General features: G+C 43.5%; 2 protein-coding genes across 2 annotated transcripts; both read right to left on the reverse strand.

The window, feature by feature from the left end:
• Positions 1–75,977: 75,977 nt before the first annotated feature.
• Positions 75,978–587,980, reverse strand: LOC146798423 (mucin-17-like). Its single transcript, XM_085627967.1, has 15 exons — positions 587,914–587,980; positions 583,812–583,943; positions 562,917–563,048; positions 536,642–536,773; positions 414,785–415,057; positions 390,451–390,566; positions 315,791–315,849; positions 302,953–303,101; positions 288,545–288,610; positions 263,190–263,255; positions 192,171–192,333; positions 90,619–90,798; positions 82,955–83,037; positions 78,935–79,011; positions 75,978–77,421 (listed from the first exon to the last, which is right to left on the reverse strand). The coding sequence occupies exons 1-15, from the start codon at positions 587,957–587,959 to the stop codon at positions 77,377–77,379; spliced, it is 1,719 nt and encodes a 572-aa protein (XP_085484093.1). The 5' UTR covers positions 587,960–587,980; the 3' UTR covers positions 75,978–77,376.
• Positions 587,981–589,705: 1,725 nt separating this feature from the next.
• Positions 589,706–974,640, reverse strand: LOC146798424 (uncharacterized). Its single transcript, XM_085627745.1, has 17 exons — positions 974,525–974,640; positions 840,489–843,320; positions 679,602–679,733; positions 642,285–642,416; positions 640,475–640,606; positions 638,661–638,792; positions 636,847–636,978; positions 618,996–619,127; positions 617,172–617,303; positions 615,358–615,489; positions 613,399–613,530; positions 611,586–611,717; positions 600,383–600,514; positions 595,176–595,307; positions 593,361–593,492; positions 591,544–591,675; positions 589,706–589,860 (listed from the first exon to the last, which is right to left on the reverse strand). The coding sequence occupies exons 1-17, from the start codon at positions 974,589–974,591 to the stop codon at positions 589,706–589,708; spliced, it is 4,902 nt and encodes a 1,633-aa protein (XP_085483871.1). The 5' UTR covers positions 974,592–974,640.
• Between the last annotated feature and the right edge of the window lie 115,727 nt (positions 974,641–1,090,367).

Genomic DNA, 1,090,367 nt, shown 5'->3' on the forward strand with positions numbered 1-1,090,367 from the left:
GCTGTTGTGGAAGATGGAGCAGAAACTGACTGAGGAGGTGAAGTGGATATAATTCCAGTAGGGCCCAAAGACCTTGTGCCCTGCGGCTCGGCCTGAGCTGGTAATAGTCAGTCATTGCCACCTAACCCCTGTGGGCTTAACAAGGGTTCAAATCTGTTAGCTAGGGGAAGTACAAATCTGCCATTACTTCCCTGGGCAGGCTTAACCCCTTCGATGCGTGTGACGGAGCGGTTCTGTCATGCGCGTCGGTCGCGCTGTGCGCATGATGGAACTGCTCCGTCACGGCCCCGCCCGCGCACGGAACCTTCAGCATGGCGCGGTAGTCCGCGCCGCGCTGAAGGGGTTAACCGGCCTAAGAGAAAGCTGCCCAGGTTGGTTTTGGAAAAAGTGATTGGGAGGGTAGAAATACTGAAGGGGGACAATCCTGATAGATGTTTTGGAACTTCTCCTATACTGACTCTCAATGAGCGCTTTGGCTTGGGCAGGGTGTCTCACGGTGACTATGACACAATCCCCCTCAATATTTTTCCCTACCCTATGTCCTACCCATCCCACTCTTCTGGCCATGATTGGCCTTGATAATATGAGGAGACAGGTATTGACCATTAACAACATTGGTATAACACCAGTGAGTGACCTTATGCATAAGATCCAGTGTGGATTATTTCAAGCCTTGTGTATTTTGTGGAACTCCCAATAAGATTGTAGCTAAAGGTGCTGATTCTAGGGACAACTCTAGGGTACTATAGTTTCCGACTTCTGCCATGGCGGGTCTACTTGAGGTAGATGTGTGAGGTGAACTCCCCTTTGGTAATCGAGCCCCTTGTATGTGTACTACCTACGTTGGAGAGACCAGGTTAATCATAGCACAGGTAGTCACAGACCTTGGGTTATTCCCTGGCTCAATGGCATAGTATTTTGTGTCTCCTGTATCCCCTGCTTTGGTCAACTAATCACAATGGGTAGTGCCCCTGTACTAATCAATCCTGTAGTAGTGGGCCTAGCAATACAGTTAATCTCCTCCACCGCAGGCTCCATGCCAATAAATTGATAGGTTGCTGACAGGGAAAGAGAGTTAAGCTTCGCCTCTATAACCTCCAGCTGTTGCCGTATGGGTGCTATTAGTGTATTAAGCAGAGATTCCAACCTAGATAATAGAATGTCTAAAAATTGTTCAGAGTCAGTGTTCGATGGTGGTAGCATCTTTTTCTATGGTATAGTCCAAGGGGCTCTTTTACAACCAGTCCTCTTCCTTTTATCTGTGGGACCGTCCGGGACTAAATCATCTTCCACCATTGTCAGGTGCCTTGGCGTTAGGGACCACAATAGATGAGACGTTAGTAGTTGATAAAACTAGGTCAGGAGTAGCCCCTTCAGCTTCATGATTCTCCATTAGAGTTAAGTCATGTACAGCTTTCTGAGTGTTCAAAGAGAGCCTCCTTTCAGTCAGGGCTATCTCCTTTGAAATAACGCTGGCTGCCCTAGTTAGAAAGTCTCTATGGTAACTGCAGTATTACCCCCTGATACCCCAGCTGTCATTTTCTTTTTCACCATGGTAATGGGATTTAGGTCACACGTCCCAGCCACAGATTATGCAAGCACTCACTCAACTATATGGAGTCTACCAGCAGGGTGTATCAAGAGACGTCAGAGTGCGAGGCAGGTCAAAGGGCGAATTAAATAAGGAAGAAACAGTACCTTGAACCTTGTATCGAGCCAGGAGGCCAAGGGATCTGGCCCAGCCCAGCCTCTGCTGGTCACTGCCGGGCGCAGATGGGCCCGCTCTTGGCCTGGTCCTCGCCCGGGCACATGCACAGGTGCGTCCTGTGCAGCGGGAGGCCCAAGCAGCAATTAAGACGTCTACGGGTGCAGGAATGATGGGAGCGAGGCGCGGCAGCGGCCGTGAGCGTTTCTGGGGCCTGTGGTCTCCTGTCCCCTCCTCCAAACACAGTCCAGGCTTCTCGCGCAGCAGGAGGCCCAAGCAGCAATTAAAGCGTCTCAGGGCGCAGGAACTGCGGGAACGAGGCACGGCAGTTGACGCGAGCATTGCTGGGGCCTGGGGTCTCCTGCCCCCTCCTCCGTACACAGTCCGGGCTTCCCACGCAGCAGGAGGCACAAGCAGCAATTAAGGTGCCTCCAGGTGCAGGAACGATGGAAGCAAGGTGCGGCGGATGGCCCTGAGCATTGCTGGGGCCTGTGGTCTCCTGCCCCCTCCTCCGTACACAGTCCGAGCTTCCCACTTCAGAGTGCAACAGTAGGGAAAGTGTTGGATAGCGGAGGGCCAAAATGTACTATTCCCCTTCCAGTCAGTGCATCAATAGGGAAAGTGTTGGAGTGCAGAGGTGTAACATTTACTATTCTCACTCCAGTCTGTACAGAATTAAAAACAAACAAAATATCATCAACAAAATAAAAATATTTAAAATAAGTAAATAACAAAATATACTTATGTTAAAAATAAAAATAAAAATATATTTAGTATCAAGAATAAAAAAAGTAAAAACATACTATCATGTTAAATACATATAACAAATAACTACAAATATTGTATTAAATAAAATAAAACAATTTTCAAACAAATCAATATTTTTATTTAGAAATTATTTATTATCAAAAACATTAATTATTACATGAATTTAGACTATTTACATCCTACCCTATAACACCGCACTACTCACAACCCACATAAAAATTCATTTTAATTAAACAAATATTATTCATTAAAAGATAAATGAAAACACATAGAATGTAATGAACTTCCCAGCCTTTACACCTATAATCCCCACACCTAAAATGAAACTGTAAAAAAATTGATTACACAACTAAAAAAATTAAATTAAATAACTAATACTGTTTAACCTCTTCAGTGCCCATGACGAGATAGTCTCGTCATGGAGCACGGTCGCGCTGTGCCCATGACGAGACTATCTCGTCATGAACCCCACCCACTAATACAACGCCCGGCACAGGAGGGGGAAAGGGCGTGGCACTGAAGGGGTTAACAACTAATTATAAAGTGAGTAAAAGTAATTTACTCCCCACCTTTCACCCCTATAAACCCAAAACCCACACAAAAAACAATTACCCTAATTAATGATCAATTAATTAATTAATATGTATTATCAACTAATTATTAATTATTTAAAAATAGATTACTTCCCACCCTTTACCCCTAAAAAACCCACAACCCGCATCTAAAATTAATTACACAATTACCATAATTATCAGTTAATTAATATTAATTCCCAACTAATTATAAAGTGAGTAAAAGTAATTTACTCCCCACCTTTCACCCCTATAAACCCAAAACCCACACAAAAAACAATTACCCTAATTAATTATCAATTAATTAATATGTATTATCAACTAATTATTAATTATTTTAAAAAAATTACTTCCCACCCTTTACCCCTATAAACACCACAACCAGCACCTAAAATGTACCCAAAAAAATTTAAACCACAATTAGCATCGTACAATCTCAATTAAATAAATATTAATAAATAAAAAATATTAATTAATTTACTATAATTAAAATACTTCCCACCTTATTCCTCTATAAGCCCACAACCCGCTACGGAACTAAAAAAAGCATAATTTAATTAAAATAAAATTAACAACTACTTAAAATGTAACACATATATTAAAAAACATAAACAACACTTATACAAAAAATACATTAAATGCATTTAAAATATATACTAAAATACTTAACAATAAATAAAAAATCGATATTTTAAACAACTATATTTTTGCAAACGATAATAATGACTTCTTTATTTTTAAAACCAATATTTCTTACCTTAAAGTCGATATTATATACCACAATATTCTTGCTGTCGATATTTCTGTGTCACAATATTTTAAACTCGATATTAGTGTAAGTCAACATTTCCAACTCAATATTTTGACTGAATAACCTGAAAAGATTTCTCAATATGTGGTGGGCCGTCTCTGGAAACCGCTGCATAAAGAGGTTCTTTGCCAGCTTAGAGCAGAATGCCTACGCTCTGCCCTGGAAAGCAAGGTAGCAATCATGCCCATGGTTGACTGAAGAATGGCCAATTTCCTAGCAAAATTTGCCAAGGACCCAAACAAGGAAATTGATTTGTCCTGGAATGCTTGCCAACACAAGCTACTGGATGTTTCAGCCCATAGATGACGATATTGCCAAAAACACAGATTACTCATCATCAAGGTTGATTCCAATGGGGGCGTGGCCACGCGGGCAATGGAGTCGGATGTGCTTTGCTAGAGCTCCGTCACAGGCTCCCCCTCGCCCGCTTCATAGATCCGTCTGCAACCAATCCTGTGGCCGAAAGCCATGCTGGCTGACCCCTACTGTGTCCAAGGTGGCGTGGAACCATCCGGAGCTGTGGCGGAGGGTTAACACGGAGGTCGGGCTGCGTGACGGTGGGAGCGCCCGTCCAGGACTGAGTTGCTCTCAGCTGCTGCCTCTAGGAAACATCGGTGTCGGGCCCCGCCCATTGGGCCACGACACAAGGAGTGAGCACCGGAGCTGTTTTCCCTGGCTTTCAGCGTGCGCTGGAGGCACCAGACTGCCCGCGTTTGAATTGTGATCCTGCTGGCCCCCTCGATATGAACACTGGCATACTGCGACCTGTACAGCATGTGATGTCTGAAAGTGCACAACATGGCAACATGGCTGCCGCCCAACGGGGAAATCTGCGGTAAGCCTGCCATAACAGCTGCTGAGGCCAAGCGACACTAAAATCCCACAGCATAGCACCAACTGTAAGAAGTGTGTGCTGCCCACAGTCCGGGGGGACTGCGGCACTATCTGACGGCTGGAGGGAGGCCCTGCTTGGAAGCACTGCATGCATGGCAGCCCCCCCATGAGGCCAGACGACTTGGGTATTGCCATCATGGACCACTGCACAGGGAACAGAAACGCTGCGGACAGTTGCTATTAGGGCCTGTTCCAATGGGGCACAACCGAGCTGCGATGCCTGCCAATGACCCTCATTTCCAGTAAGGCATTCGCCGGTGGTGGACTTACACGTTGGGGTGCACTGCGCAACAAGTGTAAATACACTGCCTGCCGTGAAGACCCATAAATACAGGAGCCATACGAGACAGTTGGGGAACTCACTGAAGGTCCTCCACTAGGTGCTGGAGTTGGTAAGGTGGCGAGCTGGGGGCTGCGCACCCGTTGGGCTGTAGCCATAATAACTTTGAGGACTTCGGCATTTCCTCCACATCCTTAGCAGTGCTGCTAAGTGGGGCCTGGGACATCTGTCGGCTGGCTTGTTGTGGAGCTGCTAAGCTTGGACACTCCCTCCTAAATCCCCCCTCTTTCAGAGTACAGACTGCATGGGAGACATGCTCCCTTTTTTCCCTCTCTATCTTTGCACGCTGAGGTGCCCGACACAGTCTGCTTTGTAACACTCCTATGTCACACAGAGGCCGACCGTGGGCCGGCACTTGGGGCCCACCAACACAACCTCCCTTGACATGTGCACAGTCCACTAGGATGTCCGGGGAGGCATCACCCAATCAAATGTCCAGTAAGCTGGACGCTGTTTTGGCGGCTGTGGAGCAGTTGGGAAAGACCATGGAGCTGACCTGCGGTTCCCTCGAAAACAAAATAGACAAGGTAGCCATTGATTTGAACCTCCTACATGCGGATCACCGCAAGCTTGCGGGCAGAACATCGGCGGTGGAAGACACCTTGCAGACAATTTACCCTCAGGTGGTGGAAGCAGAAAAACAATTCAACGACCTTGTTGACCGTGTGGATTTCCTGGAACACCGTGCTGAGGATGCTGAAGGTCGGTCGAGGTGCACTAATGTACGCGTAGTAGGACTTCTGGAAGGAGTGGAGGGAAGAGATGCACTGGCGTTCGCCAAAACTTGGCTGAGAGACCTGCTGCCAGGAGGGTCGCTCTCCCCCCACTTCGTCATTGAGCATGCACACAGGATACCGGACAAGCGTCCTCCCCCGGGAGCAAATCCTAGACCATTCCTGTTGTGGGTGAACTACAGAGACAGGGATGTGATGCTTCAGGAAACCAGGAAAATGCCTGCCGTCCAAGTGGAGAACCAAAACATAATGTTTTCCCTGACTATACAGTACAAGGCCTTAAGTATTCCCTGCTTTTTCCGGCACGTCTGTGGGTGATAGCTGATGGCAAGACCCATTTTTTTGATAATCCTGAGGCAGCTGGCGAATGGCTGGACACAAGAAATTCCACAGATGGCGCTCTCTTGGCAGCGGACTCGGCTGATGCTAGCCAAAGAAGTCTCCCCAACCAGCACAGAGCGAACAGACGGCGCAGAACGACCTGCCCATTGCCGGGATTAGGCCCTAACCCCGATCAGATGCTTTAAGACCAACGTGATGCCCTTCAAGCGGTGGTTGAGATCAGCGGGACACCAGGGTACATATCTCCCACTCCCACAACACAAGACTGCGATAGTGCTGATGATCTTTCGGATGACACATTGAACTCACATGAATCGCGTGGCGTTCCGGTGGTCACTCCTCAGACGGCGGATGATATAATGGAGCCCATTCGAACATATTCTACGCTTGTGGCCTCCAGTACGAACCATGGGTCATGCAAGTATTCCTGGACTTTGGTCCTGCACTCTCCTGATGTTCTTATTTAATTAATGTAACTATGGGTCTTTCTGGTCGGTCGGAAGGAATGAACGGGAAGCTGTGGATCTGAATGTCAAAACTCTAGGCACTGGACTCTGGGAGTATTATGTGCACAGCCTATTCTTGTTTTTCATAAAGCCATAATGGCCCGGATATCTGTATAATTGGCGGGAAGTGGGAGCCTTTTTCATATGGTGCCTAATATCGTGTGATAGTACCCTACCTGCGCGGGGACCCCCCTTCTCTTTGACGTAGTGTTGTTTTTTTGTACTGTTTGGACAACTGCATGTTGCATTCTCGCCCTTTTGGCTTTGTATGTTTTTGGCTCAATGTGGGGTTTTCGTCAGTCACACCCTGGACTGATATACACCATGTATCATATATATTCACCTACCCTGAGATCACTTACTATTGTTGATATAAACTCCACCCGTCTGCATGGCCTTTGGCTCATGTGTGATATACGCAATCATCTCCCTATAATGCCATGGCCCCTGTCAAGATATGTATATGGAATGTGAGGGGAATACACAGCCCTTCCCGTAGGTACCTTATCTATTCATATCTGAAACGTCATCATATAAAGATTGCGCTCCTCCAGGAGACCCATGTGTCGGGGTCCGAGGTACACCCCTTACATTGGAGGTGGAGAGGGCAACTCCATGCCACGGGGTACTCTGCATACGCTAGGGGGATATTAATTTGGATTAGACCGTGCACCCCTTTTCATATTGAAGATTCTCTTGTTGACCCGGAGGGCCGCTATGTCCTTGTTAGGGGCAGACTGGATGGACAAACAAGTAATCATTGCCTCAATTTATGCACCTAAAGTAGAACAGCTTTCCTTTTTTAATACCTTATCAAATAAGTTAGCTGCTTGGCACGGGATCCCAATGATTCTGGGGGGCGACTATAACTGTGTTTTGGATGCATCATTAGACCGCTCCTTCCTCCCTTTGCCTGGGGCTCCCACGACTATTGCCATGAAGGCCTTAGTGGCTTGGGCGGCCCAGTGGAATTTAGTGGACAGGTGGAGACATAGGAACCCACAGGACAAAGTGTACTCCTTCTATTCTGGTGCACACGGGCTTCATGTCCGTCTCGACTGGATACTGGTGACTACTGATCTCCTACCAGTGTTCTTGGAGCCCCAGTACCTTGGGAAAACTCATTCTGACCACAATCCCCACACTTTACAAATCGACTGGAACAGTAGCACACCCCCAATACCACGATGGCGCCTACAACCGGTTACACTTTTGGATGGGACTTTTCGGGATGCACTAGGTATCGTCATTGCGCAATATTTTGAGCACAATGAAGGCACTGCCTCATCACTGTTGGTGGAGTGGGACACCTTTAAGCTAGTGCCCCAGGGACACTGTTTGGGTAAGCAGCTCGAAAAAGATCTTCCAGCTCTGGAGGGTAGGCTGGCGTCTCAGGAGAAAGGGGCCGTTGAGGGTTCATGTGAGTGACTTGCACACAGTCGAAAAGAGCACACTGCATTGTTGGAAAGACTCCAGTGCCTGAATTATGCGGCACATTCAGCACGCACACATCACTCGGGTGATTCGGCAAGAAGACACTACTGCCTGTCACCTCACTCCGCTCCGCACCGCACAGATCACTATGATATCTTCCCAACAGGACATACACAGTGTATTTATATCCCACTATAATATTTTATATAAGTCACATAGTACAGCCACACCTGATGACATATGCAGATATTTAGGAGAAACTGCCCTACCACAAATTATGCTAGGGCAAAGAACTGAATTAAATGAACCCCTTGTGTTAGAGAAAATTTGGGCAGGTATACGCTCGCTAGCGTCGGGGAAAACTCTTGTCCTGGATGGCCTACATGCAGAATTTTGTAAAGCCTATGCTGACACACTGGCCCCCCAACTACTAAAGATATAGAACACCCCAATAACAGATTTCACTCTCTCTGATTCACAAAATGAAACATTGTTGGTCTCCTTCCCTAAACCTGGCAGGAACCCGGAAATGCTGACCACTGGCATTACTTAATACAGACTATAAGGTCCTGGCATCCATTATAGTAGCACGACTGGCTCCATTGGTTCGGACTCTGGTGCATGTTGACCAAAATGGTTTTTTCCCCACTAGAAGCACAGCCTTAAATATCTGTAGACTTTTCAGAGTACAACGCTACGCAACTGATATATGGCCCCGACTCAGCTGTTTAGTATTAGATCTCGAAAAGGCCTTCGACTCCCTCGAATGGCCATACTTATTTGAGGTGGTGCAGGATTATGGCCTGGGCGATTCGTTTCTACGCATGGTTTGACTACTCTACATGCAACAGTCTGTCAGAGTGCGGACTGGTCGATTGATCTCAGAGAGTATCCGGATACACAGAGGTACCAGACAAGGCTGTCCTTTGTCACCTCTCATTTTCTCACTTGCTATGGAGCCGCTGGCAGTGCGATTACGCAAGGAAGGTGCAGGTTGGGCCATCCAATTAGGGGATAACTTGCAGGTAGTTTCTTTGTACTCAGACGACCTGCTATTATACCTGAGGGACTTACATGATATTCCTGCTACTATCGCGGACACCCTTTGTTCCTTTGCGGACGTCTCAGGTCTCTGGGTGAATTGGGCCAAGTCGGGACTGTACCCCTTCCGAGACGGAATCTCTAATCCGAACATTCATATGAATGATTCCGCTCTCCATTGGCACCCATCCACATTTCGTTACCTTTGAATTTTTATCTATAGAGACCCTAATGACACTCTGGAAGGTAACCTGATAAGAGCAATATCCGCCATCAGGGCACAGATCCAATTTTGGAAGACTCTCCCACTGAACGTGATGGGTAGAGTAGCACTTTCCAAGATGGTGGTGTTACCGAAGCTATTGTATTATTTAGCCAACCTCTGGGTCTAAGTTCCGGCTGTAACTTTTTGCGAGCTAGAACAGTTGCTCCGCGATCCCATCTGGAACAGGAGTCGGCCCCGGATGGCGCTCTGGAAACTCTATGCCCCTACGGACGGAGGCGGCTAGGCGGTCCCTAACCTGGATCTGTATTATCTGGTGGCACAGTTACAGTGGTTAACAAAGTGGCTGGTGGGTCTTAATCTAGGTGACATGGCTACCACGCAACCCCCATGGTCCCAATTCCAGGTATATCGCTTATTTCATCCTATTGCCCGACCCCTAAGCCCATCACAGACATGCCTTGCTCAGGCATATCGTTGCTATAAAAGGAGTCTGTATCTCACTAGGAATGCGGTCCCCTACACCCCATCATTACCAATTTTAGGGATGCCAAGGGGCAGAACGAGCATCACCAACAGGGCATTGGTTTCCTGGCATGAGGCAGATTTGCATACCCTAGGTGACCTTTATGTCGAGGGTGCCCTGATATCATTTGAGAGTCTAGCGGAAGACTATAATTTGCCCGCAGGACAATTCTTATTATATACCTCTATTCTGCGGTCACTTACTGCAGCATGGGGTGACGTTAAAGCCAAACTGGAGACACACCTCCTAGTGCAATACCTGCACGTAATGGGTCCCATATCATTCACTGACTGGCAAAAGCATTGCTTACACACACTATACAACCACTGACGTTGCTCCATGTCAAATGGGAAGCAGACAGAGGCACCCCTTGGACAGACAGCGCATGGGCCCGGAGCTTAGTCACCCCCACGAACATACCACGCAACTCCAGATTCAGGCTCATACAAACATATATTGTGCATAGAGCATACCTTTCCCCTGATAAAATAAATACATACTTTCACACGACTACATCAGCATGTATTAACTGTTTGCAGGTGAATGCGGACTTTTTACATATGCTGTGGTTTTGCACTTCTTTGAGCGCATACTGGCAGGAGGTTACTAATGCCCTTGCGGCGTGCACTGAAAGGGCGATACCGCAGACATGGAAGGTGTACATACTGGGTTGTATCCCAGACACAAGAAACACAGAGTCACATCCAGGTTCACTGACCTGGGCCTCATTGTAGCTAAGAGGCTAATCACTAAGCGCTGGAAGCATGCCAATTCTCCTGTAATGACCGGTTGGAGGAACTCTCTCTTAGTGTGGGTGCAGGCGGAAAGCACGTCACTGCACAGGGAGGAAATAGCGGGACTGCGTAAATACCCTAATCACCAGGTATGGGATGCTATACTGATAGATTTGACGCATACAGACGGGGAGGGGGGGTGTGGTTCCTCCCAGGAGGCTAGGAGATCTGATGGTGATGACCTGGGTGAAGAGGGTACGCTGAATTTTCCATGAGCCAAGGAAGCGATAATAAAATCATGGATTCTTGGGATCATCCGGCAGATGGGGGAACCATCTAATTCAACATGGCTACATAGAAGGTTCATTTACTCTTCACACTCTGATCAGGGCGTGACGATGTAATGACGATTTTCTTTGTTTGTTGTTTCCTTTTTATGTTTAACTATAAGATTTCGAGAACAACAAATTGTACCTGATTCTGTTATCATTCAGCACTGGGCCGAATAGCCGAGTGCAGTCTGGAAGTGTGAAGTTGAGATAAGATGGATCATTTTCTCTGCTTTTTATAGACACTGACAGGTGGTCCTTTAGATAGCTGGTACCCTCAACATGCAATCTGTTGACAGCTCTTGGCCGCACGAATTTACTACACACTACAGTTCATGAATGCATCAGAATTGACTGTTAGCCATTTATGGTACCTGTACTAATTACCTATCTACTATGCCATCCATACAAAAGCAAGTATTCGACCCCCCTTTCCCTTCCTAGCTCTTTTTTTTCATTTACGTTCATTGTAATTTGTTTGTTTAATAAAATGCAAATAAAGATATTAAAAAAAAAAATCAAGCTTGATTCCAATCTTGGGGACCTTGCTACACTGGATGCCATACCGGTGGCACATGGAGACTGCTTTGGCAGACCATTCCTAAACAAAGTGGGCAAGTTTGTTTCACATTTTGCATCAGATGACAAGGTACAAGTGGCAATCAAAAAGATCTTTGGCTCAAAGATTTTTGAAGGGCCCTGGTAAGGATGAGGTGCTCTGCTTGCTGCTTCTTAAACTGATGCTCTCTGAGAGAACAATAGTCACGCAGTAAACAGGACCACAGCTGCTTCAATGGGTTCTTTCCTTCGCATGGAGCATGAAGAGGCCACAGATCTATAGATGCTTTCAGAGGGTTCAATCGTGTATCAAATAGATACACTGGAAAATATTCTCTGTTCTTTCCATTTAAGTTCATTCGAGAGATTAGTGAAATGAGTCCACAAGTGGCAGGAGCTGAAGAATGATGCCAGAAGTCTCCAGCCGGTCATAGGATTCCACATATAGTTGTATGGCTCACCAAAGCAATGTTGAAAGTCATGGATGAATGCCTTCTGAGACTCAAATATGCCCCTTATAGATCAGGAAAGTGTAGCTTTGGATACCACAGGAGTGAAAGTTTGCTCAACTGTGCATACCAGGGGCTTCATAAGCAACCTCTTCCATGTGGAGATAAAACACAATTGCTCAATGACCAGTGATTGAACAGTGAGGATTGCAATGTGTGGATGGCTTTTTGCCACTTCACGGAATAAACCTGTTGAAGGATAGTTTTTGGACAGGGAACTTGAGGGTGCATCTAGATTGGACAAATGTGTATTAAATTATTCTTATTTTTCCCTCACAGTGCATGGTCCTTCAATTTATCTGGAATACTAGGTTTACAAATTCATGGCCCTTCTTTGTCCCCTTGGGGTTTCATAAAGGTACTCAGCCCATCAATGGAACTCCTTCTGGCTTGGAAGTATGACTAATAGTCTGTTTGGATAATATCCGACTGGGGGACCAACATCTGACATAGGGCACCCTGCAAATGGTGATTGCACTTGAAGGAAGTGAGCCGATTTGGGCCACCGTGTCACTCACGACCACCTCTCTGCCTTCTACGAAATGAATAGTTTGTCAGACAATAGAGAATACAAACCAATAACAGTTTATTCGAAGTTTCGCTCAGAGCGGAGACCTGTCTGCTCAGTCGCTAAGAGTGCTGCAGAGAGAGTCTGACATTAGCAAACATAACGATAAATTATATCCATTTTGATAGCAATGAAAGCACACCCACCATTGAATTTCCCAGGGAGGCGCAGCTGGACAGTAAATTACAAAGGAGTAAGTTTCGGTTCCGAAGCCGGGCACACGTTATCTACAGGTCAAGGCCATTCTGCCTGTGCCCGCCACTAGACAAGTGGGAGAAGGCTTACAACGAAGGAAAGTTATGCGCTAATAAGAACAGTGCATTCATTAGTTTAACAGAACTCAGCTCTGAAGAAACATAACCTTAGCGAAGGCCATTTCGAAGAAATGGCAGAGAATTAGTTTTGATCATAATACAAAATGGCGCCGGTACACAAAATGGCGCAGCGAATGCTAACTTACGTAAAACAGTTCAAAGCATAATTTTTATTTTAACAGACCCTCCTTTTAGCATGAGCTAAGCTATGATATATGATAATAAAAGCTCAAGAAAAACATAGTAAATTGATTTAGAAGCATTCCATGTCCTCAACTTTGGGGGGAGAAACAGTAAGGAGGGAAGAAGTCTAAAAAATATCCTTGTGGATCTTCGTAAGATCGTTTACCTCCTTTTGGATCATAATCATTGCATTGGTATCATGGATCGATACTCTCTTGGGGGCAAGAAAGGTGGTGCAATAAGAGCAATATAAGCAAAGACATTGTACCAGAACACAGCAAGCAATCAGAATTATGATCATATGGACAAAGTGTGTATTTTACCACTAGGGTACTTTTATAAATCTGGGCCATATTTTCCCAATGTGTTTAATTCCCATGGGAAGGATAAGCAATCCCGGGTACCCCTTGGCACAGCTTATAGACCATCAGAGGTTCTACTGACCAATAGGTTTGGTCCACTATCTGATCTAGCCCTATGTGATTGAGTACATCCATCAACCCCGATTTGGGCAGAGTACAAGGATAGCCCTCGTATTCCTCCATCAACTTCTTTAAAGGGAATCCATAAAGTAGAGACTAAAAGCCAGGTGTGTGTGGAATCGGCATCATGCATGGGAAAGCCTGCTGTTACAATTCCATACCCAATTTCCCTGCTATCTTGGAATATTGCCGGTTTACCATCTAAAACACTATCCGCAGATTGGTCATGTTTTATTGAGGGATATGATATTATTGCCTTTCAAGAGACCTGGTCAGTAGACTTGATCTACCGCCCGGGTTATCTAGCTTTCGGTAAAGCGGCTGTCCCAAATAGTAAGGGGAGATCTAGTGGGGGACTGATTATATGGGTAAAGCAACAGACATTGTTTCAAATAGTGGAAGTACCAGTAGATAGCCCAGACATTCTTGCTATTAAGATCTGTGTTGAGGGCGAGCTAGATTTTATTTTATTCAATCTACATGCGAGATTGTTTGCGGGTGGGAAAGCGTCACCAACTATTGCCCTCCTGGACGAAACCATTAATGAATTAGCTGGTCCCAATGCCCTGGTGATTGCTGGTGATTTTAATTGTACATTTGAGCCCCTGGGCCTAGACGACTATAGCCTCAGTATAGAGGAAGACCAGAACTGAGGGATACCGTCCTTATCATTGCCACCAATCACCAAGTGGATGGAGGCGGTGTTACAATTAAAAAGTTTATCCCTCGGGAGGGGGCTAAGGGCTGCCAATGGGAGATCCCCTTCAGATGTAGATGGTACCTATATGTTTTCTACTGGGTCTAGAAGAAGTGGAATAGATTACATTCTCAATAGCCTAGAGCTTTGGCCTAGACTTGTGGATATGTCGGTTCACCACAGACCAGAGAGTGACCATGATCCATTAGTACTAACTTTAGCTAGGATGGGGTTGGACCCCACATTGGCAGGCATGGAAACTGCAACAGGAGAAGTAATCATGTCACTAGACTGCCGACGGCTGAAATGGGCCATGGTTGTAGAAGATGAAGGCATCCTGACGCAGATTAAGGCAGCGGTGGAAGGAACCCTATTAAGGCTCCGCTCACCAGATTCTCCTGGAAAATCCTTCCTAGATTTTAAGGAGGCTCATGAGGATCTATTTGCAAAACTGAAGACCCTGTTTATAATAAAAAAGAAACCCATTAGGCATTATACCAAAAAATCGGCCAATTGGTATAACGAGGCTTGCGGAGTTGCATTCAAGCACCTTTCAAAAGCCGTTAAGAAAGGGGTTCCTCGAGAGGTTAAACGAGTAAAATACAAAAAGGCACAATTAAAGGTGAAGAAGGATTATGATGAGGACAGATGGGTGCGCCTAACTAATGCTAGTAATAGGAAGAATTGGTCAAAATTCTGGCAATTAGTCAAAGGGGCAGTGGTGCGATAGGGCCCACACCGACGAACAATGTACCTCCCGAGTTGTGGGTGGAATACTATCAAGCCCAATTTGCCTCTTCGTAGAGTATTGATACTGACTACCCTGTGGTGAATTCTGATGCTGTCTTAACCTTTGATAAAGGGGAGATAGAAAGGGTCCTGGATGGGGTCCCAGCAGGGAGGGCACCTGGCCCGGACTGTATCCCGGCCGATATCTATAAAAAAGATAGGAAAAACTGGATTGAATATATTTTTATCATCGCAAATGCCATTGCTAGAGGTGCGCCGATTCCAGAAACTTGGCGTGGGGCCGAAATCATTCCCATATAAAAAAGGGTGACCATGCTAGACCAGGGAACTATAGGCCGATAAGCCTGATTGATACCCTACAGAAAATAGTTGCCGGACTTGTGTTAGGTAGAGTAAATGAATGGATATTAGATCAGAATGTATTATCTACCTACCAAGCGGGTTTTCGACCCCATGTCAGTACCATCGACCAAGTTTTTAGGTTTATGATGACATATTGGAGTACAGTGATTCTAGCAGGGGGAAGCCTATATGCAGCATTTGTTGATTTAAAATCAGCGTTTGACTTAGTCCCCCGCCGCAAGCTATGGGATACACTAAAGAAAGCCGGGATGCCCTCAGAAATTTTAAGTTTTATTATTAAATTGCATGAAGTCAATTATGCACAGGTTAGGTGGGGACAACAGGGTAAATTAACAGACCATTTCCCAGTTAACAAGGGAGTGCGGCAAGGGTGTGTCCTTGCTCCTACCCTATTCTCCTTGTTTATAAACAAGGTTATTTCGTATTATACTAACTTTCCAACCGATGCTCCAACTCTTGCCAGCTCAAGGGTTCCGCTTCTAATGTTCGCAGACGACACTTTAATTTTATCTAAAACTCAAAGAGGTCTGCAACGCGCCCTTGACAGATTTATAGAGTTTTGCAACGACCATGAACTTGTACTAAATGTTGACAAAATCAAGTTCATGGTGCTGCATAAATATAAACTCATTAAAGGGAGAGTTGAAATGAATCAAGCACCTCTGGAACAAACTAATACTTTCACCTATCTAGGAGTGACAATGGGTAGGAAGATGAATTGGACTCCCCAGCTAGATGTTTTAGTCCTTAGGCACAATCAGTTAGTAGGTGCCCTACTCAAAGAACATCGACTCTCAAACACTAAACCGGTGGGGCCCGCTTTATCGATTTTCAACGGGAAAATCAGAGCTTCTATAATATATGGTGCAGAACTTTGGGGATTTGAAAATTTATCACCCCTACTTCTTGCACAAAATAAGTTTCTGAGAACATTGACTGCCCTTCCTCAATCAACTCCCATCAAGCCCCTGTTGTCTGATTTGGCATGTACCTCCTTTGATGAGGTTGCAGGATTTAGACCCCTAGCATACTGGAGGAGGCTTTGGACTACACCTGAATTGTCGTCTCATGCCAACGCGCTAATGCATATCAGGAACGCCGATCTGTCCTCTAAAATCAAATGGCTCCAGAAACTTAAGGGTAATTTGTCCGATATGGGGCTTCGCCACCTATGGGAAGATCCTATGGGGAATTTATTTCCCAATAAAAATGAGTACAAAGAACTTTACTGGGCTATGATTACTAAAAAGACACTATCAGGGGTGAGCAGTAGTTCGCTCAAAGGTATTTTTCTGGACCATAAGCCAGTAATGGAAGCAGAAGCTTACTGGAATTTGATTACAAAACCTGGTGATAGGAAACTATATAACCAATTCAGAGTGGGCAATCTTCCTATAAGATCATTCACTGCAAAGTGGAATAAGGTTCATGATACCAATTGCCCTTCGTGCCTATCCCAGGTTGAGTCGATAACCCATGTACTGTTTGTGTGCCCGGCCTAAGATGGCCCCCGTCGAAGGTGGCTTAAGCCACTGTGTTCTAATCTAGGTACCAGATCCTGTATGACAGCTCTGCGTATTCTGGTAACAAATACAAGTCCAGATATTGTTATCGCGATGGCGAAATTTCTATGTTGGCTTTGGGCACTGAGAAAGAAAAATCTGGAGGCTGGTCTGGTATCTGTATCAGCTATCTGATTACCATACTGGTATGAAGGCATCTTTTGGTCAAAAAGTGTAGGAATTAGTTTTATAGATGTACTTGTATTTTTAACCTAGTCAATAATGTCTGGAATTCGATATAGTTGTTATTAAAAAATTAGGGTGCCATCGTTTTTTGTATGACATTTTATGACACTTTTATGTTTGTACTGTGTCTTTTATGTTTCGAATAAAGACTATTGATTGATCAAATAGATCACCTTCTCAAGTATCCAACCCCCTCCACCAAAGAGGGACCAATTCCAATTTCCCCTCTCCATTTCTTTTACATTTTCCAAGATGTCTAAAATGTGCTGGGTAATGTTCTTTTCCATATTAGGGATCCCGACTACACACTGCTCTCCTACTACTGCGCACACACCACTGCTCTTAGCTAGGATGAAATCAACAGCATATCTGGTTTGCTCGGAATAGATCTGCATACTTTCCAATTGGGTGATGATGTTACGCAAAGCTGCTACCATGGAATTAGACAGTATCTGGAGCTTACATCCAAAATATTCCCTGGCCCTTTCACCCCTGGTCATTGCAGTACCACCAAAAGTAATAATGTAAGAAAGAATATACCCAAAGGTGATACCATTACTATAGTTATTAACTTCAAGGTCCGTCATCCCTTCGTAGAATTCCTTGGTTAGCGTTCTTTTGACCCATCTAACCTGAGGCTTCGCATGCTTACAAGGCACCCGTAGGGGCAACACAATTCCAAGAGCCACATCATCTGTACCGTTGTGCATATTGGAATAAGTCCCATTGGACAAAAATAAAAATCCCGGCTGTGCATAAAGTGGACCTTGATAATCTATAGCAGCGTACCTGCTATTCCATCCAATAGTACTAGGATGTTTTGGGTTTTCTCTAGAATATGTGACCTGGTGCAAAATTATCCCAGAAAAATTGACATACAGAATGAGGTCGGTGAAATTAACAATTGGGCAACATGCAGGGTAATAACCAGCCTCTCGGGGAACCGTCAATTCTTTGTAATGCCAACCCACCAGCGTTACATTCTGGTTTTCCATATAGAAATCATCACAATAAGTATTGTTGTTGCATCCAAGGTAACCTATAGCTGGTGGTTTTCGATAATACAAACATGGGCCTGAGTAACCAAACCCAAATACTCCTTTTACCTCCACGAAACCAGGGGGCCAAGTATAAGTATAATTGACAAGTGATAGGGGATATGCAATCCATAGCTAGTAACAGATTCAGTAGGGTAACAAGCTGTACCTTCTCCAAAGAACTTTTTATGGGTGTCTCGAAATACATTGCTCGGGATTGTCCTTTTTACACAAACTTGAGAAACAGTCTTGTGTGGAATACATGATGGTGCATTGTGATCACACTCCAAAACCCAAGACACCCCACCCAGAATCAACAATAAAAGTAACACAAGAATAATACACTTTTCGCTTGGTAGACCAAACGTTCCTTACATGAGCAAGGGGAATTACTGGCTGCTCTTCGTCGGCAAGAAAACTACGGTTGTCTGTGCATAACCAGGAAATAATTGAAGAGAAGGTGGATGACTTTTTGGTCAAATTGAAACAGGAGTCCAGTGACCAATTGACTGCCTTGTCGTGGGAAATGGCAGTGGTGGACCTCAGAGAAAACATAGCCACAAAGATAATTAAAAGGACAAACAACCCCACTCCAATCACACCCTACCTCTCTGAGCATAAGCAATTTACAACGAACATTAAGCACTAATTAAATAACTTACTGCGCAGGCACGCCTACAACAACATAGATTACAAATCCTTGCGAGATAAGATATCGATCACTCGCAAGGAATACAGGAAGGCAAGGTTCACCTCTCAGAGAATGAAAGAATATAATTGGGCAACCGCCCACGAAATTATAAAATCAAAGGATCAAAGAAGATTCTGGAGTTGGGTAAATAAGGGTGTTAGATCTGCCCAACTTCCCACTGTAACAAACATCTCTCCTGCTGAATGGGAGGCCTACATTGAAGCACTCTATGTAGAGCCAGCCAGAACCAACTGGCCCAGCCTCTTCAGTCCTAACCACACTAACTCTCATCTCGGATGGGCGTCCACTATTAAGATAACTCCAAACCAAGTTGCACTTATAATAAAGAAAATGCACCCAGGTGGGGCACCAGGCCCAAATGGCATACCAACACAGATATACAAAGCATCCACTCATAAGTGGGCCATACTGCTGACCACCTTATTTAAGGCAAGCAGAATGGGTGGGCCCATTCCGGACTCCTGGCAAGGCTCTCTTCTCGTCCCCATCCACAAAAAAGGCCCGCGGTCCAATCCTGACAATTACCGGATGATTGCCCTCCTTGATGTGGAAGGGAAGGCATATGCCAGTGTTCTACTACAAGAACTAACTACCTGGGTGGAAGACCGCAAATTAATACCCTTCACTCAAACCGGCTTGCAAAAGGGCTGCCACATCGAAGATAATTTGATCTGCTTAGCTCACATGATTGAGAGTACACTCGCTACCAAAGGAAAATCGCTATATTTGGGATTCATTGATTTCTGAAAAGCCCTTGATAGCGTTGTTCGCCCCAAACTTTGGGAAAAATTAACAAAATGGGGCATCCGCAGCCCCTACTGAACGCTCTCATAGCCGTATACACTGACACCTGGGTAAAAATAAGAGTTTCCTCGAGATGGTCAACCACCAATAAAATCACGACAAATAGAGGCTTAAAGCAGGGATGCATATTGGCTCCTCTACTCTTCAATTTGTATCTAGCAGACCTGCCCGAGTGGCTGGCCCTCTCCTGAGCATTTCCACCTCGAATCGAATCTACTGAAATTCAATCGATGCAATACGCTGATGACACGATCCTTCTCGATCAAACCCAGGTGGGCCTTCAAAGACCCTTCGATTCTCTGGCTCTGTACTGTAAAACAAACGCTTTGGAGATTAACATCTCCAAAACCAAGGTTATAATAGTCTCGCGCTCACTAGCAAGAAAGCGCTCACTAGCAAGAAAGCGCTCTTGGTACATTGAAGGGAAGTCAATAGAGATAGTGACTGCATATAAGTATCTGGGTGTCTGGATGGATCACAGAGGGAGACCGGCGCAGCATATTGCCGCAAAGCAGGGTGTGGCCCGCAGTTTGGAGTGGGCTTTCGTCAGAACCAAGAAAGCCCTTCATTCTCCCGATTTGTTGCCGCTAATCAGAGTGATAGGCGCCAAACTTTTACCGACAATAGCCTTTGGCGCCACAACCTTTGAGAGACAAAATGTTCACCTGGCTAGAACGAGCGCAGTCAGTGTGTTTTCGCAGAGTGTTTAATCTACCTAACTCGACCTCTCACACCCAAATTCGTATGGAGTTCTCCTTGTCATCTCAACACTGGGTATGAAAGCAAGATTTATCACCTATTGTTTAAAAAACAAAACGGCTTGTGACTTTACACTAAAGAGTTGCATATGGTCTCTGTTAAACAATCCTAGTACTTCCTGGAGTCAATTTTTAACATTCTGCCGGGACGCACTAGAGGCTCAAGATATATGGGCAAGCTTGCTGCCCATAGGGTCGGTTGCAAAAGTCCTGTCACCGGAACATAATGCACTAGCTGTGAAAAATCTTCCCATGGCAGTTGGGCGTCAAAACTCTACGCCCCTAAAACCCTGCCATACTACTTGTCATCAACTATGAAACGACATGTGAAACATCACCTAATGAGAATATGTTTTGGCCTAATCCAGCTGATGGCGTACAAGTATAGCCGGAGGTACAAGGAAGATGTGCCCACATGCTGCAGATCGGCGCATATAAATTCACCCTACTTCCACGGACAGAGTAAACCTACAGTCACACACACATGCACTCATCATACGCTAGGGCCCATCACACTAAATTCACACTATTACTCTATCCTCACTGTGTATAAGAGAGAAAACCTAAACCAATCTGCATCTAAAATGAGGTCAATGCGACCATAATGACATTGTCCTGAGTCATGATTTTAAACATAGGAAATACATCTGTAACTCAATAAATGACAAAGAAATGACCACCCGACACCAGAATTCAAACAAATAGTTGTTTATCTAAATTAGTTCAAATGAAAGTCAATCAATAGCAAGATCATTATTCTCATAGTTACCTATTCTAGCTAAATGGGTCAGGACAGGTCTCTCAGTAAAGTCTCTCAGATCACCGTCCTCACGAACAGCATCGGTCCTCACGAACATAGGTTCAGGAAGAAATGGCCAAAATCGGAAAATGCTAAGCACAAGACCCTCTCTAGTCTAGAAATATTTATACTGAAAATTAGCATACTAAAGTTACAAATAATCTTTTTAACGTCCGTTGTCCGTTGAGCAGAGCGAGCAGGAATGGATGTTGCAACATTTAGAAAAACCTCCGCTCAGGAAAAATCACAAAAATAAAAAACACGGAAGAAGGAAACTCGAGTTTGCAAATGTTACTTTCATAAATGCTCTTCCTTGGTACCATAGCAGAGCCACCGCAGACTAATCATTGTTCAGTGTGGCTTTATCCTTCTCCAAGGACAATTGGAATCACGCCCAGAGCTGCTGTCCTCACGGAAACGTTTTATTCAGGCAGAGGCTGTGGTCAGGTGACTTTCAACCATGTTCAGCAAGGCCTCTCGTCAAAAATTCAATCACTCGAGTGCAGGCTGTAAATAGCAGCCATCTTGTTTTAGGCCAAAACGGACCATCTTAATTAAAAGAAACACAAAACAACGTTACCACATCATAATGATTATACAGTGTTATTCCCCACTAATACCCTTATGTGTCTGTAATTACCTAGCCGTTTGCAACACAAAGAAGCATTAGCACACTTTATTTTAAAAGCATAAACACAAAACAAATAGTACCTTTGCGACACTCATTTAGTAAAACCGCACATTATTATTAAGCAACATATATGCATCCCACGTGTAGTTTCTCTCATTAGTAATGTTGATTAATTTGGACTTTTAACAAAGCAAACTATTAATTAATGCTTTTAAATTAGTAATTTTAATCATAACATATAGACAAAACTGGAGCTTAAAACTCGATAAATTTTCAACAGAAAACTCTGCTCCAGCAATCCCCCCTTTGGTGATATCTTATCACCACAAAAACCAACCCCAAAAAAAATGTAGTCCCAACTTTGAGGAGAAATTGAAAATGTCTTTTATAACACAACATTAAACACCAGACTCTCTCACATCATCCCTCTTTGACTCCAAGTAAACACTCTCCCTCAATTCTTCTAATTCTATTTCTTGTGGGTCTCTTTTTGACCTCTTTTGTTTCTTTGCAGTATTTTGCCCAATTTTCCTCTTTTTCCCTCCCCTGTTTTTACAACACAAACACCCCAATCTTAGCAACATTAAAGCAACAATTACACATGTCAAAGGAAATAATATTTTACCAATAAAGGTACTACCTATCTTAGCAATAAAATTCTTAACAGCAACTATCTTATTAGCTACTTTAGTCCAGATACTTTCAGCTTCCAATGGTACTAATTCTTCATGCAAATCAGTAATATTTTTGATATAGACCTTTAGATCTTTACTTTCATCAGGAATGTAAGTGCAACAATGTTGAACTTTCAGCATTCCACAAACTCCACCCTCTTTAGCCAATAGAATATCAAGGGCAAGTCGATTTTGCATAGACATGGCACGTACGGCAATCATCTCCGTATTTACCAAAAGAAACCCTCCAGCGGTACTTGTCGATAAGCGATCCACCACTGTTGACAGTTTCCGAATCCCATATGCATTTAAAGAAATTCCCACTGCTGGAATTAAAGCTCCAAAGATATCACCTACTATTTCTGACCAAGTTTCTCTCTTAAAGCGTGTTAGTAGATTAATGTGTTCTACATCTTCGATCCTATCTATATGGAACATTTTTGGAAAAACCAGGCCCACATAACACGTGCCATACCAATGGTCAGGCAACTTGTAATAAGCCTTGTTCCCACAAATGTAATATACTCCCGGGAAAACTGGATCTTCTCCACCTTTAAAACCCCATCCTGTTGCAATGAAGTATGTATCATGACACTCACTAGTCCCAACAAAATAAGTATCATATTGGGATTTCCTTCTGGTAATGCATAGTTTACCCTTCTGTGGTGCATCTAAAGCCAAAGTTGGACTTGCCCCATTCCTCAATTCCTTTCCCATCTCAATGTCCCAAATTGTCTCACTCATTTTATATTTCCCTGCCTTCTCATGCATGCTCACTCTTCTTTCCTCTACCATGTTTAGGAAAGCCTTCTCCTCTTCTTTCAAACTGCAAGTTAAATTGTTTCTGAAAATGTAATCTAATGTTAATTCTTCCTTCTCAATAAAAATCTCACCAAAAATGTTAGCTTCTTTAGCTGGATTCAGCTTTTTATTCATAGGAAATTGCCCAAAAATGTTATCTCTGTTAGACATCTCATAATCTATTTTCCCTAACAAATAAAAAACACTACTTAACACACTACATGAAATCCCATATGTAGCTGGTAAATGGTGATAAGTAACACCTTCTAAAACGGATGCAGGTAACTGCAGACATACGTAGCAGTCCCTAACTTCCATTGTCTTTACGTATTCGTACAACAACTTTGAAAAAACATTGCTAGAAAAATCATTAATTGACCTATCTTTATGTACGTAAATGTTACTACTTCTAGTTGGAACTATTTTCTGCGAACTCTTCCCTATATTAGTCATATTCTCAGTGTGTATTCCAAAAGTGTCTATTGTAACCCTAAAGGTAACTAATAAAGCTAATACACCCCATAATAGCATTAGTACTCCAGTACAGCAGCAGCACATTCTACACCATCTTTTCAAAAAGGCACATCTACTTTGATTATTCTCTGTGTTAGCCATTTTACTTAGCCTCTTCTACTCCACTACTGAGTTTTGGAACTCTAGATTATCTCACACAGTTAATTTCAGATTTTTCTCTTTCACTTTTCTCCAAGTGACTGCTTCAATTCACGCAGTTTGGATTTTCATCACTTTTCACTTCTTCTTCAGCAACATCAAATTGTATCAAATCTTCAACAACATCCTGTGCATCCGACTCTTCTCCAATGTCAGTCAGGATAACTTTTAGGATTTCAACAGATTTTCCCTCTCCCTCAACCACTTTTCTCAAGACCCCCTCCGGATTGACTTGACTCTCTGCCTCTTCTTCTTCTCCTTCAGGCAATGCCACATAAGTCCATTCCGGTGACCTGTACTTTTGGTTGGGTTTTCTAATTATTTTGATCTCCTCTGGTTCTTTTGATTTCCTTTGCTCCTCTTCCTTCGCTTGATTTTGACTCGACACCTCGTTCACTTGTTCAGCTTTTGATGAATTCACCCGTGTCAGTCGATACCTCAGCCTCTTTATCCTGTTAGGCCAAAGATCTCCTCTTACACTTCTTTTCAGTCTCACTTCTTTATTATTTCTTTCTCCGATCCAAGTTCTCTTTCTCAGAACTCGACCCTCTGATTTTTCACTCTCACTCTCATCCGATTCTGTCTCATTTGCCTCTTGCTCTTCAACAGTTTTCTTTCGCTCTACAGTCTTTTCCACCACTGATTGAGACTTCCCTATTTCTGTCCCTCCTCGGGTCTCCGACACGCAATCTTCTTGCTGTCTACTTGTCCCTTCACCTAGCTTATCAGAAGTGTTCCCTACACCTCCTCGGGGGTCTTCCGCAATCTGTCCCTCTCTATCTTCTACTGACCCTGCTTCTTCATGCGTAATCTCAAGTGGATTTCCAACCTCCTCATCTGATTCAGGAGTAGTCTCTGTGGAATTGCTCTTTTCTCTTCTTTCTTCACCACTGCTCGTTGGAACTTCAGGCACTCTTACAGAATCCGATCTCTCCTCTGAGACTCTCAATGTTTCTCTTGAAACCTCTCTTGGAAAGAAAAAAGAATCTCCTGGCTCTCTTTCTCCTTCACCCCTTTCAGGATTCTTTCCTCTTCTCACTGGTTCAGTGTCTGGATCATCACTCGAATCTGACTCTTCAAAATACTCCTTACCAGTCCCATCCTTTGGATTTGGAACTCTCAGAGTATGACTCGCATGAACCCAGTTTTTCACACCAGCACACTTTACTGCAGTTGTCGTAGTCAGAATAACTTGTCTTGGCCTTCCCCACCTTGGAACCAAGCAATTTCTTCTTCTGTGTACTTTAATCCTCACCCAGTCCCCTGGACTTAGATCATGGGCTTGCTTCTTCTCAAGCGTGGTAGCGTCTTCTCCAACCTGGTGAAACACAGAATGAACTGCGTCAGCCAGGCCTTTACAGTAATCCAAAATCATGTTATCAGTTATTGTCATCAACTTGTTGACAGGCACGAAAGCATGTCTCATTGCACGTCCCATTAATATTTCGTGCGGACTCAAACCAGTGGGTCTATCTGGAGTAGACCTAATAGTCATAAGCACTAGAGGCAAGACATCAGGCCATTTCATTCCAGTGGCTAAACACATCTTACCAATTCGGTTTTTATTGTGCCGTTCATCTGTTCAACGACTCCAGAAGCCTCTGGTCTGTATGCACAATGTAGCTTCTGCTGTATGCTCAATGCTTCACAAATTAAACCCATGAGCTCATTATAGAAGTGTCCACCTCTATCAGACTCAATTGTCACTGGGAACCCGTACCTAGGAATCAACTCCCTTAACAGTAACTTTGCAACTGTTATTCCATCATTCCTCCTAGTCGGATAGGCCTCCACCCATATTGAGAACAAACAGACTACCACTAGAACATACCTCAATCTGTTCACTTGGGGCATTTCAATGAAATCTATTTGCATTCTGGTAAAAGGACCTCCTTCTCTGCCTATTGTTCCTAGACTCACCACTGTCTTTTTCCCAGTATTGAACTGCTGACAAATCAAACATCTCTGACAGATGCTCTCTGCAATTAACCTGAACTTTGCATTGTACCAGGTTTGTTTAAAAGACCTAATCAATGCATCCCTTCCCAGATGTCCCTGGCCATGATACATTCTTGCCATTGTCGACAGCATGGAGTTTGGCATGACTGGTCTACCGTCTCTATAGATCCAAACATGATCTGTCTCTCTTGGGGCACAACCTGCCTTGATCCAATCTCTCATTTCCTCATCTCCTGCCTCATCCTGCAACTGTTTCACTTCATCCCACGTTTCTAGGACATTAGTAAACATCACAGAACAAAAAGACATTTCCCTTTCTCGTGCCCTATTAATCGAATGATTGTTCTTTGCACAATACTGTGCTATGTCATTGGCAAAACGATTACCAAGAGTAACAAAATCATCTCCTTGTCCATGAGCAGCACACTTCACAACTGCTAATTCTTTTGGCAGCTGTATCGCCTCAAGCAACTTTCCAATCACTTCAGCATTCTTTATTGGAGTCCCACTCGACGTCAAGAAACCTCTCTGTAGCCAAAGCTGGCCAAAGTCATGAACGACTCCAAATCCGTACTGGCTATCAGTTATCACAGTCACTCTCAGATTCTTCCTAATTTTGCAAGCTTTTGTCAATGCCACCAATTCAGCCACCTGAGCAGATCTCACTCCTTTCAAAGGCGAAGCTTCCATAACTTCTGAAACCTTGCACACTGCATATGCTGCATTTAGCACACCATCATCAGTTCTCAGACATGATCCATCCACAAACAGCACATGATCACTCTCAGGTAACGGTAAATCTCTTATGTCTGGTCTTGGTTTTGTACAGTAATCAAGCACATCCAAACAATCATGATCAACATCATCTTCCACATTCACATTCTCAGCATCTGGTAACAACGTTGCTGGATTCACATTTACACATCTCTCAAGAGTCACATTTGATGCTCCCAAAATGATTTTCTCATATTTAGTCAGCCGACTATGGGGCATATTAACAACGAGGCGATAAAAAATTATCGCCGCTTTTGCGGCCGTTTTCGGCCGAAAAGCGGCGATAATTTTATCGCATTATTTACAAGGACACGCAATCGCGTGTTTCCTTGAATCAGCTCCTGTTTAGTTCACGCCTCACTTTGCATCTCTAATGAGATGCAAAGTAGGCGTTCCCTGCAAAAACTAAGGGAAAATTATCTCTAACTGCCCTACTCCGTATTTACAATACGGCCCAGGACACCCTTAGCGACGTAAAATACAGCGTTAACCACTGTTATCGCCGGTATTTTACGTCTGCTAATTTACATGACTACCCTATCTATGACATGGGAGGTGGATTCAGTGGCTGAATCCACATCTCCCTATCATCAAGGTTTCTGCTATCGCTGCGGGAATATCGCTGGTTTACCTGCGATATTCCCGCATAACGCCACTTTTGATGTAAAATTTATCGCCCTGGAGTAACGCGTTGTTAATAACGCGTTATCCAGGCAATAAATTACAGCGATAGGCAGCGATAAATATAAAAGCGCTAAGCGCGCTTTGCGATATTTATCGCCGTCTGTTGCTGATATGCCCCTATGTGACATGTACTGAGTCCTGCTTCTTGTCAAAAGAATTGCCACATCATGAGGTACGAATACCCGTACAGGATATCCCATTATTATACCCTCACTCTGTTCCAAACTTCTGCATGTAGCAGCTACCGCTTTCAGACAACCTGGCAAACCCACAGCTACGGGGTCAAGTGTCGATGAGAAGTACGCAATCGGCCTTCTCAGTTGTCCATGTTTCTGAATTAACACTGAAAGTGCACAACCTTTTCTCTCACTGCAGTACAACTCAAACTCTTTCTCATAGTCTGGCATCCCAAAGCAGGGGCTTCACACATTCTGCTCTTCAACTCCTCAAATGCTGCCATTTGTTCTCCGTCCAGTTCCAATGGGTCTCTCACCTCACTTTTGGTCAACTTAATCAGTGGTTTCGCTATCAGGGAAAAATTACTTATCCACTGACGACAATAACCCACCATCCCCAGAAACATCCTCACTTCTTTCTGGGTCATTGGGGCTCTCATTCCTCTGATAATTTTGATCCTGTCATCGGTCACCTTTCTCAGACCTTTTTCAATATTGTGTCCAAGATAATGCACCTCTTTCTTGCAAAATTGCAATTTGGCTGGAGATACTTTTAATCCTCCATCCGCCAGATGATTCAGTAAAGCTATGGTATCTACTTCACAAGCTTCACGTGTCTTCGATGCCACAAGCAAGTCATCGATGTACTGCACTAGTACTGAGCTTTCAGGCATGATCAAACTCTCCAATGATTTCTTCAATAACTGATTGAATATCGAAGGACTCTCTGTATACCCCTGTGGGATACGACACCATGCTAAAATACGCTGGCCAAACCGAAATGCAAAAATCGGCTGGCTGTCATGATGCAATGGAATTGAAAAGAAAGCATGACACAAATCAATCACTGTGTACCACTCAGCATCATGAGGAATCTGATACAAAATCACTGAAGGATTTGGCACAATGGGACAACATGCCATCACAATTTTGTTAACCTTTCTCAAATCTTGCACAATCCTGAATTTCCCATTAGGTTTCTTTAGCCCCATTATCGGTGAATTACACAGGCTACTCAGTATCTCTCTCAAAACACCCTGTTGAATCATTTTGTCGATTATAGGAGTTATTCCCTCAATTATCTCTGGTGTCAATCTATACTGAGGAATATTAGGATAAACAATCCCCTCTTTTACTGAAATCTTCACTGGATCAACATTATTCATCAACCCCACATCTTCTCCAGTAAAATCCCAAACCGCTGTTTTTACTGTGTGTCTCAACTCCTGAGGCAAATCATCTGGATTAAACACTGCATATGTACCAACAATCTCACTCTCTCTATTATCTAGAGTCATCCGGTACAACACATCCTCATCTGGTGTCTCAAAAGCTATTCCATCTGGAGTACAGAAAATTGTACAGTTCATCTTGCACAATAGGTCCCTACCTAACAAGTTCACTGGACTAGTGTCACAGACCACAAATCTGTGCATATCTGAAAATGTCCCTATTCTTACCCTTACTGGTTCGGTAAGACGAGTTTTAATCTGTGTATTGGCTACACCAACCACTTGGATTGCTTCCTCCGAGAGAGGAAGATTTCTAATATCTGCTGACCTGACAGTTGATCTCGTCGCTCCTGTGTCTACCAAAAAAGTAACACTCTCCCCATTTATTTTCCCATCTACAAATGGTCCTGCCTGGTCAATTTCTAGAGTTGCACCAAGTATGCACTCTTCCTCCTCTCTTCGGCACCATCAATAGTCCCCTTCAGACTCACTCCCCTCATTCTTTAACCAGTACTGCTGTACCGGGTTTGAACGTCTCGGTTTGTTTACCTGCTCATCATTGTAGAATCCTGAGTCCTGGTTATACTTTTGGGACCCTCTATTCTGCGGCAAGGGCGGTTTTGGCTCTTGGCTCTGCTGTCTGACAACCTTCTGCTGTTGCTGCTGATGATTACACCCCTCGTTCTGCACCTGTTGATTTAAGGGTTTATTTTCATTACTCACTAATGGTGGATTGGTACACTCGGATCTCCAATGCCCCAATTGTCCACAGTTGTGACAAGGGAACTTTTTCTTTGCCTCCTCTAAATTCCCCTTTCCTTTTCCTGCATATCTGGGTCTATTTCCTGAATTATTCGCCTGTTCCATCAACTGTGCTTCTTGTCTCTCAGCAACTTTCACCTGTGCCCACATTGCCTTTTCTTTCAGTTTTCTCTGTTTTGCTTCAATCTCATCACTGAAGTACTTTGCATGTCTCAAGATTTCATCAATCTTTTTACTCTGCCAATCAACCGTGTGCTCTCGTATTCTCTCACTGATTTCAGGTCTCAGGCCATATACAAATCTGTATACAAAATGACTCAGATCCTTGTCCCCCAGGTGTTCATCTCCACTGAACTGTTTAAACGCTAGTATCAGCCTTTCTTAAAAAGCATGAACTGATTCTTTTGCTTCCTGATGTGTTCGATCTATTTTAACCCAGTCTGTCTCTTTCGGGGGTACTTTATTTTTCAGGAACACAATAACCTGATCATATTTCTTCATTACCTCTGGGTCTGGAGCTCCTGTCTTCGGATCTCTTGGATACTCCTTAGCAGGCCAATCTACAACTATTTTACACTCTGCCCACAAGTCTGCTGGAACAATTATATCAAACAAACTATTCAGGTCAATCCACAACACCTTTGACAATTTCACAAACCTGTCTACCTGCCTATACCACTCGACGGGCTTTTCTCTCAATCGAGGGAAATCATTCGTAAATGATAAAATATCCTGTCTAGTCCATGGGACATGTACATATCCTCCTCCAGGAATTTCTCTCATAGGATAAGCATTCACTGTTTTCTCCTTTTCCCTCATAGGAAAAGCTGAGTAAGTCCTGTCCACTGAATCTTCCCTTTTCTTGTACCACCTATCCTTCCATTTTTCTACATCACCCCATTTTCGCAATAAGGCAATCATTTCCTTAATCTGTCCTGTTCTGCCAGCACCATTTAGATTTTCAATGTCTTTGTCGGAGAAATCCACCCTGTAAGGCTTCTGCAAAGCTTTCACCTTATCCATGTCAACTCCTTGTTCACTCGCTATTGCCCTTAACCTGTCATGTGTACTTTTAGCCCTCCAGGTGATACTTTTACACATAAATAACAACTCTCCATCATGATGGTTTTTTAGTATATCTGTAGGAATTGTTCCTGCAATTAGCTCCTCCAATTCTATGCGCAACCTGGCCACATCAATTGCCTGTGAATCTTTATCCTTCTTTTGAAGAACTTTCAACCAATCATTCAAATCCTCAGCTGTTATTTCTGTAGACTTTTTCACTGCACCCACTTGTTCTGTCATCCTCTGTGGTTCCAAAATCGTTCCTCCCAAACAACCAGTATTTAATCCTGAATTAGGCTGCACATCTAATCCTCCACAACATATGTCATGTCTCGACTGTCTCAAATTATTTCCACCAATCCTCATTCCTGATTCCTCCAAAGTGCAAGAACCAACCAAACCATTTCCAACATAAGGAACCGTCAAACCATTTTCACCCATTCTTTGTTTATCAAAAATAGGCACAACCGGACCTATAGTTACAGGCACCGTAACTGCTTCAAGATTTTTCGTCAGCTCCCTAATTTTCTCAGTCAGCTCAGATGACGTTCTGGCTAATTCTTTTGTTTTCTCGTCTCTAACTCGATTCTCTCTCTCTCGCTCTCTCTCTCTCTCCCTTTCCGTGAAAGAGCTACCACTTTTCAGATCAGGTGTCACAACCTCAGTTTTAACAATCCGCAAAGTATCTCTTATCGGAGTAGCAACTGGCGTGCTCTCTTCTGGTTCTGGTCTATACGGAGGTGGTCTCTTGTAAATCATGTCATCCAAGACCTCATCCTCATAATCATTAGCCCCATACCTTCTCACTTCTGCATCAGGCACCTTTTCTGTACCCTTCCTCCCTTCCGTTTCTTCAACTGTCCTCATAGGATATAATCCCTCTGACATACTAGCATCTCGCCATCTCCTCATTCGATCATGATGAGTCTCACGATCATATTTCCTCCCAAAAAGGTACCTATAATTGCTTCCACTCCTCTGCTTTTCTCGCTCATGCACCTCATCTTCCCATTCCACCAATGCCTCGAACTCTGTCGGCCTTGGTCTAGGCTCTAGACACATCATTTTTTCCCGTAAATTTCTCAACACGGCCAAATTAAATTAACCATGTTCCGGGAACGCTAAAACACCATCTTCCCTAGTATACTTAGCCCAGTTATCTAACCATATACAGGTATGATACCCATACTTCGCAACCATGAAGGATGCAGGAGTTCTCGTTGGAGGTAACAATTCACCTTCTCTAGTTATTATGTTTTTATCCTTGTCAAACCATCTTTTAATTTTACCGAACAAGGATTTTTTCTTCTTTTCCTCCGGTTGGTAATACATTTTAACGTTTACCAATTTTCTCTAGTCCCTTCCGCAACTGTACGATCTTTTGTCCAATAACAGCGCGACTCACACCAACGCACCAATCCTGGAGCGTCTACGTCACAGGAGTATAGGGTGACACCTTCCAATCCCTGCGCGGCTCACACTAACGCACCAATCCTAGCGCGAGCACTGTTCTGATCCACTGCCCAATCACAGCGCGGTCTGTATGACGTCAGCAGTCGCTGCAGTTGTTTCTGCTCTGTCTCCTGTCACTCGTCTACCCCTCCTTTACAAAGCCTTCTCAGTAGACTTCGTTTCAGATTCTACAAAATCTATTAGTTACAACATTTAAACATCTCCATTGTCTGCTTCGCTAACCATAGAATAGTAAAGAAAATTCTTTCTCACAAGAATCCCGCTTTTCTCTAGAACAGCGCATACCTCTGCTCTACCACGGAACTATTACTTTCGTTGACACAGTAGCACATCCCTCTACTCTGCCCTTCTAACATGTATCTATTAACTGTTTCCTCTAGGACTGCTCCAAAGAGTCTCACAATCAATTAAATGCTCATACATTCACGCACTTTCACACCAGAAAAATGTAGCACAACCACACAAAATCCTGCCTTTCCCGAGAACAGCGAACAGTCTGTCCCACTACAGAATTATAACACACATTAACCAAGCAGCGCTTACCTCTGCCCAGTCCTTCAGACAAGCTCAGAGAATACCTATTACTTCTCCAGCGATAAGCTTTAACGGCAAACCTTACGGATCCCTGGGACTTAAGACCAGAGTTTCACAGATAACCTTCGCTACCATACGCACTCCTTTTATACCGAAAATATGTCCCTAATAGTAACACACGACGATGTCACTTATTCCGAACCCAGACAATGTGACGCGCAACTTCAATTGTCACACGTTTTTAATGCATACGTACAGGTAATTCCAACAATTCCGTCTTTCCCGAGAGCAGCACACACTTCCCTCTGCCCTACTACGGAACCGTCATCAGCTCCCAAGTTCCAGAAGCACTACATAAAACTCAACACAACGACTTCAACATTTTGTATTAGTACATATACCAACATAAATCAATAAATCAATGAATCAAAAGCTTATGTACAAGCAATCTAATCAGATCAAGACAATAATCAAACCATCATACTGCTACCAGGAAACTGCTGCAGATCGGCGCATATAAATTCACCCTACTTCCACGGACAGAGTAAACCTACAGTCACACGCACATGCACTCATCATACGCTAGGGCCCATCACACTAAATTCACACTATTACTCTATCCTCACTGTGTATAAGAGAGAAAACCTAAACCAATCTGCATCTAAAATGAGGTCAATGCCACCATAATGACATTGTCCTGAGTCATGATTTTAAACATAGGAAATACATCTGTAACTCAATAAATGACAAAGAAATGACCACCCGACACCAGAATTCAAACAAATAGTTGTTTATCTAAATTAGTTCAAATGAAAGTCAATCAATAGCAAGATCATTATTCTCATAGTTACCTATTCTAGCTAAATGGGTCAGGACAGGTCTCTCAGTAAAGTCTCTCAGATCACCGTCCTCACGAACAGCATCGGTCCTCACGAACATTGGTTCAGGAAGAAATGGCCAAAATCGGAAAATGCTACGCACAAGACCCTCTCTAGTCTAGAAATATTTATACTGAAAATTAGCATACTAAAGTTACAAATAATCTTTTTAACGTCCAGTGTCCGTTGAGCAGAGCGAGCAGGAAAGGATGTTGCAACATTTAGAAAAACCTCCGCTCAGGAAAAATCACAAAAATAAAAAACACGGAAAAGGAAACTCGAGTTTGCAAATGTTACTTTCATAAATGCTCTTCCTTGGTACCATAGCAGAGCCACCGCAGACTAATCATTGTTCATTGTGGCTTTATCCTTCTCCAAGGACAATTGGAATCACGCCCAGAGCTGCTGTCCTCACGGAAACGTTTTATTCAGGCAGAGGCTGTGGTCAGGTGACTTTCAACCATGTTCAGCAAGGCCTCTCGTCAAAAATTCAATCACTCGAGTGCAGGCTGTAAATAGCAGCCATATTGTTTTAGGCCAAAACGGACCATCTTAATTAAAAGAAACACAAAACAACGTTACCACATCATAATGATTATACAGTGTTATTCCCCACTAATACCCTTATGTGTATGTAATTACCTAGCCGCTTGCAACACAAAGAAGCATTAGCACATGTTATTTTAAAAGCATAAACACAAAACAAATAGTACCTTTGCGACACTCATTTAGTAAAACCGCACATTATTATTAAGCAACATATATGCATCCCACGTGTAGTTTCTCTCATTAGTAATGTTGATTAATTTGGACTTTTAACAAAACAAACTATTAATTAATGCTTTTAAATTAGTAATTTTAATCATAACATATAGACAAAACTGGAGCTTAAAACTTGATAAATTTTCAACAGAAAACTCTGCTCCAGCACACACAGTGCCGTTTTTGTAACAACGGGGAACACAATTTAATCCACGTCTTTTGCATCTGCAGAACCTTACTACCCTTGCAAACATTTTGGCTGCGCTCAATTTGGCGGATCCTGAATGAATAGCCAAGAAGCCCTAGAGGAGTGTATGAAGGGCGACTCAGCTCAGATGGCCGCCCGTTTTGTAAAATACATGTCTGAGATCAATTCTGTGTTACCAGTAGACGACCGCCAAGAATCTTTGCCTTGCCAGCTATGAACCCCTTTGCTACCATGAATTCCTCTTTTTAATAGAACTTGGAAAGTGCTTTTAACTCGTTTTTGTACGAATTGCAATGATTTTAATTAATTGTGCAAATAAAAATATTCTATTCTATTCGTCGGCAACCAGTCTACCAAAGGGGTGCATAGCAAATGATAAAGCAAAGGGCCAAATCAGCAGCAAGATAAATGTACAAGTTCCCAGTGTCCATCTGAGCCTCACTGGTACAGGCTCCTATTCTTCATCAAACGTTGGCGCTCTTGAGCACCGGTGGTGGAGCTTGCTTTGTCCTAAGCTCAAGATGAATCCCACAAGATCAGGATAATGTACCCCCGAAGGAATATGTTCGATCTATCCTGTCCAATGTCAAACAGTGCACAAATCTCCCGTTTCCCCGTTTCCCTAAAACTAATCCAGTTGGTACTATAGAAAAGTACACCCTAACTTGCACAGTCCATCCCTATCTAACTTGATTTCTCCTTTTGTGCACTATTTCTCAGCCGAGGACGTAAATTGTACCTGGTAACTCCAGGCACAGAAGGATTAATAAAAAGGGGCTCCTAGATAGCTCGTACCTCTATTGAAACTGCTCCATTCAGCACGTCATTATTCTCCTCATCTGTTTTGGTCCAAGTTAGTCTGGCATCACTGAAGGGGAAAAACTGAGGCACCGTCTCACACTCAGTATCCCCTACTACATCTTTGATCCATTGGTCATAAGGCAAAGGCAGGGGCACCCTTTTGCAATGAGTGCTATGCACCCAATTCTTTCGGCAATCGATCTTGATAGCGGTACATGTAGGCATAAGGACCTGCGGTGGCCCCTTCCACCGTGGCTCCAAACTCTTCTTCCTCTGAAAATTGTGAACCAGGACAAAATCTCCAGGCTGAATGTCATGTCCATGCCCCTCTGATGTAACTGACAGGCCTCCCCGGACCTGTTGGTGAATAGAACGCAAATTTTCAGTTAACTGGCAAAGGTAGTCGATCAACAACAGGTATTCAATATCAGAGAACCTACGGGGACGCGGGACACCCCATTCATTTGCCAGGCATCCAAACATGACCTCGTACAGTGACAATCCTGTCCTAGAATGGGCTGTTGTTCTTGTTGACAAAAGAGCTACTGGTAAAGCATCTGGCCACAGTAACTCTCTTGTCTCCTGAATCTTTGCCATTTTCAGTTTGAGAGTACCATTGTACTTCTCAACCAAACCTGCTGGCTGCGGGTGGTTTGCAGCCTGAAACTTCTGCTTTATGTGCAAACCATCACAAATTAACTGAATGACCTCGGCATTAAAATGACTTCCGTTATCACTCCAAATCAAACGGGGCAAGCCGAAACGAGGAAAGAACTAATTTAGGAGTACCTTTGCAGTCTTAACGGCTGTATTGTCTTTAGTGGGATAAGCTTCAACCCTTTTACAGAAAGCACAAACAACCGCTAAAACATATTTCAGATAATTGCACCTATCTAGCTCGATGTAGTCCATCAGAAGGACCTCAAAAGGGAAAGTGGGTGGTGCAAAATTGCCGGGTGGGGAAGGAGTACCTTTTCCTGGATTGTGCATCATGCACACCTTCACTGAATTGTAGTAGTCTTCAAAATGTTATCATTCTGCCATACAGGATCTAACAAATTGCAAATACCCTTAGCACTAATGTGACCTGGACCATGGGCCATCGTAACTACGGGGAGAACATATGCATCTGGCAACATCCATCTCAGCTTCCCTGACTTGTCAATCCAACATCCCTCATCATTCAATTGTGCTGAACTTTCTTGCGACACTGCTAACTCTTCTGTTGTGGCCTCGCTTTGAATTTCCTTCACATTCTTAAGTGTGTCTTCAAACATAGTAGCCTCAGGCACCCACCTAGCAGGACATGCTACAAACATTCTTTTCATTTTGGTCCAAGCTGTTTCCTTAGCTGTCTGATCTGCAAAAGCATTTCCCCTACCTACATCATCAGTGACTTTCCGGTGAGCACTACACTTCACTATAGCCAACTTCTTAGGAAACCTCAAAGCAGACAGAAGCTACAATATGTAGTGCCCGTGCTGTATTCTAGAGCCATGTGAAGTAAGAAAACCTCTCTCAGCCCAGAGTCACCCAAAATTATGCACGAATCCGAAGGCATATTGGCTGTCAGTATAAATATTGACAACCAATCCCTCACTTAATTCGCAAGCTCGGATTAGGGCAACAAGCTAGGCAGCTTGAGCCGACTGATAAGGAACTCGTGATGTCTCAACTACTGTACGCACCGTAGTGACAGCATTCATAGCAGTTGTAGTACCATCTGGTAATTTAAAACAAGAGCCATACACATATAGTTCCCATTGGGGGACAGATAAGGGAACAGCAGTCAAGTCTACCCATCCTTTTGTTTCTTCTTCCATCCGGAAGATACAGTCATGTTTATCAATCTCATCATTGTCAGAAGAGAGGGGTAGTAACGTGGCTGGGTTCAGAGTGGCACATCTTTTAATCGTAATGTGCTGCACGAACAATGTTAATTTGTAACCTGTCAGACATGCACTGGTGAGGTGCTGTGTCTTTATTTTATTCAAAAGTGTATCCACAGCATGGGGTACTATGTCTGTGTGATCATTAACAAGTACAGGTCCAGCCGATTGTCATATCGAGACAGCCACAGCCGCAACCGCTCTTAAACAGCTCAGGAGGGCTCTTGCGACAGGATCAAGACCAGCAGAGAAATAAGCTTATCTCCAAATTTTTGTGTTAAAACAGAAAGCGCACAACAGGCCATCTCATGGACATACACTACAAACGGTTTAATATAGTCTAGGGTGCCGAGTACTGGAACCAAACAAAGTGCAGTTTTCAATTGCTCAAAAGACTGCTGACATTCAGGCGTCCAAGGCAGGGGTTCATGCACATTTTTTAATGTTAGAGCAAGCAGGTGTTTGATTAGTAGCGAATAGCTAGATATCCACTGCCGACAGTAGGAAGTGATACCTATAAAAGCACGCACATCTTTCTGAGTTTGTGGAAAGGGCATTTTAACGATGGTACTGATTCGCTCAGGGGTTAGTCTCCTACCCTCCTTCGAAAGTAGGTGACCTAAATAGGTGACATCCTGTCGACAATACTTAAATTCAGAAAAGGAAACTTTATGTCTGTTGTGTGCCAAATGCAACAACAATTTAACTGTACTATCCCTACAACCTTTTTCTGTGTCAGAAGTGATGAGCAGGTCATCAACGTACTGGACCAATACATTACCTGGGGGAAGGGAAAGGGAGTCCAATAGACTTTTTAATGCTTGACTATATATACTTGGAGTCTCTGTATAGCCCTGAGGAGCTCCACAGAATCTAAAGCTTCTGCCAGCCAGGGTAAAACCAAACAAATACTTCCTATCTGGATGAATGGGAATACTGAAGAATGCATTTTTCATGTTGATGACAGAAAAGTATTTAGCAGTAGAAGGAATCATTGTCAAAAGAGTAGTGATGTCAGGGACCACCGGGAACTGAGGAACCACTATTTTATTAACTTCACGTAAATCAATCACAAAGCGATAAACATCTCCATGGTCATCATAAGCACCTGAGGGTGCCCGTTTCAGAATTGGAAGGAAGGGGCTATTGCAAACATTAGCAGATATCTCCTCAACCACTCCCTTCCAAATCAAATCCTGTATAATCTGCAACAAAGCCCGCTCTCCAGCCTGCGGTATTTTATACTGAGAGATGCGAGGCAAAATAGCACCGTTCTTAACCTTTATCGAGACCGGAGGTATCTGCAGTAGTCCCACATCTGTATTACCTGTTGCACACAAAGTGGGTGGCACATCAGCAAATTCAACAGGAAGGGGTGCATCTTTAGACAAGCACTGTTTAACACGGACCACATTTGGTCCCATCATTATATAGACACCTGCCGGGGAACAATAAATGGTAGCATGCAATTTCTTCAACAAATCCAGACCTATCAAATTCCCACCACAATTGGAAGTCAACAGGAATTGTGAATCTACGGTGAAAGTGCCTAGTCAATGCAAGGGGTTTTGAAATGGGGCTTATAACAGGTACACCATAAAAACCTACTGAAACATTATTATGGCCAGACAGAGCCACCACAGGAACCATATTATGAGCAACAGAATGTTTTGTTGCACCTGTATCCACCAAAAATTCTTTAGTCCAACCTTGCAATACCTCTGTTACGTAAGGACCAAGCTGGTCTACAGGTATTGGAACTGGTCCCCCACTCTGTCCCTGTCTTTCATAGCTATAAGACATTCCTGTCACTTCATCCATATCATATTCATGGCGGTAGTACTGGCCTTCACGAATGTCATCAGAATAATTATTATCATACCGACCCGGTGAGGCCATCGTGCTCTGATCCCTATCTGTCCCTCCAGTCCCACGACCCCATCCACGAGAACCTCGTCCTCTTGGGCCACGACCTTCTGCAAAAGCACATGACACTCGCTGCGCCAATGTCCCTCTTCCTTACAATATGCAGAGTGATTCGGGCCCACAGGCGCAGCTGGTGACTAGCACCACCACATCCTCTCCCATGTCCTCTAAAATCCTGCTGTAACAACACCTTTGTCTTTAAATCCTTATGACTTTTCTCTGTCCTTTCCTTTTTCTTATTATCCCTATGATCATAATACTGTGCAATATTCAAAATGACAGAGGGAGATGAAGTGGACCAAGTACTTTCAGATGCCTGCAGTCAACACCGCTATTTCGGGAAGCAGATTGGAGACAAATATATTGACAAACAACCCAACACCTCCCTCAATAGACAGATCCTGCCCACTCTAGTCCAGAAATGTACATTCGAATCGGGTGAAAAAATCAGACACACTTTCATCTTTCTTTTGTCGACAATCTGACAATTAATCCGAGTCCACCTTTCTCAGTGGAATAAGAGAATGCATGTATGCAATGATGTGGCCTGGCAATGCTAAAATTTCCACACAGGACTTATCACCTGGTTTTCTTTCCTGATCCCATGCCTTGATTTAATCCCATGTACCACTCAACTCCGGAACATGATCTTGAGTATGGACCTGTCTCCAAATATCAACTGGAACAAGAAGACCAAAGAACATTTCAATGCCAGCTAGAGTCATTACCGTCGAAGAAGCAGCTTCAGTCAACTCTTTATAATAATCTGAAGGATTCTTCCTAGGATCAGGCAATTGAGTTCTAAGAGATAAAATCTCACTTCTTTTCCATGGAGTATAAACCCATTGTTCTTGCAACCGGTCTGCCTGTGCCGCTCGAGTCACATTACCTCTCCCATCTGTTAACTCGGGTATTTCTGGGTGATATATAGGATGAACCTCTCTCATCGGAAACTGGGATATCGATTTGGAGCTTTTCTCATGCAGTCTTCCCCTGTAAGCAATTATTGTCGTAACATTAGCAAAGACTTGTTCTGGCCGCAAATCACTGATATACACTCAGTCTTTAATATCATATAAAATTTGAGATGCCTCCGCTTCAAAATACTGCTGCCAAAGACCAATCAGAAGTAGCTGACGTGTTTATGGGCATGCTGCTCTATAATTGGCTTAAAATCTCTCATGGTCATCCAGATATCCTCTACACTATAAATGGGATTTTGGGCCACTGTGCGGCCTGATTGGCTATTGCCTGCTTCTCATCTTCTCCCACATCAGACCTCACCAACGGTCCCATGTGTTCCTTAAACTTTGTCCAATTCCTATCCTCAAATCCACGCACCGATGTTGCACTACTCATCAATGTCGAAAGATGAAGAACCACAGTAGGAGAAGCAACGGTGGCAACTGGCACTATCGTCGCTGGGGGGTTGTAACGCGGGGGGAAGAGCTAGTGGAAGGGACGCTGAGACAATAGGTGCAGCAGAAGTACCAACAGTCACAGTTGCCACAGACGGCAAAGCAACAGAAGAAAGAGGAGGAGGAGGAGCCGAAGCCACAGCTGTTGACATAACAGCGGTGGACACAGGGACAGACACAGTGGCCGCAACTGTGACGGGTGGCTGTGAGGGGACTGTAGTAGGATATATTCTCTGCGGAGCATATGGGAGCGGGGGTTGTACATCCAATAATTATTCCACAAAAGCATCATCTTCCACCTGAGCCACATATGATTTATCAATATGCAATTGAAACCTTCTATCATCACATTCAACACCCTTCTGCTGTTTTTCCTTATCATATGCTACAGCCTTCTGAGTCAACATCTACATTCTCCCTTTCCGGGCCTCTTTCTCTGCTTTCATTCATTTCTGCTTGGCTGCCTTTTGCCACGGTCTGAGGAAATCAAACATAGACTGTCTAATTCTTTTCCTTAACAGCTTTTCTTGCATATATTCAATCTTTTGCTCATCAAAAGTGCCCATCAAGGGCCACTGCAACTTGGCATTGTCCCTCGTATATTTGTGCAATAGTGTACTAAACACAATAGGGCCAAGACCATGTTTCACGTACATATCAAAATTCGGAGTGCCTTCTGGAGGTGCTATCTGACTTTCTCCCAATTGAGCATCAGTAGAGCAACAACGACAGCACAAGGCAAATACTTTGCTAAGGCTAGGCATTTTCAAAAGAGAACAAACTCACTATTCTATGCCTAGAAAAACAATTGCAATTATTTTTGTTCCAAAGATGGTCCTTAGACCATACCAAATACAAACCAAAATGGTACCATATCCACAACGAACCAAAACAAACTCACCTGATATATGCAGGTCAAAACAAATCTGTGCTCAGGTCAGATCCAAGAGTTTCGCAGTTCAGGACTCCAGTTGGTATGACCACTGGGCGAGGCACTGACTGACCAGACAGAAGGGGCAGCTGCAAGTGTCAGAAACTCTTTGTGCAGGGTTCCCTGATCCGTCCGTCCGACCCAACGATAGCCTCGACCTTCCCCCGTCTGCAGAAGGGGATGGGTCGACTCACCCACAGGAGTCCCTCTTCGGGTGCCAACTGAAGAAAGTGACACGATTTGGGACACCCGGGTCACTCACGAACACCTTTCTGCCTTCTATGAAATGAAGAGTCGGTCAGACAGTAGAGAATACAAACCAATAACAGTTTATTCAAAGTTTCGCTCAGAGCGGAGCCCTGTCTGCCCAGTCGCTAAGAGTGCTGCAGAGAGAGTCTGACATCAGCAAGCATAACGATACATTATATACATTTTGACACCAATGAAAGCACACCCACCATGGAATTTTCCAGGGAGACGTAGCTGGACAGTAAATTACAAAGGAGTATGTTTCGGTTCTGAAGCGGGCACACATTATCTATAGGTCAAGGCAATTCTGCCTGTGCCCGTCACTAGACAAGTAGGAGAAGGCTTACAATGAAGGAAAGTTATGCGCCAATAAGAACAGTGCATTCATTAGTGTAACAGAACTCAGCCCTTAAGAAACATAACCTTAGCAAAGGCGATTACAGAGAAATTGCTGAGAATTAGTTTCGATCATAATACAACATGGCGCCGATACACAAAATGGCGCCACAAATGCTAACTTCAGTATAAAACAGTTCAAAGCATAATTTTTATTCTAACACACTGCTGCAGAAACTGGGGTTTTCCTCAACAAGGAAAAATTATCAATGCCCAATTGAAATATGATCTACTTGGGGTTTGTGATAGATTCAGAGCATGAGCATCCTCAACCCCTGCAAAAATAGGCGGCAATCATCAGATGGGAGCTCCGATCGCTGGCGAAGAACAAGATATAATTATGCCAGCTAGTACACCTTGTTGGGCTTGATTCGTTCTCTATCAAACCATCTTCCTGTGGCAGCTCCATTACATTGCCCGTTCTGAGGCTGCAAGTACCCCGTCCCTGCAAAGTATTGACTTACTTAGAGCAGGTAAGTCTTTCTGAGGATGCGAAGTGGTAGCTGGACAAAAAGGAGATTTGGAATGGGAGAGGGGTCTTCAGATCAACCCAGAACCTGATGATTGAGTCGAACACCAACAGAGTGGGATGGGAAGCCAGGTGCATAGACTTGTTTACAGAGACAAATGGTCAAAAGAAGAACTACAACTGAATCTCAACTGCATGAAGCTTCTGGTGGGTTCCTTTGCTATCAACTATTGGACCAGCAAGAAGGTGAACCGCTGTGTCCTGCTGAAGATTGACAACATATTCATTGTGTACTACTTAAACCGCCAGGGCAGTGAAAATCCTGGGGGAGCTGGCCAAAGAATTCTGATTTTTCTGTCTAGAAAACCATGTGGCTATGGCAGTATCTTCCCAGATGATATAACTAGTTGCCAGACTGGCATTTCAGAGACCTCTAAGAATCTAGCATGTAGAGGCTGGATCAGCAGATTATTGTGGCTAACAAGCATTGATGGAGCCTGTGTTTGATAGACCACTTTGCCTCTCAATTGCACCATCTGCTCCTAGGTACTTCATTTGGAGACTGCAGATGCATTCCTGCAAGAATGGGGCTCAGAGCACAGCTATGCGTTTCCATTGTGCGCCATGATAACATTGGTGACAGAACAAGTCAGGAGACAAGAAGCAGTCCTGGTTCTCACAAAGCGAATATGGAGATCTCAACTATTGTGTCTAGTTCTGATGGAACTTTTCAAGGATTCTCAAATCCATCTCCCCTAGACTCAGAATCTTCTGTTGGATTCAAAAGCGTCCTACCACCAATTAGAGGAGATCAAGTTTTCCATCTCCTCGCATGGAGGATTACATAGCATGTGCCAAGAGAAGTCAAGAGATAGAAATTGGCTTGGACATTCTGTACTTGTTGGTGTGTGGAACCAAGTCTGGTTTCAATAAGGTTCAGACTTGTCTATGTCCTGAACATTTTGTCGGACCTATCGATAGAGGTCGAGGTTTAAACAATTGTAAATACTTTTTGATCAGCTATATATGTGGGACACGCTGTGGTGAATAACATCATGGTAGGGAAACACCCCATGATGTGCATATTGCTTTGAGGAGTTTGACTGCCAGCTTCACCAGAGCCTAGTTTTACTAGACTCTGGGGTATTAATTAAAAATATATTGAATTGGGTTGGGCGGTAAACTCCACTCTGCTGACATAGTTCTAGGAGTTTTGCCCACTCTGCCTGGAGAGCGGAGTTAATAAAAATTTCTCCAACCGCCATGTGGCAGAGTTTTTCTCACGCAAAGCTCATCAACTTTAGGTTGACAAGCACAAGCAAGAAAATTGAGCGGTTGGACAGGTTTTGGAGTAATTTCTTAATGTGGGAGGTCGCGGCAAGGTACCACCACATGTGTTGAGAAAGCTGCTGCTAGAGTAGAAAATATGCTCGGGTGGCAGGAAGAAATAGCAGCCTCTGACGCACTGTGTGGTGCCATTTGCACTGACTTTACAGCACAGGAGAAGCTCCTAGCGCTAAAAATCAACGCGAGCAGCACGACATACCGAAATCCACCCACTTGCTGAATTCAGTGGAATCTCGTGGAGTTATAGATATAGATAGTTGTAGGTCACATGACTTCTTTTAAAAGGTTTTATACCAAGTCTGTATTGGATGTGGCTTTGTTCTTAGCGAGTGAGCTTTGACTAGCATTATGCCTGCCTCCGATACTGACATTGAATAAAAAAAATCCTAGCTATAGTATAGTAAAGCTTCAGTTCTATTAAGGATATGGAGGTAAGGTTTATTCTACACCCACAAAGATACTGATATTTTTCTCTTTGTACCCCACTCAAAGAAGTTTGTTCGCCAGTAAGTCAAACACTTTCAGTAGTAATACATTTGTCGATTGATTCTTTGGTATGGAATACCAACCGTGAAATATGTTTGACATAGCTTAATAAGGTGGAAACCATGAAGGTTAATGAGATTCTGTTATCTTGAGGACAAGGATAGAGGAGAAACAGGAGTGACAATGAAGAATTCCTTAGGAGCGGGTGATCACTCATGGAGCAAAGAATGTCTCTGTGGATTACATACACCATAAGACACTGTAGCTGGTTGTTGTTTCTGAACTACGAAGGTAGTTAGTGTTGTTGCTTTTAATTTCTGGATGGCCGCTGTAAAATAAAGTGAAGGGGAAAAAGGATATTTCTGTCTACCGTGCCCCTAATAGAATTGAGACTTGCCTTTCCCATTAATAAGATTTGTTTTATTCTAAATGTGACTGGGCAGTTGATGTACAAAAGAGACGCCTTTACGTACACTTGGCAATGAAATTTAAAGGCTTGGCCAATTTTACTCAATTGTCCCCAGATTTCTGAGACATAAAGAGAAACTGGCCATATCTAGTGAGTTAATTATGCAGTTCAGCCTCCTTACGTGGTACTAAACTCCTATGTAGTTGTTTTTTCCATTTTGTTTTGGAGACTAATGTTTTTTGACCTGTAAAAAGCAGGCCCACAATCCAACCACCAATGAGCACCACATGCATCAGTTATCAAAACATGGTAGATCTGCAGCAGCACCATTAATGAATGAACAGAATAAGAATGGTGCCACGTGGAAATCCAGGCAAACTCCATTCGCATAGGAAACTCACCCCTTACATACCAATCTCACATTCGAAAAGTTGCCCTTGTGCTGTTTCCTAATGGCTGTCAGAAAACGCAGAGATTTCCACATTCCATTTAGGATCATCCAGAGAACTAATCTGGGTACACTGTCAAACTTATTTCCGAAATAATTTATTGAATTTTAAATAAAACCTGTCCATTACATAAACAGAAACAACAAGCATAACAGTTTAGCTTTCACAGCAATATACTAATAGATATAAACAAACAAAGACGTAAAAGAAGCCATTCGTATCATACAACTTCAAATAAAAATACCTACACTAGTGTGACATTGCCAAATAAATATATATGCAGTCAACTACAAACGAAGCAAATACCATATTCATATGTATGAAAAGAAGTTGTAGTGCATCACATGCAGACAATACCATACCAGGCCAGTAACAAAATAGGACAAACGTCCTTTCCATCACAATTAAGCATGAAGAACATACAAATAGCCCCAAGTTTCTTCATACAGGATGTTGAAATATGTATAATGGAATATAATCTGCCAAATATTGTGTTCTAAATATCGTTTATAAAATATAATTAGGAGTAGATTTTCCCATTATTAACTTCAATTGGGCGATATGTTTATAAATTATATTTAGGACGCAGTATTATTAACAGGTGTTATTTGAGCCAAGACTTTTTGGTACCAAGGCATCCCCATGTCTGACTTCAACGTCTGAAAAATTCGCAAATCAGCCACCACCAAGCCCATAATAATCCATACAATTTGACCATGTGTAACCGTATCTTAATCTCCAGAGATGTGCAGTGCAATTAGTAAAAGAAATGTATCTAACGTCATACCCAGAACCAGCTCCATACATTCAAAATCTTCAACCAGGTACTGTAGCTCATTTTTAAAGCAAACATATTTTATTAGCAATCATTGACGTCTATCTACCTAATCAGTTGTACTTACTTTCTTCTGAAAGCCCTCAAGACCAAAGGAGTATTTAGGCCTATTATGACTCAAATCTTCTAATGTTACAAGGCGAATAGTGCATCTAAGTGTCTGGGTAGCATCTACAAGGCTTATGGTATGGTACTTCATAGAATCCCTTTGACGACCTTTTTAGGTCTGACGTTAGCCACGATCTTTTGCTTTATATAAAAACAAGTGTAATAAACGTTTTTTAAAAGGGCCTTTCAGCCAGCTTCCCGAAACCCATTAGTATGTTGGTGTGTCATAAACATTTTACTTCCACCCACTAAAGCATACAGCATGGGGAAGGGAGTCAGCCCACTTCAGCCACTGGATAGCTTCACTTTGAATGACTGTATTTTTCTCTTTCACAAGAAGCACATCTGTACAAAAGCTAGTTACCTTCCATATCAATTGTTTTGTTATTAATTTATGTCTTTGATCTTCCTTTTGTGGTGAGAGTCTGACATGACAGCAGGAAGCTTTATACCAGATGTGAGCATAGGCCACATTCCATTCTTTAGCAGTTCTTATCCCCCGCCAATGCTGTCTTGAATTCCTTTTGGAGTGTGCTTTATCTAACTGTTGGTATTGCACAGCATAACAGATTGAGTCCATTTGAAACCGTTCTGTATAAAGTTATTGATCCTGCATCGCTGTTCCTTGCCTTCCTGTGTTCTAGCTGCCGTTGCCCCAGGAGGGGCTGTGTGTACATTGGTTGGGCCAGAATTGCTGCTGCTGTCGGGTGAAGGGCCTCCGCACGGGACTCCAAATCCCAGGAGTCCGTGCACAACATCAGCTGGCTTCCCACCCGCCCACCTGTCACTAATTGCACTTGCTGCTTAAATACCTCGCGGAACCCGCTAGCGCGGGTCCCGCATCGCTGTTCCTTGCCTTCCTGTGTTCTAGCTGCCGTTGCCCCAGGAGGGGCTGTGTGTACATTGGTTGGGCCAGAATTGCTGCTGCTGTCGGGTGAAGGGCCTCCGCACGGGACTCCAAATCCCAGGAGTCCGTGCGCAACATCAGCTGGCTTCCCACCCGCCCTCCAGCCCATTGGTCGACGTCCTAATATAAATTTGACTCCATCCGCTGCGCGGAACGCACGCGGAACGCGCCGGACGAAGCTCGGACAAAGGGCGGGCCGTCTGTGGCCGTCCAGAGCCAGACGAGGCCGGGCTGGGCCACACCTCTTGGTCATCATCCCCGAGACTAGAAGTAAGACTCTTGCTCTGGAACCCGGTCTAAATAACTGTTTTGACATTTCTTATTGTTACACCATTCCATTGATTCCCTGCTAGTTGTGTGTCCAAAATGTCAGAAATAATGTCCACACGTTCAAGTAAAGGCAAGAAACCATTGGTGGAAGGACATCGTAGAGGGACATTAGATCACTCTTTGTCCAAAGCTGTCTTGCAATTAGACCATGAGATAGCTGACACCGAACGCCGCTTGTCTTTAGACCTATACTCTAACAAACGCTCATCTTTGGGCCCTTTTCAAACAGCGCCTTCTCCACCCATACAACGCACTGAAAATAACTCTATTAGTGACCCGGGCTTCCCTTTACTTTTACAAGATCAGTCGCCAACTATGGAATCTCCTAGGGGGTCTGCTATTATCATTCCTAATTCGGATCCTTCTCTAGAATCTATTCTGGAGGAGGCCTTACCAAATCCGCCACCCAAACCCAAACCCAGGAACAAGAAAAATTGTAACTCACACAAAATAACAAGGCCAGGGGTCACATCAAAGAGAAAGCGGGGTGGAGAGGGTATTAAAGATAGCCGCACTAAAACACCTAGATTACACTTAACCCCTTTACAAGGATAAAACATCCAAACATCCCCTGTGCCTGACCTGAACCATGGACTAGTAGACAAAATAGAACCTCCTTGTAAAATCCCTACTATTGCCTCTCTACGAGAGAACTAAGAAATTGAGTGAACAACTGGACTCTCTAGCAGAAGTATCCTCATCGAATTGTAAACTATTGAAGGAACTGGCTACTATTCAACCTCATATTAATTGTGGTCAGAAACCCTCCAATTCTACAATCACCGGGGATATCTTACCGCCACTCACAGAAAGCATATTGCTCCCGGTTAATACTGTAAGCGCGCCTGCTACAACAGGCGCGCTGAGACCATCAGCACATTTGAATACACTAGGAAGTAAAAGCGCAACCACCACCAGTGCACCTCTCCCGGACAGGGCTACAAAATGAACGGGTCAGCATATCGACCTGCCTCCCGAGGCGGCCCCATACATCATAGTACTTACAGGAGTCCCAGAGCTGACACCTGGGAAGACGGAGGGGTTCGTAGAACTCAAAAACAAAGCAATCTATTGGTTAAGGAAGAACAGACCTCTGCCCCCTAACATAAATGGCGAAATCCTATTTGTGAGAAGACTGGCCTGGATAGGGCATAGACCCAAAGCCATAGAGGGGGATATTTTAATCATTAATTTCAAGGATCGAAGGGTAGTTACGCATATAGTAGACTGGTACCTGGAGAGAGGAGGAGTAGGAATAGCAACCCGTGATCTGAGCTATTTTTACCCTCAATCTCTCCTTATGCCCCGTAACAACAGATCCATCTGTGAGACATTTAAGATTTTTAGACATACCCCCCCAACCCAATACTCTAGGACATCTAGCCGCCGGGCAGATCCCTATCCATTTCCACCACATCTAGATAGGCCTTCCCCCTACCAATTCCATAGTAGACAAACTGCAATTCAGTATCCACAATGGTCCAGCCCTCTAACCAATCACTTCGAGGCATTAACAGATCTAGACGATCTGGATTGACAGATGAAAAATAATTGGGAGGCCCTCTCTTACCCAATTACTACTGTGGTAACCAACGATCATTCTTCTAGAACTGAATGTTTAGGCAGGGATGCCTATAAACACTGGGACAAGGGAATCAAAATACAAGAGGCAGTAAATGACCAGGGCCAGATCGATCCAGACAAAATATACACGGACTCTACCTCCCAACCTGATCGTCAAATTAACTTAATTTTTTCTACCACTACAGCTGTCACACTTAGAGACAGCATTGACGACTCCTCCCTTAGAAAGGTAAAGGCAACCCAAAATATCCTATCATGGAACGTCGCAGGTCTCTCAAACAAAGTGTCCCATCAACCGTGGCTAGACATAGTCACCAATTATAGTATTATCTGCCTCCAGGAAACGTGGGCTGTAGATGAATTGCATATTCCTGGATACCAGACTTTTCACGCACCCGCACTAAAAAGCCCACAGGGGAGAAATAAAGGAGGCCTGTGTATTTATGTTTCTATTACAGAGGGCATAAAAATACTCAAATTCATGTCTACTGAGTATTATCAGATTTTATTAATCAGCTGGGGTCACGTAAAGTTTCTGACCCTAATAAATGTTTACAATAATGTTCTAATAAACAGTTTAGAAAGTGTGATCAATAAACTTATGTACAGTGTCAATACTATTAAGGCCCAGAAAGAAGGCGAGATGGCTCTGATCTGGTTGGGTGATTTTAATTGTACTGTCTGCCCACATGGTTCCAAGGGCATTTGCGGCCTCGGTGAACACAAGGACGAAAATCCAACCCACTTAATCCACTCGAACCTGGGAAATATCCTTAATAACATGATTTTTCATTTTAATCTGTCCTACATTAACGAGGTATGCACCCCAAATATTCCGTTTCAGCCAACTTTTCACGGGCGGGGATGCAACTCAACAATTGATTTTACCTTTATATCCACAACTCACGCAGGGTTAGTATCAACATGGGAAACACATGATGTCATTTTTAGCGACCATTATCCAATCTCTTTTAACCTAAAAATCAAAGGACGCCAACAGACCTCAGTGGATAATTTCACATACCAACCCACTATTAACCTAGCTACTAAAAATGGTTATTCTATAAAATGGGATATGGTAGACCCTGTAGGATTCCTACATAATTTAACAGTAATTACTCAAGAATACATGCTTATCTGTCTGTCAGAAACTGAGGAGTCATCACAAATTATAAATTCGTTCTTTAAAATACAACTGGAACTCAAAAAGCTGCTAACAAGGGAGTACCGACCTAATCCCAATAACACTCATGGCTGGTTCGATAAAAGCTGTACTAAAGCACTTACAGCTCTTAAAAGGGCACTGCATGCAACAACAAAATGCCCTGTAGAGACTCGCCAAGCTAGAAAGCTGCATCAGCTGGCTGTAAAATTGAGGAAACTATCCTTGAGGAAAGAGGCTTGGTCGGCCCTGCATGAAGCCTCTAAATCTAAGGATAATACAGCTTTTTGGAAAGCGGTAAATGCTCCTTATCTACAGAACAAACAGACAGACATCATAGACACAGCCATCAACGGGGAAATTTGGGTTAACCATTTCAAACACCTGTATGACAAAGTCAATCACTTTGACCATGTTAATCCCACCATTGATGAGACATGTACCCAACATATTATAAACTCATTGAATATATTCCCGCTAGGTATTATTTTTACTTGTAATGAGGTCACTAAGGCAATTAAAGAAAGCCCTTCAGGTAAAGCACCGGGCCCGGACGGAGTCCCGATAGACGTCTATAAAGCTGAGATTGATCTTTGGGCTCCCTTGTTAACAAATGTTTTAAACCATTCGAACCAACATGGGTTTTTATTGTCCTGGTCTGAATCTATAGTTGTTCCAATTTTTAAAAAAGGAGACAGAAATGACCCCACCTGCTACCGGCCAGTATCACTACTAGATGCATTAATGAAGGTAGCTGGTCGGGTGATTTTAAACAGGATACACCTTTGGGCAGAAGAGAATAACGTAGTCTCAAACTTTCAGTATGGATTTAGATCGGGTAAAGGTACCACAGAGCAGGGATTAAATTTGGCTTTAGTTTTAGCTAAGTATACTCAGGCAAAAAAGGGAAACCTTTTTGTTACTTTTGTTGATCTGAGTTCCGCTTTTGACTGTGTGGACCACGAGAAATTTTGGTCCACATTATCTGAAATGGGCATAGATTTTAACACCCTCCAGTTCATAAAAGCACTGTACAGGGATGCAGGTGCCAGGGTACGTTATGGCAATAAGGGCGAGTGCTCTGATAAGTTTCCCATTAAGAGAGGGGTGCGACAGGGGTGCATTTTAGCACCCCTTCTCTTCACTCTATACCTAAATTCCATTGGTCAACACTTAAAGGAGTCACAGTATGACTATCCAACTATCCTGGGAACATCGGCGCCACTATTCCTTTATGCTGATGATGCCGCTATTATGTCTCGAACCAGGATTGGCCTACAGAGGGCCGTCCTGAAATTTGCTAACTACATGAGAGACAGAGGGCTAAAAATCAATACTACAAAAACATACACCATGGCCTGTGGTCCCGGGACAAAGAAAGCACCCTGTCCAATTTTCCTTGATGGCAAGAGGATCGAGACCACGGATCGATTTTCTTACCTTGGAATAAACTTTGATAGGAAGGGTAACTGGCACGCAGCAATAAATGCCAGATATCTAGCTTTCACCCGAGCAATAGGCGCCCTGAAAAATTTTGCGGCCAAACTAGGTGGTAGACCCGTGAAAGAACTGATTTCAATTTACAAAGCAAAATGTATCTCCACTGCTACTTATGGGTCTGGCCTCTGGGGCATAGAAAACCCACAACTGATACAAAAAAATGAAAATCAGTTCCTCCGCTATTTATTAGGGGTCCCCGACTCATCAGCTACCTACATTGTACACATTGAGCTGGGTTTATCATATATTTCTGATGTTATAAAAATCGCCCCTATATTACTGTGGCATAAAATTTGGGTTACCCCTGAGACTTCATTAAATAGAGACTTAATCACCGACTGTTTCAAACTTGATGGAATAAGTAATATCAAATGGCTTACTTATGTAAAGAACATGCTAACGGACCTCGGTCACCCAGAGTTTTTTATGAGGCCATCAAGTATGGACATGGTGTCCAGAAAGTCGCTAAGAGAGCTGGCCCTCAACCATCTAATAAATATTAGGTGGAATCAGGAAAAAACTAAAAATACAGTTATTGAATACCAGCAAATTACTGTTCATGAAGGGCTCCAAGGGTACCTTTCGATCCAGTCAAGCTGCTATGCCCGAATGTTATTGACCCGTCTCATACTAGGAACTTTCTATCCCATGATCACCTTTCCTGTTTGTAATAACTGGTCAAATGAAATTTTAGCATGCCCTTGTGATGACATTTCTGTTCAATCAAACATCCACTGTGTTTTATTTTGTAAATTTTATCAGATGCCTAGGGGGGCTTTTCTGAAACCAATTTTAAAGGCTTGGGGTATCCGTACGTGCAGACCAGCTATAACCAGGTTACTACAGCTAGAAAATACGGCAAAGCTTTGGAACTCGCTTCCGCTTAAACTACGTGCTGAGCCCTGTACACTGCGCTTTCGCAAAGGTCTTAAAACCTTTTTGTTTCCCGGATAATGTGTCAACGCTGTCCTTCACCTCTCATCGGATGTTTGTCTTGAAGCGCCGGGATGCCCAAGGGTAGCTGCGCGCTATATAAGATTTTAAATAAATAAATAAATAAATAAATGAATTCGTCATCTCTGCCGTAACTAGCTTCTTAAAACTGGTTATCAGGTTTCGGAACTCAATGCAATCATTCTGAGTATTAACCCCATATTTTAGATCTTGTTGTTTCTCGAGGAATACTAGCTTCTTCTTAAATGAATTTCTATGACTTACATATGACAGTGACATTAATAATATTTCCAATCCAAGCGGCTGTCCTCAACTGTATTTAATGTTTATTGTACTTTTTAATGTATGCTTTTATGATTTTGCTCCGAAAATCGAATAAAGTTTTCTTTGATTTGATTTGAAGTTATTGAAACATTCAATATTATACATGTGTATTCATAAGCAGACAATTTTGCAGAATACATTTATTCTGGGCTAAATTTCCCCAGTGGTTCATTAATAAACTTTGCCCAGGAAGAAAAACGGTTCTTTCCTTTGATCTAGTCTTCCTTCGTTCTTTCCTTTTTTTCTCCCTTCTTCCATTCTTTAATTCATACTTGACTTCTTTTTTTACCTTCTTATCATATGTCTTTCTTTAGTTCTTGTCTTCCCAATTTCTTGTCTTCTTTCTTTCTTGCCTTCTTTCCTTCATTCTTTTTTTTAAATATATTTTTTATTTGGAGATAGTTCATAAATCTTGAATACAAAAGACATTAAGAAAATGAAACAATTCATTTAGACATTAAGCAGCATACCCATATGGTGGGAATTCAGTATTTAAAAAAAAAATACACCATACAACCACAATGGTTATAAAGTGCCATAGTTTGATTCCTTGAGTGGACAATGGCCCACATGCATCAAAGCAAAAATCGGTCGCAAACGGGCATATTCTCAGAATCTGCCCCTTTGCGACCGGTATTTTTGCATTTGGGATGCATCATCCCAAATGCAAAAATCTCAATTTAGTGTACTCTCTAAATTGCGATTCCTTAAATTGCAATTGCATTTAAGGAATCTCAAATTGAGATTCCTTAAATGCAATGCATTAAAGTAAAAAAAATTGCGATTTCGCTATTAGGGAGAGCAAATTACCATGAAGTTGAACTTCATGGTAATTTGCAAAAACTTTGAAAAATGCACTAAAGTGCATTTTTCAAAGTTCCATTTTACACACACATATGCCCTTGGGGCATGTGTGTGCAAGATGTACTCATTTGTAGATTTCAGGGGTGCAACAGGGTGTCCTTTTGACACCCTGGCACCCTTGAAATTGCATTCTCAGTTTGCGATTCTCTAATTGAGAATCGCAAATTGAGAATGTCTTCCCATTCATTCCTATGGGCCTCTAGGCCCCTAGGAATAATGGGGAGGTATTCCTTAATTGCAACTCGCAATTTGCGAGTCGCAATTAAGGAATGTTTAGAAATCGCTATTTTTTAAGAGATTTCTACATGCATAGCCTTTTGCTATTCCTTATTAGCGAATCCTTATTTTTCGCTAATAAGGAATCGCAAATGGCATTGTTGATGCATGTGCCAGAATCTGATTTAATCATAATTTTAACTTATAGCTGTTTCCAACAGCATAGATTTTTCATCTGCAAACTGTTTAAAATCCTCGTTCTCCCACAGAGCCTTGAATTTTTTATAGGAGCCTGCTCTCAGAGCGTACTTTCTTTTGTGTTTTTTATTTCTACCGAATTTACTTAATAGCTGTGTAAAAGTTGAAATATCCACCGATCTCCATCTCTGCAGAATCAATGACCGTGCAGCCAAGACCAAAATGAATATTTTTTTTTTGTTGTTGAATGGTTGCTGTAGGTTCTGCAGTATAACCTAGCATCATAGTCTGAATATCCAGGAACTGTGGGACTTTCAGTGTGTTTTGACAATATTTGTTAATATTTTCCCTAAATCCCTCTAATTTACCACATACACTGATAATATTCGTCCAATTCCCTCCTCCCTCTAAGTTACATCTGAAGCAATTTGAAGAAATCTGGGGGTTAAGTTTCTGTAACAAATCTGGTGTACGTAACAGCAGCCATTTGGTATAAAATTGCACCCGCTTAAAATTGGCTGCTTTCAGCAGGGAACTATTGAATTTATTTATCGGGTGCCAATCTGCATTGGAGATGGACAACCCCTCTTGATTTTTCCATTTTCTCTGCGCCTTAAGGCAAAGTTTGTCTTCTCTTTGAGTCCAAAATAGTGAGACCCAACCACTTATTGAGATGCGATGTATATGATTTACCAAACGCCCTATGACGGTACTAACATCACTGATCCGTGTAGGGTCAAGTCCTGACAAAAAGTCTTTGAGCATAACATAAGACCATTGCATAATAATTTTGCTATGCTTAAGTAGTGGTTCAATTTCAGACCAGGTTTTCCACTCTTCCGGCAGAAAGTCTCCTATGTTTCTAAATCCCTGACTTTTCCAGTTCACCAATATTACTGGATCTAATAGTGAGTCTTTACCTACATAGATGTCGGAAAGGTAAGTTTCTGCATTCAATAATCAAGTGCTTCAATGAGGTAGGTAGTGTTAAAAGACAATTGCTGCCCTTCAACAAAGCCGCATTGATCCTTATGGATTACAGACCCTGTACAGTAGCTGATTCTGTTAGCCAGCAATTTGGCGATGATGTTGTAATCAGAATTCAACAAACTAATGGGTCTGTAGGAATTTATATCTTCCTTGCCTTTTTTTAAAAAACTAACTACCACTGCTGTTCTGAAAGAAGATGGTATTTCCCCACCTCGCAAAATATGATTGGCCAGTAGCACGAGTTCCTTATTCAGGTTTATGCTAAACTTTTTTTTGAACTCAATTAGAATCCCATCTTTCCCACAAGCTTTGCCATTGGCCATAGTTTGAAACACTCCTTCTATTCCTTGTATCGTCACATCTGCCGTTAGACTTGAGGATTGATCCATGGTTAGATTTGGAACTTGTAGTCTACTAAAAAGGAAACTAGCTTTGTGCGATCCACTTCTTGCCTCACGGAATAAATAGACTCATAATGCCTGACAAACTCACTTTGTATTATGTTTTCGTCTGTAACACAAGTCTTAGTGAGTTTATCACTTACTGCAAGAACTCTGTTCTGAGCTTGTTTATCTTTTGTTTGCCAGGCTAAAAACTTGCCTGTAAACTCAGTCTCTTTATAGACCTTCTGTAGGTAGGCCGAATTAGCAGTGTAAACTTTAGAATAGTAGTAATCTCGCATCTCCTGACGCGCCTGTCCCAATGCTGTTTATTCCTATTGCTTTTATCCATCAGGTATCGCTTGTTTGCTGCTTAACCTTTGCCTCAAGATGATTTCTCTCTATCATCTGTGCCTTTCTCGTGGCAATCTGCTTGGATGATATAACCCCGCAAATAGTTGCCTTAAAGGCCTCCCATACATTCTCCAGTGAGGCTGTATCTCTATTAATCTGGAAATAGTCCTCTATCTCCGCATGGATTTTCTCACACCAGTCCTTGTCTCCAGCAGAATTCTATTAAATATCCATTTTGAGGTATTTGAGTTTCTACCAATACCTCGTAATTCTGGTTTTAACAGTGTATGATCTGAAAAGCTGTTTTGTATATATATTCAATTAGCCTGTGATAGGTCCCTGGAAAGCAAAAAAAAATCCAATCTAGCAGCCGAGTTGTATTTTGCTGAATAACATGAGTATTCTTTTCATTTCTGGATATCTAAACCGCCAGGAATCTATCAGATTTAAATTTGTCTTACAATCCTTTAATGCTTCTCCTACCCAAGGTTTTTTTGTTTCCTAGACTCTGACAAAGATTCCAAACCTGGATTCTGTAAATAATTAAAATCCCGCCCAGAATAACCAAGCTAGGTATTAGTAGCAATGCTTGGTGGAGATCCGTCAAAGGGGCGGGATTATCCTCTATTGGGGCATGAATCGTCGCTATAGTGATCTTAATGTTATTTAATGTCCTATTAACTATTACCCACCTACCATCTTTATCCGTCTGTGAATATATAACCTGAAAAGGGAAGAATTTACTAAAGAAAATAGCTACCCTTCTCTGCGCGCTGCCTGTTGAAGACAGATAGCAACTCCCCGCCTACTGCTGAAACATATTAAATGAAAGTTTTCTCTTAACTACACAGTGGGTCTCCTGTAGAGGATGATATCTGGGGAGTAGACTTTTAGCCATTTTTCAACAGCTCGTGCTTTAGTTTTATTATTCAGGCAGTTACCATTAAAGGAGAGAATTCTTACCCACTCTCGGGTTGCTTGCCGGCTAGGTGTCATTACTGATAAAAAAGAGACGTCGGACTGAAGTGTACCTGTGGATTTTCTGATCTAATTGCTGAGTCAATCCTCTTTAGTACTAAAATATAAACTGACAATCTGCACAAAAATCTTAATACTATTTGACAATACATAAGGCTGAATAAAGAACTGAATTGGAAAGCCCTCGAACAATGAGATTGTAAAACATTTTAAATGAGTATTCGATGTAGACATCCCTGTGTTTTTCTGAAGATACAATTTCTTGGGACCTAGAAATCCTAAACTGGTGCCTAAGTAAGCAATAACTTCTAAGGTACTTAGGGCCTCATGTAGGTAGCCAAATACCGGTCGGTAACGGCCGATTTTCGGTAATTATACCGTTACGGACCGGTATTTTGGCTTTTGAGATGTAGGGGGAGAATTTCTGTATTCGGAATTTACCGAATCGGTAAAATTACCGATTCGGTAATTTTACCGATTCGGTAAATTCCGAATACAGAAATGAGATGTAGGGGGACTGTGTGGTGTGTGTGGGGATTCGTTATTTACCACCAACTAATAGTTGGTGGTAAATGACGAATATGTGTGTAAATGCAATATTTTGCCCGTAGATGTGTGCAATGTGGCAGACACACATGCCCTCAGGGCATGTATGTGTGCCACATGTGCACACATGGCCGAATCAGGGGTGCAACAGGGTGTCAATGTGACACCCTGCCACCCTTGCATGTGCTCCCCCATTACCGAATCGGTATTTACCGATTCGGTAATGAGGCATACCTTCCCATCAATGGGAAGGTATGCCTCATTACCGAATCGGTAAATACCGATTCGGTAATTACCGAATTTTTCCGAATCGGTAATATTTACCGACCAATTACCTACATAGCATTTACCACTTCATAAATACCGAATCGGTATGATTCGGTATTTATGAAGTGGTAAATGCCAGCCCACCTACATAAGGCCCTTAATCTCATGATCCTATAAATATAAAGTGACAGTGCAGCTGAAATACTTGACACAGATAAACAATTTAACCTTCTCCAAAAGAAAATTACATACCACCAGACATTACACATGATTTGCAAACAATTGGAAATCCAATAAATAGTTTGGTTAAAGTGCATATTGATGTACTGGCCTGTGATTTTCTCAATCCCTAACAGCCCTTGAACTTCCAAGCATTCTTTCTTAAACGGATCTTGACAGTGACTATCCCCTTGATTTCTTACTTGCTTGGCAGAAATTTCTTCCGTCTTAATGATGCCTAATTTCCTGAGAATGTGCAAGTTCTTCACGACTAAATTCCCTTGCTTAATACCTGTATATAAAGTGCCAGTGCAATGTGCTAAATCTATAAGCCATATAAATATAAAGTGGTAGTGCAATTAAAGTGCTTAACAGGATATATCCCAATATCTTTTTCCAAACGGAAGTCATATCGATGAGCTAAAAACCTGATTTGTAAAAGTGCCTGTGCATAGTAAGTACATTAATCCTTCTTGACAATGACCACCTCCAGCATGATACCTAGCATATGATATATGATTCCCTGTGAATGCACAAGCTCTTGGTACCTAAGCATCTTTGCTTTATACCAAGATAAAAAATGCCAGATCAAAGGGCTTAAGTCAAATAGATATAAAGTAACAGTACAAATAAAACAATGAACAAAATAAAGCAGCATATCCTTCTCAAAAAATATGGCCAAAAAAATACCTATGCAAAATAAGATCCGTAGAGCCGGGCCAAAATGTGCAAACAACATCAAGAGTGCATACACTGATTATCATGCTGGCTAGAGCACTTACTTGATCATAATGTATTGCTTTCCTAGACATTTTTACTAATGATTGAAAAAGGTCAAACCATAACTCAGCACAGTAGCTATAAAGTGACAGTGCAACTAAAGTGTTTAACCCAGGTAAACATTCTGACCTAGACGATAATTGCTTTTCAACATCAGCCTCCTCCCCAAGAAGGTTACAAGACATCCATCAGAACATACTATTTGCAAACAGCTGAAAATCGAAATCGCAGCTTGGTTACAGTGCTTTTTATCGAACAGACCTATAATTTTCTTGATCCCTGTCACAGTGCTTAGACTATAAGCTTTATGATTATAAAGTGACAGTGCAAATAAAGTGCTTAAACCTGAGTTGTGAAAGTGCCTGTGCAAAATGAGTGCAATTATCATTTTTGCCAATAACCTTCCCCGGCAAAGTATCCAGCATTAAAAAAGCCAGCCCAAAGAGTTGTATTAAAAAAAAATGCCTATGCATATAAACAAATCCATGAAGCTAGACCATAATGTGCAAAAAACCTCTAAAGTGCATACACCAATTTCCATACTGTCTTGAACTCTTACTTGGTTTTAATGTATTTCCTTCCTAGTAGTTTTGTAATTGTCTCCAAATTTATAAGAACTGTCTCCTTTTTTCCCCTATGCTTCCCCTTCTCACCTTGTACTCCCCCTTGCCCCGCAACCATGCCCCTCCCTGTGTGTGGAGAAGTAACCCACAGCTCCTCCCTTCCCCCTTGTGATTGCTGGGTGCCATGTATCTGCACCCCTTCCCTTGTGTGCTTCTGCTACAGGAGGCTGGATAGCTTCCACAGCCCTGGTGACCCCGACCCCATTTCTTCCCTATTTTGAATGCATTATTATTACCAAAGTCCCTACTCTACCTAATATTTCCAGCTTCCCATACTTATATCTTGCTCCTTTCTAACAGCCCTATCCTAAATTAGAAATCTGCTGAAGTAATTCTTGCCCTTTCATTACATTATCTAATAGGTGGAATTTTCCTTTTGCCAGAACCTTCAATTTTGATTGCTGAAAAATGGTTGCCTGCGCACCCTTTGATTTAAACATGTCAATCATTCTTATGAATTCCCGACGCCTCTTTGCTGACATAGCTGACATGTCCGAGAAGATTCTAAAATTTGGTACTTCTTACATAGACAATGTCCTTTTCGCGCAAGCTTTAGTAAGAATCTTCTCCTTTATTCGAAAATCCGCAAAGCTCAAAAGGGTAGTGCGAGGAAATTTCGCATTAGGAGACCTCTGGAAGGGAATTCTGTGGGCTCTAGCAATAGTCAAGTCTCCCTCGAGGTCAGGAATTGCCTTCTTCAGAAGGACCTCGACCCACTCACATACCTGGGAACCTTCGATAGCTTCTAGAACACCTACCACGCGTAGATTAGATCTTCTATTGAAGTTTTCCATGTCCTGTCGCTTGGAGTCAAGGATTTCTGAATTATGTTTGAATTGGGCTAATTCCTGATCGTAGGTTGAAACTTTATCTTCAAGATTGGAAACCCGCTCTTCTACCTCATCCAGACGTTCTGGGATTTTACCTGATGATTCTTCTATCTGGGATAGCCTGGCATGTAATGATGGAATTTCCACTGCCTGCGAGATTTCGAACATACTTTGAATAGCAGGATCCGTTTCTTTCGAGTTCCGAGAGGCTTTGTTACTGCTATTGCTCAGAGAGATCGAATTTGCGGGTTGGTGTTGAGCTGTAGGTCCCTGTGCATCATCCAATTGTAGAGTGCGGGGGAGTGTAGGGGCAGAAGCCTGTGGTGTACAGATTTGCAGTAGCGGTGTGGCTGAAGGCTGACTGACGGGGTTGCAGCTGTTGTCATAAAGTGGGACTTATAAAAAAGTGGAAACTGCTTACAGCAAGCAGGGGTAGAAAAGGACTCTGGCACGGGCATTTTCTGAGGGGGGGCAGTGTCAGTATTTACTTCTTCTGTCCTCAGCTCGCGTGAGCCCTGACCCTGAAATTGTAAATTTTCTGGTATTGCCTGATGAATGCCATTAGGCTCCTTTCCAAACATGGTGCCTGACCCACAGAGGACTGTGCTTTCTCCTGGGAAATCAGCTGTTGGACTTTCAAGTCCATTCTTTGTTGGGCGTTCCACAAAACACACGAGCTGCCTGCTGTCTTCTCTGAGCCCAGTTTGCCACGTAACTTCCTCCATGTTTCTGGCAGCGGATTCCTGTTCTAAGTGCCTGCTATAGGGCTTATGGTTGCATTCTTTTGTTTTACCCAGGGAATACTCCTGAGTCCCCCCCTTGCAGTTTCCTTTACCCACTGATCGTCTTTTTCTTCTTCCTTCTCCTGGGCCCGTGTTTCTGACTTCACCTTCAATTAGCTTCTGGCCACTTAAGAATATGCCGCTTAGTAGTAAGTAGGTTAGTAGTGCGTTGGAGGTAGGGGGACAGGTGAGCAGCCTTCTGTTTCCTCAGCTCCTTCCCTTCAATTTTATTTGAATATTACTTTTATTATATTGTCCCTGTGTGCAAGGGGCTGTGATCCATGCCTGCTTTTTTTTTTCCACGAGGGAGAGCCCTTGTAGTACTGAGCCCTGGACCCCTAACGCGTGGCTCACCTCCTCCTTTCCGCCTTGTTTCTCAGCCGCTCCATGCAGATGTTATGGCCTGCCTCAGCCCAAAATCGTGTGTAGTGCATCTATTATCCTCGACGCTGCCGAGGATCCAAGCTGGAATGCATGCCGGCCTCGCACGGCATACCTCTTCCTAAAGCCGCCGAACGCAGCAGAGCTCCTCGCCACCATCCTCTGTCCTTCGCTCATGGCTCACTGCGCCAGTACTTCTGGGAGCGGGGCATCACCAGGGGAAGCGCATTAGTCACAACGTATGTGGGTAGCACTCTCTTCCTTCATTCTTGCCTTCTTTCTTTCCTTCTTACTTTTTGTTTTGATTTCCTACGTACATTACTATTTTCCTTCCTTCCTTTTTCTTTCTTTCTGTCTAAAAGGCAGGAGGCTGACAACCAATGGCACAGCAATGGCTTTTTTCAGGTCTGTGTTAGCCAAGACCTTTTGATTGTACTATTAATTATGTGTAGGTCAGAGTTACTTATATGGATTTTCAGCCACACTTCATCCATTTGTTTGTGGTTGTGTCATTTACTTTTTTTCTAACCCATTTGAGCACGTATAAAGGGGCAATGCATCACCCCTATTAAGTCAATGGCTGACTTCACTATGAGTTACAGCATTCTGCAATGTCACAAAGAGCACAACCGCACACAAAGTTGTTCCCCTTTATGCCAGGTAGTACTATGGTAATGTGTTCTTTTTCAAGACCAAAAAACATTTTTGCCTTTAGTCAATGTTTTATTTTAGATTGGCAAATGCTCAGCAGCTTCCCAAACAATACATTTTTGCAAAAGCCATGACAAAACAAAACAAGAATTGCCAAAAGGTTGGCAGACGATGCCAGACCTATTGGCTTTGCCAATGTATGTTTATAAATGGAGATAATCACAGCTCCAATCCAATTCTTAGGATAGGCACCTAGAGCAATTATATTAGACAACAATAAGATATATGTGATCGCAAGTACTGGGTTGGGCCTACAGTAGCTGATAGTGGCCTTTTCTAAATTTATGTCCAGTCTGGATCTTCGTGTGAACACAGATACATTTTTCATGCTGGTGGCAGGTACTCGCCCTAAAAAACTTCCAATGTTTCATAGAGAGCAGCTCAGAATGACAGTGGTTGACACTTTTACCTACTTGGGAGTTGTATTTGATAGACAAAATGCTTGTTTCAACATGGTGGGCAATAGAGCCCTAGTCATGGAGAAAAGTGTGAGGGCCATTTTTCCCTTTACTAAGAAATTGGGTGCTAAGAGGATGGATGTGATAAAAAGGTGTATACCACAAAAAACTTTACTGCAGCATTTTATGGGGCTGGTGTCTGGGGAATAGTGGCAATTGATCAACTCCAAAGAATAGAGGACAGTTTCAATAAAAGACTGTGAGCACTTCCGAGCAAGGTTGCGAATTACATCTGACACACTGAGTTAAAGGCCCCATATAGTTTAGACATAGTGAGACTCGCCCCGATTATGTTATGGCATTTGATGTGGAACAGAGACACGGTCAGTGTGACCCAAAATATCATCAAGGACTGTTTGGCCCTAGACAATGCATACAAGGTCGCCTGGCTGCAATATGTGAAAGTCTGGGGCTGGGGGAATTCTTTGTTAACCCGTCCAGCTGCAGAACTATGTCCAAAGATAGAATTAAGCAAACATTTTTAGACAAATTGGCAAGTGATTGAGCGAAAGTTAGTCACACTAAAAACTTAGTAAAGCTATATTTCACATGCCCCCTATGTACCCGGGTGGATGAGTTATATTTGATTTTTGTGACAAACCCTCAACACCACTTTATCTTAGTGAGATTTCGTATGAATTTTATCCCGTTATTGATGGGTTTCCCAAAGAATACTTTTTCGTTAAAAGATCGTCCAGCATGTCCCTGTTATAAAAGGCCTGTATAGTCTGATCTTCATGTACTGTTCTTTTGTGGATTTTAAACCTCTTATAGAAAGAGGTTTATTCTCCCCCTTTTGCAAAAAGTCCATTTTAAACAATGCCATCCTGCACTCTATTGTTTTAAACAACTATCTAATCCTTTTATCTATTATAGTATGGCATCGTTTTTTTATTGTCCTCGTGGATTAACAGGAAGGCCTTGACATAGTGGGAAGGGGATGAGAAAAGGGAGATGTTGGACTTTTAGATTGATGGTATAATGTATTTTATATATATACGGGGTTGCTCTTTTAAGCACTTGTATGTATTTTTAAATATATTTTAAGACGTTTGTTACATGACATATATGTATATTTGGTGACAATACTCAGCTACCAGATAGGTGTGATAGATTGGATTAGCGAAGCAAAAAATTGAATGAGTGAAACCAACTTTGAAGGCACAATGCACTTTCTACTAATGTGATGATTAAGATCAAAGGAACAATGCACTTTAAACTGGTGGGGTTCCCACATCTGAAGGTACAACATACTTTATATATATATTTATGTGGTATTTGTTCAAATTGTTGATTTTCCTTGATGAATTTCTATGATTACTCATGGTATTGTATCAGAGATGTTTTTAATTATGTAATATAAATGCTCTGGAAACATTGAGAATAAAGATTATTGATTGATTGATATATGTGCCCCTGATCTATCAGCCCAACTTATGTAAATCACTGATTATTTTGTGAAGGCTGGGTACTGCGACAGGTCTTTGGCTTTTGATAGCATGCTGGACTGCTGTAATGCTGTACTGCTTTTATGGTAAACATTTGAAACTCCTTTTCTCCTTTTTTGTTCTCAATTCCAAAACAATGATCCCTTTTTGAAGTAATGTAATCTTGATTTTATGCCTTAAAGCTGAGAATTTGAAAATCATTGATTCTCTGCAATATGTCTTTCCGGTACAGTGACCCCATTCTTATTACCATGGCAGATGATATGCCACAGCATCCACTGGTCTTTTGTTTCAATAGCTTTCATCAACATTTTCCATTGTGATTCTTCCAAACCTTCCTTTTTTAATAACTTTTCTTGGCAGCGATTACATTTGTCTCAGTTTCATCATTAGCGCATTGTCGTTGGAACAGGAAATCTTGTTGATTTACTTTACACTCTACCAAACAAATTCAAGAATCTGCTGGAAAGAGAATTATGGAACTTCTATATCTGAATGAGGATTTATGGGGGCACAACACACACATTTTAAAGACTCCTACTTGACTCACAATTTGTCACTCAGTGCATTAAAATTAATAGCAACATGATCCAAATTTAAGACCTTGGAGTTCTGATCACTGTCAACTTTTTCAAATGTTATTGTGTTTTTAACTAAGTGCTCATTCTCTTAATTAACAATAATGTAGTTGAAAAAAGCTATATTACGCTTAGCCATACTGTGCAGTAATATTATTTGAATGAGTTCTGCCATTAATATGTTGGAGAGTGGTCAACTGAATAAGGCAAATCAAGAAATGTACTTGGAGTCCTAAATGGTTGATGGACACCTTACTCCTCATCTTCTTCTATCATATTCTCAGGGTAATCGCTGCTCATTGGCTCATATTGGAGGTTAAAGCCATCAGCTACAATTACTGTAATCCTCATTTTCTCAAGTCCCATGGATTCAGGCTCAACTATCAAAAACTGTATTATTTTTAAGGTGATAGACTCTTGCCTTGGCTTTGATATTCTTTTTTTCATTAAAGATATCAACTTTTCTTTTTGCCAGAAGAGATCATCATACCAACTAAACACCGGGAGAGTAAATTGTTCCTGCCATACCCTTAAAGTTAAGGGCTACCTTCACCCATATTATCAGACCTCCCAATGGCTGTTTTCTGCCTCTGCATTTTCTCAATGCTATAAAGGTACAGCCCTAGAAACAGAGTGTGGTTTTCTACCAATGCATTGATTTAAAGTTTGCTGCAATCCAAGTGTTTTTCATTGCACCAGACGAATAATAATACTCTAGTGTACGTTATTTATGGGTTACAACAAACAGCAGCTATTGCTAGTTTCTGGGTAATAACATATGGATTTTGGTGTTTGTTACACCAAAATCTGCCTCGTACAGTAAATACCCCATACAATTTCCCCAATTAAACTCCAGCAGGTTTAACCTGCTGAAATGTATTGAAGGGTGAGATATTTAATGCAACAAGTAATTAATGGATGTGATAACTAACACCCAACTCATTATTCCAACCAGTGTGTAAATAGTGGTTTATGCAGGGGTTGAAAAACACTGACAAACTAATTATCAGGGCCTCAGGTTCCTGGGTGAAGCAGATCTCTGCTAATCAGTCTCAATTGCTTTCTGAGCAAAGCCTGCAATATTCTAAAACATCACAATCACTATCATATTTCTTGGGTCATCACTGATTTTTGTTTTAGGTTTTTCTATGTTATGTATGGAACAGAAAATGCACCTCCTATTTACATTTTTTAATTCTCACAAAATGTGTATACATATTTTGATTGTATATCTGGACAAGTGAAAAGCAAAATGATTTGCTATTTGTTGTACTGATGTGTAGTCAGCAGACACCCTACAATGAGCACATAGTTGGGTTGAATGATGAGGACGTCAGGATATTATATTTGTGCCCTGCTGTAGGATAGCCACTTAGCTCAAAGGTTAATATCTCTGTGAAATGAAATCTTCTATTTGTAACTTGAGAGCTACAGGTTTGATAACCGGTCAGCTATAACTGAGATCGTTATTGAGGCTCCTAACATATTGCTCTCTTCAACAGTATTACTTTCTCACAGTAGTGTTTTGGGGGAGTGGAATAAAGAACTGATAGGATATCACCATGGTATAACCCCACAAAACAATCTGTGTCTTTATATATTCTTTTAAGTTTTAGAAAGACTTTATTGATCATAGTTCTACAAAATATAAGATATTAAACATTCTGTAATGAACAACAGAATTATGCTTTAACAAGGAAGATAGTGCAAAATAGCACATCATATCTGGAATAATACATTTAGACCAACGAATGATTAAAAAAAGTAAGGAAAAGAATCTAGACAAGTGTCCGTGTATGATCAATAAGGAATTTATAAAGAGAAAAGAAAAAGAAAAGAAAAAAAGGCTAAGAAAGGATAGGAAAAAATGACTGAATTGTGGGGAATTAATTAAGAGTTAGAACTTTTAAGAGTAAATGAGAAATGAAGCATATGTAACAATAAACATCGAACACTATAGAAAACAATCAAGGAGAATCAGACTTAAAGATTGTCACGCGGGTTTAGGCAAATCTTCAATTAAAGGTTGATGTAAAGCATACAAAATAGCTGTAGTATTTAGATTAATTGTAACAGGAGACCATAGAGTTTCCCTTTTCATAGCAAGTGAGAGATGCAATAAAAGCTCTATCAAGTCTATGGTTATAACATATTCCATACCACAAGCTTGAAACAAAATGTTTTTTGAGTTCTTCCAGTTTTTGGTAATTTGCTGTAATGCAACTGCTAACGTAAGATCAATTATTTTAACATTTAACAAACAATCCCTTTAGTCTTCTGATAAGCTGCCTAGGAACAGATTGGCATAGATAAAAGGAACATTAGATTGAAATACGGAATGTATCCCTACTCCAACCTTAATCCAAAACTGGTGATTATAATGACAACTATATATTAAGTGTTTGCAGTCTGCATTACATTCATCACATGACCATGGTATTTTGGGAATTATTTTAGAAACAATTTGAGTAGATATAAGAAAACTATTATATATAAAAAAACATGGATTGGGTGGTGTTTGCTGGTCTTGAGATTTTGTATTCTTGAGCAACATTTTATTTCAAAAAGTAGCAGACTAGTTAACATTGAGATCCTCTTCCCATTCCAGTTCCACCTGTGATTTTTGCCTCTCAGTATCAGAAGTTCTAATATTTTTATGTAGAGTGGATGCTGATGTTCTTGAAAGAAGAGTATCAAAAAGAAGATTATCCAATATCGCGACTAGATTTGTGATCGGACGTTTAGCATATATATAGCAGATTCAATTTTTGCTAAAGTGTAACATTTGCATGTATATGAATTTGGTAACGTAATTATATGTTGTGCATCAGAGAAAGATAGCACTGTGTTCTTAAATAATTGATGAACCTATATTAACCCTTTCTCTCTTCACGGTTGCTGGAAAATTGTTCTATTTTTAATTTTAATACATTTATTATGCCAGATAGATAAATTAAAAAAATATATCTTTATCCTTGGGACATGGAAATAGTAAGAGGTACATTAATCTTCAAATATTTAATTGATAAAGGAGAAATAAAACGTTTTTCTACCTGAGCCTATATACAACAATCATAATCAGTATTATTTAATAGACAATAAGTAGATTGTTTAAATAAAAACCATTGTGATAAGTTTGAAAACCCAGAAAGTTAACTCCACCATACTGTTTAGGGTTTTTTAACTTCAGTAAGGACATACAGGGTTTCCCTTTATTCCACAATACAGATGTGAGTATTTCATTAATTTTCTTGAAAAAGTAAGATAGTATATTTGTAGGAATTGTAACTAGAGCAAATAAAACAACAGGAACCAACATAATTTCAATAGAATCAAAACATCCCCACCAAGGAAAGAAATCATGTGTCCATCCCATTAATGATAAGCTTAGCAATATTTTCTTGTAAGTTCATTTTGACTGTACGTTAAACAGAATTAGAGAACCAGAGCCCCAAATACTATTTTTTGTGGCAGTCAATGAAAACCCTAAGATATAAAATCATGCTTTAAACAAAATTTATTGAGAGGATGTATCTCACATTTTTCAATATTGAGTTGGTATCATGAGACTAGGAATAAAGTGTTCACTTCATCAAGAAAAGCTGATAGTGACCAAGTTGAATTAGAAATTAATAGGAGCATACACAGATAATTGGATTTGATTTTCATCATAAATGAAACCTTTTTCATAATCATTTTAGATAAAAAAAGGTTCAAGAGCCAATATGAATAATATAGGAGATAAAGGACACCCTTGCCTAACTCCTCTCTTTATCTTGAAAGGTAGGTAAATTAAACCATTGACAAATATAGAAGCTTATGTTGAGGAATACAAAAGTGATATTAAACTGACAATTTCGGAACCAAAGCCAAACCAATTCAAGACCAGAAAAATAAAAGGCCATTTCATATAATCAAAGGCTTTTCAGCATCAAGTGCAACTGCTGGCAAAAAATACCTATAACTATTGGATTTGCTTGAAATATTATAAAAATAACCTTGTATTATCAGAGATAACTCTGCCTTTAGAAAAAAAACAGGTTGATCGTGTTTCAACAGATCTGGCAAGGCAATCATCTTTTACAAATAACTTATAATCATTATTACCAGGGGTATTCATCTATAATTCTTACAGAATCTATGGTTTTTGTCTCTTTTAGCGATAAAACAAATCAATGTATCTTGAACGGTAGCTTGAGCTATCCCTGTTTTAGAATGGTGATTAAGCAAATCATGTAATTTTGAGATTAAAATGTGAGAAAAAAAACCGACTACAATTCAATTGAAAACCCATCTGAACCTGGTGCTTTGCCTTTTTTAATTAAATGAAGTACTTTAGTAATCTACTCAGAAGAGATATTCATTTCCAAAGAATAAAAATTGATATTCTTCCCAGTGTTTGGTTGTATGGAGGCAAGATATTCTCCAATTCTTTCAAGTTGAAGTATAAGTTCATGAGTGATTAAAGTATTATAAAATTGGGCAAATCCATTTAGAATATCACCAATCCTTAAATATATGGTCTTTAACATTCTTTAAAATACATCCAACCTTAGTTCTTTATTTTTATTTTTGAGACAATTTGCCAAACGTTTTCCAGCTTTTTTCTGGCCACCATTACATTTTGCACTGGGTCTAAGAACATCAGAAGTGTTTTCAGAGGAAGTTTTATTTAACTGGAATTTAACTGGAATTTGGCTTTCATAATTTCATCCATGCATGGTTTGAATTTAGATGAATATTACTGATGTTCTAATTTTGTATATTATGCATAATATTATATGATTCTCTATTTTGCATTCTTCTTCTATTTGATACATAGATGATTATGAAATCCCTAGCTGCCGCCTCGAAGGAATCCCAAACCACTTGTATAGACATATCACTAGTTAAGAATAAAGAACTCAATAGCAAATTTCTGAAAGGTGTGTGTGAAGGATTCATCCTTTAAAAGAGCACTGTTGAATCTCTATTGCCTGTTTGCATTCGGAGCACAGGAGAAATCGAGAACAATACTGATAGGAGCATTATCGGATATTAGAATTGTGCAAATCTCAGCATTGATTAAGGTTTCTAATATATGTCTTGATACATATATATGTTCAATTCTAGACTGGGAGTGATTGACTGGAAAGAAAAAATATGTACTCCCTTAAAGCAGGATTACATAGACTCTGTGCATCAAGAAGTGACCTCTGAGTAATTGCACTGACAAATTGTTTATGCATTTTATTTGGGATAAAAGTAAATGAAGAATTCCTGTCAAGAAAAGGATCAGATATCTGGCTACGGTCTTCACCAAGTATTAAGTTGTCATCAGAATATTCCATTAACTTTTGAGCAATCGTACACCAAAAGGTATTGTCCATTTGGGATGCACAAACACACTAAAAATAGTTAAAGCAACATTCTTGATATGTAACTTAAAAGCCACTCATCTTCCCTCATCATCATTCTCTTGAGATAAAGGCTGGATGTCAAGATGTTTAGCACATAGAATAATCACTCAGTTTCTTTTCCACAAACCTGGCGAGGAAAAAAACATTGCCCAACCAGCATGTTTTAAGTTTCAATTTTTTTTTCCAACAAGGTAGGTCTCCTGCCTTATTGCAATGTTTGCTTTAAGATAGGAAGGATGAGCTAAAACTCTTTGATAAAACCTCCTCAGGGTCTGTTAGATGCAGAAGCAAAATTCAGTTTATGCCTTAATCTATGTGCTTGTTAAATATTTAAAGAAACTGATGATGGCAAGTCTAACACCTTAGGTATAATGGTTTGAAAAAACTGAATAGGTTTACTACCTTCTGATCCATCTGGCAGGCCATAAATTCTGAGATTATCCCTCTGGTTGCATTTTTTAAATCGTCCACTTGTTTTTGAAGAATAGATATTTGTGACTGCATTTTGTTGATATTTGCATTTGAGTCCTCTAGGTTGCTTATCGGTTGTTCAACATCAGTCACTCTTTTTTCGGGCGAGACTATCTGTCATTCAGGATTTGGAATCTCTCATTAGTTTCTTCAATACATGGTCACAAAGCACTGAGCTCTTCTATGAGTATTCCATATAGAAGAAGGTGTCTTGACTGGTGAAGGAGAATGAATTTTAGACCAGTTATGTATAAAGCCACTAGAGTATAGCCACGCTTTAGGTATAACATACCTGGAAGTGTTTACTGCTAGAACCAATTTTGGTAACAATGAAGGGGCATTTGCACTTTGCTTGACATTATGAGGTTCTTCCATATTTTCAGGAGAAGATCCTTCTGAGTTCAAAGAATGTCCAGAAGATTGAGAAGAACAAGTAGTGTTAGTTAATTTAAATTTTCTCATTTTGCCCATGTAGAAAACTGGCTGACAGAATGTTGGTAAAAAATTCAGAATTTGAGGGACCACTGGCTGCTACTCTCAAAATACATCTCAGCTGGAACTAAAGTAATCTGAAAGTAATGCCCAGAAACTTGTTGATATTAACAGCTCTCACTGAGCCAGCGTCACCCACGTGAATCAAGTTGATTGTCAGTTAATAAAAGTGAAAAAGTAGAATCAACAAAGGATGACTGAAGGGATAGCAGAAAATGAAAAGAGCATTTGGCATTTGTAATTCTCTAAACTGGCTGTAACAACAGAAAAATAAGAGGAAAAATAAATAATGCTTACAAAATATATATTTTATTTTAGGCCCTTTTCATTGCATACACACAAATAAAATGCAATGTTGCCAGCCAAAAGGCAAAAAATCAATTGCCACATTGCCATCCAAAAAGCAAAGGACTATAACAAATATGTGAAGTGCAATTCCTTTCAAAAGGCTACAGGACACTCCAAGAGCTGACTCTTACATTGCATCCCTTTCTTTCCTGGTTGGTTTCCAGTATAAACTCATTCCAATTTGTATTTCATTTGAAGCTAGAAAAGTGGCTTCTGCTGCTGGAGATTTAAGGCCTGCCCTTGTCGATTAACCCACATCTTGTCAAGATTACAACATTTTATCTCTGGCTGCATTTGCCTTTTAATTATACAGTAGATCAATTTAAGCAGTAGTGAGCTTTTAATGTGGATGTCTAATGCAAACAAAGTAGGTGAAAAACAGAAATGCTTCAAAGTCAAAAATATATTTGGCAAGCTCTCCATGCAGACCGGACCTGAAGAGGAAGCTGGTTGCTTCGTGCAAAAGGCCTTTCACATAGCAGCAGCACTGAAAAACTATTTCAGTTTCAGAATTAAAGAAAGGAATATATCACACCTTGTTATCTTCTAATTTTGGTATGTAGAAAATAAATTCACTGCAGTCATTCTCTCATTCATTCCCCAGTGTCACAGAGCGCAATCAGCAGACAGTCATCTTCTATCAGTGCCAAGCCACGCCCCAGTCTTTAAATATTCTATTTGCAAAAATGTGAATGTTGCGCAAGCTGTATCTCTATGGAAAAAATCTCTATTTGCCACATCATTCCTCTGACCTGACTAATTATAAACAATTGAAGAATGGTAGGATTTATTATTTTATATCTAGAATTACTATACCTTATTATCGAACACATTACAGAATTAGATCCTACTGAGATTAAATTCCACTGTGTCAGAAGTGTTTACTTAAGCATAATCTTTATCACGTTTATTGCTTTTTTTGAAAACAGATTTTATTCATCAAATAACAAATGTAGAGCAGGGCACTGTACCCCAGCGACCTCTGCACAATCAATACAAAGCATCATGACTTTGACTTTTTAAAAGGAAAAGGAGGATACAGAAAAAGCAATACATGTGAAAAGAAACCTTTTAGAAACCCCCTCCCCAACTGCCCCCTCCCCCCTGTAGTCGCACTAACACCCTTGTAGATCTAGCTAGAACATGGCTGCACCCCACACCTTCCGTATCCACCCCCTCATGTATACAGTCTATCGGCATTGGCGTTAACGGGGTACCATCAGTCTGGATTAAGGGGTCACCCCGCAGCGACCGGCTCAAGCAGCAACCCCCGGTAGTCAGCCCACTGCTTCCATATTTTAAAATGCTTCTGCGGGCACCCTCTAGCTGTGAAAATAGGGAGCTCTAAACCCATACAAAAGTCCAGACCCCTCTTCCATATCGACACCAATGGTGGCGTAGGCGCCTTCCACGCCTGAGCTATGTCCCTCTTTGCCAATGTGAACCCCAGCAGCATTAGGTGGCGTTTGTAAATATTGCCTCCGATCCCTTCCATAACATGAAGCAATACTAATTTCGGTAACTGGGACAGACCCCAGCCCAGCACCTCTGAGAGGCAAGACATCACCCCTCTCCACAATCGTGCCAGAGAAGGACAATGCCAAACAATGTGCATCAGGGGCCCTTCCTCACGTTCACACCACAGGCATACAGGGGAAGCTACCATCCCCGCCCTCCACAACCGGAACCTAGTGAAGTATACCCGATGGGGATATTTGAATTGGATAAGGCGTAGGCGTACCACTATGGCCGACCCCTGCGGGGAGGCCAGAGCCTCCGTTCAGCCCTCCTCATCAAGCGAGCCAATATCTCCCTCCCAGGCCTCTCTAAGTTTTTGCAATGTGGGGGAGCTGTGTGTTACTAGGGATTCATAAATCTTAGAAATCTTGCGATCTTGAAGATCCCCCATGAATACCTTGGCTTCCACTGGACTGAATTCCACCAATGACTCCAATCCCGCCAAACTGGGGGGGAGGGCATGACGGAACTGGAGGTATTTATAGAATTGGGATTTAGGCATGTGGAATTTGGCTTATAGGTCTTGGAAAGACTTTAGGATCAATCCCCTCATAACATCTCCGATGGTAGCGATACCGATCCTGTCCCAGCCCCGAAACACTGACAGAGCTGCTAGATGTGGCAAGCGACCATTGTTCCACAAGGGTGTCTCCCAGGTCAGTGTGTTCCACCACCCCATCCATCGCAATGATTGTCGCCAGATCTGGAAGACCACTTGAGTCGCCGACGGCAGGGCCCTTCGCACCGGTGCTGAATACAGAATTGTGTGGAGAGAGAGATCCCCCATTAGGAGTCTCTCAACCGTGTAGGCTGGGTCATCCCGATCCCCATACCACCACTCATTTTAAATGAGTAGATGTGACACCATATAGTAGGATAGGATATGAGAAGTAGCCAAACCACCACAATACGTAGAGAGGAAACATGTTCGCAGGGCGACTCGCACCGCACCAGCTGCCCATAAGAATTGCCCCAAGACGGAATTAACCTGTCTAAACCATCTAGGGGGAATCAGGTAGGGATGGTTCTGCAACTGGTACAGTAGGCGAGGAAGTGCAACCATCCTTAAAATGGCCATAAATAGATAGCAGCATACGCGACCACACCTTCAAATCTTCCCACAAGCGTTCGCATAACCGGAGCTAGATTCCATTCCCAGCCCGCCATGGGGGAGTCCGAAAGGAGCACACCAAGGTACCTCATCCCGTCCGTAACCACCCGAACCGATGCAGCCCAATCAACCGCGCCCAACGTATTCCCCAAGAGCCATAACGTAGATTTGCTGGGATTGGGACGTTTTTTGCTTTTAGTCAAATTTTGCACTGTAATATTTTTTCATGACCACGTCACACATTCTAAACGCTTCCCAAAAGTTAGGTTCAATTTTACTGACTTATTGTTTAGAACCGGGGAAACAGCGGCCCTCATCCTCCTGGACCTCTCCGCGGCGTTCGACACGGTCTGCCATCGCACCCTAGTGCAGCGCCTCAACAACATCGGAATCCAGGAGAAGGCACTGGAATGGATCATCTCCTTCCTCGCCGGAAGGACACAGAGGGTCCGCCTCCCCCCGTACAGATCAGAAGCCACCGAAGTCATCTGCGGCGTACCACAAGGATCATCACTCAGCCCCACGCTGTTCAACATCTACATGAGCCCCCTCGCGGCCATCGCACGCCAACACAACCTCAACATCATCTCCTACGCCGACGACACCCAGCTGATCCTCTCCCTCACCAACGACCCCGCCACCGCCAGAACCAACCTACACAAAGGGATGAAAGACGTAGCCGAGTGGATGAAGAACAGCCGCCTGAAACTGAACTCAGATAAGACGGAAGTCCTCATCCTGGGATCGTCGCCCTCCGCCTGGGACGACTCCTGGTGGCCCCCTGCCCTGGGCAGCGCACCCAAACCAACAGACCACGCACGCAACCTGGGCTTCATCCTGGACTCCTCCCTCTCCATGACCAGACAAGTCAACGCCGTCTCCTCGTCATGCTTCAACACCCTACGCATGCTACGTAAGATCTTCTGGTGGATCCCCACCAAAACCAGGAAGACGGTCACCCAGGCCCTCGTCACCAGCCGTCTGGACTACGGCAACTCCCTCTACGCCGGAACCACTGCAAAACTCCAAAAAAGACTCCAGCGCATCCAGAACGCCTCAGCACAACTCATCCTGGACATCCCCCGACACAGCCACATCTCCGCACACCTGAGAAACCTGCACTGGCTCCCCGTCAGCAAGAGAATCACGTTCCGACTCCTCACCCACGCACACAAAGCTCTCCACAACCAAGGCCCTAGATACCTCAACGATCGCCTGAACTGCTACACTCCCACCCACCAGCTTCGATCGACCAGCCACGCCCTCGCCGCCGTCCCCCGCATCCGAAGAGCCACAACGGGAGGAAGATCCTTCTCCTACCTTGCCGCCAAGACGTGGAACTCCCTCCCCACCCACCTCCGCCTGACCCAAGACCACCTCGCCTTCAGGAAGCAACTCAAGACCTGGCTGTTCGAGCAGTAGCGGACCCCCCTTCCCCAAGCGCCTTGAGACCCTCCGGGTGAGTAGCGCGCTATACAAATGCTTTGATTGATTGATTGATTGATTGATAGAACCAGTTAGCAAAATCTGGCAACAAAATATTCTATAACAAACAGGGAAACACAAAAATACATAAACCATGTTTACACTAAACAGTTCCATTGTACATTAAATAGTGCAAAATAAAGTAATACCGGTTTATCCTGGCGCAGTCCAATTTATCTCTGATTTCATACACATGCACACACAGCAAAGGCAAGTGCTTCATGAGTTCACAGAGGGAAGGAGTGGGGCCTCTTTTGAAGCTCCAGCTGCCCAAAGAATCCTTTGTAGCTAGGTTAAACTTAGCAAAAGATATTGCAGATGTGGAAAGAGAAAATACTTATGTTATGTTATGTTATGTTATGTTATGTTATGTTACATCCACTTAGAACGTGCACAGCTACTTATTAATTGCAGTATTCATTCACCAAATATTTTTAGTTTCGATAAATTGGCTTAATTGTTGAATAACATGAAACATAATTTGTGTCTGGGTTGGTTGTGGATATTTGCTGAGACTTCTGTAAGAATAACATTATAACTTCAGCATGTTCTATCAATTTCTATTTAATTATAGTTGAGCATAAATAATTAAATCAATGATTATCATTCATTATTATGGAATGTGAACTTGTGATAAATGTTGAAAGCAATATATGATTTAACAGTGATGCAATGCTCTATACAAAGTTTCAACAAAACAAATGAAAGCTAGAGATCAGTGTAATTAGTAAGATGACGAAGGGTCCTTGTATATGCATTGTTGACCTGGAAGTAAGAGAAAATTGTCAAGGTTTAACGAAGCATCTGGCATGTTCAAAATACTATACATTAGATCAACCTGTCACATGTCAGAAATACCCCTCTGTTTACTGATACCAAAAGTTGCTAATAGAAACAGATATGAGTACAAAAGACAAGATGCCCTTGTCTGTTGCTGGGCCAGGATTCCGCTCTTAGTTGCCAGTGCAAGCTTGGTTTAATGTGGCCTGTTAACCATGGCTGGGGACATTTATGAAGCCAATGGCTTCCCGAGTGTAGATATAATGTGACAACCTTTTCGAACATTAAGAACATGAAATGGCATTCCGATTAAGAATTTGGCTATTTTGAATTCAGACAATACCTGTAACCCAAGGGGATAGAGTAATATCTTGGCATGGTAAAGAGCATGTGCTCAACGATTGTCATAGGAGCAGAACTGTACGTATGGCAGTATTTACTAGCACATCACTGCTATACACAATATTATACTAGCACGTTCACACTGTCATGATAACATTTCATTTGATTTTCACAAAAACATTGCAGAGTGATGTCATTTTCACGACAGGGATAGCTCAGTGTCACTGTAATGAAGCCTGTTTGCTTCCTTCTTGCTGAAAAGGCTAAGTGTAGCTGCGGATTGCGGCAGGTGAACCAATTGAATTTCATTTAACATGCGCCTCTTCTCGATGCCAGGGTCAATCTTGATTGGCCTGATGGGAACTGCCTTCTAGTGATATAGATCCATGGTGGTATCCATTAGTGTGGTTATTCTTGACTGTATGTTTTAATCCTTCACAGGTAGGTGGCGCTAGCTTCAATGTGGGTGTTCACTCATGAGGAAACATGATAGAAAGTGATCTTACAAAACCTTTAAACCTGTAGTGTGAGTTTTAATCTCAGTACCTTTTTGAATTCCTTGTATGATCTGTTGGCAGCAATTCGAATTACAGTAGATTATGGCACATCGTCCCATGCAAAGATTTAAGTGCAAGAGGGTTGGTACATATACCATGCTCATTAGATATGAAGCACTGAACTATAGGTGCTTAATTGGTCGACATCATCATTCAGCATTCAGCGCTGGGAGGCCTCAGGGTAGCCATGCGCTATATAAATTTAGCTTCATTCATTCATTCATCATCTTCTGCAAAGAAGTGTTGCCACGAAGTCAAGTGGTCTCCAGCTTAGGCATAGTTGCTTTTTACTAACTGTGGCCTCTTAATCACCATCTGTCAGAGAGGTAACATAAATATATTAGGATACTATATTCGGCAGTATTGCTTTATAATACAGTAGGCAGGATGGAAACTGTTGCCCCAAATCCTTTTGAGACTTAAGGTTACTCTTCACATCATAGCCTCATAGACTGATGAGGTCTTTGATTACAATAGATGCAAGGCCTCTTCTTTCAGCTATTGGCAACAAAGCTTAGTTCAAAATTAGAGATAGAGTAAGTGTGAATACCAAGGTAACTTAATCTCACTAGATAGAATTAATCATTATTGCCTTCGAGAGGCAGTCCTTTGTGGAAGGCAAGCTTAAATAGCTTTAGGGACACTTTTTGTGTAGGATTATCTGAGAATGAGGGAGACAATAAACCAGACAACTATTCAAAGGAGTAACAGATTTAAGTATATCCAGATAAAAGGCAGGGTTCCTTTTGGTAGGGTTTAACTTTTGGATTCCAAATTAGGAGCCCTCCTATGGGAAATTGGCTAGTCAAAACACGAACACAGTACAACCATCACATAGATATCTTTAGAGAAACAGTATCACTACTGTTGACTTACTGAGTGAATACAAAAGCTGGAAGGTTTGACCATGTATTTACACTCATAGGAAGTATTTTTATATACAACCACATAATCTGTATAACATTTGGAGACGTATTCTGGAAGACCACTGAGGTGAGCAAATTCCACCTTATGTTTTAGGTAACTTGGAATTAGCACCCACCTCTAATTCCCTCCCTGTTTAATCTTATTTTTCTGTGTGTGCAGTCTTGTTGTACAAGATAGTATATGCTATACTTAGAACTTGTGATTGGAAGAAGGAAGGACAGATACAGAAAAAAATAGGTACTGTTCTTTGAAACTGAATGTAACATATCAAATTTGCTTTTAACAATGTAATAAAATACAATGAAGAGGCTCTCATCAAGGTCCAATAACATTACCCTACAATTAGGCTGTTGAGATTTCACTTCGACTGATATAGGCAGAGAAGCAAACACATTTTTTTTAAGTTTTAGAACCTGGAACTGTGCGGTTAGCCTGCAGATGAGCCCTTTAACAAGTTTGCTGGATTTAAGTCTGAGGATTTCTGGCAGATACACCTGTCATCCAAATCCAGATGTTACAAGTTATTCTGCCGAGAGTGAGAAATAAAAAACAGAACATGGTTTTGCCAGGAGAAAAACGATAAGTGAATCCCTATTCTGGCGTGAATAATGGGCTACATTTTGTACCGGTTTATCACAAGCACTTTTTGCCATTGGTATATGGGAGTGGGGGATCACTGTGGGTTGGGGCAAGGATTGTTAAGGACATCTAGGAGCAGAGAAGGCTCTGGGCTGGCAGGGGGAGGTGGTGCTTTGAGCAAGTAGCAAACAGAAGTGTGGGGATCGTTGGAGGTGGGGTCCGGGTTGTGAAGAGCATCTGGGGGCGTGGCAGGCTCTGAGCTTGAGAGTAACAGAACAGGGATAGGATCAATTCAGTGAAATAGTAACTATAAAGAGTCTACCTTCATTGACGTTTCCAACTTATCCAAATAAAGTTTGAAGCCGGGGAATATTGTAGAACGGATATTGCTGTGTGAAGCTGAGGAATGAAGCAGAAAAGCAGAATGAACTTCATCTCATTGAAGTGTGATACACAAAAAAGAACAGCCTTTTATTACTGGTTAAACATTATGGGGCTCATTTATGAGCCCCTGCGTCACTTTTGCGCCGCCGGTGCGTCACTTTTTGTGACGCACCAGTGGCGTAAAACATGTGCCATGTTGCGCCATATTTACAAAGTGACGCATCTAGGTAGATGCGTCACTTTGTAAACCCCTGCGCCACATTATACCTGCGCCAGGTATAATGTATGCAAGGGGGGCGTTTTGACGCAACAAAGGGTCGTAGAAGTGACGCAGTGAAATCTACGAGATTTCACTGCGCCACTTCTAGGGTGCAAATGCGTCAATTTCTTGCGCCTGCCTCAAGGCAGGCGTAAGACTGACGCAGGCCCTTTCACATGGGGCTTGCCCCATGTGAAAGGACACATTGCTGGAGTTGCGTCACTTTTGTGACACACTCCAGCGATGCGTCACTTTTGCGCCTACAGATACGTCAGAAATACTGACGTATCTGTGACTCCTTGCGACATGATGCGTCATACTGTAAATATGACGCATCACTGGAGTCGCAGGGAGGGCGCAGTGAAAAGTGACGCATCACTGTTTTCACGCAGTGATGCGTCACTTTTCATAAATGAGGCCCTCTGACCCTTACTACAAGTTGCCTGGCTAACACACCTGATAAAAGCTCACACAGATGCTTTCCGAAATCATCCGGTGCCATTATTATCATATGTTACAAGTTTTACCCTTGAAATGGGGCATGGCATGTAGATTTTGATGCTTACTGCACCAAAATCCACTTTTCCCAATATTTAACAAGCATTTCTCCCTCTTTAAATTCCAGCTGGTATGACCAGCTGAAATGTAATGAGGGGAACAACCTTTTGCACACCCGCTAATTACCAGGTTGATAAATATTGCAACAACTGCAGCAATAGATATATACACTCAGATGCCCTTAATGGAGACCTAAGAGAAGTTCACATTTATGTAAAAACTTTATTTTACCACAAAATGATCAATTCATTATGGAGGCAAATCGAACCACATGGAAAAAGGCAAGAGTAAAGGCACGGCCTTGGTAGAGCTTAAATGACCACACTGTGGCAGAAAGGTTAAATAGAACACCATGCACTGTTGTCAACCCAGAATTGATATAGCCCCTAAACCATACTGCTAAAATACTACCGCCCACCTGATTCAACGAACCCACAAGAGTTCACCTTGGTGCATAGATGGACTATGCAAGAGTGTGATATGCAACCACTGTCTCCCTTTCACAGCTTGACCATCTTCTCAGATATCCCCACAGCCACACTGTGATCTTGCTACCTGGTCTAGATATATATAAAGAAGATAATGTCCTATAGGACCAAGGGGCATATGTGTCAAGCCCTTTTCCCATTCGCAAACGGGCCGATTCTCAGAATCGGCCCGTTTGTCAACGGGAAAAGGCCTTTTGGGATGTATCATCCCAAAAGGGCATCGCAAATTAGAGAATCGCAAATTTGCGATTCTCTATTTTGCGATTGCATTTAAGGAATTGCAAATTGCGATTCCTTAAATGCAATGTAACAAGCACCCAAGTTGTGCGATTTCTCCTTAAGAAATCGCAAATTACCACCAACTTCAAGTTGGTGGTAATTTGCGATTTCTTTGGAAGATACACTTTTTCGTATCTTTCAAAGTGCCTTGTGGCGCACATACATGCCCTTAGGGCATGTATGTGCGCCACATGCGCACACATGCTCATTTCAGGGGTGCATCAGGGTGTCCTTATGACACCCTTACACCCTTGAAATTATTCTCAATTAGCGATTCTCTAATTGCGAATCGCTAATTGAGAATGTCTTCTTATTCATTCCTATGGGCCTCCTGGCCCATAGGAATTGCAAAAACGGAATTGCAAAAACGGAACTTGATGCATATGCCCCCAAGTCTCCTACTACAAGGTCCAAATCAGATCAAGCCACGATTCAATAGTGAAAGCACTGTGGGGGTATCCCTCACTGCAGCAGGGCAGCTTCAGTCACGGCTGACCTTAATTTAACAGTTTACCAATCAGAACATTGTTGACCCTCAAGGACCTGATTGCAAGTTATGCAGAAAAAAATTGATCCAGACATTTATGTATTCATTTCGTACCGCATAATTAAAAGTTGATTGGTTTTTCTTCACCCGGTTTTCCTGGGGTTGTGAGAGCCAAACACAGTTTTTCCACTAAGCCTCATCCACATTTTTTTCCAACAGGGGGCATAGAATGCTTCTCCTTCAAGAAAAAACCTTCCCATTGCCTATCCTACTCCTCGACCACCCTCCTTTACCCTCCCACTCACAGACCTGGGCATACATTTATTGCCTGTTGAGAGCAGTGGTCTAATATATGCTCTAAAACCACATGAACGGCCCGATTGTGGGTTCCCCATATACTCTGACCCATGAATAAACTTTTGTTTAAGCATGGGCCGGAATTAGGAGTTTGAAGGTATTTAACACATCATTGGATGCATTAAATAACTCAACTTCCGTTAAATTTCGGTAGGTCAAACCTGCCGAAATGTAACCGAAGAAAACATGTGATATGTACCGTATCATGCGGATTTTGGTGCGTTATAAACCTAAATCTGCATCTTATTCCCCATGAACTCATAATAAGTGTTATTTATTGCACCTGATAAATAACATACCCTGTGGTATTGTTACTTATCAGGGGCAATAATCTATCCCTTAGCTTGTAATTAGGGTCTACAAAGGGTGATTCTGAATGGTTTACAACCGGAAAAATGAGTACCCCAAAGTAATTCCCCATTCCACAAGGTCAAACTCGCCACTGAACAATACTGGGGCACTTTTACTAAGCAGTAACAGTAAAATCGCATGTGATTTTCAGCAGAGGCCCCTCATTAGGGCAAAGGAGCATCGCCCCGCTGCTGCCGGTGCTGCAAAGGTGAAAGATAAAATGATAATAAATTGAATTTATTGCCATTTTATTTTTCTCTTTCTCCAGCCCGACCCATGTGCTCTCTCCACCAGTTTACACTGCGCAAGTCACTTTGGCCAGCCGTCATGCGACGGCCAGCCTGACATGCGCAGTGTAAGCCTCTCCACCCATCTGTCGTAGACAGCCAAGTGGAGAGCAAGCATAAGCCCCCAGTGCCTCAGTGAGTGTGGAGCCAGTCTGCTCCAGCCAGTTCTGGTGCTTCTGTCATGCATCCTGTGCAGCATGATAGTAGCGTCTTGATTGGAAGAGGGGAATTGGCTGAGGCTCTTGGAGCCTGTTGTGGTGGAGCCACTGATGACGACACGGAGGAGCACTGAGGGCAGAGACAGAAGGTAAGTGAATCTTTTAGATATTTTTTTACATTTATTTTAACTTACTGACAGACACTGTGGAAAACTCGCTGTACAATCTCAATTTCAGAGCTCTTAATCGTTGCGTGTTAGAAACATTGCTTAAAACGGACAACGATTGAGAGCTTTGGCGTTAGCCTAAGGCCACTGCTGGGTTTTTTCAGTGCCCGTTAGGGTCTCAAAAATTTGCCCTACCAGTTGAATTGGTCGCCAGCCGCCACTGGTGATTTAACATGTCACCAGTACGTGCAAGTCTGAATCAGGGTTCATGTTATTGATCCCTGTGGAGATAAATTTTATTTCGGAAGTTCTTACAAGTACTTTATGCAATTCTGGCTCCCGAATGGTTAACTGCTCCTTGTGCAAAGACCTGTGTGTAACTGAAGGGCACCACATACAATTCTATCCCCAGCCTTTCATCCTATAATTTTTGGTGCCAATGGTTATATACAGCTCTACGGAATTTCAATATGGCGGTAGCAAACGCCACAGAAACACATTAATATCGTAATTTACATTTCAATAGATGTTTTTGAAAAACTGATGTAATGGGGGACTCGACCTTACCTTCCTGACGGGATGGTCTTGGTTTTGCTGAAAGAAATATTCCAGAATTTTCCCTGAATAACCGATTCTTGTCATTAATTTCCCTGCGTAGACAAGAAAATAAGCATTACAGTCTTCTGGCTGCAATAAAGTAATGTTAATTTCTTTTGGCCAATTAAGCAAGCTTGCAGCCAGCAAAACGGAACATAGGCAAAACGCTGAGATGGCTAGATAAGGGCCCAACAAGTCTTTGACATTGCAAACCCAGGCTCTGAGAAATATTTGACTTGATTCACAACCCCTTGTCAAAAAAACCACTCATACCTATTCCCAGAATTTCCACCCACATTTGGAACAGAGGCTGGAAACCTACTCAATTGATATCCATCCGCGACCGGATCGCGTCCAGCGCCAGCCATGCTGCCTGTGTCCATTCACACAATCAAAGGATTGTCTGGTCCAGTGCGGAGCTACGGTCACTGAACGCTGCCACTCCCTGTCAGTCGCCTGAGCTCAATCTGACGACTCAGGATCTCCCGCCCCACTGCCCACGCTGCCAAAAGTCTCTTGGCATCGTCTCTCCCCAAATAGTATCACCTCTCAAAAAAGCAGGTAAACCATCTCGCAACACCTCCTCTACCCAACTTAGGATCGGTCTACTGAACTGCAGATCCCTTCCCAAGCATGCTGATGATTTATGCTTACTAATAGCGGACTCTAATTGGGACGCCTTGTGCCTTACGGAGACATGGCTCAATGAGGACAACATGGCATCCATTTCGCTAGCAATCCCGCCAGGCTTTAAACTGAGCTTCTCTAATAGAAAGGAAGGCTGAAGAGGTGGTGGAGTGGCTTTCATCTACAACGAGAAATACACATTGTTGTCCTCCACTCCTACTACATTCCCAGGCACAGAGGGGTTACACTTTTGCCTCCAAACTACCCCCCAACTGTCTCTTACAGGCCTAATTATCTACAGACCCCCGGACTGCCCGGCATCATCTTTGAGTGAGCTTATGGACTTTATAGTCCTAAACTCTCTAGCCCACCCGCATTATATCGTAGCCGGTGATTTTAATCTTCACGCCGACAATCCTGATTGTCCACAGGCTACTCACCTCATCTCAACCCTGCAATCGGCCAATCTAACTCAAGCTATTGCAGGCCCCACGCATCGGGTGGGGCATATGCTGGACCTTTTCTTTTCCAACATATCGAACACAAAAGCTTATTCTCCGATACCACTGCTCTGGACGGATCACTACTTAATCACTATGTCCATCTCAATCTCCTCCCAGTCTCAGATCACAGGGAAACGCTCCTATGTGCGGAGAAAATTGGATAATTTAACAGCGGACACTCTATGCCCGGCACTTCGAGCAAACCCCCTACCCCTTACCTCGGATGTAAACTCCGATGCTGCATCACTGAACTCGTGGATTGGCAATGTAGTGGACTCTATCGCTCCGGCCAGAATCGCTACGTCGTGCAGAGAATCTCCCTCTGCTCCGTGGTTCTCCCCTGAGCTAATGGCCGAAAAAAGTAAATGCAAAAAGCTGGAGCGCCTTTGGCGAGCAAATTATTGCGAATCAGCCAAAACCAGCTATAAAAAAGCCCTCCATGCCTTACATTTATCCATAAAAAAAGCCAAAAAAATCTTCTTTGCGACCTCCATCCAGCAGGCGGAACAATCAAGTAAAGAAGTTTTTAAGATTGTTAAATCTTTCTTCAAGCCCAGAGCCATCGAGACGGATATTATCCCATCTGCAAGACTCTGTGAAACCATCTCAGATTTCTTTGACACCAAAATATTAAAAGTGTATGATACTTTTACGAACCCCGAGCCGACATCTATGGATGAGCTGGGAGTTTCTGAGCCACCCGCTTCCTCCTTAAATCAATTTCAGCCCATCACCCTCTCTGAGGCATTGAAAGAAATAAAAAAATGCAAATCTGGGGCACCTGATGACCCATGCCCACCTAAACTGTGGAAATTAATGTCTGACGCAATCGCAGTTCCCCTCTTACACATATGGAACACGTCCATTACAACAGGCATGTTCCCGGATTGCTGGAAACAGGCCACTCTTCTCCCGCTGAAAAAAAAACCCCAAGGCGCGCCGGATGATCTGAGCAATCTCCGACCCATCTCCCTTTTAGCAGCCCCTGGCAAAATGCTCGAAAAACTGATCCAACGGCAGCTTAACAGCTTTATTGAAGTAAGCGGTGCCCTACATGAAACTCAGTCTGGCTTTAGGGCCGGCTTTAGCACCGAGACGGCCCTCATTGAGGTTGCCGAGTCAATCAGGTGGTCCTTAGATTCAGGGGCATCAGCTATGCTGGTGCTCCTGGATCTATCCGCTGCTTTTGATACGGTAGATCATAGCAGACTGCTGATTCGACATAAGGACATCGGCCTTGGAGACAAAGCTCTTAACTGGCTACACTCCTACCTCACAGATCGGTCCCAGAAAGTGGCTCTGGGCCCCTTCTCTTCTGAACCTAAAGGCCTCTGGTGTGGTGTCCCACAGGGGTCGGCACTCAGCCCTCTGCTGTTCAATGTCTATCTGGCCCCGCTTTTCACCTTGATTTCTAAATGGGGGGTCAAGGCAATATCATACGCGGATGACACTCAATTGGTCTTCCCCTATACAGACACGTCAGAGGCAGCTTTTAGTAAAATCAGGGGCTGTCTTCGAGACGTGGCCAAATGGATGAACACTAATAAACTCAAAATGAATGCGAGCAAAACAGAGGTGTTATTCTTTGGAAATCTCAAACACCCCCCTCCGGACCTGTGGTGGCCAACGGAAATGGGCCCTGCCCCATCTCCCGGAACCCATTCAAAAAATCTAGGAGTAAGATGGGATGAGAATTTGTCTTTCTTGCCGCATATACAACAGCTTACCGCTGGCTGCCTGCACAAACTCAGAAATTTGCGAAAATTTCTGCCCCTGCTACCAGTCGAGTGTCGAAAAACGGTTGTTCACACAACAATCACATCTTGACTTGACTATTCTAATGGCCTTTTTCTTGGTCTGCCCAAATATGCGGTGCAACGCTTACAGATCGTGCAGAATGCGGCTGCGAGATTGATAAAACGTGTCCCTTTCAGGCAGCATATCTCTCCGCATCTGCACGAGCTGCACTGGTTGCCAGTGGCAAGCAGAATTAAGTTCAAGGTGCTTACCTTGGCTTTCAGAGCACTAAAAGGCACGTGTCCCAACTATCTAAAACTTCGACTTCCCCGTTACCACCAAAAATGAGAGCTGCGCTCAAACTCCTTGCTCAAGCTAACTACTCCGCGTGTAAGGAAAGCTAGACTTGGAGGCAGGTCCTTCTCTGCCGGCACGGCTAAACTATGGAATACCTTGCCCCCTGCCATCCAATCTGCCACTACAGAAGCTAGCTTTAGGAAGCTCCTAAAAACTTGGCTCTTTATGCAATAATCTTGATCTTCCCCCTGACTACTCGCTCTTGGCTGTAGGACTCGCTAGCGCCGGGACACCTCACCTGAGGTAGCTGTTCGCGCTCTACAAGCATCTGTATTATTATGACTATTATTATTATTATTATTAATTGGGATATTTTTAAATTCACAAACATCCGCAGGAGTAGTACCGGAAATCAAGGTGCATTTCGCTCTGCTTTATTCACTAATGTAGATTTTCCACTATGTGAAAAAATCTGCAAAGGGAAAGAAATGCACAAATATGATTACAATGTAGTGCGCCCTTGACATAGTAGCCCAATGTAGTGCAGGGTATGCCATAACGGCCTGAGATGAGGTACTTGGTAGAAGCCATCCCAGTATTCAATACCCTTTACAAACTGTGCCCACTGGGTACTGCGGCATGGTTACAGGGCACAGGGCATGGACCGTGGCATTGCCACGTGCCCAATGTGTATTGTTCAGAAAGAGCGGCTGACACAAATGCTTGTCCAATTCTGTGACCATATGGTTCGGGTTCAGGAAGTGCCTAGTGAGAACTGCGGCTGCATGCCAACTCCAGAGAGAGCAATGGTCCCAGTGTCCAGTGCCACATGGTGCAGATGCATTTGCACTTAGCACAGGACATACTTAATGTACAAACTGGAAGTCTGTACTAGGAACAGAGATACTAGTAAAGTGTCCACCATCAGGCCCTACATAGTGGGTACTACTGCTGGCAGAATATACACATGCTGAGGCTGAAGACTGTTGTTTAGTGCCTGCTGCACTGCTTATGTGTACATGTCAATCAGGGGCACTGGTAACTGACCCAAAGGGAAGTCAAAGGCCATTTGCAGCTCCCATTCCACCGGCTTCCTCCGTGTTTGAGGGTATATGTACTGCGGGCTCTAGGAAAGCATACAAAACCAAAGGCATTCACTGAAAAAAACGTTTTTTTAAATTATGTATGTATGTATGTATGTATGTATGTATGTATTTATCCATTTATTTCAGTTCTAAAGAACGACTATTGCCCGAGTTCAGGATGCCCTTGCACTGAAGGAGCAGTAGCAAGGAGGCAGGCTTGACTACTCTCTCAGAGGTAGTAGTGAACTGGTAGAGTTTCACATTTAATCAGAACTGAATTTGATTCTCAAGAACTCTTAATACTAGGGTAAGATTATTCAGTGCGTGGGGCCAGAAGGCACGTGAACAGCCAGCTATGCAACCACTACAGACAGAGAAATGGTTAAAAGTATCAGAGGAAAATCCGAGTCTGCGAACAGGTAGGTGCCATTTGTCTCTGCAAAAAACAGGGCCTTCATTATACTAGGCCTGATGGGCCAAGCACAGTGAAAAAATGTGTAGGGAACACTCAGAGCAGGATGCTTACCAACACTCTAGGTGACATCATGGAATACTCATAAAGCTCTGCCAGCAACACATCACCACACGCAGAGAAGTAAATAAGACACGCTCCTTGACTGCAAGCGAGTGACGCTGTGGGAAATCAGAGGCACTATTCGTTGTGTGATTTATGCTAAGAATTATTCTCTCTTTAGTTTTCTTTATAAGAAGTAGGGCAGACACCACTGCAGGATCTCTGGCGCATCTGCCAACTACTTGCCCATGTGTTCGATGCATCTCGGCCAGCAGTACCTGGCACACCTTATCACTTTTGTGCTATGAGGCTTGGCATGGTGCTCATCAGTATCACCTTTGCAGCGAAGATCCTGGGAATCCGGCTTCAAAGTCACTTATTTCCGTTCCATCTTCAGAGACATCTTAAGGATTTAGGGGGCCTTGGGCCTTGGGCCCCTGTTCTGAACAGCTTTGAATTTATGATTCAGTTTCAGCTCTTTCCTGCTTTCTTTGGCCAGGTCACTGACAGTACATAGGCGCACTCATCCAAGGGCCAGATGTAGGTAAATGCATTTTTGTGATTCCTTAATAGCGATTTTTAGGGAATCGCTATTAAGGACTCGCAAAATGACATGTAGGTAGGAATCGCAATATTTTTTGCGATTCCTTAATATTCCTTAATTGTGAATCGCAAATTGCGTTTCGCAATCAAGGAATACCTTCCCTTTCATTCCTATGGGCGTAGAGGCCCATAGGAAAAAATGGGAATTGCGCACGCAATTTGCGAGTACCCAATAGGTACTCACAAATTACGTGCACAATTTCAAGGGTGCAAGGTTTCCAGAGGGACACCCTGTTGCACCCCTGAAATGTGCATGTGTGCACATGTAGAGCTCATACATGCCCTAGGGGCATGAATGTGTTAAAAAAGCAAAAAAGTGCTTTTTTAAAGAAAATCGCTAATTACCACCAACTTGAAGTTGGTGGTAATTAGTGATTCCTTAAGGCTAAATTGCACTTTCATTTGTGCTACTTACATAACATTTAAGGAATCGCAATTTGCGATTCCTTAAATGCAATCGCAAAATAGGGAATCGCAAATTATGCAATTCCTTATTTTGCAAGGTGCTCATTGTGTGCTACATTGCACACTGCTAATTTGTGATCACAAACTCTGAAATTCCGCAAATTTCAGCGTTTGCGGGCGCAAATTGGCTTCCTACATCTGACCCCAAATTCTTAATATTGTAATATAGCAGCAGCTCAGTAATATTACTGCAAATATTCTATGTGACACACTCCTATTTATTGCATATGAGGTCCTGTTATGATCTAAAATAAACTTTTTTATGAGTGTTGCATGAAACATAAACAGAGCGTTTATCTGCAAAATGCCTGTAATAGACTCTCACACATCAACCACATTAAAAATAAATTAAAGGAAAACGGTATTTAAACAATCCGTTTAAGAATTAATCAAGGTCATCAGGGTAAGACTTTGCAGAACAGAGCTAGCTCTATCAGGGGGCCCTATGAATGGCTGTGCCCAGGGCCAGAGCCCACTTTGCCCATGCCTTTAAACGTTCTGACCATCTCACACGTCACTGTACCTTGGCCACAGGTTCAAGAAGCTGGGTAGTGCCTCAATAGCCAAAATGAACAGTGCCAACAACTGAGAGCAATCCTGCCACGTTCTCTTATACACTTTCCACAGCTTTGATACTACACACCCTATGCACACTCTGGCTGTCAGACTGGACTACAGTAAGCTGAGGCAACCTAATACCTCTGCATCTCGTCGCATTTTCTGAAGAACAGCAAATAGGTATATCTTCGTACAAGGTACTGAATGCTTTTTCAATGTTCAAAAATGCAGCCACAGTCGGCGTTTCAGTTTCAGTGTTGCGTCCATGATGTGGAATAGCTTTCTTAAGTTATAAAATGTATTACGGGCTGGAGCAAATCCACTCTAGTCATGATTTACATGTATGGGGAGCATTGTCATTAACCTACATGCCAACATCTTCCCCGTATTTTATAATCAAAGTTGGGCATCGAATGGGGACAAACAAATCTGACCTCCAATTGGCCATGGTCCTTTCTGGGCAGAGCCTCTTTGATCACTTCATTGGTGGACTGGGGAAACACGCCTCTCTGGTTGGAAAACTCATACATTGTCATATGGGATATGTGTGTGGCACATAATCAGTGGCGGCTCGCAGAGGGATTACTGCGGGGTGGTGAGGCGGGGAGGGGCAGGGTTGGGCGGTAGTGGAGTCGGACATGCGACGACCAGGAGTAAAGTAAGTAAATAAATAAATGAAACTATTTATCATGCGCTCGCTGCATCGCCAACTCAGCGATGCACTCCTGGCCTTACTTTACTCCACCCCCCGATGGCAGCCCTCTGGAGGGCGAAAGGGGGTCCTAAAGGCCCCCCAGACATCCCCTTGTAGGCAGGTGCAGTCACTCATTGCACCCACTTGCAAGTGCAGGCAGGTGGCCAAGTGCACAGTGTAACACGGAGCGACTTTAAAGCACTTGAATGAACTGTGCAAAACAATTTAACAAATACATACTACTCTGAACACTATGAGAATCTCTAATCCTTTAGTACAGTGTCAGAGGTGAGACACTTTCTCTGACTAGACTAGAAATACACAGACATACTAACCTGGTCACTCACTTTCCTGACCCTGTACAATGACTTACTTTAACCATTTAGTGTTCACTCCTCGAATACTTTTATATTTAAACATTCGTTTCCATTGTAAAATAGTCAGGCCATACTCATTGACGTTTGATTCGCTTGCAACATTTAGAGCATTTGAATGGTCTTTTAAGTAGGGATTAGAGATTATCGTACTGATGAAAGATAATGATATTTTACCTTAGATAGTAGCTGCCATGTCTCAGTCTATATCTGCGTCTGCAGAAGAATGTTAGCAAAGCCACAATGATGAGTATGATCACAAACGCGGCGACTGTGAGCCCCCCAATAAGGCTGGGTCTGTGGAGCCTGGTCTCACAATTTTTTCCATAGAATAAATAGGTATCTGTGTTGGGACATCTGGAAAGAAAACAGAAGGGCGAGAATTTAGAAGAATAAAGATGGAATAACAAAATTGACAAACTGTTAGATTACATTGCCTTAATGCACCATAATTCAGAGATTTCATTTGGTTTCCTGAGGTAGCAAAATGCATTATAAAGGGCAAATGGAAGCACTTGGAAAAGGTCAACCCTTTTTGATGGTAAAGGAAACATGAAATAACCTTAATAGAGTCAGCCTTAGGAATGATGAACAGGGGACCTAATGGAATCCTCCAAACGACTAAACTATTTGTAAGAGCCTCAACAACAGTTTCTTTGTGGGTTGAGTCTGATGCCTAAGCGTGGATATGCATATGTACATGGATGTGTCACGCTGCCAGAAAATGGAGATCATAAAAGTATAGGATCCTTCCTCAAGCACAAAACAAGTTGCAAGTACAGTGCAGAAAAAAAGGAATGCTTAGTTACACTCATTTACACCTAGAAGCAACTGAAAGCATCCACAGTGTCTATTAACTTCTGTAAAACACAGATACTCAATTGTCAACCATTTACACACCACCCAACAGTGCTTAATTTGTAAGAGAATAAGCGCCTCGCCCAATCATTTGCTCAGACACCTAAGGTCAGTGCTATGGAAGGGCAGGGTGCCAAATACCAAGGCTGCTTCGTCTTGATTCTCCCTCATGCCTCTTTAATCCACCACCAGACATACCATGTTTCTTTATCTTACTCTTGCAGTTTCTTTTTTATTTCTGTTTCCTCCATTTGTCACTATTTTTCCAGTCTTTCCTTTCTCCATCTTTCCAGATTTGGTGTTTTCCTCTCTTGCTCTGAATTGAAGTCTGTTGAGGAAAAATAAGTACTGGTGCCCAAGAATAAGTGCCGGTCAGTGCTTAATTTGAATTGGTGGTTTCCTTTACTCGGCACCTACTTGTAAACACTTGCACTTATGACAGTCTGCCACATGGTGACACTGTTCGTCTAATTAAAGATGAGCACAAAAACAGTTGTTTATTAATTCAATATGTAATAACAAAGGTGTAGCTTGGTCAGTAAGATTGGGACAGGTGAGTTTCAGATTTTCCCAACAATCACGCTGGCATATAATGTTATAATACAATATAGGCCAAACAGGGTGCATAAGAGGGGCCTAAGGGGCAGTGGAAAGGGAGAGAAATGAGGATTGGTGAGAGAAACACAGTATTCTGTAAAATAAGAAACATTTTCAAGGACTTTCAAAACATGGAAAGAGAGAGAGTGTATTGTGTGTTTTTGTCTGTGCGAATGTAAAATTTTCTGGTGAAATCCAACAGACAGCTCTCCATACCTGACTGAAAGCACCTGTACCCAACTATTTATCAGAACATACATTTATTGGGGGGTGTAACATCCCAGTCACCACCCCTGAAGCTACGCAAGAGTATTAAAAATTACTAAGAACTGCCACTCAAGCCATTCTTATAGCTTTGGGGGCCTGGAATCGTCTGAATCGTCAGAATTATAGGAGTGTGGTGGTTAGTTGTTGAATTAGTGTGGTCAGTGGCAGCGCTGGTAGGGTAGTGCAAGCTCCAATGGCTTACTAACGAGGGCCCGACACATATTTTTACAAATTAAGCACTGATGCTTGTGGGCACCACCAGCGAAACTTAAACACTGCCACCCAAATAATTGCAACCTGCAGCTCAGTAGTAACTAGCCAATTCCATCTTTTCTAAAGAATGAACTCATCTGAGAACACCTGAAATAAAATAATTGGATAACAAGGAAGCTTTTTCAAGAATGAAGACATTGAAATCCTCTTGCCACTGGCGCCACATCTACCTGAGTGTAAGGTCTGATAGGGTGACCAATCACTCCATGTCATCATGGACATTGTTGGCTGTCTTGTGCTTTAAGCCCAAAAAATAAATCTTTGATATCAGATTTGTTAGTCAAATGAACTCAATCAAAACATTGCTACAATCAATGAGGCATATTGTCTGATAGACCGCGTGACCCAAAGAGGAGTTTCCAAAAGAGCTTAACAGTGTCAGCAAGTTGAATGCAGACACAAATAGTTAAAATACAAGAGTTAAAGCCACCATAAAAGAGTTAGCTATGCCCAGGGGAGGTTTAGAAAATGTTTTTTAGTATAGCCTTAATTGGTGGTGTGAAACCTTATAATCATCATGTTCTTTTGTTCGCCCCCCCCAAATAAGACAATTTAACTTTTCAATATCCTTCCCCAAACAATTTAAGGTAAGATTCAATTGTGTATTTAGTCTGTTAGAGGACACAACAGCAAAAGTATCAATTGGCTACAGATTTTGTGCAAATTATAACCGCGCCAGGGCTTCGACAAATTATTGAGTAACCCATTCATATTCAAAGTTATTATACATATGAACATAGATTGAAGGTTTGAAAGGTAGAGAAACGTTTAGTTATAAAACGCATGCCACGCATGAGCGAAGCACTTAGTTGAAGAAACATTTATTTGAAAATGTTGCATATTTTAAACCAAATGAAAACTTTACATTAACCATGAAAATGTTTGAAACCAATTTCAAAAAGTGTTTTGCAAACTCACCACAGTCATAGCTTTGTTTCTTCCCATTATGATGTCTTACCATTACACCAAAATTCCAGATTACCTAATTAGTGTTCAAACTTTTACTTTTGAAGTTCACATATCTTATTCAGCACAATAAAAATACTCTAACTAAGACCCATTACAGGCCCCTGTATTCAAAACGTTTTGTCGAGAGCATTTTCCAAACGGGACAAAACATTTGTTTTTTTGATAAACAAAGTTTTTGTTGATTTTAGCCCTAAGGACATGGCAAGAATATAATCTTTGACTAGGCGTGGGCAGTGAACTCTGCTACTCCGTTCATAGAGTTTTCTGCACTCTGTGCTGCGTGGAGCACATGGAGGTCCGAAAAACTTTGCGGACTGGAGTTCATTAAGTTGGTGAGCGCGATTGAGGAAAATCCAACACTAGACTACCTCCCAGCAAGATTTATCAACGTGGACGGTTGCGGATGGTCGGGACCACTTGCACAGAGAAACCATCCGTTGCGTTGAGGAAGCGGCTGCTTGAGTAGAAAATCTACGTGATCCGCAGAAAGAACAGCACCCTCTTGTGCATGATGCCGTTCACGCTGATTTTCCAGCGCAGGACAAACACTCGGCACTAAAAGTCAGCATGAACGGCAAAGAGTGAGCTCTTAAGGCGCCATCATGGCAGCTCGCCAATCCTCATCCTCCATGGAACCCAGCCATGGGAACCACAGGGTTCTGAGATGGTGGCGTGTACCAGGTGAGTTGACAATCAAGGTGCTGTAAATCTGGAAATTCTGCCAAGATTGCCCATAAGGAGTTTGGCTTCAAGGGGATTAAGTTCTGTAAAAGTGTTGGGGACTGAGACATGAATGCGGAGAGCATGCCGGAGCTGGAGATATCTATAGAGTTACATGTTTGCAAGAGCGTAGGTGGTTTGAAGAGCTTGGAAGGAGCGTATGTGTGTCCCGGACCAGATGTTCCCCAGTTGGGCGGCACCGATGAGGTCCCAAGCTCTAAAGCCTTGAAGTATTGCAACCTCCCTCAACCAAGTGCCATGCCAGGGTGGTGTCTTTTGGGTAAGTTTGGCATTGCACATATCAAAGCGCCGCTCTCCAGGCCAAGAACACCAGCCTGGTCCCTGAAAATATGGAGGTGGGAATTGGAGAGCCATAGAGCAGAGCCTGAAGGTGAGAAAAACATAACAGGAACAACTCCAGACGATAGGCAGAGTCAGAATATCCCCCATTAAACCAGTTGTGAATTTCAAGGTGAGAAGCCAGGTAGTAAACATAGAGATTGGCCATTTCCATGCCACTATCATAAGGGCCTCATTGACAGTGCATAAAGACAAGACGGTGTCAGGATCCATGCCACAGAAACATCATGGCCATTCTGTCTAGGGCACAGAACCACTTCCAAGGCAGGTGGAACAGCCAATTTTCACACATGTACAGGAACCGTGGAAGAGTCGTCATTTTGTTTAGGGCTATACATTCCAGAACATTTAGCAGGAGGGAAAGCCACCTAATAAGGTCAGTGTTGGCCCTTTGGACTAAGGATTGTAAGTTAAGGGCCCATGTAAATTCTGGATGTAAAGAGACCCAGATACCTAGTATTGAAATCTAAGCCGATGTAGAGGGATGCTCGCCTGCCAATCAAAGCTGTCTCTAGAGGAGGCTAAGGGGACCAATACAGACTTAGATGGATTTATCTTCAGACCAAAGTCCTCCTCAAAACATTACAATATATGAAGACAGCAAGGGCCACTCATTGCAGGGTCTGCATGAAATAAAAGGACTTTATCCACGTACAAAGCTATTCGGTCCACCTGGTCGGCACCCCACACCCAATGGGAAAAAGTGGAGAAAGTAACTCTTTGATCTGGACTCAGGCATTGGGTTTGGAGTAAAGGGCACAAACCATACGACAAATTTGAGGTCCGATGCTGGCCCGAGTCAACACCAGTTGGAGGTAACCCTAGTCCACCATGTTGAAACCTTTTCTAAATCGATAAAAAGTAAAGCAAGATCATGTGACACACAATGGAGGTGTGCCAGGGTCACATGGAGCCATCAGAGACAGTGCCTCATGCTGCGAGTCGGCATAAAGCTGCATTGGCTTAGATGAATCAACATAGCAAGGACATGCCTGAGCTGGGTGGCCAGCATAGTGGCAAAAAAGTTGACCTCATCGTTAAGGAGTGATATCAGACAATATTACAAACAGGAGGTGGAGGGAGGTTGCGTCTTGGGGATTTCCACTAATGTGGCTGTGTCCAGATCTGGAGGCAAGGCGCCTGTGTGACACACTTTCTTATAAAAGGACAAAAAGTGGGGGAGTAGCGTCTCACTGAACACGGTATAGTATTCGGTAGGAAAACATTCTGTCCAGGGGTTTTTCCTGGTGCCAGACCAGACAACACGTCTCCAACCTCCTCAGCTGTAAAAGGTTTATCAAGCACATGAGTTTCAGCAGGGTACAGGCGAGGGAGATGGATTGCGTCAAAGAACTGGATGGAGATCTCCGAGTCTCTCCTGGCGGGGTCTGTGTATAAAGTTTCGTAGTAGAGCAAATGCCTGCGCATGTCATGATTGAGTAATACAATCGACAATTTCAGGTATAATTCTATTCACCTACTGCTGGAAGGCCAGCCAGTATAGCAACTTCCAGTCTTGTTCTCCCACCAATAAATATTGGGTGTCGTGGCCCACCAAAGATGTTTGATGGCTTCAAGAAAGTGATGGTGGATTTCTTCAAGAAGGAGAGCCAGCTGTCGGGGGATATCCTCCTTAGGGTCAGATGCAAGGCATCTTTGCAGGTGGGAGGCACGTGCCTCTAGTTCAATAATGCGAGAGGCGCAAGCAGATTCCAGGGCCCTATTGTATCCCCTAGCAATGCCCCGTATTGCACCACAGAAGTCGCGACTAGAAAATCGCTGTTGAATATTGTCAGAAAAGTGTGTGTCAAAACCTAGAAAGGAAAACAAAAAATAAACGTACATGTAATAAAAACTAGAGATTTGAAACCACAGCAACAAGGAAGCAAATCCCCATCCGCAACTCCCTCCTTCCCCACACTTCTACCCCAGAAGCATCTTTTGCCCTGAAAAAAGAGGCACTACGAAAAACAATATGCACAACAACAGAGAAACATCAAATGGAAGAACCGCATCTTAGTAAAGGATAAGTCGTTAGCTGCCATTGAGGCTGGTGGAAGCATCTGCAGGGATGAAGAATGAGTAGCTGGGCAAATGGTCACAGAGTACATCTGGAGAACAAATAGAACAGTTCAAAGGAGTAGAAACAATGCATTTGTCGAAGACTCAGTTCCACTTAAATCGTGGGACTACGGGAGAGATCAAAGTTGTGGAGAGCCACTCGGCCTCTACCATACAATGTAACACACGGTACATGCATCCCCCACCCCTCGAGGCGGGCTCGCCTCGGGGATATAAATAAAGTTACGGAAGACCGCTCGGGGTCTTTCCGGTTAAGTAATATACCGTGTGCCTGTGGTCTTTGCGACGAGTGCTCCCTGCACGTGTGGCCTTCACCATGTCACCACACTGGCGATGAGGCCGGAAGTCCTGCTGCGTGCCCTCGGCAGTCTGCGGAGCCAACCCGCGACGCTCCACATTGACGGCGATCCTCCGGCACCCGGCTGCGCTTCCCAACGGAGGCGTCCCTGCTGACCTGTTTCCCCGCGCCTGCCCGCGTGTCTCCCCCCCGCCGGAGACACGCTCCAGAGGCGGGGCGCGACCTCACCGGCATCCCTCAGAGAGAGCGCGTGCGCGCTGTAATGACTCCGCCTGCCGCCGCTGCGTGAGCCCAGCGCCCTCACCTGCAGAAGCCTACCTCGCCCCACGTGGCTGCCGGAGCGCCCGCTGGTGTCAGAGAGAGCGGGGGCATCGCGTCCCAGCGCACGGAGGGGAGTACCGGACCGGCAGCCAAGACGCCTCAGCACGCATGTGCTGCTCCTAAATCCAACACGCATTGGCTACAGCAAGATCCTCTCCAACAAGCATTGGCTACAGCAAGATCCCCGTTGGCTACGGCGGGATCTATTCGCTTGCTGGTTGTCACCGGCGGTGGTGTGAGTGTGCCACCTTCTCCCTGCCTGCCACCAGGAGCCGACTGCTTCGGGGATTCGGGACAGCCTGCCTCGGAGTGAGTACGCTGAGTGCGCGCACCAGGCCGTCTGTCGCTGCTCACATGCACGTGCGCCACGTGCTCTCCCAGCCCCGCCGATCCTCACGGGTGTGGCACTCGGCACACCAGAGTGTCCCGCCACCAAGCATGAGCACCCCGCCACAACCTGGCGCCAATGCCCCGCTGGGCCCGCCTGCGGCCCAAGGAGGAGGGGGAAGGGCAAACGAGCCGCGACCAAATCATACGATGGTCAACCCACTTCCGTCTTTCAGCGAGATGGCGGATCCAGCCACCGTGGCCCCCGATGGTGAGCGTGGGTAGGCCAGCTCAACAACTATTTCACGGGGACCCGTGAAACGGACGGCACGGTGAAGTGCTCCCTGCTAATCTTCTATGGGGGACCAGAGATTTATGATCTATTTGAAACTCTCCCACACACAGGAAACACGGATGATTACAACGCGGCAGTTGTGGCTCTCAATCAACATTTTGACCCGCAACTCAACCCGGGCTTTGAGAAATTCAAATTTCGACGCTCCTTACAATTAGAGGATGAATCAGTCGACATGTTTCATGCGCGTCTGAGGAGGCTCGCGGCCACATGCGGATTCGCCGACCAGAGAGAGGAGACCAGAAGCCAGATCATACTGGGCTGCAAATCAACACTGCTCAGGAAGCTCATATTGCGTCAGCCCGGCATCAAGCTGGACCAGATTCTAGTGCTAGCTAGGTCACATGAACTCTCTGACGTCCGGGCGGAGGAGATGGCCGCTGCTCTCCACAAACCACCTCCGGCGCATAGCAGCACACAGCCCCCTCAGGTCAAGGAGGAACGCGTCGACGTGATCCGAAGGCGACCAACGTCCGCACCAGTCAGGGTAAAACCGCCACCTGGAGGACCATGCGGGAATTGCAGAGAAGATCATCCTCCCACGGTCACGTGCAGAGCGAAGGGGTGAGAGTGTTCCCGGTGTGGAAAATTGAATCACTACACCAAGGTGTGCCGCAGTGGTCAATCACGGTTTGCCCCAAGAAGACCGAGAGGGTTCGCACAAAGAGTCCGGCAACTATTGATAGCTGACCCGGACGACTCGAAAGGGGCTGCAACGCACCACCAGAATCTCGACCTGGAAGACGAAGATGACGAGGTATACTATGTCTCCTTCGTTGGACAATCGGGAAGCCGGCGCAGGCCGCCGCCCATGTGCTCAGTCAGGATATTGGGTACCGATCTCCAGGCCCTCATAGACACCGGGGCGACGGTGAACGTCATGGACTCCCAACAATTCGAAGCACTGGCGCACCGAACCTCGCTGCTACCGACCAAAGCAAGAATACACGCATATGGAGGCGTCGACCCCCTTCCCTTAAGAGGTACCTTTGAGACGACGGTCACCAGAGGTCCTCTCATCACCACGGCCAGGTTCCACGTAACGTAAGGAAGGAAGGGCACCCTCCTGAGCTGCCACACAGCGGAGGACTTGGGGCTTGTGTTTTTCACGAATGAAGTGCATGAAGCGCACGTCGAGGACATCATGCAGGAGTTTCCCGAACTCTTCACAGGTCTAGGGAAGTTGAAGGGAAAACAGTTTCAGCTCCACATAAACCCCACGGTCAAACCAATAGCCCTACGTCACCGAAGGGTACCGTACAACTTCAGGCCCCAGGTTGAAGCGGAGTTGGCAAAGCTTGAAGCGCTGGACGTCATTGAGAAGGTCACTGGTCCCACGCCCTGGGTGTCTCCGCTAGTGGTCGCTCCTAAGCCAAAGCAACCGGGAGCTATTCGGCTGTGCGTCGATATGAGGCTACCCAACGCTGCTGTCAAGAGAGAACGCCATGTAACACCAACCATGGATGACATCGTAGCGGACCTTAATGGCGCTAAATAGTTTTCAAAACTGGACCTTAACGCGGGGTACCACCAGCTGGAGCTAGAACCAAACAGCAGGTACATTACGACCTTCGCTACACATGTGGGCCTCAGAAGATACAAGCGGCTCAGCTTTGAAGTGTCTTCGGCGGCGGAGGTATTTCAGAACGCCATTAAGGCTGACAGGAGTAATCAATCTGAGCGATGATATCCTGGTATTCTCGTGTACACTCGAAGATCATCATGCCCAGCTGAGAGCAACACTCCAACGGCTCAGAGACCATGGCCTAACACTACACAAGGAGAAGTGCGTGTTCTATCAAGAATCCATCGACTTCTTCGGTTACACGTTCACGCGAGAAGGCCTCAAAGTAGATTCGAAGAAGGCGCTTGCCCTGCGGTCGGTCAGCATCCCCAAGTCACCCACCGAAGTGAGGAGCTTCCTCGGGATGGCAACGTACTGCGGCAGGTTCATCCCGAACCTAGCTGCCCTGTCTGAACCCCTTTGCATCCTAACACGCAGTGACCGGCCTTGGCTATGGACGGTGGAAGCCAACGCAGCATTCGCGAAGATCAAGGCGGCGTTGCAAGACAACACTGTCATGGCATACTTCCGCCCCGGAAGGCCGACGGAACTTGTTGTAGACGCAAGCCCGGTGGGTCTTGGAGCAGTACTGTTACAAGAACACGAAGGAGGGATGTGGAAACCAGTTGCCTATGCCAGTCGTGCGCTCTCTGACACGGAGACGAGGTACGCGCATATAGAACGAGAAGCCTTGGCAATAAAGTGGGCATGCCAACATTTTCATTTATACTTGTTTGGGCAAGATTTCAACGTGATCACAGACCACAAACCCCTAGTCCCACTGTTTGGGGGCACCACACGGCTAGCACCGCCTGCATTGAACGATGGGCAGTACAGCTGCAGCAATACAGATTCAAGGTGCTTTTCCGTCCAGGGGCCCACAACCCTGTGGACTACTTGTCCCGTCACCCGGAGGACCTTCCCCGGCATGCGTCCCCACGGATGTCAGATACTCCAACGCGTATGTGCAGATGATAGTCCGAGATGCTTGCCCGGATGCGGTGACCCTGGAAGAAGTTGGCCAAGCCACGGACAATGACGAGACCTTGACCAAAGTCAAGAAAGCCCTGGCATCTCACGACTGGAAGAGGTTCCTGGAAGGAAACAAAGCGCTCACGGAAGAAGAAAAGCACGCGCAGCAACAGCTGTGGCAAGTTCGTCATGAGCTAAGCATAGGGGAGTGTGGCGCAGTCCTGATAGGCCACCTCCTAGTCGTCCCTAGAACATTGCAAGCCCGTTTCCTGCAACTGGCACATGAAGGCCATCAGGGCATGGCGAAAACCAAGGCACGACTCAGGAACAAAGTCTGGTTTCCAACCATGGATACAAAAGTAGAACAGCTAGTACGGAGATGCCGAGCGTGCACGATCACAGGGGGTGACCCGTCACCGGCGCCTGTCCTCACCGAAGAACCGTGTCATCACCCGTGGTCCAATGTGAGTGTGGATTTCGGCAGTTTTCCGGATGGGAGACAAATGCTAGTACTTGTGGATGCCTACACGAAGTTCCCTGTGGTGGAAATAGTGGAGTCCACGTCGTTCCAACACATACGGATGGCTCTGGATAAGACGTTCGCCATGCTAGGGAACCCCAAAGAAGTCCGATCTGACAATGGGCTGCCTTTCCAAGGTCAGGAATTCAGAGAATACTTGGCGAAGCGAGCGATCAAACACAGGCGGATAACTCCTCTGTGGCCACAGGCGAATGGGGACGTCGAGAGACTGATGCGCACTCTGAATAGAGACCTGCGTATCGCCGTAGAACAAGGACAAGATGTGGAGATAGCCTTGACCAGGTTTCTCGACGCCTATCGACACACGCCTCACTGCACGACGAAATGCGCCCCAGCCTATCTCCTCTTCAAAGAAGCCCCGCGAGACGGGATACTGACCGACCCATCCTGGAGCCCACCAGCACACGATGATGAGGCAGTGCAAGGCCGAAGGGAGAAGACGAACAACAAGGCCAGCGAGTATCGGAGAGCTCGAGAAAATCACCTAGTAGCGGGAGACAGGGTGGTAGTGAAAGATCCACACCCTGGATGGAAATTCCGTACACCCTTCGAACCGGAGGTGTGGACAGTGCTCGCAACAAAAGGAACTATGATCACGGCAGGAAGAGGAGACGTGAGAGTGACGAGGAATGCCTCGTATTTCAAGAAGGTTCAGGGGACACTAGCAGGAGAACAGGACAGCGAATAAATAGGAATGGAGTGCGATGAGTCCCCTGAGTGGTCGCCTGCACTGGAGAGGGGATCTCCAAGGAGAAGTGAAGGCAGACAACAGGGCGAACCAGAGCAAAATGCAGGCAGTCACCAGGAAAACCAAGCCTTTAGAGAAGAACCCGTCTCCCGGAGCCTGGAAGACAGAGGTGGCTCCAGCAGAGGAGCAGGCTCCCGTTTGCGAGGTAACCCGGCTCTGAGCCAAAGACTCAGAGACTTTATGTGCCCCTCGCCTTAAGCGGAGAGCGCTGATGTTTGGCAGTATCTAAAATGTTGGAGGGATGTAGAGAGCCACTCGGCCTCTACCATACAATGTAACACACGGTACATGCATCCCCCACCCCTCGAGGCGAGCTCGCCTCGGGGATATAAATAAAGTTACGGAAGACCGCTCGGGGTCTTCCCGGTTAAGTAATGTACCGTGTGCCTGTGGTCTTTGCGACGAGTTCTCCCTGCACGTGTGGCCTTCACCAGGTCACCACAAAAGTCAGTATTAGGAGCTGCCGGCGTTAACGTTGTAGGGGCTGTAGATTTATCAAATGGGACAAAAAATCACACACTGTGCAAAATTATTCAAAGTCTTTAGCTAACTTTGGTTAGTTTAAAATGAACATTGTTGAAGCAAGAGTGAAGACAGTTTCTGGCTTAAGGTGGAAAAAGGAGGTGGGAGAGGAGGGCAGAGTTTTTGTCCATTTAATTGACATAAAAAAAATGCTAACGTGGTATGGGCCTGTCGAGGGCAGAGCCACCCTTGCTATGTAATGACTGGGGCAAGGAGGACCATATGACGGGGTAATGGAAGGAGAGATGTGACAGCAATGGGGCTGCAAGAGAGTACTGGGCAAGAAGAAAAACAACAAAAACAGAGCTGATAATAGCAAAATGAGAGTGTGCTTAACGTTCCAGTGTGGCTAAGAAGGAGACCTGAGCAGATGTTGTGACACATTTTTATCTCATCAGTCAAAAAGAGCTGTTCTAGAGCTCTCAGTTTTTCCAGGTTAATGAGGGAATAGGTCATCCAGGCTCGATTTTTTCTTAGCGTACTATGACTAGGGCTTGTGTGTTCTTTTTAAATTCAAGATTACATGAATTTTATATAACAAGAATTATCTAGACTTTATGAGCTACTCAAACAGTCAATTCTAAAACCACGGAGTATTCATTGCTCTATCGTTTTTTTACTGTGGACCAGGCTGCCAAGGAAGTGAGAATGCATTGAAGAGATTAAGGAATGTGGTCTGTATCTGGCACTTTGAAATTGGATACGTTAACAATCCACTAATATTAAGATTAAAATTTGTTACAGATATATTTAAAGAGGGAATTGTGAGACCTTTACTGAATACCAAATGCACCAAACCACTTTGAATACTTTGGCGAATTTCAAACCTTGCATTGATTTCTAATCCAATATAATAAACAATTGTTTCTCAGTTTCAAACTCATCAGAAGCCACATTACACTCATAAACTAAGGCAATCAAATTTGAAAATGTTTTGTGGCAATGAGTGAATACTGTTAGCATAGTCCAACATTTAGGACCTTTGGTAGCATTCGATAAAATGAGATATTTCAATTTCTGATACAATAGCAGAGTGTCCATATTTCTATTTCAAATACCATAGCAGAGTGTCCCCGCTCGTCCTGTTAGATTATTTTATGGGTACCACCATGCAGCACAGCCCTAACATTGATCCAATACAACAAAGGTAACGTGGAACTCTAAAGAAATCCATGTGCCACTCTGGGCCCAATTTCACTTTATTACATTCGCCTGGCTGTCTTGTCAGTCTTAGGTTGACAATTCTTAGATATGGATCTTGAACATTCCTAGGTTTATTGCTCAGTAGATAGTAACTAAAGTCAATAAGGTGCCCCGGTGAACTGCATTGCTCAAGTGTAGAATTAATAGCAGAATAGCTGGTTACAATTGAATAACTAAAAAAACTCACCTGACGGCGGTTCCCTGCCCGCAACCTGCATTTCACTAAGCCCTGTAGCTAGGGTGGGACTACGTCCCCCAGCATCCACAGAGTTATGGAGCCGCCAATGGAGAACAGATAGTGCTGAGCTTCTCCAGCAGCGCAGGTCTCACCTGACAGTGGTTCCTTGCATGCAAGTCACATTTCACCAGGCCCTTTTGATGGGGTGGGACTATATCCCCCAGCATTCACAGGGTCAAGGAGGGGCCAACGGAGTGCACATAAGCGCCGAATTCTCCGGCAGTGCGAGTCTCACCTGATGGGGGCTCCCTGACTGCAAGGTGCATTTTTACGCAGCCCTGTACCACAAGTCTCTCTTTCCTATTTTATACAAACCCCACTTTCCCCCAGGGGAGCTAAGGTTTCGGTTACTTGACATATGCTGCCCTTGGGATGGATAGGAGGTCCAGCATCGGCTCCAGTATTGTGCTTGCCATTGGGACCAGTTACGTGCATGACAGAAGGCTAAGCCTTGCATGCTTCCGCGGCTCGGACAATATGGATGACCAGAAACACGTTCAGGATCTGGACCAGGCCCTGCAGGAAGACACCCTAGTGTTTTAGATCTAGCATGGGATTTAGGGGATATACAGCATGAAGTTCAGTCCCTGCAACTGAAAAATCAGTCGCGTAAGGACGAACTGGTCTGATGTCACTCTCGCCACTCCCCCTGAATATCTGGAGAGGGGACTGGGGCGGATCCCAATGGTACAAGCCCTGTTCTGCAACCTTTATCTTTGGTGATTTGGGAAATCAAACAAGTGCAACAGCTACAAGAAATGCTAATCCTGTTCATGCCACAGTTACCACTCCATCCCCACTGCCCAAATTATCTTTTGGGGATAGTCACAAATTTGATGCATTTTGGAGTCAGTGCCAGTTGCAATTTCTTTTTAAATCCAGAGCCTTTCCCTCTGATACAACTAGGTTTGCCTTTATCATATCCTATCTCGGGGGGACAGTTGCTAATTGGGATATTCCACTCATTGAAAATAATGACGCGGTTTAACATGATTTTGGAATGTTTAAAGAGACAATGCGCATTCTCTTTGTTAAGCACATTTTTGTCCAGGTCAGCGATAATGAGCTGTTAAACCTACGTCAGGGCAAGAAGAATCTTCTTACCTACATTATTGGCTTTGTGTAAACTAGTTACGGAAACCCAGTGGCCAGAGGAAATATGAACCTCCCTTTTTTATAGGTGGTTAAGGGATGACTTAAAGGATTCCATGGCACACATTGTAGATTTACCATCAGATTGTTCCGAGTTCATTGACTTAGTTGTCAGGCTTGACCATAGGTTAAATGAATGAAAGGGGAACCCAGACTGCTAGGTGTGCAGTCTGAGCAGAAAGAGACAGAGTATAAGTATCAGGATACTACAGAACCCATGCAGATTAGGAGCTAGCGAGGTCCTCTGATTGCCAAGGAAAAGAACGTAGAAAGAAATTAAACCTGTGTTTGTTTTGCAGTATAGCAGGGCATTTTGCACGAGAATGCTCTGCCAAACCAAAGGGAATTCGAAAGGCTAGCTCCTGGACATCTGACATGGTGCAAGAAAAATTTAGAGCCTGGCTGGCAAAGGGGTCAATCAGTCGGGTGTGTTTCTTGAAGCGACCCCCTATTATATGACTTATTCTTCACATGAGGTTCCACAACATTTCAAGATACCAGTCAACCATATAATTTCACCCCAACATAGGCAGGTTCAACCAATGCTTGTAGATTCTATCCAGGGCTACTGGAAACTTCTTACATCCAGCCTTGGTCAGTTCTTTACATATCCCAGGGGATAGGAAAGATGTGCCAGAGCACGTTAGGTCCGTGGTTCCGAGCTCTCGTCTAGGATGATTGTATATCAAATGATTCCATTATCTTTAGTATGTGAGAATGGGCATACTGAGACCTTGACCTTTGATCTAATAGACACACCTACCTTTGGCACTATTTTAGGGATCCCTTGGCTTCAACTGCATAACCCTGTCATTGACTGGTCCCTCCAACTTGTCACCTTGGGATCCCCTTACTGTTGAAAGCATTGCTATAATATCTCACAGAGAGCTCTGTCTCCCTTGACTTGTGCAGTCTTAAAACCAGGCCCTTCAATCAGCTTCCAGTAATATACCAGGACTTTTCAAGACTACCAACCCATAGGGAATTTGATTGATGTGTAAAATTAATTTCGGGGCACTGCAGTACCCTGCAGTCATATTTACTCTCTCTCAGAGCCAGAGACGGAACATTTAAAAAAAATACCTAAAGGAAATGCCAGCCTTAGGGTTTATATGACATTCCAGCTCTCCTTCATCATCGGCGCTCTTCTTTATTTTGAAGAGGGACAGCAATCTGCAAGTGTGCATAGACTACAGAGCATTGAGCAAAGTGACTGTAAAAAACAGACATCCATTGTCATAAATCCCAAACTTGTTAGATCAGGTTCAGAAATCCACTATGTACACCAAACTGGACTTGCATGGTGCATATCACCTTGTTTGTGTTAAAGAGGGTGATGAATTGAAGACAGCCTTTCAGACTTTTTGAATATACAGTTATGCCATTTGGGTTGTGTAATGCCCCAGCGGCCTTCCAGTAATTTATAAATGAGGTTCTGCAAGTTTTGCTGGGCAATTGCATTGTCGTATACATAAATGACATCCTGATCAATTTAAAAAACTGAACAGAACACAAAGACCATGTTAAGCCAATGACTCAGAGAAAATGCCCAAATTGCCTAGTTGGATAAATGCACATTCCATTCCCAGTCTGTTGAGGTCCTGGAATATATCTTAGGGCTCTGCAACCAGAATTCTTCCTTGAATAAAGTCAGGAGGAGTATGAGTCAGGAGAAATAAATGCGTGGATGACTGAATCCTGTATACAATGGGTTTCCTTACCATGGTACCACCTTATAAGTCCCTACAAAAGAATTAAGACAGTATAACCTGGTGTCATAACACTCTATTAGCAGGTCATCCAGGATTCCAAACGACCGTAGCAAACTGTCAGCAATGGTTTTGGTGGTCCAAATTGTCCAACTATATGCATGACTATTTTCAGACCTGCCCAATATGTTCTCAAAACAAGGCATCCCTCACCATCAGGCTATTTATGAACCTTGCCAGTGCCCCCACATCCTTGGCATACTATAAGCATGGACTTTATTACTGACCTCCCCAACTCCAATGGTTATACAACCATTTGGGTGGTGGTAGATTATTTTTCAAAGATGACACATTGTATCGACCTAAAAGAAATACCCACTGTAAGATGTTCACCATGCTGTTTATTCAACAAATCATGCGGTTGCACGGACTCCCTTAGGTCATCAGTTCCGAGAGGGTCCCACAATTCATTTCACGATTTTGGTGCAGTCTTTGCACATCATTGAACATTGATGCTTGACTCTCATCTGCCTATCATCCACAAACATATGGGCAGACAGAGAGGTTTTTGATCAGACACTGCTATGTCTACTAACCTCTACTTCTAAGGGTTGGGAATCCATGTTAGTTTTTGCTGAATTTGCCTACAATAACTCACAGCATTCAGCCAATGGGGTGCCCAATTTTATTGTTTAACGGGTACTTATCCTTGTATGTTGCCCAAAAATGTTGTAATGCACTCTGAAAATCTCTCCACCATACAAGACATTGTAAAACATCTGGCAGATTCACAACAGAAGATGTTATCACATTTGCATCAGGCAAAGTTGAGTATTGAAAAATATGCTAACAAACATTGGCAACAACAGCCAGAATACAAAGTTGGAGATCAAGTTTGGCTGTTCACTTAACACCTGCGATTACAGGGGCTACGTAAGCTACAACCCAAACTTGTGGGTCTCTTTTCTATTGAGCGGATCATTAACCCAATATCTGTGACGTTACAGTTGCCAGAAGATTTACCCATTCATCCAGTGTTTCATGTGTCCCTATTGAAGCCCTATTGTGCACAAACCCGTCCTGCTCCCCCTCCCTTACCCATAATACTTGATGGTCATTTAGAAATTGAGGTACAGAGAATACTTGAGTCTAAGCTTAAGAATGAATGCTTGTTTTACTTGATTGCTTGGAATGGGTATGGTCCTGTAAAGCTATCTTGGGAACCAGCCAGCAATGCGCATGCCCCTTGCCTGGTTCATTCCTTCGATGCCTGTCACACAGACAAACCATGCCCTGTAGGCTGTTCCTTGCGGAGGGAACTGTCACGGCCCCCTCATGCACTCTCTCTGTGTTGGGCCTAGTGTGCAGAGCTCATGTTGATTTACCCCATGGAGCTTTATGGCGAAAGGCTTGGTGTTGTTTTCCACTATGTACGTTCGAGCGAAAATAAAACATTTGTTTCCTGTTATTAGGTTCCGATCGTCAAGTTGCACCTGCCCTTCCAGTAAGGTCAAAGCAATTGTACTAACACATGTTTTCTCCAAGGGTTCAAGACCCTTTCAGATGGCCATGTGCCCCACATGCCACATGTGATCTAGCAACATAGGTTGAGCCTTTGAGAGGGTATATAAACCCTGCCCAACCCTGAGTTGCTTGGCCTCGCTTCCTGTGGAACAAGCTTCTCCCTTCCCACTCACCTGAAGAATCCAGCCAGAACCGAGAAGCGCTCCAATCTCCTTCAAGTCCAAGAGAACCGGTGGTTCCTGTGACTCCAGCTCCCTTGAAGTGTTCCTCATCTCTCTCTCTCCTATACAGCTACTTCAGATCCACTGTGACTCCCAGAGTCAAAGCCTTGAGATCTTCTTTGAGCTTCAGTCAAGTGAAAGAACTAGGCTAAGTACTTGATATTAGGTTAGTGTGCACTAAACCTCTTATAGTAGTAAGCAGGATCGAGTATCACAGTCTTCAAAGACTATAGACTTTTCCTCCATACCCTCTCTGTGATTGCCTGCAGCACTTCTTGTGTTTATAGTGTGGACCCTCTTGCAACCTTGACACTGCAGTTGTGATTGTGCAAGGACCAGTGCTTTGTTGGAGCCAGTGGTTTGCAGTGCACCGCATCAGAACTTATTTGTCAGCATGGGGGCTTGGTACAGCTTGCCAGAAAGTGGTGCTGTCTAGGTAATTTAGAGATTACCACAACGACAGGTAATTATTAATGCTATATTTATTAAAAATTACTATTACCTGCCACTCAAGCCATCCTTATAGCTTTAAGGGCTTGAAATAGTCAGAATTGTCACAGTTGTAGCAGTATGATGGTTAGTAGTTGTGTTGTAACTATCATTGGCAGCATAGCAGGGCAATGTGTGGTGGAAGCTGCAGTGGCCTTCCCACAAGACCTCCAGCACTTATGTTTTTTTTTTTTTTACAAATTAAGCACTGGCAAGGACTAAAGACTTTAAGTCTGTATTTCTCTGATGAACTGTAGTGCCTAGAGAAAGCACTTCAGTGCTTTTGACATCTGTATAAACCCTGTACTGAAATCTCAGTATCATCTCCCCAGTTGGGAACAGGTGAGTGCAAGACATGCAGCAGGAGTTGTCTTAATTGGGTGGGCTTGACAGGACGAGGGATTGTCACCCCGGAATTTGAGACACGATGTGAGGGAGGTTGTTTCCAGCTCCTCTTTACCAGTTAGTGTTGAGCCTCAAATTAATTGTAGTGAGATAAGAAATGGGGTGAGGCAATCCCATGCAACACAAGTATCTAATGAGATAGAGATTCCTGAGAAATTGAAGTTACTTTCCTGGAATGTGGAAGGGCTTAGGCCCAAACTAAACAGTGTAGAGTGGGGGAACTTTATTGACACCTTCCATATTTTTCACCTACAGGAGACATGGGCCACAAAGCCAGACCATAGAGTGGGCATTATCAGATATAGTATAGAGGCCTCCCCATCCCCAGTTGGGCGCCCATCACGAGGTATTATTATATGTATCAAAACCTCCATGAAATTCACTATAAGAAAGTCAATATCAAAACCACCAACATCCTAGGTCTAAGACCTACATCAACCAAAGAAGAGCACTCAATCTTATTGGTTGATATATATAACACATTTTCTTCACCGAATCAAGACTCACCTACTTTATCCATCTTAAACGAATACCTAGAACATGATAATAGTGTATCCCATCTAATTATACCAGGAGGTCTAAACATAACATTTGAACCTCTTGATATAATGGCAAACTTAACAGAAGAAGATGAGGAAGGGGGCATTCCTAAATTGAGCTTTACATGAATAGTACAACATACAAAGGTAGCAATGCGGGTTGCATCGATTACATTATAATATAGTTTACTATTCACCAGGTCAAGGACGAAAATGTCCACATTCAATCGTACAAATAGATTCATCATTTTAGTACCCTTTATTCTAAACAACGTGAAATGATGGAGGTTGCTGAGGGATGTGACCCGGTGATTAGCTGTATTAATAGCCATAACCGATCACCTTTACCTTCGATATAACACTGGAGACCCTGACCAGTGTAAAAAAGGGAAAAAGACCACCAGCCCTTGACAAAATCCCAGAGACCTCTTTGTATCAGGTCCTCTGCTTTGCGCTTCACCGACCGGAGGGACAACGCACTCAGGGGATATGGATATTCATAGCAGCCCTCATGTAATGCGGCACCCACAGCGTTCGTCAGTGGGATGGGCCTAGACATTGGATAGGGCAGGGACCCTGACACTCTAAGAATGTGAGATCCGCTGCACACGGTGCTCCAAGGGCACATGCATACTGTAAATCTGTATGTGCAAATATCCGCACTCTGTTTACTATAAACGCCAATAAAAAGAATTTTCAAAAAAATCAGGTCCTCTGCTTTGGGGTTTTATTTCATTTATTTAAAAAAATATATTGTGATTTTTCACAATGGTTCAACAAGAGACATATATAAAATATATTGCGTCTAAAAAATCTTGCATTACACTAACTTAACATGATTTTAAGATAAATATATGATTTTAATGGAATGAGATACAATTCATTCGTTCAAACAGGTAGGGTTTGAGCATGGGCTACAGTGCTCAAAAATGATTGAAACGCAGATTAATATATCGCTGGACAGTAAAAATTCATATATGAAGGTTTACCTCATAAGAGCTTCATTCAGCAGCTATTGAGTGAGCATATCATGAGACCATATATTTCTTTGAGACCTTGCAGGTACAGAAAACAGACTGGGAATAGGGAAAAAAAGGAAAGAGGGCTTAGCCCAGATAGGTCGGAGTCATCTAATTTGCCCTGGCACACATGCGCCTGCCCAGCTTTGTAAAGGGGCCCATACCTGTTTACCCCTTTTCCTAACTTTCCTGCCTTCTGGGTATATAAATTGTGCTCTAGATTAAATTTCAACAGTAAACGGGCTAACCATTGATGGAATGTTGGGGGATGAGGATCCAGCCATGCTGAGTCAATACAAATATGGACAAAGGCCAAAGCTAAAAATACAAAAAGCTGTCCAGATCTAGTAACCATGTCATTATGTAAGCCAAGCAACATTAATTGGGGGGTCATAGTGCTATCCAGAGATAAGGCTGAGTTCATGAACCTAATTATCTCCTGTCTTAGTGAATACAGAGCAGGGCAAGTGTTAAACATATGCACCAGGTCAGTTTCTTGATTTTGGCAACGGGGACAAGAAATACCCACATTCCCACCAGATTTAGCAATTTTTACTGGTGTATGATATAAATCAGTGTTTTAAAATGTTGCACCTGCAAGTCTGCTGATAACAATATGGTGTGACCCAATTCCAACGATTCATAAAAGATGCCATCAGTCATGTCTAGCTTCCTCTGCCATTTTGCGACATATTTTTCCAGGTTGTCGGGCCACAGTTAGATGTTCATAGATTTGACTAATTGTAAAGCTGGTTTTACTGCCCACAATCTCCATCAAGGCCAGCTTAACAAACCCACTGTGACCCCTCCCCCATTTTAAAAGGAAATCACAAATCTGTAAATACTTCAAAAAGTCTCTCATATCCGGCCCATAATCCTGCTGTACTTCTTTGAATGATACAATGGCATCACCTGCATAAAGGTCCCCTAGTATCCTAAGCCCTCTGTCTTCTCATCTAATACACCACGAGTCAAGGAATACCAAGGGCAGATATTGATTTTCCCATATTGGGGTAAAATAATAAAATTTCTCAAGTCTAATTCTTTTCCTCATAGCATACCAGATTTTAAACAACGCCCACAAGGTCTTAAATCTAACTTTCTTAAAATAGTTATGCTCAATCATCTTCAAAAAACCTTTTTTGGCATGCTGGCCTAGAAGTAACTTGTATATGGGAGGAATACCTTCTCTGACGTCACAGCTATCACCTCTCCCACCAATAAGCAATCTCATATTTCGTAACGCTGCAGCCCACAGATAAAATTTGAAATTGAGGACCGCCTCTTTTTCTAGCTAACATCATGTACTTCAGGACCCTTCTAGGCTTAGTATAGGACCAGATATAACTGCTAACCGTGTCTTCCATTTTTTTAAACCACTTAATTCCAAACTCAAGTGGGATTGCCCTGAAAAAACTACAGTACCTTGGGTAAAAATAGCATCTTAACAATGTTACAGCGGGCTATAATTGACAGATGTAAGCTGTCCATCCTCCGGAAGTCTTTTTTTAGACAGTACCAGGGCCAGATTTGATTCAACACTCTACATCTGCCGATGTACTGACACCCAGGTAAACTGCTTCTTTCACAGTGCAGCCATCAACTATTGGAACATGTTTATTGACTACTAACTTGGTTTTATTTTTATTCAGAGAATAGCCGGATAGTTTCCCACATTCTGAAGCTTCCTTTTCCACCTTCCACAGTGCTTCAACTGAATCAGATCTCTTTGCTGCTCTTCACCGTACTGGACGCTACGCTGTTTGTTGGGGGCTGGATGCAGATCGACTCACCCACGGGACTGCGAGGACCACGGAGCATTGCGCTCCACTAACTGTGCTCACCTGGTTCCTCTTCCCGTCTGGTTCCTCCCTCTAACGCCACGCCTCGCGGCCCCCGCTGCGTGGGAGCCGCTCGCTGGCCTCAAGCGTATAAAATCTTGGCTGGGGCATTTCAAGTGTGGGTCTCTTTGCTGCTCTTCACCATACTGGACGCTACGCTGTTTGTTGGGGGCTGGATGCAGATCGACTCACCCACGGGACTGCGAGGACCACGGAGCATTGCGCTCCACTAACTGTGCTCACCTGGTTCCTCTTCCCGTCTGGTTCCTCCCTCTAACGCCACGCCTCGCGGCCCCCGCTGCGCGGGAGCCGCTCGCTGGCCTCAAGCGTATAAAATCTTGGCTGGGGCATTTCAAGTGTGGGTCTCTTTGCTGCTCTTCACCGTACTGGAAGCTACGCTGTTTGTTGGGGGCTGGATGCAGATCGACTCACCCACGGGACTGCGAGGACCACGGAGCATTGAGCTCCACTAACTGTGCTCACCTGGTTCCTCTTCCCGTTCACGCCCACTACTCTTCCCCCGGGCTTAACTCTGCCTACGTCCTAGCGCGCCAGCGGTACGCGCGCGGGACGACGCTCGGGGCGAAGACCGGGCAAAGAGCGGGCCGTTTGTGGCCGTTCGTGGACGGAAGTAGACGGGCCGGGCCTGTACTCTTCTTTGTGGCTGAGCTCAATCCTAGCTTACCTGTTTCAGAACCAACTCCCACTTTCTAACTGTTGTATACAGTGATGTCGTCCCTGAGGTCAGGTAGGAAGTTAGCACAGAGTAGTACTGGGGGCTGTGTTTCGGGGACGTTAGATAATTTTATCACTAGAGCTGCCCGGATTCTTGAACGCGAAATAGATCTAACAGAAAAAAGACTGTCCCTTGATTTGTCTTCTAAAAGATCATCTTTGGGCAGCCTTATGACAGTTTCCTCTCCTGTCCCTAGGCCCCCACAACCCATCTCTGACTTTTCCGATCATACCGAGCTTGGTTTAGATACTTGCCCAGTAACAGGCCTACTGGCTAATACCCTAGTTACAACATCTGGCTCTTCTCCCCTTGGTTTGCCCTCTACCGTTTTAGATATTCATTTACAGCCCCCCACTGATTTGTCTGGTCCCACAATCTCGTCACTGGGTGTCCTGCCACAGTTAACCCAGGGGACGAACACATGCAGGGAAGTGCATCCCAAGGGCAATCCCATTAACAATATTAAAGTGCCCACAATTCCTGATCCCTGTCCCGCCCCCAATCCCCCGGCGCCACATGTTACTTTTGCCGCTGATGTGAGTCCCGTGCCTATTTCTCGTCCTGTATCCTCGTCCACTACATCCCCTTCGTCAGGCGACCATGCTGAGGTCTTGGAGCAGTTGTTCAAGTCTTTCTTTGTTCCACTATATGAGAAAGTTAATCGACTCTCTCATTTGGTCGATAAACTAGAGGCTATGATGTATGCCAACCTGGTAATAACTGAGAAGCTCTCAGCATCTCTACCGTCATCTGGGCCCGTAATATCTCCTGATTTAACTGCTGTGGTCGAGGTCGCCCCCAATGACACCACCCCAATGATTAGAGCTCCCTCAGATCCCCCAGCCCCCAATGTCCTTCCCACAAACACTCCTCACCAGTCATCTTGTACCACTTCCCGCCACGTTTCAGATAGTAACATAAACACCAATAAAAATCATCCTACCATTAAGCACTCCCTCGTCGAGGGTGCTTGTCTATTTCCTGAACTTCCTCGTATTAACCTCCCGCCTGAGTCTCATCCTTATACTGCCATTCTGGTGGGTGTTCCTAGTCTTTCGCAGGATAAGGCTGAGTCCCACAGTGAGTTAAAAAATAAGGTTACCCACTGGTTAAATCGTAACAGGCCACTGCCCGCTTCTTCTTGCGCAGAAATTTTGATTGTTCGCAGGGTGTGTTGGCTGGGCAGTGGGGTCAAGAGAGTAGAGGGGGATTGTGTGCTTGTAAAGTTCCGCGACCCCAGGGTGGTGAGTTATCTATGTTCCCATCCTAACATCTCGGGTGCCTCCGGAATCTTTGTTACAGATTTGTCATATTTTTATCCCCCCGCACTTTTTCATCAGTCCAATGCCGGGTCACTGGGTTGGGAGAGGGTCACCAGGGGTCCTCGTAGAGTACAGGGCTTGGATTTCCACCTCCCTCTATTTAACCCATACGCCCCACTGAGTGATTTGGAGGGGGTTGATTGACCACTTTGTAACCATAGCCCCGTGCCTTATAGGCCCAGTGGCCGGGGCATGCCTGGACGATTTTGCACGGACCAGAGGTTCTCACCCCCTGGTTTTTCCCGTGACCCCCAACATACTCACCCCTATAAGCCCCACGTTCCATCTGTAGATCTGGAGAGTTCTCATCTACCCCTGTCATGTGCTCCCAATACCACCAGCCTTATATGCACCGATGTGGTATTTGATGTTGGTGGGTTGCTCCTAGTTCCTCCTCTTCCTGCACATACTGTTTCTTGTATCCCTGTGACCAAGACTATGGGTTTTGATAGTGTTGAATTCTCTTTTGTGTCTCCAATTCCACCATGCACTCCAATTCTCCTGGCTTCCCCCAGCTCTCCAACCCTACCATGCACTCCAATTCCCCTGGCTTCCCCTAGTTCCCCTGTCCTCACCCTGGCTTTGTGGAACATTGCGGGTCTTCGTAGCAAATTAATTAACGAAGATTGGTCTGCCTGGGTCTCTACCCATGACATCCTGGCTTTCCAGGAAACATGGGCTGTTGACCCTATTTGTTACTCTGGGTACGTGAACTTTTTTAAGGGGGCAATTAGTAACCCTAGGGGTCGTTCTTCTGGTGGTCTCTGTTTCTGGGTTAGGCAAACCTTGAAGTATAGCCTAACCGAACTGCCTATTGAGAATCCCGACCTTTTGATCATCTCTCTGCAGAGCACCGATGAACCCCTAACACTGTTAATTAATGTTTACAACCGGGGCCTCCCAGGAGGTCGTGGAACCAACACATTCCTACAATTGGATGAGTTCCTGGAGACAGTTGACCCTAGCACCAACGTAATTATCATAGGTGATCTCAACTGCTGTTTCGAGCCACTGTACCCCGAATGCGACTCTTTGACCACGGAAATTGATATCATCTGGAATATACCTCTTCTCGTGCTCACTCCTATTAAACGATGGAGTGAATCCGCTGTTCAGTGGACGAGTTTATGCCTAGAACGTGGTTTCAGGGCAGCCAATGGACGAACCCCCTCGGATCCGTCTGGCAAAGTGACCTTTTCACATGGTCGAGGACGTAGTAGTCGAATTGATTATGCTCTAATAAAAGTGGAGTACTGGCACACTCTGGGTGACATGATGATCTGTGAGCGAATTGAGAGTGACCATAACCCTCTGGTTCTGACACTCCTGCTCAGCCCCCAGTTTAGAAACATTCAATCTGAGATATCGACTGCTAATGCCCTTTTAACTAACAATCATCGCAGAGTGCGATGGGAAAAGGTTGCTCTTGATAGTGCTATACTCTCTGAGATTGGCGATAAAGTCTCCTCAGCGACGGCAGCCTTACAGTCCCTCAGGCTCGACAACGGTGACATTGTCGATGCTACAAACATACATACTAATCTGTTTTTGGACTTAAAATCCATCTTCTCAAATCCCTGCAAGGCCATGTCTTCCAAGATCCCCAAGCAAAGCTCTTGGTATAATAAGAACTGCCGAGATTCATATAATGCTTTGAAAGCAGCTATCGCTACTAAGGACCAGGCCACTATTAGATCTGCGAGAAAACTCTACACTAGGGCCAAAGTCCAGGCGAAGCATGACTGGGATAACGATCACTGGAGTGCCTTACTGGCAGCCAGTAAACTAAGGAACCTAACCCTGTTCTGGCATACCTTGAAGTGGGGTAATACACCAAACTCACAGGTTCCCTCCAACAATGTTTCTCCGGACAACTGGGTATCCCATTATGAATCCCAGTTTTCTGATGTTGATATGGCTGTTATATCCTTTGAACCACAAAGCCGGGACCCGTTTACTCCTTCTAACCTTGAGTTTGATGTCGAAGAGGTCAAGATGGCATTATCGAGGGTTCCTAATGGTAAGGCTCCAGGTATTGATTGTGTCCCTGCGGACCTTTTTAAATCCGACCCTGGTAACTGGGCCCCCTACATCGCCCTTCTGGCCAACGCACTAGTTAGAGGGGCCCCCATCCCCGACTCATGGAAGGGCGCAGAGATCTTGCCCATCTTTAAAAAAGGTGATCGTTCGTGCCCGGGCAATTATCGCCCCATTAGTCTCATTGACTCTGTCCAAAAAATTGTAGCAAGAATGATTTTGGTAAGGATCCAGCTCTGGGCTGAGCAGTTCGACATCATCTCGCCCTTACAGGCAGGATTCAGATCGTGCATTAGTACCATTGACCAGGCTTTTAAATTCCAACTAATTGTCTGGAAAACGGTTTATCTTTGCAGTGGTACAATTTATGCAGCTTTTGTAGACCTTCGGTCTGCTTTTGATTTGGTCAATAGGACTAAACTCTGGGGCGAACTAGCGGAGCTTGGGCTATCTTCGGACCTTTTAAACATCATAATTAGGTTACATGATAACAACTTTGCCCAAGTTCGCTGCGGTAATCAAGGGCAGGTCACTGAAAAATTCAATGTCAACAGAGGCGTCCGACAAGGGTGTGTTCTCGCACCCACATTATTTTTATTATTCATCAATAGAGTTGTTCAATATTTCTCCAATAAATCAACGGATGCCCCCATGTTAGGAGGGTCCAAGGTTCCGCTGCTTATGTTTGGGACGACACCCTACTCCTCTCACAAACTCTGTCCGGGCTGCAGTCGGCTTTGAATTTATTTTCTTCTTTCTGCTCCGACTGCGACCTGTCAGTTAACATTTCAAAAACCAAATATATGGTTTTTAACAAAGGGAAACCTGTGAGGGGTCAGGTGTCCATGGATAGCGGTGTTCTGGAACGTACAAATGTTATGACCTACCTGGGCGTATTGTTTGAAAACAAGTTGAACTGGGGACCTCAAATTGACGCTCTTTCTCTTAAATTTGCCCAACTATCGGGCTGTCTGATCAAGGAACAAAAACAATCCCAGGCAAAAATGATAGGTCCTCCTATCAAAATATTCGAAGCCAGGATCAACTCAGCAATTTTATATGGTGCTGAATTATGGGGTTATACAGACCTTTCTTCCCTGGTTAAAGCCCAAAACAAATTTTTTAGAAAGTTAACGGGACTCCCCAGCTCAACTCCAGTGAAACCACTTTTTTTGGACCTTGGTTGTTACTCGTTTGATGATATTGCCAGGTTTAAACCTCTGGCTTATTGGAGGAGGCTATGGACAGTCCCTGAATTGGCCCCCTTTGCCAAAGCTTTTATGGATGTTTGTTGTATTTTGGGGGCGGGCGACCTCCCCTGGTGTAAACATGTTAGTCTTTTATTGAACTCTATGGGTTTAGGTACTCTGTGGTCTGACCCAGCTAACAGCTCTTTTCCCCCGAAACAAAGCTTTAAGACCCTTTACTGGTCTATGATTTCCCAAAAGCACATTTTATCTGCTTCCCCTGAGTCCCTGACTGGCAAGTTCTTTGGATTTAAACAAACCCCCGTTCTTGAAGAGTATTGGGATACCATCACCAGGCCTAGTGACAGGAAACTATACCACCAATTCAGGGTAGGTTCCTTACCCACCAATTCATTCACTAAAAAATGGAAGGGTGGCTTTTGTGATACCTGTAGGTGGTGCTCGGATTGTGTCGATTCTGTCGGTCACATATTCTTTGCCTGCCCGGCTTACGTTGCACCTCGGGCTAAATGGCTTAAACCTCTTTGCCAGAATATGGGCACCCGGCAGGGTTTTGTAGCCCTTAACATTCTGCGTTTCGATACGAGTGAATGTGTTGTAATCGCTGTGGCTAAATTCCTTGGCTGGGTTTGGATTATCCGTAACAAGACTTAATAGTTGCCTGGTGTGATGCTGTGACTTCCCTCTCCCTCTCCAGTGTTTTAAGGTTTATGTCTTTTCCTGTTTTTTATGATATTGTATTTTAAATTTTATGACTGTAAAATGTCTTTCTTGATGAAATTTTATCGAAATAAAGACTATATGAAATGAAATGAATCAGATGCCACAATGCTGATATAATCGGCATACACCAACATTTTAGTACTCCTACCGTGAATTCGCTGAACTCGAGCCTCCAAATCAAAGGATCGATATAAGGTGAACATTAAAGGGGAGGAGGGACACCTCTGCCTTGTCCCTCTGGAAATCCTGATGAGCATGGACTGCCCACCCATTATTTGAATCTGGGTGGTGGGTTTGTAATGGACCGATTAAGTCACCATTATGAAGCCTCGCTCTATTCTCTACCACTTCATGACTGCCCTGAGATAAACCCACACAACTTTATCAAACACCTTTTCTGCCTCTAATAGAGTAAGTGCAAAAGGTTCCTCTAAAGTTGCAGCTGCATCAAACAGCGTTATGATGCGGCAAACTTGATCTGTAGTTCCCTTACCTGGTATGAAACCATTATGCCAAGGAGAGTCCAGCTTAGCGATAACGTGACCCAATCTTTTTGCTAGAACTTCAGAATAAAGCTTGATATAACTATTATTAGCATAACAGGTCTCTATGACTCAGGATCTTGTGTAGGCTTCCCTTTTTTAAGAAACACTACTATATTGATCAATGCCCATGACTCGGGAATTTGTTGTCTCATCTGTGCCTTGAAAAATAGTTCAACCAGGTCAGAGCCAAGGGTTGAAAAAAAAACCTGTAGAACTCTAACGGGATTCTATCCAAATCAACAGCTTTACCAGAGGGGAGATCCATCAGAGCCATATAAATGTCATCTTTTATGAAAGGGGCAACAAGAAAACCTCTGTTCTCTGGGCTAACTTTACTACCGGATATTGCTTCCAAATATTTCTCAATCGCATTATAATATATCGCTCCTACCGCCCGATAAAGAGCATCATAAATATCTCGGAACACTGCTCTGATTCCACAGGTTTCTGAAACTAGCTGACCCCCACTATCCTTAATCTCAACAATCTCCCCATATGTAGATTTCTGTCTAGTGCACACTACTAAGCCTGGGCAAAGCACTACGCTACGCTCGCGTAGTTTGCGAAGTTTGCGCTACTTCGCACTACGCGCATTGCATGTAGCACAGTGCAAACACGCGTAGCTTAGCGTAGCGTAGTGCAGCGGTCATTTTTTGCTTGCTCACGGTCCTCAACGTCAAGTTGGCGGCCGCGAGCAAGCAAAATGACATTCCGGCGAGACTTTTTCCTCGTTCGGGATCAGCAACATCAAGTTGCCGATCGGGAGCATGGAAAATAAACCTCCCGGCGAGATTCTCAACGTGAGGAGGTCAGGTTTCTCATTGCGAGTGGTCGCGTATGCTCGCGACTGCTCGCGATGAGAAACTACCAGTTCGCATTGAGAAAGCTGCCACTCGAGTAAAAATCTACTTGAGCGGCAGAAAACTACAGCTCGCACTGTGCAAGATGCCATTTTCAATGATTGCACAGTGCCGGATGCTTGTCCGCATTGTGTAATCATTGAAAACAGCATCTTGCACAGTGCGAACAGGGTACTACGCAGTTCGCGAAGTGTTACGCGTAGCTCGCGTAGTGCTAAGTGCACTTTGCGTAGCTACGCGTAGCGCTACTTCGCGAACTACGCCCAGGGTTACACACTACAAGCTGATGGCCTATCCACTCACTACATTCATAACACTCCATTTTGCGGGACAGATACTTCTCTGCAGTTTTGCTTGCCGAAAAGCTGTTGACTGCCTATTTAACAAGGGCAAGAGTTTGTTGAACTGCTACTCGATAGTCCCCCCTTGATACAACGACAATACGTTGAGCCTCAAGCTTCATGAGTGCCTTATATAATTTTTTCCACTTCTGTGACTGGGCTTTCTGATGGGTCAAGCTTAAACTAACAGTCACCTCTCTTACAAGTCTTACGAGACTTAGAAGTGTCTCAAACTATCTCAGAGGGGCACCACCCTTGTTATGATCTAAAAAACTCAGAAATCCATTAATTCATTTGAGCGAGATAATTCTCGTCATGGAGCTGGCCCCTTTCAAATGATCAGACCTGCTGTGATCCCAGAGCTCTAATGTTCGGTATTTCGATGACCAGGGGATTATGATCTGATAACCCTTGGGTATTTCCAAATTGATATCTCTTGGATCAAGCTAAGGGATACAAATAGGTAATCCAAATATACATGCTTCCTGTGGGGGGCTGAAAAAGGTGTAACCAGAATCCAATGCATTAGCTCTATGCCATACAATCGCCAATCCATGGTTCTTCTGTAAATGCTGAAGTGCCCAAAATACTCTGGCATTTGACCAACAAACTTTAAATAAGCCGAGGCAAGCAGCCCAGCAGATAGGTTGATATTTAAATCCCCACACAGAATAATAGCAAATAGCTAGCTCATTGTCCAAAAAATTAAAAAATGTGGGATCATCTGAATTTGTCTTAAGAACAGAGCATAATTTAATTGTACTCCCTGCAAAGTGGTATTCTACGATCACCCATCAACCGAACTTATAGGATTAGACATTTTTAAACCTGCATATGTCCCAACAAACTAGTATGGATATCCCCTGAGTGTTCGTACTTTGTGTAGTACAAGCTCCAAGCATAAAGCCCAGAGATTCCAGCAATTTTTTCTTGTGCCCTCTATATGAGTTTCTTGCAGACATAAGTTGTCAGCACTAAGAATTTTAAGATCTTTGGTAATATTCCGCCTTTTCACATTGGGATTTAAACCACATATATTAATATAGGTAATATGTAACATCATTGCACAATCCATAATTATCTTCTGATTCATCAAATGAATTCTGTCGAAATACTTTACCCTCCATTAGAGCAACCTTTATCTGTGAGTCAACTGAGCTCTCTTTAAGATCACGCAAATATCCTTCGTCCTCTTGTAAAGTGCTCCCTATCACAGACCCCACCCACACCGTGACCCCACTAAACACCCCAAGCCAAGACTGGCTTCCAACCACAGCCTCCAACACTTCGCCACCCTCCCGACCCCCTCCCCTCATCCTATAGCAAGAGGCAATCAGACCAACGATGGTCTGAATGATGACATCCGCAAGTGTGCCCCTCCCAGCTTTTAAATTCTATACCAAAGAAAAAAAAGTGGGTGTCATACTAAGAGAAAACTCCAATTCATGAACCCTCCTACAAACTAATACGTGGTCATCCTAGTGAAAATACATCTTTAGGTTAACACACTGATCCTTTAGAAAAAAAGTTCCAGTGGACAGAGAACATCCAGATAAGCAAAAAGAAAGAAGCAAAAACTCCTCTATTATGGGAGAAGATGAAAACAAACAGAACAGACAATTAAGCATTTGTCTGTGTCCTTTCTAGCTAATTTAGATATTCTTTAGCCTTTACTTCAGATGTAAAAACACAAGTCTTAGTTCCAAAGACAATTTTGAGGTATGCTGGGTTCAACAAATATCCTTCCGATAGGGCTGGATAGCTCCCTTAGCCTCCAACTTTGCTCAACAATGATATGGCAAAAGTCAGCCCTTGAGAAAAACATGTGCCCATTGAAGCTTCTTCTCGCATCAGGGCATGTCTTTTCAAATACAGCCTGAAGGAGCAGATACTTTCCAAAGAAGACAATCAAGGCCCTTGGCATGGCAACCTTTCCATTCTGAGCCTGACTTTGATTCCTCCTCTGCATAAGGGGAAAACAATGAGCTCGTAGGACCCCTTGATCCCAGTTCCAGGATGACAATTCCGGGAATGACCTTTGAAAAGTTTAACCAAGAGCTGCCTAGCATCATGCCCTCGATACCTTCTACCAGGCTCAGGTTTCGGAGGTTGTTTCTCCTTTGCCTATTTTTAAAATCTTCTAATTTGTATTCAATATCATTGATTTGAGAAGCCTGTGACTCGGTTTGTTCCTTTATTTAGTCAAGGTTTGTTTCCAGTGTAGCAGTCAATCAATCAATCAGGGGAGTTGTAAGCACGCTACTCACCCGAGAGGGTCTCAAGGTGCTGGGGGGGGGGGGGGTAGCAGCTCCATTCAGTCGAAGAGCCAGGTCTTGAGTGTCTGATGTCAATCAGGAGCTCATTCCAGGTCTTGGCTGTGATGTATGAGAAGGCTCTTCCACCTGTTCTGGCTCTGTGGATGCGCTGGGTTTTGGCTGGGGGTGGGGTCGGTGGATCGGAGGTTTCTCTTGGGTGTGTGGAAGGAGGTTCTCTCATTGAGGCATTGGGGTCTGGTGTTGAGAAGACATTTGTAGGCGTGGGTAAGTATCTTGAAATTAACTCTCTTCTCAAGGGGCAGCCAGTGGATGTTCCGCCGGTGTTGGATGATGTGTTCGTGTCGAGGGATGCTGAGGACAAGTCTGGCTGCAGCGTTCTGTATGGTCTGGAGCTTGCAGAGCAGAGATTTGTTGATCCTGGGGAAGAGGGCGTGTCCGTAGTCCAGTCTGCGGGTGATGAGTGCGTGGGTGACATCCTTCCTTGATTGGGGGGATCCATTAGAAGGTCTGTCGGAGGATACGGAGGGTGTTGAAGCAGCTGGAGGTGACGGAGTTGAGCTGTCGGGTCATGGAGAGGGAGGAGTCAAGTATGATGCCGAGGTTTCTGGCGTGGTTTGTGGTGGTGGGAGGGCTGCCGAAGGCGTTGCAGGTTTCAACCATTGTGATTCTCTCTCTGATCTTTACATAAGCCTTTGAAACTTTCCTAACAGAGGCCTGAAGTTTCTTTGTGGTTAATCTGGCCTTGAGGAAATCAGTGTGTGTCTCCTCTTGGTGCTGTTTGATGGAAATATATATTAGCTTTAATGAGGGATCTTCATCCTTATCCAGCACATAGGTGTGCTGTTAAGGTAAGTCTAGTTGGGTTGCCGAGTAGTCCCATTACAGAGCAGTGGACACAGAGTCCTTAAATATTGTACCACTTGATTTCCCGATTACCTTGGAGTTTTTAGAGTACCTATGGCATTTTACCCTCTTAACAATCTCAGCAAAATCATCAGAGATACTGCTTGCCTTACTGTCAGCAGAAGAGGAGTTAATGTCTCCATCCAGCTCTTTCGGACTAGCTATGTCAGAGCCATCAGTAAGAGAGTAAAACTTGTCGCCACATTCACAGGAATCATCTGGAGGTCAGTGGTGTACAGACAACAGTACTAGGCTTAATCTCCTTAAAGACTGGGGCGGGGGTGGTCAGATCCGCTAGACTTCCAGCCAGTAAGCCTTCTGTAGCGGCTGTTACAAATAAAATAGGAGTAAGAACAGCAGTTATGGTGGACACCAAACTACTAGCCACCAACGTATTACTTTGTTGCCCGGCCTGATCCCTCTCCTCAAGGAACAGCAAAAAATTACTGACCTAATGATTAAACACTGTCCCCCTGTTGTCAGAACATAGAGCATTCCGCTCCATTAATTGCCCTCCATTGTTTACGGTCTCTAGTGCTTGTTTTAGAGAGTTATCACCTGCTGCAGCCTCTGCTTCCATAGGCCTACTGCCACTGACCACGCTTGGCAGCGGGCCTCATGCTGTTCAAACAACTCCTCAATGGAGCGCTGAGGGCCCAAACCAGGGCCTGGGCAAAAAAGTCAGTGTCCTTCTTTCCGTCAATCACTTTCTGACTGGCCTTCAAGCGGTTGGGGCTGCTGGTGCTGCCCCTATCATCCCATTTACTTTTAGCCTTAAACTTTTCAGCACTTACCCCCAGTCACAGATCTGGGTTGAATCCATCATCGTTCTTTAGCTCACTTCGCAACCTCAGTTCAGACCCAGCCATATGCAAATCAGTCTTGACCCTGTTCCTCATGGGAACAGTCCAGCCCAAACTGCCAAGCCAGGTCTTCCCCGGACCAGAAATAGGCATCCTGGGACTGGTATGAGGGGTAACACCCCTCATCAGCCAGGCTGGCTTGAATCCAGTGGCAAAGTGAGCAAGAGACCCATGTCTTGGCATACCCTGCCAACTTAGGGTCCCTCCAGATTCAAGATATCCTGGCTGATGAGGGATGGAACCCCAAAACTGGTCCAGGGAAGACCTGGCCTGGCAGTTCGGGCTGGACTGTTCCCATGGGGAACTGGGTCAATACTGATTTGCATATGGCTGGGTCTAAACTGGAATGGCTTGACGGGCAAAAAGAAAATTGATTTAACCTAGATCTGTGGCTGGGAGTGACTGCTCAATTGATTCAGCATTCCATCCATCATCTGTTATTTTTGCATTTGTTGCCCTAAGTGGGAATGGTATGTCCACACGTGGGTACCGTGCTTGCAATGCCACCAGATTCAAGCTATTCTGGCTGATGAGGGGTGAAACCCTGAAACCAGTCCTAGGATGCTTGTTTCTGGTCCAGGAAGGACCTGGCCTGGCAGTTTGGGCTCGACTATCCCCTTGGGGAACAGGATTGAGACTGATTTGCTAAATTCCTGTGTGTCTAATTTATGACAGGGACGTTTTCAGATAGGATTGAATGATTGGGTGGGGGCCTGACGTGGTATACAAATACACATGCAAATTAAAAAGTGGTGAGTCCAGAGCATGGGCAGAGTGGCAAGGACCTGCAGGTAGCACAGATTGGAAAAAACGGGGTCAAGAGTGTGGGCAACAGCATGAGTGGCGCCTATTACTTGTAGGGCGTGGCTGCCATATTGTCCAGGAGATTACTAATTTCGCCATCATGGATGGCGGCAAAGTAAAGAATAAGATCACCAGTTATATTGAAATTGGCATGTTTTATAATTAGCGGGGATATGAAGTTGATAAGCGTGACTCAGAAGGTTTTGGAGAGGCATGGGTGGTGGTAAATTAACCGGCAAAGGAGGGTAAACCTGTTGTTAAGTGACATTCTAAATAGGACGCTTTTGTAGTCTGGCATGGTGCACCAAGTCAGACTGCAGCTTGAAACATCTTTATAAATAATGGCTATACTGCCTTCTCTGACACAGGCTCGACTGATGTGCTTAAAGTTGCAACCAGGAGAGAGCACTAGGGCTGTCTCTGCTATCGGTGCCTGTCCTAACCATGTTTCTGTTTGAAACAAAATGTCAGGGGAGTGGCCCTGAATGAGATCATAAATGTCAGCATGGTGATGAACCAGAGAGCGGCAGTTAATGCCAAGAATCTTGTGCGCGGGGTGGGGCTAGGACTAGTATTATAAGTAGGACTTTTGATGGTCTAAGGCAAGATAGGTTTGAATCCGCAAAACTTGCAGCTAAAGAACCTTTCCCCTGGGGTCCAAGTGGGCAGGCAGTTTTACTGTATGAAGTCCTTAAATGCATGAAGGACCGCAGAAGCATTGACCAACCTATTTGGTGGGAAAGAAGCAGAGTGCCTGGTCCCTGGCACCATCAAGGCGCAGACGGGCAGAGACGGGCTTGCCTTTGACACTCCGGCGGCAGGTCCGCATATCAGGGCCCAATATATGGACAGAGGCTCGATTTGGAGGGAACAGGTGGCGGCAACTAGACCGCTACCAGATTAGTTACAATGTTGGCCCCTTTCAAAATGGCCTACTGTGCTCTACCAGCCAAAACAAGCATGGCAATAAAATTCATGGCGATCAGACAAAGCAAGTTAAACTTTGTAATATAGGATATTTTCCCAAAATTATAACCCAATGCTTTAAACAACCATAAAAATAATCCCAGCCAAACCCTTTGCAATTAAAGTGTACAGTTCTAGCGGCAATTCTTTATCAACAGTAAATTTGGTGCGTTAAAAAGAGCTCAAAATACCAGCAAAGCAAATTATATTTAAAAATGCTCAAAAATTACAACAGTTTGTGAGCAGAATGCACAGATAGACATCAGGAATATGCACTACCTGACAAGGGGCAGGTGAGGGAAACCAACAGTAAGGAGTCGCTTACCCAAAGTCACGGGTGCCGCATCCGTGCAGCAGGGCCTATTATATGTCCAGAGCCTCAAGTAGTGGGTAAGACGACATGACATGATCTTCTTGTTATCTGGGCAACACACACATTTATTCTGGGGCCACATTCTCACCTCCGTATGCTTTTTTGGCCTTTTAACCCTCAAACATACAGCATATGAGGTAATATATCACTGCCATGTTAATTATTTGTCTAGACAAAGGCATATTCTTACTTTCAAATAGGGACCCAAGACAACTCTGTTTACCTTTCCCTGGGGTGCAAGGTAGTTTGTAGTGAGACAAACTCTTGTGAGCCAGTGAAAGGCCCCCTACCAGTGTCCCTAATAGGCTCAGTGAGTTAGGTGTCTAACCCTGACTCTCTATGTGCAAGAATGCATGTTCTGAAAACCTAGCTGTCTGCTTGGTATGGACCTGGGTTTTTGACTATCTGCAGTAATGAAACCCTTTCCTTGATGTTAGTTCTAGTGGTGACATGACCTGTGCCACCCAACTACTGCTCTGTGGAATACCAGTCGGTCTGAGTGTTAGTCAGCCAGTCATCACTTCAGGGAAAGAATAGGGCCCCTAAGAACCTGCTCAGTGGTGGTTCAGAAAAAACCTAGAGTGGAGCTGTACAGCACTCGGGTCACAGAAGGTCCTATCCCATTTATCGTCTTGTAGCCATCACATGATTGAGACCCTTTGCAGTGACTTGCTACCCCCTTGGGAGTGAGGCACCACAGTCCAAGGCCCAGGGTTGTATGGGAGAGCACTGTCTCTAACTACAGGTCCCACACTCAGCCACTCACCAGAATCAGCCCATGAACCCTTGTTTCATCACCTTCTGCCTTCTTTTCTGGGTACCTAAAGGCCAGCAATTGATGCAAAGCCCAAGATATGGATAGTGATGGTGGCCCGAAAGGTAGATATTTCCACAACGTTCAAATCAGATCAGTGTAATATGCTTTATTCAGGGATGCATATCAAACTCTAAAATTGCTTATGACTAGCCCACATGAGGCAGGGAGGCTAATCAGGAGGGGTGAGGAAGTTAAGGAAATCACTATGTGCTTAGCCATCACTATAAAAATATCTTATCAATTTGCATGTTTAATGCTCAAAACCATGCATGGCTCGGCTCTGGCACACTTTAGGGATTATATAAAATGGAACATATGAGGGAAAGCCCTGTGAATTCATGAGTCATGCCATTCGAGAGATTATATCTTTGATGTTTATATCTATAAGAGATTCTCCAGCTGCACTTTTTCCATCATAGGCCTACGGTGGTGGGTGTAGCATTCAATGATCAAATGGATTATAGAAATTCACTTTCCACACGTCTCTTAACACGTGGCTACATCTACTCTAGATCACATAGAATCCAGCAATAAATAAAAAAGAATGTGTGCCTGAAGTGAGAAAATCTCTACAATGGCAGGCAGTAAGAGATACAATGTGTTAAAGATAGCATATCTGGCTGTTGAGTACCTCCATTGTTTAGTCTTGTTATCTGGCCTCATGAACCAAGTAGAGATCTATGCATTTCTTCAGGGTATTTTATTGGCATTCCTTTCAAATTCAGCTCCAGGTGGAAGAAGTGGAGGGAAGCTCAGGCTAGTCTCACCAGTGATATTTGATGGAATGTGTTTAGGGCCAGGAAGACTACTTAATGGTGGTTGATATTCTGGAAAGCCTAAATAGTGATTGGTGGTAAAGTCAAATTAAGAATCAATGGTTGCTCTATTTACTGGAGGAAATGGTGTGTCAGAAAAGAAAGAGGAAGTGAATGCTTACTGTCCAGAGAACTGATGTGGGGATCCAGAATCATACTGACATCAAATCGACCTCAAGATATTTTCCATCATGCTGGGACAATTGACTGTCCTACTAAAAGTGGTTAACGTGGGTGCAAACTGGAGTTGATAGGTAGATTTAGCGAGTTTCAGTAAAGTTAGTGTACTTTGATGATGCACTTTATATTAGGCAAATTTCTAAGGATTATTAGTTCTATTTTCTGACAAGGCTTTCCCAGATCTAGGACCTGAAGAGAAAGGGCCTATCTATTTCTGCAGTTGGAAGGAAAAAAAGTAGCGGAATCAAGAGCCCACTGTAGCATCTTCCCAGCTGAGGTACACATAAATGACTATGCCACACATGAAGCTTAGTTTTACACATCTTTATTCATCTGTGAGTAACTGCAAGCTCAAAATTCTAAAGCAACATTCACTGCAATACACTATCCATTACATCATAGCTCTATGGAGTTCATTATGAGCTAAAAGGGTTCCTTCATTGTTAACTTGAAAGACACTACATCTCCGTCTCTGTTAAACAAAAACGTACCCATTTTACAAAATATATACCCATTTATACATTTACATTTCTTCAATTAATGTCTTTGGCACTGTAATTGTTTGACCTGAACATGTTGTGCTCAGTTGAGACCTGCCACCATCATGATCCCAGATATACTGAGATGATGAAAAGGCAGCAGTAGTCTCTGGTGCTTCAGAATCAGTCTCTCCTTCACCATGGAGATCTCGTGAACTATGAATCAAACACCCAAAGTGAGAAGAGTCTCTGGTAATAGACTTCCCAGGATGCTGGCCAGTAACCATGTATCCTTTGGTTGATACCACTTGGAAAGGTTTTGCATCAAAGGGAGGATGATATTTTCATTTCCGCATCTGACGTGCGAGCACTCAGTCTCTTCTGAGGAAGACAATGTTTTCTGCATGTCATCTTCGGTCAGCATATGTCTTAATCTTTTGTTTCTGAACCAAGTCCCTTGTACGAGGTTCATTCTCATCTTTTTCTCTCAGATTGGTCCACTGAGGGATATTTGTTGTCATTGCTCTCCCGAACATCAATGTTGCTGGACTTTCACCACTGGTTGAGTGAGGTGGTGAGCGGTAAGCTCTCAATTAAGAGTTTAACACAGTTTGTAAATTGAGCTTCTCAGGGTACGGTTGTAGAAAGACAAAAGGGTTGCGGAAAATAACAAAATGTATTACCATGCTGAGGAAAAGAAAAATAAATCCTTGTTTAGTAAGGTTAAGAACTGGTTTGACAAGGATAAGGATATTGTGACTAGGGAAGGACAGTTACTTCCTCCGATAAGAACCCCCGCATCCTTCATGGTTGCAAAGTATGAGTATCATACCTGTATTTGGTTAGATAACTGGGTAAAGTATACTAAAGAGGATGGAGTTTTAGCTTTCCCAGAGCATGGCTCATTTAATCTGGCCATAATGAGGAACTTACGGGAGAGGATGATGGGCCTAGAGCCTCGGCCTAGGCCAACGCAGTTTGAGGCATTGACTGAATGGGAAGATGAAGTGCATGAGCGAGAAAAGCAGAGGAGTGGAGGGAATTATAGGTATATGTTTGGGCGAAAGTGTGATCGCGAAACTCATCATGATCGGATGAGAAGATGGCGAGATGCCAGCATGACTGAGGGATTATATCCTGTAAGAACTGCAGAGGAGACAGAAGGGAGAAAGTGTACAGAAAAAGAACATCATGTAGAAACAAGGAGGTATGGGGCGAATGAGTCTGATGATGATGTCTTAGATGACATGTTCTACAAAAGACCACCCCCGTATAGACGAGAACCAGAGGTAGGAACAGCAGTTACCCCAATGAGAGACACCCTGCGGATTATAAAGACAGAGGTTATGACCCCTGAGTTGAAAAGCAGTAATTCCCTTGCAGAGAGGGAGAGAGAGAGAGAGAGAGAGAGAGAAAGAGAGAGAAAGAGAAAGGGAGAATGAAATTGAGGATGAAAAGACCAGAGAACTAGCAAGGACCACATTTGAATTGACAGAGAAAATCAGAGAACTGACGAAAAATCTTGAAGCAGTTACGGTGCCTGTAACAATAGGTCCGGTTATGCCTGTGTTCGAAAAGCAAAGGGTTGGTGAAAGTGGTTTGACAGTTCCATATGTAGCCAACAGATTGATTGTTCCTCCAGAGCAGACAGAAATGAGAACGGGAGAAAATCAGTGGAGACCAGGAGAAAATCAGTGGAGACATACCATATGTGGAGGAGAGTTGAATGTGCAGACTAACTCAGGTTTGAATTCTGGTTGTGTGGAAGGTAACAGAATGATTGGAGGATCGATCTTAGAACCACAAAGAGTGACAGAATCAGGGGGTGCAGAAAAATCTGCAGGGATAACTGCAGAAGATCTGAATGATTGGCTGAAAGCTTTGCAGAGGAAAGAAAAGGAATCCCAGGGAATTGATGTAGCTAGAATACGTATGGAAATGGAGGAGCTGATTGTAGGAACAATCCCTACAGAAACGCTGAAAAATTATCAGGAAGGGGAGATTCTATTCCTGTGTAAGAGTATCACATGGAGAGCAAAGAACATACATGACAGGTTGAAAGGAATAGCCAGTGAAATGGGAATTGACATGGAAAAGGTAAAAGCTTTACAAAAGCCTTACCGAGTGGATTTTACAGATAAGGACATTGAGAATCTGAATAATGCAGGCCGAACAGGGCAGATTAAGGAGATGATTGCTTTGCTGAGAAAATGGGGAGATGTGGAAAGATGGAAAGATAGATGGTATAGAAAACGAGAGGATGCAGCAGACAGAACTTACTCAACATTCCCCCTGAAAGAAAAGGAGAAAGCAGTGACAGCTTATCCCATGAGGGAGATTCCAGGAGGAGGGTACGTACATGTCCCATGGACCAGACAAGATATTTTGTCATTTACAAATGATTTCCCTCGACTAAGAGAGAAGCCCGTCGAGTGGTATAGACAGGTAGACAGATTTGTGAAATTGTCAAAGGTGCTGTGGATCGACTTGAATAGTCTGTTTGATATAATTGTACCAGCAGACCTGTGGGCTGAATGTAAAATAGTCATAGACTGGCCCACTAAAGATATCCGAGAGATCCAAAGACAGGAGCTCCAGACCCGGAGGTTATGAAAAAGTATGAGCAGGTTATGGCTTTCCTGAAAAATAAGACACCCCCCAAGGAAACAGACTGGGTTAAAATAGATCGAACACATCAGGAAGTGAAAGAATCAGTCCATGCTTACTATGAAAGACTAATACTGGCTTTTAAACAGTTCAGTGGAGAGGAACATCTGGGTGACAAGGATCTGAGCCATTATGTATATAGATTTGTGTATGGTTTGCGACCTGAAATCAGTGAAATGATAAGGCAGCATACCGTAGACTGGCAGAGCAAAAAGATTGATGAGATCCTGAGACATGCAAAATACTTCAGTGATGAAATCGAGGCACAGCAAAGGAAACTGAAGGAAAAGGCAATGTGGGCACAGGTGAAAGTTGCAGAAAGATAGGAAGCTCAGTTGGTTGAACAAGCAAATAACCCAGGAAATAAACCCAGGTTTGGCTCAGGAAAAGGGAACGGCAATATTGAAGAAGCAAAGAAAAGGTTTCCCTGCCACAACTGTGGAAAATTAGAGCACTGGAAATCCGAGTGTAAGAATCCACCGTCTACTAATGATGACAATCCATCATTGAATTCATAGGTGCAGAGTGAGGGGTGTGGTCAGCATCAGCAACAGCAGAAGGCTGTTAAACAGCAGAATCAGGTGCCAAAACCACCCTTGCCACAAAGAAGAGGATCCCAGAAGTACAGTCAAGATTCGGGGTTCTACGATGAAGAGCAGGTAAACAAGCCAAAACGCGCATGCGCTGTGTCACAATATTGGCTAAGGAATGAGGGAAGTGATTCTGAGGGAGAATTCTGACGGTGCCGAAGAGAGGAGGAAGAGTGCGTACTTGGCGCAACTCTAGAAATAGACCAGGCAGGACCATTTGTAGATGGGAAAATCAATGGTGAAAGTGTTACTTTTGTAGTTGACACAGGAGCTACGAGATCAACTGTCAGGTCAGCTGATATAAAGAATCTTCCTCTCTCAGATGAAGCAATCCTAGAAGTTGGTGTGTCCAACACACAGATCAAAACCCATCTTACTGAACCAGTAAGAGTTAGAATAGGGAAATTTTCAGAAATGCACCGATTTGTGGTGTGTGACACTAGTCCTGTGAACTTGCTAGGCAGGGATCTGCTGTGCAAGATGAATTGCACTATTTTCTGTACTCCAGATGGAATAACCTTTGAAACGCCAGATGAGGATGTCCTATACAGAATGACCATGGATAACAGGGAATGTGAGGCTATGGGAACATATGCTGTGTTTAATCCAGATGCATTACCCCCAGAATTAAAACAGACAGTAAAAGCAGCAGTCTGGGATTTTACTGGGGAAGATGTGGGCCTGATGAGAAATGTAGATCCATTAAAAATTACTGTAAAAGAGGGAGTGGTTTACCCAAACATTCCACAATACAGACTGACACCTGAAATAATTGAAGGAATAACACCCATAATTGAGAAAATGATCCAGCAGGGGGTGTTAAGAGAAATATTGAGCAGTCCATGCAATTCACCAATAATGGGACTGAAGAAACCCAATGGAAAGTTCAGAATAGTACAGGATTTGAGAAAAATTAACAAGATTGTTGTGTCATGCTGTCCCATTGTGCCAAATCCATCAGTGATTTTGTATCAGATTCCCCATGATGCAGAATGGTATACAGTAATTGATTTGTGTCGTGCTTTCTTTTCAATCCCGTTGCATCATGACAGCCAGCCGATTTTTTCATTTAGATTTGGAGAGCGAATTTTGGCATAGTGCCGAATTCCACAAGGGTATACAGAGAGCCCTTCAATATTTAATCAATTGTTGAAGAAATCTCTGGAGAGTCTAACAATGCCTGAAAATTCAGTTTTGGTCCAATACATTGATGACCTGCTTGTGGCATCAAAAACACGTGAAGCCTGTGAAGTAGACACCATTGCTTTACTGAATCACTTGGCAGATGGAGGATTAAAGGTATCTCCAGCCAAATTGCAATTCTGTAAAAAAGAAGTCCAGTATTTGGGACATAATATTGAGAAAGGCCTGAGGAAAGTGACCATTGACAGGATTAAAATCATCAGAGGGATGAGAGCCCCAATGACACAAAGAGAAGTAAGAATGTTCCTGGGAATGGTTGGTTACTGTCGTCAGTGGATAAGTAACGTTTCCCTGATTGCCAAGCCATTGATTAAATTGACAAAAAGTGAGGTGAAAGACCCATTGGAATTAAACCCAGAAGAAATGGCAGCATTTAAAGAGTTAAAGAACAGGTTATGTGAAGCTCCTGCCCTAGGAATGCCAGATTATGAAAAATAATTTGAGCTGTACTGTAGTGAGAGAAATGGATGTGCACTTTCAGTGTTAATCCAGAAACATGGACGTCTGAGAAGGCCAATTGCATACTTCTCATCAACACTTGACCCAGTAGCTGTGGGTTTACCAGGTTGCCTGAAAGCAGTAGCTGCTACATGCAGAAGTCTGGAACAAAGTGAGGGAATCATAATGGGATATCCTGTACGGGTATTCGTACCTCATGATGTGGCAATCCTTTTAACAAGGAGCCGGACACAGTTCATGTCTCATAGTCGGCTGACTAAATATGAGAAAGTCATTCTTGGTGCAACAAATGTGAGCCTAGAGAGATGTGTGAATGTGAATCCAGCAACACTATTGCCTGATGCTGAATGTGTGGGAGTGAGGAATGAAGTTGATCATGACTGCCTGGATGTGCTTGATTACTGTACAAAACCAAGACCAGACATAAGAGATCTGCCACTGCCCGAGAGTGATCATGTGTTGTTTGTGGATGGATCTTGCTTGAGAATGGATGAAGGAACACTGAGTGCTGCATATGCTGTGTGTACAGTTTCAGGAGTTGTGGAAGCATCACCTTTGAAAGGAGTTAAATCCGCTCAGGTGGCAGAATTGGTGGCCCTAACGAAAGCTTGCAAGATTGGAAGAAATGTGAGAGTGACTGTGATGACTGACAGCCAGTATGGCTTTGGAGTTGTCCATGATTTTGGCCAGTTATGGCTACAAAGAGGTTTCCTGACCTCAAGTGGAACTCCCATAAAGAATGCTGAAGTGGTTGGAAAATTGCTAGAGGCGATACAGCTGCCTAAAGAACTAGCAGTTGTAAAATGTGCTGCTCATGGTCAAGGAGATGATTTCGTCACCGTTGGGAACAAATTTGCCAATGACATAGCACAATACTGTGCAAGGAATAATCATTCCATTAATCGGAGTAAAGAAAGAGAAATGTCTTCTTGTTCCTTAATGTTTACTAATGCGGTGGGAACATGGGAGGAAGTGAAGCAGTTGCAGGATGAGGCAGGAGATGAGGAAATGAAAGATTGGGTGAAAGCAGGTTGTGCACCAAGGGAAAAAGACCATGTGTGGGTCTATAGGGATGGAAGACCAGTCATGCCCAATAGCATGTTGTCAACAATGGCAAGGATGTATCATGGCCAAGGACACTTGGGAAGGGATGCTATGATAAGGGCCTTTAAGCAGACCTGGTATAGTCCAAAATTCAGGCTCATCGAAATGCCCCAAGTCAATAGATTAAGGTATGTCCTGGTGGTGGTCTGTTTGTTCTCCAGGTGGGTGGAGGCATATCCAACAAGAAGAAATGATGGGATAACAGTGGCCAAGCTACTGTTAAGAGAATTCATCCCAAGGTATGGGTTCCCAGTGACCACTGAATCAGACAGAGGAGGACATTTTTATAATGAAATCATGGGTTTGATCTGTGAAGCATTGAGTGTACAGCAGAAGCTACATTGTGCTTACCGACCAGAGGCTTCTGGTGTGGTTGAACAAATGAATGGTACTATCAAAAACAGAATTGGCAAAATGTGCCTGGCCACAGGAATGAAATGGCCTGATGTCTTGCCTCTAGTCCTGATGACAATTAGGTCTACTCCAGACAGAACAACAGGTTTGAGTCCACATGAAATTATCATGGGACGTGCTATGAGACATGCCTTTGTACCAGTCAACAAGCTGATGACTATAATTGATGACATGATTTTGGATTACTGTAAGGGCCTGGCTGACGCAGTTCATTCTGTGTTTCACCAGGTTGGAGAAGACGCCACCACACTTGAAAAGAAACCAGCCCATAATCTAAGCCCAGGGGACTGGGTAAGAATAAAAGTCCACAGAAGGAGGAATTGCCTAGTTCCAAGGTGGGGAAGGCCAAGACAAGTCATTCTGACCACAACGACTGCTGTGAAGTGTGCTGGAGTGAAAAATTGGATACATGCAAGTCACACACTGAGAGTTCCAAATCCAAGAGACGGCACTGGAAAAGAATACTTTGAAGAATCAGATTCCAGTGATGATGCAGACAGTGAGACAGTAAAAAGAAAAAAGAATCCTGAAAGTGGGGAAAGTGAGTCAAGAGAAATTTTCATCCCACCAGAGGAAGTTCTAAAAAGAACATTGCAAACTCCTGAGACAAGTCCAGATTCTGGAGAAGTGCCTGAAGTTCCAACTGACAGTGACAAACACAAAAAGAAAGAAAGAAAGAAAATAAAAGAACATTCCAACAGAGGTAACACCTGAAGCAAATGAGATAATTGGACAAGTTCCACCTGAGATAATTCTTGAAGAAGAAGGGACAGAAAAAGAAAGAGAAGGACAGATTGCGGAAAAACCCCGAGGAGGTGTAGGGAACATCAACAACAAGCTAGGTGAAGGGACAAGTAGACAGCAAGAAGATTGCGTGTCGAAGACCCGAGGAGGGACAGAAGTAGGGAAATCTCAATTGGTGGAAAAAGAGACTGTTGGAGAAAAAGAAGCTGTTGGAGAAGAGAAAACTGTTGATGAACAAGAGGCAACTGAGACAGAATCTGATGAAAGTGAAAATGAGATACATGGAGGACGAGTTCTGAGAAAGAGAACTTGGATTGGACAAAGAAACAATAAAGAAGGAAGACAAAAGAGAAATGCTAAAGGAGATCTTTGGCCCAACAAAATAAAGAGACTGAGGTATCGACTGACACGAGTTAACTCTTCGAAAGCTGAACAAGTGAACGAAGTGTCAAGTCAAAATCCAACGAAAGAAGAGGAAACAAAGATATCTGAAGGAACTAAAAGAATTAGAAAACCAAACCAGAAGTATAAGTCACCAGAATGGACGTATGTGGCACTTCCTGAACAAGGAGAAGAGGCAGACAGTCAAGGAAGTCCAGAGGAGGCTTTACTGAAAGTGGTTGATGAAGAAGAAGCAGTGGGAATCCTGAGAGTTATCTTGTCCGACATTGGAGAAAAGACGGATGGTCAGGACCTAATACAGTTTGATGATGATGAAGAAACAGTGAAAAGTGATGAAAATCCAAATTGAATAAATCCAAAGAAGTCATTTGGAGAAGAAAGGAAAAGAAGTAAAATTAAAACTAGTAGATTGTAATAATCTGTTGGGTACTTGCTGCCCTAAAGTTCGGTAGTGGAGTAGAAGAGGCTAAGTCAAAAGACACGGTCAAATTAACAAGATGGCTAACACTGAAAATAATCAAAGTAGATGTACCTTCTTGAAAAGATGGTGCAAGATGTGCTGCTGCTGTACAGGATTATTAATGCTGCTTTGGAGCGTGCTTGCTCTACTGATCTCTTTTAGAGTAACAATAGACACTTTAGAAGGACATACTGAAAACAGGACTAACATAGGGAAGAGTTCACAGAAGATAGTTCCAACTGGAACTAGCAATGTGTGTATACATAAGGATAGGTCAATTAATGATTTTTCTAGCAATGTGTTTTCAAAATTGCTGTATGAATATGTAAAGACAATGGATGTAAGGGATTGCTACGTCTGTATACAATTACCTGTTTCTGTTTCGGAAGGAGTGACTTATCATCATCTTCCGGCTACGTATGGAATTTCATGCAGTGTGTTGATTAGTATATTTTATCAATTAGGAAAATTAGATTATAATATGTCTAACATAGATAATATTCTTGGGCAACTGCCTATGAATAAGGAACTGAATCCTTTAGGTGAGATTTTTATAGAAACTAGAGAATTAACATTAGAATATGTTTTTAGAAACAATTTAACTTGCAGTTTGAAAGAAGAAGAGAAAACTTTCCTAGATATGGTTGAGAGAAGAAGGTTGAATATGCACAAGAAAGCAGAAGGGCATAAAATGAGTGAAACAATGTGGGATATTGAGAAAGAAAAAGAATTGAAAAATGGAGCCAGTCCAACTATGGCTATAGATGCACCACAGAAAGGCAAACTATGCATTACCAGGAAGAGATCCCAGTATGATTATTATTTCATAGGGACTAGTGAGTGCCATGACACATACTTTATTGCAACCGGATGGGGATTTAGAGGAGGAGAAGATCCAATTTTTCCGGGAGTGTATTATATTTGTGGGAACAAGGCTTATTACCGTTTGCCTGACCATTGGTTTGGCACATGTTATGTTGGCCTGGTCTTTCCAAAGATTTTTCACATGGATAGAGTAAACAATGCTGAACATACTAATCCCTTAACACGCTATAGAAGAGAAACATGGACAGAAATTGTAGGAGATATTTTTGGAGCTTTAATTCCAGCAGTGGGAATTTCATTGAATGCATTTGGCATTCGGAAGCTGTCAACAGTGGTAGATCGCTTGTCAACAAGCACCGCTGGAGGCTTTCTTTTGGTAAATACTGAAATGGTTGCTTTACGCTCTATGGCGATGCAAAATCGACTTGCCCTTGACATTCTTTTGGCAAAAGAGGGTGGAGTCTGTGGAATGCTGAAAGTTCAACATTGTTGCACTTACATTCCTGACGAAAGCAAAGATCTAAAAGTCTATATCAAAAATATTACTGATTTGCATGAAGAATTAGGACCACTGGAAGCTGAAAGTATCTGGACTAAAATGGCTAATAAGATGATTGCTATTAAGAATTTTGTAGCTAAAATAGGTAGTACCATTTTTGGTAAAATATTATTTCCATTAACGTGTGTAATTGTTGCATTATTGATTCTTAGATTAGGGTGTATGTGTTGTAGATATAGAAGAAATAAAAAGAAAATAACAAGAGAAAACGTTAAAAAGAGACAAAAGAAACCAGAAAGAGATCCACAAGAAATAGAATTAGAAGAATTGAGGGAAAGCATGTATATAGAAACTAAGAGAGAAGATGATATGGAAACAAGGGTTTAAAAATAAACAAGAAGACATTTTGAATTTCTTCAAAAGGGGAAATTAAATAGATTTTTGGGATTTTGATTTTGTGGTGATAAGATATCACCAAAGGGGGGATTGATGGAGCAGGGTTTTTACTTTAAAACCAAATACCTGTTTCATTTTCGTATGTTATAATTAAACGTACTACTGATTAATTATTAATTATTAAAGATTTGTCGAGTCTTGTCTAAACAACCTAATTAACAGAAGAATTACACGTGGGAATGCTATTGCATGGCTAAAATAATAAGTGAACTAAGTTGGTGAGCAAACTGACAGAATAGATGTTGCTTATGTGATGTTATTTTGTTTTGCGCTTATAATTAATACGCATTAATGGCTTTTGATGTCGCAAATGGCTAGGTAAATGCATACACATAAGGGTATTAGCAGGGGAAAAACACTGTATAATCATTTCCATGCAGTAATTATGTTTTGTGTTTCATTTTACTTAAGTTGACCATTATGGCCTGCTAGAAAATGGCTACCACCCGCAGCCTGCATTTGAGTAGATGGAAAATTTGACAGGAGGCTTCGCGCTGACTGCGACCTTGCCCTCCCATCGAACTGAAAAGCCATGATCATGACGACAAATCCGGGAGAGATGCCAAATGCCCCTGAACGTGAAGATTTGTTGCCAATCCGAATACCGACCTGATGAACTTATAATGGTCCCACGAATGAGATACATTTTATCCTAAAGAGACATCCGTAGAAGTAACGAATTAGTTATGGACTCCTAATTTCTATTCATTATTTGAGACTATCAATGCGTGTGAAAAACTATCGTTGTATCCCAATATACCAAGACGACATCATTTCCGCCATTCGACTGTTTTGTAAGATATGATTGCAACATTTGGAATGTAAATTTTGGTATAAATATTAGTAGACTAGAGAGGTCTAGCGCCACTTCTTCCCGAACTGATGATCAGAGGTCCCGATGCTGACGGAGAGGACGGTGACTCTACATGACGGCTAGAAACTCTAACTATTTTGCTGAGGACCGGTTCTGACTTAGAAAACGACTTTTAGACAGAATAGGTAAATATGAGAGAAATGAACTTGCATTTAATTGGCTTTTCTTACAATTCTAGATAAACAATATTCTGTTTGAATTACTGTGTCGGGTGGTTATTTTATTGTCATGTTTATTGAATATAAAGAATATTATGATGTTTTTCACCAGATCTATAGCAACTAGTTGATGCCATTGACCTCAAGGTATATGCAGATTGGTTAAGTACGGAAAGTGTTTCCCCTTATACATGGCACGGATAGAGTGGTAGGATGAATGTTGGTGTTATGGGCCCCACCAGCGTGTGATGTGTGTATGCGCGTGTGACTGCGAAATCACTCCGTCCGTGGAAGTAGAGGGGATTCGGAAGCTCCGATCTGCACCAGTAGCACACTACACAGCTTTCTTTAGCGTGCACCGAAATCTTTCAACCAGTCCATTGATCTGCGGCCACAGAGGATTGCTTATTTGATGCTTTATACTTAGATGCTCCAAGAAGTCTTTGAACTCCAGACTATTAACCATTGTCAGATTTTAGGATGGCTGGAACACCCCCATGTCGCACAGATGCCATCAAGTCTGTTCTGCCACAACTCTCCAATACACCCAACACTGCTGGAGTAAAGAAAGTCCCAGTCCACTACCCACACCTTAACCACTATCGCCTATATATGTCATGGCAACAGCAGGGAAAAGGCACCGAGAGAAGGTGGGGAAAACAAGAAAAAGAAAACAAACAAGGCAGAACATCCGTCAAGGCTCCCCCTCTCTGTCTGAAGATGGAACGCAGGGAAGGAACTGGTAGCCTTTAGGGAAGGAAGAAGAAAAATGTATTGAGCAGTATGCTAAATAAACCACCATACATACATATTCAGGTGCACAGTCATATTCAAGAAGATAGGCTCTTCTTACCCCTTTTTCATAGTCTTTTTGCCAAGAAGCTAGAATAAGTCACCTAGGTTCTACTCCATCCTGTTGAGGTATAATTGCGGTGCTATCACAGGAAATGCAAATAAAGAAATGATCCAAAATCCAATGATGCCAGTTGCCACCTTCTCAAAATGGGAAAAAATACCTGAACTAGGCAAAACAACTACTTTATAATAGTGGAAAGGAATCCCCTTTTCTTTCTGGTCTCTGACACGCTTCATAAAAGCGTCCAAAAAACCCACAACGACAGTGACAAGTTACAAAAAATGAGGAAGCAAAATCCAAGATGAGACGGGGATACAAAAAACGTTCCACCCGTTCTCACCATCTAGTGTCCAAAACAAGAATATCCAAAATCCAGGGTATTTGAGGGAATATCCACAAGAACGACGTTACAGGAGGCAGGATTCAGAGTCCCATGAAGGAAATCTACTGCGGGGCAAAGTTCCAAGATTCCAAGAGATCGCCGGGGACGTTGAAGGCAAAGACCTTCCGGTAGCAAGAACCGGAAGCAAAACCAAGGAAGACGTGAAGGCGAGCGGTGTTTAAATACCCGCCGTCTTCACACTGCAGTCCCCGTAAGTGCACCCAATCACGTACTCAGCACACACAGAATAGAAATAAAAGGAAGAAAGAAGAAAGAACAAGAGCCCCGCTGGCCTCTCGCCAACCACGAGACCCAACAAAGTCTCACAATTACACATTATTGAGTAGTGAATGAGAGATCCTCAATTAATGGGAATCACAAGTATTGACCCCCAAACACCATCAGGTAACTTTCATTGTCATATGGACCGAAAATGTCAATGACTATTCTCTCCCAGGCATGCTTCGGGAGTTCTACCATGTTTAGGGTGTGTTGAGTAACTTTTGTAGATAGGCAGTTGCATAGATGACAAGCCTTTAATTCCTTCTCAACTTGCGTGTTGAGATATGGAAACCAGACTCAGTCACAGAGAGCTTGTTTTGTGGCATCAATTTTCCTACGTCCTTCGTGGGCCACTGCAATCATTTCTGCCACAGACTCTCCGGAATCAAAATTCTTGACCGTCGCAATATAACTCCATCTTGAATTATGGACATTTCATCCTTGACATTTCTGTATGTTTGATATTCACCCTCAGTGGTGAAATGGTGAGTGTTCTGGTTACATGCCTGATTTGTACTTATATCTTTCAAATTTAACATGTCACTATCATGGTTCGTGGCAGTGATAATTTGGTCTAATTAAAGGAAATTGGTCAATTTTGTTTTACAAAAAAATGGATGTAAGTTTGAGCTGACTTGGATGGAGTGCCATGACCCTGAATGGGCCCTACAGAAAAGTAGTCAGAAGGGTTCTAATCCTTTCCTGGACAATACACAATGTTATAATTGTACTCTTGCATCCGTAGTCCCCAACTTTCAATGCGAGAAGGCATCTTGGACTTTGGATTGCCAAATATTGTTAGTAAAGCTTGATGATCAGTCACCAGAGTTGAAGGCTTTCCATACACTAATACATGGATGTATTCACACGCCCATACCATGACTAAACTTTCTTTTCAGGTTGCCAGAAAGCACGTTCTGGTTTGGACAAACACCTACTTGCATATGCCACAGAATGCCTTTGAACATTCAGGTGTCCGATGTGCAAGGACAGCACCTAACCCAACTGGGCTAGCATCAACAACAACCTCTATATGAAGTTTCAGATTGAAACTGGCCATTTTAGTAGCATTCTCAATGGCTTGTTTGATTTTCTTAAAACTGTTCTCACATTCATATGATCACTGAAATGAAAATTTATTTTTCGTCAACTCTCTTAATGGAACACTTACAGTTACTTACAGTTACAAAGTCTCGTATATATCTAGAACAGTAGCTGAGTAGAAGTGAACGCACCATTGAAGCATCTTGTGAGGGATACGCATTTGACAGTGCTTGTAGTTTAGCAGGATCAGGTGTCATACCCCATCAGAAAAGATAGGGACAACATTTTTTTTACTTTGCCCTTTGGAACTCACATTTAGCTGCATTCAAACTCAAACCTCCATCAGCCAGTAAACAACATACTTGTGTGAGAGCCTCATTGTGTTCTTTTTTAGTAGCTCCAAAAACCAATATGTCATCCCTATAATTGAATACATTCATGACAGGCTGTATGAGACGTCCAATGATGTCTTGAAAATGTTCTGCATTCTTTGCTATTGTGGTGTTGCTTTATCTGATATGTCAACGAAAAAAAAAGAAAATGTTCTGCAGCTGATAACACCCCAAAGCTTAGCCTTTTGTATTGAAACAGACAACCATGTGTAGAAAAGGTTGTCATGTACCTGCAGTTTTCTTCGAGTTCCAACTGATGATAACTTTTATTCAAATCAAGGCAAGAGGAAACCTTTGCACCATTTAATTGTGTTATCATATCAGCAATGTGTGGACCTGGATGTCGTTCTCGTTCAATAACCTTGTTTGCCTGACGATTGTAAACACATATGTGTACCTCTCCTTCACTGTACAATTTGGGCACTACCACGATGGGAGAAACCTATGGTGGTGGACCTGTGGAAACTCAATAATATCACGCTTAAGCAACAATTTAAGTTCTTTTTCAATAGCAGCTTGTAAATGAAAAGCAATTTGCCTTTGTCTTTAAGCAACAGGACGGATGTCCTCATTAAAATGCAACTTTACTTTCATAGTCTTAACACCATGAAACAATGAAGGGAAATGACTTACTATTTCGTGGTGAGCATTCATGTTGTAGTTCACGGAAATCAGTCCCATATCAGCTGTTGTGCTTGATGTGTAGATCCAAATCAGGATCCACAGTCAACAATTGAGGCCCTCCAAGCCATCTTGCTTGAGGTAAAAAAATAATCTCTCAAATAGTGGTGGGTCACATAAACCCAAGGGTCCAAAATGGTTAGATCATAGCTGCACTAAAGCACTTTCCCACCTACACCGAACTCTCAAAGCTGTTCCAAAAAATCCCCTACTTGTTAAACAGGCCCGTCTAAATTGCTTTGTGGCCAGGAAGAATAGTCTACAGATATTGAAAGAAGAAGCATGGGAAAAATTACTTATAGCATTGATTACAAATAATACAAGGGATTTCTGGTCAACGATTAACGCCCCATTTTAAAAATTGGACTCTGATACCAATTTGCATACACACGTGGATGAGGAGTCATGGGTGGAGCATTTTAGTAAAAAATGTTACGTTTCACGTGGGGTTGCCAGGGCAACGGATGAAGAATTGGCTCTAGTCTCCAGCACCACCCTTACTTTTAATTATGCAGAGATAGGTGAAGCTTTGGCACAATGTACCAGTAATAAGACACCTGGTATAGATGGTGCCCCAATATATTTTTTCACAGATTCCCCGGATCTCTGGGGACCCTTACTTAAAAAACACATTTAATGCCATAGCAAAAGAGGGTCCTCCTGCTTCTTGGCAGAAAGCAGTTTTAGTACCTATTTACAAAAAAAGGAGATAAACAAGACCCCAGAAATTATGGACCAATTTTCCTCCTTGACAGCATGGCAAAACTTATGGGCAGAGTACTATTAAATAGATTGGAGGAATGGGCAAGGATAAATAACATGCTAGTCCCTCACAATATGGCTTCAGAGAAGGTAGAGGTACTCAAGATCAATGCTTGAACCGGAGTCTCCTTATAGCTAAGTACACCCATGCTAAGAAGGGTAATTTATTTCTGGCCTTCATGGATCTTAGTGCAGCCTTTGACTGCGTCTCCCATTCCCATTTATGGAGGATCGTGAGGGAAATGGGGGTAGACCAGGAAATAATTACCTTTATAAGACAGTTGTACTTGAAAGCTGAAGCATGTGTAAGGTATGGTCTACAGCGTGAGAGAACCAGATGGTTTTCAGTTACTAGAGGAGTTCACCAAGGGTGTATCCTTGCACCCTTTCTGTTTTCGTTATATACAAATGGAGTGGAGTCCCAACTGCTAGAATCAGCCATAGACGTTCCAGGAATAAACAAGATGTCTATCCCGATTTTATTCTGTGCAGAGGATGCAGTTTTAATTGCGCGAACGGGAAGGCCGCTCCAGAAATTGCTAAATACCTATGTAGATTTTATGAAAAGCCTGGATCTTCATACAAATGAATCTAAAGCATTTGTTTTAATTACAGGTCAAAAGTTGAAAAATCCCTCGTCCTTTTTTATTTCTAATCACAAAGTGGTGCAGGCAAAGTGGTTCTCGTACCTAGGGGTAACCTTTGATTATAAGGCATCCTGGGTGAGTATGGTAGAGAATCGTGGGACCGTGCTTGAAAAGAGTATAAGTGCCATTCGTTCATTTTCAAAAAAGTTGGGAACAAGAAATCCAGATATTTTAAAGAAGGTTTATTGGGCCAAATCCAGTGCAGTAGCTGCATATGGTGCGGGAGTGTGGGGCCAAGTGAATGTAAAGGGGATACAAACAATAGAGGATTGTTTTTGGAAATCAATGATGAGCCTTCCTATTAGTTCTTCAAATTCCATCAAGAGTTAAATATCCCCTACATAACTGATTCGGTAAAAAGGCACCCATTTTCCTATGGCACTCAATATGGCATAGAGATACTATGTCCCTTACCCAACAGATAATATTGGATTGTTTATCTTTAGAACATAAAGATGATATTCAATGGCTAAAGTATGTGAAAAACACTCCACATACCTTAGATCTAGCTAGCTTTTTTGAATTCCCAGGAAAATGTGCAACTGTGGCGAAAAAAGTTTTAAAGACCCATTTTTTAACCATTGCTAATGATGTGAGAATAAATGTCAACTGTAGTAAACCGAATTAAACCGAGTTAAGGAATATATTGAAGTCCCACTGCAGGTTGAGGGGATACCATCCTATTTGGAGTTTGTAACAATCACTCGGCATAGATTTATTCTCCTAAGGTTTCGCCTTAATTACATCTCCTGCATGTTGGGTACTCCTGCTGGTATTTACTCTACTAATGACCTCGCTTGCTGTCCAGGTAATGACCTCTCACGCCAAACGGATTTGCACATCTTCTTCTGTAAATTTTATTGTAATCATCGGAAAAGGTTTTTAACTCCCCTTTTGTGTAAGCATAATTTTAGACAATGTCGCCTTGCCCTATTTTTTCTTCTCTTTGACCTGTTACAGTGTTGCTTCCTTTTTATGTATGTCTATGAAAACCAGGAAATTACTTACTCATTGATATGAATGAACTGTTCTCTTTTAAAGTTTTCATCTGTAATGAATACTTGAACTTTTATGATTAATTTTGTATTAATCGAATAAAGTAATTCTGACTGACTGAGAAGACAGGCACTTGACGCTGTCCCATGAAGCACAAGGATGGGTGCTTGCACCTTCATTTTCTTGTGTTTTATTGTTGCTACAAATGAACCTTGACTTTTTTGGATGGCATAAATTGTGGTAACAGATGCAATTCATTATATTTCTCCTCAGGCATAATGTTTATTGATGCACCACTGTCAATGATGAAAGGTATTGAACACCCATTTACTTTCAGTGCAATTTTTGGACAATGTTTGAATGACTTTAGTGCTTTGGCATGCCTACTTTTCTTTGATTGACATTTTCCTTCACATGCAGCCAGTCTAACTTATTTTATAACATTTAATACACATACTATTCCCATTATAATTTAAACAAAACTATGCAAACTATTAAAGTAAATGTATAAAAAATGTACCACTCCAACTTAGAGCAACACATAAATATTAAGACTGGATAAAAATAAAATTTGCAAATCTCCCTCCAATAAATCCAACAATAGTAAAAGTGATAGATTATACATAGGTAATATTACTGCACCCATTCCAGTCGATATAACACCAAGGAAACTGTTGAAGAGCAGAGGGGTAACGTTTACTATTCCTACTCCACTAAGTGGAACAGTAGAGAAAGTGTTGAAATGCGGAGGGATAAAATGAATTGTTCCCACTCCAGTCAGTACAACAGTAGAGAAAGTGTTGGATTGCGGTGGGCTAAAATGAAATATTCCCACTCCAGTCAGTCGAACAGTAGGGAAAGTGTTGGATTGTGGAGGGGTAAAAATTGCTATTCCCACTCCAGTGAGTGCAATAGCAGGGAAAGTATTGGATAGCGGAGAAATAAAATTTACTATTCCCACTCCAGTCAGTACAACAGTAGGGAAACTGTTGGATTGCGGAGAGATAAAAATTAGTATTCTCACTCCAGTGAGTGCAACTTTAGGGAAAGTATTGGATAGTTGAGGGATACAATATACTATTTCCACAAGTCAGTACAACAGTAGGGAAAGTGTTGGATTGCAGAGGGGTAAAAAATATTATTCCCACTCCAGTGAGTGCAACCGTAGGGAAAGTGTTGGATAGGGAACAGGTAAACATGACTATTCCCACTCCAGTGAGTGCAACAGTAGGAAAAGTGTTGGATAGTGGAGGGATAAAATCTACTATTCCCACTCCAGTCAGTACAACAACAGGAAAAGTGCTGGATTGCAGAAGGGTAAAAATCACTAGTCCCACTCCAGTGAGTGCAACATTAGGGAAAGTGTTGGACGGCAGATGGGAATACATTTATCATTCCCACGGCAGTCAGTATAACAGTAGGGAAAGTGTTGGATTTCACAGGGGTAAAAATTACTATTCCCACTCCAATGAGTGCAACAGTAGGGAAAGTGTTGGATAGCAGAAGGATAAAATTTACTATTCAAACTCCAGTCAGTGCAACAGTAGGGAAAGTGTTGGATTGGGAAGTGGTAAAATTTACTAATCCCACTCCAGTCAGTACCAAAATTAAAAACAAACAAAATTTCATCAACAAAATAAAAATGTTTTCAAAACAATGTAAATACAAAATATATAAATATGTTTAAAATTAAAATAAAAACATATTTGTTATTACATTAAAAAAAATAAAAACATAATATAATGCTAAATACATATCACAAATACCTACAAATATTTTATTAAATACATTAAAATTTGTATTTAGAAATTATTTATTAACAAAAACATTAATTATTACATACATTTAATTTATTTACTTCTTACCCTGTAACACCGCAAAACTCACAACCCACATCTATATCTAAAAAATAAAATGTATTTGCACTATTAACTTAATTAATTATCAATTAAACAACTATTATTCATTAAAAAACAAACTAAATCTCATAAAATGTTATTAACTTCCCTCCCTTTACTCCTATAATCCCCACAACCCACACCTAAACTTAAAAAAAAAAATTACACAATCAAAATTAATTTTCACTTAAATAACTAATTATAAAGTAAAATTAATGTACTCCCCACCCTTTACCCAATCAACCAAAAACCCACAAACAAAAAAGTAATTAAACAATTACCATAATTAATTATCAATTAATTAATATTGATTATCAAGTAATCACTAATTAATTAAAAATAAATTACTTCCCACCCTATACCCCCTTAAACTCCACAACCGGCACCTAAAATAATCACACAATTTACATATTTAATTATCAATTGATAAATCGATATTACTTAACAACTAATTATTAATTAAATAAAAAAAAATTATTTCCCACATTTTACCCCTATAAACCCAAAACCAACACCCAAAAAATGTAATTAACCAACTAACACAATTAATTATCAATTAATTATTATCAATTATCAACTAATTATTAATTAATTAAAAATACATTAGTTCCCACCCTTCACCCCTATAAACCCCACATCCTGCACCTAAAAAGAATTACACATTTACCATAATTAATTATCAATTAATTAATTAATTATTAACAATTAACAAATTAATAATTGATTAAAAATAAGTTACTTCCTACCTTTTATCCTATAAACCCCAAATCCAACACATAAAATTTACCCGCAAAAAATTAAAAACACAATAAACACTATAAAATTTCAAATAAATATATATTAATAAATGAAAAATAATCATTACTTTATTATAATTTCATTTCTTCCCACCCTATTCCCCCATAAACCCACTACTCACTACTGAATTGAAAAACGCAAAATTTAGTTAAAATAAAATTAATAACTACTAAAAATTTAACACATATATTAAAAAACATAAACCATGCTTACACAAAAAATACATCACATACATTTAAAATATATACTAAAATACATAACACTAATTGAAAAATCAATATTTTAAACAACAAAATTTTCGCAAACAATATTAATGACTTCTATATTTTAAAAATCGTTATTACTTACCTTAAAATCGATAGTCTTGTCTACGATATTCTTGCCGTTGATATTTCTGTGTCACGATATTTACAACTCAATTATTGTGTCAGTAGATATTACTGACTCAATATTTTGTCAAAATACCCAAATTAATTGATGGATTTGCCAACTTCTGTTGTTCTTGACTAAAAATATCTCTTTCATAGTCAACATTTGGCATTGGATTGAACTTGAGATTCAAGGTTTCTTCAATCTGACAGTATGTGATTTCTTCCTCTTTTGTTGGCATTGTTTTTAATGACTTCCTTTAAGCTATCACCAGTCAGAATTTTGAGGTATTTGATAATCTTTTTGTTATCAGTTTCTTCATGTGCATTAATGAAATCTTCAGCTGTCAAAATAGTTGTGTATTGTGTTGCAAGAAGCACTTTCTTAACGTATGAAAATATTGAGACAAAAATATAGTCTAACAGAAATATTGTGTCTTATATTCTGTTTCCAAAGTACTGCCCTAGTACTAATTGAAAATATACATCAACTAGGACGGTAATTTTGTAAATGATATTTAGGGCACAATATTTCTCTCACACAATATTTTTGCTTACCATTCTGACATCTCTATTTAAACCATTTGGGGGGCCATTTGCAGTGGCGGCCCGTCATTAAGGGTGGAGTGGCCCTGCTCCCCCACCTTTTGAAAAGCATGATGATTGTCTGTCAGGCTGAGCAAGTGTCAGACTGAAAGACACTCACCAGAGCAAGGTCAGACAGCCGGTGCTTTACATGTGCTAAATGTGCAGGCTTCTGGCAGTCTGAGTTAAGCTTTGCCAGGCTACAAATTTTACATCCCTGAGGGTATGACTTCATCAGCCCAGCAACGTATTTTGAGAGCCTCCCCCTCTTGATAGGAGGGAGTGCCACTGATAGCCTCACACCTCGGAGCTTCAGTTTTAAGCTGTGAAGGGCCCAGGGCTAAGTGTCTATCATAACGCCTCACTAACACCAACCCGCTCTATGAGGAGCAACAGCAGGTTCTCCCCTCCTTGGTAACTCATGACAAGGTCAGCCAATGAGAGGATTGTGGAGTCATCCAGTTTTTCTTTCTCTCCCCAAAGCTTCTAGCTCCTTCCGGTGCCTTCTGATTCCCCTACTGCTACCCACTGGCCCTGCCGTCACCCATGCGGTACTGTAAGTCCTTTTTTTGTGTGTGTGCATGCAAGTATGAATGTATAGGAATGTGCACGTGCCTGCTGTGAATGGGTGTATGTGTTTGTATGTGCTTGTGAATGGTGAGGTTATGTGTGCACCCTTGTGAATTGATGGGTGTAAGTGAGTGTGCTTGTCGATGGGTCTGAGTATGTGCGTGCCCGTTCCACCACTACAGCACATTACAGGCTGCCACTGGCCCTTTGACACTCTATGTGTGTTTTTAATTTATTTTTTCTGTAGCTCCTTCTGAGTATGAATCTATGGTGGTCAATAACCAGGACAAAGAGGTATGTGAACAAATATATTATATTATATTTCTCCTCAGGCATAATGTTTATTGATGCACCACTGTCAATGATGAAAGGTATTGAACACCCATTTACTTTCAGTGCAATTTTTGGACAATGTTTGAATGACTTTAGTGCTTTGGCATGCCTACTTTTCTTTGATTGACATTTTCCTTCACATGCAGCCAGTCTAACCTATTTTATAACATTTAATACACATACTATTCCCATTATAATTTAAACAAAACTATGCAAACTATTAAAGTAAATGTATAAAAAATGTACCACTCCAACTTAGAGCAACACATAAATATTAAGACTGGATAAAAATAAAATTTGCAAATCTCCCTCCAATAAATCCAACAATAGTAAAAGTGATAGATTACACATAGGTAATATTACTGCACCCATTCCAGTCGATATAACACCAAGGAAACTGTTGAAGAGCAGAGGGGTAACGTTTACTATTCCTACTCCACTAAGTGGAACAGTAGAGAAAGTGTTGAACTGCGGAGGGATAAAATGAATTGTTCCCACTCCAGTCAGTACAACAGTAGAGAAAGTGTTGGATTGCGGTGGGCTAAAATGAAATATTCCCACTCCAGTCAGTCGAACAGTAGGGAAAGTGTTGGATTGTGGAGGGGTAAAAATTGCTATTCCCACTCCAGTGAGTGCAATAGCAGGGAAAGTATTGGATAGCGGAGAAATAAAATTTACTATTCCCACTCCAGTCAGTACAACAGTAGGGAAACTGTTGGATTGCGGAGAGATAAAAATTAGTATTCTCACTCCAGTGAGTGCAACTTTAGGGAAAGTATTGGATAGTTGAGGGATACAATATACTATTTCCACAAGTCAGTACAACAGTAGGGAAAGTGTTGGATTGCAGAGGGGTAAAAAATATTATTCCCACTCCAGTGAGTGCAACCGTAGGGAAAGTGTTGGATAGGGAACAGGTAAACATGACTATTCCCACTCCAGTGAGTGCAACAGTAGGAAAAGTGTTGGATAGTGGAGGGATAAAATCTACTATTCCCACTCCAGTCAGTACAACAACAGGAAAAGTGCTGGATTGCAGAAGGGTAAAAATCACTAGTCCCACTCCAGTGAGTGCAACATTAGGGAAAGTGTTGGACGGCAGATGGGAATACATTTATCATTCCCACGGCAGTCAGTATAACAGTAGGGAAAGTGTTGGATTTCACAGGGGTAAAAATTACTATTCCCACTCCAATGAGTGCAACAGTAGGGAAAGTGTTGGATAGCAGAAGGATAAAATTTACTATTCAAACTCCAGTCAGTGCAACAGTAGGGAAAGTGTTGGATTGGGAAGTGGTAAAATTTACTAATCCCACTCCAGTCAGTACCAAAATTAAAAACAAACAAAATTTCATCAACAAAATAAAAATGTTTTCAAAACAATGTAAATACAAAATATATAAATATGTTTAAAATTAAAATAAAAACATATTTGTTATTACATTAAAAAAATAAAAACATAATATAATGCTAAATACATATCACAAATACCTACAAATATTTTATTAAATACATTAAAATTTGTATTTAGAAATTATTTATTAACAAAAACATTAATTATTACATACATTTAATTTATTTACTTCTTACCCTGTAACACCGCAAAACTCACAACCCACATCTATATCTAAAAAATAAAATGTATTTGCACTATTAACTTAATTAATTATCAATTAAACAACTATTATTCATTAAAAAACAAACTAAATCTCATAAAATGTTATTAACTTCCCTCCCTTTACTCCTATAATCCCCACAACCCACACCTAAACTTAAAAAAAAAAAATTACACAATCAAAATTAATTTTCACTTAAATAACTAATTATAAAGTAAAATTAATGTACTCCCCACCCTTTACCCAATCAACCAAAAACCCACAAACAAAAAAGTAATTAAACAATTACCATAATTAATTATCAATTAATTAATATTGATTATCAAGTAATCACTAATTAATTAAAAATAAATTACTTCCCACCCTATACCCCCTTAAACTCCACAACCGGCACCTAAAATAATCACACAATTTACATATTTAATTATCAATTGATAAATCGATATTACTTAACAACTAATTATTAATTAAATAAAAATAAATTATTTCCCACATTTTACCCCTATAAACCCAAAACCAACACCCAAAAAATGTAATTAACCAACTAACACAATTAATTATCAATTAATTATTATCAATTATCAACTAATTATTAATTAATTAAAAATAAATTAGTTCCCACCCTTCACCCCTATAAACCCCACATCCTGCACCTAAAAAAGAATTACACATTTACCATAATTAATTATCAATTAATTAATTAATTATTAACAATTAACAAATTAATAATTGATTAAAAATAAGTTACTTCCTACCTTTTATCCTATAAACCCCAAATCCAACACATAAAATTTACCCGCAAAAAATTAAAAACACAATAAACACTATAAAATTTCAAATAAATATATATTAATAAATGAAAAATAATCATTACTTTATTATAATTTCATTTCTTCCCACCCTATTCCCCCATAAACCCACTACTCACTACTGAATTGAAAAACGCAAAATTTAGTTAAAATAAAATTAATAACTACTAAAAATTTAACACATATATTAAAAAACATAAACCATGCTTACACAAAAAATACATCACATACATTTAAAATATATACTAAAATACATAACACTAATTGAAAAATCAATATTTTAAACAACAAAATTTTCGCAAACAATATTAATGACTTCTATATTTTAAAAATCGTTATTACTTACCTTAAAATCGATAGTCTTGTCTACGATATTCTTGCCGTTGATATTTCTGTGTCACGATATTTACAACTCAATTATTGTGTCAGTAGATATTACTGACTCAATATTTTGTCAAAATACCCAAATTAATTGATGGATTTGCCAACTTCTGTTGTTCTTGACTAAAAATATCTCTTTCATAGTCAACATTTGGCATTGGATTGAACTTGAGATTCAAGGTTTCTTCAATCTGACAGTATGTGATTTCTTCCTCTTTTGTTGGCATTGTTTTTAATGACTTCCTTTAAGCTATCACCAGTCAGAATTTTGAGGTATTTGATAATCTTTTTGTTATCAGTTTCTTCATGTGCATTAATGAAATCTTCAGCTGTCAAAATAGTTGTGTATTGTGTTGCAAGAAGCACTTTCTTAACGTATGAAAATATTGAGACAAAAATATAGTCTAACAGAAATATTGTGTCTTATATTCTGTTTCCAAAGTACTGCCCTAGTACTAATTGAAAATATACATCAACTAGGACGGTAATTTTGTAAATGATATTTAGGGCACAATATTTCTCTCGCACAATATTTTTGCTTACCATTCTGACATCTCTATTTAAACCATTTGGGGGGCCATTTGCAGTGGCGGCCCGTCATTAAGGGTGGAGTGGCCCTGCTCCCCCACCTTTTGAAAAGCATGATGATTGTCTGTCAGGCTGAGCAAGTGTCAGACTGAAAGACACTCACCAGAGCAAGGTCAGACAGCCGGTGCTTTACATGTGCTAAATGTGCAGGCTCCTGGCAGTCTGAGTTAAGCTTTGCCAGGCTACAAATTTTACATCCCTGAGGGTATGACTTCATCAGCCCAGCAACGTATTTTGAGAGCCTCCCCCTCTTGATAGGAGGGAGTGCCACTGATAGCCTCACACCTCGGAGCTTCAGTTTTAAGCTGTGAAGGGCCCAGGGCTAAGTGTCTATCATAACGCCTCACTAACACCAACCCGCTCTATGAGGAGCAACAGCAGGTTCTCCCCTCCTTGGTAACTCATGACAAGGTCAGCCAATGAGAGGATTGTGGAGTCATCCAGTTTTTCTTTCTCTCCCCAAAGCTTCTAGCTCCTTCCGGTGCCTTCTGATTCCCCTACTGCTACCCACTGGCCCTGCCGTCACCCATGCGGTACTGTAAGTCCTTTTTTTGTGTGTGTGCATGCAAGTATGAATGTATAGGAATGTGCACGTGCCTGCTGTGAATGGGTGTATGTGTTTGTATGTGCTTGTGAATGGTGAGGTTATGTGTGCACCCTTGTGAATTGATGGGTGTAAGTGAGTGTGCTTGTCGATGGGTCTGAGTATGTGCGTGCCCGTTCCACCACTACAGCACATTACAGGCTGCCACTGGCCCTTTGACACTCTATGTGTGTTTTTAATTTATTTTTTCTGTAGCTCCTTCTGAGTATGAATCTATGGTGGTCAATAACCAGGACAAAGAGGTATGTGAACAAATATATTATATTATATTTCTCCTCAGGCATAATGTTTATTGATGCACCACTGTCAATGATGAAAGGTATTGAACACCCATTTACTTTCAGTGCAATTTTTGGACAATGTTTGAATGACTTTAGTGCTTTGGCATGCCTACTTTTCTTTGAATGACATTTTCCTTCACATGCAGCCAGTCTAACTTATTTTATAACATTTAATACACATACTATTCCCATTATAATTTAAACAAAACTATGCAAACTATTAAAGTAAATGTATAAAAAATGTACCACTCCAACTTAGAGCAACACATAAATATTAAGACTGGATAAAAATAAAATTTGCAAATCTCCCTCCAATAAATCCAACAATAGTAAAAGTGATAGATTACACATAGGTAATATTACTGCACCCATTCCAGTCGATATAACACCAAGGAAACTGTTGAAGAGCAGAGGGGTAACGTTTACTATTCCTACTCCACTAAGTGGAACAGTAGAGAAAGTGTTGAACTGCGGAGGGATAAAATGAATTGTTCCCACTCCAGTCAGTACAACAGTAGAGAAAGTGTTGGATTGCGGTGGGCTAAAATGAAATATTCCCACTCCAGTCAGTCGAACAGTAGGGAAAGTGTTGGATTGTGGAGGGGTAAAAATTGCTATTCCCACTCCAGTGAGTGCAATAGCAGGGAAAGTATTGGATAGCGGAGAAATAAAATTTACTATTCCCACTCCAGTCAGTACAACAGTAGGGAAACTGTTGGATTGCGGAGAGATAAAAATTAGTATTCTCACTCCAGTGAGTGCAACTTTAGGGAAAGTATTGGATAGTTGAGGGATACAATATACGATTTCCACAAGTCAGTACAACAGTAGGGAAAGTGTTGGATTGCAGAGGGGTAAAAAATATTATTCCCACTCCAGTGAGTGCAACCGTAGGGAAAGTGTTGGATAGGGAACAGGTAAACATGACTATTCCCACTCCAGTGAGTGCAACAGTAGGAAAAGTGTTGGATAGTGGAGGGATAAAATCTACTATTCCCACTCCAGTCAGTACAACAACAGGAAAAGTGCTGGATTGCAGAAGGGTAAAAATCACTAGTCCCACTCCAGTGAGTGCAACATTAGGGAAAGTGTTGGACGGCAGATGGGAATACATTTATCATTCCCACGGCAGTCAGTATAACAGTAGGGAAAGTGTTGGATTTCACAGGGGTAAAAATTACTATTCCCACTCCAATGAGTGCAACAGTAGGGAAAGTGTTGGATAGCAGAAGGATAAAATTTACTATTCAAACTCCAGTCAGTGCAACAGTAGGGAAAGTGTTGGATTGGGAAGTGGTAAAATTTACTAATCCCACTCCAGTCAGTACCAAAATTAAAAACAAACAAAATTTCATCAACAAAATAAAAATGTTTTCAAAACAATGTAAATACAAAATATATAAATATGTTTAAAATTAAAATAAAAACATATTTGTTATTACATTAAAAAAATAAAAACATAATATAATGCTAAATACATATCACAAATACCTACAAATATTTTATTAAATACATTAAAATTTGTATTTAGAAATTATTTATTAACAAAAACATTAATTATTACATACATTTAATTTATTTACTTCTTACCCTGTAACACCGCAAAACTCACAACCCACATCTATATCTAAAAAATAAAATGTATTTGCACTATTAACTTAATTAATTATCAATTAAACAACTATTATTCATTAAAAAACAAACTAAATCTCATAAAATGTTATTAACTTCCCTCCCTTTACTCCTATAATCCCCACAACCCACACCTAAACTTAAAAAAAAAAATTACACAATCAAAATTAATTTTCACTTAAATAACTAATTATAAAGTAAAATTAATGTACTCCCCACCCTTTACCCAATCAACCAAAAACCCACAAACAAAAAAGTAATTAAACAATTACCATAATTAATTATCAATTAATTAATATTGATTATCAAGTAATCACTAATTAATTAAAAATAAATTACTTCCCACCCTATACCCCCTTAAACTCCACAACCGGCACCTAAAATAATCACACAATTTACATATTTAATTATCAATTGATAAATCGATATTACTTAACAACTAATTATTAATTAAATAAAAATAAATTATTTCCCACATTTTACCCCTATAAACCCAAAACCAACACCCAAAAAATTTAATTAACCAACTAACACAATTAATTATCAATTAATTATTATCAATTATCAACTAATTATTAATTAATTAAAAATAAATTAGTTCCCACCCTTCACCCCTATAAACCCCACATCCTGCACCTAAAAAAGAATTACACATTTACCATAATTAATTATCAATTAATTAATTAATTATTAACAATTAACAAATTAATAATTGATTAAAAATAAGTTACTTCCTACCTTTTATCCTATAAACCCCAAATCCAACACATAAAATTTACCCGCAAAAAATTAAAAACACAATAAACACTATAAAATTTCAAATAAATATATATTAATAAATGAAAAATAATCATTACTTTATTATAATTTCATTTCTTCCCACCCTATTCCCCCATAAACCCACTACTCACTACTGAATTGAAAAACGCAAAATTTAGTTAAAATAAAATTAATAACTACTAAAAATTTAACACATATATTAAAAAACATAAACCATGCTTACACAAAAAATACATCACATACATTTAAAATATATACTAAAATACATAACACTAATTGAAAAATCAATATTTTAAACAACAAAATTTTCGCAAACAATATTAATGACTTCTATATTTTAAAAATCGTTATTACTTACCTTAAAATCGATAGTCTTGTCTACGATATTCTTGCCGTTGATATTTCTGTGTCACGATATTTACAACTCAATTATTGTGTCAGTAGATATTACTGACTCAATATTTTGTCAAAATACCCAAATTAATTGATGGATTTGCCAACTTCTGTTGTTCTTGACTAAAAATATCTCTTTCATAGTCAACATTTGGCATTGGATTGAACTTGAGATTCAAGGTTTCTTCAATCTGACAGTATGTGATTTCTTCCTCTTTTGTTGGCATTGTTTTTAATGACTTCCTTTAAGCTATCACCAGTCAGAATTTTGAGGTATTTGATAATCTTTTTGTTATCAGTTTCTTCATGTGCATTAATGAAATCTTCAGCTGTCAAAATAGTTGTGTATTGTGTTGCAAGAAGCACTTTCTTAACGTATGAAAATATTGAGACAAAAATATAGTCTAACAGAAATATTGTGTCTTATATTCTGTTTCCAAAGTACTGCCCTAGTACTAATTGAAAATATACATCAACTAGGACGGTAATTTTGTAAATGATATTTAGGGCACAATATTTCTCTCACACAATATTTTTGCTTACCATTCTGACATCTCTATTTAAACCATTTGGGGGGCCATTTGCAGTGGCGGCCCGTCATTAAGGGTGGAGTGGCCCTGCTCCCCCACCTTTTGAAAAGCATGATGATTGTCTGTCAGGCTGAGCAAGTGTCAGACTGAAAGACACTCACCAGAGCAAGGTCAGACAGCCGGTGCTTTACATGTGCTAAATGTGCAGGCTCCTGGCAGTCTGAGTTAAGCTTTGCCAGGCTACAAATTTTACATCCCTGAGGGTATGACTTCATCAGCCCAGCAACGTATTTTGAGAGCCTCCCCCTCTTGATAGGAGGGAGTGCCACTGATAGCCTCACACCTCGGAGCTTCAGTTTTAAGCTGTGAAGGGCCCAGGGCTAAGTGTCTATCATAACGCCTCACTAACACCAACCCGCTCTATGAGGAGCAACAGCAGGTTCTCCCCTCCTTGGTAACTCATGACAAGGTCAGCCAATGAGAGGATTGTGGAGTCATCCAGTTTTTCTTTCTCTCCCCAAAGCTTCTAGCTCCTTCCGGTGCCTTCTGATTCCCCTACTGCTACCCACTGGCCCTGCCGTCACCCATGCGGTACTGTAAGTCCTTTTTTTGTGTGTGTGCATGCAAGTATGAATGTATAGGAATGTGCACGTGCCTGCTGTGAATGGGTGTATGTGTTTGTATGTGCTTGTGAATGGTGAGGTTATGTGTGCACCCTTGTGAATTGATGGGTGTAAGTGAGTGTGCTTGTCGATGGGTCTGAGTATGTGCGTACCCGTTCCACCACTACAGCACATTACAGGCTGCCACTGGCCCTTTGACACTCTATGTGTGTTTTTAATTTATTTTTTCTGTAGCTCCTTCTGAGTATGAATCTATGGTGGTCAATAACCAGGACAAAGAGGTATGTGAACAAATATATCATAGAAGCCACCAAACAAAATCTGTCCAGCAGGGGTACCACTCCCCAACTGTCCACACCAAACCATGCAGAGTAGAATGTTGTCTAAAAGATGGCACACTGGAATGCCACTGAATGAATGTAGAAGACTAATGCATAATCTTGGCTAAAACAAAAATGCCACAGAAGACAAGTATCCCATACAACACACCCATGTTCAAAGCACACTTTCTCATTCCAAGAGGTTTCTTCTAGACTAGGGAAAAATTCAAATTACATAGGAGTAATCAAAGTAATTTTGGTAATTTGGAGTTACTCTTTGATCCAAAATTTCCCTTGATTACGTAATTGTGCCAGTTCCTACAATTATGAGTAATTTAGCACAAACATGCTACCACAGGAGCACGGTGAACTTAGCAAGCGCGAACAGCTGCTGGCCTCTGCTGTTCCTGTCTGTTGCATTTAGAGCTATTTTCCTAGGACAAAAAATGTCTGTGGGTCCCATGCGAGGGTTCGTTTTGCACTATAAAAATAGCACTTAGGGGCTGATTAGGATGGCGAGCAGACTTATGTTCGCCCCCCACCCTATTGGGAATTAGGACCGCCCGATAGGCTGTTGGCGTTCCCGACATATCCATTACAATGAGACTGTCACCACGGCAGACGCAATGACTATATTTTCTATTGTGGCGGGTGATGCTGGCTGCAGCACCTGCCGAAAGACAAAAAGGCGTCACTGCACATATTCCTGCACTACTTGGCAGGCACTATGCATTGCCTGCCACATGGTGTAGGAACAAGTAGTGCACCCCAGTGCCCACATTGGAGGGCAAGGGGAAGGGGGGCCCACTATGGGCCCCCAAAGTCCCTTTCTGCCAGCCTTTTCAAGGCGGGTTAACCGCCAATGAAAAGGCAGGCAGAAAGGGACATTGTACATTGCCCCCATGGTAGGCACTACAACCCTCTCTGCCGTACCGGCGGGCTCAAGGAGCCCGTCAGATGAGTGGCAGTCTGTCTTGCCGACCTCCAACAAACCGCCCTCTATCCTAATGTGGTGGGCAGGAAACTTGCCATCCTAATCAGCCCTTTAAGGCTGGATTACGCTCCTCACTGCATCCAATTTCAATGTACTCTTCCTTTGCTCGCCTACTCTGCACTTTGCCTTTCATAAATAGAGAGAAAGGTTACCAGCCTGTGCCTTTTGAAAGACAAAATCAGTAGATAACTTAGTAACCAAGTTCCGCCTTCTAAACCATGAAAATAGTGTAACACCAGTAGTCGAAGATGTCCACAAACCCTCAAACAGAGCATTCTGTACATCTACACCTGAAATTTAAGCCAACTGTGTAGTTTCTTTTAACGTGCTATTAACTCCACACCGTTCCCCTGAGGACTGTATAATGCCATTGTCAAATTGACCTCATAGATGACTCAACTTGATGAGATTTAAATTGCATACCAATATTAGTGACCAAAACTGTAGTTCAGCCTTCACTTTGAAAAAGGAACTGTATCACTCCCCTGACCTCAGTTCTCTAATGAACGCACAACACACCCATTTGAAATGGTAGACTACTACCACTAGAATGTGTTTCAAATCTCCAATTAAGTGATTCAGGGACCTAATGAAATCTACACCAGCTTCTCCCAAGTACAATTAAGAAACTCCACTAGTCATAAAGGTGTGTTGCATTTAGTCTGAGATTTGTCAACCTCCCTACACTCCAGAAATGAGGTCACAAAAATGTCCACTTGATTATCCATCCCAAGATACCAGTAATACATCCTTAATCTTTTTTTGTCCCGGTCAACCCTAAATTGCCTTGATATGCAAAACTGACTCAACATTCTCTTGAATTGATTGGAGCAACCAACTTATTCAACCTGATGACTAAGCCTCACTCACCACTTGTAGGAAGGTAGGAGCCTTCTGCATGTGTACCCCTACTTTTTGCCTGGTGCTAAGCTGTTTTTTTACTAGTCTGACTGTGATCCTGCTAATCAGGACCCCAGTCTACCTGCTTTCTCCCTAAACTGTTATGTTATGTACTTAGGTACACTCCAGATAGGATACTGATGTACCCTTTTCAGTCCCTACTATATGGCACACATATACCCAGGGCATAGATACACCAGAGGCCTCCCATGGGCTGGAGCATGTATTAGGCACCCATGAGAGGCCATGCAAAATGGAACTACAGGCCTGCCATTGCAGCCTGTGTAAGTTGGTGCATGCACCACTTACTAAAGATATAGGTTTACTATATCTAAGGGTCACTGCACTTGAAACCTATAAGTCACCCCTATGCAGGCCTTTACAATCCTGAAGGCAGGGTGGTTGGTTCTAAGTTAGAGGGTGCCCCTGCATGAGCAGGACACACCTGCAGCCTACGGAGTCAATTCTACCGGGTTGTCAGTGAAGCAGCCATATACTATCTATAAAGTGGCATTACGCGACCGCGTGATGACCAACTCTAAAACGGCTGAAATAAACCCTATCATGTTTGATGTCAAACATGTTGGAATCACACCCCCACACTGGTAACCGATATGGGAGGTATGATTCCTCCTCCCAGAAGCATGCTTCGCGGGGTCCCTGGTGTTCTGAGTACCAGCCTTCTAACTCCGGACAGCACAAAATGGTTGCTGCCGACCAAAGATACATTTCCCCCTCCTGCTGCTGAGCCAAGCTCGAACAGGGGAAGGCAGAACAATAGGCCTCCTGTCATAGGAAGGTGTGACCATCTCCCAGACAGGATTTAGTGTATTAGGGCTGGGTGGGTGTGCTTTACAGTGACTGAAAGTCTGCATGAGGGGCAGATTCTGTGTCCCTGTGCATAGTCCAGTTCAAACCAGTCCTTGGAGCTGTTGGCTCCGGGGAACAACCTTTACAACGCAACTTTTACAATGCACTACCTTTACAACGCATTTTTTACAACGCATAATCCATTACAACGCATGACATTAGAACGCATGACACTACAACGCATTTTTAAAAACTACCTTTACAACGCATTCCATTACAACGCATACTACCATTACAACGCATACCATTACAACACATAATATTACACTACACTATCCAACACTTACCCTACTGTTGCACCCCCTGGAGTTAGAATAGTAATTTTTACCCCTATACTATCCAACACTTACCCTACTGTTGCACCCCCTGGAGTTAGAATAGTAATTTTTACCCCTATACTATCCAACACTTACCCTACTGTTGCACCCCCTGGAGTTAGAATATTAATTTTTACCCCTATACTATCCAACACTTACCCTACTGTTGCACCCCCTGGAGTTAGAATAGTAATTTTTACCCCTATACTATCCAACACTTACCCTTCTGTTGCACCCCCTGGAGTTAGAATAGTAATTTTTACCCCTATACTATCCAACACTTACCCTACTGTTGCACCCCCTGGAGTTAGAATAGTAATTTGTACCCCTATACTATCCAACACTTACCCTACTGATGCACCCCCTGGAGTTAGAATAGTAATTTTTACCCCTATACTATCCAACACTTACCCCACTGTTGCACCCCCTGGAGTTAGAATAGTAATTTTTACCCCTATACTATCCAACACTTACCCTACTGTTGCACCCCCTGGAGTTATAAAAGTAACTTTTACCCCTATACTATCTAATACTTACCTTAAATGCAATTTAATATTATGCGTTGTAATGGTATGCGTTGTAAAGGTATTCTGCGTTGTAATGGAAATGCGTTGTAAAGGTAGTTTTTAAAAATGCGTTGTAGTGTCATGCGTTGTAATGGATTATGCGTTGTAAAAAATGCGTTGTAAGTGCATGCGTTGTAAAAGTGTGCGTTGTAACGTCATACATCCGTTGGCTCCTGCTCTGGCACAAAACTGGACAAAGGACATGGGAGTAACCTCCCCCCAGTCCAGACCCTTCCCTGGGAGGGTCCCCTGAATCTTTCCAACCCTCTCCCGTGGGTACTTAAGGGCTTACCTGACTGTAGGACGCTAGATTCATCGTGTACAAGATTCTGACCTGAAGCCACTGCACTTCAACCGTCTGGGCACTCTGGACTCCGCTGGACTTTGTTTGGGCCTGACTCCGTCTCCCTCTCAGACTGCTGCATCGTCTGTGCACCATAAAGGATCCGTGAAGGACCTGTGGAGCATCAAAGACAAATGATGATAATCTCCCTTGGAGTGAAGGAGTCACTCCCCTGCATTTGCAAGCACCTCAACACTGCTGACTGGTCTGCTGATCCCAAGCTCCTCCAGACTCCAAAGGGTCCAGTAACACAAGATGTGAGTTTCTACGTCCCTCGAGGCCCTAGCTGCTCTCGCACCATGTTTGAGGCCAGTATCCCTCTTGGGGGCTGCAATACCAAAACTGAATAGCCCCAACCTCTGGCAACTTTCTGCACAAATATCTTCATCCACCTCACACCGAGTGCTCCATGGCTTGCTGTTTTGTGAAGCTGCCCGAGGTCCTCTCACGACTCCTGTGCCTCCGGGCTGTGGGTCATTTTGAGGGTGTACTTTGCTTTTCTTGGGCTCCTCTAGTTGCTCCAGGCCTGCCCTGACTCCCCTTGCTGTGGTGAGTCTCCTGGACTTTTCTGGTCCACACCGTACACTTTCTTGACTTCCTGCGTGGGTTGCTGTTGCCAAGGCTTGTTGGTGCTCCTACTGGACACTGACCCCTCAGCACTCAACATTAGGCCTGGGCCAAAATTCCGTTCCGTTCGCGGAAGTTGCAATATTTTGGCATTCTCGCGTTCCGCGGAAAGCGCGAAAATGTCAAAATTTCCGCATTCCGCAGCTTAGCGATAATTTTTTTCTTGCTCGCGCTGTAAAACAATACATTCTCGCGCGCGCGCGATCGCCTTACCTGAATCCCTGCGTTCTCCGACAAGTTTTCTTGACCCGGTCGCGTTCTCCACGAGATGTTGGATTTTGGTAGCCATTTTGCGCTGTCTCGCGAGAGTTCGCGGCCGCATTCAAGTCATTTTTCACGCGATCACGTCATTTGTCGCGCGATCAGGTATTTCTTCTCGCGATCATGCACCGCGCGAGTATGAGAAGATTGAGATCTCGAACATGTCATTCTACATCGCGAGCCAGAGAATGAGGACGCGGGCACATGAAATCGAACGCGAACAGGAGAAAGAGACCGCGAACACGTCATATCCAACGCGACAGGGACAAAGAAGAGAACGCGATCATATCGTTTTCGACACGCCGGCGGAAGTAATGTGAAGCTGGAGAACTCAACAATGTAAAATTTACAATTTGGAGAGGAATATCGGCTCTAGCAGCATGAAACCATCTGCAAATACTGATTTTGGATGAAAAGAACTCCTTACATTCACATTTGGCTTTCCTTTTTTGTGCAAGGACTCCAGGAGTCATTTTTTTTTTACAAAGTGGAGAGAGGGAGGAAGTGACACAGATTCTCCAACTTCCTGTTCCTGTCCAGCAGGCTCCTCCCAGTGCTTTGTCCATCTCCTGCTCATTCTGCCTTTGGATTTGGAGCTGGAAAGATCTCTCTTTTTGTCTGCTGCATCATTGCAATTGGATTTCAGGATTTTTGGAATAGGATATTTTACAAGTAAGTGGTTGTTGTGTTTGATTGTGGGCATTGCAGTTGTTGTGTAACTACAATTTATTTTTGATAATTAATTATCATCATTCCTTTTTTTTTTTTTTAATTTATTTTAATTTTGTGGGTTGTAGTAGTAGGCCCGAGCTAGCCATGGGCATGGCCTCATGGGTGTGTGTGTGCATGATGAAGCAACTGTTCCTTTTGTTTTTTTAATATATTTCATTTTCAATCACATTTAGGGCATGGATGGCATTGGATTGAGTTGGGGAAGTGTGTATTTTGGGGTGGCCTTGCTGATGTTGTTGGGGCTCTCCATGTGGCTGGTGGCCATTTTGAGGCCTAGGCCTGCAAGCTTGCCTGGCCTTGTCTGCCAGCAGGCCTGCTTTCATCCACTGCTACCAGAGCAGGTAGCCACAGCTTTAGTAATCTACTGTTTTCTGTGTGTTCTGTTGATTTTAGACATCATTTTGGGCATGGATGGCATTGGATTGAGTTGGGGAAGTGTGTATTTTGGGGTGGCCTTGCTGATGTTGTTGGGGCTCGCCATGTGGCTGGTGGCCATTTTGAGGCCTAGGCCTGCAAGCTTGCCTGGCCTTGTCTGCCAGCAGGCCTGCTTTCATCCACTGCTACCAGAGCAGGTAGCCACAGCTTTAGTAATCTACTGTTTTCTGTGTGTTCTGTTGATTTTAGACATCATTTTGGGCATGGATGGCATTGGATTGAGTTGGGGAAGTGTGTATTTTGGGGTGGCCTTGCTGATGTTGTTGGGGCTCTCCATGTGGCTGGTGGCCATTTTGAGGCCTAGGCCTGCAAGCTTGCCTGGCCTTGTCTGCCAGCAGGCCTGCTTTCATCCACTGCTACCAGAGCAGGTAGCCACAGCTTTAGTAATCTACTGTTTTCTGTGTGTTCTGTTGATTTTAGACATCATTTTGGGCATGGATGGCATTGGATTGAGTTGGGGAAGTGTGTATTTTGGGGTGGCCTTGCTGATGTTGTTGGGGCTCGCCATGTGGCTGGTGGCCATTTTGAGGCCTAGGCCTGCAAGCTTGCCTGGCCTTGTCTGCCAGCAGGCCTGCTTTCATCCACTGCTACCAGAGCAGGTAGCCACAGCTTTAGTAATCTACTGTTTTCTGTGTGTTCTGTTGATTTTAGACATCATTTTGGGCATGGATGCCATTGGATTGAGTTGGGGAAGTGTGTATTTTGGGGTGGCCTTGCTGATGTTGTTGGGGCTCTCCATGTGGCTGGTGGCCATTTTGAGGCCTAGGCCTGCAAGCTTGCCTGGCCTTGTCTGCCAGCAGGCCTGCTTTCATCCACTGCTACCAGAGCAGGTAGCCACAGCTTTAGTAATCTACTGTTTTCTGTGTGTTCTGTTGATTTTAGACATCATTTTGGGCATGGATGGCATTGGATTGAGTTGGGGAAGTGTGTATTTTGGGGTGGCCTTGCTGATGTTGTTGGGGCTCGCCATGTGGCTGGTGGCCATTTTGAGGCCTAGGCCTGCAAGCTTGCCTGGCCTTGTCTGCCAGCAGGCCTGCTTTCATCCACTGCTACCAGAGCAGGTAGCCACAGCTTTAGTAATCTACTGTTTTCTGTGTGTTCTGTTGATTTTAGACATCATTTTGGGCATGGATGCCATTGGATTGAGTTGGGGAAGTGTGTATTTTGGGGTGGCCTTGCTGATGTTGTTGGGGCTCTCCATGTGGCTGGTGGCCATTTTGAGGCCTAGGCCTGCAAGCTTGCCTGCCCTTGTCTGCCAGCAGGCCTGCTTTCATCCACTGCTACCAGAGCAGGTAGCCACAGCTTTAGTAATCTACTGTTTTCTGTGTGTTCTGTTGATTTTAGACATCATTTTGGGCATGGATGGCATTGGATTGAGTTGGGGAAGTGTGTATTTTGGGGTGGCCTTGCTGATGTTGTTGGGGCTCGCCATGTGGCTGGTGGCCATTTTGAGGCCTAGGCCTGCAAGCTTGCCTGGCCTTGTCTGCCAGCAGGCCTGCTTTCATCCACTGCTACCAGAGCAGGTAGCCACAGCTTTAGTAATCTACTGTTTTCTGTGTGTTCTGTTGATTTTAGACATCATTTTGGGCATGGATGGCATTGGATTGAGTTGGGGAAGTGTGTATTTTGGGGTGGCCTTGCTGATGTTGTTGGGGCGCGCCATGTGGCTGGTGGCCATTTTGAGGCCTAGGCCTGCAAGCTTGCCTGGCCTTGTCTGCCAGCAGGCCTGCTTTCATCCACTGCTACCAGAGCAGGTAGGCACAGCTTTAGTAATCTACTGTTTTCTGTGTGTTCTGTTGATTTTAGACATCATTTTGGGCATGGATGGCATTGGATTGAGTTGGGGAAGTGTGTATTTTGGGGTGGCCTTGCTGTTGTTGTTGGGGCTCTCCATGTGGCTGGTGGCCATTTTGAGGCCTAGGCCTGCAAGCTTGCCTGGCCTTGTCTGCCAGCAGGCCTGCTTTCATCCACTGCTACCAGAGCAGGTAGCCACAGCTTTATTGATCAAGTGTTTTCTATGTGATCTGTTGAATTTTTAGACATCACCTTCCTGAGAGTGTAGTGTGGCTGTACACAGTACTAGTAGTATAACATAGCTCTAGTTAAAAAAAATTCATAAATGGCTAGACTATCTTTTGTTTGCACTAGTACAGTACTAAGTAACTGAACCACAAAAACAAATGCAACATTTCACTGATGTTCTTCTCCTGTCTTCTTTGCTTTTAGGTGCACAAAAGACAGAGTAGTAGGTGTCATCGGCATCACCTGGCTACCCGTTGTACTGCCAGCCAGACAGAAGTCCTGCTGCGCATCACGCCCACGTGTGACCAGAACTTGTTGTGCATCTGCCTCCTGCCTGACGTCGGAATAAGATGGCCCCAAAGAAAGGTACCAGGTCCAGTACCAAGAAAGTTGCTGGTGAGAAGAAGGAACAGAAAAAGGAAGTGCCATTAACCACGACTGGTGGTGTGCCGGCCAAGGTTTTTTTTGGCACCAAAGCGTTGTCCGGGAACCAAGCTGGGAGCAGCACAGCGGTCCAGCAACCCCACCAACCTAGGCCCAAGGGCTTTACTGTCGCAGAGGTAGCCAGTCTACTAACGGGCAGCGATGTTGAAGAAATGTCATTACCGCAAAGTAGTACACAATCAAGTTCAACGCAGGCGCAAACTCAGCAGATCAGTGTGCAGCCGCCGCAACAAGAACAGCAGCAGCAGCCGGCGCAACCAGAACAGCAGCAGCAGCCGGCGCAACCAGAACAGCAGCAGCAGCCGGCGCAACCAGAACAGCAGCAGCAGCCGGCGCAACCAGAACAGCAGCAGCAGCCGGCGCAACCAGAACAGCAGCATCAGCCGGCGCAACCAGAACAGCAGCAGCAGCCGGCGCAACCAGAACAGCAGCAGCCGCCGCAACCAGACCAGCAGCAGCAGCCGCCGCAACCAGAACAGCAGCAGCAGCCACCGCAACCAGAACAGCAGCAGCCGCCACAACAGCCCACCATAGTAGTTGTTGCTCCTGACGTAGGGGCATTTCAGGAAATCGAGCTTCCTGCAGACAAAGCGGAGCGAAGTCAAACCACTGTTTCAGAACATCTATTGTCTTCCAGACCACCAGCAAGGAAAAGGAGGCTTAGTCCATCATCTTCTTCTTCAAGCCCCGCTTCTGATGATCGTGATGACACTTGGGTCCCACCAGCTCGGTCTGAGAGTGAAGTACGCCACAAGACATTGCTTCTGAAAAGGAAGGTCCCAGAAAAACTTAGAGTTATGGAGGTAGATGTAGAAGAGGGGGGTGATGATGTTGATGAAGACGAGCCAGTCATCACGCACATTACTCCCGCCCCAAAGGGATTGGAGACCGACATTCTAACCCTATCCAGAAAGGCTGCTACTGAGTGGGATGCAGCACGGATCTCACCAACACAGGTTACACCACCACTACCTCCAGCTGCCATATTTTCCAAGGCCCGGCAGGGACCTACATCCAGCTCAACCACCTCAGTAGGAAGTGGTAGTAAAAGTCACAGTGTAGGTGGACAGGGTCACATATTTTCAAGGACCCCCTCAAGTTCATCTGGTGTTGAAAGTGGCACATCCAGCAGTGCCAGAAAGTTCTCCTCCCCAGTTTGGGACTTCTTTTCTGTTAGCGCCAAGGAGGAGAACATTGCTATATGCGCAATTTGTCGGCAAGGTGTTCGGCGTGGTAAGCTTGGTACAAACTATGGTACCGGAGGACAAGCAAGTCATCTCAGAATACACCACACTATTGTGTGGGAGGATCACCTACTTAAGTTAAAAGAAAGTAGGAAAACTAAACCCTTTGAAGTTGGTCAGGAATCAGGGAGCGATATTATTGTGGTGGCAGGTGAAGAACAGGGAGGCATTTCTAGCCCTGTCTCCAGTAGTGCAGTCACTGCAGTGGTAACGCCCACATCCTCCTCAGTAACATCAGAGTGGCACCGCAGTAAGAGCCATACTCAGAGTGTGGGTGAGACACCAAGGCGACCGGCGGCGAGTACCTCAATGAGACAATCTGTGTCGTTGAGCCTTAGTGGGTTAATGGCACCACTAAGGAAAGTAAGCCAGCCTACCATTGACAGCATGTTTAGGTTGGAGGGGCAGTTCCAACGCAACCACCCAACGGCACGATTGTACAATGCGAAGCTGGCTAAAATGTTAGCGCTGGACCTTCTTCCTTTTTCATTTGTGGAAGGGGTGGGTTTCCTTGAATTTGTGTCTGCCATCTGCCCGAAATGGAAAGTTCCAAGCCGGTCCTATTTCGCAAGAATTGCTGTTCCGGCACTACATCATGATGTGCTGGAATTGGTTGGACAAGCTTTGCAGAAGAGTGCTGTGCACAATATCCACCTGACAACAGACATGTGGACCAGTTGCCAAGCCACAGATTACATGTGTATCACTGCACACTGGATCTCTTTTGTGGGGGTTAAAGATCAACTATCTGCACGAGGTGTTGTTGACACAGCTGCGATTTTTGAAGGTACTCGGAAACATGCAACTGTAGCCATGTTCGCCATGGAGAAATCTCATACGGCTGAAAACATTTTAGAAGAGTTTCGCACCAAGGTTTTGGAATGGCTGCAGCCCAGAGGGCTTGGTATTGGTTTTGTTGCCACAGACAATGGCAGTAATGTACTTAAGGCCATGGAACTTGGTTCCTATTTCAGGGTTCCGTGTTTGGCACACTGCATAAACATTATAGTGCAAGACTTTCTGAAAAAAGAACCCATAGTAAGCAATTTACTGTCCATCTGCCGAAGAATATGCACTCATTTCAGCCATTCTTTTAAAGCTCGGAAGCAGCTGAGGATCCTCCAACGTGAGCGTAGGGTGCCAGTCAAGGCACTCATCCAGGAGGTGGCAACACGTTGGAACTCAACGTATTACATGCTTGATCGTCTGTACGAACAGCACAGGTCACTCAATGATTATGTCTGGTACAGAAGCAGTGATGCTAGTGTTAAAGGCATGACCCTTCAGAGGGAGCAATGGACCCTAATTCAATGCCTGACTGAGATGCTGTCTCCTTTTGAGGTCTTCACACGTGAAGTCAGCAAGGAGGACTGTACAATGGGCCAAGCGATCCCATTGTTGCAAATGCTAGAGCATGAGCTGAATAATGTGTCTGAATCCTACAAAGGTGTAGAGGACAGAAGGCAAGCCCATGACTTGGTGGAGAGCTTATCCAGGCGCTTATCAGAAAATGTAAGGATACAAAATAAAATTTTGTCACAAGACCATTACATTTGTGCCACAATTCTGGATCCACGTGCAAAATTAGGACTATTCCTTTCTTTTTCCGACACTGATGTTGCCCGCTACAAAAGTTGTATAGCTGAAGCAGCCATCAAGTTTGAAAACGAAGGGCTGCTAATTAAAAGCCCGCCACATCAACCCACAACAAGTACTGATACTGAAGCAGGCCATGCAGAATCAAGTGCAACTTCGTCGGCTGAGGGCAGTGCGGTTGGCTCACAATCGCAACACTCACCATCACCATCGACTACAAAAACAATAACTGGATCATTCAGCCGAGTACAATCATTATCAGATTGGTATGTAAAGATGGGCCGTAAGCACAGTGCTGATGCACAGAAAAAACAGCACAAAAGCTTACCAGCAGCAACCCTGAACATTGAGCGGATGGTCCAGGCCTATCTGGACGACCCAACAGAGGTGTACGTTGATCAAAACCCAGTGCAGTATTGGTATAGGAAAAGGTCTGAATGGCCACAGCTCAGCAGGCTGGCAATAAGCTATCTGGCTTGCCCTGTCGCAAGTGTCTCTTCCGAACGTGTTTTCAGTGCTGCTGGTTCCATTGTAACCTTGAGAAGGACCAGTCTATCTCCCAAAAACGTGGAGAGGTTAACAATGATCAAAATGAATCAGCACTTCATACCACCGAATTACACAATGCATGAATCAACAGAGGAAGATGAGGACAGCGGCTCAGGTGACGGAAGTATTGTGTCAGATGATTACCTACTACTGGACGATCCCCCAGAGTTTGAGGACGAGCTATACTTCCCTGACAATTAGGCTCGCACTTACTGTCTTCCTCCCTTTTTTCCCCCTTTGTTTGTGTCTGTTGTTCCGGTTATAAACTTGTGAATCGCAACCAATGCATTATCACCGTCTTCTAATCTTCTAATTTAAGATACAAGTTTCAGGTGTCTGCCATTTGACACTACAGTCTTCAGAATCCAGCTCCTCCGCTCGATCATACTGCATCTCCTGGTCAATTCCATTTCCCTCATGAATGATGATTGGATGATGGTAACAACAAATTCAAACTTTCCTCGTCCTTCCAAAACAAGTGGACCATGAATCTGATGACTTCTATAGCTATCCTCCTTCAGAGCCGAGAGAGACTGGCCATTAACTGAAAATAAGATGCAACAGGTAATGATTGATGCCATGCATTGTCCGCAGAAAAGCAGACTGAGTGATGTAGATTTTGTTGTGTGTGTTGCGCATGAATGAATTGATGTAATTGTGCACTGCCAATAATCAACTTTCTACAGAACACACTAGTAATTACTAATTTTCCTCTTCTGGCAAACAAGAAATGTGTACTTCTCTCCTGCATCTTGGTGATACATTGCTTTTAATTCAATACAGGAAGGGCACTCACTCAATCTGCGCAATGCAAATGACTGTGACTTAACAGCACCGTCCATCATGATGATGGCGAAAGAGACGGCCTGCAGCGTTAACGAGATGAGATGCAACAGGTAATGATTGATGCCATGCATTGGCCGCAGAATAGCAGACTGAATGATGTAGATTTTGTGGTGTGTTTCGCATGAATTGATGTAATTGTGCACTGCCACTAATCAACTTTCTACAGAACACACTAGTAATTACTAATTTTCCTCTTCTGGCAAACAAGAAATGTGTACTTCTCCTGCATCTTGGTGATACATTGCTTTTAATTCAATACAGGAAGGGGACTCACTCAATCTGCTGCGCAATGCAAATGACTGTGACTTAAACAGCACCGTCCGTCATGATGATGGCGAAAGAGACGGCCCGTTAACTTAAGATGAGAAGTAACAGGTAATAAATGATGATAATTAATGGCATGCATTGGACACCTGACTCTGAGCTATTGATCTTTGTGTTTGCGTTGTTTGTTGTGCACAAAGTGAATGATGTCAAAGTGTACTAGTGTTAATCTATCTTTCTGTACACAATAAAGAATGACTCAAGTCAGTAATATTTATATTTCTACTCTTGTTGTGTTCTAAAAATTACACTTGTACTGCAGGCCGATCTTCAGTCAGTAGAAGTATCAGAGCTGATGATGAAGTCAGGAGGATGTTTCATGAGTGGCATAAAACGGAAAAGCCTAAAGGTAAACACGTGAACCACAACCACAGCACACCCAAATGTCTGTGTAGAAGTTGAATAGAGTGTAGCGGTGGGATGACTGCAGTGCATTGATTTTACTAACTTTAACTGTAAAATGCTATGTCTGGAATGGATAATGTGCTTTGCGTTTGTCCAACTCTTTGAGAGAAAAAAAAAAAGGACTCTAAAGTGTTAACGTAGGATGTGCTAATGGTAAGCACTGTGGGCCTGATCTCTCCTGTTACTGTTGAAGGTCTATGCTGGAAACAGACTACAGTAGAGATGATGCATATGCATACATGCCACCTCGGAAAGTGTTCTTGTTGCACTACACCATCACTTGTGCATTTGTTTTCACTTTCTTTCTGAATATCCCCTTTGGTTTTCAATCTAAAATTACAGGCCGGGCCTTGTCCAAAACTTTGTAAAACATTACAATGCATATTAATTACCTTACCAATCAATCACCTTTTTATTCCAGCCGGGCAGTGGCGAGTGGTGAGGCGACACACCCAAGATTGATGGACGAGAGGAGCAAGAGGAATGCCGAGATGCAAAAAACCAGTCCACATTTTTGACCAGGATAACACAGTAACAGTATCCACTTTTCACTTCTTTTAAATAATTTGATTAATATCTTGTATACATTCTTTACAACAGTGTGTTCTTGGAGTTGTTATTATCAATCATCATTACGTTTGCTCTGTGTTTACGATTCTTCACTACCAATATTTAAAATTTCTATTTGCTATCTGTTAAAGTTTTAAGGCCGGAACAGAACAAGAAATAGAAGTGTATGTAATCCGGGTCTCATCATGCATGCATTTCCTTTTTTATACCTTAACATATGGAATGGATATGGTATGGTAGTCTTCAATGATTGTCGTTTGTTTGTCTATGTATGCATACTGTTTTTCTATGTCAAACCTTTCCCAAAATCCCCCTTCCCATCCAATCAACGGACCCTAACCCTCTTCCCCCGGGCTGTGTGACTTATTGTCGAGGTGTAACTAAATTAAATGTACACCAATACTTAATCACACACTTGCTGGGGCGGATGTGGTGAAAGCAACACTACTTCAATTTCAATGCAGAGCGATGATCTTCTTCTGCTTGCCCACCCATGAGTAGGATATTTCACAGGTGATTTTATTTAACAAAGGAACATATACCTCAGCATGAATTGCCGGCATTGATTTGATTTGTTTGTTGTCATTCCTCATATACAGCACTAACTGTTAGACTGTAGGCATAGCCAAGTCGACAAAACTATAGTTTGTAACTCTGTCTAGTAGGCTATCCTCATAATATCCAGCATTCATTTTTTTTGTCAAATATTTGAGCATATAATTGTTGCTCGGTAAATTCTGTGATGTACTTCATTCAACTACTCCTCTAACAGTCTCTCAAAGGCGATTGACTATCTCCTTTTCTTTTTTTGGAAATGCTGCTACCCTGCCAGTGTATACTACTACTATACTACCACCACCACCCCAATCATGGCATGTATGAAAAAGGAAACCATCTTCACCATGCAGCCAGTGCTGTGCCACAGTTGGACATAAACATCAAGCACCGGTAAGAGAGAAGTTTGGGGGAGGCAGAATCAATAATGGACATGTTGTCAATGATGTCAGTTTCAAACACCACTCCAAAGAATGCATAGTAGGACCAGTCAATGAGTGAGGTGTGTCGCATCTATCTGTTTGTGTCTTATACAGTCAGCAAATTATTGAAATCAAACACACGCTATGGGCGGCCATGCACCAGCAAAGAAACAGTGTGATGTAAAACAGTTACCCCACCTACAAAACATTAACAACATTGCATGTAACATAGAAAAATATATTTAATTGACCCTAACAAATAAACTAAACCCACAAAAGCTGACCCACCCCCCTCCCTAACCCCAACGACTGTCCATAGAAATAGAGAACGCCCAAACGAGTGAGGAAACAAACAGGAATTAAAAAAGGGGCAGTGACAGGGACTAACTGGTGGGGCGGGACTGGAGGAGGACACGAATCTGGTCCTCTAAATGGGCGACGCGGCGTCTAAGGCCGCGGCAGTTGCAACCACAGTGGGGGGGGGCACCGGAGATGGCACGGTGGCGGCGGGCAGCCGCCAGACGGTGGCGCCGTACCGCTGGAGGGCGGTGGCTGGGGCCCGGGGCACTGGAGGAGGCTTCAATTGCTGCTGCACTCTCCTCCTCCTCCTCGGCTAGGACCACCAGCCGCCGGTATTCCTGCTGGATTGCCTCCAGCTTCCGGCGCCGTGCCTTGGCGGCCAACTCCTTCCGGTTGATTTTCGGAGTAGCTGTGTATCAAAAAGAAAAAAACAAGACAATTGTAAAATATAGTCTTAATAAAACAGTAGGACAAGGTAATTATTTATACACATAGTGGCATGGTAGAGTAGCACTATAAAATAAAGCACAGTAGTACATAACATTTTAAATGTCGCCCGTCCTTCTTCCTTCCACCTGTCTTACACTTTTTAGTTGAACAGTGCACCAGGTGCTCTTCTCCATAAAACTTTCAAAGCGGAGTTGAAATCAGATAGATGAGGCCATTGGTTACTCAATACTCTGGCTCCTAGTCCTATACCAATTAAAGGGAATTCTAGTCTTCTAGTTCACTCTTCAAACGTCCCCAAGAACTCATACTTACTTACGACATCGGATAGCGGGCGGACTTTGTCCGCCCGCCATCCGACTGCTAAAAAGGGTGGGGGTCCCGTGGGGACAATTAATTAGGATGATGCGCCCGGCACAGTGACGCTGAAAGCAATGCTAAAATGTTGTGCTGCTTTTCCAAGCACAACATGACGGGCCTCGCACGGAGCCTGTCACGTTTTGCTTTGAAAGTCGGGGGGTACCATAGCATCGGTAGGTACCCTCCATGGGGGCCCCCAAGCATACTCTGCAATGTGTGCATGCCTTTCCGTGGCGGACGGTAATGCCGCCACGCAAAGGCATTCCAAAATGCAGATTATATGGCTGCCGGTGTGGTGAGAGAGACACCACCGCCATATTGAACCCTTTTCCGCCTAGACATGTCTGAATATTTTCTACAGGGATGGCGGGAGGTTTGCCCCTGCTGTGACGGCAGTGAATTCCAGAGAACCCGGCGGGGGCAATACGCCCACTATCCTAATGGGGCCCTAATTCACAACTTTACAGTATACATATACATACAGTACACCTTTGCAGTGAGTGTGCTGTCAAGTTCAACAATAGTTAAAGATTATGAATCTAACTTACCACCGCCTGCCACTGGTGCTGCCACTCCCCCTCCATTGCTATCTGCAACTGCCGCATCCTCGCCCTCTGCGTCGCCTTCGCTGGCCCCAGCAATGGTGGTCGGTAGTGCGCCTAGAAAACATTACACATTTATTAGGCAACATATACACCTCCCCCCTATTGATCAGTAGCAAGGTTGAAAAATGAGTTAATACTAACATAAATCACTAGTACAAATCAGGTAGTAGTAGAGTAGACACTAAGTTATATGATCATTGTAGCATTTGCTTGATTAGCCCTAGCCATGCACATGTGACGTTACCTTTACCTTGCAGCTTCTTAAGACACGTTTGAGCCCACATGACCTGCCTCACACTGCTACTGTCTAGTCTACGCGCTGCGTACAGGCGGTCAACAAACATTAACAAGCCACTTTTTTAGGAAGAACTGGTGTACTACTGTTACTGTTAGTCCATATTGCTTATCCATAGATGCTACACTTTTTGGCACGGCTGAGAAATGCTTGCAAGTTGCAATATACTAACGCACACCATTCCCTTTTTTCGCATTACAGACGCAAGATTCGCTTCTACGAACCAGAGCTTCTGAACGATGCACCAACTACCAGTACTAGGTTCTTCTGAGGTGAGGGGTCCCTTCACTCACATCTTCATTTATAAATGTATATAAACTAAATTGCTATGGGATGGTGGTGCTGCCTTCCACCACTTCAGTTATCATGATTTAATTCCCAACTGTATTAGTGTAACAATGTATTTTGTTTTAATGTTATTGATTTGCCGGTTGGTGCTGCTAAGATAACAGTGTACAGACCTTCTCAAATTGAAATACAAATTTTAAACTTACATAGACTTTGTGGTATTTGGTGTGGAGTGGACTAACTTACACGATTGAGCAAATTAAAGTAAGGGTGTGCATGTGAATTGCTTCCACGACAGAGGTTGGGTGTGTTAATGTTCTGGGTTGTCTACTTGTTGGTTGTCTTGGGGGGAGGGTTCCGAGACCTAATAGGTATGACAAGACAGTACTATAGTCAAGCAGTGGAATTGTGGTGGGTGCGGAATTTCTGATTGAGGTGTGCAAGGAAGGTCCAACCTACCATCACCAACATCCTATTTTCTGGTGCAAATGTATGTGCAAGATCCCTACAACAGTTGTATGTCCTATAGGGTATCATATCAAAATATTAAGAAATCTGGTAGGGCTGTTGCTGTGAATTTTCAAAGCCTAAACATCAACAAGAGTAAAAAGTAGTACAAGACAACGACCCAACGGATTGTACGAGCTACTGGTGAATATGAGTTTTATATTACAACCTTTCACAAAGAGTGGCACTGGGCAAGACTAGCTACTACAGTACAGACAGACAGACTGATAGTATGTAGTAGTACTCAGTCATCATAGCGGAGGCAGGGATAAGCTTTTTGAAACCGTACAGATCGAAGGATAATTGGTGGTAAAAAATAGCATTTGGAAACACACTATAGTTCGGGAGAAATGGGGCAGTAAAAGTTATGGAATAAGAAATATTATTAAAAACAAGAAGACTTACTGGGGCCAGCAGAGGAGCCCTCAGCGGTGTCCTCCTCGTGGTGTTCCTGTCCCGCCGACTGCCCAGTCCCTGCCCGTCTGCCCCTGGGTGCTGATGAACAGGAAAGATATAAGAAAGACAAACATTGATGGATGGTGTCAACTTAAGCAAATACAATTTTTTTCAACAACGGTCAAAAAACACTAATGTAAACAATTGCAATAACTACATTGACCGATCTCATCTGGTCAACATGTAATATCGGGGGATTCGCAGTTCGACTACTTAAGTTACTATTTATCAACAGTAATCCATTCTTCCATTCTGATTCCAGAAAACTAAGTTACAAGTAAGCCTAAGTATTAGTACAACCTACCACCCAACCTAGCCCACCTATTCCAGGCATGCCAATTGTACATTAAGTATGCATTTCGACTGTATTCCTCAACAATGTGTATGATCCAATCATGGAGGACACATTAACATGACTACATTTTTTGTATATACACAATTTTGGTTTGATTGATGCTCATCTGCTACTGCTAAGTAACTGCAAAGCCTACCTCCACTCATTGAACAAACTAGAAAGGTTCTAAAGACTGGCGTACTAGCAGCACGTCACGTAACTGAGTGAGGGGGCATCACGCATACCACTAACCAATTAGAAGCTCATACAAAGTACCTAAACCTATGTATCAATCCGCCCCTATCTATTAGTGACAGGACAAAGTAAGGAGTGGACATGAGTCACTGTAGCATTACGTAACTTAATTTCTCTAAAATAAACTCGTAAAGAATCACGCTAAGCAAGCGCAAACGCAAAGCTGCAAACAAGTAAGATTAGTAGTAGCGCAGAAGAGCACCTGTGTCATAATCACAGAAGACTTTTAAACATTATTAACCTGGAATGTATTGCAAGCAGCAACATTCTATCTGGTTGGAAGGAAAAAAAGATATTCGCAATATATAACATAGAGCAGAAGAACAGACACAAAGTTGTAATAATTAAATAGGTACTCACCAAGCCCCGGGACCTCCACTCCTAGCAGGTCCAGCAGGTCCTGCTCACGGTCCAGGATGTCGGACCACCGGTGCGTCAGCTGTGCCTGGGTGCGCCGGACCCCAGAGATGCGAGACACTGCCCGGCGCACCTTCCCCCACCGCTGCCGACGCTCCCGGAGGCCGTACCCGGACCCAGGCCTGCCACCTGCTGCCAGGGTTGAGGGGAGGTGGCGCTGCACAAAGAAAATTAGTGCAGCCAACTCCGCCTCCCCAAATAAGGCCCGTGCATGCACCCCTTGTGGGCGCCGCCTTCCGCAAGGAAGGCGGTCGCGGCTCTGGCTGCGCCGGCGAACAGCCCTGCCCTTGGACATGGTTCTGGGGACGGGGCGGGAAAGAAAAGGTAAAATAAATAAAGGAGTAAAGGAAATAAATAGCAGGCAATACAAAGAGAAAAAGTAGCTAAAAAACAAAAAAAAAGGTACACAAAAACCAAAAATATAGAGGCAGGAAAATAGTTAGAGAAATAATAAGTAATAAAGATCCGAAAAAAGTGGCTATAAACAAAGGATTGAAAAGATTTAGGGAGGATTGAAAATCAGGCCCCAGAACCATGCAATAGAGTGGAAAACAAGATGGCCGCGCCCGTTGCGACCACGTGCGCAAGTTCGCGCGATATTTTCTCCCTGAGCAAGCAAATAGCAACGCGATCAAGTAAAAGCGATCGCGAACAGGAAATATCGACCGCGAACATGCATTGCGCGACCCGGAACAGGAAGTAAACAACGCCAGAGGGCGGGACAAGTGAAAACAAGATGGCCGCGCCCATGAGCGACCGCATGGGTAAGTTGGCGACCCGCGAACACGCAAAAAATACCGCGAACAGGCGGCAAAAAACTTCCGCATCTTCGCGATATTTCCGGCGTGTTTGCGGAGATTTTCTGCAATCTCGCGATAATTTGCGGAGGTTAATTCCGCAAATTCCGCCCACCCCTACTCAACATCCTTCATGGAACAGCTCGCATCCAGCTCCTGTTCATCCTCAACATCACCTGGTCCCTGCAGCTGCAGCGTCAGGAGCACCGTCAACTATCCTGAAGCACCCGACATCGGTGGGCATTCGTCTACTGAGCCCCTGGTGACTCCTAAGTGACCCAGACTCTTTCCCCTCTGATTTCAGGTACTCTTCATTAAGGATCCACATTTGGATTCCACCAGACATTCTTCTCCCTTCCAGCAGCGGCACGTTCTCGAAGTCCTCCACTGAGCTCGACTGCAATTCCGGCCCCCACTTCATCCCTATGCACCCGGCTTTCCTGGGATAGGTAACTTAGGTACTTTGGTATCCATGTGTGGGGTGGCTCTCCAACCTTCTGTCTTCCACAGGGTTTCTTCGAAGTCCACTGGGGAGGGACCATCATCTTTAAAATTCCAACCGCGACTTGCACATAGACTTGTACGGAGCACGTGGTCGTGTTCCCACACTGCACACGCACTCCGTGGGGTCCCTATCTACTCACCTTGGGTGGTTCCTTGGGGTCCCAGCAATTCTACCTCCTCTTGACATCGTCCTGACTTGAGTCGTGGTTCTTATACCACTTTCTTAGTATATGGTTTGGTCCTCTCCCTGGGGCCACTGTGTATTAGTGCTATTTACCATGATTCTTTGCTATGATATTGTGTGCCTTGTGTATATCTCTGTGTAGGAGATACTGAAACGTACTAGAGAGTATTATATAATAAATACATATTTTTATAAATACTTTCTGTGGTTCTCTTTCATTTAATCTATACCAAAAGATTGCATTCTGGTAAAACAAGCTGCTTTACACTCCTTGAAGACTTAGCCTGAAGGCTGCTCTCCACAGCTACCACTTGGATAGCTTTCTAAAGTTGTCTGATACCTCTTAAATCACCATAAGGGTTGTCCGGACTGGTGCAAGGTGCCCACTTTAATTAGTGAACGTCATATACCAGGCCAGCTCTCACACCACTCAATTCCTCGCAAACCTTTGAATAACCGATCAACTCTTTCTGAACACCTATGGACAATAAAATCTTTGAATCTCATCAGTGAATTATCTTGTGAAAACTCCCAGTAAAATGACTATTCCTTGTTTGGAATTACCCATACCATTATCTCACTCAACACATAGATTAATGACTTGAGATCAGTGACCTCTAAGATATATGTACAAATGATATGGAGGGATAGACCATATTTAATTTTTGCACAAGAGTTTAGTAATTACCTTGGCAAAAAGCCTATTTCTTCTGGCAAATTTTGATAATTATTTAATACAGGCACAAATATCCATCGGTGTGCATCCAAACGAATGGTGCACAACAATACACACATTCATTACACAAATACAAAACAATTTTTTCTTTTACAATACAAAACATATATACATACTCATGTGTGAAATAACTCAATCCAAAATCCTTTCCCCTAAAGGCATATTTCATAAAAAATGTGCACTTCTCATTGCCTAGTGCTACATCAGAAGGTAGTCCTATAGGCAAAACGAAGATATTAGTACTCCATCTTAATTTGTAATGCCAACACAACTCATGTATTTATTCCACAACAAGGTGGACTCCTCCTTTGTCAATGTGTCGACGCGTTCGCGTTTCAGCCTCCACTTTCTTTATGGCTTCCTCAGGACGGGGATATAATCTACAACAATAATACAACTACAATAAACTCCTAAAACCTATATTTTTATTTTTATGCGCTGTGTTCTGTCCCTTATTTGCCCAGACAGTGTTGCGAAAGGAGGAGAATCCGCACGGGTGTGTAAATGTGCTGGAGGCTATAGTTATAGCCTCCAAGCTATTTATGCAAACGTAACTAAACAGAAAATAAAAAATAAACATCACTACTACTGGTCATGGCGCACTCTCACTAATGACATGGTTCAAGTCGCTAAAACACCCAGCTAGTGAATGTAGAAAGAACGCAGGGTACTGAACAACTCATGCACACCAACACCACTGCAGTGACATAAAGGCCAAAGATACCCAAGATTATCAAGTCCAAGCCCAGGTCAAGGCTGGAATACCTGTGGGTTCATCTGAATCAACCTGGTCTCACATTTAACATAGCCAGGCGGTCCCACTCATCGATATCGGGCTCCTACGGGGGGAGGGAGGGAAAGAGCTTAAAGACACCCGTGTCAATCGTGTAGAAAACTACAACAGATCTACTAGAACTAGGAACCGAACCTCAACACTTGCGTCTTTTCGGGGGCCCTGGGGTTCTTCGATTCCATCGAGTAATCTCCGGTAGCTATAACAACAAGAAGAAACAGAAAACCTGTCATCTAAGTCTCCAATAATTCTATAAATGTGTGAACCCTACTCAGTATCTCCTACTAAGGGAATCAAGTGATCGGGACTTACGCTTCTTCCTGGTCCTCTTCACCGACACCGTGCTCCGTCACCGTACGTCATTACAATGAACTGGCGTTACTGATTCCTAATGGGCCTTCACTAAATACGTATGTGCGCGATTACGTAGAGCGTCTCTAAATCACCAAACACAAAGATAGGACTGCATTTCGGATAGTGTTGGGACTCACGCACTTAAACGTTATCGCAACTATTCCATCACCCCGAAAGGTAAATAAAACTCTATCAATGGACACGACTATCGTAGCGAAGTCTCCCTACAATATCCACTAACAGGCAAGGAAGAAAAATCAAAATACTCAAAATAAACAATGTCAAAAGAAAACACGAAGCATAATGATATACAAACAGAAACAAATCAGAACCATTGCAACACAAACGGACGGGCTCTCAACTCCTATCCCTACGTCTAAAACGACACCACTGAGTGTAGTGTTAACAAACCCCCATGTAAAATGATAATTATTCTCGAAAAGACTGCACCCTAAATCAAAAAGATGCTGGTGCAGGATGGAACTCATTTCTCCCATAATTAACGTCTCTCATCAGCCAGTGGGCCAGTGGACCCAATTTTTGGTCATAACTGCAATCACATGTCTCACTCGAAGTTAAAGGACCACAGGTCATACAATTAAACAGCTCAACCGGGACTCCAAAATAAATCAAAAGACCGGTCTAAAATCCATGGAAGATGTATCCAAAAATATACATCCAGGATGTCATCCATTCTACAACACTGTATGTTCAAAGGTCAGGGCTTACATTCTAACGATGGACAGCCTCGATTCATCGTGCTGCTTCTGTAACATGTCTGATTATCAAAGCGTTAGAGAAGAGCTCATGGTCGTCACGATATTCTACATGTTATGATCAAGGATAATATTAGAACCTGCGGGCGTCTCTAATTAATTTAAATCAGCGCCCATAGTTCATCTCTCTCATTTAGACCTTCTGTTGCTGTGTGATATCTTTCGATGAGTCGTGCTTCTGTACGGTTAAGCCTCATCTCCAAATCTCCCTTATTACTTGCCTTAATTACAGTCAAGATTGTCCACTCCAAGTCATTCTCATTGTGGCCAAACTCAGTGTAATGTTGTACAAGAGGGGCTCCCTGGGTTTTACATTTAATGCGGGATTTATGCTGTATGATCCGCATCTTCACCTTTTGTATTGTCTGCCCTATGTACATCTTCCCACAGGAGCAGATCACAGCATACACCACATTTTTGGTGTTGCAGTTGGAAAATGATTGCATCACGTGCATCTTGTTCGTGATCATCAATGTTTTACATTCATTTGTACTTGCACACGCCACACAATTATTGCAACGGTAGTGCCCTAACAATGCAGGTAGACCCAATAAGGTTCTTGTGTCTTTTTTCGGAACATCTCTCATTGCTTTGACCAAATGTTGTTTCAAATTTTTACCCTTTTTGAAGGCAAATAATGGTTTTGGTATATTAAATTGGTCAATCAACCTCCAGTTTTTTAAGATAATGTTTTTCACCTTATTTGCTTTCGGATTAAACGTCAATATACATGTCAAAAGATCTGTCTTCTCTTTTATTTTGGGAGTGAGTAAACTCTCCCTCGGCGTGAACCAAGCTCTTTTCAATGCTGTTCTCACAAGTTTTTTAGGATATCCTCTTGCACCTAATTTGACCTGTAATTTTTCAGCGTTATGGAAATAGTCATCTTTATTCGAGCAATTGCGTCGTCTTCTAATAAACTGCCCGTATCAGATCAGTGACCAACATAAACTCTCTTCCCCATAAGTAAGTCATAAGCTGATGTACTGCCAACACGCAAGCTAGTACTTCTCCATTGAACTATATTTATGCTTTGCCCCTGACAAACATCTGGAAGCAAATGCCACAATACTCAATTTATCACTTATGATCTGTCTCAAAACCACTCCTATGGCTGACATGCTAATGTCTATATGACTGTATATGGTACATACTCTCTGAAAGGCTGTAACTCAGGAGCATAAAGATTCAGCCCTTTCATTTTGTCAGAGGCTTCCTGTTCTACATCTGCATATCCTAGTGTGCACCCCGTACCCTTCCTCAATTATTTTTGAGTGGTTCAGTGTGAAGGCCAAAATTATCAATAAAGCATAAATAATGTTCACTAAACACCAGTAAACATCTTACTTGATCTTTATCAGAGGGGCAAGGTGCCCCATTATTGCTTCATATAAATCATTCCTGGGACTAATGCCAGCCTTAGAAAGTTGCTAACCAACATATTGAATACTGTTTAATATGAAGTATTATTTCTCCTTTTTCACTATCATCCCATGACTCTCCATAACAGCAACACCTTGTGCAAAGTCACATAGGCACCTACCTTATTTTTTGTAATACCTTCCAGTCAGGGCACAGAGAAGCTAATATTCAGGAGACGTCCGAACTTGACAAAAGTGTGACTATAGGGCAACATTCCCATTCTTACCCCGGTTTTGGAATATTAGCAAAGAAACACTGGCAATTCCAGGTGTGTTTCTACAAGAGGCAAGTAAGGCCTTACACTAACTTTCCTCTATACAGTCATAGATAAGAAGGGACTTTGAGAAGGGGTCTGTATCCTGAGGAAGGCCAATGACCCATAGTGGCAACTTTACAGCTGAAACATGTCGATATTAGCAGAGAGGGTGACAGGGATCAAATTTCCAGAGTACCCCCCATTTCCACGATTTTAACTCTGCCAAGAGGAACCCATAATAAAATTGAGAGGGTACCCTCTTAGACAGTTTTATTATGATTCTTTCTGCACATTAGATCCCTCTTAAGCTAAAAAAAATACTGCGCTCCACCCTGAGAGCTGGTATGTGCCAGGTGGTGTCAGCGTCCCTATGATGAAGCTTGTCACTGTTTAGTGGCTGAGGGCAGTTTTAAGAACCTAAAGGGTTTTCCAGATAGGGTATTTTCCTCTTTGTTCTGTATATAATTGTATCACTTTTCCTTTTTTGTGTTGAGAGATTTGAATGGGAGGACAAGGCAAGGTTTGTGCCTCTCGCCGCTTCTTTATTGTGTGTGCATACCTTCCTGATAAGCCAAGCTGCTTCGAATTCCTGTAAAACGTTGGTATGGCTCTAACTGACGCTAGACCATATGGCATCCTGAGTCAATTAATCCTCCCAAATGGAGTGTTAAAGTTGTCATAGCGCTAGAATCTTCGCTGAGTTCCACCTGATGATCGACTGCTCCTAAATCGATAGTAGATAAAAATGTGGCTTCCCCTAACTGACAATAATTTTAGAGGGAAAACAACCCATCAAGATCTTTTTATTTAGGGACCAGAGGTCCACACACACTTTTAGGTCACACATTTACTTTTTTGCCATGACAATCAGGGATACCTACCCAAGGAATTCAATAGCTTTACTACCCCTTAACTGCAAAGAGTCTTAAAATACTCTTGTAATTAACTTCTAAAGCTGAGCGGGACATTCCACACTTTATGCACAATAGGGATAACATTGTTTTTTTAGCACAGCTTTATGTCCACCCCTTTAACTAGCCCGCTTATGTCTTCATATATTTCCTTATGTGCCTCTAAAAGCACTTTCACCAAATGAAACATTGATTCAACCATTTTTCCTAAGGAACTGGAAAACTCCATGCTTCTCCCTAGGACAATCCTGAAAGATCCCTGGTCATGCCACCGCCAGATATAGTATTCTTTCTTGGGCACACACACTTTAGTGGCAATTTCCCTGTCCTTGCATGAGATTCTCTCATGAAAATGAAGCACCATATTTATCTCATTTTCTCCAAAAGCCACTGTGCAAAAGTTATATATACAAACACAATGATAGGCAAGCCAGAGTCAACACTCAACTTGGTTTGGTCTTTCCTTATGGTATACACCAGGCACCTTTCTTTTTGCTCCCATTCCACAATCTAGATGGTAAATACCACCTCATGGCTCCTTCCATCACCATTACTATTGACATTAATGATACTTTTTTTTGTTTTTCGGTGATTAATTCACTTTTTTGTGCGTTGTGACATATTTTGGTAAAGTGCCCCATTTTTCTGCACTTCATGTATTCTTTCCCTACTGCTGGATGGAAAAATTGAACTAGCCTTGTGGTTGAGTTACCTTCACTGTTATATGCTCCTTTTTTCTTGTGTACATTTTTTCTTGCCCCCTGTTATCACTTGGTGTGCAGAATGCAATTATTTGCCTTGATCGAGACTGCACCTATAGCCTCAGTTTCACCAATGAAGTTGGTCTTGGTAGCACCTTTAATGCAGATGTAGACCTCTTGTACCCGTGGTTATTTCTAGCATTTTCTCAAGTGTTTGGATCCTACAACATAAAAATCTTTCTGGACTTATATTATCCTAGCAATTAGCTACTAAATGGTCCCTCAAATATATGTCCAGCGTGCCATCAAGCTCACAAGGGAACACTAAATTCCTCAAGTCCGCCCAAAAACCGGTCAATTGAATTGTGCTGCTGATGTCTATGAGTGAGGAATCCCTTCATCTCCACTATTATACTTGGATCATATTTTAAATTAATCTCCAGTCTTTTTACTGTTCATACAAACACATCTACTCCATTGCCTCTGGAATTGGTAGTATTATCTGGTGGAGGGGATCAAATATCCTCTGCCCTTCTGTACTTAAATAATTATAAATCGGTGCCCTTCTCTTAATAGAATCAATCCTGGTGAAATCTACGGCTATTAGATAGGCATCAGCTGTTCTAGATCACTGTGTCTACTTAATTCCAGGAACCCTGGGTAGTGGCAAAAATAAAGTTGGTGTTCTGCATCACATGACAACAGTAGCCTCATGCGAAGAAAGTCCTTTATAAATCCTTTTTGTTTTAACTAGTCATAGTCTGGTTTCATTTTGAAAACAATCTCACCTCTAATCACCTTCACCCCCAGAGTCCAGCAAAGTTGTATCACAGTTGGTATTGTAACAGGAGATACAATTGTGGCTCTGGAGTCTGAGTCCTAATTTGCTGCCGAAAAAGGATGTGCAGGTCTTGTGGTTGATTTTGGGGTTCATTCATGATCAGTGGATTTCCTTTATCTGTTGGTTGGTAATAAGAAATGGTTGTTGCTTCTGATACTTATAGGCCATTGACATCTGAAGGAATGTTAAATGTTGCTGGTGGTAAGTGTGTAAAGATGGTATTGCCAATTGTCCCAGAGTAACTTAGCTGTACTGACTGTAAGTACAGATTTTGTTTTTTTACAGGTGCAGCAATTATAAATTTATAAAGTGAGGATTGATGGTGATGGCATCTTAATGATCAAGGATTTCACCTTTGCTCACTTAGGAACATTTAATGATTCATGAGTACTGTGGGTACTATGAGGAAAGATTCCTAAGTACATTGAGTCCTAGTCAAAAAGGCTTCTGAATAATCTGCAAAGGTACAAGCAGTAATACATATTATTTTTTTGTAATTTTTAGAAATTCAAAAAAAATATTATTTGAACACAATCATACAATACATTTTGGTAATTGACAACTAGATTTACTATTTTCATAGGTGGAAAGTGTCATAGAATAAGACCCATGGCTGCACCTTACTAAGTAATGGGATAAGCACAGTAAAGGGACTGTTTTCTACAAGGCAGCAACACCACTCAGCACCTTTGAGGCTTTGACAGAGATAGGAGATAGCCAGAGAGCAAGAATAGCAACACTGGCAGACCCCTGTAGTAGGCCCTCTCTAAGCTGTTTCTTGTTTGTTTGCTAATTTAAAATGAGGTTTGCAGAATTATAGGAAGTCTGGTTGGCTGGATAAGTGCAGCAAATCCCCCTTGGGTGCTTCCGTGATTTATTTGCTCATTTTCTGCATACTTTTTCATATTTGGTTGACAATTGGAAGCCTGTGCGTACCCTCTCTCATTTTTAACTAATTTTGGTAGGAATGCACCCTCTTTTCTACAAGAATAGGATCTTTTTGCCACATAGATCCTCAGACTAGATGTTTACTAGAAGGAGAGGTTGCTAATGTTAACCATCTTTTAGGTATTACAGGAATACCCTCATGGGTGAAAATTCACTTTACAAATATACATAACATAATGTTACTCCCTGTGAAGGGTTATTTTGTTGTATGTTCACCTTAACTAGAGCACCACATAACCCAGGGAATGACTCATATAAAAAACACAAATAAATAAACATGTACACTTCTAAAATCAATAAGTACATTGTTGATGGGTTAGGAGAGGGAGCACGGCCATGGACTCTAAGGCTGTCCTTTTTTAATTCAGGCTTTCAACCTCTTGTATACTTTAATATACTTGTGAGCTTAAAGCCAACCCCCTGCTTTTCATTTATTTATTTCTATGTCCTTTAAAAATCTTTGCTTACTAGTGGTCAGTGCTGGCTCTTTGTTCCTCCTTTTAACTTTCATTTTCTCCCACGTAGCAGGGACCAAGTACTGTATCATTACACTTTGGTTGCATAGCTGTTCTTTGGGTACTATTTTTTTCATGGTTCCCTGCAAGTGTTACTCTTTGCCTGTGTTCAGCTTCAGCACCACAGCTGCTTGCATTTTATGATCTTTTCAGTGCTCTGAGCTCTCAGGGAAGTCTCTCTGGTCACACAACTGCTCCCCCTGCCTTTCGTTTTCAAACGCAATTGAAAAGATTGCACACCATTTATTTTATCACCATGGGTATGTGAAGCATTTTAAATGCATAATTTGACATATCATTAACATGCATTCCAGCATTTCTTCTCTTACAAGGACATGCTCACTAACAGCCAATCGCCGATCAGAGCCAGGGAATGTGCTGCTGTTACTTGACTGTACGAAACCTATATGTGGGGGTAAATAATACGCTTGTTTTCATTCACATTCAGCAGCAAAGCATCCCTCTTGGTAAATGTTAATCATATTGCAATTATAAAGAAAATAAATTGTGCCCTTGGTCAAAGAGAAGCAAAATGTTTAGCGGAACTTTGGAGCATCAGGATTTCCCTTGCGCCTTAGCCTCCCTGCAATGATAGATCCTGCCGCCTTCCCTCTTCTTCCCCTCCTTCAGCGCCCCTTCCCTCCACCATCTGGAATTACTTGTCTGAGCGCCCAAGCAGGAATGTTTCTGTTGTCTCCTCCCTTGTGTGCTCGGTATGTACACAATAACATGCTCTGGCTGCAGCATGCATTTGATAAGAGTATTTTTATGTTGTACAGAACACATGAAGCAGAAGTAATGCACTCTGGGTTGTTTGACCCCCATAACATTTTCGATCACATCAAGCTTCACTTTTAAGAGTCTGTGTGTCTTGTGTGCCTTTTGCAGGCTGCTGGGGCAGTTGGAGACCCTTTAAAGTTTCCTTAGTAAAGCACACTTTTTAGTTACATGTGTGATGGAAAATATTTGACATGTTATTGTCTTCTTTCACCCACTCCTGCACTCCAGAGTGTCGCTAGTTTCAAGTTGAAAAAAATACACACAGGAAAAAATAATTAATATTTGTTTGTGGACATAGTTAGCAGCAGTTTGCCTAAAGAAGTTAACTTATGTTTGTCTGTGAAAGCACAGCTAATGCTGCTGGAAGAAAACATCTCAAAGGCCTTTTTACTGCTCTCTCTCGATCTGAATGTTATATCATCTGGGTAGCTGCAGCACCTCTCGTGCCCCTAGTCCCAACGCCTCTATTGACAAATGTGTGAAGAGAGTTTGTGTGTCCTGCAGCTGCCTTCAGGTCTTGCCCTTGGGCAGTATAAGGAGAGGCAGAATTGAGGCTTTCCTCACATATTTAGTTTAGTCAGTCTACAGCGTGGAAGGTAGATGTGTGGTCATCGGGGGGCATGGAGCAGCCCCTTCCTTCATGTCACCCTAAAGTATGAACAAGCATGACTGACCGGCCAGCACCTGCCCATTAGTGGGTGCCCCAGGGGCTGAGCTCCTTCCAGTAAAGCTGTGTGTTAACAGCCTTCAATGCAAGTACAACAACAAGCATTGGCATAGCCAATAGGTCTCGCCTTTGGGACCTTATAAGTGTTTAGCCATGCACCTTATAAGGTCCCAAAAGTGAGAACTATTGGCTATGCCAATGCTTGTTTTAACTGCTGCAATCTATTGAAGCCTCACGGAGAACATCAAAGAGGCCGCGAAAGTGATCGCGATCAAACATCAAAGCGGCCATGCGGCCGCAAAAGTGAAAGTAATAGAGGTAAAGCGCGACGCGCGCACCCGCGTACTTGCACTGTAGGTCTAGGCTGGCCTGGTAGCACATTTTGGAGCCCTCACAAAATGTCTCACCAGACCAGCGCATGCGCTGGGTCAGGCGAGACCTAAAAACTACTGCTTCCAAACATTAAAGATGTAAGGCAGGAAGGGGGACGTGTGCCATAAACCTGTTACCCAAATGCCATCTTTGCCGTATATGTTGAGCATTCAGAGCAGCTGTGCAGTAAGACCACAGCTTGCACTTGTGTTTCATGCTTTAATTTTCTGCTGCACATCATAACTAATCTGGAGGATTTTGGAAGTCTTCCATCGCCCCCTTGCACGTACCTTCCCCCACTATCCAGCGACATGCCAGTGTTTAATGTGTATGCAAGAGAATTGTGGACCAAAGCAGGTCATCTCCCCCATGTGTTAGACTGTCCAGGTGCATCCAGGATGCATGTTTTCACAAGAGAACCCTTCTTTATAATGTTGTGATGTTGTGCTCTGGTTGATGATGCAGCCTAGTCTGCTGTCCTCTGCATTATATATATGTAGAGATAACGGCATCCCCGCTGCCTCTAATATTTGAAATGATGCACTTGCCGCTATAAACATTCAGCCCTGCAGAATGGATTAATTGTGATGATGGTGTGTTGTAGAAAATGGTTTAAATATCGCCATAATCGGTCATACCGTACGCTTGTCTGCCACTTATGCCAACCATGTGCCCAGTATAGATCTATTTAACTGCTGTATGACTGGACTGCATGTCGCAAAAAGGTTGAAGAATACACGGGACTTGAATTGTTCTTAAAATCAAAGTATGCACATTTAGCACTGAGCAGAGCTGTGAGCAGATTCGAAGTATAGGCCCCGTCGATGGATATCAATATATATTCTGAAGAAGGCAGTTCTGTACTTCCGGATTCATCTGATAGTTTGTGGCTCTGCCAGAGCACTATAAAATATGAAAGTAACCTCTATGAAACAAATCTGATTTTCAGGCAGGTGTCATGCCAACGGATGACAACAATGTAATAAGGCTGCATCTTCTGGCTCTTCACCAAACCTAGCTGAAGCAGGCAGCACTGCTCTGAGGAACGGCAAGACAACATTTAGGAATGACCTTGGACTACAGAAACCCCCAAGTGTGTTGTCCAGACTCTCTTTTTTTAGAGTGGTGCCCTTCCATGACTCTACTGCAGTTGCCCTTCCCTTACCCTCCTGCAGTATCAGTTTTCCCTTGCTCTCATACAATGGTGCCCTTCCATTTTTCTCTTGCAGTGGCACCCTTCCCTTACTCTGCTGCAATGGTGGCACACAGGTCTACTCAACACAATTCCACTTCACACATTTCCATTCCACACCACATAATTCAGCAACACACCACATAATTCAACTCAACACATTTACACAAAACAGAACATACATCCAATTCACACCACAGAATAACACATCATGCCACAAAATCCAACAACACAACACATAAACTCCACAACATACCACTACACAACACAAAATACCATTCAACATAATAACACTCCATGACACACAATCCCACTCCCATAATTACAGTAAACTCAAAAGCACATCATTAATATCCACATAATTCCACTGCACACTATGCCACATAATTCCACTCCACACCACACAATTCCATGCAACACAATTCCACACATAACAATTCCAATCCAAAGCACATCATTTCACTCCACACCCAACAGCGGTTTCTTTGTGAAGGTGGGGGAGCATAGCCCCGCCAACTGCAGCTGCGATAAATGTGAAACATAAAATGGCAATGAAATGATCCTATTGCTATTTTTCACATATAGTGCACAGCAGCTGCCTGCCTCCGTCCAGCCGAGAGAAATGATGGCATGTCTTCCCCTGCTGATTGGCAACAGAGAAGAATTGTAGCAGGGCTTACTGAAAGCTCCAAAGTGTGCATGTTACTTTGTCTGGGTGTCTTACGCCACCCGCAGTGACATGCAAAGTTTGAAGCTCTCCATCCAGCTGTTTTAGACAGCTGGGTATAAACCAATCATAGGTCTAAATGGCCTGAAGAAGCATCCAGCCAGGACGCTCCATCCAATCCTGGCGCTGCTCTCATGCTGGTGGATTGGTTAGTGGAATTTCCTGGAGGCTGGATCCCAAATAGCAGACAGAAGAGGTACAGAGGAGAATGTCAAACATGCAGCAGGCAAGGTGAGTGATTTTATTTTTTATGATTTGCCACTCGCCATGCCTGTGTGCAACCACCCAAAGTTGTCCAACCCACTGATGCATAAACTTGCCAGCCATACATTCACTCCACTCCATAACACAAGGGTAAAAGACAGTGTCATTTACGGTGCCAATAGCTCTAACTATGCCAATTGGAAGACCTATTGGCATTGCAGATGCTTGTTCATTTATCAGCCAGTGGGAACCATGCATCTTCTGAGATTCCCAGACAGTTCACATTACGCCCTTGAGCCCAAATATAATATATTGATTAGTGAATAAAACAACTGTTGCATTAACCAACACAAGTCAATAAATACTGACATATTAGCAGGTTGTCTCACACTTACCGGCACTCTGGCCCTGAATTAAGAACCAGACAAGTCCCATAGTGACAGTTGACGCCATTCACTAGACCTGGGTAGCAGCTGCTGACACAGAACAAGCTCCAGTTATTGGAAATGTTGTGGATGTAATTCTTGAAACTCCCGGGAACAAATCCACGACATATTTCTGAAAAGTAAAACAAATAGTCAGAAATGGAACTATGCCACTGCATTATTAGAGACCCATTCAGCGATAACCTAATTTGTTTGTAGATGAGGAAATTCAGCCTTTCAAGCTTGTCTATTTTTCTCTCTAATGTATCAGTGTAGATCTTACGGCACCTCCATCTCTGTTTTGGCTCTCAGGCTAATATTAGTCAACAGGGTTAGCTCACTGGCTTCATGATTTGCCTTAAGAGTTTTCCCTCCCCCTCTTTAACTTAAGACTGCTGAACACATTTGTACTCCTTTTCTTTATGAAAAGACATTGCACCTAAGATTAATCTTCACAATAAGTATCTTAATACCCTTCTTCTAGAACAGGGGTCTCCAACCTCTTCTGTAGTAAGAGCTACTCATATTTAATAGAAATCATCCTGATCTACTAATTTTATTAGTGGTGTAATAGTGACCAAGTCAGATAAGATTACATTAATGCCCACACCATGCAAAATTACCAGCAGTAACACCTCACTGCAGCAGGCATGGTTGCCAGTAATCAGTAATGTAAAAAAAAAAGATTTTCAGGCTGGAATGCCCCCTAATGGCTGATACATGACAGCCATATGTATAATGCCACTAGCACCAAAGTAATGTTTATTGATCCTAGAGTTACTAAAGTGGTATAATCCAGTTTTCCACAGTCACCATAAGGTATGCTTGCATGAAGTTACTTTTCCAGTAAACATATCAAAAATCTGCTTTCAATATTAAATAGATTTGTTTAAACAGAATAGAAAACATTTTTGAGTCATTTAGCTAGCATTTGTTGAAGTAGAGATATTATATGAATCATTTATTTATACCTAGGTCTGACTAAAGCTACATAGTCAAAATAACTTTTGGGGATTTATTCACTGTAAATGTACACTAATCATAATGAATATAGCATGTTACATCGCATGCTATTACATTGCGTTCCTTTACAATGCGGTCGTTATAACGACTGCGTTGTAAGAACGCGATACCTTTACAACGCAAGTTATTAGATCGACTTGCTGTAGAGGGCACGCTAGACTTAGGAATAGTATAATTTACTATTCCAACTCCAGCCTGCGCAACAGTACGGAAGGTGTTGGCATAGTAAATTATACTTTTCCTTAGGTCAGAGCGCACCCTACAGCAAGTCGATCTAATGACTTGCGTTGTAAAGGCATTGCGTTCAAACAACACGGTCGTTCTAATGACCGCTTTGTAAAGGAACACGATGTAATGGCTGCGTTGTGAATGCTATTTCCCATCATAATATGTAGTGTGGCTCTATATATATCTTTCCAAGCATATATCACTGCTGTTCATTCAAACTGCATCCCGCTTAAGTACAGTGGGGTTCCTGGCAGCTTTATATTTTTTTCATATATGTGGATGGGGATAATACCCACTGCACAGACATATAGCATTTAACTAAGCAACTGGTGCATTTTCAGCTTCATCGACGACTGTTGCAAGAAAGTCAACTATACCATATGGGTGAACCCAATTTTACCAGTACGATTTTTAAGGTCAGGTCACGTTCACTGTGTCACAGTGCACAGAGTCCTAACACCACCAAAATTGGTGAAAAAAATAAGTGAAAAATCCAGGGGATGGCCTTACAGAAAAGGAAACTTAGCTATGACACGTATATATGAATAACATCTTTATATGCTTTCATTGCAGAAGGCACAGTGGTGCAAAATGTTTGTGTCATGGATCCTTATGCATTATACATGGGTTTCATCATCATAATGATACTTCCAAACCTCCCTGCATAGTTTTACTGTTGTCTATTGTTTACTCAACAATTATTTCAAGAAAGGTAACTGTGAAATGCATTTGGGGGCCACATGACAGACAAGGGCTATGGGGCAACAAGTATTGTGGTTGGGGTTGTTTGCCACTGGTGTTCTGGAGTACATACTACTATCACTTTGTAAACTGGGCTAAATACAACACTTCTCACATTTTATTGTTAGGTTAGCGAGGGCAAGAAGTCACAAGCTTCTCAGGAAGGTAGTGTGGGAGACATAAGAACATTAAAACAACAAACACACTAACATACTGTCCAGCCCATGCTTGTCTATATTAAAAAAGAAAGTACATTTAATCTCACAGCAAAGTTTAATACAGAATTTGTTCAATCCATCATAAAGGGTTATAGTAGGTTATACTACTTATGAGGTTCTACACTACTCTCCATTCCCAAGTATATTTCCTCCCACTATCAGCATTTGGGAATCCTGCTATTCCCGCCCTTCATCTAGATAGGTATTAGGCTCAGGTGCAAATTACTCATAAGTTCTCTTGGAATTTCTCGGCAACTCAGTTCAAAGTCTTAAAGTTGGCTTTCAAGTTCACACAGCCTTAGTGAGCGTGTCAGTGTTCTTCACTAATTTCAGGTTGGTTACCTGTTTTTTCTTTTACCCCAATCTGATCTGAACAGCGGATGTAGAGGTTACTCTAGAAAGTGGGCAATTTAAGGGCTTGTTCACCACAGTGGTGGATGCATACAGGACAAAGTTTGTGGGTTTGTTTGTCGCAATAATTGCTGTGCACATGGTGAGTTCCATGGCCTCAGATTCAGGCCAGCTCTGGTAGGGCTACCAATTCTCAGAAGCCTCCTCCAGGTCCAGGCACACACTTTCCCTCTCTCAGAAGGCATGGAGACATTTTTCTCACCTCTTCAGGTAGTCAAGGCCAAATTTGTTTTTATGCTTGTGCAATCTTGTGTATATACACTTGTCATATGAACTGCCCAATTTATGCCATTATGGCATGTTGCATAACTGAGATGTCATTCAGGTAAATATCATATCACAGAAACATGGGAACAACACAAAAGAACACAACCTCAGCGGCTGTTCTTCATGGCACATGCAGTTTTGCTCTTTTTTAGCGCAAAATGTCTCCTCGCCTCCGTAATGGAAGTAATGATACATTTTGTCCTAAAAAACTGTGCAAATTGCAGACAGGCATGTTGTCCAATTGTTTGGGTATTTTGTGCTGTGTCCTCAATGGAATTATAAGACCTTCCTCTCAGGCTAGTTGATGTACCTCTAATAGTCACCAGTACTCATTACAGAACAGGTCTTTGAGTACTCTGAGGAACACTTCCTTTTATTGTCAAAAGGAGCTCGGAACAGGAACAAAGTAGGATGGCTTGGATCCCACTTTTAAACATACTTTCCAGACACAGAATGTGGATCCTCCGTCTCACCTTTGAAAACTGGTTTGGGTGGTCCTACTTTGAAGTGTCTTTCTCAGGTTCCTCTCCACTCACACCCTTTCTGTATTGTGATGCTTCTCACAGGAGGTAGAACTGGAGCTGTCTCCAAGCAGGATCATCAAAATGTGGGCACCATAAATGTGAACGTCTGTGCCTGGCTGTCATAAACTTCACTGTAGCAAAAGGACAGGCCTGACCTTGAAATGTATTCACCTTGAACAACAGAATCTGCAGTCTCGCCCTTTCCCTTACAACATAACAAACAGCAATGCTCAGGAAGAACTAATTGGCAGTCCATTCTAACAAAATCTTCATGGAATTTCTAAAGCAAGCCCTTTCTCCATTCTCCTCTTTAGTTCAGTGTTTGGATCTCCACCCTCCAACCAATGAAATGCAGGGGTACACAAAGGAGTACATGTTCATGAACCATGCGGGGGACATTCCCATCCCAACAGTAAACAAATCCTGAACATGCTAACTCCATACAGATAAAACTGACATCGATCAGATTGATCATGCATGAGATATCCTAACTGACACCACACTTACTTGAAAAGATCAACATCATTTTAGAGGGAACAATTTCCCAATTACAGGCATCCCGATGAATCACCATAATTGTCTTTTTACTGCTTCCACTTTTTAAATTGACTAAATGTGAGCTTTCCTAATCCTACTAAGCACCACCTTAATCTGTAGGGAGTCAATATTTACAAGATAGTCCTTTGTTGGTGTGTGAGTAGTGCATTATTTACTGCTTAACAAAATCATTTGCCTAAATCCATTTTTAGAGCAACATAGCAAAAGAAAAGGTTGACTGTCTTCAACTCATCCTGCTGGATTATAATAATCAACTGTCTACTAAATATACATTTGACAAAGAGATCTTTTGGGAGTAAGGGAAGTTGGAGGTTTGTTGATGGTGTAGTTTACTACTGAGTAATACCACAGCAAGGGTTGGTAATAAGGCTTGATTATTACTCGATATCATGTCACAATATTATTAAATGAGGTCTACACTGAAGCCAGCATGGCTGAAATTCAAGGACTCCTACTAAATTCTGAACTAACCCCAAATATCAATAATGCTGCCATTCTCACCAACGTTGCATCTGCACTGTATGGGATAATTCAAGGAGCAATAGACCATTGATATCCTGCCACAACCACAACGGGTAATAGACCTAGACAGCGATATTTCTATATATACTTGCATTATCATTAAGGACATGACCAAGAACATTTAGAGAGCAGGATTACTGTATGAGAGGACTTTAGCAGAACGCTGAAATTGTGTATAACACAACATGTCTGAAAGCAGAAGTAGCATTCATTCTCAGTCTTCACATAGTATTGACTACACATTCCTGTCAGAAACAACATGATGCTGGTTTGGGTATCCAGCATGCCCAAAGTTTGTATTCCTAGGTGGAAGGGAGCGTTCAGTCAAACTGTAAGTACCAATTCCTGTTTCAAGGCTTCAGGGCATTTTCAGCCCATGTAAAAGGAGCTAAATTGTTCAAACACTAGATTAGCTGCAGTGCAAATAAACAGACCTGGAAAAGGTAATTGTCGACATGGTGAAAGCTGTTTGTCTATGTCTGTGGGGAAAGGAGAATCTCCAATTTAATTTGGTTACTCAACTGCAAATTACTTCTAAGACCGGGTTCATACTTTGTTCCCAAGGTATGTTCAGATTTTCTTGTCAATTAAATCAAGATTATGTCTGCATTCTGTCAACCCCCTGTATATCCAAAGGAAGAGGGGCTGCACATTCTATTTTTCATTCTTTATATTGATTGTTATAGTACTTTCCAAGGAAGAAAGAAATCCATACATAACATAAAATTGCTGGTTAATCGGAGAAAGTACCCTAAAACCACTGCCTATCCCCCACTCAATGAATACATACTCATTAAAATCCTAGTACAGTGCAACTCCTATTTACCCTGATTACCATTCTAGAATGATATTCCTGTGAGAACTCCCCATCTAAAGTGACATAGCAACAAACTTTCAAACATTCATGAATACCAAGAACCCTATTTTTTAAAGATCCTTAGGCGAAAAAGGGACAGTGCTCAACCTTCTTTAAAGTGCTTTCGTACCACAGAGAATAGCAAAGTCGATCCCAGCATCATCAACCCTATAAATTCCAAGCCCAAGATTTCCATTTCTTACGCTATTGAGCCAAGCGATTTACTCTTGCATGGTACAAGGCTTCCTTCTGGCTACTTTCAATATTTATTCTTCCCTCTTCTCAACCCATGTGTGGCTGAAACTTTCCAATAAGAAGTAACTAGAGAATGTGCTATCAACATTCCTATGAATATAAAGTTCTCAGTGCCCTGCTAGTCTGGTCCATCCTCCCCCAATAAAACTGTAAGCGCACTCTTTGGAGAAAGAGAGATATAAGCCAATCATTTTACCTACTCCTCAAAGACCCTTCTCCAAAATGAGTCCAACTGATAACAGGACCAGAATGTATGGTACAATTCCTCTTCCTGTTTGCACTTTGGACAATTCCCCAAAACTTCTGGATATACTTTGTTTAAACATCAGGGTGTAAGATGCAACATCCAACCATTAAAAAACTGTTTGATGAAAAGTGGCCTCTCTGAGACTTGAATAGCTAAAAAAAAAGAAAAAAGAATCCATTGTTTGATGTTTAGCTTAATCCCTGTATCCCTTTCCCACTTTGCGCTTATCTTTCTAACAATCAATGTGTTGTAGAAGAAATGACGCTTCGTAGTCCATGTAAGTATTATGTAAGTTTATTCAAGATAGATAATATGATGTAGAGCCCCACCAGGAGCAGCCTTCCTGCAGCTCAGCCCATCTTCCAACTGACTCTCTCACTCACCAACATTCCACAGCCACCTCCCACACCAACATTCCACACCATAGTCAAACTGGCTGATCAGCAGGTATAACACATCTCCTTTCATTATACAAATCACAATGGAACTTTGGAAAGAATGACAATGAAACTAACGCACACAAAAGAATGTCAGAACTTATGCATGCAAAAGAATAGCATTAGAACAATTGCAAGCACATAAGCAATGTAGCAAAGGACTAATGCGAATGCATGAAACTCCAGATGGAAATATTTCACGCACAAGAAAAATAAAATTAAACAAGCAAATGAAACACAGTGAAAGGTAAAGAGATCACACATACGCCATCTCCCTTTCTGACCAGACGAAATATGCACGCTACCTCCCCATAGAACCACAAACCACACCCAGATACCAAAAACAAGCTGGCTGGCCAGACCAACAAGAAAGTAGTACATAGGGTGCCGACTTCAAGAAAATTTGAAAAATCACTCCACACCAGTTGAAAAAGCATCAACACTGCCCCCCACCCTTACCTGTAGTAGGGGTTGTAAGTGTGGATACCACTCCACACCGAGCATATGGCTTCAACGTTGCCCTACGCCCAAATCCGTAGTTAGGGAGGTTAGTGTGGAAAAACGCTTCACAACAAACATGTAAAACTACACAAATATACACCCATTCACCTAGAAAGGTAGAACAGCAAACACTATTAGTAAAAACACTCACTCTTCAAAAATATGACATGCTCTCTGCCCTTCACGCAAACCTGTAGTAAGGGTGTAAACTAGAATCACAAGTGAAAGCATTCACACTTAAAAAATCTGGCTTACTCTCTGCCCTTCACCCTAACCCCATAGGCAGGGTGGAAAAACAAAACCACACTCCAAACACCAGTAAATCAGCATATACTCTGCCCTACACCCTAACCCAGTAGGTAGGGTGGAACAACCAAAATAAACCTGCCGTTAACAAATGCAGCAAACATACATAAGCAAGAAACGTTTATACTGCACCATCCCACGACTGCAACTCAACACACAGTACAAAACAAACATACCGGGATGCGACAGACATAAAGTGCATAACACTAAGACATAATAAAGAAGAGATTACCTCTCTGAAATATGCAACATGGCACTCTTCCAACACAAACTCAGACGTGCCAGTAAAGAAAGTGTAATTCAAACAAACATAACAACCTCTGGAAACAGAAAAATGAAGTAAGTACCACACCATAGGAAACAATACGAGCACACTGTCCGTAAATACAAAGACTGTGAAAGAGAAAGTCTTGGATGAACATTTCCTCGTCATAGGGAAAGTTTGCATGTATCATTAACACCAGGAAACATACCATTTAAAATTTCTTAAAGCAAGACTGTTAAATCACACTAGAACAGGGGAAAAACAAGACATTGAAAATAAGCAGATATGGTAGAGCTGAGGAAGGACATGTGAAACACACCGGTGAGCGATTTCTCACCTAAGACCCCTGTAAAGTTTTGAACCTGTACAGCTGTTTAAATTAGAGATAATCCTTTAACATCAACAAAGTAATCCCAGTCTTATATGGCCCGATTATGTTGTGGCAATGAGAAATCGCTAACCGTACACAAAGTCAGAGCAGGCTGTACCCAAAACAAAGTTATTAATAATGGTAATATGCATTATACAGATTGCTCACACGGAAAGACTTCAAGGTAATGTTGAGGAAGAAAAGAGACACTGATATCTATACAGGCCAGCCCTTTCTCGCCGAGGAGGAGTGTCTCTGGGATGAAAGTGCGAAGCGCAAAATATTTGCGATTAAAAGCGGCAGGTGGCTCCTGTCACGTATGTGCAGCTTCATCACTTTTTAGCCACACTGTAAGAGCACAGGCCCAGGTTAGTGCTTGTCCGCCAACAACTCACTGCTACCGGAACAACAGGAAACAAGGAGCTTTGTTGGCCTTGACTGCTAAAAGAAAGATGGGGGCAGGCAGACGCAAGAGGTGCCGGGTGGCTCCGGGCACGTATGTGTGGCTAAACCTCCTCAAGCTGTGAACATAACAAGCACTGCAGACACCTCAGACCTCTTCACAGCAATGGTGCACTACACAACATGAAAGGTAAGGTGTGCACGAGTCAAGAAAAGGAATGTCGCAGCCTTTCAAATACGAGGCAGCGCAATGGCTATGGTCTCCTCAAGGTGAAATGTGACCACAGTTCCAAATGTTGGATATCACATTAGCAACAATTTCCTCACCATGTAGTCTGGATGTCAGCATGCCCTAGGTTTAAGCTCTCCTACACAGTGACTCCAATGTTGTAATTGACACAGACCAATACTGACGGTACCACGGCACATAGACGTTCTTCTTGTGTGCTATCGACTTTTCCAGCACACGTAACATGACACAGCAGTCAAATTCTCTTAACCTGGCTGGCAGGAAGGCACATAGATGAATACTGGAAATGACACTGCTCCAAAGCGCCTGTGAGGATGTAAAAGGTTTCCTGCATGCCCTGGCTATTAGGCTGTCCGGTGGGTTAGGACACTGGTTGGGCTAGAGGGCATACTGTCTTCTTCAGCACTACAAGTTTCCAAGGATCTTTAAGTTTCTTTCTTCTTTCAGTAGATTCCTCAGCTTTGTTTCATGTAGGTTCAGTATAGATAGTTTCCTCTCTCAGTCCAGTTGCACAAGTAGGTCTTTTCAAAATCGTCGACAAAATATGTTGTAATAAAAAGTCGCCTGGTCCATGTAGATATTAAGATGGTTGATTTATTCAAGATAGATGTTACAATGTAGACCCACACCAAGAGCAGCCTTCCTGCTGCTCAGCCTATCTTCCAACTGACTCTCTCACTCACCAACATTTCACAGCCACCTCTCACATCAACATTCCACACCACAGTCACACTGGCTGAGCAGCAGGTATAACACTCTGCAGATGCCCTATATAGCTCTCTGTACCCATAACTTATTGCTCTGTTTACTTTCTCTTTCCTGAACATCTGTCTTACTAGAAACTGAGAGGAATCAGTATCCACCACCTGCAGTTTGTGAAACAAGGACTAATTTGGGTATACAGAAAAGTGTGTGCGCTCATGCATTTTGTTCCCCTAAAAATGGCTTTGGGGGATGTCAATACAGCCCTATACAAAAATAAAAAACATCCTGTGCCTTATAGACTGATAAATCCGCCCATTTACCTATTGTGACATCAGTCAGAGAAAGGTAGAGTATCTCAAAGGTGTCTCAGAATTTACTCTGCTCAGAATTCCTATTTCATAAATACTTTATCCTTCAAAAGCCAGATAGGATTTAGAGACGTATACCTAATTATTTTTTAGGAAACTTGAGGATTAAGATGGGCCATCTTAAACCAACAACATCTAGTGCCCTCCACTTCAGTTGGAGGATCGAGTTGTTGAATGTGGAGATTTGAATTGATAACCAAGGGAGCTGTGAGATGAAAGAGGCCGTGTAACATTTTAGAACATCTGGGAGTCCCAGACCTTCCTTAGCCTTAAGCGTTTGCAATATTCTAAGTCTGATGCATGGGCATTTCTGATGCCATAAGAAAGATTAAATTACTTGTTCCAGTCTTTTAAAAAAAGAGGCATCTTGTTTACAAGGGATTAGTAAAATAAGAAACAAAAATAAGTGTAAAAGTGACATTTTGATTAATGCAATATGGCCTATAATTGATAGAGGTAATTCTTTTCATACTTCCAATAACTTAAAAACCTTCTTCATCATTGGCATTAAAATTACTAATGAATACTTCTGTTGATTCCTTGGAATGGAAAGCTCCTAGATACCTTTTCAGGCCTGCTCTATAATTCTCCTTCAAGGTAGGAGGAAGGACTCCTTCGAAAGTGTTAAACAGAAGGAACTCTGGGTTTTCCTTGTTGATTTTGGAGTGCCCGAGGCTTGCAAGAGCTTTAATTGCTTGCAAAGCATCCTATTTATTGCCCAAAATTGGGGTTTAAAAGAGAGCCATGTCATCTGTGTAAATCTTAATTTTAGATACGTAAGGCAGAGGAGATACAATGTCCTTGTTAAGACGAATATAGTGTGCCAGTGGTTTGATCAAAAGGGCAAATAATAAAGGAGGGAGGGCCCCCGTGACAAGTGCCCTGAGTCAAATAAATTTGGCCTGCCAGGGAATAATTAATTACTAACTGTGCCAATGCTCCTTGGTATAATAGCTGACTAAAACTCACAAACATGGTATGCAACTGCACTGTAGCCAAAATGTTGAATACATTCCTCCAGTTAATGAGCATTGCAGCTGGGATAGCATCCATCATTACCAAATCAATAGGTTAATTCATAAAATGTGTGTTAGCATCAAGATTACGCCTACTGATAAAACCATTCTGGTCCCTGGCTATTTGTAAGGGGGTACCTTGCATATTTGATTTTCTAAACTTTTTGTACATATCTTAGAAGCATAATTTAATAAGGTTCTTGGTCTATATGACCTTAGATCTGTTGCCATTTTCCAGGCTTTGAAAAATTCACCAAGACCCCTCTCTGGAAAGAATCTGGGAACTGCCTTCCCCATGCATGATTAAAAAGTTTATCCAAAAAGGGACTATGATTAGAGACAAAAGCCTTCTAAAATTCTGGGCTGAGCCTGTCTTCCTCTGGGGCTTTACCATTAGGGAGCAGCCTTATGGTGCCTTCCACCCCCCTCTCCATTATTGGCACTAATTAAATAGAGGTGGCTTTATCTGTCAGAGCAGGCAACTATAAGTCCTTAGGAACATTGGAAATTTGCCGCTTCAGCGCAAAATTCCAAGCTTGTTCATCCTTATACAGGTTTGAATATTAATAATTTAAAAACTTGTTTAAAATCCTCTTACTTTTCTGTATATTGGATTGTCTGGGGGAGTTCCAGATTTTAAAAAGCAAATTTTGATTAGCCCTTTCTTTTACCCGCCAGGCTAGAAACCATCCTATAAATTCCCCTTCCTCATATTTCTGTTGTAGAAAAGTCCTATAATTAATTATTTCTTTTGGAGATAGAAATATCTTATCTTTTCTTTGGCATTAGACTACCTCTTTCCTATGGCTACTGTATTATTCAATACTAGTGTTTGACGAGCACTATCTGCTTCTTCTGGTACGGAGCCGATTGTTTACCTCATTTCACATTTAAATACCTATCACACCATTGCAATGTCCGCAGAGGACTCATTGACAATAAAAAGCTGATTATTTCCAAAACAATTACATCAGTAATGTCTGTTCCATTATAACCGTTATGTCAAACCCCCACATCTGGGTATTAGTTGGTAAGGCATGTCTTGACTCAAAAGGACCACCTGATAATCTGTCTGCCCATTGGCATGATGTGAGATTTCCAAATAGAGTGGGAGGGGGACCCCAAAAACAAATCAACCCTAGAAGCGACTTTAAGCTGTTTCAAATTAAACGAATATGATCTCCATATTTTTATTCTTTCTGCTCCAAATATCACCCACTCCTAGTTGAAGGCAAATGTCCTCAAAGGCTTTTTCTGACTTTCTCTTTCCTTGCTGCCTCCAGGGATTAGAGGAGTTCAAGCAAACATCTGGAGCAATATTAAAATCCCCACCCATTTCAAACTCTCCCTGTAAATTACATAGTTCCCATACAAGCTTTTGCAAGTTGCTCAGATCGTCACTTACCAGGCCATATTTAGAGGCAATATTAATTTTTGTGTTATTAATATCAGTTGGAAGAATTGCCTAATATCCTTCACTGTCTACAATTTCTGGCGAGCACCTCCTAAACGTCACCCTTTTAAAAATCAAAATAGCCACCCCTACTTCTAGTTTCCAACACTTCAAATCTTGCTTCCAGTTTGCTAACAAAATTTGTTTGAAGTATTTTGATCTCTTTGACTTCTTTCAGTACAAGCTGAAGCATCGCAAAAATCCCCCTGCTTCTCCAAGTTCTTTAGAATCTAACATCTTGAGGAAACAGAGGAGGGTAGTGTTAGCTGTACCTGATGCTCTGACCCATTGACCAGTATATCCAAAATAGCTCCTAGCTGGGGGGCATCGGAATCCTGAACACTGCTCCTGCTCTCCTCTTCCACAACAACTGTTTGATAGTTGACCAGATAAGATTGGGGGAGCATTACCTCTTTCTTCGGATCAGGCTGTTTCTCTTTATGCATTGACCTGTCTAATATTGCCCTCCCTGCATGGATCTCCTGGGGTGGCTGTGAATCCCTCCTCCCCCTGCAGAGTGGCGGCTCCACTGCGGGGATCTCCATTTTTCCCTTTTCCAATTGACTGGGCCACTGTCGCTGACCTCCATGGTCTAAACATCCTTGGGAAGGTTTAACTTGAGATTTCCATACTACCTGATTTAGCCTCCATAATGTCATAGACAGAAATCACATGAGAATGGAAAGACAGGAGAAGGAGTTCATGATAGGCTGTGCGCCTGAGAAGGCTGCCATCATGGCAGCTTCAGCCTCCAACTGCTCTCTCGTGGTGTGACTATAGCAGGCTACTGCTGGATTTGTGTCTGACATTTTGCTGAAAAGTGGTGCATTGGATTGAGATGAAGGAAGTAGGGAAGTGAAATATAGGATACGTTGATCATGAGTGAGCAGGCTGCAGCTGCTAGCATTCCTGGAAGTAGATGGGGAAGATGCAGTGGGTGAGGGAGAAGCGAGCATGGATGCTGTCAGCTGGAATGGACGTAATTAACGCATTGTGAAAGAAGAGCGGCATGACGGGGGACCACAAGGGAGGGAAATCCACTGAAGGAGAATTGCCTCCTGCCTCTCACCAGGGACTCCAGAACGTTGTGCTCCCTTATTCAATGGCCCAAAGTAAGAGGCTCATTTGTTTTTTCTTACACAACTGCTTCACACTGTTTGCATTTCCCAATATTCTCATGAGCACGGGCATATATGCGCCTGCTGCCCCCCCCACTCCCCAAAATGACTTGGTTAAGAACTCCTCCTCCTGTCCTAATGGCTCCCTGGTGGCTCTTGATTCCCTGGCCCTCATCTCAAAGCACATGCTATATATGCCTAATAGAGGCTAATACAGGTGATTATTCTTCCTCAAAAAGAAGCCTATAGATGATGAGTGCTGGGGAGGCAACCTAGGGTCAGTAGGAGGCTGCTCCTTGGGATATTGGGATTAGGCGCTAGATAAATCAAGGGGATTGGTCTAATTTACTTATTATTGGAGCGGGGCAGAGACATGTTAGGAGCGACTAATTAAAATGCTAATTATTTAGAGTAGCAGTTAAAAATGTGCAATGATTAATGCATAATGCAAAGTAGAAAGGACATGCATTTAAAATGTGCAAACTGCAATAGGCAGTCATAGCTAAGTCTATAGGCCATAGAAGTATTAAATAACAACCTTCCTTTAACTACAAGTGAACTTAATTTTGCTGAAGTTTGAACAAAGAATTTGGATGTCTGACTTTAATGTAATGTGACATGCTTAGAAATGTTCGTCATAACTGCAGAGTGCTCCAGTTTTAATCAAATGTATAATTTTACCAAGCAACATATTGTTTTTGTGATCAAATGTTTGGTTCTCACTCTACTTCACATAATGCTTAAAGAGAATAGATTCACATTAAAAAAAGATATTTCTTGTTCGTATAAATGAAAAGCATTACTAAACAGCATTATCGCACAGATTTTAACATAGTTTATTGTGTACGCAGTGAAACAAATGAATTTAGAAGGCCAAACTACAATCAATGCCTTTGGGAACTAAGACTTATGTTTCTAGAACTTAACTACGTAAGAACATCTGTAGTTAACTTGTGATAAGGCTTTCAATCTGCATGTATTTTCCTGGAAAATGAATAACAGAACCTGCTTGCAAAGGACAGCGATCGTTTGATTGGCTCAGAGGAGAAAAAACCAGATACAATGTCTGCAACAAATATTCATATTTTTTTTTATTAGTGAGTGTTCCTAGTTAGTTTCAATGCCTTTTTCAATTCTTTTTTGATGCCCTTTTCCATGCTTCTTTGGATGGTACCCCAACCCATTCTTTTCTCCTAGGCTCACGGTTGTGGCTACTGCTGCTTCTGTTCATCCTTCCTACTTTATCTTGAGGCTTTAATCTTTGCAGATTGTTACTGTGACTGTAAGATTATCTACTTGATTGACTGAGACATCTAAGTTTCGTGAACTGCCCTTTATGGGGTGTTCTGCTGCTTAAAATTGACATGGAGCTTCATGCTCCTTTATTCTCACTCTTTCCCTTTGAACTTTAAATCTTCATGGGTTATTCTAACTCTGAAAACCTTATTCGAGCTTTGGGATAGGGTATATTCTTCATGGAATGCGCTTAATGCAAAATTTGTCTGATTGATTCTTACCAAACCTTTTTATGACATTTCTGTACCTTTAAAAACGTATTGACAAATATGAATAAAGAAAAAAAAGAAAAGAAAATTACTCATCTCTTAATCAGAATACAGCTTTGAAAACCTATCCAAAACTCTCATAATTGACTGATCTGGGAATTGTTTTTGAAATTGCTTGTGATGCCAAAATAGCTCTTTGAATTGCAACATGGTGACCAAGATCCATTGCCTCAAGAAGGAGAGACCAACATGGGGATGGAGCTCAACCCTGTAAGTGATGGTATTAGAAATTGTGAACCATATTATTTAATTCTTGGCCCAGTTTACACTATCACCCTCAATTAAGAGAATAAAGCCTTATCAAACCAGCTCTATCTCTACAGTGAAAAGTCAGCTTTTGCTGAAGATACATCATGTAGGCAAATTAGGCTTGCTTCTCCCAGTAATCTTAAAGACTGCACATTCTTAGTGTTTGCTGTAATTGCTTCATTTCTAAATTGCACATGCTTAATTTTTCACATTAGGAGCTGGTCATAAAGTTGTAAAGGAAGGAAACCAATGGCTCAGACCCTGGATTAACATAGCACACTGGCAATTTCGAAAGGATGTGAGGTAGCAGAAAAACCTGCTTCCACATATGTGTTGTCATTTTCAACTACTTGTATGGTGGCTTCATGGGTAGAAGTGAAAGGAGTGGTACTGACAGTGGGTCTGCATCCATGCCGTCATCTCAGACTGTTGGTGCTGTTGCTGATGAATTTGTCTTCTGGGTACTGTAATATACTTCTCACTGACCTCATTAAATATATCCACAGGAGCAGCAGCATCTTGACTCTGTGTTGTGCCATTTTGGGCAGTGAGTGAAGCATTGTGCATCAATTGGGAATACGCCGGAAGTACTGCGATGAGGAAGATGGACAAAGTGACACTGGCTCGGTTAGTTGTCAGTAATGTTCGTTTTATCGGTGCCTTAATCTTCAGGGCCACTATCATAAACGCCTCTCACATTACGTCCTTAGTATATCTAGATCTTTGACTATGGTGGTGACCTTGATGCCGAAGAATTAAGAATGAGGGATATTTATTCCCTTTGTGAAGGATGTTAAATTGCTGACGAAGAAGTATATTACCTAAAATAAAAGCATGGCCGCTGTACCATGGACAGGGACTCGCTGATAAAATATAGAATGTGATGAGGAATGCTGTGATTCATCCTGATAGAAACAGGGCAAGAATTATCTGCTCCACAGGCAAAGAGGCATTTTCGCCTGTGGTGCTTGTACTGCCCCTGAGCAAAAGAGCGGTGTTTGCAGCTCTGATCTGCACCACAGCACCACATGCTGCACACACATGTGCAGTCATCTATCAGTTGGCTGTTCTCTTTTTTCCTTATGGACAATCCGGATATGTAATGTAATGTAATGTAAGTGTCAATTTGTATCGCGCGGCAATCGCTCCAAGGAGCATCTAGGCGCCCAGAAAGGACCACCAGATGTTAGGTAGTCCCTATGCTTACTTGACCGAGAACCCGAATTACACTAGGCTTCTGGCAGTTATATCTTGGAGATTAAAGATCCAGGTTTTTAGATGTTTACGGAAGTCTATTTCTTTATCCAGTAATCTCAACTGGGGGGGAAGAGTATTCCATGCTTTTGCTCCCAGTACCGCCAGGGATTTGCCCCCTCGAGTTTTGAGACTGAAACTCGGGATGGTAAGCAGGTTGGCCGTTGAAGAACGCAGTGCTCTGGTTGGACAGTATCTGCTGAATCTTTTCCTCAGATAGGACGGGCCTAGGTTGTGAACAGCTCTAAAAGTAATTAACAGTACTTTAAACAAAACCCTTTTTGTAATGGGCAGCCAATGTAATGCCTTGAGGGCTTTGGTTGCAGATGATCTTTTCGGCCATTTTAGAACCAGCCTCGCTGCTGCATGTTGCACCATCTGAAGTTTGTGTGTGACAACTTTATTTGTACCAGCATAGAGGCTGTTGCAGTAATCGATGCGCGATGTTACAAGTGCAACCGTAACTGTTTTCCTTGCTTCAAGGGGCAAAAGATCAAAGAACTTTCTCAGTCCCTTTATTACCCCAAAGCACATGCCTGCCACTCTAGCTGCTTGTTGTCTAAAAGACAGGTCAGAGTCAAAATGCACCCCCAGATTACGGGCCGAGTTGGTTGCATGAGGTGGTATTTCAGCTTTTTCTGGCCACCATAATCGTGGGGTGAACTCATTTTTTGGGCCTATAGGCATGATCTCTGTTTTACCTGTGTTGCATTTCAGGTGATTTAGGCGCATCCATTCAAAAGTGGCCGTTAGGCAACCTTTGAGCTTATCCTCCCAGGCTTGGTTATCCTTATCCATTACCAGGATAAGTTGTGTGTCATCGGCATAGGCTATAGCGTCTATGCCAAATGACGATATCAGTTTTATCAGGGGTGCAGTATAAACATTAAACAGGGTCGGGCTCAGGCTCGAACCCTGCGGAACTCCCGTCAACAGCGCTTTTTCACTGGAGCAGAATTCCCCCAGGGTCACCACTTGCCTCCTGTCACTTAAAAAGTTTCTTATCCACTCAAGCACTGTCCCTGTGACACCAGATGTTATTAACCGGTCTAATAGGATGGCATGTGAGACCGTGTCGAAGGCCGCCGATAGGTCTAATAAAATCAGGACGGCCTTCTTGCCTTGGTCTAGGGCTGAGCGGATAGTTTCTGTAGTGAACAGGAGGGCCGATTCGGTGGAATGTTGGGCCCTGAAACCTGCCTGGTTGGGGTGCCATACATCACTATCTTCCAAGAAACGAGTAAGTTGTTTATTTACAATTGACTGTGACTTTGCACAGAGCCGGAAGTAGTGAGATGGGTCGTAGGTTCGACAATGTGGTGGGGTCAGGGAGTTGTTTTTTTTGCAGTGGTTTCACCGCTGCCAGTTTCCACTCTGGGGGGACTTTGGCTGTGGACAGTGAGGTGTTGACAATGGCATTTATTATTGGATTGGCAATGTCCACAATGAGGTGTAAAAGGCTAACTGGGCATGGATCGAAGGGGGATCCGGATTTTGTTGCCAGAATTCCTCTTTTGGTATCCTCCAGGCTAACTGGAAGGAAAGTTGTCAACTGCGTGGCTCCTTGCCTCACTATATCATCCTCTGTTCTTGGCTCTAATATAGGGACATCGAAGTCCTTCGTCAGCCCCTGTACTTTTCCCTCAAAGAAATCTGCGATCTTGTCACAGAGTGCCTGCGAGGGCGGGATATCCTGCGCTAAACATTTAGGCTTATTAAAGCCGTTTACAATTTTAAATATTTCCTTTTGTTTGCTGCTGGCTGTTTCTATTGCCAACGAGAAGTACCTTTTTTTAGCCTGTTTAATTAGCGCATGATAGGCATTTTTTATCCTTTTGTATTTGCTACGTTCTAGGCTAGAGTAGTATTTCCGCCAGCTTCGTTCAGCTCTTCTAAGCTCCCCTTGTTTATCTTTGAGATCTCGATCGAACCAGGGTGCAGATGTTTTCTTTCTACCCTGCCTCGTTCTGTTTTTTCCCTGCCCAACTGTACCTTTCAGATCATTCATCCATGTTCTGAAACTGATGGGATTTACAGGTACTACCAGCTGGGGTCTACAGTTCCTGGCTATAGTTATAAGTTCTGGGTGGGACAGTATCATTTTCCATTCATCCCTTGTGACCTTGCTGTGTTCCTTTTTATGATCGTTTTCTCGGTAGGACATAAGGGGAAGCATAAAAGGAATCAGCATATGGTCAGTCCAAATTTGGGGTCTAAGGGGGTTAGTTGTCAAAGTGTCTAGGTTAGTGGCAATGCAGTCTATTGTATGCCCTGCCTCATGGGTGGCTAGGGTGTCTCGAATAGTGAGGCCCAAAACCTCCATGGTTTCCCGATAGGAGGCAGCAGGTGCATCGGTTGTGGACTCTAGGTGGATGTTTATGTCACCCATCAGAGTGAAATTAGAATATCTAAGTATCAATGGGCTGAGCACCTCTCCGATGTTACCCAGGAAGCCAGCACAGGGTCCTGGTGGGCGATAGATCAAAGCCCCCGAGAAGGAGAAGTTATCATTAATTTTAATTATGAAACCCATCCCTTCTGCATCTGTTAGCTCTTGCAGTGGTATCGTCGAGCAGCTGAGGGAGTCCCTATATATAATGGCCACTCCTCCCCCGCATTGTTCATTCTCTCTATCTACTCTTTGTATTTCATATCGAGGAGGCAGGGTGTGAACCACATCAGGGGTGCACCAGGGTTTAAGCCATGTCTCCGTAATGAAGAGACAATCTAAATTGTCATCTATCAATAAGTCCTGGATATGCTGGGCATGCTTCGGTACAGATCTGGCATTTATTAGGGCTGCTTTGAAGTGTCTTTCTCAGGTTCCTCTCCACTCACGCCCTTTCTGTATTGTGATGCTTCTCACAGGAGGTAGAACTGGAGCTGTCTCCAAGCAGGATCATCAAAATCTGGGCACCATAAATGTGAACGTCTGTGCCTGGCTGTCATAAACTGCACTGTAGCAAAAGGACAGGTGTGACCTTGAAATGTATTCATCTTGAACAACAGAATCTGCAGTCTCGCCCTTTCCCTTACCACATAACAAATGGCAATGCTCAGGAAGAACTAATTGGCAGTCCATTCTAACAAAATCTTCATGGAATTTCTAAAGCAAGCCCTTTCTCCGTTCTCCTCTTTAGTTCAGTGTTTGGATCTCCTCCCTCCAACCACTGAAATACAGGGGTACACAAAGGAGTACACGTTCATGAACCATGCGGGGGACATTCCCATTCCAACAGTAAACAAATCCTGAACATGCTAACTCCATACAGATAAAACAGACATCGATCAGATTTATCATGCATGAGAGCTCCTAACTGACACCACACTTACTTGAAAAGATCAACATCATTTTAGAGGGTTCAACAATTTCCCAATGACAGGCATCCTGATAAATCACCATAATTGGCATTTTACTGCTTCCACTTTTTAAATTGACTAAATGTGAGCTTTCCCAATCCTACTAAGCACCACCTTAATCTGTGGGGAGTCAATATTTACAAGATGGTCCCTTGTTGGTGTGTTGTGATGTGACTGCAGTTTGTCAATGCATTTAGGGCCACATGCATCAACAAGAAAACTGCTCGCAAACGGGCAGATTAGCAGAATCTGCCCCTTTGCGACCGGTATTTTTGCATTTGGGATGCATCATCCCAAATGCAAAAATCGCTATTTAAGGAATCTCTAAATAGCGATTCCTTAAATTGCGATTGCATTTAAGGAATCCCAAATTGAGATTCCTTAAATGCAATGCATGACAGTTTAAAAATTAGCGATTTCGCTAATAGGGGGAGCAAATTACCATGAAGTTGAACTTCATGGTAATTTGCAAAAACTTTGAAAAATGCACTAAAGTGCATTTTTCAAAGTTCCATTTTACACACACACATGCCCTTGGGGCATGTTTGTGCGCAAGATGTATTCATATGCAGATTTCAGGGGTGCAACAGGGTGTCTTTTTGACGCCCTGGCACCCTTGAAATAGCATGAGCAATTTGCGATTCTCTAATTGAGATTAGCAAATTGAGAAAGTCCTCCCATTCATTCCTATGGGCCTCTAGGCCCATAGGAATCAATGGGGAGGTATTCCTTAATTGCGACTCGCAATTTGCGAGTAGCAATTAAGGAATGTTTAGGAATCGCTATTTTGTAAGCGATTTCTACATGCATAGCCTTTTGCTATTCCTTATTAGCGAATCCTTATTTTTCGCTATTAAGGAATCGCAAATGGCATTGTTGATGCATGTGCCAGTTTGCAAAGTAAGTGTATGAGTAGTGCATTCTTTACTGCTTAACAAAATCATTTGCCTAAATCCATTTTTAGGGCAACATAGCAAAAGAAAAGGTTGACTGTCTTCAACTCATCCTGCTGGATTTTAATAATCAACTGTCTACTAAATATACATTTGACAAAGAGATCTTTTGGGAGTAAGGGAAGTTGGAGGTTTGTTGATGGTGTAGTTTACTACTGAGTAATACCACAGCAAGGGTTGGTAATAAGGCTTGATTATTACTCAATATCATGTCACAATATTATTAAATGAGGTCTACACTGAAGCCAGCATGGCTGAAATCCAAGGACTCCTACTAAATTCTGAACTAACCCCAAATATCAATGATGCTGCAATCTCACCAACGTTGCATCTGCACTGTATGGGATAATTCAATGAGCAATAGACCATTGATATCCTGCCACAACCACAACAGGTCATAGACCTAGACAGCGATATTTCTATATATACCTGCATTATCATTAAGGACATGACCAAGAACATTCAGAGAGCAGGATTACTGTATGAGAGGACTTTAGCAGAACGCTGAAATTGTGTATAACACAACATGTCTGAAAGCAGAAGTAGCATTCATTCTCAGTCTTCACATAGTATTGACTACACATTCCTGTCAGAAACAACATGATGCTGGTTTGGGTATCCAGCATGCCCAAAGTTTGTATTCCTATGTGGAAGGGAGCGTCCAGTCAAACTGTCAGTACCAATTCCTGTTTCAAGGCTTCAGGGCATTTGCAGCCCAAGTAAAAGGAGCTAAATTGTTCAAACACTAGTTTATCTGCAGTGCAAATAAACAGGCCTGGAAAAGGTCATTGTCGACATGGTGAAAGCTGTTTGTCTATGTCTGTGGGGAAAGGAGAATCTCCAATTTAATTTGGTCACTCAACTGCAAATTACTTCTAAGACCGGGTTCTTACTATGTGCCCAAGGTATGTTCAGATTTTCTTGTCAATTAAATCAAGATTATGTCTGCATTCTGTCAACCCCCTGAATATCCAAAGGAAGAGGGGCTGCACATTCTATTTTTCATTCTTTATATTGATTGTTATAGTACATTCCAAGGAAGAAAGAAATCCATACATAACATAAAATTGCTGGTTAATCTGAGAAATTACCCTAAAACCACTGTTTATCCCCCACTCAATGAATACATTCTCATTAAAATCCTAGTACAGTGCAACTCCTATTTACCCTGATTCCAATTTTAGAATGATATTCCTGTGAGAACTCCCCATCTAAAGTGACATAGCAACAAACTTTCAAACATTCATGAATACCAAGAACCCTATTTTTTAAAGAGCCTTAGCGGAAAAAGGGACAGTGCTCAACCTTCTTTAAAGTGCTTTCGTACCACAAAGAATAGCAAAGTCGATCCCAGCATCATTAACCCTATAAATTCCAAGCCCAAGATTTCCATTTCTTACGCTATTGAGCCAATCGATTTACTCTTGCATGGTACAAGGCTTTCTTCTGGCTACTTTCAATATTTATTCTTCCCTCTTCTCAACCCATGTGTGGCTGAAACTTTCCAATATGAAGTAACTAGAGAATGTGCTATCAACATTGCTATGAATATAAAGTTCTCAATGCCCTGATAGTCTGGTCTACCCTCCCCCAATAAAACTGTAAGGGCACTCTTTGGAGAAAGAGAGATATAAGCCAATCATCTTACCTACTCCTCAAAGACCCTTCTCCAAAATGAGTCCAACTGATAACAGGACCAGAATGTATGGTACAATTCCTCTTCCTGTTTGCACTTTGGACAATTCCCCAAAACTGCTGGATATACTTTGTTTAAACATCAGGGTGTAAGATGCAACATCCAACCATTAAAAAAACTGTTTGATGAAAATTGGTCTCTCTGCGACTTGAATAGCTAAAAAAAAAAAAAAATCCATTGTTTGATGTTTAGCCTAATCCCTGTATCCCTTTCCCACTTTGCGCTTATCTTTCTAACAATCAATGTGTTGTAGAAGAAATTATGCTTCGTAGTCGATGTAAGTATTATGTAAGTTTATTCAAGATAGATAATATGATGTAGAGCCCCACCAGGAGCAGCCTTCCTGCAGCTCAGCCCATCTTCCAACTGACTCTCTCACTCACCAACATTCCACAGCCACCTCCCACACTAACATTCCACACCATAGTCACACCGGCTGATCAGCAGGTATAACACATCTCCTTTCATTATACAAATCACAATGGAACTCTGGAATGAATGACAATGAAACTAATGCACACAAAAGAATGACAGAACTTATGCATGCAAAAGAATAGCATTAGAACAATTGCAAGCACATAAGCAATGTAGCAAAGGACTAATGCGAATGCATGAAACTCCAGATGGAAACATTTCACGCACAAGAAAAATAAAATTAAACAAGCAAATGAAACACAGTGAAAGGTAAAGAGATCACACATACGCCATCTCCCTTTCTGACCAGACGAAATACGCACGCTACCTCACCATAGAACCACAAACCACACCCAGATACCAAAAACACGCTGGCTGGCCAGACCAACAAGAAAGTAGTACATAGGGTGCCGACTTCAAGAAAATTTGAAAAATCACTCCACATCAATCGAAAAAGCATCAACACTGCCCCCCACCCTTACCTGTAGTAGGGGTTTTAAGTGTGGATACCACTCCACACCGAACATATGGCTTCAACGCTGCCCTACACCCAAACCCGTAGTTAGGGAGGTTAGTGTGGAAAAACGCTTCACAACAAACATGTAAAACTACACAAATATACACCCAATCACCTAGAAAGGTAGAACAGCAAACACTATTAGTAAAAACACTCACTCTTCAAAAATATGACATGCTCTCTGCCCTTCAGGCAAACCTGTAGTAAGGGTGTAAACTAGAATTACAAGTGAAATCATTCACACTTAAAAAATCTGGCTTACTCTCTGCCCTTCACCCTAACCCCATAGGCAGGGTGGAAAAACAAAATCACACTCCAAACACCAGTAAATCGGCACATACTCTGCCCTACACCCTAACCCAGTAAGTAGGGTGGAACAACCAAAATAAACCTGCCCTTAACAACTGCAGCAAACACACATAAGCAAGAAACGTTTACACTGCACCATCACACGATTGCAACTCAACACACAGTACAAAACAAACATACCGGGATGCGACAGACATAAAGTGCATAACACTAAGACATAATAAAGAAGAGATTACCTCACTGAAATATGCAACATGGCACTCTTCCAACACAAACTCAGACGTGCCAGTAAAGAAAGTGTAATTCAAACAAACATAACAACCTCTGGAAACAGAAAAATGAAGTAAGTACCACACCATAGGACACAATACGAGCACACTGTCCGTAAATACAAAGACTGTGAAAGAGAAAGTCTTGGATGAACATTTCCTCGTCATAGGGAAAGTTTGCATGTATCATTAACACCAGGAAACATACCATTTAAAATTTCTTAAAACAAGACTGTTAAATCACACTAGAACAGGGGGAAAACAAGACATTGAAAATAAGCAGATATGGTAGAACTGAGGAAGGACATGTGAAACACACCGGTGAGCGATGTCTCACCTAAGACCCCTGTAAGGTTTTGAACCTGTAACGCTGTTTAAATTAGAGATAATCCTTTAACATCAACAAAGTAATCCCAGTCTCATACAGCCCGATTATGTTGTGGCAATGAGAAATCGCTAACCATACACAAAGTCAGAGCAGGCTGTACCCAAAACAAAGTTATTAATAATGGTAATATGCATTATACAGATTGCTCACACGGAAAGACTTCAAGATAACGTTGAGGAAGAAAAGAGACACTGATATCTATACAGGCCAGCCCTTTCTCGCCGAGGAGGAGTGTCTCTGGGATGAAAGTGCGAAGCGCAAAATATCTGCGATTAAAAGCGGCAGGTGGCTCCAGTCACGCATGTGCAGCTTCATCGCTTTTTAGCCACACTGTAAGAGCACAGGCCCAGGTTAGTGCTTGTCCGCCAACAACTCACTGCTACCGGAACAACAGGAAACAAGGAGCTTTGTTGGCCTTGACTGCTAAAAGAAAGATGGGGGCAGGCAGACGCGAGAGGTGCCGGGTGGCTCCGGGCACGTATGTGTGGCTAAACCTCCTCAAGCTGTGAACATCACAAGCACCACAGACACCTCAGACCTCTTCACAGCAATGGTGCACTACACAACATGAAAGGTAAGGTGTGCACGAGTCAAGAAAAGGAATGTCGCAGCCTTTCAAATGCCAGGCAGCGCAATGGCTATGGTCTCCTCAAGGTGAAATGTGACCACAGTTCCAAATGTTGGATATCACATTAGGAACAATTTCCTCACCATGTAGTCTGTAGGTCAGCATGCCCTAGGTTTAAGCTCTCCTACACAGTGACTCCAATGTTGTAATTGACACAGACCAATACTGACGGTACCACGGCACATAGACGTTCATCTTGTGTGCTATCGACTTTTCCAGCACACGTAACATGACACAGCAGTCAAATTCTCTTAACCTGGCTGGCAGGAAGGCACATAGATGAATACTGGAAATGACACTGCTCCAAAGCGCCTGTGAGGATGTAAAAGGTTTCAGCATGCCCTGGCTATTAGGCTGTCCGGTGGGTTAGGACACTGGTGGGGCTAGAGGGCATACTGTCTTCTTCAGCACCACAAGTTTCCAAGGATCTTTAAGTTTCTTTCTTCCTTCAGTAGATTCCTCAGCTTTGTTTCATGTAGGTTCAGTTTTGATAGTTTCCTCTCTCAGTCCAGTTGCACAAGTAGGTCTTTTCAAAATTGTCGACAAAATATGTTGTAATAAAAAGTCGCCTGGTCCATGTAGATATTAAGATGGTTGATTTATTCAAGATAGATGTTACAATGTAGACCCACACCAAGAGCAGACTTCCTGCTGCTCAGCCTATCTTCCAACTGACTCTCTCACTCACCAACATTTCACAGCCACCTCTCACATCAACATTCCACACCACAGTCACACTGGCTGAGCAGCAGGTATAACACTCTACAGATCCCCTATATAGCTCTCTGTACCCATAACTTATTGTTCTGTTTACTTTCTCTTCCCTGAACATCTGTCTTACTAGAAACTGAGAGGAATCAGTATCCACCACCTGCAGTTTGTGAAACAAGGACTAATTTGGGTATACAGAAAAGTGTGTGCGCTCATGCATTTTGTTCCCCTAAAAATGGCTTTGGGGGGATGTCAATGCAGCACTATACAAAAATAAAAAACATCCTGTGCCTTATAGACTGATAAATCCGCCCATTTACCTATTGTGACATCAGCCAGAGAAAGGTAGAGTATCTCAAAGGAGTCTCAGAATTTACTCTGCTCAGAATTCCTATTTCATAAATACTTTATCCTTCAAAAGCCAAATAGGATTTAGAGACTTATACCTAATTCTTTTTTAGGAAACTTGAGGATTAAGATGGGCCATCTTAAATCAGCAACATCTAGTGCCCTCCACTTGAGTTGGAGGATCGAGTTGTTGAATGTGGATATGAATTGATAACCAAGGGAGCTGTGAGATGAAAGAGGCCGTGTAATATTTTAGAAAATCTGGGAGTCCCAGACCTTCCTTAGCCTTAAGCGTTTGCAATATTCTAAGTCTGATGCATGGGCATTTCTGATGCCATAAGAAAGATTAAATTACTTGTTCCAGTCTTTTAAAAAAGAGGCATCTAGTTTACAAGGGATTAGTAAAGTAAGAAACAAAAATAAGTGTAAAATTGACATTTTGATTAATGCAATATGGCCTATAATTGATAGAGGAAATTCTTTTCATACTTTCAATAACTTAAAAACCTTATTCATCATTAGCTTAAAATTACTAATGAATACTTCTGTTGATTCCTTGGAATGGAAAGCTCCTAGATACCTTTTCAGGCCTGCTCTATAATTCTCCTTCAAGGTAGGAGGAAGGACTCCTGCGAAAGTGTTAAACAGAAGGTACTCTGGGTTTTCCTTGTTGATTTTGAGTGCCTGAGGCTTGCAAGAGCTTTAATTGCTTGCAAAGCATCCTATTTATTGCCGAAAATTAAATAGAGGTGGCTTTATCTGTCAGAGCAGGCAACTATAAGTCCTTAGGAACATTGGAAATTTGCTGCTTCAGCGCAAAATTCCAAGCTTGTTCATCCTTATACAGGTTTGAATAATAATAATTTAAAACTTGTTTAAAATCCTCTAACTTTTCTGTATATTGGCTTGTCTGGGGGGGTTCCAGATTTTAAAAATCAAATTTTGATTAGCCCTTTCTTTTACCCGCCAGGCTAGAAACCATCCTATAAATTCCCCTTCCGCATATATCTGTTGTAGAAAAGTCCTATAATGAATTATTTCTTTTGGAGATAGAAATATCTTATCTTTTCTTTGGCATTAGACTACCTCTTTCCTATGGCTTCTGTATTATTCAATACTAGTGTTTGACGAGCACTATCTGCTTCTTCTGGTACGGAGCCGATTTCTTACCTCATTTCACATTTAAATACCTATCACACCATTGCAATGTCCGCAGAGGACTCATTGACAATAAAAAGCTGATTATTTCCAAAACAATTACATCAGTAATGTCTGTTCCATTATAACCGTTGTTAGAAGGCGACCTCAGAGGGGCCCGGAGGGGGGCCCTGACTGTCCTGAGACCAACCCTCGAGGTATCGTAGCCGGGCACTGGCGGGAGACTCCTCAGGGGAGGAATCTCGTATCTAGGATCGTACACTCGGCACCACACGACAAAGAGACACCACACCGAGAGTTCTTAAGAACAAATCTTTATCAGGTCGGAGTGGTGAGATCTTTATGATCAGCAAGGCAATATAGATACAAGTAGAGCGCGGACTCACAAAGTCTTGGAGGGGGGTTAGGAGGTAGCGGGACAGTCTTTGGGGGAATGGATCAAATGCAGGAGCGAATCCGGCGCACAGCTCACAATCCTCGAGCTGGGGGATGTGCTTGTCGTCGTGGGGTTCGGCGGGACCAAGGGAGTCTGGGGGCGCTGCGAGATACTCAGCAGGCTCGAGTACAAGTTCGGAGGTCTTAGGATCATCAGGGAGCCGCGAGTCACTCAGCAGGGCTCAAGCACAAGTTCGGAGGTCTTACGATCTTCAGGGAGCCGCGAGTCACTCAGCAGGGCTCAAGCACAGGTTCGGAGGTCTTACGATCTCCTGGGAGCCGCGAGTCACTCAGCAGGGCTCAAGCACAGGTTCAGAGGTCTTACGATCTTCAGGGAGCTGCGAGTCACTCAGCAGGGCTCAGGTGTTTCCAAGGCGAATCTGCCGGACAGTCCCAGGGCACCCCTTGTTATAGGGCGACTCCCCTTTGATGTCCGGAGTCTATGCAGGCAGGGGTCTTGTCACCTGGGGGTCGCTTGTTGGGGGTTTCCTGCCATTGTCCTTTGATCCTTTCAGGGCCGGGTCGGGAGGAGCCCCAGACACCCAGCAGGCGTGGAGCCAGCCCTCGGGGAGGCCGGCGGGTCGATCGAAACCCACCTTCCCAGGGAAGCGCAGAGGTGTGATGGAAACTGCTCCTCCCTTTCTCATCCCAAGGGGAGCGCGATGTCCTCCAGCCGGAGTGGCGCCTGTAGGCTAGGGTCGCGCTGGGGCCGGGCGGCCATCTTGGTGCATGAAGTGGGCACGCGGGCCCGGGGTGGCCGAAGGGGGGAAGGCCTATGGACGGGGGAAGTCCGGGTCGGGTGTGTGTGTTCTGGTGGGAAGGATCGGCCAGGCCAGGGGCTCGGGGCTGGTGTGAGGTGCAGGGGTCAGGTCTGACTAGGTTACGAGGGCCGGGTCTAACAACCGTTATGTCAAACCCCCACCTCTGGGTATTAGTTGGTAAGGCATGTCTTGACTCAAAAGGACCAGAAAAGTAAGCAAGGGCCCCCTGTACAATAGTTATGTAATTCCTAGGGCAGGGTACTATCAAGTAAGGTATAAATCCCTAGGCAAATATAATTAGACTGTCTGTAGTCTGTTGGTAAATATATGCCCAATTAGTGCATTTAATTTCTTTGAGATAATGGAGTGCAATTCGTATAAAGTCAACTAACACTTACTATATTTAAAAACATTCATTTAATGACATATTAAAAAGCAATTCACCATACAAAATAAAATACAATTGTTAAAATTTCTGAAATATTACACTTTTTATCTCATCACATAATAATTACAATTACAAAAATACATATTATTTAGTGGCTGACGAGTAGATTCTTTCTCGACGCGCGTTTCGACGCAAGCTGCGTCTTCATCAGGAGGAGCCACACGTTAGCCTATAACACAATGTGATAATTACACTCCAATATTTGATAGTTTACGAGTCAATTTGTTTTTAGACCTTCACCAACACCTCTGTGACATAATTGGTATACTTCTAGCTTTTCGATTTGTGTTTTTATTCTTCTATCAAGCAGGAGAAAATAAGCGGGAGAAATTGAAATGATAATCGTGTTGTTAAACTACTTTATTACTGTTTTATCTAGGCATTTTATTAGCCATTCTCTTTTTAGGTAATTTTTTCAATAATAATGCATGCTTACGTTGTTTGTGTTCTAGATACGTTTCTCACACTCTAGCAGCTATGCTTCCTTTACTTCATTAGTGGTTGATTCTAGGTACTAGAAAGCAATGATATTTGTTTAAGTCAAGTGCGAATCTCCACCTTTGGTTTGGAGAAATTGACTCTTCTTTTTACTACTTACAGTGGTTTGTTCTCTAGGGATGATAATCTCTTCTTTTTTTATGTTGTATGGTAACAGATAAAATTCAAGATATACTGAAACGAAGAGACAAATAATGTATACATATCAATTTTTTTTTTTTTTTTTTTTTTTTTCCCTTTTGGGTCGAATCTAATTAATATCCTTTTAAAAGATCTCATAAATTTACCTAATCAAGCGTATTTCGTCATGGAATGATGACAACGACGGTCTTTTTTGTAAAGAAGCAAATGTCGTCATACAGGTAGAGCTAAAAAATGAAATTTGTTATACTTTCAGACAGATGTTGTTATATTATTACATTTGTCTATATTAGTTTGCAAGACATCGTGATTTTATTTGCGTGAAAGTCATTCATCGTAATGAGTGTGTCTTGACTATCTTAGAAATCTACGTCATTTATTCTGGACTAGTTTTACTGTTATTTGTAAGATATCGTAATTCATTCACATGAACGGCGTTCTTTTATTCTAAGTCTGTCTTTACTATCTTACCAATACATGTCACTTATTCTGGACTAGTTTAACTCCTGTTTGTTAATAAAAACCTCTAGTGTCTAGTTGTTGCGTAGTATTTGTGAGACGCCTATTCAGTTGAAGTAAATAGGGGCTCGCAGCCGTGGGTTTCTTACCTTAAAATGGTTTTATCGATCTAAGAACCGGCGGCGTCTCTGCGTCCTACTCGGTCTGTTGTGATGTGTTCTATACTATCCCTTTCCTCCGTGTTATTTAAACGCATTTTCGCGCGTGGGATCTGACATCTCATTGGTTAATAATTATATCTATGGCCTTATTCTGTATCTGGAGTTCCAATTGGGTAACAGCGGACTATAAGACTTGACGCTGTTTTCCTATTGGTTGCTAGGATCCAATTACATTCTCTTTAACAGATTTATATCAGTTAGCAGGATGGATAGGTGGGAATTGTCGCTGCAATCTCTGTCAGGCGATTTCATTGGGTATCAAGGGAGATAGGCCGAATTAAGGCTGGGGAATTAATTTCTAATTGGTTACCTAGGTGTGGATTCGTTACGTTCTCTTTCTACGATAGCCAAGAAGAGCTATGATAGGGCAAGAGTACTACCTTGTTTTTTCTTTTTCAAATGACCAAACTTTATTAACAATTTGTATATAGTAAAGGAAAATAATCATTGTAGGAAGGTAACTAATTACCTTTACAGTTATATTTGCATTTTTATTGAATAAGTATTAGTAATTCAGGAAGTTCTGTTACTTTGAAATTATTTTCTCTATACTATCTATTTAGTCAGATTGCATTTTCCCAGGGTAGCTCATTATTAAGCCCATTTGTAGCTGTATTGAGAGAAAAAATCCAATAGACTTCTCTCAACTTTCTGATTCTGTTATTTTCGTTTTCTGCTGCACATTTAATTTTTTCTAGTATTCTCCATTGCATTTGTTCAGGTTTATGCTGTAAGTCAATGTAGTGTTTTACTAGAGGGGCAGAAAGTTTAGCAGTTCTAATGGCTGAACGGTGTTCAGTGAGTCTTGTCTGGATTGCTCTAGAAGTCTCTCCTACATAACCTAGTCTACAAGGACATATGATTAGGTAAACCACATTTTGTGTCTTACAATTCCACATTCCTGATGCACGAATCGCATAATTGTTGAAAATCAGAACTTCTCCCTCAAGGACAGAGTCACAAGATTTACAAGATAGACATTTATAGGTTCCCTTTACAGGTTGATCTCCATCAATTGTTTTCTGTGTGAAAGTATTAACTTTCGAAAATCTTGAGTGTACTACCATATCTTTAATATTCTTATTGCGTTTATAAGCAAATAAGGGTTTCGGTATGGTGTACTCTTGTGCAGGGTCGCTATTTAAGATATGCCAGTTGGAATTTATGATTTGTTTTACCTTAGCATTGAGTGTCGAATGTTTAGTGACACATACAAGTTGTGTAGTTCTTTTTTTAGAGGTTCTTTTTAAAAGGTGATCTCTGTCGTAGTATCTGGCTCTTTTATATGATTCCCTCACCAATCGGTGTGGGTATCCTCTAGCTATAAATTTTTGTTTCATTGAAACAGCCTGATTGTCAAAGTCTATTAGTCTCGTGCAGTTCCGTCTAACTCTTAAAAACTGGGAGAATGGTATACTTTGTTTTTGTGTTCTTGGATGGTAGCTGTCGAAGTGGAGAAGTGTATTTCTCGAGGTAGGCTTTACAAATAGGTCTACTTCTAAGGTACCATTGTTATGTTTTATGAAAATGTCTAGAAATTCTACTTTTTCTGTACTTGAATGTGCTGTGAATTTGAGATTTGGATCAGTGAGGTTTAACCATGTTAAAAATTCGTCTAGTTCATGGTCCTCATCGGTCCATATAAAAAAGATGTCGTCTATATATCTAGACCAATGAGTGATCGACTCAAAGTAGGGGGCAATTTCATTAAATATATTCTTGGTTTCAAACAAAGCCATGTATATGTTGGCTACAGAAGGCGCTACCGAGGCTCCCATACTTACGCCTTTAGTTTGTTTATAAAGGCTATTTCCAAATTCAAAATTGTTTTCATTTAGAACGATATCAAGACAGTCAAGTATAAATTTTGTAGGGCCTGGGACTTCATATTGATTTATGAACCACTTGACGGCATCTAAAGCTTCCTTTTGTGGAATATTAGAGTATAATGATTCTATGTCAAGGGTTACTAATGTACTCCTATTTGGATTAAATTCAAGACCTTCTACTTTGTTGATTATGTCTCCAGTATCTTTAATGTAAGACTGTATCTTAGGAATATAGGGTCTCAGTTTACAGTCAACATATTTCGACAAGGGTTCCGTTACCGAACCGATAGTAGAAACTATAGGACGGTAAGGAGGGTCTAATTCGTTTTTATGTACTTTAGGGATTCCATATATACATGGCATTTTCTCAAGGGAACTGTTGAGATATTCATGTTCCTTATTGCTAATTTCTCCTTTATCATAGGCATTATCTGTCAAATTTTTAATTTTGTTAATGATTTTTTTAGTAGGATTAGATTTAATTTTGGAGTAAAATCTCTGATCATTAAGCATGGTGGTCATTTTCTGTTCATATATTACAGTGTCAATCACTGCAATGCCCCCACCTTTATCACAATTTTTTATGGTCAATGTGGAGTTATCTCGTAACTCTTTCAGAGTAAGATATTCTTCTCTATTTAAGTTGTATATTGGTTTGGGGATGAACTTACATATTTGATTCAGACGTTTTAACACTGTATGTTCAAACACGCCTACTTCTGGACCAATTTGTTCAAGTGAAGGTGTGAAATTGGATTTCACATGTAATTCATTGTGATCAGATGTTTCTATGCAATTATCATTATCTCCAAAGAATTTTTTAAGTCTAATCTTTCGAAAAAATGAGATGATATCTCTGTGTAATTCAAATTTGTTAGTCACTGTGTGGGGGACATAAGATAAACCTTTAGATAGTAAAGATAGGCTGCTTGTATTAAGTGGTTCTGTGGAAAGATTAAAGATTGGTATTTCCTTCCTTATCTCCAATACTGTCTCTTGCGTGTCTCTAAGACATGGGATGTTTCTGGTTGGTATTGGTGATTCTGATATTCTTCCCTTGCTGGTAATTGAAAGCTCACTCTCTGTCTCCCTCGTCGTCCCCCGCACTGGGCTAAAAAAGGACGACGTCCTTGTTGGTTGGGTTGGTATGATCTTTGTAGATTTTGGGGTTCATAATAATTAGAGTTATCTTCACCTTCTGAGTCTGTAGTATCTGAGAAAGTTTTAACTTTCTGTTGTCTAGGGATATTATCATTAACATATTGATTTTGTTTGTAGAAATTCTCTCCTAGATAGGGGTACGTTCTTTCTAGAGAATGATAACGTTTGTCTTTACTCAGTTTCTCTGTTTTCCGTTTTGTTAGATAATCGGAGAAGGATGAAAGTTCTCTCTCAGAGTTCTCTAGTTTCTTTTTTGCTTCTTCAAACTCGTTGGATTTCTTAATTTTTTCTTCTAATTCTGTTATTTCTAATTTCAATTTGTTAACTAATTCTTTTGCAGTTTCTATGATTAAGATCATGAAATCTCTGGAGCACCTGTTGGCAATCATGCTCCATTTCTCTAGGAATTGTCTATATTCGACAAAGAGCCCCGGAATATTACGAATACGTAGTCCTTGTGGTATTATTCCAACTTTAAGATATTCGAGCATAAAGGCTCCATGGGCTTCCATGCGCTTCACTTTTTTCTTAAGATCTATTAATTGGTTAATATCTTCATTATTACGAATATTGGTGTTGGAAATGTTACTAAAAGAATTGCTAGTTCCTACTAAAGTAGCAAAATCTTCATCCGTGAAGCCAAATGTTTTCAATTGTTCCATATTGGAAGGACGATATAATGAACTATAGAGGCGGGCTCTACGTCAGAGTATAGACAAAACCTAATAAATTCCCCTGATAATCTGATACGGTACAATATACTTATAGGATCAACAGTAGAAAATGTTAAAAATAGATAGCATTGATAGAAATCACAAATTATTGTTAAAAAAACTGATAGTCACACAATATTCTTAACACACACGAGGTATATGTCACTAGGCTTTGGTGTACATTTATCAAGGTCAACAACTGATATTTGGACAGCTAATAAGAAAAAAATGAAGCCCCAAACAGACAGGCTGTGGGTAATATTCAGAAAAGTAAGCAAGGGCCCCCTGTACAATAGTTATGTAATTCCTAGGGCAGGGTACTATCAAGTAAGGTATAAATCCCTAGGCAAATATAATTAGACTGTCTGTAGTCTGTTGGTAAATATATGCCCAATTAGTGCATTTAATTTCTTTGAGATAATGGAGTGCAATTCGTATAAAGTCAACTAACACTTACTATATTTAAAAACATTCATTTAATGACATATTAAAAAGCAATTCACCATACAAAATAAAATACAATTGTTAAAATTTCTGAAATATTACACTTTTTATCTCATCACATAATAATTACAATTACAAAAATACATATTATTTAGTGGCTGACGAGTAGATTCTTTCTCGACGCGCGTTTCGACGCAAGCTGCGTCTTCATCAGGAGGAGCCACACGTTAGCCTATAACACAATGTGATAATTACACTCCAATATTTGATAGTTTACGAGTCAATTTGTTTTAAGACCTTCACCAACACCTCTGTGACATAATTGGTATACTTCTAGCTTTTCGATTTGTGTTTTTATTCTTCTATCAAGCAGGAGAAAATAAGCGGGAGAAATTGAAATGATAATCGTGTTGTTAAACTACTTTATTACTGTTTTATCTAGGCATTTTATTAGCCATTCTCTTTTTAGGTAATTTTTTCAATAATAATGCATGCTTACGTTGTTTGTGTTCTAGATACGTTTCTCACACTGTAGCAGCTATGCTTCCTTTACTTCATTAGTGGTTGATTCTAGGTACTAGAAAGCAATGATATTTGTTTAAGTCAAGTGCGAATCTCCACCTTTGGTTTGGAGAAATTGACTCTTCTTTTTACTACTTACAGTGGTTTGTTCTCTAGGGATGATAATCTCTTCTTTTTTTATGTTGTATGGTAACAGATAAAATTCAAGATATACTGAAACGAAGAGACAAATAATGTATACATATCAATTTTTTTTTTTTTTTTTTTTTCCCTTTTGGGTCGAATCTAATTAATATCCTGTTAAAAGATCTCATAAATTTACCTAATCAAGCGTATTTCGTCGTGGAATGATGACAACGACGGTCTTTTTTGTAAAGAAGCAAATGTCGTCATACAGGTAGAGCTAAAAAATGAAATTTGTTATACTTTCAGACAGATGTTGTTATATTATTACATTTGTCTATATTAGTTTGCAAGACATCGTGATTTTATTTGCGTGAAAGTCATTCATCGTAATGAGTGTGTCTTGACTATCTTAGAAATCTACGTCATTTATTCTGGACTAGTTTTACTGTTATTTGTAAGATATCGTAATTCATTCACATGAACGGCGTTCTTTTATTCTAAGTCTGTCTTTACTATCTTACCAATACATGTCACTTATTCTGGACTAGTTTAACTCCTGTTTGTTAATAAAAACCTCTAGTGTCTAGTTGTTGCGTAGTATTTGTGAGACGCCTATTCAGTTGAAGTAAATAGGGGCTCGCAGCCGTGGGTTTCTTACCTTAAAATGGTTTTATCGATCTAAGAACCGGCGGCGTCTCTGCGTCCTACTCGGTCTGTTGTGATGTGTTCTATACTATCCCTTTCCTCCGTGTTATTTAAACGCATTTTCGCGCGTGGGATCTGACATCTCATTGGTTAATAATTATATCTATGGCCTTATTCTCTATCTGGAGTTCCAATTGGGTAACAGCGGACTATAAGACTTGACGCTGTTTTCCTATTGGTTGCTAGGATCCAATTACATTCTCTTTAACAGATTTATATCAGTTAGCAGGATGGATAGGTGGGAATTGTCGCTGCAATCTCTGTCAGGCGATTTCATTGGGTATCAAGGGAGATAGGCCGAATTAAGGCTGGGGAATTAATTTCTAATTGGTTACCTAGGTGTGGATTCGTTACGTTCTCTTTCTACGATAGCCAAGAAGAGCTATGATAGGGCAAGAGTACTACCTTGTTTTTTCTTTTTCAAATGACCAAACTTTATTAACAATTTGTATATAGTAAAGGAAAATAATCATTGTAGGAAGGTAACTAATTACCTTTACAGTTATATTTGCATTTTTATTGAATAAGTATTAGTAATTCAGGAAGTTCTGTTACTTTGAAATTATTTTCTCTATACTATCTATTTAGTCAGATTGCATTTTCCCAGGGTAGCTCATTATTAAGCCCATTTGTAGCTGTATTGAGAGAAAAAATCCAATAGACTTCTCTCAACTTTCTGATTCTGTTATTTTCGTTTTCTGCTGCACATTTAATTTTTTCTAGTATTCTCCATTGCATTTGTTCAGGTTTATGCTGTAAGTCAATGTAGTGTTTTACTAGAGGGGCAGAAAGTTTAGCAGTTCTAATGGCTGAACGGTGTTCAGTGAGTCTTGTCTGGATTGCTCTAGAAGTCTCTCCTACATAACCTAGTCTACAAGGACATATGATTAGGTAAACCACATTTTGTGTCTTACAATTCCACATTCCTGATGCACGAATCGCATAATTGTTGAAAATCAGAACTTCTCCCTCAAGGACAGAGTCACAAGATTTACAAGATAGACATTTATAGGTTCCCTTTACAGGTTGATCTCCATCAATTGTTTTCTGTGTGAAAGTATTAACTTTCGAAAATCTTGAGTGTACTACCATATCTTTAATATTCTTATTGCGTTTATAAGCAAATAAGGGTTTCGGTATGGTGTACTCTTGTGCAGGGTCGCTATTTAAGATATGCCAGTTGGAATTTATGATTTGTTTTACCTTAGCATTGAGTGTCGAATGTTTAGTGACACATACAAGTTGTGTAGTTCTTTTTTTAGAGGTTCTTTTTAAAAGGTGATCTCTGTCGTAGTATCTGGCTCTTTTATATGATTCCCTCACCAATCGGTGTGGGTATCCTCTAGCTATAAATTTTTGTTTCATTGAAACAGCCTGATTGTCAAAGTCTATTAGTCTCGTGCAGTTCCGTCTAACTCTTAAAAACTGGGAGAATGGTATACTTTGTTTTTGTGTTCTTGGATGGTAGCTGTCGAAGTGGAGAAGTGTATTTCTCGAGGTAGGCTTTACAAATAGGTCTACTTCTAAGGTACCATTGTTATGTTTTATGAAAATGTCTAGAAATTCTACTTTTTCTGTACTTGAATGTGCTGTGAATTTGAGATTTGGATCAGTGAGGTTTAACCATGTTAAAAATTCGTCTAGTTCATGGTCCTCATCGGTCCATATAAAAAAGATGTCGTCTATATATCTAGACCAATGAGTGATCGACTCAAAGTAGGGGGCAATTTCATTAAATATATTCTTGGTTTCAAACAAAGCCATGTATATGTTGGCTACAGAAGGCGCTACCGAGGCTCCCATACTTACGCCTTTAGTTTGTTTATAAAGGCTATTTCCAAATTCAAAATTGTTTTCATTTAGAACGATATCAAGACAGTCAAGTATAAATTTTGTAGGGCCTGGGACTTCATATTGATTTATGAACCACTTGACGGCATCTAAAGCTTCCTTTTGTGGAATATTAGAGTATAATGATTCTATGTCAAGGGTTACTTAATGTACTCCTATTTGGATTAAATTCAAGACCTTCTACTTTGTTGATTATGTCTCCAGTATCTTTAATGTAAGACTGTATCTTAGGAATATAGGGTCTCAGTTTACAGTCAACATATTTCGACAAGGGTTCCGTTACCGAACCGATAGTAGAAACTATAGGACGGTAAGGAGGGTCTAATTCGTTTTTATGTACTTTAGGGATTCCATATATACATGGCATTTTCTCAAGGGAACTGTTGAGATATTCATGTTCCTTATTGCTAATTTCTCCTTTATCATAGGCATTATCTGTCAAATTTTTAATTTTGTTAATGATTTTTTTAGTAGGATTAGATTTAATTTTGGAGTAAAATCTCTGATCATTAAGCATGGTGGTCATTTTCTGTTCATATATTACAGTGTCAATCACTGCAATGCCCCCACCTTTATCACAATTTTTTATGGTCAATGTGGAGTTATCTCGTAACTCTTTCAGAGTAAGATATTCTTCTCTATTTAAGTTGTATATTGGTTTGGGGATGAACTTACATATTTGATTCAGACGTTTTAACACTGTATGTTCAAACACGCCTACTTCTGGACCAATTTGTTCAAGTGAAGGTGTGAAATTGGATTTCACATGTAATTAATTGTGATCAGATGTTTCTATGCAATTATCATTATCTCCAAAGAATTTTTTAAGTCTAATCTTATGAAAAAATGAGATGATATCTCTGTGTAATTCAAATTTGTTAGTCACTGTGTGGGGGACATAAGATAAACCTTTAGATAGTAAAGATAGGCTGCTTGTATTAAGTGGTTCTGTGGAAAGATTAAAGATTGGTATTTCCTTCCTTATCTCCAATACTGTCTCTTGCGTGTCTCTAAGACATGGGATGTTTCTGGTTGGTATTGGTGATTCTGATATTCTTCCCTTGCTGGTAATTGAAAGCTCACTCTCTGTCTCCCTCGTCGTCCCCCGCGCTGGGCTAAAAAAGGACGACGTCCTTGTTGGTTGGGTTGGTATGATCTTTGTAGATTTTGGGGTTCATAATAATTAGAGTTATCTTCACCTTCTGAGTCTGTAGTATCTGAGAAAGTTTTAACTTTCTGTTGTCTAGGGATATTATCATTAACATATTGATTTTGTTTGTAGAAATTCTCTCCTAGATAGGGGTACGTTCTTTCTAGAGAATGATAACATTTGTCTTTACTCAGTTTCTCTGTTTTCCGTTTTGTTAGATAATCGGAGAAGGATGAAAGTTCTCTCTCAGAGTTCTCTAGTTTCTTTTTTGCTTCTTCAAACTCGTTGGATTTCTTAATTTTTTCTTCTAATTCTGTTATTTCTAATTTCAATTTGTTAACTAATTCTTTTGCAGTTTCTATGATTAAGATCATGAAATCTCTGGAGCACCTGTTGGCAATCATGCTCCATTTCTCTAGGAATTGTCTATATTCGACAAAGAGCCCCGGAATATTACGAATACGTAGTCCTTGTGGTATTATTCCAACTTTAAGATATTCGAGCATAAAGGCTCCATGGGCTTCCATTCTCCCAGTTTTTAAGAGTTAGACGGAACTGCACGAGACTAATAGACTTTGACAATCAGGCTGTTTCAATGAAACAAAAATTTATAGCTAGAGGATACCCACACCGATTGGTGAGGGAATCATATAAAAGAGCCAGATACTACGACAGAGATCACCTTTTAAAAAGAACCTCTAAAAAAAGAACTACACAACTTGTATGTGTCACTAAACATTCGACACTCAATGCTAAGGTAAAACAAATCATAAATTCCAACTGGCATATCTTAAATAGCGACCCTGCACAAGAGTACACCATACCGAAACCCTTATTTGCTTATAAACGCAATAAGAATATTAAAGATATGGTAGTACACTCAAGATTTTCGAAAGTTAATACTTTCACACAGAAAACAATTGATGGAGATCAACCTGTAAAGGGAACCTATAAATGTCTATCTTGTAAATCTTGTGACTCTGTCCTTGAGGGAGAAGTTCTGATTTTCAACAATTATGCGATTCGTGCATCAGGAATGTGGAATTGTAAGACACAAAATGTGGTTTACCTAATCATATGTCCTTGTAGACTAGGTTATGTAGGAGAGACTTCTAGAGCAATCCAGACAAGACTCACTGAACACCGTTCAGCCATTAGAACTGCTAAACTTTCTGCCCCTCTAGTAAAACACTACATTGACTTACAGCATAAACCTGAACAAATGCAATGGAGAATACTAGAAAAAATTAAATGTGCAGCAGAAAACGAAAATAACAGAATCAGAAAGTTGAGAGAAGTCTATTGGATTTTTTCTCTCAATACAGCTACAAATGGGCTTAATAATGAGCTACCCTGGGAAAATGCAATCTGACTAAATAGATAGTATAGAGAAAATAATTTCAAAGTAACAGAACTTCCTGAATTACTAATACTTATTCAATAAAAATGCAAATATAACTGTAAAGGTAATTAGTTACCTTCCTACAATGATTATTTTCCTTTACTATATACAAATTGTTAATAAAGTTTGGTCATTTGAAAAAGAAAAAACAAGGTAGTACTCTTGCCCTATCATAGCTCTTCTTGGCTATCGTAGAAAGAGAACGTAACGAATCCACACCTAGGTAACCAATTAGAAATTAATTCCCCAGCCTTAATTCGGCCTATCTCCCTTGATACCCAATGAAATCGCCTGACAGAGATTGCAGCGACAATTCCCACCTATCCATCCTGCTAACTGATATAAATCTGTTAAAGAGAATGTAATTGGATCCTAGCAACCAATAGGAAAACAGCGTCAAGTCTTATAGTCCGCTGTTACCCAATTGGAACTCCAGATAGAGAATAAGGCCATAGATATAATTATTAACCAATGAGATGTCAGATCCCACGCGCGAAAATGCGTTTAAATAACACGGAGGAAAGGGATAGTATAGAACACATCACAACAGACCGAGTAGGACGCAGAGACGCCGCCGGTTCTTAGATCGATAAAACCATTTTAAGGTAAGAAACCCACGGCTGCGAGCCCCTATTTACTTCAACTGAATAGGCGTCTCACAAATACTACGCAACAACTAGACACTAGAGGTTTTTATTAACAAACAGGAGTTAAACTAGTCCAGAATAAGTGACATGTATTGGTAAGATAGTAAAGACAGACTTAGAATAAAAGAACGCCGTTCATGTGAATGAATTACGATATCTTACAAATAACAGTAAAACTAGTCCAGAATAAATGACGTAGATTTCTAAGATAGTCAAGACACACTCATTACGATGAATGACTTTCACGCAAATAAAATCACGATGTCTTGCAAACTAATATAGACAAATGTAATAATATAACAACATCTGTCTGAAAGTATAACAAATTTCATTTTTTAGCTCTACCTGTATGACGACATTTGCTTCTTTACAAAAAAGACCGTCGTTGTCATCATTCCACGACGAAATACGCTTGATTAGGTAAATTTATGAGATCTTTTAACAGGATATTAATTAGATTCGACCCAAAAGGGAAAAAAAAAATAAAAAAAAAAAAATTGATATGTATACATTATTTGTCTCTTCGTTTCAGTATATCTTGAATTTTATCTGTTACCATACAACATAAAAAAAGAAGAGATTATCATCCCTAGAGAACAAACCACTGTAAGTAGTAAAAAGAAGAGTCAATTTCTCCAAACCAAAGGTGGAGATTCGCACTTGACTTAAACAAATATCATTGCTTTCTAGTACCTAGAATCAACCACTAATGAAGTAAAGGAAGCATAGCTGCTAGAGTGTGAGAAACGTATCTAGAACACAAACAACGTAAGCATGCATTATTATTGAAAAAATTACCTAAAAAGAGAATGGCTAATAAAATGCCTAGATAAAACAGTAATAAAGTAGTTTAACAACACGATTATCATTTCAATTTCTCCCGCTTATTTTCTCCTGCTTGATAGAAGAATAAAAACACAAATCGAAAAGCTAGAAGTATACCAATTATGTCACAGAGGTGTTGGTGAAGGTCTAAAAACAAATTGACTCGTAAACTATCAAATATTGGAGTGTAATTATCACATTGTGTTATAGGCTAACGTGTGGCTCCTCCTGATGAAGACGCAGCTTGCGTCGAAACGCGCGTCGAGAAAGAATCTACTCGTCAGCCACTAAATAATATGTATTTTTGTAATTGTAATTATTATGTGATGAGATAAAAAGTGTAATATTTCAGAAATTTTAACAATTGTATTTTATTTTGTATGGTGAATTGCTTTTTAATATGTCATTAAATGAATGTTTTTAAATATAGTAAGTGTTAGTTGACTTTATACGAATTGCACTCCATTATCTCAAAGAAATTAAATGCACTAATTGGGCATATATTTACCAACAGACTACAGACAGTCTAATTATATTTGCCTAGGGATTTATACCTTACTTGATAGTACCCTGCCCTAGGAATTACATAACTATTGTACAGGGGGCCCTTGCTTACTTTTCTGAATATTACCCACAGCCTGTCTGTTTGGGGCTTCATTTTTTTCTTATTAGCTGTCCAAATATCAGTTGTTGACCTTGATAAATGTACACCAAAGCCTAGTGACATATACCTCGTGTGTGTTAAGAATATTGTGTGACTATCAGTTTTTTGAACAATAATTTGTGATTTCTATCAATGCTATCTATTTTTAACATTTTCTACTGTTGATCCTATAAGTATATTGTACCGTATCAGATTATCAGGGGAATTTATTAGGTTTTGTCTATACTCTGACGTAGAGCCCGCCTCTATAGTTCATTATATCGTCCTTCCAATATGGAACAATTGAAAACATTTGGCTTCACGGATGAAGATTTTGCTACTTTAGTAGGAACTAGCAATTCTTTTAGTAACATTTCCAACACCAATATTCGTAATAATGATGATATTAACCAATTAATAGATCTTAAGAAAAAAGTGAAGCGCATGGAAGCCCATGGAGCCTTTATGCTCGAATATCTTAAAGTTGGAATAATACCACAAGGACTACGTATTCGTAATATTCCGGGGCTCTTTGTCGAATATAGACAATTCCTAGAGAAATGGAGCATGATTGCCAACAGGTGCTCCAGAGATTTCATGATCTTAATCATAGAAACTGCAAAAGAATTAGTTAACAAATTGAAATTAGAAATAACAGAATTAGAAGAAAAAATTAAGAAATCCAACGAGTTTGAAGAAGCAAAAAAGAAACTAGAGAACTCTGAGAGAGAACTTTCATCCTTCTCCGATTATCTAACAAAACGGAAAACAGAGAAACTGAGTAAAGACAAACGTTATCATTCTCTAGAAAGAACGTACCCCTATCTAGGAGAGAATTTCTACAAACAAAATCAATATGTTAATGATAATATCCCTAGACAACAGAAAGTTAAAACTTTCTCAGATACTACAGACTCAGAAGGTGAAGATAACTCTAATTATTATGAACCCCAAAATCTACAAAGATCATACCAACCCAACCAACAAGGACGTCGTCCTTTTTTAGCCCAGCGCGGGGGACGACGAGGGAGACAGAGAGTGAGCTTTCAATTACCAGCAAGGGAAGAATATCAGAATCACCAATACCAACCAGAAACATCCCATGTCTTAGAGACACGCAAGAGACAGTATTGGAGATAAGGAAGGAAATACCAATCTTTAATCTTTCCACAGAACCACTTAATACAAGCAGCCTATCTTTACTATCTAAAGGTTTATCTTATGTCCCCCACACAGTGACTAACAAATTTGAATTACACAGAGATATCATCTCATTTTTTCGTAAGATTAGACTTAAAAAATTCTTTGGAGATAATGATAATTGCATAGAAACATCTGATCACAATGAATTACATGTGAAATCCAATTTCACACCTTCACTTGAACAAATTGGTCCAGAAGTAGGCGTGTTTGAACATACAGTGTTAAAACGTCTGAATCAAATATGTAAGTTCATCCCCAAACCAATATACAACTTAAATAGAGAAGAATATCTTACTCTGAAAGAGTTACGAGATAACTCCACATTGACCATAAAAAATTGTGATAAAGGTGGGGGCATTGCAGTGATTGACACTGTAATATATGAACAGAAAATGACCACCATGCTTAATGATCAGAGATTTTACTCCAAAATTAAATCTAATCCTACTAAAAAAATCATTAACAAAATTAAAAATTTGACAGATAATGCCTATGATAAAGGAGAAATTAGCAATAAGGAACATGAATATCTCAACAGTTCCCTTGAGAAAATGCCATGTATATATGGAATCCCTAAAGTACATAAAAACGAATTAGACCCTCCTTACCGTCCTATAGTTTCTACTATCGGTTCGGTAACGGAACCCTTGTCGAAATATGTTGACTGTAAACTGAGACCCTATATTCCTAAGATACAGTCTTACATTAAAGATACTGGAGACATAATCAACAAAGTAGAAGGTCTTGAATTTAATCCAAATAGGAGTACATTAGTAACCCTTGACATAGAATCATTATACTCTAATATTCCACAAAAGGAAGCTTTAGATGCCGTCAAGTGGTTCATAAATCAATATGAAGTCCCAGGCCCTACAAAATTTATACTTGACTGTCTTGATATCGTTCTAAATGAAAACAATTTTGAATTTGGAAATAGCCTTTATAAACAAACTAAAGGCGTAAGTATGGGAGCCTCGGTAGCGCCTTCTGTAGCCAACATATACATGGCTTTGTTTGAAACCAAGAATATATTTAATGAAATTGCCCCCTACTTTGAGTCGATCACTCATTGGTCTAGATATATAGACGACATCTTTTTTATATGGACCGATGAGGACCATGAACTAGACGAATTTTTAACATGGTTAAACCTCACTGATCCAAATCTCAAATTCACAGCACATTCAAGTACAGAAAAAGTAGAATTTCTAGACATTTTCATAAAACATAACAATGGTACCTTAGAAGTAGACCTATTTGTAAAGCCTACCTCGAGAAATACACTTCTCCACTTCGACAGCTACCATCCAAGAACACAAAAACAAAGTATACCATTCTCCCAGTTTTTAAGAGTTAGACGGAACTGCACGAGACTAATAGACTTTGACAATCAGGCTGTTTCAATGAAACAAAAATTTATAGCTAGAGGATACCCACACCGATTGGTGAGGGAATCATATAAAAGAGCCAGATACTACGACAGAGATCACCTTTTAAAAAGAACCTCTAAAAAAAGAACTACACAACTTGTATGTGTCACTAAACATTCGACACTCAATGCTAAGGTAAAACAAATCATAAATTCCAACTGGCATATCTTAAATAGCGACCCTGCACAAGAGTACACCATACCGAAACCCTTATTTGCTTATAAACGCAATAAGAATATTAAAGATATGGTAGTACACTCAAGATTTTCGAAAGTTAATACTTTCACACAGAAAACAATTGATGGAGATCAACCTGTAAAGGGAACCTATAAATGTCTATCTTGTAAATCTTGTGACTCTGTCCTTGAGGGAGAAGTTCTGATTTTCAACAATTATGCGATTCGTGCATCAGGAATGTGGAATTGTAAGACACAAAATGTGGTTTACCTAATCATATGTCCTTGTAGACTAGGTTATGTAGGAGAGACTTCTAGAGCAATCCAGACAAGACTCACTGAACACCGTTCAGCCATTAGAACTGCTAAACTTTCTGCCCCTCTAGTAAAACACTACATTGACTTACAGCATAAACCTGAACAAATGCAATGGAGAATACTAGAAAAAATTAAATGTGCAGCAGAAAACGAAAATAACAGAATCAGAAAGTTGAGAGAAGTCTATTGGATTTTTTCTCTCAATACAGCTACAAATGGGCTTAATAATGAGCTACCCTGGGAAAATGCAATCTGACTAAATAGATAGTATAGAGAAAATAATTTCAAAGTAACAGAACTTCCTGAATTACTAATACTTATTCAATAAAAATGCAAATATAACTGTAAAGGTAATTAGTTACCTTCCTACAATGATTATTTTCCTTTACTATATACAAATTGTTAATAAAGTTTGGTCATTTGAAAAAGAAAAAACAAGGTAGTACTCTTGCCCTATCATAGCTCTTCTTGGCTATCGTAGAAAGAGAACGTAACGAATCCACACCTAGGTAACCAATTAGAAATTAATTCCCCAGCCTTAATTCGGCCTATCTCCCTTGATACCCAATGAAATCGCCTGACAGAGATTGCAGCGACAATTCCCACCTATCCATCCTGCTAACTGATATAAATCTGTTAAAGAGAATGTAATTGGATCCTAGCAACCAATAGGAAAACAGCGTCAAGTCTTATAGTCCGCTGTTACCCAATTGGAACTCCAGATAGAGAATAAGGCCATAGATATAATTATTAACCAATGAGATGTCAGATCCCACGCGCGAAAATGCGTTTAAATAACACGGAGGAAAGGGATAGTATAGAACACATCACAACAGACCGAGTAGGACGCAGAGACGCCGCCGGTTCTTAGATCGATAAAACCATTTTAAGGTAAGAAACCCACGGCTGCGAGCCCCTATTTACTTCAACTGAATAGGCGTCTCACAAATACTACGCAACAACTAGACACTAGAGGTTTTTATTAACAAACAGGAGTTAAACTAGTCCAGAATAAGTGACATGTATTGGTAAGATAGTAAAGACAGACTTAGAATAAAAGAACGCCGTTCATGTGAATGAATTACGATATCTTACAAATAACAGTAAAACTAGTCCAGAATAAATGACGTAGATTTCTAAGATAGTCAAGACACACTCATTACGATGAATGACTTTCACGCAAATAAAATCACGATGTCTTGCAAACTAATATAGACAAATGTAATAATATAACAACATCTGTCTGAAAGTATAACAAATTTCATTTTTTAGCTCTACCTGTATGACGACATTTGCTTCTTTACAAAAAAGACCGTCGTTGTCATCATTCCACGACGAAATACGCTTGATTAGGTAAATTTATGAGATCTTTTAACAGGATATTAATTAGATTCGACCCAAAAGGGAAAAAAAAAAAAATAAATAAAAAAAAAAAAAAAAATGGATATGTATACATTATTTGTCTCTTCGTTTCAGTATATCTTGAATTTTATCTGTTACCATACAACATAAAAAAAGAAGAGATTATCATCCCTAGAGAACAAACCACTGTAAGTAGTAAAAAGAAGAGTCAATTTCTCCAAACCAAAGGTGGAGATTCGCACTTGACTTAAACAAATATCATTGCTTTCTAGTACCTAGAATCAACCACTAATGAAGTAAAGGAAGCATAGCTGCTAGAGTGTGAGAAACGTATCTAGAACACAAACAACGTAAGCATGCATTATTATTGAAAAAATTACCTAAAAAGAGAATGGCTAATAAAATGCCTAGATAAAACAGTAATAAAGTAGTTTAACAACACGATTATCATTTCAATTTCTCCCGCTTATTTTCTCCTGCTTGATAGAAGAATAAAAACACAAATCGAAAAGCTAGAAGTATACCAATTATGTCACAGAGGTGTTGGTGAAGGTCTAAAAACAAATTGACTCGTAAACTATCAAATATTGGAGTGTAATTATCACATTGTGTTATAGGCTAACGTGTGGCTCCTCCTGATGAAGACGCAGCTTGCGTCGAAACGCGCGTCGAGAAAGAATCTACTCGTCAGCCACTAAATAATATGTATTTTTGTAATTGTAATTATTATGTGATGAGATAAAAAGTGTAATATTTCAGAAATGTTAACAATTGTATTTTATTTTGTATGGTGAATTGCTTTTTAATATGTCATTAAATGAATGTTTTTAAATATAGTAAGTGTTAGTTGACTTTATACGAATTGCACTCCATTATCTCAAAGAAATTAAATGCACTAATTGGGCATATATTTACCAACAGACTACAGACAGTCTAATTATATTTGCCTAGGGATTTATACCTTACTTGATAGTACCCTGCCCTAGGAATTACATAACTATTGTACAGGGGGCCCTTGCTTACTTTTCTGAATATTACCCACAGCCTGTCTGTTTGGGGCTTCATTTTTTTCTTATTAGCTGTCCAAATATCAGTTGTTGACCTTGATAAATGTACACCAAAGCCTAGTGACATATACCTCGTGTGTGTTAAGAATATTGTGTGACTATCAGTTTTTTGAACAATAATTTGTGATTTCTATCAATGCTATCTATTTTTAACATTTTCTACTGTTGATCCTATAAGTATATTGTACCGTATCAGATTATCAGGGGAATTTATTAGGTTTTGTCTATACTCTGACGTAGAGCCCGCCTCTATAGTTCATTATATCGTCCTTCCAATATGGAACAATTGAAAACATTTGGCTTCACGGATGAAGATTTTGCTACTTTAGTAGGAACTAGCAATTCTTTTAGTAACATTTCCAACACCAATATTCGTAATAATGAAGATATTAACCAATTAATAGATCTTAAGAAAAAAGTGAAGCGCATGGAAGCCCATGGAGCCTTTATGCTCGAATATCTTAAAGTTGGAATAATACCACAAGGACTACGTATTCGTAATATTCCGGGGCTCTTTGTCGAATATAGACAATTCCTAGAGAAATGGAGCATGATTGCCAACAGGTGCTCCAGAGATTTCATGATCTTAATCATAGAAACTGCAAAAGAATTAGTTAACAAATTGAAATTAGAAATAACAGAATTAGAAGAAAAAATTAAGAAATCCAACGAGTTTGAAGAAGCAAAAAAGAAACTAGAGAACTCTGAGAGAGAACTTTCATCCTTCTCCGATTATCTAACAAAACGGAAAACAGAGAAACTGAGTAAAGACAAACGTTATCATTCTCTAGAAAGAACGTACCCCTATCTAGGAGAGAATTTCTACAAACAAAATCAATATGTTAATGATAATATCCCTAGACAACAGAAAGTTAAAACTTTCTCAGATACTACAGACTCAGAAGGTGAAGATAACTCTAATTATTATGAACCCCAAAATCTACAAAGATCATACCAACCCAACCAACAAGGACGTCGTCCTTTTTTAGCCCAGCGCGGGGGACGACGAGGGAGACAGAGAGTGAGCTTTCAATTACCAGCAAGGGAAGAATATCAGAATCACCAATACCAACCAGAAACATCCCATGTCTTAGAGACACGCAAGAGACAGTATTGGAGATAAGGAAGGAAATACCAATCTTTAATCTTTCCACAGAACCACTTAATACAAGCAGCCTATCTTTACTATCTAAAGGTTTATCTTATGTCCCCCACACAGTGACTAACAAATTTGAATTACACAGAGATATCATCTCATTTTTTCGTAAGATTAGACTTAAAAAATTCTTTGGAGATAATGATAATTGCATAGAAACATCTGATCACAATGAATTACATGTGAAATCCAATTTCACACCTTCACTTGAACAAATTGGTCCAGAAGTAGGCGTGTTTGAACATACAGTGTTAAAACGTCTGAATCAAATATGTAAGTTCATCCCCAAACCAATATACAACTTAAATAGAGAAGAATATCTTACTCTGAAAGAGTTACGAGATAACTCCACATTGACCATAAAAAATTGTGATAAAGGTGGGGGCATTGCAGTGATTGACACTGTAATATATGAACAGAAAATGACCACCATGCTTAATGATCAGAGATTTTACTCCAAAATTAAATCTAATCCTACTAAAAAAATCATTAACAAAATTAAAAATTTGACAGATAATGCCTATGATAAAGGAGAAATTAGCAATAAGGAACATGAATATCTCAACAGTTCCCTTGAGAAAATGCCATGTATATATGGAATCCCTAAAGTACATAAAAACGAATTAGACCCTCCTTACCGTCCTATAGTTTCTACTATCGGTTCGGTAACGGAACCCTTGTCGAAATATGTTGACTGTAAACTGAGACCCTATATTCCTAAGATACAGTCTTACATTAAAGATACTGGAGACATAATCAACAAAGTAGAAGGTCTTGAATTTAATCCAAATAGGAGTACATTAGTAACCCTTGACATAGAATCATTATACTCTAATATTCCACAAAAGGAAGCTTTAGATGCCGTCAAGTGGTTCATAAATCAATATGAAGTCCCAGGCCCTACAAAATTTATACTTGACTGTCTTGATATCGTTCTAAATGAAAACAATTTTGAATTTGGAAATAGCCTTTATAAACAAACTAAAGGCGTAAGTATGGGAGCCTCGGTAGCGCCTTCTGTAGCCAACATATACATGGCTTTGTTTGAAACCAAGAATATATTTAATGAAATTGCCCCCTACTTTGAGTCGATCACTCATTGGTCTAGATATATAGACGACATCTTTTTTATATGGACCGATGAGGACCATGAACTAGACGAATTTTTAACATGGTTAAACCTCACTGATCCAAATCTCAAATTCACAGCACATTCAAGTACAGAAAAAGTAGAATTTCTAGACATTTTCATAAAACATAACAATGGTACCTTAGAAGTAGACCTATTTGTAAAGCCTACCTCGAGAAATACACTTCTCCACTTCGACAGCTACCATCCAAGAACACAAAAACAAAGTATACCATTCTCCCAGTTTTTAAGAGTTAGACGGAACTGCACGAGACTAATAGACTTTGACAATCAGGCTGTTTCAATGAAACAAAAATTTATAGCTAGAGGATACCCACACCGATTGGTGAGGGAATCATATAAAAGAGCCAGATACTACGACAGAGATCACCTTTTAAAAAGAACCTCTAAAAAAAGAACTACACAACTTGTATGTGTCACTAAACATTCGACACTCAATGCTAAGGTAAAACAAATCATAAATTCCAACTGGCATATCTTAAATAGCGACCCTGCACAAGAGTACACCATACCGAAACCCTTATTTGCTTATAAACGCAATAAGAATATTAAAGATATGGTAGTACACTCAAGATTTTCGAAAGTTAATACTTTCACACAGAAAACAATTGATGGAGATCAACCTGTAAAGGGAACCTATAAATGTCTATCTTGTAAATCTTGTGACTCTGTCCTTGAGGGAGAAGTTCTGATTTTCAACAATTATGCGATTCGTGCATCAGGAATGTGGAATTGTAAGACACAAAATGTGGTTTACCTAATCATATGTCCTTGTAGACTAGGTTATGTAGGAGAGACTTCTAGAGCAATCCAGACAAGACTCACTGAACACCGTTCAGCCATTAGAACTGCTAAACTTTCTGCCCCTCTAGTAAAACACTACATTGACTTACAGCATAAACCTGAACAAATGCAATGGAGAATACTAGAAAAAATTAAATGTGCAGCAGAAAACGAAAATAACAGAATCAGAAAGTTGAGAGAAGTCTATTGGATTTTTTCTCTCAATACAGCTACAAATGGGCTTAATAATGAGCTACCCTGGGAAAATGCAATCTGACTAAATAGATAGTATAGAGAAAATAATTTCAAAGTAACAGAACTTCCTGAATTACTAATACTTATTCAATAAAAATGCAAATATAACTGTAAAGGTAATTAGTTACCTTCCTACAATGATTATTTTCCTTTACTATATACAAATTGTTAATAAAGTTTGGTCATTTGAAAAAGAAAAAACAAGGTAGTACTCTTGCCCTATCATAGCTCTTCTTGGCTATCGTAGAAAGAGAACGTAACGAATCCACACCTAGGTAACCAATTAGAAATTAATTCCCCAGCCTTAATTCGGCCTATCTCCCTTGATACCCAATGAAATCGCCTGACAGAGATTGCAGCGACAATTCCCACCTATCCATCCTGCTAACTGATATAAATCTGTTAAAGAGAATGTAATTGGATCCTAGCAACCAATAGGAAAACAGCGTCAAGTCTTATAGTCCGCTGTTACCCAATTGGAACTCCAGATAGAGAATAAGGCCATAGATATAATTATTAACCAATGAGATGTCAGATCCCACGCGCGAAAATGCGTTTAAATAACACGGAGGAAAGGGATAGTATAGAACACATCACAACAGACCGAGTAGGACGCAGAGACGCCGCCGGTTCTTAGATCGATAAAACCATTTTAAGGTAAGAAACCCACGGCTGCGAGCCCCTATTTACTTCAACTGAATAGGCGTCTCACAAATACTACGCAACAACTAGACACTAGAGGTTTTTATTAACAAACAGGAGTTAAACTAGTCCAGAATAAGTGACATGTATTGGTAAGATAGTAAAGACAGACTTAGAATAAAAGAACGCCGTTCATGTGAATGAATTACGATATCTTACAAATAACAGTAAAACTAGTCCAGAATAAATGACGTAGATTTCTAAGATAGTCAAGACACACTCATTACGATGAATGACTTTCACGCAAATAAAATCACGATGTCTTGCAAACTAATATAGACAAATGTAATAATATAACAACATCTGTCTGAAAGTATAACAAATTTCATTTTTTAGCTCTACCTGTATGACGACATTTGCTTCTTTACAAAAAAGACCGTCGTTGTCATCATTCCACGACGAAATACGCTTGATTAGGTAAATTTATGAGATCTTTTAACAGGATATTAATTAGATTCGACCCAAAAGGGAAAAAAAAAAAAATAAATAAAAAAAAAAAAAGAAAAATGGATATGTATACATTATTTGTCTCTTCGTTTCAGTATATCTTGAATTTTATCTGTTACCATACAACATAAAAAAAGAAGAGATTATCATCCCTAGAGAACAAACCACTGTAAGTAGTAAAAAGAAGAGTCAATTTCTCCAAACCAAAGGTGGAGATTCGCACTTGACTTAAACAAATATCATTGCTTTCTAGTACCTAGAATCAACCACTAATGAAGTAAAGGAAGCATAGCTGCTAGAGTGTGAGAAACGTATCTAGAACACAAACAACGTAAGCATGCATTATTATTGAAAAAATTACCTAAAAAGAGAATGGCTAATAAAATGCCTAGATAAAACAGTAATAAAGTAGTTTAACAACACGATTATCATTTCAATTTCTCCCGCTTATTTTCTCCTGCTTGATAGAAGAATAAAAACACAAATCGAAAAGCTAGAAGTATACCAATTATGTCACAGAGGTGTTGGTGAAGGTCTAAAAACAAATTGACTCGTAAACTATCAAATATTGGAGTGTAATTATCACATTGTGTTATAGGCTAACGTGTGGCTCCTCCTGATGAAGACGCAGCTTGCGTCGAAACGCGCGTCGAGAAAGAATCTACTCGTCAGCCACTAAATAATATGTATTTTTGTAATTGTAATTATTATGTGATGAGATAAAAAGTGTAATATTTCAGAAATGTTAACAATTGTATTTTATTTTGTATGGTGAATTGCTTTTTAATATGTCATTAAATGAATGTTTTTAAATATAGTAAGTGTTAGTTGACTTTATACGAATTGCACTCCATTATCTCAAAGAAATTAAATGCACTAATTGGGCATATATTTACCAACAGACTACAGACAGTCTAATTATATTTGCCTAGGGATTTATACCTTACTTGATAGTACCCTGCCCTAGGAATTACATAACTATTGTACAGGGGGCCCTTGCTTACTTTTCTGAATATTACCCACAGCCTGTCTGTTTGGGGCTTCATTTTTTTCTTATTAGCTGTCCAAATATCAGTTGTTGACCTTGATAAATGTACACCAAAGCCTAGTGACATATACCTCGTGTGTGTTAAGAATATTGTGTGACTATCAGTTTTTTGAACAATAATTTGTGATTTCTATCAATGCTATCTATTTTTAACATTTTCTACTGTTGATCCTATAAGTATATTGTACCGTATCAGATTATCAGGGGAATTTATTAGGTTTTGTCTATACTCTGACGTAGAGCCCGCCTCTATAGTTCATTATATCGTCCTTCCAATATGGAACAATTGAAAACATTTGGCTTCACGGATGAAGATTTTGCTACTTTAGTAGGAACTAGCAATTCTTTTAGTAACATTTCCAACACCAATATTCGTAATAATGAAGATATTAACCAATTAATAGATCTTAAGAAAAAAGTGAAGCGCATGGAAGCCCATGGAGCCTTTATGCTCGAATATCTTAAAGTTGGAATAATACCACAAGGACTACGTATTCGTAATATTCCGGGGCTCTTTGTCGAATATAGACAATTCCTAGAGAAATGGAGCATGATTGCCAACAGGTGCTCCAGAGATTTCATGATCTTAATCATAGAAACTGCAAAAGAATTAGTTAACAAATTGAAATTAGAAATAACAGAATTAGAAGAAAAAATTAAGAAATCCAACGAGTTTGAAGAAGCAAAAAAGAAACTAGAGAACTCTGAGAGAGAACTTTCATCCTTCTCCGATTATCTAACAAAACGGAAAACAGAGAAACTGAGTAAAGACAAACGTTATCATTCTCTAGAAAGAACGTACCCCTATCTAGGAGAGAATTTCTACAAACAAAATCAATATGTTAATGATAATATCCCTAGACAACAGAAAGTTAAAACTTTCTCAGATACTACAGACTCAGAAGGTGAAGATAACTCTAATTATTATGAACCCCAAAATCTACAAAGATCATACCAACCCAACCAACAAGGACGTCGTCCTTTTTTAGCCCAGCGCGGGGGACGACGAGGGAGACAGAGAGTGAGCTTTCAATTACCAGCAAGGGAAGAATATCAGAATCACCAATACCAACCAGAAACATCCCATGTCTTAGAGACACGCAAGAGACAGTATTGGAGATAAGGAAGGAAATACCAATCTTTAATCTTTCCACAGAACCACTTAATACAAGCAGCCTATCTTTACTATCTAAAGGTTTATCTTATGTCCCCCACACAGTGACTAACAAATTTGAATTACACAGAGATATCATCTCATTTTTTCGTAAGATTAGACTTAAAAAATTCTTTGGAGATAATGATAATTGCATAGAAACATCTGATCACAATGAATTACATGTGAAATCCAATTTCACACCTTCACTTGAACAAATTGGTCCAGAAGTAGGCGTGTTTGAACATACAGTGTTAAAACGTCTGAATCAAATATGTAAGTTCATCCCCAAACCAATATACAACTTAAATAGAGAAGAATATCTTACTCTGAAAGAGTTACGAGATAACTCCACATTGACCATAAAAAATTGTGATAAAGGTGGGGGCATTGCAGTGATTGACACTGTAATATATGAACAGAAAATGACCACCATGCTTAATGATCAGAGATTTTACTCCAAAATTAAATCTAATCCTACTAAAAAAATCATTAACAAAATTAAAAATTTGACAGATAATGCCTATGATAAAGGAGAAATTAGCAATAAGGAACATGAATATCTCAACAGTTCCCTTGAGAAAATGCCATGTATATATGGAATCCCTAAAGTACATAAAAACGAATTAGACCCTCCTTACCGTCCTATAGTTTCTACTATCGGTTCGGTAACGGAACCCTTGTCGAAATATGTTGACTGTAAACTGAGACCCTATATTCCTAAGATACAGTCTTACATTAAAGATACTGGAGACATAATCAACAAAGTAGAAGGTCTTGAATTTAATCCAAATAGGAGTACATTAGTAACCCTTGACATAGAATCATTATACTCTAATATTCCACAAAAGGAAGCTTTAGATGCCGTCAAGTGGTTCATAAATCAATATGAAGTCCCAGGCCCTACAAAATTTATACTTGACTGTCTTGATATCGTTCTAAATGAAAACAATTTTGAATTTGGAAATAGCCTTTATAAACAAACTAAAGGCGTAAGTATGGGAGCCTCGGTAGCGCCTTCTGTAGCCAACATATACATGGCTTTGTTTGAAACCAAGAATATATTTAATGAAATTGCCCCCTACTTTGAGTCGATCACTCATTGGTCTAGATATATAGACGACATCTTTTTTATATGGACCGATGAGGACCATGAACTAGACGAATTTTTAACATGGTTAAACCTCACTGATCCAAATCTCAAATTCACAGCACATTCAAGTACAGAAAAAGTAGAATTTCTAGACATTTTCATAAAACATAACAATGGTACCTTAGAAGTAGACCTATTTGTAAAGCCTACCTCGAGAAATACACTTCTCCACTTCGACAGCTACCATCCAAGAACACAAAAACAAAGTATACCATTCTCCCAGTTTTTAAGAGTTAGACGGAACTGCACGAGACTAATAGACTTTGACAATCAGGCTGTTTCAATGAAACAAAAATTTATAGCTAGAGGATACCCACACCGATTGGTGAGGGAATCATATAAAAGAGCCAGATACTACGACAGAGATCACCTTTTAAAAAGAACCTCTAAAAAAAGAACTACACAACTTGTATGTGTCACTAAACATTCGACACTCAATGCTAAGGTAAAACAAATCATAAATTCCAACTGGCATATCTTAAATAGCGACCCTGCACAAGAGTACACCATACCGAAACCCTTATTTGCTTATAAACGCAATAAGAATATTAAAGATATGGTAGTACACTCAAGATTTTCGAAAGTTAATACTTTCACACAGAAAACAATTGATGGAGATCAACCTGTAAAGGGAACCTATAAATGTCTATCTTGTAAATCTTGTGACTCTGTCCTTGAGGGAGAAGTTCTGATTTTCAACAATTATGCGATTCGTGCATCAGGAATGTGGAATTGTAAGACACAAAATGTGGTTTACCTAATCATATGTCCTTGTAGACTAGGTTATGTAGGAGAGACTTCTAGAGCAATCCAGACAAGACTCACTGAACACCGTTCAGCCATTAGAACTGCTAAACTTTCTGCCCCTCTAGTAAAACACTACATTGACTTACAGCATAAACCTGAACAAATGCAATGGAGAATACTAGAAAAAATTAAATGTGCAGCAGAAAACGAAAATAACAGAATCAGAAAGTTGAGAGAAGTCTATTGGATTTTTTCTCTCAATACAGCTACAAATGGGCTTAATAATGAGCTACCCTGGGAAAATGCAATCTGACTAAATAGATAGTATAGAGAAAATAATTTCAAAGTAACAGAACTTCCTGAATTACTAATACTTATTCAATAAAAATGCAAATATAACTGTAAAGGTAATTAGTTACCTTCCTACAATGATTATTTTCCTTTACTATATACAAATTGTTAATAAAGTTTGGTCATTTGAAAAAGAAAAAACAAGGTAGTACTCTTGCCCTATCATAGCTCTTCTTGGCTATCGTAGAAAGAGAACGTAACGAATCCACACCTAGGTAACCAATTAGAAATTAATTCCCCAGCCTTAATTCGGCCTATCTCCCTTGATACCCAATGAAATCGCCTGACAGAGATTGCAGCGACAATTCCCACCTATCCATCCTGCTAACTGATATAAATCTGTTAAAGAGAATGTAATTGGATCCTAGCAACCAATAGGAAAACAGCGTCAAGTCTTATAGTCCGCTGTTACCCAATTGGAACTCCAGATAGAGAATAAGGCCATAGATATAATTATTAACCAATGAGATGTCAGATCCCACGCGCGAAAATGCGTTTAAATAACACGGAGGAAAGGGATAGTATAGAACACATCACAACAGACCGAGTAGGACGCAGAGACGCCGCCGGTTCTTAGATCGATAAAACCATTTTAAGGTAAGAAACCCACGGCTGCGAGCCCCTATTTACTTCAACTGAATAGGCGTCTCACAAATACTACGCAACAACTAGACACTAGAGGTTTTTATTAACAAACAGGAGTTAAACTAGTCCAGAATAAGTGACATGTATTGGTAAGATAGTAAAGACAGACTTAGAATAAAAGAACGCCGTTCATGTGAATGAATTACGATATCTTACAAATAACAGTAAAACTAGTCCAGAATAAATGACGTAGATTTCTAAGATAGTCAAGACACACTCATTACGATGAATGACTTTCACGCAAATAAAATCACGATGTCTTGCAAACTAATATAGACAAATGTAATAATATAACAACATCTGTCTGAAAGTATAACAAATTTCATTTTTTAGCTCTACCTGTATGACGACATTTGCTTCTTTACAAAAAAGACCGTCGTTGTCATCATTCCACGACGAAATACGCTTGATTAGGTAAATTTATGAGATCTTTTAACAGGATATTAATTAGATTCGACCCAAAAGGGAAAAAAAAAAAAAAAAAATTGATATGTATACATTATTTGTCTCTTCGTTTCAGTATATCTTGAATTTTATCTGTTACCATACAACATAAAAAAAGAAGAGATTATCATCCCTAGAGAACAAACCACTGTAAGTAGTAAAAAGAAGAGTCAATTTCTCCAAACCAAAGGTGGAGATTCGCACTTGACTTAAACAAATATCATTGCTTTCTAGTACCTAGAATCAACCACTAATGAAGTAAAGGAAGCATAGCTGCTAGAGTGTGAGAAACGTATCTAGAACACAAACAACGTAAGCATGCATTATTATTGAAAAAATTACCTAAAAAGAGAATGGCTAATAAAATGCCTAGATAAAACAGTAATAAAGTAGTTTAACAACACGATTATCATTTCAATTTCTCCCGCTTATTTTCTCCTGCTTGATAGAAGAATAAAAACACAAATCGAAAAGCTAGAAGTATACCAATTATGTCACAGAGGTGTTGGTGAAGGTCTAAAAACAAATTGACTCGTAAACTATCAAATATTGGAGTGTAATTATCACATTGTGTTATAGGCTAACGTGTGGCTCCTCCTGATGAAGACGCAGCTTGCGTCGAAACGCGCGTCGAGAAAGAATCTACTCGTCAGCCACTAAATAATATGTATTTTTGTAATTGTAATTATTATGTGATGAGATAAAAAGTGTAATATTTCAGAAATTTTAACAATTGTATTTTATTTTGTATGGTGAATTGCTTTTTAATATGTCATTAAATGAATGTTTTTAAATATAGTAAGTGTTAGTTGACTTTATACGAATTGCACTCCATTATCTCAAAGAAATTAAATGCACTAATTGGGCATATATTTACCAACAGACTACAGACAGTCTAATTATATTTGCCTAGGGATTTATACCTTACTTGACTCAAAAGGACCACCTGATAACCTGTCTGCCCATTGGCATGATGTGAGATTTCCAAATAGAGTGGGAGGGGGACCCCTAAAACAAATCAACCCTAGAAGCGACTTTAAGCTGTTTCAAATTAAACGAATATGATCTCCATATTTTTATTCTTTCTGCTCCAAATATCACCCACTCCTAGTTGAAGGCAAATGTCCTCAAAGGCTTTTTCTGACTTTCTCTTTCCTTGCTGCCTCCAGGGATTAGAGGAGGTCAAGCAAACATTTGGAGCAATATTAAAATCCCCACCCATTTCAAACTCTCCCTGTAAATTACATAGTTCCCATACAAGCTTTTGCAAGTTGCTCAGATCGTCACTTACCGGGCCATATTAAGAGGCGATATTAATTTTTGTGTTATTAATATCAGTTGGAAGAATTGCCTAATATCCTTCACCTGTCTACAATTTCTGGCGAGCACCTCCTAAACGTCACCCTTTTAAAAATCAAAATAGCCACCCCTACTTCTAGTTTCCAACACTTTCTCGCTTCCAGTTTGCTAACAAAATTTGCTTGAAGTATTTTGATCTCTTTGACTTCTTTCAGTACAAGCTGAAGCCAGGGACATCTTAAGGATTTTGGGGGCCCTGGGCCAAACATATTTTGGGGGCCCCTGCTCAGAACAGCTTTGAATTTATGATCCAATTTGAGCCCTTGTTTAACCACACAGTTTCCGCTTCCTCAGCGGCGTTAGCGATCCTGTTTGCATCATAGGCACTGGCCTATATATTCCCGATCTAAATGGACGCGTGCAGCTGACAGCGGTAGGAATTAGTGTTTCCTGCCCTGCTCGTATTTTTTGTAATACTTTTTAAAATGTATATGTGTGGCTGAATTACTCTGTGCTTTCTAACAATTTCTCCTACCTACGAGCACTTGCACTTTACTTGATTCTGCTTGCCTACACCTCCTCAGCTACTACGATTCGCATCTAGTTTTTCCTTCAGTCCTGGTCCGCCGAGGCTGATTCGCCGATTGTGCAGAGGGCTGGGGCTACTATCTGGCTCCTCACTTCCGCCCACACAGTTTCCGCTTCCTCAGCTCCGTTAGCGATACAGTTTACATCATAGGCAGTAGCCTATATATTCCTGATGCAAACAGATGCGCGCAGCTGACAGCGGTAGGCTTTAGTGTTTCCTGCCCTGCTACAAGGTTTTTAATACTTTTTAAATTGTATATGTGTGGCTGAATTACTCTGTGCTTTCTAACAATTTCTCCTACCTATGCGCACTTGCACTTTACTTGATTCTGCTTGCCTACACCACCTCAGCTGCTTCGATTCACATCTCGCTTTTCCTCCAGTCCTGATCCGCCACGGCTAATACGCCGATTGTGCGGAGGGCTGTGGCTGCTATAAGGTTCCTCACTTCCACCCACGTAGTTTCCACTTCCTCAGCTGCGTTAGCGATCCAGTTTGCATCATAGGCATTAGTCTATATATTCCTGATGCAAAAGGATGCGCGCAGTGGGCGCGCCACCGGCGCGTCGAAGGCGCACCAAAGGCAAGCCCGTCTGCGCCCGGAGGCTTCTGGCGCCGGCCATGCTGCCCAGTTCCCCTCCGGTGAGTTTCTTCCACTATATTACAATAGGGAAACACTGCTTAGCCTTAGGCGGCTACCATTATGTCAGTGTACAGCGGCTGATCCGAGCTTGGAGGTAGACTTTCGATGCAATAAGTGCAACTGGTCTCTCCTCAATCCCAGGAAACCCACACCCAAGATCCTCCCATGCAACAATAAGTGTAAAAACAATAAGAAAACAAATGACTTAAAGGCCACCCTTTTAACCCCTTCAGCGCTGCGCGGATTCCCCCGGGGTGCTGAAGGGTTCTAGCGCGGGCGGGGCCATGACGGAACGGTTCCGTCATGAGCACAGCTCAACCGATGCTCATGACGGAACCGTTCCGTTATGAGCATCAAAGGGGTTAAATTGTCGCTCTATGCAAAAGCATGAACCACACATTTATGGTCTACTTTTAGACGAACAGCCTGATCTTTTATTTCTTACTGAGACCTGGCTGTCTGAAGCCTCCAACCTTCCTATCACCTCGGCCATCCCTACGGGTTATAAAATCCTTAGGAGGGACCGACCGAGTGGGAAGAGGGCGGTGTCGCCATAATTTACAATCAATTACTAGACTGCTCTCCCATCCCAATGGAAAACATTGAGGGCGCAGTGTCCTTAGACTTCGACTGTACCTTCTTCCCCCATCATAGCATAGCTGATTTTCTAATTTACAGACCACCCAGTGCAATTGGCAATGTTATTACTATGCTTAATACAGCCACCACCTCCCTGGCCTTAAAATACAACAACTGCCTTATTCTGGGAGATTTCAATATACATATGGACAATGGAAAAGACCCTCAACCAATTTCCTTGTTGGAGACGCTGCAGGCCTGCAACACGTTTCCTTCTATTTCTTCGGCCACCCATGAGAAGGGCCATACCCTAGACCAAATCTTTCACAACTTTGACATATAAGCAAGCCTACCTCTTCCCATTATCTGGTCTGACCACCTCCTATTAAAATTCGTCATTCCCAACTCTGCCACAGCCCCTCGGGCTAACGCAGGGAAGAGGGTCCCTAATTACAGGACGTTCCATAAAATATCCATCCCGATGTTAGCAGATTCCCTCGGTCGTTCCTCACTGGAGCTGTCTGGCTGCCCCGACTCGGATGCCCTCTCAATAGATTCATGGCTCCGAACTAGCATTGATACACCTGTACCGGTTGTTTCCTGCTCCTTAAGGAGTTCGCCCCCACCAGCTCCATGGTTTAACGATTCCCTCAGATCTAGCAAAAGAAATTGTAGAAAAATGGAACATAAATGGCGGTTAAAATATCTACCTGTGGACAGGAAGGTGTATAAAGACAACTTAAAAGCTCATTAGATTCTCGTGAAGGCAGCCAAGAAAAACTTCTTTCAAACCAAGATAGAAAATGCCCAAAATAAGAGTAAGGTAATCTTTAGCATAGTTAAATCCTTTAACGCCCCGAAAGCTGGCACAAAGGAAGGGCCATGCACGCAATAATGGTCTAAGCAAATAGCTCAATTCTTCCACAAAAAGATCCCCGTGATCGAACAAGCCTTCACTAACATCTCAGAGGAAGAACTGACCTTCTACCTTAGTTCTAATAGCAAATTTCACCTCTTGGATCCTCCATCTTTACTAGCTTTCCCTGAGTTTCAGCTTGAAGAGTCACTGACCCTTCTCCAAAGCATTAAGTTTGGCTCTCCTACCGACCCATGTCCAGCGAATATCCTGAACCTATTAGCTTCCACCAGAAACCCCACTGTAAACCAGCTCTTTAATGCTTCCCTCTCCTCAGGCAACACGCTGAAATTATGGAAGAATGCTAAGGTTCTTCCACTGATAAAAAAGGCTAACGCCAAACCGACGGACCCTGCCAACTACAGGCCAATCTCCCTTCTTTTGGCCATCTCCAAAGTATTAGAGAAGCATGGTAAACAAGGCCCTCCAAAAACACATTGAAGATGGGAAGCTCCTTCATGTGTCCCATTCTGGTTTTAGGGCTAACTACAGTACGGAATCCGCTCTGCTGGAATTGACTCAATATCTCAAGGGTAAGCTGGACCAGGGAGGCAAGGCTGTTCAGATACTGTTCGATCTATCGGCGGCCTTCAATATAGTCCCAATTAAGAGGCTCCTGGAGAGACTTGCTAACATCCAGGAGCCATAACATGGATGTCATCCTTCTTGGCAAATGGATCTCAGGACATCCAGCCATGAATGTAGGTGTCCCTCAGGGCTCCATTCTTAGTCCTACCCGTTTTGATATATATCTATCCCCCCTTGCATTTCTGGTAGAGGAAGAGGGCGCCAAAACGGTTTCCTATGCTGATGACACTCAGCTGATTTTTATGTGTGAAAAGGGAACCAACTTTGACGGGGCAATAATTAGGTCTTGCCTCACAAAGGTTTTTAACTGGCTTAAGATCAATCAGCTGAAGTGCAATCCTGACAAAAGTGAAGTTGTTTTCTTTGGTAATCCAGAAACTTCTGACTGAAGCTCTTGGTGGCCAAAAGATCTGCCATCCCCACCCGCGGAAACGGAGAAAGTAAAAAACCTAGGAATTGTCATAGAAAAGACAATCTCCATGCGCTTTCAAATCCAAAATCGAACTGGTGCTTGCTTTGGCATACTCCGGATGCTAAAAATATTCCTGCCACTGTTGCTGCTTGAGAGCAGAAAGATGGTGATGCAGGCTCTGGTGACATCAAAGCTTGACTATGTCAACAGCTTGTACCTTGGTCTTCCCAAATCCCTTATTCAGCACCTACAAGTGGTACAAAACACGGCGGCCAGGGCCATCCTGAGACCTAAACCCAGATCTAGTATGACCCCTATTCTCAAGTCTCTACACTGGCTCCACATAAAAGAATGTATCGACTTCAAAGCGAGGACCATCTTCTTTAAAGCTTTCCACGGCTTAGGAGCCAGCTACCTAAATAAGCGCGTTAATCACTATACAACAGCTAGACCCCTAAGATCTTCCAATGCCAACCTAGCTCCCGTGCCTAAAAAATGCTGTGCCCGCACTGGAGGCAGATCCCTCGGCTTTCTAGGCGCAAAATTGTAGAATATAGCCTCCCTGAGTCTCTGAGACTAACCACAGACTTACTCTCGTTCAGGAAGAACTTAAAAACCTGGATTTTACCAACTGATGGGTCTTTTACACACGTTTTCCTCCCGCTGTCACGCGCCAGGACACTCTAGTCTGAGTAGTTGAGCACTTTATTAAAAACACTATTTCATTTCATTAGTTCCCTGACAGTGCAAAGGAACACTCGTCCAAATTCTAAGGGCCTTATTTATGAGGCCTTGCTTCACTTTTATGCCGCAAGTGCATCACTTTTTGTGACACACCGGCAGCGTAAAAAATGTTCCATGTTGCTCTATATTTGCAAAGTGACGCATCTAGGCAGATGCATCACTTTGAAACAGCAGGCGTAAGACTGATGCAGGCCTTTTCACATGGGGCTTGCCCCATGTGAAAGGACACATTGCTGGAGTTGCGTCTATTTTCAGACACACCCCAGCAATGCATCACTTTTGCGCCTACAGATACGTCAGAAATACTGACATATCTGTAACATGATGCGACATGATGCGTCATACAGTAAATATGACGCATCCATCATGTAGCAAGGAGGGTGCACTAAAAAGTGACGCATCCCTGTTTTCACACAGACATGCATCACTTCTCATAAATAAGGCCCTAAATGTGTTTACATCTAATATTCAGGGATTGTTATGTGTGTTTTCAATATTATAACACAGCAGCAGCTCAGCAATATTACTGCAAATAATCTTTGTAACGCCCTCCCATTTCTTATATGCAAGGCCTTGTTTTGATCTAAAAGAAACTTTTTTATGTATATTGCATGAAACATAAACACAATATTTCTCTGCAAAATGGCTATACTAGACTCACAAATAAGGTACATAAAAAAATAAATGAAAGGAAAACAGTATTTAAAACAATCTGTTTAAGAAATATTCAAGGTCATTAGGGCAAAAATCTGGAGAATGGAGCTGACTCTGTCAGGGGGCCCCCTGAAAGGCTGTGGCCCTGGGCCAGAGCCCACTTTGCCCATGCATTAAAACGTCTCTGGCTGAAGCATCGCAAAAATCCCCCTGCTTCTCCAAGTTCTTTAGAATCTAACATCTTGAGGAAACAGAGGAGGGTAGTGTTAGCTGTACCTGATGCTCTGACCCATTGACCAGTATATCCAAAATAGCTCCTAGTTGGGGGGCATCGGAATCCTGAACACTGCTCCTGCTCTCCTCTTCCACAACAACTGTTTGATAGTTGACCAGATAAGATTGGGGAGCATTACCTCTTTCTTCGGATCAGGCTGTTGCTCTTTATGCATTGACCTGTCTAATATTGCCCTCCCTACATGGATCTCCTGGGGTGGCTGTGAATCCCTCCTCCCCCTGCAGAGTGGCGGCTCCACTGCGGGGATCTCCATTTTTCCCTTTTCCAATTGACTGAGCCACTGTCACTGACCTCCATGGTCTAAACAGCCTTGGGAAGGTTTATCTTGAAATTTCCATACTACCTGATTTAGCCTCCATAATTTATTTTCCAAATAACAGCTTAGACAGAAATCACATGAGAATGGAAAGACAGGAGAAGGAGTTCATGATAGGCTGTGCGCCTGAGAAGGCTGCCATCATGGCAGCTTCAGCCTCCAACTGCTCTCTCGTGGTGTGACTATAGCAGGCTACTGCTGGATTTGTGTCTGACATTTTGCTGAAAAGTGGTGCATTGGATTGAGATGAAGGAAGTAGGGAAGTGAAATATAGGATACGTTGATCATGAGTGAGCAGGCTGCAGCTGCTAGCATTCCTGGAAGTAGATGGGGAAGATGCAGTGGGTGAGGGAGAAGCGAGCACGGATGCTGTCAGCTGGAATGGACGTAATTAACGCATTGTGAAAGAAGAGCGGCATGACGGGGGACCACAAGGGAGGGAAATCCACTGAAGGAGAATTGCCTCCTGCCTCTCACCAGGGACTCCAGAACTTTGTGCTCCCTTATTCAATGGCCCAAAGTAAGAGGCTCATTTGTTTTTTCTTACACAACTGCTTCACACTGTTTGCATTTCCCAATATTCTCATGAGCACGGGCATATATGCGCCTGCTGCCCCCCCCCCCACTCCCCAAAATGACTTGGTTAAGAACTCCTCCTCCTGTCCTGGTGGCTCCCTGGTGGCTGTTGATTCCCTGGCCCTCATCTCAAAGCACATGCTATATATGCCTCATAGAGGCTAATGCAGGTGATTATTCTTCCTCAAAAAGAAGCCTATAGATGATGAGTGCTGGGGGGGCAATCTAGGGTCAGTAAGAGGCTGCTCCTTGGGATATTGAGATTAGGCGCTAGATAAATCAAGGGGATTGGTCTAATTTACTTATTATTGGAGCGGGGCAGAGACATGTTAAAGAGGAAGCCTCTGTTAGGAGCGACTAATTAAAATGCTAATTATTTAGAGTAACAGTTAAAAATGTGCAATGATTAATGCATAATGCAAAGTAGAAAGGACATGCATTTAAAATGTGCAAACTGCAATAGGCAGTCATAGCTAAGTCTATAGGCTATAGAAGTATTAAATAACAACCTTCCTTTAACTACAAGTGAACTTAATTTTGCTGAAGTGTGAACAAAGAATTTGGATGTCTGACTTTAATGTGACATGCTTAGAAATGTTCGTCATAACTGCAGAATGTTCCAGTTTTAATCAAATATATAATTTTACCAAGCAACATATTGTTTTTTCTGATCAAATGTTTGGTTCTCACTCTACTTCACATAATGCTTAAAGAGAATAGTTGCACATTAAAAAAAAATATTTCTTGTTCGTATAAATGAAAAGCATTACTAAACAGCATTATCGCACAGATTTTAACATAGTTTATTGTGTACGCAGTGAAACAAATGAATTTAGAAGGCCAAACTACAATCAATGCCTTTGGGAACTAAGACTTATGTTTCTAGAACTTAACTACATAAGAACATCTGCGGCTAACTTGTAATAAGCGTTACAACAAACAAATGATGGACGGAATGCTGACAATGCAGACATTCTCCCCCAGTCAAGAGATCTGGGTTAAATCCATCTTTCTTTTGCCCACTACGCCACCCCAGTTCAGACATGGCCATATGCAAATCAGTCCTGACCCTGTGCCCCATGGGAACATTCCAGCCCGAACTGCCAAGCCATGTCTTCCCTGGACCGGAATCAAGCATCCTAGGACCGGTTTCTGGCTATCAGCTGTCATCAGCCAGGATAGCTTGACTCCAGTGGCGTAGTGAGCACGGGTCCCACGTCTGGGAATACCCATCCCACTTAGGGCGAAAAGCGTTACAACAAACAAATGATGGACGGAATGCTGACAATGCAGACATTCTCCCCCAGTCAAGAGATCTGGGTTAAATCCATCTTTCTTTTGCCCACTACGCCACCCCAGTTCAGACATGGCCATATGCAAATCAGTCCTGACCCTGTGCCCCATGGGAACATTTCAGCCCGAACTGCCAAGCCATGTCTTCCCTGGACCGGAATCAAGCATCCTAGGACCGGTTTCTGGCTATCAGCCGTCATCAGCCAGGATAGCTTGACTCCAGTGGCGTAGTGAGCACGGGTCCCACGTCTGGGAATACCCATCCCACTTAGGGCGAAAAGCGTTACAACTAACAAATGATGGACGGATGCTGACAATGCAGACATTCTCCCCCAGTCAAGAGATCTGGGTTAAATCCATCTTTCTTTTGCCCACTACGCCACCCCAGTTCAGACATGGCCATATGCAAATCAGTCCTGACCCTGTGCCCCATGGGAACATTCCAGCCCGAACTGCCAAGCCATGTCTTCCCTGGACCGGAATCAAGCATCCTAGGACCGGTTTCTGGCTATCAGCCGTCATCAGCCAGGATAGCTTGACTCCAGTGGCGTAGTGAGCACGGGTCCCACGTCTGGGAATACCCATCCCACTTAGGGCGAAAAGCGTTACAACAAACAAATGATGGACGGAATGCTGACAATGCAGACATTCTCCCCCAGTCAAGAGATCTGGGTTAAATCCATCTTTCTTTTGCCCACTACGCCACCCCAGTTCAGACATGGCCATATGCAAATCAGTCCTGACCCTGTGCCCCATGGGAACATTCCAGCCCGAACTGCCAAGCCGTGTCTTCCCTGGACCGGAATCAAGCATCCTAGGACCGGTTTCTGGCTATCAGCCGTCATCAGCCAGGATAGCTTGACTCCAGTGGCGTAGTGAGCACGGGTCCCACGTCTGGGAATACCCATCCCACTTAGGGCGAAAAGCGTTACAACAAACAAATGATGGACGGAATGCTGACAATGCAGACATTCTCCCCCAGTCAAGAGATCTGGGTTAAATCCATCGTTCTTTTGCCCACTACGCCATCCCAGTTTAGACATGGCCATATGCAAATCAGTCTTGACCCTGTGCCTCATGGGAACAATCCAGCCCGAACTGCCAAGCCATGTCTTCCCTGGACCGGAATCAAGCATCCTAGGACCGGTTTCTGGCTATCAGCCGTCATCAGCCAGGATAGCTTGACTCCAGTGGCGTAGTGAGCACGGGTCCCACGTCTGGGAATACCCATCCCACTTAGGGCGAAAAGCGTTACAACAAACAAATGATGGACGGAATGCTGACAATGCAGACATTCTCCCCCAGTCAAGAGATCTGGGTTAAATCCATCTTTCTTTTGCCCACTACGCCACCCCAGTTCAGACATGGCCATATGCAAATCAGTCCTGACCCTGTGACCCATGGGAACATTCCAGCCCGAACTGCCAAGCCATGTCTTCCCTGGACCGGAATCAAGCATCCTAGGAACGGTTTCTGGCTATCAGCCGTCATCAGCCAGGATAGCTTGACTCCAGTGGCGTAGTGAGCACGGGTCCCACGTCTGGGAATACTTGTAATAAGGCTTTCAATCTGCATGTATTTTTCTGGAAAAGGAATAACAGAACCTGCTTGCAGAGGACAGCGATCGTTTGATTGGTTCAGAGGAGAAAAAACCAGATACAATGTCTGCAACAAATATTCATATTTTTTTTTATTAGTGAGTGTTCCTAGTTAGTTTCAATGCCTTTTTCGATGCTTTTTTGATGCCCTTTGCCATGCTTCTTTGGATGGTACCCCAACCCATTCTTTTCTCCTAGGCTCACGGTTGTGGCTACTGCTGCTTCTGTTCATCCTTCCTACTTTATCTTCAGGCTTTAATCTTTGCAGATTGGAACTGTGACTGTATGATTATCTACTTGATTGACTGAGACATCTAAGTTTCGTGAACTGCCCTTTATGGGGTGTTCTGCTGCTTAAAATTGACTTTGAGCTTCATGCTCCTTTATTCTCACTCTTTCCCTTTGAACTTGAAATCTTCATGGGTTATTCTAACTCTGAAAACCTTATTCGAGCTTTGGAATAGGGTATATTCTTCATGGAACGTGCTTAATGCAAAATTTGTCTGATTGATTCTTACCAAACCTTTTTATGACATTTCTGTACCTTTAAAAACGTATTGACAAATATGAATAAAGAAAAAAAAGAAAAGAAAATCACTAATCTCTTAATCAGAATACAGCTTTGAAAACCTATCCAAAACTCTCATAACTGAGGCAAATATGAATAAAGCAAAAAAAGAAAAGAAAATTACTAATCTCTTAATCAGAATACAGCTTTGAAAACCTATCCAAAACTCTCATAATTGACTGATCTGAGAATTGTTTTTGAAATTGCTTGTGATGCCAAAATAGCTCTTTGAATTGCAACATGGTGACCAAGATCCATTGCCTCAAGAAGGAGAGACCAGCATGGGGATGGAGCTCAACCCTGTAAGTGATGGTATTAGAAATTGTGAACCATATTATTTAATTCTTGGCCCAGTTTACACTATCACCCTCAATTAAGAGAATAAAGCCTTATCAAACCAGCTCTATCTCTACAGTGAAACGTCAGCATTTGCTGAAGATACATCATATAGGCAAATTAGGCTTGCTTCTCCCAGTAATCTTAAAGACTGCACATTCTTAGTGTTTGCAGTAATTGCTTCATTTCTAAATTGCACATTCTTAATTTTTCACATTAGGAGCTGGTCATAAAGTTGTAAAGGAAGGAAACCAATGGCTCAGACCCTGGATTAACATAGCACACTGGCAATTTCGAAAGGATGTGAGGTAGCAGAAAAACCTGCTTCCACATATGTGTTGTCATTTTCAACTACATGTATGGTGGCTTCATGGGTATCAGTGAAAGGAGTGGTACTGACAGTGGGTCTGCATCCATGCCGTCATCTCAGACTGTTGGTGCTGTTGCTGATGAATTTGTCTTCTGGGTACTGTAATATACTTCTCACTGACCTCATTAAATATATCCACAGGAGCAGCAGCATCTTGACTCTGTGTTGTGCCATTTTGGGCAGTGAGTGAAGCATTGTGCATCAATTGGGAATACGCCGGAAGTACTGCGATGAGGAAGATGGACAAAGTGACACTGGCTCGGTTAGTTGTCAGTAATGTTCGTTTTATCGGTGCCTTAATCTTCAGGGCCACTATCATAAACGCCTCTCACATTACGTCCTTAGTATATCTAGATCTTTGACTATGGTGGTGACCTTGATGCAGAAGAATTAAGAATGAGGGATATTTATTCCCTTTGTGAAGGATGTTAAATTCCTGACGAAGAAGTATATTACCTAAAATAAAAGCATGGCCACTGTACCATGGACAGGGATAAAATACAGAATGTGATGAGGAATGCTGTGACTCATCCTGATAAAAACAGGGCAAGAATTATCTGCTCCACAGGCAAAGAGGCATTTTCGCCTGTGGTGCTTGTACTGCCCCTGAGCAAAAGAGCGGCGTTTGCAGCTCTGATCTGCAACACAGCACCACATGCTGCACACACATGTGCAGTCATCTATCAGTTGGCTGTTCTCTTTTTTCCTTATGGACAATCCGGATATGAGTATGAAGAAGATCATTGGGCTAATTCTAATAAACACTGGCAAAGTCAATAGGTCTGGCATGGGGTTCCAGTCTATTGGCTTTGCGAGGGCCTATTTTGTTTCATCACTGCTTTTCCAAAACTTCATTGTTAGAGGAGTAGCTGATCCCTTGCCCATAGATAGAAAAAATCCTGAAAGTAATAGTATTTTTTGGTTTAAAAAACACTAATTTCAATAGCAGCCTCTAGTTTTAAGGGAACTAATTGGTGTGCAGTTGCGTTCGGTGTGAAAGGCCAAAATGCTGTAACTCACAGTAGAGTTAGCCAATGGCTGAAGTAGGATGACCAATTGCACCGTGCTGTATGCTGTAGAGGGTGGAAGGCACATCAACAGACCAATGGATGAAAAGAGCTGGCTAAAACTCCCCTATAAATAACTATACTGTTTATTTAATACATCTATAATTCTAGTCAAATCAAAAGGTCTTGGCTAATGTTGGACCTAAAAAAATCTTGAAATCCATGATTTTATGAACCCATATTTTCTCTCTACATGATGCATGGCAGATCCCTCTCCTCAATAACTCCCACAATATGGAAATCTGTCACTCACTTTCTGTGTCCCATATGTGAATTATTTCGTTGTTAGAAGAAATTGAAGGCATGCTACACAACTCGCGACCTGAACAAATCCATAATGCTTGAGTGATATTTGAGCTTAAATAGGTTAAAGTGTAATTCTAATTAATTTGTTTTTATTTAAATAAATCTATTTTTCAGAGTGAAAAGCACTGTATTGTATGCAAAAACACAAGCCATTATACGACTGTATGAAAGGTGGAGCCAATGTTGTGTGCAGACAGGCGCATGTATAATGCTCCGAACTTATATAATTTTTTTAACATTGACATACAACACAACCAAAAAGCTCTGATATCTTGAAAAACAGATGTACATGCTGAAATGAATAGGCAAAGAGACAAGTAACACCACATTCCCTGATTTAAAAAACGTGGAATTGTTCACTCATATAAGCTTGCATTTTATATTTGTGATATTATTCACGTGTTCCTTACCTACTGGGTTGACAATGACGCTTTTTGTTTCTAATTTGGTAAAGGCACGAGGTATACGAGTTGCACCTAAAAAAAGAAAACGAAGGAAAAGAAAACATTACTATCACAGCTCATAAGGGAAAGTGAAATGACTTGTTATTTTCAGAGAAAAATTGAGTTGTTTCATTAATAACTGTATTTGTAATAGCTAGTTTTTTTGGTGCAATTTGTAACTGATGCAACTTTCTGTAGTGTCCTTCCAGTGGGCCGTGGAAAGAGGTACAAACTGTTTCAAGGAAAGTAATTCGAAAATAAAGTCATTTTAGAAACATTTCAGGGCGTGGCCTAGCAGTGATACAACATGGAGGCACATTAACAGAGTTCCGCAGTCAGAGGTCTGCTTTTGAAATTCTGCAATCCTACCTATTGCAGTTCTCTGCTGATTAAGCTGTGCAGAGGTGGTGAAGCACCCCCGGTGCCTGGGGTTCTGAATGCAGCCATGGTGCAGACGGCAGCATGACTGGAGGAAGACTTCCTGCATTGAGGCCTAATAGGTGGTCGGCTGAAATGTGGGTGCATGCGTGGAGATTACCACGCTGTATGTGGCTGCTGGTGTGAGCAGGCCCCTCTGTGCACTCTGGCCCACCTGCCCCCAGGGTAGAGGTACCCCACTGGAGTGCCTTGGTGGCTGGTGGGGCCACCGCAACCAGTGGGGAATGCCGGTTGATGCAGTTGATGAAGCGTAAATGTTATATGACAGTTGCCTCTCTCAATTCTCACCATTAAAAGAGATTTACAATAATTAATTCTTGATGAAATCATGTAAAATGTCTGAGACATGGATGTATGACGTTACAACGCATGCTGTTACAACGCATGCTGTTACAACGAAAGTTTTACAACGCGAGTGCATTGACAACGCAGGACATTACAACGCAAGTCTTTACATCGACTTGCACTAGATGGCGTGCTAACATTAAAAAAGTGTAATTTACTATTCCAACTCCAGTCCACGTAACAGTAGGGAAGGTGTTGGGATAGTAAACTACACTATTTTTAATGTTAGCACGCCATCTAATGCAAGTCGATGTAAAGACTTGCGTTGTAATGTCCTGCGTTGTCAATGCACTCGCGTTGTAACAGTTTTGTTGTAATGGTAGTGCGTTGTAAAAGTTGCGTTGTAAAGGTTGTTCCCCCTGAGACGTAAAACGTGAGATTTCCTACTGCATTGTAAAAGCATGCAGAAGTGTTTGAAACATGGAAATGTGAAAACGTAATTAAAGAGAGAAACAATGATTATTTACCTATGCATGTAATCTTGTGATTTGAGAAATTCAACTTAGTTAACATAGAAAATGTGGTGACGATCACTTCTAAAATTGTTTCGAAAATGAAACAATGTCTGCATAGTGAAGCACCTGCAATGATTATAATGCTTAATTCATAAATAATCGATAGTATGAAAACTCCCAGCATATTCTAATGTCATGTGATAAAAATGTGTGCTTCAGAGTGACACGTAAATCACGTAAATATTTTGTTTTGAAAATGATACACATGTAAATTATTATTTTAGTAGTACCTAATATTGACATATAACCTTTAAAGAAGAATAATGATTGAATTAATTTTGAAAATTTGAAATACAATTATTAATGTGAGTTTTATATCAATCATAACATGGTAATGATTCAACGAATGTTCATATAGGCCTCAGATGCTTTTCATTCCTTGCTCAAAAGGCAGAATTTAGCTGCAGTTGTCACTTTAGACAATATTTGAACTTTTCATGAAGTTCTCTTCTGCATTTTATAACAATGGACTCACTTTTGATTCAGCAACACCTTTGACAGGAATGTATCAATATTATTGCAAACTAAGAGAGAGCGCCTCGGAATGGACAGACTGTGAGCAAAGTGAACTTGTCTTACTTCAGAGGAAAGGATGGAAATTTAAAATAGTTGGATTTTATGAATTTGCAAAAGGCTTACTTAATGTTTCCGGATTTCTTAGTGAGGTATTGATCACACCATGAGCAGCTCCATGTGGACAACCAATGTAAACCATATGGGATGATGGAAAGGATACTTTGTGGGCGTAAACTGTAAACTCTTGAAAGTATAATTGCCCCTTGGAGGAGCAGTCGAGCTGGCTGTCATTTTCTATTTTCCTGCCTGGCATGCTGTCAGACTGAACTTTGACTTCCCTTTAATGCCAAACAATTGAACTGAACTTTCCTGACTGACCTGGGACCTGCACTTTTCCGGCTGGTAAAGTGTGCAGGAAATAACCTTTCGACTGAAGGGTTGACCGACTCCTTTCTGTGGCACACTGTGCTTCATTTCTGCATATTTGGTTTGTATGATCTAAATGCTGAATCTGGATTTTTCCCATGTTGCTCTCTCATTCCTTTTCTAGACAATCCAGCAAATGTTCTTATTGAATCTGTATGGTATTGTGTGGCTAATTGTACTAATTTACTGTTATTAAATATGACTATGAAAAGCGATTTTCATGTTTCTGATCATTCAAATTGAAGCTTTAGATAAATGTTTTCTATGAGCCACATTATCGTATTTGAGTCATTCTTGGAGTAATACTTCTTGTCTAAGGTTTATGGATCTTGGTGACAGATGTGTAATGGTGATGAAATAGATCTGTTTTTGGCATTTCTTTATTCCAGGTCCTCATAAGGAATTGCCTCACGTTCTCCAAATATCTAAGTCCCTGTTAGCTCAAACAGGTGATATGTTTATGGGCCCAGCAGAAGATGATGATTTGAAATTATTGTAGAGAGATACAATATATGTTTTTGCCCAGCTTTCCGCTGCATCAATTTTCTGGTAGCCTGTCGGATGGTTAGTTTGACTAATAAAACTAGGATATGAGGAGACGTGGTTAAAAGGTGTTTCTAGTAGCTTAGAAGAAATAGTAGGGTTTTGATTGATGGTAAAATCTTGACTTGACAGAAGTATTATGTCACATTGTAAATTTGTATGTCTATGCTGTATTGAGTTTAGGTCCGTTGAGGCCTAAGTGAGTACGGGCCCGTCGAGGCCTAAGTTTCCAGGATAAGCCTACAGGCAGGTCTTAGTGTGGCATACACTAAGTGTGTTTGTCTGCTGTTATGTGAGTACAGTGCATGAGATGTCGTTGCCGGTACTGAGGAAGGGAACTTTGAAACATGAAAAGTTGAAATTGTTGAGGTTTCTTCAGGAAAGCGCACTGGGTGAGATCTTAAAGATTTGTTTTTGCTTAAAGAGAGGTTTCACTGGAAGCAAATTAGATCTTCTGAATGAGTGGGTATCTATAACTCTTTTACTGGAGCAGACAAAGTTGTTTTATGTTGTATTTGTTTTTTTCGTGGAGTTTGCTTTAAAAAGACAGAAGAGAAAAAGGTCGACGGACAGTTTGTGAAGGGAGGGTCAGTCGCAGTGAGGAGTTTGATTGCTGTCATACAAGTGCCGCGCTGGTATTGGTGGTTGGTGTGAAGCCACTCTGGCATTGGTGGTTGAGAACTATCACTGATTGGATGCAGAAACAATAATACGGAATAGAGATCGTAGGATCAAAACAGATTGAGTTGAAATAAAGAAATAATGCTTTTTTTAAACTAATGAAAGCTTTAACATGCAAAGGTGAGCCTATACCAACTAGAGAATGAGTTCCTGTGGCTCCGGAAAGTACGGCTGCTTTACAGATGTCATTAGAGAGAGGAGATCAGATTTGTACCTGTTTGGAGAATTGGGTAAAATATACTGAGAAGGATGGTTCTTTGGCATTACCGCAGGACGGGACATTCAATGTAAGAATTGTAGAACATTTGAGGCAGCAGATGAATGATCTAAAACCGAGTCCTAGGCCCATACAACATAAAGCCCTTGAAGAATGGGAACATGAAGCCTATCGAAGAGAAAAAGAGAAATGTCAGGTGAGATATAGAAATACGCTGAATCGATATGCAAAGGCAAAATGGGATTCTCATAAAAAATTATGGAGGTAAGATGTTGCTTTGGGAGCACGAATGTATCCTGTAATGGTAGCTGAAAATAAGAAAGGAGAAAAGTGTAAGAAACAAAGAAAACATAATGAAGAGTCAAAAGGTCAAGAAACCACTTTGATAGATGAGAGTTTGGAGGATATAGATGATGAATTACTGAATGAACTATTACTAAATGGACCTCTACCTTATAATGAAGAACAGAGTAGTTCAGGGACAAATACATTCGTGGGTTTAAGGCCATCTGCCCCACCTGCAAATCTAGACCCAGCTTATGGAAGTATTTTCTTGAATGGAGATCAGACTCCTGAAAGAGCAGAATTTTCAAATGTGGTCATGACAAATAGTCCAGATACATTATCAGTTCCCGTAACTTTAGGTCCAATTGTTCCTCTATATCAAATAGGGAGTTTCGCAACCCCATACAATAACTGTTCAAACTGGAATTACAGGAGAAGCACATTCCTTACATGATATGAGTGAAAGTGTGAGAAATCAAAGAGCATTATCAACTTCAGAAAGAATTAAAGTCCATGAGAGCGATGTGGAGACACGTAATAGAATTAATTCCACCATGGAAGGGGGAAAAGAGCCATTAATAAGTATTTCAGTAAAGAGTCTTGAAACAGAAAGTAGGGGTCAGCGAATAATTACTAGGAGGGTTTTGCAAATGGGAAACCAGAGAGCAAATTCACAAGTAATGCAAAAGACAGGGGAAGCTTGTGGGGAATCTCTGAGATCAGAAACAAGTACGTCGATAGGGCCATCCCCGGAAGAACTTGATGATTGGATCAGAGAAAGAGCCCCTACTGGTAGCATACTATGCAGTGCAGATCAAGGCATGAACATAGATGTTAGCAAATTAAAAGTGAAAATAGAAGAAATTATATTGTTGGCACAGATGAGAGCAGCTACGAAAGGATATGTGGGTTTTGATTCAGGTTTTTCATGTAAGATACAGGGAAATGGTCAGACCACCACTCAAATGAAAGGTGTAATAGTAAATCCCATGCAAAATTTGATGCCTTAAGTAAAGAGACGAAGATCAAATATAGAGACATTGAAAAAGATATACCTGTGTCAGAGTTGCGGCAAGTTTGGGCATTGGAAGCGAGAGTGTAGGTCCAATTTGGCTAATCGGGTAAATGGACAGACAATGGTGACAGGTGCAGATAGAATGCTGCAGTCACAGGAGAATAATGGTACGATGTATCAGCCAATGTTAAATGAAAGGGGTCAGAATCAAAATATGGCTCAGGCTCCTATGCAAAATTTGAACAGGCAGGTACAGAAATACAATGTGAATATGGGTTTCCATACATATGATTAAGTAAATCCAAATATACAAGTGGCCTCACAATATTTGTTACAGATGGATGGCAGTGACTCAAATACATCCCAATGACGGTGCCTGAGAAGGGAGGAGGAATGCGTGCTAGGAGCATCCTTAGAAGTAGATCAGAATGGTCCTTATGTGGATGGCAAGGTAAATGGAACACCTATTTCATTCCTTGTAGATACTGGAGCTATTTGATCCACTGTGAGAACTGTGGAAATTCCCAACCTATCCCTCTCGGGAGACAAAATCCAAGTAGTAGGAGTATCAAATCAATTGATTTCAACCCCAGTGACAGAAACTATTCAAGGACAGATTGGAACTTTTGAGGATTTAAATAAATTTGTGGTGTGTGATTCCAGTTCAGTAAATTTGTTAGGGTGAGATTTGTTGTGCAAAATGAATTGTTCCATTTATTGTACTCCAGAATGTCGTGTAGTTTCTAGGAGTCCCTCAGGACCTGCGCGTTTTGGATGACCGAAACTGAGGGGTCGTGTCCTGACTGCTTCCGGACACCCCCACAGGATATGTCAGCCATTCGACCAGCTAGCTCTACAGTGCCATTACCACCCTCTGTTTTCTACAGTGGTGTAGGTAGTCTCTGGCAACCACTGAACATGACAACCCTGATTCCTCAGGGATCGTGGCAAACACTAAAGTACTTTTTGCTCAGACACTCGAGCTTGCTTACTCTCAAAAAATAAACAGGATGGAGATTAGGTGATTTCAATATGTATTTTTTGGTCCAGCGACAGTCTTGTGTAAAACATGTGTGCTGCGACAATCAGGAGACAGATTCATTCAAAAGAGATTGCTGGCACCAATATAGTAAATAGTAAATACATTTATACCATAGTGCTAATAAGATGAACATAAGCAGTTCAGATAAAAACAGTAGCACTTCCATATCCCTAAAATGCATGCCCTAAGTAATTTGCCTAAATGTACTTAGCCTAGATCTGTATGTGTAGCATGTATATGCGTGTATATGTAGCTAAGAAACCCCTAGGGAAGAACCAGCCCCCTCATCTGATGCTTCAGAACGAGGACCCCGTCTCTGTTCAGCTTCGTGGATGACACCCTACAAGGGTGAAGATTCAGCATGTAGGACCCCGAGTCGGCTTGGAAGGAATTCTCCTCTAATTTGTAGGGGGGAGTGAGGGTCTTTTATACCACAGTGGTCACTCCAGAGATTTTTCTAGAATTGTTATGTTTTTAAAACAATTATGGATGCTTTGAAAACAATCATAAATGTTATGAGAACAATCACCAATGCTTTTCTAAATAGATGCGATCATGCACAGCTGGCTGTTGGCCAAGGATGAAAACAATGGTGACCCTTATACAGAATAATTCTGCTGTGCCTGGGGACATAATTATGTATGCCACAAACAGGGATTATGATAGAATACGAAGAGCCTGATGTCAAAGAGGCAGGAGTAAGCTGCTAGGTAAAACATCACCTGTTTAGAATGAATCGTTATTGTTGTGTGAATGGGACAAATGTATGTAATAGGGTTATACATCACAGGACTAGTCAAGTCAAGTCAAGTTATTCTTTATTCGGTTATTAATACAAAATAACCATAAAAGTACAAAGACAAAATTACATTTATATAAAAATTACAATTATAGGGCCACATATAGTAAAAAACCGAGTAAGTTCAGATCTCAATTGTTTTCCGTAATTTAAAAACATTTTTAAGGAATGAGGAAATAAATACGACAGTTAAAATATTATCCAGTTTCTGTACAGCTAAAAAAGCAGGGCGACAGCGATTAATTTCCATCATTTTTAGCAAAGGAACAACAAACATTTGTCTTGGTCTAGTATAAAATTTACAAAAGAAAAGTATATGCATATCTGATTGCACTGATAAATCATCACAGGGACATTTACTCATGATTTTTGACCAATTATTCATAGCTGGAAAGCTGAGTGATCTAAATAGTAGATTAAATCTAAAACGTGTCAATAAAAACCTTTCATAATCACTCATTTGTAGCTTTAGATATGGCTGTAAACTATTGCAAATTACAATTTGCTCATGAGCTACTACCGTAGATTTCTTAAACTCTGTTTTAGCTCTGGTCTCTTGCAAATAGGTCATACATCTATCTTTTAAACATTTCCTAGAAATATTACAAAGAGAGGGCGGATCAGTATAATAATCCCCTAGTCCCAATAGCATGAGAAAATTATTAATATAATGCAGCCATCTAATTTTCCCACACTTCTCTAAGCCCATTGCATTTCCCATAATCATTCGGTTTAAACCAGATTCATCTGCGGTCCATATTCTATGCCATAAAAGTACTGGTGCAGTTTTTATTGTGTCTTCTAAGTATGGTTCCCCTAGTTCAATATGGCAAGAATATGTTGAGACACTCTGTGGGACGCCCAGGAGATATTTCATAAAATTGTTTTCGACAACTTGTAATATGCTGACGTTTGCATATCCCCATAGGCCTGCTCCATAAGTGGCAATAGCTACACAAGTTGCTTTGTAAACAGTCAATATTTCCTTAATTGGTTTCCTCCCTATTTTCCGACTAAAATTTTTTAAAGCCATGATAGATTTACAGTACAACAGTTTCCTTGTCTTAATAGTATTGTTCCATAGCCCGGAGCTATCAATTAAGACCCCTAAATAGGGGAATGTTAAGGTGTCCTCTACTGGGGTAGTTCCAATATAGATTACTTTTTTCTTCCTCTGCGCACCCGACCCACAGTGCATGGTGAATGTCTTAGAACAATTTATGCTTAAATCTAGCTGGTTCATAAAATCCGAAAAGGAAGTGACTACTCTTTGCATGGCCTGCGGTGTTCTAGCCATCAGTGCCGCGTCATCTGCATATAACAGAATTGGGATTGATCTATTTCCTACCATTGGTACGTCCCTACACTCTGTTATCAGAGTCTTTTCCACGTTATTAATATAAAGTGTAAAAAGAAACGGCGCAAGGACACAGCCCTGTCTTACACCCCTTCTGATTGCAAATGATCTAGTGCATTCACCATTTTTCCCATATCTTACTCGGGCCGATGCTCCTGCATAAAGGTCTCTCAGGAAGTCAATAATCTGCTTATCCACACCCAGTTTGTCCATTACTAACCAAAGTTTACAATGTGTTACTGAGTCGAATGCTGAGGTAAGATCCACAAAAGTTAAAAACATTCGTCCCTCTTTCACTTTGGTATATTTTTCGATTAAAATATGCAAATTCAAACACTGTTCAATAGTACCAAGACCTTTCCTAAAGCCATACTGCAGGTCACTTAAAATATTTGCTTCATTAGCCCATATATGTAACCTGTCTAAGATTACCCTTCCTAGAATTTTAATAGTAGAATCCAGGAGTGATATTGGGCGGTAACACTTGCAGTTTTCACGGTCGCCCTTTTTAAAAATTGGGACTATCAGGGATTCACACCACGATGGGAGGAGGCCTTTTTTCAGAGTGGCATTAAACATACGTGTAAGGATTGGTGTCCAGAGTTCCTTGTTATTTTTAAATAAGTCAACAGGGACTCCATCAGGGCCTGGTGCTTTTCCCGCCAAACTTGCATCAATACATTTCTGCACCTCTGTTATTGTTATTTCAGATTCAAGTTGGATACTCCTCTGTACATGGTCTCTCAATTGATTATCATCATGGGTACTAACCATATGATCCTGTACAATGGAATACAACTTAGTAAAATGTTCGGCCCACTCACTCTCAGTGATTGCTACATCTAGTGGGTCCGTATCACTGAAATTTAAAAAGGGGGCATTGACAACTCTCCAGAATGAGGCAGAATCTTTACTTAACGAGGCGTCACATAAAGCATCCCATGCTTCTAGTTTTAGTGCATTTTTCCTATTTTTAAGGGTCTGCTTATAGACACTCCTACACTTCCTGATTAGGTCAGCATCCTTCTCAGTAGCATGTATAGCATGCTTTAAACTTCTGTAAGCCTTCGTACATTCAGAATCAAACCACCTCTTCTTCCTTGTGTTCCCTCCTTTTGTATCAACCCACAATAACTTCCTTGTTTGAGCAATGATCGATGAAAAATTACTAATAAAATCTGTATCATTGGCATTTACATCTGTACATACATAAAATTCTGGCAACATGCTTTTAATTAATTTCTCCTGAAAATCTATGGGGCAAATTTTTGTCCACTTCAGAGCATAGCCATTTTTACGGACCATAACGATGTCGTCTATTCTCACTTTAGATTTGGTCCTACCACGATATTTCTTACATCCCATGGTTATTTTAAAGCTTAATGGGAAATGATCACTAAGTGGGCAGTCCAGAATTCCATATTTCCAGATCATGTCCCTATGTCTAGAGGTCATTAGGGCATAATCAATAGTTGTATTTGCCCCTCTGCCGTTGAACGTTGGTAAAAAGGGGATTTCCGGACTAATCAGCTTATTTACAAAGTCCAGATCATTTTCAAATATTAATTCATTTAAACAATCCCCTCGTACAGAATGCTCAAAATGACTAGAGCCAATGTCTCTATCCAGTTTTATCCCACACAGCCCATTCTCACCACTCCTGCATATTTGGCAATTAAAGTTTCCTGCCCAAATGATACAGGTATCCTCTGTCCTCCGCCCAGTTGCCGAAGTGATGTTACTACCTAATAATCTAAAAACATCCATTGGGTCTTCTCCTTGGATGTTATTATAAAAATTAATCAAAATTATGGAAAACCCCTTGTTAACTCTGATCCTTATAATATGATAATATACATTATTAAAAACTAACTCAGTTTTAACTCCTACTAGGAGGTTCGAAACATACGTACACAAACCTCCTTTAGCCCTACCATAAGCTGAGCTGACCGCTGGGGAAAAGAATGTTTTAAATCCATTAATGTGTATAGGTTCAGTTGTCCATGTTTCCTGGAGGCTAATTACATCAAAATTGCCTACCAGTTTTTCCCAATTTTCATTGCCCACTTTAGACCTCAGTCCTGCAATGTTCCAACTCATAAGGGACCAAACTTCCCCACTAGATTGATCATCATCTAAATCATTACTACTATCAAGAGGTATTTCCTCACCACAAAATGCCTCAATTTGTGGACTATCACTAATAGGGACCGCCTTAGCTATCTCTGTTTCGGCGGAGGTATTCCGAAGCCCTTGGTCCCTTATCTTATAACTTTTGAGAATATTCAAATCAGTGGGTCTGTTGTCTCCCTTGAGTCAGTCAATATCTTCTAGCCCCTGCAGGATCTGAAATCTATTTACTAAAGGGATTTTAAAATTTGGGCTAACATTACCTCTATGTCTGAACCTATAATTCCCAGAATACCAGGTATCATCTCTCCTTAAATCCAATAACGGGTAAAAGTAGGTTAGATCTAAAGTGTGAATTCTGCCAGTATTATAGTTTGGTTCCCATTGACAAATAAAACTCACAGCTCTTCTGTCCCTCAAGTTTATGATAATACAATCTCCTTGAATATCTTTATGCCTCTGTCCAATCCAGTGTACCCTCCTAACATTTAGAATTTCTACACGAGTTTGTCCAGGCAATGGCCTATTGTGATTCAGCCAATAAATTACCTTATTCTTGAGTTCCTGATAGTTTTCTATCTTTCCGTTACTCAACTCTGGTACCCCGGTCAACACTACTGTATAGGGTAATGACTGTGGAGGGAGGTCAATATGTATTTTCTTGTCCATATCATTCTGTTTATAAATGTTTTGGTCTGCCATTCCCTCCTTCTCACCATATCCCTTACCTTTCTCTTTTTCAATTCTTTTTTCACCAGTATCTATTTTATTCAACATGTTTGCCCCCATAGATAGAATAAGGGGTGCATCATCCTTCTTGCTCCTTTCAGATAGAGTCGCAGCTGCTGATGTGTGCGGTACATTAATAGCAACATCATCTGCACTAGTAGTACTTAATGCAGCTTGAGATTTAATCAATGCACCAAAATGTTCCAAAGTTTCTACAGTACCTGCCCCTTGCTTTTCTAAGCCCTCAATTTTATCAAAAAGGGTCTTTAATCTTCCTACCACTGGCAATATCAGGGACTTCATTACCTGCTCTATTTTCATCATGAAATCTACCAAATCACTCAATGTAATGGCTTCTTGTAAGGTGGAGTTTTCTTCAATACTATTTAGTGACTTTCTTTTAACTCCATTCTCTTGGCGAGGGGGTAAAACAGATTTCCTATTTTTCCCTTTTGATTTCCCTTTCTTGCGCACAATCTGCGCCACTTTTGTTTTTGGTCTACTCTCCTGTACCTCCTGCAGGGAGGTTACACCAATTGTCGAACCCATAGTGTTTATATCTTCATTTTCACAAATAATTATCTCCTCCCTATGATCGGGGACATTATTTGTATTAAATTGTCCCTCACTTGGTTCTAATCTAGGAGTTAGAGACAACCTGTTATCTCGATTCATAAACTCATCAGGAGGTGTACTTTGTGAAATTACAACACAGTTCGGGTCCTTGACCGGGAAGTCCGCATAAGAGGCCATTAATATAGATTCTTGTGATAATTGCATACTCAGCATAGCATTGGAGCGATCCTCTGTGTCCTGTTGCTGTTGCGCTAACAAACATAGACTAGGAGGTAGTGATAGCCGCCTCTCAGTGCTCTCAATAGCATTGGCGACTACTCCAATTGTTTTTTGCAACATCCTGTCTATTGCTGTTAGACTTGGAAGAGGGGTCTTGGCAGGGACTTTAGTTTTGACAGATGAGCGAGTGGCCATCCGTGTAGTTTTCCCCATTATTCACAGTCAACGTACGCTCAGTATATACACTTAACCACTTAGAATATGAAAGCAGCTAAATACCTGTAGTACGGATCAAGGGGGGTGGCCCAGCCCAGCCACGGTCTGCCCCGGACGGCCACAGACGGCCCGCCCTTTGTCCGGGCTTCGTCCGGCGCCCGCCCGCGCGCGTCCCGCGACGCGGAGAGAGCGTCGTTCTTTTGAGCGCCTCCGGGCGCTTGGATGATGTCGATGGGGCGCTAGGGCGCCTGGGAGCTGTAGTCTCCTCTCGCCGGGGCCGCAAGATGGCACAGCGACAGCAGCGACGGCAGGGTTACAGACAGCGGAACACCAGCGGAACTCCTATGTAAGCAGGGGAGGGCAGAGCACCAGCAGTTTTCCCCTCACGAACCAGGCTCTCAGCGATATCGGGACTCGAAATTCAAACTTCCCGCTCCACCGAGGGAGCGTCGTTCTTTTGAGCGCCTCCGGGCGCTTGGATGACGTCGATGGGGCGCTAGGGCGCCTGAGAGCTGTAGTCTCCTCTCGCCGGGGCCGCAAGATGGCACAGCGACAGCAGCGACGGCAGGGTTACAGACAGCGGAACACCAGCAGAACTCCTATGTAAGCAGGGGAGGGCAGAGCACCAGCAGTTTTCCCCTCACGAACCAGGCTCTCAGCGATATCGGGACTCGAAATTCAAACTTCCCGCTCCACCGAGGGAGCGTCGTTCTTTTGAGCGCCTCCGGGCGCTTGGATGACGTCGATGGGGCGCTAGGGCGCCTGGGAGCTGTAGTCTCCTCTCACCGGGGCCGCAAGATGGCACAGCGACAGCAGCGACGGCAGGGTTACAGACAGCGGAACACCAGCGGAACTCCTATGTAAGCAGGGGAGGGCAGAGCACCAGCAGTTTTCCCCTCACGAACCAGGCTCTCAGCGATATCGGGACTCGAAATTCAAACTTCCCGCTCCACCGAGGGAGCGTCGTTCTTTTGAGCACCTCCGGGCGCTTGGATGACGTCGATGGGGCGCTAGGGCGCCTGGGAGCTGTAGTCTCCTCTCGCCGGGGCCGCAAGATGGCACAGCGACAGCAGCGACGGCAGGGTTACAGACAGCGGAACACCAGCGGAACTCCTATGTAAGCAGGGGAGGGCAGAGCACCAGCAGTTTTCCCCTCACGAACCAGGCTCTCAGCGATATCGGGACTCGAAATTCAAACTTCCCGCTCCACCGAGGGAGCGTCGTTCTTTTGAGCGCCTCCGGGCGCTTGGATGACGTCGATGGGGCGCTAGGGCGCCTGGGAGCTGTAGTCTCCTCTCGCCGGGGCCGCAAGATGGCACAGCGACAGCAGCGACGGCAGGGTTACAGACAGCGGAACACCAGCGGAACTCCTATGTAAGCAGGGGAGGGCAGAGCACCAGCAGTTTTCCCCTCACGAACCAGGCTCTCAGCGATATCGGGACTCGAAATTCAAACTTCCCGCTCCACCGAGGGAGCGTCGTTCTTTTGAGCGCCTCCGGGCGCTTGGATGACGTCGATGGGGCGCTAGGGCGCCTGGGAGCTGTAGTCTCCTCTCGCCGGGTCCGCAAGATGGCACAGCGACAGCAGCGACGGCAGGGTTACAGACAGCGGAACACCAGCGGAACTCCTATGTAAGCAGGGGAGGGCAGAGCACCAGCAGTTTTCCCCTCACGAACCAGGCTCTCAGCGATATCGGGACTCGAAATTCAAACTTCCCGCTCCACCGAGGGAGCGTCGTTCTTTTGAGCGCCTCCGGGCGCTTGGATGACGTCGATGGGGCGCTAGGGCGCCTGGGAGCTGTAGTCTCCTCTCGCCGGGGCCGCAAGATGGCACAGCGACAGCAGCGACGGCAGGGTTACAGACAGCGGAACACCAGCCGAACTCCTATGTAAGCAGGGGAGGGCAGAGCACCAGCAGTTTTCCCCTCACGAACCAGGCTCTCAGCGATATCGGGACTCGAAATTCAAACTTCCCGCTCCACCGAGGGAGCGTCGTTCTTTTGAGCGCCTCCGGGCGCTTGGATGACGTCGATGGGGCGCTAGGGCGCCTGGGAGCTGTAGTCTCCTCTCGCCGGGGCCGCAAGATGGCACAGCGACAGCAGCGACGGCAGGGTTACAGACAGCGGAACACCAGTGGAACTCCTATGTAAGCATGGGAGGGCAGAGCACCAGCAGTTTTCCCCTCACGAACCAGGCTCTCAGCGATATCGGGACTCGAAATTCAAACATCACAGGACTAGCCAAAAGGACATGACCAGAAGGAATAGAGTTTCATATCAAAGATTAGGATGTAGTTTTTAAAATGTCTAGACAACAGACAGAAGTAAAGAGTGTGTTATGAGATACAGTCTTACCTGAAGTGTGAGATTTTTCTGGAAAAGGTATTGGATTAATGAAAGGAATAGCTCCAATTCAAATTCCAGAAAAGCCAAATAACTCCAGCGTATAATCTAATCCCTGAATCTGTTGCTGGAATAACACAGTTGATTGAAATTCTGACTGAACAAGGCATTTTGAGAGAGATTTTGGGCATCTCGTGTAATTCACCTATCATGGGCATACGAAAACCGAACAGGAAATATAGAATTGTTCAGGACTTGAATAAAATTAATCAGATTGTGATACCTTGTTTTCCAATAGTACCAAATCCTGCTGTGATTCTATATCAGATTCCATGTGAAGCTGAATGGTTTTCGGTGATTGAATAGTGTTTTTGGAAACTGTTATAGCATGGTGCCGAGTTAAATAGAGGGTCAGTAGATAAGATGGGCACCCTCTGGGATGCCCTGAAAGCCGTCATCTGAAGAGAATGCATAGCTAAATGTAACAGTATTTTAAAGTCATTTCGAGCTCGTCTTCATAAATTAGAGAGTGAATTGCATAGCCTAGACTAGCGAGATGACACCCTGCATGATGGCTCTCTGCTAGAGCCAATGCAAACAAAAGTGATAGAGAGTAAGGAGGAGGCAGACAAAGAATTAAAGTTTTTGGGCAATTATGCATTGGCCCGGCTGTATGGGGATGCAAATAGATCGGGGAGCACATTAACTTCCATACTCAGGCTTAATTGGGCTGCTGGCCATATTACTCACATACAAACGCCTGATGGTGGAGACCTTTACATGCCCAATGCCCTTATATACACCTGTTCCGCATTTTACAGGGAACTATACACTTACATACGGCAGTCTAATGACTCAGCTATTCATAACTACGTAGAGCGGGCAACTCTGGCTTGGTTGGTGCCTGAAGAGTGTACTACTACACTGAATCAGCCAATTACATTAGAAGAGATCAAAACGGTGATTCAACAGCTTAAGAAGTGTCAAGCCCCTGGCAATGATGGACCCCCTGCCAAATTTTCATACGACATATGCTTAAGAACTTGTGCCTTTACTCTTAGTGGTTTATGAAGAGGCTAATGAAGCAGGTGCACTTCCACAAAAAATGTGGGCGGTGCATATTATCACCCTCCTTAAGCAGGATGAGTCCGGAATGCTGTGATTCTTATCGCACCTTAGCTCTCATAAATGTGGACAGTAAGATTTTAGGTAAAATACTGGCAAACAAACTATTACACAATTTGCCCCTCCAAGTACTACCATATCATTCTGTTTTTATTCCGGTGCACTCCACTACCTACAACCTCCTCTCACTGTTTGCTCTTACACATCAACTAGACCCTAGCCTTAGAGTTGTGGCAGTGTTTCTAAATGCTTCTAGGGTATTCACCACTGTTGAATGGTCTTTTTTATTGTGAGAGCTGACTAGAATGGGGTTGGGAGGTGCTCTGAACAGATGGATTTGACTATTTTATATAGACCCCCTTGCTCGTGTTAGGTTCAATAGAGGGATGTCCATTACTTTTTCCATCAGGAGGGGCAAAAGACAAGGCTGTCCCCTCTCCCCCTGACTTTTCGCTCTCACTGTGGAGCCCCGAGCATGGATACTTCAGTAATTTATTACCGGCGCAGTATTACTTTGGAATATCGCTACACCTTACTCTCTATCTATGCAGATGGTGCGGGGTCCTGAAGTTGATCTGCTTCCCATTATGAATGAGATTACCCAATTTGGCCATTGGTCGGGTTTCCAAATTAACTGGTCAAAGTTGATTCTAGTTCCCGCATATGGATTCCACAACACCCAGCCTTCCATATTGCTTTCAATAGTGGTGGACAGGTTTGGTACGCTACTTAGGCATCTTGTAGCATGTTGACCCTCAGACGATCCTGTTAGAGAACTATGGGACATATATTAATGGACTCCAAGATAGAGTGGAACACTGGATCATCATGCCCTTTTCTAGTGGGCAGTGGGGCTCTGATGAAAATGATAATCCTTCGAAAGTTACTTTATATGTTTCAAAACAAACCTATCCCCTTGAACAAGTCCTTCTTTAAGCAAATGAACTAGCTTATGATTCGCTTGGCCTGGGCGGGCAACCAGCCTTGTCTGAGTTGGATTGGTTTGTCTTCCTTATGACAGGGCATTTTGAGATATACTACTTGATCGCCCAGGTTCAATTTATGCATCATTAGATTCACAATAGCTGACATGCCCCACGCCTCGTTTTAGAACAGGGTCAATTACCTCCACTTCCTTTACAGGAGGCACCTTATTCTCATTTTACTAGTGCGATGACAGGAATCCAACACGGAAATGTGAATGGCCTGGGCCTTGTCTAGGCTGGCTACAATATGTGATGTGGCAGTGCATTACTCCCCTTTCATGACTATTAAACACAATCACCCCCTCCACATTGATCGCTCCTCCGTCATGATGACTAATCTCCATACCAAACATGTTATTATTGTAGGTGACCTGTTCCCAAACCTTAATTTTGCACAGTATGGAGAATATCTGGGGGCTGCAGATCCCACGTTCCTTGATACCATAAAATACGGCACTCGTTACCATGCTGTTCGGAGCGTGTATCCAACGTTTCTAAGGAGCCCCCAAAATGGCCAATACTGTCACTTTTGTTATCATCTGCACAGCCCATTAAGTCAGTCTTGTGCCTGACTCAGCAGTTATGGCCCTGCTGGATGTGGAGCCACCCGCACTAAATTGCAATGGGCATAGGAATTGGTATAGATGTCGCGGATGAGATGTGGTGCTATTGCTGTCAGCAAACTGTGGAGTTGTCTTCTAATGGTAGACTTCACTTAATACACAAGAAGTTCCTATTACAAGTGTATTTTTACCCCGAAAGACGCTAGCTATGTATAATTTATCTGAAGACACCCGCTCTAAAAGATGCAGGATTTGGGATGCAGATTTTTTCCATCATGCGTGGAACTGCTCGAGCATTGCTGAGTTCTGGACCCAAATCATGCAGGCTGTAGAATCCATAGACTCATGCTCCAGCTGTCAGCGAGAATTGTGTTGCTAGGGTATGTTAAACCCCTTCCCAAGGCTTTTCAAAAACTCATTTCAACTGTGATTCTTTTAGGTAAACAAAGAGTTGCCATGGCGTGGGGGGTCGCCAATCTCCTCGATTTTAAGACTAGCTTAAAGGCATGACATTGTATGAGGAATGGGGAAGAAACTTACTCTATAAGCCTTCCCAGTGCTTCAAGAACCAAAGACTCCTGGGAGCTGTTTGATGCTTACTTGCAGTCTATTAATGATCATTGAAGACTGAGGGCCTCATTTATGAGGTTTTACCGCGGGGCTCCCTGCTGCGCTGCCCTACGGTAAAAGAAAAGGGCAGGAATGCGCTGTATCTATGAGATAAAGCGCATTCCTGCCCCTTTCCCCTGCGCCGGTGCACAATGGGCTGCCGTATGCCAACGTAGTCACCTTTGCACCTTGTTGCCAGGGTGCATGCATTACGGGATGATTGTTTTTGTGCAGGAAGGGAAACCTTCCTGCACAAAAACAATCACAAGAGGCTTTTTCCTTTTTTCTATGTGTGCTGCAAAAACGAGGATAAATAAAGATATTTCTCCTTGTTGTGCCTCTCTTACACCTCCCCGGGGAGGTGTTAATGTTTGACGCTGCCTCAGATTTACGATTTCTCGTAAATCTGGGACCATGCCAAAATGCCATGGATGTTGCTGGGAACGCCCCAAGCAACACCCATTGCAGTCCCTGTTAACGCAGAAAACTGCATTAAAGGGAACGATATTTATGAGGCAGCATTAACCCAAAAAATAATGGCTCAGTGCTGCCTCGTAAATATGGAGCAAGCTCCTGCGCAAGGGGCCTCATAAATGAGGCCCTGAGTGTATTGGTCACTGTTTTCTTCTTTGAGGTGGTAGGATAGTTTCTGTCTGTTTTTGTAACTGTTCTTTCATATGAGTCCATTGCTAGGAGATGTGATTATGCATGTTTGCTTAGCATTTTTGTGGGGCGTTCTCCATACATTCAACTCCGCTTATTACATGTTTGAGTACCAGTCGTGTATGTCACCATGCCTTGAATGCTACACTGGTAATGACTTATTGCCTTATATGTACTCAATTGCCTCGATAACAAATTAACAATCGAAAAAATCTTAGAAACATTTACAGTCGTGCTGGATTCGAAAGACGGAGCTGGACCATTAATGTGGGTTGCGAGAGACAGAGGAATTCTCAGAATGTCTCAGCTAATTCCGCTCTGAAAGCATTCCTGAAGGAATGACATATATTTCCCATGTAATCATACATTAGGCCCTAAAGTATTAGAATATTTCACAAATGTTTTCTCCTGTGACATTTTAACCAGTGAATTTGAAAAACCATACTGCAAACTGTTTTTTTCAACTACATTATTAAAAAACATTGCCTGGAGCAGGGTCCAAAGCCCATCTGGTGCGGGTTGGAGTCACTTGCAACATTCCTTGGGTGCAATATAGGTCAGTTGCATTCTCAAGTGATATCTTTAGCTCCCAGTCCAACTCTGGGGGCTTAAGATTGATGGCCAAAAGATTATTGGCCTCAAATGATTTTACTAGGCCAACTAATTGTGGAATAACTTTCTTGGCCGTTGGAGTCAAACTAGGCAATGAACTGCACATAAGTCTGAGAAAATGATATGTTGAGCTTCAGAAGTGATTGGATGCCCTTACACCCCTGCAATTCCAAGGTCTTATGAGATTTGTGCCCTTATATTTGCAGGAACTATTGCACATGTCCCACACCAACAGAAACTATAACCATCCGCCATGTTCCTCCAATTCCTATTTTTGACTTTCTGTAGCCCATGATAACTTGCCTCTGAGGCCACATACCACCCCGTAACATTCATGCAACACACATACACTGTGCCTCCACAACACGTATTGAACCTTTTAGACACACAAAAGTAGTCTTCCCATAACATCATCTGCACCACCACTGTATATCCAACAAATGCTTGTTTTAAACAAGCATTTGCAATGCACTTGTTCTCGCCTTTGGGACCTTATATGTATTTAGCTATGCAAACATTAGCCTGGGTGCTGAAACATCTACTGTTCTTTGACATGGAGGGAAAGTAAGCACCAAACTGCGTGACACGCCAGGTATGGAAACACATGGAGAGAAATATTGCCTTTCAGCTGAAAATGGTATAGTCCAAAGCTCTGTTTTTAATAAAAAAACATTCCCTTCGGGGGACGTATCACTGAAAATACAAGATTTTAAAAAAATGTTATTGTCTATAGGTGCTTGTGAAAGACAATTTCTATGGACTGGAATCTAGAGAATGCTAAAGTGATTCTGGTATTTTACTGACCTCTGCTGGTCGTTTTCTATCAAGCAAGTTTAATAGAGGCAGTTGCCGGAAAAAAAAAAAAAGAAAGCCCCTCAGCAGAAAGCAATTCTGGAATTTTACTGACCTCTACTGGTCGTTTTCTATCAAGACAGTTAAATAGAGGCAGTTGAAAAAGCAGAAAGCAATTCTGGTATTTTACTGACCTCTTTAGGTCGTTTTCTATCAAGACAGGTAAATAGAGGCAGTTGAACAGAAAAAAGTCCCTAAGCGGAAGCAGACACGTCCTAGGGCTGATCTCCAGAGCCCACAAAGTACATACACTTTTAAGTATATACTGAAGTAAATACAAGAGGTCTGGAATGCTCGACCTAAAAAATACCAAAATATGAAACTCTGTGCATTTTTACACCTAGAAAGCCAGGTCAAAATGCATCTCGATTTTCACTCCCTCCCTTCCGGCCTGTCTCACCTTTCACTTTGTTTGGGGCATCCTTCTCTTCTGTTTACATGTGATAGCTCTTGGGGACATAATTTGCTCCTTTGGGTTCTTGCAACACCTAACGGTACTGAGATACTGGATGGTTCTTTGTTCACTCATGCTGAACTCCTCAAAGGCTTTCATTTCTTGCCACTACTGCATTAAACATCCAACCCACTCCTATTGCTTTTCCACTTGACACACTCACACCGTCGCCCTATGCACACAACTTTAGGGGCTACTTCAATTCTAAAATGAGTCTATAAAAATTAATTTCGTCCACAGGAACCAAATTCCAACTGTTCAACATCCATAAAATGTGCCTCTCCTTCCCTTTCACACACCAGAAGCCCTTACTAATCTGGTTGTCATGACCAAAACTGGCGACTTCAGCAGTGTCCTTCCCTCAGTATGCATTCTCCCCCTAACAAGACGTCCAGTTTCACTACTTGCACACATTTCAACCAGACACACAACCACTTCACATTAACGATAGCAAATCTCCTATCTCTCTGCTAGACACAGAGCTCAGTTAAAATGTATTACACTGGTACTGCATTCCATCCATGAATTTTCACCTTTTAGCCAGGGCCACGGGAATTGTGTGATTCAGCGGCTGCTGTGTTTTCCAGATCCCTATGCATTTGCAGCACTTGCCGAATAATCCATTGTCCTCTGCATAATTTGCAGACTTTAATAAAAAACAAGAAAGAATAAAACAACTATTAAAGATGCTACCATACATTTTGCCCCATAGTGCAGGCATTATGTCACGTAGGGTTGCTGATTGCTGTATTGAGGTGTTAAGTTGATATTAATGCGGTGGCATCAATGCCTATGCTTTGTTTACACCTAAAAAATGACAGAATTGTAAAGTATTATTGCTGCAAATGGTTGCTGCATAATTTGACGTTTCTTAGTGCATAATGTGGTCCTCCCCTGTTGCATAGTTACTGTGGCCCTGCTTCGAGCTCACTACCGACATATTTTGCTCTACCCCATCAAGAACATGTTTCAGTCTACTAAACTTTATCTAGACTAAATGTATACTTACCTGTATGTTATGTTTTGTTATGTTATGTTAAATTATAGTAAACGTATACTTACCTGTATGTTATGTTATGTTATATGTCCTTATAAAGTGCATGGCTAACCCATCAACGGGGCATCCCAGCGTTAAAGCTGACAGGAGCACGTAGAGGAGAGATTAGAACTAGAGGTTAGAGAAAAGCCACGTTTTAATAATTTTTCTGAAAGCCCAATGGTCTTGCGTGCCTCGGGCAGCAAGAGTAACAGAATTCCACAGGGCAGGTGACATAGACCTCTAAGAGCTCCCCCCTGCTCTTACCCTGCGGACCCGCGGGACATAGGCGAGATGCTTGTCCGCGGAGCGCAGGGCACGGGCCGGAACATACAGCTAGCACAGTTTGTTCAAAATTTGCAGGCCTTGGCATTGCAAGATCTTGTCTGTAGTACAGAGAGTCTTAAAGTGGACACTCTGTTCTATCTGCAGCCAGTGGAGCCAGCGTAAAAGGACTGAGGCCTGGCAATGCGTAGGCAGTGCAAAAAGCACATGGACAGCAGCGTTCTGAGCTCGTTGGAGTCTTTTGGTCACAGCTTTATTCACGCCGAGATATAGCCTGTTACAGTAATCTAATCAAGACTGCACAGTGGATTGGACAATCATTTGACGGGTGGGTGCGTCAAAGAATCCCAGAATGGGTTTGAGGCCGCGTAGGAGACCAAAGCAGGTACCTGCCACTGTCATTTGCTTGACTCTCAAATGAGAGGGCAATGTCCATCAGAACTCCTAGGTTCTTAACCACGGTTTTCGGTTGGGGAGGGGTACCGAAGGTCGCAGGCCACCAATGATTGCCCCATAGATAGGCATCACGGCCCACCAAGAGCACCTCCAACTTGGTAGAGTTTAATTGTAAGTAGTTATCCACCATCCAGTCAGAGATGGCCAAAAGATCATCTTGAAATTTCGCTTGACCTTTTTTAGAGTTGTTTGAAAAGGTGAACACTAGTTGGGTATCATCGGCGTATGATACTATGTCAATGTTCCGGGCTTTGGCCAGAAGGGCCAGGGGGCGGACATAAACATTAAATAAAGTGGGGCTCAGGGCAGATCCCTGTGGAACACCACAACCGATAGGGTGGACAATAGAGAAAAAAGGAGGAGCAGAGACCTGAAAGGATTGATCAGTCAGAAAGGACACAAACCAGGCCAGGGCCTTGCCCTTGACCCCGATCTCCTCTAACCGATGTAGCAGGATCCTATGGGAGACCGGGTCAAAGGCCGCACTAAGGTTCAACAGATTCAATGCCGAGGTTCTGCCCTCATCCACGATGGACCGTAGCTGCTCTGTCACTGCAAGTAGTACAGATTCAGTGCTATGTCTAGGCCGAAAGCCATTTTTTTACCTATCCAAGATCGCATTCGCTACACATTGGTGCCATCCCTGGATTAAACACCAACAGAAAAGTGCTCAGGGAAGAGACTAAATAAAGCAACTGCCAATGGCCACCCGGAAGAAGAGAATCAGTCCTCCCGCCAAGCAATTAGCAGAGAATGCTGCAGTGGACCAGAGAGGATGGCAAGAAAGTTGAAACTACACACGTAGTGTTGCCCCCCTTAAAAAACTTATAGTGGCGAAATTTAAAACAATTAGAATTGTAGTGCAAATAGCAATATCAGGACGTTAAAACAGCACACTTCAGAGTTAAAACGAGTAAGACTAAAAGCAGAGTTAGCCTGCATGTAACTGTTAGCTGCATATCAGCACCATCCCTGGATTAAATACCAACAGGGAGGTGCTCAGGGAAGAGAGAAGACCGTCTCCTTCCCAAGAATGCGACCGCCAATGGCCACCCGGAAGTAGAGAATCTGAAATTTAAGTCCTCCCTCCATATATGGTTATAGACCATATAGTGAATGCAATACTTATGCTAGTGATCTTGAGAATCGACTACAGCAATACTGTTTACCATAGCCTTCCTGCCAAAACACTAGATAAGCTTAAGCATGCACAAAACGTAGTGACTCACCTCAGCTATGATCTCAATGGTTTGATCATATCACCCATGCAGTGTAAAAACATGTCAATGCTCCAATGACTGTCAGCCAAGCATGGTTGTTTTCTAAATACTATGGAGCAGATTTACAATCCCCTTGCGGCACTTTTGCTCCGCAGTTGCGACACTTTTGTAGAGCAGTGGCGGTGTAAAAATTGCAGCCAATTTACAACGTGACACATCTAGGGAGATGCCTCATGTTGTGAAGCCCTGCGCTACGTTATACCTGCGTCAGGTATAATGTATGAAGGGTGGGTGTTCCCACACAGAAAGCCTCTTAAAAGATTTCACTGCGTTACTTCTATTTCACTGCGTCACTTCTTGGACGCAACTGCGTCAAAACCAGAGTGACGCAGTGTAGTGGGAATAGGCCTCAAAATGCATTGCTTGAGTTGCGTCGTGCTTGCGACATGGCTCCAGCAATGTGTGACTTTTGCCCCAACAGATGCGTCAGAATTTACAGATGCGTCACTTTCTTGTAAATCTGCCCCTCTGTTTTCCAGATAAAACACATTATGGCTGCAACCTCACTATCTTGATAATCCCATATCAGCCACCTAGATGCTTAATTTTTTCCAATGAAAATGGTACACATGTTTTAAGAATTGGCTAACTGACATCTTTAATTTTCAGATCTGGCGTGACACAGGGTTTTGGCTCCATTAAGAGGCGTGTTTCTCATTCACCTGATGCTATTGGCTGTTTGGTGTACTTTTCCTCTTTCAAAGAAGCGCTTTCAGTGAACTTCATGGGTAACAATTTTACATTTGAAAGTACTACTATGTTACTTTTGAAAAGTACACTCAATCATCGAACTGCGTGTCCCATTTAATTGTTATTTCCTATATGCATTCGATACAGAAAGCAAACCTTTATGCTACTTTTTTCACAGCCGTGGTAAAGCCGACAGGACAGACTTTAAGGTAATTATATATAGGTCAGAGTATAGGTATTATTCTTAACTCCACACCTTTGTACCTCAGAAGGAGGTTGCTGCTAAGGAGCCTAAGACTATTGCCCCACTGCACCCTCTGAGCTGCCACCAGTGGTGGCTGGTGGATGGTAAAAGTGGGGGAATGGAAAGCCACATACACCTTTCTGCATTACGGTACAACAAGATGTAAATGCTCACCCTCAGTACTGTATCTGACTTTATGTCCGTTCTTCATCCATTCCTAGATGGACTGATGGAGCTTCAGGTGAGAGTCTTTCCTCACAGGCAAAGGACAGAAATATGACCAATCACTTTGTGGCTTCAAATAAAACCATACAATGATTGGCCATGGTCTTTAATATGCTCATCCCTGCACACACTGCCTTGACTGAAGCTCACAGTCAATCCTTGCATTGCTACCATACTGTTTATAGCAGTGCTTAATTTGAGCCGGTGCTTTCTGGTGCTCAGCACCAGCACCTTATTGTCAGCACCGGGGCTATGACAGTCTGCCACATGGTGGCGCTGTCATGCTCATTTAGGTATGAACAGAGCAACAGCGGTTTATTTATTCAATTTACATTAACAATGACTAATACCTGCCTCCCAAGCCTTTCTTCTGGCTTTGGGGGACTGGAATAGTCTGACTTGTCACACTTGTAGGAGTGTGAAGGTTGGTAGCTGTGTATGTACTATCATTGGCAGCTGGCATGGGTTATGTGAGGTGCAAGCTGCAGTGGCCTCCCGACAAGAGTCCCGGCACTTATCCTTTTACAAATTAAGCACTGGTTGATAGTAATAAACAGCACGAGAGCCACGCAAGGATTGGTTGGAGCTGGTGCAGCCAGCGCTCGGAAAGAGACTAGGGGACAGCGCCGCTTTCCCTCTGGCTGCCTAACACAGCACAGGTTCAAGGGGTTGAAGTGTGCATGCCGGGCTGGACACTGTAATAGACCTGTCCAACCCGACATGCGTACTTGAGTTTATCCCAAGCCAGCCAATCAGATAGGGTATGCCCAAAGCCCTGCACACACAGCACCCACGTGGATGAGATATTGTTTTAAACAAATAAGGTAGAGACTTTTTTAATGAGTTCCTTACCTCCAGATTTGACTGGTACATCACTGCTTGTTATCTTCGTGAAGGAGGAATTGAAACACATCCCACCTGAATAAAAAGGGAGAGAAAATACTCTGTGACCAGTGTTCTTGCTTAAATGGCAAATGAATGTGATTTTCAAAATATAATAGATTTGTTTCACTGTAGTGTTCCATACTGAAGCTAGTGTGCCCTGTCATAAACTGTAACATTTCCCAGATGTGGGATGCTGCTCGGGTCTTCTTCAGAGGAACAGATATCTTTCTTCACAACAGGAGCACTCAAAATCTGGCATAACAGCAGAAAGATCCTAGACCATGCTGAAGGACGATGGATGGAAAACCAAGGAACTCTAATTCTCAATAAAGTCAGTAACATGTCATTCCAGAAGTAGCTGTGTGTCGTTCACAGTTACCCTAAACAAAACTCTTGTACAAAAGGTGCAAAATGATATCTTTGTATATTTGAAGGTATTTATTTGGTGCAGTGGTAGCCATGATTTTGTCTCCTTGTTTTTCACATCCTAATCCGTGCTCAGCACATGATGTATGTTTTTTTTCGTTCTCTGCTACAGCAGGACAGACACTCACTGACCATTTCCAGAGGGAGTTACCTCCAGTGGTGTAAGAGCTAAGGTCTGATGGATATTGTAGTATTCCCATTGGTAAAGCAATTTGTTTCTCTTGAGGAGAGAATTTGAATGGAAGAGTGTGATACCTCAGCACTGTTACTGAAAGCACAGTCTCTGCTAGAATGCTGGGCCCGCCTTGAGAAGACTGTGAGGGCCTTTTCCCAGGAGTGCAGTATGTGGGATGGGGCCCGAGGCAAATCCATGTGTGGCCTGTATTCCTCCCCAATGTCTACTCGAGAACACACTAAGGCCCCAGGAAGGCAAGTTGCTGAGTTGCAGTGTGCGAATGGACAAAAGCTAAACTATGGCATATTTACAAAGATATGACCCTGTTCAGTTCTCTCATTGCACTGGCGCACTTTTGTCTGCCTAGTGCAATGCAAATTGTGACTTTGAAAATCCCAAAGTAGATTTTGTGTTGGAGCTGTGCTGAGAAAGTGATGCAACTCTTGCTCAAAATCTCAGTAAATCTACACCAAAATGTCTTCTGTATCTCATATTCCATACAATTGAGCTTGTCCCTCCAGGGGCTTATGTCATGTGCATGCCTCTGTAACACTGAGCAAGAACACAGATGTAGCATCCTCAACAGCCTGGGTACCTGCTAATGGCTACGCCACACACAGAGCTTAGTATAACATGTCTTTATTTGTCTGTATGTAACTGCAAACTCAACATTCTGAACCTGCATTCGCTTAACTCCGCTCTAAACACTTATGTCACAGTTCTACAGAGTCCATCAGGAGCCAAAAGGGTTCTGTCATTGCTAACTCACATGACACTACATCTCCCCTTCTGTTAAATAATATGTTTTTAAAAAATATATCAGCAAAACACACAAGATGATTGACGGAATGTTGCACATTGGCAAAACTTTCACCCCCAGTCACAGATCTGGGTTTAATCCATCGTTATTTTGCTCACCACGCCACCCCAGTTCAGGCATGGACATATGCAAATCAGTCTTGACCCTGTGCCTCATGGGAACAGTCCAGCCCGAACTGCCAAGCCATGTCTTCCCTGGACTGGAATCAAGCATCCTAGGACCGGTTTCGGGGTTTCACCCCTCTTCAGCCAGGATAGCTTGACTCCAGTGGCATAGTGAGCATGGGACCCACGTCTGGGCATACCCTTCCCACTTAGGGCAAACAGCAAAACACACAAGATGATGGACGGAATGTTACACATTGGCAAAACATTCACCCCCAGTCACAGATCTGGGTTTACTCCATCGTTATTTTGCTCACCACGCCACCCCAGTTCCGACATGGCCATATGCAAATCAGTCTTGACCCTGTGCCTCATGGAAACAGTCCAGCCCGAACTGCCAAACCATGTCTTCCCTAGACCGGAATCAAGCATCCTAGGACCGGTTTCGGGGTTTCACCCCTCTTCAGCCAGGATAGCTTGACTCCTGTGGCGTAGTGAGCACGGGACCCACGACCCAGACAGTTTATCTTTGACATTTCTAAACTTCTGGTATTCACTGTCACTGGTAAGAGGTCGAGTAAGCTGGTTCCAAAATTAATGTGTAATAATATCTTTCAATTTTAACATGTCACTATTTTGACTTGTGGTAGTGACAATTTGTTCCAACTAAATGGCAGCTGGCGTGCTTGATTTCAAAATGAAATTTATGTAGCCTTCAGCCATCTTGGAAGGAGTACCACACCACTGTAGAGGCACTCGTGAAAAGTAGTTGGCAGGGTTTTGATCTGTCCCTGGACGCTGCATGATTATGTAATTGTATTTTGGTAATCACAGACCCCAACATTCAATGCAAGGAGGTTTCTAGGCCTTTGGATTGCCAAAGATGGTCAACAACGCTTGATGGTTCGTCACAAGTGTGAAAAGCTTTCCATATAAGAATATGTGGAAATGTTCACAGGCCCATACCACTGCTAAACTTTCTTTCTCAGGTTGTGAACAAGCACGTTTAGTTTGGGACAAACTTCTGCTTGCATATGCTACAATATGTCTTTGAACATTTGGGGCCCACTCTGCTGTGCAAGGATTGTGCCTAACCTGACTGGGCTAGCGTCAATAACAACCTTTGTATAAAGCTTTGGATCAAAGTATGCCATTTCAGTTGCGTTCTCAATAGCTTGTTTGAACCTCTTGAAGCTTTGCTTGCATTTATGTGACCAATGAAATGAAACATTATTTTTCGTTAAGTCTCTCAACGGAGCACTTAAAGTGACAAAGTCTTGTATATATCTAGAGCAGTATCTGACCCTGCCAAGGAATGAACTTAACATGGAAACATCCTGTGTGGTACTAGCAGTTGACAATGCTTGCAGTATAGCTGGTTTGGGTGTCATGTCATTATCAGAAAATATATGGCCAAAGAATTTTAGCTTTGTCTTATGGAAGTCACTTTTATTAGCATTTAAAGTCAAACCTGCATCTGCAAGTAAACAACACTCTTGCATGAGAGCTTTATCGTACTCCTTCTGTGTAGTCCTGAAAACTAATATGTCATCATAGTCCTGGCCCCTTGACATACCTCCGTAAAAAAATGTTGTCCAGAGATTTTCATTTTTCATTTCTGTTTTTGTATCATTAAAGTGAATTTAGCTTGAGTATATATTGCTAATCTGAGCCAACTTTTTCTGGACATCATTTAAAAAAATGGTGGAAGTGTTGCAGTGATGATGTGATATTTCAGGAACCATTATACCTATATACTTCATTTTGGTGTCAAGACATAGGTAAGTCTTAGAGAGACAGAAAATAACTCCTCAGAGCAAACCTTTGGCGATTTCCCAAAATTGAGGCACTATAGTGATATGTTATAGCCATCTTATTGGCAAAATATTTTAATATTGTTTTTGTTTCAGGTTTTCCGTTGATTCAAATTTGCAAACAGAAGTGAAGCAGGTGGTAGCAGATGATCTTTAACTCCTGACAGAGTGTTTCCAACCACAAAATCTGAGCACACCTTCAACAAAGAAAAATGTGTTGTATGTCAAACTAATCTGAAATTAAAAATAACATCAACTGGGGCTTGACAGAAGAAACGTTGAGATGCTGCAGTAATATGGCAAGACAAAGTTCAAAGGATCAAATATTTTTTCATTGTAACAACAAGTGCTATGGGTCATATACAATGGAAAAAAGTCTGGAAAACATTTGTTAAAAAAATAGCGGAAACCAGTGAATCACAACAAGAATCAGAGTCTTCTGAGAAAGAGACAGCAACCAAACCCAATGCCCGTCCACTTAGAAGATTGATGGCTACCGCTCCTCCACCTCCAACAACTGATCAGAAAGCAGAGTATCTTCAATGTGTTATCTGTGGTTTAGCCAGCACAAGGTTCAAAGGGATGGATGAAAGGACAAAGTACAGAGTATGTGAGTTTCAAAGGGCAACATGTTTTTAACTGTAGCTAGTCTCTTCCAAGATGAAGTTTTCAGCTGAGTAGCTGATCTAAATAGCAAGGTGAATGTATTTGTAGCAGATTTGTATGCCCAGCAGAACTGCATGCACGCATACATTCGAAAATATGAATGTACAATGAACTCCCAGCAGGAACGTAACTGCCAGCCTTCAGTTGAATTTGTACTCTTGGAAAAAGCAAATGAAGTTTTAAAGCCACGCTTGAGTGCTGACTATGGGTTCACATTCTGTGAGATTAGAGAAATAATGGGCAACACTGATGAAACTGTAGTGATTTATCATAATAAAATGAAGACACTAATAGTGTTCTCAGTTGATTTGACTCTTGAAGTTCTTGCTGCCAAAATAAGATCACAGTATGTGGTAAAATCAGCAGGAACCATTTTAAGAAATGTCCTGAAAGATTTAGATTTTGGACTTAATGACACATTTTGTGATGCCCCAGAGCTCCGCAAATCATGGGAGTCAACAAGAATGCCTGATGTTGTCTTAACATTTTTTACATAGTTGTTTAATATCAGCAAAGGAAAACTGTTACAAACTAAAGTTCTTGAGTTCGGAACAGAAGCTGACAACATTGATGATAGCTTTGAAGATATAAGTGAAGAAGTGGAAGACAGTCCCATGAACTAATGGGCTTATGCTGTGCATATGTACGGCCTTTTCCAAATCATGTTTTATCAATTACATCACCGCAAAGAGAAAACGCCGCTACACATGATGAATGCCCACGCAATCTATGACAAGTGCAAAAGTAGAGAGCTAATCACTTCAATGAATAGGAATGATGTATCAACAAGTTATAATGACATAGTATGGAGCAGGAACTTGCTAGCAGCTCATGCTGTGAAATCTTGTGAATCCGACATCACACCACTTCAAAGTCACTTTACCAAGAAAGGATTTATAATTTCTAATCTTGATAATTTTGATTTTGAAGCTAGCTCGTCTTTGTCTGAAACATCCAGTACACATGATACTGCCATGGTGCTTTTTCCAAGACTATACCAATGAAGTAGCTGCAGGACAACAAGCTGTGTCAGCTGTAGGCATAAAAGATTAAGCTGCAAACTGAGAACCCAACTGCCTTGCCAACGTGTGCAAAATCACTACAAGCCATCAACACGTCCCAGTCTACCAGAAAGATTCAAAGTGGCTGAGGACATAGATCTTCTTCTACCTGATGCTGTGGTCCGCAAAGCTTATTTAACTGAATTTATCATACCACTTACTCGGTGCGGACTGAAGGAAGAAGAAAAGACAGTTCCTCCATGGGGTGGAATTCATGCTGTGATCTCCCAGAATACCGTCTCACTGAAGAAGGTTGGATTTTTACCACTAATACTATCTCCAGCCAAAAACTATGCAACAGTATACACAGCTCTAAAAAATGTCCAAAATGTATGGCTCAGCTTGAACACCATCCTATCCTGCCAATGTTCCGCAATGAATGTCTTTTCCATATTGTAGCTGACATTTTTATGAGCAATTCAATAGAATTTGATGATCTTTATCCAATGATGGGCTTTTTCCAAAGGACAAAAGTTGTATTGCGGTGTGCAGGAAGTTACCTCTGTGGATGTGGCATAGACAATGTACTTATTGAGGCTGAAATCTTTTGAAGCAAAACTGTCCAAGCAATATTGAGTGTAATTCATTATGTTCATTGCTTACAAGGTATGATCATCATATCTAAGGCTATAGAAAAATTGCATTGGTAGAGTGTCTGGTACAATAATGACAAATTATATTTTGCATATCTTATCTCTGAAGTGAACAGGGCACAGGGTGCACTCTATTCAAAATACAAAATGCACAGCCAAGTAATTTTCAATACACTCAGTTCAAAATCAGAAAACCTGAAAACTGAGTTTGTAGAGTTTGTCAAAGAATGTGACTGAAGATCTGAACTTTGCAAGTACTGAGGAAATGTTTTACACATGATAGCTCTAGTGAAAAACTTGGTACATGCTTATCAGGAAGGTGATTACAAGCTGCACATGAAGACAGTGGAGTCACTGATTACTGTGTTTTGTGAATTCCATTGCATAAACTACCTGAGATATGGCTCCTGGTATTTGGAAAGAGTGAAAAAGGCAGAGGTGGAAATACCATACCCCTACAGAATATAATCCAAATACATTTTGTGGTGAAACACAGAGAGGGAAGGTTCAATGTTGTGGCTCCAGATATGAAACTGGAAAAGACGATCCAGAGACAACAGAAAAGCACCCAGGGAACTGTTGGTCAGACGCATAAAAGCGATTATGTTGCTCAATGGCAGCTTGTTTACCATGAAGTCCTTTCTGTTTGCAATGTTTTCAAGGAGATGAGAAATTCAAACTTAATGGGCCATCGTGAAACTGTTCCTCACCACAAACTTGTAAGAAAGAGAGAGGAACGTTTTAACAAACATGTTGACAGCCTTCTTCATTTCATGCTGCAGCAAGGAAACCCCTTTGAAATGATTGCGCTTGTGCTACTACACAACTTCGAGACCAAACAATATGTGCACAAAGATATAAAGACATGTCTACGAGGTGTCCTGGAACATGGATCAAAACTATACGCAGAACTGAAGCAGGAGAGATTTGTATTGAAAGAGAAAAAGCTGTCTAACATATTCACCAAAGCAAAACGTTCACATTTTAATTGCCATAGTAAGAGTTATGCCCAACCAGCCACTACAAAACAGGTTACAAAAAACAACTTTTACAAGCGCATAGTGAGATGGATGTAGCAAAAGGAAGGGGGGAATTTATCAAGGACATTCTGTCACATGATCTTCTTCCAACAAACATATTATTTGATGGAGATTCTGCAACCCAACCAGTGAAGCACAAACTCATACAAGAGCTTTAACAAAAACTTTCACCTGAACAATTTCAATTCAAACAGATGTCCGCAAGGATAACTGCTATTGTTGTGGACTATATAGCACAATTGTGACTGGTCAAGGTTTTATCCATGTAAAACTTTGGAGAGGTCGTTCATATTGTTCTACAGTTATCAAAGTCAGTGTGCACCTTGAAAGAACTGCACATTTTCTTTGACAGTTATCTTGAACTATCAGTCAAAGAATGTGAGAGAATTAGACAGATGTCTACAAATGGAACAACTGACATTGCCTGCATCAAAAATTCGACATCTATACCTGTGCAACTCGATAAATTCTGATCATCAACATCGAATAAGATGAACTTGGAGATGTTAACTTGCCAAAACATTGTTGATGATTCAGTGAACACTGAATTTTCAATTATTGCAAGTGGAATGAATGTTAATGAGGATTTGCTGCCTGCAGAGACATATTCAAAAAGTACGGGCCATATTGTTCAAGAACTTAGCAGCAAATTGGAGGAAGCTGACCTTTGTGTTGTGCCACATGTTATGTGGAATGTTTGAAATGGTTTCAATCGAGTCATTGTACTGTCAAATGACACAGATATCATTACTTTGCTACTTAGATTTGTTGCAATGTTCATAAGTCAAGGATTGTCAGAGTTATCAATATGTTATGGAACAGGTGAGAAAATACACTTAATCCTGCTTCATGTTCTGTACAAAAATCTTGACCCAGAGATGCCTAGTGTTTAAGGCACATATTCTTACGGGTGATGACACTATGAGAAAACTTGGAACAAAGCTTGGAACTTTATCTGCTGAACCAATACATTTTCTAAAGGATTTGCTATGCCAGAAGGAGAATGTGACTTTAGAGATGTAGAAAATACCTTGTGCGTTTGTGGAAAATGAGTTCTGACTGTCACACATTTAACAATCTTCGGTACAGTGAGCTCAAGAGATCAATCCCTCTACTTAACCTTTCACCGACATCAGATTCCGTGTGTGGACACATTAAAAGAGTATTCTATTGAATTAGAAGATGTGTAAATGTTTTGTATCATGCATATGCAGAGAAAGATCTGTGTGAATTTGGTTGGGAAGCTATTGATGGGGTGCCAAAGCCTACAACATTTCTATAGCCTCTACTCACAGAACTTGCATGTGCATGTTGTTGTAAAACTTGCGCTACAAAAAGATGTCCCTGTTGATGTGCTCTTCTCAAATGTTCATCATTCTGCAAATGTACTAGTGATTGTTGAAACAAATAAATAAAGTAAACTATGACAATGTGTCTAAAACATGAGTGATAAACATTATTTTTTTTCATATTCAGATCATAAACATTGTTTGATGCATACATAAAAGGATTAAACACCATTACTATTTGTTTAATTTCTATATAGGTCTCTTCTTCTTCTATTGTAGCCACCATTTTAGAAAATGGTGGAAGGGTTGCTCTGAGAGTTATTTTCTTTATGTATAAGACTACTTGAACCCTCAAACCTCTGTTTTGACACCAAAATAAAGTATATAGGTCTCATGGTTTCTGAAATATTAAAAGATCACTTCAACACATCTGCCATTAAAAAACAAAATCGTCCTGCATCAGCAATGTCTATCCAAGCTAAATTACTTCTCTAATGATCCAAAAACACAAATCAAAAATTAAAATCTTTGGGCAACTATATTTTTAAAGAGGTATATCAGGGGGCTGGGATTATCACTATAATTAAACGCATTCATGACAGGCTGTATGATATGTCAAATGACATCTTGAAACGGTTCTGCAGCTGATGACATACTGAAACTTAGTCTTTTGTATCGGAACAGACTAATATGTGTAGGAAAAGTTGTAATGTACCCGCAACTCTCTTCTAGTTCCAACTGATGACATCCTTTAATAAAATCAAGGCGAGAGAAGACGTTTGCACCATTCAATTAAGTTTTCATGTTAGCGACGTGCGGAACTGGATGTCGTTCTTGTTCAACTGCCGCATGTCAACGTAGATGGTACAGCTCCTTTACTGCCATTTTTCGCCACTACCACTATGGGAGAATTCCTGGGCATCGGACCAGTGGAACGTTCAATGATTTCATGTTTGAGGAAAGATTCAAGTTCTTGTTCAAGAGCTTCCTGTAAATGAAATGCAGTTTGCATGTGTCTTTGAGGAAAAGGACTCATTAAACTTCTCATTAAACTCATAGTCTTGAGTTTTCCTAACCCATGAAACAATGAAGGGAACTGACTTACTATTTTCATGATGAGCATTCATATTATAGTTTACTGATATCAGTCCCATGTCAGCAGCTGTGCAATTGACTCTGTACCTTAAAGTACACAAATTGGTGCTTGTACTTTTGAATTTTGTGTGCCATCGTTGCTTCCAATGAACCTTGACTTTTAAGGGCATCAATGCGGCCCTGGTATACACTATAATTTTCGATGGCATAAGTCGTGGCAATGGAGATAGTTCATTGTATTTCTCCTCAGGCATTATGTTTATCAACACACCACTGTTGATAACAAAAGCCACCCTTTTACCTTTAGTGTTATCTTCAGACAATGTTTGATTGCCTTGGTGCTTTTCGATGTTAACTTTTCTTTGAACTCTAGTTTAGTTCCCAAGCAGCCAGTCCAACATGAGCATATTTTTCTGAGGTAAACATCGACATTATCACAACCATCTTCTTTACTTTCACTTGATGTAGATACTAAATAACTTTTTGACGATGATTTAGATAAAGATCATATTTGTTTGGTGTTGATTTGCCTCAATTGGTGTGGTCACTTGGCCTTGTGGGCATGTGTCAAACGTCACTACTGAAGCGTTCGGGTGGGCATTTTGTCTTGAAGCTGTGATGCACTTTCTTTGTTCTTCACTCTGCAAACCATTACAAAATGGTGCCACTTCCCACTTTCTTTGCAAACCTTTCTAATGGTGGGACATTTACCTACATGTGGAAACAAAAATACACACCTGAAGAAAAACTTCTTCTTCCATGGAACATCACTCTGTGTCCCTCTGACTTGTGCTTTGGCTTACTTTTCACATTCATGACTGACTCACTTTGGGCATCTCTGGCCTCCATGTTAGCAGCTTGTGAATCAGCACGCGCTTTAGTTCTGGCAGCGATGAGAGCTCACTCCAGACAAAGTGTTTGTCTCAGCATTCGTAGTCTGAATGAATCTGACAGGCTTCTGTCAATAACTCTGAGGCGTATAGCGTCTTCATCATTAAATTCATTGAACTTACAGTGTTTAATGAGCGCATCCAGTGTCTCAACAAAGTAGTCAATGGTTTCACAATTTTTCTGTTGTTCTTGACTGAAAATGTACCTTTCGTAATCTACATTTGGCATTGGATTAAATTTGAGATTTCAAGCTTCTTTGATTTGATGGTATGTGATTTTGTCAACTTGCTGCATTTTCTATATGACTTCTTATACACTTTCACCAGGTCGCTTCTTATTGTTATCTGCTTCTTCAAGTGCATTAATTAAATCATCAACTGTCTATATCTAAGCAGTCCATCTTTCACCAATATTCAGCTTTTTGGCAGTATCTAATAGTGATGGTGGTGTTGGAGAGGAAATTACATTCAGACTTTTAATAGCATTAAAAACTCAACAATGACAAATTCTGAGAGACGTGCACCAGCTACACGTTCATGAACATGATACAATAAGATATTTTTAGTTACTGTATCATAAAAGCATTCAGAAAAAGTGTAGCTTAGATGATATTTATATAAATATTTTTGATTGTGACTTTTTAATGGACAAAGCACTATTTTCATTAACGTACTAGAAATGTGTGAATGCTGAACACTCATGTTATGGAGTTTATCTCTATTCATATTCTTTTATCGTTCATATGTGTATTTAACTAAAAAGAACTAAATAATCCTCAAGATTTAACCTGCATATGATGATGCATTATTTCTAAATGAACTTTTCATGTGTAAATGTGTGCACCGAAATGCCAAAACAAAAATAAGTGTCACACATTCCTAATTAATGATGCATCCTTGAAACTTTCACAGATTACATTTTGTATATGTAGTGATGCTATGTACCAATAATGAACTACCAAAAATGTATTTTAGAATATATTTACACATTAGTGCATACGAAGAGCAGAAGTCTGTCATATTGACATGCATTATTTGTAATCATGCTGAACCATTCCAAGTGCATCAAAGTCATGCTAAAATCATGGCATCTTAATATTTCTACATGTTTCATGTTATATCAGCACCATTTGAGGTAGGCCAAACTGCACATGTGAAGTTTCTTGACTCATTGAATCTATTGCTCGTGAGAGAATTCCTCAATATAACTAAATAGTATAAAACAGTGTTTTATTTCCTGAGTTCTCATGTACTGCAGAGGATATTTTTCTACAATTTGATACAAGCCTAACCAGCTGCTTGGGAAACTGTCCTCTTGAACTCTCTCACTTGTTCTTTGTAAAGGAGCATGGTTCTAACGTTTCATGTATTGAATTCCTTAAGGACTGCGTAATAGTCCCACCTATTTTCTCCGCATTTTTTGTCTTCTTTATGTTGCCTGACGTTCTTCTTATATGAGCTTACCAAATGACTGAGTGGTCTGATCGGATGAAGTGACTCCAGGAGGTTTCACCTCCGGAACTTCAAGAATAATCTATTGCCTGATTTAAAGGAAAGTGAGGGCTATTGCTTTTTCCTCGCTGACTGACTGGAGTTAGTGCTCTTAATGGTGATGGATTCTTTGCAGAATTTTCCTTGGCAATCTTGATATGCCCGAGGAGGACTCACCTGGCTTCCTTTAGGAACTGATGCATGCGCTGTGTGCACTGATGGGTCTCTTTCTTCTTAGTAGATTGCTTGAACTGACATGCTTGATGGCCCTTCCTGAACTTCTGAGCTTTGGTATCTTTATTCAAATGTCTTATTAGCATTTGACCAAATTGTCTAGAGCCTGATTTATTAATGTAATTGTTTACCTACATTTTGATAAACTAAATTAAATTTACCCTAGTGACTCAGTTATCATGATTGTTTGTCTTTGATTGAGTGTGCATTCGTAATTTGGGGCTTCTAATGACTAGAGGAGATCATAATAAAGAGATCTCAGAACATCAAATACTAATGCTGTTATTCTGTATAGCTTTGACTGAACTCTTAGTGTCTATGATTTTGGCTCACCTACGTTTCTCCAGGAGATTTGGGTTTGCTATGTTAATTTTCTATATTTATAGCAATGTGTTGAGGGTAATCTACATGAGCCTAATTTCTAGTTTGTAGTTCAGTTATCCAATTCCTGGCCCTCATTGGGCGACTGTTGAAACCCTTTCTATCCAACCCCTCTCGGCACTAAGAAAGATCCATCGGAGGACCAAGAGAGTGGCATGAATCATTGGTTAAACAAAATACATAGAAAGCCTGACAGTGATTTTTGATGGGCCTTGTAAAGCTACAACAGTGGTTTCAGGAAGGAGGTGGCATTATAACCATTGGTGGAACTTACTGGTGCAGGAAGTAGTGTTCTTTTTGAAGCAGCTTAGTTATCTTGTTTATGCAAACCATCTCAAAGTCCATGTGAGGTGCTGGCCTCTAGGTGATCTTTGATAATTATAGGAAACATGGCAACTTTCTTGTTTTCCTTTGGAAAAGTAATCTTTAGTCTTCCAATCACTGCTCTCGGCTTTCTGGTCTTCGCAGACCTGTGGAGTTGTTCTGAGCGCCACTCAGCAGCTGTGGTGGTGACCCATTTTGAATATGGATGGCTTAGTAAGCACAACCATGAGTACTTCTTGGGCCACTTCCCCCGGCGCTGTGGTATGATGACTCTCTGCACTCTGGTAAGCAGAAGACCATTTCTTTTATCTGAATAGCTGTGTTTTGAGGCGTCTCTTTGTGCTGTCTGACACCTGGTTGATCTCTACCTTGCAGCGCTTCTGATTGCAGCATTATCTTGCAATTGCCTGTCTCTATTTGCTGCTCTTTTAAAACATGGTTGTATCACCCTCTAGTGTTATCACCCCGTTTGATGCATAGTTTTAAGTTGCGTGGCAGCGCTGAACCTCTCATTATGGCCTTTCTCAGCAGGTTTTTGGCCAACGATGTGTACATTTCTAAAGTGAAACTTCCCGTTATCTTCAAATGCTTTACACAGGATGGAGTTGGCTTCAACTCCACAAATGGCAAGCGTCGATTCTGCACTTCAACGGAGGCACACGTAGCATGCAAAAGCAATTTGCTGGGCCACGACAGACTCTCAGCCACGACAGACTCTCAGGGAGCACACTGTTGTTCTTCAGGTTACTTATCGTCTATCTTGTCGCCAGTTATAGCATCCTCCCCAGAGTGGGGATCTACTAATAACTACACCACACACAGAGTTTAGTCTAAGAATATCTTAATTCATCTGCGTGGAACCATGGACTCAACATTCTAAACTTGCATTCACTTCACTCCATTCTAACAGTTACGTCATAGTTCTACAGAGTCTATCAGGAGCCCATATTGCCCTCCAACAGGCCGGGTGCAACACAGACCCCTGCAGCCCCCCCTGGCACAGGGAGCCCCTACTCTTCAGGCAGTCCCCATTCAAACCTAAGGCCTATACATTTCTGTGAGATACAGGAGTTTTAGGAGCGCCTCAACACTTTAAGCAGTGGGGCCCCATCTTTCTGTTACCCCATTGCACACAGTCATCTTTCCCTCATCATTGCCTCAAAACTGACTTATCAGAAACAGAATCAATATTTGGTTGTAGTTGAAACACTTTCTGAAGTATATGTGCCCTGCGAGCAATAAAGAGGACAGCCGCAGCCCGTGCAGGTAAGAGCAGTGGGGCCGGGTGGGGATCTTGACAGACGTTGACGATGGAAAATTAATTATTATTTAATTTTCCATCGTGGTCATCGTTGAATTCCCCCCTAGCCCGGCCCCACCAACCCACCGCTCTTACATGCATGGGCCGCTCCTGAAAGAGTGTGCAAACACTTGAAGTTTCCAAAGCACTAGTACTACTGCAATCCCTGCGAGAGAAAGAGAGTGGAACAATTTTTAGATTTTCAACAACGTCACGTAGAATAGCAGCAAATATACATAGCCTTGATGGAGCGAGGGTTGCTCCTGCACCTCACGGGAGACAGGGGATTATATTATGCCCCTTGAGGGTTTGTTATTAAGTCCCGTTCATGACCCTTTCCCTGCGGTCACTTTCTGTGCAAGAGGAAAAAGGTTCCACTAGTTCATTCATACACAGAGCCACAACGCTTCCTTCCTTATTTTTCAGCAGTATTTAGAAGACTGGCAGTAATAATGAATTTCAAGAACTCCTTCCCCACCACCACCAACCCAAAGTACATACAGGTAGAGTTGAAAATGTACTTGTTCGGTCGATCCAAAGTTCACAACAGCAAAAGTTGCCGTAACAGCAATAAAATCTATTACATTTAAGAGAGGAGTAGTTTAACATGAAGATCAATCTAACGAGAAGAAACTCTGCTCTGTGTAGAATAATTTTACTGCTAACACTTACTTCTGAATGTATTGCAGGGTTCCTGAAACTGGGGAGCATTGTCTATGGCCTTCTGCAGCAGGTTCAAGGTGTCATCATAAGCTTGTGTGAGGTCCAATGAATAATTCAATGCAACTATCACGCTGTGATTTACCACAATGCTGCCATTGCTGAAAGAAAATGAAGAAATGCATTAATGCAAGTTAGACATTGGAGTATCTGCCCCGACTCTGTTATTTGATGCTGGTCATAGCAAGTCACGCATATGTACCACTCTGAGTTTTAGGAATTTAATATGACTCATTATTGCTCTATAAGTGCAACATTCTGTTACTTTTTTGATATTGTAATCCAAGATCTGTGTACTTTCCAGATTAATCAATCCAACATTCTTGAAGTTTCTGGACAACCTAATCCTACATTCCTGCACTTTCACAACAAACTAATGCAACATTTCTGTACTTTTTCGTGATCCAATCTAACTTTCGTTTACTTTTTGAACAATCTAATTAAATTATAATTTCCTGCCTAGACCATCTAAAATGATATTCCTTTACTTTCTCGACAACCTAATTCATTGTTCCTGTACGTAAAGGACTATCCAATCCAAAGTTCACGTTATTTCTAAGGGTGGGCGTAGCAAAGTGAAGTTCGCACTACGCGAGCTACGCGTAGCACTTCGCGAACTGCGAAGTAACATGTTCGCACTGTGCAAGATGTTGTTTTCAATGATTGCACAGTGCGGACAAGCAACCGGCACTGTGCAATCATTGAAAATGGCATCTTGCACAGTGCGAGCTGTAGTTTTCTGCTGCTCGAGTAGATTTTTACTCGAGCTGCAGCTTTCTCAACGCGAACTGGTAGTTCCTCATCGCGAGCGGTCGCGAGCATACGCGACCCCTCGCAATGAGAAACCTGACCTTCTCGCGTTGGGAATCTCGCCAGGGGGTTTATTTTCCATGCTCGCGATCGCGAACAAGGAAAAAGTCTCGCCAGGATGTCATTTTGCTTGCTCGCGGTCGCCAACTTGACGTTGAGGACCGCGAGCAAGCAAAAAATGACCGCAGCACTACGCAACACTACGCTACGCGTGTTCGCACTGTGCTACGTGCAGTTCGCGTAGTGCGAAGTAGCGCGAACTTCGCAAACTACGCGAGCGTAGCGTAGTGCTTCGCCCAGGCCTAGTTATTTCCTGACTAAACAGTTCAATTGACATTCCTTATTTGTATTCATATCTGGTAAATGGTGTTTCCACTCTTCTTGTTCTTGACATGAATCCTATGTAGTAGAAATGGAAATTCCACACTAGAAGATCACATCAGGAAAAAAACAAATAGTGTGTGAAAAAACATGCAAAAAAGTAGATGTTGTAGGAAAACACATGCATTATCTAATGTTTCTTGTTAACCCCTTCGGTGCTCATGACGGAACGGTTCCGTCATGAACCACGGTTGAGCTGTGCTCATGACGGAACCGTTCCGTCATGACCACGCCCACGCAAGAAACCGTCAGCACAGCGGCGGAATTTGCGCAGCATGGAAGGGGTTAAATTGCTTGACAAATATCCTATGAATAGGTGACTTTCTGAGATGTTTTGCATGGTTAGGATCATCAAAAAAAGTTCAGATTGTAAGAACCAAATATTCAATTTGGAGAAATCGAGAAAGCTCAAACCCTAAAATACCTGAGAGGAGTTTTTTAAAAGAACGCAAACCCTCATCCACTTAAGTGGCATGGTTCATTATTGATTTGCGCCTCACATGTATCCCCATCATTGTTAGTGTACATGGGCTCCATTCACTAGGAGCTCTTTATAAAGACCTTTTTTGAGTAGTGAAGCATAAATAGTGCACAAACAGACAACATGATACACCAGAAAAAGATATTAAAATTACCTAGATGTAACTCGTGAATAACTTTAATTGGATTTAGTTGGATTTTCTGTTTTGAAGTTAGAGACAAAACATTGGAACATATTGAAGATAGCCAATGATCTTCGGTTGCTGTGATTAACGTGTTCCTGTCATAAATTGGAAACCTTATACAAGGTCAACTGCTTTCTCAGGACCTGGGCCTGGGTTCTATTCTATGTTTATCCTAGATATACTGTGCCTATACATCTGATCTAAGGAATGTGTAAGGTTCTGGTGCAAATGTTATACATGACACACTCAAAGTGTATATTGGCAGTTTGCTATTTAATAAAATTCTATTTAACACCTGCAAATAAGTACAATAAGGAAAACAGAACATAAAGGTAAGTATAGATGTCAATTTATAGGTTGACATTACCCATTAGTGTGTACAGCGAAAATTAAAAACACCCACTGAAAATTCATGCTAGTACAACCACACCCGAAACGTACTACATATACTGTGACTAAAAGCACATCATTGCAGATATGTGCTCTTCCAATCCTATTAATTGAGGAGGGATCCCATGAAGGTGGCACTGTGGTAACCCTCTGTAGTCAAATACTGAAAATAAAGCATACATTTCTATATTGGAATAAAAAGGCTTTAATGCATCAGGAGGCCCTTAATAGCAGGGATAATTGTGCACCCACCTCGTCAATAGGAATTCCAGACCGACTGACTTAGAAGTTGACGTTCCCTCAATTGACACAGGGTTGTGCTCCAAGGTGGTATATAATAGACACACAAGTATAAGGGATCACGCCTCCCCAAAATTCCAAATATTCCAATCTTGCATAAATTAGTACTCAGTTTTTAGTGTACATGAAAGGTTTCACTCTCTGATCATTGCGTGTAAACATATAATGATGAAAAGCAGCGTTCCCCATATGGGGTTCATCCCCTTTAGCACTTCAACTATCCCTCTCTCCTAGGGATGATACCTATTGATGTAAATCAAATATTCATCAGACTTCAGTTGCAATATTTAAATTTTTCAATGGTGCCAAAGTAACACCGAGTTTGCCCTGCTGTGAATCATTAATGTTGGTTGCGTATGGTTAAAAATAAGTCAAAGTCCATAGTGAGGACAGGAAAATTCCAGTGAAAGTTACTATGTACCTTTTGTCATTCTGGGTGCAAGAAACGCTCTAAAATTTAGCATGAAACTAAGGAGAAATATTTGCTACTATAAAAAATGAACATCAATCTGCTGGGACTAATTATAAGCAGGTCTAGCAATAATCTCAGAATTGACCCAGATCCACCTTGTTTGCTAGGAAAGTCATTATTTTGACATATTCGGTGGGTGCCCAGTCAGAACACCTATCTCTATTCAGTGAGTAAAAAAATGCTATATATTGGCTTCTAGTTTTCAAGTATTACCCCTGTAAAGTTTCATTCACTGTATCATAGTTCAAGGTAATGACTAGTCGTACATGTGTATGTTTTTAGACACATGAAATTGCTTCTGTGTTCACATATTCTTATGCACATGTTTATGGTTGTCATGCCAATGTAGAGAAGACTTCAAGTGATCATGCATACAATGTTTGCTGTGTTGGAACTGGTATGAGATTGTGCCAGATGGATGTCATAAATGATGTCTTTTAACATTTCATGAGTGATGTAATATGTGAGGTCATAAGCAGTATACATGGTGAGGATGCAAGTTATAGTTAGGTTTCTGAACTATAATGGCAAATTTCAGTGGTTTTTCGAGTTTAAAACATCACATTTTGACTGATGCTGTCAGCTAACTATAAAGTCTCTTTATTCTTTGTTTTGTTTTTCAGTGAATTTTCATTTTGTTAACGTCCATTGTAGCCTTTTTGTATACCTAATTAATACTCTTACCTTAGAATTTTACATTGTTAGTAAATTTGTAGTTTTTTGAATGCAACAAAAAATGTAATTCTCAAAGCAACCTACATTGCTAATTTTGCTTTTAGATTTTGGAGTAAACTTGCAAGAATAGACTTTAATATTAATATTTAATGTTTGTTTTCAAGTCTATTTTCTCCACTTTCTATGCTCCTGAGGGACTTTTGTGGAAGTCAATGGAAGGACCCAAGGAAACTCTGAGTGGGTTCTACTTCCTTTTCTATGTTCCGCGGGAGTGTTGAATGATAAAAAGTTTGTGTTTAGTATGAAAGAGTACTTGTATTTACGTTTGAGCCTAAAGGTTTTCTAACTAAGTCAGTTAATGAGGATCCCTGGACACTAGGGTGCCGATTCTGATCCGTTAAAAAAATTCCCCGTACGAATCGTATCCGGATTTTTTTACGTACGAATCGTACAAGTCCCGTACAAACTGACAAGTACGATTCATATGTGAAAAAATCCATACGAATCGCATTGGGAAAATTCCCCGACACGTCCTCGGGTCGGAAAAAGTGTCCGACACGTCCCCGGACAGTTTTACGTACGAATCAGGAAACTGAAGTCCGAAAGCGCAAGTACGATCCGTCCCGTCCGTCCGAATGCACAACCGTATGGACAAAACACCGTACGGAGCGAACTCCCATAGCAACCATGGAGACGTCCAAACATGTGCCCGCATATGCGCCGAACACCCCCCAGCCCACCCCCCCAAGTACACGCCGTACCCCCAGCCCCCCATGTACGCGCCATACCCCCACCCCACCCCTGTAGGCACGGAGCGTACCCCCACCCCCGTATATACGGAGCATACCCCCACCGTGTAGGTACGGAGCGTATCCCCACCCCGTAGGTACGGAGCGTACCCCCACCCCCGTAGGTATGGAGCATACCCCCACCCCCTACGGGGGTGGGGGTACACTCCGTACCTATGGGGGTGGGGGTACGCACCATACTTACGGGGGTGGGGGTATGCTCTGTACCTACGGGGGTGGGGGTACTCTCCGTACCTACGGGGGTGGGGGTACGCTCCGTACCTACCCTACGGGGGTGGGGGTACAGCACAGACATGGGGGGGCTGGGGGTACGGTGCGGACATGGGGGGGTGGGGGTACGGTGCGGACGTGTAGGGATGGGGGTACGGTGCATACCCAGCCCCCTTTCCATCATGCTTCGCGGTGTACTTAGCTTTTCCGGCACTTTTTGGGTCCCGTAAAAATTTTGCCGTGCGAAGTGCTGTGGGTACGAATTGTACTTGCTGATCCGGAAAACGCTGCCTGACTCCATGCGAATGTCGCGTACGCGGTGTCCCGGATCCGATTTGTATGTGTTTTTTTGCCGGTCGGTGTTTTTTACGATTCGTACGGAAATGGTGTTTCTGTACGAATCGTACTTGCATGTTTGTAAGGTATTTTTCCCGGGTACGAGTCGGACGGAGAAAACGCTCCGTCCGACGATTCGTACCCGGTTTTTCCAGGATCGGAATCGGCCCCTTATTGTGTAGAAATTGCCTGTTTTTACCTTTTACGACCCCACAAGAGTGAGTCCTGTGAAAGTGAGTCCTGTGAAAGACACTCGGGAGTGATGTCGCACACGGAAAGATATCTGATTCGTTGAAATCAAAGTCTTTCTTCATCTATAGGAACCCTTGTTGAATGCGACTAATCATACTGACTACTTCTGTATTTTAGACTTTTTTATTCGGCAATTCAGTATGACATCAGGCGATGGGCAGAAGTTCCAGGAGTAGGAGTAGACCTCTTGACAGTCAGTCCAAGAATCTTTGGTCTAGCAATTGTTTACAATATTAGAAGAGTGAAAGAGGGTCTTGCTATATTTTGTTACTTGCAGTATATGCAAAGAATTTTCTAGGGGGTCAATAAAAAAATATAGCTATAGTACCACAGAAATATGGAGACACATGAGGGTAATGCACCCCATTCAGCTAGCTCATGTAGAGCAAAAGCAGCATGATGCTGAGGTTTCCACTTCAACATCAGGTGCCTCACAAGGACTAGGTAATTGTGGCCACAAGAGATGGTCCAAGAACACTCTGGAACTGGCATATGCAGACATAACCACCGATTTTCGGAGGTGCTCCAAGGTTGTTTATGGTGGAGAGCAAAACACCAATATTTGTGACAAATTGGTAAGGAGCATAAGGATGCAAAGAAGAATTAGTTGATTTGTTTCTCACTCCAGATTTCTATGCGCTGTTTCTGTTTTCGTTTTACATTGAAACCCAATTTTTTTGTTTTTAAATACAAAAAACAAAACTAAGTTGCTAAAATAATGAATTGCCTTTACTGGTTTAAAAATGGAAACATGTAATGTATTCTGCCATATGTGTGTCTCTTTGTTGTCATATTATAATAGCCTGCTACAGCAGTCTATGCATATTAATAAAAGTTAGGTCTATTGCTATAAGTGGATATAAAAACCAAACACTTTTAACAATTAATTTGTTTTACATTTATAAACGTTTCGTATCACCTCTGCATTACTTTTTTTGCAAACCCAATACAAAATGTAAGTTTATACTTCTAAACCAACAGAAATTATTTTATTCTGTTGGTTTATTACCAATAGTAATTTAATGCAGTAGAATGCACTCCCCTGTGGTACTTGGCATCGAAGGGATGTTCCTTGGGTGTTGTACAACACTTTCAATACATCCACCCATACCCACATTTTCAATTGTAGGCATGGATTTGTGACAGAGTACTCCAACTCTTTGAGGCTGGCATAACAGAGATTTGTTTTTCTTTGTGTTCCATCTTTGCATATACATAGAGTAAAAAGCCATAAAGGCTAGTTTTATTGCAGAAAAGGATTGCTTTCTGCACAAGACTAACCTAACCGGAACAAAGACACTGTTGGAGTTCAATTAAAGTGTGCCTGTATTAGTGGAAGTATACCCAAAGTGTGCCAGCACAGTCAAAATGTGGAAATGATACATTTATTTCTAGATGTAGAACAATTGTGTACAGGATGAAGGCTCTGCATAGTGGCAGATTGGCCAACTCAAGGAGTTTGAGCGTCTGAAGGAAGTGGGCTGTCCATGAAAAGCTGTGCACAGGGTGATAACTAAGTGTAGTATATGGTTGGTCACCTAATGGGGCTTGTGTATTTGGAGCAACTGTGTTCTGTCTGAAGAGATGTAGAGAGGGAAATTATGATTTTCGACATGGAAATGCTGATTGTAGTAGGGACTTGTTCAGCGAATATGACTTCACAAAAGTAAATAAGATTCTGTCAAATGTTCAGTTTGGTTTCAGACCAGGTAGTGGGACTGTTGATCAGGGAAATATGTTATGGCCAAGAAGGGTGCCATATATTTAGCCTTCATTGATTTATCTAGCACTTTCAATTTGGTAAATCGATCAAAGCTTTGGACCTTGATGGAAAGCAAGGGGATTGAAACAGAACTCCTCATCCTTATTAAACATCTACATCGGGACCTAACAGTTAGAGTTCGCTATGTCCCCCAGCCCAAAACCACCTCCCAAATTAGAACCACTCGGGTGTGTATCTTTGCTCCTTTTCTCTTCCAGTTCTAAATTAGTAGGATTTCTAAACATCTTTGTGAGGTAATAATGGACACCCTCCCAATGGGATGCAATCTATCCCAATTTTGCTGTACGCGGATGATGCGACGTTGATCGCCCGTAGAGCAAATGGCCAACACGCTTTAATGGATTCATTTTCCTTGTATATGAAAGAGTTGGATTCAAAATTAAATGATGCAAAATCATTTACGATGACCTGTGGACGACCAATTGGGAGGTCAAAATCTTTATCTATGGGGCGATACATACAGAGAAGGTGATATTTTTTAATTAACTGTGATCCTTTTTAGTGCTTCTTTTAATTGGAAATCTCTCTTAGCTGCTAGGTCACTGGAACTTGGTAGGAACATCAGGGTTATATTTAGATTTGCCCATAAATTAGGCCAACCAATTGAGCACATGATTAATTTAAATAAAAGCAAATTCATCTCAGCAGGGACATATGGCACATGATTGTGGCGCTCTTCAAATGGGGGAATTCTCCAACATGTAGAAAACCACTTCACACGTAGACTTCTTGCAGTACCCAAGGGGACGGCTACCTTTATTTGCCACGGGGAACTTGGCCTCCCTTATCTGGAGGATTTGAAGAGTCTTGCTCCCCACTTTGCTGTGAATTAAAACCTGGGGAAACTCAGAGACAGCCTTGGTTAGATCATGTTTGGATGGGGTAGATCAAATGTTGGCATATCTGAAGTATACATTTGAGTAGATCGACCTGAAAGCTCTTTTTGACAAAACTCAAGTGATCACTTCAAAATATATAGAATAAGCCAAACAATGTTACCTCAATCATTGTAGGGAGCTGTTGCCGAAGAGGGTACAGACTTTGGTATATGTGGTAAGATATTCTATGATTTCAACTACAAGGAACCTAGAACTTTTATATCCTGGATCTTAAACCCCATTCACCGCTGCTATCTTAAAATGTATTTATTTTGAGTTTCAAAAACCTTTATTGTAGGCAGGTACTGTTGAACACGGCATGGTGCCTACAACCCTGTTCAGGTCAGTAGCGTAGAAAAAGACAGGCATAGCAGTATTACCAATGTAGAAGTACACAGCAAGCGGCCTGTTAAACATTGCACCAGAGACTGATCGAAGTGTGAAGGAGCCCACTGGCCGCACATGGTGTAAAGATAGATTAGTGTAAACAGGTGCTTATTAATGTAACAACCCAAGGCCCCAAATGAAGGCAACTAGTGTATGGGATCAGGACATGCGAGTATTGTCCCTCAGGGACAGCAATCGCCAGGCAACCCATATAAGCTATAAGTCCCCGCTATGCCAACGATCTATGTGAATGTGCATGCAGGGAAGAACGCAGCCAGGGCGGTTTTAGTAAAAGGGAGAGTACAATAATGAGAAAGTAACCATAACCGTACAGGTCGTGACATGCCATGCGACGTTTGGGCGCCTCGCGCAGTTCAAACAGAAGGAGGGGCGGCGAGGGAGGAATCAGCCATCAATCCCAATGTGCCCGATCCACCACCCGGCTAGGGCATAATCATCTTTTAATCACTTGGGAAGAGTTGCAGGGCCCTTAGCTTCGGGGGCTAAAGCAAGTGAATTCGATGCGCATGAGATAAGATAGCAAGGGTTGCCAAACGCGCTGAAATTTCTTTTCAGTGTTCGCTATGTTATAAGAGAGCCTCTCCACAGCCAGTGTATGCCACACGCGGATGAACCACTGAGCTATGGATATGAGTTGTCGTGCTGCCAGTAGTAAATTATCTTACATTTTTTAGACTGGAATTATACACTTTAAGGTTGCTTTTCCTATCCAATGTGTTTGGTCGCATGACTTAACCCCATGTCATTATAATAACATTACCAAACAAAGCACTTGTCACTTTATATTGTTCTGTCCTTCATATGCATATGGGCCCAGATGCTCTTTCTTCGTCCCCGTCTTGCCTTGATCAAAATTGAGACAGCACCAAGAGGGTATGGTGTTTTTGCAGAGCCTCTGTACAATAGAGACCTGTTATGCAGTTTTACATTTTCTTAGAAGGGCATTGGTGATAAGGAAAAGGTATGAGACACTCTATGTATAATTGTTTTAATAATACTGTCACCATGTTACGGTACCTTCCATGAATAGTGACTCCGCAATTTTGATGATTTTTAACCCCATTTTGTAAAAACTGCAATATGAATTATTAATATTTTGGTGTAAGATTTTTATAGCTCATGCTGAATAAAGATTTGAACACAGTACAACTTCACTGTTTGGAAGGAGAATGCTCTGTGCCAAGAGTTGTAGACAGCATGAAAGTTGTGTGTGTATGTGCTTAATAGAGCTTGGGTTCCTGGCACAAATGACCTTAGTACATGGTGAACACTGTACACTGTACATAGTAGGGCTTGTCCATGTAATGGAACCCGAGTGTGGCGAAGTACTGGGCTTTATGTAGTGTCCTTTGTAGGTCCTTCGTACCGGTGAAAGATGTGTGTGTAGTAGGATAATAGCCACCTAACAAAGCTTGGATAACTCAAGGGAATGGTCTTTCATTTAAATCTTCTGTACACATGGAAGGGTGTACCTAGAAGGAGCATGGTCATGGATGAAGTGGGACCTCTGTGAAGACTTCTGTACAAGAAAAAGGAAGTGTGTACTAGTAGCTTGGCCACTCCATGGAGCTTAGGTGTCTGATGGGGATTGACTCTCCATGGAGAGTTCTGTACAAGGCAAAGAGTATGCTTAGAAGGAGGCTTAGCCAGATAATTGAGCTTGAGTTTAAAAAAACAATTTGTTTCATGTGGACCACACAGGGGCCATTCTGGGTCTTGAAGATTACCATCAGGGCTGTCAAAAATGCCTGCAAGAGTACCTTAGGAGAAATATACTGATTTTGTTTATACTGGTCAAGAGGAGCCAGAAGCAGGCCTATGGGAACCACCCCTCCCCATAAGGGCCATGAGATCAGAGTACCTCTACCTTGCACTCTACGATTTCATTTTTAGTCAGTTCCAAGACATGGGAGACCAAGCACCCTGATCTTGTAATGGCAGCCTCAACATTTTCTTTCATGTTGCAGCTAACCACTCGCCGGCTCTATTTCTTTGGATTTGTGGTCCGGCGGTACTGCCGTGGGACTCCTACCAACTGTCCAGATATTTCTAATATTTTGAAACTTAATTTCTACAAAAAAGCGGAAAAGAATGACAACAAATCACATAAAGCCCTTTTTCGAGGTAGTGATCCTGCTTTACTACAAATTTAATGTAACATAACTAAAATAATTTTTAAAACTACAGTACCGCTGATGTAAAGAACTGTGAGGTAAAATACTGAAATCCTACCCTCAAAGTAAATATTTCCAATGTACTTGCCTGTGATGCAATATACCATGATGTAACAACTTTGATATAATGATATCATACCATTTTTTATAGTTTCCTGAATGTCAGAGCTGTAAGGGCAGCTCAAAATCTAACTGCATAGGGATCCAAAAAGATTAGGTGGCCCTGCATAAAATTTAATAGTTTAAGATTTTCTGAAATTGGGTAAGATATTTTTCAAATAGGCGTCACGTTTGCGAGGTTATTGAAGTCTACGTTAGATTTTTAATAAAGGGGTGACTTCATATGAGTTGCATATGTGTTTAGGTTGGAGGCTGATGTGAAACAGTCTCAAATGATGCTAATATTCTTCATGAAGAAATGAAGGAATTCTGAAAAGATTGAGACTAATGAGACCTGATGGGGTGGGAGGCATAGTTGCTGGATATATTGAATTAGAGTTTTTGTGGATTGTCTTACTTTGAAATTTGAACTTATAGCATTGGTGTTTAGTATGGTAGGTTTGTGACTGTTCCTGTCATATATAGTGCAAATGTGTTCTTGCCTTTAGAGGGAGTGAATACACCAAAGTTGGCTTAGTTACAGTAATTTGGATTTCAGCTGAAGAAGATCAAGAATATCCAGTAATCCAAGGACCATGGTATTTATGCACATAGTGTGTTTAGAGTCTTTTGGTTGTGGAAAATTGTCTAATTTCTAAAGAATCTGACAAATTCGGAGGAGAATCGGCAGAGCTCCCTCAGTATAAGGGATAAATGCTGAAGGAAATAGTGTCTGTAATTTACTAATATGTAGCACTTTCTTTAAAAATCAGGGTAATATTTTATTCTGCTCTAACTATAATTAGAGTCACATTCTGAGTGCCCCATTAATACTGGTTGGGTCGAGAGGAGATTACTGGCCCATTGGGATTGCAGGATTTTTGGCAAAAACTTCTGTTAAGGCAACACATACCAGTGTGAGGGTTTTTGGATCAAAAGCAAACATTCAGTGCGGAAGGTGGGAAAAGGTCTGACTGTAACCTCCTAGCATAACATCACATTTGCTGCATGGAGATTCTTCACCGTCAGCCTACAGACAAGATCTTGATAACGCAATGACTGCATTCCTACAGTGATGATTCCTCTTAGGTCTAAACACACACAGTGGTGGTCCCATTACCACGGAAAGAGGTTGCACATAATCATCCATGCAGTCCTGTGTCAAAGCTGGGGTAAGGCATGACCCCATTATTCTTGGAGTTATGCAACACAACAGAGGGCTCAAAGCAATGAGCAATGAAGTCATGTACTACAGCAGTCTAGGATTGCTAGGACCATTAATAGGAGCATGGGAAGGAGAAAATATATTTATTCTTGGTGTCCATCACCAAAATCGAGTAGTTGTTGCTGATGAATCAGCAGATTTACTTCAAATCCCCATGTGTAGTTCTCAAGGCCATCACTCTGTTGGACCGTCTTTTTTGATCAGTCTCCTCTAGTGCTTTATTTTCAACAGAATGCTATGCTCCCACCTCTGACAGTCTCTTGATAGACTGTAAATTAAAGGCTCCTAATAATGGAGGACATTTCCTGTAAAAGCTGAGATTTTGTGGAATAACAAGCCTGGTTATCTTCAAAAACATGATATCTATATGCTGTTCCCTATAAAACTGAAAACCTTGCCTTTTCATCCAAATCTTTGACAGCAGTTATTAACCCTGTCAAACCACCATCCAGAAGCTTTTTTGGAAATCAAACACATTACAAAGTAACACAATAATTGATGGCATTGCATACAACAAGATCAGCTTTGCATATAGACTGGCACCACAGCAAGGGGTTTGATACAATGACTCACAGTGTGTATTGCAGTTCGGCACTTCCATATTCGACTCAGGGCTCCCTAAGCTTCTGATGTCTACAAAATGACTGTGTGATGACATTATCTCCTTACATTATCTCTCATTCTAACCCTTTTCCACCTGCAAATTTCAACAATTATTACCCAGCGAAATGTGCATTGGACAAACCCTTGGATGAGGTCTTACCACACAACTTGGAATACCGGTAAACAGCCACCAACAGCGTGTGTGCCCAATGAAGTTATTCCCGCACAAGTAGGAATGAGGCTGTTAGTAGTGATGTTGCTATCTGAGTGAAATGCACAAGCTCCAATCAACAGAAAGCAAATCAGAAAGTTGCACTTACCTGATATCGTAGATATCGATGTTCTTGAAAACGCTCACATTCTTATACACTTCTGACATCTGAAATGCAGTAATAGTAGAAATCAGTTGCCTTGTTTGTGAGTGGTTCATGGTTCAGAACTACATTAAGAAATCTTGTATTAGTCTTGAGCTCCAAACTGTGATTCACTGCCTGCATAATTTTATCTTCATCCAGTGTAGTCTTGTAAAAGTTGAATTCAAGTTTTTGGAAAGATGATTATGAGTCTTTTATTTTGGTTAATGTTGTTGGATGCTTGGAAGAACAACCAGTTTACAAATAACCAAAGAATACATTTACTGTATTTGAAAACGCATTGGCAAAGCCAATAGGTTTTGCCTATGCAAGATCTATTGGCTTTGTCTATGTTTTTTACACCTTTTGCACAGCAGCATCAGCTGCTATCCAACATGAGTTAATGTAAAGAAAAAAATGCTGTGACATGGTTCTTCTTTCTAGCTATGCTGCACAGCAACTACTGCGACCTACCGACCTTGGAACTGGGGAACAGAGTTGTAGTCTTGATGTCGGATCAACATCCTGTGATTCTGGGGAAATCACTTAATCTCCCTGTGCCTAAAAAACAAAAAATGAATGTGCCCTTGTGTAATGTAACTGGTGCTCATGTTAAACGCTCCAATTCCGTCTAACGATATAACGGAGGGACGTTGAAGCAGAACACTACCCAAAAACATACAGTAGACACAAAAGGCTGATTACGATCTCAGCGGACAGGTTACTCATTAACAACAGTGACGGATATCCTGTCCAAGTAAATCTAAATCCCATGAGATGTATGGGATTTAGATTTGGGCAGGTGGGATATCCATCACCGTTGTGATGGTGTAACCCATTTGTCAAGATCGTAATCAGGTCCAAAGTGAGCAGAGAAGACTTACTTGACAATATTGTTCTCAAAAGGAAAATGATTGAAAATTGGTTTCCGACAGGCAGTGGGAGGCTGGAAAGGCTAAATGAAGTATTTAGTAATATAGTTCAGAGGCCTCATGCACCTGTTGCAGAGAGCTTGTGTCATCAGCAGGTTACAGGTCTGGAACTCAGTACAGCCATTAGACGTTCAAAACTGTGAGTCTTATGAAATTAGTTTTTGAATTGGGTGGGAATAGCACAATTTATGAATCAGCTAGAGGCCATTAAAAGCAGTACTGATGAGCAGAGCTATAATCTATGTGAATGGGGCAAAGTTGAAAAATATCACCAGAAGAATGCAACCTGAAAGGACAATGTACTTTAAAGCGGTCCCAGAAGAGGAGGAATCAAATGGTAAAGATTAGAGGTGAAGATAAGGAGTGAGGGTGTTCAAGATGCTGCAAGGAAGGCGTTAGTAAGAAACCTGATGTGATAGCTAAGAGCACTGGTGGGTAATACCTATCCAGAATGGAAGGAAATGAGATTCCGCTCAGTGGAAAAAACACAGAGGGAGGGATGGATTTGTGTCAATAGAAAAGGCAGCAGAGTGTTGCATACAAAGCAGTGTTGCGCATATAAAGGGAGAAATAGAGGGGAGGATGTACGCAGAAGGAAAATTGGTGGCAAGGTGTCAGAGAGTGGAAAAGGCAAGGGAAAATGAGGGTGGACACAGAAGGAGAGCAGTGGATGAGAGGCCGAGCACAACCTGTACAGGGGAATGGAGCATGGAGGTGGGGGGAGATTAGAGGCAGGGATGTTGTGATTAAAAGCAGGCCTGAAGAGTGCACAAATCCTGTGGGAAGGTGGGTTATTATTCTTAATCAATAATAAGGTCCAGTCAAGTTTCAATAAATTAATCCTTGCTCAACCCATAGTAGTTTAGCAGACGAGCAGTCAGGCTTAACTTAGGAGACAGGTGTGTAAAGCATTTAATATCACCAAAACAGTAAATAAGTAAGAGACACAACACAATAAAATCCAACACTAATTAATTTGAATAGAGAATATTTACATATTTAAAATGATACCAAAACGACAACCATCCAATCTAGGGAACCGGAGATATGAATCTTTATAGATTCAATGAATAAACGTTCTTTGTAGAGCCAAAATGTGTCAAATGCCAACTGCGACTATCTGGTCACACTGGATTGGGACAAAGTCAACACAATGGCCTTTTTACAGGGTGCCCAAACAGTAACTCACAGGGGCCAAAACCAACTTCTTTCATTGGCTCCTCTGTAAGAAAAAAGCAGGCATGAGAGGAGAACATCCCATCTCCTCCAGAGCTTGTTGGATAAACCCATAATCATGCCAATCAGGGTCCTATGAAATCTCTCCACCAGACCATTGGTCTGGGGATGATATGCGGTGGTAAATTTATAGGTAACACTACATTCACCCCACATCACCTTCAGACAGATGGATAAAAAGTTTGTCCTCCTGTCTGAGACCACCTCCTTTGGAAAGCCCACCCTGGTGAAGATACCAAGTAGGGCAGCAGTAACCATTCGGATGGGTATTGCCTCTGGATATTTGGTAGCATGGTTCACTATCACCAATATATATCTGTTCCCTGCACCAGTTGGTGGGTCTAGGGGAACAACAATGTCAATCCCCACCCACTCAAAGGGAGTCCCAACTACTGGCAGAGGTATCAAGGGAGCCTTTGGCTTGCCCCATGTCTTTCCAATGGCTGACAGGTGACACAGAAGAGTCAGAACTCTTTCACTTTGGCAGACATGTTGTGCCAGTACGAAAGGCTGACCAGCCTACTCCTGGTCTTGGTCTGACCCAAATGTCCCGCCAGGGGGAGATCATGGCCCAAGGTGAGGAGGAACTCTCTATACTTCAGGTGAACAACCACACTCCTAGTTGCCCCTTGTTTGGGGTCCCTGGCCTCAGTGTAGAGGACTCCATCCTCCCAATAGACCTTCTGGAATCCACTGGCATCAACCTTCCCTTGCCAGGAGTGGGACAATCTCTTTGCCCTGGCACAGATCCTCTCTGATGGATCCACCAGCTCCTTGCAATTCTGACAAGTCTGACAGATCTTGCAGGGGTGGAGTTCCCTACCTCAGAGATCAGATCCTCTCTGCTCAGGGTTGGAATCTCCTTCAACTTTCTTTGGAGCTGTTTGGGCTGGCTCACCAGATCCTGTGCATTGTCTTTTATTTCTGGAAGCTTGGCCCATTGTTCCTGGGTCCAAGTGTCCAGCACTCCCCTGATGTGTAGTCTGTGACCTAGTCACAGCACATACCCACTCAAGAAGGACCAGCATCTGTACATGGACCTTCTTTTCCAATCCTAACCATTTAGATACTTCAAGATCAATTCCCAGTAGACACTCTATTGTCAGTTTTGGGTCAGACCCACCACCCCAAGACACCTTTGTCTCTTCTTGGCTGCCACAATCTCTCTTTTCTTCACGTGCCCGCCTCTTTTTTTGCCATGGTCAACTTCTCTCCTCTAGTGCTATGTAAGGTAACTGGGCCTCAAATTCTCTCTTTCTGAGGGACAGTTATGCTTCTCCTGTGGTGGAGTCTCTCCCCCCAACTAGCTCTAGACAGGGCCCTGGTCACTGTATGTGTGGCAGGCATTCTGTTTCTCATCATTGAGGTCCAAAGGGTCTTCGTCCCCTTCCTCTTCTGTCTCTGGAGCCTCCTCTTGTCAGAAGCTTGATCTAGTAGCTGGAACGCCCAGCCTGTAAGGGCCTTTATCAGCTCTGGTTTCCTGGTAGTAGTGGGTGCTGGTAGTTTCCTAGTCTTGCACAGGCTCCTAAGCTCTGCTATAGGGGTGGGCGGAATTTGCAAAATTAACTTTCGCAAATTATCGCGAAAATGTTTAAAATTATCGCAAACAAGCGGAAATATCGCGAAGATGCGGAAGTTTTTTTCCGGCATGTTCGCGAGATTTTCTGCATGGTTGCGGGTCGCCAACTTACCCATGTGGTTGCTTGCGGGCGCGGCCATCTTGTTTTGAGTTGTTCTCGCGGTGCATGATCGCGAGAAGAAAGACGTGATCACGCGACGCATGACGTCACTGCGGGCGCGAACTGTCGCGAGACAGCGCAAATGGCTAAAAACAATACAACATCTCATGGAGAATGCGACCGATCAAGAAAACTTGTCGGCGAACGCAGGGATTCAGGTAAGGCGATCGCGCGCGCGCGAGAATGTATTATTTTACAGCGCGAGCAAGAAACAAATTATCGCCAAGCTGCGGAAACCGGAATTTTTGACATTTTCGCGCTCTCCGCGGAACGCGAAAATTTCAAATTATCGCAATTTCCGCGAACGGAACGAAATTTTCGCCCAGGCCTACTCTGCTACTGTGAGAGTGGGTAGGCTAGCCAGATCAAGCCCCATGGCATCCCCTAGTTTTCGGTCACACACAAAATCTGTGGCAGAAATTGACGTTAGAACAATTTAGTAAAAATATATTCATTAATATTAGTTCAAATTAAAAAATAAAAACAATTCTTGCAGAAGGTCAATTTAGAGGATTTTTAATTGCCTAATTAAATACTGAACGATGTTACCAAACACAAGTTCTGAACCCCACCACTGAACACCAAATGTAGGAAGATTGGATATTAGAAGGTGCAGGTAGTTACCTACAGCTAGTAATATTACCACATTCACTAATAAGGCCCAGTCAAGCTTCAATTAAGTAATCCTTGCTCAACCCTTGGTAGCTTGGCAGAGAAGCAGTCCGCTTAACCTAGGAAACAGGTGTGTTAAGCATTTAATATCACCAAAACAGTTAATAAGTGAAACACACAACAGCCGGAGAGCAGGCATGTGATGATCATGTGAGCTAATTGGTACTGGAACTTCTGCTGTTGTTTAATAGGTCACATAGGTGAAGTTTAGCAGCTCCACCTTTAACCTTTCCTTTGATAACGTGATACTCCACCTGCTCGCAGAGTTTTTCAGTAACTCCACACAATTCCGAAGAGTGAAACTCCGCAAGCTCCTCCCTGGCCTATAACAGACCTATTTACACATGCAAACATATACTTACATACACATAGTGAGCAGTTTTTTTACTACAATCTTTATGGTTGTTTTTCCCCAACTGATCAATAATCATTATTTCAGAAGTGCATCATTTGTCATGTATGTGTACAACATGAGAACAGTAGATTGAAAGAAAAACGGACCCATGAAACACATTTTTACAGTGACAAATGGGAACTTTTGCACAGTGAGTAACCATCTCACCAAAATATTCACAGGCTGCTGGCATTAGGATGACTGCTGCTGATGAAAGTTCTCTCAAGTGTGCTGTTAAGGTGGAATATACTGCCCCACCTAGTATCTCCTACATCATTCAGTTGTACACCCTTTCATGAATTGTTTTTAAATGCTTCCAATTGGTATTTGTCCCATGTGAATACTTCTTAGCAGGGCTTCTGGGTAACTGTCTGTCACAAATATTACACTGCACATATTTAGCTGTAATCCTTTCCCTAAAGATATTGTAAAAGGCTTACAGACATCAATTTATTTTGTATTTGCTGGTGTAAAGATATACCTGCATGTGTTTGAAGTGGTTGGCCACACAATCGTATTTGTAATTAGTCAAATAAGTTGTGTTATGTTTATTTGTAGTGAGTGCAATGCATAGTGTGCCTTAATTGCAATGAGACAGTGTGCAATTTTTGGTTTCTCTTGGCATGGGCAGTTGAGAAAATACTTTATTTGGAAGGTTACAAAACCTTCTTTGTGCCAGCTACCTCTTCTATCTCTTCTATGGCAGGAAGAGCAAAGGTAGGCCTAGTAACCTTTGTCTCATTAGTAGTCGGCAACAGTTCGCCCATATTACTCCACACTTCTTCGACTCTACAGGTGATGTCATTAGCTAGGGGGTCAAACAAGCTTTTACTTTTAAATTTTTATAATGCAGGAGTACCCCCTATGGAAGTACGTAACATTTCACGGTCAGGTTCTTTTTTGAGAAATCTTACTGCAAGTGGTCAGATTTTTTCAAATTTACTTATAGCAGGGATTTTAACATCCATATGTGTGGGGATATAAGGCATGGAAGGGTAACTAGTACTGGATGTGCGCGTTATGCCGGTTTGCATATGGAACACACTTAAATGCCATCTTGCACGAATTTGACCTAACCTCATCCATGAATAAGTTGCCGCTGGAGAAAACCGATGTTAATCCAACCTTTACGGGGAGAGGGTGTAAGACCTTTATTGATATCATCTTTGTCTCCACTCCATTTTACTGTTATATCGTGGACTTTTTCACTAAGATGGGTGTGCACACAGTGATCACAACCCTGTGTGTGTTTCAAAAGGATGGCTCTGGCAGGATAAGCATACCAAGGTGGAAGTGGGGGTTCCCCTGAAAGCTGTGGAAGGAGGAAGGAGACTGAAGTGGGTCAAATTGTCTCAGATCAGCGTTTTGAGTCCCTTTTAAGGTAGTGTAATAGGGAGTTTGCTACCTGTTTAGACAGTACAGCAAACCCAGTGGACTTTATGAACGCTATTGTTAGTATGTCTGGAACTATAGCGAACCTTTTTGATGGCACTGGGTAGGTGCTCTACGCACTCGGGACCAAAATGTTTTGATTCAGAGTGTTTGTGTGCCTCCAGCAGATTGAAAGAGGTATTAGGAGAGACACCCCGAAATACTGTGGCTGTTAAGAGCCACCGTAGGGCCTATAAGGCTGCCCTGGCCAAGTGCAAGACAGCCCTGAAAGAGGAGGCCTGGTCTGAATAGGGAGAAGCCAGTTGCCTGGGTAATACTATCAAATTTTGGAGCATTATTAACAGCCCCTTTTTAGCAGGTGACACTGGCAACAGAATAGAGGACCAAATTTCAGAGGATGATTGGGTTAGCTACTTTGAGGGCATGTTCCAGTCTGATCCATCTACCCGGGAAGGACAGGACAGTGTGGATGGGATATCCAAGGTTATATTTACAACACAAGAAGTCAGAGCAGGTATCTTGGGACTGTCCAAAAATAAGGCCCCAGGTCCAGACGGGATCCCCCCAATCTTTACATTGCAAATGTGGATACCTGGGTGCCTGTACTCACAGCAGTTGTAAATGCTGCAGTCAAGGTGGGCCACCCGGACTCCTGGACCTTATCAACGATTGCACCCATTTTTTAAAAGTGGGACCGTGATAGCACTCTCTGTTATAGACCTATTTCTCTTATGGATTCTGTGATAAAGGTGGTGAGTTGAATGGTTTTCAATCGGCTAGTAACTTGGGCTGACAAAAATAACACCCTAGCTGAGGTACAATATGGCTTCCGCCCAGGCCGTTTGACAGTGGACCAATGTCTAAATTTAGATATGGTCCTGAACAAGTACACTGTGGCTCGTACTGGTTCCATCCATCTAGCATTTATGGACTTGTCCTCGGCCTTTGACCGTGTAAACAGATCCAAGTTATGGCAGATGATGCTTCTATGGGCATAGTCAGGGACATCATCTTGTTTTTAAGGGACCTTCACAGAGAATCAAGTGCAGTAGTCAGGTATTCAAAAGATCTTAAGATGACACACAATGTCCCCATCAGGAGAGGTGTACGGCAAGGGTGCATTCTGGCACCGTTCCTTTTTAACGTGTACAATAATTCTTTGGAGAAGGTCCTTTTAAATATAAATGCTGATTGCCCCCAGGTGGGCAAGCGTAGTTTGCCAGTTCTCCTGTATGCAGACGACGCTGTCCTCATGGCGAGGACAGCTAGGGTTTCACAGCTATTGTTGGACTCTTTTGTACATTTCATGGAGGACCTGGATCTATTGGTTAATCAGAGCAAATTGTATGTAATGCAGGTGGGAGCTCGTTCAGCTAAGCATTATACTTTTAAGATAGGAACCACATCAATTCCTAAGACCAATGTCTTTTCATATCTAGGAGTTGTATTTGATGACGTGCTGGGTTGAGCCCTCTTGATCAGTCGCAAGAAAGGGGACCTGGCCAGAGCGACCACTTCTGTTTTTAACTTTGCCTCAAGATTGGATGGAAAACCGAGGAGCACCCTACTGCAGATTTACAGAGCCAAATGCCTCTCGAAGGTTACCTATGGGAGCAAGAGATGGTGCTGCATGGGGCAGGGTGCACTGCAAATTGCTGAAAATATTTTTGGGAGATGGTAATTATCTGTCCCATAGTGCATCCCGTCGTACATCATGCATGAAGAAATGGGAATGGATTTCCTCTCAGACGAGTTGGCTTATCGCTCTCGAGCCCTGTGGATGAAGACTTGGATTAAGAAAGCAAACTCCCTTAGCAAGGATATTCTAAGGGATTGTCTTTCTTTAGACCACATGAACCGAATTGGGTGGATAAAACACATTAGAATATGTCTTAGCACTTTAGGAAGGGGAGACTTATTTGACATCCCACAAGCAATCTGTAGGAGGGAATTGTCCTGGCTGAAAGAGTGTTTCTTTTAAAAGTGCAGCTGGGAAAAAGAGGAAGCAGAGCTGAAAAAAGCCAAGTGTGCGTAGGTACATCATGTTGAAACCGTGTCAACTACTGAACCATATCTCTTATGGGTCAAAAGCAATCAAGATCGTTTTTTATAGACTAGATTTCGGCTGGACCTCTTTCACTACCTTTTGGACCAACCACATGGCGCACATAGAGGCCAGTGTCTCATATCCTGTGGCTGCGATGGACAGTCTCCACAGGATATGATTCACTTTTAAATGTTTTGTAGCTTTTATGAGGATCCTAGAAGGTCTTTTATTGTTCCTATTCTTAAGAAAGTTTGTTTTAGGTAGGTCAGACCAGCTTTTATTTTTTTACGATTGCTATCTTGTGACTCAGTTTTGTATACACTTAGGGGGATATTACCAAGAAATTGCGATAATTATCTCAAAGCGCGCTTAGTGCTGTTTTTTTTATCGCCGGCTATCGCTGGATTTCATTGCGGAGATAACGGGTTATTATCAACGCTTATCTTCAAGGTGATAGAAAATCCAGCGATAGCGGCGAAACCCAGCAATAGCACGAGAAATCCTGCGATAAATTCAACACGCTAATGAAAAGCTTGCTAAGGCAGGTGAGGACTTAACCTTACAATCCACCTCCCATTGACTAGAATGGTTAAGTCAGGTTTTTAGTAGGTGTTAGATTCCAGCGATAGTCGCGGTTAGCGCATATATTTTTTTTATCGCTTCGCAGGCTTTGCTAATAGGGGGAAGCTGTGTTTGCGACTATTTTCAGTCGCTTTAAGTTGGGAACGCCTACTTTGCATGTCATTAGCGATATATATCGCTGACATGCAAAGCGGCACCAAAACGGACGCTCTCGCCATAAAGCTGTCGCTAACAGCTGTTAACGGCAGCTTGCTAATAGGGCGATAGAAATATCTAAAGCGGCGATAAGGCCGTTGCTAATATCCCCCATAGTTTTTTAAGAGCTGCAATCCGGCTCAGGTGCAGTTGTGACTACATTTGTTGGGGTGGCCTCCCTTTTTAGCCTTGTATTCATGTGATTATATTGATTATTCTGCTTTTTCCCCTGTATTTTGCTTGAATTTTACAGATGTTTGTTCTGATCTAGTTATTTTAAGGGTTTTACAGCAAATAAACTAATAAAGTTTATTGAAAGTGAAAGTCTAGTTATTTCTTAGAATTATGTCTTCATGCATTGTTGAAATTGTAAGTTACTTTTGTAATTCTATTAATTGTTAAACTACTAACTATTTCCGTTTTTGTCTTTTTATGCAGATCAGTGGCACCATATATTGGGGTAATGTACTTTACTAATTAGTTCTTGCAGTGCTGCTGAATAACTTTAGATTTTGAGGATGCACACCCAAGGACAGATTGCTGCAGTTACTAAAACACCTAGGCACACATCAGTACAGCAACTCACATACCAGCTACATACCGATAGAGGTAGTCACACACACAGGCGAACACTGATACAGCCACTGGCACATCCAGTCAAACACTAATGCATCAAATAACCCACCCAGGCACACAGTGACACACATACGAGGACTTATTAATGCAGACACTGACACACCCAGGCATACAGCAATGCAGACAATGACACACCCATCCATGCACTAATGCATCCAATAACACACCCAGGCATATGCTCATGCACACACTGACACACCGACTCTGACACCGATACAGTCATTGACACATTAATAAAACTTGAGTTAGCTCTTTGTTTGAGTAGATAGTGGTTCTAACAAGAACAGTTTTTTTTCTTGCAGGGTTTTGTTTTAACATATTTTAAATTTTCTTCTTTTATTTGAACAAAATGTGAATAGGGTAGTAAAAAGGGTAAGGATGGGGAAATGCAAAGAAGTAACTGGCTTCACTCTTCAACAACCGTTATTGTTATTCACTTAGTAATAAAAATAAACCTCATAAATTAACTAAAAAACTTTAAACATTTTAGGGACATAATATTTTAGAAATTGAAATTGAATTTGAAAACCTATGAAATTCACTGACCAAACCAAAGGTTACAGGGATGTTATACTTCAGAAATAGAATTTAAAAAAACCTTAGTAATTCCCTGAAAAAATCAAAGGTTACAGGGACGTTATAGTTAGGCTCCAATTTCAGTCATACAAAACCTTTGAAATTCAGCTCTCATAGTTATCTATGCTAACTGAAACTTATGCCCCTGCAATGCACTGTACCTGCTTATGACCTCATGCACACACTCACACCCCTACACAACCACTCACATACCCATTGACAGACCCATACAAATACTAATACACAGTCACTATCTCAAGCATTGAGCACTCACACACACACTTGCTCACCTATACAGGCATTGACAGTCACCTACTCACCCATACAGCTACTAACACAACCAGTCACTCACCCATACATCATCTCATACAGCCACATACTCACTCATAAAGCTACTCACACACCCACTTCTTCAACTATACAAGCAACTACACAGCCATTCACTTACCCTTACAATCTCCGAACACAGCCATACAGTCATCCATACAACTACTCATACATCCACACAACTACTTACATATCCATTCACACATCCATACAACCACTTACACATCTGCTCTCTCACCCATACAGACACTACTTTCTAATACAGCCACTCACACACCAACTTACTTAACAAAAACACCCTCTCAAACAGCCAACCACACCTATACAGCTACTTTTACTACCACCAACTCACCCATTTAGCTATTCAAATACCCACTCACCCACCCATAGAGCCACTTACACAGCCACTCACCCACCCATACAGCCACTCACACAGCCCTCACTCATCAATACAGCCACTCACTCACCCATACCTCAACTCACACAACCACTTATTTACCCTTATAGACACTCAGATACCTAGTCACACACCCATACAGCCAGACAGCCACTCACACACAGATTCAGTTTCACAGCCGCGCAGATGGCATATGTTCGAAATAGTATCACTCATTAGTAGTACAAAAAGAATAGTAATTTAACTTATACAGGAGCTTACTATATATCTTTAAGTGTCAGAAACATTTATGAAAACACTGACTGGATGATGTTATCAGTGATCTATATATATTACCTACTGGCGGACGCCAGTAGGTAGATATAATTAGGACCTATTTTCCATAGGAAATCCACAACATTCTATTTGGAATAACTTTGGCGCCGATAGACGAATCTCGGTGAAATTTTCAAACTTTTTGGCCTGCTCTGGTCTGCTCCTATCCTGAAAGTTTCACGGCGATTCGTCAAGCGGAAGCCGAGAAAAAAGGGGGGTCCCAAAACGCGTTTTCCCCATGCAATTTCCCAAAGGACCTTTAGCCACAGCTACAGCCCGAACTGCTGAATGGAATTACACCAAATTTGGTAAAGAGGTAGTCCTTAGTTCAGACTCGTGCCTTTTGCTTAAATGGTGTACATCCGTTCAGTAGTTCCAAAGAAAATGAAATTTAAAATGACATATATATCTATGGCCTCGGAGGGTCTGTGTACCCTCAGCGCAGCCGAAGCGCAACCTGCCGTGCACGAGCTATATTTTAATTGGCTGCCAACACTCTGAATCAGGAAGTGTTGGCAGCAATCTTGTGCCTCGGTAGAACGGAGGCACAAGAAACCCCCCCAAAAAGTCGCAAAATGTCGCAACATTTTTTATTTTATTTAAACGGGAGGATGCGCGCATCCTGCGATAAAAAAAATATTAAGCGTGGGCTCCCATGCTTAATTGGTATTTAGCCCCCGAGGGGGACAAATCCCGGGGGCAATGGATTATATGTACAGGGGGGCCCAGAGGGGCCACCCAGCCCCGGGGACTGCCACCCCCTGGGGCTCCATTAAATTATGCATGGGGGCTCTCAGGCCCCCCAGCCCTGGGGACCGCCACCCCCCGGGGCTTATTACAAATTGGGTGGGGGGCTCTCAGGCCTCCCCAGCCCCAGGGACCACCACCCCCGGGGCTACAAAAAAATTGGGTATGGGGGGCTCTGAGGCCCCCCAGCCCTGGGGACTGCCACCACCTGGGGCTTCTAACATATGTGGGAGGGGGGCCACGCGATCCCCCTCCTGGAGCCTTGTACAGGGCCTGGGGACTGCCACCCCCCAGGGCCAGCTCCTGCAGTGTCCCGGGGTGCCCACCCCTGGGACACTGCTGTTTGCATTGGCAGGGCGGGAGCCTCGCGGCTCCCACCCTGCCATTGCAAACTGCTTTGCTTCATTGAAGCGAGAGCAGGGGAAACCTGCTCTCGCTTCAATGAAGCAATGTAGATTGCTTTTCCAAATGGGGAGCAGCATGTTAGCTGCTCCCCATGTGGAAAAGCAATGCCGGCTCCCGCAGGAGGCGGGGAGCCGGCTGGGACCGTGGGGAGATTAGTGACCCCCCCACGGTCCCCAACGAGAGGCCAGGCCCCGGGGGATGGGGTCCCCGGGGCCATAAGTGGTCCGGGAGGGGGGCCACGCGGCCCCCCTCCCCCATTAAAAACAATAAAAAAATTAAAAAATCAATGACCGGCCCCAGGGGATGGGGTCCCCGGGGCCTTAAGTGGCTAGGGGAGGGGGGCTACACAGCCCCCCTCCATAAAAATATTTTAAAAGTTGGCCATGCCCCGGGGATGGGGTCCCCGGGGCCCGGAATTGGCCATGGGAGGGGGCCACGCAGCCCCCTGCCCGTAACATTTTTTTTAAATTTTAATTTGGGGGTGAGGCCCTGGAGGATGGGGTCCCCAGGGCCACAAAAAAGAAAAAGGAAGGGGGGGCCACACAGCCCCCCTTTTTTTTTAAAAGACGCGATCGTCCCTAGGCCACGCCCCCTCACAAGCACACTCTGCAAACGTGCCCTGTGGCGCGTTTTAAATTGGGGAATTAATTCCCCTTCAATACTGGGGGTCCCTGGGGGCCAACTAGCCCACCAGTAAGCGCCACAGGGCTGCGTTGCAGAGAGGTGCTCCAGGCCACGCCCCTTTTTACACCTCTCTGCAACGCAGCCTTGTGGTGCTTACTGGAGGTACCTGGTGGGCTAGTTGGACCCCAACTAGTGTTGTTCCCTTTTTACAACTAGTGTTGTAAAAAGGGGCGTGGCCTCTGAGCACCTCTCTGCAACGCAGCTCCCTGGCGGATACTGGAGGTACCTGGTGGACTAGTTGGCCCCCAGGGGACCTCAGGATTGAAGAGGAATTAATTCCCCAACTTAAAATGCACCACGGGGCGTGTTTGCACACATGTCACCTCAGGCCCCGCACCCTACCTTCACCACTGTGCAAACGCGCCCCGTGGCGCGTTTTAAGTTGGGGGATTAAGTCCCTTTGAATCCTGAGGGTCCCTGGGGTGCAACTAGCCCACCAGGTACCTCCAGTAACCGCCCCCTTCCTTCACCATTGTGCAAATATTCCTCTAAAATCAGCCGAACTACGAATTCTGATTTACTCACCTGTTATCACGAGAGACCTCAGTGCTGCATCTTTGAGCCTAGTACTGATCCTGAAAAGTAATTCTAACCGTACTTACCAGTAACTTGAATTTCCTTCCATAGGATATCATTGCCTGCTTTTTTGCGGAAAAAGTTTCTAAGTGTCGATTTTTGAAACGTAAAAATATTTCTCTAAGATCATCCGAACTACGAATTCCGATTTACTCACCTGTTATCAGGAGCGACCTCAGTGCTGCAACTTTGAGCCCGGTACTGATCCTGAAAAGTAATTTTAACTGTACTTACCAGTTACTTGAATTTCCTTCCACAGGCTAACATTGACTGCTTTAACTTGGAAATTCTTCTAAGTGTGGAGTTTTGGAATTTACAAATATTCCTCTAAAATCAGCCGAACTACGAATTCCGATTTACTCACCTGTTATCAGGAGAGACCTCAGTGCTGCTTCTTTGAGCCCAGTACTGATCCTGAAAAGTAATTCTAACCGTACTTAATAGTAACTTGTATTTCCTTCCATAGGAACCCATTGTGTTGTTTTCAGCAGAAAAGTTTGTGTCTATTTTCACAAACTAAGAATATTCCTAAAAAATCGTCTGTATGACTTAAACACATTCTTTCAACTGTTTACAGGAGATGCACCACTGAGTACGAAAAAGTAACGATAACACTACTTACCTGCTAAGTGAATTTTTTGCCATAGGATAACATTGGTGATTCTATGTGAAAACATTTCTGTCAACTTTTAAAATAGAATAATATTCCTTAAAAATCACTACTGTAACCAAAACGCTTTTACTCAACTATTTACAGGAGATGTCCAAGGACTGAATCTAGGATCCAGTCCTGTGGTTAGAAAAGTAATCCATAAAGTAACTAATTGCATTTGACTAGAAATTCACATTGAGCTCAATGTTGCATTGTGTTTGAAATTGTGTTGCCCATTGCAACAACTGTAACTACTGTACTTAAAAGTCTATTGCCTATTTGCAAAGTATTTAAACTAAAGTAATTCATTCTGAGAAAGTATATTTTGTATTGTAATGTATAATGTAATTATAATGTAAGTAAAAAAATAAATATCTAAAAATAAATAGTTTAAAAAATTTAGTAAATCAGTATAAAAAAAATCAGTATAACAATTAATACAATAAAAAATGTCAACCTTTGAACCTTTGAAATTCACAAAAAAAAACATAGGTTTCAGGCCTGATATAGTTAAGAATTAGCATTTAAAAAACCTTTGAAATTCACTGAAAAAACCATAGGTTTCAGCCTGATATAGTTAGGAATTAGCATTTAAAAAAACTTTAAAATTCACTGAAAAAAAACATAGGTTTCAGGCCTGATATAGTTAGGAATTAGTATTTAAAAAACCTTAGAAATTCACTGAAAAAAAAATAGGTTTTAGGGGTGTTATAGTTCGCTGGACATTTCACTCAGATAAAACCATTGAAATTCCTCCGATACAGCTAGTTGTACTAACTACATCTCGCAAGCCTGCAATCCACTGCTGATGATGTCACATATTACATCATTCATGACATGGTCAGTGACATCACTGATGACATCTCAAATGACATCACTTACACCGGTGTTGGGTCTTTGATTCCTCAGAGCGCGCGGATTGAAAAAGTGATTATTGTGGATTTATATATATATATATATATATATATATATTACCTACTGGCGGTCGCCAGTAGGTAGTTATAGTTAGGACCCTGTTTCCATAGGAAAACCGCAACATTCTATTTGGAATAACTTTGGCGCCGGTCGACGAATCCTCGCGAAATTTTCAAAACTAATGGGGCGCTCCGCTCCGCTCCTACCCTGAAAGTCTCGGGGGGATTCGTCACGCGGGGGCTGAGAAAAAAGGGGGGTCCCAAAACGCGTTTTCCCCATGCATTTTTCCATAGGACCTTTAGACACAGCTACAGCCCGAACGGCTGAACAGAATTACTTGTAATTTGGCAGAGAGGTAGTCCGCAGGTCAAGGAAGTGCCTTTTGTAGGTCTGGTGTAAATCTGTTCAGTAGTTCCTGAGAAAATAGCATTTAAATCAATATATATATCTGTAAGCGCGCTCCGTGCGCTTACCGTACGCGTACGGCGCCGTGCGCGAGCTCAAATCTGATTGGTTGTCACATGACTGTAAACATGCGAATCGGACGAAGTCAGGAAGTGTCGGCCGCCATTTCGTGTGTTTCACACAGAAAAAAAAAGGAGATAACGTGAAAAGGGGGCAAGGAAGAGAGTTACAAACCCCCTAACATTTGAAAGGGGGTCAAAGAAGGACAGAAAAGTACAAAAAAAACATTTATTAATTTTAAAAAAAAATTGCGGGTACGCGTACGGTAAGCTTACCGTACGCGTACGGTAGGAAAAAAAATAAAAAATGAAATAAAATTCAGATATAAGTGTTAAGATATTAGGGGGCTCTAAAAAGAGCCGTTGTGTTTATGAAGTGTTTTTTGGTACCTACAAGTAAGTACCGATGCAGAGTCTAAGGTTCAAGAGGAAGACTCTGTTCCCTTCATCAGTGAAGTGTACACCATCTCCTCTATTAATGTCTTGCATGTCGTAACGCAAGTTGTTGTGGTAAATGGAACCCATACCATAGTCTCGGAGGAAAGCAGAAACAGATTTGTTGACGTGCTTTCTTGCTTTGTCAATCTGCGGACAAAAATGATTGGACCAGTTCCATTTTTGCCTTTGGCATATGTTAGAATACGCAAAGGCAGTTTTAGGGAAAAGTGAAAACAGTTGTGCAAAGGTCTCCTTCATAAGCATTTCCAGACCTACCCCAGTCAAAGTGCCTAGGTCATTGCCACCACAGTGCACTATTATGAGGTCAGGGTGTTGGATTTGCATGAAGGATTTCACCAATGGCATCAATTGGTGCCACTTTAACCCTCTCTGACCAATCCATTTAATGTCTACATTTGGCAAAGCAAGGTCTCTCACCATACCTGTTTTCTCTGCATACTTTTCACTTCAGAAGACATAGCTGTGCCCTACAATCCACACTGTGAACATCTTCAAAGGAGATCTGGATGCACTCAGGAGGTGTATTTCAGTAGAATGGGAAAAAGAAATGAAAGACAGTTTGGAAATGGAGGCATACATATTTTTTTAAAAATAAAAAGAACTCATTGGCTGTTTCATACCATTCTACACTAAAAACTAGGCTGTATGTGTCAATTTATAGAAGCATGTTTTGTATTGGTACAGAAAAATGTGTTATCAAAGAACATTACTATGGATTTGCTGTTAGGTTAGAAAAGTCAAGCACTCTTGCTCTTTGGAAATGAAACATTGTGTGGTGAACTTCTGACCTGACTTCACACAGCAGTGTTCCATGAGCTGTTGCTATGGTAGCAGGCAGAAGTCAAGTTGGGGGAAGGGTACTAGGCAGAAGTCAAGTTGGGGGAAGGGTACTTTTGGAAAAGGGTTGGTTTTCAACCAATAGAAATGTGTGATTACATTTGAAAAAAAGGGGGAAGCACTGAGATTTGAAATTAACATGTATATGTGTGGAAAAAGAGAGGGAAACATTGCCATTATCTGGTTCTGCTGAGAGGAGAGAGGTGTACAGAACAAAGATCCTGGCTCTGATAATCTGCTGTTTGAGTGCCACATTTCTTTCACAACTAACTAATTTTAAAGGTGAGTTATGAGTTTGAGAGGGGATGTATGTGGTAAATTAAGAAATGAATAATAGAATTGGAATTCCTTTTGTTGAAGTTGTGTTTATCATTTTGTGTTTTGGGAGAAATTTAAATGTAAGGAACATGTAAAATACTATGCACTCTGTTTTCACCATAAATTAAGGTGTACTGGTATAAATGAGGAATACTTTTAGGGTTTGAGGTTGCAGTGAGTAATGCAAATAAATTCAGCATCACTAAGGCTGGTTGCCCTTGCTGGAGTGTAGTCATTCACCCAGGTTACACATGTTCCTGGTCTCAAAAAGCTGTTTGGACATGTGCTGTTTTCAGAATCTGAAAAGTGGATTAAAAATGTGTCAGACTGTAAAAGTACTTATCACTTGCCAAAAAAAGAGTAGTAAGTGTGCTTTCAAATTGGCAAAGAAATTTTGTTTTCTGACTAATATCAAACCATGACTCTGTGTGCAAAGAGGAATTATAGACAGAGATTTATTGCGTATTACTCTGGTAATTTTACATTTGCATTAGTAGGAAAAGGGGCAGCTATTTTTCTGCAGAAGCAGACTCTTAGCACAGACCCAGCTGCTTATCCTGTAGAATCATGCATAGTATTCACAACCGAATGGGGTTTGAGGTTGCAGTCAGTAATGCAAATACATTCAGCATCACTAAGGCTGGTTGCCCTTGCTGGAATGTAGTCATTCACCCAGGTTACACATGTTCCTGGTCTCAAAAAGCTGTTTGGACATGTGCTGTTATCAGAATCTGAAAAGTGGATTAAAAATGTGTCAGACTGTAAAAGTACTTATCACTTGCCAAAAAAAGAGTAGTAAGTGTGCTTTCAAATTGGCAAAGAAATTTCGTTTTCTGACTAATATCAAACCATGACTCTGTGTGCAAAGAGGAATTATAGACAGAGATTTATTGCGTATTACTCTGGTAATTTTACATTTGCATTAGTAGGAAAGGGGCAGCTATTTTTCTGCAGAAGCAGACTCTTAGCACACACTCAGCTGCTTATCCTGTAGAATCATGCATAGTATTCACAACCGAGTGGGGTTTGAGGTTGCAGTCAGTAATGCAAATACATTCAGCATCACTAAGGCTGGTTGCCCTTGGTGGAGTGTAGTCATTCACCCAGGTTACACATGTTCCTGGTCTCAAAAAGCTGTTTGGACATGTGCTGTTTTCAGAATCTGAAAAGTGGATTCAAAATGTGTCAGACTGTAAAAGTACTTATCACTTGCCAAAAAAAGAGTAGTAAGTGTGCTTTCAAATTGGCAAAGAAATTTCGTTTTCTGCCTAATTTCAAACCATGACTCTGTGTGCAAAGAGGAATTATAGACAGAGATTTATTGCGTATTACTCTGGTAATTTTACATTTGCATTAGTAGGAAAGGGGCAGCTATTTTTCTGCAGAAGCAGACTCTTAGCACACACCCAGCTGCTTATCCTGTAGAATCATGCATAGTATTTACAACCGAGTTGGGTTTGAGGTTGCAGTCAGTAATGCAAATACATTCAGCATCACTAAGGCTGGTTGCCCTTGCTGGAGTGTAGTCAGTCACCCAGGTTACACATGTTCCTGGTCTCAAAAAGCTGTTTGGACATGTGCTGTTTTCAGATTCTGAAAAGTGGATTAAAAATGTGTCAGACTGTAAAACTACTTATCACTTGCCAAAAAAAGAGTAGTAAGTGTGCTTTCAAATTGGCAAAGAAATTTCGTTTTCTGACTAACATCAAACCATGACTCTGTGTGCAAAGAGGAATTATAGACAGAGATTTATTGCGTATTACTCTGGTAATTTTACATTTGCATTAGTAGGAAAGGGGCAGCTATTTTTCTGCAGAAGCAGACTCTTAGCACACACCCAGCTGCTTATCCTGTAGAATCATGCATAGTATTTACAACCGAGTTGGGTTTGAGGTTGCAGTCAGTAATGCAAATACATTCAGCATCACTAAGGCTGGTTGCCCTTGCTGGAGTGTAGTCAGTCACCCAGGTTACACATGTTCCTGGTCTCAAAAAGCTGTTTGGACATGTGCTGTTTTCAGATTCTGAAAAGTGGATTAAAAATGTGTCAGACTGTAAAACTACTTATCACTTGCCAAAAAAAGAGTAGTAAGTGTGCTTTCAAATTGGCAAAGAAATTTCGTTTTCTGACTAATATCAAACCATGACTCTGTGTGCAAAGAGGAATTATAGACAGAGATTTATTGCGTATTACTCTGGTAATTTTACATTTGCATTAGTAGGAAAGGGCCAGCTATTTTTCTGCAGAAGCAGACTCTTAGCACACACCCAGCTGCTTATCCTGTAGAATCATGCAGAGTATTTACAACCGAGTGGGGTTTGAGGTTGCAGTCAGTAATGCAAATACATTCAGCATCACTAAGGCTGGTTGCCCTTGGTGGAGTGTAGTCATTCACCCAGGTTACACATGTTCCTGGTCTCAAATATCTGTTTGGACATGTGCTGTTTTCAGAATCTGGAAAGTGGATTCAAAATGTGTCAGACTGTAAAAGTACTTATCACTTGCCAAAAAAAGAGTAGTAAGTGTGCTTTCAAATTGGCAAAGAAATTTCGTTTTCTGACTAATATCAAACCATGACTCTGTGTGCAAAGAGGAATTATAGACAGAGATTTATTGCGTATTACTCTGGTAATTTTACATTTGCATTAGTAGGACAGGGGCAGCTATTTTTCTGCAGAAGCAGACTCTTAGCACACACCCAGCTGCTTATCCTGTAGAATCATGCATAGTATTTACAACCGAGTTGGGTTTGAGGTTGCATTCAGTAATGCAAATACATTCAGCATCACTAAGGCTGGTTGCCCTTGGTGGAGTGTAGTCATTCACCCAGGTTACACATGTTCCTGGTCTCAAAAAGCTGTTTGGACATGTGCTGTTTTCAGAATCTGAAAAGTGGATTCAAAATGTGTCAGACTGTAAAAGTACTTATCACTTGCCAAAAAAAGAGTAGTAAGTGTGCTTTCAAATTGGCAAAGAAATTTCGTTTTCTGCCTAATTTCAAACCATGACTCTGTGTGCAAAGAGGAATTATAGACAGAGATTTATTGCGTATTACTCTGGTAATTTTACATTTGCATTAGTAGGAAAGGGCCAGCTATTTTTCTGCAGAAGCAGACTCTTAGCACACACCCAGCTGCTTATCCTGTAGAATCATGCATAGTATTCACAACCGAATGAGGTTTGAGGTTGCAGTCAGTAATGCAAATACATTCAGCATCACTAAGGCTGGTTGCCCTTGCTGGAATGTAGTCATTCACCCAGGTTACACATGTTCCTGGTCTCAAAAAGCTGTTTGGACATGTGCTGTTTTCAGAATCTGAAAAGTGGATTAAAAATATGTCAGACTGTAAAAGTACTTATCACTTGCCAAAAAAAGAGTAGTAAGTGTGCTTTCAAATTGGCAAAGAAATTTCGTTTTCTGACTAATATCAAACCATGACTCTGTGTGCAAAGAGGAATTATAGACAGAGATTTATTGCGTATTACTCTGGTAATTTTACATTTGCATTAGTAGGAAAGGGGCAGCTATTTTTCTGCAGAAGCAGACTCTTAGCACACACCCAGCTGCTTATCCTGTAGAATCATGCATAGTATTCACAACCGAGTGGGGTTTGAGGTTGCAGTCAGTAATGCAAATACATTCAGCATCACTAAGGCTGGTTGCCCTTGGTGGAGTGTAGTCATTCACCCAGGTTACACATGTTCCTGGTCTCAAAAAGCTGTTTGGACATGTGCTGTTTTCAGAATCTGAAAAGTGGATTCAAAATGTGTCAGACTGTAAAAGTACTTATCACTTGCCAAAAAAAGAGTAGTAAGTGTGCTTTCAAATTGGCAAAGAAATTTCGTTTTCTGCCTAATTTCAAACCATGACTCTGTGTGCAAAGAGGAATTATAGACAGAGATTTATTGCGTATTACTCTGGTAATTTTACATTTGCATTAGTAGGAAAGGGCCAGCTATTTTTCTGCAGAAGCAGACTCTTAGCACACACCCAGCTGCTTATCCTGTAGAATCATGCATAGTATTCACAACCGAGTGGGGTTTGAGGTTGCAGTCAGTAATGCAAATACATTCAGCATCACTAAGGCTGGTTGCCCTTGCTGGAGTGTAGTCATTCACCCAGGTTACACATGTTCCTGGTCTCAAAAAGCTGTTTGGACATGTGCTGTTTTCAGAATCTGAAAAGTGGATTCAAAATGTGTCAGACTGTAAAAGTACTTATCACTTGCCAAAAAAAGAGTAGTAAGTGTGCTTTCAAATTGGCAAAGAAATTTCGTTTTCTGACTAATATCAAACCATGACTCTGTGTGCAAAGAGGAATTATAGACAGAGATTTATTGCGTATTACTCTGGTAATTTTACATTTGCATTAGTAGGAAAGGGGCAGCTATTTTTCTGCAGAAGCAGACTCTTAGCACACACCCAGCTGCTTATCCTGTAGAATCATGCATAGTATTTACAACCGAGTTGGGTTTGAGGTTGCAGTCAGTAATGCAAATACATTCAGCATCACTAAGGCTGGTTGCCCTTGCTGGAGTGTAGTCAGTCACCCAGGTTACACATGTTCCTGGTCTCAAAAAGCTGTTTGGGAGGAGGAGCCTAGCGCGCAACCAAGATGGCCGCGTAGGTGCGAGGCTCCCGAGGACCTCCGCAACCTCCTACATTTATCCTGAATTCATCCTGCCTCGATTGAGGGGACTGTGTTGGTGAGCCTGAGCTGAGGTGGAACCCGTTTTCCGTTCTCGAATCGGACCTCGGGTGCCGGAGTGAGCACCGATTGAAGTTTGCGGCCTTCTTCTCGCCGAACCCCGGATTTGCGTTGGGGGGTGGCCCAGTGGCAAAGTGAACAACAACGGCGGGCCGGGCCTGGCGAGTCGCTTACCCCGCACTTTCGCTTTCACTTTCTCGCCGTCTTTGCAAGTGAGATCGCGGAGCCTTTTGTGTTGGTGTGGCCTCGCTGGGGGACCCTGCCTGCCTGCCTGCTGTAGCCCACCCCGCCGATCTGGGGTGGCTCCCCCGGAGCTCGTGGCCCTGATTGCCTGCCCTCTACGGCGTTGCTGGTGCGATTGTGGGACCAGCGGCGATGGCCACGAAACAAGATGGGGATCGGTCAAAGACCAAGTCGACCCGACGTGGCACCGTCCATCCGGCCAACAGCATGGACCGCTATACCCTCCAGAGGGGATCTCCCGGCGGACCGCACAAGTCCCCTGAGGGCCCATCTGATGCCCCGGACTTGCCCACGGATCTGACTCTCCACGACGTCATGGGCGCCATTTCCGAGATGAAGGCCTCGGTGGGCCAGCGGTTCGACACCCTGGCACAGAAGATCGACGCGGTCCTTGTGGACGTTGGCCTGGTGAGGGCCGATCTTTCCAAGACCAACGATCGAGTTGATTCTTTGGCCCACACCGCATCGGGCCTTACGACTGAGGTGGCGGCACTACAACTGGAGGTACGCCGGCTAAGTCAGGCGAGCGCACTTATGGATCGGCGCCTCGAGGATTCCGAGAGTCGGGCCCGGAGGAATAACATCCGCATCATCGGAGTACCCGAGGGACGGGAGGAGGTGGCGGCGGATCTATTTGTGGAGGACCTGATCGCTACCCATCTCCAGCCTCGGGGACTGAGTAAATTTTTTGCTGTGGAGAGGGCCCACAGGGTTCCCGGGGGAAGGCCGAAGGTCGGAGCCCCTCCGCGACCTCTCATTGCCCGGATTTTTAACTTTCGGGACAGAGACGCTATCCTGCAAGCTTCCAGACTACATGGGCCGGTTAAGCTGGAAAATATGGAAGTGAACTTTTACCCTGATTTCACCCAAGCGGTCCAGAAGCAAAGACTGAGCTTCCTGGGCGTTAAGCGCCGACTCCGGGACCTGAACTTAAAGTACGCCATGCTCTTCCCGGCCAAGCTGCGAGTGGAGGTGGATGGTCGCACGCACTTTTTTGATCGTCCCGAAGCAGCCGGGGACTGGCTGGACACTCTGTCTGGGGATCGTGATCGAGATGGCGGGGGGGGGCGGCGGGAGGAGACGGCCCACTGGATCGGGACTGAGGGGTCAATATTGGGCCTCACTCTGGACGAATACGATGCTACTTTCGATCAAGCGTCTGTCTTTGTACATTCCCCTCTCATGGAGGTTGTGTGGGGTCTAGAAGGGGTACTCTTTCCTCCTCTAGGGGGTCTAGATAGTTTCTTTTTATAGGGGCGACAGGCACACTGCAAGTTGGGGGGCTGTCCGGGCTCATGCAGGGGTGCAGGGAGGGGGGAGTTTTGTTGGAGTGGGTGGGTTGGGGTGGGGTGTGGTTCGTTTACACCACAAGGCAAACGTATTATTGTGTTATCTCTACAGTGCTCTCTGGGGGACGAGTGATGACTTCTGTTTATGATGGGGGGTAGGGGACTGAGTTTGTTGTCCTGGAATGTCAATGGACTGGGGGACAGGATAAAACAAGGTGTGGTCCTGCAGTTCTTGAAGCGAACTTCGCCCGATATAGTTTTTCTGCAGGAGACGCACCTCATTGGCAACTCCTTTTGCGCCATGAATCGACGGGGCTACCGCCTTGTGGCCCATTCGGGCTTCACGTCTGGTTCAAGGGGTGTGGGCATTATGGTTAAAAACTCGCTCCCGTTGGAGATTGATGAGGTGCGCCATGACGATAGGGGACGTTACACGGTTTTGGTTTGTAGACTGGAGGGCAGAGTGGTCGTTTTTGTGTCAGTATATGTCCCACCGGGGCTGCAGACGACCACCTTTGCGGACCTGGGGCGCCTCCTCCTTGGCCTTCCGGAGGGGATTCTGGTGGTGGGGGGGGATTTTAATGCTGTAGTTTCCGGAGCTGTGGATCGTCACCCCCCTAGGGATCTCCCCCAGGCCCAAGCGTGGTTATCTGGCCTCTTGGATACCCTGGGGCTGGTGGATTGTTGGCGTTTAAAACATCCCACGCAGCTACAGTACACCTTCCATTCAGGGGCTCATGGTAGTCTCTCACGGCTAGATTATGTCCTGGTCCCAGCGGCTTATGTGGGGAGGGTGGGAGAAGTGCGCCATTTGGCACGGGGTATTTCGGACCACTCCCCGCTCTTGTTGCACTTTGATATTTTGTCGAGGGGAGAGGGTAGAGTGGCCCCGATCAATCCCTGGTACCTGCGTGACCCCACCATTCGCGCAGAGCTGATTAAATCCCTTAAGCGCTATTTTGATGAGAATGTGGGGTCTGTGTCATCGGCGGTCTCACTGTGGGAGGCGTTCAAGACAGTACTCCGAGGAGAGGCCCTGTCCCTTATTTCCCACTCCCGGAGGCGCGAGCGGGAGGAGGTGACCCGTGTTGAAGCTGAGATAACCGAGTTGGAGGGTGATCTAGAAAGTGGGGTGACGGATGATAAATTACATGTTCTCCAACTCAAGCAAGCGGCCTATAAGGCCCTCGTCACGGAGGCGGCCAGGGGCCTCAGTAGAGAGCAACAGGGGAGACTGTATGATGTGGGTGATAAGGCTGGTAAATTGATTGCGTGGCTGGATAAAAAAGAGAGAGCGAGTCGAGTTGTCCCGTTGATTGAGAAAACGAATGGTGTGTGTGTCACTGAACCGGAGGAAATTGTCTCCTGCTTCGCGGACTATTTCCGTGGGGTGTATTCCCCAGTGTCTTCCCGCTCGGAAGAGGATTCCCATGCCCTGCTCAGAGATATCACGCTGCCTTCCCTTTCGGAGGAGGACAGGGTGTTGTTGGACGCCGCTCCAACCTCCGAAGAAATTGCCCTCGCCATACGCTCGGTCGCTTCCGGCAAGGCCATGGGTCCTAATGGTCTTCCCATCGAGTTGTATAAGCTGCGACCGGATACGCTGGCGCCGCATCTCCGTGCTATGTTCCTTGCGGCCCACTCGGTGGGTTCCCTCCCGCTAGACCAGCGTCTGGCTACCATCGTGGTTATCCACAAGGAGGGGAGGCCACGGGACCGGGTCACATCCTATCGACCCATTTCGTTATTGAATGCGGAGCCCAAAATTCTCGCCAAGGTTTTGGCCAATCGGCTGGTCGGCGTGGTGTGTGACTTGGTCCACCAGGACCAGTCCGGCTTTATTCCCCATCGTAACACAGCGCTTAACCTGCGGCGTTTGCATGGGGTGCTCGCACGTGTCCCGTTCATACGGGAGCCGGCCATCTTGGCATCCTTGGACGCCACTATGGCGTTTGACACACTTGAATGGCCATATATTTGGGCGACGCTCGCGAAATTTGGGTTTGGCCCAGGGTTTATCAGCTGGGTTAAATTGTTGTACTCTGGCCCACTGGCGCAGGTGGTTGTGAACGGTAGAGTGTCGGCTCCGTTTGAGTTGGGCAGGGGCACGCGGCAGGGCTGCCCGTTATCGCCGCTCCTTTTTGCGCTTGCCTTGGAGCCCCTGGCGGAGTGGCTGCGGTGGGAACCTTCTATTCGTGGTCTCCGCTGGACCCCCGAGTATGAGGACCGCGTGTCTCTATATGCTGGCGATATTCTCCTGTACCTGGCTGCCCCACGTAAATCACTGATAGTACTGGTTGATGTATTGCAATCATTTGGTCGTAACTCCGGCCTTGTCATCAACTGGGCTAAATCGTGCGTGTATGTTCTCTCTGGAGAGGCTCCTATCCTTCCGCGGGGCTGTCCTATCCAGATCGCCCCGCAGGGATTTAGGTACCTGGGTATCTTCATCACCCTAGACGCGGAGGCCCGGTTTGATCGAAACCTGCTGCCCCCCCTCCAGCGCCTGAAGGAGGATGTCGCGCGTTGGCGGCGTTTGCCGCTCTCGCCGCTCGGCCGGGCGGCATTGTTTAAGATGATGTCGCTGCCGTGTTTCCTGTACGCTTTGCAGAATACAATGGACCTCGTCCCGGCGCGCTACTTCCGCGAGGTGGAGAGTTTGCAACGCCGCCTGTTCTGGGACGGAAGACCGCGTATCGCCCTGGCGAAGCTGACGCTCCCGTGGTATGACGGGGGGATAGCCCTCCCGGATATTAAACGGTATTATTGGGCCTCCCAGCTGGCTGCGATTAATCACGGCCTATACGGGCCCGCCCTAAACCCGGCCTTTGAAATGGATAAGATGCTACTGCCGGGTGGTGACTATAATCGAGCGCTCTACTCCAGCTCGCTCGACGCACGTCTGACGGGCCCCACGCGTGTCATGGTACGAGTGTGGCACGCGGCTAATGTAGCGATGGGGTGGAAGGATCGTTTGACCCGGGCGTCACCACTGTATGCATCTGAGCAGTTGGGCTCCCTGTGGACCTCGAAGGGCTTCGAGAAGTGGGACATGATAGGCATCAGCAGGGTGGGGGATCTCTGGACGAGGGGGGGATTCAAAACGTTCGAGATGCTGCAGACGGAATTCCAGTTGCAAGACAGGGAGTACTTTCGGTATATGCAGATCCGTCATGCACTATGCTCCGTCTTCCCGGACGTCGCCTCCATCCCGGAGTACTCCCCTCTGGAAGATAGAGTGCTGGATGGACATGTACCGGAAAGCACGATCTCGTTAATCTATAAAAAACTGATCAATGACCGCGCGGGATTGCTGCTTGATCTTCGCGAGGCTTGGGTTGCCGATGGATTGGAGCTGGACGACGAGGACTGGGTCTCTGCGGTGGCCTCCCCGAAAGAGGTGGCCATACCGGCCCGCCTTCGCTTCGTCCAGCTCAAGATACTCCATAGGGTCTACATAACGGGGCCAAGGCTATTGCGTATGGGCTATGCTGTGGACGGGTTGTGTAAGCGTGGGTGTGGTTCTTTGGGGACCTTTCTTCATATTTTGTGGGAATGCCCAGAGGTGGAGCGATTCTGGCGTGGTGTGCATGAGGTCCTGCGGGTGGTTACGTGTGTGCCGCTGCTGCCCGAAGCGAGGAGATGCCTGTTGAACGTGTGGGAACCAACCGACTATTCGGCGCCACAGACGTGGTGGGTGACTCTGGGATATATGGTGGCTAAGCGCGATATTGCTCAGCTGTGGGGTTCCCAGAGGCCCCCGACTGTTTCGGCCTGGAAGGACAATATGGACTGGTGCATGTTTCGGGAAAAGGTGGTGTATGTAGCGAGAGGTAAGCCTGGGACATGGGTGAAAGTATGGGGCCCCTGGAACGCCTACCGTGGGGGAATCTGTGCCCCGCCGTTATTGCCCGATCCATCGCCTGCCCCGTCCCCTTAGCCGGTTTAGCTCTCCGGTACCGGGCACTGAGTCCACCCAGTCCCTGTTCTGACCTTCCCCCCCCCCCCTTGATACTCCTATGGATTGGTAGGGTCCCCCTTCTAGGGGAGCACATGCTGCTGTTTTCGATCGTGGGTTGCCTTGTGGTTTGATTTTGTTTGTTGTTATTTATGTTTAAAAGAAACCGTCATGTGGGGTCCGGATGGTGTGGCCATCAACGCGGCTAACTCCTGTACGTTTCCCTTTGCCGCAGCCTGCGTTCTACTGTGTGTATCTTATGCTCCTCTTGTTTGCTAGCGGCCGGCCTGAAGGTTGTAGGCCCATCTTTGTATATTCTTTGAACTTTGTAATAAACGGTTTCAAAAAAAAAAAAAAAAAAAAAAAGCTGTTTGGACATGTGCTGTTTTCAGATTCTGAAAAGTGGATTAAAAATGTGTCAGACTGTAAAACTACTTATCACTTGCCAAAAAAAGAGTAGTAAGTGTGCTTTCAAATTGGCAAAGAAATTTCGTTTTCTGACTAATATCAAACCATGACTCTGTGTGCAAAGAGGAATTATAGACAGAGATTTATTGCGTATTACTCTGGTAATTTTACATTTGCATTAGTAGGAAAGGGGCAGCTATTTTTCTGCAAAGCAGACTCTTAGCAAACAGCCAGCTGCTTATCCTGTAGAATCATGCAGAGTATTTACAACCGAGTGGGGTTTGAGGTTGCAGTCAGTAATGCAAATACATTCAGCATCACTAAGGCTGGTTGCCCTTGGTGGAGTGTAGTCATTCACCCAGGTTACACATGTTCCTGGTCTCAAAAAGCTGTTTGGACATGTGCTGTTTTCAGAATCTGAAAAGTGGATTCAAAATGTGTCAGACTGTAAAAGTACTTATCACTTGCCAAAAAAAGAGTAGTAAGTGTGCTTTCAAATTGGCAAAGAAATTTCGTTTTCTGCCTAATTTCAAACCATGACTCTGTGTGCAAAGAGGAATTATAGACAGAGATTTATTGCGTATTACTCTGGTAATTTTACATTTGCATTAGTAGGAAAGGGCCAGCTATTTTTCTGCAGAAGCAGACTCTTAGCACACACCCAGCTGCTTATCCTGTAGAATCATGCATAGTATTCACAACCGAGTGGGGTTTGAGGTTGCAGTCAGTAATGCAAATACATTCAGCATCACTAAGGCTGGTTGCCCTTGCTGGAGTGTAGTCATTCACCCAGGTTACACATGTTCCTGGTCTCAAAAAGCTGTTTGGACATGTGCTGTTTTCAGAATCTGAAAAGTGGATTCAAAATGTGTCAGATTGTAAAAGTACTTATCACTTGCCAAAAAAAGAGTAGTAAGTGTGCTTTCAAATTGGCAAAGAAATTTCGTTTTCTGCCTAATATCAAACCATGACTCTGTGTGCACACAGGAATTGTTTTTAGATATTTAATTTGTGATGGTGTTATTGTGATTTTCACTTGTAGGAAAGGGGTACATAGTATTTTAAGATTTGAAAAGATCATACAAAATATAGTAATATATTTAAATAAAATAAAGGAATTTTTTTTTAGTTTTTTTCAGATATTGCTGAAGAGCAGTGAACAAAATTTAAGATGCCTACAAAATCCAGACTCAGGAAAAACCACAAAAAAAATCTATATTTGAAGACAACTGGAGGACCTAAGTTAGTTGGAGATGCTCATGTTGGGAAAAAGAGAAAGTCTTCTGGTAAGCAGACAAAAGATTTTTTAAACAATATCTTCAAAAAAAGGAAAAATGTACAAAATGTCTGTACTGGAAAGAATGTTTTAAATAGAAAACAACAGGAAAAAATTGAGCATTTAGTTAATGCAAATATACCTTCAGAAACAATAAAGATTAACTTAAAAAGAAAAACAGCGTTTAAAGAGATTCGTAGAAAAATGTTTCAGAGAAGAGTTATGTCCAATTTGATAAAGGATGTGAAGAAATATAAGAAAAAAGCTAAATTTTATAAGAGAAAAAAAGAAATTGAAGCCATTTCAGCAAAGGCTTTAGAATTAAAAAGGAAACTATTCATTTTAATTTTGAACAGGATGCGTACATTAGATAAAATGGTCAATGTACTGAAATCACAAAGCAAAAGGAAAAGACTAGTGAAAAGAACAAACTTTTGTAAAGTGTTTTTAGGAGAATGGATGCATAGTTCAAGTAGTGAACCTTTTTTTAATGAAGAGAGTTATCTTCAAAGTAATAGTTTGCTGCATGCAGTTGACACCAGAGGTCGTGCTTATGAAGTGAAAAATGGTTGTATAATGGAGAAGGAGAAAATGGTTCCAAGAGATGAGGAAAAAGTGATGGCGGATGAGGCTATGGGGAGACGTCCTAAAGCCCCAGTGTATACTTGGAATTGTAGTAGTATTTGCACTGTGCGTCAGGAATCTATTGATAAATTTCGTGAGTTTCTAAGAGAATATAGTAAAAAAAGTGTTAAACAGAAGATTAAGGTGCTTCAAAGTCTAGATCCATGCAGAGTGAGAGAGAATACTGGTTTGCAGGGACATTCTCTGGCTTGTCTATCTAGAAAAGTGTGTAAAAGTGTTTTTCATCATTTTAGGATGCTGGCTGTTCATCATACTGAAATGAGAAAGTTTGTGAGACGATTGTATTTTGCTAAAAGTCCAGCAATAAAGTTAGATGAATTGAATAGGGCTCTGTTCCGTGGATCGGTATCAGATGTAGAGAAGGTTACTGATGAAATTCAGTTTTGTTACTTTGGTCCAGAACAAGAAAGTGCAGAAAAGGACACAGTAAATGAGGAAGAAGTGGAAGAGAATGTAGAACCCTCTGTAAGTAAGAAATTTAATGATCACATAACAAAATTTGCAATAATCTCTAATGAAAGACCAAATATTACTTGTATTTGTTGCCGCAGAACTCATTATAAAAAACAAACCAGGAATGTTGATCTCTACAGAAAAAGTGAAAATGAATATAATTATAAGTGGAAGGATTTTGCCACATATATATTTCTTGAAAATTGTTTTGAATTGGGTGAAGAACAGCGTATTTGTAAATACTGTTACAACAAGTTAGAAGAAAATAGAATGCCGACCAGAGCTGTACATAATAATTTAGAATTGGATGCTATTCCTGCCGAACTTTCTGAATTAAATACATATGAGTCTATACTTATTCAATGTGTTCATCCGTTCCAGACCATAGTACGTATGGAGCCCAAAACTGGTAAATTACCTCCTTCAGATTTACTGAGAGGTTTAAAAGGTAGAGTGGTGTATTTGCCCTTGGATTTGAAAAAAAATATGGAAACTATTGATGCAGATACTTTGGAAACTGAACCATTAGTTATTCTGGTTAATGGTGTACCTACAAAGAATAAGAAGATTTGGCAGGAGCTGGTAGATGTACGGAAAGTACAAAGAGCAAATTTGTATTTGAAAAGGAATAACAAATGGTATGAATCAATTTATATAGAAGAAGAAGAAGAAGATTTACAAGAAGACACAGAAACACCAACTGGACATATTGAAAAAGTGGACAAGTCAAAGGAAGAAGAAATTTATGAACATTTTAGCATACATCCTCTTCATTCAAAAGAAGTTATGGGAGACACTATTGATCTGTTTCAGATGAAGAAAGCAAAAGGAACTCCCGTGAGTGTATGGGAGGAGAGCTTGGAAGCTCGATGTTTTCCCCAGCTGTTTCCTACAGGAAAAGGTGGACGATACGATGAACGTCCAGAACAGATTCCAGCTTCTGAGTATCGGACTACAAGACTATATGCAGAAGATCCAAGATTTCGACAAAGTATTCCTTATTTGTTCCATCTTTTATTTGAAAGCGACTTGTCTGCAATATCTTATGCAGTAAATCACATTTTAAAAAGTGGAGTACATTTACAAAATGTGTCTGCTAAGGATTTTATGGAGAAAGTGCAGCACCGAGATGATCATTTGGAAACACAACTAATCAATCTGATGGCTTGTCAGCGTGGGACAAATGAATATTGGTACCGACGCCATGGTGAATTAAAATGCATGTTACGGAATTTAGGAACACCAACATGGTTCCTTACCCTAAGCTGTGCTGAGTACGCTTGGGATGATTTACTGGATTTTCTACGAGAGGCAAATTCAAACATTAAAAACATCGAATACAAGACAGCAGGAGAACTGTGCTCATTGGATCCGGTTAATGTTTGCAGATATTTCAATCATAGATTTGAGGCTATGATGTCCTTCATCTGCAATAAAAAAAATCCACCTCTTGGAGAAGTAGTGGATTTCTTTTGGAGAAAAGAGTACCAGGCAAGAGGTGCTCCTCATATTCATATGCTGTTGTGGATCAAGGATGCCCCAAAGTTTGGAACAGATACTGATGAAGCAGTGTTATCTTTCATTGAAGAATATGCAACATGTGCTATACCAAAAAGCACAGAAGAGAAAAAGTTAAAGGAGCAAGTTTTACGTTTCCAAAGTCATCGGTGTGGAAAATACTGTCGACGGAAATACAAGAGCAAAGATAAATTCTACACTAAATGTCGATTTGGATTTCCTAGACCTGTTCTTTCAAAAGGAAGAGTAAACAGTTTTATGTCAGCTGTGAGACATACTATTACAAGAAAATCACCTAAGAATACCTACAACCTTAAAAGAAAAGAAGAATCAAAAAATATAAATGACTACAACCCAGTCATTTTATCCATGTGGAATGCTAACATGGATATTCAGTATGTAGCTGACAATTCCATTGCTGTTGCTCGATATGTAACGTCTTACATTACTAAATCAGAAAAAACTGAATTGAAAGAAATGTGGGAAGAGATTTCTCACGAGAAGACTGTCAGTAAGAAGCTGCACAGTTTCAGTTTAAAGATGTTATCGCATCGAGAAATTGGATCCTACGAATGTTCAGATAGGTTATCTTCTGCAAGTCTCTACTCGAAATCAAGAAGAAGAATTTGGGCAAGTTTAGGCCTTGCAGCAATGAGAAATCGGGTACTGAAATCTGTTGGAGAAATTGAATATTTGGCCGAGAATGACCCAGAAAGTACAGATATTTTGAAATCAAACATGTTGGACACATATTACCCAAAGAGAAGTCTTCATCTAGAGAACATGTGTCTCTATGAAGTGCTGCAGAACTACATTTATTCACGGAAAGCCACAGAAGACATCAACAATGGAAAATATAAAGTCATTGGTGAGGAAGGATGTTTGGTGAAGCAAACAAAAGGAAGTTTGATTAATCACAGGAAGCTCAGTTGCGAAACTACTGACAAAAAGGAATTTTACTACTTGGCTCTTTTACAGCTGTTTAAACCATGGCGTTCAGAGGACGAACTACTGGGAGAATTTCAAAGCTATGAAGATTCCTTTAATGCTTGCAAAGGCAGCATAGAATGCAGTACTTTCACAAATTATGTGCAAATGTTAAATGAAGAAATTGAACAGGAAACTACAATTGCAGCTGAAGTAGCTAGAGACAGTTCTCAAGACAGCCAAAGTTCTGGAACACTCAGTCAAGATCCCCTAGGACAACCAATCGTTGAAAATGAAGCTGCAATAGCTATGACTGAAGTGGAAACGGCTATGAATCAAGCTCAAGAAGAATTTATAGACTTATCAAATTTGGAAAGACAACTGAATGAAGAGCAGCAACAAATTTATGAAGAGATCAGAAACAAAATTGATCACGGATTACTACATGAAAAAAAAGAGTGCTCATGCACATCATTTCAACCAATCAGGATGTATGTAAGCGGACAAGCTGGAACTGGAAAAAGTTTCTTAATAAAAGTCATCAGAAGCTACCTACAGCAAAAAACGGATTCAACTTTGTCTTGTGTGGTTACTGCTCCAACTGGGTTAGCAGCATATAACATAAAAGGAATCACCTTACATCGTTTGCTAATGTTACCAGTGGAGCATGAGAACAAAATACAATACTACAAGCTAACTGGAGAAGCATGCTTGGAAGTTTCAAGAGTATTGAAGAAGATGCAAGTTCTCATTATTGATGAGGTGAGCATGGTATCAAACTTAATGCTTGCCTTTGTGCATTTAAGAATGCAGCAAATTCTAAGGACAGACTATGACGTGTTATTTGGTGGAAAACATGTCATAGTTTTTGGGGATCTTCTACAGCTTACTCCAGTTAAAGGACAACCAGTGTTTAATACTGTGACACATGAAGACACAAAGAAGTCATTGGGAAGCATTGGTAATGCAAATATTTGGTCCTTCTTTGAGTACAAGGAACTTACTACTAATATGAGGCAAGCAAATGATGAAGAATATGGGAGTATTCTGAAAGATATCAGAATTGGACTACTCACTGAAGCTGGCACGAAAGCATTACAGAGTCGGTTGCCACATAATTTATTCCCAAAGGAAGAAATAGTTGCAGAGAAAATATACAAGAACATTGCAGAAAAGAAAAGTGTCATCTGCTTAATGCCAACTCTACGTGAATGCTCAATATTCAATGAGGAACTTTTGATATTGGAAAAGGAAGAGATTAGGAAATTGGAAGCAGTGGACAAAATTCAGCATGAAAGAATTACTATTACATTAACAGGCAAACTGAAAAATAAATTGGATTCACTAGAGAAGAACATTTCCAAAACTGCTGGATTAGAAAAAAATCTATATGTTTGCATGAACTGTAGAGTATTTTTAAGGAGAAATTTGGATGTTGAAAAAGGTTTAGTGAATGGAGCAATGGGAAGAGTTGTGGGTTTTATTAATTTCCAGAAAAAAGATGGAATTGAATGTTTAAAAATAAAATTTGATCAGATAGAAGAAGTTATAGACATTTGTCGTTGTACAGTTCGTTTCATGCTTGTGAAAGACTTATATGTACGAAGGAAACAGTTTCCGTTTTCTCTAGCATATGCTGTAACTATTCACAAGTCTCAAGGATTGACTGTAGATTGTGCTTTTGTAAACATTGGTTCAACTGTGTTCAAAGAAGGTATGGCTTATGTTGCTTTGTCACGAGAGAAAACATTATCTGGTTTATTTATGATAGACTTTGATGATTCAAAAGTTAGTGCTGATGCAAATTGTGTAAAGGAGTATAATAGATTAAGAAGAACCTATGCTCCTCATTTAGGTCAGTATCCTGTGTTGGAGAAACGTGTTGTTTCTCGAAAAAGGAGAATTGAGAATATCTGTAATGAGGATGTAGAGAGGAGAAAAAAAAGAGGAGTGATGTAATTGCAAGCAAAAAGAAAAAGGAAAATGTTGAAGAGGTTGTAGGTTGTCATTTTGAAAATAGCTCTGGTGTCAACTGCTAGGCTAATGTAGTGCTGAATGTTGTATTTTATCTGGAAAGTTTGCAAGAGCAGATAATAGTAAATCAGAGAAAAAGATTCTGTTCTGAGTTGAGTCTCCTTTTTGAAAAGCTGAGTAATGATAAAACTCAAATAGAAAGTGCTACTGAAATTAGAAAACTTTTAGATGTATGTTCAGGACGAACACAGTTTTCTCAAAATGTACAGCAAGACGCACAGGAATTCTTGATGTATTTTCTTCAGGTACTGGAAGAAGAAGGGGTACAAATTGAAAATATGTTTGGTGTCTCTTATAAATGGGAACATAGTTGTGAAAACTGTTTCAATACATGTGGCTCTAATGTTGATTCTGAAAGGTTTATTTATTTAACATTGCCAGAGAGTAAAACAGTCACTTTTGCTAAATTAGTTAAAGATGCTAATCATAGCATGGAATGCGGTGAGTGTAAATCTGACATGTTTTCAACGTTAATTTTAAAGGAATACGGACAGTATGTAATTTTAATGATGCAACGATGTAGAGCTGATAGTTCAAAATTGGATACTTTAATAAAGAAGTTTATAGGACAGCAATTATCAATTTCAGGAAAAACTTTTGAAACAGTTGCAATAATTTTCCATGAAGGACCTACTGTAACTTCAGGACATTACACAGTTTATCTTAAATGTGAAAAAGGCTGGACACTGTGTAATGATTCCCAATTGATTTTCAAGCAACGTTTGCCTTTTGATTTAGCAAATTCCTATCTAATCTTCCTGAAACCTAAATTTTAGAGAGAATTGGCAAGATCTGTACAAAACAATTTTACCATTTTATTGGATTACCATTGGAATTTTCAAATAAAAAGATTTTTCAAATTACCATTTGGCCTAAAGGAAAGGTATCCAATTGTATTGTGGACTTATTTAATTACTAATTAATCTTTTGGAAACCAAAATTTTAGAGAGAATCGGTAACATCTGTACAATTTAAATTTTGGAATTTTATTGGATTACCATTGGAAATTTAATCAAAAAAGAATTTTAAAATTACCATTTGGCCTAAAGGAAAGGTAACCAGATGTATTGTGGAGTTATTTGAGATATATTATTTTTGTGATTATGCTTCTGTAACAAAATTGTCAGACGGTATTTTAAAGAAATAGTTATTGTTATTAGATGATATTTTTTTTGAATATTTTGCATTTCTATAATGTTATGTTTAAGTGAAAAGAGATTCTGGGCTTTTTTAAAACAATCTTTGAGATTGTTATTTTTTTTTTGCCCGCTGTTAAGTGATGAATGCAATTGCTTTCACAATTTATAGTGAGATGCAATATATTCTGAAAACAGCAAAAAATGGCAAAAAATTGTTTTTGGAAAATATGTAAATACGTGTACTGTATTATATAATGTTTTATTAAATATTAATACTTTTTTCTTTTTTTTCAGATTGAGAAAGAAAATTTTCGAAAAAAAAAACAATTTTTACAAGCAATTTCAATTAAATTTAAAATGATAATTAAATTGTTGGGTGGGTGAGGTAAGTCAGAAATTAGATGGTCCCTTTCTTCCACTTCTCCTCAAACAGATTTTCAGTATTTCGTTATTAATCCCTCAAAGACCTTGTAATGTGGTAATTGTTTTTTAGTGTTTTTAAAAAAAAAAAAGTTTTTAAGAAAAAATTAAAAAAAGTTGAGAGGTAAGGTTGGCTCTTAAAAGAGCCGTTGTGTTCATGCAGGGACAGAGGAAAGGAAGAATGGGAATATTAGCTGGTAGGACAAATGTGCTGGTCTATTTTGTTGTTAATTAGGGGAACACTGGTCTCCCTATGAACAATTAGACCATGGCAATTTGAGCACCGCATTGTAACCCTCGCAAACCGATGGTTAGTTTCCACAGGACCAGAAAAAGGTGAATCTGCCCCCACAGATGAAGGGCTCAGCTGAGCTTCCGAAGATGGACTCGGCTGAGCTGCTGTGGATGTGCTTGCTCGACTTACTGAAGGGTTTCCTCTAGTATGTCGAGCATGTGTCCTAGGGTGTACATCCTCAAGGTGTCGTAACATAGTGTGATTCCCGAAGGAATACTTCTTGTTAGGATTACCTCTAGAAAGTACACGCTGGCACAGCTTGCAAGTCACTAAAGCAGCATTTACTTTTTTCTCGCCCTCAGGAAAAGTAAAATACTCCCATATAAAAGAGCTCTTCTGTTTCCTCCTTCTCTGCCTGATGGTGGTGCTGCTAGCCTCACTCTCAGAAGAGGAGTGCTGGTCTGCCATCGTATCCCAAAGACAACTCAGCTCCTTCTCCTAAGGGATCACAAGCAGAAATGAGGGGAATGGGTGTGGTGTAGGAGACTTCTAGAACTGAAACTACTTTGAACCAATCAAAAGTTTTGTTTCTTGATCACATGACCCACCGTGCGCGTACGTTACGCTTACGGTGCGCTTACGGAGCGCTTACGGTAAAAGTACGCATGCACGTATAAAAGACACGCGCACGCGCGCATGCGCATAACAGGCACGCCCCAACACTTCCGCGTAACGTGCGCGTGTAGCGTATGCGCTTACGCGCCGCGTACGCAGTACGCACGGCTATGTAAATTGCGTAACCATACGCAAAAAGAGTAGAAATATTACGTACATTACGCAAACTGTACGCTTACCGTAAGCTTACCGTACGCGCACGTAAAAAAAAAAAAAAGGAAAAAAAGAGTCACTATGTTATACTAATATATCTTACCTGTTTGGTAAAAAAAAAATGAGAAAAAATAATATATTGCAGAATTTTTTTCATTTAAGCATAGTGTTTTAAGAGAATATAAAGTAAAAAAAAAGTTAAATAACCTTACAAAAAAAAAATAAACACACGTTTAATATAAGAATTTGTATTAAAAAAACCATACAAAATCAATGAAAAAACCATGGGTATCACACATGTTATAGGTAAGAATTAGCATTTAGAAAACCAAACAAATTCACTGAAAAAACCATGGGTTTCACACACGTTATAGTTAGGAATTAGCATTTAAAAAACCTTGCAAATTCTGTGAAAAAACCATGGGTTTCACACACGTTATAGTTAGGAATTAGCATTTAAAAAACCTTGCAAATTCAGTGAAAAAACCATAGGTTTCACACACGTTATAGTTAGCTGGACATTTCACTCGTAAAAAACCAATGAAATTCCCACGTTATAGTTAGTTAAGCTAACTATAACTCGCGCACCCGCAATCCACTGCTGATGACGTCACATATTACATCACTCATTACATGGTCAGTGACATCACTCATGACATCACTGATGACATCTCAAATGACATCACTGATGACATCATCCTTGTGACAGAGTGGCAGACCTCCTCTCACCCTAATATAACCTTTGAAACACACATTCAAAAATAGAGACTAAAATTTTCCAAAAAATGGACATACCAATACCAGTTACAACAACCTCTTCAGTAATTCTAAGATCCACATACACATCCACACATTCACGAACAGTCCTGTACAGTCACTCATACATGTACTCATTCATCATATGTACTCATACACCTATACATCCTGCTACACAATGCCACTCATCCACAGAGTTACTGACACACATAGTCACTCATGCTAATAAAGAATCAAACATCAATTTACTTGCATATACAGTTATACACACACCACCAAACTTACTTCAAAAGAAACTTACACATACTTAGTCTTTTAAACAATCACTTATAGAAACACATACTTATTCATACAGGAACTCTTTCAATCTCTCACTCTCACATATACTCACTTATATACACCAATAGTCACATATATTAGTTTAAAACATATGTAGTTACTCATAAAGACACTATTGAAACAGTCATTCACTCACTAACACACCCATACACACACTCATCCACCCATACAGTCCTGCACACATGCTGTCTTCAACACATACAACCAGTGAGTCACTCATACATGCACCTATGCACTACGTAATACCCCCCACCGAACCATGCAGACACTCAGACTGATACTCAAAAAAACACCTAATATCCTATATAAACACCCATGTAGCTGGTCACCAACCCATGCAGCCACTTATACACAAAGTGAGAGACTGATACAGATATTTACATATTTAAACATTACTCAGTAAGCCATATATTCACTAAGATACACTTAATCAGTCAGTTATACAATCAATTTTTCAGAAACAAATCATCCATTTAGACACTTATATACCCATTTATTCTTCCATCGTCCGTGAGATATACATATATAAAACATATTTAATTTTCAGACAAATACACATTCACTGGATGATGTCATCAGTGATGTCATTTGAGATGTCATCAGTGATGTCATGAGTGATGTCACTGACCATGTCATGAGTGATGTAATATGTGACGTCATCAGCAGTGGATTGCGGGTGCGCGAGTTATAGTTAGCTTAACTAACTATAACGTGGGAATTTCATTGGTTTTTTACGAGTGAAATGTCCAGCTAACTATAACGTGTGTGAAACCTATGGTTTTTTCACTGAATATATATATATATATATATATATGCCTTGAAGTCTTCCGTGTATGAGATACCTCCTCCTGAACGAGAGTTGCTTCGTTGGTACCGGACCGCACGGAAGTCGGTCTCTTCAAAATTGCCTGTAAAGTCTTCCCCAAAATATCCGGAAGAAAAACGAAGCCTTGTGTGGTTTGAGCAAATCTTAATTCCTCAGTCAGCCGCTCGCCAAACGCGTTTCGAGTGCGTAGCACCCTTGTTCACTGACGTAGAGATAAGTTTTTAGCGGCCATTTAACTTTGCTTACACGTGACTTTTCAACTACAAATTTAGTGTATAAGAAAACAGACTCGTAGTTTTACATATATATACAATTGTATACTGTTGGCAACAAAATGGAAATCATAATCATGTATTATTTCATCAAACTTAAATACTGAATAATGACCCAAAACGATTTCACGTTTGTGATCAGTTACAAATATTACTTGTATCAAATATTTGTCGATAATAATTCCCAAGTGGGCCTTCTTGATTAACCTTGTCATTTTGGCCCAAGTGGGCAATTGCCAATACAATGCATTAATTCATAGAAAAAACCAAGTCTTAAAATTGTGTGATGAAAGCATTTCTTATAAAAGCTTTTGTAGGAACTGATTATTAAAGATGCGTGTACATATCCTCTTCAATATTTAAACCATCTGGCTGTTTTGAGTTCAATTCTATTATATAGCGCGACTCCAATCTCCTCAGTTGTTTTTCTCTATTGCCTCCCCTGGGATTTTTCTCAACGGCATCTATCACATAATATGTTAAACCCTCTGTTCGTTTACTGTGGAATTTCTCAAAATGCCCTGTCACCGTTTTTTATTGCTCTCAAATGTTGAAGCACTCTTTTGTGTGCTTCTAGGATTGTGCTGCCCACGTACCTCAAGCCACAAGGGCATTGAAGCACGTAGACAGCGAAATCCGTTTTGCAAGAAAATTTTCCTTTTACCTTTCGCAATTTTTTACTTAGACCTGGTTTGTACTTATCTGTATTGACAATATATGTGCATGCTTTGCACTTGGTGCATTTTACCAATCCTTGTTTCTTTGTTAACCAAGTTGTTTTGGGTTGGGATTTTTTTAGAGTATTTCTAACCAAGGTTTGCTTGAAAGATCTTGCTTTGCGAAATGTGATTTGCGGTCTGCGGGGGACTATTTTTCCAAGGATTGGGTCATTCTTAATCACATGCCAGTGTTTATTTAAAATGCCTCTAAGTTTAGTATGCTGTGTGCTATAGGTTGTGATGAATCTCCCTGGTTGGTTCAAAGCCATTTTCTTATTTTTCCCCTGATCCACTTCTTTTTTCTCAAATAAGATGTCTTCTCTCTTTTTTTTTTCCACTTTTAAAATTGCACTGTCTATCCATTCATCTGGATAACCTCTTTCCCTGAATCTCTCTTTCACTACTCTCAGTTCTTTCTCTATTACCTGATCATTGCTGCAATTGCGTTTTGTGCGTATGCATTCACCATAGGGAATACTCATTTTAAGATTTATCGGGTGAAAACTTTTTGCATGCAAGATAGTGTTGCTAGAGGTCGGTTTTCGGTACAGTTTGGTTTCTACCTTACCATTTTCGATGTACACTGTCAAATCTAAAAAGTTTACTTTGGTTTTACTTATTTCACTTGTAAACTTTAAGTTGAGGTCATTACTTTGTAAACTGTTGATAAATGACCTGGCCTCCTCTTCTGTACCTTTCCATACTACGAACAGGTCGTCGATAAAGCGACTCCAATGTAAAATGTTATTCTCCCATTGTTATTGGTACTGCGACCTGACCACCTGCTCCTCCCACCAGCCCATATGCAAATTAGCATAGCTGGGGGCGAAGCAGGTGCCCATCGCAGTACCGCACACTTGATGGAACAACTCGTTATTAAACATGAAGTAGTTGTTTGTCAAACATTTTTCAATCATTGCCAAAAGCATTTGGGTATGAGCCCACATTGTAATAGGTCTTGTTGTGGTAAATATTCTTTTTCTACCTTGACTGAATTTCATACGGAATCTAAAGTAAAGTAAAATAGCTCAAAATAACAAGAGGCAGAATCCGTGGTATAAGAGATTTTCTGAATGGTCTTTATTCCAAAATGGCCGACTCGAGTGGCGGCCTTCAGGTTCCGTCACCATGAGGGTTCAGGAAGTGAAGTACAATACTTTATTGACAAGCAGTAACTTTTATAATACATACATCACAATGAAGTGAATACAGTAGGCGTAACAATTGATAAGGACATTGACGTTTGGTGTGCGTAGCCGAAAATGGGTGTAATAATGAGTAAAAAGGAACATGATTGGCTATGATGTAATACATAGGTGGATCTATAAGATAATACTTAACATAGATGCGCGCGCAGCAGCATGACGTGTGATTGACGTGCAACTAGGGGGTGAAGGGGACTTGACATTTAGCTCTACATGTGGAGACGAGAAGTCTGGGGGGTCAAGTCAACCTAATCCCAAATCATATCTAACATCCTATGTTTAGAGAACTATGTTATCCACAAGAAGAGACTCTCGGACAGAATCTATTCTATACTGACTGTGTGCGTGTACAAGCGTCTAAGTGTCTATATGAGATGCGAGGGGCAGAAAACTTTCCATGGAAACAGGGCTATGAATTACTTGCAGGAGGACGGAAAGGCCGAGTCCTTTGCTTGTGAGTTAAAGGAAATGTTTACCTAAATCACTGGACAGGAATGCATCGGCTGAAGAGCAAAGTAGATAATTCGAAGGTGAAATACAGCTTCTTGGCAGGCAGTCAAAACTGGTCGAGGCAGGCACCGTTAGCTGCACAGGGAGTAGGACAAAGTTCATGGATACAGATGCGAGCTCAAGCTGAAGCTGTCAGAGACAGAGAGCAGGGAAGGCTTTGAGGACAGAATCGGGCCTACTTGCCTGAACTGTAAAAATAGAGTGACTTAGCCATATAAAGTCGGTGGCCTTTCATACTTAAGAATCGAATATCCAGCCCATTGATGGCGGATCTGACAGAGAACATGTTGACGGTGGACGCACATATGTTTGCGTTTTGGAAACTGGAACTGGAGAGAACATACATGTACTTGTGACATGCACATAGAACCGTTGGGGTCCAAGATAGGGGACATAACTGACCAGAAAAATCCATATTTCCACATTCCCTCCTTGTCCCCTTCTTGCCCTTCACGAGATATCAATCTTCATCAATCCATTGATCTGTTCATATAGCATCATTTGTTCTTCTTTCTTCTTCCGGGATCTTGAACGAGAACCTTGATATGGAATGCATGATGTGGCACACAGACCACAAATCGCTGGTCCACATTGCAGGCATAAACAACAACTGAAGAGCATAAGAAGGCCAATACCTAGGAAGGATAGAACTCTCCATCCCCAGGCTGATATCACACTCCAAAACCACCCGGACCACGTCCAAGTGCCTGGATTTTCGTGTATCTGGCTCACAATCTTATGAAGGCGTGTTATAGCTTTATATACAGATGGCGAATTTTCTGGTATGAATATGCAGCAGCTGGATCCGATGACCCTGCAAGCTCCGCCCCTATCGGCCAGGATGACGTCAAGGACAAGACGATTCTGGAGAACAACAATTCTCATCACTGATTGTTCCTCTCTCAGATTGCCTAGGGCGGCTATAGTCTCGTTTACTACAGCTTCAAGAGTCTTGGTTAGTCTACGTATCAGCTTACTATTTGATATTGTACCTATATAGGGAAAGATACCTTTATTGAAATCTACATACTTGTCCCATGCCGTCTCAGTATAATCGACAACTGGGAGATCTCTTCGCTCTCTATTGTGTACTAAATGAACATTCCGATAATAATCAGGGGGAGCTAGGAAAACAGGTGGTAAAAGGAATGCTATGTAACAGGTACCATCCCAATCTAGAGGCAGAAGCATATATGCCGTCTGACCACATATAAAGTAAGAATGGCGAGAAGCTCTAAATGACGATTTACCTTGATCACTATATTCTATTGTAGTAACGCATTGGCTATGGCCCATATGTATGGAACCAACTTTTCTTATACATAATTCACCCTTAACTGGAAATACTGACATAGTGGGCAGAATTAGTTCAACTTCGGATTTGACATTCAGAATCATAAGATTAGGTGTAAAATTACCTAATTTATACACTTCATTTTCTAGATCAGTTCCTGTTCTACTGGGGCGACCCTCCTTATTAGGATGACAGACTTTGAATAAAACTAGATTCAGATTTCCCCATATCCAATGTTGTTGATAAACTGCTGTGTCTGGGTCTATGGAATTTAGTAAGCTAAACCATGCTCCACAGGAGCCATTGTGTGTGAATGGATGTGGAAAGAAAGGCAGAACTCCTTTGTTATTCTGATAGGGAGGGAGTCGGCCACACACCCAACAATTGGTGGCATTACTAGTCTGATGGGAATGATGTAACATGCTAATGAAAGTGTTATTGCGCAGCGCAAGTCTATAAGATAATTCATGTGGCGGTAGGTCACTAAAAGAATGTTCTGCAGCAACATTATAAACATGTCTAGAGATAGGATGATATATGTGCAAAATCACACTCGTAATAATTATTAAAACACTCAATAAAAACAAAATTAATAATGTCCTCATACAGTAGCTACGCAGTGATTTACAATACGCCTGTCGTTTCAACATTTCTCGGGTATTTTCTCTACTCAGGTCCAAGGGGTACATGTCGGAGACAATTCAACCGCTTCACCTTGGAGAGGACTTAAACAATCAAATTGCTCGACTGTTTGGGCCTAAGCTTTAATTTATAGCACTGAGAGTCATTCTGTTCAACAAAAGGAAGTTTTGAATCAGTCTGTGAGGGAGTGCAGGGCACAGTGTCTATATCCGAGGATAGTCCATGAAATTTCTTAACGTGGCTGGAATGTATCCATCCTTTGCGGCCCTTCACTTTCACGGCTGTTCTTGTGGTCAGCAGGACTAGCTTCGGTGTTTTCCACCTGGGCTCCAATTGGGTTTTCCGATCGAAATTCCTCACAAACACCAGATCCCCCGGAGCAACGTCATGGGGTTTCACCTCAGTGTTGTCAGGAAAAGCTGCAGCTACCTGTGAACGACAAGATTGTAGTGCAGACATCAAGGAAGCCAAATAATCTGTCAGCATATTACAATTAACATCAGTTATTTTACGTGGTATAGGCGTCCCCCACATATTTGGTGGTCTTCCGAAGATCACCTCATACGGGGATAGCCCTGTTCGAGAGTGTGCTACCATTCTTATGTAAAATAGTGCAACTGGTAATGCTACTATCCAGTCAACACCTTTCTCCTTACATATTTTAGACAATCTGATTTTCAAAATTTGGTTATGTCGTTCCACGAGACCTGCTGCCTCGGGGTGTCGGACACAGTGGAATTTCCACTGATATCCCAACAAAAGTGAGACATGTTTCATTAATTCGGATGAGAAAGGCTGGCCGTTATCTGAATATACAACACGTGGTAAACCGTACCGCGGGAAGAATTCTCGAACTAACTGTTTGGCAGTAGTCGGGCCGTGTAATCTGATACTGGGTACGCCTCAGTCCATCGGGAGAGAGCGCAGACAACTACCAGAACATATTTGAATCCTCGACATCGTTCCATCTGGATATAATCCATTTGGAGCACTTCAAAAGGATGGTCAGGAGTCTGGAATCCACCCTGTTCTACGGGAACACTTTTTCCTGGGTTGAACTGACAACATATCATACAGGTACGGACTTTTTGTTTAGCTGCCGCTCGTAAATGTTTGTTGAACCAAATGTGTTGAATGCTATCTAGCATAGCTTTCTCTCCTAAATGCGCTGGGCTGTGAATTGTAGCTATAATGGCTTGGACCATAGAGTCAGGAAGAAACCATACAGATTTCTCCTTCGTCATCCATCCCTGATCTGTCTGGATCCCTCCTAGTTCAGTCCATTTCTTTAATTCTTCTGCAGTAGCATGTGTCTGTATGTCAATCACGTCAAGTGCGGGATCCTTAATTGTCATACACTGTGTTGGTGTCTGAACTATTGGCTTTGTCATGTCTAATGTGCGATTCTGAGCAGTCTGTTTAGCTGTTCTGTCAGCTAAATCATTGCCTTGAGAAATGATATCAGTAACCTTCGTGTGTGCTTTACATTTCATAATCGATATGGCAGTTGGTAGATGTATTGCGTCTAACAAGGCATGAATGAGGGTTCCGTACTGAATGTGGGCACCATGGGAGGTTAAATAACCTCTCTCTCGCCACAGCACGCCGAAGTCGTGTACAACTCCGAATGCATAACGTGAATCAGTGTATATGTTGACTTTTTTATTCGTGGCTTGAATACAGGCTTGTGTTAGAGCAATAAGTTCTGCTGCTTGGGCTGACAAAGTATCTATACAATTTGTCTCAATAACTTCAGTGTCTGTTGTGACTGCATACGCGGCCACTAAGTCTCCTGTACTTGCTCTCATGCATGATCCGTCTACATACAACGTCAGGTCTGGATCTAACAATGGAACGTCTGTCAAGTCTTGTCTAGGTTTCGTCTTTATTTCAATAATTTCAACACAATCATGAGCTAGTGGGTCTGTTCCAATCACAGGTAATAGTGTAGCAGGATTCAATGTATTACACCGTCGGATCTCTATGTGTGGCTGAAACAATGTCAGTTCATAACCGGTAAGTCTTGCTATGGTCAAGTGTTGTGTCTGTGTTCGGTTCACAAGAACTTCTACTGCATGTGGTACTTGTACTGTCAATGGATGTCCTAACACTATGGCATCGCTTTGTCTGATTGCTAAAGCTGTTGCTGCCACTGATTTCAGGCACGCGGGCAAAGCCTGAGCTACGGGATCTAATGTACTGGAAAAATAAGCACATGGCTTGCGTGATCCTGCTTGATCCTGAGTGAGTACTGACAAAGCAGTACCTTCGCGTTCTGTAACGAAGAGTGTAAAATGTTTGCTATAACATGGTGTTGCTAAAACAGGTGCTTGGCATAAAGCTTCCTTTAGGCTTTCAAAAGCTTGTGTATGTTCCTGAGTCCAAGGGAGAACAGTCGATGTGGCTGCCTCCTGTGTGGTTAACTGAATGAGAGGTTTTGCTAGAAATGCGTACTGAGGGATCCACTGCCTACAATATGAAGTGAGGCCTATGAAAGCCCGCACCTCCTTTTGTGTCTGGGGTATTGACATGTTAGCAATTAACTGGATGCGATCTGGTGTAAGCTGCCTTCCCTCCTTGGACAGCGAGTGACCAAGATAAATAACTCGCTGGACACAGAATTGCAGCTTAGAAGGAGACACTTTGTGCCCCTTGTCGGCTAGAAAATGTAAAACTGTCAGAGAAGCCTTTTCACATTCAGGTTCGCTTCTCGCGGTGATCAGCAGATCATCGACATATTGAAACAGTGCAGTGTTGACTGGCATGTGGATACTGTCAAGTTCTCGTTTCAGTGCTTGGCTGTAGATGCTGGGGCTTTCTGTAAATCCTTGGGGAGCGCGTGAGAATTTAAAGCTGCGCCCATTTAAACTGAATCCGAACAAATATTGGCTTTCCGGATCTATTGGGACGCTGAAGAAGGCATTCTTGAGATCAATTACAGTAAAGAATGTTGCTTCGGAATCAATTGCTGTCAATAATGATGATATATCGGGGACCACAGGAAATTGTGGCACAATGCACTTGTTTAGTTCACGCAAATCAATAACCAATCGGTATACTGGCGGAGCAGTAGGGTCAGTTCGTTTAAGAATCGGAATTATCGGCGAATTACATACATTGGAGTCTGTTTCTACAACTACTCCTTGGGCAATTAGCTCATCAATGATTTTCAACAAAGCCACTACAGCATCTTGCGGTAACTTGTATTGTCGCATTCGTGGTAATACCACTCCTGCCTTGAGTGTAACTCGGTATGGTGTAATGTTCATGCAACCAACATCAGTAGGGCCTTGTGCCCATAGATGTGCTGGTAAAGTCTGTAGTCGGGGATCCATGTCTCTAGATACATAGTGACCTTTAAAATCACGTAAAAACAATCTTACTCCTTCCGGAGAACAACATATTATGGCTCCTAGGGCTTTCAGAGTTTTAATTCCTAACAGATTTTCTGGGCATGATTTAGTAAGCAATAAATCTGTGGTTCGTGTCAAAGGTCCTATCGTAAGTGGAAGAGGCTGTGATACTTCATTAACAATAGGTTTTCCTGAAAAACCAAGGGAAACATTTTGAGAGCCTGAGAGGGGTGCCCCTGGAACTTCACTACGTTTTATAGTTGTTCGACTTGCCCCTGTATCGAGTAAGAATTTTCTATCTTGACCTAATAATTCACTATGTACATAAGGTCCTTCTTGATCTACAGGAATCTCGATAAGCGGTAAGTCAACTTCCCTCTCTAGGCTGGTTCATGCGTAACGCTGATACTCAGGATATTCATACTGTGCAGTCTGATACATTTGTCGTGTTGTGGTTTGTGTGGCAGTAACAGGCAACGGTGGTGCAGCTGGCACAAACTGTATTGGCTGTTGTGCGGCTGGCATGGCCTGGGAATGCGGCATAGCTCCTTGTTCATTCTGATCTTGTCTATGTGGCCGTGATCTTTCTTGTGTTTTACCTATGGCGATATTATGTTTTAGAACTGGACAATCGTGTACGTAATGACCTGGCTTTTTGCAATAATTGCATGTTCCTTTTACCGGTCCTGCTGAATCGGACTGTGTCGTACCCTTTTTATGTCCTTCAGCCGGTACTGTCTGAGACACTAGCATTTTCATTTTTGTATCTTTCATACGTCTTTGTTCGTGTTCTTGTTCATCTCTAATTCTATTGTGATGATACTGTAACATTTGTAGCATTTGTGACGGAGTGTTACTTTGCCAGGTACTCTCGAATTTCAATATTCTATTCTTTACTGGAGGTAAAGCATTTTCTACTAATTTTGTCACAAATAAATGTGGATACGACTCACTACTTGTTTTTATACCACTATTTATTCCAAAACATTTTTCAAAACGGGCATAATAGTCACTTGTGTCTTCATCATGCTTTTGTTTACAGGCCGTGATTGCACCCCAATCTTCCTTTTTCGTAGTTAATAAACGTGGCAGTACTTGTACTAGTAAACCTGGTAATGCTTTGACTTTATCCCCGAGCCCTGAACCTGCAGCTCGGGCCTTTTCTTCCGTTTCTAATGCTGTCCAATCTATCTTTTGGTCTCCCACTTCCCACTCTTTTTCTTTCAGTTTTTCATAAATGCCAGCAGGTAAGAGCACCTTTAATATCGTCATAATATCAGGATAGGTATACTCTCCCATCAGCAACATGTCCTTAATTTCTCGGTGGAAACCCGCTGGGTCTTTGTCATGACTTGGTACTACTTTCTTCATTTCTAACAATTCAATTTTTGATATGGGTGTGTATACAAATACACGGTGAAACTCATTGTCTTCGCCTTTTATTGGGTGCACTTCTCGTAAGGGATTTTGTCTATCCATATAATACGGCGTTCTTTCTCTGCGGGGCAGCGGGAAAGAATCCGGACTTACAAAAAGGACATACTGTTTACGTGACACTAATATTTCTTTAATTAACTTGTTACTAGAACCTCTCCATCTGTTCGTGAGTAGTTCCGTTAATATATCAGGTAAAGGACCAGGGTCAGCATGTTGGCTTTTATACAGTATAAGGAGTTGCTGAATCATATAGATTCCAGCTAGACGTTGTTCATCTGCACTAAGGTTAAAAAACGTGTGTGCTACGGTCTCATCACCGTATTTTTCAGGACTGTCAATCCAGTGAACGGCTGATCTGGCTAATTCTTGCTCATCCAGTGAATCGAGGAGATGGTAACCCCTTCGTCCTCGTAGTATTTTATCTGCGGCTTGGAACAAATGTTCAGGAGACTTTAAATTTATTACAGGCGTCGGATACGTTCTGCTATTATTTGGACATTCTGAGTGTATGGGATCAGAAAAGTATCTAGTATTATCACAGGGTCTTCCTCTGCCTACGTATGCTATGGTTTCTGACTGTCTTGCGGAATTCCCTGATTCGGATACTTCATCTTGCTCGAACTCGTCTGTTTCCAATCTTTCTTCGTGAATACGTTCTATTTCTCTACGGATTTTTCGGCACATGGCTATTATACAGTTTTTCTTATCGTGTCTCCCTTCTGATTTATTCTGGCTCCATCTTGTAAGAGTAAGCATTGTATTCGGGTCTACCCCCGGTCGGTCTTGATTTCTGATCACACAGTTTATGAGGAAACGTAACAGTTCCCCCTGTATCTCTACTTTCTGGAATTCCATAGCTCTGTTAATACATTCTGGGTCTCGCCCTGTTTGGACAAAATGATATATTTTATCTAGATGCGTAATCATTCCTGGTAACCTTGCTAAATACTCTGCGGCTCGTCTGATACGTAAGGATGCCAGGACCATTTCGTCCTCTTTACCGACCACCGGGTCATATCTACAATCTATAAGGAGTTCCTTAAGCGTACGTTCACTTACGAACTTGGGTGTACGTGAATGCGCTGATTCTTGAAAAACAAGTTTATTTATTCTAGGTGGCGTAAAAGTATTGCTTGCACCTCCCGTGGCTCCTTCAGGGGCGTCGGGTGTGAATGGATTCGTCGAACGTGATACAGCAACTATAGGTGTCGATACCACTGTAGAATCGATTGCGGGGACAGATGCGGAAACAGATGTGCTTGCCGGAGCTCGTGTCGGGACTTGTTGTTGCACGGGGACAGATACCTGATCCTGACGTTGAACCCCTCCGCCAGACGGTCTATGTGGTGTGGGGTTAGCATACTCGGGAGCTGCGTCGTCTAGATATGAGGAAAGAAAAACATCTTCTGCGGTTCTGGGATGCCCTTTTGGATGTACCCTAATTGGAAATAATGGGGGTGGCAAGTCTTTTGGCATCTCTGGAACAGCCTTAGGTAGTCCTTCGGCTAGGAGGGGGTACATACCACTCATAAGAGCGTTTCTTTGTCTATCTACTTGTTCTGATTTCACTCGGATACCTTCCTCAATTAATATATTTTCTTGAACTTCCTTTGAACTCTCTTTACTCCTCTCCTTTTGTCTACGTGCTTTTTCTGTACGTCTATGAGATTCTTTACGCCATAATTCAACGGCGTCTTTCTGTGACTGTCTGACTTTTCTTTTCCATAACTCTTCTTCCACTTTCATGATGCACTCTGCATCCCAGGTCCCTGCTGTGGGCCATCTCTGACTTTCTGGTAATCCCTTGGTATAGTCTACCCATAAATCAAGAAATAATATGGCATCTAAGCCATGCTTGTGATACATAAAATGCCCTGGAGTGTCCCTAGGAGGAATAGGAACTGCTTCTTCGAGCACCCCTTTTCTGGTAGTAATCTGTCTTAACTTCGAGAAGAGCGGCATTTCGACAACTGATCTGATACTTACTCTTGAATTCACTTAATACGGAAAACACAATAATGAACGGTGAACAATGAACAATCATACATACCACAATATGCAAGACATTTGAACACTTTAAACATTAAACATTAAACATTTTAAAAATGACCGACGATGATGACAGTCTGCATAACTAGTCACCAAGCTGAATTCTTGACAATAACTGAATACTTCGGAATACTTGATATACTGCTAAACAGTACATATACACTGCTAAACAGTGCAGACCGGATTTGTGTACCCAAATCCGTCTTGACCGGCACAACCTATGTGCTGTCAACACGCCTCCCCGGCGATGGTACTCACCGAGTAGCTCCTTGAAACGGAAGGCCTCAGAGAATGAACGGGACTCGATGACTGCGGACAGCGGACCTTCTGGACATCGGGATTTCGAAAACCTGGTGGGCCTCTGTATACCTCGGATCTTGCTCTCTCAGCTAGGCTCTGGTCGGGATACTTCGCACTTCTCACCGCCTCGTCTGGGTTGATCGCAGCCTCAGTCGCCCCCGCTTGACCGGAGGGAGCTTACAGGAAATCCTGCTGGTACGCGTTTATGGTCCGTCCAGCTGTGGCAGGAGACCGGGCCTGCAACGCACCGCCGGCGCGTGAGATGAGAAAGTGTCCCTGTTCGGGCGCCATTATGTGGTAAATATTCTTTTTCTACCTTGACTGAATTTCATACGGAATCTAAAGTAAAGTAAAATAGCTCAAAATAACAAGAGGCAGAATCCGTGGTATAAGAGATTTTCTGAATGGTCTTTATTCCAAAATGGCCGACTCGAGTGGCGGCCTTCAGGTTCCGTCACCACGAGGGTTCAGGAAGTGAAGTACAATACTTTATTGACAAGCAGTAACTTTTATAATACATACATCACAATGAAGTGAATACAGTAGGCGTAACAATTGATAAGGACATTGACGTTTGGTGTGCGTAGCCGAAAATGGGTGTAATAATGAGTAAAAAGGAACATGATTGGCTATGATGTAATACATAGGTGGATCTATAAGATAATACTTAACATAGATGCGCGCGCAGCAGCATGACGTGTGATTGACGTGCAACTAGGGGGTGAAGGGGACTTGACATTTAGCTCTACATGTGGAGACGAGAAGTCTGGGGGGTCAAGTCAACCTAATCCCAAATCATATCTAACATCCTATGTTTAGAGAACTATGTTATCCACAAGAAGAGACTCTCGGACAGAATCTATTCTATACTGACTGTGTGCGTGTACAAGCGTCTAAGTGTCTATATGAGATGCGAGGGGCAGAAAACTTTCCATGGAAACAGGGCTATGAATTACTTGCAGGAGGACGGAAAGGCCGAGTCCTTTGCTTGTGAGTTAAAGGAAATGTTTACCTAAATCACTGGACAGGAATGCATCGGCTGAAGAGCAAAGTAGATAATTCGAAGGTGAAATACAGCTTCTTGGCAGGCAGTCAAAACTGGTCGAGGCAGGCACCGTTAGCTGCACAGGGAGTAGGACAAAGTTCATGGATACAGATGCGAGCTCAAGCTGAAGCTGTCAGAGACAGAGAGCAGGGAAGGCTTTGAGGACAGAATCGGGCCTACTTGCCTGAACTGTAAAAATAGAGTGACTTAGCCATATAAAGTCGGTGGCCTTTCATACTTAAGAATCGAATATCCAGCCCATTGATGGCGGATCTGACAGAGAACATGTTGACGGTGGACGCACATATGTTTGCGTTTTGGAAACTGGAACTGGAGAGAACATACATGTACTTGTGACATGCACATAGAACCGTTGGGGTCCAAGATAGGGGACATAACTGACCAGAAAAATCCATATTTCCACATTGTTCCCAGAAAGTATTTAACAGCTTTTATCCCATCGGTATGCCGTATACTCGTGTAGAGTGTTGACACATCAATTGTTATTAAAAGATAGTCATCCTCCCATGGCAAATCATAAATGCCTCTCAAGAAATCCCCTGTGTCCTGGATATAAGAGGGTAAAGTTTGAACAAGGGGATTAATGAAGGAATCTACATATTTTGAAGTGTTCTCCAATTTCTTAAGTTCATTTGTGACTAGGTCACAAAAAATGTGAACCGTGAAGTGGGTCTGAAACCAGTTGGTGCTCCTTGTGCAATAGATAAACCTTCATCTTGTGCCATTGTTTCTGCATCTGTTATGCCTGTTCCAGATGTGCATGCTGTATCCATTGATTTGAGTTCCATCATTAAATCGAAGTCATCGACTTGTAATCTGCTTGTTGTAGTTGTAGGTCTTTCCATAGTGGGTGCAATTTTGTTGGTAGGTACACTTTTCTGCACAGGATTAATAAGAAAAAACATTTTCTTTGTTGACATTTTTTGTGACCTAGTCACAAATGAACTTAAGAAATTGAGTTGTCAAATGAACACAAGCAATTTGACTAGTAAATATGCCAAACAAAATGAGTATCAAGCCTTATTGAAAAAACTGTCCGATAATGAGAACTGCATTGTGCGTAACGCGGACAAAGGGGGCAATATTGTCCTGTGGGACAAACAGAAATATCTTACGGAGGCATATAAACAGCTCAACAACAAAAAATGTTATGTACGAGTGGATGATAAAGTCATGTTTACCAGTAATGATGAATACAACATTCAATTGAAGAATTGGTTTGATCAGGGCTTGCTCAATCATGATGAGTATAATTTTTTAAAAATCGAGCATCCAATAACAGCAGTTTTTTATCTAATTCCCAAGGTTCATAAAGATATTTCAGAACCGCCAGGGCGCCCGATTATTTCAGCAATGGGAAGCGCTTTGGAGAACACTTCAAAATATGTAGATTCCTTCATTAATCCCCTTGTTCAAACTTTACCCTCTTATATCCAGGACACAGGGGATTTCTTGAGAGGCATTTATGATTTGCCATGGGAGGATGACTATCTTTTAATAACAATTGATGTGTCAACACTCTACACGAGTATACGGCATACCGATGGGATAAAAGCTGTTAAATACTTTCTGGGAACAAGACCTATTACAATGTGGGCTCATACCCAAATGCTTTTGGCAATGAGTGAAAAATGTTTGACAAACAACTACTTCATGTTTAATAACGAGTTGTTCCATCAAGTGTGCGGTACTGCGATGGGCACCTGCTTCGCCCCAGCTATGCTAATTTGCATATAGGCTGGTGGGAGGAGCAGGTGGTCAGGTCGCAGTACCAAAAACAATGGGAGAATAACATTTTACATTGGAGTCGCTTTATCGACGACCTGTTCGTAGTATGGAAAGGTACAGAAGAGGAGGCCAGGTCATTTATCAACAGTTTACAAAGTAATGACCTCAACTTAAAGTTTACAAGTGAAATAAGTAAAACCAAAGTAAACTTTTTAGATTTGACAGTGTACATCGAAAATGGTAAGGTAGAAACCAAACTGTACCGAAAACCGACCTCTAGCAACACTATCTTGCATGCAAAAAGTTTTCACCCGATAAATCTTAAAAGGAGTATTCCCTACGGTGAATGCATACGCACAAAATGCAATTGCAGCAATGATCAGGTAATAGAGAAAGAACTGAGAGTAGTGAAAGAGAGATTCAGGGAAAGAGGTTATCCAGATGAATGGATAGACAGTGCAATTTTCAAAGTGGAAAGAAAAAAGAGAGAAGACATCTTATTTGAGAAAAAAGAAGTGGATCAGGGGAAAAATAAGAAAATGGCTTTGAACCAACCAGGGAGATTCATCACAACCTATAGCACACAGCATACTAAACTTAGAGGCATTTTAAATAAACACTGGCATGTGATTAAGAATGACTCAATCCTTGGAAAAATAGTCCCCCGCAGACCGCAAATCACATTTCGCAAAGCAAGATCTTTCAAGCAAACCTTGGTTAGAAATACTCTAAAAAAATCCCAACCCAAAACAACTTGGTTAACGAAGAAACAAGGATTTGTAAAATGCACCAAGTGCAAAGCATGCACATATGGTGTCAATACAGAGAAGTACAAACCAGGTCTAAGTAAAAAATTGCGAAAGGTAAAAGGAAAATTTTCTTGCAAAACGGATTTCGCTGTCTACGTGCTTCAATGCCCTTGTGGCTTGAGGTACGTGGGCAGCACAATCCTAGAAGCACACAAAAGAGTGCTTCAACATTTGAGAGCAATAAAAAACGGTGACAGGGCATATCCTGTCGCTCGACATTTTGAGAAATTCCACAGTAAACGAACAGAGGGTTTAACATATTATGTGATAGATGCCGTTGAGAAAAATCCCAGGGGAGGCAATAGAGAAAAACAACTGAGGAGATTGGAGTTGCGCTATATAATAGAATTGAACTCAAAACAGCCAGATGGTTTAAATATTGAAGAGGATATGTACACGCATCTTTAATAATCAGTTCCTACAAAAGCTTTTATAAGAAATGCTTTCATCACACAATTTTAAGACTTGGTTTTTTCTATGAATTAATGCATTGTATTGGCAATTGCCCACTTGGGCCAAAATGACAAGGTTAATCAAGAAGGCCCACTTGGGCATTATTATCGACAAATATTTGATACAAGTAATATTTGTAACTGATCACAAACGTGAAATCATTTTGGGTCATTATTCAGTATTTAAGTTTGATGAAATAATACATGATTATGATTTCCATTTTGTTGCCAACAGTATACAATTGTGTATATATGTAAAACTACGAGTCTGTTTTCTTATACACTAAATTTGTAGTTGAAAAGTCACGTGTAAGCAAAGTTAAATGGCCGCTAAAAACTTATCTCTACGTCAGTGAACAAGTGTGCTACGCACTCGAAACGCTTTTGGCGAGCGGCTGACTGAGGAATAAAGATTTGCTCAAACCACACATGGCTTCGTTTTTCTTCCGGATATTTTGGGGAAGACTTTACAGGCAATATATATATATATATATATATATATAATTCATACAAAAAACCATAGGTTTCAGGCACGTTATAGTTAGGGATTAGCATTTAAAAAAAACTCAGAAATTCACTGAAAAAACCAAAGGTTTCAGGGGTGTTATAGTTAGTTGGACTTTTCACTTGTACAAAACCATTGAAATTCCCCCGTTATAGTTAGTTCAGCTAACTATAACTCGCGCGCCCGCAATGCACTGCTGATGACGTCACATATTACATCACTCATGACATGGTCAGTGACATCACTCATGACATCACTGATGACATCCCAAATGACAAATCCTTGTGATAGAGTGGCAGACCTCCTCTCACCCTAATATAACCTTTGATACACACATTCAAAAATAGAGACTAAAATTTTCAAAACAATGGACATACCAATACCAGTTACAACAACCTCTTCAGTAATTCTAAGATCCACATACACATCCACTCATTCACCAACAGTCCTATACAGTCACTCATACATGTACTCACTCATCATATGTACTCATACACCTATACATCCTGTTACACAATGCCACTCATCCATAGAGTTACTCACACACATAGTCACTCATGCTAATAAAGAATCAAACATATATTTACTTGCATATACAGTTATACACACACCACCACACTTACTTCTACGGAAACTTACACATACTTAGTCTTTTAAACAATCACTTATAGAAACACATACTTATTCATACAGGAACTCTTTCAATCTCTCACTCTCACATATACTCACTTATATACACCAATAGTCACATATACTAGTTTAAAACATATGTAGTTACTCATAAAGACACAATTGAGACAGTCATTCACTCACTAACACACCCATACACACACTCATCCACCCATACAGTCCTGCACACATGCTGTCTTCAACACATACAAACAGTGAGTCACTCATTTATGCACCTATGCACTACGTAATACCCCCCACCGAACCATGCAGACACTCAGACTGATACTCAAAAAACCAACTAATAACCTATATAGACACCCATGTAGCTACTCACCAACCCATGCAGCCAATTATACACAAAGTGAGAGACTGATACAGATATTTACATATTTAAACATTACTCACTAAGCCATGTATTCACTATGATACACTTAATCAGTCAGTTACACAATCAATTTTTCAAAAACAAATCATCCATTTAGACACTTATATACCCATTTATTCTTCCATCGACCTTGAGATATACATATATAAAACATATTTAATTTTCAGAAAAACAGACATTCACTGGATGATGTCATCAGTGATGTCATCAGTGATGTCATTTGAGATGTCATCAGTGATGTCATGAGTAATGTCACTGACCATGTCATGAGTGATGTAATATGTGACGTCATCAGCAGTGCATTATGGGCGCGCGAGTTATAGTTAGCTGAACTAACTATAACGGGGGAATTTCAATGGTTTTGTACAAGTGAAAAGTCCAACTAACTATAACACCCCTGAAACCTATGGTTTTTTCAGTGAATTTCTGAGGTTTTTTAAAATGCTAATTCCTAACTATAACGTGCCTGAAACCTCTGGTTTTTTGTGTGAATTTCAAAGGTTTTTTAAATGCTAATTTCTAACTATGCCTACAGAGATAGGACATGTGAAGAAAGAAGAAAAAATGCACAGAAAGAAAAAAAAGAAGTGCAGAAAGAAGCAACAGAAGTCCTCAAAGACGAAGAAAACTGCAGGAAGAAGGATAACGTGCAGAAAGAACAAAAAGAAGAGCAGAAAGAATCCTTGTTGCAAAATCATCCTGTACCCTCAACTTTTTCAGACGGATACTGGTGGTAACTGAGTCTGACTAACCAGTCCTAGAGCTAGTGCTATGTTAAAAGACACTTAGAATACAGTGAAAACAACTACATACACTAGGGAACATTATGCGTTGGGGTCCCCCTGTAATTAGCATGACCTCCTCTGTTAGCCCCTAGTATATAATAGGGCAGGGGGATTAAAACTACCTATTAAAACAGGCCACAGGGCGTTTTTGCACACGTTAACTCAAGCCCCGTCCCCTCCCTTCACCACTGTGTAAACACGCCCTGTGTCTGTTTTTAGTTGGGAGATTAAGTTCATTTGAATCCTGAGGGTCCCTAGGGTCCAACTAGCCCACTAGGTACCTCCAGTAAGTGCCACAGAGCTGCGTTGCAGAGAGGTGTAAAAAGTGGCACAGCCTGGACCACCTCTCTGCAATGCAGCTCAGTGGCGCTTACTGGAAGCACTTGGTGGGCTAGTTAGCCCCCAGGGGCCCTCAGTATTGAAGGGAAATTATATCCCCAATTAAAAACGTGCCATAGTGCGTGTTTGCACACGTCACCTCAGGCCCCGTCCCCTCCCTTCACCACTGTGTAAACGTGCCCTGTGGCTGTTCTAAGTTGAGAGATTAAGTCCCCTTGAATCCTAAGGGTCCGTAGGGTCAAACTAGACCACTAGGTACCTCCAGTAAGCGCCACAGAGCTGCGTTGCAGAGAGGTGTAAAAAGGGGCTTGGCCTCAGAACACCTGTCTGCAGCGCAGCTCCCTGGCGCATACTGGAGATGCCTGTTGGGCTAGTTGGCCCTCAGGGACCCTCAGTATTGAAGAGGAATTAATTCCCCAACTTACAACTCGCCAGGGGGCGCGTTTGCAGAGTGCTGCAAGGAGGGGACGTGGCCTCCGGCACGATGCTAGTCTTTTATTTATTTTAATTTTTTAAGAAGGGGGGCTGTGTGGTCCTTCTTATTCTAATTTATTGGCCCTGATGACCCCATCCCCCAGGGCCTGTCTCCTAATTATATTTTTTTGACCCTCGATCCCCAGGGCCGGCCACTGTTTCTTATTATTTTTTAAAAATATATATTTATAGACACACCTAGGACATGCTGGACAAACCGTACGTACCTATCACCATGACGATTTGAGTGATATTCATTAAAAGGCGACTATGCATACAATGAATCCACGTGGAATGTATTTACACCCCTAGTGAAGCTCTGACATGTCTGATGCCCTACCGTGCCTAATCCCGGTAGACACCCTTGTCGTTTATTTATACAAACATGGGTAGCTATTGACGGGCACATTTAATACACATGCACACCAAGCCATTCAAAGGGGATTCGACAAAAATTCGACCAAAACTATGTAAGAAACCCCCCTCACGGTTAATAAAACACACATCCACTGCCGGATGTGTAATACTTTTTATTTTACTCTCTGGAAAGGGGACGAGCATCACTTGAGAGTCACAGCATGCTCCTGGCAGAGCCCAATGCTGTGTTACACCCACCATTGCCTGCCGAGTGCCACACACCTCTGTGTTGTATTCCACCAGCTAGTGCATATGCTATGACACTCTCTAGCCCATGTGCACTGTAACACCACCCCGTGAATATGTCATGCCACACTTGTTTTCGCACGGGTTATATTGCCCCATCTAACGTGCCTTCCTCGATGCCTATGTTATAAGGCACAGTGCTATGCCATACATATTACAATCTGGGATCCATATCTTTGTCACAGTGCATATGCAACGTTACACTCCCCAGCACGTATTTTATATTACAACTTTAGAGACTAGTTAGGTTACACAACACTGCCCTGTGCATATTACACTCCAAGGCGCACATCGCATAGCACGCGCTAGTGCCTGTGCTATCTCGCGCTCTCCAATGAATCTGTCATTGCGCACAATGTATTGCATATTATATTTCACGCCCGGTTCATCTTATATCACACTTTTTGGTGCATAGTGTATACCATACACTATATCTAGTTTTCATTTTCAATCGTGCTCTCAGGACTATGTTCTATATAACACTGTGTTCACCTACCCTTTTCACGGGCATTACATTTTGCGATAGGGGTGGAGGGTCAGGGGGTGTTTCTGCCAAGTGAGCCCGGAGTCACAGTCACAGTCACAAACGTCCTCTTCTTCCTGAATAAAAGTGAGATTATGCTGCATACTTGTTCATATTTTAAGTAGTTCGCACAGACACACGTTTTAAAAACAATAAAGTTCCTAATACCCGCTTTCTCTGAACAGTTAGCTTGCTGCCCCATCCCCCTCCTCCCTATCCTCTGTTGTGTGAATCCATGGACTAGCCTCCTCCCTCCTGCCATGCATGGTCTGATGTGCTGCCACTGCCCTCAATTTAGTATGATGTACCAGTCCCCTCCTCCTGCCCTCCATTGCCCAATTCTATGCCCCATCATTGACCTCCTGCTTAAACTCTGTGCTTAGCTTGCTTCCCCTATTCTCCTTCCCCCTGCCCTCCGATGTCTTTGTGCATGCCCCTGCTCCATCCTTTTTGCCCACCATGTTCCATGGACCTGCCACTCCTATCTACTCTGAGTGTTCTGTTGAGCTGCCACTCCCCTCCCACCTCCCTAGCATTGTCAGATGACTGTAACCTGTCCCTGCCACCTCCACCCTGCCTGTCCACATGCCATGCCCCTATCCTCTTCCTCCTGTCCTACATGGTCCATTGTACTGCCACACCCTTCTGCCCTCCCTGGTCTGTTGTGCTGCAACTGCTCCTCCTGCCTGCCACGTGCGGTCTGTTGTGAGGCCCCTTCCCCTGAACTTTCTTGTCTGTGCACAGGTCCTGACCCTCCCTTATATCCTCCATCGTCCTTTGTGCATGCCCCTGCACCCTCCTTCTTGCCCATCATATCCATTGTGCTGCCACTAACCCTCCCACTTGCCATGCATGGTCTTCTGTGCTGCCATGGCCCCTCCCACCTTCCCTGTGTGGTCAGTTAGCTGCCCCTGACCCCCTCCCACCTTCCCTCCATGGTCTGTGTGTATGCCATCACAGTCTCACTGTTGCTCTTCATGGTGTGTCTTGCTTCTAGTGCCCATCCTGTCTGACCTCCATGGCTATCTTGCTGCTCCTGCCCTGCCCCCTTGCCCCCAGCCCTCTGTTTACATGTGCAGACCCCTACTCCCTCCCTCCTGGCTTGTCTGTTCCATTGTAATGCCTCTGATCCGTCCCTCCTGCCCTTTATGGCCTGTTATGCTGCAGCTTTCTCTCCTGTCTGTCCATTATGGTCAGCTAGCTACCATTGCCTCTTGCCCCTCTGTTCTCTGTTGTCCATATGCATGGTCCTGTCCCCTCCCTCTTGCTTTCTATGGATTGTTGTGCTGCACTCCCGTCCCGCATGCCCTGTGTGGTGTATTGTGCTGCTGCAAACCCTGATGCCTGCCCTGCAGGGTCAGTTTGGTGCACCTCTCCATGTTCCTCCTGTCCTCTGTTATCCAAGTCCATGTCCCTACCCCATTTCCTTCCATGATCCAATGTACCATACTTGCGAACATTTTGAACTTGGTAAGAGGGAGATTTTGAAAAAAAACTGGGGTATTGATTTTCCCCTTTGAGTTACATTGAAAAACAGGAGATTGTAGACAGGAGACAGATCAAATAAAGCCCATTTGAGCTTAAAAACATTGGACGTTTCCTGGCTGAATCGGGTCTGTTGGCATGTATGGTTGTACTACCATTGCCTCTTCTTCTGCACACAATGGTCTATTACATTGCCACAGCCTCTCTTGCAAGTCCTGTATTGTTGGTTTGTTGCCCCTGCCCCCCTTTCCACTGCCCTCCATAGTCTGTTGTGCTGCCACGGCCCTTCCTGCCTGCTCAGTGTTGTTAAATTGTTGCCTTTGCACCCTCCTACCTGCCTTCAATTTTCAGAGTCTGTGCCCCTGGCCTCTGCCTCTCAACAGTATCCTAATGAACAACTAAATTGCTAACATTCTATATTTATTACAAAAGTGTGGAACGCCTGACGTCATCTTGATGTAATCAAAACTGTAATACCTAGAACATTTCCTTTAGAAATTACATATATGAGAGGGTCTTATTGGCATCAAAATTATGGTTAGTGCTCTAAAAGACTAAAATAAGGACATCTTTTCTGAGTTTTCAAATAGCGACAAAGCACTTTTAAATTATGTGTTATCTTTATATTTTTTTATCCAGTTGACCACTTGATTAAATGTTGCACTTAGGGAGAGGATGTGGTGTTACTTTCAGAACTGCAGACTTTGCAACTGGGGAGCCAGGTTGGAGTTTCTGCTTCAGTTCGACATTCTGTGATTCTGGTCAAATCACTTAGTCTCCCCATGTCTACAACCAAAATGAATGTGTTCTTGTGTGATGTAACCAATGCTCATGTAAAGCACTCCAATACCTGACAAGTCTGCACTATATAACACTGCAAAAACACAAAATAATAATTGTTTTGCACACTTCTGTCATTGGGCTATATTTGGGCTACATCTGGGTGATTTTGAGCTACATTTGGGCTCTTTTGTCTCCGGTGGCCATCTTGGGAGATTTATTTGTTATGAAGTTTCCTAATTTCCTCATGTACTGCAGTCTCCTCAGTAGGAAATGCTTTCAGTTTTTTACTTTGATTCCATCATGAAGGTATTCAGATATGTCACACATTTGCCATAAATTCTGAAAGTTAGCACTCTAGTTGCTCATTAGATCACTGTAGTAAAACTACTGTTCTCCATGGAAGTCTGCTCCTGGTATTAAATGTGCATGTTTCAGTCTGCATGTCAGAATTTTTTAATGAAATAGAAGAGGATTTGAGAAGTCACTCAAAATGTGCCCTCATTTTCTTTCTTCAGCATTAATCATAATTTCTATGGCAAAATGAACCCCCTCATTGTGTTCCTTTTTAAATTAAATGTTTTAAGTGTTACCAGTTTATTCTAATCAAGATGGCTTCAGGTGTGCCATACTTTTGTCATAATGAAGACAGTAAGCGCTCTAGTTGTTTTTAAGAACACTCTGGGACATTCTGTATTTGGGCTATACTTGGGCTACATCTGGGTGATATTTGGGCTACATTTGGGCTCTTTTGTCTCTGGTGGCCATCTTGGGAGACTTATTTGTTATGAAGTTTCCTAATTTCCTCATTTACTACAGTCTCCTCAGTAGGAAATACTTTCATTTTTTTACTTTGATTCCATCAAGAAGGCATTCAGATGTGTCACACATTTGGCATAAATTCATAATGTTAGCACTCTTTTTGCTCAATAGATCACTGTAGTAAAGCTACTGCTCACCAGGGAAAACTGCTGCTGGTATTGAAAGTGCATGTTTCAGTCTGCATGTCAGAATTTTTTAATGAAATATAAGAGGATTTCAGAAGTCAAAATGTCCCCTAGTTTTTCTTTCTGCAGCACTAATCATACTTGTTATGGAAAAATGAACCCCCTCATTTTGTTCCTTTTTAAATTAAATGTTTTAAGAGTTACCACTTTAATCCAAGCAAGATGGCTTCAGGTGTCCCATACGTTTATCATAAGTAGGACTGTTAGCGCTCTAGTTGTTCTTTGGAACACTCTGGGAAGCTGCAGTAGAACACAAAGGAATCAACTGACAGTCTCTGCCCTTGTTGGATGTACATGTTTTACTGAGAATGTCAGACTTCATTCTCACATGACTGAGAAAGATAATGTGAATTTACAGAAAATATGCTCTCAGTTTAGCTTATAGATCACCTTCCAAACCTCTGTGGGAAAAGCATGAGAAAATATTTTTCTCTCAATCATGATATCCCAGCAGAAGGCTTTTTCACATGGTGAAATCACCTTAGAACATACCACAATTCCTAAAATGAGTATGGTACCATCAACAAATGATTTATAATGTAACTAAAGTCTTAAAACCTTCTATTAACCGCAATGCTTTTTAATGAGGTGCTATCATGTATATTGGTCCCAAGATGGCTGCCAACACTTCTTGGATGAAGTGCTGACAGCCAATCAGATCTCAAGATGAGATGTGTGGTTAGGCTCCGCCCACATATATATATGATTCTACTTTTGATTTTCTCAGGAACTACTGAACAGATTGACACCAGACCTGCAAAAGGCACTTCACTGAGCTGAGGACTACCTCTCTGCCAAATTTCAAGTAATTCTGTTCAGCCGTTCGGGCTGTACCTTGGACTAAAGGTCCCTATGGATAATTGCATGTGGAAAACGTGTTTTGGGACCCCCCCTTTTTTCTCAGCCCCCGCTTGACGAATCCCCCCGAGACTTTCAGGGTAGGAGCGGAGCGGAGCACCCCACCTATTTTGAAAATTTCACGAGGATTCATCAACCGGCGCCAAAGTTATTCCAAATAGAATGTTGCGGATTTCCTATGGAAACACGGTCCTAACTATAACTATCTACTGGCGACCGCCAGTAGATAATATATGTATATATATATATATATATATACACATATATATATATATATGTTTATATATATATATATATATATATATATATATGCTTTTCATAGTAGTAAATTAAAAAAGTAACCCAAAAGAGTAATACATTTAGAAAAATATATTTTTGATGTTAGTACTACACTATGTATTTGTATTATAAACATAACATGCACACACATATGTGTGTGTTATAGAAGTATATCTTTATATAATATTCACTGAAAAAAACATAGGTTTCAGGGACGTTATAGTTAGTTGGACATTTCACCCGTACAAAAGCAGAGGAATTCTGCCTTTATAGTTAGTTCCGCTAACTATAACTCGCGCCCCCGCAATGCACTGCTGATGATGTCACATATTACATCATTCATGACATGGTCAGTGACATCACTGATGACATCTCAAATGACATCATTGATGACATCATCCAGTGACTATGTGTTTCTGTAAAGTTTAAATACATATTATATATATGTCAAGGTGTATTGAAGAATGAGTGGGTGTATAAGTGTCTGGATGGAGGATTTAGTAGGTGTTTGACTGACTGTATAAGTGAGTGATTAAATGTGTCTTACTGAATGCATGGGTTAGTGACTAAACTGTGTGAATGTCTGTATCAGTCTGTCTGTTGTTGTGTAAGCTGCTACATGGGTTGGTCATTAGCTACATGAGTGTCTATATGGGTAATTGATTGGTTGCCTGAGTATTTGTATGGAAGACTGAGTGTGTGTGTGTGGGTGGGAGGTGTGTGACTCTGTGCATAGATGTGTGAGTGGATGATTCACTGGGTGTATGGGTTCAAGAGTGCATGTGGAAACAGCAGTGTGGGTGGGTGTGTGCGTGTATGGGTGTGTTGGTGAATAAATGGATGTCTCAGTGGTACATGTCCAACTAACTACATATGTAAAAGGCAGTGTATGTGAGAGTTGGAGCTAATAAATGACTATACATGAGAGTCTGTGATTGTGAGAGTGGCTGTATGGATGAGTGTGTACTTGTATCAGTGACTATATAAGACAGTAAGTATGCATTAGTATCTGTATGAATAAGTGAGGTGGTGTGTGTGTAACTGTATATGTGAGTAAATGGGAATTTGATTGATTCTTTGCATGACTGAGTAGGTGTGTGAGTAACTCCATGGATGAGTGGCGGTGTGTGAGTGTCTGTATAGGTGTATGAGAGCATATGATAGTGTTGTATTGATGAGTGACTGCATGTATAAGTGATTATATGGGTGAATGAGTGGATGTGTGTGTAGACCTGGGAATCAGTGAGTGCATATGTAGTAACTGGTATTGGTGTGTCAATGGTTTCAAAAATTATAGTCTGTATTTTACAGTGGGTGTATCAAAGGTTAGATTAGAGTGTGAGGAGGTGCATCAGATTTTCACTTGGATGATGTCATCAGTGATGTCTTCTGAGATGTCATCAGTGATGTATCTACCATGTCATGAATGATGTAATACGTGACATCATCAGCAGTTCATTGCGGGGGCGCGAGTTATAGTTAGCTGAACTAACTATAACGGTGGAATTGCTCTGGTTTTGTACGAGTGAAATGTCCAACTAACTATAACATCCCTGGAACCTATGGTGTTTTTCAGTGAATTTCTAAGGTTTATTAAATTTTAATTTCTAAATATAACGTGCCTGAAACCTATGGTTTTTTTCAGTGAATTTCAAAGTTTTTTAAATGCTAATTTCTTACTATAACGTCCCTGAAACCTATGGTTTATTCAGTGAATTTCAAAGGTTTTTTAAATGCTAATTTCTTACTATAGCATACCAGTCGCGTTTCAAGAGTGGTGGGGGAAGGTGTGCGTGGCCTCCGAAACGCCTCTTAGCAATCCACCTGTGTGGGATTTACTGGAGGTAACAGGAGTAGTAGTTAGCATCCAATGTCAACCTTGAGGGCCAACTATCCCTTTTATTACCACCAGTAAGTCCAACACTGCAGGATTGCTAACTTCTTGTCTCAGGCCCATCCCCTCCCTGCACCACTGTGCAAACCTGCCCCCAAGCACGTTGTAAGTTGGGGAATTAGGTCCCCTTGAATCCTGAGGGTCCCTGGGGGCCAACTAGTTCATCAGGTACCTCCAAGAAGCGTTACAGAGCTGCTCGAGCCCCCACACAGAATTTAATTTAAAAAAGTGCCCCGGGGCAGCGTGGGGGTTTGGAACCCCCACGCATTTTTTTATCAGGTACCGGTCCCTGGGGCTGCGGGGAGGCTGCGTGCTCCCTGCAGTTGTTTATTAAAGCCCCTGGATAGGTGGCAGTCGATGGGGCTGCGGGGGCTTCCGCGGGCCCCCGCTAATGAATTGACAGTGCCCCCGGGAGCTGGCCCACCCTGGGGCTTTTTTTAAACGAAGCGCGGGAGTCTGTGCTTCGTTTTTTTAAATAATTTCAGCGGGATTCGCAACCCCATCGCAGTTTCCGCCGAAATTATATAAAAAATGCTTTTTTGGGCTCTGGGGGTCCTTGTGGGAACCCCTGAGCAGGCCTCGGGGATCAGGGAGTTCCTACCCTGCCCTCTTTATTGTTTTTTAACCTCTTTTTTCTGTTTTCTTGTGACTCGGTTCTACCGAGTCACAAGATGGCTGCCAACACTTCCTCGTTTGGAGTGTTGGCAGCCAACCAGAGTGAAGCTCGTGCCAGGGAGGGTTCGCGAACCCACCGCGGCCATAGATATCAAAACGTATTCTTTCTTTAATTTCTCAGAAACTACTGAACGGATTTACACCATTTAACAAAAAGGTCTCTTTCTGAACCAAGGGCTACCTTTTTGCCAAATTTGGTGTAATTCCGTTCAGCAGTTCGGGCTGTAGCTTTGTCTAAAGTTTCCCATGGAAAATAACATGGGGAATACGTGTTTTGGGACCCCCCTTTTTTCTCGGCCCCCGATTGACGAATCACCCAGACACTTTCAAGACAGGAGCAGACCGGAGCGGGTCACTAGTTTAAAAAAAATTGCGACGATTCGTCAACCGGCGCCAAAGTTATTGGAAAAACAAAAAACACTTTTCCTATGGAAACTAGGTCCTAACTATAACCACCTACTGGCGAGCGCCAGTAGGTAATTTGTATGTGTTTTAACAATATTAGTGTGAAACTATATTTATTTTCGATATTATTGTATAAGTATAGAGGCAGGATGTTCAAACACATTTTGACACAATAGTTTTGTTTCAGAATGTTGTTTTTGATATTGATCCCACTTTTAATTTGAGGAAATAAAAATGGAACAGAAAACTATTAATAGAGAGATCACGAGTGGACACCTTTAAAGGAGGAATCTATTGTCAAGCCTTATACATTAACACATTTTATCAATAAACATAAATGTTGCTCTGCTAAGCTCTAAATATTTAACTCAACTATGAGATCATAGAGCTTAATCATTCTAATTTACTTAAGAATGAGTGCATTGTAGTATTTATCTGATTTCATATTTCCTTTTCTTAACATGTTGCATAGAGCAAAGCAACACCATTCTCAGTTCACACCACAGAACTCTCTCTTATCAAAGCACCCAAATTATCAGTGGTGCTAGAGTTCTCAATGTAACAATACAATCAGTCTTCTTTCAACACATAAAACAGAAGCCATTCAAAACATTTTGGTAGGCATGTTTGAAAAATGTCCTAAACTTTCTCCCTTAAACTCAGTCACTTATCTTTTGAAAGTATTGTTGTTGTTCCAAGTGCAGAAAAAGAGATATAAACACCTTTCAACTAAGAAGTAGAGCCATAATAATTTTGTTAGCACCTGCCCCTGTTCCAATATTTCAAGAAGGTAACCATCAAGTAGTAGCCAATACGTGGGCCAATGGCCTGTTGCATGACCTCGGGCATGAGTTCTGTCTGAAGCGCCATTTTACCTTAGCACATTTATGACAATAATAGGTTGTTTTGATGTGGCCAGTGATTTGACTACGTTAAAAACCATACATTACTCCCCCTGTCACAGTGGGCATCTAATGTCTAGTTGCTCGGAGTGGGGATGGACTGGGCAATAACAGAGTAAACAAGGTCATGTGGGCCATGAAATGGGAAGAAAGAAATTCAGATGCGTAGTAGTGTTGGCAAAGGAGAGGGAAAGGGAACTGAGATGAGGAGCAGGTGAGCAAGTGAAAAAGTTGAAGCACTGTGACGGGAGTTGATTGGGCAAGAAGGAGACATGGCAAAGTAAAGGAAATATATGGTGGGAATGGGAGGGGCGCCTAAGGCTAGGAAGAGTCATCTGGAAAAGGGTAATTATTGGGAAACTTCAACCTGGAGATGGTGGAACAAGTCAGGGGACAGTACCTATTATAGAGTTGTTCTGTGTGATTATACCAGTATCTTCAAATTAACTTGCAGTTACTCTTGATCCTCAATATGGCAATTTCAATTGGCCAGCACACTAGAACATAGGCATTAATATCACCTGCACCATCTACAATTCTTGGCCATACTCTTTCTAGGCCTGGGAGGTAAATTCCGGTCCGCTTGCGGAATTTGGGCAATTCCGCGTTCCGCGAAGAACGCCGAATTGCCCAAAATTCCGCGATCCACGGCGTTGCGGAATTTTTCCCTTGTTCGCGCTTTCAAAATGCGTGTTTGCCTGTCGCAAGCGTGACTTACCTGGATCCCTGCGTTCGCCGATGAGTTTTTCTATCCGTTCGCGTGCGCCACGAGATTTTGGTAGCTGGAAGCGTGATCCCGCGAGAGTGTGCAATCACGAACACATAATACAGACGCGCCAGCGTTCGCAAACAGGAAACACGCATAGCGAGCAGGCGGGACAAGTGAAAGAAGATGGCCACACCAATTGGCGACCGCATTGGCAAGTTCGCAAGATATTTCCCCCCGAGCACGTAAACAGCGTTCGCGAACAGGAAAAATGCATCACGAACGGGCAGAACAAGCAATTCAGCGTCTTCGCGGAACTCTGCATGCTCGCGGAGATTTTTTACCGTTTCACAGAGCTTTGCGTAGCGTGACTATGCAAATTCTGCCCACCCCTAATTTCCCACTTGGACTACTGCAACATCTTCAACGAAATACAGCGCATAGCTATTGGGCCAACATTTTGAAAGATGGGTGCTCTGCAGTCTTTCCTGTCAAAATCATATTTGCGTCTTCCCTCAGGTCTGTTAAAAGCTCTGTTTGACTGTAGGCCATGTTCAAGATTAATTTCCTAATCCGCCCCAAAAAGTATATTCAGAACAATTTGTGCACTATTTTAGGATTGTGGCTCTTTTTGCCCAATTACATGGAAGCAGAAGTCATGCCTGCGTTTGATACCACATTAAAAGCAGAGTTATTGGCATTGTAAATACACAACGATCTCAACAGATTAGTGATTTAGCTTGCTGTTTGTAAACAGTGCAGTTGCTTTTTCTAACACCCCAAGAAAATAAGGGTGAGTTTGCAAAGTATTATGTGCATGCTGACATCATGTGCAGATGGACGAAAGCAAGGTAAAACAATGTTTATCTACACTGATGCATGTGGCTTTGAGGAGAGGAGTAGGGGAGCCGAGTCTGGGAAGAGCGAGATGAAATTGATGAGCAAGAGCAGAGCTCCAGGCACTGAGGAGCTATCTTGGCAGCTTTAGTTGAAGAAGTGGTAGTGGCAGATGTCCTGGAAGACAACAGAGTGCTCCTCGCAGTTGAGGGGATCAGATGACAAGATGGAGAGGAGGGACCTCCAGAGCTCTGGGTTAGAGAGGATAGCTTCTGTTGTGAGATGAGTATGCTCTATGGTGAGGGGAGAGCTCCTGGCAGGTGAGGGGAGAACAGGAGAAATGAAGAAAGGAGAAGTAGTGTTATCTGGGAGAGGAGTGAAGAGGAGACTCTGCACATAGGAGGATGTCTATTATCTAAGTTTGAGGTAATTGTGAGCACACCAGAGGTTGACTGGGAAATTGAATTTTTGCAGCAGAATGTTCTGCATGTGTGAAAATTCTGCCAAGATTCAGTTAGTGTGGAGAGAGACAATGGTTCTAAATGGCCTAAAAAGGTCCAGACTAGAAAAACCTTAGAGAAGGTAAGGAGTTTAATAGGGTTTTTTTTTTTTTTTGGAAAAAGATTTTTAGGAGAGAGCGATAATTAATATAGAGAAGGGACAAGAAGATATTCAGTGACAATAAGCGTGACATGAAAGGTGAGGGTGAACTTAAAAGAAGACATCGCATTGACAACAATGGTTGAACCACTTTCTTTTTTAACTTAATATGAAGGGTTCATGTTGTAAGCGGTCAACGACGTTTCGAACTCAGTGATTTGAGTTCATCTTCAGGACAATTGTGAGCAGCTAGAATTGTCAGTGTGGACAAGAAGTGAAAAAGTCCGGAATTTATGGACGAGGTTAAATTACTGATCAAAAAACCTGCCAGGTGCGGTAAACTGCACCATAATGAGGCCCTTGTGAGAGCGGGAGGCTTGCACAGCGCGCTGAAATCACTTGGCTGAAAAATCGATGCTGTTCATGTGCCGGGGAAATTAATTGTTTTGCCGGTAACAATGCAGTGAATGCGAGCCACAGGGCGGGGTAGAGCAAGTCCTGCTCATTTGCTACTTCGCGCTGAGAAGGAGATTCAGTTAGTGAGCACATTAGGAGAAGGACTGAACTTACATCACTAGAGAGAGGAGGAATGGGTGATAAGGGTAGAGAAAAAGGGAGCAAGCGTAGAAGGAAGTATTGTTAGCCAAGCGGGATGCCTAATCCTAAGGTTGCTACCCTTTTGAGTTCTGAGTTTTCGGGAAGCCATTTTCTAGCACCCCAATCAGAAAAATGGGAATCCGATATGGTGACCATACAGGCTAACACTTGAAACCAAATGAAAATACTTTTTAAAAGGGTTCCTGCAGTGAAAAATCCAAAAACAATGCTTTTACGACGATGCATGCACGAAACAGCTAATACCATGAGGTGAAAGAGCAATACGCCTCTTGGGGTTCAGGGAAACTAAAATCTCATTGTACATATATTTTGTAGAATTAATAACAGTATATCTGCCAGACAGGAAAGGCATACTGTAGCCCTTTCTGAGTGCAGATGATATATGTAAAGTAATCTGTCATGCAATGCAATGCAAGCTCTTCATGCAAGGTGGAATGTTGCCTTGAAAAGCCAATAGCACAAACTAAGAAAAAAATACTTCAATGGTTGGTAACCGAAGCTCGCTGTATGTATATTTTTAAGCATTCCAGGAATCGCATTAACAGATAATATTAAGTGAACTTGTGCTCCATTTCTTGAAAATGTTTTGGGGCCAAACAGTGAAATAAGGCTTGCAACCCACAAGGTTCTTCATTTGCCATTAGATGGTCATGGGGGTCTAGGAGCAGGAAATATCCTGGGAGACCGGGGCACACCATAAACCATAAAGCTGTGATCCAAGTGTCAACTAAAGCCAGAGGTTCTCAATACAGAGGGGTTCTCATACCCTGATGTGCAGTAAGTCAGAATATTTTTAGCAGAAATATTATGTCCTAAATAATGTCCTCAAAAGTACCACCACATTGGGTGAAGATTTTATATTATGAAGTCAACTGAGGCGAACTTTTTCCACATGATATTTTGGGCATGATATTTATGTCAGACATTATCTTGGTTGCAATATTCTGGACAATACCACTATGGCCCACCCAAGAAAAAGAAAAAGAACTCTAAGGATTCGAAAATGGAGATACTTGCTTATGGACATGGGCACCATTCAAGTAGCCGAAGACGAAGAAACTGAAAAAGATTTGTTGTGACTACATTTGCACACTCATGAATCTGTAGAGTGAAAAAAGGTTTTTAGGAAAACCAAAATTAAAAGGAAAAAATTGCAAGCCAGACAAAGATCCATTGGCTTGGTTGAGTAGTTTTGTGGTTTGACAGCAAGATTCCTGAGACAGTTCCTGTGGGAGGCAGATGAGGTGGAGGGAAGCTTCTGCATGATAGAGCGTTGAATGGTATTTCTGTTGTATCACTCTTCCCTTACATTATTAAGTAAGCTTTTCTTTGCAATGCTCTATGTATCTACATATTTTCAATGCTCTATGTAGCTACATATTTGCAATAATCACAATAAATATAATTCAAACAAAACTGCTATTGAGCTCTATTTACTCTTCCCCTTCTGATTTGTGTTTGGATGTGGTAACTTGTGAACGCCTTCCTTGGTTTCTATGTCCTAGAGGACATATTGGTGCTTAATTAGCATTCTGCAAATTCAACAAAACATCCCATGGCATCTACTTAAAATACAGAGCAAAATCCTAAAACTTTTTTGTTCTACTCCTTTTGAGAGTGTGATTGACTGTTTTACTGGCTGGTGGCAGCTTTGTACTTAGGCAGTAAGAGTTTATAAACATCATGGAAGTTATACTGTCAGTAGAAAAGATTTCTATTTAATTTGTCCATCCGAAAATGAACACCACAAATCATTTGAGAAGGAAATCATTAAGGTGAAGCAGCACAATATTGTGACATAATTCCCCCTCCTGCCTGTTTATCAGATCATAAAGCATTTCCTGAATATGGACACAAGATAATTAATATCTGAGATAAAATCACATAAAATCCACTGCCTTTCTTAGTGGTTCTGTTCTCTGGCAGAAATTTCTGAGCAGAGAGGTGTCCGTATAGTAATCACCCTGAATCTAGGGATGATTATAACAGTTTGAGTGCTCTTTTGCTCTCCCCTGTCTATTTACTCCTTAGCTGCCTAAAGAGCCATTTGCAAATGAGATCCACTCCCCTAAGAAATCTCAGTACCCTGGCAAATCTCAGAGAGATTCTCTGATGCCCACCACAAGAAAAGCACATTAGTATACTTCTGGTCTATGTTTGGAGGTGTATTGCCTTCGAATGCGGCTCTGTAATGCCTCATTGGTGGTAAGAACCAGCTGTACAGAGGGAGTAAAACCTAATTTGCATGGCATGTTCCCAAGGAAATGAGGTACCTTCACAGGGCAGTCCACCATTAGTAACCCGTTGAGGATCCCAGGTTTTAATTCTTGGTAGTGAAAAACTCTCAAATTAGTTTTTCATTACTCGGAGGCCTAACTCTTCATAGAAATAGATCAGGTTACCTTAATACATTTACTAAGTGCTAACTTGTGATTGTGAACAGGTATCAATATCAAGTTAAGTCTTAAAAGAATTGTAATTTAAAATCCTCTTTAAAGGTTAAGTGGATTTTAAGACACTTTTCTGTAAATGCCACTTTTAGAAATGGCATTTTCTTGTCTTAACCATTCGGTGCTTGTAGCATGTGTCCTTAGTCACATGACTGTGAATAGTTGGCAGTTGGCAGTTGGCTTTTGTGTATGTCTCCCAGACAGTACAACAAAGGGGGAATAGGTGGTGGCAGGATGGGTCATCCTGCCCGGAAGGATGGGGCAGAGCTGTTCCTTGCTGTACTGATAATTCAAAGGGCTGCCTCCAGCACACTCCCAAAGGCACTTGACACTGGCCGATTGTCACCCTAGACCACTTGGAGCCTGGGCAGGGACAGGAAGGCTATTTCTAGAATCAGATGTGGGGGTAGTTTAGAAGTTTCTCCCACTTCAAAGGATGGCACCAGGTAAATATATTGGACCCTCAGACCAACACTTCAGTACATTCTGGGACCTCTGGATATTACAGAAGAAGTGCTGCCCTGTTTCATCGGAGGACTGCCTTGCTGCTTGAGGCCTGCCTTGTTCCCTAGATCACTGTCCTCCTGCTAGCAGAGGATTGCACTTGTGCTTGAGACTTGCCTTGATCCCCCTGAGGACTACACTGTTGCTTGAGGTCTGTCCTACTTGTAGTGAAAGACTCAACCTGCTTCCTTCATCCTAAGTTAACCTGAGTGACTCCAAGGGCCAGTTGGCTAACCTCCTGTTATGAGCTACAGGGACACAACAAGCTCCAGAGGCCTCCCTACAACTGTCCAGTCTAGCAGTTGCAAGTAGCCCTGCCTGGAAATACAAGTGGATGTGCCTGGACAAGCTACTTGACCTGCCTGAATATTGCAGAGTGAGTTCCCGATTCCCAGGAGGTGCCTCCCTAGGGCCTGGACCCTTGGATTGCATCAGTTTTGCTACTTCTGTGAAACTCAGATGCTTTGAAATGTTCATGCTGGACTTTGAGAAGGTACGTTTTTCAGCTGGACTAATCTGGTCTGTTAATATGGCCCATGCTCTATTACAGTCGGCCTGAACTTGTGACTTTCCCTCGGTTTAGCACGACCTAATGCCCACGAGTGGGGTTTCGTGTTTGCAAATGCAAAATTTACTTTAAACTGTGAAATTACATATCTCAAGTTCATATTATTCATTATACTGTACTCTATTGGTTTGGGATTTTTCGTGTTTTGGGTTTTCACTTTATTACGACTTGTGTGCTGCATTAATACTTTTCACATTGCCTCTCAGTTAAGCCTGACTTATTTTATTCCAAGCTACCAAAGGGTTAAGCACAGGTTAATTTAGTGACCTTTGCAGTTTAACCTGACAGGGATTATGTTTGTTGCTTGAGAAGGGATATCATCCCCTCAATCATAAACCTAATTTCCTACACCAAGTACAAAATTATTCCATACTTACCACCGTCTTAAAGTTTCGGACAAAGATCCTGTAATCCTCGTTGTTTTTGTTGAGCAGATTGGCATTGAAGTCTTCATTGATCTTTACCACCACGGTAATGCGTGCGTCTATAGTGTCTGTAAAAGTAGGATATGTTTTATATGTTAGAGTGCCAGCCATTCAGAAATACTTTTAGGTGTGCTATTGAAAGCAAAGATGATGTACCAAACCTATTTTCGAATTTAGATATTCTCTGATGTTATGGCAAATACAACATTTTTGGGAAGCTTCTTAGTGGTAGAGAACCACAACTTGGTTACTGCAGAATTAGAGCAGTACAGCACAAGCGAACAAGCGCTTTTTAAACCCATGTAAAAGCCACCCCGTCTTACTACTGTCTTAGGCTCCTGTAGAATTTTCCCAATGAGTTTGAACAAAACCTTCCATGGGTCCGATTACTGGTCACGCCTTGTGATATCCTCTGGTGGGATACCACTGCCTTGGATCACAAGTGCCCTGATGTTCCCACAACTAGGGCCACCATGTGCAGGAACAATAGCATGAGTTTACCACCCAGAAATTCTGACCAGTGATACAAAGTGTGGATCAGGATGTGGCAATGGCCAAAGTGCAGTCTGGCTTCTGCCTGTCCCCCTCTCTGACAAGGAAAACATGAAATGCGCCCCTCTGCCACATGAGCATGCCTTGCTCCCTGACACTCACCACTGCCCCTGATCCAAAGCATCCACACATTTATCAGAATTTGGCAGCACTCAATGGATTGCTCACTGTTGCCTCTGCACATATGCAGGGCAAGAAGCATTTGAAAAAAATGATGTTCCATAATGAGCCAAAACAGCATGGAGGCTCAATTCCTGTGAGTGATGTAAACCGATTCCCTTATGACCAGTATTTATGCACATTTGTCATCTGGGCCATTTCTCTAGCAGATTGAATAGAACAAAACGTGTGAGATGGTGCCTCTTTCTGTGTGGTCAACCGCATTTCTTGGGGACTGATTTTGCTGTTTTTTGGCTCTGTGCAATAGAGCAATGGCATGTAAAGTTAAATGGAAACTATGAACTACATCACTACTTTCCCATAAACTAGTGTGTCAAGCCAAGCATGACACACATTTCTTAAGGTACAACCTGTCAAACATTGTGCAGGGTTATAGCATACTATTTCGAGTTTACAGCTCAGAACTCGGGGAAACCTGGCATTACTACATTATCCCCCATTTTTAGGATTAACATTCAGAATGAAGATGTAATACTTCGCCTTGTATCGACGTTGCTTCCCCAAATACCCAGAAACTCAGAATGGTGACCCAAGGCAGGCAGAGTATAAACACCCATACCTCTAGCAGTTGAAACAGCATACCCTCCTTCCATGAACTCTCTAAAATGCCACAACGTTCTTTAGGTACTGCCTGTATTGGCCATGGGATAACCCTAAAAGCGAGGGTGAGCCTTGGGAATTTCGAAGGCTGGGTTTGACCTCCCATTGGGCAGAGTGTTGTCAAAAGGTTAAAGAATATATCCAGGAAGGGAGAGCGAATGGGATAGTAGGATGGTTGTTTGTGGGCAAAAGCGCGTTGGAATGACTCTGCGCTGTTGTGCCTGAGTGGTGGTGGGAAGAACATTTGAGTAGTCTTCATGGCTTGGTTTGAAGGGTGCATTGGTGCAGAATCACTTGAGAGTAAAGTACACAACTTGGGTTGGATGAACAAGTTTTGGTGGAAGTGATAACTGCAAAATACTCCACATTAAAGCCTTAAGGGGCGTGGTTTTGTCTTGCAAACACATCTCCTTGTAAACATAAACTCAGGCAAGAATTCTGGTCAGTGAAATGAGGTAATTTTGCCTAGTCCTACGATATAATGGTAATGACTCTGCAAACTGAATTCCAGCCTTTGCCAATCAGTGGGTACCAGAATTGCATCAGGATATTCATGGTCTTGTAGTTACAACCTGTAGGCAAAACAATTGGGGCAATTACCGAACGTATGTGGACACCACAAGCACCATGTTGTATGTTTGTTGATGTAATTTACAGCATACATATTTCTATTTTGCTTCTGGTGCAGCACAATTTTGCCCATTCTTTACAAGTCACGAATACATCACAATTTCATAACAGATACATGTTAAGAATGTGCACTTAGTACATGTTTATTGTGTAGTCTAACGCTATAAAATAAGTGTTGCACTTGACATTATTTCCAAAGTGCACTTGCTGTAGGATTAGTGAATTTACTCCTAATATGTGCCTTAAACTGTATGACAGGGGCGGCTCCTCCTCGAGAATGGAGGAGTGTCTCCTTACCTGCTGCAAGTGCAGCCACACACAAATAAGTAAAATTGCACGTCAATGCCATTTTACTTACAAGCGCAGTGTGAGTACTGGGCTAAATCCTGCAATTGCAGGATTACAGCCGCCACTGCAGTGCGCATGTCGGGTTTGCCGGCTGGTTTACTACAGCCAGCCGACATGCACAGTGCCCACCCAGCGTCCCCATGGTTGTGAAACAGCCGGGGATTGCTGGTACAGGCCCCAAGCCTCAAAATGAGCGCTGAGTTAGCCTGCTCCTACCAATCCTGGGGTTGCTCTCATTCTGAGGGCAGCTCCAGGATTGTTTTATGTTGTTCCCCTGAGCAGACAGGAAGTCCTTCCTTTTCCTGCTCGAGGACCCTGATATGGGGAGAGAAGAGCCACACCTGGGGAAGCAGTAAATATGGTGAGTTTGGTGCCTTTGCGCCTCACCATATTTTTATAGTTGTAGCCGCTTACCACATTTTTATAGTTGTAGCCGCTACTGCTGCATTAACTGAGTTATTAGTGAACCATCCGACTTAGTAGACATGTATTCACTATAAAGATGAATTCAGTTTACATTAGTGTGCCTTCATATATTGAATGACATTTATTATTCAGATGTTGAGTAGAAACAAAACCATCCTCATGTTATGAAGTCCTTTACTCAAGAAACAAATTAGTTTATGTAATGTCAGCACTAATGTTTCATATGGTGTATTAAAAAGTGTAGTTCCTAGACATACTTATATGTATACATACATTTAAGATTTTACTGTATGGCTTATATAATATGAATCTAATGTACTGACCATTCATATTCATTTGTGTTTAAATGTGCACCCACATTAAATGTGCACCGTGGAGTTAATACTTTAAGTTGTTTTAATAGGCCAATTTACCATGCTGCATAAATATTGTTTTCCAAATTCTGCCATGACATTTCTTGCAGGTATTCACATGCATTGTTAGTTGAGAATAGATACATGTACTAGTGATAAAAGGAGATAGCCTCAGAATAAGAAGACCTTGACAAAAGAACATGGAGAGCCATAGTGTTAACTGAAAGGCCTATTCAGCAATTTTACGACATAGCCTGTGTGTGAGCAGACAATGTCATTCCCATTTCCATTGTAAGATACTTTGCGAATGTTGCAATCAGCAACGTGAGATTGTAAGAAAACAATGGACCCCTGATGATGCGTACAGAGGGGTGTTACCTGAATATTTTTTGTGTGAATAATTGGAGTCGACACTGTCTGAGGCTACCACACTTCCCTTTTAGACTTGAGAGGTCCAGACCTCTATGCTTCCTTTGATTCTTTTCTGAGTGTGGCTAAGGCTAACACTTATTCCCTGACCCAAGAAGACTCTTGACCAGCTTCTGATAGGACGACACCTTCCTACTCATTTTTTCCTTACCGTGTTCTAATTTCCTTTATGGAAATCCCCTCATTTTTTGAGTTTCTTTAGTATTCCAAGAGCCAACCTCTTGGCTGGGGATCTCTGATTTAGGTGGTTTAGATTTACCAATGTATAGGCGAGAAAACCTGACACTCTCCTATGAGCATCACATTTTAATATTAAACATTTGTATTGCTGTGACTGAACATTTTGTTTGCGTAATATTGCTCCACCTCAACTTTTTCCGGATGTTATGCTTCCTCGTTGTTATTCTGTATCTTTATAGCATGGTACTAAGAATCGTGTACCTAATCTTGATTGCAAATTTGTAATACATTTTTTTAACCATAATTACTGATTCCTGGTTCTTACTATATAGCCAAATAGGTTGCAGTGTTAATTGAGATTGACTGATGTAATGTTAACTCCCATCACCTCTCAGGCGGAAAATAAAAGGACCATCGGAGGACTAAAGGTAAGAGGGGAGGCCCAAAATGCTGGATCAAATCTGGCAGTCTTTCGGATGGCTTTCCACTGACATGAGGGAGTTAGGGTGTCCTATTCTGAAATTGCACAAACCCAGGCCAAATCCCAAAAGCCTATGGTTTGTTCAAAGGATTTATGGAGTTCCATTGGTTTGGAAACAAATTATAGCAGTGGAGGAGTGTGCGTATTAATCGGGTTGTGCATTTTAATTGCTTATGCTTAGATAGTAGTATTTTGCAGTGGCTGTGTGGTGTACTGCTGTGATGATTTAAGGTGATGTGTGAATGTGGCACTTAATGCAGCAAAGTTGAAGTGATTATTGGGTCAGTCGTGGCCTAAGATCCCAGGAAAGCTAAAGAGAGACTAAAACTCAATTTGTCAGTGTAGAAGCCACTGGGTGTAGTTGTCTGCTGTGTTGTGGTGCTAGTCGTGAGACATACTTCGACAGCATTATTGAGATAGAGACTTTATCTTTGTGTAATTGTGAAATGTGATTGGTATAGTTGATATCAGTGCACAGGGAAGAACTGTATCAATCCGAGTAAGATTCCGCTGGTTGAGGTTTCACTTGCAGTGAATGTCAGAATAGGGTGGAAAGTGTTGCTCTGAACTATCTCTTGTGTGTGTGAATAATCTTTAATTTCTTTAGAGGAGCAGACAGAATTAGTTGTTGAAATTGCTTGCATTTGTTTTGTGTAAACTGCTTAGAGAACGTGCTTATGAAAATTGTAAAAGCGGGTGAGCTGCTGCGAAGAGTGACATTGACTTCACAGTGTGGCATGCTGGTATAGGTCAGTTGGTGTAGAGCCACACTAGTATTGGTTGAATAGGCCAAAGAGAGACACACTGATATTGGTTGTGATCGCCGAACAGAGAATTGTGGGTGAAAAATCCTTTCCTGGTTTCAACCAAAAGTCATTTGTAAATACTGCATATTCTGATTGAAAATGAAATTCTTTAAAGCATTACAAAGCCTAGTGAAGGGAGATGTGACTGTGCCTGTTAGAAAGGGGGAAGAGGCACCACCGGAAGGTATGGCAGGTCATACTATGGCGATAGACGTGGGTCTTGACACATGTATTTTATCAATTTGGCTCGAACAATGGTATAAAATCACTGAGAAAGATGGCCCTTTGACATTTCCTCATTATGGCACATTTAATTTGAGAATTATTTAGAACTTAAGGAGAACGCTGTGTGACATGAAACCGCCTCCTACACCTATACAACACAAAGCACTTAGTGCCTGGGAACATACATCTTATCTTAGGCAGAGTGAGATTTCAAGGAAGAATTAAGAAAGCCATGCGCACTTTTGCAGATGCTATATGGGAATGTAGGACAGAAACCTTGGAGAAGTGATATGATTGAGGGAGCTAGACTATATCCTTTAACTAACAAGTGAAGGAGAAGAGGAAGGCAGATGTAAGGATAAGAAAAAGAAGAAAGAAACAGATGACATAGAGAATATAGCTGAGGACAGTGACAGTGATTGAAAGGAAGATTTTATAACTGAATTATTGTTGAACCGTCCAACTCTATACACTGCCACCCAGACTGGAGGAGCATGTAATGTACCTATGGGTAAGACTTTTGATGTGCCTATGGCACCAGAAATTATAAATTCTAATTTTATGGAATAGAATTCAGGAATGACAGCCCTTCAAATTCACTTGTTGTGTAGATGCTCCAGATGTATTGACCGTTCCTGTCGCAATTGGTCCTGTAGTTCCTTTGTATAAGCCAGGATCAGTAGGAAATACTACACATACTTTGGCTGTTCCTACTGGAACAAACGCTATAGCTAACAATTCAGTGGGCTCGACAATGAGATAAATTCCTCAGACTTCTATGATTCTGACACAAGGGAATACCCCATGTGCTGCAATTGCAGACCCTACATTAAATCAGACAGGGTTTGATCCAACTATGAGATATCCTCAGAGATCATCGCCCTTTTTCATGCCTAGAACGAATGAGATTCCAAATGTGAATTACAGTACCCTAGGACATAGATACCTACGGAAACGCCAACTTCTGAAATGTCTCTTTTGAACTCACCACCTAATGCAGGTAGTGGTACCTATAGCGGAGAGATAATTCTTAATGCCCCAGTAAAACAACCAAGTCCTACTGCCTGAGAATATGATGATTAAGGTAGAGGCATGGACACCCTGACTGGAAATGGGAATTTTGGAACTAGTGGAGGGAATATTCAGGTTACAGAGACAGAAATGGTCATGGATGTGGCTAAATTGAGAGACGAATTAGAAGAAATGATAATTGGAACTCTTGACATGTCATAATTAAATGCTTGAACTGCAGGATGATGAACTATTGTTCCTGTGTACACATATTACCAGAGGTGCAGGACAGGCTCATGAAAGATTATCTGAAATAGCCCCAAGATATGGAATTGATTTGCAGAAATCTAAAGCCTTCCAAAGACGTTCCCGGTTAAGCTTTAGTGAACCATAATAAATTAAATTACAGATCAAGGAATTCATTGGAAAATAATTTAATTGCCTATGTTCGAAAGTGGAGTGACTTAGATCAATGGGAAGGTAGATCTTCAAATAAAAAGGAACCTAAGAAAGTCAGGTTACAATTGACTCCGTCTGGAACACAGGAGGAAGATGAGGATATAGACATGCTTTCCATGAGAGAAGTGCCTGGTAGCGGGTTTGTCCATATACCTTGTAGTAGGACTGATCTTGCATCATTTTACAAATGATTTTACAAAATTGAGAGAGAATCCAGTGAAAGGGTGGGTTAATTGATTTGTGAAAATATCAAAAGTTCTATGGAATTATTTCAATACCTTATTTAAAACGGTGGTTCAAGGTGATTTGTTAGTTGAATTGAAAGCTGATAAGGATTTGCCCCATGGGGAACCAACAAGACATCCTGTATCACATGCTCGATCCCCACTGGTAATGAAAAAGTATACCTGTATCAAAATCATAAAGGGACTGGGGCGCTTGTAGGTCCAGCATAGGTGCCTCTAATGAATCTCAAATGTATCAACCCAGTATGCAGTTCCTTAAGAGAAGTAGTAAAGAGAATATGTGGTCGGTCATATGTCTAAGGAAACAAGCAGGAGGTCTGCTCCTTTAGGAACTAGGGGCCAGATGTACGACCCATTTTTGCGTGCGCAAACGGGTTAGCAACTCGTTTGTGCATGCAAAAACTGCTAGGGCCATGTACAAACCCTATTTAGCGAGTCGCAATTTATTTGTGATTCTCTAAATAGGAATTACGACTCGCAATTAGGAAGGGGGGTTCTAGGGGCGATTGTGAATATGAATCCGCCATCAACAAAGAAAGAAGTCAGAATGTTCTTGGGAATGATGGGCTACTGTTGACATTGGATTCCCAACTTTTCCCTAATGGCCAAGCCCTTGCAGAGGCTAATACGCAAAGATGTGTCACATCTGGTCCCATGGGATGACAGCTGCATGATTGCCTTCTCACAGCTGTGAGAATGTATCTTCTGTGCCCCAGCCCTGGGAATGCGTGAATATAATAAATGTTTTGCTTTGTTTCACAGTGAGAGGGAGGGCTGCGCTCTCTCAGTGCTAACCCCGTTGCACGGGAATGCTCGCAGACCCACAGCATACCTTTCTGCTATAATTTATCCTGGTGCTGTGGCTTTGCCTGGCTGTCTCAAAGCTTTGGCTTCCACAGGTGTCAAAATAGAGTAGTGTGAGAGCATTGTTATGGGTCATCCTTTTCCCCCCATTCGGTAGAAGTATTGTTAACTCACAACAGAATCCAATACTAGACCAATAGCTGTCTCACCAAGTATGAGCAAGTCATACTGGGTGCAGAGAATGTTACATTGAGGCGGAGGTGTACTGTGCTAAATACTGCTACCCTTTTGCCCATACCTGGAAATGACATGGCTGAAAGTGAAGTTGAGCATGATTGTCTTGATTTTGCTGAACTATGCACGCAGTTGAGACCTGACATACAAGGTGTGTCAGATTATGTGATGTTTGTTGAAGGCTCCTGCTTATGAGACCATGGTGGAAGCCTGAGAGCTGCCTACGCAGTATGTACTGTCTCAAGTGTGGTCGAAGCCTCCTGACTTCAAGGAGTATTTTTAGCACAAGTGGCAAAAACTGACTGCTCTTACTAGAGCATAAGGTGTTTCAGACCAGCTGAGCATGACAATTTTCACTGAAAGTCAGTATTGCTTTAGAATTGTTCACTAGTTTGGACTCTTATGGTCACAACGTGGGTTTATGACCTCTTTGGGGTCGCCCATAAGGAATGGCAAGAGTGTCCACAACCTTTTGCAGGTTTTGCAGTTACCTGCCCAGTCTGCAGCCATGAAGTGTACCACACAACGAAAAGGCACTGACCATGTGACAGCGTGCAATAGGTATGCAGATGAAACAGCAAGAGATTGTGCTCTAAATACTTGCACCTTTATTGGGGAGTACCACAATGTAAAATAAAATTCCACAGTTTGCAATCTGTTGTTAACTGCAGTCAGTGCTTGTAAGGAAGTTAAGAGGTTACATAAAGAGGTGTCAGAAGCATAACAGCAAGTATATATTAGAGCTGGTTGTGTCAAAAAAGAGCAAGAAATTAATGATTTACAAGAATCATTAAAGACACGTATGACAAGAGAAGATTGGGGATCGTCATTAGAAGCAATAAACAAGAAATTAGACTCCTATGCTAAAGAGATCCATGAGCGGAAGGTACGTAAGTTTAGGCGAGACACTATCGATTATAAGCTTGATGAGGTATATTCCTGGGCGGAGGTATATGCGCAGAAACGCACATACCGTAAACCCCGTAAGGCCTCATCTGAAGAGAGGGTAGCTTCTCTCAGCGATACTCGATTGAACAGACCACCGGTGCCATCAACAGTTGATTTAACACCTACAGAAGTACCACCCACCTCAGGTTCCAAGGTTTCTTTTTTAGAAACCAGCCCAGCAGCCAACAATCCACCCACAACACAACCTCTACTCGAATCAAGCAGCACAAAACCCACAGAGGTAGTGGAAAGTGCAAAGCAATCCAGCACAGGCAGGAGACAGAAAAAGCATTAGTAGTAAACATCTCTTCAGTGATTCTGTCAAAGGCACAAATCGCAGTACTAAACAAAGGAACATCTTTTGTACCAACATTCCAGACCACACCATTTAACACAGAGATTGAATTTTACAAGTTCATGAGGAAGCTCAGACTCAGGTATTTCTTTTCCAATCAGACTCCCATGAGTACAATGTCTACGGATTCGGAATTCACAGAGTTTAAACCTAAAAGTACTTTTATTCCCCCAACATCACATAAGGTTCTTGACACTTTTGAGACACTGGTAAAAAGAGATCTCTCCTCCTTACCAACACCTTCCAAAAAACATCAGAACATGACCCTTTCAGATAAAAGAGCACTCCAATCATTGAAGAAAAATGATTCATTGACATTTCTCCCCGCAGATAAGGGGGGTGCTCTGGTTGTAATGGATCGTTACTTTTACGAATCCAAGGTCAATGAGATGTTGTCTGATGAGTCGACATATTTACCTCTTGGTCAGGATCCCACTTCAGAGTTTCAAACAACTTTAATACACATACTGACACACGCCAAAGACATGGGATGGATCAATTCCAAAACCTTTGAATTTTTGTACACTAAATTTCCACGCAGACCTGTTGTATACATGCTACCAAAAATTCACAAGAACTTGCGTGATCCCCCTTTTCGTCCCATAGTGTCGGGCTGTAATTCCATTCACAAACCATTGGGTCATTATTTGGATACATTTCTACAACCTTTCGTGCAATCAGGACCCATTTATGTTCAGGACAGGACTCATTTTCTAAAGTTATTGAATGAGCTAACATTACTTCCTGGAGAATCAATCTGGTTAAGCACAGTAGATGTTGTGTCCCTCTACACCTCTATACCCCACTTTGAGGGCATTGAGGCTATAGAGTGGGCACTTCTACAACAGGAGAACATTCCCGCAAATAAAGTTTTTCTACTTGAATTATTGCAGTATAGTCTCTTTCACCGCTATTTCAGGTGGAAAGAAAGATATTTTCTTCAAACCAATGGTACATCGATGGGTTTTGCGGGGGCCCCTAGCTACGCAAATATTTTCATGATGAAGTTTGAACAGGAGAACATACTGAATGATCCATCATGGACAGATCACCTCATCATATACCGCCTGTATATTGATGACATCTTCATCATGTGGCACGGACACAAACAAGACCTAGTGAGGAAGCTCAGTGAACTTAAGGAATTCAATCCCAGGATTCAATTCACATACACTTTAGATAGTCAATCTATATCGTAGCTAGATGTAACCATTGAACTAAAGGAATCCACCATCACCACCAAGGTCTTTAAGAAATCTACAGACCGCAATAATACATTATTGTACACTAGTTTTCATCCAGAATCTCTGAAAAGACATTTACCATTGTCTCAATTCATGAGAATTAAACGCATCACCTCAGATCCAACTCAATTGTCGGAAACTCTTAATGACACCAAAAAAGATTTTCTGGCACGAGGGTACCCACAACAAATAGTGGAAGAAGCAGTGTCCAGACTAGAGGGGTTTCCTAGACCGGTACTTTTAGAGAAGAGAACCAAAACATCTAAGAACAAAGAAGTATTCGTCTCCACTTTCTCGACCCTCTCACCTGCTATCATGAAAATCATCCAGAACAGATGGGATTTATTGCAGACAGAACCAGACTTTGGCGATCTTTTAAGGAACGCCCAATTTTTGCGTACAAACGATCACGCAACCTTAAAGAATTACTTAAAATACAGGACACACAAGGCATACAACCACATAAAGGCATGATGAGATGTTACAATTGTTCACACTGTAACAATGTGATTTTGGATACACACATAGCACACCCATGGTCAGGGAGATTGATTAAACTCAATTTTTCAGCCAATTGCAATACTCGAAATTTTATTTACATGATCAGATGCCCATGTGGCCTGTATTACAAGACCGATAGATCTCTACGTATTCGTATTACAGAACACAAAAGTAGAATCCGCACTCACAATCTTAGCTCTCCCCTGGCATGTCACCGGGTGGAAGCACATCACACCATAGCACAACTAAGATTCTGTGTTATAGAAGTAATCCAAGATCTAAAGGATAGGGACATGGCCAAATACATTATACAGAGAGAGACGTTTTGGATCAGGTACTTGGATACCATGAATCCGAAGGGATTGAATGACCGTATGGAACTATCATGTTTTCTATAGAGGTTTCATCTCAGAGACATGTAGATTCAGCTTTATCCTGGGGGTACGCACCGTACATACACGGGTGGAGGTACGACTCGAACGTACTTGGGTGTACATACACGGGGGGTTCGACACGTACAGTTTGACACGTACTCGGATGTACATACACGGGGGGTTCAACACGTACAGTTCGACACGTACTCGGGTGTACATACACGGGGGTACGGCGCGTACATGCGGGGGCTGGGGCGGGTACGGCGCGTACATGCGGGGGCTGGGGGGGTACGGCGCGTACATGTGGGGGCTGGGGGGGTACGGCGCGTACATGCGGGTGGCCTGGGGGGGGACGGCGCGTACATGCGGGGGCTGGGGGGGGTACGGCGCGTACCGGGCACCTGTTTGGACATCTCCATGGTTGCTATAGGAGTTCGGTACGGACGGTCTTTTAACCATACGGTTGTACAATCGGACGCCCGGGACGGATCGTGATTCCCCGGTCGGCCTTCGCTTTTCACGTTTGTACGGTAAATCGTCCGAGGACGTGTCGGACACTTTTTCCGACCCGAGGACGTGTGGGGAATTATTCCCAATGCGACTCGTATGGGCTTTTTACCATGCGAATCGTGATTGCCAGTTTGTACGGCACTTGTACGATTCGTACGGTAAAAAGACCGGATACGAGTCGTACGGGATTTTTTTTTACCGGATCGTAATTGGCACCCTGGTGTCCGCCCTCAGTTGCACGAACACTGACGTCAATCGTGTTCAAGCATTCTTTAACCGCGATAACTCACGGGGTTTCACATAGGAAGCTTGGACACAAGCGGCGATTCTTGATACGCTTAGAGTAAGTATTGCTTGGGTGTTTGACACGTAATTGAGCCGTAAGACCTTTTATTCAGTCATGTCCATCATATTTGCACTTATGTATATTTCAAAGTGAGCAAGCTGTAGTTTTTTACAAAGATCGACACACACGGCATTTAAACCTGATACGAGGCTGATAAAGACACGGGTCTTTTGGTGTAGTGTGAGTAACTTCTCACATGGACATGAAGTAGCGGTGAGTTTTTGCTTTCATTTGGAGTTGTAAATAGCACACAACAGTGAGACTCACGTTATTATGAACAATTTATGCTGATTCCGGCTTTTGCTTTTAAGCTTGCAAGCTACCTAGTCAACCAACAGCTTTGAGCTAGTACACCAGCTCGTAGATCGTCTACTTAGAGGTAGCTATAGTTCGGTGTTGAATTTTCTTAAACCTTTCGTGCACATGGATAGACGTTACCTTAGTGTTCTGGGGGCAGCTCGGTCTCTTGACTTTCCCTTTCCATAATTAACCAGCCTGGTCTACCATCAGCTTTTAACAAACATGCACAGCTTCACCTTAATCCTCCCGGTTGGCTGAGTACCACTCTTTTGTTGAATTCTTAAATTCTTTCTTCAGCGTTAACATTTAAATCACTCCATTGATAAATATAACTTGTATCTTACAAAAGTGATGAAATTCTCTTTTAATTTAATTTTGTTTGTAGATATCCCCTGAAGAAGGGTGACGATAGCACCCGAAATGCATTGGGATTGATCAAAGCATCTTTTTTGACATACTAAATGGATTGTTGAACTTACATTTTGGATTTGATTCTCATTGATATGTGTCCAATAAAGAAGAACACATCAAGAAGAAGAATATAATTTTGATTTATTGAATTACTGTCTGGATACTTTTCATGTGATACTCATGGTTTATGTCTTATAGCATGTTTATATATTCCACAAGTGATAAAAAGCACATTTAAACATTAACGAATTGCTCATATACTCATAATTGAGTACATAAGGTAGTGCACATCCTGTCTAGAACATAGCGCTCTAGTTTAAAGTATAATAAAAGAGACGAGGAGATGTTTGGGTTTCAAGGGATGGAAGACCTCTTTTGCCAGATAGCTTGTTCCCTCGAATGGTGAAACACTATCATGGATCTGCACATGTAGGGAGACGCCATAGTGCGCTTTTTTAGGCAAACGTGTTTTAACCCAAGATTTAGGCTGATGGTTGAAGGATTGTGTCACAGATGTGTTGTGTGCCAACAGCAGAATGTAGGCAGAAGAACAGCAGTAATACTGAGTCAACAGGATGCAACTGGACTTGATCAAGATGCCTGTGTGCAATGAGTTGAGATATGTCTCTGGAGGCTTCCGGCATTGTGGAGCAAGTCAATGGCACTTTGAAATCCATATTGGCTAAAGTGTGTGCCTTGACATCCCTGAAATGGCCTTATGCTTTGACTTTTGTGTTGATGAGTCTATTCAGTACTCCAGATAGGATGGCAGGATTGTCACCCAATTAAATCATCATGGGAAGGGCCATGAGTCTGCCAGCTGTGCCTGCAAATGCACTTGTGAACATTACAGATGACATGATTCTTGATTACTGCAAAGGACTGGTTGATTTGGTGCATTCTGCATTCACCAAATTGGAGAGGCCACAGCCCTGCCTCAACAGGAGCAGTGCCAGGATCTCAGTGCCGGCGAGTGGGTTATGGTGAAGAAAAACATGCGCAAGTCGTGCTTGGAGCCTTGGCCCCTACCAAGTGGTTCTGATCACCACAACTGCTGCGAAGTGAGAAGGTCTACCCAAATGGGGACAAGCTGCTCATACTCGCAGAGTCCCTTGTCCCCTTGATGAGATAACAGCACCTGTTCCTGATCTGCCGGTGGTTACAGTGAGACAGACGGAGCAGGTTAGTCAAGCTGTTGGGGTCAACAAGAAGCTGGGACAGCACTTGTGTAGCCTGAGGGGGTCTGAAAGAGTCAACAGTTGAAGCTGGTACGGTAGCGTTGACTGCACCAGATTTAGATCCTGGCGGTGGACCTAGTGCAGTAACAACATTAGTTGTACTTGGAGACCGGTGGCCAAGAAGACAGGAGAGAGGTAGACACTGTTTGCCTGAGTGCATGTGCCACACAGCATCCCAGAAGATACTGAAGGATCTGGCCTAAGTGACAGTGATGAAGAAGGACCAACAGTAAGGAGATCAAAGAGAGCTAGAGTACCTTGTTGGAGGTATTCTTCACCTGAATGGACATAACTAGCTGTCAACGACTTGGAGAGAGGATTTTGCACCTTTTGCTTTAACACTTCACATCCAATTGAGCATCCTTGCATTGAACTTTGTGACTGAACTGAGTTTTGAAATTGCATTGCCACTAACAGATTGAGCCAATTTATCCTGGAAGTGATCATTAGTGAGTTTGAACTGAGCATTTATTACTGAAAGAACTTGTTAGATTTGCCCAAACTACCAAGGTCCAAGTCTGCTGAAGGAGAGTAAAAGAAGAACATGGGGTAGGGCTAAGGCAGTCTCATGAAGATCATTGTACATATTTTACTGGAAAGGACATTTGAACATTGCTTTTCAGTTTATGCAAGTGGAAGCAGACTGAAAAAAACTGTGCTGCAATCTTCTAGTTAAAAGGTCTGTCATCAGAGAACTCATGGAGCCTAACCCAAGCACTAGTAGACGTGGACGGTTATGTGTAGGAGTATTTGTCATGGTGACATTAGTACTAATTGCTTTATTTGAAATGTTAAGTCTACCCCATCCTTCAGAGGTAGAAGAACTTAGGTCTACAAGTGCCCCTCAAACACCACTTCCTATTGAAAATAGCTTACCTGTAATAGAAGAGAAAGACTTACATATAGATGCTTCTAGAGGAGATTACTAATTGAATATTTATTCAAAATTGCTTTATGAGTATGTAGACACTATGGATGGTAGGGATTGCTATGCAATTACCTGCATCAGTTGTTGAGAAGGTTACATATCATCATCTCCCCTTGACATATGGAGTTAACTCTAGCTTATTGCTGAGCTTATTCTATGGAAAGGGTTATTTTCAAAAATATTATTCGAATCATGACTTGGTTTTTTAAGACGTTCCTGTGCTGAAGCACTTGAATCGACAGCCTAATGCTAAAACCACTGAGATAGTGGGACATTTATTTAGACCTGCCATGACATTAGAGACAACTTACACACATAGACAGAACTTGCTCCTTAACTGGTGTAGGGAAGACATTCATAGATTCAGTAGAAGACAGATGAAGAGATTGGCTAAAGGAAAGAATCATTCAAAAATATCCTAATGGGCTAAAGATGAAAGTGGGCATAAGTTACTGGGAAATATGTCAGCATTAGTTTTAGATTGGCAACACGAGGGGGAAGTATGCATATTCATTAGAAAATCCACAATTGACACACATTTCATAAGGAATAGTAAATGTGATCATACTTTTGAAGTTCGAGGAAATTTGGGATAATACTTAGATGGAGCAGATCGTGTTTTACCTGAAGTCTATTACATTTGTGGTAAAACTGCTTTTTACAGGTTACCCAATAGATGGTATGAAACATGCTACATTGGCTTCGTTTTTCCAAAAATTTATTATGTGGGACAACTTGATTATCCAACAAGGGAACAACATGTGAGAACCAAAAGAGGCGCTAGTGAAAATGTAGGGGACATATTTGTTGCCCTGATACCATCTGTAGGAGTGATACTCAACTTACACAAGATTAGAAAACTTTTTACTGCAGTTGATAATTTGTCTACTAGTACAGCTGGAGGATTTTTAGTTATAGATACTTGAAATGGTTGCCATAAGATTAATGGTTTTGCAGAATCGACTTGCATTAGATGGCCTTCTCGCAAAGGAGGGCAGCGTCTGATGGATGTTAAAAGTTCAATAACGTTGTACTTTCATTCCAGACTAAAGTAATGATTTGAAGAAATACATAAAGAACATTCCTGACTTAAATAAAGATTTGAAAGGGAAACAGCAACATGCAAAGCAATAGGGAATAGATTTTCTGCTACAGGCAGATGGTTTGGAAACTTAAATAGTGGAATTATTGGAAGCATTTTAAAACCATTAGTGATAATTGCTCTCTGTGGGTTACATTTGTTTGCAATCTATAAAGGATACAAACGTGCACAAGAGAAAAAAGGTTTGAAGAGATAAAGAGCAGATGTAGAACTAGAGAATAGAGAGAGCAAATGCTATAATCACATGCAATTTCTGGTGGATTCCAGGAGAAAGATGATGAAAACAACAAGATTGTGATGTATCCATCTGATAAGACATTGATGTGATGGTTTGACTAGCCATCAGAGGGAGGACTGGTGCAGCACAATTTTGCCCATCTTTTACATGTCACAAATACATCACAATTTCATAACAGATACATGACATGAATGTGCACTTAGCACATGTTTCTTGTGTGATCTGACGATATCAACAGAGTTTTTAGTGAACCATCTTAGTAGACATGTACTCACTATAATGATGAATTCGATTTACATAACTGTGCCTTCATACATTAAATGACATTTACTATCTAGATGTTGAGTGGAAACTAAACCATCATCACGTTATGAAGTCCTTTACTTTAGAAACCAATTTGTCTATGTAATGTGTGCACTAGTGTTTCATGTGTTATATTTTAAAAATGTAGTTTCTAGACATACTTGTATGTATACTTTTAAGATTTTACTGTATGCCTTATATAATATGAATCTAATTTACTGACCATTCATATTCGTTTGTATTTAAATGTGCACACACACAATAAATGTGCACCACTGAGTTAATACTTTGTGTTCAGTAATAGGTCTGTTTACCATGCTGCATAAAATATTGTTTTCCAATTTATGCTAACATGACATTTCTTGCAGGTATAGATACATTATTGGACTAGTGATAGAAGGAGAGAGCCAGAGAATTAACTGAAAGGTCTAATGGGCAATATTACAACCTGGCCTGTGTGTGAGAAGACAGTATCGCTCCCATATCCAGTTTGAGATACTTTGTGAATGTTGCAGTCTGCAGTGTGAGAATGGATGAGGACAACATACACCTGATGGTTCGTACAGAGAGGTGTTACCGGAAAGATTTTAGTGTGAATAACTGAAATCTACACTGTCTGAGGTTACAGCACTTTCCTTTCGGATTTGGGAGGTTCAGACCTCTATGCTTCTTTTGATTCTTGGCTGATTGTGGTTTCTGCTAACACCTATTCCTTGACCCAAGAAGACTCTTGAATGAGCGTCTGAAATGCTGACACCTTCCCACTCATTGTTTCTTTATCTTGTTCTAATTTTCTTTATTGAAATCCCCAGTTTTTTTAGATTCTTTAGGAATCCAAGAACCATCCTCTTCACTTGGATCCTGATTAAGGTGGTTTAGATTTACTAATGTATTGGCAAGAAAAACTAAGGGCCAGATGTGAGGAAATATGAATTTTATGATCAGTTATGTCCCCTATCTTAGACCCCAACGACTCCATGTACATGCTACAAGTACATGTATGTTCCCTCCAGTTCCAGCTATGAAGACGCAAATACATGTGCGTCCAACGCCAACATGTCCTCTTTCAGATCCGCCATGAATGGGTCAAATAGTCCATTCCTAAGTATGATTGGCCACCGACTTTATATGGTTCACTTTTCACGTTTTACAGTTCAGGCGAGTAGGCCCTGAATTCTGTCATCAAGCCTTTTCCTGCTTCTGCCTCTGAAATGCTCCAGCCTGGACCTGCATCCGTGTCCATGAACTTTGTCCTACTCCCTGCGCGGCTAACGGTGCCTGACGCGGCCTGTTGCCTGCCAAAAACTGTATTCAGCCTTCAAGTTATCTGCTCCGCTCCTCATCCAATGCATTCCTGTCTAATAGTTTAGGTAAACATCCTTCCAGCTACCGAGCAAAGGGCTCGGCCTCGCTGTCTTTATGCAAATAATTCATAGCCCCTGTTACCATGGAAGATTCCTGCCCCCTCGCATCTCATGTAGACACATAGACGCTTGTACATGCACTAACAGTCAGTATAGAATAGATTCCGTCCGAGAGACCTTTCCTTTTGGATAAAACAGTTCCTTAAACAAAGATATTAGATACGATTTGGGATTAGGTTGACCTGACCCCCCAGACTTCTGTCTCCATATGTAGAGCTAAATGTCAATTCCCCTTCACCCTCTAGTTGCACGTCAATCACACGTCAATCACACGTCATGCGGCTGCGCGCGCATCTCTGCCAAATATTTCTGCTGACACTGCAGGATTCTCTTATGGATCCACCCACTTGTGACATCATTTTAAATGACGTTTCTAGTATACGCCTGTATTTACGCCTATTTTTCATTACGTATGTGTATTCTTATCTGTATTATCAGCTGTTACGCCTCCTGCATCTGTCTTAATGCAATGCTTTTCATATATATATTGTTACTTGTCAATAATGTATTGCCTATCCCTTCCTGAACCTTCGTGGTGATGGAATAAGATTGCCTAGTTCGAACTATAATTCCTTTGTAAGGAATAAAGCCCTTTTCAGAACCTCTAATGCCACGGATTCTGCCTCTTATTTTGACTGAGTTATTCTTACTAGACTTTACCGCATAAAAAATAGTACAGGTAATTTAAATATTTACCACATAAATTGGCGCCCGAACAGGGACACTTTCTCATCTCACGCGCCGGAGGTGCGTTGCAGGCCCGGTCTCCTGCCACAGCCGGACGGACAACAACGCGTACCCGCAGGATTTCCTGTATCTCCCTCCGGCCAAGCGGGGGTGACTGAGGCTGCGATCAACACCCAGACGAGGCGGTGAGAAGTGCGAAGTATCCCGACCAGAGCCTAGCTGAAAATTAGACTGTCCAAAGTATGTAGAGAAAAAGGTGTCGACTGGATAGTAGCTTTACCGGTTGCGCTCTTTTACATGAGAATGGTAGCACACTCTCGAACAGGGCTATCCCCGTATGAGGTGATCTTCGGTAGACCACCAAATATGTGGGGGACGCCTATACCTCGTAAAATAACTGATGTTGATTGTAATATGCTGACAGATTACCTGGCTTCCTTGATGTCTGCACTACAATCTTGTCGTTCACAGGTAGCTGCAGCTTTTCCCGATAACACTGAGGTGAAGCCCCATGACGTGGTTCCGGGAGATATCGTACTTGTAAGGAACTTCGACAGAAGGAACCCGCTGGAGCCTCGCTGGCAGTCGCCTAAACTCGTCTTATTGACCACAAGGACAGCTGTGAAGATTGAGGGACGTAAAGGGTGGTTGCACTCGAGCCATATCAAAAAGTTTCATGGACTATCATCCGACTTGAATTTTCAGCCCTGCATTCCCTCACAGACTGACTCAAAACTCCCCCTGGTTGACAAGCCAGAAAAGGAAAACTATAAACTGAAACTAAGGTCTAGCAAGTCAGACAATTTGATTGTTTAAGTCCTCTCCAAGGTGAATCGGTTGAATTTGTCTCTGACATGTATCCTCTAGACCGAAATAGAGAGAGAAATAGACAGAAACAGCTCAAGACACATGCGTACTGTAAATCACTTCGTAGTCACTGCATAGTGACATTGTTAATTATGTTTTTTCTAAGTCTTCTGATTATTATTTCCAGTATATTATTACACATGTATTACCCTATCTCCAAGCGTGCTTTCAATGCTACTGCCGAACATTCTTTTAGCGAATTACCCCCGCATGAGTTATCCTATAGATTTGCGCTGCGCAACAACACATTCATTAGTATGTTACATCATTCTCATCAGACCAGCAATGCTACAAATTGTTGGATATGTGGCCGACTCCCTCCCTATCAGAAATACAAGGGAGTTCTGCCCCTCTTTCCGTATCCGTTCACACACAATGGCTCCTGTGGAGCATGGTTTAGTTTGATTAATTCCCTAGATTTAAATTCAGTAGTTTATCAAGACAACTGGGTTTGGGGAAACCTGAACCTAGTTTTACTTAAAGTCTGCTACCCTAACAAGGAGGGATTTCCCAAAAGAAAAGGAACTGATCTAGAAAATGAAGTATATGGATTAGGTAACTTTACACTTAATCTCATGATCCTGAATGTTGAATCCGAAGCTACACCAATGTTGCCCGCTATGTCAGTATTTCCAGTTAGAGGCGAATTATGTGTAAGAAAGAATGGTTCAATACACATGGGCCATAGTAAATGTACCACTGTAATAGAATTCAGTGATAAAGGCAAATCTACATTTAGAGCTTCTCGTCACTCCTACTTCATCTGTGGTCACACCGCATACATACGCCTACCCCTAGACTGGGATGGTACCTGTTACATTGCATTCCTTCTGCCACCTGTTTTCCTAGCCCCGCCTGATTACCATAGGAATACCCATTTAGTACACAATAGACAGCAGAGAGATCTTCCGATTGTCGACTACACTGAAACAGCATGGGAGCAATATACAGATTTCAATAAAGGTTTCTTTCCCTACATAGGTACAGTCACTAATAGTAAGCTGATACGTAGATTAACTAGAACCCTTGAAGCAGTAGTGAATGAAACTACTTCCGCCTTAGGCAACTTAACAGAGGAGCAGTCTGCGATGCGGATTGTTGTTCTTCAAAATCGTCTTGTCCTTGACGTCATTCTGGCCGATAGGGGCGGAGCTTGTAGGGTCATCGGATCAAGTTGCTGTGTTTTCATACCAGAAAACGCACCGTCAGTATATAAAGCCATAACTCGACTTCATAAAATCGTAAGCCAGATACACCAGAATCCAGGCACCTGGACTTGGTCCGGTTGGTTCTGGAGCGTGTTGTCAGCCTGGGGATGGAGGATCCTATCCTTCCTAGGTATTGGTTTTCTCATACTATTCAGTTGCTGCTTGTGTCTACAATGTGGGCCAGCGATTTGTGGTCTGTGTGCCACATCGTGTATCCCGCCTTCAAATTTTCATTCGAGATCCCGGAAGAAGAAAGAAGAACAAATGATGCTATATGAACAGATTGATGGATTGATGAATATGGATATTTCATAAGGGTCCGTAGGGGACAAGGAGGGAATGAGGAAATATGAATTTTATGATCAGTTATGTCCCCTATCTTAGACCCCAACGACTCCATGTACATGCTACAAGTACATGTATGTTCCCTCCAGTTCCAGCTATGAAGACGCAAATACATGTGCGTCCAACGCCAACATGTCCTCTTTCAGATCCGCCATGAATGGGTCAAATAGTCCATTCCTAAGTATGATTGGCCACCGACTTTATATGGTTCACTTTTCACGTTTTACAGTTCAGGCGAGTAGGCCCTGAATTCTGTCATCAAGCCTTTTCCTGCTTCTGCCTCTGAAATGCTCCAGCCTGGACCTGCATCCGTGTCCATGAACTTTGTCCTACTCCCTGCGCGGCTAACGGTGCCTGACGCGGCCTGTTGCCTGCCAAAAACTGTATTCAGCCTTCAAGTTATCTGCTCCGCTCCTCATCCAATGCATTCCTGTCTAATAGTTTAGGTAAACATCCTTCCAGCTACCGAGCAAAGGGCTCGGCCTCGCTGTCTTTATGCAAATAATTCATAGCCCCTGTTACCATGGAAGATTCCTGCCCCCTCGCATCTCATGTAGACACATAGACGCTTGTACATGCACTAACAGTCAGTATAGAATAGATTCCGTCCGAGAGACCTTTCCTTTTGGATAAAACAGTTCCTTAAACAAAGATATTAGATACGATTTGGGATTAGGTTGACCTGACCCCCCAGACTTCTGTCTCCATATGTAGAGCTAAATGTCAATTCCCCTTCACCCTCTAGTTGCACGTCAATCACACGTCAATCACACGTCATGCGGCTGCGCGCGCATCTCTGCCAAATATTTCTGCTGACACTGCAGGATTCTCTTATGGATCCACCCACTTGTGACATCATTTTAAATGACGTTTCTAGTATACGCCTGTATTTACGCCTTTTTTTCATTACGTATGTGTATTCTTATCTGTATTATCAGCTGTTACGCCTCCTGCATCTGTCTTAATGCAATGCTTTTCATATATATATTGTTACTTGTCAATAATGTATTGCCTATCCCTTCCTGAACCTTCGTGGTGATGGAATAAGATTGCCTAGTTCGAACTATAATTCCTTTGTAAGGAATAAAGCCCTTTTCAGAACCTCTAATGCCACGGATTCTGCCTCTTATTTTGACTGAGTTATTCTTACTAGACTTTACCGCATAAAAAATAGTACAGGTAATTTAAATATTTACCACAGATGTACGGCCTGCCAAATAGCGCCTTGCAAATTGCGTCACATTTGCGACTCACAATTTGCAAGGTGCTATTTGGCATGTACAACAGTGTGTGTAACACTGTTTGCGATTCCCAATAGGGTTGCAAATTGCGAGGCTCATTAATATTAATGAGCCTCTCACAATTTGCGAGCCCATTGGGAATTACAGGCCCTTCCCGGGTGGCATGCTGGGCTTTTAAATAAAGAAGCTTTTTATTTTTAAATGCCAGCCCGTTTTTCTTGAAGAAAAACAGGATGCATTTTTTTTTTGTAAATGAAACGTTTTTGTTTCGTTTTTTAAGGGCAGCCAGTGGTCCCTGCTGCCTTCCCTCACAAAATAATATTGCACGCATTTGCAAAGGACCTCTTCCCATTTGCAAATGCATTACCACCTACTTGAAGTACGTGGTAATTTGCGAGTGTTTGGGACTGCAATTGTGCTTGCAAAACATTGTTACATAGCTTTGCGGTCGCTATTAGGAAGGCAACGCCCCTTCCTAATAGCTGGTCGCAAAACAGTATTTTGAATTTCGCAATTTACTTGCGACTTGCAAAATACTGTTTATACATGGGCAAATGCTTTTTAGCGTGCGCCAATGGGTCTAAGACCCATTTGCACACGCTAAAAAGCACCGTACATCTGGCCCTAAGACTCTTCTCTGAGCATCAAAATGTAATGTTAATCTTTTGTATTGCGGTGACTAAACTTCTTGCTTGCCTAATATTGCTGCGTATCAACTTCTTCCGGAGGTTAGGCTTCCCCGTTATTCTGCATCTTTATAGCATGTACCTTAACTTGATTGCAAATTTGTAATAAATCTTTTTACCCATAGTTACTGATTCCTAGTCCTTACTGTGTAGTCAAATGGGTTGGACTCTTAATTGAGATTTATTGATGTACTGTTAAATCCCATCACCTCTCAGGCGGAAAATAAAAGGTCCACTGGAGTGCTAAACGTAAGAGGGTAGGCCCAAAACGCTGCATCACTTCTAAATCTACTTGCATCTTACCTAAATTAAATATTTTGATCTCTTTCTGTTTCAGAATTGGAGCCAGGACTGCTTAATAATCTTTAGAATTATACTGGATTCATACAACTTTTACCTGCACCATGTCCTAATATTGTGTTTCTGCTGTGGGATCATAAAAAAGGCAAAGTTGAGCTTGCCCGGGGGCATAAAGAACATGAACTGGTAACAAATTAATGTTTTATTTTAGTAGTGCTAGAAGTTTGATTCGTGTGGCCTCCATATGTAAAGATTCCTCGAACCATTTGCTAATTTGAGAACTATAGATAAGGTAACTAGGCATCACTAAGACACCTACCGGAAACAGGGCACTCTATGAAGTGCTTTAACATATAAAATAACATAACATGACATAACATAAGATAACATAGCATAACATAACAGTGCTCGGCTACAACAATGTTGGGCGTACTTACGAATAGCCTGAAAATAGGATGTCAGTGCTGCTGACATGATCTGGTAAGTGATTGCGTAACATCCTTCGATATAAACCTTGCGTTGCCTGTTAATGCCTTCAATGAAGTATTCCTGCAGCGTGTAATGGAACAAATACCGAAGGTCTACATGTTGCTTCAGTGCTTGTTTGGAGACTTGGTGTAATTTGAAGAGCTGTGCAGCAAAATGATTGGGAAATTATCAGTTGCATTCTTTGGGGCGGGAATGGTGCGCTACCACAGTCTCTTCCTTATTTTTATTCATTTGGAGCTGAATGTCAAAACTTTTAATTGACAAATGTATTTTCTTACCTACTGATACAATATCTGTCAAGAGTTCGCAGGACGCCCCAGTGAAGAAATCGGTGCAGGTGCATTTGCTGCCATTGAGGTATCCTCCGTTGAGACAGCCCATCGCTGGGTATTCACATAGGGTCCCATAGAAGCCTTCATCGCAGACACATTGGATGCCATCATACCATCCGTTCTTGCATGGCTTCTCTTGATATAGGCAGAAAGGTCCGTAGTATCCAAACTCACAGACACATGTGCCGGTCACGTTGATACTTCTACTCTCACAATTAACTGAAAGAGAAATTTCATTCTTTGGCTTAAACATTTACTTAGCCGAAAGTTCAAAAATATTCAGACTTTTGAAAAACTGCCAGTTTCTTTGAACCCAACTCCTGCACTGATAATTTTCTCAGGTCCATGAGTGATGAGCTGCTCTTTGAATTCTGGAACCTCTAGTCTTATTTTTTCCTTTATAAAATCAGGACTACAAATCCCAGAATTCAAAGAAAAAAAACTGGACTGGAGCAGTTCATCAACTATAATAATCCACATTTGTAAAGCGCGAACAATCACCCGTAAGGGTCTCTAGGCGCTGGGGGGCATCGGGAAGATTAAGCAAGCTATTGCCCAGAGTCACATGCTGCTGGGCTAAGCTGCCTCCGGCAAAGAGGATCAAACCGTGCTCCCCAGATTCCAGAGTCAGTCGCCCTGGCTGCAGCATCACACCTCTTACCTGGACCTGGACCTGACCTGGCAAACTTCACAGCTATACAACTCAAAACCTCACATGGGAGAATTGTCTGAATCATTCAATATGTGGTCATAAAAATTAAAGAAAGCCATTACTTTTTGATTTTAGGCATGTTGCGCCTAATTACAAACCAAGATATGGGGCTTGTTTCTTCAGAATAGTCATGGGACACTGAGCTGATAAGAAAAAACGTATTGACAGCACTGGTTGCCTACTTCTTCTCTACCTCCAATATTTGTTCACAACTATATAGTAGCATGATTGTCAGTGGGGTTAGAGGCTTACAACATCTTACATTTTTTGCTTTATTCAATTATCTCTAATTAAATCTGCATATTTGGATATTTTGCACTATTTGTTTTTTTCTCCAGCCTCCGTTATATGTTGCTTGAATAGGCACAACTAGAATTCATTATGCTAAAATTGTAAATAGTGATGGGTTTTCTCTCCTCATGCATTATTATTGCTTACTCCGCTGCAGATGTATCTCCCATGGCTAAATCTGTTTATGATTGGTTTCTGCTTCCTTTTAAATATATCTAAGGGGTCCTTTATCACTATTAAAAAACACAGTCCTGAAGATGGCCTCACTGATGTATCAAACGTCGACTCTTAACTCAATTTTGTTTGAAAATATTGCTAACATCTGAGTAGAGTCTAGTTCTGTCGTTAAAACAGTCTCTAGTTACATGTCTAAAAGTGAGTACTATGTCCATCGACATATGATGGGCAAGATTTTAATTGTATTATAAAAAACATGTCAATGTACATTGAGATTTATGTTTTGAACTCCTGTGATCATGTGTTTAATGCTTGGTTTTTTTTAAATATAATTTTGAAATCATACACACCTGCATCTAGATTTTTTTCTCTTCCAAATACTGTGTATAAGTCTACTATTTCTTCAATTCAATTGGCATGTCACATTTGAACATCATAAATGTATGACAAATTCATTCAACAAATTGTTGTTAAGTAAATCCCTTGTTTTCACCATTCCTTACCTAATTACAGTTACCCAAATCCGCAAGGATATATTGGGTTGTTCTTTCGTGTTGAACAATTTAAAAAAGTTGACATTTTCCTTTCCTAAGTATTTGGTGCCTGCATCCAGTTTCTGGGTCACATGACTAGGTGTAATTGGTTGTTGGCCTTCGTGCATTCCACTTTGACAGTATTACAAAGGTATTGGCAGAACGGGCCATCTCTGACTTGATAGGGAGGCAGAACTGTCACCTATTACACTTGCACTTGAATACACTGGCTCAGCTTACACACAAATATCTTTATACTGGCCCATTGTGCCCCCAAACAGATTAGGACCTGGGCAGAGAGGCAGGAAATTCCAAACACCTCTACAGGGGTAAACTTCAGAAACGTCTCCCACTTCAAAGAACTCACCAGGCATAAATATTGGACCCTCAGACCCAACTCTTCAGATCACTTCTGGACTGTGAAGTCTCCCAGGGAGAAAGACTGTCTACCTGTGATGTCTTCCCTGCTGTCCAACACTGCTGTGTCACGTAAGGAGTCTTCTGCTGCTGTGAGCTGCCCTGCGTGGATCCAGGACTCCAGGAAATCTCCAAGGGCCAGTCTGTTGGCTCCCTGTTCAAGCCACAGGACAGAACAGTTTCCTTCAAAGTAGGAGCAACTCCACGCATCTCGACGCAGCATGTCTCGACCCATCACGGGGCATCACATCTCATGCATCGATGTATAGCAGCACAAGTACTCGCAAGCCCCAGTGTCTCCCTCAACACTGACGCAGCTCAACGAAGATATGGGCCCACCACGATGCATCTCAACCCCTCCGCTTAAACATAGCAGCGCAAATCTTCGCAGCCCCAGAGGCTAACATGACGGCAAAGCAATTCCTCCCATTGCAAACTTCCATGGATGGCTTCATTGGGGCTGCTGCTACTTCAGGCATCTCACCCCGGGGCCTTGCATCGTAGCACCTCATTGACAACTCATTGGCTTCAGTGCACACAGATCAACACAAGGACTTTACATCATCATGCCCATGCTACAAGGTACTTTGTCAGTGGACAGAACCCGGCTCTTTATCTGGTCTAAACTTGTGAGATGGACTTGGTCTACCGCAACCTGATAACTGCGGTTGGCGCTTTTTGCTTCTTATTGCTTGATTTCTGCAAAACCTTCGAAACTGCATGTCTCCGGTTCTACTAATTGGATTTGACTCATTTTGGTGTCAAATAATTTATTACATTTTACTCTATTCTAAATTGGTTTGTGATTTTTCTTTCTTGTTTTGGGTTTTCACTTTACTACTGTTTGTGTGCTGCATAAGTACTCTACACATTGCCTCTAGGTAAAGCCTGACTGCTTTTGCACCAAGCAGTCAGAGGGTTAAACAACAGTTCATTTAGTGACTTCAGTGATTCACCCTGATGGGAATTATGGTTGTTGCTTAAAGTAGGCTCACCCCCCCCCTCAACCAACATCCCAATTTCCCACATTGGTGTTCAGTTTTGGGATACACTACTTGTGTTTGTGCGTGCCATACAGCAGTTAGTGTAAAACTAAAGCCAAAATAAATAGTTTTACACCAGAGTTGACCTCTTTTTAAATTCTCCTTAGGTTCTGATTGGCTAATCTTCTCCCTTTTTCAAATGTACGTTTCCCATCTCCTATTTGTCAACAATGGAGATGGAGCTGCTCAATGTTAACCTCAGCAGGACTGAGCTACAGGGGCTCTGCAAGGAGAGGGGACTGAATGCAGGTAAGAGGGCTACAAAGCTAGACCTTCAAATAGCCCTCTGTGCCTATGAGGAGTTCATAAGGATCCAGTACAACCCAGAGGAGGAGGAGGAGGGCCTGGTGCCGGGCCCTGAGCAGGAGCTCTCAGAGGAGGAGGACCAATTGCCTATAGGAATGGAGCCCATTGTCAGGGCAGAGAGCACTGCATCTTCTCATGGTCTATCCCCAGAGGAGCTGGAGGACAGAAAGGCAGAAAAAGAGCTCAATTTGCAGCTGTCCAAGATGAAACTGGAAGCAGAGAAGAGAAAGGCTGAGGTTGAGAGAAAACACACTTTCTGCTGGAGCATGAGATAGGCCCAAAGGATCTGAATCTCAAAGTCAGGCACACCTCAGAGTCTAGCAGCAATGGTGGCAGGTATACCCCAATGTCCACCGGAGAAAGGAGTGTTCACATTCCCAATGATCTGGTGCCAAGTCATATTTTGGGGGATGACATAGATAAATGGTTTAAGGCCGATGAGGTTGCTCAGGTGATTCACAGGGTCTATGAGGAGGTTGGGGAGGCAGACTCTGAAGGCACATTCCCAGTTAAGGGAGTGGTGCCCTGTGGGCTCTAGAGAAAGGGCACAATATGAAGTATTCTCTAATGAAGGACACTCTCACTAAAGATCTTTTTCTCACCCCAGAAAATTATATCCAAATGTTTAGGAACAAACAGAAGTTGCTCCAACAGTCCTTGGGAGAGTGTGTGGACCACTTTTGCAAGACCTTGGATGGTGGGTGAAGGGCAGTAATATGAATAATGACCAAGCGCTGTACAATTTGATTGCAAGAGAGGAAATGTTAAGTCTTTGTTTTACAGAGCTGCACCAACACCTAGTGGATAGTAGGCTCTCTGACCCCAAGGAGCTTGCAAAGGAGGCAGACAACTGGATCAGCACCAGGGTCCATAGGAAGGTATCTGGAGGGACTCCCAAAATAGTACTCTAGGTTCCCTCCATGAGAAAGAGGGGGAGATAAAAATCAAAAAGGGGTTCCCACAAGTCCCACAAACTAGTTCACAGCAAAAAGGAGCCCAGCCCTAACCAGGCCCCAAGAAAAGAGGGTTTGTGGAAAGGAAACCTGGTAAATTTGTCACTAAGTGCTACAAATACTATCAGCAAGGGCACAACAAGGAAGATTCAAAGTGCCCCAAGAGGGCACAGCCTGTCACTGATGGCTATACCCAAGGGTTATCCAGTGTAGTGCTTGGGAAGGAGATGGTCCTACTTCATGCGGGGGCAGTTGTGGTTACCTTAGTGTCACTGCTGGAAAGGAGATGGTGCCCAAAGCCCACATGCTTTCAAATACTTACAAGTATAGGGAGTGGTTCACCATTAAAGGAAGAGGGTGAAGATTCTGATAAACACAGGCGCAAGTGTGACTATGGTAAAGTGTTATCTGATGTCCTCAGAGCAGGTGATACTCAATATATTCAGCCAAGTTGTAGTAGCAGACAACTGTGTGAGTGATAGCCCATGGCTTTTGTCCCTATAAGTGGAGGGTTCTCAGGTTCTCTTAAGGTATCCTTGAGCCCTGCCATGCCAGTGGATTTTTTGCTAAGAAATGACCTAGATCATTCTACCTGGAAGGAAGTGAAGCTCCGATCACAACTGAAAATGTTGGGGTTACTCGAGTGTGTCCTTATGACCACATGTTCCCTGGCTGCTCAGGAGGGGGAGTCAAGGAAGCCTGGAGCCTGGAAGAATGGTACAGAAAGCTGACAAGAAAAGGAAGGGCGAGAGGCATGGGACCAGCAGCCCCTGCATTTACTGCAGTAAAGGTGACTCAGGCATGAGGGGCAACTCCCCTGGAGCCTACCGGGGAGGATTATGCCTCCCTAGGAGACCTACCTGGGCTTACTGGGTGGCAAGTTAAGGGTGGTCCCTCAAGGGAGGAGTTCTGCAAGGCTCAGAAGGAAGGCCCAAACCTACAGGGCATGAGGCAGCAGACCAAACTCACGCAGTTGATGACACCTCTGAGAGAATGACCTCCTTTACAGTGAGCCTAAGGCACCTATACATGGGCAAACCTGTGGATTGCTCTTCCCCCATTGTTGCAGGGCCTACCTACTAGGCCTGGCTCACAAGAAACCCCTGGAAGGACATATGGGGCAGATAAAGACCTTTGCAAGTCTTGTCTCCCATTTTTATTGGCCACGGATGAAGATCCTGAGATACCTTCTGCAGGACATGTTTCATCTGCCAGGCACATGGGAAAACAAGGAAAAAGCTGAAGGCTCCGCTGACTCCCATTCCTTTCATTGTCATCCCATTTCAAATGGTGAGTATCAACGTAGTTGGAGCCTTGGCCCCTAAAAATGCCCTGGGCAACAGGTTTAGCCTGGTTTTGGTAGACCATGCCACTAAGTACCCAGAGGCAATCCCTCCAAGGACAGTTACGACACTTGCAGTGGCTAGGGCCCTGTAGGGGATTTTCACCCAAGTTGGTTTACCCCCAAAAACCCCAAAATTGGTGTCTGATAGGTGCACCAGCTTCATGTCTGCCGACATGAACAAATTAGGAAGAGCGTAGGTAACCTACACGTTCTCTACACCCTCCCATTCCCAAATCAATGGGCTTGTTGAAAAATTGAACAAGACTTTGAAGAGGGTGGTTATGGGCATGCCTGACCCATAATGTGGAAGTGGGACATCCTCTTACTGTGCCTGCTCGTTGACTACAGGGAGGTGCCAAATAAAGGAATTGATTTCAGCCCTTTGGAATTCCTCTATGGCCACCCTGTTAGGGGACCTCTTAGTCTGGTTAGAGAGGGATGGGAGCATGCTTTCAAGAACCCCCAGGATGTGGTTAGTTACTTGCTACCCTTCCATAGATGCAAAAGTTCTGGAAGAAGGCTTCCAGGAACCTAGAAGTCTGCCAGGATGTCATGAATCTCTGGTATGACTCTGGTAGAGTTTCAGCCTGTCCAGAAATTGTGGGTAATGGAGAGTTGAGCCATGGGCCTTCCAGGACTGTTGAAAAGGACTGTATGAGGTGAAAAAGAAGAAGAGGGAGTCAAACTACCTGGTGGACCCCAGGACCCCCAGGAACCTACTAATGATACTCCATATCAATCGCCTCAACCACACTATTAGAGGTCTGAGGTCACCATGTTGCTGGTGACAGATGGTGGTCTGGAAGAGGAGAGTGAGCCTCCCCCTGACCTCCTATCATGCAAACAAAAAGATGGGTCAGTGGAAGGTGTCAACCTCTCTCCTACCCTGATTCCAGAACAGCAGACAGGCTGTAGCCAGGTACTGGGGCAGTTTACCTCCCTGTTCTACCGCACCCTTGGGTTTACACACACCTGTGTACCAGTGACATTGACACTGGTGACAGTCCCCCTGTCAAAAACAAGATATACAAACTGTCAGACAAGGTGAGGGCCAGCGTTAAAGAAGAAGTCTTCAAGATTCCTGAGTTGGGAGTAATTTAGAACTCCAGTAGTCCCTTGTTAAGCCCAGTAGTTCTTGTTCCCCAGGTCGACCCACCGGGTGCCACCCCAGAACACCGGTTCTATGGGGACTACCAGAGACTCTATTTAGTCACGAAGACTGATGCCCAGCCCATTCCCCGGGCTTCAGGATACTGATAGATTGCCCTAACTGAGGAGGGGCAAAGAGAGTGCTTCAGGCTCTGCAACAGCCAGGCTGAACTATCAAGGCCAGCATGTGCCTGACATAGCAAGGCTCTGTGGTGTACTTGGTGCACCTTGTGCATGGGGGTAAGCCCCTCCAGACCAAGATAGAGTCTGCCCTAGCCTGGGTACCCCCAAAACTCAAACAGAAGTGAGGGTCTTGCCGAGCCTCACTGGATATTTCAAGAGTTTTGTTAAGAGATATGGCAGCATTGTTGCTCCATTGACTGAGCTGACTTCCAAAAAGAAGCTCAAGAAGGTGATCTGAACAGAGACCTGCTAAACAGACTTTGACCCCCTCAAACAGGCAATGTGTACAGCACCTGTATGCAAGGCCCCAGACTTCTCTCAGGACTTCATTGTGCAAAATGATACCTGAGAGCATGACATAGGGTCTGTGTTGCCACAGTTATATGAGGTGGGCCTAGAGAAACCTCTAGCTTTCATTAGTAGGTGGTTACTTCCCAGGGAACAGAGGTGGAGTGCTACTGAAAGGTAAGCCTTTGCTGTGCTCTGTGCACTGAAGAGGTTTGGGACTCACTTTTGGATTCAGGCAGACTGCAGGCCCCTCAGATGGTTCACACAAATGAGAAGTGAGAATCCCAAACTGTTGTGGTGGTCTGTCTCTCTAAAGGAAATGGACTTTACAGTGGAACACTATCCTGGGTAAGACCACTTCAATGCCGATGGTCTGTCCAGATTCTTCGACCTTAGTGATGAGAATTACCAAGAGGTTGGGTAGTTCTCTCCACTTTCAGGAGGGTGGACCCTTGTTAGACCTGTCAGCCTTAGGGTGGCTTTCTCCCAAACCTTTTGGCTTCACCCCTCCTGTTTTCATGATTTGGTTTTTCTTGACCTTAGAACTCTGTGCACCTTACCACTTCTAACCAGTGCTTGTGCTCACTCCCAAAAACATGGGGAAATTGGTTTACCCCTGATTGACATATTGAATTTACTTATAAGTCCCTAGTAAAGTGGAATACCATATACCCAGGCTGTTAGATTAAATGCTCCTAGTGGGCCTGCAACACCTATTGTGCCACCCACTTAAGTATCCCCTTTAAATAGCCAATTCTCAAACTGCCAAAATAGCCCTCTTGCCAAGCCTAAACTGTGTGTGTGTGTGTGTGCATGTGTGTGTGTGTGTGTGTGTGTGTGTGTGTGTGTGTGTGTGTGTCCCCCCTAATATAGACCCTAGACAGCCCATAGTGCTGATTGCATTGTAATTAAAAAGTTTGACATGTACTTTCAAGTTTTACATGTGCTGGTAGTGAAAACTCCGAATTATTTTCACTACTAAGCCACCTACCTCTCTCATAGGATAACATCAAATTACCTTATTTCATTCAATATGTGTTAAATTTTGATTGGGAACAGATAGGAAAGTCATATTAGATTTCTGAGGAATTGTAATTTATAATCCTATTAAATGGTAAATTCAGAGTTTAAGTCAATATTTTGAAAATGCCACTTTTAGAAAGTTTTGGGCTGTGATTGTTTAGAAACGCTAATTTCAAAAGGCCAAGTCATATGAATTCTCAAACTTGGTCTGTGTTTTTATTTCACATTCAACTATATAATTATTAACACATTCATTTATCATACTTAAGGATATGTCCTAGGGAACAATTCTTTTTATTTTTAATGAAGACCTTTCCTTTATAAAAAACAACTCAAATATATACACCAAATTTAAAAAAGAAAAAGTGAATCATTACACAAACATTTGAAACCAAAAGACAACTTTTAACAAAATAAGACATTTCCATGAAAGAAAAACTGAGAAAATGTCCAGTCTAGGTCCTGAAGAGAACCCCTAAAATTGCAAAGGTTCAAAACACGTTGACGACAAAGACTAGGGCAACAGCAGCTATCGTTTGAATACGGCTGGTAAAAAAAATATTAAAAATATCAATCCCATTACTGATCATAGGTTGCAATAACCCTTAAGCCTGTTCCAAGAGGGTCATAACAATTTTAGCACCTATGACAATCACCTCTGGTACTTACAAATCTCGAAAGACTGGTATTGTCATTGTATTGAATTATTATTGTCAGTAATTCTTCTATTGTTAAAAAAACATATTTAGATAAGAATTCTACTTTTGGTTAAAAAATATCTTTTGCTTTTCAAATGTTTGCGTAATGATTCGCTTTTGCCTTTACTATGATAAATAAATATGGCAATAATTATATAGTTGAATGTGAAATTAAAATACAGACCAAGATTGAAAATGTATTTGACCTGGCCATTTGAAACTAGTGTTTCTAAACAATCACAACCAGAAACTATTTTAGGTGGCATTTTCCTCTTCTAACTATTTGGTGCCAGCAGCCTGTTCCTTAGTCACCTGACTAGGTGTAGTAGGCATTTGTGTATTCCTCCTAGACAGTATCACAAAAGAGGGCCTGAATGATAGCAAGAAGGGCCATCTCTGATTTGAGAGGGGGCAAATCTGTCACCTACCACATTTGCACTTCAAAGGCAAAGGTGCAACTTACATACAAAGAACTTCCCACTAGCCTATTGTGCCCCTAGACACACACGGGGGCAGGCAGGCAGGAAATTCCAGACATCTCTTTGGGGGAAAACTCCAGATAATTCTTCTGCTTCAAAGGAGCTACCAGGTACAAATATTGGACCCTCAGACCCAACTCTTCAGATCACTTCTAGACCTAAAAACTCTACGAGGAAGAAAGACTGCCCAGCTGTGAAGCTGCCCTGTTACCTAAGCCCTGTGTTGCTGCCTAAGAACGCTTTCCCTATTTAGAGCTGTCCTGCTGAAGCCATACTGTGTGGTTCCAGGGCTCCAGGAAATCTCCAAGGGTCAGTCGGCTGGTCCCCTGTTCGAACCATAGTACATAATAGGCTCCTTCGAAATCAATGCAACTCCACATATCTTGACGCAGAGCAGTGCAGTGCAGCTCAACACTGACACCAGTCCAGCACAACATGTCTCGCCTCATACACCTACCGATTGCAGTGCAAGTCCTTGCGAGCACTGGTGATTCTTTTGACGTCAACTCATCTGAACACTGATTCTGACCCAGCACGACGCTTCTTGTGCCGTGCACCAACACAGCACAAATCTTCACGGCCTCCTTGGCTTCCTCAATGATAATGTAAGAGCTCGCATCACAAGGTTCTGTCGACTACTGCATCAGCTCTGCTGCTGTGTGACTATCTCGACACCGGACCTCACATCACAGCTCCTCATCAACAACTTTTCAACCTTTCCCTCACAGCTCGATGCAGGGAGCTTGCATCTTGACACCTAGACCATAAGGCACTTAGTCAGCAGACTGTATTCTGTCCTGTATCTGGCCTGCGCTCCATTGGGGTCAGCCAAACTTGTGACTTGGACCTGGTCGACTGTGACCAGATAACCGTTGTTTGTGCTTTTAGTTTCTTAGTGCTTGATTTCTGCAAAATCTTTAAGACTGCATGTCTCCTGTTTTACTTATTGGTTTTTTGTCATTTGAGTGTCAAATAATGTATTAACTGTGCTCTGTTTTTCAAGTTGTTTTGGGATTTTTCTTCTGTAGTGTTTTGTGTGCGTGCCGCATAAATACTTTACACATTGTCTACAAGTTAAGGCTGACTGCTTTTGTGCCAAGCTACCAGAAGATAAGCACAGGTTAATTTAGTGACTTTAATGGTTCACCCTCATGGGTTTTGTGGCTGTTGCTTGAAGAGGGTTCACACCTCCCTCAGCCAATAACCCAGTTTCTCACATGTAGTTTTAATATAAAAGTACACAAAGCAAACAATGGTATATACATTTTGAATTGATGCTTCTTCACTACAAGTATTGCCTCCAATAGAAATCCGATATTTATTTGCTTCTGCTTGCCCTTAATAAGGCAAAGGAGGTGCCCTGACCTTGTTTCCTCTGTATGAAGCAGCAAGCAATCTCTGGTGCGGTTTGTCTTGTCAGGCTTGTCACTCGGGCAACTGTGCAAGTAGGTCGAGTCTACAGCAGGGGTATTCTAGACCAGAGACATAAGGCATGGGCAAAGTGGGCAAATACCCAGGGCCCCCAGCTTTAAATTGCCTCATTTGAAGGTGAGATCTCTCTATATTCCCTCAGTCTATTTCTCTAGCTTAAAGTCTCCCCCTCCCTAGTGTAATCTGAAGGATTTGAGTGGCCCCAGGCAAGATGTTTTTGTGGGCACGTTTCTAAAATGTTAACACATTTAATATTTTTGTTTGGGAATTCTGCTAGCTTCAATTAGTAAAAAATGGGTGATAAATTGAAAATTGTTCCGAAAAAGGGGACCCAAAATTTGTCTTACGCAGTGTCCCAAAAATCCTTGAGATGATGCTACTAGTAACCAATAATCAGCCCTAGCAAAAATGTTCAAACCCCCCACGCTTCAGAAGTCCATAACTGAAAAGGGTACAAGGGGGCATAGTTTATTTGGCTGTTACTGAAGGCGAACAAATTTTTACAAATTTGTCCAACCTCGCCTATCACAAACGAGACATTTTGTTTCCTGTTGTTTGATTTTAGTACGAAACTTTCCACCATTAACTTTTTCGCCACATTCACCAGTAACTCCTTGTAAGGGTTAGGCTAGATCTTATTAAGCGATAAAGGTGAATGTTTTTTTTATATGACAATGAGACTGGATTCTAGGGACTGTGGCAACATTATAAGGGCAAATCCTCTAAAACTGCCAATGTAGGACCCAAGATCTCACTTTCTGTTGTTCCAAGGAGGCTGTACAGAGAACCGGATAAAAAGGGTAAATTATATGGATTGATGTCGATTCTATAAAAAACGGAGATCAAGAAAAATAATTGTGCGTCCTTTCAGCCTCTGATGACAACATAGACACTGCCATCACACTATTTTTACTGCAATTTAACCACAGGAAGTGTCACTCGGGGACAGAAAAGAGATGCAGCACACTGCCCCTGCACTATCAGGGGCAGATTTATGAGTTCTGGCGTATCTCTGCAAATCAGCAGGGATGCACCAGAAAAGATGCGACATGCAATTCCCTCCGTGCGCCACCACAAATGCGTCGCATTTACAATGCGGCGCACCGTGGGGCAAGGATAGGGCGATGCGTGTCGCATCTGATGGCGTAAGGGCGGCGCATTGCTGGAGTCATGTCGCAAGGGCGACGCAACTCCAGCAATGCTCGAGGGCGCCCTATGCCTAACATGCTGCATCACTCCTTACGCCTGCTTCAAGCAGGCGCAGGGTTTTGACGCAGCATGGATGGAAAAGAGACTCAGTGAAATCTTGTAGATTTTACTGTGTCACTTTTACGAGGCGTTCCTGCAACAGAACGCCCACCCTGCGCAGGAACGCCCACATGAAACCTAACGTAGGTTTCATGTGGCGCAGGGCTTTACAACGTGACGCATCTTCCTAGATGTAAATAAGGCGCACATGGCACATGGTTTACGCCGCAGCTGCGTCAGAGAAGTGATGCAACAGCGGCGTACAAGTATAGCAAGGGGCTAGTAAATCTGCCCCATAGTGCTGAATTTGAGCCGGTGGCTGCAGGTGGGGCCAGGTGGAACAGCAGATTACATGTAACACTTGACAAAATGGCACCTTTACAGATAAAGAAAACACTATCTAATTTCACAGGGTAGGGTCAAGCAGAGGATGACCACCTATTGGGAAAACATCAACCTCCAGCAGAACAAAAAATATCATAAAGATACACAAGAAGTGTTAGGATTATAGATAATTATCCATCTTATCAGAGCGCCCCACTGGAAGGATGAATAAGCACTCACTTTTTGGAAATAATGTAATAAGATCATGGAAGCCCTTTCCTGAATTTGGAAGGGTCTGGGTGGTATTGGTTGGTTTTCATTCTTTATCTGTGGCCTGTCAATAACCATTTTTATGGATGATTCCCATGTGTTTCCTTGTCTTTTGAGTTTTGTGCACCAGTCATTGTAAGTTTGTATCTGCGCCATAAGCTGCAATAAAACAATATATATATACAAAATAACAATGTTTGTTGCTAAGATAGAGTGCTTGAACTATTAGAATTGTGGTACTAAAATGAACTCTCAATTTAAACAATTCACCATCAAGTGATATTTTTTGTGGGTTTTTTTTGCAGTCTTTATTTTAGCTTTCCAACAAAACAATACAGAACAAAGGCTCAGCTGAGCAACACAATATATTAGCCTGGGAAGTCATCAATAATAGCAGACCACTAATTGAAAAGCACGCCTCCAGAGATCCCAGCACTCCTAATTCAGGGAGCCAACATAACGGGTAGCAAGAGAAGGAGGGAAACGGGCAGGATAGTGGAAGTGGAAGCGGTGGTGTTGGGGTACAGAAAAGACAAACGTCCCCAGTGCTCTTCCATGTGACGTCAACAACAATGTCTGCCCTGGACACAGCTTAAGTCCCAGGACCCTCTCAGGTGACTGGCCCCACCCCATCACGGTGTGTGATTTTGGAATGGTGGCCATACCTGCAGTTAGACACCCAGCTTATCACTGAGCGAATACATTTGCCACTCATAGGACACTGTTTTAAACATTTTGTCCGCCATTTCCCTGTCCCCAAATATCCATAATGGCTGATTGAAATGTTTAAAATAGCGTCCTATGAGTGGCTTATTTATGCTCTCAATGACAAGCTGGACGTCTATCTGCAGTGTGGGAACCATTCCTTGATGATGCGCCATGATGGGGTGTGGGCCAGAGGATACACAGCTTTACCAATGTCAAGGAACTGCTGCTCATGTCGTGCCAGCTGGGGAAAAGTGGTGATGTTATGGAAGAACATGGTGGGACAGGGAAGCGGAGAGGTAGGAAGGAGTGTACGACACAGTGTGGCCTGCGCCTCCTCCCAGAGCCCCCAAAGGCCAGGAAAAATTAACAGGATGTGCGGTACGCTGCAGCCGGGGAGGGTGCAGCGCCAGCGGGATGAGTGATGAAGGAGACATGGGCGCCTCAACATGGAGGGCATCCAGTACCAAGAGTGTACCGATTTAAAGAGACAAAACTTCATTCTGGCCTCCCACATGCCCCTGTCAAGACCCTCCAGTATCTCAGATCAGTCCTCATGATCATACTTCACCTGCAGTAGAGCCTGCCATTACGCTCTCTGCCAGTGTGACTCGGGCAGGCATATATATGTTGAAAATCATCAAATTGTGCAGACCGGACATCACACTGCGGTAGCCGCCCTACACCCAGAAGTAAGCAACAATAGGGGAGGCCTCCAGGTCCAATGGCGTTGCCCACAGGTGGCTACGAAGACAATGGCAGAGTTGTAACTATCGCCAGTACGGGTGCGTGGGTAAGTGACAGTCATCCCGGAGGGTCATAAAGGGCTTGAGGGAATCATCAGCAATCATTTGGGAGAGGATTTCTAGGCCCACTCGCCGCCATTCAGACCAGTTGAGTGAGGAACCCCTGATATGGATGCCAGTGTTCCGCCGCAGAAGGGCCTTGACCTGCAAACAGTGGTCAACCAAGAAAAGGCTGGGCACCCATTTCTAGGTGACGACCATCGCCCAGAGCATGGGATTGGCAGGGCATGCCATAAACATAAAGTAGGGAGAATATGGACGGGCTATCGGAGAGGTGCCGTTCTGTCAGAACTCAGAGGGGGTCCACGCCCCCTCACTGCATATCGGCGACCTGTGCCTGGTGTACTGCCAAAGCATAATGCTCCACCGAGGGGAGACCCAACCTACCATGCTTACTATGGGCAAACAGTTTGTAGAGTGAACGATTTACAAGGAGGTCTTAGACACAATACCTCACTTGTTATATCAATGGGATCCTATTATGTGTGGTGCAGCGATCACGAGAAAAAAAAAACTCCTAATTCGCAAATAGTGAATACATTGACATAAGCAATTGCAAGAAGATGATCAGCGCACGCTTATTTCCAAACACAAATCAATTTGCTGAGATCATTATTCTCATTAAATCAAATAAAAGAAATTTCATGGAGACATGTATTATATTTTTTGATAATCCTTTATTCTTTTTATTCTCCATGGTATAGCCTTGTTTGTAGAGTGCCAGCCGAAGCCACACATTGCCCCATATGAAGCCCTTGATGGAGCGGTTGGCCTGACAGGAAACCCTCCTCCTTACTCCTGCTCCCTAACATTACTTAAGGCTGCCCATGTAGTTGATGCACAGCGGACTCGCTGCTTGTCTGTGCCTAACTGCGTCCAGATGCAGCAGATGTAGCCAGAGTCAGCCATATTGCCCAAATGGCTAAATTTCTTCCCCTCAGATGATGGCCTATGCTAGGGAGGTGCTTTTAGTTTTTACTTTAAGAAATGGCTCCTGCCTTGGGTTGCAGCTGGACAAGCACTGTAATTGTGCACCTGCAATAATGTGGGCTTGTTTGAATTGTCCCCTGGGAGATCCATCAGTAGTATCAGAGTGAGCTACACACCTATCTGCAACTCCCTCTCACAATACATGTCTAATCTCCAGAGCTTGTCTTATTAATTGCAGATCTCTTTCCAAAAACTCCTTTGATGTTTTCGATTTACTTTCTGATAATACCAAGGATCTAATATTCCTGACTGAAACATGGCTAAAAGAAACATCAGCTACAGACTTAGCATTCACCATTTCCCCAGGAAATTGTATTTTATTGTGACCCATGAAGGCAAGAAAATGGGACAGGGAGCCGTTGTCATATTTAGGGATACTTTTGAGGGGGCCTCTACTCCACTGCTGCAAATAGATGGTATTCAGGGCTTTGTTTTTAGCTTTAAATTAGCTCCATAATTTTCCTTTTCAGGAACTGTGATATATATATATAGAAAGAATTACTTTCCCCAACTGTTTGATATTATTGTCCAAGTTTCCTTGCAATAGTCACAAATTCCTGTCACTGGGGATTCTAACATGCATATGGACAGTCCTAAGTGCTCTCAGGCAGAGCACCTTAGTTTTACCCAGGCAGGTATGAACCTTCCACAATGGGTCCTGTCTCCCACGCTTGAGGCAGGACATATGCTTGATCTGATCTTTTCGAACACTGCTGACCTGCAGGTTTTTCCAGCGCAGTGCCTCATTTGGTCAGATCATTTTCTAGTCCTGTTTTCTTTTAATGGACTTCTGAGTCGGGAGAAGGTAGACACTTCATCATCTCTTTCGGGAGCATGGCCTTAAATCACAGAGACATCCCTTTCCATTCCTTTCCAAAAAGCTATAATTCACCACCACTTCTTTAACAGGGGTCCTTGACACGGGTGTGGACAACTTTAACAAATGAATCACCAATGGCCTTAATTCTTCGGCTCCACTAAAACTTGCGGTAGCAAAAAAAACCAAGCCCTCGACCCCTTGGTTCTCCTCTGCGTTTAAGGGAGGAGAAGTGCAGCTGTATAAATATGGGGCCAACTTAGAGAAAATCCAATTGCCTGGAGGCTAAGATACAATATAAAGAAGCACTAAGAAAAATTTGCAAATCTTCTCGTAAAGCTCAAAGAGAGTACCTCTCCTCTCAATTCTTGGCAGTGTGAAATACTTCACAAAAAGAATAAAAGATTGTCCATTCCTTTCTCTCTCCTGAGACTGTTAACGGTAAAATTAGTCCTTCTTGTCAACTTCGACAACCTGTCTTCAATTTTTCATGAGAAAATTCAGAAAATATTTGCAACCTTTCCTATAAGTACTACACCGGTAGATACTGTCCCAACTCAAATTCATGTGTTGTCTAATTTTCTCATGATTTCTAAGGATGTTTCTCTGAAACAACTTGAGAAATTAAAAATCCGGATCTCCAGCAGGTTCTTGTCCATCCTGAATCTTAAAGATGATCGCCTCTCACATCAACCCTGTGCAGTTGCCCGAACTGGGGATGGGGAGAAAACAGTCCGGGCCAGCAGGATCTGGGAAACTCCGATGACATAATGTTAGAACACATGCGTATAGTCACTTGGGGGCTTATTTACAATGCCCTTGTGCCACTTTTAACATGGGAAAAGTGACGTAAAAGTGGCGCAAGGGGCTTGTAAATCCGCCCCTTGGAATGTAAGGGGAGTAAATATATTTTTCAAATGATATGGAATGAATGCCTATTTGTGAAGGTTGGGTGTTGATAAAAACAATGATTCAGAAAACACTGGCTCGGAAATTGCCAAAGAAATGGAGGCGCCAGTTTTACTCCTCTACTTACTCCAGCTATGCTAAGGGGGGTCTCGATCTGGATGGCGCCTAATGTCCCTGTACAATTTCAAAGCTGATATAGAGGACAGATAAGTTTTGGTGTCTGGTATGTAGGACGGAGAGGAAATGTTCTGAATGTGGAGGACAGGAGTTATTCTGTTACTGGAAGGGGAATTAATCCTGTATGTGGCCTGGCTTACAGAGGCCCATGGGGAGGGGTTAGAGGTGGATCTCCAAACAGAGGAAATACAAACAGCAGTACATGAAATAGCCCATGGGCAGTGACCGAGTCCTGATGGTGTCCTGGTGGAGTATTATCAGGCTTACTCTAATTTACTGATAGCAAAGCTCATTGACCTCCTTTTTGGAGGCCAAGTGTTAAGGAATATTACCACTCCTTATGGATGAGGCCCTTATCATGAAGCTCCCTAATCCGGGCAAAGGCCTGAGAGATCTAGAGTCCCACAGGCCGCTGTTCATGCTGAATGTGGACACAAAGATACTTTTGAAGGTGCTGGCAACGAGTTTGCGGCGCATAGTGATGCACCCAGTAGTTGACGAAGAATGTAGGTTGAAGCCAGGATGGCATATTCACATGAACCTCCAGAGTTTGTCACACATGATGTACTCGGTTCAGGGGATGGACATGGAGGCAAAAATGGTGGCATTAGATATAGAAAAGGCTCTCGACACCATAGGATGGGAGTACCTGTGGGAGGTGTTACGACGTATGGTATTGGGGTCAGGTTTCTTGTCCTGGGTGCAGTTGTTGTATACAGCGCCCACCGCGAGTGTCTGGATGTGGAGCTGACGTTCTTAATATTGGTAGGTGTACGACACAGGGATGCCCCCTGTCCCTGCTGCTCTTCACCTTGGCCATTGAACCACTGGTGATATGCCTGAGACAGGATCTTAGAAATTGGGGAGTGCATGTTGGGGACACTGTCCATATTGTGTCACTGTATGCTGACGGCATCCTCATATACCTGACTCAGCCTGAGGACTTGCTGCTGGTGCTACTGGGAATAATGAAAGACTTCGGGTGGGCATCCAGATTGCGTGTAAACAGGCACAAGGTGATCCTCTTTCCCATAGCAGACTTACCGGCACGGCTGCGGATGGACCTTCTCAAGGTGGGAGCGCACTGGGAAACAGAAAAGTTCAGGTGTTTGGGTATACAGGCAGCACGTGACCAGGGCTCACAATGTGGGCCAGGTTGTAGACAATCTGAGCACTGCCATATGGTTCTGGAACACGCTACCAGTGTTAGGGATGTGCACAATAGCTTTTAGTAAAATGGTGTTGCTTCCCTGGTGCCTCTACGGGATGCAGAATTCCCTCTGATACCTACAGGAAACTCAATAGCCTTCTGGTGTTATTGGTGTGGGCAAGTAATAGAAGTAAAGCCAATGGATATACTCAAACTGAACACTGTGGAGGGTGGGGTGGGACTCCTGGATCTGCAGTTGTATTATATGGGTGTGCTCCTGCAGTATGCAGCATTATGGTGTGCAGCAGGAAAACAATGGGAAAAGGCATCTGGGGAGGGCACTGTTCTCCACCTGGCCTAGTGGAGGACAATTTCCTCCCCAGATTGCTGATGCGCAGCTATATGGTACGATGGAGAAACCATATAAAGTGTGGCAAGTGCTCAAGATATGGCAACAAGTGGTTACGCGAGTTTGGTAGATCCCTGTATGCAAAGCTTCTCCCTCTCTGGTGGCTGCAGCCTTTTCTACACATACAGCCACTGATGGATATGCCCCAATGGACAGCAGGTGGTTGTCAGCATACCAGGGACCCATAAATGAACAGCATTGTTGTGACTATGAAGGAGAATGAGCATTTGTTCCAGGTCGGTCTCGGACAATTACTGTAATACACCAAACTTTCCCATACAGCCTGGGAGATTACAGTGACATTTCCGACAGAGCCAGAGGAGTTCCACACTCTTAGTGTCATACTAGACCCAGGCTAAAACTGGGGGCTCATCTCTGACCTGTATGTGGCATTGAAAGAGGACAGACACATTGACATGGTATCTGTCCACAATAGCTGGACCATGGATCTGGATGAACCGCTTACAGTTGGCGAGTGGACACGCTCTTGTCGCCAAGTGAAAGACCACACTGCTAATGCGCATTTTAAGTTCACACAATTGTATTATTTACACCAAGCTTACCTCATGACTAAATTCGAAGCCTACTAGGCTGGGTTTTGCGAATGCTCCGGGGGGGTCACCGGTGCTAGGCAAGAGATAATTACTGGCCATTGTGTCCTTGACCTTCTGCCGATCCCCAAAATGCAGAGGAAGATGAGCGATGTATTTGCTTTACTGAGACTTGTGTTGGCCAGGGGTGCCTTACAATTCACTGGATTAGTCCAGAACCCCCACTGTAGAAATGGCTGATGGACCTACAAGAATAAACTGTAGTAGAGGAGTGTAGGCTGAGAAGGATGAAGACTGACGAGAACGCGGAGCGTGACCTGGAGATATGGAAAGGGATCGTGGAGCAATTGGAGAGAGTGGAATGAGAGGACGGAGACCCCCAGCGGGTGCCCCCTGCTGAGGATGCGGAGTTCCCTTGGGATGATGGGAACACTTGGTAGCAGTGTGAAGTAGGCTGGGCAGCGCAACCACCCCCACCCAGGATAGAATATGGAGTAGTGTATGTCGGCTGGATGTGGGACCTGGACTATGTCAATGTAAATTGTAATCTATAGGAAAGTAAGAGAATGAACGACACCTCCTGGTGCCGCCTGGTCTGAGCATCTAGTTTTTTATTTAAATGTATTCATTTGCATTTTCAATATAGTATTTTACAGCAGACACAGGGTATATTTTACAAAGCGTACATGCCTTCTTAATGTGTGGTGTCTATTATACATCGTTAAGGCTCGACAGTTCCAACCAGTTAGCAATACAATTCTCTGGCAGACGCGTTTTACAGCTTGGTTCAGCATATGGTATATTACAATTCAGTACATGCTTTACGGAAACTTTCCATCGCTTCAAACCTGTTGGGCAGTAGTTGTTTTAGAGCCGCATTGAGTCTGTTCAGCCCCTGCTCTGGTCTGAGCATCTCATGGACTGTATACCGCACATGTGTATTGGTGAAAATGCTAAAATGGTGAATTGTTGATGTATTTTTATTTTCTTTATCTTCTTTGTCAATGGCAAAAAATACAATTTTTAAAAAAATGATAATTAGTTTAAGTCAATTACACTCCCGAAAATAATTTAAAGCAAGTTTTCGAGCAGTGAAAACTGTGGAATGTGACGCCGTGCTACAGCGCCAGGAGGAACCTGCAGGCAGGTGCTCCACATAGGCTTCAATTGTTGGAGAAGTTGCTATCAAGAGCACAGTGAGGGGAGGGCAATGCATTTGCTTTACTATTATTAGAATTAAAAAAAAGACGTTGCCCTCACCTCACAATAATCATCATAGCAACTGTGTAGGGCTTCTGGATTTTTCCCATCTGTCGAGCAATGCTAATTCAATTTTGCATCTGGGAAATACACTGGGGCAGGTTTACAAGCCCCTTGCGCCACTTTTGCGTCACTTTTCCCATGTTAAAATTGACGCAAAAGTGGCGCAAGGCCTTGTAAATAAGCCCCACTGTTTCTAAATCTGCCATAATATTCCGCCAACGTAATTTCTGAAAACCATTTACAATGTGCTGCTTTTTTGTCTATACCTCACTTCCGTAAATAGTCCATGTCTTCATAGGTATTGGTCTGGGTCATTTTCCTCTTTAATGTCAGACATGAACTTTGTATGATTGCATTGAAAAGTCTTCTGACGAAGGGGTTCACCCAAAATGCATTGGGACAGTATTTGCGTTGTTCATGGATGTCATGGGTCCATGGATCGGCACACTATTTAACTTGAATACATCGATCCATTTTGGAATAAAATACAAGTCTGCACAAGTTCAGTCTACTTGGAAGAAGCTATACTTGCCCACTAGCTACAGTACCAACTGTGCACTGCAGTACAGAAATAGATGGACATTTCAAGAAACTTTAAGCTTGGTTTCCTTATTTTTAGGCTCTGCTTTGCTCTTTGAGTTGAGATTAATGAGAGGCCTGGGTTTTAGCCAGTGATGGATGAATAAGAAGGATTTTAAAAGCGCAGCTGTGTCTCTGAAGGGCACATTGGTGCTAAGGAGGTAATGGTGGTGACCTGGCCCAGAGGAAAACACTGTTGTGAGTTACAGATTAAGCCTGCCGAAAATGCCAGGTTTTGGGACTCTTACAGAAACATAAATGATTACTAATACTCTGGCTCCTAAGAGGAAAGTTGTTCCACTGTTCGTCCACAAGGTGAATGAGAGGCTGCTGAGTTGGGCGTGTCTGACGTAAGAGAGAGAGTAGGAAGGATGGCAAAGGATGAGCAATAAGCAGACAAGCTGATAGGCTCGGATCCTGTTGCGGAGATCGATGGGGCTGGTGCTGTGGAGGGCTTGATGAAACAAAGGGTTTTTAAGGTTGAACACTTTGCAACAGGTAGCATTTAGAGATGTTTCAGATGGATGGGATTGTGGGAACATGAGGCACACAGATGCATTATGGATTACCAGAAGATGAAGAGAAAGGTAAATAGGTAATCCAAAGTAGAGTGAGTTCCATTGATCAAGATGGAAAAAATGATAGATGGGGCTATTGCTTTCCTGGTGGGTATAGGAAGCAGGAGGATACTTTTCAGAAGCATGTGCAGGTCATAGAGGGAGGTGGAGGCTACCTTGCGGATTTGTGGGGCAAATGAGAGAGTGGTCAAATGCAAGATCCAAGTTCTTGACTGAAGAGACTCTGAGCTCTCTAGGCTACTAAAGGGAGGACTGGAGACAGGATAGAAATCATATTATGTTACGCAGATTTGTAGAACACACAATCACCCGGGAGGGTATGCCGGTGCAGAGCAGTTGTGAGTTTAGGCACAACTAGTGTCACTTCTTAGTGGCACTACTCGAAAAGCCAGGTCTTCAGCTTCTGGCAGAATTCCTTAAGGGCCTTATTTACAAGCCCCTTGCACTGCCGGTACGCCACTTTTTCCCATGTTAAAAGTGATGCACCGGCGGTGCAAGGGGCTTGTAAACAAGCCCCTAAGTGATGGAGGCTCTAACGTGTTGCGGCAAGGCTTCCACACTGCTTTTATGTTGTTAGTTTTAAATAGGTAAATGTTATGATCACCTAATATAATGTATTTCAATAATTTAAACTCTGAATCTGTGGAAAGACAGTTACATTGCACGGGTGCTTTTACACCTCTGTAAATTTACTACACTCTCAGTCATAATAAATATGATTTTATCTGATTTAGGTTTTGAACATATTCATAATTTGGTCTGTACTTGATTAACTGCTGATAACTTTGAAGGCAATATTGTTAGTATAGATTATACTTTTATTAATATTTTACAACCTCCCTTTTCCCCTTCTTTCCCTCCATATTTTTGCCCCCTGTCTGTTCAAAGCTTTATTGTTATTGAAATTTGCTATTTAAGACTGCTGACTCATTTTAATGCTAAAATCGCGCTACTCAGGTTTCGGAACATTATTGACTGACTGGCACATGTATCAACAATGCCATTTGCGATTCCTTAATAGCGAAAAATAAGGATTCGCTAATAAGGAGTAGCAAAAGGCTGTGCATGTAGAAATCGCTTACAAAATAGCGATTTCTAAACATTCCTTAATTGCTACTCGCAAATTGTGAGTCGCAATTAAGGAATACCTCCCCATTGATTCCTATGGGCCTAGAGGCCCATAGGAATGAATAGGAGGACTTTCTCAATTTGCTAATCTCAATTAGAGAATCGCAAATTGCTCATGCTATTTCAAGGGTGCCAGGGCGTCAAAAAGACACCCTGTTGAACCCCTGAAATCTGCATATGAATACATCTTGCACACACACATGCCCCAAGGGCATGTGTGTGTGTAAAATGGAACTTTGAAAAATGCACTTTAGTGCATTTTTCAAAGTTTTTGCAAATTACCATGAAGTTCAACTTCATGGTAATTTGCTCCCCCTATTAGCGAAATCGCTAATTTTAAAACTTTCATGCATTGCATTTAAGGAATCTCAGTGTGGGATTCCTTAAATGCAATCGCAATTTAAGGAATCGCTATTTAGAGATTCCTTAAATAGCGATTTTTGCATTTGGGATGATGCATCCCAAATGCAAAAATACCGGACGCAAAGGGGCAGATTCTGCTAATCTGCCCGTTTGCGAGCAGTTTTCTCGTTGATGCATGTGGCCCTGAATATTTTGCTGTTTATTTGAATCTCATTTATATTAGCCTTATTAAAATTGTACAAAGCTTTCCTTACTATTTACTTTAATAAAACTATAAAACTTAAAAGAATCAAGCTCCTCTTCACTGACATGCAGATGCAAAAAGTTGAGTGTTGCTCGGATTATCACTGATGTTCCTGATGATCTGAGTATCCACCTTCATAAGACACTGTATTGATGCTGAAAGACTGGATCAATGAAGCAACCGAGGAAATGTAAACATTTAAAAGGATGGGGCTAAGAGAGAAGACCTGTTGGGCCCCACAAGTAATAGGCCGGGGGATGTATTGTGAAATGGGAATAGGTGAACAGGCTGGATTCTATAAAAAAGAATATAGAACAACCAGCCAAGAGACTAGTGGCAAACGGCAATGAAACAGGCGATTCTGAGGATGTCATTGTAAATGGTATCAAAGAATGCCAAGAGGTTTAAGATGATTAAGGTGGCAGGCGCCTCACTGTTCCAAAACGGATTGGATTCCCTCAGAAAGGGCCAGGAGAGCAATTGCGGTGCTGAACGAGAGACTGAAATTAAACTGAGAATGCCACTATTCTGAATGTATGAGGAAAAGTTGGAGTTCAACTTTTTATTGAAAATTCTTGAGAGGAAGGGAACATTCAGATGGAGTGATAATTACTGAGTACACCTGGATCAGCTTCTGTGGTTTTTAAAACTAGGGTATGACCTAAGCTTGTTTCTAAGCAGCTGGAACTTTTGCAGTATCACGGGATAGGTTACCTAGTTTCAGAAACATGGGGTTGAAAGTGTCCAGAGCTAAGGATAGGCAACGTAGAGGGCAAAGATCGACGTGACTATCAAAGTGCTGAGGGGCATGAGTTATGGGAAATATAAATAATGCAAGGTTAGTGGCCAATCTTCAAAGTTAAGTCCCAGGTTTATCATTTTTTTCACACAACGCAACACAGTAAGCCTCTTTGTTGTGCTGCGTGAAAGGCAGAGGGCAGGAATGTGCTATATCCAGGGCCAGACTGGCCGTAGCGGGCACCGGGCAATCCCCCGGTGCGCCGCACTGGTGGGGGCCGGTTTTGGGCCGCTGGGGGCCGTTTTTGTTACAGGGCCGTTTTTGCAGCATAGCTGCAAAATCGGCCCTGTAACAAATCAACCGAAAACCGGCCCTGGCAAAGGACTCGGCGGCACCCCCCCAACACCCCGCGAGGGGGAGGGGGGCGGACGAGCACTATGCCAGGGCCAGTTTTGGTCCCCAGTCCGGCCCTGGCTATATCTATTAATATGTGGTGCATTCCTGTCCTCTCCTTGCCATGGCTCACCCACTGTAGCCTAGCACCGAAGCAGGCACCCTTGCGCCGTGGTGCAAGGGTGCCTGCGCTACAGGTAGGGTTTATTTTGTGCAGGAATGGTAAACTTACTGCCCGAAAACAATCCTTAGAGGCATCTTCCTCTTTCTAAGTGTGCTGCAGAGTGCTGCACACTCAAAATGAGGATACAACAAGTAGAAAAAAAGATATTTCTCCTTGTTGCACCTCTCCTAGGAAGGCATAAAATCCGGACATATTTGCATTCCCAGGTTTATGAATGTTGGTAAATCTGGGAGTGCTTCAGAGTACATGGGTGGATGCGTGGGAACACCACGCTCCACCCATGAAAGGCCTTCCCGGTGCAGTGTAACACAAGGTATTGACGTGCGCCGCTTTGCAGTACACCAGATTTACCAAGGCACACAGGGTCACACAGCATGCCTCCGCTTGGCATGGTAAATTTAATTCTAGGTTTTGCATCGCCCTGCGTCACCTTGCATGGCGCATGGGCATCGCTAAACCTTGATAAATCTGGGCCTTAGTGTCTTGATTATGCACCCACTTTAACTAGCAAGTTATGAATGGTGAAAGGCATATGGAGTGTGAAATAAGTACTCGATCCATAGAAAGTTTATATAACTTTTTGGAGTGCATTCACATTGAGCTAACTCACCTTCACAGTTTGTTCCCAAACCTTTTCTAAGGAAATACAATAAAAACATTGATTACCCTGTACAAAAATGATTTGAAATACTTGCATATGCAAGTTTTTTTTAAGACAATGATTAATTCATGGGACACTAAGTTTGAGCCACTGAGTAACTTTTTTCTACCCCCACCTCTCTGTGTCACCAGTTTATAATATTTTCATGGTGAAAACCTCAGTGATGATTTGAAGTGGTGGACAGATGAATGGTCTTTTCAGCTTGGCACTAAAGTATCCACAAATTAGTTACTCAACATTTTGCCTGCTGCTTCAAACACAAACAGCAACACTATAAAACAATCTTAGGTGTTTACATCACTCAAGGCATGTTTAGACACAGCCATTCAGACTCCTTTACAGTGAAGGCCTGCCCTTTCAGGGGATTAATTTCAGACGGCTCAGTTCATTTGTTTGCTAAATGAGCAAAACTTACATATCATTGGCATTCGTTTTTCATCATATTGGTTGGGATTTTGGTTACTGTAATGTCAGGGTTCATCCAGAAAACCATAAATATAGGTTATTTGTCATCATGCTTGCCCATATCGTCATAGCCTGCCACTGGAAACATAAATCTACCATTATATATAGTGGGAATGATGAACTGAGATACTCCAAGTTATATTTTATCGAATCTACCATTGCTTATCAGAATAAAATTCACTGAAGTTTTAGAGCTTTAAGAGCAAATCCTTCCTGGGATAATTTCCTCACCTTAATAGTACCTTTCACAATCTATCCCCTCCCCTCCCCTCCCCTCCCCTCCCCTCCCCTCCCCTCTCCTCTCCTCTCCTCTCCTCTCCTCTCCTCTCCTCTCCTCTCCTCTCCTCTCCTCTCCTCTCCTCTCCTCTCCTCTCCTCTCCTCTCCTCTCCTCTCCTCTCCTCTCATTCACAGCCCTGTGGGCATGATCTCCTCACCCTGGCAAAAGTGCCTGTAGGCACTCCCCCTCATGATAAGGGGGAGCGTCACTGATTGCCTCGGACATGGGCACTTCCGTGTTTATCCCTGAAGTGTCCAGTCTGAGTGTCAATCAGTGACACCTCGTCACAGAGTGGGGTGGGGTCAGCATTCCCTCTGACCCCATCCCAATCCCACCCTGTACAGCAGTACCAACCCTCCTGGGACCGCCGAGGCTTTTGTCTCTGAAGCTGCAGGGCAGATAAGGTTTTCGTTTTAAATGTTTGGTGCATGCATGCGTGCATGTATAAATGTATACATTTGTTGTGAGTGTTGTGAATTGGTGTGTGTGCGTGCGGGTCGGTGAATGCATGGGTGTAAGTGCATATGTGTGTGTGTGTGTTGCCCGTCCGACGCCCTCCCTGCCAAATATACCTGAATGCCACTGGAAATAAGTCATCATTGTTTTTTTTAGGTATTGGTTGTTGTATAAAACATGATAGTGCGACAAGGAGGCACAGAGAGCAGTTTCTATTTATTGATGACAGGTGATATACTAAGAGCAAAAACCAATACATTTAATGTGGGGCTCACTCTCTGGAAGTCTTTCCCTGCTCTTTTGGCCAAGATCATCATATCCGGTTCAGAAATCAAGCAGACATAACAATACTGCCTACTGAATACAGCGAGTAGCTCTTCCAATGGTCAGGCCCGTCAGATAGGGAGACTGGGGGTCATTTCTGATAAGCCCTGTTTGGCTAGCCAAGATCTTTTGAATATATTAAAATTATACTTAGGTGCTATGTTTACTTTAGGGGCTTTCAGCCAGCTCTCTTCATCTATTGGTCTGTTAGTGTGTCATTCACATTTTTATTCTGCCCACTACAGCATACAACAAAAGGTAATGGTCCATTTTAAGTTCTGATTATCCTCACTTTGATTGACAGCTCTCTGCTCTTTCAGACGAAGCACATTGTTAGACCTGGCATCTTTTGGCGTGGTTTCCTATTACTTTTTGCTTTCTGCCCTCCTGTTCTTCACTTCGGTTTTGCTGGTTTTAGGACTCTGAGCACTTTAACACTGCTGACCAGTGCTGAAGTGCATATGATCTAATCTAAAATGTGATGACAATTGGTTTATTAATTACTGGTATATTTGGTTCACTTATAAGTCCCTAGTAAAGCCCGTCCGCGCTCAGCTGGGCTCAGGGCATGGCAATCTGCTCATTCCTGTACAACACATGGGTCCTAGGATCAGGTACACTAGGAATGATCTGATGTCACTACATGCCCCTAGATGTTTGGGTTGTAGCTATCGATGGGTAGAGGGTACCCCCTATTTGAACTGTGCTCTCTGTGGTGAGGCCCGTGTAACCAGGGACCAAACACTGTTATCCATGGCGCTGCTTAACTGTAGGTCCATACCCTGTCATGCCACTGAAATCCACTCTTTGATCATTGACCATAAGCTGGATGTGTTGTTTCTCACAGAAACTTGGTTAACCTCTAGCTCTGGTCCGGATATTGTAAAAGCCCTTCCATCTGGATACCTCATATTTCATCAGGACAGGCCAGATGGAAGGGGGGGAGGGGTAGCCATCCTATACAGAGACAATTTCATGTGCAAGGCTGTGGATTGCGGCTTTAATAATTCAGAAAGCTGCCAATTTGTGTTGCGACTATCCCCCACTTTCTCTATATCAGGCCTCCTTCTTTACCGGCCTCCTGCTATCATGGGTAACTTTGTAGACTCTTTTATCGAAGCAGTCATACCTTTAGCCGCGGCATCATCCAATTTTTTAGTTATCGGAGACCTGAACGTGCACTTTGATGACCCTCATGATAGATGGGCGAAAGACTTTCAAGGCATGTTGGGTGCACTTGACCTTCACCTTGTTAACGTCGGCGCCACCCATGAGAGAGGCCATCAGCTGGATGTTATTTTTGCGAGTTCAAAAAATTTGCTTGCCCTACATCCCTTGGCTCTTCCCTGGACTGACCACCATATGGTTCCTTTCAATTGGCAGTGGGTGAAAGGGAGAGACCCGGTACCTCAACGGCATACTGTGGAACGTATCTGGTCGAGGCTGCCAGTGGGAAGTTGGGCAGCCGAGTTAGCAAGAACCTGTCCTCCCCCTGCTACTGACCCCACTATGGCGGACCAGCAGGTGGGTAATTGGATCACTAACACCTTGGATTCCCTGATCCCGAAAAAGAGGAGGCCTCTCAGAGAAAGAAGAGTTGGCTCTGCCCCCTGGTATACCCCCGAACTTAGGGTTCTCAGAACTTCATGCAAAAGATTAGAACGCGCTTGGAGAAGAGAGCGGACCGACGAAAATCGGAATGATTACAAGGTAGGGATGAGGAAGTACAAGGTGGCTTTGAAGGAGGCTAAAAAGAACTTTTTTAGTGTTCGGATCGAGAAGGCAAGCAATTCCCCAGGGGAATCTTTTAAGATCTTTAAAGAGCTGCTGAAGGCCCCGGTTCCCCCAGTTGTCCATGACAACCCGCAGGAGAAATGTGAGGAGCTCGCCAACTTCTTTCATTTGAAAATCGAAAAGATTCTGTCCTCACTGCCAGCGATGTTGCAGAGCGTGGAAATGGACATCAGCTCAACAATAAGTCCCGCTGAGCTGCTATCGTTCGGCCCCTTCTCAGAGGAGGAGGTCGAAAAGGTCCTGAAAAAGATGAAGAGTGGGTCTCCAAGTGACCCGGCGCCTATGAAATCCCTTAAACAGGTGGCAAATGTTCTTTCCACTCCGCTTGCGGATCTTATTAATCTTTCGCTTGCACAAGGAATAGTGCCTCAAAGGTGGAAATCCGCTGTTGTCAAAGCACTTTTGAAGAAACCGGGACTAGATCCGTCTAATCTGGCCAATTTTAGGCCCATTTCACTCTTGCCCGGTTTTTCTAAAGTCGCAGAGAAGCTGGTCAATTACCAACTTTCTCGCCATCTTGAAGACCACCATTTGCTAGGGGATTCCCAGACGGGTTTTCGCCCTGGTCAGGGGACAGATACAGCCTTACTGGCAGTGGTGGAGGAAGCAAGGAGCATTCTCGATTCAGGGGGGTCAGTGGCAGTGATCCTCCTGGACTTGAGTGCGGCCTTTGACACCGTTAACCATCAGGTGCTCCTCCAACGGCTGGCAGAGGTGGGTGTTAAAGGGATGGCCCTTAAATGGTTGAAATCCTTCCTCTCAGACCGGTTCTATCAAGTCTGGGAAGGGGGAGAACAGTCCACCTTGTTCCCTCTTCAATGTGGAGTCCCGCAGGGCTCATCTTTGAGCCCTACCTTATTTAACACCTATATGGCTCCCCTTGAAAGAGTGGTCTCCCCCTCAGGAGTGAAGATCATCAGCTATGCTGATGATACGCAGCTGGTTGTGGGCCTCACCCAGCTGGAAGAACAACCCGAAGTCCTTCATGACTGTCTCTCCAATGTTCATCGTTGGATGTCTCAGTCCGCGTTGAAGCTCAACGGTGACAAGACTGAGCTGATGGTGCTGGGCAAGGCCTGTCCCTCTCTCATCACCAGTTGCTGGCCGCGGTCCCTGGGTGATCCACCATCCCCCAAGAAGGAAATCAAGAGCTTGGGGGTTTGGTTGGAGGAAGATCTATCCTTCAGGACCCATGCTAGGAAAACCGCGGGGGTATGCTTTGGCTTGCTGCGTTCTGCTCGCAAAGTGCTACCTCTGCTCCCTAACTCTTCCAGGAAGCTTTTGATTCGCGGCCTAATTTTGTCGCGGCTTGACTTCGGGAACGCACTATTTTTGGGCGCCCCAGAAGCAACTTTCAAAACCCTTCAGCAGGTGCAGAATGCAGCAGCGAGGGTGTTAATGGAAGTGCCGCGTAGACAATCAGCTGCCCCCGCCCTGAAAGCGCTCCACTGGCTCCCTGTTAAGGAGCGGGTGAAATTTAAGGCGCTATGTACGGCCCATAAAATCTTGTACGGCAGGGGCCCTTCTATTCTGTCTTCTATGGCACGCCCCTACAAGCCCACACGCCCACTGCGCTCGGATCAAAGACATCTGATGCAGACCACAAGAGTAAAAAGAGCTCGCTCCGGGGGCCGACGCTTCTCGGTGCAAGTAGCGTCACACTGGAATTCCTTGCCCCTTAAGATCCGCGCTGAGCCCAATATCCTGCACTTCAGGAAACTACTTAAAACACACTTATTTCCAGTGTAGGATTGAGTAATAGCCTTTCGTGTCTGTGTTCACAGCGCCGGGATGCCCCTGGGTAACTGCGCGCGTTACAAATTTTATATAATAATAATAATAATAATAATAATAATATACTATATACCCAGGGCCTTTAAACCAAATGCTACTAGCAGGCCTGCAGCACCGGTTGTGCCACCCACAGAAGTAGCCTTTCAAACCTGATTCGAGCCTGCCACTGCAGGGCCTGTGGGCGCAGTTTACTGCCACCTCGACTTGACATTTCCAATTACTTGTCAAGCTTTAAACTCCACTTTTATTACATATCAGTCACCCCTACGATAGACCCTAGGTAGCGCTAAGGGCAGGGTGCTGTGTAAGTAAAAGGTAGGACATATACCTTTTTGTTTTATGTGTCCTGGTAGTCAAAACCACTCAAATTTGTTTTCACTATTGTGAGGCCTGCTGCTCTCATTGGTTAACATTGGGAATTCCATAAATACCCTTTTTAAGTGTAAATCCCGATTGCAGAGGAGTAGCTGCTTTAGGTTTTATATAATTCGATTGGTAATGACAAATCCTCTTTAGTGGTAAAGTTGGATCTGGCATTACTAATGTAGAAATGCCACTTTCAGAAAGTGGACATTTCTCTGCTCGTAGCTCTCTTGTGTGCCTTACAGCCTGTCTCCAATACACGCCTGGGGTGGGAAAAGCTACACTTTGTCCATTCCCTCTAGAAAGCCACAAGTACAGGACACTCAGCTGCATCTTCATTCTTCTGCATACTGATGGTTCTTCCTGGGCAAGAGGGAGAGTAGGAGCTGACAAGAACACCTGACCGGGTAGTTACATGACCTCACACAAAACACTGACTCACCCACCCCCCCTGCCGGATAGGCTGACAGACAGAGCTGGGATGAAAGAAGACTTGTGCACCACAAAGGATTAGCTTTGTATTCACCTACACTTCAAGGACACATTTGTGTATAAGTATTGGGGTTATGACCCTCTCTCACTAGTTCACTCTGCCAAGAAGATTAAGCTCTGCCAAGAAGAGGAGCTATGCTACAGGAGGGACTGCCACTTTGCTAACTGATTTGCTGTTGTGGCCTGCTGCCTGCTGGGCTACTGGAGGGACTGCCACTTTGCTACCTGCTCTGCTGTTTTAGCCTGCTGCGAATGACATGGGTGGTGAGAAGGACTGGACATGTGCTCTACAAACTTTTGCAACCTAAGTACCTCCAAGGGCTTTGGCTTGCCCCGTATTCAGGAAATCTCCAGGCAATCAAATATTTCATTTGCAAAAACGACCGCTGCTTGGTTCTGCTAATCCAGAGTTAGACTCTGCCTGACACCCAACACCATTGGTCTCAAAACAACCCACATCTAACTGACTGAATAAGATGAGCTGAGAGGCAAGAACCTCATCAGAGTTGTCACCAACAAGGGAGAGACTTCTTTCAATATTCAGAATTTCTTTGTCAAGTTCACCCACAACCTTTTCAATATAACCATCAAGGATGTTCGTCTTTCTGTTTGCTTTGCTTTGCTCAAGCTCCGCACTATCGAGTCAACCTTCCATTTAGACACCTCATGTGGCAGGAAATACAATAAAAACTCACTACAACTTGCAATCAATATTAGTCTGCTTAAATAAGTTTTAAAAAAAGGACAAAGGTATAAATATACCATAACTAGGAGGAAAAATGAGCTGAAAAATGCCTACCCCCCAAGCAGGTGAAATTAGGGGGCTGGCCCAGCCCAGCCTTGCCCGGCTATGGACGGGTGCAGATGGGCCCACCTTTGGCCTGTGCACATCCCGCACTGTGGTCTCCTGCCACTTTAACACATCGGGAGAGAAGCCCCTCCTCCTCCGGTGATGCGGGTGCTGAGGGACCGAGTCCCACCCCATCCAGGCATCAAACAAGCAAGCGGATAAAACGTTGCGTGCAAGGGACCCCCGGTGAGTCTGTCCCATGCTGTGGGAGTCTCCTGGTGCTTTACCATGTCAGGAGGTAAACCTCTCCTTCTCCGGTGACGCGGGTGCTGGAGGAATGAGACCCACCCTAGCCAGGCACCAAACAAGCAGGCAGGTAAAACATTGCGGGCAAGAGACATCTGGTGAGTCTGTCCCATGCTGCGGTAATCTCCTGGCGATTTAACACATTGGGAGCTAAGCCCCTGCTCCTCCGGTGATGCTGGTGCTGGGGGACTGAGTCCCAGCCCTGACAGGCACCAAACAAACAAGCCGGTAAACCGTACCAGGAAAGAGAAGCCCAGTCAAGATTAAAGTTTGTGAGTGTTAGTTGTGACTGAATTTCTGCCTGCAGGGTATTGTCTGAGTCTTAAAGAATCCAGAAACTGTTAGAAATTTATAGTCACTTCTTACGCACAGGGCTAGTCTGGGGAGCCCTGCTGGCAGGGCAGCAGCAAATGGCTTTTGCCTACTGCATCGTTACAAAAGGGGCATCTCCTTGACCCAAGCACTGAGTGGTCACAGGATTGTCTGTAGCATGGGCAGAAGCCTCAATGACTTCGATAGCAAATCACGAACAACAGTTGGAATTGAAGTGATGTCAGACCTTACTAGTCTTATAACTGCTATAGAGGAGCCAGGTGGAAGGGAATGATATGTGTAAATTAATGGAAAACAAAATCTGAGAAACCACATTGGAGAAAACTAAATCATAGAAAACCAATCTTAAAGAAAGGCCATTTTCAGGAAATACAAAAAAATCTAAAATAAAAAAATGTAAGGAAACATTTGAAAGGAAAGATCATTTTAAAGAAAAATCCGATATTATGTAACACTTGGGTAGAGTTTAGGACTACTGTGGTGTTTTTGGATTAAGGGATGGGTAATGGTTTGGGTGATGAGGGTTTATTAAGAGTCAGTAATAATTGGAGTTCATGCATGGAACGAAGATTTTAGAGTTCAGAGAAGGGTAGAGTGTAAGGGTGGTGAGAGGTTTTTAAGGTTCACTGATGAGTGGTGTTTAGGTGTGTGAGCTGTTTTTAGGTTTCAGAGATGGGTGGAGTGTGAGGATGTTGAAGGGTTTTAGGATTCATGGATGGGCGGAGTTTAGGGCTGGGGAGGATTTTAAAGGTTTAATTATTGGGGTGGAGTTTAGGGTGACGAGTGGGGAAAAAGTCATTACAGTGTTGCTGTAACTACACAGTAACTTTTCCTCGCGTTCATAACAACGCATGCACTGTTACTACACATAGTCATTACCATGCATTTGCGTTGCACAGGTGGTAATGGCTATGTGAGTAACAGACTGGCGCTATCGGCATCGTTGTGGTAAAGGTGCTGGCATGGTGGCATCATCAGAGGAAATGGAGAGCCTTCCGCTTCCTCCTGACGATCTGTGCCATGGCTCGCCTGAGAAGAGGAGCCTTGTTGTCCTGTAGAGATAAAGAGTATTGAGCCTCGATATAGGGCTTTAGACTGTGGTCGTTTTTAGTTCTAAAAAGTATCTGGGGGCGGTTTTAGGTCTCAGGGCAGGGATCGGATATTTTTAAAAAGGGCTCAGGGGCGTGGGAGGGTCATGCTGGGGTCTAATTATAGGGCTTAGGGCAGTGGTCGGGTAATTATTAAAAAGGGCTAGGGGAGGGGGGATTGTGCTGGGGTTCAGTCTTAGGGCAGGGATCGGATCGGGTATTTTAAAAAAAGGCATTGAGGCCAAGTGGGGGAGGCGTGCTGGGATGTACTTTTAGGGCTCAGGGCAGGGGTTGTATATTTTTTAAAAAAAGGGCTGGGAGGTAGATGTGGAGGGGGCAACGGGTACCAGTTTAAGGGCGGGTGGGAGAGAAAACCTTTATCACGCATAGGACTTTACCATAGATGCCTTCACAAAAAAAATGTTGTAAAGGCATGCATGGTAATAAAAATAATGTGTGATAAAAAGTTATGCGTGGTACAGGTATTCGCGTCGTAATGCAGGTGTGGTAAAGGCATGCATTGCAACGGAATGCGCTGTACCGTCATACAACCTGGCGAGGGATCTTAAGGATTCAGGGATGGGTGGAAGTTAAATGTAGAAAAGGATTTTTAGGTTTCAGGGATGAGTCGTTTAGGGTGATGAGTTCTTCTTATGGGTCATGGATGGCTGGTGTTTAAGAGCGTTGAGGGTTTTTTAGTGTTCAGCGATGAGTGGAATTTGAGTGTGCTGAGGTGTTTTAAGGGGTATGGGATGGGTGGGGTTTATGTTTAGAAAGGAGTTTTTAGGGTTTAGGAATGGGTTGAGTTAGGGCTAGTGAGCGATTTTATGGGATGTGGATAATTGGGGTAGAAGGGCTTTTAGGCTTCAGGGCTGAATGTAGTTTAGGTGTGGTGATGGGTTTTAGGGGCAGGCATGGATGGTGTTTAGAGGTTGTGAGGGGTCAGCAATGGATGGTGTTGAAGGGTGGTCAGTGAATCAAAAGCATTCAAAGTAATTATTTGACAATGTAACAAAAATAAATATGACATAATATCACCTAAAGTAAAGCACCAAAATAAATGTCTTCAACAAAACTGTTTCAGAAAGTAAGACCTGCAACCATAGCATTCAAATTTAAAAAAACATAAGAAATCAAAAGCAAATTTCAACCAAAAAGGCATTCTATGAATTGGTTTCTACCAAAAGGTAAATGCCATTCAATCTGAAGTTTTCCATTAAACAGTTTAGATTAAATGGTTTCTCAGTAATGTAGTCCATGAAATTGTTGTTCTGTGAAATCACATACAACCGCAAGGGAAAGGAATGGACACTACAGAATGTGAGCATTGCTTCCTCTTACCTGTTTACATTTTGTTCTGCTGCCACCTTAATGAGTCTGCTGCTGATGTAAGGAGTCCTGAGCTAGAATGTGAGCATGGCTGCTTCACCCAGTATACATTTTATTCTGTTGCTGGCTTAATGACACCTCAGGGCATTGTTAGAGAAACAAAAGGGCTAGCCAGAAGTAGAAGCTGCTATGCCTGCTCCTTTAATTATTGTCCATTCTCAAGGACCCAAGTGCCTAGCACAAGGTTAGTGTCAGGAACCTGGCAGCGGATTCCCCAGGATCACCTTTGGCTTGATACTGTTTTCACAAGGTAGTGGAGACCTTGAAGATATGATGGAGCCTAGAACAGATGACTTCCAGTGGTAGTTAGTGGCCAGATGGGCTTTAGGCCACTAATTGTTAAGGCTACTAACCCCATTGGATAAGGCAGAACAACTTAAATTCTACCTTCTACAAACATTATAAGTAACTAAAAGGAAACAATGCTCACAATATCAAAATAGGAAATCTGTGAGTGATTCTGTATTGATTTTCTTAGTTCTAATTCAAAGATACTGAAACAAAAGAAAAAGTACGACACTGGAAGTTCATGTTTTCAAATTAAGAGCTAACTGTGCTTGTGCATGTAGTTCCTATGGCTGAACCAGGGAGTCATGACACCTTAGTGACACCCTGCAAAGTATGATAAATAGGCACCCACCACATCCCTCTTCATTGTGGTCCTCCAAATCCTGCCTTCATGAATCCTCATAGAGCCAAGCTATCATACAGATTGCACAGACCCCTTGCTTTAGTTTTGGCATACAGGACTAATCTTCATGTAACAGAAGTTACAGGCTCACATTTCACATGGAGCCTGAATACACACGCTTGCTCACTCCCCCTGGGCATCTTTTTCCCTCATCCCTTTCTCCTGTCCCTCCTATTAAACAGTCTGGCCCTCCTCCAGTGTCCAGAGTGAGAAATATGTATATCTCTTAGTGCTCCTGTAACGTCATAGTGAAAGCGTGAATAGTGGTGGATGCTGCTATATCCTCCAGCATTAGTAGTGCCTTAAGATCAAAATTTGTAGAATATATGCATGCCACTGTTGTGGGCAGCAACATGCACCTTTTGGCAATATTTTGCACTAAAAATACAAATTCTAATCTGGTGGTGCGTTGGTTAGAACATCATCAAAATATCTCACAAGTCAGATTTTTAGTGCTTGAAAAAATGCAACCTAAGGAAGAGTCTGATCCGAGCCTAGTACTGTCACAGAAAGAAGTAATGTGGATCAAAAAATTCAATACCATGGTACCACATGGGTTGAAAGACAAATTAGATCTCAGCTGTTTTTTATGATTATTTTTGGCATATCTTTCTATTGCACTTGCCATTTCTATTATTCGAGAGATCTCCCACACAATTTTCTTTTTTTTTCTTCATACAAGTTAGTAAATACCTTATAAGATACCTGCCAATACTCAGAACTGTTTACATATGCTATTGAAAAGTCTAACACACATTACAATTCATGTATATTTTCTAGTTTTGAATTGAATATCAATATGATTAAGATTCATTTCTCTCAATGTAACGTTATTTGTTCTATCGTGTTGTGTTCCTGATATATATATATATCCACTGTACTGCATTTGTCCCTATATGTAGGTTATTGGCATTTCTGAATCCATATGTGAGTTCTGTGTTCAAGATTTGTTTATCGCACAAGAATTGTTTTATCGTGTTGTTTTCACATATTATTGTAAATGCTTGTTGGCATTTTACCATGACAAGTAAGGTGGTTACTTATGTCATCTTGTTACTTCCCATTTACCTTTCTATTTTTCTTTGTGTAGTTTCCTCAGATGCTTTGGGTCTGTAGTACTGTTTCTTCTATTTTTTACCTTTTCTGTAGTTCTGCTAGACAGTTGTATTACGTACCTGAGGCTGTCGTTCTCCAGCCACATAGACCAATGTACTAAGAATTCTCTTAATTGCTTTTTTGTTTTTTTTGATCTTTAAGAGAAGACGCATTCTCTGGCATTTATTATCATCCATTAACGCTAGTCAGGATGGAGTGTATTACTTCTTTTGAGCATTAGTTCATTTACTGCATTCATTATGGCTGACTACATTTCGTCTCTGTAGAGGTTTTACTATGCAAGCGGCCATGGCTTCAGCACAACGCAATTTGATTTATTTTTTCAGTCTGCCACAGGATTGTATATTCATGGGATTCTTTCATGTAGCATTTATGACCTAACAGCTCCACCTTGGGTTCAATTTTTTAACACATAAGGTTCACTCACCTTGTCAGTTACCGCATATTAACACACTTCAAGATGGCCGACCATATTGCCACAAGTTAGCGTCCACACCACGTGATCGGCCGCGTCCTTTACTCAATACGCTTAGATTTAAAGAGAGGTTTATCTTACCGTCGTTGAAATTGCACTGAAAAGTTGGAAGATATTTGCAGGACATTGTACTCCATTTCAGGTATGTCTTTTACTCACTTTAAGGTCACCCTGCTCATGGCTCTCTTTGTAGAACAGTCTATATGACCTTGATATCAATTTTTATCAGCAGGATGTTTTACTTATTGAGTCGGAAATCAGGTATTTTCAGTTTTTCGTTTTGCGTGCACTTGGGCCGGTTTGGTCACTTCCATGTTGTAATCTATGTTCACGTTATCACCACAGGATTCGGCAACATCTCGCTTGGGTCTTCGTGTCCCATTTATTTTGGCTTTTCTACATGTCACCAGTAAGTGTGTAATTCTATTGAGCACATTAACTGTTTTAACACTGGGTGATCTCACAATCGTTGATGATTGTGTTCTTTTCACGGACACATGGGTCTCATTGCTGCACTAGTTAGGTATCTTTAGTTGGTGTAACAACATTCATCATTCGTACAGAGCTTCTTTCTTTGCTTTTTTAATTTATTTCAGGGACAATTTTGATTCTTTCGTTTACATTTTCTGCCTGTTGGTGGTTTCTCCGGTCTAGCTGAGCTCACATTTCTACCTTGAACGTGGGTGCTGTTTGATAGTAATGGTTTTACTTGTACTTCAGTCAATGCTTCCAACAACCATATATATACAACCTTTGTTCTCTGTTTATATTACAGTGGCCCCTGAAGAAGGGACGCAACATTCCCGAAATGCATTGTGCATGTTATTCTCAAGTGTAATGTTAACCCTGATTATATGAGTGCTATTGTTCCTTCGTACTTGCATTTACATGCTTGTGTATCAGATATTTATGACACCAATTTATCTGCATCTATATAATGATGATTTGATCAATTTGAATGTTTGAAACTTCAAAATGAAAAAAAATTGAGATATCTTCTTCAGAATTTTGTCTTTTGTATCACAATTTGTATGAACATTGATAAACATAATTATTTACAAATATTTCAGCACCACCATATATGTCTGTGGCTTGCATTTTGGGTTCCAGACCTGTGCCTTAAAACCCAATCAGCATCATTTGTTGTCTATTTCTTTTCATTGTTGGATTGTGAAACAATCTGAACAACATCAACAAGCATGGCGGAGAAGTGTCGCCCAATGCCGAAAGGCAGCAGATTAAGAATAAAATGATAATAAAACTATTTTATTGTCATTTAATTTTTAACTTTCTCCCCAGTCTGGTTAGTTGAGTGTGGGGCTGGGCCATCCTCTCTGTCCTAGCATTGTTAGCTAGGGATGAGTAGAGGTAGGTGCACTATAAGTGCGCATGTTGTTTTGGCTGGGCAGCTTAGGTTGGCCAAACAGGCATGCACACATAGCATTTCTCCACATAGCTGTGCTAAACAGCCAGTTGGAGAACCAGTGCAGACTCCCAGGCCCTAACTGAGCGGTATTTCAGCCAGCTCAGGCCAATCACGACGCTGCTCTCATGTGAGAGCAGCATCGTGATTGGATGGGGATGGGAGCAGAGAAGCATTGAGGTGCAGGAGCAGAGGATAACCGAGGCGGCGTCTGGCAGCGGCAGGTAAGTTCTTTTATGTTTTTTTTATTATTACTCCCCCGCCCCACTAAGTGTTATTGGCAGTAGCTGCTACTGATAACAAGTATGGTGCAAAACGTATCAGCACCATTAGAACATTTTATTTTTAGAGCCAAGCACCTGCCCACCTCCAGCAAAAGCGCTGCACTTGTAGGTTTCAGCTAAAATATGGCACTTTTTGCTACCTTTTCAGAGAGGATCAAGCAATGCGCAGTTGAGTCTTTTTTTTGGTGAGCCTCAAAAGCTGATGTACTTTTCGCCCTTTTATGGAAGGCATTTTGGAGATCCTCTAGAGGGCTATATTCTCAACATGGAGGTAGTGGCCAAGGATAGTACATTCCAAAAGAGAATATGCTTATAAGTGGAGCACAGGTCTATTGAAATGTGTTCAACCTGCTCCCAGCAACAGACGCTGTCTGTCCGTATGTCGACACCAAGACTAAAGTTCTGGTACACTTTTAAAACTGTTTACATAAAGCTCTCTAGGAAAAAGAAAGATGGAAATCAAACAGCAAAGGAATATACCAACCATTCTATAAAATAATAGGGACTAATCTTTTTACTATAACATAAAATATATAATTTAGTTTTACAAATATTGTAGATCATGTGCGTCACACAGAACATGGACATCATATCATGCTAGAGATGAATATGTCCACTTCACTGCATCAGATCAAGCAGGCAATATCAATGCCTTGAACAGGTTGTTTACGCGTGTCACCAGTTGTATTAGTGGACCTGACCTACTGTGATTCTCCACCGTAAAAAGCAAAATACAAAAAGAGAAAACACTGATGCACACAAACACAAAGGCAAATAAACATATAGCCCAGCATTCAAGACTTAAAAAAATATATTTACTTCTGAACCACAATGACTTTTTGCAGCTTCTAATCCCAAGCCCCATTCCCACGGAATAGCAGAACCTGCTTGACACATGGCAGAACATTTACTAAAAGGTACGGTAATGCAGCATACCAACCAAATTTGCTGTCCTGCATTGCACTAGGAGGAGACAGCAACACAGAGCCATATCCACTAAGATATGGTGCTGCTGCTCTCTTCCATAGCATAAAGGCAGCCTAGCACCAGGCGCACACATTGGCACCATAGTACACATTTGTGTGTGTCATGTGCTGGCATAGGTTCTGTACTGTAAGGATACACTTCTATTAATAAAATGGATGGTCAGACAAACCTTTAAACTTTACAGACATTGGTGGTATTATGTACACTACAGAACACATGCATTGTGCAAAAAGTTAGAAGAAATTAAAATATTTTTCATATTTAGTGCCTGCCTCAAGAAAGCATTTATTTCAGCAAAAAAACATTATTAGACAATTTTAGTAGACAGTGCTTGCATCAAAACCATGGGTGGTAGTGATGGAGCAAGGACTGGTAGAAAAGAGACTTGCTTGCACGCGATCTGCTCCTTTAACTCGCTAACATGTTACTAAATACATTTTGTTTATAACTGATGCACACCACACAAACAAACAGGTTACTGAAGCTTGCATATGTGTTTGCTAACGTTAACAACTCAAACGAATTACTAAAATCTGCTTTAACGCGGAAATCTTTACTGCGCATGCGTCAACTGCATCTACGCTGTGTGACGAAATAATGCTTGGAGGGAAATTCTTGCGCATGAGCAGAAGGCAGTAAAATGGAGTCTTAAAGACTCACGTGTATGGCACCTGCTTAGCTGAAGCAAAAACGAGCTATTTACTAATGCTAATGCAGGGAAAGTATTAATAAATAAAGGGGAATAGAGTAGAGATGGGTGGTATACAGTGAAACCATTTATTTTTTAAAGTAACATATTTCTTTTTGACTTTGTCACTAGTGTGGATTTGGGCCTCTCGTGTATAGCTGAAGTAAACTGAGTCAGATTCCAGCTGCGCATGACTATTGAGAGTGGACCCGGAAGGATGACATAAGACTAAGAGTCGGAAGGAGGACAAGGTTGCAGAGTGTCCAAGCCTGAGAACAGGCAGTGAAAAGTTCAAATGAATGAGTCCACATGTTAGATTTTTAACAAATGTTGCATATGAAATGTGAATGTGGGTGGGAAATAAAAATCATGAATAAAAATTAAGGGGATGGGTCTGTGAACAATGGGCTAACTGAAAAAGTGATATGTAAGCATGGTGTGATGATCTTCCCCCCTTGCCTGACCAATTAGATTTCGTATTTTTACGATATTGAAACTTTAGTGGGTGGTACATGAAGAACGAAAGGTATAATTGAGAGAGCCTTAGTTAGTTAGTCAGATGAAGATTTGCTGAATGCTGCAGAGCTCAGGATGCTGTCGGTGTAGCAGGTGGTACTGATGCTGGGAGAGATGCTGTGAGATGCTGATGAAGATTCGAATGCAGAGCCTGAAGCAGAACTTTCTATCCTAATTAAAATTGGGTTAGTTAAGAAGATCGCGAAAGAATCTCGAGGAGAAAGAGAGTGTCAGAGAGGGGTGCTACGCAAGCGTCGGTGTTAGAGAGGTCATCAATCCTGTCCTGAATCCTGTCCTGAAATCTTTGTCTCCTGAACTATCCCAGGGGACCCTTACCAGCCCTTTGGCCAGGGGGTTGGTCTTCACACTATCATTGGTAAATATAACTTCTTGCATTTGTAGATGTTCTTTTCTCTCTGTCCTCTTCCTTTCTGAGTTTCTGAGCATACGTCATTGCAAGAGTTCGAAGTATGTGTTTGATGATTGATTAATTGAATTTTCCCTCCTACGAGTGATGGTGCCTGTACTGTATTTTTTAAGTGGTTCACATGCATTTAATTTAGATAAAGACTTAAAACTTTCCTGAGTCTGTGGTTATTTACTTCAAAGGTATAAAAAGTTGGAGTTATGTTCATTATCACCATCAATTAGTTCAACTTATGGTACATCGATCAGAGGAAATAACTTTTTGATCAGTGAGAGGTTAGTTAGGAATGATGAATAACTAATCCTGATATTGTGATTACACATATAAACTTTGACTCCAGCGGTTTACTCAATTGTGTGTTTATGGGCCCAGGTGATTATATAGTAGTAGGGTATCTGTTGTTGGTACGCCGCTGGATCAGTTTTCTGGTAGCAGAGTTATGGCTATTATTGACTAGTTTGGTGCTAAATATTGATTATTGATTCATGTTTAACAAAAAGAGTTAGCGTCTTGTTTTATGTTATCTGGAAATTCCCGGGAAATGAATAGCGGGTGGTGACAGAAGCCACACTGCAGTGAGGTAATTCGTCTGTTGGAATAGCAGTGAGGAGTTATGTAGGGCTGGCAGTGTTAAAATAGGGACTATTTCGTATAAAAGGTATGCGTAAGTGAAAGCAAAAGGTTCGCTGTTGAAACTTTGGTCTTATATTTCCTAGTCAGGGTAACACTGAAGGACTAACAGGTTCTCTCGAGCTTGAATGAAGGATAAGACAGAGGTTTTTTACTTGCAGTAGAACAGGAGCAATTCTGAGACTCTAGAATAAGTTGAAATCTATCCTTTGTTTAGCGGAACAGGCAGAGTAGTGAATGTTTCTATGTTGTTACTAACGGATTTCACTTTTTCCAGGGACTCATTAATATGTACAGGGATCTGGTGGGTAGGGTGGGGGGGGTGGTAACTTTGAGAACACATTGTGGGATTGTCGGAGGCACTCAATGCTGATTTTACATATTTTCAAACTAATAAAACAGAGTTAACCATAAAGAAAAGAAAAGTAAAGAAATATGTTTTTCGTATTACCTTTTGAAGGGAGGGTCAGTCGCCGGAGTAGTGCAGACTTCACAGAGAGCCGTGCTGGGATTGGTTGAAACAGCGGGCGTGAGACAGAAGCAGATTGGAAAGGAGGGGTCAGTAGTAAGGAGTAAAACTAACATCATAAAAGGCCGCGCTGGCATTTGTCAGAACACGAGCGTGAGCCTGACTCTGATTGGTTGATTGAATAGAAATTACTTTAGGATTGGTCGACGAAAATTTGAATGTTGAACTCTGATTTGACTGCTGGTGTGAGTCGCCCTGACAGAAAAGCTCTAGGGTTTGCAGATTATTGTTTCCTATATCGAGCATCTAGAATGTATGGAGAAAAGAGAAAGATGTTGTTAATAAAGAAAATTAAGAATTTCTTAAAGAAAGATAAGCCTGTGTTGACTAGAGAGGGAATTCCTATTCCGCCACCAAAGACGCCTGCTTCATTTATGATGATGGAGAGAGGATATCATACGTGTGTATGGTTGTAAAATTGGATAGAATATGCGAAAGGTGATGGTGTTCTAGCTTTTCCTGAAAATGGTACATTTAATGGGAGAATTCTTCAGAATTTGAGGATGAGGATGAATGATTTGGACCCAAGACATAGATTGACCCAGTATGAAGCTTTACTGGGAGATTGAATCATATGAATGAGAAAAGTGCAGAGGTGGGATTTATAAAGGATTTTTTCCCTGATATTTGCGTGAGTCATGTGAAGGTCAGATCAAGCAATAGAGAAGAGCTATGGTATCAGAAGGTCTATACCCAGTGTTGATGGCTGAGAAACAGTCAGGAAGCAAGTGTAAGGAGAAAACAAAACATATGAATGTGACAGGATATGGTGAGTCAGATGATGAATTGTTGGAGGACATTTTAAGTAAAAACCCTCCACCGTATCAAGAAGGAGCCTGTAAAGTCACCCAAAGTGCACCAATAATGGGAACACTCTTAATCACTTTACATGATACATCAGTTAATAGGGTCTTTCAAGATAAAGAAAGAGAAGCATTAAATAGAAACAGAGAAGAATTAAGACAGAAAATAGGCCAATTGAATTTAAATCCTGAAGCATTGACAGTACCAGTGACTATAGGTTCTGTTATTCCATTATGTGGATATAAAATAAGTTGCCCAATACCCCAAGCTGTAACAACTCCTTTGAGTAATCCTAGAAAAGAGATAGTAATATCTGATGATCAAGCCAGTGAGTGCGATTCAGTCATTTCATTAATGTACCTTCCTATAGGAGAACCCTAAAGTGAAACCCCAAAAAGAGTCACACCCAGTAGTTCAAAAGAAAAAGGGTCAATGGTACCCATAGGAACCAGGAGCACCACAGTGGTTACTCCAGAAGATTTAGAAAGGTGGGCTTTAGAAAGGTAGGCACAGGGAATAGAAAAGCGAAGCTCTAATTCAAAGATCTTAGATATTTACAAATTGAAAGTAGAATTGGAAGAGATGATAGCTGGAAATGTGGGAATAGAAAGATTGAACCATTACAATGAAGAAGAGTTGTTTTTTATATGTAGGAGTATAACCAGAAATGCAAAATTATTTCATGAGAAATTGACAGAGCCTGATTCCGAGATTTGAGTAGATATAGGGAGATCAAAATTGTTACAGAAACAATATCGAGTGGAGTTTACTGACAAGGATTTAGAGAATATGAATGTGTCTGGTAAGAAACTACAGGTAAAGGATTTAATGAATGTTTTGCAAAAATGGGGAGACATTGACAAGTGGAGAACTAGGTGGACAAGAAAGAAGGAGGAAGCACAGACAAAGGAAGCGTCATCTGCATTCTTGTTAAAAGAATCAGAAAAGGCAGAACGATTGTGTCCCATGAAAGGGGTACCTGGTGGTGGATACGTTCATGTTCCATGGAGCCGACAGGATATTTTGTCATTTACGAACGATTTCCCTGTGTTGAGAGAGAAGCCAGTTGAATGGTACAACAAGTTGAACGATTTGTGAAAGTTTTGAAGGTTTTATTAAAGGATCTGGATGGTCTGTTTGATATAGTGGTACCTGCTGATTTATGGATGGAGTGTAAGATTACAGTTGATTGGCCAAATGAGGAGTATCCAAGAGACTCCAAAACAGGAGCACCCTCAGATGAGGTGATGAAGAAATATCACCAAGTAATTACTTTTCTGAAAGGGAAAATCCCTCCTAAAGAAACAGATTGGGTAAAGATAGATAGAACAACTCACAAGCCGAATGAGTCTGTACATGCATATTATGAGCGGTTGCTAAAGGTGTTTAAGCAGTATAGTGCCTTTGGGAACATTGGACATAAGGAAATGGGACATTTTGTGTATCAGCATGTGCATGGTCTGAAACCGGAGATTAGTCAAATGATTCAAGAGCACATGTTGTGCTGGCAGAGTAAGCCGATCGATGACATTTTGAAATACGCAAAATATTGTGGGGATGACATTGAGGCGAGGTGTAGAAAACGAAAGGAGAAAAAATGATGTGGACACAAGGGAAATTGGCAGAATAACAGGAGAGTAAATTAAATCCTCAAACTGATAGTCAAATGAAAGAGCAGAATCGGAATGATCAAGTAGCGAATGGTGGTAAATTAGGAAAATGAATGAATAGAGAGGAAGCGAAGAAGAAGTTTCCTTGTCATGCGTGCGGAAAGATTGGACATTGGACGAACGAGTGTAAGAGTCTACAGAATAATTTGGGGCCAAACCAAAATTTAAATACACAGATGCAGAATGAAGTGATTTTGAATCAGCCGCAGCAGGTAGTTAATCCACAGTATCAGGTGCCAGCAGCTCCTATATCAAACTTTGGGAACCAACAAAAATACAGTGCAGAGGAAAAATTCTGTGGTTTCACAATATCTTTTACAAAATGGTGATGACAAATTGAATTATTTGCAATGATGGTGCCTGAGGGGGGAGGAAGAGGAGTGCGTGCTTGGCGCATCCTTGCTGGTAGATCAGTCAGGTCCATTTATTGATGAGAAAGTGGAAGGTTGTGATATCACTTTTCTATTGTAAACTGGTGCTACCCGTTCTACTGTGAGGACAGCTGACTTCCCAAACCTATCGCTCTCGGGAGATTCCATGCAAGACGTAGGAGTTTCGAATCAACAGATCAGAACCCCAATCACAAAGCCAATGGAAGTCCATATTGGAAATTTTAAAGACATGCACAGATTTGTAGTTTGCGATTCCAGTCCAGTTAATCTGTTAGGAAGGGATCTATTGTGCAAAATGAAGTGCACAATATACTGCACACCGGATGGTGTTGCTTTCCAAACCCCTGATGAAGATATTGTATATAAATTAATGCTTGCTAAACAAGGTACTGGAGAAGATATGTATTTGTTAATGACTGAAAATGAATTACCAGAAGAATTAAAAACCACAATAAACCCAGAAGTGTGGGATTTCACAGGAAAAAAAATTGGGCTAATGTCAAATGTAGATCCAGCGAAAGTGATGGTGAAAGAAGGTGCGGTTTATCCAAACACACGACAATACAAAATGAGTTCAGAAGTGAAAGCAGGAGTTGCTTCAGAAATTGATCGAATGATTAAACAAGGCATATTAAAGGAAATAATGATTAGTCCTTGTAAGTCACCAATAATGGGACTTAAAAAGCCTAGCAGAAAATATAGAATAGTGCAGGATCTGAAAAAATCAACAAAATTGTGGTGCCTTGTTGCTCCGTAGTGCCAAATCCAGCAGTGATTCTTTATCTGATACCCTGGAATGCGGGCTGGTTTACAGTAATTGATTTATGCCAAGCCTTTTTCTCTTTTCCTTTACACCCAGACAGTCAGTATTTATTTGCAATTAAGTTTGAAGACCGTATCTTAGCATGGTGCCAAGTTCCTCAAGGGTATACAGAGAGCCCCTCGATTTTTAATCAAATCCTGAAAGAGTGTTTGGAGAAATTAGTCATGCCCAGAAATTCAGTTCTGGTACAATACATTGATGACCTACTAGTGGCATCAAAATCATTAGAAAATTGTGTCACTGACTCAATTGCGTTACTGAACCATTTGGCTGACGGAGGACACAAGATGTCTTCAGAAAAATTGCAATTTTGTCAACAAGAAGTTAATTATTTAGGCCACAAAATAGAAAGAGGAGTTAGAAAAGTGACCCCAGAAAGAATAAAGATAATCAAGCAAATGCAGTTACCACAGACACAAAGAGAGATAAGAATGTTTCTCAGAGTGGTTGGGTACTGTAGGCAGTGGATTGTTGGGTTTTCAACGTTGTCAAAACCATTGATTCAGTTAACTCAAAAAAGAGCAAAGGACCCAATTGCCTGAAATGAGTGCGTGGAAGCATTTGTGAAATTGTTGAATTATCTGTGTGAGGCCCCTGCCTTAGGCATGCCTGATTATACGAAATAATTTGCACTGTTCTGTTGTGAGAGAGAAAGTTGTGCACTTTCAGTTTTGACTCAAAGGCATGAATTAAGCCGACGTCCAGTGCATATTTTTCTGCTACTTTGGATCCGGTGGCTTCAGCTTTTTAACAAGCTCTTTTAACAAGAACTCGAACACAGCACCTTACTCCTAGTCGGATGAATAAGTATGAAAGAGTGATTCAGGGAGCAGAAAATGTGACAGTAATGTATCATGGTGAATCCTGCCACATTATTGCCAGACCCATGTTGTGAAGAAGTGAAAGATGAAGTGGATCATGATTGCTTGGATGTGACTGAGATGTGTACCAAGCCCGCCCTGACATAAAAGAAGAGCCCCTGAAAGGGCCAGAGCATGAACTATTTGTAGATGGCTCATGCCTGAGAAGCAGGACTCAGTGCAGCGTACGCTGTATGCAAAGTATCTGGGGTTGTTGAAGCATCCTGTTTACTGGTGGTCAAGTCTGCACAAGTGGCCAAATAGGTGGCCTTAACAAAGGCATGCAAAATTGGAAAAAATTGGAGAATAAAGGAGAATAACCATATTCACTGACACTCAATAGGGTTTTGGGGTTGTGCATGACTTTGGCCAGCTCTGGATGTAGAGGGGATTTCTGACGTCCTCAGGATCTCCCATCAGGAATGGTAAAAATGTGAAAGAATTGTTGGAAGCAATACAATTGCCAAAAGAAATAGCAGTAGTCAAGTGTGCTGCCCACCAGTCAGGAAATGACTATGTGACGGCAGATAACAGATACGCTGACCAAATTGCTCAATACTGTGCAAGAAATAACATGGCATTAAACAGAAAAATTGAAACAAATGAAATCAGCTGCCAACTCATGTTTTTCTCAGATCTAGAGACATGGGATGATGTTAGACAATTGCAGGATAAAGTTGAGGCAAGCGAAAAAGAAATCTGGATAAAATCAGGTTGTGAAAGAAGGACAGAGGATGATTTATGGGTGTACACTGATGGCAGACCAGTCATGCCAGCCTGCCTACTTTCTCAAATGGCAAGAATGTATCATGGGGACACTCATGTTGGTAGGGATGCCATTATCAGACTATTCAGACAGAATTGGTACAATCCAAAGTTTAGGGTAGTCGCAGAGAGCCTTTGCCAAAGATACTTAATTTGTCAGCAGCAAAATCCAGGCAGGAAAACAGTGGTCAGTTGGGGAAAAATTGGAACGGCTGAAGAACCATTCACAAGATTGCAGCTTGACTTCATAGAGTTGCCTCTAAGCAATGGAATGAAGTATGTCCTTGTCATAGTGTGCTTGTTTTAACAATGGGTGGAAGCATACTCCACAAGAAGAAATGATAGCCTTACAGTTTCTAAACTACTGTTGAGGGAGTTGATACCTTGTTTTTGTTTTCCAGTCACTTTGGAATCAGCTAGAGGATCTAATTTTAATAATTAAATAATTCATTTAATCTGTGAAGCATTCGAAATTGAACAAAACCTGCACTCTGCATACAGCCCAGAGGCTTCTGGAGTGGTTGAGCAATTAAATGGCCCAATCAATTCAAGGTTAGGGAAAGTGTGATATGGTATTAGACTATTGCAAAGGATTGGCTGACCTAGTACGTTCTGTCTCTCACCAGGTTGGAGAAGATGCAGTTGTCAGGCAGCCAACGCAAGCACATGATTTGAATCCTGGAGAATGGGTGGTAGTGAAGAAACACGCCAGAAAGTCGTGCTTAGCAACCAGGTGGGATAAACCACGTCAAGTCATACTGGTCACTACTACAGCAGTGAAGTGTGCAGGTTTACCCAATTGGATTCATGCAAGTCATACCAAAAGAGTTCCAGGCCCCACTGAAGAAGAACAACAACTGACTGAACCAGTTGAAACAGCTGAAGGTTGTGAAGTCGTAGAATCTAGAGTGATAGATTCTGAAGTGATAGATGACGAACAACCGAGCACAAGTCAGGGAGGTTGGATACTAGTGATTGACATACCTGAGGTTGTTATTCAAACAAGAAGAAGAACAAGATTAGAGAGACAAGAAAGTAGTCAAGATCAGATAGGTGTAGAAGAACACACTAAGGTAGAAGTGAACAGAGCTACTCAAGACCCTGAGCAGGACCAGACAGGGAAAGCTGAACATACTCAGGTAAAAGCAAACAGACTTACCCAAGGACCTGAGCAGGGACAGACAGGAATAGGAGAACACGTTCAGGCAGCAGAAGAGCTAATTGCAGTAAGACCTGAACAGGACCAGTTAGGAGAAGAAGAACAAGTTTGGGCAGAAGAAGGAAATCAATCTGAAATAAGACCCGAGGAGGATCAGATAGAGGAAGAAGAACATGTTTAGGAGGGTCAAAGAAGACCTGAACAGGAACAGGTAGAGAGTGATTCAGAAGAAGGAGAAAGGATTGTGCCTAGACACCCTGAAAATAAAAGAACTTTAGAAAAAGACGGAGCGGGTGAAAGTGCAGTTCAAATTAAAAGGGTCAGAAAAGGTGACAACTGGCCAGGTGGAGTGAAAAGATTGAGATACTATCTGAGAAGAACAAGAGAAAAACCAGAGCAAGTAAATGAGGTTACTAGTCAAACCCAGTCTAAACAGAGTGTGAAAAACACTCGAAGAAGTCCAAGACTGAGAATCCTGAACAGCAAATTTAAGGGCCCTGAGTGGACCTATGTAATTTTAGAAGAGTTTGAAAATTTAGATTTGAGTGAAGAGACAGAAGAAGTAGATGCTGCACGGATTGATGAAGGGAAAGTGAGGCCACCTTGAAAAATAAGAGTTTGAACTTATAAGTGAAGAAAGGAAAATAAGAGAAATCTTCCCAGACTAAAATGACTAAAAACGAAGTCACTGAGCGACCAAAACAAAGTTTTAAACGAAGATGCTCTAGAGCGTGCATATGTAGCATTTTATTAGTGATCTCAGTATGGCTATTTCTAACGGTAGCAGTTCCTTATTTTATGATAACAGACAGGAAGAATGATACAGATACTAATGAGAAAACAGCTACCATGAAAGGAGATAGAGTAGAATAAGAAGCAGCAGATGAGATAGATTTACATCACACAGTATTAGACAATGATACATTTTTAAACGTTTTCACTATAGTTGTTATTTCAGTATATAGATACACTGGAGATTAGTGATTGTTATGTTTGCATGAAATTACCAGCTACAGTGTCAGAAGGAGTTACATACCATCATTTACCTTTAACATATGTTATTTCATGTAGTGTACTAGCAAGTCTGTTTTATAGAACAGGAAAACTTCAGTATTATTATTCAAACTTAGATGTTGTATTTTCAGAACTTCCTATTTGAAAAATATGAATCCAGTACTTAGTAGTCCAGATGCACAGTTTATGGGTGAATTTTTCCTAACAATGAAGTCAATAGATATAGTAAAGGCACACAAGAATAACTTAACATGTACTTTGCGCGAAGAAGAGAAAGTGTTTTTGAATTTAGTTGAAGAAGGACACAGGATTTTAGAAAGAAAGCTGCTAAACAGAAAACCCATGTCCCTCCATGGGCTGAGAAAGAGGGAATTTATACAGCTGGCAAAGCTCATGCTGCGATGTCCCTAGACTTTGTGAAGAAAGGGAAAACCTGCCTCCATAGATTAAAGACAGAATATAATAACATATTTATTGGTTCCACTGAATGTTAACATAACTTCCTAATTTTGGGAGGTTGAGGATTAAAAGGGGGAACTGGTCCAGTATTTCCTGGGGTATACTACGTGTGTGGGAATAATGCTTACGATAAGTTGCCTGCACAGTGGTACGGAAGCTGCTACTTTGGGATAGTATTTCTGAAAATATATCATGTAAAAAGAATCACAGGAAGCAATGAAAATACTAATGCACTAACACGAAGAAAGAGAGCTAGTTCTTAAGAAATAGTAGGTGACATCTTTGATGCATTGATACCTTCAGTGAGAGTCATTCTAAATTCACATAGCATTTGTCAATTGTCAACAGTAGTTGATCGTCTCTCGACTGATACTGCTGGGGGTTTCTTGATGAATAATACAGAGATGGTTGCGATTAGGTCTATGGTTTTACAAAACCGACTTGCACTTGATATCTTATTGGCAAAAGAGGGCGGAGTCTGTAAAATGCTGAAAGTGCAACATTGTTGCACTTACATACCTGATAAAAGTAAGGAAATCAGAGGGTATATTCAAAATATTACAAAACGTCATGAAAATTTTAAACCACTGGAGGTTGACAGTGTATGGGAAAGACTAACAAAGAGTATTTCTTTAATAGGGACTTGTTTTTCTGATTTAGGGAAAAGTCTTTTAGGTCAGATAATTGTTCCAATAGTTGGAATAACAATAATAGTTTTGACAAGAATGATTTGGTGTAAGTGTTGCAGAAACAAAAGAAAGGGAAGGAAATATGAAGTCAAAGGGTAAGGAAAGAGAAGAAAGAGAGAATACGATGAGATACAGATGGAAGAAATTAAAGGAGATTTAGAAAATAAAGATGAAGATGAGAAGACAAAAGAAGAGAATGAAAATGAGAAGTACTGAAAGTTGGCATCTGATTAGGGATGGGTAATTTTGTGATGGCTCAAAATGCCATCAGAGAGACGATTGATGGAGCAAGGACTCATAGAAAAGAGACTTGCTTGTACGCGATCCGCTCCTTTAACTCACTAACATGTTACTAAATACGTTTTGTGAATAACTAATGCGCACCATACAAACACATGGGTTAATGAAGCTTGCATATGTGTTTGCTAACGTTAACAACTCGAACGAATGACTAAAATCCGCTTTAACAGGGAAATCTTTACTGTGAATGCATCAACTGCATCTATGCAGTGTGACGAAATAATGCTTGGAGGGAAATTCTTGCTCATGAGCAGAAGGCACTAAAATGGAGTCTTAAAGACTCGCGTGTATGGCACCTGCTTAGCTGAAGCAAAAACAAGCTATTTACTAATGCTAATGTGGGGATAATATTAATAATTAAAGGGGAATGGAGTGGAGATGGGTGATATAGAGTGAAACCATTTATTTTTTAAAGTAACATATTTCTTTTTGACTTTGTCACTAGTGTGCATTTGGGCCTCTCGTGTATGGTTGAAGTAAGCTGAGTCAGATGACTGCTGCGCATAACTATTGAGAGTGGACCCGGAAGGATGACATAAGGGTCGGAAGGAGGACATGGTCGCAGAGTGTCCGAGCCTGAGAACAGGCAGTGAAAAGTTCAAATGAATGAGTCTACATGTTAGATTTTTAACAAATGTTGCAGATGAAATGTGAATGCGAGTGGGAAATAAAAATCATGAATACAAATTAAGAATTTCCTATCCTAAATAAAATTGGGTTAGTTAAGAATATCGCGGAAGAATCTCGAGGAGGAAGTGAGTGTCAGAGAGGGGTGCTACGCAAGCGTCGGTGTTAGAGAGGTCATCTATCCTGACCTGAATCCTGTCCTGAAGTCTTTGTCTCCTGAACTATCCCGGGGGACCCTTACTTCCCTTTGGCCAGGGGGTTGGTCTTCGCACCATCCTTGGTAAATATAACTTCGTACATTTGTAGATGTTCTTTTCTGTCTGTCCTCTCCCTTTCTGAGCATAAGTCATTGCAAGAGTTCGAAGTATGTGTTTGATGACTTATTAATTGCATTTTCTCTCCTACGAGTGATGGTGCCTGTACTGTATTTTTGAAGTGGCTCACATGCATTTAATTTAGATAAAGACTTAAAACTTTTCTGAGTCTGTGGTTATTTACTTCAGAGTTATGTTCATTATCACCATCAATTAGTTCAACTAATGGTCCATCGAACTTTTTGATCAGTGAGAGGTTAGTGAGGAATGATTAATAACTAATCCTCATATTTATGGGCCCAGGTGAGTATATGGTAGTAGAGTATCTCTTGTTGGTACGCAGCTGGATCAGTAGCACGTAAATGTTGTGGCACCACCCATGGCACGCTCCCTTGTCGCAAACAAAGCAGAGCACAGCACTATTTACTTAACTGAGGGGCTACTTTTCACTGCAAAGTAAATACTGTATTGATAATTTGCCGCAGTCATTTTGCACAAGCAAAAAGTATTCATAAATCTGCCCTCTTGTCTTCAATGATGAGTTAATAATCATAGGGCAATGAATCACTAGTGACAAAGAACCAGAGTCTCACATGTGTTGTAACGGAGACCCTCAACCACACTAACACAGTGCACAGTATATGTTTACTCCACATGTGTGGCCAGGTGGATAGTGTCATCATCGGGTTGCAATGACCTGAGTGTTCAGTTCTCCAGGTGATTAACCAATCTCCACCAGGAGGGAGACTGTCTGTGTGGTTCGCAGATTTAAAGCGTAACTAGTGATGACAAATATCTCCTGTCCTGTATGAAGAAGACTTTATTCGGTCAGGACAGGGACATGATTCAAAGAAAAAGCAGTGCGTGAGTGAATTAGTGATTGGTCAACTGCACCTAGTGGGGGATCAACATGTTTTGGCTTCAATTACAAGTTGCCTAGAAAAATCCCTATGATTTCCCTGCCACAGAATTATCATTACCGGGGGCCCAGGTAGTTTCAGGGGAGGAGAAATGATGAGGATGACACGTCTTTAGAAACTAACATGCAGGAGTCTATGCTTATACACTATTTCCTGAATGGTTTCCCAATGTATTTTGGAAATTACTAGCTGAAATCTCCATGTAAAATATCACAGATGCAAATTGTGATGGACCTTGTAACTTCAGTTAGCAGGTTCATCAAAATTAACAGGCCACCCATAATCAAGGCCTTAGTATTAATGAAAATACAGGACTTAATTTCACCATTCACACTTGCTCTGTCTCTGAGTGACGGGGGAATTATATAATTGGCCTATTACAGCAAGGAAAAGTTTTTTAGGTGCCATATGGTGGTCCACTAGGCCTTATTCACTGCTACCTGGCTATGAATTGTGTCCGCAGTTGTTTGAGTAACTCAACAAGTACGTTAAGTCTCCTTTTGCCTCTAATATCTCCTAGTGTAAACATTAAGGGCCTGATTCACAATGGTAAGCTTGGACGTTTGGTCCAAACTTAGACCAAAAGTCTAAGTTTGTGACTTGGGAATTCACAAAGGGCATTTAAGAGTGCTATCTTCATGTGCGCACTCAGGGCAAATAAATTATACCCAGCAGGAGGGGTTTAATAAAATTAATCATTTTTATTCTAGGCAAAAATCAATTTATGTTAGCACAACATGATATGGCCCTCTGCTGAAATATGCATAAGCGACCAAAACTAATATCATCCTCAGCTACATCTGTGAAGCCATATGTTAGAACCACAGTGTTTTTTTTAGCAAAAGTGCCATTATTGGAGTACAAATGAGATTAGTTCACAGATATTGATTCCCAATCAAGGATACCTTTCTTGCAGACAGTGTGTAATCATGAAAGAAACGTGGCTACCTAGTATTTTATACATAAAATAGCTTTGAATCACATTTCCTCCACAGCATTCTGCATTGTGAGCCTTGGTACTGGCTGGGACTAGCATGGGATCTGGGTGCTGTGGCAGACCAAGTGGACAAATTCACCTTTAACTTCAGTTCTTTGAGAGATCCCAGTCAGTTGCTGATGACAGGACGAGTGTTTGTAAGGTGCAGCACATTTCTTAGCTGAGGATTTACATTTTGGGACTTTTTGGTTATGGTTGTATAAATAGTTGGCCTAATACTAAGAACAAAAAATACAGGAATGGGCACCTCCAAGTTTTCATAATAAGAGATCCAGGTGCAGAAAATTCTTTTGCATCCTCTGTCTCAAGAGTCCAGCTCCATCCTTATTCTGCCACTTTGGCAAGTTCAGTGAGTCAGAATTATTCATCATTAGCCTGTGCTTTTTCAGGGAATTGCATTTTAGTATATAAGCAAAAGAGTGGTCATTTGACTCAGGCATATCACGGTGACTTGGGGTACCCTAACAGTATCAGTTCTAATGAAGTTGGCAGCACCCCCTATCACAAACTCACTGCCCAAGACTGGAGGAACACATGTAATCCTTAAATTTATCAAAACAATACCAGATTGTGAACTAGATGCAAAGGATAAGAAGGGAGCAAGAGGAGGGACTTCTTACAGTGGTTTCCAATTAGGGAAACAAAAGTTCAACCCCTACTTTACATCTTTGACTAATTCACACAACACACTCTATGAAGTGTTACCACCTTTGCTTACACAGAAAGATGATGCTTTCACTAGGAGTTGCGAACGTGAAATTGAATCTTATACAATATGGGCTACTCCGAGATGATAATTATATTACTAGCCTCATCAATTGCATGAAAATGACCTAATAAATTATTACCACATATGCATTAAATTGAAACATGAGGGGGCACCCCATTCACCTAGCTGCAAATCATCTCCTTGTAGGTAAAATGTAAGAATAAAAATAGGTGCTTTCTGATTTTATATGTAACAATGCAACAGTGTCTCAACCAGTAATCATTTACTAGACAAATTCGTAAAGAAAACAAGTAAATTGTAGTCAAAAGGAAAGAAAGGGAGACCACAATAATTAAGAGGAAGCATATAAATTGGTCTGTATTTAAGCAATTATAGTTATATCAGCACTAAATTACATGGTATACAATGTAATTTAGTGCTGATATAGCATTAGTCTACTAAATGATTACCGGTTGAGACATTGTTGTATTGTTACATATATCTACCCGAGTCTCAACTGGGTTTAAGGGCTATCTCTTGTCTTATTTTCATGTTATGATTTCATATATCATAATTTTAATGAATACAATAGATTTGAGGGTAGAGGCTATAGGAATCCGCACATGGCTATGAAAAAGTGCCATAGTGTATCACAGTAGTGCAAAGAACAAAGGAGCACTTCCTTCCATGCCCCTTAACTAGGAACAGAGTCCTATTGGCAACATTAAACACAAAGGGGTTCAGCACTATTTAACAAATTGTAACATCCAATATCAGTATTCAGGAGGCAGTGAGCACACAAGAAGAAGTCCAAATCCAGGTGTTGATTTCTTAAAAGGATTTCTCTTTATTGTGTTATTTTTCTGAAAAACAGAGGACCATAGCCGACGCGTTTCGTCTCACAACGAGACTTCTTCAGGGCTGTGTAAAATTTCAGAAAAGTGTATGCAAAAGGACGTTGTAGATTTCAACCAAATATCAGTGAGTCCAAATTTCCAAGGACTTATGTAGTAGGCATTGTCATCAATGACTCGGTGGCCCTCAGCATGTGTGCTCGTCAGTTTCAAGTTTGAAAAAGAAGAAGTCTCATTGTGAGACAAAACGCGTCGGCTATGGTCTTCTGAATACTGATATTGGATGTTACAATTTCATAATTTTAATAGATGCAGAGATGGTCACCTCCCATTAATTTTATCTTAGTGCAAAAAAATATTTTGAGCTTGTAAATCTTTTTAGAAAGCATTTCCTTGAACAGAGTACCAAAGTGAAATGCACCAAACAGTTGCTGTTAGAAACTGAGTTTCTGGTTGGCAGAGGTATGCACCCTGTCCAAGTAGGAACCACAGTCTCAGACAGGATAAGTCAGATACACACCATAAATTAACCTGTGCTCACCCTCTAGTAGCTTGGCACAGAGCAGGCGGGCTTAACATACGAGGCAATGTGTAAGTAGTTGTCAATCTGTAACACAGTGAAAACACCACAAAAAGACTCCACACCTGTTTAAAGAATAGATTGTAATTTTGTAAATAAAACAAGACCAAAATGACAAAAATCCAAAAAGTAGAAGTAAAGATATGAATTTTTAAAGATTTTAAGTTAATAATATCGCTTAGAAGCAATAAACGCCTATTGGGTTATTTGTTCACACTGGACCAGAGTAAAGTCAAGAGTTCAGGCTGATCAAGATGGAGCACAAGCTGTATACAGGAGCCAAGCAAGGCCCGCTAAACACAAGTAACCTGATCCTGGTCACAACAGAGAGATTTTGAGTTCAGTCCAGCGATGCGTCTATGTCAATTCCTCAGTCAAGGTGATGCATAGATTTTCTCCAAGGAACAATGGTGATGCGCTGGTTCCGAAGACGAAGTGCCGATTACGAGATGCATTGGTTCTGAGTGGGATGCACCGGGTCTCTCCACGTAGTCGAAAGGCTGCGTCAATCGTCTTTCATCGCTGTGGCTGTAATGGTGTGGTTCTGATGCTTCGGTTCAAGATAGCAATGCACTGGTTCCAAGTGCGATGCACTGGTTCTGTTCCCGTAACAGCAGTAATGCGTTGAAGCACTTTGTGTGGTGACAGGGTACCGCCTATTCAGGTGTAAGTGTTAGTTCCTCCCTCACATTCTGCCCAGGACAGCCCATCAGGATGTAGATGGCCACTTAGTCACACCTAAGCTCACTTTGTTTGTGGCTGTCTAGAGGGAATGTACAAGGTCTAGCTTTCACTCACCCCAGACGTGTATTGGAGACAGGCTTCAGGCACACAGGGCTTTTTCTAAAAGTGGCATTTTTAAAAGGGTAGTGATAAACTCTTCATTACCGGTAAAGGATTTATCATTACCATTCCAGTGATATGAAACATGATAGATCTACTACTTGTCAATCAGGAAGTACAGCTTATAAGTGTGATAATACATTTTAGGAAAGTGGGTTTCTGTTGCAGTAACCCCCCCACGTTTTTGCCAGACTACTGATGCACTTTGACTTGATGTGCCATGGGTCCCAGCCAATCAGGTTCCCAGGGCCTGCATTTTCCCCCCTAACTCAATTGGCATCTCTAGCCACAGGTCAGACCCTGGTAAATGGTACCACAGGTACCCAGGGCACTGTGACCAGGGAAGACCTCTAAGGGCTGCAGCACCTATTGTGCCACCCTTAGAGGCCCTGTACCTTTACACATACACACACTGCCTTTGTAAGCTGCGTGTTTTGGTGCGGAACAAAGTTAAGAGTCAACATGGCACACATCCCTGTGTGCCATGCCTAGAGCTCACAGCCCTGGCATAGATCAGTTACCCCACTAGCTAGGTGCCCTATACCAGTGGTGAGGGTAGATAGATAGATAGATATTGAGCTTTATTCGATATGTAAATACAATATCAAAAAAGTACACATGAATAAAAATCCTTAAAACAGCTAAAATTACATGCAGTCAATAACGTAAGTAAAATCACAAAAGTTAAAAAGATAGGTACAGCTAAGCAACAAAATTTAAAACAGGTTAGGGTTGCATTGATGACCTCAGCCTCATCGTCATTTTCAGGTAAGATGACATAGCTGCCAGGACTAAAGGGGTTTCCAAAGATTTTAATTTGCAGTATGCCAGTTTGCATGTGCGTATACCCCAAGATCTCAGCAGTGGTTTTAAAAAAGTAGTCCTTGGCAGGTGATAAAATCTGCAGAAAAGGATGCAATGGATGTTGGATTGGGGCGAGAGGCCATCACAGGGGCATTTTTGTAGGTCAGTGTCCCAGCAATTTGGATTAGGGAAAGTAAGGAGTCTGAAGAACGTGTTAGTGCGAAGACGGGTCAGGAGCATACGAATGAATGGAGATGGTTCTAGTAATAAGTATTGCTGTATGCCAGTCACAGTGATCGAATTTTGGTGATCAACAGTGGAGGACTTCTGTGATTCTAAGAGCCAGTGTTTACGGTGCAGATGATTTAAAACAAGTCGCTTAAGCTCGGCTTTGGATATGTGAGATAAGGTTGATGGATCAGCAAAAAATTCCGGATGCCCGATGTCAGTGGATAACCCTTTTACATAGTTCAGCCATTTAATGTTCCTGACCTCTGTCAGTTTTAGACAGTCTACTATGATTTCCCTATTAAATGGTGTATCTTCGTTGATCCAAATTTTATGCCATAGGATGAGGGGAGAGGAGTTAATTGTGTCTGCAATGTATGTGAGGCCCAGTTCTGTGTGCACCATATGGGTAGAGGTGCCGGGGGGAACAGCCAAGAGATAACGTAGAAAAGCATTCTCGAGACGCTGAAGATGTTCGACAGATTCAATCCCCCAGATCCCTGACCCATAGGTGCCGGTTGAGGTGCACTTCGCCCGATAGATCTGGAGTAAGGGGCGTAATGGGCGACCCCCTAATTTTTTTGAAAAGTTTGTCAGTGCACCTATTGCTTTAGTCATTGCTGAGCCTCTGGCTTGGGCCGCAGCTCTCCAGGTGCCCCTCTTATTAAAAGTAATGCCCAGGTAAGGGAAGCTATCGACATTGGATAATTTGTTGCCATTCAAAAAGATAGTACATGGCTTTTTCCCAATCCCTGGGCCACAGGACATACTATGGGTTTTGGAGGTGTTAACTTTTAGGCTTCTCTTTGACATAAAGTCAGAAAATTCAGAAACAGCCCTCTGAAGCCCCATGGGAGTCTGGGACATTATTGCCGCGTCGTCGGCATAAAGCAAGATGGGGATCGATTTACCATTAATTGTTGGGTAATCGTGGTAAGTTCTAGACAGGTGGTGACTGACAGAGTTGATATAAAGGGTGAAAAGTAAAGGGGCTGATATACAACCCTGTCTTACACCTCGCCTAATAGCGAAACTGTCGGAGCATTCCCCGTTGATGCCATATCTCACGCGGGCCGATGCATCCCTGTACAGCTCTTTAATGAATAATATAATGGTAGGGTCTAAGCCAATTTCTGTGAGGGAGTCCCATAACTGCCCATGATCAACACAGTCAAATGCTGAGCTGAGGTCAACAAAGGTTATGTAGAGGCTACCTTTTTTTGCCTGAGTATATTTGGCTATAATAAGGGACAGATTAAGACCCTGTTCAATGGTGCCTTTGCCTTGCCTAAAACCATATTGCATTTCGGAGATAATATCTTGAGTGCTTAGCCAATCGTGTAATCTATTTAAAATAATTCGCCCGGCTACCCTCATGAGGGAGTCTAAAAGTGAGATAGGGCGGTAATTGGCGGGATTATCCCTCGCGCCTTTTTTAAAAATCGGGACGACAACAGCCGATGGCCAGGTGGAAATGAAACCAGTGGAATTCAGAGAGTTCAAAGCGTTAGTGAGCAGTGGGGCCCATAAGTCAGGGTGTGACTTAAAAACGTCTATAGGGACGCAGTCAGGGCCTGGGGCTTTCCCGGAGGGGCTGTCATTTAAAGCCATTAGTACTTCATCATGGTCAAAAACAATATTTAGGGGAAAAGAAAAGGGGGTAGTTGAATCAGGAGGGGAAATGGATACAGAATCAGTTTCAGAAGGTAGAGTGACCAAGTTAGTAGGATTGTATAGAGAGCTGAAATGAGTGACCCAGGTTTCGGGGGTGATGGCTGAGTCTAAGGGCGAAGGCTTGGAAAATCGGAAAAAGGGGGCATTGACTGCCCTCCAGAAGGTGGTGTTATCTTTCTTTTCGGAGGCTTCCACCAGGGCTGCCCAGGCCGACAATTTCAGCTGTTTTTTCCTTGCCTGGCGTTTGGTACGGTAGTTATGTCTAGCGATCTGGATCTCATGACGGTTTCTAGGGTTGGATTTCAGAGCTGCTTTCAACACGCGCAAGGCTTTAGAGCAGTCCCTGTCAAACCAACCGTGGGGGGAAGGGGCAGATTTCTTTGGCGCGCGCGCAAGAAGGTTTTTGATTTCTGTCATGATTACGGAGAACGAGCTGGATATTGTCTGTGGGGTTTCCGTAGATGACAGGCAAATTTGAAAGTGATCATAATTATTGGTAACCAGGTTTATTAGGAAAATGGAGGGGACTACTTTGTCCCATTTGAGGAAAAGGCCCATGGTGGTGCCCAGCTGCAGGGGAGGGGAATAAGTGGTGTTCTGCCTGGCCGGGCCTTTAATATTCGGGGTTAGCTTTAAGGTAACCTCGATGGGGTAGTGGTCACTGATAGGAATTTCAAGGGTCTCCCAATTGGTTATCAAGCCTGAGTACCTTGTGGATATGAGTGAGTAGTCGATCGTGGTATGACAACCTCTCCCATTATAGGTGGGTTTAAAGGACTTAGGGGGAGAACATAAATCATTAACAAAGGATAGATTGAAATAAAATAATAATCCGTTTAACAAGTCTCCCAATTTAGAGTGACAGAAATGGTTAGGGGAATCATCCATTTCAGTCATCCGACCACAAGTGCCTCTGATATTCTGAGAACAAAGCGGGCAGTTGAAATCGCCTGCCAGGATAATTAAAGTATCAGAGTTGTTTTGGGACTCTTTGTTTATTAGGTCGGATTTTAATCCGTTAAACACCGGGTCCAAGTATGCATTTGGGATGTTATTATAGAGATTGACCAGAACGACATTATGAATGGAGCCGCCGGACAAACTGATTAATTGGTAGTAAGAAGACTGTGTAATATAGGTTGGTTTTAATCGGAGTTCTACAGAGATGTAGGTCGTGAGTCCTCCCTTGTGTCTGCCATAAGGACTGGGGGAGGCTAGGGTGTGAAAGGTCTGATAACCTGGAAGATGGAGCTCTGTAGGGGTCCAGGTTTCCTGGAGGCAGATTATACTGTATCGGGAGACGATTTGAGTCCATGCAGGGTTAGACAGCTTGTCAAGGAGACCTGCCACGTTCCAAGACAAGAGACTGTCTCCCTGCAAGGGCTCAAACGTACAAAGAGTACCAGGCGGCGAGTCTGTTACAGCCTTGGCAGTTTCTATAAAAGGCGGGGAATTTGTCAAGAGATGAAGGTCCCTGTGGATCAAATGGGGGGAATGGAGGGTGGTAGTCAGGACAACCGGCGGAAACGGTAGCACTGGAAGTGAAGGATGGGAAACAGTGGCAAGAGGTGATTTCCACCCCATGGTGGTACTAGGCAACGTATTAATCGTGATGTTAGGGTTGTCTGGTACTAAGGAGGGTGACTGAATACTCATTTGAGATGAATTGTCAGCCATCGGTCCAGGGTGAGAGAGTCAGTCCTGTTCGTTCAAACCCGAGAGGGTAGCGTAGCTGTTAGAAGTGGGAATAGTGAAGTGACATATCTCGGGAGTGGCCCTCGATAAGAGGTATGAAGGTGTGGGATGTGTCAAAAGGGAGCGGGGGTAAAAATAACTTAAATCGGCCGTTGAAATTCCGGAGCCCCTACGCGGGGAGTACCAGTCCACAATATGAGGGAGCACTCTATGATCTCGAAAATTAATGATGATGACGTCTCCCTGTTTGTCCTTGGGTCTAGGGCCCAGCCAATTTAATCTCCTGACGTGTAGAATCTCACCATTGATTTCAGGGGGGAGCGGTCTATTCTGAGTCAGCCAGTGTACTACTTTATTTTTGAGTTCCTGGAAGCTCTCTGTTTTACCCTGGGCAAGAACTGGGACGCCAATGAGGGTGACTACATAAGGTGCTGCTTCAGGGGGCAAGTCAATGTGTGAGCTTCTATCTAATTTGTCAGCTGAGGAGGGCTGCCTATAGAAGTTAATACCCCGGGGGTCTGTGGAAATGGGAGTTGGATCTTCTCTAATTGCTCCTTTGACGGAAGATTGTATCTGTAGGGTAGACAGGGAAGCTTGTGTGTTCTGTATTTGGTTGGATGGGTTGGTCTGGGTAGTCGTTAGAGGGTGAGGTAGAGAATGGGTGACCGAGGGGTTTTTACGTAAATGGGAATTCAATTCTGTGTTTGAGGCAAGAAGAGACGCGTGCGAGACTTCCAAAGATGCTAGCTGTGATGCGATGTTCTTAACTCTCTCTAAAAGAGGTGAGAGTAAAGATCTTACCAAGTGCTCTATGTCGGTAAGTAAATTAGAATAAGGGGAAATAGGAGGCTGCGTGGAAGATACTGGGGGCCTAGTTCGTGTGGGGGACCGTATTGGTTGGGGCATATTTTGAGGCACATCCAAGTGGCCATCCTTTCTCCTTTTTTTTGGTGGAGCAGACCGGGTGGATTTTGCTATTGCCTTTGAGCGGCTGGGTCTGTTATTTCCCGTTTTCGCTTAGGGGTCTTAACAATGTGGGTAGGTGATAAATCCACGGGAGGGGTGCCGACAGTGAGTTGTGAATTGAGGGAACAAATTTCAGGCTCGGTGGAAATAGAGGCTATGTCTATTGGATCACGATGAGGCGCAGATGGGCCAGGATCAGGGATTGAATCAAAGTCAGGATCCCTAGGTGGCGGTGAAATGGCCTGTTGAATATGGCCCATTGAAGATCGCTTCTGAATAGCGGGGTCCAGTGATAAGCGGCGTTCCGTGATGGCGATCTCTTTTTCTAGCACGGAAGCGGCCCTGGTAATAAAGTGGTCGAGTGTCCCCCTGACTGAGCCCCCAACCAGAGAAGGCCTTTGTTTAGTCGTGTGAGAGGACATATTGGTTAACTTGGTAATATCGAAACGCAGATCACATAAATGCAGTTATACCATGTGGAGAATAAGACACTTAAGCCTGTCAGGAGTCTATGGCGGGCAGTTCCTATAAATCCAGAGGGAGACAAGGCACAAGTCAATCACCTGGTTCAGGGAAGGTAGGCGACGTTGGAGTGGGGAGGACAGGTGGCCCAGCCCAGCCTCGATCGGCCTTGGACGGCCGTAGACGGCCCGCCCTTTGCCCGGGCTTAGGCGCGAGGTCACTTTGAAGGCCTGCCGGTGTAAGGGGAGGGGCTGCTGCTGATGACGCTCCCCCTCGCTGCCTCAGGGCCCTCTGGTCACAGTAGTTGCTGTATCGGTAAATCCGTTAGCCGTCCGCTGCGCGTCCCGCAAAGTTAAAACTAAAGGAGATCCGCATCAATGGCAGTATCAATGGCAGTATAGAAATACAGCTGGGCAAATGAAGTATAGCGATGTCTTTTGTTAAGATGGTGGGGGGCTGGAGCAGGAACGAGGACTTAGTCAAGCGGGGCTCCCAAGGCTGTGTTGCAGGCCACCTCCGCAAGACCCCAAAGGCTCACTTGCTGTGGCTGCTTGCTAAAGGGCAGCTGCGCTTGTCACCAAAAATCACTGCTAGCACCCTCTATCTCCAATAGACTTCCGAACCGGTCTTTCTCACTCCAGGCTAGACAGGTAAGGCCGGATTGTAATTGTGGGATTGGCGAGGTTAGGCAGGGTCTTGGCGGCGTGAAGCAAAGCAGCGCTGAGCCAAACCGCGAGGTGAGGGGGAGGGGGAAGGGTGACAAGCTCCGCAGGTCTTCCTCGCTCGTACCCGCCCGGGCAAGTTAGCCCCTCTCCGCCAGTCTCTCTCCCCGCCTCTCACCTCCACTCTCTCGCTCTCTGAAAGTGTCACAGAGTCTCGCTTGCTCCGCAGCTCCGTAGGTCCCACAGCTCTGAGGCCGCTACGGCGTCAGTCTGCTCACACTGCTCGCTCTCTCAGAATCGGAATCACATGACCGGAACAGTAGCAATTTCGTGTTGTAACGAAATGCAGGGTACAGGTGCATGAGCCCTGTACCCCTACAGTGTCTAAGTCCATTCTTAGACAGTGTAAGTGCAGTGCTGCCATTAACAGTATATGGTGCTGGGTGTTTGTCATTACGAACTCCACAGCACCATAATGGCTACACTGAAAACTGGGAAGTTTGGTATCAAACTTCTCAGCACATTAAACCCACACTGATGCCAGTGTGGTATTTAAGGAAAAATGCACACAGAGGGCATCTTAGAGATTACCCCTGAAAAACAACCAGCCTCTGGTGGGTTCCCTGACTGGTACACACCAGCCTGCCACAACAAGACATGTTTATAGACCCCTAGGGTGGGAGCCTTCGCTCCCTGAGCCCAGAAACAAAGCCTTTCCTGGGCAGAGGTGTTCACACCTCCCCCAGGCCAGGAAGAGCTATCTGTGGCAGGGGAGCTTGAAAGGCCTGGCAGCCTTTGTAGTGCGACCCCCAGCCTCTCCTGCTATCAGGAGCAGGCCCCCTTCCTGTCTCCCCACCTTTTCGGTGAGAAGAAAGGTGGGAAAAACTAGCCTGCCCAGAAGGTGTGCCCACCTCTGCCAACTCAATCCCTCAGGTGGGTGAGGTGAAGCCCTCTCTTCAGTGCCTGCCATCTTGCAGATGGCATGAACTGCCCAATCATGATTAGGGATTGTGCTCACTACCCCACATGGGGTGAGCACAGCCAGGGTGTAGTCATCCTAAGGTCAGTAGCCCATTGCCTACTGACCTCAAGACCCCTAAAATACCCCCTAAATAAAGTATTTAGGGGGAGCCCTGATCCAAGAAGGCAGATTCCCGCAACCTAAGAAGAAAAAGGACGAAAGAAGATGCCCAGCAGAGGAGACTTCAGAGAACAACTGACTTGGCCCCGGCCTTACCGATCCGCCTGCAGTTTCCAAGGATCCTGAGCCAAAAATCGTTTTCTCCTGCAGCCAGCGACCTCCAGAACCACTGGCAGGACTGACTGCCTTCAACAAAGACCGGCTCTTCTGTGAACAGCAGCTCTGTTCAGAAGAAACAGCAAAGAAAGACTCCGAACCTCCTGAGGAAAAAGAAACCCAACGCGTGCACCCGTCGCCTACGGCCCGAGTTTGAGTGGCCCACCAGTCCCAGCAAGGTCCCCCAGTGCTCCAGAGTCTTATTCCACCGTGGGTTGACCGCTCCAGGACTCCCCGAAGTTGCCTGCAGCCACTGCATGGAGACCCCCCAACCGCGAGTGGACCAGTAAGGTGAAATCCGACCTCAAAAGACACCCCTGCATCCAGCTGCCCTGTGCCCTGGAGAAATGAACCAGAGGCGCACCTAAGTCTCGAGCCCTCCAACTTACTTTCCCAGCTGTTGGTTACTCCCGGAAGTCTTCCTAGACCGAGCCTGCAGCTGAAAACTAAAACCAAAAATCCCCATTGAAAACAACAGGGCACCCAACGCCAACACAGCACCCTGCACCCAGCCACCCCTGCGCCGCGGGTGCACTTTGTGTGAAAAACCAGATCCCACTTTGCTCTGAGCCTAACACCAGGAGCTTGGCTCCCACAACCTTGTGGCCTGCTTGTCAGCAGCCACCACCGGAGCCTCCCTTTCCCCCATTGGATAACATTTGGCCTTAGCACTCTGCACCCGGCCGCCCTAGTGCCGCTGAGGGTGTAACTAGAGTGCATCCTCGACCCTGGGGTACCCCTGAGTCTACCTCACCTCCCACTAGCAAATAATTACCTCAAAACCGATAACACTATTGTCCTCGATAGGATAACATTGACTGTTTTTCTTGGAAAAGTTTCAAAGTGTGGAGGTTGAAAACCTAAAGAAATTCTTTAAAATTGTACTATTTAACCAAACGATTTTACTTACCTGTTTACAGCATATTTTCCAGAGTAGTATCCAGGTAAACTACTCTGAGTAAGAAAAGTGATCTAAAAAGTAACTTACCTGGTATTTTACTGAAAAGCCCATTCAAGTCTATGTACTGTATTTAAAAAGTACTGCATTTCTCTGCAACCATACTGTAAGTCAAAACAAAGTGCATATACAATTACAATTCAAACTGTTTACAAACTGCATTACTACTGTAAAGTATTTATTGCTGACCTGTGCCAGGCATGCTTGGTTCTAGAAAATAAAATAACTAAAAGAATATTTTCATACAAAAAGAATTGGTCTGAAGTTCAGTCTTTGAGTGTGTGAATTCATTTGCTGACTGAGTGTGTACAGCAAATGCTTAACACTGTCCTCTGATACTGCCTTACTGCTCGACCACACTACCACAAATAGAGAGTAAGGTGCTATCTAACTTTACCTCTGCCTACCTTTGAGGTTCCCCTGGACTTTGTGCACACTATACCTCATTTTGCTATAGTATATACAGAGCCAGCTTCATACAGGAATGCTCAATGTTAATCTACGAGAGGGGTAGGCCTCACACTAGGGAAAAATTAATTTTGGTATTTTTCACTACCAGGACATGCAAAATTTTAAAGTACATGTCCGACCTTTTGATTTCACAGTACCCTGCCCAATGGGCTCTGTAGGGCCTACCTTAGGGGTGATGTATATGTAATAAAAGGGAAATCTAAGGTTTGGCAACAGGGTTTTAAATTCAAAGTCGACATGGCAGTGTAAACTGCACACACAGGCCCTCAGTGGCAGGCATGAGACATGGTTGAGGGGCTTGCTGAAGTGAGTGCCACAATCAGTGCAGCAGGTCCATTAATAGCATTTAATTTACAGGCCCTGGCACATGTAGTGCACTTTGTTAGGGACACATATGTACATTTAAAATGTCAATTGGGTATGAACACATTTTACTATGTTTAGAAGAGAGAGCGCGTGCACTTTAACACTGGTTAGCAGTGGTAAAGAGCACAGAGTGCTAAAGTCAGAAAAAGAGCAAGAAGGCAAAATGCTTGGGGTGACCCTTCAGAGAGGTCCGTTTTCCAACAGCTGCTGCCCCTGAGTATGTATTACTTGATTGTTATTGGGATTCCTCTTGCACCAAACTCCAACCTGGCACTTCACCTGATAAATTGGATCCAATGTTGTCAGCTATTGAAATCACAAAAACGCTCCTAGAATCCAAAATAGATACTCTCACTATTGACTTTAACTTACTACATGATGATCTTCGCAAACTGGCTGCCAAAATATCCCAATCTGGATAAAACGCTTGCAGACCTCCAGCTCACTGCCACAGATCTCCGTCATCAGATGCAATCTATGACAGAGAAGTTTCAGGTTTTGGAGAGCAAGGCAGAGGACGCTGAGGAGTGCTCACAGTTTGATACCAGCAGGATTGTTGGAATCCCTAAGGAGGCAGATGGCTCAAATCCTGTGAATTTCATATTCTTATTTTTCAGAAAATTCTCCCCGGCAACCACTCTGTCCTTCTTCTGCTCAACGGAGAGGTTACACCAGGTACTGGCCCAACGCCCTACTCGAGAACATCCCACACCTTCTGGGCTGGATACTTCAGTATTGAGATCGCAACACAGTCCTGCGAGCCACATGACAGGAGGGTCCTCTAATGATGGACAATGCACATGTAGTGGTTTTCTCAGATTACACTATAGCCCTACAACAACAATGTGCATCCTTCCTGAGTGTCAAGAGACGCCTTTGTGAAAATGGAATACAATACTCACTGTTGTTCCTTGCCCGTCTCAAGAAATCATGCTTTTACCCTGACCTGACAGCGGTTTGGGACTGGATTGAAGCCCAGGGACTTCTCCCAGGATCGCCGGTGAGTTAGTGGCATCAGGAGTTGGTGTAGGGGCCACCCGTAGACAGCTGATAAGAAAACAAAATACTAACATCTAATGGCCTCCCTATTGAATTCTACAAAATCTACCCTGGTTCTCCCAGTTGTACCAGGAAGACCTGAAATCTGGTTCACTTTACCATCCCTTAAAGAGGCTGCCCTGGTCTATATTTTGAAGCCCCACAAGACTCAAACAGACCAATAGCATTATTGAATGCAGACCATGAAGTATTTATTAAGGTCTTAGCTGATCGTCTTTATGGGGTCATCTCCCACCTGGTCCACCCAGAGTAAAATAGTTCCATACCTACTAGGTCATACTCCTTAAATATCAGGAGATTATTTAGGTTCATGAACTAAGTTCTGGGACAGTTGCACATATCATTCTAATTCTTGATCTTGAAAAAGCATTTGGCATACTGGTCTGGTCTTACCTCTTCGAGGTATGTAAAAAATGTGGATTTGGACCCAGGTTCCTCCGAATGGTCTGTCTTTTTTACGCGGCCCCAGTGGCAAGGATTAGACTGGAAGGCAATGTCTCTGACCCAATTGCAGTCAGCAGAAGTACCCGGCAGGGTTGCCCTCCCTCCCCCTTGTTATTTACTTTAGCTATGGAGCCCCTGGTGGCCAGAATGTGCAGCGAGGGTCGGACTTGTGGCATCGCTCTCTCAGTTGGCACACATGTCATCTTCCTCTATGCTGATGATTTCCAAGTCTTTGTCCGAGATCCTAGGGACGGGTTTGACTTAATAGCATGGGTCCTTGAGGCCTTTGGGAGGGACTTGTGGTAAAAAAGCGTATAACTTGTGCATTCCCTCTATGTTAAGAAATGAAATCAAAATCCCCCAAAGAAGAGAATAGGGACCTCAGTAAATACCCAAATTTGGATGAGTGGGATGAACTGTGGCTGCAACTAGGTGTGAATTTCATAGACGACACAATGTCCTTGCTCTTCACTGGTCCAGTGACTCTCTCATTTCCATCCTACTTTTAGTATTTCTACACCATATTGAGCACCTACCCTCCTTACTTCAATACATTTATAACTTGTACAGTCACTGTAGGCGATACTTTGTAAGGGGGTTCTTCTCCCTCCCCCTTCCTCCTACTCTGCCACACCTGATGGAAATCCAAACCCCCATGGGCATGGGGATGCCGCATGCTGCCCAGCACTCCCTCCTCAGGAGCACACATTATGGTAGTCGATAGAGCACACATTATGGTAGTCGATAGGGCGCTAACCATTGCCCCCGCTGGGCCCATGACTTCCATCCCGCTGGCTCTGGTACCCTTTAGTTCCTCCTTGGCATCAGTTGCTCCCACAAGATGTATGTTTCTTCCATGTATGATAACAACTTCGCTTTATATTGTAAGAGTAGCACACTTGTTACTTATCCATCACTACCTTTGATGATTCTGTATGCATGGGTTTGTCTCTTAGAATCAATCCACACAATACTGACATAACTAGTTATTTCCTCTGCCATTACCTGTGCTAATTATCATTGTGCTTGCAGAATTTGCCTTGCATTTGTTACTCTGTTTAGTTATGACAAAAAGCCTCAACACAAATATATTTAAAAAATCTGTAGCAATGGATTGATTAGTCATCATGGTCAACACAGATGTAGGAGTGGCTGTGACAGTGTTTGGGGAAAATGCTCTTGCTGCTAAGAAGTTAGTAGCATTCTCTGTGGTGCTTTCATGAAATGTATGAAAGAACAGACCCTTTGTGTACAAATATTACAAGTGAATTATATATATATATATCTATATCTATATCTATATCTATATCTATACATATATCTATATATATATATCTAGGCAAAATACACACACGAACATATCGTAAGCCAACTGCAGGCAATAAGATATTGCATGCAGAGAGCTTTCATCCTCCAAGCCTTATAATGAGTATCCCTTATGCGGAAAATCTAAGGATGAAACGTAATTGTAGTGACACAGAATCTCTGGTAGAAGCTCAGGGAGCCCTAACTAGGAGATTTCTACAACGAGGATACACTCCTAAAATTTTGAATCAGGCTAAAGAAAAAGTAAACAAGATATGTAGAGAAACACCATTAAAACCAGATGAAGTGAAGGTAATTGAAAAGAAAAAACAAACACAAGACCAGATCAGAATGATTACGGGGTACAGTGCCTACCAGGCTAATGTGAGAGATAGCTTGTGTAGGCACTGGCACCTGATCAAACATGATCAGGTATTACATGACATTGTATCAAGAAGGCCTATGATAACCTTTAATAAAGCAAGGTCTATGAGAGAGGATTTATTTAAAATCAGTCCAAGTGTGGAAAAGGGAGGTAAAAACTGGTTACAAACCACCCCAGGTTTTCACAAATGCTTTAAGTGCAAGGCCTGTAAACATGGTAAAAATGAAAGACAAATAGTATCTCCTCTGTTGAGTAAGCCATGGAAGATAAGAACCTCACTGAATTGCAAAAGTGAATATGTTGTTTATGTACTACAATGCTCATGCCCGAAATTGTATGTTGGGAGCACCATACATATGGTTCATATTCGTATACTCCAACATTTGAGAGCAGTGAAAAATAACGATAAAAATTATGTGGTAGCTCGCCACATTAATGAAGTACATAAGGGGAACATAAATGACCTGATTTATTTTGCAATAGATCAAATCCCTAAAAATCTGAGAGGTGGCGATAGAGAGAAAAAGTTGCGCAAATTAGAGTCTAAGTACATACTCTTATTTAATACCAAAATCCCGAATGGTTTAAATATTGAGGAGGATTTGCATGTACATTTGATATGAAGAAATATTTCTTGTAATGACCCAATTTGTTCAATGATCCATTTCCTGACTTGAATTTTAGCAAATATTTTTTAATAAAAATATTTTTTAATAAAAACATTTTCAAAACCAAATAGTAAACACCTAGAAACAACATATAGGTCACATATTGGTTCCAAGTGATTCAATAATAAGTATGTATCATTATGAAAAACTAAAGTGGTACACTGATCCAGTTGATGATAATTTAAAATAAAAATCTTTTTCTAAATGTTAATGTATGTGCCTATAACAAAACGGAATTGGAACATATAAATATCTGCACTAGCAGAATTATTTATTGATTCATAAATACTTATGTCCCTTACAACTCCGTGGAGTTATACTATGATAATGATTATACTTATATTGACTATTATAGGCACTAATTCATCATTTTTATACATTTAGAAAATGTTATAAATATTTTAACCTGTAACATCCTTTCATAAAAAATCTCTTTTTTTAATAGAAATGCTATTTTGCACAGAAATTAAGAATTTTGCACTATAAATCAGATGTACTGTAATGCACTTGCACTTTATTAATAATGACTCTGTCTAAATTGAATCTGTTTCTATTTTAAGGAATCATGGATTGAATATGACTGAATTTTTGGGCACTTGCCCGATACTCCGTTGCAAATGGACATTGTGACTGACTCTATAAAAGAAAAATTAAGGCAATTCATAATATATCACAACTGATATCTGGAATTTTCTATTTATCCTAAAAGCATATTAGGAAATAGTGACTGATTGTATAAAGAAAAAGAAATGCAATTTTCAAAAAATCTCAAATGAACTAAGTCTTATCATTTTATAGAGTATATTTTCTTATATATGTAATAGGGAATTCTAATTACTATATATGTGATTTATTAGTGATTTTAAACTAATGAATTATAAGATGGTCTGACCAAATGCAAGTGATGTTATCGATTTATGCAGTCTTTTCACTATATCCATTGATTTAAACAAACCATGTGACCCTTTTTGTGTGTTTAAAACTGGTGTTTTTTATTGACTTCCCAGTGTGAGAAAGGCAAGTGTGCCGAAACGCGTCAAGCTGATTTAATAAACTTAAGCTGAATGGTGAAGCTCACCCAAGTGTCGGAGTCTGATTTCTGCGGTGGAATCGGAGGTGGTTTGAATATATATATATATATATATATATATATATGTGATCAAGGCTCTACGGAGCTGAAACGCGTTATGGCGACGGTGAAATAAAGACTTTCTAAGCACCAGTTTGGGTCCGTGTCTGTTACTTTGGAGAGAACAAACAAAGAATCTTCAACGGTTACAACGTGATATATATATATATATATATATATATTATCTACTGGCGGTCGCCGGTAGATAGTTATAGTTAGGACCGTGTTTCCATAGGAAATCTCAAAATTCTATTTTGAATAACTTTGGCGCCGGTTGACGAATCCTCGCGAAATTTTCAAAACTAATGGGGCGCTCCATTCAGCTCCTACCATGAAAGTCTCGGGGTGATTCGTCAAGTAGGGGCCGAGAAAAAAGGGGGGTCCCAAAACGCGTTTTCCCCATTCATTTTTCCATTGGACCTTTAGACACAGCTACAGCCCGAACGGCTGAACAGAATTACTTGAAATTTGGCAGAGAGGTAGCCCTAAGGTCAAGGAAGTGCCTTTCGCAGGTCTTGTGTAAATCTGTTCAGTATTTCCTGAGAAAATAGTATTTAAAAGCATATCAATATCTATACGCGCGCAGCGTGCGCGCACTGTGCGCGCACCCTGCCGTGCGCGAGCGCAATTCTGATTGGTTGTTAGATCTCGGTAAACATTGGAATCGGTCGAAACCAGGAAGTGTCGGCCACCATTTTGTCTCTCGCAGTCTGAGGGGGTGAAAAACAAAGGTGGAGAACGTGAAGTGGGGGCAGGGTGGACAGTTCCTGACCCCCTAGCCTTGGTCAGGGGGTCTCAGAAGGACCCCCAAGGGCCAAAAAAAGATTTATTTTTTTACGAAAAATCGCCGAGTGCGCGCACCCTGCGCGCACGGTAGAAACAGAAAAAATTCCGCGAAGTTCGCGAAACGTGCGCGCACGGTGCGCGCAAGCTAAAAATTAAATAAAAAAAAAACATAAATTAGCATTTAAAAAACCTTTGAAATTCACTGAAAAAAACATAGGTTTCAGGCACGTTATAGTTAGGAATTAGCATTTCAAAAACCTTGCAAATTCACTTAAAAAAACATAGGTTTCACACATGTTATAGTTAGCTGGACATTTCACTCGTAAAAAAACATTGAAATTCCCCCGTTATAGTTAGTGCTGGCAACTATAACTCACGCGACCGCAATCCTCTGCTGATGACGTCAGATATTACATCACTGATGACATATGTGTCTTTCTGAAAAAAAAAATAATAGGAATATATGTATAGCTAAAGATTATGGAAGAAGACATGGGTAAATAAGTGTCTAAATACAGTGATGTAATATCTGACGTCATCAGCAGAGGATTGCGGTCGCGTGAGTTATAGTTGCCAGCACTAACTATAACGGGGGAATTTCAATGGTTTTTTACGAGTGAAATGTCCAGCTAACTATAACATGTGTGAAACCTATGGTTTTTAAGTGAATTTGCAAGGTTTTTTAAATGCTAATTCCTAACTATAACGTGCCTGAAACCTATGGTTTTTTCAGTGAATATATATATATATATATCCTTCCTCAAAAACGTCCATTTGACAGTGGGAGCACTTTGAACATTAAATAACATTTGCCATCAAGAGGAGTGCCGCGTTTTCTATTTTGGGATAAATATATATATATATATATATATATATATATATATATATATATATATATATATATATATATATGTTCACAGAAAAATCCATAGGTTTCAGGGGTGTTATAGTTAGCTGGCCAATTCACTCGTACAAAACCATAGAAATTCCTCTGTTATAGTTAGTTCTGCTAACTATAACTCGCGCGCCTGCAATGCACTGCTGATGATGTCACATATTGCATCATTCATGACATGGTCAGTGACATCACTGATGACATCTCAAATGACATCACTGATGACATCACTGATGACATCATCCAGTGAATGTGGTTTAGTTAGAAATATAAATATGTATTATATATATACCAATCTGTATTGAAGATTGAGTGGATATATAACTGTCTGGATGGAGGATTTAGTAGCTGTCTGACTGTCTGTTTAAGTGAGTAATTAAAAGTGTCTCACTTAACACATGGATTAGTAACTAAACTATGTGAATGTGTGCATCACTGTCTCTGTTGTTGTATAACTCTCTCTCTACTATTCACTATCTACTACTCACTCTCTACTACTCCCTCTCCACTACTCGCTCTCTACTACTCTCTACTACGCACTCTCTACTACTCTACTACTCTCTCTACTACTCACTCTCTACTACTCACTCTCTTCTACTCACTCTCGATCACTCTACAACTCTCTACTACTCTCGCTACTACTCTCTACTACTCACTCTCTACTACTCTCTCTCTACTACTCTCTCTCTACTACTCACTCTCCACTACTCATGCTCTACTACTCGCTCTCTACTACTCTCTACTACTCACTCTACTACTCACTCTCTACTACTCTCTACTTACTACTCTCTACTACTCACTCTCTACTACTCTCTCTACTACTCACTCTCTACTACTCTCTACTACTCACTCTCTACTACTTGATCTCTACTACTCGCTCTCTACTACTCGCTCTCTACTACTCTCTACTACTCACTCTACTACTCACTCTCTACTACTCCCTACTACTCACTCTACTATTTCCTACTACTCATTCTACTACTCACTCTCTACTACTCTTTACTACTCACTCTCTATTACTCCCTACTACTCACTCTCTACTACTCTCTCTCTACTCCTCACTCTCTACTACTCTCTACTACTCACTCTCTACCACTCATTCTCTACTACTCTCTACTACTCACTCTCTACTACTCTCTCTACAACTCTCTACTACTCTCTACTACTCTCTACTACTCACTCTACTACAAACTCTCTACTACTCACTCTCTAGTACTCTCTACTACTCTCTCTCTACTACTCTCTACTACTCACTCTCTACTACTCTCTACTACTCTCTCTGCTACTCACTCTCTACTACTCACTCTCTACTACTCTCTACTACTCACTCTCTATACTACTCATTCTCCACTACTCTCTACTACTCACTCTCTGCTATTCTCTACTACTCACTCTACTACTCACTCTCTACTACTCTCTACTACTCTCTACTACTCACTCTCTATTACCCACTCTCTACTACTCTCTACTACTCACTCTCTACTACTCACTCTCTACTACTCTACTACTCACTCTCTACCACTCTCTCTACTACTCTCTACTACTCACTCTCTGCTACTCTCTCTACTACTCTCTACTACTCACTCTCTACTCTCTACTCTCTATTACTCATCCTCTACTCTATACCTCTCTCTACCTTGCCTCTACTCTCTACCTCTCTACCTCTATACCTCTACCTCTCTACCTCTCTCTACACGCACACATATGCACATATATATATATGCATATATATGCATATGCATTTATTACCTACTGGCGATAGCCAGTAGGTAGTTATAGTTAGGACCACGTTTCCATAGGAAAACCTCAACATTCTATTTTGAATAACTTTGGCGCCGGTCGACGAATCCTCGCGAATTTCTCAAAATAGGTGGGGCGCTACGCTCCGCTCCTACCCTGAAAGTCTCGGGGGGATTCGTCAAGCGGGGGCTGAGATAAAAGGGGGGTCCCAAAACGCGTTTTTCCCATGCATTTTTCCATAGGACCTTTAGAACGAGCTACAGCCCGAATGGCTGAACAGAATTACTCAAAATTTGGCAGAGAGGTAGTCCCTAGGTCAAGGAAGTGCCTTTTGTAGGTTTGGTGTAAATCTGTTCAGTAGATTCTGAGAAAATAGCCTTTAAATCAATATATATATCTGAGCCAGCTTACGGTACGCTTACCGTACGCTTACGGTAAGCGTACGGTGGCGTGCGCGAGCGCGATTCTGATTGGCTCTTAGATCTTAGTAAACATTCGAATCGGCCGAAACCAGGAAGCGGCGGCCGCCATTTTGTCTCTCGCACTGAGAGAGATTTTTAAAATCGGAAGCCCAAAAACATGTAAAGGGGCTGTTTTGACAACTCACTCCCACATAGTCATGTTGAGGGAGTCCCCAAACATCCCCCAAGTGCAAAAACGGTTTTATTTTTTTTTCGGCAATTTCGCGGGGTACGCTTACCGTACGCTTACGGTAAGCGTACGGTAAAAAAATAAAAATAAAAAAAACACTATCCACACTTACCCCACCCCCTGTGCTTTTGGTGGCCGTAGGCCACCAAATGTACAGGGCTTATTATAAGGGAAAAAAACTTAGCATTTAAAAAACCGTACTAATTCACTGAAAAAACCATAGGTTTCACACACGTTATAGTTAGGAATTAGCATTTAAAAAACCTTGCAAATTCACTGAAAAAACCATAGGTTTCACACATGTTATAGTTAGTGGAAATATTACTGATAAAAAACCAATGAAATTGCCCCGTTATAGTTAGCGCAGGCAACTATAACTCACGCGACCGCAATCCTCTGCTGATGACATATGTGTCTTTATGAAAAAAAAATATTTGTAATATATGTATAGCTAAAAATGTATGGAAGAAGACATGGGCAAATAAGTGTCTAAATACAGTATTAGCATCAGCAGAGGATTGCGGTCGCGTGAGTTATAGTTGCCTGCGCTAACTATAACGGGGCAATTTCATTGGTTTTTTATCAGTAAAATTTCCACTAACTATAACATGTGTGAAACCTATGGTTTTTTCAGTGAATATATATATGTATGTGTATATATATACATACATACATAAACATATATATAATCTGCAGATCTATATAAATACAAATATAAATGCATGCATACATTTACATATATGCATACATATGCATGTTATGTACGTGAAAGTTTGAAAAACACTAATACAAGCAAAGCTAAAAGGCCACCTAATTACAAACAGAATTGCTTTAACTTAAACGAGGGCGAGACCTATTGTATTTTCAATGCTTGTTTACTTTGGTTCCATCAAGAAGGCATTCAGCTGTGTCACACATTTGCCATAAATTCTGAATGTTAGCACTCTAGTTGCTCATTAAATCACTGTAGTAAAGCGACTGCTCACCAGGGAAGTCTGCTGCTGGTATTGAAAGTGCATGTTTCAGTCTGCATGTCAGAATCTTTTAATGATATCGAAGAGGATTTGAGAAGTCACTCAAAATGTGCCCTAATTTTTCTTTCTGCAGCACTAATCATACTTTCTATGGCAAAATGAACCCCCTCATTATGTTCCTTTTTAAATGAAATGTTTTAAGAGTTACCACTTTATTCCAATCAAGACGGCTTCAGGTGTGCCATACGTTTGTCATAAGTAGGACAGTTAGTGCTTTAGTTGTTCTTTAGAACACTCTGGGAAGCTGCAGTAGAACACAAAGGAATCAACTGACAGTCTCTGCCCTTGTTGGATGTACATGTTTTACTGAGAATGTCAGACTTCATTCTCTCTTGACTGAGAAAGATAATGTGAATTTACAGAAAATATGCTCTCAGTTTAGCTTATAATTCACCTTCCAAACCTCTGTGGGAAAAGCATGAGAAAATAGTTTTCTCTCAAACATGATTCATGATATCCTAGCAGAAGGCTTTTTCACATGGTAAAATCACCTTAGAACACACAATTCCTAAAATGGGTATGGTACCATCAACAAATGATTTCTAATGTAACTAAAGTTTTAAAACCTTCTATTAACTGCAAAGTTTTTTAATGAGGTGCTATCATGTATATTGGTCCCAAGATGGCTGCCAACACTTCTTGGATGAAGTGCTGACAGCCAATCAGATCTCATGATGAGATGTGTGGTTAGGCTCCGCCCAGATATAGCTATGATTTTACTTTTGATTTTCTCAGGAACTACAGAACAGATTTACACCATTTAACCAAAAGGCACGGGTGTGAACCAAGGGCTACCTTTTTGTCAAATTTGGTGTAATTCCGTTCAGCATGGGAAAAACACGTTTTGGGACCCCCCTTTTTTCTCGGCCCCCGCTTGACGAATCACCCCGAGACTTTCCAGGATAGGAGCGGACCGGACCGCCACACCAGTTTTGACGATTTTGCAAAGATTCGTCAACCGGTGCCAAAGTTATTCCAAATAGAATGTTGCGTATATCCTATGGATAATAGGTCCTAACTATAACTACCTACTGGCGAGCGCCAGTAGGTAATATATATATATATATATTTATATATATATATATATATATATATATATATATATATATATATATATATATATATATATATTAGCTACTGGCGGTCGCCAGTAGATAGTTATAGTTACAACCTAGTTTCCATAGGAAATCTCAAAATTCTATTTTGAATAACTGTGGCGCCGGTTGACGAATCCTCGCGAAATTTTCAAAACTAATGGGGCGCTCCGCTCAGCTCCTACCCTGAAAGTCTCGGGGTGATTCATCAAGCAGGGGCCGAGAAAAAAGGGGGGTCCCAAAACGCATTTTCCCCATGCATTTTTCCATAGGACCTTTAGACACAGCTACAGCCCGAACGGCTGAACAGAATTACTTGAAATTTGGCAGAGAGGTAGCCATAAGGTCAAGGAAGTGCCTTTTGCAGGTCTGGTGTAAATCTGTTCAGTATTTCCTGAGAAAATAGCATTTAAAAGCATATCAATATCTATATGCGCGCAGGGTGCGTGCACTGTGCGCGCACCCTGCCGTGCACGAGCGCAATTCTGATTGGTTGTTAGATGTCGGTAAACATTCAAATCGGTCGAAACCAGGAAGTGTCGGCCACCATTTTGTCTCTCGCAGTCTGAGGGGGTAAATAAAAACGTGGAGAACATGAAAAGGGGGCAGAGTGGACAGTTCCTGACCCCCTAGCCTTGGTCAGGGGTCACAGAATGACCCCCAAGGGAGAAAAAAACAATTTTTTGTTTTTTTTTAAATCGCGAGGTGCGCGCACCCTGCGCGCACGGCACTCACTGCGAACCGTGGGTGCAGAGTGCGCGCATCTCGCGATTTAAAAAAAAAAAAAAAAATTCACGGTGCGCGCACGGTGAAAAACCTGAAAAAAAATAATTCATAAATACATAACTTAGCATTTAAAAAACCGTACAAATTCACTAAAAAAACCATAGGTTTCACACACGTTATAGTTACGAATTAGCATTTAAAAAACCTTGCAAATTCACTTAAAAAACCATAGGTTTCACACATGTTATAGTTAGCTGGACATTTCACTCGTAAAAAACCCATGAAATTCCCCCGTTATAGTTACTGCAGGCAACTATAACTCACGCGACCGCAATCCTCTGCTGATGACGTCAGATATTACATCACTGATGACATATGTGTCTTTATGAAAAATAAATATTTGTAATATATGTATAGCTAAAGATTAATGGAAGAAGACATGGGTAAATAAGTGTCTAAATACAGTGATGTAATATCTGACGTCATCAGCAGAGGATTGCGGTCGCGTGAGTTATAGTTGCCTGCAGTAACTATAACGGGGGAATTTCATTGGTTTTTTACGAGTGAAATGTCCAGCTAACTATAACATGTGTGAAACCTATGGTTTTTTAAGTGAATTTGCAAGGTTTTTTAAATGCTAATTCGTAACTATAACGTGTGTGAAACCTATGGTTTTTTCAGTGAATATATATATATATATATATATATATATATATATATATATATATATATATATATATATATATATATATATATATATATATATATATATATGAAGAACAGTCGAAATACATTCACATTCTGACATGTAATCTTCTATCATGCACTGTGCACATTCTGGAACTGCCATTGCTGAAAAATGTGCTTATGTAAAACTACTGGCTGCAGAACAGCCACATAGCAACTAAGTTGCAATTTTCCTCATTGATTACTATATTTGAGGTTCAAAGGCTGAGTTAGCGAGCTTTAATGTATATTTGACTTGGGACATCATTTAATTGTCCCTCTACCCCAAACAACTATTCAAAGATTCGAGGAGAGACATGTGTCTGTTAATATACACTTTGATGGCACCCTAACTATTGCACAACCTGGTTACTTGAAACTATATCCTTCCCGATGGAAACAGGATATTTTTATTATTTAGCAAGTGTTTTTATTACGTTGCGGTTGTTTTTCTCCTCTGCCTATGACCGCTGTTTGGTACGCCTGCTGCTGCTGTTCCGATCCAGAGGCCAAGTGAGATGAGTGAGTCGTTTGATAAATCTTGGGACTGGGTTAATTGAGCATTTGCCCCATCAAACTTTCAAAGATGCAGGGCCTGTGCAAAATTCTTAAGATGCAGCACAAAATAGGGAAAAAGACAGAAAGTCGCCTTCCTTGTCCTAGTCCTCCTTTTCCTCCTCATCCTGGTCCTGCTTGTCCTGGTAAGCCAGGACAAGCAGATAGGTGTCTTCTGACTGTGGCTGCCTCTGTCCATGGTCATGATATTCTTGTTTTTCATAGTCCTTGTCCTTATTGAGAATATGTGCCCATTGCCCCCAATTCACTTGGTCCTGTTGCTTAAAGTTCTGATTTTCTTTTGGACCTAGTTCTCCTGAACCTGACCGACCTGCTATCTTAGTCTTGGTCTCCTTGGTACTGTAATCCTAGTCATTCTTGTCCTATTCTGCTTGTTACTTTAAACTTTGCCTTTAGGCTATCGTGGCTCTTCCTGGTTCCCCCAGTCTTGGCCCATCTGGCCTTGTTCCCGTGTGGTCCCCTTGGTCCTAGTCTCCTCATCCTCAGTCTCCTCACTGTCAACTTCCTTGCTCTGGTACCGCAGGTCCTGGTCCACTTTAACTTCTCATGTACTGGCACTCTTAGTCTTTGTCCTTCTGGTTTGGATTGACATTGCTCTCCTGGATATGTTCCTTGTCCATTTAGTCCATTTAGTCCTACCGGTACTGCAGCCATTGATCCAGGTCCTCTTAATCCAGATTCTCCTTGTTCGGGTCCTCCTAATCCTGGTCCTTTTGGTCCTGGTCCTCCTGCCCATCACTGTCCATTCCACGTGTTCTTCCAGATGCTGGTTTGCCTTCTTACCTCAGATCCTCTTCACCCTGGTCCTACTACTTGTAGTAATTGCTCTGCCCCACTTGGTGAACCGAGCCCTGATCCCCTAGATCCTGATCTTTGCCCTGTTTCTGGTCCTCCTGTTCATGATCCTTTCAGTTTACCTAGTCCTCTTACTCCGGTCTTATGGATGATATTGGAACTGCCCCCTTTGGTCTTTGTAATCCCTGTCCTGCTTATACTAGGATCCTGGATATAAGGGCCATTGCCCTTTAGGGCCTGATATTCTTAGTCCTTTTTCAATCTGGTCCTAATCCTCCTGGCCCTCTTCCTCCTGACTGACTCATCAAAGCGTGTCCTGTCACAGATCATCCTAGAATTTCTCAGTTCTGATGTTCTTTGACCACTGGTTTATGCTAGTCAAATAACTTCCTGGCCCTGCACTTTCTGGTCCTAGTTTGACTGGTCATCATTCCCTTGTACTCCTACCTCTATTTGTTTGGATCCTGGGTCTCCTGTTTAACAGGCTCCTGGTCCTGGACCTTCATTGTCCTGGCACTGGTCCTCCTAGTACCTATGTTGTGGGTCACCCTAGTTCATCTAGTTCTTGTCACCCTGGTTTAGGATCCTCATGCATCTGATACTTCTGGACCTTCTGATCCTGCTCTCACGGACCAAGACTTCCTTGTCCCTTATAACTCTCTTGCCATTCTAATCTAGGGTATCCGGATCCTGCTAGCCCTGGTCCTTTCTGGTTCCATTCTTTCTGGTCATGGTCCTTTTGCATCTGGCCCCTTGGTCCTCCTTGATCTGATGTCTGTAGTCTTGGCCCTCCAGTCCTTGGTCATTCTCTTCATTGGTCTCCTGGTACTGGTCCTCTTTGGTCTGTCTATGCGGGTCTGCTACTCCTGGCGCTGGTTGTCCACGTCCATGTTGGTGCATACAGGCTCTTATAGACCTCCTTGTTGGTATGGTCCAGGGTCTTCTGTTCCTTCTACTTCGGGTCTTTCTGTTCCTTTAGGCCCCCTGGTCCTCCTGATCCTTCCCATTCTGGTCCCGGTACCCCTAGTGCTCTTTTTATTGTCCTGTTTCTCATTGTCTGCTTGTTCCTAGTACCCTCTCACATTGGTAGCTCGTGTCCTCATAGATTAGGTCTCCATGGACTGGTTCTTCTTGCCCTCAAATCTCTGGTTGCCCTAGCCCTCCTAGGGGTCCATCTCTTGCCCCATATTCTCCCACGTTTAAGCCTTTTACTCCTACTGCTTCCTTCCCCAGCACCCCCTCTACAATAACTTTAGAAAAGCCTGTCACACAAATTTCTTTTTATGGCTTCCAGATTTCTTTTGCTGAGACAGCACTGCCAAGTACAGAAATGAGGGCCCAGTAGAAACAGGACCTTGCCCACTTAAAAAACACCGCTTAACCATTAATCAGGATTTATAAAGGACGGCAAATCACCTGTGGGTGTTTCAAAGCGCTGTTGAAGAAAAAACAAGAAGCCATAAAAAATAAGGGAAAACCAGCAGAAAGCACTCAGAAAAACAGAGGAAGGAAGGAGGAAGGAAGGCGAAAGCAGTAACAAATGAGGCAAAATCAGGAGAAAGAACTCAGAGAAGCGTGGAAAGGAAGGAGAAAGCAGTAAAAAATAGGCAAAAAGCAGGAAAAAGCTCTCAGAAAACCAGAGGGGAGCAAAGAAGGAGAAAGCAGTACGAAATGAGGCAAAAGCAGGAGAAAGGACTCAGAAAATGGGGGAAGCAGTAAAAAAGAGGCAGAAAGCAAGAGAAAGCACTCAGACAAATGGGGGAAAGCAGTAAAAGCCAGGCAGAAAGCAGAAAAAGGCACTCAGAAGGATATGGAAAAGTCAGGAAGAAGCAGTTAAACAAGGCAAAAAGCGGGATAAAGCACTCAGAAAATAGGTGAAAAGGCAGGAGGAAGCAGTAACAAACCAGGCAAAAGCAGGAGAAGTGGGGAGAGGAAGGAGAAAGCAGTGAAAAACAAGGCAAAAGGCAGGAGAAGAACTGAGAAAAAAGAGGGAAAGGAAGGGGAAAGCAGTAAAAAATGGGACAAAAGCAGGAAAAAGCACTCAGAAAAACAGGGGAAGATGAAGGAGAAAGTAGTAAAAACAAGGCAGAAAGCAGGAGTCAGCAATTAGAAGAATGGGGAAAAGGGAGGAGGAAACAGTAAAACAAGGCAAAAAGCAGGAGAAAGCACACAAAAACGGGTGAAAAGGCAGGAGGAAGCAGTAACAAACTAGGCAAAAGCAGGAGAAAGCACTCTGAAAAATGAGGGAGAGGAAAGAGAAGGCAGTAAAAAACAAGACAAAAGGCATTCTGCATCTGCATTCCAATAAAAGGGGGAAAGGAAGGGGAAAGCAGTAAAAAATTAGGCAAAAGCAAGAGAAAGCACTCAGAAAAATGGGGGGACAGAGGAAGGAGAATGCAGTAAAAACGAGGCAGAAAAAAGGAGAAAGCACTGGGAGAAAGCAGTAAAAACAAGGCAAAAAGCAGGAGAAAGCACTCAGAAGAATGGTGGAAAAAGGCAGGAGGACGCAGTAAAACAAGGCAACAAGCAGCAGAAAGCACTCAAAAAAGGGGGAAAAGGCAGGCGGAAGCAGTAAAACAAGGCAGAAAGCAGTAGAGAGCGAGGCAGCAGCATGGCAGACCTGTGCCTTGGGCTTTTAACATGTCGAAAATCAAAACTACCATTGCCAAGATGCATTGTGCAGGTGACTAAAACTTTAGTATGGCTCAAGTGGCCACTCATGACATGGGACCAATAAGCATCAATGCCCTAAACCTTCTCTGCTGGGTGAATAGCATGAACAAATGTGTTTATTCACAGACAGCAGAGTGAACTCCTCCTGTGAATTACACATATATATTACTCATATGTCTCCTGCTTTCACTTCTCCATTCCGCATAAGCCGTATTACAGTGTCTCACTCATTTTACCTCCTACAAGTGCACCAAACCACTGTGCTCCAACACACCAATTGCCTACTGTAGGTGCCCCTCCTTCTGGAACCCTAATACCGCCTATCTGTTTGCATTCCCTGCTTGCTGCTGCTTTTTGACTGCTGTGGTATTTCCAGATTTGAAATACTAAGCAAGCACAATCCCCTTAACCAGAAGCCAACAATTTTCAACTGCCTTGCACATGTTGCATCACAATTACAAGATGGCCACCACATTACTGATGCCTGGAGTCCATATTTTCTTTAACGCCGACTAAATTAAGACCCCCCCCCCCCCCTTTCACACTGTTTATCCAGCTGCTGGTCAAATTGTATACCATTTCTACTATTTAGTCTTTGGCAAGCTAAACATCAGAGATTATGTGCTATTTTGCCAGCGGCTGGGTAAGTAGACACAACTTTATCTTATTTATGTCTGAAAACATGGCTTTATGTGCTAGCTGTACAATCCAGCAGTGTTTGTGCATATGGATAAAGGCGAGATTTGCACATGTAGAAAAATTGAGCATGTGCAGATGACTCAAAAAATCAAGTTGTTGAGTAATACAGAAAATACCATAATGTAGTATACATTTGGTATAGCCGGTGCCTGTTGAAGCATAAGACTCTTTCAAAACCACTTAGATTCTACCATATACAAACCTTACAAGTAACAAAAAGAAACCATTATCATAATATCAAATCTGTGAAACTGGATCTATTTTCTTTGTCCCCATAATTTTAAAGCACTTATTCAAGAGAGAAAGGAGGGCAAAGGAAGTTCATGTTTTCAAATTATTAAGAGCTCGCTGTGCTTGTGGATGATGCTCTTAAGGCTGAACCATTGCTCTATAAAAACCTTTTGACTAGAGCAATCCACAGGCAAGTGTTTATAAGTGTCATCCACATGTAAAATGTAGGTCTGGACGAAATTTGTGTGATTTACTTTGTCGAATTACATGAAATGCAATGGAAAATAAGTGTATTACAAGTTACGCAAAATTCCAGCTTTGATATTTTGCAGTATTTGATCATGCAAAATGTGTCCTTGCATCCATTTTTGGTTCAGGAGTGCATTTCAAGCCAGCAAAAAAAAAAGGACAACAGTGCTCATAAGGTGAACAAAAGTGCTAGCCCTGAGTTTGTTTGCATTCTTCCCATGCTCCTGAGATAGGATTTTATCCAACTGAAGTTTCAGTTATGCAAATCAGAATAACCATGTAATCTCAGACAGTTGCCCTACATGCTTAATGGAAAATGCTAGTAATTATGCATGATTATGCTAGAGGAAATTGAACTACACCCGACTCTAGGAAATGCAATTGTTCACTTCCATACCTTTTGCCTGTTTCCCTCCATTTATTTGCTAAAATTCATTTTGTTGGTCTTAGGACTCTGTGTATCTGTGCAAAAGTGATTGTTCACTCACCCCTAAACATAGTTAAATCAGTTTACACCTGATTGGCATATTTAATTTGCTTATAAGTCTCTTATATAGTGCTAGACCATGCACCCTAGGCCTGTAAATTAAATGTTGCTAGTGGCCCTGCAGCTCATATTGTCCCACCCACTTTAGTAGCTCTTTTAACCATGATCCATGTCTGCCATTGCAGTCTAAATGTAGTTTTAAACTGCCAATTCAACTTGACAATTAACCCCCTTGCCAAGCCTTAAACTACATTTTTATTGCATATAGGCCACCCCAAGGTAGGCCCTAGTCAGCACATAGGGCAGGGTGCATTGTAATGAAAAGGTTGGACATGTACATTTAAGTTTTATGTGTCCTGGTATTGAAAAACTCTTAAATGTGATTTTTACTACTGTGGGTCCTATCTGTTCCATAGGATAACATTGGGTGCCTTTTTACATTTAATAAGTGCTACGTTTTGATCGGGAACAGATAGCATTAGTTATGTTTTACATCTATAAAATTGTAATTAAAATCATCTTTAATGGTAAAGTCAGATTATAAATTGCCATTTTGAAAATGCCACATTTAGAATGTTTGAATTTTCCTGCCCTTAGCCATTTGATGCTTCCAACCCAGTTAGGTCACATGACTGGGTACAGTTGACACTTGGGGTCATATTTACAAGGAAGTGGCAGAGTGCGACATTAGCCCCCTTGGTTTAATGCTGCACTCCACGACTTCTGAATCAAAGGGCTGTACTGTATTTACTAGAATACCGTGCAGCCTTCCGTTTACCCCTATGTTAGCACTAATTTAGCTGCCTAGCACCAACGCAGGGTGCCTGTTTTGAGGGAAATGATTATTTATGAGCAAGAAGGTGTCCCTTCCTTCACATAAAAAATCTGAAATACCGTTTTAAAACTTATATGTTCGCTGATTATTGCAACACAAATAGAAGTAGCAAAACGTAATTTTTTTTAGTGATCGTTTATGTGCCCATAAACAATCAATGGTGTTTTGCTGTTTCTATGTGTGTTGCACAACGCAGCACACATGAAATCAGCAAAATTCAACATTTCTCCTCGTTCTGCCAAGGTAAGAAATGTGAAGTAGCATCAAAATCAATGGGTGTTGTGGTGTAACACCCACCACAACACCCATTGCCCGCCCCTTTCATGCTAGGTATAGCGTGAAAGGGTGCCTTATTCACAAGGCAGCATTAAGCTTGTGACTAAGGCAAAACCTCTATCGCCACCACAACGTCGAGAAAAGTGATGTTGTGGTGGCGATAGGGGCTTGTAAATATGCCTCTTAGACTTGGTGAATTCCTCCCAGACAGTCACATAATAGAGGAATTAGGTGTGCCTAGCAGAATTCCATGAAGTTCCATAAACAGTCTGCGAGATTCTGGAGAGTTTCGTCTACCCCTTATAAAATTAGAATCTCTTACATTTTACCGTATTGATGCTCCTGCTTTTACGGTCATGTTGTTCACTTCTTAGCCCCACTGTTGTAAACCAAGAATTGATTGGAGTATCACGATTATTTTGCTTTCGTCAAAACTTTGCAAAGCACACTGTTTGTCCTTATATTTGCACACTGAAAGATTGTACAAAATCTTGAATTTTTAATTTGATGCACAAAAGAAAATAAATGTAGATGCCTGCATTCGCAAGAATTTGTCGTTAGGTGGCGATCTTGTCCACAAAATACATCCAGTGCCACAACGTCACCATGTGTACACTTGTGTTTATCCAAAGGAGTGTTCTAGCGACTCTCACGAAGTAACGAGGTAAGTGACTGTAGTTGTACATCACAGTGGAGTGGACTGTACAGTCATTTATCTTATTCCCATTTTGCAGGAGATTATCCTCGATGTGGATACATTTCATAAAGAAAGGACATGTTTCTTCTGGGTCCTGTTTCCTCGCTCTGTCCTGTCCTTTGAAACCGCATTTCAATAATGAACATTGTGAGAGAGCAGACGTCAGTGGAGTACCCCTCACCTATGGTTTTCTCCATCTGCGATCCATCTCACTTCCGTATTTTAGATCCTGTTTTGATTTTTGTTATATACCCCATGAAAAGCACAGCATGCATGCTATGATATTAGATCTGTTCCATTTTATGAGAAATATCAATACTGTACAAGATCTGTTGTAAGGCCGTCCCTTAATATAACATTATAACAGCTCTGTTTAAATGTGCCAAACCCACTCTATAACAAGCATTGGCATAGCCAATAAGTCTCGCCTTTGGGACCTTATAAGTGTTTAGCTATGCATGCAAAAGTTGATGTTGTTGTACCAAGGATATTGTGCTGCATAACTAAATACTTATAAGGTCCCACAAGCGAGAGAGAAGGGCTGACACAAGGAAGAGCGAGAGAAGGGCTGAGGCAGGGAAAAGAGAGAGAAGGGCTGAGGCAGGGAAGAGAGAGAGAAGGGCTGAGGCAGGGAAGAGAGAGAGAAGGACTGAGGCAGGGAAGAGAGAGAGAAGGGCTGAGGCAGGGAAAAGAGAGAGAAGGGCTGAGGCAGGGAAGAGAGAGAGAAGGACTGAGGCAGGGAAGAGAGAGAGAAAGGCTGCATAACTAAATACTTATAAGGTCTCAAAAGCGAGACCTATTGGCTATGCCAATGCTTTTTCTTAGCGGCATCCGTAGCCCGCACCTTTCATTGTCAAACGCTAACCAGGTCTACAATAGTGGAGCCGGTGTCATTGGGGCCTCTGTTAAGACTCTTGTTGCCCTGTATACATCCATCCCGCAGTAGAGATGGGGTGACTGCTAAGATTTCATTATGGAGGAGGTTAAAGGAGATAGCCTTTATGTCCTTGTTCTCTGCAGTAGACATGCACTCTTTTGCCGGTAGAATGTATTACGACCAACTTGAAATGATGAAAGACAAGCTGTCCATTTATTAGCCCATACCCTCCCCCGGGCACCATCAACGTTTTCACTGTGTTTTCCCACTTTCCCTGTACATACCATTTGGCGCTGTATCAAAGTCTGTAAATAAACGAAGTTGAAAAGGTCGGTATTCAAACCCATGATCTGTAGTGCAGGGTGTTCAAAAAAGGCATGATGTGGAACCATGACTAGGACATGCTGGTAGCTGGCAACCCTGACATTCAGCAGCGGGGGCGGCCGTGCTCCTAAGTAAAACTTTGGGTCCCTACTTATTTCTTTACCACAAATTTAGCACTGGGCCTATCTCTCTCTGTCTTCCATTTTCTGTCTCTCTGAAGTTATCGCTATCTTTGGAATGCAGCTGTGGAGCATAACATATGCCTATTAAGAAGGGGGTCTCAATTACCATATATCCCTTTGGCCGTGGAATGAACTGACTATGAACTGTTCCCCTCAAAAGAATTCAATGATGGCGACTCTATAGTCCCAAAAACCTCCACACATGTTTCTTTCATAAATAATGGGACTGAAACACCCATTGCTGAGCAGCAAGGCTCTGGCAACAGAGCTAACAGAAACATGGCTGTAAATAACAGGGGGCCATTTATACACAGAGGGCAGCTGGAATCAAGGGTTACAAGGATCGAAAATGGATAGGGTTTGCAAGATCATGGAGCATGAACAGTTAAGGGATTAGTAGGGTGCACCTAATAAGGATGAGTAATAATATCTTGTTTCTTCGATATTTATTAGTGTGTATTTACACCCGAAAAGGAAATATTGATACAAAAGCATCATTAAAGGATCCAGGTAACAGCAATGATGCAAGGGAATTCATTCAGAAGATAAGTTTAAGTATCACAAGGAATATCCTTTTATTTCTTCTCAAAACTAGGCAACACCAGAGTTTTAGTAATAAACACTGACAATGTATTCAAACGGTGGAAGTAGTGGAGTAGATAAGCGAAAGCAGGAAGATGTGCAAGGGTAGAAGACATACATAGCAGCAGATTGGGGAGACAGGGGATGAGAGAAACCCGATATCCGGAGCGCATAAAAGAGGGGACTAAAAAGTGGATACATACACACAAAAAAGTGGAAATTAAAACAAAGAAGATCAGCACGCCAACAAAGCAGTAATAGATGCAGACATATCAAAGGAATATGGGAGAGAAATTAACATCCAAACAAATTCTAAATGGCCTGAAAGAGGGCAGACAGTAATACGCTTTATAGTAAACACAATCTCCCAACACTGTAAAGATATAGACTCAAATGTATTGAGAGAGTTTAAAAGAATGGTTGATTAAAATCCAAGGGGCATATCAACAAGGGCTTTATCTCTGCTTTTTTGGCTTTAAAAGCCAAAAAAGCAGAGATAAAACTAGCACCCTATCAACAACAGGGTGCTAACACGCAAATTTGCATGTTAGCACCCTTTTACTCTACGCTTCCCCTTGCATCTCTCCTGAGATGCAAAGGGGGCGTTCCAGAGTAAAATAATAGGAGAAATGTCGCTAAGCGACATTTCTCCTATTATCAAGAATGTCGCTAACCCTGTTAGAGACAAAAAAAGCAGCGCTAACCGCGGTTAACGCTGCTTTTTTACGTCTGCTAATTTTCAGACTTAGCCATGATATCCTATGGAAGGAGGATATCATGGCTAAGTTTGCCTGTCCCTATCAACAAGGTAACGTGATTATCGCTGGGTTTCCAGCGATAATCTCACGTTAGCCTGTTAGCGTGTAGATTTTTATCGCTATTGAGATAAGCGTTGCTAATAGCACGCTATCTCAGCGATAAAAATTCACGCTAGCCGGCGATAATTATCCTCACGCTAAGAGCGCTGAGCGATAATTATCGCCGGTTGTTGTTGATATGCCCCCAAGACTACTAGCTGAAGCAGAACGTGATAATTAAGATGGACGAAATAAAATGGACCGAGGCAAAACTTTTGTCCTTTAATAGCCAATAAAGTGCGGTGGGCTATAAGACTGTGTCACTTAGGGGCATATTAACAAGCCAGGCGATAAAATTATCGCCGCTTTAGCGGCAGAAAACTGCCGCTAAAACGGCGATAATGGGCTTGATAATATGCTCTATGAAATTCCAATTGAAACCCATGTTAGATGTGAAGGACGTCTAACATCGGCTTCAATTGGAATTCCATAGAGCATATTATCAAGCCCATTATCGCCGTTTTAGCGGCAGTTTTAAGCGCCCAAGTCAGTAATCTCATGTCGTGGCTCTCTAAAGTAATACTTTTCACTCGTATGAAGAGAGAACGTGGCCTTGGCACAGTTAAGCAAGACTGTCTCCGACAGCAGCTTCAGTCAGGTAGGACCCCATTATTTCAGCGTGTTTCCAAGGCCCACCGGAACTGACAGGCAGCGACGATCCAAACAGAAAATGAGAGGAAACTTAACCAGTGGAAGACGATGCCTGGTAGGTGCGCTCACACGCAGCCGCCAGGACTGATGCCAAGCCAACCACTCGTGCGGCCAGGCCACGTTTTGCCAAGTTTTCCACAATGTTCCATTTCCTTGCAAAACATTCACATCTTCCATAGCGTTTATGCAAATGATAGGGGCGGTGGAAGCAAATAATGGAGAGGGTAGGAAGAAAAAACCGATGAAATATGCTATCAGATCACTATTAAGGTCACAAATAAACCAACTGGGAGCGCTTCTGTGGTTTATCTCTTACAGTGAACAGTAAGAGAGAATGCAGTGTTTCCAAGCTTGGCTCTCCAACAGCCAAACACTGCGTGAATGGCTTTTAGATCTGGCTCACGTTACACGTTAAAACTGAAGAGGGGTGAACTGTGTGTAAAATGTGAGCGATACGATCTCAGAAACGATCAGAATTGTCCGAATCTGTTTGCAAAACTGTCTGTAACCGCTGAGGCAATATCAAAAGGAATGAAGTGAATGCAGGTTTTATTTTTCAATACATGCCTTTAGCCACAAGATGGCTCTGCCATACAAGACAAGGCATGGTTTGTAGTGCCCCAGTTGTCTTCCTGAAAGAAAACAAGGGCAGGTCACCGGTCTAGGAAGATGCACTGACACCCGACGCGCTCAGGCCAGCACGGTCAAAAGGTCAGAACAGATGAGGTGTGAAAACAAGCACGCCCACGCTGATGAAAAAAATGGATCACTGACATAATATCGACTACAAAAATATAGACTTACAAAAATATCGATGCCAAAATATAGAATACCAAAATATCGACTCCCTATCTCCAAACAGGAAAGTACAAAAATATTGAATCCAAAATATCATTGTAAATAATAAAGGTAGTCAAAATATCGATTTTTTAAAATGTTTTAAACGTAATATAAAATTTATGAAATAATACATATAATTAACTGACACATACTTAAAAATACTTAAATAACATTAAAATTAATAAATATTTAATTTAAGTAAAAAAAATAATTAATACATATATATTAACGTAATATTTATTAAAAATATTCAATATTTTCTGCGTAGGATAGCGGGCGGGTAAAATTTACTATCACCACTCCAGTAAGTGCAATAGTAGGGAAAGCGTTGGATAGCGGGAGGGTAAAAATTACTATTCCCACTCCAGAGAATGCAACAGTAGGGAAAGCGTTGGATAGCGGGAGAGTAAAAATTACTATTCCCACTCCAGAGAGTGCAATAATAGGGAAATCATTGGATAGCGTAGGGGTAAAAATTACTATTCCCACTCCAAAGAGTGCAACAGTAGGGAAAGCGTTGGATAGCGGGAGGGTAAAATTTACTATTCCCACTCCAGTGAGTGCAACAGTAGGGAAAGTGTTGGATAGCGTGGGGGTAAAAATTACTATTCCCACTCCAGAGAGTGCAACAGTAGGGAAAGCATTGGATAGCGTAGGGATAAAAATTACTATTCCCACTCCAGAGAGTGCAACAGTAGAGAAAGTGTTGGATAGCGGGAGTGTCAAATTTACTATTCCCACTCCAGTGAGTGCAACAGTAGGGAAAGCGTTGGATAGCGTAGGGGTAAAAATTACTATTCCCACTCCAGTGACTGCAACAGTAGGGAAAGCATTGGATAGCGTAGGGGTAAAAATTACTATTCCCACTCCAGAGAGTGCAACAGTAGGGAAAGCGTTGGATAGCGTAGGGATAAAAATTACTATTCCCACTCCAGAGAGTGCAACAGTAGGGAAAGCGTTGGATAGCGGGAGGGTAAAATTTACTATTCCCACTCCAGCGAGTGCAACAGTAGGGAAAGCGTTGGATAGCGTAGGGGTAAAAATTACTATTCCCACTCCAGACAGTGCAACAGTAGGGAAAGCGTTGGATAGCGTAGGGATAAAAATTACTATTCCCACTCCAGAGAGTGCAACAGTAGGGAAAGCGTTGGATAGCGGGAGGGTAAAATTTACTATTCCCACTCCAGCGAGTGCAACAGTAGGGAAAGCGTTGGATAGCGTAGGGGTAAAAATTACTATTCCCACTCCAGAGAGTGCAACAGTAGGGAAAGCATTGGATAGCGTAGGGATACAAATTACTATTCCCACTCCAGAGAGTGCAACAGTAGGGAAAGCGTTGGAAAGCGGTAGGGTAAAAATTACTATTCCCACTCCAGAGAGTGCAACAGTAGGGAAAGCGTTGGATAGCGGTAGGGTAAAAATGACTATTCCCACTCCAGAGAGTGCAATAATAGGGAAACCATTGGATAGCGTAGGGGTAAAAATTACTATTCCCACTCAAGTAAGTGCAAAAGTAGGGAAAATAATAAATTAATATTTTGTTAAAAATTAATTCATTATTAATACCAAAACAAGTATTACAATTAATTACCAATCACACAAGATTTAATAATTGATTATTTATAAATACCAATATATTTTAATATTACCTATTAATAATTGATTAACAACCAATTGTTTTTCAATAACAAACATTAATAAATGCTAATAATACCAATTAATCATTAATTAATAATATATTGATTAACGATATACACAAATTATTTAAATAATTAATTTTTTACAATTATATTACTTCCCACCATATTCCCCTATAAACACACTACCCGCTACAAATATTAAATGAATACAATTATCATAATTATCAATTAAACAATTAATACAAATTAATTACCAATTAATACAAATTATTTACTAATTAATAACTAATCAACAACCAATTAATTTTCAATACCAATTAATAATTAACTAATAACAATTAAATTACTTCCCACCCGATTCCCCTATAAACCCACAACCCGCTACAGAAGTAAAACGCTAAATTAAATTAAAGATGTATTAATTAACAATATACACACATCAATTAAATAATTAATTATTTACAATTATATTACTTCCCACCATATTCCCCTATAAACACACTACCCGCTACAAATATTAAATGAATACAATTAACATAATTATCAATTAAACAATTAATACAAATTATTTACCAATTAATAATTAATCAAAAACCAATTAATTTTCAGTACCAATTAATAATTAACTAATAACAATTAAATTACTTCCCACCCTATTCCCCTATAAACCCACAACCCGCTACAGAAGTAAAACGCAAAATTAAATTAAAAATTATTAATAATTCCTATAAATTATTATTTAATGTACTATAATTAAATTACTTCCCATTCTACTCCCCTATAAACCCACAACCCGCTACGGAATTAAATTACACAAAAAAAAAATAACATAAAATTCATTACTTTAAAAATATTCTAACATACATTACAATATTAATACCTACTTTTAACACATATACTAACACTTAAAACACTATAAAAAATTAGATATTTTTAACAACTATATTATGACTGTCGATATTACTTACTTCTATATTATTGCAATCGATATTTCTTACCTGTTTTTCGATATTCTTCACCACTATATTTTGGCAAATCGATATTCTGTCCATTCTATATTTAAAACTCGATATTCTGTCCACTCGATATTTTTTTTTCGATATTATGTCTATTTACCGAAAAAAATATGGCCCCTGCGCGCTGCTGCTGGCTCCCGAGAGCAAATCACTCTGGGAGTAAACCTTTCAAAAGAAGCTGGGACATCTACACGCCTTTGGCCAATTACGTGCTGAAGCCAGACGCAAAGTCCAATCACGTGTGAGCACCACATGCACAAGCTTCTTCTAAACCCTAAGAAAGCTGAAGTGATTCCAAGAGGTCGATTTCCTAGTGCAGTGCATGCGCTGCTCTAGGCTCTACCTCAAAAGCACATCAGTCCTGCTGAAAAGTGACAGGGCTGCACATTCAAAACGGTACTGTGTACATGTTCCACATGTACATTCACCAGTCTCATCTCAGTGCCCCTGACAACCATCCCTTTCCCACACACACTTGTGTAGTAAGACTTGTTTCCCTAACTTTACGCCTTTCACACCACCCAGTTTATGCCGCTCCAACCCATCCTGCTCTGTGGGGCAGGAAACCATACCGTTGACTGACAGGCTTCCCCTCTTCTTAGCTGGCACATCTGTGCGCTTGCCCTTGAGTTCTCCCAACCCCTCTGACAATCATTAAAGTAAAACTTCAGAGCAGAGATTCAGCGAGACCTCCTGGGAGATGTAGTCCCCTCAGCCTGTCCTACATACATAAGCTGTGAGAAGGCAAGCCCATGGCCTCCCAATGAGGGGAGACTATAAATAGGTTGCAAGTCACAAGAAGAGGAAATGTAAGTGGTGTGTACATATCACTGCCTAACCCAGCTGCTTTACAACAGTCTTAATATATATTTATGTTTACTGTATGATGCTTTTGTGATGTTTGGTTCTGAAAGTGGGGGATTCACAACTTTTCAAGGTTCTAAAGAAATGCCCATCTTTTGAAGATTCCATTGGTGAGCAGCAAACTCTACCATGCGGCGGTTTGTGGAGTTTTTGCTGGACTCTGCACTCCAAGTGGAGTGTGGAGTGGGTAAAACTTTGTGAACTCCACCAGCGAGCTGAGTTTACCACCCGCCACTATGGATAAGGCCATCTGCTGTCAGAAATGCTGAGGGCATAACTGGGCACAGACCCCCTTGCAATTGAACAGTCTGTGCTCTGCCTACATACAAATCACTTGTAAACTCCACATTATCTTTGCAGCCAGCTTGGTGCCAAGGTAGGGGGGTCAGGAAATTCGAAGCACTTCAAAGAGAAGAGAAAGCTCTAGAAACTTCTCTTAACTTCAAAGAAGGCACCAGGTATAAAAATAGGGCTCTCAGACCAATGCCTCAGTTCACTTTCAGGATCTGTGGACGGACTCTCAGAGGCCTGCCTGTTGCTGTGGCCTGCTGTAAACTGCACAAGACTGTTTTGCTGCACCTGGAAGGGCTGCTTTGCTACCTGGAGCCTGCCTTGATCCCTCAGAGGTATTCCCTGTTGCTTGAGCCCTGCTTCTCCACCTGAAGCCAGGATTACCAGAGTCACTCCAAGAGCTGGTTTACTGGCCTCCTGGCCAGAGCCAGAGTGTCATAACAGGCTCCCACCATCTTGAACCCACACATGGGCCCAGCCTGAGGGAGTCCTAACCCCCCAAGTGGAGCCCCTCCAATGCTGGACCCTTGGTGGTGGTGCTAAAGGTGTCTAGATAGTCAACATCCAAATCTTGGGTCTTAAACAATTCTTGGCTAAAAACTGCCCTGAGAACCGAAGGAAGACCGGGACCAAACGGCTTGTTGAACAACCCAAGGTGCATCGCCGGTTGGCCTGAATTTGTGGCTGCCCCACCTACGTTCTTCTCTGCACCCTCAATTCCTTTTCAGCTGTCCTACGCCACAGGGGTATCCGGCCTCCTGGAACTCTCGTTGACTATAGACTCCTGCTTCATCCCACTGAGATTTTTGACTTAGATAAAAGTGACAGTGTAAGAACATATAATTCTTCTGCACAACTTTTTCTAGCAGCTCTCCAACTAAGACACTTCCACCTAGACACCGCCAGCAACCTTGCCCCTAATAAATTCACCTTCTCAGAAATATTTCACTAGAATATCTCTTAAACCAAAAGGAAAGTGCCAACCGGGCATAATCCACATGTGCTTCATCGCGGTCAGCGATATTTTTCGACTTTGATGTGGTATAATGCAACTAGTTGTCCGCAGTTGGAGCTTTGCTATTTTAGGTGCTAGTTTTTTCTAAAAGTTTTAAAAATTCATAACTCCAGTTTTACTGATAGGATTTTGGTCATTTTGGTTTCAAATATTTTACTTAAATGTACTCTATTATTTTATATTGGTTTGGGATTTTTCTTGTGTTTTGTTTTTGCTTTATTACTGTTTGTGTGCTGAATAAATACTTTACACATTGCCTTTCAGTTAAGTCTGACTGCTTTTTGTGCCAAGTCAGTTTAAGAAAGATCACTAATGTAAAACTAAACATCGAAAAGTCACCAAACCTTCCAGTTTGAAGAACCAGACCCAACACAAATTAGCAGGATCAGTAATGAAATGCTACAAATAAATATTATGATAGCCAAAGAATGTGGCTAACTAGTTGCACATATTGGAAAAAGAAAGAAATGTTGTTAGAAATAAGGTCTCTAGTTGGCAGTCGGAATGCACCATGTTCTAAGCAGGGTCCTTCACTCTTGTCAGTGTAAGGAGATCACACAGCTAAGGTAACCCCAGCTCACCTCATTGGTATCTTGGCACAAGCAGTCAGGTTTGTCTCAGAGGCAGGCAGGTAGGCACACACGCACGCATGCACGCATGCACACACGCACGCACGCACACACACACACACACACACACACACACAAACACCCTAATACAGTGAAAACACCGTGAAAGGAGTCAACTCCAGTTTAGCAAAATAGCCAATATGTATCCAAATAAAACAAGACTAAAACCACCAAAATCCAACATACATAAGTAAAGATATTACTTTTCAAAGGATCAATAAGACTCAATCCGTAGAAATCAATGGCTACTCGTGTTTTAGCACAAAGTACTTCAAATGCATGAAAAACAAAGATGATGCTGGCCCTAGGGGAGGCAAGACGCCGGAAAACACAGTGATGTGTTGGTTCCTTACTGCACAGAGGAGGTGATGCGTTGATTCCATACTGGCAGGGGAGGTGATGCGTTGGTTCCTTACTGCTATGCAGGGGAGGTGATGTGTTGATTCCTTGCTGACAGGGGAGGTGATGCTTTGATTCCTTGTTGACAGAGGAGGTGATGCATTGATTCTTTGCTGGTAGGGGAGGTGATGTGTCGGTGTCCGGACACGCAGCCTCGGTTCCTTACTGCAGTACGTTGTCGATGAATCCACACCCATGGATGATGCGTCATAAATCCGGACATGCTGCATCGATCCGGCAACAGCAAAGCAGATGCTGCGTCATTTCCACAGTCTCAAACAGGGGATGCGTCTGAGTCGGAGCGGGCACTACGGACATCGGTGACACGGGGCTCAGGACCCATGCGGCAGCGATTTTTCTGATGCACTGTGATGAGAAGCTGGGGCCTGCGGTGAAGCCATAGGCGATGCGCCGATCAGGAACCATTCTTCGAGGCCGGCAGTGGCAATGCGTTGATCTTGGGCCATGGTGCATCAATAAAACTGGCACTCAATCAATCAATCAATCAAGAAATTTGTATAGCGCGCTACTCACCCGGACGGTCTCAAGGTGCTGGGGGGGAGGGGTCCGCTAGTGCTCGAACAGCCAGGTCTTCAGTTGCCTCCTGAAGGAGAGGTGGTCTTGGGTGAGGCGGAGGTGGATGGGGAGGGAATTCCAGGTCTTGGCTGCCAGGTAGGAGAAGGATCTTCCTCCCATGGTGGTTCTTCAGATGCGTGGGAGGGCAGCGAGGGTGTGGTTGGTCGATCGTAGTTGGCGGGTGGGAGAGTAGAAGGTCATGCGGTTGTTGAGGTACCTGGGGCCCAGGTTGTGGAGTGCTTTGTGTGCGTGGGTGAGGAGGCGGAACGTGATTCTTTTGCTGACGGGGAGCCAATGCAGGTCTCTCAGGTGTCTGGAGATGTGGCTGTGGCGGGGGATGTCCAGGATGAGTCGTGCGGAGGCGTTCTGGATGTGTTGGAGTCTTTTCTGCAGTTTGGCTGTGGTTCCGGTGTAGAGGGTGTTTCCGTAGTCTAGTCGGCTGGTGACAAGTGCCTGGGTGACCGTCTTCCTGGTTTCGGTGGGGATCCATCTGAAGATCTTTCGGAGCATGCGTAGGATGTTGAAGCATGAAAATGAGACAGCGTTGACTTGTCTGGTCATCGACAGGGAGGAGTCCAGGATGAAGCCCAAGTTGCATGCGTGGTCCATTGGTTTGGGTGCGCAGCCTAGGGCCGGGGGCCACCAGGAGTCGTCCCAGGCAGATGGTGTTGACCCAAGGATGAGGACTTCTGTCTTGTCTGAGTTCAGTTTCAGGTGGCTGTTCTTCATCCACTCGGCTACTTCTTTCATCCCTTCGTGTAGGTTAGGTCTGGCGGTGGCGGGGTCGTTGGTGAGGGAGAGGATCAGCTGGGTGTCGTCGGCGTAGGAGATGATGTTGAGGCTGTGTCGGCGTGCGATAGCTGCGAGGGGGCTCATGTACACGTTGAAGAGGGTGGGGCTGAGTGATGAACCTTGTGGTACGCCGCAGATTACTTCGGTGGCCTCAGATCTGAACAGGGGGAGGCGGACTCTCTGAGTTCTTCCGGCGAGGAACGAGATGATCCACTCCAAAGCCTTCTCTTGGATTCCGACGTTGCTGAGGCGTTGAACTAGGGTGCGGTGGCAGACAGTATCGAACGCTGTGGAGAGGTCCAGGAGGATGAGGGCTGCTGTTTCCCCGTTGTCGAGCAGGGTTCGGATGTCATCAGTGGCTGCGATGAGGGCGGTCTCGGTGCTGTGATTGGCTCGGAAGCCGGACTGTGAGTGGTCGAGGGATCCGTTTGTCTCGAGGAAGGCGGCCAGCTGTTTGTTGACGGTCTTCTCGATGACTTTGGCGGGAAACGGGAGCAGCCAGATGGGGCGGTAGTTCTTGAGGTCGGTGGGGTCTGCCGATGGTTTCTTCAGGAGGGCGCTGAGTTCGGCGTGCTTCCAGCTCTCCGGGAAAGTGGCGGTGTTGAAGGAGCAGTTGATGATGTCCCGGAGTTGGGGTGCGATGACGGAGTCTGCCTTGTTGAAGACGTGGTGAGGGCATGGGTCGGTTGGGGATCCGGAGTGCACTGGAAGCCAATGCGTGGATTTTCTTCTTCAATTACCAGATTCTACTTCCAAGGTACCAGGAACTGGATTTGGCACCACTTGGAAAGTGAGGACTCTCAGCAGAAGAATCTAGGCATTGGTAGGTGAAGTCTTTGATGGCCCTGAGACTTCTTAACAGGGTGCAAGCACACACAAGCCCTTGGAGAACCTAGGAAGCAGGATGCAGAAAGCAAAGTCCAGTCCATTCACTCCCAGGGCAGAAGCAACAGGTAGCAGGCCAGCACAACAGAGCAACAGGCAGAGTGTCGGTTCCGCCTACAGCATTCAGCTCTTCTTCCTGGCAGAATGTTCTTTAGTACAGAACTGTTCTGATTTTGGGGTGTCAGAAGTCCAATACTTATACCCCTTTCTACCACTGAAATAGGCAAACTTCATAGGAAAGTCTTTGTAGTGCACAAGTGTGGAGGCAGCTTTGTGTGAGGACAGGCACAGCCCTATTCAGGTGTCAGTGACAATTCCTCCCACCACTCTAGCTCAGGAAGGTCCATAAGCCTGATAATGGCCCATCAGGATATGCAAGGCACACCTCAGCTCCCTTTTTGTGACTGTCTAGAGGGAATTCACAAGAGCCCAACTGTCACCCTAACCCAGACGTGGATTCTAAAACAGGCAGAGGGGCAGAATGGCAGAGCAACAAAATGGCCACTCTCTAAAAGTGGCATTTTCTAACACTCAATTTAAAAAACAACTTCACTAAAAGATGTATTTTTAAATTGTGTGATCAGAGACCCAAACAAAACTCTTCATCTCTATCTCTTCCCAATGAGAAATTACACTCAAAAGATATTTCAAGGTAATCCCTATGTTAGGAGAGATAGTTCGTGCAATAGAGAAAAACACAATTAGCAGTATTTAATTATTAGGACATGTAAAACACACCAGTACATGTCTTACCCTTTAAATACACTGCACCCCACAATGGGGCGGCCTTGGGGATGACTTGTATGTAGTAAAAAGGAAGGGGTGGGAAGGCAAGTGGGTGCACTTGCCAATTCGTAATGGCAGTTTAAAACTGCACTCACAGACACTGCAGCCACAGGTCCGAGACATGTTTGCAGGGCTACTTATGTGGGTGGCACAATCAGTGCTGCAGGCTCACTACTAGCATTTGATTTACAGACACTGCAGTGGCAGTTCTAAGACATGTTTGCAGGGCTACGTATGTGGGTGGCACAATTAGTGCTTTAGGCCCACGACTAGCCTTTGATTTACAGGCCCAGGCACCCATAGTGCACTTTACTAGGGACGTAATAGTAAATAAAATATGCCCATTATGGATAAACCGCTCACCAATACAATTTAGACAGAGAGCATATGCACTTTAGCACTGATCAGCTGTAGTAAAGTGCACAGAGTCCTAAAGCCAAACAAACAGGTTAAAAAAAATACAGGAGGAAGGCAAAATGTTTGGGTATAACCCTGCAAACTGGGCCAGGTCCAACAAATGTATTATATGCATCTCCAGGAACAATGGCAACACTATTGCCACTTTGCTTGAGCTAGGAAGGATGAGAAATAGATAGTCATGATATTTTTTATAATGTCAAGATCTAGGCACCTGACTCAGAGTGGATTAGAAGCATTTAAAGGATAACCAGCAGTAGGGATTTTAATACGATTGCCTTGTTAGTAATTGATTTATTCAACAAGTCCTTAGTGAAATATATAATATTTTTTATTGTGTGCATGAAAAATTGAAGCCTTCACTGGGATTTGCAAATGTAAAATGAGATATTCTGGCATATGGCTGGCTCAATAATAATAATTCACATTAGTACTCACTGCCATTACATGAAGTTTGTCTAAAAAATTACTAGAGTGGCGCATTAATTGGTCACATCTGACTTTCACTTATTGGCCTCAGCTGGACCACGATATACATGCAGCCCAAGGCACCCAGGTGCTCGCGCACTCTCTGCACCTTTTCAAATGGGCTCATCTGGAAGCGCAGTGTCAACGTACACTCGTCGCATGTATTGACAGTAATTTCCTTCAGCTGAGGTTTGCAAATATGAATAAAAGCATCCCGCTATGCCTCACATTTATACCAAGAGCAGGGTGCCAACAGACCTAAAAGGTAAAATGGATGGTTCTGTACCCTTGATGAAGTGAGTGAACACTGGAGTTTTCTCCACCCTAATCATGTTTCTATTTGTCTCATTCAGTAATTGTTTGATGAACGTTTTTCATAATAATGTGTTTGTCTTTTCTTTGGGGATACCTACACCTACCACTTTGTATATCAATCACACCTGGGACCATAGAATGTGACTACAGGGCCAATCTGCCTCGGCACCCCATGGGGCCTATGTTAGTACCCCCAGGGTAAGTCATATTCACCTGTTATGCATGCATTCACTACTGTTCTCCCTCCTGATCTGTGCTTGAATTTTAGCATAAAGTAGAACACTGAAACTAATGCTCAGGCATGTGTTCTACAGTGGTCCTAACTGTAAAACTAATGCATGATGACACGTTGCTATTGCCATAATTTGAATGCAACGTGGGTAAAAACACCTGCACATACATTGCAGGTTGTGTGTGTGTATATAAAAATGACTACAAACTCAGATGTGGATGGATCTGTGCACATCACAACTTCTACCCTACGCTAACAGAAATTCCTATTCTGTTTCCCCCAACTTTAGGCACTTCTGATTAGGCAAGTATTCACTGCCTCTGCATGCCTAAATAATGTTATAGTGCATGCCTGATTTATTGTGTTAAGATACATATCGCTGGGAGAGCACTAGAAAAGCAACCCTGCCCTGACGCGTTCGGCCAGTAGAATAGCCAGAAACACGAAGGCACCATAAGGGTCATAGATCATCAAAATCCCAATTGTCCCTTAACACAGTTTTATAACCTTTCCCATCCACCCTGCTAATAAAGAGAACCCTTGAGAGTGGATGAGGAGTTTTTTTATGTTAACTCCCCTGACTATTCATAAGCGCTCCCTAGAATATGGTCAAGCCCACATTGACCTTTAGGAGTTAGGGTGAACCCGATGATGAAGCATGTCACTACTAAAGTGACGGTTGCAAATTAAAAAGGATTATATTTCCTTTTCCCGCTTTCCTGTGAAGTAGCGTGTAGTTGTGGCACACACTTCACCACATCTTCTCTCGTGTGGCAGAGGGATACTCTATGTTTTGAATTGTATGATCCCAGTAGAACAAATCCCTCGTATAATTTGCCTCACTTAAGGATCTTCTGACCCTTCTGATGGATAGGTCCCCCGACCTTGACACCTTAGTTTATTGGAAGAGGAGAAAAAGAAGAAGGCACCACATCTTAAATTAATCCCAGGACTCATCATCTGCCAGAATATGCATTACAATGCTGACAGGTCTAAATACTGCTGCACTGTTTTTATATGTAAGTGTGTGCTCTAATAGGCTTTATCCACTACTACCTGGCTGTTGAAGGCCATGTAACACCTTGACACTATAGCCCTCATTACAATGTCGGCAGGAGTTGCCTCCGACCAACACTGTTTCGTGGAAGGAACCGACCAGCCATAGGTCGGCGGTTCCGACTGCACAATTAGGATTTGACTGCACAAGGTGCAGTCGCAAAGGTAAATTTTTCAATGGGAGCTTGTGCAGTGGGCCAAAACCATCCGCAGCACAAGCTCCCAATGAAAATTTGAAGTTTTTAATCATCCTTGCACAGTTTATCAGGCACCTCACGGTACCTGCCATAGGGTGCTGGGATGTTAAGGTGTGTACCATAGGTGCCCCAGGACCAAATGCTGAGAGCCAGTGGGGAAGGGGGCCCTGCTAGGGGCCCCCAAAGTCAGTTTCTGTCAGGCAATCCATGCCAGAAAGGCCGAAATGGATTGGCTGTCGAAAACCGACATCATATTCCCTACGGGGGAAATGGCGTCCTTAAGGGATTATGAGAGCTCTCCAACTGGCCGACGGGCTCTGTTGAGCCCATCGGAACCACGTCGGATTTCCCGGCCGGTTTAAACTCCGACTGCTGTCATCATAAAACGGCAGTTGGACTTTAAACCACTAAGGCACTATATTGTTTGAGTACCTTCACAAATATGTTAAGTCTCCTTTGCCCACTTATACCTCCCAGCGCAAATATTAGGTGTGGCCAGCAAATGGATGCAGAGGCAATAATGCATGTCTGCAGTTCCCTCTCTTCTGTAGTGATCCATGTACAAGCACCAGGAAGCTGATCGTCAGTCTTATAACAGGGTCAAGTCAGTTTAAAAAAGTTCACTCAGGTAAAACAGTAGCCTTGAAAAGATGCCAAACTTCCAAGTTTGAAGAAGCAGACCCAACACAAATGAGCAAGATCAGTCATGAAATGCTATAATTCAGTAGTAGGGGGCCCAAAGTATGCTGAAAACTATTTGCACATATTTGAAAATGAAAGAAATGTATTATATGCATTTCGAGGAATGATGCATTGCCAATATCACCTTTCTTAAGCTAGGCTGGAATAGAAATGAGGAAGGATGATGAAATAAAGAGTCATGATCCATGTTCCCTCCAATTCTTTTCCTCTGCTTGCCGCACTAACGTCAAAGCTGCGTGCAGTGAAGGAATGCAACAACTCCCTGTGCTTAGTAAGTGCAGTGTGTGATCTACTGTAGTCAGTAAAGTTTGCCACTTCAAATATGTTTCAGAATAAATGTAAAAGGTGTGTTTTGCTTCAATCTTAGTTGAATTTAAAACTCACATGTAAGGTAGATGTTCTAATATTTCTGTCTCGAACATTAAAATGGTTAGGACAGCAACCTGAAAGAATGGATTATGTATTCCAGTAGCATCTAAAACCAACAGGCAGGGCATTCAACAGAGCTCCCTGGTTCTTCCACATCAGGTATGAGTAGCTGCTACAGCCAAGTTTGCTTCTTGACATTTCATCCCAGAGAGCTGTGGAAATGTGGATTTTCCTGATCAGTTATGTCCCCTATCTTGGACCCCAACGGTTCTATATGCATGTTACAAGTACATGTATGTTCCCTCCAGTTCCAGTTTCTAAGACGCAAACATATGTGTGTCTACCGTCGACATGTTCTCTGTCAGATCCGCCATCACAGGGCTGGATATTCGATTCCTAAGTATGAAAGGCCACCGACTTTATATGGCTAAGTTACTTCATTTTTACAGTTCAGGCAAGTAGGCCCGATTCTGTCCTCAAAGCCTTTCCCTGCTCTCTGTCTCTGACAGCTTCAGCTTGAGCTCGCATCTGTATCCATGAACTTTGTCCTACTCCCTGTACAGCTAACGGTGCCTGCCTCGGCCAGTTTTCGCATGCCTGCCAAGAAGCTGTATTTCACCTTCGAATTATCTATTTTGCTCTTCAGCCGATGCATTCCTGTCTAGTGATTTAGGTAAACATTTCCTTTAGCTCACAAGCAAAGGACTCAGCCTTTCCGTCCTCCTGCAAGTGATTCATAGCCCTGTTGCCATGGAAAGTTTTCTATCCCTCGCATCTCATATAGACACTTAGACGCTTGTACACGCACACAGTCAGTATAGAATAGATTCTGTCCGAGAGTCTCTTCCTTGTGGATAACATAGTTCTTTAAACATAGGATGTTAGATATGATTTGGGATTAGGTTGACTTGACCCCCAGACTTCTCGTCTCCACATGTAGAGCTAAATGTCAAGTCCCTTCACCCCCTAGTTGCACGTCAATTACACGTCATGCTGCCGCGCGCGCATCTATGCCAAGTATTATCTTATAGATCCACCTATGTCTGATAATGCAAACCAATCATGTTTCTTTTATTCCTTATTACGCCTAGTTTCGATTACGTACCTGTTTTGTCACTCTTCTTATCAAATGTTACGCCTTCTACATTCGTTTCATTGTAATGCACTTATTATAAAAATACATGTCTGTCAATAAATTATTGTACTTCACTTCCTGAACCCTCGTGGTGACGGAACCTGAAGGCCGCGACTCGAGTCGGCCATTTTGAATGGAATAAAGCCCATTTAGAAAACCTCTTATACCACGGATTCTGCCTCTTGTTATTTTGAGCTATTTTACTTTATTTTAGGATTCCGTATGAAATTCAGTCCGGTATTTTATTTACCACATAATGGCGCCCGAACAGGGACACTTTCTCATCTCACGCGCCGGCGGTGCGTTGCAGGCCCGGTCTCCTGCCACAGCTGGACGGACCATAAACGCGTACCAGCAGGATTTCCTGTAAGCTCCCTCCGGTCAAGCGGGGGCGACTGAGGCTGCGATCAACCCAGACGAGGCGGTGAGAAGTGCGAAGTATCCCGACCAGAGCCTAGCTGAGAGAGCAAGATCCGAGGTATACTGAGGCCCACCAGGTTTTCCGAAATCCCGATGTCCAGAGGGTCCGCTGTCCGCAGTCATCGAGTCCTGTCCATTCTCTGAGGCCTTCCGTTTCAAGGAGCTACTCGGTGAGTACCATCGCCGGGGAGGCGTGTTGACGCGCACATAGGTTGTGCCGGTCAAGACGGATTTGGGTACACAAATCCGGTCTGCACTGTTTAGCAGTGTATATGTACTGTTTAGCAGTATATCAAGTATTCCGAAGTATTCAGTTATTGTCAAGAATTCAGCGTGGTGATTAGTTAGGCAGACTGTCATCATTGTCGATCATTGTTATAATGTTTAATGTCTAATGTTTAAAGTATTCAGAAATGTCTTGCATATTGTGGTATGAATGACTGTTCATTGTTCACTGTTCATTTATTGTGTTTTTCGTATTAAGAAAATTCAAGAGTAAGTATCAGATCAGTTGTAAATATGCCGCTCTTCTCGAAGTTAAGACAGATTACTACTAGAAAAGGGGTGCTTGAAGAAGCAGTTCCTATTCCTCCTAGGGACACTCCAGGGCATTTTATGTACCATAAACATGGCTTAGATGCCATATTGTTTCTTGATCTATGGGTAGATTATACCAAGGGATTGCCGGAAAGTCAAAGGTGGCCCGTAGCGGGAACCTGGGATGCAGAGTGCATCATGAAAGTGGAGGAAGAGTTATGGAAAAGAAAGGTCAGACAGTCACAGAAAGACGCTGTTGAGTTATGGCGTAAAGAATCTCATAGACGAACAGAAAAAGCACGTAGACAAGAAGAGAGGAGTAAAGAAAGTTCAAATAAAGTTGAAGAAAATCTATTAATTAAGGAAGGTATCCGAGTGAAATCAGAACAAGTAAATAGACAAAGAAATGCTCTTATGAATGGTATGTATCCCCTTCTAGCCGAAGGACTACCTAAGGCTGCTCCAGAGATGCCAAAAGACTTGCCACCCCCATTATTTCCAATTAAGGTACATCCAAAAGGGCATCCCAGAACCGCAGAAGATGTTTTTCTTTCCTCATACCTAGACGATGCAGCTCCCGAGTATGCTAACGCCACACCACATAGACCGTCTGGCGGAGGGGTTCAACGTCAGGATCAGGTATCTGTCCCCGTGCAACAGCAAGTCCCGACACAAGCTTCGGCAAGCACATCTGTTTCCGCATCTGTCTCCGCGGTCGACTCTACAGGGGTATCGACACCCATAGTTGCTGTGTCACGTTCAACGAATCCATTCACACCCGACGCCCCAGATGGGGCCACGGGAGGTGCTAGCAGTACCTTTACACCACCCAGAATAAATAAACTTGTTTTTCAAGAGTCAGCGCATTCACGTACACCTAAATTCGTAAGTGAACGTACGCTTAAGGAACTCCTTGTAAATTGTAGATATGACCCAGTGGTTGGTAAAGAGGACGAAATGGTCCTGGCATCATTACGTATCAGGCGAGCCGCAGAGTATTTAGCAAGGTTACCAGGAATGACTACGCATCTAGATAACATATATCATTTTGTTCAAACAGGACGAGATCCAGGATGTATTAACAGAGCTATGGAATTCCAGAAAGTAGAGATACAGGGGGAACTGTTACGTTTCCTCATAAACTGTGTAATCAGAAATCAAGATCGTCCGGGGGTAGACCCGAATGCAATGCTTATTCTTACAAGATGGAGTCAGAATATATCAGAAGGGAGACACGATAAGCAAAATTGTATAATAGCCATGTGCCGAAAAATACGTAAAGAAATAGAGCGTATTCATGAAGAAAGATTGGGAACAGACGAGTTTGAGCAAGATGAAGTGTCCGAATCAGGGAATTCCGCAAGACAGTCAGAGACCATAGCCTATGTAGGCAGAGGAAGATACTGTGAAAGTACTAGATGTTTTTCTGATCCCATACACTCTGTATGTCCAAATAATAGCAGAACGTATCCGACGCCTGTAATAAATCTGAAGTCTCCTGAACATTCGTTTCAAGCCGCAGACAAGATACTACGAGAACGAAGGGGTTACCACCTCCTCGATTCCATGGATGAGCAAGAATTAGCCAGATCAGCCGTTCACTGGATTGACAGTCCTGAAAAATACGGTGATGAGACCGTAGCACACACGTTTTTTAATCTCAGTACAGATGAACAACGTTTAGCTGGAATCTATATGATTCAGCAACTCCTCATATTATATAAGAGCCAACATGCTGACCCTGGTCCTTTACCTGATATATTAACGGAACTACTCACGAACAGATGGAGAGGTTCTAGTAACAAGCTAATTAAAGAGATATTAGTGTCACGTAAGCAGTATGTCCTTTTTGTAAGTCCGGATTCTCTCTCGCTGCCCCACAGAGAAAGAACGCCGTACTATATGGATAGACAAAATCCTTTACGGGAAGTGCACCCAATAAAAGGCGAAGACAATGAGTTTCACCGTGTATTTGTTTACACACCCATATCAAAAATGGAATTATTAGAAATGAAGAAAGTAGTACCTAGTCACGACAAGGACCCAGCGGGTTTCCACCGAGAAATTAAAGACATGTTACTGATGGGAGAGTACACCTTTCCTGATATTATGACGATATTAAAGGTGCTTTTGCCTGCTGGCATTTATGAAAAACTGAAAGAAAAAGAGTGGGAAGTAGGAGACCAAAAGATAGACTGGACAGCATTAGCAGAGGAAGAAAGGGGCCGAGCTGCAGGTTCAGGGCTCGGGGATAAAGTTAAACTGTTACCAGGTTTACTAGTACAGGTACTGCCACGTTTATTAACTACAAAAAAGGAAGATTGGGGTGCAATCACAGCCTGTAAACAAAAGCAAGATGAAGACACAAGCGATTATTATGCTCGATTTGAAAAATGTTTTGGTATAAATAGTGGTATAAAAGCAAGTAGTGACTCATATCCACATTTATTTGTGACAAAATTAGTGGAAAATGCATTGCCTCCAGTAAAGAATAGAATATTGAAATTCGAGAGTACCTGGCAAAGTAACACTCCGTCGCAAATGCTACAAATGTTACAGTATCATCACAATAGAATTAGGGATGAACAAGAACACGAGCATAGACGCATGAAGGATACAAAAATGAAAATGCTAGTTTCTCAGACAGTACCAGCAGATGGTCACAAAAAGGGTGTGACACATTCTGGTGATTCTGCAGTTCCTGTAAAAGGAACCTGCAATTACTGTAAACAACTAGGCCATTATGTACATGATTGTCCAGTCCTGAAACGTAATATAGCTACAGGTATTGCAAAAGAGAGACCACGATTAGTTAGACAAGATCAGAATGAACAAGGAACTATGCAGCATGGACAGTCCATGCCAGTTCAGCAACAGTCCATGCCAGCCTCACAGCAACCCATACAGTTTGTGCCAGCTGCACCACCGTTGCCTGCTACTGCCACACAAACCACAACACGACAAATGTATCAGACTGCACAGTATGAATACCCTGAGTATCAGCGTTACGCATGAACAAGCCTAGAGAGGGAAGTTGACTTACCGCTTATCGAGATTCCTGTAGATCAAGAAGGACCTTATGTACATAGTGAATTATTAGGTCAAGATAGAAAATTCTTACTCGATACAGGGGCAAGTCGAACAACAATAAAACGTAGTGAAGTTCCAGGGGCACCCCTCTCAGGCTCTCAAAATGTTTCCCTTGGTTTTTCGGGAAAACCTATTGTTAATGAAGTATCACAGCCTCTACCACTTACGATAGGACCTTTGACACGAACTACAGATTTATTGCTTACTAAATCATGCCCAGAAAATCTGTTAGGAATTAAAACTCTGAAAGCACTAGGAGCCATAATATGTTGTTCTCCGGAAGGAGTAAGGTTGTTTTTGCGTGATTTTAAAGGTCACTATGTGTCTAGAGACATGGATCCCCGACTACAGACTTTACCAGTACATCTATGGGCACAAGGCCCTACGGATGTTGGCTGCATGAACATTACACCCTATCGAGTTACATTGAAAGCAGGAGTGGTACTACCACGAATGCGACAATACAAGTTACCGCATGATGCTGTAGTGGCTTTGCTGAAAATCATTGATGAGCTGATTGCCCAGGGAGTAGTTGTAGAAACAGACTCCAATGTATGTAATTCACCGATAATTCCGATTCTTAAACGAACTGATCCTACTGCCCCACCAGTATACCGATTGGTTATTGATTTGCGTGAACTAAACAAGTGCATTGTACCACAATTCCCTGTGGTCCCTGATATATCATCATTGTTGACAGCAATTGATTCCGAAGCAACATTCTTTACTGTAATTGATCTCAAGAATGCCTTTTTCAGCGTCCCAATAGATCCGGAAAGCCAATACTTGTTCGGATTCAGTTTAAATGGGCGCAGCTTTAAATTCTCACGCGCTCCCCAAGGATTCACAGAAAGCCCCAGCATCTACAGCCAAGCATTGAAACGAGAACTTGACAGTATCCACATGCCAGTCAATACTGCACTGCTTCAATATGTCGATGATCTGCTGATCACCGCGAGAAGCGAGTCAGAATGTGAAAAAGCTTCTCTGACAGTTTTACATTTCCTAGCCGACAAGGGGCACAAGGTGTCCCCTTCTAAGCTGCAATTCTGTGTTCAGCGAGTTATTTATCTTGGTCACTCGCTGTCCAAGGAGGGAAGGCAGCTTACACCAGATCGCATCCAGTTAATTGCTAACATGTCAATACCCCAGACACAAAAGGAGGTGCGAGCTTTCATAGGCCTCACTTCATATTGTAGGCAGTGGATCCCTCAGTACGCATTTCTAGCAAAACCACTCATTCAGTTAACCACACAGGAGGCAGCCACATCGACTGTTCTCCCTTGGACTCAGGAACATACACAAGCTTTTGAAAGCCTAAAGAAAGCTTTATGTCAAGCACCTGTTTTAGCAACACCATGTTATAGCAAACATTTTACACTCTTTGTTACAGAACGCGAAGGTACTGCCTTGTCAGTACTCACTCAGGATCAAGCAGGATCACGCAAGCCATGTGCTTATTTTTCCAGTACATTAGATCCCGTAGCTCAGGCTTTGCCTGCATGCCTGAAATCAGTGGCAGCGACAGCTTTAGCAATCAGACAAAGCGATGCCATAGTATTAGGACACCCATTGACAGTTCAAGTACCACATGCAGTAGAGGTTCTTGTGAACCGAACACAAACACAACACTTGACCATAGCAAGACTTACCGGTTATGAACTGACATTGTTTCAACCACACATAGAGATCCGACGGTGTAATACATTGAATCCTGCTACACTATTACCTGTAATTGGAACAGACCCACTAGCTCATGATTGTGTTGAAATTATTGAAATAAAGACGAAACCTAGACAAGACTTGACAGACGTTCCATTGTTAGATCCAGACCTGACGTTGTATGTAGACGGATCATGCATGAGAGCAAGTACAGGAGATTTAGTGGCCGCGTATGCAGTCACAACAGACACTGAAGTTATTGAGACACATTGTATAGATACTTTGTCAGCCCAAGCAGCAGAACTTATTGCTCTAACGCAAGCCTGTATTCAAGCCACAAATAAGAAAGTTAATGTATACACTGACTCACGTTATGCATTCGGAGTTGTACACGACTTCGGCGTGCTGTGGCGAGAGAGAGGTTATCTAACGTCCCATGGTGCCCACATTCAGCACGGACCCCTCATTCATGCCTTGTTAGATGCAATACATCTACCCACTGCTATATCGATTATGAAATGTAAAGCACACACGAAGGTTACTGATACCATTTCTCAAGGCAATGATTTAGCTGACAAAACAGCTAAACAGACTGCTCAGAATCGCACATTAGACATGACAAAGCCAATAGTTCAGACACCAACACAGTGTATGACAATTAAGGATCCCACACTTGACGTAATTGACATACAGACACATGCCACAGCAGAAGAAATAAAGAAGTGGACTGAACTAGGAGGGATCCAGACAGATCAAGGGTGGATGACGAAGGAGAAATCTGTATGGTTTCTCCCTGATTCCATGGTTCAAGCCATTATAGCTACAGTTCACAGTCCAGCACATTTAGGAGAGAAGGCTATGCTAGACAGCATTCAGCACATTTGGTTCAATAAACATTTACGAGCAGCAGCTAAACAAAAAGTTCGTACCTGTATGATATGTTGTCAGTTTAATCCAGGAAAGAGTGTTCCCGTAGAGCAGGGTGGATTTCAGCCTCCTGACCATCCTTTTGAAGTCCTCCAGATGGATTATATTCAGATGGAACGTTGTCGAGGATTCAAATATGTCCTCGTAGTTGTCTGCGCTCTCTCCCGTTGGACAGAGGCGTATCCCGTATCAGATTACACTGCCCCGACTACTGCCAAGCAGCTAGTTCGAGAATTCTTCCCACGGTACGGTTTACCACGTGTTGTATATTCAGATAACGGTCAGCCTTTCTCATCCGAATTAATGAAACATGTCTCACTCTTGTTGGGATATCAGTGGAAATTCCACTGTGTCCGACACCCCGAGGCAGCAGGTCTCGTAGAAAGACATAACCAGACACTGAAAATCAGACTGTCCAAAATATGTAGAGAGAAAGGTGTCGACTGGATAGTAGCCTTACCAGTTGCGCTATTCTACATGAGAATGGTAGCACACTCTCGAACAGGGCTATCCCCTTATGAAGTGATCTTTGGTAGACCACCGAATATGTGGGGGACGCCTATACCCCGTAAAATAACTGATGTTGACTGTAATATGCTGACAGATTACCTGGCTTCCTTGATGTCTGCACTACAATCTTGTCGTTCACAGGTAGTCGCAGCTTTTCCCGACAACACCGAGGTGAAACCTCATGATGTAATTCCCGGTGATTATGTTCTCATCAGAAATTTTGATCGGAAAACCCAACTGGAGCCAAGGTGGAGGCTTCCCAAGTTGGTCCTGCTGACGACCAGAACAGCTGTGAAGATCGAAGGAAGAAAAGGATGGGTGCATTCCAGCCATATGAAAAAATTTAATGGACTTCCTCCTGACACAAACAGTACTTCCCGTGTGTCTTCCCCCATTGACTCAAAGCTACCTTTGGCTGAGGCCAGTAGCACCGAACTCTATAAACAGAAACTCAGGTCCAGATCTAAACTGTCGGACGATTTGATTGTTTAAGTCCTCTCCAAGGTGAAGCGGTTGAATCTGTCCCGACATGTATCCCTTAGGTCTGAATCATGTAGAGTCCAGAATCATAATGAAACGACATGCTTATTGTAAATCACTGCGTAGCCACTGTATTGTGACTTTATTAATTTTGTTTTCCTTGAGTTTTTTAATAGTTACTGCAAGTATATTGTTGCATATGTATTATCCTGTTTCTAAACGTACTTTCAATATAACTGGTGAACATTCTTTTAGTGACCTACCGCCACATGAGTTGTCCTATAGACTTGCGCTGCGCAATAACACATTCATTAGTATGTTACATCATTCCCATCAGACTAGTAATGCCACCAATTGTTGGGTGTGTGGCCGACTCCCTCCCTATCAGAATAACAAAGGAGTTCTGCCTTTCTTTCCACATCCATTCACACACAATGGCTCCTGTGGAGCATGGTTTAGTTTATTAAATTCCATAGACCCAGACACAGCAGTTTATCAACAACATTGGATATGGGGAAATCTGAATCTAGTTTTATTCAAAGTCTGTCACCCTAATAAGGAGGGTCACCCCAGTAGAACAGGAACTGATTTAGAAAATGAAGTGTATAAATTAGGTAATTTTACGCCTAATCTTATGATTTTGAATGTCAAATCCGAAGTTGAACTAATTCTGCCCACTATGTCAGTATTTCCAGTAAAGGGTGAATTATGTGTGAGAAAAGTTGGTTCCATACATATGGGCCATAGTAAATGTGTTACTACAGTAGAATATAGTGATCAAGGCAAATCTTCATTTAGAGCTTCTCGCCATTCTTACTTCATATGTGGTCAGACGGCATATATGCGTCTGCCTCTAGATTGGGATGGTACCTGTTACATAGCATTCCTTTTGCCACCTGTTTTCCTAGCTCCCCCTGATTATTATCGAAATGTTCATTTAGTACACAATAGAGAGCGAAGAGATCTCCCAGTTGTCGATTATACTGAGACAGCATGGGACAAGTATGTAGATTTCAATAAAGGTATCTTTCCCTATATAGGTACAATATCAAATAGTAAGCTGATACGCAGACTCACCAAGACTCTTGAAGCTGTAGTAAACGAGACTATAGCCGCCCTAGGCAATCTGACAGAGGAACAATCAGTGATGAGAATTGTTGTTCTCCAGAATCGTCTTGTCCTTGACGTCATCCTGGCCGATAGGGGCGGAGCTTGCAGGGTCATCGGATCCAGCTGCTGCATATTCATACCAGAAAATTCGCCATCTGTATATAAAGCTATAACACGCCTTCATAAGATTGTAAGCCAGATACACGAAAATCCAGGCACTTGGACGTGGTCCGGGTGGTTTTGGAGTGTGATATCAGCCTGGGGATGGAGAGTTTTATCCTTCTTAGGTATTGGCCTTCTTATGCTCTTCAGTTGTTGTTTATGCCTACAATGTGGACCAGTGATTTGTGGTCTGTGTGCCACATCATGCATTCCATATCAAAGTTCTCGTTCAGAATGCCGGAAGGAAGAAGAAATGATGCTCCATGAGCAAATCAATGGAATGATGAAGATTGATGTCTCGTGAAGGGCAAGAAGGGGACAAGGAGGGAATGTGGAAATGTGGATTTTCCTGATCAGTTATGTCCCCTATCTTGGACCCCAACGGTTCTATATGCATGTTACAAGTACATGTATGTTCCCTCCAGTTCCAGTTTCTAAGACGCAAACATATGTGTGTCTACCGTCGACATGTTCTCTGTCAGATCCGCCATCACAGGGCTGGATATTCGATTCCTAAGTATGAAAGGCCACCGACTTTATATGGCTAAGTTACTTCATTTTTACAGTTCAGGCAAGTAGGCCCGATTCTGTCCTCAAAGCCTTTCCCTGCTCTCTGTCTCTGACAGCTTCAGCTTGAGCTCGCATCTGTATCCATGAACTTTGTCCTACTCCCTGTACAGCTAACGGTGCCTGCCTCGGCCAGTTTTCGCATGCCTGCCAAGAAGCTGTATTTCACCTTCGAATTATCTATTTTGCTCTTCAGCCGATGCATTCCTGTCTAGTGATTTAGGTAAACATTTCCTTTAGCTCACAAGCAAAGGACTCAGCCTTTCCGTCCTCCTGCAAGTGATTCATAGCCCTGTTGCCATGGAAAGTTTTCTATCCCTCGCATCTCATATAGACACTTAGACGCTTGTACACGCACACAGTCAGTATAGAATAGATTCTGTCCGAGAGTCTCTTCCTTGTGGATAACATAGTTCTTTAAACATAGGATGTTAGATATGATTTGGGATTAGGTTGACTTGACCCCCAGACTTCTCGTCTCCACATGTAGAGCTAAATGTCAAGTCCCTTCACCCCCTAGTTGCACGTCAATTACACGTCATGCTGCCGCGCGCGCATCTATGCCAAGTATTATCTTATAGATCCACCTATGTCTGATAATGCAAACCAATCATGTTTCTTTTATTCCTTATTACGCCTAGTTTCGATTACGTACCTGTTTTGTCACTCTTCTTATCAAATGTTACGCCTTCTACATTCGTTTCATTGTAATGCACTTATTATAAAAATACATGTCTGTCAATAAATTATTGTACTTCACTTCCTGAACCCTCGTGGTGACGGAACCTGAAGGCCGCGACTCGAGTCGGCCATTTTGAATGGAATAAAGCCCATTTAGAAAACCTCTTATACCACGGATTCTGCCTCTTGTTATTTTGAGCTATTTTACTTTATTTTAGGATTCCGTATGAAATTCAGTCCGGTATTTTATTTACCACAGAGCCTGTCCAATCACCTTAAAAAAACAACACTGCAAGTGCTAGAATGCAAAGTATAAGACAAAATTGAATGAGCAAGCTATGCGATCTGCTGCTGGTGATATGGAATGTCAAGAGCACCAAATACCAAGGCTGCATAGCCTTGATTCAATCTGGAGCCTCTTTTATTCACCACTAAACATAGACTGTCCCTTTATCTTACTCTAGCTAGCAGGTTCTTTTTCATCCATGCTTTTCTGCTTTTCTCTTCCTCTTTCTTCCCCCCTTCAGTGTGAATTGCCCAGCATCTTCTCATCACCTACATCAGCACAGAGTGCGGCATGTACTCACAGTGCAGAGCAGCTCCTAGCACTTTGAGGTTAACAGTTATACATGACTCGATCATAGTTTCCATAGGCAAATTACCGATTTCTATAAATTACCTTTCAAGAATAGCCACTGACATGAGAAGTGTACTTTTTAAAATGTATTTTGCCTGTGTGGTGATATATGACCATTTACCTTTAATTAACAGTCACATTTTTCTACTGGCTACTTGAACAGTTGCAAGTTTCAATACAGTACCACCCCTGAAACGATATGCCCACTGTTGACAGAGCATTGCCATCTTCTCAAAGATGGTGGCTCTTCATGTCTCCAATGCTTTTTTTAGTCTGGAATGAATACTCCAAACCTATCATGAAAACCAGTTGCACCTCCCAGTAACTGCAATACTAAGAAGGACAAACATTTTTCAGAATTGACAATTATATCTAATGCCATGTACTTGTTTAGGTCTGGTCACAAAGACCTCTTGGTGACATGGTGGGTTGACCTGAAACTCAACTCCGCCCATTGCTTACCACTGGCTTTCTGCTGTGCCACTCTAATGTCCTTGCTTTCTATTTGTTGGCTTTATTTGCTTTAGCCCATCCAGCTTGCTCTTGTTTGTCCCTTCTATGCAACTTATCTTGTTTTTGACCTCTCTACTTTCTCATTGGCTCCTTCTATTCTTCCACCAGTGTCTGCTTTTCGGGAACTATTGTTTTCTTTTTTGTGAAGCACTGCTCCTCAGTGTTTTCTCTCCCATATTCTATTCTCCCCCACACATGCTCCACACTCTCTAACCCCGTCGTTTCTCTCCTCGCACCTCCCCCTACATATTGGTTTATCCCCACCTTGTGATTCTATCTCCGCCCATCTCTATCCATGGCATGCTGTCCCCCCAAGCTTCTTCTCACCCACCCTTCATTCCCATGGCTTTTACCACCCAACTTCCATTCCTGTTGTTCTGTCCCCACCCATCCTCTGTTCCTTTTGCTTTTCTAGTCCATCCTTGGGTCCTGTTACTTGTTAGTGCCACCCACAGTACCCTTTGCTCCCCCAGCTGCCCAGATGTTTTTCCCCCACCCACCCTCAATTTCTTTTGTTTTTCCCCACTCACCCTCACTTCTCATTGCTCTCTCTATTGCCCACAACCCGCTCATGTTTTTGAAGTGCTTCCAAGCTATTATCAAGACATCTTGCGGGCAAGACCTATTGGGTTTGCCAATGCATGTTTTCTGAGGGTGGGGGGAACTGAGTAGAAGCCTTTGCTGTGGATATTGGCATTTTGTTATTGTATACCACTTTCCCCTTTAGCCAATTTCCAGCTGTATATCCAGTTTACTTTTTGTAAGACTGCTTTATAATGACTGCAAAAGGTAAAGTGGTAAATCTGGAAACTCAAAACCTGTCCTTCACACAGCTTGCATTTTGTTCCCTTTTGTGTGTGCAAATGAGCCAATTTGCAAGCACAGCAAAGGCTTCTACTCCGTTCCCCCCACCTTTTTATGAATGCAAAAAGGCTTGTTGAAATGTACAAACCCCCATTTGTGATTCAATAACCTGTTACCGTATCGCAAATTGGTTTTGCGATTCGATATTAGGAAGGGGCGTGTTTAGGGCATCGCTTCCTAATACCAAATCACAGTGGTATGTGTGAATGTTTTGTGACTGAAATGTGGCTGCAAAATATTCCCATTTTACCACCTGCTTCAAGTAGATGGTAACCAATTCGTAAATGTTAAGGGGTCCCCAAGGAACCCCTTGCCTTTTGTGAATGTTTGTTGAAACATTTTTAAGAGCAGGCACTGGTCCCACCGACCACTGCCTACTCTTAAAAAACTTTTAATTTGTTCTTTTTGAAACGTGTCTCATTTCCCTTTAAGGAAAACGGGCTACATTTTATTTAAAAAGATTGCTTTATTAAAAGCAATCACAGACATGGTGGTACGCTGACCCCAGCAGGCCACCATCCCTGTGATTTTTTTCAATTCCCAATGGGTCGCAAACCGAGACCTACCTCATTAATATTCATGGGGTAGGTCCATGTGCGACCCACTGAGAATTGCAAAATGTGGAGCCCACACATTTGTACTTTGCTGTTTGCAATTACCAAAAAGCGAATCGCAAAAATGTGTTATTTGGTAATCCCAAGCACTTACTTCCGTACATCTGGCCCTGTGTTTTTTTTTTGCTTCCAGTCATTTACAACAGACCAGCACTTAACACAAGCCAGACCTATTAGCTATGCCAATTCTTGTTAGCAGTATCAAATACATGAGTAACAAAAATTAATTTGTTGTGGATAATTCAAATTGAAAATGTTTCAATTCTGAAAATATGGGAATTTAAATTAAACATTACTAAGGTTTGTGGAAAGGGTTGCGGTCTTCGAAGTGTCTTCCTGTTCTGCACTCCACTCCACACCACTTTTCTCTGTTGTCTCGAAATCGGATGTACACTTATGTCCCTTTTTGCCTCACATCTCTCTAAACCCCTACATCTGAATATCTCTCTTATCATCTCTTTCCTCCTCAGCACCCTCTTTTCACTTTCTCTTTCTGCTTGTATTTCTTTACATTTCCTCCACTACAACATCCTCCATACACACAACCTTCCCCGTCACCTGTAAGCATCGTATTTTCTTTTCCTTTGGCTGGGTCCGTATTTCAACAGCAGCGACACCTAGGTACCACTCAGTTCACTGTATACATATAGTAACAAGGAACGTGGGTGGCATGAAAAAAAAATAACACAAACACAACATCTGAAAGGATGAAATCCTCCTAAGGAATTGAAGATGAAGTAAAACATCTAAATGTAAACAAGGACTGCATTTATTACCTTCAGGGTTATCAAAAAAAGGGTATTTTTACAGTCATGATAAATAAATCAATCACTGCTTTTACCTGTAAAGTCATGTAAAGTCAAATACATTAATACAGACCCAGAAGAAGACCCAGAAGACACTCCATTTCAAGAATTAGGAATCTTTCATGCCTATACCTTAAATGACAAACAAAAGTATGACACGTACACAGTAGCAATTTCAGTCCTTATGGCGTGAATTGGTGGGAGGATGTTTTGCTGTCCTTGTTTACAGCAGAACAGCTTCTGTGCTGGGTGGTCATCTGTGAACTTAAATATAGACAAAACACTCCAGCCCTTCCACCCTCCACCAAGCACAGGTAAATTACAGAGCAGGCGGTGTTTACAAAAGCCTCCTACTATGGAACGGCATTGAGGGCCCCAGTCAAATTTTGGGCAGCAGACAGCCTCTTGCTTTGAAATGCCCCAAAGTATCCCCACTCTTACCCCAAGATCACTTCTAGAACAAGCACAAGCAGTCAATGCTGGTACCCACCAAGAAACAGACATTCGCGACTCTTTATTTTAAATGAGCACCTGCCGAAGTTTCTCTTGGTGCATGTTTGTCGCACGCTTCAAAAAGACTGGGCGCTGATGAAAGGATGGGTGTGCGCACGTGCAGAAGCACACTCTCTTTGGGGAACATAGGGCATGATACTCTCATAATGCCAAGATCTGGGTTATCCTGATTCATAATAGGTTGAAAGCACATAAAGGATAGCCAGCAGAAAGGTTTCATAAAATGACTTTGCTATTCAAAAAGTTCCTTAGTGAAATATATAATAATTCTTCTTCTTTCAGACAAAGCTCAAGTTATGTGTAGCTACTGTGATATGGCCCTCTTTTGAAGTATACATAAGTTTCCCAACCAAAAATCCTCCTTAGCTACTTCTATGAAGCCAACTGTTACAACATCAGTGAATTTTCTTCAGCTAAAGTGCCTTTCTTGGAGCATGATTGAGACAACTTCACTGCTGTGGATTTACAACAAAGGATATCTTTCTTGTAGACAGTGTTTAATCGTGAAGCACAGTTGACATTGCTTCCCTGATGTGGATTTCCAACTAAGGATATCTATCTTGCAGATGGTGTTTAATCGTGGAAGGAAATTTGCGACCTAGTGTTTCATACTTTAAATGGCTTTGAATCACATTTTCTCCAGAGTTTCCTGCATTGTGAGCCACGGTACTGGCTGGGACTAGCATGGGATTTGGGTGAAGTGGCAGCCTAAGTAGACATATTCAACTTTAACTCTGCTTTGTTAAGAGATTACAGTCAATTGCTGATACACTGAGTGGTCTTAAAGTGCAGCAAATGTCTTACCAGATTGTTAAAATTTCTGGACTTTTTGGTCTTGGTTTTAGGGACTGTTGGCTCACTACTAACAGCAAACACCATGGGATCCTACAGAAACTGGCACCTCCAGGTTTTTCGGCATAAGAGATCCAGGTGCAGAAGATTCTACTGCATCCTGTGACACAAGAGTCTAGCTCTGTTGTTCTTCTGCCACTGTGGCAAGTTCGATGAGTCACAGTTAGTCATTATTAGCCTGTGCTTCCTCAGAGTATAGCAATTTACTATATCAGCAAAAGGGGGGTCAGTTGATTCAGGTATATCGTGGTGATTTGGGGTATGCTTACAGTATCGGTTGTCATGAAATTGCATGCACCCCTGCCACAAGCTCACTGTCCAAGACTGATGGATCTTATGGAACACTCCATTTCTCAAAACAGTTTAAGATTATAGACTAGTTGCAAGTGAAGATTATCTTATTTGGGAACTAAATGGCTTAATGGATTTCCCATAATATTTGTATAAGACCCTAACCATGAAGAACAGGATAAAAATGGAGCAGGAGGAGGAACTTCTCTCAGTAGTGGCAGATAAGGGAAACAAACATTTAAACCTTGCCTTACATCGTTTCACTAATTCGCCCAATGCCCTCTCTGAAGCATTACCAGCTTTACCTACATAGGAAGATGTGTGGAAAAATGTATGCCTTCACTGAGCTTTGCAAACATGATATGAAAACATATATGATATGGCTTGGTCTGTAACAATAATTGATGTCAGAGGTCGCCGCCATTACATGAAATTTGCCTAATAAGTCACTACCACATAAGCATTAAATTGAAAAATGAAGGGCATTCCATTTGCTTGGCAGTGAATCAAAGGAATAAAAATAGGTGCTTTAATTGCAATTCTCATATTATATTTCATAATTGTAATAGTGGCAGAGATAGATGCCTCCTTTGTCTCACATATAAAGGTGCAAAATAAATACTTTTAAGCTAGTGAATGTTTTCAGACTCCCTTTCCTTGAACAAGATGCAGATATGAAAGGGTGATTGAAAAAGTGGGTTTTGGAAATAATGCACTAAACATTTGCACACTGCTTAGTAGGTGTCATTTGATTGATATTATAAAAATATGTCAATCCGATATCAAAGCATTACCTGAAGTGGTTGCAGTAGAATATGTAGAAATTGTTTGATTAGTCATCACTGTTGACATAGTTGTAGGACTGGCTGTGATGATGTTTTGTGCTGAAGAAATGATAATAGCATTTGTCGCAGTGCTATCATGATCTGTGTGAAAGAGAAGATTCTTCATGTGTAAAGATTACATATGAAATCTATTTATAAATAACAGTTGAAATGCATTCATATTCTGAAATGTAAACTTATCAATCGCATTCTGAAATGTAAATTTCTTGTCATGCACTGTGCACATTCTGAAACTGCTTTTGCCGAAAGATCTGCTTATATAAAGCAACTAACTGGCTGTAGAACAGCACCATGACAAATGAGTTGTGATTTTCTTCAACCACTGCTGTATTTGAGGTTTAAAGATTGAGGCTTATTTTATCTTGTGACATCTTTTGTTTGGCACTCTTTCCATAAACTGTTAGTCAAGGACACTGGGGCCCAGCAGTGGGCGGGGGCAGTTAAAGGAAAAGAAAATTAAACTTATCTCCTCGCCGTGCCTCTCCTCCGTCGTCCCTCCACTCCGGCCGGAACAGGAAGCACACCCAAGCTCCCCTAAGCCAACCACAATGCTGCAATGCAGTATTGTAATTGGTCTGAGCGCTGTGGTTCGGTGGTCAGACGGAAACTGGGGGCCTAGGCATGTTCTCCACTCAAGCTGTAATGCAGCCTGGGTGGAGAATATGGAAAGTGCGCATGACTGTTTGGCGAGCCCGAGAAGGCTGGACAAACATTCATGCTCACAAAGCAGAGTGCCCACCACTCCTTCCACTGCTTGTCTGTCAGCAGACCAGACACGCCCTGCTCACGAAGCTGCCGCATCAGGAACAAATAAAATGATAATAACATAGAGTTATTATCATTTTATTTTTCCTTTATTTACACTGCTAAAAAGACTTGGTACAACACTCCACCTTAGCAGAGGAGCCACCACTGTTCAAGGATACAGGGCAGGCATGGACTTGCTAATCTACACATCAATGGTACCATAAGGATTGCTCTGCAACTCCTGCCAACTTGCAACTATTGCCTTCTGGATGGAAACATTACATTTTTATTATGCTGCAGTTGGTAATGTTATGTTGCAGGTGTTTTTCGCCTCTGTCTATGACCGCTGTTTGATACGCTTGCTGCACCTGTTCAGATCCAGAGACCAAGTGAGATGAGTGAGTAGCCTGTTAAATCTTGAAACTCAGTAAATTGGGCATTTGCGCCTAACAAGCTTTCAACAACGCTGGGGCTGTGAAAGTTCTTAAGATGCAGCAGTTTTAATAGAGAAAAAGACAGGATGTGGTCCATAACAATTGTGATGCCTTCATAAATTTGTTAAATTCTGGCCTGCAAGATTTTGCATGTTGGGAAATGTAGGTCTATAATTGTAATATATTATCAATAGTAAACTACTCTTCATCAGAGCTAAGTTAAATATTGATTACAATTCTTAAATGATTTAAAGATTACAAATGGAAAAGGACCTACTTTACAATTATATGAGAGAAAAAATAACTTAATGATGTTAGTGCTTTGACTGGTATTTTCAGATGCAAGGCATTCTCTCGCTTATGAAATGTTTGCATATTTTTATTTGTCATTCATTAAATTCCATTAACCCTTTCAAAAGGTGATAATGAACAGAAATGAATAACAAAGCATATGTTCATCATAGAATAATAGTATAGACAGGCATTACCCCGACCCATGAGGATTTAAAAAAAATTGCACAGTTTGTAAATTATTTTGATGTGTTGTACTTCCCTAATGAAAAAGTGAAAATGAAGCACAAATAAAGATTTCATATGTTGTTTAAAAAAACTTTAGTATACCATTTCAGGAGTGTTGCAACAGTTTCAATGCCATTTCTAGACCTTCACATTGCCCAAAAGGGGCCATTTGAAATATAATCTCTTTACATAGACTTCATAGCTTGGTATGGTGGTGTTAACATGCCAATTGAAGTGTCGCACATTTGTCAAGGAAATGTAACTCATATTGAAGTTCTGGAAAAACCACACATAAGCAATCTGAAAACTTGGCAGCAATGGGTGGAGATGTGTAGTCCTCTGGATTGGCCACAGCCCCTGCCACTGTTAATTGCTTTAAGTATTGGAAAAGGCACACTAGTGGATATAATAGCCCTTATTTGCCTTATTTTTTTTTTATATATGTCCCTCTGCAGTCACATAAAAATGGTGTAAGAGCAAAGACCCACATGCAAAGTAATAGCCTCATGTTCACAGGTCACAGTATGTATTCTACTTATGTCTAAAATCTAAGTAACACTCTATCCAAAAAAAGACAATCCATTATAATGTCTTTAGATAGGGTGGCCTCTGAGTTCCTCCAGATTACAAGCCACAGCAAGACTGACCAAACCCTAATCTGATCTACTAAATAAAGAAGGCCAAGGTCTTTGAGGTAAATGAGATACAAAGCTGATATAGGGACAGGCAGAAGTTTCCTACATAGCCTGTTCCCCTGGCTCTGAATGGCCTTACAATTTGAAATGCCCCAAACCTCTGCACCATAGATAACAATGGGTTGCCATTGTGAATAATATATGTCCAAAAGGGGCGCAAAAGAACACCCCCCCACCCTCCACTGGTTGAGAAAGGCTATATAGACACCCATTTGCCATGGAACATTTTGTGCTGAGGTGCACAATATTTGCGGACCATGACTTTCTGGATGAAAAAAATCACACCAAGATATGGGAAAGTGCTAGTGCTACTCATACGCTGAGAGCCAATGGACACATTTGAGAGGGATTTACACTTGGGGCCACAAGACATAATATGAGACTTTGTAAAATTAGTCTGCAGTGAGGCATTAAAATCTCCGAAAGCATACACTAACTGACGCAGTGCTCTAGGAGTGTGTGCCATGAGCACTGTATCATCAGAGTAAAGGAGTGTGGGCGGTGGCTTTCCCATTATTATCAGAGCATCATGAATGGAGCATACTAAAAACGGATTAGGCTCGTTAATATAAAGAAAGATTAAGAGGGGATCCAGCACACAGCCCTGTCTTACTCCCGGGTGTATGCCTATATCTCCAGGTACCTCTCCTTGTGTACTAATATGGACCCTTGCTCTATTGTCCTTTTTAAATATGCCAAGAAATGGACTAATACTATGCACAAGTCCAAAACTATGAGTAACAGCCACTGTTTTGACCGGTTCACACAATCAAAGGCTGATGAGAGATCCATAAATGCTAAGTAAGTAGGGAAAAGAACGACACAGAAACCCGGATACCTTTGGAGGCAGGAATAGCGAGGGGGTGACTGCTGGTGCCCTGCCCTCATCCGCTCACCTGAGTGCCGCTGCTGTCCCGCTGGGTGTCCCTCTGCCGTTGCTGTTGCCGCCACGCTCTCCTGCGGCCCCGGCGAGGGGAGACCACATCTCCCAGGCGCCCTAGCGCCATCTGACGTCACCAAAGCGCCCGGAGGCGCTCAAAAGAACGCCGCTCCTCCGGTGGAGCGGGAAAAGAACGACACAGAAACCCGGATACCTTTGGAGGCAGGAATAGCGAGGGGGTGACTGCTGGTGCCCTGCCCTGCCCTCATCCGCTCACCTGAGTGCTGCTGCTGTCCCGCTGGGTGTCCCTCTGCCGTTGCTGTTGCCGCCACGCTCTCCTGCGGCCCCGGCGAGGGGAGACCACATCTCACAGGCGCCCTAGCGCCATCTGACGTCACCAAAGCGCCCGGAGGCGCTCAAAAGAACGCCGCTCCTCCGGTGGAGCGGGAAAAGAACGACACAGAAACCCGGATACCTTTGGAGGCAGGAATAGCGAGGGGGTGACTGCTGGTGCCCTGCCCTGCCCTCATCCGCTTACCTGAGTGCCGCTGCTGTCCCGCTGGGTGTCCCTCTGCCGTTGCTGTTGCCGCCACGCTCTCCTGCGGCCCCGGCGAGGGGAGACCACATCTCCCAGGCGCCCTAGCGCCATCTGACATCACCAAAGCGCCCGGAGGCGCTCAAAAGAACGCCGCTCCTCCGGTGGAGCGGGAAAAGAACGACACAGAAACCCGGATACCTTTGGAGGCAGGAATAGCGAGGGGGTGACTGCTGGTGCCCTGCCCTGCCCTCATCTGCTCACCTGAGTGCCGCTGCTGTCCTGCTGGGTGTCCCTCTGCCGTTGCTGTTGCCGCCACGCTCTCCTGCGGCCCCGGCGAGGGGAGACCACATCTCCCAGGCGCCCTAGCGCCATCTGACGTCACCAAAGCGCCCGGAGGCGCTCAAAAGAACGCCGCTCCACCCGCGTCGCGGGACGCGTGCGGGCGGGCGCCGGGCTAAGCCCGGGCAAAGGGCGGGCCCTCTGTGGCCCTCAGAGGCCAGAGGAGACTGGGCTGGGCCAGAGACGCTGCTCATGGACATACATGGTCCAGAAAGCACCGGGTGTGGCACACACTAGTAGGTTGCCAGGACTTGGCTATTGTTTTAAAGTGTTTTCTAATATAATATAAATAGTAGACGGTGTAAGCGTTATAACAATTCAGTAAGCTTTAGAGGGGGCTGTGCCTGTTGATAATATGTCGAAATCTAAGCCCCCTTCTGGGCCACGCACTTTGGATAATTACTTGGTCCAGAAGGTCAGCAAGATAAATTCTGAAAGGCGACAGTCGCTAGGGAAAATTAGTTCCCCGCAATCAGAGAGCCCTGTAAGGGGTTCATTAGCTTTTAGTTCAGAGGATGCGAACAATCATTCTAACATTATTATTCCGGATGCTGTAGAGATGGGACAGCTCGATTCTGAACAAACCACCCCCAATGAGGCAGAAATAGGAGATGGTCCTGATATGGTAGAACAATGTTTACCGACCTCCGCAGCTCGGGCAGTTAGAACATGTAGGAAACTTCCTATCAGGAAGGGGGGATTGCGTAGTGTGCGGAAACGAGCAGCCTCACCAGTTAAAGTTCTTGAAGCAAATGTAATAAGTAAATCTAACAAGGTTGGTGTAGATGATGATATAGTAACTAACCTAGAGGAGATTATTGACTTAAAGATTAGAGGCATTATAGACCCGCTGGTATCAAAAATTGAGGAATTAACAAAAGAGGTTGCAAGATTGGGTGGATTACTTAGCAAGGCCTTAGACAATCCAGGAGAGGTAACCACTGTCACAACTGCTGCAACTGACACAACTAGCAATCAATGTAAGCACTATGTACAGGGAGACCCTTCTAAGGAGGCCATAGGAAATAAAGGGAATGGTAGTGTTAACCCCATAATACCCCAAGGGAGCCTGCACTTAGGCAGTCAGGCTATGCCTGCCATAGGAAATATAAATGGATGGGAAGAAACTAACAAAAAGCATGCTGTTAATCTCCCACCTGAGTGTGCTCCTTATGTGGTGGTACTAACAAATGTACCGCCGCTTGATAATAGGGGTCATCAAGAAACACACGATTCCTTAAAAAATAAATGTCTATCCTAGCTAAATAGACAGTGTGGTTTCCCATTGAATTTCTCGGATAATGTTTTGACTACCAGGAGAGTTAATTGGATAGGGAGTGCTAGGAAAAGCTCAAAGGGGGACTGTGTAATTATACATTTTAAACATCCACAGCATGTTACTACAGTCCTCCTAAGAGCTGCATCTCTCCTAATTTCCGATGGCAATGTATGTGCCCGAGCACTAGGTTACTTTTATAATCATCTTAATGCCAACCGAAGGGACAATACTAGAATCTCTACTTACCCGCCCACTTCTAAACCTTATTTTGATATTCCCACACAGAACAGATTTCATGCACTTAGTTCCCTGGACTCTAATGATTGACGCATACAAGAGACGGAGATATGTTTAGTAAGGGAGGAGGGACCCGACGGGGATGAACATATGCATGACTGTGCTCCTGAAATAATATCTAGGGACTCAGGGTATGCGCCTAATCAGAATGAGGCAGAGAATATTTACGAGGGAATTGTGAATATATGCAATATGGGCCAAACAAGTGGGGTTGGCAACGCTGAGGGAAATGTCCGAAGTTCTGCCATTGGGACTACCGCCAGAATAGGTACATGTTCCAGACTGGTGTGCTGGAATGTAGCTGGTCTTAAATCTAAGAGCAGAGATCCTGGTTGGGAAACTTTTATTAATAGGTACGATATTTTATGTTTCCAGGAAACCTGGTGCAAAAGTAATATTGACTACGAAGGATTTGTTTCATATAATTTACTAGCATATGGAGAGGGCCCGGGAAGAACTAAGGGGGGTTTACTCACCCTTGTATCGGTCCACCGACAAATGCTGGTGATAAAATATGTACCGGTGGGTGATCTAGTCCAAATGCTCTGGATCCGTGAAGGCAAAAGCCGTAATATCCTTCTGATCAATTATTATAACAATATTTTTGACAGCACCAGGGGCAGAATAATAACCGATTTGGCCAATGCTATTGATACCCTGAGTTTGGATTCCAATGTTGTATTTGATATTATTTGGTGTGGGGATTTTAATACCTCACTATGCGAATTATTATCTACAAAGGCCTGTGGGGTTACTAATAATGCTGGATGGGAGGTTCCACACTTTGGTCACGATATGTATGGGGAAAATGTGAACACATTAATGGGGTGCCTTGACTTGGAAATTTTGGATTGTTGTAGGGACAGTAATGGTTTACCTGTCCCTACATTCAGGAATTGGCGCTCTAACTCTGTGATTGACCATGTGTTGGTATCTTCTAGTATTGTCGACTGTTTTGCCCCACTGGAAATGGAAATAATGGATACTAGTGACCACAACTGTATTATTGTGACCATGACTCTGTGGGAGGAGAATGATAGAGAGGCAGGGACTACAGTTGAAAATATAGAAGCCCACCGGGCTAATGGGGTAAGGCTCAGGTGGATAGGCGCAAAAGCATCCAAATTGACTGCATCCATCATAATGACGAATTTAGTAGACATTGTTTTTATTTTAGAAAATAGATTGGATCATGAGCGGGTCTTATCTAGTTTTATAGGAATCAACAATGCCATTAACGCAAAGTTCACAGGTGGTAACAGGGGTGGTACAAAACCTGGATTTGTTTGGTTTGACCAAACCTGTTCTGCTGCTCTGACTAACCTTAAGCAGGCCCTAGCAATAAGGCCTAGGGATAAAAAATTAGTAATAATACTGAGGTTAGAGTATAAAAATGCCATTAAAACTAGGAAGATGGTTCTTCAGCATCAGGCCTGGGATTCTCTTAACCAAGCGGCGGAACTCTCTAATGGCACGTTATTTTGGGCAACAGTCAACTCTCCATTCCTTAAGGAGACAAATACACCTGAGTTAACAGCAAATGTCTCCTGTGAAGGTTGGATTACCCATTTTTCATCTATCTTTGATTCAGGTAAAAATATCAATGCTGGCTCACATAGATGGCCTATATTACCACTTGAAATCTCTGTGGAAGAAGTTGAAAGGGGGATTAGGGCAAGTAAGGGAGGAAAGGCCCAAGGCCCGGATGGGGTTCCAAGTGATGTGTACAAGGAAGCACCGGAAGTGTGGGGCCCCTTGTTGGCTGCTGTTTTCAATGCCGTGGTTTGTACAGAACCTCCGCCGACCTGGGAGGAGTCTATTATTGTACCAATATACAAAAAAGGATCCAGGTCTGATGCTACAAACTACCGACCAGTTTCATTACTGGATTCTTCCGTAAAAGTTATGAGCAGGATTATGCTGGTAAGACTGGAAGAATGGGCAGAACAGGATGGTATTTTGGCAGATAGCCAATATGGTTTTAGGAAAGGCAGGGGTACGCTCGATCAATGCATTAATTTAGAATTATTGATCGGGAAGTATAGTGAAGCCAAACCTGGCCTTATATATTTGTGCTTTGCTGATTTAAGCAGCGCTTTCGACATGGTTGACCACTCAATTTTGTGGTCAACCCTGTTGAAATTGGGTGCGCCAGAGGGCATAATTTATTTTCTTGCCAGGATGTATGAGAGATTAAAAACATGTGTACGTTTTGGTAGGAAGGGAGAATGTACCCCGAACTTTAGCGTAAAACGAGGTATAAGGCAGGGTTGTGTATTAGCTCCTCTTTTATTTATTTTATTTATTAATGGAATTGATGCTATTTTAAAGGAAGTTCATGCAGATGCTCCCATGATCAATGGTGTTTCAGTACCGGTGTTATTATACGCCGATGATGCTGTGTTGTTGTCAAGAACTCCGATAGGGTTGCAACGACTGATGGATAGTTTTGCCTCCTTTATTGACAACAAAAAATTGGTTATTAACAAAAGCAAAACGTACACTATGATCTGTGGCCCAAAGAAATCTAAACATACAATGAAAGGGTTTTTTATTGACAACGTAAAAGTACAGCAAGTGGACAAATTCTGCTATCTAGGTATAACTTTTTCTAGTGACAAAAAGTGGACACATGAATTTAATAACATACGCAATAAAATGGCTAGAAATGCTAGAAATGCACACGGAATTTTTAGATTTGCTCAGAAAATTGGGGATCGTAGGACCAGAGACATGATAAAAATTTATCAGGCGAGATGTGTATCAATTGCATTGTATGGGGCAGGAATTTGGGGTTATTGCTGCGCATATAAATCGCAACTGGAAGAGAATTCTTTCCTTAAAAAAACTTTTATGTTTACCCACATCGGCCTCTAATGCTCTGAGCCATCAGGAACTATCTGTGAATTATCTACTTGACCTCTTGTCACTTAGACCTCTGATGATTTGGCGGTCTATTTGGTTGAATGAGGAGAAGTCCTTTACTAGGTCTATTATCCAGGACTGTTTGCGATTAGACAAAGCCATAGCAATACCCTGGATTAAATACATTATTGTGTGTTTCTCAGATATTTTTAACCTGAACATTGTAACTGATCCGAACGCTGTTTTAGTTGAGTTAAAAAGGGTCTTCCTAGCTTATGCCGAGAGGAAGAGAACTGTTATAGCTGGTACTCTGTCCACTGTTATGTTCTATAACAGATATTTATCTATGGATGGATTTCCTGTCTACTTAACCCTTGTCACCAGGCCGACACACAAGTTTGTGCTAACCAGACTTAGATTTGGAATAGTGCACTACCTGGTGGCCCATCCGATAATGAAAAAACATCCATTAGGGCCTTGTAGATGTGACGGGATTTCCAAGCAGAGCACAATGCACTTTTTACTATTTTGTAAGCTGTACTCTAATTTTCGTATTGTCTTGCTTAAACCCATGTTTGTTAAATACGGAACACGTACGGTTGAGCACGCAATGAAATTGATTTTTAACTTACAATCTGCAGATGTCTGTTTTTATACCGCCACTTTTTTAAACAAATGCATCAATTCTAGGAAAAACATGTGTTTTTAGTTGTTGAAATGTAATTTTAGTGTGTAAATGAGATCATTGTTTTAACTAATCATAGTGTTCTAAATGTATTAGTATGTCTGCTATAAGTCGTTCACATTTTGTATATATTGACTTTGTGATTGTGTATGCTTTTATGGTCATTAATTTGTACCGAATAAAGCTGAATTGAATTGAATAAATGCTAAGTAGTGGGTGGATTGTTTGGCAACTGTATATTTTCAGAGGACCAGGTTTAGATTGAGACACTGCTCAATGGTTCCCACTTTGTGCCTAAACCAGTACTGACAGGGATATAAAACGGACTCATCACCTACCCATTCTCTAATTCTATTATTGATTACTCTTCCCAGAATTTTGGCTGTAGTATCCATTAACGAAAGCTACCAATAGCAACCCGGGAGTGATCAATCCCATTTCTTATAAATGGGAACAATAATGGATGTGCCCCATGTATCATGGAGTGCAGAGTATGCAAGGTTATTAAAAATGTTAGTAAGAAGTGGAGCAAAAAAAATTATATTACTTTTTAACAAATCAATAGGGACGTCATCGGGATCTGGTGCCTTGCCACATGGTACATTGATTGATGGCGTCTTCAATTTCTGTCAAGTATGCCCAAAATAGTTAAACAAGACAAAGGTCTATAGAGAAAGAGTCAGAGGTTAGCAGTGCAGCATATATATTTTGCTAAAGTGCTCCTCCCACGTTTCACTAGGAATGTGGCACAAAATGGGACTAAGGGGCTTATTTTTACGCTTCAACTCAGATACGGTGAGCCAAAAAGATGTACTTATATTCAGCTTGGTTACCTGTGCTACCATGTCCCATTGACTTACAATTACCTCCTGCCACCGTTTACCAGTGTTTTTTTTATATTGCCTACGCAAGAGGAGCACCAATACAAGGCCAGTATTAAACCATCTTTAAGAATTCTGGGAGGGGGGTGGAGGGCATTAGAAGAGCCTTCCTAATACTAATGCATAAAAAAGTGAAGGCTTCCACCACCTGGCAGTCATTGGTCTCTTCAGTGAGGCGTACCGCCACCATCCCGAGGTGTACCCTAATTATGGTATTAAAAAATGGAACTGGATCTCGCAGTCTCCACACCGAGCTCAGATTGTCAGGTAAGGCTGTAAATCACTGGCTCCGATAATGTAATTTCAATAGGATTGTGGTCACTATAGGTGGATGGGACCACTGTGCCATGTACAAGTGAGTCCTCTAGATAGCGAGTGACAAACAGATAGGGCCTCATTTAGGAAAAGTGAAACATTTTTCAATCCGCTCTCCTTGCAACACCATGGATGCACCATATTTACTTTACAGCACTCCATGTAGCAAGGATTTATAGTAATTCGTAAATATGGTGTAGTGTGGCGCTTATTTTATGCAGCTTTACTAAAAGCGACGCAACAGAGGTGTAATTGGCTCATAAATAAGGCCTATGGCCTATTTTAGAAGAGCTATCTCTGCCTGGAAAATGGGAACTTCACATTCAATCGGTCCTACAGCTTCTAGTGCATTAACCAAATCAAGGGAGGTAAGAAATTAAACAAATTCTGCACTGAGTCAATTAGTGCTAGCAGGCGGATCAGTGCTAGCCAGCGAACCAAGTGCTAGGTTTCTATGGGGGGGCCGTACATTACATTTAAAATTAACAGAGGACGCGCGCGCCGAAGGCAAGCCCGTCTGCGCCCGTCGGCGCCAGGGGCCAGCCATGCTGCCGGTTTTGCATTGGAGTAGAAGGGCGGTAAGAGTTTTAGCAGAAGCCAATGGATGGCTCTGAATAATGCTAGCTGTAACGGTGGGGAGAAATGGGCAGTGCTCCAGAACCTCTCCAGGACCTGCCCTGCCTGTAAGTTCTGTTTTGGTATGAAGGAGGTTTCTCCTGCTGTATGTCCTGAGCGAGGAACTACTATCCAGGCTGCCCTTATTAATTCACGTTCTATGTTGAAACACGCCCTTGACATTCATGAACTGCTGTCTGATGAATGTTTGGACCTGCTTTTTATCACCGAGACTTGGCTTAATGATTCCTGTGCCCCCTCGATTGAACAATCTATTCCGCTGGGCTTTAAAATTGCAAGATTGGATTGGACTACTGGGAGAGGGGGTGGAATTGCTGTAGTTTTTAGAGATACCTGGACCTTTTCTGGGGAATCCTCGGTGGGGCTTGCGGAAGGGGAGGCATTTGACTTTACTATTGTAATGTACCCCCATTTCACCTTAGGTGGTATGTTGGTTTACCACCCTCCTGGCCCCTCGAGCGGTTTTCTCAAGGCCTTAGATGATGTGATTATTCCCCGCGCTTTGTGTTTTTCAAGTTTCCTCCTTCTCGGTGATTTTAATATTCACTTTGACTGTTTGTATGCCCCTGGTGCTAGGGAACTCAATGATCTGTTCGATCTGGCTCACCTAACTCAGTGGATCAAATCTCCCACGCACCAAGGGGGCCATCTCATCGATCTGGTCTGTTCCAACTCTGAATTTACTAGCTTTGGACCCTTGGCCGGTCACTTGGTCCGACCATTACCTGCTGCATTTCTCTTGGTCTATAGGGAAATTTTCACCCTGCTCTCGCCCAGTCCATAATCCACAGACTTGCAGGACTGATATCCCTGCCCTCTCGGAGGCCCTTTTGCTGACTGGGCCGCCGGTTACCAACGTTTTCGAAGATGCAATGGCTGGTTTTACATCATGGATCAGCCGTGGCGTCAGGGCGGTGTCTAAAGCCCCCTCTGTCAGTCGGCCATGGACTATTCAGCCTAAACCATGGTACTCGGCCTCTCTTAGAGATCTCAAACTGGCCTGCAAGGCATTGGAGCGGTCCTGGCGTTGAGACTATTGCCCGTCGGCAAAAAACATTTTGCGTAAAGCCCAGAGGGACTATTATACAGCTATTGGTGGGGCCAAAAGTAGCTTTTATGCCGCACGAATAGCTAAAGTTGGAACAATAGCAAAGAGATTTTTTCTATTGTAAGAAGCTTTTTATCCCCCGTCTCTGAACAATCTTCCCTCCCTTCCACATTTGAATGGTGTGAGGAACTGTCTTCTTTTTTTATTGAAAAAATCCAAGTGATCCAAGACAGTCTTGGTCTGGACTCCCCTTCATCGATTGATTCCTCCTACTCATTACTTTCGGCCCCCATAGCCCCTTCCCTTCTCTTCACTAAGTTCATGCATGTAGAGGAGTCCGACACCTTGGCTATTTTAAAATCTCTTAAATCGGGGTCTCCTTCTGACTCTGTTCCTACCAGGGTGCTAGCCGGTGTCGCTGAGGTGGTCTCTTTGGAGGTAAATAGAATTATAAATTTATCTCTGCAGACCACCATTGTTCTGAGTAGTTGGAAGCAGGCCAAACTCTTACCACTTCTGAAAAAACCCTCACTTGACCCTACTAAACTAGCTAGTTACCGCCCCATTTCTCTCCTTCCAGCTATGGCAAATGTTTGTGAGAAGGTGGTTTCCCAGCAACTGGAAGCTTTCGTGGAAACATCTGGCCCTCTCCACCCAGCGCAGTCGGGGTTTAGGTCATCCTAGAGTACCGAGACCGCTCTGGTGGAAATGGCCGAAGCAATTCGGGAGTGCCTTGACGTGGGCAGCAGAGTAGCTTTGGTTTTACTCGATCTTTCTGCCGCCTTCGATACGGTTCCCCATCAGCTACTTCTATCCCGCCTTTCAAATATCGGTATTGTTGGTCCTGCCTGGGATTGGATGAAATCTTTTCTTGAGGATCGGTCCCAGCAGGTATGGATGCCTCCCGTCTCCTCTACGGTTAGGAAGGTGTCTACGGGTGTCCCGCAGGGCTCTACCTTGAGCCCGCTGCTCTTCAATATTTACCTAACCCCACTGATCTTTTTGGCAGCGGAGGTGGGTGCTAAAATAATTGCATATCCGGATGACACGCAACTTCTCTTTACATGGAAAGATTCAGATTTGTCAACTGTGGCTGCGCAGAACTGTCTATCTGCGGTTTTTCGGTGGCTGGCTTCTGCCCAGTTAAAATGTAATGAAGACAAGTCCGAGGTTCTCTTTTATGGTCAATTTCCATTTAACTTCAGAGAATCTCTGTGGCCACCTGACTTCCCACATCCGATCTCTGAGGGTGTCCCTGTGAAAAATCGGGGAGTTTGGTTTGCAGAAGATTTACGGTTTACCCATCAAATTAACAAACTGGTTGGAATGTGCTTCGGCATTGTTAAGTCCCTGAGAAGGTTCCTTCCGCTGCTGCCTCAGCCAGCTAAGGAAACCGTTGTTTGTGCCCTTATCCTTCCCCATCTCGATTATGCAAATGCTTTGTATATGGGGATTTCAGGATACCTACTCAATAAATTGCAGACTATACAGAATGCCGCTGCCAGACTCCTGTTTAACATCTCAGGTAGACTTAGCGTTAAAAAACATCTGCGCGATCTGCACTGGCTGCCTGTTCTCCAAAGAGTGCAATTTAAAGCTCTGACTCTGGCGCATAAAGCATTGCATAAGGTTGGCCCTCTGTATATTCAAAAGCGGTTTGCCTTGTATGTCCCGAATAGAGTGTTGCGGTCCACCTCCCTGCGTCGGCTGTCGATCCCACGCTTTCGCAGGGCTCGTCTAGGTGGCCCGTCTCTTTCAGTTAAAACAGCCATCGCCTGGAACGCTCTGCCCCTGAAGCTACGTAACATCCAAGATTTTAGGCTTTTCAAAAAACAACTGAAAACTTTTCTTTTTTCAGAACCGTTCTAATGGCCTTTCCACTGAGGTCTTTCTTCAGCTTTCGCGCCAGGACACTCTCGAGTATTAGTGCGCGTTATAAGTCTATTATAACATAACAGCTAAACAAAGATACCATGTGTTCCCTATTTTGGAAATGAAGCTAAATAGTGGTGGGAACTTTGTATTCGGGATGCCCTTGAAATCGTTATAAAACTTCCCAAGAGTCAAACCAATCCTTACAACTAGGTCTTGGTAACTACTGTCCAAGGTCATCATGGGTCTAACATGTCCCCCTAGAGCAAAACATACCCCGATAGACAACCCCCCCAGAAGTGCACCCACAGAGAGCTGAAATAGCAGTGACACAAAACACTGGTAACCCTCTACTAGCAGGGGCAATGTGTCCCAGGTTTTCTGGAACAAAACTATATCATTACCCTTAATTAAATTAAGCCAATCAGGTATATTGATCATTGCCCAGATACTTGCCACATTCCAGCCCAAAATTTTAAGTGGTAGGGCCCCCGTCCCTAGAAGTCCCAGAGCTGTCCATAATGGGATATGTTACAGGGTCAACATTGTGTATATTAAAGTGATGCAACACTGGCATCCGAGACTGTTGCCCTTCACAATGTTGTCCAGGGATAGTAGTGGCTAGGAGCAATGTATTTGACTCATTATTAATAGATGTCTGCTGTGTCTCCGATGGGTCACCTAGGTGTCAATCTTTATTCGCCAAGCCACTAAGTAGAGAGAACATATTTGTGCAGGAAACACTAAGGGCCCAATTACGGGTCTACTCTAGGTGGCGCAACGGTGAGGGTCTTGCGACTGACACATTCCATACCTAGTGGTCATGCCGCATTGGGACTGCCATCTCCGCCAAGGAATCGCAATTCCCTGGTGGTGGCACGGCCGTCGAGAGGTATCTATATGCTTGGTAAGACCAATTCGGTCCTGCCAAGCATAAAACGGCTTTCATCCCCGCCACTGATTTCATGGAGGTCTTTCCTTCATGAAAACAGTTGCAGTGAGGAAAGAAAGTAGGCTCTGAAGGGCCTCCTTCAGCCTCATGCCTTGAGGATGCACACGGGGGCACAGCATGTGCCCTCCTGTGAGCATGCACAGAAATTTCAGCACAGCATAGACTTTTCAGTGCACGCCTTGCTGGAACTTCCTTTGACGTTCCATTGTGGTGCCTATTTTATAGGTTCTGTAATGGGAACAGCAAAGGAAATGCCTGCCAATGACTTAAAAAGTCATTTTTGCGTGGGCGGTTCTCATGCAGCTTTGGAGCAGCTGCATCAAATTCCTTATTGAGCCCTAAGAGTCTGGCTTGAATCACCACAGATGTCTGGAAAGGGGATAGATGGCTTGTAGAAATACCCAAAAGGTAATGTGGCAATCTTAGGTTCAGTTAAACTGTAACATTCCTTTAACCCCTTCGCTGCGGCGGGAATTCCGCCGCAGCGCTGGGGAGTGCGGGGGGGCAGCGCGGTGGCGCTGTGCTCATGACGGAGCGGTTCCGTCATGACTCCGCCCAGTTGCGCTGTCCCCCCGCACAGGTGGGGAAACAGCGCCGTGGGGGCGGAGCGGCCGCCAACGGTCGTGGCATGACGGAACCGCTCCGTCATGAGCACACGGCAACCGTGGCTCATGACGGAGCGGTTCCGTCATGAGCGGGGAAGTGGTTAAACTAAATATATTCTTTACACAAGAAGGTCTTCAGGAATTTACAACAATACAGTCCCCTGCTATATGTTTCTTTGACTGACCATGCCAGCCCACCCTCCACACCAATATAATATTATTATTGTTATGGTTCCATGCATTAAAGTGTTTCTGTTTGACAACCCAATGAGCAACCTTGTTCTGAAGCTGAACCCATGACTCCTGCTGACAAGCCGTGAGTGGGGGAACCCCGGCCAAGATTAGGACAAATGGAGAAGCTGCTGGCGGGAAATACATAATGTCTTGGCAGTGAGTGCTAGTGGAGCTGCCAATAGCCTGAGAAGGTGAGAGGGGGTTGTCGGGCGGGGGCGGGCTAAAGTCAATTGAGCACTGGTACTTGAAGCTGTAGGTTTTACAATGTCCAAGCCCCCACCAGTTGAAATCGACACTGGTCCTCGGTTATCCAGAGTATTCACAAACTGTCTCGTACCCACGTTCTGGGAATTGATGCACAGTGAGTTTTGCTGAGTGTTATATCATCCCTGGATGGGCCACTGCCCTTTTTTGCTATGGAATAAGTACTTAGATGGTTAAAAGCAGCCAAAAGATCCTTTATCTGGTACAGTTGCTCCATCGATGGTTGAATCTTCACCCAAAAAATACTACTGAATTTCTCACATAGAGTGTACAATGGTAAGGGGTCTGGCATAATACCATGTCTGGCTTGCAGAAGACTGTGTTAACGACCGCGATAAAGTATGGACCCAAGAATGCAGATGACCTTTATTACTTTGACGAGTGGGAGGCTGTTTCCGTTTTGCAGCCACCATCTTCCCTGGTAATCATTTTACTTAACCGCTAAGCTTGGGGAAGACTGTGAATTAGGGGGAATACCCAGCTGCAGATTCAGCCACAACGGTGTCACCTGTATCCACACAATTGCTAAGACAAGCATTCTCGGATGGTGAGCCTGTCCTACCTTCTGTGGACCAAAGAGCGTTAACCTCGGTAGCGGAATGATAAGCTGCCAAAGCCTAATGCTCTAGAGATAATCTACGCTCTGCAAGTTCTATTTCATTGGCAATAATTCCAACAGTCCTCTGAAGCATACTGTCAATGGAAACAGAAGGGTGAGTAGAAGGGAAAACACTGACAACTTTGCAACTTTTGGGAATGGAAACATTTTGTGATCTCACCTTGAGTTTTTCAGGCACAATACAAATCCACTAAGTTCACTTCCTATGAGATTAAAAGGGGGTGGCCAAGCCCAGGCGCGCCATGCCCGCACATCGGGAGTGTTACAGCCCTTAAGAGGGACTCCTGAACTAGTGAAACGCTGCCTGGCCACCTCCTGGCGGGAGATTGCAGCACTGGACTCTGCAAGTGGTAGTCCCGAAATGTCGCAAGCAACAGGTTCTGGTGGGTCCCGCACTTTGAAAGTGTTGCAGCCCTTAAGAGGGCCTCCTGGACCAATGAAAAGCTGATTGACCACCTCCTGCAGGGAGATTACAGCACTGGACTCTGGAAGTGGCATTCCCCACACATCAGCAGGCAACATGTTCTAGAGTGTCCTGCACTGCGGGAATGTTACAGCCCCTAAAAGGGTCTCCTGGACCAATGAAAAGTTGCGTGGCTGCCTCCTGGTGGGATATTGCAGCACCGGACTCTAGAAGTGGTAGTCCCCACAAGTCAGCAGGCAACAGGTTCTGGCACAGCAAGATCAAGTCAGTTAAGCAGGAGCTAACAAAAGATGCCAAACATTCTAGATTGAAGAAGCTATAATTCTGCAATGCTATATTTAAATAGTTCGATATCCAAAGTATGTTGAAAATTCTTTGCACAAACTGAAAACAAAAAACATGTATTATATGCATTTCCCCGAATGATGGCAAAGCCAATGTCACTTTGTTTGAGCTAGACTGGACTAGAAAAGAGCAATCTTGAAATATCCTAACTCAGAGTGGATTGGAAGCACATAAAAGATACCCAGCAGGAGGGTTTTATTAAAATTACTTATTCAACACAGTCCTCAGTGAAATATATAATAATTCTTATTGTATATAGATTTTGTTTTATGTGTAACACCATGTGATATGGCCCTCCATTGAAGTATGAATAAATGACCCAAACCAAATTCCTTCTCAGCTACTTCTGTGAAGCCATCTGTTAGAACCTCAATGAGCTGAACTTAGCAAAAGTGCTTTTCTTGGAGGACAAATGATATTACTATATTACTTTTCCAACAAAAGATATCTTTCTTGCAGACAGTGTTTAATCGTGAAGTGCTATTGTGATAACTTCACTGATTTGAATTTACAACCAAGGATATATTAATTGTAGACTGTGTTTTTATCGTGAAGGTAAAGTTGCTCCCTAGTATTTTAAACATAAAAGGGCTTTGAATCACATTTTCTCAAGAGCTTTTTTACTGTCTGGGCCTAAAATGGGATCTGAGTGAGGTAACAGACCAGGGGAGAAAGTTAACTTTAACTCCAGTTCTTTGAGAGATGACAGTAAGTTGCTGATGACACACAGATTTGTACTAATGTGCAGAAAATTCTTTGAAAAATATTTAAATTTTGGGACATTTTGCTATTTGTTATGTATGGATTGAAGACCCGCTACTAGAACAGACATCATGAGACCCTACAGAAATGGCTACCACCGGGTTCTTTGAGATAAGAGATCCAGGTGCAAAAACCTCTACCGCATCATGTGTCACAGGATTCTAGATCCTTCATTTTTTTGCCACTGCCACAATTTCATAGAGTCCGACTTAGTCATTATAACTCAGCTTCCCCAGGGGGGGCGTGGCCTGACAGCATGGCCGGCTAGTCGCATGTCTGCGAAGCTCCTGCCCCGTATGTCAAAATCCTGCAAAAATCCTGGTGGAGTCGTGACTCTCTTCGTAGAAACTGGCATCGGAGCTCCCCCTGGCCTCGAGGGTCCCTGTCTGGAGGTGAGAAGACAGCCCGCAGAAGGGGAAATTGTCGCTAGACGCCCTGAGATGCGGCGGCTCACTGGTGCGCAAGATGGCGGTACTGGCCTTCGCCGGGGGATCAAGGGCCGCTCTGTAAGATGATCCTGACTGGCCCCGGGGCAGAGACCTCTGTTGGAGACCCGGCCAGAGCCGCTGCCCTCGCCGCACCGAGTGGAGGCCCTGCAGAGGCGCGACCGGAGATGAGGGGCTGTTGTGGATCACCCGCCCGCTCCGTGAACAGAGACCTGGGTGCACGCTCTACGCGAGCCCGGTGCTGTATGTGAGCCGCGACTGGGCCACCTGATATCCTGCCGCACACGCCTGGGAATCACCGCTGACGGTGGCGTGGCAGCAGTGTCCGCATCGACTGGTGGACGGCTGGACTGGACTGCAAGGCTGGGCTCTCAATCTGGAGACGAGGCTCCCCCCCCCCCTGTGCAGACAGTAGCTGAGGTGGCCAGGGCCGTAGAGTTTGCGTCGGTCACCGGTGGCTAGGGCACTCGCTCCGCAGGTTGGTGGAGGGGCTGCCCAGCCGTGAGCCAGGGGAGCTGGACAGGTACAAACACAAGTGGCCCGTAGTGGAGATCAGGCCGGAGGTGGCCACTGGCAAGCCTAGTGTACAGAGAGAGGCGGCTGAGGGGCGATTCATTTTGATGTGACATATTGACCCGGACTTGGGGTAACGCATGGTGGCAGGGTGGATATCCTTCAGACCTGACGGTGCCCTGGGCTGGTCTTGCACCAGTAGCCTAGAGAGCGAGAGGACTAGGGTGGTGTGGGACTCACACATACGCCTCCTGGGCCCGAGTTGCCCCAAGACGGCTTTTCTGGGCCTGGGGTTACGGAGTGGAGGGCCCCGAGGACGCTCTTGACCAGCCCGCACTGGAAATGGGGAAAGATAGACCCCTTAGAGGAGCACAAGTGAACAAAATCATGCAATATACAGTACCGGGCCCAACGTCGGCAGAGCGCACCAGACCGAACCCTGAGCAGGGACCACCGCAGGGATCGGCGGCGCTAGATAAGGCAGATATCCTGGAGGCCATTCGAGACTCACGGGCGGCATTGGAGTCCAAGATGGATGGTATGGCCATGGACATCAATCACCTGCGCCTGGACCTACGGAAGGTGGTGGATCAGGCCACTACTACGGAGGGGGACTTGACCTCCTTGCAAGCGGAGGTCCAACACTTGCAAGCGACGGTGTCTGCATTGAAGGAGCACACCTCTCATCTTGAAGACAGGGTGGAAGACGCGGAGGGGCGCTCGAGGAGAAACAACCTCCGTTTTTGGGCTTTCCGGAAAAGGTGGAGGGGCCGGCAGCGGCCCTATTTCTGGAGGAGTGGATCGGATCCGCCCTCCCGGGTCTTCGACTATCCAAGATGTTTGGGGTGGAAAGAGCCCACCGCTCCCTTGGCCCCTCCCTGAAACCGAGGTCCCCGCCTAGAACTCTGATCGCTCGTTTGTTCAATTTTAGAGACCGGGACGCGATCCTACAGTTCATCCGCAAGAATCGTTCCCCCGGTTTGAGAACCAAGAGATCCATATCTACCCGGACTACACAAAAAAGGTGCAAAATTTGCGAAATGACTATCTAAGGGTCAAGAGGAGGTTACGAGATCTCAATATAAAATACAGCCTAATGTTTCCAGCCCGGCTCAGAGTACAGTATGCAGACAGGGTCCACTTTTTTAGCGATCCACAGGAGGCCACGGACTGGATGGATTTGATGGGCCTGGAGGTGCAAGATCAACATCTAGGATGGCAGGAATGGAAGAGACGGAGCGGTCGACAGCGTACTCAGCCTGGTCACGCTGGAGGACAGCGGTCCGCGCCACAGGGAACACCAGATGGAGGTCGCATCTTGGTGGGGCCGGATGGCACCCTGAGAGAAGAGCTGGGGGGCATACCAACGTAAAATCAGTTTTCCCAATTATGCATCGTCCAAGAAACTCAATCGGAAACGGAAGGCACTGCTGACCCACTAGCTGGTAGCTCGTGAGCCACGTATTTGCAAGTATGGGAACTGCCAATTTGGGGATGGTGGTCGGCTGGGCTGCACTAGATGCTGTAAGTAAGGACCTCATCGCTACTGTAACCTAACTCTACTGTGGAGCGCCTGTGGGGGATTCCTCGGTTTTGGGGACTATAAGGGGGGTGGGAGCGTAGCTGTTGGGGGGCGCTGCTCCGCCACACTGCAGTCTAGGTATCCCAGCTGTGGTGTGCTGTGCCAGCTCGGCTAGGCCGCTGGTTGGGCGGGGCTGCGCAGCACCGGGCAGTTTGGTTGTACAACAAGGACTGGGGTTCTTCCTTTTGTAGATTGTCATTGTTGTTTACACTGTTGCAGGGGGTTTTCAGGGAAGGGTGGTGGTTATGGGGCGGAGTCCTGAGTTCTCAGACCTAGGTTGGGTTGTGCGAATGAGGTTCTACTGCCTGTTAATGGGGGGGAAGGTTCACATTGTTTTGTTTTATTGTTCTATGAGGGGAATGTTCTATGCCGGGTCACCAGAGGTCACGAGAGCCTTCGGAGGGGACGGAGGGGTTCCCATCACTATACATTGTGGTTCTTACCACTTCTGCATCAGGTATTGCGGTCAACCGAAACTCTCTATTTATGGCAGGCGATCAGCAGATCTATAACCTTATAACGTGGAATGTTAGGGGGCTCAACAATAGGGTAAAACGGATTCGGATAGCAACATACCTTAGGCGATATAAGATAAGTGTGGCCTTTCTACAAGAGACGCACCTCTGGGGGGATTGCCTGAAGTATGTCCAACGGCGGTGGAGGGGCCAGTTTTTTGCGACCTCCTACTCGGGGTTTGCCAGGTGAACACTTATGTGGGTGGCGCCTGGAGTCCCCTTTAAGGTTTTAAAATGTAGTCCTGATGCCGATGGGAGATACATGGTGGTGGAAGGGACACTGGATGGGAGACACATGTGTTTAGTGAACGTTTATGCTCCAAACACCGACGATGGGGAATTTTTGGCTAAGGTCCTGGGGAAATTAGACCTGACACCTGACATGAATCTCATTATAGCAGGAGACTTTAATTGTGCTTTGGATGGGGAACGGGATAGGCACCCCCCAAAGGTAGAAGCTGAACCTAAGACACGGGAATCCATAAGCCAGATGATTAGCAATTATCATCTACTAGATATATGGCGGCACCGTAATCCTGATAGTCGGGTCTACTCCTGTTATACTCCGGCAGCTAATATGCATAGCAGGCTGGACTATTGTTTTATTCAAGAAACAGCGGCTGGTCGGATTCTTGAGACACAGTACCTGGCCCGATATCTGTCCGATCACTCCCCCCTGCTGGTGGCCTACACTTTGGGCCGCCCGCATTCCAAAATACCGTTATGGAGATTGAATACTAAGGCCTTGACAGACCCGGTATACAAGGAGGTGATCGCGACAGGGTTGGAAGGCTATTTGAAGGTGAATTGGAACACGGCTAGCTCAAGTGCGTTCAAATGGGATGCGATGAAAGTGGTGTTGAGGGGGATATGCATGTCCACGGAGGTGGGGGTGAGGTGAGTGTTAGAGCGGGACCTAAAACAACAGGAGAAACGCTTACAGACCCTAGATGTAGAACTTCACACAGACCCTGAGGGGCCGGCCAAATGGACGGAGCAGCGACAAATGATAGGGGATCTACGGGAGTCACTGGGCAAGTACAATAGGACCTTGAATAGGCGTCGATGGTACACTGAGGGTGATAAAGCCGGGCGCCTATTGGCGCGCTTGATTAGGGTGGAGACTCAGCCTCTCCTGATACTGGCCCTTAAAGCCGGTCAGGGCCGAATGGTTTATACCCAGTATGAGATTAACGCAGTATTCACCTCACACCTCCAAAAAATATATTCAGAGCCCAAATCCAAGGTCGCCCCACAGGCTTTGGAAGCCTACCTTGTTGAGATGGATCTACCTTGCCTTGACCAAGACAGTCAGGAATCCCTGGGGGCACCCTTCAGAGGGGAGGAGGTGAGAGCCGCGATCGCCCATTTGAAGACAGCTAAATCCCCCGGAATGGATGGCATGGCCGCGGAGCTATATAAAGAGTTTGGGGGAGTCCTGGTCCCTAGGCTCCTGGACATAGTTTTGGAGGCCGGTGAGACTGGCGTATTGCCTGCCTCCATGCGTGAGGCGCTGATTGTGATGATCCCCAAGCCAGGGAAGGACCCCTTACTCCCCGCCTCTTACAGGCCAATCTCAATGCTCAATGTAGACCTTAAGATCATTAGTCAGGTATTGGCCATCAGATTACTTCCGTATCTCAGGCGATTGGTACACAACGACCAGTCCAGTTTTATTCCAGGAAGGAACGCGCTGCGGAATATCCGCCGTCTCGCCCATGTCATGCAATCACTAGAAGGCAGGGCCGAACGGAACACCCTGGTATTCCTAGATATCGAACATGCGTTCGACTCGCTCCGGTGGGACTATCTATGGCAGGTGCTCCTAAAAATGGGGATCGGTGAGGGGTTTGTGAATTGGGTGAGACTTCACTATACTCAGCCGGTGGCGAGGGTCCGTACGGGACGCTATGTCTCAGATGCGATATCACTAGCCAGGGGGACGTGACAGGGGTGTCCGCTCTCCCCCTTGCTGTTTGCCCTGGCAATGGAGCCATTAGCGTGCCATCTCCGTAGGGTCCTCCAGGGGCAGGGTATCCAAATTGGGGCCATGAAACATATCGTATCACTGTACGCAGATGATGCACTGGTGTATCTACGGGAGCCAACGCACTCACTTCCGATACTGATGGCGACTCTGGGTCAGTTTGTCAGATACGTTGCGCTATCTCGGGATCAGGATCAGTAGGGACAGAGAAGTTTTTTACCAACACAATATGGGGAGGATTCTTAGAGGTCTCCGAGGCAGCATTGCCTTCTGGAACACACTCAGGGTCTCGCTGATGGGAAAGATTGCCTTGATTAAAATGGTGGTGTTGCCACGATGTCTCTTCACAATGCAGGGCTCCTTCTTTGAACTCCCACACCAGGTCTTCAGGGATCTTGATGCAATGCTTATACAACTATCGTGGAATGGAAAACGTTGTTGGGTGAACCTAGAAGTCATGAAACGTACTTGGGGTAGGGGCGGTTTAGAAATCCCGTACCTTGAACTTTATTATTTTGCGTCCCAATTACAGCACGCAGTGGCCTGGCTCGATACAGACCCTTCATGGGAACGATCGCTCCCGGCGAACACATATGGGGATCGACAGCTGGGTGCGCTTCTCTGGCATAAAAAAGGGCGACAGGACCAATGTCCTCCACTGGGCAGATTGTTGGTTGCCATCTGGGCCAGGGTGGTACGACGACTTATACAGGTGCGACCGTTTGCCCCAGAGGCAGACTTTTGGCTGATGCCGCCTTTCGCGCACATTGACTGGGTCATGTCTACTGACAAGTGGAAGGCGGGAGGGTGTCTTATGCTGTCAGACCTCTACCCTGACCAACGGTTCATAACATACCAAGATGCAGTGGACTCTTTTGAGCTGGGACCGGGGCAATTCTTGCAATACGCCAAAATAGCGGCAACAGCACGACATCTATGGCCTACATTCCCGGAAGCCCCGGAACACACGCATACTCTGGTCAAGATGATAGCCATGGCGGGAGGGCGGAAACTTGTCACTCACCTGTACAGGGCGTTACGGGAAGACAGAAAATGTGCACCTCTCAAAATAGAAGGTAGATGGCAGGAGGTGAGCCCACAGGAGATCACACCACGGGAGTGGGAAAAAATTCACGAGGGTGTACGTAAGGTGGCGGTGTCCAATAGATTTAAGCAGATACAATACAATATGGTCCACATGACATACCTCTCACCCAAACGCCTACACACTATTGATAGCTTGAGGGATCCAAGGTGCTCCAGATGCCACTATGCACAGGCAGATTTCCCACACATGGTTTGGTCGTGTCCGATGATCCAGATATACTGGACAGCTATCCTAGAGGACCTGCACAGAATAACAGGATGGAGAGTTGCCCTGGAGCTGCGTACTTGTCTCCTTGGACTGATTCCCCGGGACCCTAAACGTAAAACCAGCAGGAAGTTCCTGGTGTTGGGACTTGTGATAGCTAGGCGGTGAATAGCAATACACTGGCTGCAACAGATTGGGCCGCTGCTTGCGAACTGGAAGACGGACCTGCAGGAATGGGCATTAGCGGAGGAGGGGCATATGTGCAGCACTAGGAGGGATGCCAAACTCCCGGAAGTATTGCAGGCGTGGGGGCTAATGGTCCAGGAGATAGGGAGAAGCTCCACGAATTCTACACAGACAGTGTTGTCAGATGTTAGTCATATGGGGATTGAATCTCCCAGACAGGGGGAGAGACGGGAGGATACCCCTGATTGAGATGTTGTTAGATAAACCTCTAGGTGGGTGGGCCCGGCGAGGGGGGTGGGGTGAGGGTGGGAGGGGGGGATGTTCAGTTACAAGTTCATATGATTGTTATTGACAGTGTTCATGCTTATTGCTGGTTCGGTACACACTTCAAGGTCAACCCTAATTGGACTAACTGTTGCTGGACAGAGACTGTGAGGCTTCTTATTCGGAATTGTTTGTAAAATGGTACTGTTTTAATATGTGCCGTGAACCTTAAAACCGCAATAAAGAAATTATTTAAAAAAAAAAAACTCAGCTTCTCCAGAATATAGCAATTCACAATATCAGTAAAAAGGTGGCCTTTTCGCTCATGCATATCATGGCAACTTAGGCTAGCCTTAAAATGTGAGTTCTTATGAAATTGCAAGCACCACTGTCACAAACACGCTGTTCAAAACTAGTGGAACTTATGGAATACTCAAGTTTTACAACAAAAAACTTCAGATTGTTGACTAGTTGCAAGTGAAGATTACCTTAATGGAAAAAGAAAAAACTCAATGTAAGACCCATGATGCTTCAATAAGACCCTAACTTTGAAGCAAAGAAAAAGAAGGCAGCAGGAGGAGGGACTTCTCCAAGTTGCAGCAAATACGGGAAACAAACATGCAAACCCTGCCTTATATCTTTTGACTTATTCACACAATGCCCTCTTTGAAGCGTTACCAGCTTTACCTACACAGGAGGATGTGTGCAAAAATTGATGACCTCACTGGACTTTGCAAACATGATATGGAAAATTGTACAACACTGCTTACTTTGTGACAATAATTGAAATAAATAGCTGCTGCCATTATATGAATTTTGCCTAATAAATCACTACAGCGTAAGCAGTAAATTGAAAAACTGAGGGGCATCAAATTTGCCTGGCAGTGAATCATCCTCTTATAGTAAAAAATCATGAATAAAAATAGGTTCTTTAGGTGAAAGTCTAATATGATATTTCATTGTTGTAATAGTCACAGAGATGGTGTCTCACATTTAAAGGCACAAAATAAAATCTTAAGCTCATAAATGTTTTCAGAATCCCTTTCCTTGAACAGGTTGCCAATATGAAATGCTGACTGAAAAAGTGGATTTTTGTAATAATGTTGTAAACATTTGTGGACCCCTGAATAGGTGTTCTTTGATTGGCATTATGAAACTGCATCAATCCGATAGCAAAGCATTACCTGAAGTTGTTGTGCTGGAATATGAAGTATTGGTTTCATTAGTCATCGCGGACAAGATAGTTGTAGGCCTTGCAGTGATGGGGCTTGGTTCTGAAGAAATTGTAGTAGCGTTCGTCATAGTGTTATCTTGACCTATGTGAAAGAGCAGATTCTTCATGTGTAAAGATTACTTATGTAATCTATATATAAAGGACAGTCAAAATACATTCACATTCTGAGATGTAAACATCTTATCATACACTCTGCACCTTTTGGAACTGCAATTGCTGAAAAATCTGCTTATATGAGGATCATGGCTGCAGAACAGCACCATGACAACTAACTTGTTTTTTATCTTGTGACATCATTTTCTTTTTTTTTCTTTTTAATTAAAGTTTTATTAACATTTACCATCATACAAATATGAGATAACAACAATGCGTGGCTTGCTGCAATTAAGGTGCATGGTCGCCCACCATCAGCAGGCAAGGGTACATAACAGTGACAATGTGTGATCTGTTTACATGGAATTATGCACAACCTTATTCATCCTCAGACAAGTGTAAGTCCCGCATTCTCAGGTAGTCCAGTAATGGCTCCCAGATGTTTTTTGGTCTTGACGGCGGCGACAGTTCCTCGGCATACAGTGTCAAATTTTCTTTGCAGTAAACTAAGTCTTTAATCCACAGCTTGGCATGAGGAGATGCCTTTCTCTCCCAGCACATCGCTACCCTCCGTTTTGCAAAGTTCAATGCAAATTTTATAAACCTTTCAGTAGCGCCCTTGAGATTAGGCATTATACATAGTAGGCATACTTTAGGGCAGCATGGCAGTACAACATCAGTCATAGTCCGCAGCCTAGTTGTCACCTTGACCCAAAATTCCTGTACACACCCAAAATGGCATGCGAGATGTATGAAATCTGCTCCCTGAGCACCACATTGATTACATTCATCTGTGTTCCTGAGTCCGTATGTCCGTAGTCGGGCAGGCGTATTTTTTTTGCAGTCCAGTATAAGTGTGTCCCAGCACACCCTGGGTTGCTTCCCGCCCCAAATCAGTTTCAGTAGTTGTGTGCGTAAATTCTTAAAGAATTGACTGGTTAGTTTAATGGGGATGTTATTAAAAAGATACAGAAAGTGCGGGTGCACTACCATCTTAATAAGTGCAATCCTGTCTGCCAATAATAGCGGCAGCCCGACTCATCTCGTCACCTGACTTTCTAATTGGCAGTGTGCCCTGCCATACTTTTCTCGCACCACTACGTCGGGGTTGCGGTGTATCCATATACCAAGATATTTCACAAGGGTCGGCAATCAACTCAAAAGGAAATTCCAGAGCGTGCTGGACCGTGCTTTCAGTGAGAGGCACAGCTATCGATTTAGCCCAGTTTATAGTCAGGCCTGGAGAAGTGACCCAAACGGATATATTCACATAAGATGGGCTCCAGGTATGTCTGGGGCTCTCTGACATACAGTATCAGGTCATCCGCCTATAGCGATATATTCACTGGTCTCAGTGTGAATCTAAGGGATGACACCTCGTGACGCTGCCAGGTGATGCTGGCCAGGGGTTCCAGCAGTATTGAAAAGAGAAGAGGCGATAACGGGCACCCCTGCCTGGTTCCTCTGCAAATTTTTATAGGTTCTGAGGTCTGTCTCTCAATCCTTACCCGCGCTAATGGGCCAGTATATAGTAGTTTCACCCATCTACAAAAATACACCGGGAGCCATATTCTGCCTAGTTATTTGAAACATGTAGCCCCACTCATTGGAATCAAAAGCTATGGATGCGTCTAGCAGCACTGCCACCGCTTGTAAGTCAGGGTTTAATATGTGAAACAGGGAGAAAATAGTGCGTAAATTGTACGAAGAGGAGCCATCGGGTATAAAATCAGATTGATCGGGCAGGACTTGGTTCGGGATTAGGGGCTGAAGCCTGGCGGCAAGTAACTTTGCCAGTATTTTAATGTCAGTATTGATGAGTGATAGCGGGCTATATGATTCACATTGTGATGGAGGTTTGTCTTTTCTTAACAGGGCAATGATCAGAGCCTCTCTGAGTGAGGGTGGTAGAGTTCCCTTCTCGTATGCCTCCTCAAACATTGCCGTCAAGTAGGATACCAGCTCTTCTGCAATCTCCTTATAGAATTCACTCGTGAGCCCGTTCGGGCCTTGTGCCTTTCTGTTAGGGAGGGCCTTAATCGCATCTTTGACTATCTCAAATGCTAGCGGACGGGCTAGATATTTCCACTGTGCATTACAGAGCCAGGCTAGTGTAATATCCGGATTTTCGTTCAGTCCGGCAGGTTCTGCTTCGCCCCTGGAGGTGTATAGCTCAGCATAGAAGTTTTGGAATTGAGTTGTGATGTCATGTGGCGAGTAGAAATGTTCCCCCATTTTATCAGTGATATGGCTAATCGTGTGTTGATCATACCTCATCAGAACTCTAGCTGCAAGATTGTGGCCTGGTCTTCCCCCTCTCGATATGCCCCAGCAAAATGCCTCTTTGACAAGTATTTCCCCTCATCTTCTGCCAATTCATTGTATTCTGTCACGGCTTCTTTAATTTTTGGTAGTGTGTCTAAGCACGGAGCAAGCTCTTGTGCCCTCTCGAGCTGTTTAAGTGTCTTTTCCAATCTCTATAGCTGCCCTCTAATGCCCTTTAGGATGCCTGCATTGGTGCTGATACATGCCCCTCTAATTTTGACCTTAAAGGCTTCCCAGAGTGTGGCTGCCTCCCTGACCGACCCCTCATTGGGAGTGAAATATTGCTGTATAGCTTCCCTGATCTTAGCCGTGTATATCGGGTCCACTAATACCTCGGCTCTAAACCTCCAAGTGAATTGGCCCCTGTGTGATAAGCCAGTAATCTAGTCTCGACCGCTTCTGTAAGCGGTGGATATGCATGTGCCCTCTAATGTATCGCCATTTTGCGTTCTCCATGTGTCAACTAACTCTAAGTCCTCTATTCCTGCTTTGATGACATGGGCAGCTCTAGGGGAGTGCCCCCTCTGCTGACTTGATTTATCCTTAGAGGGGACCAGGTGTGTATTAAGACCACCCCATATTATTTATTTCAGAATCTGGTCCCTCACGTAGCACTTTTAGTAGGTCCTCATAAAATTTGGGTTTATCCGTATTAGGACCGTCTGTGTTCACTATGGTGATGAGCACCCCATGGAGTTGGCAATATACAATAGCATACCTGCCATTGCTGTCTATGGTTGAGTGAATAACTGTGAAGGGAGTACCTTTTTTGATTAGTATAAACACCCCTCTTGCATAGGATGAGTAGGATGAGATCAGCCGGTAGCACGCCCAGTGTGCGCCCACCCTAGCTTCATTAGTTCAGTCAGGTGCATTTCCTGAAGGAGAGCGACTTTGAATTGTTATCTGTCTAGGTGGGCTAACACTTGACAAATCTTCTCCAGGCAGTTCAACCCACGCAAATTCCATGTCATGCATGCAATTGAGGCACTATCATATCAGCCTGTGCTACCCCTGCCATCTAAAATACCAGAAGTGTACAATATAATCGGGTGCGACCAGATACACAAAAAAAGCATAACACGGTACCAGCAAGTCACATAACTGTCCCTCAAACCAATCCTCCCATCCCGCTCCCGCCCACCCACATGAGCATTCCAATCATGTTGAGGACAATATTCCCCAGAACCCCAACCCAACCCTAGGAACCTTCTAGGTACAATGATAGTGAAAACGGGGATCACCCAATGGGGGGTCGTTAGGAGCCCGGACTTCCTCCACATAGGAGGTGGCCACGTAAAAAAGAGTTCTAGTCAATCCCATTACAAATATCCGTGATTTTACATCATGTTCACGTGCACAGGGCAGATACTTATCAGAGGTCTGCTTTCAGCTTCAATCCGAGTCCGCTGGCTCCTGCGGGCGCTGAGATCGTGTTCTTGTTTGTGTTGTTTTCAAGAATTCTTGCACTGCTTTAGGGGAATTGTAGATTTTCTGATGGCCTTCGTACTCAATTCGCAGCCTTGCTGGGTATAACATGGCATACGTGATGTTCGCCTTCTGCAGTTGCTTTTTGACCACTGTGAATTCTCTTCTAGCCGCCTGCACATTGGCCGTGATATCGGGATAAAATGCAACCTGGAATCCCTGGTATTGTAGATCCGCTTTCTCGCGGGCCTGGCGGAGAACGGTATTGCGGTCTCCGTAATTTAAGAGTTTCGCAATCACCGGCCTGGGGGGTGCGCCTGGGGGTGGTCTGGCTGCGAGAGTTCTGTGGGCGAGTTCAACCACGAACATTGCTGAAAGGCATTCCCGGCCAAATAGATCAGTGATCAGCTGCTCCACGTACAGCTCCATCCAGTCACTGTTGGTGGTCTCTGGAATACCCAAGATCCGGACGTTGCTGCGCCTAGAGTACGCTTCTAGATCTTCGTTCTTGGCTTGAATTATGTTGAGAATTTTTTCCATTTCGGTACATTTACTTGTTGTGGCCTGTACTTCATACTCCACATGAGAGAGCCTGTGCTCTGCCGCCACGATTCTAGTTGCCTGCTTGTCCAGTTTGAAGGACATGGAGTCCATTCGCTGATTTAGGGCAACCATTTTCTTGTTCATGGACAGAAGACTCCGCTGCATGGTTTGAAGCGTCACTGCCAGCTGCACGGGATCCGGCACAGCTGGGGCCTGTTCCTGCTCTTCCTGATCGGTCTGCTCGCCCTGCGTGGTTTTTGGTGATTTTTTGGCTTCAAAAGTGAGCCGAGACTGTCCCTTCTCTGGCTTGCTCATTGTTATATCCAATCTTACCAGGACACTGAGCAATGCTTCAATGGCCGAGCCGTGATCAGAGAGCAGCGAGCTGAGCACTCACAGCAATACAGGTTCGCAGAAGTTGGCCTTTAGGGACTGGTCTCAATATCCCAGCAGCAAGAAAATCAATTTCTCTAAAGCTTGCCCTGGTTGTTGCCACCATTGCGCAGTGCCTATGAGCAGTCATTGCAATGATTATGATTGAGGCCTGTGTGTCCGTTTATCTTCTCCTCCCAAGTGTTAGGTATTCCAGCCGCCCCAGCCCCTTATTTCCAGCCTATAGGGGGAGGGGGAAGCTGTTCATGCTGCCTTTTCATGCCTCAGTCACTGGAGGGGTTCGCGCAAGAGCCTCCGCAAACCGCTGTGTGCTTGCTGGTCTGCTCGTTTTAAGTCCCTTCAGGTCCTGGGTGCTTGCCGACAAAATGGCGTCCGTACCGAATCACTAAGGGCCGCGTATAGTCCCCACAGGCTGTCAAAGAGTTCTAATCATGCGGTAACTGCAGGTAATTGCCACTCCAGTCAGTGTTGGTCCCCCGCCTCTCAGTGCCAGCTATTGTGCGACCCTTCGGCGTGCTTCACTCACGCATTGCAGGGCTCCAAATGTCTGTCAGGGCTGCGTAACGCCACCGAGCCCTCACCAGGTGCCCCTCTCGCAGTCCCGTGGGACTCGGCAGGACGACTCACCAGCCTCTTCTACCCGCAGCGGAACGTGGCAACCCGCCGTTGCCCTGATGTGGTATTTCCGGGTTACAGGTATCAGGACCGCAGCTCAGCAGAACGAGAGCTTCACTCCCAGCCGGCCGCGCAGACAATATGGGCTCCGTCAGGCCCCACCACGCCGATCACTTAGGCACAGCAGCCCGCACCGCTGCGCGACTCCACCAGGCAATATTTTACCCTGCACACCTTCCTCTCTTATGTCATATATTTTAAGAGCCCTTAGGCGCTGGGATTGAGGATATTCCTCGTATAGTATGCGCCGGGCCGGCGGAGCTGCACTAAGGCGCTGTCATCTTAAGCCGGGCTCTCTAGCGCCCCCTTGTGACATCATTTGTTTAGCATTCTTCACCTAAACAGCTATTCAAAGATACAGGACAGGCATGAACCTGCTAATCTACACTTCAATGGTACCATAAGTGTTGCTTCTGCAACACTTACTGCTTACGTGAAACATTTGCCTTCCAGATGGAAAAGTACATTTTTCTTAAGCCGCTGAGTTTTTGTTATGTTGCAGGTGTTTTTATTCTCTGTTTATGACCACTGTTTGGTACTCCTGCTGCTGCTGTTCTCATCCAGAGACCAAGTGAGATGAGTGAGAAGCCTGTTAAATATTGAAACTCAGCAAAATGGGCTTTTGATCCTATCAAGCTTTCAACAAGCTGGGGCTGTGAAAAGTTCTTAAGATGCAGCAAAATAGGAAAAAAACAGGAATTGGTCCATAACATTTATGATACCTCCACCAATTCATTGATTTCTGGCTTGCAAGTTAATGACAAATGTAGGTCAATAATTATAATGTAATATCAATAGTAAAACTACTCATTACCGTAGCGAATTAAAAGATTTACTATGAGTCAGAAATAAGTAAGAGTTTTCACATGGGATAGGAACCACTTGGCATAGATATGCAAGAATAAATATCTTCATGATGTTAGAAAGTAGACTGTTATTTTCTGATGGAAGGGTTTCTCTTCCTTATCTAACGTTCTCATCTTTTCATTTGTCATTCATTGAATACCATTCAATCATTTCCCCAGCCAATGAGGATTTAGAAAAATTTGTGTAGTTTGCTAATTATTCTGATGTGGTGCATTTCACTAGTGAAAAAGTGAGAAGACATTGAAGTAAAAATAAACATTTCATACATTGTTTTAAATTGTTTCACTATACCATTTCAGGAACATTGTCACAGTTTCAAGGCCATTTCTAGACCATCATATAGCCCAAAAGAGGGTCATTTGTGATATAAGCTCTTTACATAGACTTCACTAACTGGTAGTGTGGTGTTACCATGTCAGTCAGTCAAATTCACTTTATTCGGTTAATGAAAACGTAAAAGCATACTACATAAAAACACAATAAATATTAAAATATTAAGATAGCACAAACATCGCAAAATACAAATGGAAAGACGACATCTAGATCATCAAAATACACAGGAATAATTAATTGTATTGATTAAGAAGTATTCTAATTAATATCAGTCCTTCTCTTTTTCCTTATTCTGACCGCTGCAGTCAAAAGATTAGCTATATTAAAAATTTCCAAAACATTGGTCAACATTTGCAAATATATAAAATGCAGGTCTAGCCTGTATAAAACCTTTGCCTTTTAAAATGTGTTACCATGTCAATCGAAGTGTCACACATTTGTCAATAAAATGCCCCTCATATATCCCCTCATATATCGAATTTCCAGAAAAGCCACACATAAGAAAACTGAAAACTTGGCAGCAATGAGTGGGGATCAGTAGTCCTCTGGATTGGCCACAGCCCCCTCCGCTATCAATTGCGTTAAGTATTGGAAAAGGCATCCTAAGTGGATAAAATAGTCCTTATCTGACTTCATATCCTTTTTTAGGTCTCGCCTGACCCAGCGCATGCGCTGGTCTGGCGAGACTTATTGAGAGGGCTCCAAAAAGTGCTACCAGGCCAGCCTAGAGCTACAGTGCATGTGCGCGGGCGCGCGCGCCGCACATTACCGCGATTACTTTCGCTTTGATGTTTGATCGTGATCACTTTCACTTTCGCGGCCGCGCGGCCGCTTTGCATAGCCAATAGGTCTCGCTTTTGGGACCTTCTAAGTATTTAGTTATGCAACTGTTGCATGGCTAAACACTTATAAGGTCCCAAAGGCAAGACCTATTGGCTATGCCAATGCTTGTTATATATGTCTTTCTCCAGTCACATAACTTAATGGTGTGAAAGCAAGGACCCACTTGGAATTTAATAGCTTAATTTTCACAGGTCACAGTGTTTATCTTTTAAAAAAAAAAAAATAGTTGTTAGTGCCTCTTCAATAGTATACGGTGTTACAGCAAATACAACATCTATGTGCAGCACAGGGTTTCCAATTCGTACCCCCAGCCCACCATTATAAGAAATAAAAAGTAGGCATTCAGCACATCTAGGGATTTACAGGCACATGCATCAATGTAGGCTTTTGCTATTCCTTAATTGCGATTATTAAGGAATCGCAATTAAGCAATAGCAAAAGCCTATGCATGTAGGAATTGCTTTGAAATTAGCGATTCTCAAACATTCCTTAATTGCGACTCGCAAATTGCGACTCTGAAGGCTGTAGGGGTGTCGTGCTCATGCAGGGGAACCCTCACACTTAGAACCAAGCACCCTGCCTTCAGGTTTGGAAAGGCCTTCTGTTAGGGTGACTTATAGGTTTTAAGTGCAGTGACCCTAGATATAGGGAAACCTATATATTTCGTAAGTGGTGCTAGCACAGCTTACACAGGCTGCAATGGCTTTCCTCTGGGTACAAACTGAGTGGTCCCCCATGAGTGGCATAATACATGCTTCAGCCCATGGGGGACCCCTGGTGTACCTACACCCTGGGAACCTTGGTACCATATACTAGGGACTGAAAAGTGTACACTGTTGTCCAATCTGTGATGTACCTAAGTACTTACCATAACAATTTAGGGGATAAGGCAGAGAAACTGGGGTCCTGATTAGCAGGGTCCCAGTCAGACTAATCAGACACAGCATAGTACCAGGCAAAAAGTGGGGGTAACCATAAAAGCAGATCCTGCTTTGCTACAGGGGTTGATGGGGAGTGAGGCAGAGATCTCTCAGCATAAGGCCCTGCCTCCTCCTAGGCCACGCCCCTTCTCACAAAGTGAAATAGTTTTGTAAGTTGGATGGTCTGTTAATGTTTGCACTGCGATGTATTAGAGGCCAAAGATACTTAATGTACTTGTGAATGTAGTCAAACATTGTGTCAATGTGCTACATTTCGTGCACTAGCCAGGTAGTAGTAGATGAGGCCTATTAGTGCACATCCTGGCACACAAAAACAGAGTGCGGTAGAATTGTGACCTGCCAGCATTCTAGTGTATGTTCCTACAGATGACGAGCTCCGGCATGAACTCAAGATTGGCTGTCCACTCCTTTTCCTCCTGCACAAAGAATGTTTTCGAATTACAGTAGGTCTTAGTGGTAGCAGGATTATTACACATAAAGGGTTCTTTTGGGTTGCTCTCTGTTTGTTGGAAGTGTTATTATACTGCTAGCAGTCTGGTGTAGTTAAGTGTGTGCCTTTTGGCTTAGTCAATTCACCTGCAGGACACATCTGACTCGCTTGTAAATATTTTTACTAATGTATACTTCTTATGTATTTGTTTTGTAATTCCTTTACATTTTTATATGTTTGGATTAATCTTTGCCTGCTGAGATTGACTTACCAGTTTATACCACCTGCATTGGGACATGGATGGTTTAAGGATTAATTCCCTACCAACCATTCTATGTTTGTCTTGCTAGATACAATCATCATTTCCTGTGTGAACATCTTATTTTCTAGATACAGGTGAAATTTAATTTACGTTATTGTAATTGTGTGTAATTTCTGGCATTTTGTATTACCGATGTAAGGAAAAATGCCTGAGATTACAATATTATGCCAATTTGCATAATTGAAACTTAATTTGGGTATACAAATCCTATCACAGAAGCAGAGTAAAAATGCAAGTAAACAGAACACTAACAGATTTTGTTCACCTCATGTGCAATGTTGTGTTTTTTTTATCTAACAAGGCACTCTTGTGCCAAAAATGCATGCGATGGGTGCTTTTTGCATGAACACAATTGCAAAATATTGCAGCTGGAATTTTACCTAATAACTTGTAATTCACATAAGTTCCTTTGCATTTCATGTCAATTCGACAAACAAAATTACACTTATTTCAATCATGCCTACTCTTTCAATGTCAATGATACTTAGAACGCTTGACTGTGGATTGCTTTCGCCAAACAGTTACAGTAGAGCAATGGTTGGGCCTTAGGTACCTCTTCCGCAAGAACAGCGAGCTCTTGATTTGAAAACATGAACTTCCACTGTCTTCCTTTTGCTTTTGTTTAAGTGGCCTAGAATTAAAGGGACAGTAGACCCAGGGTCACAGATTTCCTCACTATTTTTATAGTATGAGCATTGTTTCCTTTTTACTACTTGTAAGGTTTGTTGATGGTGGAATCCAAGTGGTTTTGAAATAGTCTGCGGCTGCAACAGGTTACTGGCTGTACCAAATTTGTACTGCATTGTTGTGTTTTCTGTATTGCTCAAGCCGCTTGATTATCGGAGTTGTCTGCACTAGCTCAGTTTTTTTGCATCTGCAAATCTTGCTTTTATCCACATACACAAACACTGCTTGATTGTAGAGCATGAACAGAAAGTCCATGATTTTAGAGATAAATAAGATTAATACTGTGTCCTGTGAAAATGAAACTTTTACTTTCCATGTGAGTCTTTCATTTCACACCATTTTTATGCGAATGCAGAGAGACATATCTAAAAAGGAGATTAAGGCTAATAAGGACTGTTATATCCACTTAGGTTTTCTTTTCGAATATTTAATGTAATTGATAGTGGAGGGAGCTGTGGCCAATCCAGAGGACTCCTCATCCCCACCAATTGCTGCCACGTTTTCATATTGATTATATGTGAATTTTCTGGAACTTTGATATATGAGTAGCGATTCTTTGACAAATGTGTGACAATTAGATTGACATGGTAACACCACTATACCAGTCTATGAAGTCTATGTAAAACGTTTATATCACAAATGACCCTATTTCGGCTATGTGAAAGTCTAGAAATGGCCTTGAAACTGTTGCAATGCTCATGAAATGGTATAGTACAAGAATTTAAAACAATGCATGAAATGTTTATTTTTACTTCATCTTTTCACTTTTACTCTAGTGTAATTCATCAGAATAATTAATAAACTACACAATATTTTTTAGATCATCATTGGTTAGGAAATTGACCACTCTATACTATTACTTTATGATCTATACCTGCTTTTTTTTTATACATTTCTGTTTACTGTGACCTTTTGAAAGAATTAATGATATTCAATTAATGAAAAATGAAAAATTGTGAACATTTAATAAAGAAGAAAAAGCCTTACATCACAAAATACCAGTCTAAATTCTAACATCATGAAGTTACATATTCTTACATATATATGCCAAGTGGGTCCTTTCCTCTGTGAAAACCTTCACTCATTTCTGACTTTTAATGAATATTTAACCTTGCTATGGTAATGAGTAAATTTACTGTTCTATTACAATTACAGACCTACATTTGCCATTATGGAAAATCTTGCAGGCTTCAGTGTCAGGGAAGTAGTGGAGGTATACCAAATGTTATGGACCAATGCCTGTCTTTTTCCTAATTTCTGCTGCATCTTAAGAACTTTTCACAGCTCCTGCGTTGTTGAAACTTGATAGGGGCAAATGCCCAATTTACTGAGTTTCAATATTTAAGAGGCTACTCACTCATATCACTTGATCTCAGGACCAGAACAGCAACAGCAGCAGTACCAAACAACGGTCATAGACAGAGGAGAAAAACACCCAATGCTTAATAAAAATGTCATATTTCCATCCGGAAGGCAATAGTTTCAAGTAAGCAGTAAGTGTTGCAGAAGCAACTCTTAGGGTACTATTGAAGTGTAGATTAGCAAATTCATGCCTGTCCTGTATCTTTGAATAGCTGTTTAGGGGAAGAATGCCAAACAAAAGACGTCACTAGATAAATTACATCTGAAATCCATCTCACTCAAACTTTTAACCTCAAATACAGAAATGGTTGAGGAAAATCATAACTTAGTTATTATGCTGCTGTTCTGCAGCCATTAGCTTCACATAGGCAGACTTTTCAGCAACGGCAGTTCCCGAATGTGCAGAATGCATGATAAGAAGTTTACATCTCAGAATGTGAATGTATTTGGACTTTTCTTTATATATAGATTTCATAAATAATTTTTACACATGATAAATCTGCTTTTTCATATAGGTCACGATAGCACTGCGATGAATGCTACTACCGTTTATTCAGCACCAAGCACCATTACAGCCAGTCCTACAACTATGTCGCCTGTGATGACTAATCAAACCAATACTACATATTCTACCACAGCCACTTCAGGTAATGCTTTGCTATCGGATTGATGCATTTTCAAAATACCAATCAAACAAACAACACCTATTCAGGTGTCCGCAAAATGTTTATGGCATTATTTTCAAAATCCACTTTTTCAGCCAACATTTGATATTGGCATCCAGGTCAAGGAAAGGGATTCTGAAACATTTACAATCCTAAAAGCTTTTATTTTGTTCTTGCCACACCCAAAAAGTAAATAAGCGACATCAGTTACAACAAGAAGAAACCAGACAACCAAGTCAATCGTTGTCAAGTTCATCCTACAGATGCTCGTCCACCAACCAACCAACGAATCAAAAAACAAATTTCCCTTTTGTGCCCATGCGTTACAACCACTAAACATTTTGGTTTTTAGTCAATCAGAGTGCACTGAACAAAATCCTGGCCAATAATTATGAACTATATCATCAATTAAAACTGTTTGCTTTTTTATACGAAAAATATATGTTTTATTTCAATGATTCAAATACATGTAATTATATCCACAATGTACAAATTGGTAAATATACAGTACAATAAAAAACACAATATTTATATTGCTCACTCCACTGGTCCAATGGAGCAATGGAGCCTGCAGGCCAGACCCCAGTACCAGTGCTCTCTCCCTAAAACTGTTATGTGTAATTTGGCAACCTCAACTGACAAGGACTTTAAGGTTGGCCGCTCCATTATGGTGAAAATATCTATAAAGAGGGAGTTAGAGGATAAGAGCTGGGGCCGCCCTCCAAACACGATTCATAACACAGAAAAAAAGGCACCCAACAAATTAGGAAAGACTAGTTCGTGTCCAGGAGAAAACAAAACATTTTCTGTGAAACCCTCACCTACCAGGGTTACCCCTTGGTGGCATACTTCATCATAGAGTCCTTCCCGTTCCGCTGCGGAACGGGCGTGCTGCGACCTACGAGTTGCGCAGGAGCACTTTTGTTGACTATGAGAGATAAGATGGTCTGTGAGGGAAGAGCGGAGGGGAAAGGGGAAATGAGAAATACCTGACATGGGGGGCATGGCCAAGATGGCGGCTGAGTGAGACGTGTTTTAGAGTCTCTCCAGCGCTACGGCAAAAGCATCAACTAGCCGCCCGGGGCTGAGCACATCCATGAAGGAAAATCCACTGGAGGTTCGGGGCACCCCGCTAGCCCTTCTTCTCGGCCCCGCTGACTCATCAAGACAAAAAAACACCACAGCATGGCGAAAGAGCGGTGTGAGTTTGGGCTGCGTGCCGTCAAGGCCCATCACTCGAAGGTGAGCCGTAGCAAGCAGGCTGTGAGCGCGAGGGGGCTGAGAGTGGCAGTCCCTTCCAAAGGCCCTAGAAGATGGAGGAGCCCGGCTGGGGATCGAGGCCTTCCTCGCGCTGAGGCCCACGCACTGCAATCGGCAGCTGTGGCAGAGGAGTCTGGCCTAGAGGGAGGTCCTCTCGGCGGAAGGCAATCAAACTCAGAGACCGGTAAGAGACAGCAGGAGACCACAGGCATTGACTGCAGCAACCCGCGGTCAGTGGAGGTGCCAGGCTCGTCGCGCTGCTTTTGCCGGGGCGAGGACGCTATGCTCTGGTAGCTGACATAGATGGACTTGGCCCAGTCGCACCGCTAAGCCTGGGGGCGTCATTACTCTTTGGGACTGTCCCTTGAGGGCACCTAGGGGGGCAGAGAGAGACCAGAATAGCAGAAGAGCAGGGGAAGGGCGCAAAACGAAAGGAAAAGTGATACATCAGGGCCCATGGGAGCTGTAAAGACACCCCAGACCATCAGGGTATGCTCACTAAGTGGGGGAGAAGGGCCCTCTGGCTTGAATACAGATTAGAGCCATGCATGGGAGCCACTGCATCCCGGTCGAAGGCTGCATAGCCTGGAGACGGTGGACCCACCGGCTACACAATCAGAATCAGTAGCGAGGAGCGGTGACGCTGCGTGGCACAGTGGATCTTGGGGAGAGGAACACTTGCTGGGAGGACCCCTGAATTGCACAGCCGCTTGCACAACCATCACAGGCAATCAGGAGGGCACAGCGGAGGATAATCTTTCAGACCTTACGAATCCTGTGAGCTAGAGGCAAAGACCAGGAACCCGCCTGACCGACCACCAGACTGACCAGCTGTACAGGCGCTGCTAACATAGTATATAGGGTGAAGGGGGAGAAGGTCTTACTTGTGGATCGCTTCCCACTGCCCCCGGTGCACAGCGACAGGACAACATAGTCGTGCGGCCCCAGTGGCAAAGGCCAGGGTCAAGAAGGATCTCTCGGTGAAAGATATGCTGACAAAGCAATCATTGACGGGCACCCCCGCGTGCAGCTCAGTGAGGGAGGAAGATCACAAAGACGGGACGGACACAGTCGATGCCCCGGCAACCAAGGCCTTTATGACCTCGCTTTTCACCTCTGTGCACGAAGATCTCATGACGATGCAAGCTCAGCTCTCAGTGGACCTAAAAGAAGTATGAAAAGACCTAGACAACGTGGGAGACAGTGTCGCGACATTGGAAGAAAAAGAAAACAGCAGGGATGAAGAGCTGGAGTTGATGCAGCAGGAGATACTGCGTTTAAGGGAGCAACATATTGATCTTCAGGCGGCCACTGAAGATCTAGATAACCACTCGAGTGCCATCACAGTCCGAAGGAGACGATATTCAAGCGTACGTCCTTGATCTTTTCAAACCGGTGCAGGGAGATGAAAACCCACCGGACATACAGATCAACAGAGCGCACCGAGTGGGTTTACTCAGAGGCAACAAAGCGCCTCCACCAGACATTCTAGTGTGTGTGCACAATTTTCAGATCAAAGAGACTATCATTCGAGAAGCAAGAAAAGCACACCCAGTGCAATTTAGGGGACATACACTGCTCTTTTTCCAGAATCTATCCTTAACCACACTGTTCAAACGCAGGGAATTTCGACCTGTCACCGTGCACCTTAGAGAAAAGAGATCACGTACTCTTGGGGGCATCCTTTTTGCCTCATATTCAGGCTAGACGACAAACTATGGCAGATCAAATCTTTAAAAGAAGCAGCTGAGGTCCTGGGAATCAGCACAGAGTCCGTCCAAGAGGAGCGTGGCAGACATGCTCGGAGGGACAATTCAAAGATCGCTCACTGGCGCAGAGTGGGTGGATTCCCCGCCAATCATAAACCTGACCTCGAGACAATAGCAAGTGAAAGGAAAGCAGGAATCGACGCTCTAGCCAGCTCACCGGAACGTTCGATTTCCCCGTAAGTGATTCCATGATGGCCCCGGGAGATCTTGGGAAGTGTGGCGTCAGAGTACACCAAACAGACGAGGCAGCTCCTCTCCTCTCTTTGGAATCAACCGGGTGACTTGAGACACCAACCCATTGTGCAAGCGGCGGAGAAGACGCCGGCGCATGAACCCTGCAACCAGTTAACGTTTTACGAACTGTCATTGTTTGTTGTTATATGAATATTTTTAGTTTAAGTTGGGTTTTGCTTCTTTGGGAATTGTTGGATATGGGATTTTCATTGGGGTTCCATTCTCCTCCGCACCTAAGTCCAGTCATAGACCATAAAGAGCTTGGTTACCACGGTGGGATCCCAGTCAGGGTGAACAGCGCACAGGCTACTGTGGTGCCCATCACTTGTCCCCCCACGCACATGATTAATGGGTAGGACCCTGAAGATCGTAAGCCTGAACGTCCAAGGCCTCAACCATCTGGTAAAGCGCTCTGCGATCCTGTCCTTGTTACAAAATTCAGGTGGAGACATCGGCCTGCTACAAGAAACACACCTCCTGCAACGAGATACACACCGCATGCGCTTCTGAACATTCCCCTGCCAATTATGGTCCACTAACACATCCCAAAAGACCAACAGAGTAGTCATCCTCTTCAGCGCAAGGTTTAATGGTAAAGGAATCGCTACTGTTGCAGAAATTAAGGGATGTCTGTTGGCCGTCAGAATACGTTAGGACTCTATGTACTTTATACTTGCTACCATTTACACCCCGAACACCCAGCAGGAGACCTTTTTACGTAAAGCCCTAGGAGAGGTAAAACATTCCCGGATGACACTATTCTAATAGGGGGGAACCTCAACCTGGTTATGGATAACACTCTGGATATATCCCCACAGCGTCATGCGCTGATAGGATAATTTTTGGCAGATAGCCGGCGTTGGCTAGTAGACCACGGTCTGCATGACATATGGCACATTCCCCACCCGGGCATAAAAGATTACACATACTACTCAGCATTTCATAAAACCTACGCCCGCATAGATAATTTTTTAGCCACACCGGTCTTAACTTTTAGCCTATCTGACCCTACCATTGAACCACGCTCTTTCTCTGATCATGCCATGATCACGGTGTCACTGCATCAGAATACTCACGCCCTAACCATGTGAGATGGTGCCTGAGGGACAGTCTCTTACAATCTAAAGAGGTAGTCAAGAAGGTCCGCGCACAAACCTGGAATATTTGAGTACTAATGATGTAGGTTCAGAGTCCTTAGCATCCGTCTGGGAAGCACTCAAGGTAGTGATTAGAGGGGAATGCATCGCAATCTCAGCAGGTGAAAACAGATTACGTCTGGAAAAACGCCAGAGCATAGAGCAAGAAGTGGTAGAACTGGAAGCGATATATAAACGGATAGGAGCTCCCAGAGTGTGGAGGGCTCTGGAAAACAAGAGAATGCTCCTGAAGCATCTCGACTTAGACAGAGCAGAGTATGCCCTCCTAAGACTGCATCATAAATTCTTCTAAGCAGTGATAAATGTGGGAAGACGTTAGCATAGAGACTGAGAGCAAAAACGTTACCGACGTCATTAAGCTCAATAAAAGAAGCTACCAGTAGCACAGTGACTGCTGACCAAGATATAGCGAAAGTGTTCCAGAATTTCTACCACACACTGTACTCTGAATCTAGTGCAGACCAGACCTCACCTGAGAGATACCTTTGAGATATACCAGTAACTAAAACTCCAGAGTAGCTCGCAGAACAATTAGGAAATCCGAATGGAAAAGGTAATCACAGCAATTGCACACCTTCAATTGCATAAATCACCAGGCCCTGATGGGTTTACAGCACAATTTTATAAAACATTCTGCCCAGAGGTCGCGCCCCTATTGACCCGTTTATTTAATTATTTTTTAAACATAGGCTAGTTAACTGATTCCATGCTGGAGGCATCGATATCAGTCATCCTTAAACCAACAAAGGACCCCACAGAATATGGTTCGAACCGCCCTATCTCCTTATTAAATATCGACGCCAAGTTATTTGCAGGAATATTGGCTGCCTGTCTGAATCCACTGATGATGGGGCTGATCGACCCAGATCAGTCCAGATTCATTCCCACTCGGCAAGGAGGAGACAACACAAAACGGCTACTTCACCTCATGGATGTTAAACACTGAGCGCAAAAAGAGGAGTTATTCCTTTCGATCAACACTAATAAAGCGTTCGACAGAGTCTGATGGTCCTACCTTTTTGGCACATTTCGGCATTTTAAATTTGGAGAGGGCTTTATTAAATGGGTTATCTGCATCTACAAGGCTCCTAGAGCCTTTGTACACGTCAATGGGGTGTCCTCAAATGGTTTCCCCATAGCAAGAGGCACTCGGCATGGCTGTCCACTATCTTCTCTCCTCTTTGCTCTTTAACTAGAGCCTTTAGCCCAAAACATTCGAGACAACCCACAAATCACCGGTATCAAGTTTGGTGCAGGGACTCACACTATCCGTCTCCATGCGAAAGATGTGATCCTCTCTCCTACCCGCCCGCAGACTTCGCTCCCAGCCCTTCTTACAGCATTGGAAAGTTTTGGAGGAGTATCCGGAGTTAAAGTAAACCTAACTAATTCTCAGATTTTAAACCTTTTGAATCGCCCCTCCCAGAAAGACTTGCTGAAGGAGCATTCCCATTGTCTTTGGCTGAACAGTCTATACCTTATCTGTGCATTACCTTGGCCCCCCACTGTGTCTAAGATGGTAGCCTTAAACTACATAGCTCTCATGGACTAGACAGTACAGGACGTGAGCAACTGGTGCCGCTTCAGACTGGCATGGTTTGGTAAAATTGCTGCGGTTAGGATGACGGTTTTACTGCGCATCTTATACATCTTTCAAACATTACCTCTAACTCCGCCCCCAAAAGCAATGCGCTCTTTACAGTTAGCCATTAACAGATTGTTTTGGGATGGGAAAAAAACATGAATAGCGTTTTCACATATTGCTAGGTCCACAAGGGCTGGGGGGGGGTTGGGCTTCCTTTACTCTATAGTTACCAACAAGCGGCACAGTTACTCTACATCCTAGAATGGAACCGTCCATTATTAGAAAAACATTGGTCCTTTATGGACCAAACAGTGGCGGGAGTCAATATTTGGAGGGAGATCTGGCTGCCGCGCAGAGACAGGGCCTGGGGACTGTATTCCTCTCCGATAACTAAACCTACAGTGAGAGCATGGGACAAAGTAGCATGCACTAAGAGATGGACGACATTTCCATCCCAGATGAATCCGATCACCTGGAACCCTGATTTCCCTCCAGGACGTAATTCAACAATATTCGACAGGTGGGGGGATCAATGGTGTAAACAGAGTTTTTTCACAATCCTTAATGGACATCGGCAGCCTAGAGCTTCAAGAAATGAGCTGAAAAACAACCCTGTTCACTGGTTTACAGTTTGTCTGTCCTACCATTGTGTGATATTGACTTCTCACTGGGTTACTATGTGAAGGGAGCCGATATCGTTTGACACAGAGTGCCATCGTGTGAGTTGGCAGCTCTGTGTTATGTGTGGCCAGCAGATGGATGCAGAGGCGTTAATGCATATGTGGAGCTAATTTTCTTCTATTGTGATCTGTGCAACACGCACCACAAAGCTGATCATCAGTCTGATGGCAAGATCAAGCCAGTGTAAGAAATACTTAGGCAAAAGAGGAACTTCCAAAAGAACCCAAACTTTCCAGATTGAAGAAGCTGCAATTCTACAATACTCCAATTCAATAGTTAGATAACCAAAGTATGTTGAAAATTCGTTACACACATTGAAAACAATCATATGCATTATATGGATTTGCATGAAAAATGGCAACGCTAATGTCTCTTTGCTTGATCTAGGCTGGATTAGAAAAGAGCAATGATGATGAAATGGAGAGGGCTGATACTTTTATAATGCTAAGAACTGGGTTATACTGACTCAGAGTGAATTGGAAGCACATAAAAGATATCCAGTAGGATGGTTTTAAACAAAAACATTTTGTTATTAATTGATTAATTCAACAATGTCCTTAGTGAAATGTATAATAATTTTTATTCTAGACAAAAATGAATATATGCGTAGCACTATGTGAAATGACCCTTTGCTGAGCTATGCATATGTGACACACACCAAAATCCTCCTTAGCCTCTTCTGTGAAGCCATCTGTTATAACCTCATTGATTTGTCCTCAGCATCAGTGTCTTTCTTGGAGCACAAAAATGATTACTATACTGATGTGGATATCCAACAAAGGATATCATTCTTGCAGACAGTGTTTAATTGTTAAGTGCAATTGTAATTACTTCCCAGATGTGAAATTCCAAGCAAGGATATCGTTATTGCAGAAAGCTTTTTTATAATGGAAGTAATGTTCATACCCAGTATCTTATATGTGGAAGGGATTTGAATACAGTTTTCTCCAGAGCTTTTTACTGACTGGGCCTAAAATTGAATCCGGGTAAGGTGAAAACTCAATGGACAAAGTTAACTTTAACTCCAGTTCTTAGAGAGATCACAGTAAGTTGCTGAAGACACACAGAGTGGTCCTAATGTTTAGAAAATTCTTTGAAGAATGTTGAAATTTTGGATCTTTTTGCTACTTCTTATATATGGATTGAATACCCACTACAAGAACAGACATCATGGGACCCTACAGAGATGGCTATATCAGGGTTCTTTGAGATGGGAGTTCCAGGTTCATAAACGCCTGCTGCATTGTGTGTCAAAAGAGTGTAGATCCTTCATGACCTTGACACTTTGCCAATTTCATAGAGTCTGAATTAGTCATATATAACTTTGTTCTTCCCTAGAGTATATCAATTTACTATATCATCAAAAAGGTGGTCATTTGACTCACACATATCATGGTAACATAGGCTATCCTTAAAATGTGAGTTCTCGTGAAGTTGCAAGTACCAATGTCACAAACTCAATGTTCAAAACCTGTGGATCTTCTGGAATTCTCGAGTTTTTCAAAATAACCCCAAATTGATGACTATTTGCAAGTGAAGATTATATTAATGAAGAAATAAAAAACTCAATGGATTACCCATGACGATTTTATAAGACCCTAACCTTGAAGCAAAGAAAAAAAAAAGTTAGCAGGAGGAGGGACTTCTCAAAGTCTTGGTAAATAGGGGAAACAAACATGCAAACCCTGCGTTATATCTTTTACTTATTCATACAATGCGGGCTTTGAACCGTTACCAGCCTTACCTACACAGGAAGATGTGTGAAGACATTGATAACATCACTAGACTTTGCAAAGATGATATGGAAAATTATACACCACGGCTTGCTTTGTAACAATAATTGACATTAATAGCAGCCGCCATTACATTATATTTGCCTGAAAAACTACTACAAAGTAAGCATTACATTGGAAAAATGAGGAGTATCAAATTGCCTGGCAGCGAACCATCCTCTTGTAGTAAAAATTCAAGAATAAAAATAGTTGCTATAGATGATATTCTAATATGATATTTCATAATTGTAATAGTTGCAGAGATGGATGCCTCCAAGTGTCTCACATTTAAAGGCACATAAAAACCATTTTAAGATCATGAATATTTTATGAATCCCTTTCCTTGAAAAGGATGCCAATATGAATTGCCGACCAAAAAAATTGATTTTGGTAATAATGTTATAAACATTTGTGGACCCCTGAATCAGTGTTCTTTTTTTAGCATTATGAAAATGCATCAATCCGATAGCAAAGCATTACCTGAATTCGTTGGGCTGGAATATGTAGTATTGGTTTGATTAGTCATCATGGGCAAGAGAGTTGTAGGACTTGCTGTGATGGTGCTAGGTGCAGAAGAAATGGTAGTAGCATTCGTCATAGTGTTATCATGACCTGTGTGAAAGAGTAGATTCTTCATGTGTAAATTTTACTTATGTAATCTATATATAAAGAACAGTCAAAATACATTCACATTCTGAGATGTAAACTTCTTATCATACACTCTGCACATTCTGGAACTACCTTTTTTTTTTTTTTTTTTTTTATTGTTTCCAAGGCGGATTCACAAATATAAACATACATAAGTTGATATAACAGAATACGGGTTAAGTACAGGAAGGAAAAAAAAAAAAAAAAAAAACAAGATATCACATACACTACAATATACCCATATCATCAGACAGAAAATTCATAAGAGTTCCCCAGATTGAAATACCTAAACGTTTCTTCCTAATCCCTTTTAAGGCATATAAATGCATTTCCATTTCATACATACGATACAGCTTAGCTCTCCAAAATTCGAACGTAGGAGCCTCAGGTGATAACCACTCTGTTGCTATACATAACCGTGCAACAGTCATTGCCAGAAAAAGAAAATAAGAATGTTCTTTTAAAACCTGATGGGTATATATACTCTGACATCTCCCTAATATCAGCAATGATGGAGAAATCTTTATCGGACAACCAAGTACCAATGAAATAAATTTTTCAATTTCTACAAAAAAATGTATCAGTTTTGTACAATTATAAAATATATGCACCATGTCTGCCTCTTGTTCTCCACACCGAAAGCATTTACCATCATATTTATCACCCCAGGTCGCCATACGTTTAGGAGTATAGTATAACCTAAAGATGGTTTTATAGACTTGGGCTTTTAAATTGGCTGCCAAGCAAATTTTCTTAGCAAGACATAGTGATTCCCCTATGTCAATTTGAGAGTCTGCCAATTGTATAGTCCAGTACTGGTTGTATTTTTGCATGTCGTCATTTTTATAATCATTTAACATCACATATAATGGACCAATCTTTTTCTGAAGTCGAATTCCCTCAACTAAATCATTTGGGAGTGCTTCGATATGATTTTTTAAACAAAAATCCCGGACTTGAAGATATTTAAAAAAAAACGTAGGTGAGAGCCGAAATTTATCTGATAATTCTGCATATGTTACGAATATGGCATTTTTATGATATAAATCCCCAATTCTTGAAATCCCTTTTTTAAGCCATATCTTAGCGATATCATCCCAAAACACCGAGGGAAGTAGTTTACAGGCTTCAAAGGGAGTGTAATATGTAATTTTACCAAATTTCATTATTTTCTTAACATTTCTCCACACTTTAAAAGCAGAAGCAAGAGTCTTGAATCGTGTATGTTTATAATAATTGCCCTCTAGTTCTTTTAATAGACATCCTTTTGCTTGTGCTCCTAAAAGTAAGTAAAAAATAGAAGGGCTATCAGCCTCATTCTTCGGAGATTCCCCTGTCAGTATATATCCCATTTTTTGTGGAAAACAAATATAATAATAATAAAGAAAATCAGGTATACCGCGTCCTCCTCTTTCTTCCGGTAATGTAAGCCATTTCATAGATCTGCGCGGTTTACCGGGAGCCCAAACAAACTTCCCACAAATATTTTGTAGATACTGTATATGTTTAAGTGGAATTTCTAAAGGTATACTACGAAACAGATATAGTATTTTAGCTAAAATGCTCATCTTAATTATATTCCCCCTTCCAATAATGGATAGTTGAAGCCTACTCCATTTATCCAATGACTGTTTAACCTGGGCGATGCTCACTTCCCAATTTCTCTCAACAATTTCTTGCATTTGAGTTTTAATTAGAATACCCAAATAGGTTACTTCATTAGTAACCCGACAATCATTAAATTGTATATTTTTTGTACAGAGAATTTGGGTTTTTTCCGCATTTAATTTGTATCCTGACATACTTCCATAATCTTTGGCTAATGATTCTATCTCCACTATTGCCTCCCTGGGATCAGTAGTTACTATGGCTATATCATCTGCATATGCAAATACAGTAAATAAAATATCAGCAACTGGAAAGGGTCTGATACATAAGGAATTCTGTAGGCTTATGATGAAAGGGTGGATATATAAGGCAAACAATAACGGGGAGCAAGGGCACCCTTGCCTTGTTCCTCTGGTTATTTTAATTTCCTCTGATTTTAAGCCCATTGCTACAATTCTGGCCTTTGGTGCGTTGTATAGTACCTTAATTGCCTTTAGAAAAGCCCTTCCAAAACCCATCCGTTTCATCACCTCCCACAGATAGACCCATTCCACGCGATCAAAAGCTTTCTCAGCATCTAGAAGAATTAAAGCTAGATCCTTTTTCTTCACGTCAGCATAGTCAAATAAAGTAATAACTTTATTAATATGAGAGACCGTTCCTCTTTTGGGTATAAAGCCATGCTGATTAGTAGTAACTAATGATGATATAACCTTAGAAATACGATTGGCCAACATTTTAGAGTATAGCTTGCTGTCACAATTAAGTAAGGATATTGGACGATATGATCCGGGTAATTCAGGTGATTTCCCTTTTTTACTAAAAACAATAATAGAGGCATCATTCCAGGTAGCGGGTGATATTCCCTTTTGTGCCATCCTAAATGTAGATAACAATACATTCTTCAGTGGTTCAAAGAAGCATTTATACACCTCCCCCGGGATAAAGTCAGGGCCGGCAGCTTTTCCATTAGGTATTTGACTAACAGCCTCCTCTAATTCCTCCATAGTAAAGGGACTATCTAAAATTTCAGCTTCAATGTGGTTTAATTGTTTTAACACTGCGCATTCAGGAATCTGAGCCTTAGTGGAATTTGATTGCTGAGTATACAGTTCCGAATAGAATTGGTGAAATACGTGTAAAATCTCCGAGGGGGCTTCCCGAACCACCCCATCTTTATCCTGAACTCTGGAAATCACTCGAGAGGTGGATTTCATTTTTAACCTCAAAGCTAAAGACCGACCGATAGCTTCCCCATATTCATAAATGTGTCTTCTATTTGTTAGATATTTACGCGCTATCTCTTCGGCCCATACTCCAGTAATAGTAGCCTTACATTGTGCAATAGACTCTTCCATAAGCAATATCTGATTTAAATTATCTTTATTTGTCAAAGCGATGGCCAAACCCACTTCCGCCGCCTCTAATCGCTGATAAAACCCTCTCATTTGCCCTCGTATCTTGTGTTGGTTATATAATCCAAATTTCGTCGTTTCTCCTCTTAAACAGGCCTTAAATGTATCCCAGACTATCGAAATATTCGCCGAATCTAAATTAATCCTAAAGAATTCCATCATCCATTCAATTATATGGCTTCTGAATTGTATATCCAGACAAAGCTTCCTATCAAATGAGAAGTTTTTTACAAAGTTCATCTCAGCCAAAATAGAACAATCAATCATGAGAGGAGAATGGTCTGAAGTAACTCTGGGAAAAATCTGTATCTTTGTAGCTGTGTGAATACTAGAGGATATAAAAAAGTAATCTAGTCTAACTAATTTCTTATGAGGTGCAGAGTAATACGAATATCCAGGAAGAGAAGGGTATTTTTTGCTCCAAATATCCACAAGGCCGTGATCCTTGACTAAGTTATATAAAGCTTTAAACACTCGCGGTTTGCGTCCCTGGTAATGAGCAAAGCCTTTCATAAGTTCTGTGTTGTTTAGGTTTATATTCAAATCTCCGCATAAGATTAGCGGTTCACCCCAACTAGCTAACTCTAAATTTAACAACTCAAGGACTTCCGCCTCATCCATATTGGAGCCATAAATGGAGCAGATAGTGAAAGCCTTACCCCGCACTGTAAACTCTGCGATCACCCATCTAGAGATGGATGCCTCCAAGTGTCTCACATTTAAAGGCACAAAAAAATCATTTTAAGCTCATGAATATTTTCTGAATCCCTTTCCTTGAAAATAATACCACTATGAATTGCTGACTAAAAGAGTGGATTTTGGTAATAATGTAATAAACATTTGCAGATCCCTGAATCGGTGATCTTTTTTTAGTATTATGAAAATGGATCAATCCACTAGCAAAGCATTACCTGAATTTGTTGGGCTGGAATATGTAGTATTGCTTTGATTAGTCATGATGGGCGAGAGAGTTGTAGGACTTGCGTTGATGGTACTAGGTGCAGTAGAAATGGTAGTAGCATTCGTCATAGTGTTATCATGACCTGTGTGAAATCGGAGATTCTTCATGTGTAAATATCACTTATGTCATCTATATATAAAGAACAGTCAAAATACAATCACATTCTGAGATGTAAACTTCTTATCATACACTATGCACATTCTGGAACTACCATTGTTGAAAAATAAGCTTATATGAGGGTAATGGAGCACAATGGGATTACTATTCTGATGTGGATATGTAGCTATCCAACAAAGGATATCTCTTTTGCAGACAGTGTTTAATTGTTAAATGCAATTGTAATTACTTCTGTGATGTGAATTTCCAAGCAAGGATATCTTTATTGGAGACAATTTTTTATCATGGAAGTAAAGTTGATAGCCAGCATTTTATATGTGAAAGGGCTTTGAATCAAATGTTCTCCAGAGCTTTTTACTGGCTGGACCTAAAATTGAATCTGGGTAAGGTGACAACTCAGTGGAAAAAAGTTAACTTTAACTCTAGTTCTTAGAGAGATGACAGTAAGTTGCTGATGACACACAGAGTGGTCCTAATGTTTAACAAATTATTTGAAGAATATAGACATTTAGGACCTTTTTGCTATTTCTTATATAGGGATTGAATACCCACTACAAGAACAGACATAATGGGACCCTACAGAAATGGCTATATCCAGGTTCTTTGAGAGAGGAGTTCCAGGTTCATAAATGCCTACTGCATTGTGTGTCAAAAGAGTGTAGATCCTTCATAACCTTGACACTTTGCCAATTTTTATAGAGTCTGAATTAGTCATTATAACTCTGTGCTTCCCTAGAGTATATCAATTTACTATATCATCAAAAAGGCGGTTATTTGACTCACACATATCATGGTAACATAGGCTATCCTTAAAATGTGAGTTCTCGTGAAGTTGCAAGTACCAATGTCACAAACTCAATGTTCAAAACCTGTTAATCTTATGGAATACTCAAGTTTTTCAAAAGAACCCTAGATTGATGACTAGTTGAAAGTGAATATTATCTTAATGAAGAAATAAAAAACTCAATGGATTATCCATGATGCTTTAATTAGACCCTAACCTTGAAGCAAAGAAAAAAAGGCATCAGGAGGATGGACTTCTCAAATGTATGGTAAATAGGGGAAACAAACATGTAAACCCTGCATTATATCTTTGATTTATTCACACGATGCGGTCTTTGAATCGTTACCAGCCTTACCTACACAGGAAGATGTGTGAAAACATTGATGACATCACTGGACTTTGCAAAGATGATGTGGAAAATTATACACCACGGCTTGCTTTGTAACAATAATTGACATTATTAGCCACCACCATTACATTATATTTGTGTGATAAACTACTACAAAATAAGCATTAAATTGGAAAAATGAGGGGTATCAAATTGTCTGGCAGCGAACCATCCTCTTGTAGTAAAAATTCAAGAATAAAAATGGTTGCTTTAGGTGATATTCTAATATGATATTTCATAATTGTAATAGTTGTAGAGATGGATGCCTCCGAGTGTCTCACATTTAAAGGCACAAAAAAAACATTTTAAGCTCATGAATATTTTCTGAATCCCTTTCCTTGAAAAGGATGCCAATATGAATTGCTGACTAAAAAAGTGGATTTTGGCAATAATGTAATAAACATTTACGGACCCCTGAATCGGTGTTCTTTTTTTTAGTATTATGAAAATGGATCAATCCTCTAGCAAAGCATTACCTGAATTTGTTGAGCTGGAATATGTAGTATTGCTTTGATTAGTCATGATGGGTGAGAGAGTTGTAGGACTTGCGTTGATGGTACTAGGTGCAGCAGAAATGGTAGTAGCATTCGTCATAGTGTTATCATGACCTGTGTGAAAGAGGAGATTCTTCATGTGTAAATAATACTTATGTAATTTATTTATAAAGAACAGTCAAAATACATACACATTCTGAGATGTAAACTTCTTATCATACACTATGCACATTCTGGAAATACCATTGCTGAAAAATCAGCTTATATGAGGGTAATGGAGCACAATGGGATTACTAGTCTGATGTGAATATGTGGCTATCTAACAAATGATATCTTTCTTGTAGACAGTGTTTAATTGTTAAATGCAATTGTAATTACTTCCCTGATGTGAATTTCCAAGCAAGGATATCTTTATTGGCGACAGCTTTTTTATCATGGAAGTAAAGTTGATAGCCAGTATTTTATGTGTGAAAGGTCTTTGAATCAACGTTTCTCCTGAGCTTTTTACTGGCTGGGCCTAAAATTGAATCTGGCTAAGGTGACAACTCAGTGGACAAAGTTAACTTTAACTCCAGTTCTTAGAGAGATGACAGTAAGTTGCTGATGACACACAGAGTGGTCCTAATGTTTTGCAAATTATTTGAAGAATATAGAAATTTTGGATATTTTTGCTATTTCTTATATATGGATTGAATATCCACTACAAGAAGAGACATAATGGGACCCTACAGAAATGGCAATTTCCAGGTTCTCTGAGATAGGAGTTCCAGGTTCATAAACGCCTACTGCATTGTGTGTCAAAAGAGTGTAGATCCTTCATAAACTTGACACTTTGCCAATTTCATAGAGTCTGAATTAGTCATTATGGCTCTGTGCTTCCCTAGAGTATATCAATTTACTATATCATCAAAAAGGGGGTCATTTGACTCACACAAATCATGGTAACATAGGCTTTCCTTAAAATATGAGTTCTTGTGAAGTTGCAAGTACCAATGTCAGAAACTCTATGTTCAAAACCTGTGGATCTTATGGAATACTAAAGTTTTTCAAAATAACCCCAGATTGATGACTAGTTGCAAGTGAAGATTATCTTAATGAAGAAATAAAAAACTCAATGGATTACCCATGATGCTTTTATAAGACCCTAACCTTGAAGCAAAGAAAAAAAAAGGCAGCAAGAGAAGGGACTTCTCAAAGTTTTGGTAAATAGGGGCAACAAACATGCAAACCCTGCGTTATATCTTCGACTAATTCACACAATGCGGTCTTTGAAGCGCTACCAGGCTTACCTACACAGGAAGATGTGTGAAAACATTGATGACATCACTGGACTTTGCAAAGATGATATGGAAAATTATACACCACAGCTTGCTTTGTAACAATAATTGACATTAAAAGCTGCCACCTTTACATTATATTTGCCCGATAAACTACTACAAAGTAAGCATTACATTGGAAAAATGAGGGGTATCAAATTGCCTGGAAGCGAACCATCCTCTTGTAGTGAAAATTCAAAAATAAAAATAGTTGTTTTAGGTGATATTCTAATATGATATTTCATAACTGTAATAGTTGCAGAGATGGATGCCTCCAAGTGTCTCACATTTAAAGGCACAAAAAAACCATTTTAAGTTCATGAATATTTTCTGAATCCCTTTCCTTGAAAAGGATGCCAATATGAATTGCTGACTAAAAAAGTGGATTTTGGTAATAATGTATTAAACATTTGCGGACCCCTGAATCGGTGTTCTTTTTGTAGTGTTATGAAAATGCATCAATCCGATAGCAAAACATTACCTGAATTTGTTGGGCTGGAATATGTAGTGTTGGTTTGATTAGTCATCATGGACGAGAGAGTTGTAGGACTTGCTGTGATGGTGCTAGGTGCAGAAGAAATGGCAGTAGCATTCGACATAGTGTTATCATAACCTGTGTGAAAGGGGAGATTCTTCATGTGTAAATATTACTTATGTAATCTATTGATAAAGAACAGTGAAAATACATTCACATTCTGAGATGTAAACTTCTTATCATACACTCTGCACATTCTGGAGCTATAATTGTTGAAAAATCACCTTACATGAGGATAATGGAGCACAATGGGATTACTATACTGATGTGGATATGTGGATATTCAACAAAGGATATCTTTCTTGCAGACAGTGTTTAATTGTTAAGTGCAATTGTAATTACTTCCCTGATGTGAATTTCCAAGCAAGGATATCTTTATTGGAGACAGCTTTTTTATCATGGAAGTAAAGTTGATAGCCAGTATTTTGTATGTGAAAGGGCTTTGAATCAAATGTTCTCCAGAGCTTTTTACTGGCTGGGCCTATAATTGAATCTGGTTAAGGTGACAACTCATTGGACAAAGTTAACTTTAACTCCAGTTCTTAGAGAGATGACAGTAAGTTGCTGATGACACACAGAGTGGTCCTAATGTTTAGCAAATTATTTGAAGTATATAGAAATTTTGGACATTTTTGCTATTTCTTATATATGGATTGAATACCCACTACAAGAACAGACATCATGGGACGCTACTGAAATGGCTATATCCAGGTTCTTTGAGATAGGAGTTCCAGGTTCATAAACGCTTACTGCATTGTGTGTCAAAAGAGTGTAGATCCTTCATAACCTTGACTCTTTGCCAATTTCATAGAGTATGAATTAGTCATTATAACGCTGTGCTTCCCTAAATTATATCAATTTACTATGTCATCAAAAAGGTGGTCATTTGACTCATACATATTATGGTAACATAGGCTATCCTTAAAATGTGAGTTCTCATGAAGTTGCAAGTACCAATGTCACATACTAAATGCTCAAAACCTGTGGAACTTATGGTATACTCAAGTTTTTCAAAATAACTCCAGATTGATGACTAGTTGCAAGTGAAGATTATCTTAATGAAGAAATAAAAAACTCAATGGATTACCCATGATGCTTTTATAAGACCCTAACCTTGAAGCAAAGAAAAAACAAAGGCAGCAGGAGGAGGAACTTCTCAAAGTTTTGGTGAATAAAGGAAACAAACATGCAAACCCTGTGTTATATCTTTGACTTATTCACACAATGCGGTCTTTGAAGCGTTACCAGCCTTACCTACACAGGAAGATGTCTGAAAACATTGATGACATCACTGGACTTTGCAAAGATGATATGGTAAAATAATAAACCACGGCTTGCTTTGTAGCAATAATTGACATTAATAGCCGCAGCCATTACATTATATTTGCGTGAGAAACTACTACAAAGTAAGCATTAAATTGGAAAAATTAGGGGTATCAAATTGCCTGACAGGGAACCATCCTCTTGTAGTAAAACTTCAAGAATAAAAATAGTTGCTTTAGGTGATATTCTAATATGATATTTCATAATTCTAATAGTTGCAGAGATGGATGCCTCCAAGTGTCTCACATTTAAAGGCACAAAAAAATCATTTTAAGCTCATGAATATTTTCTGAATCCCTTTCCTTGAAAATAATACCACTATGAATTGCTGACTAAAAGAGTGGATTTTGGTAATAATGTAATAAACATTTGCAGATCCCTGAATCGGTGATCTTTTTTTAGTATTATGAAAATGGATCAATCCACTAGCAAAGCATTACCTGAATTTGTTGGGCTGGAATATGTAGTATTGCTTTGATTAGTCATGATGGGCGAGAGAGTTGTAGGACTTGCGTTGATGGTACTAGGTGCAGTAGAAATGGTAGTAGCATTCGTCATAGTGTTATCATGACCTGTGTGAAAGAGGAGATTCTTCATGTGTAAATAATACTTATGTAATTTATTTATAAAGAACAGTCAAAATACATACACATTCTGAGATGTAAACTTCTTATCATACACTATGCACATTCTGGAAATACCATTGCTGAAAAATCAGCTTATATGAGGGTAATGGAGCACAATGGGATTACTAGTCTGATGTGAATATGTGGCTATCTAACAAATGATATCTTTCTTGTAGACAGTGTTTAATTGTTAAGTGCAATTGTAATTACTTCCCTGATGTGAATTTCCAAGCAAGGATATCTTTATTGGCGACAGCTTTTTTATCATGGAAGTAAAGTTGATAGCCAGTATTTTATGTGTGAAAGGTCTTTGAATCAACGTTTCTCCTGAGCTTTTTACTGGCTGGGCCTAAAATTGAATCTGGGTAAGGTGACAACTCAGTGGACAAAGTTAACTTTAACTCCAGTTCTTAGAGAGATGACAGTAAGTTGCTGATGACACACAGAGTGGTCCTAATGTTTAGCAAATTATTTGAAGAATATAGAAATTTTGGATATTTTTGCTATTTCTTATATATGGATTGAATATCCACTACAAGAACAGACATAATGGGACCCTACAGAAATGGCTATATCCAGGTTCTCTGAGATAGGAGTTCCAGGTTCATAAACGCCTACTGCATTGTGTGTCAAAAGAGTGTAGATCCTTCATAAACTTGACACTTTGCCAATTTCATAGAGTCTGAATTAGTCATTATGGCTCTGTGCTTCCCTAGAGTATATCAATTTAATATATCATCAAAAAGGGGGTCATTTGACTCACACAAATCATGGTAACATAGGCTTTCCTTAAAATATGAGTTCTTGTGAAGTTGCAAGTACCAATGTCAGAAACTCTATGTTCAAAACCTGTGGATCTTATGGAATACTAAAGTTTTTCAAAATAACCCCAGATTGATGACTAGTTGCAAGTGAAGATTATCTTAATGAAGAAATAAAAAACTCAAGGGATTACCCATGATGCTTTTATAAGACCCTAACCTTGAAGCAAAGAAAAAAAAAGGCAGCAAGAGAAAGGACTTCTCAAAGTTTTGGTAAATAGGGGCAACAAACATGCAAACCCTGCGTTATATCTTCGACTAATTCACACAATGCGGTCTTTGGAGCGCTACCAGGCTTACCTACACAGGAAGATGTGTGAAAACATTGATGACATCACTGGACTTTGCAAAGATGATATGGAAAATTATACACCACAGCTTGCTTTGTAACAATAATTGACATTAAAAGCTGCCACCTTTACATTATATTTGCCCGATAAACTACTACAAAGTAAGCATTACATTGGAAAAATGAGGGGTATCAAATTGCCTGGAAGCGAACCATCCTCTTGTAGTGAAAATTCAAGAATAAAAATAGTTGCTTTAGGTGATATTCTAATATGATATTTCATAATTCTAATAGTTGCAGAGATGGATGCCTCCAAGTGTCTCACATTTAAAGGCACAAAAAAAACATTTTAAGCTCATGAATATTTTCTGAATCCCTTTCCTTGAAAATAATACCACTATGAATTGCTGACTAAAAGAGTGGATTTTGGTAATAATGTAATAAACATTTGCAGATCCTTGAATCGGTGTTCTTTTTTTAGTATTATGAAAATGGATCAATCAGATAGCAAAGCATTACCTGAATTTGTTGGGCTTGAATATGTAGTATTGGTTTGATTAGTCATGATGGGCGAGAGAGTTGTAGGACTTGCTGTGATGGTGGTAGGTGCAGAAGAAATGGTAGTAGCATTCATCATAGTGTTATCAAGACCTGTGTAAAAGAGGAGATTTTTCATGTGTAAATAATACTTATGTAATCTATTTATAAAGAACAGTCAAAATACATTCACATTCTGAGATGTAAACTTCTTATCATACACTATGCACATTCTGGAACTACCATTGTTGAAAAATCAGCTTATATGAGGGTAATGGAGCACAATGGGATTACTATTCTGATGTGGATATGTGGCTATCCAACAAAGGATATCTTTTTTGCAGACAGTGTTTAATTATGTAGTGCATTTGTAATTACTTCCCTGATGTGATATTCCAAGCAAGGATATCTTTATTGGAGATGTTGGACTTGGCCCTTCTGGCAGGTTCACCCCTGAACTTTTTGCTTTTTATTGGTGACTTGGTGTGGTGATTTTTGGTTTCTGCGCACTTTCCCTGTGTCCCAGGGTAAAGTGTGTGCGCGCTCTGAGTGCATGTGGTGAGATAGGCCTGCCCTCCCATAGGAATGCATGGGGAATGTATGTGTCCCTAGTAGTTCCTGATGCGTGGGGTGTGCAGGCCGGAGTTTGGTATGTGCGGACTCGTGTGATTGAATGCTGCGCGATCATGTGTGCGGCGTGCATATACCTAGTGTGGAAGTGCCACTTCTAGAAGTGGGCACTTCTGTGTGCAGTGTGTCTGGCGTATGATTGGCTGGAGCTGGCTGGTGAGCCTGGCTCCAGGAGTCTGGTTGGGTCTGCCCCAGTGGTGAGTGTGAGATTAGCATGCTGATGGCTGGGGAGGAGTGCACCTTGGACCTGAATAGGGCAGGGTTTTTCCCACACAGTGCTGGCTCCGCCCCCTGTGGTGCGACTGACGACCCTAGCCCTGCCAGTGAATAGAGTGAGGGGCTGAGCACATCAAGGGTGCTCCCCAACCAGCTGCGACTGGTTTTCCCCCTCACCCTGAACCCAGAACAAAGGGATTTGGTATATAAAAGAGGGGCTGTGACCCCATGAAAATGTTCTGCTTTGGATCCTGACAGGAGGGAGCTTGCTGCTGGTGGGGCCCAGGAGGGACCGCCATGGGGGTTGCCTCCCTGCTGGAGGGCCCTGTGTGCTGGCCCCTCGGCCCTGCCTTGCCCCCTTGATGCCTCCAGGACTTTGAGGGCGACTTGCTTTATTTCCCTTGCCCCAGGACCTCTGCAACAGCCTGCTAGCGCTCTGGGAGCGCTGTATCGCTATTTTTGCCAGGAAGAAGAGCGTGCATGCTCTGCAGCGCTCAGCTGCCATCCTTGCCCCCAGAGGGAATCCCCAGCGTAGGGATTCCCCCGTAATGGCTGTTCCGTGTGGGAACCTACCCCGCCGCCTGTCGGCTTATGGTAATTAGGCGCGGGTGCCCACCCCGCATTGCGGCCTTAATTTGTGTCTTTGCGGGTGCCCACCCCGCTAAATATGCCACCATCTGCTTTTATTTAAAAGCGGGTGCCCACCCCGCTTATTTCCGCTCATTTCTATGCCTTTTGATGCGCGGGTGCCCACCCCGCGACTTTGCTTGCCTGGGGGTGCGCGGGTGCCCATTCCGCGACTTTGCTCGCCTTTTGGTGCACGGGTGCCCACCCCGCGACTTGATTGCCAGAAGAAAATCACCGCCGCGGCCCCGAGCTGCATTTAAAACTCCTCGCCGAGCCCGCGGCCCGCCTGGTTGTGGGCGGGGCCGCGGGACGGAAGGGGAAGTGCCGCCATTGCCGTGAAAGGAAGTCCCGGTGACCGGTCCCGAGATGGGGGACCGGGCGAAGACGGCGCATCCAGGGACGGGGCTCTCCTGAGGTGAGAGAGCCCCGCCATGACCGCCAGTACAGAGAAGTCCCGGTCCCAGAAGAGGGACCGGGCAAAGAGAGAGCCCCGCCTGCCGTGCCCAGAGAAGTCTGAATAGCCCGGTGAGTGAGGGGGCGAGAGAGAGGCACCATTGCCGGTGCCGACTTCCTGGGCGGCCCCGTTTAGCAGCAGGCCGCCCCAACAAGGGGGCATGTTTATTTTAGAGCCCCAGCTGGCTCCAACCTGGGGGCAAAATAATTTACAGTTCTTCCTTTTTGCCACCATACTCCCAGCTGCCCCGCTACTCAGGGGGCAGCTGCAACGATGGGGCCATAATTGTTTTTAGAGCCCAGAGAGGCTCCAACGCGGGGGCATGTGTGTTCAAAGCGCCAGTGTATCCAATGTGGGGCACAGTTGGTTCCCGAGCCTGCGAGGCTCCAACGTGGGGGACTGATTTGTTTTAGAGCGCTCCTGCGCTCCAACGACGGGTGCACATTGTCCTAGAGCCTAGAAGGCTCCAACGGAGGGCGCATGTATGTCGTTTTACAGAGCCTACGTGGCTCCAACGCTGGGTGCCAGTTCCTCGTGTGGGAACATGATTATTCTAGAGCGCAGAGAGGCTCCAACTTGGGGACATGGTGTGTGTCGAGCCTAGGTGGCTCCAACGTTGTGGATATTGTTTCAGGGGCGATTGAGAGCCCCTGCTTCATTTGCCTTCCCAGCTGCGCAGCACTTAGTGCCAGCTGCAGCGTTTAGGCCCTGTGCTTGTGCCCAGCTGCCCAGCAAGTAGTGGGCAGCTGCTACGTTTAGGTTCTGGCACAACCTGGACTCTAATGCGATTTTGGTGCTAGGAAATGTACGGTGTAGTATGTTTTGCGCACCTTGTGTTCATGCTTATGGGGTTGGTAAATGTACTGTGTATAGTATATTTTGCGCTCCCTGTATTTCATACCTCTAGATAGGATTTCTGCCTAGGAGGTTGTTTTACCTTGTTTAGGTTGATGGTAGGGAGAATGTACTTCCCTGTGTTATGTACGTCCCTAGTGTAGGTATACTTAGGTGGCTAGGTCTAAGGCGTTAGACTTGCGAGAATTGCATAATGTGATTTATGCCCCTGTGATGGATGCAGGATAGGTTTTATACCTGATGCTAGTGTGATGACGCTGAGGTCATTATTGCGCCAGTAGATACTGGTTATGTTCTACATGTACACTTGGTAATTTGTGTTATGTTCTAAGAGTGCTAATTCCTGACAGTGGTCCATGTGGCCCTGTCCCCTGTACATATAATCCCTTGTAAATTCTGCCCGTGCCTGTTGGCACATTGTAGAGTGTGTGTTTTTATCTAATGTGTTGTGTATAATACAAAGGTTATTTTTATAGAATACCTTGTGTGGAGTTTCCTTTGTGGTGGGCCTTGGGTGTTGTTGCTGGGTGCGCGCGCAAACGCTTTACACATCGCCTCAGGGATAAGCCTGTCTGCTCGTGCCAAGCTACCAAGGGGGTGAGCAGGGGTTATCTTTGGCGTGTAACTTCCTTGCCCTGACTAGAGTGGTGGTTTCTGCCTGACTTTGGCGCAAGCCTTAGCCAACCAGAAATCCCATTTCTAACAGGAGACAACTTTTTTATCATGGAAGTAAAGTTGATAGCCATCATTTTATATGTGAAAGGTCTTTGAATAAAACTTTCTCCAGAGCTTTTTACTGGCTGGGCCTAAAATTGAATCTGGGTAAGGTGACAACTCAGTGGACAAAGTTAACTTTAACTCCAGTTCTTAGAGAGATGACAGTAAGTTGCTGATGACACACAGAGTGGTCCTAATGTTTTGCTAATTATTTGAAGAATAAATATTTTTCTTATATTTTTGCTATTTCTTATATATGGATTGAATTCCCACTACAAGAACAGACATAATGGGACCCTACAGAAATGGATATATCCAGGTTCTTTGAGATAGGAGTTCCAGGTTCATAAACGCCTACTGCATTGTGTGTCAAACGAGTGTAGATCCTTCATAACCTTGACACTTTGCCAATTTCATAGATTGTGAATTAGTCATTATAACTCTGTGCTTCCCTAGAGTATATCAATTTTCTATGTCATCAAAAAGGTGGTCATTTGACTCACACATATCATGGTAACATAGGCTATCCTTAAAATGTGAGTTCTCATGAAGTTGCAAGTACCAATGTCATAAACTCAATGTTCAAAACCTGTGGAACTTATGGAATACTCAAGTTTTTCAAAATAACCCTAGATTGATGACTAGTTGTAGGGGTGGGCGGAATTTGCGTAATTGCATTACGCAAATCTCCGCGAAACGGTAAAAAATCTCCGCGAACACGCAGAAATTCCGCGAACACGCGGAATTGCTTGTTCGCGATGCTTTTTTCCTGTTCACAATTGCTGTTTGCGTGCTCGGGGAGAAATATCTCGCGAACACGCATTTTGAGAACGCGAACAAGCAAAAATTTCGCGAAATCGCGGAAAGCAGACTTTTGAGCAATTTCGCGTCCTCCGCGGAACGCGAAATTACGCAAATTCCGCAAATTCCGCGAGCGGAACGGAATTTACCGCCCAGGCCTAACTAGTTGCAAGTGAATATTATCTTACTGAAGAGATAAGAAACTCAATGGATTACCAATCATGCTTTTATCAGACCCTAACCTTGAAGCAAAGAAAAAAAAGGCATCAAGAGGATGGACTTCTCAAAGTTTTGGTAAATAGGGGAACAAACATGCAAACCCTGCGTTATATCTTTGACTTATTCACACAATGCGGTCTTTGAAGCCCTACCAGGCTTACCTACACAGGAAGATGTGTGAAAACATTGATGACATCACTGGACTTTGCAAAGATGATATGGTAAAATTATACACCACAGCTTGCTTTGTAACAATAATTGACATTAAAAGCTGCCACCTTTACATTATATTTGCCCGATAAACTACTACAAAGTAAGCATTACATTGGAAAAATGAGGGGTATCAAATTGCCTGGAAGCGAACCATCCTCTTGTAGTGAAAATTCAAGAATAAAAATAGTTGCTTTAGGTGATATTCTAATATGATATTTCATAAATGTAATAGTTGCAGAGATGAATGCCTCCAAGTGTCTCACATTTAAAGGCACAAAAAAAACATTTTAAGTTCATGAATATTTTCTGAATCCCTTTCCTTGAAAAGGATGCCAATATGAATTGCTGACTAAAAAAGTGGATTTTGGTAATACTGTAATAAACATTTGCGGACCCCTGAATTGGTGTTCTTTTTTTAGTATTATGAAAATGCATCAATCCGATAGCAAAGCAGTACCTGAATTTGTTGGGCTGGAATATGTAGTGTTGGTTTGATTAGTCATCATGGACGAGAGAGTTGTAGGACTTGCTGTGATGGTGCTAGGTGCAGAAGAAATGGCAGTAGCATTCGACATAGTGTTATCATGACCTGTGTGAAAGAGGAGATTCTTCATGTGTAAATATTACTTATGTAATCTATTTATAAAGAACAGTGAAAATACATTCTCATTCTGAGATGTAAACTTCTAATCATACACTCTGCACATTCTGGAGCTACCATTGTTGAAAAATCAGCTTACATGAGGATAATGGAGCCCCATGGGATTACTATACTGATGAGGATATGTGTATATTCAACAAAGGATATCTTTCTTGCAGACAGTGTTTAATTGTTAAGTGCAATTGTAATTACTTCCCTGATGTGAATTTCCAAGCAAGGATATCTTTATTGGAGACAGCTTTTTTATCATAAAGTAAAGTTGATAGCCAGTATTTTATATGTGAAAGGGCTTTTAATCAAATGTGCTCCAGAGCTTTTTACTGGCTGGGCCTATAATTGAATCTGGTTAAGGTGACAACTCATTGGACAAAGTTAACTTTAACTCCAGTTCTTAGAGAGATGACAGTAAGTTGCTGATGACACACAGAGTGGTCCTAATGTTTACCAAATTATTTGAAGTATATAGAAATTTTGGACATTTTTGCTATTTCTTATATATGGATTGAATACCCACTGTTAGAGTCGGGGATCTCTGGTTGGCGCAAGGTTGCCCTTGAGTCAAGCAGGAACCCTCTCCTCCACGTCAGGGCGCAGGATAACCCCTCGCGAATGACCCTTGCTCACCCTCTAGGTGCGTGGCGTGAGCAGCCAAGGCGATTCCTCAGGCGTTGTTGGTTAAGCACTTACAATCATACACACAGTAAATACATCAATCCCCCCAGAAACGGACACTAGACTTGGATATATATAAAAATACGCTTTCTTTATGTAAAAATAAGGTATATATATCTCAGCAGACTTATCACAAGACCAATAACGTTTTCGCTAGGCCGCCAGGTTATACAGCAGGCAAATGTTCTGGGTTCGTAGTTTCAAATGGATACTTTGTAGTCTCTTTACTTGTAGTTCCAGTACTCACAGAGATCGGTTCCTGCGAACGGGGAAATAAGGCGTTGCGGGCCCCGAGCCCGGTACTGGAACTTCTTTCGTGATGTGGAGAGTCAGCACAGGTCGGTGCGACTCTCAGCTTGGGAAGTGTTCTTGGGTCCTCAATCAGCAGGTGTGGGCACGTAGGCAGGCGCGGCCAGCGACCCTTTAGCACGGCGGTGCAGGAGGGTCTCCACAGCGGGGGCGGCGCGGCCTGAGACGTCCGGGGATAGCGAAGCGGGGTCGCAGGGCACGGTCAGTGCAGCTGGATGACCCGGCGTAGATCACAGTCGTCGGACGGCTTCCGGCAGGAGGGGTGATAGCACGTTCAGCGCACTCCAATGGCAGGCGGTGACAGGGATGCAGGCGGCCTGGCCCGGGAACAGAGAGCGGCTCCGGACGGAGCGGGGCTCTCACGGGTTGGAGGCAGGCGAGCTTCTGAGTGTCACGGCCCTAGGAGGGGCGATGAGGGGCGCAGTCTCTTTTCCAGCGGGATGCACACACGGCTCGAATTGGAGGACGAGCAAGAAGCACAGAGAACCCACTGTTCCTGGGGTTCAGTTCAGGGGGCAAGCTCAGATCAAGCCCTTGGAGAATGTTCAAGCACAAAGTAGCAAAGTCTTTTCAGTAAGTCTCTTCCTCTCCTCTCTCAGCAAGGCAAGCAGCAGGCCAGCTCCTCCGGCGTCTTCTTCTCCTTCTAGTCGGGCAGAGGTCCTTTGTGGTAAACAGGATTCTGATTTCTTAGGAGCCAGGCTCCTACTTTTATACCATGATTCTTTTGTTCTTTAGCGCCAGGGGGCCTAGGCCTGGCTCAGTCCAGTTCTGGAGCACTTTGTTATTGTGACTCTGCTCTTTCCTTTCAGCAGCAGGGCAGAGACATCAGCCGCCCCACAGGGGGTGGCGCCGGCTTTGTGGTGGCAGAGCACAGGTCTATTCAAGAGTCAAGGTGTACTCCTCCCACCCATCCAGGTGTAATCTCTCTACCCACCACCTGGCAGCCAACCTGTCTCTGGGGATTCCCCAACCCTGCTCCTTACTGTTGCCAGGCAGAACACATACACACAGCAGAGGCGGACTGAGATGGTCAGGTCAGTAAATACTAACTTTCTAAAAGTAGTATTTACAAACCCAGGATACTAAAATAGACTTGACTACAAGAAGTATTTTATCATCCTGAGTTCAGGCATACTAAACTTGACACTTCTACCATGCTCTCTGAGTCCACTGGGGTCACAGCGTCGGCGTGATCCCGGCAGCCCATTCTGGCCTATGGAGAGCAGGTAGCCTTCAATAGTGAAGAACGGAAATGGCTGTAATTCACTACTAAGACATGCCACACACATCAGGGCCTGTCCTACCTTATGCCTACAATGCACCCTGCCCTTGGGCCTACCAGAGGGGTGGCTAATATGTAGGTAAGGGAAGGTTCAGGGACTGGCAAGTGGGGGCACTTGCGCAGTCAGCGCGACGGTCCGGGACCGCGCACAGGGTCTGCGGTGGCAGACCCTAGACACATTTTTCAAGGCCGCTTCCGTGGGTGGCGCAACCAGCGCTGCAAGCCCACCAGCAGCATTGGCATTCACGAGCCCTGGCACCCTTGGTGCACTTTACTGGGGACTGACAGTGAATCCAATAAACCAATCATGGACATCAATTACAGGTACATTTTACTTAGGGAGCACTTGCACTGCGGCACGGATTAGCCGTGGCGCAGTGCCCTGAGCGGACAACACCAGCAAAACAGTCGAGGCACACCATCAAAAAGTGGAAGGGAAACTCACGCCAAGGTGCCAGGTCTAACACGTGTCCCCTCCAGCTGAAATGTGGGGAGAACTACCCTTGCCCAGGGGGTTCCTCGTCACTAAGGCGGAAATACCTGGACAGACCGTCAGCGTTGGCGTGATCTGTACCAGGACGGTGTTCCACCGTAAAGTCCATACCCTGTAGGGAGATGGACCACCTCAACAGCTTCGGGTTTTCACCCCTCATTTGCATCAACCATCTGAGGGGCCTGTGGTCCGTCTGAACCCGGAAGTGAGACCCAAACAAGTAGGGTCTTAGCTTCTTCAGCGCCCAGACCACAGCAAATGCTTCTCGCTCAATGGCACTCCACCTACTTTCCCGTGGAAGTAACCTCCTACTGATGAAGGCTACGGGTTGGTCCCAGCCCTCCTCAGTCATCTGTGAGAGAACAGCCCCTACACCATGCTCTGAAGCGTCTGTCTGGACTAGGAATTCCCTGGAGAAGTCAGGGGCCAAGAGCACGGGCGCCGTGCACATGGCAGTCTTCAGGGTGTCGAAAGCTTTCTGACAGGTGTCAGTCCAAATCACGTTCCTGGGCTGCTTCTTCGAAGTCAGCTCTGTCAAGGGGGCAACGATCGTTCCATAGCCCTTGACAAACCTCCTGTAGTACCCAGTGAGCCCCAGGAAGGCCCTCACTGCGGTCTGCGTCTTGGGGGGTTCCCAAGCCAGGATGGTCTCAATTTTGGGTTGCAAGGGTGCCACCTTGCCACTCCCCACTTGGTGTCCCAAGTACACCACGGAACCCTGCCCGATCTGGCACTTGCTTGCCTTGATCGTGAGGCCTGCTCGGCGCAGCGCCATCAACACTTCCCAGAGGTGGCGCAGGTGTTCAGGCCAGGTGGCACTGAACACTGCGATGTCATCCAGGTAGGCGGCACTGAACGCATCCAGCCCAACCAGTACCTGGTTGACCAACCTCTGAAAGGTGGCAGGGGCATTCTTCATCCCAAATGGCATGACTCGGAACTGGAAGTGCCCATCTGGTGTAGAGAATGCGGACCTCTCTTTGGCCCCATCGGTCAAGGCGATCTGCCAGTACCCAGACGTTAAATCAAACGTACTGAGGAACCGGGCAGCCCCCAGCCGATCAATGAGCTCATCAGCTCTGGGGATGGGGTGCGCGTCAGTCTTCGTGACTGAATTGAGTCCTCTGTAGTCCACACAGAACCGGAGTTCAGGTGTGGCTCCCGGCGCAGCAGCCTTTGGGACCAAGACCACGGGGCTGGACCAAGGACTGCTGGAGGACTCAACCACCCCTAGCGCAAGCATTTTGGAGACCTCCTCCTTAATGCAAGCTCTGACCCTGTCAGTTACCCTGTAAGCCTTGTGCTTCACGGGTAAGCTGTCTCCTGTGTCCACATCATGGACGCACCAATCTGTGACACCAGGAACCAGGGAGAATCGGTCGGAAAATTGTCCCAGCAAGTGGCGGCAGTCTTCCTGTTGTTCGGGCGTCAGGGTGGGTGAGAGGTTAACTCCATCCACTGACCCATCTTTCTCAGAGGCCACTAAGAGGTCAGGAAGAGGCTCGGTCTCCTCTTCCATTCCATCATCAGTGGCCAGCAGCATGCCCACTTCGGTCCTCTCTAAGTGGGGCTTAAGGCGGTTAACATGTAGGACCCTCAAAGGGTTCCTGGGAGTCTGCATGTCCACCAAGTAGTTGATAGGACTTTTGCGCTCCACAACCTCAAATGGACCTGTCCACTTATCCTGAAGTGCACACGGCTCCACTGGGGCCAAGACCCACACCTTTTGTCCAGGTTGAAGCTCTACCAGAGTGGCATTCCGGTCGTACCACCGCTTCATCTCTTCCTGGCTGGCTTCCAGATTTGCCTCAGCAAGTTGCCTGAAACGCCGAGTCTGGTTTCGGAAGGCCAGCATGTAACTATATACATTCTGGGGAGGTTTCCTGGGAGATTGCTCCCAGCCTTCCTTTACCAAACTCAGAGGTCCTCTTACCGGGTGACCATACAGAAGCTCAAAGGGGCTGAACCCTAGAGACTTCTGCGGCACCTCTCGGTAAGCGAAGAGCAGGCATGGCAAGAGGACGTCCCACTTACGCCTCATTGGACCGTCCAGGCCCATGATCATGCCCTTGAGGGTTCGGTTGAATCTCTCAACCAACCCATTTCCTTGGGGATGGTAAGGAGTGGTGAACTTGTAAGTTACCCCACACTCCTTCCACAGGGATTTCATATATGTGGATATGAAATTGGTCCCCCTGTCGCTCACCACCTCTAGAGGGAATCCCACTCGGGAGAAAATTCCCATCAGTGCCCGTCCCACCACGGGGGCCGTCACTGTCCTCAGAGGGATGGCTTCAGGGTACCGGGTGGCATGGTCCACCAAGACCAGGATGAACCTGTTGCCCAGGGCTGTCTTGGGGTCCAGAGGCCCCACAATATCAATACCCACTCGTTGGAATGGCGTACCGACCACAGGGAAAGGTTGCAGAGGAGCCTTGTGCTTCCCTCCGCTCTTACCACTTGCCTGGCAAGTCTGACAGGTTCTGCAGTAGGAATCTGAATTCTTATGCATTTGGGGCCAGTAAAAGTGGGTGACAAGCCTGTCATAGGTCTTGTCCATCCCCAAATGTCCTGCTAAAGGCACATCATGAGCCAGCCCCAGTAGGAAGGTTCTGAACTTCTGGGGTACCACCAGCACACGGGCTGACCCAGGTTCAGCAGCCTTAGGCTCGGAATACAGGAGGTCACTCTCCCAGTACACGTAGTGTGTTTTGGCCTGAACACCATTGGCCTGGTCTGCAGCCTGTTGCCGCATACCCACGAGAGAAGGGCATTCTTTCTGCTCCCTGCAGAATTCCTCCCTGGAGGGACCTCCTTCTTGCTGCCAATGGGTCAGCTCAGGCAGATCTCCCAGTTCGGCAATCTGTTCCCCGGTAGGCTCCAGAGCATCCCCCTCAGGGTCTACTTCCTCCCGGGCCGTGGGAACTTCGGGGGCCGGTTTCCCGCGCCTCCTGCGCCTTCTCCCTAAGGCCGGTTCCTGGACCTCTCCCTCAGGCTCCAGGACCCTCTCAACACCCCTACTGGCTGCCATGGACCGGGTGGTCACGCACGCCCAGTCGGGTAGACCCACCATCCTCAGATGCGTGGTCTTCTCCACCTTTTCCCAAGGGGAACTCTCCAGGTCGTTCCCTAGCAGACAGTCTACAGGCATGTCAGTTCTCACAGCGACTTGTAGAGTACCAGAGACCTCCCCCCACTCAAAGGGAACTTGAGCCATTGGACAACGACTCTCTACGTTGTCAGCATTGACAACCCTACAGTAGGCATTGGGTACAATTTGCTCTTGAGACACCAGGTGTTGCTTCACCGAGGTCACGCTGGCTCCTGTATCTCTAAGAGCCTCAACCTTCTTTCCATTGATGGTCACCACTTGCCCATATTTCTTAGTGTTAGAGGGCAGGTAGGTTACAGGGACCATCTCACTGTCTCCTAGCGAGACTAGGGTCATCTGCCCGGGACCCCCACCCTCCTGGACTGCTACCTCCTCCCCAAAGTTAACACTAGCTACTTGCCGGGGTGGAGCACCAGTGGGTGCGGTCTTACCAAACAGGCGACACTTAGGATCAGAGGCAATGTGACCCGGGTCACCACACTTATAACAATTGAAGGGCCCCTTTGGAACAGGTCTACCTGTCGGGGCCCCGTTCTGCTGCGGGGGTGGGGGAGGCTGAGAACCCTTCTGCTGGTTCCCTTGGGAATTACTTTGGGGGCCTTTTTGGAACCCCTTCTTTTTACCCTTGTCCCCCCCACTCTTCTGCTGGGGACCCTGCCCACCTTTGGCGGAGTCTCCCACTTGACCCTTGTGGACCCTGGTGCTGAGCCAGCGGTCCGCCTCCTCAGCAAGCTTCCTCGGGTTGGACAGCTTGCTATCTATCAGGTGCTGGCGTAGCTCAGGAAAACATTGACTGGACAAGTGCTCCCATGCAATTAAATCAAGTAGCCCTTGATAATCATTCACTTTGCTACCCTTCACCCAACCATCCAGCGCTCTGCAGAAAAAGGTCACATACTCCACATACGTACTCTCAGGGATCTTCTTGGTCTCCCTGAACCTCTGTCTATATAGCTCAGGAGTTAACCCATACCTGGTCATTAAAGCTTCCTTCATATGGGGGTATGAGGTCTGGACTTCTAAGGGCAAATCTAACAGTGTGTCCCGCCCTTCCGCGAGGAACCTTCCCCACAACCCCGCTCCCCAGTCTTTCTCAGGGACCCGGTGTGAGGACATGGCCACCTCGTAGGCTCTAAACCACTGCCCTATGTCATCCTTTCTAAAATACTCCTTTACTACATCTTTGGGGATGTACACCTTGGACTCTACCTGCGCTGGTGGAGTGCTGCCACCAGAAGGAGCGGTGTCCAAACTTTTCGCCTTCAGCTCCAACTCCTTCAATCTTATGTCATGATCCATTTGGCGTTGTTGTGCCTCCAGGGCCAACTTCTGCTTTTCCATTTCCATTTGTCCGGCCAACTTTGCCATCTCCATTGCATGCGCCCTGTCGGCTGCCCTGTCTGCCAGCTCCTCTGGCGACCGGACCCTGCTGGGCTCCTCAAGGTTGTCGGGTGGAACGATGTCCCCCGCATTCCGTGGGTCTCGTGACTCCTTCCAGGCTCTCAGCGCCTTGGCGTACTGGGTTCTCCTCTTGAATCCAGCATGGGGGACTCGGAATTTTACACTGTAGCCTTTCAATTGCTCCATCGAGTAGCCTTCCAGTCTCTCCCAATCCACCTCATCTATTCCAGAAATCACAGAGAGTGCTCTTCCAGCGGAGTGCGAGCCAGGCATGGTTGCAGTAATGGCAGATGTCTCAACAAATTTAAACCTGTGGCTGCGTTATTTGGTCTGCTCTCACTATCTGGTGATTAATAATTCACTGTATGCAAATTACAAGTGCAAATCCGAAATCCCACCCGCTGCCAACAATGTTAGAGTCGGGGATCTCTGGTTGGCGCAAGGTTGCCCTTGAGTCAAGCAGGAACCCTCTCCTCCACGTCAGGGCGCAGGATAACCCCTCGCGAATGACCCTTGCTCACCCTCTAGGTGCGTGGCGTGAGCAGCCAAGGCGATTCCTCAGGCGTTGTTGGTTAAGCACTTACAATCATACACACAGTAAATACATCAATCCCCCCAGAAACGGACACTAGACTTGGATATATATAAAAATACGCTTTCTTTATGTAAAAATAAGGTATATATATCTCAGCAGACTTATCACAAGACCAATAACGTTTTCGCTAGGCCGCCAGGTTATACAGCAGGCAAATGTTCTGGGTTCGTAGTTTCAAATGGATACTTTGTAGTCTCTTTACTTGTAGTTCCAGTACTCACAGAGATCGGTTCCTGCGAACGGGGAAATAAGGCGTTGCGGGCCCCGAGCCCGGTACTGGAACTTCTTTCGTGATGTGGAGAGTCAGCACAGGTCGGTGCGACTCTCAGCTTGGGAAGTGTTCTTGGGTCCTCAATCAGCAGGTGTGGGCACGTAGGCAGGCGCGGCCAGCGACCCTTTAGCACGGCGGTGCAGGAGGGTCTCCACAGCGGGGGCGGCGCGGCCTGAGACGTCCGGGGATAGCGAGGCGGGGTCGCAGGGCACGGTCAGTGCAGCTGGATGACCCGGCGTAGATCACAGTCGTCGGACGGCTTCCGGCAGGAGGGGTGATAGCACGTTCAGCGCACTCCAATGGCAGGCGGTGACAGGGATGCAGGCGGCCTGGCCCGGGAACAGAGAGCGGCTCCGGACGGAGCGGGGCTCTCACGGGTTGGAGGCAGGCGAGCTTCTGAGTGTCACGGCCCTAGGAGGGGCGATGAGGGGCGCAGTCTCTTTTCCAGCGGGATGCACACACGGCTCGAATTGGAGGACGAGCAAGAAGCACAGAGAACCCACTGTTCCTGGGGTTCAGTTCAGGGGGCAAGCTCAGATCAAGCCCTTGGAGAATGTTCAAGCACAAAGTAGCAAAGTCTTTTCAGTAAGTCTCTTCCTCTCCTCTCTCAGCAAGGCAAGCAGCAGGCCAGCTCCTCCGGCGTCTTCTTCTCCTTCTAGTCGGGCAGAGGTCCTTTGTGGTAAACAGGATTCTGATTTCTTAGGAGCCAGGCTCCTACTTTTATACCATGATTCTTTTGTTCTTTAGCGCCAGGGGGCCTAGGCCTGGCTCAGTCCAGTTCTGGAGCACTTTGTTATTGTGACTCTGCTCTTTCCTTTCAGCAGCAGGGCAGAGACATCAGCCGCCCCACAGGGGGTGGCGCCGGCTTTGTGGTGGCAGAGCACAGGTCTATTCAAGAGTCAAGGTGTACTCCTCCCACCCATCCAGGTGTAATCTCTCTACCCACCACCTGGCAGCCAACCTGTCTCTGGGGATTCCCCAACCCTGCTCCTTACTGTTGCCAGGCAGAACACATACACACAGCAGAGGCGGACTGAGATGGTCAGGTCAGTAAATACTAACTTTCTAAAAGTAGTATTTACAAACCCAGGATACTAAAATAGACTTGACTACAAGAAGTATTTTATCATCCTGAGTTCAGGCATACTAAACTTGACACTTCTACCATGCTCTCTGAGTCCACTGGGGTCACAGCGTCGGCGTGATCCCGGCAGCCCATTCTGGCCTATGGAGAGCAGGTAGCCTTCAATAGTGAAGAACGGAAATGGCTGTAATTCACTACTAGGACATGCCACACACATCAGGGCCTGTCCTACCTTATGCCTACAATGCACCCTGCCCTTGGGCCTACCAGAGGGGTGGCTAATATGTAGGTAAGGGAAGGTTTAGGGACTGGCAAGTGGGGGCACTTGCGCAGTCAGCGCGACGGTCCGGGACCGCGCACAGGGTCTGCGGTGGCAGACCCTAGACACATTTTTCAAGGCCGCTTCCGTGGGTGGCGCAACCAGCGCTGCAAGCCCACCAGCAGCATTGGCATTCACGAGCCCTGGCACCCTTGGTGCACTTTACTGGGGACTGACAGTGAATCCAATAAACCAATCATGGACATCAATTACAGGTACATTTTACTTAGGGAGCACTTGCACTGCGGCACGGATTAGCCGTGGCGCAGTGCCCTGAGCGGACAACACCAGCAAAACAGTCGAGGCACACCATCAAAAAGTGGAAGGGAAACTCACGCCAAGGTGCCAGGTCTAACACCCACTACAAGAACAGACATCATGGGACCCTACTGAAATGGCTATATCCAGGTTCTTTGAGATAGGAGTTCCAGGTTCATAAACGCCTACTGCATTGTGTGTCAAAAGAGTTTAGATCCTTCATAACCTTGACTCTTTGCCAATTTCATAGAGTCTGAATTAGTCATTATAACGCTGTGCTTCCCTAGATTATATCAATTTACTATGTCATCAAAAAGGTGGTCATTTGACTCACACATATCATGGTAACATAGGCTATCCTTAAAATGTGAGTTCTCATGAAGTTGCAAGTACCAATGTCACAAACTCAATGTTCAAAACCTTTGGAACTTATGGAATACTCAAGTTTTTCAAAATAACCCCAGATTGATGACTAGTTGCAACTGAAGATTATCTTAATGAAGAAATAAAAAACTCAATGGATTACCCATGATGCTTTTATAAGACCCTAACCTTGAAGCAAAGAAAAAACAAAGGCAGCAGGAGGAGGGACTTCTCAAAGTGTTGGTGAATAGAGGAAACAAACATGCAAACCCTGTGTTATATCTTTGACTTATTCACACAATGCGGTCTTTGAAGCGTTACCAGCCGTACCTACACAGGAAGATGTCTGAAAACATTGATGACATCACTGGACTTTGCAAAGATGATATGGTAAAATAATAACCCACGGCTTGCTTTGTAGCAATAATTGACATTAATAGCCGCCGCCATTACATTATATTTGCGTGAGAAACTACTACAAAGTAAGCATTAAATTGGAAAAATTAGGGGTATCAAATTGCCTGGCAGCGAACCATCCTCTTGTAGTAAAACTTCAAGAATAAAAATAGTTGCTTTAGGTGATATTCTAATATGATATTTCATAATTCTAATAGTTGTAGAGATGGATGCCTCCAAGTGTCTCACATTTAAAGGCACAAAAAAAAACATTTTAAGCTCATGAATATTTTCTGAATCCCTTTCCTTGAAAAGGATACCACTATGAATTGCTGACTAAGAGAGTGGATTTTGGTAATAATGTAATAAACATTTGCAGACCCCTGAATCGGTGTTCTTTTTTTAGTATTATGAAAATGGATCAATCAGATAGCAAAGCATTACCTGAATTTGTTGGGCTTGAATATGTAGTATTGGTTTGATTAGTCATGATGGGCGAGAGAGTTGTAGGACTTGCTGTGATGGTGCTAGGTGCAGAAGAAATGGTAGTAGCATTCATCATAGTGTTATCATGACCTGTGTAAAAGAGGAGATTTTTCATGTGTAAATAATACTTATGTAATCTATTTATAAAGAACAGTCAAAATACATTCACATTCTGAGATGTAAACTTCTTATCATATACTATGCACATTCTGGAACTACCATTGTTGAAAAATCAGCTTATATGAGGGTAATGGAGCACAATGGGATTACTATTCTGATGTGGATATGTGGCTATCCAACAAAGGATATCTTTTTTGCAGACAGTGTTTAATTATGTAGTGCAATTGTAATTGCTTCCCTGATGTGATATTCCAAGCAAGGATATCTTTATTGGAGACAACTTTTTATCATGGATGTAAAGTTGATAGCCATCATTTTATATGTGAAAGGTCTTTGAATAAAACTTTCTCCAGATCTTTTTACTGGCTGTGCCTAAAATTGAATCTGGGTAAGGTGACAACTCAGTGGACAAAGTTAACTTTAACTCCAGTTCTTAGAGAGATGACAGTAAGTTGCTGATGACACACAGAGTGGTCCTAATGTTTTGCTAATTATTTGAAGAATAAATATTTTTTTTATATTTTTGCTATTTCTTATATATGGATTGAATTCCCACTACAAGAACAGACATAATGGGACCCTACAGAAATGGATATATCCAGGTTCTTTGAGATAGGAGCTCCAGGTTCATAAACGCCTACTGCATTGTGTGTCAAACGAGTGTAGATCCTTCATAACCTTGACACTTTTCCAATTTCATAGATTGTGAATTAGTCATTATAACTCTGTGCTTCCCTAGAGTATATCAATTTTCTATGTCATCAAAAAAGTGGTCATTTGACTCACACATATCATGGTAACATAAGCTATCCATAAAATGTGAGTTCTCATGAAGTTGCAAGTACCAATTTCATAAACTCAATGTTCAAAACCTGTGGAACTTATGGAATACTCAAGTTTTTCAAAATAACCCTAGATTGATGACTAGTTGCAAGTGAATATTATCTTAATGAAGAAATAAGAAACTCAATGGATTACCAATGATGTTTTTATCAGACCCTAACCTTGAAGCAAAGAAAAAAAAGGCATCAGGAGGATGGACTTCTCAAAGTTTTGGTAAATAGGGGAACAAACATGCAAACCCTGCGTTATATCTTTGACTTATTCACACAATGCGGTCTTTGAAGCGCTACCAGGCTTACCTACACAGGAAGATGTGTGAAAACATTGATGACATCACTGGACTTTGCAAAGATGATATGGTAAAATAATACACCACAGCTTGCTTTGTAACAATAATTGACATTAAAAGGTGCCACCTTTACATTATATTTGCCCGATAAACTACTACAAAGTAAGCATTACATTGGAAAAATGAGGGGTATCAAATTGCCTGGAAGCGAACCATCCTCTTGTAGTGAAAATTCAAGAATAAAAATAATTGCTTTAGGTGATATTCTAATATGATATTTCATAACTGTAATAGTTGCAGAGATGGATGCCTCCAAGTGTCTCACATTTAAAGGCACAAAAAAAACATTTTAAGTTCATGAATATTTTCTGAATCCATTTCCTTGAAAAGGATGCCAATATGAATTGCTGACTAAAAAAGTGGATTTTGGTAATAATGTAATAAACATTTGCGGACCCCTGAATCGGTGTTCTTTTTTTAGTATTATGAAAATGCATTAATCCGATAGCAAAGCATTACCTGAATTTGTTGGGCTGGAATATGTAGTGTTGGTTTGATTAGTCATCATGGACGAGAGAGTTGTAGGACTTGCTGTGATGGTGCTAGGTGCAGAAGAAATGGCAGTAGCATTCGACATAGTGTTATCATGACCTGTGTGAAAGAGGAGATTCTTCATGTGTAAATATTACTTATGTAATCTATTTATAAAGAACAGTGAAAAGACATTCACATTCTGAGATGTAAACTTCTTATCATACACTCTGCACATTCTGGAGCTACCATTGTTGAAAAATCAGCTTACATGAGGATAATAGAGCACAATGGGATTACTATACTGATGTGGATATGTGTATATTCAACAAAGGATATCTTTCTTGCAGACAGTGTTTAATTGTTAAGTGCAATTGTAATTACTTCCCTGATGTGAATTTCCAAGCAAGGATATCTTTATTGGAGACAGCTTTTTTATCATAAAGTAAAGTTGATAGCCAGTATTTTATATGTGAAAGGGCTTTTAATCAAATGTTCTCCAGAGCTTTTTACTGGCTGGGCCTATAATTGAATCTGGTTAAGGTGACAACTCATTGGACAAAGTTAACTTTAACCCCTTGTGTGCCACGCCCTTTCCCCGCCCTGTGCCGGGCGTTGCATTAGCGGGCGGGGTTGATAACGAGCTGGACTCGTCATGGGCACAGCGCAACCACGGCCCATGACGAGTCCAGCTCGTCATGGGCACACAAGGGGTTAACTCCAGTTCTTAGAGAGATGACAGTAAGTTGCTGATGACACACAGAGTGGTCCTAATGTTTAGCAAATTATTTGAAGTATATAGAAATTTTGGACATTTTTGCTATTTCTTATATATGGATTGAATACCCACTACAAGAACAGACATCATGGGACCCTACTGAAATGGCTATATCCAGGTTCTTTGAGATAGGAGTTCCAGGTTCATAAACGCCTACTGCATTGTGTGTCAAAAGAGTGTAGATCCTTCATAACCTTGACTCTTTGCCAATTTCATAGAGTCTGAATTAGTCATTATAACGCTGTGCTTCCCTAGATTATATCAATTTACTATGTCATCAAAAAGGTGGTCATTTGACTCACACATATCATGGTAACATAGGCTATCCTTAAAATGTGAGTTCTCATGAAGTTGCAAGTACCAATGTCACAAACTCAATGTTCAAAACCTTTGGAACTTATGGAATACTCAAGTTTTTCAAAATAACCCCAGATTGATGACTAGTTGCAAGTGAAGATTATCTAAATGAAGAAATAAAAAACTCAATGGATTACCCATGATGCTTTTATAAGACCCTAACCTTGAAGCAAAGAAAAAACAAAGGCAGCAGGAGGAGGGACTTCTCAAAGCGTTGGTGAATAGAGGAAACAAACATGCAAACCCTGTGTTATATCTTTGACTTATTCATACAATGCGGTCTTTGAAGCGTTACCAGCCGTACCTACACAGGAAGATGTCTGAAAACATTGATGACATCACTGGACTTTGCAAAGATGATATGGTAAAATAATAACCTACGGCTTGCTTTGTAGCAATAATTGACATTAATAGCCGCCGCCATTACATTATATTTGCGTGAGAAACTACTACAAAGTAAGCATTAAATTGGAAAAATTAGGGGTATCAAATTGCCTGGCAGCAAACCATCCTCTTGTAGTAAAACTTCAAGAATAAAAATAGTTGCTTTAGGTGATATTCTAATATGATATTTCATAATTCTAATAGTTGCAGAGATGGACGCCTCCAAGTGTCTCACATTTAAAGGCACAAAAAAACATTTTAAGCTCATGAATATTTTCTGAATCCCTTTCCTTGAAAAGGATACCACTATGAATTGCTGACTAAGAGAGTGGATTTTGGTAATAATGTAATAAACATTTGCAGACCCCTGAATCGGTGTTCTTTTTTTAGTATTATAAAAATGGATCAATCAGATAGCAAAGCATTACCTGAATTTGTTGGGCTTGAATATGTAGTATTGGTTTGATTAGTCATGATGGGCGAGAGAGTTGTAGGACTTGCTGTGATGGTGCTAGGTGCAGAAGAAATGGTAGTAGCATTCATCATAGTGTTATCATGACCTGTGTAAAAGAGGAGATTTTTCATGTGTAAATAATACTTATGTAATCTATTTATAAAGAACAGTCAAAATACATTCACATTTTGAGATGTAAACTTCTTCTCATACACTATGCACATCCTGGAACTACCATTGTTGAAAAATCAGCTTATATGAGGGTAATGGAGCACAATGGGATTACTATTCTGATGTGGATATGTGGCTATCCAACAAAGGATATCTTTTTTGCAGACAGTGTTTAATTATGTAGTGCAATTGTAATTACTTCCCTGATGTGATATTCCAAACAAGGATATCTTTATTGGAGACAACTTTTTTATCATGGATGTAAAGTTGATAGCCATCATTTTATATGTGAAAGGTCTTTGAATAAAACTTTCTCCAGAGCTTTTTACTGGCTGGGCCTAAAATTGAATCTGGGTAAGGTGACAACTCAGTGGACAAAGTTAACTTTAACTCCAGTTCTTAGAGAGATGACAGTACGTTGCTGATGACACACAGAGTGGTCCTAATGTTTTGCTAATTATTTGAAGAATAAATATTTTTTTTATATTTTTGCTATTTCTTCTATATGGACTGAATTCCCACTACAAGAACAGACATAATGGGACCCAACAGAAATGGATATATCCAGGTTCTTTGAGATAGGAGTTCCAAGTTCATAAACGCCTACTGCATTGTGTGTCAAACGAGTGTAGATCCTTCATAACCTTGACACTTTGCCAATTTCATAGATTGTGAATTAGTCATTATAACTCTGTGCTTCCCTAGAGAATATCAATTTTCTATGTCATCTATAAGGTGGTCATTTGACTCACACATATCATGGTAACATAGGCTATCCTTAAAATGTGAGTTCTCATGAAGTTGCAAGTACCAATGTCATAAACTCAATGTTCAAAACCTGTGGAATTTATGGAATACTCAAGTTTTTCAAAATAACCCTAGATTGATGACTAGTTGCAAGTGAATATTATCTTAATGAAGAAATAAGAAACTCAATGGATTACCAATGATGCTTTTATCAGACCCTAACCTTGAAGCAAAGAAAAAAAAGACATCAGGAGGATGGACTTCTCAAAGTTTTGGTAAATAGGGGAACAAACATGCAAACCGTGCGTTATATCTTTGACTTATTCATACAATGCGGTCTTTGAAGCGCTACCAGGCTTACCTACACAGGAAGATGTGTGAAAACATTGATGACATCACTGGACTTTGCAAAGATGATATGGTAAAATTATACACCACAGCTTGCTTTGTAACAATAATTGTCATTAAAAGCTGCCACCTTTACAATATATTTGCCCGATAAACTACTACAAAGTAAGCATTACATTGGAAAAATGAGGGGTATCAAATTGCCTGGAAGCGAACCATCCTCTTGTAGTGAAAATTCAAGAATAAAAATAATTGCTTTAGGTGATATTCTAATATGATATTTCATAACTGTAATAGTTGCAGAGATGGATGCCTCCAAGTGTCTCACATTTAAAGGCACAAAAAAAACATTTTAAGTTCATGAATATTTTCTGAATCCCTTTCCTTGAAAAGGATGCCAATATGAATTGCTGACTAAAAAAGTGGATTTTGGTAATAATGTAATAAACATTTGCGGACCCCTGAATCGATGTTCTTTTTTTAGTATTATGAAAATGCATCACTCCGATAGCAAAGCATTACCTGAATTTGTTGGGCTGGAATATGTAGTGTTGGTTTGATTAGTCATCATGGACGAGAGAGTTGTAGGACTTGCTGCGATGGTGCTAGGTGCAGAAGAAATGGCAGTAGCATTCGACATAGTGTTATCATGACCTGTGTGAAACAGGAGATTCTTCATGTGTAAATATTACTTATGTAATCTATTTATAAAGAACAGTGAAAATACATTCACATTCTGAGATGTAAACTTCTTATCATACACTCTGCACATTCTGGAGCCACCATTGTTGAAAAATCAGCTTACATGAGGATAATGGAGCACAATGGGATTACTATACTGATGTGGATATGTGTATATTCAACAAAGGATATCTTTCTTGCAGACAGTGTTTAATTGTTAAGTGCAATTGTAATTACTTCCCTGATGTGAATTTCCAAGCTAGGATATCTTTATTGGAGACAGCTTTTTTATCATAAAGTAAAGTTGATAGCCAGTATTTTATATGTGAAAGGGCTTTGTATCAAATGTTCTCCAGAGCTTTTTACTGGCTGGGCCTATAATTGAATCTGGTTAAGGTGACAACTCATTGGACAAAGTTAACTTTAACTCCCTTTAACTCCAGTTCTTAGAGAGATGACAGTAAGTTGCTGATGACACACAGAGTGGTCCTAATGTTTAGCAAATTATTTGAAGTATATAAAAATTTTGGACATTTTTGCTATTTCTTATATATGGATTGAATACCCACTACAAGAACAGACATCATGGGACCCTACTGAAATGGCTATATCCAGGTTCTTTGAGATAGGAGTTCCAGGTTCATAAACGCCTACTGCATTGTGTGTCAAACGAGTGTAGATCCTTCATAACCTTGACACTTTGCCAATTTCATAGAGTCTGAATTAGTCATTATAACTCTGTGCTTCCCTCGAGTATATCAATTTACTTTATCATCAAAAAGGAGGTCATTTGACTCACACATATCGTGGTAATAAAGGCTATCTTTAAAATGTGAGTTCTCGTGAAGTTGCAAGTACCAATGTCACAAACTCAATGTTCAAAACCTGTGGATCTTATGGAATACTCAAGTTTTTCAAAATAACCCTAGATTGATGACTAGTTGCAAGTGAATATTATCTTAATGAAGAAATAAGAAACTCAATGGATTACCAATGATGCTTTTATAAGACCCTACCCTTGAAGCAAAGAAAAAAAAGGCATCAGGAGGATGGACTTCTCAAAGTTTTGGTAAATAGGGGCAACAAACATGCAAACCCTGCCTTATATCTTTGACTTATTCACACAATGCGGTCTTTGAAGTGCTACCAGGCTTACCTACACAGGAAGATGTGTGAAAACATTGATGACATCACTGGACTTTGCAAAGATGATATGGAAAATTATACACCACAGCTTGCTTTGTAACAATAATTGACATTAAAAGCCACCACCTTTACATTATATTTGCCTGATAAACTACTACAAAGTAAGCATTACATTGGAAAAATGAGGGGTATCAAATTGCCTGGAAGCGAACTATCCTCTTGTAGTAAAAATTCAAGAATAAAAATAGTTGCTTTAGGTGATATTCTAATATGATATTTCATAATTGTGATAGTTGCAGAGATGGATGCCTCCAAGTGTCTCAAATTTAAAGGCACAAAAAAAACATTTTAAGTTCATGAATATTTTCTGAATCCCTTTCCTTGAAAAGGATGCCTATATGAATTGCTGACTAAAAAAGTGGATTTTGGTAATAACGTAATAAACATTTGCGGACCCCTGAATCGGTGTTCCTTTTTTTAGTATTATGAAAATGCATGAATCCGATAGCAAAGCATTACCTGAATTCGTTGGGCTGGAATATGTAGTGTTGGTTTGATTAATCATCATGGGCGAGAGAGTTGTAGGACTTGCTGTGATGGGGCTAGGTGCAGAAGAAATGGCAGTAGCATTCGACATAGTGTTATAATGACCTGTGTGAAAGAGGAGATTCTTCATACGTAAATATTACTTATGTAGTCTATTTATAAAGAACAGTCAAAATACATTCACATTCTGAGATGTAAACTTCTTATCATACGCTATGCACATTCTGGAACTACCATTGTTGAAAAATCAGCTTATATGAGGATAATGGAGCACAATGGGATTACTATACTGATATGTGTGAGAAAGTGGCTCTGTATATACTGTTCCTTAATAGGTACAGGGTGTACAGAGTCCACAGACCCCAAGGGTTTAACAGAGGTTAAAGTTAGATATAACCTTACTCTCCAAAGTGGTAGCCTGGTCGAGCAGTAAGGCAGTATCAGAGGACGTGTAAAGCATTTGTTGTACACACTCAGTCAGCAAATAGTTCCACACACTCAAAAACTGAACTCTAGGCCAATGGTTTGTATATAAAAAATATATGCTTGTTTTATTTTAGAATCAACACTTGGAATTAAAATATACTTTCTCGACAAGAGATGTTTCATAAAAATACTTTTGTATATGCAATAGACTTTTTAGTAAACAGTTACAAATAGTTGCAGTAGGCAACTCTATTCCTAAACACAATACATTGAGCTCAATGATAAATTCAAATTATATGCAACAGATTACTTTCAGATTACTTTTGTAATTCCAGGCTTGGATCCTAGATCCAGTCCTGGGTCAGTTCTCAGAATCAGCTGTTGAAAGTCGACTTTGGTACTGTACTGATTTTGAACTAATATTTAGCTATTTCAAAAGTGAGCACCTAGAAAATATTTCAGAGCAAACAATCAATGATTCCCTATGGAAGGAAATATAGGTTACAGGTACAGTAGGTAATCGTTACTTTTGTAATCCAGTACTGGGTGTCTGGGCTCAGTACTTGGGACATTTATCCAAAACAGGTAAGTAATTAAGTTTTCAGATGTTATACGATTTTTGAGAAATATTTAGAAATTGCAGAAATCAACACTTAGAAGAAATTTCACAGAAAAGCAGTCAATGGTGTCCTATGGAAGAAAAATGAGTAAAAGGTAAGTATAGTTGTGGGTACTTTTCAGAGTCAGTGCTGGGCACCAAGATCCAGCACCGGGAGCTCACCTAAGAGCAGGTGAGTAAATTCGTTTTTGGTACTCGGCTGATTTTTGGTGAATATTTTGAGTTTTGAAAAGTTCACACTTAGAAGAATTTTCAAGAAGAAACCAGTCAATGTTACCCCATGAGGAAAATGAAGTTAGCGGTTTAAGGGTAAGTACTCGACTGGCAGAGTTGAAGTTCTGGGCATAGACTCAGGGGTCCCCCAGTGTCAGGTAGGTACAGTCAGTTCACCCTCAGCGGTTTCAGGATGGCCGGGTGCAGAGAGAGTTAGGCCCAATGTTATCCTATGAGGGATAGGGGGGCCTGGGTAGGTGGCTGCTGTCGGGCAAGCCACGCGGCTGTGGGAGCTGAGCTCCTGGTCACTTACTCAGGGCAAGTGGGGAAGTAGGTTAGAGTAGAGTTTTCACTGCCAGGGCCACTTGGGCGGCTGGCTGCAGGGTACTTTTGAGCCGTCGGGCGCTCAATTGATTTCTATGGGAAATCTCCGGATTGGAAAAAGACTGCAGGCTCGGGGACGAGGACTCTTCGGGTGCCACCACCACTTCGAGGGGTAAGTTGGGTAGTTGGAGGATAGGTAGGTACCCCGGGATTGGGCACAGAGGGCCGTGGGGCACCGGGTGCAGGGGTGCCTTTTGATGTCGGAAATCTTACCCTCTTGTTGATCGCGGTTGGGGTGGCACTCTGTTCTGACGTGGCAAGCTTCTTCAGGATAGTCGAGGGGGGTCCTTGGGTGCCGGACGCGGGGTCACAGTCGCCGTGGGGTCGTCCTCGTGGGTTTAGTTCACTCCAGCACCGGCCAGGCTTGGCGAGTGCAGAGTGGGCTGGGATCGCGGTTCCGGGCTGCTGCCAGGGGTGAAAGGTAGGTTCTGAGTAGAGCCTCTACTCGTGGGAGTCCCAGGGGATCAGAGTTCAAAGGTAGCCAGGTCCTCCGGGGTTTCTGAGGTTGCTGGCCACAAGAGATGCCGGGTTTGGAGCAGGAGCAAGTCCGAGGTCGACAGGCCGGTAGGGCTGGGGCCAAAGCAGTTGGTGTCTCCCTCTCCTTTGCAGCTGCAGGGCAGGTCTTCTTTTCTTCTCGCTCTTCTTGTAGTTTCGGAATCTGGAATCTGGGGAAGGAAGGTTCAGGGTGCCCCTAAATACTAGATTTAGGGGCGTTACAGGTAGGTGAAGGCCAGGGACCAATGGGTCCTTGTCCTGGGGTGGGTACACCCCCTATCCTGCTCCTCTCCTATGGGAGGGGGGCAGTAGCCTAATCCTGATAGGGCAGGGCCTCCCATCTTCAAGATGGCGAGAGCCCGGAGATGTGCTTCACCTCGCCTCCCCCACCTGAGGGGTGGGGTGGGCAGGCTGGCACATCCCCTGTCCTTGTATGGGGTTTCCGGCCAAGCTTCCCGCCAGAGTGGGGGGTTGCAGTGGCCTGGGGAAACTCCTAGAGGCGGCAGGCCTTTGAAGCTTCCCTTTGCTCATCCTGGGGGAGGAGATCTATCACCTCACCAAGGATGTGCATTGTTGCAGGCCCGGGAGAGCAGGGGCTCTCCCACCCAGGGGTCCAGCAACGTGTCTGCTGTGTGGCAGCCTGGGCAGCCTCAGAGCAGTCGTGGATTGTAGGTTAGTTGTAGGAGAGCATCTCTAAGATGCCCTCTGGGGTGCTTGGTACATTAAATCTCACACTGGCATCAGTGTGGGTTTAATGTGCTGAGAAGTTTGATACCAAACTTCCCAGTCTTTAGTGTTGCCATTATGGTGCTGTGGAGCTCGTGTTTGACGAGCTCTCAGCACCATGTACTCTGAAATGGCAGCACTGCCCTTACAGTGCCCGGGAATGGACCTGGGTACTGTAGGGGCACAGGGCTCCTGCTCCTGTGCCCACACCATGGGCATATTGCACCCAGCCAGAGGGGTGACTGACATATGTCTTGGCAGTGTGGGTGTTGGGCATGGCACACAGAGATGTGTGCCATGTTGACTCTTCATTTTGTCCTGCACCCAGACACTCAGCCTGCAAAGGCAGTGTGTGTGAGTAAGGGTACAGGGCCCCTAAGGGTGGCACAATCAGTGCTGTAGCCCTTAGGGGTCTTCCCTGGTCACAAGGCCCGGGGTACCTAGGGTACCATTTACTAGGGGCTGACATGTGGCCAGGGTTTGCCAATTGGGAGTTTGTGTGTTTCAAGGAAGGAACATAGGCCCTGGGCACCTGATTGGCAGGAGTCCAGGGTACACTCAGTAAAAGTACATGCAGCAATTTAGCAGAAAGTGGGGGCATACCATGCAAGTAAGAGGGCACTTTCTCACACAACCCCCCCCCCAAACGAAAGGTGATGAGACTAACCTTGTCCTATGGAGTCTTCATTGTCTAAGTGGAAGAACCTGGAAAGTCCATCTGCATTGGCATGGGCAGTCCCTGGTCTATGTTCCACTTCAAAGTCCATTCCCTGTAGGGAGATGGACCACCTTAATAGCTTTGGATTTTCCCCTTTCATCTGCATTAGCCATCTGAGAGGTCTGTGGTCAGTTTGAACCAGGAAGTGAGTACCAAACAGGTATGGTCTCAACTTCTTCAGGGACCAAACCACAGCAAAGGCCTCCCTCTCAATGGCACTCCAACGCTGCTCTCTGGGCAGTAGCCTCCTGCTTATAAAAGCAACAGGTTGGTCTTGGCCTTCATCATTGATCTGGGATAGGACCGCTCCTATCCCTAGCCCAGAGGCATCAGTCTGCACTATGAACTGCTTGGCATAATCTGGGTCTTTTAGAATTGGTGCTGAGCACATTGCTTCTTTCAGGGTGTCAAAAGCCTTTTGGCAACTAACTGTCCAGTTCACTTTCTTGGGCATTTTCTTAGAGGTGAGTTCTGTGAGGGGGGTCACAATGGACCCATACCCCTTCACAAACCTCCTGTAGTATCCAGTCAAGCCAAGGAATGCCATGACTTGGGTCTGGGTTGTTGGAGCTATCCAGTCCATGATGGCCTGGATCTTAGGTTGCAAGGGCTGTACCTGGCCTCCACCTACAAGGTGGCCCAAGTACACCACAGTGTCCTGCCCTATCTGGCATTTGGATGCCTTGATAGTGAGGCCTGCATTGTGCAGGGCCTCTAAAACTTTTCCAAGGTGGATCAGGTGATCCTGCCAGGTGGAGCTAAAGACAGCAATATCATCAAGATAAGCTGCACTAAAGGACTCCAGCCCAGCCAGGACATGGTTCACCAGCCTCTGGAAAGTGGCAGGGGCATTCTTTAACCCAAAGGGCATCACAGTAAACTGATAATGTCCATCAGGGGTGGAGAATGCTGTTTTCTCTTTTGCTCCTGGGGCCATGCCAATCTGCCAGTACCCTGCAGTTAAGTCAAAGGTACTGAGGAATTTGGCAGCCCCTAATTTATCTATCAGTTCATCTGCTCTTGGGATAGGGTGTGCATCTGTCTTGGTGACAGAGTTGAGCCCTCTATAGTCCACACAGAACCTCATCTCTCACTTTTCACCCTGTTGATGAGGTTTGGGGACTAGAACCACTGGGCTGGCCCAGGGGCTCTCAGAGGGTTCAATGACCCCTAACTCCAGCATCTTGCTGACCTCAGCTTTGATGCTCTCCTTGACCTGGTCTGACTGTCGATAGATTTTGTTTTTGACAGGTGCATTGTCACCAGTGTCCACATCATGGGTACACCAGTTGGTCAGACCAGGGGTCAGGGAGAAGAGGCTAGCATACTGCTGCAAGACTTGCTTGCAGTCAGTTTGCTGTTGGGCAGAGAGGGTGTCTGATAAGACCACACCATCCACTGACCCATCCTTTGGGCTGTAAGAGAGGAGGTCAGGGAGAGGTTCACTCTCTGCTTCCTGCTCCTCATCAGTCACCATCAGCATGGTGATGTCAGCCCTGTCATTGTAGAGCTTGAGGCGGTTCACATGGATGACCCTCTTGGGTGTCCTGCTAGTGCCCAGGTCAACTAGATAGGTGACCTCACTCTTTCTTTCTAGGATAGGGTAAGGGCCACTCCATTTATCTTGGAGAGCCCTTGGTGCCACTGGCTCCAAAACCCACACCTGTTGCCCAGGTTGAAATTCAACCAGTGCAGCTTTTTGGTCATACCAGTGCTTCTGGAGCTCCTGGCTCGCCTCAAGGTTCTTGGATGCTTTTTCCATGTACTCAGCCATTCTGGACCTTAGGCCAAGCACATAGTCCACTATGTCTTGTTTGGGTTCTTGAAGAGGCCTCTCCCAGCCCTCTTTTACAAGACAAAGTGGTCCCCTTACAGGATGACCAAACAGAAGTTCAAAGGGTGAGAAACCTACTCCCTTCTGTGGCACTTCTCTGTAAGCGAAAAGCAGGCATGGTAACAGGACATCTCATCTCCTTTTGAGTTTTTCAGGGAGCCCCATGATCATACCTTTCAATGTCTTGTTGAATCTCTCAACAAGGCCATTGGTTTGTGGGTGGTAGGGGGTAGTAAACTTATACTGCACCCCACACTCCTTCCACATGTGTGTTAGGTAAGCAGACATGAAGTTGGAACCTCTGTCTGAAACCACCTCCTTAGGGAAACCCACCCTGGTGAAGACACCCAGGAGGGCCTTGGCTACTGCAGGAGCTGTAGTAGTCCTAAGGGGAATTGCTTCAGGGTACCTAGTGGCATGATCCACTACCACTAGAATGAATGTGTTCCCTGAGGCTGTGGGTGGCTCAAGTGGACCCACAATGTCCACTCCTACCCTTTCAAAGGGGACCCCCACCACTGGTAGTGGAATGAGGGGGGCCTTTGGGTGGCCACCTGTCTTGCCACTGGCCTGACAGGTGACACAGGAGCTGACAAACTCCTTCACCTTTTGGTGCATCTGGGGCCAGTAGAAGTGACTCACTAGCCTTTCCCAAGTTTTGGATTGCCCCAGATGTCCAGCTAGGGGGATGTCATGAGCCAAAGTTAGGAGGAACTCCCTGTACTTCTGTGGCACTACCACCCTCCTGGTGGCTCCAGGAGTGGGGTTTCTTGCCTCAGCATACAGTAATCCCTCTTCCCAATAAGCTCTGTGGGTACCACTGACATCTCCCCTGGCTTCTGAAACAGCTTGCTGCCTCAGGCTTTCAAGAGTGGGACAGTCTCGCTGACCCTGGCACAGCTCTTCCCTAGAGGGTCCCCCTGGGCCCAAGAGTTCAACCTGGTAAGGGTCAAGCTCCATGGACTCAGTTCCCTCAGGGGTATCCAAATCCTCTCCCTGGGGTGAGGGGTCCTGAATGGTTTGCTGTGTAGAAGCTGGTTCCCCAGTCTTCTTTCCTTTTCTCTTGGTTGGCTGGGCCATTATTCCAGGCTCCAGACCTACTTTTTCACCCTTCCTCTTGCTCTGTGCTCTGGTTTGCACACACACCAATTCAGGGATGCCCAGCATGGCTGCATGGGCCTTCAGTTCAACCTCAGCCCAGGCTGAGGTTTCCAGATCATTTCCAAGCAGACAGGCAGCTGGCAACTTTGGAGAGACCACTACCTGTTTCAGGCCAGTAACCCCCCCCCCACCCTAATGTTACCAAGGCCATGGGATGACTAGTGGTGACACTGTCAGCGTTGGTGACTGAGTAAGACTTCCCAATCAAGTATTGCTCAGGGGAAACCAGTGTGTCTTTCACCATAGTGACACTGGCACCTGTATCCCTCAGAGCTTCTACCCTAGTTCCATTCACCCAGGGGTACTGCAAGTATTTCTTTAAGTTGGGTGGCCACACAGCTACAGTGGCAAACTCCACTTCCCCCAAGGAGACTGGACTGGCTTCAGTGTGTTCCCAGATTTGCTCAGGGTACACCTCTGATCCCATTTGTATGCTTGCTGCCCCAGGAGTAGCTGTACTGGGTGCCTTAGGGGCTTTGTTTTGGGGGCAAGCTACAGTTAAGTTTCCTTGCTTCTTGCAGGTATTACACAAGGCCTTTAAGGGATCAAAGTTCTAACCCCTATATGGTTGGGGCACATAGGGAGTAGTTTGGGTCCCACCCACCTGAACAGGTTTTTGGGGCCCTTTGGAAGACTCAAACTTTTTATCTTGGGGGTTCTCACCACCTTTCCCCCGGGGAGGTGTTGGGACCACTTTCTTTTGGTCACCCCCAGTGGTTGTCTTAGTCACCCTAGTCTTGACCCAGTGGTCTGCCTTCTTTCCCAATTCTTGGGGAGAAATTAGACCTAGGTCTACCAACTGCTGATGCAACTTTTCATTTGTGCAGTTACTCAAAATATGTTCCTTCATGAATAAATTGTACAATCCATTAAAATCCTGCACACCATGTCCAGCTAACCAACCATCCAGTGTCTTCACTGAGAAATCTACAAAATCAATCCAGGACTGGGTCTGGGTTTTGTGAGCCCCCCTGAATCTAATTCTATACTCCTCAGTGGTGAATCCAAATCCTTCAATCAGAGCTTTCTTCATGAGGTCATAGGATCCTGCCTCTGGCCCAGAAAGGGTCAGAAGCCTGTATCTGCAGTTACCAGAGAACAGTTCCCACAGGAGTGCCCCCCAGAGAGGTTTCTTCACTTTTCTGATATCACAAGCCCTCTCAAAGGCTGTGAACCATTTGGTGATATCATCACCTTCCTCAAATTTAGGGACAATCCCTTTGGGGATTTTAAGGTCAGAAGTTTCCTCCCTATCCTTATTTTTATTATTGCTGCCACCATTGATGGGTGCTAAACTCATCTCTCTCCTTTCTTTTTCTAGAGCCAGGAGCCTGGACTCTAGCTCTAATCTTTTGGCCAGCCTCACAAGGCTGTCCTCTTCACTGGGGGGTCCCCCAGTGTTCTCTCTGGGACCAGAGCCACCTGTGTAGTCTCTAGGTTCCCAGATGCTAATCCTTGAAAGGGAGGGTATGGGTGCCCTCTCCTCCCTAGGGAATAGCATAGAGGGGTTGTTGTCAACCTCCTCTGCTTCCCTTTCCTCATCTGACTGGCCATCACCATGTTCAGATGGGTGGTCCTTAGCATACTCAGCCAAGAGCTCCTGGAACCCTAGTTTGGTTGGATGCAGGCCCATTTGTAATTTTTTAAGTTATCACTAATAGCTGGGTTTGTTTGAGACATTCTAACCTGACAGTTCTAACCCTCTACCCTGACTATAGTGACTTTTATTTTTCTAAAATTCTAATGGGACTTAAGCAAGGCCCTAGCAAGACTTTTAGTAATTTTGGAAAGACCAATCAGAATTCTAAAGGCAATTTTTAGGAGTTCTGTTGTGTGGTCAGATGGTAACCAAGTAGTCCAACAAATGCAAGTTTGTATCCCACCACTGATCCACCAATGTGAGAAAGTGGCTCTGTATATACTGTTCCTTAATAGGTACAGGGTGTACAGAGTCCACAGACCCCAAGGGTTTAACAGAGGTTAAAGTTAGATATAACCTTACTCTCCAAAGTGGTAGCCTGGTCGAGCAGTAAGGCAGTATCAGAGGACGTGTAAAGCATTTGTTGTACACACTCAGTCAGCAAATAGTTCCACACACTCAATAACTGAACTCTAGGCCAACGGTTTGTATATAAAAAATATATGCTTGTTTTATTTTAGAACCAACACTTGGAATTAAAATATACTTTCTCGACAAGAGATGTTTCATAAAAATACTTTTGTATATGCAATAGACTTTTTAGTAAACAGTTACAAATAGTTGCAGTAGGCAACTCTATTCCTAAACACAATACATTGAGCTCAATGATAAATTCAAATTATATGCAACAGATTACTTTCAGATTACTTTTGTAATTCCAGGCTTGGATCCTAGATCCAGTCCTGGGTCAGTTCTCAGAATCAGCTGTTGAAAGTCGACTTGGGTACTGTACTGATTTTTAACTAATATTTAGCTATTTCAAAAGTGAGCACTTATAAAATATTTCAGAGCAAACAATCAATGATTCCCTATGGAAGGAAATATAGGTTACAGGTACAGTAGGTTATCGTTACTTTTGTAATCCAGTACTGGGTGTCTGGGCTCAGTACTGGGACATTTATCCAAAACAGGTAAGTAATTACGTTTTCAGATGTTATACGATTTTTGAGGAATATTTAGAAATTGCAGAAGTCAACACTTTTCACAGAAAAGCAGTCAATGGTTTCCTATGGAAGAAAAATGAGTTAAAGGTAAGTATAGTTGTGGGTACTTTTCAGAGTCAGTGCTGGGCACCAAGATCCAGCACCGGGAGCTCACCTAAGAGCAGGTGAGTAAATTCGTTTTTGGTACTTGGCTGATTTTTGGTGAATATTTTGAGTTTTGAAAAGTTCACACTTAGAAGAATTTTCAAGAAGAAACCAGTCAATGTTACCCCATGAGGAAAATGAAGTTAGCGGTTTAAGGGTAAGTACTCGACTGGCAGAGTTGAAGTTCTGGGCATAGACTCAGGGGTCCCCCAGTGTCAGGTAGGTACAGTCAGTTCACCCTCAGCGGTTTCAGGACGGCCGGGTGCAGAGAGAGTTAGGCCCAATGTTATCCTATGAGGGATAGGGGGGACTGGGTTGGTGGCTGCTGTCGGGCAAGCCACGCGGCTGTGGGAGCTGAGCTCCTGGTCACTTACTCAGGGCAAGTGGGGAAGTAGGATAGAGTAGAGTTTTCACTGCCAGGGCCACTCGGGCGGCTGGCTGCAGGGTGCTTTTGAACCGTCGGGCGCTCAATTGATTTCTATGGGAAATCTCCGGATTGGAAAAAGACTGCAGGCTCGGGGACGAGGACTCTTCGGGTGCCACCACCACTTCGAGGGGTAAGTTGGGTAGTTGGTGGATAGATAGGTACCCCGGGATTGGGCACAGAGGGCTGTGGGGCGCCGGGTGCAGGGGTGCCTTTTGATGTCAGAAATCTTACCCTCTTGTTGATCGCGGTTGGGGTGGCACTCTGTTCTGAGGCTGCAAGCTTCTTCAGGATAGTCGAGGGGGGTCCTTGGGTGCCGGACTCGGGGTCACAGTCGCCATGGGGTTTTCCTCGTGGGTTTAGTTCACTCCGGCACCGGCCAGGCTTGGCGAGTGCTGAGTGGGCTGGGATCGCGGTTCCGGGCTGCTGCCAGGGGTGAAAGGTAGGTTCTGAGTAGAGCCTCTACTCGTGGGAGTCCCAGGGGATCAGAGTTCAAAGGTAGCCAGGTCCTCCGGGGTTTCTGAGGTTGCTGGCCACAAGAGATGTCGGGTTTGGAGCAGGAGCAAGTCCGAGGTCGACAGGCCGGTAGGGCTGGGGCCAAAGCAGTTGGTGTCTCCCTCTCCTTTGCAGCTGCAGGGCAGGTCTTCTTTTCTTCTCGCTCTTCTTGTAGTTTCGGAATCTGGAATCTGGGGAAGGAAGGTTCAGGGTGCCCCTAAATACTAGATTTAGGGGCGTTACAGATAGGTGAAGGCCAGGGACCAATGGGTCCTTGTCCTGGGGTGGGTACACCCCCTATCCTGCTGTGGGAGGGGGGCAGTAGCCTAATCCTGATAGGGCAGGGCCTCCCATCTTCAAGATGGCGAGAGCCCGGAGATGTGCTTCACCTCGCCTCCCCAACCTGAGGGGTGGGGTGGGCAGGCTGGCACATCCCCTGTCCTTGTATGGGGTTTCCGGCCAAGCTTCCCGCCAGAGTGGGGGGTTGCAGTGGCCTGGGGAAACTCCTAGAGGCGGCAGGCCTTTGAAGCTTCCCTTTGCTCATCCTGGGGAGGAGATCTATCACCTCACCAAGGAGGTGCATTGTTGCAGGCCCGGGAGAGCAGGGGCTCTCCCACCCAGGGGTCCAGCAACGTGTTTGCTGTGTGGCAGCCTGGGCAGCCTCAGAGCAGACGTGGATTGTAGGTTAGTTGTAGGAGGGCATCTCTAAGATGCCCTCTGGGGTGCTTGGTACATTAAATCTCACACTGGCATCAGTGTGGATTTAATGTGCTGAGAAGTTTGATACCAAACTTCCCAGTCTTTAGTGTTGCCATTATGGTGCTGTGGAGCTCGTGTTTGACGAGCTCTCAGCACCATGTACTCTGAAATGGCAGCACTGCACTTACAGTGCCCGGGAATGGACCTGGGTACTGTAGGGGCACAGGGCTCCTGCTCCTGTGCCCACACCATGGGCATATTGCACCCAGCCAGAGGGGTGACTGACATATGTCTTGGCAGTGTGGGTGTTGGGCATGGCACACAGAGATGTGTGCCATGTTGACTCTTCATTTTGTCCTGCACCCAGACACTCAGCCTGCAAAGGCAGTGTGTGTGAGTAAGGGTACAGGGCCCCTAAGGGTGGCACAATCAGTGCTGTAGCCCTTAGGGGTCTTCCCTGGTCACAAGGCCCGGGGTACCTAGGGTACCATTTACTAGGGGCTGACATGTGGCCAGGGTTTGCCAATTGGGAGTTTGTGTGTTTCAAGGAAGGAACATAGGCCCTGGGCACCTGATTGGCAGGAGTCCAGGGTACACTCAGTAAAAGTACATGCAGCAATTTAGCAGAAAGTGGGGGCATACCATGCAAGTAAGAGGGCACTTTCTCACACAACCCCCCCCCCAAACGAAAGGTGATGAGACTAACCTTGTCCTATGGAGTCTTCATTGTCTAAGTGGAAGAACCTGGAAAGTCCATCTGCATTGGCATGGGCAGTCCCTGGTCTATGTTCCACTTCAAAGTCCATTCCCTGTAGGGAGATGGACCACCTTAATAGCTTTGGATTTTCCCCTTTCATCTGCATTAGCCATCTGAGAGGTCTGTGGTCAGTTTGAACCAGGAAGTGAGTACCAAACAGGTATGGTCTCAACTTCTTCAGGGACCAAACCACAGCAAAGGCCTCCCTCTCAATGGCACTCCAACGCTGCTCTCTGGGCAGTAGCCTCCTGCTTATAAAAGCAACAGGTTGGTCTTGGCCTTCATCATTGATCTGGGATAGGACCGCTCCTATCCCTAGCCCAGAGGCATCAGTCTGCACTATGAACTGCTTGGCATAATCTGGGTCTTTTAGAATTGGTGCTGAGCACAGTGCTCCTGCTCCTGTGCCCACACCATGGGCATAAGGCACCCAGCCAGAGGGGTGACTGACATATGTCTTGGCAGTGTGGGTGTTGGGCATGGCACACAGAAACAATTAATGTACATGTCCAAACGGATTGTTAACCAACGTTTACATGCTAGCACCCTCATAAAATATCACAAAGCACAGAGAATACCACGTGGCCTACGGATATCCCTCAAATCCACTTTATGCAAAAATAATGCACGATTCACGGAGAAGTGGTTTGCAATACTTAACAAATGTTCCTTAGACTTGATATTACTGATTATTGAAGAACTTGCGAAATTAATAGACGATCTGAATAAAGAGGCCAGTCTATTGAAAGAAGAATTAAGCACATCCTTAAATAAGGAAGAATGGGACAAAGTCTTAAAAGACATAAATGACCAACTGGAGACCTATTCTAAAGAAATCAACGATCGTAAAATTAGGAAATTTAAACGAGATACAACAGATTATAGACTTGGAGAGGTCTACACCTGGGCAGACATATATGCACGCCGAAGACAACAGAGATCAACACCGGGTAGATCCTCGGAAGAAACTTCATCTTCCGATGAACCTCAGCATAGAAAACCGCCTCCACGAACAAATATCCATTCAAGATCCAAAACACCTTATTCCACATCACAAGATGATGCACCTTCAACATCTAAAGAAACATCTTTTTTAGAGAGAGGCACCGCTCAACAAGAAGAACCCGGAGGAGCAGGTCAAAAAAGAAAACCCACGGCGGACACAATTGCCAAAAATACCAGGAGTCAGAGACCCTAGTAGTGAACATATCGAAGCAACCCATCTCGAGCTTCCAGCTACAAACACTACAAAAGGGAATCACGTTTGTCCCAACATACCATTCTAATCTTCTAGAGACACAAGCAAGCATCTACAAATTGCTCAGAACATTGAGGTTAAGACATTTCTTTTCGAACGTCGTAGATTCACCAATTGAACTACCTGCAAATAAACTATTAGGGTTGAGGAATCCAAGCAAATTTGTTCCACCTGTAAGTCATAAAGTACTGGATGCCTTCGAAAATATTGTTCTTAAAGAAGTCCAAAACACATTCAAACAACCTCGATCAAAGGCTACCAACACTACACAGAAGGAAAGACAAGCTCTACAACAACTAGCTATGAACAAAAATATCACCATTCGACAAGCTGATAAGGGCGGAGCTCTGGTTATCATGGACACTGAATATTACACCAAAAACGTCAATGAACATGTTAACGACACCAACATCTATCTGAGATATGACACAGATCCTACTAATGAATTTAAGAACATTCTTAGTCAAATTATTGACACAGCCATAGACCAAGGAATCATCAGCACTAAAGAAAAGGAATATTTAATCAAAACCAACCCAGCCATTCCTTACATATACATGATTCCAAAAATTCATAAGGACGCTAACTTTCCACCATTTCGCCCCATTGTATCTACAATAAATTCCATTCATGAACCGGTAGGAAAAGTTTTGGACAAACATTTGCAACCTTTTGTTCAAAGTATGAGCACTTATATCAAAGATACGACTCACTTCCTCAACTTACTGGAAATCCACAAACCATCATTCACCAAAGACATGATACTATGTACTATTGATGTTAAATCTTTGTATACATCCATACCTCACAATTTGGGACTACAGGCAGTAGAATTTCACTTAACATCAAATGATCAAGATGAGATGTTTAAAGTATTTCTGATGGAACTTTTACATTTCACCTTATATCACAGCTATTTCAAATGGGATGAACACTTTTTCATTCAATCATCCGGAACATCAATGGGAAATTGCGCAGCACCTGCTTACGCAAATCTCTTTATGCACAAATATGAACAGGATCACATTCTAAGCAACCCGAATTGGAATCGCTATCTCATCTTATACAAAAGATATATCGATGACATTTTCATTCTGTGGAACGGCTCAGAATCTGCATTAACAACAGCTATTGAAAACCTAAACAAAGTGGATGACCGAATTGGTTTCACATTCAATATTACTCAAAGAGAAATTCCATTTTTGGATGTACTTGTCAGCAGCAACGACGGAACACTTGATACCAGAGTATTCACCAAACCAACTGACAAAAACAATTTTCTGCATTTCTCAAGTTTTCATCAATCCTCATTAAAACAACACTTACCTTTCTCGCAACTACTACGTATCAAAAGAATTTCTTCAAACTCAGATTACTATAATGAATCACAAACCATCACCATCAAAAAATTTAAGTCGAGAGGATATCCTGAAACCACCCTCAATGATGCCCAGGAAAGAGTCCGGAAGCTTGAAAGAGCACAGTTGTTAATCTCACAACCCAAAATGGAGGAACAAAGATAAGTGTTCATTTCTAAATTTTCAACACGATGTTACAACATCAAGAGAATTATCCTGAAGCATTGGCCATTATTAGCACACGAAGAAGATTTCAAAGGAATTTTTTCTAACAACCCAAGATTTGCATACAAACGTACCCGCAACTTTAAAGAACTCTTACAACCAAAAGAGGACATCTCCAGAGTACAACATCGTGGCACTTTGCCGTGCTATAATTGCAGTAATTGTAATGCCATAATCAAGGGCAACGAAATATTGCATCCCACCAAAGGAACAGTCATAAAACTACGAGTAACGGGTACATGTGACAGCAACAACGTCATATATATGTTGAAATGCCCATGTGGCATAGCATACGTTGGAAAAACCCAGAGAAAAATTAAGACAAGGATCATAGAACACAAAAGCAGCATCAGACTCAAGAACACTAAATCCACCGTAGCTACACACTTCAACCTACAGCACCACAATCCGAGCCAACTGCGTTTCTGTATACTAGAGCAGGTACCAATCCTTCCAGGAAGAGACAATTCTCAACACCTCTTAAAAGAGAGATATTTTGGATCACCAATCTGAACACCCTACAATCAATGGGTCTGAATGAACGGCTAGATCTCAATTGCTTTCTATGAAACGTTGCTAGATTACATACCCCTGTGATCATGGACTCTAACTCACATTGAAAATTTACTTTTCAAGAGTATTTTTTTGGTTTCATTTTCCATATTACCAGGTATACTTGTTTTCTTGTAAGTACCTTGTTTGAAATCTCATGCATAATTCACTACATACTTATCATGTATCTTCTGTTGTTACAACTTCTTCTTTACCCATTCCCAGTTTGCACATCACTTTAACTTTATTGACACCGCTCGATGAACACTAGAGCGTTGACACTCGCTATACCTTTTCGAGACCGCAGTGAAATTGAGTATTTACTTCACTTTAATGATAGTGACCAAGTTAGTTACTACGCGCGTCTAAAATTCTTAATTGTAATTATTTTAACATGAAAATAGAGTGGAGCTCGCTCGGGTATAGTCTTTCTTTACTGTTGGTGGTCACGTGATCACATCTCCGTTATATCTCCCACACACCGGGTTCAAACTTTTTCAAAGAAACTCGAGAAGTTTTCCGAAAGGTTACCGATCAAATTGTTACATCCTTATATTGAGGTAAGCGAGGATACACGTGTGACGTCGTATCACCAGTTTTTATTTTCGTTGATTAACACACGTACACGTTATAACGTTCCTTTTTTCGTTTTTCAGAAAAGTTTATTTTATCGATATCTGTGGTTCTTTGCGACATGCATTCAAGACTACTAAGAACCTAGCATTCAGGTTAGAACTTATCCCAATTTATCGGCAATACCACAATACGTAATCTGATTTTCTCGGAGCATGCACGCTTTGGTCACCACGCACTAACTTATTTCAGTTTACTGCCGACTTCGCAGTATCTAATCTGATTATTTCTTGAGCATGTACTTTACGGTCTCCATGCATGAACTTTTCGTACACGCTACATTCTTTTCCTTCGGGATTTCACCTTTATTAACCCAAATAGCACCTTCGTTCGTATTCAAATTCACGAATCAACTGATTAACCTGTTAGCTCACCACTCCATCTTTCACGTGGTCCGGCACTCTTGACCCTTTATCTTTAGCTTTTTCACCATTCATAACCTTTAAACATCATCATTTACAGAATGCGAACTATGCAATTGAATGTTTGTTATTTTGTGTTACACCCTGTTATATGTCATTTGCTTGATGTTTTCATCATACAAGTCCCCTGAGGAAGGGTTTGCCCGAAATGCATAGGGCAGAAATGTGATGAAATGAAATCGATTGATTGAAATCTATGAATACAATAGTATGAATATCATATGAATTTCTAAAAGAACTTTTTGAAATAAATGACGTCTCAAAACTACGAACTTTACAACCATTGCACAATTATTTAAACATTCCAACAAATACTGGTGTGCTGAGTAAGAGACGTTATCCCTACGGGAATCAACACATTCAACTTTAACACAGAGATGTGTGCCATGTCGACTCTTCATTTTGTCCTGCACCCAGACACTCAGCCTGCAAAGGCAGTGTGTGTGTGTAAGGGTACAGGGCCCCTAAGGGTGGCACAATCAGTGCTGCAGCCCTTAGGGGTCTTCCCTGGTCACAAGGCCCGGGGTACCTAGGGTACCATTTACTAGGGGCTGACATGTGGCCAGGGTTTGCCAATTGGGAGTTTGTGTGTTTCAAGGAAGGAACATAGGCCCTGGGCGCCTACTGCATTTTGTGTCAAAAGAGTGTAGATCCTTCATAACCTTGACTCTTTGCCAATTTCATAGAGTCTGAATTAGTCATTATAACGCTGTGCTTCCCTAGATTATATCAATTTACTATGTCATCAAAAAGGTGGTCATTTGACTCACACATATCATGGTAACATAGGCTATCCTTAAAATGTGAGTTCTCATGAAGTTGCAAGTACCAATGTCACAAACTCAATGTTCAAAACCTGTGGAACTTATGGAATACTCAAGTTTTTCAAAATAACCCCAGATTGATGACTAGTTGCAAGTGAAGATTATCTTAATGAAGAAATAAAAAACTCAATGGATTACCCATGATGCTTTTATAAGACCCTAACCTTGAAGCAAAGAAAAAACAAAGGCAGCAGGAGGAGGGACTTCTCAAAGTTTTGGTGAATAGAGGAAATAAACATGCAAACCCTGTGTTATATCTTTGACTTATTCACACAATGCGGTCTTTGAAGCGTTACCAGCCATACCTACACAGGAAGATGTCTGAAAACATTGATGACATCACTGGACTTTGCAACGATGATATGGTAAAATAATAAACCACGGCTTGCTTTGTAGCAATAATTGACATTAATAGCCGCCGCCATTACATTATATTTGCGTGAGAAACTACTACAAAGTAAGCATTAAATTGGAAAAATTAGGGGTATCAAATTGCCTGGCAGCGAACCATCCTCTTGTAGTAAAACTACAAGAATAAAAATAGTTGCTTTAGGTGATATTCTAATATGATATTTCATAATTCTAATAGTTGCAGAGATGGATGCCTCCAAGTGTCTCACATTTAAAGGCACAAAAAAAACATTTTAAGCTCATGAATATTTTCTGAATCCCTTTCCTTGAAAAGGATACCACTATGAATTGCTGACTAAAAGAGTGGATTTTGGTAATAATGTAATAAACATTTGCAGACCCCTGAATCGGTGTTCTTTTTTTAGTATTATGAAAATGGATCAATCAGATAGCAAAGCATTACCTGAATTTGTTGGGCTTGAATATGTAGTATTGGTTTGATTAGTTATGATGGGCGAGAGAGTTGTAGGACTTGCTGTGATGGTGCTAGGTGCAGAAGAAATGATAGTAGCATTCATCATAGTGTTATCATGACCTGTGTAAAAGAGGAGATTTTTCATGTGTAAATAATACTTATGTAATCTATTTATAAAGAACAGTCAAAATACATTCACATTCTGAGATGTAAACTTCTTATCATACACTATGCACATTCTGGAACTACCATTGTTGAAAAATCAGCTTATATGAGGGTAATGGAGCACAATGGGATTACTATTCTGATGTGGATATGTGGCTATCCAACAAAGGATATCTTTTTTGCAGACAGTGTTTAATTATGTAGTGCAATTGTAATTACTTCCCTGATGTGATATTCCAAGCAAGGATATCTTTATTAGAGACAACTTTTTTATCATGGAAGTAAAGTTGATAGCCAGCATTTTATATGTGAAAGGTCTTTGAATAAAACTTTCTCCAGAGCTTTTTAGTGGATGGGCCTAAAATTGAATCTGTGTAAGGTGACAACTCAGTGGACAAAGTTAACTTTAACTCCAGTTCTTAGAGAGATGACAGTAAGTTGCCGATGACACACAGAGTGGTCCTAATGTTTTGCTAATTATTTGACGAAGAAAGAAATTTTGGATATTTTTGCTATTTCTTATATATGGATTGAACTCCCACTACAAGAACAGACATAATGGGACCCTACAGAAATGGCTATATCCAGGTTCTTTGAGATAGGAGTTCCAGGTTCATAAACGCCTACTGCATTGTGTGTCAAACGAGTGTAGATCCTTCATAACCTTGACACTTTGCCAATTTCATAGAGTCTGAACTAGTCATTATAACTCTGTGCTTCCCTAGAGTATATCAATTTACTCTATCATCAAAAAGGTGGTCATTTGACTCACACATATCGTGGTAACAAAGGCTATCTTTAAAATGTGAGTTCTCGTGAAGTTGCAAGTACCAATGTCACAAACTTAATGTTCAAATCCTGTGGATCTTTTGGAATACTCAAGTTTTTCAAAATAACCCTAGATTGATGACTAGTTGCAAGTGAATATTATCTTAATGAAGAAATAAGAAACTCAATGGATTACCAATTATGCTTTTATAAGACCCTAACCTTGAAGCAAAGAAAAAAAAGGCATCAGGAGGATGGACTTCTCAAAGTTTTGGTAAATAGGGGCAACAAACATGCAAACCCTGCCTTATATCTTTGACTTATTCACACAATGCGGTCTTTGAAGCGCTACCAGGCTTACCTACACAGGAAGATGTGTGAAAACATTTATGACATCACTGGACTTTGCAAAGATGATATGGAAAATTATACACCACAGCTTGCTTTGTAACAATAATTGACATTAAAAGCCACCACCTTTACATTATATTTGCCCGATAAACTACCACAAAGTAAGCATTACATTGGAAAAATGAGGGGTATCAAATTGCCTGGAAGCGAACCATCCTCTTGTAGTAAATATTCAAGAATAAAAATAGTTGCTTTAGGTGATATTCTAATATGATATTTCATAATTGTGATAGTTGCAGAGATGGATGCCTCCAAGTGTCTCAAATTTAAAGGCACAAAAAAAACATTTTAAGTTCATGAATATTTTCTGAATCCCTTTCCTTGAAAAGGATGCCAATATGAATTGCTGACTAAAAAAGTGGATTTTGGTAATAACGTAATAAACATTTGCGTACGCCTGAATCGGTGTTCTTTTTTTAGTATTATGAAAATGCATGAATCCGATAGCAAAGCATTACCTGAATTCGTTGGGCTGGAATATGTAGTGTTGGTTTGATTAGTCATCATGGGCGAGAGAGTTGTAGGACTTGCTGTGATGGTGCTAGGTGCAGAAGAAATGGCAGTAGCATTCGACATAGTGTTATCATGACCTGTGTGAAAGAGGAGATTCTTCATGTGTAAATATTACTTATGTAATCTATTTATAAAGAACAGTCAAAATACATTCACATTCTGAGATGTAAACTTCTTATCATACACTATGCACATTCTGGAACTACCATTGTTGAAAAATCAGCTTATATGAGGGTAATGGAGCACAATGGGATTACTATTCTGATGTGGATATGTGGCTATCCAACAAAGGATATCTTTTTTGCAGACAGTGTTTAATTATGTAGTGCAATTGTAATTACTTCCCTGATGTGATATTCCAAGCAAGGATATCTTTATTAGAGACAACTTTTTTATCATGGAAGTAAAGTTGATAGCCAGCATTTTATATGTGAAAGGTCTTTGAATAAAACTTTCTCCAGAGCTTTTTAGTGGATGGGCCTAAAATTTAATCTGGGTAAGGTGACAACTCAGTGGACAAAGTTAACTTTAACTCCAGTTCTTAGAGAGATGACAGTAAGTTGCCGATGACACACAGAGTGGTCCTAATGTTTTGCTAATTATTTGACGAAGAAAGAAATTTTGGATATTTTTGCTATTTCTTATATATGGATTGAACTCCCACTACAAGAACAGACATAATGGGACCCTACAGAAATGGCTATATCCAGGTTCTTTGAGATAGGAGTTCCAGGTTCATAAACGCCTACTGCATTGTGTGTCAAACGAGTGTAGATCCTTCATAACCTTGACACTTTGCCAATTTCATAGAGTCTGAATTAGTCATTATAACTCTGTGCTTCCCTAGAGTATATCAATTTACTTTATCATCAAAAAGGTGGTCATTTGACTCACACATATCGTGGTAACAAAGGCTATCTTTAAAATGTGAGTTCTCGTGAAGTTGCAAGTACCAATGCCACAAACTCAATGTTCAAATCCTGTGGATCTTATGGAATACTCAAGTTTTTCAAAATAACCCTAGATTGATGACTAGTTGCAAGTGAATATTATCTTAATGAAGAAATAAGAAACTCAATGGATTACCAATTATGCTTTTATAAGACCCTAACCTTGAAGCAAAGAAAAAAAAGGCATCAGGAGGATGGACTTCTCAAAGTTTTGGTAAATAGGGGCAACAAACATGCAAACCCTGCCTTATATCTTTGACTTATTCACACAATGCGGTCTTTGAAGCGCTACCAGGCTTACCTACACAGGAAGATGTGTGAAAACATTGATGACATCACTGGACTTTGCAAAGATGATATGGAAAATGATACACCACAGCTTGCTTTGTAACAATAATTGACATTAAAAGCCACCACCTTTACATTATATTTGCCCGATAAACTACCACAAAGTAAGCATTACATTGGAAAAATGAGGGGTATCAAATTGCCTGGAAGCGAACCATCCTCTTGTAGTAAATATTCAAGAATAAAAATAGTTGCTTTAGGTGATATTCTAATATGATATTTCATAATTGTGATAGTTGCAGAGATGGATGCCTCCAAGTGTCTCAAATTTAAAGGCACATAAAAAACATTTTAAGTTCATGAATATTTTCTGAATCCCTTTCCTTGAAAAGGATGCCAATATGAATTGCTGACTAAAAAAGTGGATTTTGGTAATAACGTAATAAACATTTGCGTACGCCTGAATCGGTGTTCTTTTTTTAGTATTATGAAAATGCATGAATCCGATAGCAAAGCATTACCTGAATTCGTTGGGCTGGAATATGTAGTGTTGGTTTGATTAGTCATCATGGGCGAGAGAGTTGTAGGACTTGCTGTGATGGTGCTAGGTGCAGAAGAAATGGCAGTAGCATTTGACATAGCGTTATCATGACCTGTGTGAAAGAGGAGATTCTTCAAGTGTAAATATTACTTATGTAATCTATTTTGAACAGTCAAAATACATTCACATTCTGAGATGTAAACTTCTTATCATACACTATGCACATTCTGGAACTACCATTGTTGAAAAATCAGCTTATATGAGGGTAATGGAGCACAATGGGATTACTATTCTGATGTGGATATGTGGCTATCCAACAAAGGATATCTTTTTTGCAGACAGTGTTTAATTATGTAGTGCAATTGTAATTACTTCCCTGATGTGATATTCCAAGCAAGGATATCTTTATTAGAGACAACTTTTTTATCATGGAAGTAAAGTTGATAGCCAGCATTTTATATGTGAAAGGTCTTTGAATAAAACTTTCTCCAGAGCTTTTTAGTGGATGGGCCTAAAATTGAATCTGTGTAAGGTGACAACTCAGTGGACAAAGTTAACTTTAACTCCAGTTCTTAGAGAGATGACAGTAAGTTGCCGATGACACACAGAGTGGTCCTAATGTTTTGCTAATTATTTGATGAAGAAAGAAATTTTGGATATTTTTGCTATTTCTTATATATGGATTGAACTCCCACTACAAGAACAGACATAATGGGACCCTACAGAAATGGCTATATCCAGGTTCTTTGAGATAGGAGTTCCAGGTTCATAAACGCCTACTGCATTGTGTGTCAAACGAGTGTAGATCCTTCATAACCTTGACACTTTGCCAATTTCATAGAGTCTGAATTAGTCATTATAACTCTGTGCTTCCCTAGAGTATATCAATTTACTTTATCATCAAAAAGGTGGTCATTTGACTCACACATATCGTGGTAATAAAGGCTATCTTTAAAATGTGAGTTCTCGTGAAGTTGCAAGTACCAATGTCACAAACTCAATGTTCAAATCCTGTGGATCTTGTGGAATACTCAAGTTTTTCAAAATAACCCTAGATTGATGACTAGTTGCAAGTGAATATTATCTTAATGAAGAAATAAGAAACTCAATGGATTACCAATTATGCTTTTATAAGACCCTAACCTTGAAGCAAAGAAAAAAAAGGCATCAGGAGGATGGACTTCTCAAAGTTTTGGTAAATAGGGGCAACAAACATGCAAACCCTGCCTTAAATCTTTGACTTATTCACACAATGCGGTCTTTGAAGCGCTACCAGGCTTACCTACACAGGAAGATGTGTGAAAACATTGATGACATCACTGGACTTTGCAAAGATGATATGGAAAATTATACACCACAGCTTGCTTTGTAACAATAATTGACATTAAAAGCCACCACCTTTACATTATATTTGCTCGATAAACTACCACAAAGTAAGCATTACATTGGAAAAATGAGGGGTATCAAATTGCCTGGAAGCGAACCATCCTCTTGTAGTAAATATTCAAGAATAAAAATAGTTGCTTTAGGTGATATTCTAATATGATATTTCATAATTGTGATAGTTGCAGAGATGGATGCCTCCAAGTGTCTCAAATTTAAAGGCACAAAAAAAACATTTTAAGTTCATGAATATTTTCTGAATCCCTTTCCTTGAAAAGGATGCCAATATGAATTGCTGACTAAAAAAGTGGATTTTGGTAATAACGTAATAAACATTTGCGTACGCCTGAATCGGTGTTCTTTTTTTAGTATTATGAAAATGCATGAATCCGATAGCAAAGCATTACCTGAATTCGTTGGGCTGGAATATGTAGTGTTGGTTTGATTAGTCATCATGGGCGAGAGAGTTGTAGGACTTGCTGTGATGGTGCTAGGTGCAGAAGAAATGGCAGTAGCATTCGACATAGTGTTATCATGACCTGTGTGAAAGAGGAGATTCTTCATGTGTAAATATTACTTATGTAATCTATTTATAAAGAACAGTCAAAATACATTCACATTCTGAGATGTAAACTTCTTATCATACACTATGCACATTCTGGAACTACCATTGTTGAAAAATCAGCTTATATGAGGGTAATGGAGCACAATGGGATTACTATTCTGATGTGGATATGCGGCTATCCAACAAAGGATATCTTTTTTGCAGACAGTGTTTAATTATGTAGTGCAATTGTAATTACTTCCCTGATGTGATATTCCAAGCAAGGACATCTTTATTGGAGACAACTTTTTTATCATGGAAGTAAAGTTGATAGCCAGCATTTTATATGTGAAAGGTCTTTGAATAAAACTTTCTCCAGAACTTTTTACTGGCTGGGCCTAAAATTTAATCTGGGTAAGGTGACAACTCAGTGGACAAAGTTGACTTTAACTCCAGTTCTTAGAGAGATGAAAGTAAGTTGCTGATGACACACAGAGTGGTCCTAATGTTTTGCTAATAATTTGAAGAATTAAGAAATTTTGGATATTTTAGCTATTTCTTATATATGGATTGAATACCCACTACAAGAACAGACATAATGGGACCCTACAGAAATGGCTATATCCAGGTTCTTTGAGATAGGAGTTCCAGGTTCATAAACGCCTACTGCATTGTGTGTCAAAAGAGTGTAGATCCTTCATAACCTTGACACTTTGCCAATTTCATAGAGTCTGAATTAGTCATTATAACTCTGTGCTTCCCTAGAGTATATCAATTTTCTTTATCATCAAAAAGGCGGTCGTTTGGCTCACACATATTGTGGTAACATAGGCTATCTTTAAAATGTGAGTTCTCGTGAATTTGCAAGTACCAATGTCACAAACTCAATGTTCAAAACCTGTGGATCTTATGGAATACTCAAGTTTTTCAAAATAACCCTAGATTGATGATTAGTTGCAAGTGAATATTATCTTAATGAAGAAATAAGAATCTCAATGGATTACCAATGATGCTTTTATAAGACCCTAACCTTGAAGCAAAGAAAAAAAGGCATCAGGACGATGGACTTCTCAAAGTTTTGGTAAATAGGGGCAATTAACATGCAAACCCTGCGTTATATCTTCGACTTATTCACACAATGCGGTCTTTGAAGCGCTACCAGGCTTACCTACACAGGAAGATGTGTGAAAACATTGATGACATCACTGGACTTTGCAAAGATGATATGGAATATTATACACCACAGCTTTCTTTGTAACAATAATTGACATTAAAAGCTGCCACCTTTACATTATATTTGCCCGATAAACTACTACAAAGTAAGCATTACATTGGAAAAATGAGGGGTATCAAATTGCCTGGAAGCGAACCATCCTCTTGTAGTGAAAATTCAAGAATAAAAATAATTGCTTTAGGTGATTTTCTAATATGATATTTCCTAATTGTAATAGTTGCAGAGATGGATGCCTCCAAGTGTCTCACATTTAAAGGCACAAAAAACCCTTTTTAATTTCATGAATATTTTCTGAATCCCTTTCCTTGAAAAGGATGCCAACATGAATTGCTGACTAAAAAAGTGGATTTTGGTAATAATGTAATAAACATTTGCGGACCCCTGAATCTGTGTTCTTTTTTTAGTATTTTGAAAATGCATCAATCCGATAGCAAAGCATTACCTGAATTAGTTGGGCTAGAATATGTAGTATTGGTTTGATTAGTCATGATGGGCGAGAGAGTAGTAGGACTTGCTGTGATGGTGCTAGGTGCAGAAGAAATGGTAGTAGAATTTGTTATAGTGTTATCATGACCTGTGTGAAAGAGGAGATTCTTCATGTGTAAATAATACTTATGTAATCTATTTATACAGAACAGTCAAAATACATTCACATTCTGAGATGTAAACTTCTTATCAACCACTATGCACATTCTGGAACTACCATTGTTGAAAAATCAGCTTATATGAGGGTAATGGAGCACAATGGGATTACTATTCTGATGTGAATATTTGGCAATCCAACAAAGGATATCTTTCTTGCAGACAGTGTTTGATTGTTAAGTGCAATTGAATTTACTTCCCTGATGTGAATTTCCAAGCAAGGATATCTTTATTGTAGACAGTTTTTTTATCATGGAAGTAAAGTTGATAGCCAGTATTTTATATGTGAAAGGGCTTTGAATCAAATGTTCTCCAGAGCTTTTTACTGGCTGGACCTAAAATTGAATCTGGGTAAGGTGACAACTCAGTGGACAAAGTTTACTTTAACTCCAGTTTTTAGAGAGATGACAGTAAGTTGCTGATGACACACAGAGTGGTCCTAATGTTTTGTGAATTATTTGAAGAATATAGAAATTTTGGACATTTTTGCTATTTCTTATATATGGATTGAATAAAAAACTCAATGGATTACCCATGATGCTTTTATAGTTTAACTTTCTTTATTGATTTCTCACATACAACATAAAAGAAAGAAATCAAATCTCGACTCCTGAGTACAATATAGGACAGACACAAGTGCCGCTACTATTCACATTACCAAGGTAAAGCATGGAGCGAGGTTACCAAGGAAAACAGAATAAAAAATAAAATATTAAAAAATAAAATAACTTTCAAAACAATATTTAGAATGTCCCCTAAACATGTCCACCTTCCACCCCCACCCCCCTCTCGTCCATCCACTAGAAACCACAATAAGGAAACGGAGTGCCCGAAACCACAATGGATCATCTCCGTCTAGCAGAGCTGCCTGGGAGGGCCTTCTGCGGGATCTGAGTATCTTCCAGACGCAGCAATCTGAGATAGCGGGGGCATGTTAGTTCCCTAAATTCAGTTCTGAGGAGAGTGAGGAAGGGAATTCAGAGCCCCTGCCTGCAAGAGTGAGAGTAAGCTTCTCCGTCCCCAGTACCATCCACAATCTATGCAGCCAACCCAAGCAGGATGGGGGCGAGGGAGAGCGCCAGTGCGCCAGTATGTTCTGTGTGGCCGCTCCCAAGGCTATAGCGATCAGGCGCCCCCGTCGGGACCTAAGAGGATACATCAGTGGATTTGGTAAGCCCAACAGTATATAGGCAGGGAAGCGTGGGAGCTGCGTGTCCAAATGAGTATCTATGTCATCCAGGATTTCGGCACAGTACGGCCGGATATGTGTACAACTCCACAATAAGTGCTCTAACGTACCCACCTCCCAACAGCCCCTCCAACAGAAAGCACTATGGCGGGGGTCAAAACAATGGAGGCGCTCCGGTGTATAATACCAATAGGTGACTACCTTGGTCATCGTCTCGGTAAGGCCTGCGTGGTGTGCTGAGTGCCGGGCCCTGTAGTATATGTCATCCCACTCCTTGTGGGTGAGAGATCTGCCAATCACGCGTTCCCAGCGTGTACGGCCCGCGTTATATGTGTGTCTGGTAGTAGTCAAGAGATGCTTGTAGAGATCAGAGGTAAGTTTTTTATCTGACGATCTGGTGATAAGCCATTTCTCGAAAGCGGTGAGGGAGCGCTGGGCGCCGGGCTTCACCTGAGGTTGCAGGACCCAGTGTCTGAGCTGGTGGTAAGGAAGCCTCTCAGTCTCGGGGAGGCCATAGTCCATACGAATCTGTGGGAAGGGGAGAATGCCATCCGTGTCGAACAGATGTCCAAGGCATCTACACGGAGAAGGCCTCCATTGTGCGAAGGCCTTATTTGCCAAACCTGGTTGGAAGTCTGGGTTGGTAAAGAGTGGTGTCAGGGGGGAGGGAAAGGTCGTCAGAGCATGCGTGACAGCGGTGCGGTCCCCTGCCTCTAGAGTCGTACCCGTAATGTGGGAGGCATATAGATTCGGTGGTCTATGTGCTTTACGTAGGAATGGGATCCCCTGCAGGGTCGTGGCCGCGACCGCTTGGTCTTGGAACAACCAATGCTTCTCAGACTCCAAACGACTCCACTCCACGAGGTAACGGAGCTGCGTGGCGTAGAAATAGAGCTGCAGGTCTGGGACCCCCACTCCTCCCCGGTCGGGAGGTAATATTGCTATAGCATGCTTAAATCTGGGTTTACGGCCCTGCCAGATAAACTGCGCCTGATCTGCCTGAGTTTGCTGGATCCAGCCAGCCGGCGGGCGAAGAGGAAGCGTCTGAAAAAGATATAGGATCTGGGGGAGAATGGTCATTTTGGTGGCCGCAATTCTACCCAGCCAAGAAAGAGTATGATGCTTCCATTGTCCCAGTTCCCTGCGAATGTGCGCACGGAGCCGATCATAATTAGCGGTGACTGTGTCCCGGATGGTAGGGCCCAACAGCACTCCCAAGTAGGGGACCGTGGAGTCCGCCCACTGTATCGAGTGCTCCTCTTGTAACCGAGCCAGCGTGTGTTGGGTAAGGGAGATATTAAGCACCGTCGATTTCCCCATGTTAATTTTAAAACCGGACGCCTGCCCAAAACGATGAAGTTCAATGAAGAGCGCTCGAAGCGACTGGACCGGATCGGTGAGAGACAAAAGAATATCGTCTGCGTACAGGCTAATGGTGTGTATATCTCCGCCAAACTTAATGCCCTTTACAAGGGGATGATGCCTGATCCGGTGAGCTAATGGTTCCATATATAACGCAAAGAGGTGGGGGGAAAGGGGACATCCCTGCCGCGTGCCTTTGCTAATGGGAAACCGGGAGGAAGTCTGTCCGTTTACCCGGACCGTGGCCATGGGCAACCGGTAACAGTTCAGAATCCGCGTGCGTAGTTTCTCCCCCAGTCCAAACCTCTGCAGTACCTGTTCGAGATATGGCCAGTCCACCCTGTCAAAGGCCTTCTCGGCGTCTATGGCCAATAACATCAATGGACATTGAAAAGATGATATGGAAAATTATACACCACAGCTTGCTTTGAGAGATGACAGTAAGTTGCTGATGACACACAAAGTGGTCCTAATGTTTAGCAAATTATTTGAAATATATAGAAATTTTGGACAGTTTTGCTATTTCTTATATATGGATTGAATACCCACTACAAGAACAAACAACATGGGACCCTACTGAAATGGCTATATCCAGGTTCTTTGAGATAGGAGTTCCAGGTTCATAAACGCCTACTGCATTGTGTGTCAAAGGAGTGTAGATCCTCCATAATCTTGACTCTTTGCCAATTTCATAGAGTCTGAATTAGTCATTATAACTCTGTGCTTCCCTAGAGTATATCAATTTACTATGTCATCAAAAGACACACAGAGTGGTCCTAATGTTTAGCAAATTATTTGAAATATATATACATTTTGGACATTTTTGCTATTTCTTATATATGGATTGAATACCCACTACAAGAACAGACATCATGGGACCCTACTGAAAGGGCTATATCTATATCACATTCTGAGATGTAAACTTCTTATCATACACTCTGCACATTCTGGAACTGCCATTGTTGAAAAATCAGCTGATATGAGGATAATGGCCGCAGAACAGCACCTTGACAAATATGTTATGATCTCCCTCAACTATTTCTGTATTGCAGATTCAAAGGTTGAGTGGAAGGGCTTTCAGATGTTTTTGATCTTGTGACATCATTTGTTTGGCATTCGTCACCTAAATAGCTATTCAAAGATACAGGACCGGCATGAACTTGCTAATCTACACTTTAATGGTACCTAAGTGTTGCTTACTGCTTACGTGAAACATTTGCCGTCCAGAGAGAAAATGTTATTTTTATTAAGCTGCTGGTGTTTTTATTATGTCGCAGGTGTTTTTCTTCTCTGTGTATGACTGCTGTTTGATACTCCTGCTGCTGCTGTTCTGATCTAGAGATCAAGTGACATGAGTGAGAAGACTGTTAAATATTGAAACTCAATAAATTGGGCATCTGCCCCTATCAAGCTTTCAACCACTCAGGGGCTGTGAAATGTTCTTAAGATGCAGAAAACATTAGGAAAAAAACAGGAAATTGTCCATAACATTTATTATACTTCCACCAATTCATTTATTTCTGGCTTGCACGATTTTCCATAATGACAAAGGTAGGTCTATAATAATTTTATTATATCAATAGTACAACTACTCATTACCGTAGTGAATTTGAATTATGACTAAAAGTCATAAATGATCGAGATTTTTCACATGGGAAAGGACCCACTTGAAATACATGTAAGAATAAATAACTTCATGATGTTAGAACTTAGACTGTTATTTTTTGATGCAAGGGTTTCTCTTCGTTATGAAATGTTCTCATATTTTCATTTGTCAATCATTGAATACCATTAATCCTTTCAAAAGGTAATAGTAAACATAAAAAATATATAAAAAGCTTGTATTGATCATAGAGTATTAGTATGGAGTCAGTCATTTCCCCAACCAACAAGGATTTAAATATTATTGTGAAATTTGTTAATTATTCTAATGTGGTGCATTTCTCTATTAAAAAAGTGAAAAGATATTAAAGTAAAAATAAACTTTCACACATTTTTTTTATTGTTTTACCATTTCAGGAGTGTTGCCACAGTTTCAAGGCCATTTATAGATCGTCATATAGCCCAAATGGGGGTCATTTGTGATATAAGCCTTTTACATAGACTTCATAGATTGATATAGTGTAATTACCATGTCAATCAAAGTGTCACACGTTTGTCAATGAAATGTCATTCATATATCACAGTTCCAGAAAAGACACACATAAGTAATCTGAAAACTTGGCAGCAATGAGTGGAGATGAGTAGTCCTCTAGATTGGACACTGCCCCCACCACTATCAATTGCGTAAGGTATTGGAAAAGGCATCCTTAGAGGATACAATGCTCCTTATTAGCCTCAAAATACTTCTGATATATGTCACTTTGCATTCACATGAAAAATGGTGTGGGAGGAAAGACCACATTGAAAGTATTAGCCTAATTTTCACAGGTCACAGTATTAATCTTATATAAGTCTAGAATCATGGGCTTTCTGTGTGTGCTCTAGAATCAAGCAGTTTTTGTGCATGTGGATAAAGGTGAGATTTGCAGATGTACAAAAACTGAGTTGGAGCAGGCGACTCCGAAAATCAAGTGGCTTGAGTAATACAGAAAATGCTATAATGCAGTACAAATTTGGAGCAGCCAGTAACCTGTTGCACCCGCAGACTCTTTCAAAACTAGTTAGATTCCACAATCAACAAACATTACAAGTAACAAAAGGAACCGATGCTCACAATCTATAAAGAATAAGGAAATATGTGTACCTGGACCTATTTTCCTTGTTCCCTTAATTCCAGGACACTTAAACAACAGCAAAAGGAAGACAGTGAAAGATCATGTTTTCAAATCAAGATCTCACTATTATTGCGTAAGAGGTAGCTAAGGCGGATCCATTTCTCTACTACAACTGTTTGACTTAAGCAATCCCCAGGCAAGTGTTCTAAGTATCATTGATATGGAAAGAGTAGGCATGGGTGAAATTCGTGTAATTTTTTTCTGTGTGAATGAGATGAAATGCAAAGAAACTTGTGTGAATTACAAGTTATTACGCAAAGATCTAGCTTCAATATTTTGCACTTCTGGTCATGCAAAATGCACCCTTGCATTCATTTTTGGAACAAGGGTGCCTTTCAGATAAAAAAACAGCACAACATTGCGCAAGAAGTGCACAAAAACTGCTAGTGTTCAGTTTGCTTGCATTTTCTCTGTGCTCCTTTGATAGAAATTTTACCCAAATTAAGTTTCAATTATGCAAATTGGCATTATAGTGTAATCTCAGTCATTTTTTCTAACATCCTTCATACAAAATGCCAGAAATTACACACAATTACAATAACATTAATTAAATTTCACCCAATTCTAGTAAATACGATGTTTACACAGGAAATGATGATTGTATCTCACAAGACAAACATAGAATGGTGGGTAGGGAATTAATTCTGAAACCATCCATCTCCCAATGCAGTTGGTATAAACTGGTAATTCAATCTCAGCAGGCAAAGATTAAATCAAACATATACAAACGCAAAGGAATTATAAAACAAATACATAGACAGTGTAAAATAGTAATAATGTTTACAAGCAAGTCAGATGTGTCCTGCAGGTGAATTGACTAAGACAAAAAGCACACACTTGACTGCTTCTGACGTCTAACAGCATAATTAATACTTCCAGTCAAACTTAGAGCAACACAAGAGCCATTTACATTTGATAATGCTGCTACCACTAAGACCTACTGTAATTTGAAAAAACATTTCATACAGGAGGAAAAGGAGAAGACAGCCCATCTTGAGATCATCCCAGAGCTCGTCATCTGTAGGAACATATATTAGAATGCTGGCAGGTCGCAATCCAACAGCACTCTGTTTTTGTATCCCTGAATGTGATCTAATAGGCCTCACCTAATACTACCTGGCTGGTGCAGGAAATATAGCACCCCGACACAATGTTGCTTGACTACCTTCACAAGTACATTAAGTCTCTTTAGGCCCCTAATACCTCGTAGTGCAAACATTAACTGACCAGCCAACTTATAAAACTATTTCACTGTTTGAGAAGGGGTGTGGCCTAGGAAGAGACGGGGGCTCGTGCTGAGAAAGTCTTTGCACCACCCCCCACCAACCCCCTTTCACATAAAAAACATGAAAAACAAAACATTTCTGAGGCTGTCGCAGAAGTTCTGGTGTTTTTTCATACTCCTTAATGGATATCGGCAGCCTAGAGCTTCCCAAAATGAGCTGAAAAACAACCCTGTGCACTAGTTTACAGTTTTTCTTTCCTACCATTGTGTGATATTGACGTCTCAGTGGGTGACTATGTGAAGGGAGCCGATATCGTTTGACACAGAGTGCCATCGTGTGAGTTGGCAGCTCAGCGTTATGTGTGGCCAGCAGATGGATGTAGAGGTGTTAATGAATGTATGGAGCTAATTTTCTTCTATAGTGATCTGTGCAACTCGCACTACATAGCTGATCATCAGTCTGATGGCAAGATCAAGCCAGTGTAAGAAAGATCAGACTTAGGTAAAAGAGGTGCTTCCAAAAGAACCCAAACTTTCCAGATTGAAGAAGCTGCAATTCTCCAATACTCCAATTCAATAGTTAGATAACCAAAGTATGTTGAAACACATTAAAAACAATCAGATGTATTATATGGATTTCCATGAAAAATGGCCAAGCCAATGTCACTTTGCTTGATCTAGGCTGGATTAGAAAATAGCAATGATGATGAAATGGAGAGGGGTGATACTTTTATAATGCTAAGAACTGGGTTATACTGACTCAGAGTGAATTGGAAGCACATAAAAGATATCCAGTAGGATGGTTTTAAACAAAAACATTTTGTTATTAATTTATTAATTCAACAATGTCCTTAGTGAAATGTATAATAATTTTTATTCTAGACAAAAATGAATATATGCGTAGCACTATGTGAAATGACCCTTTGCTGAGCTATGCATATGTGACACACACCAATATCCTCCTTAGCCTCTTCTGTGAAGGCATCTGTTACAACCTCATAGATTTGTCCTCTGCATAAGTGCCTTTCTTGGAGCACAAATGGGATTACTATACTGATGTGGATATCCAACAAAGGATATCTTTCTTGCAGACAGTGTTTAATTGTTAAGTGCAATTGCAATTACTTCCCTGATGTGAATATCATTTTTTAAATTTTTTTAAATTTTTGTATTTTTTTGAGCCATGAATACTACACGACATAGTACAAGAGAAGTATATGAATAAAATATCAGTTATGTACAGATTATTCGTTCATTAACATTGAAACCACAAATACAATTCCATTATTCAAAATTCAAGAAAAATCAATACTTTCCTAACTCTACAATTTAATTGATTCAAAGAGCAGGTGGATTGAAATATATGTAAAAAAATCTATACCAGATGAAGAGAGAGAGAGTCATAATATACTAACAGATTTAAATGTGCTAAAGTGACAGTGCCTAATTAGTCCCATTGTATAGTAGCCCACATCCTATTAAACTTTAACCAAGATCGAGGCCCTCTGGCCTTTGCCAAAGCCGCCTCCATTTCATATACTTGTTTAAGTAAAGCCCACATTTCGTCAAAACTTGGGCCAGCATTATTTATCCAAACTCTGGCAAGGCACAAACGAGCGCAAACTAAAATAATAGTTGCTAACAAGTACTCAAGACTAAAACCATCCCGTTTGATCCCCAATACCGGAGTGAGAATATTAGAAACTCCAGCCCAAAATCTATTTAGCCCAGGGCAGTCAACGAACATATGCCTTAAATCAGCTGCATAAAATTGGTATTTCGGGCAGTATGATTTGGCCGAATATCAGGCTCGTGCCCAATTGGAAATAATTGCGGGTGTGTAATATAACATATAAATTGTATGATGCTGCTGTAATTTCAAATGAACAGAGGTTACTGCCCTATCCAGCACTTCCATTGATTCCTGTATTGCCTCAGCCGTTACTTCAGCCCTAAGCATCTGACTTAGTTTGATAGCTATATGCAAACTGTCATCATTAGCAGCCGCTAAAAATTTCTGATAAGCCATACTAATTACACCACGGCCAGAACTCTTATATATTCCTAATAATATTTCCAATGAAATTGGCAATACTATAGCTTCTGGCCTCTGACTAGGTAATCCCTGATTTGTAAATACTTAAAAAAAGTATTCTGCCTTAATCCAAACTCTGCTTTTATTGAGCTAATACACCGGAGCCCACATTCGTCATACAGTTGCCCTACCTGATTTATGCCGTTACGTTGCCACCCCTTCCCGATCATATAGTGAAATATGTCAGAGAACATAGGGTCATCCCATATCGGCGTATGTTGATGTACATGTGGCAATGAATATTGTTTGCATATATCTGCCAGACCTTTTTAACATCTATGATCATCTTAAGTTTAACTCGCTTAAAATAATTTGGGTCAGAAGTCTTATATAACAGAAACCCGGTCAATGTACCGCAGGCTAACTGATAGAAAGCAAACGACAACTCCGCTTCAGCGCCGGATAACAAACTCTTGATCCGTCTGAGAAATGAAGCCCAGTAGTAAAGCATGAAATCTGTGAGCTTGAGCCCCCCCTGTTTTTTTGGTAACTTCATATACTGGAGAGCCCTTCTAGCGCATCTATACCCCCAAATGAAACTACCAATGGCACTATCTAGCCGTTAAAAAAGAAACTGAGAAACCCCCAGAGGTATTGCACGGAATAGATACAAAAATGTTGGTAATACATTAATTCTAATTATGTTGCACCTTCCATAAATACTAATAGGGAGCCAATGCCATCTACACAACTTAGCCATAATTGTTTTGAGTAGTGGCTCATAATTCAAATAAACAATATCACTAACTTTGCTATTAAGACAGACACTAAGGGATATAGCTGTTTGTGTGACCCCTAATAGGGGTGATATATTTTCAGATTGCAAATTTAAAATTGTTTGTGTCTTGGCTGCATTCAACTTATAACCCGAAAAACAACCACATTTTCCAGCCTGTACTATAATATTAGCTGTACTGGGAGTAGCGGAAAAAACTGCCACATCGTCTGCATATGCAGTAACTTTTAATTCCGCGCCATTTAGACAGACTAGGGTAATCCCTCTATCCTGTTGAAAGTGTCTGATAAACGGCTCTATATACAGAGCAAACAGTAAGGGGGACAAAGGGCACCCCTGCTTAGTACCCCGTTGGACAGTGAACCGTGCGGACGTTATACCAATCAGCTTTATAGCTGCCACCGTCTTCCTATAGAGCTTCTGCACCGCAGAAATAAACTGAGAGCCAAGTCCACATGTGTCCATAATCATCCAGAGGCCCTCCCACGCCACTCTGTCATATGCCTTTTCCGCATCTAACATAATCATCCCTACCTGTTTATCAAGTTTACCAGAGACGTCAAAGTCCGTTATTGCCATACTAATATGAGCCGTTGTATCTCGCCCAAAGACAAAGCTGTGCTGTTGCTCCGATACTAGTTTGTGAATTATAGGAGTGAGACGTGTAGTCAAAATCTTTGAATAGACTTTAACATCAGCGTTAATTAACAATATTTGCCGATATGAGCCTCTATCGTCACTTGGCTTTCCCTTTTTAGGGAATACGACAATATTAGTAACATTCCATGAGCCAGGAGGATCGCCCCCATTAGTAATGTCGGTACAAAGCTCCACCAAAACCGGCATTAATAAGTCACAAAAAATGTTATGGAATTCTAATGGTATAGTGTCCTCCCTGACAGCTTTGCCCACAGGCAGGGATTTTATGGCCTCCTCAACCTCAAGTAGTTCTATATCCTTTTGTAATTCTAAAGTCTCAGTGACGTCAAGTTGGGATATGTGGCCCTCCTGTAGATATTTAAAAAAGCGTGTTTATTGAATGGCTCACAATCTGATTGGGAGTATAGCTTAGCATAGAATAGTCTAAACTGTTCCACAATATCCTGTGGTTGTGTAAAAGGCAAGCTGCCCTCCCCTTTGATTAATTTGATATTAGATCGAGCATTTTGATCAGCAATTTGAGTTGCCAGTACCCGCCCCACCCTTTCTCCGTATTCATACTGAAATGTTTTGTATTTGTGGTAACTAGTAGCTATCTTCTCCGCTAACCCTCTATTAATTTTAGACCTAACCTTTAAGAGCCGAAGGTATATTGCCTGTGATGTTGGATCCCTTACACCAATTGTCCTAGCATTCTGGCGTTCCAAGTCTAAATATTCATGACGATCCAGCACTACCACCTCAGCTTCTTGCCTGTTTTGTGCCGCAACAAACTGTAAAATCATTCCCCTGATAAAAGCTTTCATACAATCCCATACTGTTGAAGTACTAGCAGATCCTAGATTGTTAGTGAGATATTCTTTTAATATCCCTCCAGTGTGATTTATATATTCAGGGTTACTAAGTAGATGTCTGGGAAATGAAAAAGCATGGGTTTCCTTTCTAATACCCAATTGTTTCTGTAATGATAAAATAACTGGGTTGTAGTCGGATGTAATTTTGGGACATACTTTTATACAAGCATTTCCCAACGGAGCCTGTTTGACAAAAATCATATCAATACGGGAGTACTACTTGTGAGGGTAAGAGTAAAATGTATACCCTGGAAGTGTTGGATAAAGTACCCTCCAAGCGTCATCTAGTTGGTGTATATGTAATAATGATAATAGCGCAGCCCTGTTCTTAGTCATTCTAGCCCGGGCTTTGCTATTAGTAGTATCCATCGTAGTGTCCATGATACAGTTGAAGTCCCCCATCACAATCAAATCCCCAGACCAACCAAGTAATTCAAAACCTAAATCATTGAAAACTTCAGGACAATCTGTGTTCGGTCCATAAACTACACACATCGTAACCTTGTGCCCCTCAATCAATAACTGAGCAATCGCCCACCTACCCTTGGTATCAGCTAATGTTTGCAATACATTGCCCACTGCATTCCTAGATTTCATTATAGCCACCCCTCATTGAAACTGTTTGCGACGTACACACTATTGTATCATACCCAAGTTGACGTAACAATGACCTATCCTTAAATGCAAGCTCTAATTCAAATACATTGTATACAAAATCCACATTTCCCATTAGTGCTTGGCTCTTTAAAACCCACCCACCCCACCCACCCTCAGTACGCCTATCATCAGTAATCCGTTCATACTCAGGACATCGTCCCATCCAGTCCCCCCCGCAAGTACCTACAGAAGGGAATCATCCCCTTTATTCGACTGTCGATAGATGACAGTCAACGGAGAACGAGCCACCCCCACGCCCATCCTCCCTCTATCCCCATAATACCCAACAGTATATAGCCTAAAGATTCAGCATGTGGATACATCATGAATATTAACCCTGAAACACAAAAGAAGTATATAGACACATATCATCCACATAAGAGGCCATGAAGAAGAAAAAGAAAAAAAGAAAAAGGGGGAGAAAGAAGAAACAGAAGGCAAAGTAAAAAGAGAAAAAACTACCCCTAGTTTGTTTCAGAACATATTCTAAAATACATTTACCACACTCTCTATTTTCTATCCATTATGCTCAGATTGCCATGCTAAAAGAACTTGTTTTGCTTTTTCTTCATCCTCAAAAAAAAAAAGTTTGTCCATTTCGGAATATCTTCAGCCGGGCTGGCTCCTGCAGAAACGCTTGGGAACAAACTACTTTAAAGGGATCAATCAGCTGTCGAAGCTTCCACTGCTTGTCCATTGTTGATTTACATAAATGAACTCACTCGATTAGGGTTATAGAGTCTATTTTAATTGGGGTAGATGGACGAGCTTTTATATAAATTGCTTGGCGCAATAAAAAATTGCCATAAAACACCAAAATTGGGCGTGGACGGGCAAGCCAGCTAGATTATTTTGTCTGATATTAAACGGTAAACGATGTGCTCGTTGTACTTGTGAGTCCATGTCCCAATCCGCCAATTGTGGAAACACCTGCTGCAGCAAATTAACAACATAAGCCCGTGGATCAGAGCCTTCTTTCCCCGGCAAATATGCATAAATTATTTTGCCGATGGCGATTTTCAAGATCTTCAAATTTGAATTGTAGAAACGCCATCTGACTCTCACAAAATTTGACACATTTGGTAGTGGAAATATTAGCTTCTTCAACCGCTGCCACCCATTCTTGTAGCTCCGCAATATCTGATGTCAATACGGCAACCTTAGTGGTAACTTCTGCTATCGCCTTTTTAATCTCCTGGTTGTCCCCTTTAGCTTGGAGGTAGTATTCCTGTGCCTCGGCTCTCTGAATGGAAAGAGCTTGCATGATTGTAGACAAAAAAAAGACCTCCTGCTGAAGTGGAATTATGGGTTCGGCCGGTGGCCCCTCCGCAAGATTTCTAGTTGCCACATGTTCTGTCAGAGCGGGTTCTGGCCCACATACCTCAGAGTTATTGCCCCTGTCCCCTTTAGGACTGGTCGACTGCACTAGTGGTGATGAGCTCCCCGATGCCATAGGGGTGCTGGATGTTGCAGCCCCCACATTGCCAGTGTTGGAGAGACGTGAATTGATGGTCTTGACCTCACTCTTTGATGCCACCCACTTACGCAGGGGGCTATAGCCGGAATCAGATTTCGTGCCACTCAAGACCATATCCTTAAGTCGCCCAGTTGCCGCAGATAGTGGCACCTTTGAGCAGCCTCGCCCCTTTCCTCCCTTAGCTCCTCTAGTACCTTTTGTGCCTTTTGCCTTCAGGTCCCTTCCCCCAATGGGGGAATGTTCTTTTACTGCTTCTGGTACCGATGAGGCATTGACAGCGTCAATGGGATTTGCAGTCTCAGCCTCCGTGAACCCCCAATTATCACTATCCCAGCTACTTATGTTCAAGGCCACAACTTCTGCCCGTATGCCCTCTTCAATAGCCAAAACAGTATTAGCCACATGGGTTTGAGGAGAGTCGGCAAAAAGCATTACTTTAGAATTGTTACTGCACAGCGATGACTGTACATACAGCTGTGCTTGAAGTTCTGGACTGATAGTCTGATCAGCTTGAGACGGAGTATCCACATCACTGGGCAATAAGTGAAGATATATTAATGAAGCAGATAGTACAGCCGCTGGAGCCGCTGGTGCCGATGCAGGTACATAAGGACTACTGTCACTGTGTTTGTTCCCACCTGGCTGTATGTGCACAGTATGACTTTCTCCTTCCCCTTCACCATCTCCCAACGTAATAATTTGGGTTTCTTCATCTCCACTACTAACACCATTCACATCCAGGAGACCATTCCCCTGACCGTCCCTCTGCTGATTAGTAGCAGAACCGGCTGTATCAAAACTCCTCGCACCATGCCCCTCATGGATCGCCTTCATCAGAGCATTAGCCATCTCCAGCCCCGGAATATTTGTTTCGGAACCACAAGACCTAAGGAGCCCACCAGCTCTGCCCGACCGCAGCTTGCGCAATATTGGTCTTCCCAACTGAGGTCGGGTATCTGCCTCTGCTGTTATCCCAGAGCCCCCAGGCCTGTCACGAGTGTCTGAGTCACTATTTAAACTCCTCTCACCAAAAGCTGACTTTATTGTCAAGGATCCTGCAGCTCCTGCTTCACCCGTGACATTTACCACAGCTGTACCACGTCCATGTCCTTTAGCTGCAGCAATACGCTGCGGAGCCATACCAGTCCCAGTGCCAGAAACTAACAGCTTAATGCCAGAGCCGAGCACTGCAGCCGCTGTCTGCTGGAGAGGACGCACTGTGTGATTACAGTGCACCATTCTGCTCACCTGGCAGCCACCAAGCACACCCTCCACATCGAGGAGTTCTCCGAGTTTTCCAGTCAGCTATACTGCGCCTACCAGGTGTGTAGTCCTCATCCGCGGCTCCCGCCTCCTGCTTACTTTCAACCTTCGAGCTTCAAAATGCACAAAAAATGGCTCAGTGACTTTTTACATTTTAATATCCGTTTTCATTTCCACTGCATCCACATCGCAAAAGAAGAGCAGAACGGCATGGGGGTGCCAGATGGGAGGATGGGATCACGGAGGTCAGCCGCGGCGCCCTCTACTGCGCGGACTCACTCCGCCATCTTCCCCTCCCGGCATGCCCTGATGTGAATTTCCAAGCAAGGATATCTTTATTGCAGACAGCTTTTTTTATCATGGAAGTAAAGTTGATACCCAGTATATTACATGTGAAAGGGCTTTGAACCAAATTTTCTCCAGAGCTGGGCCTAAAATTGAATCTAGATAAGGTGATAACCCAGTGGACAAAGTTAACTTTAACTCCAGTTCTTAGAGAGATGACAGTAAGTTGCTGATGACACACAGAGTGGTCCTAATGTTTAGCAAATTTGAAGAATATTGAAATTTTGGATCTTTTTGTGATTTCTATATATTAATTGAATACCCAGTACAAGAACAGACATCATGAGACCCTAGAGAAATGGCTATATCCAGGTTCTTTGAGATAGGAGCTCCAGGTTCATAAACGCCTACTGCATCATGTGTCAAAAGAGTGTAGATCCTCCATTTTTTTGCCACTTTGCCAATTTCAAAAAGTCCGAATTAGTCATTATAACTCTGTGCTTCCCTAGAGTATAGCAAATTACTATATCATCAAAATGGTGGTCATTTGACTCACACATATCATGGCAACTTAGGCTATCCTTAAAATGTGAGTTCTCATAAAGTTGCAAGTACCAGTGGCACAAACTCAATGTTCAAAACCTGTGGATCTTATAGAATACTTACGTGTTTCAAAATAACCCCAGCTTGATGACTAGTTGCAAGTGAAGATTATCTTAATGAAGAAATAAAAAACTCAATGGATTACCCATGATGCTTTTATAAGACCCTAACCTTGAAGTAAAGAAAAAGAATGCAACAGGAGGAGGGACTTCTCAAAGTTTTGGTAAATAGGGGGAACACACATGCAAACACTGCTTTATATCTTTGAAATATTCACACAATGCCATCTTTGAAGCATTACCAGCCTTACTTACACAGGAAGATGTGTGCAGACATTGATGACATCACTGGACGTTGCAAAGATGATATCGAAAATTATACAATACGGCTTGCTTTGTAACAATAATTGACATTAATAGCCGCCGCCATTACATTATATTTGCCTGATAAACTACTACAAAGTAAGCATTAAATTGAAAAAATGAGGGGAATCATATTTGCCTGGCAGCGAACCATCCTCTTGTAATAAAAATTCAGGAATAAAAATAGTTGCTTTAGCTGATATTCTATGATATTTCATAATTGTAATAGTTGCAGAGATGGATGCCTCCAAGTGTCTCACATTGAAAGGTACAAAAAAAAAGTTTTCTGAATCCCTTTCCTTGAAAAAAATGCCAATATGAAATGCTGACTGTAAAAGTGGATTTTGATAATAATGTAATAAACATTTGCGGACCCCTGAATAGGTGCTCTTTTTTTTGTATTATGAAAATGCATCAATCCGATAGCAAAGCATTGCCTGAATTTGTTGGGCTGGAATATGTAGTATTGGTTTGATTAGTCATCACGGGGAAGATAGTTGTAGGACTTGCTGTGATGGTGCTAGGTGCAGAAGAAATGGTTGTAGCATTCGTCAAAGTATTATCATGACCTGTGTGAAAGAGGAGATTTGTAATGATGTAACATGGCTCCATGCCAGAACACTAGGCATGGAACCAGCTTGTTTCTGCGGCCTCTGTATTCCAGAGGATTATGGAAGATCTTTTTAAAGGAATTTCAGGCGTAAAGTGCTACCAGGATGATGTATTAATATGTGGGAGAGACGTGAGAGAACATGATGAGAGGGTACATGCTGTGCTTAAAAGGATGCTTGATGCTGGGTTATCTCTTAGGCGAAGCAAATGTAAATTTGGAGTCACTGAACTGGACTATTTGGGTCATCATATTTCACGGCAGGGGGTAAGTCCAAAAAAGGATTTGGTGGACACTATTGAAATGTTAAAAGAACCGTGTACAAAAGATGAGGTTTCTTCATTCTTAGGTATGGCAGAATTTTATAACAAATTTATACGAAATTTTGCAGATAAGACAGTAAATCTAAGGAAGTTGATGTGTAAAAATGCAGAGTTTGTTTGGACGGAAGAGTGTGGTGCTGAGTTTAAACAAGTAAAAAATGATCTCAGGAATGCACCAAACTTACAAGCTTTTGTACCTGGGAATCCCACTTTCATTGTTACTGATGCGAGTATAAAGGGGCTGGGTGCTCTTCTCTTTCAGATCAGGAAGGGCCAAGAGGTGCTAATAGCTTGTGCTTCAAGATGTTTGAAAGGTGCGGAGATAGGTTATTCTGTTATAGAGAAGGAATAATGCGAAAGTTACAAATTTTGAGGTTGGAGATAAAGTAAAGGTCAGAGCTCCTGTTGGGTGTCAAAATTGGTCAAAATATACCTCTCCAAAAACTATCATTAAGCTGTTTAAAAATGCTGTCAAGACGGATGATGGTCGCATCTGGAATCATAGTCGTGTAGCACATTTTCGGGGGTGTGGTGTGGCCGACAGGAGGGATGATACTTCTTATCGTTTTCCCTCAGACATTGATGTAAGGTCTGATAGTACTTGTAGGGGTGTCAGAACACGCAGGTTTCCTTTGCATTTACGTGATTTTGTGTAGTTCTTTCTACCTTCTTTTTCTTGTTGTTCAAATGTGTTTATTGTTCTCATGTTACTTTTGTTCTAATGTAAAGAGGAAGAAGTGTAATGATGTAACATGGCTCCATGCCAGAACACTAGGCATGGAACCAGCTTGTTCTGAGGTTCTGTCATGTGAGGGTTCTATGATGACAGTTGATATGCTGGCTGTTGGTTGAGGCTGTAATAAATACCTCTTACCACATATCTTCATCTGGTGTGGATTTACTTTATTACAAGATTCTTCATGTGTAAATATTACTTATGTAATCTATATCTAAAGAACAGTCAAAATACATTGACATTCTGAGATGTAACCTTTTTACTATACACTCTGCACATTCTGGAACTGCCATTGTTGAAATATCTGCTTATTTGAGGATTACGGCTGCAAAACAGCACCATGACAACTATGTCATGATCTCCCTCAACTATTTCTGTATTGCAGTTTCAAAGGTTGAGTGGAAGGGCTTTCAGATGTTTTTTATCTTGTGACATCATTTGTTTGGCATTCGTCACCTAAACAGCTATTTAAAGACACAGGACATTCATGAATTTACTAATCTACACTTCAATGGTACCTAAGTGTTGCTTCTGCAACACTTACTGCTTACGTGAAACATTTGCCTTCCAGATAGAAAATTAATTTTTTTTTAAGCTGCTGGCTTAATTGTTTTACTTTATAATTTCAGGAGCGTTGCCACAGTTTCAAGGCCATTTTTAGATCTTCATATAGCCCAAATGGGGGTCATTTGTGATATAAGCCTTATATAGACTTCATAGATTGATATAGTGGAATTACCATATCAATCGAAGTGTCACACATTTGTCAATGAAATGTCAGTCATATATCACAGTTCCAGAAAAGACACACATAAGTAATCTGAAAATTTGGTAGCAATGAGTGGAGAGGAGTAGTCCTCTGGATTGGACACTACCCCCACCACTATCAATTGCGTTAGGTATTGGAAAAGTCATCCTTAGTGGATAGAATACTCCTTATTATCCTTAAAACCCCTTTTGATATATTTCACTCTGCATTCACATAAAAAATGGTGTGAGAGAGAAGACCACATTGAAAATATTAGCCTCATTTTCACAGGTCACAGTATTAATCTTATATAAGTCTAGAATCATGGGCTTTCTGTGTGTGTTCTAGAATCAAGCAGTGTTTGTGCATGTGGATAAAGGTGAGATGAGTTGGAGCAGGAGACTCTGAAAATCAAGTGGCTTGGGTAATACAGAAAATGCTAAATGCAGTACAAATTTGGTGCAGTCAGTAACCTGCTGCAGCCGCAGTCTCTTATAAAATTGGTTAGATTCCACAATTAATTATTACAAGTAACAAAAGGAACAGATGCTCACATTTATAAATAATGAGGAAATATGTGTACCTGGACCTATTTTCCTTGTCCCCTTAATTCCAGGCCAGTTAAACAACAGCAAAAGGAAGACAGTGAAAGTTCATGTTTTCAAATCAAGATCTCACTGTTATTGCGGAAGAGGTACCAAAGGCGGAACCATTTCTCTACTACAACTGTTTGACTAAAGCAATCCCCAGGCAAGTGCTCTAAGTATCATTGATATGGAAAGGGTAGGCATGGGTGAAATAAGTGTAATTTTGTTCATGGAAATGACGTGAAAACCAAAGAAACTTGTTTGAATTACAAGTTGTTACGCAAAAATCCAGATTCAATATTTTGCAGTTCTGGTCATGCAAAATGCACCCTTGCATGCATTTTTAGAACAAAGGTGCCTTTCTAAATAAAAAAAGCACAACATTGCACATGAGGTGCACGAGAACCGCTAGTGTTCAGTTTGCTGGCATTTTTCCTGTGCTCCTGTGATAGGATTTTTATCCAAATTAAGTTTCAGTTATGCAAATTGGCATAATAGTGTAACCTCAGGCATTTTTTCTAACATCCCTAATACAAAATGCCAGAAATTGCATGCAATTACAATAACGTAAATTGAATTTCACCCGATTCTAGTAAATACGATGTTTACACAGGAAATGATGATTGTATCTCACAAGACAAACATAGAATGGTGGGTAGGGAATTAATTCTGAAACCATCCATGTCTCAATGCAGTTGGTATAAACTGATAATTCAATCTCAGTAGGCAAAGATTAAACCAACCATATGCAAACACAAAGGAATCACAAACGAAATACATTAAAAGTGTAAAATAGTAAAAATGTTTCCAGGTGAGTCAGATGGTTCCTGCAGGTGAATTGACTAAGACAAAAAGCACACACTTGACTTCATCTGACGGCTAGCAGTATAAATAATACTTCCAGTCAAACTGAGAGCAACCCATAAGTGCCCTTTATATCCGATGATGCTGCTACCTCTAAGACCTACTTTAATTTGAAAACATTCTTTGTGTAAGAGGAAAAGGAGAAGACAGACCATCTTAAATCATCCCAATCTCTTCATCTGTAGGAACATATATTAGAATGCTGGCAGGTTGCAATCCTACAACACTCTGTTTTTGTATGCCTGGATTTGATCTAATAGGCCTCATCTACTACTACCTAGCTGGTGCAAGAAATGTAGCACCCTGACACAATGTTGTTTGTCTGCCTAAACAAGTACATTAGGGTGCCGATTACGATCCGGTAAAAACCGCGTACGAACCGTCGGTCGGAGCGAATTCCCCGTCCGACTCGTACCCGGTCGTAAAACTTTACAAACATTGAATTACGATTCGCACGGAAACACCATTTCCGTACGAATCGTAAAAAACACCGACCGACGAAAATATACATACGAATGTGATCCGGGAATGCTGCGACGTGACGTCGGGACGCTTTCAGGCAGCGTTTCACGAACCAGGAATTACGATTCGAACCGACAGCAGTCCGGACGGCAATATTTTCACGGCACCCAAAAAGTGCCGCAAAAGCGAAGTACGGCGCGAATCGACCAGAGTAGGTGGCCCGGTACGCACCGTACCCCCCCAGCCCCGTAGGTACGCGCCGACCCCCCCCAGCCCCCGTAGGTACGCGCTGACCCCCCCCCAGCCCCCGTAGGTACGCGCCGACCCCCCCCAGCCCCCGTAGGTACGCGCCGACCCCCCCCCAGCCCCCGTAGGTATGCGCCGACCCCCCCCCAGCCCCCGTAGGTACGCGCCGACCCCCCCCAGCCCCCGTAGGTACGCGCCGACCCCCCCTGTGTGTACACCCGTGTACGGTGCGTACCCCCCCGTGTACGTTCGAGTCGTACCCCCCCGTGTACGTTCGAGTCGAACCCCCCCGTGTACGTTCGAGTCGAACCCCCCGTGTACGTTCGAGTCGAACCCCCCCGTGTACGTTCGAGTCAAACCCCCCCGTGTACGTTCGAGTCGTACCCCCACCCGTGTACGTTCGAGTCGAACCCCCCCGTGTACGTTCGAGTCGTACCCCCACCCGTGTACGTTCGAGTCGAACCCCCCCGTGTACGTTCGAGTCGTACCCCCACCCGTGTATGTACGGTGCGTACCCCCAGCGCTGGGGGTACGCACCGTACATACACGGGTGGGGGTACGACTCGAACGTACACGGGGGGGTTCGACTCGAACGTACACGGGTGGGGGTACGACTCGAACGTACACGGGGGGTTCGACTCGAACGTACACGGGGGGGTTCGACTCGAACGTACACGGGTGGGGGTACGACTCGAACGTACACGGGGGGGTTCGACTCGAACGTACATGGGGGGGTTCGACTCGAACGTACACGGGGGGGTTCGACTCGAACGTACACGGGGGGTACGCACCGTACACGGGTGTACACACAGGGGGGGTCGGCGTGTACCTACGGGGGCTGGGGGGGGTCAGCGCGTACCTACGTGGGCTGGGGGGGGTCGGCGCGTACCTACGGGGGCTGGGGGGGGTCGACGCGTACCTACGGGGGCTGGGGGGGGTCGGCGCGTACCTACGGGGGCTGGGGGGGGGTCGGCGCGTACCTACGGGGGCTGGGGGGGGAGTCGGCGCGTACCTACGGGGGCTGGGGGGGGTACGGCACGTACCGGGCACCTGTTTGGACGTCTCCATGGTTGTTATGGGAGTTCGGTGCGGACGGTCTTTTCACCATACGGTTGTACATTCGGACGCCCGGGATGGATCGTGATTCCCCGGTCGGACTTCACCTTTCACGTTTGTACGGTGAATCGTACGAGGACGTGTCGGACACATTTTCCAACCCGAGGACGTGTGGGGAAATATTCCCAGTGCGGTTCGTATGGACTTTTTACCATGCGAATCGTGATTGCCAGTTCGTACGGCACTTGTACGATTCGTACGGTAAAAACACCCGATACGAGTCGTACGGGGACATTTTTTACCGGATCGTGATCGGCACCTAAGTCTCTTTAGACCCCTAATACCTCGTAGTACAAAACATTAACTGACCAGCCAAGTTATAAATGTATTTCACTGTGTGAGAAGGGGTATGGCCTAGGAAGAGGCGGGGACTCATGCTGAGTGATCTTTGTACCACCCCCTACAACCTCCTTACCCCCAAAAAATATGAAAAACAAAAGCTTGCTGAGGCTGTAGCTGAAGTTCCGGCGTTTTATCACACTCCTTAATGGACATCTAAAGCTTAGAGCTTCCAGAAATGAGCTAAACAACAACTCTGTTAACTGGTTTACAGTTTGTCTTTCCTACCATTGTGTGATATTGGCTTCTCACTGGGTGAGTATGTGAAGGGAGCCGATATCGTTTGACACACAATGCCATAGTGTGAGTTGGCAGCTATGCATTATGTGTGGCCGGCAGATGCATGCAGAGGCGTTAATGCATGTGCTGAGCTCATTTTCTTATGTACTGATCTGTGCAATATGCACCACATAGCCGATCATCAGTCTGCTAGCAAGATCAAGCCAGTTTAAGAAAGGCAGTACAATAAGAAATTAGTCAAAAATATCAATAGAAAATTTGAAAGTAAACATAGAAAATGAAAGCATTCACAACAACATAATCATACGTCTGCAATAGATGCAATTTATTCTCAACAAATCAAGATCAATTGTTAAAGACATCACAATTGTCTATACACTTAGGAGAATTGTGCTCAGGTTGAAAGGAGGGTGAGAATAAACTGTGTGTTTGTGAGGGTTGAAAGGAAAGGTAATGTGCCATATATACATTATATATACATAATAGATACCTGTCCGGCCTACAGAAGGAAAATGGTTATAACTAAAACATAGCAATCTGTAAACGCTGAAAACAAATCTCTGTTGTTTATGCTTGTTAACCCCTTCGCATCTAGGCCTGTGCTAATTCTTTTTTTGGCTATTTGGGTTAGTTCGCGCTTAGGCCCCAGTAACTTTTTGACCACATAAGGTATCTACGCCAAATTAGCGTTCTTTTTTTCCAACATCATGGGGATTCTTAAAGGTACCCAGGGTTTGTGGATTCCCCTGAAGGGGCCCCATAAATTAGCCAAAATACGGGTAAATTTTGTTTTTTGGGGGGGGAATGGGAAAAAAGGGCTACAGATGAAAGCATCTGGTTTTTTGCCCTGCAAATGGTATCAAAAAAGGGGTTGTGGTGCTGAAATCACCATCTTCCCAGCTTTCAGGGACAAGCAGACTTTTGTCAGAAAACCAAACTTTTTTACACAGTTTTGGCGTTTTTCTGGGACTATTTTTGCTATTTTTTGTGCTTTCAACCTCTTTCAAGATAATAGTAGAAATGGGTATAAAAGCAATAATGGATCCTGGAAAGCTATACATTTTAAAAACATAGACAACATTCTGAATTCAGCAAGGGGTAATTTGTGTAGATCCTTCAAGGTTTCTTTATAGAAACTAACCGTTGAATATAGGAAAAATTTAAAATTAGTTGAAAAAAACAGCCATTTGTGTCAACGTTTTCACCTGTAACTTCTAATTATGACAGCTGTTTGAAAGCAATAAACCGTTACATCCGATGGACCTTTTTGGTTGTGGGGATATATAGGACTTGTAGGTTCACCAAGAACCCAACGAACCCAGAGCCAATAACTGAGCAGCGTCTTGCAATGTTTTTTTATTATGTACCAGGTATATAACAATTAATTTGGGAAAATATATACATGGAAAAATCGGTATGAAAGACACCTATGTATTTCTAAAATTGGATAAAAATATAGAGTTTAGAAACAATAGATATTTGCCCATTTCCGAAATTGTGAGTACCCATACTAGCATGAGAATTATAGGTCATTTTTCTAAATGACTTCTTTTTTACACATTGTCTTTCATTTGGAAGGCAGAAATGCATCAAAAGTCAATAGGTAATACCAGTTGCTCTACAATTCTGTGTAACCCAAAGTCTCCTAATAAAAATGGTACCTCACTTGTGTGGGTAGGCCTAGTGCCCACGACAGGAAACGGCTCAAAACGCAACATGGATACACTTTATATTTACAGTGAAAACGGGCCCTTTTTTGCAAAGTGCCTATCTCTAGATTTTGAACCCTAACTCTGCCAGCACCTAGGGAAACTTAGCAAACCTATACATTTTTGAAAACTAGGCACCCAGGGAAATCCAGGATAGGGTGACTTGACTGGCTTTCACCAGGTTCTGTTACCCAGAATACCTTGTAAACCTAAAAATGTGTCCAATAAAAACAATCTTTCTCACATTTCTGTGGCGGAAAGTCATGGAATCTACGTGGTTCCACATAATTCCACCCACCCCGCGTTCCCCAAAGTCTTCCAAGAAAAATGATAACTCACTTGTGTGGGTAGGCCTAGGGCCCGCGACAGGAAACGGCCCAAAACCCAACGTGGACACACCACATTTTCACAGTAAAAACGGATCCTTTTTTTGCAAGGTGCCTAGCTGTAGATTTTGATGCCTACCTCTGCCAGCACCATAGAGAAACCTAGCAAACTTATACATTTTTGAAAACTAGACACCCAGGGGAATCCAGGATGGGGTGACTTGACTGGCTCTCACCAGGTTCCGTTACCCAGAATCCCTTGCAAACCTCAAACTATGTAAAAATAAAACACATTTTCCTCACATTTCGGTGATGGAAAGTTCTATAATCTGCGTGGATCCACAAAATTCCACCCACCCTGCGTTCCACAAAGTCTTCCGAGAATAATGGTACCTCACTTGTGTGGGTCGGCCTAGTGCCCACAACAGGAAACAGTCCAAAACGTAACGTTGACACACCACATTTTCACAGTGAAAACGGACCCTTTTTGTGCAAAGTGCCCAGCTGTAGATTTTGAACCCTAGTTCTGCTGCCACCTAGGGAAACCTAGCAAACCTATATATTTTTCAAAACTAGACACCCAGGGGAATCCAGCATGGGGTGACTTGTCTGGCTCTCATCAGGTTCTGTTACCCAGAATCCCTAGCAAACCTCAAAATGTGTAAAAGAAACACATTTTCCTCACATTTCTGTGGTGGAAAGTTCCGGAATATGCGTGAATCCACACAATTCCACCAACCCCACATTCCCCAAAGTCTTCCGAGAAAAATGGTACCTCACTTGTGTGGGTAGGCCCAGTGCCCGCGACAGGAAACGGCTGAAAACACAACGTGGACACACCACATTTCCACAGTGAAAACAGACCCTTTTCTTGCAAAGTGCCTAGCTCTAGATTATGAACCCTAGATCTGCCGGCACCTAGGGAAACCTAGCAAACCTATACATTTTTGAAAACTAGACACCAGGATGGGGTGACTTGTCTGGCTCTCACCAGGGTCTGTTACCCAGAATTCCTTGCAAACCTCTACATTTGAAAAAAAAACACATTTTCCTCACATATCTGTGGTGGAAAGTTCTGAAATTTATGTGGATCCACAAAATTCCACCCACCCCGCATTCCCCAAAGCCTTCTGAGAAAAATGGTACCTCACTTGTGTGGGTGAGTCAAGCACGCCCGACAGGCAAGGGACCAAAACCTATAAAGGCGACATGAAAATTACCTATCACAAAACAATCTGGTTTTGCAAGGGGGGGTGCCATGAGTTTTTGGCCCCGAGCTCGGCGGCCATCTAGGGAAAGCTAGTAAACCCACACTTAGTGCTTAGTGCCCTTGAGGGCGAGAATATCACTGGTGCCCCGCTGCTGATCGCGCTGGTCGCGCGCCTTCTCTGCTTAGCCTATTTTTAAAATATCCCGTTTTCGGATTTCTGTTTGTGTTACTTTTTGCCTTCCCCCCTGTTTTTAAAAGCGCTCCTGGCCCCTACCTTGCACCGTAATTCAGGAATCACCACCGCTGTTTGGCGGGTCCGGGTTACCGGGAGGTTGTGGGTTTCTGTGGGTTTCAGCGCCATCTTGCTTTGGGAGGAAGCGCGAGCGCCATCTTTGAGCGTCCAGGTCACCTGGGACGCCGAGACGACGCTATTTAATGCTCGATGGTCTCGCGCAGCGGTAACGCGCAGCGGAGCGCCTTCCCTGCGCCTGAGTCGTGCCAGAGTCCTGCCCGTCTGCGCTCGTCCGCGTCTCGGAGGCGGACGAGGTCGGACTCTGGTCCTCGGCTCCTGTTGTCTGCCGGGTTAGAGGTTGACTACCCGCAGCTCTAGGATGATTACGTATAACGCTGCTTCCTTGTTTGCTTTGCGCCCCCCTCGCTCGGCCTGTCTGTCTCTTTTCCCCGGCGGTCGCCGTCTAGGCAAGGGTTGCCCCGTGTGTAACTGGCTCCCCACATTATCATCTACTCATGGTCCATCTACCCCTCCTCAGTACTGTCATGGCGCGTTGCTTAACACTAGGTCCCTTCCTCGTCATACCTCGGATATATGGGATCTTCTCGTGCACTCCAAGATCTCTTGCTTATTTCTAACTGAGACTTGGCTGGGAGTGGGCTCGGAACCCGACATTGCCTGTGCTGTCCCGCCTAACTATTCCATCTTACGGAGGGATAGAACTGAGGGAAGAGTCGGTGGGGTGGCTCTGATAGTGGACAAGGTCTTTGATTGCTCCTCCTTTGCGGTGGACAACATTGCCGGATGTGAAGCCTTAGGTTTTACACTCCATCTATCGGCGTCCCAGACCTGTACCGGAATTCTCCTCTATAGACCCCCTGGACCCATCGGGTCCTTTTTCGAGGACCTACAGTCGGCCTTATCAGTACCTTGCATGCGTTCTGCGCACTGCTTGTTATTAGGCGACTTAAATTTGCACATGGACTGTCTAACCGATGCTGAAGCTACCAAACTCCGTGATATCACGGCGATGTTAGGGCTAGCCCCTTTTATCCACAGCCCCACTCACGTGAAAGGCCACACATTAGATGTGATCTTTTCCTCCAAGCCTATTGAGGTGTCCCCTCCACTCCCGGTCCTCTGGTCAGATCATTATCTGATAAACTTTGCCTTAGTGTTTGAATCTAAGCTTAGCCAAAGGGCTCTGAAGGAAGGGTCCCGGCATTCTAGAGCCTTCCACCTAGTGACAGCAGATATGCTCTCCGATGCTCTCTGCCAATACCCGTGTCAACTGACAGGGGTTCTGGAAGCCGACCTAATCCTGGTCCAGAACTGGATGCAGGCAAGATTCGAGGAGCTGGCCCCATTGAAGCCTGCTAGAACAGCACCTCATCTTAATTCTGCTCCTTGGTTCTCTTCCACTTTACGTACAATGCGACAAGACTGCAAAAAGTTGGAAAGGCGGTGGCGGCGCAAGTACGATCTTGTGGAGCTAACGAAATACCGCGACGCGATAAAGTCTTACTATAAACAGATTGCCGCAGCCAAAAAGAACTATCTTGAGCAGAGAATTGACAAAGCCGATAATACGAGCCGGGAACTCTTTAGGATTGTGAAGGAGTTTGTCAACCCTGTAGTAGGGACCCCGGTCCATTCACACACGGAAGAATGGATCAAACAGCTCGCCGACTTTTTTGTGACTAAAATCTTAAAGATTCAGGACACTTTTCCATTTGTGGATTCCCGAACGGCTGACGCTGTGTTAGGGGATAAGTCGACCTATTTAGCTCCCTCACAGGCTGAATCGGGGCCTTTACTATCTGTCTTTCCCCAGCTGTCCTGTGAGACATCGCTTGAGCTGTTATCCCGGCTGCAATCTGGCTCGCCTCTGGATGCTTGTCCGGCGAAATGCTTGGGCAAGGTGGCCTCAGCGTTGAACAGCTTGCTGAACCCCCTGCTTAATCTATCTTTGAGTTCAGGGGTGGTTCCACGACAATGGAAACACGCACTCATTCTGCCGCTGATTAAGAAGCCTCTGCTCGACCCCCTGCAATGCGCTAACTATAGACCAATCTCCCTCCTCCCTGCTCTGGCGAAGGTGTTGGAGAAACATGTTCAGCATACTCTGACCACCTTTATTGAGAACAACAAACTGCTGCATGACTCCCAGTCCGGCTTTCGTGCGAATTACAGCACGGAGACGGCTCTGGTAGAGGTTACCGACGCCATCAGAGAGACGCTCGATCATGGGGGAAAGGCTATGCTAGTCATGTTGGACCTATCGGCGGCGTTCGACACCGTCCCACACGCAGGTCTCCTCTCAAGACTCAGGGAGATTGGTCTGCGAGGGACGGTGCTGGACTGGTTTCAATCCTTTCTTGCCGACCGCCGACAGGTGATCTGGGCTCCGCCGTTCTCGGCCGAAATGCTTTCGCTGGAGGTGGGGGTGCCTCAAGGTTCCATCCTGAGCCCCACCATCTTCAACATATACATGGCCCCTCTAGCGGAGGTAGCGGAGGCGTTTGGGGCCCGGGTCATCTCATACGCTGATGACACCCAGCTCTTGTTCACCTGCAGGAAGGGAGAGGCCTTCAACGGCGGCAGAATCAAGGACTGTCTGAGCGCAGTCTTTGCGTGGTTTCAGCGGCACAGCCTGAAATGCAACTCAGACAAATCTGAGCTGCTCTTTTTCGGCTGTGCCCCTGATCCGGGCTGGAAGACATGGTGGCCCCAGGACATGTTCCCCCCAGAGAAACCATCTTCTCAGGTAAAAAATCTCGGAGTGGTGTTTGACGATGATCTATCATTCCGTCCACACATCCTGGGATTAGCAGGGAAATGTTTCAGCATCCGCAAGATGCTTAGGAAATTTCTTCCTCTGCTCTCACTGCAGTATCGTAGGAATGTAGTCCAGGCGCTTGTGGGCTCCCGCCTGGACTATGCTAATGCACTCCTTGCAGGCCTACCTAAGTATCTGTTATCCAGACTGCAGATTGTCTAGAATTCGGCGGCCAGAGCCATCTATGGGCTGCCCAGGAGAGCTAGCGCCTCTGCGCTCCTGGCTAGGCTGCACTGGCTGCCAATTTCGGGGAGAATCAGATTTAAGCTCCTCACTCTGGCATTTAAAGCCCTCCATGCGATTGGCCCTAACTATCTGAGGAAGCGTATTGCTTTCTATGTGCCGCGGAGGTTGCTGAGGTCGGCGGACCTGGCTAAAATGGAGGTGCCTGTGGTCAAACGTGTTCGGATGGGAGGTCGTTCCTTCCAATACGTGACAGCCTGCTTGTGGAACGAGCTCCCACTTTCCCTTCGGAAAGCGAACAACCTCCTGGCTTTCAGGAAGGAGTTGAAGACTCTGCTCTTTACCAAGTAATCCGCTGTGACTGTAGTAGGTTTGCCTTTGGTTTCCTGTTTCTCTGGGCCTCTTTGCTAAAGCGCCGGGACACCCTTTTGGGGTAGCCGTGCGCTCAAAAAGTTCGGCTTAACATAACATAACATAACACATTTCTGAAAACTAGACACCCGGGGGAGTCCAGCAAGGTATGGCTTGCGTGGGACCCCCAACATTTCCCTACCCAGAACCCCCTGCAAACCTCAAACTTAGCTGAAAAAAATCACTTTTTCCTCAGATTTCTGTGTGGGAAAGTTCTGGAATCTGCATGGATCCACAAATTTCCTACCACCCAGCGTTCCCCCAGGTCTCCCGATAAAAATGGTACCTCACTCGTGTGGGCGGGTCAAGTACCCACGACAGGTACTGTATTACATGTGTTATATTTTTAGTAGTTATTAATTTTTATTAATTTGAATTTTGCGTTTTTAGTTCCGTAGTGGGTTGTGGATTTATAGGGGAATAGGGTGGGAAGTAATTTAATTATATTAAATGTATTGATTAATTTTTTAAAATTATTATTTGTTTAATTGAGATGTTATACTGTTAAACGTGTAAATTAATTTATTATTAATTAATTAATAATTGGTTAAGAATTATGTTAATTGTGTAATTAATTTTAGGTGTGTGTTGTGGTGATTATCGGTGTAAAGGGTAGGAAGTCATTTATTTTTAATTTATGAATTAATAATTGGTTGATAATTACATCTTAATTAATCAATTGGTTATTAATTTTGAAATTACTTTTAGGTATGTGTTGTGCTGTTTATAGGTGTAAAGGCTGGGAAGTAATTTATTTTTAATTGATGGATTAATACTTGGATGTTAATTAATTTTAATAAATTAATTGGTTATTAATCAGGGTAATTGTGTAATTATTTTAGGTGTGTGTTGTGGTTTTTATAGCGGTAAAGGGTGGGTAGAATGTGTGTTTAATTAATTATATATAGTTGTTAATTAATGTTAATTATTTTATATTTATTTTGGGTAATTATTTTTGTGATTGTTGTTTTTACTTTTAAAGGGGTAAAGGGAAGGTACTAAATACATTTTAATTATTTAACTATTAGTTGTTAATAGTAATTGTTTTTAATTTGAAAATAAGTTTTAATTATGTTGTATTATTCTATAGTTTAATTTAGCTGTTAGTTGTGGATATTATAGTGTTAAAGTGTGTGTAGTCATTTAATGTTATTTGTTTTTTTTATTAATGATATTTCTGTAATTCATTATTAATTATGTTAATTATGTAAATTAATTTAATAAAAAATGTAGAAGTGTTTAGTTATTGGTGTGGTGTTATAGCGTAGGAAAAGAAATAAATACCTTTATGTTTTATTCAAGTTTTTTGTTTGTAAATATTTTCTAGTTTAAAATAATTATTTTTTTGTAAATTTATTAATATTTTATTTTATATAATATATGTAGGTATTTGTTATATGTAATTAGTATTATAATATGTGTTGTTTTTATATGTTTAATATTTTTTTTATTTTTAATATATATATTTTTTCTAAGTGTTTGAGTGTGAATAGTAATTTTCTTTTCTCTGCTCTCCAACACTTTCTCTACTGTTGCATTCACTGGAGTGTAAATAGTAATTTTTACCCATCCGCTATCCAGCACTTTCCCTACTGTTGCACTGACTAGAGTTGGAATAGTAATTTTACCCCTCTGCAATGCAGCACTTTCCCTACTGTTGCACTCACTGGAGTGGGAATAGTAATTTTTTCTCTCCGTCATCCTGCACTTTCCTTACTGTTGAACTCACTGGAGTTGGAATAGTATTTTTTACCTCACTGCAATGCAGCACTTTCCTACTGTTGCGCTCACTGGAGTGGAAATACTCATTTTTGCCCCTCTGCTATCCAACACTTCCCTACTGTTGCACTCACTGGAGTGGGAATAGTAATTTTTGCCACTCCGCTATCCAACACTTTCCCTACTGTTGCTCTCACTGGAGTCGGAATAGTAATTTTTACCTCTCCGCCATCCAACACTTATCCTACTGTTGCACTCAGTGGAGTGGGAATAGTAATTTTTACTCCTCCGCTATCCAACACTTTCCCTGCTGTTGCTCTTCCTGGAGTGGGAATAGTAATTCTTTCCTCTCCGCTATCCAACACTTTCCCTACTGTTGCTCTCACTGGAATGGGAATAGTGATTTTTACTCTAACAAACACCAAAATCCTACTTAGCCTTGTCTGTGAAGCCATCTGTTGCAACCTCAGTGAGCGAACACGAGTGACCGGGGACTGGGGGACTACCAATCCCGGCATCCTTTGCTGCCCGAGCACCGGCAACGACGTTCTGCCTGCACCTGGAGGTGCACAAAAGGGTCCAAGGCCTTCCGCAGCGCAGGAGAGCGAACACGATTGACCAGGGAACTACCAATCCTGGCATCCTTCGTGGCCCAAGCACCCCCAACGCCATTCTGCTTGTGCCTGGAGGCGCACAAAAGGGTCCAGGGCCTCCTGCAGCGTGGGAGAGCGAACACGAGTAACCAGAGACAGTGAGACTACAAATCCCGGCATCCTTTGCGACCCGAGTGCCGCCAACGAAGTTCTGCCTGCGCCTGGAGGTGCACAAAAGGGTCCAGGGCCTCCTGCAGTGCGGGACACCCGCGGGCATGCCTGGGCAAAGCCTACGCCAAGGGCGGGCCCGTCTGCGCTTGTCAGCGACTGGCAGAGGCTGGGCTGGGCCTCCCCACAAGGCAAAGCCAAGGGGGGTTTAATAACTTTAATTTCCCTTAAACTCCTAGGCACCCATTGTATATTGGACTCTGGTTCATGTAACTGCCTAGCGATAGAAATAATGCCTGTCCATGCCCTGAAATTACTTATTGTTAATTTTTACAACTCCTCTGAAAGTAGCTTCACGAACGGACATATAGGTAATTTAAAATGTTTTTTAGATGTCTACAGGAAGAAGCAATCCACATCGTATTCGATAATAATCTTAGGCGATTTTAATGTTCATTTATGCTCAAAGAATTGTCATGTCGCTGATTCTTTAGGCCCTGAAATTTGCTCTAGCTTGCATTTTGAGCACTTGCAGCAGGGGGTGTTCCTCGAGGACCTACTGGCTGAATCTGACCTTTTACAACCAAGTGTAAATACAGGAGGGCCCTGGAGAGGCTTAAACACCATAATTGACTACATCTTCATCACCCCAGGTCTACTAACCCAGGTGGTCTCCTATAATGCGCTGTAGTCACATTTTATTGATCACAATCCTATCCATCTTATACTGGGCGGAGGTATTGGATTAGTTGGAAAACCTGGGGAGGCCACCACTGGTAAGTGTCTAAAGCTAACAGATCAGGGCCGCAGGTTGAAATGGAGTAAGGTAGTCCCATGATTATTTCTCCAAGATTTGTGGGAAAATGTAAGTGGGGATATTGGGCTTTGCCTTGATCATACCAAGAAGGGGGTAGAAACTCTTTTAGCCGTTGAAAGGTTATGTGAACAGGTGGCTAGAGGTCTCACACTCCCAAGGAGGAACCGCGAGGAAAGAGGCAAGAGGTGGTTCGATCATGATTGCACTGTGGCCCACCAAAATATTTTTAAGGCCTTAAAGCAAGTACCACAAGATAAACCCCAGATAGCTGCCCTTAGAAATAAATATAAGTGCATGGTAGAAAATCTCAAAACAGAAATCAAACAAGACGCTTGAAATGATTAACTTTCTGTGGGTGTTCTTAAGAACAGCGCCAGGTTTTGGGAGATTGTAAACAAACCTTTTTTTACTGGAATTAGCAACTCCCCGTTGGAATGTAATAGAACTGAGGTTCAATGGTTCACTTATTTTAAATATATGTATGATGACCAGGTAGATGTGGGAACCCCTAGTCCCCCTTTACCAAGCACGAGTACACACAGTCGGGTTTTTAACAAAGTGGAAGGAGGAATGGCAATAATGCAGATGACTAGCAATAAAGCTCCCGGTCCGGATGATGTTCCGGCAGACCTATAAAAAATGAATGAGGCACTTTGGTCAAAAATCTTAACTCATATGTTTAATGTCGCTAGTCAGCATGGTTTCCCAAGGTGGTGGTCTCAATCTACTAACATACCGGTTTTCAAAAATGGGCAGAGAGGTGATCCACGATATTGCAGAACCTTATCCTTGATTGATTCCGCTGTAAAGGTATTAGGGAGAGTGATCCTCAGTAAACTTACTGAATGGCTTGAAGAGAGTGGTGTACTATCAAATATGCAGTATGGTTTTAGAACGGGAAGGAGCCCAATCGATCAGTGCTTAAACCTGCAGCTGTTAGTTGGGAAATACACAGCGGTTAAGACAGGGACATTACATCTGGCCTTTATGGACCTGTCCTCTGCATTGGATCGAGTTAATAGATCGAAATTATGGGTTTTAATAATTGATATGGGAATGGACCATTGTATAGTTAATATTTTGGCGGACCTGCACAGGGACCTTTCTGCAAAGGTGAGATATGACCAGAGGGGTAAATATGCTGAGCGCATTCGTATTGGAAGAGGAGTCAGACAGGGCTGCATTTTAGCTCCCCTTCTCTTTACTTTATACATAAATAACTTTGACTCCTCCCTGTGCTCAGCCTGCCAAGATATCCCTCGAGCGGGGGATTGGTCAATCCCTGCTCTTTTATATGCAGATGATGCGGTTTTATTAGCGAGCAAAGCAGTCTGGCGCCAGACTCTCTCGGATTCTTTTGCGGTCTATATGAGTTCTCTGGATTTAAGTGCTAACATTCCCAAATCACACACTATGATTATGGGCCATAGACCCAAAAAGCTAACTACTGTGAAGGAATTGTAATAACAAGGGTGACTTCATTTACATACTTAGGGGTTCTGTTTGACGAGAGGGGCTCATGGGTACCGCAAAAGAAAGCAAAAAGCATGCTCTGGCAAGATCAACAGAAGCTCTTCTTGGATTCTCACCAAGACTTGGGGCTAAGCCAAATGAGGAGCTAAATGTATTGCCATCTCTAAGTATGGGTCTGAAATCCGGTGTTTCAAGGAGGCAGAGGAACTACAAATAGTGGAAAACAAGTTCCTCAGGAATTTGCTTTCTGCAATCCACTCCCTTGTATATTATACACCAAGAATTAGGCATAGGCTTTGTTTCCGACCTGATAGGATTGGCACCACTCATGAGTTAGATATCAATCTGGACTAATCCAGAATTGGTATTAAATCGAGAGATCGCCCAAGATTGCCTGACCTTGGATAGAGCCAGTTGCATCGAGTTGTTAAGGTATGTAAAGATTATAACAAAGAAATAAGGGCACCCCGATCTCTTTGAGTCTCCACATAATCTCAGGAAAGAGGATGTATCGTGGGTTAAAAAACATTTTCTAAACATGACGTATTCTGAGAGAGAGGCTAAAGAGATAATGAAACCCATGGTATGAGCCTATCTTTTGCTGAAAACAACCACACTGACAGAACCCTATCTAAAAGCAGTAACAAAGGGATATCACCGCTTTCTTTTAACCAGATTCAGATTTAATCTTCTGCACTGTATATTGGCCGAACCGCAGGGTTGGAGAAAGGTGAAAGATCTAGGCCCTTGTACATGTGATAACTTCTCCACCCAAGACACCTTGCACATTATTATGTTTTGCGAACATTTTCATGAAATTCGTGATCCGTTTTTAGTGGGTATTTTAAAGGGTAAAGGTTTTATTCAGGTACGACCTGCTTTAGTTTATTTACAGATGCTGAATAACACATGGGAGAGTTTAAATATTGCTAATTTTTAAGTCGCTGCCGTTAGGGAAACGAAAAGTAGGCCCACTTTGTCATTCATTGCAGGGCGTTGTGTGAATAAGTCAAAAGATACAAATCAGGGTTTGCATGTTTGTTTCCCCTATTGACCACAACTTTGAGAAGTCCCTCAACCTGCTGCCTTTTTCTCTGCTTTATGGTCTTATAAAAGCATCATGGGTAATCCATTGAGTTTTTTATTCCTCCATTAAGATAATCTTGCCTTAAAACTAGTCATCAATCTGAGGTTAAACGTGAGTATTGTGGTAAATAGGAGAAACAAACATGCAAACCCTGCTTTATATCTTTTGACTTATTCACACAACGCCCTCTTCGAAGCGTTAACAGCTTTACCTACACAGGAAGATGTGTGCAAAAATTGATGACTTCACTGGACTTTGCAAAGATGATATGGAAAATTAATTAATATGGCTTACTTTGTAGCAATAACTGACATTAATAGCCCCCACCATTACATGAAATTGTCCTAATAAATCGCTACAAAGTAAGCATTAAATTGAAAAAATGAGGGGTCTCAAATTTGCCTGGCAGTGAATCATCCTCTTGTAGTAAAAATTCAAGAATAAAAATAGTTGCTGCAGTAGAAAATCTAATATGATATTACATAATTGTAATAGTTGCAGTAATAGATGCCTCCAAGTATCTCACATTTAAAGGCACAAAATAAACTCTTTTAAGCTCATATATGTTTTCTGAATCCCTTTCCTTGAACAGGATAGCAATATGAAATGCTGACTGAAAAAGCTTATTTTGGTAATAATGTTGTAAACATTTGTGGACCCCTGAATAGGTGTTCTCTGATTGGTATTATGAAAATGCATCAATCCAATAGCAAAGCAGTACCTGAAGTCGTTGGGCCGGAATATGTAGTATTGGTTTGACTAGTCATCACAGGCGAGATAGTTGTAGGACTTGATGTGATGGTGCTTGGTGCTGAAGAAATGGTAGTAGCATTCGCCATAGTGTTATCATGACCTGTGTGAAAGAGCAGATTCTTCATGTGTAAAGATTACTTTTGTAATCTATATACAAAAAACATTCAAAATACATTCACATTCTGAGATGTAAACATCTTATCATACACTCTGCACATTCTGGAACTGCCATTGGTGAACAATCTGCTTATATGAGGATAATGGCTGCAGAACAGCACCTTGACAACTATGTTATGATCTCCCTCACCTATTGCTGTATTGCAGGGTCAAAGGTTGAGTGGAAGGGCTTTCAGATTTTTTTTATCTTGTGACATCATTTATTTGGCATTCGTCACCTAAACAGCTGAGATGTGTGAGAAGAGTGCTAAATATTGAAAGTCAGCAAATTGGCATTTACCCCTATAAAGCTTTGAACAACGCAGGGGCTGTGAAAACTTCTTAAGATGCTTTGATGATGAGGAACAGGGCGGCCGACAGCTAGTGCCGGTCACGGGCTCTCGGCTGTGCTAGAAGGTTTCCGTGCAATTAAATCGTACCTGTGCTGGAGGGTCCCTTGAGCATCGGCGGGGGTCGGGGGGAGTACTGCGGTGGTTCCTGAGTAAGCAGGTTGTTTTCCCTGGTTCCAGTCGTCCATTTCAGAGGTTTCCTTTTGCCAAGAGCAACGGAGCCGAGGCTAAGGAGAGGAGTGTGGGCGGAGGCTGCAGCGCGGCTCAGTTGGGGCCGTCACAATGCTGCTAGGATTGGCTTTCTGGGAAGAGAGACTTGCCCACTTCCAGGTTAGGTTTGGGGCTGTGAAACAAAGTGACTTGCACCGCAGGGAGATGACACTCAGTACCTCCGGATGACCCCGTTAAGGAGAACGGAGCGGGCCTCAACGAATGACAAAATCAACACAGAGGAGGGCGGTATATACAAATGTAAGATACCTACTTTCCCTGACAAAGCAAAAAAATAAGAAAGGGTTTGCGTGCGGCATAAATAGATATACGCCAAGGAGTAGGGACATTTGGGGTAGAGGGGAAGCTACTCCGAGTATTTCAGCGAAAAAAGGTCTCTTCCTCAGCTTTTCCTCCCTCCCCAAAGGTTGAAAGCAGTAAAATATCCAAAGTCCCTCTCCAATCCCTGCACCCATTCCATGCACCTTTTGCCAAAAAGCCCTCTTTAGAAAAAACACCAAAGAAAGCAGGTATCAAGCCCATGAAAAAGAAGCCTGAAACCATAAAAATAACTCCATCACTCCGCTCATACTTTAAAGTTCAAGCCCAAACCCAAGCTCAAACTCAAGCCCAGGTCACCACAACAGTCTCTCCTACAGTAGCACAGTTACAATCTGAAGAGAGAAGTGCTTTTCCAAAAGTTATGGAGAACTTGGTTTCTACTAAAGTAGGGGAGGACGTCCTTTGTTTAAAAAACAGGTTTGATCCATTGGCAGAAGGAGACCAGCCCTCAGTTCAACAAAGCTCCAGCCCCGTGACTGCGGAGAGTCATTTGTTGACTCTGGACGAAACACGTAGGGGACTATTAGGACTGAAGTCCGCCCGCCACCCTAGCAGTGCTGGGACCGGCCGCCAGTGGTGCGGCGGTCCCGCACTGGCAATTAGAATGCCTTCTCCACGGCGGCAGTGGCATCCCGAAAATATTGCATTGTGGCGGGCGGTGCTGTAAGCAGCACCAGCCACAATGCAATATTGCATGTTGTGCATTGGCATGCACAACGTGACAGGCACCACGCGTGGTGCCTGCCACCTTGTGCATGCCAATGTTGGGGGGTACCATGGTTACCCCCCAAGTGCAGCCCCCCCAACCCCCTGGGGGCCTGCAATGGGCCCCCTAAGAGAACTCCGCATGCCTTTCCATTGCGGAGTCTCCGCCACCGCCATGAAAAGGCATTGAAAATGCCACATCATAATATGGATGGTGGTGCCTGCAAGGCACCACCACCATATTATGGGCCTTTTCCACCCGGTAGGCAATTGTGATGATTGCCTACCGGCGGAAAAGCGGCAGACGGTCATTCCGTCCGCTGCGGTACCCCCCGCCATGCTAATATGGCGGGGGTAAAAGGCTGTCCGGCGGGGTGTTTTGGCGGGCGGATCGCCCTCGCTGGTTGGGTGGTGGCGATCTGCCCGCCATGCTAATAAGCCCCTTACTGTGGTTACTAAACAGATCGATACTCCTGAGCTGCAGAAGCTCCTATCTACTCTGCTAACAGAGGTTAGGGAGATGTTCGCGATTTCGGAAAAAAATCAGCAAATAATTTAGGGCACTGTGGAGGCCCTGGAGGCTAAGATCGACCATTTGATGGAGAGAGTAGGGGTGTTGGAGGTTTCAGTAGAGGATCTCTTCAGAAAAGTGAATGCTAACAAGGGAGAGATACAGAATTTGAAGACTAGTGAGAAAGATCTCAGAGATAAGCTGGAATCTCTGGAAAATTATGCCAGAAGGAATAACATTCGAATTTTGAATGTTCCTGAGAGTCTTGAAGGGGGGACATAAGGTCTTATGTGATTAGTCTCCTGAAAGAATTCAACATGGAAATTGATCAGCGCAGTTTGGAGGATGATATTCAAAGAGTCCAGGGGGATCCATACACAAGGCGTCCAGGAAAGAAAAACCCAAGAAGGATCCTTGTGAACTTTAAATCCTATACTATAAAAGAAAAAATCCTTACAAGCACACTTAAAACAGGAGTTTTAAAAAAAGATAACTGGTCTTTCCGTATAAGATCAGATATTTCTCGTAACACTCAAGACAGACAGTAGGAACTGGGCAAATTTATTCAAGAATTGAGGGAGATGGGCGCCACTGCAAATATAAGATTCCCCGCCTCGCTGAGGGTAATGCAAAACAATACAATGTATAATTTTAGAGACCCAGCTGAAGTTATTACATTTATGGACCAGATCAAAACACAACAAATATAATCTCTAGTCTTTCACTATAGCACAGCGGGGGAGCTCACATGAGGCAAATAACATCAGTTTGCTTCTAGATAATAGGGAAGGTTCCCCGGGGTATGGGGGATTAGCAAGGGGGGGGTTTACAAGGAGATGTAAATAAAAAATTCTTGCACTAGGTTCGGGGAGAATGTGGGAAAAAATTTAAAAAATATGTCCTCTTTTGCAATTTTCAGACCAGAATCTTCTTTTCAGTTAAACACACTTTCTAGTCTGACAGGAAGAACTAGGCCTATAGGCATTAATCTCCAAACTTTAGGTCTAATATATGGAAAAATCAGATAAACCTAGGCCTTTAAAGATCCTATCCTGGAATGTTAATGGTCTCAGGGTACCTGCAAGAAGGAGATAAACTTTAGAGTATCTGAGAATTAAAGATATTGATATCTTTTTCATTCAGGAATCGCATTTAGCTAAAGAAGAATGTCCTGAGATCCTAAGGGGTCAGCAATGGATCGAACATTGTATTTATACCTCCCAGTCTTGTACGGTGAAAGAGGTGGTCCTTTTTAAAAAAAAAATCCATCCAAGCTATACTGGGGGATTGTTCTGTAGACCCATTAGGTAGAAGGGTGATAGATAAGGCTAAAATATACGATGTTTGGTTGGCTTTTGTGGGTTATTATGGCTTGAGTAATACAGAAAATACTATGATGCAGTACAAATTTGGTACAGCCAGTAACCTGTTGCACCCGTAAACTCTTTCAAAACTAGTTAGATTCCACAATCGACAAACATTACAAGTAACAAAAAGGAATGGATGCTCAGAATATATAAATAATGAGGAACTCTGTGAACCTGTAGCTATTTTCCTTGTCCCCTTAATTCCAGGCCACTTAAACAACAGCAAAAGGAAGACAGTGAAAGTTCATGTTTTCAAATCAAGATCTCACTGCTCTTGCAGGAGAAGTACCTAATGCGGAATCATTGGTCTACTGCAACTGTTTGACTAAAGCAATCCCCAGGCAAATGTTCTAAGTATCATTGATATGGAAAGAGTGGGCATGGGTGAAATACGTGTTATTTTGTTTGTGGAAATGACATGAAATGCAAAGAAACGTGGGCGAATTACAAGTTATTACGCAAAATTCCACCTTCAATATTTTCCACTCCTGGTCATGCAAAATGCACCCTTGTATGCACTTTTGGGACAAGGGTGCCTTTGTAGATAAAAAAAAAGCACAACATTGTACATGAGACCACGGTCGAGGGAGTGGTCTGAGTCCGGCCCGAAAAAAGAGCCCCGCGGAAACATTAGTGCCGGGACAGGGGACCAGGGGGCGCAGGGACGAGAGCAGCTCCCAGGCACAGCAGGCTGCATCATACGCGGCACAAGTGGCAGCTGGTGGCGCTTGGAGCAGCCGAGTTGCATGGGCGCGGTCCTCCCCCTGTTTTGGAAGAAGGGGAGGGAAAAAAAAAAAATAAAAAAAAAAAAAGCAGTGAGGAGCTGGGGGTGTCATAAGTGGAGCTTTACCGCACCCACCTCCGTTCAAATGACACTCGGCCTGCCTGGAGTGCGATGCCGCTGCTGTGGATGAGTGGGGGGCCGGTACTGAGTCACAGGCAACTGGGGGCAGAAGTAAACCATCAAGGGACCCCCCACACTTTGCTCCAAACAGGCATTTATGGGACTTATGGTACACGGCTGAAGGGCAGAAAGAGTCAGAGGCTGCGTCAGCGAGAGAATGCCGGAGATTAGCATGAAGGCACGCGCAGGGGCACAGTCAGGCATAAAATCAGTACAAGGCGAAAGGAGAACCCACACACATACCGGCACAAGAACAAAAGGACGCGGCATGGTGTTGGTGGGCCCAGGTCCCCATACTGTGCCTGCCTCCTGGCGGAGCTTATAAGTTAAAGGTGAAACCAGATACAAGCACACAGAAAAAAAAAGCCGGGCCCAGGTAGACAGTCGCTGGGTCCGGCACGAAGGCCAACAATAGGTTTGGCATAAACGCCCAAGTACACGTAAAGGAAGAGAAGCAAGGAAAAAAGGGGGGTTTGACGCGCTTTACTGGAGCCTGGAACATTACCGTCGTTGACGGGTGGCTCTGGGGGGGACTGCGGTGAAGGCCCATGGCTGCTTATTGCCTGAAGGAGCAGACACTTGCGGAGCAGGAGTGGGGACCCGAGGGGTCATGAACATCGGCCGGTCATGCTGCACTTACTGCACACCTCACAGGAGCATACTGGCCCTGAAACCTCACAGAGATGGTGAAGGAAAAGCTAAGTAAGATGCAGACCAATAAGATATCCAACTCTCGCACAGCCATGCCCACCGGACCCGGTCAGGGCGGCCTCAAACCCAGAGGAGCAAGAAGATGCAACGGGTCACCCTCCAGATAAGTCTCCATCTCTGACAGTAATAATGTCAGCAATTCAGTCATCCAGGCAGGAAGTAGTACACAGAATCGATGCCATGGCCATAGAGGTGAACCTGCTGCGGTGCAATCTTCAAAAGGTCTCGGCCAGAGTGCCAGCTATGGAACAAAACGTGGAGACTATGCAGTAAGAAATACGTTCGCTCAGTGACTCGGTGGGACACTTACAACGAAGAGTGGCAGAGTTAGATGAACGCGCAGAAGATGCAGAAGGAAGATCGTGCAGGAATAATCTGCGCTTTATCGGATTTCCTGAAAAGGCGGAGGGACCAGCTGTGGACTTATTCTTGGAGGAGTGGATCACTAAAGAAGTCGCCCCTAAAAGGCTATCAAAGTTTTTTAATGTTAAGCGAGCCAACAGGGCTTTGGGGCTGGTCCCCCGTCCAGGTGCCCCCCCCCCCACAATCATAGCACAATTCTTTAATTATAGAGACTGGGACATGATACTTCAGGCAATTAAAGCAAAGGGAGATTTGTCCTTCCTAGGCCATCAAATTACCATTTTCCAGGACTATACTCAACATGTTCAGGAACAAAGTCGAACATTCCTAGTGGTGAAACATAGACTGAGGGTGGCTGGCCGGCGATCCAGCCTGTTATATCCATACAAATTGTGGGTGAAACACAAAGGGAAAAAACACTTTTTTATGTCGGGAGAGGCGGCGACAGCATGGATGGATGAGACGGGCCTGGAGGACACACAGGGCTGGGCCCCCAAAGAAGTGCTGGTGGATCATGGCACAGAGGAAGTCGAGAAAATGATGCAGGCTGAATGGGCTGGAAGACACAAGGTGAAAAGGGGGTCAGTCCTGGAATAATCTGAGTGCAAACTGATGGAGCTCTGCAGCGAGAGGGGTGCCAGGACTCGATGTTGGGGTCCCAAGACATGGTTCCAGACACTCTCCTGTCAGGCATGGATCCACCCTGAACAGAGTCATTGAACTCTTATGTTGATGTGACAGATAAGTGATTGCAGTGTGGAAAATGTAACAGTTTTGTATTATGGGGAGAGTGGGGATAGTAGATGTGGGGCACCGGTGGGAAGGGGGTCCGTCTCACATCCCTTAGGGACTTGATCGTGGTCAGGAGGCTAGAGGAAGCGTCTCACTCCCGACTAGCTGTCCGGTCGCTAGCAGCTTAGTAGGAAAGTACTCTAAGTTGTAAGCTAGGTGGAAAAGTTATTTGGGGTGGTATGGGGTGGCCACGGTGAGCTCGGACTTGTTGTGATAAGGAAGTATGGAGTGTAGACGGGTTGCCCATGGGATGGGGAGGGGAATGTTTGTTCAGTTTTCACAGTTGAGGTATGTTGGAAGTCCTTGGGAACACTGAGCCTCCTGGGTGAGTCCGGAGGAATGGTATATCAAACACACAAGCGGTCTGAGAGGGAGGTGGCTGCATTGCTGGGTGATGGAGATGTGATAGAATGCTGGTAGAAATGGCATGCTTAACATCAAATGGAATGTCCGATGGTTGGCAGCCTATGAGAAGCGCAGAAGAGTTTATGCATATTTGAAGAGATATAAAGTGTCGATCTCATGTCTACAAGAAACTCAAGTGTGGGGGGACACAATCCCATGTATGAGACTCAGATGGAGGGATCAGATATTTGCCACTTCATATTCTGGATTTGCAAGAGGGGTCTAAATTTGGGTGGCACCTGGGGTCCCATTCCAGCCTCCTAATCAGGTAATAGACCCAGATGGTTGATATGTTATTGTGCAGGGCACATTGGAGGGGAAAGAATTGTGTACTATTAACGTATATGCTCCGAATTCGGACTGCAGATTTCTACCCGACTACTATGAGAGCGGCTGCGCCGTATGCGGGGGAGACAATAATCATGTTGGGAGATGTAAACTATGTTATTGATGGGAATTTAGACCGAGAACCCCCTCGATTACATACTAAACCAGACATGACGGGAACACTGACAGACATGTTAAAGAAAATGCATCCTCTGGATATATGGCGGGATCGTAACCCTATGCAAAAAGCATTCTCCTGTCATACACCAGCCACTAACACATTCAGCAGACTGGACTATTGTTTCGTCTCACCAACATTAGCAAGAGAAGTGAAGGGGATAACGTATCAAACGCGGTATATCTCAGATCACTCACCGATTTTCATCAGTTTTGAGGGCCAGAAACCAAGGGTGGCCATACCTATGTGGCGCCTCTGGACAGAGGCATTACAGGACCGTCCATTTGAGAGTGCAGTTTCAGAGGCTTTAATTAAATACTTTGAGGAAAATTGTGGTACAGCCACGAATAGAGCATATGATTGGGAAGCCATGAAGGTGGTACTCCGGGGGGTATGTATACACACGACATATGGGGTAAAACAACTTTTACTTACCGACATGAAAAAACATGAGGACAACTTGACTAAGCTAGAAAAGAGACTACATGCTGACCCACAAATACTTGCGAATGGCACAGGGTGAAGGCTGAACTATTGGAGACATGGAAACGTCTGGAGAAGTATGACCATACGGTATACCGTCAGAGGTTGTACTGGGAGGGGAATAGGTCAGGCGCCCTATTAGCTAGATTACTGAGATGTGAACGGTCTACAGAACCAATATTGCAACTGCAGGACGCTGATGGGAAAATGAACTACACGCAAATAGGAATCACAGAGCTTTTGGCCAGTCATCTGGCTAAAGTCTATGCACAGGGAACCGAACCTTTTGACACCACTATGCGGGAGTTCCTGGCCTTGGTGGAATTGCCCCACTTAGAGCAGGAAGCGGAGGAGATACTAGGAGGCCCGGTCATGCAAGCGGAAGTGCTGGGGGCCATAAACCGCTTAAAGGCTGGAAAATCACCTGGGAATGACGGGTTCCCAGCGGAACTTTACCAACAATATGCACCGATACTGGTAGACACACTGGTGGAAGTATACAATGAAGCATTGCATACGCAGACATTGCTGGACTCCATGCATGAAGCCCTGGTAATAATGATCCCAAAGCAAGACAGAGACCCTGCACAACCGAATTCATACAGGCCGATCTCCCTTTTAAACAGAGGCATGAAAGTGCTTAGTGGAATACTGGCGGGTAGACTGCTCCCATACATGGCGCATCTGATCCACCCGGATCAGTCGGGATTTATCCCACACCGCAATACTATGCTTAATTTAAGATGTTTGGCTCATGTATGGCATGATGTGGGCTTGAGACGGGAAGAACATGCTCTGGTTTTCCTAGACATCGAACAAGCGTTCGACTCTGTGTCCTGGCCATTCATATGGGCCCCATTGCAAAAAATTACTGTGGAGCCAGAGTTTATCAAATGGGTGCAGCTGCTTTATGCTTCACCCAGGGCCAGGGTTAAAGTGAGCGGTAGAGTTTTGGAGGCATTCCAGCTGCAAAGGGGTACTAGGCAGGGTTGCCCCTCATCATCTTTGATTTTTGCCAAGGTAATGGAGTCATTAGCTTGTGTGCTGCGAACCCATCTGGGAGCATGGGGACTAAAAGTGGGTACTATCAACCATATAGTCTCAATGTACACTTATGACACTCTTGTGTACTGTAGACAACCACAAGAGGCAATACCAGCCCTGCCACGGGCATTGGAGGAGTTTGGGATGGAGTCGGGCCTCAGAGTGAACCCCGAAAAATCTAAGGTGCTCCCTATGGAACGTCTGGCGTACCGCCCAATGGAAATATTACCGGAAGTGGGGTTGCCATGGACGAAGGACCCTCCAAGATATCTGGGCATGTTCCTGGCCCAGCTGGAGGAAAGGTTCTTAGAGCTCAATGTAGGCAGGGTGATGGAGGGAGTATGAAAATCAGTGAGTTTCTGGAAAGACCTGCCTTTATCTCTAATGGGCAAGGTTGCAATTATTAAAACGGTTATAGTGCCGCATTGGTTGTACATGCTACAAAATTCATTCTATAAAATTCTGCAGTACATGTTTTAATGAATTGAAACTCTGCTGATAGAACTATTATGGGGCAATAAACTCAAGTGTATTAGCTTTTCAACTCTACAGAGACCATGGCAGACGGGGGGGTGGAAGTACCCTGTATTGAATATAACTATATGGCCTCAATCAATCAATCATAGTACTTATAAAGCGTGCTACTTACCCGTGAGGGTCTCAAGGCGCTGGGAGGGGTGCCGCTACTGCTCGAAGAGCCAAGTCTTGAGGAGTCTTCTGAAGGTGAGCAGGTCTTGGGTCTATCGCAGATGAGTAGGGAGGGTGTTCAAAGTTTTAGCGGCGAGGAAGGAGAAGGATCTGCCACCGGAGGTTGTTCGTTGGATGCGGGGGACAGCGGTGAGGGCGAGGCTGGCGGAGCGGAGCTGACGGGTGGGGCTGTAGATGCTGAGTCTGCTGTTGAGGTAGGCTGGTCCAGTGTTGTGGAGTGCTTTGTGAGCATGGGTGAGCATCTTGAAGGTGGTCCTCTTGTCGACGGGGAGTCAGTGTAGGTCTCTCAGGTGGCGGTGATGTGGCTGTGGCGAGGGACATTGAGGATCAGTCGGGCAGAGGCGTTTTGGATGCGTTGCAGTCGTCGTAGGTGTTTGGCCGGGATTCCTGCGTGGAGTGCGTTGCCATAGTCCAACCTGCTCCTGACGAGGGGCTGTGTCACCGTTCTTCTTATTTCGGTGGGGATCCACTTGTAGATCCTGCGGAGCATGCGGAGGGTGTTGTAGCAGGAGGAGGAGATGGCGTTGACCTGCTTCTACATGGAGAGGGAGGAGTCGAGGATGATTCCTAGGTTGTATATGTGGTCGGTGGGTGTCGGTGCTGTTCCCAGCGTGGTCAGCCACCAGGAGTCATCCCAGGCAGAGGGGGTGGAGCCGAGGATGAGGACCTCCGTCTTGTCCGAGTTCAGCTTCAGTCGGCTGCCTCTCATCCATTCGGTGACGGCCTTCATTCCCTTGTGGAGGTTGGTTTTGGCGTTGTGCGGGTCCTTGGTAAGGGAGAGGATGAGCTGGGTGTCGTCGGCATAGGAGATGATGTTGAGGTCGTGCTGGCGGGCAACGTGAGTGAGGGGAGCCATGTAGACGTTGAACAGTGTCGGGCTGAGGGATGAGCCCTGGGGTACGCCGCAGATGATGTCGGTGGCTTCAGAGCGGAAGGGGGGGGAGGTGAACGCTCTGGGTTCTGCCGGAGAGGAAGGATGTGGTCCAGTCCAGGGCCTCCTCTTGGATTCCGGCTTCTTGGAGGCGTGTCTTTAGTGTGCGGTGGCAGACCATGTCGAAGGCGGCTGATAGGTCCAGGAGGATGAGGGCTGATGTTTCGCCGTTGTCTAGTTGGATCCTGATGTCGTCTGTGGCGGCGATGAGGGCTGTCTCAGTGCTGTGTTTTTTTGGGAATCCGGACTGGGATGGGTCTAGGATGTCGTTGTCCTCGAGTTAGCGGGTCAGTTGCGTGTTGACGATTTTCTCGATAACCTTTGCCGGGAACGGGAGCATGGAGATGGGCCAGACATTCTTGAGGTCCTTGGGGTCCGCCTTGGGCTTCTTGAGAAGGGCGTCGATTTTGGCGTGCTTCCAGCTTTCCGGGAATGTAGCTGTCTCTAGGGAGATGATGATTACTTTCCGTAGTTGGGGTGCGATGGCTGCGTCTGCTTTGTTGATTATGTGGTATGGGCAGGGGTCTGACGGTGATCCTGAGTGGATGGAGTTCATGATCTTGCGTGTTTCGTCGTTGTTGACGTTGGTCCAGGAGGTCAGGCGGTTGATGCGGGTGGTGTTCGTAGGGGGGGTGGAGTCTGACGTTGTCGGGGTGGTCATGGTGGAGTTGAAGCTGTTGTGGATGTCAGCAATCTTGCGGTTACAGTTACAGTTACAGCATGACACCCACTGGTTGGATGACCAAGACAACTGGGAAAAGCGACTCCTGGAAGGATCCTATGAGGGAGGGTCGTTTCCCGAGTTACTAATGTGCGGGAGAGGTAACCCTGGCTCAGCTCCGTACCTTATCAGGCATGTGGCGAAGACATGGGAAAATATGGTGAGAAGAGTGGGGAAACGCCACCATATGCGCCTGACGCAGCTTTGTGGGTGGTGCCGGGATTTGCTAAGATCGCAGAGTCAATGTCAGTGCACAAGTGGAAGTCAGGTGGATGCTTGCTGATGGGGGACCTATACCACAATGGTCAGTTCCTCAAGAGGGAAAATGCGGAAGTTATGTATGAGCTGGGAACAGGGCAATTCCTACAATATGTCAAAATCTCACAAGTGGCCAGAGAGATTTGGCCATCGTTTCTGGAGTAACCCCAAGTAACAAGAACCCTAAGAGTAATGTTGAGCTTGGCACAAGTACGCTACATGATAACACACATTTACAGGGCAATTAGGGAGGATTTGCCAAGAAATCCACTTACAGTCCAACAGAAATGGGAAGCAGCGGTAGGAGGACCAATCACAGAGAAAGAATGGGAGAAGATACATGAAGGGGTAAAACTTGGCTGCTCCAGTGCACGTTTCAAACTCATACAATATAATTACATTCATCAAGCCTACCTCACACCGAAGGCCCTCAGCAAAATATACCCAGAGCGATCAGGCGAATGCTATAGATGCAGACAAACAGAGGCAGATTTTGTACATGTAGTTTGGGAGTGCCTACAGGTGACTAAATTCTGGGAAGAAGTGCTGCAAAAAATAAAAATTGCATCAGGGTGGGAAAACCTGAGAGAGCTACGGACAGTGGTACCGGGTCTGCTCCCTATACCTAAAAAAAAGAAGCTAAGCAGGAAATTTGTTATGCTGGGTTTATTTATTGTGAAAAGACGCAGTGTGATTGAATGGCAAAGACCAATGCCCCCGAGAGTAGACAGATGGTTAAAATATATGTGTGAATGGGCCACTGTTGAGCGCGTAAGAATGAAAATGGTTCGAAAAGATGAACAATTGGCGAACGACCTCCTAACATGGTCATTGATGTTAAACGACCTCCAGACTAAGCCGAACACGAACTCACAGACCGAGACAACTGACTCACAACCATCATATAATACACAAAAATAGGAATTACATCTATGATAACATGTTCTGCAATAAGAATCCAAGGGATGTCCCTGTGGGGGGGAGGTTGTTGCTGAAGTTACTTTGAACTAATAGACATGTTCAAGAATCTGGCTACAAAACGTAGTATTATTGTGTGCACTAATATAAGATGCTTTTTATGTGATAATGTTGAGAAGCATGGTTAAGCAGTTACAAAATGTTTGAAACAAACATATTGCTTCTATATATAATACTGCAAATGTACTTTTGTATTACAATCTTTTGTGAACTACCAATAAAAAAAACTCCAAAAACCAATTACAATAACGTAAATTTAATTTCACCTGATTCTAGTAAATACGAGGTTCACACAGGAAATGATGATTGTTTCTCGCAAGAGAAGCATAGAATGGTGGGTAGCGAATTAATCCTGAAACCATCCATGTCCCAATGCAGGTGGTATAAACTGGTAATTCAATCTCAGCTGGCAAAGATTAAAGCAAACATATACCAATGTAAAGTAATTACAAACTATACATAGAAAGTGTAAAATAGTAAAAATACTTACAAACAAGTCAGATGTGTCCTGCAGGTGAATTGACTAAGACCAAAAACACACACTTGACTGCATCTGACTCTTAGCAGCATAATTAATACTTCCAGTCAAACTGAGAGCAACACATTTATTTTATTTATTTATTTTATTTATTTATGTGTTTTATAGAGCGCAAACTTGACCGTTAGGGTAGAGTGCTTTACAGAGAAACATAGGCATGTACAGAATGGGCATAGCATCATCCAGTTACGGACTGAATGAAAGAGGGCAGGGTGCAGGATACATAAGGGAGATAGGGCACGTATTTACAGATTAAATATCCAAGTACTCAAGACGAGATAACATATTTATAGATTGCGTTAATCAATGTTCGTGACAAGGTCCCAAGTTTCTGAAGGGATGAGGTAGTCCGCCTGGGTGATCACTACTCTAGAGACATAGGTTTGGGACAGGGCGTTCCCCAGGGATCGTCCCTGAGCCCAACTTTATTTAATCTTTATGTCTCTCCAGTGGCTTCAATTGCCGCGAGTCATGGATTGGAAATCGTGTCATATGCCGATGACACGCAGTTGGTTATCTCCCTCTCTCGAGCGCCCGGACTTGTTATGGACAGCTTCAGAGCTTGCATGCAAGATCTTGCAACCTGGATGTCCACTAATTGCCTGAAATTAAATGGCAACAAGACCGAGGTACTCGTGGTGGGGGGGAGTCCTTCCGTCTGGTCGTCGGCATGGTGGCCCCCATGCCTAGGGCAAGCACCTATGCCCCGTCAGGAAGTAAAAAACCTGGGCGTATGGCTCGATGCTGACCTGTCTTTTGGACCCCAAATAAACCGAGTGGCGGGTGTCTGCTTTAGCGTTTTAAAAATCTTACGCAAGGTCCTTGCTCTCCTTCCTATGTCCGCCCGGAGAACGTTGGTACATGCCCTCGTGACATCGCGCCTAGACTATGGCAACCTTTTGTACTTAGGAGCCACCTGTAAGGCAATAAACCGCCTCCAGGTATTGCAGAACGCGGCAGCCCGACTCATCCTTAAAATTCCTAATAGATCGGATTCGAAAGCTGCCCTTCACACTCTCCACTGGCTGCCAGTGAGAAGCAGAGTGGAATTTAAAGCCCTCTGTACCTGCCATCGCATCCTTGCTCGGAAAGCTCCCAGACCACTCCAGAACCTTGCTATCAGGTATGAACCTTCTTGCGCTCTGCGCTCTTCTCACGGAGGTCTACTTGTGGTCCCTAGGGTCAGAAAGGCTCGTATGGGTGGACGCTCTTTTCGCCATTTGGCAGCGAAGCGCTGGAACGCCCTGCCTCTTAATCTCCGCCTAGACCCCTCGGAATCCAGCTTCCGGAAGAATTTAAAAACTCTCCTCTTTTCAAGATAGTCGTGCCTACTCCTCACTACTGCTCTGAGTCTCTCAGCTGTAGCGCGGGGACACGCTTTCGAGCGTTACCAAGCGCTTTATAAACCTCCCTAATAATAATAATCCAAAAGGAGGCAGTAGATGGCCATAGATTAGGGCAGTAGTGGTGGTAGAGGCAAGTTTAAGCAAGAAATTTGCCCATAAGGAATGTTTTGGCGTCCTTTTTAAAGCGAGACAGAGAGGGGATTCTTCTGATGTCAGAAGGGAGAGAGTTCCATATTCTAGGAGCAGCCCCGGAGAAAGCCCGGTTGTAATTATTTTTTTTTTCGAAAGCATGCGGGTTGGAGCAGGTCTCTGGCAGATCGTTAGTTTCTGATTCCTCCGGAGATCACAAGTTTCTGCCTCAGATATGCAGGGGAGTTAGAATATGAGGCTTTGTGCGTGATGAATGCTACTTTGAGCTGTGTTCTTGCCTCCAGGGGAAGCCAGTTGAGAGCTTTCAAGTGCGGGGAAATATGGTTGAATTTCCTCGTGCCGGTGAGTAGTCTGGCGGCCACATTGAGGCAGGCTTTTAGAGGTGCCAGGAAGACCTTGGGTAGACCCAAGAGGGTAGAACAGCCATACTCCAGTCTAGATATGGCAAGTGCTTGGACTGCCATCTTTAGGTAGGGGAGCGTCGAGGAAGGGTTTCAATTTCCTAAGGTAGATCAGGTGGAATCTGGCTGATTTGTCCATTGAGTTGATGTGGTCACACATGTTCAGGTTGCTGTTGAGAGTGATTCCCAGGGATTTGGCCGAATCCACGATGGTCGTGGGCAATTCAAGGCTGTGATAGCCTTCACCCATGATTTAATCTCAGGGTTGGTATTAAGGGGGCAATCAGGAGAAATTCAGTTTTCTTTGCGTTAAGTTTGAGTTGATTGGATGAGAGCCATTGGACGGTGTGTTCCAAAGCATCGTTCAGTGACAGGATCTCTTCGAGAGATGAGGTTTTGATGTAGATCTGAGTGTCATCAGTGTACATATGATAGGAGATATTAGCAGTGCGTAGAACTTTGGCAAGCGGTTCCAGTGTTGAACCTTGAGGGACTCCAACCGTGACCGGGGATGGTGCCATTAGGTTGCCGTTGATAAGGAATCTCTGGGACCGGTTTTGGAGGAAGGATCTGAACCATTCTAGAACAGTGACATCCAAGCCCATCCTGAGTTTGAGGCGTTCGAGTAGTTTTACATGGCTGACCGTGTCGAAGGCCGAGGATAGGTCCAGGAGGATGATGAGACAGGTTGTGCCTTGGTCGAGAGCTTGGAGAGCGTCATCAACGATGAGGAGCATAGTGGTTTCAGTACTGTGCTCTGGTCTGAATCCAGATTGGAAGTCATCGAGTAGTTGGAAGTTGTTGATGTGTTGACTTGCCTGCTGCTGCACACATTTCTCCATCACTTTGGCTAAGAGGGGGATGTTGGAGATGGGTCTGAAGTTGTCAGGGGAGGCTGGATCCAGCGACGGCTTTTTCAGAATGGGAAGGACTTGACTGGCTTTTAGAGGGTCGGGCATCGTCCCCTGCCGGAGAGAGGCGTTAATTATTGTAGTCCAGCTAGGAATAATGGATTGGGCGATGACAGCTAGGCAGTTGGAAGGGAGCGGGTTATTCAAATGGTTATGGGGTTTTAGGGAAGAAAGGATTTTGAACACTGAGTCATTGTGGTAGAGTTTGAAGTCAGTCCAGTGAGCATGGTTTTTGGGTGATCCCTGTAGGGGTTATGTGGCTGGAGAAGGCAGGTCAAGAGGTGTTTGAGGGTATGTGATGGATAGGAGTTCGTTTCCAAGGGCTGAGATTTTGTCAGTGAAGAAGGAGGAGAATTCCTCTAAGGATATAAGAGACTTAGGGGTTTCTTTTGAAGTTTTGGCCAATTTATTAGATTGGTGTTTGACCAGTTTGAAGACCTTGTGGGGTCTGTTCTTGGCCTTCTCTAGTGCAGTTCTGAAGAATTCTTTTTTTGACTTGAGTATGTTCCTGTTGTAGGTATTTCTGGCCCGGTGGAGGAGTTTTAGATGTGCGGTAGAGCGGTGCTGCCTCCAGGATCTTTCAGCTCAGGGACGGTTCTCCTCTTGTAGTCAAGGGATCCAGGGAGCCAGGGGTTTCTGTCTTTGATTTGGGTTCTTTTCAGCTTTAGTGGGGCAAGGTCGTCCAGGAAGTTCGAAATGGTTGCAGAGTAGTGCTGGTTGAGGCTGCTGACTGTTGTGATATGCGGGGGGGGGTCTGATTTGCAGCGAGCCTCGAGTTCCCTGCGGTTCAGATTCTTAGTGTCTCTGATCCAGTGTTTCGGAATCACCGGTTGTGGTGCCCATGTCTTGTGGGTGTCAGGTAGGAGGAAGGTGATGGCGTGGTGGTCAGACCAGTTACATGGGTCTATAGAGATAATCTTGACTGTTGATTCTTTGGAGATAATCCAGTCAAGAGTGGCCCCCTTTGCGTGAGTTGGTAGTGAACAAGCTTGGGTCAGGGCTTGATCGGCTAGGAGGTCCTTGATGGCGTTGACCTGTGAATCCTTTGGATCATTCCAGTGCAGGTTAAAGTCACCAAGGAAAATAACATTGGCATTATTGGAGCTCTTAGTTGTGATGATTTCCATGAGGTGGTCAGTGAAAAAGTCGTTCATGCCTGGGGGCTGGTAAAAGATGTGCAGGTTGCACAGTGGGGTGGAGTTGCTGAGAATAGTGAGGGCGAGGTATTCACAGGATTCAGTGGTGTCTGCCAGAAGTTCCGTGACCAGAAGGTTAGAGCGGTAGATGCAGACGATGCCTCCTCCTTTCTTGTTAGATTGTCTGTCTAGCCTTGTGATGTTGTAGTTGGGAGGGACTAGGAGGTCCAGGTATGGAGATGAGGATTCGTTGAGCCATGATTCCGTGAGGATCGCTAAGTCGAAATTTTTGAGAAGGATGAGATCAGCAATATCCGCAGCGTGCTTAGCTGCCGACCGGCAATTAATTAAAAGACCAGATAGAGAGGATTTGGAAGGAGGTTCAGGAGTCTGGGTGGACAGGCGAACGGGTGCTAGATTACTCTTGACCACAGTTCTGTTGCGGAGGGTAGCTGGTCTGTTGGGGTTGATAGTGACCGTGCAGATGGCATGTTCGGCCTTTGCGTCTAAAGGATGAGGGATAGCTGGGGTAGAGTTGAAGTCTCGGAGGATGGCAAGGATTTCCATTTCAGTGAGATCTAGTCGGCTTGGTGTGGCAGAGGAGGGGTTGTAGGAAAGGACAAGAGCATGTGTTTCTTCCTCTGAGAGGTGGCAAGGGTGCTTGCGGGGGCGATGATGTCTCAAGGATAGCGGAATAGGTTGTTTAGTAAGTTCTGGTAGATGTGGGAGGTGGTGTTTGGCAGGGGCATAAGGTTGGCGAGGGAGAGTTCGGCGAGGTGGAGGAGGTTCATTAGCTCTAGGATGGAGATATGAATGCTCTGGGTTAGTTTGGCGGCTCTGGCGTGCAGAGAATCGATGTCCCTATAAGAAGGGGGTGCTAGAGGGCAGGGGGGCAGTGGTTCAGGAGCTGTTCTGACAGCGTGAGTAGGTGATAGGGGAAAAGGACTAGTACGGCCTGTGTTGTAAGCCATAGGATCTGTGTTGGAGCCCCTTTGCGGGTTGGATTGAGGGCAGGAAGGGCAAGCGGGACTTGTATCATAAGTCAATGGGGGCATACCGGAGACATTGTCTACTTGGGGAGCTAGTAGAGAGGGGACCAAAGGTCTAGGAGTGATTCTGTTGGTGAGGCCGGGAGACGTGCTGAAGTGGTTCGGTATGACAGTGACGGGAGACCTAAGGGGGGTTTGAGAGTGGCTGGCCATGCAGGATGGGCTGGCTGAGGACTCAACGGTACAGGAAGAACAAGCGTGGCCTGTATCTTAGGTCGTTGGGGATGTACCAGTGACATCGTCTGCTTGTGGAGCTGGTAGGGAGGGGACCAAAGGTCTAGAGGTGATTCTGTTGACAAGACCGGGACGTGCTGAAGTGGTTAGGGTGGCCAGAGTTGGCAGATCTTAGAAGGGTTTGTGGGCGGCTAGACATGTTGGTTGGGCTGGATGGGCTGGACGAGGGCTCATCAAGGCGGGAGTTAATTACCCTACCAGTGTCGTGCATGTGGTTTCTGAGGAGGGTAAATAGGTCTGCAAATGTATTCAGGTTTTTGGTTGAGGCTTGGATCAGAACGATGCTGTTTTTGTAGAGAGTGATGGTGAGGTCAGCTCGCAGGGTTGAGGAGGGTGCTATAGTTAGCTTAGTGCCATACAGAATGTTCTTAGTAGCATGTACATTGAAGAGGTGAGTGAAGGTGTTGCACCAGGCAGAGGTTCTTCTAGAATAGAAGGTGAGGTCATTAATGACTATGCCGTTGTCTGCGCTGTAATGCAGGTCCGAGATCAGTGTCTCAGGGTGTTTTTTCAGGATGGCGTGCTTGAAGGATTTTGAGGCGGTTTACGAGAGGTTAGGGCGGTAGACCAGTGAGTACGAATTTTCATCCGTAGTGGAAAGGCCAGTCCTAGCCATGTTGGCACGGGTGGGCTGCTTGAGCACCAATAGGGACTGTTATGCAGCGAGGTAGGCTGCCCACCATGCGGGTGCCAGAATTGAACTGTGACAGTACCACCGGGGAGCACACTATTATTGAAGGAACCTGGTTGGGATAATCAGGAGGTGAGGATAATCACGTTGTATCAGGATCTCAAGCATTCCAAGGTCAGGCAATGGAAGATGAATGGAGTGTCTTCATACTGTCGCTATTTTAGTATCAGGCAAAGAGCAGTCTGCCGGTGATAAAGGCTAATGTGCAGATATCGACAGTAATTCTTAACTCTGGAGGTTTATGAGCAGTGAGGCATTACGAGCGCTATTTGCTCATCTTAAATGACGTTCCCATGGGCAGTCCAGGAAGAGCAATGTTCCCCATAAGAGCCCTTTATATGTGATAATGCTGCTGCCACTAAGACCTACTGCAATCAGAAAACATTGTTTGTGCAGGAGAAAAAGGAGATGATAGCCCATCTTGAGATCATCCCAGAGCTAGTCATCTGTGGAAACATATACTAGAATGCTGGCAGGTCGCAATCCTACCGCACTCTGTTTTTGTATGCCTGGATGTGATCTAATAGGCCTCATCTACTACTACCTGGCTGGTGCAGGAAATGTAGGACCCTGACACAATGTTGTTTGACTACCTTCACAAGTACATTAAGTCTCTTTAGGCCCCTAATACCTCGTAGTGCAAACATTAACTGACCAGCCAACTTATAAAACTATTTCACTGTGTGAGAAGGGGTGTGGCCTAGGAAGAGGCGGGGGCTCATGCTGGGAGATCTTTACGCCACCCCCCACAAACCTGCTTTCCCATAAAAAAAAAGAAAAACAAAAGCTTGCTGAGGCTGTTGCCGAAGTTCAGGCGTTTTTTCACACTCCTTAATGGACATCGGCAGCCTAGAGCTTTCCAGAAATGAGCTGGAAAACAACTCTGTGCACTGGTTTACAGTCTGTCTTTCTGACCATTGTGTGATATTGGCTTCTCACTTGGCGACTATGTGAATGGATTCAATATCGTTTGACACACAATGCCATCATGTGAGTTGGCAGCTCTGTGTTATGTGTGGCCAGCAGATGGATGCAGAGGTGTTAATGCACGTCTGGAGCTCATTTTCTTCTATAGTGTGTGATGCTGACGCTGGTGCGCTAATTTGAATTCACTAGCGGGCTGCGAGAGGCTTTTATGGTGGGGACTGGGGGTCTTCAACTTGGAGATTTTAAATTGTTTTATGTACTCTCTCCCATTTTTTTAAAAGAAACACTCACCACCAAGTAGCGGTGCCCGTCCGTGCGATCGGGCCCGTCTACGGTTGGTTAGCGTTCTAGTCTTTTTCTTTTCACACACATATAACGCATGCTGGTGCGAATGCACAGCGGACGCGTGCAGTGGGCGCGCCGACGGGACGACCAGTCTGCACCCCTCAGCGTCCAGAACGTGTCCGTGGCCAGGACCCCATGTCAGGCTAGCCCCATACGCTATACATCTCAGATGCTGTTTAAGCTTCGGACACAACCTTGTGGGGACTGTGCCCTGTTCAACCTCGATGATGAGGTTGATTTGTTCCTTTGTACACACTGCCACTTTTTGGTGTTCAAGAACACTAACATTAATAGTGGTAGGTATGGAGGCAGTGCCTGTCGTACTGATAGTGGTAGCGAAGAGAGTCCCCCTACCCCGGTTATTTCCCGTATTGGTGGAGAACAAGTCTCGACTAGGACAGTGGTGTGAGCCCCATTAAACATGTTTAAGGGCATTCTTCTAAATGTACGCTCGGTTGTAAAACACAAACTTGAGTGATTCTGTTGGCGAGGCCGGGAGACGTGCTGGAGTGGTTCGGTAGGACAGTGACGGGAGACCTAAGGGGGTTTGAGAGTGGCTGGCCATGCAGGATGGGCTGGCTGAGGACTCAACGGTACAGGAAAAACAAGCGTGGCCTGTATCGTAGGTCGGTGGTGATGTACCAGTGACATCGTCTGCTTGGGGAGCAGGTAGGGAGGGGACCAAAGGTCTAGAGGTGATTCTGTTGACAAGACCGGGAGACGTGCTGAAGTGGTTAGGGTGGCCAGAGTTGGGAGATCTTAGAAGGGTTTGTGGGCGGCTAGACATGTTGGTTGGGCTGGATGGGCTGGATGAGGGCTCATCAACGCGGGAGTTAATTACCCTACCAGTGTTGTGCATGTGGTTTCTGAGGAGGGTAAATAGGTCTGCAAACTTATTCAGGTTTTGGTTGAGGCTTGGATCAGAACTATGCTGTTTTTGTAGAGAGTGATGGTGAGGTCAGCTTGCAAGGTTGAGGAGGGTGCTATAGTTAGCTTAGTGCCATACGGAATGTTCTTAGTAGCATGTACATTGAAGAGGTGAGCGAAGGTTTTGCACCAGGCAGAGGTTCTTCTAGAATAGAAGGTGAGGTCATTAATGACTATGCCGTTGTCTGCGCTGTAACGCAGGTCCGAGATCAGTGTCTCAGGGTGTTTTTTCAGGGTGGCGTGCTTGAAGGATTTTGAGGCGGTTTACGAGAGGTTAGGGCGGTAGACCAATGAGTACAAATTTTCACCCGTAGTGGACAGGCCAGGCCTAGCCATGTTGGCATGGGTGGGCTGCTTGAGCACCAATAGGGACTGTTATGCAGCGAGGTAGGCTGCCCCCCGTGCGGGTGCCAGAATTGAACTGTGACAGTACCACCGGGGAGCACACTATTATTGAAGGAACCTGGTTGGGATAATCAGGAGGTGAGGATAATCACGTTGTATCAGGATCTCAAGCGTTCCAAGGTCAGGCAATGGAAGATGAATGGAGTGTCTTCATACTGTCGCCATTTTAGTATCAGGCAAAGAGCAGTCTGCTGGTGATAAAGGCTAATGTGCAGATACCGACAGTAATTCTTAACTCTGGAGGTTTATGAGAAGTGAGGCCTTACGAGCGCTATTTGCTCAGCTTAAATGACGTTCCCATGGGAACTCCAGGAAGAGCAATGTTCCCCATAAGAGCCCTTTACATGTGATAATGCTGCTACCACTAAGACCTACTGCAATCAGAAAACATCGTTTGTGCAGGAGAAAAAGGAGATGATAGCCCATCTTGAGATCATCCCGGAGCTAGTCATCTCTGGAAACATATTCTAGAATGCTGGCAATCCTACCGCACTCTGTTTTAGTATGCCTGGATGTGATCTAATAGGCCTCATCTACTACTACTTGGCTGGTGCAGGAACTGTAGGACCCTGACACAATGTTGTTTGACTACCTTCACAAGTACATTAAGTCTCTTTACGCCCCTAATACCTCGTAGTGCAAACATTAACTGACCAGCCAACTTATAAAACTATTTCACTGTGTGAGAAGGGGTGTGGCCTAGGAAGAGGCGGGGGCTCATGCTGAGAGATCTTTACGCCACCCCCCACAAACCTGCTTTCTCATAAAAAAAAAGAAAAACAAAAGCTTGCTGAGGCTGTTGCCGAAGTTCAGGCGTTTTTTCACACTCCTTAATGGACATCGGCAGCCTAGAGCTTCCAGAAAGGAGCTGGAAAACAACTCTGTGCACTGGTTTACAGTCTGTCTTTCTGACCATTGTGTGATATTGGCTTCTCACTTGGCGACTATGTGAATGGATACGATATCGTTTGACACACAATGCCATCATGTGAGTTGGCAGCTCTGTGTTATGTGCGGTCAGCAGATGGATGCAGAGGTGTTAATGCACGTCTGGAGCTCATTTTCTTCTATAGTGTGTGATGCTGACGCTGGCGTACTAATTTGAATTCACAAGCGGGCTGCGAGAGGCTTTTATGGTGGGGACTGGGGGTCTTCAACTTGGAGCTTTTAAATTGTTTTATGTACTCTCTCCCGTTTTTTTGAAAGAAACACTCACCACCAAGTAGCGGTGCCCGTCCGTCCGATCGGGCCCGTCTACGGTTGGTTAGCGTTCTAGTCTTTTTCTTTTCACACACATATAATGCATGCTGGTGCGAATGCACAGCGGACGTGTGCAGCGGGCGTGCCGTCGGCGCGACCAGTCTACACCCGTCAGCGTCCGGAACGTGTCCGTGGTCAGGACATACGCTACACATCTCAGATGCTGTTTAAGCTTCGGACACAACCTCGTGGAGACTGTGCCCTGTTCAACCTCGATGATGAGGTGGATTTGTTCCTTTGTACACACTGCCACTTTTTGGTGTTCAAGAACACTAACAGCAATAGTGGTAGGTACGGAGGCAGTGCCTGTCGTACTGATAGTGGTAGCGAAGAGAGTCCCCCTAAACCAGTTATTTCCCGTATTGGTGGAGAACAAGTCTCGACTAGGACAGTGGGGTGAGCCCCATTAAACATGTCTAAGGGCATTCTTCTAAATGTACGCTCGGTTGTGAAACACAAACTTGAGCTGGAAATTTTTCTAAGTACACAGAACCCCGACATGGTCTTTTTAACTGAGACCTGGGCGGAGGCAACATCCGCTCCAGACTGGAATGTTGCTCTGCCATCAGGGTATGCAGTTCTGACTCTTGATCGAACGGGTAATAGAGGTGGTGGCATTGCCATTGTTTACAAGCAAACTCTTAAAGTCCAGATGAGGGCCGTGATAGACCTCCATGCTGAAGCAATCCAATTCTGTATTAAGCTCAAGGACGTAACTATATTTCAAGGCCTGTTGGTCTACCGACCGCCTGGCCCTAGAGCTGCCTTCCCACTGGCCCTCATGTCCTACATGGAATCATGCCCGGACTCAGAATTCTATTCAATTCTCGGCGATTTCAACTTTTATTTGGAATCGGGGACTAATTCAGACACGGACAGACTTCTAGATGTTATGGCAGCTTACGGCCTACATCAGTTAGTGTCCAAACCCAAAAACGAAGGAGGCCACATTCTTGATGGGTTGTTTTCTAATCATCCAGATGTCAGCTATTGTGGGGCTGTCGCGCTTCCTTGGACCGACCACAATGCGGTATTCTTTGAGGTGAGGGCTAGGCTGGCCAGAACGGGCACATCTTACAAACCTGTTAAGGTCGTGTTCCGGCGGTGGACTAGGATCACTAGTACTGGCCCCTCTTGACCATCCCCCTCCTATCTTAGATGGAAACAATGATGTGGCAGCAGCCCAGTTTAACGAATGGATCTCGGGAGTGGTCAATCGTGTTGCTCCTGTACAGACGGCCACACTCAACAGGCGCCCTGCCGGAGCCCCGTGGTATGGCCCTGAACTTAAACAACTAAAAGTTCAATGCAGAAGGTACGAGCGTCTGTGGAGAGTGGACTATAGCAGGCTCAGTAAAGACCGCTATAATGTTGCCCTCAACAAATACAAAGAGGCTATTCACCTAGCCAAGATAACATATTTTACGGGGAAAATCCAGGCCGCAGGTAACTCTGCCAAACAACTTTTTAAATCTGTGTCCCTCCTGGTCAAACCTCAGCAGGGCAGTCTGTTCCGCCCTGACCAGGACTTTTGTAATCAGCTGGCAACTTTATTTTATGACAAGGTCCAGACAATATACGATGACCTGTCCAACCTATCAACCCCACTTTCTGTTCAAGGCACACAGCAACCTCCTTGGCCTCTGGACACTTTGCAGTGTAGTCCTATGAGTTTTGGGTCACTATCTGTCGAGGCAGTAACTGACATGTTAAAAACCACCAAATCAGGTTCAGCTTTCGATCCCTGTCCCCCGTCGGTCATGCATCTGGCGGCTGATAAGATTAGTCTCACCTTCACGCTTTTGATCAATCAAGCGTTGGCATCAGGGACTTACCCTATTGCCTGGAAGACCGCTAGTGTCAGACCAATTCTGAAGAAAGATACGCTTGATCCCACTGATTTTAAAAATTACCGACCAATCTCCGGCCTGCTTCTGGTTGCCAAGATCATGGAAAGACACATGAATGCTATACTAACTGAATATCTTGACTGTAACAACTTGCTTGACTCATCTCAGCACGGCTTTCGCCCAAAACACTCCACTGAGTCTGCTCTGATTGCTGCGGTCGACGGGGAAGGGAGGGCTATCTTAATCCTCCTTGACCTGTCGGCTGATTTCGACACTGTCAATCATACGGTGCTGGTGCAATGATTAAAGGAGGTAGGCATTAGTCAGCGGACTTTGGCCCTCCTCTCCTCTTTTTTGCAGGATCGACAGCAATCACTGAACTGGGAGGGTTTAAAATCAGACAATTTCAACCTGCCCTGTGGTGTTCCACACCACAGGGCTAAGCCTTATCCCCTACCCTTTAAACCTCTATGTGAGGCCGTTGGCTAGTGTGGTCAGGAAGCATGGTTTTGCCTTTGTGTCCTACGCGGCTGACTCGCAATTGGTCATCTCGCTATCTGACAGACCAGAGCTAACAGCGGTAAGGTTTCATGCCTGTCTTAAGGACATCATTGTCTGGATGACGTAAAGTTTTCTAAAAATTAATACAGAGAAAACTGAAGTCATGGAATTTGGGAATGGACCACCAATTTGAAATAACCATTGGTGTCCTCTGCCTGTGGAAAAGGTCAGAAATCTCGGCGTGATTTTTGACAACAAACTGAATATGTCAGCTCATGTGAATAGCATAACCTCAGCCTGTTTTTTTCTGCTTAAAACCCTCCGTAAAATCTTTCCTTTCATCCCCAAGGCCCTCCAGAAGACGGTAATGGCTGCTCTCTTCATGTCCAGACTCGATTATTGTAATTCGATGTTTCTGGGCATTGATAAGTACCTTGCAGAATGCCGCTGTTCATGTCGTTTTACAACTTACGAAGGGTCACCCCACCTCCTATGCAAGAAGATCTTTACACTGGCTCCCTGTTCAACAGAGAATTGAGTTCAAGGCACTCTGCCTGGTGCACAAGGCCCGCTATGGTGGTGGTTCCATATACTGTCAAAACATGTTCAGGCTTTATGTCCCCCGCGAGACCTACGATCGGCCAATCTTGGCCTTATTTGCACTTCTAGATACAGACTTGCTAGATGGGGTGGCCGTTTATTTTCCACCTGTGCAGCTCAACTATGGAGCAAGCTCCCTGTTACCTTACGTCTTCATCCAGATTTCCTCTCTTTCAGGAAAGCCCTGAAGTGTAGGCTGTTCAATGTCTAGTAGCTACCTACTTCCATCTCTGACATTTCACTCACACTTTAGCGCCAAGACGCCATGGGCATTCGAGCGCTTAATAAGCTTCTTTATACTTATACTTATACTTATACTTATAGTGACCTGTGCAAGATGCACCACATAGCCGATCATCAGTCTGATTACAAGATCAAGCCAGTGTAAGAAAGATCACACTCAGGTAAAGCAGGAGCTTCCAAAAAGAACCCAAACTTTTCAGATTGAAGAAGCTGCAATTCCACAATACTCCAATTTAATAGTTAGATAGCCAAAGTATGTTGAAAACCTGTTCCACACATTGAAAAATATCAGATGTATTACATGCATTTCCATGAAAAATGGCAAAGCCAATGTCACTTTGCTTGAGCTAGCTGGACTAGAAAAGAGCAATGATGATGAAATGGAGAGGGGTGATGCTTTTATAATGCTAAGCACTTGGTTATCCTGACTCAGAGTGAATTAGAAGCACATAAAATATATCCAGTAGGATGGTTTAACAAAAATAATTTGTTAGTAATTGATTTATTCAACAAGGTCCTTATTGAAAAATATAATTATTTCTAGACAAAAAACAATTTTTGTGTAGCACTATGTGAAACGGCCCTTTGCTGAGGTATGCATATCTTACACACATCAAAATCCTCCTTAGCCTCTTCTGTGAAGCCATCTGTTACAAACTCAGTGATTTGTCCTTAGCATAAGTGCCTTTCTTGGAGCACAAGCGGGATTAATATACTGATGTGGATATCCAACAAAGGTTATCTTTCTTGAAGACAGTGTTTAATTGTTAAGTGCAATTGTAATTAATCACTGATGCAAATTTCGAAGCAAGAATATCTTTATTGCAGATGGCTTTTTTATCATTGAAGTAAAGTTGATACCCAGTATTTTATATATGAAAGGGCTTTGAATACAATTTTTCCCAGAGCTTTTTACTGGCTGGGCTTCAAATTGATTCTGGGTATGGTGACAGCCCAGTGGACAAAGTTAATTTTAACACCAGTCCTTAGAGAGATGACAGTAACTTGCTGATGTCACACAGAGTGGTTCTAATGTGCAGCAAATTTTTGAACTTTTTGCTATTTGTTATTTATGGATTGAAGGCCCTCTACAAGAAAAGATATCATAAGACCCTACAGAAATGGCTAACTCCAGGTTCTTTGGGATAAGAGATCCAGATGCGAAAAAATCTACTGCATCGTGTGCCACTGCAACAATTTCATAGAGTCCGAATTAGTCATCATAACTTTGTGCTTTCCTAGAGTATAGCAATTTAATATATCAGCAAAAAGGTGGTGTTTTGACTCACGCATATCATGGCAACTTAGGCTATCCTGAAAATATGAGTTCCTATGATGTTGTCAGCACCTCTGTTACAAACTCTCTGCTCAAAACCTGTGGATCTTATGGAATACTCAAGTTTTTCAAAATAACCCCAGATTGATGACTAGTTGCAAGTGAAGACTGTCTTAATGGAGGAATAAAAAAACTCAATGGATAACCCATGATGGTTTTATAAGACCATAACCTTGAAGCAAAGAAAAAGAAGGCAGCAGGAGGTGGGACTTCTCAAAGTTGTGGTAAATCGGGGAAACAAGCATGCAAACCCTGCTTTTTATTTTGTGACTTATTCACACAATGCCCTCTTTGAAGTGTTACCAGCTTTACCTACACAGGAAGATGTGTTCAAAAATTGATGACGTGACTGGACTTTTCAAAGATGATATGGAAAATTAAACAATACAGCTTGCTTTGTAGCAATAATTGACATTAATTGCCACCACCATTACGTGAAATTTACCTAATAAATCACTACAAAGTAAGCATTAGATTGAAAAAATAAGGGGCATCAATTTTGTCTGGCAGTAAGGTGCTTTAGGTGAAATTTTAATATGATATTTCATAGTTGTATTAGTTGCAGTATTGGATGCCTCCAAGTGTCTCACATTTAAAGGGAGAGGATACATTCTTTTAAGCTCAGAAATGTTTTCTGAATCCCTTTCTTTTAACAGGATGCCAATATGAAATGCTAACTGAAAAAGTGGATTTTGGTAATAATGTTGTAAACATTTGCGGACCCTTGGATAGGTGTTCTTTGATTGGTATTATGAAAATGCATCAATCCAATAGCAAAGTTGTTGGACTGGAATATGTAGTATTGGTTTGACTAGTCATCACAGGCGAGGTAGTTGTAGGACTTGATATGATGGTGCTTGGTGCCGAAAAAATGGTAGTAGCATTTGTCGTAGTGTTATCATGACCTGTGTGAAAGAGCAGATTCTTCATGTGTAAAGATTACTTATGTAATCTATATATAAAGAACAGTGGAAATACACTCACATTCTGAGATGTAAACTTCTTATCATACACTCCGCACATTCTGGAACTGCCATTGGTAAAAAATCTGCTTATATGAGGATATTGACTGCAGAACAGCACCTTGACAACTATGTTATGATCTCCCTCAACCACTTCTGTATTGCAAGTTCAAAGGTTGAGTGGAAATGCTTTCAGATGTTTTTTATCTTGTGAGATCATTTGTTTGGCATTCTTCACCTAAACAGCTATTCAAAGATACAGGGCAGACATGAATTTGCTAATCTACTCTTCAATGGTACCATAAGTTTTGCTTCTGCAACACTTACTGCTTACGTGAAACATTTGCCGTCCGTATAGAAAATTACATTTTTATTAAGCTGCTAGTGTTTTTGTTATGTCGCAGGTGTTTTTCTTCTCTGTCTATGACCGCTGTTTCATACTCCTGCTGCTGCTGTTCTGGCCCAGAGACCAAATAAGATGAGTGAGAAGTCTGTTAAATATTGAAAGTCAGCAAATTGGGCATTTTTCCCTAGAAAGCTTTCAACAATGCAGGGGCTTTGAATAGTTCTTAAGATGCTGCAGAAATTAGGAACAAAACAGGAATTGGTCAATAACATTTGTAATACTAGCACCAATTCATTGATTTCTGGCTTGCACAAGTTTCCTTAAAGACAAATGTAGGTCTATAATTGTAATATATTATCAATAGTAAAGGTACTCAGTACCGTAGTGAATTTAAATATTGACTAAAAGTCAGAAATGCTTGAGAGTTTTCACATGGTATAGGACCCACTTGGCATATATATGTAAGAATAAATACATTTATGATGTATAACTTAGACTGTTATTTTTTGATGCAAGGGTTTCTCTTCCGTATGAAATGTTCTCATATTTTCAGTTGTTAATCATTGAATACCATTAATCCTTTTCAAAGGTAATAATAAACATATCATAGAGTAATAGTATAGAGTCAGTGATTTCCCCAACTAACAAGAATTTAAACATTATTATGAAATTTGTTAATTATTCCGATGTGGTGCATTTCACTAGTGAAAAGGTGAAAAGACATTGAAGTAAAAATAAACATTTCATAAATCTTTTTAAATTGTTTTAATTTACCATTTCAGGAGCGTTGCCACAGTTTCAAGGCCATTTCTAGACCTTGATATAGCCCAAAAGGGGGTTATTTGTAATATAAGCTCTTTACATAGACTTCATAGATTGATATAGTGGTGTTACCATGTCAATCAGAGTGTCACACATTTGTCAATGAAATGTCACTCATATGTCGAAGTTCCAGAAAAGCCCCACATAAGTAATCTGAAAACTTGGCAGCAATGAGTGGAGATGAGTAGTCCTCTAGATTGGTCACAACCGTCTCCACTATCAATTGCGTTAGGCATATGAAAAGGCATCCAAAGTGAATTAAATACTCCCTATTAGCCTTAAAATCCTTTTGATGTATGTCACTCTGCATTCACATAAAAATGGTGGGCTTTCTGTGTATGCTCTAGAATGAAGCAGTGTTTGTGCATGTGGATAAAGGCGAGATTTGCAGATGTACAAAAACTGAGTTTGAGCAGGTGACTCCAAAAATCAAGTGGCTTGGGTAATACAGAATATATTATAATGCAGTACAAATTCGGTACAGCCAGTAACCTGGTGTAGCCGCAGTCTCTTTCAAAACAACTTAGATTCCACAATTGACAAACAATACAAGTAACAAAAAGGAATCGATTCTCACAATATATAAATAATCTGTTAACCTGGATCTATTTTCCTTGTACCCTTAATTCCAGGCCACTTAAACAACAGCAAAAGGAAGACAGTGAAAGTTAATGTATTCAAATCAAGATCTCACTGTTCTTGCTGAAGAGATCCCTAAGGCGGAACCATTGCTCTATTGCAACTGTTTGACTTAAACAATCCCCAAGAATGTGTTCTAAGTATCATTAATATGGAAACAGTAGGCATGGGTGAAATATGTGTAATTTTGTTTTTGGAAATGACATGAAATGCAAAGAAACTTGTGTGAATTACATGTTATTACACACAATCCCAGCTTCAATATTTTGCACTTCAGGTCACGCAAAATGCATCCTTTCATGCATTTTTGGCACAAGGGTGCCTTTCTAGATAAAAAAAGCACAACATTGTGCATTTGGTGTTCAGTTTGCTTGCATTTTCCCTGTGATCCTGTGCTAGGATTTTTACCCAAATTAAGTTTCAATTAAGCAAATTGGCATAATAGTGTAATCGCAGGCATTTTTTCTAACATCCGTAATACAAAATGCCAGAAATTGCACACAATTACAATAGCGTAAATTGAATTTCACCCGATTCTAGTAAATACCATTTTCACCCAGGAAATGAGGATTGTATCTCACAAAACAAACATCGAATTTTGGGTAGGGAATTAATCCTGAAATCATCCATGTCCCAATGCCGGTGTTATAAACTGGTAATTCAATCTCAGCAGGCATAGATTAAACCAAACATATACAAATGCAAAGGAATTACAAAACAAATACATAAAAAGTGTAAAATAGTGAAAATGTTTACAAGCAAGCCAGATGTGTCCTGCAGGTTAATTGACTAAGACAAAAAGCACAAACTTGACTGCATCTGACGGCTAGCAGCATAATTAATTCTTCAAGTCAAACTGAGAGAGACCCATAAGAGCCCTTTACATGTGATAATGCTACTACCATTAAGACCTACGGTAATTTGAAAACATTCTTTGTGCAGGAGGAAAAGGAGAAGACAGCCCATCTTGAGATCATCCCTTAGCTCGTCATCTAGCCTAACTTGGAGGCAAATTTGAACAAAGAGGCGGTGGCTGCTTCAAATTGTATTGATCTAACCACCCTCAAACACTTCCATGTGGTCCTCTTGTCAAACTGGATGCCCAAATATGAAAAAGTAGGGACATGCTCAAGAATTGTGACATCGATGTGAAAAGAGAAAATCATGCTCTGTACCGAGCCAAAGGTCATAGTGTAAGATTTGGATGTAGTTATGCGGAGTCCCTGTTTAGACATGAAAGAAACAAGGGAATCTAGCAGTTTCTGAAGGTCCAGACCTGTCCTGGCCTGGCCATAAGGACATAGTCATCCACATCCATCAACACGGGGAGCAGACGAGCCGCTGCGTTTGGAGGATCAGCTTAGCAGCTGAGGCAGCGATAAGTTTCTTGTCCAAGTCATTGATAAACTGAATAGGAGAGGGGCCAATACATAACCCTGACTGACACCCTTTCTGATACGGAACAGGAATGTATATTTTCCACCCGGTTCTGTGTAAGATAGCGCACACCAAATTTCTGAAGACTGTAGTCAATATAGTAACTAGAAAGTAAATGAAGCGTGCAACTCAGACACGAGGTAGCCCACCTCGTAACTCAACATGAAACCTGCTGTGCACTCAGTATACTGGTGTGCATACACCAGTATACTGAGTGCACTGCTAAATGTATATACAACACAATTACAACATGTTAGCTGGTGTAGAAACAAAACTCAAACGAAGCAATGAACGATCTGAATAATATGACATTTTAACAGTCCATTGAATCACGGAAGTTTGTTATAGAGCTGTATTTGTCATTCAGAAACGTAAAAATGTACAAGACATTGATTGAGAAATAGCTCAAAAAGAAATCCACATGAATACAATCAAAATATCTGCACTGAGGCAGAGAACTTAGTCGTCAGTTCTTGAAGAGAAGCCCAATGCATTTCGGGATGTTTTACATCCCTTCTTCAGGGGCAGCTGTTGGAAAAAAAGAATGAATTTCAAACCTTTAAATTCGAGACGTAACTAAATGTCACATGAATGGATAACAGTACAATACAGGGTGCAACAGGACTGTGGCCAAAGCGGAACACACTGCTGGTCTGTTTCAAGCTAGAGCAATGAAAGAAATGAACCCAATATCATGCTGTATTGTGCTTTAAGAACCACACCGAGGTAGTGAAAAGGGACAAAAGTGATTGTAATGGTCATGCACCTGATCATTGAAGTGAACCTCCAAGTGTATAAGTAGAAGAGAAACGACATGACAAGTAAATGGTGACACTAATAAGCTAATAAAGACCTGGAAAGTTCTAGCCAGATGAATGAGACGACTGTAACAAAAATGGAATGCACAGGAATAGTTGAAGAGGCTGAGCTGGGGCTGTGTACCTAATGCAAGGAAACAAAGGAAGCTGTGAGTCAGAAATAAGGTGAAACTGACAGTGAAGTCAAGTATAACAGTAAAGAGGAGGCTTACTGGAAATGGTTTCAATATGAACGAACCGCTGGGGTGGAGGAATACTGTGGCACAAGTATTCGGGGAGATGGGAAATGAGTTCAGCTGTATGCGGAGGAAACCATCGTATAAATGAAAGCTCCACGAGCTCTGCAAACAAAAAAGGGGGAACCATTGAACAACCAATGAAAATAGTTTAAGAACAACGGGCAGGGCGCTGTACAAACTGCTTACCAGGCGTGCTTAACAAACGAGGGAAGGACAAACGGTCGCGGCTCCTGTAAACATCCGGAAAGGTGTGCGATCGTGGCGCACTCTACCAGGAAGTTAAATGCACGGACGTGATCACATGATTCGTAAGAATAGAGATCATAGAAATGGGACTGCTGAGGCTTTTAGAAATGAATGCGCAAGCTGGTGCTGCAGACTCGTCCGAGCACAGACTCGAGTAGTGAAGACCCTGATAATGGAAGTTGAAAAGTAGCACTAAATAATCGTGAATGTGTGGAAGGAAGAAAACATTTTATGAGGATGATTTAAAGAAAGTGAGGGTCTGAAAAATGGGCAAGGGATCCAGTGAAATTAAAAACGGACAAGTTGATCTAGGTAGCTAGTGTACATGAAGGACATAGCTCAGGCATGCAGAATGTGCAGGGTAATAGTTCCCAAGCAGTGGAAAACAGTTGAAGTGTGCTAGTGAATAAAGAAAAAAAGGTACGGGGAATAATCAAATTAAAAATCCCAGAATATAGAGAAGTAATTTTGCTCAAGCTGAAAAAAACGTACAATCTATGCAGAAAAAAGACGTTGCTAGTAGAAAAGGAAAGAGACATGTCTGTGAGATAAAATGCTTGGTGGGAGAAAAATAGGTATTGGCTAGAGCAGACAAACATTCTGGAAATCAGATGACAATTGCTGACATGTTATTATAAAAAACATTGCATTTCAAGTTTGTCATTAAGCCCAAATGGTAACAGAGTATGCAAAAACTTGATCCACCAGACTTCTCTCTGAGATAAAAGCCTTTCTGTGTTGACCTGTGTATAGCGGGGCATCATCTCAAGTATAGTGAATCTTAACTGTGCGATGGTGTGGTGGTGTTCTAACCAGTGTGACGTGAGAGGGGATTTGAGACTTCTGGTCCTAATGGAACTTTTGTGTTCTGAAATCCTCACTTTCCTTTTCGGGAAGTTTTACCCACATACATAAGTCCGCAAGGGCATTTGATGGTGTAGATGACATTGGTAGTGTCACATGTACCAGTGTATCTGAGTTGAATGGTTTTACCTGACCGTGGGTGGTGAATGACATTGCCGGTGATGACATTGTGGCAATTAACACAGTTCTGACATTTTTGCATGCCTTTGTGCTCAACGACTTCAATCGTGGGTGTGGCTGACAGTAAATCCTTGATGTTTCTGCTGCGAGTGTATGCAAAGATGGGATCAGAGGAAAATAATCCATTGAAGTCTGATTCATGTTTGAGAATGTCCCATCTGTTTCTGATAATCTGTCTGATGCGTCGTGAGCTGGTAGAGAATGTAGATACAAAGACATGTTTGTTAGGCAGGTTTTTGACTGGAGGAATAAGCAGTTCAGTGCGTGACTTCGTGTAAGTTCTAGACAAAGCGGACTCAAGAACTGGTTCAGGATACCCGCGATCTCTGAATTTGATAACTTGGTTTTGGAGCAATGGTTCAAGATGTTGACTCTCGGAAACAATTCTCTTTGTTCGAATTAGTTGGGAGTAGGGTAAATTGCGGATGAGTGACGGTGGATGAAAACTGGAATACTGAAGAAGATTGTTTCTGTCAGTAGGTTTAGAATAGATTGATGTGGTGATTGTGTTGGATTGTTTTGTAATCAGTACATCCAGGAAAGATAATTGTACATTGCTGATGGTATGCGTGAACTGAATGCGGGGATTCTTTTTGTTAAGTTCACCAATGTGTTGAACCAAGGATGCTTCAGAGTTTTTCCAAACTAGAAAGATGTCGTCAATGAATCTTACATAAAATGCAAGATTGTCATTCCAGGTGTTGTTTGTGAAGATATGGTCGTATTCGAATTTTGCCATGAATGTATTCGCGTATGCAGGAGCACCGGAAAAACCCATGGACGTGCCGCTTATCTGCAAGAAAAAATCATTCTTCCATTGTAGATAACTGTGTTGGAGACAAAAAGTGAGAATCTCCAAGATGAAAACTTTATTTATTGTAGTTTCTGGTAACTGGAGAAGTGCCCATTTGCAAGCTTCTAAACCTTCGGATAAAGGAATCGATGTGTATAATGCTGTCACATCAATCGAGCAAAGTAACCATGATTCCGAAAAATTACTGTGTATCTGCTCAAGTAAGGTTAGAAAATGAGTAGTGTCTTTAATAAAACTTCTCCATGTTTGAACAAACTTTTGTAGAAAGTGATCAACTAGTTGACCTGCCGGCATGAAGATTGAGTCACAGCCGGACACAATGGGTCTGAATGGAGGGTCTTGTAGATTTTTGTGTATCTTCGGCAACATGTACAGTCTAGGTCGTCTGGGATGAGATACTGTGAGAAATCTGCGAATTTTCTGGTTGATCCAATCCATTTCTTCAGCATGATCAAGAATATGCGCAAGTGTATTTTGGAATGAAGTGGTCGGATCTTGATCAAGTTTGATGTACGTGGTGGTATCTTGTAGGTGTTGGAAGACTTTGTGTTCGTAGAATGTACGGTCCATGATGACCAAGGCTCCGCCTTTGTCTGCTGGTTGAAGTGTAAGCCTGGTGTCTTTTGCTAGATTTTTGATGATGGCTCTTTCGTGTTTCTTCAGGTTGGTTGGACGTGGTTGACGGAAATTGACTCGAGAAAGATCATTCCGAATGAGCGTCTCAAAAGAATCCAATGTTTTGTGAGACACTGGTGGCATGAACACTGATTTAGGTTTAAATCGTTGTAGCTCAGGATCGACATCTTCTGTTAGGTTATGAGTGGAATCTTGAGAAGGTACCACATTGGAAAAGAAGTGCTTCAGTCTTAAATTCCTCATGAATTTGAACAGGGATATCTCTACTTCTAAAGGATCAGTGTAATGAACAGGAACAAAAGACAATCCCTTGTTAAGAACCTTTTCTTGAGATGGAGATAAGGGAACTGATGAAATGTTTATGGTAAGTGTTTGCCTTTGCTCCTCAGATTCCGAGCTTCCAATTCCTTTTCCTTTTCTTTTACTCCTCCTTGTTTTTTTGGGTCTGGTGGTCGGCTGGACGGTGGGCCGCTGGATAAAAAAGAAGAAGAAACAGAAGAAGAAGAAGGTTGTGTGCTTGTATCCTTGTCCGTGAGTGTCGCACTCGTTGTTGGTGTTTCCTCAGAAAGTGATACTGGTGTACGGGTGGCCTCAAGATCTCGATCTGAAACAACAGATTCTTGAGACGAGGTGTTGGGTTTCTGAAAGGGTCTTCTTCGAGAGTATACCTCAGCCCAAGTATACACCTCATTAAGCTTGTAATCTATGGTGTCTCTGCGAAATTTGCGTAATTTGCGCTCTTGTACTTCTTTACCATAAATTTCAAGTATATTATTGATGTCGTCAAGGGTCAATTTCCAATAATCAGGCTCACAGCGAGTCGAAAGATCAGTTTTTAAAGACGCAATCTCTTCATCCAGTTCTCGAATTGTACGGGCAAGTTCTTCAATGAGCAATAGAATAAGATCTAATGAGCATTTGTTCAGAACTGCTTGCCACTTTTCCATGAAAGCTTTGTTAAATTGAAACTTGTATAGTAGAGGTTTAATCGGTAAGCGCAATCCACGAGGGATGCGTTGAACTTTATGATATTGAATAAGTGTGGAAGCGTGAAGTCTTTGGCTTAATGCCCTACGAGTCACGAATTCAAGTTGACGGATTTGTTGTGATACTGAACCGCTTTGGGCGTTGAACAATGGTGCATCCTGTATTAATGAATAAATATCATTGACCTGTGAAGATGTATATGTAAGGGTGTCAGCTCTATTGTCAGTCAGATTAGAAATGCTTTCAAAGGACATGTTTCAAAAAGCTGTGAGTGGGGTGCTGCTAGCTAGGGTAGGGCTAGGAAATTGATATCAGATTCTGTGTAAGATAGCGCACACCAAATTTCTGAAGACTGTAGTCAATATAGTAACTAGAAAGTAAATGAAGCGTGCAACTCAGACACGAGGTAGCCCACCTCGTAACTCAACATGAAACCTGCTGGTGTGCATACACCAGTATACTGAGTGCAGTGCTAAATGTATATACAACACAATTACAACATGTTAGCTGGTGTAGAAACAAAACTCAAACGAAGCAATGAACGATCTGAATAATATGACATTTTAACAGTCCATTGAATCACGGAAGTTTGTTATAGAGCTGTATTTGTCATTCAGAAACGTAAAAATGTACAAGACATTGATTGAGAAATAGCTCAGAAAGAAATCCACATGAATACAATCAAAATATCTGCACTGAGGCAGAGAACTTAGTCGTCAGTTCTTGAAGAGAAGCCCAATGCATTTCGGGATGTTTTACATCCCTTCTTCAGGGGCAGCTGTTGGAAAAAAAGAATGAATTTCAAACCTTTAAATTCGAGACGTAACTAAATGTCACATGAATGGATAACAGTACAATACAGGGTGCAACAGGACTGTGGCCAAAGCGGAACACACTGCTGGTCTGTTTCAAGCTAGAGCAATGAAAGAAATGAACCCAATATCATGCTGTATTGTGCTTTAAGAACCACACCGAGGTAGTGAAAAGGGACAAAAGTGATTGTAATGGTCATGCACCTGATCATTGAAGTGAACCTCCAAGTGTATAAGTAGAAGAGAAACGACATGACAAGTAAATGGTGACGCTAATAAGCTAATAAAGACCTGGAAAGTTCTAGCCAGATGAATGAGACGACTGTAACAAAAACGGAATGCACAGGAATAGTTGAAGAGGCTGAGCTGGGGCTGTGTACCTAATGCAAGGAAACAAAGGAAGCCGTGAGTCAGAAATAAGGTGAAACTGACAGTGAAGTCAAGTATAACAGTAAAGAGGAGGCTTACTGGAAATGGTTTCAATATGAACGAACCGCTGGGGTGGAGGAATACTGTGGCACAAGTATTCGGGGAGATGGGAAATGAGTTCAGTTGTATGCGGAGGAAACCATCGTATAAATGAAAGCTCCACGAGCTCTGCAAACAAAAAAGGGGGAACCATTGAACAACCAATGAAAATAGTTTAAGAACAACGGGCAGGGCGCTGTACAAACTGCTTACCAGGCGTGCTTAACAAACGAGGGAAGGACAAACGGTCGCGGCTCCTGTAAACATCCGGAAAGGTGTGCGATCGTGGCGCACTCTACCAGGAAGTTAAATGCACGGACGTGATCACATGATTCGTAAGAATAGAGATCATAGAAATGGGACTGCTGAGGCTTTTAGAAATGAATGCGCAAGCTGGTGCTGCAGACTCGTCCGAGCACAGACTCGAGTAGTGAAGACCCTGATAATGGAAGTTGAAAAGTAGCACTAAATAATCGTGAATGTGTGGAAGGAAGAAAACATTTTATGAGTATGATTTAAAGAAAGTGAGGGTCTGAAAAATGTGATGGGCAAGGGATCCAGTGAAATTAAAAACGGACAAGTTGATCTAGGTAGCTAGTGTACATGAAGGACATAGCTCAGGCATGCAGAATGTGCAGGGTAATAGTTCCCAAGCAGTGGAAAACAGTTGAAGTGTGCTAGTGAATAAAGAAAAAAAGGTACGGGGAATAATCAAATTAAAAATCCCAGAATATAGAGAAGTAATTTTGCTCAAGCTGAAAAAAACGTACAATCTATGCAGAAAAAAGACGTTGCTAGTAGAAAAGGAAAGAGACATGTCTGTGAGATAAAATGCTTGGTGGGAGAAAAATAGGTATTGGCTAGAGCAGACAAACATTCTGGAAATCAGATGACAATTGCTGACATGTTATTATAAAAAACATTGCATTTCAAGTTTGTCATTAAGCCCAAATGGTAACAGAGTATGCAAAAACTTGATCCACCAGACTTCTCTCTGAGATAAAAGCCTTTCTGTGTTGACCTGTGTATTGCGGGGCATCATCTCAAGTATAGTGAATCTTAACTGTGCGATGGTGTGGTGGTGTTCTAACCAGTGTGACGTGAGAGGGGATTTGAGACTTCTGGTCCTAATGGAACTTTTGTGTTCTGAAATCCTCACTTTCACTTTTCGGGAAGTTTTCCCCACATACATAAGTCCGCAAGGGCATTTGATGGTGTAGATGACATTGGTAGTGTCACATGTACCAGTGTATCTGAGTTGAATGGTTTTACCTGACCGTGGGTGGTGAATGACATTGCCGGTGATGACATTGTGGCAATTAACACAGTTCTGACATTTTTGCATGCCTTTGTGCTCAACAACTTCAATCGTGGGTGTGGCTGACAGTAAATCCTTGATGTTTCTGCTGCGAGTGTATGCAAAGATGGGATCAGAGGAAAATAATCCATTGAAGTCTGATTCATGTTTGAGAATGTCCCATCTGTTTCTGATAATCTGTCTGATGCGTCGTGAGCTGGTAGAGAATGTAGATACAAAGACATGTTTGTTAGGCAGGTTTTTGACTGGAGGAATAAGCAGTTCAGTGCGTGACTTCGTGTAAGTTCTAGACAAAGCGGACTCAAGAACTGGTTCAGGATACCCGCGATCTCTGAATTTGATAACTTGGTTTTGGAGCAATGGTTCAAGATGTTGACTCTCGGAAACAATTCTCTTTGTTCGAATTAGTTGGGAGTAGGGTAAATTGCGGATGAGTGACGGTGGATGAAAACTGGAATACTGAAGAAGATTGTTTCTGTCAGTAGGTTTAGAATAGATTGATGTGGTTATTGTGTTGGATTGTTTTGTAATCAGTACATCCAGGAAAGATAATTGTACATTGCTGATGGTATGCGTGAACTGAATGCGGGGATTCTTTTTGTTAAGTTCACCAATGTGTTGAACCAAGGATGCTTCAGAGTTTTTCCAAACTAGAAAGATGTCGTCAATGAATCTTACATAAAATGCAAGATTGTCATTCCAGGTGTTGTTTGTGAAGATATGGTCGTATTCGAATGTTGCCATGAATGTATTCGCGTATGCAGGAGCACCGGAAAAACCCATGGACGTGCCGCTTATCTGCAAGAAAAAATCATTCTTCCATTGTAGATAACTGTGTTGGAGACAAAAAGTGAGAATCTCCAAGATGAAAACTTTATTTATTGTAGTTTCTGGTAACTGGAGAAGTGCCCATTCGCAAGCTTCTAAACCTTCGGATAAAGGAATCGATGTGTATAATGCTGTCACATCAATCGAGCAAAGTAACCATGATTACGAAAAATTACTGTGTATCCGCTCAAGTAAGGTTAGAAAATGAGTAGTGTCTTTAATAAAACTTCTCCATGTTTGAACAAACTTTTGTAGAAAGTGATCAACTAGTTGACCTGCCGGCATGAAGATTGAGTCACAGCCGGACACAATGGGTCTGAATGGAGGGTCTTGTAGATTTTTGTGTATCTTCGGCAACATGTACAGTCTAGGTCGTCTGGGATGAGATACTGTGAGAAAACTGCGAATTTTCTGGTTGATCCAATCCATTTCTTCAGCATGATCAAGAATATGCGCAAGTGTATTTTGGAATGAAGTGGTCGGATCTTGATCAAGTTTGATGTACGTGGTGGTATCTTGTAGGTGTTGGAAGACTTTGTGTTCGTAGAATGTACGGTCCATGATGACCAAGGCTCCGCCTTTGTCTGCTGGTTGAAGTGTAAGCCTGGTGTCTTTTGCTAGATTTTTGATGATGGCTCTTTCGTGTTTCTTCAGGTTGGTTGGACGTGGTTGACGGAAATTGACTCGAGAAAGATCATTCCGAATGAGCGTCTCAAAAGAATCCAATGTTTTGTGAGACACTGGTGGCATGAACACTGATTTAGGTTTAAATCGTTGTAGCTCAGGATTGACATCTTCTGTTAGGTTATGAGTGGAATCTTGAGAAGGTACCACATTGGAAAAGAAGTGCTTCAGTCTTAAATTCCTCATGAATTTGAACAGGGATATCTCTACTTCTAAAGGATCAGTGTAATGAACAGGAACAAAAGACAATCCCTTGTTAAGAACCTTTTCTTGAGATGGAGATAAGGGAACTGATGAAATGTTTATGGTAAGTGTTTGCCTTTGCTCCTCAGATTCCGAGCTTCCAATTCCTTTTCCTTTTCTTTTACTCCTCCTTGTTTTTTTGGGTCTGGTGGTCGGCTGGACGGTGGGCCGCTGGATAGAAAAGAAGAAGAAGAAGGGTCTTCACTACTCGAGTCTGTGCTCGGACGAGTCTGCAGCACCAGCTTGCGCATTCATTTCTAAAAGCCTCAGCAGTCCCATTTCTATGATCTCTATTCTTACGAATCATGTGATCACGTCCGTGCATTTAACTTCCTGGTAGAGTGCGCCACGATCGCACACCTTTCCGGATGTTTACAGGAGCCGCGACCGTTTGTCCTTCCCTCGTTTGTTAAGCACGCCTGGTAAGCAGTTTGTACAGCGCCCTGCCCGTTGTTCTTAAACTATTTTCATTGGTTGTTCAATGGTTCCCCCTTTTTTGTTTGCAGAGCTCGTGGAGCTTTCATTTATACGATGGTTTCCTCCGCATACAACTGAACTCATTTCCCATCTCCCCGAATACTTGTGCCACAGTATTCCTCCACCCCAGCGGTTCGTTCATATTGAAACCATTTCCAGTAAGCCTCCTCTTTACTGTTATACTTGACTTCACTGTCAGTTTCACCTTATTTCTGACTCACAGCTTCCTTTGTTTCCTTGAATTAGGTACACAGCCCCAGCTCAGCCTCTTCAACTATTCCTGTGCATTCCGTTTTTGTTACAGTCGTCTCATTCATCTGGCTAGAACTTTCCAGGTCTTCATTAGCTTATTAGCGTCACCATTTACTTGTCATGTCGTTTCTCTTCTACTTATACACTTGGAGGTTCAGATATTTTGATTGTATTCATGTGGATTTCTTTTTGAGCTATTTCTCAGTCAATGTCTTGTACATTTTTACGTTTCTGAATGACAAATACAGCTCTATAACAAACTTCCGTGATTCAATGGACTGTTAAAATGTCATATTATTCAGATCGTTCATTGCTTCGTTTGAGTTTTGTTTCTACACCAGCTAACATGTTGTAATTGTGTTGTATATACATTTAGCAGTGCACTCAGTATACTGGTGTATGCACACCAGCAGGTTTCATATTTTCCACCAGGGCCAAAGCGAATACTGCCCTCTATGTCCTGGTGCAGCTGGGTAAGAAGATGAATAATTTAAGGATTAGCACCCTTAGCTGATAGCATGTTCTACAGCTTAGTCCCAACTACGTTATCGAAGGCTGCGCTAAGGTTCATGAAGGCCAGATAGAAACAGGCTTTTTGACAAGGATGTATTTGGACATAATTAAGTAGAGGTTCAAGCACTGGTCAACGATACCCAGACCAGACCTAAATCCATTTTGAACTATGGGGAAACATTTTTATGTGGCGACTAAGCGGGCAGTAGGGAGAAAAAGCCCCCCTTCTTGCTACATTAAACATTGTAGAGGTGCTAGGGTAGCCCTATCAGAATCTATAAAACAGCAAAATTGACTGCTGATACAAACTGCAAGTGGATTTTATGAAACCACTATAAGTACGGCTAAAATAGAATGGGAGAAAGTGAGACGGGAAGGTTTGCTGAGAGCAGCCAGTAATAAGGACCGCCGTTCCCTCTGAAACATTTTGCCTACTAGAAGCAGGGGTGGCTTTTGTCCTATTGAAAACAATATTTCAGCAGCAGAGTGGGTTGCTCATTTATCTGTATTACTTGCCAGCAGAACTGGACCACCCCCAAAGAAACTTAGTAGGGCCTTCAGTTTAAAGGCAATGTCCTAGTGGTGAATTGTTAGGGCTGGCTAATCAAAAGAGAGGACTAACTGAGCAGGGTTGCCAACTATATAGTCTCTATATGTCCTCCTCTGAGATAAGCAAGGCCATTGGGAAAAGCTTTCCCAATAAAGCACCCGGCCTATATAAGATTCCAGGGGACCTATTTTTAGATAAAACAGATGTTTGGAGTAGCTACTTTTTACTTATTCTTAATGCTATCATGAAAGTGGCACACACCCCAGTGTCCAAGGCTGGGGTAGAAATAATTCCTATTTTTAAAAAGGGCTCTAGAGCTCTCCCAACTAATTATAGACCGATAAGCGTTATCAATAATACTCAAAAACTATTAAGTAGGGTTATTCTGGATAGGTTACATGAATGGCTAATCTCCACTGAGATCATATTCCCTTTGCAAGCTAGTTTTCGAGAATGCACTAGCACCATCAATCAGGTGTTTCAACTTAAACGGCTTTTTGGTAAAACAGTCTCTCTAGGTGGTGGTTACCTTTATGTGGTATTCATAGACCTTTGCCTGCATTTGATTTAGGGCCAAGATCTACTCTTTGGCAGGTGCTAGCCGATATGGGGGTCCCAAATTACCTACTGGGCATAATCCTTAGACTGTATGTTAACAACTATGCATAAGTTAGATGTGGTCAAATGGGAGTACTGTCTGATCCATTTCCTATCAATAGAGGGGTAAGACAGGGATGCGTCCATACCCCCACATTATTTACTTTGTTTATTAATGATTTAGTAGCCCACCTGGAACAATGTGAGAATGATGCACCAAGGTTGGCAAACATTAGGGTCCCAGTCCTTCTGTTTACAGATGATACGCTACTGCTTTCTAAATCACCTATGCGACTGCAAAAACTGCTGGATCGATTTGAATGCTTCTGTAAACCGATGGGTTTCAATCTTAATATTGGAAAAACTAAGCATTTGGTCTTCAATCCCTTTTATTCTATCAGATCTAACCCTTTGTTAAATGGGGTGGGATTGGAGTGGTTGCATACCTTTGACTATTTAGGGATTACACTAACCAAGCAATTTGATTGGCATACCCATATAGCCCTTCGTAGGGTAGAAAATTGAACAACTAACTGGGGGAATAGTAAAAATGCAACGAGGTACTCAAATTTTCCACAGTGATTCAAATTTATAACCATGAAGCTCTAGTAGCTGCCTTCTAAGGTGCAGAGTTGTGGGATAATAGGAATGTGTTGAAAATTGATTGATGCCCCTACTGACTGGTCTCCCTATTAATACACCATTGTCCCCCTTATACTAGACTTTTGGCTAAGACCAATGTTTGACAAGATAGGGGTGAAGCCTATCTTATGCTGGAGAAGAATTTGGGCTACCTCTGAGCTGTCCTTCAGTCATCAGGGTCTAAAGGAAATAATACGTATTCCATGATTATTGCACATACCCTGGAATAGGTATGTAAAAATGTCCCTCGCACAGATTGTGAGCAAGAGCCTGTTGACTAGCTAGTGTGACCTCAAATATATCTATCTGTCAAATTACCGGCATTATAAAATGCGAACCCTACATGGTCAGTCCAAAATTGATTCTTTAACTGCTGCCTTCCTTGCCCAAAAGGATGATTTTGCTGAGGAAGCTCTTCTGGACGACATTGAACTCACAATTGCTAAGAGAATTTATTTGAAATTTCAATATAGGAAATTGGTGCTTCATTCTGACACACCCCCCTCACCTGACTCGCAGACTCGGCAATATTAGGAGCCGAGACGCGAGCGCACAGCGGACATTCCTCTAACAAAGTCCTTGGGAATTACTGGTATTGGTTGGGGAAACTGTGGAAAGTTTAATATTTGTTTTAAATATCGTCGCACTGCTTTTATTGTTGCACTCGGAGCTGTGTTCAATGCTCCTTTAGGACCATTTTTGTAGGGCAGGTCACAGGCTTCAGCTCCACGCTGACACACCCCCCTCACGTGACTCGCAGACTCGGCAATATTAGGAGCCGAGACGCGAGCGCACAGCGGACATTCCTCTAACAAAGTCCTTGGGAATTACTGGTATTGGTTGGGGAAACTGTGGAAAGTTTAATATTTGTTTTAAATATAGTCGCACTGCTTTTATCGTTGCACTCGGAGCTGTGTTCAATGCTCCTTTAGGACCATTTTTATAGGGCAGGTCACAGGCTTCAGCTCCACGCTGACACACCCCCCTCACGTGACTCGCAGACTCGGTAATATTAGGAGCCGATGACGCGTACGCGCAGCAGACGCGCGCAGCGGGAGCGCCGCGGGCGCGCCGAAGGCTCGCCAAAGGCGAGCCCGTCTGCGCCCGTCCGCGCCAGCTCCGGGCCCAGGGCCACTCCCCCTGGCCGTGCAGACCTGGCTTACCATAGCACTAGGTTACATTACTCCCATTCCCAGCTAATGGATCTTAACTCAGGGACCCCTAGTGATCGGTGCCTATGTCTGCCCCCCGCTACCTGTCTAATATCCGTACCCGCCATATGTCCAGGCTGCAAATTTGCTCTCCCCCGTCCCTCCCCTGTAAAGCACACTACTGGCCCAGGACCTATTCGCCATATCCGAGTAGCACTTATTAATGCCCGCTCTCTCCCGAGTCATTGTTGGGAAATAAGGGAGTTTATTACAATTCAGGAGCTTGATATCCTGTTTATCACTGAATCTTGGGGAGATGCTTCCTCGGGCCCGGATTTCTGTTCAGCCACCCCAGAGGGCTGCTGTGTGGTGAGACAGGACAGAACTACGGGGAGAGGAGGTGGCTTAGCCATAATTCATAAAGCTAACCTAAGAGTCAAAACTGACCCTCTAAGTCGACCAGATTGTGAAGCGTTTCTTTTCTCCATTTCACTCAACCACAATCAGGCCTTCAAAGGGATTTTGTTATATCGTCCCCCTGGCCCTCACGCGCGCTTCCTTCTGGCCCTGGAAGAATTTGTAGAACTCTCAATAAGCCATCCGGACTTTAACATCCTAGGTGACTTCAATTTCCATTTAGAGGACCTTGGGGATAAAGATACTTCCCAACTAACAGCTGACCTACACGTGGCCTGCTTATCGCAACTGGTGGACGTTCCCACACATCAAGCTGGACATACGCTGGACGGGCTGTTCACCAACAACCCCAAGCTCTCCCTATCTTCAGTTAGTCCTGTGGTATTGTCGGACCATTCCGCTGTAATCTTCACCATCCAGGCTAACAACCGCAACCTCTCCAAACCCATGCCCCGCATTTCCATCAGCTCTAGAGCCTGGAAAAACTTGGACCACTCACTTCTTTCCCAGACTCTAGTAGATTCCCGGTATGAGGCTTCCCCTAATGCCAGCGTAACGTCCAGCAGATACCAGCAATGGATTTCTGATGCAGTGAACCATGTGGTCCCGGTTAAATCTTTTATTTCGAACAGGGTATCACCTTCTGCTCCATGGTTCACGGACGATCTCCGCTTACAGCGTCAACACTGCAGGAACCTGGAAAGGCGGTGGCGAAAGCATTATAATCCTGTCGATAGGCAGACTTATAAAGATGCCCTAGCACTTTACAAAAAATCCATTGTAAAATGCAAAAGTATCTTCTTTCTGGCCCAAATTGAATCAGCTCAAAACTCAGCCAAAAAGCTGTTTCAGGTAGTTGACACCCTGTCCAACCACCCTACAGGCCCTCCGACGGAACCCTCTCAAGTTCTGTGCAATGCGTTGGCCAGTTTCTTTCTCATTAAGGTCTTCAGGATCTACTCATCATTTTCCCTCCCTACACGTTTTGCTGCCCCTGATCCCCTTTCTCACACGCCCAAGTTCACCAACTTTCTTCCGGTCTCAACTGAACACATCAGTAGGTTGATTACTTCTATCAAGTCCGGCTCCCCTTTTGACCCATGTCCCCCCGCGATATTGAATACTCTCACTGAGGTCATAGCACCTCCCCTAACGGACCCTTGTAATTCCATTTTCCAATCAGGCATCTATCCGGAAGTCTGGAAAAAGGCAGTAATCAAACCACTATTGAAAAAACCATCTCTAGATCCAACTGACTCAGCTAGCTATAGGCCTATTGCTTGTCTACCTTTCCCGGCCAAAATATTTGAGTCAGTTATGAACCTGCAATTATCCGAGTTCATTGACCATCACAATCTTCTAGATGATACTCAGTTCGGGTTCAGGAAATATCATGGTACAGAAACGGCCTTGATAAAGGCTTCCGATGAGATCAGGACCATCATGGATCAGGGGGGGCCGCGATCCTGGTGCTCCTTGATCTGTCCGCCGCCTTCGACACGGTCGACCATTCCATCTTAGTCGAACGTATCACATCCATGGGGGTAACTCATCGCGCAAAAGATCTCATTGCTTTGTTTCTGGCCAACCGAACTCAAGCGGTGAAGCTGGGTAATTTCTACTCACCCACTTTCACTCTCCCTTGCGGGGTCCCTCAGGGATCCTCGCTAAGCCCCACACTATTCAATATATATGTGGCGGACCTGGCGAGGGTTATAAAAGCTCACAGGCTGCGGCTAACCACCTATGCTGACGACACCCAACTGGTGCTGTCTGTTCAAAAAGATGGTCCCGCAGTCGCCGCTAAATTCCAGGAAGGGATGATGGCCATTAGCTCGTGGATGGCGGATAACAGTTTAAAATTGAACTCGGATAAGACCGAGGTACTGACCTTTGGCAGGCTTTCTCCTGAGTGGTCTGCGACCTGGTGGCCCAGCGATATGGGTCCCCCCCCACACCAGTAACCAAGGTCAGGAATCTCGGCATCATGTTCGATAACAAACTGTCTTTTAAGCATCACGTTAACGCTGTGGCGGCATCCTCCTTTTATATGCTGAGAAAAATCAAGAAGTTGCTGCCATACCTCCCCTCAACTGCAGGAAAAACCTTAATTACCACCCTTGTTTTCTCAAAAATGGATTATGGCAATGGCCTTTTCCTCAATGCTCAGGAGCAGGTGCTAGCCAAGCTGCAATCAGTACAGAACGCGGCAGCCAGATTACTGAACGACGTTCCATTTCGTCACCCTACATCCGCAGCCATACACCATCTGCACTGGCTGAGAGTAAAGAGTCAGATAAAGTTCAAAGCTCTATGCATTGCCTATAAAGCCATTCATGACTCAGGACCTAAGTTCCTGAAGGACGCTTTCCGAATCTATGTTCCCAAAAGAACTTTACGATCAGCCTCTACGCACTTGCTCCCGGTGCCACGCACCATAACTTCTACAGGGGGAGACAGACGCTTTTTGGTAGCAACTCCCAGGCTGTGGAATTCCCTCCCATTGGCCATAAAAACCTCCCCCACCCTCACGATGTTCCGCAAGCTCCTGAAGACTTGGTTATTCAACCAGTAATCCCCTCAGATGTCTTTTGTTATTAGGAAGTTCTGCATGCGCCGAGACACCTTAGGGTATTCGTGCGCAATAAAAATCTTAAAAACATAAACATAAACATTCTTTTATTGCAAAATGGCTACGTGACCAAAAGGAGGTAGACTGGCAATGCCCCTGCTGTGGAGAGACCAAAAAACTATCAAGCATGCCATACTCTTCTGTCCAGTGTATGTGAGTAGTTGGAAGAAATTGATTTTATCATTGTGTCGTAATTTGGGACCCAGGGATCACAGACAGGCACTCAGAATTTTGAAAACAGACACAAGGCAGCCTATTGTTTTTGCGGTTTACGGCTTTCTGATGAACATGTGGAGAGCAAGACAGAAATTAAGTATTGTCTCTGAAAGCTAAGGTAGTTATATATACCAAAATACTGCATCCTTCACTATATTAATGGGTATGAATTAAACTTATCAATGAGCAAGGATACACAAATGTATATAGGATTGTCAGGAATTTTTATATCGAGTGAAAATGTTATATCTATCTTTTTAATCAAATAGAAGTATTAATGGATCAATTTGATGGAATTTATCTCACTTATATTGATGGTATAATTTTAATGGAAATGATGTTTTTTTAAAAGAAATCGTTTTTATCATCATTTGATTGTAAAATACAGTACACATATAACTGCTATCACAGGAATCAAACATCATGCCGGTGGCATGTCATGGCGACAGTTATAGCCACATCCCAGTGTACATCCTATCTGTCGGTTCAGTAGGCTATATCGCTGATGTGGGGAGGTAGATGGGTATAAAGCATGTATCCATTAGAGATGGTCTGCGGTCTGTACTGAATATCGGGTGTGAACTCTCAACACTAGCCCTGTGGGTGACTTGTTGCTATCCTTGCACATAACGATCAGAACTCTTCAAATCTGGGGAGTAAAACTGGGGTACACTGTGTCTATGATAGCATCGCAGAATTAGGGCTTGCAGGTTAACACATCCGGATTGAACTTCTGGTTGTGCTGCGCTAAGAGGGGGGGGTAGGGGGCCTCAGACCGGGAGTAGTCTATGAATTGTATGCCCCAGGCTACTATCTCTGACCCATTAAGTGCCTAGTCTATGGAGGGACTGCAGAGGAGAGCCACGGCGTGCACATTCACCGCGGGGGAGCGTGCGCTCTGGGACGGTGGTTCCTCTGCTGCCTCCTGTTTAAAGGAGTGTATTATGATGCCAAAGATATGGGGTGCTTGCGGGTACCCCTAAGCTCTTCAGAACGTAGCACCTACTCTTCTGCGGCGCCCCATTTGGTGACCGTCCCCCGCCAGGCCGCTATCGGGGGTCTCCCTGTTGCCCTCCAGTGCATTGCTATGTAGCGTTTAGCTAGAAGCAACACCAAAGACGCAAACCACGTCTCTACTTTTAGCGACTTACGGCGCTTGTGTATACCTAGTGCGCAGGCTCCCCATGTATGAATGTCAGGAAGTCCTGTGACTGTGAGGAGGGTGGCATGGACTGCAGTCCAATAATCGTGGAGAGTTGGGCAATCCCAAAACATGTGGAGAAAAGATGCGGCGGGCATTGGACATCTGGGGCACGTAAAGGGCGTGTCTAGGTAATACTGTTGGAGCTTCTCGGGTGTCAAATAGGCATGGTGTAGTATGTGGAGTTGTATGCTTTTAAAACGATAGTTACGAGACACTTTTTGGGGGAATTCTAATGCCCGGTCCCATTCCCTGTAATGTAGGGGCCTCTAAAAGTCAGCTTCCCACTTTTCCCGAAGGGGTGTGACGTTGATTGGTTTTAGAACCCGCACCGCTTTGTATATCCAAGTGACCAGGTGACGCCCCTGACCCATCTGGAGTAATGTGTGAAGCACTGGGTGTGTGGGGGGCTCAGTGTCTATTGTGTGCCACATTTTACGACAATCTTCTAGCAATTGTCGATGCAAAAGAAATTGCCCCCTGGAAATCTCCAAATCTGCTGCCAGTTCCGCAAATGTCTGCAGTTGTCCATTCGAATAGAGAGCGCCTAACTTTGTGACCTCATGTGCTGTCCAATCACGGAGCATTCGCTCAGTGTAATGTGCCCGGCCTTTAGGGATCCCCACCAGCGGCAGGACAATAGAATACATGGGTGCGACGCGGTTCAATCGGTGTATACGCGACAGACAGGTTCATGCCACCGTCATCTGGAGGGGCTGGTCTCTTAACGACTCTGCCCCAGGTAGCAACATGTGAAGTATGGTTGGGGTCGGAGTGTGCCCAGTAGTTGTGACTGTTTCCCCCAGTTTAATGGAAGGGATGTTTTACACGTTCTTTTACAGCAACATATCATAAATAAAGATTTGATGATAATGGTATGTTGTCTTTTTTTTTAAAGCCTCACACCACATTGTATTAAAGAATGCACTTGCTTAATAAAGTTTTTGAAGTGTTTTTCTAGAAACACTTTATTATTCAATAGAATAACTTCATAATATTTCACACACTAAATTCAATCCATGAATTGAAAATGCTCTTAGGTTAACCTCTTTTCTTACTGATATATAATGAAGAAATGTGGTGGTGAATAATATTCGTTGCAGTTGATGTTTCTGTTTCTCATGTCTATTGTTTAGCCTATCATACAATATATTTCATTAGAAGGTATGTGCTCATACCCCTGGGAAACGAGGTCTAAGAATCAAAAGCCCTCATATGTAGACAATGTTTAATAATGTTTCATAGTTCAAGGTAATTCTCTGTAAGCTTATTGTGAAAGAACGTGGAAAAAGGATGGGATGCAACTGTTTTTAAGAAGAATCGAAAGCTCATTGGATTAGAGGAAAGAGAAGATACAGGATGAACTGCAAAAATGTAATTCAACTGTTTATATTAGTGCATGTTCTTAGAGTAGGATAACGTTTTTTTCTGACACTTCCTTTCCAGACTCCACAAGCAAGACCCTTTATGCTTGTGCCCTTACCACTTGCCTGCTCTGAAGCTGAATGCTAATGGCTTTATGCTGAAGACTGAATGCTGATTTCTATTCCTACCTAACCTTATTGCTGGCTGCAGTCACTACTCCATGATTATTTTTGCTTTTATGAACCTCTCTTTATTGGAGGTTCAGCTGATGCTGATTGATCGCATTTGAGCTTCATGCTCTCTACCTCTCTTGGCTTTTAAACTTGTACTCTTTATGGGTTCCTGCTAACACCCATTTCACCCCATTATTTAGAATAGGGATTCATTCCTTTATGGAACATGCTACATTGTTAATTTGAAGACCTGTTATAACCAATATTTTATTATCAATGCTGATGCATGTTTAACTGATTGAATAAAGAAAGCAGATTTTACTAAACTTCTGAATGAAAATAAAACCGTTAAACTGATTCAAAACTCTCATTATTGACTGAAATTACATATAGTATTGTGATTATTTATTTTTGTGAAGTATAGCACTTGATCTTCTCATATCAGACGGCAAAGATCTGTCCCAGAGAAGTGAGAGGAAACTAAGAGAGAGAAAGAGAGTGGCCATCAACTCTGTTTGGTGTGATAGAGAGATAATGAACCACTTTATGTAAATTAATTCCCGCTCCAGCAAAAGTATATAATTGGGTAATGAATTCTGAGAAAGTGAGGTACGCATAGCAATCCTTAGTCAGAAACAAAATAGGGCCCCTTGTCCAGACTGGGTACCAGCGGACAGATTTCAATCAGAACTCTCTACATGGGTACCCATTCTAACCACTGCCTACAGTGCTGTATGGCTCCAGGACACTCTACCGGCATCATGGAAAACTGCCATAATTGTTCCTCTTCACAAGAAAGGCTCATGGAACGATGCCACCAATTATTGACTAATTTCCCTGCTTGATGCAGCAGGCAAAATATATACAAATCGTCAATGAGTCACAAGCAGGATCTAGGAAAGGCCAAAGAACAACTGATCAACCAATGAGGTCATTCAATATTTGTTTGAAATATACCAGAATCAAAACATCTAAATTGTATTTGACATTCATTGATTTTAAACCGCGAGCTACAACCCAGAAAAATTGGTATCAGCAATCCAACTCCTATACGGTAATAATACTTCCTCGGTTAGATTTGTCGTAAGAGGAGAAAAAGGGGCAACACAAAAAGATGATGGACGGAACGCTGAACATTGTCAGACATTCCCCCCCAGAAGAGACTCCTAAGCCTAAATCCATCACTTTTTTGCCCACCATGCCATTCCAGTTTGGACCCAGCCATATGCAAATCAGCCTTGACCCTGCTCCCCATTGAAACAGTCCAGCCCGAACTGCCAGGCCAGATCCTACATGGGCCGGAAAACAAGCATCCTGGGCCAGAAAACAAGCATCCTGGAACCGGTTTTGGGGTATCACCCCTCATCAGTCAGGCTAGCTTGAATCCAGTGACACAGCGAGTAAGGGACCCACACCTGGACATACCCTTGACCACTTAGGGTGAACATAGCAAATAAAACAAAATGATGGAAGCAGTGCTTAAACTTTTCAAACACTCACGCCCAGTCAAGAAACCTGGGTTAAAACCATTGCTCTTTTGCACACCATGCCACCCCTCTGGGGAAGGTTGAGCATGACTGTCTCGATATCACAGAATTGCAATCCAAGCCAAGACCTGATTTTAGAGACAAACCCCTTGCAGCGCTCGATTATGTGTTGTTTGTGTATGGCTCATTCTTGAGAGAAGATAGGGAATAATTTGATGAGCTGCTTACACTGTCTGCACCCTAGGAGGCATAGTGGAAGCATCATGGCTCCATTGTGTAGCTTTAGCGCAAGTGGCCGAATTGGTCTCTCTTTCTAGAGCTTGCTCTGGAAAGAGCAATTGAATATTACCATTTTCACAGATAGTGAGTTCATTTAATTTCATTTAACCTTTATTTGATCATTTAAAAGTAGATCATAAAAGACACAATATAAGCACGTAAATTCATAAACAGTTGTAACAAGGATAAAAAATATGTGATAGAAACATTCAGAAATACAAACATGATAAAAAGCAGTTTTCAGACATCAGGGTCTGCAAAACCGCAGAAAAAAACGTCATTGAATTGTGCAATCGTCAAGCACATTTTAAGAAAGATCCTATTGCTGTGCGTACATCTGAGCAGTCTAATTGTTGCAGGTAAATCAGTGCCACTCTACACTTGCAAAATCAACATTTTCATAGCACAGGCAATAAATAACGTTTTGTACGGGGAGATAAAATGTTCAGAAAAAAACCTAAATGTAGCAGGGTCTGGGGATACACCTTATCATATGGGCATATACATATGTCCGAGGAAGCATTTTGTCGTTACAGGCAACAAAATAACCACTTATTGGAGCCTGTCCTTACAGGAAACAAAATAACCACTTAATGGAGCCTAATCTAAACTGGGACTATAGCATACATTCCCAAGAGCCCAGAACCAGGCTCAAATAAGGTGCCACCCTCAGCATAGTTTGTAAGAGACACTATTCCCTGACCTCTTCATAGAACTGAGAAATTGTCTATCCAATACAGTTCTCTCAATGATTTTAATGGTATAATCAAAGAGGGAGATTGGACGATAGCCCTGTGGATCCTGAGCACCAAGAAGATAGGATGCCAACTGTGCAGGCGGAGTTTATGACATTAGTAAGCAGAGGGGCTCAAAACCCTTGATTTTCCTTATATAATTCCATGGGTATTCCATCTAGCCCAGGTGCATTTTCGGAAGGGCTGTTAGGATGGCATCAAAGACCTCCTCGAAGGACAATTGAATATTCAGGGGCAATGCACAATCATCCATCCCTCTCTCTTGGGTGCAATCATTGGATCAATAAATTCTACCAAAAAGACATATCCATTCCTCCAGACCTATGTGAGTACTATGCTGGATGTGGAACCCTGGAAAAGACCAGCAAATACTGTCTTCCCAAAAGGCTGGGAATCTTTGGTATAGCAGGCATGCACCAGGGTCTCCCATTTCTCAACCTTCAGGTCAGCCTTTCTGTTCTTTAGTGCGAGGGTATAAGCCTTCCTATAAGCACGTGTTGGTTCCCGATACCTGGGAATGCGCTTCAATTACTTTCCCCGACAATTATTTGCTACTCTACAAGCCTTATCGAACCAGCATATGTTGTGGTTTGATCTATTGCCTATGGACCTTCTGAGAAAATCCGAAATACAGGAGTTTAATTCTGTGAAACTGCTCAACAATGATTTGCGTCGGACTTCCTCTGATGGACAAGAATTAATCAGGCCCTCACACCCATTTGTGATTTTACACATTAGTATCGTCATATTTACAGAGATCCAGACTAGTCTACGCCCTGCATCTTTCATAGAGATATGCTGCTTGTAGCCAACTATATGGTTCGCCCCCTTTTATGGGGATCTTTATTAAGAGAGATATGTGGTTATGATCACTCTATATGATAGGAAGAACATCCCCTATGAAGAGAAAAAAATGCATGCTTCTGGATATAGAAATATGATCAATAACAGATGCAGACCCCCTACCTGTGCATGTTGGAACAGTAATGACATGAAATTGGTAACAACACTCTCTAGATCATATATTGCCAGATAAGTAAGTAAAAGGTGCCCCCTAGGATCAATATCTCCCCTCAAATTATACTCAGGTAAGTAGGGAGAATAAATCAGTGATGACAATGTTGGTACAGAATTCAACTTTGTGTTAAAATCACCAGCCAGTATTGAGTCAAATGATATGAGTAAGCATGAATTCCTAATAACTACTTCGTCCATAAAATCAAGTAACCCAAAAGAATTCTGATTGGCCCTTATTGAAAAGTCATTATCATAAATATTGATTAAGCCCAAACCAAAATTGGAGCGCGACCTCAAGTCAAAAGCCTTCATATTATCCCCCTTCGGGTGCAGCTTCTCCATATTACAGCCAATACTAACTTTGAGCCAGGTGGCCAGGCCTTCCTTGGCTTGACCAAAGGGCAATGGGGAGCCTTGGAGGTTATAGTATGTATACCCATCAAAAAAGACATAATCTTGCATCCAGATCTCTTGTAATAATACATCATGTTAATGAGTACACACCAATCTTCAATTAGCAGATTGGATGCTAAACCTGCAACATTCCAACACAGGCGTTTTAGATTCACATTAAGGATCTTTCTCCCCTTGTTCAAGTCCTATGTCACCAGGGTGGGGAAGATGGAGAAGCAGTGCCAAATTCACCTATTGACAACTGGATACAGTAGCAGACTGGTAAATATCAACCTTCATTCTATGCTGCCTGCTCAGCAGTTCCGAGCTACGGGAAAGATTAAGTCGAGGGTGAGTAATCAAATTATAGGACAATAAACTGTCAATTATGGGATAAACAAGTAACCATAAAACATAGTTACAATCACGCTCCCTGCCACTTTGTCAATCATTATACTATAGTCCAGACACAACCAGGAATTTGTTCGAAGACAGATACTGATACGCATGATACAGTAGCTGGAATGCAGCTTTTTCGGCAACATGCAGAGAGTTAGTAGGATCTAAATGTTTATAAAAGAATCCCAGAGGTAGAATCTTTTTACTACCAGACCATACTACATCTTTTCTGGCATTGGCCATGATTTCTCCCGCAACCATAGGCTGACGGAAGTTGACAACTATGCAGTCACCTTGGAACTTCCTAGGCAGTGGTCCAACCCCCCCAACCCTGGGTACCAAAAGGATTTCCTAATAAAGATTAATATCACATTTGCCATTGGAGTGAAGCCAGTGTGTCACCTTGTTTTCAACGTGAATATCAATTGTCTTTCAGAAGCCAAGCTCAGTGCATTGCCAAAACTACTAAATAGGGGCACGAATCCGGTGGAAGGTGAATCAAGGGGAGGGGGGCAAATAGGGGGTCAGAATGATCCTGAACACTGAGTGTAGCGAATGATCCACAGACCTTTGACAAACACATAGTCCAATCCCCCCCCTGAATATTAATACTAGGCAAAGGCTCAGAGGGTCTCAGCTTACTCAGCTTATTCCCATTGATGTTTGCTCCGCTGGTAGTTATCAGGGAGGCCAGTTGAGTTGAAATTGGATTCTCACTGGGTGGCTGCCTTGCAGGTCCTGTTATACACCCCTTGCAAATATTGTTCAAACATTTCTCAATAGCAGTGAGGCAATCATAGATGGAGGGAAGCTTTAAATCAAGTGGGGTATTAAGCTTTATACCTAGAATATCCCAGAAAGGTGTATCTGTTGACACTGTACTGGATGTTGTGCTAGTCTGGACTGAAGTCAGTTGACTATTTGGCACCTCTAACGTAGGCTTTTGGGATCTTTTTCTTCATTTAACCCCTGGGCCCGCTCCAGGAGATCCCAGGTCTGGTTCAGCAGATATAGGCCCACCTCTTTCTGTTAAGGTGCTCACTGTACCCACTGAGGTCGATCTTATTCTAGACAAAACATGGCCTCTACTTGGTTGATCACTTTGAGGCTGAGGGGTCAAAGATAAGGATGGATCAGCTTCATCAGTGGAGAAAGACGACACTCTACCAGTTAATCTCCTTTGAGATGTCCTCTACAGCCTGTGCAAGAAAACTGTCAATAGTTGTATGACTTTGGGCTGTGGTGGCACAGGAGTAATTTTCCGGTTTCCTTCGTAGCTAAACAATATAGGCGACAGATTCATAGCACATCCTGCTGCACTGTGAGCCTCTGGCTCTAGTAAATACTCCACCCGGACTTAACTAATTGAGCAAGATTATCTCCCAAGAAATTTATCTCTACCCAGCACAAGTTCACAAACAGAGAGGGGGAAAGGCAAGCATTCAGCATCACATAAAATACCTGTGTAGGAAGGCATAAGAGAAGAGAAGAAGCCTAGGAGGGTGGCCCAGCCCAGCCTCTTCCTGTTGTTCAAGGGTGAAGACAGGATGAATTTTGACTCAGACTTCGCTCGGGCACACACCCGGGTGCTTGCCTCATGCTGTGGTCTGAAAGGGAGGATTAAATGCAACCTCTTGGTGCTAATGGTGGTTGGAGCACTGTTCTTTGTGTGAGTGGTGTTATGATTTACATCACCGGTATAACACAAGTAGATACCAGTTTTTTACAAGTAATGATAGCTCACGGCCACACCCGTGGGTGCTCCAACGCGTTACAACCTTCGTGTTGGGCCTGGAGTATATTCCAAGGTCTTCCTCAGGGCTGTGAGACTTATTGAGTGGACACTGTGTAGAAATATCAAATCAAAAAATTAATGTGTGATAGATATCCTTGTATTTCCTGAAACAATTATATGTGGGGAATATTCCCACATGGGAGTGTACATATGAGGGGACATACTATTAGTGCAGCGTCTTCCTGCTGCTTTTCTCAAAAAGAACGGTTGATTTCCTTTTTAGTTTCAAGTTGTGCGTTGCCTCGATGCATGACCCTAAATTTAAATGGAACAGGCACTTTTGATCATCTTTCTCTTTTCCACATTGGAAGACTTATTAAGTTAATTACTTGTTATTTTTATTTAAAGCGATGGAATAAATGAACTATAGCACCTGATTGAGTGAATGATCTTAAGATCATCCAGCATAAGCATTATATTTTAGTGACATAATCAATGTAAAAGAAAACATTATCACCTTTCTTGGGTTGCAGCCAATGGCATAAGTGTACTTAGAAACCCAGGTGTCTTATAGTGGTGGTGTGCCTCCCATTTATGCAATACTATATGCAAGGTGCCACCATGTGGGGTCAAAATAAATGAATTTGTGGTTTTAAACTTTGTGTTCATGCATCATTTTAGTGACCGCTGACAATGACACCATTCCTCCTTTTGTTTACACACACACCATTGCAGGAAATAACTCCTGCTTGCCCCAGCAAAAACCTGTAAATCAATATGGTGCCCGCTTTAAAATTGTGACTGCAAATTTAAGTGCGAAGTGAAACTGATCAAAACATACGTATTTGTAACCAAATATTTTAAGTGACAGAGGTTACTTTGTTCATGGTCATTTACCCCAATCGAGTATTCCAGACTCCTTCTATGTAGAAGTCTTTCTATGCTGAGATGGCGTGCAAATCAGCCCGTGATGGAAGCGGAAGTGTAGGGGCGGGGCCTTTCTTGAAGTCAAGCTCCCTATCGTGTGTGTTTCTGATTGGATGGAAGGCATCATGTGAGGACGCACTGAACTGGGTAACTGAACTGTGTTTCTTTTTTGGAATGACTTATGTGTACAGGAGGTCGAGCCCAATGTATCCTCTTACTCTATCATTTTTTCTTGATACATGTTCTGTCTCTCACCAGGTTGAAGCTGCAACTCTCCTTCCGCATCAGGAGCAGTGCCCCTACCTTAGTCCTGGTGTCTGGGTCCTGGTGAAGAAGCACATCAGGAAGTCATGCTTGGAACCTTGTTAGAAAGGCCCCTTCCAGGTTTTCTTCATGAATGAATCAGGAGTTACCACAGTTAACCAGCCTCATGCACAGGTGGTTTACAATGCTGATCCTGGCGAAGAACCAAGTAATGTTACCAAGAGTGACTATGGGAGAGAAGAGTCAAGAAGGCGAGAGAGACTGAAGCCAAGTCTGTCTGTTGAATGCATTCCACAGAGCATCGCAGAGGAGAACTAAGTCAAGTGGGTTGAGTGTCAGCATGGACAAACAGCCATTAAGTAGGAGATCAAAAAGAGTGAGGGTGCCCTGTCAAAGTTAATCTGCGCCTGAGTGGATATACTAGGCCAACAGTGAACTTGATCCTATCTTCTATGAATCGGAAGATCAGAGAGCAGTGCATACAGAACCTCCATGATTAAGGCTATCACAGTGAAAGTCTGAGTTCTTGGAAAGTGATTGCAATCATCATAACGACTGTGTCTATGAACTGAACTTTATTGAACTTTGCTTTATTTGAATTCTGAAGATTCCCTAGGGTCAGGTTGCTGTAGAAGAGTAGGGTTGTCATTCTAAAAGAAGATGGAGTAGGGCTTGGTATGATCCACGAAGACAACTGTACATAAGCTATGCCTGTGTCAAATAAACAGTTTTGCTATTTTGCACAAGTAGAAACCATTGCAGAGTTAATATGCCTGCTTGCTGCTTTTCTACTCTTAGGTCAGACCATTGAGAAACTATAGGCATCCTTGCCAAGAACCAATGGAGTGTAGTGGTAGTTGTAGTACTCTATTTCCATAATGTTCATGGCTGATTTACTGATAGAGTTGAGTTCCCATGTTTACACTGGTCCGATTAGGTCTATACCTAGACCCTCTACATGCCTCTCCATTAGACAATAGACGTAGTTTCAACCTAGAACTAGAATTTTACATAAAGATGTTTCTGAGGGAGATTTTGTGACAAATGCATTCTTTAAGTTGCTTTATGAGTACACAAATGTGATGGACACTAAGGACTGTTATGTCTGCACCAATTTGCTTGCTTCACTAGATGAAGGAATTGTGTGTCATCACATTTTCCTTACATATGGCATCACTTGTTGTACTCTGCTTAGTCTCTTGTGTCCTCATGCCTCTTGTATCCTCAGGGTTACTTTGAATATTATTTCTCGAATAATAACTTGGGCCTGATTTATTTTTAATGATGTGTATACTCCACGGCAACTGCGGCGTAGTATACATACTGCCAAGATAAAGGTCTGATGGAGCAAGGACTCGTTGAAAAGAGACTTGTTCAGAAGCAATTTTCTCATATAACTCATAACCTTGTATTAATCATGTATTGTGAGAACTAATATGCACCACACTCGATATAATAAAAAGAAGAAGCTTGCCTATGTGCCTTACTAACAAATAACCCAAGTGAAAGCTAAAATGGCTGCTAACGTGGGAATCTGTATTGCGCATGCGTCAACTGCATCTACGCAGTATGACGAGCTATTGCTTGGAGGGAATTTTCTGCATCTGCGCAGACGCTCTTAAAATGGCTGCTTGAAAGTTCACACGCTAAGCATCTGCTTTGCTGAAACTAAAACAAGTTATTTACTAAATGCTGATGCGGGGAGAGCATTTCTAAGTAAATGGGGTTAGAGTAGAGATAGGTGATATACAGTGAAACATTTTATTTGAAATTAATATGTGTTCTTTTTTGATTTTCCTATTAGTACGTATTTGGGCCTCTTATGGGATGCTGGAGTCCATAACCCATGTGACCACTACACATGTGCAGTATAAGTGAACCAGAAGCAGCGATGTAATCCTTGAACGCCATCCAAGGATGAGAACAGTAACATACCCTGGGAACCAGTATGATGTCCTGTGAAAAAGAAGAAAATTATATGAAGTGTGTACTTTGTGTTTGATAAAGATGTGAATGCAGGTGGGAATAAAGAAATATGAATACAAATTAAGGGGTGGGATCATTGAACAAAGAAGTCAAAGAATAATTGGGAAAAATAGCATGGTGTGATGATCATTCCCACTTGCCTGTCCAATCAGAGTTAGAAGTTTCATGATATTGAAACATTAATGGGTAGTACATGAGCACAGAAAGGTATAATTGAGGTAGCTTTAGCTAGTTAGTTAGACGGAGATTTTCTGAATGCTGCGAGCTCGAGGAGGAAGAGAGTGTCAGAGAAGGGTGCGATGCCAGCGTAGGTGCTAGAGAGGTCATCTATACTGTCCTGAAGCTTTGTCGCCTGATCTTTCCCGGGGGACCCTTCCCAGCTCCTTGGCCAGGGGTTGGTTTTCACACCATCCTAGGCAACTATAATTTCATGAAAGTGCAGATGTACTTTTCTCTCTATCCTCTCTTTTCTAGCACTGTCATTACAAATTATGATATTGTCTGATTACTTGACTAATTGAATTTTCCTTCCTTTGAGTAACAGAGACTGTACTGTGCTGTACTTTGAAGCCTTAAAAACTTTCCCGAGTCTGTTGTTATTCTCATTATAATGAAAATTGATGTGTGCTATTTCACCATCAACTAGTTCAACTAATGGTTCATTGACCAAAGGAAAGAACTTTTTGATCAGTGAAAGATTGGTTTGGTATGACAATTAACTAATCTTGCAATAAGAAACAACATTAAAAAAATTGACCCCCAGCGGTTTAACTAGTCAGTCTGAGTATGTGTGCTTATGGACTCAGGTGAGTATATGGTGTTGGATTATCTATGGCTGTTTCACCGCTGGATCAGGTCCACCCGCTCGCTTTAGATGTGGGTGGACCATAGGTTTAATCACAGTGGAGACTACTTCTCCTCAGCCATGTTTAAATCCCTCCGACGGCCCGAAGGATTAAAGGCTGCCAAAGGCAGATCTTTATTTCTGCCCACCTCACTTAGATGGGCAGAATTAAAGGTTGCTTTTCACTGCCCTTCGCCGCCAGGAAAGCCCTAGCGGTAAGGTGCAGTGAAACCTTCTAAAAGCTCCCCTTGCCATGGAAGGGGACTCCTATGGTGAGAGGAGCCTTTTATTTTTTATTTTCAAAAAGAAAATCCTGCTTCTGAATTTTTCTATATGAAAATAAAAAAAGAAAACAGTTTGGTTCAGGGCTGCATCTTGTTGATGGAGCCCTGCACCAAACTGTAAACAGCATCGATGGGAACTGCCATAACAACAGTATCTGACAGTGCTTCAGAAATGACAACCAGCTTGGCGGTTATTTCTAAATTTGGTGGATGGTGTAGTTTCGGCATGGCAGACGTTAAGTCCTCTGCCATGCCAACAGAGATTGCTCCATCTGGAAATTCTTGAATTGGACCCTTAGTCTTTTCAAAAGCCCCCATTTATAAACAGCTGAATCATCATGCTAATGCAAAAGAAATGGTGAAAATGTGCCACTTTTTAGGTCCTTGACAAAGTTCAATACTGCCCAAGCTCACAGATATAATTTGACGTGTGTAATGAGTCATATTGAGAAGACATTTATTGGTGATTTGGAAGATAAAAGAGCAATAATACACCATAAAACAATCATGGAGATGAACATTATGAAGGATTTATGGAAGAAAGAGAAGGAGAAGTATAAGGAAATCGGAGTTTACCCCAAGTTGAACTGAGACAGGCAACATTTAGGGAAATTGTGTATATACAGGAGATAAGACAAGGTTCACAATTGGTTTATGGGAGTGAGTCAGTGTAATCACAAGTTTGAAGATCTAGGTAACACATAACAAGTGTTTGCTAGGCAGGATCCTGTTATTCCCAGCGTCTATTATGTCTGAGGACAGCAAGCTTATTTTAAGCTGCCTGCTAATTTGACAGGTACATATTACTTATCTATAGTTTTCCCTAAGAACTATCAAGTAGATTGATTAGATGCACAAGAAGTTGGATTTCTGGCTAGGACTATGCATAGTAGTAGTAGTGCATCACAAAAAGTAGGAAACATCTTTGGAGCTATGATTCCTTCAGTAGGAGTTGTTGTAAATGATTTGAAGATAAGTAAGTAAGTGGTTGAAGAAAAGAGAAATTAAAAGAAAAGGGATACAGTTGAATTGGAGGAAAAACAGTATAAGGGAGGTCCAGTGCGCTTTGCGCAACCATCATTGGCTGCACCTGGGACACTCTTCCCGGCCCCTCCTTCTAAAGTACAAAACGCCTCGCGGCCCCCGCTTCGCGGGAGCTGCTCGTAGGCTTGGTGTTATCTTTTTAATCTACAGACACTCTGGGATTCCCTCCGTGGAGCAGACCGGAAAGCTTACAGAAAGGAGTGTTATTTTAAATTGGAGATTCCTTGTTGGGACTGCGAGGTCCAGTGCGCTTTGCGCAACCATCATTGGCTGCACCTGGGACACTCTTCCCGACTCCTCCTCCTGCCTACTTAAGACACGCCCACTATGCGAGCGGGGCGCAGACCGGGGAGAAGCCCGGGCAAAGGGTGGGCCCGTTTAAGCCCGTTCAAGCACGGATAAGATCGGACCGGGTCCCCCCTCTTGGACAGGCACAGCATCCCGCTCGGTGATGATTCCTACTGGCTGTTTCTCTGGACCTGCCACCGGTCTGCTGTTGTTGCCATTGTTGCCCTCTGCCTTTTTTGACTTGAAATTCATCAGCAACTCGCCGGACCCACTTCGCGGGTCCCGCAGCGCACGTTCCACCAGCGAGAGTTGCTGCTGAGAGAGGGGCTGTCTTGCGCTTTAAAACTTCGGGTGTGTCATTGCTGGCAGGGCTGCGAGTACGTTAGCAGGGACTACTTCACCCAGGAGTCCCTGCGAGCCCAATTCGTTTCACCTGGGCTGCTCTCCCTGCTGGATCCGCCCCCCCGCCCACAGAGTTAAAACTGGGATTCAGGACTTTGTTTGTTGGATTCCTACTGGCTGTTTCTCTGGACCTGCCACCGGTCTGCTGTTGTTGCCATTGTTGCCCTCTGCCTTTTTTGACTTGAAATTCATCAGCAACTCGCCGGACCCACTTCGCCGGTCCCGCAGCGCACATTCCACCAGCGAGAGTTGCTGCTGAGAGAGGGGCTGTCTTGTGCTTTAAAACTTGGGGTGTGTTATTGCTGGCAGGGCTGCGAGTACGTTAGCAGGGACTACATCACCCAGGAGTCCCTGCGAGCCCAATTCGTTTCACCTGGGCTGCTCTCCCTGCTGGACCCGCCCCCCCCGCCTATCACCCCTTTTGTTCTACTTAAGGAGGCCGCAGAGCCACAGCGCGGGAGTGCGCGGGAGCGCGCCGGGAGAAGCCCGGGACAAGGGCGGGACCGTCTGTGGCCATCCGGGGCTGGACAAGGCTGGGCTGGGCCACCCCTCTGATATCTGCTTTAGGAGGTGCACGGGTAGCAAGTATTGTGAGTGTATTGGATTGTTAGCTGAAGGACTCCTTCTCTAGGCGCAGTTAGTGGCTTAACTATCTTTGCTGAGGTCTCTATGCCAATGTCTACCCGAACTGGTAGGGGCTTGAGGGGGGTAGGCGGGGCGGGCACTGGTTGTGTTTCTGGGACTATGGACCAATTTATTACCCGGGTTGTTACGGTTATCGAGAAAGAAATCGCCATGACGGAACGGCGTCTTTCTCGGGAACCTCTGACCGGTAAACGCTCATCGTTGGGCTCTCTGGCATTAGTTCCCTCCCCAGTACACCCAACTGACCCTCTAGTTAATGTTTCTCCTGTTCATGCATCTGATCCCTTAGTTAATGTTTTACTAGACCCTGACCACCCACGGGTTGTTGCGATTAGGGCTAGCCTGGACCGGCTAGAGAGTTTGTCTGCTGCGGTTTCGCTGGGAGGTGAGAGCGCCCTGCCAGAGCCACGGCCGATTGGGAAATCTGCGCCTTTGCTCCCCGTTGCTACCCCACCTCGTCAGGAGGATTCCACCGCCCCTTCTGTGCCCTTACCACTGGCAGTAAATGGCCAAGTTTTTAGCAAAAGGAAACGACTGGCTAGTCCACGTAAGGGCAGTTACTTAAAACCTTTTAAGAAACCCCGGAGAGTTGGAAGTAGGGTGGGTTGGTCCCATAAGGGCGCAGGGGTGGGTGTTGGTTATCCACAGGGGCTTAAAGGGGGAGCAGTTACTGGTGCTATTGTAGAGAAGACATGTGTGGATCTGATGTCCGATCCTCCTGAATCTGCCGACGGCCCCCCTACCGAGACCCCATTAATCACCCAGCTCGAAAAAATCATGAAATCATTGTTGATCCCGGTTCTAGAGAGAGTGAAGGGGCTAACAGAGCGACTAGACAGATTCGAGCAAGTCACTCTTGATAATTTTTTCTCCCTAAAATCTCTCATTAAACTCCACTCTAGAATTAGGGAGGATGTCTCAGTAGGGAATTTTGCTCCTCGAGAGTCACCTACTGCCCCAATAAGTCTAACTAACACATGTGGGGCAGTGCAGGGGGTGGTCGAGGTAAATAGCCCTGTGGTGCAAACTGTGGCCTCCTCTGGAGCCATCCCAAAGTTCGGGGCAACCACAGTGGGGGTACCGGCGCAATCTAACGCAGCACTGGGTAGCATTGTCTATCCAGTGACGATTGCGAGGTCTATGGGCCCAAGCACAAGCGGTACCGCTACGACTAAAAAATCTAGCGATAGTAATTGTACTGGTACAACTAATACCAAATCTGGCAAAATAACCCCAACTTCCATCTTACAACCAAGAAATGCTCCAAGCATTTTTCCTGTCCTCAATGTCAACTTACCCCCAGACTGCCAGCCCTTTGTGACAGTACTTACTGGGGTTCCCGTGCTAAAGCCAGGTAAACATGAGTCATATGCCGAACTTAAGAATAAAACCCTATTCTGGCTTAAGGAAAACAGACCTCTCCCTAGCTCATTGGGTGGTCGGGTTATCCATGTGAGGAGGGTTAGCTGGTTAGGCACCCGGCCCAAAGACATAATGGGGGACTGTATTATAGTTAATTTTGAAGACCCTAGGGTAGCCAGCTATGTTTGTAGTTTCAACAATAGTGAGGGCGGTATGGGCCCCAACACAGGAATTGGTACGCGTGATCTTAGTTTTTTTTATCCCTATGTAGCTCCCGCCCGGCCTGCTAGAATCGCTAGTTGGGAGGGATGGATTGGCAGACAAACTCCTCAAAATCTCCCCCAATTCAGCCTGTTTCGTCAAAATCCATGCCCATTTCCCACTTGGTCCTGGCAGGATTGTTGACAAAATAGTTACCAACCTCCCATGAAGTCACCTGCTGTACTTGAGGAGGAGGAGAGCTGTGTTTTAGATTGTAAAGGGGTAGTTTTGGGGCCACCCTGTGATAACTTATCTTCTTTTGAGGGTAGTGCTGTGTCCCATATTGTGGAGTCAACAGGTTATTCAAATCCTATTTGGCAGGTCTGTGGTATGTGTCATAGGTGTATGGCGCTTCAGAGAAAGTGAACAGGCATTACTAAGTCTCTAATATGACGGTGCTGAAAGGTGTAGAGACACCACACACTCTACAGATGTAAGCCAAAGCTTAACGTTACTTGTTACTGAAGCCTCAGCACACGTGAATGATATATTTCTCGTTGTTAAATTCAAACATGAAAATATGAGTACATAAAGAAAATTCAAATGACATAATACAATCTTCTTCTTGTCTTCTTTATTAAGACGAGTTTTGGTGAGGTATCGAGGTTACAGCCATTCACAGCCAACACGTGTTTCGTCGCTTCGGGAGTGTACTCCCACGACTTCCTCAAGGCTCTCTTTGTATTCTTGGAAATTTTTAATTGTGGTTGTAATTCCGGCCCACAAGGGGGTCTAAGTTCGAAGGTAGGAACGAGGGATTCCACAGATCTATCAGGGAGGTGTTCGTGTTCAGACACTTCTCTGGCGTTTTTCTTCAGCTAAAGTGCCCTCGTCCTGACATCGGTCCACTAAATCATACGTAGGGTCCGCCGAGTATGGCAACCCGTCTTCCGAGTGTTCGTGAAACCTCGATACCTCACCAAAACTCGTCTTAATAAAGAAGACAAGAAGAAGATTGTATTATGTCATTTGAATTTTCTTTATGTACTCATATTTTCATGTTTGAATTTAACAACGAGAAATATATCATTCACGTGTGCTGAGGCTTCAGTAACAGGTTATTCAAATCCCGATGAGTTCGCCCTCGAAGCTAACCAGCTGAAACCAGTAAGTGATGTACCAACTAACTCTGGATTTCAGGATAGTCTATCCGTGCAGAGGTTTTCCTCTGCGCAGGTTGCAGTTGATGATGAGTTCCTGAAGATTGTCAGCTGGAATATAGCGGGCATTTCTCGCAACCTGGACATACCGGAATGGAACTCTTTTATTGAGTCATTCGGGATATGTTTATTTCAGGAAACCTGGTGTCTGGAACCACGATACAAGGTTGGTTACACCACCTATTTTGTACCTGCAACCCCTTCGTCCGCTGGGAGAGGTCGACCTTCAGGTGGTCTATTAATTTGGGTAAGCATCTTATTGGGGTATCAGATTAGGTGTATAGAAACTAAGTCCCCAGATTTGCAGAGACTAGTAGTCAGAGGGTCTTCTGGGGGGCGGACTTTAGAGATTTTTAATATCTATGTTAGATCCCCGAAAGGGGGCGCGCCCTCATTGACCCTACTGGGCTTAGAGGATGCACTCAGATCCTGTAGGTCAGAAACGTATATTATGATAGCAGGGGACTTTAACTGCACCTTTGAACCCCTAGCCGAGGATGACATATTAGGCTCTCAAGAAGAAGATGTTAGGAGAGGCATTCCACCCCTGTTAATACCACCTATTAAGAGCTGGACCCAAAGTGCTATCCATTTAAATGCCCTAACCCTGGAATGTGGTGTAAGGGCAGTAAATGGACGGTCAAAGTCGGACTCCTGTGGGGCCCACACCTTCAATAGGGTAGGTCATTCATCTCGAATTGACTATATCCTGCTGAATTTCAAGCTCTGGGGGCATTTGTTGGATATGGCAGTCCTCCCTTCGTCTGACAGCGATCATAATCCGCTGTCTTTGTCACTGTCCCCAATGTGGACGGTTGGGGAGAAACTGCAAGCCCCCCAGGCGTGGAAGTCAACAAGCGATGTTTGTCCCTCGAATTGCGGTAGGCGCCTAAAATGGAAAAATGTAGCTTTCGATGAGGGCAAGATCGTGGCAATAAGATCAATCATGGCTAACGCCTTGTCCAGACTAGATTCCCTTGCGACGAATGTTCATGAGATTTCCACTCTGTTTAGCCATACTACCAAAGCATTAGGTGACCTCTTCACTGTGCGAAATCCAGGTTATAGGGCCAACAAGATGGGGCGCCCTAAGGGTAACCCTGGTTGGTATTCTGCTCCCTGCAGAAGTGCGAAAAGGGACTTAATCAATGCAGTTAAACTTAAGGATACCGAATTGATTAGTACAGCCAGGAAGTTGTACAGGGGTGCTATTGGTAAGGTGAAGAAAGAGTGGGAAAATCAGTTCTGGTGTGATCTAAAACTGGCAAGTGCTGGGAGGGACTCGAAGGGTTTTTGGGATTTAATTAGAACCAGGGACAAACCCATAGATTCCCTTATAACATGCAATATCCCTGAGGCGTCATGGTTTGACCATTTTTCCAACTTTTATACTGTGGCTACGGGGGTTGGGGTAGATCCAGCTGAAACTTTTTCGGTTGATTTTTTCGGGCTGAGTGAGGACCTCCTGTTTACAGGGAAGGAAGTAGAGGTTGCGATTTCGTGCCTTGTCCCAAATAAAGCTGCGGGGCCGGATGGGCTACCCGGGGATTTGATCCGAATTAATATATTAGAATGGGGAAAGCTCATTGCATCATTACTTAATGCAAGTTTTTATGATGCACCTCTCCCAGACTCCTGGATGGGCGCTGAGGTCGTCCCGATTTTCAAAAAAGGGAGTCGGGACGACCCAGCTAATTATCGCCCTATAAGCCTACTGGATTCATCGCAAAAGGTGGCAGGAAAGGTGGTTTTAGGGAGGATGCTCCAGTGGGTAGAGGAGAATAGGATACTTTCTGATTTCCAGGCGGGCTTTAGGTCAGGTACTGGGACCATTGAGCAGTCATTCCGTCTGCTGTTGTTATACTGGAAGGTGGTTGTGCTGGGCAAAGGCAGTCTGTATCTTACCTTTATAGATTTACGGACTGCCTTTGACCTAGTGCCCCGCAGCCGCCTATGGAGGGTGTTGTCAGATGTAGGTATGCCACCGTACTTATTATCTTTGATAATTAAGTTCCATGCAGAAAACTTTGCACAGGTTCGGTGGGGCAATCAGGGCCAAAAAACCGCCCGAATAACTGTAAATAGAGGTGTCCGCCAGGGCTGTGTCCTAGCCCCCACTCTGTTTTCATTGTACGTCAATGGAGTGGTGGAGCATCTCTTACAAAATCCTTCAGATGCTCCATCCCTGGCGGGCAGGAGAATACCCACTCTATTATTTGTAGACAACACCCTCTTGATCTCCAAGACCCCAGTTGGACTGCAGAGCCTCCTTGATAGGTTCCAAACTTTTTGTAATTTGAGGGGATTAGAAATTAACACGGGAAAGACCAAATATTTGGTCTTGAATCCCCCCCAAAAAAGGGGTAGGCCAGGCCACCTGCACTGAACTCGTGTGTTCCTAGAAAGAGTCAAGGAGTTTGACTATTTAGGAATCCGCCTCTCTGAGGTGGAATTGTCATCTCCACAAAATGCTGTTAAGTCATAAAAGGGTGGAGGGGGCACTGCTCAAAGAACAACGGTCCTCCACCCTCAAACCGATTGCCCCAGTACTTGACATCTACAAGGCAAGAGGGGTGAGTGCGGCGCTTTACGGAGCAGAGCTTTGGGGGGCGCAGAATGTGGATCAGTTGACCCGTTCAGAAAATACGTTTTTGAAGGATTTAATGGGCCTCCCTTATAGTACCCCCACCCTTCCCTTACTCCTTGACATGGGCTGCTGTCCTATTAAAGACCAGGCAAGGTTGCGCCCTCTACTCCTCTGGGCCCGCATATGGAGAGTTCCGGAGCTTGTTAGTTATGCGGAGAGGCTAAATGAGGTTTTATCAATGCCTGGTTGGCATAAAATAGGATGGTTGAGGGATGTTAAGCGGTTGCTGGGCGAGTTGGGTCTTGGAGGGGCCTGGCAGTCCAGGACCGCACCATCCAAGTCTGTCCTGAAAAAATTGTACTGGAAATGGGTAATGGATTCCAGAAACTCTAATCCCAATCTATGTAGATGTTCTGCTGAATTCCTATTAGTAAAGGAGGTGGTACTACTTGAGCCTTATCTCGATATCATTTCAAAATTTAGAGATAGGGCTTTATATTTTAAATTTAGGATAGGTGTGCTGCCTGTGTGTGAGTTGACCGCAGGATGGAAGGTACCAGCACAGACTACTCCTTTCTGCCCTTTCTGTGAGACCAGGATTGAGTCAGTTTCCCACCTTTTATTTGAATGTCCTGCATATAAAGCTCCTCGCCTCAGGTGGCTGAAACCCCTATGTAAAGAGCTAGGCACAAGACAATGTAGTGAGGCTCTCCGTATTTTAAAATCCGACACACGCCCTTTATTCGCCTGTGGTATGGCGAAGTTCTTAAATTGGGCATGGTCGATCAGATCAAAAAGGCTTTTGTATGTTTAATTATGGTTTTAAAAATTGGAATTTTTATGTAATTTATCTATGCCATTCGTATCTTGAACCTGCATAATTGTTTTTGTATGAATTGGCCTTTTATTTTATTTTTAAAAATAGAAGTATTGCATTGCTTTTAAAGATATGTTTTATATCGAAATAAAGCCAACTTTGACTGACTGACTGACTGACATCAAGGGACACCCGAAGCAAAACTATGCCAGGACATCCTCTGGTTGCGGGTACTTTGGATAGTTTCCTTATTAGGGCCAATTCCGTCGTTAATAATGAATTAAATATGCTAGAAAGACGCCTATCAGACAGGATTGCAAGCACTAGAAGATCCTCTCTGGGCTTACTTGCATCTGCTAGATCCCCTAATAAATTGAATGACTCACACACTGCTCTCATGGACAGTATTGACCATACCATTGAATCTGTCCTGCAAGATCTTAGGTCTAGCACATCCTCGCGCAGAGATTCACTACAGCCTATTCTTGAGAGTGTACTGGCCCCTGCAACGGAAGAGGTTCCCGACTCCGTGACTGACCCTATATTGTCTCGTCTACGAGGGCCCCGGGAGGGTGCTGTACCCAAAAGGAAAGGAGAGAGGAAGATTAAGGGGGGAAAAAAAGCTAAATTAGATTGCCCTTCTGCTGGTTTATTAAGCGCATCACTTGCCGGGGATGCTCGGCCGATCGCAGGTTCTAATGAAAGATCTATTCTTGTACAAACCCCGCTGCAAACGAAGCCCCCTTCTTCTTTAACTCTGGAAACGGGGCCTGTAGGGGGTGAGGATTGTGTACTAAATGCTCTTATAAATGTTATGAAAGGATTCTTCACCCCCCTGATGGCGAGATTTGATACCATCGATGCTAGATTGAAAGAACTAGAATCGGCTACAGGGGTAATTGTGAATTGTGTAACAACTAATGGCATGATCAGAATTGTGGCTTCAAAGAACATGGCTGATCCCCAGCTGCCTGCTTCTGTTACTTCGGCTGGTATGACAATACCTACACTAGCAACCCAACCTACACCAGCGCGAATTTCATTACCTTTGTCTGATATGCCACCTCCCACTACGGTTACTTCCCCGTGCCCCCAGGACCAATTACCCCTCCCTGTAAGGAATCCTAATTTGTTTGCCAAATTAAATTTGACCAAACTAGGGAAGTCCTCCAATGTGACTGATGGCCGTACCACCCCAAAGGCAGTCAGTCTAAGCTGGAAAAATGTAGTGAATCTTCCCCCCGAGGCAGCACCCTATGTAATAATTTTGGGCGGTGTGCCAGAGCTTACTAACTCTGTCATGGAAAGTGGTGACTCTCTAAAAAACAAAGTGACCAGCTGGCTGAACATAAATAGGCCTCTGCCCCCAAATATGAGAGGTGATGTTTTGATGGTCAGGAGGGTCACCTGGCTGGGAAACACTACAAAGAAAATTAAGGGTGATTGCATTTTGGTGAACTTCAGAAATCCACAGATTGTCTCATATATCTGTAATTGGGTGGGTAATACGGGAGGTACTTCTATTCAACCCCTCCCATTGTCTTTTTTCTACCCCCCCCGAATTACTCATACCCACTTAGGGATAGACGAAGAATGGACCAAGGTTGGCCCTAGCCCTCAAGGCAGAAGGTATAGACGCACCTGTTTCGAAGCTCCCACTTTAAGCGACTACTCCTGTACCAATAGGTTCAGCTGCCTCGAGGAGGTCGATTGACTGTTTTGAGAGGATGCTAACTGCGGGGATGCTGATGGGTCTCTGTATCTCCCACAGCTACAGTCCCTCCTTATCACCCCTGAGACTGGCAACTCTATAAGATTGGCGAATCTAAGTCATGAGGATCTCTGCATTAAATCAAATGCTACTCCCAATGTCCCAGCTCTACTCAAAATTCTTTCCTGGAATGTAGCTGGCCTTTCTAATAAACTTATTTGTCCTGTATGGGGCTCATTTATAGACCTACATGATATATGTTGCTTCCAGGAAACCTGGGCAAGGGAAGTGCAACTTTGTTTGGGGTTTGCTTCATTCTCAGTCCCGGCAAGGTGGGGAGGAAGGGGCCGACCGTCAGGGGGTCTAACAATCTGGGTTGCTACCCATTTGGGTTGCAGTGCCAGTGTCCTTGAAACAGGATCTGATGATGTCCAATGTGTCCTACTGGATTGGAGGTTTGGTTCTAGACTAGCTGTGATCAATGTCTACTCTAGACCCGTGAGTCTTTCTGCAGAATCAGGGACGATTGCTGAGCTTTCCACTATTTTAACTAAAATTCTTGAGGGTACTATGTCTGTGGTCGGAGGAGATTTTAATTCACATTTTGAACCTCTTGAGGGGCTGCTGGATGCTGTAAACCAGGAGGAGGACGACTAATGGAAAATTCCAAATGTGCCTGGTCCTACGGTAAGGTCGTGGGCTCCCTTGGCACTTCAAATTACATCCCTGACAATGACCCATTCGATCAGAGCGTGTAATGGTAGAACAATATCTGACAACCCGCCTAGGCCTACTTTTAATAAGCCAGGGAGAGAGGCTCGATTAGACTATATCTTTGTTCAGTGCAAGGAGTGGAATAGGGTACTGAACTTCAAGGTGTTACCTAGGGGAGAGAGTGATCATAACCCCTTGATTTTGGATTTCTCCTTGCCAGGCTTGTGCAACGGTGAACACCCATTGCCATTCCAACCTGTTGCTTCTAATAGGGCCATTTTGTCCAACAATAGACGTAGGGTGAGATGGGACAAATTGGTTAGAAACCCAGAGGAATTATCTCAAGTATATGCCAGGGCTATCCCAGTCCTGGTTGAAGTGGCCACTCTTGTTGATCAGCAATCTCTGCCAGATTTCCACGAAAAGCTGAGTGATCTTAATAAAGCATTATTCGCCAGCCTCATAGATATCTTAAATCCCCCGGCCCATCGTGGGAACAGGGCACGCAGAAAGCAGCCATGGTATAACAGGGCATGTAGATTGGCGAAGAGCGAATTGTTGGTGGCATTAAAAGCCAATGCAAACAGGGATGTTATCCAACACAGGAGACGAACATATCGACAGCTAATCCACGATGCCAAGCTTGAGTGGGGCAATGAAAACTGGGCAAAGTTGACATCTGCCTTAGCGGGTAGGGATGCGCGGAGTTTCTGGAAAATTGTGACAACTGGCTCAGTTGAATCTGATCCAGCAGTAAATCCGAATATTGCTGCAGAAGTATGGGAAGATCACTTTAGTACCCTGTATAAGGGGGATTGTCCCTCTACGGACGTCCCATTGAATGATCCTTTATTGAGTGATTCTCCTGGCTCAGCGGCTGTTAGTTTTACTCTGGGCGAGGTCCAAGCAGTTATATCCATGCTTCCTGCGGGTAAAGCACCAGGGCTGGACAGGGTCCCCGGCGATCTTTACAAACACGAGCCTAGAGTCTGGGCACCTTATCTCTTAGCAATATTTAATGCAATTGCCGGGGGAATGGCGGTCCCTGCTACTTGGCTGGGAGCAGAGGTAGTCCCTATCTTTAAAAGGGGGTCTCCTCTGCTCCCAGCCAACTACAGACCAATCAGCCTAATAGACGTTGCCCAGAAACTTTTTGCGAGGCTGATTCTTAACCGCCTCTTGGATTGGATGGAGGAATTTGAGATTTTGAGTCAGTACCAGGCAGGGTTCAGAAAGAGCGTATCAACCACTGACCAGATTTTTAGACTGAGCATGCTCTTTTGGAAGACAGTCAAGGTTGAGGGCGGCTCCCTATACACTGTCTTTGTAGACCTGCGCGCGGCCTTCGACCTGGTCCCACACAGAAAACTTTGGACTGAGTTAGGAATGCCTGCCCCCCTTTTGCATATTATAATACGTCTCCACGCTCAAAATTTTGCAAGGGTCAGATGTGGGAGTGAAGGCAATTTGACATCTAGTTTTTCCGTGGACAGGGGGGTCAGGCAGGGTTGTGTCCTGGCTCCAACCCTGTTTTGCCTCTATGTAAACGGCCTCATCTCCCACTTGAATGCGGTCCCCAATAGAGATGCTCCAAGATTGGGTGGCACTGGGATATCAGCTATTATCTTTGCTGATGACACCCTGTTACTCGCTAAGACGCCAATGGGCGTCCAGTGAGTATTGGATGGCTTTGTCTCTTTTTGTTATGAACGGGGGCTAGAAATGTACACGGCCAAAACGAAATTTATGATCTTTAATCCTCCAAAGACAACTCGCCCAAATCCCGTTATACATGGTGTTGCCCTGGAGAGAGTACACACATTTGAGTATTTGGGATTGACCCTAAATGAAAATCTGACCTGGGCCAACCACCAGACCAAATCGAACTTAAAATTAACCCAAAAGGCGGGGGCTATTATTAAACTATGGAATAAATCCATGCTAAAACCCGTAGGAGCGCCGCTCGAAATTTACAAAATGCAGGCTCGTGGGGCAATAATATATGGCGGTGAACTCTGGGGACACAACTGTGCCCCCGAAGTCCTTGCCACGGAAAATAAGTTTCTTACGAACTTGGCTGCCCTACCTATTAGTTCACCCCTTCTTCCTCTTAGGCTTGACTTGGGTTTAAGATCTGTTAAGGAGGAATTAGGTTTAAAGCCCTTAACCTTTTGGAGGCGACTTTGGGTAACTCCTGAACTCTCCACATATAGACAGGAATTTATGGAACTTTTTCAATATTCGGTTGTACGGAAAATTCCATGGCTAAAATTTATTAAGGATGAATTTGAGAGGCTGGGTTGTTCGGCTATGTGGACAAACCCAGAGGAGGGCTGTAGAAAAATTTCTAGAAAAGATGTGATCAGATTGTACCATGATTGCAACTTGTCTGCTTCCCTTTTGAGTGATAAAATGGGGACAATGTCCAGTTCATTCTTAGCAATCAAAGATTATTATAAAATGGAGTCTGTTTTGGATGACATCAACCCCATTGGCCTTAGGAAATTATTTCTCCAATGGAGACATAATTCTCTACCAATAAGAGCTCTACTAGTAGATGGCACCCACCTACTTCTAAAAATTGTCCAGCCTGTACTGTGGAGTTGGAGAATGACATCCACGTTATGTTTTTTTGCCCTTTTATTCGAAACCTAGGAAAAAGTGGATTATTCCCATTTGCAGAAACTGGGGGTTTAGGCATTATCTGTCTGCATATCGATTATTAAAATCTGACCTATCCCCATTAACTGTGTTTGCTGTTAGCAAATATTTAGCTGCTATGTGGAATATTTGAAGAATTTACGTGGAAAGATGAGATTTTGTCCACTGTACATGACTTTTCTTCACTGTTAAATGAGACTCCTTGATGATGTATCTTATAGGCAATGAAGAGGTTTCCACTGTTCTGGATAATTATTTTAGCTAAAGATGCATTTCCTTTACTGTTTATATAATTAGATTGTATTGTATTATGATCTGTTTTATATTTCATTGTGTTTTCTTTTATGACATCCTAAGGTCGAAATAAAGATATTGAATTGATAAGGCCTATAAGGATATTACGGAGTTGAATAAGTCAAGATGTAAGCTATTGAAAACAACAACATTTTCAAAGCCACACAATTTAGTGCTGCATTCATTTAGATATCAGTTGTATATATTCAATGTGTCTCAAAACATATCAACCTGTGTGCACTGTATCAATCAAATACAGTTGGTGGCTGTATTTACTGATAGTGAGAGCTACACATATATTATTGCAATATATGTAATGTATTAACTCATGTTAATTGCATTTGCTTAGAAGCCATGTTGTTTTATAGTTGGCCTAAATTATAACAAGTGCCGAGTCATGCAAATTGCTCATTTATAAAATGCTCAGTAAGTTTCATGTTCTTTTTCATTCTGTAGGTTCTTTATCAAAATGTTTTTCTGTTCCACTAGCCTCATTGTTATTGTATCAGAGCTATTATACAGAGAGGGATACATAGAACTTGGCTGAGGGCATGTAGACTGTTGCTACTTCAAGGCCACTCTGATGTGTGCATCTTTGTACAGCGCCTGGAAACTAGCTCCCAGAGAACAACATCCACTCCCACAGAATAACATCTCCTGATCAGACCATCTAGTGGGAACCAATGTGAAGAGGTTTCCAGAACTTTCTAATATACATTAATTGTGTGTTCCTTAGACTATTTTCAAAAGATCCTATCCTGACTTCTCTGAGAGAAGACCTTTTCTCAATCTCTGCTGATTTTCGTTGCCCAAGGTGTTGAGTGCTATGCTTGAGCACACTTGCCTATCCCCCGAACCTAAGATTTTGTTAATCTAATGCTGATACCTTCCTCTTAGAACTCCCCTTGTAACTTCTGATGCCTTATTTAGAATACAGAAGCTCCTTTATGGAAACAATTTATCTTATATTTTGTCTTCTCTACTTTGTTATATTTTGCACCTTTTCCTCACAATATATAAATTCACGCTGCAATGGAATATATATCCTTATATGCCATATTGACTAGTTAACAGCTAATTGATTAAAGTGTGCTTTTGACTAAATTGCTAATAAATTCTTTTTTATTTGGTACCATCCTATCTGTCGTTTCGGTGGAGCCACATAGGTTTCATTGTGATTAAAATATATTGCTGAAGCTAGCTTCTTTCTCACACTTAAAGTCGAGAATCAAAGGTCCATACAACCAGTGGAGGTTTTTGTTTGAAGTCTACACTAAGCTATTGAGGTTCAAATGCCTCTGCTCCATCAATCTCTTCATTCAACGTGAAAAATAGTAAGTGTTAATTTTCAAATTTATGGGCTGAACACTCTTATAGTCTTCTCAAGCCAGGCTAGGGACTCAAATCAGGTTCTTAAAGACTAGAGTATCAAATAAAGAGATCACTGGAAGGGCTAATTAAAGGCAGGCCTCTGCTATTTGGGCTGACTGATGTCTTAAATAGTGGAAGAGCCCAAGTAGCTGCATTTTACCACCTTTGAAAGCGGTAAACTGCTATCTTTCTCTGCAACGTTAAAGGAATAGTTATTTTTGGCTCAAAATGTAGCACGGGGCGTGGTCTGGCCACGCAGGAAGATGGCCGCCTGACGAGTGAGCTCCGCCGCGGGATGGGCTCTTAACAGAAATATCTTTCTCCTTACCTGCTTTGGAGCCCTCTTCACGTGCCCTGTGCTTGCTGGAAGGTGGGGGGCACGACTTGAGCGTGTTCCAGGGATGTGACAGCGCAGTCTTCTTGGTGTTGCTCATCTTGACGAGATTGTGCGGCGCTGCTCTCCTGACACAGCCCGCCTGACGTGCTTCCTTCGGCTGCCTCATCCTCCCCTCAGAAGCCGCGCCTCTGCTACTCATGGAGTGCGCCTGCCCCCTCAAGAGGCCGCGCCTTTGTTGCTGTTGAGGAGCATCCGCTTCCTTATGAGGCCGGGCTCCTGTGGATGTCGTGTGCCCGCCTCCTCATGAGGCCGCGCCTTCGCTGCTGCTGTCAGGCGCCTTCCTCATGAAGTCCCGCCCTTGCTCTTACTGCTGAATACCTGCCTCCTCATGTAGCCGCGCCTCCTTCAGTTTGCCTGTTTTATTCTCCTCAGCAATATTACCTCACAGGAGTCATGGTTCTTGTCGTGCCGCTGGACTGCTGCTGGTAGGATTAACTCCTTTTATATCTTTATTGTGGCGCCTTGTCATTTACCTCAGTCAGTCATTTTGCGCCACACTCTCTGCAAATTAATGTTTTTCTTGCAAGAACAAGCCACGACTGTCACCCACAACTGAACTTTTCGAATTTTTTCCATCCTCTTATGACTGGCCTCATAGTTTCGCCCCTCCGACTGGGGACGTCTGGAAATGACTCTTTTAATGCAACATGGGTGACGTATATAATGGCATGTCTTAACTTAATGTTATCATAGTGCTTTTGTCAACTTTTTCAGTCAGGTTGTGTACTCTTTGCTTTGATGTGGCTCACGACCTCCCTGTTCATTCTGCAAATTCAATTGTGGTTTATATGCTGTTTCACTCTATTTATGCGTCTTTGAGCATGCCGACAGCTACACTTTTTTCATCAATGCTTTCAACCTTTGCTTGTGGTTTTGGGGATAACTAAGCAGGGGGTTTTCCCCTTCATGTGATGTACTCTTACCTTTTAGTGTCTGGAATGGTTGTAATTTTATGTTTATATGCAAGAACTGTCTACCAGCAAGACGCCCTCACGCATTTTCAAAGTTTCTGTCAAATATTTTCCTCAAATGCCTGCCCCTAGGCAAGGAAATAAGTCTTCTAAACCACTTCTCTTTGCTGAAGCTCTTAAGCAGACCATTAACATGCCAACGAAAGGTACTGCCTCCTCTCCTCCCGCTTTATCCTCGGCTTCGACCTCTAATGGGGGACAGACATCGGCGGTAACTCTGCAGCGTATTTTACACGAAATATCTGAGGTCAGTCGCCGACTAGACGACATGAAACTCACAATTACATCATTAGCTGAGGAGACCAAATCAATTAAAGCAGAATTCACCAGCTTTAATGCGAGGATTGACTCTCTTGACTCCAGAGTTCAGGTGGTGGAGAACCACTTGGACTCCCTTCCCAACAAAGATCGAGACCTCCTATTCTTCCGCAGCAAACTTATTGATTTGGAAGACAGAAGCAGGAGGGATAATGTTCGTTTCTTTGGTTTTCCGGAGCGTATTGAAGGGCAGAGTTCCAGTGCATTTCTGAGTCGCATACTTCCTCAGATGACTGGTATCTCTTTTACCCCGCCTCTGGAGATTCAACGGGCCCATAGAATTGGTCCTCCTCGTGATGATCCTGCCGCGCGTCCTCGGCCGATCATTGCTTGTTTTCTCCGACATGACCAAACAAGACAACTACTGTCTGCTGCTCGACTTCGAGGTTCCTTCTCTTTTGAAGGCCATCGCATTCATATGGCAGCTGATTTCTCAAAGGAAACCAATGAACGGCGGAAGGCCTTTCTCTCCATGCGACCTCAGTTACGTCAATTAGATATCAAATATGGCCTGTTTGAACCTGCACGTTTTCGTGTCACCAAAGATGGAGTCTCCAAGGACTTTTTTGATCCAGAACATCTTCAGCAATTTTTGGACTGCCTTCAACCCCAAGATATGGAGGTTCTCGCTGCATCCTCACAGCCAATTCCGTCCCAATCACTCCTTAAATCTTCTACTTTAACGTCAGAACGTAACAGGCGCCCTCCTAGTAGCCCTAGATCTCGAGGCAGGGACCTCGAACGACTTCATCGCTCACAAGAAGATAGGAAGTCAGCAATACAGTCGGTCTCAGCAGCCACATTCCCACAAGACTTACAAAGGGACAAGTCCCGCTCTCCTCTTAAAACCCCTTCGGATGCGGACTGAATAATACTTCCTCATGTGGGGAAAAGTCACCTCTTGACCTATTGGCAGCTTATCGTAGACTTTCGGTCCTTGCGGGCCTTGTTTATATTGTTAAATCATTATTATATTTTTGGCATTTTTCGCTGTTATAATATCTGATTGCCTTTTCTTTTTCACCTCTTTTCTCACTAGCTTCTTATCTTACCTCTTTTCCTTTTCACTTTGCCTTCTGCTATATCTCTGCCTTATAATGCTATTCTTTTTTCTCCCTGTATTTCTTACTTTTCATGTTACAATTTTATTGCATATTCTCAATTGGTTTTGCAGTTACTCGGGTGCACTGGCGCCTAATTGTTTGATTATAGTTGTATCACCTTATTTGCTCGTATGCATATTGGTATAGATTTTTGATATATGTGTATGATATGTTTTATACGCTTAGGTTACCTCACATTTAATTACTGTAAGATTTCTCCTCTTATGTAGTGTTGCTTCTCAACCTCTATTTGGCCTTCTCTACCTTCTTCTGTTCTTTTTATATTGCTTTTTTGGGCTCCCCTTCTATATTATTAATGCCTTCTTAATTGCTTCTCTCTTTCTGTGGGGTCTTTTCCCGCGGCGGCGCTCTAGTGCGCCCAGACCCGCGGGTAACAGTTTTACGGTTTCTTGTTCTTTACTCGCTATTATTCTATAGTTTCTTTATTACTGTACTATTTTCTAAATTTTACCTCCTTTCGTCTTTATCTTTTTATTGTTTTCTTTATGCATTTCACCTAGATTACAAGTACTACTTCCACTTATATTCTTTCTGTTTCCTCTTTCTTTTGTCATTTCTCTTCCTTTTCTTTTTGTCCGATTCACCACGTTGTTTTGTGCTTTATATTATTTTCTTCCTCCTGATTTTTGCTCTATTCTACTATGTCACAGGCACATTCTCTGAATGCGATCACTTGGAATGTACATGGCCTCACCCATTACATAAAGCGGAAGAAAGTACTCTCCTATCTCCAGACCAAACATGTAGATGTGGCCTTGCTTCAGGAGACCCATTTGGATGCTCTGGAGTCGGATAAACTTGGCAGAGACTGGGTGGGCAAGGTTATCCATAGTAGTGTTCAACAAGACGATTCCTCAGACACAGGCCCTCTCCGCAAATGTGGAGTAGCAATCCTCCTTCGCAAATCCCTCCCGGTCACTGTCTCTAAAACATGGTCAGATGTAAATGGCCGTTATGTATTTGCCAAACTTAAAATTGGAGAGTCTCACATTTGTGTAGGGTCTGTCTATGCCCCTACGGGTACCAAAAAAACATTCTTTCTTCAACTTTCCCGTTTGCTGCTTGAAATTAATGCATCACAATATTTGATTGGCGGAGACTGGAATGTGACGCAAGATACCATTCTAGACAAAACTGGCCCATTAGATAGGGGCAATGCGTCAGACAGAGCCTTGTTGGGGGACATCATATCAGATATTGGACTGGTTGACCATTGGCGTTTTAGCCATCCAACAGATAAGGAATATACTTTCTTTTCTTCGGCCCATGGTACATTTTCTCGTCTTGATTACTTCCTTATTTCTCATAACACAGTTCAATTCGTTACAGACTCCTGCATCCTGGAAGCGGCCTTGTCTGATCACTCTCCGGTTCTCCTTTCCCTTGATCTGGGTCTCTCTCGGCCTGGACGTAAACCATGGCGAATGAGCATCCAACGCCACAGGACTCCTGCTGGTAAGGCCCAACTGCAATCACACCTTCAAAATTATCTTTCTACTAATCAGGGGTCTGTCACCTCCAGCAGGACTCTTTGGGCCGCGGCGAAGGCTACTTTGAGGGGGCAATTAATGCGTGATGCAGCAATTGCTAATAAACAAAATGCAAGGAGACAAAGTGAGCTCGAATCTGATATACAAACTTATTCTCGCTTATACACCACATCTCCGTCTCTACAAAACCGCAAATTATTAGAGCAAGCTCGAATGGCCTTAAATAGCCTTTTTACATCTAAAGCAGAATACGCTTTACAGAAAATGAAAGGCCGGCATTACGAGCAAGGGGAAAAGGCGGGAAGGTTATTGGCCGCGCAGCTGCGTCAGAGGGAGGCGTCCATGGCCATTCCGGCCATTAGATCTACGCAAGGTCACCTGTGCACGAAACCTCAAGACATCGTTAATGAGTTCGCCTCTTTTTACGAATCTCTTTACACCTCCGATAGTAGAATGGACTCGGATAAAATGACAGCATTTCTTGCAAAAGTACATCTTCCTTCTCTTTCGGCGGAGGGCAGAGCCATCCTAGAGGGTGAAATAACCAGAGATGAGGTCTCTAGTGCGATTACTGCCCTGCCCTATCACAAGGCCCCTGGTGAAGATGGATTTCCCCCTGAGTTCTATCGCTGGGCAGGTCACAATATTATTGATACCCTGCATGCCGCATTCCAGGAGGCGGATAGTTCATCTTCACTAGGACCTCTTTCTAACAAGGCTATTATTGTTGTGCTTCCAAAGCCAGGTAAGGACCCCCAGCTCTGCAGTAGCTATCGCCCCATCTCTTTATTGAACACTGATATTAAAATCCTGGCCAGCATTCTTGCTTCGCGTTTGCGTAAGGTCTTGCCTTCCTTGATACACCATTCTCAAGTAGGCTTTGTACCGGGTCGATCCTCTCGGAACCATCTGCGTTCTCTGGCCCATGCATTATGGTCGGCTCAACATCTTAAGGATGATGCGTTAGCCCTTTCACTTGACGCAGAAAAGGCGTTCGACCGCATTGAATGGAATTATCTTTTCAAAGTCATGGATAGATTTGGTTTAGGCACAAAATTTATTGATAAGGTACGCTTATTATACGACCATCCTTCTGCTCAGGTAAATTGTGGTGGGTTTCTATCAGACACCTTTACCATTAAGAGAGGGACACGTCAAGGATGTCCACTATCCCCTCTTTTGTTTCTTCTGGCTATGGAGCCCTTGGCCGCCACCATTCGTCAATCGGATGAGGTCTCTGGTGTCCCCCTTCCAATTGGACATTCTAAAATATACTTATATGCTGATGATATCCTACTCACCCTTACTCGTCTTCCCCGGTCGATTCCTTCTCTTCTTCACATTATTAATGATTTCTCCTCTTTTTCAGGTTATAAGATTAATTGGGACAAGAGTGAGGCTTTGCCCATCTCTAACGGTACCACCAAAGCAGCCATTTTTGGATTTCCTTTTCATTGGCAGCCTTCACGCCTTAAATACTTGGGTGTCCTTGTTAATAAAGGATTGCAAGACATGGTTGCAGATAATTTATCTCCTCTTATATCCCAAATGCAACGGGATTTTGACAAATGGAAGGCTTTGGGCCTTTCTCTTTGGGGCAGAACTCAGGCGGTTAAAATGGTTACCCTTCCGAGATTTATATACATTCTAGGTATGCTTCCTTTGCAGATCCCTCTATCCTTACTTCGATCAATAGATGCCCAGATTAAAACTTTCATCTGGGGTACTATGAAGCCGCGACTTGCTATCACTAAGTTGAAGGCTCACCAATTATCTGGCGGAATCGGTCTTCCTTCTATTGAACACTACTCTTTGGCGTTACATATTTCCCAAATCTCATATTTTTTACCTGGCATCAAAGATTTACCACAATGGGTTCCAATAGAAAGACATCTTCTATCCTCGGAATCAAACCTTTCTCCCTTGTATGGTACTGGCTCTAGTCGTTCTGACCCAAAAAACCCGATACTATCTGCCATGCATAAATCCTGGCAGAGAAGTCATAGATTATTAGGCTCAAACTCCAGAATACATGCTAAAGCTCCCTTGTGGAACAATTCGGGGATCCGTATTAATGGCCGTATGTTATCCTGGCCTGAATGGCGAGCTGCAGGTATTCTCTATCCGGATCAACTCCTACATGATGGGGATTTTAAGTCATTCTCTCAGCTCAGGGTAGAATTTGATCTTCCCCTTCATCATTCTTCCAAATATCTTCAACTCCAACAATGTTTAAAGACCCATATGGGAACATCACCATGGCTCCTGCAGGATTCCCCTATATTATCCTATTTGCACATTTGGGGGAAATTTAAGGGTGTTACTTCTGGTATATACAAAATTTTTTCATCTCATCTTTTTTCCAAATCTCTTTCACATGATCTCCAGCGCAAATGGCAATCTCGTCTCTCCATTTCCTTTTCCGATGCTGAGTGGGATTTGATTCTAGAGAATTTAAATAAGGGAGCTCGTGAATCAAGGCTTAAATTTTGTCTTTTTAAAATTCTGCATGATTGGCACTGGTCTCCAGTCAAATTACACCAAGCTGGTCTTCTCTCTCATTCTAACTGCTGGAGATGCTTCAATTCAGGTTGTGATATTACTCATATCATTTGTGAATGTCCTAGTATTCAACCCTATTGGACCTTTATCGGTGCTACCTTGAAATCCACTATGCCCCTAAAATTGCCACTTACATCTACTACCATTCTCCTACATGACTTACGTCATTCCCCAAAGCTCACGAAGCCACAACTCCGTCTTTTTCATACTTCAATTGCTACTGCCAAAATATGTATACTGCGTCATTGGAAATCAACTTTGCCTCCCTCACAGGAGGACTGGTTGGTGGCAATGATGCAAACTGCTTCCCATGAACGTACAATCTATAATCTTCAAGATCAAAACGACACCTTTCTTCGAATATGGTCTCCATTTCTTAAATCAAATGCTGCTGATTCTCCGGCCTCCACTTCTACTCAAACACGCTAATCAACTTTCACTTTTCTGTCCTTTGTTTTTTCTCTTCTCTCTGTTCCCTCACAATCCTTTGCTTCCTCCGTTGTGGTATTCTTCTGCTTTTATTTAATTATTTTTCCTTTTATTCTATTTCTTTATATTTCCAGCACTCTTTATTCTACTATGTTTTTCTTCTCTCTTTTTTCCCTATTGCTCACCCTTATTACATGCTATTCTGGGTTTTGATATCTTTGTTGCATTAATTTGTATTTATCTATTTAAACGCATATTTATATCGTATTTATTTATCAATTTCTTATTCCATGATTCCTTCTAACATGTAATTATTCTCTTTTATTTACTATTGCATATGCTCTAATGTATTTGTCTTATAAAATTCAATAAAAAATTTCAACACAAAAAAAAAAAAATGTAGCACGATTTGAGGACATCTCCATAGCAAAGAAAGGGGCATAACACAAAGCAACATACCAACACAACTACCATATGATAAGGCAAAACACAACAAAACAGTCAAGCAGAACAGACCAACAGCAGTACAAGACAACAACATAATTCAATAATGCAGCAAAAGCAACATCAAAAAAGCATCACTACACAGCATAAACACAACAAAAGTCACCACAACAAATGTGTAGGAACATTTTTGTCATGCATTATGACCTCCAGAAATCTGCCTTCATAATACAATGATAAAAAAGTGTTTGAACAAAGTATTGCCCTTACCACCAAGTACATGCAGTAGTGCAAGTCAAAAATGTTTTATGATCTGGTCCTGTCTGTAAAACAGTTTTGTCTGAATGTAGACTGAAACAACTAAATAGCTGGAGGAGCACAGTTTTACCACCTTGTTTGTAAAATAGCTTGTCATAAGATTTTGAATGGCAAGTGCTGATTTTGACTCCAAATGTATCCACTTTTGTTGACATTTGTTGACAAATCTGGGGTAAATAATAAAACATACCACAATAACATACACAAAGCAACATGCAAGCAAAACATAAAATGGCACAAAACAGAAAACATCTGCCAAGTTGTTGGTTTGCTTATGTGTACGATTTCTGTGTTTTGAGCATGTTTATGTATGTCACTTCAATGAATTATGTATGATAATTTGAGTGACATTTTATTCTGAGTAGAACAACATGTGTATCTCCATATAATGCAATAAAAATCAGAAAATACACCCTTTTGTGCAACGTACTGGTCCTGAAATTGCCTTAAAACCATTATAAAGTTCCTGAAGTGCTTTTGCTACATCACAAATGATATATTTTCTAATTATCCCCATGGAAATATTTGTGCTACCATAATAAATCATACACCACTCAGAGTGATGGTACTTTATTAAAGTTGTTTGTGGCAGACTGAAGAGTCTAAGTAAGAGATCCCTTGAACAGATCTGCATACCGTGACCATGAGCTGTACATAAGTTACATTGAGTGGCTTGCTTTTCTTTACATGGAAGATGGGGAGGAAAAAGCTGCAGCACACATGGTATATTGCACTTGGCTTTAGAACCATGTTTCTGCTCTTAATAATGTGGGACGTGGTCACATCCCGCAAAACAGCACCAAATAAGGTGATCTTTAGTGCAACTAGCTAAATTGTACATTAATGAAAGTTAAACCCTTTTCTGCCCCCAGAAAATGTGCCCCCGGGATGTAAAGCTCTCTTGGATAAAAGTTTAGGGTGGGTGGGTAGTGTCACTTACATAGCGGATTGCTACTTGGCAACTCTGTGCTATGTACTTACCACACACAACCTCACATTCACATGTTGATTGAAAAGGGTTAGCAATTGCTTACATCCCAGATTGTCTAAAAGCCTGCAATGCTTTATTCAGGACCAATTGTGTTTCCTCATTTAACAGGAGTGCCTTTATTCAATTCATTTTGAAGTGTGTACTACATATGAGAATTCATTACGAGTGAACACTCTTGCAGTGGACAGCATGGTCAAGAATATGCACACGAAGGACTGAATTGCAATTTTACGGGAGTATTATTGGGGAAGATGGATTTATTTGCCATTAGGTGGCAGCCATAAAGATGTAGAGTTTCAAGATATTACACCATTTAAAGCTCCAATCTATGTTTATAAGGATCACAATCATAATACGTACTATACAACATAACTCACATAACTCACAGATATTTGATAACAAGGAATCATTATTTCTATTGATTTCAGGCCTCATTTAAAGTTTGGCGGATGCACTGTCGAAACGTGACAGCTACCCCTCTGTCATATTCCAAGTGGTACAGTCTATAAAGCACTTACAATAAGGAAGGACTTCCGCCATGTGTGACGAAGAGTTCCACTCTAAATAAGGCCTTTAGACTCTACTTGGGATTATGATATTTTCTTCTAACTTGTGTTAGAAAAGAGTCCATTTCAGCACAGAGAATGATAACAATCAACATGTGTAGCTACAACTGTTTCCCAGACTGTGGGCATGTATGCCACACATTTAAAAGAAAAATTAAGAATTTAAGGTTAGAATGTGCGAAAAGCTACTGACTATACTGCCTTATCCACACCTGGTGTGATGAAAGTGGTTTATTAAATGTTATCGTTGTGCGACTTTACTATGTAATAAACTCACAAACCAAACTTAGGTCCAGTCAGGCTCGTTTGCAAAACCTTAGCACAACCCCGGGTAGGTGTGGCTTCGAGAAGTCAGGCTTTGCTAAAGAAACAAGTGCAAAGCATTTAGAAGTACCAAAAGAGCTAAATAAGAAAGAAACACGACACAAAGAAAATCCAACACTAATTTTTAAAACTAAGTCTTATTTTTAAACTTTCTTAACATCAAAACAAACAAAATCCACTGGAGCATTACAGTGATGTAAACTATTAGGCACATAATAAATAACTGCTTTTCAGTTGAAATGCAAACAAGCATTTGCACATACTGCAGTAAGTGGTTCATTTGGAAACTTTGATTAACTGTTGTAAAGTTGTAGACTACTTCAGCCCATTCTGGGCAACATACTCCTGCAGGGAGTAGGTCAAAGAGGCTGAAGAGGATTGGTTGGACAGTTACTTCAAAATCAAAGCAGTCATTAGTCCAGCTCCATGCGCTCTGGGCACACTGGCATAGCCTTAAAAGGAGTGGTCCTGAAGCAAGGCAAACAGAATGCTGAAGATGCTGAAAGGTGCGAAAGATGCTGAGCTAGTGATATGAGTCTTCCTGGGCTACTCCTTGGTTCACGAACACAGTAGGGCAACTTTAGCCACAGGGGTCTATGCTTTTCAAAGTCTGTTTAAAGTCTAGCCAAAAACCTGTTGAACCGGTCCATTGGTCTCCATTTACAGTGAAACCAGTGGTTCCTTTTACCTGGTCTTAACTTCCATCTTAGACCACCAAACTGCACTCTGACAACTCAGGTGCAATTTTTGAGGGCCAGGACTTGGTCTACCAGGCTGCACGTTGGCGGACAGTGGTGGTTAGGCTTTCTTGGCTATTAACTCACCAAGGCAGGCTTCTTCAGCTTGTGTGGCTCTGTACCTGTAACAGGAAGTCAGTCAACGGACTCTTGAAGTCACTTCTTGTGTCTGAGCCTCGAGGATGACTTTTCCTCAAGCAGGTTAAGGGGCAGCAGGCGCAGTCCAGTCTCAGTGCAGCCTCTCTTTACTAGGTCCAGGGAACAGCAGTGCAGTCCGTCTTTGTCCACTTTCCAGTACAGATGGGATCTGAGGTCTGGTTGCCAGAGGTGCCACTTTTATGTCCAGTGTTTGCCCTCAGGGGATGTGTTGACTACTAACCAATGGCATCAAGGTCACCTCCCACCTAGTGATAACTTCCTGGGAAGTGTAGCATCTAGATAGCCTAGAATTACCATTCTGCCCACTCTAAAGGTGGCAGGACCCATCTCTTGGTGTGCGGAGCTCCCTAGACCACACCAGTGGTGTAGCAACCTGGAGTCTTCATGACCACAGAAAAAGCTATTTGACAATAGCTTCCCCCTTTCTGTCTTAAACTTCAACCTGTCTGCAAGAAAAAAAGAGAAACCCTTCTTGTGTATGTCCCCCATTTACCCATGAAAGGTGGCTTCACCTTTGAAGCTCTCCTATCGGCCTGACACCCTGTTTGGCCTGCCTGCTGGTTATAAGTCATACCTCTTCCAACAAAAGGTTCTTTGTGTTCCTTCTTGAGAGTTATTCACACCTCCCCCCAGGAGGGCAGAAGGCTGTCTCATGGCATGGAGCCATAAACGGTCACTGGAAAAAGTTGGACAGCAGTGTGACTACTTACTAAAGAACGATGGATTTAACCCAGATCACTTGACTGGGGGAGAATGTCTGCATTGTCAGCATTCAGTCCATCATTTGTTTGATGTAACGCTTTTCGCCCTAAGTGGGATGGGTATTCCCAGACGTGGGACCCGTGCTCACTACGCCACTGGAGTCAAGCTATCCTGGCTGATGACGGGTGATAGCCAGAAACCGGTCCTAGGATGCTTGATTCCGGTCCAGGGAAGACATGGCTTGGCAGTTCGGTCTGGACTGTTCCCATGAGGCACAGGGTCAAGACTGATTTGCATATGGCCATGTCTGAACTGGGGCGGCGTAGTGGGCAAAAGAACGATGGATTTAACCCAGATCTCTTGACTGGGGGAGAATGTCTGCATTGTCAGCATTCCGTCCATCATTTGTTTGATGTAACGCTTTTCGCCCTAAGTGGGATGGGTATTCCCAGACGTGGGACCCGTGCTCACTACGCCACTGGAGTCAAGCTATCCTGGCTGATGACGGCTGATAGCCAGAAACCGGTCCTAGGATGCTTGATTCCGGTCCAGGGAAGACATGGCTTGGCAGTTCGGTCTGGGTTGTTCCCATGAGGCACAGGGTCAAGACTGATTTGCATATGGCCATGTCTGAACTGTGGTGGCGTAGTGGGCAAAAGAACGATGGATTTAACCCAGATCTCTTGACTGGGGGAGAATGTCTGCATTGTCAGCATTCCGTCCATCATTTGTTTGATGTAACGCTTTTCGCCCTAAGTGGGATGGGTATTCCCAGACGTGGGACCCGTGCTCACTACGCCACTGGAGTCAAGCTATCCTGGCTGATGACGGCTGATAGCCAGAAACCGGTCCTAGGATGCTTGATTCCGGTCCAGGGAAGACATGGCTTGGCAGTTCGGTCTGGACTGTTCCCATGAGGCACAGGGTCAAGACTGATTTGCATATGGCCATGTCTGAACTGGGGTGGCGTAGTGGGCAAAAGAACGATGGATTTAACCCAGATCTCTTGACTGGGGGAGAATGTCTGCATTGTCAGCATTCCATCCATCATTTGTTTGATGTAACGCTTTTCGCCCTAAGTGGGATGGGTATTCCCAGACGTGGGACCCGTGCTCACTACGCCACTGGAGTCAAGCTATCCTGGCTGATGACGGCTGATAGCCAGAAACCGGTCCTAGGATGCTTGATTCCGGTCCAGGGAAGACATGGCTTGGCAGTTCGGTCTGGACTGTTCCCATGAGGCACAGGGTCAAGACTGATTTGCATATGGCCATGTCTGAACTGGGGTGGCGTAGTGGGCAAAAGAACGATGGATTTAACCCAGATCTCTTGACTGGGGGAGAATGTCTGCATTGTCAGCATTCCGTCCATCATTTGTTTGATGTAACGCTTTTCGCCCTAAGTGGGATGGGTATTCCCAGACGTGGGACCCGTGCTCACTACGCCACTGGAGTCAAGCTATCCTGGCTGATGACGGCTGATAGCCAGAAACCGGTCCTAGGATGCTTGATTCCGGTCCAGGGAAGACATGGCTTGGCAGTTCGGTCTGGACTGTTCCCATGAGGCACAGGGTCAAGACTGATTTGCATATGGCCATGTCTGAACTGGGGTGGCGTAGTGGGCAAAAGAACGATGGATTTAACCCAGATCTCTTGACTGGAGGAGAATGTCTGCATTGTCAGCATTCCGTCCATCATTTGTTTGATGTAATACTTACTAAAGCTGCCACTTAAATTTGACTTGACCATGAAGTTGGGTGTAATGCATTGATTCTTCTAAAACCTTGAAGTATCATATTTAGTAGTCCTATTCAGAAGTTAGCACTGCTGAGTTGTCAATGTGTAACTCTGTACTCATCAATTGGGCTACTAGGCTTTCTACAGTAAAAACAACAATGAAGGGTTTTTACTGTCAGGACATGCAAAGTTTAGAAACTTATCTACATTTTTTCATATAATGCACCCTACCTTTAGGACTCATTAGTCCTGCCTTAGCAGTGACTTATAAATATTAAAAAGGATTGTTTGGTCTTTGTAATTGCTTTAAATGGCAAAGTCAAGTTAGCAGTCAACAACTGTTCTGCTAGCCAGCAGCTCATAGTTTTATTTTGATTTGTCTCATTTGTGGTGGCACAAAAAGTACTGCATTCCATGAGAAACACTTTAACTTACAGGCCATGGGTATCTCTGGTACCATATACAAGGAATTTATAGGTAAGTTGGACGTATGCTAATTGTGGGTGAAGCAATCAGACATACACTTTTTAAGGGTCAATGCACTGGCACTGCAGTCTGTTTAAAATGGGTCAGTGCACTTACAACAGCAGCATCAATTCAAAACTTGGAAGTGATCATGCAAATATATAATTTCCTCACACCAGGTTTCCTACATGCTTACTTCAATTTTTTTTTATTTTGCTCTTTTGTAATTGATGAGATTAGGATTGTGAGAATCAGTGAAATGTTTTCTGGAAGGGATAGTTTTCTATCCTCCCTTCTCTTTCCCACCCCCCACAAAACCTACCATTAACAAGGACATCCAAAGGCAATGAGTCTTGGTTTTAATTAAATGGATGAGCTATTGGATTTGGCAATGCTTGTTGGTGAGCACTGTTTCTATAATTTTAAGATAGCCACAATGTTGCATCATGAAACTTGGTATTGTGTCGCCACAATGATGACCATTCTGAAAGTATCATTTTCCATACTTTCAGAATGGCCTGTCGTCATAAATATTTAGTATATTTCGCAGATATCTGTAGCGTGGTATCACCATGTTGTAACACACATTGTGGTAACCATTTTGAAAGCATTGAAAATAATGTATACTGTACTTTTCAGTGACCGCCACATTCAGCCATGACATTGCATTGTGCATCATGAAAATCATCTTGAATGTAACAAAAATAGATTTCTACACTTTCAGAATGGCCAAGTGGAGGGCTAGTGGAGCAACGGAGTGTGGGGGGGAGAATATTTTTTTAAAAATGCACACCAAAGTGGGATGAGGAGGGAAAGGAACAAGGAGAGCATAGACTGAGGGGGAAGGGGGAAGCAGCATAGTTGTGGCTCCACTCTTTTATGTTTAACTAGGCTACATATATGTTTATGTGTAGACTCATGTATTAATGTGATGTAACATTCTTAATGCAATGTAGTGAACTTGAACAGTTACAGAAAGTGCATCTACTGTATAATCTCAACATTTATATGAGTGTGCATATAAACACTTTCTTTACAGTAACAACAGGTTGCAGTTGTCACATATATCTCCATTTGTGTGGTTTGAGTAATATTGTTAATTCTTATATATCCATGTATTCAGTTAAATAATACTCTCCATGTATTTTATAACTGAAAATGTATCCATTTGAATAGTGCTTTACATCTATATCGTAACTGTATATATATATGTAATCTGCATTTAAATGTGTGTATTGAGATGCTTGCTACAGTAAGTTGCACAAAGGCCTTAAGCACTGGGATTTCTTAATTTTTTAAGGTGCAGTTGCATGAGTGCATATTTAAAGAAAAGCACATAGTGTGAAAGTGATATTAAGGCTCGAAAAGAGTATCTTTTGGCAAGGATAAGGAGATTTAACGAAAGACGGAAGAACTACTGTCTGAGTGGAATATGGATACAGGAGGAATCCAAGGACGTTCAACTGTGTGGACCAAAGGAAAAAAATCTCGAGTGACGTGCCAAGTTTTGTTGTTTGAAGATGGAAATAAATTAGACATGTGACATATGATTCACAAAGGTTCTGTAGTAGGTATAATATAGGATTACACTATAGGTTTGTTCAGATTCCCTGTAGACTCTGCAAGGTATAGACCTCTTTGTGACATCTATGTTGTGTGGCTTTATGCTAGCCAATATTTTTCCTCTTTATAAAACATCTACAGAGGTTTTGCTATGCTGACAAATTTCTATGCATCCCTGATTTAATTAGGTTTTACAACTTTCTAGTTTAGAATAGGGTTTAGTAGATCTTCTTAGACAACCTCATGTGCAGGCAAGAGGTTCGAAAATTTCAATCTTCTCACCAGACTTTCTTTGTCATTCTTTGTATAGCAGCTACCGAATTCCTCATTTAATTTCTGTTATTCAAGATACATTTTGTACATTCTTTTGGATATCCATTAGTGATTCGGTATTTTTATACTCTGTTTCTGCAACTGATTTATATCAGCTTGGCTTTGAATTTGTAATAATTCCATACTTAATCTCATCTACTGACTCAGAGTCTTACTATATGACTAAATGGGTTACACTGTCATTGGTAAATTGAAATTGATCCTAAGTCTCAGTCAGCTATTACCTTCCATTGCAGGGGGCCAGGAAGAAGAAGTCCGCGTTCTATGCGTTCACAGCGGTGAGTGAAGGGGAATGCAGCACACTTGGGAAAAAGTAAGAAAACACATACACTCCCATGGAGTGCCAAAAGAAAAAGAAAAAAGTACTTTCATAAATAAAAGCAATGTCAGCAGTGGTACAATACAAGTCAACTAATCTGAACAATGTGAGATATTAGAATGAAATATTCTTGGGCAGGACAATGGAGAAAATACACCAATTCAAGGGGCAACAACTGACATAGACAACAAAGTCATCCAATCTTGAGCAAGTGGCTCACTATGAATGTATTGGTAATAATAGATCAGGCCAAGAGACATCTCAAAGTGTAAGTTACTGAGACTTAAAAACGATTTAAGTGTCACCTGCTGCAGGCTTCTAATGCAATCATTTCCATTACAGACTTCAATTATTAATTAATTCATAAAAGGTTTTCATGACAAGTCAAATTACATTGGTTTAGGTGAAAAGTGAATGACCACTGTTACACTTTTGGGATTGTTTTTGGAAGTTACAAGAAATAGTTTTGACCTACGAACATGTTTATCACTGGACTCAAGGCTCTTTCAAATTCTATATTCTTTCCACCCTCAATTATGTGAAGTAAGATCTTCAAAAGTTTATGAGTTAACTTCACAAGATTATAAAGTAGAAGGTGATGATCAGATGCTGATGACCTTCTTCACTAATTTCTTATCCCACTCTAGCTATATGTGTTAAACAGTTATATAGAAGGCTAGGGTGGATGTCACTAGATTTGGAGCATCTTTGCAAGGGAAGCTATGAATTAAAAGAAGAGGTTTCTAGAAAAAGTCAATAGGACATTTTGCAGCTTTAAGATTTATCTATAACTTTCAAAGGTGTATTTCTAATTTTAGAACAAGCTGCTACTCGGTACAGTAGTAGGGGGAGATGGGGCTCTACTTTCTCTAGTCGCCACAACAAGCCAATATATACCCAGCTTGTGTTTAAAGACACTGGGTTGAGTCCACTGCCCCATATTGCAGTGCATGATAGGTAAAATAGGGCGTGTGCACTTCTACAGTAATGATTAAATACCTTAATTAGAGATCACTTCTAGTACAAATAGAAACATTCGGTGTGCAATTTTGTTAAAAAGGTGTTCTTCAATTTACTTTTTTGTGTTTTCACAGCTAAGTTATTTATACACTGGTCAGCTTGAAACATGCAGCATTGGTTGTACAGAAAGATTTTGATTCTCAGCCAACATATATTTCAGCTCACGCAGGACACAAGGCTAGGGCTTTCTCAAAGCTATTTCTCAAAGCTATACATAGTCTCTTGTGAGTATGCGAGATAAGGTGGCCTGGTATTCATATTGCAGTTGTCCTTTAGTAGCTGTATTAGTCTGTTTATGGCATGAAATCATGGTCCTTGCCATTTAGCCTAACTCCTTAGCGGTATGACCTTGATAGGGCCACATTCACTTATTTTGTTACATTTGGTTTCAATGGGGGAGACAGATTGTAGTCTCGGTGTGAGCTGTGGATAATCAAAATCCAAGATTTCCATTGATGTCGCAATACTTGTTTATCAATACCAGGTATCTTTGATGATTTTTTATGAGGGCTACATCTGGTCAATGAAATTTATCTGGAGCTGTTTAGGGGTGATATCATTTTTATAATAGTGACCGCCCCAATCCAACAGGCATGCTTAACAACAGTAGTGGGAGGAACAGCATCATCACTATGAAATGTCTCCCCAATACAAAAAATAATAATATTTACATCAGTAAGTATCCTCTGGAATAAATATCAGTGATGTATCTCTTCAAATGTCATTTTTAAACATGTTTTGTGAATGCAATTGTTTTGTATTAAACCACCTGTGTGTCTGTATTTAAAAATACACATTTATCTACTCAAAATACATTTTTAATTTTTAGTTAATCAACTCATTGCCCCAAAGAAAAACATGCCATTTTCTGGACGAAAAAGCTATTTAGCCTCAAAATCTCATTTCCCATTTCTTGTGAATGCATGGTCCACAATTGGTTCTCTTTCCAAATTTATAAGTGAATGCTTCACATGGGCAGATGCTGCCTCACATTCCCAGATATTACTACCACAAGCCAGGGGTGACCCCAATAACACAATTGGGGATTAGACATTTTGCACGGCTCCATGAGAGGGATTATGAAAGGGTCATAAAATGAGCCGAACCACTTCCTTCAAGTCCAAAACCTCTGATTACCTTACTGGGCTACGCTTCATTCTCAGAATGTTCAGGAAGCTATTGAGATTCTAGTAGCACCTCAGCTACTCGTTATAGACTCTTGATCTACACTATGAGAGTTTGGAGTTTGTAGTATCTACTTAATACCAGTCAGAAAACTACTAGCGGATTTACTAAAGTTGATTTGCATTACAAAAATGGTGCAAACCAGTACAACATGTTTGTTTGGGGTTTGCTTTCCAGAGCAAGACTTGTTTTGGTCAGGAAAGTTGTCTGAAGTTAACACAAAGCAGTGTTTCTGGTTGCTTTGCATTACTTTCCATCAAGGGGGCATACCATTGGTGGTACATGGGCTCCTCCAAGCAGCCACCCATGGTCGCTGATGCAAAGCTCTATCCACTAAAAGTGATAGACAGGGATTTCTGCCAAAAGAGTCAGTCTCTTAGAGACTGTTCTTAACTTGGAGGATTGTTTTTCCTTCCCCTTTCCAACTTCGCATGTGTGTTGCACTGTACAACACACACAGAAAGTGGGAAAAGTTTTGAAGTTTGTCTGAGAATAGAATTTTGTACTGGAAGGTACAGTCTGCGCACATGTGCAGTATGTGCACATCATGTGTTCAAAAGTACATGTTAACATTTTAAGTATGGGCGCCGGGCGGAATGGCAGCGTTTCAGTGAAGCTCCGGACCCGACGGGAGGGTAGCGCGCTTCAAGGACTTTCAGTGCGAACCCGTTAGTCGGAGTCTGCGTCGGAACCAAAGCTAAGAGGGATGTAAGCATTTTTACGGACTCATGCTGCCCAACAAATAAGTTTTATAAGGTAGACGCTGTTCGCTAAATCGCTTTTTTATGCCGCTCCAAGCCTCCTTGTACTTCCTTTAACCTTGGGCACCTTTTTAGTAGTCTTGCTCTATTCTGCCATGATTTTGCCCTTATGAAGTGGTTTTTCATTCTTTCAGCTACTGAGGTAGTTGGCGCCATCTTAGCAGCCTTTGTGATGTCTCAAGGACAATTTATTTGAAGGGGAATGGGGAGCTTGTGTCTATGTTCCTAATTCATCTAGCATGTATAAATTCATGACTTCCTTCACAGTTCTTTGGATTTACCTTGTAGTAATGTGACTGAATTAATTTTTATTATGTGTGAGAGAGAATGATATCTCAGGTGTAACACTGTTAATTCCACAACTGTGGCTGTAATAATTTGTGGTGTACGACGTTTCCAGGTTTTCCGTGGACTACAGCAATACCTGTAATACGTCTCTGTTGGCACGCCTCATCTACTCAGCACTTCCAACATCACGCTCACTCTGACCCGCTTGTTGGGGTGTTTCTTACAGCGTTCTGAATTAATTTAAGTCGTCTCAACTTGTTAACTTAACATTTGATGGGTAGAACGAAGGGCTCTACTTTCATCACTTCTACACCAAAACGCATTTTTATTAAGAGCTCCAAGCTTTTCTCAGAGTTCTCAAAATTGGAGGATTCTATCTCTACTGAGTCTGAGTGTAACACCATCAGCATGGATCAATTGCGGAATGCACCAGGGAAATCGAATGTCAAGCGACTGAAGCAAGATCCCCCATCCCCACCCAAATTGGTCCCTCCAGTGTCAATGGAACTGTTGCTGCAGGAAATAAGGGCTCTCAGACCTTTTATGGAGGAAACCAACTCCAAATTGCAAATCCTCTCTGACAGTTGGTCACAGCTTGACACCAGGTTGACAGCGGTGGAACACAATGTCTTAGCCCTTGACGAAACTTCCATAACAGTTTCCTTCATGCAATCGCAAGTGTCATCACTCCAAAGGCAGGTTGAGGACTTAGAAAATCGCAACAGGAGAAATAACTTACGCATTTACGGCTTGAATGAAGAAGTTGAAGGAACGGATCCCATAACTTTTTTCAAATCCTTTCTCTCCAAACTCCTTAATCTACCAGAGGGTACCAATCTGAATATCCAATGTGCTCACAGACTGGGGCGTGTTTCTGTCACTTCCTCATCCTCGCAGAGACCCAGAGGTGTTATTCTCTATTTCTTGGAGTACACGGATCTAATGAAAGTTTTGGCGGCTGCCAAGGCCATTAAGCGGATTTCCTGGTCTGGGTCTACACTATTTTTTGTGCAAGATTACTCTAAAGCAACGTCAGCCAGACACAAAGCCTTCCTTGATATGAGACCAGATCTTCGGGCCATGGGGGCTAGATACGGACTCTTTCACCCCTGCCTCTTCAAAGTCACGTTCAACAACAGAACATCTTCATACGAGGATCCTATTCGATTGCAAAGCTTCCTTAACTCAAACAAGTTGGGCCAAATGGATTCATCAAGGCCCCCCTCCTCCTCACACATTACTTGACTTTCTATACTCTCAGTTATATGATTTAACTTCAACATGTTTGTAGATTTTTCAGAGATTTATGCTGGTTTTGAATTTATGGTTCTATACTGTCATTGAAATTATGGTTATTAGTACTTAGTTCTAGTAATTTTTAGGGTTGCTGTTTGTTTCTTGTATTAATATTGAATGCATTACTAAGTTTTTCTTTTCTCTTTCCCTTCACCTATTTGGCGATGTTCACTATATGGCGTGCTCTCTCCCTGGTTTGGTCCGGTCTTCACATGATGTCTCGCCTGTTCCATGTGGTTCCACCCGTCCTCGCTTTCTTGTTCCCTTATTGTAGGTATGTTTTTCGTTTTGTCTTTCGTTCTTTGTTTCGCTTTATTACCTATCCATTGCTTATACTATGGTGACTCTTGTGTCTTCCTTCATCTTCATACTCCCTTTTTTGTAAGTATGGTATTCTATATGTCTTTTGTTACATGTCTTGCAACACATTCTTCTATTTCTATAATTTATCATCTGACCTTTATATTTTTATTTTCTTCTGTGACTTTTCTTTTCTACCATTCATGCTCTTGCTCATCTCTTTTTTACATTTTTCAATGTTTTGAACTCATGTCATCATTTCTTCCCTCTTTTATATTCTTTAATACTCTACAATGTGTTTTCTATCTCCTTTTTTGCATCTGCCTATCTACTGCCAATACTTCTCAATGCTGTGATCTAATTTCTTTTTTTCTTCTTTCTCATATCTCTTATAACACTAATCGACGTTTTGGCAACAAATTGGACTCTGATATTTTAAGTTTGGATCTTTTCATTTCTGACTCTTTCACCTTTTCCTCTCTTTGCTTAACTTTTCTCTATATTTTTCAATACCCTACATTTATTTCACTTTCTCTTCTTTTTTCTATCGCTTTTAACACTATACAATGCTTTTGGACTGTATCGGACTTATGCACTGCAAGCCTGGATTATTCTTTTGTTATGTTTTTCATCTTATTGAATTGGATCACTAGTTGTCACTGTTTTTATCATTCTACTTTAATATCTCATGTCCCTTAAATTAGTTTCTTGGAACATTAGGGGTCTAAACTCTCCTATCAAGAGACAAAGAGTTCTATCACATTTGGCTAAGTTGAATGCTGACATTGTTTTCTTGCAGGAAACCCACCTTACAGATACTGAGTCTTTAAAATTGAAAAGGGGCTGGGTGGGTGACGGGTGGCTGGGTGCCTTAGGCTTGACTGCAGTCTACATGTGAATCAGATTAAATGTTTTAAAGAAAAAGTTTGTAATTTGAATATTGGAAAACACAAACTACTTGTGAAAAACCTTAATGAACTGGCGCAAAAAATGTAGCGCACCGCTGTGCGGCTGGGTGTGGGGTGGTTTGCTGCCCCACACTTCAAAAGATGTGTTAGAATCTGTAGTGTCAATTGGGCAAGGCACTTACTCCAGCAACGCACGCGCTCTCTAAGAGCAAATGAAAACACCTTGGATGATACAAAGAGGAGTGCATCCTTTTCTCTTCATTGATCAGTATTACATATTGCCCTACACAAGGATCGCACCCAAAGAAAAGAAAATGGATAAAAGGAATAACTTTTGAAGGAACAGAATTATTCACATGCAAGATGAAACAACTGGGTTCGTTAAGACAGCCGGTGTTGATAAATAGGGAAACGGACATGAACTAAGAGTTAATTACCTAATGCAAATCGAAATATTTTGTACTAAACATGGTTTTCACTGGTACTTATGTTGTTTGATTTTGGTAACACACATTACAAAAATGCTAATCTCTCGACCCGATCGAGATTAATCTATTGCACCATGGGATATGTAGTAGGTAAATGCGAGGGGAGTGGTAAATCACGTAACTCAATGGAGGGGAGGAACAGGATGTGAATGGGATTATAACGGACGGAAGTAATGGTGTGGCAAATGAGCTTTTGAAGATGTGAAATAGAGGAAGAGGACTTGGCTTTTAAACACCAGGCAGGTTTCGAATAATCTCTGGTGAGAGATCGAAAAATAGGACAAAGGGATGTTAAAATCTAAGGAGAAAGATAAAAATGGCGAGGAAGGAGGGAAGATAGTAGAAGGGATGGATGAGAGAGAGGAGATGAGTTTGAAAATAATGGAAGAAATCACATAGCGAATAGTGATTAAATCATTGTTATTTCAAAAGGAGGGGAGTAGTTTTTTGAGCTTTTTAATACAGAGGTTTAGCATGGATGCAACTGATTGTGGCACAGGATATTTGTAATGAGGTAAGGAATTGAACAATGCATGGGTAACAGTTCACAGGTTATAGATAAAATTGATATACTGTTCATACTTAAATGGACAATATGCTAATGCTAAATATTTCATTGTCACCTATAGTTACCCCTGAAGAAGGGCTTTGCCCTGAAATGCATCGGGATTTTAATAAACACTGCCTGGAATGAACAATGCACTATTCGTGTTTCAGTATGAGGCCAGGTTGGGCACTACAGTCACATAAGAAGCTTGGGAAATGGCATAAGCACGTCTGCGTGTGAATCGTATTAAATGTTTGAAAGCAAAAGTTTGTAATTGGAAAATTGGAAAACACGGACTACTTGTGAAAACCTTAATGAACTGGCGTGAAAAATGTAGCACACCGCAGTGCGGCTGGGAGTGGGGCGGATTGCTGCCCCACACTTCAAAAGATATGTTCGAATCTGTAGTGTCAATTGGGCAAGGCACTTACTACAGCAACACAAGCACTCTCTAAGAACAAATGAAAACACCTTGGATGATACAAAAAGGAGTGCATCCTTTTCTCTTCAATGGATTTCTTAGGACATTACAATAAGAGCAAATTGCTCTACACAAGCAAATAAGCTGCAAGAGTAACACGAAAGGCACATGCGAGAATTGGGCAGATGAATGCAGGGATGATTTGTCAGAGAGAAAGTTGCAGAAGAATGTTAGGATGATGACGGGTGAGAAGAAATTTGAAACTGCTAAAGACAAGGGGATTGAGAACCCACATAAGAAAGTTGATCTTGAACATGAGGGATTTGAGTGAGACTGAGAAATGTAGAGAGCTGTGGTCCAAGAAGGAAGAGGTTAAGACAAAATGAAAGAAGAAGGTTACCAAGGAGGATGAGGGAGAGGCTGCAGGAGAGGCAATAAGGAAACATCCTCTAAAGAAAGTACAGGGAGGAGTATACATATATGTCCCTTGGTCCTGGACAGATCTCTTTCACTCTACCAAAACTCTTTTGAAGCTAAGAGAAAATCCTGAAAAGTAGTATACACAGATGGACCATATTCTGAGCATTTCAAAGGTCCTGTAGGTGGATTTGGATGTGTTGTTCTAAGGGACAGTCCCAAAGGACCGCTGGGCAGAGTGTAAGAAATCAGAGAAATGGCTGGCTCAGGAGCCTCCTAGGGTAGCAGGACCAAACGCACCTTCGCTCTTGGTCAAAACCAAATACAAGGAAGTCATCAAAACACTTAAGACTTGGGTTCTCGAAAGAGAAATAAATTGGCACAACATTTTCTGAACTTCTCAAGAACCTAAAAAGTCCATGCATGCATATTGTGAGAGGTTGATACAGGTGTATAGGGAGCATAGTGGACTAAAGGACCCACTTGGAGTTAACATGGTAGGGATCCTCGCCTACTTTGTGAAGGGACTATGACCCAAAATTACCAACCAGATTGTCCAAAAAGTTATTTTTGTTATTAATTTTATTATTTGAAAGAACATTGCATAAATTGCAGTAAATAAGAGTAAAGACAAAGTCACACAGCGAGAGCAGATCTAATCACATACACTAGGATTTAGCATACTGGTAAAATCATGTTTTCCTCTGCATTTCTCCACAATATATAGGGCCATATTTACAAAAATTTGGCATATGGCAGTACCGCAATTCTTTTTGCTGCGTTGCTCTATGCCAATTTGAACGGGTAGGTATGCATCGTATTTAAGAGATACAGAGCATTCCTGTCCTTTCTGCCTGCTCCGGAGCACAAATTGGTTCCTGCACATAAACAATCAATAGAGGTGATTTCCTCTTTCTATGTGTGCTGCAGAAGGCAAAGAGTCTTAATCCTGACACGTTGTCTGACTGGTAGCCACTGGAGTTTCCGGATGACTCGCCTGGCTGATTCATATTTAGGGATTTTAAAAAGAAAGCATGCAGCTGCATTCTACAGCGGCTGACCCTTTTCAGGGGATCTACGGCAAGATTGAGATAAAGGCTATTACAGTAGTCGATCCTTGAAAGTACAAGTGCGATGAATACTGTTTTCAGATGCTCAGGTGGCAGGAATTTTTCAATCATTTTTACAAACCTCAAGGAGCAGAATGAGGCAGATGTGATTTTATTCACTTGGTCTTTCAGATTAATCTCTTTGTTTAACATGAAACCAAGATTTTCTACTTTATTAGTTGGTTTGGGTAGGAGGTCCAGCTCTGGCGGTCACCACTACGGCACCTAGAAGGCAGGAGTATTGCCAAAAATAATGACCTCCATTTTAGTGACATTACAGATATGATTAAGAGGCCCGCTCCACCGGAGCATCACAAAAAGTGATGCTCCAGCGGCTCAGGCCTCTTGTGAATGAGTTCCATAGTTCTTTGATATCATTGTGGGACCCAGCGGGTGAAAAGATGGTGCAGGGCACTAGAGATGCGGTTCATGATTAAGGCCTAGGGCTGTCTCATTCGTCAGGGCCATGTCCCTCAGTGGGCATAAGTGGAGTTGCTAAAGGATCAATGTCGTGATAGCCATCCGATTCCTGGCTTGTTGCCACGTTGTGCCGTGCAATCAGGTAGGTAACCGGTGGGTCCCAAATGCCCTTTGGTCTTGATCGTACAGCCATTAGTTCCCAATAGGTCTCAATTTTTTCTAGGAAAAAAGCAGAGTTGTGCAGCCAGTGATTAAGCTGCGGCATGGGTCACTTGCCCCAGTGAACAGCAACCCTGCGCTTGGCCAGCAGAAGTAAAATGGCAGTCAGTTTACAGGTATCCGAGGGGATATGCTCCACATAGGCTAGCAAAGCTACCAGAGGTGACCACTGGGGCACCTGACCTGTAATCAATGTACTAGTCTCAAACACCTCCAACTAGAAGTGTACAAGTGCAGGGCACTCCCAGACCAGGTTTGAGAAGGTGGCAATGGGTTCAGTAAACTGCAAACAGTGCCCATTACCATCCAATCCCATCCTATCCAAATGGATAAGTGTATGATATACTCTAGGTAAGTATTTGAAGTGGATTAATCTAAGCCTATAATTTGGGTAGAGGGGTCCAGATTGGGTGCAGCAATAATGCCTCTGCTCCTCACTAATGGGAGACTCCATGTCCATGGAGCAAGCTGATCATGCAAAGTGAACACTAATCTGGGCCCTTAACTGAATCGTGGCATAAAGTTGAGTGATAAGCTTGTACGGTATGGGTTAGCGTGCAGCAGTTCGATAGCATAGAATGTCAATGGAGTTGTAGGAAAAGTATTATGCACGGCAAGCATGGCGATGATAGGTAAGCACATCTAGAGGTGTGTGGGCTGGATCATAGAGTATAAGTTATGGGGATAGGAAGCGGCCTTCCGGATATATATATTGCTAAAGGTATGGAGTTGTAGATGTCTCAAGCATCTCCGAGTGCCAATATCAGCAAGAGTAGGAATCAGAGGGTGTCAAGCAAGTGGTATGGTCAGGCAGACATGCAAACTAGCCATGCATGCATTCTCAGTGTGTCCCACACACATATTGTGCAAGCCACAGTACCAATCTCAGGGAGTGCTAGGGGTAGGTACAAGGTAGCACCTAGGGGGCAGGGAGCTGTTTTGTGTTGTTAAGGCTCTGTGTGAGGTTAAAACTGGATAGGTTGCAGCCATTAGTGGGCAAAGTGTTCCTGTACACAGTAAAAGTAAAAGTTCTTGACTGGTGCACATACTCCTCCCTACTCGAAGGGGAGGATCAATATTTCCAGGCCACCCTGAGCTGTTTACCTTCCTACGTCAGAGTAAGCAGGTTGGACCTGAGGCATATACGGAAGTGGGCCATTAGAGGCAGTGGATGATTGATGAATAAATAAATACATTTTGGGAGCACCACCATTTTGGCAACAGCAAATCTCCCCATGAGATACAATGGCAGCCGTGTCCATGCCGGTACACGGTCCTACAACCATGTCATGAGTACGCCAAAGATGGCCCCCAGAGTTCCTTTATATCGCTACTAAGCCAGAACCCTAGATATCGGACTGGTGTCCTTGGTCACTCCATTTGGATATGGATTTGGACCAGTTGATGGTTATTCTGGCATGTCCACAAAAGTGACTAATTTCCCGGATAAAAGGAGTGGTACTAGATTTGAGGTTATGGTCATACAAGGTAACATCGACTGCATATATAAACACCAGAATTCTTCTAGGGGTCAAGGCAAACCCTAGATGAGAATGATTTTGCCTTAATCTGGCAGCCAGGGCACAACGGCTAATAGTATAGGTGATAGTTAGCTTCCCTGCAGGGTTCACCTTGATACTGCAAAAGGAGGAGTGATTGCAATGTTTATAGGCAGACAGGCCATAGGCGCAGAAAATTGTTACTAAGTTGTGGGTCAACTGAGTGGAGAAGTGCAAATAAAGTTTTAAGATGGGCACTGTTGAGAGGCCTTGGAAAAAGCCAAATTGATCTGGACAGATGATACTCGACAGCAAGGGAAGGAGGCGGAAGACTATCAATTTGGCCAAAATGTTATTATCCACATCAATCATGGACAGTGGTCAATAAAAGTCACAGTGACGTGAGTTCAAGACAGACAGTGACAATTAGCCCCTCCCCGAGGGAAGGTGGCAATCTACTGCACCCTAGGGACTCTCCTACATTGCCACAAGGTGAGGAGTGAGGATTTGAGCATATACTTTATAAAAGGCTACGATTGAGGGTGGCATGGCTAGCCAGCCAACATGGCCGACGTGAGTTTCTAGGCTCCGGCCGATATCCCCTAATTATCCGGCAAAATGGTCCTGAAGAGGTGCCAATCGTGCTGAAAATGTCCGGGACTGGTGAGGCACCGAGGAGAGGCACCTGGGAGGGCCGGTGGAGTGCTGATTTACCAGACGTGGTCGAGGCCACGGCCCGGGGGAGCCGGAGGGTCTAGGAGGAGTGTGGAGGCAGCGCGCGGCAAGGGGCTGAGGCCGGTGCTCGCAACTGCACCTTCACCAATAGATACTGAGCACGAAAGTGACAGCTCCGGTGAGGCGGAGACCCCGTGGCCTGCGGATGTACAGCGGATCCCCGAGGCCTGCTGTCAGAATGTGGAGAACCCTGGGGCGGTCGTGAGTAGTTAGCGGTGCCTGGAGGCGGTGGCGGCAGTGAGTCGAGAAGGGGCTGACGAGCACCATCTTGTGCGGCTGAGGTGAGGAGTGTGGCCAGCACAAAGCATGAACCTACGACAGCAGCGAGGAATGAGAGGCGGCGGCATGGACTGGAGCTGCAACTCATAACTGGCGGGGTGCCCTGCTACCATTAGTGAGTAGCGAGTTCCTGGCGGGATCCTGCCGCTGGAAATAAATCTGTGCAGGGTGAGAAAGAACTGCGCTGAGGGGGCAATTCCCAGTAATCACCACCTGCGGTGGAGTCCGCTGGGGTGAGGCGACCCCGTGGGACACCACAAAGCAGGACTGTAATCCAGGGGAAAGCGAACAATTACTGGGGAGATGCCCGCTATTTAGCTGTGGCCCAGAACATTGGGAAGCCCTGCCGAAGTGACACTGAGTGGCCACAGGAACCCTGGGACTGACAGGGCAGCAGCAGATGGGCCGGATGAGCGCCATCTTGTAGACCGCGATCGCCGCTGCGACTGTGCTGCGGTTAGTGGCTGGAACATAGGGCAGAATCTCCGGGGCACCTCTGGGACACCCCTGGGGTAGAAGCGGATTGGAGGCGGTATGGTAGTAGAGGACACAAAACAGTGACGACAGGGTGCCCTGCCGTCAGAAGGGAGTGGCGGGTTCCTGGTAGAATCCTACCGCTGGAAACGACCATGCAGAGCTCGGAAGAACTACGATACATCAATTGTGACCAACCAGTAGGATCTCAGGTGGGGATGACGAGTATCACTGGACCTATCTGTGTATTCTGCAACAATCACATTGAAGTCCCCACCCCAAATGACTGTGCCCGGCCCATAGTGGCCATCAGATGCCAGACCTCAGCAGAAAAGTCAGGGTCATTCCCATTTGGACCACAGATCGAGGTTAATATAAGAGAGTGCCCCTGCAGTATCCCCGCTAGAATGACAAACCTGCCATGTGTCTCACACAGCACATACCATGGCAACCCTTTTCGAGGGAGTATAGCTACACCTCACATATAATTAGAGTAGGTGGAGATATGAGTCTCAGTGACCCATCCCGCACGCAGTCAAGAGCAGCCTGCACCAGTCAGGTGTGGTTCCTGTACCAGGTATATATCAATTTGATGTATTTACAGATACGGAAGCACAAGCCATGTTTTGCGCTGATCATTGAGCCCTCATACTTTACAGGTCAAACACTAAATTGTGGTCCTCTGCTGTCAAGGGGTTATATACTCTGTGGCCCACATGTTTCACTTATGAAACAGATGTGCCAATAGCAATTGACGACTGTGTGACTAGTAGAAGGTAGAAAAGCTTTTGGGGCGACAAACAATAAACAAACCACTCCACACCCACCCTGCTCTCACTTCAACTCTCCCAATAATTTTGGTCCCCTCCCTCCCCCCATCCAACAGAACACACCAACACACCTAAAATCTAAAGATAATTATCCAGGCATACTTCCCAGCCCTCAAACGTCCAGGTGGTTGGGGAAGTAGAGAAAGGGGAGATCGTAGAAGGACTTGGGCACTGTTTCACACATTATGAGGAATCACATGGGGCTCATCATGCCCGAAAAGGCACTCAGGTCCCTGCCGGCAGGCACCACTATTCCTAGCCCGCAACGGGCCACAGGAACCATTTAAGAGTCCCGTGGCCACTCCGTGTAGTTGGCAGTAAAGTTTATAGGTAGTAGTTACTGATTGTCCATTAGGCGGCAATTGCTCAAACATACAGAAGAGGGCATGTGTTTTGCAGCAGGAGGAGCCAAACCACGAGCAAACCTGTTGCGGCCCTGGGATCCGTGAAGTAATAGGGATTCCAATTATGATTGATGCAAACCTTAGTTGGGTAAAACAGCGAGTAGGTGGTGTCTGCTTTTTGGCAGGGTTCATTTGACAGGAAGAAATTCATGCCTCATAGCCAAGGGTAAATCTGGGTTCAGAGAGATGGTGTTCCCTTGATAATGGATAAGCTGGCGTTCAAGAGTCAGGAGGATGTCCCCCTCCTTGTAGTTCAAACGTCAGGTCACTATTGGCCTCGCAGGGGTCACAGGAGGTGGGAGTTGGCTCAGGGCTCAGTGTACATGCTCTGCAATGAATACAGGAGAGATGTAATCTCCAAACAGCTCCCATAGCATGGTCGTGATATAGGTTTCCATCCTGTCCAAGCTGTAGATTCAGGGACACCAATGATGTGTAGGTTATTCCCATTGGAAGAGTGCCTCAAGATCTTCCTTTTTGTTTTTTATGACTACCAGCACCTTGTTCCCCAGAGGATGTGTGTACATTTCCAACATTGGACACGCATTCAAGCTGGCCTATGCACTCCTCATGCTTATCTACCATTTCCTAGAGGCAGTCAAATCTATTGGTGAGGTGGTTAATTTTGGACCAATGGAATTCAGGCTGTGTTTAAGGTCCATGAACATGGATTTAATGTCCTCGGCAGCTGTGACCCCCCCATTCTTGGTGTGTCTTGCGCATGGTCCCTCGTAAAGCGCAAAAGGTGCCAAGTTAAAATGACAGTTTGGTTTGTTTGTTATCACTTTGGCCCACAGTGAAGTTCAATGAGTGCCGTGCATTGCCAGTAATAACGGGTGTGTGGTAAATTTGCCAAATCGGGGGTGGTAGTGCCCGCAATGGCCAGGGTCCCACCACTCCCCAAGAATGAATCTCCTGGTGGCACGAGCAGATCCAACTTCTGTGTGTCCTGCTCGAAGATCTCCAACTCCAGGTACACAGCACACTGAAGTGAAAAATTCATTGGACATCACTTGCTGTCACTTGTGCCCAAGTTGAAGGCTAGGGAGCTGCATGATGTACTAGCAGTTGGGGGGCATATGTCATAATTGCCAAATCTAGGTGGCAGCAGCAACCACAGACAGGATCCTGCCACTCTCCAGGAAGCATCCACTGGGTGGTACGTGCACACCCAAAGTCACCTGCATTGCAATGGCGACACACCGTTCAAGGACTCAGCTGCAGAGCCCACTGTGTGGAGCTGATGGGCGTCACTAGGGTGGGATCCTCAGGGAAGTGGCGCGGTAGTCCTCAGTGCCTGTGGGATCATGCAGCTGCATTGAGGGACTCCCAGGGCACTCTAAGTGCAGCCTCTCATGGCAAAGAACGTGGTGAGTGGGATGAACCCAGCAATCAGTCCCCTCCCGCGATCACTCCTCACTTGGGAATCCTGGGCCCCAGACTTCAGATGTTCACGGGCACTATCTTTTGAGGCGGCATCTGACACCTGGTGCACTCCCCTGCAATGTGCCACCCCGGCTCCAGTGCCAGCAGCTCCCTGTGCAGCACTGCTCACCGGCCCCAGATGTATGGGGGGGCCTGTCACTCTCTTGGCTCTATGGTGCATTCCACTATGCTGAACCTGGCCCAGGTGTGGTGGCCCAGGATTTCTACGAAGCCACGGCTCTGGCTTTTGAACAGAAGGTCACACAACATTGGGAAGTTGTCAGGGGCAGCAGCTGGAGCAAAAGAGGATTGGATTCCCCGCTATGTATAGGAAAAATTGGGAATTTTCCCCCCTGCTGGTAGAGTCTCACTACACAGCTTCCATCTTGCTCCCTGCTCTTTAGCTACCCTGTCCAAGGAGTTCTTTGCTGGCAAAGTCAGCCCCTTTATGAGATCCTGCGTAGGCAAAGTATTGCAGCGGCATGCTTTAAGCTAAGCTAAAAGAGAAGAACATGATAGCCCAGACCCAATTAGCACAGAATGAGGGAATGAAGAAGGGACTTATAAAAGTCCTTCAAGGTCAAGAATTTGACCACAGAATCAGTATGAACATGCAAGGAATTTCCATGACATATGGAGGAAATACCACAGGGATAGGAAGAGGTCGAGGTAGCACCCCAAACTAGCATGAGTACACTAAAAAAGGATACCCCTTATGACATTTGCAACAAGATCGGGCAATGAAAGGAAGTTTTAATCTACAATCCTGATCTGGCTATGATCATTAGACAAAACTGCAAATTTTGCTGTAGAAGGAGCACTTACTCTGATACCTACTTTTCCAATGACATCCCCAAAGATCCTGAAATCAGGCATGTTGCAAACTTCCCCTGGACCTATCCAAATGCAGGGAGGAATTCCAACTGAGTAATAGGGTTCCCTAAAACCCATTGGTGTCTCAGAATTCCCCGATTCTTATTATGTTTGAGAGTTCCACAAGCTTTGATCAAGTCCAAACACGGTGCCTTAGGGGGGAGGAGGAGTACGTACTTACTGCAATTCTGGAAGTGGAACACAGTGGATCACATGTGTATGGAGAGGTTAACGGACATTTTGTACCTTTCCTTATAGACACAGGAGCCACTCGCTTGAGTTTATAATCTCAACTGTGTCATTTACTGTATGCAGGATGGAGTCAGGGATTGAGACTCAAGCAGCAGATGCAGAGTTCAAGCTACATACTCAGGAACCTGTTGTCAGACTGTATCCAGTTTTTACCAAAGAGGACTTACATATTGATTTGAAGAAGACAGTCAGAGAAGAAGTTTGGGATTTGGGATTTCATGAGGAGAGAGATTGGATTGATTAAGGGTGCTAAAGCCCTAAAAACAAACTTTCAGTGCAATGCAATTTTTCCTCAAATCCGTTCTTACAACATGAACCTGGAGGCCACTGCAAGAAATTCCCCTGTCAGCGAGAAAGTGATGGAACGAGGAATTATAATTGAAGTTACAGGGAGTCTCTAATCATAACCTTGCAAAAATACAACGTAAATTGGTGATTGTACAAGATTTCCAAAAAATTAAGCAAATTGTAGTTACATGCTATGCTGTGATACCAAACCCTGCCGTGACTTTGTTCCAAATTCCCCCAGAAGCTGAATGGTTCACGGTCATTGACCTCTGTCAAACATTCTTCTAGGCTCCCCTTTATGGTGAGAGACATTTTGGCTTTGTGTTTCAGTTCCAAGAGAAGATACTAGTGCTATGTCATGCTCCTCAAGGGTACATTTAAAATCCAAACTATTTCAACAAGATACTTAAAAAAAACTCTAGAACCCCTGCAGTTACACTGTAGCTCGAACCTAATCCAGTACAACAATGACCTGTTGAATGCATCAATAACTAAGGAAGCTTGTAGACAAAACACAATTACTCTGCTCAACTACTTGGCTGAAAATGGCCCAAAAAGATTCCCATGAAAAATTACAGTTCTGTCAAAAGGAAGTTATGTATCTGTGAAACTAGACAGCAAATAGTGTCAGGTGAGTGTTCCATGAATGCATCAAAAATGTTCTTAAGATGAAGTTTCTTACTATTCAGAGAGAAGTAGGCATGTTCTTGGGCATGGTTGGCTAATGCTGACAATGGCTCCCACACATTTACTTTGTGTCAAGGCCTTTACTAAGGCTGATGCACACTGATGTCACTGACCCGGTACCAAAGGATGACGAAAGCATGGAAGCCTTCCAGGAGCTCAAAAATGTACTTTGTAGTGCACCCAGTCTTGAAATGCTAGACTATGCTAAATAATGTTCTTTCTTTTGCCATGAGAGAGATAGGTGTGCCATAACTGTGTTGGCTCAGACCCATGGGGAGATATTACTCAGTGAGTCTTGATCCTGTAGCAGCAGCTTTGCCTGGTTGTCTCAAAGTGGTTTCACCGTTGAGCCTGAGCGTTCAGCAAACAGAGGGGATAATGATGGGCTACCCGCTGATTATGATGGTCCCTCATTCAATTGAAATCCTTATGATTCACACAACTATGCAGCATTTGACAAAAAGTCGCTTAACCTACTATAAGAGAATCATTCTGGCTGCCAAGAATGACACTATCAGAAGATGTAACACAGTAAACCCTGCTTCTCTACTGCGGACTCCGGAGGGAGATGATGAGGGTGACTCCGACCATGACTGCTCTAGCGTTACCAAATAATCTCCCTTATCAGAGTCTGCTGTACATCGGAAAGCTCTTTAGATTCTATTTATGCTGACAGACATTATGAGTTCATGGTTGTGCATGATTTGGGGCAGTTGTGGTCACAAAGAGGTTCATGACCTCTGGTGGGTCCCTCATCGAAAACAGACTCTATGTTTCCAATTTGTGGAAAGCTTTGCACTCGCCAAAAGAAATCTCAGTAGTGAAATGTGCTGCACACAAGAGTGGCAATTACTTTGTCACCAGAGGGAACCACTATGCAGTTGAAATTGCTCTGTATTGTGCTGTTGAGTCTACTACCCTTTAGATGGACACGCCATGCAATGCAGAGGGAGAAAATGTGTCAAACATTCTGTTGAACACTCTACATACTTTCAGTGAACTGGGGGAATTGAAACATACTGCCCAAGAGGTTGAGAGGGATACATAGGAAAAGATAGGAATGGTGAGGAATGGCAAATATATTTGTGTGTCCAGTGATGGCAAGCCAGTCCTCCCTGATTCAATGTTACCTTCCATGGTACGACACATGCATGGTCCAACACATGTGGGAGGAAAAAGGAGACATGCTGGTGTCTACTTTCAAAATGCATTGGCAAAATCCCTATTTTTGATCAATGGCAGATGGTTTGTGTCAGCGATGTGCTACTTGTCAGAAGCTAAATGTAGGCACAAACTTTGTAAGTGACCATGAGCCACATCGAAAGGTCTTATGGTCCCTACAACCATCTCCAGATCGATTTTGTGGAAATGCCATATGAAACCACTTAAGATATATCCTTGTAATTGTGTGTTTATTTTCCCACTGTGACGAGGCATATCCCACCAGGAGATGTGACATACTAATTCACCTTAAGTTAAATTGCAATAAGATAGCTATCTCGGTATTTGGAAGTAAACCCTCTCAATTCTTTAACACCTGGTGTGCCTAGTCAATGGGACTTTTGACTATGTTGGTTGTGGTGGTTTGCAGCTCTGCTGTCCATTTAGCATCAATTTAGAAAACTTACAACTATGAACTTTAAGTGCCTTTTTCCATTGGAGAAATTGTTATCGTTCTTCCAAAATAGTGTAATAAGCCAGGGGTTCTTTCTCTAGTAACATCAATACTAGTGTATGGTAACAATTGAAGAATACAGAACTTCAATGAACATTCTAAATAACTATATAGTCCCATCGCGACCAGCCATCTTCCTTCTTTGTTGCTGCTGCTCAGAAAGATAAGTACTCCTCAATCGTACTTCATATTTCTTCCCTCTATATATGTTATCTCAACTACTTTAATGATTTAATACTTTAGTCTAATCTCCGGATTGTCTCTCTTTTTAATTTTTCCTACCCTTTGAGGTTAATTGTTATATAAAGCTTTACAATGCATTTTTCAAAATGTTAAGATGTGGGTAGTTTCAAAGAGTTTATACTTTCTCCGATCTTTCCCCCCTCCGATCCCACTCTGGATCGGATTCACTCGTTTTTATTCGCCTTTCTTATCTAATTTTGATAGTTATATTTCCCCGCTCGCGCTTACTGTTCCCAGCCAGCTCGCGCTAACTGTTTGGATTCAATTTTAGGCTCGCGACTATGGCGCTCGTAACGCTCACCCAGTAAAATACCCTTTCAAGCCAAACTTACTTATCAATCCTTATCTCGTCAGAACAGGCCCTCTCACGCCTTCGGAGGTTTTTTCTCCGTATCCCCCGATCGGGCTGCCTCAGACGCGAGCGAGACGCGTGGAGGCAGCTGGGTTAGAGGAAAGGCCATTAGCAACCGTTGCGAGCGTGGAGGCCATTTTAACTGGTTGGGAATGGGAACACCTTCATATGTTCCATGTCTCCACCATCTTACCACTTTGGGATTAATTCGAGTTTAACCTCGATCCAACTGCCTTTTACCACTCGATCGCCAGAGCATTCGCCGGAGCACACGAGACTCACGATTTACCAATTAGTTGTTGCCTTCTTCACACCCTTGGTCGGATTCAAAATAATTAAAAAAAAAAAAAAAAAAAAGGGGAAGAAGATCTATCTTTGACCCAAGTTTAACCTAATACTATAATCATAATGTCTTCCCCTCAACCATCTGTTGATGATAGACTGGAAGACCTCATAAATAAAGCGGTGGAAAAAGTAATTGGGTCGATTGATGAAAAAATTAATGAAAAATTAGAGTCCTTCTCTCGCGTTACGCCCCACCCTTCAACTTCAGGTCAAAATGAAGGAGCAAATAAGGCTCCAAAAAAGAGGTCGCATGGGGATAAAGACAAAGTGGCATTTAAAAAAGCAAAAACCAACGCACCTCTTTCATGCTTACAAGGCGGTGACAAGATTGGTGCCTCGGGCACCCAATATGGGCATGATATAGGCCCTGAGCTTCCAATTATCATAGATAATGAAGACAAATCTGATAATGAAATTGATTTGTCCTGCTCTTCTGGCTTCAACACTGATGCGGAAGAGGGACCAAGGGGGACGGGAAGCTCTGGAGAGGTTTCAAAGACCTCACAACCCAACATGGGACTCTTGGACCCTTTTGGGGACCTAATGTTTGACCCTTTGTTAATAAAACATCCATTATCCCCTGAATGGACCCCGTCCCAACACATTGCGGAATACCTCACCTTCTGGCTCAGGAAGAAGTTCCCCCAAGAGGTGAGATCTAGGTTACGCTCCGAATGTCCGAGACCCTCCCTCCCAAATAAGATAGCCGCAACACCGCAACTAGATCCCAAAGTTGTGGCATTTATAGCTAAAACCGCCTGGGACCCGAGGAAAGGGATAGATAAAGGATTAAAATCATGCCAAGATCGCCTTCTTGACATCATTGGCCCCCTTACTAAACTTTTTGAAATGGCCGAATCTGCTTACCTAGAAGATTCCTTAGTCGATCCAAAGGAACTAAGGGAGTGGGTTCAAAGGGCTATATGCCTATTAGGAAACGCAAATACTGCTATTTCAACTGAGAGAAGGAAGGGAATTCTATTTAAAATAGATCCAAAACTTATTGAATTGGCCAAGAATGACCCGGGTCCTAGCTCACAAGGCTTCCTCTTTGGTGAAGAGTTCATCAAAGATATGGCCAAATACGTTGGCGCATTCAATTCCATTCAGAAGTCACAGAAGGACATAAAAAGAGTATTCCAAGATCGTGTTTTCACTCGGGCCGGGAGAATACGGGGTCGTTTTCCCGGCCGAGGAAATTCTATTACAAGACCCTTCATGTCCCGTGGAGGGAGATACAGCTCGAATATCGGAAATCAACAATTTTACCCTCAAAGACAGAGGAGTCGAGGACGCCCCTTCAGAGGAGAACGCAGACAACGCTCCTTCTCGTCAGGTAGGAATCTTGAAAGACCTTTCAGATACCCCTCCAAAGGTGGGTGGGAGACTGCGTCAATTCGCAAACAATTGGAACTTGGTAACCCAAGATCCTTGGGTCTTGAACACAGTAAGAGGCTAGAAAATAGACTTCACCCATACACCTTCACAATCAAATCACCCTCGAGTAATTACTTTCTCTCACACAGACAAACTTCTGGTTTCCCAGGAAGTAAGAGATCTTTTAAAAAAAGGTGCGATTGTAGAATCAAATTTAATAGGGTTTGTCAGCAACATATTTCTAGTGGAAAAGAAAAACAAAGAACAGAGGCCTGTTATAAATTTGAGAGAATTAAATCAATGGGTAGTATACCAACATTTCAAGATGGAAGGGATACACCTCCTAAGAGACATCCTTCGAAAAAAAGACTGGTTAACCAGACTAGACCTAAAGGACGCTTATTTAACAATTCCTATCTGGGGACCTCACCAGAAATTCCTTCAATTCTTCTGGGAAGGGAAACTATTCCAGTTTCGCAGCCTTCCCTCCGGTCTCTCATCCACCCCTTGGTGTTTTACCAAGGTTCTCCGTCCTGTTACCGCTTGGCTCAGACAGAGGGGAGTCAGACTGATTATATATCTCGACGACATCCTCATTATGGCACAATCGAAACAAACCGTATCGCTTCACACAGATCTTACAATTCGTCTTCTACAACATCTCGGCTTCATCATAAACATGAAGAAATCTTGTGTGACTCCAAGTCAACAGACACAATTTCTGGGTTTCTCAGTAGATACAATAAAGGCAGAACTGAAACTTCCTTCGGACAAAGTAAGGAAAGTGAGGAAAGAACTCATGTATCTACTCAAACTAGATCGGTTCCCCTTAAGGTACTTAGCAAAGATCCTGGGCCTTCTTTCTTCAACAATTCAAGCTATCTTTCCGGGCCCGTTACACTATCGAGCCCTTCAGAGACTCAAAGCAAGATCACTGAGATCGACTCTTTCCTACTCCCAATTGATTTCCCTCGACCACGACTCGAAGAGCGAAGTTCTTTGGTGGTTGAAGAATGTAGAGGCATGGAATGGCAGAGCCATTTTTGGGAAGGAACCAGACCTAATAATAGATTCGGACGCGAGTTTGGAAGGATGGGGAGCCAGATGTGGGAACTCATCTACAGGGGGTCGTTGGACTCTTCAAGAGAAGAAATTGCATATCAACTGCTTAGAATTATTAGCAGGTTCATTCGCGATTCGTTGTTTAACCCAGAATTCTGCGAAGTGCTGTGTAACGTTACGGATGGACAACGTCTCTGCAGTACGTTATGTCAGCAAACTAGGGGGTCCTCATTCGAAGTGTCTGTTGGACCTAGCGAAAGGTTTCTGGGACTTTTGCTTGAGCAAAGGAATATCAGTCGTAGCGGAACATATTCCTGGTCTGAACAATGGTGCAGCAGACTGGTTCTCAAGGAATTTCAAGCATTCCAGCAACTGGAGACTAGACAGACAGATTTTCTTAACCATCCAAGCCAGATGGGGTCCTTTCCATACGGACCTATTTGCAGATCAGCTGAATACCCAGTTGGAGAACTTCTTCAGTTGGAGACCGGACCCTCAAGCTCAGAATGTAGATGCATTCCTCCAAGATTGGAGAGGTCTGGCCCCTTATGCTTTCCCGCCTTTTGCCTTGCTTCCCCGTCTTCTACTTCATGCTCGTCGTTACAAAGAGAGCATGGTAGTGATAACTTCTCTATGGAAATCCCAAGCGTGGTTTCCAATAATTCTAGAAATGTCTATCGACTTCCCCATTCTGATTCCTTCTTTCAGAGAGGTACTCATGGGACTGAAAGGAGACATTCATCCCCTGGTAGAACAGGGTCTTCTGGTTCTGACGGCTTGGAGGATTTCAGGAAACAGTGGCGAATCCCAGGTCTTTCGTCAAATGCTTCCACACTCATTTCAGAATCATGGGCACCTGGTACAAGGAAAGCTTATCGATTGGCATGGAACAAATGGGTTCGCTGGTGCCTTCAACGAAGTTATGATCCCGTTTCAACTGATCTAGTTCATGTTGTCAATTATCTTTCGGATTTATTTACCTCTGGCCTATCTTATAGAACCGTTAATGTTTATAGATCTGCTATCTCTGCTGGCCACTCTTTAATTAACGGATTATCTGTTGGGCAAGGCTTATTGACTAAAAAAATAATGAGAAGTATGAGAATTCTCAACCCGCCTTCTGCTAAGTACACCGCCATGTGGGATGTCACTCTTATTCTTAGAACTCTATCCTCTTGGGGAGATAACTCTGTTCTTTCTCTTAAGCGTATTTCTCATAAACTTACAGTTTTACTTTGTCTAGTATCTTTTAGAAGAACATCAGACGTTAAAGCGTTAGAAATATCTAGCAGGGCTTTTCAACCTGAAGGAGCGTGCTTCTTCCTCAAAAAGAGAACCAAAACTATGTCTTCCTCCATCTTTTATCCCTTTTTTCCTCAAAACGAAAGACTCTGTGTTGTTAAGTATCTGAAAGAGTATGAAAAAAGAACTGAATATCTGAGAATGAATGAACAACAACTCCTCATTTCTTATAGATCTCCCCCATAAAGCTGTTTCTTCTCCAACCCTTGCAAGATGGGTGAAAGATGTTATGCATGAAAGTGGAGTGGATGTATCTGTATTTGGAGCACATTCCCTTAGAGGTGCTTTGGCGTCAAAGGCCTTTTTTATGGGTGGTGGTCTTCAAGATATTCTTAGGGCAGCAGATTGGTCAAATGATACTATGTTTAAGGCTTGTTACTTTAGACCAATCCCTAATGTGATTGATAATGTTCTTAATTCACTTTAAACTTGCATAATATGGCCTCCGTGTCGTGCCATACAATTTAGATTTTTCACAGCCTGCTGGGCAGAAAATCTGGATTTTATTAAGGACACGGAGGCTAATATTATCCCACCACTAATGATGTATTTCCCTCCCTTGTGGATACAATTTATTACGTGGTATTACTCTTTTTCTTTCAGAATGAAAAGATGGATGCCTGCAGAACACTCGTTACAAATTTTTTATTCAATCTTTTGGCTGTTCTCTTCTCGTTGATGGATCTTTCATCGCATCTTTAACTAAGAAGGAAGATAGCTGGTCGCGATGGGACTATATAGTTATTTAGAATGTTCATTGAAGTTCTGTATTCTTCAATTGTTGCTGCTGAGCTGTGGCAATAAAGGAGATTTGCATAATATTAGCCTCCGTGTCCTTAATAAAATCCAGATTTTCTGCCCAGCAGGCTGTGAAAAATCTAAATTATTCCTTACACAGACTGCAAATTACTCAAAAACCTTCTGCAAGGCGGCTGCTGGGGTTACCTCTGAGAGTTTCTGTTGTGATTAATTTTCCTTTTCTCCACTGGTTTCTTGTTGGCAATATACTTAATTTTATGTATGTGTCACTAGACAATCCATGACCACATCACGGAGTGGATGTATGTGGTGTGGAGTGGAATTATGTGGGCTGGATTTAATTTGTTAGTTGTTGAATTGTGTGGTGTGGAGTGGATGTGTGTAGTGGAATTATGTGGGATGGTTTTCAGTAGAATTACGTGGATAGCAATTATGTGGTATTGAGTGTACTGGAATTATGTGGAGTCGGATTGTGGGTCAAGGAGTGTAATTTTGTGGAATGGTATTTTGTGTTGTGGAGTGGTATGTAGTGGAGTTTAATTATTGGTGTCAGATCCAAATGGGGAGGGAGAAGGGTCTCACAAACCCAATTCCGACCCCAAACGGCCTTAGACAAGGATGCCTTCTTGTTCCCTTATTGTTTTCCCTTTATCTCAGCGATCTACCTGAATGTTTTAAACAGATCTGCAACTTTCCACCTAAAATTGCTCTCCACAAAATTCACACCATGATGTATGCAGACGATGTAATCATTTTAGACCTAACACTATTTGGACTGCCAAGAAGCCTGCAAGCCCTCCACAACTATACAGAGGAAAATTATTTAATACCAAATATCGCAAAAACAAAAATAGTTCCATTCTCGGGAAGGAGACGGAGTGCCAAATTCAACTGGACTCTAGGGGGAAAATTGGTGGAAGTGACAAACGAGTACACCTATCTAGGTCTAATCTTTACAAAGTCCCTACAAAATGTGCTCTATATACAGAATCTAAACCGGAAAGCCGACGTTCATGCGGGGGGCACTATCACGTTTATAAGCCTTGACCGGTCAAAGACACTTCTCTTCGCTACTCCAGGTTTATAGTGCCAAGATTCCGCCAGTGCTGTCATATGCTCTCTTGCATATCCCATTAAAGCACGGAGTTAGGAGATCGATTGTATTGCTCCGATTTGAGACACTTCCTCTAAAATCTTTTACTTACAAGTGGCTACCAAAAGTAAAATCTAGTAGTCTCTGCAACTTATCTAATGGTGGGGAGCAAGATTTAGAAAATTTGTTGTTTACTTGCCCAAATCCAATAGTCGTAGAAGCAAGAAAAAGATTTCTACAACCAATGTATACAAAATGTAGAATCACCTCTGTGGACTTGATCTCGCTTTGCAAGGTTCCGCCCAAATGAATTTGTATGTTATAATATATTTACATTTTTAAAATCCTTTTTAACTTTGTATTAGAATGAAAACTTATGATTTTACTGTTTAAACTTTTATATCATGTATCAAATATTTGTGGTTCTCAGTCGAGAACTAAATCAAATAAACTTAAACTTGAAACTTAGTGGAGTTTAATTATGTCGTGTGCTGTTGATGTTTGTGGCATGATGCTGAATTGTGTGGAGTAGATTGGATTTATGTGGTGTGTTGTATAATTATGTTGTTAATGTGAATTATGTGGTTTGTGGTTTCAACATTCCTAACATGTTTAGTACTTTTCCAGTATTGTACCACTCTATTGCTACTGCTAAGCTCTACGCTAAAATTGATCAGAAGCATTAAATAGCAAGCGTATAAATTGAGTTTTTTAAGATGGATTGCACAGCATGCCTTTCTTTTTAGAACAATTGCGCAGGAATAAGCAGTGGCAGTCTGAAGGCTACTTCTCAGAGCAGCCTTTGACCAAGCATGAGCATGACCTCTGGGTTGATAGTCATAGGTCAAAGGCCCTCTATATTATGATCAGAAACCTAGATTTGTATAGTATCGGATAGCTGATTTCAGCTCATGTTTATGAAATAAAACAGTACTTGGAGACACAACAGTCACAACAAGACAGAACAGAAAGGGTGTTAAATATATCATCTCAATTTACAAATGTAAAATTAGCTCCTAAACCTAACACAATAGAAACAGGTGAGCTTTCACTGTAAGCGTCCATATTGTTGCGGTAGTGACCACAATAAAAAGAAAAAAGTATGTCAGACTAGTTAGGATGCAGACATGATACTAAAGCTTATGCGTGTGTCTAAAACTTCACACTTTTTACTAAAAGACTTTGCAGCAGGCTCATAAGAAAAAAATAGACAAGGTCTCAATGGGACTCATCACGGTGTTCACAACAGATGCAGTAGAGCACTGAAATGTCTGTGTTAGATGTGTACTTGATTCATCTAGAGCAGCCAATGGCTTTGAAACTTTGTGATTTCAGCATGACCTACGCAGTGACCAAAGGGTTCTCTGTGCTGCATGTCAGAGGAGGGGACACCTGAAGCCGTGAAACAAATTCTCAAGGACCCACACTCTTGAGCTCATCCTCCTGCCATGGGCAGGACTGTAGACCAAAGTGAGGGATGTCAAGGTTTTGTACCTGGGATCTGGCTTCACATGACACAACCATCTCCAGGGTTGAGGGGAATATGAACCGCAGATAGATCTAGAAGTGCTTCATGCTGCAAAACCATTGTTACATGCACATATTGTGTTTCTTTTAGTCCACCTTTGAGGCAGATTTTCAATATCCAGTGTGTAATGGGGGGGGGGGGGGGTAAGGTACAGGAGACAACCTGAATCAAAGCGTTTTAGACAACATATGGTCTGTCTTTCACATAATTTTGTTGAGGAACTGAAATATGGATCAGAACTCCCTGATTCTGATTCCAAAGTCAGCAATTTAGCCACAAGGGTATACCTCCTCTCAACCCACTGTCCACAAAGACATCAAATAGCATAACTGCACTACTGGGGGAGTAAAAGAGTTGGACCCTTCTACGGCCACCATGAAAAAGAATCTCTTCCAAATGAGCCACCTCTGGGTTAAGTTGTTCTCCCAACACCAATATATTGCACACTAATGTACATGCTGAAAGCTTTGGAAATAAAAATGTTTGGTTTATCTTTAGAGTCCAGTGCTTACTTTGAGCGGGTGGTTTCCGGGTCCTGTGACAGTCTGCCACATGGTGGTGCTGTTTGTTGTGCTCATCTCTAAATAAACCAGTTGCCTATTAATTCAATATACATTAAAATGACTAATACCGGCGACCCAAGCCATTCTTATAGCTTTGGGGGCTGGAATAGTCTGAAGTGCCACACTTGAAGGAGTGGGATGTTCATAAGTGTGTTTGTACTGCCACTGGCAGCAATGGCCTGGACAATGGGTGGTGCAAGCTTCAGAGGCTTCCTAATGACAGCCATGGCACATATTTTTTTTACAATTAAACCCTGCTAGAGTAATTGCTGGGTATTTGCATCACACCTATTTAAGACAAGCAGTGCAAAAGTATTATACCCTATGCTTGAAAGAAGCATGGAGACTGTTTTCAAAGATGTTTACCACCAATATGCAGAAGTCCAGTATTCCTCATCATTAAGCTGAGCATACATTATATCACCTATACCAGCGCTACTCCCAGGTACACAGCCATTCCAGAATCTCAGCATATCAATATTAGGAACACTGTGATACAAGGAATTCAATTGAATTCATTTATGAAGTGGTTATCCTAAAATATGGTCTGGTGTCAATGCTGGACTCATCTCGTATGAGACTTGGTCTGAAATCCCCTTTACTGTGCTCCTGTTAATGTTACCAGGTCAGGGAAAGGCTGATTTGGTATGCTAATACTGGCAAAGTCCAAATGTTCTGGATAAACCAGTCCAACGAAGGGTTGGGTTCGAGAGCCTGGCCTTGCACAGGGAAGACATCAGAGGAATAAGAATTCTAAATAGCTTATGAAAAAGACGAGTTACTTCATTGGTTGCAAGGATGACTGCAAAGAAAATATGGTACACTTCCTCAGGCCCTCTAATTAATTTAAGAATTCAACTTAGTTCAAGTAGTGGGTTACTTAACTCAGGTTACAAGACACATTGGAGGCAGCCAGAGACCACTACGGAAATGGCTGAATTTTAGGTATTTGTTTGCACCTAGTCCACAAAACAACCAGAATTATTGTATCTGCAAAGAAATGTAATTCTTATTAACCCCTTCAGTGCCCCGCCCTTTCCCCCTCCTGTGCCGGGCATTGTATTAGCGGGCGGGGTCCATGACGAGATAGTCTCGTCATGGGCACAGCGCAACCGCGCTCCATGACGAGACTATCTCGTCATGGGCATAGAAGAGGTTAAAGGGACACTAGAACACATATGAGACTGGAAGGTTATGATGAACAATGCTCGCCAGACAACTCAGATGTAACCTAATGAATATGATGTTTAAATTGCGGACATGCACATGAAAACACCAACAAAAATTATTTAAAAAAAAAAAAACAGGTTATGGAAAGGCAAACTAGGACATCAATCTACTCAGCTAAGTAAAATGATGAACTGGTTGCAAATCAATGGATGGGTTTTTCATCTGGCGTCTGCACACTGCAGAGTGAAAGAACAAAAGAGCCTAATAAAATAGATAATTAATATTATATTAATGGCAAAGACTTAATAGTTAAAAGGAGTGTGGGCTTGAGAGACCTTTCCTCCGTTGAATGGCTACGAAGAGTTAGAGGGCAGTGTAAAAACATAGGGCAAATTGGCTTGTCCAGTTCTCTTTTTGCCAAACTCCCAATGTCTGAAAATAAATTGTTCGGTAGCCACATATATTTATCATCCAATTATGTTCACAAAAAAAATTTATCTGCGGAGCTGCGAGGCGAAAAGATTTGCCTTTTGCTGGGTCCACGTGTTTTTCATTCCCCTCATATTAAATACGGTTCTTAAATCTCACCAAAGAGTCTTCAACATAAATCACGGTGCAGTGGGTGCAGGCATGAGAAATGCGGCAGAAAACTGGTAGCCAAGTAGGCTGCTATCTGAGCCATTGTGTCAATCCCTGTATTCACATTCTGAGCATTGATATTATGGCGTACATTTAATCCGAAATATAACACGCTTTTCGGGAGAAAAAATTGTAAAATATTTTCAGTAAAAATATAACCAGCATAACAATAACATTACTATTGTGTTAAAAAAAATGTTTTAAAAAAATGTAAATTTTGCACACGTGCGCCTTCAATCAATAGCATACCAGTGTCTGGACGTCTGATTGGCTGCTTGTCGAAAGGGCAGTTGTTCATAGTGAGCTGAAAAATAAGACATATTTCATCCAGACCACCCTTTGTATAAATTAAGCAGTGCCAAGGCGGTATGAGGCAGCGTTGGTCTGATGAGATGCAAAGTCAGCAGAACGCTGGTCTGTTGTGTGCGTGGTAAAGACCTTGAAGCACCTGCAGGTAACAAGCGCTGCTACCTACCACATTCCTCCAAGGGAGATTTATTCCTAGGGTGCCCATGCAAGCGAAATATGCGTAATTGACACAAAATCACTTCAGCTTCATTTCATTCCAAATTAACGTTTTTACATGTAAATGTAATGTTCAGGCTCCCCTGGGGAAGGACACTCTCACACAGGAGGTTGCAGGTAAGTAAAATTATATTTATTGTAGGTACACAATCTGGGAGAGCGCCGGGAGACCTCCGCTATGCTCGCGGGCTCTTCGCTCTTTTCGGCCACACACAAAATGGCCGCCGCGCTCTACGTCATCACGTCACGTCGTGAAGACGAGAGCGCAACACTACATATCTCCTTCCTTTATGAATATACATTTCAAACATAATGTCTCTCTGTCTACCTGCTGGTGGGCTCATTCCCATCTCCCATCTCAAAGTCTCTGTACTTCAATGGTCTTACCACAGCTCTGCTGGTGCGGGTACGCCTCACAGAAGGACTGGAAGTGTACACGGCAACTTCTTGGGGATTTCTTGCTCCACTTCTTTCTGTACTCAGGGGAACACCTCTTCGAGGCGTTCCACTGGTACTTCCCAAGAGTTCCAAGGCACCAGGATCACTCCCCATCTCTACTTCCTCCTCTCTCTCTCTTTCTCTAGTATTTCCTGTTCCTTCTTCCACCGGATTGACTTCAGTACCTTGAGTGTGGGGGGTTTCTGCCTGTCCACTTTCTCTTTCATTCCATCGCAATATCTTGTTGCATTTGGACATCCTGTCCAGAGACCAAACTTTCCCATCGCTCAGCAGGGCTGCTCAGTTGTAAACCTCTTCCACTTGCATTGGTGCACTGAACTTGCTATCACCTTTCCTTCTTAAGTGGGCTAGTTTGACTCGAACCCACTCTCCTCTCTCTAACTCCGTCTCCTTGACATTTCGTCTTCTATTGAAGTGTTCCGTATATATTCTTTGCTCCTTTTCCAGATTGTGGTGCCCTACTGCTGGAGACCACTTGCTCGTGATAGTGCGCTCCTTCCATGCAACATTGTCCTTCGTGAATGGGTCTCGACCTCTTAAGATCTGGAAGGGGCTGTATCCTGTGCTGGTCGGGGTAATCCTGTAGGCCCACAACATGCACTTTAATTCTTTTTCCCCGTCCTTCCCGGCTCCGATCGCTGACTGTACCGAGCCCATGATGACTCTATTGAACCTCTCGGCTAGACCATTTTCCCACGGATGATATATGGATGTGTGTTTGACCTTTATACCATTCCTTCCCATGTACGCGTTCCATTTTTCCGACATAAACTGAGGTCCATTGTCACTTAGGATGGAGCGTGGAATACCTTCTCTAAGGAAAATGGTTGTTAGAAACTTTAATACTTTGTCGGAGTCCATGTCTTCCTGTATGTCGATCTCTGGCCACTTGGAAAGTGTACCGGTCTACGAGTACTACCACATATTTCTGAACTCCCTGAGCATCCAATACTGGACCCAAGATGTCTATCGACAGATCCTCCCAAGGGTTAACGGGGTAGTCAAACTTTCCTAAGGGTGGGCGTATCAGGCTTTGGGACTTGTCCGCTCTTTGGCATTGTTCGCACTCCCGCACGTGCCTTTCTATCTGGCTATCCATAGCAGGCCACCAGAACATCTGTTTCGCCCTGAGCTTCATCTTCACAATACCCAGGTGTCCTTCATATATAAGGGCAAGTAAATGTGGCACCAACGTGTTGGGAGGAACTACCTTTTCTCCTCTCCGCAGGAACATCCCTCGGTCACAAACCGATAATTCCTCTCTCACTTCAAAGAATTTTCTGAGCGCTGCCTCCACGTGCCTCTTCTCTGGCCATCCTCTTAGTATGAACTGCTTGACAGCCCCTATGTCTGAGCCGTTCTCGTTTGCTTCCTTCCACTCCTGTTCGCTTATCACTCATTTGTCATCCTCCATGAACGCCACTCTGGAATCCTCATCCTCGGAACCGCGTGGAGCTTCCTCCATGGCTGAGGCTCGACTGAGATAGTCGGCTACTTTATTTCTGACTCCCGGGATGTGTTCTACATCATACCTGTAGTCCAACAATTTCAAGGTCATCTTCGTGATGCGGGGGGTCGCATTCGCATGTCCTGTTGATGTGAGGACTTTGACCAGAGGCTTATGGTCTGTTCTTAGCCTGAATCTCGTGCCCCATAAGAACTGGCGAAACTTCTCCATGGCCCAGACTGCTTCCAACATCTCCTTTTCTATTACACTGTACTTCTGCTCTGTAGGCGACAAATTCTGGATGCCAAGCTGAGGGTGGCCAGTTCCCCTTCTTTTGTCTCTTGCGTGAGGACCGCTCCTAGGCCCCTCTCACTCGCATCAGTCGTTAATACTGATCTTGCTTGCTGATCAAATCCACATAGAGGAACTGCTGTGCTGATGTCCGCTTTGATCTTCTGGAATTCTTCTTGTGTCTCCTCCATCCACTCGAAGGTTGTCTTGTCCCGGAGGAGTTGGCGCAAGTCGTGTGTCTTGGTGGCGAAATGCTGTACGACTTTGCTGTAAAATTCGGCCATGCCAAGGAATGACCTGACTTCTTCCTTGTTTCCCGGAGGTGGTGCATCACACATCGCTTTGACATTATATTGTTTAGGTTTGATGCCTTGGTCGCTGATCTCGTGGCCTAAGTATGTGACAGATGTCATTCCAAACCGGCACTTGTCCCACTCCGCAGTGAGTCCATTGCATTCCAAGACATGTAGGACTTTGGACAACTTAGCGTCATGGTCTGCTTTGTTCATGCCCATCACCAAGATGTCATCTTGGAAGTACTGAACTCCATCCACTTCCTTGAACAGCTTGTGCATAAGTTTCTGAAATACGGCTGCTGCCGAGGCCAGTCCAAATGGCATCCTGCAAAACTGATAGCACCTGAAGGGGGTTATGAACGATGTCAATTTTCGGCATGTGTGGTGTAGGGCTATTTGAGGGTAGGCTGAGGTGAGGTCGATGGTTGAGAACCATTTCACTCCCTTAGTTTTTGCCAGCATCTCATCTATCCTTGGTAGTGGGAATATTTCCACTATTATGTTTTTGTTCAATTCCCTCAGGTCCACACACAGATGCACCTTGCCGTTTGGCTTCATTGCTACCACCAATGGTGCCAACCACTCTGCACTAGTTATCGGTTCGATGAAGCCATTATCTTCTAGCCTGTCTTCTTTTTCGCTGCCTCCGCACATCTTTTTGATAGCTCTGCTTTCTTCACCATGGCTATGACTTCCTTCAGGGTCGCATCTCCATTTACCCACAGCTTGTCCTGGATCGCCGAGTTCGTGGTGTGCATGACAATTTGATCTTTAATGAATTCATCGTGTAATGTACTGAATTTACACGTGACTGCCAAGTTCTTCAACGCTGCTACGTACTCGTCTATGGACTCCCCCACTGCTTGTTTCCTTTGTTGGAAGCTGTATCTGTCTATGGACGTGCACTCCGCCGGCCTAGAATGTTTATTCAGATCAAATAATGCCCACAGGAGGAAGAGCAAACACTGCAACCAAGCGTATTGCCAGAAGGCAAAAAAAGGGGGGAGTGGATATACTCCAGGCAAGCCAACAACACAGATAAAAAGTAACTGTGAAGTAAAACAAATTAAGCATGGAGGGAGGGCTTGCCAAGAACCACTCTAGGCAATGCCTATGCACAATTATATAGCCCAAACTCGTAATATGGGACGTTTGGACGTAAGACAGGGCTGCGACAGGCTAGTGGGCAAAAGAGAATAAACAGCGTTGCTCCAGCGCTAAAGAAAACGTAATACCGGCATCCACGGTAACGACCGCCTGAGCACAATAGAAAGAGGACAGCGCAGTAAGAGTACGCGCGTTCTTCAGCCCCGCACTCCCGCTCCACAACAAGGAAATAAGCGCGGGCGCCCGACCCAGGGAGGTGACACACGCTCCCAAAGGGAAACGGAGAAATCGGAGCGGCGAAATGAAACTAGCGCAATGCGCTGCAAACGCCTTGCAGCGAACAAGTAAGCCAAAACCAATTAAAGCAACCAATAACGTGACAGCAATACAATGCAGACAAAGCAGTAAAAAATGCAAGTACAATGGTAAAGCACTTAACTGGCTGCGGAGCAGCAAAGAAAGAGGATGTGGTATTCTCTTATGGACCTTTTATAGGGGATTCTCTTTGGTTGTCATGTGATACCCAGTGTGTGTTCATGGGTATTGTAGTGTTTATTTTCTTTTACTGTTATCTGATACACTGCTGAGATTTCTAGTAAAGAAATGAGAAGCATAATCCTCGCCTCCGTGCCCTTAATAGAATTGAAAATTCTTGTCACGTATGTTCGCAAATTTTGAACTGTGTGACATCCCTCAACGGAAAAAATGTGTGACATCCCTCAACGGAAAAAAAACGAACAGCAAAATAAACAGATTAGGCAAGCGACCCAAATGAAACACTTGCCCACCATTTCCAGCTAATATTACCCCATTTAAGGAGACTTTCCTCATTACTTGAATCAAGTAAGTCCCCTTCGCTAAATGTACGGAGCTTGAGACTGAGCCCTGCACTGGTGTTGAGGTGGTGTGTTGCCCTCAGGAGGCAAGAGGATGCAGCACTAACTGAAGGGGAGGGGCCGGGAAATGAACAGCCCAGCAATTAAGCGCTCTGAATCTCCCGTGTGATACTCGCCTGGGGGAGGGAGCAAGCAGCGCCAAAGCTGCATTAAGCCACACATTAAGGAAAGTAAAACAAAAAGAGTGTGCCAGAACTAACAGATAAGCTAAGCCTAGGGAGCAGTTAAGCACTGCTCCGTGGGCAGTAACTAAATAGTGAAAGGAGAGATAAGGAGGGGTAACGGACCAGTAGAAACCAAAATATTTTGAAGAGCAATCGAAGGAGCATATAGAAAGCAAAGGCGGAGTTAAACCCCTACAAACCTGAATACAACAGGTCTCATAGAGACAGCACAAGCACTGCCTAGGCTTGACCTAAAAATAGAGTAAAAAGTTATAAATTATTTGACACAAAAACCACAAAAAACCAATCAGTAGGAACAGGGATATTCATTTTTAATGATTTAAGGAAAAAAGAGTGCTTGAAAGAACAAAGTGGCAACTGTTGTTATCTGGTCGTATTTGACCGGGTCAAAGTCACAAGTTCAGGCTGACTGAGATAGAGCAGGGGGGCAGATAGAGGGACCAAGTCAGGTCAGCTGAACAAAGTACATTAACTCCTGCTTGCGGAGTGTTGTGAGGTCCCTTGTTGAAGATGCGTTGCACAGCTAAGGTTCAGAGAAGCTGTGGAGCTGTCATTGGAGGTCCTACATCAAGAGGCAGCACACAACAGAGGTTCAGAAGAGCTGCGAGATCCTGCTTCAGAGATGCGTTATGCAGTAGGAATTTTGAAGCAGAGAAGAAGTTAATATATCATGCTGCGTCGGTTCTGCTAGGACTACAGCTGGACTGGCAGAACACCTCTGTGTTCCGGTCCACTAACTAAAGAGTTGAGTCCAAGGGTCTCCTATGGGAAGGACCCCATAGGTGTTGGCTCTGAGGGTCCACTATTTTACAGCTTTGAACTAGGAGAAGTTTCAAGAGTTTTCCACCCCCAAAGGTGTTTGTTATTTTATTCTTCCCTGTCCTGGCTCCAGCTTGTCTGGGAGCGTAAAAGACTGGTGTCAATCCCTTTGTGAGTGCGCTGAGGCAGAGTCTTTGTGGTGTGCAAGTGTGGTTGGTTACAGATCCTCACCCTCATTCACACTGTGATGGACCACCTTGTCAACACCTATGTCACCCCTCTATGTATGACTCTCTGGGAGCAATACACACAGATCAATTGCCAGATACAACTACTCATGTGCCCCAGGTTACAGGCACAAAATGATTGGGACAAAAAATGCCAACTTTCTAAAAGTGGTATTTTTTAGAACTGTGACTTAAAATACCAGTTTACCATCTAAGAGGGTTTTAAATTACAATTCTTTAGACACCAAACTCAAGATTCCTACCTGCTCTCAATTGAAAGTAACCACTTATTAAATGCCATAAGTTAGCCCTATGTTATCCTATGGGAGAGACAGGCCTTGTAGGACTGAAATACGAATGTACTTTTTTTTCACTACCAGGACATTTTGTGTTATGTTATTTTAATTTATTATGCCTTCGAATCAGCCCCAAAGGGATATCTCGGCACAAAAACCAGGGCAGTAAGGACAGGCTAGAATTAAACCCTAAATATGTGGTTCTTAGGCGCCTTCTTAAAAAGGAAATGATTTTCACAAAGACAAAGTTGGGTAGGCAGATTATTCCAGAGATGGTGGGGTGCATGGGGGGAGAAAGATCTGCAGCCTGCCCTGGCCTTCCTAAACCTGGGGACTTTGAGCAGGGCTTTATTGCGAGATTTAAGAAGTCTCAGTTGAGTGTAGGGCAGAAGCTTAGATGCTAGGAAAGGATGCCCTTGGCCGTGGAAATCACTGTGGGTCAGACAGCATAATTTAAAAATAATTCTCTTTCTCACCGGAAGCCAGTGTAGAGACTGCAAAAGTGCGACTGTGGCCGAGCGCAGGGGTAGGTTGCAAATCAGGCGTGCAGCAGTGTTTTGTACAAACTGAAGTTTAGAGAGTAAATTCTCATTGATGGAGGCCAGGAGTGAGTTGCCGTAATCAAGGTAACTGATTACCAATGCTTGAACCAAGCTTTCCCTTGAGGAAAGTGGTAAGTGGTAAGTGGAGAGGTGTGGTGCAGCGGCCAGGGCAGCTGACTTCGGAGCACAGGGTTCACGGTTGGATCCCTGGCTCCGGCGGCAGCTCAGCTCAGCACCATGTGACTCTGGGCAATAGCTCACTTAATTTCCACGACGGCCCCCAGCGCCTTGAGACCCGTAAGGGTGAGTAGCTCGCGTTTTACAAAAACTGACTTACATTTAAGAAAGGGAAGATTCTTCTCAGCAGAAGTAGCATGTGGAAACAAGACCTGGTAGCGGCCGCTGTATGTTCCTTCATAAGAAAGGGATTGTTCTAAGAAGACTCCAAGGTTTTTTACTGCCAATTTGGGTAAAGGGCCGGAGCCCAACTCAGCTGGCCACCAATCAGGAGCACAAAGAAGTTGGGCATGTCCAAATAGCATAATTTCTGTTTTCATAGGGTTGAGCTGCAGTCAGTTTTCCAACATCCAGGTGGCTGTGGCCTTCCTCCGGGAGGTGAATAAGGCTTTAGATTTGGACAGGTTGAAGCCAAACGAGAAAAGTAGCTGCGTTACATCATCGTATGAAATAATCTCAAATCCAAAACCTCTGACGAACTTAGCAAGGGGGCCATATAAATATAAAAGAGCGTAGGGCTCAGACAGGAGCCCTGGGGTACTCCATAGTCAAGTGACATAGTTCTAAACCTGCATAATCGATGGCGCCTAGTGGGCCTTCTACCCCCGCGAGGGGGCAGATCAGGGCCCACTGCCCCTATCTGCCCTTCTGGGGGGCAGAAAGACTGGAATTTCTCTGGGGGTGGGGGCATTGTCATGCCCATTTTGGGCAGCCCCTACCCCAACACAAATGAAACAAAAAAATCCCTGGTTTCTAGTGGGCCAGATTGGGGACTACAGTTCCCATCTGCCTCTTGGGGGGGGCAGAAAGACTGTCATTTTTATGGGGGCGTGTGATTCTCCCCTTTCCCATGATACCTCTCCCGTCTTTCTACGTGCTCAGGGGGCTGAGATAGCCCCCTGAGCACGTAGAAAGTGAAACTGAAATTAGCCTAAAGGCTCATTTCAGTTTCGGTTTCTGTGAAATTACGTCAGTGCGACATGCGCGCTGGTCGTCAATTCACAGAAACTGTGGGGGGCGTTGGGAACTGGGGAAGCTCTTCCCCAGCTCTCGAGGTCACAGGGGAGAAATAGAAATTCCTCTGCTGTCTGCAGCAGAGGGATTTCGGGCCCCTGTCCTCATGATGGAATGGTTCCGTCATGAGCACAGGGGCACCGATACTCATGACGGAACCATTCCGTCATGAGCATCGAAGGAGTTAAGACTACTAAGGTTCAAGGATCCTCCCCTTTTTCATTTTGGGGTTCTGAATTTATTTGTAGTTGCTTCTCCATACACCCCAAGAATTTTACCAGTTTTGTGATCACTTGCGGCTGCTCATTGTTCAGTAAGAAGCTGATGGCAATGTCAGTGTCCTCTCCTTAGCCCTTAGGAACCTAAGCAATCTTTAGCGGTCTACCAGTAGGGTAGGGCATATACAGCACAAATGAGTTATTGACTCCTGGAATAGATTGCATAGTCGGCATATTTTCAACTCTGGTTTAACCGCCCATGGTGGTGACAGGTCTAACGATGCAAAAGAGCCCTTCCGAAGCTGCAGAGAAATTTCATTTTATAATAGGAGGAAAATGTTTCCTTGATGTATTTTTGTGGGCCTTTTTTGTAGTAGCTGCTGAGGACCAGATAGGCATGTTCTCTTCTAGCAAATGCTCTTTGATCAGTTTTAAGAGATATCATTTTTTAATTTCTGTTCAGGGCTGTTTTGAACTGAAGATGAGGTCATTTTAGGTTCGACAGCTCCCTTGAGAAAGTTTGCAGGAGTACTTCGTGTAGGGCATGCGACCAGGCTTTTGAATGATTTGTGCTGTCAAAACATGCAGCTTCCCACCAAATAAGATGTTTTAACGGTCCTTGCTCAGCAGATCTTGTGGAGTGGTGGTATTTGTTTTATACAGGTCATCTGTACAAGCAGTTGATCCTGTAGTGTAAATTCTATCCTTATTTGAGCTGGCGAGTTGTTGTCTGGCAGTTGAATAAAGACCTGAACACTGCATTCTGTGCCCTATTTAAGAAAGTCCCTAGTATTCCCGGATAGGCCTCAGATCCATATGACAGTGTTGGCACTAATTAGGCAGAGACTTTTTTCAGCAGTGCTTCATAAGAGAACTTGTTTGTGCTCTTGAATATTGTTTGGAATGCACCTTGCAACGAAGCTAGTTTTGGTTTTAGTGAATTCAAGTGCAGTAAATGACCTCCTTAGTTATCTAACCAGTAGCCCAGGTATTTGCATTGGTTTGCGATGGTCAGGCAATGATTGTCAAGATGCCATTGATGTTGTTTTCTCTTTTTCCGACCACAGATAACTATATTTGTTTTTACATAGTTGATCGTCATATCATTTGCCAGGCAATGTGTGACTAAGGGATTTAACAGTGGTTAGTAGTTGTTCACCTATGGGAACAAATGCATTGTAAATATCCCCTGAATGATGGCTGCCACAGAGCTCTGTGGGTCACAGCAGGCTGCCTCGGCTCTGTAGCTACTGACTGCAACTATGTGTTTGATATGATGTAACAAAACTTTAAAAAGGCAATAATCATAGAAACTATATCTATTACCACCTGAAGAAATAAATTCACCAAGTCCCCTATTGCAGTTCTTCTGAGTGGATGGCCGAGAAGAAATGGTAAGGCCCTTTAGATTGTAGTTTAGAAAAATAGTCCATGATCAAGAAAACTGTCTTCTGTGGAGGCAGAAGTCAATTGGCAGGCAAGAGTTGGAGTTTGGTCCCACTGGGGCAGTCAAGGAAGGACCCCCAGCATCCCCCGCAAATACGCAGCTGGTTGGTGAGCAAATGACTAAAGATAAAAGAAGAACTTCACATGCCGAGCATTGCACAGAAGGGGAAAAAAGCAGGACAAGTGGAAGGTGCACGATAAGAGTTGGAGAGTGGTGGAGGTTAAGGAGGCATGCCTGATGAGGAGCTTGCAAGTGGCAAGGACACCACACTATAGGTAAATTGTGACAAGGAGGATCGCCAAAAACAAAGGAACAGAAAATCAAAGAGAGATATGAAAGGGCTGGGAAAAGCAAAATGTGACATGAAGATTTGGGGAAACCAATAAAGGATAAGAGCTGTGGGAAGGTATAGTTACCTTCAGCCAGAGGAATTGTCACATGAAGGCAAGAGACAATGGTCCGAGTATAAGTAAAAGTATTCCTAAATCAGTTAAAATATGTAACACTTGAAGAAAGCAAAGCCATCTACTGCACTGAAGGCATATTCATAGTAGTCAGGGCACCAGAGAAGAAACATGACCTAATCACATCCCTCAAACCTCTAAACTACCTTCCCCTAAAAAACTAAATGGTGGCTAGAACTCCTGGGGGACGGAGGAAGGAGAACATAAAACACTGGTCTGATTCTTTGGCAAACCATCTCCCTTTGGTCTTGTATGACCACCACTGAATGCAGCTCCTATTAGTAGTAATATTTATCAACCTAGGCGCCTCTTACTTAGTAGGTGTAATGATCTAATTTGTCTAATCTTTACCAGGGACATGTAGATGAGACACAGGAGGCCTAAAGTGGAGGAGAAAATGTAGGACAGACGGAGGCTGGAGACGTAGCATGATGATACCAAAGTGATGGAAACACCGTCGGAAGACAGAAGAAAAAATTCTAGGACAAAACAATAATGAATAGGCAACCAAGCAACAATCTAAAAATAGCCTTACCTGAATCCAAGAAAAAACTAAAGTGAAAAAACCCAAACATGTGGCAGAATGGTTGGGCGCAAACTATAGCAACTAAAGTAAGATGAGTACAGCACACATTACCAGGCTCCTCGCTAATGCTGCAGCTGCCTCTTGTATACGGCCTGCCCGCATTGATATGAAAAAGAACATTTGCATACATAAAGTGAGTGTGAATGCTGCTGCATCTCTCTTCCAAGTCTCCATTGACAGTCTGCCAAACTCTACTTAGAATCTGGCTATTCTGACTCTGACTATAACACCCCAGCCCCTGCCCCACAGATAAGTTTGAGCAAAAGCCCATTTAAGTTCACTTCTGCTCTTTTCCCCTGCCACATGATCTAGTGTGATTCCTGAAAACTGTTTTCTGGGAGAGCTATTAATATCAATGAATGGGATTTACAACATGCGCCAAAATATACATGCACATAACAATGTCAATATCAGTAAACACAATGTCAATGCAAGGCATGATATATGTACAGCTTGGCCCGAAGACAAACGCACAAACAGCGAAACCCCAGATCGATCCCACGTAAAGCAGCTACACCACAAGAGGTCAGAGGAGTTTGGCCCCGATAAAACATGTCTGGCCAAAGGCGCACATTCCCAAAATGCCACAAAGTCCAATGCCACATGTAGTTAAGAACACTCAGCCAATCAAAACACAGCATGCACACTACATGCAGTGATCGCGCGCTTTCCATTTTTTTCAGTCAGTTTTTTCTCTTCTATTTTCAATAAGACTTTCAATGTATGCATTGTTAATATAGTGGTGCTGTTAATTTTGCAATTGTACTTTATGTTGAAATGTTATGTCCTGATATTCATACATGAAATTGTAACCATTTTTCCCACAAATCAATATTCCATATTTGCTATTTTACTACTAAAAATCTACTCGTATTGTTCTGAACTGACCAATGAAATTTCTTACAGGTTGCTAATATTTCATTGCATTGTCTTTGTCAGCTTTAAGTGTTTTTGTGATGCATTGTTTTTCTTAATAGAGCTCATAATCAGTAGTTGTTGCCAGTACAACCCAGTGAACACAATTTCCTCATGATCAGAGTAGAATTTGTAATTATTTAAAACTCGAGAAAGTCAGAAGTTTACAAACTCCTTCAAAAGTTACCTAACCCATCGTGGAGACACTGCTAGACCACATTCAAACTAAACTCCTCACACAGGCTAGGAAGCTAGAAAAACGCTGTTGTGAGTGGCATGCACACACCAAGGCGAACGCAATCCCCTGGCCTGAGGGGGGAACATTCAATGCCAATTTAATAAAGCACACCAAAACACACATTAAGACCAGACAATAAGGTCAAGAGAGGGCTGTACAATTGGGTCTGTTAAACCATGGGCCAAATTCAGAGTGACCCCAACTAGCAACCGAGATGACTACAGAGCTAGAAATGTCAAGGGAAAAGGCTCTAGCTCTTCAGGATCGGACTGCGAGGGCAAGAGTGTAGGGTGGCCTCAACCAACCAAGGGAAAGAACAGAGAGCAATCGCCAGATGCCACCGAAGTACCCAAAGACGCGCTCACTCCCCTTTATAGATATACTAGAATGAGACCTATTGTCTCAACTAAGAATGTCCATCCAGTTCCACGAGAATGGGACTATAGCCTGCTCTTGATCGGGAAGCCCCCTTCTAGAGCACAAGCAAGCAAACTACTCCCATGCCATGTGGACGCCAGCCAGAGTGATCCCAATCCATTGTGTTCCCTTCAAGGGGGTAGTCCTGGAATATACAGGAAGCCTCTCAGAGCTATACGAATTAGCTTGACAGAGGGCAGGTTGCGCACACCACCTCCTGATAGAAACTGCCAAAAGGATAGCATGTGTGAGACCGGCCTCACGGCGTAGGCCCTCCCGATCATCCAGCCAACCTGCAACCACCCCCAAGACACGGCATCTCCGACTCCGGCCACCCCAGCCACACCGACCCGAGGGATGGCCAGAGCCCCCGCCAGAATCGACACCCTACCACGCATGTCCGACCAAGGGAGCGGGAACCCCCCGAGCCAGACCGAGAGGCGCCAGCCCAGTCACACCTCGGATCGCCTTCCCCCGGGAGGGCTCGATCGGCCACCAGGCCCCTGTGGCGCAGGCGCCTCGCCTGCCAAGCGTCTGGGGTCCCTCCCAGACCCACCTGAAAAGACCAAAGAAGCGAGCGCCAGGAAATCCCGCCGAACCCCCTCAGTCACCAAGACCCCTCTGTGCGAGGACTCCGGACTTCAAAGGGCATGGGGAGTATAATAAGGGGTGCCGGAGGGACGAATGGTAGAGAAGACCTGGAACCATCGGAGCCCTGCTGACGCTGTCGCGGCTCCCGAACACCGAACCACCTAGGCCTGCTGAGTGACTCGCGGCCTCCAGCCATTGAACCATCTGAGCCCTGCTGACGCGGTCACGGCTCCCGAACTCCGAACCACCTGTGCCTGCTGAGTGACTCGCGGCCCCCGACCATTGAACCACCTGAGCCCTGCTGACGAGGTCGCGGCTCCCGAACTCCGAACTACCTGTGCCTGCTGAGTGACTCGCGGCTCTCCCCTCGAGGAAGATTGGCAAGAGATCGCCAAGAGAAACAACACCCTCCAGCTCGAGGATTGTGAGCTGTCCGCAGGGTTCTTGGCAGAGACACTACATTCAAAGACTGTCCCGCTACCCCCATTCCCCTACCACCGATTTGTAGTCTCTTGTGCCACTGATGTACTACTTGCAACTTGGATCATAAATATCCCTTGAAACCTTCGATAAAAGAACCTATCGTCCTACGAAGAAATACGTGTGGTGTCCCTCTGTTCGTAGTGTAAGCTCAGGGTGTGCGCGCCTGGTTCGGCCTACTTGGGAGAGGTGGGTCAAAGGGGTGGGCAAGACGTGTATCGAACCCCTCTCCGGCGAACGCCTTTCCAACATTTGGTGGCAGACGACGGGATCCGAGCCGACACCGAAAGAGAGCGTGCAGTGAACGACTGACGCACTACCAAACAGAGATGGAAGGAGAAACCTTCCTGGGTGCCGCAGGTACCGAAATGAGCTCGACGTTCCGAGAGGATCAATTGGACTATTATACGCATAGAGAATTAAAACAATTTTGCAAAGACCTTGGAATCGCTACCACCGGATTAAGCACAAAGGAAGACTTCCAGAAAGTATTGAAGACCTGGGTCGAGACAGGGGCGTCCCCGACCCAAACAGAAGGAGAGTCCGCCCATGAACCACGAAGCATCCCGGTGAGAAACAGCGGGCCAGAGGGGAACCTGTCCCCCGAGGAACTAGCAGACCGAGAGAGAGGCCGCAATCACGAACTTGAACTGGCCAAGCTGAAAATCGAGGGAGAAATAAAACTGGCCGAGAAAAAGTTAGCCGTCGAACAGTTACGGCTACAAGGGGAACTCGAGGAAAAGAGACGCCAAAGAGAGCACGAAGGAAAGAAACTCCAGCTGGAACATGAACGCAGCCTAAAGGAGATCGAGTTGAGGGCTAAAAGTGAAGAGTCACGACCCTCCGGGAATCTACCATCCGCTTCCACCGTGGAAGCCAAAGTCCACATCCCCAAGGATGTGGTAAAGGAGTATTACAAAAACGACGATATCCAGCAGTGGTTTAAGGCCTTTGAAGTCGCCATGACCTCTCACCGAGTCCCGCAGAAGGATTGGGGGGCTGGGCTATGGGGCCGGTTCTTAAGCGAAGGAAGAGATACCCTGCTGGATCTGCCCTCCACGGTCATGAACTCCTACAGCCACATGAAGGAAGCCCTCGTGGGCTGATATGGACTCACCCCCGAAATGTACCGGCAACGGTTCCGAGATTGCAAAAAGATACCGGGCACCACATGGGTAGAATACGTGAACTTTTACAGACGGGCCTTGGACGGGTGGGTCAAGGGCAGCAAGGTCTCGACCTTCGAAGAGCTGTTTGATCTGATAGCCTGGGAACATTTAGCGGCCAATTGCTTTGTAGAACTGCGCCAACATCTCCTGGACAGTAAACTCACCGACCCTCGGAAGCTGGCCGCCGAGGCTGACCGTTGGGTGAACACCCGGGCCACCCGAGGCCCCGTGGGAGACTACGGTCGCCACAGTCAAGGACCCCCCCGCCAGAGGGGCGGAGGAAACCAAGGCCGACCGAGAGACTTCCAAGGGGGGCACCCGCACAACCCTCCCAGCAGCCCACCGGCGGCAGGTCCAGCCCCGTCCCCAGCCAGCACCGGAGCCCCGGGGCGGCTAGGGCCACGAACCAGGACCACCTGCTTCCGCTGCCAACAGCCCGGACACTACGCCAATGACCCCCAGTGTCCCCTGTATCAACGACCCGCAACGACCTACCCTCCGGCCCGGCAGATGGCCTCCGTGGCCCTAGGGGAAGAGATAGAGGACTCCGAAGAGTGGGAACCAGCTGCCATGGCCCTGGTCTCCCTTGGGGATCGAGAAATGGTCCCCGGAACACCCTTGCCCGCCAACACGAAGAAGTACCGACAGCAGGTGACCATCAACGGCCACCGAGTCGAGGGCCTCCGCGATACCGGGGCAAGTGTCACCGCGGTCCACCGCAACCTAATCTCTGAAGACCAGATCCTACCTGATGCCCTCTGTCCGGTCATATCCTCCGACAATTCCGAGAGCCTCTGCCAGATGGCTCTGGTGCCTTTCGAGTGGGGAGGAGTCTCCGGAGAATTGAAGGTAGCCGTCCGAACATCACAGCCCGTAGACTGCCTCCTGGGCAACGACCTTGAGAGCTCCCCGTGGGGGCAAGTAGAACGAAGAGCCCATCTCGAGATGATGGGCCTACCCGAATGGGTCTGCGCCACCACGCGCTCCATGACCGCGCGATTGCCTCTCTCCGAGTGCGTTGAGGCCCTCCCACTGAACACTGTCCCCGAGAAACGGGACACCCTACCAGAGACGGACAACCCTCCTCCGGAAGGAGAAGAAGACACTAACCCGGGCGAGGGGTCGGAACCTTCCGCCCCTGAGGCACTGACTGAGCTCGGAGAACTGCCCGAGATGGCCCAGTGGCGCTGTGAGGGAGGTCCCTCCCGTGAAGAGTTCTGCCAAGAACAGGCCACCTGCCCTTCCCTCGTGGGACTCCGACAACAAGCCGAAGCCCAGACCGCCGGTGACCGGTCCGGAACCCACTGGGTATATTGGGACAATGGCCTCCTATACAGCGAACAAAAGTCAGCCGAGCTAGGCACAGCCCGAGTACTGGTAGTACCCCTGCGCTTCCGAAGCCTCCTCCTGGGCCTGGCCCACGATGTACCCTTGGCAGGACACTTAGGCCAAGACAAAACATATCAGCGATTAGTTACCCACTTCTATTGGCCCAAGATGCGAGCAAATGTAGAGGTCCACTGTAAATCCTGCCTCACGTGCCAGGGCAGGGGGAAAAGTGGCGGAAAGCGCAAGGCTCCATTACAACCCTTTCCCGTTGTGAGTACCCTGTTTGAGCGGGTTGGCATCGACATCATGGGACCCCTGGATCCGAAGACCGACCAGGGCCACAGATTTATCCTCGTCCTGGTGGACCATGCCACCCGCTACCCCGAGGCCATTCCCCTCCGCACCGTGACGGCTCCAGTGGTGGGCCGGGCTCTCATGGGGATCTTCTCCCGTGTAGGATTCCCTCGCGAGGTTGTGAGTGATCGCGGCACTAACTTTATATCCCGCTACATGAAGTCCCTGTGGCAGCAGTGCGGAGTAACATATAAGTTCACGACCCCCTACCACCCCCAGGGCAACGGCCTGGTGGAACGCTTTAACAGAACCCTGAAGGGGATGATCCTGGGCCTCGAGGAGCCCCTGCGCCGAAGATGGGACGTCCTCCTCCCTTGCCTCCTGTTCGCGTACCGGGAAGTTCCCCAAAAGTCCCTGGGGTTCAGCCCATTCGAACTACTATACGGACACCCCGTCCGGGGGCCCCTGAGCCTGGTCAAAGAGGGCTGGGAGACAAGCCCCCGGGGGACCCCCCCTGATCTATTCCGCTACATCCTGGCGCTCCGCAACCAGACCCGGAAGTTCAGAGAACTCGCAGAAGCTAACCTCGAGGCCAGTCAAGAAGAAATGAAGCGCTGGTATGACCAGAACGCAACTCTGGTCGAGTTCCAGCCGGGCCAGCAGGTTTGGGTCATGGCTCCGGTGAGACCCTGCGCCCTACAAGACAAATGGACTGGCCCCTTCAAGGTGATCGAGCGGAAGAGTCAGGTCACGTACCTGATCGATCTGCAGTCCCCGCGGAACCCCCTCCGGGTTCTCCACGTGAACCGTCTCAAGCCCCACTTTGTGAGAACGGAGTTGAGTTTGCTCCTGGCCACCGACGATGGGGCAGAAGAAGACACTGAACCCCTGCCCGACCCCCTGTGCGCTAAAGAAATAGATGGTTCCGTGGAGGGAGTGAAACTGTCGACCACCCTCACCCCCCAACAGTCCGACGACTGTCGCCAGCTGCTCAGACAATTCGCAGACCTCTTCTCCCTAATCCCAAGGGTCACCGACTGGTGTGTCCACGACATGGACACCGGCGACAGCCCACCTGTGAGACACCGAGCCTACTGGGTGCCTGACCGGGTCCACACCTGCATCAAGACCGAAGTACAGAAGATGTTGACCCTTGGAGTGATCGAACCCTCCGATAGCCCCTGGGCCAGCCCGGTAGTCCTGGTCCCGAAAGCGGCTGCCCCTGGGGTCGCCCCCGAACTAAGATTCTGTGTGGACTCAATGCGGTCACCCGAGCGGACGCCCATCCTATCCCCCGCACCGACGAGCTCATCGACCGCCTTGGGGCCGCTCGTTTCCTCAGCACCTTCGACCTGACCTGCGGTTACTGGCAGATTGCGCTCACGGAGGGAGCAAAGGAACGCTCCGCCTTCTCCACACCCGATGGACACTACTGCTTCAGGGTCATGCCGTTCGGGATGAAAAATGCCCCGGCCACCTTCCAGCGGTTGGTAAACAAGGTCTTGGCCGGACTCGAGGAGTTCAGCGCAGCGTACCTTGACGACATAGCCGTATTCAGCTCTCAATGGCACGAGCATCTCCAGCACCTCCGGCAAGTACTGCTGGCCCTGCGCCAAGCCAGCCTAACCGTGAAGGCCAGCAAATGTCAGCTCGGGCAAGGCTCCGTGGTCTATCTGGGGCATCAGGTGGGCAGCGGGCAGGTCGCCCCCCTCCAACCAAAGATCGACGCCATCAAGTCCTGGGAGCCCCCCACCACTCAGACGGAAATCCGGGCCTTCCTGGGCCTCACAGGATACTACCGGAGGTTCATTAAAAACTATGGTAGCCTCGCAGGGCCCCTCACGGAGTTGACCTCCAAAAAGCTCCCGAAGAAGGTGCAGTGGACCCCCCGTGCCAGCAAGCGTTCGACGCCTTGAAAACCGCCATGTGCGCCGCCCCAGTACTCAAGGCCCCCGACTACTCCCAAGAGTTTGTGGTCCAGACCGACGCATCCGAACACGGCATCGGGGCCGTCCTCTCGCAGTTCAACGACAAGGGCATAGATCAGCCTATAGCCTTCATCAGCCGAAGGCTGCTGCCTCGAGAACAGCGTTGGAGTACCATAGAACGAGGGACCTTCGCCGTAGTCTGGGCCCTCAAGAAACTACGGCCCTACTTGTTCGGAACCCACTTCCGAGTGCAGACGGACCACCGGCCCTTGCGGTGGCTGATGCAGATGAGGGGAGAGAACCCCAAGCTATTACGATGGTCAATCTCCCTCCAAGGGATGGACTTCACTGTCGAGCATCGCCCCGGGACGGATCATGCCAACGCCGGCGGCCTGTCCCGGTTCTTCCGCTTCAGCGAGGAGAACCCCCCAGTGGATGGGTAGTTCTCCACGCCTTTCAGCTGGGGGGGACGCGTGTGAGACCGGCCTCACGGCGTAGGCCCTCCCGATCATCCAGCCAACCTGCAACCACCCCCAAGACACGGCATCTCCGACTCCGGCCGCCCCAGCCACACCGACCTGAGGGCCGGCCAGAGCCCCCGCCAGACTCGACACCCTACCACGCATGTCCGACCAAGGGAGCGGGAACCCCCCGAGCCAGACCGAGAGGCGCCAGCCCAGTCACACCTCGGATCGCCTTCCCCCGGGAGGGCTCGATCGGCCACCAGGCCCCTGTGGCGCAGGCGCCTCGCCTGCCGAGCGTCTGGGGTCCCTCCCAGACCCACCTGAAAAGACCAAAGGAGCGAACGGCAGGAAATCCCGCCGAACCCCCTCAGTCACCAAGACCCCTCTCTGCGAGGACTCCGGACTTCAAAGGGCATGGGGAGTATAATAAGGGGTGCCGGAGGGACGAATGGTAGAGAAGACCTGGAACCATCGGAGCCCTGCTGACGCTGTCGCGGCTCCCGAACACCGAACCACCTAGGCCTGCTGAGTGACTCGCGGCCTCCAGCCATTGAACCATCTGAGCCCTGCTGACGCGGTCGCGGCTCCCGAACTCCGAACCACCTGTGCCTGCTGAGTGACTCGCGGCCCCCGATTGAACCACCTGAGCCCTGCTGACGAGGTCGCGGCTCCCTAACTCCGAACTACCTGTGCCTGCTGAGTGACTCGCGGCTCTCCCCTCGAGGAAGATTGGCAAGAGATCGCCAAGAGAAACAACACCCTCCAGCTCGAGGATTGTGAGCTGTCCGCAGGGTACTTGGCAGAGACACTACATTCAAAGACTGTCCCGCTACCCCCATTCCCCTACCACCGATTTGTAGTCTCTTGTGCCACTGATGTACTACTTGCAACTTAGATCATAAAGATCCCTTGAAACCTTCGATAAAAGAGCCTATCGTCCTACGAAGAAATACGTGTGGTGTCCCTCTGTTCGTAGTGTAAGCTCAGGGTGTGCGCGCCTGGTTCAGCCTACTTGGGAGAGGTGGGTCAAAGGGGTGGGCAAGACGTGTATCGGACCCCTCTCCGGCGAACGCCTTTCCAACAGCATGTAAGATGCATAAGGAGCAGGAGACTCAAGACCATGACACGCACATGCCTACTGAATCCCTCGATTGGGAGTCAGCCCAAAGACAAATAGGGACGATGGTGGTAGCAATCCAACCACGCGCACACTGGGGTTAACCAGTTCAGCCTCTGACCCCACCCTGGAACCTTCACGAGCGAGGAAGTAGCACAGATGAGGTGGCCCCATACCATGTGGTGTGCTCCCCATGCTGGAGGCCCCCTACCTGTTGCCAAACACGGTACCCAGGCGAGGACCTCTGAAGGAAATTTGACATGCCCGACTAATGGAACAACACCTCAAGGAGGTGTTCACACCTGTCACATGAGAAAAAAATCCCAGGGCCCAAAGTGGGCAGATCACCATACCCCCGCACAGTATCCCTCTTGGAAAGATGAAGAACAGGGTGAGACTGCCACCAAGATGGCCTTGAAGGCCTCAAGTGTAACCCTGAGCCGACAACTACGCTACGCTCGCGAAGTTTGCGTAGTTTGTGCTACTTCGCGCTACGCGAATTGCACATAGCACAGTGCAAAATCGCGTAGCGTGGTGTAGTTGGCATTTTTTGCTTGCTCGCGGTCCTCAACATCAAGTTGGCGACCGGGAGCGTCCAAAATGACATTCCAACGAGACTTTTTCCTTGTTCACGATCAGCAACATCAAGTTGGCGATCACGAGCGTGGAAAATAAACCTCCTGGCGAGATTCTCAACGCGGGGAGGTCAGGTTTCTCATTGCGAGTGGTCGCGTACGCTCGTGACCGCTCGCGATGAGAAACTACCCGTCCGCGTTGAGTAAGCTGCCGCTCGAGTAAAAATCTACTCGAGCGTCAGAAAACGACAGCTCGCACGGTGCAAGATGCTGTTTTCAATGATTGCACAGTGCGGACAAGCATCCGACACTGTGCAATCATCGCGAACAGTGCACTACGCACCTCGCGTAGTGCTACGCGTAGCTCGCGTAGTGTGAAGTGCACTTCGCGTAGCTACGCGTAGCGTTACTACGCGAACTATGCCCAGGGTTACTCAAGTGTGTAAGTGGCACCGGATGTGAAAAAAAAAACAGTACTGGAACCCTAGAGGGTTCCAACAGAGTTCTAGCACCAAAGGGCATAGAGGCTGGCAGCCCTCCGATCTCAGAGAATGCCACTGTAAATACACGATAAATTCAGGAAAAACCACAGAACTGACTATTGTCGCCTAAAAACGCATCAGGAGCAGAAAGGAATAATTCCAGGACATTCCCTACAAAATACACATCCCAAAAACCAAACACAAAATAATGCAAATGCATCGTACAATCAGTCTAATGGTGATCAGGGAGCAGCCACCTCACCGTAGCAGGGGCTGGGCGATTGACTAAGCGCATGGCAGCAGCCGCAGCAGACAGGGAGCCCAGCTAGCAAGGACCGAGGCCACTGCCACGGCAGGGAGGGTTGACTGTCTGGGGAGGCAATGCCCTTGCACAGTTGCAGAATGCAAAAACACAGTAGGTCCAAAACCACCCCAATGACATATCCTCTTCATAACCTTTCCAGGTACATTTCCTTACCTGCATTCTAGAACCACTTTTAGGGCGGAAGTACACTATATCGATCGGGAATTCATGCTAGGGCTCACACTCCAGATGCCTGCAGGGGCCTGGTCCTCCCTCTGCTGTTGATTCTCTGGGGCTAGGTTGGCTGGTCACGCCCCCAGGACAATACAGTCTGATGAGGGGGCAGGACTGCCCCATACTGGTGCATAAAACTGGCATCCAGGTCTACTAGTATAAATCGAGCCTTGGACGAACTATGTAGGTCTCATCAGCCCCAGGGTTTCCATAACAAATGGAGGTTCTCCTTACAATTCCAAACCGAGGCAGACGCTCCAGTGTCGGGAGCCAGGTTTCCCACAGTGCTAGGATGACGATGTCCTCAAATTCTCACAGCAAGGAACCATGTGGCGTCCATAGAGAAAATCCATCAAAGCCATTAACATCACGATGAGTCCTAATCACACACTGGCTCTCATAAAAAATACAGCCATTAAGAACAATCCCAGTCACTTCCCCTGCAGAGCGACAGAGGGGCCACAATCAACTCCCTGACTACCTCCAGTCTGCTACGTTAGCATATGTAAATGCCCAACTGAACCCACATGAAGAAGCCCAAAGTAGCCCAGAAAACCCGTCCCTCCCAGAAAAGGGGCGTAACCCAATCACCTAACTCCATTAGGGAGGACCTCGTTGCATGCCACGTGCAGAGACCAGAGGGATATGCACAGAACAAAGGAAAGATCGTCATTGCCCAAAAATCATTAGACACCCACTTCCCTTCACGTGGCATGATGCACGTGCAGGTCAAAAGGATACTCCCTGCACCGATAAAAGGACACACACACATATATAATTTTACAGGAAGCAGCTCGCAAAGAAAGGTGCTCTTCCTTGCCATAATGAGGAGGAGGGGGACCAAAGTACCCACAAAATAACGTAAAGCGACTTAACCTCACTTTTCCCTAAAAAGTGTTACCACCTCTTTCCAGAACCCCTCTAAAAAGGTTTTCGCGCACAGTAAAGCTACAGGAAAATTTCCCTAAAAAGAAGGCACAGGAATTTCCTGAAAACTGTATATCAATATGTGTTTTTTTCCAGCTAACCTACAACCCACAGCTCTAATCCAACAGGTCTGCAATCGAGCCACATGTGCACCATTGTTACAGTGGTCTGACACCCCTTTAACCGAAGCTCCCTAAAGAACTTCAGTGAGGCCCGATTGCTCAATGAACATAGAATGCAAGTTGACACTTTTTGAAAGCAGACTCTTTTTTGCACTACATCAAGTCAAGGCACCCCTGGGTGCCCAGATGACAGACATCTCCACTGGAAGACCATCCCAAGTTCTACAAATGTTTTCCAAGTTATATATGTATTCTTGTACACTCTCAGTCTAGCATGGGTGTTCTTGCTCCCCTCCAAAGCCAACATTCTGCCTAGTTTCATGGAGCTTACCTCAATATTCTTACAGCGCTTGCTTAGGGACCTCTCCAACCTCACTTACACTTACACTGAACTGAACGCTAGCATTCCTCATGCAGTACCCAGCGTACTCCTACACAACACATGGTATCAGCACATAACCACCGCGGGCACCCAAAACCACAAAAAATCGTGTTACATAGGTTCACTGATACCCCTTGCCGCAGGTACAGAAAGGCTTTACTTCTCAAGAGGAAGCCCCTAAAAAAGCAAACTGTCTCTTCACCTGTACCTATGTAGGATTAGGGCCAAGGTTTAACCCAATAAAGTGGAACCCCAAAGAGCAGTAGTAAACATCACCCAGTAAGAGACCAAACCCACAGCACTATACCTTTTTACCGAACCCAGTGACATTCAAACTGAGCTAGACAGGATGCGCAGATGGCCACTATAGGGAAGGACGCTGTATGGCCCGAAGACTTTGTAGAAAATATGTTCTTAGAGGTACGTTCGCTTATGCCTTCATCTGTGGTACCACAGTGACCATATTTGGGGCTGCCTTTCTTAATGACAAGGCGAACCGTGATATGGTATTCCAGTGCAGGACCATCCACCTTGATGAGGCTGTGGAAGGGGGTCAAACGCCAGCAAAGATACCCAATGCAAGAAAATCTTGGATACTGAGAAAAATAGGTGCACATGGTTGGAAGAGAAAGGGCAACCTCTAATTATACAAACACTTACACTATATTCTTTGTGTATCAGAGGCAAAGAAACAATACCGCTCAGTACTAATGAAAAGTATGAAGCAGTACTGCACATACTGGACCTGCAATGGGCACCTCCATGTTGAGGGATTATTACTGGCAATGCAGAGACTTTTGTTTATGATCAATGAGGGATGAATCACTTGTGTCAACAATCCAGAGTCTCAAGGATATTGTATCGGAGACCCTCAACCACACAGTGCACGTAGATGTTTGTCCTCTGCTCATGCAGGAAGGTGGATAGTGTCATCATCAGGCTTTAATCACTTGAGGGTTCAGTTATCCAAGTGATTAATCAACCTCCACCTGGAGGGAGACTCTCTGGGTGGTCACAGTCATGAGAAGTGAATAGTGATTAAAAATATCTCCTTTCCTGTGAAGGGGCGTTTATTGATCAGGAGAGGGATCTGGTTAAAAGAAAGAGTGGTGCTAAAGTGTATTGGTTACTGGTCCACAGCATCTCGTGGAAGGTCGACATGCTTAGGCCGAGAATTGCTCATGCCAGTCAGGGAGTCTTCACCAGGACCATAGAGTGAATGGGATGTCTTAAATCCAGAACTCCCACAAAGTCAGAGACTTTACCTATGCATAGCTCGTCCACGAATGGTGGGGCCTCTGCACCCTCATGACCATACGCACCCCAACCCTGGTCATCCCTCGAGAAAATATGTCTGAGTTGTTCCATTATCTGCTACAGAAGAAAACAACTATGTTGTATCAGGCTCAAAGAAGAAGAACTGCTGACTATTTTGGCTGGGATCAGTACAAGGATATACCAGAAGAATTCCCACTGTTTACTAAAACTAAGATGAATGCAGGAGGGCTCATACCTTTCTTCACTTTGCAAAACTAGGAAAACAGTCGCTGGTTGCAGATAACCAGGTGGGAACTACTGAATATGATAACAACACTGAGGTCACCCTAAATGCTTTCAGGGAACAACTAAGAGCCATCCACCTCATGGTGATGCAACATTGGTATGTGTTGGACTTGTTGGTCGCAATGGAAGGTGGGGAGTGTGCCCTGATTGGAGTTTCCTTTTTCACATTTATTCCTGGAAATTTTCTCAAAAACGTTACACTCTCTCTTGCCATCCACACACTGCATTATCTACAAACGGACATGAAGAAGGAGGGAGGTACCCCCGAGCAGGACTGGTTTCATAGTATTTTTTCCTGCTTCTCCTGTGGGTGACCTAACTGTACACATCATTGCTTCCGGTTGTCATTTTTGTACTATTATTCTGTGGTTTCCTACAAGCGGGGTTTTCTGCTTTGAAAGCACAGTCCTCAAATTAGGTAGTATGCAAATAGCTAGAGAAAGGATAACGGACACAACATAAAGAAGCCCAGCCTCGAATAATGTAACTGTCATGACATATGAGAAAATTTATTTAGTTGAAAATTCAACTAGAGGGGGTAGTGTTATTATCGGTGAATGCAATGTCAATGTACGCCTTAATATATGTACATGTGACAATGTCAATATCAGTAAATGTGATGTAAATGTACACCAAGATATATGTACACCCAACAATGTCAATACCAGCAAATGCGATGTTGATGTATGCCATGACAAATGTGCACATAATAATGAGAATGTCGATAAACGTGATGTCAATGACCTTCATGTTATATGTACATATAATAACAAACTTGTATCATTGTTGTCAAATTCAACCTAGATGATCTCACCATCAACCCAGAGTCAAAGATACATGGTCAGACAGACACTGTGACCCAAACTCAAGCCTACCGACTGACAGGCCACAGGTGGGGTAACACATTTAGCTTGAAGACAAATGGGTGAATAGGGAAAACCCAGATCGATCCCATGGATAGACAGCTGCACCACAAAAGGTCTGAGGTGGTTGGCCCCAATAAAACACATCTGGCCAAAGGCACGCATTCCCAAAAGCCCACAGTCATATGCCACATGCAGTTAGGAACACTCAGCCAATCAGATCACAGCATGCACACTACACACACTGATCACATGCTCCTCATGCCGGACATCTGCACAAATACACGCTGGCCCCCATCAAATCTCCACAAAGTTGAGAGGCCACATGTTCCTCCTTATCAGATGGTTGAATTTATGGCTCATGACTAAGCCCGGATTTACGTGCTGTACAAGAATGTGTAATTGGTTTATTGTACTTGAAGAACTGTATAAAATACAGACCAAAACCTCTGTACATCGAGATCTTCAGACACAACACTGTTGCTGCTCTCCCGGCTCCTGTGTTATTGCCAAACGCCTCTTGTCTTTTCCTTTTTTCAAGGTAAATTCATATCTGAGCAACAGAGCTAAAGAAGATACAACAGGTTCAATGATGCTGAAAGGATGGTGCCCCCAGCCCCAGTGAATCATAAGGCAATGATTATGGAGGATATAAGCACCACTGATCCACAACCAGTACATAAGACAAATGTCTTACATAAGGAATCCATCAGGGTTGTGTGCTGACTCTGTTCCATTTCCTATTGTATGTCAACAAACTAGAAACTGCCCTTAAATAGGTCGAAATGGATGTGCCGGTAATATGACTAGGTTAGCACCAGCGCTTCTCTATGATAATGATGCTGTTCTATTACCTAGGAGTCCCAATAGACTTAAGGCCCTCATTGAAGGCTTTGTGACCTTTATGGAGAGTCTTAATTGAAGACCAACAGGTCAAAAACCTTTGTCATGGCTTGTGGCCCAAACAATGTGTAACCCCAAACTCTGACCATCAAAGGGAAGCGTTTAGAGAAAGTGTGTTCTTTTCCCTATTTAATCATCAACTGCTAGCAAAATAACAACTGGACCACTTGCTTGATGAATAAGAATGTCACCTTCTCATGAGCAACTAGCTCCATCTTTAATGTCTCTGCCTGTATAGGTAATAAGCCCATTTGCCTGCATGTCGAGATTTACAAAGGTAGGTTTGATGTGTCTCAATCTTAACATATGGAGCAGGGGTATTGGGTTATTTTAATACAAAAATTCTACGTCTTGAAGAAAACAGGGTGCTTAGAAAAATCTTGGGGACCCTGTAGTCACAATGTCATAGTGTATAAGCAACTTGGGATGGATTATGTGGAGGAGTGCATAAAACTGGTCCTGTCGATACTCAGGTGTTCTATTTGGTGTAATGCTCAATCTTCTTGTAACAGAGATGCAAAAGAGAACTGTTTTTCTTGTGCCTCTGGATTCGCGATACCCTAGATCAAATAAATCCAGTCAAATTTCTCAAACCAGGGGAGACCAAATCTTTTTCCTGACCCAACCTCCAGCAAAAAGGAGGATTTGTTATATGTAAAAAAATATATATTGGGATGTACAGGGCTAGTTACAGGGACTTGGCATTGTCCTCTTCTGATACTAGTGAGGGTTAGCCGATTATTCAAACGTGTCCAATGATGGAGACATAAATAGAATTGGCTAACCACCCCTGGGAAAGATCACTATTCATCAGATTTCCCCTGGGCTCAGTAAAATGGAAATGATGTTCCCCTCTTGACCAATATGATGTTATTATTGCCAGCTGTTCCCCATATGATGAAATTTCAGACCAAACCCTGCTGCATTTTGTATTCTTTTGTAATCTGATTTATCTGCAGTCTTTGCGTACACTGGAAATATGCTTTAGGGTGGGGCAATTTTAAAAATCTGCTATCAGAGTTCGTATTTCAATTTTTTTTATACTAATCTATTGTGTAGCTTTTTATGAATTGAGTTTTTAACTTACTAATTTCTCTGTCTTGACGGTGTTTTATGTATAACTGTTCTTTCTGATACGAGGGTGATATTTTAATTGTGAATACTTGGTTTTAATATTTGTCTTGTACATGACACTTGTAATGTGATTTGTTCTTGATTATATTCTGCTTGGGCTTTTGTGGCCTATTTGGACTGAAATAAAGATAATGAAATGGAATGAGAGGGATTGCAGCAAAACAGTGCATATGTTAAGAATCAGTGCTAGGGACCCAATAGTGGCAGCAATCCAGTAATGGTTATCTAACGTCATAAGCTGGTGGCAGCAAAAAAAACAGATAACAATTAATTTTCTCTTAGTGACAGCACCAAAACCTCCCTTTTGTGCCACTAAGAAATATCCTGTATGGAGATTTTAGCCTTCAAAACAACAAGCATGAACACTTGAGCCAACGAGAGTGGATGTTACATGCAAGGTTAGTAAAAGACCTTGAAAAATCCAGAGCAGTTCAGAGAAGATCACAGCAATTTCGAATTAGACCACACAGATACTTATTCAGAATGGTTTTCCACTTCTTAACAGGAGGGGTCAGTTTGGAACAAATGTAGAAAGTAGGAGCTAGCACCTACTAAGGTTTTAAAGGAGAAAGATAAAGGTCTATCAATTTGCATGGTGAATGAACCAACTGTACCTGATGCTGACGAAGAGTCTGAAACCAATTTTGAAAAATCCTATTTGAAGGAAGAGTTAGATCCTGAAGCCAAAGATGCACTTGGCTACATCTTTCCTCCGGTCATCTTGTGAGGGAAAAGGAACAGGGAAAGAAATCCTACAAACTTCAGATGCCAGATCTTATATACAGTGCAAAAATCAAACAATAGTCTGAAAAAATAAGGAGCTTGAAGAGATTGTCACTAAGTTGAGGCATCTTCCAAGCATCCAAGAACAAATGTGATGAGTTGAAGAAAGCTGTGAATGATGGCACAAAAAAAAAAATATTACAATAAAAAAATGTGAGCGTAAAAATTAAGATCTAGAAATTGTTCCAGAAGACTTATTCCCAGTTTCTGAGGATGAAGAGGGTAAAACTCAAATGCAGCAATTTTTATGGTGCACATTAGACAGACAGATTGTCAGGAGCCTAATGGGTGCAAAAATAATACTAAAAATGTTTTTTCTTACTCACATTTCTGAACAGAATCCTGAATTACCAGCATGTTACAACTGGTCCTCACTGAGTGTGTACTTCACAAAATATGTGATGTTGGGATGATTCAATTAATCTCTATGACCAACAGTTTCTCCATTATAGCTGTTTAATAGCTGATATTGAATTGATGTAAACAGGGGGCAATAGTAATAATATGCTTGTTTAATTACATTTGCCATGGTGTGGGGGAATGGGATCATCTGGGTAGCAAGTTGTGCCAGAATATGTTCATATAATATGTTTTGAAGAGAAATATGAAACTTCCACTCATGCCTAATTTTCTGAATGAAGCAGGTGAATAATCAATATGAGCACAGGAGGAATATCCCAGCTCTCTAATTTTGACCAAAGTAGGAAGCAATCAATAGGTTCAAATGTATTTTGAAGTCTACAAGCAGGAGTATTAAGTCCTCCTGTCCGCTATGAACCTCTTGGCTGCATCCCAAACCACAGATCTGTCATTGATCTTTGGGGTTCAGGTATTTATCTCCAGCCCATTTGTTAAGCCTCTCTAAAGCAAATTTCTAAAAGATTTTTTGAAACCATATCCATTAATGATATTACATAGAGACATCATAAGGGATTGTATGGCCCATGATTATGCCCACCATATCCCCTGGTTAAAATACATCGGGGATGGGTTCAGGACTCTTGGAAGGGCGGACCTCTTTAGTGACCCAGATACTATTACCAAGAAGGATTTAGTCTGGGCCAAGGGGCATTTTTATAGACTCCGGGGAGTAATAAGGGAGAAATGCGAAATAATGAAACCCAGTGTACAGAAATACATTATTTTTAAAACAGTACAATCAATGGAACCGTATCTCCTAGGGCTTCCCAACACGTACGACCGTTTTTTATTGACAAGGTTCCATTTTGACGTATTTTTTCTCCTCCTTGCCCACCCCCGAGGGGGCAGCAAAGGTCAGACTTTGCCTTTATGTGGCTGTGACAACAATTCCCCGCAGGACATGATCCGTTTTTTAATGTTTTGTAGTTTTTACAAGGTACCGAGGAAGACCTACATTATCCCAATTTTAACAACAGCTAATTTTAATCAAGTACGTCCCGCTATTTTTTTTAGCCTTGCTCTCGGGGTCTACGTATGGTATGTCCTTAGTTTTTTAAAGGCAGCAGTTAGTATGTCCTTAGTTTTTTAAAGGCAGCAGTTAGGCTTAGATCTAGCTGTGACTAGCTTCCTGCGTTTATTAGGCTTTTAGATTTTTCTAATTTTTTTTTTTTTAAATGTGGCTGATAATTGCATATGTTACTTTATGAATGCTGATATTAATTGGTTGGGAGTCTTTTGTACTGTTGTATTTGTGACTTTTATGGTTTTTATAGGAAAAGCCGAATACAGTTTATTATTGATTGATATAAAACAATAGCATACAGGACCTTTCTTAATACCTTTTGAAACTTTGTTTATTTATGCATCCTTCCAAGTATGAGGAGCTGTTCCTTTCTGGATTATTATTCAATAGAATATTTGGAGCTGAGAAGCCCACCAATCGGGATTTCTTTTCTAAATGCAGGTTAGAATAACATCTGTTCCAGGCGATTCATAAGCTTAAGTGTCTTAGCGATTGCTCTAATAGTTAAAGACTGTAATAACTATTCATCAGGACCGTATGAAAATGTTTGTCTTAGGGGCTCTGAGTTCCGACAAACTGATAGCAAATAATTATACCAAGAAGAGTCCGTAAATTACACTCCAATGATAGTTGAATCTTATGTATACCCATTTGTTGCCAAAATAGACTAGAATAAACTGGAGTTTAGTTGACACATTTTCCCAGTTGTATTGTTAAAACTTGACTTTCTTTTCCTTTATGATCCTATGGCACAGCTGTGGCCCATCCTTACGGCTCAGGGTTCATGCTCACCCTCCGTGTTCCTGACAAGAAGAGAGTCTGTCAGGCTGAGCACAGGTTAGCCTGACAAAAACACTTCTGGTTGAGGTCAAGCAGCACAGAAGATAGACATGCTCTAAAGGTGCATGCTCATTGGCTGCCTGAGCAGAACTTTGCCGGGCTGAGGATGTCACATTTCCTGTGAGAGTGACCTCTTTACACTGGCAAAGCACCTCAAAGACCTCCATCCCATGAAGAGGAAGAGAGTCACTGATAGCCTCGGACCTTTGCTCTTCAGTTTTGAGCCCTGAAGTGCCCATGGCCAAATGTCTATTACTGGCACTTTGTCAGTGAGTGGGGTGGGGTCAGCACTTCTCACTGACTCCATTCCACCCTGTGATGAGGTAGGGACTGCTGCCACTTAGCCAATGAGAGAAAGTGGCAGTCACAACTCTCCAAGGACCCCCAAGGCTTCCCTTCCAGAGAATTGCAGCAGGTAAGTTGAAAGATTTTTTTAATGTTTGACACATGCATGCATGTATGAATGAATATTTGGGAGTGAGTGCTGTGAATGGGTGTATGTGTGTGCACATCTGTGAATGCATGGGTGTGAAAGACTGTGTATGTGTGCATGTGTGGCCCGCCAGCCACCCTCCCTGCTAAAATTACTGGCTGCCACTATTATGGTAGCTCTGTTTTCTTCTTTATAAAATATTATATTTGTATAACTTTGCACTCGCCTGAGTAATATCAGGGCCTGACATTTTGTTCTTTTTACAATTTTTCACTTTTTATACAACCAGGAATTAAAAGTATTGACCTTTATGAGGCCCTTATTGTAAATGATTTGCTCAATATTCATCTTTATATGCAAACAGTCCTACTCCTTCTTAATTATATGTTCATACCAGAATAAGATAATAGGATACTAATTGTATCTCTAACTAGCTCGCTTTCTGGCTGCACCTGAAGTGGCACAAATTTATTTAGAGTTAATTCATGACAGTGCATTGTAATTCATTTTGGATACTCTGGACTCTATTCACAAAGGTAAAGCTAGACCCTTAGTCTAATTTTAGACCAAAAGTCTAACTTTACTACTCTTGGTATTCACAAAGGTAAGTTACTGCAAGTAAAGTTAGACTTTTTCTATAATTTAGGCTTTTGGTTTAACTTTACCTTTGTGAATACCTGAAAAGTAGTAAAGTTAGTCTTTTGGTCTAAGTTAGACTTTGGGTCTAACTTTACCATTTTGAATACCTGAAAAGTAGTTAGGTTAGATTTTTGATCTAAGTTAGACTTTTGGTCTAACTTTACCTTTGTGAATCCGCCCCTGAATCTCTAACCCTGGAAGATATACTTTTCATCCCAGATTAACATAGTAAGGATACTGAGATTGGTAGGTGATCATTTTCATCATCATCTATTAAGTGGAAATCTTTACAAGGAGAAGAACTTGGGAGAAACAAATACAAAGTCAATTGAATGGTTACATTTTCCATTATAAAAGTTTTACTAGAGGGCTAGTCATCTAAAAGCGAGCATGTATATGCCCAAGATGTAGATCAAATAAGATGTTCCCCAATCTTTCAGCTTAGGAGGAAGCAATCACAGCAGGACAAAAATTCCCCTGATTGATCTTCCAGTTCTTGAAGATCTAATTTTACATTTACATTACCCTTCACCATATATTATCAGACATGTGGCCTTAGCCTGAAAATCTGGAATCAGAAACATGGTGCGCCATGCACCCTATGCCCCTGAGGCCCCGCTGTGGGTCGTGGTACCATTCACACAAATAATCCAAACTATGTCCACTATTAGATGGATAGAGGGGGGTTGTTGCACAATGGGGGACCTCTACTCGGGTCAACGAATCCTTACTAGAGAGGATGCAGAGTCAACGTTTGAACTAGGTATGGGTCAATACCTTCAATACACTAAGATCTCGGCGGTGGCACGAGAGTTGTGACCAGCGTTCCTGGAGGAGCCACCCACTACTGCCACCCTTCAGGCCCTAATGACTTTGTTGGGGGGGTCGCAGGCTGGTGTCTCACATTTACAGGGCACTACGGGAGGATCTAGACACGCACCCACATCCAGTCCAGGCCAAATGGGATGTAGAACTGGAGGAACCCCTAACGGACTCTGACTGGAAAAAGGTACATGAAGGGGTTAAGCAGATTAGTATCAACACTAGATTCAGACTAACCCAGTTTAATATTGCTCATCAAACCTACCTGACCCCACGGGTGCTTCATAAAATATACCCGGATCGCTCCGCACAGTGCCCCAGGTGTGATTCCAACGAGGCTCAATTCTTACATATGATATGGGACTGTTCGGAGATACAACTTTTTGGGAGGTCGATACTGGAGCGCCTACGACTAATAACAGGGTGGACGCTTGCCCAGTCCATCAGAGAATTACTCTTGGGTCCCCTTCTTCACCCCAAAGGGAAAAAGCTTACACACAGATTCCTCCAGTTAGTGTTGATGCTAGCAAAGAGAAGGATCTCAATCAGTTGGATGGCTCCCAAGCCCCCCACGGTGGAATATTGGGCTAAAGACTTGAGGGAATAGGCAACAGCGGAGTTAATCCGAATGAAACGAGTCCGCAGGGATGAAAAATTGGAGGACGATGCGCGGGCATGGTACCTAACGATCTGGGAGATCCGTGTGGCTGAGGCCCCCACCACACAAAGGTCAGAGGGAATCTTACCTGACAGAGACGGATCGGAGGAGGGGGAGGGTCGGGAGGACAATCCTAGCCCTGGAACAGTGTAGAACACCTGATAAACATGGTCCTAAATAACTGATACATGGCAGAAGAGGAGAGATCTTATGTTCGTGACCCAGGGGGAGGGTGGGGGGGTTAAGTGCACAATTTTTCGAAGCTGATCGCAGTACTAAGTGTACTAATGCAGATTGTATATATTACTGTATTCCTCTTTGACAGGACTGTCTTGGTTCTTAAGATGTTTCTTTTTCCCAAGTTTATATGTGGGTGTGCAGATTGATCTGTTCATGCTGCACTGTGACGTCGGATGATACCGCTGTACTGTGATTCTGTTGTAAGTGCACTGGTTTTGAGATCCTGATTGACTAAAAAATCATAATAAAGATTTTATTTAAAAAAAAAAAAAACATTTCCATCCACCAAAAGTCAATGAGCATTTTGATATTCTGATCTGAAATGGAGCAACTTAGCTTTCAAAAATCATAACTCACTCTCAAAATGTATCTCATTGACCAAGACCAGTTGCTTATATCTTATGGGACCGATTACGGTGTTGTGTAGAAACTTTCCACCCAACTCCATCTCAGAATCGGAACTGACTGACTTCCAGTCGGCAGTTCCGCCTGACCCATTACGATGCGACCGAACACTGGGTCAGATTCCCATTGAGTCCTGTTGCAGCCCCTGTGCCGACCGACAACACTGGCTCCTATGGGGAAATGGGGCGTGTACGGAAAATCCTGCACCCTATCGCAGGCACCCCATGGTGCCTGCCACACAGTGCCTGGTTTTACAGGGGGTCCCTTAGGTACCCCCTCGGCCGCCTAACCGGCGGCCGCAGGATGAAGGGGAGCCTGCTAGAGGCCCCTAAAATCAGTTTCTGACAACCTTTTCGTGTCATACAGGCCAACTCGGAAAGGCTGTCATCATAATCGCTTGGTAGGAAACATCCGTAGAGCTGTATGATGTGGGTCTGACTGACACGGATACCCTGAGAGCCAGTTTGAACTGATTCGGAAAGACCGTGCGGTTTACAATCGGACTGTGAACATTGTAATCAGTCGGTCGGATTGCAAACCGACCGAGTCGGGCGGAAGGGTTCCAAAACAGTCTAGGAGAATCCGTCTGTCGGTTCGAGCCTTTCCTCACAACCTTGTAATCGGCCCTTAAATATGTATCGCCAAAATCTATCAAAATCTATCAGACTGCAAGGTCCCAAGGTAACTTATTGACCACTCACTTTACTTTTACATTTAATTGTGTTTGATGCCGTATTACCTAAAGATATAATAACATCATGAAAGTACTCAACCACAGTCCAAGTCTCCTGCAAGATTCCGGCCATATTATATTTTTGATTAATAAATGACAGGCACTCTGACAACATTTTTTCAATTAAAACATAAAACAGTCCATGATTCAACATTTAACTCATATTAGGAGCATTGTCATGCCTTTCTTTTCATCAACCAGACTTCACAGTTGTAGGCTAACTTATCCAATACATCCCCAAACCCCAGTTTCTTTTTTCCACAAATGCCTAAGAAACTGACAAAGCCAAGTTTATCTGCCCCTTCCTAAATTTTTGTACAGTCAATTATGGCTATAAAATCACTGTCCACTTTATATTTTATAAAGCCTACACTTATCACATCTATTGAAGTAATATTCTTAACAGCCAGAATAAGTTAGAACTGTTGTAAAATACATTGTCTATCCATCAGCTTCAATTTCTTTACTTTGTTTCCAGTGCTAGAAATATTCACTTAATTAAATGTTTTTTATAAAGGTAAACACTGGGCAATCAAGGAAATTGCATTTCCAGAGGTTTATACTTCTTATCCGAGGAAGGTGTTTTGTGAGGTATTTTGGGAACTCTGGTAGTACTTCGCACCCCTCTGGAACTTATTTTTAATAGATGGAATTTACCTGATTTTAAATATTTCTGTTTCTGAATGAGACTAGCCTTTAGACTAAGATCCATGCAAAATATTGGAACTTTAGTAAGACAATCAAGAGGATTATTTCAGGTCACTTTTTCTGCTTAGACTTCGATGCTCAAAAATGATTAGGTTGATCAGTACTATTCTTTTGGCCCACTTCCTTCTAATTGGATATTGATGTTCCAACAATTACACTCAACTATACATTTATCCCATCTAAATATTCTATGTTTACAAAGTGAAATGAACTGTTTTCTTATTTTGCAATGCCTGGCACAATGCAACTCAGAGTTGGCTGAACATATTTTGATCAGAACTTGTTAGAGCATATTTTGTCAATATTTTTGTTTGGAAAAGTATGAAGTATTATTTAATCCAGTAAGAATATCTGACAATAAGGTATTTTGATTCATTTGTAAAGCATTTAGTGAAAAAAGAGACTGCATGATGCCTTGGTGGGATAGACTGAATAAGCGGTATTCAGCCAAAATATTGAATTCAAAATATTGTGACCCCAGAATATGATGTCAAAAACAACATCAACTCAAATATATTGTGGGACAGAATACAGAGGGCAAGAATGCCATATTGAAGGTATATAATCTAGTTTTGTAAAATATTGTTTTATATAATATAGTTAAATTTAATGAATCTAATCTATGTATTTATTACATTATTAGTAGATGTGTGTGTTATGATAATATGTGTCTTTAGTATAATTTGCCATGTTTAATGTGGAATGTACATTTTTTTACTGTACTTTGTCATTTTTAATTTAGGAGTGGGTTGTTGGATTTGTGGGGGATAAGGGTAGGTAGTTATTTAAAATATATATATATATATATTTAAATAATTTGTCATGCTAATTAATTAATATGTATTTATGTACATTATTTAATGGATTCATTATTGTAAACACTTTAGTATAGTTTGAAATTTTTTTAATGTGTAATTAAAATAAATTACATTTAATTAGTTATATTTAATTTAGTAGTGGGTTGTTGGATTTGTAGGATATTATTGTGGCAATGTATTGTAATTATGAGTAATTAGTATTTATTATTTAAGAATTTTTTATTACTAAGTAAAATATTATTTGTTAATTAAATACATAAATTAATAATTGATTCATTGTTATTTGAAGTATTTATTGATTCAATCAATCAATCAATAAATTAAAAACTGTATTTGGCTGCCAAACGATTATGAAATTACAAGATTAACTATGATACGTGTATTGACCAAAATTCCATGATAAAAATGTCTTCTGCACCATTCAAGTACAGTATTCATATAAAATTAAAAGCATATAAAAGATTAGAACATACGGAAAAAATCCTGCATAAAGTGCTATGTGCATCTAAAGCACAACTACAGTGCATAATTCTGGGCTGCACCCATACAGTTGAAAAAACAACAACTTAATCAAGGTGCATTCAGTGTCTTGAGAGTTCAGGGGCCTGTAAAAACAGACTTACATACAAACATGTTTCATCATCATGAAGTTGTTTCAAGAAGAGCAATGACTGAATGTAATGTGTTAATTTTCTAGACTTAATAAAAGGCATTAAAAACATTTTGGTGTATTTCCGGTAAAACCCACAGAAAAAAGCAAAATGTAACATCGACTGTTTAAACACTTTATTATCTGGGCATACAAGCGATTCTAAGTGTTGGTGAAAACCTGACGGAAAGTAAATTAAGTATTTTATCATGTCTACCCGAATGCAAAAAATTACGGAGCATTATCATCTCCATCTCCCAGCACATATATAATTGCTGAGAGTGTTGTCATGCTTCACTGACAAATAAATCGAAATAGATATCAAGGTTTTGGCACTTAACCTATTCTCCTGGGCATGGGTTAGCAGTGATGATTTAGCTTGCTTCCTACCCAGTGTAGCACATGTTTTGATGTTGGTAAATGTCTGAGGTACGCTAATAGATTCCAGAGGTGTTTTTTACAGATGCAAATCAGGGAATATCAAGGACTTTATCACAAGCTAAATAGTCTTTTATTACATCTCTTGTTAGTGACGCCTCTTGTTTTTCCAGATTGAAAGCCATAAGGGTGGGGGGCAGATTTGCACACTATCACTAATGTAGCTTAGCCCGAACTTGCCACGACACATAAAATAAGAGGTGGTGTGGACAGATAATAGTTTCGGCAGAAGCGATTTTTCTTTATTTGGATTGCTGCGGGATCCCTAATGCCCTAGACCCCGCCCCATAAATTGCATGGAATACATTTGTAGTATAGGAGCAAACACTCGGCCCCCAGGAGGGGACAGTAGGCTAAACAATTAACCAACTGTCCTAGATAGCTTGGTTCTCTGGTCATCGATTGGTGTCCGTGACCCAGTGGAACTTAAAACCACCCGCAGATAAGAGAATGTATTAGTGTTGAAAAGTTGGTTGTTCCTACTGAAATACCTGTTAATGGGGTGTACTTTGGGCTACAAGCCATGGCAAAGGATTTAGAAACATTTGTCATCAAGTCAAGGGTGTCCATGAATTCTACAAATGAGTGGACCATCAATCGCAGAGCTCTGAGTGTGCATGCCAATAAAACTGCATCATCTGCACATAGCATAACTGGGCATGGGGTACCAAGCACCATGGAAATGTCTGGTGTGCATGTTTTTAAATGGGTGCCTAGTTTATTTATGCACAAGATGAACAGCAAAGGGGCAGGCACACATCCCTGTCGCACCCCACGCCCAGTGTGAATCTCCCTTGTGAGCGCTCTACTTTGATCGAACCTCACTTTGGCTCTCATATTTATTGCCAGGAGATTTACAAGTGACCCCTGCATTCCCATATCCAATAGTGCTTGACATAGCCTTGACCGATTGACACAGTCAAAAAGCATGTTAAGATCCATGAACGCTAAATACATGGAGGCACATTTCGCTGCAGTGTATTTACCCAGAATTAGGCTGATTCAATTGGTATTGATTCAATTAATTGTTCATTCGTTGATTGTGCATTTAATTTTTTTAAATTAATATTTGTTTTAGTTTCAATCGTTTTAAGTAAAATTGATTTAATATTAATAATATTTAATTGATAGATTTTTATTTTTATTTTTTTATTTGTGGGTTTTCGGGAGAGTAGGGAGGGAAGTGTTTTAAATGATTTAGATTAATTTGGTAATACGAAATTAGTTTTATTTACATTACTTTTAATTTAATGTATACATAAATACATTTTTTATTTTAAATATGTTTACATTGTTATATGCTGTTATATATTTAAATGTGCAGGTTCCGTCTATTTACTACAGTGGATTTTATCTGCTATGAGTGCCGAAAAATCTGCAGTAGTAAATCCCAATCAAGAGGTGTGGAGTGGGTGGTCCAAATTATGGTTTGCCTCTGCAGTTTGGGAATGCCCACAAACATGTATGTTTATGGATGTTCCCAAATTGCTCTTCGACTCCTTTCCACAATGGAAAGTGTCAGAGAGTTATTGCTGCCAAGGGACTGACTTATCCCCCTTCAAGGAAGGGACTTAGAACCAATCACCCCCATATTTGGTAGGAGTACAGAGAAAGGGCTTTCTACATAGAGAAGTATGTTGTCCCTGTGGACAAACCTAAAGAAAAAATGCATTTGCATAGGGGGTTCCATTTGTCCAGTGTGGATTGCTATGATATGTAGAATCCTGCCCAGTGAGATTAGGAACCCACAAAAGCAGTCAAATAACATTTCTGAAAACTGGGACTGGTACAGCTTTCTGGGTGTACTACTAGAAATGTTGGTGAGTAACAAAAAAATGTAAAACTATGTTCAAGCATAGGTCAAAATCTCCACCTGTACTTTTATGTTTTTATTTGCGAATAGCCTGATAGTGCTTTGAAATTACCCTTAAGGATTCAAGCAGACCTTGATGTAACAACACATAGATTGACAAAACGGTGATCTTGGACCAACGGGGTGGAAATTATGTCCAAAGGAGCCTCTCCTAATGTTAAAGGATCTATACGTCAACATTTAAAGTTGCATTGAAAGAAATGGTTCTACTCACAACTCACTAAAGTATAACATATAAAAATGCAAATTTATACCTGGAAGACTCTCCGTGGGATGATCAGCAGTAGACGAAGAGCTCAAAGAAGTTGCGCCAGTGGTGGAAGCTTGAGTACTTGAAACCATAGCTGTACTGCTGGATCTAGGATTTGTGGTCATCCCAGTATAATATTTGGAGATTCTTTCACTGGAAGTTGGTTCACTGAATGTACTGGCAGAATTCATAGTGGTAGAAACAGGAGAAAAGTGGCTTTCTGTGCTATATCCTGTTGTTGCGATCTCAGGTGGTATATTGGATGGTGATGTATCAGGTTTTGATACATGACATACAGGACAGATGATGGACAAACAAGTAGTGGTTGGCAAAAACATATTGGTTATAATTGCTTTTGTTGGGCCACTAATAGAAGTGCCAGAAGTGCTGACTGTATAGTGTGTGGATGTTTCAGTAACAGTAGTGGTTAGCAGTAATGTGGTATGGGTGGTGCTGCTGAAATGCTGTGTGGTGTGTTTTGTTGGGAAAGTCTCTATGTTGCCATTTGTTTGGCCAACAGGATTGATGGTTGTGTGTGGAGTACTGGGGGATGTCATTTGAGCATTAGGGGTAGTTGTCCTCAGTGGGTCACCTAAGGAAGTGAGTGGTGTTTCTAAGAATGTTGTGTTGCTTGCGCTGTTTGTTTCTGTTAGTTCTGATTGATTAATAGTGGTTAATGGAGTTCTTTGCTGTGGGGTTGGTGTTTGAGACTGATGTCCTGATTGTGTTGTTGCCTGTATATGTGAGCATGATGATATTTGATGATTAGATCTTGGTGGTGTCAATGGATTTTGATGAGTGATGGGTGGTTTTTTATAGTGCCTGTACCCAGGCATTTCTTTTAGATTAGATTTTGCAGCCGTTGCTTGCCCTACACTGTGCTTTTTATTCACTGAATCTAATGACTGATGGCATCTTAGTGGTACATATTGTGGTATATGGATTTTTGCAGGAAGTTTTGACTTCTGACGGAGTCTTAATGCTGTTAAGGGTCGCTGTGATCTTGGCTGTGATGCTGATGGGTGCTGATGGGGTTTTAGAAATGGTGCTGAATTTTGATGGGATCTAGGGCTTGTACTTGGTTTTTTATGGTTTCTCAGAAGGATTGCAGGAGGTTGGTAGTTTCTAGAACAAGTTGCTTTTAGGTGATCTCCAGTGGGAGGGATTTGCCCTTGACTTCTTCTTTCAAATGGTTTTAAGACATGTGTTGATGGCTGATAGGGCTTTGGTGGTCTTGCTGGTAGAGGATAGTTTCTTCGACATGTTGTTGTGGGTGGAGAAGTACTAAAAATGTAGTTGGTCATTGTTGACAGAGTGTCACTGACCAATCCAGTAATTACTGATTGAGTTGAGAAGTGTCCTATTGTCATAGATGATGAGGAAAGAGAGGGTGGATTTGTCGTTAACAATGGTAAAATTGTGGCAGTGGTAGACATTGTCAATTGTGTTATATCATTGACAGAGACTGGTATTTTATATAGTGTTGTGTTGCTTGTACTGTTGGTTGCGGTGAGTTCCAAATGGCTGGTGTTGGTTGACAAAGTTATTTGATGCAGAGTTGATGTTTGTTGCTGTTGCCCTGATTGTGTTGGTGTATGGGGTCTTGAGCATGGGGATATTTGATCATTAGATCTTGGTGGTGTCTGTGATTTTTTATGGGAAATAGGAGGTTTTTCATAGTGTTGTGAACCATGAATTTCTTTTGGATTAGGTTTTGCCCCTACTGAATGTTGTTTATGAGATATTTTACACCTTGATTCTATTGACATGTGGCATTTCTTTTGCTGGTTTTGTGAGTGATGGACTTTTTTAGGTGTGTTTGATTTCTGACAGTGTTTTAATGGCTTTAAAGGTGTTTGTGGTCTTGGCTGTACTGCTGGTGGGAGTTGATCAGATTTCAGAAGTGGTGCTGATGTTCGATGTGATCTAGGGATTTCTTTTGGTTTGTGATGGTGCCTTAGGAGCATTACAGGTGATTGGTAACTTCTAGAGCATGTTTCTTTTAGGTGGTCTCCCAGGGGATCTGTTTTTCGAAGTATTTTTAGAACTTGGGCTGATGGGTTATGGGGTTTTGGGGTTCTTCTTGGTTGTGGATGATTTCCTCTGCATGGTGTTAGGGTTAAAGTGGTTTTTAAGGTGCGGCTGGTAATTGTTGATATGGTGTGACTAACTATACCCGTAATGACTGATTGAGTTATGGTGTTCCTTCTTGTAAAGGGTGATGAAGTATCAAAGGTCGTGCTAATCAAATGTGCCGAGAATGTTGTGGTAGGAGTTAAATTTGAAAATTGCATCCCACTGGAATCGTTTGTAGTTGATGGGGTTTCAGTAGCCACACTGGAATATTCAGTACTATATGGTGTTGTTGAGGTCCCAATGCTGCTGCTTTTTGCAGGAGTGGCTGTTTTGTTTGTATCAGTATTAACACTTGTCGAATTCCCAGTGATGTTGAATATTGTTGGGGTGCCAGTGGAAATGCTTGTTACTGCGGTCGGATATGCAGTCACTTCAATTGCATGGTCTGTTGACTGGGAAAATATACCACCGCCATCCATGCTTGTTTGAGGTGACCTCACTGACTGACTTGTGGCTGTAGTTTCTACCAATGTACTTGCTGTGGACAACAGAGCTTTGTTTGGGGTGACGGTCACTGCTGACGTGTTTACAGGAATACATGGACTGCAGGTAACATTTTCACAAGCACTTGTGAAACGATATTGAAAGCGGCCTCTGCTTGTTAGGTCTGATATACTGTACATTGTTGGCAGAGCTGAGCTTCCTGTAGATGTTTTACCACGAGCCATCATTTTTCCTCTTTTTGGCACCCATTGAAATGCTGTAATGAAAATAAAAATTACATTACTTTCTAGAATTCGTGTTTTTCTTCTTTAAAATGTATCTTGAAAAAATTCACAAGTGCCTCAATACTTAAACTATGAATGAACCACATATTTCTAGTACAAATAAATAAATTCCAATGTTGACTATAAACTTGGTAATTATGATTGCAACATTGAGTGGCAAGTCAGGTTCAACAACAAAAGCCATAAGGGCACCTTATGATTAGAGTTAGGCGGAAGTGCGCACTTGGGGCATGTTTACGGGAATGGTGGCGCAGGGCAGCACAGCAAGTTACCTTGCTGCGCTGCCATGCACTACAGAGAAAGAGCAGGAAAGCACCATATTTTTCCAATATGGTAAATTCCTGCTCTTTCTCCGTGCGCTGGTGCCATTTCAGCAGCCTAGGGCCAATGCAGACACCCTTGCACAATGGTGCAAGGGTGCCTGCGTTACAGGCTGGATTGCTTTTGTGCAGGTAGGGGCACCTTCCTGCACAAAAACAATCCATAGAGAGGTTTTCCTCTCTCTAGTGTATACTGAAGAATGCAGCACACATGGAAAGTGAAAAAAAGCAAGGAGAAATATAAATATTTCTCCTCGTTACACCACACTTGGGGAGGTGTAAGATTTTGACGCATTCCCAGGTTTACAAGTCCTTATAAATCTGTGAATGTGTCAAAAACCATGGGAGTTATGTGGGAACCCCAACTACAATGCCCATGGAACGCCTCCTTTGAGCGGAGTAAGGCAACGCAACGATATGCACTGCATTGCACTACTCAATGTTTGTGAAGCCATTCAAAGCCAAGCAATGTGGCTTTGCGTGGCTTCATAAATATGACTGAGAGGTTTGCGTTGTGCTTGAACCACGTTGCATGGTGCAAGTATGACACAAAGCCCTCATAAATATGTTCCTTAGTATATGCATAGTAAGGGCCATTTTCGGGAACATTATTCTTTACATGCAGTGCATTGAGGTGGTCGTCAACATGACATTTTATACAGGAGTGCTTAATTTGTAGACCGGCATTTACTTTTCTTCATCATACTTCGACTCAGAGTGAGAGAGAGAAAACACAAAAGGAGGAGAAAGAGACAGATAGAACAAAATGATAATTGGAAAAATCAGGGACGAAAATGAACCGGCACGGGCTGGCTTCTCAGAAAAAGTTTGGGAACCAGCACTTATTAATTTACAAATGAAGCACTGACAGAACAAATGCCCTTGTGCATAAAGGTCAAGCAAAAGACATGCTGAATATATTCATCATACAGTTTATGTTATCAAGCGATTAACTCTGCTTGCATAGCTTATGTGGCACCAGCACACATCCAGTTCTATAGTTCCTGCTAGACATTTTCTGCTTGAGCTAGTCTCCCACGAACAAAAATGATAACAAAAAGGATGTGTTAGTACAATAAAAATGAGACAAAACAACCAATACTCAGAAAGTGGGATTAATGTGAGAATATGTTCACGTAAAATAAATTTCCTCCAGGTCTACTCCTGTTACCACTGGTGAAGGGAACTGAACCTCTGTGTCTCGATTCTGCAGGCCATTTTCACAAAATCTGACTGTGACAGCTGATGAAAAGATGACTGATATTGTACCCTCACAAACATTATCAAATTGGCAACTCTCAAAATTCACCAAAAGAGTATTTCTATAGTAAGACTTACAACGAGGGCACTTTATCTCAGCAAATAGATTGATAAAGGCTTACATCAAACCTGTAGCATAAAAGAAACTCAATTGAAATAAAAAGATAAAAGCTTTAACTCCATACGAGTATGTCAGATGGAACAATACCACATTTTATCATTTTCGCATTGCATTTACATCATTTTATTATTCTTCGGAATCATACTAAATCCTGAAGTCCGAAAGGACATTTTTAGGTCTCGCCTAGGCAGTTCCTGTGCTGTCTCTTCAAGACCTATTGTTTTCTAACAGTGGGCTTTGAGGTCGTCCATTGCTTATCATTGGTTGGCTTCATTGCTACTCTCATTCAGTTGGTTCTTATCAGTCAGCTGCTGCAGACTCCCTTCTTCTTCATGTGATTGTCTTCATCTGGAGTTAAGGCGCATTACTTGCATCCTTTGACTACTTATTTTTTTAGCCACTACTTTTTTCTTTGTGTTTAAGCACTAAACCAGTGTGCATCTTTTTCAGGCGGGTCCCTCGTGTACTTTCCCTCCTTCTGAGTTCCAACCTCCTGCCTACCTTCCTTACCTCCTTCCTTGCTCATGTTCCTTTCCGTCCATTCCTCCATCATATATATTTCTTTCCCCCATCTTGCCCTGCCGGTCCGTGTTGCTTGGGCCTCACCACCCTCTCTCCCTCTCTCAGTTGTTATCCATGTTGGTGATTGTTACCATAAGCACTCCCTCCTTCCGTTGTTGTCCCTGTTGTTGCTTGTACCCAGCAACCCATGCTCCATTGTCTGTCGGCTTGACCCCCCCCCCCCCGCCGTCTTCTGTTGTTTGTGTGCTTGCTTTCAGTCCCTCTCTCACAGCCCTCTGTTTTACATGTTGCCCCAAAATGCAAACTCTCTGTGTTGCCTATAACCCATCTCTCTCCATGTTGATTCCCTGTCTCTATGTGTTGTACCGCCTCCCCCCTGTGTTGCTTCCCGCCTCTACTTTTAATTAGAAAAAAAGGTGATATGGTGCAGCCAGCACTGGCCGCATCATAGCCCTTTTTTCACACAGCCTCTTTTGTCTTTGTTGCTCCTCACATACCTTACTCCCTTCCTGTTGCCTCCTGTCCCACCACCAAAAAAATACTGGCCACATCAAAGTGTTTTGTTTTACTTTCAGACATGCTACACAGCAGCCTCATTGTAGGCAACTGAGGATATTAAACCGCTTAGGACACTGAGCAATTAATAATTCTGAGCCCTTGATGCTCAAGAGGCACTGGGGATAATGAGCAACTAATAATTCAATGCAACTGCTTATACTGAGCTAAACCAATACTGAGCCAATGCTGATACAGAGCCACCAATGTTCTTGCACCACAAATGAAAATAAAGACCTGGCATGAATTGTGGCTGATGCTATTTAAGTCGCGCTGGCATTTTGCCTCTAATAATGCTGGCCCATTGATGATTCTGCACCACTGACCACACTAAACACCTGATGATACTGAAGCACTAATAATTCTGACCCATTGATAATACTGAGGCATTGATGATGCTGGGCAACTGATAATGAACAACTGATGATACTGAAGCACTAATGATTCTGACCCATTGATAATACTGAGGCATTGATGATGCTGAGCAACTGATAATGAACAACTGATGATACTGAAGCACTAATGATTCTGAGATATTGTTAATACTGAGGTACTGATGATACCGAGCAAATGATAATTTTGAACCACTGATTTTGAGAACATTACTAATTTATGACTCCCATGCTCCTGATACTTTTCTGCAGGTCAAACCTGCAGAATGTTACCAAAGGCCTGCTAAATATTGCAAAACTAGATTTTGATGTGATAATCAATACAATCTGCATTTTATGTTGATTCTTCACTGGAAAACTCATAATAGGTGTTCTGTATTGCATCTGATGAATATTAATCCATTGGGAATCATTGTTTATTGGGGTACTATGAATAACACACCAAAAATGCACTACTTATAATGGAGTAAAGTGCTGCGTGTTCAGGGAGGGATCCTATGCCAGGGATGTTTCAGCCTGGTCTGTGATTGGATTATTCGAGAAAAAACTAGCATTACGTCTTACTTGATCACTTTCTTGGAACTACATACTGTCCTCACGATCAGCTCAGGTGAAACACTGCTCCAGTGAGTAAACACAAATGCTAAAAGATTGCAGTCACCTAAGTTAGGTTGTGACCTCTCGGTGAAAGCCTGGTTGCAGTGAAGCTGTGCATTATACTCGTGCCTCTGTGAAGACCACTTGCTCTGCAGGATCTTAGAGACCTCTTTGTTTTGCTAATGCATGTATTCCTAAATAATTTAACACATTTTCCCACCAGCGAAATTTGTAAATACAACTATCTCAATGACCATGGGATAGAAATGACAAAACATGACAAAGAAATAAATTCTAGATGGGCTCACACAACCAAATCCATCACACCATTCGACATACTGAACCCATCATCATACAGCTCTTCTAAATCTCTCCATATTCCACTGAAAGTCCGCTGATCATTTTAAACCCTTTAGTAGATTTGGTCCATCAATTCTTATTCATTAGGCATTGAATGCAAGATTGTAAGCAAAGACTAAAACACTTTTTCCAGCATTACAGAAGTCTCCATTTTGCAACCATGAAAAAAGTAAAATCCATAGTGTATGATATTTGTCAAATTCAGTTGCAATCCCCAGGGACATCTTAAGGGTTTTGGGGGCCCTGGGCCAAACATATTTTGGGGGCCATGTTCGGGACAGCTTTGGATTTATGATTCAGTTTCTGCATTTTCATGCCCTCTTTGGCCAGGTCACTGACAGTGCACAGGCACACTTGTCCAAATTCTAAATGTATTTACATCTAATATTCCGGGATATTGATGTTTTCAATATTGTAACACAGCAGCTCACTAATATTACCTCAAATAATCTTTTCTACACCCCTCCCATTTTGCATTTGTGAGGTAATTTTGATCTAAAAGAAATGTTGTTAATTGGATGTTGCACGTAACACAAAAAACATTTCTCTGCAAACTGTCTATAGTCCACTCTCAGACAGAACCCACATTACAAGTAAATGAAAATCAAAGGGTATTTAAATCAATCTGTTTAGGGATTCTTCAAGGTCATCAGTGTAAGACTCTCGGCAGAACAAAAGTGGCTCTATCAGGCGGACCCCTGAAAGGCTGGGGCCTGGGGCCAGAGCCCACTCTGCCCATGCCTTAAAACGTCTCTGGCAATCCCAGCTGTCTTAGTGGAAGTGGAAGCCCAATGATGAATGGAATATGTAGGATGACTCATGCAAGGAGGGTCTTGCTGGAGAAGGTTGTTTTTTTTTGCAAAAAACATAAAATCGGGGTCCTGTTGGAGGAGATACTGCCAAACCTGTCTTCGCTTGTTTGGCACGTTGAGACCCCACACATTGGGTGTGAGAAATTTAACAGCTGGGGTAGTAGTCATGAGGGATGGTTATGGAGGATGCCCACATGTTAGATGCAATGGGTGATATGGGGTAGCCCAGAGGCAGTAGGAATAAAAGTGGGTGGGGAAAGGCAGCTAACAGGCATGTAGCATCCCAGTGTCATCGTGGGGAGCAAGAGGCAATCAGGCAAGAAAGATAGGTTGATTGAAATCTTCCACACCAGGAAAGGGGATGCATTAAGAGGGCTGTACATGGGCTACGGAAGGCGGGCCATGGATGATCCTCTGGGGTGCTGCATAACCTAGAGAAAGAAAAATTCACCTTGACATGAACAACAAACAGAGGCCAACAGGGCCTAAATAGTCGATTTATGACTTGGGAGGGCCAACGCGTAAGTACGCCACCACACAGAAGAAGTCACTTCCCTAAGGTCTGGGTCAGGGGGCATCGAGGACAACCGGAGACCCACGGCCTGCTCCGATTCCCATGGCCAACGCCCTCCAGGGCAAGCAGTAAGGCCTTTAGTCTCACAGGCAGAAGCAGTGGTTATGGTGAGGATATGGAGAGAGTGGTGGGGAGCTGACAGGCTTGTGGGCATCATGACAGAAAAGGAACCATGTTCATGGTTTGCCTTCTGGAAGTGGCGTGAACGCATTCTAACAGAATAGCTCTCAAAGGGCAGGAAATGGTCCAACAGGAGGACCCAAGAGATCAGCAGACGCCTTCCATGGAGAAAATTGCTGGGGCCCCTATGTCCTAAACCGATCCAGATGTTGACGGGGTAGGAATGGAGGATCTCTCAAGATTGCGGAGGTGCTAAATAATGTCAAGACAAGACAATAGTTTCTTGTTGCATTTAGAAGTGTTCTTGGAGGTCACTGCAGTCCATGTATGGTGCAGAGGCTCACGAGCTGGTAGTATAGGTGGGGAAGGCTGCCCCCCCCAGAGGGTGGTTGAATGTTCAGAAGGTGCAGGGCCTCTTTCAGTAACTGGATGATCCTGCATTTATTTATTTAATTTTCCCTCTTCATTGTCCTTCTAAATCCCCCCCACCCGGTCCCACCTCCCCACAGCTCTTACCTGCATGGGCCACGGGTGCCGACTAGCAGCGAATGTGGAGGTATCCTAGTTTGTTAGTGACTGGTTTGAAGACTCTGCGGTGTTGGAAGGTAGGGGGTGCAGGATCTTGAAACAACTGGACGGTGTGGCCCTGGTACACTAGATACTCCTTCTTCCGGGATATCTGTAGGATTGTCTCTTTTTCAACAAAAAGGTGCACCTCTGTAACAGTGATGGCTTCTCCACTGAGGCGGAGAAGCATCACCCTACCGCTTTACGCAGTAGAAAAAAATAAAAAATAAAATGATAATAGCTCTATGTTATTATCATTTTATTGTACCTGCGGCATGTCGTCGGGCAGAGCAGGGCAGATCTGCTCTGCTCTCAGAGCGGAGGGTAGTGGTGGGCACTATGTAAGTGCACTTGAATGTTGGACCAGCCCTCTGGGGCCTGCCAAACATTCATGCGCACTTTGCATGCTCTCCATGCAGGCTGCATTAAAGTCTGCATGGTGAACATGCCCAGCCTCCCATTCCCTGGCTGAGCACCAACCTTAGGCGCTCAGACCAATCACAACACTGCATTGTAGCATTGTGATTGGTCTGGGGCACCCTGGAGCCCAGTGCTTCCTGCTTACTGCTGCCATGGCAGAGAAGAAGCCAGGAAGAGGACGGAGGAGAGGCGTGGGTGGCCCGCCAGGAGGCTGGCCAGCAGGTAAGTGTTTTTTTTTTTAAAACACCTCCTCTTCCCCCCTCCCCCCTCCCCGCTGCTGCTTCCCAGGAGCAGCTGCTCCTGCTTTGTAAGGATGTCCGGAGGGAATCAGGGTGACTTGTGGCTGCCGCTACACAATGCGCTCTGTCCAGCATTAGTGAGCATACAGGCAGATCCCCATGGATGGTATTCAGAAAGTCAGCTTTGAAAGCCATGACAGTGCCTTCCATGCCTCTTGGGATACACATTATGCAGATGTTATTTCTCTGAGTCGGATCCTAAAGATCTTAATGCTTCATCTGAAGATCAATTTGCTGAACCTCCAGAACTGACAAAGATGAATGGTGGGACTCGCACAGCTTGAAAGTAATTGATGTAGATCCAAAAGTTTATGGGCTGTCACGTGCTACTAAGGTGGCGCTGTCTGTTCCGTTACAGCGCTAAGTACTACAACGACTATTACAATGCGTCCCCAACTTGGGGGCGGACTCCTTAGTGCACAGTGTAAATGAGACTCAGTGGTCTAGTTCAATGTTCAAAGTTTCACTCGTGTAATCCATCAAGATCCAAATTAAAGTTTATTCAACATATTATCATCGAGGTTTATTCAATTTGCAAAAAGATTCTCCATATCTTCAAATATTCCAATGTATTAAATCGATGATGCCGTCCACATTATATATCCCCAATGCATTTCGGGCTATTACAGCAGCCCTTCCTCAGGGGGTAGCTCTACAAATGAAAGAAAAAATGCAATGCTGTCAATGCTATACTACTGTGTATTGCGATTGTGCGTTGTTAGCTTACAAAGTGAACAAAGTATCTCCATGTCAGTAGCCCAGGTGGCAAACACTATCGCAGTCCATGGGTCTTAATAAAAATAAATCAAACGTGGTGGTGAAATTGTGCAAGTTAGAAATGCAGCTAAACTGCGGGTCGTGCTATTAATGCAGGGGTTTAATCAACCGATATAGGCGTCACCTCGGTGGGCGGTATCTAAACACTCATGTGAACAGTAAGTCATAATTAATACCGTTCCCCATGCTATTAACGCTAATAAAAACTGAAGTATCACTCACTCAATATGACGAGCTGTAAATCAACATCAACGACAATTTGTTAAAGTAAGCGTGTGTCAATACCGCTGTGATTCAATGGTGTCTCCAACATAATGTATTAAACAAAGTGCTCAAAGAGAGCTACTCACGGTATGCTCAATTCCGCAGGTTAGCGGGTCAGGTAGACGAGCTCCGGTTAAGCGAGCTCCGGTCTGTTCGCGTAGTTATGCCCGGAGTAGTTTAGTGTGATTAGTAAACGTGTGTGTTGAAACAGACAAAGGACTAAAGTGTCCAAGATGGAAGCGGCCATCTTGGGTAGGTAAAAGTCGCGCCATGAGGTGTAAACTACAATACGAGAGCCGTAAACTCAAGTTTGAGGTGAAGGCATTAATAACAAACTAATTAAAGTGAATAAAAGTAGAAGAATGGTACACAGACTGCTGAATGGAAAAAATATCAATTGCTCACAATAATTAATGAAATATGGCTATGCAACATGTAGACATATCAAATACCACCATATTTTAGATACACAGTGCGTTATAAATAACATAGGAATTCCATGCGATCATTGAGTCCGTGCGGTTGCATGGTCGCCATATTTCGGATCCAGAAGTTCTCCCGTTTCAATAAAGTATTCTTATTATTCCTGGTGGGTGCAACCTGTTCAAGTATCAAAAATCTTAGTTGGGCGACTGTATGGCCTGATTCAAGAAAGTGCGCTGCAACAGTGGATTTAGAATTTCTTGTCCGTATGTTACTTTTGTGCTCTAGAATCCGCACACAAATTTTTCGCTTGGTATGTCCAATGTAACATTTGCCGCAAGGGCACTTCAACATGTAAATGACATTGGCCGAATTACATGTCGCATTCACTTGCAATTTAATGGACTGCCCTTTCATAGGGTGGTGTGTGATGTTCCCTTGTATACAGTTGTGGCAATTGCTACAGTTGTAGCAAGGTTTAAGCCCTTTGTAGGTATCCGAATGAGTTTCCGATGTTCTATGTGTCAACATTTCCTTGAGATTCCGTCCCCTGGTATAAGCAAAGATAGGTTGCTGGTTGAATATTCCTAAAAAGTCAGGTTCCATATTCAATAGGGGCCAATGTTTGGATATGATTTTCCTGTACTGATTACTTATGACAGAGTATTTTGAAACCACTACCATGCGCGAACTCGGTGTTTTGGGTTTGGTTTTCAACAACTTGGATCTGTTGATCCCTTCACAAAGGGCAACCGCCTTGTCAAGGATGTCTTGTGGATAGCTACGTTGCTTAAATCTTTCCAACATGTTATTCATTTCAACTTTGCTTTGGGTCTCGCTGTTTCACCTGTAACAGCTGCGAGAATGATAAGTTATTTATTTTTTAACCCTAGACGATGGAAACTCTGATAGTGAAGTATTGAATTCTGATCCGTGGGTTTACGGAATATTGTGGTCATTAAGTTCCCTGATTGTCTGTGGACCTCCACATCCAGGAAGTGTATTCGGTTGGCGTCAAAGTTCCAAGTGAACTGTATACGGTCATTAACCATATTCCAAGTTTTCAGGAAATCTCTGAGTGATTCTGTAGAGCCGGCCCATAAGATGAAAATGTCATCTATAAATCTTAGATACAGTTTGCCATGTGCCAGCCAAGGAGGTTTATTAAGTATGTGTGTCTCATAGTGTTTTGAGGAGACTCGGGTGGGGGTTCGACTCGTACATACACGGGTGTACATACACAGGTGGGGGTTCGACTCGTACATACACGGGTGTACATGCACAGGTGGGGGTTCGACTCGTACATACACGGGTGTACATACACAGGTGGGGGTTCGACTCGTACATACACGGGTGTACATACACAGGTGGGGGTTCGACTCGTACATACACGGGTGGGGGTATGACTCGTACATACACGGGTGGGGGTACGGTGTGTACATGTGGGGGCTGGGGGGGTTCGGAGCATACTTACGGGGGCTGGGGGGGGTCGGCACGTACCGGGCCCCCAATTCCGCTCGCATCACGCCGTACTACACTTCTCTAAAAATAATGCCGTCCGGACTGGTGTTGGTATGATTCGTACTTCCTGGTTCGTGAAATGCAGCCTGCATGCGTCCCAACGTCACGTCGGCGCTGTCCCGGATCACATTGGTATGTGTTTTTACAGTCGGTCGGTGTTTTTTCCGACTCGTACAGAAATGGTGTTTCTGTACGAATCGTACTTGCAAGTTTGTAGGGTTTTTTTACCGGGTACGAGTCGGACGGAGAAAACCCTCCGACCGACGGTTCGTACCCGGTTTTTCCAGGATCGGAATCGGCACCTATGTTGGAGACACCATTGAATCACAGCGGTATTGACACGCGCTTACTTTAACAGATTGTCGTTGATGTTGATTTACAGCTCGTCATATTGAGTGAGTGATACTTCAGTTTTTGTTAGCGTTAATAGCATGGGGAACGGTAATAATTATGACTTACTGTTCACATGAGTGTTTAGATACCGCCCACCGAGGTGACGCTTATATCGGTTGATTAAACCCCTGCATTAATAGCGCGACCCGCAGTTTAGCTGCATTTCTAACTTGCACAATTTCACCACCACGTTTGATTTATTTTTATTAAGACCCATGGACTGCGGTAGTGTTTGTCACCTGGGCTACTGACATGGAGATACTTTGTTCACTTTGTAAGCTAACAACGCACAATCGCAATACACAGTAGTATAGCATTGACAGCATTGCATTTTTTCTTTAATTTGTAGAGCTACCCCCTGAGGAAGGGCTGCAGTAATAGCCCGAAATGCATTGGGGATGTATAATGTGGACGGCATCATCGATTTAATACATTGGAATATTTGAAGATATGGAGAATCTTTTTGCAAATTGAATAAACCTCGATGATAATATGTTGAATAAACTTTAATTTGGATCTTGATGAACCGCCAGAACTGCCATCCTGCACCACAGAGCCTCCTGGCCTTCCGTGTGAGAGTCCAATGTGTGTTCTAGGGAGTGTACTCATTCACCAAGCCCATCAATATTGTTTTTCAGATCATGAATAAAGGATTTAAATTGTGTCTTAAGATACCTAGTCTCTGCTTGGAGCTCCAGAAGGAAGTTATCCATATAAGCTTGATTGAGGGAAGCAGGTGGTGTGGCATTTGGGAGGGACCCTGTGTTGGCCAGAGAGCGATCCATAGTTGGTGGTGTTGTTTTGTGCCATAAAGAGTTGACGGATATGTCCTTAGCTGAGGAACCCTACGTGACCATGGTCAGTTTCCCACAAGGCACGTCAAGGCATCAGCTGGGAAGCAGGGAGGCACCACAGCTTCACATCAGAGTGCCCCAAGGTCACCCTAGAGTAGGAGGGAATTATTGTAAGAGAGGTTGGATATGTGATCCAAAGAATGATATTGTAAACCCCTCATAGCAGGCTACAGACATGTTCTTGTCCCACAGCTAGTCGGATGGCACAACCCGTGAGCATCGGAGGCAGCACCTCAAAGATCAATGAACCAGGCACCTTCAGGGTGCGATCCCCAATCTCCTTGCGAAAAGAAGGAAACTGTGCACCAAAGGCAGGGGGCATGCAGGCTTTCACCCCACCAGGCATTATTCCATAGATGGTGTTTTCCAGTAGGTACAGTGCCTCCCAGCCCGAGATACTGCAGAAGCTCTGCAGGTCCGATGCAGTCGACAGTCAGCAGCACTGTTCCCAGAAGTGAAGAGAGCCACACAGGTCAGCTGGGCAGCAGCAAGAAGCACTCAGCACAGTCCCAAGAGCAGTGCCCCCCTGGGCAGCCCGACAGGCAAGGACTGCCGGGGTGCACAGGACATAGACCAAAAGGGGTGCAATTAGCAGGACAATTCCAATGGGGGACGGGATTGTCTATCCCTAATTTTCTCTCTAACCTCATCCGCTTGCATCAGGCAAGGCCTGTAGGGGTTGGCACTGCAGCCCAGGGTCTTCCTCAGCACAAAGTCCCAGGGCCCAGCTCCAAGCTCCCTACCACGCACCACCAAAGGGGGAAGAACAACAGGCCTCCAGCAGACGCCAGCAGAGCTCCGCACAGATGAGCAGCAGGGTAGCTGCTACCCCTGATAATGTCAGGCGAGGCCACAGATGAGCCGGAGAACACCTTTGAAGAGTCACAAAGGCGACCCCACCAGCCATTTTCCACCAACGCTGTGTATGCCACCGGGCCGGCATCTAAGTTCGCAATGTCGATGTGCGAGGTGGGGAGATCCTCTCCCGACATTGGCAACTATCCGCTGGATGCACCCACCGGCGCTGGCCAGGACCGTTGTGTATTGCCCGTGTGTGTATGTTTATAGATACATGCAAAAACAACAGTTGATGGACAGAATGCAGAACAATGTCATACATTCACCCCAGTACAGAGATCTGGGCCTAAATCCATCGTTTTTTTGCTCACCGTGCTGTTCCAGTTTGAACCCAGCTATATGCAAATCAGTCTTGACCCTGTGCCTTATGGGAACAGTCCAGCCCAAACTGCCAAGCCAGGACCTCCCTGGACTGGAAACAAGCATCCTCGGACCGGTTTCAGGGTTTCACCCCCCTTCAGCCAGGATAGATGATTGCAGTGGCATGGAGAGCAAGGGACCCACGTCTGGGCATACCCATGCACTTAGGGCGAGAAAGCAAAAGACACACAATTGAAGGATAGGAAGTGAATAATTAGGAAGACTCCAGGAAGTGACAAATAGCCTCCAACCACATAGTCTCAGCCACCTTCTCCATTGTCTGGACCTCAGTTTCTTAGGGAGCTTGAACTTATTTTCACCCTCATTCCATGGTTTGAATTTGCCTTACTGACGCTGCTTGCAAAACGTCTGACAAAAAGGAGATTTATTTGGGCTGTGAGAAGCAAAGGACTCATGTTCAAATGAGGAATATTGTGTGTTTTGCTGTTCGCCCTATGTGGGAAGGGTATGCTCAGACGTGGGTCCCGTGCTTACTACGCCACTAGAGTCAAGCTATCCTGGCTGAAGAGGGGTGAAACCCCGAAACCGGTCCTAGGATGCTTGATTCCGGTCCAGGAAAGACATGGCTTGGCAGTTCGGGCTGGACTGTTCCCATGAGGCACAGGGTCAAGACTGATTTGCATATGACCATGTCTGAACTGGGGTGGCGTGGTGAGCAAAATAACGATGGATCAAACCCAGATCTGTGACTGGGGGTGAATGTTTTGCCAATGTGCAGCATTCCGTCCATCATCTTGTGTGTTTTGCTGTTCGCCTTATGTAGGAAGGGTATGCCCAGACGTGGGTCCCATGCTCACTACGCCACTGGAGTCAAGCTATCCTGGCTGAAGAGGGGTGAAACCCCAAAACCGGTCCTAGGATGCTAGATTCCGGTCCAGGGAAGACATGGCTTGGCAGTTCGGGCTGGACTGTTCCCATGAGGCACAGGGTCAAGACTGATTTGCATATGGCCATGTCTGAACTGGGGTGGCGTGGTGAGCAAAATAACGATGGATTAAACCCAGATCTGTGACTGGAGATGAATGTTTTGCCAATGTGCAGCATTCCGTCCATCATCTTGTGTGTTTTGCTGTTTATAGATACATACATATAATTTAACACTATTATTTTAAATATATAATTGTGAAACCCCATACATGGTGTATGTTTCATAATGTAGCTGTGAGGAGAAATATGTTGGCAGTATTGTCCATAAGCTAAATCTGTGGATTTTACAGAATGGCTAAACACGTATGAGAGGACCATGAGGGAGACAAATCTGGTCTATGTTATTATGGCATCCAACATGTTATTAAAAAAATCTGACCGGGGGCGATCTAGTACTATCCCTGAGAAATTCAGAAGCAAGATAGATTATCCTCATCGGCACAGAGATGCCATGTGATTTAAACTCGGATGCTGAATTACATGTAACTTAAAATGACTCATTTTAAATCTGTTCTGTATGCTTTTAGCTTCTCATTGTTTTTGCAATATAAAATTGAATAACCTACAACTTGAATCAGGGTTCATAGGTCAAAGGGGAATCTGTTTAGGTGGATATCAGTCAAAAACAGAGTTCACTTTATTAGAAATGAACTAAATATGTGCTTAGAAGTGTTGAAATGATCAAAATAGGGGTGTGCTAAGAATAGAAGGGTGTAGCATTTTTTTAAATTAAATCTTTCTTGACTATTGGTTTTGATTGCCCATGCATTTTTCAATTGAGTCATAAATATTACACTTCATATGATATATGACATAATGATAGAGTGCCAGTGGTACCTAAATGATGTTGGTTTAAGTTGCAATAACTTATGAATAACCCTGAGTTGTGTGCCTAACTTACATTATAGATCTACATACTCTGTTTGCAACACCAGGTTTATGCAATTAGCACATGTTTTATAATACACATCAAGCTAAGTACAATAGTTTACATTACAATTATGTACACTACACTGAAAATGTATATGAGATCAAAGAAATGAAGTCCCTGATTTCGATGTTGGGTAGAATTCCTTCGGCCCGACACCGACTCGGTCATGGGACCGACCGAGACCCAATCAGTGGTCCCGACTGGCATATTATAATGCAACCCAACACTGTTCGTCGCAATGGGAACTTGTGATACGGCCATAAACCGGCTGCACCACAAGCTCCCACTGAGAAAAGGGAGGTGCTTTCTGACATGGTTTCCATGTCGGACAGGCCAGCATGGAAACCATATCGGAAACTATGATCGTAATATCAAGGCCGGAAAAGACCCACCCATGAGATCACTTGCCGTCTTCCTACTGGTGGAAGGGCTCCCCGAGCCCATCAGAAGCCAGCCCGAATGACTGGCAGGTTTACTTTCTGACCGTCTCCAGCATAATGAGGGCCTATTACGATATGGCCCTAAAGGCTCTGACCACAGGTCGGAGCCTTTACAGGCCATATCGTAATTGGTTCCTAAGTGTCAATACTTGTGCATCCTAATAGAGTTTGAGTCCACACTGTGAATGCAGGAGACACTTTTTTAACCAGGCCTCCTAATCAGATTAATCATTGGAAATTGCAGGTACAAATGGAGTATATACTATAATGGCACTTGTCACTTTAAGAACATGGGTACATTAATCAATTTTGTGCAATTGTATATTGCTGGCCTAGAATTAGAAAATTAGATATAGACATTAAGGTCCAGATAATTGATAGATTGAGGATTCACTTCCCCGGTAAACTTAGGATTTACCGTATTGGAATTTAACACATCTATGTATGCCCTCACTGACTCAATTGACCCCTTCCAAATGATGAAAAGGTCATCGATATAATGATGCCAGGTAATGATATTCTTGGTCCAAATACTGTTGGATGCAGTCCGGGGAATTCTCAATCTGTCAATTATCTAGACCTTAATGTTTATATCTCGGATGGTAAACTGTGTACGAGGCCATATAGAAAATCAATGGCGGGCAATTCTACCCTGCACACCACTAGCAGCCATACCAAGAAACGCATATAAATATCATCCCTTACGGTGAGCTGTTAGGATTGAAAAGAAATAGTTCAAACGTATCAGAGTTTCAATTGGCTGTGGAAGCTAGCATGAGACGGTTTAGCTCAAGGGGATACAGCGATTTGGTCGTGATTCAAGCACTAAAAAGAGCTAATTCTCTGGTAAGATCAGACTTGTTGAAAAAAACTTCCAAAGAAAATACCAATCCTATGAAAGTTAATGGGAATTTAGGATGATTACTACATACTCTGACAATGTGGGGAAGCTTAAAATAATCCTGCAAAAGAATTGGCATACACTATGGTCCGATGCAGTCATGGGGAGTGATTTACCCCCCAATCCCCTAGTTACTTTCAGAAAAGCCAGGTCCCTCAGAAATGACCTGATTCACAGACATCAGACCAAGCAAGTGGTGAAACCAGGATTGACAACGCTGAATGTGTTTTTCCCCTGTGGGAAATGCAAGGCCTGCAGCAAAAGGAAGAGAGTCATATCCTATAGTGTTCCAGGTATGAGCAAACCGAAAAACATTAAGAAATTTCTAACCTGTACAACACCTTATACGGTATATTGCTTAAACTGCCCGTGCGGCCTGAAATATATCGGCAGTACGATTCACCCAACTAAGGTGCAAATATTAGAACACATGAGGGCGATAACTAATGGGGATGTGACAAATCCTGTCGCAAGACACTTCAATAGAGTACACCAACTCAATAGGGATCTTCTCACTTAGTATTGTATTGATCATGTCCCAGTTGAACCCTACACCTTGGCATAGATATATGTGATAAATATTTAAACTTTATAGAAACACACATTCACTGGATGGTGTCATCAGTGATGTCATTTGAGATGTCATCAGTGATGTCATCAGTGATGTCACTGACCATGTCATGAGTGATGTAATATGTGACATCATCAGCAGTGCATTGCGGGCGCGCGAGTTATAGTTAGCTCAACTTACTATAACAGGCGAATTTCTCTGGTTTTATATGAGTCAAATGTCCAACTAACTATAACGTCCCTAAAACCTATGTTTTTTTTTGTGAATTTCAAAAGTTTTTTAAATGCTAATTCCTAACTATACCGTCTGTAAAACCTATGTTTTTTTCAGTGAATTTCAAAGGTTTTTTAAATGGTAATTTCATATTATAATGTTTATAAAAACCTATATTTTTTCTATTTTTTTTGTAATATTTTGGAACTCTATTATACTTCTTTTTTTTTACTTTAAAAATTAAGTAATGTTTTATATCTTCCTAAAAAAATATCTATATCTTTTTTTTTAAAACTGCACTCCCATACCGGTAGTGTACCAAGCTCCATCACCACGCGAATCCTATCTGCCATATTGCTAAACTCGTAAAGAATGCGCATTTCGTATCCGACGGATTCGTGGCCCTGCGTCCCGTGTAACATCATATACGTATGAGTTCGCGCCAGCTGCTACATAAGTATCCGACGGGTACGCAGTACCAAGCCACGCGTTACGTCATGTACGTATGGGGTCGTGCCCACTGCGCGTTGCTTATGCGACAAGTGCACGCTGCCAGGCACAGTGTTACGTTATAGACATATGGTGTCGCGCCCGGGTCGTCATTCCCTCAGTTTTTTTTTAATGTCTCAAAACTATATCTAAATAACTTTAAACTGTATATGAGAGCAAGCTATAATCTAAAATATTTTAAACATTTATATATTTCTAACTGTAATAAACGTATATTATGATAAATATATTTTCTCAGAATCTTGTCGGGTGCGGCCTGCTTGCGCCCTCGATGCGCGATTGCCATGTGACCTTAAAAAAAAGCATTTGATTAGTTGGAGGACCCCACCCATTTTAGTCATTATCTCTACAGCGTTTGATGAGACACACCCCTTCTGTTTAGAGAGCTTTTTTGAAAAGTTGTTTTGCTGTGTACACATATCTTCTACTACACACAACATGCAACGATCATCTTGATCAATATTCATGGTCTGTACATTAGCTTTCCACGTGTGATGGCCATGCATCTCAAACGTTACATCAAAAATCAAATGTGTGTTACTCGATGCCCCTGGTGTGTGTGTGTGTGTGTGTGTACATTATTGTGCTGCCTTTCGGCCTGGGTATTGCTGGCCCGAAGGGGTATCATCAGCCACGGGCAGAGTGCACATCCTATATCACATGTGACAAACAGTAAACAGCAATGTGTACATTTGTATTGCTGTTTTCTCTGTTGTCAGGCTTTACCAGTATAGTAGTGTGTCATATGTGAGATTTTCAGATTCACGTTTGGCATGCATTGCTTGACTATAATGAACTTTATCACTATTTATGATGTAGCCTCACTGCTGATCCTCCCTCCATCCGAGCACATTCACGTGTGCGCTTCACGATAGCAACACTTTTAATAATACCGCACACCATTGACATGAGTGTCTGCGCATATCCACAACCTTAACAACGACATGTGATGTTGGGCATTCAATGTTTACGAACAGCATCTCATTAGCGATAGTTGCCGCCCTCCCGGTACATGCTATATTAATGTAAATTGCGCATTCTGCGACGTAAAAACTGCAACAGAAACACCCATAAGTACACTTTCTGGCCAGCCAGGAACTGAAAAACGCCCAGGACCCCAGAACTATTATTCACACCCCTACGCTCGCCTGGCGTACACAAGCCCAGCCCACTTTGCGTACGTATAAATAGGATAACGACGACGCCACATGTCCCAGTTCTTCTACACTGCCTCAGGTGATATGGCCGCATCCACCTTGCATATCACAATGCGCAATAAAAAAAGGGTTCCATAAGGCGTACACCATTGTCGCAATCAACACTGCACCTGAATTGTGAACACTGCTACCAGTCGTGTTTGGACACACAACAATGACAGCAGGTGAGCAGTGGGGCCTGGGTGCATAGAGGCTGCATTTGAGCGTGATGCTGCAGGAGGGGTGGGGTGCATCAGCCTGGGTACGCAGGTACAAACAAGCGTTATTGCCCTGCCTATTAATGTGTTCTCTGACCGCATTCAGTCACATGTCTGTCTCATTTTAAGGACCTGCTGGAACGTACTGTAGGCCTGAGCCAGTGGGCAGCACTCCCCTACAGACACGTGTTGAGCGCAGTGCTGCGGGAGGGGTGGGGTACATCAGCCTGTGTGCAAAGCTGTGAACAACCGATGTTACCCTGCGTACTGATGTGATCTCTGACCTCATTCAGTCACATCTCTGTCTCAGTTTAAGGACCTGTTGGGCCGTACTGTAGGCCTGAGCCAGCGGGCAGCGCTGCCCTCCAGACACGTGGCATTGGCTATTGAGGCACTCTAGTGAGCTGATTACTAAGTGTACATGCACACAGGCTTGCGCCAGTGCATTACACCTGCACATTATGCTTCTACCATGCGCTCTGTTCCTTTGTATGTGAATGTTGGCATAACATATTATTATTTAACCTTGTGTATTCTCGTGCACTCCAACTCCTCTTTGAATCACGATTACCCCTAACAGTTCGAAGATCGTACTTCAAGAAGTAAGGATGCACTCAACTGGTGTTCTCTATTAATGTTGAAAAAAACCTTCATTTACCTCAAGACGTTTCCAACATTATATTTTTTCTCCCTTTTCAGACACTGGGTTAGTGGAGCCAAAATGGGCGGAGCGGGTGCTCACCCCGTGATGATGCCCTGGGCATTCTGACACCTTCCACCGTGGTATCAAGACACCGTCTCCGACCGGAGACCTGCTGGGCCACCCTGATAGTGGCACCCCAGAGTTAGAGCTTGCACCGGCACATCCTTGGACACACCGATTGTGGCAGGTGAGCAGTCAAGCCTCTGCACGCAGGAATGCAAATGAGCACAGAGCGGAGAAAGGGGCTGGGGTACAGAAGCCTGGGTGCACAGGTGCAGGCAAGCGATGTTGCCATAGATAATAATGTAATCTCTGGCCTCATTCATATCTCTGTTTCATTTTAAGGACTTGCTGGACCGCACTCTTTCTCGCAGACCCCAGCGTCCCAGACACACGGGTGACAAGAGGTGAACAGTGAGGGCTGGGTGCAGTAGGCCGGTGCTCTGTCTCCTCCTCCCTCTGTTCTTTTCACTCTCCCTCCCCTTCTCCCTTCCACTCACTCACTCTCTGTCCCATTCTCACTTTCTTCCGTTCATTCTCATTACCTTTCTTTTTCTCTTAGACATGGCACACATACTTATGGTTTTTTTTGTCTTGCAGGTTTTGTACGCTGCTTCTGGAGGAGTCCCACCCACTTCTTTCATGTTTTACTGTTCGAATAAAGTTACATTTCCATTTATTTGTGTTGTGTTAATAAAAGTTATTTTTTTTTTACCAATAAATAACTGAGTGTATGGGTCTTCTTTTTCTGACAACATTTGTCTGTAGTTTATTGTGAAAATCGGCGGTTGATAGTAGGTTATAAGGGAAGTTTTGTTTAACTTTCCGGTGCACCTACCAAATATAAACCAACAGACTATTACATAAATGAAGCCTGGGTAATCGTACAATGGCAAGAGTTCTATGGGTATATCACTTTATAACACCATGAGTACTGCCTGTGTGATTTCAGAACCAATAAGGCACTGCCTAGGGCCACCGAGGCTTCAAGGACTGGCGAGGCCCACCCTGCATATTTAAATAAAGCCCCGGAGGTTGCCGATCCCCGGTCTTGAGTTGGCCTCGAAGCCCCCCGAACAATTCGTAAACAAAACCCAGGGAGGTGTTGATCCCCTAGTCTGCGAAACGTCTCTGTACCCTCCCGTGCCTAATTTACATGTGAGATTAAGATCCCCAGTGCTGCAGAGACCCCGCAATATAATAATAGGATTGGCCCCGGAACATTACCCACCAGTGGGCTCATTTAAATGAACGGGTAAGACCTGGCTTATTTTTTTTTTCTCCATTTTTACCATCCGGTTCCGCTTTATAGAAACGATATGAGGTTTTCCTCCTCTCGCTTCAACGAGGCAAACAAGAATTTACTACCACAGGGTGCAAGCAATGCTCCCGCCCTGTAATAGCAAACATAAATGTCCCGCGCTTGCACACCCCGGGACATTGTATGACCTGCGCCTGGGAGGTGGCGCTCCATGGGACCATGATGCTTTGTTTAATGCATAACTACAGAATTAGTATAAACGCATACTAACACTACTTGTGGTACATCAACCAGAGTGTAGTGAAGAGGCAGAGGAAGCCCAAAATCAAAAAATATAAATCCTACCAGTGGTAGGATCACATAGTTAGATCAGCCGACGACCCTGGGATGAGTAGAAACAGATTCACCAAGAAAACGGGACTTCAGCACACGACCCTGGGATGAGTAGAAACCGATTCACCAAAAAAACAAGTCTTCAGCACAACGCAAGCAAGCGCTAAATCTTGGTGAGTGCTGCCTTCTTTTCACCTTCTCCCGCTTGTCACCAAATTTACGTAGTGAACAGGAAGACAGCAGTGGATCCGATAAGTAGATTTATTGCAGGAAAAGAAGACAACTTAAACATCCACCAACAGGACCAGACACCAAGGCATCCGTCTTCTCCAGCACCGTGTACAAACTCCCCAAGATTCCACTCATGACAGCCCTACATTCTAACATTACATACTTACATTATAGTATCATTACATACTAACATTGTACTATGACTTACATTGAAATAGTACACAGAGCACATCACTTTACAGCAATTAGCTCACTGGTTAATCCCTGAGTCTTCAGACCAGTAGGGGTGAGTAGTTCGCTTCCCACTCCCTGTATAGTATAAATGCATACTAATACTACTTACAGTTATACTACAGCGGCCAGTATGCTACAGCGCCCACAGCCCATCACTTTACAACAATCAGCTCGGTTTGATCCCCGAGTCTTCACACCAGTAGGTGTAGTACTTCGCTTCCCACTTCCGGTATAGTATAAACGCACTGCAGAGCTCAGTAGTTTGCTTACCACTCCCTGTATGGTATAAACGCCTACTAACACTACTTCCACAGGTATCCTACAAACACCACAGCACATCACTTTACAGCAATGACCTCCCGGTTTAGGCTCTAGGTTTCATACCCAACTGTAGCAGCATCTCATCTCAGCACCATGTCACTCTGAGCAACACTGCACTTTCAGACCGGTAGGTGTGACTACTTCGCTTCTCACTCCCCCACAGAGGTTACAGTGCTCCTATCCTCCTGTTTCCAACTCTTTTCGCCCTTTTTCCCCCTTACTCGCTTCAATGGAATAACAAAATGGTGGCCAACACTTCCTAGTTGCAACCACTTGCAGCGCTCACAACCAATAAGCAGCAAGCTCATTCACGTAACGCCTCAGCCAATCAGATGGCAGAATTCCCAAATATCGATATCTGTAAATTTCGATATTTCTCCAAAACTACTGAACGGATTTACACCAAATAAACAAATTTGGGGCAATTCCATTCACCCGTTCGACCTGTAGCCTTGTCTAAAGTTTCCTATGGAAATTAACATGGAGAAAACACGTTTTGGGACCTCCCTTTTTCTCAGCCCCCCTTGATGAATCACCCCCAAACTTCCCACATAGGAGCTAATATGAACAAAGAATTAGTATGGAAAATTTCATGAAGATTCATCAAACGACGCCAAAGTTATAAGCAAAACAAAAAATGCTCTTCCTATGGAAACTTGGACCGCCAGTAGGTAATATATATATATATATATATATATATATATATATATATATATTCACTGAAAAAAACCATAGGTTTCACACACGTTATAGTTAGGAATTAGCATTTAAAAAACCTTGCAAATTTACATAAAAAAACATAGGTTTCACACATGTTATAGTTAGCTGGACATTTCACTCGTGAAAAACCATTGAAATTCCCCCGTTATAGTTAGTGCAGGCAACTATAACTCACGCAACCGCAATCCTCTGCTGATGACGCCAGATATTACATCACTGTATTTAGACACTTATTTACCCATGTCTTCTTCCATTAATTTTTAGCTATACATATATTACAAATATTTTTTTTTCAGAAAGACACATATGTCATCAGTGGTGTAATATCTGACGCGGGAGATGCACCGTCTGGAAGTTGAATCCAGGTCTGCGAGGCTGTGAACATTCATAGCCTGCCAGCGCGATGGTTTGCCACAATTGAACCACGAGAGCAGCCCTGAAGCCCACCGGAGGGCTATGAACATTGCAAAACGAAATGGGGTACAAAATAGTGTTGGCAATATAAACAGACCCTACTGGAAGGGGATGAATGTTACTTCAAATCCCAGCATAAAGCTTACTGGAAAGCAGATGCACTTTGGGTAAAAAAGCAATTAAAAAGCAATTTGAAGTACTAACCGGATTTTAACTGTTGCCCTTTCCCTATGATTAAGTTGCAGGAGCAACGAAACGCGTAAGGGACTTACACCAGTTGGGGCTGCTAGCGTATTTCTGAGCATTAAAAGATTAGAATCGAGGGGAGGAGCCAAGATGGCGACCGGGACGGCAGCGTAGGCTCCCGGCTCCGTGAACCTCCGCACCCCGCACAGATATCCTGCATGAGATCCTTAGCCTGCGCTATCTGCCCGTGTTGGTGAACGAGAGCGGCAACCGATCGTGTGACCCCGAAGTTTCTGGCAGCGGTACCGCCGGAGAAATGTCCGTCTGAAGTTTGCGGCCTGTGCAACCCTGGAACCGGGACCTCGAGTGGACACCATGGCCGGGCGGCAGTTCAACAACAGCGGCCTTTGGTGACTGGGTGGAGTCGGACTACCGGAGCGGTGCGAATATCGGCCTACGTTTCGCCGTGGTCGTTCCTACCACTAAGAGTAGCGGAACGAGTGCGTGCCCGAGGTGGCAACTCCAAGACTCTCCGGTGATTGCCTCAGCCTTCGCTGGTGAGCTGCCCGGACGCCGCCCGTAACTCGCCCCGATTCTTGCGGGCTGCTCCCGGATTTTCGCGGGCGCTGGTCCGTGGTGGGGATGACTGTGGCCCGTGACCACACACCGGACACATTATTTGCCTGCCCCCGGAACCCTGTTTCCAGTGATATGGAACCCGAGGCGTTTGTGCCTGAGTCCCGGTCCCGATCTGGGTTGGACCTACCCAGCGGCCATTTTGGTAGGACAGAGTCCACCATCCTGTACACTGGGTTGCAGCAGGATTGGGAGGGTGCGACTCTGAGGAGCGTAGCGGAGCGAGCGCCGGGAGCTGTACTGGGGTACGGTGACCTTCTCGAAGCTCTCGGTGCCCTTCATTCCACCTTGGTTCACGGCGCCTGGGTGTTGGGGAGTAAGCTCGATGGAGTGACATCAGCGTCGGAACAGTTGCGGCCTGCCTGTCCCCAGGTACGCTGGGACTTCTTACACTGCACACGGGAGGACAGTGTCGTGGCCGCCCCTGTGAATAGTGCACACCTGGACACTCCGGACAGTATACTAACGTGCGATCAGCTGGCTGTGGATCTGGTCTGTTCCGGAGGTTTTGGACCTGAGTGGGGGGTGGTGGCCTTGTCCCGTGCGCGGCCTCCGGCGACTCAGGCAATATCCAAGCAACGGTCGCCTGCTCTGGCTGATTCCGCCTTCCTGGACCTGGTGTGCAGTGTAAATCCTGGGGCAGCACTGGGAAAGACGACCCTCCATAGAGCTGACTGTGTCGATCTTCAGAGCCTTCCACCCTACCTGTGTGTGTCGCTTCCTGATCTTTATTGGCCGCTTCTCTTCCTTGTAACATTGGACATGGCACTGGGTCGATGGGTATGCATGGGTAGGTTTGCAAAGAGTGGCCAAGGATAAGGCTGATCCTTCAGAGGTGGTCATCTAATAGGCGGGCGGGCTCGGGAGTTGCGTGCTCTAACGGCATAACGGTTAGTGTACTAAGTGCGTAATGCTCCTTACTTTTCTTTGACAGGGTCGATTTTGTGTTGTTTATTGTATGCTTTGCGGGAAATATATGGTGCGGGAGGGAGAAGCCGGGGGCATGTTTTGCAGGCCCTCCTCCAGTTTATTAATACTCTCTCTACCCCCCGTCTGGTGGGGGCTCTTTTCCTACTCCTTTTTCTCTGTTTCTTCTATATTTCGGGTCTGGTTCCGGGGCGACAGGCACACTGCTGGGGAAGGGGCCGTACTCATCTGCAGAGGTGCAGGGTGGGGGGTTGGGGGAGGGGATTCTTTAGTCTTTAAACCCTTTTTTTCCATGGCCTCCTTTTCTTCTCTTATTCTTCTTTGTCTTTTTCTGGGATCAGCCTGGTAGAACTCCTTTGTTGTTAATCACTGCTGTTTCCTGAGTGCCATAATTTCCGTGGTGTTTCCTGTGTCTTAGGGCAGGGGGTTGCAGGCGCAAATGGCCGTGATATTTCTCCACATCCTGAACTTCCTGTTTCAGCGCCATTGCTTAGATAGACTGCTGTTTATTGTTTACGTTCATCATTCTGCCTGCCTTTTTTCGCTGCTGGGAAACTGTTTGGCACCTGATCCTTCCATCCTCTTCTATTATAAAATGTAAACCTTTATTATCCTGGTCTCCTACTTGGGCTGTTCAGAGACTGAGAGTATGCTAGCATCGAGATTCTGCTCCCCGAGGTGCTGACTGTGATATAATTGCTTTCTGTTATTCTGACTGTTTAGCGGCCGGCCCCGGGGGTTGTAGGCCCATACGTGTAATTGATTGAAATATCAATAAAGGTTTTTCAAAAAAAAAAAAAGATTAGAATCCATCCTCGTGGAGTGGCGTCTCTATGTTCCGGGGCACTTTGGTGAATGTATATATATATATATATATTCACTGAAAAAACCATAGGTTTCAGGGGTGTTATAGTTAGCTGGACTTTTCACTTGTACAAAACCATTGAAATTCCCCCGTTATAGTTAGTTCAGCTAACTATAACTCGCGCGCCCGCAATGCACTGCTGATGACGTCACATATTACATCACTCATGACATGGTCAGTGACATCACTCATGACATCACTGATGACATCACTGATGACATCACTGATGACATCATCCAGTGAATGTGTGTTATTCTGAAAATTAAATATGTTTTATATATGTATATCTCAAGGTCGATGGAAGAATAAATGGGTATATAAGTGTCTAAATGGATGATTTGTTTTTGAAAAATTGATTGTGTAACTGACTGATTAAGTGTATCATAGTGAATACATGGCTTAGTGAGTAATGTTTAAATATGTAAATATCTGTATCAGTCTCTCACTTTGTGTATAAGTGGCTGCATGGGTTGGTGAGTAGCTACATGGGTGTCTATATAGGTTATTAGTTGGTTTTTTGAGTATCAGTCTGAGTGTCTGCATGGTTCGGTGGGGGTATTATGTAGTGCATAGGTGCATGAATGAGTGACTCACTTTTTGTATGTGTTGAACACAGTATGTGTGCAGGACTGTATGGGTGGATTAGTGTGTGTATGGGTGTGTTAGTGAGTGAATGACTGTCTCAATAGTGTCTTTATGAGTTACTACATATGTTTTAAACTAGTATATGTGACTATTGGTGTATATATGTGAGTATATGTGAGAGTGAGAGATTGAAAGAGTTCCTGTATGAATAAGTATGTGTTTCTATAAGTGATTGTTTAAAAGACTAAGTATGTGTAAGTTTCCGTAGAAGTAAGTGTGGTGGTGTGTGTATAAATGTATATGCAAGTAAAGTGTTTGATTCTTTATTAGCATGAGTGACTATGTGTGTGAGTAACTCTATGGATGAGTGGCATTGTGTAACAGGATGTATAGGTGTATGAGTACATATGATGAGTGAGTACATGTATGAGTGACTGTATTGGACTGTTGGTGAATGAGTGGATGTGTATGTGGATCTTAGAATTACTGAAGAGGTTGTTGTAACTGGTATTGGTATGTCCATTGTTTTGAAAATTTTAGTCTCTATTTTTGAATGTGTGTATCAAAGGTTATATTAGGGTGAGAGGAGGTCTGCCACTCTATCACAAGGATGATGTCATCAGTGATGTCATCAGTGATGTCATTTGAGAGGTCATCAGTGATGTCATGAGTGATGTCACTGACCATGTCATGAGTGATGTAATATGTGACGTCATCAGCAGTGCATTGCGGGCGCGCGAGTTATAGTTAGCTGAACTAACTATAACGGGGGAATTTCAATGGTTTTGTACAAGTGAAAAGTCCAGCTAACTATAACACCCCTGAAACCTATGGTTTTTTCAGTGAATTTCTGAGGTTTTTTAAATGCTAATTCCTAACTATAACATGCCTGAAACCTATGGTTTTTTCTGTTAATTTCAAAGGTTTTTTAAATGCTAATTTCTAACTATGCCTACAGAGATAGGACATGTGAAGAAAGAAGAAAAATGCACAGAAAGAAACAAAAGAAGTGCAGAAAGAAGCAACAGAAGGCCTCAAATACGAAGATAAGTGCAGGAAGAAGGATAACGTGCAGAAAGAACAAAAAGAAGAGCAGAAAGAAGCCTTGTTGCAAAATCATCCTGTACCCTCAACTTTTTCAGACGGATACTGGTGGTAACTGAGTCTGACTAACCAGCCCTAGAGCCAGTGCTATGTTAAAAGACACTTAGAATACAGTGAAAACACCTACATACACTAGGGAACATTATGCGTTGGGGTCCCCCTGTGATTAGCCTTACCTCCTCTATAAGCCCCTAGTATATAATAGGGCATGGGGATTAAAACTACCTCTTAAAACAGGCCACAGGGCGTTTTTGCACACGTTAACTCAGGCCCCGTCCCCTCCTTTCACCATTGTGTAAACACGCCCTGTGTCCGTTTTTAGTTGGGAGATTAAGTTCATTTGAGTCCTGAGGGTCCCTAGGGTCCAACTAGCCCACTAGGTACCTCCAGTAAGTGCCACAGAGCTGCGTTGCAGAGAGGTGTAAAAAGTGGCACGGCCTGGACCACCTCTCTGCAATGCAGCTCAGTGGCGCTTACTGGAAGCACTTGGTGGGCTAGTTAGCCCCCAGGGGCCCTCAGTATTGAAGGGAAATTATATCCCCAATTTAAAACGTGCCATGGTGCGTGTTTGCACACGTCACCTCAGGCCCCGTCCCCTCCCTTCACCACTGTGTAAACGCGCCCTGTGGCTGTTCTAAGTTGAGAGATTAAGTCCCCTTGAATCCTAAGGGTCCCTAGGGTCACACTAGACCACTAGGTACCTCCAGTAAGCGCCACAGAGCTGCGTTGCAGAGAGGTGTAAAAAGGGGCTTGGCCTCAGAACACCTGTCTGCAGCGCAGCTCCCTGGCGCATACTGGAGATGCCTGTTGGGGGCGCGTTTGCAGAGTGCTGCATGGAGGGGGCATGGCCTCCGGCACGATGCCAGTCTTTTATTTATTTAATTTTTTTAAGAAGGGGGGCTGTGTGGTTCCCCTTCTTATTCTAATTTATTGGCCCTGATGACCCCATCCCCCAGGGCCTGTCTCCTAATTATATTTTTTTGACCCCAATCCCCAGGGCCGGCCACTGTTTTTTATTATTTTTAAAAAATATATATTTATAGACACACCTAGGACATGCTGGACAAACCGTACGTACCTATCACCATGACGATTTGCGTGATATTCATTAAAAGGCGACTATGCATGCAATTAATCCACGTGGAATGTATTTACACCACTAGTGAAGCTCTGACATGTCTGATGCTCTACCGTGCCTAATCCCGGTAGACACCCTTGTCGTTTATTTATACAAACATGGGTAGCTATTGACGGGCACATTTAATACACATGCACACCAAGCCATTCAAAGGGGATTCGACAAAAATTCGACCAAAACTATGCAAGAAACCCCCCTCACAGTTAATAAAACACACATCCACTGCCGGATGTGTAATACTTTTTATTTTACTCTCTGGAAAGGGGACGAACATCACTTGCGAGTCACAGCGCGCTCCTGACAGAGCCCAATGCTGTGTTACACCCACCATTGCCTGCCGAGTGCCACACACCTCTGTATTGTATTCCACTAGCTAGTGCATATGCTATGACACTCTCTAGCCCATGTGCACTGTAACACCACCCCGTGAAAATGTCATGCCACACTTGTCTTCGCACGGGTTATATTGCCCCATCTAACGTGCCTTCCTCGATGCCTATGTTATAACGCACAGTGCTATGCCATACATATTACAATTTGGGATCCATATCTTTGTCACAGTGCATATGCAACGTTACACTCCCCAGCACATATTTTAAATTACAACTTTAGAGACTAGTTAGGTTACACAACACTGCCCTGTGCATATTACACTCTAAGGCGCATATCGCATAGCACGCGCTAGTGCCTGTGCTATCTCGCGCTCTCCAATGAATCTGTCATTGCGCACAATGTATTGCATATTATATTTCACGCCTGGTTCATCTTATATCACACTTTTTGGTGCATAGTTTATACCATACACTATATCTAGTTTTCATTTTCAATCGTGCTCTCAGGACTATGTTCTATATAACACTGTGTTCACCTACCCTTTTCACGGGCATTACATTTTGCGATAGGGGGTGGAGGGTCAGGGGGTGTTTTTGCCAAGTGAGCCCGGAGTCACAGTCACTAACGTCTTCTTCTTCCTGAATAAAAGTGAGATTATGCTGCATACTTGTTCATATTTTAAGTAGTTTGCACAGACAAAATGTTTTAAAAACAATAAAGTTTCTAATACCCGCCTTCTCTGAACAGTTAGCTTGCTGCCCCATCCCCCTCCTCCCTATCCTCTGTTGTGTGAATCCATGGACTAGCCTCCTCCCTCCTGCCATGCATGGTCTGATGTGCTGCCACTGCCCTCAATTTAGTATGATGTACCAGTCCACTCCTCCTGCCCTCCATTGCCCAATTCTATGCCCCATCATTGACCTCCTGCTTAAACTCTGTGCTTAGCTTGCTGCCCCTATTCTCCTTCCCCCTGCCCTCCGATGTCTTTGTGCATGCCCCTGCTCCATCCTTTTTGCCCACCATGTCCCATGGACCTGCCACTCCTATCTACTCTGAGTGTTCTGTTGAGCTGCCACTCCCCTCCCACCTGCCTAGCATTGTCAGATGACTGTAACCTGTCCCTGCCACCTCCACCCTGCCTGTCCACATGCCATGCCTCTATCCTCTTCCTCCTGTCCTACATGGTCCATTGTACTGCCACACCCTTCTGCCCTCCCTGGTCTGTTGTGCTGCAACTGCTCCTCCTGCCTGCCCCGTGTGGTCTGTTGTGAGGCCCCTTCCCCTGAACTTTCTTGTCTGTGCACAGGTCCTGACCCTCCCTTCTATCCTCCATCGTCCTTTGTGCATGCCCCTGCACCCTCCTTCTTGCCCATCATAGCCATTGTGCTGCCACTAACCCTCCCACTTGCCATGCATGGTCTTCTGTGCTGCCATGGCCCCTCCCACCTTCCCTGTGTGGTCAGTTAGCTGCCCCTGACCCCCTCCCACCTTCCCTCCATGGTTTGTGTGTATGCCATCACAGTCTCACTGTTGCTCTTCATGTTGTGTCTTGCTTCTAGTGCCCATCCTGCCTGACCTCCATGGCCATCTTGCTGCTCCTGCCCTGCCCCCTTGCCCCCAGCCCTCTGTTTACATGTGCAGACCCCTACTCCCTCCCTCCTGGCTTGTCTGTTCCATTGTAATGCCCCTGATCCGTCCCTCCTGCCCTTTATGGTCTGTTATGCTGCAGCCTTCTCTCCTGTCTGTCCATTATGGTCAGCTAGCTACCATTGCCTCTTGCCCCTCTGTTCTCTGTTGTCCATGTGCATGGTCCTGTCCCCTCCCTCTTGCTTTCTATGGATTGTTGTGCTGCACTCCCGTCCTGCATGCACTGTGTGGTGTATTGTGCTGCTGCAAACCCTGATGCCTGCCCTGCAGGGTCAGTTTGGTGCACCTCTCCATGTCTCTCCTGTCCTCTGTTATCCAAGTCCATGTCCCTATCCCATTTCCTTCCATGATCCAATGTACCATACTTGCGAACATTTTGAACTTGGTAAGAGGGAGATTTTGAAAAAAAACTGGGGTATTGATTTTCCCCTTTGTTACATTGAAAAAGAGGATATTGTAGACAGGAGACAGATCAAATAAAGCCCATTTGAGCTTAAAAACATTGGACGTTTCCTGGCTGAATCGGGTCTGTTGGCATGTATGGTTGTACTACCATTGCCTCTTCCTTCTGCCCACAATGGTCTATTACATTGCCACAGCCTCGAAGGAGGGTAGATTTTGTATCACAGGGGGCCCCTGGCCCGTTCTGTCCACACCTGAAGTATGAGACCCTTGTCCTTGCCCTGCCAGCCGCATTTGTAGGCCGTATTAAATTGACCAGCGGGTCCTGTGTTGCTATATAATTATCCTGAGACATCCTTACCACTCAGCCAGCATAAAACCCCTGTGTAGGCCCTTCTGTTCAATATGTAGGCCTCTTTGTTAAATTGACCATAGCTCTGCAATTTTAGTGTATAGCAGTCTGAAGGCAGGTCTGCGAGGCCTTCTGCTCCAAACTAGTAGCCCCCACCCTACCCGAGTGCTCCGTGCTCGGTATCAAAGTTCAACATCCCCCTGAAGCTGTCGACATACAGTAGGCTGCATCCTGGACTGGTACTTGCTTCCTGGGCAGGTTTCCCGCTTTTAAGGAAGTGGCAACCGCAGAGCGTCAAGTTAGGAGAACTGAGGAGATTTTATACATGAATATATTGAATTCCTGTACAATACCCATTATTTTCTGCTTGCTCTATGGAACTTACGATAAGCGATTGGCCTGAGAGACTGACCTTTTCACCCAGTCCATTGTCAGCATTAAGTGGGTAAATGACGAAATGTCTGGTAAAATCTGCAGACGAAGCTTTTGGGTAGCATACGTAGGTAGATGTAGCGTGCAAAGGAGCCCACAAAATGATATAAAAAGGGAGCACCCACAGATATCGACGGACAACCTCGCCGTCTGTATGTAGGTTAACAGGCTGTGCAGGTTTTCCCCAAGAACTGGGAGCTCTTGACTTCCTTTGCTTAAAATGTCTTGCTCTGCTTTGCTTGAAGTATCTTATTCTATTTTACCTATATGAAATGTCATGTTATGTTTAACCATTGTTCTCTTTACTTTTGCATTTAAAAGATGTTGTATTGTAATTGCAGGAATGCTTGCTCTAAGAGTAAATGTGAGTGTCCCTAGGTAACATTTTCCTTGGTGTAACTTGTTTCTCATGATGCATTTATAGATGTGTTTTCTCTCTCTCTCTGTCAGTCCATTAATTGAGATACAGAGAATATCATGACAGCTGTATGATTATCTGGATTCTGTATTTTGTACTTTATGTCTCTATTCTGCGGTTTCTTTGAAGTTGCATCTTCTCATTAAACTGCCATTGTATTCTGCCTCCAATTCCATGTCTCATATGTCTGTTTTCTTCATTTTTGGAGCAAGCGTTCCTAGGCACCCCGGCTCAAATTAAGGTGCCCCTTTTGTCCCTGACTCACTCTCCTGCTCAGTTCTGTGGTGGCTCCCGGGGCTCTGGGGACCGCCCCTAGCTTCCTTGACCCGTAATAGATCTTCCCTCCAACAGCCTCTCTTGCAAGTCCTGTATTGTTGGTTTGTTGCCCCTGCCCCCCTTTCCACTGCCCTCCGTAGTCTGTTGTGCTTCCACGGCCCTTCCTGCCTGCTCAGTGTGGTTAAATTGTTGCCTTTGCACCCTCCTACCTGCCTTCAATTTTCAGAGTCCGTGCCCCTGGCCTCTGCCTCTCAACAGTATCCTAATGAACAACTAGATTGCTAACATTCTATATTTATTACAAAAGTGTGGAACGCCTGACATCATCTTGATGTAATCAAAACTGTAATACCTAGAGCATTCCTTTAGAAATTACATATATGAGAGGGTCTTATTGGCATCAAAATTATGGTTAGTGCTCTGAAAGACTAAAATAAGGAAATATTTTCTGAGTTTTCAAATAGCGACAAAGCACTTTTAAATTATTTGTTATCTTTATGTTTTTTTATCTAGTTGACAACTTGATTAAATGTTGCACTTAGGGGAGAGGATGTGGTGTTATTTCCAGAACTGCAGACTTTGCAACTGGGGAACCAGGTTGAAGTTTCTGCTTCAGCTCGACATTCTGTGATTCTGGTCAAATCACTTAGTCTCCCCATGTCTACAACCAAAATGAATTTGTTCTTGTGTGATGTAACCAATGCTCATGTAAAGCACTCCAATACCTGACAAGTCTGCACTATATAACACTGCAAAAACACAAAATAATAAGTGTTTTGCACACTTCTGTCATTGGGCTATATTTGGGCTATATCTGGGTGATTTTGGGCTACATTTGGGCTCTTTTGTCTCCGGTGGCCATCTTGGGAGATTTATTTGTTATGAAGTTTCCTAATTTCCTCATGTACTGCAGTCTCCTCAGTCGGAAATGCTTTCAGTTTTTTACTTTGATTCCATCATGAAGGTATTCAGATATGTCACACATCTGCCATGAATTCTGAATGTTAGCACTCTAGTTGCTCATTAGATCACTGTAGTAAAACTACTGTTCACCATGGAAGTCTGCTCCTGGTATTAAAAGTGCATGTTTCAGTCTGCATGTCAGAATTTTTTAATGAAATAGAAGAGGATTTGAGAAGTCACTCAAAATGTGCCCTCATTTTCTTTCTTCAGCATTAATCATAATTTCTATGGCAAAATGAACCCCCTCATTGTGTTCCTTTTTAAATTAAATGTTTTAAGTGTTACCAGTTTATTCCAATCAAGATGGCTTCAGGTGTGCCATACTTTTGTCATAATGAAGACAGTAAGTGCTCTAGTTGTTTTTAAGAACATTCTTGGACATTCTGTCATTGGGCTATACTTGGGCTACATCTGGGTGATATTTGGGCTACATTTGGGCTCTTTTGTCTCTGGTGGCCATCTTGGGAGACTTATTTGTTATGAAGTTTCCTAATTTCCTCATTTACTGCAGTCTCCTCAGTAGGAAATACTTTCAGTTTTTTACTTTGATTCCATCAAGAAGGCATTCAAATGTGTCACACATTTGCCATAAAATCAGAATGTTAGCACTCTTTTTGCTCATTAGATCACTGTAGTAAAGCTACTGCTCACCAGGGAAAACTGCTGCTGGTATTGAAAGTGCATGTTTCAGTCTGCATGCCAGGATTTGAGAAGTCACTCAAAATGTGCCCTAACTTTTTCTTTCTGCAGCACTAATCATACTTTTTATGGAAAAATGAACCCCCTCATTTTGTTCCTTTTTAAATTAAATGTTTTAAGAGTTACCACTTTAATCCAAGCAAGATGGCTTCAGGTGTGCCATACATTTATCATAAGTAGGACGGTTAGCGCTCTAGTAGTTCTTTGGAACACTCTGGAAAGCTGCAGTAGAACACAAAGGAATCAACTGACAGTCTCTGCCCTTGTTGGATGTACATGTTTTACTGAGAATGTCAGACTTCATTCTCACATGACTGAGAAAGATAATGTGAATTTACAGAAAATAAGCTCTCAGTTTAGCTTATAGATCACCTTCCAAACCTCTGTGGTAAAAGCATGAGAAAATATTTTTCTCTCAATCATGATATCCCAGCAGAAGGCTTTTTCACATGGTGAAATCACCTTAGAACATACCACAATTCCTAAAATGAGTATGGTACCATCAACAAATGATTTATAATGTAACTAAAGTCTTAAAATCTTCTATTAACTGCAATGCTTTTTAATGAGGTGCTATCATGTATATTGGTCCCAAGATGGCTGCCAACACTTCTTGGATGAAGTGCTGACAGCCAATCAGATCTCAGGATGAGATGTGTGGTTAGGCTCCGCCCACATATATATATTGATTTAAATTCTATTTTCTCAGGAACTACTGAACAGATTTACACCAGACCTACAAAAGGCACTTCCTTGACCTGAGGACTACCTCTCTGCCAAATTTCAAGTAACTCTGTTCAGCCGTTCTGGCTGTAGCTGTGTCTAAAGGTCCTATGGAAAAATGCATGGGAAAAACGCGTTTTGGGACCCCCCTTTTTTCTCAGCCCCCGCTTGACGAATCCCCCCGAGACTTTCAGGGTAGGAGCGGAGCGTAGCGCCCCACCTATTTTGAAAATTTCGCGAGGATTCATCGACCGGCGCCAAAGTTATTCCAAATAGAATGTTGCGGATTTCCTATGGAAACAGGGTCCTAACTATAACTATCTACTGGCGACCGCCAGTAGATAATATATATATATATATATATATTATCTACTGGCGGTCGCCAGTAGATAGTTATAGTTAGGACCGAGTTCCCATAGGAAATCTGAAAATTCTATTTTGAATAACTTTGGCGCCGGTTGACTTATCTTCGTGAAATTTTCAAAACTAATGGGGCGCTCCGCTCAGCTCCTACCCTGAAAGTCTCGGGGTGATTCGTCAGGCGGGGGCTGAGAAAAAAGGGGGGTCCCAAAACGCATTTTCCACATGCATTTTCTCATAGGACCTTAAGTCGAAGGTACAGCCCAAACGGCTGAACAGAATTACTTGAAATTTGGCAAAGAGGTAGTCCTCAGGTCAGGCATGTGCCTTTTGCTTAAATGATATAAATCCGTTCAGTAGTTCCTGAGAAAATCAAAAGTAAAATCACATATATTTCTGGGCGGAGCCTAACCACACATCTCATCGTGAGATCTGATTGGCTGTCAGCACTTCATCCAAGAAGTGTTGGCAGCCATCTTGGGACCAATATACATGAGAGCACCTCATTAAAAAGCATTGCAGTTAATAGAAGGTTTTAAGACTTTAGTTACATTATAAATCATTTGTTGATGGTACCATACTCATTTTAGGAATTGTGGTGTGTTCTAAGGTGATTTTACCATGTGAAAAAGCCTTCTGCTGTGATATCATGAATCATGTTTGAGAGAAAACTATTTTCTCATGCTTTTCCCACAGAGGTTTGGAAGGTGATCTATAAGCTAACTGAGAGCATATTTTCTGTAAATTCACATTATCTTAATCAGTCATGTGAGAATGAAGTCTGACATTCTCAGTAAATCATGTACATCCAACAAGGGCAGAGACTGTCAGTTGATTCCTTTGTGTTCTACTGCAGCTTCCCAGAGTGTTCTAAAGAACAACTAGAGCGCTAACAGTCCTACTTATGACAAACGTATGGCACACCTGAAGCCATCTTGGTTGGAATAAAGTGGTAATTCCTGAAACAATTAATTTAAAAAGGAACATAATGAGGGGGTTCATTTTGCCATAGAAAGTATGATTAGTGCTGCAGAAAGAAAAATTAGGGCACATTTTGAGTGACTTCTCAAATCCTCTTCTATTTCATTAAAACATTCTGACATGCAGACTGAAACATGCACTTTCAATACCAGCAGCAGACTTCCCTGGTGAGCAGTAGCTTTACTCCAGTGATCTAATAAGCAACTAGAGTGCTAACATTCTGAATTTATGGCAAATTTGTGACACATCTGAATGCCTTTTTGATGGAATCAAAGTAAAAAACTGAAAGTATTTCCTACTGAGGAGACTGTAGTAAATGAGGAAATTAGGAAACATCATAACAAATAAGTCTCCCAAAATGGCCACCAGAGACAAAAGAGCCCAAATGTAGCCCAAATATCACCCAGATGTAGCCCAAGTATAGCCCAATGACAGAATGTCCCAGAGTGTTCTAACAAACAACTAGAGCGCTAACAGTCTTACTTATGACAAAAGTATGGCACACCTGAAGCCATCTTGAATGTAATAAAGTGGTAACACTTAAAACATTTAATTTACAAAGGAACACAATGAGGGGATTCATTTTGCCATAGAAATTATGATTAGTGCTGCAGAAAGAAAAATTAGGGCACATTTTGACTTCTCAAATCCTCTTCTATTTCATGAACAAATTCTGACATGCAGACTGAAACATGCACTTTGAATACCAGCAGCAGACTTCCCTGGTGAGCAGTAGTTTTACTACAGTGATCTAATGAGCAACTAGAGTGCTAACATTCAGAATTTATGGCAAATGTGTGACACATCTGAATTCCTTCTTGATGGAACCAAAATAAAAAACTGAAAGTATTCCCACTGAGGAGACTGCAGTAAATGAGGAAATTAGGAAACTTCATAACAAATAAATCTCCCAAGATGGCCACCAGAGACAAAAGAGCCCAAATGTAGCCCAAATATCACCCAGATGTAGCCCAAGTATAGCCTAATGACAGAATGTCCCAGAGTGTTCTTAAGAACAACTAGAGCGATTACTGTCTTACTTATGACAAAAGTATGGCACACCTGAAGCCATCTTGATTGGAATAAACTGGTAACACTTAAAACATTTAATTTAAAAAGGAACACAATGAGGGGGTTCATTTTGCCATCGAAATTATGATTAGTGCTGAAGAAAGAAAAATTAGGGCACATTTTGAGTGACTTCTCAAATCCTCTTCTATTTCATTAACAAATTCTGATATGCAGACTGAAACATGCACTTTTAATACCAGCAGCAGACTTCCGTGGTGAGCAGTAGCTTTACTACAGTGATCTAATGAGCAACTAGAGTGCTAACATTCAGAATTTATGGCAAATCTGTGACATATCTGAATACCTTCTTGATGGAATCGAAGTAAAAAACTGAAAGCATTTCCTACTGAGGAGACTGCAGTAAATGAGGAAATTAGTAGGGGTGGGCGGAATATGCGAAATCCACTTTCGCAAATTATCGCGAAAATGTTAAAAATTATCGCAAACACGCGGAAATATCGCGAAGATGCGGAAGTTTTTTCCCGCATGTTCGCGAGATTTTCTGCATGGTTGCGGCTCGCCAACTTACCCATGTGGTTGCTCGCGGGCGAGGCCATCTTGTTTTCAGTTGTCTCGCGGTGCATGATCGCGAGCAGAAAGACGTGATCGCGCGACGCATGACGTCACTGTGGGCGTGACCTGTCACGAGACAGCGCAAATGGCTAAAAACAATACAACATCTCATGGAGAACACGACCGGATCAAGAAAACTTGTCGGCGAACGCAGGGATTCAGGTAAGGCGATCGCACGCGCGCGAGAATGTATTTTATTACAGCGCAAGCAAGAAACAAATTATCGCCAAGCTGCGGAATGCGGAAATTTTGACATTTTCGCGCTTTCCGCGGAACACGAAAATGTCAAATTATCGCAATTTCCGCGAACGGAACGAAATTTTCGCCCAGGCCCAGTAATTAGGAAACTTCATAACAAATAAATCTCCCAAGATGGCCACCAGTCACAAAAGAGCCTAAATGCAGCACAAATATCACCCAGATGTAGCCCACATGTAGCCCAATGACAGAAGTGTGCAAAACACTTATTTTTTGTGTATTTGCAGTTTTATATAGTGCAGACTTGTCAGGTATTGGAATGCTTTACATGAGCAGTGGTTACATCACACAAGATCAAATTCATTTTGGTTGTAGACATGGGGAGATTAAGTGATTTGACCACAATCACAGAATGTTGAGCTGAAGCAGAAACTCCAACCTGGTTCCCCAGTTGCAAAGTCTGCAGCTCTGGAAGTAACACCACATCCTCTCGCCAAGGTGCAACATTTAATCAAGTGGTCAACTGGATAATTTTGATGCAAATAAAACCCTCTCATACATGTAATTTCTAAAGGAAATACTCTAGGTATTACAGTTTTGATTACATCAAGATGACGTCAGGCGTTCCACACTTTTGTAATAAATATAGAATGTTAGCAATCTAGTTGTTCATTGGGATACTGTTGAGAGGCAGAGGCCAGGGGCACGGACTCTGAAAATTGAAGGCAGGTAGGAGAGTGCAGAGGCAACAATTTGACCACACTGGGCAGGCAGGAAGGGCAGTGGCAGCACAACAGACTATGGAGGGCAGTGAAAGGGGGGCAGGGGCAACAAACCAACAATACAGGACTGGCAGGAGAGGCTGTGGCAATATAATAGACCATTGTGGGCAGAAGGAAGAGGCAGTGGTAGTACAAACATACATGCCAACAGACCCGTTTCAACCAGGAAACGTCCAATGTTTTTAAGCTCAAATGGGCTTTATTTGATCTGTCTCCTGTCTACAATCTCCTCTTTTTCAATGTAACTCAAAGGGGAAAATCAATACCCCAGTTTTTTTTCGAAATCTCCCTCTTACCAAGTTCAAAATGTTTGCAAGTATGGTACATTGAATCATGGTAGGCAGGAGGAATTGGGGTAGGGACATGGACTTGGATAACAGAGGACAGGAGGGACATGGAGAGGTGCACCAAACTGACCCTACAGGGCAGGCATCAGGGTTTGCAGCAGCACAATACACCACACAGCGCATGCGGGACAGGAGTGCAGCACAACAATCCATAGAAAGCAATAGGGAGGGGACAGGACCATGCACATGGACAACAGAGAACAGATGGGAAAGAGGCAATGGTAGCTAGCTGACCATAATGGACAGACAGGAGAGAAAGCTGCAGCATAACAGACCATAAAGGGCAGAAGGGGTGGATCAGGGGCATTACAATGGAACAGACAAGCCAGGAGGGAGGGAATAGGGGTCTGCACGTGGAAACAGAGGGCTGGGGGCAAGGGGGCAGGGCAGGAGCAGCAAGATGACCATGGAGGTCAGGCAGGATGGGCACTAGAAACAAGACACACCATGGAGAGCAACAATGAGACTATGGTGGCATACACACAGACCATGGAGGGAAGGTGGGAGGGGGTCAGGGGCAGCTAGATGACCACACAGGGAAGGTGGGAGGGACCATGGCAGCACAGAAGACCATGCATGGCAAGCGGGAGGGTTAGAGCAGCACAATGGCTATGATGGGCAAGAACGAGGGTGCAGGGGCATGCACAAAGGACCATGGAGGATAGAAGGGAGGGTCAGGACCTGGGCAGAGACAAGAAAGTTCAGGGGAAGGGGCCTCACAACAGACCGCGCGGGGCAGGCAGGAGGAGCAGTTGCAGCACAACAGATCAGGGAGGGCAGAAGGGTGTGGCAGTAAAATGGACCATGGAGGACAGGAGGAAGGGGATAGGGGCATGGCATGTGGACGGGCAGGGTGGAGGTGGCAGGGACAGGTTACAGTCATCTAACAATGCTAGGCAGGTGGGAGGGGAGTGGCAGCTCAACAGAACACTCAGAGTAGATAGGAGTGGCAGGTCCATGGAACATAGTGGGCAAAAAGGATGGAGCAGGGGCATGCACAAAGACATCGGAGGGCAGGGGGAAGGAGAATAGGGGCAGCAAGCTAAGCACAGAGGCTAAGTAGGAGGTCAATGATAGGCCATAGAATTGGGCAATGGAGGGCAGGAGGAGTGGACTGGTACATCATGCTAAATGGAGGGCAGTGGCAGCACACAAGACAGGCAGGAGGGAGGAGGCTAGTCCATGGATTCAGACAACAGAGGATATGGAGGAGGTGGATGGGGCAGCAAGCTAACTGTTCAGAGAAGGTGGGTATTAGGAACTTTATTGTTTTTAAAATCTGTGTCTGTGTGAACTACTTAAAATATGAACAAGTATGCACCATAATCTCACTTTTATTCAGGAAGAAGAGGACGTTTGTGACTGTGACTCCGGGCTCACTTGGCAGAAACACCCCATGACCCTCCAACCCCTATCGCAAAATGTAATGCCCGTGAAAAGGGTAGGTGAACACAGTGTTATATAGAACATAGTCCTGAGAGCACGATTGAAAATGAAAACTAGATATAGTGTATGGTATAAACTATGCACCAAAAAGTGTGATATAAGATGAACCGGGCGTGAAATATAATATGCAATACATTGTGCGCAATGACAGATTCATTGGAGAGCGCGAGATAGCACAGGCACTAGCGCGTGCTATGCGATATGCGCCTTGGAGTGTAATATGCACAGGGCAGTGTTGTGTAACCTAACTAGTCTCTAAAGTTGTAATATAAAATATGTGCTGGGGAGTGTAACGTTGCATATGCACTGTGACAAAGATATGGATCCCAGATTGCGCCGGGATTAGGCACGGTAGGGCGTCAGACACGTCAGAGCTTCACTAGCGGTGTAAATACATTCCATGTGTATTCATTCTATGCATAGTCGCCTTTTAATGAATATCACGCAAATCGTCATGGTCATAGGTACATACGGTTTGTCCAGCATGTCCTAGGTGTTTCTATAAATATATGTATTTTTAAAATAATAAAAAACAAAGGCCGACCCCGGGGATGGGGTCCACCGGAGCCATAAGTGGCCTGAGGAGGGGGGAAACACAGCCCCCTCCTAAAGAATTTAAATTAAAAAAAGGCCATGACCCGGGGGTTGGGGTCCCCGGGGCCGATTAAGGCCTTGGGAGGGCCAAATTAATTTTTTTCAACAAAAAAAATTAGGGTGCAGGCCCTGGGGGATGGGGTCCCCAGGGCCAGTAAATTAGAAAAAGAAGGGGGGCCACACAGCCCTCCTTCTTAAAAAAATAAAATAAATAAAAGACCGGCATCGTGCTGGAGGCCACGCCCCCTCCTTGCAGCACTCTAAAAACGCGCCCCCTGGCCAGTTGTAAGTTGGGTAATTAATTCCCCTTCAAAACTGAGGGTCCCTGAGGGCCAACTAGCCCAACAGGTATCTCCAGTGTGCGCCAGGGAGCTGCGTTGCAGACAGGTGTTCTGAGGCCACGCTCCTTTTTACACGTCTATGCAACGCAGCTCTGTGGCGCTTACTGGAGGTACCTAGTGGGCTAGTTTGACCCTTAGGATTCAAGGGGACTTAATCTCTCAACTTAGAACGGCCACAGGGCGCGTTTACCCAGTGGTGAAGGGAGGGGACGGGGCCAGAGGTGACGTGTGCAAACACGCCCTGTGGCGCGTTTTAAATTGGGGAAATAATTCCCTTTCAATCCTGAGGGACCCTGGGGGCCAACTAGCCCACCAGGTGCTTCCAGTAAGTGCCACTGCTCTGCGTTGCAGAGAGGTGGTGCAGGCCGTGCCCCTTTTTACACCTCTCTGCAATGGCGCTTACTGGCCGTTCCTAGTGGGCTATTTTGCCCCTAGGGATCCTCAGGATTCAAGGGGACTTAATCTCCCAACTTAAAAAACGGCCACAGGGCATGTTTACACAGTGGGGAAGGAAGGGAACGGTGCCTGAGGTGACGTGTGCAAACACGCCCTATGGCGCGTTTTAAGTTGGGGAAATTATACCCCTTCAATCCTGGGGGCCCCTGGGGGCTAACTAGCCCACCAGCTGCTTCCAGTAAGCGCCATTGAGCTGCGTTGCAGAGAGGTGGTCCAGGCCGTGCCACTTTTTACACCTCTCTGCAACACAGCTCTGTGGCGCATACTGGAGGTACCTAGTGGGCTAGTTGGACCCTAGGGACCCTCAGGATTCAAATTAACTTAATCTCCCAACTAAAAACGGCCACAGGGCTTATTTACACAGTGGTGAAGGGAGGGGACGGGGCCTGAGTTAACGTGTGCAAACAAGCCCTGTGGCGCGTTTTAAGTTGGGGAAATAATTCCCCTTGAATCCTGAGGGCCCCAGGGGGCTAACTAGCCCACCAGGTGCTTCCAGTAAGCGCCACTGAGCCGCGTTGCAGAGAGGTGGTCCAGGCCATGCCACTTTTTACACCTCTCTGCAACGCAGCTCTGTGGCGCATACTGGAGGTACCTAGTGGGCTAGTTGGACCCTAGGGACCCTCAGGATTCAAATGAACTTAATCTCCCAACTAAAAACGGCCACAGGGCTTGTTTACACAGTGGTGAAGGGAGGGGACGGGGCCTGAGTTAACGTGTGCAAACAAGCCCTGTGGCGCGTTTTAAGTTAGGGAAATAATTCCCCTTCAATCCTGAGGGACCCTGGGGGCCAACTAGCCCACCAGGTGCTTCCAGTAAGCACCACTCCGCTGCGTTGCAGAGAGGTGGTCTAGGTCGTGCCCTTTTTTACATCTCTCTGCAACGCAGCTCTGTGGCGCTTACTGGAGGTACCTAGTGGTCTAATTGGACCCTAGGGACCCTCAGGATTCAAGGGGACTTACTCTCCCAACTTAAAACGGCCACAGGGTGTGTTTACACAGTGGGGAAGTGAGGGGACGGGGCCTGAGGTGACGTGTGCAAACATGCCCTGTGGCGCGTTTTAAGAGGTAGTTTTAATCCCCTGCCCTAATATATACTAGGGGCTTACAGAGGAGGTCATGCTGATCACAAGGTGACCCCAACGCATAGTGTTCCCTAGTGTATTTAGGTGTTTTCACTGTATTCTGAGTGTCTTTTAACATAGCACTGGCTCTAGGACTGGTTAGTCAGACTCAGTTACCACCAGTATCCGTCTGAAAAAGTTGAGGGTACAGGATGATTTTGCAACAAAGCTTCTTTCTGCTCTTCTGTTTGTTCTTTCTGCACGTTATCCTTCTTCCTGCACTTTTCTTCGTCTTTGAGGACTTCTGTTGCTTCTTTCTACATTTCTTTTTTTTCTTTCTGTGCGTTTTTTCTTCTTTCTTCACATGTCCTATCTCTGTAGGCATAGTTAGAAATTAGCATTTAAAAAACCTTTGAAATTCACTGAAAAAACCATAGGTTTCAGGGGTGTTATAGTTAGCTGGACTTTTCACTCGTACAAAACCATTGAAATTACCCCGTTATAGTTAGTTCAGCTAACTATAACTCGCTCGCCCGCAATGCACTGCTGATGACGTCACATATTACATCACTCATGACATGGTCAGTGACATCATTCATGACATCACTGATGACATCTCAAATGACATCACTAATGACATCACTGATGACATCATCCTTGTGATAGAGTGGCAGACCTCCTCTTCCCCTAATATAACCTTTGATACACACATTCAAAAATAGAAACTACAATGTTCAAAACAATGGACATACCAATACCAGTTACAACAACCTATTCAGTAATTCTAAGATCCACATACACATACACTCATTCACCAACAGTCCTATACAGTCACTCATACATGTACTCACTCATCATATGTACTCACACACCTATACATCCTGTTACACAACACCACTCATCCATAGAGTTACTCACACACATAGTCACTCATGCTAATAAAGAATCAAACATCCATTTACTTGCATATACAGTTATACACACACCACCACACTTACTTCTACAGAAACTTACACATACTTAGTCTTTTAAACAATCACATATAGAAACACATACTTATTCATACAGGAACTCTTTCAATCTCTCACTCTCACATATACTCGCTTATATACACCAATAGTCACATATACTAGTTTAAAACATATGTAGTTACTCATAAAGACACTATTGAGACAGTCTATCACTCACTAACACACCCATGCACACACTCATCCACCCATACAGTCCTGCACACATGCTGTCTTCAACACATACAAACAGTGAGTCACTCATTCATGCACCTATGCACTATGTACCCCCCACCGAACCGTACAGACACTCAGACACTCATACTGACACTCAAAAAAACAACTAATAACCTATATAGACACTCATGTAGCTACTCACCAACCCATGCAGCCACTTATACACAAAGTGAGAGACTGATACAGATATTTACACATTTAAACATTACTCACTAAGCCATGTATTCACTAAGATACACTTAATCAGTCAGTTATACAATCAATTTTTCAAAAACAAATCATCCATTTAGAAACTTATATACCCATTTATTCTTCTATCGACCTTGAGATATACATATATAAAACACATATAATTTTCAGAAAAACACACATTCACTGGATGATGTCATCAGTGATGTCATTTGAGATGTCATCAGTGATGTCATGAGTGAAATCACTGACCATGTCATGAGTGATGTAATATGTGATGTCATCAGCAGTGCATTGCGGGCGCGCGAGTTATAGTTAACTGAACTAACTATAACGGGGGAATTTCAATGGTTTTGTATGAGTGAAAAGTCCAGCTAACTATAACGCCCCTGAAACCTATGGTTTTTTCAGTGAATTTCTAAGGTTTTTTAAATGCTAATTCCTAACTATAACGTGCCTGAAACCTATGGTTTTTTCAGTGAAAATATATATATATATATATATATATATATATATATATATATATATATATATATATATATATATATATATTCAATTCAATTCAAATAGACTTTATTCGGATTTCAAAAACCATCCATAAAAGCACAGAACCTGAATTAAAATACACAGTTTAACACTACAATTTTAGGCCGCAAATTAAAATAGCACATTAGATATGACTTGCAAATGCAACAATTAAAATACAATTATACGGTCTTACTAGACTATACATTAAGCCATCATACGTGCGATATATAAAAATATACAAAAATGTAACCACTGACTTTGTAGAGGTAAAGCAGATACGATGCATTGAGTTTGTACAAATTGGCTTTAAAGTGCATGATGCATATGTAAACTAACATTGAGTTCGTGCAAATTGGCTTTAAAGTGCAAAATGCATATGTAGATTAACATTAAGTTTGTGCAAAATAGGCTTTAAAGTACAAAATGCATATGTAAACAAGATCACTCAATTTTCAAAGACCTGCGTGAACATACAATTGCATTGAGAAAACCACTAACTCTAAAAATTAGTTTGTCCGATCCAAGCGTTAAAAAATGGCTATAAGCATGATTATGGTCAATCAAATCATGTTTCCTGCAGTAGGGGATTAGGTAATGTTTTGTATATTTCCTGTAAAAACCACAGCCAAAAATAAAATGGAGCATACTCTGGGTTCCACCAAGATCACAAGGGCAATGTAATTTTTCCAATTTTTTAGTGTAACCCAGTGGAAAACAAATAAGGTTTACAATGCTCCTGTCCCTAAATCTAAATAGTAAACTCCTGTTCCACCTGCCCAATTTTTTGCATAAATAGGGCTGAGGTAGCGTCGGAGGTACAATATGTAACTCCCGGATCATTAGATAATTTATTGTGGATAGTTTCAGTGAGTCCACTCTTTCCCTCTCATTATAAAAGTGTTGATAAAGTGCCCTTCTCACCAGGTTTTTATGGGAGCGGTCAATCTGTTCGGGATCTGTGAAAAGGTGACCATAATTGACACTCACAAGGCTCCTTTCCACCACATTTATCCAGGGGATTAAACTCGAGTTCTCGCTTTTCAAGCAATCCATAATGATTTCACGGGAAAGGAAAGCTGCTGGGTTTTGCCAAATCCTTAACCAAAATCATGCAGGTCTGGCCCTTATAAAATCCTCGATGTAATGTAATTTTAGTTCTTTATGACATACGAAGGTCGGTATATATATATATATATATATATATATATATATCTATATATATATATATATTATCTACTGGCAGTCGCCAGTAGATAGTTCTAGTTAGGACCGTGTTTCCATAGGAAATCCGCAACATTCTATTTGGAATAACTTTGGCGCCGGTTGACGAATCCTCGCGAAATTTTCAAAATAGGTGGGGCGCTCCGCTCCGCTCCTACCCTGAAAGTCTCGAGGGGATTCGTCAAGCGGGGGCTGAGAAAAAAGGGGGGTCCCAAAACACGTTTTCCCCATGCAATTTTCCATAGGGACCTTTAGTCCAAGGTACAGCCCGAACGGCTGAACAGAATTACTTGAAATTTGGCAGAGAGGTAGTCCTCAGGTCAGGGATGTGCCTTTTGCAGGTCTGGTGTCAATCTGTTCAGTAGTTCCTGAGAAAATCAAAAGTAAAAGCATATATATATGTGGGCGGAGCCTAACCACACATCTCATCCTGAGATCTGATTGGCTGTCAGCACTTCATCCAAGAAGTGTTGGCAGCCATCTTGGGACCAATATACATGATAGCACCTCATTAAAAAGCATTGCAGTTAATAGAAGGTTTTAAGACTTTAGTTACATTATAAATCATTTGTTGATGGTACCATACTCATTTTAGGAATTGTGGTATGTTCTAAGGTGATTTCACCATGTGAAAAAGCCTTCTGCTGGGATATCATGATTGAGAGAAAAATATTTTCTCATGCTTTTCCCACAGAGGTTTGGAAGGTGATCTATAAGCTAAACTGAGAGGTTATTTTCTGTAAATTCACATTATCTTTCTCAGTCATGTGAGAATGAAGTCTGACATTCTCAGTAAAACATGTACATCCGACAAGGGCAGAGACTGTCAGTTGATTCCTTTGTGTTCTACTACAGCTTCCCAGAGAGTTCCAAAGAACAACTAGAGCGCTAACAGTCCTACTTATGATAAACGTATGGCACACCTGAAGCCATCTTGCTTGGATTAAAGTGGTAACTCTTAAAACATTTAATTTAAAAAGGAACAAAATGAGGGGTTTCATTTTTCCATAAAAAGTATGATTAGTGCTGCAGAAAGAAAAATTAGGGCACATTTTGAGTGACTTCTCAAATCCTCTTCTATTTCATTAAAAAATTCGGACATGCAGACTGAAACATGCACTTTCAATACCAGCAGCAGTTTTCCCTGGTGAGCAGTAGCTTTAATACAGTGATCTAATGAGCAAAAAGAGTGCTAACATTCTGAATTTATGGCAAATGTGTGACACATCTGAATGCCTTTGGAATCAAAGTAAAAAACTGAAAGTATTTCCTACTGAGGAGACTACAGTAAATGAGGAAATTAGGAAACTTCATAACAAATAAGTCTGCCAAGATGGCCACCAGAGACAAAAGAGCCCAAATGTAGCCCAAATATCACCCAGATGTAGCCCAAGTATAGCCCAATGACAGAATGTCCCAGAGTGTTCTTAAAAACAACTAGAGCGCTTACTGTCTTCATTATGACAAAAGTATGGCACACCTGAAGCCATCTTGATTGGAATAAACTGGTAACACTTAAAACATTTAATTTAAAAAGGAACACAATGAGGGGGTTCATTTTGCCATAGAAATTATGATTAATGCTGAAGAAAGAAAATGAGGGCACATTTTGAGTGACTTCTCAAATCCTCTTCTATTTCATTAAAAAATTCTGACATGCAGACTGAAACATGCACTTTTAATACCAGGAGCAGACTTCCATGGTGAACAGTAGTTTTACTACAGTGATCTAATGAGCAACTAGAGTGCTAACATTCAGAATTTATGGCAAATGTGTGACATATCTGAATACCTTCATGATGGAATCAAAGTAAAAAACTGAAAGCATTTCCTACTGAGGAGACTGCAGTACATGAGGAAATTAGGAAACTTCATAACAAATAAATCTCCCAAGATGGCCACCGGAGACAAAAGAGCCCAAATGTAGCCCAAAATCACCCAGATGTAGCCCAAATATAGCCCAATGACAGAAGTGTGCAAAACACTTATTATTTTGTGTTTTTGCAGTGTTAGATAGTGCAGACTTGTCAGGTATTGGAGTGCTTTACATGAGCATTGGTTACATCACACAAGAACAAATTCATTTTGGTTGTAGACATGGGGAGACTAAGTGATTTGACCAGAATCACAGAATGTCGAGCTGAAGCAGAAACTCCAACCTGGTTCCCCAGTTGCAAAGTCTGCAGTTCTGGAAGTAACACCACATCCTCTCCCCTAAGTGCAACATTTAATCTAGTGGTCAACTGGATAAAAAAACATAAAGGTAACAAATAATTTAAAAGTGCTCTCTCGCTATTTGAAAACTCAGAAAATATGTCCTTATTTTAGTCTTTTAGAGCACTAACCATAATTTTGATGCCAATAAGACCCTCTCATATATGTAATTTCTAAAGGAAATGCTCTAGGTATTACAGTTTTGATTACATCAAGATGACGTCAGGCGTTCCACACTTTTGTAATAAATATAGAATGTTAGCAATCTTGTTTTTCATTAGGATTCTGTTGAGAGGCAGAGGCCAGGGGCACAGACTCTGAAAATTGAAGGCAGATAGGAGGGTGCAAAGGCAACAATTTAACCACACTGAGCAGGCAGGAAGGGCCGTGGCAGCACAACAGACTATGGAGGGCAATGGAAAGGGGGGCAGGGGCAACAAACCAACAATACAGGACTTGCAAGAGAGGCTGTGGCAATGTAATAGACCATTGTGGGCAGAAGGAAGAGGCAATGGTAGTACAACCATACATGCCAACAGACCTGATTCAGCCAGGAAACGTCCAATGTTTTTAAGCTCAAATGGGCTTTATTTTATCTGTCTCCTGTCTACAATCTCCTCTTTTTCAATGTAACTCAAAGGGGAAAATCAATACCCCAGTTTTTTTTCAAAATCTCCCTCTTACCAAGTTCAAAATGTTCGCAAGTATGGTACATTGGATCATGGAAGGAAATGGGGTAGGGACATGGACTTGGATAACAGAGGACAGGAGGGACATGGAGAGGTGCACCAAACTGACCCTGCAGGGCAGGCATCAGGGTTTGCAGCAGCACAATACACCACACAGGGCATGCGGGACGGGAGTGCAGCACAACAATCCATAGAAAGCAAGAGGGAGGGGACAGGACCATGCACATGGACAACAGAGAACAGAGGGGCAAGAGGCAGGACCATAATGGACAGACAGGAGAGAAAGCTGCAGCATAACAGACCATAAAGGGCAAGAGGGATGGATCAGGGGCATTACAATGGAACAGACAAGCCAGGAGGGAGGGAGTAGGGGTCTTCACATGTAAACAGAGGTCTGGGGGCAAGGGGGCAGGGCAGGAGCAGCAAGATAGCCATGGAGGTCAGGCAGGATGGGCACTAGAAGCAAGACACACCATGAAGAGCAACAGTGAGACTGTGATGGCATACACACAGACCATGGAGGGAAGGTGGGAGGGGTTCAGGGGCAGCTAACTGACCACACAGGGAAGGTGGGAGGGGCCATGGCAGCACAGAAGACCATGCATGGCAAGTGGGAGGGTTTGTGGTAGCCCAATGGCTATGATGGGCAAGAAGGAGGGTGCAGGGGCATGCACAAAGGACGATGGAGGATAGACGGGAGGGTCAGGACCTGTGCACAGACAAGAAAGTTCAGGGGGGGGCCTCACAACAGACCGCACGGGGCAGGCAGGAGGAGCAGTTGCAGCACAACAGACCAGGGAGGGCAGAAGGGTGTGGCAGTACAATGGACCATGTAGGACAGGAGGAAGAGGATAGGGGCATGGCATGTGGACAGGCAGGGTGGAGGTGGCAGGGACAGGTTACAGTCATCTGACAATGCTAGGCAGGTGGGAGGGGAGTGGCAGCTCAACAGAACACTCAGAGTAGATAGGAGTGGCAGGTCCATGGAACATGGTGGGCAAAAAGGATGGAGCAGGGGCATGCACAAAGACATCGGAGGGCAGGGGGAAGGAGAATAGGGGCAGCAAGGAGAATAGGGGCAGCAAGCTAAGCACAGAGTTTAAGCAGGAGGTCGTTGATGGGGCATAGAATTGGGCAATGGAGGGCAGGAGGAGTGGAATGGTACATCATACTAAATTGAGGGCAGTGGCAGCACATCAGACCATGCATGGCAGGAGGGAGGAGGCTAGTGCTATGCGATATGCGCCTTGGAGTGTAATATGCACAGGGCAGTGTTGTGTAACCTAACTAGTCTCTAAAGTTGTAATATAAAATATGTGCTGGGGAGTGTAACGTTGCATATGCACTGTGACAAAGATATGGATCCCAGATTGTAATATGTATGGCATAGCACTGTGTGTTATAACATAGGCATCGAGGAAGGCACGTTAGATGGGGCAATATAACCTGTGCGAAGACAAGTGTGGCATGACATATTCACGGGGTGGTGTTACAGTGCACATGGGCTAGAGAGTGTCATAGCATATGCACTAGCTAGTGGAATACAACACAGAGGTGTGTGGCAGTCAGCAGGCAATGGTGGGTGTAACACAGCATTGGGCTCTGCCAGGAGCGCGCTGTGACTCTCAAGTGATGTTCGTCCCCTTTCCAGAGAGTAAAATAAAAAGTATTACACATCCGGCAGTGGATGTGTGTTTTATTAACCGTGAGGGGGGTTTCTTGCATAGTTCTGGTCGAATTTTTGTCGAATCCCCTTTGAATGGCTTGGTGTGCATGTGTATTAAATGTGCCCGTCAATAGCTACCCATGTTTGTATAAATAAACAACAAGGGTGTCTACCGGGATTAGGCACGGTAGGGCATCAGACATGTCAGAGCTTCACTAGTGGTGTAAATACATTTCACATGGATTCATTGTATGCATAGTCGCCTTTTAATGAATATCACGCAAATCGTCATGGTGATAGGTACGTACGGTTTGTCCAGCATGTCCTAAGTGTTTCTATAAATATATATTTTTTAAAAATAATAAAAAACAGTGGCCGGCCCTGGAGATTGGGGTCAAAAAAATATAATTAGGAGACAGGCCCTGGGGGATGGGGTCATCAGGGCCAATAAATTAGAATAAGAAGGAGAACCACACAGCCCCCCTTCTTAAAAAATTAAAATAAATAAAAGACTGGCATCGTGCCCGAGGCCACGCCCCCTCCTTGCAGCACTCTGCAAACGCGCCCCCTGGCGAGTTGTAAGTTGGGGAATTAATTCCTCTTCAATATTGAGGGTCCCTGAGGGCCAACTAGCCCAACAGGCATCTCCAGTATGCACCAGGGAGCTGCGCTGCAGACAGGTGTTCTGAGGCCAAGCCGCTTTTTACACCTCTCTGCAACGCAGCTCTGTGGCGCTTACTGGAGGTACCTAGTGGTCTAGTTTGACCCTAGGGACCCTTAGGATTCAAGGGGACTTAATCTCTCAACTTAGAACAGCCACAGGGCGCGTTTACACAGTGGTGAAGGGAGGGGATGGGGCCTGAGGTGACGTGTGCAAAAATGCACTATGGCACGTTTTAAATTGGGGATATAATTTTCCTTCAATACTGAGGGCCCCTGGGGGCAAACTAGCCCACCAAGTGCTTCCAGTAAGCGCCAATGAGCTGCATTGCAGAGAGGTGGTCCAGGCCGTGCCACTTTTTACACCTCTCTGCAACGCAGCTCTGTGGCACTTACTGGAGGTACCTAGTGGGCTAGTTGGACCCTAGGGACCCTCAGGATTCAAATGAACTTAATCTCCCAACTAAAAACGGCCACAGGGCTTGTTTACACAGTGGTGAAGGGAGGGGACGGGGCCTGAGTTAACGTGTGCAAACAAGCCCTGTGGCGCGTTTTAAGTTTGACGCGCTTTGAAAATCACTCTGTCTACCGTGAGGGGAACGGTTGCTTCGTAGTGCCCTGGATCTTTTCCCTGCCTCGCCTGTAGCTGAGTCTCAACGGCCGTGAGGGGAACGGCACCTGCCTGCTGGCAGCCACGAACTACAACCCCCAGAAGGCCTAGCGCCATCAGCACATCACGAACAGCTGAGGGGAATCCCTCATAAGGGCGGGACGCAGACCGCAGCGCGGGACGCGCTTTGAAAATCACTCTGCCTACCGTGAGGGGAACGGTTGCTTCGTAGTGCCCTGGATCTTTTCCCTGCCTCGCCTGTAGCTGAGTCTCAACGGCCGTGAGGGGAACGGCACCTGCCTGCTGGCAGCCACGAACTACAACCCCCAGAAGGCCTAGCGCCATCAGCACATCACGAACAGCTGAGGGGAATCCCTCATAAGGGCGGGACGCAGACCGCAGCGCGGGACGCGCTTTGAAAATCACTCTGCCTACCGTGAGGGGAACGGTTGCTTCGTAGTGCCCTGGATCTTTTCCCTGCCTCGCCTGTAGCTGAGTCTCAACGGCCGTGAGGGGAACGGCACCTGCCTGCTGGCAGCCACGAACTACAACCCCCAGAAGGCCTAGCGCCATCAGCACATCACGAACAGCTGAGGGGAATCCCTCATAAGGGCGGGACGCAGACCGCAGCGCGGGACGCGCTTTGAAAATCACTCTGCCTACCGTGAGGGGAACGGTTGCTTCGTAGTGCCCTGGATCTTTTCCCTGCCTCGCCTGTAGCTGAGTCTCAACGGCCGTGAGGGGAACGGCACCTGCCTGCTGGCAGCCACGAACTACAACCCCCAGAAGGCCTAGCGCCATCAGCACATCACGAACAGCTGAGGGGAATCCCTCATAAGGGCGGGACGCAGACCGCAGCGCGGGACGCGCTTTGAAAATCACTCTGCCTACCGTGAGGGGAACGGTTGCTTCGTAGTGCCCTGGATCTTTTCCCTGCCTCGCCTGTAGCTGAGTCTCAACGGCCGTGAGGGGAACGGCACCTGCCTGCTGGCAGCCACGAACTACAACCCCCAGAAGGCCTAGCGCCATCAGCACATCACGAACAGCTGAGGGGAATCCCTCATAAGGGCGGGACGCAGACCGCAGCGCGGGACGCGCGCGGGCAGCGCCCGGGCGAAGCCCGGGCCAAGGGCGGGCCCGTCCTTGCCCGTCATCGCCAGTTGGAGCCAGGGCAGGGCCACCCCCCTTAATTTGTATGTTCTTGGACTCTGCCCTTCCACTAGGACTGCTGACTAAGGTACTCTGTTATTTTCTGTTGCCTCTCATTGTGGGAGCATTTTACACTCCTTTGTTCCCTTCTTCTTTTTGTTGACATTATTTCCAACTTTCTTCACGCTGTGTGGGCATCGCCTCATAGAGGGGCGCTTTTCTTCTTTGGTCGAAATCTCTGCTGGGATAAAACAGGGGTTGAGGGCTGAGGGCTGCGAGCAAGAGGGCTGGGACTCATTTTTTCAAGAGCCCCAGGAACCCGTGCCCGCTCCATCTGGGCTGCTCTCCCCCTTTCCCCACCCCCCTCCCCAAAGACCGGGTGAGCAAACACTGGCTTACCTCGTACTCTGTGGGACCCCCGAGCAAACCTGTTATTGCCACCTTGGATTCCTTGAGGTCGTTTAACGCAATTTCGCCCACGTCTCGCGGAACCCGCAGTTCGGATTCCGCTGAGTAGAGGGGCACCTTCCTCATTGGCCTAAAGCTGCTCTTGGGGTAAAACAGGGGCTGAGGGCTGCGAGCAAGTGGGCTGTGACTCCATTCTCTAGGAGTCCCAGGCACCCGTGCCCGTTCCATCTGGGCTGTTCTCCCTCTTCATCCCAGATCTCTTATTTTAAACTATTTTAAACTGTTTGATTGTAAGTTATAGTATTATTGTTCATTTAGTTGTTTTTTAGATTCCACATGATGTCTTTGCGTTCAGGGAAGGGTAGACAGGTTACTGTAAAAACGAACAATGGGAAAGCTACTGGAACTTTAGACGATTTTATAACTCGGGCAACTGTTATCTTGGAAAAAGAAATAACCCTTACCGAAAAGCGCCTGTCCTTAGATCTAATAACAGGCAAACGCTCTTCCCTGGGAGATATTGCCTTTAAAATCACACCCAATAAGGCACCCACTCCCGAGAAAAATCCAGAGACTGCAGACAGCAACCTAGAGGCCAGTCCAAATCTAGTGGCACTTTTTGACTCCCATATAATTATGACGGTAGACCCAGGGGATTCCCAAATTGAAGCATCTATACCCACTCTTATACCTATTTCATCAGGTACTATGGGGGATAACGCCTTAGACGGCAACTTGAGCAGTAATAGGCCCATCCATATACAAGATCACGTAGTAGATTGTGAGCGGGAAGCAAACAATCTGAACAAACGTAAAAGAGGGGGAAACCATAGAAAAGGAACTAGAAATAAGTTAGCGAAGCCAGCACCATCTAAAGTCCCGACAAATCTAACCAAACAAAAGGGCACCCACCCAGTTGACGCGGGACAGAACATTTTCTCATTTAACACCAATAATAATGATCGTCTCTTGGGGGTAATTGAGAAATCGGTTCAGATGCTTTTGCTGCCTGTTTTAGAGAAAATTCAAACTGTTAAACTAAAACTAGACCAATTGGAACATCTTATCTCTCTTAACGCTAACTCCCTTGAAACTCTAGTAACTAAAAATAAATCACCTGAGGCGGGGGGTACTAATAACCATAATAAAAACAGTATCGCCAATAATAGTAATCCAAAGAAAGGGGGAGAGAATAAAAATGCCAGCAAACCATCCGAAACACCTATACCTGTCGACCCTAAGGCTGCATCGGTCCCCTTAGTACGAACAAAACCTGTTCTTTTAGCTCGTACCAAACCTGCAGTGGCGGGCATTGTGGGGCCCCCTAACCAAAATATGGGCAGCACAGTATTAACATCAGAAGTTCTTACTTCCAAACAGGGAACTACCCAAGGGTTAAAACAAACACCTTTGCAGGGGCCTACAGGATATAATGATAACGAGAGAGTACACAAAAGGAAACCACCACCTATAAATTTGCCCCCAGATTCAGCTCCTTTTATGGCAATACTCACAGGAGTACCCCCAGTTTTGTTTAATAAAATGGAATCGAACCAGGAATTAAAGAACAAAGTAATATACTGGCTCAATAATAACAGACCACTTCCTCCTGAATCTAAAACCAAAATACTCAGCGTACGCAGAGTCCCCTGGGTGGGCCCAAGTGATAAGGACCTAGAGGGGGACTGTATCCTGATCAACTTCAGTGATACTTGGGTAAAAGACATCATCTGTGGCAAACCAAGATTTGCCAGAGCCGGGGATATTCAATGTATAGGCCTAGAATATTTTTATCCAAACTTGTATTTTCCTCCCGCGACTTTGCTTTATAAAAACACTGGGCAGACATCAAACAGTGAAACACACCCAGGGTGGGCCCGTAGAAATAGAGCCGATTGGCCAATCCAAAATTACTGGGGCCCTCGGCAACAGTGTGACGGTTTCTTTAGGGGATTAATTCATAACAATAACAACTCCTTGCAAACCCGGCATAATGACTTAAGACCACAATTCCAAGGGGAAGACTATCTAGGACGGTTTCCTAGTAATATCCCGCTAAGAAACCGTTTTGATGCACTTGCAGGGATGGAAGAGATAGACTGACTACCATTGAATTCTCCCGGCGACACTAATGCCCTGATATCAGGAGAGCCGAGCCAGAGAGAGAAGGGTGAAAGCTGTGATGATAACCCACGGGAAATTGTTTCTGTTGATGACGATTGTACATTCAACCCCCAAGTCCCTGAGGCTGGCAATACTAAAGAAAGCGAATCAAGTCCAATCATCTTAAGGCACAATCCGGAAGTACTAACTGAATTAGGTAGACAAAACCAAAGTGCGGTAAGGATGCGCCTTATTTCCTGGAATATTGCTGGGCTCGCCTCAAGATTGGAGGACGAGGCTTGGCTAGATTCTGTGGGAAACTATGACATCCTGTGTTTTCAGGAAACTTGGAGCCGATCCGCTCAGAACATTGAGGGCTTTCAAGCCTTCAATACCCTTGCGATACCCTCACAAGCGGGTAGGGCAAAAGGGGGCCTAATGATGGCAACATCTTTAAAATTATGCAAACTTGTAATCTCTAAGATAGTTGACTCCCCATGGTTTCAAGTGTTAATGTTGGTCAATTTGTTTCCTGAACCATTGCTGCTGATTAATTGGTACTACAATATTTTTGACAATAAAGAGACAAGCTTAATGTTGAATTTGGAGGAGGTTATAGCCAGGGCACGCCTCGAGCAACCCCTATTATTTGTCATCTGGGTGGGAGATTTTAACTGCTCATTATGCACCCATGGGGACTCGAAGGCATGTGGTTTAAGTGACTCCTATGACCAACCCTTGTTACACTTCAAACACACACCCCAGGGGGACGCTCTAAACAACATCATTATTTTAAATGATCTATGTATAGTGGAACCCTGGGTTGGTCCAAATTCTGCTCCAATACCGACGTTTCAGGGCAGTAGAGGTACGATGAGTTTTATTGATTTTGTAATTGTCTCTAGTGGACACCTCCATCATGTTGACAAGTTGGAAGTAATTGCTAATGCTGCTAGTGACCACAATCCCCTAAACTTATCCTTGCTTTGTCCCGTCAAACCTAAACATTCTGTTTGGGAGCAACCTGTAAAGTATAGTAGGAACAAAGGTATTACACTTAAATGGGGTAAAATAGATGCGGTAGGTCTTGAGGCTGAGATCCTAAATAGATTTAGCTCTGAGTACGAGGCATGCTTAACAACAACAACCACACCTGAAAAGGTTATAGGGAATTTTGAATCTTTATGTGGGTATGTAGCCGAACGTCTCACAAAACCGAATGGTAAAAGCAAAATGCTTGGTCCTAGATGGTTTGATGCTGCATGCTCGGCAACACACAGATCTCTGAAAGCAGCATTAAAACAAAAACCCAGGGACATAGAAGCGGTTAGAGCATCTAGACTGGCATATAAAGAAGCCATAAGAACAAGGAAGCTGGACTTAAAAAACCAAGCTTGGGAAGATTTAGAGAAGGCCTCGGAATTGAAGGAGAGCAGGCTCTTTTGGGAAGTTGTTAATCGCCCCCTTTTTACAGGTAATGGCAAGGATAACATCGTGATGCAGATTGCATGTGAAACATGGGAATCACACTTTGGGAAGATTTTTAATCCACATGGCACTTTACCCAATGAACCATCACTAGGAGACATTAGGGATTTGGTGGTCTCTCAGTCTTCCTTGTCCCTGAGTGCATCGTTCACTTTACAGGAAGTGGAAGATGCTCTGTCGAAAGGCACTCCATTAAAAGCACCTGGCCCTGATCTAGTGCCTTTGGACTTTTTTAAACATAATATTAAGGTTTGGGCCCCCTTGTTATTAAATGTTTTTAGAGCAGTCGTTATTAGCCGTATTCCGGCATCATGGAAGGAGGCAGTAGTGGTGCCAATTTTCAAGAAGGGCGATAATCAGATCCCCGATGCTATCGCCCGATCTCACTAATTGATGCATCGTGTAAGATACTGGGTAGGGTCATTTTAGCTAGATTGGAAACTTGGGCAGATTCGGTGGGCCTCATTGTGGACACCCAATATGGGTTCAGGAAAGGTAAAGGTACTGTAGAACAGTGCCTGAACCTGGCCCTCATCATAGGCAAATACATGAAGGCAAGGAAATCCTCCATCCACCTTGCCTTCATGGACCTTTCAAGTGCATTTGACACTGTGTGTCGGAGCAAGTTGTGGCAAATGATGGAGGTCATGGGTTTCGAGGAACCCTTGGTCACCTTGCTCCGTAGACTTCATGAATCAACCACCGTAGCCATAAGGTTTGGGCCAGGGGGAGAGAAAACTAAGTCTATCCTCTCAACTGAGGGCGTTCGACAAGGATGCATCTTAGCCCCTTTTCTATTTCTTGTGTACACCAATGGCCTGGAAAAATACCTGTTGGATAACTGTCATGACTTTCCAAAGGTCAACGGCAGGAGCATCCCAATGCTCTCTTACGCCGACGACACGGTACTTATGACACTCACAGGAAACAGTATGCAGCACTGTCTTGATGCCTTCACAAATTCATGTTGGACCTAGACCTTAAGGTAAACTTTGCCAAATCTTTTGCCATGGTCTGTGGCCCAAAGGGCACAAAAACTAGAAAGTTTGTAGTTAACAATTCTACTATTGAAAAGGTTGAAAACTTTAATTATCTGGGTAACCTTTTTAACAACAAACTAAGTTGGGCCCCTCTAATGCAGACCCGAGTCCAAAGTGCTAGTCGCTCTATAGAGAGTTTGTTCCGTTTCTGTGGCAAACTAGGACAAAAACCTGTCATACATTTAAAAACTTTGTATAAAGCTAAATGCTTGTCGGTGGCTACTTATGGGGCAGGAGTTTGGGGGATCGAAAGCCCTGACTCACTACAGATTATGGAGAATAAATTTTTAAAGCGTGTATTGGCTACTCCATCAGGCTCCTCAAACAGATTTGTTCACAATGAAATAGGTCTAAGTTATGTGAGTGACACCATTTGCCTTTCTCCTTTATTGTTATGGGGCAAAATATGGCAATCAAAGGACTTACAGCTTACCAGAGATATCGTCCGGGATTGTTTAAGATTGGCAAACATGAAACAGATCCCCTGGCTATCATATGTTGATGAAATGTTTCATAAGTTAGGCCTGGGTGATATTTTTGACAACCCCGAAAACATACAGGGAAATATCAAAGCTGTAATTAAAACAACCTATTGGAAATCACCGTTTGTGAATTCCCTGGTTAGCCCTTATGCTCCTAAGGCTACTTTGTTGCACCAGTTTTATTTATCCTTTACAAACCATGTGCAATGGCGATTCTACCTGACAAGGTTTAGGTTACACACCCTGCATTTTCTCTTTGCATTCCCTAAACAGGGGGGTTGGTGTGAGAGACTGCCCCCCTGTCCTTGTAATGACAAAGATACCCAAAGCACGATGCATATTGTTCTTTTCTGTCCTCTATATAAGGACCCGAGAATCAGGTTCATTAAGCCGATCCTTAAAGAAAAGCAACCATGCCATTATGAAGAGGGCTATGATTATTTACTATCTCTATCCTCACCTGGTGTTTGCTGTGCAATGCTAAATTTTATAAGGGTGTCACTTCTGATTAGGAAACGTTACGGCTAAATCTGGCACCATGAAGCCGACTTTTGATTAACTATATTGTATATTATTGCATCGTGATTTTCTGATTTTTTTTTATCTGTTTTAATCGGCATTTTAATGTATGCCCTGGCATGAAGAACCAATGAAATCATTTAACTGATTGGAAGTAATAGCTTTGGGGTTTTATTTGTGATTATTTTTTAGCTAATGAACTCTAACAGTTTAGTGTTATAATTGTAAGAATGCTCTTTAAAATTGATTCTGAAATAATGTTTGTAAATGAAACTGTTTGACTTTTATGATTCCTTTGATTTGAATCGAATAAAGTTTTGAAACGTCTCAAAAAAAAACGGCTAGTTGGACCCTAGGGACCCTCAGGATTCAAATGAACTTAATCTCCCAACTAAAAACGGACACAGGGCATGTTTACACAGTGGTGAAGGGAGGGGACGGGGCCTGAGTTAACGTGTGCAAAAACGCCCTGTGGCCTGTTTTAAGAGGTAGTTTTAATCCCCCGCCCTATTATGTACTAGGGGCTTACAGAGGAGGTCATGCTAATCACAGGGGGACCCCAACGCATAATGTTCCCTAGTTTATGTAGGTGTTTTCACTGTATTCTAAGTGTCTTTTAACATAGCACTGGCTCTAGGACTGGTTAGTCAGACTCAGTTACCACCAGTATCCGTCTGAAAAAGTTGAGGGTACAGGATGATTTTGCAACAAGGCTTCTTTCTGCTCTTCTTTTTGTTCTTTCTGCACGTTATCCTTCTTCCTGCACTTTTCTTCGTCTTTGAGGACTTCTGTTGCTTCTTTCTGCACTTCTTTTTTTTCTTTCTGTGCATTTTTTCTTCTTTCTTCACATGTCCTATCTCTGTAGGCATAGTTAGAAATTAGCATTTAAAAAACCTTTGAAATTCACAGAAAAAACCATAGGTTTCAGGCACGTTATAGTTAGGAATTAGCATTTAAAAAACCTCAGAAATTCACTGAAAAAACCATAGGTTTCAGGGGTGTTATAGTTAGCTGGACTTTTTACTTGTAGAAAACCATTCAAATTCCCCCGTTATAGTTAGTTCAGCTAACTATAACTCGCGCGCCCACAATGCACTGCTGATGACGTCACATATTACATCACTCATGACATGGTCAGTGACATCACTCATGACATCACTGATGACATCTCAAATGACATCACTGATGACATCACTGATGACATCATCCTTGTGATAGAGTGGCAGACCTCCTCTCACCCTAATATAACCTTTGATACACACATTCAAAAATAGAGACTAAACTTGTCAAAACAATGGACATACCAATACCAGTTACAACAACCTCTTCAGTAATTCTAAGATCCACATACACATCCACTCATTCACCAACAGTCCTATACAGTCACTCATACATGTATTCACTCATCATATGTACTCATTCACCTATACATCCTGTTACACAATGCCACTCATCCATAGAGTTACTCACACACATAGTCACTCACGCTAATAAAGAATCAAACATGCATTTATTTGCATATACAGTTATACACACACCACCACACTTACTTCTACGGAAACTTACACATACTTAGTCTTTTAAACAATCACTTATAGAAATACATACTTATTCATACAGGAACTCTTTCAATCTCTCACTCTCACATATACTCACTTTATACACCAATAGTCACATATACTAGTTTAAAACATATGTAGTTACTCATAAAGACACTATTGAGACAGTCATTCACTCACTAACACACCCATACACACACTCATCCACCCATACAGTCCTGCACACATGCTGTCTTCAACACATACAAAGAGTGAGTCACTCATTCATGCACCTATGCACTACGTAATACCCCCCACCGAACCATGCAGACACTCAGACTGATACTCAAAAAACCAACTAATAACCTATATAGACACCCATGTAGCTACTCACCAACCCATGCAGCCACTTATACACAAAGTGAGAGACTGATACAGATATTTACATATTTAAACATTACTCACTAAGCCATGTATTCACTATGATACACTTAATCAGTCAGTTACACAATCAATTTTTCAAAAACAAATCATCCATTTAGACACTTATATACCCATTTATTCTTCCATCGACCTTGAGATAGACATATATAAAACATATTTAATTTTCAGAAAAACACACATTCACTGGATGATGTCATCAGTGATGTCATTTGAGATGTCATCAGTGATGTCATGAGTGATGGCACTGACCATGTCATGAGTGATGTAATATGTGATGTCATCAGCAGTGCATTGTGGGCGCGCGAGTTATAGTTAGCTGAACTAACTATAACGGGGGAATTTGAATGGTTTTGTACAAGCGAAAAGTCCAGCTAACTATAACACCCCTGAAACCTATGGTTTTTTCAGTGAATATATATATATATATATATATATATATATATATATATATATATATATATATATATATATATATATATTATCTACTGGCGGTCGCCAGTAGATAGTTATAGTTAGGACCGTGTTTCCATAGGAAATCTGAAAATTCTATTTTGAATAACTTTGGCGCCGGTTGACGAATCCTCGCAAAATTTTCAAAACTAATGGGGCGCTACGCTCAGCTCCTACCCTAAAAGTCTCATGGGAATTCGTCAAGCGGGGGCCGAGAAAAAAGGGGGGTAAAAAATGCGTTTTCCCCATGCATTTTCCCATAGGACCTTTAGTCGAAGGTACAGCCCGAACCTATACTAGTTTTAAACATATACTAGTTTAAAACATATGTAGTTACTCATAAAGACACTATTGAGACAGTCATTCACTCACTAACACACCCATACACACACTCATCCACCCATACAGTCCTGCACACATGCTGTCTTCAACACATACAAAGAGTGAGTCACTCATTCATGCACCTATGCACTACGTAATACCCCCCACCGAACCATGCAGACACTCAGACTGATACTCAAAAAACCAACTAATAACCTATATAGACACCCATGTAGCTACTCACCAACCCATGCAGCCACTTATACACAAAGTGAGAGACTGATACAGATATTTACATATTTAAACATTACTCACGAAGCCATGTATTCACTATGATACACTTAATCAGTCAGTTACACAATCAATTTTTCAAAAACAAATCATCCAGTTAGACACTTATATACCCATTTATTCTTCCATCGACCTTGAGATAGACATATATAAAACATATTTAATTTTCAGAAAAACACACATTCACTGGATGATGTCATCAGTGATGTCATTTGAGATGTCATCAGTGATGTCATGAGTGATGGCACTGACCATGTCATGAGTGATGTAATATGTGATGTCATCAGCAGTGCATTGCGGGCGCGCGAGTTATAGTTAGCTGAACTAACTATAACGGGGGAATTTGAATGGTTTTGTACAAGTGAAAAGTCCAGCTAACTATAACACCCCTGAAACCTATGGTTTTTTCAGTGAATATATATATATATATATATATATATATATATATATATATATATATATTTTATCTACTGGCGGTCGCCAGTAGATGGTTATAGTTAGGACCGTGTTTCCATAGGAAATCTGAAAATTCTATTTTGAATAACTTTGGCGCCGGTTGACGAATCCTCGCGAAATTTTCAAAACTAATGGGGCGCTACGCTCAGCTCCTACCCTAAAAGTCTCATGGGAATTCGTCAAGCGGGGGCCGAGAAAAAAGGGGGGTCCCAAAATGCGTTTTCCCCATGCATTTTCCCATAGGACCTTTAGTCGAAGGTACAGCCCAAACGGCTGAACAGAATTACTTGAAATTTGGCAGAGAGGTAGTCCTCAGGTCAGGGCTGTGCCTTTTGCATATATGGAGTCAATCTGTTCAGTAGTTCCTGAGAAAATTGCAGTTAAAAGCACATACATATCTATAGCTGCGCACGGTGCGCGCACCGTGCGAGCACCCTAACGTGCGCAAGCGTAATTCTGATTGGTGGTTACATGTTAGTCAACGTTCAAATTGGTCGAAATCAGGAAGTGTCGGCCGCCATTTTGTTTGTTTTCAGTGCGAGAGTGAAAAAGGAAAGTGGCGAACGTGAAAAGGGGGCAGGGTAGAGAGTTCCTGACCCCCTAGCCTTTGTCAGGGGGTCCCTGAAGGACGCCGAAAGCAGAAAAAAATGTAAATTTTTTTTTTTTTAAATCGCGGGGGTGCACGGTGAAAAACCAAAAATAAAGCTTTTTAATACGTAGTTTATTGTAAAATAAATATATAAAAAAAAATAATACATACATAACTTAGCATTTAAAAAATCATACAAATTAACTGAAAAAATGATAGGTTTCACACACGTTATAGTTAGGAATTAGCATTTAAAAAACCTTGCAAATTCACTTAAAGAACCATAGGTTTCACACATGTTATAGTTAGGTGGACATTTCACTCGTAAAAAACCAATGAAATTCCCCCGTTATAGTTAGTTCAGATAACTATAACTTGCGTGACCGCCACTCTATCACAAGGATGATGTCATCAGTGATGTCATGAGTGATGCCACTGACCATGTCATGAGTGATGTAATATGTGACGTCATGAGCAGGATTGCGGGCGCGCGAGTTATAGTTATCTTGTGGAAATGTGGATTTTCCTGATCAGTTATGTCCCCTATCTTGGACCCCAACGGTTCTATATGCATGTTACAAGTACATGTATGTTCCCTCCAGTTCCAGTTTCTAAGACGCAAACATATGTGTGTCTACCGTCAACATGTTCTCTGTCAGATCCGCCATCAATGGGCTGGATATTCGATTCCTAAGTATGAAAGGCCACCGACTTTAGATGGCTAAGTTACTCCATTTTTACAGTTCAGGCGAGTAGGCCCGATTCTGTCCTCAAAGCCTTTCCCTGCTCTCTGTCTCTGACGGCTTCAGTTTGAGCTCGCATCTGTATCCATGAACTTTGTCCTACTCCCTGTGCAGCTAACGGTGCCTGCCTCGGCTAGTTTTCGCCTGTCTGCCAAGAAGTTGTATTTCACCTTCGAATTATCTATTTTGCTCTTCAGCCGATGCATTCCTGTCCAGTGATTTAGGTAAACATTTCCTTTAGCTCACAAGCAAAGGACTCAGCCTTTCCGTCCTCCTGCAAGTGATTCATAGCCCTGTTGCTATGGAAAGTTTTCTGCCCCTCGCATCTCATATAGACACTTAGACGCTTGTACACGCACACAGTCAGTATAGAATAGATTCTGTCCGAGAGTCTCTTCCTTGTGGATAACATAGTTCTTTAAACATAGGATGTTAGATATGATTTGGGATTAGGATGACTTGACCCCAGACTTCTCGTCTCCACATGTAGAGCTAAATGTCAAGTCCCCTTCACCCCCTAGTTACACGTCAATTACACGTCATGCTGCCGCGCGCGCATCTATGCCAAGTATTATCTTATAGATCCACCTATGTCTGATAATTCTAACCAATCATGTTTCTTTTATTCTTTATTACGCCTAGTTTCGATTATGTCACTGTCACGTCATTTTTCTTATCAAATGTTACGCCTTCTACATTCGTTTCATTGTAATGTACTTATTATAAAAATACATGTCTGTTAATAAATTATTGTACTTCACTTCCTGAACCCTCGTGGTGACGGAACCTGAAGGCCGCCACTCGAGTCGGCCATTTTGAATGGAATAAAGCCCATTAGAAAACCTCTTATACCACGGATTCTGCCTCTCGTTATTTTGAGCTATTTTACTTTAATTTAAGATTCCGCATGAAATTCAGTCCGGTAATATTTATTTTATTTACCACATAATGGCGCCCGAACAGGGACACTTTCTCATCTCACGCGCCGGCGGTGCGTTGCAGGCCCGGTCTCCTGCCACAGCTGGACGGACCATAAACGCGTACCAGCAGGATTTCCTGTAAGCTCCCTCCGGTCAAGCGGGGGCGACTGAGGCTGCGATCAACCCAGACGAGGCGGTGAGAAGTGCGAAGTATCCCGACCAGAGCCTAGCTGAGAGAGCAAGATCCGAGGTATACAGAGGCCCACCAGGTTTTCCGAAATTCCGACGTCCAGAGGGTCCGATGTCCGCAGTTATCGAGTCCTGTCCATTCTCTGAGGCCTTCCGTTTCAAGGAGCTACTCGGTGAGTACCATCGCCGGGGAGGCGTGTTGACGCGCACATAGGTTGTGCCGGTCAAGACGGATTTGGGTACACAAATCCGGTCTGCACTGTTTAGCAGTGTATATGTACTGTTTAGCAGTATATCAAGTATTCCGAAGTATTCAGTTATTGTCAAGAATTCAGCGTGGTGATTAGTTAAGCAGACTGTCATCATTGTCGACCATTATTAAATGTTTAATGTTTAATGTTTAAAGTATTCAGAAAATGTCTTGCATATTGTGGTATGAATGACTGTTCATTGTTCACTGTTCATTATTGTGTTTCTCGTATTAAGTAAGTTCAAGAGTAAGTATCAGATCAGTTGTTAATATGCCGCTCTTCTCGAAGTTAAGACAGATTACTACCAGAAAAGGGGTGCTTGAAGAAGCAGTTCCTATTCCTCCTAGAGACACTCCAGGACATTTCATGTACCATAAACATGGCTTAGATGCCATATTGTTTCTTGATCTATGGGTAGATTATACCAAGGGATTACCGGAAAGTCAAAGGTGGCCCGCAACGGGAACCTGGGATGCAGAGTGCATCATGAAAGTGGAGGAAGAGTTATGGAAAAGAAAGGTCAGACAGTCACAGAAAGACGCTATCGAGTTATGGCGTAAAGAATCTCATAGACGAACAGAAAAAGCACGTAGACAAGAAGAGAGGAGTAAAGAAAGTTCAAATAAAGTTCAAGAAAATCTATTAATTGAGGAAGGGATCCGAGTGAAATCAGAACAAGTAAATAGACAAAGTAATGCTCTTATGAATGGTATGTATCCCCTTCTAGCCGAAGGACTACCTAAGGCTGCTCCAGAGATGCCAAAAGACGTGCCACCCCCATTATTTCCAATTAAGGTACATCCAAAAGGGCATCCCAGAACCGCAGAAGACGTTTTCCTTTCCTCATATCTAGATGATGCAGCCCCCGAGTATGCTAACGCCACACCACATAGACCGTCTGGCGGAGGGGTTCAACGTCAGGATCAGGTATCTGTCCCCGTGCAACAGCAAGTCCCGACGCAAGCTTCGGCAAGCACATCTGTTTCCGCATCTGTCTCCGCAGTCGACTCTACAGGGGTAACAACACCCATAGTTGCTGTGTCACGTTCAACGAACCCATTCACACCCGACGCCCCAGATGGGGCCACGGGAGGTGCTAGCAGTACTTTTACACCACCTAGAATAAATAAACTTGTCTTTCAAGAGTCAGCACATTCACGTACACCTAAGTTCGTAAATGAACGTACGCTTAAGGAACTCCTTGTAAATTGTAGATATGACCCGGTGGTTGGTAAAGAGGATGAAATGGTTCTGGCATCATTACGTATCAGGCGAGCCGCAGAGTATTTAGCAAGGTTACCAGGGATGATTACGCATCTGGATAACATATATCATTTTGTTCAAACAGGACGAGATCCAGGATGTATTAACAGAGCTATGGAATTCCAGAAAGTAGAGATACAGGGGGAACTGTTGCGTTTTCTCATAAACTGTGTGATCAGAAATCAAGATCGTCCGGGGGTAGACCCGAATGCAATGCTTACTCTTACAAGATGGAGTCAGAATATATCAGAAGGGAGACACGATAAGCAAAATTGTATAATAGCCATGTGCCGAAAAATCCGTAAAGAAATAGAACGTATTCATGAAGAGAGATTGGGAACAGACGAGTTTGAGCAAGATGAAGTGTCCGAATCAGAGAATTCCGCAAGACAGTCAGAAACCATAGCCTATGTAGGCAGAGGAAGATCCTGTGAAAATACTAGATGTTTTTCTGATCCCATACATTCTGTATGTCCAAATAATAGCAGAACGTATCCAACGCCTGTAATAAATCTGAAGTCTCCTGAACATTCGTTTCAAGCCGCAGATAAAATACTACGAGAACGAAGGGGTTACCACCTCCTCGATTCCATGGATGAGCAAGAATTAGCCAGATCAGCCGTTCACTGGATCGTTAGTCCTGAAAAATATGGTGATGAGACCGTAGCACACACGTTTCTCAATCTCAGTACAGATGAACAACGTTTAGCTGGAATCTATATGATTCAGCAACTCCGCATATTATATAAGAGCCAACATGCTGATCCTGGTCCTTTACCTGATATATTAACGGAACTACTCACGAACAGATGGAGAGGTTCTAGTAACAAGCTAATTAAAGAGATATTAGTGTCACGTAAGCAGTACGTCCTTTTTGTAAATCCAGATTCTCTCTCCTTGCCCCCCAGAGAAAGAGCACCGTACTACATGGATAGACAAAATCCTCTACGAGAAGTGCACCCAATAAAAGGCGAAGACAATGAGTTTCACCGTGTATTTGTTTACACACCCATATCGAAAATGGAAATATTAGAAATGAAAAAAGTAGTGCCCAGTCATGACAAAGACCCAGCGGGTTTCCACCGAGAAATTAAAGACATGTTACTGATGGGAGAGTACACCTTTCCTGATATTATGACGATTTTAAAAGTGCTTTTGCCTGCTGGCATATATGAAAAACTGAAAGAAAAAGAGTGGGAAGTGGGAGACCAAAAGATAGACTGGACAGCATTAGCAGAGGAAGAAAGGGGCCGAGCCGCAGGTTCGGGGCTCGGGGATAAAGTTAAACTATTACCAGGTTTACTAGTACAGGTACTGCCGCGTTTATTAACTACAAAAAAGGAAGATTGGGGTGCAATCACAGCCTGTAAACAAAAGCAAGATGAAGACACAAGCGATTATTATGCTCGATTTGAAAAATGTTTTGGTATAAATAGTGGTATAAAAGCAAGTAGTGACTCATATCCACATTTATTTGTGACAAAATTAGTGGAAAATGCATTGCCTCCAGTGAAGAATAGAATATTGAAATTCGAGAGTACCTGGCAAAGTAACACTCCGTCGCAAATGCTACAAATGTTACAGTATCATCACAATAGAATTAGGGATGAACAAGAACACGAGCATAGACGCATGAAGGATACAAAAATGAAAATGCTAGTTTCTCAGACAGTACCAGCAGATGGTCACAAAAAGGGTGTGACACATTCTGGTGATTCTGCAGTTCCTGTAAAAGGAACCTGCAATTACTGTAAACAACTAGGCCATTATGTACATGATTGTCAAGTCCTGAAACGAAATATAGCTACAGGTATTGCAAAAGAGAGACCACGATTAGTTAGACAAGATCAGAATGAACAAGGAGCTATGCAGCATGGACAGTCCATGCCAGCCTCACAGCAACCCATACAGTTTGTGCCAGCTGCACCACCGTTGCCTGCTACTGCCACACAAACCGCAACACGACAACTGTATCAGACTGCACAGTATGAATACCCTGAATACCAGCGTTACGCATGAACCAGCCTAGAGAGGGAAGTTGACTTACCACTTATCGAGATTCCTGTAGATCAAGAAGGACCTTATGTACATAGTGAATTATTAGGTCAAGATAGAAAATTCTTACTCGATACAGGGGCAAGTCGAACAACTATAAAACGTAGCGAAGTTCCAGGGGCACCCCTCTCAGGCTCTCAAAATGTTTCCCTTGGTTTTTCCGGAAAACCTATTGTTAATGAAGTATCAAAGCCTCTACCACTTACAATAGGACCTTTGACACGAACTACAGATTTATTGCTTACTAAATCATGCCCAGAAAATTTGTTAGGAATTAAAACTCTGAAAGCACTAGGAGCCATAATATGTTGTTCTCCGGAAGGAGTAAGGTTGTTTTTACGTGATTTTAAAGGTCACTATGTGTCTAGAGACATGGATCCCCGACTACAGACTTTACCAGTACATCTATGGGCACAAGGCCCTACGGATGTTGGCTGCATGAACATTACACCCTATCGAGTCACACTGAAAGCAGGAGTGGTACTGCCACGAATGCGACAATACAAGTTACCGCATGATGCTGTAGTGGCTTTGCTGAAAATCATTGATGAGCTGATTGCCCAGGGAGTAGTTGTAGAAACAGACTCCAATGTATGTAATTCACCGATAATTCCGATTCTTAAACGAACTGATCCTACTGCTCCACCAGTGTACCGATTGGTTATTGATTTGCGTGAACTAAACAAGTGTATTGTACCACAATTCCCTGTGGTCCCTGATATATCATCATTATTGACAGCAATTGATTCCGAAGCAACATTCTTTACTGTAATTGATCTCAAGAATGCCTTTTTCAGCGTCCCAATAGATCCGGAAAGCCAATACTTGTTCGGATTCAGTTTAAATGGGCGCAGCTTTAAATTCTCACGCGCTCCTCAAGGATTTACAGAAAGCCCCAGCATCTACAGCCAAGCACTGAAACGAGAACTTGACAGTATCCACATGCCAGTCAATACTGCACTGCTTCAATATGTCGATGATCTGCTGATCACCGCGAGAAGCGAGCCAGAATGTGAAAAAGCTTCTCTGACAGTTTTACATTTTCTAGCAGACAAAGGACACAAGGTGTCCCCTTCTAAGCTGCAATTCTGTGTTCAGCGAGTTATTTATCTTGGTCACTCGCTGTCCAAGGAGGGAAGGCAGCTTACACCAGATCGCATCCAGTTAATTGCTAACATGTCAATACCCCAGACACAGAAGGAGGTGCGGGCTTTCATAGGCCTCACTTCATATTGTAGGCAGTGGATCCCTCAGTACGCATTTCTAGCAAAACCACTCATTCAGTTAACCACACAGGAGGCAGCCACATCGACTGTTCTCCCTTGGACTCAGGAACATACACAAGCTTTTGAAAGCCTAAAGGAAGCTTTATGTCAAGCACCTGTTTTAGCAACACCATGTTATAGCAAACATTTTACACTCTTTGTTACAGAACGCGAAGGTACTGCCTTGTCAGTACTCACTCAGGATCAAGCAGGATCACGCAAGCCATGTGCTTATTTCTCCAGTACATTAGATCCCGTAGCTCAGGCTTTGCCTGCATGCCTGAAATCAGTGGCAGCAACAGCTTTAGCAATCAGACAAAGCGATGCCATAGTATTAGGACACCCATTGACAGTACAAGTACCACATGCAGTAGAGGTTCTTGTGAACCGAACACAAACACAACACTTGACCATAGCAAGACTTACTGGTTATGAACTGACATTGTTTCAACCACACATAGAGATCCGACGGTGTAATACATTGAATCCTGCTACACTATTACCTGTAATTGGAACAGACCCACTAGCTCATGATTGTGTTGAAATCATTGAAATAAAGACGAAACCTAGACAAGACTTGACAGACGTTCCATTGTTAGATCCAGACCTGACGTTGTATGTAGACGGATCATGCATGAGAGCAAGTACAGGAGATTTAGTGGCCGCGTATGCAGTCACAACAGACACTGAAGTTATTGAAACAAACTGTATAGATACTCTGTCAGCCCAAGCAGCAGAACTTGTTGCTCTAACACAAGCCTGTATTCAAGCCACGGACAAGAAAGTCAACATATATACTGATTCACGTTATGCATTTGGAGTCGTACATGACTTCGGAGTGCTTTGGCGGGAGAGGGGTTATTTAACTTCTCATGGAACACATATTCAACACGGGTCCCTCATTCATGCTCTGTTAGACGCGATTCATTTACCGACTGCAATATCGATTATGAAATGCAAAGCACACACGAAGGTTACTGATATCATTTCTCAAGGCAATGATTTAGCTGACAGAACAGCCAAACAGACTGCTCAGAATCGCACATTAGACATGACAAAGCCAATAGTTCAGACACCAACACAGTGTATGACAATTAAGGATCCCGCACTTGACGTAATTGACATACAGACACATGCCACAGCAGAAGAAATAAAGAAGTGGACTGAACTAGGAGGGATCCAGACAGATCAAGGATGGATGACGAAGGAGAAATCTGTATGGTTTCTCCCCGATTCCATGGTTCAAGCTATTATAGCTACAGTTCACAGTCCAGCACATTTAGGAGAGAAGGCTATGCTAGACAGCATTCAGCACATTTGGTTCAACAAACATTTACGAGCAGCAGCTAAACAAAAAGTTCGTACCTGTATGATATGTTGTCAGTTTAATCCAGGAAAGAGTGTTCCCGTAGAGCAGGGTGGATTTCAGCCTCCTGACCATCCTTTTGAAGTCCTCCAGATGGATTATATTCAGATGGAACGTTGTCGAGGATTCAAATATGTCCTCGTAGTTGTCTGCGCTCTCTCCCGTTGGACAGAGGCGTATCCCGTATCAGATTACACTGCCCCGACTACTGCCAAGCAGCTAGTTCGAGAATTCTTCCCACGGTACGGTTTACCACGTGTTGTATATTCAGATAACGGTCAGCCTTTCTCATCCGAATTAATGAAACATGTCTCACTCTTGTTGGGATATCAGTGGAAATTCCACTGTGTCCGACACCCCGAGGCAGCAGGTCTCGTAGAAAGACATAACCAGACACTGAAAATCAGACTGTCCAAAATATGTAGAGAGAAAGGTGTCGACTGGATAGTAGCATTACCAGTTGCACTCTTTTACATGAGAATGGTAGCACACTCTAGAACAGGGCTATCCCCGTATGAGGTGATCTTTGGTAGACCGCCGAATATGTGGGGGACGCCTATACCACGTAAAATAACTGATGTTGACTGTAATATGCTGACAGATTACCTGGCTTCCTTGATGTCTGCACTACAATCTTCTCGTTCACAGGTAGCTGCAGCCTTTCCCGACAACACTGAGGCGAAACCCCATGACGTGGTCCCCGGGGACTTTGTCCTGGTTCGGAATTTTGATAGGAAAAGCCAATTGGATCCTAGGTGGAAGTTGCCTAAGCAGGTCCTGCTGACGACCAGAACAGCTGTGAAGATCGAAGGACGGAAAGGATGGGTGCATTCCACCCATATAAAAAAATTTCATGGACTACCTTCAGATATAGACAATGTGCCCTGCACTCCCTCACAGACTGATTCAAAACTTCCTTTTGTTGAACTGAATGACTCTCAGTGCTATAAACAGAAACTCAGGTCCAGATCTAAACTGTCGGACGATTTGATTGTTTAAGTCCTCTCCAAGGTGAAGCGGTTGAATCTGTCCCGACATGTACCCTTTAGGTCTGAATGATGTAGAGTCCAGAATCATAATGAAACAACATGCTTATTGTAAATTACTGCGTAACCACTGTATTGTGACATTATTAATTTTGTTTTTATTGAGTATTTTAGTAATTATTACGAGTATGATTTTGCACATATATCATCCTGTTTCTAAACGTGTTTTCAATATAACTGATGAACATTCTTTTAGTGACCTACCGCCACATGAATTATCTTATAGACTTGCGCTGCGCAATAACACATTCATTAGTATGTTACATCATTCCCATCAGACTAGTAATGCGACCAATTGTTGGGTGTGTGGCCGACTTCCTCCCTATCAGAATAACAAAGGAGTTCTGCCTTTCTTTCCACATCCATTTACACGCAATGGCTCCTGTGGAGCATGGTTTAGTTTATTAAATTCCATAGACCCAGACACAGCAGTTTATCAACAACATTGGATATGGGGAAATCTGAATCTAGTTTTATTCAAAGTCTGTCACCCTAATAAGGAGGGTCACCCCAGTAGAACAGGAACTGATTTAGAAAATGAAGTGTATAAATTAGGTAATTTTACGCCTAATCTTATGATTTTGAATGTCAAATCCGAAGTTGAACTAATTTTGCCCACTATGTCAGTATTTCCAGTTAAGGGTGAATTATGTGTGAGAAAAGTTGGTTCCATACATATGGGCCATAGCCAATGCGTTACTACAGTAGAATATAGTGATCAGGGTAAATCTTCATTTAGAGCTTCTCGCCATTCCTACTTCATATGTGGTCAGACTGCATATATGCGTCTGCCTCTAGATTGGGATGGTACCTGTTACATAGCATTCCTTTTGCCACCTGTTTTCCTAGCTCCCCCTGATTATTATCGAAATGTTCATTTAGTACACAATAGAGAGCAAAGAGATCTCCCAGTTGTCGATTATACTGAGACATCATGGGACAAGTATGTAGATTTCAATAAAGGTATCTTTCCCTATATAGGTACTATATCAAATAGTAAGCTGATACGCAGACTCACCAAGACTCTTGAAGCTGTAGTAAACGAGACTATAGCCGCCCTAGGCAATCTGACAGAGGAACAATCAGTGATGAGAATTGTTGTTCTCCAGAATCGTCTTGTCCTTGACGTCATCCTGGCCGATAGGGGCGGAGCTTGCAGGGTCATCGGATCCAGCTGCTGCATATTCATACCAGAAAATTCGCCATCTGTATATAAAGCTATAACACGCCTTCATAAGATTGTAAGCCAGATACACGAGAATCCAGGCACTTGGACGTGGTCCGGGTGGTTTTGGAGTGTGATATCAGCCTGGGGATGGAGAGTTCTATCCTTCCTAGGTATTGGCCTTCTTATGCTCTTCAGTTGTTGTCTATGCCTGCAATGTGGACCAACGATTTGTGGTCTGTGTGCCACATCGTGTATTCCACATCAAGGTTTTGGCTCAAGATCCCGGAAGAAGAAAGAAGAAGAAATGATGCTCCATGAGCAAATCAATGGAATGATGAAGATTGATGTCTCGTGAAGGGCAAGAAGGGGACAAGGAGGGAATGTGGAAATGTGGATTTTCCTGATCAGTTATGTCCCCTATCTTGGACCCCAACGGTTCTATATGCATGTTACAAGTACATGTATGTTCCCTCCAGTTCCAGTTTCTAAGACGCAAACATATGTGTGTCTACCGTCAACATGTTCTCTGTCAGATCCGCCATCAATGGGCTGGATATTCGATTCCTAAGTATGAAAGGCCACCGACTTTAGATGGCTAAGTTACTCCATTTTTACAGTTCAGGCGAGTAGGCCCGATTCTGTCCTCAAAGCCTTTCCCTGCTCTCTGTCTCTGACGGCTTCAGTTTGAGCTCGCATCTGTATCCATGAACTTTGTCCTACTCCCTGTGCAGCTAACGGTGCCTGCCTCGGCTAGTTTTCGCCTGTCTGCCAAGAAGTTGTATTTCACCTTCGAATTATCTATTTTGCTCTTCAGCCGATGCATTCCTGTCCAGTGATTTAGGTAAACATTTCCTTTAGCTCACAAGCAAAGGACTCAGCCTTTCCGTCCTCCTGCAAGTGATTCATAGCCCTGTTGCTATGGAAAGTTTTCTGCCCCTCGCATCTCATATAGACACTTAGACGCTTGTACACGCACACAGTCAGTATAGAATAGATTCTGTCCGAGAGTCTCTTCCTTGTGGATAACATAGTTCTTTAAACATAGGATGTTAGATATGATTTGGGATTAGGATGACTTGACCCCAGACTTCTCGTCTCCACATGTAGAGCTAAATGTCAAGTCCCCTTCACCCCCTAGTTACACGTCAATTACACGTCATGCTGCCGCGCGCGCATCTATGCCAAGTATTATCTTATAGATCCACCTATGTCTGATAATTCTAACCAATCATGTTTCTTTTATTCTTTATTACGCCTAGTTTCGATTATGTCACTGTCACGTCATTTTTCTTATCAAATGTTACGCCTTCTACATTCGTTTCATTGTAATGTACTTATTATAAAAATACATGTCTGTTAATAAATTATTGTACTTCACTTCCTGAACCCTCGTGGTGACGGAACCTGAAGGCCGCCACTCGAGTCGGCCATTTTGAATGGAATAAAGCCCATTAGAAAACCTCTTATACCACGGATTCTGCCTCTCGTTATTTTGAGCTATTTTACTTTAATTTAAGATTCCGCATGAAATTCAGTCCGGTAATATTTATTTTATTTACCACAATCTGAACTAACTATAACGGGGGAATTTCATTGGTTTTTTACGAGTGAGATATCCACCTAACTATAACATGTGTGAAACCTATGGTTTTTTAAGTGAATATATATATATACGTTTTTTTCACTAAAAAAACATCGTTTTCAGGCATGTTATAGTTAGAAATTAGCATTTAAAAAACCTTACAAATTCACTGAAAAAACCATAGGTTTCAGGGACGTTATAGTTAGTTGGAAGTTTCACTTGTACAAAACCATAGAAATTCCACCGTTACAGTCAGTTCAGCTAACTATAACTCGGGCCCCCGCAATGCACTGCTGATGACGTCACATATTACATCATTCATGACATGGTCAGTGACATCACTGACGACATCTCAAATTACATCACTGATGGCATCATCCAGTGACTGTGTGTTTCTTTAAAGTTTAAATATGTATCATATATATGCCAAGGCATATTGAATAATGAGTGGATGTATAAGTGTCTAGATGGAGGATTTAGTTGGTGCATGACTGTCTGTTTAAGTGAGTGATTACATGTGTCTTACTGAATGCATTGTTTAGTGACTAAACTGTGTGAATGCTGTATCAGTCTGTCTGTTGTTGTATAAGCTGCTGCATGGGCTGGTCAGTAGCTACATGAGTGTCTATATGGGTTATCGACTGGCTACCTGAGTATTTGTATGGGTGCCTGAGTGTGTGTGTGGGTGGGTAGGTAGGAGGTGTGTGACTCTGTGCATAGATGTTTGAGTGGTTGATTCACTGTTGTGTATGGGTTCAAGAGTGTATGTGGAAACAACTGTATGGGTGGGTGAGTGTGTGTATGGGTGTGTTGGTGAGTGAATGGATGTCTCAGTTGTACATGTCCAAGTAACTACATATGTGAAAGGCAGTGTATGTGAGAGTTGGAGTATACAAATGACTATACGTGGGCGTCAGTGATTGTGAGAGTGGCTGTATGGATGAGTGTGTACTTGTATCAGTGATTGTATAAGAGAGTAAGTATGCATTTGTTTCTGTTTGAATAAGTGATGTGATGTGTGTATAACTGTATAGGTTAGTAAATGGAAGTGTGATTGATTCTTTGCATGACTGACTAGATGTGTGAGTAATTCTGGATGAGTGGTGGTGTGTGAGTGTCTATATAGGTGTATGAGTACATATGATTGTGTTGTATTGATGAGTGACTGCATGTATGAGTGATTGTATGGGTGAATGAGTGGATGTGTGTGTAGACCTAGAAATCAGTGAGTGCGACCATTGTGTGTCGATGGTTTCGAAAATGGTAGTCTGTGTTTTACAGTGGGTGTATCAAAGGTTATATTAAAGTGTGAGGCGGTGCATCAGATTTTCACGTGGATGATGTCATCAGTGATGTCACTGACCATGTCATGAATGATGTAATATGTGACGTCATCAGCAGTGCATTGCGGGGGCGCGAGTTATAGTTAGCTGAACTAACTTTAACAATGGAATTTCTATGGTTTTGTACGTGTGAAATGTCCAACTAACTATAATGTCTCTGAAACCAATGTTTCTTTCAGTGAATTTCTAAGGTTTTTTAAACACGAATTTCTAACTATAAGGTGTTGAAACCTATGTTTTTTTCAGTAAATTTCAATGGTGTTTTAAATGCTAATTTCTAACTAGAACATCCCAGAAACCTATGGTTTTTTTCAGTGAATTTCAAATGTTTTTTAAATGCTAATTTCTAACTATAACATAGCAGTCTCGTTTTCAGAGTGGTGGAGAAAGGTGAGCATGGCCTCCAAACACCTTTTAGCAATCCCACTGTGTGGGATTTACTGAAGGTAACAGGAGCGGTAGTTAGCCCCCAACGTCAACCTTGGGGGCAAACTACCCCTTTTATTACCTCCAGTAAGTCCCACACAGCAAGATTGCTAACTTGTTATATCAGGCCCCGCCCCCTCCCTGCACCACTGTGCAAACGCACCCCCTGGTGCGTTGTAAATTGGGGGATTAAGTCCCCTTGTATCCTGAGGGTCCCTCGGGGCCAACTAGCCCACCAGGTAGCTCCGTAAAGCGCCACAGAGCTGCGTTACAGAGAGGTGTTCCGAGGCCATGCCCCTTTTTACACCACACTGCAAACGCGGCTTCTGGCGCAATGCTGCTCGGAGGATGAAGTCCACTTGTGTCCTGAGGTCCTCATCGCCCCACCAGCAGTGCGTCAGAAGCCGTGTTGGCTCTTATTTAATGAAGTCCCGGGGAGGTGGCACAAAAATTGTGGTAAAAAATGCTTTTTGGACCCCCTGAGAAGGCCTAGGGGGTCAGGGTGTTTCTACCCTACCCTTTTCTTCGTTTTTACCACCAGGTTGCACAGTGTCTTTCTCTCCATAAAAGGTGCATGAACCCACAGAAGAAAGTCACTGGCAGTGAAATCTGTGGTCTGCAGGTTACACACAGTTCTCTTCACTAGGCGCATTCATCTACAGTATTATCCGACTACAACTGGAAATGGACGGCCTTCTGCAATAGGTACATTAATGCACTGAGGTATCCAGTTACCTACACTTGCACACATATGTCTGAGGCAGATGACACTGAAGTACTTTTCTCAGGGCTTTAAGTGGGCCGGGTCTCACCGGTGCTGAACAACAGCAGTTTTTTAGAGGAGGTCTCGAAACGGGTCTCTATCGGGCTCTGTTTTGTGCCCTGGCATAGGCGGTCTGTTTTTTCCGGACTGCAGTGACAGCAGGCCCTTCGATGTGCACCTGCTCACACTGCTCACTTCTCACTAGTGGAGAAGTTACGGCATGACGTCATGCCAGGTGAGCGTTGTAAGGGAAGGGAAATCCAATAAAGAGAGTCAATCAATCAATCAATTCTTGCTTTATTTTGATTTTGGTTGCAAATCATAAAAGCATACAATAAGATAATCATTCATAAAACATACAATAAAAATATCAGACCTAAATACATAGATAGAATAAAAAAAACATGTTATTTACAAGTAAAAAAATGTATACCCCGCCTCCTCTTTTGTAAGGAAACTAAAAAGGGCATATACATGATAACTATTTTGTCTGTAGTTTAGACAATTCACAACCAACAAAATACATCCATTAAAGTTAAAAGAATGACATTAATTGATCTCTATGCTATGTTAATCTAAATTCCTACGATGGCGAACAATACATTTCAGAAAACTAACTACTATAAATACCAACTGCTCTCCCTCCAGCCTCTGCAAAAAAAGTAAGGCTGGGCGACATTGTCTATAACCACTACGCCTCAGGAACGGAATAAGCCATTTTTTCCCGGATTCTGTATAAAATTTTAAAAAAAGAATAGTGTGTAGAGTCGATTGTGTAGAAATATCATCACAGGAACAGCAAGAAAGTACTTTCGCCCAGTTATTCCGCGCTGGAAATGCGACCATTCGATGAAAGAAATTCATCCTAAATCTAACCAATAGATGATGCTCGTAACTCGTGGTATTAAAAGTGAGGTACGGCTGTATTGTAGGAAACATTTGTATCATTAGACTGTGGGTAACAGAAGGTTTGGCGACTTCGTTCATCAATCTCAGCTCCTCAAGATGGGCGAGTGCTTTCTTTTTTAAAGCCTTCCTTGAAACCTCACTTATTGAGGAGGGATTATGATAATATTTATCCCAACCCAAATCATGAAAAAAGCTCGCAATGTACCACAGCCACCTAGACCTGCGAGCATTGTCCATGGTTAGACAGTCGGACAAAATAGACTGAGAGAGGGTTGCTTTATCTGAGGACCAAATCCTACGCCATAATAAAAGTGGTTCAACTTTGGCTAGGTCCATCACATGTGCAAGACCCAGCTCTGTATGACAAGAAAAGGTACCCATACTCCCAGGAACTGCAAGAAGAAACCTCAAAAACGAATTTTCAACTCTCTGAATGCTATCTGTACCCACAAAGCCCCAGTACAAAGCCACAGATAAGCATTTGGCTTTATAGATCGCAATAATTTCAAGGGGAGCTCTATTTCCCAATTTCCTGGTAAAATTGACAAGGGCTGTAGTTGTTCTCGTTTCTACTGCCGGTTTCCAGGATAGTTTGTGATCTATTGTTATGCCTAAGTAGGAGTATTTTTGCGTGGTTGCTATTTTTTCTTGGTTTAGGTAAATACCCCTCATTTTACTAATGCTTTTGTGGCCAGAACTTGCCCTCATGACAAAGGTTTTACTGATATTTATCTTCAGGTCAAGGCCTGCCATAAATGTGGAATATCTATCCAAATTCTTTTGAAGTTCACGGGGGGTACGAGCTAAAATGACGGTGTCGTCTGCATAAAGGAGTGCAGGTATTGGACGATTGTTCACCATTGGGAGATCCTGGGATCCCTTCACCATCTCTCTTTCCAACCCATTAGTATACAATGTGAAGAGGAAAGGGGCCAGGACACACCCTTGCCTGGCCCCTTTTTCTACTGGGTTCTCTTCCCCACCCCGTAGCGAACTCTTGCTGTGGCATTTGCGTAAAGTTCCCTCATAAACATGACCAAATTCAATGGAGCCCCCATATCAACCAGTAATGTCCAAAGTTTGGAATGGGAAACACAGTCAAAAGCGGACGATAAATCCACATAGACCATATACAGGTCTCCTCCTTTGATGTAAACATACTTGTCTATCAGAAGTGAAAGGTTTAGGGCCTGTTCGATAGTTCCCAAACCCTGGCGAAAGCCGTACTGTAAGTCTGAAATAATCCTGCCGTCGTCCGCCCAGTCCTGTAGTTGCTCTAAAATGATTCGACCTGCCATCTTTCCTAGGGAGTCTAAAAGAGAGATTGGACGATAGCAGGTTACTGACTCCCGGTCGCCTTTTTTTTAAAATGGGAACTAGAACGGATTTTGACCATGAAGCCAATAAACCTATATTACAAGATGCGTTCAGGACTTTAGTTAGAAGGGGGGTCCAGAGATCTGTTTGAGCTTTAAATAAATCGATAGGGACGCCATCTGGGCCCGGTGCCTTCCCATTTTTACTTGCACTCAGAGCCTGGGCGGTTTGTTTCAACGAGAACTGTAGGTTAATAGGATAGACGCTATCTATGTCATTCCAGGAGTTAGAGTTCTGAGGTTTTGGGTCCTGCAGTTTTGCAGACTCCAGACCAGCTGAAAAAATCTTAGAAAAATGAAGAACCCAATCCTTTTCTTCTATTGCTATGTCTAACTTAGCATGATTACTATTATCAGTTAAAAAGGGAGACTTGACCACTTGCCAAAAAGCAGCTGAGTTTTTGTGGGAGCTGGCTTCATGCAATTGGTCCCAGAGTTGTTTTTTTAGTTCTTTTTTCCTGTTTTTTAATACAGAACTATAAGCTTTCCTTAATGATGTTATCTCGTATGGGACCCTAACCAGTTTTCTCAATGCAGTTTTCAAATTTGAATAGGCGACCGTGCAGTCATGATTAAACCAGCCCTTCTTCTTTTTTGGCTTTTGTTTTATTTCTACCCACAGAGCCTCATTGATCGCTTTAACGATCAATTCAAAGTTGGCAATGACTTATGTATGTGTAGTATCAAGAGTAAGGCAGTTCATAATGGAGGGATAGGCCCTCACTATCACTATCTTTGTTATTTCCATAGGGTCTACTTTCCCCCACTTAAGCGCATATCCATTTAATCTGCTTAATATCAGATTATTTTGTAATAAAATAGAACCCAAACCACTCTTCGGTTTATAGGACAATGACAAAGAAATGCTAAGAGGATAATGATCGCTTAGCACAATTGTGTGTCTAGTAAATCCTGCATCTGTAGTCCTCTCACCATTTGAGACCAAGATATAATCTATAGTTGTTAAGTATCCTCTCCCATGTAAAGTAGGGGCCGGTACTAAATGCTTGTTATTCAAGGTATTTGCCTGAACCAGGTCTAACTCGAATAAGGTTTAATTTAAATAATTACCTAGGGTTGAATGTCTAAAATGTGGAATGGGGTTTTTAAATTCGTCCAGGATGCCACAGATATTGTTATTGTCAGTAGTAGAGCATGGACCCAGGTTAAAATCCCCCCCCCCCCAAATAATAATCTCTTCATTAGTTGTCTTCCTTGTTTTGGTTATTAATATAGACCGGATCAAGGATACCAAATTCATTGCCTCAATGTCAGGAAGGTTATTATAAAAGTTCACTATAAGGAAGCTGTCCCTGTTGTTTAAAGTCAGCCTAAGAATCTGAAAATTTGGATCCAGATTTATAGGCACTACTTCCGTTGTGTCAAGGAGGTTTGAAACATAAATTGTTAGACCTCCTTTCACTCTGCCTGAGATGGAGGGTTGGGCAGGTATAAAATAGGTTTTAAATCCCTCCATGTGTATCACATCAATAGCCCAGGTCTCTTGAAGTGCTATGATGTCAAATTTAGAGCTAAAATCCCTCCATACGTCATTTGTAACCTTAGATCGTTGGCCTGCTATGTTCCAAAATAAAACTACAATACGGGGTTTTCTCTCCTCCCCTATGCGTTCCTGAATATCTGGTGCGGATCCGATAATAGGATTAGAATTTAGATCCTGTTCAGAAACAGGGGTAGATTCGACCTGATTCAAATCTATGGACTTACCCAATAAGTCAGTGGATGTGACCTGATATTGTTTACATCTTGGATGAGAGACATGAGAAGCATAAACGGTGTAGTTAGTATTTGCTTCTGTGCTTGTAATTGTAGGAGGGACCTTTTGTAGACTGTCAGCAGCAACCTTTATTATTCCTCTAGAGTCAAGTCAATCCACTCCCTACAAACCTGATAATGCCGCATAGCGGTTATAGAGGGGTACAGGATGATCATCCTGATGTTGAAATATGGGCCTAAAGCGATCCTCCTGATATTGAGTTACGGAGCTAAAGCAATCAGCCTGAGACTGAGATAGTGGAACAGAACAATAATTCTGATTTTGCGGTAGGGGCCTAAGAACATCATTCTGATATTGATATGAGGGTTTATAATAATTATTCTGATCTAGGAGTAGGGGCCGAATACGATCCTCCAGATGTTGAGATGGGTGCCTAAAGCAATCAACTTGGTGTTTAAATGAGGACCTAGAGTGCACGTCCTGGTGTTGGAGTAAGGGTCTGATGTAATAGTCCTGATTTCGGAAGGGTGGCCTCGAATTAGTTTCAGAGGTCATCAATGCTCTAGGATAAAAGTAGGACAATTCACGTGCTGTGATTGCATTACTGGCATTTAAAGGAAACCAATTTAGAACATGTCCAACTGCCCTTTTATCTCTGAAATTGATTATAATGATATCCTCCATAATGTCTTTGGTTCTTTGTCCTAGCCAGGGAAGACGCCTAACATATAGAATTTCCCCATTTAAGTTTGGAGGAAGTGGGCAATTCTGCCTAAGCCAAAATATGACCTTGTTTTTTAGCTGGCTGTGATCTTCTCTCTTTCCGTCCTCTAGGACAGGGACTCCCGTAAGGACCACCACGAGCGGAGCTGCTTCCGGAGGCAGTTCGACTTTATGGCATTTGAGCAAGGATGTCCTTGCAAGGTCTTCATGGCCATTTGGTTTTTGGGCACTTCGTGGAAAGTTAAGTTTCCCACCCACCTCAGCCTCTTTTCTCTAATTTTTGCGTTTAGCCGAGATTTGTGGGGAAGCATTTGATTCAGGGTTTTTGATTTAACTTGGCTCGTAGATTGTGCTCCCTTTTGATCGGTAGTGTTTGGGGCTGATACAATAGTTAGGGGCACTGATGAGGACTTTGGTAGGTCCTTAGTTCCCTCTTTGATCTCCCCAATTGCCTGTTCTAAATTCCCCAGCTGTAGGGCTATTCTTTTTAATCTCTCAACTAATGGCGATATGAAAGATCTAATCAATTTTTCGATGTTTTTGATATTTCCCATTCGATGAGTGTCTAATGAATCTATTATTGGGAAGTGTGATGGAGTAGCCGATGTGGGTAATGTGGGTGCATTGGATGAGGGGCTCTTAGGATTACCAGGATTAGTTAGTTTGATCTTATTTCTCTTTGGTCCACTCCCCCTCTTTCTCCTTTTTTTCGGTGGTGGGCCTTGAACTCGAGAAAATTTCGGATAAGTACTAGGTTTTTGGGCAGTCTGTACAGTTGGTAGCAGTGTGTCTGACAGAACTTCTAGGTCTGTTATTGTGTTACTAAAGGAAGCAGATAGGTTTATAATTGAGTCATTGTTTGGCTCAGGTGGAGAGGTTCTATCTCGAAGGAGTAACGGTATATTGTCACAGAGAGAAGCATCAAGACCCTCGCTTTCGCGAGGCGTACTGGAATGCGGTGACATGGCTAGCTGTAACGGGCCCAGGGACAAACTTTTGTTCTTGATAAACTCAACAGAACGGCGTCTCTCGCCTCTTCGCTCTTCAAGTGCGATATCCCTATCAATTCCTATGGTAGCCCTGATGACATAATTATCTAACGTTCCTTGGTTAACAGCTCCTCCCACCAATGATTTTTCTTTAGAGACAGGCAAGGTCATAATACGTGCTACAAAAATATAGGTAGTTAGTCAAACAACACCCAGCCTCCAGTGCTGACTAACAAAACACCACAATTATACAAATCACAATATACAAAAAGGCCAAGTGATGGACTTTAAGTGGTTCTGCTTACTAGAATCAGGTAGAGACAGTTCATACTCGGCGTGAATTTACACGCCGATAGGGGAGGGGCCCAGCCCGGCCTCCTCTGGCCTCTGAGGGCCACAGAGGGCCCGCCCTTTGCCCGCGCTTAGCCCGGCTACGCCCGCGCACGTCCCGCGACGCGGAGGGAGCCTGCTTGCATTTAACGCCTCCGGCCGTGTAGGTGGGCGTGTGGGGGGGCGGTAACCAGTCCGAGGATTCTGGGGGGTGTAGTCCAATTCCCCGTACTCGGTAACTGCTCTAACCGCTAGCAGCAACAAACGGCAGGAAGGAGCGACAGGCCAAACAGAAGCGCCTGCAGCCCAATGGTCCCAGCACTAATCCTGGCAAGTACGGCAGCAAATTCAAATGGATAAACCAGTCATTATCTCTCTGGATTTCCCTTCTCTTTTCGAAACTCAGGAGCAGCAACATTGTCGTGGTGTCAACCGGGCTTAAGTGGAAGCTTTTTCAATAATATATACAAGCCATAGTTGCTACTTATTTATCGTATGCAACTAACAACCATTGACACAGCCATAAGTCCTGACTTGTTGTGGGGTTAATGTTACTTGTTGCATCATATATCTGGATGCAATGACAGAAACAGCAAAACACAAGGCTGGCGGCACACTATGCTAAGCAAAGATTTTTAGCTTACGTGTTTTTAAACCATGCCCTTAATTACATGGGCCACGCCCCTTTGAGAGACCCCCAGTATTTTCATCCCACTTAAAGCCCTGACTTTGCTTGAAATGAACCTGTTGGCCTCAAGACGTGGCCACTTGGATTATGTTGCAATGAAAGACACACTACGTCTGCAGAATTGACTAACATGCGTGACAATAAACGGGCCACTTTCTGTGGCAGGATTCTTTTGCTGTTTGGTCATTTTAAAAGGTGACTATAGGAAGGGAAACATTTTAACTCATCTCTGCCAGTTTAACCCTTGAATACATCCATCTTAGTGTGTCCATTTACCCTTTACAACGGTTATGCCACAGTGCTGAGCCATGATATGGGAAACTTTTTTCAGTAATTTTGGATATTTTTTAACTGGAAATAGTTATTGTTAAAATTTGCAAATTAGCCAGCAAATGGTGGATTATGTCACAAGATCAGCAAATCCATAATTAAGCTGAAACCACCACAGACATTCATAATTCAAGGACCTTCATAATTCTAGTGACCCTCTCTGTAGGCAATACAGATCTGTGCGGAAGCTGACTTGATCCACTGAGCTATCTTGCTGGGATTGAAGCCTGTACTCTTCTATGTAACCTGACCAGCACCTCTGCATCAGGTGGGTCAATCCATCCTGCTATCTACCTGAGGGTGAACTTGTGACCCGCAGCTAGCACACACAGCTCCGCAGCAGGCGCATTGACACAGTGAGTTACCTCACCAGCCTGCAGGAACAGCGCTACTAGGGTCACCTGAGAAGCAGCGCAAGGCGTGCCTCTCCCAGGATATCCCTTTGCACCTCATCACACTAATTACGGACAAATGCAGGGCCTGCGCGTTTGTTCTCAGGTGCTCGGTACAGGCGCGTCCTCGCGCCCCGGCTTCCAGCTCAATCTTTAATGGGCGGGCGCGTGGGCTCGGGTTACCCGGCACGTGATCTATTGACACCCCACGCGTGGCAATTACAGATCACGACAACATTTCCAATTACCAGCAGGCCGCGCAGCACAGATGATTGGGTTACAACAGTGGCGTAGCTAGGGGGGGCGCTGGGGGCGGTCCGCCCCAGGCGGCACTATTTTGGGGGCGGACAAAGGCATTCAGATAAGGCTCGGCTTGCTTTCGAGGATGGGCAGAGAAGGAATAGGACTCGGGCAATGACCTCTTCTTTTCTGTGCTGGCAGCAGCCCACCCCCTCTCTTCCTATTATTCCCTCTCTTCCTGTCTTGCTCCTCAATAACTGAAAACCGTAGCTTGAAGAAACGGTTCACAACCTCTCTTTCCTTCTTTCATTTAGTTGCTTCCCTGTGAAATGGATCCAAAAAAGAAAAACACTCTTGCGGGAAATGCCCTTTTTCTGACATTTTTCTATTCCGAAGTGCTGCGGGATGGGGAGAAATAGAAGGTTTAAAATATGAGAAATAAATACATAGCTAAATAAAGCAAGACAGAGTGGTTGCAAAGTGGCCAGATTGGTTTTATTCACATCCAAATACATCAGCCTCACTTTACAGAGATTGCCAGTGAAGCGCTACTTTTGTTTTCTAGTCTTTGTTTGAACAGCATTGTTGTCCCCAGGTGGGAAAGTGTGCCATTCCTGGAGGTACTGCAATACCTGGTTGATGGGTGGATTGGAAAACAAAATGTGTACCATGGCTCTGTGTTTATGGATGTGGTCTTTTTAAAGCAAAAACCAAAGGAAATGATGGACGGAGTGTTGAACATTGCAAGCACTCACCCCCAGTCAACTGATCTGGGTTTAATCCATAACCGTTCTTTAGCCCACTCTGCCACCCCAGTTCAGACATGGCCATATGCAAATCAGTCTGACCCTGTGCCTCATGGGAACAGTCCAGCCCGAACTGCCAAGCCATGTCTTCCCTGGACCGGAAACAAGCTTCCTAGGACCGGTTTCTGGCATTTCAGCCGTCTTCAGCCAGGCTTGCTTGAATCCAGTGGCAAAGTGAGCAAGGGACTCACGTCTGAGCATACCCTGCCAACTTATGGCGAACAAAGCAAAAACCAAAGGAAATGATGGACGGAGTGTTGAACATTGCAAGCACTCACCCCCAGTCAGCTGATCTGGGTTTAATCCATCACCGTTCTTTAGCCCACTCTGCCACCCCAGTTCAGACATGGCCATATGCAAATCAGTCTGACCCTGTGCCTCATGGGAACAGTCCAGCCCGAACTGCCAAGCCATGTCTTCCCTGGACCGGAAACAAGCTTCCTAGGACCGGTTTCTGGCATTTCAGCCGTCTTCAGCCAGGCTTGCTTGAATCCAGTGGCAAAGTGAGCAAGGGACTCACGTCTGAGCATACCCTGCCAATTTATGGCGAACAAAGCAAAAACCAAAGGAAATGATGGACGGAGTGTTGAACATTGCAAGCACTCACCCCCAGTCAACTGATCTGGGTTTAATCCATCACCGTTCTTTAGCCCACTCTGCCACCCCAGTTCAGACATGGCCATATGCAAATCAGTCTGACCCTGTGCCTCATGGGAACAGTCCAGCCCGAACTGCCAAGCCATGTCTTCCCTGGACCGGAAACAAGCTTCCTAGGACCGGTTTCTGGCATTTCAGCCATCTGATTTGCATATGGCCATGTCTGAACTGTGGTCTTTTTAAACCATACTGCTTACGTTTTGTAAGGATATAAGCAATGGACATTGAAACTGTCCCCTTCAGGGCCCTGTAGTCATGTCCTTAACTTTTCAGGTAAAACCACTCGCTGATTTTTGAATAGTGAATGAGAGATCGTTAAGGTAACCATGTTGTTTCTGCTTACATTTCACATGCTTTACGTAATCTTGCATTCCCTATGAGTGCTTGCTTTTACTGTTTTTTTTTAGGCAGCATATTACTCTTATCAAGTGCATAGTTTGAATTGAGCCACATCCAAGTGTTTATAGCGGGCACAATTAGGTTGTAGCTGAAGGCAGTGCGAGTTTTTCTCAGTGGGGGAGAGGATGTGGCACTATGGCCTGTACTGCTCGATTTTTCCGGTCTTATTGTGTTGAAGGGTGATTTAGGTGACTTCAGTCTCTTTCCATTCAAGTCTAAGGGTTAGAGTAGTGTATAGAGCCTATTTATTAGGCACTTTGACATGATCCTGTGTTCTTCCCCATAGATCAGGGTTTGCATACATATCCTAGGGGATAGATTCGTTAGCATTAGGGGTAATCTGTTCTGTAGTGAGGGTATTTCATGGAGCCGTGCTGAATTCAGGCCTGGTAGGCCTTAAACGGGAGAGACTCCATCTTTCCTCCTGCTCTGGCAGCTTGGGATGTTTCTAGGTCATAGGCAGTGTTTTAGTTAGGAGGTGTTATTCGCTTGGAGAGAACCGGTTCAGGCCGGCCCTTATCGAAGGATTGTATTTTTCTTCATGCCGAAGACACTACATCAGGCCGGCCGGCTGGGAACGTGTCCTTGGCACGGGGAGGTACAAGAATTTGGTGGGCGGCAGGTTACGGGCTGGAATTTTCCATGAGGAAATGCACATCTATATTAGTGAAAGTTTGAGGCAGATACTGGCACTTGCTTTTAGACCATAGGCGGCACCTGGCCGTTAGCAGTAAAGCTACTACGTATTCCAGGGAAGACAGATGACAAACTTGAAGGTGGAGAAAAACCGAGAAATAGATATTCCAAAGAGAAGAGAGTAGCCGATGAGGAAGAGGTCCCAGTGACTCGGAGAGGGAGACGGGAGTAAACCCGTGATTGTGTGACTTCCAGGCGAAGCCGAGGCGCAGACGAGAAGGGAACCTAGATGACCATTGAGTGCAGGCTACATACGACCAAGGTGATGTCAACCCCTTACTATTAGAGTATACAACTTAATCTTTCACTTTTCTTTGCAGGTTATGTGATATGTATTATGTTCCGTGAGTGTGCATGTAATAACTAAATAAAGTATTAAAGCAATATGTGCTACGTGTTCTTGTGTAAGAGGGTAACCTATTCTTCTAGTCAGCTGTGACCTGACATGAACAGATGTTAATCCTGATCAGGTAGGTGGTAACTGAATAAGGGAGAAAGGAGCCCCTCGAACTGGGGAACAAGTTGTGCTCAACTAGCTGTCTTTGTGTGATCTGATATATAGTAATACTGATTCCCTTGTTGTATGTCGTGGTAATTATAGGATGAACTCGTGCTAAGGCTGCCGTCTGGGCAGGAAGTCCTGGGTCCGTTTGGGACCGCGAGGCTGTGGCTGCCGTCTGGGCAGGAAGTCCTGGGTCCGTTTGGGACCGCGAGGCTGTGGCTGCCGTCTGGGCAGGAAGTCCTGGGTCCGTTTGGGACCGCGAGGCTGTGGCTGCCGTCTGGGCAGGAAGTCCTGGGTCCGTTTGGGACCGCGAGGCTGTGGCTGCCGTCTGGGCAGGAAGTCCTGGGTCCGTTTGGGACCGCGAGGCTGTGACTGCCGTCTGGGCAGGAAGTCCTGGGTCCGTTTGGGACCGCGAGGCTGTGGCTGCCGTCTGGGCAGGAAGTCCTGGGTCCGTTTGGGACCGCGAGGCTGTGACTTGTAGGTCTTGGTATATATAGTAGGAATTCCCTGTCCTTAGGTGGTACATATATGTGGTTATTCAGGTGTAAATAGGCCCTAGGGAGGGGGTAACGTTCTGGTTTGGGTTAGAGAGGCTCTGTTGAGCGGGTTCTATCTGATCGGAAAACCCAAGCAGAACATTTGGCGTCATGAACCGTTTACGAAACCTGTGTGCGTTGTGTTGTATTGTGTTTGCTTTCGGCGCGTGCGTGGTTTTGTTTGCATTTTATTTTTGAATAATTGTGTGTGTAGTTTTTTTTTCCTCTTCTTCTTTTCTTCTTTTTCCTTTTTCACGATGTTTTCTAGAAGGTCTAAATCTACTTTTAAGTTGCCCGTTGATATTCTCGGATGGGATTCAACGCCTTATGAAGCCTTGGCCCGTGAGTGGGCTGATTCTACTGGTTTGAGTGAGAATTGGACTTCTTCTTTGGAGCTGGCTGAGCCGGCTAATGTGATTGCTTGTTTGCAGAAGGCACCCGTATCGAAGGGTGAGGAGATTCCCATTTTGGGGCGCAGAGGTTGGATTGTTTTGTCTGCGTACAGGATTCTACATGAGAGATTGTTGAAGTTACAGACATCTCTTAAAGATGTGGAAGCGCACTTTGTTGAGATTCAGAATTCTCATACTTTGTTGCGGTGTCAAAATAGGTTGCTTGCTGATAAACTTGAGACTTACCAAACTATTGCCGAACGGGCGGCTGTGCGAATTGCTCATTATAAATACAAGAACAGGCGCGGTCGGGTTTCGACGCGAAAGGTGCGTCTGGTCGTGGCGACAGCCGGGCTGGATTGGAATCCTGATGAATGGGATGGTAATATCTGGAACTCGACTGATTCTTGTTCCTCGGGTGAGGAGTCTGCCAAGCGCGAGTCTTCTCGCTCACGCCATGATTGTAAGTCTGCTTCTCGCACCTCTGATGGTGCACCCCGTGATTACGCTCGTTCTTCGAGTGGGATCAATGCCTCTTACACTGATTGTCCCTCTACGAGTACTGATCGGGCTCCTTGTGATGCTCGTCCCGCGGTTTCTGCGCATCCAGTTTTCCGTCGGAAGTTGCAGCAGTCTCCCAATGCTACGCAGGGTATTTCTTTGGACTGTTTAGAAGACTTTACTCAGCAGGAAATTAGTGATATTTTGCAGCGATTTCGGCAGCGAGCTGGTGAGTCCTTGCTCACATGGATGGTGCGCCTTTATGAACTGGGCGCTGCTGGTATTATGTTGGATACTGGCGATTGTTTAAAGTTCTGTTCCTTGAGTTTGGATTCTACTGTGCAGGATCATTTTCGTAACTATAATGGTGGTGGTCAGATTTCTTTACTCCAATTGGTGACTGAGGGTTGTAATCAAAAATATCCTACTGAATCTGACTGGCCTGTGAATGACAAGCCGTGCTATACTTTGCGTGATGCTGCTCAACGTCTCAAAGAGGAGGTGATGAAAACGGCAATTTTTCTGGGTACTGCTGACAGATTGCTTGATGGTTTGTTGACATCTTCTGTGCGGAACCGTATCATTCGATCTTCCCCTGTTGCCTATAAGCAGGTCATGATGACTTTATTGATTAATCAGACTGGTAACGTGTTATCTACGGTTTTGGAATCGGTGCGCCAACTCGGTGAGTTGGGTGAGTGGTTTAAACCTGAACGTCAGTCCCGGCCTGACACTCGTACTCCTGGTGAAAATAAACTTACTAGACGTGATATTTTTTCTGGTCTTCTGGCTGATGATGTGCGGAGGGAGGACATTGATGGTGAGACTACCGCTCGTTTGTGGGAGTTGTTTCGCAAACGTGGCTTGGATCGAAAGGAGGGTGCCCGGCGTGTTCGGACCACTGAGTGTGATCGTGGTGGTTCTGACGGTAGCGGTGATGACGACCGCCGTGGGCGCTCTGTTCGTCGTGATGATCGACGTTCTGTACGTGATGTGTCCCCCCGTCGAGAGAGAGACAGGGAGAGAGAGGGGGAAAGAGAAAGGGGGAGAACTGACTATGTTTACAGCAGACGTAGAGATGATAGGGATCAATCCCCTGAGTTGAGGAGGAGAGAGGATCGTCACAGTTTGGTCGATCGTAACCCGCAGTACAATGCAGAAGATACGAATCCGTTCCGTACTGGGAATGGATATGAACAGGAGGTACCGATACCTAAGAAGCGTGAGAGTCTTTATCCTGATTTATCCTGGTACACAGAATGCAGTAAGAATGATTAGGAAATAGGTCAAGCTCCGGTACACAGATGGGCTCACAGAGATAATAGACCCTATGTAGATATTGACATTTATTGGAGACATCGTAATATCCAAAGGGCCCGAGCATTGGTAGATACAGGAGCGGAGGCCACTCTTATTCATGGAAAATCGAAGAAGTTTACAGGTCAGCCTTTTACTATTACCGGATTAGGTGGAAAAGAAACCCCTGCAGTTCAAACTTTGCTTGAAATGAGAATAGGTAGAATTCCTAGAAAAGAGTATTCTGTACTAGTAGTGCCACTCCTAGAATTCATAATTGGGATTGATATTTTGAAAGGAATGACTTTGCACCTAGATGACGGATGTTACCAATTTGGAACAACGCATTATATATCGTCCAGACCTATACGGGTTGGTCGTTTAAGAATGCCCCCCATACAAGTTCCCCAGGCGACAAAAGTGGTTTGTCAGAAGCAGTATCGTATTCCAGGTGGTCATGAGGAGATTAGTACCACTATTCAGGAGTTGGTGGATGCAGGAGTCATAACTCCAGTTACTTCTGCTTGGAACAATCCTGTTTGGCCGGTGCGTAAGAGTGATAACTCTTGGCGCATGACCGTTGATTATCGAGAATTGAACAGACACACACCCTCTTTGACTGTTGCAGTACCGGATGTTATTACACTAATTGAGAGAATCCAAAAGCATCCAGGTACATGGTATGCGTCCATCGATATTGCTAATGCTTTCTTTTCGATTCCGATTGCCCCAGAGTGTCAGGAACAATTCAGTTTTACGTGGAACGGGCGTCAGATGACGTTTAGAAGTCTTCCCCAGGGATATGTGCATAGTCCTACGATATGTCACCGGCTGGTGGCAGAGCATTTGGCTGAGGTACCGGTTCATCCCCAGATTCAGATATGTCATTATATTGATGATGTTTTGATCCAAGGCGAAACACAAGAGGAAGTTCAGACCCAATTAGACAGAGTGATTGAGTGCCTGCGTGAGAAAGGTTGGGAAATCAACCCAGATAAATTGCAAGGTCCGTCCCAGGCTGTAAAATTTTTGGGTATTAATTGGCATGAAGGGCACCGTGAAGTGATCCCTCAGGTTAAACAGAAGATTCTTGATTTTGCAGTTCCTAGAAATAGGAAAGAAGCCCAGAGCTTCATTGGTCTGTTTGGCTTTTGGCGCCAGCATATTCCTCATTTGAGTCAAATATTGGCCCCCTTGTACCGGGTCACGCGTAAAAAGAATGCATTTGAATGGGATAAACCACAGCAAGATGCGTTTAGTCTGGCAAAAGAGGCAATTCAACATGCCCTGGATTTATGGCCTGTACGTGATGGTGACGTGGATTTGAATGTGTCTGTACAGGGCCTTTATGCAAATTGGAGTTTGTGGCAGAAACAAGGCAGGAGTAAAGTACCGTTAGGTTTTTGGACCAAAAAGTTACCTGATGCTGGTGAGCGTTACACACCCTTTGAGAAACAGTTACTTGCTTGTTATTGGGCTCTGGTGGATACCGAGCAATTGACTTTGGAACATGATATAGTTCTGCGGCCGGAAATTCCTATCATGCAGTGGGTTCTGAGTTCGCCGAAAACTCACCGAATTGGACACGCTCAAGAGGCGAGTGTGATTAAATGGAAATGGTACATACAAGACAGGGCACGTGTGGGCCCAAAAGGAGTTGCTTCTTTACATGAGCAGGTGGCGCGAGCGCCGTCGACTGAGACTGAGAGTGAATGTTCCGTACCTTTAGCACAGGAGTCTCCTGTCAAGTGGGGTAAGCCTTTTGATGATTTGTCCGCAGCGGAAAGAAACCATGTTTGGATCACTGATGGTTCAGCGAGGTTTATAGGGATGACACGGCACTGGAAGGCGGTGTCCTATAATCCGATTACACAGAAATTGTTGAGCACAACTGGTGAGGGTAAAAGCAGCCAATTTGCCGAGCTTTACGCTGTTTACCAAGTTTTGAAACAAGAGTTACCTGGTACATGTCATATTTTCACCGATTCTTGGTCTACTGCCAATGGACTGGCTGTTTGGTTGCCAACTTGGCATTCCCATAATTGGAAGTTACACTCCAAAGAATTATGGGGAAAAGAGTTATGGCAAGAAATTTGGGAGATGCTCCCACAGAGTACTGTTACAATCTTCCATGTGGATGCTCACACCCCGATAGATTCTCTTGACAAATTTTTTCATAACATTGCAGATGAGAAGTCTAAAATTGCTGAGGCAGTGGTGGACAGGCAAGATTCTGATATTGCGGGATTGGCGAAATGGGCACACCAGAAGGCAGGACATTTCGGAGAGAAGGCCACTAGCAGGTGGGCTACTGATCGAGGAATTTATATTCCCCTAGATCTAATTAAAAATGTTATTTTACACTGCCCCGTTTGTCAGCATATCAGACAGCGTAAGGTGCCCCAAATTGTTAAAGGTCATTTACATCGCGGGAGACTGCCCGCTCAAATTTGGCAGATTGATTACATTGGTCCACTTCCCATGAGTAGGAATTGTCAATATGTTTGCACTATTGTTGATACATACAGTGGCCTGCTGGTAGCCCTTCCCTGTAAGCAAGCTACCCAATTGAATACCATTAAAACATTAGAATTGATTATGATGTACTATGGTGTGCCATTCCAAATTCAATCTGATAATGCGTCCCATTTTCGTGGAAGATTGGTACAGGAATTCTGTGCGGAAAATAATATTCAATGGATATTCCATATACCCTACTACCCACAGGCCTCGGGCCTGGTGGAGAGATTGAATGGCCTGCTAAAGGACCAGCTGCGTAAGTTAACAGATGACAAGTATAAAAATTGGCGAGATTTTTTGCCCCAAGCACTATTGATTTTGAACAATCGTCCTTTTTTAAATGCTGAATCTCCACTCATGCGTTTGTTTCCCCCGAATGCTGAGGCTATGCCTAATGAAATCAGAGAAACCGTGATGTATTGGGAAATTACTCCCGGAGCTTTGGCTCCATGTAGAGCGACCCCAGGGTCGGCAGGTTTAGACTTGCATGCTATGGATGACATTGTTATAAAAAGTAGGGATCGAGTCATCATAGAGACAGGTGTTGGTGTTCAGATACCACCTGGAAATTTCGGATTGATCGCCCCTAGATCGGGGCTGGCTGTAAAAGGCATTCAGGTGCTTGGAGGAATTATCGACAGTGATTATCAGGGAGAGATTAAGGTGCTCCTGCTGAATAGCAGTGAGGTTGACTTACTGATACATCGCACTGACCGAGTGGCTCAATTACTCATAATGCCTGTTTTCAGTGGTGTATTAATGAAAGGCACTGCTCCAACGTTGCTAACTGTACGTGGCCAGAAAGGTTTTGGCTCCACGGATAATCCTGGGGCCAGAGTTTGGGTGCAGTCGCCTAAGAATCCCCCTGAACAAGCAGAGGTCATTGCCACCGGTCAGGACAATACCATTTTGGTTATGAGACCAGGGAAAGATAGCTGGGAAGCGGTCCCGGCTGATAAATGTTATTTACGAGAATGATTAATGCCTGTATTTGGTTCTCTTTCAGATCATTCTTTGGATTGTTGCTGCAGGATGTGTCGGAGCCGGACTGTTTTCGGACTGGTACGACGAGAAAGGAGGGATCCTATCAACCCGGGATGAACTGGGAACCCGAGTGTTGCGTTCCTTCGCTGCATGGGATTCATCATCGAACTTTTGGACCGCACTGCCTAAGAGGGTGACTGACGCCCCTCACTTCTGTTTGACACCGATGAGATCTGTACATGACATTCTGGCGACCTGTCTGGTTGCTGTCCCCGCCTCATTGGAAACTTTAATTCATACTTTTAATGTCTCGAAGGCCCGTCCCAATATTCTCCTGGGTGATTTTGCTACCCATGTATATTGCCCCCTATGTATTGAATTGCCGAACGAGCAAACCCCCATCCAGTCCCAAATACTTACTTATAATATCACACAAGGTGATTTGTGCTTCTTTCTTACGTGTAATCCTAGTGCGATCTCTGAATGTCTGCGCCTAAAACTAAAAGGCGCCACTTCGTTTACAGCTCACGAACGGACTTTGTGCTTTCAAAGGACACCGACCACATGTGTTTCAGTTCAGAACAATATGACTTGTAATAGTTTGGTAGTTACCCCCAGTCACTATCGCACGATGTTACTACCTGCCGGATGGCTTTTCTCCTGTGGTAATACTTCCTGGCCATTTGTCCCTGCAAACATTTCCGGAGGCCCTTGTGCCATTACGAGACTCAGTTTGTTGATGTTCGCATCACATCCGAATGCCAACTCTCGTGTGCTTCGAGATACTGTAATGTTACAGGAGGATTGTGACCCATCTTTGCATTTATATTCCAAGTCTGAATACCTTAGCTTAGCTGTTTCAATTATTGGTGTTCCTGCTTTGGCGGTTTATAATGCCAAATCTATTGGGAAAATGGCCTGCTGGATGGTGAAATCTATTAATCATACTTCTACAATTTTGTCTGACATGCTATTAGACGCCCAGGGTGAACGTAGGGCCATTTTGCAAAATAGAGCAGCCATTGATTATCTTTTGCTTAAACATGGACATGATTGCTCGGACTTCGAAGGTCTCTGTTGTTTTAACTTGTCTGACCATACACAATCCATTCGTGCTCACATCGACAAGTTGCGTGACTTAACAGAAGAAGTTAGAAAACACATTGACCAGGGCTGGTTTGACTGGCTCTTTAATTGGTTACCCGATATACACATGCTACGCCAAACATTAGGTGGTATTTTGATTGCTGTTGCTGTTTTGATTTCTATCTGTTGCTTTATTCAGTGTATTCCTTCACTACTTCAATTCTGCACACTTGGTACTAGACATAGATCAGTTAGCTTTGTTTCATATTATTCTTCCACAGATGTTAGCTCCATTTAATGAATGTATAATAGACTGAAGTCAAGGGTGAAATGTACTGCTCGATTTTTCCGGTCTTATTGTGTTGAAGGGTGATTTAGGTGACTTCAGTCTCTTTCCATTCAAGTCTAAGGGTTAGAGTAGTGTATAGAGCCTATTTATTAGGCACTTCGACATGATCCTGTGTTCTTCCCCATAGATCAGGGTTTGCATACATATCCTAGGGGATAGATTCGTTAGCATTAGGGGTAATCTGTTCTGTAGTGAGGGTATTTCATGGAGCCGTGCTGAATTCAGGCCTGGTAGGCCTTAAAAAGGAGAGACTCCATCTTTCCTCCTGCTCTGGCAGCTTGGGATGTTTCTAGGTCATAGGCAGTGTTTTAGTTAGGAGGTGTTATTCGCTTGGAGAGAACCGGTTCAGGCCGGCCCTTATCGAAGGATTGTATTTTTCTTCATGCCGAAGACACTACATCAGGCCGGCCGGCTGGGAACGTGTCCTTGGCACGGGGAGGTACAAGAATTTGGTGGGCGGCAGGTTACGGGCTGGAATTTTCCATGAGGAAATGCACATCTATATTAGTGAAAGTTTGAGGCAGATACTGGCACTTGCTTTTAGACCATAGGCGGCACCTGGCCGTTAGCAGTAAAGCTACTACGTATTCCAGGGAAGACAGATGACAAACTTGAAGGTGGAGAAAAACCGAGAAATAGATATTCCAAAGAGAAGAGAGTAGCCGATGAGGAAGAGGTCCCAGTGACTCGGAGAGGGAGATGGGAGTAAACCCGTGATTGTGTGACTTCCAGGCGAAGCCGAGGCGCAGACGAGAAGGGAACCTAGATGACCATTGAGTGCAGGCTACATACGACCAAGGTGATGTCAACCCCTTACTATTAGAGTATACAACTTAATCTTTCACTTTTCTTTGCAGGTTATGTGATATGTATTATGTTCCGTGAGTGTGCATGTAATAACTAAATAAAGTATTAAAGCAATATGTGCTACGTGTTCTTGTGTAAGAGGGTAACCTATTCTTCTAGTCAGCTGTGACCTGACATGAACAGATGTTAATCCTGATCAGGTAGGTGGTAACTGAATAAGGGAGAAAGGAGCCCCTCGAACTGGGGAACAAGTTGTGCTCAACTAGCTGTCTTTGTGTGATCTGATATATAGTAATACTGATTCCCTTGTTGTATGTCGTGGTAATTATAGGATGAACTCGTGCTAAGGCTGCCATCTGGGCAGGAAGTCCTGGGTCCGTTTGGGACCGCGAGGCTGTGGCTGCCGTCTGGGCAGGAAGTCCTGGGTCCGTTTGGGACCGCGAGGCTGTGGCTGCCGTCTGGGCAGGAAGTCCTGGGTCCGTTTGGGACCGCGAGGCTGTGGCTGCCGTCTGGGCAGGAAGTCCTGGGTCCGTTTGGGACCGCGAGGCTGTGACTGCCGTCCGGGCAGGAAGTCCTGGGTCCGTTTGGGACCGCGAGGCTGTGGCTGCCGTCTGGGCAGGAAGTCCTGGGTCCGTTTGGGACCGCGAGGCTGTGACTTGTAGGTCTTGGTATATATAGTAGGAATTCCCTGTCCTTAGGTGGTACATATATGTGGTTATTCAGGTGTAAATAGGCCCTAGGGAGGGGGTAACGTTCTGGTTTGGGTTAGAGAGGCTCTGTTGAGCGGGTTCTATCTGATCGGAAAACCCAAGCAGAACAATGGCCAGAGCTGTTGAATTTGGAACTGGGGAACTGGGTTCGGCCTTCATGACCAGTCCACCAGACCACTCTACTGAGGGAGCATATTCCCATGCTGGACCTTAGATGGCCCCACTAGACCTTAGAAGGCTTGATGTCTTAGCACAAGCAGGTGTACCCTAGTCGTGTCAATTGTGAGTTAACCTTGAAGGCCTGTCCACCACAATCCATACTGAACTTCATACCCTGTTTTGCGGGTAGGCCTACGAAGCAGCACACCCTAGAGCAACAGTGATCCAGTCACTGTGACCTTGTCACTGAAGTCACATGAACCCTGAGCAGGTTAGGGCGGTGCGAACGGTGTGACCGCACGGGGGACCTATGTCAGGTGGGTGCGTAGTGTTTGCAAGTATATTCCTGGCCTCCAGCAATTTTCAGAAACAATAAAAATGTCATGATAACTTCGGTGATTGTTGTTCTTCCTAGAGAGAGATCCGAGTTTTGTCTAGTGGAAGGGTTGACTCCTGGAAAGGTAGCACAAAGGGTTAATGTGCCTGCTGCAAAGAACATGTACCATGCAGATCACAAAGTGCACTGCTTGAATGGGGGGACCATGATGAATGGTCATTTAATGTCAGCTGTAGATGATGGATCCCTGAGCAGTGTCATGTATGTGCGTGTTTGCATTGTGCTGAGGGGATTACCAGGTAATTGTTCACGCAGCTCTCTGATGGATGTCACATGCTGTTTTTCTGAGTCCCCAGATAGATCATGCAGTCTGTGTGTTCTCTTTTGTACTGCCAGTCACTGCCGGTCACCGGTGTATTCAACTGTGTAGCCTTCGACCGGGTCATGTATGTGCATGTAACTTGCATGATCGAGGTAACTATTAGCGGCGATACTACGTGTCTTTCGGTCCTCTTTCAAGTGCTTGCCGTCCTTTTTCCCCAGTAACACCCCCCACCTCCCTGGGGCGGCAATCTGAGGGATAGCCCCGGGCGCCACTAGCTCTAGCTACGCCTCTGGGTTACAACTAATTCAGAGATGTGAGACCCTTCAGCACCCCGGTTAAGATTCACCTGGGATATCTGAGGCAGGCTTAATGAAGAGCTCGGCGGGTCAAGGCTGCTGCTGCGGAGTCACGGGTAATTGGTGAGCCACCACTTCCAGAATGGAATAAAACACAGACTTGTGTAGTCCGTCGGTCACAGCTGCAGGATCCGTATCAATCAGCCTGGCGGGTTAAAGCACCTGCTACGGCGACCTATATGTAATGCACACAGGTTCCAATCTGCACAAAATAGGACGTTGTTGTAACAACCTTGCTGTAGCTGGGGAGGGTGAGGCGCAGCGGCCAAGGCTCACGGTTCGATGATCCCCAGCAGCAGATCAGCCCAGCACCATGTGAGTCTGGGTAATATCCCTGACAGGCCGTCAAACGACTGTTTTAAGTCACTACTGTGGAGCCTACGCCACAGACACCACAGCCTGTAACACGCTGTAGTTGGTGCACCTCTCTGCTGCAGAGATATGCTTACCATCAACCGGTTTAAATCTAACCAGATGACTCAGCAGATCATTACACCTGTTGTCGAGTTCCATATATAGTAACAGGAAGGCCATCTACTTACACTTCAGCGAGATAGCTCAGTTGGCTAATGTCCCTGCAGCGGAGACCACGCGTGTTTGTAAGAGATGGAGACTACTCGATCACAATTTCCAACTCTGGTCTTATTAAAATACTGAAATAATGTTGCTGCTGCCTGGCTCTGAATGTAACCCGTGAGTCTCAATAAAAAAAATGGTGCAGTGGACCTAAATGTTGCTTCAGGGATTTTCCTGCATGTTGCAGGTTCCAGTCCTAAGAAGATAGCTCAGTGGGTAATTCGGCTGTTGCGGAGATGTCCGTAAAACTGCAGGGCATGTGTTTGAAGCAGGGTTAGGTTGCAAAGTGTGTTGAGCTCTTACTGAGAAGAGTGTGTGTGACTCTTGAGTCACGAGTTTGAATCCCAGCAGGACTTTCAATCACTCAATAATTCTTTATTCGGTGGTTAAAAACCATCATAAAAGATTACATATACATACAAGTAAAAATAGTATTAAATCATTATGCAAGAACATTGACTGAGTCTATATACATAAAATAATTCATTATTCACAATACGGGCACCATAAAAACTTAATCACAGTAGACGGGTGGGGAATCCTACAGGGTTCTCAGGTAATGCTATCCTCTGGTTACCCTTAGTCTTAGTGCAAATTTCAGGAAACTAATAACAGAACACAAGGTTAACGGGTCACCGGCCCTTTGTAGGAAGATCAGTGCTTCTTTGGCTCGAGTGAACCTGGCCTTTTTTTAAATTTCCTTTAAAAATCTACGTCTTGGAATTGCATACAAGGGACATAGAAGTACAAAATGAAGGGCGTCCTGCGGAGACTTATTGTCGCAGCCGCAGGCACCCTTCTGCTCAATTGACTGACTAAAACCAACTGGTTCAGCTAACAAAACAGGTAAAAAATTGAGCCTAAAACGTGACATTAAAAACCTTTCTTGGTCATTATACACTACACAAAGATAGGGTTCCATCCCGTCAGTGGTTTCAAGCCTCCTATAAATACTCACTGAGGGTTTTGCCCCTTCCACTGTGGATCTTGCAAGAAATCTTTGGTCCACAAAAATGTTCTTAAGAGTCTGCTTATCCTGTGGGATAATCCCTGAAGGGTTTGAGTACAGCTCCTTACGACCCATACTTTCCAAACTGGATTTCACGTAAATAAGCCATGGGATATTCAAGCTTTTATCCCTCCCTAGGCAATCTGTTAGGATCTGCCTACTCAATGCAGCTTCAGGGTTAAGCCAAATTTTCAGCCAGGCCAGGATTGGTCTGAATTTAATCAAATCCTCTAGATAAGGTCGTCCTAGTTCTCTATGAGCTATGGCGGCAAGGGTGCAGTTGGGGACTTTCAAGATTGAACGGAAAATTTTATTTTTTTCCCTTTGCAAAAGGTCAAGGTTTATGAACCCCCACACTTCTGAACCATACATGGCTTTGGGGCAATACATAGAGCCATAAAGGTTCATTGATTGTTCCGGGGACCATCGACCAACTCTCCTCCCATAGCCTGCTATGGCCCCAGTTGATGCGACCAATTTTCCACACCTTTCCTGTACCAGAGGGGAAAATTTCAGGGACTCATCAAAGAGCACACCTAAATACGAAAAGGATTGCACCCTTTCTAGTGTGTGATTCCCAATTCTGTAAGCAAAGCTAGTCCGTGGTTTATGACCTGCTGCCATTACGTAAGATTTTTTTAAATTCACAGACAGATCTAACGCATCCATAAATTTGACGAACCCGTCAATTAAAATCTGCAGACTTTTAGGGGTGCGCGCCAAAAGAACCGCATCATCTGCGTACAGCAGCACCGGGATATTGCGTGTTCCTACCCTTGGGCAGTCTGTTTTTAAGTTGGTTAGAGACTGCTCTAGATTATTAATATATAACGATAATAGAAAAGGGGCCAATATGCAGCCTTGCCTAACACCGCTAGTACATCTAAAAGACTCGATCAGCCCCCCTTCCATGTTATAACGTACTCTGGCAGAGGTCTCTCTGTGCAATTCCCTCAGAGTACAAATTATACCTGGATCAATTCCTAGATGACTCATCATCGCCCAGAGCTTATTCCGGTTTACGTGGTCGAATGCTGCGGCCAAGTCCATGAACCCCAAGTAAATAGCTTCTTTACTGGTTTTCGTGTACTTGGCGACCAACATATAGAGGTTCAAGCATTGGTCACTAGTGGACCTACCGGACTGAAAACCGTACTGAACGTCCAAGATGATGTTGTTATCCTCGGCCCAATCAGTCAGTCGGTTCAGAATAACTCTTCCTAAAATGTTGGCTGAAACGTCTATCAGGGAGATTGGGCGATAGCATTGGGGGTTGTCTCTGTTACCCTTTTTAAAAATGGGTACTATGATGGCCAGCGACCAGGACCTAGGCAAACCTACCACGATGGCCGCATTTATTACTCTGGTTAAAATGGGAGCCCATAATTCCACATTACTCAAGAACAGATCCGGGGGGGTCCCGTCAGGGCCCGGGGCTTTATTTTTGGTTAATCCCTCGATGCCCAAGCCTATTTCTTCCAGGGTGAACTCCAAAATCTGTCCCTGCGTGACCACCCTCCTCTCCTCTGTACTGTCCGCCTCCCCATGATTATACAGGCCCTCAAAATGCACGGTCCACTGCTCTGGTAAAATGTTTGTGGCAACCGAGGGTGAGTTTTTATCTTGAAAACAAGGGGTATTTATTATTCTCCAGAATTCCGTTATATCCCTTTTTTCGGAGGCCTCCCTCAAGGCCGCCCACGCTTTCCCCTGCAGCGCTGCTTTCCTTCTTTTTAGAATCAGGTAGAGACAGTTCATACTCGGCGTGAATTTACACGCCGATAGGGGAGGGGCCCAGCCCGGCCTCCTCTGACCTCTGAGGGCCACAGAGGGCCCGCCCTTTGCCCGGGCTTAGCCCGGCTACGCCCGCGCGCGTCCCGCGACGCGGAGGGAGCCTGCTTGCATTTAACGCCTCCGGCTGTGTAGGTGGGCGGTAACCAGTCCGAGGATTCTGGGGGGTGTAGTCCAATTCCCCGTACTCGGTAACTGCTCTAACCCCCAGCAGCAACAAACGGCAGGAAGGAGCGACAGGCCAAACAGAAGCGCCTGCAGCCCAATGGTCCCAGCACTAATCCTGGCAAGTACGGCAGCAAATTCAAATGGATAAACCAGTCATTATCTCTCTGGATTTCCCTTCTCTTTTCGAAACTCAGGAGCAGCAACATTGTCGTGGTGTCAACCGGGCTTAAGTGGAAGCTTTTTCAATAATATATACAAGCCATAGTTGCTACTTATTTATCGTATGCAACTAACAACCATTGACACAGCCATAAGTCCTGACTTGTTGTAGGGTTAATGTTACTTGTTGCATCATATATCTGGATGCAATGACAGAAACAGCAAAACACAAGGCTGGCGGCACACTATGCTAAGCAAAGATTTTTAGCTTACGTGTTTTTAAACCATGCCCTTAATTACATGGGCCACGCCCCTTTGAGAGACCCCCAGTTTTTTCATCCCACTTAAAGCCCTGACTTTGCTTGAAATGAACCTGTTGGCCTCAAGACGTGGCTACTTGGATTATGTTGCAATGAAAGACACACTACGTCTGCAGAATTGACTAACATGCGTGACAATAAACGGACCACTTTCTGTGGCAGGATTCTTTTGCTGTTTGGTCATTTTAAAAGGTGACTATAGGAAGGGAAACATTTTAACTCATCTCTGCCAGTTTAACCCTTGAATACATCCATCTTAGTGTGTCCATTTACCCTTTACAACGGTTATGCCACAGTGCTGACCCATGATATGGGAAACTTTTTTCAGTAATTTTGGATATTTTTTAACTGGAAATAGTTATTGTTAAAATTTGCAAATTAGCCAGCAAATGGTGGATTATGTCACAAGATCAGCAAATCCATAATTAAGCTGAAACCACCACAGACATTCATAATTCAAGGACCTTCATAATTCTAGTGACCCTCTCTGTAGGCAATACAGATCTGTGCGGAAGCTGACTTGATCCACTGAGCTATCTTGCTGGGATTGAAGCCTGTACTCTTCTATGTAACCTGACCAGCACCTCTGCATCAGGTGGGTCAATCCATCCTGCTATCTACCTGAGGGTGAACTTGTGACCCGCAGCTAGCACACACAGCTCCGCAGCAGGCGCATTGACACAGTGAGTTACCTCACCAGCCTGCAGGAACAGCGCTACTAGGGTCACCTGAGAAGCAGCGCAAGGCGTGCCTCTCCCAGGATATCCCTTTGCACCTCATCACACTAATTACGGACAAATGCAGGGCCTGCGCGTTTGTTCTCAGGTGCTCGGTACAGGCGCGTCCTCGCGCCCCGGCTTCCAGCTCAATCTTTAATGGGCGGGCGTGTGGGCTCGGGTTACCCGGCACGTGATCTATTGACACCCCACGCGTGGCAATTACAGATCACGACAACATTTCCAATTATCAGCAGGCCGCGCAGCACAGATGATTGGGTTACAACAGTGGCGTAGCTAGGGGGGGGCGCTGGGGGCGGTCCTCCCCAGGCGGCACTATTTTGGGGGCGGACAAAGGCATTCAGATAAGGCTCGGCTTGCTTTCGAGGATGGGCAGAGAAGGAATAGGACTCGGGCAATGTCCTCTTCTTTTCTGTGCTGGCAGCAGCCCACCCCCTCTCTTCCTATTATTCCCTCTCTTCCTGTCTTGCTCCTCAATAACTGAAAACCGTAGCTTGAAGAAACGGTTCACAACCTCTCTTTCCTTCTTTCATTTAGTTGCTTCCCTGTGAAATGGATCCAAAAAAGAAAAACACTCTTGCGGGAAATGCCCTTTTTCTGACATTTTTCTATTCCAAAGTGCTGCGGGATGGGGAGAAATAGAAGGTTTAAAATATGAGAAATAAATACATAGCTAAATAAAGCAAGACAGAGTGGTTGCAAAGTGGCCAGATTGGTTTTATTCACATCCAAATACATCAGCCTCACTTTACAGAGATTGCCAGTGAAGCGCTACTTTTGTTTTCTAGTCTTTCTTTGAACAGCATTGTTGTCCCCAGGTGGGAAAGTGTACCATTCCTGAAGGTACTGGAATACCTGGTTGATGGGTGGATTGGAAAACAAAATGTGTACCATGGCTCTGTGTTTATGGATGTGGTCTTTTTAAAGCAAAAACCAAAGGAAATGATGGACGGAGTGTTGAACATTGCAAGCACTCACCCCCAGTCAACTGATCTGGGTTTAATCCATCACCGTTCTTTAGCCCACTCTGCCACCCCAGTTCAGACAAGGCCATATGCAAATCAGTCTGACCCTGTGCCTCATGGGAACAGTCCAGCCCGAACTGCCAAGCCATGTCTTCCCTGGACCGGAAACAAGCTTCCTAGGACCGGTTTCTGGCATTTCAGCCGTCTTCAGCCAGGCTTGCTTGAATCCAGTGGCAAAGTGAGCAAGGGACTCACGTCTGAGCATACCCTGCCAACTTATGGCGAACAAAGCAAAAACCAAAGGAAATGACGAACAGAGTGTTGAACATTGCAAGCACTCACCCCCAGTCAACTGATCTGGGTTTAATCCATCACCGTTCTTTAGCCCACTCTGCCACCCCAGTTCAGACATGGCCATATGCAAATCAGTCTGACCCTGTGCCTCATGGGAACAGTCCAGCCCGAACTGCCAAGCCATGTCTTCCCTGGACCGGAAACAAGCTTCCTAGGACCGGTTTCTGGCATTTCAGCGGTCTTCAGCCAGGCTTGCTTGAATCCAGTGGCAAAGTGAGCAAGGGACTCACGTCTGAGCATACCCTGCCAACTTATGGCGAACAAAGCAAAAACCAAAGGAAATGATGGACGGAGTGTTGAACATTGCAAGCACTCACCCCCAGTCAACTGATCTGGGTTTAATCCATCACCGTTCTTTAGCCCACTCTGCCACCCCAGTTCAGACATGGCCATATGCAAATCAGTCTGACCCTGTGCCTCATGGGAACAGTCCAGCCCGAACTGCCAAGCCATGTCTTCCCTGGACCGGAAACAAGCTTCCTAGGACCGGTTTCTGGCATTTCAGCCATCTGATTTGCATATGGCCATGTCTGAACTGTGGTCTTTTTAAACCATACTGCTTACGTTTTGTAAGGATATAAGCAATGGACATTGAAACTGTTCCCTTCAGGGCCCTGTAGTCATGTCCTTAACTTTTCAGGTAAAACCACTCGCTGATTTTTGAATAGTGAATGAGAGATCGTTAAGGTAACCATGTTGTTTCTGCTTACATTTCACATGCTTTACGTAATCTTGCATTCCCTATGAGTGCTTGCTTTTACTTTTTTTTTTTAGGCAGCATATTACTCTTATCAAGTGCATAGTTTGAATTGAGCCACATCCAAGTGTTTATAGCGGGCACAATTAGGTTGTAGCTGAAGGCAGTGCGAGTTTCTCTCAGTGGGGGAGAGGATGTGGCACTATGGCCAGAGCTGTTGAATTTGGAACTGGGGAACTGGGTTCGGCCTTCATGACCAGTCCACCAGACCACTCTACTGAGGGAGCATATTCCCATGCTGGACCTTAGATGGCCCCACTAGACCTTAGAAGGCTTGATGTCTTAGCACAAGCAGGTGTACCCTAGTCGTGTCAATTGTGAGTTAACCTTGAAGGCCTGTCCACCACAATCCATACTGAAGTTCATACCCTGTTTTGCGGGCAGGCCTACGAAGCAGCACACCCTAGAGCAACAGTGATCCAGTCACTGTGACCTTGTCACTGAGGTCACATGAACCCTGAGCAGGTTAGGGCGGTGCGAACGGTGTGACCGCACGGGGGACCTATTTCAGGATGGTGCGTAGTGTTTGCAAGTATATTCCTGGCCTCCAGCAATTTTCAGAAACAATAAAAATGTCATGATAACTTCGGTGATTGTTGTTCTTCCTAGAGAGAGATCCGAGTTTTGTCTAGTGGAAGGGTTGACTCCTGGAAAGGTAGCACAAAGGGTTAATGTGCCTGCTGCAAAGAACATGTACCATGCAGATCACAAAGTGCACTGCTTGAATGGGGGGACCATGATGAATGGTCATTTAATGTCAGCTGTAGATGATGGATCCCTGAGCAGTGTCATGTATGTGCATGTTTGCATTGTGCTGAGGGGATTACCAGGTAATTGTTCACGCAGCTCTCTGATGGATGTTACATGCTGTTTTTCTGAGTCCCCAGATAGATCATGCAGTCTGTGTGTTCTCTTTTGTACTGCCAGTCACTGCCGGTCACCGGTGTATTCAACTGTGTAGCCTTCGACCGTGTCATGTATGTGCATGTAACTTGCATGATCGAGGTAACTATTAGCGGCGATACTACGTGTCTTTCGGTCCTCTTTCAAGTGCTTGCCGTCCTTTTTCCCCAGTAACACCCCCCCCACCCACCTCCCTGGGGCGGCAATCTGAGGTATAGCCCCGGGCGCCACTAGCTCTAGCTACGCCTCTGGGTTACAACTAATTCAGAGATGTGAGACCCTTCAGCACCCCGGTTAAGATTCGCCTGGGATATCTGAGGCAGGCTTAATGAAGAGCTCGGCGGGTCAAGGCTGCTGCTGCGGAGTCACGGGTAATTGGTGAGCCACCACTTCCAGAATGGAATAAAACACAGACTTGTGTAGTCCGTCGGTCACAGCTGCAGGATCCGTATCAATCAGCCTGGCGGGTTAAAGCACCTGCTACGGCGACCTATATGTAATGCACACAGGTTCCAATCTGCACAAAATAGGACGTTGTTGTAACAACCTTGCTGTAGCTGGGGAGGGTGAGGCGCAGCTGCCAAGGCTCACGGTTCGATGATCCCCAGCAGCAGATCAGCCCAGCACCATGTGAGTCTGGGTAATATCCCTGCCAGGCCGTCAAACGACTGTTTTAAGTCACTACTGTGGAGCCTACGCCACAGACACCACAGCCTGTAACACGCTGTAGTTGGTGCACCTCTCTGCTGCAGAGATATGCTTACCATCAACCGGTTTAAATCTAACCAGATGACTCAGCAGATCATTACACCTGTTGTCGAGTTCCATATATAGTAACAGGAAGGCCATCTACTTACACTTCAGCGAGATAGCTCGGTTGGCTAATGTCCCTGCAGCAGAGACCACGCGTGTTTGTAAGAGATGGAGACTACTCGAATCACAATTTCCAACTCTGGTCTTATTAAAATACTGAAATAATGTTGCTGCTGCCTGGCTCTGAATGTAACCTGTGAGTCTCAATAAAAAAAATGGTGCAGTGGGCCTAAATGTTGCTTCAGGGATTTTCCTGCATGTCATTATATGCAGACGATATGATAATATATGTTCGCGATCCAGTGGACAACCTATCTCCACTATTGTGGGAGAATATTAAATTTTGCAGACAGTCTGGACTCCAAATTAATTGGAGTAAGTCCATGATCATTCCATTGACGGATGTCACCAAACCACACCCAATGGAATATCCATTGGAATGGCAAACAGACCCTGTAAAATATTTATGCATCTGGTATCATAGAGACCCTGAGACTTTAATAAGGGAAAATTATGGTAAAGTAATTGCTACTCTGGAAACCCAGATTGAGCAATGGATCCGACTACCGCTATCTCTGGCGGATAGGATGGCCATGTTATTTTACCAAAGCTAATTTATTTATTTAATAACATCCCAATCCTACCCCTGACACCGGTGTTTAAGAGAATAAATTCCAATGTAACCAGACTTATCTGGGCAGGGAAGCAAGCACGAATTGGGCTACATACCTTAACACTAGGCCTGGGCGGTAAATTCCGTTCCGTTCGCGTAATTTGCGGAATTTGGGTAATTTCGCGTTCCGCGGAGAACGCGAAATTGCCCAAAAATCTGCGTTCCGCGACTTCGCGAAATTTTTTGCTTGTTCGCGTTCTCAATATGCGTGTTCGCAAGATATTTCACCCCGAGCACGCAAACAGCGATCGCGAACAGGAAAAAAGTATCGCGAACAAGCAAATCCGCGTGTTCGCGGAATTTCTGCGTGTTCGCGGAGATTTTTTACCGTTTCGCGGAGATTTGCGTAACGCAATTCCGCAAATTCCGCCCACCCCTACTTAACACTACCATACCACAGAGGAGGGTTTACAGTACCGGACTTCCTACTCTATTATCTCTGCGCACAAGCCCAATATGTGCATTTTTGGTATCACCCGATACGTTATATGCCACATCTTGCTGTAGAAGACGGAGATGCGCATCCAATTCCCCAACGCTATATACTGCTGCATACACGCGCACACGTAAACAAGCATGAAATCAATACCATCAAAACTACAAACTTGGTGTGGCAGCATATGGGGGCGGTGGCACGAAGAATCCCACAATATGCACCAGCGCTGCCACTACAACATCACCTTGCATTATCTGTGACACATATGGGGGATAGCAATTCATTACTGCAACAAGTCGGAATAGATACTATGGGAGATCTATTCATCGAGGGAAAATCTATAAACCAAACACACTCTAACTATGTCAGTAACCAAACCCTTCAATTCAAATTTGCATACCATAGACTAAGAAGTGCAATGCGTAAGTTGTATCCTACATTTCCCGATGAACCGCCACCCCTGACAGCGCTGCAAATGGTTATCACTAACCCTAGTAACAATCATATGGTATCCAAACTCTATAAACTCCTACACGAGGATATAGCAAGCGAGGCAACAACAGCATATGAGCGCTGGAACGCTCTCCTAGACACACCTATCAGCCAAGAAGAAAGGTGTGGCTGCTGCGCACTGACTGCGATGCTCACCCACAATGGCAATCTGCACATCATCCACTATAAATATATACACCAAACTTATTACACCCCACTCAAGCTGTACAAGTGCGGACTAAGGGATAACGCGCATTGCAGGAGATGTGGAGACGATGATGCCGACTTGATGCGTGGAGGTGTACTAAGATTAGCAAATACTGGGAAGAGATAGTGACATTATGCCATATGCTAGAAATACACATAGAATTTACAATACCAATTTGTCTCCTTGGCGTAGTGCCACAACTGCGTGCTCGAAAACGTAAATTGTGTGTCATAGCATTGCTACTGGTTAAACGACATATCTCTATGTGTTGGGACAGTAAGCTTTCACCTAGCAAACAACAATGGCTGATAGATATGGCATATTGTAGAGACCCTTTGTACAGATATGAGGAAGAACTCCCGAGAACATCCAGGCCCAGAGACTACTGGATATATCGAATGGACTACTTAAGTTCTAACCCGGACTTGCTTAATGTGACCGCAATGTAACTGTGCCTCCTTGATAAAAGAAACACAGCTGTTATGTGTTATATTGCATTCTGTATATATCTATTTATATACAAGCCACACTTCCAGAAACTGAACGGTTTTTACCTGAGATGTTTGTATTATGCGAAATTTGTGTTTTTGTAGAATACAATAAACTCAATAATTTTTTTTTAAAGTTATTACACAATTTATGTAAATAAAAATTAATTAAATAATTAATAATAAATTGTTAATTATTACTTAATTAACTTCCTACCCTATACCCCTACAATCCCAGTGGCCTGCACATAAAATATAACTAGAAAATGAATATATTAGACAATTTACATAATTAATAACCAATGAAATTATTAATAATAAAATTCATACATTTTAATCAATCATTACTTAATTAACTTCCCACCCTATACCCCTAAAACACTAGCAACCCACTACAACACTATAAACTACTATTAGTAATTGAATAAAAAATTAATAATCACTTAAAACAGCAAACTATATTTAAAAATATTCTTAACAATTATAGAGACAGTAATAACCCAAAATTAATAAATGAACTAAAACACATTAAGATCATTTAAAAAACAATTTTTTGCAACTATATTATTGAAAATGATATTAACAGCAATGATATTCTTAACAACAATATTATTTACTTGTAAAATTAATTATTCTTGACAACTATATTTCTGTAGCATGATATTTTTGTATCGCAATATTTTTTTCAGATATTTCAATATCCTGATATTTACAACTCAATATTTTGTCCATATACCATGCGGCTGAATCTCATCTTTTCAAAGGCAGATTTCTAGCTAATAGCAATGACAGCTAGGTTATGCATGGAATACATACAATCCAATAATCTTTAATGTTGTTTTTTCATACTCTAAAATTTAGTAATGTTTACTGTTGCCAATATGATTGTTATTCTTGCTAACATCCTGCTACATATATTCTTTTCTAGGTTCGCCTAGGCTGAGAGGAAACCACCACTTAACAAATTAGTCTTTAGCGGGACTGATCGTTTATTTGAATACGGATATCCCTTCTGGTATGGTAAGAGAGTGCTGATAGAGAACCTGTCTGTTTGTTTCGCTCCACACTTCTAGTAAGCAAACCTTTGCAGCCTGGGTGTCAAGAAAAACCTTCAGAGAGTGACCAAAACCTTGAGCATGCATCAGTTAGACTATAAACAGGGTCAGAATGGAGTAAAAAATAGGCGCGGCACCAAAATAGAAGTTGCTCCCATGAGCCAACCAGATAGCTGAAAAAGTGGCCCACATTTGCAAATCAGGGTGGTTTGGAACTTGTGATGTTATACTCATATGTATATACTCATTTGTTATATGAGTATGTCACAAGGTATGGGAGACTTCATACATTTGTATTTGCTCCATGCAATGCTTGTTGTAATATCAGGGGAATCAACAGTAAAGAAAAGCCCATCTGGCCATAAAACCGACTAACCTACTGCTAAACAACCAGCCCATACACTGGTCTGTCAGACCAGCCATCAGCCACTGCTTTATTTATTGCCCTATAGGCCAGTCCAACACTGACTTGATTTAGCATCGCAAAGATGAAACACACTGCCTCTGGCTTCTGCTGGGGTTCCCATTTGCACATATGTCTTAAAAAGAGCTTCTTTGCTGATGCTATGGCAGACACAAATCTTCTTGGGGCGTTGAATTTCCCAAAACTTTCGCTGAAAGTTCACCAGGAAGATCAATGCCAAACTTGGCAGAACAACTTTGAACTAAAAGCACTAGCAGGCCCACCATTGTCTAGGACATTAGTAGTAATAAACTAGCAAAAATAAACAGTAAAACAGGTGAGCAATAGGGAGACAGTTATCGGGCACCTCCTGTCTGTCAGTTCGTTCTTTAGCATAGACAGTCTAGTGACATATATGCTTATACTCAAAGCCTAGATACCTTCATAATTTTTTTTTGCTATGAGCACTTTTGGTGCAGTACTGCGCGATAAGGACCTTTTTATGTGTGGAGACTCCGCACTCGTAAGTATACTACTCGCAAATCTATTTGTGAATAGCAAACAATCATAAAAGTACTCATAAGTGTACGTTTACCTTTGTAAATCAGGCCCTATGTAAGTTTAGAAAGATGTAGTGTACTTTGCAAAAGGATGGGGCAACCAATGCAAATAGATCTATGGTTCATATAATAAACAGATTTTTGTAATAATATGTCATGATGTGTAAAATGCAGAAAGAGAATGGTTATTGCAAAGGAAACATTTAACTGACTTAGAATGTCTATATGTTTCAATTTAGTTTTTTTTCAAGTATTTGTAAAATAGTGCTCTGTAGTAAAATATAAACATTATAAAATAATTTTTTGGTAAGAAAGATATGATTTTACTGCTGTTTATATTATCAGTCTATTTTAAAACTACATTTATTGTACATTCATAAACCGCTATTATTTCACAATTAAATCCAAAAATATGTTTATTGTTCTGTTCATTCAATATTCAAAACATACATGTGTGTAAATATAACTTAATGTTACAGATATACGTTCATTCCTCAGGCATCTAAAAATGAAACCCAACATAAATTTATTTTCAAAAAGTTTGATGCATACCTTGAAGATCTTTTTAAACTTCATACCTCCCAACTTAGACCAATCAAATGAATTTTGAATTTCAGTTTGAACTCTTGAGCTTTAAGAATTTCAAACATAATGAGAGATGGTGACGGGGTTGTCTCACAAACAATTTTGACTGGAAACATCCAAAGGTGCACAACATCCTCGAGAACACTCACAGTTAACACGAGGGCCCGATCCACACCCCTGAACAACCCGATGTGCTCCTTTCATGGTGTACATCGTCACTGCAAAACACCATTGTTTAACACCGGGGCCCGATTTTTGCCCCCGAACATATTTTCCCAAAACAACATCACCCATTTGTTGAAGCTGATGATGATTAGCCATTTCACTAGTGAGTCCTCTGGGGAACTTCTCACGATGGAGACACTCTCCCCAGACAACAAAACAACACAGGCAGTCACTAATTACCTTGTTTGCGGAGGTACATTGTCCTTTATATTGGAGCCTTGAAGTTGGTTGCTGTACTTGCCCTCCACAGACCAGCAGATACGTCTCCTTCACGACTGTCACAGGGGCCAGCAGCAATCATAAGCACCCAACTTGGTCACGAAGACATCCACAAGATGGCTCAGGGACCCAACATCTCAAAGTAGACACAGGAGTGAGGCAAAGCTCTCTGCTACACTAGGGAACAGCTTGCAGCTCCACTCCTCACTCCAACTGGCACACAGAGGTTAGTGCGACCGGTGTTGTGGTCACTGGTGGGGCTCACGGTGCCAGGTAGTTTCGCCAAATGAGGAGTTTCTTTTCTTTAAGTCAAATTTCTTCAAGTCACACAAGTTTAGTTACACACCAGTCTGTTCAGGTTACACGCACAGTTTCTTTAGTCCAACTCGTCGCCAATTGAAGTGACCTGGTTCCATAGGTTGATGTGACACAGCAGACGTAGCCAGGATAGATCTTAAGCGTATTTATTAAGTTAATTAAGTCCATAGAATAGCCCCACCAGGAGCAGCCTGCTAGCTGCTCAGCCCATCCTCTCAACTGTTTCACACCACACCAACCTCCAACATTCCAGTCACGTCAACATTCCACATAGAACTCTCACACTGGCTGAGCAGCTAGTTACAAGATACAGGAGAACAGTATTAACCTTACATGAAGATACTACACCTTCACCACTGCCCAAGGCTGTAAAATAGCGCTGCTCCAGCTCTTCAACTCCTAAAGACGCCTGTCCATCCAAATCTCTAGAGGCTGGGTCTACATTTAGCAATCTCAGTGCTCACTTAATATGGTACTGCCCCTGGTTTCTAATATAGCCTTAGAGCCCGCCATAATGGGCTCTACCGGCCATTAAAGGCCCGCTCCAGGGAGCGGGTCTTGAATGGCCGGTAGAGCCTGCTATTTACGGCTCTAAGGCTATTTGAACATTCCGCCCCTAGAGGGCAGAATGTTCCAATTTGTAAAAGAAAGACCTCATGGAGCCCAAGGGAGGATTGAAATCCCCTCGGGCTTCGTGAGGCCTTTGTTCACAGCAACAGCTGTGAAGACAAACATTGGAATGTTGGAGCTCTGGGCCATTAGAAACAAGGAGCACTCCATTGTTTTCAATGGAGCGCTCAACATTCCAATATTCTAACGCCTAATAATGCAATCTGAAATTCCTCTTATTCTGGGTTATATGAACACAGGCAGACTGGGCCTATGCAAGTGTAATTTTCATCAATTTATTGCCCAAGTGACCTTTTGAAAGAAAGTATATATAGGTTGCATGCATAGTTAACAATATTTCACATGTTCCAACACATTTTTGTTGCTTCTTGAGTTACAAATACATCTGCAACTAGTGTAACATTAGGTGGTAATTTTCATTTTTTTTAACCCTTCAGTGCACCTATTTCAGCTATGTACAAAAGGACATTTCTTGTGATAATGCAACAATTTTCAAGGCCCTGATTTTGACAAACTAATATGGGTACTTCCCCCAGTAAAAAAATCAGAGGGATGAGGCGATGGCCATGGTAATGTCAAATCAATGGTATGTGCTTGATTGTGATTCTCTTATTTTAAGAAACATGGGCCACTTGTATGAAGTAATTTTGTGTTCACAGACCCTTCAATGTGCACAATAACAGTTAGTGACCACAAAATAGCTATATCCAATGTACAAATCCCATTTAACGAGTCAGAAAAGTTTTCCCAACCAGCAACATGGGTTTTGGGACTCATACCGAATTGCAATTCAGAGGAGACATAAATGAGACATTGCTTCCAAATTTCAGATCGGTACAGAATACAATGTTTTGAGACTTCAAATCAGGTCAGAAACAGTTGATCAGTTACTGACTTGAAAAAAGGATGTGGTAACTAATTTACAAAGGGGAAGGGAACCTCTTGGGAGCCCTTCCCCTTTGGGAATCGTCTTGGCAACCTCAGGGGAGTAGGCACTGATCCAGGGAACCACTTACTGTCCATCTGATATTTTACCAAAAGAGAACCTTTTTTTTTTTAAACCAGCACCATTAATTTAAAAAAAAAAATCAGGATGTTAAAAAAAAAAATCTGTATAGGACTACAAACAGAGAGGTCAACGACCGTTTCAGGCCTCCACCTCTGTGTTTGTTGTCAGTCACAGGGTGGTTGCAAACTGAGATCATCCTAATTAATATACGTTAGGCAGGTTGTTCTGTGGACCAGTGAGAATGGTGATTTTGAGAACTGACTGAATAGTACATGGATCCATTTGCAAAATTATGTGATTTTCTTACCTAACATACTCTGTAAACCTCAAACCTAAAATCACACACTCACTTCTCTCACATCTTCAGATAAAAATAATATCCCACTTGTGTGGCTGGCCTAAAATCACATACACTTCTCCCACTTCTGTTGAATAAAACACTATTCCACTTGTGTGGAGGGGCCTACTGCTTGCAACATGAATGGATCGACCATGCCAGTTCAACATTGCATTTGTATGGTCCAATATTTGATCTCTTCCCGTTAGAATCCCCAGGATGTTCGAAAAACAGGACGGAAATTAGGTGGGGATACCTTTCATGGAAAAGGGTATGAAAGTTTTAGTGCACAATACCCCAAACATAGAAGAAAGGGCTCAGCACCTGTCTTTTTTGGGCATATTTGTTCCTGGTGTCTAGTGGGCTTTCTGTCCCCAGGGCGGGCAGATTGGGGGTAAACATCCCCTCTCCACTTCAGTTGGGGATGAAAGACTGCTACTCCTTTTCTGGGATGGGTCATTAACAAATGCCTTGGAGGGCAGACCTCATCCCTCTTTTTTCCGGTTCTATTTTACTGGTGTGTGTGCATACTTTCATCCCCCTGGGGCTTATTGTAAGTAAACGCCACAAAATCTGCCCTTGTGAGTGCAGAAAGGCGGTTGCACTTGCTCTGGGGTGAGAGCATGGCCTAATACTTGGGTGGAATGCCCAGACACTTTTTCTGCCTGAACATGCAATCTCTGATGTCTAGTGGGCTTTCTACCCTGTGGTGGGCAGATTACTGGCAGTGCCCCCATGGGGTAAACCTGCTATTTTCCATCCAGGGGGCAGAAAGACTCTATTGCTCCTTCTCATTTGGAGGTATGGCCCAATACCCGGGTGTGTGCACCCATACTTTTGATTGTTTTGGCACCATTCTGAAATCTCTGGTGTCTACTGTATTTTCTACTCCCCATGGTGCGAATTGGGGGAAACCTCCCGAATCAGGACACATCTCCTCTCTTGCCAGAAAGACTGTATTGCTCCATTTTAGGGTGCTATCATGGACCTCTGCTGGAGTTGGCTGACCCACCCCTTTCATTTTTTATTTTACAATTTCCTTGATGGGCATGGGCTTTTTTCCCTATGCCCCAGGTTTACCCTCAATATGCCTTCCAGGGGGTCACCCACTTATTGAGTGGTGTTATGGGCCAATGCCAACAACGTGCTTGATGGAGGGTTGGCATAGTTACATATGGTAATAAAAATTACTTTAAATTAAAAACCCCATAAATTTATTGAAAAAAACAAAGGTTAAGTTATGTTATAATTAGGTATGGTAATAATAGCTTACTTTGCAATAAAACAACCTAAATATTTCACGGAAAAAAAAACTTTAACTTGCTTCCTTGCCATGTACTGCTTGTGACCTCACATATTTCATCACTGATGATATGTTTATGACTTCATTGATAACATCAATGATAATATCTTAAATTACATCATTGATGACAACACCGTACATGGCTGGGGTGTGAGTTATAGTTACTTGAAATAACTATAACAGATACATTTCAGTATTTTCTCAATTAAATTGAAACGTTTATGCTGCCATTTTTGCCTAATTACAGGGTCACTTTTAACTTTTGTTCTTTTTTCGGTGATTATATATTCCATTTGCTCCATTTGATGCATCTTTCAAAAGTTTACAGAAAAAAGTCTCATCCACCTCAGCTCCTTACTGCAAAGTTTCAGGACGATCCGTGAAGGGGGGGGGGGCAGGAAATAGTGGGGTCCTAAACAGGTTTTCCCCATTCTTTTTTCCAAATGAAAATTAAACAGTGATACCACAGAAACGCTAAACGGATTTACACCAAATTTGGGAGAAGGCTAGATCATGGTCTAGAAAGTGTGCTTTTCTGATTTGGTGTACATTTGTTCAGTAGTTTTTAAACAATTAATGCTCAAAAACGTTGTATATTTCACACCACAGAGGATCCGCTGACCCAACAGATTGTACACTGAAATCGGATTGGCTGCCAATAAATCAACAACGATGTGACCGCAGCCATCCTAGGACTCAAGTCTCAGTCCCGAGTGCTAGAAAAAAAATTGAAAAAAATAGTATGAGGGGCAGGGTATAGATACCTTGACCCTCTAGGCCAAAACCCTTTTTAAAACTTTTGCCACAAATTCAGAGAACCAGCTGCAAATTTAAAAAAATAAGCACAGGCTTCTATTCTACTAAAACAAATATGCCTCAGGGTGGGCCAGTGCCCGGGGGTGGTGCAAAATGATATTTAGGAGAGGGGACCATGTGGCTCCACTCCCGGAGCCTGGAAAGGAGGAATCCCCATGCAAGGTCTTCCACTGAGCTTGGTTTGGTCCATTCCTGTCATGGGCACAAGCCCCAGCCACACAAGTGGGGCAGCATTTTTAATCAGCACAAGTTAGATAATGCTGGGTGGTAAGAATTTTGTGTATTCTTGTAGATTCCAGAAATTTCCATCACAGAATTGAAAGGAAAATGTGCGATTTCAGGCAAAGTATGAGGTTTGCATGGCATTGTGGGTAAAATACCCTCATAGGATCCAGACAAGGCACACCACTCTGGATTCCCCTAGTTATCTAGTTTTAATAAAATGTGTATGTTTGCTAGTGTTCCCTAGGTGCCCCATGAGTTAGGGCCAAAATTTCGCAGCTCCCCAATTTGCAAAAAACTTGTTAGTTTTGAGTGGAAAAAGTTGATGTATCTGTGTTGTGTTTTGAGGCATTTCCTGTCACGGGCACTAAGCCTTCCCACACAAATGAGGTACCATTTTTTTTCAAAGACTTAAGGGAATTCTGGGTGGACTGGAGTTTGTGCAATTCCCAGAGATTCCAGAACTTTCAATCACAGAAATGTGAGGAAAATGTGTTTTTAATCAGAGTTTGAAGTTTGCAAGGTATTCTGTGTAAAACAACCTGGTGAGAGCCACACCAGCCACCACACCGTTGAATCCCCCACATGTCTTGTTTTTACAAAAGTGTAGGTTTGCTAGGTTTCCCTATGTGTCCCTGAGTTAGGGCCCAAAATCCACAGCTACTCACTTTGCAAAAACAAGTCAGTTTTGAGTGGCAAAATGTGATGTATACATGTTGCATTTTGGGCCATGTCCTGTCGTTTTCAGTAGGTCTACACACACAATGGAGGTTTCATTTTTAACAGAAGACATGTGGGAGCATAGAATAGTAGGATATTTGCTTTTACTAATTGTATTTTACTGAATGTGTGCCTCACAAATGTGAGCAAGTGTGTAAGAAAGAAGACATAAAAAAAAAATACCCTCTATATCAGCCATCTTCAATCTTTTCAGTAGGGAGAGCTACTTCTGATCAATAAAAATCATCATGAGCTACTAAAGGTCAAGTAACTCATGCATTGTTCCCAGAGAATCCCCACATTCATAAGGACATTGAAGAAATGGAGATGTGATTTTTGCAAAATCACAGAAATCGCCAGAGAAAGAAGCCAGCACTCGAGCCAACAGACAACTGTGGAATATCCAAGAAGCTTGAATCCTGCTTCACCCAACCAAGTTTGTGTGTGTGACGCTAGAATTGAGAGATCAGAAGTATGCAAAATATCAAATCTCTCATCTCTAGCACCACAGGTGATATGATTCCTCCCTCACTTTACCCCAGTTGTCTGCAGACATAATTCTGTCAGGAGACTGCCTAACCTACCAGCAGCCCCCTTACCAGCCACACAAGTACCCCTGAACTTACTGCTGAGGGCAGGACACAGAAGCTGCACACCATGTTCCTGTCTTTCCATAGCCTCAAATGAGTTGTTGCTGCTTACCCCCGTCGTAGCATTTGTAGAGGTGTACATGTGCTCTGACAACATCCCACCAGGGTATGAGTGAGGGCAGTAGATCTCTATGCCCCTATTGTCATCCACCCATACAGTGCTGTCTCACAAATGCCACCTTCGGGGACAGTGATGAGTTAGGGCAGAAGGCCTTCATGCCCCCTTGAGAATAAAGCAAAAACCAAAGGAAATGATGGACGGAGTGTTGAACATTGCAAGCACTCACCCCCAGGCAACTGATCTAGGTTTAATCCATCACCGTCCTTTAGCCCACTCTGCCACCCCAGTTCAGACATGGCCATATGCAAATCAGTCTGACCCTGTGCCTCATGGGAACAGTCCAGCCCGAACTGCCAAGCCATGTCTTCCCTGGACTGGAAACAAGCTTCCTAGGACCGGTTTCTGGCATTTCAGCCGTCTTCAGCCAGGCTTGCTTGAATCCAGTGGCACAGTGAGCAAGGGACTCACGTCTGAGCATACCCTGCCAACTTATGGCGAACAAAGCAAAAACCAAAGGAAATGATGGACGGAGTGTTGAACATTGCAAGCACTCACACCCAGTCAACTGATCTGGGTTTAATCCAGCACCGTTCTTTAGCCCACTCTGCCACTCCAGTTCAGACATGGCCATATGCAAATCAGTCTGACCCTGTGCCTCATGAGAACAGTCCAGCCCGAACTGCCAAGCCATGTCTTCCCTGGACCGGAAACAAGATTCCTAGGACTGGTTTCTGGCATTTCAGCCGTCTTCAGCCAGGCTTGCTTGAATCCAGTGGCAAAGTGAGCAAGGGACTCACGTCTGAGCATACCCTGCCAACTTATGGCGAACAAAGCAAAAACCAAAGGAAATGATGGACGGAGTGTTGAACATTGCAAGCACTCACCCCCAGTCAACTGATCTGGGTTTAATCCATCACCGTTCTTTAGCCCACTCTGCCACCCCAGCTCAGACATGGCCATATGCAAATCAGTCTGACCCTGTGCCTCATGGGAACAGTCCAGCCCGAGCTGCCAAGCCATGTCTTCCCTGGACCAGAAACAAGCTTCCTAGGACCGGTTTCTGGTATTTCAGCCGTCTTCAGCCAGGCTTGCTTGAATCCAGTTGCAAAGTGAGCAAGGGACTCACGTCTGAGCATACCCTGCCAACTTATGGCAAACAAAGCAAAAACCAAAGGAAATGATGGACGGAGTGTTGAACATTGCAAGCACTCACCCCCAGTCAACTGATCTGGGTTTAATCCATCACCGTTCTTTAGCCCACTCTGCCACCCTAGTTCAGACATGGCCATATGCAAATCAGTCTGACCCTGTGCCTCATGGGAACAGTCCAGCCCGAACTGCCAAGCCATGTCTTCCCTGGACCGGAAACAAGCTTCCTAGGACCGGTTTCTGGCATTTCAGTCGTCTTCAGCCAGGCTTGCTTGAATCCAGTGGCACAGTGAGCAAGGGACTCACATCTGAGCATACCCTGCCAACTTATGGCGAACAAAGCAAAAACCAAAGGAAATGATGGACGGAGTGTTGAACATTGCAAGCACTCACCCCCAGTCAACTGATCTGGGTTTAATCCATCACCGTTCTTTAGCCCACTCTGCCACTCCAGTTCAGACATGGCCATATGCAAATCAGTCTGACCCTGTGCCTCATGGGAACAGTCCAGCCCGAACTGCCAAGCCATGTCTTCCCTGGACCGGAAACAAGCTTCCTAGGACCGGTTTCTGGCATTTCAGCCGTCTTCAGCCAGGCTTGCTTGAATCCAGTGGCAAAGTGAGCAAGGGACTCACGTCTGAGCATACCCTGCCAACTTATGGCGAACAAAGCAAAAACCAAAGGAGGGCATGCCCAGACGTGGGTCTCGTGCTCACTACGCCACTGGAGTCAAGCTATCCTGGCTGAAGACGGCTGAAATGCCAGAAACCGGTCCTAGGAAGCTTGTTTCCGGTCCAGGGAAGGCATGGCTTGGCAGTTCGGGCTGGACTGTTCCCATGAGGCACAGGGTCAGACTGATTTGCATATGGCCATGTCTGAACTGGGGTGGCAGAGTGGGCTAAAGAACGGTGATGGATCAAACCCAGATCTGTTGACTGGGTGTGAGTGTTTGATTGGTTCTGATGCTCCGTCCATCACCACCACCCCCTTTTGTACCGCTTTGTTCGCCATAAGTTGGCAGGGTATGCTCAGACGTGAGTCCCTTGCTCACTTTGCCACTGGATTCAAGCAAGCCTGGCTGAAGACGGCTGAAATGCCAGAAACCGGTCCTAGGAAGCTTGTTTCCGGTTCAGGGAAGGCATGGCTTGGAAGTTCAGGCTGGACTGTTCCCATGAGACACAGGGTCAGACTGATTTGCATATGGCCATGTCTGAACTGGGGTGGCAGAGTGGGCTAAAGAACTGTGAGGGATCAAACCCAGATCTGTTGACTGGGCGTGAGTGTTTGATTGGTTCTGATGCTCCGTCCATCACCACCCCCTTTTGTACCGCTTTGTTCGCCATAAGTTGGCAGGGTATGCTCAGACGTGAGTCCCTTGCTCACTTTGCCACTGGATTCAAGCAAGCCTGGCTGAAGACGGCTGAAATGCCAGAAACCGGTCCTAGGAAGCTTGTTTCTGGTCCAGGGAAGGCATGGCTTGGCAGTTCGGGCTGGACTGTTCCCATGAGGCACAGGGTCAGACTGATTTGCATATGGCCATGTCTGAACTGGGGTGGCAGAGTGGGCTAAAGAACGGTGATGGATCAAACCCAGATCTGTTGACTGGGTGTGAGTGTTTGATTGGTTCTGATGCTCCGTCCATCACCACCCCCTTTTGTACCCCCTTGAGAATAAGGCACCCTCTCACATTCTCCACCCTAGAGGCCATAGTAAAAGATGGCCGGGCTCCAAATCCCCAGTCATCTCTGGGCCACCTTTTGAAGCATGTGTAAATATGCTTGCATATTGTGGAGGAGAGGGCCTTGATGCACAAGCATGGATGGAATGCCCATCTTGGCTCTGCCCAGGAAGCCTTTATTTATTTATTTATTTATTTAACTTGTATGGCGCGACAGCTATCCAAAAAGGGTTTCCCGGCGCCTGGACGAAGCTAATGAAAGGAAAAAGTTTATTGGTTGAAAAGCCAGGTTTTAAGGGCACAGCGAAAATAGGAGTAAGACGGCTCTCTGCGCAAGGCGAGAGGAATCGAGTTCCAGATAGAGGGACCCAAGATAGAGAAGGATTTACCACCCATTCTTGAGAGTTTGAACCGAGGCACGTCGAATTTTTCAAGTGAGGAGGAGCGGAGAGAGCGAGTTGGAACATACTGACGTACAAGAGTCTGGAGGTAGTCAGGTGCAAGGCCCCACTTGATTTTGTGCATAAAAGAAAGAGCTTTAAATTCAACACGCTTGTCAATACGGAGCCAGTGCAGAGCATGAAGATGGGGGGAAATAGAGGTGCATCTGGGAACTCTGCATAAGAGTCGAGCAGCGGAGTTTTGCACAAGTTGCAGCCTACGGGATACTGCCTTATTTGCACCTAGAAACAGAACGTTGCCATAGTCCAGGCGGGACGTAATAAGGGCATGGACTACGGTTTTTTGGGTATCTTTAGGCAGCATCCAGATGATTTTGCGCAACCATTTGAGAATAGTAAAGCAGGTGGCCGACACTTTAATGGCGTGATGGTGCATTTTCAAGGAATCATCGATGAAGAATCCTAAATTATGGACATGGTCAACGGGACAGGGGAGAGGACCCAACTCGTTCGGCCAGTGACGAGGACCCCAAAGATCTTTCTGCTTGCCCAGGATAAGTACCTCTGTTTTATTAGCATTAAGTTTTAGATAGTTGTTATTCATCCAAGCAGCAATTTGACGTAGACCCGACTGAAGGACAGAAACAGAGGAAGAAGGATCAGATTTGGAAAGTGAGAAGATGATCTGGGAGTCATCAGCGTAGGTGAATAGAGATAGGCCAGCGTTGACAGCAATGTCCGCCAGAGGCCTAACATATAGATTAAAGAGGAGGGGACTTAAGATGGAGCCCTGAGGGACTCCAAATGGTGATGAGAGAGTGTTAGAACTGTCGGATGCAGAGAACACTTGAAAGGTGCGATCAGTAAGAAAAGAAGATAGCCAGTCCAGAGCTGAACCACATACACCAAAGGATTCCAGAATGTTGATTAGGATAGGGTGAGAGATGGTATCAAAAGCAGCGCTCAGATCTAACAAAATGAGCACTACTGTCTCACCAGAGTCCAATAAGTGGCGCAGTCGTTCAGTCACTCCTAAAAGGGTGGTTTCAGTCGAGAAACCAGCACGGAAGCCAGCCTGGGAAAAATGGAGATTATTGGTATCCACAAATTTGACAAAATGAGTGTGGATATGTTTTTCCAGCAGTTTCGAAAAGATGGGAATGAGAGATATGGGACGAAAGTTAGACAAAACTTTAGGGTCGGTATCGGGCTTTTTTAACAGAGGAACAACCATTGAGTGCTTCCAAATAGGAGGAACAGTAGAGGATATAAGGGAAGAATTTAGAGCTTCCATGATCACCTGGAGAGGGGCGGGATTAAGTTGTTTCATTATGGAGGCTGGTAAAGGGTCATTAGGAGAACCCGATTTAATGATACCAAGAGTGGAGATAAAAGTATCCAAATTCAGGGGAGGCCAACAGGAAAGTTTGGGAGAAACACTGATGTGTTCTTGACAAGTATCAGGCAAAATGGGGTAAGAATTCACGCAATTAAGGGGAGAGTTAGCAATTTCAAAGTGAATGAGTTCAACTTTATCAGAAAAGAATTTAGCCAGATCATCACAAGATTGCTTGTTAAGGGGCGGAGGTTTAGCTATAGTCTGGGCGCCAGCTAGATTTTTCACTAGGCTGAACAAGATCTTAGGGCGATTAGTGGCAGTGTTGATGATGTTACAAGTGTAGGCAGCACGAGAGGATTTACACAGATCATGATAAATTTTTAGAGAGTTTTTGAAGACTACTTTCAGATCTGGAGCATAGTTTCGCCGCCATTTTCTTTCTAGTGCTTTACATTTGGATTTTTCGATTCTAAGGCTATCAGTAAACCATGGCGCAGGTGGATGGTGGTAAATTGATTTTTTTTAACAGGGGGGAAGCATGATTCAACAGCATGGAACAACCAATTATGGATGTTTTCAGCAGAAATGTGTGCCTGCATAGAGGCAGGAGGTGTAGTAGCACTTAACAGGTTATTCAGAGCATTGATGTCAACTTTTTTCCAGTCCCTAGTAAAGAACATGGACTGTGGGAGAACTGGGGGGAGAATATCAGGGGCCTGAATTTGAAACTTCTGTAGGAAATGATCAGTCCAAAAAACAGGTAGCGCAGGTTCGCACACCATAGATGTGATATTAGAAAAAATAGGGTCTAAAAGATGGCCTGCTTTATGAGTGGGACCAGTATTACAAAGAGCCAGATTCATAGCTAAGAGATCAGAGATAAGATGAGAACTGGTAACATTGGCAGTATCTTCCAAATGGAGATTAAAATCGCCAAGTAATGAGAAGTTAGAAGAGGTCAGAAGAAGAGAGGAGACCAGACTGGGCAGAGAAGCCGACCACAGTGAAGAGGAGCCAGGGGGTCGGTAGAGTAAGAGTCCAGAAAAAGAAAAATTAGGAGTAAGTGTAAGTGTAAAACATGCGGCTTCACAATTAGGAAGAATGATGGATTCAAAGTTGCATTGAAAAGCATGTTTATAAATAACAGCAATTCCCCCGCCTGGTCCCGTGGTTCGGTCCAATATCGCAATGGCGTAATTGGACGGTAAAGCAATAGCCAGATCGGGGCCAGAGCTGCTGTGAAGCCAAGTCTCAGTTAAAAAAAAAGCGTCTGGGTAATATTCCAAAAGAAGATCAAAAATAAAACTATTATGCTTAGGAAGAGAACGGCAATTCAGGCTCAAAAAACGAAACTTAGGAGCTGTAGAAACGGAAGTCGTGAATGTAAGGTCGTTAGACTCCAAGGAGTGGGAGAGGGCAAAGGAGCAGTGCGCCCCTGAACATGAGAGGGAGTGAGTATTGTCAACAGAAATCAAAACACATTCAGTAGAACGGAGTGGGCGTACGGCAAGAAGTTGTGACGAAGAATAAACTAATCTAGGAGATACAAACGAGGACAGAGGGGCAGGGGCTCTGGCCCCTAGCCCCGGTCTGCCGCGGACGGGCGCAGACGGGCTTGCCTTTGGTGCGCCGCCGGCGCGCCCGCTGCGAGCATCCGCTGCGCGGATCAACAGGCATCACAAATAAAGGCTGCAAGGATCACGTGTCGGCATTGACAGTGAAGCCCCACCTCCCCGCAATGAACCAATCAGTACTCTTCCGCTATCTCCCTCCACAGCAAACGGGATAGCCCGTGGTGGAACGGGGAGTGGGCGGGTCAAGAGGTTGGCGAATAAGGGTGCGTCCAAAAACAGAGTAGCAGCAATTTAAACAGCGTGTTATCAAACAATTTAAAAACACAGAAGGAGCTTTTCAGTAAAAGATTAAAAGTTGAGGGAAGCGAACTAGCAGGGCCCTACCTTTACAGCGAGCGTCCGCTGCGCGGATCAACAGGCATCACAAATAAAGGCTGCAAGGATCACGTGTCGGCATTGACAGTAAAGCCCCACCTCCCCGCAATGAACCAATCAGTACTCTTCCGCTATCTCCCTCCACAGCAAACGAGATACCCGTGGTGGAACGGGGAGTGGGCGGGTCAAGAGGTTGGCGAATAAGGGTGCGTGCAAAAACAGAGTAGCAGCAATTTAAACAGCGTGTTATCAAACAATTTAAAAACACAGAAAGAGCTTTTCAGTAAAAGATTAAAAGTTGAGGGAAGCGAACTAGCAGGGCGCTACCTTTACAGCGAGCGTCCGCTGCGCGGATCAACAGGCATCACAAATAAAGGCTGCAAGGATCACGTGTCGGCATTGACAGTGAAGCCCCACCTCCCCGCAATGAACCAATCAGTACTCTTCCGCTATCTCCCTCCACAGCAAACGGGATAGCCCGTGGTGGAACGGGGAGTGGGCCTTTCTGTATGCGGTTACAGATACTGGTGTCTTGTTAAAGCAGCAGTTTTAACATTTTCCCTCCTTGGTTGTCCAGATGACCCCCGGAGAAAATATCTGCATCCTGGTGGAAAAGCAAAGGCTGCACATTCCATCCACCATCAGCCAAGAAGTGTGCATTCCAAACACTGACTGCTCATTAAATTTTTCCTTGGCAATAAAAAATGTGAAGCAGCCAAAAATTTAACAGAGAGGGGAGAATCTCCATAGTCCACAGTAGTATACTTACGTTTATGGCACAAGACACATCTTTCCCCACATGCACCACCATTACATTTACAACTGAAAAATTCAGTCATGTTTTAAATGGGGGAAATTGAAAGTGTAGTGTTTAAATATTTATTATAAACCCAAATTTAACTCTTCATTTTAATTTTCTACCATTTAAGCATTTTCTGCCAGTAGACACATCCGATTGATGTTTTAAAATGCTTCCGTTGATAATTAAATGCATTCATATTCTTTGTATTTATTTTTCAAAGTACATCAGTGAAGCTGCTCCTCCAGATATAGGCCCCCCCGGTGTGAACTCATGTAACAGCTCACTGAGGAGCATCACCCCGAAGCCTCTTCAGAGACTTCTTGCACTGCTCTAACCTGGGAGCTGCTTAAGCCCAATGAATGGGATGTAGGCTGGCCACCACAACAGCTACAGTCCTGGGACTATTCCAGGACTCCGATGCTATACTGCTGCTTGGCTGCACTTGGGCCTTTGAGCAAGCCAGTGCCCAGCAGGAGCTTGAAGAGTTCTCTTGGCACAGAAGTGCTGAGTCCCTGATCATGGTTCTGTGCATTGTAAGGTGGAGCGTCACTGTGAGATGACGGGATTTTAACATGCGTAACCAGCCCTCCCTCACCTGATCTTGCAGCCGCTGGTATAATAATAATAATAATCCTAATAATCCACATTTGTAAAGCGTGAACAATCACCCGTAAGGATCTCTAGGTGCTGGGGGCCGTCTGAAAGATTAAGCAAGCTATTACCAAGAGTCACATGGTGCTGGGCTAATCTGCTGCCGGCGACCGAACCGTGATCCCAAGATTCCGAAGTCAGTCGCCCTGGCTGCAGCGCCACACCTCTTCCGCTCGGTATAGGTGATGGGAGAAAAGCACTAAATTACCTTGATATAGCATCAGACACCTTTTCAAATATAAAATGGTGTGTTATGTAATTATAGGCATGACTAGGCCTTGTGGGTGAAGCTGCAAGACTGTGAGCTACTCATAGGGTGTTGGCGAGCTGCCGGCCGCTCGTGATTGAGCAATTAGAGACACCCACTTGAAATCATATGCTAGCACGGGTACCCACAAATTCAGAGATGTGCAAACAACCACTGGCCCTAAATTCCATATCTTGTGCTCCTTTCCTAAATATTTTCACAATATTAGGAGAGCAGGGCAACCTAATTTCCTAGTTCACATTGACCTTTCCATTGAACTTTCCACTTCGAATTGCATGTATCTGTAATCACTCTTTTGTTTTCAATTACTTTCCATATTTTGTTTTTCAATTAATTTCCAGACAATGGTGTCTTTTTCCATAAAGTTCTTTTTATTAAATATCCAATTCCATCACACTTAAAACAGACCCAGCCAACGCTGGACTTCATCAGGGCAATTTGATTTATCCTCCTTCTTCAAATTATTCTTTTCCATTTATTCCCTTTTTAAATGTCTGAGTTCCTTTCGAGCAGACTTTCATCGTGTAGCCTAGTCTTATTTGATTGCTCAGATCGAAAGGCTGAGAAGATGGTGACTTTAGCACAGCAAACTGTTTGTTAATGCCATTTTAGGAGCAAAAACAGACACTTCCATCCAGAGCACCTTTTTCCTATTTTTTCCCCAAAACTCAAAACTGTATTTTGCCTATTTTCTTTTTCCCCTCCAGAGGAACTTACAACCCTGGGTACTTTTAAAATCACCAGGATGTTGGAGAAAACAACACATATTTTGTGTGGATTTCTTACGTGGAAGGACCACTTATGGAGCTCTAATCCGAACTACTCCAAATGTCCAAAAAAGGGGCTTAGCACTGGGGGTGGGGGGATAGGGAGGCGCAGCAGTTAAGCGGTTAAAATATTGAAGCAAAACATGTTTTTTTCTAGATGAAAATAAAAAAAACAAAGAATTTATGAACAACGGAAAACTACTGTTCTTTGCTAATAGTGACGGCGTTCCAGATATATAAGAAATGAACAACCTAAAATTAGACTGATTTGCATATTTAGTGTCAGCCTCTGTACGTTTCTCAGTTCCACTATAAATCTCCCAAGGTCTGCCTATCATAAATAAGGATTGCATTCAACGACTCATAGACAGGCGTTCAGAGCGGCCAACAAACCAGAGTCCACAGGCTTGAATTATGGGACACTGGAGGACCAAATTTGGGAGCGCGCTGGCTAAATTATGCAGCAAGGCATACTAAAGCATGCAGTATTGAATAACACATTCTATTGCATTAGTTTGATATTTTATAATAGAGTGATACAAAGGACACCACAGTTATACGGGAAAAGCATAGATTTGTTAAGAAAGAAATTTGTTTCAAAATGCCATTGACCAAGACAATATTGCGCTTGTCTTGTGTAGAACACAGGCACCATTTTATTAACAGCGTCAATTTGGAATCCCAGGATAAACTATTTTGTTTAGAGCATATAATGCTTCCGTAGCTAACATAAAAAGCCTACAGGTATAAACTTCTCGTAATAAAAGTTGGGTTCATTTATTCTGTGAATTCCAAAAAGGTTTTTAAATTGGTCCCACTTTAGAGGCAATTCTCTGTCCATACTCTAGATCTCTGGTAACAACTCTTTCTATTAAGAAACAGCCTTGCGGAACATTATTTCACATTACATATCTACGATATGTGTCTCTCACCAGCAGACATTTTAAAATTTAAGACAGACATCAGACCCTAAAAAGGGATATTACATTTTTGGGTGGTTTTCTGAACACTTTGTGCCCTCTTTCTCTAACCGCTTTTTGAATCTTTAGAGAACCTTGCCAGGGGTGTAACATGAATTTACACAAATTATAAAACAAAATATTTTCCCTGACTCTGTTTAAATTACATTTAACTAAGTGAGGATTATTCTCAAGATGCATATGACTTCTCAGCCCTAACAACTGTAGACATTAGTACAGTATTGACAACGTGTTTTCCTCTTTAATACTTGCTAACTACCTGAAAACAGAAATCCTCTGTTGAAAGCTGACCATCTAAGAATTGTAAAGTGTCTCCAAATGGCTTGCATCATGTCTACCTTGTTGTTAACATTAACTTTGGATCTGTTTGATCAGGGGATATGCCGCAAAGTGAGTGTGGATTATGTGGCAAGGGCAGCAAGTTCATCAAAGAGTGCTGGCGCATGATTCCATAATTCCAGTGGCCCTGTTTATATAATAGACCTCGTATGTGAAAATCTTGAAACCCTGAATGGGTTTTATTATTTGATGGGCCGCCCATCAATTAGCATATTTTAACTCCTTTCACACTCACTGTTATTTGGAAAGGGCATGTTTCTTTTTGTGTTTTTTAAGATTCTAAGAAACATCTATTGGGAAATTTTGCAGAAATGTAAATGAAGCCTGACTTCCATCCAATTGCATGAAGATCAGAACCACTAACATTTTGTACAGATGCGAAATGTGCAAGACAATATTTTTTTTCTGTTTCGATTTTCCAACGATGAGGCGACTGGGATATTTTATATTATGTATCATCCATGAAGAAAGGCATGTCCAATAAACAATAGCTTCCCTCGTGGATGTGCAGGGTAGTACTGCAAAGGCCAGGTCCATGCCAGATATTCAGGATATCCACTGGCATGAATGAGCTGCATGTAGATTAATTGCATGATAGTGTGGTTATCTTGAAAACATGGCATGGCTCCCTGTATGTACCTAAACCACCTCTACCTTCACCCGCTTGGATGTGACTCTAACCTGAACCGTGCTTAAACATCAAGACACGTGGTGATGCGCTTCCTGCAACGCCCCAGATGCTAGATTTACGCAACATACTTCTACACTGCCACTATTTGGAGCAGGCGCGCAACACCCATTGGACTCAAAGGGCTTCAGCACCCCCCCCCCCCCCACCCCCCCCACCCCCGTCGTGTGTGGCAGCCCGGGTTGAGACACCTTCCTGAGCAAAAAAGCAGCCGCACCATAGCACTTTACAGGTCTTTAAAAGACCATTTGCATGTTAATGAGGCGTTGCTGTTGTTTCACGCCTTCTAACAGCCCCTGCAGCTCCACTCTGCCTATTGCTTAAAATTTTTGCTCAGCCCCCCCCCCCCCCCTGAAATTTGGCTCTAGTTGCGCCTCTGATTTGAAGCAAGGGGGAATTCGGACCAGAGACGAAGCCCTTGACCTGATAAGGCACTCTGTCTGCGAGATTCTTTTATATGTCGTAGAAACCTATAAAAGAGGCTGTGAACATGCAAAGTACAATAGAATGGACGTGAGCCAATAAAACATAGTATTAGGACCAAATATAATGTAAGGTTGTGAGCCTCCAGTGAAAAAGGACCGAAACAATCTAAACTAGGCACAAATCGCAGCCCCTTTAGTAGTCCGGAAATAATTGGGTTTTGCTTTTTGACGCCTGCTTTTTAGGCCGGGCTTTGTCTGATTGCACAGACTTCAGTGTTCTTTTATATGTCACCGACCCATAATAAAATCTACATGTGAGTGTCTCGTGCAAAATATGTATTTTTACCGTCGGTTGACTCAAATGTTATTTTGTGCGGTTTGAAGGAACCCCTGCTCCTCAGGTGAATCAGCCGCTCCCTAAAGAAGGTGGGCATCAATGGTGTTCGGACGAGATTTGACTTTCAAGGATACTTGGCACGCAACAGATACAGAAGCTTCTTAACTGCACCCACACTCTTGATCATGCAGCTCACACATAAACAGACTCCGGCCTGTGATGAATGCTAATGAAGCGAGATTTATCGCGTAGGAGCGCCCAGGAAGAAGAGGGTGCCCTGGTGCTGGCTGACGGGAGAAAGAAACGAGAAAGTTAAAGAACAGATCAGTCGTAGAGAACAGAAAAGGATGACTTTGGGCTTCGAGGAGCTTGTGGTGAGAGGAGTGGTTAGTCACAGATCGCAATTAAGCGGTATGCTTGCTTCAGGTTTTGAGTGTGGCTACTGCAAAGGATTCTGGGAATGGGGCGCAGGTTATCTCTGGTAGACCGAAGATGCCTGATGAAACAGATCTGGATTCCCAGCGAGCAGGGCTTTATGTGAGCCGGGTCTCACCGGGTCTGAGCACTATCAGTTTTTTTTAAGGGGGCCTCGAAACGGGTCTCTATCGGGCTCTGTTTTGTACCCTGGCTGGCACAGGCGGTCCGTTTTTTATCCCGGACTGCAGTGACAGAAGGCACATCCATGTGCGAGTGGTGAGCGTTGTAGAGGAAGGGAAATCCTTTCAAGAGAGTCCTTTTCTCGCTAGATTTCCCTTATCTTTTTGAAACTCAGGAGCAGCAACAGTGTCGTGGTGTCACCTGGGCTGTAAGTGGACGCGTTTTCAAAATTATACACAAGCCATAGTTGCTGCTTATTTATCTTATGCAACTAACAACCATTGACAAAGCCAATAGTCCTGACTTGTTGTAGGTATCATGTGACTTGTATCATATATCTGGACGCAACGACAGGAACTGCAAAATATAAGTCGGGCGGTACACTGTGCTAAACACAGATTTTTATCTTACGTGTTTTAAGCCACGCCCTTAATTACACTGATCACGCCCCTTTGAGAGACCCCCAGTTTTTTCATCCCACTTAAAGCCCTGCCAGCAAGTATGAGATGGTACCCGAACCCGACAGCGCCTGGAGAGATCATAGGAATGGCAACACAGTGCTATTCACAGCTCCCTCGGGAGCACATACCCCAGCATAATATAATAAAAATACGACCACTCACCGGAATTTGAAAATGTCACCGCGAACAGCCCTAAAAGAAGCAGAGGTGTCGTCAGTGAGGCCTTCATTTTCCTCAGTTGGTTATTGGGTGCCCGACATGCACCAGAGTGAGACAGAAAGAGATAACACTCTGTCACGGCAGCGCTCTGAAAAAGTCACGAACAGAGAGAGAATACGCCTTCAGGCGTTTTACTTCAGCGACCAGCAAATGAATGAGCAACGCTGCTCCATACTGGAAAGCACATACACACCCAGAGAAACTGAAATATTCTCACTCGCCCATAGTTCGCGGGAAGTGATGAAAGGTTGAAGATTTACCGCAGCGCTTACATATTTTGTTCTGCGCACCTTATTAAATAAAAGGGAAGGGTAGGTTTAAAGCATCCTGGCTGAACATTCCGGTTCCCTGCAAAGCATCTGTGACACCCCTCGAGGCTAGAACGGCCGACCTTAAAGCAAGGGGCGCGAGGTTCAAACCCCACCCACGCCTCGCCTTTCGGTAATTCCGGGCAAAAGACTTAATCATTGTGAATGTAAAAATGAAAGCAACGTGGTTCCTTTTTTAGAGCGCCCTTGTAACCTTGTGCCAGGTTCATGCTAGGAAAAGTAGACAGGAGCCGTATTATCAAAAGGGCACATATAGCTTTGAGACTGTTGCCCTGATTGACAAGAAAATACGATTTCTCTAACAATAGGGTGACCAGATTTTCAGAACCAAAACAAGGAAGGCCAGAGACATAGAAGAGGGACTAAATCCTACCACTAGCCATCGACGAAAAATAGGGGCATATTTACAATAACTGGCGCATCCCTGCATATCAGCAGGGATGCGCCAGTTATTGTGCGCCACAGTTCCGCCACCATGGATGCGGCGCATTTACAATGCGGCGCACCATGGGGCAAAAACGGCACAGATGCGTGACGCATCTGTGCCGTAAAAGTGGCGCATTGCTGGAGTTGCGTCGCAGGCACGACGCAGCTCCAGCAATGCCCTGGGGGCCCTATCTTGCTAATGCTGCGTCAATCCCTATGCCTGCTTCAGGCAGGCGCAGGGTTTTGACGCAGCATGGGTCTAAAAGTGACTGAGTGAAATCTTGTAGATTTCACTCAGCCACTTTTAGGAGGCGTTCCTGCGCCGGAACACCCTCCCCTGCGCAGGAACGCCTACATGTGGCGCAGGGCTTTACAACGTGACGCATCTCCCAGATGCGTCACGTTGTAAGTACCCTGCACCATGGTGCAGGATTTGCGCCACCGCCGCTGCGTCACAAAAGAGACGCAACGGCGGCGTAAATGAGCTGCAAGAGGCTTGTAAATCTGCCCCTATATACTACGCCCACCACCACAAAAGTACTAAACTGCCACATCGCGTCCCACAAACCTTTAATAAAGTAAACATGTAAAAATACCGTAGAGTTCAGCGTGTCAAAGTTTGTGCACTTTAATTTCAACATGGTTTGACCTGCCCAGGAAAGAGATTGAAGAACTCAAGTAACTTTATGTCCCACATGAGCAGTGCCATCGGCCCGATTTTCTTCTCATTCTGGAACTTGCAGTTCCGCAGGGCTTTCAGTGGGCCGGATCTCACCGGTGCTGAGCACTGGCAGTTTTTTAAAGGGGGCCTCGAAATGGGTCTCTATCGGGCTCTGTTTTGTGCCCTGGCACAGGGGTCCGTTATTATATACAAGCCATTGTTGCTGCTTATTTATCTTATGCAACCAACAACCATTGACAAAGCAAATAGTCCTGACTTGTTATATTTATGATGTTACTTGTATCATATATCTGGATGCAATGACAGAAACAGCAAAATACAAGTCGGGCGGCATACTATGCTAAGCACAGATTTTTACCTTACATGTGTTTAAGCCACGTCCTTAACTACATTGACCACACCCCTTTGAGAGACCCCCCAGTTTTTAAATCCCACTTAAAGCCCTGTAGTTCCGTATTTATAATTGTAACACAAGACTAAAAGTACCAGAACGCAAATGAAAAAAATAGGTTTGTATGAGCTTTAATTTGTGTTTCTAGGAGAGAGAGCGCTAGGTGGTGGAGAGGTGGCTATTCGCCCAAAATGGGAATTATTTACTTTCCACTCAGGAAATCAATCCCTTTTGTTGAGATGATATATAAAAGCTAATGTCTCCTAGCTGCAACCCATCATGTGAAAATATTCTTTTCGGGTGCTTTGATGAGTCCCAGGGTCAATCTGTAAGGGTTAGTACTTGGCAGATAGGCTCCTTCTCCGTTTACACATCTCATTAAAGACTACAGTTCTGAGTGAAGAGGGCGATGTGGCACAGCAGTTAACTAAACAATTTAGAGTCTGTCCCTTGCATGATGGTATGGCCAGTGAAACTTGGTATTTCACGTTTTTGGCTTCCAATGGGCCCTCCAGGTCAGTGTGGGCTCTGAATTACAACTGAATTAATGTGCACTCGACCCTCTCTTGAAAACCAGCCCATGTACATTTCTTAGCATAAAGTGTAGGTACACTAGGACATTCCTTGAAGAACTGTATTTTGTAAAAATTGCAGTATTTTTACAAAAGTGTCATTTTCGCAATTGTTTTGCAAATTGCAAAATCCTGGAGGGTCTGCATGGTGCCTTTGCTACAACACTGCTTTCAAGGTGCCTTTCCTAAACAGCCGTCAGGGCCAGGGATGCAGTGTATCTGCAGAGACACTGCCAGGAAGTCTGTTCTACACTAATGGACTGTGTCTCTACAGATGTACCAATGGAACTGGGAGCCAGGGTTTTTTTCAGTGGCTGCCGAAAGAAGCGGGAAGTATAGTGAAGCTGCGTTCCTGATACCACATAGCCTTTCAGCACCACCAAAAAGCAGAATATTGGAGCCAGATTGACTACATGGATCAAAACGTTCGAAGCAGAAGAAAAAAAGATCATCAAATACTTAGAGAACCTTGCTGGTGATGGAGTGAAAGAAGTGATAAAGAAAATACTACAAGCTGAAGAAGTATCATACCGTCAAATCAAAGAAACGTTTGAAGCCAAGTTCAATCCAATGCCGAACGTCGACTATTAAAGGTACATTTTCAATCAGGCAAGACAGCAAGCTGGTGAAACAATGGATGAATTTATTGAAAGACTTAATGCCCTTATCAAGCACTGCAATTTCAGCAAATTTGATGACGAGGAAGCCATGCGTCTCAGAGTCATCGATGGGTGCCGCTCCAATTCATTCAGCTGACACATGCTGAGAGAGACACAGTCTAGAAAAGTTTCTTATGGCCGAAAGAGCTGAGAAACATGGAGATCGACAAGCTGCTGATATGGAAGCTGGAACATCCCAGAATGGATCAGCGTTGACCATGAACAGTAAGCAGAAAGACAAAGAGGGGGTCCATAAGACGATGTCTTAAAAGAAGTAGATAATGCGTTTCTGATGTGGATTCTCATTTCCACACAAAAGTAAATGTCCCGACATTGGACAGATACGCAAATGATTTGGGAAAGAAAACCACTTCATAATGGTCTGCAAAGTGAAAGAGAAACCAAGTGTGTCACAACAAGAAGAGAAAATGGATGTCGGAAAGTTCCAGAAGCATTCTAACCACACCCAGAAGTCCAAACATCAGCATCTATTGAGACGAATCAAGACTAAACAAAGTCGATCTTCATCAAGTTTATCTTCCAAAGGCTCGTGAACATCATCATCAAGCCATAGTGAAGAAGATGGATGTGCAATGGTGATGTTGACTGCAAAACGATGTGCACATGTAGGACTGGCTGCTTGCAAAGAAGAACCCAAGTCATAGGGAGATTGCCACATGAAGTGACCAAACTAATTTGGAAAGTGCCCCACAAGCACTCTTAAGGTGAATGGCTGCCCTACAACCTTTATTAAGACAGAGGTACATCGATCAATATCAAGACGGTGGACAAATGTAACAAACTGTCTCCGGTACCACATCTAACGACATCAAAAAGCAAAGGTGTACACATGAGCTGCTTCTACGCCATTTCAAAGTCAAAGGTCATTAGTAGAAAATATGAGGCACATGAAAACAACAGTGCAGACACCAATTCATGTCCTCCAAGGTACTTCGCCAAGTGCATGTTTACTCAGCACTACTGCTGACATAGGACTGCTATCCATCAAATACAACCTTAATGCACATTCTGAAATAGTAAATCAATTTCCATCGTTATTTCATTTTCACTTAGGGCGACAAAAGCAAGCAAGAAAAAATTATGGACGGAATGTTGGATAATGTAATCGTTCACCCCATTCACAAAAATCTGGGGTTAATCCATTGTTTTTTTGCTCACCTCCCCACCCTGGTTTGGACCCAGCCAGATACAAATCAGGCTTGACCCTGCGCCTCATGGGAACAGTCCAGCTCAAACTGCCTAGCCAGGTCCTCCCTTGACCGGAAACAAGCATCTTAGGACGGGTTTCAGGGTATCACCCCTCAGGAGCCAGGCTAGATTGAATCCAGTAGCACAGTGAGCATGTCTGGGCATACTCTTCCCACTTAGGGTGAAAAAAGCGAAAAGAACAAATGATGCACGAAATGCTGATCACAAAAATCTGCGTTAAATCCATCATTTTTTTGCTCACCATGAATTGGTCACCCTGAGTGGGACGGGTATGCCCAGATGTGGGTCCCGTGCTCACTGTGCCACTGGACTCAAGATAACCTGGCAAATGACGAGTGATACCCCAAAACCGGTCCGAAGATGCTAATTTCTGGCTTGCTAGTTTGGGCTGGACTGTTCCCATGGGGAGCAGGGTCAAGACTGATTTGCATATAGTTAGGGTCAAATTGGAATGGCGTGGCGAGCAAAAGAACAATGGATTAGGGCTCGGATCTCTGTACTGGGGGGTGAATGTTCGACATTGTTCTGCATTCTGTCCATCAATTTTTCTTTCTGGATTTGTCACCCTCAGGAAGGACAGGTTTGCCCAGATGTGGGTCCTGTGCTTACCATGCCACTGGAGTCGAGCTAGCCTGGCTGATGAGGAGTGATATCCCGAAACCGGTCCTAGAATGCTTGTTTCTGGTCCAGGGAGGACCTGGCCTGGCAGTTTGGGCTGGACTGTTCCCATGGGGGGTGGGGGGGGGGGGGCAGGTTCAAGACTGATTTGCATATAGTTAGGGTCAAAATGGAATTGCGTGGTGAGCCAATAAAACCAATTGATTAAGGGTCAGATTTCTGTACTGACAGTGAATGTGTGACAGTGTTCTGCATTCCATCCATCAATAGTTCTTTTTGCATTTATCACCCTGAGTGGGACAGGTATGTCTAGAAGTGTGTCCTGTGTTCACCATGCCACTGGAGTCAAGCTAACCTGGCTGCAGAGGGGTGATACGCCAAAACTGGTCCTAAAAAGCTTGTTTCCGGTCCAGCGATTAATAGTGTAACAGGTGCACTGCCACTTGGGCCCATTCCACCCCAGTAAGTGACCTGTTACCACCAACCCAATTGAAAGGGGGAAGAGAAGGTTTAGGGTATATATATATATGTATATGACCGTGGCACAGTTGCATTTCAACCCTCACCCTTGTGCATTTGTCCAAAATTTATGGCATTTTCATACTCGTTAATTTGCCTAGTATGTACGCTGTTGCGTATCCTTACAGTAACTCACTTGGGTCGCTGTAGACACTGCCACTGAAACCGCAACATGGTACTTGTACACTGACGACACAATAAGGCACTGGCACTTTCATTTAGCTTCTTTGCACTATGCATCCATTTTTGAAACACTCCTACACTCTGCTTTATCCCTGAGTAGATTTACTACCAGTATACGCGTAGCGATTCTGACATTATACCATGCAATTCTGTGTCGCACTGCTCAATGGTATTTCACTTTTGTCTGCATCACTACATCAGCATACTTTCCCCTTTATCTACCTTCAATAAGTTTTCATGGCAATCTCTGATTGTAATTTAGTCATATGCTATTTAGCATCTAACGTTCCAAGATGTCTGCCATGGTCCAACTTTGTGTCCACAGGCTTTCCTTTTGTCCTATGTTTATGTTCATGAATTACAACTTTATCAGTTACCTTGTTTCACACGATCTTCCACGTGAACAAGGCTTCCGAGCTGAAGCGCGTTGTGGATTAAACAACCCTTTCCTGCATTATTCTTGTTTGTGGTTTTTCTCCTGAGAGCGCACGTGGATCGCTTTACAATTTTGGGATATATATATATATATATATATATATATATATATATATTCACTGAAAAAACCATAGGTTTCACACATGTTATAGTTAGCTGGACATTTTACTGATAAAAAACCAATGAAATTCCCCCGTTATAGTTACTGTAGGCAACTATAACTCACGCGCCCGCAATCCTCTGCTGATGCTAATACTGTATTTAGACACTTATTTGCCCATGTCTTCTTCCATTAAATTTTAGCTATACATATATTACAAATATTTTTTTTTCATAAAGACACATATGTCATCAGCAGAGGATTACGGTCGCGTGAGTTATAGTTGCCTACAGTAACTATAACGGGGGAATTTCATTGGTTTTTTATCAGTAAAATGTCCAGCTAACTATAACATGTGTGAAACCTATGGTTTTTTCAGTGAATTTGCAAGGTTTTTTAAATGCTAATTCCTAACTATAACGTGTGTGAAACCTATTGTTTTTTCAGTGAATTTGTACGGTTTTTTAAATGCTAAGTTACTTTACGCCATTCGTGGCGTTGCGCGCCCAGTTAACGCAGTTCGTTCCGTGCGCGCACGGTGCGCTTCGCGCACCGTGCGTGCACAGTGAGCACGCGGTGCGCTTCGCGCACCGCGCACCCACTTTACGCAGTTAGTGCCGTGCACGCACGGTGGTCACGCGGTGCGCTGCGCACACCGTGTGCCCACGTTATGCGGGATGGGCCATGTACGCACGATGCGCTTCACGCACCGTGCGCACATGGGGGACATATTATGCGCATCTTTGTGAAATTTATTCTTTGTTAATTTTCAATGTGTTATATGCCATGCACAAATGTTGCCCTTCGGGCACGATTTGCACACGGGGTTGGGAAAATGTGGATTATTATGTTCTTTAAAAAAATTTTACCGTACGCGTACGGTAAGCGTAAACGGCGAATTTCCGAAAAAAAAAAAAATATTTTTTTTGGGCTTGTGGGTTGTTTGGGGACCCCTATATCAATGCTGGGTGGTTAGGATGTGACGAAACTGCCTCTTTAGCCATTTTTTGGCTTCGTTTTTGCTGCCCAGCTCAGATAGCGAGAGAGAAAATGGCGGGCGCCGCTTCCTGGTTTCGACCGATTCGAATGTTTACTAAGATCTAAGAGCCAATCAAAATCGCGCTCGCGCACGCCACCGTACGCGTACGGTAAGCGCACCGTAAGCGCACCGTAAGCTTCCACAGATATATATATTGATTTAAAGGCTATTTTCTCAGAATCTACTGAACAGATTTATACCAAACCTACAAAAGGCACTTCCTTGACCTGAGGACTAGCTCTCTGCCAAATTTCAAGTAATTCTTTTCAGCCGTTCGGGCTGTAGCTGTGTCTAAAGGTCCTATGGAAAAATGCATGGGAAAAACGCGTTTTGGGACCCCCCTTTTATCTCAGCTCCCGCTTGACGAATCCCCCCGAGACTTTCAGGGTAGGAGCGGAGCGTAGCGCCCCACCTATTTTGAAAAATTCGCGAGGATTCGTCGACCAGCGCCAAAGTTATTCAAAATAGAATGTTGCGGATTTCCTATGGAAACGTGGTCCTAACTATAACTACCTACTGGCGACCGCCAGTAGGTAATATATATATATATATATATATATATATATCACAAGTATGGTGCTCAGTGCTGCAGAGTGCACACGAGAGACCGCAATTCTCCCACGGCGCCGAAATCATGAGGATGCCAGGTGTGGAGGGACCGATCCGTGGATGTGAAGCAGGACTGGCGCTCCACGGTCCATCTAGGACCGCTTGACCAAGCCCAGTGGGGTGAGAGACAGACTGAGTGGCACTACAAATCCCAGAAGGCTCTGAGACTCCTATCCAAGGAGCCCATTGGTGGACAAAAATTCAAATAAAGTGACGCCAGTAATGTATGAAAATCGAGTCGCCTATGATTAAGGAAACCTATCCGAAACGCGTCAGGCGAGACTCGCGGTCGGAGTGCTGACCTGACTTCTGGGAGAATTGCGGTCTCTCGAGTGCACTCTGCAGCACTGAGCACCATACTTGTGATGTTACACACGCCGGCTTCGGGCGTGAGAGTTGCACCACCCTTGATGTGAAAGGGGCCACGGCGCCGAAATCATGAGGATGCCAGGTGTGGAGGGACCGATCCGTGGATGTGAAGCAGGACTGGCGCTCCACGGTCCATCTAGGACCGCTTGACCAAGCCCAGTGGGGTGAGAGACAGACTGAGTGGCACTACAAATCCCAGAAGGCTCTGAGACTCCTATCCAAGGAGCCCATTGGTGGACAAAAATTCAAATAAAGTGACGCCAGTAATGTATGAAAATCGAGTCGCCTATGATTAAGGAAACCTATCCGAAACGCGTCAGGCGAGACTCGCGGTCGGAGTGCTGACCTGACTTCTGGGAGAATTGCGGTCTCTCGAGTGCACTCTGCAGCACTGAGCACCATACTTGTGATATATATATATATATATATATATATATATATATATATATATATATATATATATTACCTACTGGCGGTTGCCAGTAGGTAGTTATAGTTAGGACCACGTTTCCATAGGAAATCCGCAACATTCTATTTTGAATAACTTTGGCGCTGGTCGACGAATCCTCGCGAAGTTTTCAAAATAGGTGGGGCGCTACTCTCCGCTCCTACCCTGAAAGTCTCGGGGGGATTCGTCAAGCGGGGGCTGAGATAAAAGGGGGGTCCCAAAACGCGTTTTTCCCATGCATTTTTCCATAGGACCTTTAGACAGGGCTACAGCCCGAACGGCTGAACAGAATTACTTGAAATTTGGCAGAGAGGTAGTCCTCAGGTCAAGGAAGTGCCTTTTGTAGGTTTGGTGTAAATCTGTTCAGTAGATTCTGAGAAAATAGCCTTTAAATCAATATATATATCTGAGCCAGCTTACGGTGCGCTTACGGTACGCTTACCGTACGCGTACGGTGGCGTGCGCGAGCGCGATTCTGATTGGCTCTTAGATCTTAGTAAACATTCGAATTGGCCGAAACCAGGAAGCGGCGGCCGCCATTTTCTCTCTCGCACTGAGAGTGATGATGAAAATACAAAGCACAAAAACATGTAAAGGGGCTGTTTAGACAGCTCCCACACACATAGCCATGTTGAGGGAGTCCCCAAAGATCCCCCAAGGCCAAAAACGTAATTTTTTTTTTTTCGCTAATTTCGCCGATTACGCTTACCGTACGCGTACGGTAAAAAATTATATAAAAAAAAAAATTATCCACACTCTCCCCACCCCGTGTGCAATTGGTGGCCGAAGGCCACCAATTGTGCATTGTTTATAAGAGATGAGATAAACATACAATATTTAAAAAAAAAATAATAATTATCCACACTCTGTCCACCCCGTGTGCAAATGGTGCCCGAAGGGCACCATTTGTGCATGGCTTATAAAATTTACGAAAAATTAAAATATTACCTTTCAAAACGAAGTGCATCATATGTCCTCCATGTGCGCACGGTGCGCGAAGCGCATCGTGCGTACATGGCCCATCTAGCGTAACGTGGGAACGCGGTGCATGTAGCGCACCGCGTGCCCACCGTGCGTGCACGGCACTAACTGCGTAAAGTGGGCGCGCGGTGCGCGAAGCGCACCGCGTGCTTACTGTGCGCGCACGGTGCGCGAAGCGCACCGTGCGCGCACGGAACGAACTGCGTTAAGTGGGCGCGCACGCCACGAATGGCGTAAAGTAACTTAGCATTTAAAAAACCGTACAAATTCACTGAAAAAACCATAGGTTTCACACACGTTATAGTTAGGAATTAGCATTTAAAAAACCTTGCAAATTCACTGAAAAAACCATAGGTTTCACACATGTTATAGTTAGCGGAAATTTTACTGATAAAAAACCAATGAAATTCCCCCGTTATAGTTAGTGCAGGCAACTATAACTCACGCGACCGCAATCTTCTGCTGATGACATATGTGTCTTTATGAAAAAAAAATATTTGTAATATATGTATAGCTAAAAATGTATGGAAGAAGACATGGGCAAATAAGTGTCTAAATACAGTATTAGCATCAGCAGAGGATTGCGGTCGCGTGAGTTATAGTTGCCTGCACTAACTATAACGGGGGAATTTCATTGGTTTTTTATCAGTAAAATTTCCGCTAACTATAACATGTGTGAAACCTATGGTTTTTTCAGTGAATATATATATATATATATATATATATATATATAATATATATATGTGTAAAAAATTAGAAGACATGGGGAGGTTAGGTGTTTGATAGGAGACAAGAGCGGGTCGAGGGAGAGGAGTGCAGTGGAGGGTGGGAGCAGCAGAGCCTTTCAAGGGCCTGCTCAGTTCGCAGGGGGCACACAAATGTGTGAGGGGGGCTGCAGGCTAATCGCACAAGGGGGGGGCTTTGTGCATTTCAATGGCAGCAGACAGAGGAATTTAACACCTCTGCAGCCTGCTGGCCTGTTAGTTCTCCTCTCTTTATGGGCTCATCTGCAGCGCAGAGCCATTAAAGAGAGGGTGAATGCCATAGTTTTAAAAATATATATATTTTGCAGGCCCTTTAGTAAAAGTTGCAGTATTTTTACAAAACTACAAATTCCTAAATTTTTTATCAAATTGCGAAATCTTGGGGTCCGCCTGGTTCCTTTGCTACACCACTGCTTTCAAAGCCCCTTTCCCAAACAGCCTTCAGGGCCAGGGATGCAGTATGACAGAGACACCGACAAGAAGGCTGTTCCCTCACTAATGGTCTGTGTCTCTACAGATGAATCAATGGAACTGGGAGCCAGGAACCCTTACCATGGATGGTGAAGTCTTGGCCCGCAGCAAATCCTGGAAACATAACATTATTGTGTGCCGCTAGGGTCCTATTACTGATGCTCTACCATCTGCAATATTGTGCAGGTGCAAATATTTTACCTCACGTTACTCAGAGCCACGGCCCAAGAAACTGCGACAGTGTCCTCTTACCGTTTTGCATTCATGGGAAGAGTACACAAGAATCTGCACACACTTTAGCAACACCAATGGCATGAGAATGAGTGGCCTCTTGTGAGTGACATAATTATTGCACCTAAAAAATCTGACTCAGGTGCTTGGAATCTATGGATGTGGTAATTAGAACCGATTTTGACTTTCTGGGGAATAACATGAGAATTTTGGTGGTTGCAGCACCAACATAGGCATGTCTTGGTAAACACCAAGCCTTTTTTCGCCTCTTAAATTTCAGCAGGTTTGACCTGGCAAAATGTAGAAGAGCGTGCAAAATTTACCCCAACTGATAATTTAAAGGTGCAATTAACATTGCACCACTAAGAATTGCCATTCCTGTATGAACAGGTATTACTGTAGGGATTGAAATATAATAGGCCATTTGTAATGAGGTCCTCAAAGTGTATTACGACTTAAAATAAGGCAAACATGTGGGCCAGAATTACGCATCAGGAGCACTGTCTCAGTCTGCACCATGGTGCACCCATATCTCAGTTTGCCTTGAGCAGTAGCAGACAGTGGCCCAATAAAACAAAAACATTCTTTGTCCAAAGCACAACTGCATACTTTTACAGTTTAACTATTCATGAAAGAGAGAGCTGCAGCTGTCTTTCACAGAGCATGCAAAGTGCGCATGACTGTTTGGGTGGCCCAAGAGGGCCAGCCAAACAGTTTTGCGCACTTTAGATTGGAACAACCACTACTCCTCCTGGCCTCTTCTCTGGCATTTCAGCCCCGCCCGCCCCGCCTTCACCAGGAAACAGAAAACTAAAATGATAATAATGCTGGTTATTATCATTTTAGTTTTCCTTCAACTACTGCTCGCAGAGCATTGGGGCGACGCTCCTCCAGCTTAGTGGAAGATCCACCACTGGTGAAAAGAGGGAGCATGGATCCCCCCACATGCAAGAGCAATGTGTGACCACACCCAGCTACAAGTGGATGCCTGGTGCTGTCCCATAACCTCTTACTCCCCCACTCAAGAAGTACCCACTGAGTGTGCCCTGACTGTGTGAACTATCATCTATGTGGTAAATGGCAAACCTTTTTTCGCCTCTTCAATTCCAGCAGGTTTGACCTGGCAAAATGAAGCAGAGAGTGCAAAATTGACCAAACACATAATTTACAGGTGCAATTAACATCCCACTACTTAGAATTGCCATTCCTAAATGAACAGGCATTACTGCAAGGATTGCAATATAATAGGATGCTTGTAATGAGGCCCTCAAAGTGTATTATGACTTAAAATTAGGCAAACATGTGGGCAAGAATTATGCATCAGGAGCACTGTCTTAGGTTGCACCATTGTGCACTCCTATTTCAGCACGCCTTGTGCAGTAGCATACAGTGCCTCAATAATACCCAAAAATGATTTGTGAAAAGTACAACTTCAAACTTTTACAGTTTAGCTTATTCATGGAAGGAAGAACTGCAGCTGTCTTTCACTGGAGGTGAACTGGCCTCGGTTAAAAGTGGGAGCATGGAACCCCCACAGGCAAGTGCAATGTGTTACCACACCCAGCTACAGGAGGATGCCTGGTGGTGTCCCAAAATCTCTTACTCTCCCACTCAAGAAGTATCTACTGGGTGTGCACTGAATGTATGCACCATCATCTATGTAGCACACAATCAGTGGGCCTCCTGACAGCTTTCCTTGCCTTTATGCCCTCCTCTGTAATATGGCAGGGGCGCAATTTCAAAGGATTCCCTCATTTGCATGGGACCACACCCTCATGAAGAAAAAATAACACCCCCTTATGATTGCGCTGGCTCGAGATATGGTGTGACCAATATTACAGAAGGAGGTATACTAATATGTGCATCCCCATCTCTAATACCAAAGGGCTCCAGGGATCTAAGCAAAAAGCTCCTGTTTGTGCTCTTTCTGCAATACAACTCCCTTTTTTGTGCTCCTGGATAGCTCCAGATTGCCTTCACTCATGATGTGAAGCACAGGAAATGCAGATTTCAATGTGACAGGTTCAGTGTTCTGCCATGCTAATGCATGCCCAGATTAACATAGTCCGTTTATTTTCAGGGGCTTAAAAATCAGTGGTGCAGCAGGTGCATTGACACTGGCACCAAGTAGTCCAAGGGGCCCACTCCTTCAAATCACGGGGGCAGATTTACAAGCCCCTTGCGCAGCCATTGCGTCACTTTTTTTGATGCAACGGTGGCGCAAACAATGCGGCCTACTTGCAACGGTACGCATTTAGGGAGATGCTTCACGTTGAAAAGCCCTGCATCACATTATACCTGCGTCAGGAATAATGTATGCAGGGTGGGAGTACCCACACAGGAAGGCCTTGTAAAAGTGATGCAGTGAAATCCACAAGAATTCTCTGTGCCACTTTTAGGACGCCACTGCGTCAAAATCTTACCCCTGCTTGAAGCAGGCGTAAGGAGTGACGCAGTACAATAAGTATAGGCCTCAAAATACATTGATGAAGTTGCGTCGTGCTTGCTGCACAACTCCAGCAATGTGTGACTTTTGGGCAAACAGATGTATCAGAATTTCTGACGCATCTGTTAATCCTTGTGCCATGGGGCTCTGAATTGTAAGTACAGCGCATCCATGGTGGAGCAAGGACATTTGACGATGGCGCAAGGAGACTGACGCATCTAAGCAGATGCGTCAGTTCCTTGTAAATCTGCCCCATGGTTTTTACTACACAACCATAGGTCAAGGGGCCATTTTACTTGCTTGCATTAAAGCCCACAAAACTCTTGCTAACCACTGTACATTGTAACCATCACTCATTCACCCTTCACCTCGATATAAACTAGACACATGGAACCACTTTGATTTGCTCTCTGCACTGCAGCAGTGGCCATGAAATGTAATGAGTGACTGTTGAAAAAAGTTGCATTTCTTAGGTGGCCATACACAGCTTGTTACATTCATTACATTCACTGAACATTTCAGCAGAACCAAATGACCTTTCGAGTTGGAGAACGTCGAAAACTTCAGAAAAGTTCTATGGATTTTACCTGCAGGACTATAACAATATGCACTATTTCATAAACACTTTCACAACTTTTGCTGTTTTTGCAAATGTTGACTAACTTTTAGCCTAGGTTGATACATTAATTCATGCTTATGATTTACCAAACATTAACCCAGGATTTGCACAATTTCGGATGGTGCACAACCACCCTAGGTATCTCTATCTGTAAACATGATTCTTATAGGTATCCCATCACTTTAACCCTGATGCTCACCTGGGATTTTCCCATCGTTCCCCTGGCTGCATAATAGGTCCTTCCACACAGTGACAAGCAGTCCCCAGCAGAAATTCAAGGACAAGGACAGACCCCATCTAAGGCCCATCGTGTGCCAGGTTGGAGGACGTGGAAAAACAAACTACCTACTTTATGTCTGGGTGCTCCAGTTACTGGCTTAAGTGTTCTGGATGTCGACAAACTGAAAGGGTAATTGGTGTTTTCCACAGTTACCTCACTGATTTGTTTGCCACCATTTGGAGTTGTTAGTGGAGAACGCTCCTCGCAGTATTATAAACTCATACACCTAGGCTGTTTTCAAAGTGAACCACACGCCATTGGTAGGAATTATGTATGTTTCTTACATATCCTTTTGTGTCAATAGAATTGGTGTGGGAGTGCAACGCTTTAATTTGGAATACTCTATTAAAACAAAACAATGATATATAGTCTAAACAAATAAAATACCATATATACTAAAATATACATTCAGACTTAATGTGTTCAAGTTAATATCATCAATCAAACAAACCTGGTCATCACAAAATATTGATTACGGAGCACAACCACAAGTTAGTGAACTGACCTTGTTATCAGTTTATTTTAATGAACACCGCACCATGCAATATATATAATATAAAATATGTAAACATATGAGTACAAAAGGAAAAAACACAAATGATCTTGGGCCCGATTCACAGAACTAACTTACGACAAAATCCTAACCTTACTACCATTTTGGTATTCACAGGAGGCACTTACTCATTTTGGTTTTCACAGAAGGCACTTACTCATTTCGGTATTCACAGAAGTTAGGAGTCCTAACTTTAGGACTCTTCAATGCATTCTGTGAATACCGAAAGTCTTAAAGTTAGGGTTTTTCTCAGTTTAGGAGTAGTAAAGTTAGGACTCCTAACTTTAGGACACCTAAATGCCTTCTGTGAATACCGAAAGTCTTAAAGTTAGGATTTTTCTCAGTTTAGGAGTAGTAAAGTTAGGAGTTCTAGTGCATTATATTTTCAGAAACCCTCATTCCACATTTAAAGATAACGAACCAGGGGCCTCATTCTCTCCAATTTGTATATCCCGATACCAAGGGTAGCACCTTCAATCTTAAACTACCCACCAAGCTCTTAAATCATTGGCCGAGCAACAGAATTTAAGCCCTTCTCTTCAAAAGGAAACTTACAAGCACAATAAAAGGACAAGGGGGAAAATCTAAGAGTAGATGCCCAGGCACACATATGGGGCTATTCTTTATCTAACTGTTTCATCTCCATCAGAAAAGCCTGACCTGAAATAACAGTAGAGTCCTGAATCATAATTTTACGCTAACCACAAGTCTTCAATTTATTTTTAACATGTGCAAGCAGCGTTTAAAATCTCTGCCGTTCACAAACCATTAGCTCAATAGGTACATTTTGAATATTGCAATTGCTTTTTTGGCTAAATTATACTTCACCTTACCAAAGCAGGAGGAGATTTAATCCTAGCATCTAGTTATATTATCCTCAGTTACAGCCTTAGGGACTGAATAAGTATCACGATATAGCCAGAATTGCTCTCATAAACTAATTCTGGATTATTTGTAGGGTGGACGTTACAGCCATACCCCCACACAAGGCATTAGGTGGAGAGAGTCCTACCTGGGCAATTATAAACTGACTTTCAAATGGGTCCCTACTGTAGTGTTGTGTGATCATGTGCAGCAGGACCCTTGTGGTCCAAGATGGACTCCATGCAAAGTTACATAATCGGTAATTTGGATGTGCCTGGTTGTTATCAATAAAGTCTAAGACATATTGCGTTCATTTAATGGTTGTATGACAAAGAATAAAGATGTGTGCTACAGAGCTCTTTGTGTGGGTTGATAATTTGTATGCTCCAGAGCTGGGGATGACGCAACAAGTGGCGAGAAGTAGGGGATACATGCCAGAAGAGACAAGACTGCTCTTCCTGAGAGTTTGCCAAGGTCCAGCAAACCTCTTGTGAGTGCCACGTGCTCTCCAAGAAGCAGTCTTAGGTTGGTGTATGTTGAGTCAAAGCGCTACTCTTGAAGAAGGGGAAGACCCTACAGAGAAGCACAGTCAGAGAGCCGACTGTAAGGCCGAAAGAAGAGATACTGCACCTCAGTGTAACACAGAGCCATCATCCATATGAAGTCGAAACGCTAAAGGCAGAGACAACGGGGTACAAAGAAGCATTAAAGGCAGAGAAAATCAGGTACAAGAAAGCACTAAAGGCAGAGAAGACCAGGTGCAAAGAAATGCTAAAGGCAGTGACAGCCAGGTACAGAAAGTACATAAGTACTTACCAGCACGAGCGAGGGAAGTGCCCAACAACCATGAATCGGGTGTGATGACCAAGCCCAGTTGAACCGCCAATGCATGCAAAGTGGCAAGTAGCATACAATACACTGAATTGTATTTTATGCGAAAAAAATTGCTCACTTAGACTATACTTTTTAAAGGCCATTCATTTTTGCACTCTTAGGTGGCACTTTGCACTTTAAATGTCTTTAACGGCTCTATAAACCAGATGACCCGTAAATCATACGTTTGTTGCTGTGTAAGTAAACATGTATCTTGTATGGCTGCAATCTTTTAACGTTAACTGAGCATTGGAGCTCATAAATCTAGGAATTGTTTTGACTATTTTTAACCTCTTCAGTGCCCATGACGAGATAGTCTCGTCATGGAGCACGCTTGCGCTGTGCCCATGACGAGACTATCTCGTCATGAACCCCACCCACTAGTGCAACGCCCGGCACAGGAGGGGGAAAGGGCGTGGCACTGAAGGGGTTAATGTGTCTGAATAAGGACATTACATTTGAGATTATTTGACATGGTTAGTGCGTAACAGGTTTAATGGTTTTTGATTTTGTCCATTTCTTTTTATGGATTTTATGTCTTTTTTATGCTAATTTTATGGTTGTCAAACAGAAAAAAGTTTGTTGACTGACTGACACTGAATTGTAAAATTTTTCAATGGCTGCCGAAAGAAGGGTTAAGTATGGTGAAGCCGTGTTACTGATGCCACACCGCCATTCAAAACCAACAAAAAGCAGAATATTTGAGCCAGAATGACTACATGGATCAAAACGTTCGAAGCAGAAGACAAAAGGTTCATCAAATACTTAAAGAACATTGCTGGTGATGGAGTGAAAGAAGTGATAAAGAACATACCACAAGCTGAGGAAGTATTGTACCGTCAAATCAAGGTAAAGTTGGAAGCCAAGTTCAATCCTTGATAGCGCGAGTATCCATCTCCTCCGCCTTCGTAGTTGAATTAATGTAATGCGCCACGGATTTACCATCCCTCGTCCTGCCGCAGCACCCGCTGCGGCTCCTGGCATGGCTGCCTCTCTCGAGGCATCTTTCGGCATTCTGCTCGCCTTGGGGGCCATTACCGCAAACTGCACCAGCCTTCCACGAGGGGTGCCTACAGCAGCAACAGCCTTACGGAGAGCAACAAAAGTCTGAAATTCCAGCGGCCCCAAGCTCCTCTGTAGCCAGGAAACCTTTAACCATACTATAGCCTTATTGTCTTGCCTTGGAACATTCACCTCGGGGCTGTGCACAGGGGCATCTCTTTAGCAGCGGTCAGTCAGCCGTCATCTTTGCTCTTCCAGCCAGGTCAAGGAGTTCGGGGCAGAGAACCATGGTGGGCAGTGTGGGACGACTGCTGATTGGTGCGGAGCAATGCAGACGTTTATTGCGAAGGCCTTTTTCCATGCTATTGCTGCTGCTACTGAGTCACCGCCTCTGCCGAGTGAGAACACCTCGCCTGCTTCATCTGACTCTGCTCGGATAGAGAGATCGGGCGGAGCCCAGTAACTCGCTCCACCCCTCCCAGTATGTTCAGCATGTTCATCCCTTGGTTACAGGGCTACAGAAGTTCCCTGTGCATGCTTCGGGTAGCGAGGACTTAATCCAGCCAGAGCACCGGTAGTGAGGGTTATCGGTACCCGACCTTGGAGATGAGGGTATTGGCATTTCTGGATTCTCCAGACCCCTGATATTGTCAGAAATGGAGCCCCTCACAGTGTCACTCGTAAGAAGCAGTAACTTTTCAGTACATGCAGCTATAAATACTCCACTTGTTGGTGCAGGTACGCAGAGGGTATTACACGGACCTTGGCTAAGGAATCCAATGGGCTATCCAGATCTAGGGGGGGGGAAATTTTGTATTCCCTTATAGACAAATCTGAGCCTTCTACCTCAAGTCCAGGGCTTACACAGGAAGAGTCAGGGTCAGAGGACTCTCTTGTCATAAGGGACCATGACAAAATAACTACTCAAAAGTGCAAGATTAGATCTAAAACAAGTGATCAACGGCTTTACAGTGATGGAAAAACGGCCCACAGGCTCAAATGAGACTACTCTGTTACCAGCCAGGTCTACAATGAGGAGACGGGCGATCAAATTACATCTCAGACTGATCCTATGATCCGAAAGTCCCGCCCTCGATAGATCTTGTATATGCCACACTGAAGCAGATGCAAGGAAAAGCTCGACAAGAAAATCGCAGAGCACACCAGGCCACAAAAAAACTACAAGGGTCAAACTGGAAAGTGAGTAAAATCTGCTCGGGAATGAGAGAAGGGGTGACCCATGCCGAGGAAAGGACAGTAGCCCTGGAAGGAGAAGTTAAGAAACTACAGATACATAAGAAGCTTCAGGACAAACAGATAGTGGACGTAATGTGGAAGCTCAAAGACTTTGAGAATCGCAAATACCAAAATAATCTTAGATTCTTGGGGCTAGCTGAAAACTTTGAGGGCAACGATATGAGAACATTTATGGTATGTTATGTTATTTAGGAACTTATGTAAGCGCACATTCACCAACAGGTCTCTTGGCGCTAGTAAGATTAAGCAGAAAAAAGAAGAGAGCATAAGGAAGAACAACTAATTATAAGCTAGGGAGAACAGCCAGGTTTTCAGAGCCTTCCGGAACCGCATGTAGTCAGTCTCCAGTCTGATAGAATTAGGCAGTGAGTTCCAAAATTTCAGACCCAGATAAGAGAACCGGGTCCCACCTATTTGTTTCCATTTGATTCTAGGCACCTCCAAGAGGTTCAAGTGCATCGATCTCAAATTGCGCTCAGGCCGGTGCTTTCTAATGCATGAAATAATAAAGGTAGGACCAGTTTCTTGAGTGGCTTTGAAAAGTATGCAGCCAGTTTTAAACAACACCCGCTGCTCGACTGGAAGCCAGTGGTGATCTTTAAGTAGCGGCGTGATGTGACATCTCCTATCCTTAAGATAGATGATTCTAGCTGCCTGGTTTTGAATCATCTGAAGCCGATATCTCAGATTTAGTGGTATGCCAAGATAAAGGGCATTTCCATAATCTAACTTAGAAAGGATAAGGGCAATCACAATTTAAATGCTGGCCTCTCTACTAAAAAAAAGTCTGATCTTGCGCAATTTACGGAGTTGAACAAAGGAAGCAGAGATTACTGCATTGATTTGGGCACTCATAGATAGGTCGGAGTCTATATAGAGACCCAAACTCTTAACCGATGATTTTGGGGTAGGGGCCGCACCTAAATCGGACGGCCAGTATGATGGTGCCCAATGAGTGATTTTATTGCTCGGGATGATTATTTCAGTTTTTTCCGAATTCAATTTAAGTTGGTTCTTATCCATCCAAGTTTTTACATACATCATAGAATTCCTGCTAAAATCTTTGCATTCAGAGGAGTTCTCCAGAGTAAAAATCAACAGCATGTCGTCCGCATAGTTGAAGATATTTACCCCCCCTCCGCCGAATATTCAGGATAATAGGACGTATGTAAATGTTAAAAAGAATCGGAGACAGGGAGGAGCCCTGTGGAACCCCACAACCCATTTCAACAGTATTGGATTTATAGGGCGACAGCCACACCGATTGTTTGTGGTTTTCTAGAAAGGAACCAAACCAGTCCAGTGCCGACCCTCCAAGACCTGCTGCGGCAATACAGTCCAACAAGATTTTGTGGTTCACTGTGTCAAATGCCGCAGACAGGTCAAGGAGGATCAGAGCCTGATTGGGATCAGTGTCAGCCTGTCCTTTAAGGTTGTCCAGGAAAGATAAGATCACAGATTTGGTGGAATGAGCAGGACGGAAACCTGCCTGATAAATGTTCAGAAACTTTGATTCTTCTAAAAAGGAACTGAGACAGGATGCCACATGAGTTTCCAATAATTTTGCTGGAAACTGAAGCAGTGAAATGGGTCGGTAATTTTTCAGCTTATTAAAAATCTAAGCCTTGTGGTTTTTTTTAAGTGGAATAACTACCGCTTCCTTAAAGGCTGATGGTACAGTTCCCTGAAACAGGGAAAGATTGAGTAGCTCAAGGAAGATATCGGGAAAAGCCTGAAAAATTGCTTTCTTTATGATAACAGGGCATTCCTCCTTAGGAGAGCCAGATTTAACCTTTGCTACCAGTTCCAGAAAGCTTTTCCTATCTAGCATAGGAAAGGTATCAAGTAAAAGGGGATTGGGAGGGACCTTACTGTCTTCAGTATTGTGATTGCTGCAAACAATAGAGTTTTTAATTTTTTTAATTTTTTAACAAAAAAAGAGTTCAGATCATTTCAGAGTTCCTGGGTGGCTTTGAAAGGAGGAGCCACACGACTAGGATTGGAAAGTTATTTCACAATCTTAAAAATTTCCTTGGAGCTGTTCTCAGATTCGAGTACTTTAGAGGTGAAAAAAGCTCCTTTAGCCTCTAAAATTGCTATTTTGTACTCCTTTAATTTTGCTAAATATTTTGTTTTGGCCTCTATGGAGTATAATTTCCGCCATTTACGTTCAGCTTGGCGTACATGAAGTTTTAGGACTCCCAACTCCTTAGTAAACCATTTGGACGCTTCACGTTGCCTAAGGCGAGAGTATTTAGTCTGAACGGGAGCATGGATGTTAAATGCCTTCCTTTGCCATTCGATAATCTCTCCTTCCCCATTGTCTAGGTCTCCATCGGGGGAAAGCTGCTCAGAGGAAAGAGTATCCTGGAGCGCTTTCAAATCAACCCGGTTCCAATTTCTAAACGTTCTTCTTGAGGAGGATGACTGTTCTAATAGTGACAGGTTATTAAGTTTAAAGCTAATAATATAGTGATCTGACCACACGCAAGGTTGGGTTACCAACTTGTATACGTAAACATTGGTAGACCACACTTGATCAAGAGTGTGGCCTCCTTTGTGCGTAGGAGTGTGAACATGTTGCATAAAATTGAGGCTGGTGAACAACTCCGTAAGTTCCTTTGACAAAGTTCCCTCATCTGCTTTGTTAGCCCAATAGTTCCGATCACCTACGACCAAAACTTTACCATAGTCTGTAGACAGAGACACAATATGATTTGCTAGAGCTTTGGGAAAATTAGGCATAGATTTGGGGGGTCTATACAATATCACACACAAAAGAGTACTGTTGAATAAGTCCAATTTGATTACTAATGAATTAACAGATGGCAGATCAAGGTGAGGCATAGTGGAGACATGTAGTTCTTTTTTTATAATAGCCGCCACTCCACCCCCTCTTTTCCCGGGCAATCTGTCAGTATGATAAAGCAAATAATTTTCCGGAAGAGCTGTTAGGATCTCTGGGGATGATTCCTCTGTAAGCAATGTTTCAGTCAATAATAGCAGATCAGGAGAGTCAGTAGTTAATATGTGGAATATTTCCAGTTGATGCTTAACCATTGAACGCATGTTAAGATACATCACATTAAGGTCTTGGATTCGCCATTTATTCTGACCGGTATTCATAACAGATATGGGCAGAGCTATCGGGCTTGGAAGTTGTTCATCTATGGTTGCGGCAAAGGTGTAAGGTCTAGGATTAAGATGTAATATCTCCAACATTTTCAATTTTTGTACTAGGTCAATTTCTAGTAATTGTACCTTTTTTAGTGCCTTATTTTTAAGACTAGCCACAGAATAGCTGTATTTTTGGGCAGAGTGGCCTGCCCCATGCTCCGGTCTGGCGCGGATGGGCGCAGATGGTCTTGCCTTAGGCACGAGAACATTTATGGTAGGCCTTCTAAAGGGTGCTTTCCCCGAACTATCACACTGGAATTGGGATGTCGAGGTACAGCGAACACATCATTTCCCTTTGACTCAAAAAAAGAGCAACACAGCAGGGCAATCTGAATGTCCCAGGGTGGTTCTGGTCTTCTTTGGGAACTTTCTCCTTCTGCAGGCTATATCAGACAAAGCAAGGCTAGATGCTAAACACTCTTTTGATGGCCATACCTTTTTCGTATGACCGGATTTCTGCCACACTACCACAGAAAGGAGTTGGAGACTATGCTAGCTAATATCACCATTTCAAGCACTAGGTTGTGAAGTGTATCTAGTAAACTCAGCGCAACTTAAGTTTATGCTTAACGTAAGGGTGTGGATGTTAACATCAGAAATTAAGGCCCAAGACTTCTTGAAGGACTTCCAAGAAACAAAAGAAGGTGACGCTCCAACAAGACAGGAACAGAAAGGACCTTAATGTTCTGAATGAGCAGGAGCAGGCAGGACTATGGTCACATCGATATTGGGAAGAGTGGGGTGATGGGGCTAGAAAGGATGAGGATTATTACACCCCTTGTTCATGATATAGATTCTAGACAGGGGGTCTTTTTTGACCATTTGTTTGCTTAGGGGCTGGGTCACAGAGGTATCTTGAAGCGGGAGGTGCAGGCGGCATCACATAGGTCAATGGTGACCTATTTGCTCGTATATGGGGGGGTGGGGTGGGTGAGGTTGGGTGAGGAGGGAGGGAAGGGGGATGGAGGGGAAGGGTTGGGTAGATGAGGGTTTTGGAGGCAGGAAAGGGAGTCGGGTAAAAAGGGTGTATGAGGTGTACCATGGAAATTGGAAATGTAAGGCTAATATGGATATTTCAGTAGGAAACTGGGTTAATACTCAATATGTGTTGGTTATGTCTACAGTAAGATATCTTATAGACTATAGATGATGAGCATTTGACTTGCAACAGTAACAATCTGCGGTCTGAATGATCGTAGCAAGTGGCAAAAAGTAGCAATAGATCTGAAAATGCTTTGAGCTGATATTGTATGTCTACAAGAGACTCACATTGAGGGCAAAAGGAGTAAAGTATTAGAACAGCTAGGGTATAATCCTATTATTAATACCACACAGGAAGCCAGGACAAGAGGGGTTGCTATTTTATCTTGGAGTAGAGACTTAATATTCAAGAATTGTCAGGCCGATAAGCTAGGGCGCTGTGTGTTAGCCTAGTGTTGCTACTACAAACATACCTTCACTATATGCTCAGTGTACATTTGAATGCTCAGCTAGCATTATGGCCATCATCATGTATGCTATGTGGGGACCTGAACATCAATGGTTTGGGTGGGATACTGGGGGCAAATATTGGTAAATATAAAGGTCGGAAAAGCAAGGTTTATATAGCCCTTCTATCATGAACTCAAGATAACGGGGTAGTAGACATATGGCCTCTGCTGAAACCCAGTGACCCCAGGAGCACGTATTTCTCTGCCCCACATAAAGTAATAGCATGGTTAGATTACTTTTTTATCTCACGGCAATTGGTCCCTTGCTGCAGCATAGAAAAATACCCCTGAGTTATGTTGGACCATAGCCCCCTGGTATTGACCGTCAATAGTCAAGAGTTTTTTTGAAGGATCCAAGATACATCTCACATATGAACAGTTTGATTAAGGAGGTTTTTTAAAATCAATAGGAATAGTGCAAGTAATGGGGTGGTCTGGGATGCGTTCAAGGCAGGGGTTGGGGGGAAACACTTAGCTATAGCATGCAATATCGGAAGAGTGAACTCGGGCAGATAAAACATTATATGAAGCTTTGGCAGGCATTGAAGAAGAACTGATAAGAGCTATAGCTTTGGGGACACCCCTAGAAAACATAACACATAAACTTGCATTAACCAGACCAGAAAATGGGGAAATCTAGTCCTCCAAGGCAGCAGCGAACTTTCTGGCATGGAGACAGGGGAGGGGGGGGGGTATGAGTTCAATGAACATGTAGGGCATATGCTCACAGTAAGTTCAAGGCAAAAAAGATTGATGGGGAGATATATGAGATCCAAGATAAATGGGAAATCTAGTGACAGACTCTTCAGGCATACGGGTTGAATTCTATAAATATTATAGGAAGTTATACCAGGAGCAACAGATTGTTGAACAGAACTCAACCAGAGAATTTCTTGAAGGTGTTCAATTGGAACAATTCACTCCTGATGATGCAGAAACTTGGGAGACTTGCTTCTCACAGGAAGAATTATATACCGCACTGAATGACCTACCTTCTGGTAAGGCAGTGGGACCTGACCAAATTCCTCCTGAGTCTTATAAAACCTTTTTCACTGTTTTAGGGCCCGATCTGATTAACACACTTAGACAGGCTCAGATAGGGAACTCTGTTCCAGAGTCATAGGCTCAGGCCCTCCCAAAAAAGATGAGCACCTTCAGGAAGCAGGTTCTTACAGACCCATTACACTCATGACCAGTGATGTGAAAATATTCTCAAAGGCACTAGCGTCATGACTAACCTTAATTCAATTTAATCTTTATTTTGATCTTATGATCATAAAAGACAATTTACAGTAAAAAGGCACTCATCCCCACCATTAAAAGATACAATCTTATCATAATATATGGGTATTTAAAATTAATATACAATCATTATGGAATTCCAAACATTAAAAATGTCAAATGATTTGCTAAAAAACTTTAAAGTTCATATTCGTATAAAAAGGCATAAGATAAGTCTATAATGCAATGTGCATTTCTAAACAAGAAAAATGACCTTGGAATCTGCAGCCGTGGGTGGCACAAATGATCAGGTACAAAGTTTGTCAAATGTACACCAACTTTATACAGAAAGTGTGTTTGAGAATAATAATGGAAAACTCCACCTTATGTTGGCATGATAACCATGTATGATACCAGCCTACCCAATTCTAAATAATTACCGTACGAACTTTGGTTTGGATAAGCTTAGATGGACATTACAACCGTTGTCGTGTTTCTTTCCTGGATTGTCCACGTCCAACTCAAGAATTTGGCAACAGCTATTACACACGGTGCACTAGTGTCGGTCAGCAGTATTCTCATTGAAATAGCACTGCTCCTAACGCCCATATTTTTACATAATGGGCGCAACCATTTTTAGGTCTCGCTGAGCCAAAGGCTCGAAGAGACATTTTGTATGTGGGATTTTCAAAGTGCTACCCACAGTCTTTTGGCTGGCCTAAACCTTGAGTGCACGATCACATGCACGTGCACAGCTGCTCCCACTCCCCCCTCCCTTCTCTATAGCTTTCTTTCACTTTAGCCGCTTTGACCCTTGCATTCCCCCCTCCCTTCTCACCCAGCCCTTTGATGCTCTGCTCGATTACTTTCACTTTCGCCGCTTTGATGTTTGATTTTTATTGCCTTTGTTTATGTGACGGAGATCCATTGCATTTGGCAGAACATTTCTGGGGCCGTATTGCATGAAATACACCAGGTGGCGCTAACGTGTTTTACAGAGCACCATACAGCATTTTGTTCTGCGTTAAAAAAAGACGCTTTAGGAGCGGAAAGGAGCTATCCCTTTTACTGGTATTAAAATGTATTTTTAAAGTTGTCTCAAAGGATCCTGAACATAGTCTATACTAGCATGCTCCAATACTGTCCGTATTTCACTCCTGATTGCACTGGCCTTCCAGGTCCTAAGACTCAGACTCATGATTTTACTGTTATTTCAAAACCAATCTAACATTTGTTTTGTTTTAGGTATTACCTTAGTAAAGCATACCTATGTGATCTTACTCTCCTTGGACAGTGTTTTATTATGGATGACAAGATGTTTTCTCATTAGGACTCGCACCATAAGCCTCTTTCATTCCAAACATCTGGAAACGCATTTGTCTCTGTAACTATATAGTAATGGCTTTCAGTTACAGCTGGCGGAAATTATGCTACACACCTATTTATTGCCTTCACCAAACGATTCTGCTTTCACTGGTGTGACCATAACTTGCCAAAATATTTTACTGATGCTTTCGGCAGTGTCTCCACTTCGGTCTGATCACTCCTCAAATGACACCTTCCTTAATCCCACCCACAAGCAAGGTAAGCCACTCAATTTCATGCTAATTTCAAACACTTTATCCAAATCTAAACCCATCATCGCTCCATCTGACATCACACATTTCACATGCAAATTAGTTCGCCTCCTTGTAGATCGCTCTCTCATGTACCCATCTGCTGTAGAAAACAGGACCCCACTGCTCTCACTGCTTTCCACGTGATCTTCATAAAGACCTCACTTCAGTCTTGCACTACAGCTCATACAACTGCTTCATTATCCACCTTGTACCAAAGATAGGCCTCAGCCATGAATTACACTTGAAATAAGAGCGCATAACAGTAAATGAGGGCAGCAGTACATAAATGGCGAAAGCACATATTCACTGCTAACTTCTTGGTTAACAAGCAAGCCCTTCATACACTGCATAATGATCTAGGAGGTGTCAAATCTATCTATTTCCAGGACCTCATTACCTCACCATCCACAAGCGCTCTGTGCAAACCTTCAGCTCTTTACTCTCTCCATCATCTTCAATTATCAGTATTCTATTGTTCATCCTTACCTGCTCATGACTTCACCCTGCTACATCTGCTCCAAGATTAACACTATAATTAGTCCACAGTGCTCAAGTCCTCACTCGCCTCAACCCTGCGCAGTTACATTATTACGATTTAACACAACATCCTCCTAACAAACGTTTCCTCTTATGAAAGTAGCTAATCCACCCTGTGCGCCGCCCTGTAACCATTTCGTCCTCCCTTCATCAAATCTTTGCCTCTTTCATCCAACAGTTTCCCCTGCGTTTCCCTTCACACTGACTGCCTGTCCTGTAACCGACTACTCAACCATCTCCTGTGTTCGGGACCCTTTATTCCACTATCCTATCCTCTCCTCTGTTCTTGTCTATGCTCATACTCTTAGATCGTTCTGCCTCTCCTTTGATATTGCTGGTCACCCCACACTTTTCTCAATGAGCGCACGGGGCATTAGCTGGGTACCAGCCCTTATGCTCCTCAATAAGCAGCAGCAATCGTTGCAGTTTCACCAAGGTGAGTTTAGTAAAAGTTTATTTTACTACTTTCGATAACTGGTGCCTTTCGCAAACAGAAAAGGTAATGACAATGTATGGCACATTACAAGATGGCATGTTTTAATACTAGGGCTTCTGATTATATGCATAACGTTTGATCTAGCAGACATGATTGAACATATGGTGAGACCCTTAGGGCTCAAATCACAAAGGGACTAATATGCAATAAAGTTACGTGTCTCTTCACTCATGGCAGAATCTACGCACTGCACTCACTGCAGTGCACTGGACAGAGAGGCTGCCCAGAGTGCAGAGACTCCACACTTGTACCTTTACTACACGTAAGTCCCTTTGCAAATCAGACCCTTTACCTCTACTTCTTTGTGATTTTTAAAATACAGAGAGGGAAGCATTTATAGTAAAAGTGGAAAACTCGTGTCTCTATTTACAATGCAGTTATTGGTTGTTTTTAACTTTCAAGAAAATAACACATTTGTTCTTAAACGACATCCATATCTTAAATCACAAATTTTATGATTTTGACATTTGGAATTTCATGTCATACCCTTCACTTGTGCCCATTCCCGACTTCTTATACCCTTGTTATCTAGCAGTGCTTTCAACACCACAGGCCATCAAATTCTGGACGGAACGGCCCTAAACGGTTTCGCCCATACCTCTATAATCACACTCAAATGCTAACAAGCAGTGGCATAGCCAATAGGTCTCGCCTTTTGGACCGTTTAAGTGTTTAGTTATCCAGCACAATATCCTTGGTGCAGTAACATTAACTGTTGCATGGCTGAACACTTATAAGGTCCCAAAGGCGAGACCTATTGGCTATGCCAATGCTTGTTTTGAGTTTGATACAGCACAAACATGACCCAAAGGAAGACACCTAGCCTGGCAGTGCAGGATGTCCTGATTCACATAGCTTGTGTTGCTGAAACGTATGGACAGGGAGGCATCAGGAGGGGGTCACCGCTGCGGCACGCACCAATGAAAACAAGCATTGGCATAGCCAATAGGTCTCGCTTTTGGGACCTTATAAGTGTTTAGCCATGCAACAGTTGCATAACTAAATACTTGTAAGTTCCCAAAAGCGAGACCTATTGGCTATGCCAATGCTTGTTTCCATGGAGCCTGGTATGCTGGACAAACAAATAAAACATGCGAGTAAGTTTCCTAACATTCCAAACACAACTTACACATGCAGTCATTTTCACTATGCTAATTTGCGTGTAAATGCATTTACAGGTAATGAGCCTACCCGAAATTGAAAATATAGACATCTATCCCTTGGTTTAGTAATGATATCCCAGCAATGCTAATATTGTGGGCAGTGCTTGAACTCTCAAAATGTGCCCGTCAGTGATGTTGACTCTGAGGTAATTATATTATTATTCACCACCATGGACCAATAGAGTCTTTTCATCTCTTTTTTAGGGGGAAATTGTTGGCTCTATGGCTCATCCCACAAATGTCGCAATCCCGTACTAACCAGTGTAGTTTTTACATTTTGCAACCATTTGATCTTGCATCTAAGTTCCATACATCTTTTAGAGCAGCTTCATACTGCGATAACTCAGGGGTCCATAGTCTCCACCAGTAAGCGATTGGACAAAACTTAGCAACCTCGTCTAGTCTACTTCAACCTAAGTCATAGAAGACTGGTTTTAATGAAGTGCTCTGTGGTGGGCCAATAACACTTCTCACAAATGTATTCTGTGCTAAGATTATTGGCTTTAAATCATTAAAGCCCCAGAGTTCGGCGCCATATATTAGAGAAGCTATAACTTTGGTATAGTAAATCTTAAATAAGGGGAGCATGGGTTGGGTATGTAAGGTCTTACATTCCTTCTTTAGAACACCAGCTAATTGACAATGGTTTAGGGCCATGATATCTATCTGGGGATTCCAATTTAGTTTATTCCCCAACGTAATCCCCAGATAATAAAAAAAAAATTGCTCTGTGTTTATGGAGAACCATAAAAAAATGTTTATCTGCGTTTATCACCAACCCACGATCTTTACAAAACCCCTCAAACCTTATTAAGGCCCTCTGCAAACCACTCTGAGTCTTAGAAATAATTAAAGTATCATCTGCAAACATAAGTACAGGAGTTTTAACACCTGCAAGCGACGGTGCGTCGGTCGGAAAAGCAGAAAAGTAATCTACAACCCCATTAATAAACAATGAAAATAGGGTCGGTGCCAAAGCGCACCCTTGATGCACCCCTTTAAATACTGGGAATTTTTTTTTTTATTACCCTGGGTACTCCAACGTACTTGGGCATAATTTCCAGCATGTAGGTGCTCCACCACAGACAGCAATTCTGCAGGCATATCCAAATCCTTGCAGACCCTCCAAAGTTTGCTTCAAGAAACCAAGTCGAAAGCGGATTTTAAGTCCACAAAGGCTGCGCAAATGGTACCACCAGCCAGCACAACAACACGCCAATAAATCAGAACAAACCCAAAGACCTGATCTATCGTACTCACATTAGTACGAAATCCTGCCTGTAATGAGGTTCATATATTCTTATCAAAAATCCAATCTCGTATCCTATTTAGTACCATTCTACCCATAATTGTTTGAATGGCATCTATGAGACTGATTGGTCTGTAATTACCTGGGCACGAGCGATCACCTTTTTTGAATATTGGCAAAATCTCTGCACCCTTCCATGTATCTGGAAAATCTGCTCCGCTAGCTATTGCGCTCACTAGCAAGAGTATATACTCTTGCCAGATTACCCTATCATTCTGAAACAGATCAGCCGGTACGCCATCAGGACCAGGTGCTCTACCATTGGCAACTGAACCCAGCGCTATTTCTACTTTCCCTATATTAAAATTCAATACTATATCAGAAGACGTAGTAGTGTGTACATCCTCATTTTCATCCCCTGCCTCCAAGGCAAATTGCATTGCAAATTGGGAGACCAACATCACCGAAGCTTCATGATTATGGGGAGATGGAGCCTGCCCACCTCTCCCCCATTCTACCTGCTGCCAAAAAAACTGGGAGTTACTTTCTTTGCTGGCCTAATAGAGGTCTGCCCACCTCTGTTCATCCCAATCCTTTTTGGCTTTTTCTAAGACAGATTTATATTTTTGCCGGGTGAGCTTGACTGCAGTATATTCGTTCTGCTTAATGGCTGCAGCCAATGACTTGTAGGCTACCCTGCAATCCTTATTATACCAATTAGCATCTTAACATTTCGGCTTACTCAAACTAAAACTGGTTTAAAAAAGAATTAATTTTGGAAAACAGATCCTCGTGCAGCTTTGTAATTCTATCATTTAACTCGGATTGTATTGTGATAGCTCGTAACTCTTCCAAAGTTTTAGAGACTGCAGCCCTTATATCTATAAGTGTTTGTTCGCCGGACACTACACTGTCCCATTTTACCCTCCTCATACTGCTACAAAGCTGAACCTCTCTAGTTGAATGAAGCAGTGGTGGAATTAGTAGCTGCACTGGGCACATGGTTTTCATCTTTAGTGAAAGAGGATTATGGTCACTTTCAACTCGTTCCAAAACCTCCATGTCGCAAAATAGGGAGCAGTGTTCCAAGTTAATGAGTATGTAATCAATCCGACTTGCACTCACACCATTGTTATAAGTGTTGGCTCCCTGCTTGTCAGAGGGTGAACGACCATTTACTGCTCTAATCCCCCTCTCCATACACAATGCCTTAAGTTGAAGGGCTGCCTCAGACCATCGCTTCATTGGGGGTAACTCTAAAGTGAGGACACTCCATAATGCATCTTCTTCTTCCGTCAATTTGGAATCCTCTTTACCAAGGGGTTCAAAGGTGGTATTAAAATTGCCTGCACTAACTATTTTGGGGACACCAGTCAATCCACCCAGAAAGTCCTCTAGACAATCAACTGTGCTAGATTGCCTTCCCCCAGTGAGACCCCTTGCGCAGATATTTACGATGATTATCTGAGTATTAGGGTTAGCCTGTAGGCGTATGGCCATGATATCTGGATTAGGGACTATACAGATGGTAAAACTCAAATTCTTCTTGACCCAAACAGTTAGCCCCCCTGAAGGTCTGCCCTTCTGCCCTTGGATTGCCAGTTTGAACAAATTAAGATATCCCAACTGTTATAGAGGTTTGGTAGACCACGTCTCCTGAAATACGCAGATGTCATATTGCTTTATTAATTCCTGCCAGTCCTGTGACTCTAACTTGGACTGCAGTTCCGCGACGTTCCACAAAATGTAAGAAATCGGTACAGGACTCGATTGTTTCGACAAATCTAAACTGCTAGAATGGTTACTTAGTGGATCGTTCTTACTCCCCTTATCTTCGGTTGGGGTTTGATAACCAACTAGCCCTTTGTAGATTAGAGTGCTTTTCGGGCGTTAGTCAATCACAGGAATCCAAACCACTGAGGGGTGCAAATCTGTTCTCTATACTTACTCCCATACCACCAGGGTTGCCTAGGACACCATATTTTGGTCCCTTCACCCCATAGGCACGCCAATCCCACCAGTTCCACTACCCCAACTATTTGGTGACTTAAAAAAGAACGCATGGGGTAATTATTGTTAAGGTGATTCATCCTCGACAGCATGGGTTTATACTTGGCAGAGGTACCACAGAACATATCCGAAGGGTGATAACGATAACGCTGTTTAATGCAGCAGCTGTCTCAGGAGACCCTATGGCGTTGATTCTATTGGATGCAGAGAAGGTGTTTGATAGGGTCTCCTGGGATTATCTATGGGGCGCCCTCAAACGACTTGGCGTAAGAAAGGGTTTTAGTAACACAATGCGGGCTTATATAGGACCCCAGTGGAACAATTAAGAGTTAATGGATGGCACACAGATCCGATATGGATAACAAGGGGGCCTAGGCAGGGGTGCCCATGGTTCACCCTTCTCTTTGCACTATATATCTACCCCCTGATCCACATGATTGACGCAAACAGAAGCATCACACCTATGAGGTTTCAGGAACGAAAAAGCAAACTCCTCGCATATGCGATAATATGGCAGCTGTCACACCTGATCCTCTGCATCTCTCTATTGTCGGCCAGTGCAATATAATAATATAATTAAGATGATCTTTTTGCCCAAGATTTTATATCTCTTCAGGGCCATACCCCTGGAATTGGAAAAGCATTGGTTCAAGGGGGTGGAGAATATGTTTAATAGATTTATCTGGGCACATGGGAAGACTAGGAGAGCATTCAAATTTCTAACACTCGCAAGAGAGAGGAGGATGGGGGTGCCTGCTCTTCGACTTTATTATTGGGCTGCAGCTTTACAATACATGCGGGGGTTGATGGGAGTAAAGGCAGAAGACCGGTGGAGTCAAATTGGGCCACCAGATGTTTATGAACTACTACTCGGAGATGAGGCCCAGGGTTGCTTTCTGAAATATAGCGAGCCCAGCTATTACAAAAAAGTCAGATTTCAAACCTTATCAACAGCATTTCAGTTATAGGTCATCTTTAAAAGAAAAATGAGGCTTGGCAGTATGAACTTTTACACTAAACTTTTTAGGAACCTGATGCTCCCAGGAATTTTTCAGGATAACATTATGGCAAGGTGGAAGGACACAGGTATTCGGGTGGTAGGGGATCTTATGGATTCAAATGTTTTTCAGCCATTTAGTGATATCCAAACTAAATTTGGAATTCATAGGAAATTTTTTTTTAAGTACCTGCAAGTACAAAGCTATTTAACCAGGAAAAAGGAGGGATAAAGGGCTTCAGCAAAAACAGAGTCATGGAGGTGGTTAGGGGCAGCACAAGCTGTACCATTAGGGACACCATAACACATTTTACCACAGGAGCACTTGCACTTTACCACTGATTAGCAGTGAGAAAAGTGTGCAGAAACACTAAGCCAGCACAGAGTCAGAACCGGGAGGTCAGAAAGCAAAAAACTCAGGGTAAACACGCCAAAAGATGCCAAGTCTAACAAGAAGCCGGACTACAAGCACAGCACTACAAAATGTTGTTTGCTATATACTACACCCTGGAAAAAATAGCTCAATGGGGGGTGGCTGGTTGGGATCATCTGCCCCTGCTGTAGCAGTACTGAAGCCAACCAAGTACATATGTTTGCAACGTGTCTTAAGTTAGAAATTCTTCTAAGGGAAATAGAAAAGTTTCTAAACAAATCGCTGAAAATAATGATAAGTCTAACTGCAGAACTGATGCTACTAGGGGTTAGTAATAATGAAATACCGGAGGAATATCAATATTTTCTATTTCTGGCTATAGCAGTGGTCAGAATTTGTATATCAATGGCATGGCAGGATCCTCTGGCCCCTACTTTTCAGCAATGGTTAGGGAGGCTATTAGCTATCTTAAATTTAGAAGAGGGGGTGTATGAAAAAAATGGACGAAGAGCGAAAAAACTAGGAAAACATATCTGGGCCCCGAATTATAGATGGAAGGACGAAAGATGTGGTACTAGATAGTAACTGATAATTTAGCAGTGAATGTGGGTATAAAGGTACTTTTTTTTTAACTCAATATGATGATAAGATAAACTTTCCTTTTCAAATTTCTTATCAATGTATTATTCTGCAATATTGTATGATATTTGTTGTCTCCATCCATGGAAAAACCTCATGAAATGTATGTATTGTTAATGTTGGTGATGAAATAAAAATATTTAAATTAAAAAAGGAAGCCAAGTTCAATCCAGTGCCGAACGTTGACCATAAAAGGTACATTTTCAATCAGGCAAGACAGCAAGCTGTTGAAACAATGGAGTAGTTTATCAAAAGACTTGATGCCCTTATAAAGCACTGTAATTTCAGCAAATTCAATGAGGAAGAAGACATGCATCTCAGAGTCATCGATGGGTGCATCTCCGGTTCATTCAGATGACGCATGCTGAGAGAGACACAGTGTACCTCATGGCTGCAAGAGTTGAGAAACATGCAGATCGACAAGCTGCTGATACGGAAGCTGGAACATCCCAGAATGAATCAGCGTTGACCATGAACAGTAGGCATAAACACAAAGTGGAGGCCTATAACACGATGTCTTAGAAGAAAATGAAATTGTGTTTCTGATGTGCATTATCGTTTCCACACAAAGGTGAGTGTCCCGCCATTGGACAGATGTGCAAAGGATATGGGAAAGAAAACCACTTCATAATTAATGGTCTGCAAAGTGAAAGAGAAACCAAGTGTGTCACAAAGAGAAGAGAAAATGGATGCCAGAAAGTTCTAGAAGCATTCTAGCCACACCCATAAGTCCAAACAACAGCATCAATTGAGACAAATAGAGACTAACCAAAGTCGATCGTCATCAACTTCATCTTCTAAAGGCTCGTCAACACCATCATCAAGCGACAGTGAAGAAAATGGATGTGCAGTGGTGATTTTGGCTGCTTTCAGAGAAGAACCCAAGTCAAAGAGAGATCGCCACATGAAGTGACCAAACTCATTTGGAAACTGCCCCACAATCACTCTAAAGGTGAATGCCTGTCCTACAACTTTACTAAAGGCAGTGGTACATCGATCAATAATATGCCGGTGGACACATGTAACAAACTGTCTCCGGTACCACGTCTAACAACATCGAAAAACAAAGGTGTACACATGGGCTGTTTCTATGCCATTACAAAGTCAAAGGTCATTTGTAGCAAATATGAGGCACATGCAAACAACAGGACAAGCACCAATTCATGTCCTCCAAGGTACTTTGCCAAGTAAATGGTTGCTCAGCACTAGCACTGCTGCTGACATGGGACTGATATCCATCAACTGCAACCTCACTGCACATTCTGGAATAGTAAATCAATTTCTGTTGTTATCTCATGAGCTAGGGAAACTTAAGACAATGAAGGCGCAACTTCACATTAATGAGGACATTCGTCCGATTGCTCAGTAACACAGTTGGATTGCTTTTCATTTACAGGAGGCCGTTAATAAATTACTAGAGGCATTGCTAAAGCATGATATCATCAAGCGTTCTACTGTTCCGATGAAATGGCTTTCACTCATATTGATAGTGCAAGAATTTTACTTGATATGCGCCAGATCAACTGAGAGAAAAAGACATCCAGGCCCACACATAGCAGACATGATTACACAGCTGAATGGTGCCAAAGTCTTCACCCATCTTGATTTGAACAAAGGATACCATCAACTCAAGGCGGCAGGGAACTGTAGGTACATTACTACTTTTATAACTCATGTTGGATTGTTCAAATAGAAACTACTTAGTTTTGCTGTGTCGTTGGCTGCAGAAATCTTTCAGGATGTCATTTGCCAAGTAATTCAACCTGTCACACATGCTTTTAACTACAGTGATGATGTACTAGTGTTTGGGGCCACACGAAAGGAGCATGGCAAAGCTCTTACACAAGTATGTTATCTGCTTGCTGATGCAGGTCTCCCGTTCAATGCAGAAAAGTGGGAGTTTCACAAAACCCAACTCAAATTCTTTAAGCATATTTTGTCTTAAGGGGGAATAATCCCTGACCCTGAAAAGGTACAAGCATTGTCATCCACTTGTCCCCCTCAGGATGTGACCATGCTACGTTCATTCTTAGGCATGGCTAGCTATTGCTCCAGATACATTTGTGACTTTGCCACGGTGAGTGCCCCATTAAGAGAGTTGACAAAGAAGAATATTCCTTTCCAGTGGTCCTCTGAATGTGACAAGAGTTCCAAGAAAAAAAGCAGGCAATTAAAAATGCAACTGAAATGGCCTATTTTGATCCAAAGTTACATACTGAGGTCATAGTAGATGCAAGCCCGTTGGGGTAAAGCGCGATCCTTACTCAACACAATGGACATCCAAATTCTCAGAGACACATTGTGGCATATGCTAGCAGAAGTTTATCTCAGACTGAACATGCCTATTCTCAGCCTGAAAAAGAGAGCCTTGCTGTAGTGTGGGCTTGTGAACATTTTCATGTGTTTCTGTACAGAAAGTATTTCACCATTGTCACTGACCACCAGGTGTTACCATTTTCGGAAATCTGAAAGCTTAATTGCCCCCTCACATCGAGAGGTGGGTTTGAGATTGCAAGAGTGTGACTACACTATAGTACATAAGCCGGGGAAGGATCAAAACCCAGCGGATTACTTTTCACAAGTGCCATTAAGGCATCACAGTGCAATGTCTTGCTGAAGCATATGTCAACTTCATTGTAAGGTCTAGCACTCCTGCAGTTCTGGCCATTGAGCAAATCATTGCTGCTACTAACATTGACAGAGACATGCTCACGCTCAAGGATGTCATTGCAATGCAATCATGGAACAAACATACTCGACCTCTCACAGATGATGTTGATTATCAAAAATTCAAAAACAGGAAGAACTTTCCGTCATGCAGGAAGGTATTATATTAAGAGGTTCATGAATTGTCATACCTGAGACCACACATTACTCACAGGAGTTTTCACTTGTGGGGGGTGCTCTGTCCTTTCTCTTTTGTACGGGCGTGCCCCTGCAATAACTGTGTGTCTTACACCCATGTTGTGCCAGGAACGTCTCACTGTAGCCTTCCTCAGTCCACAGTAGAATTCTTTGCTTACAACAACTAGTTTATTTATTTACCTCACAGAAGAGCACTAGGTCTTGCATGGTTGAAACGGGGAGGAGAAATAACTGTCAACGGTGCACCCTAAAGAGACTCATCGGATGGTATTATCTAAGGCGGGTAGACACAGCAGGGCTCTTACGAGATCCATCGATTTTAGGTCGATTCCCTATTTCCAGCATTCAAGTAATAAGGCTTCTTTTGGGCTTGATGATTAAGAGAGATACTTAATTGGGGACATCGTATGGCGATTCCTCTACATGTGTCCTTAAATGCCAGCCACAGACTGGATGTTGCACAGCATGTTTCTGAGCCACCAAGACCGGCTTCTGCGCATCTCCTCGGACACATCACTTACTTCAGTACTCTGATTACCGAAGCTCCACCTAAGCAGGATAACAAATTCCAGATCCTTCAGACACGTCCTAAGGCGGGACCTATTCTGACAGAAATCTTCTCCAGCAGAGGCTCTCCATGACCTTATATAGCTGTGCCAGCGAAATCCCCCTGCGCAAGTTCTTCATACTAAAGTAAGAAAGAATTGGATTTTTTTTGTACGTCTGTGGACCTTGGCTGTTCATCCATTAAATGGTTTTAAGCAAAGAAGCGAGGATGTGGCTTAACTGCTAGAGTGTCCAACTTTGAAGCTAGGGAAGCAGGTTTGAGTCTCAGTGTCGGCTCAAGCATCCTGTGATTCTGGGCAAATCACTTACACTCAACGTGCCTAAAAAAAACATTATATGCTGGTCTGTAATGCGCTCCGATATACCTGCAGGTCGAGTTCGCGCTACATAAAACTGCGAAAAAATATAAGCTGATACATAAGGAGATAATGTTTACATGCAAAACTCTACTGTTTTTTAGGGGTCGAATTTCAATTTTTTTTTAAATGCATTATTTTCTAGCGGCTAAATCCTTCTGACACCAGTTCAGGTTAATCGGAAATTAAAACATTGCACTTGTTAACCATCCAAATCTTCCACTATAGGATTACAAATGATATGCGATAAGCCATTTTCTCTTGAAAATATACACCATTCAGCGTCCCCAGAATCCGAGTATTACAGTGGGTGGCTAAGAGAGCAAGTACTGGTAAAAAATAAAATCCACGAGTGAACTAACGCAACCCACGAAGCATACTATAAAAACATATTATTTAAAAACAACATGCTGCATTTTTAAAAAGCAAGCACGATAGCATTTGTCGGGCAAGATGGCGGCGGCGTAGAACTTCGCTGCGGAGCCTCTGTCTTACCCTCCCACACTGGCTGTGAAACGGAGAACCTCCCTATGGACCAGATGAACTTACCTAATGCTGCTGACTCCGGGCAAGACTATTGGTAGCACCGCGGTCTCCATTCCAGCTGCGGAGTCTCTGGGGGCCGGCTGCTACACGGAGACGAGAGCATCGAGACGGGGAGCATCAGAGGACACGCCCATACAGGCGGAGGGATCCCTGCGCTGCTCCGTTAGAGGCTGGGCTGGGCTCTTGTTGGCGGCAAGTAGCAAAAATATCAAGAAAGCACAGAGAGCTTTCAAAAGCTGGTTTTCAGGCACAATCTTTCGTATAATGCCTTCAAAATCGATGCGGCAACCGCGTGAGCAAAAAGAGTCTGCTGGGATTAATCCGGCTCTGATGTCCCCTTCAAACATGGAAACACCAGTAGGTAAGCCCCTGGAGAATTGAATTACCAATCAATCAGTCTTTATTCGATTTAGAAAATACAATCATAAAAGACACAAACATAGTACCTAAAACCATACATTTCAATAAATACATTAAAATACCTTATTAAAAAAAGCCTAGTTAAAAAAAACATTAAACACTTCAATAGACTGACATATAATGATATAAAAATTTTTGGATAAAAATTATCCCTGATACAGCTTAAAAAATAGGGAAGCCCCATATACTGAATTCATTAAGGACCAACAAAGGTACGCTTGATTGATTTTCTCCGCAATGGCCATGCCCAGCCCAGGTATTTTGCCAATGCGACAGAAACTAATGTCAGAGAGCTAGTGCGCAAGATGCGTAGAGCTACAACACTGCTCCTTGTGCCAAAAGATTTACACACTGGTGTAAGCCAAACACGCCTCGGAACGGCAAATGCCGGACAAACAAATAGAAAGTGGGGAGATGTTTCAATCGCAGCCCCACATGCAGGGCACTGCAGTTCCGAGTTCCCGGCCCACCGTCCAGTCAGAGATCTGAGAGGCAAAGAGCCAGCTCTAAACTGGAAGTAGAGTTTCCTGTCTCCCACATTAGTCACCACATCCCAGTATTGTTCAAGATAGGGAAAGTTTGAACTCCAAAAAGTTCCCAGACATCCCTGATGCTTTACTCAGAACCTGGGAATCAATTCTTGCCCAGTATGCTATTTTAAGAGAACTTTTTGATGGAAACTGGGCAGAAGCTGGGTCAGTCCACATCCCTTCCATACCCATGTCTTTTAAGGACGTATGTAAATTCTTCAACCACTCAATTTTGTGAAAAACATCAGATTTTATAATGTCATTCAGGCCCTTGGCATAGTGGGAAAGTTCAGGAGTTGTCCAAAGCCTCCGCCAGTATAAAACCGGACGGAGTCTCGCGATATCCTTAATGGACCTCCTGCCAAGGTCATACCTAAGTGGGATCAGAGGGGTACTCTGAGGAAGACCGGTAATCCTACGCAAGAATTTGTGCTCCACATTTGACAAAGTCGCTAGCTAATTGAATTACTAAATAACAAGACTTGGGGGCCAAGCGGAGGGCGCCTCATGATAGAAATCAAGTTGCGGGCAAAAAAGGTGGCATACCAATGGTTGTAGAAGAAGGAAAGGGGACACAGAAAAGTAATACTATAAATAATACACCAACAACACCTCAGCCGGCTATTACAAACCCGGGATGGAGCGATAATTACAGAGTTGAACTTGGCCAATCTGCTACCTAATCTGGACCCAGATAACAGCACATTGGGTATTGATCATTCTTCTGCTGCGGCAGGGCCACGAGAGTCACTGGCCACTAATTATCTTAGTAAAGATACACCCCGTGATCAGAGGCCGGAGATTCAGGATGTAGGATCTAACACTCCAGCTTTAATACAGGCACCTCTACCTGTTGTGGTAAAAGACCCTCATACTCTAGGTTACAGGGTTGGAGGCATTTCACATGAGGATTTGGGCAGTGGTATCATGCCTGACAAGCAAACTGTAATGGATACTATTTCTGAGGCTACTTCAGATGGCCCGGATACATTTTATTCTTTGAAGGAGGATTCATGATCAGGGACCTCTGAATCAGAGGTAGCATTCAGCGATTCAGATCATATCGACACTACCACAGGGTCTAGTACAGTTGAAGCACCCGAAACAACTCAGAAACGCCATAAAAATTTACGGAGGGCTACAAAAGGGGCTAAGGGCCCAAAGGAGACTCAAAAAAAGAAAAAGAATGGTGCTTCTGGCCTAAAATGGGATTACTCAGACACTGGTATGATCGGCCCTCTTGAACAATCTTCAAGCTTGGGTGGCATTCCTCCTTCTTCTGAACAGCTGGGGGAACCTATAACAATGGAAAAATCGATAGCAAGCCTCATTTAGGAGACTATCAAAGATCATCAGGCAGAGACTAGAGCAGATGGGAAAAAGACAAGACAGGGCACAAAAAACTGGAAGGGGCCATCCGAAAAGTAGGACGTACATGTGGCGAAATTTGTGAAAGGTTGGATTCTATGGAATTAAGAACTGCCGCTGTTGAGAAATATCTGGCGGCTGTGAGAGAGCAAACAAAGACCCATGTAACTCAACTGTCTGATGTAATGTGGAAACTGGAGGACTTAGAAAACCGCCAGCGCAGAAATAATCTTCGAGTCCTGGGGATTAAGGAAGGCATGGAGGGGGGAGAGATTCGGGGGTTTATGTTAGGTCTCTTCAAGGAGTCCTTCCCAGAGCTCATCGGCTGGGATTGGGATCACGAGATCCAGAGAGTACATAGGTTCCCCTTTGTTCGCCATAACATGCCTAATAGAGACTTTGGCCAACCAAGGGCAATCTTGGTATTTTTTGGTAACTTTTCTTTGAGACAGGCCATCTTTGAGAAAGCCCGTCCGGAGACTAGACGAAAGTTTAAAGGGGCCTCCTTTTTCGTACGTCCTGATTTCTGCCATATAACTGTGGAGCGCAGATGGCGCTTAAGGCAGTTAATCAAGCCATTTCAAGATTCTGGGTTTGAAACTTTCTTGTTGGCCCCAGCAAGGTTAAAAACGATTGTTAAAGGGGCTGTTAGATTTTTCACGTCAGAAATTCAGGCTAAAGAGTATCTGGTACAAGCTCAGGGGAGAAGAGAAAGACTTAGGAGGAATATTTTCTTTTTTTTTTTTTATAAATATAGTTGACTCTGAGCAGCATAGGGAGTAGTATGCTTGGTTAAAGGAAAGGGAAGGGGGAAAAAAGGGGGGAGAAAAGAGAAAAAACTAAGTGGGGGGGTGCTGGAGGTTCCATGGCGCTCAGCGTTCGCCCTGTCACACAGACCGGTGTGGTCTGGCCGCTCTGACATGGAGGGGGTGGGGGGAGGGCTGTAAGGCTCAAGGGAGGGGGGTAGGGGTGGGTGGGAGGCACTGGGTTTTTCCTTTGGTATTGAAAGCAAACCACAGATAAAAAAAAGTGATGTACTTTTTTTGTAAGTTTGTGTTACTTGAAAGTAATCTGTAAAAAAAATTGAAAGGCACTAAGTGGGTAAGGGGGAAACAGATATACAATTTTCATGATGATTTTATACAGACACTTTTGATTGAGATTAATAATTTGTATATGAACTGTATGATCATTTCGGGGGGGGGCTGTGTGTTAATGATCATGGCTAAACTGCGCATCGCAACTGTAAATATTTGTGGCCTAAATGACGGCGCCAAGAGAAGAAGAATCCAAGAAGATCTTGAAGTTTTACATGCAGACTTGATCTGTCTCCAAGAGACTCATATAGCTTGTAATGATTATAAAATATTAGATACGCTGGGCTTTAAGCTAATGGCTTATAAAACACAAGATGTTAGGACTAAAGGTGTGGCAATTTTGATAAAAAATAAAAATATTACAGGAGTGAGAAAAAATGTGGATAAACAAGGTAGATGGATAATTATGGAAGTTAGAAATGGAACTGGTTTGTTTACTTGTGCTCAATCTATGCCCCTGTTTTAGATGACCCTTCAATGCTACATTTTCTAGCTATGGAGCTTCCGTCCTGGCCTGAACCTTATATAATTTGTGGTGACCTTAATATTAATGGAACAAAATATATGACCAATCAAGCAGTGGGAGTAAATAGGAATCGCAAACCTCAATCATCTAATGCACTCAAAAATCTGATTAAAGACATTGGCTTAGAGGATGTGTGGCCTAGATTGAGAAATTCAGAGTTTGGATATACTTACTTCTCTGCGCCTCATCTTAAATTTGCTAGACTGGACTATTTTTTGGTGTCTCCCTCTCTCATGAAGGATGCTAGGATTGAAATATTTCCAAGGATAATGCCAGATCATAATCCTTTGGTTTTTGAATTTCCCGTGTCAGGAGTGAGAGTAGGACAGAATAAGTAGACCTTTGAGAGAGCATTACTCACTGAGCACGATTATGTGAGTCATATGAAACAATGGATTGTTGATTTTTTTAATTTTAATAAAGATAGTGCAGCCCCGGGAATAATCTGGGATGCCTTTAAAGCCTCTGTGAAAGGGGAGACATTGCGATGAAGTTTAATTAAGCAGAGAAAGAGTTCAGAACAAGTTAAAGATTATTATCAGAAAATTGCTTTTTTAGAGACGGAATTGATTGAGACCGTTAATAAAGGTGGGGATCCCACAATGGTCACTGATTTGATAATGGTGACCAAAGCTTCTCTGAGTGATATTTATTTGGATAAAACAGCTGGGAAGTATCTGGCGAAAAAGCAACAGAGTTATGAGTACAGTGAGACAGTTGGTCGAATATTAGCAGTTAAGGCGAGGCAACAAATAACTATGGGTCATATTAAACGGATCAGGAATCTTCAGGGAGATGTAGTCACGGACCCTATAGAAATTAGGGAAGCCTTTAAAAAGTATTACGAGGAGTTATACACTGCTGCTGATATATTACAGGAAACAGAGAGGTCATATGAAAATGAATTCTTACCTAAAATAAAAATATCTCAGGAGGAAGCTCTTCCCTTGAGTATAGAAATTTTGCAGGCGGAGCTTTATTTAGCTGCACAAGACCTTCCATCAGGCAAGGCTACTGGCACGCATGGCTTACCACTAGAATTTTACAAGAATTTTTTTAGCGAGGTGGGGCCTGAGGTACTGGGGCTATTTAAGGAAGTTAGGATTGGGGCAGCACCACCAGCATCTTGGGGGGCTGCTAATAACATTATTTTTGTTAAAAAGGGGAAGGATCCTTTGAACCTGGGTTCTTATAGACCCATTACTTTATTAAATAGTGACACAAAGTTATATTCTGAAATATTTGCATCCCGTCTTAACAAGATCATGCCACAATTAGTGACAGTTTGGCAACATGGCTTTATTCAAGGGAGAGGGACGGATGATCATATTAGGCGCCTCATTGCTTTATTTAATGCAACAGATGTTTTATGGAAACCTATGGCTGCTGCTTTTTTAGATGCCAAGAAGGCTTTCGACCGCGTCTCATGGAAATTTCTTTGGAAGTGTTTGGAAGCTAATGGGCTGGGGTCGGAGTTTATCACAGCCATTCAGGTATTATATGCAAAACCTACTGCTCGTTTACAAATGATGGGAGGGGAGTCTGAATCAGTCTTAATAGAAAGAGGAACAAGGCAGGGTTGTCCTTCCTCCCCTTTGTTGTTCGCTTTATATATAGATCCTTTTTTGCGCTGTCTGGAGTCTTCCCCTAATATCTCCCCAATCACGCTGCATGGCTGGGAGGTTAAAATATTGGCATATGCCGATGATGTAGCAATAATTACATCAGAGCCTGATAGAAATTGAGTTATTGGCTGATCGTTTGGTTCAATCTCAGACTATCGGCTGAATAGAGCCAAGACTCAGATCTTGGCCAATAGATATACTGCTATTGTCGATAGTAGGCTGGTTGATGAGGCTACATATCTAGGGATACATATAAAAGCAAAGGTTGATGATATTATCGATATAAACCTTACCCCTATAATTGGAAAAATAAAAAATGATATGTGTCAATGGGATAACTTAAAACTATCTATAATTGGCCGATGTAACCTAGTTAAAATTACCATTTTGCCAAAATTATTATATATTTTTCGTACGATCCAGCTCGAAATATCTAACGATTGGTTTAAATTAATAGAGCGGGAGGTCTCTAGTTTTATATGGTCATACAAACGCACACGGAGATCGAATATTTACTTATCCCTGCCTAGAGACAGGGGAGGTCTTGGTCTACCTAATATTAAACTTTATTATTTAGCAGCTTCTTTTCAGTATTATTGGCCACATTTTGGCACAAAAAAAAGGAAACAATAACAGATTCTAATTCTGTACTATCAGTTTTTGAATATTTACTGTGTTGGTGAATTTGTGAGTGCTTCAACACGAGAAAATACATGAATCAATTTGATTATTGTTCTGAGGATTAGGGTGCCTATCCTCTAGTTGAAAGCACCGCACTAGGATAATCAAGTATCAATACTACTGATGGTGTGAAATTTTGCTGGTTGCGCGTTCTTTCCCTTGACACCCATTTTTGCTTTGTATCAATTAAGGGTAGCTGCACCGCAAACACCTGTAATTGTTAAGATGAGTGATAATCTTGACAGAGATAGACTAGCAGCAGAATTGTTTGACAATCTGTGTAAAGGAAATACGGTAACAGAAGCCATAAGAGTTACAAATCAACCCAAAAATGAAGGATTAAGAAGCAAATTTATTAGATTAGAAAGATTAAAACGTTCAGAGATGTCAAAATGGTGGGATGGCACCACACTCAGACAGTACTTGAAATTGAATAGGATCCCAAGGGGTCTCCGTTCCCAAATCATCCCAACTTATGATGATTTGGACGAGGATCTTTTGGGTCTGTGGGAGAAAGAGCTAACATCTAACTCTGTTAAATTAATGGAAATTCTAATTGAAAATTCGGATAGGAAAGTGAAGAGTCTACAGCTAGAAATTGCTCAACTGGAGGAGGAGATCGCATCTCTTAATAAACCGGAAGTAGCAGCAAAAAATTATGATATACTAAAGGAGGTTTTGGTAAATCATCAAAACGATGTGAAACAAAGGAAAGCACGAAAGCTTAAAAGGGACGAAGTTGATTATAAGAATGGGAGGGTATTTACATTCTCCCAAAAATATGATCATTTGATTGTAATAGACAAGAATAAACAATCAGCAGAGATGCCTTCCACTAGTTCAAGTAACACCTCATTAAGCACAATACCAACGAGTGGCAGTGATGTGGAGGGTGGATCTAGTGGTATAGAAAGACAACAAGGCCCTTTGGGAAACTCCTCCTTTCTACAGGAGGTGAATCGTATAAAGAGAGGGAACAGGGAGCAAGTCAGAAGAATAGACAATACAAGAAAACAAGGAGAGGTAAAGGAAGTAGGAAGGGAGGGGGACAAAGTAGGAATGAAAACTCGCTCTTGGAACAAGAAGAATTGAGCAGTTCAGGTATTGGAGAGGTAGAGGTCATTAATTTATCAGATCGAACACTGACTAATGAGATGATTACTTTATTGAAAAAAGGTTTGAGTTTTTGTCCATTTTATAAAGGAGATATTTGTAACACCAAGATAGATTTATTTCGGTTCATTCGGAAACTTGAACTGAAGAAACATTTTGCTTTGAATCCTATGCCTAATAAAGATTGTATCTCACAGATTTGTGATTCAGTGTCCAATACGTTAACGATAAAAGATATACAAGATACAGTGACTCTACTCTCTATAACCGAATTGGAGGACGATCCAGTAACTATTGGGAAAGTTTTGGAGGATTTGGATGTAAGACCAGATTTGTCATTGACGAGTGGTCTGAAAGAGAAGTCTAGATGGTCCCCTAACCTTACTAGTGGGAACAATATTGAAATTTTTGACACTTTAGTTTCTATTGATCTTGAGAATGGTTTGGATAAAATGGGTCATTCTTTTAAACATAGGGGTGAGAACCTGACGACAAGTGAACGTCAGGCACTTAAGATACTAGCAGAAGACCCAATGATAATCATCAGAAAGGCAGATAAAGGGGGTAACATTGTTATAATGAATAAAGCAGATTATGATCATGAGGTTTACTCCCAATTAAATAAATTGGAGAACTATCAAAAAGTCTCATATAATCCAATGTTCTCTCTGATTACAAAAATTAATGGATTGTTACAGGACTGGCACTATCAAGGTCTATTAGATGATGATGAATTATTATATTTAAAAGTGAATCGTCCACGTTATCCCTGCTTGTACACTTTGCCAAAGATTCACAAGGACCTCCCTTTTCCACCAGGGAGGCCCATTGTGGCAGGGATAGGTGGCCCTACAGAACGAATCTCACAGTATGTAGACGTATTCCTACAGCCGATGGTAGTGAATCTGCCGTCGTATATTAGGGACACGAAGCATATTTTAAATATATTGAGTGACATTACTTGGGAATCAGGAATGAAATTAGTGTCGTTGGATGTTGTATCATTGTATACGAGTATACCCAACGAACTAGGTCTTAAAGCTATTGAATATTTCATGATGAAGAAACCAGCGAGCCAATGGGGACATACTCAAATGTTACTAACAATGACTGATCTTATTTTGTCAAATAACTTTTTTCTATTTAATGGGGAATGGTTTAGACAAACCCAGGGAGTGGCTATGGGTTCAAGATTTTCACCTGCTTTTGCGAATCTATTCATGGGCTGGATGGAAGAATCAGTGATATGGGGCCCAGCGGGTAGCAACTGGAATGATGACATCTTATATTGGGGACGATATATAGATGACTGTCTTTTAATATGGACAGGAACAGAAGAAAAACTAAGTGGATTCATTGAATACATGAATAATAACACTATGAACATCAAATTCACTTCTTGTGTCAGTTCGACTAATTTGGTCTTTTTAGACGTGGAATTGTTTATAGACAATGATAGAATCTGTAGCAGGATGTATCGTAAGCCTACGTCCTGCAATGCTATTTTACATGCGGGTAGTGCGCATCCCAAACATCAGATTAGGGCAATCCCCTATGGAGAAATGTTACGGGCGCGACGTAACTGTAGTGAGGACAACCAATTCAGAGAATGTATGAAGGACATGGAAAGGAGGTTCACCCAAAGGGGCTATGATAGAAGAGATCTTGTGGTAGCATCACAGAGGGCTTTTAAGATAAAACGCGCATCCACCTTAACCCCGAAAAAAACTAAAAATAAGTCTACTTTGATTAGGATGATAACAGATTTTAATCCTATAAATTCAATTCTTTATAAGAGCATGCATAAGCACTGGCATATCCTGAAGGCGGATAGGACGCTACAGGAATTTCTGCCAGATAAACCACAAATTACATACCGAAGAGGGAGAACATTGGGTACAATATTGAGTCCTAGTTACCCGAGAGAGGCTGAGAAAGAACAATGGCTTACTCAAATGAGTAAAGGTTTTTTTAAATGTGGCCACTGTGGGATGTGTAAACATGCGAAAGACAAAACTAAACAATTTCAGTATAATGGTAAACAAATGTATGACATTGTGACTAACATTAATTGCAGTACTAAATATGTTGTATATGTAATTAATTGTATGTGTGAGCAAATATATGTGGGAAGCACAATAAGGGCTCTTAAAGATAGGATTGCTGAACATTGGAGAGCGGTAAAGAATAATGATCACAGGTATCCAATTGCGGAACACATACATAACTGCACTTCGCAAGGTTTACACAAATCATTTCAATTTTGTGGCATTGAGCATGTTAAGAGGGAAGCGCGTGGAGGTAACAGAGAACTCGCACTGCGGAGGCATGAGGCAAGATGGATCATGCGCTTGAGGGCTGTGGAGGATGGTCTTAACTATGACCGTGAGTTACAGTATTTCCTAGGGGAATGAGAATTTAATGGACTGGACAGGTTGAGCAAAAGAGTGATCATTAAGTAGATCTAGTGATGGCTTGTTGGAGTTGCGATGTTACTTTTAGTTGTTAGCTATTTTCTAGCTGTATGTTTCGTGCAGTTCCTAGTATATTCTACTTAGGTACTTATTTCATGTTATATTATATCAGCAAAGAATTTAATAATTAAAGATGTGCAGGTCCGATTAACCAGTGATTACGGTGTTTGGTGACTATTTGTTTAATAGCTGGGTAAAATGGATTGATTTAATTGAGTACTTGGAGATTGTCTTTATCTATCTGTTGCTACAACAACAGAAATGATTTACTGCGGTAAGATGATTAGGTTGCCTTAGTATAATTGGCACTATTTCTTGGTAACTAAAATCATATGTAAGGCGAGAAATAACGTATAATAATTATGTCCGCGATTACTTTCGTGGATTGCTATGTTTTTTTAATTAAGAAATCATAGGTTTGGCGGGGTATAACTCATAATAACGATGGTTGCGATTATATTCGTGGATCGCTATGCTTTCTATTTAATAAGATAGCTCAGATTCAAGGTGCATCATTTCTTAACATTTTATAAATGGCGTCCGTTATTTATGTTGGTGTTTTCCCGAAACCTATCCAAAATGGCGCTCGTCAAACGACGGCGTAGTTACCTTGTTTATGTTTACTGGATTGTTTAAGAGGGTCAATACACGCGACGCGTTCAGACACGAAGACGGTTCCGTATCTGGGGACGCTTGCGATTGCTAAAAGTGAGTAAAATGGGAGAGGGACATCAGACTATTGGGGGACGCTGTGCAGTATGTTAGGAGACATACTGAAATTTTGATGTTTACATTGATTTATAGGTCTCCGTACTTCAGAGACTTCAAATACAAACTTTGAGGATCATTGCCTTAAGAATTGTGCTAATGGTCACGTACTCTACTCATTGAAATCAGGTGAGATTGTATTTCAGTCTATTAAGACTTGAGGTATGATTGACATATTATCTTTAGTGCAGGGTTGCTTACAATTATATTTGCATTGTAGGTGTTGTTGGATAATAAAAGACCATTAGGAAGGAGGCACAGATATTATTCAACCCAAATTGTTTTAAGGTATGTGCTTCAATGAATTAAATTTTGGTATTTACCCTCGCCATCCTTGCCTCATGCATACCGCAGTGTGTCTGACTAGGTTCTATATATTTTTCTGAATTTAGGAGGCAGTTATACAAGATCAAGGTACAATTTGGCTTTGTTTAAGGCATGATTAATTGATTGGGTTACTGTTGGGAGAACGGTGCCATCACGAGTGTTTGGAGTGTTTCACTGCTACAATGGTGATTAATTAATTTATTTTAGACTGAATCTTTTTAGTTTGAAGTGTCAAAACGATTGGTCGAATTCCTTACTGTGTTAATTAATCATGTGGATGTGATTATATTGTTGATATGTCACACAGCATGCTTTTCCTTTGCACATTCAATCATGTGGGCTATGGAATATGAAACAAATGTGTTTCTATACTCCAATGTGTATTATTTATTGCTTCCAGCCCTGAGGAAGTCGCATGGGTTAATCCCTATCGACGAAACGCGTTGGGAGTGGAAGAATGTTATGAATATAAGAAGTTTGGAGATTCATATGAAAATAAAAGAAGAAGAGAAGCCCACTTTAATGTGTATCTAGTTTTGTGACATTAATAGGAAACTGTGTTGGTGAATTTGTGAGTGCTTCAACACGAGAAAATAATAGAGCGGGAGGTCTCTAGTTTTATATGGTCATACAAACGCACACGGAGATCGAATATTTACTTATCCCTGCCTAGAGACAGGGGAGGTCTTGGTCTACCTAATATTAAACTTTATTATTTAGCAGCTTCTTTTCAGTATTATTGGCCACATTTTGGCACAAAAAAAAGGAAACAATAACAGATTCTAATTCTGTACTATCAGTTTTTGAATATTTAATCGGCCCATGCACTAATGGTTGCCTATTAAAAATCTATGAACCTAGCTATTACAAGAAGGCCCGTTTTAAGACTTTGCTAGCGGCATTCCGAAATTGGACTGGTATTAGGAAGAAAATGGGGATTGGTAGATACAGTAGATATACACCATTGATAGAAAATGAGCAGATGCCTGAGGCTTTGTCAGACTGGCATCTACAGAGATGAGATAAACTAGGGGTTCGTAGGATAGGCGATCTTTTAAAAGGAGAACATATTGCATCCTTTGAGGAATTGAGGATTAAATTTAATATAGATCTTTGAGATTTTTTTAAGTTCTTACAAATAAGAGACTTCCTTCTTAAAAAAAGCTGGTGGTGCGATGGGATTTTCAGCTGTACCACTTATGGAAGTCCTAAGTCATACATCTAAACTTTCAATTTCTTCTCTTTATAGTCTATTACTTGGAAATGCTACGGATGATCTTGAAAAACATGTATTGAAATGGCAGGCTAGGATTGATGTCATAGATTCATGCTTTTTAAAGTCTATAGAAATGGGCAATCTGGTTTTAAGGTCTGCCAATTTGCGGGCACAACATTATAAGACTTTGTTTGATTTGTATATTACGCCCGCGAAAATTGCTAAATGGGGGGGTACAGAAGGGACCCACTGCTTTAGATGTATAGTCTAAGAAGCAGACATAACCCATATTTTTGCAACATGCCCCGTTTTGGATCTATTAAGAAGAGAAATTACAACATTTGTGTTGATTGTGCTGAAAAAATAAATTCTGCTTTCTCCTCAGTTAATGATGCTTGGGGTAACGACAAAAGATTGTCATAATAATGAATTTTTATTTATATCTATGGCAGTGTTTAGACTATGTATTGCTTCAGCATGGCTTGATCCCTCTCCCCCTACTTTTTTGCAATGGAAAACACGGTTGGTTCATATTTTTAATCTTGAAAGACCACTTTATGCACAAAAGGGTAAAAATAACAGAGAATTAGGAATGAAGATTTGGAATCCATTAAAAGACTGGGTGGATGGACTAATCCAGGAATCTGATTAGAGTATATTCTTTTTTTAAGCATAGTATGACTTATTTCTTGTTTTCGTTTTCCTTTCTTCCCACCAATGTTGATACTTTCTTTCTTTCGATGATGATTATTGCTAGAACAAAAATGTGGATAGAAAATATGTGTTTTTGCTTTCTGTATTTATTTTGGAAAATTTTAAAAAAATAAAAAAATAAATAATAATAATAATAAATAAAAAGCAAGCACAGCTACTACTAATTGCGAGACCGTTCCTGTTGCAGTCAACAAACACTCGACTCATTATTGTAAAAATAAATAATATACTGTGATCCTTCTTATTGATAAATACACAGAAAATGAACGTAGTTCCCCTGATATCAATAAAAGTAATTTAGTAGTAGTTTTACTAACTCTTCATACAACAAGAGGAAGTTTACAGAAATAAACTAAATGTGGAAAGACGAGGTGGAACGGTTGTAGGTGTGAGGGTTAACCAGTCAGCTGGGCAAAACTAAAAGATCAAGTCAAACATAAATGATTTCAATTTCAATCTACGTTGTTTCGCATTCATTTGAGTTGCTGGTTATGCACAGCATAACTCTTGGGGCAGATTTACAATAACTGGCGCATCCCTGCAGATCAGCAGGGATGCGCCAGTTATTTTGCGTGACGTTAGGAACCCCTTACGCCACCATGGATGTGCCGCATTTACAATGTGACGCACCGTGGCGTAAGGTGAGACAGATGCATGACGCATCGGTCAGCGTATAGGTGACGCAGTCCTGGAGTCGTGTCGCAAGCGCGACGCAACTCCAGCACTGCTCAGGGGCATTCTATACTTGCAATGCTGCGTCATTCCTTACGCCTGCTACAAGCAGGCGTAAGGTTTTGACACAGCATGGACGTAAAAGTGACTCGGTGAAATCTTGTAGATTTCACTGCGTCCCTTTTACGGGGCTACCTTGCGATGGAACGCCCACCCTGCATACATTATACCTGACACAGGTATAATGTAGCGCAGGGTTTTACAATGTACGCATCTCACTAGATGCGCCACGTTGTAAATCTGTCGCATAGTGGCACATGGTTTACGAAGCCGCAGCGTCACAGAAGTGACGCAACGGTACCGTAAAGATGACGCAAGGGGCTTGTAAATCTGCCCCCTTGAATCCAATTTTCCACTGCACGTTTCTGAGTTGGTTCCTTCACTCTTTGTATCACCTTTCTGCCATGAGTTTATGCCTTTTTAAGAAGATCTACAAGGATTCATTGAAGTGAAGAATAATGAATGTAGGCATGAACACCGGCTGGAGATCCACCTCTTTTCTAGTTTTTTTGCATCGGAGTTAGGTTCCACACATCAGAATGAATGTAGATGGGTGCCTGATTCCTTTTTACGAGTCAAGCAAAGGCTGCACTCCAGAAGTTGCTAGAAGTGCAACTGAAGTGGTTTACAGTATTTTTGAAAACAGCAATTCGTGTTGATACAACTAGAAATGCAGATGTGTGCTTCAGTATTACAAGCCAGTGTTCCTTATCCCTACACCTAAAGATCAACAGCCCAGGCATTTATCATTACTATAGCTAATTTAAATACAATTTTGCAAAATCAGCGGAATCCTCTGGCTATGTCACCACTGTTTTTTATAGGGATACATTAGAAAATTAGCCAACTCTATAGTTTAGTTATGGGACAGCAACTTCTTTTCCTTGGTAGCTAAAAACTTCTCAGATTTTGATGGTCTTTAAGAGGTTTAATGAAAATGTCCTGAGTCTTCAGCTGTAAGATGAATTCCACAATTTATATAAGCTAACCATGCCATCTGGGACACATTTCAGTTTACTCCCAGCATCCAATGCAGTCTCAGCAAGCAAGGTCTCTTTTGTGGAGTAGAATGGCATCAAGGTAAAAAATTGTATCTCTTCCACTGAATCAAGATGAAATGTAAATCAACCAGTGTCCTGAGACAGGAGAGAGAGGACTGTGCATGAACTACAGTTAAGCAGCTTAGACCTTAGTCTGCTGACTCTGGAACCAACACAAAATTCAAACAGAAAGCATTTTATGTAGATGCTTCCAAATCAGCATAAACTTTCATTCAGTTACGCTATTTCTGCAACTCTGATGCCCCTCTTGTCACTGATAAACTGATGTACCCTATCATCACATCTTACATGGTTCATCCCACTCTGTAAAACATCTCCCCTTACCACCTTAAGCTCTATAGGACTCACACTCAGAGAACATGGCTGCAACCAAACCCATACTGGCAAGATAACTTTGCGACCAGCTCAACCACACATCTCATTCAGTATCCCCTGTCCCCCATGAAGACCATCATGGACTACAAAGTTAGTGTCCAAATAGCAGATTCTGCCAAGTCATTCCACGTCCCTGTGTCTGCCAAACTATCCCCATTAAATAAAAAGGCATCTAAGTCACTTCATATTCCTAGCCTGCTCCCTCAGCCATCTTGAAGAATTAGAGAGCCAGCTTTCACTCCCACCTGAGACACCAGCAGCCATCTCATTGATACAAGATCTGCACTAACAATTGGTAAAGTCGTCATATCCCTTCAAGACCTCATTTAAGATATGTTGTTCACAGAGGCCAAATTTAGTGAGTTAACATCCAGAACATCCTGTCATCCTACACCCAAATCCAGGCTGCTAAACCATCCAACTGGACAGAGGAGTGAATTGAAACCATTGTGAAAACATGTCTCTTTAGTTTCATAACACTTGCTTGGATAACACTTGCTTTATATTTATGTAATGTTTACATAACACCTATTTTAAATACCTTGATAGATTATTTCTGAGATCCATGGGATAGAAGGCTTGACTTTGCTTGTTCCAGTTTCTTCTTATCTAACAGGTCTAATTCTGTGTCTCTTCCCACTTTTCTTTATGCAATCATGACGTCTCACTGTAGAGCCACACAAAGCTCCTCTCACTCGCCCATATTGTTCAAATCGTATATCCAGCCTCTCTGTCGACTTATCCAGTCTTTTGGATTTAGCACATTATTGTATTCCAGTGATATCTGGTTGCTACTGAAATCTGATCAGCATACCTCCACTTGTGTCGGACAGCAGCAGCAGTGTTTACTGGATATCCAATGGTCAATGTTTAGAAATTTCCTAAAACTAAATGGTGATGAAACTGAGATCTTGGCAATAGTAGAGGATCCTGGGTGCTCTATTACTAACTTGTGGCTTCTTTAGCTCAGCTCATTTCCTAACACTCTCGCTAAAATTAAGAACTTGGGCATCCTATTTGATCAGGAACGGTCTTTTCAGCCACAGATCCAGAAAGGATGATCAACAAGTTTTGTCCAAGTTCAAATGCTGAGAAAACCCTTTCCTTTTTAGGTCGAGCCTGGGTAGCTCATGCGCTGCTCTCCGAGGCATGCTAAATTCTAGTATGGACTTTAAGCCACACCCACTCCCCACCCATATTTGTAATTGGCTTGTGTCATTGTCCTTCATAAATACTGGCTTCTGATTTGTCAATAGGCTTGTAAGTCCCTTCTTAGTACCACCTTGTCTTCATTTGTAACCTCCCATGAGGACTATCTCTTTTACTTTTGTTGTTGCACGGTATGTCTTAAGCAATATTTTCTTTAATGTGTTTCTCCTACTGCAGGCACGACATGCTTTCCTGCAACATTCAGCGCGCCATGTGTGCTTTCACATTCCAAGCAGCCTGGGACAATAGCTGCCACTTCTTTAAAATGAAATAGGTCTCGCATTTACAAGGGTGAGCTATTGGCATTGTAAATGAAAATGCCTTTTATTTATGTGTTAATTATCAAAGCAGATAAATAAATGGCATCGTCATTGACAATACCAATAGCTTAAACGTTCGCAAATGCGAGACCTATTGCATTACAAATGCTTGTTCTGTACAGTGTACACACACAGAGCACCCTCTGCCCCTCTACCTAAAGTGGTGCTAAATGACTAGAATATGTTTTAGCCCCACATTAATTTAAATTTCCTTCATCACACTGCCAGGAGCTGCGCCTCAGGACAAGATATGACCACAGGGCTCGTCATTCACTGCATGACACCAAAACACTTCCCATATAGGATAACTCCACTACACAGGATCACTCCACTACACGCATCTCCACATGCAGTAGCATGCTCTATATCCAAAAATGTTCCTTGACACCACTCGTAGATGTAAGAAGAGCTATGTAAATGCTACAATAGAATACAATCTAATCTTGTACTTCTGCTCATGACTAACAGAAGAGAATCCATAAAACAATGGATTTTGTGGGTGTAATAACTGCTGCAGTATATTCTATCAATACAATTCTAGAGAAGCTGATTACAGAGGCGAATATAGGGTCTTACATTCCATGAGAAAATAACCTAGAGGCACCACTGATCTATACATCACTATATGTACTCACCTTCACAATATTGCGTGTCGTTATTTTGATTCCAAAAAGATTTGAGGACCCATAGACCTAAGCCATCGCCTCTGTTGGTTTTGAAACTGTGAATTTTGCTTTGATGAAATGTCTAGTCTAACCTGATTATGTAGTACTGGCTCCTTGAAATACATATTACGGATTTGTTCACCTTCCAGTTTCTGTACTCGAATGACTCATTGACTAGTGGTGGCAAATTACTGGTAGTCCTGTTGTGGTTGCTGGTCACATGACAGACTGGTCATTGTCCAGGCAATCATTTTAACTTGTGCTACTAACCAGATCTGCTAGTCAAAATGGAATCCATGCTTAGTCAAACATAGAAACGGGACTACAGATGCCAGAATGCACTGAGATAAGCTTTAGGAACCCCAAACCTGATTCTGAGGTGTTCCTCGGGACTGGAACACTTGGGAGGTGTGTCTGTGCAGCGGGCTGTAAGTGATCGCTGCACTTGGGCCTGCGTTGCTGACAGACAGAACACATGCAGCTGTACAGGGCCAGAGTGACAATCAAGGCCTCAGGAGCCAGATGGGAGCAGGTTGTATACTGCACTCAAGACAGGAGCAGCTGGACCACGGACAGCAGGGATTACCTCAGAAGAACACAGAATTAAAAGCAAATAACACACGAGACATCCGAGAGACGTTAATCGAATCTGCTCCCCTTTCAGGGCTGATTTACCAGGGGCGGCTGGTGGATTTTGAAAGTGGTGGGCGAAAAATGTTGTACCCTAATGTAAGCAAGCGAGCCCGAACTGCAAAAGGAGGGTGCAAGGGGATCTCCTCCCACACAAACATTTTGAAAAATATTGATTCAAATGGTGGGTTTTACACCACATATTTACTGCGAATTGTTGAAAAAAAGGGGATCCAAATATAGCAATTAAGAAGAAAGATAGCAATGGTAAGAGGATGGGGAGAAAGGGAAGGGGAGCAAAGTGAATGAAGAAGGAAGAAAGAAGGAAGGGTTGGAGGTGGCAAGAAAAGGGAGGAGGAAGGTTGTGTGAATGATGCAAATGGATAAATATATCACTGCGTCACTCTTGCTAAGCAATCGGCGATTACTGGTTAAGCACGTTTTATTCAAATTTACACTCTAACTGGAGTAAACAGCAATGGCCATCTTCTCCGACACTCGCTTTCTAACATTAAAGAAATTCCTGGTCTCACTAGATCATCAGAGGCAGGGCCTCAAATTATTCGAGTTGATGAGGATTAACCCAAAAAATACGCAATCCCTATTTGTGGATTTAGGTTGAAGTCGGCGTAGTTATATTACACGACTGCGCCCATGTTATCGACCGGACAAGGATACCGTGCAGACTCGCCCACTGGGATTAAAGTGTGCAGGTATCTGCGCATGCGCTCCACTGACCCATCTGACTAGCTGGACCGGCTACACTGGTCACTGCTGTGCTTCCCCCCCCAGGGAACAGGTGCTTCTGGCTCATAAGCTTAATAAAGGTCACGCACTGGTTGTGTTCAGCGGTGCCTGCACTGGTGATGTTTCTGGTGGGAGAGCTCGTCACTCGAGAGACAGGGCCCGTGTTATACCACAATGACCCAGGTTGCCCACTGCAGATTCCACTGTCAGGCGCTGCACATCTGAGCTTCAAGGGACAGGCTGGGCGTCGCGTCTGCTGCAGTCTGGGGCTCCCTATCCCACCTGGCTTTAGTGCATGCGCAGCACCGCTGCCTGTTCGTGCAGCGCCTAGAACCGTGTGCATCCCTTTAGTTACTGCTCGCGATGTGGAGCACACACTTATGCTGCCTAATGTGGTTTCTTAGCCTCGTGGATGGGAGCAGAAATCAGCGCCACTAAACTTGAAAAGGGCATTAGCGCGATTTAAGAGCCTATAACATACAAAGTACAAAATCACATTACTATTACCAATTATATCAATGTTTATTCTTAATATGTTTCTGTCAGATGAATTGCATCAGTTATCTGATACCTCAAAAGTCGATGACCTAAGAGTAATGAATATCCAAAAAAGTTTAAGCTGCATGGAAATACCGTGCAGGAAAACAATAACAAACCACAGCTAGCAGACTGCGCTGTGTGTGTGTGTGTGTGTGTTTGTGGGCACACAACGAAAGAGAAGAGCAGCTCTGCCTGGTGTCAGGCATGGTGACGGACTGGCACATATACCTGTGCTCACAGGGATCTCCGCCACCATGGCGCAGCGGTGGTAAATGCTCAGCTGTGAGCCCTGCACCATCGACATATCGAACGCAGATCAATGCAGATCCCCGCAGATCAGAGGCACGGCCCAGCTGGACAGAGGACGGCTTCATGGCAGGTCCAGTGGCCCGAAGCCTCTGTGCGCCACGGGCAGTCCTGGAGAAGGGCTCGGAACCCTGCGGGCACCTGGCGTGCAGCACACAAGGCGAGGCTGCTGCGCAGCACGCGTTCCCACTATGTTTCTCATCAGACGGGCTACCGTATTTTGCACGGTTTTGCAGCTTATGAGAAAGCGAAGGAGCCCCATGGAGAGAGAGGGAGTTGCCACAATCCATTCCTGTCTAAACAAAGCCACGGAGAATAGTTGCAAAATCAGGCTTGTTGATGGATGGCGCAAGTCGGAGCAACTAGAGACGGCATAGAATGAGGTTCTAATTCTGTGGATTAATAACAACGAGTTAAGTGAATGGGTGTGTGCTCCTGGCAGTGGTTGGGTCCCGACTCCGGCGTTAACATTTTCCCGCTACAGGAAGCAGCCACAGGCAGCCTCCCTCCTTGGGCCCTAAGCCAATCACGACGCTGCAATGGCAGCGTTGTGTGGTGAGGCGCAGCGGAGAGCGCCCCAGCCAGGCCATTTTCTCTATATAGGCTGCATGCAGCAGCCTATATAGAGAAAAGGGAGAGTGCGCATGACTGCTTTGGTCAGCCCCAGAAGGACGACCCAAGCAGTCAGGGACCACAACATTGGGCAAGCCTCTCCCCCCCGCCCTCGAGCAGGATCACCCACCCGCCCTCCCACAACCAGGCACTCCAGGCAATTCTGCTTTCTCGCAGTGCGAGAAGCAGAAACATAAAATGGTAGTTTTACCATTTTATGTTTCTGCTTCTCGCACTGCGAGAAAGCAGTGGGCTATGCCCCCACGCCCCTATGGAGGAGCCGCCACTTTGATTTACAATATTTTTGTGGATAGTACCCTTTTGTCTTTTTAGCAGTCTACCACAATCAGGTTGTAATTGGAAATGTGTCAATGTAAACAAATACTCAAGCGCTAATAACGTATGCAAAACTGGCTGATGTCTTTTCACATAAATGTATATCGAGTGCAACTAGCCTTGAAAGCTCGGCACAAATATTTTATGGGGGAAGGGTACTTACTCCCACAATTTGAATGTCTAGATTGGCATTATAGGAATGGTCCTCCTCCAGCTGCCCTTACTCCCTTACTGGCCCCCGAAGACCCCGACCGACCCGCCTGACGTACTCCGCCGCCACCCTCACCGCACTCAACACCGGCCGACTCCCAGAATGCCATCAAGCCACTCCACGACGTACCCACGGACCTTTCAGCTGCCACGCCTGCAAGTTCTCCTGCATCCGGACCAGCCTCGCACCAGCACCCGCCAAGTCGAACACCAGCAGCACCCACCTCAAGTGCATCCTGCTCAACACCCGCTCCGTCCACAGACACGCCATCGAACTCTGGAACCTTCTAGACGCCACAGCCCCTGACGTTGCCTTCCTCACGGAGACCTGGATGAACGCCTCTTCAGCTCCCGACATCGCCATCGCTATCCCAGAGGGCTACAAGATCGTCCGGAGGGACCGAAACGCCAACCAGATGGGAGGAGGCATCGCCATCATCCACAGGAACACCATCCGTCTCACGACCAGCACCGACAACACCCTGACCAGCGCCGAACACCTGCATTTCCAGATCCACACCAACCCGAACACCACCCTCAGAGGCACCCTGATCTACCGACCCCCTGGACCACGCACACAATTCAGCGAGGACATCGCCGACTTCGTCAGCCCGCATGCCATCCCCTCCGCTGACTACATCCTCCTGGGAGACCTCAACTTCCATCTAGAGAACAACAACGACCGCAACACCAGCACCCTGCTCGCCAACCTCGCCAACCTGGGACCCAAGCAACTGGTGTCCACCCCCACCCACCTCGCCGGACACACACTCAACGCAGTCTTCTCTTCCAGCACAGACATCGACTTCAGCCACGCCACCGAGCTTCAATGGACGGACCACAGCTGTGTCCACTTCACCTTCAAGAGAACGACGACCCACCAACACCAGCAACAGGCCGCCCACAGAAGCTGGAACAAGATCACAGCAGACCAGCTCGCCACCTCCCTGAGCCAGCACCCTCCTGCCAGCTCAGCGAACCCCAGCCAGGCCGCCGACAACCTCACGAAGTGGATCAGCAACTGCGCGGACGAACTCGCCCCACTGAGGACCCCGCCTAGCAGACCCGGCAGCAAGAAGGCTCCATGGTTCACCGACGAACTCAAGAGCTCCAAGAAGAACTGCCGAGCCCTCGAGAAAGTCTGGAGAAAGGAACCGACACCGGACAACAGGACCTCCTTCAAACTTGCCACCCGGAAACACCACCAGCTGATCCGCGCCGCCAAGAAATCAGCATTCAAGGACCGGTTGGACAACAACGCACACAACTGCAAGGAACTCTTCAACATCGTGAAAGAGCTTTCCAACCCCAGCGCAGGAAACAACGACATCACCCCATCGCAAGACCTCTGCAACTCCCTCGCTTCATACTTCCACAACAAGATCGCGGACATACACAACAGCTTCTACAACCAACCAACGCACACCATGACCGAACAACCACCCCCCACCACCACCCTCCACGCCTGGACCCCGATCAGCACCGAAGACACCATCCGCACGATGAACTCCATCCACTCCGGATCACCGACCGACCCCTGCCCTCACCACGTCTTCAACAAGGCCGACGCTGTCATCGCACCCCACCTGCGAGACATCATCAACACATCCTTCGACACCACCATCTTCCCTGAGAGCTGGAAACACGCCGAACTCAGCGCTCTACTCAAGAAACCAACAGCGGACCCCACCGACCTTAAGAACTACCGCCCCATCTCGCTCCTCCCGTTTCCAGCCAAAGTCATCGAGAAGACCGTCAACAAGCAGATGGCCGCCTTCCTCGAGACGAACGGATCCCTCGACCCCTCACAGTCCGGCTTCCGAGCCAATCACAGCACCGAGACCGCCCTCATCGCCGCCACCGATGACATCCGAGCCCTGATGGACAATGGAGAAACAGCGGCCCTCATCCTCCTAGACCTCTCCACGGCATTCGATACGGTCTGCCACCGCACCCTAGTACGGCGCCTCAGCAACATCGGAATCCAGGACAAGGCGCTGGAATGGATCATCTCCTTCCTCGACGGAAGAACACAGAGAGTCCGCCTACCACCGTACAAGTCAGAGGCCTCCGAAGTCATCTGCGGCGTCCCTCAAGGATCATCTCTGAGCCCCACCCTCTTCAACGTCTACATGAGCCCCCTCGCGGCCATCGTACGCAAACACAACCTCAGCATAATCTCCTACGCCGACGACACCCAGCTCATCCTCTCCCTGACCAACGACCCCACCGCCGCCAGAGCCAACCTGCACGAAGGGATGAAAGAGGTAGCCGAGTGGATGACGACCAGCCGCCTAAAACTGAACTCGGACAAGACGGAGGTCCTCATCCTGGGCCCCTCACCCTCCGCCTGGGACGACTCCTGGTGGCCTCCCGCCCTGGGCACCGCACCCAAACCGACAGACCATGCACGCAACCTGGGCTTCATCCTGGACTCCTCCCTCTCCATGACCAGGCAAGTCAACAACGTCTCCTCGGCGTGCTTCAACATCCTACGCATGCTACGGAAGATCTTCTGGTGGATCCCCACCGAGACCAGGAAAACCGTCACCCAGGCCCTCGTCACCAGCCGACTGGACTACGGCAACGCCCTCTACGCCGGTACCACCGCCAAGCTCCAGAAGAGACTCCAGCGGATCCAGAACGCCTCAGCCAGACTCATCCTCGACATCCCACGAACCAGCCACATCTCCGGACATCTGAGAGACCTTCACTGGCTCCCCGTCAACAAAAGAATCACCTTCCGCCTCCTCACCCACGCACACAAAGCCCTACACGACCAAGGCCCGAGCTACCTCAACAGCCGAGTCAACTTCTACGCTCCCAAACGCCACCTCCGATCAGCCAACCACGCCCTCGCCGCCGTCCCCCGCATCCGAAGAGCGACTACAGGAGGAAGGTCCTTCTCCTACCTGGCCGCCAAGACCTGGAACTCCCTCCCGACCGACCTGCGCCTGACCCAAGACCACCTCTCCTTCAGGAAGAAGCTGAAGACCTGGCTGTTCGAGCAGTAGCGGCACCCCCCCCCCCCCCCCAGCGCCTTGAGACCCTACGGGTATGTAGCGCGCTTTATAAGTGTCATTGATTGATTGATTGATTGATAGCACGGACTCACTACCACCAGCTTCTACGTTTTGATAATGCCATGTGACGCAGGGTGCGGTAAAAAAAGAATGGTTCGGGTGTGGCCAAAAGGTCCAATAATAAAGTGATCCTAAGGAGAGCACTTATGAATAGAGAGTTGAAGATTAATTACTTAAAAGGAGCAAACAAATTAATAATGTACATAGGGACATAAGTCAGTTCATGTTAAACATTAATTTCCATAACAATAGAATTCAGGTGCTCACACAATAAGTGAAAGAGGCGTGACGTGCAGAGTGATGGTGAAGTTTAAAATAACGGCATCGCATTGACAACAATAGTGTAAAACTCCTCAAGCAATTTTATAGAATAGGAAGAGTTTTTGTTGTAAAGGGTCAACGGCGTTTCGATCTCAACTGTTCGAGATCATCATCAGGACATATAACGGGTGAGCAAGCTGAATTGATGCAATTATTCGTAGCGCAAGGAAGAGCAATTGAGGGCTTCAGAAAACAGCTGAAGGTAGACAAGTTCACCCAGATTAATTCACTGAAGGTACGAGCATGAGAATATCACGTGTGAGTAAACTTGAAGGGAAGGGTCAGCTGTATAAGTTGCGCTTAACAATTTGCTGCCAATATGTTTAGTTAAAGTCAATCCCAGTTCATATTTGGAAAGTCTTGGGAGAGGAGCTCAGCGCGTCATGCTGCTTGGGCTGTCCGCGTTTAGTGCGAGGAACTGACTTATGTCCCTATGTACATTATTAATTATTTTGCTCCTTTAAAGTAATTAATCTTCAACTCTCTATTCTTAAGTGCTCTCCTTAGGATCTCTTTATTATTGGACCTTTTGGCCACACCCGAACCATTGTTTTTTTACCGTATATTTCACCCCAGGTTCACGTATTGGGGTACCCTTGTTTTTCTTAAAACATGTGACGCAGGGTTGCGTCTTTACCCTCTGTATAAATAACCTTAGTGAATGCACTGGACCTTTTGGGAAACAATGCTCTTAAATTGGGCTCCCAAAAGATTTCCACCCTGTTATTTGCAGATGATACCCCTTTAATATCAAAAATTCCATTGGTTCTGCAAGCCTTAGTGAACACGTTTTTGCGTTTCTGCAGTGACAGGGGTTTGGAATTTAATGTTAGCAAAACAACATTTATGGTTTTTAACCCTTTTAGAAAGGCGAGGGTGAATATCATGGTTAACAAACTTCCGCTTGAGTAAATCCAGGAATTTGTGCCCCCGGGGGTCTGCCTAACAAACAAACTTAGCTGGATGTCACAGATCAAATATGAGTACCCTGAAATTTCAGCAGGGGGCTGGTGCTGTGGCCAAGCTGTGGAAGAAGATGCAGGCCAGTCCCCTAATACCCGCTATGGAGATTCATTATATAAAAGTCAAAGTTGCAGCTATGTATGTGTCAGAGCTATGGGGGCATGCAAGACCTGAACCCCTTGTCAACGGCGAAAACAAGTTTATTAGGAACCTCTTAAATCTTCCGCAGAGTGCCCCCGCCTTCCCAGGTCCTTGATATGGGCATTTTTTATCAATTTTACCTTGCTGTCCAGACCCCTGCTTTACTGGCATAGGCTGTAGTCCACCGAGGAGCTGGGGATTTACCAGCAGCTGATTAAGTCTCTCCTAATTGAAAAAGGGCGAGAGAAGATACCATGGCTCACTTTCAGTATGACAGTGTTACAGGAGATATGTCTACCAGATCTGTGGGAGAATGTGCTTCAATGTATGCCAGTCTCATGCCCACAGATAAAGGAGAGCTGCAGGGTCTACCTCTGGGAGCGGGACATGAGTAGTATTAAGCCTACTAGCTTGATTGAAACCTTTCTGGAATCTAAGCCTACCCCTGCATATGACTCATTTGTTGATGTTATCCAGGGGGGCTATATGAAATTTTTTTTTCGGAAGTGGAGATATGGTATACCACTGTTTAACAGCTTCACAGCAAACTGGGCAGTTGACAAAACCAACAATTAAAGATTCCCCTCGCGTAATCAGGAAAAAGAGATTACTTAGCTTTTTTCTGTAATGCATATTCCCGCCCTCGGGGGAAAAGCCAATATGAAAGTTCCTGGGCTTTAGGAAATACTTCTCTGCACTTATTAATTAATTCGAACACGTTCTTCCTATTCAGCTACAAATTATTATTATTAATATTGTTTGTGTTTTTTGTAAAGTGTTAGTGACCACACAATGGGGGCCTCTGAGCGATCTGGTGTGTGGGTGCATATGTGCATATGTGCAACATTGGATAATGGTTACTGGAAGCCTTCAGGGAACAGAGTCCTGAACGCCAACTGTGATTAAGGCATTCTTGTCTTTAGCCTTTGACCAGGCAGGGCTGTGAAGACCAACTGAGCATATAGTGCTTGATGAAGACTTGATTAACTAAATACCCGTGAGAAAACATGTCTAATGGTTTTCTGACCCTGTGGTAGGGAATTGTACACGGAGTAGTCCAGAATATGAAGGTATGACCACCAAGTCGCTTGTCTTCAGTCCGTCAAACAGTCATAAGGCATCTGCAGTGCTTAATTTGGGGCTGCCCTGGCGCGCGCAGGGTGCCCTAGAAGGGCGGGCCTCTAGTGCCAGCAAGGCACCAGCCCACCCCCCTTCTTCTAGGGGACCCCTCAGGGAGGAGTCCCCCCACTCTGTCGGCCACTGGCTGCGGCGCGCAGGGCGCATCACTTCTGGGGCGCAAGGAACGGGGGGGGTATATAGGCCTCCCCCACCCTCTGACCTTCCTCTTTTCGTGCCCTGGACATGCCGTCTGCATGTCGTCCACTGGTTATGCGTCGCGTTGCATCGGAGACAGCGTCGGGGTTTTGCGTATGAGCTGTTCTTCCCGCTTCTTTGCGCGGTCTTTGGTTTAGATTACCAGTTCACCCACCCCGTTACAGTTGTGCTCTTGATGTGTGGTGCGGTACGCCCCCATAATGGAGTAAGGTTCCTTGGGCGCCGGTTGAACATATGTCAAGCCTGGTGGAGCGGGGACTGTCCTGAGTTGTTTTGCAGACTGGCATGCTCCTTTGTTTATTTACCGCCATCGCTCCGACTGCCCATACTAGACAGGGTGACCATAGGGGATTTCTCTTTCCCCACCTTACATGTATGAGTTTACTAACTGTCAGTTTTTGCTCTATCACAAAAGTGAGTACTCATATGATCATTGCCCTTATATTTTGAAGTAAAACCTCATCCCATTAGTTTGGATCTTTTAATTACATCCTGCTCTAGGTGTTGATACCCTAGTGAGTGTCGTAAAAACAGTTATAAACACATGCATATCACTTAGCAATAATAACTATTCTATTAAAAAAATAAGTTTTTTTGACATTTTACCCACTATGAGATGACTGGTCAAACAAGAATTATTCTACATAAAATATATGCCCTTGATCTAATATATGGGCGATATTAAGATCATAATATTGGCAGTATGCCAAGAGTTTGGAATCAATATGATCCAATTAAGATCATTACCCTCCATAAATATCACGGAAAACAATAAGTGTTTATGTCTGAGATATATTTCGCTATAGTACGAACATTTGCCCATTTCAAACTGGCGACCGTAATCACACTACAACACAAGTTTAGCTGGTGGTTCGGAAGAAAAAGTCATGTGACAGATCATAGAGCAGTCCTTAGCAAGCTAGAGATACACACTGCTGAGAGTATTTAAACGCATTCTTCCTAGCGCCTAGCATCTTGGGAAAAGCAGAATCACTAGATCCGATACAGAAGGACTGTCTATACAAGTAAGTACAGCTACAAGCGCGATGCATAACAGACTTTACAGATAGAAGTAGACACTGTCTGATTTGAGGCCAGCCACATAGACAATTTCAGACTACGCTAACCTTTTCTTTAGCGTGCTGTCTTTATAAATACCATGAAAAACAACAGGCGTTATTGTTATAGATATATTTCCCCACATTACGGACATTTGCCTATTCCAAAATAGTGACCGTTATTACACAATAATACAAGTTCAACCTTTGGTCTGACGAAAAAGTCACGTGATAGATCATAGAGCAGTCGTTAGCAAGATAGAGATACACACTGCTGAGAGTATTTAAATGTATACTTTCTAGCGTCCATTTTCATGGGAAGGGGGGACCCAGGGGGCGCTGAGCGCGAGCCAGTCTCCCCCTGGGTGGTTTCGCACAATGGAGCGGCCACCCAGGTGCGGTGTAGGGGTAATTAGGAAGGCGGGAGGCGCGTGAGGCGAGGTTTCATTTAGAGGTGCTGTGGGGCAGGAAAAGCAGTGTGTCGCAGGGAGCCGGGAGGAAGGGTTTGAGAATTTGCTTTTTGGCACATTTCTGACTCCGTATCTGCGTGCGGAGATGGCGTCACAAAAGGAAGTGCGCGCAGCCGTCAGGGTGTTATGCGAGGCCGGCAGGGATGAATTGCTGAAGCTGGGCGTCCCTGAGCAGGCGTGGTTAGGTTTGGCGCGCCGGCCCAGGAAGGCTGCGGGAGGCATAGCGATGGCGGTGGCGGTGGCAGCGTGTATGTTGCCTCAACAAGAAGAAGGCGGCGTGTGCTCAGCGGCAGGTCAGGAGGGGGCCATGGAGGTCGGGGCTGCTGTGTTGGAGGCACCGGTGTCCGGAGGAGAGCTTTTGGAAACGCCCCAGGTATGTGCTGCCGTCTGTAGCATTGTCAGCGGGCGGCGCGCTAAAGGGGGAAAGATGAGGGGGCGGTACCTGAGCTCAGCTGGGAGGCGGGGAAGAGGCGCTTCATGTCGGGCAGCTCCCCGGGCTTTGTGTGGCAGGCAGAATAAGCGTGCAAGGAGCACAGAGGGACTCAATTCCCACGGAGACTTTCAAGAACAGACACATTTAGTTGCCACACGGCCGGCTGGTTTAATATTGCAGGGGAGAGCTCAGTTGTTAACTTTGAATGGGCAGCAGTATGTTGTTAGCCCTGCCACGCCTGTATCTTGCCCTTGCCCCCCACCTTTGACTGTGGAGTCTACACAGGGGGAGTCGTTAGGGTCAGTGCCTCACGGGGGGGTTAACTGGTATCAGGGCCCCCTGTTGTCAGGTACAGCACCCTGGGAGGGAGAACTTTTGCGGCACGCCAGGGTAGTGGGTGGTTCAGAGGAGGCACAGTTGACAGCTGGGTCCACGCAGCTTCAGGTGGTGGGACCAGTAGTGTCACCCGTGGTTGGGGGCCAGCCGGTAGCTAGGCAGGCTGGCAGTCACCCGTCAGGCCCGGGACCTCTAGGAGGAAGCTCACGTGGTACATCCAGGACAGTGGCGCAGGAGCCCAATGAGGGTCAGTGCGTGTGGGTGAGCAGTGGTGATATACCTGGCATGGTGCAGGGTAGTGCGTTGGGGGTCCCGGGGGGTGTATCAGGAGTTCAGGAAGTGAGTAGTCAGAGCGGCTTGAGTAACACACTGCCAGTTTTGTTCACATAGGAGTCGGCTGGCAGGCGCCCATTACAGCTGGAGCACGCCGCGGCTTCGGCTGTGGGTCTTATAGGCGGAAAGGGATCTGGAGCGGATTTCCTTTCTTATGCAGGCACTTCATCTGTTAAGCCGGATGTTAATTGGAATTTGATTCCTGGCAGAAGGGGATTTATGGACATGCAAGGGGGAAGTGGGGCATTGTGTGGTGGTAACGGCGATGAAGTGGTATTGGATAATGAGAGTGATGATTTGGAAGAAGGGGAATTGCGTGAGGGAGCTGGTGGGGATGTTAAGAAACGGTATGTGCCATCAACGAAGGGTAAGAGGGGTGTGTCGGGGCAACACAGTGTGCTTAGTTTTTTGCAGACGTCACGAGCGGACCAAGCAAAGCTGCGGGAAAACGCCACTGTCATTCAGCTGCAAGAGGAGCGTCAAGATATACAGCGCAGAGCTGATCCGTTACCAACAGGTACGGCAGGTTGGTGGTCGGTTTGGCAACAAGAGGGTAACCCGCAGAAAGCAAAAAGGTCCATTGGAGTAGGGGAAGAGGGGTTGGGGGTTCAGGCTCATGCTGGGGATGTGCACCCTGGTAATGTACGAGGTGTTGCAACAGTTGGGGGTGACGCTAATGCTGGCGATACCACTGTCATGGAGAAGGGTAAGGATGGCAAGATTCAGTAGAGGAAGTCAAGAATATCCACAAAAAATTGCCTTATATGGGGATTGGTATGCCTTTGGGCTCACATTTATCAGATAGGACCAAGAACAGAATTTGAAAGCATGAATTTGTTGATGTTTTTAAGTTGTTGCATCGGGATATTCAGGTCAAAGAAGGGTCTAAGGAGGAAGAATTGGAATTGGAATTGGCTAGGCACCCTAGAGTCCCCAAAACAATTGAAAACTGGACCTCTGCTTTTCTTATTTACGCCAGTATATATTGTGTGAAGTACCAGGATAGAGCGGTAGCACTGTTTAAGTATATGGATATTATACGGAAGGCTCATAGCTATTTTGGAGGGTATGCCTGGTTGTCATAAGATGAAGAATTTAGGGCTCGTTTGAGTGTCTCCCATGAGAGGCCATGGGGAGATGTGGATTCTGAGCTATGGTTGCAATGGATGGTGTCTTCACAGCCACCTGCCACCACTCATACGGCCAGTGGGTTACCAGTCTCTTATCGGCCCTTTCCATTGCGTCCCGCCCAGCTTGGGGCGGGGTTTGGTGGCAGGGGTCAGGCAGTCATTTTTGGGGCGTGTTGGAACTTCAACAGGGGGTTTTGCAGCAGACAGTTTTGCAGGTACAAACACGAGTGTTCACAATGCGGTGGCAAACATCCCCTCACACAATGCTTTGCAGGTCAACGATGGGGTGATCAAGGAAAGGGACAGCGGGGTAGAGGGCAGGCTTTCCAGTTTGTATCAAAAGGCTCCTACCCCAATTAGGTTTGAGGTTTTGGGACAGTGGTTGAAGGAGTACCCTGACGTAGCGCCTGCTAACAGATTATAGTGGGGTTTTAAGGAGGGTTTCAGGATCAGGTATCAGGGCCCCCGTCAGGGTAGGTGGTCGGAATACCTGAAATCTGCTAAGGAGTTCCCACAGGTGATCCAACAGAAGTTAAAGTCTGAAGTAGATGCGGGACGGGTGGCTGGTCCTTTCGCTTAATGTCCCATGATCAATTTGATTGTCTCTCCCCTGTGGGTTGTGCCAAAGAAGAAAGCGGGGGAGTTCCGTCTGATACACCATCTGTCGTGGCCTTAGGGTGCCTCAATTAATGATTTTATATCACCAGCGGATTCTTGCGTTTCTTACGCTTCAGTGGATGATGCGCGGGGTTTGGTACGATCTGCAGGCAGACACGCGCAATTGGCTAAAAGTGACATACAGTCTGCTTTTCGTCTTCTCCCCATTCAGCCCTACGATTTTGAACTGTTAGGCATGCATTTTCAAGGGGCTTTTTATGTAGATAAGATGCTGCCCACGGGGTGTTCTATCTCTTGTGCCCTATTTGAAACATTCAGTACTTTTCTACAGTGGCGTTTTATTCACATTACTGGTCATGCCCTCATCTGCCATTATTTGGATGATTTTTTGTTCATTGGCGCTCAGATTTCAGGGCAGTGTCAAGAGGCTTTGTATGCTTTTCAGAGTATGGCGCAGGAGCTCGGAGTGCCGTTGGCGCCGGCTTAAACAGAAGGGCCCAGCACTACCATGGTTTTCCTGGGGATTGAAATTGACACAGTGGGTATGGTGGCACGTTTACCGGAGGCAAAGGTGCAGGAGTTTTCTTTATTTTTGTCATCAGTGGTCGAAGAGCGCAAATTGGAGCTCAGGAAAGTGCAAAAGCTTTTGGTATACCTTAATTTTGCATGTAGGGTGGTGAGGGCTGGGAGAACTTTCTGCAGGAGGTTGGGGCTGGCTATGTCTGCGGTTTTTTCTACCGCACCACAGAGTACGTTTGTCTGCAGCCACTAGGGCGGATCTGAGAGTTTGGTTGACTTTTTTGGCAGAATTCAACGGAGTGTCTTTGTTTTTTGCAGAGGAAGATATGATTTGGCAGGTACAGGTTTACTCGAATGCGGCTGGAGCAACAGGTTTTGGCATATTTTGGGAGGGGCGTTGGTGCGCAGAGAGCTGGCCAGAGCGTTGGCTACGGCAAGGGCGCAGTATCGCTTTCCTAGAATTCTTTCCGCTACTAGTGGCCTTGTATGTCTGGGGTGCGGAGTTTCAGAATCGTTCAGTGCTGTTTAATGTCGACAATCTAGCGGTGGTAGAGCTGATTAATCACCAGAAGGGCAGGGATTTGAGAGTGTTACATTTGTTGCGTGCTTTCATGTTGAAATGTTTACAGCTTAACATTGTTTTCAAGGCACAACATATTTCAGGGGTCAACAATTGTATAGCAGACTCTCTGTCTCGTTTGCAGTGGGAGAGATTTCGCAGGCTGGCACCTGGGGCCGCACTTCACAAGACTCAGGTCCCACTGAGTGTCTGGGAGTGGGGGGACTAAGAATTGTCGACTTGCTAGAGCACTTCATAGCGGACTCTACGAGACGGAGCTATCAGTAAGCATGGAGCGAGTTCCTCTGTTATGGTAACACGTGTGCTAAAAGTAGGGAACGAATGGATGATGAGCAGTTATTATTGGGTTTTGTTTTAGAACCTGATAGATAAAGGTTTTTCCCACAATACCATTTCCGGTAAATTGGCTGGGATTTCTTTTTACGGACAATTGAGGTGGGGGAGGGACCTGGGAGGGGGGATGCTGGTGAAGAGAGTTCTCAAAGGTTTAAGTAGGGTACGGGCTGGGAACAAGCAGTTACATCAGCCGGTGACGTTTGATGTATTACAAAGGATTCTGGGGCAGCTGCAACTTTGCTGTTATAATGAGTCTGAGTGCGGCCTGTTTGAGCTATGTTTTGTTTGGCTGTTTTTTGAGGCGTTCAGGGCATCCGAGCTGCTAGGTTTGCGGCATAGGGCGGGGATTCATAGCGAGGAGGTTTTTCTGGAAGAACATAGGTTGCGTCTTTGGTTCAGGGTATCTAATACGGATCAGCTGGGTAGGGGTAAATGGGATTTCTTAAATAGGTGTGGGGTGGGTCGATGCTGTCCAGTGAGGGAATGGGAGGTTTTCAAGGCCTCTAGTTTATTTTCTCCGGGTGCCATATTTTGCCATGCACAAGGGAGTCAGATTTCAGTTGCACAGTTGTTGGGGGTTGTGAGACCGGCCTCACGGCGTTGCCCTCTCCATCATCCCGCCAACCTGCAACCACCCTCAAGACACGACATCCCCGACTCCGGCCGCCCCAGCCACCCCCGATCCACGGGCCGGCCAGAGACCTGACAGACTCAACACCCTACCACGCATGCCCAACCGAGGGAGCGGGAACCCTCGAGCCAGACCCAGAGGCGCCAGCCCAGTCACACCTCGGGTCGCCTTCCCCGGGAGGACTCAATCGGCCACCAGGCCCCTGGGGAGCAGGCGCCTCCCCTACCGAGCGTCTGGGGTCCCTCCCAGACCCACCTGAAAGGACCAAAGAAGTGAGCGGCAGGAAATCCCGCCGACCCCCCTCCGTCACCCCAGTCCCCCCCCTGCGAGCACTCCGGACTTCAAAGAACCAGCGGAGTATAACAAGGGGTGCCGGAGGAACAAGGAGAGAGAAGACCTGGAACCATCTGAGCCTGCTGACGCTGTCGCGGCTCCTGAACGCTGAAGTCACCTGGGCCTGCTGAGTGACTCGCGGCCTCTTGCTATTGAACCATCTGAGCCCTGCGGACGAGGTCGCGGCTCCCGAACACTGATCCACCTAGGCCTGCTGAGTGACTCGCGGCCCCCCAGCTATTGAACCATCTGAGCCCTGCGGACGGAATCGCGGCTCCTGAACTCCGACCACCTGTGCCTGCTGAGAGACTCGCGGCGCTCCCCTTGAGGACGACTCGATAAGAGATCGCCCAGAGACACGACACCCTCCAGCTCGAGGATTGTGAGCTTCCGCAGGGTATTTCGCAGAGACACTATCTTGAAAGACTGTCCCGCTACCCCCATTCCCCACGACTGATTTGTGGTACGTTGTGCCACTGCTGTACCATTTGCCTTTTGGGTCATAAAGATCCCTGAAATCATCGATAAAAGAACTTATCGTCCTACAAAGAATACGTGTGGTGTCCCTCTGTTCACAGTGCAGATCAGGGTGTGCGCGCCTGGTTCGGCTTACTTGGGAGAGGTGGGTCGAAGGGGTGGGCAAGACGTGTATCGAACCCCCTTCCGGCGGGCGCCTTTCCAACATTTGGTGGCAGACGACGGGATCCGAGCCGACACCGAAGGAGAGCGTGCAGTAAACGACTGACGCACTACCAAACAGAAATGGAAGGAGAAACCTCCCTGGGTGCCACAGGTACCGAAATAAGCTCACCGTTCCGAGAAGATCAATTGGACTATTACACGCATAGAGAACTAAAACAGTTTTGCAAAGACCTTGGCATCGCTACCACCGGACTGAGCACAAAGGAAGACTACCAGAAAGTACTGAAAGCCTGGGTCAAGACGGGGGCGCCCCCGACCCAAACGGAAAGAGACTCTACCCATGAACAAACAAGCACCCCGGCGAGAAACAACGGACCAGAGGGGAACCTGTCCTCCGAGGAACTAGCGGACCGAGAGAGAAGCCGCAACCACGAACTGGAACTGGCAAAACTAAAAATCGAGGGAGAGATAAAACTGGCAGAGAAGAAGTTAGCCGTCGAGCAGTTACGACTACAAGGGGAACTCGAAGAGAAGAGACTCCAAAGGGAGCACGACGAAAAGAAACTCCAGCTAGAACATGAACGCGGCCTGAAGGAAATTGAGTGGCGGGCTAGACACGAAAAGTCACAGCCGCCCGGGAATCCCCAGCCCGCTCCCGCCGGGGAAACCAAAGTTCACATCCCCAAGGATGTGGTCAAGGAGTATTATAAGAACGATGATATCCAGCAGTGGTTTAAAGCCTACGAAGTCGCCATGACCTCTCACCGAGTCCCGCAGAAGGATTGGGGGCTGGCCTATGGGGCCGGTTCTTAAGCGAAGGAAGGGACACTCTGCTCGATCTGCCCTCCGCGGTCATGAACTCCTACAGCCACATGAAGGAAGCCCTCGTGGGCCGGTACGGACTCACCCCCGAAATGTACCGACAACGGTTCCGAGATTGCAAAAAGATACCGGGCACCACGTGGGTCGAATACGTGAACTTTTACAGCCGAGCTCTGGACGGGTGGATCAAGGGCAGCAAGGTCTCCACCTTCGAAGAACTGTTCGATCTGATCGCCTGGGAACATTTAGCGGCCAATTGCTTTATAGAACTGCGCCAGCATCTCCTAGACAGTAAACTCACCGACCCTCGGAAGCTGGCCGCTGAGGCTGATCGTTGGGTGAACACCCGGGCCACCCGGGGCCCCGTGGGGGACTACGGCCGCAACAGTCAGGGTCCCCCCCGCCAGAGGGGCGGAGGGAACCACGGCCGACCAAGAGACTTTGCCGGGGGGTCCTCCACCAGCCCCTCCAGCAGCCCACCAGCGGCGGGTTCGGCCCAGTCTCCAGCCAGCACCGGAGCCCCAGGACGACCAGGTCCACGAGCTAGGATCACCTGCTTCCGCTGCCAGCAGCCCGGACACTACGCCAATGACCCCCAGTGTCCCCAGTATCAGCGAACCACAACGACCAACCCCACGACCCGGCAGATGGCCTCCGTGGCTCTGGGGGAAGAAATAGAAGACTCTGAGGAATGGGAACCGGCGGCCATGGCCCTGGTCTCCCTTGGTGATCGAGAAATGGTCCCCGGGACACCCTTGCCCGCCAACACAGAGAAATACCGACAGCAGGTGACTATCAACGGCCACCGAGTCGAGGGCCTTCGCGACACCGGGGCGAGTATCACCGCGGTCCACCACAGCCTAATTTCCGAAGACCAGATCCTAGCCGGGGCCCTCTGTCCGGTCGTATCCTCCGACAATTCTGAGAGCCTCTGCCAGATGGCCCTGGTGCCCTTCGAGTGGGGAGGGGTCTCCGGAGAACTGAAGGTAGCGGTCCGGACCTCGCAGCCCGTAGACTGCCTCCTGGGCAACGACCTGGAAAATTCCCCGTGGGGGCAGGTAGAACGAAGAGCCCACCTAGAGATGATGGGCCTACCGGAATGGGTCTGCGCCACCACACGCTCCATGACAGCACGAGTGGCCCCCTCCAAGGGCGGTGAAGCCCTCTTACCGAACACTTTCCCCGAGAACAGGGACCCCCTACCAGAAGCAGACAACCCTCCTTCCGAGGAAGAAGGAGACACTAACCCAGGGGAAGGACCGGAACCTTCCACCCCAGAGGCCCCGATGGAACCCGAAGAACTGCCCGAGTTGGCCCAGTGGCACTGCGAAGGGGGGCCCTCCCGCGAAGAGTTCTGCCAGGAACAGACCACTTGCCCCTCCCTCGAGGGACTTAGACAACAAGCCGAAGCCCAGGTCGCCGGTGATCAAACCGGAACCCATTGGGTTTATTGGGACAATGGCCTCCTCTACAGCGAGCAAAAGTCCGCCGAGCTAGGCGCAGCACGAGTACTGGTGGTACCCCTGCGGTTCCGGAGCCTCCTCCTGGGCCTGGCCCACGATGTACCCTTGGCAGGACACTTAGGCCAAGACAAGACATACCAGCGATTGGTGACCCACTTCTATTGGCCCAAGATGCGAGCGAATGTAGAAACACACTGCAAGTCCTACCTCACGTGCCAGGGCAGTGGGAAGAGTGGCGGAAAACGCAAAGCTCCCTTACAACCGTTCCCCGTTGTAAGTACCCCGTTCGAGTGGGTCGGCATCGACATCGTGGGACCCCTGGATCCGAAGACCGCCCAGGGCCACAGATTCATCCTCGTCCTGGTGGACCATGCCACCCGCTACCCCGAGGCCATCCCCCTCCGCACCGTGACGGCTCCCGTGGTGGGCCGGGCTCTCATGGGGATCTTCTCCCGGGTCGGATTTCCCCGCGAGGTTGTGAGTGATCGCGGCACGAACTTTATATCCCGCTACATGAAGTCCCTGTGGCAGCAGTGCGGAGTCACGTATAAATTCATGACCCCCTATCACCCCCAGGGCAACGGCCTGGTGGAACGCTTCAACCGAACTCTGAAGGGAATGATCCTGGGCCTCGAAGAGCCCCTGCGCCGGAAATGGGACGTCCTCCTCCCTTGCCTCCTGTTCGCGTACCGGGAGGTTCCCCAAAAGTCTCTGGGGTTCAGCCCCTTCGAACTGCTGTACGGACATCCCGTTCGAGGGCCCCTAAGCCTGGTCAAAGAGGGCTGGGAGACAAGCCCCCGGGGGACACCCCCAGATGTGTTCCGCTACATCCTGGCGCTCCGCAACCAGACGAGGAAGTTTAGGGAACTTGCAGAGGCTAACCTCGAGGCCAGCCAAGAAGAAATGAAGCGCTGGTATGACCAGAACGCAACCTTGGTCGAGTTCCAGCCGGGCCAGCAGGTTTGGGTCATGGCTCCGGTGAGACCCTGCGCCCTACAAGACAAATGGACTGGTCCATTCAAGGTGGTCGAACGGAAGAGCCAGGTCACGTATCTGGTCGACGTACAATCCCCACGGAACCCCCTCCGGGTCCTCCACGTAAACCGTCTCAAGCCCCACTTCGTAAGGACAGAACTGAGTTTGCTACTGGCCACCGATGAGGGGGCAGAGGAGGACACTGAACCCCTGCCCGATCTCCTGTGCACCAAAGAACTGGACGGTTCCGTGGAGGGTGTGAAACTGTCGGACACCCTCACTCCCCAGCAGGCCGACGACTGCCGCCAGCTGCTCGGACAATTCGCAGACCTTTTCTCCCTCATTCCAAGGGTGACCGACTGGTGTGTCCACGACGTGGACACCGGCGACTGCCCGCCTGTGAGACACCGGGCCTACCGGGTGCCTGACCGGGTCCGCACCTGCATCAAGACCGAGGTACAGAAAATGCTCAACCTAGGGGTCATCGAGCCCTCCGACAGCCCCTGGGCCAGCCCGGTGGTTCTGGTCCCGAAGGCTGCCTCCCCAGGGGTCGCCCCCGAACTAAGATTCTGTGTAGACTATCGGGAGCTCAATGCGGTCACCCGCGCAGACGCTCACCCTATTCCCCGAGCCGACGAGCTCATCGACCGCCTGGGGGCCGCCCAGTTCCTCAGCACTTTCGACCTGACCTGCGGGTACTGGCAGATCGCGCTCACGGAAGGGGCGAAGGAGCGCTCTGCCTTCTCCACGCCAGATGGCCACTACCGCTTCAGGGTCATGCCATTCGGGATGAAAAACGCCCCAGCCACGTTCCAGCGGTTGGTGAACAAGGTCCTGGCTGGACTCGAGGAGTTCAGCGCAGCGTACCTTGACGACATCGCAGTATTCAGCTCTCAATGGCACGAGCATCTCCAGCACCTCCGACAAGTACTAATGGCCCTGCGCCAAGCGGGCCTGACAGTGAAAGCCAGCAAATGCCAGCTCGGACAAGGCTCCGTGGTCTACCTGGGGCATCAGGTGGGCAGCGGCCAGGTCGCCCCTCTCCAGCCGAAGATCGATGCCATCAAGTCCTGGGAGCCCCCCACCACGCAGACAGAGGTTCGGGCCTTCCTGGGCCTTACGGGGTACTACCGGAGGTTCATTAAAAATTATGGTAGTATCGCAGGGCCCCTCACAGAGTTGACCTCCAAAAAGCTTCCGCAGAAGGTGCAGTGGACCCCCCAGTGCCAGCAGGCGTTCGACGCCTTGAAAACCGCCATGTGCACCGCTCCCGTACTCAAGGCCCCCGACTACTCCCGAGAGTTCGTGGCCCAGACCGACGCATCCGAACATGGCATCGGGGCCGTGCTCTCGCAGTTCGACGACAAGGGCATTGATCAGCCCATAGCCTTCATCAGCCGAAGGCTGCTGCCGAGAGAGCAGCGTTGGAGCACTATAGAGCGAGAGGCCTTTGCCGTAGTCTGGGCCCTCAAGAAACTGCGGCCCTACTTGTTCGGAACCCATTTTCAAGTACAGACGGACCACCGGCCCTTGCAGTGGCTAATGCGGATGAGGGGGGAGAACCCCAAGCTACTACGATGGTCCATCTCTCTCCAAGGGATGGATTTCACTGTCGAACATCGCCCCGGGACGGATCATGCCAACGCCGACGGCCTGTCCCGGTTCTTCCGCTTCGGCGAGGAGAACCCCCCAGTTGATGGGTAGTTCTCCACGCCTTTCAGCTGGGGGGGACGCGTGTGAGACCGGCCTCACGGCGTTGCCCTCTCCATCATCCCGCCAACCTGCAACCACCCTCAAGACACGACATCCCCGACTCCGGCCGCCCCAGCCACCCCCGATCCACGGGCCGGCCAGAGACCTGACAGACTCAACACCCTACCACGCATGCCCAACCGAGGGAGCGGGAACCCTCGAGCCAGACCCAGAGGCGCCAGCCCAGTCACACCTCGGGTCGCCTTCCCCGGGAGGACTCAATCGGCCACCAGGCCCCTGGGGAGCAGGCGCCTCCCCTACCGAGCATCTGGGGTCCCTCCCAGACCCACCTGAAAGGACCAAAGAAGTGAGCGGCAGGAAATCCCGCCGACCCCCCTCCGTCACCCCAGTCCCCCTCCTGCGAGCACTCCGGACTTCAAAGAACCAGCGGAGTATAACAAGGGGTGCCGGAGGAACAAGGAGAGAGAAGACCTGGAACCATCTGAGCCTGCTGACGCTGTCGCGGCTCCTGAACGCTGAAGTCACCTGGGCCTGCTGAGTGACTCGCGGCCTCTTGCTATTGAACCATCTGAGCCCTGCGGACGAGGTCGCGGCTCCCGAACACTGATCCACCTAGGCCTGCTGAGTGACTCGCGGCCCCCCAGCTATTGAACCATCTGAGCCCTGCGGACGGAATCGCGGCTCCTGAACTCCGACCACCTGTGCCTGCTGAGAGACTCGCGGCGCTCCCCTTGAGGACGACTCGATAAGAGATCGCCCAGAGACACGACACCCTCCAGCTCGAGGATTGTGAGCTTCCGCAGGGTATTTCGCAGAGACACTATCTTGAAAGACTGTCCCGCTACCCCCATTCCCCACGACTGATTTGTGGTACGTTGTGCCACTGCTGTACCATTTGCCTTTTGGGTCATAAAGATCCCTGAAATCATCGATAAAAGAACTTATCGTCCTACAAAGAATACGTGTGGTGTCCCTCTGTTCACAGTGCAGATCAGGGTGTGCGCGCCTGGTTCGGCTTACTTGGGAGAGGTGGGTCGAAGGGGTGGGCAAGACGTGTATCGAACCCCCTTCCGGCGGGCGCCTTTCCAACATTTGGTGGCAGACGACGGGATCCGAGCCGACACCGAAGGAGAGCGTGCAGTAAACGACTGACGCACTACCAAACAGAAATGGAAGGAGAAACCTCCCTGGGTGCCACAGGTACCGAAATAAGCTCACCGTTCCGAGAAGATCAATTGGACTATTACACGCATAGAGAACTAAAACAGTTTTGCAAAGACCTTGGCATCGCTACCACCGGACTGAGCACAAAGGAAGACTACCAGAAAGTACTGAAAGCCTGGGTCAAGACGGGGGCGCCCCCGACCCAAACGGAAAGAGACTCAACCCATGAACAAACAAGCACCCCGGCGAGAAACAACGGACCAGAGGGGAACCTGTCCTCCGAGGAACTAGCGGACCGAGAGAGAAGCCGCAACCACGAACTGGAACTGGCAAAACTAAAAATCGAGGGAGAGATAAAACTGGCAGAGAAGAAGTTAGCCGTCGAGCAGTTACGGCTACAAGGGGAACTCGAAGAGAAGAGACTCCAAAGGGAGCACGACGAAAAGAAACTCCAGCTAGAACATGAACGCGGCCTGAAGGAAATTGAGTGGCGGGCTAGACACGAAAAGTCACAGCCGCCCGGGAATCCCCAGCCCGCTCCCGCCGGGGAAACCAAAGTTCACATCCCCAAGGATGTGGTCAAGGAGTATTATAAGAACGATGATATCCAGCAGTGGTTTAAAGCCTACGAAGTCGCCATGACCTCTCACCGAGTCCCGCAGAAGGATTGGGGGGCTGGCCTATGGGGCCGGTTCTTAAGCGAAGGAAGGGACACTCTGTTCGATCTGCCCTCCGCGGTCATGAACTCCTACAGCCACATGAAGGAAGCCCTCGTGGGCCGGTACGGACTCACCCCCGAAATGTACCGACAACGGTTCCGAGATTGCAAAAAGATACCGGGCACCACGTGGGTCGAATACGTGAACTTTTACAGCCGAGCTCTGGACGGGTGGATCAAGGGCAGCAAGGTCTCCACCTTCGAACAACTGTTCGATCTGATCGCCTGGGAACATTTAGCGGCCAATTGCTTTATAGAACTGCGCCAGCATCTCCTAGACAGTAAACTCACCGACCCTCGGAAGCTGGCCGCTGAGGCTGATCGTTGGGTGAACACCCGGGCCACCCGGGGCCCCGTGGGGGACTACGGCCGCAACAGTCAGGGTCCCCCCCGCCAGAGGGGCGGAGGGAACCACGGCCAACCAAGAGACTTTGCCGGGGGGTCCTCCACCAGCCCCCCCAGCAGCCCACCAGCGGCGGGTTCGGCCCAGTCTCCAGCCAGCACCGGAGCCCCAGGACGACCAGGTCCACGAGCTAGGATCACCTGCTTCCGCTGCCAGCAGCCCGGACACTACGCCAATGACCCCCAGTGTCCCCAGTATCAGCGAACCACAACGACCAACCCCACGACCCGGCAGATGGCCTCCGTGGCTCTGGGGGAAGAAATAGAAGACTCCGAGGAATGGGAACCGGCGGCCATGGCCCTGGTCTCCCTTGGTGATCGAGAAATGGTCCCCGGGACACCCTTGCCCGCCAACACAGAGAAATACCGACAGCAGGTGACTATCAACGGCCACCGAGTCGAGGGCCTTCGCGACACCGGGGCGAGTATCACCGCGGTCCACCACAGCCTAATTTCCGAAGACCAGATCCTAGCCGGGGCCCTCTGTCCGGTCGTATCCTCCGACAATTCTGAGAGCCTCTGCCAGATGGCCCTGGTGCCCTTCGAGTGGGGAGGGGTCTCCGGAGAACTGAAGGTAGCGGTCCGGACCTCGCAGCCCGTAGACTGCCTCCTGGGCAACGACCTGGAAAATTCCCCTTGGGGGCAGGTAGAACGAAGAGCCCACCTAGAGATGATGGGCCTACCGGAATGGGTCTGCGCCACCACACGCTCCATGACCGCACGAGTGGCCCCCTCCAAGGGCGGTGAAGCCCTCTTACTGAACACTTTCCCCGAGAACAGGGACCCCCTACCAGAAGCAGACAACCCTCCTTCCGAGGAAGAAGGAGACACTAACCCAGGGGAAGGACCGGAACCTTCCGCCCCAGAGGCCCCGATGGAACCCGAAGAACTGCCCGAGTTGGCCCAGTGGCACTGCGAAGGGGGGCCCTCCCGCGAAGAGTTCTGCCAGGAACAGACCACTTGCCCCTCCCTCGAGGGACTTAGACAACAAGCCGAAGCCCAGGTCGCCGGTGATCAAACCGGAACCCATTGGGTTTATTGGGACAATGGCCTCCTCTACAGCGAGCAAAAGTCCGCCGAGCTAGGCGCAGCACGAGTACTGGTGGTACCCCTGCGGTTCCGGAGCCTCCTCCTGGGCCTGGCCCACGATGTACCCTTGGCAGGACACTTAGGCCAAGACAAGACATACCAGCGATTGGTGACCCACTTCTATTGGCCCAAGATGCGAGCGAATGTAGAAACACACTGCAAGTCCTACCTCACGTGCCAGGGCAGTGGGAAGAGTGGCGGAAAACGCAAAGCTCCCTTACAACCGTTCCCCGTTGTAAGTACCCCGTTCGAGCGGGTCGGCATCGACATCGTGGGACCCCTGGATCCGAAGACCGCCCAGGGCCACAGATTCATCCTCGTCCTGGTGGACCATGCCACCCGCTACCCCGAGGCCATCCCCCTCCGCACCGTGACGGCTCCCGTGGTGGGCCGGGCTCTCATGGGGATCTTCTCCCGGGTCGGATTTCCCCGCGAGGTTGTGAGTGATCGCGGCACGAACTTTATATCCCGCTACATGAAGTCCCTGTGGCAGCAGTGCGGAGTCACGTATAAATTCACGACCCCCTACCACCCCCAGGGCAACGGCCTGGTGGAACGCTTCAACCGAACTCTGAAGGGAATGATCCTGGGCCTCGAAGAGCCCCTGCGCCGGAAATGGGACGTCCTCCTCCCTTGCCTCCTGTTCGCGTACCGGGAGGTTCCCCAAAAGTCTCTGGGGTTCAGCCCCTTCGAACTGCTGTACGGACATCCCGTTCGAGGGCCCCTAAGCCTGGTCAAAGAGGGCTGGGAGACAAGCCCCCGGGGGACACCCTCAGATGTGTTCCGCTACATCCTGGCGCTCCGCAACCAGACGAGGAAGTTTAGGGAACTTGCAGAGGCTAACCTCGAGGCCAGCCAAGAAGAAATGAAGCGCTGGTATGACCAGAACGCAACCTTGGTCGAGTTTCAGCCGGGCCAGCAGGTTTGGGTCATGGCTCCGGTGAGACCCTGCGCCCTACAAGACAAATGGACTGGTCCATTCAAGGTGGTCGAACGGAAGAGCCAGGTCACGTATCTGGTCGACGTACAATCCCCACGGAACCCCCTCCGGGTCCTCCACGTAAACCGTCTCAAGCCCCACTTCGTAAGGACAGAACTGAGTTTGCTACTGGCCACCGATGAGGGGGCAGAGGAGGACACTGAACCCCTGCCCGATCTCCTGTGCACCAAAGAACTGGACGGTTCCGTGGAGGGTGTGAAACTGTCGGACACCCTCACTCCCCAGCAGGCCGACGACTGCCGCCAGCTGCTCGGACAATTTGCAGACCTTTTCTCCCTCATTCCAAGGGTGACCGACTGGTGTGTCCACGACGTGGACTCCGGCGACTGCCCGCCTGTGAGACACCGGGCCTACCGGGTGCCTGACCGGGTCCGCACCTGCATCAAGACCGAGGTACAGAAAATGCTCAACCTAGGGGTCATCGAGCCCTCCGACAGCCCCTGGGCCAGCCCGGTGGTTCTGGTCCCGAAGGCTGCCTCCCCAGGGGTCGCCCCCGAACTAAGATTCTGTGTAGACTATCGGGAGCTCAATGCGGTCACCCGCGCAGACGCTCACCCTATTCCCCGAGCCGACGAGCTCATCGACCGCCTGGGGGCCGCCCAGTTCCTCAGCACTTTCGACCTGACCTGCGGGTACTGGCAGATCGCTCTCACGGAAGGGGCGAAGGAGCGCTCTGCCTTCTCCACGCCAGATGGCCACGACCGCTTCAGGGTCATGCCATTCGGGATGAAAAACGCCCCAGCCACGTTCCAGCGGTTGGTGAACAAGGTCCTGGCTGGACTCGAGGAGTTCAGCGCAGCGTACCTTGACGACATCGCCGTATTCAGCTCTCAATGGCACGAGCATCTCCAGCACCTCCGACAAGTACTAATGGCCCTGCGCCAAGCGGGCCTGACAGTGAAAGCCAGCAAATGCCAGCTCGGACAAGGCTCCTGGGGCATCAGGTGGGCAGCGGCCAGGTCGCCCCTCTCCAGCCGAAGATCGATGCCATCAAGTCCTGGGAGCCCCCCACCACGCAGACAGAGGTTCGGGCCTTCCTGGGCCTTACGGGGTACTACCGGAGGTTCATTAAAAATTATGGTAGTATCGCAGGGCCCCTCACAGAGTTGACCTCCAAAAAGCTTCCGCAGAAGGTGCAGTGGACCCCCCAGTGCCAGCAGGCGTTCGACGCCTTGAAAACCGCCATGTGCACCGCTCCCGTACTCAAGGCCCCCGACTACTCCTGAGAGTTCGTGGCCCAGACCGACGCATCCGAACATGGCATCGGGGCCGTGCTCTCGCAGTTCGACGACAAGGGCATTGATCAGCCCATAGCCTTCATCAGCCGAAGGCTGCTGCCGAGAGAGCAGCGTTGGAGCACTATAGAGCGAGAGGCCTTTGCCGTAGTCTGGGCCCTCAAGAAACTGCGGCCCTACTTGTTCGGAACCCATTTTCAAGTACAGACGGACCACCGGCCCTTGCAGTGGCTAATGCGGATGAGGGGGGAGAACCCCAAGCTACTACGATGGTCCATCTCTCTCCAAGGGATGGATTTCACTGTCGAACATCGCCCCGGGACGGATCATGCCAACGCCGACGGCCTGTCCCGGTTCTTCCGCTTCGGCGAGGAGAACCCCCCAGTGGATGGGTAGTTCTCCACGCCTTTCAGCTGGGGGGGACGCGTGTGAGACCGGCCTCACGGCGTTGCCCTCTCCATCATCCCGCCAACCTGCAACCACCCTCAAGACACGACATCCCTGACTCCGGCCGCCCCAGCCACCCCCGATCCACGGGCCGGCCAGAGACCTGACAGACTCAACACCCTACCACGCATGCCCAACCGAGGGAGCGGGAACCCTCGAGCCAGACCCAGAGGCGCCAGCCCAGTCACACCTCGGGTCGCCTTCCCCGGGAGGACTCAATCGGCCACCAGGCCCCTGGGGAGCAGGCGCCTCCCCTACCGAGCATCTGGGGTCCCTCCCAGACCCACCTGAAAGGACCAAAGAAGTGAGCGGCAGGAAATCCCGCCGACCCCCCTCCGTCACCCCAGTCCCCCTCCTGTGAGCACTCCGGACTTCAAAGAACCAGCGGAGTATAACAAGGGGTGCCGGAGGAACAAGGAGAGAGAAGACCTGGAACCATCTGAGCCTGCTGACGCTGTCGCGGCTCCTGAACGCTGAAGTCACCTGGGCCTGCTGAGTGACTCGCGGCCTCTTGCTATTGAACCATCTGAGCCCTGCGGACGAGGTCGCGGCTCCCGAACACTGATCCACCTAGGCATGCTGAGTGACTCGCGGCCCCCCAGCTATTGAACCATCTGAGCCCTGCGGACGGAATCGCGGCTCCTGAACTCCGACCACCTGTGCCTGCTGAGAGACTCGCGGCGCTCCCCTTGAGGACGACTCGATAAGAGATCGCCCAGAGACACGACACCCTCCAGCTCGAGGATTGTGAGCTTCCGCAGGGTATTTCGCAGAGACACTATCTTGAAAGACTGTCCCGCTACCCCCATTCCCCACGACTGATTTGTGGTACGTTGTGCCACTGCTGTACCATTTGCCTTTTGGGTCATAAAGATCCCTGAAATCATCGATAAAAGAACTTATCGTCCTACAAAGAATACGTGTGGTGTCCCTCTGTTCACAGTGCAGATCAGGGTGTGCGCGCCTGGTTCGGCTTACTTGGGAGAGGTGGGTCGAAGGGGTGGGCAAGACGTGTATCGAACCCCCTTCCGGCGGGCGCCTTTCCAACAGGGGTGATGAGGAAAGTGCTCGTTCGTTTGGGTGACAACCCTTTATTTTTTGGAACACATTCGTTCCGTATTGGGGCTGCAACAGAGGCGGCCAGATTGGAATGGTCATGGGCGGGCATACGCCGGATTGGGAGATGGAAATCCAGATGTTGCGAGAAATATGTTAGGAAATAATATTTTGAGTTCTAGTGTTTTCTTTTGTTAACATTTGTTTTTCTGCCTAGGTAAGACTTCGGGGATTGTAAATTTGAAAAAGACAACATGGATAGTAGGACACACCTTCGTAAAGTGGGCCTCTGTTTATGCTGAGCAACAGATTTGTGGGAGATCGCTTGGACTACGCAGTGATAGCCATGAAGTGGTTTGGAAGGGTAAAGCGGGAATGCGTTGGGGGGAGTGTAGGAAGGTGGAATCTGACTATATGGTTGCCCCCACTTATTTCCTGGTGTTTGAATGGTTTTTGACTAGTCTGGCTGGGATCCTGCTATCCATGACCCAGCCTATCTGCTAACTCCCTTAAATGATTGGTGTGCATATTAGATGCACTAGTGATTGGATACTGTGGTACCCTATGAGCCCCCAGTATATGGTACCTTAGGTACCTAGGGCATTGGTACTTCACAGGCATACCAGGGGCTGCAGCATGTATTATGCCACCCCTGGGAAGCATTCACAATCTGACACCACAGGCCTGCTACTGAAGCCTGTGTGAGGTAGTGTTGGCACTCCTCACTGAGGTATAGGTTCCTATATCTCACCATACACACACATATAAACCTATCAGTCACCCCTCTAGCAGGCCCTAACAATCCTAAGGGCAGGGTGCTTGGTTTACTATGTGAGGGGGTGCTTCTGCCTGAGCAGGACCCCTCTGCAGCCAGCAGAGTCTATTCTCTACTGCTGTTTGTGGATGCGGTTAAACCATATATTCGTAAGTGCATTATAACCTCGCTGTAAATGCTAACTTTGGAATGACTGCATCAACACCTGTCGTGTTTGGTGTCAAACAACTTGGAATCCTACCCCCACACCAGTAACTGGTGTGGGAGTAGGATCCCACCCTTCTACGACATGTACCCACTGTACTACACGGTAGAAATCTTCTAGAGCCCTGGCTTCACAAAATGGATGCCACCAGCACAGACACCGGGCTGCCCTCCTGCTGCTGACCGAAACTCGCAGTGGAGGAAATCCAACAAAGGGTATCCTGTCACAGGGAGGTGTTACCACCTCCCAGACAGGATTTAGTGTATTGGAGCTGGGTGGGTGCACTCTTAGAGTGCCTTTGAAGTCCTGCACTGGGGGAGCAGTAGGCTCCTCTGTGCACATGACAGCTCAAACCGGTTCAGGGGCTACCTGCCCCTGCTCTGGCGCGAAACTGGACAAAGGGAAGTGGGTGTAACCACCCATTACCCTGACCCTCCTAGAGGAGTGGTCATAGAGCTAGTCCCTCCCCTATCTTCACTATAAGATACCAAGCATTGCCTATGCAATTCAGATTACACCTGGACGACGCTCTACAAAGAAGAATCCTGGCCCTTCGACGTTCCACTATCTCTGGAAGACTGAAGAATCTCCCATGGAGTCAAGGAGTGACTCCCCTGCTTGGCAGGCACCAGTAACTTGATCAACAGTTGCAAACTTCACCGCTCCCACCGGAGTCCGAAGTCCCTGCGTCCCCTGAAGCATATTTCCTGACCTCTCGATGGCTATTCTGAGTCCCCAGCGAAGCTGTGGCGTCTGGACCCCACGAGTGATGAGAAACAGCAATACCAGGGAACCGTGCACTAATTTCAAGTGCAAACCCTAAACAACGTTCTACGAACTTGTGCTTTGGACCATCTGTAGTCCAGTCCCTAGCAGGTCTGGTACCGAAAATCAGCGGCCTACCCCGTCCCGAGTGACCGTGGGCTCCTGTGGAACTTTTCCTGCAAATGCGTCTTCGCGGTTGCTTGCCCGTTGGCTAGTGACTCACCCGAAGACTTTCTCATCAACTTCAAGAGCTCTCCTGGTTGCTCCTGGCCTGCCCTCACTTACCCTTGCTGGGTAAGTCCATCAGACCTTGCTGGTCTGCACCATTGCCAATCTTCACTCCACACAAGACTTGCAGTTGCCAAGGCTTGTTGCCTCCAATCCGAGTGCCGATACCGTCATCAGCTGCAGACGTTGTGGGAACCTCCGAATCCAGCTGCTGGTCATCGTCGATCTCTCCTGGACCTCGTGAGCGAAGAGACAAAACACCATCATCGGCCTGAAGAGACACGACAGCTGTGGTCATCCATCTTGCTGGCCACCGGTCACTGGCAAGTGACTTTGAACTCTGTCCCCTCAATTTCTAGGTCTTCTGCAACTCCAATCCATCTTCGGATTCCAGCGGACACCTCTCCAGCAGCAAGTCTTCAGTGATCTACATTGAAAACAGCATCGCGACCCGACACCAAAGGACACCTATGCACCCGGCTTCCCTGGGTGAGGTAACTCGTGCACTCTGGTGCCCAAGTGTGTGTTGGCCCTCGAAATACTTACCCTGTAAGTTGCTTGCTTGTTGACTTTTGCGAAGTGCCCTAAAACTGTAAAATACAAACCGCGACATTTGCCATTGAAACCTATAGGAAACCCGTGTGTGTGTTTAGACACTGCATGCGTCTCCTGTGGGCTGATTACTTACCTGCTAACACTGCAGAAGTGAAGCCCCAGTGATTCCCAAGGCCCTAGGCCTCTTCATTTTGCAAGTCGAGTTTGTTATACCATTTTTTTAGTATATGGTCTGGTACGGCCCTAGGGCTAAAGCCATAATTGTGCTTAATTTATTGAGAACTGTTGATCTTTTGAATGTTTACCTGGCTCTAATCTCATAAAGAGATTAGTAGAGTATATTTAGAAATAAATACATATATATTTGATATATATACCTGTGTGGTGTCTTTTCATTTGGTAATTCAAGAGATTATAAGGTAAAACAAGCTGCTTTACATTCCTCAGAGACTTAGCCTGAAGGCTGCTGTCCACAGCTACCACTAGGATAGCTTTCTTTAAAAGGTTGACTTAAACCTATCTACCAAGAGTCGAATTGGAATGGTGCAAGGTGGCCACTATAACTAGTGACCAGCATATGCCAGGCCAACTTCTCACAGGGAGATAATTTCATTGCTGGCCAGGATGTGTTCCAACATGGGCCCGCCAAACCTGCTTATTATTCATTTGGGGGAGAATGATCTTGTTGCTTTATCTGGGCTGACGCTAATAAAGTTGATGAAGCAGGATTTAGCAAACATCAAGTCTAATTGGACAGGCACCACGATCGTTTGAACTGAGTTCATAACGAGGATGCACTGGAAAGGAGCACGAAGCCAGGCAGCTATAGAGAAAGCGCGACGGAAGCTTAATAGAGCCATGAGACTGTTTTGTGAGGGCTTGGGAATACAGGTTCTCTCTCATTCTCCTATACAGAGCACTGAAGGGCATCTTTTCAGAGAAGATGAGGTACATTTGTCTACCATGGGGCAAGCTTTCTATTTGCTGGAATTGAGGGACAGAATTGCTCAGATTTGGAAGGAGAGTATTTGGTGCGCATCTTCCAGATTGTAACATTTTTCTGTTGGGTGGGGCAGGAAAACTCTTTCAGGTTTTCCTGGTTGGCGGGTTTTTTCATGGGGGGTGGGCAGCCTTGAGTGGGATTGCCCATCCACCAATGGGGGAGGTGGGGGACGCAGTCACGGGGACGGGAAATGAGAATAAGGGGGATCTATCAACGGGAGTCATTTTAGTTGTTTTTGCTTGGGGTTTGCATTGGGGGTTATGCTTTATGGATGTCAAAGAAAATTTGGGGATTTGCTTATCAGATAGTGAAAATTGGTGTTTAGAGAAAATTATAATTTGGCACCTGTCTTAATAAAGTGGCCTTTTTTGCTAATAAAGAAATGGTGGATCGTGAGTTATTGTGCGAGGGGGGACCCAGGGGGCGCTGAGCGTGAGCCAGTCTCCCCCTGGGTGGTTTCGCACAATGGAGCGGCCACCCAGGTGCGGTGTAGGGGTAATTAGGAAGGCGGGAGGTGCGTGAGACGAGGTTTCATTTAGAGGTGCTGTGGGGCGGGAAAAGCAGTGTGTCGCAGGGAGCCGGGAGGAAGGGTTTGAGAATTTGCCCCACCCACCCTTCCCTCTTTTTTCTTGTTTTCTTCTAATTCTCTCTTTACCTATATTGGGTTTTTTCTTCTATAGATTGGCTACTGCCAGGCCTGGGTTTTTTCTTTCTGCCACGTTAAGACAGGTTTTTAGGTTAGCCAGGTTTTTTGGATAGGCGGGTTTTTTGATGGGGGGTGGGCAGCCTTGAGCGGGATTGCCCATCCTCCAACGGGGGAGGTGGGGAACGCAGTCACGGGGACGGGAAATGAGAATGAGGGGGATCTATCAACAGGAGTCATTTTCATTCATTCAATAAACTTTTTTCGACAAAAAGTCATAAAAGCATCATATGTACAAAACATTATACATTAAAAAACAATTACATAAATAGTTAAAAATTTATCACGACAATTAAAAATGAATTAAACTGCATACAATTTATTTGTCGAAAATTCTAAAATTCTAAAAAAAAGAAAAGAAAAGATAGTTCATAGGGGATAAGTCACCTTACTTCATTTATTTCATTACAGACTGCTCCTATAAGAATATTATCTAATTAATCGACTTCCTTTGTACGAATTAGCCAAGCCCATTTTAAAAATTTTGCTATGGATATTGATATTAAGAGGCTAGAGTCTGTACACAATATCCTCAGTGCCTCCTCATGTTTCTGAAAACCCATTATACGACATGCGGGTATTATCCAATTTCTTCAAGGGGCAACATATAAAGGGCAAAAGAACAAGAAATGACTCATACTTTCTATCTTGTCCTTACATTTTGGGCATCTGTCGTCACCAAGAACTGCCCACCTTGAGGTAAAAGACCTTAAGGGTAAACAACCTACCCTAAATTGAAAGTATAACTTGCGATCCATTGGTTTTTCGATTGCGTCCCAATATGGTTCAAATACAGGGAGGGGCTTGAATTGAAGAAAGCGCCCTGCAAGGTGGATAGAAACATTAGCAGCGCATTTGTCAGAATTAATCATCTCCCAATATATTCGCTTCATTTCTATTTTAGAGGGAAAGACAGCATTTACGGGATCGCTCCATAAGTTCATCAATCCCATTTTCCCTAAAAGGACCCTTATTGAGTTCAACCAACTGATTTTATGAAAGTGGTCCTTCTCTATAAGGTCCTTAAATCCCTTGGCATAATGATGTAATTCCTCAGTTGACCAAAGTCTACGCCAATATAATATTGGACGTAATATGGCTAAATCTTGCACTGATCTCTTACCAAGTTCCCAAAACAAGGGGATTATAGGAGTACTACGAGGAACATACGTAGCTTTCCTCAGGAACTCATTTTCTAATATCGTCAAATGCTTGATATTTGAAAATCCCCAAATTTCTGCACCATATAGGACGGAACCCATAACTTTCATCCCATAAATCTTAAGCAATGGCCTAATCGGTTTTGTAAAGGAGGACTTGTATCTTTTAAGTAAAATGCCTGACTGTTGCTTATGCCTTAGTTCCATCATTTCTATCTGGGCATTCCAACGCATATTGTTCTGCAGGTTAACCCCAAGATACAAGAAAGCTTCAACCTGTTCAAGAGGATTACTGTTCATATATAATCTTCCCTTAAATTGTTTCACTGATTTGTGACAATTAGGTTCAGAAAAACCCATAAATTTTGTTTTTGTGCAGTTTATTTCAAGACCACGCATATCACAAAAATCAGTAAAACGTTGGAGCGCTCTTTGGAGACCACTTGGAGTCTTTGAGATTATTAATGTATCGTCCGTGAACATAAGGATCGGGACACGCTCTCCAGCGATCATGGTGGCATCAGTTGGGACCTGGGAAAGATATTTTGCCACTCTATTTATGAAGAGTGAGAACAGGGTTGGTGCCATAACACAGCCCTGCCTCACTCCCCTTCTGACCTGGAATACATCTGTGACCTCACCCGGCTTGCCCCATCTCACTCTGGCGTAAGTATCCTCGTGTAGGCGAGCAATCAGAGTCACCAACTCCGGGGGCATACCCAATTCCTCCAGTACTTTCCAAAGCTTCCCACGTGGGACAAGATCAAACGCCGCCCTAAGGTCGACGAAAACTGCATATAATACCCCTTTATCCAAAACAACTGTACGCCAATATAGGACAATCAATCTAAAAACTTGATCTATCGTACTGGTCCTAGGTCGGAAATCTGCCTGCAATGGGCTCAGGATATCCCCTTCATCCATCCAAGCCTGAATCTTTCCCAGGACCAGTCTACCTACTATTTTCTGTAACGAATCGATCAAGCTAATTGGCCTGTAATTAGCCGCAAGGGCCTTGTCCCCTTTTTTATAAACAGGCACAATTTCTGCACCTTTCCATGTGCTAGGAACAGCCATGCCCTGAGCAATAGCATTAGAGAGAGAGTAGATATACTGTCTCCATCTCTCTCTATCACTAAGGTATAGATCCGCAGGTATAGCATCTATCCCTGGGGCTCGCCCCTTAGACACTGAATTCAGGGCGCCATCCACATCCCCCAAACTAAAAACAATTCCTTCCTACAATTTAAAATCTGGGGTTGACTCCTTTAGGTTTCCTTCTATACAGGCAAACTGGGGCTTAAAATATTCAACCCATGAATTTATGGGCACATTATTTTGCGGGGATACAGCAGAGCCCCCTCCCTCCCATTTATAGGTATTCCAAAATAATGCCTGGTTCTTACTTTTACAAGCATCTTTAAGGTCCTGCCACAGTTGGTCATCCCACTCTCTTTTCGCAACATCAATCGTTTTCCTATAGTTTACACGTGCCATTTTTATTGACACAGGGTTCCTAGTCTTCAGGGCTATACTTAATGCAACACGAGCCTCCCTGCATGTTTTACTATACCACTTCTCAGGTTTTATTATAGTTTTTAATTTAGTAGTACATGGCTTACAAAAGTGGGTTTTGAGATTAAAAAATAATACTTTATGTTCATCCTCCATAGAACTAAACTTCTCTTCGCTACTAATGCTAATTCTGATTTTTTCTAGGGACTTTACTATTAAGTCTTGGATGGCGACAAGAGCATCAGGTTGGTTAGCCACTTTGCACCACTTAAGATGGCGCTCATCATTTGATAAAATGGTTTCAGGGCCTATCCGTTCTTCTCTAGAATTTGTCAATCCTTCTTGACCTAACCTAAATATTGCTGTTAAAGGGTTATGATCACTCTCGACACGGGACTTGACCTCCATGTCCACCAAAGTATGCCAGAGCTTCAGGTGGGCAAGTATGTAGTCAATATTACTTGATCTTATACCATTATCGAAGGTTTTCGCCCCCTTTCTATCGGACACTGTCCGTCCATTTGCCGCCCTTAGTTGACTAGCTTGGCAAAATCCATTCATATTGAGCGCTGCCTCAGTCCATTTGACTATCGGCCTATCCTCAAGTTCAGGGACACCCCATCTGGAATCTTCCTCTTCCATCATATTTACATTTTTTAGTCCTAAGGGTTCGAAAGTTATATTAAAATCACCCGCAACTATCGGTAGAACCCCTTCTGGCTCGGACTCAATCAGTGATTCCAATGCCATTAGCACCTCAGATTTTTTCCCTCCGGGGATTCCTCTGGCATACACATTAAAGATATCGATTTTCAGCCCATCCCCCATACTGAGTCTAATAGCAAGAATATCACAATGTTTAACTGGGAGTAACTGAATACTACAGCTTAGATGTTGTTTAACCCAGACTATCAGTCCTTCCATTGCTCGTCGCCTTTGCCCTCTCACAGCAGGGACGAAGAAGTTCAAGTATGCCGGGATAAAAACAGGTTCCACAGACCAGGTCTCTTGGAAGAGGCAAATATCAAATTTATTAATGAAACCTAGCCAGCATGGGGAAACAATTTTAGTCCCGATGCCTGCCAGGTTCCATGAGACCATCGAAGTCATACAGGATGAAATTTGTGGGCTCTTTGTTGGTGTATTCCTGTTTAAAGAAGCGCTTGACAATAACGTCACATACTCAGTGATAATTTTTGGACCCTTAGGTAACACCTTCCCATTAGGGATGGTGTTAGACTGTAATGTTGGGTTCTCCGAAGAAGTCAATAAATGAGTAGGGCTAAGTACGTAGGATGGAGAAAGACTATTAATACTTGATCCTAGGGCAATGTCATCACCATTAATCAGGAGTCATTTTAGTTTTTGCTTGGGGTTTGCATTGGTGGTTATGCTTTATGGATGTCAAAGAAAATTTGTGGATTTGCTTATCAGATAGTGAAAATTGGTGTTTAGAGAAAATTATAATTTGGCACCTGTCTTAATAAAGTGGCCTTTTTTGCTAATAAAGAAATGGTGGATCGTGAGTTATTGTGCGAAAGCAGAATTATCAGATCCAACATAGAAGGACTGCCACATAAGTAAGTACAGCCATAAGCATGATGGTAATGGACTTTGAAGAACAAAACAGACGCTGCCTGATATGAGGCTATAGCCATATAGACAAATCTTAAACTACGCTAATTTTCTCTTTATCCATTCAAATTAGTTCGCAAACATGGTTATTCTTATCGCTCGGCCTGTGTTTAAATATACAGGAATTAAGCACAATTCCCTATTAAATAAAATACTACCAATAAAGCGTAATATGACAGTATCATGCTCGTGAAAAATGAAAGCATTTTACCGCATGATATTCTGCTCGTAAAAACTTAGAGTAACTGAGTGTATACCCATTACAAAGCAGCACTGATAGAAGTACGATACGTTATGGCATGTGCAGCGATAAATAGATGCTGTTTGATATGAGGCAACTGATATAAAAGTACAACTAAACTATGTCAATATCCTTCCCATTTGTTTAAATGAACCTTAAATTCCCTTTCTTTGTGGGTTGTATTCTAGCACACAGCAATTATGCACAATTCCCCATCAGAATATAGATCGTTAATAGAGCATCGCTTGCTAGTATTTTGCCAGTAATAATATAAAGTATCATTGTGGTTGACACCGATACAGTGGGACAGTGGCGCTATGCGTCAGTAAATGGGGCGAACAAAAAACAATTAGGGGCAAAGGAGAAGAGACCATACCAAATGGCTGTCAAAAGCCAAAGTCAGTGTGAATAGCAATAACGACAAATAAGTATTATTCGTTTTTATCACATATGTACGATGTATGTTTACTACAGTGAAACTCAGAAAATAAAAGGGGAGAGAAACAGAGTAACATTAGGACTGAGGGTATGCAGTTCCATTAGCCAATTACCTAGAACCAATACATTAAGCGACTAAGTCTAATGATATCAATCCATATTAATGATATAAAATTCAGGGATATACAAAGAATGGTAATTTTCAGAGGTTAACTGCTTTGGTAAATCATATATTATGATTCTCCAGATGAATGCGGTCTGAATGATCAAAATATGAGCTTGCCTCGAAGACCTAACGCATAACACACTGGAAGATATCATCTCACAGGATTTACTTTCTATAAAAAGAATCCTGGACGTTTGAACCACACAGTTAATCCGCCATATGTGGACTAAGTTTGCTACATTAGTTTAACATCTAGTATAAATCTCTTATATTGCCATATTTTCAAAAAAATGGCTTTAAAAAGATAATGTAGGATACTAAGCAATAAGAATAATCTCTTTGTATTGCAGTGCTGAGATATAGGCATAATTATGCCACGCTTACAAATCAACCATTTATGCAATAAGAAGTACCCAAACTAGGATACGATTCCTGGCTGGCAAGGAAACAGCGGATTGCAGGAAAAGAAAATTTGCTGATTACTTTATCAGGGTTAGTAAAAGACTTGATGTTAATAAGCAATAATAGCTAACAAAAGAAGTCAGATCACTATGGGTGTACCACAGTGAATAAAGTCTGTACAATACACAAATCCCTCTTTTATTTTCTTCTTTGTTTATCACATTTTTCTGGTCTGATGAAGGCTATCTATACTTAATATCACAATATTAAAGTATAAAACAAATAATAAATCTCTCTTTTTTTTTTATGAGTATCAACTCATATAATCCTTGCTCGTTTTAAATCCTGCATGACTAACACAGTATATATAGGCCAAGCAGCAACACACAAGATTTTTTCCGTGTTGTAGATAACTTAGACTTACAAATAAAAATTCTTTTGTCTTGGGCTTCCTTAAAAAGTTTCTTTGATACCCCCTTCATTTGCAGATTCTCATCGCACCTCTTCTAGTGAGATTAAGAATAGAAAGTGGATGGCCCTGAGGAAGGTGGACACTAATTAATTGAATCCACCGAAACGTACGTTGGTTATATACACTCCCGGCTGACGGTCACACCATGGATGGATAAATAGGATTTCTACCATGCAGTGTTGTAGCACGCCTTTTTAAGCCTGGTGGTGAAAGATAGGTTGTAAGTGTGTACGTATGTCTGGTATGAGTGACGGTAGAATGGAGTGAGAGGTGCGGTATGATTTGATTTCTATTTACAAATTTTTGTTTTTCTCTCTTGTTGGGGATAAGACAGAATTACCACATCATTGAAAGCATATTCATGTGTACGAAATTCGAATCATGAAATGTTTTGTTTACATGTCTGTCATGTTTTTGTATATATGTAAAATATTGCCTTTTCACTTTAGTTACAAAAATGATGCTTTATCATGTCATATTTAAAAAAAGTGCACTATAAAGTAAAAATATCAATTTGATTAAAAATTAAAAAAGAAAAATATGTTCTGAACAAAATATTTAAATGAAAAAATATGTTTTGAATAAAATATTTAAATAAAATTTGGTAGTAGACTTTGATCTGTATAGTATAGGAATCCCACTAGAGCTTGTGATAGCCGCAATGAAATCATTATAGGTCGTGTGGGAGTATTTTGTTATATTTTTGTTGGTTTTCCCCTTCTCCCAGACCTAGATGTACGTACAGGGGGCACCTCATTATAAAAAAATGACCTTGGGGGATTTGCATACCCTCGGGTTAGTTGCCATGCTGGAGGGACGTGCCCTCGCCTCCACGGGCATGGATTACAGGGAATGCACAGGGCGGCTAGTGGGTGGCGCAGGGGGCGGCGATGATGGTGGGGGCCCCCACCTACACCCACTCCCACGTGTAGGTGGCGGGCCAGACGGAAGAGCGTCCATGCAGAGATAGGGGCTGGACACGCTCTCAAGTTTTGTAAGCAATGATTAAGAGACGAGGCAGCACTTTCAGGGCAGGTCTTACCTGGCTTCGGTGCCCTCTTTACGAGGCGGTACAAAAGGGGGTGGTGATGGACGGAGCATCAGAACCAATCAAACACTCACACCCAGTCAACAGATCTGGGTTTGATCCATCACCGTTCTTTAGCCCTTTAGTTCTTCAGGCAGCTGCTCCTGGCTCAGTCCAGCACGTGAGCAAGCCGGGCACGGACTACTCCGTCCGGGCAGGTCCGCCGGGGTTTCCTCGTTGCGTCGTTGGTTTAGGCGGGGAGTTCAGGCCCAAGGAGGCCAGTGGGGGCCTTTGCCTGGGCCGGCCAGGCCCCCTGTTGTCGGTCTAGTGGTTAGGTCTCCAGATAGGGTAGTGAGTCACCCCTCCTCATTCTATTCACCCCCTACCTAGTCACAACTGCGGGCATCCACCGCCCCCTGATGCTCCGGCTCGGCCACGCTGGAGGATAGCTGGGTTGCGGGTCCTGCGGCTGGGGGTGCAGCATGGGGACCAGCTGGGGGCCAGAGCGAGGTGGGTCATGCCCGGGCATCCGATCGCTCGGTCAGCCCTTGCAGCGACTCACTAAAGATCCAACCTCAGCCTCCTCCCCTCACCGAGGTCACGCCATGACGGGGGCAGGAGCGTTATGGACCGGGTGTGATTACGATCGTCATGGTCAGGGCGGCCGGCGCTGTAGGCTGTAGAATAAGGTGCGTGCCTCGGTGCCTGCTGAATCATCCTGCGATTCTTCCTGAAAATAAGTTGTATGTTTATTGTTGCTTTTGGTGGGAATAGCAATTAACAGGAAGGCGGCAAGGGAAATGTGAGGGGGAGTGGTGACTTGGCCCAATATATCGGTATGGGCTTTTTAAGTCATGAACCCCACAAGTGCGGCAAACAGTATGTGTAATGTTTTGATGCGCTCCGTGTTGCAGGGAGGTACGAAGAGATATCCCTGCTGTAGTCTGTTCAATCGAATAAGGGAGCGAGGTTGGGTGATACAGAGCAGCAGGGCTGGTCGAGTCTTAAGGAGTAATGGTGGGCACTGCATCACAGTTTCCTCGAAGCAGGCAGCAGTCGGCAGAAACGGGTCACGGGCTGCTCTGGCCCATGAGTGCGTAGGTCTGCGGGTGCTCCCCTTACATGTTTCCCCACTAGTGCTCATTTGGCGGACGGTTCGTATTATGTCCAGGGACCTGGTTGCGGGACGTGGACGGGGTCCGCGATGGTTAAGAAGGTGCAGGGAATTAAGTGTAAGTTGTGGATCAAAGATGACAGCCGCTGTGCACGCATTCCATAGGTGAATGGCTGAGGCCGACAGGACACCGGAATTCATGCACAGTCATGGCCAATGGACCTGGATCTTGAACAGTCAACGGGAAGGTCGCTGGGCGATGGTTGTGGGTACTACATTGCCTCAATGGTGGCAGTAGGGCCAAGTGCACTTAATGTTGTAGGGACAGGAAGGAGCCAGGTCCGTTATAAGCTATCCTTCCCGTGTGCCTGAAGTGCGGACAATTCAACGGACATCCTGCGAGCAGTGGCTATTGTGGATGGATTGTAGCGTCTGTTGTATGCCGCACGATTGAGGCACGGCGCGTGGTTGGTGGGGTCCAGAGCCTCATATCTTTGCGGCGTCCCGATGGCTAACAAGATTGTCAGGTTTAAGGTTCAACCGAACATGCTGCGGTCGGCAGTTACAATGGTCGCTAGCAGGAGCACCTGGGTATAGGTACCACTGAGCATGCTGCACTCAGCAGAAGCAAGGGTCGCAGCCTCACTCGATTGCAAAGTGTGGTGGCTTGCTGCAGTGCCCCTGCGTACATTTGAAATGTTTTGCGATTTGTATGTAGGCGTATGACTGTTCTGATTGTGGTACAGTCAGCGTTGGCAGAGTTTCCTGAGGGTGTCCGCAGCGTCAGATCTGCTGGTTTCTTCAACGGCGGCCTCGCGGGAGGTTTAACTGCGGGTGGTTGTTGGCAGCGCTGAGTGTGAATGGCTGATGCATCGATGATCGCAAGCACTTTCTGTTTGCAGTCAGCCCAGGGTGCAATCGCTGCGGGTGCCTGTTATATACACAGTCCTGGTTAACCTGCTACCAGTTAAACTAGGATATTTAAGCCTTCCACCCTGAATGCGTCCGACCTCGGAAGCTAAGCAGGGTCAGGCCTGGTTAGTACTTGGATGGGAGACTGCCTGGGAATACCAGGTGCTGCAATTTGGTATTTAATAAACAGGTTTTATCAAGGAGGTAAAGTGTTTCCAAATATGTTTACGAATGTCAACTGGCTAGCTGCACTGTTCACCGGCGCGCCTGCCCCAGATATGTCCCACCCCAGTTACGGCTGCGGGGCACAGGAGCTGCCGTGAAATTTAGTATTGATAAATTGTGCTTCCCTGGCGCATGTGCTCTTCAATGTGAGAACGGGAGGGGCTGCGGGTCTCTGGTGGCTTCTATCTCCCCGCTTCCTTGTGTCATTGTGGTGGTTAAGAAAACGGTAAATACAGAGCCCTGTACTTTGGAAAGTGTAATGTGCCCATTTTATGGGAGGCACATCGAGGCCTTCGCTGCATTGTCTATAGCGAATGATGTTTAGGGCAGTGCAACTACATTGTCATGGTATCGGCGGCGTTAAGTGAAAGCTTTTCAATATCATACACAAGCCCAGTGCTGCGCATTTACCTCAGGCTACCAACTACCTGTGACAAAGCCAAGAAGCCTGACATGTGCAGGTTGTCGTTCTGGCTTTATCAATATACCTGGAATCCAAGGGCAGGAACAGAATCATACTTGCTGTGCGACTCAACTGCTATGCAAAGAACTTTGCTAGCAAGGGTTAGCCATATCCTTTACCCTCGTTACAGAGGAGAAAAGGTTTTGCGGTAACTGCTTCCGAGGGGCTTTTTGAAGTTTAGTTATCGTATCACAGCAAATGTTATGGGCGGCTGGGGAAACACAGACGTGCCTGAGGTTGCCGGGGGGCACATTGATTGATTAACACCTTCTCTCTGTTGGCAATGCACAGCCTTCTTCAGGATGTGTGGGGGGCTCCGGCGCATTACACGGCAATTTGTGGGTTTGAGGTCAGGAGTGCCTACTCGTGCACAAAAGCACATGCGGTAGTAGTAGCAGCTGCCCTTGGTAGAAACTTATCTGGGGACCCCTGTTTGGAACAGCGTTGTATTTGATACAGTCCAGCTTTCATGCCCACTTTGGGAAAGTTACTGACAGTGCACGGACACACTCTTCCAATTTCTAATGAGTTGCATTCAATATTCAGGGATGGTGACGTGTTTTCAACACGGCAACACAGCAGCAGCTAACTATTATTACAGAAATATTAGGCCACTCCACCACTTAGCATATAGGAGGTCTGTTATTGATCATAAGAAAACCCTTTAGTGATGTTGTAAGTGTGGAACACATGGCCCATGCAGTACATGGGGAAGCTTTGCAAGTAGGCATACCGGGGTCGGTAATTGGAGCGCTGTGGGTTGGTAGTGCGACCATTGATGTTAGTTTTGCTCCCACAGGTTGAGAGGAGTAAAAATAAACTAGTTCTTGGTTGGCACCAATTGGATAACGGACTGCATTCTTTGCAAGCACATGGAGTCGGCTAACCAGTGGGTGGCTAACATACAATCTAGGGACCATTCACAAATGTGGGCAATTCCAAAGGTGGTCTAAGCAGCCTTATGCATCATAGGTTAAAGCATTCAAGAGGGACATTTTGGACATGCTCTGGTATCCTAAACGTGTCGATTGTCTCATGACGACTTCAGCTTTGCGAGTATAAACTCCTGCGGAGTTACCTCGGTCACTGGTCTTCAGTTAATTAGCTTTCATGGCTGCAGTTCCGGAGTTTTCATTTTCTGTTAAGTTCAGGGATAGGTCTTCACCAGCCAAGGTCACATGAACGCAGATTATGCATAGGCAGGGAAAGAAAGCACCTTATTTGAGGTTCCCTTGTATAGCAAGAGCCGTTGCAGCGCAGGGAGCTGTTACAGTGTTATGCCTTCTTTAAGTCACCTGGCATTCTGTTAATGATTGAGTTACAGATAGAAGGGGCAGGTTGTCTAGTATCGGTTACGTCTCTACAATGCCCCAGATAAACTGCCTCCATGGTTTCGTCTGGCTATGGCAGGGTTTCACACACACAACTGGCTTTGCAGGGGGGTATGGTTGATTTCCATTGATGAGTGGTGTTGCTTAGTGTAATGGTCCCACTTGCGCTTGAGCTTACTATTCATTGAAGGCGCTGTTCAGGGGTGGATCCTTCAGCGGTGCCTTGGTGAGTGACTTGCGCGGGGGTTTGCGTTTGTGGTGCCTTTCCTATGGAATCGGGATGTTCGGTGTAAACCTCGGTGTCCTGTTTGGCACCTGGGTGGCATGCGCCGTGAGAAGACTGTTTCGTATTATTGCATTGAGCGATGATTTCGCTGCTTGACCTACAAGGTCCGTGGGGCACCAGGAGTTATGCATGTGGCCCTTATCAATGTCTTATTGATGCATGTGCTACTGTTGACAAAGGGTAAAATGGTTGTCGGTTTTGGCCGGGGCTTGGCAAGTATGGTTTCATCTTTCTCTCCCAACACTTGTGCGTTATCGGCCTGGAACCCAAGTATACTTCACGGGCCTCTGCTCACACCAAACAAGATCACACAAAGCATAGGGGGAGAGTGCGCTGTCAGCCGTATATGGGCATTATGAGAGATATGCCAGAGGTAGAGTATATGACATCACAGACTTGATCAGTGATATTATCGTGGTTCATCCTCTGTCCCAATATAGACAAATGGTACGGACAGGCTCTGTTTTGGCAAAGGATAGTTTGTTGTCTCCGCATGTGCCTCTCTCGCAGTACAACAAGGTCAATTTTGTCTCCAACGTGGGGATTGTGTGCCACTATTCCATTTCCAAAAGCTCCTGCTTTCCACTTTCGTCACCTAAATAACGTGCAGGTGACCTGTCTGGCTGTTGCGGAAGTTGATTAGTCTAATGGTCCCATTTGCGTTTGAGCTTGCTATTCATCGAAGGGGGACATTTAATGAATGTTCAACACGTTAATGTGACAGTCCCACCAGTTCAGAATGGAAGCATTCTCAATATGCTACGCAGGGAAGCCAGAATTTTGGCTTCAGCTATCTTATACAACTAACAAGCATTGTTAAAGCCAAGGGTACTGGTGTGTAGTAAGGTACTGTGGTTTGAGGTATATCTCCTGAGGCAATGTCAGGAGCCGCAAAATAACAGTCTGCCTTGCCACCGGTTAACAGCCCAATGGTGGGAAAGTATAATTTTACACTTACTCAATTATTTTCAATGCATAGAGAGGCACTGCGAAATACTGGGACTGCATTGCGCAATTTGCTACGAGGGCCTCCAGGGGGAACACCTGCGGGCACCTTATAGAATCGGGTACCATGTACACTGGGTGGGCAGTCCCCTGCAGCCAAGGGCAGGTATCAGGTAGCTTCAGTAAGACATATTCACCCGTGCTTTAACCAGGACAGCAGGCGGGCGGTGGTAGTTGGCAGCTAACAAGTGTGCTGTGGCGCGGAAAAGTTTGGTAAACTCTGCGTTTGTGCCAATTGGCGACAGGGTATTTTCAACCTTTTTGGTGTCCCAAAATTCAGGAAAGAGCAGGTATTTGCACACTACTTTCCCCCTGGTTCCACAGACTTGCCTGCCCCCCCCCCGGGTTATCCTTCCGTGGGCTAGAACCAGACAATAGAAGGGGCATCTTTTGGGATTGTGGTCCCTAACACATTGATAGTCGAGCACTGGGGTAGATGTACCATGTAAGGCAGGGTCACCACTGGGGTTGTCCCCAAGTTCTGGGGTCTAAGTGGGTTGGAGCATTAAGTCTTCAGTCCTGGGGTAGCATCAAGCAACGCCTCAATCGAAGTAAAGGCAGTTAGGATACATAAGTATGAGCGAGGGGGTAACATACACTGGCTAGCAGCGTCATCGTGCCTCGGGGGCATGCACGCTTTACAAATACACAAAGCTGCAACCAGAAGGGTGCCAAGTGGCATACCGAGTGAAGATGTTTAAGAGGTGTGTCTCTGGCGTTACAGCTGGGTGGAGCCAGTCCCACTTAGAGGTACGCCTGGGGGATAATGGTGTGCTCCTTTAGATACCCATGACCTAGGCGGTGTGTGGCATCTCCCACATCTAAGGTTAGGCACTAGATTACAGACAGTGCGCCCTGTATTGAATCAGCAGATTCTCTATGCGGGTATGCCTAGGGGCCTTCCCAGAGGGAGCTGAGCGGTCGAAATTCCTATAGAAAAGGGGATGCAGGGCAAGTGCTGGGGTGCAGCCGTGCTCAACGTTCATACGCTGTTAGGGACATCCATGTGCGCATTGATTTAGCAATTAAAGGGAAAGTGCCAAGGTTAAGTATAATACTTCCCGCCCTAATAGCCTAGTTGGCTAGCGGGGGTACGAACGGTCTCCCAACAAGTGAGTGCTGTCCCAGAGATCGGCGACACATGTGTCCAGTCACACACGGTGCCAGAAGGGCGGCATCCAGTGTGATCAGCATATAGGTGGGGCATAGTGAGCCAGGGTGTCTGTAACTGTCCTGTCCTGTGCGGGACGGGGCTGAGTGATGTGATGCAGTGGAACTTTGCGGTGCGAGGTGATTAGTGCATGGCACAACTTCACAGGCATAGGGCGTTTGTTTCATCAGACACCAGCTTACCCAAACAAAGATTTGTGTGGTGTTTTTTATTTATGCGTAGACCATGCATGCTATTGTGGGGGTGGGGAGTGTTGCCTCCTGCTGGCACTATGCGGCTGCCCTGGCACCTGCAGGGTGCCCTAGAAGGGCGGGCCTCTAGTGCCAGCAAGGCACCAGCCCACCCCCCTTCTTCTAGGGACCCCTCGGGGAGGAGTCCCCCCACACTGTCAGCCAGTGGCTGCGGCGCGCAGGGCACGTCACTTCCGGGGTGCGAGGAACGGGGGGTATGTAGGCCTCCCCCACCCTCTGACCTTCCTCTTTTCGCGCCCTGGACACGCCGTCTCCCACCCTACCGCTTACCCGGCGTGGAAGCAGCGGGGGAGGCATAGAATGTTGTAATGCTGTTCTTTTTTTGTTGCAGGCGGAGTTACAGGGCCATCTGGAAGCAAATGGGTACCGAAGAGTACCTCTGCGCGGCACCATAGCGGGTGCCAGAGCCCAAGAGCCTCATGGGAGGTTCCTCGAAAACCGTGTCGGCGCCCCGTTACTCCTTCGGGCGGTTGTGGGCCTGAACAACCGGGGGCTTGCCTTGCTACGCTCCGCCCTGAAAGGGGCGTGAGTAATAAGGGACCGTGATCCGGGAAGAGGATCACCGAAAGGGCAGCACAGATGGGGTTCGCCCCAGTGCTGCTTGGCTCATCAGGCGGGCAGGCGGCCCAGTTGGTTGCCTGCCCTTGGATCGCCCGTAAGATAACCCACCATATTACATAACGGTGTATGTAATAAACCTGCAGCAGTTTCTTACCCAAACAAAAAATTGTGTGGTGTTTTATTTATACGTAGACCATGCATGCTATTGTGGGGGTGGGGAGTGTTGCTTCCTGCTGGCACTATGAGCCGTGGTTTTCAGTTCTCGGCACCGGCACCCTATCAATACTGGTGCTTGTGACAGTCGGCCACAGGGTGCGCGGTCTTAATCATCAAATTAATATAAATTAAATATAAAAAATACCACCACTCACCGGAATTTGAAAATGTCAACACGAACAGGCCTAGGAGGAGCAGAGGTGCCAGTGGGGCCTTCATTCTCCTCAGTTGTTTATTGGGTGCCCGACATGCACCAGAGTGAGGCAGAAAGAGATAACACTCTGTCACGGCAGCCCTCTGAAGTCACGAGCGAGAGAATACGCCTTCAGGCGTTTTACTTCAGGGAGCAGCAAATGAATGAGCAATGCTGCTCCATACTGGAAAGCACATACACACCCAGAAATATTCTCACTCGCCCATAGTTCGCGGGAAGTGATGAAAGGTTGAAGATTTACCGCGGCGCTTACATATTTTGTTCTGCGCACCTTATTAAATAAAAGGGAAGGGTAGATTTAAAGCATCCTAGCTGAACATTCCGGTTCCCTGCAAAGCAGCTGTGAGACCCCTCGAGGCTAGAACGGCCGACCTTAAAGCAAGGGGCGCGAGGTTCAAAGTCAAACCCCGCCCACGCCTCACCTTCTGTGATTCCGGGCAAAAGACTTAATCAATGTGAACCTAAAAATGAAAAGAATGTGGTTCTTTTGTATAGAGCCCTTGTAACCTTGTACCAGATTCATGCTATGAAAAGTAGACAGGAGCCGTATTAGCAAAAGTACACTTATCGCTTTGAGACTGTTGCCCTGATTGACAAGAAAACACAATCTCTTCAACAATAGGGTGACCAGATTTTCAGAACCAAAACCGGGAAGGCCAGAGACATGGAAGAGGGACTAAATGGTATTCTAGACATGGAAGATAAATACTATGCAAGCCAACCACCATAGAAGTACTAGACTGCCACATCGCGCCCCACAAACCTTTAACAGCGTAAACATGTAAGAATACCAAAATGTCCAGCGTTTCATAGGTGTTGCTTTTTAATTTCAACAGGGTTTGACCTGCCCAGGAAAGAGATTGAAGAACTCAAGTAACTTCATGTCACACATGAGCAGAACCATCTGCCCGATTTTCTTCTCATTCTGGAACTTGTATTTCCGTATGTATAATTGTGACACACAAGACTAAAAGTACCAGAAAGCAAATGAAAAAAAAAGGTTTGGATAAGCTTTAATTTGTGTTTGTAGGAGAGAGAGCGCTACGTGGCGGAGAGGTGGCTACTTGGCCCATAATGGGAATTGTTTGCTTAACACTCAGGAAATCGATCCCTTTTCTGACATGATATATAAAAGCTAATGTCTCTTAGCTGAAACTCATCATGTGAAAATATTCCTTCCAGCTGCTTTGATGAGTCCCAGGGTCAGTCTGTAGGGGTTAGTACTAGGCAGATGGACCCCTCCAACGTTTACACATATCATTTAAAACTTAGGCTGACAAAAGCGAAAAGAACAAATATCTAGGTTTAATCAATAGTTTTTTGCTCACCACGTATGTGTCACCCTGAGTGGGATGGGTATGTCCAAACGTGGGTCCCATGTTCACCATGCCACTGGTGTTAAGCTATCCTGGCTGATATGGGTTGAAACCCCGAAACTGGTCCTAGGATGCTTGTTTCTGGTCCAGGGAGGACCTGGCCTGCCAGTTCGGGGCGGACTGTTCCCATGTGGAGCAGGGTCAAGACTGATTTGCATATAGTTAAGAGCAAACTGGAATGGTGTGGTGAGCAAAAAAACAATGGATTTAGGCCCAGATGTCTGTATTGGGGGTGAATGTTTGACATTTTTCTGCATTCCGTCTATCAACTGTTCTTTTTGCATTTGTCACCCTGAGTGGTACGGGTTTGCCCAGATATGGGTCCTGTGCTCTCCATGCCACTGGAGTCAAGCCAGCCTGGCTGATGCGGGGTAATACCCTAAAACCGGTCCTAGAATGCTTGTTTCTGGTCCAGGGAGAACCTGGCCTGGCAGTTCAGGCTGGACTGTTCCCATGGGGATCAGGGTCAACACTGATTTTCATGTAGTTAAGGTCAAAATGGAATAGCGTGGTGAGCAAATTCTTCACCGGGTCCTAGGAGGCAGAGTCAGCACAGGTCACAGACCGACGCCAAAGAGAGCGTGAAGCGACCCCCCTAGAGTACCCGTTGTGGCCTGTAACGAAGGAGACCAGATTGAATGTGCAACCAAGAAGGAAATAATATTCCTGCACATCCACAAGGGTGCCTGTAGTTAAGGTCACTCTGTTTTGCACCAGGTCCTGAAGAAAGCCCACTTGACCCCTAGGGGCTGACGAGGGCTGAAACATGTCGACCTTTTTTGGACACAATTTTAAAAAGTGCACTTGACCATAATAAGTCGGATACGTGCTAACTCTTTTTAACCTATCCCGAATCCAGTACTAATAAAGAAATCTACTGGCTTTACGAGATTTTTAAACAACTTTTTTCCTCACCACAATCACCTCACCTTTTTTTCACGATCACTACTGCGATTACCAGTGGTAAAAGCCTCCGGGTGGAGGAAGCATTGGATTAACCCAATGATTATGCGATCACGTTAATACCAAATCCAGCGGAGAATCAAGATATACCGCTAATCCTGATCCTTAACCAAACGTGAATGAGGGTTTCTTAAACAGTACAAAGTACTAACCATGCAATACCCTGGTTTCCCAGGACCAGTGATCCACTCTACTACTGATTTTTTGAGCAAATTAATGAACAATATAGGCCCGGATCTTCATACTGGGGGTGAATGTTTGACATTGTTCTGCATTCTGTCCATCAATTTTTCTTTTTGCATTTATCACCCTGAGTGGGACGAGTATGCCCAGACGTGGGTCCTGTGCTCACCATGCCACTGGAGTCAAGCTGGCCTGGCTGATAAGGGGTGATATCCGAAACCAGTCCTATAGAGCTTGTTTCCTGTCCAGCGATTGAAAGTGCAGCAGGTGTACTGGCACTGGGGCCCATTCCACCCCAGTTAGTGACTGTTTCTTACTACCAACCCATTGGAAAGGGTGCAGTGAAGGTTTAGGGAATATATATAAAACATGAGAAGACATGGGGAGGTTAGGGGCTAATAGGAGAGAAAAGCAGGTCGAGGGAGAGGAATGTCTGAGAAGTTGGCCTGATATATGATGTCACTAATTCTAGTGTACACCTTGTATCAGTCCAAACAACCCTTATGGTGATTGGTTGTAAAGTCAACCTTATAGACCAGCTATCCTAGTGGCAGCATGGACAAGAGCAGTCTTAGGCTAAACTCTGAATGGCATGTGAAGCCAGCTGTTATACCATATATAATCCCTTGAATACCAAATGAAAGGACACCACAACAGATATATATAAAAATAGAATGTATTTATTCTAGTCAAACCCTCAGCACTCTTTATGAGATTCGAGGTAAGTACAACACAGTCTTATTTAAGCATACATTAAGTCACACAGGTAAGTAATACAGTTAGGCCCTACGGGCCACGCAAACCATATACTAAATAAGTGGTATAAGAACCACTGTCACGAACACAGGATAGGCCTAGGCCTAGGGAATCGCTGGGGCTACACTATACTACCAAAGGTTAGGAAGTGGGAGGCCCACGTGATTCAGGTGCAGAGTGGAAACACTCACGCGTAATGCGTAAAAGTCGATAGAATTACTAGCAGTTAGAAATGAACAGTTTTAGGACACTTCTGGTATAGCTAGAAAGTCGAGACTCGGAAACTAGACCCTAGGATAGTCAATACCCTTGTGAGCACCGAAGTACTCAAGTTACCTAGCCCACGGGCTGCGGGTGCATAGGTGTGAACTTGTGTCGGGTTTCATCGTTGACTTCTATGGATGCCTGAAGGAAAGTTGCTGACAGGCAGTCAGTGAAGAGTGTCCGGTGGATCCCAAGGAGGGGATCAAGAAGGAAGGAACCTGCAAGCAGAAGGGACAGAGTCTAGGTCACCAGCCAGGAGCTGGGAAGGAACCAGGAAGGAACCAGGCGATGTCGTGAAGAATGCAGGTGAAGAGGTGAAGCTTGTCGCAGCAGCCACGGGTACCAGGAGATGTCGTGGACAACCAGGACCAGGAGGTGAGCTGTCCCACGAAGGCTCTTGCTGTCGGTGGCGTCGGAGTCGAGTCAGGACCCAACAAGCCTTGGCAAGCGGAACCCACGCAGGATGGAGGACTTGCTTCTGGTGCAGACCAGGAAGGGCTGGGGTGCTTCTCTTTCACAGAGGAGCGGGTGCCAGTCTGGAGGAGCCGGACCAGCAAGTTAGAATCAAAGGTTCGTCGTCGCAGAGGCTACTAGCCAACGGGCCAGCAACCGGACAACACGTCAAGCAACTCAAGTGCAGAAGGGCCCCACGCAGAACATGTGAAGTGTGGGGAGCTGGTCTTCTTTGCAGATGGTGCTCGAGGGAGCCTCGAGGGAGCCTCAGAAGTTGCACTAGTCAGTTACTAGCCACTTTTCCCAAGTCGCCGGTCCCACGTCCCTCGTCGCCTCCACGGGTCTCAGCTTCGCTGGAGATGTGGATCTGGTTCAGAGGTGTCTGGAAGTCTCGGCGCTGGTCAGTCTCTGCAGTCGTCCCTCATAGGATGCAGTCGCAAAGCAAGCAGCGGTCGCTGGATGGTGCCTGGTTGCCCAGAGTGGTCACTCCTTGGCCACAAGGGAGATTTCTTCAGTCTTCTTCCTGAGGTCGAATGTCGAAGGTCCAGAGTTTCTGTTCAAGTTGCAGATTCAGGTTAATCTAATTTAGCAGGGCTCAGCTACCTACTGATATACTAGGCTAGTGGGCTGGGTTACCTGCAAGGTCCCTCCTATGGGTGGGACCAGGAAGGGGGGTGGCTACACCCCCTTTCCTTTGTCCAGTTTCGCTCCAGAGCTGGGGCTGGAGTGCCCCAGCACCGGTTTGAACTGGACTATGCATGGAGCACCTTGTGTGCCCCAGGCATGTCTCATTCCTTTCAGCCTTCCCTGCCCCAATACACTAAAGTCTATCTGGGGAGGTGCTAGCACCTCCCCAAGCAGGAAACCTATTGTCCAGGCCTCCCTGGCTGGGTGGGCTCCCAGCTGCAGGAGGTCAGACTCGTGTCTGTGGCAGCAGCATCCATTTTGTGATGCTGAGGCTTTGGTGAGAGTTAAACAGCAAAGTAGGATTTTAACATGTCTCTCCCTCTAGAAGGGAGGAATAATATCCTCATCACCAGAAATGGTATGGGGGTATTATTCCAAAGTGTTAGACACCTTACACAACATGTTTGGATAAAGCCAAACCATAGTTACCATAACCGTTTAAGATTATAAGGTACTTTAAGAGTATATGGTAGGATATATCATAGAACAGCTATAAGGACATGGTTCCGAAAGCTGCAGACAGGCTCAGCTCATGCTAGAGCACCATCTCACATGTTACCAAGCACTCTGCCTCCAGGATTGTTAAGGCCTGCCATAGGAGTGGCTCACAGGTACACATGTGTCTATTTTAAGGGTAGATATAGGTATACTATATCTAAGCAAGGGGTGATTACACGACCTTGCCCCAGCTGAGTGATCAGCCAGTTGTGTCTGATTGGAAGGCCAGGCCAGGGGTGGCATAATACATGCTGCAGCCCCTGGTAGGCCTAGGGTACACCTATGCCCTGGGTACCTAGGGTACACTGTACAGGGTCCAATAAGGTGATCCTTACCAATTGGGTATGTACCTAGGGTACATGGAGTCCATTTTAAAGAGAGAGCAGACAGCCGCCTGAGACCCTGAATGGCAGGATCTCAGGCCAACTAAGTCGAAAAACCAGCTAGACACTAGGCAAAAAGTTTGGGGGTAACCATAGTCAGATAAGATATTCACCTTCCTACACAACCCCCCCCCCCCCCAACGAAAGGAGATAAGGCTGTCCTTGACAAGGTAAGCCTCTATTGCCTAAGTGGCCATATAAGGAAGAACCAGCACTGGCATGGTTACCCCCTGTCTCATGGTCCACTAAGCAATCCCTCTCCCTAAAGGTATCATAGGGTCTCCACCATAGGGAATCTCTACCTTTGGTGTGTCTTTGCAAAGAAAAAGGCTGGTGTTGAGATGGATTACTGAAGTGAGAGTCCTCAAATTGAGGCCTCAGCTTCCTCCAATCATCCTCCACCATGGATGCCTTTCTTTCTTTAACTGAGTTGCACTGTGCTCTCAGGGTCAGCCTCTGGCTACCTAAAGCTGGAGGCTGGGTCCATTTTGTGGGCTTACTGGAGGGACAGGTCAGGTTTGGGGCCCTAAGGTCCCATGTTTGCCTGTGCCCATCAGAATCCCCCTGGGGGAGGTCCCTAACTACCTGTAAAGGAGATCCCTCAGGAATGTTTTTACCCATCACCTGGCTAGGGCTACTAGCCAGGCAATCCTCATTCTTTTGATGGGGAGGTTCTTGTGGACAGGGGCCCTCTTGGGGTCCACTGGCCTCCCTGACCTCTGCAGCCCTGGGCTGACTGAGGCAGGGTAGAGAGAGGCAGGCTACCTGCACCAGACTGGGTCCCACCTTGGAAGGGGCCACTGACATCAGAGGCTCTGCCAGGCCAGGCCTGGCTACCTCTGGGGCAGTTCCTTCACAAGGGGTGAGGTCAGATCCCTGAGGAGGCTGACCTTTTCCTAATGTCTGGGGAGAGGGAGACTTTTCTTCCTCTCCACTACTCTCTGTTTGTGTGGAGTGATCCATAGTTTCAGGCTTCACTACACCTATGTCAGTCTGAGTATGGGCTGAGACCATTACAGCCTTGCCAACCTTTCCAGGGAGGCACTCAGTTTGGGTTTGAGCTGTGACTGTCACAGCTCTGCCAATCTCTACAGGGATGTCTGTCTTTGCCTGGGCGGTGGCTACCACTGCTCTTCCAACCTTTTCAGGGAGGAAATCTACTTGGACAGGGGCTGTGGCTGGCACAACCCCACTACCCTTTTGTGAAAGGCCTACCATTTTAGAATGGGTGTCTTGTTCAGCTCCAGCCCAAGCTGAGAGTTCTAAGTCATTCCCCAGTAAGCAGTCTACAGGCAAGGTTGGGGACACTGCCACCCTTTTAGGGCCAGTGACACCTCCCTAGCTGAGACACACCTCTGCCATGGGATGACTGTTCTGTTTGCCATCAATGTTAGTTACCTGGTATGAGAAACCAGGCAAAAGCTGCTCAGAGGGAACTAGCCTATGGGCCACCATAGTGATGCTAGCCCCAGTGTCTCTGTAGGCCTCAGCTTTTCTACCATTGATGTAGGGCTCCTGTCTGTACCTACCCAAAGTGTTGGGACAGGCAGTGAAGTTGGCAAACCCCATGCCACCATCACAGACAAGAGTAGCTGTTGTAGGGGAATTTGCTAAGCCATGGTCCCCCTGTGTTCCCCAAGAAAACCCAACCAAATTTTTGGGGGCACTCCCACCACCTGGGGGATTACTGCTGTCAGTAATAGGTGGTGTAACAGGAGTAATTGGAGGAACAGTTTTGTTTTTAGCCTTTGGGCAACTGCTGTTAGTTTTCCAATGCCCAGGAATTTTACATTCATGGCAGTAAGGCTTTTTAACTGTGGTAGAGGAGGGAGCTTGGGACCCACCACCCTGTGTGGAGTTTTGGGGCCCTGAGGAAGATTTCTCTTTTGTTTTTTCCCACCCTTCTCTTGAGGCTTGGTGGTATCTTTCTTTTGGTCACCACCCTGATTTTTAGGCCTAATCCCGGTCCTGACCCATTTATCTGCCCTCTTTCCCAATTCTTGGGGAGAGGTCAAATCTGAGTCTACCAGGTGTTGATGGAGAAGCTGGTTCTGACAATTACTAAGGATCTGCTCCCTCATAATCAAGTTGTACAATCCTGTATAGTCCTGCACCTTGCTGCCAGTTAACCAACCCTCCAAAGCCTTAGTGGCACAATCCACAAAATCAGACCAGTCCTGTGTCTGTGTCTTCTGGGTGTCTCTGAACAACAACCAATATTGCTCAGTGGTTAAGCCAAACCCATCTATCAGAGCACTCTTCAGGAGTTTGTAATTGTTAGCATCCTCATCACTGACTGTGAGGAGCTTGTCTCTACCTTTGTCAGAAAAGGAGAGCCACAAGATAGCTGCCCACTGACTCTGGGGTACCTGCTGTACTTTGCAGGCCCTCTCCAAAGCAGTCATCCACTTGTGGATGTCATCCCCATTCTGATATGGGGGGACTATCTTGCTTAGGTTTCTATGGTCATAAGACCTATCCCTATCTCTAGGAATGTTGCTGCCACCAGTGGGTTCTGACCCACACAATTTCTGCTCTCTGGCCAGAGCAAGCTTCTCTTTGGCAAGGGCAAGTTCTTCCCTTTCAATCCTCAGTTTGGCTTCCTTCATTCTGGCCTCATGCTCTCTCCTCTGGGGGGAAGTCATCCCCCTGTGGGATGAAGCATTGGAGCTTCTTGAGTGATAGGAGTGGAGAGAGTCCCCTGAGGGAGATCTACCCCTCCTATCTCTCTTTTTAAGATTACTTGGGGGCCTGTAAGGGAAGCTCCCATGCAAGCTTAAGTTAGCCTGACTAAGTCTTCTGACTGGGGTCTTGCTACCTCCCTCTTCTTCTTCTGTCTCTTCTGTCTCATCTGTATCAGTTAAGTCAGGGGTCTCTTCTGTGGAGGGGAGGCCCTTATCTACAGCTATGGCACCATACTTGGCAGCTCTTTCAGCATCATATGCTTCCAGAAGCTCCACTAGCTGTCTAAGGGTAGGGTTGGAACCCTGTTTTAATCTCCTGGAGGTACACAGTTGTCTCATCTCCTGGAAAGTGAATGCATTATATCTAGAGGGAATCTGTTTAGGATTCTCCTCTCCTGAGGGAGTATCAGTGTGATCTCCATTCAGGGACATGATTCTAGTGAGGGTGTGTTGTGTGCACCTACCTACACTAGTTGTATCTACTAAACCTCTCTAGTAGTTGTAGTCAGGGTGTGCTAGGCCCTTCAACCTACAACAACTAAGTCCAGTAGGACTTAAGTATTTATAATCTATGTTATATGTACCTAGACAATATCTGTGTGATCTTTCAATTTAGTATCTCAAGATTACAATGGTATTACAACAGCAAGCTCAGATCCCAACCGCTGCTCACCAATGTGAGAAGTTGGCCTGATATATGATGTCACTAATTCTAGTGTACACCTTGTATCAGTCCAAACAACCCTTATGGTGATTGGTTGTAAAGTCAACCTTATAGGCCAGCTATCCTAGTGGTAGCATGGACAAGAGCAGTCTTAGGCTAAACTCTGAATGGCATGTGAAGCCAGCTGTTATACCATATATAATCCCTTGAATACCAAATGAAAGGACACCACAACAGATGTATATAAAAATAGAATGTATTTATTCTAGTCAAACACTCAGCACTCTTTATGAGATTCAAGGTAAGTACAACACAGTCTTATTTAAGCATGCATTAAGTCACACAGGTAAGTAACACAGTTAGGCCCTAGGGGCCACGCAAACCATATACTAAGTAAGTGGTATAAGAACCACTGTCACGAACACAGGATAGGCCTAGGCCTAGGGAATTGCTGGGGCTACACTATACTACCAAAGGTTAGGAAGTGGGAGGCCCACGGGATTCAGGTGCAGGGTGGAAACACTCAAGCGTAATGCGTAAAAGTCGATAGAATTACTAGCAGTTAGAAATTAACAGTTTTAGGAAACTTCTGGTATAGCTAGAAAGTCGAGACTCGGAAACTAGACCCTAGGATAGTCAATACCCTTGTGAGCACCGAAGTACTCAAGTTACCTAGCCCACGGGCTGCGGGTACATAGGTATGAACTTGCGTCGGGTTTCGTAGTTGACTTCTATGGATGCCTGAAGGAAAGTTGCTGACAGGCAGTCAGTGAAGAGTGTCCGGTGGATCCCAATGAGGGGATCAAGAAGGAAGGAACCTGCAAGCAAAAGGGACAGAGTCTAGGTCACCAGCCAGGAGCCGGGAAGGAACCAGGAAGGAACCAGGCGATGTCGTGAAGATGCAGGTGAAGAGGTGAAGCTTGTCGCAGCAGCCACGGGTACCAGGAGATGTCGTGGACAACCAGGACCAGGAGGTGAGCTGTCCCATGAAGGCTCTTGCTGTCGGCGGCGTCGAAGTCGAGTCAGGACCCAACAAGCCTTGGCAAGCGGAACCCACGCAGGATGGAGGACTTGCTTCTGGTGCAGACCAGGAAGGTCTGGGGTGCTTCTCTTTCACAGAGGAGCGGGTGCCAGTCTGGAGGAGCCGGACCAGCAAGTTAGAATCAAAGGTTCGTCGTCGCAGAGGCTACGAGCCAACGGGCCAGCAACCAGACAACACGTCGAGCAACTCAGGTGCAGAAGGGCCCCACGCAGAACACGTGAAGTGTGGGGAGCTGGTCTTCTTTGCAGATGGTGCTCGGGAAAGGGGCTTCTCAATTCCCCAAGCACAGCCTCGAGGATACCTCGGAAGTTGCGCTAGTCAGTTACTAGCCACTTTTCCCAAGTCGCCGGTCCCACGTCCCTCGTCGCCTCCACGGGTCTCAGCTTCGCTGGAGATGTGGATCTGGTTCAGAGGTGTCTGGAAGTCTCGGCGCTGGTCAGTCTCTGCAGTCGTCCCTCGTAGGATGCAGTCGCAAAGCAAGCAGCGGTCGCTGGATGGTGCCTGGTTGCCCAGGGTGGTCACTCCTTGGCCACAAGTGAGATTTCTTCAGTCTTCTTCCTGAGGTCGAATGTCGAAGGTCCAGAGTTTCTGTTCAAGTTGCAGATTCAGGTTAATCTAATTTAGCAGGGCTCAGCTACCTACTGATATACTAGGCTAGTGGGCTGGGCTACCTGCAAGGTCCCTCCTATGGGTGGGACCAGGAAAGGGGGTGGCTACACCCCCTTTCCTTTGTCCAGTTTCGTGCCAGAGCTGGGGCTGGAGTGCCCCAGCAGCGGTTTGAACTGGACTATGCATGGAGCACCTTGTGTGCTCCAGGCATGTCTCATTCCTTTCAGCCCTCCCTGCCCCAATACACTAAAGTCTGCCTGGGGAGGTGCTAGCACTTCCCCAAGCAGGAAACCTATTGTCCAGGCCTCCCTGGCTGGGAGGGCTCCCAGCTGCAGGAGGTCAGACTTGTGTCTGTGGCAGCAGCATCCATTTTGTGATGCTGAGGCTTTGGTGAGAGTTAAACAGCAAAGTAGGATTTTAACATGTCTCTCCCTCTCGAAGGGAGGAATAATATCCTCATCACCAGAAATGGTATGGGGGTATTGTTCCAAAGTGTTAGACACCTTACACGACATGTTTGGATAAACCCAAACCATAGTTACCATAACTGTTTAAGATTATAAGGTACTTTAAGAGTATATGGTAGGCTATATCATAGAACAGCTATAAGGACATGGTTCCGAAAGCTGCAGACAGGCTCAGCTCATGCTAGAGCACCATCTCACATGTTACCAAGCACTCTGCCTCCAGGATTGTTAAGGCCTGCCATAGGAGTGGCTCACAGGTACACATGTGTCTATTTTAAGGGTAGATATAGGTATACTATATCTAAGCAAGGGGTGATTACACAACCTTGCCACAGCTGAGTGATCAGCCAGTTGTGTCTGATTGGAAGGCCAGGCCAGGGGTGGCATAATACATGCTGCAGCCCCTGGTAGGCCTAGGGTACACCTATGGCCTGGGTACCTAGGGTACACTGTACAGGGTCCAATAAGGTGATCCTTACCAATTGGGTATGTACCTAGGGTACATGGAGTCCATAATAAAGAGAGAGCAGACAGCCTGAGACCCTGAATGGCAGGATCTCAGGCTAACTAAGTCGAAAAACCAGCTAGACACTAGGCAAAAAGTTTGGGGGTAACCATAGTCCGATATTCACCTTCCTACAGAATGCACTGGAGGGGTTGGGGCATCAGTGCCTTTCAAGGGCCTGCTCAGTTCGTAGTGGGCACAGGAATGTGTGAGGGGGCTGCAGGCTAAACAAAGAGGAGGGGCCTTTGTGCATTTCAAAGGCAGGCAACCGAGGAATTTAACACCTCTGCAGCCTGCTGGCGTGTTGGTCCTCCTCTCTTTATGGGCTCATCTGCCATAGTTTTAAAAATATATATTTTGCAGGCACTTTAGTAAAAATGGCAGTATTTAAAAAAAAGACTACCAATTTCTCAATTTTTTAGCACATTGCGAAATCTTTGGGGTCTGCCTGGTGCCTTTGCTACATCACTGCTTTCAAGGCGCCTTTTCCTAACAGCCGTCAGGGCCAGGGATGCAGTATGACAGAGACACTGACAGGAAGGCTGTTCATACACTAATGGTCTGTGTCTCTACAGATGCATCAATGGAACTGGGAGCCAGGCACCCTTACCATGGATGGTGAAGTCTTGGCCCGCAGCAAATCCTAGAAACATAACGTTATTGTGTGCCGCTAGGGTCCTATTACTGATGCTCTACCATCTGCAATATGGTGCAGGTGCAAATATTTTACCTCACTTTACTCAGAGCCACACCCCCAAGAGACTGCGACAGTGTCCTCTTACCGCTTTGCATTCATGGGAAGAGTACACAAGAATCTACACACACTTTAGCAACACCAAAGGCATGAGAATGAGTGGCCTCTTGTGAATGACATAATTATTGCACCTAATATTCCTGACACTGAGGTGCTCTGAATCTACTGGATGTGTTAATTGTTACCGATTTTGACTTTCTGGGGAATAAAACAAACATTTTGGTGGTTGCAGCACCAACATCGGAATGTCCTGGTA

Source organism: Triturus cristatus, chromosome 9 (genome assembly GCF_964204655.1).
Source record: "Triturus cristatus chromosome 9, aTriCri1.1, whole genome shotgun sequence".
Lineage (NCBI taxonomy): Eukaryota > Metazoa > Chordata > Amphibia > Caudata > Salamandridae > Triturus > Triturus cristatus.

Coding starts and splice junctions, on each gene's coding strand:
- LOC146798423 (XM_085627967.1), bottom strand. CDS start 587,959: ATGACTAATCAAAGCAATACTACATATTCCAGCCCAACAAATTCAG. Junction 536,774..562,916: donor TTCCAGCACAACAACTTCAG/GTAATGCTTTGC, acceptor TCTTTCACACAG/ATCATGATAGCACTGCGACA. Junction 192,334..263,189: donor CGTCATTGTCAACCCAGTAG/GTAAGGAACACG, acceptor TTTACTTTTCAG/AAATATGTCGTGGATTTGTT.
- LOC146798424 (XM_085627745.1), bottom strand. CDS start 974,591: ATGAAGGCCTCACTGACGACACCTCTGCTTCTTTTAGGGCTGTTCGCG. Junction 843,321..974,524: donor GGTGACATTTTCAAATTCCG/GTGAGTGGTCGT, acceptor TTTTCATTACAG/CATTTCAATGGGTGCCAAAA. Junction 617,304..618,995: donor TTCCAGCCCAACGAATTCAG/GTAATGCTTTGC, acceptor TGTTTCACACAG/GTCATGATAACACTATGTCG.